The sequence below is a fragment of the Channa argus genome, chromosome 22 (genome assembly GCF_033026475.1).
Source record: "Channa argus isolate prfri chromosome 22, Channa argus male v1.0, whole genome shotgun sequence".
Taxonomy (NCBI): Eukaryota; Metazoa; Chordata; class Actinopteri; order Anabantiformes; family Channidae; genus Channa; species Channa argus.
In genome coordinates, this window is record NC_090218.1 from 310,661 (window position 1) to 1,329,504 (window position 1,018,844).

Here is a 1,018,844-nt window from a genome sequence, read left to right on the forward strand (position 1 = left end):
ACGGATCACAGGGTCAGTGGTTCAATTCCCCGACCCTCCTGGCTACATGTCAAATTGTCCTTGGGCAAGACACTGAACACCAAGTTGTTCCCAGTGGGTCAGGTGATCACCTTACATGGCAGTTACCACCATCGGTTTGTGAATGAGAAGCAACATTGTAAAATCCTTTAGATAAAAAGCCTTATATAAGTGTTCATTTACACGCACACACAAAATAGATGTTGACACTGTTCTATTGCTGTTGTGGAATTTTCTTTTAAATATTCAAAATGTTTTTAAAACGTTTAAAAAGTAAAAAATATAAATATTTCAAACATGAAATTATTCTTGTGTGGACAAAAATATTATACAAAATATAATAAAAATGATTATTTTTCACCAAAATGACATAAGTGGCATAAAAATACATTGATTCTAACACGGATCATTTTTGACCCACTTATGGAAGAGTGTAGGGTCCAGTCACACGTGCACCTAAGGGTTAAGGGGACCAGGGTCTGTCCAGGTCACAGAAACCTGTTATTCATATTGTGTTCTTTGTAAAACCTTACTGTGATGCTTAGCTTGAGTAAGTCTCTGCATCAGACTCTTTATCAAAGGGCAGCACAGAGACTTCCATTATCTGGAACTGGGGTCATATGACTCAACTTTAAAGTTTGGAATATCAGTCACACACACATTGAGCTGAGATGAAAACATATAATATGGACCTTGCTGCGAAACTGTACAGTCACACCAGCTTTACCAAACAGAAGCCCTCCAACTCCACCCTGTCACTGCAGGCACTAATGATGACCCCACCTTCCTAGGTCCCATCTATAGTGAGCAGACAGAGGGGGGTTTAGCTCAAAATGCTGCAATCTGCAGAAAGCACTGTACTGGATGCAATCTGGGAGCCAGTGGCAGCTTTATATTCTGTGCTCAGCTTTTTCCCTTTGTCATGGTGGATTGTGGATGAGCTCTTTGCTGGGGTGTGAGTCTGTGAGCAGAGGTGGGGACTGGGGCGTAAACACGTTGTGTGTGCGCTGACACACAAGCATTCATCACATACAGAGTACAGCTCAGTTGATTGATATTTGAAGCACTGCAATTTTCTTTCAGGCTTAAACATTACTGAGGCCCATCTGGACAGACAACCTGAAGTCTCTTACACTGACCTCTGTGAATATTTACCTATTTTAAAAATGAAGCATTTGAGTATAAGAAAGAGCTTACATTTTTGTTTATGTGATAATAATTCTAATGGATGTTTTTGGTACTGTATAACTGCTTCAGAGGCTGTCCGTATAATAATTCAATTCAATTCAATTCAATTCAATTCAACTTTATTTATATAGCGCCAATTCACAACAAAGTCATCTCAGGGCACTTTACATAATAAAGTCAAGATTATAAAGATATATAAAGAGAACCCAACAATTCCCCCTGGAGCAAGCCATAGGTAACAGTGGAGAGGAAAAACTCCCTGTAACGGAAGAAACCTCCAGCAGAACCAGGCTCAGGGTGGACGGCCATCTGCCTCGACCGGTTGGGGTGAGTGGAAAGGGGAGAGAGAAAAGAACAGAGCAACAAAAAGCAACAACAAAACATCGGGCAGATTGGTAGGACCAGTAGCTTCACGCTGGAAGACACACAGCTTCAAAGCCGGGGACACCTGCAGAAAGGGACAGAGAGAGGGGGACAGAGGAGGACAAAGACAACTACGGGAGAGAACACACAGAGTTAATGACATACAGTGGTGACAATTGCGGGATGAGAGGAGAGGAGAGATGGTCAAGAGGAGGAAAGGAGCTCAGTGCATTGGGGGGTGGGTCCCCCAGCAGTCTAAGCCTATGGCAGCATAACTATAACTAACTATATGCTTTATTAAAAAGGAAGGTTTTAAGCCTAGACTTAAAAGTAGAGAGGGTGTCTGCTTCCCGAATCTGAACTGGGAGCTGGTTCCACAAGAGAGGAGCTTGATAGCTAAAGGCTCTACCTCCCATTCTACTTTTGGAAATTCTGGGAACCACAAGTAGGCCTGCATTCTGAGAGCGAAGTGGTCTACTGGGATGATATGGTGCTATGAGGTCTTCTATATATGATGGAGCCTGACCATTCAGAGCTTTATATGTAAGAAGCAGGGTTTTAAATTCTATTCTAGATTTAATGGGAAGCCAATGGAGAGAAGCTAGTGAAGGTGAAATATGATCTCTCTTGCTAGTTCCAGTCAGCACTCTTGCTGCAGCATTTTGGATTAATTGCAGGCTCTTTAGGGAGTTACTGGGGCATCCTGAAAGTAGGGAATTACAGTAGTCCAACCTAGAGGTAACAAATGCATGGACCAGTTTTTCGGCATCACTTTGAGACAGGATGCTCCTAATTTTGGCAATGTTCCGTAGGTGGAAGAAGGCTGTTCTAGAGATGTGTTTTATATGTGAGTTAAAGCATAGATCCTGATCAAAAATAACTCCGAGGTTCCTTGCAGTAGTACTGGAGGCCAGACTTATGCCATCTAGTGTAACAATATGGTTGGACATCATATCTCTGAGATTTTTGGGCCCAAATGCTATGACTTATGTTTTGCAAAAGCAGGTGCTTGTGTAATACAAGCGTATGTTACGACTAAGTATTAATTCTTGTGTGAAGAAATCAATTATTTAAGTAAAAATAACAGCTACAATTAATCAGTAAACAGTCCTTCGGTAGAAACCCAAGAGTGTGCAGAAACAGGAAGTGACGCAATACGCTTACCGCACGAGCAGCCCATAAGGTAATAATAATAAGGTAAACTAAAACCTTACAGTAACAGTTACACATACTATAATGTGAAATGTTAGATAGTACTTTAAATCAGCTTCTCTGAGCACTAAAGACAACATTACAGTAGGACATTACAAATGTAATACTTACTGTAAATACATTTCATGTTTTACTTTAGGTTTTTCAGAGTATGGATTTAAAATAAGTCATCTGAAGTAGATAGGTCAAGCCACTCAATACAATAAAATAGACTTTAAGGTCAGTACTTACTGTAGATGATATTTATACAACTTTTAATGCATTATTTCCATATTTATTATCGGGAAGGGGCCTTCACAAACCCTGTGTCCCTTGCATTTCAGCCACTGCAGGGATACATTATTTCACCCACTTCAGATGCTATCATGCCATGGTTGTTCTTTAGGTAGGGGGCGACTGTGGCACAGGAAGGTAGAGCGGTTGTCTACCAGTCTCAAAGTTGTTGGTTCAATCCCCGGCTCCTCCGGTCACATGTCGAAGTGTCCTTGAGCAAGACACTGAACCCCAACTTAGTTGCTCCCGGTGAGTGTTGGCCAGCTGCATAGCAGCTCCCCCATCGGTGTATGAGTGTGTGTGTGATTGTGAGTGTGAATGGGTAAATAAGAAGCAGTGTAAAGCGCTTTGAGTGCCAATAGGTAGAAAAGCGCTATATAAGTGCAGACCATTTACTTTGTTGTTATTACCACCACTGATATGGGCCAGCTGGTACATGCTCATCAGGGCCCAGTTGGCCAATATCATGCAAGATCATGTTGTGCAATATTGGTTGGCTTAGACACCAAATATTCACACGGGTTAGGTATAGGCCGCGAAATAATTAGGTAAGATGATGGAAATGTATAATTTAGTTATTTGGCCTATTAAATAGTGACTGAAAGCACAAATATTGCATATCAGTACAGATAATACAGCTTAAACTCTCTTCAAGAATGTTTGATAATGTTTGATTTCTCAAAATAACAATTTAAATCCAAACCCAAATGCTTCCTAACCTACCGGTAACAGTAGTTTTGTTATGTTTGATAGCTACCAGGTCATTTCTTCAATTTAAGAAAATGTACACTTACAGAATGTAGCTAACAGTGTTGCTTTAAACCAAGAGGGCCTACCGCAGTAAGTCGATTGAATCAGAAGCGACACATGGCTCCAACTGAAAGGAGACTGTCCACTTGGACAGCTTTAGCTACAATAACACATTCAAAGTAAAACTGCAAATAGGAACCACGCTCACCACTTGGCCAAGCTTTTTCATTACCACTAACTGCTTATAATGAGTAACGAGCTTTTTTTTCTAACTCTTTAGCCCTATCGTAAAGACCTTCCCATAAGATCTTCCCATAAAGCCCTCACCACTACCACTTTGGTGGTTTAGCTACTCCCATTCAGATACACACCCTATAGAAAGACATAAACAGCACACACAGAGAACACAATCACACAAAAACAATGTAGGTGTTGGAGCTGTCTGTCATGCATTGTTCCTGTCTACAGAATTCCAACATGAATGGGACCCCTGCTAGAATTTTGATCTTTATTAACTCAGATGCCATAATCATCAAATCACTGCCAATATTACTACATCACCCCACAAAGAAGAAAAACATGAGATTCATGCATTAGTCTTTCATAGATTATGGTTATGATGGATGTCATACACCAGTACAGTGCAGCAGCAGTTCCACAAAAATAAATCGCTACAATAAATAAAAAAATGTTGAAAAAAGACATAATTGAGTTCATGTTTTTCCAACTAAATTAAAACTGTAAATAGCGCTGTTTTGATTTACAGTAAATCATTATAGTGTATCTAGAATAAAGGGTATAGTAGCCTGTGATTGTACAACCTTGAAGTAACTTGTTGTTAATGGCACTTATGAGGTGAATCTAAAAAGAAGACACATTAGACACTATATTGACTTCTTATGTGATCATCCATCCAAATTTTAAAAAGATTTAAAAAAACAAGAATAATCTTGAAATGTGCTGCCAGCGGCAACTCTGTGATGAAGATGGTGCATTCAATCTGACTTATAATTGTTTCTGGTATCTGTTGCCTAGAAAGTGTTCATCATATCCAGACTACCTGAGAGATTCTTTGCTTTCGTGAAAGACAAAACCAGCATGAGGGTTTTTACGTTTTAGCACCAGGGACAGCACCAGAGCGTTTTCTTCTGTCGTGAAGTTATTGTTGAGAAAGCTGAAAACAAGCACGGCGTTTCTCTCGTGACTGTGAAGGGTCAGCACGCACCCACCCACGCACCCACCCACAAACACCCACGCACCCACACCCCTATCTACCACCTCCACGTCCGCTTTTAGTTGTTCTCCCTGCTGAACAGGAGAACGGGGAGCAGGAGTGAGCGAGGTGCGGACAGACGACGGTCCCTTCGGATGCTCGGTGTCAGGGGGAAGAAGAAGAGGAAGAAGAAGAAAAAGAATCAGCTACTGCTCCGGATATTCGTCTGATACCTGCCAACAAACGGGGTCTTCTTCCCATCGCCTGTTTTTTTCTTCCCCGCTGACCGTTTTGTTTGAAGGCTAGATTGAAAACAGGAGACTGGTTTTGGTTTCATGAGGCGCGAATGGAAAGATTTTCGAGGATGCGGATATAACGCAAAGACACGACCAGAGGCACCTGGGATTTTTAACCGTTACAGTACGAATTAGCTTAGTCGTAGCCATCAGAGGCAAACCAAGATCTTTTCATGTCAGGCTAAATATCACGTAACGTTATTGAGGCGCGGTAAGATAATATCGACAGCCTCTTTACAAGAAGACAACGTAAGGGGTAAGAGTATTTTTTATTTATTTTTATTTATGCCACCAGAAGGCTACACACTAATAACAAAGCTAAGGACAGTGGGGAGTGGGTGATGTTCAGGTGGCTGCTGTTAGCTTGCCACCGCTATTAGCTTTCCACGCGAACTGATATTGTATCACGAACGTTATTGTATCTCGAAAGTCTGAAAGAGATGCTTGTTAAAATAATCCCATAGGAAATTCTGGCACATTAGCTGCCCAGTTGAATAGTGTTCCTGGCTACAGCGCCTTACGTTAGCTATCGGGAACCATCTCCATATGTCTGTCTGTTCTTGCCTTTGTTTGAATCGATGTCAACCGCAGCCACATTTTTTTTAGGGTTCTCTGAATGTTGGATTCAGTTAAACCAACCCTGTTGCCTGCTTGCCAGACAGGTTGCTATTTGTACCACACCAAGATGCGCCAATGTTATAATATTGGCTTCTTGTAAAGCTGCAGCCCTTGCTTTCGAGATTGTGCTGTGTGGTTATGTTATGATGGGACCCAGATTTATAACGTTACTGCGTGCCTGGCCTAGACTGTGAGTCATAGCAAGCATACATAAGATAAAAGTATGTTTTAATACGTGTGTTTATTAAAAAATATAGGCTAGCAACACAGTTGTTTTTAAATTGTATACTTGCTTTATACCCCTTAAGCACATATAAATACAATGCCGCTTAATTGGCAGGTAACTGGGAACTGTCGTTTGCTGGATACCACGTGTAGTACCATCGCATAGAGACATCAGCACATTGTTGCTATGGCAAAACATAAAAGCGCATGGGCATACGTCGTCATAAAGTAACTTTCAAGACATGATGAGCCCTTCGAAACGTTAGGCTGCGTGAAAGAACCCTGACAGAGATTGGTGGTTACTGTTGATGAAGAATTTATTTATTTTTTTATAATGCTGTTTTATAGATCTAAACCTATGGTGTCTCCTTAATGAAGTGATGAGTCTAACCTATATAAATGGCTCTCAGTACAACACACATCTGAGGTTTGTCTCTATTTATAAGATCGGTCGTATTGTCCCCATTGTGGTGGAAACGGGTCAGCATGAGCACTCTGACCAGAATATGGCTGTACAGTCCTATGGACCATGCTGCAAACCAGTGCGTGTTCTGACATCTGTCAATTATTGTGAGCATTACACTTTTACATGACAGATACAATACGATGGTTAGGTTACTATTGGTTAGGACAGAAAGCCAGATGTTCATTCAGTTACATTTAAAATGCTTCCTCCTTCCTTCACCTATTTCCTTTGTTTACATCAGTTATTTTTTCTTTTAATTTAGATACATTTGTATCTCAAGTACAAAGCTAAATAAGAAATACAATTACATTACTTAACTGTGTTAGCAATTAAGTTACATTTTCATTCTGTAAAGTCTTAATGACTTATTTTTAGTGATTATCCATGTTATGATTTTTATTTCCTAACTGGGTGGGCTAATACCATAATAATTTGTTAATTATAAAAGTGCAACTGGACATAATCCCTATACAGTGGGAAAGAATTTCGAAAACATAAAGGTGTTGATCTTGGAGTCAAGTCAAATATATTACATTTTTATTTTTCCACAACCTAGACATCTAACTAAAGGTTAAGTTTACTACTTCCATTTAATAATTCTAAAAGCAGATCTGCGCAAAATGTTAGTAATACAACATGTTTAATACCTAAGGAAATTCTCCATTAGAAAGTCGTGCTTTGTTTTAGTAGGTTTTAACATATACCACTAGAGGGCAACATGAAGACTTTTCCTTATATTTCATCTTGTTGAAATGATGCTCTTGGATCTTCGTCTGCTCACCGTGTAAGGTTGTAGCAGACCACATACAGTATATTTAATAATTATTATAACTTTGTAGCTGTGGTAGAAATCTATCTTATTGTGGCCTACTGTGAAATGACTCCAAATGGAGAAGTTAGAGGGAAAAACTACAATTATTGTGCAATAAGAAATTTGTTCACACTACTTCGAATTACTTATTGGTATTTTGTTATTTTTATATTTTTCTGTCTCTCATGGATTACCCAGCCTGTAGACATCAGCTTTCTTTGAGATAATTATAGACAAATGCTTAAAATGCCTGTATTAAACAAACATTTAGAGAATCTGTAGATTTATCACATACATCCATGTTAACAGTTCATAGTGCATTTATGAAACTGAGTCTTATTGACAATGTTGCTGATTCTATATGATATGTTGTTTATGTATTTTTTTCTTTACTAGATGATCAACCATCAGGGTGTTAGAAAGTTCTTACTGATCCAGACAGGATTTTACAGTGTTCCCAGAGAGAACATTAGCAAAACAAAGTAGACAAAATGCATAAACAAATCTGGTATTGGAATATATAGTTGCATGCAAAAGTTTGCATCCCTTTATTTTGAAATGGCAAAAAGAGTAAAATGAAGATTTTTCTTTAAAGATTTATTGCCCATTCAGCTATTACGAAATGTTCCTTCATCTAAAGTTACATTTTGATTAATTTATTAATGAGGGTACAAACTTTTGCACTATTTTGCACATTACAATTTGCATAACTTCTTCACCATTGTTGTCACTTGATGATGTAGAAACATCCATCCATCCATTATCCTGATCGCGTATCCTGTTGAGAGTTCTGGGGAGCTACGGCCTGTGCCAGATATAGTACTTAGAGGAAACCCATGCAAGCATCGGGGCAACGTGTAAACTCCAAACAGAAACAGGGACCTTCTTACTGTAAGCCAGCAGCGCTAACAGCTCCACTACTGTGCTACCCTGGTCAAGGAGTGTATTTTAATAATTTCCTAAAATAATGACAATTACATCTGTGAAAAAGTTTTGCATCCCCTTTAACAAATTACAAATGTAATTAATTTCTGATGAAAAAACTGTTTTACTCAATTTTATTTCAAAATGAGGGGAAGCAGATCTTTGCACCCAACTGAATTTAGTCTGTTTGTTCATTATCCCAGTTAGATAATATCTTGTCACTGTGACCATTGACTAGACTGAAATAACTTTAAAATGTTTTTGGTGAGGAGACTGACTGGGTTGTAAGGATAAATGGATAGGGAATGGCTGTTATCTGGCTGAATGGCTACCTAGATGCACAGCATTCAACAATGGAATGGCGCTGTGAATGTGGGCCCCCCATAGTGCTGATTCTTAAAATCCCTCTCCAACAAGCTTTTTATCAGTTCCTGCCATTCACACTTTTATTGTGCTGCAGTGAACCATATCATTAACCTAGTCAACGCCTTGTATAACTAATGCTGCTTTCCGATGTGCAGTTCTTCCTTTAATGTTTGTTTTTAATCGGCTGCAATGGATAAACAGTTGAAGAGACATCTATTATTAAGCAATTAAATTTCAGCGAAAACGGTTGCATGCTGTTTAATGGGCAAACAGTGGACATTGTTACTTGTGTCCAACTGTCCATTTTCATACGTCTGTATACCATATTCACATGGTCTGTGATAGTTTCAAATTGCATTCATCTTTTCTACACTTACCATAATACAATAAATTGTATACCTACTGCTGTTGTTCTAATTCTGTCTACTTTAAATGAATTTGTTATTGTTCACTTGTAAATATGGGTAATGCTGGACATGCCTGCTATGAATATGACCCTAATAATGCAAAACCCAAAGCCATGTGGCCCATGGTACAAAACTACAAGAGTGATTTGATTTGACAGTGTGTAACTCCCAAGTCTGTATCACAAGTACAGTTATATTCTCAACTGCTCAGAGAAAAGTCGGTCACTTATATTTTCTATTTATAATAATTACAGATGGAGAAAGAATCAGGGCATTAGTGGTACATGGCAGGAACCATGAGCCTGACAGTCACACAACCATCAGGAAAAAAGGAGTTTTTCAGTTTTCCAAACGCTTTTAAAATGTAAAACAAAACAAATTCAAATGTTTAAATACACAAAAAATGTAAAGAAACCATTACTATTTGTAGGGAGTCAAAATATGGCTTAAGACAGCTTAGGACTAAGTCCATTTTTCTCTGACCACCCCCTTCCTCACACATCTACACCTTGCACGCTCTAGGCTCCCATCTCAACCCCATGCAAACTTATTGGGGTTTTTCAAAATTATGCAGTGGGTGTGTGGTCGGTCAGACCTAGGCGTTATGTTACTCTTCGTAAACAATTTTTTTCTTTTCTATTTTTTTCCCCATTTCTTATATGTTTTTCACCAGCTGCCGACCACAGTTAGTGTTACTTGAAATTGAATAAAAAAAAAATAAACTAAAAAAAATTGAACTAAAATTGAAATTGAACTAAAAACATTTTAAATCAAAATTTAAAAAAAAAAAAAATTTTTTTAAGCAAATATTTTTGATAGCACCGTGTATCAGCATTACTAAACACATGCACACACATAAAGGTATGTATTTTTGAGTTTGTTAGTGCTCTTAGAGTCTCCACACTCTTGCACCTTTGCTTGCACAGCTCCAATCACTCACAAGGATTGTATGTACATAGACTTAAGTAACCAGGTTACAGTTTTTTTGGGTGAAAACTGATTTCCTAACTGTCATATACACAGGATAGCTTGGTAGGGGATTAGGGGAATCTGTGTTTCCCAGATAAATTTCTATGGGAATACACAGATTTCTTTGCCATGCATACGCATAACCACTTTTCTAATCGGCTTTCTTCAACGGCTGCAGACAGGAACATGCTGCTGTTTGAAAGGCTGATTGAAAGGAGAGACACTTACCTGAGCGATGCTGAGCGTATATCTATATATTTATCAACATAAATCACTTTCACCTGTGGATTTTTTAAAAATTCAGAAGGTTCCTTTGTGGATCAGCTGAGTGTGTCTCTCCTTGTTTTCCCTTTCTCTCCCCGTCGTGTTACTATGGCACTAACAAGATGAAAAGTCACAAAGCAATGTTTTCTGCCACTATAGTTAAAATCTGTGTGCCAGGCTTACAAAATAAGTCAGCGGTGTAGGTTAAACAAAGTTACTCTCCTGCTGCATGTATACATTGATTTGCAGTACTTAAGTGCATGTAAATGAAGTCAGGTCCTCTTGCAATTCATGTTTCTTCTAAACAAGAAGTCCCTGTAGAGTGCATGGTGAAGATGTATACTGGAGGCGATATTTTCTGGCACATAAAGGGTTTAACAAAATTCGGAGATAGGCCTGTCACAGTAAATATGCTAAAGTCAACTAACTATACAATATATATGGATATGACTGATAGTTTTTGCTGTCCTTGATATTGTTTTTGCGGAGGCTCGAAGCTAAATGCTGTGTGACAGATCACAATCAAAAAGCTGGGATGTATATTTCTCTATATCTTAAACTCGGGATGGTAGTTGGAGTGGACATTTCCTCTCTTGTTTTAAGTGGACAGTCACTAGATTATGTTACTTTGTGTATGACTACATAAGCTTACATCCGAAGAGGATCAAAAGTGATCAGCAGCAAGGCTGGTTCGTGACAAGGGCAAATTCTTTCAGAAATGATGATGCCCGTCGGATTAAAGAGGCACAATCAGTACATTGAGGAAGCAAATAAGGCAAATGATGATGTAACTCCTGAAGACAGTATGTCTGTGGTGTCCTTAAGGAGATCCAGGAAATTCAAAACAAGTTCTGTTCGCAATGTAGCATCTTCAGCTTCAAAGGTATGCTTTACGATTGAACTAAAAAGAGCGGCTTTATTAACTACGGCTGAAGCATTAAGGCAAAGACACACTCTAGAGGAACAAGAAGCTAAGATTAAAGCAGAAAAGGAAATTAGAGCAAAGAAAGAAAAATTGGAAATGGATGATGCTGTTGCTGCTGCTAACGCTCAGATTCAGATCTTAATATTACTGAAATTTTGGATAATCACCATAGGTTTTCTACTCTACCTCCTCAAAAAATTCCTAACTTTAGTGGAGATCCTCTGGACTATAGTCTCTTTATCAGAGCATTTGAACACAGGGTGGAGAGTAAAACTGGGAATGACAGTGATCGGCTCTATTTTTTAGAGCAGTATACAAGTGGACAACCTAGATAGGTGGTGCGAAGTTGTTTTTACATGGAACCGAGCCAAATATATCAAAAGGCCAAGAAACCAAGTGGAGCTTTAAACAAATAATCCCAAGTCGCACTGCACCCTTACTTTGGGGAGATAATAGACAAACCTAAACAACAAGTTTTAAGCCAGGGAGGGCATGTGTAAAAAGAGCTTCATCACCACAGCAAAGCAATTAAATATTCAAAAGGATGTGAGCAGAGCCTAGCTCTAACAAGAAAGGACATGCGTTAAAGCTGTCAGGAGAAAGCAAACTGCTAGATCTTCTCAAGGACACACCCTAATTTGCTCCATATAAAATTCAAAGAACACCCACACCTGTTAAGGAGAAGCAGTTCGTGGATGGTTATAAATAGGCAGTGATCAGCAGATTTGTTAACATCAGATGTAATCAGCACTCCGATGCTGGGTCTGGGAGCACTGAGGGCATTCTTGCCATAGTTCCTGTTCGACTGAAGGCAAAAAATGGCAACAAAGTATATACTTATATCCTGGATGTGGAAAAGGGTTACTCTTCTCCTCACAACTATGGGGGAAAACAAGGTTGTGACTAGTAACATGGTAACAGAGTTGGCAGTAAGCCATCTGGAATCAAATAACTTCATAGACCTAAATGAGTTCTTCTCACAAAAAGATATTCCAGGGCACAAAGAACAACATCCCACGACAAGAAGATGTAGATAAGTGGCCGCATCTTAGAGGGGTACAAATACCTCTTATCAGGCCAGAAATAGGACTGTTAATTGGAACTAATGTTGCCAAGGCAATGAAACGAGGAAGTCATTACTAGCGTCAACAATGGGCCTTATGCAGTCAGAGCTATGCTGGGATGGATGGTCAATGGGCCACTGAAAGAAAGTGGTTGCAACAGAACCAAAGATCAATTAATAATGCAGGTTGTGTTACATCGTATATCTGTTGCCAAGCTCAGGAGTCAGCAGTTTAAGTATGACTTTCCTGATGGTGGTCAGAAGAGGAGCAGGAGATATCGAAGGCAGATTGTCTCTTCACGGATAGTGTGTCAAAATCTGCTAGGTTGGTAAATGGACACTATTGCATTAATTTCCAATTAAAAGATTGGATTTTTAAATGCCAAACAATCGTGATATAGCAGAACAACTTGCTGCAACTTTGAAGAGTAGCTCCCTCCTTTAGGTTTGGTAAATTCCTCATCATGGAGTGTATCACCCTAAAAAGCATAAGCTTCGTGTGGTTTTTGACTGTGGTGCTTATTATCAGGGAACCTCATTAAATGAGCAGCACCTTCAAGCCCCTCACCAGTAGAGGAATTCTATCCATGTTGAGCTCAGTATATGATCCATTGAGAATACTTGCACCGGTGAATTTATCTGCCAAAAAATTTTGCAGAATGAGATTGGGATGGGATGAGACTGTGCCCGAACCTCTTGCTCTAAGGTGGTCCTATTGGGTACAAAATCTAGAACAGTAAAATTACTTTGAAATTGATAGACGTTTCAAACCAAAAACTTTGGTCAGACCAATTTTTGCTCAACTGCATCATTTTGCAGATGCTAGTGAGGATGACTATGGGACAGTAACATACTTAGTCCAGCAAAAACAGCAGTAATCAATTTCATAGTGCCTTTGTGTTGGGAAAGGCAAGAGTTGCCCCCTATAGCCCATGACTATCTCTCGTTTGGAGCTTACTGCAGCAATCTTGGCAATGCTAGAATCAGAATCAGAATGCTAAGGAAGGAGTTGGAGCTACCACTGGAGGACTGTGTATTGGACTGATAGTACAGCATGGCTAAAATATACATCAGCGATGAGACATCAGGGTTTTGCGCGTTTGTAGCTAATAGGGTATCAGCGATTCAGCGAACCTCAACAGTCTTACAGTGTCGCTAAATTCTCGGATTAATCTGCAGACTGTGCATCAACGGGTCAGAATGTGAAAGCCTTTCTGTGAAATAAACTGTGGGTATCTTGACCTGACTTCCTTATACAGGCAGTCGAGAAATGGCCAAGGAATCCAGACCTGCAAGAGATTGAAATAGCTGAGGAGAAAAGAAATTTCACAGTGAATGTTCTCGCAGCTGAAGAAAGCACGGATATATTTTGATAAGAGTACTGCTCATCATGGACATGCCTAAAACAGGCCGTAGCACGGCTCAAATTGAAAGATACATTTCTAACTTCGTCCAGAAAGAGAAAGAAGCTATTAGAAAATATCGTCCAGGATGAAGGGGACGAAGATAAGCAACGTCTTCAGCTTCAAATAAAAATGCTGAACTACAAAACAGGATGAGCTCCAGGAAGCAGAGACGGAAATAATTCATCACTCCCAGTGGAAGAATTTTTAGGAGGAAATTTCAGCTCTGCCAAAAGGAGAACCGGTAAAAACAAGCAGCCACATACATAGACTTAATCCAGTACTTCAATATGGAATTCTTACTCTAGGTGGTAGGCTCAGCCGAGCTGCTATGCCTAAGGAATCCAAACACCCTGAGTCAGCACCTCGAACGCATGGGTGATTGGCAATATCATCCACACAATAAAGGATGAACGGGTCTAGTCCATCAGGTTCATATTAAGATGAAGACCAACGAGTTTGATAGACCCATAACAAAGGTCTGTCTTCTCCAAGAATCAGAATGAGACATTGGTAAAGACTGTGTGCTGGTAACCTCTCAAGCCCGGAGAAAGAAGAGAGAGCACCATACAAGATTGGTCATGATTTTTATAGGTTATTGCATTTTTTGTTTTTGTGTTTTTTGTCCATAAGTAATTTAGTAGTTGTTTCCAGTATTAAGTTTGTGAATGTTCCTAATATTGGAGCACATTTAGGGCCTGGGTATGTATGAGCCAACCAGGGTTTCCTGGCTATGTTGTGTATTGTAAGGTTAATTAGATTAAGAAGTTATAAGGGTACTGATAATGTCATTATTGACAGCATATGGCTTTGATGTTTGCCTTTATAATTTGCATTTGTAGTTTATCTTTTAAGTTTGTTTAACTACATAACTTACAAGAGTGGAGGCAGTTCAGCTCAGCTATTGAAAGGAACAGACAAGGACTACAAGAGAGAGTAGCTGGAGCAAAGTAACTGTCTACAAGGTAGTGGGGACCACACCAAGGTAGAAGTGAAAGCGTGAAACTTGTTTGATGGAATTGATTCGTGAACGTGTTTGTGAAATTACTATTCGTAAACGTGTATTGTAGAATTAGTCCATTATCGGCTAAGTGGGGAAATGTGGAATACAATAAATGTTTAGTGTTCATCATACAATGATCTCTGGAGTTAATTGTTGGACCACCGGATATGAGTAAGATCGCCTCTACAAGTTTTACTCTGGATGTCCTTTCTGATGCAGCCCTACCCAATTTTCCCTTGACTTGGAAGCAATTGAGGGAGCTTGGGCAACCTTGGCAGCTGGAGTTGGACAGTTTAGGGGTTCAGTGTCTTGCCCATAAACCCTTCAACATATGGCCACAGGGATTCAGGACGTGAACTGATGGCCTTACAGTCCAAAGGTGGCCACTTTACCAACGCCACTGCCACCCCACCCAATAATGTATACGGATATGAATTCTTTAAATAAATTGTGGTCCCTTTTTAAACAGTAAAAGTGCCATTAATTTTTATAATACAATACTACTACTACTACAGTTACTACTATCACTACTTCTATACTATGTTTAATGGTGTAATTTGATGTCATCTGGGAAAATGTTTCATATCCCTTTGACAGAGACATGGTGTATTCATATGAACATATTCTTCCCTCAAATCGGTTACTTGATTTAAAAAGGTTTTTATCATCATTTGGTTCAGTACTGGTGCCTTAAATTGAAGTAACATGTCTGTATGTGTGCAGAGTGCATGCTGTTTGATTGAGGGTTTGATGTATGTAATGGTACAGGTCAACAAAGGACCTCTGCTGTCCTATTCAGCAAGGCATTCAGAAGAGGATCAGCAACTGTGGAAGGGCCTCTGATGCATGTCTGCCTCTGGCCGCCTCGACTCTGCAAACAGGAAAGGCTGGAACTCTTTGCTGACTCCTCCATTGTAGAGGCCAGTTTGTCGGAGCAGGCTTTGTGCATTGCATTTGGGTCTGCTCTCCAACCTCCAGGCTTGTCTGAGCATCATGTCGTGTTTATTTGGGGCAACATATTGACTTTACGCTTAAAGCGACGATGTGCAACTTAAGCTAGTGCTAGCTGGAGACCCAAAATGAATCCTCTGCTCTGCCCAGCCTTTCCACTCCCTGCTCTAGAGTAGCTTTGCTCTGCTTTTTATGCTCTGCACAGCCCTTCAGATAGTTGTCCTTCTAAAATAATAAAGGGGAATGCTACTGAACCTACCAATTTGCTCAAAAAGAGAAAAAAGCTCATATCTATGCTTGCTTGCTGGGGCTGTTCACACATAAGTTATAGAGTCTATTTTTTTTAAAGGTTTGAAAAACATTGCATGATGGTATACAGGCAGTGCAGCTGATGAGTAATCAGATTTCTCCTCTACTTTTTTGCTGTGTTTGTGTGTGTGTGTTATAAATCAAACTGTCCAGTAAGAGAGACTAGAGAAGCTGTCCCTTTGCACTGGAAATGAGTTACTTTCAGTTTTAGTCTTCTGGGCTTGACTTGGCTTAAAAACAAGGAATCGAGGAATTGCTTTGTATCATTGTCTCTTTTTCATTCAGCAACTCCCCTCTGCTCTTTTAGGTCTTATGTTATGCATATGCACATTTATAAAAATCTCATTAGAAGATATATGCACATGGCAGGAAATCTGCATTCTCCGAGGGAATCCACCCGGGGAAATTAGGTTTTTCTTATCCTATGTTCCAATTACAGATGCCAGGTTGCGTTAAGAAAGGCTAGTGTAACCATATAATAAAATAACTTTTTCTTTTAATCTGCTGGATTTTCTGTAATAGTGGGTGTAGTGGGTATGGTGACTTTTTAGCTAGTGCTAATTTGCTTTCACTGCCCCCTTGCTTTAAAGTCAATGATCTTTTCAGGTAAAATATTAATGTAGGTTTATTTTGAATACCAATATCATGCTGTAGCTTTTAGACAAAGATGTATGGCTGGATTTATTGCCCCTTTGTTTGGTAGTACAGGGAGTGGTTCTGTATGTCTACCCTAATTCCCTTGGTGCATAGTGGCTATGTGAATGGCTAATATGCACAGCCCCAATTCCCTGCAGACGACTGATTGTGGGCTCTATTTTTCTTTTCCTCTGTGCCTGATTAACAGTGTGCAATGACAAGCAGAACAGCTGGGCAAAAGGAAATGACTCAGAGAGGAGAAAAGATGAAGGGGACAAAAAGAAAAGGTGGTACTGCTTTTAATGCCATTGGCTCTGCTCTGCTTTAGCTAGTAGTGTGTCTGCTATGAGTGATGTGTGAGCCTGATTGTGGGTCTGTCTTCTCAAAAGCTGGGGTTTAGCCTTGAGGCATTCCTTGGTGGCCTGCATTTAATCTTTTCCTGTCAGAAGCAATAATATTCTAAACAGACACATGTACAATACATGCCTCCTATTTTGAATTTAGAGAAAGCTCTTAGTTTTGATGGAGGTATGTTACCCAGAGAAAAGATATTTCATAACAATATTGAAGAGCCTCATTTAATTAATGTTGAATCTGCCTAAGATTTCATTGTGTTTAATGTCTAGTGTGTTAAAGTTATTGCAGTTATCACCTGTTAGTCTTGACTGCACTAACAAGTATGGAGAGACTAGTAATATTTAAAGGCATATTGCCCAAATGACAGATTTTAAGTATTTCATTACATTAATGTGTCATTTTATGTATTTGCCTATTAGGGATTTTTTTTTCACAGACCCCCTTTTATATCCTTTTTTGTGCCACATCAGTCTGCGTGTCAGCATCTTTTCCTGATATAAGCAGTATTGTTGGGAGATTAATTTTATTTTAAGTGCTTTTATGATGTCTCTAGGTTTGTGTATAGAAAAATTGACATAAAATGCAAATTCTATGCCTTTTCCATGGCAAAGTTACAATTTAAGCACTTATTTATATCTATTTTGTTTTCTCACAGGACTAGGGATGGGCAAATGTATGTCACTCATGCTGGCATGATTGTAGGTGGTTATCTGACCTATTCTCTGTTCTGAATCCTGATACTATATGGTTACATCCTGAGTGGGCAGATTTACAGTATACATGTGGCTTTTCAAAGTACTGTGTTTGTGTTTGCTGGGGGTTTAATAGTTCAGCTCAGCTTACATGTGTGCTTTTGTGGTTGGTGGGGGTAGGTCTGGGTGTGGGTGTGGGGGAGGATAGAATCAGTACAGTAGGTTGCATCTTGTAGGTCAGGGTATTGTTTGTCTGATCCACTGAGGAGCAAGACACAGAGCTTCAAACCCACAAGAGGAAATTCTCCCTTTGTTTACTAGTGCCAGATCTTATTGGTCCTGCCCATTGTCCAGCCCCCACCCTGGTTCCCTCCCACAGACAGCTTGTCATGGACTTCATTGCTGTCAGGCCTGCCCTGGATAGTGTGCCTTCTTTGTAGCTGCTTCCATCCCATGACATTTGGTTATTTAAGCTGCATAGACAGCTTACCACTTAACCTCTTTATCAGTTGCGCCACAATACAATCATTCGGACGACGTAGGCCTGCTTGCATTTTTTTATTTGCCTTGTAATGAGGGATGATAAAGTTTTTATTTCAGACAATAATAATAATGCAGAAATAAGGAACTTGTGAGAAAACATTTACTACCCACTGTGCAAACACCCATCAACTCCTACACACCTTCACACACTCTCATTGGGTTCAATGCACCAGCCAATTTCTGGGGTGCCCATAGTTTGGGGGTAGTGTGGAGACATTATACTGCCTTGTTCTCTAATCCCTGAATTTAGTTTCTACTCCCAGCCACTTCTTAATCTGCCACTAATAGGATTTTCTAAGCTTTTGTTTTATTTTTTATTTTTGAATAATATGTTTGATAATATGTTTGAATATTTGTGACTTGTTTTATGTTGCTTAATAAGGTATATTTCAGGGTTGAGATAATGGACAGTGCATTTGTCTGTTGAACATCTAAAGGCAAACTGCATATTGTGGACAGCATACAGCGCACATACAGTATACTACAGTTGTAGTTAATTTTGAGAACAATAAAGAGTGACTATGTAAGCACTTTGGTGTGCTTTAGATGCTTTTCTAAACTGATATGTATTATCATTTTAAAAAGTTTCACAATTATAGTTTTGGTAATTTTTTTCCATACATACATTACATTAACTTGCATAAATAACTAATCATAAAAACGCTGCATATTCACACACACCCTTTATTCTGCTAAAGACTTTCATCATGGCTATCAAGATGGCTGAGCAGTCTAAGGTGCAGACATACTCAAGGACAGACTCCTTACCCAAAGGGACTTCTGGTCTCCTAATGGAGGAGTGGGTTCAAATCCCAGTTCAAGTCAGCAGGATCACATCCCATCCTACCAACCAGGTGTGTCCCTGAGCGAAACACCCACTACCCACCCAATGTATGGGGTTTCATTGTACGTGTATGTGCAAAATGTGTATGTGCTCACTGATAATAAAGGTTGTTCTGTTCTGTATCAGAAGCCGCAACTTGATGGGCAAAGGGTCAGTGGTTTAGCACACACTGCGCTAGAGTAACAAAATATGATGTCCTACTTTCTTTTTATTGTATCACAAAATCAGTTTTGAATTAAATCGGGACAAATCAAAGATTCACACCACTAGTTCAAGTAATTGTTGTTGCACAGCACAAGATAATTTACCTATATAACCTCAACAAAATCTCACGCTTTGTCGTGGTTAAGATCATACTTTAAAAGCTCAATGCCTCCCAGAGACGTAATGCATCTAAACTGCACACCAAATACTGTAATTACTTATCTTACTTACTTGTCCTTAGTTTGATTGTAATTGATTATAGCCTTTGTTAAGTCTCAAGCAGTAAATTTCTGTGTTTCCTGCCTTTGTCTGTAGTGTGCACTAAACCAAATACACAATTGCTAACAAACAAAAAATAAAACAGTAACGACACTGTAAATATAAAGACTGCAAAGGCTGCTCTGACAATGTGGCTCAGTGACTCATTAGGTCGCCCACATGCTAAACAGCTGCAGATAATTACTAAGTGAACTGTCTCTCCTTGTACACAGAAGGCATACAGTGCTGCAAAATGATGTTTAAGCTGGACATTTTTTTAATAGAGGCTTATTTTCCCCCTTTTAATACTATGTTCAATTATGCACTTGCAGGGAACATACACAATCCAGCCATAACATTAAGACCAATGTAGTTGATGTTGGAAACAGAAAATATGGCCAAGTGTTAGGATGTGAGTGACTTTGACAGGGGCCAAATTGTAATGGCTTGAGGATTAGGTCAAAGCAATACAAAACTGTGCCTCTTGTGGGATGTTCTCGGTCTGCAATGGTCATGACCTACCAAAAGAGTTACAAAGAAGGAAAACTAGTGAACCAGTGACAGTCATCAGTGGCCAAGACTCATTGATATTTGGTATTAACCTTTGGTATGGCTGATCGTGTATATTGGTCCAACCTGTATTGAGATATCAGTTAAATCTTTGACCTGGTATTGATTTCCAATTTTGATTTAGAAGAGTCCTTACTTGTTCAGAAATGGTCCTTTCCAAAGGATTACTGATAGCATTAAGAAACTCTTAGCACAGCGTAATTTAACATAGATTAAACCAAACTCATCATGTCAGACATAACAGAAAAGGCTTAACGACTACAATTTGACCACTGCTAAATGAATGAATTGACCCATAGAGCTGTGGTACCAGTCCTGTGTCATTCTTGTCAATTCTATAAGATTTTAGAAAGATTCTGTATAATAACAGAATTTTTCTGCCACCATCCTTTTTATCTCCGACTGGTCACCCATGTGTTTTAATCTGATCAATGCTCTTAAAAAATGGCCCTTAGTTAATAAATGGGTCTCTTCGAAAGGGGGTTTAATCTTAATGTAGATTTCTTGATTATTTTTTTTTAAAAAGTGAGATGGTTAAAAGAACTGATAGAACATGTGTGAGGACTGCTGTATGCCAAGCAAACAAGGCTATAGTTTTATGTGAATATATAGAAATTTCTCCCTATGATTGTCGACTGAACAACTGAAGCATTACTTAAAATCTATCTTGTAAATGTGATAGTATTTTATTTTAAATTTTTTTGTCCTTTCGGCTTATCCCGCGAGCCACAGCCGTTCACCATCCACACGGCGATTTGGCAGTCTTCAAGCTGGATGCCCTTCCTGACGCAACCCTCCCCGAATTTCCAACGGGCCTGGACTGCTGGCACTGCACAGCTGGGGAGGGAAGGTGCCCTTAGGGGTTCAATGTCCCACCTCGACACACAGCCGGGACCGAGGATTGAACCACTGACCCTGTGGTCTGTGGAGGACTGTCCCTACCAACTGAGCCACAGCCACCCCCCAGCACTGCAAATCTACTTAAAATCCTGACTCTCTCAAATTTCTTACTTCCCCTATTTCCACTCTTAAAATAAATGTAATAGTATAATGAGATATATAAAATGTTGTGTTGTTGCAATCTGTAATGCCCAGTTTAAGCATGTATAGCCATTTGAAGAGAAACGTAAACTAATTATTTCTCTTTCTGTGGAATTATCTTCTAAAAGGATCCACAGCATCCTTAAATACATGCAGTACATACATACATACATGCAATAATCATTATAATATCCAGGTACTTGTTGAGACATTTTGTTTTTTGGCATTACTCTCCAGGCATAATGCAGTGTGTGGTTGTCTTTGCTTGTTTTTGTACTGCTCTATGGGTTTAGAGGATTGGTTTGCTACGTGTTTAGTGTAGATGTATGTAAGTTGGCTGTGTTGGTTTAGAGAATGTGGAAGTCGATATTGTCAGTATAGAGTTTTTGCCATTGACATGCTAGGATCTGATTTCTGGAAATCTAGATATCAGGAGATCTAGATATCTGGAGCAGTTTTATTCACTTGTTGTTTGGTTAACTTAACAACTACCTGACCGTTGCTGTACTTATCTTGAATTTCTTTTTTAATCTCGTTTCACTGTCTGGCAGTTGCACTGTCCAAAACTGTATTTGCATATGTTATTTGATAATATAAAACTAGAGTGCAGCTGGGAGGATGTGTGGAAAGTGTGGATGATGTATATGGACAGAACAGTATCTGACTCCTATTGAAATAGAAGTAGTTGAGTGTTTTCTAAACTGAATCTTTAAATTCTTGTTTGCAAACATTTTACTACTCAGTTTTGGTAAGTGTCTAGTAGTATATAATGAATATCTTTTTTTCTCTGTACTGTATACACTGACTATGAATGTTTTTGTTCTGTGTTGTAGGTTGAATGTGTTTTCCTCTAGCCAGGACAACATGAGCACCATCTCACCAACAGATTTTGATAACTTGGAAATCCAGCAGCAGTATAATGACATCAACAACCGATGGGACCTGGCAGCAGAAACAGATTGGGACAATGAGAACAGTTCGGCAAGACTCTTTGAACGCTCACGGATCAAAGCTCTTGCAGGTATGCTTTGCTTAAATGGTCACTGTGTACCTACTGCATTTAACTGTATCTGTGAGTTGATGGTTGAAAAATATTTGTTTCTCTCTGCAATATCCTTCTTTTTTGACATGGCGGACACATGCTTTTTAAGTTGCTGTAACAGTAAACAGTAATATACTCTGTGTAGCTGTTTAAGTTAAAGTTCTCTCAATACCATACACACTAAGTTACCAATATTTGAGATATACCTGTGCTATCTTTTCCAATAGCCAAAAATGCCTTTGTGAATATTATTTTTAGACTAGTGTTATCTTAGCTCTGTGGTAAATTTTAAGTTAGTGAATTGTTAGCCTAGGCTATCATGAAACTGTTTTTAATATTGGAACTTCTGCTTAACAGCCCTTTTGTACACACAAGAGAAATTACAAATTCTAAATCAATGAGGGGGTGGTAACAGTCATTCTACAAGTCGTATTATCCACATACACCCATTAATTAAAGGAATGGAAATATCCAGGTTATGTAATATATCTTTTTAGTATGTGAATTAGCTTCAACGGCAGATCTGTAGCTATCAATTGGCTACTGGCTTGTCACCTTCAGTGGAATGTGTTATGCATCTTGATTTGGCCTGAGTTTTTTTTTTAACGTCGGATGCCTTTCCTGCCACAACCCTCCTATATTATCTGGGCTAGGCCGATGCTCTACCATTGAACCAGCTGGCCCCCTTGATCTAATTGACTATGATTAATGAAAGAATTGCACCGCTCTGTCCATTAAATTTGGTTTAGCTGAATAGTGAAAAATTTTATTGTAATTCAAAAAAGATATATTCCAGAGACAAAGGTATTTGGCTAAATGACATTAAAAAAAAGTAAAGGAAAAAAGCAGTTAAGCTGAAACGTCCTGTACATATCTACAGTGAGTGAAATGAGATGCACTAGTCTGACACGTCCAGTTGATTGCTCATAGTGTAATGGTCTGCACTTATATAGCGCTTTTCTACCTATTGGCACTCAAAGCGCTTTACACTGCTTCTTATTTACCCATTCACACTCACAATCACACACATTCATACACCGATGGGGGAGCTGCTATGCAGCTGGCCAACACTCACCGGGAGCAACTAAGTTGGGGTTCAGTGTCTTGCTCAAGGACACTTCAACATGTGACTGGAGGAGCCGGGGATTGAACCAACAACTGTGAGATTGGTGGACAACCGCTCTACCTTCCTGCGCCACAGTCGCCCACAGTGTGGAAAGTCTGTCTGTGCCCAGTCCAGTCTGTCCAGTCCTTAAATATATATTAAGGCTGATATGGTAAACATGGTTAGATACAATTTTTAAATGGGGCAGGAGTTTGAGAAATAGACATTTAGAGAAAAGTCACAGACTAACTGATCTGCACAGATCTACAGATTGTTTCTGTAGACTGAGCTGCAAACTTGATACTTTTCTGTCCCAAAAGACACTATTCTCTCCTTATAGGGCAAGACAAAAATACTTTTAAAAGGAGGACAACACCAGGGAGAGGTATACTCAATTCACTAAAGGCGGTGATGGAATTAGGGGTCAGACAAGACTTTACAGCTTGGTTTGTGAAAACCTACTTTCATTGTGGCAGCACTTGTAGTTTTGAAAAGTTAGTCTTTCAAATCCCTCCATGTAAGGATTATCATAAAATAGCCTTTGAATGAAATGTGTACAAAGTTTTTCTGGATGACATTGTTTTTTTATCCTTTGCATTTTAACCCATGTGACCTGTCCTGTCATGTTGATTAGAATGTTTTTGATATAATGCTAGTGTCGTTCGAAAAACAGTTTCATTACCTACCTTACTTGCCTACCAGTGACACTGTTGACATTATTCTAAGCTATGGAAATGGAAGTGCAAGTGCTTGTATTTAGCCAGCACATCCTGCTTGAAGTTCCAACTCCAGATACTTTGTCTGTGTGTGTGTGCAATAGAGAGGGGGAGTATTTGTGTTTAAATACCGGGTGTGACATTCGACAGATAAAATATCTAAATATAAAAAAACAAGTTGCAATATCATGGAGAACCCAGCAGAGGGGAGCAACAGGCAGTCAGTTTCACGCACACATGGATGCACGTACACACACACACACACACACACACACACACACAAAACCACACGAGCAGCAAAAACCGCATGCCCTGATGATCATCACCACTGTAGTCAAAGTATTTCTGAAAGATAAACCTAATTTTACTTACAAATACAGCCTGAGCCATTTCCACATGCCAACAGAAAACACACTTTGGGTGTTTCCTGTACGCTGCTTGTATAAAGAACAATATCTTGTTATATAATTAAGGAAAGCAACAGACACTTGTAAGACTGCACAGGTTTTACAAGAGACGTGTGTGTGTGTGTGTGTGTGTGTGTGTGTGCGCGCACACACATACCCTCCTGTGGGAATACCTATGATACCATCTCCATTTGACAAGTGTGGGCTTGAATTTGCACATTCTTTAACATGCAGGAGCAGCTATTTCACCTTAGGCTCAGCTCTTGCCTGCCTTTTATGTATCCCAGTGTATCCCAAATGTCAAAAATGTCTTTATTCTAAACCCTTCTGCTTACTGTTCTTACATTTGTCTTTCTTACACACTGTCTCAGTCAAACTGCATCTGCCATTTTCACTGTAATATGATTGCCTAATTTCCTGGTTCAGACCTTTTACACGGTTGCAGTTTAAGTCATTGTACTCCTGGTATGAAAGCAGTTTCTGCCACTTGTTTCACAGTAGAGGGCCTTCCCCGAGTTAAGATCATTGCAATTTGCATAAAGAAGCACTTATCTACTATCCATTACTGCGTGGTAGCAAGGCAAGCTGTGTAAATATGCCACCCTGCTTAACACTTACAATGTTTGTACTTAAGGAAACTTGTTACTGTTATTCTTCATTGCCATTTAATATACATATTATATTTGACATGTATTTAATGAACTACAACCCCCATTCAAAAAAAGGTGAGATAATGTGTAAAACGGAAATAGAAACAAAATGCCACGATTTGCAAATCTCATCAACCCATATTTTATTCACAATAGAACATAAATAATATCAGATGTTGAAAATGAGACATTTTACCATATTATGGAAAATATTAGTTCATGTTCACCATTGTGTAGCATCCCCTCTTCTTTTAATAACTTTCTGGAAATGTCTGATAAGTGAGGAGACCAGTTGCTGGAGTTTAAGGAGAGAAATGTTGTCCCATTCCTGTCTGATGCAGGATTCTAGCTGCTCAACAGTTCTGGGCCTTTGTTGCTGGATTTTTCATTTTATGATGCTCCAAATGTTTTCTATTGGTGAAAACTCTGGACTGCAGGCGGGCTAGTTCAGCATCGGGACTCGGGAACCTAGCATTGTCTTGCTGAAATATGCAAGACTTTTCCTAAAAGAGATGTAGTGGGGATGGGAGTATGTTGCTTTAAAACCTCTATGTACTGTACTAATTAGAATTGATGGCACCTTTCCAGATGTGCCTTGCCTTAGGCATTAATGGAGGCTTTTGATCTGTCTGCAGATAACAAGCTGGATGGTATTTCGCAGGACATGGCATCCATGGTTTCCAAAAAGAATTTCACATTTTAAGTTTTCCATTTTGCCTCAGACAATTTCACATGAGCTTTGGCCCAGAGAATGCGGTGATGTTTGTGGATTGTGTTCACATATGGCTTCTTCTTTGCATGACACAGCTTTAACTAAATTTGTGTATTGCACAATGAACTGTGTTCACAGACTGTGATTTCTGGAAGCGTTTCTGAATCCATGCAGTGATGTCTAGTAGAGAATCAGGCCTGTTTTTAATGCAGTGCCACCTGAGTGCCCAAAGATCAAACACGTCCAGTTTTGACCTTTGGCCTTGTCCCTTGAGAGATTTTTCCTGATTCTCTGAATCTTTTGATGATATTATATACTGAAGATGGTGGGATATTCAAAGTCTTCACAATGTTACGTTGAAGAATTTTTTCTGAAACTATTCTACAATTTTTAGTTTGTCACAGATTGGTGAACCTCTGCCCATCTTTACATTCAAGCAGCTCTTCCTCTCTGAAATGTCATGTTACTGACATGTTGCCAGTTAGCCTAATAAGTTGTCAAATGCTCCTCAATTTGTTTTTGATTTGCTGCAATTACTTTTCCAATCTTTATTGCCCCCGTTCCAACTTTTTTGAGATGTGTTGCTGCCATCAAATTCAAAATGAGCTAATATTTTTCATGAAATGGTAAAATGTCTCAGTTTCAACATCTGATATGTTGTTTATGTTCTATTTTAATAAAATATGGTTTGATGACATTTCCAAATTATTGCATTCTGTTTATAGTAACACGTCACACATCATCCCAACTCTTTTTGTGATTGTAAGAACACAAACACTAAAGCATGAATAATAGATTATCATATCAGTTCACTCTGAGAATTTGGCCTCATATAGAGAGGAATCTACATGACTTGCTTCAGGGGGATTCCCATTCAGATCAGATATTTACTACCAGACTATTGTCCAGCCCCCATGTTCTCAGAAAGGGTTGTGCTGTAGGATGGATAAAATGTACATGCTCAGCAATAGATCTCTCCTTACTCCTTCTGGCAGTGGTTACTCCACCAGCAGCTCATATTCTCTCCTTTTATTACTTCCAGTTTTCTAATGCAGGGCTTTCTCCCACAGGCTCATTTGGCAGTCTTTGTCACTTCTTGTTTTTGTACATTTATTCAAAGTAAGTAAAACAAACAAACAACTTGAACAAAGTAAATGACTGTCTTAGTATGTGTATTTATTAGCAGTAACTGAGAGATGGCTTCTACAGGGAGGAAACTACCTGAATGTCAGCTCAGCCTTAAGTGGGATTAGAGTGTTTAATATATTCCCAAATGGATCTTAAATAGCCATTAATGTGGTACCAATTCTCTTTTCTTCATTTCACACTGCATGTGACCATAGAAAAGCTTCAGTTCCTCAAATGGAATGTGTTTGTTTATGATGTCATATGATCAGTCAAGTTTTGCTTCATAATGACCCAGTCACACAAGGTATGGGGCATTTGGTCCTTTAATGAGACCCATCCATATGCTATTAAAGGCGAACTGAGCAAAAACAAACACACATTTTTAACCGATGGCCCCTGACAAGTCCAAAATGCTGTCCTCTATTAAGAAAGGCTGTGACCTTAGTCCCGACTGTGTTTACAGGCTTGCGTAACATTTGCACACACAGACATTCAGCATATGTGAAACTTTGCCATACTGGTTGATTTTAAGGTATTAATTACCAAATGCCAAAAAGCCCAAAGGCTCTACTTGAATAAGTTATTTACCTTTCTAAATGTTAAATTAAAAAAACTGCTTTGCTATCATTACTGTTGCAATATGAAGCACAGCCATAAAAGGAACATGCATATAAACCTGCTTCAGAATCTGAAGCATGTGCTCAGGGCTATAATTACTGTTACCATGATATGATGTTCCTTTGTTTAGTTATAGAGAAAAATAACTATTTTGTAACTGTAAAGTCCCAGCAGAACTTAATAACATGTCCATTTTCCCTCAGTATTTGCAAACAATAACTTAATTTGTCAATTTAAAAAATCTGCCACATTTAACGTTTTACAATAAACAGTTTTCTTAGGAAAAAAGCCAGGCATCATTTCTGTAGTTGAGTCTAATCTAGTAAGGGATAAAATGTTAGTGTTGCTGTGTAATTGTTTTAGACAAGTACTGTAATCACTAACTTCCACACCCACCTCTGCTCACCATCTGCCTGCCAAACATACACGCAAGTTTACAATTTCAAATCTTGTTAAGGCAGGAAAAGGCTTTTTCTGTTACTGAGAAGGCTCGACAACTTCCTTCCTGTGTTACCGTTTTACCATAAGGCAAACCCTATGTACAGATGAGGGGTGATCAGTTGTTGTTTTTGAGAGCGATCGATATAAACCACACATTGAGACAAAAGAATAAGACAACACAATGTAATGCGGACTTGCGTGATAGACCTTTTTGGCAAGCCACATCCCAGTCTTCTCTGGTATTAAGGTAGACTTGAATAATCCGCCTCAAGCTACACTGAGCTAAGAACTCTAATGGTTTATTCCACCTCTACACCTCCTCCCTTTCCTCATCCTTCCACCATGTTCTTACTTTGTGCTCCTCCCTCAAACACACCTTATGCAAATGACATAATTTTCAGAAGCCACAACAGCTTTTGTTTACACAGCTATCCGACCGTGGCTGGTTAGGCTGCTCTGCTGTGCTCTGCTTTGCTCATGCAAGTGCTGTTCAGAGCTGAGAAGAAGACATAGCTAGTGTTCCTTTGGTAGAACCACCAGGGAATGCAACCCCAATCTTGTACTTTACTCAGTGGCCACTACTTTCGTGAAATTCACAGGAGGAGGCAAAGCAACTAAATAATTTTTTTTTCCCAGTTTTGTTTGAAATGAGTCTTTGAAAAAAAATCCCCCACCCTTGCAGTCATCGCTGTGTTTTCATTGGACAAAATTGGACATACAGTAAATGAAGAGGAAAACAGGCGGCAATATTTTTAAGCTTGTGTTGCCCCATACTGAGGCACAGCAGCGAGGTCATCGAGAAGATAAGGATAAACCAAAACCTTTTGGATATACAAAACTTTTATCTTGTGGGAAAAGGATTTGATCCATTGTTGCAGAGAAGTTTGGTTTTGCTGTGATATGTAGGAGAACTCCCATTTATCCTGTATCTGACAGTCACATAAGAGAGAGATTCATAAAGAAAGGTCATGGAGTGGGACCACAGGGACCGAGAGCCCTACTTGTCTCCGGCAGCATTTGTCAATCAAGTGCAATACTCGAACATCCTGGAAGGAAGGTTTAAACAGCTGCAAGGTAAGAGACAAACCTGCCTCTTGATTCAGTTGAAAGGGAAGTTCCACACGCACTGGGAGTTTGTAATATACATTTGTCGAGTTTTACTTTTTTGTTGTTTGTTTTGTTATAATCAGGAAAGAATCAATAGAGATTAACCCCTAGGCTATTTTTAGTCCTATTGCTGGTGGTATGGGTTCTAAATGATTACCTGTGAAAAGTTAAAAAGACTCTCAATTACATAGTATTTGAGAGCTTAAAGTGTAGAGAATCAAGAAGAGCCATACTAGACATAGCAGAAGGCTTCAGCTCAACTGTAAAGCAGGCAGGCAGTCTGGCACCTGATCACTGGGCCACCTGTCCTTTCTTATCTTATTACAATGCACAGCTCTGTCTCTGGCCAAAGCCTGTGAGGTCTGTGCAGTCCTGCACACAGACATCACTGAAGCCATTGATTATGGCACAGGACTTGGGACATAATGTGGTAATTGTGCTGACATGTACATGATCTGTGGTCCATGACACTCCCCCTCAAACTTCTGAATCTTGCAAATAAATGCATAGTGATAAACTGCAGTAAAAAAATAAATAAATTGAAATTCTTGTGAGACTTATACATTATATGCTGTGTGAAGGTTTTTATTTGAATGTGTTTGAATACTAGTAATACAGAGCATGGCTTGTGCCATTTGATATTTCAACCCCTTAGTCAAAGGCCAAAAGGTAAAGTGTTAGGTATGTGCAGTGAATGAGACTGTAATGTCAATGGTGCGTATAAAGCTTTGTTTCCATGTTACCTGTAGTTAGACAACTGTTTTAGAATTGAAGCATAAATCTGCTATTTGCATATTTGACCCCCTATTATTAACAATATATTTATAGCCATTACTTAAGAGTTTGGTCTCCAGAAAGGGTGTGAATATATGTCCTATACGTGTCTGGAGTAACAAAAAAATGTCTAGATCTTTACACTGATGGCACCAGTGCTGTTAAATGCTGATAGAAGAGATACACAGACACAAAAAAGAGATAGTATCTTTTCCCCCAAAGAACGTAGGAAATTCATGCCACTGTCACACTCAACCATGTGACATCACACAAGAACGTAACAGGTGAAGGTACATACCTACACTTGTTTTCATACTTGCCAGGCAAGCAAACTGTTACCTCACCATGTAATCATTATGGGGGTCAGAAATCATACTCGGTCATTTAATCATACTTTCCTTCAACAGAATATTGTGAAATGAGGTTTTTTATGGTAACATATGGTATGGTTGAAACAGATACCCTGTGTTCTTTATCGGCCATCTTTGTGAATGGATATATTCTGGACAGAGTTTTCTGTAAATACTGTATACTCCCATGCATACCAACCCAGACGCACAAGACATTTTGGCAACACCCACTTGTATTTCCAGTTTGACTACCCTTCAACCTTGATCTTTTTGTCACTCTCTCATACTTCTTCTGATAAACCACGATGGCTGCTGGAATGCTTTATTAACATACACAGTTTGGTGTCATTATGCCACTACTTAACACAAATGGGAGCATTTGTGTTAAGTAGTGGCATACTGAAAAAGTTTCTATGTTTTGCATAAACATCAATATGAATTTATTTAAAATATTTGTTTCTGATTATGCAATGTGTGCAAAGCCAGTGCAACAGAAAAGAAAGATTACTCCAACTCTATATTTTTCTAAACTTAATGCATTCATAAACACATGTAGCATTATTTGGCTAATAGGTAAATTATTTCTAACTGGTAAAGAATAAACCATGGCCACTAGAGGTGCAAAACACATCGTTTCCCCCCCATTTAGTTTAACCATCATTGTGCTGTTGAAAAGGTCCCTATTGATAAATGTGATTTATTTAATTATGCATTTATATTTATTTACTCACAATCCAAAAAAAAAAAGAAACTTTCTTTTTGTTTGCACAATCTTACTATAATATTGACTATTTTCTTTGGAAGCATAACAAGAAGGTGTGATTTGGGGAACCTTGTGGCAATTTTTAACTTGTTGACATTTTACAACCTTTTTGCATCCAGATGTTTTGACTAAGAGCTGCCTGTTTGTCTCTTTTCTCTTTGGACTGGCCTTAGCCGTCCCTTTCCTCCCCAATAAGCTGCAGATAGCAGAGAAGAGCATGATTAGTATTTTAACTCTCTTTTTAAAAGGGAATGAAGACAATAATGTAAGAAGGGCCTTAATCTTATTCACCTTGTCAATATTTGTCATTGTAAGAACAAACCTGTTAGTTAGACAAAACAAGTGTGTTTCTGTACTCATGACCTCAAACTGTTAAAAGCGTAAAAGTACCCCATGCCACATGTGGCAAGGCGTCGGTTTTACCACAGCCCTACTTTCAAAATACTGAGCAAGGGAAGGGCAGTTCCGCTTTATAGGAAGAGAAATGTTAAACATCTGCATCTGTATGTGTCATTTTGCTCACTGTGTTTTGAACAATTATTATGGCTATACATTTTCATGTGTATCATAAATAACTAGTTTTGTACAAATCCGTAGATTTGTAGAACCGCCAAGCTTTTAAGCTGCTATTGTATCAGCAAAGTAATTTATGTAGACAAATATTAGAATAACAATAAAAGTATGTATTTTTAAAGGAATAGTCAGGGTTTTATAAGTTGGTCGTAATTTAATACTGAGATTCCAATACGTGTATGTGCATGCGTTACAAATGTATTTGACAATAGGTCTTGATACTACATCTGTCAATTTCACCTGGAATGTGATTACACTGTAGGAAATAGGGGACAAAATGTAGTTACTATTAAACTGTAGCCTTCATGAACTTCTGATGTTAATGTAATACTGGTGAAGCTCTATCTTTCACACTCATCTAATCAGATGTTTTCTTTGGTTGATTGATAATTGATGTGGACTCTGTCCATAAATTAGGTATTTAAGTTAATTTTGACTGCTATTACGCAAAACTTTGTACCAGCCAGATCTTTCCAAGGGGAATTTGTGGGATACACTTAGCAATTTGTTGTTTCTTTCAAAAGAACCTAGATATACACAAACACAAACCATGTTGGAGGAAACTAATCCAGAATTTCTGGTTGACAACAGGAGAAATGCTGGAACCAATCTTATCAAACCAACAAATTAAGCATACACCTAAACAAAATGGCGCTTTCGTGTAGCCTGTGATGATTTGGAAATCCAGGATGCAATCCTACATATTCCCAGTGAGGCAGTATCAAATGATAATAGTGGAAAATTTTGGGGAAAAAACTTACTGAGCTAGTCCACATTTACCTGCATCTACATACCTACCCTAAACACCATTTCCCGAATTATGAGAGAAAACTGATTTCTCTAAATACCCCAGTTACATAAGTGCACCTAAATGCAGTCAATGATGCCAGTCATGCTGCTGGTGTCTACGCATATGCATTAGTGAAAAGCATACAGTATATACTGAATCCTAGATGAAGACCTGTTGTCATGTAAATAAAAGCACCTCAGTTTATATTGATTTTTTTTAACGTTTTTTTTTTTATTTTTTTATTTAAACTTGGAAAGGATGCCAACTAAGACAATGCATTTTTTTTAACTCACTTGACCAAGTGAGTTTCCTTGATGGGTAAATAATCATAAACTTGAACTTGGATTTGTGCTTTATATTTACAAGTTGTCGACTTAGACTTAAAATACTGGTTTATTCAAAATATACCCTTTATTTTTTATCTTTACATCTTAAACAGTGTTTGTTGTTCTCTGTCTGATCTTACCACTAGTGAAGCAAAGATGTTTTATCATCTTATTATAATGGATGGGTTCAATGGAGAGATATCAAGTTGTCCTTCTATGCAAAATTACTTAAATGCCTATCAAATTGTTTTATTTATTATTTTCATAGCTAATAAGATAATCTTGTGTTTTGTGTGTGTGTGTGTGTGTGTGTGATAGAGAGAGAGAGAGAGAGAGAGAGAGCGAATGTCATTAAGGCAGATTAAAGCAGACAGACTGATGGAAGTATTTTAATCATTCTTTCTGAGCACAGGTTGTCCAGTAGCACTTATTACGTAAGCCCAAGGTGGCTGAGACAGAAGTATACGGGGTCAAGGGTAGTTCAACCAGAATGGTAAAAGGAATGGCTAGGGAAGAAGACATGACCAGGGTGGGACTTGAGATGGGATGAAATTATAAAACACATTTAATAATTACCAGCCTAGCTTGAAGGCAGAACTGATGCTATCAGGGTTGTATAAATTTCTTCTGAAAGATTTGAGTATATTTGGGAATTAAATAACAATGCAGTAGGAAATCCAAATCAAATTAGACAAAACCCATATCCCCCCAGTCTGAGAAACTCAGATATTTTAAGCTGGAGAAGCTTAACAGTTAAGTGAAAAAGTTTGCATCCTCTTACATTGAAAACTACAAAAAGAGTAAAACAAATATATTTATACATAGTATCTAATACACATTCAACTTCGGATCATTCAAGGTCATTGTAGAGAAGAAGCATTAAACGTTAAAAAACAATAAACAGACAGTGTGAACCGAGCACAACAAGAAGTAAAACAAAATACCTAAAGGATAGAAATTGTCTAATAAGACAAATTGGTTAAAAAGTTAGTCATAAATCCCAGCGAGTAAGCCTTTTTAAATAGCCATAGAAAACCTTTTGTAAGCACTAAGAAAGTGCTCAAGAACAATGTAAGAATCTAAAACAAATAGCAGGAGACATGACAATGTCCTCAGAGGAAAGTTCACACCTCCACAGTCACGCATAGTCTGCACAAGTCTGGATTGTTTAGAGGAAAAGCTTGCAGGAAGCCATTGCTTACCTCTAGACATAAGGCAGGGTGCTTGGAGTACTGGCCATTGGCTCTTACCAACCTTTTTTTTTTACTCAGCTGTGTACTGCCTATGTGAATTTTTACATTATGTTTGATGTTTAGTCATGAATTGACTTATTGAACATTGCTGCAAATGTGGCTACTGAACTTTGGTTTGAAAAGTCTGTTTAAAAATGAAAATCCATGAAAAATAGTGTAATCATTAACTTCTCAGATGAACTTAGGTTAACACAATGTTGCAGCACACATACAGTATGTAGGTAACCATAAATGACCTGCTAAACACTAAATCCAACCCTGACCTTAAATAATTCATATTGCTGATACAGATTTGGTGGTGTTCTGATTTCATAGTAAAAATTTGTGTTTTTTATTTTATTTTTATTTTTTTTACGTAGACATACATGAGATTCATAGGTCTGTGTTGATGTTAACATCCAACATGAACCTAGCCTTTATGTGTCACACAGACAGGATTAAGTCTGGCGGCATATTTTCTCAGATTACTTGCATATAATCATCTATATCTACAGTACCTGAGTTTGTTTGGAGGATAAACATGAAACTGAGCTAAACCTCAGTAGTTTGACAATAAGGATGAGGGTAGTGCACTGGTTGAACCCCCCCCGCCCGCTCTATTCCTTACCCTGACAAACGGTATACTTAAAGCTTTGTACCAGAGACAAACATGTTCAAAGTGACTGGACATGCCCAAATATGCTTTAGAAACATTTATTGATGCCCTAAACCACTCATTCCGCTCTGCCACTAGCAAGCTATGTAGAAAAAAGTGACAGAAAATGTACACACAGAGGTTCAAGGTTCATGTGTTCATAGTGGGAGAAGCTTTTAAACAGTTTTAACATTTCATATTTGTTAATCAGGCATTGTATTACCAGTGGGCCTATAAAACCCATACTTTGAAGTCATTTAGTCAAAATTGTATTGTTTAGTCATTTTAATTGTAGATAAAATACTTCTTACAAAGACACATTAGCCATAGGGTATATTGATTAGGATTCATGTCATATTCAGAGAAGCTAATACTTTATGTTATACCGTGTTGTTCTGAAATACACACTTCAGAAAACACAGAGAAACTATAGAAACTATCAGAAACTAAAATACACTAGATGTGTATGTACAAATATTTTAACTCAATCCACAAATGTCACTTTGGGAAAAAGAGAAACCCGCTGCAGTTGTTTGGCCCTTCTCTACCATATGGCTGATGTCAAGTTTGTGGTGTTGTAAAGTTGTTCAGCAGCCCATAGAATAAAGCACCACCTGAATAGCAGCAGTTCTTCTTTAGGACCCCTGGCTACTGCCCCACTGCCACCCCTTTAGTGTTGGGTGCTGTCACAACATGACCAAGCTTTAAGAGGAATGTAGGCTCCTCCACTGTGCTCCAGGTGCCACTGCAATTTACCTCGAATGGCTCACTGAACAGTTTCAAATCGCACTGTGATTTTTTGGGAAATGAATTATCTCACAGTGTGACAGATGAGAAATGATGTAAGTTTAGTCAGAGACAGTTCTTGGAAGTTTGAATCACAGGGTTATCAAAAATAAAAATATAAACTCAAACAACAACCTCAAATAATCAACACTGGTCAGTTTGACCCATAGTGTCAAGCATCTCATTCTTCACACACACACACACACACACACACACGTACACACACGTACACACACAAAATCAGTCACTCAGCTCTGCTCATTTTTTGTTCAGTTTCCTTCCTCTCAGCCTGCATGCCACACCTGTTACACATTACCCACTTATCTCTGTACTATTTAAGCTCCTTGCTTTTAGTCATGTCTTTGCTTGGATTTAATGTTTGGTCATCTTTTTGTCAAATGGTTATAAAGCCATGTTTTGAATGTTCTTAGTACCTCTGCTACAGTCAGTCTAATTCTGCTGGTAGCCCTGTCTTTGTTTGGCTCTTGCCCAAGTCTGCATCTTTTGTTTGATGTTCTGCTCTGGTATCGACCAAAGCGCAGTACTGTCCATTCTTAGCAGTGCTTTAGTTTTCTCATTTTAGTTGTTGATTCAGTGGTTAGCTTTTGGACATTTATGCTCTTTTTTTGTTTGGAGTATTCTTTGCCTATTTATCTAGTTTCTAGTTTAAATTCTGTCTTGTCATTACTGTCTCACTTCACAGTAACTTGTCAAGCGTTAGGACTGTAGTATAACTTTGACCTGGAATGCTTGTCTGTAATTTCAACAGTTGTTCTTGTTTTTAAGCTGACAGTTTAAAGAGTGGTTGATTGCTAAACATATAGTTGTTGGTCACATCAAATTACTAACTCGATTGTTGAGTAGCCGGATGCCCTTCCTGACACATCCCTACCCAATTTCTACGCATAGTATTTATATAAAATCAAAGATTTAACCAACTCAGTTTTACAGTTGCAAGGAAAAGTAACTAAATAAAAGTAATAGTAAAAGTAAACAAAAATAAGCTGATAAAACACAAGGCACAATCTTTCATGTCTTTATTGAACACCACCTATTAAATACACAAAAGGATGGTGAAAAACACTAATGGCAATTCTATGCTTCTGACATGAAAACATGAAAACCTCGTAACTTTGAAGTACGGTGGAGGTAGCATAATGATTTGGGGGTGCTTTGTAACCTCTGGACCTGCACAGCTATGGTGAAGAGGAAAATGATATTCCAAGTTTATCTAGATACACTATATTCCCAAAAGTATTCACTCACCCATCCAAATAAATGAATTCAGGTGCACAAAGCAAGGTTCATAAAGACATGGATGAGTGAGTTTGGTGTGGAAGAATTTGACTGGCCTGCACAGAGTCCTGAGCTCAACCCGATAGAACACCTTTGGGATGAATTAGAGCGAAGACTGTGAGCACTGTGTATTATGTATTTCATAAACACACTCCTAAACCTCGTGGAAAGCCTTCCCAGAAGAGTTGAAGCTATTATAGCTGCAAAGGGTGGGCCGACGTCATATTAAACCCTATGGATTAAGAATGGGATGTCACTAAAGCGACTGTGGCGCAGGAAGGTAGAGCGGTTGTCCACCAATCTCACAGTTGTTGGTTCAATCCCCGGCTCCTCTGGTCACATGTCGAAGTGTCCTTGAGCAAGACACTGAACCCCAACTTAGTTGCTCCCGGTGAGTGTTGGCCAGCTGCATAGCAGCTCCCCCATCGGTGAATGAATGTGTGTGTGATTGTGAGTGTGAATGGGTAAATAAGAAGCAGTGTAAAGCGCTTTGAGTGCCAATAGGTAGAAAAGCGCTATATAAGTGCAGAACATTTACCATTTACCATTTACTAAAGTTCATATGTGTCTAAAGGCAGGTGAGCGAATACTTTTGGCAATATAGTGTATCATATAGGATAATATCAGAACAGGTGTCTTCAAGCTGAAGCATAGAAAAAAGTAAATGTACTAAAGAACGGCTTTGGAGACAAAAAAGGTCAGCCCAGTCAGAGCCCATACCTCAGCCTAATAGAGAATCACCTCAAGAGAGCCTTTCACACAAAATCTCCCAAAAATATGGCTGACCTGAAGCAGATCTACAACGAAGAACATTCTAAATTTTCTCCTAAAAGTTGTGTAGGTCTAAACCACAGCTACAAGCACTAGCTTGAGGTTAATGTTGCCAAAGGCGGTTTAATCTGTTATTAAATATCTGTTGCCATTACTTTTTCCATTGTCATTTGTATATTAAATGTGTGTTTTAATAAAGGCATAAAATATAATGACTTTTGTGCTTTATCATCTTACAAATATTGCTTTTGTCATGGCCAACAGTGCAATTACTTTTTCTTGTGAATGTAACTGTCTGTTTATTGTTTGTAACTAACAGTTCTTTATTAAGTATTCTAATTATTTTAATTACTTTCAGTGCAAACTATTTTTGATCATCATAATGATTTTTTTTCATTGTCCATGAATGTAATGACATATTTTAATTTCACTGATCTGTTTGAAAATGACAGTATTCTCTTGCTGAATTTCACACTCTGACAATATCATATTTGGATTGGATACATTAACATTTTTTTAACAAAGAGGAACACAGAAATAATTCACATATTGTTATATGGTTGGTGTTGTTACATCAAACTGCTTTGAAGTTTGTTGTGGAAAGAAAGTACATGTTATTGCACCTTTGTGCATGAAATCTTGTGAATGTACAATATAGACATATGTATGTCATGAACAAAAACCAATTCAACTTAATGTTGCTTAATTCAACATGTTGCTAATTTTGGTTTGATTTTTTAGATGACAAATATCAAATTGTAATGGCTTTAAAAGATCCATGTGTTCCCATGTAGTCCTCTAAACCGTTTTCTGTGGGCTTTGTGCTAGCTCAGTATAGGTTTTTGTTAGATGCACCGCATTGGGTACTGTGCTAGAGCAGTGTTATCAAAAGGCATGGAGACCTCATGTCCTAGAAAGGAGGTCACCTTGTTAGGTGGTGAAGCAGGATTAGCTTCTTACTCCCCTGGTCCATATGTCTGAGCTGCTGTCAGAGCTTAATTTACTGTGATTCTTTTTAGTCTTGCTGTAATAGCAACAACAACAATAGTTACTAAATATCATTGCATTTATGAATAATTTTGGTCACATTCCTATTCTAAACTCAGATCATTTGAGTAATTAACAAGGCAGATTTAAACAGAGCCTTTAGAAAAGCAGAAATTTATCACTAAGTTGTCAATACAGTAATCCCAGAGCTTAATGGCATGTGTGAAATGACCTGTTTGGGACATAGGCCTAACTACACATAATTCGCTGGTACCTTTCTGTGTTGAGAGTTGTGCAAATTTATATTTAATATCTTACATTGATTTGCTGCAAATATTTATTTCTCTGACTGTCATGACCAGTGGCTAGTGGAATCTAACTCTGTTGAGTCATTTGTGAGCCTATTGTAATGTGATTTAATCCTCCTCTCTCTTTGTTCATTTCAGATGAACGTGAAGCAGTACAGAAGAAGACCTTCACCAAATGGGTGAACTCTCATTTAGGCAGAGTGACCTGTCGGATTGGTGACTTGTACACTGACCTGCGCGATGGCCGAATGCTTATCCGTCTTCTGGAAGTACTCTCAGGAGAACAGCTGGTCAGTGTCACACAGAAACCACCTATCTCTGTCCTATGCCTGCCCCTGGCCCTCAGCATGACCCTCACTACCAGTGAGGAGGAAGGAGAGATCATGTGCTTAGTGTGATTTTACTTCTCCAATTTCAGTTTTGTTTTCTGTTCATGCCCCATTTTTTTCTTTGTGCATGCTGTGATTACTTTGTTCAACAATGCCAACCAAACTCTTCTTCTTCTTTTTGTTTTGCTCTCCACAGCCAAAGCCCACTAAGGGCCGCATGCGTATCCACTGCCTGGAGAATGTTGATAAAGCCCTGCAGTTTCTTAAGGAGCAAAAAGTACATCTAGAAAACATGGGCTCACATGACATTGTTGATGGGAATCACCGTCTGACCCTGGGTCTCATCTGGACGATCATCCTTCGCTTCCAAGTAATATATTAAGTAGTTATGTGAAGTTCATTCCCCTCTCAGACCAGCTGCCTCATTGCAAGCCAAGAGTTCGTTTTGGTTTGGGACATCAGGTCTCTGTGTGTAGCTTAGTCCATCCTCAGGCAAACTCACAGATATGGTTAGAGGTAATGCTACTGAATTGTGATTTAATCACAATGTTTACTCACAGACCTAATGTCAGTACCTGAGATTTGTTTAACCAATCCCTATTAAAGTTGGTATTATATACTAACAGACATTAAACTTCATCAGTAATACTTACAGATCTATTAATCCAGCACTTGATTAAAATTACCTAGGCACAGTCTTAACTGTATGACTGTTCTGCTGACAGATTCAGGACATCAGTGTGGAGACAGAAGACAACAAGGAGAAAAAATCTGCTAAAGATGCCCTGCTGCTTTGGTGCCAAATGAAAACTGCTGGGTGAGAAAAAGAGAGGCAGAGGAGGGTTTAATGGCTATTTACTATTTGCTAGTGATAAATCTTATTGTTCCTGAATGATTAATGTTTCTGATCTGGCTTCCACAGATACCCCAATGTCAACATCCACAATTTTACTACCAGCTGGAGAGATGGACTGGCGTTCAATGCCATTGTGCATAAACACAGGTCATTGACTTCTTTCTGTACTTGATGTTAAGTACTATATAATGCAATGTGGAATGAAACCAGCCCCATTCATTAAATTTAACGTGACTCTTTATTACACACACACACACACACACACTAGCTTAATGATGAGCCCCTGTTGCGTACTATCACACTTCTCTGGGGTTTTTCTATCCCCTTTTCTATTTAGATCTTCTCCTACTCTTCCCATCATTATAACAGTTGCAGCTAAAAGGATGGAAATAAAGTGGGGAAGAGAATGACCTATATCACAGAAATAATAACCCACTTATTTTATCTGAAGTCATGCTTGGTAACTCACTTGCACACCCTGCTGGTATTAAGGTCATCAATGGCTTGTATTAAAATTATGCATTAATTAAAGGCTCAAGATGTAGCTTAAACTGCCAAGTCAAACAGAATATGCTTTAGACCAAAGATTGAATGACCATTGTACAGCTTTTGTAATTCAAAGAGCATTATTTAAAGGATGCCTTCAGTGATATTTAACCTGGTTCTTTTGGTTCTAGTTTGGGTAGTACATGTAAATACATATCATTAAATGTCACTTTGATGTCCCTGCATTAAAATACCTCTCTACTTATAGCTGCAAAACACCCCCAGATGCAAAATGCCTGACGTCACTTGGACGAGCCTTCAGTTAAGATTATGTCATGTCGTTGGTCACACTATGAAATTAGTTATCATGGTCAAACTGGTTTTCCAGTGCTCCTCCAGGTGACTGAATCTAATGATGAAAAACTGCTCTCGGTGATATCATCTGGAGGAGTATGTTCATCTAGAAGCTGATAAATATTTTAATATAAGGAAGTCAGAGGCATCAGTGTACATTTACACCCTAAACGTAAGCCATAGAAAGCAAGTTGAAAATTGGTGAAGGTACTCTTTAAGATTTAGAAGACTAAATGCAGTGGATAATTTTATGCATTATGGTCTTTAAACAGACATATCTTTAAGTAGATAGAAATAGTTTTTTTCTCAGAAGCACTAAAACGATGGTATATTATTATGATTGATTGCTTCTCGCACAGATCCTGCACCCTGTGCAATCTGTTATTTTTAAAACCATATCTCTCTACATCTCTGCAGACCTGACCTGATTGAGTTTGACAACCTGAAGAGGTCCAATGCTCACTATAATCTCCAGAATGCTTTCAATGTTGCTGAGAAAGAACTGGGGCTTACCAAGCTGCTGGACCCAGAAGGTGAGTGGAATACTGTGAATACACTAAGGGTCCATGTTGAGGTCTGTTTCCCCAAAACAGACTGATGATTGTTCAACTGTGGGGGATAGCTAGAATTAACTATTTAACTACAGTGGCATCTTAATAAGCAAGTCTAAAGATGGTAAAAGCTTAACGGCTATTAAACTCAACTGATTTGGGTGCCAAAGTTCACATTTCGTTTTCACATGAAGAAGCTTGTGGTCAGATTGAAAAATTAGTGGTGGTGGTTTCAGATAGATCTATCATGAGCTCTCTTTTTATAGATGTTAATGTTGATCAGCCCGATGAAAAGTCCATCATCACCTATGTGGCAACCTACTACCATTATTTCTCCAAGATGAAAGCCCTGGCAGTGGAGGGCAAACGGATTGGCAAGGTTTGTTCAGTTTGTCTGTTTGTTTGTGTTTGTGTCCGCACATGAGTGAGTAAAACAGTGATTACTTGTGCACTGGGTTAGCCCACAGGTCGCCTTGATTCACAGACTTCTGATTGTTGCAGGTGCTGGACTATGCTATCGAAGCTGATCAGTTGATAGATAAGTACGAAACCCTGGCCTCAGAGTTGCTGCAGTGGATTGAACAGACCATAGTCACCCTCAATGATCGTCAGCTAGCAAACTCATTGAATGCTGTGCAGAACCAGCTCCAAGCTTTCAACTCCTACCGGACTGTGGAGAAGCCCCCCAAGTAAGAAACAGAATTCTTAATAGGAGAATACAATAACCGTGGTTGACCCATTGTTTTCCATCCAAAATATGAAGCATTACAGGGTGTTAAACATAGGCGGTGTCTGTTTCCACAGATTTACAGAGAAAGGAAACCTAGAGGTACTCCTCTTTACTATCCAGAGCAAGATGAGAGCAAACAATCAGAAAGTCTACATGCCAAGAGAGGGCAAACTCATCTCTGACATCAATAAGGTATCGTTGCTTATTTCAAGGGTTAGAAATACATTTTTGTATTGAAAACACGAGAGCCCTGTTCCTTAATATTACATTATTAATTTAAGTATGCAAGTTTTTACAATCTTTTTCATGTTTTCCAGATGACAAAACAATTTATTGTTTAACTTAATACACTCAAAAAAAATCCTAGTCTTTAAATGTTACTAACATCATGTGTCTCCATTGGTGTGGCAGGCTTGGGAGCGACTGGAAAAGGCAGAGCATGAACGTGAGCTGGCACTGAGAAACGAGCTAATCCGCCAGGAGAAGCTGGAGATGCTTGCTGCTCGTTTTGACCGTAAAGCTGCAATGCGGGAGACGTGGCTGAGTGAGAACCAGAGACTGGTGTCTCAGGTACACTGACTATTCAAAAAACACCCAAATATACAGATGCAGTCTTAAGTCTGATGTAAATACATTTAATGGTTCTACAGTGATATTTTTCTGTTATTAGGACAACTTTGGAACTGACTTGGGAGCAGTGGAAGCCGCCACCCGTAAACATGAGGCAATTGAGACAGACATTGGCGCTTATTGGGAGCGTGTTGCGGCTGTTGAGGCCGTTGCCAAAGAGTTAGAAGCAGAGGCATACCATGATGTGCGGCGCATACTTGCACGAAGGGATAATGTGCTTCGACTCTGGGAATACCTGAAAGAGCTCCTGGCTGCACGCAGAGAGCGGTTGAATGCCCATCGTGACCTACAGAGACTGTTTCAGGAGATGCGCTATATAATGGACTGGATGGCAGATATGAAGGTACTGACCCACTCAACAAAAGAAGTGTTTACACAATTTCAACAGTCCTCACCTTGTTTTAACTTGCGTTAACCTACCATTCTGTCAGCTGTGTTTTAATTAACAGAGTTTTCTAATCCTCTCATTTAGGTTAGTTCTTGTTCATAAATATCCGCAGCAGCTTTAGCTTCTAGACTTAACAACAGTAATTAACTTTTTACAGGCCTAGTCTCAGCTGTATTGCCTGTTATTGGTGGCTGTACTTAGGCAGTTTGAGACGTCAGTCATCAGGAGTATGTGGCTTTCTCATTAAATAGTTAAATCTGGTGACTCTATTCCAACAATCAATTGTAATAAATCACTTTATACATCAAAGCAGAAAATGCTGGTATTTTCAAATGCATTTGTACGTTGGACATTGACACTGTATTTAATATTTTGTCTGCCATTAAAGTCTATTTATCAGCCCACCTCACTTGCTCCAATAGTTAAACAGTCTGCACCATCATTTAGTTTTACTTTTTTCTTGAATTAGTGCATTTGACAGGGACAGTTTACAATAATAAGCATTTCAGCAAATGTACCAGAATTAACGAAAAGGCTATTTTTCATCTGCAGTCCCTAGACAGATGTTAACAAAAAATAGATAAAAAATGAAATAAAAAAATATGGTGACAAACACAGTGGGTATACACAGAATAAAACATAACAAATGCCTAAAAGGTATCAACAGTTAATTAAAAATATTAAGGTCTAAACATATTGAAATGACAAGATGGCAGAGACGGCAGTAATCGAATAATAAGGTTAGGACAGAGCACCCACACTGATAATCTTAATGCTTATGTTGGCATATTTGGGTATTAATGAAACCTTTAGATGTTTTAGATGTATTTTGAACAGATTGTAAGAGGTCATTGCGCAGCTGTAGCTGAAAATACACACTGACTGAAAGACAGGCACTCTCGTAGTGCACTGCTTGTTAGTCGATATGTTGGCTATTTCTAGTATTTACAAACCGGCTGGGTGGAGGTGATGACAGTCAATCAATAATTGTGTATATTAAATGCAAATTTGAGTATATTTTAATGTTTTCTCAATTTAAAAGGCTATGCTTTTGAAATACCAACAATCTTTAAATTAATATAGTAATTCATAAAAGTTAGCATTTGAGTTATTTTTTGCATTTCTGAATAAAGAATACTTAAAATGTGTTTGTTTACTTTTGCTGGAGACAGCTGGGTGGAGATATATGTCTGCACTTGGTCTTTGTTTGTCTAGTGAGAAGTTGCTCAATCCATTTCTCCTGTAATTTCCATTGGCAGATGGAGTTTTTCTTCCAACGTCTCAGTCATTAAAGCATCCATTACATACAGTTTATAGTTATTAGAATGTTTGTATATTGTTTATTTCATCCTGCTGTAATTTAATAGCCTTCTAGCTTTATGTCTTAGATTCCAGGGATTTTTTCTACTCTGGTCAGCCACAACAACAAAACAATGCTTTAAAGTTCTGGGTGACAGCATGTGTAGCTATGCTGCCCCAGAAAGTGCTTGGAGCTTTTGTGTATACAGTATGTATGTGCTTTGTAAGATGAAACAGTTGAATATTGTACTAGTCTGTGTTCTCTGTCTGTTTCAGGGTCGTCTGCAGTCTCAGGACAGTGGCAAGCATTTGCATGATGTGTTAGACTTACTGCAGAAACACACTCTGGTAGAGGCTGACATTTCAGCTCAGGCAGAGAGGATCAAGGCAGTGCAGGGAGCTGCACATCGGTTCACTTCCTATGAACAGGGTGAGTCTTCATTCATTCTGTTGCTTATTATCTGGACAGAATGCATCTTAGGTCTGTTTAATTTGTGCACAATATCTAAGTAAAATGTATTCCAACCTTTTCTGATTCCCAGCCTACAAACCATGTGAGCCAGGGCTAGTCAGTGAAAAGGTTGACCTGCTTGGTCAAGCCTATGAGGAGCTTGGTCAGCTTGCTGGGAAACGCAGAGAACGTTTAGAAGATTCACGCCGATTGTGGCAATTCATGTGGGATCTTGGAGAAGAAGCTGCCTGGATCAGAGAGCAGGAGCAGATCCTGGCTAGTGGGGACTGTGGCCGTGACCTCAGTTCTGCCCTTCACTTGCTCAGTAAACATGAGGCTTTCAGGGATGAGATGGCAGCCCGCTATGGCCCTCTGAGTAACAGCATTGCTGCGGGAGAAGCTTTGGTTAAGGAAGGACACTTTGGAGCCCCAGAGGTCACAGAGAGGATTCAAGACATTCAATCACAGTGGGCACATCTGGAGGAGGTGGGTGTTGGTCATGATTTTTTGCATTTGTTTCACAGTTAGTCACAAAATAAAAATGATCATTGTAAAACTGATCATTGTGTTTTGCTACAGTAAATTGTAATTTCATTGTTTTCCTTGTTCCCCAGACTACTAAATTAAGAGAGCAAAGCCTTAAGGAAGCTGTGGCCCTGCATCAGTTTCAAACAGATGCCAGTGACATGGAGGCATGGATCATGGAAACATTTAGACAGGTTTCAAGTCAAGAAGTGGGTCACGATGAGTTCTCTACTCAAACTCTAGCTCGCAAGCAGAGAGAGATAGACGAGGAGATCCAGAGCCATCGGCCCCTCATTGACTCTCTGCATGAGCAGGTCCAGGCATTGCCACAGGCCCATATACATTCCCCTCAGGTATGTGCACCCTGTTCTTAATGCTTCCTCAGTGATGACAGACATTCTGTTTGTAGTACTAAATTACTGTTTACTGCTGACTGTAGGTGGATGGCCGCCTACCGGCTATTGAGCAACGCTATGAAGAACTGGAGTCTCTGTCAGCAGCTCGGCGTCAGGCTCTGGAAGGGGCTCTGGCTCTTTACCGCATGTTCAGTGAAGCTGATGCCTGCCAGCTCTGGGTGGAAGAAAAAGAGCAGTGGTTACATGGCATGAGTATTCCTACCAAACTAGAGGATTTGGAGGTGGTGCAGCAAAGGTCGGTCTATGAGTAGGAAGTGAAGGCTAATACAAAGGATTTATCAGAAAAAAGCTAAAACACCTTTTCAAAATGAGTGAATAGTGAAAAATATTTTTTTAATATATAACTCTAGATTTGAGACACTGGAACCTGAAATGAACAATCTAAGCAGCCGTGTCACTGATGTGAACCAGGTGGCAGAGCAGCTACTGAGCTCTGACAACTGCAGCAAAGACCAAATTCACCAGACACGAGACCAACTAAACAACAGGTCAGTGTGGTTACATACAGACAAATAAAACCGACTACTTTACATATTTTTGTACTCTAAATTTTGCATTTTGTGTGGTCCCAAGATGGAAGGAGTTTGAACAATTGGCTAGTCAAAAAAGGCAAGACCTAGAGTCGGCCCTCAACATCCAGAACTACCACCTGGAGTGTAATGAGATCCAAACTTGGATGAAGGAAAAAACCAAGGTTATTGAATCCACTCAGAGCCTGGGCAATGACCTGGCCGGAGTGATGGCACTACAGCGCAAACTCACTGGCATGGAGAGGGACTTGGAGGCCATTCAGGTATTTAAAGGTCACATGCTCTGTGCATGTATGAGTGAATGATGATAATGGAAAACTGTCCCAATAAATAATGTAAAAATAGGGCAATTGAAATGAAACTTTTTGATTTTATGCAGAGGAATCGTTCCTACATTAAAAATTGTTCATGTCTTTTCAGGGCAAATTAGATGACCTGAGGAAGGAGGCAGATAATCTAGCCAAGGAACATGCTGATCAAGCTGAAGAGATCCAAGGACGCCTTGCAGAGATGCAAGAGGTGTGGGAGGAGTTAAACACCACCATGAAGCGACGTGAGGAGTCCTTGGGTGAAGCCAGCAAGTTACAGGGCTTCCTGAGGGACCTTGATGACTTCCAGTCCTGGCTCTCCCGCACCCAGACTGCTGTGGCCTCAGAGGATATTCCCACTTCACTACCTGAGGCTGAGCGTTTGTTAGGCCAACATGAGAGTATAAAGAATGAGGTGGATAACTACAAGGAGGACTATGAGAAGATGCGAGCGGTCGGTGAGGAGGTGACCCAAGGTCAGACAGATGCCCAGCACATGTTTTTGGCCCAACGCCTCCAGGCACTGGATACTGGCTGGCATGAGTTGCGTCAGATGTGGGAGAATCGACACAGTCTTTTGGCCCAAGCGTTTGACTTTCAGACTTTCTTAAGAGATGCAAAACAGGCAGAAGCTTTCCTTAACAATCAGGTTAGAACTATTGCATTGAATCCTGTGCCAGTGAGTGGTATCACTGTACAACCTTATTTGGCTCATTCAATTAAGCAACCAAAGCCCAATTTAAAGCCAAATAATTGCAATTTAATTGAATTACGTAAAATACTGGAAACTTTAAGTTGTGCATTGGTTAAGGTTGTTGTGTTTGATAGAAATGGAAATCTATTTTACCTTTCTTACCAGTCTTGCCTTTTGCATCTTCCATTGCACTTTATATTACCTTACATTACACAGCAAAATTGACATAATTTCTATTAAATAAAAATAAGTAATTTAAAAACATTTTTAACTTAAAAAACAAAACCTGTTTAAACAGAGTTCACTCTTTAGAAGCCTTTTTTTTCTATTGTTTACATTGGCTAGAATCATGTGTGTTCACACATCTACTTCTCTAATCAGAGTAACGATTAGGACAAAGCCTAGATTTACAGTAACTAAAACAAGGGTGTAGGTTGCTGCTATACATACTGGTTAGCTGTGCATCTTTTCATGTCATAAAAGTATTTTATAGTTCTAAGAAGCAAAAAAGTAAAAATTCAATCTAAAGAATAGAAACTTAAGATAACCAGCTGCAGGAAATTACTGTACTGCTTTAATGATAGCATGTTCCCGTTTGGATTCTTCTGAATATTTTTACAATTCAATTGTTCTTAGTTTAATACATAAGCTGTCAGGCTGCAAGCAAATTAAGAAAATTCAGTGGAATTGGATAACTGCAAATAACAAATGTTTTAACATTTTAACATTCTTCTCTGTTTAGGAGTATGTGCTCTCCCACACGGAGATGCCCACCAGTCTTCAGGGTGCAGAGGAGGCCATTAAGAAGCATGAAGATTTCCTTACTACTACAGAGGCCAGTGAAGAAAAGATAACTGGAGTGGTGGAGGCTGGACGGCGGCTCATTAATGACTCTAATGCAAACTCTGATAAGATTCAGGAAAAAGTTGATTCCATTCAGGAAAGGTCAGAGCAAGAGTGCATAAAAATCGAAAAAATTTATTCAGAGTTAATGTATGCTTTTCTTGTTGATTAAATGTTTTTTTCTTGGGCTTTTTTATTAACTTTCTCCAGGCATCTTAAGAATAAAGAGTCTGCAAATGAACTTCTGACAAAGCTTAAGGATAATCGTGAACTTCAGCACTTCCTCCAAGATGGACAGGAGGTAAAAATAAATTTTAAAACTCAAAGGAAATAAGAGCTTAATGAATAAATCAAGGAATAAAATGGTGAAAATGGCCTATTGTTGTTTTCTTTTATAGTTTAGCAATAAGTGTTATCATTATACTTATAATTTTGTTCTATAAAGGTTTGTATTCTGTAATGCTATCTTCTTTTCATAGCTCAAATTGTGGATCAATGAAAAAATGCTGACGGCGCAGGACATGTCTTATGATGAGGCCAGAAATCTTCACAGCAAGTGGCAAAAACACCAGGCCTTCATGGCAGAGTTGGCCTCCAACAAAGACTGGCTAGACAAAATCGATAAGGTGTGACCATTTTATTTTAATATAGAATGAGAGGAAAGGGTAACTTTAATCTCAGAACCCTAATAGTTTTAGATAATTGTTCTGTTAATGGTTAAACTGATCAGTATAGCAATTTTTTTTTTTTTTTTTTTGTACAATAGGTAGATTAGGGTATTGTCAAAACAGATAGAATAATGAAAATTAAAATATTTCCTTGTTTCTGGTCTCTAAAAGGAGGGTCAGGCACTGGTGGCAGAAAAGCCAGAGCTGAAACCAGTTGTACAGCAGACCCTGGAGGACCTACAGCATCAGTGGGAAGAGCTGGAGGGTACCACACGCACCAAAGCTCAGTGCTTATTTGATGCTAACAGGGCAGAACTCTTTACACAAAGCTGCTTTGCTCTGGATGTCTGGCTGAAAAACCTTGAGAGTCAGCTGCAAAGTGATGACTATGGCAAAGATTTGACCAGTGTTAACATCCTGCTCAACAAGCATCAGGTAGACCGCCCTGTCCAGGCATTCTTGGTGTCAAGATTTATTGTTTTATGTATTACAGAGTTTTTATATTCATTAATACAAAAGTAATCCTGATTTGAATTGGGCTGAAAACACTGTTAAAGTAGTTTAATCTTAAGGTGATAATATTTTATAGATCCTAAGCTGGCAGAGTTGAATGCTTGTGAAAAATTTGCCAAACTTTTTTAGTGGATATTATCAAATGTCATGGCTTTTTGTCTTTGTATATTGCTTGTGTATATCCTTGTGTAGATGCTGGAGCACCAGATGGAAGTCAGAGAGAAGGAGGTGCAGTCACTTCAGTCTCAGGCTCTGGCCCTGTCACAGGAGGATGCTGGACTGGCTGAAGTAGATGGTCTTCAAAGGGGTGTCACTGAAAACTTCTCCAACCTTCAGGAGCCTTTGAAGCTGAGGAGACAGCAATTACTCGCCTCCAAAGAAGCACATCAGTTCAACAGAGATCTGGAGGATGAAATTGTGAGTTGGAGTACCTGTCTGGCTGCATGAATGAGAAAAATGGATTGACATACTGTATGGAGTAGGTGTACTTTTATTTTCGGTTTTGCCCTATGCTTCATTCATTCAATTTTTTCTCAGTTATGGGTGAAAGAAAGGATGCCACTTGCGACCTCCACAGACCATGGAAAGGACCTACCCACCGTACAGCTGCTAATCAAGAAGAACCAGGTACAGCAATGACAATTTTTTAATACGATGGCAAAATGGTTAATAGGGTTTTTTTAAGGAAGTTAACATACTTATTGTTATTTTAAAATTATAATTATATATTGATCCAAGGCAAATGCAAAGGAAGAAAATTGTCTGCTGACCAGTAAAATTGAACATCTACTCTGTTTCTGAATCAGACACTGCAGAAGGAGATTCAGGGCCACCAGCCTCGCATCGATGATATCCACAGACGAGGCAAAACTCAGAGCCAGGTAGATGGTGAGAGGCAGTCTGTTCTAGAGGAGCGTCTTGTTGAGCTAAGGGACCTCTGGGACCAGCTGATCGCTGAGACGGACAAGCGCCATGGCCGTCTAATGGAGGCAAATTGTGCCCAGCAGTTTTATGCTGATGCAGCAGAGGCAGAGGCCTGGATGGGAGAGCAAGAGCTACATATGATGTCAGAAGAAAAAGCCAAGGTAAAGTAAGACAAAATAATAACTTAGTGCAGCTTTTGAACAATGTTGTGTCTTACGAAAACTTGTCTTCCAGGATGAGCAAAGTGCACTTGTTATGGTCAAGAAGCATCAAGTCCTGGAACAGGCACTGGAAGACTATGCCCAGACCATTCACCAGCTAGCCAACAGCAGTCGACTCATGGTCACCAGTGAGCATCCAGAGAGGTAAGAGTTATCAAGAACATCTGTTTGTTGAAGTGTCAACTGTAACACATACCTTCTTATGAATAAAATTTTACACATATAACCATGGGTCTTTCTTGCTCTTATTTTTGCTAACAGTGAGAGAATAACATTACGACAAGCCCAAGTTGATAAGCTGTATGCTGGGCTGAAAGACCTCGCTGAGGAACGTCGTGGACGGCTTCATGAGAGACTACGCCTGACCCAGTTGAAGCGAGAGGTAGATGACCTGGAACAATGGATTGCAGAGAGGGAGGTGGTTGCTGGCTCACATGAACTAGGACAGGACTATGAACATGTCACTGTGAGTGTTTCTTTTTGAAGCTCTGGGAAATTTGGCTAAAGGAACTATGTTTCTCAGTTTTGCCCTGATTTTGAACGTTTTCTTTTCTCAACAGATGCTGAGGGACAAGTTCAGGGAGTTTGCTCGTGACACCAGTACAATTGGCCAAGAGCGTGTAGATGGTGTAAATGCTCTGGCAGATGACCTGATTGAGTCTGGTCATCCTGAGAATGCCAGTGTTGCTGAGTGGAAGGATGGGTTAAATGAAGCCTGGGCTGATTTGCTGGAGCTAATTGATACACGTACACAAATGTTGGCAGCTTCCTATGAGTTGCACCGTTTCCATCAGGATGCCATGGAGGTGCTTGGACGTGTTAAGGAAAAGAGAGATGCCCTGCCTTCTGACCTTGGCCGTGATCTAAACACTGTTCAACATCTACATAGACAACACAACACTTTTGAACATGATATCCAGGCCCTCAGTGGACAGGTTAGTTATTGAATTAGAGATGTCTGAAATAAGAAATCCACGAGAATCGATTGCTGAATGTCTCCCCTGAATCTTTGGCATCCTAGGTGAACCAGGTGCAAGACGATGCAGCACGGCTGCAGAAGGCTTATGCTGGAGAGAAAGCTGACGATATTCAAAGGAGTGAACATACTGTGTCTTCTGCCTGGGAGGGTCTGCTTGAGGCTTGCCAGGCCCGCAGGCTCCTCCTCTTGGACACCGTGGAGAAGTTCCGCTTCTTCAACATGGTGCGAGACCTTATGCTTTGGATGGATGGTGTCAACCTGCAGATAGATGCGCATGACAGCCCCAGGTGAATATTATTTGAATATCAATGCTTAATTTACCAGTGTCAGTATTGTTGTTATTGTCAGTAATAGTGATATGTTAAAAATGTTCTCTATCTTTACTTTGTGTTTTCCCAGAGATGTATCTTCTGCAGGGTTGGTCATTGCTAATCATCAGGACATTAAATCAGAAATTGAGACCAGGGCAGACAGCTTTACTGCCTGTATTGAGATGGGAAATACTCTCATCAACAATAATCACTATGCAGCTGATGAGGTATTATGCAATGGGTCACTCTCAGTCCTGCTTATATAAACAGTTTTTAATAAAGTGGAAGATTATCGTTGTGTGTTAGTACTTAATTTCTGCTTTTGTTCATGTCCTGTTGTTAATGTTAATCACAGATCAGGGAGAAACTGGTTCAACTTCAAGACAAAAGAGAAAAGATCAACAAAAAGTGGCAAGACAAAATGGACCATTTACAACTTGGTATGCATGCCTAACATTTTTAAACTGTATAAGGGTGCATTAAATCTAATGGGACTATGGCAACAAAAGGAGTGAATATCTACAGACAACAGATAAAATACAAACAGGTTTATCCACTTTGAGGGCCTTGTAGACACAAAGACATTACATAGCAGTTTATCATCACAGAAAAATGTATTGTCCAGTACAACTGTAGATAGTTATCGTGAAACCTGTCATTTTCTTCTCTGTCAACAGTTGCAAGGTAAAGGCACATAGCAACAACATTCACACTGCATCGTAGACACATTTGATTGTTGAATGGTAAAAGCAAAGAAATTAGTAACTTTTTGTCTGGGTGTGTTTTTACTTTGCCTTAGTAATGTGCCCTGCCCAAATACAACACAATCTTTTTGCCTGTTAGTCTGAAAAAGTCCAAAGTAAACGAATGTCTGCATCTGACTATATAATGACTTTCATTGCTGTTCATTCGGGATTTCGTTGTGTTTGTCTCTTGATCTCCTGCTCCCTCTTTTTCTGCATCTTAGTGCTGGAGGTGTTGCAGTTTGGACGCGATGCCTATGTGGCAGAATCTTGGTTGGTAGGACAAGAGCCTCTGGTACGAGCTGCAGAACTGGGCTCAAATGTGGATGAAGTTGAGAGCCTAATTAAGCGCCATGAGGCCTTTGAGAAACTTGCTGCAGCCTGGGAAGAGCGCTTCATTCTGCTGGAAAAACTCACTACAGTAAGTAGAAATGTAACATGTAGGATGAATTTGAAGATGTCTGCTTGTTTTGAAGTGGCCTTGTAGATTTAGATTGAAAAGGGTGTACTGTATGCAATGAAATCCACTGTAATTAGGTGTTGGCTTTAGATGGCAAAACCAATTTTCCATTTTCCAGCTGGAGGAGCAGGAGATGCAGAGGAAGCGAGAGGAAGAGGAGAGGGCACGCCGACCCCCTACACCACCCCCAGCAGAAGTGGCACAATCTGAGACAGAAAGCCAAGCACATGATTCGGCAGCCAGGTAAGCCAAAAGGGGAGGTCTGGTATAGTACCGGGAGTTTAGTTCACAGTATCACAGTATCTTTTTTTCTAACATGTTTCCCTTCCTTCCCAAACTCAGAACCAGTCTGGATCAAACTACACTCAATCAGTCAGTGTCAGTGAATGGAGTACACAGTGATAATGACACATCTCAGGTGAGACAAGCAGGGCTGTAGCATCTAATGTCCTGTATAATCTTTTGCCATATTATACTGCTTCTGCAATATGAGTTGTATATAGACTTTCCCTCTATTATCTATGTTAAAAGGTTTAGTGGAAATACATTGCAAAACATTTAGTAATTTGCATTAGTTTTGGTCAATACATTTGCACATGAAGTTTAAAACAAGGCTAAATATTTTAATGAAATCAGATGAAGTATATTTCATTAAAACATATCACAAGTTTACTCTGGGGTTTTTAAAGAAGTCCAAAATTATAAGTATGTCATACATATAACTGTAACTGTAAGTGTGTGTCCCTGTCTGAGTCTGTTCACGTCCAACCAGTGGTGTTTCTGATGTTATATGTCATTTAAATATAAATGAACTGTAATTTAAGGAATAAGGATTAAAGCAAAATACCTACCTAGAATTTTTACAACAGAGGTAAAAATCAGTGCATCCACCATCCACTCATCCACTGTAATGTATTAGGGACCCTGGTTCAATATGATATGGCACCTGTTGGGGAGAAGGCGCAGAGATTGTGTACAATAAAGAAAGTTTTCATAACTCACTGGTAGATTTGGGAACCTATCTTATTGTGTTTCTAAGAGAATGAGTCAGTCCCCACTGGCGGCTTGTAGAAATGTATAGTAAACCTATTAATGTCAGCAGCCGATACTACAGAATCAAATCAAGAAAAACACAAGAAGATATTTCAGTATGAATTTAACTAAAATTCTAGAGGTGCAAACCTAATTATAGAGTTTCTGCCCTAAACAAGGACTTCTTAACACTCTCTTATTGCATTTTTACCAGCAGTCATTATCACTATCGTTGTCAATGGGAAAGAAATCAGAGCCTAAACGCGTGTATAACCCAAAGCAGCCGGAGCGTGTGAGTACAAAGCCATGGTTCACATTGTGGCGTCTCCTTGCCCCTATTACAGCCGCTGCTCAGCTCCTGGTCAACTGCAGAGCCTCTTTCGGTCTATTGAGAAGTCATTGTCACAGATGCAACCATTGCTTTATTTATTCATGCACATTCATTATGAGCCCCATTGTTGTGGCATGATGCTGATTCATAAATGGATTGTTTTCATGAATCAGTTGTGGTTCATTCTTTTTTTATGTGCTCATATTGACCAGAAGTGACTCTAAATGTGAAGCCCATGGTTGTAAATGTGGTGATAATCGTAGCTGTTCTAATCTAATTTATATGTAGCTTGTTTTAGTCTCTCCCCCTGTTTGTGATGAGTGTGAGTCTTTGATCGAGTCCTTTAACAGAAATAGGTTCATTTAAATTGAAAAAGACATACAAACATTGTTTTTAGTAATGTTACATTTTTTGGAAAATTAAAAGATTTAGGTTGTTTGCTGTAATTCAGTTTGTGTTTATGTATGTTTTTGTCTGTTTGTGTGTCCCAGTGTAGATTTATCCTTTATTTATTTAAAATTGCCATAAAATATAAGGTTTGCATTGCACATTGGTGTCAGTCTCGGCTCCAAGCAAATCTAACATCAGGTCTCATGCAAACAATTTAAGTATCTGTGTTCAGTGTAGAATGCATGTTTTTTTGTATGTACGGTTATTTTATGTCTTATCAATATGAGCAACTGTAATCTGTTTAACACCAGTGGTACTGTATGATAATATGGACCATCCGGACCCATCCTATGCTGTTATATGGTTTTGTCCAAGCAAATGTCATCATGGCTTGTTATGTATGGCTGTGAATGGCTGCTTTGCTGCTCACTGCTTCCATCCAGCTATGTCTTATTACATTTTCACACCACTCTTCATGTTTGGTTTGAATCACAGGGCTCCGAGTCTGAGTCAGGGAATGGACCAGGCAGGGACAGTGGGCTGGCATCTTCTCGCCTTGAGCCGTCTGCCACACTACCAGGCAGGGGTGGAGCAGAATCTGAGCCAGAAACGATGGAGGGAATGCTCTGTCGAAAACAGGAGATGGAATCCCACAGCAAAAAAGCAGCTAGCAGGTGAGTGGTGTGGAAGAAGTATCGAGGGAATAAAGTATCTAAGGGTTCAGTGCATCGTAAAAGATTAAGATTGAAATTACTTTAAAAGTTCCTTTGATTGTTGGAAAATTTAGATGTTTTTCATTTTTTCATGTCTCTCATGTCCCTGTAAGACCAGGATCTACTTTAGACACTGTATACTCTGTCTCCACGCTCATGTGTCTGCCTGATATGATCCAATTTATAATTCAAATCTGTCATGGAATGTGAAGTGTTATGAAAATGTGTGTACTTGCTGCATTTATTTGCAATACATACTGCTCCTAATTCTATTTCTTTGCTGCCATAGGTCTTGGCAGAATGTGTACTGTGTCTTGAGAAAAGGAAGTATTGGTTTCTATAAAGACAGCAAGAGTGCTAGTAACGGTATTCCATTCCACGGAGAGGTACCCATCAGCCTTGGAGAAGCTGTGTGTGAGGTAGCCCACGATTATAAGAAGAGGAAACATGTATTCAAGCTCAGGTGAGAGAAGAAACACCAACAAAAAAGCCATAGATTTCTGATAGTGTAATTGTTATGCTGCTAGATTTAATAATAAAAATGAGAGACTATGATATATTACCGGGAAAACTGTGAAATAGTGAGATCTTATGCCTGACTAATAAAGTCTTCTCTTCAACACTCTGTAGGCTAGGAGATGGAAAAGAGTATCTTTTTCAAGCAAAGGATGAGGTGAGATTTTAGAATTGAGTTACTCTTCTAAAATAAATATACTAATATAAATTTATGTTTGTGTAAAACAGATAACATTTTGTGATGTTGATTGATGAAAAATAGCCAGTTTTTTCTTCTGTCTACAGTTGGAAATGAGCTCCTGGATCCATTCCATCATCAGCTCCATTCCAATAGGATCAGCAGACTCTCCCGGTGGTCCACGGGTCCTCAGCCGTGCCATGACAATGCCTCCCATTTCCCCAGGCTCAGGTGATGCTGGCGTTGTTACCATGCGCAACAAAGATGGCAAAGAGAAGGATCGTGAGAAGAGGTTCAGTTTCTTTGGCAAGAAAAAATAGAACACGTGTTTAATCATCGATGGAAACTACATTTGTCAAAAGTTCAATAAGCTGAAGAAGACAGAAAAGCAAGGTACAAACAGGTCTCACACACTGCTCTCAGTGCAGGTCCAAGGAATTTGTCAACAGCTACTGTATGTAGCCAACAGAGAACCTTCTTTTATTTCTCTCTAAAACTTTACTTATGTTCACCAAATCGGCATTTTACATTTAACTGCACCCAAAATTGAAAGCCCTCATCAAAAGGTGATTTCAGCTGTTAACAGGTGTGGTTGTTACTAGCAGGAATCCTGAGCCAGATCAGTTCCAATCCACCAAATCAGCTCTTCTGCTGCATGGATAATTTCTCTTCAGTGAGCTGTGACTAGCAGAGCCGTTTTCATGCTGTGTCATTAATAAATAAATGGATGGTAGATGGCTTTTCACTGTGGTGCACTGGTTTTATTTCCCCACTTTCAAACTATTTCTCTTTAGGAATGATTACAATCAGTCTCTTTTTTTTCTATTCTTGGTATTGATGTTCTTAAACAGATATTGAAAGAATTATTATTATCATTCTTATTATTTATCTTTTGCTATTGTTTTGAGAAAATTAATTTGATAGTAGATAGTCTTGATTTATGTTGTGGAGAGAAACACATTTATTTAACTAGTGTAGAATGTTCAGCTTGCCCTTGTATGTATTATTTTGTTCTGTTTTTCTGGGGGGTGGGTTGTTTTTGTTTTTTTCTCATTTGGATAGTTTGTTTTTTTAGGAACCATTTATGTTTTAAGGAAAGAGTAAGGCTCATTACATTTTAGCAGTGTGCAGTAAGTGATCACAAGTTTAATTGGCAAAATGATATATATTATATTTAATAAGTGGTTTTCTTTTTATTTCTAATTTTGCCTGTATTTGAATATTTCTTTTAAGTCATCTTTTCTGCTTCATTTTCAACTTTTTTTCTGTACAAAGCAGAGAAGATTAGTTTTATAGTGTGCGTGTGTGTGTGTGTGTGCGTGTGTGCACGTGCGTGATTGAGTTGTGGTGCTGTGTATTTTGCACGTTTATGTTGTTCCGATCGAATGTGGCCAGATGGATGCAGCTTTTCTGTATGCAAATGCAGACAAGAATCAGACACAAACACAAAATAACCCGAATGTTTTCATAAAATTTGCTGTTCTTTGCTTTTGGGTTTTTTATTTTACTGTGTGTAAACTGACATTACCAATGAAGTTCCTCAAGAAGATTTAATTATTTCTGTTTCAGTCGTCTAGTAAATCCTTTCGTTCTCTAATGGTGTGAAGGCATGGGGGCAGTTTGTAGATAAAAAGGTAAAGCACACTTTACAGGGCAGTCTGCAGGACTGATGGACAGCTGACAGGTCAAGTGAGGGTTGTGGAAGTGATATTGGAGTGGCATTGAAGAATCTGTTTTATGTGCTGTGTTGCAGAGGGATGTATTGGCCTTTCCTTACACCCACAAAAGGTACACTGAATCCTTTTTTACAAACCCACCCTCCATTCGAACAATGTTACTGGAAGTTTTCTTAGTAGAAACTAAATAATTTTAAAAATGTGCCCTGTGGCAATGATGTATGTCAGTAGATTATATGTGAACATAACAGAAAACACAACATAACTCTAGCTGTGACTAAATTCTCTTAAGACAAGGTTTTCCTCTTGTATATGCGGCATGATTTCACATAGGTTTATAATTGTGTGTTACATCATCGGTATCTATTCCCTTACGTGTTGATGTACCCTGCAAACATGAGATCTCTTCATATCCAGGCTCAAAGAGTGACTAATTTATGTGTAATTGGCATTTACAATAATCCAGTATTGTTAATATAAAAATGTGTTTTTCAATTTCTTTTGTAATACTGTATAGTTGAATTAAAATGGGCATTTACATATTGTATTGTGAGACTGGGGGCAGTAAGAACTTTATATAAATACAATGAGAGCACTGGTTTGCTTTTAAGCTGTTAATAATGAGCCTTTTCTCACTACCAAAATGCAACAGAAAATTACTGGATAAAAATTGTCAATTTAAGAGATTAGTGGTTTATCTCACACGTAAGTTGTAGGTAATCAATCATTTGTTACTTATTTTATGTTGAAGGTAACTTTCTGGTACTCACATGTACCTTGCCTTGGAGGGCTCATTATTCCACAGAAATATCTCTCCCAACTGTTGGGATAACACAGACAGCTGGAAATGAACAGGTTGGCCTATTTTTTTAGTCCCAAAATAAATGTGGAACCATTGCTCAAATTGGATTCCTTCCAAATGAGAAATATCTGAGCAGCCACTTTGAGACTTTTGAACTGTGTTCAGAAAACAGCACCTCGGCTGAAGAGACACCTTGACTCTCTCAGTGGAACTTTGTATCCTGGCTGTGACAGAGCTTCTGGTTCTTAGTTTAGTTTAAGATTAGCCTTGAGCTAAAAGCTAACCAGGTCAATAAGGTCATTGAATACATAAGTGAGCCAATGCAGTTAGCGCACATTGTGCACAATTTCGAATGGAGGAGCCATTCTTTCCCAGCGGATCAGCTGCAACTATTGCTACCTTGTTGTCTGCTCTAGAGATCAGACCTAGCATTCAGGTGATGTTAGGGAGTTCAAGTATAAAGGTCACACAGTGTATTTTCCTATCAGCTCATTTGAATGTGTAATGATTTAAATTAGTTTGGCCAAATTGGTCATGTGAAGCAAAAATACTACTCATACTTGACAGACTGTACACAGGCTCTCTATCACACATGCATTCACACATTAATACTGTACTGTATATTTAATACAGAATGACCCTGGTAATCCAGTTTTGTGGAAATGTCCTAAGCTGGCTGTGATTTGATGTTGAATAAGGCATCATTTAGCAGCATTGTGCTACAGGTGAGTTGTAACCATGTACAGTATGTATTATCAATGTCACTAAAATGAGGGTTCGGTTATGAGAGTACTTAATAAAGTACACAATGAAGAAAAAAGTACTTCTACTTGTTAAGTATTAGAGTTGAGTGAAAACAGACGGGTGACAATTTGAGCTTCCTTTTTTTAGAAGAAGGCAGGGTATTTGCTGTCTAGTGGGAGCTTGCATTTTTTTCATCCAGTGGTCTGTCTTGGAGCATTTGATAAGCCTGTCCACCTATCTTCATTTATCATTACTTTTTAATGAATGTCTGTTCCTTCTTCTGTAATTCAGAGTTGTTAATGCCACTATTATTAATTGCTATTATTATCATTATTGCTACTGTTGTTACTATTACTACTACTGTTACTAATGCAACTTATTGCAAAAATTATAACTGCTGTCCATTTTCAGGTACGTGTCTGTAATACCAGACCCTTCCACACGATGTCAGTGTGCTGTGGAGCATTTTCATTACAAATCAAAAATGATGTTTGTTGACTTGTGTATCTACAGCTAATATTAGGAATAATAAAACATCAATCAAAAACATAATGTTGTTGGAGTTCTGTGTGACAGAATGTATCCACAGCAGCTTTTGTTCTATCAAAATGCATATTTTAATTTCGGTCAGTTGACAAACCCATAAATGTATGCTGCAAATAGTGTGTATCACAGATCATCACAACACACAAGGCCTATGTAGATTAATTAACTAGAGAATAATTAATTTTCTTTCCTATTATATTACAAATTAAAAGTGCAGTGCAAAATACACGGCACACATTGAGAAAGCACTAAGGGATGGAGGAAAGATTATCAAGCAACTGACATCCTTTCTAATATAGCTCTGTTACAATTAGCGAGGAACCATCATTCAAACTCCAAATGAAAGCATATCTTTAAGGGCTTGTTTCATTTCTCTTGTTGATCTCCAGAGACTAAGAATTTATGGTAAGAAACACTAAAGCTGTTATTGGAGTATGAGGATGTGGGAAGGATAGCTGCTGCAGTGCTATTATGAATTCATTAATGATGCAGCAAATGAGGTCAAGGATACTTAGTAAAAACAAACACACAGAAGGTACATGATGACTCACCGGATGATGTAATCATTTCAAAAGCTGAGCAAATCTTTAGTGAATGTTTAGTGAAAAACCCAAGCTTTGTTTCATCCGAGTTTCTATAAGCTCTTTAATGAAGGCTGAAAGGCAGAAAGATGACATGTGAATTATAAGTAATCCTAAACAATACACTTTCCAAAAGAATGGTGGTTTTCACAAAAACACCACTGATGTCCTGTCTAATATGTCCATCAGGCCAAACCAAATTTATTAGACAGCAACTGTTTATTGTTCAGAAATATGAATTTTGGTCAAGTGTATTTGTATTTTAACTTTAAAGTGAAAGCTGATAAGATACAATTTAAAGGCGGTATTCATTTCATTGTTTTCTACTGTGGTATGACAAAAATGTCTAGCATGAAACAAGTCTGTGGTTTTAGGATGTTAATGGGTGCAACAAACAAAAGTAACCACACAGTTCTGAGAAGACGTTTTGTCAGGCACAGTTTATATAAAAAATATGTGAGCTTGAAAATATCTGTGATTTTCTTTTTCCTTATTGCACTTGAGTTGTATTTTGTCTAAAAAAATGTGCAATATTAGCATTTTAGCATCACTGCAAAGATTGATAAAGGTTCTTATATTCTATATAGACAATTGCTAGCGACAACATTTTTACGGAAACAATATTTAGTCTTGATTTCCAAACCGCTGCCAGTAGAAGGCGCTCGGTTTCTGCGCTATCTGCCTTACAGTCCTGACGGAGGGCACACATGACACAACAGTCACTTTCCCCGTGTATTAAAGCAAGATGGCAGCTGTTGTTGAGAATGTTGTCAAACTGTAAGTGTTGGACTTTTCTTCATACCTTACACTACGATTATTGACAAACGCTGGGGTCACATCATAACGCCTGTGTGATCATATAGCCACCGACCATGTCGCTGGCTAGCTTGGGCACATTTCCACTGATTTAGTGAGGTTAGCCAACGCAGTCTGACCGTCGTGTGTTCACATCCTGGAATGGAAGTGTAATGTTAAGTTAGCAGACAAGAAGATAAGGAAACATGGATCACAGGCCAGTGTAACAGAACATGTGTCGGTTTTATTATAAGTGTATTTGTAGAGATATTATGATTACTTGTTTTATCGTTCTAACCAAACAACCGCGGTGCTAACGTCAGTTAAGTACAGCAGCTAGGCGGCTAACAAGCTAAAGAGAGAGTAATTGTGGCCAACGTTGTTAGCGCAGGCTGAGCGCTGTAGCGACTGGCCAACTTCTTAAGAATGAATGAAAGACTGGGCTTGGACGCCACTCCTCAATGTAGAGACACGACACCTGGCTATATATGCAACTGTTACATTTCTGATTTCAATACAGAAACTTTTTAGAACTGTAAAGTTTTCAAAGACTCGAAAAGCCTTGTGCTAAAACGTGCGTCTACTTCCGCTGTCTTTATTTCGTGGAGGTGGCCCCTTGTTTACGGTAATTACAAGTGAATGGCAAAGCCCCTAATAACCATGGTAACATAAAAACATGACGCCTAACAAGTTTTACAGGAGTCTTCTGAACTTTGTCTTCTTCTGCAGTGGTTAATTAACACACCCTGTGCCGACTCCCAGATTAAATATCATCAAAAGATCAAAACTACGGTATCTTCAAACCGAAAGTTAATGCTGTCTTGACACACCAGTAATATGCAATACTAAAAACAATATAGAAAAAGTTACAGTTTCCCAGTTTTTGGTCGACTGCAATTAGTCATAATTAAAACTGCAGCAATTTAGCTGGCTGACAGAAGTTATCTGCCACAGTTTTGATAATTAACCGTTAAACTTGTTTTCCAAGCAGAAGTGGTCTCATAAATAATCCAGGCTTTAGCATTCAAAGATAAAGATTTAAAATGTAAATATTTTTGAAATGTTTAATTTTTTGTGGCCCACACAATACCAGACATTCAAAGATGTGTGTATTACTAATTCAGGAAACTTTTAAGGGCAAATGGGTTCCATTGATAATGGAATTAGTTGTTAGTTCCAGCCCTTGTTGAACAAATGTATTAGAACATTCATTTTGTGGAACTATTTCTCACAATAATAATTTTCCAGTTTAGTGTTGACTGAACAGCACAGACAAGAAACAAGAATTTTATTACTTTCAAAATAAGTAATTTGGGGTCTGTCATCAAAGTTAAAGATTTCTCCAAATCTTTATACAACTACATAACAGGATATAATATTAACTTTACCGTATTTAAGGTACTATCGCTTCTCTAGAGCAAATGTTACTATAGTTGCAATGAACATGCCTTGATCCAGGGGACTCTGACAGCCTCAGCAGTTGCAGATGTTGGGTGACTAGACCATTTGTTTTACCATTTGTTACATTGCCATTCAGGAATTTGAAGAAACAGAACAAAGGTGTCTGTCACGAGTCTCTTTGTGACACCTGAGGCAATGCAACCCACTGCTATCCTTAAAGGGACCAAGAAAACAGCACCATCTGTTTGAATGTATTTTTGTTGAGAGTACAGCACAGTTGTATCCTTTTGTCGGTTGAGCTCTTTGATGTTGATGTGCCAACAAAAGAGCACCTGCTCATGGACTGTACCTGATGATTTAGCCTGAAGTACTACAGTACTGTCAAGTGAATAAGCAATTCTTTATGGTGATAACACAGCAGGAAAAGACAACAATCTTAAAACTAAATTGACAGAAAGGTTCCAATGTAGGTCTCCACCAATTTTCCATTAAATACAACTGCTGAGCTTTGTATTTTAATTATTATTATTATCTGGTTTTCTTCTTAGGCTCGGAGAGCAGTACTACAGAGATGCCATGGAGCAATGTCACAACTACAATGCCAGGCTCTGTGCTGAGAGGAGTGTGCGAATGCCATTTCTTGACTCTCAGACTGGAGTGGCTCAGAGCAACTGCTACATTTGGATGGAGAAGAGACACAGGGGACCGGGTACGGCACAAACATGTTCACTTAACACTTCACAACACAGCTAAGATCAGAACATCATTTTAGATAAGACTAATCTTAGTCATCAAGAGTGATTTATAATTGGGAGAATGGACAAGAGGAAAGTGATGAGGAGGAGTTGTAGCAAAAAATGAAATGAACAAGTGTAGCACCATCCGTTATAATTTTTGCACCTACTCTATCTGTGCTCACATTTGAAATGAGAATACTAACAAGGCGAAGAAAGCAAGTGCCAAATTTAGAAAAAAACTGCAAAACAAATGTGGAGTTTTCTTCCCTTCAGTCTGTCAAAAAGCCAACAAGCTGTGTATTTAAATATGCTGCAGGCATGGCTCCAGGACAGCTTTACACCTATCCATCTAGGAGGTGGAGAAAGAAACGAAGATCTCATCCCCCAGAGGACCCCCGGCTTATCTTTCCCCCTGTGAAGTCAGGTACCATAGCGACCACCTCAGCTCATCTTTCAATTTACCTTGTCAGCCTTTAAAGAAGCAATGAAAGGCTTTGTGTTCCATACATATAAGATAAACTGTAAGATTTATATAAAACAATCGACAGATTGCAAAATGATTTGCTAATTAAATGCTTTGCTCTTTGCATGTATGTTGTCTTGTGCTGGTGACCAAAATAATTTGTGCTTTATTCATAGAGCTAGATTTAGGACTGAAGAAGGACACTCTCTTGTCATCCGACGGCAGCAGCCTGGAGGCGCTGCTGAAGGGAGAGTCCTTGGACAAACGGACAACAACAGAACTCAGAGGGTCTGAGGACGATTCAAATCTGAGCGATTACACTGGAGGCTTGAATCCTGCAGCGCGGATTCGAAAGGTTTTGGTTTTTAGCATAAACTATGAGAGTCAAGAAAATGATTTTGTTTTCCAATTATTTGCCTCATTATTGTATTTCTTTGTGTCATTGCCTTAACATAGAGAATCCTTGAACCAGATGACTTCCTAGATGACCTGGATGATGAGGATTATGAGGAAGACACGCCAAAAAGAAGAGGCAAAGGAAAAGGAAAGGTAAATAACTACCTTAAAAACACTTTCTCAAAAGTTAGTTCCAACTCCGTGAGTGTGTGTGTCTGTGTCTGTCCTGGCCCATCTGTGAACTGTAACACTCTGTGCTCAGGGTCGAGGAGTCGGCAGTGGCAGGAAGAAGCTGGACACAGCAGCACTGGAGGACAGAGACAAGCCATACGCCTGTGACAGTGAGTCTTGATGGGGGAGTGAAAAGCATGGGAACTCAGGTCAGAGTAGAGGGTCATTGCAAATGTGGGCAGCTGTAATGTTTGTTATTTTGTCAGACAAGAATTTATCCCAGTCCTCATTCTTTATGACCATTTATTACCCCCTCTCCCGTTTCTCTTAATGCCCTTCCATATTTGTTCTTCTCTTTGGTAGACTTCCTTAATCTGTTTATAAGCTAGTTTTAACAAAAACCATATTATTTGTTTCTTATCATGACTTCTATGCTTACGTTTCTCGTCTTTTCATGTGGAGCGGGGAAATGTTTCTTCACTCACTTTGGTGTTGTCAGATTGCGTATCTGTACTGCTCGATGTGTTTTTTTCCCCCTCTTTTTGTGAAGCATTTTCACTTACAGTTGCATTTCTCAGTAGTTCAGGAGTGTCTGACTGAGTGATCCTCTGTCAGTCTATAAGCCGATTTCTCTGAGTCTCTGTCTGTGCTCTCTCTTCTCCTTCTCTTCTCTTCTCTCTTTCAGACACTATCAAACAAAAGCATATTTCAAAACCTTCTGAAAGAGGTATATTTCTCTCATTTCTTTTTACTCCAGTATGCTTTGTCTTTTGTCTTCACTGCCTGTTTTTATTTTCTGTCTGTCTTACCAAGTAGATTTGCTCTCTGTGTAGTTTAGCTCACATGGTAAATGCTTTGTTCTACACAATTTTTTTAAATGTGAATAACTAGACTTAGAAAAGGTCAACACCATTTCATTATAGACCCCAGTTAAACTGATGTCAGTAATCAGCTGAACAATATGAGCCATCTCAGTCTACAGATGACAAGCTGTAGCCCTTGAAAGTCATTTTTCCCTCCATCTGGCCCTGAACTCCCCACAGATTTAGATGAGCTTGAAGCTGGATCCTGCTACTGTTTTTTTCTCTCTATGCTTTGTCTTATGTCTTGCTACTTAATATTTGCAATTTAGTTGAATTACTTTTTTTTTCTCTGTTTTTTTTTTTTTGTTTCTACTCCTCTTCACTTCCTCTGCACCCTGTAAAGTCTCATTCCATGTTTTAGCGTGAACTCCTTCCTCCGCATTGGTTTTGAGTCGGTTTGTTTGTTTCATCCTTGGGGAATCCTTTTCAGATAATTTTGTCAGTGTACACAGTCACTTAGCATGTAGTGAGCGGCGTCTTTTGCAGATTTTTTTTAAGATGCTCTAAAACTGTGTCATAGATTTATGACTCCTGAAGAAAAGGATATTTTAAAGGAAATGAAAGAGAGAGAAATTATGGAAATGAAAGAAGTAGTACTGTGTACAAGACAGTACTGTCTTGTCTGGGTATTATCTTATGACCACCCTCACACACCCCCTGTGACAACATCTGACCACAGTGGCTTCTTTGTCTAAGTCAGTAAATCATTACACAGTTCCACTGGTTTAGAAATATTGGTATTGCAAGTGTGGTGCTATTGTTATAAGTATATTTAATAAAAAGCTCAAATAATTCACTGTCAGTAAACAGAGTTGGTAATATAATGGTAAGAGAGATGGATTTATGACACAAATATGTACGTAAAGCTTATTTCACTGTAGCTTAGAAATGCAACAATGCTGTTGTAGTGCTTGTCTTAAACTGAAGAAGTTGAAACTAGTCTGTACGTACTTACTTACTTACTCAGCATCTCATTGAGTACCTGTAGACGTGACTGGTGCGAGCGGCTGACATTTTATCTGACTGCGCTTAAATACATTGCTACACAGAGCTCCAGCCAAGAGGATGGAATGATGCATGTTTCTAAACATTGCCTCAGAGCATGATCATTGTGTTCGCAGACTTCTTCATCCTTCCCTCTAATTTCAGTGCCAATATTTCATGTCGTTGAACCAATCTCAGTACACCCCTATCTGAGTAGATACATTATTTTGGATAATTGCATCTAAAGACATTTTGATTGCAGCTGCGACTATACTAAGACATTATTTATACTGCTAATTAGAATGTCTTACAGCTAAACAGTTTAAGTAAAGACCCTGTCCATGTATAGTATATAAAGCTATGTTTTAAGTAAGGCACTCTACCGCATTGGTTATTATAGTAAAGCTTTCTAAGAGCCTTTGTGTCATCAATAAAAATAGCTACTGGATAATACATTTGATCCAGTTTGTAATTTTCAGCAGTACTGATTATGTAGTATTTATCGGTCCATAAAAAAAAAAACTGTAATCACTTTCATCTCGCCACCCTCCTTTCACCACTATCTTTGAGTTTACTCATGATTTCTTTGTTTTCGTGCATGTTGTGCTCTCTGGTTTTGGTGGTAGTCTGTGGGAAGCGCTACAAGAACCGTCCTGGCCTGAGCTACCACTACGCCCACTCCCACCTGGCTGAGGAGGAGGGTGAAGAGAAGGAAGAGATGGAGATCAACGAACCTACCGTGCCGCTGCCTGAGGAGCCCAAAAGTAATAGATCAACTGTTAAATTAGTGGGTTAAATGTAAACTGGACTTCTGAGTAAGAACCCTGACGCATTCTGGTGCTTTCATCTTGTTTCCCAGCTCCCAAAAAAGGCCCAGATGGTCTTGCGTTGCCTAATAATTACTGTGATTTCTGCCTTGGAGATTCCAAAACCAATCACAAGACTGGCCAATCGGAAGAGCTGGTGTCCTGCTCTGACTGTGGACGCTCAGGTATCCTGGAGTCAATTTGCTACTGGAAAAGAGCAGCAACAGAAAATATAGTTTATTTGTGCAGATTTTAGAGGAAGAGTATTAAGTAATAAAACAAATTTCCTCAATACAGGTCACCCGTCCTGCCTGCAGTTCACTCCTGTAATGATGGCCGCCGTGAAGACTTACCGCTGGCAGTGCATAGAATGCAAGTGCTGCAACATGTGCGGCACTTCAGAGAATGACGTGAGTTTACATACATTGAGATACAGAAAAGCAGCTTCAGGAAATATTCAGACTGTTTTACTTTTTGCACTTTATTGTGTTAATTTTATTCTAAATGGACAACCATGATATTTTTACTCATCAATTGACAATTAGTTAACCATTATGACATGATGAAGTAAAATAATGTTAAAATTAAAAAGCTGAAATCTCCCATTTACAAACATATTCTGCTGTGCACTTTGTGAGGCCAATTGCGGCGTTAGGCAGGATGTAGGTTGTTTGAACATAACGTTGAAGATTTTTCGTTGTCTTGTTTCCAGGATCAGCTTCTGTTCTGTGACGACTGTGATAGAGGCTATCACATGTACTGTCTCAACCCACCTATGTCTGAACCACCAGAGGGTAAGTTCACTACATTAAAGAAACTAAATGCGTATTTGAGAGGGCATCCTAGCATTTGAGAAAAATGCTAGGATGAATGTAGAACAAAGTCTGGGTGGTGTGACAGTCGAGAGATAGAACACATATTTGTCTTCAAGAGAAAACAAACACAGAAGAAAGAATACATAAATGGCAACATAAATCCATGTAAATGTGGTCACTGAAGTAACTGGGCTATGGTCTGCTTTCTTGGGAAAGCTGATTTTTTAAAATATGAGTTAACGGATAGTGCCACCACATTTTAAAACCAAAGTCCAGGTGAGGTCTGACAGAAAGTGTAATTTGGACAAAGTGTCTCGTATAAGTCAAAATAAGTCACTTTCCCCCGTGGATTTGTAACGTTCTCTCCAACTGCTCTGCCACTCTGCTGTGACACGAACACACACGCACGCAGAGAGAAGTCAAAAAGCAGTGTTTTCCATAATTATACAATTAAAATCTGTTCTTCTAAAAAAAGTCAAAGGTGGAGGAGAAATCAGGTTACTCTTCTGCTTCTACGGATTCCCTGTAACCAGGTTACTTAAGTGCATGTAAACACTGTTCCCCGAGTACTTGAGAAAGCTGATTTCTGAGTACATTTACATTTAGTCATTTAGCAGACGCTTTTATCCAAAGCGACTTACAAGTGAGGTAGAAGGCAGCAAAAATCTAAGTCAAGGAGAAAACGTCAAAGCAAAGTCGTATCACAAAAGTGTTCACAGTTCACGAGATGCAAGTGCGAGAAAGCGCAAAAAGGAATTTTTTATTTTTAAAAGTGATTTAAGTGCATAGGAAGAGTTCTGGTTTAAGCAGTTTTTTGAATATTGGGAGAGAGTCAGCTGTTTGGTAGCTCGTTCCACCATCGTGGGATCATTGCGCTAAAAAGTTTTGCTTGGTGTCTTCTGTGCATCGTTCGTTAGCAGACCGCAGCGGGTGATAAGGATTGTACACTTGAATGAGTGAGTTGAGGTAAGCGGGAGCGGTCGAGTTAACCACCCCGTGAGCAAGAGACAGGGCTTTGAACCTGATGCGAGCAGCTACAGGAAGCCAAGTAACCCGGTTACTTAAGTCCATTTTAACGCAGTCAGTGTGTTGTTTAAAAGCACCTGAGATTTCAGCACTGGATGTTTGCAATGATTCTACTTCCTCAGCAGCTGTTGAAAATGTATCAGCTTCATTTTATTTAAATCAGGGTTACTTTAATCAAATGATGAACAGAAAAGAAAAAAGAAACCAAAACAATGTTTACTGTTAGGATGGTTTTCCTTCATTGTTAAGTGGACTGCCACAGCTACTGTAGGCACATGGACACAAGTTAAAACTTGAGCCAAAGTTTAAAAAATATCTAAACCTAATAGTTCTGTATTTTCCCCCCCAGGGAGCTGGAGCTGTCATCTATGCCTCGACCTTTTGAAAGACAAAGCATCCATATACCAGAACCAGAACGCCCCACCGTCGTGATGGTAGATTCCCTTGCTGCTTGCCTGCACATACAATCATCACTCAGCCGTCCCACAGCAGTAGACAGATGATACTCCCCTGATGAGCTGACCTTGGAGGGAGTATGTTCAGCAGAGACAGTAAATTGTGAAAAGGGAAGTATACCTTACCCGACTGGCCTCATTTAGCTTCATATGACTGTTACAGTTTCAAGCTCAGATTCAGCTCCGATAGATTTTTATTTTCACCCCTTTTGCCACATAGCCAATTTTAAAATTGCTGAATTTTAATAAGCATACAGCATGAATAGCCAAATTATGACTTCCTGATCAGCTTTTTTTTACACAAATCTATAAATCAAAATTATTGTCTCTGTCCTCAAATGTGCTGATTTTATGACTAGAAATTAGCTCAGTAGCATGCCAATTCTTCCTCATCATAAAAAATATACATTTTATACTATTTATATATTTCTATGGTATATAATAGTGTTAAGTATGTAGACATTGGAAAAAGAATGGTCATGTAATGGTCTTTTACATTAGTGCCCATCTCATTATTATGGCGAAATCTACAACCCTGTTTTTTCATGGCACTGCTGATTTCGTGAATCAGTTAATAGAGTCAAAGGAATCTACTGAGACTGTAAAAGATTAGTTGTCTTATCCACTGCCACTAACAACACAGGCATGCAAAGAAGCAGAAGAAATGAATAGAAATGTTGATGTGCTTTCCAAAGAGGCCCAAGTGCTTAACACTTCAGGATGGGCAGTTTAGACTAGGCCACACATTGCTAGAGATAATTCACGAGGTTTTACTTGTGCCGGTTTTATTCTTCCTTTGAACCCATTTTGGCACAATTGTTGAGGGTCCTCTTTGGTCTTGACGACCGTAGAATCCAGATAAGAGATAAACTTGATGGTGATACCTGACTGAAAACTGTCATCATTGTCCACGTCAAGCCCCTTATGACAAGTGTGCCAATTCCAGTCAGATGTTAGACAAATTCTACTTGCATTATCAGCCAGGTAAAGGCATAAATTGTTTGGTTGTAGCAGTTTGCTGATCATGCACCATTTTCATTATCTGTTGATGCTGTGGCACCACTAGATTATTTTATTGTAAATGAGCAGATTGGTCACTTGTGGACATGCTTAAAGCAATACAAGAGCTCCTGTTGGACGCTTGGATGAAAGGGAATCTAGCAGAGTTGGTTATTGCTCTGTCAGCAGATAATGTGCGATACTGTAAATTTTCTTTCTCAGAAAATGTTATTAGCGATAGGAGACTGAGAGCAATTAGGTATGGCTCCATATTGTAGAAAAGAGTATAATGTGTATATGTACAGACCTGTGGAGAGATGGCTGTTTTTGTCACTGCTTTCTTAGTTTTATTATGCAGTGGTTTCCTTCTGTGGTAAGGCTTAAAGAATAAATCTGGCTGAACTGCTAAATCATTTACTTTACCTCAAACAAACAGTATTTAACGCAGGGCTGGAGAAACCACGCTTCGAGGGCTGCAGGCTTGCTTGTTCATCTACTTTACCACCACACCTGATGCAGGTAATCAGCAATGGTTAGATTGAAAAACAAGGAGTGCTCTGGCATCAGAGGAGCACGGGTTCCCCAGCCCTGGTTTAAAAAGGTTGAAACATGCTGTAGATCAGGAATATCCAACCCTGATGGTCTAGGACTCCTGCCTTGCTTCCCCCCCCCTCAAATGCCTGTCTTCCAACTTCTGATTGACTGAACACCTGATCCCGGTAATCAGCAGTGCGTTGGGCAGTGATTGGTTGGGGATAGGCCTTAAGGACCTGGGTTGGGAACCACAACTGTAGATAGAATGGGACAGAGGCAGAGGAATAAATAGTAATGACAAGTGCAGTATCTGCTTTAATAACTGCATATTCTACAGTTAAACAAGTGCATGCTCAGTAATTGTCTGCACTCATATGCTACATAGTTTCAGCTTTAGGTTGGTGAAGGTGTTGGGAAGTGGTGTAATATAAATTAACCCTGCTATCATGTCTTTCAATAGCCAACTAACAATTACTAAAGCATTACACAAGTATAACTTGGTTTATTTTCCTCATCATGTTTTAACCTGTTATTAGAGACCGTGGCTACTAGAATATTTTGCTGCTTGTTTTTGTATTCACCAATGATGTTTGCGTACCTGACGTGTGGAACGTTTTGGGGTTTAAGTGGAAGTTGCTTTCTAGTTAACCCTATGATCCAGGTCTCAGTTAAGCCGTTCTTTTCCAAAGCTTGAAACAAGATGTAAACCCATAATGAGATTAATAAGCAAATTGCGGAGCTGCACCTTCAACACTGGATGGTTAAGACACAATGGGCCAAAGAATCCAACTTCTGGGCTTCACTTAGATCGTAAAAAGTAGGAAGTTCTGTTGTCAGATTATGGTTTTCTTGTCTTTGGCTTTGGGAAAGAATTTTCCATCATTTTAACAGTTGAGTTGAACCAAGATCATAGGTTTACACAGTAGGTAAATTCTCTTAGGGTGGATTTTATTTGGTTTGTGATGAAATGTTTTGTTGTATGAAGTTTGTCTTCAGGAAAATAAAATACTAGGCACTATAACTGGCTGATTTTCTTTATAGCCTTGTCCAGTACACCCTGTATGTTACACTTCCATCGAAGCCAGCATTCCTTTGTTACCTTTCAACTGGAAAATTTTGATGTTTAGTTCTGATTTATTTTAGCATTGTAGTTTTCACGGTTAAATGTTAAATTCACCTAAAGTTTGGCCTAGTAAAGTTTTAGTAACAGGAAAGCTTTAACATCCGTTAAGAAAGACACACACACACACACACACACACGATATCTATCGTATGCAGTAGGAAAGACAAGGTGGGAAAAAAAAGCTGCTAAAAATCAGTACTTTTTTTTCTAACTTACTCCATTAGATGGCAGTCATAGACCAATTGTTCTTTATCAAACTTTTACAGCTGCACTGCATGCCTGAACCTGCACATCTATCCATTCACCATCACTGTTGTCTAAAGAAAATAATGTAGAAGAGATTAAATGTTATTGCACTTTTTATTGCACTCAAGATACAACAGTCTTCTATGGTCCAACACAATCTCTAAAGCAATAACATTTCACTCTAATATCTTTTACCTCCAGCATCACAGCAGAATAAAAAGGACATTCTGTGAGAGCTGTGAAACCACAACAAGTAGAGGAATTCAACTGTTTGGTTTAGTGCAGTTGTTGCCATGACTAGTGTATTCAGATTATTACTACATTTGAATACAAGAGCTTACAGTAAAAACTCCAGCAGCCGAGTGAGCTAATGTGTTAGCATCACAAACTGCTCTTAAGCGATTCCGAGGCAAAACACGAGTTCTGATGGTTGAGGAAGTTTACCAAGGATGGAGACAGTGAGAATAAGAAATGAAAATTGTGCCTCAGGGTTACAAGAAGAAAAAAAAGCCAACAAAAATGCTAAATTAAAACTAGGGACCTAAACTGTATTATTTTGCAATGACACACAAGATTACATAAAGAAATATTCCTCACATTTTGATTACAGTGTAAAAGGGCAACAAAGACCCTAAACCCCATCAAGATGCATTGATTGGATCTGGTCTCAAATTTTATAGCAAAAACATTTGAGCAGATAAGATGAAAGAAGAAAGTTTAAATGTAACAACAGTTACAAGAAAATGTGTATAATGGATTTGTGGGAAATGCATGAATGCTGTCATCTAAATTAAGTGGAATTTCTTCTCCAAGAACAGTACAAAAGGGGTGAGTGGTTTCAATAAAGTTGCAAAATTGAAAATTAAGCTATTGAAAGCTACTGAATTAAAAAAAAACAAAAAAAAACAAACAAACGCTTTTTTTTTTTTTAAATATTGAACTTAATTTTAACCTTAGAATGGGAGCTTGGTTTTCTGCTCCCTTGCAAAAAAATATCAGCACATCAATGTAACACTGAGGGAAAAAAAATCTGAAAGGATTTTACAAGTGATAGCTAGCCTGATGTTACAGCCTTCATATTTCACTGAACTGACAAAATATGCATTCATTCTGTTACAATAATTCACAAGTAGGCTTATGTATTTAAATATCAAAAACACCACAAAACTACTCTGTCAGACATTCATTTTTGTAAAACTATGTAAATTAACATTTACAAACAGTAAAAAGTATTCTCAAGTAGACAATGATAATTATATATAGCCATTTGAAGAAAATAAATGTGTTCACATCCCTTTGGTGAAACCTTTAGTCTTAAATTCAGAAGTTAAATCAAAATTTTGCTTTCAGAAACTAAAAATCACAATTTTAATTGTATTATAGGGATAAGTCCAAGTATATTTTTTTAAAACACGAAGACCAGCTGGTATATATAAACAGGAAATAAACAGCATTCCCCATTTTATCTCTCTCCCAAACTGTATGTGTGACTGTATTTTGTTCTATACAGTATTTGCACTAATTTGAGTTTGTGCTAAATGTAAAAATATTTCACCAAAGACAAATAATCTCAAACACCGATTGTCAAACCTAAACATTAAGTATTACAACCCACAATCAAACTCGAAGTTTGACACCAAGAGTACATTAATAGATTTCATATTATTTAGACCTCTAAAAAATACTGTAACACTAGATTAATCTCTTTACGTACATTAAGCTGTACCAATACTTGCTTTTAAATAGCGAGGAAAAATTGTAAAATAATGTCACAATATTGTGCATTTTCATATTAACATTTCTATTAGGAATCTTCTGACACGTTCACGCATAACTTATTGTAGTACATCATCACTCAGAGGTTCAGTGCCTAGTAGATACGGACACTAAATCCTTCAGGTAGCTGTATTAATTTATCTTTAAATGATTAGAAGATATATAGGAAAATGCTGCCTGTAACTTTGAAACCCATCCTGTTCCATGCAGCCAGTATATTCTATACAGCAGCCCATTAAGGCTTCCCCATGACTGGGTAATTAATTGTGTAATTTCACCTATTGTAAATCCCAACTGTACATATCCTGCCCTAATTTCTTGGTTAGCTCTGCCAGAAGCATCCGCTACTGACCACCCCTGACCAACAGAAACTGTAGGGGGGAAAACAATGCACGAGAGACACAACGCTGCTGCGTTACAAAAGAAGTCCACCAATTAGTGATCCTGTAATTAACTAGCCTCCATATGGCTGGCTTTGCTACATTCTAACCATATAACATTGAAATTGTAAGTTAAACAATAGATTGGAAGGAAAAGTTCTGCAGTGACAGTCCGAAACAGCCCCTGAAAGAATGACCCCCCTCCATACACTGCATGGGACATGTGCATAATCTAGGTTTGAACATACAGTATATGTTAGTTGGCTGGAATGTTAAATTGTATAAATTGCAGTCTTAGCATTGAGCAAAACTCTCAAAATTGATGCTTTGGCTAAGAATGTTTGTAAAAAAAATGCCAGAAGATTAAAAATATATATAAAATGTAAATTTGGAAAATTCGGATGGAAACAATTATTTTAGTTCTGTTACAGTCTAAAATTATAATAAAAATATCGATGACCCATTACTCAACTACAACACTGTAACAACCTAGCTAATGACAACAAGGACAATTTGTTTACCAAATCACATTTTTCACTTTCCTTTTCATAGAACTACCAGAGGCCCAACAATTCTGCTGCTTCCTTCTGCCATGTCTAGTTTTTGATACCCTATTTGATCCTTGACTGACTACTTTGTAACACATCACTGTATAAGGAAAAAAACCTGTGCTGTTTATGTGGTTGCATGTGGACAGAATCACACCAGGAATCCTATTGAGGTGCACAGAAATTCTCACAAGGAACACAACAATGCTACCAATCATTTTTTGGCTTCAGGAAAGGAGGATTTGTGGTAAAAAGGTAGATACTCAGCAGAGGTGACCTTTAACCCTAAAGCCTCACATCTGCCCAAAGAGGATGGAGCAGAGCAGGAAGATGGCATAGAAAAACAGGAGACCAAAACCCAACCGGCGATCCAGCTTCCAGTGGTTCAGATGAACACATGTCACCTGGAAGCAGAGACACAGTAATGAGGTAGAGCCCAAAGGTTCTATAGTAGGTGGTATGAAACGTTAGACATCACTAATTTTGTTCTGGATAAAATTCACACTGAATGTCCAGACCAGGACTTTTGAGGGCCAATACTGATATTCAAGGCATTTATTTTTGAGCACATGATTGCAAACTATTTCTTTATAACATAATGGTCACAGGTAAACACGCTTCACCTAGTAATTTTGACTAAACCCTTAAAGCCAGCAGTCTACACTCATTTTAATCCATTGTGGTGATATACAGAACCACAAAAACTGTCACTATGCAAACATAGATATGGACCCTGCTGTTTTTGATTAAACGTTCTAAGGGCTAAAATTTCATTTGAAAAACGTTGACAAATGACACATCTCCACACAGATTTAAAAGTTAAAATTAGTTAGACAATAAATCATCAAGCTGTCCACCAACTAAAATGATAGCTTTAAATCGATTCTGCAAAATGAGAAAAACACAAACCCAGGCAGAAAAAGAAACGTGCAATGCTTTGTGTGTTGCATTTACTTACTGTCAGAAACACAGACGCTAGCAGTAGGATGACAGAATACACCAGCCCTTTATTATTTATGGAGACCTGTGTGGTAAACACCAAGCAGCACAATTTTATCGTTGTGTGACAGACCCCAAAACATTTAAATAAAAAAAGAAATTAAAGAAAGAAACATTTGCTACTGTAGGAAGAAGTGTTTTCGTACTGATGATCCATGTTCCACCACAAGGGTACGCAAAGCCCAGGGAAAACCCAAGCCTAGCAGGATATCAAAGATATTGCTGCCTATGGAGTTAGACACTGCCATGTCCCCCATGCCTGAAAAGAGATGGGAAAATGACAGAAATTCAGAGCGGAAGCACAAGACCAAGCAAAAGACCTGCAGCAGGAAATTTGTATTGATCATTTTGTTACCTTGTCGAGCTACAATCAGACTTGCCATGCAGTCTGGTACGCTGGTTCCTGCTGCCAGGAAGGTTATTCCCATGATGTAATCTGGGATGTCTAGTGTGAAGCTGATGATGGTGACCTGAAACATTTGGACACATCAAGGTCAAGTCTGTCCTATAAAACCTTTCCATTCCATTCCATCCTTTCAATGTATGTTCACTAATGCATATGAATGTGCATGATATCCATGGTTAGTTGGTGTAATTAGGAATGCCAGGGATAATGTATCTCATTATTTTTTTGGTTTATAGGTTTTATTGTAGTTTCAGTATTGGACTTGATTGACTGTACTGGGCCTGACTCCTTACCATCCACACCATGAGGTAGGAGAAGACAGCAATCCACAGGGTGGAAGCCAGAAACGTGACCATGAACCAGCGGTGCCAGCGTGGCAGGATACAGTTAGGCACAGTGCAGTAGAGCAGGAGGCCCAGAGGCCACGAGATCACCCACTTCACCCGCGCACAGCAGCCACCTGACAAGATCAGGCAGTGAGGCACATCACACGAATACTGGTAGTTTTTAATTCACCAACCATCACCACTCACTAGAAGGGGATCTTGCTAGAGTAAAACAGCTAGGTACTTGTTTAAATGAAGGGTCTATGGAAGCTGATTTATTAGAGAATCAAAAGAAATAAATGAGAAACAGGTTCAGTCTGTTAAATTTAGTGCTGATTTTCTTCACCTGGTATGCGGATAGGACTGAAAATCCCATCTTCGTCATCTTCCTCCTCCTCTGGCTGGCAAATCTCAACACCTGGCTTTTCTGCCGACTCTGCCTCTCCTATTCCAGGTCTCCCTCCTCCATTTTCTAGGCTGCAGGAACCTGTCCTCTTCAAGCTGTTGCTGTTTGAACCTCCCCTTGAAGCTGTGCCAGCCTCACCATCTCGCTGGTTCTTCGAAGTCCGGATCAGCCTTTGTCTCTGTGGAGGGAGAGTGGGAATTTTGTAGTGCAGTCCAAGGCAATTGTATTATGTTTTGCATGCATCTCATATACCTCACTAATGACCATGCGTCCTGCCATGGAGAGCCTTGTGCGGGGGGAAAAGTGGGGGGTGATCATGATACGCAGACCAGCTTCAGAGAAGGAAAGTTTGTGGGGATTGAGGATGAGCAGTTCATCTACCATGATGACTGGAGAAGACTCCTGACTGTGGGTTTGGCCTGTGGAAGGAAGTTGCCAATTAGCACTATAACAAATAGCACCTAATGTACATTTAACACAATTTATAAGATCTGTGTAAAAACATTAAACACGACAATGACACTGCTCAGATTTCCCATAAAATTAAATCCCAGAAACATGTTGATCAGGTTAAGCAGAAACATTTCTTGACCTTTGTTCAGAAGCACCATAGAGGTGTTGCAAGCAGAGACATCTTCTCCAGTCTTGTCCTCTCTGGGATCCTCTGATTTGATGCAACGTGGTCCGGCGCTCCTTAACTGATGCGTCACAAATGCCAAAATCTGCGAGTTGAACCTAAATCCAAGCAGATGTTGGTTGAATACATCAATATACACAATAACCAGAGGTTTTCAGAACAGGTTTGATGATTTTGTAAACTTACTTCATAATTATAATGTAGATTCCATACATCGTCATGAGGAGCAAGGACTCCCACCTGCACAACAAATAGTACATTAGTCTACTGACATATATACACAAAATGAAAGTTGAGTTACAGTGTTCATTCAAAATTTCACAAAGATGATGTTAAGGACATAAACTCGTTGTATAATATGTTAATCAAAATGTGACAACAGTTGAGTTATCAGTAAAATCTTTTTACTAAACTGAACAAACAACGTGTATCTCGGAAGGTTTCTTCTCTTAACATTTATCACTAGTGGTCACCACTGGTGCACACGTGCCTACCTCAGATATTCTGAGCATGCAAAGACTGGGAAGTGTCAGCCAGTACGCAAGTCTGCTAAAGTGTATACAAAGAATACTGGTGACGTGAAATACGGTGGAACAGCCTGGTTTGGCACAGTGAGATTCAATCACAGCACCCTATACATCACTGATGCATCCACTGGTACAGCTTAATTCAAGTTCGTGAATAAATCCACTTTTTCATTAAAACTACTGTCACACAAAACAAAAGGACTTTTTTTCCCCCCGTTTTACAAAACACACTGAGGCAACATAATAAAACATTCACGACAGCTTAGTATCTAAGAAAGCATCAGGAACAAGAGAAATCAATCTAATCACTGATCATGTGAGAAGTGGCTGCCACTGATGTCACACACCTCCTCTGCACAAATTAAACAAATGAGAAGTAATTTAAAAACAAGATTTTAAATTGATCTTGCTCCTAATCACCTCTGCTTACTCTGAAACGAGCTGTGGCGGACTAGAAAATACATATTCAGATGGTTTGTTATTCATCGAGTCCAAATCAGGAACGAGATGGATTCACCACATTCCACAATCAATGACGGTTCAACTGGTTGTAATTATAATCGTTTGAGGATGAGTCTGTGACATTAATCAGAGAGAGAGGGGAAACACACAAAAGATGTGTCTGTGTGAATGGGTGCTAGCTCTGTGAATGTAAGTTAAGATCCATCTCCATCAGCCGTAATCAGGAAATTCAAAAGGATTCAATTCTTAGCAGAAAGTGTGATGAGCTTTCAAACAAGTCCATTTTCCAGGAGAAATCTAAACTGATTTACTGTATACGATAAGTATCAGTGAAAACACTTTAAAACCCCGTCTCATGTTCAACAACAAACAGGGAGTCAAGAGATGAAAGTATGAACGTAATTGATTGTGGACTCACCAGACAACTCTGGCGTCATAGATAACCTAGGGAAACAAAATTGATTCTTTAAAATGTAGAAGAGTGAGGGGTTAACAAAGATGCATTATTTTTAACAAAACATCTCACCAGGATGAGAGTCAGTACAGACAGGATGTAGTAAGAGGAATCTCTAAAAAGGGACCACCATGTCAAAATCACAGTCTGTACGAAGAAAACAAAAATGTTCATGTTCATTCTCAGTAAGCGCGAGCTTCAAGTTGTTAAGAGTGCCAGGCACTACTTTCTACCTGGCCTGCAAAGATCCCACTGAGGCCAATGATCACGAGGATGTTGAAGACGGCAGAGCCCACAATTGTGCCAACTCCAACGTCTCCTTTGGTGATGAAGACACCTGGGAGTGAGAGGCACACAAAAACATTACATGAGTCTATTCAGTGCATTTTTAGATTAGATAAAAATCCCCACACTCTGCCTTCACCTATTGTATCGGCGTCTGTAAAAAGTGGGCTGTCATTTTTATTTTCGCTTACACACATACAACTGCACTTCAGACCTAAGTTAATTCTTTGTTTTTATTTATGAGCTTATTTGTCAGCTATTAGTTTGAAGCAGAATAAATAAAGATAAAAACGTGCTAATTTGGTTCACAGATGTTTATTTAAATTAAACTCTACTGACATCTCCTGGATGATTTTGGCATTGGAGAAGACTGTTTGAAATGAGAAACTTTAAACATTTAAGTGTTGAGATAAGTGAAAACGAATTTTGCCTTCTCTCTAAAACTGGGAGAACAGTTGTCTCATACTAACCAATGAGGGAGGTAAAGAGCTCTGGAGCGGAGCTTCCTGCAGCCATAAATGTTGCCCCGGCCACATCTTCACTGAGCTGCAGATTCTGAAAGGATTAAATAAAAGAAGGAAAAAAAAAATCATGATCTGTTTAAGAATATTATGTAAAGCGAGTTCTTGACGATTTCCCTCACCTCAGATATTTTCTCAAGGGAAGGGACAAAGTAGTCGTCGCAGACGATGGCCAGAGCATAGAACATGTAGATAGCCTTGAACATACATAAGGAGATATATAACCAATATAATAGATATATTATGTCAGCGCAATAAGTCTAAGGCATGAGGAACATTAAAATAAAAAAAAAAAAAAAAGGCCTTACTTCAGCCCAGACAATAAGGTGTGTAATACTTACACAGAGCACATGCAGAAGCACAGCCCCCTTCTTCCTCTGCTCCTTGGTAAAGATGTCCTCTGGAAACTCATGAATAGCTGTGGGGCGACAAACATTGTCAAAAAAGTGTGTCGTACCTTATGCATTAATTTAATTCTTTGAGTTAAAATAATGCTTTTTTTCCTTTTTTAAGACAGATCAAAATGGTCTAACTTCTACTAATTAAGTGTAACTAATTTGCTAGTATTTGACAAGGAACATGACATGTGTTATTGTTTGTACCAATTCCAGGTCCTAATCAGATAAATGTATTAAAATGATAAGATATTAATTTCTGATGTAAAACTTAATTTGTAAAGTATCATTATCTTTCAGTAATTCTAGAAATTAAAAAATGAATTAAAAAAATTAGGTTTAAAACAGGAGATAGATAATTTTGTGCCATTAAAACACAATTTCTAACAGACATGCTGCAACATGCAACATCTGTAGACAGTGCACTGAAGAGTGAGGCAGGAAATGAAAGTGGTGGCTGTTTCCTCTCATTCTTTAAGAGTAAAAGAAAAAACACTTGGCACATGGCAGATTTAGTGTTCCTTTTTCCCCTTGACATTACAAAACGCAGTCTCGAGAGTGTGGTACAGCTCCAATTTACAACTCTGGGCTGAGCTGGACGAATTGAAACTACTGGGGAGCATGGAGCTATTTATAGCTCCTCAGCTCTGAGAGACAACAGTGGGCCGACAAGCACACAATAAGCACAGCGCAACCGTCACGAACGCATGCTGCATCGTGGCTGCATGGAAACTGCACAACAGGCCACATGGATTATGAGAGGGTCCCTTGTGATTGAGTATATGAGATTTGATCTTTGACACTGCAATGTCAGAGAGACAGAGACAAAAAGGTCATCGGGGCCCAAGGAGTGGACAGAAATGTATCCGTGTTCAGTTAGAAAATGTAAATGTTTGTGCACCAGTGTTTACACATTTATGTCTGCGCCTCAGTGCAGCGCTGCCTGCCTGCATGCTTACTGTGCCATGAATGCCTTCTTGTGCATCATTTTCAAGGCCTACAATTGAAGTGAGTTTCTGAAGGTTGTTTGGCAGGGTGCGCTGTATCTTCAAGCACGGAGGGAATAAAAGCCCATTTTCTTTGTGTGCCAGCTGTTGTCCCAAGGCACAGCTCGTACACCAAATCATCAGGATTTAGCATGTAAACTCCCTCATCACATAAACGTGAAGCTACACTTGATGCATTCGCTCAAGCAGCCTGTCAAGATGATCAGCTGTTGGACATCTGTGCATTTTCTGTGGCTTCATTTCCTTCACCTTCTGTTTTGTCTCTTTGTGTCATAACTCTCAGGTTATGCTGTCTGTGGAAACACAGGGCTGCAGCATGTAGCTCAGATGGACGCTTTGAGGAATTGCTCTGGTGAAGGCAGTTGCCATGGCAACCCTCTCCCTGGGGGCAGCTTCTTTTTTTTGATGGGTGGCAGTAGGAAGCCAAAGGCAGGGCAATTGTGTGAACAGTGAGAAAGGGGGAGGAGTTTCCCATGGTTAGGGTTTATGAAAAAAAAAAAAAAAGAGAAGTGAGAGCAGTTCTGGACCATAATGTCTAAAAATATTTATTTTTCCTTAAAAACCCTCAGGAGAGGTCTGAGAGAGCCAGGGAGGGGGGAGAACCAGAGATACACAGAGAAAGAAAGAAGTGTACTGGTTTACTGAAGGCTGCTAAAGAGGAATGCGCGTTGCAGAGACTTACAGTGTGCCGTGGTTTCACAACACAAGACCGCAAACTAAAACACGAGGGTAAAAGAAGATTGCACATCTGCAACTTCCCAAATCAGGGATTTAAGCCAGATGTGCCATCAGCTCAGTAAAAGCAGGGGTGTTGTAATCAGAGGTCGAGCAGTGACACTCGAGTAAGCTCAGGGAAGTTACTCTGACAATACAAGTTCCTCTGTACTCCAACCAAACACCAAATGCGTTTGTGTTTTGTTTTGTTTTTTTACTGCCAGAACCACAAACTGCTCCCACTACTAGTTCTGTCTGTCCTCACAGCAGCTCATGATTCCACACAACCTAAAAGGACTCAAAGAGTTGTGTGAACACCTCTATATTCTTATCAACTTTCTCAAATTTACTCACTCTAAACTGCACTGTGGCTTCTGTTAAAAGAAAAAAGAAAAAAATCATTTATCTAATTAGTCAAAAAGGATATCGCATAATCAATTTAATTGGTGCATTAATGAGTCCATCAGAAACTGTGTATAGGAGTTTATCTTCTTTGATCTAATCAGCTATGAGGTTTCACTTGAAAAGACAAACTGAGAGCTTCTTTATAGTAAATACAATAAATATATTATTTTGGAATCAAAGCTTTTTTGTGAAACCTTTTGAAAATTAGTTTGTTTATTCCTAAATGACAAATTTAAATGGAACTATCATTTGGAAATCCCTTATAGGTCCAATAGCAAAAACTAATACAGAAAATCACAGAATTTATAATTAGATATATGTATCTTTCTCCAGATTGACAAACACTTTGCAGCAAATTAGATCTTTTTGGATATAAGCTCAAAGTGAAATAAATTCCTAGGAAATGAAATCTTTAATAAGGTAAACCGCTGCTGATGTGAGGAGATGAGCTCCCTCAGCTGTAGAAGGACTCAGTGTAGCTGAATGACAGGCAGTGGGCAGTACATAATAATGTTATTGATCTGAAAGTCTGCAGGCTGTCCTGGAGTCAAGCTACGTTATCGACTGACACGCAGAGCAAAGTCGTGTCATGCACCAAACTGGTACACACACACACACACACACACACACACACACACACACACACACACACACACACACACGTAAAGTAAATTCAATTATGCATTTGTCCTTTGAAGTGTGTTTCTTTGAGGCTGTTTGAATACAACGCTGATGAAATGGCAGCAGGGCTTCAAACCCCACCAACCACCTCACCTATCAAACATTAAATATCATGTTACACTGTAGCTACAGAAGAGAACAAAGAGGCTGCTAAGGGTGTATAGTTTTATCTCCTTACCTGAACATACAACATCCATTACCAGTTCGGTGGGTGAGAAAAGAAAAAGAAAAGTTTAATAATAAACCAAACATCTGCCACGTGAAAAGTGACTGAGCAAGATTTAACCACAGAGTATTTGCTTCTAAATCTCCAAAGCTTCATGATTACAAATGATGGACACATTTGGTCACATTAACAATTGTTTTCTTTGTGTGGCATCCATAATGTGACTACCAAGATTAAAGTCCAAGACCGTTTGAAGATAATTTTTGGTAAATTATCTGCCAGCTTCTTTTTCTCAATGCTTTCTGGAGGAAAAAAAATAGCTGTGGAAAAATACTATTCTCAGCTCACTGTGGTTTGCCAAAATAAACAACATAACAAGCCTCAACAACACACAGTATGAGCCATTTACGTCTTACACCAATTGGATTCATTTGCCTCCCCCTTCTTCTCCTCACGGCCTATTTTTAGTTCTTTGCTTTGCACTTTTAATGCCTGAAAGACAGAATTGTCTGGGTCTCAAAATTTAGCATTCAGTTGCCTAGCAACAATGTTCTCCATGGCTTGTCAGATGAAGGCGGATCGGACCATCTCCATCGTATTAAGCACTAGAGATTTATTTTTTTTATTTTTTTTCTACAAAAGGGGGGGATGAGAGTCGGGGGCTGGACGTTACTGCGCAATCCCCAAGATAATATCCTCGAGGTCCAGGGCAGGCTTTTTAATCACACTACAGATTATGTAATCACTGTCGGATGGCCTGCCGAGGACAACCGAGGCAACTTCAGCCCAGAGCAGCACTCACTGCAATAGACTACCTGTTAGACTACCCGTCCAGGCTTAAGTCCACCTGCTTGTCTCCAGTGTATCCCCACAGTGAAGTACACTTGAGTCTTAGTAAGACATAATGAGTAAGATCTTTTTGGTAACATGAACTCAGTTCAGCACACTACAGCAAAACACAAATGGCTGAGCAGAGGAAATGGAGCACAGGTGCAGGAGAACACATCCTTATTTTTCTCTAAAGTCTTCTTTTATTTCAGCTGTTCCCTTTCAGGGGTCGCCACAGCGAATAATGCATCTCTATCTAACCCTGTCCTCTGCATCCTCTTCTCTCACACCAACTAACTTCATGTCCTCTCTCACTACATCCATAAACTTCCTCTTTTATCTTCCTCTAGACCTCCTGCCTGGCAGCTCCAACCTCAGAATCCTTCTACAGATATTTACAGTCTCTCCTCTCTCTGCACCCTGTTATATACTTTCTCTAAATCTATGAAGACACAGTGTAACTCCCTACTTAACACAACTCCTTCTTTCCCACTGACACACGTAACAAGATGTAGTCCACCTCAGTGCTTCTAGCTCCGCTCTTATGTGTCACCCTACGTTCCTGCCTCTTCTCAAAGAAAGTGTTCACTACAGCCATTTCCTTCCTTTTTGCAAAGTCTACCACCATCTGTCCTGAAGACCAAACATGCCCCTCACATTCTCATCACCTCTGTTCCCTTCACCTACATGTCCATTGAAATCTGCACCAATCGCCACTCTCACCTCTGGGGATGCTCTGCATCACTTCATCTAACTCATTCCAGAATTTCTCCTTCTCTTCTAACTCACATCCTACCTGTGGGACATTACCACTAACAACACTGAAGCTGGAAATTGAAGGAGCGATGTTCAGACTCATCACCCTGTCTGATTCTCTTTTCGCCTCCAGAACATTCCTCACAAACTCCTCTTTCAGGATAACTCCTACTCCATTTCTCTTCCTATCCGACCTGTGGTAAAACAACTTGAACCCAGCTGCTAACCTTCTAGCCTTGCTACCTTTCCACCTGGTCTCCTGGACACACAGTATGTCCACCTTCCTTTTCTGCATCATGTGAACCAACTCTCTAGCCTTCCCTGTCATAGTCCCAACATTCAAAGTCCCTACTGTAAGCACTACACTTTTGGCTTTCCTCTCTCTATGGACACACCTTCCTCCTGTCCTTCTTGACCAACAGTAGTCCAATTTCTATCGTCTCCCTGTAGGACAACAGCACCGGTGGTAAGCTCTACCGATTCATCTTGGAAGTCATGATTTGCATGTTTAATTTGGCATGCATTTTACATCGGATGCGCTTGCACTTCCTGAAAACCCTCTGCATTTATCCAGACTTGCGACTGGCACAAGAAGACACTGGCTTGTGTCCCCCTTTGTTGCTGCATTTTTTTTCCTCTGTAAAGTGTGGAAAAAATAAAAACAAAAAAATAAATAAAAAAACACCTCCAGTGTAATATCACAGAAGACAGTGTGTGACAGAGAGCTGGGTAGTGAGGTGCCTATAATTGAGAGTTTACTGCCAGATCACTTGTCTCTGGTGACTCCACGCTCATGCACCTCTCAAATATAATCACTCTAAAAATACAACCATTTAATTATTTCAAACACTACAGAGGAACAGATTCACAAGTGTCTGGTTCGGTTTTGAAAGAACAGTCAGGTAATCATATACATTGAAACTGTTTTTGCTTGCTGTACAGTAGGGATTCCTCCTGTTTCTCAAATAATGCCATTTCATTGCCTTTTTTGTAATTTCAGTGATGGCAGACAAAATGCATTGTTTCTTAAATGTCCAAATGCAAAACATTTCTTTGTAGTTAATATCAGGCTTTGGTCATCTGAGATTACCATATCAAACTGACTTCATCTGCATTTACAATTATTTTAGTACAGTTCTCACTGTTTCTCTTGCATTAGATACTATCAAGAATTGAATTCTGTGCTAATTTAGGAGACACTGTCTTGATCTTTCTAAAACTGATGGCTCATGTTAGCCTCATATTAATATTATATAACTGTTTTGCACAAAACATGAACAGCCTATTTCACCCCGATTAATTAGCTACATTTAAATTCTCAGTATAAACAGGCAGAAAACACCTGAAACACCACCTAATTTTCCAGATATATTCCAGAAATTATAGATAGAATAGAAACTGAATTAAAACTGAAACTTATGATCATATAGTAGATAATTAACCATGAGCTCGTTACTTGTGGTCAATGATATACTATTCCCCAATGTAATGCATTGTAGTACTTAATACGATCACTTTTCATATTAAACCTACAGCAGAAAAGCCAGTGCCAGATGCACATTATGTAAACCTTTTGCAAATAAATTAGGATGCCCTGACATCATGATCTTTGCCAACTGCTGTGACATAATGAGTTTCATGCTATGTGAAAATATCCTTGGATGCATGAGATGTCAAGAAAATGTGTTTCACTCTTGAAAATGTGAAAAATCAATGTTTGTTTTTCCCGATAAACGGTAAACCTGCAATTTGCATACCATGCAACATTTAGACTGACAGTCTAATTTTAGCAGTCAGAGTAAATTCAGGTGATCTGAAGATACAAAACTATACTCAAAAAGGCAAAAGATCTCTCATTGTGAAGCAGTGTTATTTTATCAACTGTGTGCCTTTTTCCCCCAGAAGAGAATAAAAAGATTTCCTCTCCGATTTGAATTTTTAATAATAAAACTGTCAGCTATGATAAATGCACCTCATGTCAGCTGGCCAGCTAATGAGCCTGGGAACCAAAGAAACAGAGCTCTGATCATGGCTGGTGACTGGCTGCTTGACTCAGAAATTATTACATGAAGTGTAGTTTGAATCTACCCAAACTAATGAAAGCGTAACCAGATTAGAAATTTCAAGTAACTTGGCTTCTGCTAAAACCAGACTACATTAGAAAATCTAATCAGGCGTTCACCTCCTCTTAGTTATTCCTCCATTTGTCTTCTATTATGTCAGTGCACAAGCTTGACGGTAATTACATACTCCTGACAGCTAACACAATGCTTAGTCCACATCACCTTTCAGTTCCCCTGCAGGGAGGCAGAAATCAGGCAGATTCCGCCTCGTTGTATACTTGCACACGTCACACACAACCACATATAAATACACAGCAGAAAAATAACCATGTCATAAGTGAGGGAGTATGTGAGTCTAATAAAACAGACTTTAAATAAATCCTCTCCACATGACAGTGATTGTGTTGACTTCTTGTCAAAGTGATTGTAGAGGCGTTGATTCGAATGTAAGATTTAAGGATTTAGCTTATGTGGTTGTTATACAAAAAGTTATCTACTGTATGTCTACCTACACTGATAAAAATGGGGTGGACATAATAGGTGTACCTGATTGGTGTACTGTGCAACAAAGCGTTTACCATGAGACAATATGAGAGCAATTTTGTATCCAATTCAAAAGTAATACACAGACATTGATGCCTGGTTATCTCAGTTCTCGGTTTTGAGAAAATGTAAAATATTACATCACAAATCACAGTTTTGATGTCTATTATGTACAATTATGAACAAGATATCAACTGTGTAACCCGCTCCTACACTAAATGATAAACCAAACTGTCACAGTTTGGTCCCGGAGGAACAGAGGGCATCTAACCAGGTCTAGCATAGTGACCCACCTGCTCGGGGCTCATCAAGGCTCTGGTTGTCTGCTTTCTCCTGCAGCAGTCTGCGCGTCCACCCCAGCGTCCTGCCATTCACGCCTGGATGAAGCCCGGAAGATGCTGTCTCTGTTACAAAATGCATCATTTAGTCATTTTAGTGCACATCAAAGACATAAAGTTCACTTGAAAGACTTCAGACACCCCAAATACAAAACCAAACCTGTGTATGTTCATTTAGGAATGAAACCAATTCATTTATATGTAAATTACTTTTTTGCAATTTACAATTACAAGAACAGCCATAGGGAGCCAATCCTACAACGTGATAAGGTTAAACCAACAGTTAGCAGAAGTTGCATTTGGATTTATTTGTCAACACTCTGCAGTTTCTGCTGATCACCTTTTATTTATACAATTCAGCATATCATTTCAAGATTTAGTGTTTGCACTGAGAAAAAGAACCTCTGACTGAACCATAGAAACATATTAAATATAGTTTATTACAAAGTAAGAAAGTATTGTTACTGCTACTTTCTTCTCCATGTAGTAATTATCTCCAGTGTTGTTCTAGAGTTAAGTGAGCACTCAACTGACTGTAGTTTAATGTTTATTGCTGTGTTTGATAGCAGCAGATTCAGTAATTCAGCCCATGCTGCTGTCAGCTGTCCTAAGCAATCAGCAATGAAATCTTTATTGTGTGTGTATTTTAGCTCTGCATTTCATTCCTTGTTAGTTAATCTCTCTGTGGCATTCAGTATTTAAAGCTTTACAAGTTTGACCGCCAAAGAACTCCCCACAGATAGATTTGTCTCATCACATCGGGGAAAAATAAAAAACCCAGATATCCTCCACTGCCTCCCACAGAGATCTTTCAACGAAAGGGCCGAGAAAATAGGGATGTAGTAATTACATTCTGTACTACACGGCATCCTTTTATTTACGAGGCAGCCTAGTGTCTGATGCATTTCGTGATTACCAAGAACTGCAGTGCACCTTTGTACCTTCAAGCTCAATGAGCCAATTTCACGAAGGCTGTGGTTGAGGCTGAGACGAGACATGAAGGCTTTCGAGTTGAGGCATCAAGAGGAGCCTGACCCGTATGAAATTCAAATTCCTTTTCTGCCACAGTTGGCTCCGCATCATTTTCACACTTGTAACTGAGAGAAAACTCCATCACCTCAACCATGTCATCTCATTAGAAAAAAGAGACACAATAAAAGGTTGACACTTATTCTTTATATTATTCTATAAAACTTTCCAGAATTTGATTTTAGTGACTCAAATCTTAACATAAAGTGGAGCATAGATAGATATAGATATATAGAATTAAACAAAAAAAAAGACTGATTATATAATATTTGTCAAAGTCCTTTATCACTATGCTTGCATTTATAAATTCAACCTACATATGATGCTGTTGCAAGCACTATATTGTTTTCAACCAGGAAGCTGTTTAGTTCAGGTGGTAAACCACCAACATCTTGGTACCGTCTCGTGTTTTCATTTTGTAAAAGTTGATGACCTAAAATAAAAAGTTAACCTTTTAAAGTATACACGTACTGGACATTTTATTAGGAACACCTGTACAATCTAATGCTGTGCCATGACTACTACTTTTACAATGTTATCATTTAGCAGTTTTAGGTTGAAACTATCAGAAAGGTGATAATTGTACTCTGTTTATTATTAAGGTCAAAGCGGGTGGTGGAGTTGTACTGAAGTGCATTATAAGAAAAGGTGCTTCTCAATTTTCTGGTCACCCTATGTTTAATTTCATAAAGTTGTATCAATTCTTGTTGGGCAATGCGGCCTCCCTTTGTTATAGCAAAAATGCTTTCTAAAAGAACCGATTTTTTTATTTATATACTTTTTTTTAATTATTATTTATTTATTTATTTATATACTTTTCAACCAAACTGTTCATACTGCAACCTTGACCTTTGATCTAGAAATTGCTTATAATTTTAGTGATCTAATATGTTGACAACAACTATACTGCTACGGTGACCATTCCTCTAGGTAAGTCTTACTGCTAAAGGCCTAAAATGTAAATATAAAAAGGAAAGAGGTTTAGAGAAGGATTAGTTGCGAACGCTGACGCAACATGAAATGTGGTGTTTTATGGAAATATCTTAATCCTGCTCTCACCCCGCTCAACATAAACACAGTGGACGGATGCATAAGGGTACATGTAAATACCATAATGTTAAGTGTAAATAATGTTAATCATAATGCCTCTCATGATATAATTGGCTATGATAATATGGACTGTTGGGAACCTTTAAGTTGAAGCTCTTTCACTGATTGTCAGATGTTTACGTTGTGTCATTTATTCATCATTTCTAGGCAACAGAGGAGCCAAACCCCATGAATTAATGTTTGTGTAACACAGACTAAACATGGACCAAATGGTGTAACTGCTACGAATCATAGCCAAGAGCCCCCATATATTTTATTCAAGGCCTGAAAGAACAAATCATTTTTTGACATACAAATGTCCAAAGCCAAACATTTGTTCCCTTCAGGAAAGACAAACCACTGTTTGCCTTTTTCTTTAGTGAAAACAAGACATTTGATCTAATTAACCGCACGTCAAGTGGACAGGCCAGCTTCCTCTGGTCCACTCAAAACAGGTTCATCATGTCTACAGGGCAAGTGTGCAGTCTGGGATAGTAAGAGTCTGTGAAATCCTCAATAGTGGCAATAAAGGTAAGCATCGCGGCATCTGAAACCTCACTCAGCAGTTAATACTCAAATACAAATATTGTCTTTATAAAAGCCCAACAATCTGGACTCCACTTCCTTGTAAGCCAACAGTACAGGCATCCAGATCTCCACTTTGACATTCAGACTGAACGTTTAGTCCCAGGTTGCAATAAACACAGAGCTGATGAACATTTGATTTGACCTTAAATGGGATCTTAGCACAGTTGTATACAAATGAGGATCAGGATTCATGAGTAAAATACAGAACAAAATGTCTCTCGTAAATATTAATAAATATACTGTTGATACTGATAAAGTTTGCAGTCACGTCTATGTACAGTTCTGATGCTTTCAGTCTTAAAATGATCAGTCGCCCTACTCATTTCATAATTTCCCTTTTAAGACCTAATATATGTTTCCTCTCTGTGTGTTAAATTTTCAAATCCAGTTTCCAGTTATTCTGCTTGCAGGCATTTTGTTAGCAGGAAAATTATTCGAATTGGTCTAATATAGGCATTTACCTCTGAGAGGATGCCTACTTAAAAGGGACCAAAAATTCCACATGTAGTCACTTTAAAGTGATTATCCATCCATCCATCCATCATCTGTCACCTCATATCCTATTTGGGTCCCGGTAGGGCTAGAGCCTAAACCAGCTGTCATCGGGAGAAGCGGAGTGAACCCTGGACAGGTTGACAGTCTATCGCAGGGCCACAGAGAGACGCACATAGAAAGACAACCATTCGCATTCATATTCACACCTACGGGCAATTTTAGATTCACCAATTAACCTAACATGCATGCCTTTGGACTGTGGGAGGAAACCAGATTACCCGGAGGAAACCCACAGAAGCGAAGGGAGAACATGCTTTAAAGAGATTATTTTTTCCTATTTTACTTTTGGGTCACTTCAGGTGATGCTGTAAAAAGGTTTTGTACAGATTAACCCATGCAGAAGTTTTTGCATTTTTATGCTGTGTTTTGGATTTCAGTTCCAGAACTTTACGGGTCTCTCCCACTCAACATCCTCATTTTATGCCATAGCAGTGACCGTTTTTCAGCAAAAAGCTCTAATAATGGTTAATGTCGAGCAAAAAGCCAAAGCCAGCATCTAACTAGTAAACACAGTGCATTATTTGGTTTATTTACAGAGTGAAAACCATGATCACAAGAACACAAGCTGGGAGATTGTCTGCAGTCACATCCTAAAAAACTGACTGCGAATGAGTAAGTGTGTGAGTGTTGTGAGACAATGTGTGACCCCATCAATAAAGGTGACGAGAGGATAATGAGTTGGAGGTGATGATGGTGGGGGTGCCTTTAGGTTCACAGTGACTAGATGAGACTTATTTGCTCATGCATATTCAACAAAGACCAAACAAGCTCACTCTGCTCATTACTGCATACTGATCAGGCTGAATTCGATGGTTTTAAGACAAAGACTGTGTGTACTAAAGGAGAGGCAGGATTATGCACAGGGACTACAATGAAATCTAATGTGTTCTGCAATGTGAACAACACTGTATGTCCTTTTATAGATGTACTTCATTCACTATGTCAAGTTTATTTTACCATGGGGATGAATGAGCTCATGGTAAAATTAGGATTATGCCAATAAGATCGTCTTGTGAATGGAACTGCAGTTGCTGTAGATCAACGGCTTTTGGCTTGTCCCCTCTTGGGGTCACCACTCGTTGATTTGGTATGAGTTTGTACGGCGGTTGTTTCTTCTGCCGCAACCCTCCCGTTTTGTCCGGGCTCAGGACCGCCAGAGAGGTCGCCCTTGATGGCTGGGCAGGGCCACATGTGGTTGGGTGGGATTCGACCCCTTCTGTATCCCAACCCAATGCTCTTCAAAATAAATACAAATAATGTATCTACATTTAAAAGCAACTTATTTGAGTCAAAAGACAAATGCCATCTAAATTACAGTGGCTGTGGAAAAGGGCAGAAATTAAAAGGGCAAACGGGCCATTTAGATTCAAGGCAGAATCCTCAACACATCCAGTAATGTGCAGTTGATCCTCTGAGAAGCAGATTAAATATCCTGTGAATGCCTAGTGAATCTGCAATAACATAACTGAAGTTATCCCCAGTGATTGGATTTATACATGCCACAGTTTGAGTCTGCTTTATGTAATCAACAAAGTGTCACATTCCTGTAGTGTGAACAAAGTAAAAATCGTGATCCCAGAAACACAAGCTGGGAGATGGTCTGCAGTAACATCAGAAACATCAGAAACAACTGAAATATTTTAAACAGTGCTTCGTGCAGTGTCGAACTTTGAGGACAGTGTTTTAAAGCTCTCCTTTAAAAAAATAATTAAACCTTCAAAACAGCTCCTTACACCTGCGCACCTGTTAATCTAAAAAGATTAAACTTAAAACCACCTCCCAAATGTTGTGCAAGTATCCCTCTGTGGCCAAACCGCCCTGGCCCATTGATTCATGGACTCCACAAGACTTCTGGTATCTGGCACCAACACATCTGCAGCATATTCTTTAGGTCGCCCATGGGGAACCCATGCTCCTTGAGGGTTACAGCCCTGCTTGTCTCAAACCATCCTTGCCAAGCAGCACTGCAGCCCTAAAGGAACATGGGTTTCCCACCCCTGGCTTTAAGTCTTTTAACTTCCAAGCTGGGGTCTCCAGAATCATATTGCATTCTGGTGCTAACCCTACATTAATCACGCACACACCTGGCTATCCAAATGCTAAAGAAATTATGACTCATCAGAGCAGGCTGCATACTTTCACTGGACCATGGTTCAGTTTTGATGCTCACATCCCCATTGTAGGCACTTTGGGGAGTGGATAGGGGTCAGTATGGGCACTCTGACTAGACTGCTATCCACACGTTTTTACACAGAAATCTGTGATGCACTGTGTTCTGACACCAGTCCACAATGGCCAGCAGCAAGTTTTTCAGCACTTTGTAGTACAGTAGCTTATGTGGGATTGCACCAGACGAGTTACCCTTTGCTTTCCATGCAACAATAAAACTTGGACACCCTCGACCAGTCACCATTGGAGGCCAATCCATAGGTACTGACCTCTGTATACCTGGAAAAATCTGGGCCTTGTCAAAGTCACTCATTTGCCCAATTTTAATACATCCCACCCCTTGACAGGTGCAATTCTAAAAAGATGATCTGAGTTTTTCACCCAACCTGTAAATGCTGTGGCAGATCCCTGTATATTTTTATTAAATCACTCTAAGTATACATTTAGAAGGAGACTCTGGGGGCATCTATGCAAGATACTGCACATATAGGCTCTTCCTATTTAGTCACAAAGGAATACAATGAAGGCGCGGTGAAGCATATGGCATATTTGTCGAGGCCAGTACTAGCTTTATTAATCATATTAAGATTAATATGAAGACTTTGACAGGATGAATAAGTTGTTCCCTTTCCATAAGCTTTACACGATTCCTGACCGTCAGATATACAATTTTCATAATATGGAAAGTAAAGGGTAAAGCAATTTAGCGTCGGTCCATTCTACAGGGCAAACACCTAAAAAACTATGCACAATCCAGCTCTAATTAAGCGTGCGGCTAGAAATTGTATGTTCTATAAAACTACATAAAATGTAATGTAATTTTTCAATAAGCAACGTTCACAGGATATTAATTATTCCACGCGCACGCCGGCATGAGCAGCCTGAATGGGTATAATAAGGTTCTCACCTGGTGCCTGGATGACCTGTGTGAGCCAAATGATGGCGACCAGCCCGACTCCACAGCAGCAGAACCGCTGGAAGGGCCGCCGGTGCCTCGCTGCTGCTTTCATTCCGGCCGCATATCCACTAAAGACATCTGTTGCTCTCTTTCTGACACTTGTTTCACACTTTCAGTGCAAACAGCTCCGGAAGACAAAAAAAAAAGAAAAAAAAAAAAAAAAAAACACCTCCAGGAGAAGGAGAAGAAGCAGCAGCAGCAGCAGCAACAGCGAGCGACTTCTCTGCCAAGTTGTGTCAAAAAAAAAATATTAAAAAAAAAAAACACCCACGAAAAAAATCCCCGCAGACAATCCTGGTTTTCCCCTCCAGACTCAGAACAGACGCCGCGCTGGCTCGCGCCGCTGTGCCTCCGGGTCGCGCATAGCGAGTAAATGCGTAAAAAGGCTTTGTACGTTCAGGTGTACAGTCTGAAAGGTCGACGCCAAATCCCACAGTGAGGTGCAGCAACAGGAGGCGACATGCTCTGGTCTCTGTGTGTCTTCAATCTCCCTATCCACTCGGACTGGTTTCCTCTCTGTGACCACCAGCCGGCGACAAACTCGGAACTCTTTGTTGAACAGAAATGTAAAGAGAAATGTGTGTACGTCGCCTCCACTGTTTTAAGCATTTGGAGCTCTGCCGCAGCTCATGTGCTAACAGTGGCACCCAGACATTAAAAGCCGCTGCACTGAAGAGATCACCTGTGTTGTGTAGTGGTGGGTCTTGTGGAGCCCAGTACAGTTTGTCCACCCATCTCTGCCTGCCCCCACGTGATTAGCTCTTGATTGGCTAAACACACCTGCTTCAAATAATAAAGGCATGAAATGAAGGGGAAGGGTCCAAAATTAGCAAAGCTGGATCTCAGAGTGGGCAGTTAACCTACTGTATTATTCTAAGTATCAGTTTCGCATGTTGCAAGTTCAGTGGATTGGTATTTGCCTTATGTTGATTGGGGCAGAACAAAAGAGATCAATGTGTCCGAACCTTTAGTTCCCACATGGTAACTCAGGTAGATGGCTGTCTTTACGTAGCACTTTCCTTTCACACACACTCACGCACACTAATGCCAGCAAGCAAACATACAACATACTGGCTGATTCAAATGTTGTTGTCACCTCACCAAAGAGAACATTTGTATTTCAACTTGATTTTACTCAGTAAACTTTTGATCCAAACACCAAACTTATTGTGGAGAGCAGCTGTGGTAAGTTGCTGTGACTCTGCTGTGTTTTTCAGCCTGGAAGCTGAGCAGAGATATTCCAGGAGACAGAGCTCATTTAACTGTGCTTGAATTTTGTACCATTCTGATTTGTTTTTTGTTTTGTCATTTTAAAGCCAGTTCCCTGCATAGCTTGGCAGAGAAGATTCGATTTATTTTGAGTCTGATGCTACTGCAAGCTTGATTTCCCAAAATTGCATATATTACCCAATTAAATGGCAATTATCGTTTGTTATCCTAATACAATAAACATGCATCAGTGGCGACCTGCACCTACCAATCAGCCAAAAGATGCATATTACTTATACATGTTCTAGGTGACCTCTAGAGGCTCTATTTAGATTTAAATTTCTGCCCAAAGCTGCCCTGAGCCTGAGAGTGTGGTGGCCTTAATCCAACCCAAACCCAGCAAACATATTGTACTTCATGTCCAAACCCAACTGGATCTTGATGCAGTTAAGTTTGTGCCCAGCCTGACCCCTTGAGTCCTGTTTGATCCTATTGGATTGGGTTCTGGTATCTACACTCCAGCATATGACAGGAGCAGCAATGAAATCGTATTAAGCTTTTTCTTTCTTGGTGTTCGTGTATCAACCCTCTTGTATGTGCACAATACACAACAGCAAAAACATTTGTCCATAGCACCTGCAGTGGTCAAGAACCCCACAACGTAACTTTAAGATGGAATTGGCCTTCTAAAACCATTTTGACCCAATATGTCTATTTATAGATTAAAATTGCAATAATATAAGCATAGGGGTAAATATTTATGAATGAATGGATTGTTGTTCCTTCCAGACTGAGAGATGAACATATATAAGGCTGTGAAATATGAATACAATAAAGGTCTGAATTTGTTAAAATGCTGGCTAAGGTGTTCAGCAGTCTGTCAGTCTGGGGAAATGTTGTTCATTCCGGTGTTGTTTATTGACTGTGGTATCTCCATCAAGACCGCAGGGGCTCAAAAAGTCAGTGAGAGTAGAAATAGGCCTTTTTGAAGTCGGAGGCCTTTTATAAATGCACTCGCTAGATGTCCTGGGGAGGGGGACCCCAGTGATTCTCCCAGCTGTCCTCACTGTAGAGTCTTAACAGTCTGGTTCTGCACATTTTCCATACTGGATACTGTTACAGCAAGACAAGGCACTCTGTACAGCACCCTTATGAAGCTGATGAACTAACAGCCATACAGACTTTACCCATAATGTTTGTTTTTGTTGAGATGGGGACGTTGGTTAATTTTTTAACGGTATAAGAATTTGGTAGTTGATACATTTTGTTTGTGGCCTTTAAAGCTGCTGTTTACTGCATTACACTGGCTTCTATCGTGCAGGTGTTGCTTTTCTTGTGTGCACCCTCTGCAGGCTGCACACAGCAGGAGTGGATTTTGAAGCTCCCCTACCCCTAAGAGCTGCAACTCTAAGGAAATCTGTCTTGGTGTGTTGTGTTGTTGTCATTATCATCACCATCATCATAAACAAGTGAACAATCTGCCTGTAGGGTGGGATGGCTTGCTTCCAACACAAAATAATTTAGCAAATGACACAGAGTAATATCAGTTATGTCAACATCGATCTTTGGATTAAATATTTACTTGTTGAAAATGGGATTTGAAACAAACAATAAAAAAACGTGTTGAAATACTTTACCATGATTGTTCCTTTCTCCTTGTATTGTTCCTCTTTTTGTTTTATTTTCTTATTGCAAGATTTGAACTGAAACAAAATAAAAATATTAAAACTGAGCAGACTGTCCCGGTGTGTGTTTAGGGAAACAAAGGCTACTTGTCACACAGAGACCTTCCAGAAACCGGGTGAAGATTAAGAAACAGTGCAGTACGGCTTTCTGCTAATAATCCACCCAGCAAGCTCCCAGAAAGTTTGAAAGTACACAAACCCTTTTGAGTATTAGTGTTCTGTACAGTGGAAGTAGTCTGGTTAGTGTCTTCTTTTAAAAATCAAGGCCTTAACAGAGACCATTTTTAGTTTTTAGTGAAAAAAGCAGCCATATAAAACACCAGTACACGTGCAGTGTCCTGGTGTGTTTTAGTCTTTAATGTTTAACTCCAGAGTTTATGTCATGAGAAGAGGACTGTCTGATTTATTTATTTTTCCTGGCTTGTTATACGAGGTGCATCACTTAGTAAGAGTTTGGATGCTTTACAAAACAATTCTACAAATATGTGTTAAATATGTCTTAGTTTGTGTTTTAACTTGATCAAATTCACTTTTTAAAGTGGTGACATTGCGGATTCTCATATTAGGCCTCAATTACAGTAGTTGTATGTGGATCAACAGTGAACTGGCCATTAAAACTGCAATATACAACATTGTGAACTGGGAGTATAAACACGCACACACCGCAGCACATGGTCTCAGTATTTACAGAACACGAACGAGTCAACCTGGCATTCGGCCCTTGAGCTGTATGTGACACACAGCCCCAGTGAAAACTTCATCCTGCGCTCCAACCCCAAATAAAGACATAGGCCAATGCTTGTTGTCATCAGTTCTCCTCCTGGTGTCAGGGCCTGGAAGATGAAGTATTTTTTTGCAACTGGTGTTTAGGAGAGCCTTCCAGAGGACAGAGTCCTGGGCAATGTTTGTATGATGTTGTCGTGCTGTATTGTGCTCATGGAACAACTTTTGGAAAGTATATTTGTCTTACCTCATGCTGTATCAATTCAGAGAAATGGGGAACCTATCACAATTTCAAACTGTAGTTTCTCAAAAATCTTTACATGTGTTTTTGTGATTACAGATGAATCTCAAATATGTTGTATTTTACTCAAGACGTCTCTTTGGTGTTACACTGACGAGACAGTTTGTGTCGGACGTGAAGCATTTTGGGAATTTGCTGGCTTTTGTGGTGAAATTAAATCATGCATAATGTCCAATGTTGAAGTTGCAGATAAGATTAGAGGACACATTTTTACCCATTCTAGCATCATGGCTCAGATGCCAAGGTGAGTCAGTCAGTGAAAACGCAAAACTAACTTTTTATTTTTTATTTTTTTTGTCCTTTTGGCTTATCCCGTGAGTTCAGAGTCGCCACAGTGGATCATTGTCTGCATGCTGATTTGGCCCAGTTTTTAGACCAGATGCCCTTCCTGACACAACCCTCCCCAATTTCTACCGGGTTTGGACCAGCACTGCACAGCTGCACGGGTTCATTGTCTTGCCCAGAGACACTTCGACATACAGCTGGGACCGGGGATCGAACCACTGACCCTGTGGTCCTTGGACTGCTGTCTTACCAGGAAAAAGAACTAATGTTTTGAGAAAATGTCCAGCGAGATCCTGCGACTTTGGTGATCTTTTGACTTCTCTTCATTGCCTCTCAGGATAACCAGGCCTTGTGGTAATCCCTTAAGTTTAGACTCATCAGGTGGAAATTAAAAAATGTTAAAAAATTAATGGCACTCCCATCAGCCTCAGCTGAATCTTGTTTTTAGTGCTAATTAGCTAATGCACACTAACATGCATACTAACTTCGAGGATAAACATTGTAATTATTGTAATTATATCTGTTTAGCACTAGAGGTCTTGTTTGTTTGGCTGCATTTAGTGTTTTCTACAAAGACACACAAGGCTGCAAGAAAGCCATAAACATGTAAACACAGTCTAATAATAAAAAAAAAAACCTGTAGAAGTTTTATAGTTTGCTCTGTTAGTATTTTTCAGTTCCCTATAGGATGTCAAATGACAGGAAATATCTTCACAACCAACGCTTGGCCACCTTACTCTAATAGCTGATATCATTCTTTTGGAGGTTTGAGGATAGAGCATGTCACCACAGCATGCTTGCTCAGCTGATATTAGTGACAAACAGGAAGTTCTCTTGTCTGTTTCTTGGTCACAGAGCTTTTGTTTCTAAAACATTGCTAAACCCAATACACATAATTACAGCCCACTAGTGTACTTAACTCAACATCAAAGGTTCTTGCTGACAGTCTTTTAGCCTTGGTCACAATAAATTCTACACTAAAATGAAACTGTTAAGGTTAATCAACTTGATTTTCAACAGTTCAAACGATCTCATGCAAATCAGTAATTATAGTCAGATTACTTCAAAAGCAAAGGTACATCATTCAGATAGATGTGACTAAAGAGCCATGTTAAGCCGAATATACATTTTAGTTGAAAACAATAAAAAAAAATTTGATTGTCTGTGCTGGGTGTGTATATACGTGTGTGTGTTTCGTGCAACAGCCTCATAAATCGGATTTAGAACATGATGCAGTCTGATGGGGAAATAATGACTTGGTACTAATCCTGCTTCTGCTGGGTTTCATCTCAGTTGTGGGACTGAATTACACCTGAAAAAAAAAAAGAAAACAGAGGAAACTACAAATGTTCGACAGAAAACCTGCAGTACATTGGACAACCACTGAAATGAAATGAATGCAGCATTGTCTTTTCTTAAATACTTTTTATTCCATTTGTCTGATGCGACTGCTGGACTACTGCTTAGAGAATTAGATTGTTGCCTTTTCTTTTCTTTTCCTATATAAATGTAAATCCACTATTTACACTTTTGCTAGTTCAATTACAACAGAAACTCTGTGTTTAAAATCTTAAGAGCTTCTTGGTTTCCCCAGATCTTGCTGTGAATTATACTATGTTTGTACATATTCTTTGTGCTTTCATTCCTCTTCATCCACTCACTTTTACATTCTGTCCTTTTCAGCAAATCTTATTTGGCCATGACCTCTGTCTGACACCAATCATCTTGTTGTTCTCTGAGCTTAAAACTCTCTTACCGGGTTGCTTTCAGCTGTCATTTTAGCTTGTTTCACCTCCATCTCCCGAGTTCAAGAGAGTCCACCACCGAACGTGAGATGCTCATCAGTTTTCCTCTTGAACAAATCGATCCAGCTTTTCCAACACACATCTAACGCTCTGTTGTTACAAGCGTCATCTCTAAAGCCTCAGCACTACTCGTGCCTGCGCTTTTTTTGATTCCTTCCTAATCTTTTGAATCCCATGGTGAGATAAAAATCTCTGATAGTTCTATCTTATAGGACAGTCCCTTCACTGTCAACTATATCTGTTCTACTACAAGGTAAGTGGCTTGTTAAGTTAAATTTGTTTTTTGACACAAACAAATTTTCCACACTTCTGCTTTAGTTAACAGAGATCTGTTTTGTGGTCTGTAACGTTAGAGAGTATATTAGAATTTACAAACTTTCCCTTAGATTACATTAAAAAAAAAGTCTTCTACAAACCATACACCATACACAAACAGCTCAACATTATATGTTGTTTTGTTTTTAACTGCTAACAAAATGTTGGGAGCACTGCAGTGTTACAAGTGTTACATTTCCAGATTAGGTCAAGTATGTAGATGTAGCATGTGACACCCAAAGTATTGCATTGTTTTTTTTTACAACTTTTGTCCCTTTTTGGTTATTCAACAACATCCAGATGTGTTGGATACTCTTGGATTTTGGGAGACATTTTATTTTTAAATATTTTAATACCAAAATGATCCTCCCTTAGGGGAAGCCGTTCAACACATTCATTTTCATTTTATACTTGATTGCAATGCATCAGTCATTTTTAAGCACCTTTTCCTTTTAATTCACTTTTAAAAATCATTTATTTATCGGTTCTTTTAACAATCGATGGTACTCAGAGCTGAAAACCTTCAGTGATGCTCTAAAATTATTATCTGTTCTTTCCAATCATGTGTCACCCAATGACGTTTTCTTGCACAGCGGATCAAAGACCAGCTGTTGTGACGGTCTCTTAAAAAATCCTTCATCTGCCACAAAAACCTCAGTAAGTGCAACCAAAGACAAAGAAATGAAAACACTAAGCTGGGTTAACATACATTACATTTTCAGGTAGGCACAAAGTCAGAGAAATAATCCTTCACATAACATCAGTATGACCAGTTTTGACCATCCATTCTGAAAGAGTTTCACTCATTAAGGCGTACCTGATGGTGTTTTAAGACCTTATTAAATATATAGGAACTGTAGCTGAAATAGTTCAATAGAAGACTGATAAAAAGAACCATAGTCATATTAAGCAACAGTTGCAGATAGGATTTTGTCATGTCATATCATGGTTGTTGGTTTTCAAACAAACTCAAATTTATAACCAAGCCTACCTTCATTCTGCCCTATATCTTAATTTCCCTCGTGATTTCACTCCAGTTTTAACAGCTACAAGAAAATCCACATTTGCATGATTAATAAGTTACATTTTTTTATACATACACACATATGGGGGTGGGGAGAGCCTGGAAGTTGCTTGGCACATTCTCATGCTTGACCAACCTCCTACAATCTAGATAACTATACAAGACACAGTAAAACAGGTCTTCACACACCATCATCTCCCTGTTCAGCGCCAACATGTACAATAGAATGAAATAGGAGCCTGCATGGCCACGGATAACACTTAGCCTGTATAATCATCCTGCAAAAGGAGGGCATACACAACCCAATGCACTAAGTAACATGGAACAGTTCAGCTGTACATACAGTATCTTCACATACTGATAAAGTTTAGTTTCATAATTTAATCTGTATATACTGTATCTTAATATGCTGGTACCGGGTATTCACAGTGACTCTAAAATAAAATTACAAGAGGAAGTTTGTACAAGAATCAAGAGTCCGAGTGACTGGTGAACATTTGGCATCCCTTTTTTTTTCAGAGTTCAGAGTTTAAGTCCATCCGTTCAGTTTGATTTCAGGGGGAATCAAGAGAGCTGCCATGGGCTTTGTATTGGCACTGAGGAGAAGCAGTCCATCTCCTTTGTACATGGCGCCGTCAGCAGTGGACACAAAAAGGTGAGGTAAGGTGGTGTCAGGGGGATGAGATCTTATACTTCTTATGTTGAGCAAGACATAACTTGGGCAGGCTAAATAAAGTACAGTATGTGCCCTGTCCAGTGCTGATTTTACAAAAAAAGTGCAATATAGACACACACAAACACACATCACGGTGGAATGGTAAGATTTCACCTATTATCCTTACCGCTACCACTCGTTAGCCAAACAGTTACCCAAAATAGTCACCGTAGACATCTGCCAAACACAAAACACATTTAAATACAATATTCTGTATTTCGCTATTAGTTTAAGGTGTTTTACTCAGACACCTAAAGCTATTTTGGCAGCTGAAAGAAAAGCTGCCTTGTGGCATTTTGTGGTTCAGGCCAGCAGGAGGAGATCTTCTACAGTATGGCTGCTACAATGGTGAGGTTAGAAGGAAACAGCTACAGGCAATCATGGAAGGAAGCTGAAGCAGTTCTTCCCTGCCATCTTCTGTGTCTTCAGGAGAGGTATAATCCTTTTCAGAAACTCTTTAATACTATTTTATACACACTTCCAGAAGGAACAAACATGCTCTGTTATGTTTTTTTTTTTTTACTTTTCCAGTGTATCACTTTAATTACTGTTTTTTTTACTCATCTCTCCCTAAAAACTCCAGAATTTCTTAAATACAGTACTACTGAGAAGTGAAGAGGGCAGAGAATCATGTCCTTATGTAACAGACCTTGCTCTTAGGCGAGTGAGTTAGCATCATTACATCTTTTGAAGTAGAAGGCTGCATACAGGCATTGTCGTCTTCCCTTTTTTTCCTTGTTGCGTTTGATTACAAGGCCTTCAACACTAGCAGCACCAGGCAGAACCACACTCAGACACTGCAACTACACATCTGGCAGAGAGAATAGCAATACTACTGTTCACATATATTATTGGTGATATTTATATACACTTTTGGTCATTTCAGATAAGATACACCAAACATGCTATACAGTGTCTCTCAGTCTTAATTGCCACTTTATGCAAGTGCTATTCAGCCCAGCTTGTCAAGTATTTGAAGCAAAGTACAGTAATAGATGCACACATACAGATGCATTCACACACGCACGCACACACACACACACACACACACACACAAACACACACACACGCGTCAAACATCCACACCCATACTGTGACATAAACACAGATACAGAACTCTGGCATAGCACACCAACACAGCAGCCTGAGAGCTGCACATTGGGCAGTCTGTGAAGGTAATGGGATGTTGAAAATGTCCTTTTTCTCTTTTGAGTTGATTTGCATACTCCCTCACCAACAAAAAGGTCCAGGATTCAGGACAAAGACTGTGATAACACACAGACTGAAGAGGATAGGTGTGTGTGTGTATTTGCTTTTGCAGATAGGCATGAACCAAATAGGTGTGCTGGGTGTGGAAGGACGATGTATGATTTGCATTTTTCTGCTGACTTGTGTATTTGTGTGTGCATTTGTGAAATTAACAGGGCTTGTTAACGTTGCACAGTAGCTCTGTGACTTTGATGAGGCGGGCCACTGTGCTCTGCGACTCCTCCTGCAGCCGCTGGTTGTTCTGCCTGAGGCTCTGCACCTCGGCCTGCAGCACCGCCTTGTCCTCTTTCTCCTGAAAGACATCGGCACACAACAAAACAAAAGCCGTGGCTCAGATCGCTGTGGCAGGAACAGGAGGGAAGCGACAGGTACAGCGGTGGCGTTAAGGAAACTAGTGGGCACACATAAACACAGAGCTTGAAATAAAACAACACAAACAGTGTAGAGAAGCACATCACACTGCAGTAAGGAAGAATATACTCACAAAATCACAAATCTACGTCACTGAACTGAGCATTTGATTGACAGAATGTTTCTTTTTTCATTTCGTCATTTATCAGATAAAAACATTTGCTGATTTTTCTTAGTTTCCTATCGTTTATTAAACTCTGTGCTTTAAAGGATGCTAGTCAGACTATGTAATCAACTACTTGCTTACAGTGAGCAGTGGGCAGCAACAAATAATGGCTTCTTGATTGAAACATCTGATGATTATTTTTCAACAAATAGTTCAGAATTAGTGTTGAATCTGTTTCTGTCAATCACCTAATCAGCTACAGTGTCTGTTCCAGCAGAAAAAAAGGTTTGTCGTAATTATTCTTTAGAGTTCAAGGACCAAAATACTGACTACTTAGATAAACAATCTATTATATGAATGATTAATGAAAATAGGTATAGTTACAGCCCTAATCCAAAACTTAAAGGCTGAAAATCTAAATGTCATGTTTCGCACAAGCAAAGACATATACAATGTTGCATGCAAAAAAAATAAAAAATCTTAACACAAGGTTCACTTGTCTGTAGACCATGACATGAGGTCAACAGCTTTGGAAACCCTTTGTGCTAAGTTTTTTTTTGTCAGGTTGCTGTTTCCGAGGTCAAAAATAACCCTTTGAGTTCAGTACACAAATAATTCTTTCAAATCTATGTGAAAAATAAACACAGAATTATGTGTTTTAGTGCAAAAGTATTTTTAAAGTGTCTATATACAGTGAGTCAGCTGTGAACTGAAACAACTGCATGTACAGGATTTATACAGGAGAAATTCAGTTAAGTTAAAATATTAGAATTATTATTATATTATAATTATTATTATAATTAATATAATAATTCTTTGACTCACTGAAAAAATAATTATGGAGAGGAGCATTTGTGAAAGTTAAAGCACCTTTTGCAGGTCATCCTGCAGCTTCTTCAGCATGGCCTCCAGCTGTGATACCTTCTCTTCTAGGTGGCTTGGAGAGTCACTGCAACAAAGAAAAGCAGTGATACTTTGTCAAGGAAAGTGACAGCACTTAGCTGGTATTAGCTAGTTTTTCTTTTGTTTCTTTCAAGAAAAAATATTCCTTCTCTCCTGTAATAACAGTTCTGTTCATCTCGTTCATAGTGAACTTCATTGAAGCTTCACTGGTCGTGGAGCTGTTTGTCACTCTGTGACCCTCAAAGCTCAAGGCACTGTCCCTATATAGATAGATATAAAGACTTTGCCTGACAGAGCAAAGCACACGCAGATTGCTGGTTATTTAAAAGCTTCAACGAGGCTTGTAAAGGAAAGACCATGTTGTTAGGTGTTTTGGACCTAGTAGTATGTTTTTCAATTTCATTACTAATGATATGGCTGTGTTTTACCTTATAGGTTTGTTTATAGGTCAGTTGTGCAACTTTCCAAAGCAAATAGGAAAAAGTGGGACTGAAAATTTAAACAAATACTGATATTTAATGTAATTTGCAACTTTAGATTACAGGTGTGAGGGACATTTTGTATGTATAAAAGGCTGAACAACCTACACATCTGGGTCAATCAGATTGAGCCACTCTAGAGTGTAGCTCTGTTCTGCTTTGCATGTTTCTCCATTTTGCTGATTAAATTCACCGTTAACATTCACTTGTAAGTTGCCTTTTTGCCTCCTAACTTGCCTTACAGTTTTTGCCACGACAACAGGCACTAACGAAAGGTGGTAAATTAGTACTTCAGTTGGTATATTGTTTTTGTTTATTTTTAATTTTCCAAGCTTGAGTTAAATGAAATAGGAAAAATAATACTGCCCTTTAAATACAAGAACTCTGTGTTGGTTTTTGATTATATTGTATTGACTCATTTTGTGTTTGGCTCTGTTAAACAGTTCTGAAGACTCTTTATGTTCAGAGCTGGAAGCTGGAAATAGTGTGAAAGAATAACAAAATGGATTGAGGTGGGAGTTATCCAGAAGGATGATAATGACAGTGAGTCATGCATGCTCTGTTTGTATGTGTGTGTGTTGTGTGTGTGCATCCATCTGTGTCTTAAAGCGTGAAAGTGCATCACTGAGTCAGCAAGAGGGGAGAGAAACTATTGCATTGACTCAAACAGTTGGAGAAAGTATGAATAATTGAGAAAGAATAAAAGGAGTTGAGACCCTGTCGAGCAGAGAAAGGGAACATGTTCCATGACTCATACACAGAAAACCAAGAGTCTAACTATACAGATACTGAATAATCTGCTTAATTCTGCATGCGCTGTATAGTAACACACCTCTCCTTTAGGTCTTTTAACTTTCCGTCGGTCTGATCAGCTCCTGCTTGGGAGGGGTCTGTGGCCTTGCGGTCTGTAATAAGAAACATCATTTCTATTATTATCATTTCATAACTGCCAGATATAAAACTAAAAGGTTAAAGTAAAGATGAGGGCGACAATGTGTAGCCTCCTTAAGACAATGTTTCTTCATATAGAGTGCGGATCAGGTGTACATGTGTGGAAAGGTACAGTTTTGTTTGTATTATACATAAATGGATAAAGATACTTTAAAACCTGAACTTCACTCCAATGTGACATACTAAAACTAAATACGGCTGTCATCTGGGATGACTCTGTGCTTGCTTTTAGAACCAGGTGGCACAGATTTGTTCCCATTCAGCCACAAGAGCATTAGATGATGTCAGCCACTGGGTGATAAAGCCTGACTCACTCTTGTCTTTATGATTCGTCCCAAAGGTCTTATATGGAGTTGAGGTCAGAGCTCTGTGAGGCCCAAACCAAATTAGGAAAACCATTTCCTTACAAAAAAAAAAACCAAAAATCCAAAAACATAATCCATTTGCGTATTTGGACATTTTCCTGCATGTTTAATCAAATATCGGTCTTCCAAAAACTGCTACCACAGAACCTAAAGGATAGCTTCAGTGAGTTTCTGAAGTTACTCTAAAGCATATGATTATTTAAATTATTACTATGCAGTATATGTTCAATTACTGCTTATTTGGCATTAAGGCACCCTCATCATAAAAAGCAGTCCGCCAGGGTTTTCTATAGTGTATATTTTTGTTTATAGTTACCATTATTACAATTAGTAAGAGTATGTCTAACTAAAATCTTTAGGTTGTGCAAGGACGAGAAAAACTGTATTTCAAATCCAAATTTCTCTTGGTGACTGTTGTCACCAATGAAGGCATCAAAAAGCTCCTCACCCTCTCGTGACAGAGCCTCCAGGATGCTGCGGCAGGCTGTGGCCAGATCAGCGATGGACTGCCACTCCTCCTCTGTTGAATCTGTTGTCTCTGAAAGAACTGAAAAAAAAGTCTTTTTATTTGGAACGTATCCCAGTGTAGCACATCACTTTCACGTAGCTGGGTCAATACACCAGAACAAGAGACTGTAGCCATTTGCAAGCAGTTAGGTTCACTTTGGTTCTACAATAACTAGGAGCCACCACCGGGGGGTGCTGCTGTGTTAACATCAGCCAGATTCAGAGACAGAGTACACACGGACAAAAAGGGCATTTTTGATGTGCAAATATTAGTGTTCCTGCTGGATTTTCTAAATTACAATTGTAAGATACAATATATGGAAATAGATTGATGAAATACAGTAAGCGAAACTCAAAATATAGGACTACGATCCAAACATTGGAATATCAAAGTATCTGTCAATTATGACATTCAGGGTACTACAATTCCTTTTTAGGTTTTATTAATACTTTGAATGTTATTGATTACTTTAAAGGGTTTGGATGCATTTAATCACCTGTAAACGTTCTGCAAAACAAGGTAGAGGCCTGAGGCTTCGGACGCCACCTCCACAACAATCTGAAAAATCTGATCTGAGGACGAGCAAGTGGGCTCTTGGTGGTTAAATGATGAGTCTCATGTCTCAGTGGAGTCAGAGCAGATGGTGTAAGAGGGGTTCCTTGATTTGAGGCTGCCTAAAACTCCACCCCTCCCACTACCCATCTGTCCCCCTTTTATCCCAGCCCTGGCAGGGGGTGGCAGCAGAGCAAGGGTGATATTAGATTAGCGGAATAGGGGGCAGCATGAATAAAAGAGGAGAGGCAATGGGGGTTCAGTGGGGGGCAGTGGCAGGATAATGAAAAGAGGGGTTTAGGGCAGAAAATAATCTATAATCTGTAAAAATGAAATGTGAGGTTCAAATCAGGCAGAGATGATTTGCAAACATGTATAATTGTTCCATTTTGGCATAGTTCAAACACCCGTGTCAGCTGTTTGAGAAAATAGTATTGTTTGGATCAAGGTCACAGCATACCAGTGTGCTCTTGGGTCTCCTAATTCATTTTACCCATCACATTTAAACAGTTCATTCATATCCAATTCTACTTGTTTACATCGACAACTAAATATATATTATTTTAAGTTTAATTTAAAACAGGACTAGGGAGTACTTACTTTTGGTGATGGAGTTATGAAGACTCAGGGCTCGATAATTTCTTTCAGCTCGGTCCACACTTGACAACCGGGAAGACGAGAGAGAGCAGTCACTCGCTGAAGCTTTGTCATCACCAAACAGATCCCCCATGAACTGAAGACAAGATAGAGACAGAGATAAAAGAGGAAACATCACGGTCAGAGAGAAGAGTGTTGGGGTGGGGAGAAACCGCCCAGATGTCCTTTCGTCTCAGTCTGTCACCTGTTCATCCTCCAGGGGAATCTTGGGTTTGACAGCCAGGATCAGATCAGGTGTGGCGTCTCTCAGCTCCCCGACATTTTCATAGATGTGGCGTTCCACCTTTAGACCCACGTTGTCATACAAGTGCCTGTCCAGCGGCAGAGATGGTGGTGGCAAAACACAAAGCAAATCTGCTATTAATGCTTTGTGACATTTTTTTTCATTTAATCCATAGGTCAAAACAGAAACTGGAGCACTTAGACAAGTAATCTCCACAACAGCTTAGATTTTGGCCTGATTGACACTGATTGCACAATCCTGCACTCATTTAGCAAAAATATCATATCTGACAGTTACAGTTACTATATTTAGTAGGAATAGTTTCTACGGTCATTTTGGAGCTTGCCGGGCCAAAGTAGGCGGATACATACATATCATGCGGCTTTTATGTGTGTTTGTCCTTGTAATACTTGCAAATGTCCTGGTGACAAATGTGACCAATCAAGCTTGTTTAACATTTTTTATATAGAATAATCATCTACTGCTCAACCATCTGAAAAGGTAGTCCATGCTGTAGTTGAGCACTAATTGAAACAGGAACATCTGCGTGTCACATTTGGATGTGGATGGATGAGCTGATATTTCCAGATCAATTATTACATCTTATAGTTATACGACTTGTTCTTTTTATAACCTGGAATCTTTGTCTCTATAATGCTTCGAAAAACACCTACATCACATGTTAAATGAACGATGGACTCACCCATCAACTGTATCCAAGTACAATGGCTGTCCCTCTAAAGAGTAGCTGCGGGTGAGTTGTGATGCGCTGCTGTCCTGGCTCTGATTGGCTGGTTGGTCCTGCAAAGATGTGGCCCGTAACAAAGGTAAACTCGGCGGTGTGAGGAGCAAGCCATGGCTTCTCTCACTTATTCCTTTATCACATGACTGCTCTTTGTCCTCAGCAGCCTCCACCTGCACCTCCATTGTGTCCTCTTCATTAAGCCCCCTATTCTTCAGCTGGTTCTCCATTGCTTTCTCCTCTTTCTCCTCCTCTTCTTCCCTCTCTTCCAGCACCCAGGCCTCTCCAGACTGATCCTCACCAGGCTTACATTCTGCATCCTTGATAGCTTTCTGATACAGTTCAGAGAAACTTCTGCAGAACATGAAACAACAACATACTTAGGAAGAAGAAAACCACAATGCTTCTTGTTTCTGTAAGGCTGCTCACTGTTGAGTCATAAGTAATCTAAAAGCAAAAATGAAATAGAAAAAGTGCTATATTTGTCTAAGCATTTCTTTGAAATGACAAAGCCTCTGATCATGAATTTTGACATTTTTGTGACAGTTTGTGTGTTTTGTCACAGAAGACGAACTGGAGGATAGAAATAAACTAATCTAGGGGGAGTTCTCTGTGGATCCTTTAGTTGCCTGCTTTAATGTCTTGCTTGAGTCAACTGAAAGCTGTGTCCAGTTTAATAATGGCTTTATATGTTTTAGAAATTCTGTTTCTGCCTGTCTTCAACTGAAAGGAAAGTGTGGTGGGACAGTGGGACAGCCAGTGCCACTGTGATTAAAGATCATTAGAAGGATTGATTGGTTGTTAGCCAGCTGGTGTGACACTGACTGTAGGCATCAACAGCAGAATGAGCTTTGACCCCTGAGTGGCACCTCTCTTGTTTTTCTGAATTGACTCACTCCCTCCCCCCTTTGTTTGCTGTCAAATTCTCTCTCACCCCTCACTGGGACTAGTCTTCACTTTCTGCAGCTTGCTTTGAACCCAGTAGCCCCTTCTCCAGTGTTTGTTGACCCAAGCATGCCCTCGTTAGTGGTGTCTCTCCCTATGTGCAGCCTCAGTCACCTGCGAGGCTTGCCGTTCTTTTCCGGTGGTATAACAGTGATGTGGATCTTGTGTGCAGTGCGGAGCAGCTTGATCCTCTCCTCAGGGCTCAGGTGAACAAGAGAGTGTCCACACAGCCGCACCACACGAGCCTGCAGCTGCAGGCCTCCGCTCTCTGCATAGCAGAACCGCTGCAGTTCTGTCACAAAGCCCTCCTCGTTCATCAAGAAGCCCGGTTGCCCAACTCCATCACGCAGGGGGGTGACCTCCAGTGCTTCACAGCCCCGTGTGAACAGCTGCAGATGAGCAGACCATGATGAATGATTAAGAATGATAGAAATCATCTACTGCAAAATGTCACACCCGGCTGTGATCACCTACCTCAAGCCTCTGCACCAACTCTCTTATGTCGTCAGCCTGGCTCTCCATCACGCTGATTGACACAGACTCCCCACGTTCATAGAAGATGTCCAAGCAGGGCCCCCCTTGTTTAGTCTCTGTCACTGCCTTCCAGCCGATGACATCACGGCAGGAGCAGTTAAACACCACCCTGCGCGAGCACCTCTCAATGAGCACCACTGACTCAGCTGACACTGCCAGCAAACAGGGGAGCTTGTGGTCTTCTGTCTCCCCCTCGTCTCCGGTGTTGACCATCACAGCCCACACAAGTGCCCCTGCACTGTGCAGCTCAGCCCCTCTGGCGCCCTTCTGCTTGTCTTTGCGCTTACCTCCCAAAGAGAGAAGGGGGAATTTTGTGGAGGAGTCAATGGGTGTTGTGGTCACATAGTTTTCAGCCAGGTCCTTCAGGTATTCCTGCCGTGTGCGTGTAGCCATGGAGCGGAACTTCTCTGACTTCTCTGCGGCGTTTTCAGCATTGACTGCCTTTGCCAGAAGAAAGTCTCTGAAGGCAGGCGAGCGAGGGAATCGGGCGCCCTTAGGGAACAGCGGACCAAATAATGGCATGTCTTTAGAGCGTGTCACTGCCACCCTGAGAGGGAAAGAGAAAGAGGAGGACAAGAGAGTAAGAGATACAGAGGACCCATTCGATCCATGTCTTGTTTTCAGTGCAGTGGAGACTGTTGTATGGTAGAATTACAAACATTTACTGCAGCACGGATTAGTGTTTTCCCCTGAGCTGCTACACTACTATGATGTAAGTTTCACATGTGAAAGGGTGCACACAGTATCTTTGCCTTGATTTACATGGCAAAGATTATATACTGACTATTTTGATTTTTAAAATGGGGGGTTTGGTGGATAAGTGGTGGAGCATTGGGTTGGGATGCAGAAGGCCGCAGGCTCGAATCCCACCCCACCAGGTGAGGCCCAGCCTAGGCACCAAGGACCTCCTTAGAGCCAATCTGAGCCCAGATTAAATGGGAGGGTTACAGCAGGAAGGGCCTCCTGCAGAAAAACTAATGCCAAATCGATGAGTGGAACACGTTCTGCTGCGGCGACCTCTGCATCTGACATGCTCTGATATTTTCAAAAATTGTTTTACTTCACTATTTGGACACAAAGGCTTGTCATGCATTTATTATTAAAGGTAGAAATAATTAATAAAAAGGGGGTTAGAAAAGATTAAAAAGATAAACAGAGAAAAACCTATAATTTCCACCAACATTTTACACAGTGTAACAGATCAAATCACACCTGTAATAAGTGTTGTCAGTGCAGGGCTCGTGAACCTGAATGATGATGAAGACATGCTGGAAATGGGAACGGATGGACTTTGGAGTAAAGGGCAGTGCGCCTGGCTCCTGGAACACGATTGTCACAATGTCGTTACCGATGTGCCGCTTCCTCAGCAACTTTTGTGAAAAAACAAAGACACAGAGAAAATTTAATAAGCAATCAGACAGAACATAATGGAAAAATAAAACTAATAAATAAGAAGGAATACATGTGTCTTGCTTTGTTTATGTTGTTTATCTGAAGAGATTATTCTTAAAGACTGCCCCAACAAAATATGCATATTTTCTTGCCCTATGAATGTTCAGAAGGACTGAAGGTTTTATTTTGTTTTGTGTATAAATCTATGTGAATTGTTCTATTTTGATGCTTCTTTAAACTTTGCTTCTTAAATGAGTAGGCAACAACTCAATGGTAAACTGATAATGTGCTTGGCAGATGAGAAAGTTGATTTCAAAGTTTTTTAATAACACATTAGGAAACATTTTTATGTTTAGAAGAAATACCGCTTTAAAATCAATACAACTGCATCTGAGAAATAGATTTAAAAACACTTAGATACAATATATGCACTGTAAATACTGTACAACACATTATTTAACCAAACACAGAAAAACTGTGAACCGAAGCAGATTTTTAAGCCTTTGATATAAGTCGTCATGTCTATGTCCAGTTTATTTAATGGAATAAACAATGGAACACGAAGGCTGCCAGACAAGTCAAAGTGAACACAGTACTTGAATGGTGGGAATGAACACTGGGGGGCAGGATTTTAACTTTTTTTCTAAAGGATTTACCAAGGCATGAAAGCCTGATTAGAGACGGGCAATGACGACTGTACTAAAACAATCCAATTTTTTATAAAATAGATGTGAAAGATTTAAGAAAGTTGTTATTCTGTGAACTGCCAGAGATAAACTTGGGAAAAATGCTTGTGTAACACAAAGAGCAGGAAAAGAAAATCACACATCTTTGAGCATTTGTTTTACCTGTTGTGTGTTGTTCGCTGTGTAGGGCAGCATAGTGGACACATGAAACATAATCTCATAATCCTGGTAGCGCGTATAGAGGGAATGTGTTCCAGTTGAGTCCGCTGCACAAGCACAAGATTGACACACACATCACACAAAGAAACACACAGGTAGAGATGGTTTTAAATCACTCAGTGCCTCTGAATGGAAATTCAAACTGTCACAGTCATGGTGAAATCTGTCCCATTTGCTGCTGTCTGCTGCTCACTGAAGGGAAAAGAGCTTGGAGATAATCAGCAGTGACTATGCTATTTTGCACGCATTGCTCAGATTACATGTGGTGAGATAGGAGTTATCTTAGGCTTTCAGTGGTGCACCGATGCCCTTTGGATAATGGTACTGTGACAAGGTGAGGTGCAGCCAGAAGACTGGATGTTGTGGGTGTTTTCAGCTCACTCTTGTTGTCCAGCTGAGCTCGGTATTTCTCCCAGCCCTTCAACCGCACCCGCTCCCCGAGCAGATCCAGAAACTCTTCAAATGCGGGCCCGGAGCTCTCGTTGTTGTACATGTCTTCTTCTGAGCTCTGCCCGGCTCGGCAGTACATCACCCCAACCTTTCGCTGGAAATTTAGCTACATCATAAGACAAAAACACAGAATTTAACTTGCCTTGTGACAAATTCGAATATTTATACAGTCTTTAACAGCTTTAGAAGACTTTTAAGACTTTTTTGTCAACTGTTGTGCATTACAAAGTAATGTTAGACAAAATCCTTAGCTGCAAATCTACATAGATGTAGTCTGTAGGCACTTTCAGATACAAAGTGTTGGGAAAAAAGCGCTCAGATGCTATTTGACCCCATGTCCTAAAAAGCTTTCTGTCTGATACATGCAGCAGTATTTATTGTCAGCTATGTACAGTAGGCTCACCCCCTGTTCATCCAGTTTCAGCAAGGTATCCCGGACTTTAGGGGAGTTCGAAGCCAAGCGAAGGCAGTGTAGGTTCAATTCAGGCATGATGAACTCCAGCAGCCTCTTAGGAGACAACCCTCGGGGGGTCGTGTGACGAGCGGCAGAAGGCACTGATTCCTCTAGGATGGAACCTCGAAGTGTTTTCATCTGAGAAGAGTTGATTTCACAGTCGTCAAATCAATTTTGCACACACTGAACACAAGGAGAGCTGTGAGGAGGAGAGACCCTGTTGGTTTACCTCTGTGGTGCGAAAGATGATTCTGTAATTGTACTGAGCTCCACTGGATCCTTCTTTCTCCTCCCGCCGGAAACTGATGGCCACTGGACCAAGGCGGTCATCTATGCCGAAGAAATTCTGATGTTCTGTGATGACAGTACAGTCACAAGAATGCAACTATGAGAAACAATCATAAAAGTCCTGCACCAGGTCAAAAACACGAGACAACATTGGGGATAAAATAAAATAATGCCCATAAGTTGACTGTGTGAAAATGACAGAGGTGGGAGACAGGCAAGATTCATAAACAATTAGATGACTAATTTGAAGATTTGTTCCCTTATAAAGACTTGTTCAGAGTGAAAACTATTTATGACTGAACAGCACCAATGTGTACTTCCACTTTTGGCTCTGCTGGAAAGTAACTGATATTCATCCTTGTAATATTATTATCTCCACTGCCTTGGCACAAACAGAATCAGCAAAAGTTCAAGTTGATTTGCACTACACATACCTTTCATGTAAAAATATTTGCGATAGTAATGGGCTCCCAGATCTGCGTGTTCTATAAAGTAGTTGCTCTTCCCTTGCTGTTGGATGTGACTCTCTCTGGGCTCCTCCAGGACTGACACTGCATCGTTGGGAGTACGCAGGCTTGACCACGGCCCCCGCCTTCCCTGTGTCTGACCAAGACCCACCTGCTCTTCTCCTCCCGTCTCATTGCGGAAGTGGGGGCAGCTGAGCAAGAGTTCATTATCATTGCCATCTCCTTCATCCAGCAGCAACGACTGCTCAGGGTCATCAGCATTTCCTCCGTTGCCTCCCCCAGCCTGTGCGGGTGAGGACGGGGTGGCCTGGGATAGGGGGCGCAGCTGGGAAGCAGCTGAAGCCCCTGAGGTGATATTCTTTTTACGCCCAATGCTGTCTCTGTTGGAGGCAGCCTCTGTGAGGTCAAACAGGATGCTCTGCACATCATAGTGGGCAAAGTTTCTAACCCAGGCTCCACCCCCAATGTTGTCATTGGCACCTAGTTGGGGGATCTGAAGGGGCACGGGTTTAGTCTTCTTACCTAGACCTTCAGGCTTTGGCGGTTTGGCAGGTTTTGGGGAGTCCCCTATGGAAGCAGCCAGACCCCGAAAGAAGCCATCAGGCTCTGGAGGGTTGTCCTGCAGTCCTAAAAGTAGAAAAGGGTCTTTGAAACGGAGAGCATTTGGGCTCAGGGGCCCCTGGTCATCTGTGCTCGGCTCTTGGGCTTGTGTCTGTCTCTCCAACGAGGAAAGGCTGCCATATTCCCTGTGTAGCGACAAATATGAGTCCCCCTGAGACCCCGCTCCGACTTTTTCACCAACCACTCTAGATGCTTTCACCCCTGCCTTCCCGCAGGAATCCAAGTCTCCTAAGGTTACATCACTGTTACTTCTCTGCATTATGTGTCCCCTTCCCACCGACCTCAGGTTCAGTCCCGCAAGACTTGGAGTGAGATTATCACCATCGGCTCCATCACCGTCCCTCCTGGGCGGCCACTCCACAACACCTGCTTCCCGTTTATTTTCAAAGTTAACTGTGGCAATAGGTGGCCGCACATTCTGACGACGAAACTTTCGGATGAAAAGGTCATCTGATTGCATGGTGCCTGAGAAACCGACTTCAGTCCAATAATTTTTTTCACCACTCTGGTCCAGATCTCGCTTCTCCCTAATTAAATTTGCCCTGGTTTCTATGGTGCTGGTATGAAACAGGAGCGAGCTGAGCAAACGCAAACAAAAAAGTCCTCATTCACACCACTTGAGACTGCTGAACTTTCTCAACCCTTGGGCTTTTATAGATGCCTCTGTGAGATGTCACACTTTGTTTTCACATGTAAACGAGTTCTTGAGTGTAAACGAAGAAGACTGAGGGAAATATTCAGCAGTTTCCTGTCGGAGGGGTCCTTCCAGGTTTGCAGATGTGCTTTTACGAGGTACTGTAGTTGCAGGATGCTCCTTCCTGTGGAGTAAGGATGGAAGGATCATCACTGGCGCTTGACTTTCTGTCCTCCTTGCAGAAGAGGCTCTATCTCTATTGGGCTCTGTCTTCTAACATGGCATCCCCTCATCTGCACTCTTCAGTGCCTGCAGCTTCTCTTTTGTTCTCGTCTGATGGCCACCTGCATAGAAAAACAGAGTAAGTAATGTCTTCTTCAACATCTTTCCCATCCTTTACCCACGCTTCTATTACCTCAATCGACAGCTTTATATTCAGCCCATAGCAGCTTGTCAGTGAGTACACACAGACAGACTTTGTTGCAAAGAATGATTTCGATAAACAAGTATTGAAGTCTAACAATCAAGCAGCCAAGCAGGTCCGACATGTGTTTTATTGTTGAGTAATGCCTTGTACCTCTGTTTTCTTTCATTATTATTCTTTCCTTTACACATTTTCCGTTCCAAAGTTTCCCTAAATAGTTTCACAGCAGACTTAAAGCTCACCACATCCACCCTGCACACGCTCACAATGGACAGTATTAACACAGGGGGGAGGAGGCCTTCCTGGCTTACTGACTGTGTGCCAATATACAAGAGAAGTAAGTGTAAACTGTTCCTCACCCTCATATACAGTGCACACAAACAGACACCACTTTGTTTATATTTAAAAGAATATATAACTAACAACAACAAAAACAATAAACAATAAAAACTACAAATTAGCTGTTTTTTTCAGCTGTTAAGACATCATGCTTTGTGGTAAAGAGCATGAAGAAGTAGGCTTCCCTTTTTTATTTTCTATTAACTTTTGAGTTTCAGATTAAAACTTACCAACAGGATTTGTTTAGGTACTGATCAGTCCGTTTCTGTCATCATATGTTGCTCATACGCTGTCTTTGACCAAACTGATGTCAACCAGCTCAAGCTGAAGATTTTTGATGCTCTCAATAAGGTATAAGGCTTCTTCCTGTCGAGCTTTTTCACATGCATCTCCTCCGTCAGGCTTGCAGCTTAAAGAGCAGGTGCACTGGTGCAGAGCTGTGACCAGAAAAGCTAGTCAGCTTACGCACACTTATATATTCACAGACGATGCATTACCTAGCCCCCTCGCACTAACCTCAACTGTCAAAACAAAATGCCTCAAAACAAAACTCCAATCTTTAACCCAGCTTAAAACCAAATTTGAACTCTTAAAAACCCTTTGAAGTTGTGAGGACCTGGCAAAATGCTGGAAACGAGCATTTCAAACGAAAATCTGTCCACACAATAACAATAAATCATGTGCGCATGCACACACACACATACACAAACACACACATACACATACACAAACACACAACGTGAGGAAGTAAAAAGTAAGCCTTGGTTCCCTTCCTCGCCTGCTCTCAAACTCTCTCTATTTCCTAGCGGTAAAAGACTATAATTCGATAATACAATTCAATTTTACATCAAAGGCCTTTAAAAGGCTTCAAACAAAATATGAAATTTGTGTAACGGTTTATGAGGCTTTGGAGGTTTTAATAGTGTATCAAGATACTCATTATCTAGAATACACATGGTGACAGAGAAGTGCTCTCTGTTAGCAGGAAGTATAGCTGAATGCAGACTTAGGCAGCCTCTCTCAAAACTTTATGTTAACACCGCTTTTCAAAAGGATTTGATACAACATTTGATCACTTTTAGCCTGATTTTTGAACATGGCTAGTAATAGTTTTGGACACAAAGTAGAAAACATGATGAGCTTTAAAAAATGTTCTACATAACTGTCAGCTGTCAACAGAAGCTCTAACTGAGCTTGTGACATGTTCATATTTCAAAGTCTGAACAGCATGGGCTTTTCTTATCAACACCACAGCCTAATTCTGAGGTGATTCAACTGCCAGTGTCCTCATTTCATACAATCGTGTTTGGTAGCTTGTGATTCTGCTCATTTACTGCACCAAAAAGCTGGCACAGACCATCCCTGAGCTCATAAGAGAAGCACAACATTTGAAAGAAATAAACAAATATTTAGAGACACATTCCAAATTTACATAAGGTGAAAATCCTCCAGTGAAACCCAATATTACTTATGGCCTGTGAAGACAAGAACGTAAAATAAAAAAAAAAAAAGTATGTAAGGTAAAGCTTTACTTTCTCTTCAGTGCCAGTACTTTACCATGGATGGAGAAAGGACTTTAACTTGTTAATTTGTTTTTTTATGGTCACAAAAGTTCACAATGAGTAATATTGACTGCGAATCAGTGAGCGATGATGATGTTTACATCATCAACAAAATGACTTCCATGTCTTACTGTGCCACTGTGAGACTTGATTTTGTTGCATGCTGCAGACGTATGGATGGTGCAAACATATATAGCACATGACATTTCCAGCCAGATTCACATAGAGCAGCCTCTATATGGTGCCATGCTGCTGACAGTAAAACCCTGCTCATGTTTCTTTTTTGGGAACCCTCAGATAACCTCAAACATTATTATCTGCATTTACCCAAATTATTTTTATGTCTAATCATTAGATATAGCATCACATACTTCTTTAGATACTGCCTTTTTGTTTTTCTTGCAACAAACTGAACTTCTGGGGTCAGACAGAAACACTCCAGCTTTTCACCAAAATAGTAAGGGCTGAACATGGCCAGTAACTGCCGTTGTACAAATCACATACTCCTGAGCTTCTTAGGATGCCCCGACTCATGAATTGACCATTGTTTCCATAGCAACCGGCCTGGTGCCAAATCTCTCTCTGTGTTTTACAGTCCTCTAATGTCCCGCCCTGTTTACGCGATCCAAAAGGCAAAATCTTTCACATTTGTCAAACTAGCCCAAGACTGAATCTACAACAAGGCAGCTAGGACAAATAAGTCAGACAAAATAGCTGTTAAAAAGTTTTTACTGCCAAAAACACATCACATAATGATGGTAAAGAGAAGAATTTTACGGTATTTCATATTTTAGCTCTCAAATACCAGGTACACAACTACAAAAATATAATATCTTATACTGTGGCTGTGATGAAGTAGAGTGAGCAGGAGTGCTCACATGGCTGTAAACAGAGTCTTGTTGGTGCATTAAAATCTATAACCTAAACCTAACCTAACCTGATCTATAATCTATTACCTTATTTATTTAGTGTGCCACTTAGTATAATGTTTGAATATGAATGTGTTTATTTACCTGTAGGCCAGTCGCCCAAAAGTAAACCCATTCATATTTGTGAAATTAGAAAGAGATTTTTAGTTTCTACTTAGCATCCAGGGTCATTAGGACTGACCTGGAACATATCATAGCATAATACACTTGCTAAGAAGCTAAAAGAAAATTGAGGCCCATAAAAGTTCTCATTTGCTACAGTTGTTATGATTTTTAAGTAGCCTGCACTGAATTCTATTTGACTTTGAAGAAGAAAACTTGGATCATCAAGTAACTTGCATGATGTAATCAGTGTGGTGTTTCACCATGCACCTACAACTGTGTTATTAAATTATGCTTCCTCTGTGTTTATGACTGTCTGGGGGTAATAAACCCATTCCCTTTGAATCTGAATCAAGGATAGGAACAGAAAATTTAACTGAAGTACTTCCATTTATGGAAATGGGCCAAATGTTTTAAAAGTAAGACAGTCATTATCTTACCATTTCTGATGTCTTCCATCAAATCTTCACATGCTAGTGTCTAAAACACCTTATCGACCTCTTCCAGTGTGACCTTTCTTTGAATAGAAACTCTTTGTGTTAGCGCTTTAGAGAAGTGTGTGATGTACCTACACAGATATTCACCGTGAAGAGGAACTAAAGTGTTTGTCCCTCCCCCCCCTCGAGTTTCGGCTCAATTTATTTGGGAACACATTGGTTTTAAGTTCAGTAACTTTTCTGCTGCAAATATCATTGTACTGCACATCCTCCTAACACAAAACCAATGAAGCATTGTCATTTAAACAACTATGTTTTGATCCAAAAAAAACTTCTTCCCTAAGACAAAGAAAAAAACAAACAAACACATTGCTTACAAATCAATTACTGATATAATAATGTATGTAACCATAAACGGATCATTTTATAATAGCAGGACTGACTGAGCGGTAATAAAAAAGACCTGAAGGACATAACAAAGGCTTGAGATAATAAACAGCAACAGAAAGCTTTATTAAAAAAGGTTTCAGTACAGCTGGTTGAACTCTGTAAACATGCCTGGCTTTCGACCTAATGACGATGGTGTGTAATTTTTTTTCCAGAAAAGCACACAAAATAACTTCTTATTTAAGGGCATGCTAAAGTAGAATTATAATGTACTAAAAACGTAGCCTCAGACTAAAGAAGATTACCACTGACACGTTGCTGACACATTGTGGTATAGTTCAATCCTTTTCTAACATAATAAGTACAAAAACACCAAAACATGAAACAGCAGGTCCCTGTCCATACAGAGATCACTGCTATCAACATTTATTAAGCTGATATTAAGCAGCAGCACCCATCAACTATCCTCTTGCATAAGAAAGCAAATAGCAAACACTCCATGCAGTTTTACAGTAGTTGCCTGCACTCGCCCACGTCCACACATATTTCTCTATGTCAGTCTTTGCAGCAGTAGATGGAAACTGGTTAGCAGAAATCACTTAAACTCTTTGTATTAAATAGCTCTGAGGATGAACTGCACAAATTTAATTTCACAAAATTTTAGAATGATTTATATCACCACATTTTGCCAAATGTGCTTTACTGATATTTCCATATGTCATCCAGTCTGAAGGAAAACCTCAGTCATGCACTCATCTGCACTGACTGCAGTAAACTGAAAACAGGACGGTCATGACCTGGACATACTGTATGTTCCTATGGTCACTCTATGTCATAAAAACAACTGTAAGCTCAATAGATTGCAAAATGTTGACTGTGCAGTCCTATTTAAGTGTGCATTATTTAAAATAATGAACAAATCTCCATAATGTAGTGTTTGATCCTGCATTTCAGAGCATAACATTTGGCCAGTGAACTGTATTGTGCTCAGTATTGTGCCCACATGAACTACACTTTATTTAAGTGCTGAAAAATCTACTTCCTTGTGTGGTGAACCCGTGTCCATGCACTAAACACAGTGCTGAGTTCTTTACCCACAACCTGCCTTAAGCCTGCTGAGCAAAAAAGAAAATATGTGGTTACACTGTGGAGAAGCATCATTTTAGCTGCAGTTAAGGATTTTACTTGGAGTATATATTGTACACTTGGGCAACATTCCTTGATTCTATTTGCACCAGGTTCACTTTGTAATGCCAGGACTACTCAGGGTACATGTTTGGTTTAGCTGACTACAGTAAATGAGATTCACTTCCATGTTAAATCCAGAACAAGGTTAATGGGCCTCTGGTGTATGAAGTCAGTACCCAAACTGCAGTCAGAAGAGAGTCATTTTAAGCACACACTGTTTTGGGGAAGTCATGGTCACTCTACTTATTTTGTACCCGCTCGTGCAAGTCTGTGTCCTGTGAAACAGGAAGAGATGACTGAAATTTGAACTTCAGAGGATGTGTGGCGTCATTGTTCCTACTCAACGCTTCAAACCTATGTCAGACTGGCTGCCACACTACAGCATGAATTAGCATACTGTTGCTTTCTGCCACTAAAGACAACTTTAATCCCCCCTCATGTACTTTTACCATAATAAAGACTGAAGATACAGTTATCTTCCATAGTAAAAGAAAGACTGGCTCTTGATATAGACAAGTGAGATTTGATCTTACTTTACCTCAGGTGAAGCTGCAGAAATCAGCTTACCAGCTTAGCAGCAATTAGAAGTGATCAGTGGCAAAAGTTGTGTTCTCACTGCAGTCTTATCCGCTCAGTCACGTCAAGCTGCATCCACTGGTTGAACCTGTAACTTAATGTTGTTGTGCTTGTCTTTCTGTCAGAATTTCTGTCAGAACTAAAATTGTGAAATTCACCGCATGTCTCCACATATTAGAAAAAGAGTCTTTTAAAGCTACAGAGACATTTTGACAATTTGACAATTAACTTGACGTTAACTGAAACTGTGAATTGCTGCACTACAGTGTATACTGTATGTAACCAGGCAAGTAAACGTGTTTTTATCTTTTATCTTTTACATCCATTCCAATATCCAGTTTCAGAATGGAGGTCAGCTGCAGTAGTGTTCACTGTCTATCCTTTCAGGCTAGTTAAAAGCTGTCCGGGTGACTCTTACCACAAGGTCTAAATCAAATCCTAATCATGATTGATTTTGGGAAATTTAAAGCCAGGCTCAGTCTCGCTCTCATTATTGATCCATTGCAAGCCAGGTCCATTTGAGATCAGGTTGCATGCTTTGCTGTCAAATATGCGACACTGGGCTGAGTTGGTAACAATGCTTTTTAAAGAACAAATGTGCATTAATGTGGCTTGATCTGGTTCAGTGAATGACTTCATTCTAATGCCCAACACTTTAGGCTCTAGGCATCTTGAATCTGCCAAGCCCCGTCCCCCTCAACACACTGCAGACAGTGAACTGGGCCAAGTCCAGAGGCTGCTAACTGAGAGGTACTGCAGCACTCTCTTTTTGTAATGGGTTTTTATCTCTCTTTACCATTGAAACACTTTGCAAACGTCAGTCTGAGCAATTGGTCCCCAAAGACACAAAAAGTCTGCATCCCTGGCAGCTGGTGCTCAACGGGCGGATTTAATAAAGGGAAAACCTGTTAAGGTGACCAGAAAATAAGCAGATTTTTTTTTTATTTCAAAAGATTTCTACCATAAATGTGAATAATATTTTCAGGAACAAAGAATTATACTCCTGCCAGTAGGTGTCAAATTAATAGTTTCATTAGTTGTCGTTTATTTTTCTATGCAGGGAACATTCCATGCATTGTTTTGCCCTAAATGTTCCCTGATGGGGTGAATTTCACTGTTCACTAAATATTACTTTGACAGTAAGGTTTTCATAGCCCTTTAATGTGGTTTGCAAGTGCAATGACATTACTAAAAAAAATGTTGGTAAAGACATGACTAAAGCATCACAACACAGAAAGTGCAACGCAACTACTCCACCGGTCTTCTTTTATTTTCCTCTCCTCAGATATGTCATAGCATTTTGATGGTAGTTGGATCTTTAAGGGATACAGTAACAATGGATTTCAGCCTAGAAATGTGTTTGTGTGCTGTCTGTCTGCTTCGTTGGTATTTATTTGTCGTGTTTCAATGAAAGCTAATGATGAACTCGAGTATTCTGTAGAGAAAAATACTTCTAGTACTGGAAATGTTAAATGCTGCTTCATGTAAAAGAACTGATGAACCAAAAAAAAAAAAAATCTGTAAAAAGCTGTCTTTGTCTGTATCTCTCTGCTGTATGGAACTTTTGTTATCGTTGTATGTGGAGGTCAAGCCTCCCTCTGGGCTCTACAGCAGGCTAAAGCATCCTTCCCACACAATCTAATACCTTTAATTTCCAGGAAAATGACGCTGTTTTGAATGTGTCTCAAAAACTGGAAATAGCTCGTCTGACTACCATATTAATATTAATGAAGTGGCCAAAGGAGGGCGAGGGTTACCAGGATGTTAATTATTCATTGGTTGGTTGCTCCCATGTCCACTCTTCAACCATTTGAAGTGCAGTCTGATTTGTTACCATTTACATCTCAGTCTGTGTTTGACTTACTTGTGCACGTGTCTCACTACTTACAGTAAATCAATATAGTTAAGGTCATCTAGTTTGTGACATCACTGGTGTTTGGTCTGGTTTCAGTTCTCTTTTTTTGCTGTTAGATGTGCTAAAGTGTACAGAAGTGGGAAATGCAGCTGTAAATGTGATAGTTTCACATATAAATGTATAGAAAACATTATTTTGTGTTACTTTTGTTATATTATACTCCAAGCAGATGCATCACCAAAAAACTGTAATGCAAAGAGGAAGTACACTCACAAAAGGTTTTTGTGTTGTCCGTTTTTAAAACCTAACTTCCTCTTGTAAGAAAGAGCACAATCTAAAACCGATACACTCTAATATACAGCCACAGCGCTATTGTTTCTAACATCATTTAAGGTACGTGCTGTTCCGCCAAAGTAAGAAAGTGAGTAAGTCCCTAACTCACACTATTGTTTGACATTTAATTTGCCATGACATCAACACTGTATGCTGGCAGAGAGCTGCCACTTCCTGTGTATCTGAAAATACACCTTGTGGCAGTGCTGTGTGTGTCGGAGGGACGGGCAGAAAGATTTAAGGCTTAAATATGCAAAATGGCTTCAGTGCATGTGTGTCTTTGCTGACTCTATGAAACAGCTTTATAGATGTGGCACATTGTCCACACAGAGACAGGAAGAGCAGCTGTCCTTCTGTGACTGCCCTGTGTGTGTGTGTGTGTGTGTGTGTGTGTGCGTGTGTGTGTGTGAGGGAAAGTAACTGACCCTCAGTTTCATGACTGTATCTATTATGTTGAGCTCAACGGTTCACTGTTAACCCCTCTGTCATCTGTGTAAGCAGCTCTGAGGCACAGGAAAGGAGATTGCTCAATATTGCTTTAATAGCACTGTAAACTGTTACCCTACCTTGCCTACTTCCAGAGGAAGATAAGCTGACCTCCTGTTTCCTCACTGTGCTTTCTGTCTGCAGAAATGTATCAGAGTTCCTGTGAAATTAAATGCAACGCCAACGATGCCCACACTCATCCCCATCTCTCAGCTGAAAACCTCTGCTTATGGGAGCAAATCTCCAAACGCTGTTTTCATTTACAGCCAATAAGTGTTGCTTATGACTCGAGGATACAGCAGTGAAAAAGGCCACCTCTAAATGACTGCTATCAAACAAGCTACACTAGTCCTGTCTGTGTCCATTATGATGACAGTGGACACAAATTGCTATCGTTATTTGGAAAAATAGACTATTTTCTCTTGTTAACTTCACAGCACGGGGATTTGAAAAGTCCGAGATTTGCAATCCTTTCTACTTTTCTGCTAGTACACACCTTTGAAAAAATCAAGTTCTAGTAAAGATTTAGAGGAAGCTACAGTTGTTACTACTTGATAAAGAGGGGAAGTTACTGAATGTGCTGATTGTTTTTTTTACCTTTGTATTTTAGTTTTGTCTCATCGTCATTATGCCAGTATAAATCTACACATAGGTGGAGATGGACAGCAGCAATGTAGTGGTAGACCCAGCAAAATTAATACTTTTCAATCTTGCACATTTGCATGAACACCTGTGTCTTTACCTTGCAACCACTGCAGCTCATACAGCATTAGTATCTCTCTACACATCTGCACATCACAGGAAAGCACATGCTACAGTTTACTGCCTCTCTCCTGCCTGGTGGCCTCATCATTTACACCAGCAGCACTGCACCTTCTGACCTACATAAAAAGGAGCTGCTCATACAACAATATGTTAACTATGTCGATGTAGACAGCAGCTGATTTACTGGAGCTATGTACGTAATATACGGTCAAAAGAGGGAACAGGTTCTGTACATCTGTGGTTTTACACCTGAATGAAACCACAGTGTGCGTCACCAACAAACTGCTGTGCATCCGGTGAATTAATAGTATGCAATTTACTTGCTTGGAATGACTCCTTGAACCGTTGCAGACAGGACCTCCCCAATTATAATATCTGTACTTTGCCTCGAGCCAACATTATTATTTTTGCGGTTCATTTTTTTCACCTAGGTATACGTTTCAAACAGAACTGCTGTGACAGTGAGCCACATATTTGTGTCGCATTGATAAAAAGGACCAAGAAAAAGGGAAAGTGTGGCAAAAATGAATTACAAAGCAAACATAAGACACTCCTCCCCTCACCACAGCCCTCTCCCTTCCCAGTCACATCAGTTTCCTGTGTGTTGTCGCTGCTTAGCCTTGAAAGGGTACAATGACAGTGACACACTGAAAGGTATGCGTTAAAACTGCTTTCTCCTCTGACTTGTTTATTATCTATGACTTTTGGTCTGCTTTTCAGTGGCCGAATACCCTTGAGTGCACTTGTCCTGTAATAGCAACGAGAAAAATGAAACAGGGACGGACAGCCACTGCAATGCTTAATGCTCTAATGTATGTATGACATAACCAAGAGGCGCAATGTGATTAGGGACAATACGCCTCAGTGTTTTTATGAAAATGGGCATTTTACAACATGTAAAGATAAAATAAGAAGATGCTTATATGAATATGTCTCATAATGTCACCAGCTTCCTTGTATTTTAAGACTATTACATCACATTTCTGCTGTGAGTCTCACCTCAGGGTCTCATCCTCTTTCTTTCTTTTAAATTTAATTGATATAAAACTCTAAATCACCATTCAACGGAACTGTATGTTCTTTAATTTGAAGCAGCTGCTTCTTTGTCCCTTCTTGACTTCTTGACTACACTTGAACAGCCAGTGGATTTTAAGAGGCGATTTAAAGAAGGTAGCAATGAATTGTGCAGTCCCAATATGTAAAACACTTTGTTGAAATTTCTCTGCTCCTGATTAACTGTCCAAAGTATTAAAGCATGGCTTTAACAGCGCAAAAGCACTGACCAGAACCAGTCAAGCCTGCTTTTCTGATAGAACCACTAGCAAAAAAACACCTAGGTGACAACCAAGCACAAGCTAAGAGGATCCACTCAGTGGCTCACACTGCCGGCATCCTGCCATCTGATGAAGAGAAGACTCCGCCTGTCCAACTGCCTTCCTCGCTGAGCCCCCACAGGGAACCTGTCGGGGTGTAGCCGCGCAAAATGGCTTCAAATGAGAGGAATGATACGTTGCTGACTCAGAGAAGAACAAAATCTGCCTGGTAACCTCGCAACATGTTCATTTTTAAAGACTGAGTGCAAGCAGATCACAGTCACTTTGCTCATATCCGCTCAGACTTTGGCTAAATTTGTTGTTCAAATATACATTCGGGGTCTGTCTTGTATAGAGAGGCACGAACTAAAAATAATATTTTTGTATCCTGTTTTCAGCTATTTGCTGATATACATAAAATCAGGAGTTATTTTAGGGCTCACTATCCAAAAACAAGACAAACAGTGTGAGCTGATGTTTTAATCCTAGAAGACAAACGTCTTCAGAAGATTTCAGCCTGGATCTTCAGCCCCTGATAGTGACTCTGTCTCAGTGCACAACTGTGTGATGCTGTGATCAAACTGTTATCATCATTATCCAGCATAAAGCACACACAGGTCATTTACTTCTCCAAATAATGAGAGCGCAACTATCTCCCACAGTTATCTGTCTATTTTTGTGAATTGATTTCACAACTGTGATGAGGATTTCTGTCAGAATCTACTTGCGGCATAGAAAAGGGAGTATTTAGGGGTTGTTTCAATTGCTTTGTCTCTCTTTTGGGCAATAAGGGCTGGTGACTAAATCTAAATCCACAACTTGACAAACACATGTACACTGTCAAGCACTGTTGGCTCCAGTTTGGTGCAGGAAATAAAAGTAGACCGATTGATTCAAGAGTCTCTTCTGAGTCTGCTCCCTTCCTACTCAACCTGGAGTACGAGTCCCACAGTCCCCTCTCTTAGGAAAAGACACCCAGGTGGAACATTATTGCACTAAAATAAACAGAACACTTCTGCCTAAGTGCAGTTTGGGGTCATGGACATTTTAGTTAATATCTACGAGCTTGACAACATAAAAATGCTATTTTCAGTTCACAAGAGCCTTTAAGATTTGTTTGGGTTTTAAATATTAAACATGTCAGGTTTGTCAAGACCACATCTGTTTTTGTTTAGGTTTTAGTCAGCTGGTTGAAAACAGGCTATTATGTGTAATTTGAATGCTATCTTCTCCCAGGACTTTACTTTACTATTATTTTTAATATTATTAGTTATATAGTTATATAGAGGATGCCAGCACAACAAACGTTGACAGCAGCTGTGCAGACAGATGTTTCTCATTCACCAAAACAATAACTACAACACTTAAACTAACCCTAACCTGAAACGTTATTCTTATTTGAACCATAAAAACCAAGTGTTAAACCTCAAACTTTTGAAGGTGTTGGAACTGACCAAAATGTCTACACAATATACGAATGTTTTCCACAAACACACACACATACACACACTTGACCCTGATCTATCTATCTATCTAATGCCGGTCTTCCCAAAAAATAAACAAAATCACCCTCAGTGCACACACATCCTTCCATCCTGTCAGGTCAAACAGCATTTTATTGTTTCATTTGCTGATGTCCACCACAGTGAATACCAGAGTGCACGAGGATCCTCGCGTCTCATTGTAAATTAAATGGCCCATCTTTTGAGTGCACTGGCTTATGTAAGCTGCTGCCGCTGTGCTACTCCCCCCCCCTTGAAAACTCTCCATCCTTGCTTTTCTTTCCCTTCAGCAGCCTTATCCAGCCCCTGAAACCCAAGCATCTCATAAACACACAGCCCCATCCCAAATTAGAGAGTGCAGGAGGAGGTGAGGAGGGTGAGGACGATGAGGAGGGGAGGGGAGCCTAACTCCCGCATCCCTCTTTTCTCTGCCACCTTGAAAACAACACCCCAATTCCGGTTGTGGTTCTCCATTCCATTATTGTCTGTGCACATCACATGCAGCAGTGCTTCAACCCTTTTTATCCACACAAATCCCCTGGAAGCCCTCTGACTGACAGCTTTTGTTATTGTTGCTTTTGTTTTTGAAAATATGTATCTGGAATAAACCCCACTCCTCTTTTTGTTCCTGCATTTTCTTCCTTTCTGTCATTCTCTCGGTGTCTCTCCATCCATTCCTCTCCTCGCCTCCCCTCCTCCCTCCACCTTGCCCTCATCTCTGAGTCCTGCAGCCACAAGCGCTCTTCAGCATGGCTTTGCAGTGGCTTCTTGACAATGTCACACCACTGTTTCTAAAGACAAGCTTAGCTTACTGGAGAGTGCACAATGGAGGGAGACAGGAAAGATGATGAGGGGGTTAGTGTTGAGAGAGGAGGAGGGGAGGTAGGGGGAGGCTGGGGATGAAATGCGACAAAGGTTGCAAGCTGGATGCAGACCTACACTGGTGCGTGAAAATGTTACGTACAGAGCACCTTAGCATGATGAGCAACATGCACTTTTTAAAGCTGACAGCAACACAATGGGTAGAGAAGCAGAGGGGGGGCAAGCTGCATGATGATATGACATTCCAAGCCGTTATTTCACATCCTCTATCGCTCTCATACATTGTCTCTGGTTGGATTGTGTGAGTGTAAGGCCAAATGCATGCCTACACAGAGGTATGTGGCGTTCGCGGTGTGCCGATCTGAATTCATTATCATCAGAAAGAGGACCCGAGGAGGCTGGAATGTGAATTCTCTGTAATCTCAATACAGAAATGAATGGCTTACCTCTACATTTCAGCTCTGCTCGACCCTGCCTTGTTTCATCCCGTTCCTCTCTGCCGACAACCTCCCCTTTTCTCCCCATGACAGCATTTTTCTGCTATCTGTCTCCACGGTGAGGCTCTTTCTCCTCCTCCTCCAGTTCCTCCTGTCTGCTGTTCTCTTCCTCTCCCCAAAAATAAAATAAACCAACAGAAGACACACACTTCCCGATCTCTGTGTCTACCAGCACTTCTATTCTGTTGTTAAAGTCAAGAGGCAGGTTGATTTGTGCTGTCCTCCTCCCTCTTTCTTCCTCTTGTGCTGATTCTATTCCATTCACATCATACTAAAGCCAACCCCCCTCTTTCTCCTCCTCTCTCTCTCTTACACACAGACACACACACACACACACACACACAGCTTTATCCAGCCTCTCTCTCTCCTCCCCCCTCATCTCCTTGTCAGAGAGGTTGAGGCAGCAACGGACAACACTGTCCAAATGTGCTGTCTTAAACCGAAACCATGTTAAATCAGCATAGTCACCTCCCACAACTTCTCTGTCTTTATAGTTGTTACTAAATTGCTAGAAAGAGGTACTTGCACTGTTTTTTCTATGACAAAACCAACATTTCTGCACAGGAAAAACAAGGCTTAAAAGCAGACTCATGGGAAATGGGTGATAACAACTGTGTGTTTGTGTTTGTGTGTGACTTTGTGTTTATTTGCGGAGAGCACCGTGTGCTCCCCAAACGGAGACGGTGTGGGCTGAGACCAAAGAGCAACCCTCTTATGAGCAATAAGAGTGCAGGAAAATAACAACTCTCCCATCAACCACTGCACCCCCTTTAGAAACACTTACCTGTGAGTTTGGATAAACCATTTAGGCTCAGGAGAGGAGGAGATGAATCATGCTGCTTAACCTACACTGCAGCACAGCCAAGTGTCCGGCACCCTCCCCCTAATTACTGTGTGGAGTCCTGTCCTGGCCGTACCATATGGCTGCATGTGTTACCAGGTCAGCGGCTCTGGTCAGGAGTTGGGGGGGGGGGGGGAGGAGGAGGAGACGCCCGCCTTGCTGTTGGTGTGTGTCTTGAAGAGATAAGAAAAATAAAACCAGAGGCACTAGTTGATAATAGCTAAACTGTTTACTTAAAAACAAGCATACCTTAGTATGTGAGGAGGTTTTTGGAATTTGTTGTTACACTGCACAACCAGCAACACATCTGAGCTAAATAATTGCTTTCTTAGTTGTAAGATGGGTTCACGTCCCAGTGTAATATCACTACAGTCTACACTTTAATAATGAAGCATTTGTAGTTTTCAGTGTTGGTGCATGATTTGTGACCGTTTCCTTTGAGCTTCATTAACTGTCACACTGGAGGGCATTTGACAAAATAGCCCCATAACAATCGATGCTACAGTGACACCATGTGGAAAAGTTTCACTAAGACCCATAAAAATGTTGAAAAGCCAGCAGCTTTACTGTGATCTTTTTGGATTTGTCCTACTTTTAACATAGTAGATATCAGAGAGATTTACTGGTTACATGCAGTTTGAAACAATACAGACAAATTTCTATTTTTGAAACTCAAATCAAGTATAATACAGATTTCTGTAACACTTTTTGTAAGTATTTGTTAATTTTCATTAATAATTCATACCTTAGATTATATTTTCCTTTCTGTAGTGAAAGTTATGTATGGATAGTTTTGTACAATGTAAAGCAATGGCTGCAACCTACAGTAAACAGTGGTTACTACAAAATAGTATTATCTTCAGTAGTATGTGTGAATAAATATTTTCTCAGGCCCACTGCCATTTTTTGATTTCACACCTTAGAGTAACATAACATAAGAAAAAAAACAGCCAATCACCACACTTCATTGTCTTGAAACAGACAATGTTTAGTGTTTTTCCTTGAAAGAAATGTCTTATGTTTCAAAATAAATTTATTGGCTAGTCGCATATTCAACTAAACATTTCCGCTCTTATACCTGTAACAACAACTAAAACGTGATTAAATCCCTATGCCTCAGGGGTCTGGATGAGACATAATCTGCCACTAGTAGGAAATCAGAATGAGGAATACCCTAGACACCAGGAAACCTGCCCAGATGAGTAAGTGTGAGATTAGTGTGAAATTCCTCTCTGTCTTCATGGGGACTGGTGTGACTCTGCCACGTACAGAAGCTAAAGGGATGTGATGTGATGTGATGTCTGGCTTCACCAGACATCCCCAGGACAGACGGATGATTCAAACCTGAAGTGGAGAAGTTAAAGAGCATAAATCTTGAACAGTGCAAACCTGCAAATTCACATGAAGCAGATTAATTGACCAGTAGTGAGGCTGCTTATGGTTCAAAAAGAAACTTAAAAAATAGCATGTAACTAAGGTTTAATACCTGCAGAAAAAGTAGCATGATATTTAAGTTTTACACAACTTGTGGTTAAGGTTTACATGCCAGCCTGTGCTGTCAACTCTTGCCTACCTTTACCTTCCTACCAGCTGTTAAAGATGGGTGCTCAACAGCAGCCTTCAACTAGACTGTTAAAAGATATTTTAATTACGCAGTACTAACCCAGTTTAGTTACTTCCCAGTTTAAGTTAACTGTTATTTGACCTTATAGCTTGGGTTTCCAAACTTGTCGCACTGCACGTGTCCATTTGCAGCATTACATTTCAGCCTGTCGCTAAATGTTTTGGCAGTTACCTTGTTAGTTCTGTCTCCTGGTGGACTCACTCCATACGAGCAGGATTTAAGACTGGCCACATTTTAAGATTTACTGCATGGATTTGATTTATGTGTAAACATTTTATTTTTATTTTTTTTTCAGGTAAATAGCAAAAGCTGAATTTTAGTTTGATTAATTGATTTGATTGTTCCAGATAATCTGTTTCCATATACAGTCACTGTGAGCAGTATGTGTGTCTTGCAGAAAATGTTCAGTCCAGTGAGTTGGCTAATTATCTGATGATGGCAGTGATTTGAGGTTTAGACTTGATTAACTAATTCCCTTCATGGTGATCACATTAAACTTCTAATGAGATGGTTATACTCTAGTAGACTTTGTTTTCTGTACATACAGTGTAAACTGATTCTCAAATCTATGTATAATGTAAACTGGGACTTTGAAAGTAACAGATTAAAGACATATTTTAGGGATTTTAAGTTTTTTCTTTTAACCAATTCAGCAAGTTTTTTTATACCAAACATTAAAATCATACCCTCAAAGTTGTTTTACACACTAAATAATATCAAATGGGTAAATTCAACATCCTTTTTGACATGTAAACATAACACACAAACTGAAAGTAAGACATCACTTAAATGTTTTTTTCCTGTTAATATTGTGCAGCTTGTTACTTTACATTAAAGAGAAAGAAAAACAACTGTACACAAAATTTACATTCCCCTAACAGTTCAACATGGCTTCTGTCATCTGAGCATTTTTTTTTTTTTTTTACAATCAGGTTAAGTATGTACAGTGGGAAAATAGTTGACTTGGGGAGCTGAGCATACATTGTGGGCAGAGGATCATGACAGTGTTTTATCTGACAAAATAAGAAGAAATATTCACCTGAATTATCACAAAAAATATAAATACTTTTGACTTTTTAAAATAAAGGGAAACAAAAAGCAGCATAGATAAACCTGAAGTGACTAAGTTGGTTTTTAAGAAGCATTACTAATGTAGGTTGTTTTAAATTTGTGTGCCCACCAAATTAATTAATACACACACACACACCCACATTAAAAATGTAGTCTTTTTTGATTTCAACGCTGAGACAAAAATCCCCAATCCTACAACTACTAATTATTGAGCATTACTACCACATTTCTGTTCGACAGTAAACTTCAGCCACTCACAAATCACAATTAACTGTACTGAAATGCTAATTTAAATAGGGAGGAGTCATGCTCAAAATGGCTGCAAAAATGTGAATTCCTTGTGCTTTTTCTTTATATAGACATTCAAAATACATACTTAATTGATCTATGATTAAAAGGTGACTGTAAATCTACAGAATTCTCTTTATCAGTGGATTTTCAAAACGTCCCATCCGCTGTACTCAGGTATTTTTAAAGAAAGACCTGCACTGCACAGAACTCACTACTGAAAGAAAGTGACTGATGGATTACTGTTTTAACATTAGTTGTGCCACTGTTCAATGAGTAAAAAATGTGTTACTTTGCCTCCCACCCAAAAAAATTGTGTTTTTTGTGCAGCAGAAGAACTAGACAAAAATACACTTATGTTTGATATCCAGAGCAGAAAAACATTTTTTTAAAATTGTTTTAAATAATGTGGATTTTTATCAATAAAACCATCTACTTGTTTTCAGTAGGGGGTCTGTAAGTTTGCCATTTTACCCTTTAATTTAGACAGTTAAAGAGATCTGGACCCACATGTAATGCACTTCTTCGGTCATACACAGAACATTTACACCGTAGATGATGCATTTTTTTTTTGGCGGTGTCACCATCAACCAATCTCTACTGTCCTCAAGTTTGAGAGCTTCTCAAAAAACCACAATATATACAGAGTATTCACAAAAGCTTACTCATCTCAATTGAGTTTATGTTCATTGTTTCTTTTATCAAGTGGAGTCCTGGGTCCAAAAGAGGTTTCTAGGTTCTGGAAACTTCAGTTCTTCTCTGTGAATTTATGGTGGACCTCTACCACTTGCCCCTTTTGCTCCAGTCCTTAGGTGTGAAATGTAGACATTTAGGGTCTATGCGCAAGTGTCTCTTCTGCATTGCTCTTTCATGTCCCTCCACAATGTCCTCTGAAAGTGTCAGGATGTACTGACCCTGGATTCAAATAACAAGGCAAAGTCATTTGACTCAAGAAGTAATATACATTTACATCAGAACACAGCCGTAATATGTATTGTGACTATCTTAATGAATTAGACATTACAGACAGAGAACTGTTCAGAGATACTTAGTAATGGACCAGTAGCATTTAGAGACAGCAACATTCAGAGAAAATTACTGATCACTACATTTGATACTAAAACGCCTCGAGAACTGTTTAGGAGTTCAGGGTTACCTTGTAATAGTTGATTAGGTTGAGGTACTGAAGCGTTGAAATGACATCTTCTTTCTTTACACTTGTAATCTCACTGATCTCACTGTGAGTACAAAATATGGAAAAGGAGGGAAAAAAGCATCAAGTTTTGCTCTGAAACTTCCTGGGAGATAATCAAAGGTTTCAAAAAAAATGCCAAAAGCCACATACTTAATGGTGATTTGTGGCCTTTCTCCATTGTCAGGCTTAAGGTCCATAAGAATTTCTAAGATGGTTTGGGACCAGTAGGAACGATAGGACAAAAGACCAAGGTCAGAAAGTGGCTTCTCGGGAGTACCCGTCTTTCCTTCTACTTTGGACAGCTCGTAACCTAGGAGGCACACGCAGTGAGTAGATCATTATCAAATAGTTTGAAAAAGAGAACTATTTACCAACCACTGTTTCACTTTTGATACTACACTTACTGAACTCAATGAGCAGTTTGCCATAACCTCTCCGCTGGTAAGGAGGCAAGGTCAAGATGCAGGCAACGTTATAATCTTCAGTTGACTCTTTTTCCTGCACTCAGAGAAAAAAGTAAATAGAATCAGGTCTCTTTCCAAGCTTTATGAGTAGACTGTACACGCACACTGTATTAACAATTTAACGTGTTTGTACAATCTGTATACCTTAGAGAAGTAGCCCACTATGTGAAAGCCTTTGGAGTCATACTCTGTCATTACATAGAAGAGGAAAGGGTCTGTGTCGTAATACAAGGTTTTGTGGTCCAGAAAACACTTGGCTAGTAAACACAGGTTCTGGGAATAGGTCTGGAAAAGTATATAACATTAATTATATCAATTAAAATGTATCAAGAACAAAGAGTGATGCAATAAATCCTGATAATACAGAACAATTTCCTGGCACTTACTTTGTTTTTCCTGCCGTCAATCTCAAAGAATGAGATGGTGCCTTTGCGGTAGATCTCATTGCCTGGAGGATGTCTCAGATTGCATTTTGTCTGTCAAAAAAAAAAAGGAGAGGCAAACGAGCGGATGAGAGCCCTGTGCAACATTCCAATCAGCCAGAAATTAATTATTCTTAATCTGGTGACATGCTGGGGTTTCTTACCAAATGTCTCTGGAGACATTTGAGGCTTTTGAGGTACTTGAGGCAGAATTCACAGAGGTAGAGAATAGGCAAGGCGGTAAGTTCCTGTGGGTACGGTGAGAAGTACCAGGGCTTCAGTCTGTGGCGTCCTAGTTCTATACACTCTATGTTTTTCATGCGGGTGACAATGTCATCATGGCTGCGGTCAGATACCAGACTGCCTGTCATGCGTGGTGCAGACGGGATGCCATCTGAACTGTCCTGGGAATCCTGGTGGTAAAAATGTATAAGTTTACAAGCTTTAGTTCTTTTGTTGGTAAAACTGTGCGAAAATTTATTTTTATCAAGTAGCACTAAGGTATTTGTCGAATTTCTACTTATTTAGATTTCTTTAAGTAAAATACGAATTCACAGTAGATATACCTGTTAAAAGGACTAAACTTGGGTCTGAGGTAACAGCACTTCTTGTTTATTGGACCCACTAAGACACAGCTGAATTTGGACAGCAATAATAGGAAATACAACGTACCTCTGGTGGTGGTAGAAAGACACTGGCACTTTGAGGCTTGTTGTACTGCAAAACCTTTATCATCTATCAAATAGAGACACAAAAACACGGCTTTTGGAAACTAAACAGAGGAATAAAATTAATCTTACATACACTAGACAGTTTGGTAAAGGGGACAAATTGAAGACAATATTGAACTTTTGTATTTGCCAGCCAGCAATACTGGCAATTATAGGGAGAGAGAGAGAGATGTTAGAAAATGAATGAACAGGACACAAAAGAGCAAAAACAAATGTTAGACCAATTATTTCATCCATGTTTGACAGATTCTCTGTTTTGCCCTTATCTGTATTCATATAAGATACATTTGGAATGGTATAGTATGCTTTGGAACTACTCATGTCAAAACGTAAGTGACCTCGTGTCAATATGTGAGCACACCTCATTGTATAGTTCTGACAATGAATTTGTTTACAACATTGCAGCAAAACAAAAGGTCATAAAATCAGCCACAAACTACACACTAAACCCTGCAGAAAATAGGTCTGTATGAAACTTGGTATAAATAAACTATAACATGTTAGTCTGAAATGTATGATTCAACGGAGAATGTAATGGTGATTTCACAGACCGGAGATATGCAACTCACCCTTTCTAACCACTGTAGCAAACACAAGTAAACACACATCACACTTAAAATGATGGTGCCTGTGTCCCCTAACAGTTAACATTGTGTGATGCATCTAAGTCTTAAAACAGATGTTAGGCTCAGAAACAAACAACTGGAAGCTGGAACAAGTAACAACCTGCTTTCCTCAACACAGTGACAAACATTACCTGCAAACACACTCTACAAATTGAAAGCATTAACCAATAAATACTGTTATTAACTTTTACATATTGGTTTTACAGACATGAGCAAAATGTAAAGAGAAAATGTCTCTTCCTCACTGGTAATTAAAGTATGATTTTTTTTTCATACTTTAATCCTGCTCCTACTAATAGAAGATGTATTTGTGGTCATGATGGCTTGAAATACTGATAAAAATGAAGACAAATCAAATTACTAGAATTAGTAGAATTTATTAGTTATTTGGTGAAGTGGAAAATCATACCAGAATGGAAGTTCTGTATATTACATGAGTATATTAATTTATAGGACTCAACCTAAATAAAAATATTCTGCCTAAAGAGTCAGATACACGTACATTTGAAATGACAATACGAGCCGAGTGTAGAGATGAAATATAGTGAAGCTACAAACCTCATCGGTTCCCCCACAATTTGCTTTTCTCTTCCTCCCAGGCTGCGAAGGGATAAGCCGTCGAGCAGTGCCATTCTATAGTCATTATACAGTAAGGAAACGTTATACATTGATCAATGTGAGAAGTGTTTAACTAAAACATTTAAAAATCCAAGTAGATTTACGGTTGTGAGCGAGGAGAGCTGATCATGGTCTTCTCGGGCCTTGAAGGTGGTAGTGTCCCTCACAGCAGGAAAAACAGAGGCCTGAGAGGCTTCAGCTGAACTTGGTAAGGAGGGGACAGGGGTGGCTGGAGATACCTGAGTTGCCAGGGGGACAGTCTCTACTTTCCTTTTCTGCAGCAAACAAAAATTATTAGACATCTTAAAATGACTGTATGCAAACATTTAATTAAAGCCTTAAAAACTCGATTGTGCCAAAGTTTTCAAAAAACAAACAATGTAACATTTGAAAGCTGGGAACTCTACCTTTATTTCATGAAGGAGAGCCTTTTTAATGTGTGTAATCTGTTCCCTGACAAAGCTAAGACTGTGTTTAATAGCCACAGCAAATCAAATTAAAACCTGTCTTACTTATTTCTGATTATCTCCAGGTTAAACTATTCCAAATTATAAATATACCAAATTAAACCTGGTATTAAGATGCATCATTCATGTATTTTAGCTGTGCCTGTATTCTTGGCTATATAAATATGGCTATAAATATTTATTTTACTGAAAAAAAAAAAATCAATTGGCACGCCATAACAACTTCTCACTTTGTTTTCAGTTTTTCCTCACCATAGTTTTGTTTATATTTTATAAGATTTCAGCAGGCAGATGCAGTTGAGTAAAAGATTTTATACACCCTTTGCCTTAAATGGCAAAAAGAGTAAAACAAAGAATTTTTTTTTTTATCAACTTAATGTTCAAAGCATATTCAGATTAAAATGTTCCTTAATCATCAAAGTAACAAAAATAGTCAAGAGGTATAAGAAAAGAAAATGATGGTATAGTATTGACAACAATATCAATGCAAAAGTTTGCATCCCCCCCTTAATTAACCTTCTAGATACTCAACTTAAATATGCAAAAATAAGGTGTCTGATCTTTAAAAATAATAGTTAATCCCTGATGAGTGGTGTCAGATGTGTTAAATTAAGTTTGCACTTTATAAGTTTGCAAGGGATAGATCAACATATCGCAGACTCAAGCAGTTTATTGAGAGTAACAAAAACAATGGGATCTAGAAAACAGCTTTTAGAAAACCTCTTCAGAAATCTGTTAAATCTTATGAAGAATTAGAGAGGCAAAAAATACTTCAGAGTTTAGGGACACTAGTACCAGAAGAACAAAAACCAAAAATGTAAGAAACGCGGACAAGCTAAAACTTTTTCAACAAGTGTAAGACCAAGAAAAATAACAAAGAGGCACTAAGAAATTTGCTCGAGAGCAATGTAAGAATCCAAGACAAACAGCGGAGGACCTGACAAAGTCCTTAGAGAAGTAAAAGTCCATATCTCCATAGTCAAGCACATTCATCACAACTCTGGATTGTCTGGGAGAAACGGACATATAAAACAACTGTTTACTTCTAGACACAAGAAAGCACACAGAGGAGCATGTGAACAAACCTAATGAGCTTTGAAACAAAGCGACCTGAAGACGCCAAAGTTGGATTATTTGGTCGATATTCACATAAGTATATGTGGCAAGAAAGAAAAACTGCCTATGAGTAGAGGAACAGCATTCACAAAATCAGAGATGGTGGAGGCATATCGATGTTTTGGGGGTGTGTGTCTGGCAGGCACTGGAGCTCTGCATGAAGCTGCCAAATATCAAAAAAAAACTTTAAAAAAAAGCTTCCCAGCATTTGTCAAAATGCTAAATATAAAGAGTTCATGAATCCTTTAACAAGACAATGGTCCAGAGCGCAAGGCAAAGTCAATTCCGCAAGATTAAAAAAAGAATAGGGTGAATGTTTTACTATGGCCTTTCCAGTCCCCAGACAAAATATGACTTTGTTGCATGTCCTACACTTCTCCCAATGCCCTTGTTTGACATCTCTCTCTATACAGTCTCCTCTCAAATAAAAGCTCAAAAAATAATTAAACTAATCTGTAAACTATGCTATGCTAAAAAAACTCAGAAAAATCTGATAATTCATCTGCTGCATGTTTAGAAGGATTTCCAGGTTTTTTAAGTGAATGTAAACTCTGCTCCCCAAATACCGGAGAAAGCATATTGTTCTAAATGACCAAGTTCGTTAACTGCATGAATGAGGAAGTCACTGAAAGAGAAAACTTTTTCATTAGTGTGAATGCTGGAGCATTGACGTAATCAATGGCCTTTTGCAGTTTGAAGGCTAACTGGCTTTGAAGTTTGCCTAACCAGTATGCAAGTTTAAATTTCAAATTACTACAAATTATGTTGATAGAAAAAGTTTTACTCATTTTGCCATTTCAAAGTAAGGGGACTAGATGTAGTTAGAACACACATAATAATACAAGATAGATTACAACATAAAAAGGTGTGTATACCAGCTACCTTTACAGCTTTGAAGCTCAAATGTGGCTTGACAAGTCCAGTGCGAACACCTGACAAACATTTGGATACACTGTTTGTCAAACCATTTCCAGATTTGATCTGCACGACAGGTTCATCTTCTTTTATTGTATCATGGCTGTTTATATCTGGATTTCCATGCAGGTCAGCATGACCCGACAGCTGTATGATCACACAAGATGCATGTTAACACCAGGTTTAAACAAGTCTTAGTCACTTTGAGAATGGGTAAATTCAAGTTGTACCGGTGTGGGGAGGGTTTTGCCTCGGGAAGGAGCTGTGGCAGATTGTAGGTTGAGATCTAGACTCTTCCTCTGAATTGAACAGAAAGGAAGGGAAGGAAGGGGGTTAACTCACATTTTGGTAACCTTCAGGTATTCACTGTGCATTCACTGTAAGATGCACTCACTAAATCAGTGTAAAACGCAAAAGTTTTCCTGTGCTCATACAGCTACCAACACATGATTATATTATGACAGTAGTAATAATATAATTAGGAAAAAGAAAAACAAACAAAAAGAACCATGCAAAAAATGTGTTAATATTTTGCAAGCAAACAAACCACCAGTACAAACTATTTGACATTACAAATGCTAAACTACCTTGTTAGGATCGACACCCTACAGAATAATATAGTCACAAGAGAATATTTATAAAAAGATCAACATCAATACTAACTTTTAATTTCTGCGACTATTGTGAATCGATAAATGTATATCTTACTTAAAACAAGAGGAATCTCACTCACCTATAAAAAGGCATTTCTTTAGTGATAGAGATGTTAACTGTGGCCTGTGTAACTAGAACTCAAAGTATCTGGAGTCTTGCCATATAAACTAGAGCTCCAACAACCGCACAATGTCACTGCAAACTCTAAGTGTATTGTTGCAATGTTTAAGGGTATAAGATAAACATTAGCACAGTATACGCTTACCACTTCTCTCTCTGGAGAACTGGGACGGGAGCCTGGAAGGCCATTCTTGGTTGGTGTTTTAGCTTCTTTCTTAGGAAACTGAAGCTTTTTCATGTCCAGTCGGTCCACTGTGACCCACTCATCCAGACGCTTGTTGACTTTTGTCGCACAAAAGAAATGACACTTCGTGATATTTCTATTAAATTCAGCCTCGATTCGATTCAGCCTACGTATGACTACAACAGTGAAACTGTCAAAATAAACTATTTAAAATAAAACAAGTGACAAATTATACTCACAGTCAATGTAGTGAACATAGTAAAGTTTTCTCCCCGATACTTCCTTCACACTTAAAATTTCAGCCAATGCTGCAAGAAAAGTGGAAAAGTCCAATTAAATCATGCAGTGTACTCTACTATAAATACACAATAAATTATTTAAATCCTCTCGGATTTTGTGGACCATTTGTGATTGATTGGCCTAAAAATGTCTGATTTTGGGACAGCTTTTCTAAGACATAAAAAGTAATGCATGCTGCATTATTTTTATGATGTTTTTGCAAGGTTGCACATAATTCACTAGAAAGCAGTTGAATTAATTTTTGCGATCGCAACATTATGAATTGACTGATAAATTACAAACCAAAATTTAAAATAAATTAGGACGTGTAAAAAGTAAATAAAAACAGAATTCTATAATTTGCAAATCTAATTAATTTATATCTTATTACAACAGAACATAAACAACATATCAGATGTTGGAAATGAGACATTTTAACATTTCATGTAAAATATTAGCTCATTTTGAATTTAATGGCAGCAACACATCTCAAAAAAGTTGGAGCAGAAGGAACAAAAGGCTGTAAAAGTAATTGTTACGAATAAAAAAACAAATGGAGAAGCATTTGACAACTAGTTAGGTTAATTTGCAACAGGTCAGTGACATGATTGTGTATAAAGAAAACATTTCAGAGAGGCAGTGGTTCACCAGTCTGCGACAAGGTGCGTGTAAAAATTGTGAACTAATTAAAAAAGGTTTCCTCGACGTAAAATTGTGAAGACTTTGAAGATCCCACCATCTACAGTATATAAAATCATCGAAAACATCAAAGAATCGGCAGGAATCTCTGTGAGGAATGGACAAGGCTGAAGGTCAAAACTGGATATGCGTGATATTTGGGCCATCAGTCAGCACTGCATTAAAAACACGCCTGAATCACTACTGGACATCACTGCATGGGCTCAGGAACACTTCCAGAAATAACAGTCCGTGAACACAGTTCACTGTGCAATACACAAATGTAAGATAAAGCTTTACCATGCATAGAAGAAGCTATATGTGAACACAATCCAGAAACACCACCGTGTTCTCTGGGCCAAAGCTCATTTACACTGGTCTGAGGTAAAATGGAAACCTCTTCTGTGGCAAGATGAATCAAAATTTAAATTTTTTTTTTGCAAACCATGGACGCCGTGTCCTGCACCTAAAGAGTAGAGGGATAATCCTTTTCTTTTTTTTTTTAATCAGCAGACAATTCAAAAGCCTGCATCTCTATTGGTATGGGGGTGAATTAGTGCCTATGGCATGTGCAGCTAATACATCTGGTCACCATCAATGCTGAAAAGAGGTTTTACATCAACACATACTCCCATCTAGACGATGTCTTTCAGGAAAAGCCTTGCAAATTTCAGCAAGACAATGCTAAACCACATGCTGCATCCATCACAACAGCATGGCTTCACTGGAGAAGAGTGCAGGTTCTGAACTGGCCTGCTTGCAGTCCAGATCTTTCACCAATATAAAACATTTGGAGCATCAAAAATATTATACAAAAAATCTGACAACAAAGGCCCAGGACTGTTGAGCAGCTACCATCCTGCATCGGACAAGAATGGTCTCCTCAGTTCCCAGACAAACATTTATTTAAAGACGAAGGGATGCTGCACAATGGTAAACATCACCCTGTTCCAACTTTTTTGAGATATTTTGCTGCCCTCAAATTCAAAATGAGCTAATATTTTCCATGAAATGGTAAAATTACACATTACACATCGTCCCAACTTTTTTTGAATTGGGATTGTATTTTGGCACACACCTATTAAATAGGTGCTAAAAAGATTTAACGTTAACCAAAACAAATCTGCTTCTGTTCGTCGCTTCTAATTAAGTGCATTTTAAAAAACCTTCCATAACAGCTGGCTAGGTAATTTCTTGTTGTCGATACGATTGGTTATGTCAAGCATTAGAATTAGACATACTGCCTCGCCTCCCACCAAATTCAGTGTTTATCATAACTAACTGAGAGGCCCTGGTGTCTAACAACAGCTGAGCTGGTTAGCGTTAGCGTTACCTAGCTTAGCACTGGAAAAAACCGAACATTACTTACGCCACTCATCCTCGTGTTCTTGATTTTTACGAAGAACGGGGAGGCGACAGCCTTCGACAATCTCGACCTGTTGAAAACAATAAGTCATTTCACATCCTCAAACAAATAAATGCCTCCAAAATAAAAAATATCAGCTTTCTGTAACCTACCGACGAAGTGTTGTCCGCCATTTTCGTCATCTGTGAAAGCAGGAGCAGGGTGTTGTGGGAAAATGCCGGTCCCCCTCAAAGATGAAAAACGGCAAGATAGTACATCCACAATTCCTCTGACGAAAGGAAGTCGCGAAAGTAACCCGGAAAAGATCAAAAATTAAGATTCGGAAAAGATCAAAAATTAAGATTGGGAAAAAAGTCCAATTTAGCGAACAAACAGCTTTGCACTCAAATCGCTTTAAATTAATGGATGGAATCAAATGAGTTAACTATTAACTATCCCAGATAAGGTCAATTAGAAACTCCATAATCCAACTGTTTTCAGATTAATAAATCAAAAACTCAAAATAAAGACAAAAGAAAACCAACATTTTTGACATCATTCTTTTGACACGGTACCTAACACTGCTATCGTTCGTAAAATTTGTGTGTGTGTGTGTGTGTGTGTGTGTATGTGTGTGTGTGTGTTTATATAATTAAATTTCACGTGTAGTGTATTTTCTGTTTTTATTATCTGGATCCCTTCAATAACTCTCATTGTAGGTTTGGCTATCTCCCACGGTTCCACCTATTGTGCCTTATATGGTGAACAATACAATGACTGTTTTGCCTTTGTGTTTTTGTGTTCAGAACCATTAGGGGGCCTTCCGGGCCCCCTAATGGCTCTGTTCCTTTTATGTTTTTAATAGGGGGCAGTGTTACTGGGTTTATCTAAATAATCACCAAGAAAGTTGATATTATAGGGTAAGACTTATATCAGATTCAAATTTTAACATCCTATAGTTATAACATTTTCGCACCACTTGGCTTAACAGCATGAAATAACTAATTTTGCCAGAGCTGATTGTCATTGCGCTCTATTGTAAAAGTTACTCACTTGAAAGTAGAAAGCCTTATTTTTCAATGTGCATGAACACCAGTAGCCTGCTGGTTTTTATTAATAGTTTTCATACTTTAACAGGTATAACCGTGAAACAGGTTAAAATTATTTCTCTGTGGTATTAAAAAGTCCTAAAAGTCTAAAATGTGTTTGTATTTGAGAGATTATTGTCTCAATGCCCAAAAGCTTGTCCAGTTTGAACAAATATACATGTTGTTCTCTAAATTCTAGTGGACCTTGTATTATCACATACGTAACAATCTCTATCTTTACCAATTAGAATAAAATTAAGCCTTCACAATCGTAGTAATCTCAATTTCTTTCTTAGAGCTTGTACTTTTGTATTTTAAAACATATTTGAAAATTTTATTTTGTACTTTAACTTAAGTAAAGAATTTAAAGCAGTACTTGTAGTGGAGTATTTCTGTAAGATAAACACTTTCAGTTTTACTTAAGTGTTGAGTTTGTAAACATTTGCAGTGTTCTTTGTGTACTTCTGGGGCTAACCCATTGTAGTGCTGCATTCTTTCAGGAACAGTGATGTAGCTTAGCTTGCCAGCAGGAGTCTCTGTTGTCTACAAACCTATCTGGTCTTAAAAGCACAAACAAGATCTCTTTAATTTAATTTTATTTATTCTTATTCAACATGACTTCCAAATAAAAAATAGGGAAACAGGGAAATGGAGACTGTGATTTTTACCCCTATATACAACATATTTTATGTGTGTGAGAACGTTTTCTCACTTTCTTCATTTGTTTTTAGAAACCAGTCAATTGAAATCTTGAAATAAAAATGAATTTTGTCACCCACTCACAGCTTATTTTGAAATGTGACTATTTATAAATATCAATTTGGCCTGCACGGCTTAACCCCTATGAATATAGTCATTAAGGACATTTGTGGAAGCACTTACAATAACTCACTCTCATAATGCTGCATTGTGTTTTTCTGCAGTTATTCCTCTTAGGATCATCTAAATAATGGTGAGGATGTTTTTATGATGTTTACACCCAGCTTTCCAAATTCTTAAGAAGAAATAGAAATAGAAAAATGATTCATCCTTTCCACATAAATGCAGTAGACCAATACAATGCATTGAAAAATGCTGTTAAGGCTGTTGTACTGATACACATAAGATGTTATTTCAAATGACAACTAAGCCAAAATAAATAGTGTGGCTGAAACAGTAGAACCCCCTTTTCTTATACTGCACTTCAGTACGACTCAACTAAACAAATTGGCCTCAATAATAAACGCATAGCAGAATTATTACCTTTCTGACAAAACCAAAAAAACCAAAAAAACTGAGAAATAATAACTTTGTAAAAGTAGAATTCATGGTAGAGCTGCTGTATTCGATTGCATTAAATTGCACAGGGGATCATAATAAACATTTGTTAAGAGAGATGGACAGTCCGAGGCCTGTTTAAATATCTGGGGTTGCAAATAACTGTAGGATTTTTAACCCAAGTCATTTTTAACACAAAAGAGTAGATAAAATAAAAGACTCTGTTCTAATTTTAGCCATAAAAACATTCTTGTAGGATTTAACTCGCATCTACAGATAGAGTGGCTCAGAATTGCTGCTTTCATCTGGCTGTCAGGGAGTTGTCAGCTGAATGTCAGCCTCCCCTTCTCCTGATAAAAGGTAATGCTCTGCTCAGAGGCAGCAGTGCAGGCTATTGATGACTTAACAAAGTTTTAAAAAATAAAAGTTCTTCAGTTGAGCAATTAGCAGAAGTAGCTCAGCAGATCACAGAGTGTTCAGGACTACAGCTGTTACTGTAGGACTCCAGTCAAGTTTAACAGCAGGAGGAGAGTCTGAAATTAAATAGCAGCACAATGTTATAACTTGCTGAGGGAGGGGGGCACTCCATTGTTATTGTATTTATTCATTACATTTTATTGTATTTTATTTAAAATATCCAACAGATTCTAGAAACAATAATTGAATTTACATGGACTTAAGTAACCAGGCTACAGTCGGCTTTCTCACAAAAGCTGATTTTTTTAAGTATTATGTAAACTGTAAAGGTGATTTCTGAATTCAGGTTCGGGAATTAGGGAATCCTGGCTTCTCCAGGTTGATTTCTGTCGGGAAATGCCAATTTATCTGCCTTGTATAACCAGGTTTCTAATTGGCCTTTTCCAACTGTACATGTGTGTAACAAAGGGCTGCAAACAGGAACACGCAGCTGAGTGAAATAATAAGCGAAAGTAGAGATTGTTGACGGGCAATGCTGCCTCATTTTTACAACAAAGGCTGCCTAAAGTCAGATAAAAAATGTGACTAAACAAAGTGCATCATAGAAGTCTAGAAGTCACTTTCTCATGTGGATTTTTTTTTCAGTGGATCAGCTGCATTTGTTCTTCCTAGAGTCCTGTTGATGTTGTATAGTTCCAAGCATTCCACGATCAATGTGTGGCGCATTGAGTCATAGGTTTTCGTGTAGTCAATCCAGGCAGTGCGCAGGTTGGTATGTCTGGTCTTGCAGTTTCGAGTGACTAATATATCTACCAGTAGCTCGTGCTTTGCTCCTCTGGTGTTACTAACAATTCCATTCCGGGCCCCCGATCAGTCAGTTTATGTATTGAGCCATTTGCTGCTCATCTTAGCTGCTGTAATGTCTGACACTTCAATATTGTACAGAGGCCGGTTATTGGGAAAATAAAATTCTCCCTTCTAGGGTTTCAGTCTCCCGTCTTGGTATGTCTGCTCTTATGTTGTTACCCTCCCACTGAAAGTGCATTTTAGATGGCTCAGTGGAGAACATCAGGTTTATAATCCTGGCTTCAATGTCTCTGGAGTACCTCTTCAGACAGGTGTCAAGGGAATAACACCAACTAACATAGTAAGTGCATAAAATATATCATCACATACACACTGAACAAGGGAAAAGGTTATAAATGATCTTTATTATAATCCTTGGAACAGCGTTCAGTATAGAGAGGTTGTAATTTTTGAGTTGAGAAACTAAATGAAATTGCAAGTGATAAACAATTTATTCAGATGAACAACCAGTGTTAAACAGTCTTGACATCACTTATTTCCAATTAGGCAACCATACCTTTCAAAGGGATAACCTGCATATTATTATCTATTATTAGTATCTGTGCATGATTGATAGCACTAAAGTCAGATGCTTTGTAGTGACAAACAGATCAAATAATGACATGATGAATTAAAATGTGACTCATCTGCATCCAAATGACTAAATCTGATTAGAACTGAATTACTATACATGTATTTATATATATAAAGGATTACTTGTCTGACCTGGGGACACTGGAAAACAGCCTAAGAAACTGTTGAAAGAGGAAAAGTAGAAATCAGAAAAACAGTGGGACATACATTACTACAAACATTGATTGAATGTCAGTTTAGGTTACTGTCTTTGGTCAGCAAATTAACAAGGACATTATCAACAGCCTAATCTCACTGAGAATTGCACCCACTATATTTCACATTTTGCAGTAGAGGGAGGCTGATTTCTTAACATTTACATTTACATTTACTCATTTGGCAGACACTTTTATCCAAAGCCACTCAAAAGTGAGGTAAAAGGCAAGCAAAAATTTGTTTCCTTCTTGATATCACAGAGTTTCCGAGACTGGACTTCAGCATTGCTAACTATTCCTTTGTTTTCTTTTTTTTTAGATTCTTATATGTTCCCAAAACAAGGTCACAGCCATGATACAAGAAATGTTAAAACACATATTTGCTCTTTTGGCAGTAAAACCAACTTTATGCAAATTTTTTATTTACTACTTAACCAGTTACCTTAATGGATTCTGAGATTAAAAGTTGTATTATTTTATCCAGCAACAATCAACAGTAAATTATTCTGCTTTTGTCCTTCTAGTTAAATCACTAAGAGGATCATCCAGTAACCATGTCTATCAAATTTGCCTCTTTTGACAAAGAGAAGCGAGAAAGACACAAATAAAATGAAAGGTGAAAAAAATTACATATTGCAACATCACGTATTCCCTTTATGAATTGGCCTCATGGGGTAAAAAAAAAACATTGGTTTGTTATTGCACATAATAAATAAATAGTCAAATCAAGTTCTTAATACGAAACATATCATCTGACTGATGCCACAGCAGTGGGAGGTATAACAATTAAACATCACAACGTTAACTATTGCTATTAATTAATGACTGAATTTGCAGTCGTGTCTCTGTAAGATTCCACCTGCTGAACAATGATTACTAATCTAACCTCTGTAGCTACATAATGATACATTTGGTTGATTGTTGCTTCTTTTTGCCATCTTCTATCTGGCACATTTCACACACTTCCTTATTATCTTCACACTCCTGATTCCTTTTTTAAATTTTTTTAACACTAGTGACGCACAGTTCATTCCAGATGTTCTAAAAATGTTCGGCAGAGGATTTGCATCTCCTCAAACAGGAGGATGCATAGATTTGGATGATGAAATTAAACCATTATGGTATTCTCAGAAATTTAATATTTCATAAATTTCATTCCTAAAGTGAACATGCAACATTCAGTTGCTGTTTTCCCGTTATACTTTCAAGCAGCACTCATCACATTTATAAAAATAAAACCAAATATAAATAAATAAAAAATAATTAACATACATTGAAAAGTGCATTTGTTTACAGCATGACATACTCACTGTACAATCATTGATTATATACTCACATTATTTTATGCATTATAATAAGGATTACTAAGAAGCATAGTTTAAGTAAGAAACATTTCATAGCAAGTCTATTGGAAAATATTTGCGATTCCCTGTGACAATGAGAGGCTCTTCTAAACATTGTCCAGGGTAAAAGTGTATCTTTGCTTGTGTGAGTGCATGTGTCCACATGTACCTGTGTGTGTGTGTGTGTGTGAGTGTGAGTGTGAGTTTGTGTGTGTGTGTGTGTGTGTGTGTGTGTGTGTGTGAGTGTGCGACAACCAGAATAAGGTGTATGTACAAACAATGAAGCAGAAGAAACTCAAATCATTCTAGTTCAGAGGCACAAAAACTGCCCAGCCAGCATTTCAAGTATCTAGCATTGGTTTGGACAACACACATCTGTCAGACATCAGCTAAGCAGAGAGAAAGAGAAGGAGGGGAACAGGGGAGGAGGCAGCTAAAGAGTCACACAACAAGTGGAAACGAGCAGTTCAAGGAATTATGTCCAAAGAGAGACACCGACTAGAGAAACATCCATGTCTTTAACCATAGAAGAGGTTGTTGCACTTCACCTGTAACAGCATTCTCCCAGCAGTCACACTTGCTTTCACATTTTGCTGCCAGTTCATCGAATGCATTATCAGTTATGGCAAAAACACATGTGTTTCAAAGTATTCATGGGCCTGATCACACAGTAAGACACGCTGCTGGACATTTTTACATATCATCCTAAATATCCTGTCATGGTCAGCAGCAGGCCAAAATGCAGATGAAAATGATCTACGTTGGAAATGGAACACAAGGACAGTAATTCACTGGCAGTTTTCACAAGCATCTGTGCATCAGCGTCTTGGTAAGGGCACTGGATAAGATGATCCGACAAGTGAGAGAGAGCTGCACAGATGTTTCCTTGCATGGGAAGTTGCCACTGAAGTTCCACTGAAATTGTTCCTGTGGCATCTTGATCTGTGATGTCCAAATAAATATCAAATAACTGGATTCTGATGTAGACATTAGGTTGAAAAGCTACAAATTACTGAACACACTCTTTCAGTATGACTCCCCATAACCACGGAAGCTTTAGATTATTCTTCATTAGGCTCTTTGTTGGTGTGGCCAAATAAGTATAAATGCCCGGAAATTCTTCAATTCAAAGAAACATGCTTACTGCTACTTTTTTAGGGTTCCTGTTTAAGTATGGTGCAGACACTATAATTTAGGAAGATAATAGTATTCTGAGACATACTGTTACTCGGAGAGTCAATGATGATGGTCAAACAAAAATCTGAACTTGTGTTTTTCTTGAATAGGAAACAGTTTTAAAGATGATTTTATACTGTACATTTTGGCTAATTGTACAGCACAGCTCTGCAGGATTTGTGTCTTTGTACATGTATGTGACAAACAGAGCAATAGAGACAATGTGTTTGCTTATTATCTCACACTGCTGTACGAGTGTCTGGATCCATCTACGATAGTAATTGAATGTCTTAACGCTCCGACTTGACTTTGTAGCGCAGGACCAGGTAAGTAGCCAGTCTGAGGATCAGGAAGAAAGCCCCCAGCACTATGAAGTCCACGTAGAGCTTTGCGTCCTCCACATCCAATAGCTGCAGGACCTCTTCTGGTTTTTGGAACTTACACACTAGACCCGGACACTCCAATTCTGAGCGATTCATACCATATATAGAGAGTATCACCCCCTCAAAGCCATACCTGAGAAGTGACATTTTAAACATCAGTTATTTCAAATCAGAGACAGTCTCCATGTATAAAACAATGGCCAGAATTCTATTAATACTGTTGATAGAAATCAATGATGTATAATGCTGTATCTACCTGACATAAGAGACATAAGAGCTCCACTGTAGATATTTGGGAATGGTGTCAAAATTGACAAAGAACCCAGAGAAGAGGAGCACAGGTATGGCTGTGACTGGACCCACAAAGGTGGCCACCTGTGCAACAAAAAATCAGTAATAGTATATATAGTATATAATAGTATTATAAATAGCAAAATAATAGTTTTATACGCTTTTAAATGTGAGTCAAAACACTAGTCAGAACCTCATAGGAACACTGAAACATTATTTAATCATTTATCATTTTCATACTAGCCTTTGAAGGAATGCTTTTAATTGATGCCTAACAATTGCTTGCATGAAAAGTGCATTGTGATCTTTTTAAGAAATATACCAAAAAAAAAAAAAAACCCAAAACAGTTTCAGTGTTCATGTTGGCACCCGACTATTGTTTAAAGACACATAAAAAAATGTAAAACCTAAGGTATGCACATGGACCTACCTGCAGAGATGTTGATGCAGCCCCTATGAGCAGACCCAGGGATTGGGCTACCAGAGCAGTGGATGTGGACAAGGCCATGAAAAGCAAGTAGCGACTCGCCTCTGGAGGCTGTGCTGTCATCCAGTACACTATACTACAGTACATGATTGGACACATCACCTACGCAAGAGATGTTTTAGAGTCATTATTTTAAATCCTACTCTATGCATATCCAAACCACTGTGCATTTAACTAATAGAAATGTACCTGGAATGGTATGTCAGCCATGGTTTTGGCTAAGTAATAGGCTTTCAGGCTGTACCAGTAGTTGAGATGTTCCCTTACAAACACTGACATCTCCTGTGGAACTGCAAAACAACAGCAGAGTTAAAACATTATCCACTTCAACCGGAATAATGCCACACACTGAGTCAACGTTTCCACTCTCTCTCTAGAGTTAGCATCTTACAGGTCAGGACAGTGGGCATCAGGGCAGCAAACATGAGGAACAGCATGGAGAAGAAGAGGAAGCCAGTGTTGTTGAAGACCTTGCTGGCATCATTTCCAATTTTGAGATAGAGCAGACCAATCAGCACTCCAATAGCCAGGTGGGACATTACCCTGAGATGGGTGAGCACCTTTAAAAAGCAAAGCAGCATCAGCACAACTCAAAACTTAGTGGTATTATTCCTGTCAAATTTGAGCAGGAACCATTCATAAAATAGTTACTTTACCGTGTCTCTGCATATTGTAGTAAAGGTTCTTTTGAATAGGATGCAGAACTGTGTGAATGTACTGGTGGCAAAGCTGTGTTTCTCAAGGGTACCCGTGTCCTGTAGAAAAAGAAGGTAAGAATGTGTTACACACAGATGCAAGAATGTTTCCTTACACTGTACCTGGAGTAAACAGTAGACAAGGTCAACAACCCACCAGCTACTCTAGACTAAACAGCTCACATGTCAATGGGATCTTGGGCCAAACTAAGACTGCCGGCCTTTAGCTTTATATTTAATTATTATTATTTTTTATTCTCCACCAATCAACAATTAACCAATAAACCAACAATCAAGCAATTGAACATATTGTACAAAATGTCAGATGATTCCCAAAATAATGCTGAAATGTCAGTACATAAATGCATTTTGTCCTTAAACTACAAACAAAATAAGAAATAAATAAATAGATTGCATCCCCTCATTTCAAAATGTCCAAAATATAAAATAAAAAGTTTTTCCATCAATATAAAATTTAATGCAAATTGAGCTAGTAGAATTTTGTAATACCTTTAATTAATTCAATTTTTTATAATACTTTTATAAAGGTTTTAATGATCTGATCATTGTGTGCTAGCTGAATGTGGATTATTATTATGTAAGATTTATGGTTAAGTTTGCATACCCTACAAGCCATTTCAGTATAAGAGGATGCAAACCACACATAATGTTAATGGTCAAATAGTGCATGTGACAGTAAGATAATGGGAATTATACTGGTGCTAAAGTTTGCATCCCCTCAATAAAAATAATTACAAATTAATTAAATTAATTTCTGATGAAGGAACATTTCTACTAGCAGATTGTGGATTCAATATTATATTGATTAAAGAAGAATTGTTTCATTTATTTTGCCTTTTCAAAATGAGCTTAAACTTATGCAACCAACTGTAATTAAAACTTCCAGACACAGAATGCACAGTTATGTCACTTACAGAGCAAGCTGGGTAATTAATGAAAGATGCCTACTGGTACAACACTATCCTAAATCAGGCAATAAAATCTGATGAAAGACACAATAGGCTGAAATTTAGGTTATGGACACTATTGTAACATAATTTCTTTGTCTGTGGTAACAGTTACTAACTCATATCTACCGAGAAAAATCTAGAAGAAGTTAGAAAGGCCAACAGAAAATGATCAATAAACTAATTAAATATTTAGAATAGAAAAGGGCAACATTATAGGAAGAATAATACAGGACGTGTTTGGTGGGTTTTTGAATCAGCCTTTAGCTGATACTCTAATCAAACGTGACGTATGAATTTGAGAAACAGAGAGCAAAAGGAAGCTATAGGAGGGGCTGAGGAGATGGAGCAGAGAGGTGCAATGGTTGGGCTAAACAGCATTAATGTGGACAGGAAAGGATGGCATCATTCCTATTTCAGTGGAATGCGATTTGTTTGGTAGTGATCTTTTATAACCAAATTTAAGGTTCAAATAAGTAATTAAAGGAAATCAACATTATTTTAGTTTGTTTGATGAATGGGGAGTTTGTTATTTCTGTCACATACACTTTGACCATGTAGTGGGTCTTACAACTATTGTCCCTCAAATCAAGCAAAGAAAAACTTAGGTTAAATGAGGTTAAATGGCTGGTTTCACTTACACTGTGACACTGAGATGGACAGGAGTCCCTTGAGTTCTTCTTGCCCTCATCAGAGCAAAGACCACCTTGAACTGCCTCAAACAGCACTGGATTCAGATCCCCATACTCCCCGGATGCCACTTCAATGACTGGGAGTAGAGTGGACAAGCTAGTGAAAAAAAATACACTTACAAAGATAGGCACACAGTCACTTGTTTGCTTGGGCATGTTTGACTTACTGAAATCAGCAGGATTGTGATAGGTTGGGCAGTGGAGCCCCAGGTTCTTCAGATAAGGGATGAGGTAAGGGACTGTGCCCTTGTATATGCACTGACCCTGACTGAGGATGTACAGCTGGTAGATAAGGAATACAGGTAAAGAGCAATCAATCATAATTTCCAACTCACTTACTCCCTGAATAATATATGAACGCCAGACAAAACAACAGACATCAACTATGACTTCTTGTCAGCAGGAAAATGAAGCACTCTAACCTGTGGCTAGAAGTATCCAGAAGTATGTAAAAAGCTAATAGATACGTGTTGAACACGACAAGCATTAGTTACCTTATCAAACATCTCAAAGAGCTTGGCGCTAGGCTGATGAATGGTGCAGATGATTGTCCTTCCTCCCTGAGCGAGGGACTTCATGAGGGAAACAACCTGGAAACAGGATGAGCTGTCCAGACCACTAGAAACAAGGTGAGACAGGAAACCCGAGAGACAGATGCACTATTTACTCCATGTATGTGTTGGGATTACACTGATTTAAAGTGAGAGAGGGACATTTTACCTGGTGGGCTCATCAAAGAACATGACAGGAGGATTATTGACCAGCTCAAGGGCAATCGCCAGTCTTTTACACTGACCACCAGAAAGTGAGTTGGTACGTGTCTGAGCACACTCCAGAAGACCGAGGGCAGTCAGGATCTCGTCCACCTTGGACACAAGTGAATGAATCATTGTTGGTACAAAAGAGGTGGGAGAGAGGACTTTTATAATTGCATGCCCCGGTGTGACAATATTGAAATACGTCATGTCATGATGTAGAAGAACTCGGATGCAGATAAGAAATCAGACATCAACTTTATAATGTCCTGCCTTTTTTTCTGCAGTGTCAGCTTTCTTCATGGCTCTGAGTTGAGTGGGAGGCTACGTTTGCAAAATATTTGTGTTTGTACAATACAAGTCAAATTGTTATTTAATGAAACTACTAGCAATGAGGCCACTCTTTGTTCTTATTTGGTTTATTTCTGTGGATCATATGGATCTTAGAGGTATGTGATTTCCTGTATATAGATGACCACTGTACTTAATGTCATCTTGTCTGACCCCTTCCTTGATGGTGGGATCGAATTGTGTTTGTTTTGAAAATGTTTAGGTATAAATTACTTAAACAGCTGCCTGATGTGGACAAACATCTGTAGTTTTGCATGTCCCCGACTGAAAACGAATGCTGTATAACTAATGCATTATGCATATCCATACTTACAAGTTCTTTTTTGACCTGGGTGCTCTCATTGAGTTTCAGATTGGCAGAAACCTAAAAGTCAGAATTAAACATGTAATTAATTAAAAGCAGGATGACATTAAATGTTAGAAGTTTTTGTTGTTAATCTCACCATCATGGCCTCCCTTGCAGTGAGGTGTGGCAGTAGCTTGTCATCCTGCATGATGTAACAAGACATCTTCCTGAAGGTTCTCAGGTCCCTTGGGCGTCCATTCACCAGGATCTGGCCCTTCATGCCTGTCTCCCTGTTTCCAAACAAAAAATGAAATAATGTTGCAGCCATTTTATACTTCAGTACATAATCAAATTAAAACTATGCGTAAGAGAATCTAAACCTTCTGCATACACTTAAACATACCTGTACCCTGCCAGAATATTCATGAGAGTGGATTTCCCGGCTCCAGAGGGTCCCATGATTCCAATCAGTTCTCTGCTGTTAAATCTTCCCGACAAACACTTGAGCAGTGCTTTGTAACCTGAAAAGGAGAGAGAGCAAAGTTTCTTAAGTTGCTTCTATGGATGGTTATACAGATGGTTGCCTGATTTTACTGCAGAAGGGGAACTCACAGATATTGGCACACACTGAAATTATGGTGGCACATTTGAAAAATGATTTAAAAGGTTTAAATTCAAATTCAAAAAACTGTATTTTAACAGGCTAATGGTGTATTTGTTCAGAGTAGAAAATGTAAAATGTACAAAGTTTCTGCTATTTTAAACCGCAAAGGCTCATAAAAATATAATTATAAACAGAGGTAAAAATCCATCCTATGCCAGGTCAATCTGCCTGGTTGCACCTGCTACAAAAATAATCTATTCATAACCGTTATTTATTTCAGCTTCATATTTGGTCAGTTCTCCTTTGTGCTAAAAAGTTCTACAGCAGGGACTATATCTTAGGTACCTTAGGTGGTTAGGGTGGGGCAAATCTGAGGTGGCCAATCAGGCCTGTCTGACCCCACCCTGGAACACTCCAGGAAGAAGCAAAAATATAATACACTAAGTGGCGTCAATACAAGAACCAAAGAAATTACTTATCTGCACAATGTAAAAATGGTCAGTGCCCTGCAATGGCCCAGGGTTTTTCTTGACACATTTCCTGACATACCTATTTCTTGATGCTTAGTTGAAACAGTAAACAAACAGTTTTAGAGTTTTAGAACTATCCAGATATTGATATCTTGATTTATATATAATCTGACTTGTTATCACCCTTGTCTCCCTTGCCTTAGACATCTCTTCTCTATTTGGACAGATGCTTCTTCCTTCCCAGAATATATAATTAGGGTCTCACAAGAGCATCCAGCCCCCCTCAAACCCTCACTTTAGCAATTAAGTAGTCCAATGATAGTGCACCCTCCCCACTTGCCGTATTATTACATCAGTCAGCCTCTACTCAGACAGCAGAGCAGTCTGCTGTCAGTGAAGCAGCCTTGTTAAGGCATGTGGTGCATATTAATGATCTAAAGCTGTGCTGTATGTGCTACACACTAATGACTGGGCATGTGCTAAGCCATGATACAAATGGCTCTAAAGCTATATAATGCAGGGCATAACAAAACCAAAATAAAGGAATAAAATTGGTTTTGTGTGCTTTGTGATTTCACAGTGTCCCTGTCCATGACATCAGGACATTTATTAGCTAATATACTCTGACAAAACAGCTGCAATTCCTTATATTGCAAATTCATGAGCCCCCCCTTTCTCTGATCACACAATCTACAACATAAGAAACGAGACTGCTATAATGCTCTGTGAGCTGCATGCACAAACTTTCTTTTCAAAGTCTGTTCATAAATTTTTATAGCCATTCTGCAAGTAAATGCAAAGCAGGAAGCACTGTGATACTTAAAACTATATCATGGTCTAGGAAGCACAGAGCACGATATTTATCTGTAACATGGCAACACTCTTTTTATTCCTTAAAAATTGAAATCATCAAGGCAGAAGCAATGAAGCAATTGCACAACAAAATGCAGAGCTGAAATGTCTGAGAGGTGTGTAAACATTTTCCTGCTCTCCCTCCCTTCCTGTCTTTCCCCTTCCATAGCTAGGATAGTGTTTCAACAGTTATCCCCCTCAGAATAAAAATACCCTCAACATGAAAACAGGTCACAGCAGCTTCATCCTAACAGGAATATATGGCTGTTGTTGCCAAGAAGATCAAATGCGGACAAAGGGCAGCCCAAACATTATCTAACCTTCTGGAGCCCTTTTATGATGAAAGAAACAACCGTACATTTACTGTTTTATGGTGTCTTCCTGTTAATTTATGGAATAGAGTCATACTTAGTAATTTCTTCTTGTTTTTAGAAATGACTCATAAGTAGTGTGTCAGAGACTCAAAGCTTAAAACCGATCAGTAAATTAGTAAATTACAAATGATGTTACATATTTAAGGTTTATGGTTCCTGCTGCACATCATCCTTCTCTCTTTTTGTCTTCCAGCTGTATAATTGCATTCACATTCAGTATAATTCAGCAAAAAATAAATAAATAAATAATAATAATAAAAAAAAATTTCCCAAGGAGAAGTAATCACAGCAACACACCACAGAACAACAATGTTAATCTCTGTGTGATTACACCTGTTTACAGCTTTGATCAGAGAGACAGCGACTGCAGAGAAACAGCTCTAATCTTAGCTGGTTAAATGAGACACAAACACCCACAAGCCCCTCGGAACGAACTACAGCATGTGTCAAATATTAGTCACATGCTTATTAGAAAGTAAGGTGGGGCTTGTTGTGTTGTAGGTAAATCAAGAGGCAGAAAGGTTTATACTAAGCACGATGTATGCAGCAGGAGGTTCAGTGAGCCAAATCAGAAGTGAGCCTTATAACAGACACTGCTTTATTAGTAAAAGCTAAGACATGTGCATCTATGCAATGCAGCAAAACCAATTTATAGATGTCTTGCTCCTCATCCTATCTATGCTCCTCCCCATGAATACTCTATACATTTCTGTTTCACAGTAGAACAGCCAACACTACTATAATGCAAATCAATATTATACATTATCATTTGTCCCTTCACCTGTTAAATACACAAACCATAAAAAAACAGCTAAATATAATAGTTTACTGAGGGTGGTTTGGTTGACAAGCAAAGATGACCAAAAGTAGGAGACATGTCATTCAGAAGGGTGGAGAGTTTAAATGCTTTCCATATTTCGTGAGCGGATCATTCGTCACTCCGTGCCACCGCCTACTGTCAGACAACACAGGGAAAAGATAAGCAAGCCAACCTGTGAGTGTAAATTATTTACTATGTCGAAACTCTGCTGAGTGCAGCACGGTTTGCAGGCTCACTGGCTGCTATATGGTGTGTGTGTGTGTGTGTGTGTGTGTGTCTGAAGGAATAAATGTTTTTCTTAAATGTCACAAAGGCTTTTTAATGGCTCCTTTGATATTTCTGCACTCCAGATATTGATCATCATGGGTGGTGCTTTCTTGCTCATCCATCACAGTTACTGTGTGAAGTAAGCTTGCAGTACCTCTCCTCCTCCACCAGGGACCCTCCCGGATGGTGTGCGAGAGCTCATTAAACTCAAGGTCCACAGCAGAGCGACGTGGGAGGTGGGAGAAACGCTGAGCCTCAGTGATGTGGTTCTCAACTTTCTTCAGGTGAGTGAGCAGTGGTGCCTCTTGAGGTGCTCCAACGAGGACTTTAGACTCCTCCATGGGGATGCTGACCGTGCCCTGCTCCAGAGTCCTCTCAGCCATGCTGAAAGTCTGCAAAAAAATGAAGAGTCAGTTTTTAGACTGTTTACACCCAATTTTTGATTTCAGAGGTAGATGTTTAAACTTTTAAATCTATCTTTCATATTTCCGCATTTATACAGGCTAATTGTCACAAATAAAGTTCTTCGGATTTTTTATATGAATCACAAAAGACACTGCAATCAACAAACATTAAATCCAATGACCGGTAAACAAGACAACATGCTCCCATTTAATTTAAATTGCTTTCCATTTGGTTGACTGTCTGACCCTCAGAACATGTGTTGCAGGAATGATTTTAGAATGACTGCAGACATTGACTTTAAACCAAGTGCTAGACATGATCTGATTATAGTTTATTTTATAAGCTAGCAGCTTGAGGAAAATGAGATTATGAGTGTGAGGAGTTAGGATCTCATTTCAACCCTGCAGCACACTCATACTGCTGATTCACATAAAATTTCCTACTAGACAAGAAGGCCTGTCGGAAGTGTCTGTTAAAACCACATAAAGCCTGCTGATCCATTAGCTTCCAACCATCTCAAACTGAACCAACACACTGTTGCCAAAACATCACTATACAATGTATGTGGTACATTTGGCATTGAAAATTTATTCCAAATATGTTATTATTATTTCATTAATAAAGTAAAGGTCAGTAAGTATTTACCAAAAATGCACCAGCACTAAATAAGTAAATGAAGCAGACTAAAAGTGCCATGTGCGTGATGCAAATGAGAAGTATCCATAGCATTATGTGAGTGTTTTAGCTCTAAATTACAAACAGTTCAGTTCTTTGTTTAAATATGTTTATGGGCAGTGTTTAAAGCTAAGTGTGTTTTATTCTAAATGAATTGTGCTTTCTCCACACTCTGCATGATAGAACCATAGTGAAATTGAAGGTGGACTTAAATAATGGATAGATACAGTGTGAAGCAACAGAGAAAAAGCTTTAAAAGGTCGTGTTTAAAGCAATATTTAGAGCAGGATTGGTATTTAAAAGGTGCTTGATAATTAATGCTAATTACAGTAACATGTACCTCAGTGTGGATCAGATGAATGTGGAAACTGTAGTTTAAACAATGCATTACTTTGAATGAGTGGTCTACAGATGTTTGAGTAGACGTTTGTGGGCCATGAAGGCTTTAACATTTTTGTTACCTATAAATACCAAAGTAGCTATTGAAAGTGTTCTAAAGTAGAACCAGATCTCCCGGATTGCTAAAGTAGATACAGATATATTTGTCTATGTTAATTTGAATGATACAAAAACATATTCGTAAGACAAATGCAAATGGTATTTTCATTTGAGAGATTCATCACATAGGTGGATTTCATGTCTACTAAATCTCTTGACTCTGTCAAAATAGTTGAGAAACAATTTGGGTTGAAATTGGATTTACTATACAAATTACATATTTAAGGTTGCTTTAAACATTGTGGGCAGATACAAAGGTAAAACGAAACAGACTTGACACAGAACATTGTCCTTTTGGGCCAAACATAAGTTAGTAAATATTCTGCTTTTTAGGACATATCTACAGATCCATCTGGGTGGATGAGCTGAGCTGCTATTAGCTCTGACTAGTTCATACACATTTCACCTCATCAACAGATCATTATGTGAAACTATTGATGTCAGACAAATGGTTACTGTAATTTTGATGAACGTGAGGCAGTCCCCACTCTTCTCACAGGCAAAGAAATGAGAGACATCTGTAGTCTGTGCAAAGAAAGTCAAATTCTGCTCCCATACACACTTAAACTCATATCATGCATGCACACATAATAACTGTATACAAACAACCACTGCTGCCATACAGTGCAGTGTAGTAGTACCCAGCAGCTACTTTTTACTACCCGTGACCAATGAGTTCTAAAATATCCTCATGTAAGGAGGATGAGTGAAGTAAATTGGCCATGGCTTCTATTGATCATCCTGCCATTAGTGAATTTCCATTACCAGCCTACATATAAGCCCCGTGAAACACAGAGAGACTTTAATGGCCTCTCAGTCAGATGAAGGCCTCCATGTTCTGCTGTGTGGGGCCCCAAAGCCAGGACATGTGAGCACACACAGCTGCAGTAGAGATCTCCTAAGTGGATGAAATATGATCATTAAATGTGTGTGTAGCTTTGCAGTGGTGTGGTGACTCTGAAGTCTACACTGACTTGTCAGTGATGAGGGATGCTCCCGGCTCCTCAAACAACAAATGGATGAATGGAAACATAAGTCTCTATTTAGCCTGAAAATGACAGAGCAGTTTTGAAAAGAGACATGGCAATGGGGAGATGTGTCATAACTGAGCCTGTTCAGAGGAAATCTTTAGTCCTTCGGTATGCTGCGTTGCACATGCACACTCACACACGCACCCACTGGACATACTTATTATTGTGCGTTGAAATGACCAGATGAGAAGCTCAGCCCTTGTTATCTTCTGTGGGTGAGAGCAACAGCGCTCGGTTGATCCTGTCAGACAATATAGTGCAATCCCGCTCTATGAGAAGGTCCCGTAACACAGTCACAGACAGCCTAAAAGCAATAAGATGCTCACTGTGCGCCACAGTCCTGGAAAAATCCGGATCGGTTGTGAAATACCAAAGGAATGAGCTGTGTTCTCCTCCTCAGTATCCCTCGGGGTGCGGCGCACGCCATCCCGCATCCACTACAGCAGGTCCTAAGACTGAAATCATATCCGGCCTCAAACTATGACTGCATCCCAGAGAATTGTCAGGGGAGCAGGGTGAATGTCATGTTTCTTCTCGATTAGATTATTCCCTTCGCTAAATCCATCCGTCCTGAACTCACGTCGAAATATTCAGACGCATCCTCAGCAGTGGTGTTGATGACAGTCCTCAGACGCTGACATCGGGGGCGAAACAAAAACAGTAAAACGGCTCTGCAGATACTTCAGCAGCATCAGTAGCAGCTCGATGTGGAGCAGCCGCCGTTATCCTCTTACCGGTTAGTGCGTCTGTGTGGTACGCACGCCGGTCTGGGATGCAGGGCGTTGCTGGCAGGATGCTACTAGCGGAGGGGTGGGGGGACATGTCGTTTTGCGTTTGATCGTTTCCTCCTGATACTCATTCTGTTGTTTGAGGACCTCTAAAATCTAAAACAAACTACAGAACACCTGTGAATTAAAATAGATTAATTGATAGTATAGTTGTATAGAAGGCATTGCTTGGGGTTTTTATGGTCTTTTAGGCTCAAAAGTTGAAATTACTTTTGATTCAGTCAAATCTTTTCTCAAAGCCTGTTTCGTAAAATTTCCATATTAAATTCAGTTTAAATATTTTAAGTTTCCCATCTTTTAATCTTTGGCTACTTGGGTTTGTTGTCTCCAGGGAAATCGTGAGAAATTGGAATGAGGCAAAGAAAATGAGACATGGCCAGATTGTGAAAATTATTACTTTTTCTTTATCGGTGTTCACACACAACGCTCATACGGATGATAAATGTGGCCCCATCGCGGTCACCAGTCATTACACTGTTTTGGACAGTTAAATAAATATGGGGAATAGTTAATTTAGGCCCCTCTGTCTCTTTAAAGGCTGCACCTGCGCAGCTGCCTGGTGCTGATGCTGCAGTGCCCCGGTTATTTTCGGTAGAACAGACGGGGTTACTCGCGTTCAAGCGGGCCCTCAAAGCCTTACATCACCCTTGAGAGGAAATCAAAGCCACTTTTAGACAATCTCACCTGTCTCTTATTCAGACCAATTACTTTAATTTCAGCAGCAACCCATCTCTCTCTCCCTCTCATAATCTGTTTTCAGCCATGTGTGACAACATGGACATTTGAATCCATCATGTCAAAGCTTTGAGATTATGATCAAGCCCATGATTTGCACCATGGTCTTGTTTTTCTGTAACTTAGCCTCTTTCAGTTTCCAAAATAAAGAAAAGTAATGTTTTCAGGCTTCAGTACAGTAAGTGTTACATGCTCTGAAAAGGGAAGGTATTCTACTTCAGCTGCCATATCTTGATTGCATAACTTAATATTTGTCCTTAGAAAAAAGACAAATAGGTGATCTTTCTTGCATTTGTCACATAAATTATCAACAACAATCTTATTCATGCCTGCTGAGAAACATCACAGGGCAGATTATTAATCAACTAAATGATCATTATATCAGTTCAGAGGTAAGTGTTTCTCAATTCATTTGGAGTGACCACACATTAAGAGTGATGGACTGTCAAATTTCTGAGAAAAGAGCAAACATCTAAGTTAGCTTTAGATTCAGTCTGCGATTGTGAATATCTACAAAGTTGCAAAGTTACAAGGTGACAGCTAAAGATAAAGGTGTTCTGGGATTGGTTAGGTGCAGTGTGCATAGGAAGGTACAGTATTACAATATAAATAGTGAGGATCTGTGCTGTTTGACACTCATCTGAAAGAAAAGATCATACAGGATGGCACTGAGATCAACAGCTCTACTCTCTCTGAGCTTTTTTCTCTTGTTGGCACAAGGGTCTCTCAATGAAGGTGAATTTTTAGCAGAATAAAACTTCTCTGTATGCATGTTTCATGGAAAGCATTGCTATAATTTAACATTTCATGGCATTTAGATCCAGGGTCTCTTCTTATCAGGCTGTCTGTGGAAAATGACCTGTCTAACATGGCTCCTGAGGCGTACTCTAGCTCTGTGGTAGAGGGAGGTGTGCTGCTGAGTGCTCTGAGGAGACTGCAGGAAACACAACAGGATTTTAAGTAAGACATCACCTTTAATATCTCCGCATTCCTTCGCTCTTAAAAGTGTCTCAGTTATAACTTTTACATGTTAAAGGTTATAATGACATATTTCTGCTCTTAAAGAAACTCCTGACTCTTAATGTATCTGCCAGGTTCACAGTCAAGGAGGACCCAAACTTTGGCCTATATCTGGAGAGTGTGAATGGAGTAGCTGGAAATGAGCATGAGCAGACTTACTGGGAGATCCTGTCAGAGAGCTCAGGAGAATACACCAGGCTCGACGTGGGTGAGTATCCTCTCGAGAGTTTCCGTAAGTGAAGGTGGTTTAATCAGCTGTAATGAGGGAGAGGAACTGGATATCCTTTCACTTACTGCCACACTTATTATCTAATATAATAGTTTGTTTTTGGACTAAAGACCATGCGGAAACAGTTCCTTATTTTCTTGTAAAATCTTGCCAAATGAGTAGCACATCACCTATCTTCATCTGAACCAAAATGAAACCCTGTCTGATTCAAATCCTGGCCCTTTTTGACAGGAATTGGCTGCTACAGACCTACTGCAAATGAACACATCATCCTTAGGTTCAGCACTTGGTCCAAAAAGGGATGAACTGCACTGTATGCAGCAGAAAGGCTTCAAGGAAAGAGATTCAAACTTTATTTGCAGTTTAACATTTGTGGAAGTTTCTGGATTATCAAGTGCCTATCAAGTAAAAAGTGGTGCTAAATGTTGTGACCTGATATGTAAGAATAAAAAAAACAGCAACATCTAGTGGCTTTTGGGACTAATAAACTTCAAACACATGCACAAACTAAAAGTGACTTGTGTCTTTGCACATTCTAATTCTACTCTCTAGGCATGTGAAATATTGATGATATGAGCAAATAATCACAAAGTATATATATGTAACCTTTATTTACATTTAGTTAACCTTAGACAGTTAGTGTCGGTGGAGTTTGCATGTTTCATCCGTGTACTCTGTTCCTCCCACAGTACAAAAACATGCATATAATTGGTGAATCTAAAATTGCCCGTAGGTGTGAATGTGAGTGTGATGTTTGTCTGTCTGTGTATGTGTTTCTGTGGCCCTGTGGTAGACTGGCGATCTGTCTAAGGTGTCTTTGTACACCACCTCTTGCCCAATGACAGCTGGGATAGGCTCCAGCCCTTCCGCAGACCACATAGGATAATGGATGGATAGAACTTATGACACCTTTAGAGGTAATTACAATGTACTGTTTACTGTATCAAGAATAATGACAACAATATCACAGCGATCATATGAGAAAAGACACATGCCAAGATGAGCACTGTTATCAAAAGAATCTAAGTGCATAATGTTCAACTCAAGAAAACAGTCTAAGGAATCGGCATCAGATTGAGCCTTTGAGTTTCTGTTTTCAGCCGTTGAAACACGCTGAGAAAATGCACACTGCAACAAACCAAGAAGGTGCTGGACACACAAATAAGCTGGAAAGATGACCAAAAGCCTAGAAAACTAGCTTTAAATTCAAATCTACTGTTATAAGTATGAATACTGTAGTTAATACTGTAGAATGCTGCAGTTAATGAAGCACCATTATCATCAAAAAGCACAAATGTCTTTCAAACATTCTAAACTTCACACAGTTTTTCTGTTGAATATTGGAAAATATGCCAGCAGTGTCATTTGTTCCACTTTGTCTTTTAAATGCACAATACAATCATTACACATGTATTCATTCCATTGATAAAAATAAACATTTGATTTTTCAAAATAAAATAGCTGTTTTCTGCTATTTTCCTCACAAGAAACAACTGAAATTACGGTGCACTTAGTACACTCTCTACCAATACAATCTGTGCATAGTGGAACATCTACAACACTTGTTCACTCCGACCTTTGAGCCTCCTTTGTAACAAGATTAAGGTTTTAGCTCCTTCCTGGACAGATGGACTGAGAACATGAGGGTTGTGACAGAGACAAATCTCTGTGGTTTCACTCTCTTTAGGTCTTTGTTTTTTCTATTTCTCATAACATGTGTCTCAACATGTGTATCAGTTAACATAAATGTTTTAACAGACACACATGTTAAATCAAAAGTCATATACTACTTTTATATGAATTCATGTAGGAAATATTCCGCATAATACAACAGGTTAACAAATAGTATGCGGTGTACAATTTCTGTTCCCAAAATTAGCTTTTTATTAGAATCAGAAACCACCAGCGGGAACTTGAAACTATTAACTATTAAGCTATTCATTTTAAATTTCAAATAAAAGTTTGACTCAAGTGTGACAAACCTCTCAGGCTGTTTTAAATAAGAAAATTCTCACCTCACTTTTCTTTTCTGCCCTCTCGCTACCCTGATCACACAGATTGACTGTAGCAGTTCAGCTAAGCTTCTATTATATCACTAAAACAGAGGAATTGGAACTTGAGGCACTCACATGTTTCATAATGTAAAATCCTGTATAGACATTAGAAACAAAGAAGGAACAATTGTTTTTAGTATGTCATAGTGAATAATTGATGTATTAAAACATCCAGATTTGGTCCACTGAATTGTCCACAGAATTGGATGAAGTAACAACAGCATAGTTCAGCTCTGTGGTGTACAAGCTGTTAGTGTATTTCTTTATCTTCTGAGGTCCCACTGCATAGTCAACAGTGTTATCTCCATGCTTTAGCCTCCAGATGCTAAAAATATTAATAGAGAAGCAAGAATTCCACAAAAAAAAAACAACAACATTTAAATGTATTTCCATTTCCAACCAATCCAGCGTTTATTCTTAAGCGTGTAGTAAAGAAAACTACTCACCACACGATAAAGCACAGTCACAAATGCAAGGGACACATTGTGCAAAGAACCTCTTCCAACCAGTCTCTTTCTTCTTACAGTTGTCTATCTGTGTACAGCCTTGTTTGGGCGGGCCAACGTAGCTCTTAAACGTGCAGGTGGAGTTGCAGGTCCCATTTAGTTCCCTCTCACTGAGCTCAATGCGTCCCCGCTGGCACATGCCTGCAAAATGGGTGGATGAAAACATGTCATAAGCTAAAAGTTTTCCAAAATAAATCTTTGTTTCACTGTGGTCACTCTTTACTCACGAAGGCATGAGGGTTTTTTAGTCCAGAGGCCATTAGGCTGGCAAAATCTGGTAGGATTTCCCACCAACATGAAGCCAGAGCGACAGGTGTACCTCACCACAGAGCCCACCCACCAGTCATTACCATACACTATTCCATTATAGTCCACATCTGGCCTCCCACAGTTCACTGCCACAAAAAGGAGAGAAAATGTTAAGGACAACAAGCTGACCTGATGGAGTGACTTTACAGTGACTTTACAACGAAATTGCAGTCACGTCTAACTTTTACCTCTGCACAGGGATTTGTAGCCAAGCCAGCAGCAGCTTGAATCTCCACAGCGATCTCTCTTTATCTCCTGGTGCCGCGCCCTACAGCCTCCTAGACAAAGTGGCGCTGACCCAGACCAATATGTGTCATCTATGAAATCAGGTTGGAGAAGCCATTCTGTCCCAGCTAGAGTAAAATAACTTAATTGGTTTCTTTATACACCACAACTGGACAAACATTCATATAACAATAAGATAAAAATGTTTTTTTTTATTTAAGCTTTTCCTCTATACTGGCATTATAGGTCTTACCACTACCTTCCACTTCTTCAGTCCATCCAGGTACCTGAGACGTCACCGTCTGAAAGGACCCAAATAATATCAGCAGCAATGGATGAAACTCCATGGTGCTTATCTTCTAATACCATCAGTTTCTGTGAGAAAACTGCAGATGTCTCTGAAAACTGAGAAGGAAATTTAAACAATACATCATTATTGTTGCAAAGGCCATCAGAAGCTGTCCCATGAGAGCTGAGGTTACTGGCTGCGGAATGAGGAAGCAGAGAACAGCGTGCAACACTAAGCTGTGTGTATTGCCTAATCTTCTACACACAGCTAATGTCATTATCTACTGTAAATCACATGCGATTTCAGACAGTGTAATGTGGTAATCTGGTCACTTTGAGTTTATTTACTTCACTTTGTCATATGCAGTTTGGTGTTGCTGCTATGGTACGTACACTGGAACAGTCTAAAGTGACAGCCTAAAGTCTCCTCCAAAAGTTAATATAGCTAGCCTGGCAGGACCTGCACATTATTACCACTATGGTACAGTATAATACAGGGAGTAATACTTGGGCATTCACTACAACGCTCTGCTATACACCATATTATGGCGTGACATTTCCCATGGGCAGCTTTTTGGCAAAGTCTTGCCTTTATTTAAATCATTCAGTCTTTTTAACAATGTAACAAGTTTACAGTCGCTATATTATAGACGAATAGTCCATTCAAGCATTTACGTTAAATACACCAGGGGGTGCCATTATGCTTATGGACATGGCCGCCGTGATGGTGTTTTTACAAGATTATCAAATCAGCTTGTGCCTTCAGGGGTCACCACAGCGAGATGTTTTCTGCACATTGATTTGGCATGTTTTTTTTTTTTTTGCGGATGCCCCTTCTGCTGCAACTATCCCATTTTATCCGGGCTCAGGACTGGCACCAAGGTGGCCCTTGATGACTTGTTAAAACTAAGCAGAATTATGTTGAATACAAGCGAAAACAATTAACTGTGCAACATTTAAGCAGTTGAAAAAATCATTTCAAATGTGACAACTGCAAACATTGTGTCACAAGTTTATTCCAGTGTCAAAAATACATAACCTGACTTAATAAGGTCAGCCCTCATTTCTGCATCCCACTCATCATGCTGAATATTAAGAATAACACCCCACTCCACATACTCAAGTTTAATTGTACCACTAGACAGTGCAACACTAGCATTTAACTGAAGATCTCAAGTTAATGACATAATGAATCAATTAGAAATAATTTTAAAACTTAAAAAAAAAAAACAGGTCTTTGACACATTTTAAATTAGTAAACACAGAAAACTGGCTTTTAGTGAAGATAAGCCATCATGGAGTATGTATTCCTTCATTTATTCATTTTCTTTCTAAGAATCAACATTACATCTCTGTACCAGCTCCAAGTTATAGGGTCAGTAATGTGACATGAGTCTTTATCCATTAGCCACATATCAATGAGAGAGCGGATAACACAACATCCTGCGATACATAAGACATTTATGATTTTTTTTTGCAGTTAAACCATGTGCATTCCTTTCTGCTGAGCAGAATCCTGGGCTTGCTGCATGACAGAGTCCTCCCCAGCTGGTGACAAACCCCCAGTAAAAATGTACAACATGCCACCTTCCTGACCGCCCTCCTCAGTACTGACGGTTGGCTCCTCAGTCCTTTGCTCCTCCAGCAGCACCCCTCTCAGTTCAGCCTGAATCTCTGAAGGAGCTGCACCAGAGGATGCTTCCTCCAGCTCCTGCCCTTCAGTCTGGCTAGTGTCATCATCTTCCTCCACTTGTCTGTTTTGTCTTTCCCTCATCAACTGCTCAGTCAGTTCAACACTCTCATAGCGAATTAGCTGAAGACGCAAGAAGCCGTCCTCATGCTCCTTGTACCTGATAAGAGTGATACAGACCGTCATCACTGCAATACTTCATCCTGAAGTCAGCACTACTGGTTGCTTTGATGTAGAACTTACCTGAACCTAGGGTGTCCAGAGGGCCATTTGAATTGGTGCTTTTTGTGCAGATGGACAGTTAGGTTGTTGCCCCTGGTGAAGCACTGACCACACACATGACACTTGTAGCGAGCTACAAAACTCCCCTGGTTAAGAAAAGAACACTTTAAGGGAACAATACATCAAATACATAAAAACATCCTGATAGAAAGTTGAGGTGTATTCTATTAAATCAATATACAAGACTCCCAAATTCCCCTTTTACCTCATGCTCTCTTCTGTGGTGAATCTTTATTGTGCCAAGGGTACGAGAAGTGAAACCACAGCCAGGAACATCACAGTGGAATGCTGGCTCACTACTGTGAGTATCCAGGTGTTTGCGCAAGTCAATCAAATTCTTACAACTACAAATACAAACAGATAAAAACTTTTGTCCAAGTGTGTGGTTACAGATGTCATTTGCTGCAGGCTTGAGAGCATGCGATACCTGTATTCACAGTAGTCACAGCTGTATGGCTTCTCGTTACTGTGCCGGAACTTGATATGGTTGCGCAGCGCAGAGGGAGATGGACAAGTCATGTCGCAGAGCGGGCATTTGTAGTGGCTCACTTTAAAAACAGAAAAAAAAGGCAGACCAGGGATGAAACCAAAACTACTATTATTACTACAGAAATGTTTGTTATCATTGTCAAAAACACTATAATCATTTGGTGAAAAAGAAATATTATAACAGCCTATTTGTTTTACTTGTTTACACTGCTAAAATGTTTAAAGTCAATAGGTAGTGTGCGTGAGTCAGAAAAGACTAAGGGGAAAATAAATTCACATGCAAACTTGGAAAAAAAACTATTTTGGACCCAATGGTAACTGTGACAGTGAAGTTAAGATTTCATTGGTGGTGCTGATCAACTGATTTTTTTTTTAATTCGAACATGAACATGAATTCTTTACTAATATTTTATTATTTTTCCATTTTAAGCAGTAGAAATTAATGATTTTTAATTATGGGTTAATTACCTCAAAAAGTGCCATCTGGCATTTTACTGCATTATATTTCTTTTTATTTGAATACTACACATATTTAAGGCGATGGGAAATAATGACTGATTGAGTTGTTTAAGCTACAACTGACCGTGGGTTCGCATGTGGTCTCTCAGTAGTCTCTCTGTTGCAAAACGTTTGGAACAATGAGAACACTGAAACCTCTGACCTAATGAACATACAAGTAAGAATGTTAAAATAAAAAAAATAATAGGTTGCAAAAGCTGTTATTGATCTTTCTGAAATAATTCAGACAGGCTTGCACCTTCCATGGCGCTCTGTCGAATTATGTGGTCAAACAGCTTGGTGTTGCTGGCGTACATCCCCCCACACCCTGGACATGCCACTACTTTCTCCTGTGTGTGGCTGCGCAAATGCTCGCGTAGCTTAGGTCGCCCCTTAACAGTGGCTTCGCAATCTGGAGAGTGACAAAGGGAGAACTTTGACTTAAGTAATTATACACTTAGTGATATGTAGAAAATTTGCATATCTTTTTAAAACCTCTTTCACCATTAATTTGTTTTGTAATTTTATTACGGTGACAAACAAGTTTTACCTTTCCATCCACAGCATAATGGGTATTCACATTCTCCAGGTGGTATGTCTATACACAGGCTGTGCATCTCCACATGGCGGTAGAACCACTCAGGGTTTTCATATGGTGGTTGCTATGACAAATATTTTTAAAACACAGGCAAAAATATTTAGACTTTAGGAAGAACAGATTAAATTCTACTCAGTGATGTAGACTGTAAAAGTGTACCTCACATTCTTCCCAGAGGCAGATAAAATTGTCTGGGATTTCAGGAATAATATTGCGATTCTGGTAGCCAATGGAGCAGCTGCCAATTTCTGGCTGGCCATTGAGCACCTGCTGGCCCAACTGCTTCAGCTTAGTGTGATAACAGTGATAAAACAGATGTCGTCGCAACTCTTCAGGACCATCCACTGAGCAGAAACCACAGTCTCTCCAGAGACATGTTCTATCCTCTTAGCACAAAAAGAAAAGAAATTGCATTAGTATGCATCACCTTCATGGGATTGTTTAAAAGTTCTCATCACATAGCATAACAGCACATTTTATGTAAAATAAATCAAGTATCTGGCTGAAGTGGTAATCCTTATCTATTATTTAAGTGAATATTAAATGAAAATTGTAGAGGTTGAACTACATTTTATTTACAGTTTAATATTAATAATTATTGGATAAATGATGCCATCACGTTTAGCAAATCTTATGAAATCAGTAACAACACATAATATATAAATGGTTAATGAGCCACTGGTAGCATTCCTTACCGTGGTGTAAACAGTTTATCATTGGATATTAACTAACCCTGTTGGCCACGCTGCATGTACTTTAGAGATGGCCCCTAACTTCAGTCTGTCGTTTCCCTGTGAACCAGCTGATGCAAAGCTTTCTAAATTACTACGTTTCAAACACGGAGAAGAAGAAAACACTTGTGCGTGATTAGAAACATTTTTTATCCATAATGCACAACAAATCTGGCGGACATTAGTTTTCTCCCTTCATATTTATTGAGGATGAACTTCGCCAAATGTCTGAATATCAAAAGTCAAACTGTCTACACCACGGAGCATTGCTTACCGTCTCCATCTTCATCGTCATCGTCCTCCGCCGAAATTAAAGCATTAAGGTGACCCTCCGCATGGTTGCAGAAGTTTTCCATAAGACTAAACGAATCCTGACACGAAGCCCATTCACACTCCAATTTAAGTGTTTTCTTCTGTATCCGTTTGTTAGGCGGCATCTCTCCGGGTCAGCCACGGGCTAAATGTAGTTTTACACCAATACCCAGGTTTGTTAGCTAACGTCAGGTGCTGGTTGGTAAACTACATGTTAACGTGACCAATGTCTCTAAAACAACCACCAGGTTTAAAGCAGCTTGAGAAACATTGTCCCGGACAAATTTAACACGAATTAACATAAAACCCACAGAAAGTCTAACAGAATTTCTCACTTAAAAGTTCTTCTTTAAAAACACTAAATAGCGGACTAATTTTGGCCAGAACCAAAAGTGGCGTTCTGCGCTAATGTCTCCCTGAAACAAACTATAGTTCAATAGTTCCGTATGCAATATGGTCCGCCTACCCTTTATCTTTGAATGTATAAGTCAAAAATTTGGAAAATAAAGTGTATTAAATTACATTTGCAACTTGGTACTTGAACTTTGATACTTTGCCCATTTTGCTGGTAAAAGTCCTTTAGTTGTAATTTTGCAAATGCTAGAATTGTTGGGGGGTTAAATACTTAGAAATTATCATATTTCATTATTATTCAGAGTATATTTTCTATCACTGCAAATATTAGGGGTAACGCAGTATTACATTTGAACTTTATCATGTTTTATTTCATAATTTGAGCCTTCCATATCAACAATTGACATGTACATTTCCAAACAAAAAAGTCCAGTGCCAATTAACTTCACATTTATATATGCTGACCCCTTGGGGGATGCATATCAGTCAAAAACAGAACAAAACATGTATCCTAAAATAATGAGTTTTCATTAGTGTAGTCAGGGCACTATTTACCATCCATATACCTTGAATAACATTTATAACAATTCAGAAACCTCTTCTAATATCAAATTTATTTAGGCTGCCCCTTCCACCCAGTGATACCCTGCATATTTCATTGCTTTTATTCACTATGACCATCCTATGTGCATTTTTTCAGAGGTAAAAATGAGCAAACAGAAACATTATACAAATATGTTCATCCATACTGCATGGAACGATAGTAGTCGATAGTCATGCAAAATGACAGTGGGTACTTGCAGTGCAGTGCACTCCTGTGTCAATCAGCTTTCCTTTTAGAGAACTTCTATATCCATTAATCAAATACTGACAAATTAGAAGCACTCAGCCACGGATGTGGGCTGGCCTGAAAACAGTAACCCATGCCCACTTTCGGTCTTAAAAAACATAGTACAAAATATACCCTTCAAGGTGGACACATAAAAATCATCAAGATCCAGTTACTTTTCTTGCTTGTAATTACAAAGACCAACGACAGAAAAAGAACAAAAAAACAGGGTGGCTATTGACATCAGGCCTGTAGCCTTTCAGACTTGTACTGTATCTAAAATTGTTATCAAATACCAATTGCTACCAAAGTGAAATATATCCTTTTACCTTGTAATAGGCCTTTACTGCAGGTAGAGTTCGAAGCAAAAAAATTACTGTGAGGTAATGGGATCTATTAAGAGGCAGATGAACCACAAGCTTGTAAATTATTTCCACAAACAAAATATTCATAATTTTCTCAGTTGGCATTCTCTCTTGTACTGTGAAGAGCTGTCTAGACGTCGTAGAAAAGACGCACCAGATGATATCGGATCCCAAAAGCCACTGCACTACCCATCACCTGAATAATACACGGGAATGGCGTAATGTAAACTCATGTACTTCCCTATAACAAACACAATTTCACTTTATTTGGATACAACATGTGATTTTTATACCTGTAAGATGAGCATGATTACTGTGAGACTTCTCTCGTGGATGGGGCCAAGGAATTTCAGAACCAGATTTATTAAGGTCATGTTGTTGCACTCAATAAACTCATCATCTTTCTCCTGGCCTCTTCTAACCTCGAGAAGCTTCAATAACTCTGCCACCTGTTGAAGACCAAAGGAATAATTCTTATAAACCAATAAACTCAAGTGCTTGACTGTTACTGGTTTTCCCAACGTGTGTGTTTATCCAGCAAGACCACTCCTCACCACGCACGCATATCAACAAGCATCCCGTTAGCAGACAGTGATTTCCAGTGAATCAAATAGTAATGAAAATAAAAATAATTCAGTTTTCTGATATTGGACAAGATAATTAAAGGGCCAGCGACTAGTCTATGATAACAACATATCTGTAAGTGTTGTTTGGACCACCAGGCAAGAATTGAGGTTACGAGCTACTTTCTGAGAGTGAAAAATCTATACCAGACTGTAGGTTTGATAAGCATGTAGTATTAAATCAAGTTTTCTTTATATAACCTAAAAACATCCTATATCGTTAGTGAATTAAGCTATTTAGGCTATATAAAGGGAATAATGACATCCTATGTGGTTAGACATTTGAATCATAAAGGTGTCAGCTCAATAATAAAAAAGACTGAAAACAGAAATCCCAATATTTTACCTTCATAATGAGGTGTCCTAATTGCGAAAGGTCGTTTTTCTTGAATTTAGAATAGCTCATCCCCAGCTTGCCTGTGTCGGCATTCAGTCTTTCATTAGCAGCAACAACAGAAAAAAGAAAACAGAAGAAGAAAGACCAACATAGAGAGTACAAAGTCAGCATAAATGTAATATACATATGCCATAAGCAAAGGGTTACCTGGGGAGCCGGTGTCTGGGACAGGGGATGATGTGAAACAGCTGAGGCACTGAGTAGACAAAGTTAACTACTTGAGGAATAAAGAACAGCAGCATTGTTTTGCTAAAGTGTCCAAGGATGCCGACTACAGCAAAGGTCATCCCAGCAAAGTAACAAAAAGTGTCTCCCACAAACACAGATGAGGGGTACCTGTGACAAAACAAGTTACAAGTTGACAGAATATACAGTGATATACTAAAATCCCACTGCTCTTTTACATGTAGATCATCTCAGGTAATATGTTGGACCTACCAGTTGTGGTAAAAAAGTGCTAATGTTGTAAAGAAGAATGGTATCATGAAGTAGAGAGAGAAAACATGGTCATCGCGATAATCCCCTGATGAGTAAGACAAAACAAACCAAATGTCAGAAAAAATGTGTTCTTCATTTTGTATGGTATGAACACTTTTTAACATTAGGAAAGAGGAAAAATGTCTTCAACTATAAATCATGTAATATCACATGGAGTCCAAAATGAGTAAAAATGTGGGATAATTACATAGATTTATACGAAAGTCTTTTCTCTTGCTTTAGGGACCTATGACTTGGAGTGTAAAAAAATCATAATGTTGATAATAAGATAAAGTACTACACACCACTAAGCTCCAGCAGGTTAAAGATGATAATGGAACCAGAGATAAAAAGGGCTTGACCAGATTCGATTCCATTGATGCCTGCCAGAATGTTGATGGCATTGGTGCAGAATACTGCAAGCATTCCCATATAGACGTAGTAGAGAATACCTGTAGAAGACCATTACTTATATTATTTATAGAAAGTAAACATAACAGGACTGTCATTTCTCATGACAACTGCTACAAATTAATGTACCAAATGATCGTTTCCATGATGAATTCTATTTCAAGAGAAGTGCCAGACAAAGAACACTGTCCTGAGAATATCCTGTCTCCAGAAACAGTGGTTGTAAGGAACCACAGGATTTTTGGTTACTCTCTTCATCTCACTGCTACAGTATCTGGACAATTCTGCAAAGAAACACACAACTAACCCAGATCTAAGTGCAGTCCAAGCAGGGCCCTGAAGGGTTTCGGCACCACGATGACAGTATTGCCGAAGTTGGTAAAATAGACCATGAGTAGCGGCAGGGAAGCCACTGTGGGAAGCAGAAGTTTGTGTCTCCATCGTAGGTTTAGCACATCGTCAGCAAACCCCAGGAAGATCATACAACAGATGGCCAGAAGTGCACCTATTAGCTGTACAAACTGATCAAATACAACACAGACATCAGAGATGGGCTTAAGATTTGAGAGAATCATACAGGATTGTTGTACATCACTCGACCGACCTCATCATGAGGGAAGCCCATGCACTGATCTCCTACAAAGCAGCTAAGGAAAGGCACTGGGATGAAGCAGAAGAGGATGATGAGGAAGACTGTCCCACTGATGACTCCTTGAGACTCTGGACTGCAGAGAGGGGTGACCAGAAAGAGAAGCAAAGCCAGGATTAAGGTGGGAAAAGAGCAAATCTGACTTCAAAACTTGGGTCTTTTTATCTTACGTATTATTAAACGTTAACATAAAGATAACAGGCCAAGAATAAAGACAGAAATGACTCACACTTCCTTTTTGGACGTTTTGTTTAGGTCCACTCCGTATAATCTGGCTGAGATGAAATGGTCTTTGAAAGCAGGAATGAGTTTGACTGTGGCCATGCATCCCAGGACAGATAAGAAGCAGTTGATGACCAGCGGCAGGAGAGGCACTGGTGACAGGTTTTCAGGCATGTTGGTGGTCTGTTTCTGACAGATCTACGTATCTAACTAATCTGGCGATGAACAAGTATTAGGCTCTCTCTTCACTGAGGTAAAAATATATCATACCGTGCTACTTGAACAAAATGAAACTCAGTCATTTCGAAGTCTGGGGAAATAAGTCCATAAGCTACAATGGTAGTAGCATTACCATTACCAATACCATCTTTAATTATGGGCTGTTCATGCTACTATCAGCATACTATCTGTCTAAACTCCACGTCCGACATGGGACGAAGCCTCAAGTTACGTATGTTACCAGTAGGGGTGTTCCGGTTTAGCTCTTCAGAATAAATGTTAGTAAAAACTCTGCAGCGCTTCATTGGCTCGGAAGATGGAGTGTATGACCGGCAATGGTGTTGTGTTACAAGAAATGAAATTTATACGTAACATTATTATTGTTTTTGTGAGTGTTTTTTTACAGAATATCACAGTTTAGCTTTTGAGTGTAACGCTGTAAACTACTGACTTACCTCTGTGTTTATAGCTTGACACACATTAACGTTCACTTCCTGCCACGTGATCTCTTCTTCTTTGGTTCGCTTGTTAGTGGCTCGGTGCACTTCTGCCATCTCTTGTCCATTTCTTTCTTTAGTATATAAGATTACCCCAGTAATTGTAATATAAATATTCGTCAGGGTGATGGAATGGAGGGAGACAGGGAGATCCTATCAGCGCTGGCAACATAGCTGAAAAAAACGTTTTTAGGTGAAGGTCAATAACTCAGTGTCACAATCTACAGTCATTTCAATCATTTCTGCTTCATTAGTAAGTTTTCCTAATAAATGCAATGTGACATTTTTGTGCTGAAAAATGCCAAACATTTTTAGGAGTCACACATACCCTTCTCTGAACACAGTTAGGGTTATTCAGGTTGTTCACAATTAAAAACGAATCATGCTTTTTTTTAACTGTTGCATGTCCCAGAAAGTGCCCAAATGTTTTGAATGTTTTAAGTGTTCCATTAAGGTGACATTCTTTCCCCTTACTTTATCCCCTTATATGTGTATTTAAATTAAACTGTGTTCACAATGGAAATGGTTAACATTTACATTTACATTACATTTGAAAATGATATAGTTACTTTTTAAAATTAGATTACTAATAGAAATTAAAACATGATAATAAAACTTAATTTGCATTAGTGTGAAATTCACCTACATAGCAGTTAACCAATTCCATTTCAAATCATTAGAGTGGGCCTGGTGTCTCAGTGGTAGAACATTGGGTTAAGCTGCAGAGGCATGGTTAGAACCCCACCCCACCAGGCGTGGCCCCGCCCAGCCACCACGGGGGGCCACCTTGGTGGTTTTGTTTTCATGTAGCTGTGTAGCTGTTGTTGATTTAAATACAGTTGCAAGTAGGGCTGGGTATTATTTAAAAAAATTCTATACTGGTACTGATAAATTTTTTTTTTTTGCTACTGATTCCTATCAGCAACCTTTATAATAATACAGAAAACAACAACAAGAACTACAACAACAATAATGACATTTTTTGTTATCTTCCCCCAATTGCTAAGGCTGCACTTTAAAAAAAAAGTGTTGCATACTAAGGTATTCAGGTATATTTGTGAGCTATCTCCACTTGAGCATTTTACATGTTCTGATACAATACAGTTTTTTAAGCATTTTTCTGCAAAAAGCAAAATGTGAGTGACCAATGTCAGATTATGCTTAGATGAAGGTTACTCTGCCTTCAGAGAATTTAGTTCCTAATTAACTTAGATCATTGTTGTGCACACAGTTGTAAACACTTTGTTTGGTATAACTACATAATTGGATGGATAACAGATGGATAACAGGTGACTTGATCACATCTGACAAGATCAAATTAAAAGAGTTTATATTTACCCCCATCATTACACAAGAAGGTTCAATTTGTGTATTCTACTACTGTTTCTTTATATTTATTTTCTCCAGTTTTCATTTTTACATTTGATCTCTTTTCATCTTTTTTATATATCCTGCTGAAACATATGCAGTACAGTACAAGCAAATGATAGTTAGACACTTGCGAATGTTGTTCTACTTGTCTGTTCTCAGTGAAAACAACAGAAAAAGCAGAGGAGTTATACTGTTAACACGGAATGCCCTTTTAAAGTGTCTAGACTTAATATTGCTCATCCTCTTCTTTATTGTATTAAATGTCCTTTCCCTTGTGTATTTGTGTCTTTTTTCTGTATTTGTTTATCCTCTCCTCTCTAATAATCAGCAGAAACAACAGAATGATAGTTCAAACATTATTGCTAACAAATGTAACACATCTTCATGAAAACTTGATACTTACATTTTACATTATTTCAAATGCAATTTTGTTCCATCAATGCTCTTTCTCTCCTTGTTTTAACAGAAAACGGAAGAAACTTCAATTTTATGTTTTTATCTTTTTACTCCACTACAAGTTGAATATGTCACTTTATAGACCACTCATTTATCTGACATGATTAGTTACACATTTTTTGGGAAATGTAGATTTTCAGTAAATATATACGAATATGAACTTGTGAATTATGATGTATTATTATGAATCAAGCCGCTGGTTCCTCTTAAAGTGATTAAATCTCCACCATTTAAACACACTTCATTCATTTTAAATAGGGCGAACAAAACTTTAGAACCACTTCTTCTTATAATGCCCTCCGGTACGACTCCACTAACCACCATGACCTCAAAAAACAAAACAAAAACAAAAACAAACAAAAAACAAAAAAACAAAAAACAAACAGAGAGAGGGAGAGAGAGAATTATTCTGCTTTTATTTTGGAGGTCGTCCTTCCTCGGCGTTACATTTCTGCCCTGCAGCGCCACCTGTAGGCCTCTGCTCTTATATCATTATTGTGAAGCGCTCACAGAGGGCAGGAGGATCCGAGCAGCGGAGACTTCAAACCGTCTAGAGCCTGTAATACACTACCAGAGAGCCCAAGGTTTGTTTGAATCCACAGATGACAGTAGAGAGATATCAGTCCGAACATCTCCGTTGACTCGGATATGGGACACCCACATTTGTTGTTGGCAGTGCTGCACATCGCTATGAAGTCAGCTTCATGTTACCGATGCCTTGCTTTCGATTCCCTGCAGCCTACGTCTCAGACCGTTTAAGGTAAACCGTGGCTCGGCTTTTAGCTGCAATTAATTACCCGTGTTTTATCCGTTTACCTGCGCAGCATCGCTAATGCATGATTTATTTTTAGAGATCGACGTAATGTTAACGCAGGTTTCAGTGTATCGACACAAGCGGTGTGGTAACCTGACCCATAACAAATGAGCAAATTCACTGCAAAGTGGTCAGTCCAATATTTTAGGGTGTTCATCGGTTCCTATAACACACAGGTACCTCTTGAATCGAGATTACTCTGTCTCTTTGTTGCCTCTTACAGGCTAGAGACCCGATCTGCTGTGACCGACAGTCTTGGCATTTGCATCCGGACTTGATGATATGAGAGGCTCCAGGAGACGGTGATGGACCTCCAGGAGTTGGGCTGGCTGGGTCTGGTGGGTCTCTTCCTAGTCTCCTTGCTTATTGTGCTGGGATGGCTGTTCCAGTACTGGCAGACCTTACTGCAGCTGTGGAGAGCCCGGAACACAGCCGAGCAGGAGAGGAGAAAAACAGACTGTCCGCAGTTCTTCTTCTCTCAGCCCCACGGGAACCGGGCAGGAGGTTTGTGGGGCTTCCTGATGAAGCTCTACTCAGGCCAGGATGGAGCACCTGCATCTAAGGCAGGGGCTAGAGGCCTGTTGACCTCTTTGTTTGCCTTCAGGTCCTTCAGGGAGCACTGGCAGAGAACCTGGGTCAAAGCTCTGAATGAGCAAGCCTGCAGGCAGGGGGTGAGTTGTTAATTTGACATCTTTAAGCCATCAATAAGTAGAATTGTAGCAAAAATGAAACTGCAAAGGAGAGTTGAAAAAAAAAACATTATGGCATTTGGTAAGAGAGCACACCTAGGCTTGCCTAACTAAGCAGAACCATGAATAGTTAAGCAAGGCCTGACACAGTTGATGTGCCCATGTGCGCTGGAAGTGTGTGTAGGCCGGGGGGTGGAGAAGTGGGAGTTGGAGTGTCTCTAATCGGTAAGAGGATGGGGGGCAGAGCCTTGCATAACAGTTCTGAATCAGTGCATATAGAAGCAGAGAGGCAACACCAGTAAGCCTAGAAACAGTTTGAACACCCACACCTTATAAAAATAGTCTGAAACCCCATCACGTTGGGGGAAATAAATGTGTTTGATCACAGTGGCAAGGGGTAATATTACTGTTGTTTAAGACACAGGAATGGTCTCACTTTTCCTTCCGCTCCTAACCTTTATGCTTAATATTAAAACAACTCACAAAACTGCTTCGCACATAAACTTACGTGTAGTGTGGTCAGTGCTCCAGACATTTGGTAGTTTGGCACATGTTAGAGGCTTATCGTGAGTTTTTAAAGGTCTTTTTTTCTTTTAAATCATTCCTTTGATCTGTGTGAATCAAAGTCTTCCACACAGTCAGACATTTCCTATTGGCGCTGGAAGAGGACATGGATCCCCCCCCCCCCCCCACACACACTTTGAAACAAGTGTGTGTGTGTTGAGTGAGAGGTGACTTGGCGGAGAGCTTAAAGGGGTCAGATCAATCCACACAGTCCGTGTGGACGACAAACAGTAGGTCACAGTTTTAGCACCAAGATTAGAAAGAGATTCAAGTTGTACACAATCTGAGTCAAGAGCAGTAAACAAATAATTGAAACAACACAGTCTAATCAACTGGTCCTTCGGGCAGAAGCTGTCAGTCTACCGGACGTTCACAAATACATATTTTTGTAGTTACTCTATAAGAAAACACAAAAGACAGAAATAAAATAATATGACATTCCTCTGACACGCACAAAAAACTATTAGCAATACAACTGAACCATAATTCATTTTTATAATTGTGATTCTAAATGATCACATGATCCAAACTGCATTATTATATTACAACATGTCCTCCACAAGTAGTTTTGGAATGTAGCACAAAAGCAGCAGAGCTTACAGTACATGTGATTTTATCAGACTGAAGTAGCCTTGTTTTGTTTGTATATAATTCAAAACCTCTGAGGGACTAGTCCTTTTTTATGTACGGCTGCAAATGGGAGTGTACCAGCTTAATTATTTTACAATGGCCTAATTAGTGGAACCACTCTGACCTTTGTTGCTTGTAGTTACCAAGAAATAACATTCATAACATCACAGTAAACCTTGGGCGAACTTTAAAAGACTCTCACTTTCATGATTTTCTGTCAGCTTGGTCTACAACCATATGACCTTCAGGCATCTGAAATGCTTTACAGTACCAGAAGAAGAACTTGAAAGAAGTTAAAACAAGTGTTCCACTGAGCAGTGATTGGGTATATAGTATTTATTGTAAGATCATTTCCCACACTAGCTTGATGTGTCAACTGTCAGGAAAATGGTGACAAGCTGTCCATGTCTGTCTGTCCATGTGGCATGCAGTGAACTAAAATTTGTGCTAGTCATTGTGTGCAGGGCAATCTGTTATTCTAAATGTGTGTGGGGAGTATGCAAATCACTCGTGAGTTTATCAATTTAACTTTGGCCACTGATACTGAGATAACAGCCCTTGTTATATAGATATATACCTGGAAGACTTAAGTCTAACAGGAGATATGCATCAAAAGTCCTCATTACTAATACACATTTAACTCTGTTCACAGGTACTGTTTACACTTGTATCAGTACACCTTATATTCTGGGTTTTCACCCCCTCCCTAAAATCCTGACCTGAAAAACCTGATTCAGCAAGTGTTAAATAGAGGGTATGGTAAAGTAAGCACCTGCCAGGTGCCACGTTGCTGTGGCCACTTAAAAAACAAACACTACATCTTTAAATAACCAAGGTGAAATTTTTTCTAATAAAAGCAAGGTGAATTGGCCTGCATCGAACTCTGGAGAAATACCACTATGGCTCCATTATGTTTGGAGAGCAACATCATGTGAAATTGGATTAAAAAAACTCTTTCTGCACACCCTGTGAAATCATTATGAATAAGCTAAGTGGATTAATTAGTCAATAGATAATGAATTGGCCCCTGCTAACCACGTATTGTTGTTGAATACTTTTATTTGTACTTTCAGAGATTTTGTGTCACTATACTTAGAGGTACTTTGATTTATGCTGCATTTATTTTTGTGGATAAACCAAGCTAATATTCAAATACAATATGTGCAAAGTTTCATAATCTACTGATGGTTTCACTTAAAACTATAAGAAAAAGTACCATATCATGATACTGTGATATAACATTGTTGTCATAAAAACGTTCGTATTATCCACATGTGCTGTCTTCTTATACTTTTTGACCCGAATGGCTCCAACATCAGGCGATATTCTACGATTCTACAATATATATGTCAACAAATGAGCTGAAGCACGGCTGTACATAAGTGACACGAGGCATGTTTGTTTGCAAGAATTAAAGTGTCTGCGATTGTCTACACGTTGTGTAGCCACCATTTTAGATCTCTGCTTTGGATACGCTTATTGATATTGATAACAACTTTCTGATATTCTGAAATTGGTTTTGCTGTTTCTGTCTGGGATTTAGATTAGAAAAGACAATTAATATCCTCAGTGCAGCAAGCACGATGATTGAGCATTGGCTGGTGTGTTGCAACTCAGCTCTTTATAATTTTGTCTTCTGATGATGACTTTTCCTGTGTCCAAATAATACAAAGATTTCGCCCGAGGCTTTAGTGAAGCAAGATATATGCCGCAGAGGGACGTCCTCTTTCCTCTGCTTAATGATCATTTCCACATGAAATACAGAAATAAAAGACCTGTAAAGCTGTTCAGCAGCATGAAAAGCTCACTTTATATAGTCCTCTTCTTGTACCTTTGGACAGTAATTCCATGTTCCCAGCTTTGTTTATGACTCAGTTGTTTACTCAGAGAAAATGTCTGTCTCCTGAAATTTTAAAGCAGGAGCCTCTAGATATAATCTTGCCTTTGCAGAATATACTTAATGTAGAGCTATGCAGATGTCTCTGGCTGGATTAGTTTTTGGAGGAGGCTTGGAGGACTGGGCTGGTTGGCCTATCCAGACTGGCAGATCATTACAGCATTGTCAGACTGCATGTGCTTCTGCAGCTGACACATGATGTCAAGCCATCGTCACTGAGTTCAGTGGGTGGAAGAGGAGGACTGATAGAGGATACAAGTGTGCATCTGCAGGGAAGGAAGCTCCCTCTCCGTATAAAATCTGCAATTATAACGAGCCTGGTGATTATCACAAGGCCAGAGTTCACTTACAGTATTTCCTTCTCAAAGTGTGAGCTGTCAGTGGATTATTGGTGCCCTGTGATTATACTCAAGCAGATTTCTTTTCAATTGACAAGGGGCATTCAGCGCCCAACCCTCATTTGCAATGGCAGATTTAAATTCAACCGTATTAGAATTCCTGGAAAATCACTAAATCATTAACATTTTCTGCAGCAGGCACTGATCTCCAAGCCTGCTGCTTTGACAAACATGGTGTGTGATGCAAATTTGTATGTGCTACCTTTATATAAATGTGAAGTAAAGCTATTTCAGAAATGTTTAAAATAGGAGTCCTTTTAGCCTTCTTTTGACAAATTACATTTGTTAGTAATTAAATAAAATAATGAAATTCTTTTTCTGCGTGATTAACAGCTGTTTTCAGCAGTTTGGAGTCAGCACTCATGCATGCAACACAGTAAGGCTGAATCCCAACATTAGCAGGTTAACATACCGATGGTGATTTTTATATAGTGTATTAGCACGCTCACATTTGCTTTTGCTGTTAGCATCTTAACGTGGCTTCACCTGATAGAACGTCCAGAAAAGCAACCCAAATGTTGTTTTCATTTTATTTCACATTATCACAGAAGTGTGTTTGTGTATTTATGTTAAAGCAAGCTTGTTAGATGTTTTAGTTTTTGGTCAAGCAAATTTGCATGCTGCTGTAATATGAAGCTCAGATGCATGGGACTAAGTGAAAAGATAGGAGAGGAAGAGGAGGGTCATCTACAGCCACAGGGCGAGTGTATTTCTAGTTGACGCACATGCTTTTCAGAGGTGTTCAGCCAGTTGCATCCAAAGGGCGTAATGCTGACAAACCTGAAGTGACACTATGGATGTCCTCAGGAACTGTGTCTTTCCAGAATTACCCTCTACATAAACACTCAATTGGACAGCGGTGGTCCACAAGGACAAATCTGTGGATATGCTGCTAGCATCGCCCTGTCCATGTTGAAATGAGCTTCTGTTGCCTCAGCTAGAAGGATACACAACACCACTGTGCACCAGATGGCCAACTATAAAGCCAATAGCTTTAACATGTCTAAGTAGGAAGGACTAGGAACCTTAGAACTACAAACAAGTTACATATTCCAGGCTTTACAGTAACACTCAAACCGTGAACAACAAAGGATTTTCCGAACACATCTTTTATGGATGTGCAATGGCTGAATAACTCTGAAACAATGTATGTTTTAAACTAGCACTATGGTAAGATAGTGCCAGGACATAAATTATGGACTTCTGCAGTGTTTTTTAGAGGGATTGTTTACAGAAAAGGCATCCTCTGGCAGAAACAACAGACTGAAAATGTGGCAACCTAACCCTCTTAGGCGTGCAAGATTTGGATTGATGCATGTTGGCAAGTCAGTGTTGCTGTTTGTCCTAAAGTAATTTGCAATAGTAAGGTTGTTTTTTTCATTTGTCATGGACATGTGTCAGATACAGTGAGAATACAAATCTATGCAGTAAATACACTATGACACAGTTTTTGTCCTTAAGCAGTTTTATATATGATTTGGCATGATGCTCTTTTAACATCCCTGTTTTGATTCTGGAAACTCTCCTGGTCTCTGTTTATGCCTTTAAGTGTCTAATGAAGGCAAAATGGCAAAAATGCTCTAAATATATATAAAATGTTTTGCTGTTAATATGCAAATATTTGCAAAACATATGGATAAAAAAACACTGTACCCAGCCTTGTTGCAAAGATGCCAGTGGTGTTTAACTGCAATGGCAGAAACCTTCAGTAATACACATGTTATCCACACACAATAAGAACCCTGTGATTAATGGGGTTTTCTAAAGCCTTGCAATCTGAAATGCATCACGTCATATGTGTTCTGCACTTATGATATAATGAACGGTTGAGTGACTGAGCAGTTTAGAGACCAAAGGAAACACAGCCGGTTGTACACTGCAGTCATGTGACTGCAGTGTTGGTCCAGAGAACCTACGTAAGCTTGCAGCATTGCACTTGGCTTCCTGCCTATCTGGCTGGAACACTAGCACACACATGCACAAACACATGAATGCACAGAAAAACCAGAAACTTTGTTATATCATCCTCTTATATCTGCCCCTCCGCTAGTCTTTTGTTTGATGGAGATTGGACTTGGATCTAGAGCAACATATGTCTTGACAATAGGGGATTTGTTTTCTCTCCCTTGCGTCTTCCTTAGCCAGTTAAAGCCATCCAGTGAAACAGATCCTCTGGCACACACCCACTGTGATAATATGCTATTGGTGTTTCTATGGTTCTTTTTCTTAAAACTAAAATACTGGTTTCTCCTGTTCGGGAGATTCCAAGTCCAAGACTTACTCATACAGTAAATGCGGCCTTACTGAAAGCATGACTAGGCATTGACTGCTACACTCTTGATAATGCATACTTGCTGGAGGTTGAAGCAGCCGGAGCCATTTACAGTTTATTGAAAAAGAATACACAACTTCTGCAGTATTATTGAAGCTCATATTAACTTGAGTACATCCCTTACTTCCTTTTGCCAAACATATTGTGCAATTTTCTGTCAGTAGCTTGAGGCACTGTTCATCTGTGCACAATTCAACAGAGTTGTCCGGGGTTAAAATCACATTGGTGATTTGCAATGCATTGTAAATTAGATTAATATTATAAAACCCGCTCACTGATTTATGTCCACTTTACAGCATCAGGTTTTACACCTTCGGCATGAACAAACAACCTCACATTAATATTCTTAATTATCACTAACCTTGCCTAAGGGGATCTTTCTGTTTCTAAAAAAATGTGATACCGGGTGTGTAGAAATGCATTAACGGCAATGTTATTTTATTATTTTAGATTCTGTCTGATTTGCACAGGAGTACTTTATTGACTATCAGTCACATTTATCATTTGGATGTTTTTTCTTATTTCTCTGTCCCTTCCAGAGCTCTATCCAGATCACTTTTGACAGCAGTCTCCAGTTAAGTGCTGCCACTGCAATAGATAGCGTGACCTGCACTGATCAGTCACCCCACAGAATGGTGAGTAATGTTTGTTGCCATTTTCTAGTACAGCAGTACTGAACACACAGAGTTATGGTAGTTTCGTGTGAATCTTGCTGTTGCAAAAACATTGCCCTCATTCCAGCATCATCCTTTGCCATCCTCTTCTTGTTTTACAGGTTTTACACTGTAAATGTTGGGTTGACACAGTGACATTTCCTGTGACGGTCACCAGGCAGTCACCCGCTGCTGTTTCCATGGACACCTATCAGATCACAATAGCACCTATGATGGCAATGGTACAAACCCTAACCCTAACCACTCGGATTTTCTGGAATTTGCACATTGAGGACAGGGCTCTTAAACAAATTAGAATGTCAGAGCATCATTTACTTTGTTATTCAAATGTGTGAATTTACACAAAAAAATCTCATGTTATGATACCGTCATTTTCATGTCATGTGTACCTAGTCATAGTATAGGACCATGCCAGTAGGTTGTTTTTTTCAAATATTTTTTTCAAAACATATTTTCTATGACTCCTATTGCTTCCTGTTCCTGGGGTTTCTTTTTTTCTAATTCACTTTACCATTTAAATTCATGTTAGACAGAAGCCTTGTTGTTTATACCTCAAAATAGCACAGTAATAATTGTTTATGAATGAATTAGAAAATACTACTTATTGTATTGCTGTATTAGGTAATCCTGTCTGCAAGTCAGTTGACCTGTTTTTCTGCCTCTGTGTCAAAAATCTTTTCCAAGCCTGCTCCCCTGTCTGTCTCCATCAGGTCGTGGTGTGTCTGGAGGAGGTAGGGGATGAGGGTTTGCTCATGTCCTGGACTCTCTCCAAGCAGCCATCCTTTGCTTTGACTGTATCTCAGTGCAAGCTGCAGAGACAAGTGAGAACATCTGATATAGATACAACTGTAACAATATTTCCACCTCAGCAGAGGACTAGGTTTGGAAGGTGTTATAAGTTTACAAATTATAAAGGCGCATACATTAAAACAAGGCAACCCCAATCACACCGTGCTTTCTGCCAGTTCTCTTCATAAATCTCAGGCATCATGCAATGTTTTATTTGTGAGTCACTTTCTACCCGATTCAACCCACTGTGAGTCATGAAGAACAGGCCATTCTTGAATGTCATTACATAAATGTTCATGTTATTGAATGCCTTTTGTCTGAGAACACAACAAAGATAATAAAGACATAAAAAACTTAAAGTTTATTTCTGTAGTTGAGTTTGATCTTCACTCCTGCTAAAACGCATATATACAGGCTTATCATGAGAGGGTAATTAGTTGCTTCTTTTTCTTTGTAGGGCGCTGAGGGGGAAGCAGACCCGGATACAATCAAGGGACTGATAGAAGACACTCTGTTCAGCACTCAGCCAGCCATGGTCCTCAACCTGAAATCTTGTGCATCCACTCCTATGGTGAGAAATAAAGCAAACTAACTAGGCACTGTTTTTTGGAATTAATAAACGTCTAAAATTGGATTCTACTGTAATATATTTTGTTCACAAACTGATTTTGTGTTTGGACCCTGCACCCTTTCTTTTTGAATGCTACCAGGCCCCTATGGACCATCTATCAGTGGGATTGAACTCTGTATCCCAGAGTGTTTTAGGGCGACGACTGCTGCTCAGACAGCTCAACGTGACCTTAAGTAAAGGTCAGATATTTTCCCTCAGCATCAGATCATTTCTGTTTGGCTTCCTGCTGATTGCTGGCGGCATTACAGTTTGTCTGTGTGTTTGCAGGTCAGTGGTCTAGATCAGAGGAGCTGTGCTGCATCTTGAGCCTGGACCAACCCTCCAAAGAGAGGGCAACCCGCTTTCTGTCTGTGCCCAGCAATCCCAACACCCCACTGGAATGGAGTGAAGACATTTATCTGTAAGTAGGCATCTGTGACATCAGCTGCTGTTATTGTGTTGTGAAATGGTATATTTGGGCCAATAGTAACAATTTCTTTGTGTTGAAGGGAACTGGGTCCAGAAACCAAAGAGCTGAGAATAAGACTTCTGGAGCGAAACAGCAAAAGGGAGCGTAAGGCAGTACTTGACAGCAATTTACTGATGGCTGCTGCTCAGAAACCTGATCAGCAGGAATGTTTAGACTACTTAAGCAAAATATGCAATGCCTTAAATGCACTGCAGTCAGCCTTACTGTGATGGTCATTGTTAGCATTTTGGGTTATAAAAAATGGCAGTGGGTGCTCTAGTTGTGGCCTCAGAACTACAGTATAAGAAAAAGGCCTTTATAATGTTTTGTGTAAATATGTTGAAACTTAAAAACTTTAAAAGCTTTTCTCTTTCTCTGGTAGAATTTCTACCTGGTCTGGCATCCATCCCCTTAGATCCACGATGTAAATTCCCTACAGGACAACATATACTGTCACTAAGCCCTGGCCATGGCTTGGCACCACATGCTACTGTCACAGTAGAGGTGAACAACGAGATATCTTACATTTTTGTCGACATACTGAAAAGTGTTCCAAAGCCATTATCCTGCTTTGAAGTGCACAGTTACATCAGAGGTATTATCTAATTTCACCTGAAATGCTGGACTAAAACAAAGATTCACATCAAAAGGAGAGAGAGTGTTGTGTAACAGCTGATACATACTCTTTGCTTGTGAGTTTTCTTAGATCAGTTATGCACTTTTCAATAGCAAACTTACTGCCTTTAGTCTTTATTAAAATCTTAAAGTATCTTCAAAACATCTCTTTTTTCTCTCTGACATTTCAGACAAGGACATGTCTTGTACTCCTCCTGCAACTTGTTCACTAAATGATATTTAAATACCCATCCACATTCAAACCCCAGTTTAAATAAAGTAATCACCTTTGTTAAAGTGCCCACTTTCTAAACAGATTTTTTTATCAGTGTGACTCCATGCAGAGATACATTGTTTTGTTTTTATTTCTTTAGCTGCTATATATGGAAATGGAGGAGCCACGTGGCGCCCAGAGTGCTTTGCAACTTCGTTCCTCACTCACCCCCACCAAGAAAGTCGATGTCGACCGAACCATCATGCCAGATGGAACAATCATCACCACAGTGACAACCGTCCAATCTCGACTTAAACTGGAACGCAGTCCAGGTAGAATGGAAGAGTAAAGTATTAAACTGTGCCTGGCTAGGTGTACTACGTAAGATAAAATAATGTCCCATTAACAGTGACATAAAATAGTTAATAGTTAATGTCTTTCAGGTGAGTCCCCTTTGTCTTCTCCATCCAAAGTGGAGGTGACTGAGAAGAAACCCACCATCCTGTCTGATGGTAAAGGCAGCACCAGTCCCAATCCCAGCAGTGAGTTCTAAATCGAAGGCCAAGCAATGTTTTACATAACTGATGCAAAGTAGAATAAGCCACATGCAACACTGTAACACGAGATAAGAGGAATGCACATATTATCCCATTTCTGTGCAGGGATTCCTGTTAAAAATCTTTAAATCTCAACACATGGCAACAAAGCAAAGTACAAAAAAGTCTTGATAAACACAATCCATATGTTAGCCAAACTTAGCTATATAAACAAGAGGGTTTTATACTAATACTGATAGAAATTATATTTTTAATTTGACATGAAATAAAAATCCATTTGGCAATATGTGGGTTGTGCAAATCAGTGTTACACTTGACTAGTGTAGTTCTAATTTAAATATTTATGTTTTTGTTGCTCAGAGAGCAGCCGCCTATCTAATGGCCTGGATCCTGTTGCAGAGACGGCCATTCGGCAGCTGACAGAGTCCGCCTCTAAAGTAGCACGAAAGACGCCTACAAAAAGGAGCACACTGATAATCTCGGGTGTGTCAAAGGTCAGAAACTTGAACGTGTTTGAAATGTAATAACTTGAAGAATGTGTTTTATAAGTGTAAACTAAACAAAAGAACTGACTTTAACTTCTATGGATTAACAAAACTTTACAGAGTCATTAAAGAAGTCTACTTAACCTACTCTTAAGGCATCTAAAATACAATGACATGGAACCATGCAAAATGAGCTTGTTCTAATTTTAGTCCACAGTCACAGCACCCCATTGGGTCACATTACAGAAGAATGCATCTGAGACCTAATTTTTGCCTGACGGCTTGCAGATATCTATTCAGGCTTCATGATTTAGTATAACGATGCTGACAGTAGTCATCAAGCATGATTAAACATGATAAAAATGTTTTACAAAAACATTTATCTATCTAACACTAATCAGGTTCCACTCTCAGAAGATGACTGTGTGTTTTCAAGTGGCTACGCTGCAGCCATGGATGCAGCCATGCATGGCAACCATTTTGGAACGGGGCATCACCCGGACCCAGATGAAACCACACCCTCTGATGTTTCAGAGCGTCCATCTGTGGATGACGTAGAATCAGATACAGGCTCTACTGGTGCCTTGGAAACCCGCAGCCTGAAGGACCATAAAGGTAACATATTCACAATCCTTGCTAAAATTGGCAGAGGCTGAAGTTCAGTGAAATGAAATGAAAATGTTAATAACTCACTGCTAAATTTAAAATAATACTTTATTAATCGCTTGTAAATACATTTTGTACATTTTTACATAAAACTCCAACAGAGCAATCACTGATTTACAAACCATTTAACAGGACTGACACTAAAGTGCTGCTTCCCTCTTGTGGCCATAATGCAGTATGGTAAATAGCTCCTTGACAAAGAAGCTATTTAATGAAATCTGTAGAATAATAAAAAAGCAGTTTGGTTGTTTTTTTTTTTTCACAAAATCTCAATAATGGAATGCTGTTATGGATTGCCATTATTATAGAAGTCACATGTTCTATCTACTTCCTGCAGTGGGCTTTCTGCAGAGTGGGACGAAGCTGTTGTTCCGCCGAAGACAACGAGAGAAGGACTCTTGCCTCAGCCAATCCCATGAAGACATCTCCAACATGGGCAATAACTTTTCTGCTGCTTCAACTAGCAGCCGTAAAAAGTCTGGCAGCTTTTCCAGACGTCTGATCAAACGTTTCTCTTTTCGCTCATCAGGCAAATCAAAAGGCAAAAGCACTGCTACCAATGGAGGAACAAGCTCACTGGATAACTGATTATTTTTCTGACTTACTGAGATATATCTAAGGCTTCTGTTATTATTGTCAGAACAACTAAACCACGCAATAATCTGGTTTTTGACAAGCTGAACACTCCAGGCAACCTGCCACTTTTACAGTGACTGCAGCTCAAAAATGAAAAGTAGTTTGCATTTAAAATCTTCAAGGAGCCAAGATCTTTAGCAGACACGTCATGTTGGACAATAACTTTAAACTGTTTAATTTTGGAGTGGTTTCTGATCATTTCATGATCAGGCCCCTGTTGTCCCTGTGTTTCCTGTTTACTTCAATATTGAAAAGTGCATATAGGTAAATTATAAAGACTTTTGTTGATTAACATGTGAACATTTTAATTATTATGAACTATCACTACTGTGCAACAAGATTTCTGATGTGACAATAATCATAACCTCAACATTAAAAACCTATCCTGTAATATTTACGAGCATTATCATGTAGTTTTTTGTTGATTTGTAAATCTCATATAGGTATAAAGAGTTCCACAACGCTGCAGCTTTAGGGGGTCTCAGATAAGTTCTGCTTTTTACATGATGGTGGGGGGATTTGATGCACTCAGGGCTATAAATGAAGTTGCTGGTAGAAACTATAGGTAGAAGGAAACCTGCTGCACACTTCAAAGGCAAACAAAACCAGTATGTAAACATGTACATATGTTTGTCCATTTGTGCTTTGTCAGAGACAATGAAAAATCTCAGACTGCATTAATTGTGGGACTTTAGAAAAGCCAAATGAAATAATTTTCATTTACTTTTCATGTTTTGTTTGCAAAAGTCAAAGGAAAACAATTAAAAAGGGATCACAGGCAGACAAAATGACATGTATGGACATGGACATGTACTGTACCACGTAAATGGCAAATTATATAGCGCTTTTATCCAAAGTGTGTGCTCTACAAACTACAAACAATTCAAAATACTGAGAAAATGAACAAAGCCAACTTATTCTCTAAATGCATATTATACTGTATATATGGCTAAAATGTGAACAGAAAATGATTGCAAAAGTTAAGATATGTGTTTCTCTGGTTTTATTTTCAATTGTTTAATTTATTTTAAATAAATTATTTTTGAAGCATCGCACAACGTGTACTTTACTCTAGATAATGTTTTGCTTGATTTAACCGATTCAGCCCTGCAGATTAACATTCGGGCAATCCGTGGTAAAACTAAAATGAATTCATAAACCTTACGCGAACTTTATTCTTACTGCAGAATTTGTTAACGCGCCAAAAACTTTGAAGCTGGAGGGAAAACCCTGGATTGGTCCTTTTTACAAGCAGAAAAAAATAGCCAATCGTCTTTGTTTCTTCGGTAGGACCTCTCGTAATTGGTTTGACGACAGAACAGTTAGGCCAATGGAGCCCGACTTCCTGTTGCCTTTAACCTCTAAAAGCCAATCATACTTGTTTACTTTAATCTAAAAGCCAATAGCATTGTAGGGCAGGACGAACCGTCGGGTTTATATCCAGGTTGTGAGACAACTTCTTCCTCATTGCTCTCAAATCTTCGATAGAATAATTTCTTTTCAGAAAAGCACCTCGACAACCGATAATGTCTGGAAGAGGCAAAACCGGAGCTAAAGCGCGCGCTAAGGCAAAGACTCGCAGCTCCAGAGCCGGACTGCAGTTTCCTGTTGGCCGTGTCCACCGTCTTCTCCGTAAGGGTAACTATGCTGAAAGAGTCGGTGCTGGGGCCCCGGTGTATCTGGCTGCTGTTCTAGAGTATCTCACAGCTGAGATCCTCGAGCTGGCCGGTAACGCCGCAAGGGATAACAAGAAGACCCGTATCATCCCCCGCCACCTTCAGCTGGCCGTCCGTAACGACGAGGAGCTGAACAAACTGCTCGGAGGTGTCACCATCGCCCAGGGCGGTGTTCTGCCCAACATCCAGGCCGTCCTTCTGCCCAAGAAGACCGGTCAGTCTGCACCGAGCTCTGGCAAGGCGGGAAAGAAGGCTTCCTCACAGTCTCAAGAGTATTAGCTAGCTGGCTAATCCCACTCACCCCAAAGGCCCTTTTAAGGGCCACCCACTCTTCATTGAAAGAGCAATTTTCCTTTTCTTACTGTCTCTAACTCTTTGCTTGGGTTCTATTTAATAAACGCTTGTTTTATAAAAGTTCTCGTTACTTTTCGTTGCCATCTAAAAGTGAAACTCATGTGAAATCGTGCTTTTGCTGGTCACTACTGTTAGCTGCTAACAGGGGCTTTACCTTTCCGCTATAGCAGGAGCCTGACTGAGCTGTAGACTACGTGGACGTCTTAACTGGACTGTTTTGCAGCAAGTCTGACTCTGGTAGAACCACTGATTTGAGAGACTCGTTAAATGTCCAGAACGTGTTATGTTCGCCTCTGGTCCAAAGGCCACATCGTGTTACACGACCTGCAGACTGCTGTTGTGGTCTTTTCAGGCATGACTTTGCAGCTTTTGTGAAAGCACAGCTTTCCTCCTCTTTTTGTTACTATATATATATATATATATATACAATTCTTTTTATTCAATAAAAGGAGTGTTTAATATTAGCTGGGATCATAATGATGGTTTAATCTCTTACTGTTGCCACTGCACCAATGCCTAGTTAACACTGCTTTTATGGCCACACCATTTGCAATAGTAGGTTATCAGATGCTTTATCATCACAGTCTCTAAAAGGACAAGGTTTCAGCTGAAAAACCAGTTTTCCCTAAGGTGTAATCAAGCCTCCAGTGCTTAAGACTGGCTGCTGGGATATTGGTTTTCTTCTAGATGTTGAAAATTGAGTGTATTGTGTAGTTTAAAGTCTTCTTTTTCAACAGACAGGCAAGGTGTTTTGCATATAAGCGATGTGATATTATTCGTTAGAATAGTTACTTTCACATCAGTGTGACCTAAATATGGTGTTTGTGCATCTGTGTGGTTCTGCAAAACACAACAACGGTTCTTTTTGCTTAGGGTTCCAGGTGTTTCCTTGTTGCTTGGGAAGAAACTGCTGCAGCCTGTTCAGTGTCATCAGGACAGTAACACATAGCACTATGTATGTATGGGACATTATTTTAATCCTTAACTTGATGATCCAAACGTATGGAATATTTGCTAGGATTAATGCAGCAAATTATTTCCTCACAATGAGATGAAAGCACTTGGCATAAGAGTAGCATTTGGACATAGTATTTGTCCAGTCTAACATGACTGTGGTTTAATTAGATGTGTTTAAGGACAAATCACAAAATCCGGGGTGGCTAAATACAACTGAAAGAACTAAATTCTTTTCCAACACACAATCCCACACATCAGTTGTACAAACTGTTGAATAACAGTTCTGATGAGTGTGGTGCACATGACTGAGTTTGCCACCAGAGGTCAGCTGTTTCATTTCTCACGATCTGTGCTTATGCACAGGCACATTGTCCATTTAACAGTTAAAACCATGTATCTGCAAACATTGTCCTGCTTGATTTTCCCTCATCATAAACTTAAGAAAAGAGTTGGAGTACCAGTAAAATATTCCAAAGGCTAAACGGACCAATCTGTCTATTAGTCATACTTTTTTGTGTGTGTTTGGATCCATGTCGACTGTGGTCCAGGTTACTTGTTTTCTCATCACTTCTGTGGAGCTAAAATCTCCCATAAGCTTTCCATGGGCAGACAGCATGCAGATATTTCTGTCTGCTTCGGCTGTTTTATTAGTGGCAAGAACAGAATGACGCACCAAGTCTGAACTGAGCCCAGAACAGCCTGAACCAATTTCTAGGGCCTTGACAACACATCCAACACCAACAGCCAGGCTAAAAATTCTAGCCTAAGAGAAAAACTGAGAGTGTCCATTGGCTGTAATAACTATAATTTTCTGATTGCACCCTGTCAGAGGCCCTAAATTTACTGCTGTTGCTCCACTCAGCTGTTTATGACAAAGCAAAGCAATGTGTGGTTTTCATTTCTTTTTACTTTTTAGTGATTGTACAGTTCTTCTAGAATTTTGTGAATGAAGCACAGAGCTCACGTCACAGAAATTGTTAATTTGAGAGAAAGTATGTGTATGAAATGTCAAAATGTGTTTTTTTTTTGTCCCAGTCTTATCCTTATTGTGGCTAGAGTTATCTTGAAGGTCCTTTTCATGATTCGTTCATTACAGCTTGATGAAAATTGGGTGGCACAGTCAAATCATTACCTAAAGCTATTTGTGGTTTACTGAAAGGAGGAAAAACTTACTGTGTATCCATTGGACCTAGTGTGAGAGAATTTGGGGATTTAAGGAGCAATCATGCAGAGTGGGTTGTATTTAAATGAATCGGAACAGGAATGATAAGTGGGGGGTGGGGGTGGGGGGAGAGGGGGGGAGAGGGGTGGACCCTGCAGAAAGATGCACACAGATGGACTGAATGTTTCAGTTTGAAAGTATCTCAGTGACGAGCATGCTTCCACCCCCAAGAAAGGAGCTGGGAGACTTTTCTCATGAAGAGCTGGGAAAATGCCTTCTCTCTGGGGTTTTTAATCTTCAGACTGACTGAGAAGAAGATACTCTGTGCCAGCTCGGGTAATGAGAAACAAAAAATATTTGTTTGATGGTGTGTATGTGTTGCATGGAGAGAAAGGGCAACTGAGAGAGGGAAGATAATGGGGTTATTGTAGTAGTTTATGATCACGTGGAACTATGTGGGAGAGTGTTTACACTTATTATCAGTCTAATAATGATTTATCATGGTTATTGAGCTCATCCATGTACCACGTAGATATTACAGAGCAGTGAGTGCAGGTGGGAGTCATCTGGTTTTTAGAGAGAAGGTAAACTCAGATGACACTGTGACCAAACTATTTAATGTGTGTGGGATCGAGCTTCCTTTGGGGCTTAAAGTAATATACTTTGGTGGAATTACAGGCAGATGAAGTAAGTAGTTCTTCAGCAGCAGTGTGCCACATGTGCCTGAATGAGTATATTTTTAAACTTTTACATTTTTAAATACCTTCCAATGTGAATATTTGTCCTGTGGATAAACATGTTGAATAAATGTTTACAACATGTTTGCATGTGCATATGTCTCGTTCACTCTTCCATTGGCAATTTCTTTCAACATATTGATAAATAATGAGAGACAAGTGGACAGATGTAGCAGAGGCAGCAGTGCATCTGTTTGGTGGGAAGGTTTGGGGAATTTCAGGAACTTCCTGTTGTTCTTTTTATAAGTTCTGGTTTGTCTGGGGTCAAATCTTGTCAGAGTAGCATTTGACTGATCATATGATCAGACACATAGTTACTGTCTTCACTCTGTGGTGAGTGTTGAAATTAATGAGAATGTGACCATTAAATCAATTAGAGCAAAACAGCAGATACTAATTATTGATGCATTAGCACAGATTCTTTTGTGTTTCTGTGGCAAAAATGAGATGTCATGTTTTATAACAATTATGTGCAACTTTCAGGGTTGGGACATTAATCTTTCTAGCCATCTGTGAATCAGTCTTTTATCACTTCTCGTTTGGGATGAAGGATTTTTTTTGTCCTGAGTTGAGTATCTCATGCAGCATTCCTTTCATAATGTTAAAGTTAGGGCAGAGGTCATGTTTTGGTTTGTTAGTAGTTTAGTTTAGTTTAGTTAGTTTGGTCTGTGAGAGGAAGGGCTTGGAATCTCTGTTGTTTTGTGAATTTGTTTTAGAGGGAAGGAGGTAAAAGGAGCTTTGTATTAGCTTCACACACATCCTTAAGAGAGCACACACTTAAGCTTTTTCTAAGTCTCCTTAAGTTGATGTTTAATTTAGCCACCGCTTGCAAAGATGTTTCTTTCCAGCTGACATTTTTATTATGACTACCTAATAAAGCCCAAATTTTAAATTGATAATATCTAATTTGAAGCATTTTTAAAACAGAAAAATCTAAGGCGTCATTGTATATAGCAATTTAACAAAAGTAGTAAAAAGCTCATTAAAATAGTTGTTGAAATGTAAAAATGTAAAAAAATTAATAAATGTGAATGAAACAATCTCTATAAAATTACTTGTTTTGTAAATTTTGAAATTTGTTTTCTACACAGTACATGTGATGACTGTTAATGAATTCATGAGCTAAAACCATTTACTAAATAATAACATTCTCAACACTCAGTTATTAACTATTGAAATAGTTTCTAACCACCCTTCTCATCCGCCATATTAGGTTATTTGCTGACAGCTCTTGTGACTAATCTCCATTTAACAATTTAAAGATCCCTCAGCAACTTTTTACCAGTCACCAAACGTCCACATCATCACTGAGGATAACTGACTCAGAACATCAACCTCACGCTGTCTGCAGACTTTGCTTCAAGTTCATCTGGTTTCTTAGCTGCCTCTGTTTGTTTGTTTTGTATTTTCCTTGGTGACTCATCATCTGCCTCATTTCCTCCACCTCTCCTCTCTGGCCCCCAGCCATGGGAAAAGCCTTAAAAGATCAATAATGAAGTCTTTCTCCCACTTTCTTGAACTCTCTCTATCACTCTCTCTCTCTCTCTGTATGCCAAATTGCTCCTGTGGGATGGCTAAAAAGTTGGCTCACATCTGTTCACTCACTTCCTGTGGAACATATTATTTCTCTATATTCTCATCAATGTCTGAATGGACACTTTCAAACATACTGTGATGTGTCATATTATAAATTGTTACTCAACAGTTTTCCAGAGAGGAAATAACCTCTTTCCAGTTTGTTACATCAGTGGCACAGAGCTCAGAGCAGGAAGTCAGAGTACACAAGGTGTTTTCCATCTCCTACACCTACACCACAAGGTATTTCCTCCCAGCAGACTCTTAACACCTGCTTTAATAGACAAAGCTATAGGGAACTTACAGCATTGCAAGAATTGATTCCCATCCTCCTCTGATCATCTGGTGTGGTCCATCTGATCTTTCAGTCAGTGGTCAAATGAGTCAAATGATGTAGGAGTGGATACATTTCAGGGACTCTCTGAGGAGGATGTGAACTTTGACCTATCAACTCTCCTAAGCTATATTGGAATTGGTGTTCAGTGGAGCAAAGTTCTTTTCTAACAGGTTATATTAGCCAAAAAAAAAAAAAGAAAGAAAGAAAGGGAGTCATTATAAAAAATTTGACCTGTAATAAGACATAAAAGCGTAATTTAGAGGGCAGTGTTGATGCCGGGTTTCCCTCTGCTGTGTGTTGGGGATGTAACTTTGCACCGGGATGGGGAGGAGAAGGGGTTGGGAGGAGGGAAATAGCAAAGGATCTCAGGGAGTGAATGAAAAAAAAACTAGAAGCAAGACATAAACAATAATGTGGAGACTGCTCCATGGATTTACAATCTTCAGACACACTCATGGATCTAGCTGTTTTTTGGATTTTGTGAAAGTGGAAAAATGGTAAGAACTGCATGTCTGTCAGTGAAATAAGTAAACTGTTAAAAGTGTTTGCCAGCACTGCTGTTTTTTTCAACAGTTTTCTGTTTTTATGTCATATTTTTTATGTATGTCTCGCTCTTTTCTTTTATTAACCAATTTAACATAAAATCTTAAGTGTCTTCTGTCACTTTTGTCAGTTTTCTCAACAGAAGTCATTTCTCTTTAAAAGTAGCCACCTAGACTGTGTGGCTGGCTGAGTCTATTTTCAGAAGCTCATGGCAGCTCTGAAGGGCATATCTGCCCCCATAATGACAGGTTACAGTGGAAGGCCCTGCCTTAGCAAGCACTAAAACTATTCTCCAGCCTGGGTGTGTACGTTAAATTACTGAGGTTTGTTGTAGCAGGAGCATATGGGTGTATGTGTGTGAGTCAGACAGACAGAGACACATTACCCTGCCCACTCTCCGGTCCTGTGCCCGACTGCGTGGCTCAAAGAGGGCCAGTGTTGACAGCCAGTGGGCTGACAGCAGAGGCGTGAGGGGTCCAGTGTCAGCGCTGAACAAAGGGGACGGTCTGTTCTCCGTGCCACTGGGTCCTATGAGACTCAAACACTGGACGGGATTATCAGATATGCGTCGCTTCACGTGGCAGCCTCGTCAGGAGTGACATCACACACAGCTTCAACACCCCGTTGTCTAAAACAGACAAATCTTAACGTTGCGATGTGAGCTGTTAATGGTTTGTGGCTTTAAAAACAAAAAGCAGCCAGAAAAATTATGAAGTGTATCCAAGAGGTTTGATGAGTGTTAAAACATTTTAAACGTCTTCTGTCAACCTTTAAAGTCACCATATATCAGGTAAAGGGATTTTCAGGATTTTTGGAATGAAAGACAGAACTTTTTCCGATCATCAACAGAAATAAGGGATTTTCAGAAAGGTGGTGTTCTACCCACCAGTACAGTTTCAGCCCCTTGGAAATCTTTGGAGGCCTGTTGTGGTTCATTCCAGTCCTAACGGACTATGTTCTTGTCTGTTGTCACCAAATATTTATTATGTTCAGAAATAGCCATTTCATCTGTACATGTAAAGGGTCAAATATGAAGTTTCCATGAAAGACAAAACACTGTGTCTAGTTTGACATTTCTGCCAAAAGCTGCTATTCACATCCTTCACTATCACCCACAAGGGCAGCTCATGTGGGTGATAGTAAAGGATGCAGTGAGTCATCATACGGACTGCTTATGTCTCTGTGTACGATTGTTTGAGACATGTCTGGTCCTAGTGGGTTGTTGTTTCCCTCTCCTCTGATGTGAGTGTGATGAGGAGCAGACAGCTGGAGCTCATTTGGTGCATCTGTTTCCACACGTGTGTGTTTGGAGAGTCTCTGTGTTAGTCACAGCGTCTAATCTCTGGCATAGGAAGCATTGATCTGACCCGTGATGTTTAAGGGACCTGCAGAGCTTGCTCACACCTGCTTCATCTCTAAACCACTATTGTGACGATATTCACAGCTTAGCCTGCACATTCCTGCTTGTGCTCATTCTAACATGTAAGATCAGTAATGCTTCCTATCTTTGGGCATAAATCAGTGCCAGCCTTCTTGATTAATTGTTGTGTATAGCTAGATCTGGAGCAACAATTACCCAGTATAATAGTTCGGTCACATGGGCTTACAACTAGGGCAGAAGGCTTTCTAAGGAAAGCACTGTTCCCATTGTAATACATCTGTAGTGGCAGTATTCCCAGTGCTCCCATTCATTCCTTGCTCTTTCTCTCTCTCTCTGTATGTATGTGTGTGTTTGCTTCAGGATCTTCACGTGTCAGATAATTCTGACAGTGCAGCCGATATGGACCATATGAGCAAGAATAAAGTAGAGCATGGACAACAGATGCATCAGGTCTTACAGGTGAGTCCCTTCTTAAGTCAGGGCCCATCGTCATTTAAAGTTGTACGACTGGGATGTTAAATCATATGAAATTGACCTTACTGTCAGTATCTTCCGCTGTTACTGTACATGACAGAAAAGTAAATGCCATTTATATGAAATCGAGGATCATGTCGTAATTACGACTTTAGCAGTGAATCTGCTTCAAATCAAATAACAAATCTATCACCCAGTGCTTGCTAGGAATCTGCATATACTGTATTTTTACTCTATAGGAATATCAAAGTTCTACATCTTTTAAATTTGAAAACGTGTTAGTGTCATCTCCAGTTCTTTTTATGTTGTTTCTCTAATAATTGTCTTGTGTGTATTATTAAGTATGTGACAGCTATGAACTAATGCCTGCATCTCACATACTTGGAGAATAAAACAGACAAGATTATCTCTACACTGCAATGTTTTGACCAGCCAAGTGTAGGTGGCTGCATAACTTTTTGGTAGCTTGTTTAGTCCAGTCTCCGAGTAAATTTGTTCTTATTTTCATGTGTGGATTTTTCTACACTTGTACTTGGATGTGCACACCTTCTGACATTTGTATCCTATATACTGTATTGTCTTTGCTCTGTATTATCATAATATCCTTTTTCTTGGTCAGTAACTAGTCTTCAAAGGATTGAAAGCATGAATTGTGTTCGGTTTTCTAAATTTATCTTACCTGCTATTACTTTTCTTTCATATACGTTTTACTCTGTTCAGCATCCTGTATCATCATACTTTAAGTTATCATTTAAACTTTAAATGGCTCTAGACCCTTGCAACTTTTTCCCTTTAGGTCAGCTTCCTTATACCTTTTGTATATTTATTCGGACTTTTGGTAACTTTAGTTTGAGTTACATTTTGGTAAATTTTGAACTTATTGGTTTGTATTGAATGTTGGACTCAATTAGAATGAATTAGAATTTCAGTCACACTCTGATTTATTAGCTTCATTTTTTATCAGCTTTTTTTCTTTTTTATTACTTCATTCAGCTTTTAATGTTCGTAAAACAAATTGTACATCAAAATATAGGTATACGCATACTCTTTCAGTAAAACATGACTCTTATAGCTACAGAACCTATGCCTTTTATTGATGATAAGAAGTTAAGACTTGATCATCAAATCCTATTGTCTATTTTATAACAAATTCAAGAAAGTCTCCCCCTAATCACAGATGAAGGCTGTTTTTAAATCACCATGTAGCCTTCACCTGTTTGAATTTCTTCACATAAAAGGTATCACCATGTGGAATATTACTGTTACTGTTAGTCTTTGGCTACTTGTTCTGTCATTGCTTATCAGATACAACTACTGCTATGACTACTACTTGTAAGTCTGTATCAGCTATAGTTTTTGATTCCAGATGTCTTTTTTTGCAGTCAGTGTGATGACTCAGCATTTCTTCATCACCCCCCCTTTTCTCTGTTTTGACTGAAAACTTCAAACAAGCACACTCTCACACATACACAGACATGCATGAAGCGCGCACACACACAGATACAACTGCCGTCACCTTCTAAGTTTACTTTCACAATAGCAGCTTTTTTAAAATAAAGGTCGTCCAACTGTCTTTCAGTATTCACTTAATTTTGCCTGACAACTTCAAACCCCAGCACACCTGTCTCTACCTTTTTCCTTATTTTCAAATTAAGAGCCCTCTAACCCTCACAGGACAGTGAACTCAAAACTCTTTCTTAAAGCTTGTTTTTTAGTTTTGTTTTTGTTTTTTTGTTGTTTTTTTTCTTTCAAACTTATTTTTACTGCCGTCTCTTTTACTTCCATTTTCACTATATATATCCATGCTACTTCTTTTAGCCATTTCTTTCTTTCTTTCTTTCTTAACTCAATAATTTTATGTATCTGGTATATTGATGATTTTCAATTTATTTGTTTTTACAGAGCACTCCTTTAGATTTGATTGAGACAGGCAAGTCCCTCAAAGTCCAGGCAGAGCGCCCCCACCTAGTTAGCTTGGGAAGTGGACGACTGAGCACAGCCATAACATTGCTACCTCTGCTTGAAGGTGAACAGATGTGTGTGATTTTGAGTGTATGTGTGCATTTGTGGAATATTTGGGAGTTAAACTTTGATGGATTATTGAGAAAGGAAATACAGTGTATTCTGCTGATCAAAGAATAATGTTAATATAATTTAAACATAATACTCGTTTAAAAAACACTTTAATAATGTTTGCAATTATACCCCCTAATAGCTTGTTATTTATTTGTCCATATCTTTGACATGCTGTACTATTTAAAGAGGACTAATTGTGTTTTTTCACTGTTTATGTCAGTCCAGACATCTCAGTTATGATTAGAATACATGTGATATATGTCACTCCTAGCAACACAGGAAGTACGGTTACTTCCCTAAGTATATTATTCAAAATAAGTCAATTGTTCTTTAATAAGTAAGCAGCTCAGTCTGTCATGAGTGATGAATGGACAAAAACTGATGATACATTACCTTTCAACTGTCTTGTTGCTTCTTATGTACTGTGACACAGTAGTTGAACTCTGGTCTGTGATTTTCTTGCCCCAAAAGTCCCACATTGATCCTAGACACCGCAGAGGAAGAGAAAGGAAAGGGTGTGACAGTAGCAGCCCAGAATAAAGCCTTTTGGGATTTTCTTTGTGCTGCATCTCCTAAGTGCCATGAAATAACATGTAGTGTGGTTTTGGGTTATATCTCTCACTAAGACAGTGATAGAATATCAATGATAATCATATTACAACACTTCATCTGCCAGGCTAAGCACATCCCTTAAGACTAACACCTGTTGTTCACACACAGTACTGATTCTATTAGTGACTCCACCTCTGTGGCCTTGACCTTGGCAATGAGTGCCTCTCAGCTTTAAACTGAAACCTAAGAATACTTTACTGAAGGGCTCATGGGTACAAGTGTATCTACAGTAACTGATGTGGAGAAAATGTTTTCTTTTATTGCAGGGAAAACCACACTGGGCAGTGAGGGGACAGATATTCACCTGCAGGGCCCTGACATCGCAGCCCACCATTGCTACATTGAAAACCAAGCGGGCAGCATTATCTTGTACCCATGTGGAAACAAGTGCTCTGTAGATGGCCTTATCATCATCAAACCCTTTCGCCTGACACAAGGTAGCACAACCATGGGCTTAAATGACTGCTATAAACTGACTGTTAGAGATTAGGCTTGTTTATCTTGAAGCTTAAACAATTAATGTGATCATTTTTGCCATTAAAACTAACAAACTAGTAATAAATAACTTGTTACTACTAATAAAGTATAACAGTTGTGCATAGTATGTCTAAAAAAAAGAATCAGAGGACTGACAATTTCTGTACAGTCAATTTACTAAAAATGGCCATAGTGTTTAATTATGATAAAGTTCCATACTTTGCTGAGAGTTAAATGAATAAATTAGAGGTAAAGTGGACAAAAAGGCCGTCTGCCATGTCCTTCCTGTCATATATATACTTGGCATAAAAAAAGGCATAACAGTCCCACCCCCCAGTTCCTTTTAAATAGGATCTAAGCCAGCAGCTACAGCAGAATGTCATTTGAAGCCGTGTGATCAGCCGGTCTGTGTGTGGAAACAGCAGCTGCTGAACAAGAATACTTCAGAATACTTTACTTAATTCAAATGACAATCATTAAATGCTGAATGAAACAATTCAGGAATGGAGGAAACAGATAATTTTTATCATTAATGAATGATTTTGAGTGTATTTTAAACTCCCTGTGGAATAACTGGAAACCAAATTTCCGCGTGTGGCTCTAAGGAAATATATTGGACATTTTTAAAAGCCATTGGAAATGCAGGGAAAGGAGAGGTACTCGATATTACATACTGGTTCATTGCACGTGAGTTAAACTGTGGAGTTTATTTATGTGTACTATCACAAATAACCAAAGGAGAAGGAAACTTTTTCAAATGTTATAAATTAGTTTTGTAATTGACTGCAGGACAGATAAAAAGCAATGTCTGTGTCATACGTTAAGATTAGTACATTTCTCCTGTAGGATCTCTCTATTTTACAACATTAGGCTGAATTTTTAAATGTTAAAATGATAATAAATCATTTACAATGCTTGTTGTGTTTACCAATAAATGTACTATTCAACAGTAGGGGCAGTATCATTACAGCGTTTGCATACACACCACATATGTAAGGATGATTAATATCATATTTGAATTTGTCAAATAGTTTTTGCCTTTTTGAGAATGATAACTAACACGTGACCTGCGGCCTTCTCTTCAAATGGTCTTCTCCCCTGGCAGGGTGCATGCTGTGTTTTGGTCAGTCAAACTTTTTCCGCTTTAACCATCCAGAGGAGGCCCTGAGGATGAAGAGCATGCTGCCTGGAAGAACCCATGGACAGAGTGTCACAAAACTGCCTTTTCCTCCTGGTAAAGACCCTGCTTTTATATCTAAACAGTGGAATCCACTAACAGCTTTGTTGATGAGTTTCCTTAGCAGCTATTTAGGCAGATCAAATAGTGTGACCTGTTATTTATACAAGATATAACCATGTCCTCCCACTGTACTGTAAAAGTTAAATAAGCATGAATTTGCTTTATGCAGTTCATTTACATACTGTAGCATTGAGAGTATTTATTCTTTGTATAAGATGAGCAAACTGTGCAAGGTTAGCTGTTTCAGTTTCCATGTCCCAAGGGTTATATCATCACAAATGACAAAACACAAATGTCACTTAGATAAAATGTGATGAAGTGACTGAAAGATGAGATTTAAAATGTGATTGATGTAAAAGATGCTCTTTTACCTTTTCCTCTAATTTAACACAAAGTTGTCAGCTCTTTTTTCCACATCTCTTACTGAATATTAGTTATTATTACCCACAACAGGATGCAGAAATAACTTATTCAGAGCTAATTATCTATGGCCTACATTGGGATCTGGTTCATTTCAGTGGTTTTAACTCAAAGTCTGACCCCATTGTGGCAAAGGACTATTTCGTCTTCCAAATGTTACATTTATATATTGTTTCATTATTCTGGTAAGTTTCCTCATAATGTAGATGATATTTAAAATCTATTCTCCTCTGACCTTACTGGTTTGGCTGTCAGTGTTTGAACAGTACAGTAAGAGCCACCACACCCTGCCCTGTGTATTGGCCCACTCTTTCCTGACCAGACCCTGATTTCATCTGCTCTGAATAAGGTACATAGCTGCAGCTTTTATATTTAGCCATTTTAGATCCCTGCAGGATTACAACTCAGCTGAGAAGCATAACAAACCTAAACTCTGGGTTTACAGAACATGCACCCATTTATTACTAAAGTGGGTCACAGACACACTGTAAAAATGTGTGTGTGGAGCAACATGTGAAGGCATGTGTGTTTTCCTCTTATAGGTTACCTTACAGGACTGACCTGAAATGTGGTGGATGTCAGAACAAAGACAACACAGGACAGATTTTTCCCACTGCATGCTTGTTTATGGGTGTTTGTACAACTGTCCTTCAGTGCACTTTACTTTATTGTTTAAACAGGAATGGTCACACACAAGTGTTTCTGTCTCCTCTCTGCAGACTCCTGTAGTGTTCTGAATGGAAACCATCAGTTTTTTACAAGCAACGGAGACTCTAAAAACAACAACATAACAGAAAAACTCCAGGAGTCTTTAGTGATCAAGGCTTCATCAGCATCAGAAACATCCGGTAAAAAGCCTGTTTCTCAGCCCTTCCCTCCAAACATGCTTAATGGGATAAAAAACTCGCAAACAGAGGGCTCAATTTATGAAAATACCAGCAGCAACAAAACCCCTCCATTACCTGCTCGATCAATTCAGACTAACCACAGTCCCGTCCCTCATCCACGAACCTCACTCTCTGTTGCCTCAAGTGGTACTAGTGTTGGGCCGAGGACACAGGAGAGCCCGAAGCTTCTTAGGAACATAAGCCTAGAGGCCACATCAAACACCACACTGCCTAGTCGGGGCCAAGTCACAGAAAATGTTAGCCAGACTCACAAACCATGCCCTTACAGATTTCCAACACCAGCTCCACCCAACCCTCGAGTAATAGGCTCCTCCCTTCAAAAGAGATCCCCCAGCCCCATGAGACAGCAGGGTCATGTAGATATCCCTCAAAGGATCAGGACTCCAGAGCCAACTGGATCCACTAGTCTGAGGGAACTCCCTCCTCTCAGCCCTCACATGTCACGGAGAGGGAGTCCAGGATCACAGGGCCTGGCTTCCTCTCATGCCTTACAGGGCATAAGTGCTAAATCTACCCCGGAGAGCCCACAGAGCCACTGCAAACTTACATCAAAAGCAGAAGCCATGAGGGCTCTGTATGCACAGAGTCCATCACCACTCTCGGGGATGGAGAAGGAACCTGGAAGCAGGCTATTTAGGCCTGGATTTGGAAGTACCATGACATCAGGCATGGGTTCGTCTCCTCTTGCCAGCCCCCATAACCAAAGAAAAACCTCCAGCTTGACCATAGTTGGATCTTTTGGATCTTCCAACAAGGAACAGAGTCTTACGAAACCTTATACTCGAGAACGCAAAAACAGCATCTCTGAGATAAGTGACAATGAAGATGAGTTGCTGGAATATCACCGCTGGCAGAGAGAGGAGAGGCTGCGTGAGCAGGAAATGGAGAAACTGGTAAGTAATCAGCACTTTAACTACATGTGAATTTAAGGTAAATATTAGAGTAGAGAATAATTTAAATAGATTAGATCAGAAACAGAGTTTGGACAGAGTTGACCATGTTTTATGCTACGCTAAGCAAACATCAGCTGGCTATAAAGGACAAAAGAGGAATAGCAATACATCTCGTCTAACTCTTTGCAAGAAAGCATAAAATATTCTCTAAAATGCCAATGCTCTTTATCTTTATAATTTTAGTTGTTTTTTGTGAGTTTATATTTTGTATTTTAGTAAATGGTTTAGCTAATAATTGTCTCCCCCACACTTTATTAAAAACACAGGACAATTGATTAGGACAGCCTAGTGCCACTATTTCAAAGGATATAAATATAGTTGAGTGGAGAAGGTGCTGAGACTGCTGGCATGGCAGACACCCTGTCTGCATTCAGATATCTTGTCTAAATCTCCTGGCGTACAGCCACTAGCTCATCTCCTCAGAGCATTACTGGCATGGTCAGTGCCTGTGGCCCAAGTGGCACGGGGTGAACATTCTTCCTCAAGTCCTAAGGTCCAGATTGGAGGGTGTGGCTGGTTATTGCTCAACACTATATTTACCAAAACCACAAGCACAGTTTTCCTTCTAAGCCGCCTCTGCTTGTCTGAAGGCTCTTTTTAAATAAATGCTACCGATAGATCATAGACATTCTTGTTATCCATCCTCAGTTCATGCTCACCAACCCTCCCCCCACCATTCTTTGACCCCCACCCTCCTGCTTCTGACAGCTGAAGACACATAAGCACAGGGGGGTGGGGTGGGGGGTGGGGGGGGTCATTACCAGCCCTCCATGTCCATAGACTATTTCAGGAACCAAAGGGTTTCTTGTAACAAATAAGAGAGTTACTCACAACATACATGTGAAATGGGCTGACACATGCTGTACAGCATTTGCTGTATATATCCTCCATTATTTAGGTTTTGTAGGCAGGTCTGACATTCACTACTACTGGAAGCAGTATCACAAATATAAAGGTGGATGGAGTCACAAGATAGATAATATGGGGGTCCTGTTAACCAAATTGACAGATCGGCAAATACATGAATGTTTGTTCATCTTCTTGAAACTTGATACTCTTGATACACTGTCTATTAAGTATATTAACTAGAACTAAGAGATGGTTAGTTTAGCTTATCAAAAAGACAATTAAAAATCCATAGCTTTGTGAAGCTGTATCCAAGGGAAGCTTAGCTAATAATTAGAAAGAGAGGACAAAAGCAATATTGAAAGTAGTGGGAAAAGTAACAAATGAGATACAGTGTGTTCATTGGTAAGTTTAAAATGTGCTAGAAGATAAGCCTTTGACCGATGGGCCAGCTAAGCTGTTTCTCCCTGTTTTCAGTCTAAGCCGAGCTATGCAAACGTCTCCTGGCAGTGACATTACCTTAAGATGTAGCATGCAAGTAGTAAATATCTTCCCAGTTAATTTGGCATGAAAGTAGGAAGGGTATTTCCCAAAACAACTATTACCAGTTAAAAAGTGGTCTTTAATAGCTTTTTTTTATCAAGGCACCTGTATTTTCCTGTTGTGCTATAATTTATAATATAAATGATGGCGAAGCGGTTTTGTGTCCTTGAGTCACTGTGTTATTTGTTGGTATTAGCCTTGAGAGAAGAACCCAAAAATGAAAACGACAAATTATAGACCTACAGATGAGAGAAACAAAGAGGGGATTTCCTCTAAGTGAAACAAGTTCACTATATTTGGCACAGTAAGCACAGCTATGCAGGTTTTTTGCTATTGCTGCACTATAAAAACCAGTGCTGCACTTTATCTCACACTAAGAGCAAAGGACAATTCAGTTCAGCATTAGGCCAAACAGAATAAGCCAAAAAGTTTGCTAATTCAAAGTTGCTAATGTTTTTTGTTTTTTCGAGAGGATTTAGGTTAATAGAGAGATGTAATTTTCAATAATAATAAGGTTTTGTGCCTTCAGTTGATCTACATTTTATCTACATTGAGATTGGTGGACAACCGCTCTACCTTCCTGCGCCACAGTCGCATTACAGTTTACAACTTCAGTTCAAGTTTCACATTTAAAGGTGTTGCAGTTTTTCATCAAGGAGTAAACAACTGTCTGAGGCGTAACTCAGTAAATGTCAGGTTTCATAAAAAAGTAAGTGTGGCTATTTAAACAGCCTGAATAATGTGAGTAAAAGTGTTCTGGTGGTTGTGGAAATGCTTCATATAAAGCACAACTGTTCTTAGTCTTGCCAGATTCCTAATTTTTTTCCAATAGGAATGATGATCACATATTTTGCATTGTTATTGTTGTAGATTAAACCAAACATCCTATTGTTTAGAGTGACAGCAGACTGGCGATAAGCTATATCCTTGGGGCACATTAAATACAAAATATAAATACAGAAGAATTTAAAAAAGAAATTAAAGCTTCCATCATTAGAATAACGGACAAAGTGCAATCTGAGACATTTTCAGTCTGCAATCAGAACCCAGTGTCTTATACCTATTCTTCTCAGATTGGGTCTTTTTAAACCGCTCTTGCTGTGATAGATTTTACTATGAACCCCCCTTTGAGAGACAAACTACACCAGCTGCTATCAGGTTACAGTTGTCCCATTCCAGTTTAAGAGGGACAGCTGCCTAAGTGGGACATTGTCACACAAGGACATTTGATAATGTAGAACAGCAAGCTTTTGTTTCATGTCTCTTTTATAGGAGCGACAGAGGCTGGAGACGATCCTGAATCTGTGTGCAGAGTATAATCATGAGGACAATGTTGTGGAGGTGCCTGAGGTGGTGAGGAGTGAGCTTCTGGGGACAAAAGGAACCAGTTCAGACATAGGTGGAGGGATGTCTTTTCAGGGAGTGGACAGAGCCCAGAGTGTAAGAGAGAATGATCAGGAATCCCAGAGAGAGGAGTCTAGCAGCACCGAGAGCACACATCAAGAGGTAATAATCACATTTGTGTAGGCATATTGTATATTACATTATTTGTGTTTTCCTCTGACAAAGTTTCTGACAAGTTTTTTTCTTTACCAAATCTGCCCTCAGTGTGAAGAGCTGTTAGCTGGTCATATGGAGGGTTGTCTAGAGCAGGAACGGAATAGGATCTTGTCCAGGGTTGATGATTTAAAGCACAGAGTTGGTGAATTGGAGCATCAGCTGCAAGAGACCAAGCATGAGGTCAGCATGCTCACACACACACACACACACATGCACACATACACGCACACAAATGTGTCAAATACTTGTGTGGTTTGCAGACTCTGACTTATTTGTCTCTAGGTGGAGATGGAACAAGCCCTGCTGCAGGCAGAAAGGCAGGCAGAGCAGGAGCAGGTGGAGGCCGAAAATGAAATCATCTCTCAGCTGCAGCTCAAACTCAGCCAGCTGGACCAGGCCACCCAGAAGGCGAAGGACAAGGTGGGCACCCAGGACAAAACACTCGGATACAATAATACAGCCTTACCTGAACAAGTAGCATGAGGATGTTGGACATTTACTTAAATCTGTATTAAAATATATAAATGTGCAAATTAAATTCCTGAATGTGCAAATGATATGGTTCTAAATTATCTGTAGAATGTTATCTGATGTCTTAGCTGACCTTCGCTGCTTATACCATAGTTGTCTGTTCTAGAATAAAAGGCACAAACAGTCTTCTCTCTGCAGTGTCCAATAGTTTCATAGCTAAAGTCATACTTATGCATATTTGGCTTTCGGCTGGTGTTGACCAACACTAAAATATTAATTAATTTATATACTAAAGACTAATACTATATATATATATATATATATATATATAGAGAGAGAGAGAGAGAGAGAGAGACATAAGATAGATAAAGTGTATATATTCAAATTTTTATTGATTAATGTCTTCCAAACATATCACATTGAAAATTAAACCAAAATTATCCTTTGCAACAAAGAGGAATGTGTCTATATCTTGGCTATACACACGTATATATATACATATATATATATACATATATATATATATATATATATATATATATATATATATATATATATATATATATATATATATATATATATATATTTGTTTTTTTTATATATTTTTTTCCTATTTCAATGTTATCAAACGTGTGAAGCATGTATAACCCTTAACACTCCTGTTAACACTAACCTCTGCTTCCAGGCTTCTGTCATTTTAACTGCATTCCCTTTTTGACTTAGAAGCTTGACTGCATGTATTTGAGATGTTTGTTTTTTGTTTTTTCCCTGGGGTGGTGTGTGTGTGTGAATGTGGACCCTATTGTACGTGTATGTTTTTTCTATGTTGTTTTTAGGGCAGGGCTAATGTGTCGGCTCAACGGAAGGTCCTGGAAAAGCAGAGGAATGAGTACAATGAGCTGAAGAGGCAGTTTGATAAATGCCCCTTGTCTCTAAGGGAACAGTTACAGGAGCAGCTCAGCAGGGTCAGTGTTCTCACGCAGCCCACTGGCTGGCAACAGTGAGTTATAATATATCAAATACTGTATGATCTGCACAGCCACAGACATAACACTGACTCTGTTTTGAAGCACTTGGAGCCTCTCATAAATATGACGATTATGCATAAAAGGTTTATTATGTCAGTGGCATTTATGTGACTTTGTAGCAGTCAATGCTTTCGCTACTTCAGCAGAAATTGCTGCTTAATCACTGCTGTTCCCTTATCATGGATGTCTGACTACGTCAATTCCCTTCAGTAATAATCAGTAATGTTATTAACAGCTTTGCTTTAAAGGTCTGCATGCATTTCGCATTGGAAAATGACAGACTCACATCACCCACACCCACATAACCTTTAGGCAAAAGGCTAGAGCACTGTGAACACAGGCCCTTAAACCATCAAAACCAACAATGTTTTTAGACCATGTCTCCATACTTCCTGACCGCTCCAACCTGTCTGTGGAACTCACTAGGAATCATTCGTTGCTACTGAGAATCTAAATAAGTCATAAATGTAGAGTGTAATTTCTTTTTTAAATCATTGGAACTTTGTGGAAGAGTTGAACACAGGTTTTAGCCAGTGTTACATAATTGGGAGTGAACTGTGTGTTTGCTGGTTACTAGTTTTAATTGTTGATTAACACACACTTTAGTATATATTGTATGTGGCACAGACTCAGAATACACTGCATTACTCATGTACCTGTAGAAAATTAGGAAGTCACCCAGTCTGTCTTTGTGGTTCAGTGATGCATTTTATTTTTTCATTTTTGTACAACAAAGGACGCTGAAGCGTAGACAAATCAGGCACTGGCTATGCAGACAATATTCTACTATTGTTGGTTTTGGTCTATTCTTGGGAATTGTTGACAGTAATAAAAAATATAGAATATTGCCTTGTCCTTATAAATTTGTCACAAATCTATATAGAGATTTCAAGGAGTGTATGTATTTATATTTCTGTATTTGGACAGAAAGCTGAAGCTCTGGAGTCTGGGACCAAGCAGTTTGAGGAGCTGGAGTTCTGCCAGCTGGAGGAGGAGAGCAGTCTGGATGAGAAGAAGGAGACGCAAAGCTTGCAGCTTTTCCAAAGACAAGCTGAGTATCACTGCAGCGTGGCCAAGAGGAAGGTCTGGATATACGTAAAGCAGGAATCATATCTATTATTGTAAAATATGATCACCAACATGAGATTGTGTGGCATGTGGATTCCCAGGAGAAGATAGCTGCTCTGGAAGCTCAAGCGAGGCAGCTGGGGTTACAGGCAGCTCAGGACTGTGAGAGGATGGCTAAAGACAGGACAGTAACTCTGGAGATGTTACACAAGGTTGGCCCTTCATAATGAACCTAGTCTTAACTGCATTGTAATTAATTGGTAACAGTGACGCAGGTAGTTAAAGCAACTGCATGTCCATTCTGCCTCCTAGGAGCAAGACAGGTTGTCTGGCCTGGAGAGGAGGTACAACACATTAACAGGAGGGAGAAACTTCCCAGTGCTTAATAGGAGCATGAAAGAGGTGAGCAGGAATTTGTGAGACATGATGTCACAATCCCCTATGTTGTCTGAGCTGGAGGAAAATGACTGCAACAGTGGATTTAATTTAAGAAAAGCACAAATTAACCTTTTAAACAGGAATTGCTTCACATCAGCGAACCTGACCTTCTTTATGTGGATGGTCATCCTCAGAGCCTCTGTCCCTCCTCTGCCTCCTTCTCCTCTTCTCACATCCCTTCCACTGAACTCTATCCTGTTAGGCTACAAGAGGTAAATCTGCACAAAATCCTCTGGGTAACAAGACCTAACAAATCCCAAATGTCCATGCTACAATAGAAGAACAATAGAGTGTGTGGTATTTTTTTTAGCAAATACTAATAGCAGCAAGCTGGTGGGTAATATTCCTGCTTTTTTCTTTATAGTACTCTTGTTTGGAGGCTTGTTCATTCTTCAGATTAGTGGTTGCACATTTTGATTTGTAACATGTGAGAGGAATTGTTTTTCTAAAACATTCTCTTAAATCATAAGATACATCATAAAACCAATTGCAAGAAAACCTTGTGTGGGTGATTGTAAAATAAGTATTTCCAAGTTAAATTATGCCCTTATGTTTGCTGTGTGACTCCTTGCATGACTTTTGCATGAAGTGTTGACGTTGGTCATGTTAAGCTGTCTTATCCACATGTTTTGGCTGTTAATGCAGGAGTACCTCAGACTGTCTGATGTCTATAGGATGTATGGAAAGGCTTCTATGCAACCTCACTCTTCTATCCCCGCTGCTCTCCACTGCCTTTCTTTCGCTGTAGCTCCAGCTCTGCCAAGCGAGGTAGACACTCTGCCTGCTCTCTCGTTTGTTTATGTGCAACATAATTAACCTATCTAAGCACATTGAAGTTATTTCAAAATATGGTTCCTATAGATTCAGCTTCCTCATATTCTTTTTCACTTTCTGCTCTCTCCCTGTTCTGTAAATGTATCTGCGTGCCTTGTTTCTCTATGAACCTGTATGGGGTGGTTTTTTGTGTAAAGGAGTACATCACAATCAGTCAGTTAAGTCAGATCTTTGGGCTGCAGAAAGTCGATCGGTCCTCTTCCTCCTCTGTTTCATCATTCCAACTTGCCTCCTGTGAATCCTTCTCATGCCCTTCAACTGAAAGTGTCCCGCGTTCCTTTCTCTCTGCACAGGTTTGTCTTTCATAGTTCGCATTGTCCAGTTTTTAAGTACATTTTTGAAGCAGATCACAGCTTTCACAGTCTGATATTGCTACAAGGAATGATCCATTTTTATCTTTCTTACTTGCCTGATGCTTTTGTTACTGATGCTGTTGCTTTACTGCTTCCTTTTGTCTTTGGCCCAATGCTTTTCATCACCTCAGAGCCAACCTGATCTGAGCAGGAATGCAATGCCTCCTATTAACCTCGAGCGCTGGTATCAAGAAATTATGGCTGCTGGAGAGCCTGAGTCATGTCCTCCACCACTGCCTGCAAAGTCTTTTTCTACACGTAGGCACGGGCAGGTAATCCTTGCTTACTGCTTTATGCCCATCTGATGCCCAAACAAATCAAACCTAATTTTATATGGCCAAATAAAATGCCATTAAATACAGATATATAAATTCAAATTAGCTTGATAAAGCCCAATTGCCAGATTTGCCTCACTGTGGTTTACAGCATTTACATTAATAACATCCCCTGTCATAAAACCCACTTTGTTGGAATTCAGCATGTTGCATAAAGGCTGTAACCACAGTCCAAATGCCCCCTTATGTTAAACCCCTGAATCCAGGTGATTCTCATGAACAATTCAACAGTTTATGTTCTTATGCCATCCTATCCACGGTGTACCCAACTTTAGCCCAATGGGGGCTGAGATTAGCACAGCAACCCTGCCACCCTTAAAGGTTTAGATAATGAATGGATGGATATTCTTATGATTTTGAGGCCATCTAGTGGACAAAAGAGGACAGGGTATTTGCTGAACCTTCCTTTTTGCCACAATACTAACAAATAAGCAGTGTTACCTTTAACATGTTAGGCTTTAGGCGGATATTTGCTGTTTATGTAGATGTAATATTAAGTTGGATATGAAATCATGCAGGCACATTGCAAAGCATATTAAAAATGTGAGCTCAAAAAGGACTTTCAGCAAAAAGTGTGGTCCTTCTTCTGGTGGTACTAATAACCACCTGTGAAGAGCGAAGTTCAATCAAGATCAATGCTGTGCTCAGCTGAAGAGGAAAGGTGCAGAAAAAGAGCAGTAACACAAACAGAGCCAAAGACATTGAAGAACTAGGCATGAATGTGACCGAAGGACAAACTGAACTGCAGAGGCCACAAGGAGTTGAGACAAAGTGCTGAGCTTTAACTTTAAGGCGTGAGTTTGACATCAATAATAATCCTGGTTAGTTTGACATTTAGACAGCGTGACAGATACAGTACACTCAACTATGGATGACGCTAAAGTTAAATTAATACATAGATTTAATTAATTACAGAAAACCTGAGCGACCACTGTTCTTTTGTTTAGAAGAGTTCTGTGTTTTGTACAAAAGGTCATGAAGCACAAAGTCAGATTCAAAATGATCTCAGTCTTGGTTCATTTGAAAGAATGAATTCTAGGCTGTTTGGAATTAAAGCATATCACCTTCAAATGAATAAAAGAGCCATTTGCTCTGATCTATCTTTCCTTTCTCAGCTGTTAAAGTCCAAATCAGATGGTGAGGTTGTACGAGGTTGTACAGCATCGGTGACTCATGTCAGCAGTGGTGAAGCCCTGCCATACTCCAGTGGCGTTGCTCATGAGAAAAATGCCTCCACCAAGGTGAGCACATATGTCTCACAGACCTCAACTGTCATCCACTCAGCTAAGTAGTTCCTTGTGTGATGTTCTCTTTTCAGGGGTTACACTTAGCGTTGAAAGAGATGCCAAACCCATTAGACATGGACTCCAGAAGGCAGTTGGCTCTGCAGAGCAAAGGTACTTTAGTTTCTATTCTATTCATCATCTCATCATCATCTCTATTTACACACAGCAGTGTTTCACCTGACCTGCCCACATGACTTTTAGACTGATAAAAGTCTAGAGTCTAGCCTAGGGAAATGTCTTTTTGCTCTTAAGTGCATGTGGTAACATTATATCACTAGTATGGTCTTAAGTCTACTCATTTTAATATGATTTGAATTTAAAATCATTTCGTAGCAATGAGTTGGCACTATCAGAAGAGGGCACTGTGAGTCTGTGACATCTGTTTATGTACCCTTTCTCCTCTTACAGATGTGTCTCCCACAGTCCATCACTCCATCCTTCACCATCACACGCCACCATGCGGAAACCAGGCGTATGACACCCTGAGCCTGGAGAGCTCAGACAGCATGGAGACTAGCGTCTCCACCGGCAACTCTGCATGTACTCCAGAAAGGTGAGAGACTAGATAATGAGCAATTGGCTCTGTTTCCATGGGAACACTCAAGTCTGCCCCGTCTCCAAGGAGTAGGGTCACTGTGCTTTGTTCCCGTGACAACATGTTTTGCTATATGTCTGCTCCCGTGGCTACTAGTACACTGGCTGTTGCCATGCCAACCTCTTCAAGTTTTTAGTGTTTTTGTCAAGTTCAAAGACTCAGTTTTGGCTGCTGGTGTTCACAGAGAAACCTTTGTCTTTCTCTCAGTGTCTGGTTTCCAGGCATGTCTCTTTGCTTTTTCATCCCAAGCTTTGTCATAGTCATGTCATCAGACGCTCCTTCTCTCTGTATGTTGTAGTGCCTGTGGGTTAGAGGCCCAGAGGATAGAAGAGATGGAGAAGATGTTAAAGGAAGCGCAGCAGGAGAAAGCCCGGCTGATTGAGAACCGAGTGAGTTCCCAGCTTCACTGCCAAAACTTTATGCCCTTGAAGTTCATTTCAGGTTTCGGCAAGAGCTGCAGTGGATGAGTTGCTTAAAAGGCAACTTCAACAATTTTCGACTTGCTCCTCATTCCTTTAGTTTAATAATTCTTTTAAACTTCTCGGACTTCCCTATTTTTAAATAGTTCTCTTCTTCTGGCTGGTAAAATGCCTCCAGATGACATAATTTGGAGGAACCTTCAGTTCACATTATGTCATCTCGTTGCTCACACAATGGAGTTCAATCATGGTCAACCTGCTTATCCAGAGCTCCCCCAGATTATATTATCTGAACTCCTAATGATGTAAAACTCCTCTGGGTGATGTTGTCTGGAGTAATGTTTTAGCCAGAAGAGAAATATTTTAAAATAGGGAAGTCAGAGAGAAGTTTAAAATTATTATTGTATATGTACACCCTAAACTAAAGCCAAGGGGTGCAAGTTGGAGATTGGTTTAATTTTAATTTGTCTAATTTCTTTAAAAATGTTATTTCTTTCATTTGTTTTTGAAGATGAATAAACATTACTGTGGTTTCAGAACAAGTGATGTTCTTGTAGTATAGTACTGATAAACATGTTAACACCTGACCTTGATTGTACAAATGGCCATATTGTGCAGATTGTACAAATGGTGCTGCTATTTATGCCATTTTCAGTAGTTAGCAATACTGGATCAGCACATAACTTAGGTTTCTGGCAAATAATACAAACACAGCATTGCAGCCGAGAATGTGCATAGAAATACCATTATTTGCTATTGATAAAGACTGCAAATGACATATGGAACAATCAAAATGATGTTCAGTGCAAAAGATTTTGATATTCCCACCTGTTTCGTTTTTTATTTCATGCTGATAAAAACTTAACAACAAATGTATTTTGTTTAATTACAATTTGTGTAAACTCATTCATTTGGACTTTACCAACATGATGTGATTTTAAAATCAACAAACAAATGGTAAAAAAGTTTGACTGAATTATTGCAGAAGTCTTATGTTTCTTTAATAACACAGTATATGATCCTCAAATTGAACAGTGAACTTAAGGTGGTGAAATGAAGTTGCAAGTAGTTTATATGTCTTTGTACTATTTCTTCATATTGGAAAAAAATAGACCTACGTGTAAGTATCTGAAAGGATCATTTTACATCAGCAAAGCTTACACTTCTTTATACAGACTTAAGGGATATATTTTGCAAAACCCTGAGTTGGGACTTGAATTCTCATGAGTCTCTTCTAACAGTCATTCACTTTGTATTGCAATATTTGCCTACCATTAACATATTCTCCCTATCTCCTTGTACCCCCCGTTATGTTTTTATCCTCTCCTCTCCATCTGTTCCTATTTCTCCTCTCCTGATGCTCCCAGGAGAGGGAGGTGCAGGCTCGATGGCAGATGTTAGAGGCGGAGCGGAGGAGGCGAGAAGAGGCCGAGAAAAGGCTTCAGGACGAAGCGGCCCACAGGCAGAGGCTGGTGGAGGAGGAGGTGAAGATGAGAGAGAAACACTTCTCCCAGGTCAGTGGAGCAGCAGGAGGAGACGGCAGTGGCAAGAAGAGAGAGGATGGAATGGGGTGGAGGGAGGGAGGAGGTTGAGAGACTTGGGGGAGAGGATGAGAGGCGAGACACTAAAAAGAGGCTGGGTATAGGGAAAGATCAAAGATTGTCAGAGAAGGGAGAGAAAGGGGAGAGAAAGGAGAGAGAAAGGAGGAGTGACAGAAGGACAGGAAGTCACAGTGAAAGAAAACGGTGGGAAGGGAGCGAGGTACAAAAATATAATATACTTAATTTGAGCTTTAATCTTGGATGATTGTGTTTGTTTACCAATTGGGTTTCACATAAACACACATGCTTTGGACAGACATAAAGCTGCAATAACCCGATTTTTCAAATGAGCAGTGCATTAAATTAGGAAATGTACAGGGGTACAGATCTCTTCCAGTAAAGTGGCCAGGTCTGTCCCTTTAGTGCAACATAGCATTTTAGCATTTTACCGCTCAGTATTTTGCTCTTACGTCTGGAGGTTAAATCTCACCAGCAACAGCAGGCAGCGGTTTCAGCTAAACAGCTTGAATGGTGGTGAATAAGGGCTGCTGCCTTACACCAAAAGGATTCCCGGTTCGAATTCAGCTGCTGGCTGTGGCCTTTCTGTGTGGAGTTTTCATGTTCTCCTGAATACCTGCATGGGTTTCCCCTGAGTAGTCCCATGAGTCCCCTGGGTTTCCTCCCACAATCATGCATGTTAGGTGGGGAATCTAAATTGCCCGTGGGTGTGAGTGTAGATAGTTGTCTGTTTCTGTGTGTGGCTCCATGATGGACTGCTGTCCTGACAGCTGAGATCAGCTCCAACACTCCACACCCCTGGCAGGACACGCAGTATAGATAATGATGGATGGAAGCCGTAATAAACCCACTGTACACTTCACTACTTGTCCAACACCTGATGGCTTTCAGCAGAGTTAGTGAACCTATACAGCATGTGATAGTGTGCAGTAATTTGCAGCTAAAAATGTAAATATTTTTCGTAGGACTTGCTGGACATCACACAAAGCAGAAGGACTGTTAAGGTCCTGGAAAGTTAAAAAATCAAATCAGATGGTTCTTCCATAGTCTTACACAATAAATATTTAATTATCATTCTGTGCATTTAAAGCATGCGATCGACATAAAGAACTATTCAAAGCTTAATGTCATGTCATTTGAAGTCAGCATTTAGAAACTTTAAAGAAATTTGAGTAACTTATTTACTTGGAAGTTGAAGGCTTGGTGTTCATCAATCATTAAAGCAAAATGAATCATTGTCATTACAGGCCCGTCCAATGACACGCTACCTGCCAAACCGTAAGGAGGAGTTCGACCTGCGTTCCCACGTGGAGTCGTCGGGCCACAACATAGACACTTGCCCTTACCTCAACCTCACAGAGAAGATGTGCAAGGGCCACCTAGTGAAGATGGGTGGCAAAATCAAATCCTGGAAGAAACGCTGGTTCGTTTTTGATCGTCTCAAAAGGAACTTCTGTTATTACGTGGGTGAGGATACACTAACATTTGCTCTATAATATGAAGATGTATCTGTTTTATTATTATGGATTCTTTGTAAGTTTAGGTTTCATTACTTAGGACATTTGCCTGATTAGGTTTTTTTTAAGTAGAGACCTAAAAATGAATCAAACATTTATTGATGAAGAATAAAAATACATCCGCGTTTTAGCTCCGATCTTAACTATCCTCTTTACTTATGATGATTTCATTGATATGTCAACTCATTACACATTGAGGTTACTGAGGTCATCACTTAGATTTACTCCCTCACTTCCACAAATCAGTAATTTGTTGTTGTTGAAAAAGTTGATGAAAACTTAGAGATCATAGAAAAGAAAACGGGATTAAACGTGTTTTGAAGCCCTTCTCTGACATAAAACTCTGGTTTCAACCTCATAAATAGGAAAATAAATATATGCAGATTGATTACATAGTGTACTTTAAAATGACTCTAGCCTGGAAATAATTAACAGTTTTTTACATAAAATGGAACCAACAAATACTATTTGTGGTACATTTAATTGTTTGTACTGTAGGTTTAGCTACCTTTAAGTCTTAGAAATAGTGTGTTAGCGTAATGATTACATATAACATGTAGCAGATACCTACTGTAGTTGTAAACTGTTTTTTCTCTGATAGTAGATGACAGGACTCTGTGCTTCTTCTTTTTTTGGGGGGGGTGTTTGGAGAAGTTGACCATGCAGGCGCCACCCATGCTTGTGCAATCAGAAACATTGTGTCTTATGTTGAGAGGATCTGTCAGAATCAAATATCTGCAGATTTTCTCATACTATTAAAGAACAATTTAAGTGAAAGGTGTCCCTGTCTCACTCATGCAAATGAGAATTTAAGAAGAAGGACTTATTACACATGTCCACATCAGGCCTTGGGCTTCATTTATAAAACCAATGTGATCAAAGCAATTTTCTCACATAAGAATCCACTTGAAAGAGGTATGTATAAACTTTACAGTATGTTAAAAAGTTCCCAGCTGTACATTTGGTCGAGGCCTGATTTATTTGCTTCAAACCTTAACAGTGCTGAGGCTCTGCTGAGGAATGTAGACTCTTACTGTGTGTTTTAGCAGAAAATCTGACTTGTGTCCCAACCAGCTTTAATTCTTTTGGGCTACACTCTAATTCAAGCTGCTCTAACTGGAATTTTCTGCCTTGTTCATGTGGGTTAAATGTGAAATCCATTTGTATTTCACATGTCTCAGACTGTCCCCTGAACTTGAAAAAAAAAAAAAACAGTTTGTTTCCTTAATTCACAAGAATGTTATGAGGCATTACTTTACAATCAAGTACAAATTGAAATCCAAGTATATTTTCATCACTGTCGCCCCTGTTCTCTTTGCTCCTCTCCCTCCACTCACTTGCCTAGCCTTTTCACCCCCTCACTCCTGACGAAGATGATGGTGATGATGGTGATGAAATAAGATGCAATACTTTCTCTAGATGTGTTTTTCTTGGGGAGGAGGCTAGCTCCTGGCTTGTTCGTGACTAATAAAACGAACCTCAAATTTCAAAAACATTTATCTCATTACTAAGCAGATTTGACTTATGGAAAAAGGAAAGCAAGAAAAAGTGTCGGACGTATTTCAAAACATTGCCTTTAATTGTTGCTGGATGTTTGCTTCTCAGACGAGTGCTCCAGCGTGAATGGAAGAGACAAAAAGACAAAAAGAAAAAAAAACATTTTGTTTGAAAAGACTGGACTTGAGAACTTTTGAAACTGATTTTATTGGAAGAAAAATGACCTTAGACAAAGAAAAACCTTGAATGTAGACAGTGTAGCCAGAATCTGGAAAATCCCATCAGTCCAGTTACTACGTTTGATAAGCGTCATTCACACTTTCACTAAAACTCCTCGTTATGGATTGATTTCAAAATGCTTAAAGAAAGAAAACCGCAATTCTTCGGACTGGAAAAAAGGTTTGACCTGCTTTAAGGGGAAATGTTGAACTGAAACATCACATCCTACTTTCAAAAAAGGCATTTCTTTTTAAGTTAAAAAATATATATCTCAACCTCGCCAGCAGGAAGAAGGCTTAAAAAAAAGAGACAAACCAGAAAGTACAACTGAAGAAAACAAGTCAGATTAATGGGATGGTAAAGACTTCAGGCATAGCTTGAAATAGACTTGCACTTTTAATTAACTTTTATCTGATACACTGGTGCTCATATCTATTCATGGATTATGTGTTGCTGGGAAAAACACCTTTCTCCTTTAAAAATGTTTTGTGTCTGGCTTCTGCTCCATCAAGATAAAATGTATTGTTCTTCTCTTTTACTTACACTGCAATTACTTTTATGAAAGGATAATTTTTTTTAAACCAATGACATTATTAAATGATACACTTAAATGGATAAAAAAGTTCTCTTTATTATGATCTAATTATGCTAAAACAAACAATCCTCATCAATTCCTCATCCATAGATCTGCTGTTTTACTATCAAATTTCTCTCAACCTCTGGTGATTTCAGATTTATCGAGCTGAGTTCACTGAAATCCTTGCTAAAAGAAACTGCAAGAGGAAACTTTGTCTCAAAGGAAACATTTTTGGCTAAATAGTAAAATTAAAAAGAAGAGTCATTGTGCATTTCTCACATAGAAACTGAATATTTGTCTGGATCTCCAGTAATATGAACTTGCTGATAATTTAATTTGGCTGGGAAAAGTCTCTTTGTTTAAAATTGTAAAACTTCCTTCACATGTTATTCTACTGGAACATCGTTATGCTGTCCATCAAAGATTTATTAGCAATTTATGTACACCGTATTACCAAAAATATTTTGTGGCTGTTTTTTTCTTTATTTTTATGCAGAGACATTTTGTTGGCACAAGGGATTATAAAACTTTTTTTGATTATCATTAAAATTTTCGTTTTAATGATACATATGAGGGAGGTGTTTTAGACTAATTAGTACGATTAATCTACTTTGCTTTTCTACATATGTAGTCCTGCATTAAAAAACTAATAGGAAATATTTGTTTAAAGAAAGTGTTAATTTGAAACAAATCTGAAATGTCAGCCTACATCACTGGCTGAATGTACTGTCTGCTGCTTGTGCTGGCAGAGGTCTTGCATCAGTACAAGACGTAATATAATGTATCTTAATTTTTTTTCTTCTCCTCTTAGACAAGCACGAGACCAAGCTAAAAGGGCTCATTTACTTTCAGGCAATTGAAGAGGTTTATTATGATCATCTGCGCAGTGCCACCAAGGTAAACAGTCTTTTTTTCTTGATGCATAATTTAGAACTTTACCAACTATTTTAGAATGTTTTGGATAAGTATTTTTAATTTCATGTATCAATAAACTTAATAGAATAAAATGTGAGGGGTTTAGATGCACCATATGTAATATAAATTTAAATGGTAGATTTACTAATATTAAAACAAATACATTTCTAATACAGTAGTTTAAATTCATTTTAACTGTGCAAATATTGTCAGCAGTAATACTTGAAACAATAAGCAAACAAAATTGCTAAATTGAGGGTCAGTGGTATCTTTTATTTTAGGATATTTTCAGAGGTATAGAAAACACTGATTTTTAGACATATATATAATTATCTGAAGTTCTTACAAATGTGATTAATAATAGGTAGTGCAGGTGCAGTTGGAACTGTGTGTTCTAAAACATCTCCCTCTCTCCCCATGATCCTCCAGAGCCCCAATCCATCTCTGACGTTCTGCGTGAAAACCCACGATCGGCTCTACTACATGGTGGCTCCGTCCCCAGAGGCCATGAGGATCTGGATGGATGTCATAGTAACAGGTGCCGAGGGCTACACGCAGTTCATGAGCTGAGGGACCACTGGGTGACAGATTTGGAGGATTTGGAGGGACTGAGTGAGCACTCAGACACCTAGATGCAAAGCTGAGAGGCTCCCTGCTGGAGCTGGAACTGACGACACACAGCCTCGTGTGTAACGGATGGACACATGAAGAGAAAGTCTAATTGTTTTGATGAACTGGAAATGCAATAATGATACAGAGGCATATACAAAAATGTATGAGTTGTGTTTATCTTTCAGCCAATATGAGAAAGAAAATATGTGAGTGACCTGCCAGTGGATCTATGAGGGAAGATAATGGACAAAAACTACATTATATTCTGCTACCAAAAGGTGTTAATAATTACAATATAAGTTTTGAGAAAAACTTCATATAAGCTGAAACAGTGAACACCTCAGAAGATGATCCGTGCATTCAGTGTTAAAATGCAGTTTGTTTCCGTTTTTGATACATTTCTACTTTTTTCTTTAACTTTTAACTTTTCTCATTTCACTTTTTGAAATGCAATTTTAAAAGGTACACAACTATAATTGCTATTAAAACACATTTTAGTAGTATTTATTTTACAATTACTTTAAAATGGTCATGTTACTTATCAAATTTATCACAACTTGAAGCCAAATACTTCATCTAAGGTTTTTTAGACTTTCTGTATATTGTTACAAAGACTTTTAATTTGGATAGTAACACAGCATTCATGTTTCTGTATTTGACATAAATATATCAGGTAAGATTTAGCATTTTAACAACATAAAAATTATGCTCCTATAAGGATATTGTAAAACTACTATATACACGTAATAAATAAAATCATATGATGCATCTGTTGGGTTGTTTGTCTTTTAAACTACTTTGTTGATGACAAATTGGCTAAACTGTACAGATGTAGTTGGAAACTAGGTCTTGCTACTGTGCCTTAATTAGCGATTCTCACAAATGACTAATTAATTAGTAGCTTTCTCAAAATAAGCTCTAATAGGCTCCACAAGAGGTGTTCCCTTTAAGACAAGCTCTGTATTTAAATAAGAATAGTCAGGTGGTTTAATTTGTTAATTGGCTCGTTAACTCGGATTGTCTACAGAAGTTGTTCAGGAAGTACTAAAATCATAGCTTGTTTAATTATTTCTGCCTCATTTTAATTAATCTGATGTCTCATCCTGCACTAGGGATAGAAATACAAATTAAAACAAAAGTGAAATCACATGTATCTTAACATATATGATTCAACACTGAGAAATTTGACAACACGTAAAAAAACATCCTACTTACAGGGTAAGTACAGTAAACCTACTTTGTTCTTATTAGTAACAACAGTGTAACTCAATAGTACCCATGGATACGTATTTGAACACACTTTGAGGAATAATGGGGAACCAAGATAAAAACAAGAAAACTATCTATAGTGTAAGTATTTTGTAGTTAAGCAATACTTATTAAATATCAAACGATAAGTCTGAATGCTTATGATGTAACTGATGTGTAACTACAAATAACAAAAGGGTAAGAGGCTCCACTTTAAATTACAGCCCTCAGTTGTTGTACTTACAGTATTACTCCAGGTAACAAAGGGGTTTAGATTTAATAATTTTTGACTAAATAAATAGCAATTATACTTTTATTTTTATACACTCAAAGCATGGAAAACCTATTTAAATCAGTTGAACTTTAGTATTCTAAACAACTTATTGATAAATAATTAAATATTGCATGAAAAGTGCGATACCTGTGATACGTTTAAAGTGGAGCGTCTTACCCTCTTTTTATCTGTACTTACAATGTAGTTACACCATAAGTATTTGCACCTATCATGTAACATTTAATACAAAATACTTACACTGTAGGTTTTTTTATTATTCTCAACTTGTTACCCTGTTATTCCCGAAAGTTTGCTTGTTGTTATCAAGTAACAACAAAAATGTTTCCATATATACAGTGGAGGTAAAACGTTGTTACTAGTAGGTACACAGTAAGTTCACTATACTTACCCTGAAGGTCCCGGGCTGTAATCTAAAGCATTACCAAAACTTCTCAAATTAAGTCTTTGATAAATAATTATATTCATACAGTGTACCTCTTCTTATACTCTTGATTCAAATTAGTGAAAAAGAGGTGCATGTGTACATAAATAGTACATGACTGGATTCTGTGATTAATTTACGAAAGGGCTCACTGGAACACACATGTATAATCACAGAAACACACCTTGCTCCTGACAGGTACAGATTAGATTTTGCACTCGAAATGTTCATTTAAAATCCCTGGACTGAATTCAAAAACATGTTATATTTAGTTATGTTAATTAAAATCAATTTCCCCTTTATCCTCCTTTACTGTAATTTAGAGCAGATAAATAATCCTGCTTAAGAGGACTATATTTCTGAGCAGTTTCATTGACAATGTTCAGAAACATTTGCATTACTCTGACCTTGGGAGAGATTTTCACGTATCAAGCCTTTCAGTATCTTTGAGGATCCGGTTAGCCCGGCTGAATAATAAACAGTTCTTTAAGCGGGCAGTGTGAGCTTCTGTGGTGATCACTGTGAGTGACACCCAGCCCTATTGTTGGTAAAATATTAATGAACCGAGGGTGATCTCTCCTCACTTTCACAATCGCAGACTGGCCTTTAGATCACAAATGAGCCAGTCAACCAGAGAATTAGTAAAGTCTCACATGATTTTGTCAATATTACAGCGAGATATTAAACCTGTCTGAGAACAACCTCAAATATTCCGATAAAATAGAGATATCTCTCAGCTTATAGAGCAGGTTTATAGGATCACCTGTCAGGGACTTATCATTTTCATTTCATTTTCACTACAGACATTTGAGATATATAAGTTTTCATATCCACATGTCAGTTTGGGCTAATTTAGAAGATTAAAGAGAAAACTCTCCAGCCCAAGCCCCTGAACATGAGCCTCCCTAACACACACACAAACACGCATCAACACACACACACACACACACACACACACACACACATACAGCAGATGAAAGCATCTTTCACTAAATTAATCTTATACACCGATAAAATTTTCCACACTTAATGTTTAACGCTTTGAACAAATCATCTTCACTCTCTTTGAAGGGAATGTAGAATGAAGTCTAAACAGAGCACACGCTATGCAAATTATTAAATTACAATAAAAGATACATGTTTTTAGGTTTCATGGCAGGCACAACAACGGTATCTGAAAAATATCCAGAGGGGAAAAGAATCAGTGTTGACCAAATGAGACCAACATACTGTTAACATAGATTGTTAATATCACAGCTGCATCCCTGAGTGGAATATTATTCTTTTGTATTTTACCATGTCCAGTATCATACTGTATATGCACTGTCCTACTTCTATCTAGCCAATTTTTAGATAGTAAAAGATTTTTCAAACTGTAAAAAAACAACACAATTCATGTAAAAAAAAAAAAGAAGATTAGTCTAAAGGGGGTTGGTTACACTTTCATGTGTTAAAATGTCTGGTCTGCTCCATTATCAACAGTTGGGGTACCATGACTGCTCTTTGCCCTCAGTAAAATTATTTGTTGATAAGACATTTATATGTAGATTTTTGGATTTAGGTTTGATATAATACTAACTTAATTACTAATGCGACTAAATTAGATGTAAAAATTAATTTATTGAGGAATATGTAACTTTCTTAGGTACACTTTGTTAGTACCATGTTGGACCCCATTTTGTCTTCAGATAGATTTAACAAGGTACTGGAAACATTTCCTAGAGATTTTGGTCTATATTGAGATGATAGCACCATCACACTCCCAAAGTGCTGTGTTGAATTGAGATCTGGTGTTGTTTCAGTGAACTCATTGTCAATAAACCAGTTTGAAGTAATTTTAGCTTTGCAACATAGGTGCACTGTGGTCATAAAATGATGGTAAAAATGCACCAGGGAAATATCCCTCACACAATTACACCATTACTATCTGCCTGAAAAATTAATACAAAGCAGGATTGATTAATTACTTTATGTTGTTTACAGCAAGTTCTGACCTCAGCAGCAGAAATCAAGATTCCCCAGACCAAGCAACGCTACTGTCAGACTTAAACAGATACATTCAAACTTAGGTTTTCAAGTCCAGGGCAAACATAGAATAAATCGGTAAGTAAGCTCTATTAAATGTGATACACCTGTGTAAGTTGTGCTATGACCATGAAACATATGGTCAAACTAAATGAATATCTGCTCAGAGGTGATAGACTATATGTCTCTGTGGCTTAAATGGCTCTGCTGAGCAGCATGACACAGCCTGAGTGCTGTGAATCACACTGAGCAGCCATTAGGGACCTGTTTGCCATAAAGAGCTAAAAATGTTAAAAGTTCAAGTGTGACATGAACAGAAAAACTGAATATAAATCTGCAAGATTATGGCTATTTTATTGTTGTTTTTCTGACTTTGTTTGTACAGTAATTTTTGTAAATTCTATCACCTACAAAAGATTTTCTAGGCTATAAATGAAATTTTCCACCCACAAAATGTGCCAGTCTATCTATCTATTGCTGATGTTAAAGATGAAGTAAAATGAGTTTTAACAAGGTAACCTCTGTGTGACATGCATGGCTTTATCAAAATGCCTTTAGGAGTCAGAGCTGCTGGAAGAGATCTCCTAAAAGCTTTTACATCCCCAAAGGAAGACAAAACGGACTGTAGTACTTTACATCAAACACCTTTCATTTACTATGAAGTCCTTGAGGAGTAGTAAATAAACATAACCATATAAGGGACTAGTTCAGATCTGTCATGGCTGAATGCAAATGAAGTTAGCCTAGATTAAATATTCATGAATGAAAAATGATATTAAGCTCATCACTTTTTTGAGATGTGATTAACAGTTTTCATGCCAAACATAGAAACAAATGGTTAATTTGTAAGCTGAACACACACAAAAACATCCACAACTCCCCTCTGAGACACTTCCATTCACAACTTGTAACTGAATTCCATGTTTTCTTCATGTGTTCAAAGAGGGGCAAAAGTTGAGGACAATAAATTCTGAGAGAGATGATGATGAAATGATGGTGTAACTCTCACTAACATGGCATACATGCACTTGGCATGCAGCATTGACTTTTATGACTTGTTAGCTCATACACAATATTCAGACAATGAATGTGGGCATCAGTAGATGGACAAACTTGTCTAGCAATAAAACTGATCATAACCTCAAATGTCTCAGTTTTTTACACCGTCAACACTCCTTTCCTTAATTTAGTGGTCGTATGTTGTTTTGCCGTGAAACACCCACGGGATTATCTAAAGCAGGCAGGAAAATAAAAGGCATTTTGCTGTGTAATGAACTCATTTTACATCTTTTCCTCCATGATTATAAAGAAAATTGTACTTAAATTGAACTTAATACAGGTGACAAGAGGGAAATGCAGCAATGCTGTCATGAGCAGCACCTTGGATTTCTCTCATGATGCGCAAACAGGAAGCCCTCAGTGGACCAATTAATCCAGACAGAGAGAGCAGTCAGCGATTTCCTGGGAGACCCTCCAACTTCAGCAGCTACTATCTCAATCTGCTCTCCATTACGACTACATTTATCTGGATTGCATCAGGTTGCTTTTCTACAATTCTCTCAAAGCTCCACTTCTATGGCAGCTACTACAAAATGGGCATTTTGCTGAATAGTCCATCTGTATGAGGGCTGTCCCCTTAAGTGACTCAGATGAACAGAGATCAACTTGCATATATTAGATATTTCACATAATTCTTTTCTAGATTACTGCTACAGACCGAGGATGTGTTTCACTTTATGTGGGAACGACTCCTTCGTAGTCATTCTGGGTAATGTGATTATGTGCAAACAGTTAGATCTTTTTTGACTTTAACTCAATTTACAGACATGCTGCTCAGTGGACTAACCTATTACAGGCTAGATGCTTATATCCTATAAATATGCAAATTCAGCAGAAGTGGAAACAACCCTATTGGTTTGGCTAAATGATAATGTCACAGAGATGCAACTCAGCAAATGAGACGGAGGAATAGTTGGACTGGGAGGGGTACAGAAACAGAGGTGAGGTGCATGGAAAACAGTAGGTAAGGAGAGAGAGAGGGAGAGAAAAAGAGAAAGATGCAAATCCCATGGCAACAGCAACCAGAAAACAAGTATAAAATAGGGGGCAGTGTCCGCTATTACTATAGCAACAGGAGAACGGCACATTCATTCAACTTCAGGATTTGCTGAAAGAAGAAAACGTAAGCCTTAGTCCTTGCATAATTGATATTGACAGTTTTTACCAGTAAAATAATTTGGCCCTGCCAACTGTGTCCCGCTGATTTAACACCAAAATAAGGATTCTTAAATAAGTTACGATGACAAAAAATGAGAAGCCAAGCAATTCTCTGCTGGAGTTGATCCTTACTGACAACCACTAGTTAAAGTGAAAGATAGAACCTTTTGACATAATTACAGTAGATAAAAACATATATAACCCAAAGAAACTACATAGATTCCTGTAAGTGAGTAACTTCTAATTAACTTCAAATAATCAGTCAGAGAGTTATTTTCTCCAAAAACTTGATAATCACAAGTTGTTCTGTTTGACGAAAAATTGAATACGAATTGGCTCGTTAACCGTGTAACACAACATATTAAAGCTTTTCTTAGCACTGACCTCCCGGTTTGTTTACCTCAAACATGTGCACATGCTGCACTGCAGGATAAAAAAAATAAAGATAACGGACAGCTGTGCTCTGCCTTGCCTACCGCCAACCAATGAGATTGCACATGGAGCCGATTCCAACCAATGACAGAAGGACAATCTGGGCACGCACAGCCAATCGCTCTGAGCGTGGACCACTGATGCAACGGAGATGCAACAGACCGACACTGAACAACAAAATGCGTTGTGAATCAAATAGTCCCTCTCCGAAACAATACCATGCCCTATAGTGTTGTACAGGCTGAACTGTAAAGAGCCGTGGTTAAGTAAATCAAGCCTCTCAGCAGGTTCCAAACTTCAATTTTAGGCAACTGCCTCCACCCTGTCGAGCTGTGAACCTAACGCTTCGTCTCTATGGCAACAATGGACAGTAAGAAAAACAATGACAGGGTGTAACGCATCACAGTAATGTGATTACCTTTGGGATTATTGCTGAGATATCGACAATAAAACGCCTCAGGGCAACTTATTTGCATCCACAGTCTTCATTTTACAGTTCCGTTAAATTACTGACACTGAATTGGTCTTAGCCTGGAAGTTTTTCTTCATCCAAAAACTAACAGTTTTCGCCTTTTGCTTGGAAAGTTGTCTTCTCTATACATTTAATGTTGCTACAGCATAATTTCTTGGTGTGAATTTGAATTAAATGCATATAAATGTGTTTAGTAGCAGCAGCCTGTTACCTTTGAACTAAGCGCTACTTCTGGTCGGGGGGCTGTCCCGCGATGGGAGGGGTGGGGGGGGCGGAAGGATCTGAGCCGCACCGTTTGTCCTGGTGACGCACTTGGTTGCTAGGTGTGAATGAACTGATGCTTTCTCACAATTAGGCTGCTCCTCAGTTTACAGGTCGACCACAGCAAAGCAACAACTCGTCCTTTTTGCGCTGCCCCGGATATTCCGAGCAAAAACATGGCTCTGTAAATTCGTGTACTCGTTGGACCTGAAAAGAAGTCGTGCTTTGCTTTAGCAACGCACCCCTAAGTGCTCTACACATTTTCCGCCAGAATGGAGTAAGTCCAACTCTACTCGCTACAACTTTGTTACTGTGTTGTTATTGTCGCAGCTCTTTGTTTTGTCTGCTTGTGCTTACAGTTACAACACCCCGTTCTCTGAATGGTTTCTACTATTTACTCTATTTTGTTCCTTAAAAAGTTTGCTTTCATTTGATGTACATGTTTTGAATTCTAGGATTTGTGCGTGCTTTGGTTGCTTTGACAATAGTGTGTTGAAAGGCTGTTTGGTAGTGACGATGACCCATAGCTTCCAGCCTACGTGATGTAAACTGGAGAGTCTCGCATTTTTTGTCACATTCATCCCACGTTTTGCCAGGTTGTCAGTAGATATCACATTAGCTTACTGTCATTTAAGATACTTAAGTAACCAAGCAGAGGTGAATAATTCAAAGGAAACAGGCTACTGGAAACAGCTGATCTGTATTAATTCTATTTAACGACCAGGATGGCTCTTAGATACTTAGTTACTCTGGAACCTTATGTCAACAGTTGGGCCCTTGACGGCATCAATAGGTCCCACGTGTTTTGAGATCATTTTGCTTTGGGGCACCTTATACCCCAATGGACATAGCTCTCACTTCTGTATTATTGATTGCCAGTCCTGTCCCTTTAAACAATTTGTCACATTATAAATATGTTTTTATAAATTGCTGCTAATTTCCCGCAGAGGAGAGTTAAATGGAAATTGCTTAAAGCTGGAAACTTGCAGGTAATTTCTCAATTATAGTCAAAACAGACTGAGTCATGCTGAGAAACTGACAACTGACAGCAGCAAGAGTGATATTCCTGATTCCGTCAGTCGCATAAGTAAGTTGAATGTTTTTAGCTGTGCACAGTTCTGATCCCTGTTTCTGTTTACCCTCTAGGTTTCATTATGCTTACCCAGCCCTGCTCTCTGTGGCCCATCTGTCAGACCCTACTTGCCCTCAGCATATGCTTGGACTTGGACTGAATCAAAGCACCAGCAGACAATATGATGGCAACATCAGCTCCTGTTTGGAAGACTCCTCATGTCTGCCCAGCCGACCTCCTCGCTCTCTCTCACCCACAGGCTAACCACAGCCAATCACAGGGGTGCAGGGGGGAGGTGTCAGAGGAGAATCAGCACTTAATTGGTGAGTTGCAGCGAGTACGCTTTTTTATATTTTTCCCCATTTCAGGTGGGCTCGGCACTGCAGCACATTCGTCCTTCTTGAACAGTAAGTAATAAACTAGCTTCCTCTAATGTACTGATATCCAACTTTATTTTGAAAAAGTCTTGCTTTGCATGTACTGTTTTCGATTAGATTATGCTTTTACAAAACAGCTACATGCACTGTCGGATGACTGACGTTTTTTTATTTGCATGAACGCTGGTTTTTAGCTGTAATGTTTTTCTCCACCAGTCTGTAACGATTGCATTTTTACCCCTCTCAATAGGTGATGGTCTTACTGACTGGATGACGGAAGAAGTCGATTTCTCCTCGTACCTCCCTAACCCTCCTTCCCCTCCCTCCTCCACCAATGCCTCCCTTCCCCCTTCACCCCTTCAGAATGATATCCAGGTGCCCTCTGACTTGGAGGTCATGACCTCCCTGCTGCAAGAGGAACTTGCCCAACTAGAGGACTACTTCCTGTCTGAACCACTGCCAGAGAAAGGTCCGAGGCTGGGAAAATGTGACAGGGGTCCTGTGCCGGCGGGTCCTCAGCCATTCAGTCAGCTGCCATACGCATCATACCCTACATCCAACCAATCAGAACCCAGCCCACTTCTTGTTACCCTGGCAACCGGAGAACTGGACCTGCTGAGTATCTGTGGCGGGCCCATTGGGCGATCCAAAATACCAAGACACACCCCATACAGCTGCAGTCGCCCCACTGGGTGTGGTAGGAAAAGAGTCTCTGAGGGAGTGAGGTTCAGTGAAGGCTATGATAACAGTTTGTTGAGTTCTAAAGGAAGTATCTCAGGTAACTCAGCAGTGACCCTTACAAGTAATTATGGCTGTGTAGAGGACGAGCAGCTGGTAGGAAAAAGCTACTGTCTGGGTAGTGCAGTCGAGTTGAGAAGATGTACCGTGCTGCCCAAAGAAGAGAAAAATTGCTGTTTCAGTCAAGATGTGATAGGTGGTGCGAAAGTTGTTGGCGGCGGATTTGGCTTTGGTGGATCACTTGATGTTCCACATAAGAAAGAGGATTTGTTGATGTATAGCATGAGGGAGGTCAGCAGCGGTAGTAACAGCGAGGTGCTGAACAGTATCAAAACGAGCGTGGAGTTGACAAAAGCCACCGTTTCCTGGAAAAGCGAGAGCAGCGAAAGTTATCTACGAACAACACCACAGTCTGAGGCCTATCATGGCTTCTTAGGCGGCATCAACGAACAGGTCAAAACAGAGAGTCTACAGATAGGTCAACATGATTTACACTGTAATTTCCTTGAGGATCAGGGCCCAGAGTGTCTTTTAATGACTAGGGAGAGTCTGAACTTAGAATCTTCAGGACATAGACAAGCATGCAGGCTGAAGGAAGACCACTGTGCTGTGAAATATGAAGTGGACATCATTCCAGTTGAAAGCGGGGAGCGCAAACAGAAAAAGAGAGATCAGAATAAAACTGCCGCTCACAGGTAATTTTTAGTTTCTGCTTGATGAAATGTAACTTTTGACGTAATTTCACATATGCAAATATTTAATGTGCATTTGTTGTCCTTAATGCAGATATCGCCAGCGAAAAAGGCAAGAGCTAGATTCTTTGGAGGAACAGCTGCACTGCCTTGAAGGGAGAAACCGGGAGCTGCGGGACAAGGCAGAGTCTGTAGAACGGGAAATCCAGTATGTCAAAGACCTGCTAATTGAAGTTTACAAGGCCCGTAGCCAAAGGCTTAAGCAGGACACAACAGCGTAACACCAAGCTCCTGCAAGTACCTTTAAAGTGGGTGTAGCAGGGAAAATGTTTTTGTGTTTTTTATGAATGTCTAGAATTGAATGTTTGGTTTTTTTTCATTGTGAGCAGGGTAAATGCATGCTTTGCTAATGTGAATTATTTTTTACATTTTAAAATCAATCCAATGCTTCCATTGCTTTCGCACTCCTATCACTTGAGCCTGCACTGTGGCATTGCAATGCTTTAAATGACAATCATTTTTAACAGAACTCACGCTGCGTGATTCTAATCAAATTAGTTATTTCCGCAGAAGTAATGTTATTCATTATGCAGGTTTAATATTTTTAATAGCCTTAAATTGGAATTGATGTCAGCAATAGAGCTTATTGTTTTTTATGTTATTTGCAATAAAATAGCAGAAGTCGTCAAGTATGTTTTTGGTTGTCAACACTTGAAACAGCATCCTTTTATTATGAAAACATAACACATATCTTTCTAACCAAATAATTTTCTAAAATTATTTCTAGCCAGCCTTGAAAAGGAAATGATTTTTCTGTTTTTATGATTATTTTTAAAATCTTAGAATTGGGTTAGTATTTGTATTTACTATTTCAATCGCGGAAAGAACCATTGACACACAGAAGAGTAAACCATTTCATTAAACTGAGCATAATCTTTTAGGTTTGATGCAAATCTATTTAGATTCTACCCATTCTATCTTTGCTAGAAATCTTACTTTGTCTACTGTAGTTAAATTTGTTTTACTTTTCTGATATTTGCATTGCTTTTAATGTAATATATCTCCAATTGTTTTCTGATAAAGTCGCTAATACTGTCCAAACCATAGAATCTGTGACCAAAATGGAACTAGTTTTAAATATATACTATCTGGCATTTCATTGTGTTTTGTGGAAGTTTGTATAGGTTTCTTGTTTGGCATATTACTGTAAATTAAACAATCAGTTTTGCAGCTCAGGACATTTTATCCTAAAGTCCTACAAATGTCAGTAGATAATCCAGGCGGGACATTTCTGTCTTTTACATTTTACATGCTAAAAGTTAATTAACATACAAGTTTTCCTAATGTAAAAATTGGGTTACTTTATGTACAAACACGCAACTGGTGCAGTTTGTATTAACAGCCTCCTTCTGCATGTTTTTTCCTCTCTCTCTCTCTCTCTCTCTCTCTCTCTCTCTCTCTCTCTCTCTGGAAATTTAGGATTTCGGAAATCGTTGTCGGAAATTCCTTCTCTAAACTGGTTGTTAAGGCAATAAGTTTTATAGGCCTCTGGCTGATCTGCACTAATTTGTAACAACTTTTGTATATTCAGGGATTGGAGTGTGTTAGCATTTTCTTTGAACATGAACTAAAGCAATCTCTGTACATTCATTGTTTAGGCTTTTGCAGTGTTAGCTTTGGTGTACGGTGTGTGAATTCATTTTCCTGTTCATTTGTTGCTATTCTAAGCAAATAACCACTAATGTTGTTAATGCTGTTGAACATGCCCACACTCGGGATAGCTTTTTTCTATGCATATTTATTTAAAGACAATCTTGAATATAAGCGCTAAACTATGGACATGTATTTATAATATTTATCAAGTTGTTGGCAAGAAATTTGTGTCAGAACGGTGCACTGTCAACTCCGATTGTTAAAACCAAAAAATGTGTAAAAGAGGCACAATTTAAAAGCACATTATAATGCTTTGAATTTGTCGAAGTAATTTTATCCTGTACCATTGTGTGTCGTCAGCTTTTTTTCTTTGAAAATAAAGTGTCACAAAAAAAGTCCGTTGTTTTTCTTCAAACCTAGTCCATCGACCAATTCACCAGAAAAGGTTTTTGTCTGCACAGACTATTCAAATCTGCTACAATTAGAAATTACAGTCGGCTCTCTAATTTTCTCGGAAATAGTCTTGTTTTTTTTCGATGTCATAAATCCATGTTTTCCCTGGCAAAATGATGTACAAGCTTCCAGAGCCTGAAAGATGCTGACAGACGCTCATTTGATCGTAGCCCACGGCCTGGACACTTCTCACACAAATTTCTAAATCACAAGAATAATATATATAGTCTACTTATACGATAATCAATGAGACCTTATTTAATCGATGTTATATTGGAGAGTGACTTACTTATTTTAACATACCACAAATGCCTCTTTGCTCTTTTGGCGCAGTGGGCCGACAGCTCGAAACATTTTATGCTGTTAAAGTGGCTTAAAAATACAACATCGTAGATCGTCAAATCGGATAAAGAAAAACGTATATGGAACAAAGACAACGGAACAAACATTCGTTTTCCTTGCTTCTGTGATACATTGTAGATCATTGATGTTATAATTAATACACTAATCTCTTTGGTGTACTAACTCCACTGTAGAAACTGCCCTATTATTGCAGTAAGTTATTGGGTAAGACATTTTAATGTCATTTGGCATTGCAAATGTTTAAGTAAAATGAATAATCTCTGGAGTTGTTTAAATTTTAATTTACAAGAGTTTTTCTGTAATTCTATTAATTACATTGTGGTTTATCATGAACAACGGGCCTCTTGTAATGAAACTTCAAATTACAGGAAAAAAAAAACAATTTTATTTACAGCACAGAGACATAATTTTACAAGTGCAAAATACATCTTCATTGGACAAAAGGCATTTTTTCCTTTGAAGGATGCTATGCTCAGTTTTAAATAACTGCCAAACAGCTCAATGATCCCATGATAATGGAATGAGCTAGCAAACTCTACATGCTCAGCAAACTCACTCCCAATATTCAAAAAACTGCTGAAAACAGAAAACTCTTCTGCATCTTCCTATGCACTTAAAATCTATAAAAACAATATAAAACAACTCGCATTCCCTTCTTTCTTGCACTTGCATCTCATGAAACACTTCTTCTGATAGGCCTTTTCTTTGATGTTTTCTTCTGGACTTAGATTTTTGCTTGCTTTGTACCTAACTTGTAAGTTGCTTTGGATAAAAGTGTCTGCCAAATGACTACATGTACATGTAAATGTAAAATGTAAACAAATAATAGAAGATGGTTATTTGCTATAGTGCAATACTAGCCAGTATCCTGTGTCAAGTGTCTGGAAACAGCCGTTCAATAAGATGACCATAGTCACATTTTGTAGTTGCATGTTGAGAGGCCTGAAGAAGTTTCTCACTGGCATGGATGGATATCAGGACCTTAAAAATAAATAGAAAATAAAGTAACTGCAAAACACACACCAACACACACACACAAATAACTGTATATGACTAACACATAAAAGAATATGCAACAAGGAAGACCAGAGGAGACAATAATGGTATAAGGCAAATACTAGTAATTAATAGGTAAGCTTTGGAGGTATTTAAAGGAAAAAGCGTCAAATAATGTGAAATTCTTTCTTCCATGAAGAAACTAAACAAAGTGAATAAGTTGTAATAAGTTAATAATAAGGTGGAAACATGGAATGGAATCCTGAACCACCTGTAAACAATTCATTTTGTTACCTGACGTATTGCATCCTGCTGGCTGTACAGGCACAGCGTTGCTATGGCAGCTTGTCTCACTGCATTGTGGGAATCTGTGCAAGCGACTCTCAGAAGTAAGCCCGTCGCATTCTTCTCCAATAACAAGGACACGGCACCATCAACATTTACAAGGTTTCCTAGGGCTGCACAGCAATGACGACGTGTGTGGGCATCAGGATCAGTGATTAGAGGCACAAGCATGGCCACAGTTCTCCTAGCTTCCTCTAGCCATCTGCTGCTCTCCTCATTAGCCACTCCCTGTTCTACTTCAGTAGCCCAATCTCCTAGCGTCTCAGTGAGTGAACACTTGTTTTTTGCAAAGTCACTGCCCTGTCCATTGGATCTACCCCTTTTAAACCTGGCCCCTGTTGCAACATATCCCAACCAGTTCCCAACAGCCCTGCAAGCCATTCGGCGGACAGGCAGGCAGGAATCACGAAGGCAGTCTATCATAATTTTGAAAATCTCAGGTTGCATATTAGGAGGCCTGAATGGATCCAAAGTTGCCAAAAGTCTACATGTGGCAGCCCTCACCCGGTCATAAGAATGATTTAGCACCTGGTGAAGCACTGAGGCTTCCAGGCAAAGGTGAAGCCAGGCATGACAAGCTGAACAACGGCCAACTTGGGACAACAGAGTTAGGAGCTCTACAGCAGAGTCCCATGACATATCCAGCTGTAGCAAATCAAGGAGCAAAGAGTTAGCAGTTCTGGTTAGTGGAGTCTGGTGTTCAGAGACAGTGATCTGGCTGTTCCTGGGTGGCACCAAAAAACCATAACCCGCATTTCTGAGGCGTGAAACCGAGCACTCTGGGTCGCACAGGAGCAAACGGCTCAGCAGGGAAAGAGGCAGCTCTAATAGAGGCGGAGGATGAGTTTGAATTACCTGCCAACCACATTGAAAACAAAATCATCAGCCTGTCACAGATCAAACAGCTAACAACAAACAACACTATGCTCTCACAAATGTACAGAGGCATGCATTAAGATGAACAGTAGTGTGCCTGAGAAGCCTGTTGCAATAGTTATGTTGTGTTGCATCAGAGAATTATGTTTGTCAGCAAGGTCTTTAAGGGAGCATGGGTTGGCCCTAACCTGAATGAGGCTGGTGACAATATTACAACTGTCATACAACTGGAGAATTGTGGACATTGTTTTTGAAGGTAGGTCCAGTGCAAATGGAAAACACAACAATTGGCAGCTCAGCATGGACAGGCTGTGGTGACTCAGATTCACCTCAAATATCCTGGGACTGCCTTCAGCAAACAAATGAAGACTGCAGGGTATAAAAGAGGTTATTGTTAGCTCCCGGCGCAGTGTATGTGCTTCTCTAAGATTCATGGAGCACATGAAACAGTAATAAGGTTAATGAAGATGTCTTTACACCAACCAGTCAGTTCCCAGTAGCAGACCAAGAGTGTATATGCATTTTGATTCACTCTCAGAAAACAGGGGAATGCATGAGTATGGGTCCTTAGTAAAGACAAGCAGCACAGTAGACAGAAAGGAATAAACCCCTGACAGAAAAAGAAAATGAATAAATATATAAATTGTTGACATCTTAATTTGTTTTCGAATAGGATGAGTTTCATGGGATGCAAATATTTACCATTTCCTGAACAGAAGTCTGTGTCTGCCGTGGTCTTTGCTAGTGAAGTACCAATTTTTTTCCACAATTCCAGAAGCAATGGATCTAAACAAGTCAATCTAAAGCCATTTTCCTGCTATTAAAAGAAAAAACTGTGAGGGGAAAAAACTTTATATTTCTGGCATTCATGTGGTCAAAATGTTTTAGTCACATTTCCTGACCTCAGAGAGCGTGTATAGGAGTAAAGACAGGAAGCCATCACAGCGTCCCCAGCCAGGAGGAAGACAACACTGACACTGGCAAGGCAGAGGAGAGGGCAGCACTTTAGACAATCGTCAATCACATTAAACTTACATGAAAAACACAATGTCATATTATTTTAGAATATACAGATTTTGTACCTCATATGAGTCAAAAAGCAGGTATTTCAGCAAGGAGATTAAATTGTCCAAATCAAGTTCAAAATCAATGTGTTGCACGAAGAGAGACAAAACAGAAGCAGCCAAAGGCTAAAGAAGAGACAATAAAATCAAATCAGTTACGCAGGTGACCAGCTCTTTCATGGTTAACGGTTATTAGTAAATTATTACTAACTTCAGCAGATACTTACTGCTAAAGTAATGAGGTCTGGATGACTAAGAATGGTGTTAAAGGGCTTGGCAAACTCTTGTAGTCTGTAGTAAAAGAAGAGGATGAGATGATGAGCAGCAATCGTCTGATTCACTGTGATGCATGCAGTTTTCCACAAACGAACAAAGTCAGTAAGTAAAGAGTAAAATTAAAACTAAAAAATAAAACCTCTCTTCTTCCTCCACCCAGTCGCAGTGTTTCTCCCAGTATTTCAAGAGCACTACAACAATTTCTTCAAGTGCTGGCACAATCCATGGTTGCTGGACAGGAAAGTGTTAAAACAAAAAGTCAACAATTGTTGACATTATTGTTGTATTGTTTCAGGAACTATGTAATGTTTAAAATGTTTCCATTCTTGAGCAATAACCTTGATGAATTCTGAGTTCTCTACAGCCTCTTGGATCACATCAAAGAGGACATGGGGTAGCCCAAGCTCTTGGCTGATGCGGGTTGATTTCTCTGGATCAGAGCTCACAATCAGGTTGCTTAAGATCTTCAGTGGTAGGTGAATCTGCCATGCTTCTATAACAATGCCACCTATTAGCTGACAAAATAAATAAATCAATCAATCATAATAACAACAGAGTAAATTTTTTTGATGTAGGAATTGTGCAGTTGAACACTGTACCTGAGCTTTTAAAGCCAGAATCTTAGCTTTCAGTTGATGTATAATGACACTGTTTTTTAATAGTTCTTTCTGCTGCTGCTTGCTTGGATCTGATTCTTGGGCTAGTTTTTCCCAATACTCCTCACTATTAACATTCTGAAAGAAATGTTTGATACATACATAAGATACATTAGCTTTTAAAAGAGCACTTACTTTGTTTATTTCCACAGCAGATGCGGTACTGGAACAAATTACACTACTTTAATAAAAACCAGCTGGCTCTGACCTGCTTGCACAGTGTGGCCTGACTGTCCTCACTGCACTTCCGAATTAGTCGTGGCCCAACTTCTACAGAAGGGAATTCCTGTTCATAGTCTCTACTGATCTGACCCCTGTAGAGGAAATAACTGAATGCACACCTCAGTCTGTATAGGTAGTGTACTGAATCTATGTTCTGAACTTCCATTACTACCTGTGTTTTGTTCGGACGCAGGCTTGAATCTTTGGGACGAGGATTTGACTGTCAGCCTCAATAACCGAGTGAACAGATGTAACAGGGAAATCACTGGAGGGGGGCTTAGATCTAGAGGATGCTTCTGACATTGCATGACTGGCCTTTTCATTTCCCACTCCATTATCAATTTTCTGTTAATGTACAGAGAAAAGCTGAAAACTTCCTCATATATTACTATGTGACCAATTCAAGAAATAAAAACAAATTTGTGATTTGCTTTTGTAACGTTGCTACTTACTTGTTTGACTTTGTTGCACTGTTCCCTGGCCTTTCGTAATAGTTTACTCCCTCCAGAAGTTGGAACTGTCTTGGCTGCCACTTGCTGAAGTTTCAGTGCTACCATGTCTGGGCTGGGTGTGACTGTTAGAGGGCTGACACTTGTGTCTGAAAGTACTGCGCCAATATTGAAAGAAAACAAAAAAAAAAAAAACAACTTAAAAACACACCAGTGTCATGCATAATTATATTTTTCATTACAACAAAAGAATTGTATGTATCACCTGTAACCCGATCAGCAACATAGGGATGGTGCAGGAGGTCTGGCCATGACAACCGCTTCTGAGGATCTTTGGTCAACAGACCTTTCAGGAAACTCTAAGAGAAATATTAATTATTGGAAATAACTTTGTGATTAAGCCAATGTATTCTGTGTGTAATACATCAAAAAAAAGAGTGCCTCCATTAAGCACTTTTACAGCCCCATAGGTGTCCTCCGTATATTTGTCTACTATTTTAAGGTTTGAGTCCCTGAAGTGCCATGCTGCACATCATTACTTAATTTTGAGAGACAGACAGTATAATAAACTCTAATAAGAACAAAATAATACAAATACAATGTCTGATGACAATTATCTGTTGGGTCATAAGTGCTTTGATTTTAGAAATATTATGCATCCCTAAATCCCATGCTATGGTCCTGCCCGTGGGAACCCTCTGGGCCATCTGGCTGTTAAAAAGAATAATAAGGAAAGTCTACACATTTTTTCACATTTTTTACTGTGCAGTTGGGTGATTGATTGTTTGTGATTCAAACATAATTCATCTTGACTAGACAGCAGCTGTACCTTGCATGTGTCGCTCATACTGTCTGGCCATTTTACTTGGTCTCTCACAATGAGTTGCACCAGGTGAAAGATGGAGTTAGTGTAGAACGGTGGCGCCCCTGTGTGGAGCTCATAAAGGATGCAGCCTAAAGACCAGAGATCAGCAGTGTGGTCATATGGCTTCTCCTCCACCAGCTCAGGAGACATGTACAGTGGTGTTCCCTTAATAGATGTCAGCACCAAGGTGGAGACACTCATGGCCCTTGCAAACCTACAGCAAAAGAGCATCACATTCAATTTGTTATTGTGGAAACGATTGCAGTATTTTTCTTTCTTTTAAAATGTCATCCTACCTACCCAAAGTCACATAGTTTCACCACCCCACTTTTCCCCAACAGAATATTTTGTGGTTTCATGTCACGGTGAAGAATGCGATGGGAGTGTAAATAGTAGAGAGCTGAGACCAGTTGGCAGGCGATCTCGCGAACCTTTGAAAACGGGAAAAATAAGCAAAAGATGACAATGTGAACACATGAGAAGAAGTTTGTTTTCTGTGTACACGGCGCGAATACCTGGTATTCTGGTAGGTTTCCATCATCCTCAAGAATCTGGAACAACTGACCCTCTGCATACTCTGTTACAACCACAACCTATTACAAAAAAAAAATGCTCATGTCATTAACCGAAAATGCGAAGAATATATTTTGTAACAATGCACTCCTCTGTGTGAAAAAAACGAGACTAAAACAAACCTCAGCTTCAGTCTCGAAACTGTCCAAGAGTTGCACAATGTTTGGATGTTTAAGACCCCTCATGATCTCAATCTCCTTCTTGAGACTTCGTAACTCTTTATCAGAGCGACCCACTTTTGGCATGAACTTCAGGGCCACCACCTAATGGACAAAGGTGGACACACGGTCAAACGGCTCTCAATACAAACCAGCCAGTTACTCCAACCAAGGCCACTTACCTGGCCAGTAAACTTTTTCCTTCCCTTGTAAACTCGACCAAATGAGCCCTCTCCAACCATCTCCAACACATGATATAAATCCATGTCAACAGAGGGTTAACTAACTTAGTCTTACTGAAAGTGAACTTCTTGGGCTTTTAGCTCGAACACACGCGCGGCTGCTTCATTCGTTGTGTGCAAAAACATGGAATGTGTATAATTTAAAAATCTTACAACTCACACATTGTAGTAAATGTTAACCAGTATATGCTACTGTGAATTTCTTGCGACGCAGCTTAATGTTGCTGTGTAGTTAAGGTAACAATAAATATGAGAAACGCTGGAAAGCAGGTCTAACTGCCATTTCACAAAAGTAGCAAATTGCTATTGTAAAGTTTGGGTCGCTACACATAATGTTCATCATTTGTAGGTAACCCAATATTAATGATAATTTAGGGATGAATTGTTACTTTACCGTTTTTTTAGTTTTTAATACAGAATTATAAACAGGCTTTGGACAACAAGTATGCAGGGGTCCTTAGCATAGCAACCACTACTGCGTTCATGGCAACGAAAGGGGAAAGAAAAACAAAGCTGACGTCATAAAGAGCAGTAAGCGCCACAGCCTGGATGAGCCACAAATTATTACAAAGAATAAAAAAAGCCACTACAGGTGTCCAGAGTTAATTCTGCAGTTTGCACAATGTCAAAATTTTACCAACTGTAACAACTTGACTTCCGACTGCTATTCATTCATACTGCTGTCCACTAGATGTCGTGCGCCATTTACGCAGAGACCATTACCCAATAACTGATAAAAAGCCTAACATCCCTTAATAGCATTTTATCTGCAATTTCATAGTAATTTTTGTCTACGATTCTTATCATTTTATTTTTTTCTTTCTTTCTTTAATGATGGATGTCACAGACTATGGCCAGGTGTGATTACTGGACCTCTGGTGTTAGGGCTCCACAGGGGTAATGCCTGAACCATCTCCCCACGATCAGTCAGAGTTTAAGGATGAGATGAGATTGGAAGGATGTCAAACTAAACCAGCGACCTGATGGTCACAGCTCAGCTCAGCTCAAAAGTTTGAAGTGGGAGATACTAACACGATGACTGACTTGGAGTTTCAAGTGGCTGCAAAAAAACTTTGAACTGAAACCCGCATCCAATGAGCACCTCCAAAGACTGCCCCCTCGAAAAGACAGATTGAGTTTCCATATTCTTACACACGCCGAAAATGCATAAAGCCCTCAGAAGACAACCGTCGACTCAGCACACACAGGTGGTGGATGGGAATGGGCCATAACCAAGGAGGAGTTTGCTGTGCTGCATTGTTTCAGAATCCTGCGCGTTGGATTATGCTCTTCACCCTGATCTGTGGCTGTCACCGATCCAGCTAACCTTGCATATTCACTGGCGTTTTCTGTGTTGATCATTGCATTCTCTACTGAGTGCAAGCATAGTCATGTTTATCAGAACAACTCTTCTCCTCTACCTTGTGGTTTCACTCTCAAAACTTGTAAAATGCATGGAAAGTGAAGTTTGCTTTCCTAGTAGATTGGATAACCACAACCATGTCAGGGGGGATTTTGACAATGACGTGGATAGCAATACTGGGAACTATCGCATAAAAATACACGCTTTCCAACAGGAATTAGTGCTCGATTTGCATCAAGATTCTAATTTCATTGCGCCTTCTATTACTAACCAAAACTCCTTCTGGCTCTCCAACACCGATGTCACCACTGACTTGAGCCGGTGTTTTTACTCCGGATATGTGAATGCTGACCGCTTCTCTTACGCTGCTTTGAGCCTCTGTAAAGGTTTACAAGGTGCATTTGGCTTCCAAGGATGGGACTATTTCATCAGCCCGGTGCAAAATGACACAGAAAGCACAGAAAGTCCGCACCTCATACGGCGCAGACCCAGTAACAACCTGAAGATCAATTCAACATCTAGGTGTGCAGTGGACAGCGACGTAAGTTCCCAGGTCGTTCAATTGTTGGAGAAATACAGGCGACTAAAAGATTACAACAATGTGACTGACACGATGCTGAAGCGGATGGGAAGAGCCAAAAGGTTCGCTTCAGTCCCCAGGTACGTGGAGACACTGGTGGTGGCTGACGAGTCCATGGCGCAATTCCATGGAGATGATCTAAAACACTACCTCTTAACACTGATGTCTGTGGCAGCGAGGCTCTACAAACACCCTAGTATTCTTAACTCCATCAGCATCGTAGTTGTGAAGATCATGATTATATCCGAAGAGGACAAAGGACCCAAGGTGTCTGGGAACGCAGCGATGACGCTGCGCAACTTTTGCACGTGGCAAAAAAAGATGAACAAAAACAACGACAAGCATCCAGATTACTGGGACACAGCAATCCTTTTTACGAGACAGGTAAAATGTTTTTTTTTTTTTTTAAATGCACATACCTACCCCCCAAAAAATGCATGGGTGCAAAAAATGCACGGGTGCATTTTTTAGAATGCATTAGAACTTAAACAAAAATGCACGGGTGCATTTTTTAGAATGCATTAGAACTTAAACAAAAATGCACGGGTGCATTTTTTCCTGCAGATTTATTCTCACAAGAAGTGATAAGTCAGTAAACTAGGTAAATATATGACAAGCACTGTATGATGAAGTTTCTGTTGTGCCAGGTAATTGCTTTACTGTCAAAACACACTGTCCACCTTCGGTGAACTTGAGAGCAGGCACTCTGGCACAGTGAATATTCAGCCCACGAAATGCATCACATCTTTGACACCTAGGCTGGGTCACAAAGAAAATAACTTGAGCTGAACAGAGCAACAGTCTTGATTACTTTTCATGGTTCCTCAGAGGGTAGTTTTATAGACTTGGAACCCACCTCTCTCTGCACTCCCAAATATTTGGCAGTTGCCACAAGGTCAGAGATGAAGTCATCACTCACATTTAATGCTCAGTGTGTAGCCCTCTAAGCTGCGATGAACTGTCCGTCATGTGGAAAAGGGCCAGTATGATTCCATTTGGCATTCAATGCTTATAATATAGTTCAAAAACTAACCTAGAGGATGTGTAAATGTGTGTTCATTTACTAAGAAACATAATGTTTGCATATGATCGAGTTTGCAGTCAAAGGGTCAATTGCAAATGCAGTCTCAAAGAGTAACATGATAATGTGGTGAATTATCTTTGGCCAGTGTTACTAACATGACTCAACATTATTATCATATTAGAACTTAAACAAATGCTTGTTATAACTATAACTTTACCAAATATTATGACCGTCAGTGCCCTAAGGGATTCACTTGGAAGTGTCTTGTTTCTCTCAGCCGTTCCCATTTTCCCTCCAGCTGTGGGTTTCCCAGCTCTACCCACCCTTGCCTGCTCCTCATTAAAAAGGCCCCAAAAGGGAAAGCATGTTACCCCACCTGCTCACCCCAACTCTAAATCAAGCTTCTCCAGAGGGGCAATTCTGTACAGCTGCAGTCAGTCTGCACAGTTGCATATTTACAATACATTTTTCACTTTGTCATACACTTCCTCTCTCATTCATCCTTTATTTACAGTATGCTCTTCCTGTTTATGTCATGACATCTCAAAGATGGGCTATATTTTCCATGAACATATTCCACATCTTAAACCTAGGGTGTTACCAAGGTTTGCGATATAAGATCCACATACAGACTTGATGTAATAAACTCTGTAGCCAGTATAAGTGACCCCATTCAACTGTACTGGTCCTGCCAACAGACAGTGAGTCATGTGGCTGTAATTTGCTATTTAAAACAGAATCAGGGTGTCAAAGGATTCAGTCGCCGTTTAAGTTAACATCATATTGGAATTCATTAGGATAAGTTGTTTGATTAGAGATTCAACAAAATATATTTTGTACCTCATTTCAGAAGGAGCCGTATTTACCAGGACTGGTCAAAGAAGTAAAATGCCTTGTTAGTGGCCTTTTTTCTAATATGTGGAAATAAATTCTTTCCGGTGGAATGGATTGCATAAACTGTACAGAAAAAACTGATTGGGCATAAATGGGTAAACATTGTCACAGTTTAAGTGAGCAGAGCAGAATTTAGATGTAGATGTTTAAGTTGTGCTATAAAGTCCTCATTTTTTACCAACCTTTCAAACCAAGCTTCTGTTTACATACAACAGTGGAAACCTCAAGCACATAGACAATGGACAATGATGATCCAGCTTTATTTTCAAACCTAATAGTGAGCAGATCATGTAAGAGTTAAAGCTAGTCATGGGCATGGTATTGTCATATCCAAAACATTCACCACTAAGAGCTCCTGTGTAAAAGTGCTATGTCTTGTTTGATCATATCTGACTGATATATTTTTCCAATCTTTGTGGGATTCAGGTCTTTCACTTGCATCCAGAAAAACTCACCCCTTCCAGACCAAGGTAGTTAGGAAATATTTACACTTTGGCTCCAAAATGAGTCAGTGGTATTGTTTTGGTTTACCATAGCTTTCAGCAAGCATTTAAGGCACGTCCATTGTCTGTTGTTTACCAGCCCACAGTGTAATTTGTAGGTTTTATGAAGACCAACTCAGAGGCAGCTGCGGTTGTCTTTAAACTCCATAGCCACCACGACTGTTGTGTAAAGAATGTTGCAAGATTGCTCATTTCATTAAGTTACAAACAAAGCAAATTTTATGTGAACAGTCAGTCGCCAATTGATTAAATCCAACTATAAATCTGACAAATTCCCATGAGAGACTTGAGTGCTGGTACTTAAACTCACAGCTTGTTTATCATTACTTACTATATAATGGGTTAAGAAAGAAAAGAATACTGCCACATATGCCTGGATCTCATAAAGCCTGTATCAGACATTATTTTCCACTCATCACACAGTAGTTATTTTTTAAAAATTGCAGAAGCACACAAAATAAAAATGCAAAGATAGATGACAGATGTAGGAAGTAGGTCACAGCAAAGAACAAACTCGTTGACACTGCTATTTCTTCCCCCCTTTTTGTTTTGCAACTTTTAATTTTTTGCTCATAAATGGCCAAATGTTCAGATATCGTCTGCACACATGAGCACATCTGGACTAGATTTGCACTGGCCAACAATTCTGGTCTTGTGGTTTATGCTAGGAATGATTTGTCATAGCACTCACGGTCTTCAGTTGTCATCAAGGTGAATTTGTACGTTCAGTGCAGCAGATGATTCTAGAGGCTGTGTGATATCTAACCAGCATCATGTTTTATCTGACAGCCACTGGATTTCTGTGTTTTGGAGCTAAAGAGGAACAGTGCAGTTTAGGGACCAGGCAAATGGGCTGTTCTTTGTAGAAGTAAGTGCCAAAGTTGTCCTGTGATTAGGAGTGTCAGCTCCAAATGAATACTCAGAAAGATTGTGTGTTAAGACCTTGAGATGGAGAAATAGGTCATCTGGAAACTCTGCTCTGGCATGGAAATGTTATGGTTGGGGAAGTTACATTACCTCATCGAAGAAGGTGTGCTCTAAACAATGCTGCCCACTAAAACACTTAAAAAAGCGGGTGGTTGAAAGCTTTGCTTAACATTATCAGGTCATTTTCAGATCCCTAGGTAACAAATATTGTACTAAAGACAACTTAAAAGCCCTGAAAATGTATTTTACTAATTCGCTACAGGCGGTGGTTTTTGCCAAAGTTAAAACAGACTCACAGTGGAAGGTAGCGTGATGGCAGAGGGGTGGGCACTGCCACCTAACTGCTGGTTCTAATCCATCCTGATGGGGGCTTTTCTGTACATGTGCTAGCATTCCTGCAGGTACTCCACTTTTCCTCCACAGTCAATTTGGTTAACTAGTCTGTCTAAATTAGCCTTAGGTATAAATGTGAATGTGAACGGTTGTCTTCTCTCCAGCACTTTGACTAACTATAACCAGTTTAGATAATGTATGGATGTATATTTCTCTTTTCTTACCTCGCTGCTTTGCTTCTTTGCTTCTTCTATTAGTTTAAAGTTGCCAGGGTTTAGTTAAAAAAAAGCTAAGGTCAAATACTTCTTAGCAACAATGGGGGTTTAGGATGAATTAAAATCAGACGTTACTGATGAGTTAGTAATGTTTTTTATTAATCAAACATGATCAAACCCCACCTATGCAGTCCTGGTAAGAAGATTAAGTTTTAAATTCTAAGATGTTCAAGTTTTTTATGTTGTTTTAAAATTAACATTTTAATGGATTTTTTTACTTTTGTCCAGATTATTAAATGTAACTTAAACATATTTAACATTACAAGCAATATTTTTAATCTAATTAAAAGATAAGTACATTTTTTTGCAACTTGCGGCTCATTATTTTAGATTTGGCAAATGTTTGTTATTAGTTTTAATTAAATTTTACTCAAGTTATTTTCTGAAGTCTGGGTATGACGTGACATCACCAAAAAGAAGTCACGGAGGGCAAGAGCATTAGACAGCTTTCCAACAAGCCCAACTACCTGCCAAATGTCTAAGGGTTAGAGACAACGAAAGCCAATGTTAAAAATAGTCCATTTCCCTAGTTGTAGTTTTTCACACAGACTTTACTTGTGTGACATAGTATTATAGACATCTCCCTCTCTGTAAAATCTAAATCGAAATAAAGTGCTTTTTTTGACTCAGTTTATAACAAACTGGTCTTCTTTGAGTGCCATGCTGTTCTGATACTACTTACTACCATACTACTTTTTCTTTGACCAGTTCATATGCATTTGTGTACATTTTGCTTTTTTTTCAGGATCTGTGTGGAGCCTCCACTTGTGACACTCTTGGCATGGCAGATGTTGGCACCATGTGTGATCCCAAGAGGAGCTGCTCTGTAATCGAAGACGATGGCCTACCTTCAGCCTTCACCACTGCTCATGAGCTTGGTAAGCTCCATCACTCAGTACATATCATCACTGTAATGTTTCCAGCAGTTTGAATGCATGTACACAATCATGGTTAAAAGTCGATTCTGGACAGAGACACCTTGTTCTCTCTCTAAAGGTCATGTGTTCAACATGCCACATGACAATGTGAAGGCCTGTGAGGACGTGTTCGGGAAATTGCAGGACAACCACATGATGTCTCCAACGCTTATTCAGATCAACCGCACCAGCCCTTGGTCTCCCTGCAGTGCTGCCATCATCACTGAATTTCTAGACAGTGGACATGGTGAGTTAATGCACCAGACCCCTGTGTTTGACTGCACAGGGCGTTATATTGTGTTTGAAGGCATGTGGAGCCAAATTTAAGACAGACACATTAAACAGACACATTAAAACTCCCAAATCCCCGTTCATTATTATTCATTATTAGAATTTGACTTCGTTGCTGGTTTGAAGATTAACAGCATATTTTAATTTCAAAGTTCATCTATGCTTCAAATGTGACATTTTCCTGTACTGCCATGTCTTGTAGTACCATACTCATAGAAAGAACTAGCAAAAGGCATGAAGACACAGATTGTTTTCCAGGCCAGACCAGAAGACTTGTCCTTCAAGCAATGCTAAACTTATTTTAAAACTATCCCTGCGTCTATCCCAAATTAGAAGGTTTGTTTTAGGGAGAGTCCCCACAGCGGTTTGGACCATGAAGCATATCAACCCAGTGCTTCCCATGTAACTTTACTAAAAATGGTAATTCTTTCTTTTCATTTTAGATATGTTCTGAGAACAAAAGGGGACAAACAGGTCGTAAGGAAGATACACCAAGATTAACTTGACAGGGAGTGATTTCTTTCTCACAGTGTCATATCTTGGGTTCTCTTGGCCATCTGTCATAAATTCTGACTTCAAAAAGCAGCAGAGAGAAAAAACATGTTGCCACATGTCTGAGGCAGTTTTATGTTTCACAAAGTCCTGCAACCTGTTCGTTTATCCACACTCACTCAATACAAGCTATTTATTCTATGACTGCTCTTTAGAGAGAGTGGGAAGAAAGAAGTAATGTACAGCTTTTTCAGTGTAAAGTGATTTGTTGATGTACTGTCCGTCAATCACATTTTCTCTGCAAAAGTTGTGGTGAAACATGAGCCAACTAATTTGCCACCACTTCTTATTATGTATTGTGAGTTCACATCCATGTGCAAGGCATAGCAAATAGTTCAAAGGAAGTGAATTTAGATTGGCCCAGTGAAAATGACTTTTGAATGTATACATTCCTCATAGGGATGAGAAGCTCTAAATGTTCTTGCGGGACATTGATCTTTTATGTTTCCAAACACCTCCCTGTCAAAGGCTTTTTATTAGCTGGATCCTGGAAATGTTTCTGTGGACCATTTATGGTAAAAGGAGGCCATGTATTTGAATCTTGCGCCACTTGCTAGCTTTAAGTGATTTTGATAAAGAAAAGCTTTGATTTGAAGCACAAATCCTAAAGTTTCCAATTATTCTAGTTTACCTAACAAGTGTGGGAGCAAAAATGAAAGGAGGAGCTTGTATGAGTTTTAGGATGGGCTCTTTGTGTGGTTTTGTGTGGGTTGCTCGTGCTTGTTAGTGTGTGGTATATGTGGCATACATTGCATACACTGCATCAAGCTTTACATTTACTTCAAAGACGCGAAATCACAATCTGGGCAATGGCTGCTTACTGCCCCTAACCCACAATCCCACCCAGGAACAACCTTTTTGATTAAAAAAACAATGGAAATATTGAGGCCTAACAAGAGAATACATTGTTTTTTTATGATTTTGTGAATATATTTCTGGTGAAATGCAGGATTTTTTTTTTTAATAAAAGGATACTTTTAAAATTGTTTACTAAAATGTGCTTACAGCTGTTAAAAAGTAGCAACAGAACTGGAGATGACAAAACTGATTTCTTAACTGTGTTGAATCTTTGCCTTCTAGGAGAATGTTTGCTCGACCAGCCTCAGAAACCTCTGGTCCTACCGGATGTGCTGGCAGGATCATCCTATAGCTTGGACCGTCAGTGTGAGCTTGCATTTGGCAAAGGCTCCAAGCCCTGTCCCTTTATGCAACCGCCATGTGGTCGCCTGTGGTGCACAGGAAAGTCCAATGGCCATTTAGTGTGTATGACTCGCCACTTCCCCTGGGCAGATGGCACCCAGTGTGGGGACGGACAGGTCTGTGATCGAGGTATCTGTTCTGAAAAACAGATCCAAAATGTGAAGGTAAGTCTCATACACTGACTGTGTTATTGACGTAAACATATACAATACTTTAACTGTACCAAACTTACAGTACCTAACTTGGGAATGTGTTTTATACCTTCTCCAGGTGGACGGCCGCTGGGGTAAATGGGGCATGTTTGGTTCCTGCTCACGCACGTGTGGGGGTGGTGTCCAACTGTCTAAAAGAGAGTGTAACAACCCAGTTCCATCAAACGGGGGTAAATACTGCCAAGGTGTTCGGGTCAAATACCGCTCCTGCAGCCTAAACCCCTGCTCTGAAACAGGTACTGTTCCTTAAAGCAAAAAACTGTGCCAAATGACACTTTTCTTCCTAGAGCATCCCCGCCTCTCATCTTCTCCATCCTCCTTCCTTTCCCTTTCTTTAGTTAAGACTTATCGTGAAGAGCAGTGTGAGATCAGTGGCCGCAGTTTCAACAGTAACCGTATTGCCCCCTCTGTGGTCTGGGTACCCAAATACTCTGGAGTGTCCCCCAGTGACAGATGTAAACTCATCTGCAGGGCTAATGGAACCGGCTACTTCTATGTCCTTGCACCCAAGGTAAATTACTTCACCTCAAGTGTACTCTGCTTTGCCTGAACTGATATAGATAATTATAAGATAATTGAATTAGGACTAAGGTTATATTTTAAGATATAAGGCAGTAATAACAAAGGGTCCATGTGGGAGAATGTGAACATGTATATAAGGCAGCTGCCCAAAGGCTGAAAGTAGTGGAAGGAATGAAGGAGAGGAGGGATACCATTTATATCTTTCAGATAGTGGAGTGTAGGGTGAGCCTTAGCAGCAGTGAGACAAAGTTCACACTTTACTCCATCATGAGGAGGAGTAGATAAACGTGCTCAGGGGGACCCGTGTCTCTGCTCACACAGCTGGATGTTATAACTACAAAGTCCTGGCAAAACAACTTTACAGTGTTTTCTGTGTAAGCACTTTTTGTGTGCAGGGTAATTTAAAACTTGAGCTGGAGGTTGGTTGATGTCAGCTTTAAGGGTTTGTACATCTTAAGAGGAAAAAATGTCTGTGTCAGGGTGCTACAACCACATTAAGTGAACTTATAAGTCACATATTAAAAGACTAGCCATGAGTCATAGCTGGTTAGTAGCCGATTGCTTTGCATCATTGGGTCCATATGGGAGAATTTGAACATGTATATACGTTTATTATTTATGTACGTTTGTGAAAGAGTGTAAGAGAAGGTTATTTTGCTAGTTTATTAATGTAGAAAACATATTACTGTCAAAAAACAAAGAAATAGTTGCAGTTAATGTTTATGGGCAATGAAATGAATTTCTACTTGAGTATTTAAACAGCTTCAAACTAAGAAAAAAGCAAACTCAGTGGCACTGTTACATGTACATTAGATGGTAAAGTCCTGTTTTTCAGAACCACATGGTTTAGCTGATCTGTTGTGTTTGCTCCCTCTGACATTAAGCTAACAATAAAGTGGGTTTGTGCACTCCAGGTTGTTGATGGGACTCCGTGTTCCCCAGACTCTACTGGCGTGTGTGTCCAAGGAAAGTGCATTAAGGCTGGCTGTGATGGAAAAATTGGCTCAACCAAAAAGTTTGATAAGTGTGGAATTTGCGGAGGTGATAACAACGGTTGCAAGAAGGTGTCGGGACTCTTCACAAAGCCTATGTAAGTAAAGCCGACCAAGTCATAGTATAGCTTATAGGAAGTGATAGATTATTACTTATGGCATTATTTTAAACATTATTTCAACATGATAGAATTATTAACTTCCTTCCACTATTACAACCTCCCATTGACTTTAATATGTTTTGGCATGTAGGCATGGATACAACTTTGTGGTCATGTTGCCAGTGGGTGCAGTTAATATAGACATCCGTCAGCGAGGCTACAAAGGAATGATGAGTGATGACAACTATTTGGCAGTGAAGAATAGCAAGGGTCATTACTTGCTCAATGGGGACTACATTGTGTCTGCTGGGGAAAGGGACATCATTGTAAAGAACAGCCTGCTTCGCTATAGTGGCACATCTGGCCTCTCTGAGACCCTGCAGGCTGTGAAGCCCTTGGGAGAAGCCCTGACCGTGGAGGTGCTGTGTGCAGGCAAGATGACGCCTCCACGAATTCGCTACTCCTTCTATCTTGCCCGTCAGATTAAGGAGGACAAGACCGTGAAAAAGGAAGGGCGTTTGAATTCCCAAAACAGTGTACTGTCAGAGGATAGTGTTAACGAGAAAGGAGGAGACACCCTGAAAACATCTTACAGCAAGGAGGATCCAGCTCTTGGGAAATGGATATCTGCAAACTGGGATGAATGTTCAGTGACCTGTGGCAGTGGAATTCAGCGGAGGATGGTGCAGTGTCTAAGACCAGATGGGAAGCCAGGATTGGACTGCAGTTCTTCCCAAAGACCCCCAGCCATCAGGGTTTGTGGAGACCCGTGCCCTGAGTGGTATATCGGGCAGTGGTCAGCTTGTTCCAGAACCTGTGGTAAGGGTTTCAAGAGAAGACCATTGTACTGCAAAACCCAAACTGGACATCTGCTCTCAAGGGACCAATGCACTGGCTTGCGTAAGCCACAGGAGCTGGACTTCTGTAGTCTAAGACCTTGCTAGGGAATAATACTTATAAACAACAATACTTTGTAATGTTTTAAATGGAGTGAAACAAAACCACCTGCAACTATTACAGACACTTTGTGTATGTCAGGTGCAGATTTTTCTGCCTGCATTGTACTGCTTTGAAGAATGATGGGAATATTGGAACGATAGGGACGAAGGACTGCAGGATGAATGCCGGAAGACATAGTATTTTCTTCATAAGATGTTATGCAGGTCTAACTCTGATGGCAATGGTTTACTAGTTGAGTCTGGAACCCATTTTATATCCTAACATTCTATCTGTACAGGATTTTGCACATTATTCCCTAAAGCATGATAGTTGTCCAAAAAACATCTTTCATTGATTTTTTTAAAAAGCAAGAAAATAGAAACAAGAACTTCACCTGCTGTTAAGGTGCATGGAACAGGAAAAGCTAAATGAAAAGTTCAAACTTCCAGGAACACACAAATTTAAACAATAAACAACTTTATTAGAAGTTGCCCACTGTTTTAAGTACATAGCAAAAACTATTTGGGAGCAATTTAAATCTTCTTTAAAAACATTTAAAATATTATTTGAAAACATTTAAATAGCAGAGGACATTTAAATAGCTACTTAAAAATTCCTCGCTATTTTGTCCACGAGCCAAAATGCATTGGCCTAATGATAAGCTTTTTCAACAATCGGTGTTGCTGGAAGTTACATCTTTTTAAAAAGCAAAAAACCCAGGACCGACATGTAGAACTTTCTACCAACAAGACAAAAATGTAATGTGCCTGGGCTAAATGACACATGTGACCTTGTAGGCTCGTTTTAACATACACTACTTTGTTACTGCTGCTGGATCCAATTTTGCAATCCAAAACCATATAGAGCATCCTTTTAAATCTGTTGGTTATAAAGTGGAGGTGAGATCTCTACAGTAACTGTATAATTTTATCATGTTTTACACCTACACCTCACTTACAGTCATGGTGCTGAGATTGAAGTACAATGTGAAGTCACACTGTCTAGCTTTCATTAAATCAGACTAAGCCACACAGGGCATAAAACACTGACCGGTGGTTTGTTCATGTGGCTGCTAGGTCAGTGATTTTATCAGGCTGGACCTAAATTGCACTGTATCGTGTTAGCCTGATATCCTACACATACACAAACTCACAAGTAGCACACACACACACACACACACACACACACACACACACACACACACACACACACACACACAGTGTGATCAGTACTGTGTTGAACATGTTGGATTCATGCTGCAGTCATATAACCACAACAACTGTCTTCTTAGTTCATAGTGTACAGCCAATCATGATTGGCTATTAAATCATGCCTGTTTGACACGGTGATAATTTATTATCAATGAAATAAGCAGAAAGTAGGAACAACTGTTTGTTTTTTTCTGGAACTCTTTGTTCATGGCCCCACTGCCTGAGACAAGCTGTTCATTCAACACACTTGATAAAACCTTGTAATCCATTATATTATTGTTTTGTTTGTTAAAGGGGCCACATTGTCCAGTCCTATATCCAACTACAGGATGGATTCTGTGTTAGTTGGATTACTATTTTTATCAGCTTTTGCAATTTGTACAGCAAAAGAAGACCTACATCGGCTGTACTGTATACTATGTATACATTTATTAAAGAATTATTGTAAATACTTTCTATTTTTTTTTTACACAGGTATTTGTAATTTCTTTTGACTTAAGTGTATTTATTCCAAAAATAAAGCAATTCATGAACAGTTATAACTGAAGTTGTTGTCAAAAGCTTTCTGCATAACCTTTCATTCATTGGGTGAGGCCATTGTTGTTTTAACGGCTATTTTACCATCTGACCATGGGATTTAATGTGATCTCTCAGCTTACACTGGCACATTTGCAGTGATGTTAATAAATGCTGATTGTCCTTGAAAAATAAATCCACACAAATGTTTAATCAGTAATAATTCATACATGGTCCCAGGTGGTGTTGGCCTCTGTCAAGGTTGCCCTTTGTCACCAATCCTTTATGTGATTTTCATGGATAGGATTTCTAGAAGCAGCCATGGGAACGAGAGTGTCTGGCTTGGGCACCTCAGAATCCGTTCTCTGCTTTTTGCAAGTTAAGTGGCTCTGTTGGCTTAATCAGACCCTTGCCTTCAGCGTGCACTGGGATGGTTTGCAGCTGAATGTGAAGCAGCTGGCATGCAGGTCAGCACCTCCAAATGTGAGGCCATCTCTCCCGGAAAACGGTGGATTGCCCCCTTCAGTTTGGGAATAAGTCACCACCCCAAGTGAATGAGTTTATGTATCTTGTGGTTTTGTTCACAATTGAGGGTAAAATGGATTGTACAAAACGCCTCCTGCTGGAGATCTTCCAGGCACGCCCAAATGGTAGGAAACCACGTGAAAGATCCAGAACACATTGGCAAGATTTTATTCTCCCATCTGGCCTGGGAAGGAGAGGAGCTGGACATTGACGGGGAAAAGGATCTCTGGAAAGCCTTGCTAAACCTGCTGCGACCAAGACCAGAATAAACATACCATAATGATGATGAAGATGACAAATGTAGAATCTATGACACTGAAATTCACACTTTTGATTAAGGTCATGCTACCCTGACAGTCCTGACCTTGAAATGGACAGCAAGATAGTCCGAAATTGGAGAGCCAAGTAGTTTACTAGCCACCTTTACTTTAGCCACTAATAAGCTCATTAGTTTAGTTAATTCTGTTTATATGATGGAAGTTTGTGATGTGTAAATGACTCATTCATAGGGTTTAAAGTGTTTGGGATGCAAGGTGAAACATTGTCAGAAGCTTTGACTTTGTCTTTACAGATAATATTCACCTTAATTTGATGCTGTAGAGAGACATGAAAGTGTATTTAATTTTACTCTTGCTGTAAAATCAACCATTTCTGCCTCTTCTATATACAAAAACACATTTTCCATATACTAGAAATTTTGTGTATTTGATAGACTTCTTTAAATAAGAAATCGTTTTTTTTTACAGTCAATATTTCACACATGCAAAAACAAAACAGTTCCACTGACATAGATTCTTATCTGTGTATGTGTCTGACTAGTCCAGGAATGTATCCGTGTGTGAGAAGGTGAAACATTTGAATTGTGCAATTTTGACACGTTGACTTATGCATGTCTGAGGACAAAAAATGTCTTTCAGACATTCTCTAAACTTTTAAGTGAGAGGAAGTGATATTTAAAAAAAGTCTGAATAGCCTGACCTACTTAAAATCTGATAGAGGGAAATCTGGAGGAGAGCCAATGGAAATATTTATTTGTTCCCTTAGTTGCCTATTGCTTGGGTTTATGGCCATATCTAGTTGCAGGTTTGATGGTTTTAATGGAGCCAGACTGCTTATCAAAAAGAAGTTGTTTTAAACAGCTTAAGAGGCCCATTTATTTATGTTATATTTATGTTCTTTTGAACTTAACACCAGGGATTAATGAAATTGGTCTCTAAATCGGTGTACAGCTAATATAATACACATTTCCATCACAGCAGTACTACAACATTTATAGCTGAGATGATAAGTAACTAATTGCATTTACTCAAGCCCTGTACTTGGCTACAGCTTTGCCTTACTTATACTTTCCTGGAGCATTTCCATTTTAGGCTACTTTTTCTTTTATAAATCACTTTAAAAACAACGCAGACACAACATAACACAATTCAGAAGGGAATATTGTATTTTTATTCCACCACCACATACATTTTACAGCTTTAGTTACTTGTTAATATTTTGCAGATAAGGACTGTTCAACTAAAATCTAATTAAATAATAAGTCATGATTTATCTTATGAATAAAACACCTGTCAGTACATTAACTGGTAAAATCTGCTAGATCCCTACCAGTTGGGCCATTTTTGTCCATCACAAATTTCTATAGTGGATAACTTTGGCCCCTTTTAAAAAAATATTTACTATAAATTTTCTATGCCATTTAAAAAAAATAATGGCATAGAAAAATTATAGTGTTAATAAAATCTGGACTAGACTGGGAGGTTTATTTTATCAAAAGTTTCAAATTCAGTAGTCCATAGAAAAAAATGGTCTAAGCAGAGTCTGCTCAGCACTGCTCAGAGGAGGGAGAGCACAAACTCCAGGGTTGTTCTGAATCAACTGACTGGTCAGTTTTAAGGGATCCTACTAACTTGAGTGAGTACACTGATACACCTCAGGTGACAGAGGAGTTTTTAAATCTACAAAGGCAGAAAAAGCTAATGCCCAGATGGTATTAGACATAGGTTTTACATCAAGTCAACTTCCCATGTTTTATACGGACATTTTCAATCTGTCACTGTCTTTCGGTGTGGTTCCTACATGCTATAAGAAATCTATAATCATTCCTGTGCCCAAGAAATCACCTGCATCTTGTTTGAATGATTTCAGACCTGTATCATTCAGTAATAATGAAGTCCTTTGAGCAATTGGTCAGGATACACACAAATAATAATATACCTATTAATGTTGCCCAATTACAGTTTGCATACCAGTGAAACAGATCCGTGGATGATGCTGTATCACTAACTATTATTATTATTGCTACTAACAATAACAGGACAGCATACATGATGAAGTGGAAAACCTGAGCATATGGTGTCATAACAACAGTCTGTCCTTAATGTAGAGAAAACAGAAGAGCTTATAATTGACTTCACGAAATGTACATATGTACCTGTCTTTATAAATAACACCCCTATAAAAATTACTAACACTTTTGAGTTCCTTGGTATCCATATTTCTGACGCCCTGTCTTGATCACTGCATATTACTACAGTCATTAAAGGGGCAGAGAAGAGACTTTATTTTTGGGGGGTTTTGAATATGGTATGTCCACAAAAACCCTCATAACATTTTACTGGTCTACAATAGAAAGCATTCGAACTGGCTGTGTTCTGCTATGTTTGGTTATATCACATCATATGACCATAAGTTACTCATGAAGACAGTGAAAACAGCATCCAAAATCATAGGTTCACCATTACCACAGTTACAGGAAATTTACATTACCTGGCGTAAAAAGAAGGCAATTTGTTTTAGGAAAGACACAAGCCATCTGGCACACAATCTTTTCTCCTATCTCCCCTGGGGGAAGTGCCTGCAGAGTATTAGAGCTTGGACTTCCAGCCTCTACCCTCCTGCGATCAGACTATTAGTAATATATTAATGTAGATGCGGTGGACTGTTTTATGTTTTTAATTTATGATTGCTTAGGGATGCCTTTGTTTTATGTTTTTGTTAGGTTATTCTAATCTTATTCTACGTATTGTCTTATTTATTACTGTAGAGAAGGGAAAATAGATGTCATTGCACTTTATTGTACAGTGTAAATTTTAAAATTTTAACTAGGCTTAAACTTGTCCTTTGTAAAATGCTAAATGATTATATAATGTTTTACATAGTGCTTTTGTACAAAGCTCTTTACAACCGTGCTTCTTCACCCATTTAGACACACCCATAAGGACCCTTTTGATGCATAACCATTAGGGACCGGGAGTCGAACCACTGACCAGAGCCTTACCAACTGAGCTACAGCTGCCATAGTACTTTTGTACTTTAAGTACATTTTAAAGTGTGTACTTTTGTACTTCATCTTGAGTAAAGAATATGAATAAGAAGTTTTTGTGGAGTATGGTTTTAGGCACATATTTGCACTTTCACTTGAGTATTGAGTTTGTGTACTTTTACCACCTTTTTTTTATAGTAAAAATAATTTGCAACATGATTTCCCTAGTTTAGGAATAAAAGGTAACTACGTATAATGGACAAACAGATTTTCATGGTTAAAATCCACAAGTAAGTTCATAGTCATTTCAAACCTTTCCTATCCCACCAATGAAAAACATGTTTGAATATTAAATAACCAGGCTTATTTGGGAAAATAAGTTTTTGCAGCTACCAACTATTGGGTGGTTTGGTGGTCATGAACCTCAGGCATTATTTATGGGCCTGTCATTTGATGGCCTTGAGATCAAAGATAAAATAGACACAAGTTGGAAAGATATTGAGAAATCAGCATCTATGAAAATCCATCTGTCCACAGTAGTAATCAATGACAATAAATCAGCCTTAGGAACATGGTCCAAAACAACTTGAATGGTATAGAGATTGTTCCTATAGCTGGCATTTGGTCTGGTCTGGTCTGGTCTGAGCTGTCAAACCAAGTCAATTATTGTGCATTTTAAGGCGTTTACCAGTTGACTCTAAATACCAAAAATATTTCCAGAATATTATAAACAAAAAATACATATTTTCAAACAGTTACAGTAATAAGTATTGCTATTAAATGACCTAGATTAGATAGACAGATTAAAATAAGAAGCTTCCTTTTGAAAAACCAAAATTGGAACATCCAATGGAAATCAGATTACCAGGATTTTAAGATGGCCAGGGCACAAACAGAAACACTCCCATATTAAACACACATGGGAAAATGAGTCAGAAATGAAGGAAAAATGAGTCAGCTTTTTCCAGAACCAGCACTAGACTAACAGACAAATGCTGAACAGGTCTGCAAAAGTGGACAGACATTTCTCAGACATATACTGATCTAAGACAGATATGGAAAAAAGGAAGAGATAAGGAACCTCACTCCCACAACAGGAGTCAGTCAAAGGAATATGCTCAGTTGCAAAGAAGAACCATTAATGATGTTCACCAGAAAAACACTGATTACAGCTTGGTGGACACAACTCTTAACATTAACAAGTAGACTGACGCTGTGCTTGAATGTAGTTGCATGTATTTCTGTTTTGTTCAACTCGTGGTTTTCATTCACTGCTGGAAGAACTAAGCGAAAATCGAGGCAATTTTCTAAGTAGCTAGATTAGCCAGCAGTGCATCATTGCAACAATTTCAAGGAAACAACTCTTATCTCCAAGTTCTTTTAATCCCATTTTATGCTTCCCAACCAAGGGAAGGCTTAGCCCTAATTAGTGAAACTACTATAAATTGAAGAGCTAAGAGTTTCTGGGGGTAATTAGAGTGCAGAGCCTAGTGACAAATTCTCTATGTGGCGTCTTCTGTCTGATTAGCAGCAGAGTTTTGTTTTTGCAGCTATTGCTGAGTCAAATGGACTGCACACCACAGACCATTTTAAAGATATCCACTCTCAAAGAAGTGCTTTGTATGCAGTCCTTGTGATTCTGAATGGGTACATGGAGAGGTCCAATGAGTAGCCTCATTAATGCGCATCTTCGAGGAGGTCTGCTGACTGCAGCTAGAACAGAATCTGTCTGCAAACAATGATAGATCCACAGCTGACATCTACTCATGGAAAAATATTCTAATGATTCAGCTCAATGTGGCTGAGTCAAACTCCATGCCACATTTTTGACACATTCAGTTTTACTCAGTGGTTGTGGCTTTATTAGCCACCAAATATTATAAACAAGTCAAGGGCAGAACACAATAGCATTTAGTCATGTGTTGCCCTTGTGAACTAAGTATCTACTGGAAAGCAAATTCAACTTATGGGAAATCTGATTGTTAACTCAGTATGAAGATTGACAAAGTCAGGATTCCAGTGGATATGTGAAAGGGGCTCTAGAAGGAACCCGGTTCAAATCCCCAGCCAGCTGCAGCCTTTCCATGTGTGGTTTGCATGTTTTCCATCTCCTTGCATGGGTCTCTCTATGTACACCAGTTTTGTCCCATAGTTCAAATACATGCATGTCAGGGTAATTTGTGACTTTAAATTGCCAAAATTGCGTGAATGTGAATGTGAATGGTTGTCTGTGTTTGTATGTCCCTCTGTGTTGGCCCTGAGATAGACTGGAGACCTGTCCAGGGTGTACCTCGTCTCTCGCCCTATGACAGCTGGGATAGGCTTCAGCCCCCCATGTGCCTGAACGGAATAAATGTTACAGATAAAAGATGGATGGATGGAAGAATAGAATTTAATGTTATTTGTCTTAGAAACTAAATTTTCTAATATAAACAAATTATATTTTATTTTATAAATGTTAAGTCTTTGAAGTTTTGGTGAAACTTACTGTACTGATTTCAGATTTTTGTTGCAGTAGAAGAGTTGTTATGGGAACATCAAAGTGTTGCATGGTTTGCAATATTTTGGTGCATTTGTGATGCATTGTAAGCTGATCTCATTGTAAGTCAAATCTACTCAATCTTTGGGTAAAATGAAAATTAATCTTTCAGTATGAAGTTGTTAATATTCAGACATAAAGTGATATGAAAAATACATGTGTAGAGAAGAATAATAAATCATTAAATAATTGAAATTTACCTAAATCAGGAGATTTTTGACATCCCAGAATGAAGACATAGATTAAGTAGAGACATGTGTGTGTTTATGAGAGAGGATATGGTAAGTACCTAAAAGTGGGGGGCTTGTTTCAGAGGTCTGACATTTAGTCTTCATGCTATAATTTGGATCACAAAGGCAGACCCAGGCAAATGAAAAATATGGCATCAATTATGGAGCTGTGATCAAAGTCACAGAGTGTATACAGAACACTGAAAGAGCAGGACACAAGCTGGCTGCTTTGCCTTCTCATAATGTTACTCTTGAATATTTTGGGTGGTCTGCCTGCTTTGGATCTTTTGTTTAACCTGAACTCAAGCAAGTTGGAATAACATGTGATATGACTAGAATAGTCCATTGGCAGCTGGTCAGAAAATAACCAAGTGTTTTTACAAATGAATAAAATCTGTAATTCATTCAAGAATGAAATAAAGCTAAGGAAAAAAGAAAATCACATTTACATACTATATTCAGGTTTCAATTGCAATATTATAGAGTAAACTCCATCCCCTTCTGGAACTCTGTTGTGGGTTTCTGTTTTTTTTTTTTATTTAAACAGGGAAAAGAAAATATGTATTTTAGAGAAAAAAGTGTAAAGAGTTAAAAAACAAAAGTTTTTCCTACATTGTGAGTTTTTACAAATGTGTTTTCCTGGTGGAGACAATTGATTAAACTCACTTTTTCAACCCTTTCGGCTTGTCTCTTCAGGGGTCACCACAGCAGAACATGTTCAACAAAGAGATTTGTCATGAGACTGATTGACTGGGGCAACTGTGGCGCAGGAAGGTAATCAGGAACCAATCCCTCCAGTTGCTGGCTCGATCCCCGGCAGCTCCCCCATTGGTGTGTGTGATTGTTAGTGCAAATGGGTGAATAAGAAGCAGTGTGAAGTGCTTTGAATGCTAATAGGTAGGGGGCTACATAAGTGCAGACCATTTACCATTGACATTAAATTACAGATCATATTTTTACTTTATTGGCTTGTCTTCAAGAGCTTCCTATAAAATACAAAATAGAACTGAAAACTTTCCTTCTTACATACAAAGCCCTTAATGGTCATAATTCATTATATCCTGAAGACCTCATAGTCCCATATTATCCTAAAAGACTACTTTGCTGCAGGCTTACTTGTGGCTCCTAGAATTTCCAAAAACAAAATGGGAGACAGAGCCTTTAGCTCTCAAGCTCCTCTCATTTGGAACCAGTTGCCAGTTTAGATTCAGAGCCTCTCTATTTCAAGACTAGACTAAAACTGTCCTTTTAGATAAAGCTTAATGTTAGAGCTGACTCCACTCTCATTTTGCTGCTATAGATTTAGACTGCTGGGAGAGGTGTTAACGGAAGAGGTATCTTTCATCAAAGAGGTAATTTCCGTTAAAGGGAGTTTTTCTTTTCCACTGTTGCCTTTGTGCTTGCTTGAGGGGGATTTATTGGATTAAAATAGACTTCAAGCACAACAGAAAACATGGCCTCATGAAAGTTGCCCAAACTCTTGCCCCAAGTCCCTAATTCCTAAATGAACAGTTGAGAGCGCTAATTATACATCATGATTTATGAACAAGAGTAATCAAGGACAGGATCCCACTAATCCAAACCTGCTGTGTGCAGAGCACTGTAAAACAGGACTGGAAAATGCCTCAGATCTGTTCATAAGACTCAGAAAATGTAAGTGGGTGCAGATGCAGAATCAAGTTGTGTTTAGTGAGGTAACAGAAAGAAAGAGATGCATTCTTGATTTAAATGAATACATTTCCAAAAATGTTCTCAAGAGGAACACTGTGACCACCAAACGTTTAGGTCAGTATGATCAGATCACGCTGACATGCAGATGGGAAAGTGGACCCTGTGAAAAATAGGAAAATATATAAGAAGCAAAGAGGGAACCTTCCAGAAGAACAGTGTGAAATAACAGCAGAGCTTACACTTCTTTTGGCTTCTAAATGTCAGCATGTGAACTCATATCAGAAAAGCAGTGCAAAGTGAAGTCATTAATCGTGGTAAAAAAAAAAGCAAATGTCTCTGCAGGTTTCTCTCATGTTTTGCCAAAGTGTATGGTGAGCGTCATCATGTTTCCAATTTCATTATTCATTTAGTTTTATGCTTTTGATCCAGTTCCAGTCACATCAAATATCAAATAAATAAATAAAGATCTTAAACTATTTTCATGCAGCCTACCACACCAAGCAGTCGCTAAAGAGCTAAGATATGAAAGTGTCCTGAAAAAAAGTTATTTTTCAGTTGCAAATGTGCACTGACTTCTAGGAGTCAGAGTTCAAAACAGACACCAGTCTTGACAGATTATTATCATGTGCATCCCTGTTTTTTGATGCATCACTCCAATAATAGACTAATCAGTCTGATTTCTCAAATCCAACATCACATTACATCTCTCCAGGTAGAAAACTTAAAGAACAACATGGGTTATGTATTAGATAATGAAGGATATTGTGGGAGAAGAGGGCCAACAACTGCATCATGGCTGAGAGCCAAAAAGGCTTAGGGCAGATTACAAACAACCTTGAAAAACCGCTGTCCCAGGACAAATCCTCAGAGAGACTGTGATCTAGTGATAAAATGAGAAGAGACACGCAATTTCCTTTCTGAAACTAAAAATTAAGTTTATATTCAGTCATGCCCCTCTCGTCTCCTACTCTACATGTTCAGACCTTTAACTGGGCTTCTTCCTTTTTAAAAAAAGTTCCTCATTGTTCTTCCTGCTCATCCCGTGAGCACCCACCGCCACCCCAGCTCTACCCCAGCTCCATCTACACTGGAGGAGGCCCAGATAGAGCATGCCACCAGGACTTTGTTCAACCGCAGTCACACTATCTTTAGAGTCTGAATCGCTGCCAAGGGAAAGCACCTGAGGTTGTCATTAGTTTGTAGATATTTGGAAACCATAGCATTGGACACCCTGAGCAATGGCAGTGGATGCACAGTTAAGGGTTACCAACGTTGTAATAAATAATCCTTAAGGACGAATATATGTACAAACATTTCTAGTAGTCCACAAATGTGGATCTCATGGTGCATTACAGGAAAAGCCAAGGGTTCACTAAAGTCATTCAGATTAATCATCAAGGTGGTGGCAAAACACAATTAGAAATAAACTGTCTAACATTGATGAAGTTCAGTCAGATCTGAACTTCACATCTGAGACTAGCAAAGGATTAGCAAACTAAAACACAGTGATCATGAAGTTAGAATTCCTCAGCCATGACAGTTTTAGAGTTTGAACGATAAAGTAAATGTTTCCACTAGAGTTATTGAACCGGTCCAGGCACTAAATACAAAATGAATTTCTCCTTTGAGGATTCAGTACATTTATAATTAATGAAAAACAAAATAGCATTAAACAGCACATGGTAATGATATCCCATCTTCTATTTCCCCTGCTGCATAACTCATAACAATTTAATAAGTGTCCAGTAGTCACAGGGGCCGTGTTCTCCCTTTTAGGAAGAGCTTATGGGCTATGAAAGTAATCATGGTAAATAAACCAAGGATTGATACATAAATCGTCAATGACCCAGAGCTCAATAAGCAGGATGTTAGCAATATGTAAAACTATGATAGGCTAATAATATAAACATATGAACTGTATGTATTGATTAGATTAATAATTTTTCAGCATTGTAAGAATTAAAAACAGGGGCATTCCTGCAAAAACAGAAAACACATGCAAATAGACAAAACTAAAGCAAATTAAAAAAAGCAACTTCATAAATTTGACATCAGAGGGGTAGCAGTAAAAACACAATTAAAATTGTTACCAGGAGAAACTAAAATATATCTACGAATCTAAATGTCCATCAGCTTTTAGTGGCCCCTGGAGAAATTGCTATGACAGTTGTCTACAATATTTCCGGGGGACAATAACAAGTGACGGATGTCACTGAGGGAGATGACTCTCCCTCAATGGGTTGGGAAATGAGCTGGGTAACACGTATGTTTCAGATTTTTTTCATTGCTGTCAACATCTGTGCTTCTTGCAGTGCATTTCTCAATGTGGTTGTGTTGTGGCTTTTTGCAGTGCATTTCTACATTTAAAAATAAACATGTTGCACCTTTATCAAAGATACAAACTGTAGTAGTCGTAATCTTTGCATTTTGGTATTATGTTTGAAGCTACAAAAAACTGTGCTTGTGAAGTGGCCTACAAACAAGGATAATAAATCAGAACCGCACATTTTCACAAGATGGTCCCAAGATGAGGTTGTACTGCACAGTCATTACAGATATTAAAAAAAATTACACCAGTTGAACACAAGCCCAAATACTGACTTTTATCAACTTGTGGCTCAAAGGGCTGAAATGAGTAGAGGTTTCACGCCCAAATGCTTCACTAAACAGAGCATAATGCCATGCATATCCTTCATGTTTTATAAACACACAATCCAAAGTACGATTAGAGGACCTGAAATTTAATGAGAAAGGAAGAATAAATGTACAAGATGTACTGTACTTTGCACTGAATCTGGTAAAAGAGCTGCAGTACATCTTATAGAATACTAATAATCAATGAAAAAATAACGAAATAACAAATAATATACTAAAAACACATTGCCTGCTTTCATTTATAACAGGATAAAATATGAAAAATTAACTAATGCATTAACTAATGCACGCAGACTCCATGCATTTTTTTTAATTGAATGGCTGCTGCTTTTGTGTTTCCTTGTTGCTCAAATACAACCATCATCTTACCAATAATAGAAACCTGGAAGAGAAACTCATTTTGGTAAATTCTTTACCCTGTCACTGTATTGTTTAGTGTAGGGGTGGCTATAGCTCGGTTGGTAAGGCAGTCTTCCAAGGACCACAGGAAGTGGTTTGATCCCCGGTCCAGGCTATATGTCAAAGTGTCTCTGCGCAAGACACTGAACCCCCAACTGCCCGTTCCCCAGCTGTGCAGTGGTGGTCTAAGCCCGGTAGAAATTGGGGAGGGTTGTGTCAGGAAGGGCATCTGGTGTAAAAACTGTGCCAAATCAACATGCGGACAATGATCAATGACATGCGTGGCAATGCTGAACTCACAGGATAAGCCGAAAGGACAAAAAACAAAAACACAAAAATGAGTTTAGTGTGTTAGCATGCATAAAAATTAAGGAATTGCTAAGGATATTATGATTCCTTCTCCAGGGATCCTAAAAGTTATGTTACTGTGAATGTTAATGTCCAAAAGTAGTTGTTGGGACAATTTAGTATGGACCATGTGGCCGGACCCACAATACATTCAATTGTATTTTAGAATGTGTACTTTTTTGATATACACAGACAGGCAACTATTGACTTTCACATTCACACCTACAGGTGATTTAGAGTCACCAACTAACCTAGCATGTCTTTGGACAATGGGAGGAAACCATAGTACCTGGAGGAAGCCCATACATGCAAACTTCATACAAAAGACACAGCCAGCGGTGGACCTTCTAGCTGTGAGGAGGCAGGGCTAACCACTCCACCATCGTGACATCTATACTAAATTAAATTTCTTCAAAATAAACAGCAGTTACAAAGTAAAATTTTTCTTCTTTCATTTATAACAACAATATAAATTGCTTCCTTTTATTTATTTTTTCACCTACGCAGTAATTTTGTTGTGGTCAACATTTGGTATTGCCTAGTGCTACATACTTGAAATACCACTGGAAATGAAAAACCATTTCATTTTTTTTTTTTATCCTACAGAGAATATAACTCAATTATTCGGTCATCAAATAGGCACATAGACCAGTGTCTTATACTGCCTAGCACAAGATACGCTCCACCAAACAAAACTGTTGGTACAGTAGTTTTTGTTCTCAGTAAAAATACTGGAAAGATTTCCTGGTTATGTGCTCCCACAAATTTGTGGTGACTCACTTGAGAAAGCATTCACATTCCTGCAAAAAAATTTAACTGGGTGAAATGTACAAATCCCACTAGATAGATACAGTATGTAGCATTGCTTTAGCTTCTTTTTAAATTTAAATAAATGGATTATGATTATTTATGGACATTTTTGGTGATGCTGTTGTTCAGATATGTCTAGGCTCAGCAATGTAACAAAATTACACATGACAGTGACTTTATTCTACTTTAGCAAAGCAACTGCTCAAGAACATAGTTCTTCTGTAATATATTCATGGTTAGTTCAAAGCTACATTAACCTTAACTGTACTCATGCAAAAGAAACAGACAATCAAGACAAACCCTATGATCCAAGTACAACTAAGTTGTATTCTTCTGCCTGTACAGCTCAAAAAATATTGATGCAGATGACACAGAACAGAGCTCAGTTTTCACTGGATAAAATGTAGATAACACTCCATGAGAAAGTTAACAGGGATTTTACGGACAGACTTTTATCTCCTTCATCCAAAGACAGCTCCAAGGTGATATGGTGTAATGCTGTCAGAGTCTTATAGTGAAATGCTCTTGGAAGCAAAGTTCAACCATATGTTCTGTTTTACATCAAAAAATCTCATGACTCATGGCTCTCTTAACATTTGTCTTTCATGAAAGCAAGGAGTAAGAACATGCTCCAAAATTGGATGCATTAGTCTCACAGGAAAGCATGATTTCTCTTTATTATTCCATATTATGTGGGGTGGCTATTAATGAAAAGATTACAGAGTTAAATATATGTCACTCCTACCTTATCTGAGCTCTCAGCAGTAAAATAAAAAAATCAATTATCAACAGGGAATAAAACATTTGAGCCAAATGCACACAGGAACCGTTAATAATGTGTTGAGAACTGATCTTTGTTATTAATGTTATCTAGTGTTTGAATGTTGGTGGGACCTTCTTGGCCACATTAAATATGATTTTGGCCACACCATGGTTTGGAGCTTTGCCTGGGCCGGCGGGACTCCCTGAGTGCTTTTAAAGCATTTCTGGATGATGAATTTCCCGTGAGAGTTAGGTCTAGTGGTCAGAAAACCAGAGTTCCTATGATAGATGATAGAGGTTCATGGTTTAGCTGAGAACCTGGAAACAGTCCCTGGAGTTAAGGTCATGACATACTGGGCTTAGAAACTGTTTTGGGGAATTGCTTTACTTAAAGCTTTCGAATTCCAAAAAAACAACATTCCAGCGACATGGTCTGGCTTGCCACAAAGACCACCGTGCTCCTTGTAAACCCAGGTGTACAAGGTATGTATTGTATCAAAAACATGTTTCATTGTTTGGAAGCTTGGCATTGTCTAGTGTCATATAATATACAAATGAAATTTTTGTATATGTGTGCGCAGAAACATTTATCATTCATCATACCATCATATGTTTTTAAGTTCGAATGCAACTGAAAATGTGAGTTTCTGTTAGCATTTTTCAGTTGTTTTAAGATGTAGGATGGGATCAGATTAATGGCATGTAAAACAGATACTTAATTTACTCATTTATTTTGATATTTGTCATGGCTCACGGATTTTATGACCAATTGCCTATCCAAAGAAATCAAACACTGCCTGAATGATTTCTGTTTTCAGTGTATTTATCACAGACATGATTCACTTCCAGTGAAAACAATCTGTTTTGTTTCCTCTCAAAACAAGTCAACCTACTCAGTATAGAAGATTATATATGTTTTTGAAAGGTAGTCTGGGGTGAAGAGTTCAAATACCAGCCTGATACTATCAACAGGAGTGAAACTTATCACTCCTTGTTGTATCACCTCGCATTATTATTTGTTGTTTTAATGCACACTTCTGGGTTAATTATTTCATAACACCCGCTGTTCATTAGTTTTTAAAGCACACATGATCTAATAAAGGTGGAACTGTTAGCAGCTGTTTTCCCTCGAATGCGCTTTACAATGCACGACAGAAGACAGAGACATTTGTTTAAGAAACGACTTGGCAGCTGTGCACAGGATGCACCAATCACAGGGTCAGCAGTTCGATCCCCTGTCCCTCCTGCCCATATGTCATAATGTCCCTTGGCAAGACTGTAAACCCTTAAGTTGCTCTCTGTGGGTCAGGCCATGTATGTGAATGGGTGAATGAGAAGCAAGATTGTAAAGCATTCTGCCCGGTAAAGTGCTAGAGTATAAAACAAGAACTATGTGAACAATATTACCTTTGTGCTTTTTAATTTAATAGTAATTACACAAATATGTGTATAATGTTGTCTTTTATTGCCCCTTCAACATGGGAAAATGGTCATAATTAGGTTGGCATATAAATAAAAGCAATGTTTTATTTATGTCAACATTCAATACTAAGCATTTCTATTAAATATAAATAGAAATTGCAACTTAATCTTGCTTCAAAAAGTGACAACTTGTGTTTAATTGCATCAGTAAAAGCAACTGACTATGGATTAGCAGTGAGCTGAACAGTAAATATTACTGAAGAATATTTAAATAATAAAACTACAGAATTTTCTCTTTGCGCCTCTTTGTTTTTGTTTCAAATCAGCCTTTGTGTAGGAAAAAATCATACTTTGATCTATGGCCTAACATGTAGGTTTCCATTTGTTTCATGAATACAAGATTCCCCAGTAAATAAATATCGAGTAGCACTGAGGCCTATCAGAATTGTCACATTAAACTTTGCTCTTTATAATTATTTGAATTGTGCTACTTTTGCAGATTCTCACAAACACACATGTGAAATGTGTCATAGAAAAGTATGACTGCCTTTGGGGCCTGCAGGCATTTTCTTGGATCTGGTTTTCATCAAACTCTTAGAGATAAATGTGGAGATGTGGAGCTCTGGGACACCTACTCACAGTGATCAATGATCAGTCTACTCCTCCTCTTTCTCCCCCTCAAAGCCTGCAGGAACGTAATTTTCTAAACACAAATTCCCCTTGAAATGGTCAGAGAAGTCAGTAATAAAAATACAGTGTGGAACTTAGTATCCCTGACAAGTAAACAATAGGATACTGAAAAGACAGCAGCCACTTAAAAAAATCAAAAAATCAAAGAAAAAAAAGGAAAACATTTTTTTATAATTTATATTAGATATTTTATCATATAGCCCAATACAAGAAATCACAAATTTGCCTCAAGGGGCTTTACAATTTAGACACCAAACAACTTCCCCTTCAGCCAGCCGCCACAGATGATAGTTGGCTGCCAAACGTGTCCATCAGTGAGAATCTTGAGTTAATGGAAAAATTATCTCAAGTCCTTAATGTGGCTGTGAGAGCAGGGAGGCTCTGATTAACTTGGAACCATCATTGACTTCCCTTAATACAGGTGTGGTTTGGATCTGGGCCAGTGCGACAGATAAAGGGATGATGTATGTGCAAAGCATTGCAAAGCAGTAAATCTGTGTCTTTGGTGACCTACAAACATAACACCTGTGTCTGATAAAGATAAAGAAAGTAAAAAGTTACATTATGAAGTTATATTTTCTATCGTTGTTTCACCCCCTGCACCCCTCTTTTGTATGGTAGTTAACAGATCAGCAGAAAAAAACATCTTTAAGTAGTCACCACTGTTGGGACAGATTGCATTCAACAGTCAGTTTGTGTGTTTGTTCACCAAAGTTGACCTCATGCAAAAATTATTATGCACATTTTGCTTCAGCTAGGGAATGGTTGCAGCAGTGGGGGTCTATTGAGATTGCTGGTATAAAATGTTGCTACACATACAGTAACAATTTATCTCAATAATCTGAGTCTGTGCAAAACACAGACTGGAACACAAAGATGTTGCCCTTCTGCAAAGCTGGCAAATTATTTGGCACAAGACAAGAGAAAGTTTAATAGTACAATGTAAGGATCAGATTTCTAAAACAAAGTAGTGTCAGTTGGTAGCTGAGATTTTCTTTGTGTAGTTAATAGTCAGCAGGGGTAGGCGGCGAGCAGACATTATTATGGAGAAGCCAACCAGGTGCAGCGAGGCGACTGAAAACCAACCAATTTAAATATTCAGTTTAAGATGAGAAAAGTCAAAAACAGATGACTGTTGAAATTACAGCAATTAGCAATGGCAGGACAGAGTTTACAATGTCATTAAGTTTCTTCTCAAAGATGACAGTATGAGAGAAGAGGAAATTGTTTAAATGGGGTAGAGAGGGTAAAAAATTATTTTGTGTGGTTAGAAAAAACCTGTTCCTGGCTGTTTTTATAGAGTTTCTTGCCACAGTCAAAGAACTGGGTCACTTGAAAAGTGAATCACTGACTGTGGTTGCTATGGGACCTCAAAATGAATTATCCGTTCAAACCCACAATAGCATAAAAACTGGATATTGTTCAAACTATTTTGTTTTGGCAGCTGTCTCGGTGCCTACAACAGGTAATTACCATCCTGGAGGAAATCCTGCTTTTACTGTCCTCCATTAGTCACTGATAGCTTGAGAAGTGGCAGAGATAAATGCACAGCCCTCACACGCCACTGGTATGTGATGCTGGGTGTGTTTGAATTTGTTCAGTGGTTTGCTGCATTATGAGAATCAAAGTTTCCCACATTGACATAATAGAATAGAAAGCCTGGTCTGTGTCCTACCTATAGCCACTGTACAGAAGATGTAGTGATAAAACTCTGAAGCTACAGAGATCTTAGCCTTTTTGCCCATTGTTTAGGTTCAGGCTCAGCACAGGTGAATAGTGTGCTGGGAGGTAAAAAATCTTTCTGCCCAGTACAGTAGGTGTATTTGCTATGAAAAGAATATGTATATGAACAGTATATGTATCAAAAAGTGGTTACGCCAGTATCACGATCAGTTCTACATAAAAGACATGTGTCCTTTATAAAAAAAAATCATTTTGCCTTAAATGATCTAAATTTAAGGCAAAATGGTAAATAGTGGAGACACACACAGTGTATTGCCCAGGGCTAAGAAAACCATCAAACATCTGGGCGACCAGCACCTCAGTCAGATGACTCTGAGCCACAATTATCATAAATTGTATACATTATTCTGCTTCTTATTATTGTTATTATCTACTATTATCTACAAAACTAGCCATTATATTGTATTACTTTTATTTACAGTTTTTGCTGCTTGAAGTGACATTATCTGTGTCAGGAGTGACCCCAGTCTGAGGACAACTCAAGCCTATTGTTTGTTCTGTGAACATTTAAATGTAAATTTAAAGTCTGAGTAGTTTGTATTCTTTGTGTGTGTGTGTGTGTTAGATTATTCTGTGCAGCATGTGTTGTTGTATGTGTATTTGTGCCAAGAACAACTGGGTCCAGAAGGCCCCAGTGATCCTCATGGTGCCCCCACCCCCAACAAACACACACCCACACACTTTCTCAGCTGTGAGCCGACAACACCCGGCCCATCACGCTGTGACTCATTCACCGACTATTCTATTTTCCACTTCCGTTGCTTTTTTCTTCCCATAACTGAAGCTATCCAATTGCAATGGCGTTCAAACAAGTAGTGTGTAACACAAATTTCGCACATCAGTATCAGTACACATCAATATTCACATTTAATTTGAAATCTGCATGAAGTTGTGAGAGAACACATGATCATTAAAAAGCTAAATCAGAAATACACATAGATTTTGTGTATTTTTGAATTTGTGTGTGCCCTCAGCAACAATGCAGGCGGGTTACCTCGGCCAAACTAAGATATCTGTTCTCTGTTCCCGACTGCAGTGTAGCACGCAATGTCTCCAGCCACCTGTGAAACTCATTAGCTTGCAGCAAATTGGTTCCACGTGTAGAGATGCACTCCCACAAATGGTGTCATACATAAAATAGAAATCTTGGCATGAAGTTTTGTAAAATGAAAGAAAAAAAAATACAGTGTGCTACAAATTGTCTGAGAAGCTTTGTTGGATGGCTGTTTTGGGCTTTCTGCTTTCTCTACAAAGATTTCCTGATGGAAAGCAGAAGACAGAGTAAAACATAATCAACAACATAAGCTGAACAGCCTTCAGCACGAAATTTCATTCAGTGGTTCAACACAGTAGCTAACTTTGAAAAAAAAATGCTTTAAGTTTAGTGTTTCTATTTATCTGCACATAGAGTATAGTATTTTGTACTTTATCTATAGCTGTTGTCCTGTAATGTTTCCCTGACAGAAACTTTCAGTTACCTCAATGAAGATGTTCTATAGACATTTCCTAAACTTTAAATTTTTTTTCCTGTGTGCGAGGTTTGCTCAGCTCAACATTGTTTGTTGTCTAACTTGGTGGCCACTTTACCCACGATGCAACATGGAGGCATACTGGTTAATGCAGTGTGCTGCTCAAACAATATCATGTTATAATGATAAAAAGTCATAACTGTTCATATTTAAAGAGTAATGACATTGAGCTAATGTAGCCTCAAGCTGTACCTTTGAGTGAAGATGAGGAGTGGGTGCAACAGTTGTCTGGTTTACTCTTTCTAACGAACACATCCAATCTTCATCACCTCGTCACATAGGTCCCTCTGGAAAAAAGACATTTAGTGAATGTTTGACAGGTAATCAGAGTGTTGTTTCTATGTGAAATTGAGACTACAGAAAACACTGACAGAGAAAAACTTACTCTTCAACTAATGAACATTTGGCAGATAACCACCTTCACAGATGATGATACTATAATCAACAATGTTGCTGGCAACTGTTGTTAATCAGGATGTGACACATCAGCATAGATTAAATATGTTCTTGTGGTTTGACACAAAATGATGTTCCAACAGCTGCAGAAAATTACTTCTTTTTCATCATAAAGTGAAGCAGTTATACAGTTTATATTCACACATATTTTAAGGAAAGGAAAAGGACAATGTGGACATTCCAGCAAATTTTAATGGCACTGTTATTCCATGTTTTGCTTGTTTATAAACTTTAGATTTTGTTCTGGTGCTGTGCTTCAAAGGTTTTAATCTGGACCACTGTACGGCCCGTGCAAAACGGAAAATTAGAACAGACTCAGTTTAGTAATTGGCTCTAAGGCTTTTATTTTGAACTACAATATATTATGTAACTCTACAAGTGAGGCCAATAACTTTAAAACATATGGAAACAACTGTTAGCATCAGGGGTGGTTTTTCTTAATGTAACCCAGCGGGACTTTAAAATGTTAATTACAATATATAAGAAAGAGTAAATTTCCTCACATGGGAATCTCTAAATGTTGCAGGTTGTGTTAAGGTTCTTGCTTTACAAACATGACCTTCAGCTTGTACCTGCAAACCATTAACAGAAAGTTTATACCCTCAAAAGATGCTTCCAATAGTTTTGGCTTTACTCCATAATGTGGCATTTGATTAGCCTCATTTTCTCCAGATTCCAAACACTGAAATCCAAGAATAAATGTTCACATGATGCACTGAAGAGAAGTAAAATGTATTATTATTCTAGGATCGAGATCACTGAGACAATGCGGCATTTGCTCACAATTGCATTGTGATCACAATGCATTGAAATAAGAAAAAGAGCTGACAGTGAGGTGCATGTTTCTCTTTATCCCTTTAAGAAGACATTGTCATCCCTCTCTCCCTCTCTGTGGTCCTAAACTTAGCATAGCTCAGATGTTAACCAAACCAGCTCTCCCCCATTTATCTCAACTCCCACATCTGAATACATCTCTGGATGGTGGTGACACTGACCACAGCTGTAATGAGGACATCTGAACAGACATCTCTCAGAAAAGGATTCTCCTTATACTTAAGTAAAACCACATCTGGAGATGATCTGGAGATGAGAAACATGCCCATGTCAGATTCAAAGGAGACTTGAAATCATCACTATCATCAGTAATCAGTCAGAGTTCAGTCTAATGTTCTTTTGGTTGCTTCTTTTCAGTCTGAGGAGGTTTATCCTGAATTCAGCTGCACATGTGTATGCCTTCATGATGCCTCCTTGTTTAAATAAATTACAAGGACTGATAGAGGTAAAAATATTTTTCTGCTGTGTGACTGCTGTTACTCCTTGTTCATAACACAGCCTATGCAAAGAAAACAATGGACTGAGCAAGCAGAAAATAATGGAGGTGGAACCCATTCAAAAATTGCAGTTTTGATATATCCCAGAGTAATGGTTAAACCAGAGAGCAGGTTTTACAGTATGAAAGATAGCTGCCAGGCTTGATGAAGAGGAGGGAAAATATTACGTCAGCACCGAGGTCTTGAAATCGGCGGATATAATTCCTGTCCATATTAGCTAAATGGTCTGAGTAATCAGGAAATATGTGTTTGTATTAGCTGTATGTGTTGATTACGTTGATTGTCTACAGGCAACACTAATATGTAATTCAAGCAGAGGATGTTTAGACATTACAAGAACTAAGTTATAAAAGTTTTGGCTTCTATTTAAAAGAGTAAATTAACATTTTGGTTAATACACTTGTGTGCTATAGTTAGATGATCAATTATAATGATTTTTATATCTATTTATATCTGTCTATTTAAGTCATTGCTTAGTCTTAGCTTAGGATATGGGAGAAGAGCTGGCCTGGTTTTCCTCAACAGTAAGGATATTGTGCCACTAAGCGTGAAATTTGTTTAAGTTTTGTGTCTTTGGTTTTTCTTACTTAAAAACAAATTTTTAAATAAATTTGATTATATTTTTTGTTGTGTAAAATGTACAGAGTGTTAGGATTAGGATTATTTCTTTATTGGGACCAGTGGCTGGAGCCCGCTGGTTGCCAGGCTACCGGAGGGGTCTGGATATTTAGTTAATTTACTAGAAATTAATGGACTGAGAGTTAATATATATAGTTTACTGAGGCATAATCACACATTTTCATTTGGGTGGTTGAAACTAATGAATGCAAACCATTTTGAATGGTTTTATGGATATGTTTACAGAAAAACAGATGTGCAATTAAAATAACTTGGTCACTGTTATATTTTGCTTGTAGATGATGTATGAACCCAGCGCAATGTTTTCATTAGAAATGTGAGGATTTACTATATGAGTTTTGGAAGCTTTGTATAAAAAACTGTTGGTTTAAAGTAAATATTCACACTTAACACAAGCAAGAGAATGTCTTAAGGTCAGTGACTCCATGCGTAATGACCGAACCAAGCTACAGTATACTGTCGATAGGGCAGGGGACACATGAAAAATAAAAGTGAGGGACACAAGTACTGTTTGCCTCAATCACCAACACTTTCACCAACGCAGTTCAGTAAACCTTTTGTGAAGAGGAGTGGGTGTTGTGTTGTGTGTTTGTGCTTCACAATGCTTAAAAATGATTTATGATGTTTTGGCTCTACATAAAAATATATAGATACCAACCAGTCTCTTTATAATCTAAAGACACAGTGCAAGCAACTTCTTGAGCTGTCAAACCAATAGCAGCTGGAGTCAGACTAGTTCAACTGTTGATTATGTATTCCAGATAGATTCAGAGTAAATTCTGTGCACAATCTGAAGCCTCATGTGGCTCAAACCGGCCAAATTGTCCCCATCCAGCTAAAGCAATTTGTTAAAGAGGAGTCAGACAGAATGGAGTCTATTACTAGCATTATGAAAATCACATCTGTGCCAACAGAGTGCACTGAAGGTGTCCTTGGGCTCTGGAACAATAAAGTGTCTTTCAGCTTTAACATTAAAATGGTGCTTGGACACAAGCACAGAAATTCCTAAACTTAAATTTCAGAATCACCATAGAGTTAAGTCAGATCTGTTGGGAAGTCTGTAAAGTCTTCCTAACGCTTTTGGGAGGTCTTTAGATTGATTAATTTGTATCCTACTTTTAGTGTTGTCTGGAACATTATGTCCATGAAGTTGGTTTCAGACGCTGTGTCCATAAAATGTCAAGAATTCAACCACAGAAATTCAACCAATGATCATAGATTTGTCTTTGTTGTCATGTGGAAAGTTTGCAGACAGTATAGTATAAACACATTATTTGTCTTTTTAGCTTTTTGATTAGACATTTCATTTTCATAACAGATTTTAAGAACATGTGAGTGTAAAAACAAAATGTTCTTCGTTTTTTGCCTTTGAATTTATTGCATAACCCACTCGGATTTAAAGAGAATATTTGGCAGCAACAGCACAGATATGATCATGAATCATTTCTCTTCTCAACAAAATGTGACATCAGGCGTTATGATTAGTGATCAACACTGAAATATGAAGAAAGAAAAGGCGTTGGATAAAAGATATGTAGAAACTTTATTTCCAGAGAAGTTCCAGAGTCCAGATAAGCATAAAATGTAAAAAGAAAGAGAATGCAATGATTTTTAAACAAATTAAAACCTCTAAATGTATGGAAATAGTAGAAACACATGATATCAGTGGTTTGGAGGGGTGGGGGGTGGGGTGGGGGGTAAGTGGTTTGGTTAGACTAAATGATATAACATGGCAACACTTTTTACAGATTTATCATGTGCTCAGAATGCAGCAAGACACAAATTTATGTTGTTACATATTGTATTTTACATGTAATTAGCACATATGAAGATATTATTGTCTGACTTAGTCCTATAAAGACATTTTGACATAACCATTGTTATGTCCATCTTGTAGAGAGGAGAGAGGCCTTAATCAAAACCAAAAGGCCTGAGTGTTTTTAGTGCTATAAAGTTTTGCCTCACCAGACCTTGGCGCCTGTGAGCTCAGCACAGCCAGTAATATGTGTTTCATCTGCACCATCAGAGCAAAATGAGAAACATCGATCCAGACATGTTGCATGAATAAAATATATAATTTCCAAAAAGCCCAGTTTGAAAAGACATGCAGAAGGTGGGATGATGATTTAGTGACGTTGTACAGCAGATACAACAGATTAACCATGCATTATTATTTCACAACAAAATGCAAGAATTATGCCAGAGAACTGTCTCTGATAAATTCTTAGGACATCTGGTGGCAAAGGCTCCCTTTAGGTCATCTAAAGGTCATTGAGCTGAGGTCATGATCAAATCATGATCCTCCACCCCAGTATTTTACCACTAAGATGACATGTACATGTTGCTATGCAGTGATCTTTATTATTTCACACGTAGTGCTGCATGTTCTTCTCAAACACTTCAGACTTAGTCATCAGCCCGCAGAACATTTTCCAGTTAGTGTTAGTGTGTACTGTCGATACTCGTCAGCAAGCTTCAGGCAAGCAATGATATGTGTGTGTGTGTGTGTGTTTGTTTGTGAGTGTGATGTTACACTGGTTTCTTCTTTTTCTGCACTTCACCATGAGTTTTGCTTTCTGAAAAACTTACTTTGGAGTCACATCTACAGAGTATGTAGATATGGCACTCTGTCTGACTGTGGATAGAGTAATAAAAATTGTCTCCTCTCTAAAGACTTGGTTGACGTCTGCAGTTACTTGTGATTTGCAAACCACTTCAAAATGTTTACATGTTAAAACCATAGTAACTCTTCTCCTTTTATTGATAGGACCCCAGGTTTACTAAATTGTGAATATTAGAATAATGTATTACACTTAGACAAGGATAATAGTATGATGTGCTTATTATTAGTTCAAATATATTATGTTTGTGCATTATAGTAATTGAGTTGGAGATCTGATCATATTTCAGGTCATCTGAGGACATTTAACAATAATGCCTATACTACAGATGTTTTTATGAAAATAAATGAAAAACAATTTTGTCTGTAAGGATTTTTTATTTAGAACTTTTAGTTAGAATAATTAGTCTTTATACTGATCACTCACTGGTTAATGTAACCATAGTAAATGTAAAGGTGTGGTGTTGTCTCTTTAGAAGGACCCGTTGTGCACAGCTTCATGCTCTATAAAATGCAACCCCGCACATCAGTTTTAATGCCTGTAACAGGAAGCCCCTCAGGCGATTGTATATAGGTGATCTGATGAAGCGAGATGAAATGTACTGTGTTGATACACTGAGTCTATGGCTCTGTTTACTCACTGCTTCAATTTCAATTCAATTCAAATTTATTTATATAGCGCCAATTCACAACAAAGTCATCTCAGGGCAATTTAGAGAATAAAGTCAAGATTATAAAGAGAGAACCCAACAATTCCCCCTGGAGGAAGCCATAGGCAACAGTGGAGAGGAAAAACTCCCTTTAATGGAAGAAACCTCCAGCAGAACCAGGCTCAGGGTGGACGGCCATCTGCCTCGACCAGTTGGGGTGAGTGGAAAGGGGAGAGAGAAAAGAACAGAGCAACAAAAAGCAACAACAAATCATCGGGCAGATTGGTAGGACAGCTGACTCTTTATACTGATCATTTTGCTAAATTTTATACACATAATCATCTGCCAAGGAAACACAAATTAATGAATATTCACAGTCCAGTGTACTATTTGGAGATGTGACTCAAACACAAGGTAAATTAATTTAAGCCAGGGTGTAACGTTTAACAGTGTTTTTTCCCAAAAGTGTGAAAATGCTGGAAAAGTGGGGTCTGCCTATGTTCAGGCCAACACAGAGTAGTAGCGTTGTCCCTTCTGCAAACGGTCAAGCTCAAGCTAAATTGAACTGACATGCACTGTAAATCATTAGAACTGATTATAATATGAGGTAACCAATTTAAGGTAACAGATAGGGTTAAGATACACAAATAGTTTGGCAGGCAGTGTCAATCTGTTTAAAAAAAGAGTGTTTGAGCCTTCAGTACGGTCATTGCATTTTTGAAAGTTGTGCCATGTTGTATAACTGCAATTTTTATCTTCTGACGGCAGGCAGACAAAATTAAAGTTGATGTTGCTCGTTTCTGGTGCCTCCACTGCCCCTTGAGCGGCAAGCAGATCATAGTAAAGAGTGATAGTGCTATTAACAGAGGGGACAATAGCCACAGCAAAAAAAAAAAAACTTATGTTTGAATGTTAAAATGAGTTGGATCAGACAACAAAAAGTATTTGCAGTTGAAGTTTAGGAAAAAAATATTATTAAATAAAAAACAAACTAATACATGAGAGCAAAAAAGTGCTCAAACCCAAAGGACCAGTATCTAAGCCAGTTTTGATCCCAAACACAGCCACCACCCTACATGCCATTTCCTGAATCACCTTGGCAACCAGGTCATGTGTTTTAAATCTGTTGCCAAACTTGCTCTAACTGAACAATTACAGCCAAGAAGAAGTCAGAGCCAAGTGGACTGCGAGGCCCTACACACTTGGGAACCCCGCTCCCATTTATCCACAGCCACATGTAGCCTAGTTCTTGACACAGTTCCTTTAACAGCCGTTACAGTCCGTGCCTGTTTAGCCACAAGTTGATCCAAGGACAGATACAACTTAAGCAATGGAAAACACACATCTCCTGCAGCAGTGCGTCCTGACCCACATCCCTTTCCTCCAGCATGTCCTGTGAGAAAAGCAGAGTGAGAAACCACACTCAGCTACAGGAGGGAAGTGAAGTCTCACACATGTGTTGACAGACCTTTATGTGGGGATTACATGGGAAAAAAACAAGCCTTCTTGCTTTACCTAAAAGCTCCAACATCCTTGACTTACAATGCATCCAGAAAGTATTCCCAGTGCTTAACTTTTTCCACATTTTGTTATGCTACACCCTTATTCCAAAATGGAACAAATTCATAATTTTTCATCATCTACAAACAATACACCATAATGACAATGTGAAAGAAGTTTTTTTTGAAAACTTTGCAAATGTATTAAAAATAAAAAATGAAAAAATCCCATGTACATAAATATTCACATCCTTTGCCATGACACTCAAAATTGAGCTCATGTAAATCCCGTTTCCACTGATCATACATGGATGTTTCTACAACTTGATTGGAGTCCACCTGTGGGAAATTCCGTTTATTGGACATGATTTGGAAAAGCATATACCTGTCTATATAAGGTCCCACAACCAGTGCATGTCAGATGACAAAACAAGCCATGAAGTCTAAGGAATTGTCTGTAGACCTCTGAAATAGGATTGTATTGAGGCGCAGATCTGGGGAAGGGTACAGAAAGATTTCTGCAGCATTGAAGGTCCCAATGAGCACGTTGGTCTCCATCATCTGTAATGCAATTTGCCAAACTGAGTGATCGAGAGAGAAGATCTTTAGTCAGGGAGATGACCAAGAAATGGTCTGCACTTATATAGTGCTTTTCTACCTATTGGCACTCAAAGCACTTTACACTGCTTCTTATTTACCCATTCACACTCATAATCACACACATTCATACACCGATGGGGGAGCTGCTATGCAGCTGGCCAACACTCACCGGGAGCAACTAAGTTGGGGTTCAGTGTCTTGCTCAAGGGCACTTCGACATGTGACCGGAGGAGCCAACAACTGTGAGATTGGTGGACAACCGCTCTACCTTCCTGCGCCACAGTCGCCCACAGAACCCAATGGCCAATCTGAAAGAGCTCCAGCATGTATTTCTGGACAGAGGAGAACCTTCCAGAAAAACAACCAATTCGGCAGCACCAATCAGTCCTGTATGCTGTGTGGCCTGATGGAAACCACTCCTCAGTAAAAGGCACATGACAGCCCGCCCAAAGGATTCTCAGACCATGGTCTGATGGAAAAAAAGATTGAACATTTTGGCATGAATGCCAAGTGTCATATCTGGAGGAAATCAGGCACCACTCACCACCTGGCCAATACCATCCCTACAATAAAGCATGGTCCCCCTGCATGAAGCTCTGGGGATAATTTTCAGCGGCAGGAATTGGGAGAATGGTCAGGATCGAGGGAAAGATGAATTCAGCAATGTACAGAGACATCATTGATGAAAACCTGTTCCAGAGCGCTCTGGTCATCAGACTGGGGCGATGCTTCATCGTTCAACAGTACAACGACCCTAAGCACACAGCCAAGATAACAAAGGAGGGACTTTGGGACAACTCTGTGAAGGCCCTTGAGTGGCCCAGCCAGAGTCCAGACTTGAACACGATTTAACATCTCTAGAGAGATTTGAAAATGGCTGTGCACCGACTTTCCCCATCCAACCTGATGGAGCATGGGAGGTACTGCAAAGAAAAATGGAAGAAACTGCCCAAAAATAGATGTGCCAAGCTTGTAGCATCGCACTCAGAAAGACTTGAGGGTGTAATTGGTGCTAAAGATGCTTCAACAAAATATTGAACAAAGGTGATGAATATTTATATATGCGATTTTTTTTAAAATACATTTGCAAAGTTTTCAAACAAACTTCTTTCAGTTTGTTATTGTTTATAGAACTTTAAGGAAAACAATGAATTTAATTCATTTTAAAATAAGGCTATAAGATAACAAAATGTGGAATAAATTAAGCACTTTGAATACTTTCTGGAATACGCTCTGTATATGCTTCTATTGTATGCACATAATTTGGAGAAGGTCAGGTGATTTCTAACACACATTAAAACAATGCTCATGTGAACTTTTTGATGTGGGTATGAGGAGATAAAATACGAGGAAATTATTAAGAACACAGCACAATGTTTGTGAGGTCATCATTAGTTTATCTAAAGTTGTCCAAATCAAATTTATAAAACACCGCTGTGTTAGAGCAAAATATGGACAAAATACATGATTTGGATCAAAATGGGACCCAGAAATATGTTTGTCAGATGTTTTCTACAAAATATCCTCTAGACAGGCTTCCCTTGGGAAAAGACAGGAAGGGGCAGGAGGGCTGATCTGTGTGTTGTTTTGCTGCTATACACTTTCCATTATTATTGTTTTACAGTACTACTGCAAGGAACCTTGGAGTTATTTTTGATCAGGATCTGTCCTTTAAGTCACATATAAAACAAATCTCTAGAACAGCCTTCTTCCACCTACGGAACATTGCCAAAATTAGGAGCATACTGTCTCAAAGTGATGCCGAAAAACTGGTCCATGCATTTGTTACTTCTAGGTTGGACTACTGTAATTCCCTACTTTCAGGATGCCCCAGTAACTCCCTAAAGAGCCTGCAATTAATCCAAAATGCTGCAGCAAGAGTGCTGACTGGAACTAGCAAGAGAGATCATATTTCACCTTCACTAGCTTCTCTCCATTGGCTTCCCATTAAATTTAGAATAGAATTTAAAACCCTGCTTCTTACATATAAAGCTCTGAATGGTCAGGCTCCATCATATATAGAAGACCTCATAGCACCATATCATCCCAGTAGACCACTTCGCTCTCAGAATGCAGGCCTACTTGTGGTTCCCAGAATTTCCAAAAGTAGAATGGGAGGTAGAGCCTTTAGCTATCAAGCTCCTCTCTTGTGGAACCAGCTCCCAGTTCAGATTCGGGAAGCAGACACCCTCTCTACTTTTAAGTCTAAGCTTAAAACCTTCCTCTTTAATAAAGCATATAGTTAGTTATAGTTATGCTGCCATAGGCTTAGACTGCTGGGGGACCCACCCCCCAATGCACTGAGCTCCTTTCCTCCTCTTGACCCTCTCTCCTCTCCTCTCACCCCGCAATTCTCACCACTGTATGTCATTAACTCTGTGTGCTCTCTCCCGTAGTTGTCTTTGTCTTCCTCTGTCCCCCTCTCTCTGTCCCTTTCTGCAGGCGTCCCCCGGCTTTGAAGCTGTGTGTCTTCCAGCGTGCAGCTACTGGTCCTACCAATCTGCCCGATGTTTTGTTGTTGCTTTTTGTTGCTCTGTTCTTTTCTCTCTCGCCTTTCCACTCACCCCAACCGGTCGAGGCAGATGGCCGTCCACCCTGAGCCTGGTTCTGCTGGAGGTTTCTTCCGTTAAAGGGAGTTTTTCCTCTCCACTGTTGCCTATGGCTTGCTCCAGGGGGAATTGTTGGGTTCTCTTTATATATCTTTATAATCTTGACTTTATTCTGTAAAGTGCCCTGAGATGACTTTGTTGTGAATTGGCGCTATATAAATAAAGTTGAATTGAATTGAATTGAATTGAATTGAATTTTATTAAAATAGGCCATAAAGACCATGCTATATTAATGTTATCACATATTATTTTCTCTTCTTTGGAAATCACTGTATAATACCATTAGCATCTAACCTTGTAATAAGTCTGTGCTTTGTTTGTGTGTCGCATTACAGTGCTGCTCTAATGACGGGCAGTTATTACTGGCAGACGTACTACTAATATTTTCTAATTGTTTCAGGTCCTTTAACACCACTACTCACACTCTAAAACAGGCCATTTACAGTGGCAGGGCTGTATGCTCTGATGTCTGACAGCAGTCTTTTTAACATGAATATTTTTGCATGGGAAACCATAAATGGCAACAAATCTTACAAATCCCACATATGCACCTTCTTCAACAGATGGCATTCACCACCTGTTTTTCCTCACACAACCAAACAAGGCATTTGTAGGATTAGAATACTAAAATTCTTGCACAAGGCCCATCCTGTGCTTACAAAACATCTGCTTGCTGCTGCTGATGTTGTTGTTTGGCCGCATATATAACCCCTTGTGCACTTGAGATTTATTACCATGTGTCAGGGAGTCAGGATTACAATCACTAAATCTGTGTGTGTTACTGCCCCACAGAAAAGATGAGAAAGCAAAGGCGGTCTCATTTCCCTATTACTTTGTGGTGCCATTTAATGAATTAATCTGTTTTCTCAAACAGGTTATTAAGTAACACATAGTAAAACAATTTATTATTCTTTAAAAAAATCGTAGTTCAGTACATTCTTAAATCATTTACTGTGATATTTTTACTGCCTTTTGACATTGTTGGGGATTTTTGTTATCATTTTTGTGGAATTAATACTTGCATGATTGCTTCTCTTCTGCTTTGGATTGATTAGGTACATTTATTTCATTTCTACTACAATGAGTGGTGTGCATGGTGCAGTGTGATTTACAGAAGGAACCTGCTTAGCAGATGTACACATAAAGAGCTGGAGCCTATAAATTTCCATCCAAAACAAAATAGTTTTCTCTTAGAAAAGATTTGTTTTCATTTGTTTATGAGAACAGTAAACCACACATCTGATGCCAGCCTAATAAAGTCACTGCTTGGTTAGAGCTTTGCTGTTTTTCCCCTTTCAGCCCAAAGTACGAGGCACAGAAAGAATTATGTTGTACTCTAACATATTGTGGTCTGATCAGCCTATTAAACAAGTGAGCCAGGACCTCATATAATCAGAAGACTTGAATGAAAAAAATTTAACTTTGTTAAATTTTAAAAATATGGTAAAATGGTAATCTTTGGACTCAGTAGATACCATATAGGGTTATTTCAGTCAAACGAGGAAAGCGATTGAAAGCACCTGGTAGTAAGAGCAGGAGACAGACAGGTTGTCAGACTGTTCTGCTCTCAAAAAGAGGGAGGCCTCTTTAACTGTAAGTACATCTGTGCTCTGATAAACATGCCATTATTTCACATAAACATTGTTATGCACTGCGTAGCAGCATGTGGAGCTCAAAATTAAATAGAATTGCACTGCTTCTTTTTTGACACAGTGTATAAGTCTTTTGTCGGTAGAATCCAGACATTTCAGAGAGCATATAAGAGCAGGTAATGAACAGATAAAACCTCATAAAAAGTGTAATCGAAATATACAATTAAGTATTTTTAAGAACAGTACATTTGGTCTGTTGTTGGTGGTAGTTTCAGCTTAGTAATCAGTGAGTCTGCTTAGTCAGCCAGACCTTTGATGCAACACATCATCAGCATCAACATTGGATCTACAGTGATTGTTCCCACTAATTCGGCCAAAAATCTGGGGGTCATCATCGACGACCAACTGAGCTTTAAGGACCACATCTCGTCAGTCTCTAGGGCAGCAGATTTGCTCTCTACAACATCAGGAAGATCAGACCCTACATCACGGAATATACAACCCAACTCATTGTACAGGCGCTGGTCACATCTCGTCTTGATTACTGCAACGCTTTGTTGATGGGGTTACCAGTATCCACAATCAAACCCTTGCAGATGATCCAAAATGCAGTAGCTCACCTCATTTTTAATCAGCCAAAAAAGACCCATGTCTCACCACTTTTTAGATCTCTACACTGGCTTCCTGTAGCTGCTCGCATCAGGTTCAAAGCTCTGGCTCTTGCTAACAGGGTGGTTAACTCGACAGCTCCCGCTTACCTCAACTCACTCATTCAAGTCTACAATCCTTCCCGCCCGCTGCGGTCTGCCAACGAACGACGTCAAGCAAAACTGTTTAGCGCAATGATCCCACGATGGTGGAACGAGCTACCAAACGCTGCACGCTCAGCTGACTCACTCCCAGTATTCAAAAAACTGCTGAAAACTGAACTCTTCCGCATCTTCCTATGCACTTATATCTCTAAAAAAAAAACAATATCTAAATAAATATCTAAATATCTATATATATCTATATATATATATATAGATATATATAAAAATAAAAAACCTTTCTGCTCTCTTGCACTTGCATCTCGTGAACTGTGAACACTTTTCTGATAGGACTTTGCTTTGATGTTTTCTCCTTGACTTAGATTTTTGCTGCCTTGTACCTCACTTGTAAGTTGCTTTAGATAAAAGCGTCTGCTAATTGACTAAATGTAAATGTACGTCCTACATCTCACTAATGTTTGTGTTGTTAGGTGACATTAGAAGCCTAGTGTTGCCATTACGTTTCCACCATCACTTTGTATGCTTAACTACACCTAAATTATGTACTACCCTACCTCTGCACATTAAGCATTGTCCCTTTTTAAAACTAAAAAAGCACATTTAACAACCCATTTTTAATTCCCTGGCTTTCAACCCAGCTGTTCCTGTTCTATCGTTTTATTGTTTGCTCTTATTGTTACTGTTTTAAAGTGTTTGTGTTATTATTTAACTGAGTATGTACAGCACTTTGGTCAGCTGTGGTTGTGTTAAAGTGCTCTATGAATAAAGCTTAGTTGAGTTGAGAGTTGTGTTTAATAAAGACATCAAAGATCATGACTGCCAATGTTTTACCAGCTTAGAAATATTGTGTTTGTTGAAATGTGTGATTTTGGTGATCAAGATCGAGTCAAATTTCATGCCAAATGTATGCAGAAAACCAGAAACATTAATTTTTCCCACAACTATATTTGACAAGTGATCAGTCCAGATCATTTATAGTAAATGGCCACAAGCACGCACAAAACACAAGCATCTGTGGCACTAACTAGTAGAACATGTCTGTAATGGTGATTTACTGTAGTAGTAGTTGGGGATGTAGGAAGTCCTTAAAAGTACTTGAAGTATGTAGCTTGACTTTGTCTACTTTGCCTGACTTACTCTGACTTACTCAAAGAGTCCAGAGGTTGGAAAAGTTATTAACAGTACAAATAATACATAAGTAAAAAACCCATTATTTAACTATTTTAGCCAAATTTGCCAAAAATAAATTTTATGTTACCATCTACTGTGGTTGGGAGTGTATTTCCTAGTATATGATTATTTGAGCCTCTGTGGCCAAAGTTTAAAAAGTTATGGGACCATCAAAATTATGCAAGATTCCCTCTTATGTGGATCATTAATAATCTAAGGCTAATCTGTTCAGTAGGTGCTGAGATGTCAAAGTGGGGAGGTGGAACAGCCAATCAACATTTCAGTTCCTAGAGTGGAAAGTAAAGAAGTATTGGATCCTCAATTTCTCTTCCAGGATGTAAAACTGCAGCTGTATCTTTTAAAACTTTATTCTTTGTCAAGGAAATAGTTTGTTTGTGAATGCGGCGTATGTGTGTGTTTGCATGTGATCAGCAGATTCCTGGAAGACAACACAGACACGATGAATCCTCTCCTGCTGTCCAAAGAACTGGGTGTCCTAGGATTAAGTGTTTTGTCTATGAACTAAGAGAGTACTGATGAAACCACAGCACCCTGCGGTGTGTTACTCAAGCTGCTCTGCTAGATTTCTTCATAAAGCATTACCATCTGGCTGCAAACACTTATTAATGCGTCATAACCACTCTGGCAGCTTGTCACAATGTCAGTTGTTTTTCAAATATTTTTACGTCCCAAGAAAATTGTAAAACCGGCATCACATGAAAAGGTCATATTAGATAACGTCTTAATGTGATCATTGTGCCCCTAAATACTAATATAAACGGTGTCTCAAGGTACCATTTTGAAGGCTCTTTTAAAAGAAACTGAGAAATGTGGTCTACTTTCTTCTGGTAATTCCTGGCGATTAAGGTTGCAACAGGTGGATCCTGTTTGCATGTTTGCATGTTTATTTATGTGAGATTGGTGGCTAGCCAGCTAGCCATCATGCTAACAAAACAAAGGGCAAAGTTTTTATTTAATGTGTTACATTGCATGGCTAGCAGCTAGATCAGCCACTCAGTTGCCCCCTTCCAACTGGGAACTGCTGATGACATAATAACAAGTCAATAGACCAGTAGACCAGATCATCTAATTTTGGTTCGGCCTTCATTGACTTACATAGTCTACAGAGGCAAGATACCTACAAAGAGCATGTAGAATATATCTTTTAAAGGACGCCCTAAAACTGAGACACAGCCAAAGAAAACTGTATATACAGTATGAAGAAGTGTATGACAACGATCCTTTTCCATGTTATCACTGCTCACTTGTTCCACTACCCATAAACTCTAATCTTGTCAACATTTCCACTTTGTCAGGTTACAATAACAGCAGAACCATGCAAATTTTTTTAATCATCATTGAATGTTTTTCACCCGTCAGCGCACTGTAGTTACAGACTGATGGTGCCTGGGACTTTTACTCCAGGGTTCCTGGAGGTTGACTCACAGCCACGTTGTAATGGAGTCAGCTTCACATCATTGTAACCCCAGTGCTAAAGCACATTTTCTTGGCTTGGCATAAAAACAGCCATCAAAGCAGGAAAACCACATTTGCTCTCTTGAGTGTTCCACTATCTCAGACGAAGCCCAGCTCAAGGATCCCTTCTCCAAACTATAGAACTGGAAAGCAAAGAAAAGACAAAGGGCTTTAACCAGTATAAAAATATCTAGAAATTTTGTAGGTTATTTTAGTTGCATTTTGTCCTTGTTTTTAAAGTAATGTGATTAGTTTTTTCAGTTACAAGTAATGTTAGGTCTTGAAATTATACATTTTCATCCAGTACTAACATTTTGGGAGTTGTTTGTTTAAGTTTTACTGACAGCTTGGTGGAAGGTTTTGTGTAAAGTGTTAATATGTGGATTTGAGATTTTTTTATTGCCTTCACATAGCACCAGCAAGTTGTCTCCCAGTTTTCTCCCAAGCTAAGTAAGATAACTTCATACTACAGACAAGACATTGGCATTGACCGTCTCATATAACTTGGCACCAGAACTGTGGAGAAAGTAGAAATATTCCTTTAAACATGCCTTCTTACGCACAAATTAGGGGCTTATTTTTTATTCAGGTTTTCTATTGAAATAAGGTTTTTTAATTTTCAATTAAAGGAAATTTGATTTATAATATTTACGCTAATATTAATGGATTTTTATGCATCTGCTCAACTTGGCTCAACTGTACTCTACCCTGCTCACCTCTTTTTTCAATGCACCCTCTGATTTTCATTATAACTTTGCATTAAGCCACGATGATGTCACAATCATCACGATACACAGGAAAAAGGATCATTTTGAAAAAATTCTGTTCCTAATGTGACTGTTTGTCACGGCAAAGAGGCCGAAAATAGCAATACTAAAGCCTGCCGTGTTTTCAAGTCACCTCTTAGTATTGCTTCTGCTCGCTTGGAACTTCAGCAGAGGTCATATTAAAAAAGTACCAGACCGAGGTACTATCCACAACTTTTGCTCAATTAAAAACGTGAGTAGAGTCAAGTCATTTTTGTGCAGTGGAACCTAAAACAGAGTATAAGAGTATGTGATACTGTTGTACATGCAGAAAGAAATCCCACCCAAGCCAATAGGACAGACTTATTTTATTATTAAAGACACTATTATTTAATACATTTGAGGTGACTGTGGCGCAGGAAGGTAGAGCGGTCACCCACCAATCTCACAGTTGTTCAATCCCCGCCTCTTCTGATCACATGTCAAAGTGTACTTGTGCAAGACACTGAACCCCAACTTAGTTGCTCCCGGTGAGCTTTGGCAAGCTGCATAGCAGCTCCCCATCGGTGTGTGAGTGTGTGTGTGTCAGCGAGTGCGAATGGGTGAATAAGAAGCTGTGTAAAGCACTTTGAGTACCAATAGGTAGAAAATCACTATATAAGTGCAGACAATTTAACATTAACAAATGTACAGTAAATCAATTGTACTAAGACACAACCAACCACCCATCCATCCATGTCAATGGATACACCCTGGACAGGTCGCCAGGTTATCTCAGGGCCAACACAACGACAACCTTTCAAATTCACCAAATGTTAGGTTAACTGGAGTCACCAGGCAACCTAACATGCATGTCTTTGTACTGTGGGAGGAAACCTACACAAGCATGGGGAGAACATGCATAATCCACAGAGAAAGGCTGCAGCTGTCAGCTACCTTTCCCCTTGCCCAGTTCACACAACATCCAATTATGAACCGTATAAACCGTATTGTTGTTTTTTTTGTTGTTGTTTGGTTTTTGTCATACAAAAACATTTTTTAAGGCAGCTCTTTCACTCTTTCACATATTTTTTTTTCTACTCTGTGGAGATGAATACAAGATCATTTCATTTTCAGATCTGAAGAACACATACATTGCTATACTGATTAGCATCAGTATTACTACATATTTTGTCACTACATTCTTTCCACAGCAGACAAGCAGCTTGACTGTTTCCACTCTGTATATCACAGAACCATTTTTCTTATCCCTAATACTGCTTCCCTTAAATCCCAAGTCTAAACCTAGTCAACAGTCAAAATTTTTTTTTGTCAAGCCAGAACATAGTTCTATAGTTACACAATATTTTGTACAGAGGTTCATACCAAATTAAGAAAATATGTTGAAAGCATGAGAATGTGTAGTCCGACTCATAGTACCTTAAATTATGTGTGAAACTAAACTGAGCGGACTCCAGAGCTGATTACTCTAACCCTCATAAAAGATTTGTTGATCTACAAAACTGGCAGAGAATCCCAGCAACACTATTAACTTCAACCTTTCTTCCATTTCTGGATATTTTTCATGTAATTGGCAGTAGTGAAACCAAGTAAAAAAAAATATATGTTCAATTATCCCTGACGTGTTTGGCTGTGTCCCAGAATATTCACATTTCTAATGAAAGACGGTCTGTGTTTTATTAAAGTGGGCCCTAAAATGGTTCAAAGCAAATCTCCAAACAAACCCATCTGACTATCTGAAAGTTGATCTATGATCTGTCTGAAGACCCAATCCTCCTTAAGTTTACAGGTCTGCTCTGATCAAAAGCCTTTCCTAAGAGATCGGTGTCCTTTTCCCTACTTACAAAGATCTTGGAAAACACTCAACTAAGCACGGATACCTCCTCCATCAAGTCCCCAATTGAATATCCTAAACTGCATATTTTAAACTGACCTGATTGCAGAGTGATGTCAGCAATCAAAAAATAATTGAGCTTACATAATCTTTGAGTGCTTTTGCATCTGACTCTGTCAGAAGTCCCTCTCTATTCACTCATTCACTACTCCCTGTGTAAAGTACACTAAGTACTTCACTTAATGATAAGCAGTCCATTGAGATTTTGGACACTTGGTAACCATTCTCACGTTGCCTCATCACTAACAGCTGTTTGAGCTAAGCAATGGTGATTTTCTCATCTGTAAAACAGAGCATAAGCTGTTGGATTCTTAGCAGAAAGTAGCATACATGCCATGCATACTCCTTTTTTTTTGTTCCACTGTGGAAGTTTTGAGAGCATTATATAGTAGAAAGATTTACACACTGAACATTCAGACACTGCTGCAAAATGGTGAACAAACTGCAGTATATAGTGCATAGTGAGTAGGGAGTGATTTTGGACAAGGCCCTTGTGCATAGATGGGTTTCCGAGCAATGCCGTTAGCTAACTGCATGCACATTTTGGAGGTGGACAAAAAATCAAAGGGAACTAATGAACAGATTAACTTGAATCATTGTTTCGTGGTGGTAAAACAGACAAAAGAAATGAGAAAAACATGGTTTTTGTCCTAGGAGGGGAACCAGAATGATCCGTTAGCTCCAGCAATCTACTAAGAGCTCTGGATTTTATAAGACTCTGGAGGGATTTCCACTGAAACTACAAGAATAAAGTCTTATATTAAGATAGGACAATAATTATTGAACCATAAGATATTTTTACATCCCCAGTCCCACTTAATGAAGACATAAGATTGAAAGCTAATCCAAAAACGTAGCCAATTACTGATGAAAGGGTTTAGTTAATGTCCACTGCCTCCAGCTAACTTTAGCTAATGTGAGCAAACTACGTTTGTCAGCTCAAGAGCTGGCGAAAGTCAGGGTGGAGCTCGTCATCCATCACCAGCCTGCTGCTGAATCCCAGCCTGAAGCTGCCAATTAAGGTGTAGCCTCAAGTCACCTAATTACCAAACACTGTACCCGAAATAAATCCATAGTCATTCATTCCCAACCCCCTGTATAGTGTGTACACTAAGTAGTTCACTCAATAATGAGCAATCAATTGACATTTCAGATACTCAACTCAACTCAACTTCTTAGGTACCACACCAGATAGCCTCACATTGGTTGAGCAGGTAGGCAGCTGTGGATACGTCTTTGGTCTGAAGGTGATTTAAGTCACAATGATAAAGGTAAGGCCAACCGCTCTGCTGAAGTCTTGAGATCCAGTTGCTAACACTCATTCTCATGAGGATTATTTTAAATATGTAAATTTGTAAATGGCCATTTATATAGCACTTTTCTCTAGAGTGCTTTACAATGTTGATTCCCATTCAGAAACACACACACCAAAGGCTGTGGCTGCCATGAAAGGTGCTCACCTGACTGACCAGGAGCAATTTGGGGTTCAGTGTCTTGCCCAAGGACACTTTGACACATATCCAGGACCGTGGATAGAACCACTGACCCTGTGGTCCGTTGACAACTGCTTTAACAACTGAGCTACAGCCTACAGCCTTTCAAAGAAAGTTGCTCCATTTATGAAATGCTGCTCTGCACCAAGTGTGTTTTGGCTGAAGAACACACAAGAAATTCTAAGAAAGTCTAGCACGATTTGTGGGGTTGTTTACATCAGAGCTTCCAGTCATCACGTGTGGGTTCCTTCCAGACTGTCAGAGATTAGAAATCTGTGACAGCTGGTGGAAAGTGTCAAGACAAACCTAGAATACAAGAGAATTACAAACTAAAGAGAATGCATTTCCTTGATCAGTTAAATGTCCGTGTATGTATGTAGTATGATGTCTGAGCATCAAAGCTTCCATCAGAATGAGAATGAAGGCTAACATGTGTTCACCCTGTCTGCATGTGTATGTTGACCCTGCTTGTCTGTGAATCTGATCCTAGTGATGTTTTATGACTCCACCACCTCTGAGGCTCTCAACACCCATACAATAAATCACCAGCCCATAATTGTAGGTGTTACATAACCCAGCAGGGGTTTAACAGGGCTGAACACAGACCTGCCTATAGTGAACTTTTAGCTTTTTTTTAGTTATGTTAATTTCCTGGCTGTTAATGTGTCAAACATCTAGAGATATACAGTATTCACAGGAGTTGGTGGAGACCAAAGTGGAGAGTGCATGTTAACTAACAGCTAAATACTTTATAGTGTGGCTCAGTAATTGCTGTAAAAACTAACAACAAAGACAGTTTAGTACTTTAATAAGTGAAGAAAGTTGTAGCATAGTGTTCCAATTGCACATATGAACAAGACAACATTACAATAAACTGGTTCTGCTTCTTATTTTGTCACCATATCAATTTCATATGTTAGATGTCTAAAAGTAGAAATGGAAATCGTATAGTTTACACTGTAAATACAGTTCCACAGCTGGGATGTAAAATGTAAACCAGCAGCAGTTTCCATTTGAACAAACTAAATACAGTATATGTCATTCCAAAGGGGAAGGAGTGACATGAACAAAAACTCACTATGTGACAGCCTACAGTGGTGTTTCATGTTTCACAGCCAAATCACAGTGAGATGCCAAAGTGTCACACAGATGTCCATTTGATAACCTGAGTGAAAACATTGCACACTTGTGTATTGTTGATGCAGATCTCATCATTTTATGTTGAGACTGTTCTAAGTTGTGACTTAGAACACACTTCCAACATCAAGGCTCAGAAAGTCCCCCTATGTGGTGGAGCCAAGTTTTGCTTGCCAACCTTCAACTCTACACATCAGAGTGGAGAAGGTCTCTGTCTTTATCGTGCCTGCATGACATATATTTTGGCTCTAAATCTGCATTAATTGACAGTGTTGAGGAGGATTTGGCACAGCGAGGACAGATGTAAAAATGTGCGTGCACTCAAAACAGGGTGGGGCATTCGGAAAATGATTGAGTATTTTGAGCTGAGTTTGAGTATTTTGAGTTGCATAAACCTGTACAAAGGTGCTATATAAACAAAGTTTCGTGGATTTATCAGTACATATCTAAAATCTTTATAATTTATTTGTAGAATACAATTGTCCTAAAATCAGCTTCAACATTGTCATTGGGTTAATACATTTTAAATTCACATTCTATGAAAGTCAGAAAAACAATCCAAGAGTCTTTTGAATAGGTATTTCTAATCCTAAAATTAGCAGGGACAAACACCACATAACACATTTTACATACTGTACAACAATACCACAGAATAAAAAGTACTAGCCTTCTATTTCACAAGCTCTTTTCTAGAGATGAAGCCAAAATATGGAGCTAAAGGAACCACCCACTTGTTAAACATGGACAATAACTTCAGAAAGTGTATAGACTACACAACTGTATATTTTTTTTTCCTAAACATATTAAAACAAGCTGTTTGGTGGACTTTACTGTTCCCTCTCCACCCAGGGCCTTTCAGGCTGCTGGCATTCAGCCCACAAATTGCTCTCCTGGTTTGTGTTACGTCAGTTCAGATTAAATGAATGATGGTAGAATTAAGCCCTGACAGACAATGAGGTGACTCCAGCCCTACGTCAGCACTGGCTTCACTGTGGTTATTCTGTGTTTTGTCAGCTGGTATATGTTTTCCATGTTTGTATGCTAGAGCAGCAGTCCCTCCCTCACTCTCTCCACCCAGTTTTCCCCCATGTACAGTCTCTCTACATTTTAAATGAGAAAGAGAACATGCACATGTGCTATCAAGGCCAGTGTGGAAAAGGCTTCTTGAAAAGTGTTTTTCATTTTGTTTTCAATTCATGAAAACGGATGATATTAGCATATTTAACTTTAAGTTTATTGATTAATGGCACTTCCTGTATTACATGTACAGAAATAGACTTGTGTTACCTGTGGTTCCTCCACTTAAGCCTGATCCCAGTCCAGTTGCTGGCATTCCATAACTTTTTGTCTCACATCAAGAGAGCAGTCACACTCTTAATCCAATTACGACTATTTCCCAGACGTCCGAAAGCACCATGAATCCATCAGACCTCATTTTACACCGTCCACTTGTGAACAGACATGTGAAGAGTTGACTGCTACATTTTCATTTGATTAAAAAAAGAAGCTCTGAGTCATTTTTGCAAATATTACAGATGGGTGAGAGGGTGAAGATGTTTAACCTCAATCTGTCAACCCACATGCAGTACAGAGGGCATGATGATTTAGGGTCCTCTACACACCAGGATGAATGATTTCTATGTATGTCTATAACACTACAGTGGTCTGTTTGAAATCCACCAAAGTAATCAGGATGATATAGTTAGACTTTAACACCTTAAAGCTTAATCTTAACACCTTTAACCTTTTTAAAGCCGTGTGTGAGAATGACAGTAAATGTTTTACTGTAGATGTGTCTCAGAATCAGAATCAGAAATACTTTACTAATCCCCAAGGGAAAATTGCTTTGGTCCCTGATGCTCCATGCCAGAGTAGAAAAGTTGTGCTTAAGAACATAACATGACATTACATATAAACATAGAAAAAGAATACATTAAAAGAAATATAAAGTTAAAATTTTAATCAGACTATCTGATCTCAGAGGGATGAGCAATAAAGATTGATGGCCAGAGGAAGGAATGACTTCCCAGTATTGCATTTTGGTAGTTTGAGTCCTATGGATCACCAGCATGTTGTGTAGAGAATGGTACCCATTCACCCCAGCACACTACAGCAAACAGAATCGCACCGGCATCCACAGACTCATAAAACATCCTCAGCATGGTTCGACAGATGTCAAATGACCTGAGCCTCCTCAGAAAATAAAGGTGACTCTGGCCCTTCTTGTAAAGGGCTTCAGTGTTCTTACCCCAGCACATTTATAGTCAATAAACACTCCCAGGCATTAATAATCCTCCACAACTTCCACACTGTTACCATGAATAGAAACTGGAGCCACTAGTGCTTTAGCTGTCCTCAGATACACAACCAGTTACTTTGTCTTTATCCACCACAGCCCTGTAGTCAGACTCGTCACCCTTAGTGATACGTTCAACTATGACACAATCATCAGAAAACTTCTGAAGGTGGCATGACTTTGTCGGGTAGCTGAAGTCTGTGTTATAAATGGTGAATAGGAACAGAGAGAGGACTGAGTGTGGGACCCCAGTTTTACTCATCACTCTATTTGATATGCCATGCTCCAAAGGTACATACAGTACTGTGGTCTGCCAGTAAGATCCAACAAGAGATTCAACAATCCAGGACACAATGCGAGGATCTACATGCATCACTGTCAGTTTCTCACCCAGGAGAGCTGGCCTCGTGGTGTTGAAAGCACTGGAGAAGTCAAAAAACATGACCCTTGTAGCGGAAGGCCAGTACAATTTTTGGGGAGATTATCAAGAGGGGGAAGAAGGGGGAGCGGTGGTGAACGCAGACAGCGACAGGGCATTCATCAGTGGCAGGGGTCGCAGCATCAAACGTGTTAAAGAATAAGTTCAACTCATTTGCCCTGGCCACACAATGTTTAACTTTTCTGCCAAGTGCTCTGGCTGTACTGAACACATACTGTATAATATATGCATGGACAGTTTCTAATGGATGTCCACCCTAGTCTTATGAAAAGCATATCACAACTGTGGTATGATATGAGCGATATGATACTGATGGCACTGATTTGTCATTATTTGTTAAGATTACCTCATTTCTTCGGTGCAGTTTTAATGTTGATTTACTTTTCCATCTGGGGAATCCTCACTTGGGTGTCAGGTGTCGACTCCATGAAACACAATGCCTTGAGCAACACTACAGTCAAAAGACAATTTTTACACACTATGACAAAATCAAAGGGAGAGTGTCTTTTATATGTGTGCTGTCTGACTGATGACATTATATGAAACTCTTATCTGTGCACTAGGGCTACAATTGTATTACAGCAAGAAGAACAATTAAAGAACAATAGCTAAATATAAACCATAATGTCTAAAAGTTTATTTAGTACTTACAGAGTTATGACACAGCAATGTTTAAGACAGAAAGTTGGATTATACCAGGACCATGCTTCAGGGCCTTGACCCTAGTGTAACATGCACAAAGGTCTTTCCGAACAAATTTGGTGCAGAAATGTAATGTGTTGGATGTGCTATGCTGAACTTTGAGCACCGCAAAGACATTTTGAACATCAAACCGAACTGTACATGGAAAAACTTGCACCATGTCAGCCAGCACCATGTCAGCCAGCACCATGTAGCGCATTCTTATCACATCTAACCCTGTTCCACATGTTGCTCATATCAAGTCTCATTGCACAACTGCATTTTTCCATGATGTTAGTCTGACAGGACTGATTTACACACATACTGTTACACTGTTCAAATACAGTATTTCTGTCTGCTCTCTGCCTGTGAAGGGGTCAGCACAACTAACAGTGGCTTAACATAAGCCCTAGATAGATGTGAAATATATCTGCCTTCCAAAGAAAAATACAGTGTCTGCTTCTTTTCATACATACTCACACACTGAAGGAAGTACCCTCTAACAACCTCTTATCTCCACAGTCTGTAGGCTAAGTATAATAAAGCACAATATATCTAGGTCTACAGGAGCTACTGTGAATAAATGTATTTGATTATAATGCATCCATCTAATAAGGATGTGGAGTAAAGCAGCTTACATTCACTTCTTTGCATGTTTCTTATATTTAAACCATACTGCAGATCAGCAACTATGTAATGTTGTTTAAAATGATTGATTCATGCTGTAGTTGTTCGGATGAGCCTTGTAGCGTTTTTAGTAGGAACTAAGTCAAGTGCCCTGTCATACCTGTTTAAACAAAGACTCTGAGTGTACTCTATGTCCAGCCTTTGCCCAGGGCTTACAATGGCTGGCTATTAAAATGACTGGTGGTGTCACCTTTTACTCTTCCTGTAAGGTACAGCCTACACGATCACGTAAAGAAGTGCACTGAGAAGACGGGAAACTTTTACAAGCTTCTTGCAAAATGTTGAATTTTAAGGGGCCCTGCATTCCCCTATTGTCCATTCACAGGTGAAATAGAGAATTTACACTGACGTGCCCCAGCCTGAGACAACTGTTATTTAGTAGCTGTAACATAATAGCAGCACGAACACAATGATTTTACCTTACATGGCTTGTTGAAGTTCTGCTCTGAATTATTGAAACAACAAAAACATAATTTTTTTTCTTTCCACTCAGCTTCAGAGAATTGGGAGTTAACATCTTTATTTTCTGAGCTTGACATTTTTTATTAGTTGGTTGGATTGTTTTAATCCATTCCCTCAAAAATCATGAGGGGTAAAGCTCACTTAAGGCTAATCTATCATGACAAAAACACAAAGAAAAACTCTTCTTCAGCATCTTTACATAATTGCAAACTGCAAAATCATTTAGTCTCACTGCAATAAAAAAATAACTAATAAATCAAACTACTGTTTTGCACTAGTTTAGTATTTTGTGTAACTGTTTTGACAGTGTTTCGTAAGTACATGTTCACTATTACCACCCTATAATCTTTTTCAAATTTATATTTCTGCTTTTATCTGCTGCTTTGTGAGAAACTGGGGTTGTTAGTTTCTTGCATACTTTAGGATATCTTGCTGTCTGTCAATGAACACTCACCACAACAGGGGTTCACGGGGAGGCATCGATTGGCTGTAAGTTATGAAATGGGGAAAAAGGTTTGAAATCAGCAGTTCAGGTGGGGATTTCCACCGTAAAAGACACCCGAGGCACTTCCTGACGAAAGTAACAGTAGTAAAGATAAACACTCAAAGTCATCCAACTGTTGAAAGCGACCTGCAGCTTGACCTCGGTAAAACACGTCTGTCAAAATGTATTGCTCTGCAGCTAGCTTGCTGAAAATAATGTCAGTCTCAGGTGAGCAAACATGATGCTGAAGTGCCTATGGGCAAGATGCTTAAGTCCTTAGCTAGTCCAGGGTGATTGCGCTTGCTGGCTTGAGAGGAAGTTCTGAGAAAAGAATTCTTCCTCCAGGGGATGAAGGGGTAAAAAGAAAGAGTTGATTTTTGGACAACCTTTGCTCAGTTCTTGTACACTGTATCTTTACTTCTCTTTATTTACACCACATTTGCAAACACACACAGTTGCTTTACAACTGTGTTTGCAGATTTGAGGTAGTACAATGCTTCAATGCGCAAGGCTTGAAAAAGGGTTTCCATTAAGACCACAGCATCTCTAACTGAACTGCAACCTTAAGTCAAAGTATAATTGTTTATTGTATTGTAAATGGTAAATGGTAATTCGTATTGTATTGTATTGTATTTATTGTAAAGGCGTGTGGCGACTAGGTAAGTTTGAAAAATGTCTCGGTTTAAAATTATGCATTGCATGATAATTATTAAAATTGGGATGATGTGTAAAAAGTAAATAAAATAGAATGCAATGATTTGCAAATTAAAATTTGCAATGCTTTTTGGAAACCATGGACATCATGTCCTGTTGACGAAAGAGGAGAGGGACCATCCTGCTTGTTTTCAGCGGACAGTTCAAAAGCCTGCATAGCTGATGGTATGGGGGTGCATAAGTGCATTAGTGCAGTCCAGCCCTTTTAACAATTTATAAAACATTTGGTGCATTTTAAAACAAAAAATATCTGCCAACAGGCCCCAGATTGAGAATCCTGCATCAGACAAGAACAGGACATTCTTCTCCTAAAACTCCATCAACGGGTCTTCTCACTTCCCAGATGTTTACAAACAGGGGAAAGAGGGGATGCTACACAATGGTCAACATCACACTGTTCCAACTTTTTCAAGATGTGTTCTCCCTGTGCTTGTGTGGGTTTCTGCCAGGTATTCTGGTTTCCTCCCACAGTCCAAAGACATGCAGGTTAGGGACATTGGTGATTGCCTGTAGGTGTGAATGTGAATGTAAATGGTTGTTTTTCAAATCTCATGTCATCCGTCTGCTCACTTATCTCTCTGTCCACACACAGACTGTTCATTAGCCAAACAACCATATAAAATAGGACAGAGATGGAGTATAGGAGGCAGGATTGCAACTGAAATATCTTGTTGTTTCAGAAATTCTTAGTTTTTTCCAGACTAAGTAGATGGAACTAGGGCACTGAGGCGGGGTGTCAGAGTTCCTTGAAGGCCTCATTGCACATCTGCACCGTGCAACAGAGGACACACCATTAACAGGAAACAGATTCACTTCACTAAAAAGTGAGATTCTAGAATCAGCAGTTAAGTGTGCTTATGGAGATCTTGGTGCGTTGCTATGTCATACACTGTTATCTTCCAACATTGTTGATTGGTATTATTATAAATGACAATGCTGGTGATGTGCAAAGATTCGAGTATAATCCTGTTTTTAATCCGAGTCTGTGATAATAGTTGCAAGATGGGACAAAAAAATCAGATGTGGCACAGACAAACCTGTTATTCTTACATGGCTATACTCCTCTGCTATGAGTAATCGCTACAGCTGGGAGTGTGGGTACAAATGTGCATGGGTATGTATGGAAGGATGTTCTAAGGATGGAATTCCCCCATAAAGCATTCACTTCGTGATCCTGCAGCTGTTGTTGTGCTTTACTTGGACTGTCAGCGCTGCGGTTTGAAGGTGGGACTAAATCTGTGGGTGCTGGTTTTGTGCTCATATGTAGGACATATGTTGTTTGGCATCATAAGAAACACAACTATAATTCATCATCATGTAAATGGCATTAGGTTTCCGGGCATCATCATCAAAAGCTTCATCTTGTCTCATTCCCAAGTCCAGTACTGTGAGACCATTTGAGCTTCATCCAGTAGACAAACATTTTCCAACCAAAAGACATCTGCTTCTAAGGCTTTTTATAATTGCTCTACCAAACATCCTAAAACAGTAGTGAGAAAAAATATCTATCTCTCCAGAATGCAGATGGTGATATTCCAGTTTACTGTTAATGGCCAAAGATGTGTTTGTACACATCCGACAACACTTAGGCTACTGTAAAGGAATAACTTTGTATTAATGATTATCTGTAAAATAATATTGAAAAGTTTAACATCAACATGGTTTGGTGTCAGTCTTTACACTAGTTGTTACTTTCATTTTTATTTTTACATATGCAGGTGTTATTCCATTATATAATAATAATAATAATAATAATAATAATAATAATAATAATAATAATAATAATAATAATAATAATAATAATAATAATAATAGTATCGAATAGAATTGAACTGAAGCTTTATTTTCGTCATTGAGCACATATACATTTTACATATACATGTTATTATGAAATCTGATCCCTGGATTTAACCCTTCCCCACGAGGGAAGCAGCGGGCAGTTTCAGGTGTCTGGATTTGATCTAAGAGACTTCTGCATCCCAGCCTGGTGTTCTGTCCATTGACCAACCAGGCCACATAATTAATTATTTACTGTACATGATTATTATTAACAATAATATCAAATATACATAATGTATTTAATAATATATTTAAAAGTTACAACTAGCAATAATTTTACATTTTAGTAATTTACTTTTAACTCCCACATTATATACAAAAAAATCTATAGTTTATATTTGGTGAAGTTACATTGTGACAGTTTTTAACACTGTGATAAACATTTCTTTCAGTTTTGTACAACTAAAAATAAAAGTGCCAGGGAAAGGGTGGAAGGATTGAGAGTGTAACAAAGTTAAAAATGCAGGGCAATCCAGAGGGATTTGTCTCTGACACAGTGACATTTGCTCAAGTCTGACATTGTTACAGTGTTTGACAACTACAACATCTACAGTAATCTGTAAATCTCTACTGATGCTTGTTAAAGTTTTGCTTTATATCACAATGCCCCTGAAATACACAAACATATACAAATTTAAAGTTTTAATGTCAGTTTCAAGTTTAACTCAAAGGACAAGAAGCACAAATACAGTACTTTATATTTTCTTGTTAATACTCCTTAAGTCAAGTCAATTTTCACAGATTACCTACTGTTACTGAAATATTTGGTCATTTTTAGTTGTAGTAAAAGCTACACCACGAAGTGCCTAAATGCAATATTATCATGTGTAGACACCTCAACCCACAGCTAACACAAACAAAAATTGTCAAAATGTCTCAGAATTTGACCCGTTATAGTTTGTAATAAAAACCCAAAATCAAAAATTATTTTTGTACTTACTGTACACCTGACTACCAGGGAAAATAAAAATTGATTAAAGATAAGTAAATAGTAGAAGCTAATCAGTAAAAGTTGTCTGAAAATCTTTAACTATTTAACACTTTCCGTTTCTTTAGCCAGGTTCTGCAGCAGGGACTTTTGGAAGAGCTCATCAAATGACTCAGGGATAAGAAGCTCCAGCAGCAGGTCACAGATGCAGTAGATCAGATGCCTGCACATATTCACAGAACCAGTCTGACATGGCATGTGACACTTACTGTACTGTATATGTATAATATGAAATATGAAAGTGAGTAGATACACCTGATTAAAATATTAACTGTGGTATTCATTATATTACAGATAAATTACAGTATCTGATTAGCACTTTTATCCAAAGCAGTTTAGAATGTTGCTTCACATTCACTCGTTCTCACAGCAGCTTCCATGCAAGCTGCTCACCTGGACCACCAGGAGCAACTTGGGTTCAGTGTCTTGCCCGAGGACACTTCAACACATAGCCAGAAGGACTCAGGAGTCAAACCAGCAAGCCTGTGTTTTGTGGATGACAGCTTTACCAACTGGGCTACAGCCACCCCAGCATTAGTCACCCACTTGTCTGAGCTCTTAATTGAATTGTTTTTCTGACATATTTTCCCTTAATTTCTTCTAAGTGTGGCTGTCTCTAGACAAATAGGACACAAGTTTACTTGACACTTTGGTTGTTGACTTACTTGTTTATCTGATAGTCCTGTAAAGAGTCCAGCATAGTCTCCACGCTCAGTCTGTACTTCTCACTGCCCAGCATGTCAGTGATGAGCTCTTATCAAGCACAAACAATGAAATAAACCACAATTTACAGCATAACTTTAAGAACATAATTCAAAGCAGCATTTAACAAACTATCAAAAGGCTAAATTATGTTTCTAACAGCTGCTGCATACCTGGGAGCAGCTGCATTAGACATTTTAGACATGCCTCCTTGGTTTCCCCTCTTTCTGCAGCACTACGCTCAGGCCGAGGTTGAGCAGGCAGTGTGCCTCCAGGCCACACAGTTTCCTGCAGCACTTGAAGGTAAATCACCCAGCAGGAGGCACTGGTAAGGTGGGCAACTCCTACATCCAACCATCTGAGACAGAATCAGTAGCTTAGTGCTATAGTCCTCTTCTGTATATACACTAGCTGTTTGCATTAAGTATCAGCCCCTGTATATAACAAGTGACAACACATGTATATACAGTATGTTTAAACATTTTTTGATTAGGAAAATGGAAACAGGGGGAAACAGCACAAACCATCCTCGCTTAATCTCTATAAACCAATTCAAAGGGCATGAACATTACTTACTGACATGATTAGTGAACCTTAAAACACCAGAGGCATATGTTAAGTCCTAAAATGGAGGCCAGTGTAAGTGTAATCAGCAGGACACCAGAGATTAGACAAGCACAGTTCCCACAGACTGTGTGTTAAAGCCCAGTCATAATTCTAGAGTAACTGTGCTTAAAAAATATATTTTCAAGGTCAAACACTGTCTCTGATACTCAAAAGAAAGCTGTGTCTGGATAATCAACTGTATAAGCAGAGACTCTGAACAAAGGGACCTAATTATTAGTTTGCCAATATACCATTTTCCATGGTGTGGGGTAGATGATACAATACCAGGCTTTTAAAAAGACAAATAGATGACCAGGTAGATGATCCTTAATAACAACAACAACATAATAATAGCAGTAGTAGTAGTAGTAAATGCTACACCGTAACATACCTTTCAATGAAGGTGCCAAACAGCAGTCTGATGGTCTTCTGTATATTCTCAGTGCACAACCAACTCCACTGGTCTTTCATCAGCAAACACAAGATATTCAAAGCAACATCTGCCACAGCAGTGTCTACATTACACATAAAAACATGAAGACTAAGTTATAGCGCAATCCTGGGAACAGAGGTCACTTTATAACACGTTGGAAATGCACACAAAACATCAACAATAGAAATTCATTACAAGAACAAACTGTAATTCTTTGCTGCATCCAAGTGGTGATTTTATGTTACTGCATGTTGCTTCTGAATGGCTGGAAGAAGTACAAGGGTTCTACACTAAACTGTTACTAAAACTAAGACGAGACAAGACTATTGGGTGAATCTCAACCTGTGCCATGAGTTTTCCCTGAAGTCTTCTTGTCTTTGCCAATATGGCCACAGCTGCTCCGGGCTGTCTCCCTCCCATTCTGTTCACATAAAAGTCTTTCCTGCTCTTTGACAAAGCTCTCCAGGCCAGACAATGACATCCCATTCAGGACCTAAAACATCACGATGAGCATAGTAAACACGTAAACCTTTATATTGTAAAGAATTAATCAGAGATGACAAATTCAGTAGGATAACTTACAGCACTGCCTTCACTGAAGCAGTATGTCACTTTAGGGTGAAGGTCAGGTATATTCAGAGAGGGGGAGATTTTGCTTGGGAACATGAGCCTCCTAATGCATAAGTCAGGGAAAACAGAACTCATGCACTGCAGCCAAAAAAAAAATTGCATCAATTTACATGTTTTTTGGTTCATCTGTTTTGGTTAAACTGCAGGAAGTGGCCAAATGTAAAGTTTGATTAGGAGGTTACAGGGTACACCGTGCATTATTCAGAATCACATGGCAAATATGGTGAGAATGATGGTACTGGAGTTGTATTAAACGCCCACCTGTACTTCCTGTTGTCCAAGATCCGTCCATCACCATCTCCATCAAGGTCCTCTGTTGGACTGACAATCTCAGGATATGGAAAAGCTGTCTTCAAGGTGTCTAACGCATTCCCCATCATCTACAGTGGTAATTAAGTTGAAATAATAAAGCAGTCCCATTGTTGTTCTGTTCATTTTTCTCTGACATTGTCAAAGAATGTTTAGAGATCAATTAAAAATATAATACAAAAACACAATATCTACAGTGTGTTGATTCATTCTTACCTTATCAATCTTCGACTTCACAACAGGCTTTCTATCAAAATATGTGTAAGCTTCTGCGTTGAGAGCCAGGAACTCCTTCATGTCCTCACTGTTAGCTGTCTCAGCAATGCTGCTTAATTGCTAACAAAAATCAGTCACATTACAGGACTACACAAATGATTACTGATCATTCTGAATGAAAATATCATCGAAGTACTGCGCCTACTTTTAGGAATGTGTCCAGTTGGCTCTTGCGGGCTTCAACTTTCTCGCTGTCCGTATTGCCAAATGGGAGGTCAGGGAACATTTTCTTTGGACCTTTGACATCTGAAATGCACAACATTGACAGAAAATTATTTGTCTGTGAATATTTAAGTCTGATGATCATTTAAAAGCAGAGAATAAGTTCTCACTCTTGATTAATTTCTTCATTTCAGGGTTCTCCTCTAAACGTGTCTGTAAGTTGAGGAACTCGCTGTATCTCCGCTTGACAGTGTGACAGGCTGCAGGCTGCTGAGTGGCATCTTTCTCTGCTCCAGCTAATGCTTCAAACTGTAAATTGGAGGGTATTGAGTAATAATCAGAAATACATATTCAAATGTCAAATGTAATAAAATGAAAAAGTGTTGTTACCTTTATGGTGTAGAGAGTGCAAGGATGTATGTTAGTGCCACGCTGCTCCTTTGCAGTGACAGTACCAGAAATGTGCACATTCTGGATGTTCACTGGTACGGTTGGGATGTTGGGAGTATCAAAGTTGTAGGAGGTTAGATGAAATCTTCTTCGAGGGCAAGATGGGGAATTTCCTTGGGCTATACTTGCTGGCCAAAGAGAGTCCTCGTGCACAACCACCTTTGGCCCAAGAGTTCTAAGAGGACCGAAGCAGCCAAAGGCCTCGTTGTCCTTCAAAGTGATAATGTTGCAGAAATTTGATGGAGGACCACAGTCACAAAAGCCTCCTGTTAGATCATCTTCTGAGTCTGACTGAATTATGGAGTCTGATGGAATCATTTTGGACTCAGATGAATGAGCATAATGGCCAGATGTGAGTGAACAGCAGTTCACTTTGCATGGTGTGAGGAGACCTGTGTGGCAATTTTCTATTTTCTCAGTGGACGTCAGGCTGAACAAGCTGCCCTGCGAAGAGTCGCTTTCAGAGATCCTGCTCTGCCTCTGTGGATCATAAAGGTCAGATGTGCTTTTGCTGGGGAGGCCTACTTGTTCAGAAGCAGACATTGACCTGCAGGTAGTCCAGGACTCCTGACTTGTGCATAGTGCAGCAGCAGGAAGCTCATCCACACTGTTTCCCTGTGGTTCTCTGGTCCGGGTGAATATATCTACAATTATCTGGTTAAGCCAGTCAGGATCGGACACCCTGCTTATTAGTGGCAACAACACGTTGCAGGTGATGAGTTCTGTGACCACATAACCTCCAGTCCTGCTTTCCATGTGCGGGTATGGAACAAGTACATGTAGGACGAGGTTAACTAGAGCTCTTGAGTAGCTGAGCTCAGTAGCTGCACTGCTCACAGCTGGATGAGGGGCATCTACTTCGCTGTAAAGCTGCCACAGGCTAAAACTATCCTTCTGTGTGGACTGGATCTGTCTTGCCGTCATATAGCTCTGCAGGTGACAGCCATACAGCTCTAGCAGCCGTTCGACCAACACTTTTCTGTCCACTTGCCTCGCACGCTCCTTCAGTTCCATCACCGACTCCAACATCGAATTACGCACCACGCGTTCAAACTCCCCTTCCACCTCTGGCAGCAGATTACGATACCAGGAAGACACAAAGTCACGCACAGCTTTGTGGACAGCACTGTGGATCTCATGGTTTAACCTCCACTCGTGTTCGAGTGAATCCAGTGGTGGGTTAACTCTGCCAAGGGGCAAAAAATGTTCCAAGTGGAGAAGGCTGTTTGCATCCAGTAGTGCACGGGACCCAAGCCAACCCCCGAGGACTACCAAGAGACTGGTAAAGATGCATAGAAGCCAAACATTTACGAGCAGATGGAAGAGAACAAGCCATGCAAGCAGAGCTCCGACCCCTAAAAGCCTCGGCTGCCCAAGTATCTCTGACAAAGTCCAGTGATAAGAGCTCTTTGCGGAAATCATCACAGTTAGCAGCTGTAAGGAGTTCTGTTGACAACAAATCATCATAAGAATCTTCATAAGAATAAAAAAGGTTCTTATGTAAAAGCTGGGACCACAGAGTTTGCTCATATATATTTTTTCAGGAAAATAAATTATAAATGCTCAAATTATTGAAATATTTGATAGTAAAGTTTCAAACCACTGAAAAACCTATTAACCATTGGATCACTATCAGAACTGGGAATTTTCCTACTTCCATCCTGCTCCAATTATTCTACTTGACATCGAATATTCTTCATAAGTATTTATAATATGAACTATTGTACAAACAATATATGTTTAAATTGAGTTTATAGGTTTATTGGACAGTCTAGAGCAAATTCAAAGCACTGAGCCCCACTCTAATTAATCAGCCCTATATGTTGCCAAGTTCAAAATCACTACACAATTCATATGCGCATACATTACAAAATACAGTTAGAACACAACACAAAAGATTTGGGGATGTACAGCAAAGTAATTACAACAAATCTAACTTTATAAATATTTTATCCAATATGGACATAGATATGGTACTAAATATACTCCAATAAAAAATAATTCATTACAGAGTTCATTGAAATGTAAAAAAGCAACAGCAAAAACAAAATACCTAATATTAATATGAATATATTAGTATGAATAAATTGCATCAGTTGCATGTAACCACTTTTAGATGTGAGATAGCAGCACTAATGTATTAGATCAGGACATGTTGCCATGGCAACTTTTGAACTTTAATTGTAAGTGAAAAAACGGTTGCACTGAAGCTGCTGCTTTTAAGCACTTTTTTTGGCACATGACTAAGAGAAACACCCCTCACAAAACCTGTTTACAAATCCAGTGTATAAGCAGAATTCATCCCTGTTGTAATGCCAGATAAAAGACAGTAAAATGTACAGTACCTGAAAAAGAGCGTTACAGCACGAGTGCAGGCCATATAGTATGTCCTCCCCCTGCTCTGGGACATTGCTTTAATCCTCCAACAAAGATTATCTGGATCAGTCTGCTAGTTAGGACAGGCACACACTGCCCATATGGACAGCTACACTATTAGCGCTTAGGTGGACATATCAGGCAAACATACAGTATGTCCACACGGTCACAGCTGGTATCATACTGGTACTGTAGCCCATACACTGTGAGGTTGAGGTACAGTGAGTGGCCAGGATAAATATACGGCCTGTAAAAGCAGAACTTGAATACATGGCATGAATGCATGAGACTTTTCATGATCATGGTGCAGGATCACTAGAAACTGTTCCAGTTTTATTATTTAGAACCCAAGGTTGGCAACACATCCTATGCTATACAAATAAAACATATATTATAAAAAATACAAATAACCATATTGATCACATTTGAGAGAATTCTACACTGCCTCCAGGTTTTAAATACTCCTCACATCTCTAGAAAGCAGGGCTGCTCACAGGAAGTTGAATCAGGTGTGTCACTTCCGCCTGGTTTCCAGTTGACTGATGTTCCTCTACAATTATCATCATTAAAGCACAGACGCGCAAATGAACAAAGGAATAGTTCGACATGAACCACACGAATAAAGTCAAATGTTGTCAAATGTAAACATTGTAATTAATGACGTTGATAATTCCTTTTAAATAAAATATGTATTGTAATATTATAATCATAAGTTTATAACAGCATTCTTTTCTTCAGGCCGTGGAGCAGTGATTCGCTGTGTGAGGCTCTGTCTCTCTGCGTTGTTTCTTTCTCAGACCTCAGAGAACTGAATATTGCACACACGCTGCTGTATTTTATTACATAATGCTATTACTTGTAGAATGCGACTCTAGTGGCTCTAATTCGAGTTCTCTGCTTCCTGGTGAGCAGTTCACGGACGCAGGTGCTGGATCCACGGTAGCCGCTGCAATGACCTCTGTGAAGCTCCATGGTTCAGGTGAGCCTTCTCCATTTTGCGGTTGTTTTACAGCACAGCTGATCCCCTGGTTTATTTTTATCCCGATATTAATATTTACAGTACGCAGTTACTGCAGGCAGCGACTGGCGCTTTTATTACCGATGTGCACTTAAAAAGAAGCGCAAATTGAAATCGCTTGGATTTAATTTCGCGTGTTGATAAAATAAAGGAGTCTGCAGTGGTGGTTTTTATATGATTCGACGGCTACAGGACGCAGTTGCGCGACGATGGAGGATAAAGATGGCATGTGTTGTTAAACACGAGCTGTGCTCCGAGCTTCCTGCTGGTAAACCCCAGACCACAGGTCTTTGAGACAAGGGCTGCAGTTATTAGAGTGTAATAAACCAAACGTTTAAATTACATTTCTACAGCTCCTTCATAATGAAGGTTTAAATAAACAAGAATGGTCATAACAATAAATATTTTCCACAATGCATTTAGTGGCTAAAACTGCTTAAAAATTACTCTGAGGCCCGAGAGAATACCGAGCATCTGAAAATGCAAATATTGTTTATTTCAAAAGTTAACTGCTGGCCACAAGATATTTTATAGCTTCTTAAACAGTGTTATTCCTATTTTTATAGTAAAGACTACTGTGCTATGTATCTACATAATATACATTATGTCAAGTTCATATAATTACTGAAAGCTGATTAGATTTGTTAAATGAAATACATTCTGAGAGACTACGTGTCTGTGCCCTGCTGGATTACAATGCAGTACTCTTTCCCTGAAGAGTACTGTATTTACTATAGTTTTTTTAGTATATATATATATATATATATATTTTTTTTTTTTTTTTGCAGTGCAGTAGTACTAGGGCAACTTGGGTCAATGGCTCCTTTCAGTGGTAACAGTGGAGCTGGCTGTTTATTATAATTAAAGTCACAGGCCTTTGTTAATGCTGGAATCTGTTGTTGAGGAGCAGCCTTCATTCAGAGGCTTGAATGCAGAGGAGCCAAACAACATGAAGTTTCTTGTTTCTAAACTTTTTTTTTTAAGTTTTTACTGCTGTTTTTGAGCCAAATGAAATAGCTGGACTTTCCATGTTCACAGACAGACAAATAGATTGAAGTAGTGTTGGGCCCTGCGTACAATGGCTCCTCAATTATAGCTGGATTTTATATTGTTAGTTACTGTATCACTGAATAAAAAACACAGGCCGGCTGCTGTACTTGGATGTGTAAAGAGAATCTGTGGCATCAAACATGACTCCTTCATTTAATCACCAGATTATTTTAAGTTGCTCTTTACTGTAGACTTTCAAAATTAGTCGGAAATTTAAATTCCAAAAAAGATTAAAGTAAATTACTAGCCAAAGGTTCCAGATATTACTTAGCTCAGCAGTGGAATATTCAAGTATATACTGAATGCAAATCCAGGAGCCATGTTTCCGAACCTGTGTGTTTTAGGTAAAACCAACTTGGATACAATACTGTATAAGTATTTGGTTTTCCTGCAGATGAAGCCGAGCCTTCGGACAATAGCAAAGTCCAAAAATGTTTCCTCATGCTGAAGGGGCTGGAGACGATAGCTCCTTTGGTCCACTCTGTAGAAGAGACCCCTGTGCCAATCTCTACCGAAGTACAAGGCATCATTCCCACCTGGATCAACGGCAACTTCCTTCGCAATGGTCCAGGGAAGTTTGAGTTCGGAAACACACAGTGAGTTGGAAACACCTCGACACAGTGCTGCACATCAAAAATGAAAACTCTTCCAAACACTGATTGAACTTTAATGTGTGTGCTTTACCACAGCTACAACCACTGGTTTGATGGGATGGCTTTGCTACACAACTTCAAGATTGAGAAAGGCCAGGTGACATACATGAGTCGGTTTCTGCGCAGTGATGCTTACAAGAAGAACAGTGAAAGGGACCGCATCGTGATGTCAGAATTTGGTACCCTCAACATGCCCGACCCCTGTAAGAGCTTCTTTCAGCGCTTCCTTTCTCGATTTGAGAAGATGGGTGAGTAGAATAAGAAGAGATGTAACACAAAACAGTATAAATGGAAAACAATAGACATAGGATAGAATTCATGTTAGATGACTGTACATTATATTTACTGTCACTGTTAAAAATCTAAATATCTCGGTTGCGTGAGAAAATCAATCACTTTGCTTTAGTACAATATCTTACTTAAGAAATATCTTTGCTTGTGCAAATTATCTTTAATTGGGAGGCCTGAAGTGAAAAAAAAAAAAAAAAAAACCTTTCTGCTCTCTTGCACTTGTATCTCGTGAACTGTGAACACTTTTCTGATAGGACTTTGCTTTGATGTTTTCTCCTTGACTTAGATTTTTGCTGCCTTGTACCTCACTTGTAAGTCGCTTTGGATAAAAGCGTCTGCTAAATGACTAAATGTAAATGTAAATGTAAATGTGAAGCCTTTTGTGTACTTTGTATACAACAAGGTTACATAATAACTCCAATAACATGCTACTCTGGGGGATCAGTAAGAGCAAGAAGCATTTTCCTAAATCTTTCACTTTTCCACTGGACTTTTCAGCACTACAACATGTACTGTAGCTTTTGCTTTGAATTGTGTGATTCATTGAAAAGGCCTCAGTAATCCTGTGCTTTTGTTTGTTACAGAGGTCACTGACAATGCAAGCGTGAGCTTTGTGAAATGCAAAGGTGATTACTATGTCAGCACAGAGACTAACTTCATGCACAAAGTGAACCCAGAAAACCTAGAAACATTGGAAAAGGTAGATATGAATATTAATGCCAGTTTATGTAATTAAAAGAAAAATATCTGTATTTTCTATCTTTTCCAAACACTTTAATTATTCCATCAAAACTCTTTATCTACCCACTCCCACAGTAGCATCAACACGTACTGATTCTTTGTTTTGTAGGTTGACTGGAGCAAGTTTATCGCTGTAAATGGTGCCACTGCCCACCCACACTATGAACCTGATGGTACCACCTACAATATGGGCAACTCCTATGGAAACAAAGGTGAGTCCCAATATTCACACGACTAACCTTAATTTTTAACATAAATCAACAGGTGAATTATTTGTTTCTCATCCTTCTTTGCAATATCAGCTACATTGTGAACACTGAACAGCTGCCACCAAATTTCTATCTGTAAAAGGTTTTTAAAAAATACATTATCATCCCGGCTACTCCAGGGGCTCTTTACAACATCATCAAAGTACCTCCCGAGAAGACAGATCCCAAAGACACTCTACAAGGAGCCGTAATACTGTGCTCTATTGTGCCTGCAAACAAGTCCCATCCATCTTACTACCACAGCTTTGGTAAACCAGTTCTCCTGATATCATTTATCATTAGTGGTGTCTGGGTCTTTCATCTGCTCATCTGATCTTTTCATCTGCTCTCAGCCATGTCCGAAAACTATGTGGTGTTCATCGAACAACCAATTAAGATGGACCTGCTAAAGATAGTTACATGTAAGCTGAGGGGGAAGGCTCTGTGCGAGGGCATTTACTGGGATCCTAAGCAGGAGACTGTCTTCCATCTTGCTGATAAGCGTACGGGCGAGGTGAGACGTGACTGGACGATTAAGAGTAAAGATATATCAGTGCTTCTTTAATTAAAACATTAGGAAACTTGATGAACTATGTGTAGGAAGATAGCAATTGCTCAAAAACCCTTCATGCATTAGATTTTGTATGGTCTGACTGTGTATTCTGTACGGCAGGTCAGCTCGGTGAAGTACCACACCAAAGCATTCTCCACCTTCCATCAGATCAACGCCTTTGAGGAGGATGGATTCTTGATGCTTGACATGTGCTGCGCAGATGATGGCCAAGCCATCAAAAACTTCCTCATCCAGAACTTACGCAAGTCAGGAGATGCACTCGACGAGGTCAGAATATAATGATGGATGCACAAAAAAAATAATAAAATCAATCATCATACTGTTCAGATATCATCACAGCCACCCAGATTTTTTTTATCCCACAGTGGGTTTTTCTTTAACTTACCTTAAAGAATAAATTCAGGGCTTTATGCACATTGGTCATGTTTTTCCATGGTACCTAATAGTTTCTAGTTAGGTTGCACAAGAAAACGTTTGCAATGATGAATGTGTTGCCTTATGTCAGATTTAAATGTATTTACATAATCTATACGTTTTAACGAATTTATTTCTGCTTATGTCTCTTTGCACCAAAGAATCAGACGATCTTTAAAAAGCACATACTGTATTCTTCCTTTACTGTTCCAGATGTACAACACCCTGTGCAGGGTTTTTCCCCGCCGATTTGTTTTGCCAATTAATGTGACCAGTGAAACACCAACAGGCCAAAACCTGAACACACGATCCTCCAGTAAAGCAACGTGTGTTAAAATGAGCAAATTTAAGGTAAGTTGGAACCCGAATCAGAAAGAAACCGATCACATTACAGAGCATTTGGTAAATAACATGACAATAATCAATCTAATAGTTTTGGAAGAAATAGCTCTTTTAAAATATTATAGTCTTGATAAAACATACCATAAAAATAAAAGTAGTTGCAACCCTTGTTGTTAAATTATTGTTGGATATATTGATTTTAATGTAGATGTTTAATGTGTAAGTAGCATTGTTTTCATTGTGACTGGTTGAATAGAGTCTGATTTCAATTACCTTGGTTTTAAACAGCAAAGTAACAGATAACTGTCAATTACAATGTAGTATTAATGAAGAAATCTTCTGTGAAATAGTAAATGGAAAACGAAATCAATTTTAGATCCGAGTATTTGGGTAATTGTACTTAGTCACAACTAAATAACTCAAAATATTGACCTAAGTAGAACCCAACTGTGCATTAAAGCTATTCACATCTTCATATTATTCTAAATGATTTATACAGGAATTTATTTTTAATACCTAATAGTCATCTTCAAATTAACTGATTTTATAAGGCTTCAGGCTGCTTCAGGAAACAAATTAAATTCAACACAGTTTTGTGGCTGCTCTAGTACAGTGTCTATAAATACAACATACTATTTATAGATACCAGGTGAACATAAACTCTGGCTACAAGTGACAACACCTCTTTGTTGACAGGTTTTCTGCCAGCATGAGGATCTCCATGGAGATAACCTCTATGAGTATGGTGGGCTGGAGTTCCCTCAGATCAACTATAGCAAATGTAACACTCAACCATATCGTTATTTTTACGGCTGCGGCTTCAGACACCTGGTGGGAGACTCTGTGCTCAAAATGGACCTGAAGGACAAGACACTCAAGGTGTGTGTGTGGTTGTGGTTGTTGTTGTTGTTGTTGTTTTCCTGACACAACTGTATTTACCACTACATACTTAAAGTCTTCCTCATAATGGATGAACAGCTGACACCATCGTACACTGAATGTGTGTACACTGAAAGTTCCATCACACCGTGTCAACACCATGTTCTCTATACTGAATGATTGTCTACTATTTATGCTAAAACCTTGATCAAAAATACGCCAACACTCTTACTTTCTTTCTGTGTCTCCCTCTAACAAACACAACATATTTAGCACCTATGCTTTAGTTGATGGTATAGTATGATATTGTAGATGTGACTAAAACAGGCACTAATTAACCACCTTATGTTGTTTTAACATCTTAACACACTGCAGCAGAGCTTCAAAGCTTCAACATCTTGTCACAATTTACTGTAGTATAAAGATTGACACAGTATACAGTAAGATTTAAGCAGGTTAACATAGTAAATGGGGTGGCTGTAGCTCAGTTGGTAAGGCAGTCATCCACAGACCACAGGGCCAGTGGTTCGATCCCGGCAATATGTCGAAGTGTCGCTGGGCAAGTCACTGAACCCCCAACAGCCCATTCCCATCCCGGTCCAAGCCCAGTAGACAATGGGGAGGGCTGTGTCAGGAAGGGCATCCGTTTAAAAACTGTTTTTTACAGTTACTTACTTTTTTAATTTGTGCCAAATCAACATGCGGACAACGTTTCGCTGTGGTGACCCTGAACTCACGGGATAAACCAAAAGGAAAAAAAAAAAAAAACATTATAAGGTAGAAATTATGAAAGATGAGTTGTATTTGTACATGGATTACGTATGAATGGTACCTGACTCCCTGATGTCAGTCTGTGCTAACTAATGACAACATGCACAATGCAAAAATAACAGAAATATGCTCAGTCAAAGACCTACTGACCTACTGCTGATATACTGATATTCAGAGTGCAACGTACCGAAATGGTTACATTAGAAATGTGAAATTAAGTTCAATCTTAAGCTGTCAATAATGTTGCTATTTGTGGATATGATATACTGCAGGTCTGGTACCAGAAGGGTTTCTACCCATCAGAGCCTGTGTTTGTGCCATCACCTGATGCTGTGGAGGAGGACGATGGTGTCATCCTCACTGTGGTTCTCACTCCCTCACAGGTAAGACTTCTACAGTACTATACAGTCGTAGGGGATCCATCAGGTTGCAAAATAAATATTATTCCAGCTTCAGAAGTAAAAGTGCTGGCTATTTAAGAGTTATAATCTATCACTACATGTATGTATTTTTAAACTCGGAGCAGCAAGATGCACTCAGACCGTTTTGTATCTCATTTATCTCTGTATAACTGCATTCATAACAAAAGTAATATGGTCATTGATGTTGGGTTTCTTGACTTTGTCTTACTACCAGTAAGTTGCTTTTTTTTTTGTTTGCTAATTTCTCCAAATAACATTTTTAGACATCTAAAAGATAACTACATTACATATTACAAACTAGAAATGAAAGTTAAATTCCATTTATTCTATTCTATTCTATTCTAAGAGGCATCTAAAAAAAGAGTGTGACCATCTGGAGGTGTTGCTGTGCTCTCTTCTGACCACATGTCTGGCAGCTTGAATCTAAGTTGTGCTACAGTGTATTTTTAATATCCCCCCTTCTCTTAACTCTGCCATTGCTGTAAAGCAAAGCAAATGCTGAAGAAGAATTAAATCTAAAATGAACTTGCATCGAGACCAGCAGAAGATTGTACAGGATTTTTTTAAATCAAATAATTTCTCTGGTATTTCTGCTCTTTTTAATTGCCTTAGTACTTGTATCAAACTCTCAGTAAACATAGTCTTGTTACTTCAAATGCACATCCGCTTTTCAAAGCATGATTTATAACTGTCAGAGCTGCTCTACCAAATGAGTCTAAAGCAAATAGGTGGTTGAAGTCAACTTAACAGTTTCAGCTGCTGATGTGCACAGAGAAAGATACTGACCTCACATCAGACTTTTTCTGTACAGTGACTGACGTTATTCTGTTAAAATGCTATCTTTATTTTAATTCAAACTAATTTTTCTTTCCAGGATAAAGGAACATTCCTGCTGGTTTTAGATGCGAAGACACTGGAAGAAGTGGGAAGAGCCAATGTTCCTGTTAACATGCCTTATGGCTTCCATGGTATCTTTAATCCATCTTCATAAATCTGAATCTCTTATATTCAAAAGATAACCCCTGGTTTCCTTGTGAAAACCAAGTAACTACTTGCTAAAGACAGACAAAGTGGTCTGGTATTGACTGAATAAGGTACTGGAGTGATTTATGATGGCTAGTAATGTAGTAACAGTAATGGCATGAACATGGTTTTGGGAGCTGATTACGTCCAATATTCTCATACAGTATTATTAGCAACTATATTTCTTTTGTTTAACCCGAAACTGTCATATGAGTTATTATATTGTATGTTGGCATCATTGAGTGATATTCAGGTAAGTTGATGCTCCAACTATCAGGCCACCCAAGTGCCTGAACATAAACATATTTTAAAGACTTTATACACTCTGTTATTAAAATTTCTGTGAATATTCAAGTGAGTTTAGAAAGTTGTGTATTGTCTTTTTTTTACACACAAAACATCTGTCAAGGTAACATTCAGCAATATGCGCAGATATATTAAAAGACACTTATTAACCAGGCTTAGTGTTTATTTTGCATTAAATTATATTTAGGAAAAAAAAATGTTTTGAGGCCCTACTGTATGTAGCTGTGGATATGAGTTTGTGTAGTGTCACCCTCAGTTATCTCATTCTAGTATTTCATTTGCCCTGCAATCTACACAGAAATAAAGGTCATAAAATATTTCGTTGGATTTATATTACAAAAATAATCAGTGCTCCGAATAAGTTATTCTGTGGTGTTTAAGGAGAAAAGATTTCTAGTTCTATGGTTTGCCATGATATGGGACGCAGAGCAGCTGATAAATAAATGTAAACCTTAAAAAATATCAAATGGTCACCATGGTCACAGAGAACTAAATCCAAATAAACTGTGATGCACCTGGTGGTAAGTGGTAAGCGAGTGAATTTCACCCAATATATAATTTCTTTGCAGAATGTAAGTCTCAATTCTGAATTGCAGATATAGGTACTGTACACATATTATGTATATAGTTAGACAGACATTTATGAAAAATAACAGACATCTAGAAACAATGCTATTTAAAAACAATGACTTTACATTTTAACCACACTAAAAAAATACATTATCAGTAGGGTATGGAGTAATTTAAAAGGTACTTGTACAAAGAGATACTGTGGTTTAAAGCTGATTACTGTAAACTTGACAAATGTGCTAAATGGTTGCAGCTTAGATCTTTTCTTCTGTGACAAATCCACTCGTTATCCAGTAGAGGGCAGCATGCGATTCTATTTACTCTACATGTACCTTCAGCCCAGTTTTGAAACTGTTAGGATATAAAATCTCTACCTGTCCAGGATTTGTTGATAAATTACCAAGAAATGGAAAAAGGGGCAAAATAAAAACTGTTGCGTGGTTTTTGTGATGTATGTTTGTGATTCTATACAGCAGTAAAGGCCTTGGGTTTGTGAGCAGCAACAATACAAAGTGACCGTGTTGCATTCTGTATTGTCACCCATCTGAAGAGCAGTTCTCTGCTTTCAGCTGTGTAATTGTCAGTCTTAACAAATTCACTTTCTGGCTCATGCAACTACTTCAACAAAGGAGGCAGGGGCGATGTCCCCAAAGGAGGCGATTTCAGCACAGGCACACAAGCTATAAGAGGGATCAAACCTGTGACCCTCTGACAATGGGACAGTCTGTTAGTGCCAGCCCACCCTGTCTCCTCAGAAACAAAGTACAAACAATGGAGAACACGGGTATTGAATCTCAGACAGGTTTATTTCCCAGTCTGTGACCTTAAAAAATGCATTTATTGGACAGTTGGTACACAAATCCTTTTTTTGTTTTTTTTTTTAATAAAAACACATTTAAAAACCTGAGAAATTAAGGGATGAAGTGAAAAAGGAAAATGTAATAACACCATAGTTCAACAACAAATCCTAAGATAAATAAATGGACTAAATCAGAAGACTAACCACAGTTTGGCCTTTCACTTTTTAGGCTGCATGTGTGGCCACAGAACAGATGAGCATTTCCATAGAGGAGTGAACAAAAGGGGGGGAAAAAAGCTCAGTGTGTGTGTGTGTGTGTGTGTGTGTCTGTTCCTGACAGCCGGTTAAAGCAACAGGAACCAAAACTCTAAAAAAGGAAACCTCTAGAGTTGCGTTTTCTTTCCAAACAAATTTAAGTTTTAGTGATGATTTTCGATTACAGTGTGAGGATTGTTATTGCTTACAACTAGGAGAGCACATAGTATGTTATGTTAAAACAATAGTGATTTCAAAAATCTAAAATGATTTAAAAAACAACCATACATGTTTAAATCACCTGATGCTTGTTTCCTCTCTCCCAATAGTTTAAAGACTTCCACATCACTGGTCTAGATAGATAGGTGAAGAAATGTGTCATAACAAGACAAAATAACCATCCAAAAAATTGTGATCAAAAATGTTACATGATCCCCCTTAGTCAGAAAAAAAATCAGTGAATCGGAATCCACCACCTGCTTTCCTTGATTTGTTCTGCAAAGAGACGTACTGACAGCAAATCTGGTTGTACACAAATCCCTTTGATCATTAGCTAAAAATAAGATGCTTTTAATTTCATATTATAAATAGATTTGTATTTGATTTTTTTTTTTTATCCGATTTAAGTAAAAAACTTTGACTGAAACTGGATCTTTTAGGTTTTACTAATTTAACTTATGATATACTGTGACCATGTACAGTTTTTGGCAGGAAGCATCAACTTCATGTAGCTTTATTTTCGTATTTAGCACAGACTGTTGTGCTACAGACAGTGGGCTATGTGCTAACACTGTTGTTGTATCTATTGAAGCAGTCAGCAGTGTCTCAGGTCAGGAATTATGATGTTCTGGCAGGATAATACTTTGTGATCAGCGGTGGCATAAGAAGCACAACATTTATTTTTAGCCTGTTTCTTTTTGGTGATATGAATAGCTCTGAAAGCCGCCGCTGCTGCTGCTGCCTGTCAGACACCGCTGAGAACATCTGTACTGCCACAGTCACCAGGATCCTGTTAAGACATATTATGATGAAATGAAATTTTACTTGTGATAGCTCTTTATATTTGCAGGAAAGCCACCAACTGTCAGGCGTCAAGTGTAAAAAAAAAGTTCCGCTTCAGTCATGAGTGACAGAACCATTGTAACAATGATAAACTGGGAAAATGAAAATACAATTATTGAGCATGCAAAAAACTTGTGAACTCCTTACAATAGCATCTCAACCTCAGTCTTTAGCTCTGATTTTCTTTCCACAGCTTTGTCTTTCTGTGGTATTGTGTATAGTAAACACATCTCTCACCCCAAACAGCAGACTGGAAACAAAAACAATGGGCTGAAAGACTGTAAAATCCTCTGAAAAGTCAAGAGGAAATGAAAAGTCATGATGAACAAAATATTTCCCAGTTTCAAAATTATAGATTAAGTTCTGGTAATAAAACTAGTGATTAGAGCGGCCTTACCTTCTGACTAATGAGAGTCTTCCAGCACATCTTGTCTGGTCACCAAGTGGCATCAAGACCGTATGTACGCACACTGTCTTAAAGTCAATGAAAGTGCTAAAGATGTGCTAGACGTGAGAAATTGGCACGTTATGTGCAAAGTCTGGGACTTCATCAAAGAAATCTATACTCCCACTGTGATTTAATATTTTACCTTACTGAGCCACAGTATGTCAAAAATGTTAATTGGCTCTGCACACACTCACACAGTTATGTGTTTTCAGTTATTCTGGATTGATTGGACATCTGCTCAGGCTGATAGTCAGCAGGGCTAAGATAGGGATTACTGTATTTGAACCCCCTAAATCCAAGACAATGAAAAGGTGATAAAAAATCCGTAATACAAATATATTAGTGGTACACATAGTACAAATGTTCATTAAGTTTTCAAGTAAATGCACCGACTACTTACAGGTGGAGGGGGCATCAGAAAAACGGTCTTTGCTCACCCACACAGTCCTGAAGAGAGGTGGGATCAGTGAAACACCTGTGTGTCTGCAGTGAAAATCTACTATGCATAGAATGAGCTAAACATAAAACACATTTAAATGAAAAAAAAAGTTATTTTATTTATTCATTTAAAACAACAACCGGGTTATTGGACAAATGAAATGTCTCCCTGGGATTGACAAACATGGGTCAAATAAACAGTTAAATGGACAATATACAGAATTCTGTAACAACTGAATCCTGTTAATTACGGACTGATTTGCACATCTGGTTCCCACAGAAGTTTTAAGTGTGATGTCATTTGTTTTAGTATTGAAGCTCTTTGCACTAAATAAATCTTGAGATAAACACTTCCCTGACCATTAAAAATTAAATCATTTAGAGAGACAACTTTGCAATAGGACATTTACACATACAATACTGCAGAAAATGTCCCATTGTCCAAACTGATTGTACAATTGTAAATTAAAGCATCTCTTTCTCGGTAGCTGACTGAAAGACATGAGACTTGCATCAAACTCATGTAACCACTGGCAAAAAAGTGAATTTCCCTGAATGTCAAACTAGACTTTTGTGGACCAACATGAAACCTTTTAATTGGAAACAAAACCAAGGTGGATTTTGACTGTACAGACGACCAATTTGCATTTCAAATAAAATAGCCTCTGCCTTCTTCCCTTATTTCCATCTTGGATCTAAGCTAAACACATCCTGCTCATAATTATGTTCACATGGAGAAAAATTGATCAAACTGATCAACAACCTCATAAACAGCCTCATAAAAATTAATTCATTTCCTAAAACTGCTTTTCAATAAAAAGTGCTTTGAACAACTCTTTCAAGTAACACACAGGGCTCAGACAGAGTCAAGTTATTCACCTCTGATTCTGTTTTGCTCGCTGCATTTTCAAGATAATCATGTACACGTGAGGAATCCTATTTCCTATTTCCACTCTACACTATTCTGTTTTGAGTTAGCTCATTAGTACAGTGAGTGTGCTGGCTACAAGAGTATTTTTTTCAGAATTGAAAGCATTGTTTGACTTTACTGTACACTGTGCTATGTGTCATATGTCAGTGTGGCATGTATAGACTTAAACACACACTCAATCACACACACACGTTCAGTTTACACATACTAAATTCATGCTGAAGTCTTTTCGTTACATGCAGCCTGATTCACGTTAACCCATAAAACATGTCTGACATATTAATCAGACCTGCATGTGGGGGTAGCTCTACTATTGCGCTGCTGTTAGGGGGGAGGGCTCTCATTGGGCCATTTTAGTGGCCAATAAGAGAAGGCTGAATCTCTCCTCTCCTAGCAACAAGACTCCTTTTCTCTGAGCGGTGCAATCAGCAAACTGACACCCATAATTTTACAATACGAATAATTGCAACTTGACAGCTTTAGAGCAGAAGCAGGGAAACACAGGTTTATCCTTCCACATGACTAGAAGAGCTCTGTTTTCTGTCGTCCTATTTTCTCCCTCTCCCTCCTTCTCTCCATCTTGGCTGCAGCTCTGTCTCTGAGTGCTTTCAGGCAGCTCCTGTCTTACCATCTTAAAGGAACAGGCCTGCATATTTAAGTTTTTTTTTCTGCTGAGGGGCATTGTGGGTAATGGTCTGTACTTGTTGACCTCACAGTGCTGAATGGCAGGGCCTCTTTCAGGAGGAAGAAGGAATACCTTGGCACAGAGCTATTATTGCCCAGAGACACTATCAAGAGCTCAGCTACAAGCTTCTCTTTCTGTGCAGATGTTGCACTTGCAGCTCAGCTTGTTTGAAATCCAACTGTTTTACTATAACAAAACATATCATAAAGAAAGGCTGAATATTTTCAGATGCAGTATTCTTTTGTAAAAATGCTTTGCAAAAAGAAAAGATGAAAGGCAGAAGTATGCGAATGACCTGTTTAGAAAAACGGAGGAAAATTGAGTAAGGTTTACTGCATACTTAATGATTTGGCCGTAGCTTTTGCACAGCACCTGTTGCCAGGCTACAGTAGTGCACGTCCACATGGTTGTTCGACCCCTGACCCTGAATGCATTCCTATCCTCGCCGCTCTGGGAGTTGAAGAGAGCAGACCACATGTTACATGTCTGCACAGCAGCCTCAGACAACTAGAAATTGGCAGAATTCTTTGGCTTTCATACTGCTCTTCGTGAGCTCAAGTATAGGTCGTAGTTTGTTGTTAATCCAAAATCACTGCAGGTTTCCATCCATGTTCTTCTTAGCAGTCGTGTTTTATGTTATGGTCCGTTTAGTGAGCTGCTGCAAAAACCGGCTAGCTGGCTCACTCTTGAACAACTGTGTATTCATTTTGGACTAGTATGCTGCAGGGTTGGACATCTGAAGAGAAATGCCTGCACTCAAGTAGAAAGTCTCTGTCTCATGGCTGTGTGAAATTTGACATGTGGCAATTGTAGGAACAGTCTGACCTTGCACTTGCTAGACTCTAGCAGAACAATATCTCATAGTTATTATAGGTCAATTGGGGTGGCATGCAGAAAGTGTCTGGCAGGTTGAGAAGCAGATAATTAACTATCCATATGACCTCCTGTTCTTTTCGGCATCTTCCGTCCAGTCTCTGAATTGTCTAACAGCAGGAACAAAAGCTCCCACAAAGCTCATTTAGCCCAGTTTCAATGAGGACAGACAAGAAAAAGCGCTCTCTCTTTGAAGTGCGTTCCCTCCATCCTGCTCCAGCCCCACCTCCTGTCCAATGGATCAGGCCGTTACAGTAAGAGCGGTTCTAACGCACTACCACTGTTCAACCTTACGTGACCCTTGCTCTCATCAGACCTACCCTCCACTGGAGAATTGCCGCTGATGGGAGTTCTTAATATTCCCCGTCCCTGTGTGCTCTCAAATTTGGCGGTGCGGCGTTAACACATGCTGACACCACAGATTAGCCACAGACATCAGGAATGCTGCGGCCTTTTTGTGCCACGTGGACTTTGGCCAAAAGGGCCTTTGGATGCACTGACCACAGAGACCTGCGAAAAACAGGTCCATGACAGAAAGATGGACACTGATGTTAACTAGAAAGAGATATACAGTACAGGCATGTGGACAGTGACAGATGGGGGATTTCATTCATGCAACGTAAATGTAAACAGTAATTCTGCACCTGATTCACCTTTTCAATGAGGCCAAGCTTACGTGTGCTGAGTCGAGCTAAACTGTATTAAACTGACATTTAATCATTTGCAGAAACCAAGTCCTTTGATTTTGACTGTCTGTCATTCTTAATGTCTAATGTCTAAACTTTATGCAAATTTTCTTACTTCAGACATTTAAATAACTGGATGAACCTGTCACCTTCAACAGATGATTTGATAATCTGCTGTGCTTAGGAGGGACCAGAGAACTGTGCTGAATATGTATTTTACATACTAATTTTGCTGATTTGTTTTGAGAAGAGACAACAGGTGAACACGAACCAGCAAGAAGAGGGTTAAATAGGGATTGTATCAGATACCTTTTTATAGTACAGTGCCTCATAATTTATTTCTTGGTTGCTTATTTGCTCCATAAGTCTCCATTTGTCCCATGTTCTAACATAAAACGAACTAAAAGCGTTATTTACTGCTTACAGTAAAAAAAAAAAACAACTCATATTAAGCTCACATAAATTGTATGATCTCTTAATGCAGAGAAAGATGCACTGAACACTTGAAGTGTGATCCAGTCCCTTAGATGCAGCTCAAGCTGATTTGTCACAATGGACACTTTAAGCCCCTTAAAGTGAAACCTAAGCAGCTTTAGGTCTTTATCAACACCGGCACACGTAATCACCCATGCTCCCATGCTCTTCTGAAAAATGTAAGAAAGTAGCAATCATGACACAATCATCATGTGATGACTGATGTATAGAAATTAGTAAATTGGCTCCTCACATGTATACAATGTATGCAGCAAAGATTACTGTTCTGTCATCTTCACTTTTGTTACAGTACCTATTTGAGGACTACGTGATTGCACTGTATTAAAATTAAATATTTAATTCAGTGGAATTTCACTTTGTCTTTAACAAAATTTCGACTTTCACCTACAGTGACATGTTAAGTCTTGCACAAGAGTTTACAAATGGTGGGCAAATTATCAAAAGGGTAAACTAGGTACTTGATGTCACACAAACTGTCTAAATAAATTGATTATATCGGGGTGATCCTCTGACCTCAGTAAAGATGCAGTAAACGTTTTTTAATAGTCAAAGTAAATCTACAGGACAGTATATAACACAGAAGCTAGAATTACAGTTTTACAACCAGCTTTTCAAAAATTTTGACCCAAAAACAAACTGTTGTGATTGAAGTTGGTGTTGTGGCAAGTTTATAGGAAACACATATTTTCACACTCACAGACAAACACACACGTTCAGATTTATACAGACCTCTGCATGTTAGCTCACAATCAGTAATTACAGTATAGCAAGGTTATTACATTGAAAATGCTTATTTCCTTTTGAGTCTTGTTTTGTTTTTTTATTTATGTATTTATTAATTTATTTTGGATGTCTCACACTCAGAGTTAGTTGAGAAATAGTTTCAAGAATTATAAAAGGCAAAGATTATCATTATTTGATTAGAATATGGCACCAATGAAGCTAACATTTACCGAACAATATCAGTTTGTGGCTACAAAGAGATATTTCCATATGGAGTGGCAAAACACTGAAACACACTCTTTGCACCTTGCATTCACCTTGTATTTAGCATCTCGTGTTTGCAGACTTGTAATCAGTCATTTAAATGGAGCAAAGTTGTCATTGTATTGTTTAGTTTGGCCTTTGTTGTATTATTTTAAATATTATTTGAATAAAAAAAAATCACAGGCAAATAAGAATTGTATTACTTTTATTTTACTTTTGTCCGTTTCAGGATATTTCATAGAAATGTGTTGGTTCTTCTTTAGCTATTTTTATTATTCTTTGAGCGGCAATACACCTAAACATTGATACAACTAAGCAACTAATGCCATGTATTAGTGTATTTATCAAAAAGTTTGTTTCAAAAATGTGTGGCCCCTGTCCCATGCATTAGAGGTAAAATTCATGAAGCAGAAAAGGCAGAAACAAGAATCAACATGTATACAGTGATATTTCTGTGTGTGTACATTATACATAGTCATGTCAAATCCACACAGCGATACACTATATACACAGTTTGCACAGTAACAGAATATGAACTTCACCAGTGTAAATCCAGCAAATCAACCAAAGCTGTTTGGTTTTCAGTTTGGTCGTCACACTTTTACTTTTATATTTTTGTAATACCCAACAAACTACATCAAAGCCATTTATGGACTTGATTGTTGTATGAATGAAAACTTGAAGAAAGTATCAAAACTAAAAAAAAACTATGCTTCTGAAGAATCATTTGACAATGATCCTATTTTATTGGTTGCTGATCATATTATAGGTTTAATAACTAATTGAGAGGCCTTGTGACAATTACACAATAGGAAATTTGCGATAAAATAATGGCATACATGTACATTTGATCTATTTTTATACATGTGCATGGTTAATTTTGTGTTAACAGTCTTTTCTTTTTTTAACCAGGACATTATACTTGAGTTTGGAGTTCAAGACGAATCCTAGATATTTGAATTCATTCATTTCTTCAATTTACTTTTAGTCAATATTGATTTTAAATTTCTCCAGCACTTCTTTAATGAAAACACATTGAGGCTTTTTCGCTATAATTTAAACGCTTATTTTGAAGCCACTGGGAAACACTGACTAACCTCCTACAGTAGTTAACAGCTCCGCAGCCTGATGAGTTTCTTCTGTTACATGAATGATCACATCTTCATACCTTTTGCAGTCAGCCTCCTTAAAGCTTTCAGGTACATCATTTATATATAAGCAGAAAAGTGAAGTGGAAGGGCACCATTCATGTCTGTACCGATGACTGATACCTTTTTCTTGTCAACCATAAACGTCAAACTGTAAGAGTAGAATCATGTGGGTAAGAGGTTATTTCAGCTGCTATATGGTGTGATCACAGACTTGTGGTCACTCCAAAGAGAAGAATAATTTTGTTCTAAAAAAAAAAAAAAGAAACCATAAAAACATGTCACTCGCATTTTAGCAACAGGAGAAAGCAGCTTTCTCAAAACTGGCATTAAATCAGAAAACTCCTGTTTCTTCATTTAATTTCTGTGTTGCAGTGTGTAAAGAAACATCAAAAGAGTTTAATAAAGGTTTTACTCTTTCATATTTTTGGGGTGAAGTGTGTTGTGGAATGATTACGGAACCTAATTAAAAATCTGCAGTAAAGAAATATACTTACAGCAATGCACTGTTGATCACAGGACTCTTATATTCTCTGACACTTATGTTCATTTCTGTTTAATATACTTAATTTTTTTAATTAATGAAAACTTCTAACTTTTTTGTTGCCCAAAAAAGTCTAAAACCTAAGACATTCAGTTCATTACTGTGTGCTGTATGCATATATTAACTGTTTCCAATTATATTTTGCAGTGTCCTGTGAAAATACCCGTTGTATTTTTGTCAAGTTTTGTTTTATTGTACTATTAAAAAAAATCTAAAACCGAATTCTCATTTACAAACGTGTATAGTATTGTTTAGAAGCCTCTTTGGCAGCAGTTTCAACTCAGAATCTTCACGGTGGGTCTTTACAAGCTTCTCACACCTGGATTTAGGCAGTTTAGCCCATTCTCTCCTTTTAAGCTCCATCACATTGCATGGAAAGTATGTGTAAACTGTCATTTCCAGGTCTCTTCACAGATGTGCTGGGGGGTTGCAGCCTGGGCTTTGGCCGAGCCACTCAAGGAAAATCAGAGACTTGTCCCTCAACCACTCCAGCATTGTCTTGGCTACAGGTCACCATCAGGCTGAAACAGTTGCACCACTCAGGCATCTCATCCACTGTGGAGCAATTTGTCTTCAAGGTCTTTTCTGTACTTGAGTGGATTCATCGTTCCCTTTCTGAGAAACCTCCTTATACTGCAGCATATGCCACCATGCTTTAATGGTATTAGCCAGATGATGCTGCACCTAATGTTTTACCTTGGAGTTTTGCCCAAAGGCCAGAGAAGACCAGAGAAACTTTTTTCTCATCCTCTGTTCTTTAAAAGCCATTTGACAGCTTCTGAGCAATATGCTGTACCACTTTTACTCAAACTGACTTCTGTCTAGCCACTCCAGACCTGAGTGGTGGATTGTCACTTAGATGGAAGTCCTTTAAACAGGCTCTCTAATCTCTTCAGAAGTCTTCTGAAGCTCTGTTGGACTGATCATTGAGGTTTCGGTCACCAAAGTTTCAAACTGGTTTTTCACATGCTCTTGCTCTGATTTATTCCCGACCACAATACGTTAGTGCGGATCTCTGCAAATAGTTCCCTGTGGCTTGTTTATGCACCGTCAGTTCTGGAACCCTGTTAGAACATGTGTGTGCCTTTCTAAAAATTAATTCATTGAATCGATTAAATTAACCACTGTTGAACTTCAGTCAAGTTTGAAGCACATCTCATTGAAATTTAAAGCAAACATGACTCACCTGTTCACAATTTGACTTTGAGTTTGAGTAGATACTTTAGTAAGTAAGAGATATACTTTTTTAATTTTTAATAAATTAAATTAAGTTACAAAATTACAAAATGTCATGGATTATTGGTTAATAGAAGACTAATAGGTACTGGGCATTATTGACTACAAAAGAGATCTCCAACACACTAAAGACTTGTAACAGACTTGTAAGTCTATAATCAGCTTTTTTATGTTTTTAATTATTGTAGTGCATGTGTTAAAACCAGAACAAGCAAATCTTGATGGATTAAAACATTCAGGCAGCAGTTCCACCACTAATGTATTATCACAATTTGACAACATACTGCATTTATTTCCAAGTCAAGGCTGTACTGTACTGTATTTGGGATCTCGCGTTGCTTTTCCAATAGCTCCAGGACGGTGGATGGTACTTATTCTTATATACTTGTAGTCATATTTGTATTTGCAGATATTTATCATATGTGATTCTTGTTCAAAAGTCCAAAATTCATTAATTTTGTTAAGAAACACAGTCCTTTAATGATACACTATTTTTGCTCCAGTGGGACTCTGTCTTATTTATACTCAAATGTACTCGGGTGCACATACTGTATAATCAAGCTTTGTGCACATGCATTAGCAGTTTATCACTTTTTCACCAAGCCATTTCTTGACACCACAAACACAACATACACACATCAGAGAAGACTGCTACCCTCCAGATTGTGTGAAAAGGAAAGACTGGATCGATACTTTGTTTAGCTCACGAGCAGCTGTTGACGAGGAACTGAGATCATAAGAGCTGCGTTTCTATTGCCACTGCGGTTGTTGCACTGTGTAGCTCAATGCAGTGAGAGGACCTGAGTTGGGCGGCTGCCTCGTGTGAGGAAAAATCTCCTTCTGCACCCTCAGGTCTTGGATCGTTTTGTAGCATCAGGCTAATTTTGAAAAGCCACCCAGCTGTTTGTGATCTAACTGTGCATGGACAGAACCCCTCAGAGTTCTGGATGTAAAAGCTGTCTTGTACAGGGCTGATTCTGGTGGAGAAATAAAATCAGTGTCAAATATATCATGTAAAAATATTTTGACATGTGACTTGCCCAGAGACTGCAGATGAAATTTTGCTTTGTAGCATATTCTGGAGCATTCTCGGATTGTCCAGTGTCCCTGTCAAATAAACAAATAAATTAAATAAATAATGTCTGTTTTCTGTTAAATTTAAGGCAGCTTAGTCCCTTTCATTTTAAACAATTCTTATATTAATGCAACAAATCAGACTAGATATGCTTAGACGAAGCTTAGACGAAAGAAGAAATGCTGATTAAGAAAAGAACTGAAAGGAGGAAGAAAAGTGCAAAGCAGAGAGTAAAAGTGGGGGGAAAGAGTTTGCCTCAGAGGCCTCTGTCATTTACGCTTGGATAAAAAAAAAATCACAGCCAGGGCCTCTGTCTCATTTCTATGGCAACCTGAAGGCCATTATCGTACCTTACCATTCATTATGAAAAGACTTCAGCTGTGGAGAGTGCAGTGTATTTTCCCTGCTTACAGCTGGGGAACAGAAGGAACAAAAATGAATGAGTGAAAGAAAAACCTCCAGTGTGCAGCATAGTACAGGAAAGTTCAATGACTCTTAAAGTATAACATTTTATTAATGCATAGGATCTTCTATTGCCCGATCATGACTAGGTGGGTAATCAGGACAGCATAATCAGAAATGTAAGCATGAGACAGGTGAAAGTAACATAGTTTAATTAATACGGCTAATTATTTGATGCCAGTTCCGTTAATTTGGGCTACAGAATGTTGGGCAGAGGGTCAAAGGGTCAGAAAAGTTAGTATGATTTTGAGAATAGGCAATTCAATCTTAAACCTACAGCTGTCAATAGGACATGCAGTCTTTTGTATGGCCAGTGTTATAGTTCTTGTGCATTTGAAAATGAATGTGGTTTAAGGAAACACACAACAGTGTTCAGATACACTGTACAATCTGCTGCATGAATGTTTTATCTCACATTCTTTTTCATTTTCTTTAGAAACTACTGTACTGTATTAAGTCTGTGCTGTACAGACAGAGAAGAGGGAGTTGGGGTAACATAGCCAAGATTAGCAACTATTTTCTGCTTTGTGATGCACGTTGATGAAGGTTCAATGACAAATCCGGTATATTTCCAATAAGCAGCTTTCATGAAGTACTACAAAAACAAAAGTATCTGTGTGAAATAATTTTTTTTCTGATAACCCACTTTTGGATGAAACAGTAAAATAAAACTAAGATTTTCCATTTTGGATACCTGCCAGAAGCAAAAATTTAAATAGGATGAAAGAAAATATTTTATTCAGTCTAAATTAAATAATTAAATGAATAAATAAAACACACTGAGCAGTTTGATACATCAGCTAATAAATGGGCTAAAAATGACTTTTTGAAGCACTAGGTAATTTTTTTCTTTTTTTTCCCAAATTGCTTAAATTGCTTAAATCTGACATTAAGCTTAACCCAAAACTCAACAAAAACATTTTCACTTATGTGTAACACAACACAGGAATTTACTTGGGAGGACCGCATTATGTGTCCACAAAAATGTGTACATCAAAGAACTGCAACATTTATCTGGTGGTTTTAAAGTTGTGATGAAAATGGGTCAAAATGATAAAAGAAATTATCCTGAGCATGATCGACAGGTGTCAGAACACACAATGCATCGCAGCTTGCTTCATGTGAGGATGGATAGCTGCAAACTGGTCAGAGTGCCCATGGTGGCCCCTGTTCAAAATACTGATCAGTGTAAATATGGGTTTTATATTATCGTCAATGGAGACAGAAGAAAATATTGTGTCTCATCGAGTCGTATCTGTAATTTTAATTTTGTTCAAAGAATTCTACGATTCAATGATAGGGGAGTAAATTTGTGGGCGTAGTAAAATACATTTTAGTTTTGTCAGTAGTACTGCTGTTACTAACTGTGTGAGAAGACTGAGCCTGGGTTAGAGTAACAGTGCATTAGCAGCCAGAGTCCATTCTCTGTGTCCCCAGAGAGACCAGAGCAGGCATATTAACATTCTCCTCAGAAGGGCCACAGGATCTGGCTTCAATGCCGACTGACTCCAAACAAAAGATGGTGTGTGTGTGTGTGTGAAAGAGGGACACACACACACACACAGGCAGGGAGTGTGTGTGTGTAACTGTGTGTAAGATGAGGAGGATAAAAAGCAGGGAGAACGAACAGGGGGAAAGGGCTACAGTAGAAAGAGAAGATAGGTTTCAGTAATTTTGTCCCATTTTACTTCTGTGTATAGATTTGGCTACTTTTACCATCAGGTCCTCTAAACTTAAAAACATATTTCTATTTCTTTTGTAGTAGTACGTCTTTTAGATAAAGACTTTATCTATACAAAACATTGAGGTCCTTGTTTCTGGTTTTGGGACTAAGCTTGAAGCCTTTCAAATGGCCAGTAGTTTTTGAATAATTTCATTCCACAGAGAAATACGTACATAATCCCTCAGGTAAAAGCTAAAGCTCCAACTAATTAAAACTGCTTTATTTCAGTCTTTATTACCAATCATTCTGATCAACGCAGTTGTCAAGCACTGAGTCTGTTAAGGTTTGGTAAGTTATTCTTTACAATATTAGGAACAGGATTAGTTGCTATGCAAACTGTTACCAGGGAATTCATGAGTTCTTACAGTACTCGCTCCTGACTATTTCTATTTTTATTTATCCACTTGTGTTTCTATGACATTCTTAGAACACTCTTTTGTCAAACTGTCCCCATGTTCTGGTCATATACAAACCATAAAGGGTGTGAGGGCTCTGTTGAATTTGATTAGACAGCAGATACCAGCGCTAGTCCCTGGCTGCATCATTTTCATACCCAGTAGCAACTGTTGACAATTGACTTCCTATGCATAACTCAAACATCTGGCTTTCATCACTGAGTGCCTGAAATCTTTCTGGAGTCCATGTGCAAACTGGACCTTGTCATGCAATCTATGAGCAGTCTGCCGCTGTGAACATAATTCACTACATACCTATTTATGACTGCAGTATGGCAGTAATTCAGCAACAATACAGTTAGCAACTACTAATAAAGGATCATTTTTATATACAATGTGTCATATACTTTTTATCAGTGACAAATCAAATAGCTGTCCACAGTGTCATTATGGTCAAGTCCTGCATTTTGTTTTTAAATTACATTAAAAAATGTACTTTTTAATTCATTGTATAATCCTCAAAGGGAAACGATTAGTGTTAAAAATAAAGAAATATAAATAAGCATCAGTAAAAATAATTTGAACAACAAACATTTGATTATGTAATAAATAGTATAGTTAAAATGCACATTTGTGCAGCAATGATTACTGCAGCAATTCAGTTTCCTCTCCACTATCCACTAAAGAAAGCAGCTCTCTGAAGCTGTACAGAAGGAAAGGCTATGAGCTAAATGCTAACAGCAGCATGCTAACATGCTCATAGTGACAATGCTAACATGCTGATGTTAAGTGAAATGCTTACCATCATACAGTAGTTTAATGTTCTTACGTTTGCTATTCAGCAAGTATCACAAAATACAGCTGAGGCTGTATGTAGGTCTATATTGTAGGTTTTTGATCGTAAACCAAAGTACTGCACAAATTACTATTTTCAGGTGATGAAGTAGTTATTTGGAAAGTTAAGTCCTCACAAAAGCTCAAAGATCAACAGCTTTTGGCTTATCACAGCGGAACATGTTCCGCACATTGATTTGGCATAAGTTTTTACGCTGGATGCCCTTCCTGCTGCAACCCTCCCAATTTTTTATCTGGGCTTTTTATCCAGGCTTGGGACCAGCCTGAGCCCCAGCCAAGGTGGCCCTTGGTGGCTAGGTTGGGCCAAGCCTGGTGGGGTGGGATTTGAGCCTTCAGCCTTCTGCATCCCAAGCCAATGCTCTACCACTAAGCCACCAGGCCCCCCAGCCTCTCACAAAAGATATAGATGCCTAAACCAAGTTTCAGGACAATAGATTCCATGATGTTGAGACAATTATCTTAAAACAATCAAAGTCAGCATCAAGGTGATAACTGGAGAAAAGGCTAAGAAAACATCAGTCAAAGTCACAACAGTATGTTGTCTAGAAACCATAAATAGCTGTACTAAATTTAAAACCAGTCCATTTAATAGAGGGGAAAAATTACCTGGTCATTAGGAGAAAAGTCACCAATGACCAAAGTTACTAGGAGTCATTCTATGAAGGTAGTTAATGTTTTGGGATGTTTCTGCTTTGGCCAAAGTTATTTATTAACATTATTTCAGTTATCAAGAAAGTATCACTGTATATCATGTATTGTATATTTGTTGACAGTACAAGAAAAAGGTTTTTTTCACAGGAAGTAAATGAATGATGCATCTATCAATCTTTTGTTGATAGCTTGTGATTTAAAAGTAATTTAGGGACTCACTATTATGGTTCTAAATTCTAGCCATTTTTCTACTTAACCTGCATCATCTTCATACTAAATGTGATTGTGATTCGAATAGTTTTTGTAGATGTGAGTAAACAGCTCTGTGATTGACTCAGTGCTGGTGGGATAGTGGGCCGCCTCCAATGACCTGAAAAAGGGAAGGTCAGATATACACTGAAAACATTTAATCCTGAAGCCAATCAACTATTGGCCTTGATTATGCAGTCGCAAAGGTACTGTACACATATGTCCAGAGATACAAGAAAGGAAAAAAACCTGGCAACCTCAGATATATGGATGTATTCTCAAGGGACAGTTTGTGTTCTTCATACTCTTATAATTTTATTAGTATAGCTTCTTCTTGGCAGAGTGTCTGAGAGGATCCAAGACCTTTAGATTTTACTGCTATATCACTCTGCCCTCCACCTACTCACATCCACTTGTTTTTCACCAAAGCACAGTTCACTACAGTGCAGTATGATTTCCATAAGCAGAAATGCACTTTCTAAATTTGTACCTCTCAGTTAAAAGGCATATTTTGTCTCACTGCAAAAGGCGGTTTTTCATAACTACACTTCGATCTTAATCTTAGTTAAATTAACGTACATGACCACGAGTGTGGTGACTTTCTTCTACTACATAAACACTTGAAAATGACAACTTCAGCTATAACATTTGCCAATAATTTGAAAAAATAACTTGTCTAATCAATCTAACTGAGCAGATTTACAAGCAACATATGTTCTGCCAAACAGAATTAGGGAGACGTTCTGAAACTGCTAATTTTATCAAAGAGACTCACAATATACATGCCCGCACTCACAAAGATGGCAAATAGATATACTCATGTCTCACGCTCATGTATGTATAGCTTTCATGGACACTGAACCCTGCAGAATCAGTACCAGTTCATATTTACTTTTAAAAAGCAGTTTGTAACTCAGAGACCAATTTTTGTTTGTTAGTGTTATATAACATGACATTGTATGGTATAAGAAGGTACCTTTGAATTATTTTCTTGATAGACACATTGATATTTTAGTTTTGGTTTACTAGGGCAATGTGGTTAACTATTCAAGTATAATTTAATGCACAGCTAAAAGTACCTGGTGTATCTGCGTGTCATAAAATCTGTCCTTTTGCTAGATCAAGGGAAGTGTTGTGATAAAACTATGCAAAAGCAGACTCGGCATTGAACAGCACAAAAGTGTCAGGAGAAAGACACTGGCAAACACTTGTGGCTGGGTTAGATGATTTGGTCTGAGTGCAGCAGAGGCGGGTAGACCGGCAGCACATGCAGTAACAAGATGGCGGCGGTCTGCTGCAGAGAGTGTAGCGCGTTCCATCCAGGAAGAGAAAAGACAGCAGGCTGTAAACGTAACCTGCACTGGGCACTTAGGTGCCAAGTATCACAGTGATTTGGAGCCAGTCACTTCCATGGAGTGGGGTTGGCATTGTGGTACCAGCACCCACAGGAGCATCGATAGGTGATGGGGGCGCAAGAACAATGGAATGGCTGCCTCCCAGGCAGGGCTGCCGTACTGCAGTGATAAGGGAACAGGAAGGGGTGGGGATATGGGGGGGAGGGCACAGGAGGTTGACACACCTGCTTCTGCGGATAGAGCAACAGCAGCTACTGTAATGAGCCCCAGACATAGAAAAAGTAAGCTGGATTCAAACATGAGTCAACGCTCTCATCCGATGGTCAGAGGGCATCTCAGGACTCTGTGAGAGCATGAGTGATATCACAGCATGAGGTGGAGCTGTGAATGACAGATGAAGGAAGTGCGGATAGCTGACAAACCCACACTCACAGACATATGCTGTACATTAACATAACACAGATGAATTTATTTATGCATGTTGTCATGAAACATAAAAAGAAAACTTCATGGAGAGGTTCGATTCCATAAAAATAACAGAAATTCACTGGTGGTTGGTTTTGGATTTACAGTATAACATCTTTATTTAGTGCATTTATTGCATTAACAGGAAGTGCTGCTACAATACAATACATTTTTTTCTGATCAAATTTTAAACCACTTTACAATTTAATTTATGATGGAAATTCACTAAAGCTATTTTAAATTAAAGGTCAAAAATAGCTGCAGGTGGCTATATTTGCATCACCTTATTACTGAGTCCACTGCAGACTGACAACCAGAAAATACTGTATATTGCTTAGCTATAAAATACATTTATCTTCCAATATCCTGTAGGAAAATAAAATATGAATTGTCTCTTTTTCCTTTATCAATACAATAAAATGTAACATCTGCTTGATTACTCTAAGTCAAAATCATCTACTAATAATGCAATTTCTTCCTTATTTCAAATCATTTCCACTGCTGCGGTTCCAGATGCACTATACCTGCCTGTACAGTGTAATACAGCCACAGCCTGCATGCAATGAGAGACACAAGATATCTGTAGTCTTCTCAAAATGGTCAGCCATTTTACAATTTAGAAAAGAAATCTCGCAGGCCAGGGGGCAAGCCTGCAGTTGGAGGTCTCAATAATGTTGCATGTGCATGTGTACACACAAACAAACACACACTGAGTGATGGAAGCACAGTGTGAATACCTGCACTATGGACATGGAAGTCAGTTGGTTTCATTGCTTTTTACCATCGCAGAGGATGACATGTCAAAGCCGGACCAAAATCAGTAGTTGCTCGACAGATTTTCAGTAAAATAATGTGTGAATTTATTTTTTCCTATTGGCTATCTGAAAGTAATATTTCTCTGGATGTACTCTCTTCTCTGAAAAAGCCAGACACTGGCAAGACAACACTAGGTCATGGTATGTTCACATCACATCCCATGACATGCAGTACATCTTAAAACTAAATGGCTGATGTTCAAAAAAATGAAAATATCTCTTATGGACAGATGTAAAATGTTGATAAAATGTGTGTCTTCTCACAATAACTATGTTTACTCACTGATTTTAAAGATGCCAATTCCACAAAGAGTAAAGAATGGCAAAACACTAAAACAGACGTAACCATGAAGACTCCACAGCTTACACATCTCAATATGCATGTGATCCCATGGCACTGGAAAACTCAGTAGAGAAGTATTTCCGACCATGGCAATGAAACTTTAAGGCCCTCACAGAATTTGGAATGAAGTTGTAACAGAGATCAGTCATCTTTCAGAAACCATAAGAAAAAATGCATGTCAACGTTAATGAGCTGCACTGCTTATTACTAATGTTTGACCACATAGTAAAAAGGCAAATTTAATAATTCTCTGAATTTCCTTTGGATGAGGGCATTGTATGAAAAATGGCAGCAGTTTCTTCAGCTTTTCATCTGATATAGCTAAAAATGCCTTCAAAGCTGAAAATCGAAATGGTGCTCAAAGCTAACTCCTTCCACAACATAATCACTGCAACACATGTGAACTAATGAAAGAATGAGGACAAATCATCAAACAGTATCTCTGTTCAAATGCTGCTGCAGCTCCCTGAAAAACTGAGCGTGACTTTAGAGTGGCTGAAGAAGAAGGGAACGTGTAAAGGGTGTAGGTGTGCATAAATAGTGAGGAAGGGTAGAAATGAAGCCCTTACTGTGATCACAGATCAACCAATTATAGGAACAGACATTTGCCTTCAGACACATTTCAGCGCACTTAACTGTAGTTTTAAGAGAACAGTGGGCACTGACACAACAGCGTTGAGCATAATACACTAAACGTCAGCAGTAGAATACCTGAAGAGGCCAGTCATACAGTACTGCATCAAAAACCTGGACAGAATACTGCCTCATTCAAATACAGTATACGCTATAATAGCTTTTTGTAATTTTACATCTCACTACAATCCTAATTTCATCCACATTTGATTAACTTGGCAGCCATGGGAGGATGGCACGCAGACCTTGCACACAAGTATCCAACAATCGTCATTCAACCATGCAATGAGCTTCTCTATTAAGTATCTTCTATTCGCATGTGGCCAACGAAGGCACACACACAATAATAGATGCACCAGGTATTAAAAAAGAAAGGTGAGAATTTTTATGAGGTCAAACACAAGTGTACTGAGCTTTCAATGTCACGCTCTCATCAGTACTTTGTGCTGCTCTCAAGTTAAGGCATGAAGAGCCTGTGGGACAGCTTAAGTGGGGGAAATAAGAAGAGTCACAATGAATTTGTGTCTTTTTTTCTTTTATATGAAGGAACGGTAATATACTAAACCAATTAATTTGCACTTTTCAGCCAACGTGATATTATGTGTGCAACACATTTCTGCTGCATTTCAGTGAACATGGTTTCTGATATACTGTATTGTATTGTCAGTACGTTGCTGCCACTATATGACTCTATGGGACACAGTGGTTACAGCGTGTCAACAACTGTCTTTTAAAGACTGTTTGTCTATGTTAGCATTTGTAACATTAGTCACGCTGGGTGTAACCTTAGTCAGAAATTCCTCATTCATTGATTGTACCTGCCCAAACACATGTGAATTCTGTATATATTACAGCATTTTGCAATATTAGCCTGGACATCCCTTTATCCCAGTAGCATGTTCTTCATACCCACGTTCCTCAATTCTTCTACCCCCTCCTCTCTCCCACCAACGCCCCACACGCTGTGCCTGCCTGTTGGTCTACACTTCTCTGTATCCTCAAGGAAACCCAATGTGCTCCCCTCTATCTCGTTTTTTCCCATGTGGGTGGATCAAATGAACATTCTTTGTCACTGTGACTAGCTAAAAAATGTGACGCGTCCCTTCTTCGCCGTGCTTTGTGTCTTTCCGCCATGTTACTTTCTTCCTCTTTTTTTGGACTGTTTTCGGCTACAAAGATGTGTGAGTGCCCCTCACAGCTCCCAAGAACCCAACCCGTGCACATCACAGCAAAACGTCACAAGTTAGGGTCTCAGGGAATGAGAGAGGTACAGATCGCTTTTTGACTTAACTTTCATGCAGTAGATGTGCTACTGCTTAAGCACAGTGGCTAAAACTGGAGCAGACAATGGCAGCTTCCTCTCTCCTTAGCTTTGTGCTGTGCTGTGCCCTAAGTCTAAGTTCTGCTACTAAGTCCTGTCAGGTTCTGTTATGCTGAGGTTGACGCATCTCTCCTGTACATGCATTAGTACAGTACACCCATAATACCTTTATGCAGTATTAGAGAATATGTATCGTAGTATTCTGAGCACGCATCAAATATGGATATATGTCATTAAATCAGCAGAACATTGCACATAGAGACTCTAAAACAGACTGTCTTCATTTATCATCTTATTACAAATGAACACACATGAACTATTGCATCGTCGCCACGGAATTGCTATACACACCCAGACAGACAGCACTTTAATATCACATGATGTTCGTAGGAATGGCTCTGCCTCAGTGTATTTTGGTTGATTTTATTCAATCGTGGACTGTGCACATGCACAGCAGTAAGTCAGATGACAAGGACAGCAGCAAGGACTGAAAATGGGATGCTAGTGTCTCACTCGGATAAACACCCTCCCTATCGTTAAAAAAGCCAGAGCTCCTTACCACCTACTGTATATCAGATGATATCTCATCTCCAGACACGCCAGGCTTGTCAGTCCTCAGAGACTGCACCTGTCAATCATGTGGCTCTGAATTTATAGAGCTAACGCTTACATGTTAGGTAGAAAGAATGACATCTGCCCATGAGATGTAGAAGAAGAGAAATAGGAGGTTGAGGCGATGAGATGAGATGCGAGGAAGGAGAGAAAGAAAGAAGAAAACTCACCCAGCTGACCATGGTAGCAGAGGCTGCCGCAGTCTTCTCTGCGCCAGTCAGCCTGAACCAGAGGAGGACAGGATGTGGCCAGACAAAAGATCTGTGTAGAAAAGAAAAACACTGGAGAGAGAAGTCGGGGAAGAGATTTTAGTGGTGCTGGCTCAGGGTTTGTTGAATTGATCATTCAAAAATGCACATAAGGGTGCTGTAGCAGATTGCTACTGTCTAGCCGTCTGCTGCTCAGACATGCAAGACTGTACCATGTGCAGACACAGAGAGAGAGAGAGATAGAGAGAGAGAGAGAGAGAGAGAGAGAAAGAGAGAGAGAGAGAGATAGATAGATAGAGAGAGAGAGAGAGAGAGAGAGAAAGAAAGAGAGAGAGAGAGAGAGAGAGCGAGAGATAGAGAGAGAGAGAAAGAGAGAGAGAGAGAGAGAGAGAGAGAGAATAAGAGAAAGATACAGCGGCAGAAAGATAGATCAAAGGAAGGGCAGGTGCGGGGTTATATGAAAAAAGTAGGTGGACAAGAAATATAGCAAAGACAAACAAGTAATAGATACATTTGAAAACTATGAAGTAAAGAAACCATTAAGTCAAAGCAGTAAAATATACACAATACAAGCGAGATTAACTGAATGAAGACTGGACTAAGGTGTGTTGTAGTGGGAATCAGCAGAAAAAAGGCTTGCACATTAAAGAAAAAGAGAAAATGAGCCTGTAACAGAGGAGAGCAGGGGGAAATAACAGAGAGACAGAAAGAAAAACTGGCAGATATAAGTAGAAGAAAAGCAGAATTAAGTACAGAGGAAAAGGTAAGAAAACCAAAATTAAACATGCTAATACACACGTGTATGACACACAATACAAAAAGCACCTTTACCTAAAATCTCAGCATTCCCTAAGGTTTTCCATATAAATCAATGCCTTCCATCAGACCTTAAAAAACAAGCACAAGTTGTTAATGTCATCAGAGTTTGTAGATATGGTTAAACGCTATAAGACTTAGGACTAAAAAAGCCGCAAAAGCCAATAATAGGAAAAAAAGTATAACGCCTGTTGCTGTAGTTCTTCTGCCTGCTGCTACTCACCCCTCTTTCTCCATGTGACACTGCTACCTATCGTTTTCTTCTTCTGCTTGTCTGTCTCCTGGTTCCATCTGTCTCACATTTTCTACCTGCTCCTGTTCGCCGCTGTAGTCTCTCTATATCACACCTCTCTGTCTGGGTCTCTGTATTTTCTTTCCCTACCCTGTCGTGCATGCTTCATAGATTGCAGAAGTCCCTAGGGCAGAAAAAAACTGTAGAGCTTCTGCTTGCCCCTCTGCCTGTTACATACAGCACTGACACAGCAGTAGCAGTGCGGGGAAAGAGAAATAATCCACATCCATTCATTTCCCCCCACAGCTGAAATCACTTACACTCTAAAGGCCTGCTATATGCAGAGAAGGAGAGATACGGAAAGGTGGAGTGAAAGGAGAGAGGAAAGAGAGCAAGAGCGTGAACAAGCAGAGGAGAGAAAAAAAGAAGGCAAATATAGATAATCACATTTTCATCTTACAATGTCTCTTTTCAAGCTCCATTTCATTAAAGAAAACTAAAAAAAAAATCTTCCACCAGTCGGCAAGTCCAGCATTCTGTTTCTAAATGGCCGCTTATTCCTGTCTCTCTCTCCCTCTGTGTCTTTGAGAGTGACTGGGTATTACAGCGTGCAGTTCATGGAGAAAAGGAGGGTGGGAGCAAAAGCAGAGTGAAAGAGAAAAGGAGGGAGCAAGAGAGAGAAAACGCATGAGTTCAGGGAGCGGTAAAGGAAATGTAACTGGAAGCCTGGTGGTGTGGCAGTCTTATATTGTATCAGTATTATTCGCTGTAAAACAGCAGAAAAGGGTTGTGAAAAAGCAAGAGGCACAAGATGGTAGGAAAGCGAGACAAATGGGGAAAGAGGGAATTATTACAGCAGGGTTTCTCTGACAGACAACACACAATGGGCTGAAATCCACGACAGCTGAAAAATGGCCTGTGTGGTCCCACACTATCACTATTCTCTGCTGTAAATGTGAGTGTGTGTTCTTTTTAATTAGGAAATCGGCAACACGGGCTCTCACTACAGTCCTATCCTTTTTTAACTGGGTTCCATTCCAGGTTTTTTTTGCGGAAATACATCACTGGGTCACAGACATCACATGCTGTGTTGTCTCAACATATCACATGCACTTGCAGTGAAGGGTTCGTTTATATTATCTGTTTTGCAAAGTGCCTTTCTTTACTTCCACTTCCTTTCCAGCATTGCTGACACTCTGAGTCGGCCACACAAAGAACTAACGTTAGAACAGCTAAACAGGACTATTTATAGAAATTTTCAATGAAGACAAAACCTTGCATTCTGCAAGCATGGTGGGGTGTGTGTGTTGGGGTGGAGGTGGAGGGAGGGGGGGTGTAACTAGTGAGTGTTCCTGTTTGCCTCCTGTATACTGTAACCTACTACCAATGAACACAAAAAAGGTCACACTGACAAGGGTGGGGAAAAAAGACTTTACTTGTACCTGGGGGGTTAACGAGGGTAATTGAAACACAAGAACAGGATTCAACTATGACGGACTGCTCACTGTCTCATACTGCTGAAGCTGCCCAAGGTGCCCGCTTTATCATACCACTCCCTGCTTTACACATCTGCCCACAGCAGCACCCTATATTCATAACAGGACTACATCCACTGTATCATTTAATTTATGAGATTAGACTTTTTTATGTCATGGATTTTATTGCAATGCCGCATTCAGTGGGGGCATCTACACTATGGATAGAAGTCATAACTGAAATTCTAACATCTCAAACTGGGAATTTTTTTAAATTGCAGACTCCAAAAGAGATACAAACTATCCAGCTAAAATAAATGTGTGGAGAGCAGCTAAACATGGTTTGTGACAAAGCACAAAAAAAATCATTTGCATATGTCTTAAAAGAAGCAATACATCCGCATCTTTTACATTGCTGTTGGGAAAGGAGATGACGGCTTTATTTTGTTGATTTGACAGAGGGAAAGTTGTTACTAGCTGATTTGATCACAGCAGTGTTGTAACCGCATAGATGCATTGGGGAAATTTATAGTTTTGGTTAAGTGAAACAGAACAGAACATAACATAGTTTGCTACCGAGACAGTGTCCCCCCCCCCCCTGTGGCTTTATAGTGTTTACCTTCAATGACATCTCTTTCATTAGAGCGGCCCACAGACCCCACTGCAGCAACACATTGGTGCTTTCTGCAACATTTCATTGTTCTCTACTCTGTGATTGTTTTGATTTAAGCGTCAAATCCTCATACTGCATAAAAGACAGCACGATGATTCTTGCCATGTTCATATCAGCTGGTGCAGCACACATTTATTTTATCTCTTCCTATCATTCATAATTAAAACACTAAGACTCTATGAACAAGTACTGTGAAAGCTCTAAACCAATATTTTAGGGGCAGGTGTACAGTTAGCTGATGTAAAATAATTTATTCACAACTAATAAACCATGTGCAGAGTCCAATAATGCACAAATGTTAGTGAAATAATTAATCAGGGTGCAGATTGTGTAGTGTTTCCTCAGGGAAAGCTAGGAGGCTGTACAGTTATCTCCTGTGGTGTCACTCTAAACTATACAACCTACTACCTCAACCTGTGGACCACTGGAGGAAAGTTCTACATGTCTGACTGGTCAGAGTGGAGCAGGTGGCTCAAACCTTGTATTGTGATGAGAAATATTATCATCATTATCATAATATCTTGGACATTAAAAAAAGATCAATCATGTGCAATAGTGTCTATAGCGAATATAACCAGGTGGAGATGTCCATTTCTTAGTGTTCCATTAAGTGGCATAGCTACACTAACAAATCATTTCATTTCAAACATCCGGTAAATTCATTTTTGAAATGAAGCAGACCTGCTCACTGATTTGCAGCACTGACCCATTGACCTAATTCAGTTATTTCGTCATATAGCCCAACCCTACTACTTCGAGTGAGGTCACTGTGTAAAGATGGGGACCATTGGAATAAGCGTGGTAGAAAACAGCATACCGGGTAAGACAGGGTGGGTGTTTGATTGTGGAAAGAACGAGAGCATGTTATTATAAATAACTGTGTATAGAAGTCTGACACTTCCCATCATTATGATTATCCAGTCTAAAACATGCTGCTGAGATTTTTACAGTGAGCTAGACAATTGTCTTACAGGCATTGAGCCGATGTTGAATTTGCCAGGAAGACACATACCTATAGATACGAGCTTGTGCAGCCAGTCACCACAAGTTCGGATCTACGGGTTTGTGGCAACTGGCATGAGGAAGATGAACCCCACAAATCATGGAAACAAGTCCCGTTACTATCAGAACCTGTAAGGTCCACACATAGAGAGTACCACTCCTCTCAGTGGGTGTTCAAGAAAAAAATGCCACAATGTACAATTCAGAAGCAGAGTGAAAAAGTTGATTGCTTTGTATACTTACATTGCATATCTCTCATTGCATGCTAGCAGATTTCATGTTTGTCTGTTTTAGATTTTACTTTTATGAGATTTAGCAAGTAAGTTCAATGTAATACAATATGTTTTTGTTGTTTGATATTAAATTAGATCATTTCAATGTAACTATTAAACTATCTACTAAGCTTCCTGTTTTTGGACATTATCTTACTGCATAAAGGCTTGAAATGTATGTATGTTACACTAAACAGGCCAGAACACATGACTGTGAGATGTACATAGTGTTTGTGTAACTTACTTATCACATTGTTTTTAGAATAGCAATTATTTTTGAAATGTCAGAAAGAATAATATACCGATCCTTTATATCTGGACTTAAATGATGAAATTGTGGTCACAAATAAATTATTTTGAAAAATGTGCTGTTTCAACTACCATTCTGGGTTTCCAGTTATTTTTAAAATATCACATTATCAATAAAATGTCCCAAGACAACTACGAGAACATTTATATTCTTAGCAAAGAACAATGTACAAATACATTGCAAACAACGATACAAGAGTTTATTCTACAACAAACTCACCCTCTCCAAGTAAATATTCTAAGACTAAATAAGACTATGAAATCATATTAAAACACACCTGTACACAATAATGCCAGTTCAATAAATTATAAAATAACAACAGGAGATTATAAATACCCTGTGCACAAATGTCTGAAAAATTTTGCATTCCAATAATGTGTAATGCCACAATTTCACGTGAACTTAGAACCGGCCATAAACTAAACAAAATATACATTGTAAACATAAACAGCGAACAGGATAAAAAACATGAAAAAAATTATTGGGCAAGCATCACATTGTGTGGGTTAGAAACTTCTCGGAACCAAGCCAAGAGAGAGAAAACTATAAGCATTATAAATCGCCAACATACCAGTAGGGCACGCGCTGGACTTGACCGTCAGACATCCTCTGGAATCAGATGGAGACAGGCTTGAGGTGTTGTGCAGGCCAGTGCTTAGCATAAATTAGCAGACCTAAAGAAGAGATATACACATCATCACAAACTGAGAGAACAGAAAACAAAGAGTAACTTTAACAGATAAAAACAATCGTGCACACAGATTCCTAAAACCGCACACTTAACAAATGTGGTAATCCAAGCACAACCCTAAAACACATAAAAGACAAAAATCTACTATCAGTAAAACGATGATTCAATAACTATAATAGTAAAAATGCTGAATAACAAGCAAAAGTAAAAAGTTAACATCCCCTCGTTTTCTCCCTGTTACGCCCTCCTAACCCGTTGTCCAGTCCCCATTTTCCGGGGTACAAAAACCTCAAATCGCCTTTAAAAAAAATGTACGGCAAGAGAGAAATGGCAAAAGGTTGAAATGCGGTAAGATGTGGATGAGGAGGAGTCGCAGCGCAGGGCTGGCTACAGAGAAAGTGGAATTTGTGACCAAGCAAAGGAAAGGGTGGTGTTTTCTTTTCTTTTTTTTTTTTCTTTTTTTTTTGGTGCTTCATTCTGCTTGGCTTTTTTGGATCCCAGCAGGATCCTTGGCTGCAGCTCTGTCTCTTTCTAGTGCTGCCAAAATTTGGACATATCCCTTTGTCTTAAACTTTGTTGCATAAAATCAAATTGAGAGATGAGACAAGACATAACTTAAAAAGAAACAAGGGGAAAGGACCGGCCAACAAAACTAATGCGCAAGTTATTAAAGAAAAGGACACACCATGAGTGAAAGTGCACAGCAAAGAAGAGAAAGGCTTAGCAGCTGAATGCCAGGGAAACAAAAATTCATAAAAAAGTCAAGCTGGAAGAAGGTTCTGTCGCAACAGAATTTTTGCTCTGCAAACATATTATCTCCCAAGTGCGAGCTGCAAAGTGTGTCCTCTCTGCTGCTACAACACAGCAGCCGAAGCCTTTCCAAAGCTATGCCACGTAGTGAGAGAGGGAGAGAAAAAGCAGACACTTTTTCCTCTCTCCAAAATGGCTGAGGGCCGGGGAAAAGCAGCTTTGAGCAGAGAGGAAGAGTGGTGCTCCCCATCCTGCTCAGAGGAGGGCTGGGCGATTTAGCGAGCATCTCTTCCTCGTTTCCCTCTTCACACTCATGCCCTTTGTCCCATTAGCCGTCTTAGCCGACGAATGGCATACAGCTGTGTTGTCAGTTCGTAAGAAACTCTAGTTGGCCCACCATGCGGGGGGAAGGCTACGACTGTAAATGAGTAAGGTTGATATGGCTTATTGTGTGTCTCCCACATTGTGATGCTCCACACTGTTGTCTGTGTTAAGGTGTCATCCTCCCGATGCCATATGCTTTACGTACTTTTTTTGTGTTCTGAATGCAACAAATACAAGTAACTCTTGATTGATCACAGTCTATTTTGCAATTATTAATTTAAAAAATTATTAATATCCAATATTGTAAAAAAAAAAAATTTGTTAGTGTGTCTAAGGCTTTTATTTGCAACATGCCGTGCCCGCATTTTAACATGTACTTAAAATGTTTACCATTTTTTTCACTGCTATGCCTGTGTGCCATGTGTTTAGTATATAATAGCCACACTTTGCTGTCCTTTCTATAACCCCAAAAAGTTGTGACCATGTGTAAAATATATATAAAAGAGAATGCAATTATGTGCAAATCTCATCAAACCATATTCTATTACAATAGAACATAAACAACATTTCAGATGTTGAATCTGAGAGATTTTACCATTTTATGGAAAATATTAGCCCATTTTGAATTTTGAAATTTGAGGGGCAACAAAAGTCTTGCTGCAAATCAAAAACAAATGGAGGAGCATTTGACAACTAATTAGGTTAATTGGCAACAGGTCAGTAACATGACTGGGTATAAAAAGAGCATTTCAGAGAGGGAGAGCCTCTAGAATGTAAAGATGGGCAGAGGTTCATCAATGTGTGACAAACTGCATCTACAAAGTTGTGGAACAATTTCAAAAAAATGTTCCTCAACAAAAATTGTGAGAATTTGAAGATCCCACCATCTACTGAAAATAATATCATGAAAAGATTCAGAGAATCAGGAGGAATCTCTGTGCGCAAAGGACAAGGCCGAAGATCAAACCTGGATGCGCAAGATCTTCAAGCCCTCAGGTGGCACTGCATTAAAAACAGGCATGATTCTCTACTGGACATCACTGCATGGGCTAAAAAACGCTTCCAGAAATCACAGTCTATGAATACAGTTCCATGTGCAATACACAAATGTAAGTTAAAGCTTTATCATGCAAAGAAGAAGCCATATGTGAACATGATCCAGAAATGGAGCCGTCTTCTCCAGACCAAAGATTATTTAAAATCGTCTGAGGAAAAATGAAAAACTGTTCTGTGGTCAGATTAATCAAAATGTCAAATTCTTTTTGTAAACCATGGATGGCGTGACTTGTGGACCATCCAGCTTGTTATCAGCAGACAGTTCAAAAGCCTGCATATCTGATGGTAGGGGGGTGCATTAGTGCCTATGGCGTAGGCAGCTTACACATCTAGAAAGGTGCCATCAATGCTGAAAAGTACAAAGAGGTTTTAGAGCAACATATACTCCCATCTTGACAATGTCTCTTTCGAGGAAGGCCTTGCTTATTTTAGTAAGACAATGCTAAAGCACATACTGCATCATCACAACAGCATGGCTTCGCAGGAGAAGAGTTCGGGTTCTAAACTGGCCTGCCTGCAGTCCAGACCTTTCACCAGTAGAAAACATTTGGTGCATCTTAAAACAAGAAATCTGGCAACAAAGGCCAGACTGTTGAGCAGCTAGAATCCTGCATCAGACAAGAATGGGACAACATTCCTCTCCTTAAACTCCAGCAACTGGTCTCCTCACTTCCCAGGTGTTTACAGACGGCTGTTAAATGAAGAGCGGATGCTACACAATGGTAAACATCACCCTGTTCCAACTTTTTTGAGATGTGTTGCTGCCATCGAATTCAAAATGAGCTAAAAATGTTTACCATGAATTATTATTGTGAATAAAATATGGAGTTAACATGAATGCTCATTTACTTGAATAGACCTCTTTTTTCTTGCTTTACCTTAGCACCACTTCTGACATTAACAGTAAAATACATAGTTCAACAGCCAAGCTACTGCAGTCAATAGTACTACAAGCCTCTTCTACTGGAGTATCTCAAGGCTCTATCCATGGACCACTTCTGTTTATTGCCTCTTTGCTTCTGTGCTCACTGAAAATCATTACTAGCTCAAGATATGGCAATATACGGCATATGGCAGAAGAAGCTGACACATAGTTACACAGCAAACTAAAGTGCACTTTGATTTTAAAAAGCAACAATAGGCTCAAACAGAACTGAATCCATTCAGAAAGATAAGTGATTTTTCAAAGTTCCCATTTAATAAAAAGTATCCAATGGAATAAGATTATTTTATAAGTCCCTCCTGGTTGGTTCTCCTTATTAAAAAAAACCAATGGGTAGAGGAAATCCAATTCTATACACTTCATCCTGTTGTTCTTCCTTTACAGCAATAAGCTTTCTGCCTTACACAGCACAGCACTTGTCTCTGGTAGAAAATACAGTGTGGGTTTCCATAGTTTTCCCACAAAACACCAATAATTCAGAAAATATTTCCATTTTACATCAAAGAAATAAACCCACCAGTGAGGTAAGCTGCAACAACATTGCAGCATTATTGTGCAATTACTTTTCAAAAGCCATATTCCAGTAAGCAGCTGGCCTACTCAATTGTCATTAACTAGGACACGAAAACTCCCATCAGGGCATTGCTGACTTCCGAACCCTGGATGTAATATAAGCGTATTTGTAAACATTTTAACATGAGCAAAAAAATCCAATGTTTGTGACATATTTAGTAAATGCATGATCTACATCATCACACATGCCGTAGATTTACCCATGGATATCAGCTTGTTAGTGATATGAAAAAGGACAAATGTTGGGTTCAGGTTATTAAGTGGTCTGGATACTAGTTTTGCCACAGCATGCCAATGGGCTGCTGTCTCCTCCATGGTCACCACTTGAATGTAAATGAAGAGATTTGACTTTCAGGATACTGCCAAGAACCCTGTCACAGTGCCGACACAGAGAAGGGCCTCTCCAAAAACAGAAGGTTGAAGAAAACTGGGCGTCCAACATGGGCATTACCCCAAACCTCTAAGAAGGTAACTCCTTAAAGCCACTCTCAGAGCCTGGGAAAGAGAAGAGAAAGTTGGCTGCCAAGAACAAGAAACAAATTTACCACATTTTTCAGTAATGTAGTCTAATTTCAATGTAGAAAAAGCAATGACAATCAAGCATGTTTATTCAGGCATTACATCGATGAATATTGTATGTTATTTTGTTTACTTACAATATGTCACCATATTATTGTCAATATTGAGCCTTTTACCACCTGCAACCATGGTCCCACAGCATATATGAGTGTTGTGTGTCTACAAATTTAGAGATGGATTATCCCCCTCCTCTGCTTTTTCACATTTTACCAGTTTTTAAATGCTCACCCTAAAGAAACGTTTTATTTTATTTTATTTCAGTTGTAATTTTAATCGTCAGAATTTTTAGAAAGTACACTTGAACTTTAACAATTTTATTTCTACTTTTAAAACAATGTTATTATGTTTGATAACATAGTTCAGTACAGTTACTGCAACTATATTATTTATATTAGCATGTTTGTACAATAAATAGAGTAAATGCCTAAAAAATTATTTACTTTAAACACTATTACTTTCATATCGAAGGAAGATTCCATGAAAGGCTATAACCAACTTTAATAATTTACATTAGCTTATAATGCTTAGTTTTACTACTTCTTTTGCAGTTCTCTAATTTGTCTAGTTTTTAGAAAAACCTATACCAGTCACTATCAAGGCTAGTGAAGTCCTGTGCTGTTCCTCTTTCAGACATGAACGTTTAGTGAAGATTTAAAGAAAATCACAAAATGTTTCTGAATATCTACTATTAACATCAGGGATAATAACATCAGGGATGTAAATCAACCAAATAAATTTGGTTGATTTACATTGTTTGGACACATTATCTAGAAATAAGATACTGTTGCCACTTTTCCTAGGTTCAGCCTGTCTGCTGTCTAATCAGAGAGATCTTTACAAGCAACTTAGGCAAGAAGCAACACTGATACCTTTTGGAATCCACCAGTGCTCTGAACTCAGGCAAAAGCTATTAATATTCTATGCTGGATAATTTTTGTAGCATATGATGAATTGAATGGTTTTGAGTTGTGTTTAGACTCAAATACGTCTTAACAAATGAACTATAATGTCAGTGTTCAGTGTCAGTGATTGTAACATGATAATAGTATTACGATGAAAGTATACTGTGTATGGAGCCCATTAGAACCCATTTCACCCACCAAATGTTGGTGTCTACAACCAGCAGATGCAGACATATAGATATTAGTTTCACCCATCTGTCTGCCACAGAGCTGCTAGAAGTAGGAAATAAGAAATAACTTTATGATGGGTACAGTGACCGGTACAGGTGTGTCTACAAAACGTCTCACAAGGGCTTAAACTAATCATATAGGTGCATTTAGTTGTAAATAAGGACACTGCATACTTGATAAAGCAAGCTTGCATTCTTTCCATGGCTTTGTCGCCTACAAAAACTATTCAGAAAAACATTTTATTGACTTGATTGAGGTGTTTATTTCATCTGTTTGAGAAACAGGCCTTCGTGTACATTTTCTCCAAATATTCACCTCAGAACAACAGCATGAATGTGTAAATCCTACTGTAGAGTGAAATCAGACAAGAGAGTAGAATAAAGCATCACCATCATCAACATAAGACAACAGCAGTATTTATTACTTTACATTTTCAGTCTCACTGATACAGCTTTCCTTCTTAATGTTTAGGTCCATTTTTATCTCTTTTCCTCCTTTCATCTCACCCATCTCCTGCAGTTGCCTGTCCCTCACTATTCCCTCCTCTTGCTTCCCCCATCAAATATTCTGCTCACGCACAACTGCGGCACCCTTTCTCCAGTCCTCCCCATTAATCCACACCACAGACATCTTGGCCCGCTGTCTCGTATCTCTCTCGACATGAATTCAAAACTCTCAAAGTCTAGGCCATTTCAGCAGAGATTGCCTGAGCGTTTTTCACAGGCCATGAGGCCCAGTGCTGAACGTGCTTTTTACTGTACAGACAGACTGGTAGTATATTACGCTCTCCTTCCTTTCAAATGCCACTGATTAGCACATGTAAGGCAGCCTGTTAGTAAAAGGTCATACAAGGATAAGCATCACTCCAATACCTACTCACACAAAACATAAGCTTTATGATCAGCTATGTTTAAGAATCACTTTCAGCACTGCAAGAGAAGCACTACAAAACAAGCTAATAGTTATAGATACAGTATGTAGCTGGCTCTGCTCTGTTTCAACGCAGCCTGGCCAATTTCTAAGGACAGTGATAATGCTGAGGGAGGGAACCACCTGATCTTTGCAATTAGCCATAAACTTTAGCCTGACCACGCTCTATTTATTTGAAAAGAATTTGATTATTGGATATTTGCTTTGGAAAAAAAAATCTATTTATTGCTTTTTGTTTTGTTTTGTTTGTTTGTTTATTTGTGTACAAAAAATGAATTTCAACATTTCCTCTGAAATGTTTGTTGATTCCCACTAAAACCAAATTCCTAAACACTCGATCCTGTTACTGTATACTGTCAAACATACACAGGGACAAAGAACCCTTATATTAATGTCACTTAAAATTAAACTGATGGTCAACTTTGCCCTTTTCTTGGAACGCTGTAAATACATGATATGTTGAAGTTATATACTTTTCACACCTTTTTAAACATTTGCCTTGTATTTAAATGTAAATATTAAAGACGTATATATTTCCTCTGTCAAAATCATTATTACTTTAATATAATGTCTTGAGTACTAAAAGTGTTCATAATCAGGCTTGGGCCACTCTGCCGTGGACAACAATTGACTTGTATACACCAGAGAAAAACTCGAAAGTAAAAGTATCCATCATGGGTGGCACACTGCTTCTTAAAGATACTCGGCAGAAGGGGTTGTGAAAGAAGTGAACACAATGACATAGCAGGGGTAAGGCCGTAGGAAGGAGAAAATGATCTAATTACTGTATTAATTACTTAATTTCCATTCATTTGTAGGGTTCACTGGCTTGTACTGATCACTTTAAGAATGCAGCCAAATGCTCAATATTAACACATCTTCCATGACAGGAGTAAGACTTTAGGTCTAGGAGGGGGATGAGCAAATGCAGAGATTTACAGCGAAATTAAAGCAATGAATACCGTCACATTTGTAGCAGAAAGCAGCTCAGTGTGGACACCATGTAGGAAGACTCAGGGAGTCCACTTTTTTATCTTTCTTTGTGAAGAATACCTTTTCTTTGCTTAAATGCCTACTTTTATCTGGCAGTGCAAAAAAGCAAAATGCAGGAGGATAGAAAGGGGTTTTCATATATTGCACAGTATAGAAACCCTGGGTGGATGTGGAGTTTGCTCGTGCCTTCTTCCCTCTCTGAAATAAGGGTTCAAGTAAAATTTTGCAGCAGTGCTTAGAAATAGCCCACAGAGCCTCATCAGCCACCCTCCTCTCTTGCCATTTCTTTCTTTCTCTCACCCTCCACTCCTGCCATTTCAGACCCTTATTTCCCTCCCTCCTTCCCCCTCCCTCCTCTCTCTCTTCATTCATTCAGTTTAATTTTGAACTCTGCACTGGTAGACAGGCAAAGAGGGTAGCTCCATGGTTACCTGGCACTAGGCCATCTCATTACACTGCCAATTGATTCTGGCTTGCCTCCATGTCCGCTGCCTACCTCCCCCACACCCCACTGCATCCTCCATCTCTGCACCCCAGCCTGTCTGCCGCAAAGGAGATTTCAAAACACACAGGCGAACAGCTTCACTTACGTGCATCAACCTTAGCTCACATTGATGCAGTGCTGCACACAGTAACGCAGTAACACGGTACAAACAAATAAAATACAATTCTCAAGCTTTGTTCAAGAGTCTTTCCAAGACTTCTTACAGTGTACAATTTAATGAAGCTACACACCAGAACTGTACTAAAAGCTTAAGATGGACAAAAAACAAACAAAGCATTACAATAATCATCTTGTCTAAATTTATTGTTGCCTATTTACCAAATACATACAATTCCAATTGAATTTAATATGTTCTTCAAAGTGTTGTGAGCAAGTGGAAAACTACAGTGAGAGGTATCACTTAACTTAACTGTTTTAAATGTGTGTGAGAAACATTTATCTTAAGTTTTCCTTTTTTTCTCTTTTATTTGCTGCAGAAAAAAAGGCTGCTAACAAAAAGTGAGAAATATACTACAGCAACAAAAATAATTAACACACTGTCGTGACTTTTCCATTGCAATCAAATACCGTATTTGAAGAATGACTTTGTAATGCTCATGGGAAAAATTATGTTTTAAAAACTATATTTTATTATTAGTAAAATAAATTATTAATTACAAATCTGCTTTGTCTAATGTTTGGTATTTTTCATTGTACCTCATGATCGGTAACCTATAACCATATTGGACATTTGTAGACATGTCATCATTAGGATTGTTCAAAAGTCAGCCTGAGCTAACCTAAGCTCACCCAAGATGACTTTAAAACTATTATCGTAGCACCTAAAACTGCAAAAGATATGTGAAGGTATGTTTTAAGCCATGATGGTTTACTACTTACTGCTGCAAGAGTAAAGTTTTTGCTCCTTATCACTATTGTTAAGCATGAGTATGCTGTTACTTGAGTTTAATGTTGGTACCAACAGCAAGAAAATCTTCTACATAATCTGCACTTACACAAGCATAAGCAAAATGTTGTGTTCATTGGCCAAGTGTCCACTCAAGTAAGTTGCAGGCACTGGGTTTGATGCAGTCGCAGAACGTTAACACTGGTTCACACAAACAGATAATGTTCTTAGTAAGTTTTAAATACCCTCAATTATTAGACTATAGTGAGACTACAAGACATAGAAGTTTGGCTATAGACTCACATATTTCACGACGGCTTTACTCAAAAGCTTATTCTATCAGGTGTTCCTAATATCTGCTGTAAAGTGTCTGCTTCAAGTGTTGGGCCAGGCTCATTGCTGAGACTTTATCTTACAGAGGATCTATGTATGCAGGTATGTCTCAGTCAGTCCTAGCTTGCCTCTTCTTCTAATACTGTTGGCAGATGCAAGGATTGTGGCCTCTGGGTCAATAGGGATTAGAGGGAATCAGGAGTCAAAAGGATCATAGAGCCATGACAGTGCTCTGTGTTTTCAGTGTGCTGATTTAAGTTGTCATGTACTCACTACCAATGCTCTAGTTTAAGGAGTAGGTCAAAGAAAACATTAACTCTAAACCTTATCGTTCTTTTAAATCTATCTGCGAGAACATATAAAGGTGCTAGCCTTTATATGCACAGGTATGCAACTATAAATCAAATACATAAAAGGTACATTTTACTTATTATTCACCTCTTCAAATAGTTATACTGCCATTCTGACAATAACCAGCTTCATTTATGCATGCATTACTAACCAAAAAGTGCAACTCAAAACATCTGCAGATCAAACCCACTCAGAAGGTGCCTTTCCCCTCATTTTGGTAGGTTCAAGCACTTAGTTTGATATTCAGCATTGAAATGAAATGGGAAATTATTTCTAATGGATATTCAACAGTAGGAGATTCACACACGGATACTGCACATATCTACAGGCATATTAAAAAGTATTTTGACCACATTTACATAGATTTACTTTCCACATCATTGCTTTATCTTACAAAAAAAATCATTGCCTGCTGATCCATCATTACTTTCTAGTGGTAACTGTACTTACTGTACATTTCTTTACTGTATAATTAAGTGCTGTGATATTTTTCTTACAAAACATTGATCAGCCTATGGTCAGATCATCAATTTACAAGTTAATTTTCTTCCTAAATACGTCCCTATTGTGCTACCTTATACTACTGATATATACCTTATAACAAGTTTTGGATGTGAAAATGTGTTGTATTGGTAGAACTAGTAAGTATGTGCATATTTTAAAAAAAATTAGAATATGTAAAATAAAACTTTTATTAATATTTCTACAATTAGTTGTATTGTATTTTCCAAAATGTAACACATCCTTTAAAAGTGTAAAATTCAAGCACTGGAACCTTATAAGAACAAGTTTTTTGTTTTGTTTATTTGTTTACAGTTTTGCTTACAGTTTTTTGTAGGTGTCAGAAAGTGTTTTCCAGATTTCAGAATAATTACAACATTCTGTTTACCACTGCAAAAGTGAAAACACTCTGTCAAATAGCATACATAAAAGACCTACAGAATCGAAGAAGGACACTATCAATAGCCTGCACATAACTATGAACAGGGCCTAATGTACTAAAGAGACAGGAGATTGCCTTGTTATTGAGCTGTTGTTCTTATTCAAACATCAAGGAATCTTATATTCTGCATGTGTCTTTGTCAGTGTATGAAGGTTCTGCAAAATAAGTATTGCAAGAATCACCACAGCTGTACATCGATAAATCCCGGATAACAGCATGAAATGTTAATCTTTAGAATATAATTTATTAGTGTATGACTTTTTTAAATGCTTCATGTCTAGTGTTGTATATATGCTCACAAACTATAACACGTACTGTATAAGTATTTATGCATTTTTCTAAATGTACATTAATAGATAACACCAGTACTGATTATGGCTGTAGTAATTATGACACCCAGGATTTCATTAATATTTTATTGTAAGTATAGAGTTTTTACAGCAAAAGCGTGTTTCTTCAAAAACCAAGGGCTAGAGATGGGCCTCCCCACTTTGGGGCCCCTTTCCTGTACATGCACACGGGTTGTTTAAGGACACCGTGAACCAGGCTACCCCGATCTAGAGAAGGGGGCCAGACAAGGGGAACAGTGACGGGACAGCCAAGTGGAAGAGACTCTCATGGAATCCTAAGAGCTCAAGCTGTTGGCTTAGAGCTAGAGGGAGGAGCGAGCACAGGAAGAGAGGCATAGGATTGGCTAATGTAAAAAGGGAGGGAGGAATCCTGTTCCCCAGGAGCAGAGTAGGATAGATTCATGGACTCCACCAGCAGTACGGAGAAAAAAGAATAAAGGTGGTGGAGGGCGGGGTGTGTGAGTGTTTTCAAAGAGGGGATTTTTATATTAAAGTTACAGTACTGACGAGAAACAAGAATCTCTCTTATGAACTACAAACTTAAAAGTCTGGAGTTTGAGAGTTAATATTCAGAAAGATAAGGTCTCACTAAATAAACAAGTGTCATATCTGACATTTCCAAACACAATAAGGCACACTAGTACAAAGCAGAGCAGGTTGGCCCGGTTATGACAGCCCATTACACCTGCATTTGTGGAAGAATGGGAGCTGCCACACAGACCTCCCAATGCCTCTGCCTGCCCCATCTCCATTTTCTGTCCCCTTGTTACCTTGTCTCTCCCTTTCCCGTGTCCCTCTCTTACTGTTGCTCCCCTTTCTGTACGAATGTGTGTCCGGGTCCTGCTGGAGAGGCTCTGTCTGTGAACAGTGGAGCTCGGACCAGCCCATGGGGGCCAGATTCATGAATACCCACACTGTGAGAGCCACTCTTTCACTTCACACCACTTTCTCTACTGGAATGCCTGAGCAGTGAGGTAAGAAACACATGCACATGCTGTCATGTGCGCGCGCACACACACACACACACACACACACACACACACAGCTCGGAGTTCAAGTGCACACACATTTTCTCACTTTCTCTGCTTTACACACATGCACACATGTCTACACATACACTGCACTTTACACACAAACTGAGTGAGTCATGCAGTGATGAAAAGCCAGTGTTTTGTGTGTGAACCCTCTCACCCTGGACTCACATCCTGAGAGCCTTTCTCCTCCATCAGTCCCTGCCAAGCTCTCCCTCTAATTAAAGACCGTTGGGTCCAATAGCATTGGCCCAGCCTCCCCCAGACCATGCCCCATCTCCAGCTCATAGAGGTCCTGAGTAGAGTAGAATCTATGTGGAATGTGAATGACTGTGGTGATTAACAACTTCTCAGGGTTTCTAATTCCCCAGTTAATGGTGCGCTTGGCTGCAAGACTCATGCCAGCTTTACAGAGAAGTTGGCCTAACAGACAGACTTCAGCTGACAGTCTACAAAAGCATCTCAAAAGACTTTAAGTTGTTTGATCTGTTTGTTTGTTTATGGTAATTAACAACGTTACTGCAAAGAAAGGCCAAATCTTATGCAGGAAAACCACAGGCCAACAAAATAATAAACATTGATTCAATTTTAATACGCTCTTTCTCAAAGCTAAAGCATTTTTATTAGGGTGAACTGACTACAATGTAAGTACTGTACAGTGACATTATGTCTGTGCCTGTTTCTAATAATTCTGAGAGTTGGACTGCAGGTAATAATGTATGCACAATGTAGTTGCACTGTAGTTCATGTCTGATCTGTCAGTTACTGGGACATAAGAAAGATTTTCTTCAAGGTTCGGTTCATTCAAGACACGGTGCAGTGTGCTCCGTTAGGCTGTGATTATTGCCGTAGGACCTCAGCAGGCAAAGCAGTCAACAAGCCAAGCATGTGAGAAGGAGGCCATTCCATCTGTGTGCAAAGTATGCTTCAACTGTGATTGAATTTGGATCGGTCTGTTTTAGGGTTGGGAATTTGTGCCAGAACTTGATTTACATAAATATCTCCAAATCATCCAGAAACCTTGTGCAACTGAGCAGCTAAAATGACATTAAAACACAATCTGGGCAATTCTCATTAATCTTAATGTCAATGAAACAAATCAAAGCAAAAAGAGGCAGTGATAATAAAAATAAATAAGAAGTCAACACTAGAAATTAGGATGTTACAAGCATTTTGTGATACAGCATCAAATCACACTGCAGCTACCAAGTCCACTGAGCGGTGAAACTAATGAAGAAATGCATTAAGATGTAGTTTTTCACATGGTCCCTGACAAAAGAACAGGCTTTTGTATTATTATCCTACAATTCGTCTTTTTTGAGAAATGCATGTGTTCAAGCAGGAAATAAACAAAGGATTTATGAATACTGTTGAACCAAGCCCACCACAAAAGAGCCACCATAAATATTATTTATTCAATCACTATTAGACACAATACCATATATCAAAGGAAAATATAAAAGGAAAGGTGTAAGGAACTGGTGAGTTGCCAAAAATGTTTAAAAATTGTTATGAAGCTTACTGTAGAATAAAATACGTATTTGCCACTATTTATATGATTAAAATGCCAGACTGAGCATGGAACACATATAAAACATTAAACAAGCCAGATTTAGGTCAGGGGCAAAAATATCTAACCAGGGCAGTCCTACTTGTAGTTTGACTGACAGGCCTTTAAGCCTTTCACAGTAGTTGTCACAGCAGCTGGCCACCCCATGCCCATATCTGGATTGGTAAACCCAAATTGAGACTTAAAAACCTCTCTTCAGAAAACTGGCTGATGTCACAGACACTGCATCATTGTAGCGTCTACAGCCTTTGGCCACACCTTTCACCTCTAACAAGTTATTCTAAGCACCATCATTGAGTCATTTAATAAACAATTAGTGGCACACTCTGGTTTGGAAAATATCAAACATTACACAGACATTACACGTGATGCCTACATGTGTCTGTTGTAAAGGAGTAACAGGGTATCAAATGATCTAAAGATGGTGGTATTTAGTCTGTAAGAATGAGTGTCAGAGTCGGTCTAGGGCGACAAACAACTGGCAATTAATGTGCAGCCCTTTAGTTGGATCGGTTTTTGGCTTATGATTCTTAAAATATCGAAATGTTAGCTTCTACTTCTTTATAAAGGGGAGAAAATGGCATTAAAAAATATATACATTTCAAACCTTTTCCTCTGCAAGCGTGACACTTGACTACACAAGTTGCCAAGGAAATAGAAGATGTGGGAAAAAGTTCTGTTCTTCTCTTTCCAACCAGCCATTTTAGTTTGTGTTTCACCTGTGATTTGTAACATCTCTCTTCTGCTGGGATGCTTTGGCCTTCTGGCATCTGTTGGGATGTGCTTTCAGTTTTTGTAAATTGTTTTGTCTGATTTATTTATTTGAGCTTGAAAATTAAGTTGTCAAAAATTCATAGAATTGTTTGTTTAAATCATCTCTGTTTGATTTTTTTAGAGAACATTCATAACCATTCACATTTAATCTGTTAGGTTTGTTGTGTCGTCCTTGACCACACAACCTTAACTCAATGCTACCTCCATCTATTTTATCACATTATAAATAAACGCTAAATTCCCTATATTCTGCAGTGTCTCTCTGAGACTATTAGGGACTTGGGGAGGGTGGGTCTATTTTAAATTGTTGCTTGGTTACCTGCAGACATGGCATGACATGTGCTGGGGTTTATATTCTCTGTGTGATTCATTAAAACATTGCTAAGTTATTTTTTTCTCTGGTTGGCAGCTTCTTCTGGTGGTTTTGTAAAAGCTGATGTTTTTCCATTTGCAAAATGTAAATCAATGTTTCATTTGCTTTTTCAATATTCAAAAACACACGATGAGATACAAAGACCAACAGGCCTTATACCATCCCAGATTGGTCGCATTACTGTAATTCCAGTAAACAGAAAAATATCTCTCCATTGGGTATTTTATATTCACTATTAATTACAGCTAAAAGATTGTAACATGATGACAAACATGATGTTTAACTGGGACAGTTTTAATTGCCCTGGTTTTCCATACAAAATGTAGACTCCAAATTCACCTTATTCTACTGGAATAATTTCCTTTGAATACATGCATTCATTCATGGTTACAGTAAGAAAGAAGTACAATTAGTGTCATCAAATGCTTCCTCAACTGTAGGTTAGTAGTTCAGATAAATGACTCAACATTGTCGATGCCTCTTGGCAGGACAAATGCTTTTGTTTCACGAGGAATAAATCAGGTTGTTGGGTGTGTTGCTCCAATATGACTGGGCACATGATTCAGAAGACCCGTTATGAGGAATCAAAAATCCTCAAGTTCAACAATTTATTAATTCAAATTTGTGTGTATGTGTGCGTTTGTCATTACAGCACAAGAATGTGTGGACACGTCTGTGGTTTCCTTTACTATTGTGTCTGATGACTCAGTTGCACTTTTACTTCAGGACATGAAACAAACTGGTCACTACACCACCAAATCACAGCCTGAATCATATCCTGGACCACCCCCCCCCCACCCCACACACACACACAATGGAATAATCAATTACATCTCTTTTACACAGTCTTGTGTAGTGTAGTAGTCTTGAAGCAGAGATCCACCCAAGTCACCACTGCACCACTGTGCATTATCTTCTTCAGCTTTTCCAGTGCACAAAGACACACACACACACACACAAGCATGCGCGTGCACACACACACACACACACACACACACACACACACACACACACACACACACATACACACACACACACTATCCTGTGACTCATGAGATATAGCTATGAGGCTGGAAGGGAGGGGACAGATACAGACAGTGTGTAGACGGTAGTCTGTTTCACCAATGCACCTACCATCACATTCCTAAAACTGTCACTACACACTAACACACATGTTGACACAGTCTTTAGAGTCTTTTAGAGTTTTCTTCGAAGGTAATACAGTGCTTTCATACACTATTTAAAATAATATGTGATATAATGACTTTTTACTAAACTGCAGTGCTGCCCTCCAGGCAGAAAAACTCAAAACATAAGCTAAATTTAGCTAATAGCTAAAAAACCACAGCTGAAACTCTTTTTTTTTTTTTTTTTTGATGGCCCTTGGACTTTAAGTTACCGTTCATTCTTATTAATAATCTATTTTTATCATGTTTTACTGAGAGTTTAACTTGGAACATGTAGTTAATTTTCTTCTGGTCCTTGTGACTTAGGGTGGTAGGACAAGAATTTAGAGACATTCCTCTCATGCCCAGTAAAAAACTGTAAGAATGTCAGTTATGTGGCTGCCATCCCAGTGGTGGTTTGAACGACCCGTAGAAAAGAATATTAACATAATACTACTAAATCAAACCCATAAGCAAAGTACGGCTGATGCACATTAAAAAGCTAAAAGTTGTTACAACTTTACAAAACAAATTATTTACTGTACAGTATAAGTAAAGAAGCCTTTTGTTAATGTGGTCAAAAGTGCACATTGACACTTAATATTAACACCAACATTAAGACTGCATTGTTGATGCTTAAACTTTCACCCACAGAGAGCACCCTGTGAAAAATGAATACTTATGAAACCATAATAAAATAAAATAAAATCTTTATGCAACTAAAAAAACAATATTTGCTCTCAGAGGGCACCTACCAGACCAAGCCTGTGCAATTCTATGTATTTATTCAAAAAGGTGAAATGTTTACAAATGTTTAATCTGCATATGGATGAGCATCTCCATCGAAGCAACAATTGTAAAAGATGACTATGGGATACTATGCTAGACTTTTTTTAACAAGTGTAGTATTTCATGAGGAAATTGGGAAAACTCAAGAAATCCATTAAAATTTTCATTGACCTGCATTCTGATCAAAACCCACACCCAAAATTAATTACGTATTTTTATCACCTCTTTGTAAACTTTCTACAAAAGTTGAAATCTTTTAACAGTTTTTTGCTAAAAAAACAACAACAAATAGACCGAAAATATGACTTTGGCATGACGGAGGTAGTAATTTGACCTCCCTAGCTTGAAAAATTAAGTAGCTTCAGAAATTCCACCTTTTTTCATTAATGTGTGTATTTCATGTCTCTCTATTCTTAATGTGCTGTTTATGAGTTTCTTTTGAGAGTGACAGGTAGACAGACTCCAGCACATATTTTCCTACCTACGTTTCATACATCATATTAGTCAGTTATAAACTTGTATCCTCCTGGTTGTTGTAATTGTATGGTGTCAACTCGATACTGAAAAAAAATAAAAGAATCACTTAAACACAACAAAAAGAAACACACAAAATTAGCTCATTACACACACAAATGATGCCACTAAGGAAATTGTCACATTTACAGTGAATAGCACACTGATAGAGATTCTCTGTTAGCTTGTCACTCTGTCTGGCATGTGTCCGTAGCCATTAATGAAGTACCGCTATGCTGTGTCAGCCGAGGTAATAGGCTTTTTTCTGGTGTGTCTGAATCCTCGGATTCTAAAGCTGACCACATCCTGGGCTGATTCTTTCGGAATCGACAAAGGCTGAGTTTGGAGTGCAGCACAGAGACAACAAGACTCTCTACATAGTTGAGGTAGTCAGTATACTGTATTTTGCCTCCACTAAATAGCAGGGGGAAAAAAAGGCACTGATTGCTGTTACATTGTTCATGAATGATTGTCATACATATTTATTACAATTGTATGATTTGTTTCTGATCAAAGTTTTGATTGAAATTTTTGATTGAAATTATAGATATGAGATATGAGATGGAAATTAAGATGTGAATAATTCTACACATCCTATCATGTATTTGTCTTCCATTATCTTAACGGTGATCAGTATAATATGCCCTTTAAGGCAAAAACAGCAATCCTGCTACCCTACTGTTGTCATAAGTATTGGTGTGATTGAGAGACGGTGGGTCTGATTTTTCCTGACAATAAGCCATGATGTGCTTAAAACCCAAAATTGTGCTTGAAGTCTTTTGCTTACACATATTGTATAGAGGCTAGAAGGTAAACTCTGAACACCTGAAGATACCAAATCTAAAATGTCAACAACTATGAATAAATGTATCCCATCTAATAAATCAGATGTATTTATGTAACTTAAAAGAGTTTGACATGATGTCAAATGAGTTTCGTTCTTTTTCATTCTTTTTCCGTTTGCGGACTGAACACTGTGAAATGCACGGAGGTATAGCACAGCAAAAATAACCCCTTTGAATGTAACTGTATTTACTGTAATTATATTTATGGTTTTGCATTGGCCCCTTTCTTTGCTGCAGTGCTTTCTGATTGGGTGAATGTCAAATCACTTCAATGCTGCCTGCATAAGGACTGTTATTGGTTGGTGCTCCAACCCCACTCCACCCACGCCAACCACCCACCTCTCCAAGCTGTGGCGTAGAGCAAGCTGGTGTGTGCATCAGGTGGAAATGCGCTCCTAAAGAGGAGGAGGAAGCACTCGGGGCCATCCCAGGTAACGCAGTACCAGACTGTCTCTGCTCTTCACTACAATTTTTACATGGTTTTATTATAGTTTCATTTACAGAGAGATATGGGGGGGGAGGGGTATGCAACTCTTCTCTGCTGTATTTACCAAGAGTGATTAAATGTATCACTGTCAATTTATCGCATAAATGTATATATTAGGTAACGCTCAAACAGCAAAACTAGGTTAAACAAGGATAAAGTGTTTCAAGCAAAAGGATTTCTAAAAGAAGCTCTTTTTTTGGGCTTACATACTGCAGAGGATCACTTACCTTATGATAATCACCAACTAGAGGTTACACCACTCCATAAAAGGTCAAGAGACCTTTTATGTTAATTTTAAACCATAATCCACTCTTTCAAATAAGTTACAGTCATGGCAACTCCCAAGTCTAATGCTCTGCTCTCTGACTGTGCAGACTCACTGACAAGCTCCAATGTCACTTCAGGGCAGCACACAAAAGCTCAACAGTATTAGCAATGCTGGCTGGCATAGCACATAGACCTTATATTGACACTGTTGTAAAGAAAATGTAGGTCATGTCAACGTTGTGAGTCACTTTATGAGATCTTCTGCCATTGTGACAAAAACACCACATCAACACCACATAGACAAAGCAAAAATCCACAAAGAGACACACAGACTTTCACACACCTTAGGGCGAAGGTGAAGTGACCAACAATCAAAAACAATCTGTTGCTTTGTCACATCACACCAAACTTGGCAGGGATCGTGAATTTGGGTGTGGAGATTTTTCCCCCCAACAGAGGTGTTGGATATTGTATTGTACTGTGCAGTGGGTGTGACTTCCACCTGCAGGCCAACCCAGGAAGTGAGGCTCTGTAAAGACTCAACTTACCAGTGGAAAAACAGTTGCTAATTTCCATCCACTACAGAAGTTCATACAGTCACCTAGGGAAGAGAATAACAGTGAGGACTAGATTATATTTGAAGCAAGAAGCTGTCTAAACCGTCAAATAGTACCAATAATGCATTCATTTCTGACATTATTTTGTTGCTGTCGTACCATATATTTTTCTACTGATAGGGTCTAAGATTTTAATCAGATGGAGAGTGGCTGTTTTGCAGATTGAGGTCAGGATTTGTCTCAGAGTGTTATGTAACCAGGTATATAGGCCAGAATAATAGTATTACATATGAGATTGCAGTTCAAATTGAAGTCACTGTGGTGAAAGGCAGGCTGATGCAGACTGCGGCAGTGTCTGTGTTTTCCGGCTGTGGCTCTGTGCTCATAACAGACAGACATGCCCCAGAGAGTAGTCTCTTTCTTCTTGCCTTGTTTCATTTCTCTCCTTCCCCATCAGTTTATGTTCTCCCCTTTTCTCGCCCACGCTATGCTATTCTGTTTCTTTCATTTTGTTTCTCAGTTTCACTGATGTCGCCATTGCCATACTAATGCTTCTGCTTCCCCATTTAGTCTCACTGTGACAAACTGGCAGACAACCAATCAGACAGACAGACGAATAAATCTGACAGAGAGACAAGAAGAAAGACAGACAGACAGAGATAGACGGTCTCTGTTCATCTCCCTATCAAAGTTCTCATTAGGGTCTGTCAATCTGTCATTGCCACTTCTGTTTTTTTTTTCTGTCTTGCTCTAGAAGGGTGGGATATGCGCATTGGTTGCTATGGCACCAGACAGCTCCTTGTTTCCTCAGACAACGGCTAACAGTGATTGTGTGTCAGTGTGTGCATCCACTTGTCAAATTTTGTGCACGAGCAATTCACATACGTTTAATGTGATGAGGTGCAGCCAAGTGATAATCACCAGTGTCTGTTTTACTGCATCTTCACTGCAATCAGTGATAAAATCCACTCAAGACCGATAATCCATGACAGGTAAGCAGCTGCAAATCCATGTCATGACATTTTTTAAATAGGTCTACCACCTGATGATTTGCTTCATTTATTCAAGAAATGTGAATGGGCTTACAGCTAGCATGAAACTATTTTGTTGCCGATGCGCTTCTCCATTCTAAACTGTGAGTCTGTGGGACTTCACAAATCTACACTTTAGAGTATCATCCTTGTTGACCTGCCCTTTCTCCTCTAACTACACTCCAGCAGAGGGCAGTGTCTGCCTGACACTATGTTCCTTTTTGTATTTACTTCCCAGACTTTATCCACAACATTTTTAGTGGCAAAAGAGCTTAATTTCTCAGGAAACACACCCTGCTCTTTCCTTTTTTGATACAAAAACATGTATGTGATTTTATTTTCCACCTACAGGTGAGATCCAGATATTGGCACATCAAGAGGTTAGTGGATTTTAGTGACTGACAAAGCAAAATAGGAAGAACAACTGAAGGGGTGAAGATTTAGTGAAGAGCTTTAAAGAAGACTGATCAAATCTGTACAAACTACTAGACAGCTCTGACAGTTGGCATGGCAAAGAAATTAAACACTTAAATACTTGTCTACCTGTATAGTCTTTGCATATGTGTGTGTGCTGTATATGTGAGGAGGCTGTGGTGTTAGGTGAAAGAGTTTTTTTTCCACCCTGAGGGGCCTCATGTTGGAGTAGGGCGAGGCGGAGCTTTAGGGAGGCACAGCAAGGGGAGGGCTGTGTCAGCTGAACTCAGTGCACTTGTAACAGCACTCGGGGCGGGAGGTCACCGAGTCAAGCATTCCTCTAGTTCGCTGTCTGTTTACACGACTGCCGCTGGGACGGGGGGGGGGGGTGAGCTCTGCATAACTACAACATCAGATAACACGTATTGCTTGAATCCTTTATTCTTTGTTTGAAATGTACATTTTTACTGTACATATGTCTTAAATTTATCCTTCACGTATATTAAGTCAACCCCGATAAAAGTATAGTGATATTGCAACTGTAAAACAGCAGACATTATGTTTAATGTACACCTAACAAGTTCTATGTTTTACCAGCTGCAGCCTTATCAGTACTGTTAACACTTCAATGCAACTTTAATTAAAAGTCTTTTTTTGATCTTTTGTAAGGATGCTAAAAAATATGTTTCTGCCAAACAAACTATGTCAGTTGCTCCTTTAACATATTAGTTTATTCTTCATGGTGAATATAAATCTACTAAACATCCTGGCCTTGATTGTTATTTCACTGTTAAAAATAGACAATTATTCTGAATCTAGTTAAAGTAAGAATGCAATTCAGCGATTAAATTATTCATATTGACTCCAAATTGAAAGTGTACTGTGCATCTACTACACTATAGTGCATTTACAAACACTCCCTTTCCAGCCTTTACTGACCAGCTAAATTCAAAGATAAAAGTATCTGTGAGCAGGACTGAGGGGCCCAAATTATTTGGGGAGGCTCAGACTAAAAAGGATCAGTCAACCTCCTTTGAACTGGCCAAGCTTATCAGGTTATTTGTGTATGTAGGAATAGCTTGGACTTGGCTGGGCTTAGATGCTGCTGGCCACTCCACTGGGCTAATCTGGGCTGAACATCGAGTGCACCTCCTCTGTGCTGCTGCTTGTACGTCCCAGAGCCTAGAAGCCAGCTGCTCGGCTCCAGGGGAGTACAACAGAGATGGAGAGTGACACCCAAGCCCTAGAGAGACAGTGATCTGACTGTACTGTGGACTAGGGAGGGGGTTTTGGTTGTCAAAGGCTCCATTGTTTGACAGGCCAGCATGGTTTCACGTGCAACGCATGATTCTTACTGTGGGTCTGAACTATAGCCCAGTCTGACCTAAACCGTCAGGGAGGATGTAGCTGTGGCCTCCCTGGGCAGGTTAAAGTGTAACCATGTCCATGTTTTCTCAGGAAAGTGTGTTTATCTAGAGGACCAACACGGAGGCCCTTTTGTTTAACCAAGTAGCAAGGCTCGCCCTATAAGTAAAGCTCTCTGAAGCACACAGGAACCAGGTGGCCCTTCTCTGTACCGTTTACAGCTGGTTACTTACAGTGTGCATGAGCATGTGTGTGCCTGCCTGTTTGTTTATATGTGTGGGAAAAAGCAGAATACAGAAAATGGCATGTCAAATAAATCTGTAAGATGTACAAGGAACATATGCTGAGATTGTGTGCAAACCACACACTAAGAAAGGGACACAAACTCAGAAAATAAGGGGCAACTTTTTTCTGAGGAAAGTGAAACAGCTGCAGTCAATTAAATGCAAATAGTGCAAGGCAAATGATTGGGAACGATGCAGCACTGCAAAATGGAAATTCTGGTATTTTTCAACCTGTGTTTTGTTCTCATAATTGTGGCCACTGGGACTACGGGTCCTACCTACGGGTCTTCGCACTTGCTAAGTGCATAGTACTCACAATCATGCGAGAACAACTTCTACAAAACTAACCAAGCCTTTTTATAAGGTTACCTATTTAGAATAGATGCTAATGAAGGAATTAGCTCTGAAGTGTTTAGAGTTATTTATTCCTTCAGTGAGGCTAAAGAGAAATTTTAATGGTGTTCCGATTAAATGCCTTTAGTTCAATTGTTAGACAAAGTGACATTCGGAACTTGTTACTAGATAAATATACATGTAAGTCTCTTAGAAGGGAGTACCACAAATTCATTTTCCCAGATCACTAAAATTCATACAACATTTGTTAATATATTTCTCCAAAAAACAAAAAGGTCAGATGAAAACTCATAGTATTCATCATCTGGCCAGCATGAATGTCTACAACAAATGTCATGCCATACATTGACTTTTTGAGAGCTTGGCTCAATTCAATGGACTCCGACACCCACACTGAAATACAAATGGCAATGTACTAGCATTTCTAAAAACTAACTTGTAAATGTGTCTGCCATTAGATTAATATTGTGTGGTCTTACTCATCAATACAACTGCAAAGAATAACCTTTGTAACGCAATTTTCATAATTGCAGATGAATCAGTTTAGGGGTTTATAACAACAAGCAACAAGAAATTAAAGTAACTGTAAGTCAAATAAAGGTAAGTGAGTTCTTTTATTATCAGTGTCACTACTGAGTAGTTTGTCCAACAGAGTGCACTGTGACTCCCTGTGATTTCGCTGAATGCACCTCAGCTTAGATGATCGCTTCAGAGCACAGCATCAGACTTTAGACAAATCAAATTTTGGACAGGCTCTATCTGCTAACAAAACATGTCAATGGCTTGTTAGTTACAGTTCCAGCACCAGTGTGTTTAGTTTGTCTCTCCATGGCCCGGCAAGGTGTCGCAATGCCAACTGCTGTCAATCAAACACATAGGACAACATATCACTACAGCAGTAAAGAGCATTTCTGATAGCTCCCTAAAGTACTTTTCTTCATTTTAATTTTAAAAGTGCATTATGATTTTTGACATAGAAAGGCAATAACTACATGGTTCATGGAACTTTAAAAGACTTCCAATTATTTTATGTAAAATATGAGTGAAAAAGCAGGAATTATGTTTTAAACAATCAACTCTAACCATATTGTAAGAGTTCAGAATGGATAGTTGTACTTTTTAAACCACGTAGGCGACTAATGCAGTGCAGAGCAGTAATTTATTTCCTACAAAGTAAAATCCACATACACTTCAAAGTCCTTCCAAACATTTATACGTACAGCCAAAGATTTGTTTTTAATTTTTAGTTTCAGTTCATGGAGAAATATTAAAGCAGCTGTAAAGTTACTATGAATACAACAAAAAAAAACAACAACAACAACAAAAAAAAAACAGCTGTTCCTTTTCAGGGGTCACCACAGCAAATAATCTGCCTCCATCTAACCCTGTCCTCTGCATCCTCTTCTCTCACACCAACTAACTTCATGTCCTCTCTCACCACATCCATAAATGTCCTATTTAGTCTTCCTCTAGACCTCCTGCCTGTCAGCTCGAACCTCAGCATCCTTCTACCAATATATATAAAGAAATGAAATAAAATCCCTTAAAAGCAAGCTCATATTTTAGATAACTTCTTTGGTTAAAATAATCATTAACCAATCTAGTTGTCCCATGTGTCATTTATATAAACAAACATGACATCCAAATAAATTAATAATTGTTCAAAGATACTGCAGAAAAAAAAACAAAGCATTCAAAGAGAAAAGACCTGTTTGCCATTGAAGTAATTAGATTGACAATAGTTACCTGACCTCTGTTTGTGACCTTGCATTTGGCCTGAGCTTCACGCTGGTCTCACAATGCACTGCTTATGTATGAACGAGTGAGCAAAAGGTAGTTAACTTTCTTGCTGCATGGTTGAGGGTGTACTTATAGTGGAGGGGATAGTAAGGTTTTCCACTTGCCTGGGTTGGTTTGCTTTAGCTGTGCCACACCAAACTGTAACAAAATGTGTTTCCACCACAGCAGGCCGGACACAACAAACCCATGCTGGTGTTCTCCCCTGACCTGAGCAGCTGAACTGTACTGTATACCAGAGTAATCTCTCTAAAAATATTTTGTAAAGTCTCTGTGCTTAGCTTTCATTCGTTTTGTTACTAAATATTTCTGTCTTCTCACTCTTGTCTTCCCATTTGTATTTTCAGAAATCAATATTTTTTACTATTGATTATTTTCAGCTGTTACCAGAGCTCTGTGGCTGCCCATATAAATTAAACCTATCTTCTGTGGCTGCTTTACACTGTGAAGTAGCTACTGTACAGCACATACAATGTGATTGTCACAAAGTTAGCCAAGTTTCATTTGTGTTAGAGGTACAAGTAAATTACCAGTATTGCTCTACTGATCAGGTCTATTGATAGAATAGCTCAACGCAACTTATCTTTTCCACAGATGAAAAGCCCACTAAACTGTATATCGTCTGACTGCAAAGTGCTGTTTTTAATTTCAGCAGAAGAGAAAACAGACATATGAACAGTGCTAACCAGAAAAGTAATGTAAGACTGTTGTGTACAGATCAAAGGCAGGTTGAGCATGTGTTGCATTAACTTCCATAGAGTACAGTACGTACCGTAGGCACTTTCTGACCAACACTTAATTCTGGGGACTACCCACGGGCCCTTCCCACAATCCTATACATCTTTGCTGTTTACATTTTGAACGCAGCCAGTAGGTATGCATTAATTTAATGCCATGAGTCTACCAACTTAATTAATATCCAAAAGGTGTTTTTTTTTTTTACTTTTCCTTAGCTCGAACTGGCAGCAACATGTCATATGCTTAGAAAGTGTCTACTCTGAAATAGGAGCTAAAAAGGTTTTTTAAAATAGCGTTCCTATTATTGTTTGCAGTTCATTTGGTGTGTACAGAGAACAAAAGGAGGAACCTTTGCTAACTACAAAAAAATTTTTTCTGGTCTGAAAGTGCCTCATGTCTTCTGTATAGGTACTATATGGTAAGCACATAGCTTGCTAGGATGACATATCACCATGTCAACAAATAAGCTGACAGATAAATATTACTTGCACTCTCTTTATTTCCTAAACCATATTCTGTATGATTTGAGCAGCAACTAACAATTGATCTACAATTTAAGAAACGGCATCTTGAGAGGAAATGGACCAGGTAATGTCCATTTGTACTGTCTACAATTGAAGGAAACTTTGGAAGTGAAAACTTCTGTCTTTTTGCCTTCAAAGAAAATGCACAGTCAGCACGGATATCTCACACCCTCAAAGCAGCTACTGTGCAATGCCTTTTTGTTGGCCCAGGGGTTTGTATTTGCACTAATGGTGCTGATTCAGCCCACGATGCAGAGGCTTGGTGTGAGCAATGGATCACAGGCCAGAAAAGAGGATGTTGGGAACTCCTGGGGATGAAGTAAAAAAGGCAGGAGGAAAAAATCTAATCTCACCTGTCTTATCTGACCTGGTACACTAAAACATGTAGTTTATGGCAAAGGTCAACACCCCAGCATTATGAAGATTATACAGATTTTTAACTTACTCCAGGTAACTGATTTGATTACTTTATACTAATACAAATAACCCTTTGTAATAGTCTACAACCATTCACTTGTGTCCAAATTGTGTTACTGCCATGTCACCTCTGCTAACATACAGCATACAGTCAGACCTTCAACATGCCCAATGCTGCACCTAGCTAGATGCACAAAGCCTGTTGTCGAACTCTGGGTGAGAGTGGTGTTGCCAGCTCTCACCAAAAGCACCACTATTTCTTGCATTGATGAAATAATATCCTGCACCGGAGATGCATCAGGGCACATAAGTGTTAATACAAAAGCTATGTGGTCACATCCCATGAGTGTTTTGAGTGATCAAATTGCAATCTGCCTTGGGGGTTGTTTAAACTTGTGTTTAGCGGTGTCCACTTGTGAGCCAACCACCCGAGATGAATCTCATACCCATAAGACAGGGAGACACGTCACCACACATAATATTGTAAATTGTCTTATTTGGTTTAGCTCACTCTTGCAGATATGTCAATATATTCTTAGTCCTAAATCTGTCCCATTTTTACTTTTTTACCTTTTGGTTTTTTGTTTAAACACTGTTTAAGTGTGAATTGTCCACAGGGGTGCATGATGTTGGAAAATATATTTTTCTTTTCTGTGCAATATAAAATATTGGGTAAATTTCCCTACCTGACATGAATAGCTCAATTTGGAAAGGACTGATTGTTCTATACTGATTAAGGAGTTGGTTGCAGATGAAACACCTAACCTTGAACCCCTCACTAAGAAATTGGATGAGGGAGAGCTGGTGCCTGCAAGAGATTGTAGGAACAAACATCAAGTAAAAAAAGTTGCCTCTCATATTTACTGTGTATTAACAACACACACATTCACTTTATTCAGTTGCAAATGGAAATGTTCAGTTGACCATTTGCTGAAAAAGTGTGCACATTCAGTGTACCAAACACAAAAATAGGTGAGCCTTGTGAGTTCTCCACTGAAGGGATCTTTTAAGGAGAAATAAATTAGTTTAATGCATTTGTTAACTCACCATGAAACTAATTACATGTAGCATCATTAATTTGCACTTCATATTGAACGTTGTGATATCGAACGTTGCACTTGATATCGAACATCAGCTTAAATGTGCAGCGGATAATGTAAAATTATGTAAACTGCCTTAGGCATTTTGACCAAAGATTCTTTTTTTAGTCAAAAAATGTCCAGCATAGAAAATACATTAATTGGGTCTTTATCATTGTTGGTATGTGCCTCTTAAATTTAGTACAGGTGGGGCTTTAATTAATGATCTTCAAAGGTCACCAAAAATATCAATTTATAACATGGGCAAAGTCAGTCAAAGTTGTAAAATATTGTGTTTTAACTGTGCAAAGAGCATTTTCAGAGGCTGACAAAGTAAATTACTCCCTGCAGTGTAACTAAGTCTTCCCATCCTAAGTACTGCTAATCCCGCTGTCAGTGAGGAGCCCAATCTGAAGCTCATTGCTCATTGTTTTGTATTTGCTAATCCCGGGCAAAATGACAGGCAAGCTAAACCCCCATTTAGTCTCTTGAGCCTGAAATGACAGAAAATTCAAAACAGAAATATAACCAGTTAAGGAAACACCAACTTCTTGCGAGCTGTATTCACTGCTGTTCCTACAAGGGTGGAAAAATAAAACTACAGTAAGAGCAAAGCTAAAATGCCAGTAAAACAATCAAATGCATTTAACCACTGGCATGAAAGAAAATTAAAAAATAAATGAGATGTCCGTGTCTGTTTGTTTTTGTCAGAAGGTGATGTCTGTTGATGTGCATGCTGTCAAACGGCAATGGATCATGACAGACTTGGAAGAGAGTGGAGCTATGGTTATAAGTATTACCTATGCTTTTTGCACAATGACACGGGTGTGAAAATATACAACTACACCCCATGTATGAAATCTGTGGAGTTCTCCCTAATAAAATGCAGCTTTAAACTATAGCTGGTTTTAATCCTTGATATATTTAGGATTCAGAATGTAGAGAAACCACTGAAACCACTGTTTCTTTGCCAAACTTTTTTCTTTCTTTCTTTTTTCCTTCACTCAGTTCACTTAAGACGCATGTTATCTAAAACAGCATAAGATGCTCAAGACACACTCTATGTATATTAATGTAACCATAATTTCAAACCCTAACATTAGCCAGTTATCACCTAAACATACAAAGCATCTCACTGGTTGATTTGCACAAAAAGGTGATGGAGAATGCTTTGGGAATTTTTCTCATGTCTTCATATTCTACTACTTCCTACTTCACAGTAGGATGGACACTGTTGTACTGACAAGAAAAACTTTTTATGCAAATACATATATCTGGGTGGCATTCGTTGACAAGTTTGTTCACTGAGTCGGTTACCGCAGTGTCTTGCTCTGTGAATCTAACCTGCTTGATGGCAGGTTTTCATCAATAGAAGAAAAAGAGTTTCTTTCAGTCTCCTTCCTCCTGCAGAGTCTGAAGACACTGCATGAAACATTTCTTTTCCAAGTTCAAAGCACAGATTACAGTGCATCTCTTACAGGATTGCAAATCCTGTATAGTACCCTAGTAGTTTGTTACACGAGACTGGTCTCTAATGTTTGCTAAGACCAATCGATCACTGTAAAAAACATTGCTTTCGATTTACATTCGATAAATATTGGAGATGACACAACAAAGGCCAAACCAAACAACAGAGTGACCACTTTCCTCTGATAAAGACAGGCTAAAGTGTTAGTAAGACAAGTGTCCATGATCCCCAAGGTTGATTTAAGTTTAATTCCCAGTGTCTAACAGCCCATGGTAAAGTGTCCTTGGGCAAGACATTGTAGTATGTGTAACTGTAAAACAACAATTTCCCCAAGGGAATTAATAAAGTAGTTAAAATGATAATTACAGGAAACAGTTTAAATCATTACTATAATTCAAATATTTCTGATCTTGTCTAACAAATCAATTTAAGCTATTTTTATTTGTTGTATTATTTAAAATATTCTGTATAATTAAAAACCAAAAGCAAAGTATTTCAAGTTATTTTAGTCAAGTCTTTGTTTTTCTTTTTTTTTAATGGAAGGGTACCAACTATTTTGTCCACGTGTGTTCCATTAAATCTCTAATGTGTTAAGTTGTCAAACCCTGTAGGGCTTTAAGCAACTGGATTTCAAAATCAATTCTAAATTTAACCAGTAGCCAACAGGTCTGTTTCTACTGGAGAATTCCTGGTACTTTTACTTCCCAGAAAATAAAGTCCAGGAAAGTTTTGTATGGTACCATTCCTCAAGTTAATTATGTTCTGAATTTCGAAATTAGGGCCAAACCCCAAGAAGCTAGGTTTCTGCAGGTTTCCACAAGACAAAGACTTTTTCATTCCTTTTTCAGACCATTTTAAATGCTATTTATTTTAGATCAACACAAAACAAATAGAGGAAGTAAAAAAAGAGCAATTAAGTTCAATTTTTATTTTGATTATTTTACATAATACATGTAAAATATTTACATAATAATTTAAAAACACTATTTTCTGGACAGGTCTCATTAAACCTGTACTTCAAATATTAGTTCGATGAAAGTAACTAAATGAAAGTAAATAAATGCTCGTGGTAAACACGTTACATTATCACACGTGTGTATGGGTGATTAATAATAAGCGAAACTTAAAAATGGCAGCCTTGGTGTTTACTACCTGCAGCTATTGGCTGCACAGGTAAAGCTTTGCTGAAGATGCATAGTATACAAGGTCAAATATACACACTATAAACAGGCCATACAGCAGCAGAAGTGTGAAGTGATATGAGTAAAACCAATGGTCAGCTGATGGTTAAACCAGAGATGTGATCTCAATGTGTCTGAGTTGTAAATAGGCTGCAGACAGTCCACTCCGATTTTTCATCAGGGTTAGATTGACCTCTCGTTACGTAAACAATCTTTGGCTACACGGTATATACAGACAGTGGTGGTGTGTTTCCACACAGACATGCAGACAGCAGAGACTCGCACCAAAAATAGCAAGTTTTATTTTAGCCTCCCCTCAATATAAGTGAGTGAATTAATGTTAGTTATGACAGCTGATAAGACCTGCTGACTTTAACCACCAATCAGAAATCAGAAATCAGAAAAACTGAGAAAAACAGGACTTTGCTACCTGAATGTTTTAGACAACACTAAGCTTTGCTAACAAGAAATGTAGAAGCACCCAAGTAATCACACTGTCACACTGACAAACTGAAGTTTCTGACAGCTGTCAAAAAAGTGGTCTGTGCAGCAGCAAATCTGTGTAAAAGAGCAATAACATTTTTACTAACACATTAATACAAATATTAACACAGATGAAATGATTGATGAAAGACATTGACACTATATTCAGGTCTTTGGATGGTAAGGAGACAGCTCCCTCTACATTTTTCTCAAAGCATTGCTAAAGATAGAGATAACTGTTAAGACTAAACAGTCTCCTAAAAACATGTAACAGAAAAGCATTACAAAATGAATGTGACATTTTTGTCAACTTGATATGAAAATAATATAAGTAATTTTTAAAATATATGAAAACAATATTTAAGACATTTAGAGAAGCAGAAGGTTTTTATAAATGTCTGTAAAATGCTGCATGTAATTTGACTGATCAGCCCTGGACTATTAGAAAGAACTGCCCCTAAACTGGGGCACTTGAGACAGTAGAACTACAGCCTAAAAACTTTATTACAACAACATATTGATGTAGTATTTCACAACTACTTTACAATGTATATACCACAAATCAATCTGGTTTTATACTGGCTTTACAAAAAAATAGGATTTATGTGAGACCCTCTGCAATTTTACTAGGTTTATCACAACAGCTCAAGACCAGGAGGGAAAAAAAGAAAACAGAGCCACTCTTGCTAAATCTTGGTTCCTCTGCACACTGCAGCTCGGTCACGTGTTACCTGAGGAGGATCATAAAGGCAACATCTGGATATGTTCTGAGGGTTGTAATTTTAGAAGCTCTCTAACACTGTTAATCTGCTCACAGTATGTTGTTTATTTTAGTCCCGTTCTCTGGCCAATATCCACTTTTCTTAGAAGCAAACACTAAGTTACTGGGATTGAAATGCTGAGGTCCTACATAGAATAAAATATTGTTAATATTGAAGCACACACACACACACACACACAGCTATGTTTCCCTTAAAAAATAATCAGTCAATAGGCTCATTTACCCTGCCAATTTCTGTGGTTCTTTCTAGATCAGGAGATGGAATTTCTTCAGTGAGAAGCTGTTTTGTTTGCATTCCTGGAAAGACAGCTGAGCTCAGAACAACCATTAGTAGCTTAAATAAATGTACTAAAAACAGAACCAGGCCAGAGATGGAGACTACCAAAAGTGATTCTAGAGGACCAATATAAAAGATGATGTCAGTGTACTTCTGACAGGCTTTAAAACTGTCTTCTGACAAATTGTAACTATGTAGTGGAGATTTCAACTTTGTTATCTGCACCATTGTTAATTAAAAAAAAAGTGAATATATTAAATACATTTAAATTTTAATTAATTTATAGATAATACAAGAATGTAGCATTGTATTACTCTGTCAATGATGTAAATAATCAGATTGGATTTTGCTAAAATTAAAAAGTCAAATTTAAGCCAATGTAGATTAAGGTATTTCATTATCCCTATATTTACCTTATGGTACTGTAGTTAAATAAGATAACCACATGCTAAAATCAGACAAAGGGAAGAGAGTGAAATAGCAAACAATGTAGAGAGGCAAGTTGTCTACAGACGCAGAGACAAGCAGAGCAGAAAGAAAAGGGAGAAAAGTGTCAGAGAAAGGAGATAGCAAGAGAGCAAAAAGGAGAAGGGGTCAAAAGGGCAGAAACAGGAGTGAAAAGGGGAAGCAGCATGGTCATATTTTATAGCAGACAGCAAGCGTGTGGTCAGGCAGGCAAACCACGAGCTGCCTTACCACGAGTGTTAATTTATTAGTTTTGTTTTTCCTTTTTTTTTTTTTTACGAGGACTGTTCTACTAAAAAAAAAAGGTTCAAACAGTCATCTCTACTCACCGTTTTGACCCAAGTATGTGGCCACATAAAGTACTTTACAGATTTTCCTCATTACCAATCCATAAGTAACTTTATAACAGACTCAGGTGTACACTGAGAGCTATATATACACAGACCCCTTAATCTTGTTAATGAATATATCCAAAGGCTGACACCTGTATGCAAGGCATCAGATAAAGACTGAGGTTGTGACTTGTAATCTAACATTTTGTCTGTAATATAAAATACTGGAGCCCGAACCAAAGACATCTGATAGAAATATATATTTCATATGTAAAGTCACTACAATTCTTTTAGAAACGCTCAAATTACTTTGTGCTACTGGGGGACACTATGGGCAGATGGACAATTGGACAACTGGAAGTAATGAAATTTCTGCAAAGAAGACTGAACTAAATATTAATTTAGCATTAGATGATCACAACCAGAAGTATTAGCTTTCAAATACATATCTAACCCCCATATGCAATACTGTCAACAAGACATGCTTAGGTAGTTTGTTGCATAAATGTGTATTTTTCCAACTACAAGCCAACAAATGTTGAAATCTATGTGAGAGATTACCACTTGGTGAAGATGTACTGAAGCCTCATAGCAGTTTCTGCAGGGAAAGCTGTTCTGGTCTGTGTTCATGACCTCAGTCGTTTAATTTTCCAAGCAAAATAAACTTGCCCTGATTTCCTGACTGCTATAATCCACCCTGAACTGATAACACCTCACACCCAAGCATAAATATTTCAGTAACGAATACTTAATTATCTGCAATTTTCTCTCTTCTGAATCTACCACATACTATATTAATTAACAAACAATACCACTATTTTTTCATTTACAACCAATCAGTTCTGCCTAATGCAAATGTAATACCCCTAATTGCAACATCATTACACATGGGTCTCAAGTACTTAACACATGTGTAGTCTGAAAGAATAAAGCTGTGGTATGAAACATACAGATAACTGAATGTCTACCTTATTTACTCTAGATGTTGGTGCTTCTGTACTGCATGTTTTCATTATCAATGTTGAATATCCCCCTCACAAATTATATAATTATAGAACAACTCTGAGCTTACAAACATCAAGTTTGGCACCAGTAACAAGTCAGGCTCAGCCACTGGCCACAGCGGTGTGACCTTCAAGCCCGGCTGTTGTTATTTTCCATAGAGGTCAACAGCTAAGAATGTGAAGCATGCAGAGGCTGAAACAAGCCTTTCTTTTCCCAACAACCCCCACCTGTTTTGTTTTTTTTATATAATTTTGCTGCTGCTCTATACAGGGAGCCTATTTCTTTTTTACACACTATTTATCCATTTAAGGCATCCTTTAAGGTAACTTCATAACACCTTATGTCGACATATCATAATAAAGTTGCTCAGTATTTTCAAAACTAGCAATCATCAGAGAGACATATACGTGGTGTTGTTGATTGTCAGTCGCTGTTATTGTGCTTTATCTCATGGGCATTTGCATTATTAAACTGTATGGGACTCCTAAATAAGGGTTGCAATTAAACAATCATTAATTATGATTCAACTTTTAAGCAGCTAACTTTAGCTATGTCTATGCCTTTATAGTTTATATAATGAAATGGCTTTGTAAAGCATTCCTTATATAAACGCTGTTCTGTATCTGTGATTTGCAAAGTAGGTGTGCTATAAAATGACACCCACCTCCATGAACCAAATATCGCAACATGGGATGCTTATTTCAAAGCTGCTGTTGCAACAAAGCCAACTATTGAGGGCAGAAATGTGTATACACAGATGCTATTAATGTAATGACTGATCATGAGTAACTTTATATATTTTTCATGTCTTTTCTGCCCAAAGCAGAAAAGAGAAAACATTAGTGTCTGCTTGCTGAAAAAAAAAAAAAACTAGCTAGCTAAACCTCAGAAACATTCCCAGGAGTTTGTGGAACAATGAGCAAGACGTTTGACTCTTTACAAGTGTTCTATGTCTGTGTAAACAGATATCTACTTTCTATCTAAGGTAAATAAAATATCAGGTTTGTATCTCTGTCGCCTTTTTTATTTTCATTCTCCTGCCCACTAGTGGCTGTAAATTGATTAATGCAGCTTTAAAGTTTTTTATTGTTAGCTTTCAGCATCAACATCTTTAAACCTTGGAGGAAAGCCACCAAAATCTTCAACATTCTAAAAATGGAGTTAACAAACATTTTAAGGTTTTCACATTGAAATACATTCACCAGGCAGATTCTTAGTTACACATAGCTATAACAATGGAATTTAATACAACAAAAGCTGTATGTTGATTAAACTGTATGGTCATTTTGCAAGACGTAAAGTGCTGCTGTAGACATGTAATTCATTACACAGAGTTTACCGTTTACTGTAGCCTTGGTCCATTGATATAAATGGGATCGCCAGTAAATAATGTGCCATAAATCAGGAACCATGCCAAAAACAACTGAGGAATAACAAACAAACAAACAAACAATCAAACAAAAAACTAGCTACCACTGACACTCCAGAACCATTTATCATATTGTAAAGAAGGATACTAACGCTTATTGGTTTACAAGTAAACTGGTGTTTCTTTGAAGTAGTACAAGTAAATCCTGCCTGTTCTGGAGTGAAGACATCACACTGTCCTGTTGCTTCCTGTGTGTGGAAGTGTGTGTGTTTATTTCTGGACATGTGAGATGTCTGAGCAAATGAACAAGACAAAATAAAAACAAGAACCAGAGCAGCTGAGTTTAATGCAAAGATGACCCACAGGCCACCCAATGCATCATGAAATTCAACAAACACAGCTCACACTCCCACAAATGGGTGTGCACACATATACCACACACAAAGAGAACAATAAAAAGTGCTACAATATGGTGCAGTTCACTGACAGCAGTTGTACAAGCTAAGGTGCCTAAAGTAAAAACTTTCATATTGATTCTGGTTAAAATCAGAGAAGCTATCGTAACTTCAGGTGTTTGTGTGTAACTTACCCTTTTCCACACAGTTCTACTTGTTGTCAGTCCTTCATTCCAGCTAAGCAAGTCTGTTCTTCAGATAGCTTTCGTCTCAAAATGGAGGCAGAAACTCTCCAAACACCATTCCTTTGCTGTGAGGTTTCTTTTTTATATTTGAGTCTACCAGGTCCAGTTCTGCTTCTCTCCTGCTCATTGCTGCCCAAGTTGCTAACATGACAGCACCGATAAACAACCGGCCAGAATGAGAGAGACCGGTGAGCACTGAAACACACAGGTGCATGCTGAGTCCCAGCAAATACAAACAGAGAGAGGCATAGACAGCTCGGAGGAGCACAGTATGAAACGGCTCTTTTTCCAGAGGTTCCCCTTGTGTGGGACTTCAACCTTACTCCACCTCCCTCCTCCTCCTACTCTCTGCACCTCCCCTCCCTCTCTCCCAAACAGCTTCAAGACAGAACAGAAAAGAAAGGATAACAATGAAGTGCCGTTTCTTCAACTTTTACTAAGTAGTACAGAAGTTTTTCTTTTTCTCTGTATAACTGGCGTAATATGACAGAAGCATTTGTACCATTTAAAAACTTCTGACAAATAAGCAAACACAACAAGAGCTTAAGTTTTTCCTTACCAACACAAAACCTGTAGTATTCACTAGAAGGAAGATGGAAATGCTGATGTTTTACCTTATGTAAGACAATAAAAGTGATCTGATTTGGCAGAAATATTGCATATTTGTTTTCACATAGAACTAAATTTGTAAAATTTATAGAGTTTAACCGAAATGTGCAAAAGCATAAAATACTATTTTTGCAAATAAAGGTCACTGAGCATGGTATTGTCATACATAAAATGCTCACATACACAGAGGCTATATTATTAAGAATACATTACTTTAACTGGCCCACATTAGGGATTTTCCAATTGACTGAAGACAGTAGCTATACACTGCAGGCTACTGTAGTGTCAGCCTAGCAGGGAAGAAGGCCTATCACGAAAGTGTTGACATTTCAATTTAATAAATAGAGGAAGAGGAGGGGTCGTGGAGGCTTTTGGAAAGATCACTCAATGCCTCCCCTAGGCGAAAGTTGACTTCAAACAACTAATGCTAGCTGTTACTTGCCTAATTTCTGAAGCACTAAGTACAGGGGCCAAAGCAGAACTGAAATGTTTCTCAATATTGGAAAAGTCAATACTTGATTTAGTACCTCATCTATAGTTCACTATATAGTCCATCCAAAAATCCAAAGTCAAATAAATGTGCCCTGGATAGTTTTGAAGTAGACTTTGCTCATTCAGGATCATTGGTACACTAAAGGTTACATCGGTGTTTGTGTGTGTGTGTGCACACAGTTGATATCTGCATTTACAAGTATATTCACATGCCCCTGGTCTTGTACTCTGAAGCCTAGGCCATCTTGAGAATATGACGTGACCTCACTAACTCATGACTGCTGTGTCGAACTCTATTAGTGTTTAAGATGACTAGCTTTTTTGTCCAAAGGCAAAATGATGCTGTAAACCTACAAAAATCAATTCAATGAAAAATAATTTTAGCCGTCTTTTTATATTTGACCAATAATAAAGGGTGATTATATCCTTATTTATGTTATTTTGTTTGTTTTGTACTGACAACATAATTACATATAGTTGTGATGGCATATGTCTATACAAGTGATTTTCCTAGGGAAAGATTTATTGTGTATTAAAAAAAATAAAAATAAAAAACTAATAGCACATTTTTAGAGTATGTTGATTAGAAAACAGCTGTCATTTTTTCGAAAATAAAAAAAAACCTTTAAACTTATAAGAAACAGTGATGTAACTGACACACAACAATGGTGTCATATATCTGCCAATGTAGTTTTTGTGACAACTTAACAAATCTGCCGTTCAAGATTCCATCAATGATGTTATGATATGTAAAAAGATTGACATCCAAGTTTAGCTCTAATTTTTACAGAATTTTGAGAAAATCTGAAAAAAACACCTAATTAATACATTTTCTAAGACTATTGTTACATATCTGAATACTGGGGGTATGAGCATGTTACGATAAACTGCTGGTGGTGCCATAAGGTCAGTGCAGAAGAAGAGACTGCATTAAGATAGCATTGTTAAACGAGCATCAGTCAAATGTGATTTTCTACATGACCTTTTTTTGCAATAATTTGAAGAGCTGTGCAGTCTCCTAATTAGTCCACACATCTCATGCTTTTATCTGTTTCTGTTTTTGGCCTCTTTACTGAGACCAGTGGCAAGGGGAGACATTTTAAAATCATGTTTTGTGTCTAGTATGATTATTCTCTGAGCCTGTGTTCATTGTACTTTGTTTTGAAAATGTTTTTTTGAAGTTTGTTTTATGCACAACATAAAAGAGTGCATAAAACAGGGGGCAAAACATTTTACTCTTTCCTTCATTTCTGATTTTCTGGCCTTTTTCTGCACTCAAATCCAGAAAAAAAAGATTACTAGTGTATAACAACTGCAACAAAATATAACAGGGCAAGTATAACAACACAACCATTTACTGTATACTGGTACAATGTTGAATCTGACATACTGAACAAAACAGAAAACAGGCCTAGGTGGATGGATAAAACAGCTGGTAATTTAGAAAATGTCAGTTTCTTTTTCTTGAAGGTTTGTAAAATTTGCCATTTTAACTCTCCGCTTATTCTCAAAAGCAGGTTCCTCTACACTCTCTGCACTGTGTCCCTGTAGTTTCTCTTTCATGCTTGTGCATCATGAAAAAACTGTATAATGACAAAATCACATTGACTCTCTTGATAACCGGCAGTACCAAACACTATCGGGAGTGATGAGAGATGACGGCCCAACCCACGCACGAGTCTGCTATTGGTGAACAGAAAACCTCTTCAGAGGGTGGACTGCAAATTTTAGGCAGCAACCAATGCAGATGAACTGGCTTTTCTGTTGAAAAGACAGGTCCACCTTTAGGAAAACTGAGGTGGCCATGCACCCAAAACATAGCTTCACACATTAAGTGCCACTCTTTAAAAAAGCATAACAAGGGTCATGTCCCTAAGCATTCTCCTGATCCAGAGTATTGCCACACATTTTACAAACCCTGTATGCAATCTGGGTTCTTCTACATTATGGTACAATTTTGTCAGTTTTGGTTTTGTAATTGACCGGTATTAGCAATATATAGAACAAGGCCACACCTACAGTAAGGGTCTCAAATATCTGAAAGAAAACCCAGACTATAGTTCCTTCAGTGTTCTGGCAGATGTCATAACCAACAGGGAGCCCTGCACAGTTGCCTTACAGCTACTTTAGATATCTCTTATTTATTGACTGTCACAGCTCATTTGCAATGTGTCTGAAGACCCAAAACGGGTCCAATAAGGACAAGCAGCTTTCCATTCTTTTACATAATGAAACAAAATTTTAAAGTCGAACTAGTTTTCAGGGATAGGATAAATACATATAATTTCCAGTCCTCCTTAGAAGGTGATAGTAAGTCTAAATCTGAGTTTCCGAAACAGTCAGTGAGAGCTAACAATGATGATGATCAACATTGGCCAAACTAATGGGTTTAGTCCAATCAGAGAAGTTGGGTTCAGCGACATGCTCAAGGAACTTTGACATGTGACAGCAGGAGCTGGGAATCAAACCAGCAATCCCGGGAGTGGTGAACGAATGCTGTGGCTTCTGAGCCACACTCGCCCATTTTAAACAGCTATTTGTCCATCTCAGACACAAAGTTCAATTCACACTACTTCTGAGTTTTTAAACACATTGATACAGCAAGACTTGGAAAATGTGGAACATACATAGACATGTGCAAATATCAGCACATCCTGATTTTAAAATGACAAAAAGACAAAAATTCCACGTAACTAGGTTAAGGCTTAATTTTGCATCCACCTACATTGAGTTTCAATGTAAGGGAAGACAATCTTAATCCTAAACCTATAATAATAACATTGCATATTCATCTGATACAAATGTTCTTTCATATTCATAAGTAATAAAATTTGTCAGGGAGTTTATATAAAAGATTTTAAAAATTAAGTTCAAAAGATGAATACCCCTTGAGATGTTAATTAAACATTAATTAATTTCTGATTAAAGAATATTTATAATACCTCAATACTATGTTGATAAAAAATATATGCTTTACTCTTTTTTTTTTTCATTTGACAATATTGTGGTAGACTATAGAGTGGCATGTGTGATTTTTTTTATTTTTTTTTATCAGATAACACTGCTTAGTTGGTAGAGCAGTCTTCCACAAACCACAGGGTCAGTGGTTCGACTCCCGGACCTTCTGGCTACAAGGCGAAGTGTCCCTGGGCAAGACACTGAACACCCAAGTTGTCCATAGTTCTACTTACTTGTAAGTAACTTTGGATAAAAACATAAATGACTAATTGTAATTGTAATTGAAACTGATGACCTACCAACAACAGTTCTAATACCCCGTCTCAGATTTGGTGATTTAATTTTAGGTGTGGTAAAAGGCAAATGGTAACTTAGACGGACTGCAATGGAAGCCACATAGGTTCATATATATTGGAAAAAATATTTTAACACTCAGGTAAAGTACCACATAAAAATGTTTGTTAATGTATTTGAAAATATATATCTTTAACAATTTCAACCCAGAATATTGACCAAAACATTACGTTTCATTTAATGCAGATTTGTTAAGTAACTTCCCTCAACATAAAACGGCACCAATTCCAATATACTATAATGCCATATGTAATCAAATAAAACAAACAAAAAAAAAAATCAGTTCCATTCATTAATTACATTTGAGGTTGGAAGTATACAAAGACCTTGGCTAAATGCATTCAATCACAGTATTTTACAACATGTAAATTGATCTTTCAGACAATAATCTTAAACATACCCACAAAATTGCAATAAAAGGGCTTAAGGCTAACAAAGTAAAATTTCTTAAGTGACCATCACAAAGACTTGACATTAATCCGGTAGAAAATTTGTAAACTAAAATGAAAAAGCGTGTTCATTTAAGGAGGCCCACCAAGCTACACAGCTGCCAACGTTCTGTCAGTAGGAATTGGCCAGGATTTCTGAAGAATAACAATACAAAACCTTTTAAAACCTGAGTTTTTGCACTGATGAAATCTACTGCGGTCTACTGCAGTGTTGGGAAGCTCAAAGTCTCGAGAAAAAACCTTATACAGCAAATGCTCCAGACAATACAAGCTCATCTGTAAAACACTTTGGAGGCAGCATCATGGCCATGGGTGCCTCTGGAACAGGCTCACAAATTTATCACAACCCAGATAAACAAAAAGTTCACTGTCCCACTTTCTAAGCATGGCAGGCTACTGTAGCTCAATATGAAGACACGTTTTTTGTATTGGCCATCAAACAGCACCATCTAGTGTTTGTCTCAGCTGTGTAGTGAAACATCTTGAACCTCAGAGCCACTTATAATTATTATAGTCACTATCATTATACTTATTATAATATGCTGAAGTTGATTTTATTATATACACATTTCGGTGCACTACAGGCTCATTCATAATAATTTCTGAATTCATTACATTTGAGCACTATACAACTACGGCATACGTTTATATTGGAGCTCATTTAGCAAATTTTCTATTGTCATTATGAACAATAATATCTTAGCTGGGTATGCACTGATGTTAAAATGTTTTTAAAATTCATCATTTCCTTATTTTGCTTAACACTAGTTAATAATAAAATGTAATGAATGTTACATGTTGTGGTTTTTGTAATTACTCGTGACAAACTACAAGATGTTTTTTTTTAATCCAGGCTTACACATTGAAAATGACTAGGGTCAGCAGTTGTGTGGGAAAGATCATATGTATTTTAAAGTGATTAAACCTATTGATAGTATCATTTATTAGTAAAATATCAACCGCTTTCGGCTTGTCCCTTCAGCGGTCGCCACAGCGGAACGTGTTGCGCACGTTGATTTGGCGTGAATGTTTACACCGGATGGTCCTCCTGTCGCAACCTTCACATCTGTATCCGAGCTCGGGACCGGCACCAGTATGGCCCTTGGGATTTATTAGTGTTTGTATCAAGCATTTTGGATATGTTACGTGGTAAAGGTTCCCCCTCCCCAAAAAACGATCAGACTTAAGAATGATCCTGTTTAGTAAAAGCATCGTTTGAGAAAAGTCTTTAGTGTCACACATTAGCTCCTGTTTAAACACTGCACTGGAACTAGCTCCATTTTATCAGCGATGTCACGGTAACTAGGCTTAACATAATATTAGCTAACATTAGCGTATCATCAGTTTCAAGTTTCAAACTAAACTAGTTGCTGTTTCTCTTTTCTGCAGTCATTAATATTGTTGATACGAGTACTTCTAAAAAAAAAATGCTTATTTCATATATTACCAATACAATTTAATTATAGCACACGAATAAAACAACACGTCTCACCTGAGTTGCCAACAGAAGGAAGAATGGCTTGGTAACATTTAGCTAACTTAGTGGAAATAACCGTTTTTCACCTCTCCTTTCTCTGTATCACTCGAATTACAGCTCCCATATCATTCATAACATAACCTATTTTTATATTCTTGTTAAATATTTAAAACGTATTGAACTAAAAGACCAGAAGATCCAGACTGTGTATCGTTTTTGGTTTTCCGGTTGGTGGTCACTGGACAAAGGACAAGGGCCAGAAAGACAAATCTGCAAGTGCTGATATTTGACGCTAACTAACTAGCATTACGTTTGAAGCAGTAGTTAAAGGTCAATGTGGCTAACAGTGACTAAGTGTTGTTACGGGTGGGACGAAGGCATGGCACCATCACGTGGTATGTCCTCTGCATTAAACAGGAAGTTGAGGAGCCATATTGGCTCAATAGAGAAGCCTGAAAAAAGGCCACATTTGCATAAAAACTGTTCAACTTCTTTTAAAAGCATCACACAGGAAAAAAGTATATAATGTTGTTTCTAAGAAAACACTGGAGCAGCTTACGGGACACTAAACAAGCCGTCATTAATAGTATCAATTTCACCTGTGCTTTTATTCCTATGACAAGTGAAAATATCTGTGAAATAAAACGGAGATCTAATTATCTTAATGCAAATTGTGTAAAGAAAAAAAGGGATACGTTAACACATTTGCAGGCTTTTTCAAATATTCTTAAGCTTTACTGTAAGGGAACAGACTGTAGCGGCATCAACACTGGCACTGATCCAAACTGCTGCGAGATACAGTAGGCTGCACATTTTCTTCTAAGATGAAGAACAGCCTCACTTTATGTAAAACCAAAAATTACCACCCACTGGTTTACTAACATGAAGAAGTGTTTTACAAAACAAATGACACATGGTATAGGTCTTCATAATTTTATAACCTTGCTTTATTGATTTTCAATATTTATAGATTTCTGAGTCATAAAACAAATACTTATAATAGGCAGTAAGCGCTTAAAAATGTGACATTACGAAGAAAAAAAAAGAAGAGGAAGAAAAAGTATTTGAAAAGCAACGTGGTTATCAGGCTTTACAGGAAGTTTCAGGATCGTGATAAACAAGCAAATCTTTTAGTCAGTGCACCTGGACAAGATACACAACGCCAGTCGTTGCTGACAAGGTTGCGCTCCTCTTGTGATGATCAAAACAGCTGTGCCTCAGCATAATGGCTATGGTCCATGGACTTACAAGTAGCATTAAAAGACTCTTGTGGACACAAAATCTTAAATTAAAAGAATTACTTCATGATATGAAATTTACAGGACTTAAACAGGTATAATTAACTACCCACCTCAGCACCAGAAACATTGAAGATCAGTTCAACTCTCTGATTGTCAGCATTTCTTTTGTGCTTTTCCACAGGAGGGCCGTGGCTACAACTTAAATAATAAATTCTGACACATGGAAAAATATTTCTGTGGTACAACTCTTTATCTAATTTATGTCACAGTGTATGAGAAGGCAGCAGAACACAAATGCTTTCTCTCCCCACCTTCTCATGGCATTAAACCTGATTAACCCTTTGTCATCAAGACATACCCAGATTTCGAATAGCACCTCCACATTTTGGGTGAGGAACACTAAAGGAAAAGCAACAAATTGTGCCCAAAGGTTTTTGCTGTAATTTGCACAAAATCTGTCAATGCATCTGAATACATTAGCCTCTGAGAATGCACTTTTGTTTTTTATTTATTTATTTATTTGCATTATGTCTTCGTTGGGCATTTTTTTTAGTTTTATTTTTTGATAATTGGGCTGAATTTACAGTATATTACTGTGGTTTAAAAATAAATATTTCTTTCAGCAGTTCAGGGCCATTAAATGATAGAGAGCAAAGTGGCCTAACATTCAGGCTTGCATTAGCATTTCCCTCCAGTTGAAACTGTGATTAGGTCCATGCGTCAGAGGCAAGATGGGGGGGTCAACGAGCTGCCACACCCCAGTCTCTCCCAGTTCCTCACAAGCACAAAAACCCAAGTAGGGAATCTATACAAAGAGCAGACAGATATACATGTTATCAAAGGAAAAGAGCAAGGAGAGAGAGGATCAAAATGAAAGGAGTGTTGTAACTAAAGCAGTAAATGGACCTTTCGGACAACTTGGACAAAGTCTTTGGAATTTTGAGGACTTAGGCCTTGTATCTGGCGAGTGCAGGCCTCCAGGGAGGAAGCATGGGCCACAATCAGGACCGTGTTTCCTGTGTGAAAGAAAACCACATTTCACACATACCATTAGTTAACTGTGCCGACACTCAATACTCAGTAATACACAGTTTAAAGTGCTCCGGATCTTTAACATATTTATGAAGAGATTGGGATAAAATCCAAATAACATTTTTGGTTACAGATAGCAACTAAGCTAAGAACAAGCAGGTCATTAAAAAGTAAATTTTTTATTAAACCACGCCACTCTGTTCAGTTCTAATATTTTATAGAATAGAATCGAATCAGGTTCTTTTTTTAATGTTGGGGCAGCAAAGCAGGAACCTGTATCATACATATTAGTGCTTTTTGTTTGGAATAGATTATGTGCTGTGCACACCAGAGATTGAATTTCTGCAGACAAACCATTCACCCTGTGCTTTGTAGATGACTACTTTAACAATTGAGACACAGTACAGCCGCCCCAAGATTTTCTGCTTGGTAAACTTGGTATTAATTTATAACCCTAAATACATGTTTCCTGTTTTACTTTACCCAAGTTCTTGCATTCTGCCAGGATCTCCCGAGTCACTTGGATGCTCCGGCTGATGTATGTGTCATAAGACTCTGACACAGTCAACTTACTTATGGGTATATGAGGTCTAAGGACAAAACAGTATGTACGATTATATGAAATTGCAGTTTCACAGATCAAAGCAAATTCATTCTGTGGTACTAATGTCTCTATGTACCTGTATGTTGTGTCCACACACATGTTAGCAGCAGCCAGGTCAGCTGGGGGGATCCAGGTAGGTAAACATGTGCCTGACACCCACTTGGTCCATTCAAACAAACCAGGCTCCACGCGGATTTTTGTTTTTCCCTCCTGTTGGAGACCTTACACAGAGTGAAACACAGGGAGAAGCTGTCAGAGAGGAAGATGTCTCTTTGAAGTAGTCATAACATGAAAATGTAAGATTTGTGCGATTAGAGAAATTGTGTTGGTCCTGTGTGTCTTAACTAAGTGGCACGACTTATTCATTAAGTGCAAAATGGACGGGAAAAGAAAACCACCACCTTTACCAATGATATATCTACATATTATACAAATTACACTTTTTTATAAAATTTTATTAAAGTTTGAACTAACAAGACAAAAGGTATTGATTTGTGAAACACATTTTTTAAGATCAAAATAATTACCTCTACCTTTTTAGGATGGTCATACAGTAAACAGTACCAGCTGAATAAACTGAATAGAGACTGTGTAACTTGTCTGTGACTGGTCAGAGCACTGATGAGGGCAATGAGGCTGAGGTCCTACCCTGCAGAATGTGATGAGCAGTCTGGACACAGCGAAGAGAAGGAGAGCAGTAAACAAAGTCTATTGCTGTGTGACTTTCCAACAGGGCTTCACCTAAAAAAAAAAGAAAAAACAAATCACAGTGTACGAAATGCAGATTCTATGCGGAGCATTTACAATGTTACATATAGTATATTATGTTGGGAAATATAGTCTCCACTATAACATTACTTAAAAACATAGTAGTAATGTAGCATTAGCAGGTATGTTATTTGATCCCTTTTACTAATACTTTTAAACAGCATCATCATAGTAAAATGTACTTACCAACAAGACGAGCCTGTGTGGAACCAAACACAGTAATTGGGCAATCTTTATCATAGTCCCGGTGCCCTCCACTTCTAGCTGGCAGGCTGGATGGCATGTTGAGATTAGAGCGAAAGTACCGGCCTAACCAAACACAAAGGAGAATCGTACAGAAGAACGAATTATGCCAAATAATTAAAAAGTGTCAGATGTTAGCCTATGGTACAAAAAGTGTGTTATCAATCTCCCCTTCATGCTAACCTTTGGAGTCAAAGCACTGAGTGATCCAGTGTTTCCCAAACACCACATCCATCCTCTCCCCATGGCGACACACAAACAGTCTCATCTTAGACAGGGAAGACTGACTAGTTGGCCTTGACTGAGATAAAAATTCATTTTAAATTGTGAGTAACTGGAGGCTAGAAGCACATGGCATTTACCTCAAGCGTACAGTAGCATGCATTGTTATTAGCAAACAACACTATTACTAGACAACAGGGAGGTTCACAATACTCTTTTTTATAATACACATATTACAGGAACACTGTACCTGCATAGGAGGACAGAGCTCAGTCAGGGTGGAAGGATCCATAAGACTGTCAAGAAGACTGTCATTCAGATGCCCATCAAATAACAACCCACCTATAGAGTTAGCTGGAGACGCATAGTTGAGGATGGAGTAAGACCTGGGGACACAGAACTCAAAATTAAAAACAGCACATTTTATCCACAGTGCTTTATAGTGGAGATTATTTGGTACAGTTAAAAGTCTGAGTAAATGTGAAATCTTGAAACATACAGTAAGATGGAAGGAGGAAGATGTTTTTGGGTCTTTCGATTTGTGTCAGCTACTGACAAAGTGCTATCACAGTTTAAAAATAACCAGTGGAAGGAGCCCAGTCAGGCAGCAGGTCAAGGTCATTCATTTCCTTTTGTTCTTTTTAATCTTTCTATTCAGCCAAAAAACAGTCCAAATCCTACCAGGCTACATATTATTTAAAAATGCAACCTGAAGAGTATTATGAACTGTTCCCTGAAGTTGCCGCAGAAACAGTCTTGGTGGATTTGAGAGATAATCTGTCCATATAATATAATAACTTAATTTATCTTATCCAATCACAGAGCCTTCAAATAAAGCCCCTTTTGTGTCATGGAGTTTTTTTGTAAGTCATTGACCGATCTGTGGCGCTTATAATGTATTTCCTTACCCATGGACAACCCAGGTGTCAGACTCATCGGCACGGCTGACATAGTTTTCAGGCAGCAGGCCAGACATCCCCGTGCCTAGTGAGGTACCATACACCCAGCCCTCACTGGCACTGCTCTGCTCCACCGAAGACATGAAGATGAAGTCTCCTGTAAGCAGCTCAAGCTCGTCGTCATTCTGAGGCACATACGGGTACATGACTTGCAGTGTCTACAAGGGAAACAGTAAAGAAAGTAATAATTATTATTTCTAACAAAATTGTTTCACTTAATATAAACTATTTGAACTGAACATTGATTAAGGGTAACACATTTTTAAATGGAAGTACTGCTTCATAGAAAGCAGAAAGCAAATCTACCTCATGATTAGCAAATCGAATATCCCGGGAGAAGAGCACAGCGAGCCAGTCACAGGGCAAAGACACATCTATGTTTTTAGCTAACTTCTCCAAAATCGGTAGATGACTTGCTTGGAAGTGGTAGGCCAAAGTGACATGAAGTTGTTTTTTATGGGGCTCCACATGAACATCTATATGAAAGAAAAACGAGAAATGTGGATACAAAATATGTACACAATATGTACGTTTATGGCAATCATTAAATATTTACATTTACATCACATGTATTTTATTATTTTTAGACTATAATGGTTCTCCACTGAAAGAAATTCTTAAATAAACAAAAGATCCGACGTCACGATGCCTGGAAGCGTCAGTATTAACCCAGTGTTTTGGGTCTGGGAAACATAGTTTATGTGGGGTGTGGTTTTCACCAAAGAGACAAACTGGATTTAAACCTGCTTTAGTTGCAGCTTCAGTGGCAAAATCTGCAGCAAAGCTCTTCAGCACCTCTGCCACCTGCTCCTCCACAAAAAGGCCAATAAAGTTTGAGGAAGTGTAGAGCTCCAGAGGGAGGGGCATGGGCATGCGAGCCTTCCAGTTGGCCACGGTGGTCTGGAGAGCCTCGCACAGAGCCTCCACCTTTCCATCAGGACACTGTAGAGACAACAAAGCTAAAGTTTGCATCAAAGTTGAAACAGATAACATTCGGTGCATGCATATAAAACATACATATACATTATATCCTCATTGTATTATATTGATGTTTATTATAACATAATCCTTTTATGATAGTTATGATAGTTTCGTCATATTATATTCAGGCACACATCAATATAACACGTCAGTAATAAACATACAGTTTACCGTTTGTAAAACTGAGCCCTTAAAGCTTCATAAACGTAAAATATAAGAAGGACCTGTTGCATTTTGCTATATTAGATGGTACATGAGCAATTAATAAAGTGGTTAAAGAGTCTATATAAAACCAGATTTTTTGTTTTTTTAATTTTAAGGGCAATCTATTCAACAGATATTGGGTTATTTAATTAAGTGGTGACTAACTGACAATGCCGTCTGCTGCTAAAAGGAAAAAAATATATATATTAAAAAAACATGATGGTAAATGCTAAACACAGTCAAATTAATTTAACAAAATGGAACATGGGTAAAAAGTTGGGAGATCTGAAGCCACAAACACTACAAACAACAACAAAGTGGCATTAAACATGGTTTGCAGATTTGTTTGTAAAGCTGATTTGGTTACCTTTCTTCTGTTTACTGCATTATAAAGTAAAAGATCTAAATGTTAAGATGAGACAACATGTAGCAGAAATTATGGTGCATAACATTTCTTAGAGCAACATGCAGTCTAGTAAATAATTTCTGTATGAGCATTGACAACATAAACACTGACCATAAAGAATTGGCAGAGGGTGACGTGAGGGAAGATGTTGTGTGCTTTGTTCTTGCCACACGAGAGGCGGGACTGCTGCCAGAAGTGTGAGAGCTGCTGGAGCAGCTGGCCACTGGGTCGCAGATATAAAACATACTCTCTAGGCAAAGGGTCATCCAGGAAAGGGTCAGCCACGTGGGAGAAGAGCCTGTAGTGACCGACATGTTGAAAACGACACAAGGTGAGGTGGGGAGCTAATTGTCAACAGGGGCAGTACTGCTGCAACAGCACAGTGACACATTAATACCGTGTGTGCCAAAGAGTTAAATCAGTAAATGTTTGCTTTGTCATTCCAAGTGTTTGTATTTGCATTCCACAAGTGCATTGATAGGTGTGAGAGACATTGTGGGGGGATGTGTTGCTCTCACCAGTCACAAGCTGCCTGGACATTTTTGCCTCCTGTTGAAACCAGAGCTTTCAAGCTGCAAAGAGAAAGGAAAAAAGGAAATCAAAGCACAGTCACAAAATCAATAGTTTCTCTTTGAGACTGAGATTATTAGGATGAAACTGGTGCACTACAGCGTGATGGAGAACAAAGACCAAGCATCCCAAGAGAGCTGTAAAATAACAACAAGCACACAATAATTCATAACATGAGTACATTGTTCACAACAGAGCTTCATGAAACTGAACTGATACTTATCTGAAACAGTCATTTTTTTGTCATTCTGAACACTTAGGACATTAATAACAGAAAAGGCAGTGTCCTAACAAGGGATTAATCTGTGTCATTTTATAAACACCGACTTCTTGAAACAAGAGAGAGATGATTACATGATTACTCTTGAGTGCTCAAAATTTAATTAGCATCCTTGGCCTCTGGTATTGCAGGAAGACTCTGAGGGAATTCACTGATATGAGCAGTGTTCTTTGACTTTGAAAGGATTCACAAAGTACCTAAATCTGATTCCTAGTAACACCATCTCTAGCCTCCCTTCTGTCAATCAGCGCATCAGTGACATACTTCCTTAAACATAGTGCACTTTTACAATCTTGTGCACAAAAGATCTGGAACACAGTAGCGCTAATCTTGCATTTATTTATTCCTAAATTAGTGTACAGTACATTAACAATATATGATTATGACATAAATTGAGTGGAACTCAAAAAATATTCTACGGGTGTGTGTAACTCAGATTTAACAAAAAGTGAAGTGTCTGTTAATTTGAAATCTCTACGATGCAAATTATACACAATAACCCAATCAGAATGGCACATGTTGTCTTTGTCTATAACTGTGGTCACTTGCCACAGTTAAAAAAAAGACTCATTGTTCAGTATATTGTGTATTTGTTTTGGGCGTTTTTAAAATTGGATTTATAAAAAATGACTCAATAAAAAGATGTTTTGGGTAGATTGGCCCATTTTATTGTTAAGCAACAGGAAATGTGGTTTGAGTAGCAGCATTTGACCTTTACAATTTATCTACATGACATGCAGCCACATCTTCTTTCAGTTCTCATAGCAAAAGATCAATTAGAGTTAAATACCCGTTTAACCAAAGACAAAACTTCATACTGCTACAATGTAAAGGGGAACTGCGCTATCCTTTTTACTGCCCCACATGGTTATTTTAATAAAAGGGAAAATACGAACTGACAATTGCTATTAAAGTACTAAAAGGCAGGAAGGCAGGTTTTTGGTACCATTGTAGAGACAACATTTGACCTTATTTACAAACCTGATAAATACATCACTTCTCTGTTTGTTACAATGTTGGCAGCATTCATCTGCGCCACTCTAGCATTCAGATTCAATGAGATATTTTTTAATTTGTCCCAATATGAGGGTCCTAGATACTGCTACCACCCAAAGCCCTACGGCAGTGTGCCCTGACAGAGCACAGCGTGCAGGGTGGGAACAGCAAAGCCACAGCATCAGAACAGATGGCTCACACTGATCTACATCAAAACACACACACACACACACACACACACACACACACACACACACACACACATCTTGCGCGCAAATATATGCAGAGTAAACATGTATTAAATATGAGCTAAAAAGCCCCTTGTTCATTCATCTTGAGTGGCCTAAAACTGTAAATGACTGTCACGACATTTTATCAAATGGAAATAATTTTTAGTTATCCAGTATAAACTACTACTGCATGTAAATGGCTTAAGACTAAGAATCATTTGTTGGCTACAATCGCGTTATTCAAAGATTCCACCTGGTGCTGTGTGGAATAGGAAAAGAAGGGGATTTCCTTCTGGCATGATGGGATTACAGGCAGATGTGTTTAAAACATCACAAAATGCAGTCTGGGCTGCAACATTAGAGTGCTTGCTTCTTATCGCACGGTATGTTGTATAAGTGCACTTTCATGATATGAAAGTGCACTTTGTCCTCCTAAATTACAGCTGCATGATATTTACGCTGCAGTGTATAGAACATTGTAATTACGCACATTTTTAGCACAACCTGAAATTAGGCCTAAATGCACCCTACCACATACCCACACCACAGTAACATGTCATTTGGTGCATCATCATATTACAGCAAGGACCATATCAATTGCAACAGAACAATACAAATCATCATTATACCATTGCAGTCCTCAGTAGTGCTCAGAAGGAGCTGGACACAATGACATGAAAAAAGAAAACAGAACTCTGAACAGCTGGCAGAAACAGGGACGCAAGGTACTGCCAGCAAGTGCTGAAATACAATTACCCAAAGCATGCAAAGAGTATGCAGATATTGAGGATGAATTTGTGCAAAAAACAGCCCAAACTTGGTAAAACACAAAACTCCGAAGTGGTTTCTGGAAAAGGTTTCTGGGCCACAGACCAGTGCACACTGGGCCCAGGTTTTGGATTTGTCACCTATGCTACAAATCAATGACAGCCCTCAAGGTGTCAACAACTAGTTTATATCTTGGTGACCACCTGGAATGAGGAACAACACATCTGCAAGAATCTCCAGCAGTGTCCCCTGAGTATCACTTTTGGGATCAACATTACCTGGATGACTAAGAGTCTCCTCAGACAATGACAAAGGATGGCCACTCTGGCAGTACGCTTCTCACTACTTTCTTCATTAATTCCACATGTATTGTAGCTATAAAGATTTGAAGGATTCTCTTCTGACAAAGCAATTTTAAAAGAAGTAAACACATGAAAAGTATGTAATGAAGTCTTTCACCACAGGTTTAACTGTAAAAGTAATATTTGTAAACACTTTTAAAAAGTAAATTATTAAAAAGTTAAATAATAAAGCAAAAAATAGCTTAGTTAAAACAAAAAACCTTTTCTTGTTACCTACACAGGAAGTTGGGAAGGCAGGAAGACATCTGGCTAGGTGCTGCCTAAAGTACTGAACCAGACGGAAGCTGTAGTGCACCACCAGAAACACGTTCAAGGTGACATTTATGTCTATTGCTTGTACAATGTTAACACTGAAGGTGTACTGATTGGAAAATCATGAGTTTTTCGCAGTTTTTAACCTCAGCCTATTTCAACCTTATTTTCTTTGATTGTGTGAGACTTTCACTTTGTGTTTGCAGATCTACTAACTGTTGTAACATGTTAATTATTTTCTCAATGAACCAATATCAGAAAATGTAACATATTCTGTCGGACTATTTTGCAAACACCAATAATTTACTGACAATGCTGAATTGTGTAACGTCTTAAAAATTGCGAGGTGCCTTTTAAGCCAGCTAGGTGATGTGTTGGCCAGAAAAATATGCCCCTATTGTGTTGTTTGAGTCATTTGTGTAATAAGTCATTATTTCTGTGGTCAACATTTTGGTTTTTGCAGTATTTATTTTTCCTGTTCAAAATTTCTTCCGTATCTGCCTCTGGTGAAACTGTCACGGACAAACTGTCCTCATCAACTATATCTAACTCAACCATCTCTTAGCAGGGACTGTGTGAGTTATTTATAAACTGCATTTCCTGTTCACAGCTAGACAAAGATGAAAAAGATTAAAGATTGCAATAAGGAGAACTCACTCTGGATTAGCAGGGCTTCAAACCAGCTTGACTAAATGGTAGCTTTTAGTTTATTTGCAAATACACCAGAGCTGCAGACAATATTGGAAACAGCCTTTCATTTCACCCACATATGGTAACTGTTCCAGTTTCCACATTTAGCCCAACTAGATAAAATGTTCTGGCTGCCCGCCATTAAAAAAAAAAAAAACACTGTTTTAGGCTTTTCATATACAGTATGAAAACATTCTTTGGACTGTTTATTATAGCTGACCTTTTTGCTAAACCTGGAGATCTTCCAGGCTGTTTAGGCAGCGTTGTAGTGTGACACTATATACTGTAAATATAATGCCTTTCATGGCTACATATTAGGCCCAAAAAAAGATAGTTATTAGTTGAAACTAAAAGTAACAAAAATCTAGAAGTGCAAAAATCATTCCACCCTGTCTCATGACACAAAAATATTTAAGCTTGCAGCTATATGCTCCCAAAGGCCCCTCTCTGGCTCAGCTGTAAGGGCAAATCAACATTTCCTGTTTACAAGCTGATTGTGAACACACATCTCTTACCACTTATCACACTAACAGTGCTGAGAGCCCTGCTGCTGGCCAGCACCAGACTGCACCCTAAGGACAGTCAGCAGAGGGAATACGATTCCCCACATTCAATCTGGCCATGTATGCTCAAGCCTGGTGTACCCACGCTTAGCCGCAGCCTCTACAAGGATAAGTACGACGTTGAAATACTATACACAACTCTGATGCTTTCATGGAAAGCAACAATACTTCCTTTTTTAGAGCTACTCTTTTGGAAGGGCCCTCCCTAAGGAAAACATAATCAATTTAGACTAAATATGATAGATCATTTTGGTTAATTTTTTAATTAATCAACAATGAAATACTCACATTTCTCACAGTGAAACCTAGATTAATCTAGATTAACTTGTTCTGTTAATTGTTGTTGTCTGTGCTGTTGTCCCGTTGTTGTCCAAAAACAATTAGTACATCAGCCAGACACACAGCTCCACTGCATGACACAATTCTCATTTCCCAAACTCATGGTGGAGAAATTGTAATCAAGCTGAAACGTTAAAACTCTCTGAAAGGTCATAAGGTTGAGCCTTATGTAAATAAATAAAGTTTGACTTCACAGGAGGCGTCCACATCACCTCTCAACAATAGGAGAAAAAGAAGCTTGTTTATTGTCACTGAGTATGAATACATGTTGCAATAAAATTGGTTCTTTGCATCTAACCCACGCCCCCCTCAGCAGAGGAAAGGATATCCACAGCCAGCACACACTGATGTTCTACTCATTGAAAAATCAGGCTGCTTAAAAGACAATGGTATTTTAACATAGACCCTTCTTTTAACCAAGACCCTTCTGCATGAAGAGCAGATGTGATAACCAGTACACTTTAGAAGAATAACCTATATGCTGGGGAACCAATAACATATGTAAATAATAAGTTGTACAAACAATATTCAAAACAAGTGAAACAATGTAGCATTTAGTTCTCTGACATGAGCAAGAATGTCAGGCACAGTATCTGGCACATCAACTAGTGACTGTGGTGGGGTAGCTGTGGTCCGTACTTAGCAATGCTGACGAAGATACATAAGTTTGATGTTACAATAAAAAGGTTACAATCTAAGGTTTATACCGCAGGAGCTGCAAAATGGGAGAGAGCAGAATCATGCATTTCAGACATTCACAGAGGAACCTACAAACAACTTCATTTTCTGTAGTAGTAGAATATGCCAACCTTAATAAACAGGGATAACTGTGTTTCCAGGCCACAACATTTAGGTTAGGGTCAACACAGTCACTAACAATGCCTGCTCTTTGTGTTGTGCATTGACATAGCAGTCAGATTTTTTTTTTAAGCTGACGAGTCAACATTTCACTACCACATCTGTATCAACTCTTTGTACAGCCTTTGTTTCTGCTTCTCGTGTTCTCTCATTATTATTATTATGTTTAAGAGAAGAGAGATGAGGCGTCCAAGAGGTCAGACAGAGCAATCCAGAGGCTGACACCATTAAAGAAACTGTGTGGGCCTTTGTGTCAGTAAGGGCTTGTAATATTGTACGCTGTTATTATAACAAGCCTTTTGTCAAACCATCATTAAAAAACTGAGTGTTATTTTTAGCACTGCCTGGTATCAATGACTTATGTTCAAGTGCACAAAGCAAGTGTTTCACTAAGAATGCATCTACATATGTATGTACAGATTCTTACACCACAAAAAAAAAAATAGAAACCTACAATTTTCTCTGAAATAACCAGAAACTGACAAAAGTCATAATTAATAAAAGTAATAAAAAAAAAAAAAAAAAAACTTTGCTCTTGGTTAAACATAACATTTTTAATAATACAACAAATGACAAACCAAGCAGCAGAGTTACTACTTTTCCATTTAAAGAGCCTAAATGACTGATTGCAAGTTTGAAGACATGTAGTACTAACTACAGGTAAGAGTTTAAAAATTCCATTAAAATCTAAATAACATATAAATACTATTATAATCACATATTTTGTGATAATTGTTAACAAACCTGTCTATGTTGTCTTATTTAAAATATTATGTTTAAAACCTTTTTTTGGTGGAAGGATACTAACAATAATAATTATCAATACAGAGTAATAGAAAACAAATTACTAATATAAAAATAAAAATGTATCGCCCTGCCCCAAGGTACAGTGCCCAAACTGTGATGCCTCAGATAGCACTTCTCAAAATCCCCACAGTATCATAGGAAGTGAGCAGCCTAAGTCACAGCTACTATTCGTAGAAGGCATATTTATGTCCTTCAAAAAATAAATGTTACACCCAATTCAAGACTTTTTCATATTATTACACTCGGACATTTGATGTTTGTGACACACAGATTTGCTGAAATGGGGTCTGTCAAGAGATTACATAAGTATAAAGTCCAAACAAAAACTAGTTGAGCATTTTAGTTTGTGTGGTCAGCTACGGTTTACACTATTTGACCCTTCTGTTATTAGAACAAGTATGACAACTCAGTCAGTATATGAAACTTTTTTCTAGTCTGTCTACAAGACACATGTAAATCGTTTGCTTCGGCTGCCCTAAAAGCCACGTTTTAGCAGAGCGCTCAGTAAAGGTCACAAGCCACTTCCGGAAACGAGTGACTTCCTCTTGGCCGTCTTGCATAGAAGCCTGGAGCTTTTTCTTTCAAGCTACAGAGACAGACAGCACATGTACATCTACAATAAGTTATGTGCTGTAATCCACAGTATTATGTAGAGCCTTCACATAATTTACAGTAGTTTCTCATAATGCTTTTTAGCATGTTAAATAATAGTGTTTTACATGTAGCTCTTTTGGTTAAGACAAAGTTATAAAACCGATGTAGGTAGAAGAACTGTCAACATCCACAATGACTTCCTCTTTAACACACAGATTCACTGAGTGACAAGGTGAAAAACGTATGTATTTACCCTAAACAAAGTTATCTCAGCCTGACATGTTACAGCTTAGTAATCACAGTGGGTTTGATATCTTTGTTGAAGAAGCACAATGGAACACATTGTGCATAAAATATGTGAGGGAGATATGAAGACAATATCTACTGGACTTAATGAGCAACCAGAAAAATGCACCATTAAAGAATACAAAACACAATGTACTTTCCATTATGAGTTTCACAGGCTGCAGCTTACAATCTACAAATACATTTAATGCAACTTTTTCCACACTGAACAACAGTCTTTGCAAATGACAAAATAGGTGTTGTATGTTATATTGATTTTCTACAAATCTCTTATGTGAATTCTGTGAGCACAAATGTAAAACCATCGAACCCTTGTTACATATTGCTTATATTGTTAGATGTGATCAGCCTCACATTGTTCACCATAGGATCAGTCTATTACAGTTTGTCCATTACTCAATTACTAGTTTGGTGGTCAATGTGACTGATGAAAAGAAGCCAATGTAAACTGAGTATTTTATGGTTTTGTACTGCAGCAATTTCAAGGCATCATCCAAGATTCTTGAAAAATGGAAAGGGTCATATTCTTGGCACAAAAAAGCCTTCAGGTCTATATATTTTTTTATATATTTGCTGAGATATAATACAGCAACATGTGCTACAGGCTCCAAACTAAAGCACAATAACAGTTGAATTGTATACACATCAGTGACCCTAGTGAGAAAGAGTAAAAAAGTGTTTTAAATCTTTAATTCTCATCATCTGCCTGTGTCACAGCAGTTCTCACTGTTCTGGCACATTTTGGTCATCAACTTCCTGTTTCCCTTGCTCACAATTGCTACATTATTCCTCAGTGTAACCAAAGGGAAAAAACACTACAGTAGACAAATATACACAAGTCTTGAAACTGCTTTATATTCAAATGTGTTTCTATTTCAAATTGTCTGAGCTTCATGCATGGACGACATTATGTCTGTTGTTGAAGCATCTCAAGCTTCTCATACCAACGTAGCTACGAATTTGCATCACATGGTGAATTTCAACCATCCACTTGCACACACTTGTTCAGTCAATCAGCACAGGAACTCTTCGGGGTGATGTTTATTTCCAGTGTTCAGGGGTATGTCTCCGGTATACTGTTAGTTTGGTCCTAATCCGACATTTACAAATTAAAAGACGCAGCACAATGTTTGTTTACTGGGTGTCAGTGGGTCAGGCAATTGTTCACAGACCACAGGGTCAGTGGTTCGATCCTCGGTCCCGGCTATGTTTCGAAATGTCCTTGGGCACGCCAAGGAACCCCAAGTTGCTTCTGGTGGGTGAGGTGAGCACCTTGCATTGCAGCCATCGGTGTGTGTGTGTGCGTGTTTGAATGGGTGAACAGGTGAACGCTATATACTGTAAGTGGCCATTTAGCACGAACCACCTTTTTGACCTCACACTTTCAATGGCAGTTCCTCAGTATATACGCCAATACCATGTACTTCACACATAATGTTCTGTATACAGTACACAGACAAACCAATGATGTTTTTGAGGAACTTGTGTTACAAAAAAATCTAAATCTGGATTGACAAAGCGAAAAGCATTTTAGGACTTTCCTCTTGTGTACAATGACAATATAACGTCAGAATGGAAGATGAGCATAACAAAAAGATCATTTTTAGCATGGTGATAAGAGGAAGTGCAATTTAGAAATGTCAGAGAACATATGACTCATGCTTAAGAAAAAAGAGATTACTAATTCGTAACATATATTAAAAAATGAATGTTTTTCTGTCCAGGTCTGTAATTATGAAATTAATTATGAATTAACTGAATATACCTTTTATATATATAACTCAATTAACCTATTTTATTTTGATTAGGGTATTTGGAAGAAGGTGACATCAACTTATAGTTAGTTATAGTTAGTTAGTATTTCTACAATTCTGCTCTACAACGGTTAGACTAGGTAATGACTCAGGTAGGATGATGAAACAGTTCACTTCACTATACCCCACTGAATGTTGCTCCGATCCATCCCAAACTGATCTAACTTACCCACACTGAAAAACAGCTTTACAGTGAAGAGCAGCAAACTACAGAGGTAACACAACAAAACTCTATTTATCGGCCATGTTCTCAGCTGGATCAGTTTTAAAACCTGCATCTGACCACTATGCACAATCAGCACAGGGAGAAAGACCACTGTCCACCCAACTCCTATCGGATTACACTGGTCAGATCCTGAATGACTCAGCTGAAAGTCCCCCAAATTGAAACAGAAGGGTTGTTTTTGAGTGTGTTTGTGTGTTCTTGTGTGTGTATGATTCCTGCTCCCTAAAGGCTGGAAAAAAAAACCCTCAAACACAAAGAAGCCCTTGTTCTCTGAAGCTATGACTGATAACTGATTTCCCTATTATTTCTTCTTCCACACCCACCAACGACTAAGTATATGTGCAAATCAAAGATTTATTTGGATATTTCAATGCAATGTGTCTGGCTAAAGCAAAGAATGCAAAGTGGCAAGTCTGCACAAGATGTTTTAGATCATAGGCCAAACAGGACAAGTGAAAAGTGTTTGAATGCTGAAACAGTAATTTTGTGTACATGGAGACATGTTCTTTGTATCAGAAAAGTTTTCCTAAAATTAGAATTTTTAAAAATTGCAATAAATAACACCTCTAAAGTGATACATATGATACACATATCATCAGAATTTTGCCAAATCACACCCCTAGTGTAACCATGCTGAATTGAGCTATGGCAAGTTCAAGAAATGTAAAATTACAAATATCAGCTTTAACATTAAATCACTTATGGTGTTACTGCGCCATAAAACTCAACAGAAAAGACTCACAGCAAACTAACACACACACAAACTCAAATGTACAAGGTTTTGTGCACTAACACCATGCACCCCCATGTCTGTTGGCTTCAGTACATCCATACAAACATATGTTGTCACAAAGCGAACTGTATTTTCTCCCGTAGCTGGTAGAGTTCCTTATTGATGTAAAACCAGACACATCTAAAAAGGTGCAGATGCTAAATTATTTTGCTGCATTAAAATTGTATAGCCTTGAACAGATAAAAGTGTATTAGTGTGTCATCAATAATAGATGTGCGTCTGCAAATATAACCAAACCCAGTCACTCATTTTGTCTGTAGTGGTTCATTAGGCAGGAGAGAGAGCTGCTGTTTGATGAAAGCTTGAGTGACCTTAAAGAGTTTTTCTCATAATAGAAAGGATTCATTTTGGAGAGACTGCATCTTTCCCACTTTTAGTCCATCAACACTAAGTGCTAAAGTTTAGTCCCTTGCATTACACAGACAAGGCCATTTTATACCCTAAAAGTCATACACTGAAAAAGGTACAAGATGTGGGAGTTAGTCGTTGTGCACCAAGATTAATACCATAGCTGACACTGACACAAAGAAAAAGTCTTTTGTGTGAGTTGAGGCTGTTCGCGTCATTACATTTAAAATATAACTAAGAACTAATGATAACACAAACAATGAGAAGGAACATTATGATTATTATGTGAATAGGTAAAGTTTGTGCAGTGTGTCTCGATGCAGAGAGACACCGAAATGCAAAACCTGAGCCACAAAGAACTCTAGATCAAAATATGATTTCACTTTAGTGACTGTGGTGACACAAAGTATATCAAATGCTGTATTCGGATGTAAAAGGAGTCAAGATGAACAGATGTCTATAGTATTTAGACGCCTTTTTTTGCTAACAGTTTGTTACACAAGACTGCATTGAGTCTGAGCATTGTTACCTCCTGAATGTTAGATTGTGCATGTTCCATTTGCTGACAATGTACCATCTCTACATCTAATCTACATCTAATCTACATCAATTAGACATCAATTATTTTTCTCGTTTCTGGAGCCTAAGTGTTGAACTGAGATGGTTTGTTTAACCCCCGAATAAGAATAAGTAAAAGTAGAATACAAATTAGTAAGTGACAAGCTGTCATTTCATCAATATAATTTTCAAAACCAGAGTACTGCTGGTTTCCTGGCAACTTACTTTCTTAAAGATGAATGAGAATAGGTGTTTTGGAGCATGCAGGAATATCCAGAGGATCGGGCTTTCATTCAAAATCAAGCTCAGTGCCTGAGTCAGACAACATTGATAATTTCCAGTAATCTTTTGTAATAGCAGAAAAAATCCTGAAAATGCATTTACAGGTATGCAATGGAGCTGAAACAATTAGATTTATCAATATGATCCAACTATTTTGATAACCAAATCATGACATGGGTATATTTTATAAGCAAAAATACAAAGAATTCCCTAATGTTTCAAATGTACCACAATACTTATTTAGATATTCAAATTAAAATATTTCCTGTTTTACACTGTTGGTCCAACATTAGATGACATCATGGTTGGCTTCTGGAAAATTTAACATGGATTTTGCACTATTTTCTAACAGATCAAACAAACGATTTTAAAAACAATCAGCAAAATAGTTAAATGTTTCTCCATTAATGTATACATTTGAACTTGATTTGTAACTTTTCTTTAAAATATATTTTAAAGACTTTATTACACATAAACTACTCTAGTACAAATTCACCATTAAAAACAACAATGTTTCTTACAAAATGTTATATACAACAACAATCCTAATAAAAGTTGTCCTGATTATATAGGGGTACACATTGTTTTACCTTTGACGCTAAGTCTACATTCTTATGGTGAAAATCGTTTGAATGCAGGACCTTTGCTTGCAATGGAGTTTTTACTCACTTAGAGTTTATCCACTCCTGTAGTTGTACGTAAGAAAAACAGCAACAACCATTTAACAACAATAGGTCTGAAGAACATATACATGAAGAATTTATTCCCAATGTGTTCTTTGAATCTAAAGTAAGCAGACCGAAATCAAGACAGTGGCAGAGAAACCCAGATAAGAGATATGAATTGTTGTGAAAGAGGGCTATACGTTTTAGAGCCACAACTACAGTTTCAAAGACTGTGGCGTGTGTTAACATGCGAAGCAGGGCAGAAATGTTGTGGACAGGCTTCGCGTCAGCTGCTAATGTTTATAATAAGGCTATAGAAAGGCTATAGGAAACTGCTCGAAATCCCAACTAGTTAGTCTGTAATAGTGTGTGAGTATGTGTGTCTGTCGTGGGACAATGCGGCTGGGTACTCACGCCCTGGTCTTGGGGAAGCCCATGGACAGCAGCACGTCCAGAGTGTTCCCATGCTTAACGGTGCTGGGTCGGCTCTGGCGCTGCCTCCGAGGCGTCACTTTGGCATACAGTTCCTCTTTAGCTGCCATAACTCACTGCTCCATCGGTATGTCGGGTCTTTCGCTCCTCTGGTGTATTGTCAATAATTTTAAAAAGGTGGAAGCGACAGAATATTCAAATCGGGATGGCTTGTGTCAAGCGGAAGCACATATCAGCATCAAACCCTGCGAGGAAATGAGCATTTTGGGAAATGCTCTGAGCTGGATCAAGCTGCCTCCTGACGGCTCACACTTGAAGTCAAAACCATCAGCAGAAGGGTCAGCCATGGGAAGTCAATTCTGCTCTCTCAGCCGTGCCCCCGATTTACAGTCCCCGATCGAGGTGAACATGTCTGGTTCCTGCTCAACCCTCGCATCCGGTCCACTCAATGAAAAATCAGATGAGACTATTTGAGCTTCCTTTCCACACGATTTCTTATTTATGAATGGTCTCTGAGTGAGTGGCGGCTCAGCCACTGAAAGGTCTGAGCTCCAACTGCGTCGCCCCTTTAGTTAAAGAGACAGTGCGCTATTCGTGAGAGGACAGGAAATACGTGCGGTTTTCAGACATAATGGGAGTTAAAAATGAAAGTAACACACGCGATCTTTTGTCAAACGTGCGCTTGTTAGGCGTGTACCATACCCAGAACTGCTTAGCTAGTGCTATGGGAAGTATGCTGGTAGGGTCGGACAGTGGAGAAAGTCGATCACACTTCCTGTCTGCGAAAGTGGGTGTCGACAGACTCCGCATGCGCACTGCACAGCAAGGAAAGCAACACGCCATCGTAAGTTACCATAGCATCAGTTACCATAGTGGGTGGTGTAGTCGTAGTGGAATGCGTTATAAGAAGAAGTGTCTCTAATATTTTGGCTACCCTATTTAAAATAAAAGGGCTAGCCATAACATTAGAACTAGAACATAAAAGGTGTATTCCATTTTGACGTGGGAACTTATAGTCTGTATCCAGGACAGATGTTCCTGTAGACTAAGCCAGCACCCCGCTGATGTGCTGCATTGTCTCAGAGGCACCTTTGCACAGCATTTTCCCCTTTCAGCTGAACTGCAAACTACTCATATTGAAATACTGTATTAACAGAAATACCTTTGGTAGTTGCCTCATACTCAGCATCACCAATTGTGTAGTGTAAAGTGTGTAATGCTAGACATATGTATTATGTAGGCTATCAACAACCTATCACACCCTAACTTATCCATTCATGTATGAATGGATAAAAAGGCACATGTTTAGATTTTTAATGGAAATTGAAATACTTTGGCAATGTAACATATTCGGAACCTTCATATGCTACTAAGGCTTTTGAGGTGAATGTAAAATTCACTTTGTCATTTTCAACTTTATTGACATAAAGGTAAGCTAAGAATATGAACCATGTGACAAGAGGCTTCAGGAAAATCCAGATATTTTAGAAGGAGAATCAATAATATACCATATTTTATATATATATTTTAGTATCTCTCCATCTTTAAGTATGCCTACTCTTATTTGATTTAGTAACGTCCTGTATAATTTTGCTGACACACACTGACATTAGTTTTGTAATACTAGCTTGTGAAGACAAAACAAGAGGCCTACTGCTTAACATGTCATTTACAGTAATTCCATAAAGTCTAAAGGAGGTTTTGAAGACAAAACACTGACCTAGGCACAGGTAAGATGTCAGCTATTCTCAGGCTGAACAGAAAGTAAAGATGTACAGTATTACAATCCTTTATTTGGCCAGGCATTCACTGACTGTCTTCATCCAGATGGTTTCTGCTGTTCCATGTGAGAATATTATGTTGATGACACTTGAATTTGCCAATAATATTTTTATTAACTATCAGATAAAGCAAAGTTACAATCAATCTGCTTTACAATTTTCACAAAGGTCAAGTTACAAAAAAAAAAAAGTTTGCCAATTTAAACATTTTACCTGATTACAGAAACAAACATTCATGTCCTAACCTTATCAAAACACTTTGACATCTACAAATTCTCAGGGTCAAAAATAAGTAAAACTATTTCAAATATGTCTGGAGGTAGATGTCAGAAGTTTGGGAACTTTATCACAACAATAAAAAAAAAATAAAATAAAATGTATTAGCTAAGCCAATGTCTAATTCTCAGCCAACACACGCACACTGTTGTAACATTCAATTATACCTATGTAACTATGTATTCTCAAAGGTACCTGCTAAATAATTGTTTACTTATCCATCACTTAAGAAGTTACTGTGGAGTTTGTGCATTTAATATCAGGAATTCCACTATTTTTAAATGGCTGTTAATTGCAAATACAGAAAGACTTATATTTACAAAAAATAAGAAATTTAATAAAAAGGTAGTAGAAAAGTTAGGTTTTATTTCACAATTGTTTAGTTTGTTAGAAAAAGAAAAAAAAGCTCAGCTGTTCAGCTATGATCTTGCTATGATATTGCAGCTCCATCAATGTTTCCAGATTTATGAACTGGTAAAAGATTTGTATAGGTGTAGAGAAAATTAATCGGCAGTAAATAAACCAAAGGTTGTCACAGTTTTAAAATAATTATTTCTTCCTAAAAGCAGTAGTGGGATTATCTGTCCTCCATTTCACTTGATCCATTTTCATCACAAAAATAATTCTTCTATCATTAGGAGGCAGAAAGACTAAGAAGCACACAGAACACACAGAATAGTAGTGTTCACAGCTCACTCTATTAAGAGTCTATCAATGTATGAACAGGCTTCATTACACATCTGTGGCAACTACTACATGTAAAGAAAGATTTCAAAAGCTTCAAAAATAAACCTATTGAGAGACACTTAAAAGAAAAAGATGTTTTCTTCTAGTGACTTCTGCTTGTACACTATACCAAAAATGACGACTTCGGTTTGAATTCCCCCTGAGAACAAACATATATTCATTATAATCCGAATATATTTCATAGCAATCTATTTAAAACAGAACAATGTTATATTTGTGATGGAAATCTTTTGAAAAAACAAAACTTAAAAGCAGGAAACACGCAGGTGTACACTTACATCACCATCATCCCCGGAACGCAATGGCGAAGGCTGGTAGACCACATTGGGCTTCGATTTGCTGCAGGAAGAGAGACAAAAAATAAATAAATACAAAAAACACAGTGACTATGTCATATATATATATATATATATATATATATATATATATATATATATATATATATATATATATATATATATATATATATATATATATATATATATATATATATATATATATATATATATATATATATATATATATATATATATATATATATATATATATATATATATATATATATATATATATATATATATATATATATATCTGACTAGTTTCTACATGTAATCTAAATTGTTTAAGTTACAGTTTATTGATCATCTGCCAAAATCCATTATAGTACAAGCATAACAAAATCCCCTTACCTTTTACTCTTCTCTGTAAAAGAATGAAATAAAGAAAACTGTGTCAGTAGGATATAGTATTTGGTACATATAAGTATGACAAAGAAACCTTCCACTTCAAGTTAGATTTTTCGTTTTACCCGTAAACTTGTATTGTATCTCATAGATTACATGCTCTATAATGCTGTGACAAAACTCGTATATGGAGCGGAGGGTTTTTGTACTCTCTTTAAAGACATGCATTTATTCAGGTTGCATGGTTATGCTAAAAAAATTACATCAAACTATATCGTTCAGAATAGAGTAAAATTGCTTTACTGATATTTAAACCTAAAAACCACCCCTGAAGGGACAGCCCGAAAGCTTGATGTTTTTTTTGATATTTAAACCTAAACACCTGAAGCAAGTGTTTTTAGATCCAGGACAATGTGGACCTCCCTGCAGACAAATATTACAACAACTGGTCACCTGCACTCCCATTATCTTCATGATAATGGGGTATTTGGGGATGTAAGGAGGAAATGAAGATTAATATACATTTGTTGTTTGTTTTAATGAACAGTTTGTGTTTGTAATGTATTAATGGGTGTTGCAGCAATCAGGTCCTAAGGACTTTACTTGTTTCGATAAGCTGTGTTAATATGGCTGCCATGGACTGACTTTTATTTTCAGTTCAATTTAAAGTAACCTAATACAAACAAGCTGGCTATATAGAGGTCTAAGGTATGAAATTGTGCGATTTGAAAATGTTATTTAAAAAAATAAATAAAAAAAACAACTCACGGGGCAGATATCCTTTCTTGTGGGCATACCAAATGGCAACTCCCAAAAGGACCAACAGCAGCAGAGCCACTATTATTCCAGCAGCAATACCTCCAGTGTTTAAGTCACCTTAGGTAAGAAACGAAGCATTGAAAGTAAATAAACTTTAGATTCTGAGCATCATTAGCTGAAGTATGATGCGGTAAACTACCCAATTTGTGAAAATCGAATTTAAAAACGAAATAGAAAACAAAAAGTTTTAGCACCCACATGATTCAAACTTCTCATGGGCATTAAGATGAAAGTTGTATCTTTAAAACTGTTAAATCTTAGACCAAACCATACTTTGATAATTAAAATGATGATGAACACTTACGGACATCCATTGCGATGGCTTTACAGCTCTGAGAACCAAGCTCATTGGAAGCCTCACAGTAATATTGACCTGAGTCCATCTTGGTTGCAGAAGGGAAGTCCTAAGCAAACAAACAGGTTACAATTTAAAGTCGAATGGGTATCGTAACTGTCATAGTCAAATTGGAATATAGTAATAAGTTGTCTCTGACCAGGTTGCCATTCTTCGTATTTAGCCTGTAGGTGAAATTCTGGAAGGCAGGCATACTGCCAGGATCAACAGGCAGAGGAGTGCCATTTTTGTACCACTTGTATGTGGGAGGGGGTGAGCCATCAACATCACTGCATAACAGGAGGGCCTTTGTGCCCGTTGTCACTCTGGCTGGGACTCTACACAATGGTGGAGATGGAGGCACTGTAGGACATAAAATTTAGTTTTTAGCTGGTAGCTGGTTCGATCAGAATGTCAGTCATTTCCCAGGGGTGATATGAGTGGAAACAAGGAAAGATGTGTATCCTTACCCAGAACTGTCACCTGCACACTGGCTTTTCCAAACTTTTCGTTGCCAGACACCTCGCAATCGTACGTTCCAGTATCCCGACGTGTCATTTTAGTGAATCTCAGATTACTACCACCGTACAGGGACACTCGGTCAGCATATGGTGCTGTAAAAGATTTGCAGCACAATGTAACAGGACAAAATCATTCAGGCAGGATGAACTTTATGAGAAGTTATCTGAATCACCATCCAAACATTATGTGTATATGGAGAAATGTGCTGAAATTATTCAAAATAATTAAACATATTTAAATATGCTGAGATGTTGATGAAGAAATGTGAATCTACTTACTTGTTAGTTTACCATCAAAATACACATATGTCTGTGTCCCTGTCAAATCCTGAAATTTCCATTCAAGTCTGGCAGATGAACCAAAGTCTGCTGAGTAGCTGCATATCAGGTCACCTCCTAAAATAACAAAAATACAGTTGTCAGTACAAGCTATAACAACACTGTTATACTGTGAAGGTCTTCTATTTTTATTAAACAATATTAATTTCTAATTCTTCAATAACTTCAAAAGCTTGCAAATTATCTTTCTTAGGTGATCACATTTCAAAAATCAAAGATATCATTTACTCCAGTGATAAGGCATTGTCTTTAATGTTTGCAAAGAATATTCATATATTTACGTTATGGGTATTTTTAGTAAGCTGTTCCCAATAACCTGCAAAACCTTAATTTTTAGGTTCACCTTTACATTTTCTGCATTTTCATTTTCGCACATGCCAAGAAACTCCACGACCACTTCCAAGACAGCAGAGACACCAAGCACATGTGGCAGAGCATCCAGGCAATCACGAACTACAAGACAACATCACCTGCTTGTGACCGTGACGCCTCCTTCCCAGATGCGCTGAACCACTTCTATGCCCGGTTCGAGGTACAGAACAACATGAAGGTGAGAAAGACCACCCCTCCTTACAGTGACCAGGTGCTCTGTCTAACCACAGCTGAAGTGAGGAAAAATCTATGCAGAGTTAACCCACAAAAGTCTGCTGGACCAGACAACATTCCTGGCAGAGTGCTCAGGGAGTGCGCAGAACAGCTAGCGGATGTCTTTACAGACATCTTCAACATCTCCCTGAGGAGCAACGTTGTTCCTATGTTCCTACATCTTACTGATTATCGATAGATCCTCAGTGGAGATTGTCAAGAGCACCAAATTCCTCGACTCGGATCACAAGACCCTACAGAGGATAGTGAGGACAGCTGAGAAGATCATTGGAGTCTCTCTCCCCTCTATTATGCACATTTACACCACACACTGCATCCGCAAAGTCAAGAGCATTGTGGACGACCCCACACACACACTCTTCACTATCACACTAAGAGGTTCCGAAGCATTCAGGCCGCCACATCCAGACTGTGCAACAGTTTTTTTTCCCGCAATCCATCAGGCTCCTCAACACGCAGAACTGAAATGGAACTCACACACACACTACAACCCGAACTCAGCACACACTCATCACAATTTATTCCACCATCATTTATTTATTTACTTATTATTATTATTCTATACTGAACCGCACTAGACCTGCTGTTTTTTGCACATTCCACTGCAATTGCACTACACTGTTTGCACTAGGTTGCACTCGATGCACTTTACATAGCTTGTGATGTTTGTAGCACCTTGGTTCTGGAGGAATGTTATCTTGTTTCCACTGTGTATAGTAGAAATGACAATAAAAGCCACTTAACTTGAAAATTTACGGTGGTTTGACAGTTGCCACACAGAGATCCTAACTACTGTGACTGTGTTTTGTCACAGAGGGGATTTTCAATTATGATCCTAAAGCACACACAAGATGGGGGGAAAATGTTGGAATCCTTTTATTAACATCACAACTCTTTGTCATAAAGTGATATTCGACATTATACATCTGCTGTACAAAGCGTACACACATCACAGGCCTGTATAATTTCACCTTTATTAGAGTTCAGAGTTTTTACTGAAATATTTACAGTATGTAATTTAAAATAATTGTAAAATAGTGCAACTATAGCAGAAACTTTGCTTATGGAATTATTAGTTCATTTGTTTTAGGGATGTTCTGATAACAATATCAATTTAATTTCACATTGATTGAGCTGTTAGGGAGAGCTGTGATTTGCAGTTGTTTAGGACAAGTCACAGCAACTAAAATAATGCTGACTGCAAGCTCTCCTCTGCTGAAGTGTTACGATCCAGTTGCTAAAAGTTCTTCTCATAACATGCTTAATATTTACGACTGACATTAACAATTTTCTTTTTCACAGGATTTACAGGTCTGACTACCTTAGAGCCTCCAGTCATCCTGTTTTTCAAAGTCTTCAAGTGTGTCCCCACCACCATTTGGACCAGTGTCCCGCTGTGTCTCATTAGCAGTAGCATTAACAGTTTAGTACTTGTACTCATACTTGGTTTTAACAAATACTCAGTCTGGGGACAAAGTTGTATTGTGACATCCCTAATTTGTTTATTACATCATTCCTGTCTTATCTTTCACATTAAAATGAATGCATATTCTTAGGACTCACCTTGATTCTCATTCACTTTAACTGATGGAGTGCTGGTACTGACTGTAAATGCACTTACACCTGAAAACAGACATTAAAATAAAAATAATAATTAGACTTAGAATATGAGCTTGTGTTTAGTAAACTGATCTTAGCAAAGTTAATAAATATTGCATGCAGAAGAGACAAAAGAAAATTATACAAGCACACAATCACAATTTACCAAATATAATTAAAAAGTTGAATCCATTACTGATTCAGTTGTTGTTGGAGTTAGCGTATTATTAACAGACTTAGCAAACATTCATCATCACCATTTTAAGGGGCTCCATTTAAATTCTCACTTCCTTAAGTATAGGTATTGCTTTAAGTCTTGGTTATGATGATCATTACTGTACAGTAAGTGTGCTGCTGCCCCACAAGTTGACAGAGCAGCCACGTTGTGGTTATTTCAATAAGTCAGTTTGACTTTAAAGAAATTACAACTGCTGTTTGTTTTTTTGTTTCTTTTTTTTGTTTGTTTTGTTTTTCACCAGTTATGTAAGAACAGGCAGTTGAATAATAATGAAAAAATTAATTATAGGTTAAAAGACCCAGCACAGTGCCACCAATACACCAAAGTGTATTATTGCATCTCATCTCTGACTAGCAATTTCCACATGCTTTAGAGCATCCAGGGTGTGGACATGTTTAAATAAAAAAAATAAAAAAAAAAAAACCACACACACAACTTGCTGCTAATTCCTATCTGCTGAGTCAGACAACTTCTTGTGAAACTGTTGTCAGTCCACCTGAAACAGTCTTTTCGGGAATAGCAATGCTACAACAGAAACTACTAATCTAATCTAAGTGACTAATCCAAGTAGTGACTAGCCTGAAACATTTTTTTATACATTTTTACATTATATTTTTGAATTACAAACATGTTTTACATGATTTAACTTCAACCTTGTTTTTTTAAGAACAGAGGCAGGAGCCAGTTAATTATCAACTCTGTGCTGACTCACTTTGTACATGTCACTCTTGTTGCTGCAAAGTGATTGTTAGTTAAGTTATTGACAATCAGCCTGCAGACAGGCAATCTTAGCTGAGATTGAACAGCATAGTTATAGTTGTGGTTTGAGACAGGGAGATAAGCCTCCAGTGTAAAATGAAACCTCCCTCCTTCCTCCTTTCGTTGTTTGCATAATTTGAGAGTTTCGGGGTTAAGGAATATGAATGAGCCTTAAGGTATACATACACATTGGAGAGTCATGAGAAACTCAGTTCATAGCACAAATAGTAAATATTAATATTCACTGTTACTATTTTAAGCCTTTAGGTTGCAATGTGCAGGATCTGTGCAGCAGGTGTACTGCTGGCCCAAATAATCGAGCAGAATTGAAATGGACAAAAACCATGATATCCATCAATATATGATGGTCTGTCATCATGAAATGAGAGAATTTTAACACACATTTTTGAGCTACTGAGGTGACAAGTGAATGAGGCTAAAAAGTTGTGCTCACACACACACACACACACAGATTCTAAGTATCTTTCATTATGGAATGTAGCTCACAGAAAGCTTGACAGAGAAAACAAACCTTTTGGGACCTACTGCGTGTGTTCATTGTTTAACCTCACATCGTTTAAACATTCATATATTTGTATTCATTTTTAAAGTTCACTAAAGAGGAACGTGGAACTAGCGGTGGATGCTGTACTTGCAGAGCCTTCTTTTTACATAAACAGTTAAATAATAAGACAAGAAGGAAAGAAGGAAATAATGAACCGCCCCTCCCTAATATTTATGTAGTTGCTGCTTTAACAGCTTCTCCTCATCCCAAGAGGCCGAATTGATCTGTAGGGCCAACAATAACAAGGGGCAAGGGACATCATGGTTTAATATGTGCTGTAAATTATTATGCAATATAAGACTAAAAACAACACACACACACACACACACCTCGCCAACTCCTAACCTCACAAAAGACACATAATTTGCTTTCCAAGCCCAGGCCCGAGGTTCACATAGTGACGACTATGGCAACATTGCAACAGGCCATTTAATATTTAGGAGCGTTTGCTGATATTCTTATAGATGCAGAGTTAAACCGTGGAGATATACGTAAGTTTGTCCAACTGTAACGTTATCGTCAACTTTACTCACCTGTCGCTGCGCAAACGAACAAAACCACCGAAACCAACCAACAGAGCATGTCGGTTTGTTTGGTCCGAGTGTATCCCACCATGGCTTTCCTACAAACAACAACACTTTTTTTCAAAAAAGAAGAAGTAGAAGCTGTACAAAAAATCGTCCTCGCGTCGGGTAAAAAAAAAAAAACGCAGTGTCTAAATTTTCAAACGCTCAGTATCGATGTTTTCACCTTCAACAGCCGAGTGTCCTCTCACCTGAGGAGTCCGCCCAGGTGACAACAAGCTCGGTAACTTCCGGTTTAAGGCTCGTCAATCAGGTCTGTGAATGACGACAGTGTGGAAAAACTGGTTTGACCAAAACTAATTACAAAGCTGATTTCTAAGAAGTGTGGCCAAGCAACTCCAAACACACATACATGTTGGCCTGTCTGTATTTGTCAGAACAATGCCTTCTTTAATCCTTACTATAGACATCATAACTTAAAGCTGAACCCTAACCACAACCTAATTCTAAACGTAATCCAAAAACACCTTTTAGGTCTCAAATGGCCCTTTCTCTTCTTATTCTAATTTTGCGGTCCACCTTAAAAGCGGTATTACACCAATAGATGGCGTATTTCAGTCATTTCCAAGCCGATTAAAAACTGCAAAACCTTTTACATATTTCGTGAATAAATACTTACAGTAATGTTGACTGTTTTACTTTAAAATGACACGTTGTTGAAAATATCAAAATTGTAAAAATGTAAAACAAACGCTTTTCATCCTTTGTTTGTGTGCGTCCCAGAGCAGCTCTTTTACAACATGCAGCCCCTAGAACGCGTGGTGCATGTAAAGTGGTTTACGAGGCTGTTAAAGTAGTACCTCTTTCCGTGTATCAATAGTAACTGTTAAAAAATAAGAAATAGGCTGAAACATTAAGGCAAATGCCCAAAACTGTTCTCTAGACAACGATAACTCACTCATGTAAAAACAAGACTTGTTTGGGTATGTCATATACCATACTAGAGTCGTTTATACTAATGAGTGCACTTTTACTTTGGTACTAAAAGAAGTAAACAATCATGAAGCAATGAGTCTCTGCTCCTGAAGCCAGTAGTGGTTTACACTATGAACCTGGTTCGTAGCTTGGCTTATGTTGTACTTGTATCAGAGTGCTAAAAATGTGGGGAAACTCGGGTAAATTTCTCGAACATAAGATGACAGCCTGATTTAATTCTTAGCATATGTAATGAACAGTCAGAAGAAGAAGAGGACAGAAGAGACAAATTAATCAAGGTTCAGAGGCATCAAATGTTCACAAGGGTTTTCCAAAGCTGGTGTCACAAATATTCTATCAGCCTGAGGAAAGCAGATTTTTATAAATGAATCCAACTCTATAGAACTCTGGACTTAAACAGTTTCTCTTCAAGTTCTGAACAGGAGCTTTTATTTTTTTTAGTCAGGATACAGCAGGTGATACATTATGAGAAGGTTGTATTTTGACTGGGGAATGGCTGCTGAAAGTATGTGTTAAAAAGTAAATAATTTATCTGCGTACATTTATTTTAGTAATGTCATACTGCTAGTCCACTCTGTAAACTTATTATAGAGAGAAAACAAACACCCACACAATACAAAGTGGTTCCACAAAAAACTGACTTTCTACAAAAATCAAGCCATGATTTAATTTCAGGTTTTTTCAAATTGGAGACAAAGGTTTCGAAGAAAGATGGTTGTAAGTAGATTGGTATTGACAGAGAAGCCTCAAAAAGCCAAAGAGAAAGAGGGATAGTGGTTTTGCAGATGAAGAAGGTGAGACAAGAGGATCAGGTTTCCTGTAAGCTATTAAGCCCCATCTGGCCTTAACCTTCCTCACTAGATTACCCCAAGTACCAACAGTGAGAAGGAATTGACGCTGAAAACCTGCCACAGAGGATCAAACAGCAACACTTAAATAACAAATGTGCTACAAGTAAACTTTAAGCACTAATTATCAGTGAAAGTTTGGGTCGGGTCTGAGCTGTAGTATAACGTGGCACAGATTTTTTTTACACATGTGCATCTCAGTGCTTTATCCAGGCATGCCAAATATTCTAGGTGGAGATTGAAATATTTCATATCTCCGGTTCATAGACAAAGAGTTCTGCACAGCATGACTGCTGCATGGACTTCAGTTGTATTCAAATCCTCTGTCCCTCTTCACCATCCAACGGATTCCTTCTTTCAGTGTAATGTCTGTTTCTTCTCAGATTGTAAGTTCTTATGTGTTTGAACAAACAAGCATGTTTTCCCAAAACCACTAGATAGTCCATGTACAACAAGATATATATTTTCCAACATCACTTTAGGCTCCAGTGCTTATTTTCTATGCATTGTATCGCATTTACTGACATAACACACCCTCTAGCATAAACAGTTCTGGGATCTTCAATGTAAAATATAGAGTTTAATTGTGAAACACTTTTCTACGCGCAAAGTCTGAGTTACCTGGGTTAGTATTCACTGTCAAACGTCAGGTCAAGATTCAAGCCTCTGCGATACAATGTAACACACAGGTTCACAACCAAGGAGCAGAGCATTTTTATGTATTATACACATGTTTCATTATGCAGAATCAATGCATTAATAGGCACCATAATCACTCAAGTGTGTGTGGACTTGTTCAACTTGTGTGTGGGATTAGCAATAAGAAAAAAATAAGTTTAACTTGTACTTATATTTAGAGCAGCTATTCTGCTTTTAACTCTATACAGTGCCTGTGCACCTATGGTATATAATTCTGAGGACATTCTCATCTGTCAGTCTGTTGCTTCGGATTTGCCATAGGCCCCTAATTTCCACTGACAAAATTACCGCTCATTATGAAAAGCAACAGTGTCCTCATCATTTGTCAAGATTGTAAGACTAGTTAACGTGCCATTTCCTCTGCATATACTGTATTGTGTTCTGGGATAGTAGTGATAGTGTCATTTTCATGTATGATCGCAATGGAGCAATGAAGGGAAATGTCCTTTTAAGCAAGAACAAAGATACATGGTCAGCCAGTGTGCAATCAAATGCTCCCTAAACTACTTGCTGCATAATAAGACTTCAATTTCTAAAGCTTTGGTATTACTTAATGTCAATTTCCTTTTTCTTCCTTCTTTTTGACATTCTGACAGTGCTACCCTCTAAGATCAACAGCACCTTTACCTTAGCAGTGATGAGATATGTACCCATAAAGATTTCATGCATAAATACATCTTGAACAATCAATGGAAAGTTCACTCAAGTCATTTAATTCTACGTTTTATTTAGGTTGGTTTCATTGAACAAGCATTGCTCTTCTTTGTTGATACCTTGACTTTTCTGTGTAGTTTATTGACTTTGTACAGTACATAGACCAGCAGTAGTTTTCAGTGCATTTATATGATTGTGCTTTGGCTACAAACCTATTCAACTATATACAATAGTAAAAATCCATTACATCATCAGAGAAAACATTGCAGAATAAAAGCGTAATTAATGTAAATTTATAAATAGGAGCATCAATTTGGATTTGACTTATAGCCCTCAGAGACATAGTGAATAAATATGACAACAAACCTCAGATGAACACAGATCATATATGTCAGGCACAAGTGAAAGGCAAAATAATAACTTCATCACAATCACCTTCTCCTTGACTCCTTAGAAAAGAAGAGAGCAAAGACTTTATTGCATGCATTAGTAGTCAGTCAAAAAGTTTTTTTTCTCTGCTCACCCTTAACGCTGCCAAAGCTCTCTGCGCTGCCCTACCTAGATCTTATCCACAAATGCAACAACACACCACTAGACCTTTGTGGGGAAGGTCGCCTCAATCTGCCCTTATCATTTGGCAGCCAAGAAGAGAAGCAGGGGACAGATTTCAGTCAGGCAAAATAGATCGCTTACCTTAAAGAGTGATGAAAGTCAGCAGTAATGTTGAGTTGCGGTGTGCAACATTGCAAACCTCTTGTGATAAGAACATTTAGATCGCTGTGTGATATAGCTATTTGACGTTTTAGTTCATAGTTTCATCCTCCTTGCTATTAAGACTGGAGGCTAAAGATGAAACAAATCACCAAGATGAAATGAAGATTAAGATATTAGATCGTATAGAATATATTGTAGACTTTCAATTTTATTTCTAAGTCATATACATTCTTTTTAATCTGCACCCTGTAAAAAATTGACCAGTACTAATTTGCACTATGCATTTTAACATTTTGTTAAATGAGAGTAGGAGTACTGTAGAATATAAAATGTATGCAGTAGTACGTGTGCTTATTATTGAGTGCTTGATGTACAGTATGCAGGCCTGTGGCACAGCAAATACAGTATAATCTGCACGTTCATTCCATTAAATTCTTTGCACTTTATGCATATATTGTGCACAACTTGTGGAGTCTCCACCAGCAGTCAACTGATTATTATGGGTGCAGTGTTAACATATGCAGCACTTCGGCGCCTTGTTCACAGCCAGTGAATTTCCAGGAGCATGGGAAGTGTCATCAAGGTCAGCAGTAGGCCATTGCAGCTCTGTAAGAGGACACTCCAGGCTGAACAAGGGAGGAGGAGTTCTGCAAGAAGAAAAATTTATGTAGTATTTTGTTTGGCAGTCACTCAAGCGGCTTTTTTTGTGTGTGAAAAGTAATAAGATGTACACAGCTGTGGAAACGATGATCAAGAACATTAGCAGCTTACTTTTCTCAACCACTGAGGTTTTGGACGTTGTTAAGTTGGCCTGTTTGATGCTGCAGGTGAAGTTGGACTTTCCATGCGGCAGGTTTTTAAACAGCAGGCGACAGATGTTGCCTGGGAAAATACGAACTTTAGCGCGGCTCTTCGAGAGGGCATGCTGCTCCTCATTTGAATCAGTGGTGTCAAGGAGTTTTTCACCCTGTGTGTACTTGCAAAATGCTTCTGGTGACTCAGGGGTAAGTGAATATTTGCAATCCATCCTGAGATGGTCCTCATCTATTGAGCAGTAGGCCAACTGAATTGCCTTCTGGGCTGATGCAAAGCCTATGCACAGTTTTTAAAAAAGGAGGATCCATTAGAAACACCAATTTAGAAACTTTGTTTGGTTTTCAAATGAAAAACATGCAAATATAAAAAAAAGCCCCTGAGTTAACATCATGTAAACCAAAAATTATCTTACCAAAGAGTAATATTGTGATAAGGAAGAACATTCTCACAACTTTCCTGAAAGAAGACAATAAAACAGAGTCAGATCAGATTCACAGACGGTGAGCACTACAAAAGAATTAGGCAATTTATTCTCCTTTCAATACTTTACATTATTGAGCTTCCAAAAAGCTGACTGTGCTATGAAGAGTGAGGTCAGATTTCAGATATGAATACCACATTTCTGCGGCTATTATATAACCCACAGAGGTTACTGAGGAAAAGTCAATGTATCATAATACTGAACAAATGAATAGAATGCATCTTTACTGTTTACACTGCAAAGAGATGAATTGCAAACTTCACTGGTCAGTTGCCATCTCTGACGCATTTCTATGCTCAACTGCACAGCTGATTATTTGCCCACTTAATATGTTAAGAAAATGGACGGAGCAGTTGAGCTTTATTATGTTGGCTTCACGCAAACCTACAGCACTCTTACCTAATTATAAAATTCGTTTCAGTGCTGACCCCGGTGTTTAACCAAATATTTAATCCAGAATATAAGGAAAATTTAAGACTATTTTGTGTGATACAGTTCAATATTTTGTCCTACCTTTGCACTCAGAATGTAATAGTAGAGCAATCAATCTTACCTCATCTGATGCAGTTTGAGCTTTCCACAGTGCTCTGCAGTGTGATGCCAGGGGTAGATACAGTAGAGGTCGGCTTATAGAAAAAACAGAGGAGAGAGAAGGGAGAGGGACAAAGAGAGAGGGAGGGGGAGAGAGAGGTGGGAAAAATTGCTGCTCCAGTGGACTTGTCAGTACTGTGGGTTTATTTCCCTTGTTTTAGCCTCAGTTTAACCAAAGGACAGAGGCTCACATGTCAATACACAAACCTCTGTCCCAACACTGAAGCACTGAAATCAGGCTGCTGAAAGAGAAAGAAAATGAAAGAAAAGAAAATTTCATTATCTGAAACACCTGAGCCATTATCACACATTTGATCATTTGGTATGAATGTACAGTAAATGTCAGCAGTTTCCCAATAGACATTTTATCAAAACATATTAAACACAAATACTGAGACCTAATTAACATTATTATTATATTATGTCGACATGATCTATGCCATAAAACATTTTGTGGCAATCCGTCCAATAATAAATGCCTGTTTTAAATTTGAAGTGGGTTGATTGACCCGAAGACTGACACTGTCATTTCTTTTCTCATTTCCACATTGGTAGCATCATCATCCACTCACCCAAAACACATTTAAGGAGCTGCATAAAACATTTTTTCACTATATGCCATAGACCATCACCATACATTTTCAACAAAACTGAATATTTAGGATCTTCAACTTATAAGTTGAAAGCCAATAGATTAGCATAGGGAAGTCAAGATAAACCAAATGAGACACTGACCCTGTGGACTACTACTGGAAATCTGGCATGGCAGTGAGCAGCCAGGTTAGGCCTATAATTCAGAACATACAGCCACTTTATTAGTGTGGAGTTTAACAGTGTGCACAACCACTACTGGCAGCCTCTTAGTAGTCAGCAGCACTGTGTAGGTGTTTTTTTTTTAACATTCACACTCACGTTCACACCTGCGGGAAATTTAGAGTCACCACTTAACCTTAAATGTATGTCTTTGGACTGTGGGAGAAAAGCCACACAAGCACCGGGAGAACATCCAAACTCGGCACAGAAAGGCTACAGTCGAACCTGCAACCTTTTACATGTTAATAGTTTGTGCGAATATTTATGAACGGGGCATGGTAAAATGAAATAACAATGTTTTGCCAAAAAACATTAAGAGAAAACAGATTTTTAATCATTTCAAATCCCCTAGATTTGTAGAGGAGTACAAACCTACAGTAAATCCTCTTCACACTGTTCATTCATCTTGTCAGAGACCTTCCTAGACAGTTGCTGAACAACTGCCATATTGAAGCCGTCTCCCAGGACAGAAGTGTTGTAGAAGTCCTAAAAGACATAAACCTCAGCACTTATTCAAAGCAGATGACAGCTGTTACTTTACCCTGTACTTTAGATTGTATATGCACTAAAACCACAAATTGTTTCAGCTCTGTCTCTTCCCTTATTGACCATCAAAATCAAAGAATGCAGGTGCATTGATCCTTGCTGCTCCACTTCTGGATGCTGCTGATGCTGACGCTGATGCACTGCAGATGAAACACAGAGCAATCACCTAATCTACTTCAGTGACATGCACGCTACTATGAGTACTACTTCTATACTTACCATACCATATACTGTACACTATCAGATTGCTCAAGTTATTGATTAGGTCACTTGCTTTTAAAACACTAGTTTGTACTTTTCAAGCCTCTTTTCTTTAAGGGGCATTACAAACCTTTTCCCTGGTGAAAAAAATTATACTAGGTTTGTGCATTAATTTTCTAGTATTTCTCCTACCATTTATGAAACTCTTTGTATTGCTGTGTTTAGGCATAATTACATTAGATTTTTATGTGCATGAATGAATGCATCTGCAGTTTATACAAAAGATTTGTTAAAAGTTAAAATGCAGTAGGAAAGATTTGCTTCTGCTACCTTTTATTTAATTGTCCAAACTGACCTCAATCTACTGTAAAGACACTGTATAAGTACAGTCTCAGCGGCAGCCTGCACTGGCCTGCAGGTGGACTGGTATTATTGGAATGGCATTAGTAAATCTTTTCTTCCCTGAGATAATGATTACACACATGTATTTCTGCAGGTTTAAATTCTTATAATCTAATAATAATACAGTGGTACATCAACTGAAAACATCTGTGTGCTGTTAGTGGAAACAAAGTTGACCAAACAGGGGTTTGGGCATTTAAAAACAAAACAATAAGCTAAAGAAGAGTCTAAAGGTGCAATAGGCCTGAGGGTAAATGCAAAACTGCGGAGAGATAATCATTTCTGGGTCTGTCACTGTGAGCAATATTTGTTTTAATGAGATCCACTAGACAAATAAGAAGAATTTTGTTTTCTAATTTTGTTTTTCCAGCCTGCTCTGCAGTCTTTGTGACATTCAAGTGTCATGTTTTTTTCACTGGTGATGCGACTTTCTGTTAATGTGGGTCTTCTGAGTCCATGATCTCTTACTTTCCAAGGGCAACAACTCTGCTGATTTACTTTATACTTATACTGATTAGCATTTAAATTAATGTGTGTTTCCATCAGTCTTGAAGCTAAGTTGCTAAATCTCCTATTTAAAAACAATGTGCATTTTGTTCTAACTTTAATCAAATTCATTTACCACAAATAATGCATAATGTATGTTTCCTTTGTTATCTCAAGACACTGCTGATTAAATATTAATGATTGTTCTTACTTTCATTTATATTTTAAATAAACCCCCCTCCCCCCACACACAAACTTAAAAGTGCACCGTATAAGATTAGTATGAATGTAGTATGTATGAATGTAGTGTTAGAAGAATGTAAAACAACCAAAAAAAAAAAAAAAAAAAAAACGTGCTAATGGCAGACTTGTCAGTGGAGAAAGGACTGCAGAAGTAGGGGCTGGGCCTGACAGGTGGAAAAGGTGTTTGAGTTGATGAGTATGTTATGTTACATTGTGATATGTTGAAATTCATTAGTGAAAAAAGGATGAAACAAATGAACTGTTTTGAAATAGGAGAAGTGAAGGTCTGGATGAGTAATGACTACAAATGGACAAAATACTGACTTCTATGGGCCCGTGCGCCGTATCTGTACTGGTGCCTCCAGTTTTTGTCCTGCAGAGGGAACTCTTCTTTTGCACCACAATGAAAATTCCTCCAAAACGTGTGGATGAGAGTTTCGTATTGTTCAGAGATGTAAAGTGATTTTGTTGCCATAATGTGTTAAAAACATACCTACATCCCAAGAGACTGGAAAACGATGCAGCAATACTGTAATTCAATGCAACTAAATCAATTTTCCCTCAAATTTCACTGCAACTGTGTGTGTGTGTGAGCGTGTGTGTGTGTGTGTGTGTGTTAGAGAGGACGCACAGAGCCTTAGCTGTATCCTCAGTCAAAGCTGCTCTGCTGATGCTCCTCTCCTCTGTGCTCTGTTACACTGGCCGCAGCTCAGCCTCGGCTTAGGAACCAAATATCAGGTAAGTTTCCTCCGCAGAATATATATATATATATTTATATATATGTATACACTGCTTAGACGTGAAGCCCGATTTTGCTAACGGCTGAAGATGTGCCATGTCAGAAAGCTGTCTGCAATGCTGTGCACCTCTTTAACTTGCAGTGAGGCGCATTCACTGAAGGGTTTGCTGCAGTGAAATCACACTGCATGGGCGTAGTCATATCTGCATTTGGACTGCAGGCAGAACCGCACATCCAGAGCCGCGGTCAGAGCCTTAGTCGATACCATGGCTGTATTGGTTGGGTGCCTTATTGACTGATATGGGGCCGCATGTTCAACTTTCTTATGATGTCCCATGTTGAACACTGTCAGGCAACAACGTGGTGTGAACGTTATTGATCTGATCGGAGAGACTCCAATCGCCATGGAGCTTCAGCTCTTCGCCACGGCCTGTGTCCTCTTTGGCAGGGTAATAATAACACATCAAACCCACAGTATGTGTCTTTCTTTTTTTATTCGATGTTGGCATGCGATTGTTAAACTTATTATTAGATGATATTAAAGAAAGCTTTAGATGCTGCAGATTAACCAGGGAAATGGTACCACTAAGATCAGAAAAGTTTCATTAGGATTTTGTAGGCCAAATCATTGCACGCAGGGGTGGCAAGAGATATGTCAGGGTGGCATGATATGGCACAGTCCCGAGGTGGGGGTGGCTGTGAGTAGAGTCCTCTGTAAAGTTTTTTAAAAATGCATGTACTAAGGTGGATCCCATTCAAATTAGCAAACCCTCTCTATACTCTTTGTTTAGGTGACGTAAACAGATTACATCATCCCCTAAACTCTGAGGGCTATTACACTGTCATCCATCAAAATAATGAGTTACAGTTGATGTTTTAATTAGATTTCTTGGTATTATAACCCCAGCTTTCATGTTAATTTGATACATGTAATATAATAATGTTTATTGTAATGTTATTATAAATACGTGTTGTCACTGCCAGCTCACCTTTCAGCCAATCTTTTACCCCCCATATCTAAAAAAATCTAAATTAATCATTGACCAAAATGTAAATTGGAACTACCAGTGAACCATTAGTGATAATTAATGCAGCAGGAAACTCAAAATCAATCCATCAATGGTGTCAAATACTGAGGCTGTGTCAAAACCTGTGGTTTCTCATAAATACACACCGTGTCATCGTGTGACGCACAGGGTTTGGGAATCTTTCTGATCCGTCAGAAGGGTGAGCCTCATACAAAAGCCTTTAGAATTTGAATATCCCTGCACTGCTGCCAGTGCTGTCCTGAGAGTCTGTGTCACAGTAGGCATTAACAGCACGTCTCCACAGTAAGAGAAGTTATGGATCACATCTCTTCTGAAAAAATATTTGAAAAAAGATATGAACTGTAGCTTTAATGTTGAAAACTCTGAGCTTGAGTGGCCAGGTATCCACAGCATGATTCTCATGCAACTTGACAGTTCATTTCAATGCTATTTACTGCATTAATTTTTATTCAGACAAAGAAAAAAATGTAGTGTTTAAAATGTAACTGTTCTTTTATGCACATACTGTAAAAGTGATTTACTTCCTGTTTGCATCTCGTTTAGTGAGTTCAGTCTCAACATTTCTATTCACTCCACGTGGGCCTCAGATGTTTCCATGTCTAACTTATCTGGAAAGAAATGTCAGGGTGGACTGTGAGTTCCCCCCCACCTATCAGGTGCCCGGCCCCTACTGTGAATATCGGCAGGACAGTCGGCTGGTCGGCAGCACTTACCCCAACACCATCATCTATGTGTCCACTGAGGACCGCAGAAGGAGCAATGTCAGCCTGGTCAGTCCCAATCTCTGTCGCCTCACCTGGGCCCCGATGGCTGATGAGAAGCCATACACCTACACCTGCAGGGTTTACCAGGGAACCGACTGGAAAGAGAACAGCATGGCTGTGCATCACAGTGAGTAGAGTTTTCTTTAGCTTCTTTTTTTTTTCTCCAACACACCATTAGGACCTCGCCTAAACTCACCTTCTGCTCTGTTGCAGGGATCCTGCCAATCTGCTCTGCGATCAGTGTAATGTTCAAATCTGCGCCCTGGTTTTTGTCATTGGTGATGTCACTTCCAGTGGCTGTGGGTCTTCTGAGTCCATGAACCCCCATAATCACACAGCAACCTCTCAGTGGTTGTTTATGATGATGTTGTTTCTGTTTTTTGATTTTTATGCAGAGTAGAAGCCAAAAATCACAACCAAATAAAGACTGAGTAACATCAAATTTCCATTGAGTATTGGACTATGGTTTAATAATGTACCTTTGAGGTATGTGATGTACTAGTCCTCATTGTCACCACTTTGAAAACCATAGTTTCAGAATGCTATTTAAAGGGGGAAGATATCGCGATAATATCAAATGAAAGACAGTGAACAGTATTCATTTTCTATTATAACGGCCATTACAAAAGAGCACATTAGGCTACTGAAAGTTTTTTAAACTTCTGTCTAGTTCAGGTCTCTCTTGTTTGGACCTGTATATGAACAATCCTCCATTGATGCCTAAATGAAATTAATTTGTGGTTTTGTATTTTTTTAAGAAAAACAGAAGCTTCTTATAGATTTATATTGCATCTTATTGCTGTTTTGAACACACAAGGATTTACTGACGCTGTATACTAACATTAAAAGTGGAGATCTTCTCTCAACATTTACATCTACTGCTCCTGCAACATTCAGTAAATGAGATAGTGAAGAGCCATTTAGATGGATTCATAGTGCTATAGATTTATCAAAGAATGGGCTCATTCCAGCTTTTTGTCTGTCACTTCTCCCCTATGTTAATTACATTGAGGTTTTACAGTAGCAGTTTTCTCAACTTTACACAGTATTTAGGCAGATGTTTAGCTTTCAAATAATAGCAATGAATAACTGCTCAAACACTGCCTTCCCGCTAGCGATGGTAATCACAGTAAAAGTGAAGTAAGAAGTTATCTCTACAAAAGAACCTAATGTCAGGTTTAGCTGGTTGTAGTAAAGCAAAGAAAATGTCAGCGGTTTTCAACACATGACCAGGATGAACATTATTTAGAATTTTTGGCAGGGTCTAACGAATATACACCGCCGTTCACTTTGTGCTTTGATGTTAATCTGCCCATCACTCTAAAAAGACGTGTTTGCCAAGACTGTTTTATTATGTGCATGAGGTAAAGATTTTAGCTCTGCAGCCAAGATGTCAAAATGATTCTGTAGCTAAATGAGTGACAGTTCATTTATAGTTTCAGTAACAAATAATAGACAGATGACACCGAGGCAGAAAATGGTAATGATAAGAGATGACGGAGGTGTGAGCTTTGCAAAGTTTGCAAAGTAAATCGTCACTGTAAAAATTGTGTTTTTAAATTAGCCTATAATGTCCTGTTCATCTATGCATATGTTAATGCTTACAGAGAATGTATTTAGTATGAAAGACTTTTGAAGCTTCACGTGATGTTTTTAAAACTGCTTTCATTTTAACGTGTTACATTTAGAGACTACAGCTTAGTCTGAACACACACATATAGACATTTCACCAATTGTGCATAATCATGTCAACAGTGTTGCGTTTAAGCTGTCATTATTTTATTTCCTTGCTACACTTCTCACTGTGCTTGGTAAAGCAGTACTTGAAATAAAGATACTGTTATATTTTTCAAATAATTAAGTCAGCTCATAGTGCTGACTCTACTCCAAAAAATATACTAAACACTATATCAAAACTATAGTAACAAATAAAGGTTATGTACCATAATCATAAATATCAGTTTCCAGTGTTTTCTCTGCAAAAGTTCCTATTTCAGTCAAATACTCGCACGGTGCCACTTACAGTCATTTATTTTTGCAAATTACAAGTTTTTTACCCCTGGTTTTGATGTAGTTTACTCTGAAACATGCATGCAGGTATAATTATGTATTTGGGGTACATCATACACACACTTTTCTTCTCCACTAGATGTCACCAAAACATGTGGCTGCTCTATTTGTCAGTTGGGTGGTGGGATTTCCACTGTTTGTCCTGCAGATGGAGCACTGGGTTTGCAACATTTGATATGAGTTTTTTTTTTTAACAAAACCGAAAATGGTGTAATCAATAATATGAATATTAGTATCAAACTTCTCCTCAAGTTTCTGGTATTTGCATATTTGACAAGATTTACTAAAAATTATTGTACATAATAATTTAGTACATTGTACTTGTGACTATTTACACTGTAATAATCTGTAAATAATAATCTGCTCTAAATCCAAGTTCTAGATTTTAAAGAATATTTATCCTTTTACTTTACTATATACTGTATATATGACATCCATTGTTACTAGCTACAGGAAATTAGGATTCTTGGATAGGGATCAAATATCATTGCATTAAAAAGTTAAAAAAGGATCTTTAAAGCAGAAATCTGGTGGGGACATGCATGAGATGGGGAAATACTAAACTTGTATTTTATTTTAATGGCATGTGTGGCTTGCCAGACTGGTGGTTTGCGACGATGTAAATGCTGCATGATCAAACACTTTTCTAGTATCTCAGTGTTATGATGTGTCACACAATAGTTGTTTTCTTATTTTCCACACAGAAGCAAAAAGATGTAGCAGCAGACATTCTAGAATAGGTAACACGTGTATGTCTTTAGGGCAGCTGTATGAAAAAAATGTGCTGCATAAGCAAACCATAGTCACTAACGGTAAATGTGAAGATAGCAAAAACTGAAGCTGAACTCACTTCCTGTGATATTAAGAATACTGCAGTTCAGAGAAGCCAGTGGAAATGTTTTGTATATGGAAATGAAATGGGCTATTAGTGCAAAGGAACAAATAATACAGTGCCTGTCTTTCTGTTATAAATAATTTTCAACCCAGAAAAAAACCTTTCAAGTAAGACTCACAAAAGTGCTTTTTGTGCCTCAGTTCGTTAATAAATTGTCAATTGTCAAAACTAACAGGTTTACCAAATACCAATGAATTATTGGTGCACTGTTTGTGTTCTTTTTTTGTTGTTGTTGTTGGGTAATTTAATTAAAAAAAGACACAACCATATTTACCTTGAACCTGCCATGTCTGTATACATGCATGTACAGTTTAGAATATATGTATATTGTATAAACAATTTTTTTATAATAGTATAAAAGTTAGAATATCCCTACAGTGCAGTGGCCTGGCAACACTACCACAAAACCTGGGAACCTGTTTTTTGTCTTTTTATAACAAATTAGGAGATTTCATTAATAATTGAAATGTTCTGTTGTATGCACATTTTTTGTATAGGACATATACATTTATTTAACAAATAATTTACATTATTTAGAAAATTGTTTTAGTCCATACACATTTGGTCAGAAGATGGCCAACACAAAACATTGTGTTCTGTAAGGTTTTCACCATCTTTTTGTTGCTTGTTTCCAAAGACTAAAGTTACTATAGTGTAACTTCACAATGTAAGAGCATTTTACTGGAGCGGTTTTTGAAACTGATTCATAATTTTTCAGCAATGAGCTGGGTCCTGGCTTAACCAGAGTTGCTTGCACCCATACAATTATTCTGATTTCCTCAGTGTCCTGTTTAAGCATCAGCTGAAGGGACTAAGCAGCAAGCTGCTGTGAGGTTAATCACATCATGAATTAGTCTTCATCCTGGCCTTCCTCTGAGAGATACAATGATGCACTGCTGCTCTGACGCTGGATGTGCATGTGCATAGTGTATTTTATATTAGCAATACTACAGTGGCTCAAACCACCTGATTTCCAGGCTTTTTTGCCTCGGCCACATAGATAAATTAACATGGCTGTAGCTTGCTGTGCACACTAAATATTAGGTAGTCTAATGTTTTGGCAAATGAATAGCTAATATGGAGAAGGGGCACTAATATTTAAGTCACAAGTAATTTGCTAATCTGCATTGTAATTTGCTGTGTTGAACTACACAGGTTGAATATAAGATTTAGGCATGTTATCATTCACACCAAAACAAAATGAACTAGAGTAATGACTTAACAAAGAATCAATTTCCACTATATGCACTGCACAATACTACACAAACAGCAGATGCAACACATTTATGAATATTGATGAATACATTATGGAATTTTCTTGCCATCTGTAAGATTTATAACATTTTAAAGATGACAATTTGTAGCTTTATGGGGATTAAGCACATCCTGTTGTTTAACATTTAGACAGATTTTATCAATTGTCTAAATAGTTTAGCTTGTGTCATCTAAATACAAGCTCTAGTAGGGCTTCCATAAAGATGTGTTCAGAAAAAATAAAACAAACAAAAACAAAACTACTGCAGCGTTATTTTAACAAATTCTGTGGATTGCTGATATACAGTTAATTTACAAACGGTCATAATACAACAGTCATATTACTACTGATTATTAAGGATATCTTAGGTAGGAAATAAGGGCTGTGTGTTTGGGAGTTTTTCTGTGCAGCTGTGTAACAGCAGAGCTTTAGACTGATGTCAGACTTCACCAGAAAATCCATTTCTTCAAGGTATGCTCCTTTCAATCTCTATTTTTTTCCTCTCTCTCATTTCTTTCTGTTTTTGAAGCAGTTTCATAAAGGCTCAGTGTCCATGCAAGCTGAAACATGTTAAACACTGGACTTTCTGTCGACTTTGTACACTGTGTGTTCGGCCTTCGCACACAGTAGCTCATACAAATGAACACAAAACAGAATTTCACACGATCTCAAACTATTTTAGAACCAAAGAGGCCAAATATCTTAATGCCAATTAAAATATTAAATGATTGGGTGCGGGCTCTGGAAAGAAGTATATTTGTAATCTCCCTGCCTGGTGTTCAGTGCCCTGCACTCTGAGACTGAGTGTGTTACTGTTAAGGGTTTACATTGGAGAAATTAGCTATGACTGATGGTATATACTTCACTGAGATGTGAGAACATTTATAACACCTATTGACTACTACTTGAAACTGGAACATGGCCTGTTTTCATATAGGAAATAAATGTTTTATAACTGACAGTGAGTTTGTCATGTTTTTTTAAACTAGTGTGAATAAACCTTTAGAGATTATCCTGTTTCTCAGTAAAGCAAGATATAAATAAAATATGCTTGATTGCATTCAAAAAGAATGTGCATGTTTCGTTTACGGATGAGACTTGTCATCAGGTGGTGAAGGATAAGCCATGTGGAATAACAGTAATTTGCAATTTGTACACATTCATGTCCCTCCATTAAACAACTTAATTCTGAAGCTGTGGGTTGCCGTTGGCTTCAGCCTGTTTTTTCGTTCTTAATGCTCAATTTAGCTAGGAGGTATGTTTGTCACTGTAGATTTTATGAACTCAGTGAAACGATGCGATGATAGTAAAATATTACAATATGTATAAAATTGACAGCTGACTTCTTTCCAGTACAAATGCAAACTCAATAATATATCCAAACATTTTTCCGAAATATTCATTGCATACAAATGCATACATGTGCATTTGTCGATGCATATTTTAAGCCCCAATCTGACTTCCATTAATATTAGGAAAGAAATGTTTAGATTTACTGTCCTACTACCACACACCCTGTGTTAAGGCCTCAACTCCAGGTACTAGGTCATAGCTCATTCTATACCGGTTAGTCAAGAAATCGTAGACACTGAGCAGAACAGAATGAAATTTTGCTCTGATAATGATAAAAAGTCCTGCAGATTCCAAACAGCTTCTAATTGGAGGCCTGTCCTTGGCCATCAACCTGTAGCATTTGGATATGCATTTGGATAGGTGATAGTGATACAGTGTCTTTTTATTTGCTAACACAATAACACATTTCATTCATTTATTGCATTTCCTACGAGTACATGCTCAAATGTCATTCATGATAACCTGACCCATTTGCTTTTAATGCAGAAAGACGCACACACACACACTACAAACTACAAGAACAAGATGCTCGCCCATTCAAGAAACTAAAACTGATCAAATCACCAGCTTTAATGAACTTCTATTTGACAGAACAGAGCTGTGGTAAAATGTAGTTGGTTTGCCACTGGTGGTTATTTTAATTGACACTTCTGCAGAGAGATATATCTGTATTTGTGACTCATACAGTAACTCTCTCACACGGGGGAGATGTGTTGCTGTTTAATGACAGAGAAACTCGAAATGTCTCATGTTTCTTGATAGGTTTGTGTATCAAAAATCCCCAAAATTATTACGAAATAGCTACTGACTTGTGTTACCTAGCATGACTTCTGAGGATCTGCATGAGACCAATGGGCTGTATTTGGGTTTCTACCCAGCACACATTTATTTTCTGAGAGCCAGTGTCAATGTTTAAGAGGCTCCCTCCAAATGTGTTGAATCATTTCTTTCAAGTTGTTATTCGTTATTGTCTTTGTCTTTCCAAAACTCATTAAACAGTACAGTTTACACCCCTCACAAGACTGAATTTGTCACAGCTATCACAGTGAAAATGAAAGCAGTGCAGCCTACATCTTGTGTGGCTCTGCACTTAATAAGCACTGGCAGAGCTGAGAAAAAAACAAAATGCCTATGTGGCAAAATGTACAAAGTATGAACAAAAACAAATCTGAGATCTAACTTTGCTCTGATAAGACTTTTATCGGAGCAACATTGTTCCTAAATAAGTCAAGTTTTACAAAATCATAACTTCAAATAGAAAGCACTAAAATTACAATCACTGATGTGTTGAATCACTTGCCATGATACTGCCGTATCATTGCCTAAATGGAAAGTTCACATGGGGCTTTATGCACTGTATGGGTTACATAATTAAACTGTGCAGTTTCAAAAATACCTACATGTGGATTTTTTTTTAAATTTATTTTTGTCCTTTTTGGCTTATCCTTTGAGGTCATGGTCGCCACAGCATGTTGATTTGGCACAGTTTTTACGCCGGATGCCCTTCCTGACGCAACCCTCCCCAATTTCTACCGGGCTAGGACCGGCACTGCACAGCTGGGGAGGGGAATGGGCTGTCAGGGGTTCAGTGTCTTGAAAAATACCTATATGTGGATATCATACATAAAACAAGGCATTTCATTTTTCCTGAAAAAAAACTGCAACAGTGGGTTTATGTGCAATGTGATTCTCCTTCTCTCAGTAAAATGTAACAAGCTCAAGCATATTTTAAAATTTACTTTCACATGTGCACGAAATGCTGACACACTGACCTCTTATTTATTTATGCCACAACAGAATTTTTTCTCTTTCTCTTTTACAGAATTCTTTTAATTGAAATTTCTCTAAACAGATTAATGCACATTTTAAAAAAGAAAATTCTTTCAAAATGAATAATTTTACAAAAGTCCATATTTAACTTAAAATTATTTACTATGCTCTCACATACCATTTACCATCAACATAAACATAAATGTCTATAATTCCAAAACAAAGAAAACTACTGAAATACAAAAATGTGTGATGCGTTTCTCATAACATTTACATTTAATTTTTAGCATTAATTAATACACAAAAGTAAGAAAAAAACTGTATACAAAACCATTTGTAAAAATGAAGACAATGCATAACAAAAATGGCAGGAAAAGTTATCTTCAACACTTCAGAGGTAAAATATTTTGAGGTATGAGTGTTTGTATATGCATTAATACAGTTTGGACTGAGACATGTAAACATAAATGTAAAGACAAGCATACACAGCATGTAAAATATCTTTATAATCCTTAATACAAACCTCCATATACAAAAAGTTTTCTACTACAAAAAGAAATATGTACAAAATTACAAGTCTGTGAGAACATGTAGGGACAGGTCTTTGAAATTTGCTTGTGAGCGTGGAAAACACTTAAAAACCTGTACCTGCTGTATGGTAAATTGTAGGAAAATCCTGGCCTTTGTTAGAAATCTTTCAAAGACCAGTATCGATTTCCAGTCAGATTAGAATCTCATCATAACCCTTTCAACCTACAGGTTCTTCTGCTCTGCCTGTATCACGTAACCTAAGTTCTGTAAAAATGTTGAAAAAGTTTGCAAAGTTTTGTAAAAATGTTACATTTTGGCAAAATGTTGTAAAATGTCCCTTTTTCTAGAACTAATACGTGCAGATTGTCAGTGTGATCACAGTGACAAGTTTGTAAGTACTCTAATTCCCCTAACTTTTTTTCCTAAAGCCTACAGATGTTCATGTGTTTATACACAGACTTGTGCTCCCTAACACTTTTTTTTTAACAATTTTCCAAACAACTCTTCAATTATTGTATAAAAACGCCCACATATAACACAACAGAAAGGATTCCGGTGTGGACCTTTCTACATTTACAGAGATTAATATGCACTCAGTGAAGCATGTATATGTAATTTTATTCTTCAGAATTAGTTGGATTTAAAAAAAAAAACAGGACAACAATATCATGTAACTCAAATATAAGATACACTGTACATTTTTTTACTCATTACACAAAGTACAATCAGTCACAGTCTACTGATCTCATCTCCTGGTGCCTAATGACAGCAATGACAAATGAGCAGATATGGCTGGAATCTGATTTGAGGGCTATTATTTGACAAAACTGTGCCATGTCTATAAATAGTGATTTGTGTATGCCCATCTGAATGCCCATCTGATTTTTGTTTCAAAAATGTGTATCTCATAATTTAAGTGGTATAGTCTAGAGGCCTATTACTGGATATATGTACAAAATGCATATTTCTTCATGTTACTTTACTGATGATAATACATCACCATGCAGATGACACACTGATTTATCTATCCTAGGCCTAGGGATCTCACCGGGTTAACATTAATCATTCACCACTAACGATTGGAAGCTAAACAATCTTCTTGAATGTATCCTTGAAAAGCTGAAATGTTTGTAATTCCCATCGCCATATACAACCAGTTTCAGCAAGCTTTTTGGTCAATCAGACATAAAATTGAGTCCTTCTTGGAAGATTTCATTTCCTTTTTCTATCCATTCCAATCTTAGACTAAAACCACAGCTTAATGAGATCAGTTTGGAAATAAAAACTATGCCAGACCCACGTGTGTTTGGAAACAGTTCTCATTGTTTTGGCTCTGTAACCTACCACAGTTGATTTGAAATAATATGTTAAAGTTTAGACTTTCAGCTTTAATTTTGTTTAAAAACACAGAATGAACCACAATGAAATCAAAAGTGGTAAGTAACTAAGTATATTTACTCAAGTGCTTTGTTTAGGTAAATAGCCACTTAAATGGTAAATGGCCACTTATACAATGATGATTCCCATGCACTCACACATCAATGGCGGTGGCTGCAATGCAAACCCCCAATTTTAGTGAATATTTGGACAGTTGGCTGGTAATCTGTTCTGTGGCCAGGTGTATTTATTTTCGCTTTAGCTTATTTACAGGTAAACAATAAAAAGTTTACAATTAATGCATTAATTAATGCAAGTAAGCCATCATTAGGGTAAAAACCCATTAGAGAGATAAATTCTGAAGGGTTTGGGGCTATATTGTCTGCTCAAATTCAGCCAAATGCTTTAAAACTCATTAGATAGTGTTTTCTGCAAAATGATGAGCTGTATTGTAAAATCAACCAAAGACTTCAAGACAAAACATTTTAATTTCCTTTAAATACCAAGTTTACTAACTGATTGGAATTCAACTGAGCTATGTTTTACTGATGGGAAATGTTTGTGGATTCCAGGTTTCATTGACTGTAATAAGCCAGCAACCAAACTAAAACCGACAATTAAATGTATGATTATGTTAATTGAACCAAATATTTTTGAGCCACCAAAAATAGAGACCTATAAATAAATGGCTAAAATTCCTTCACAGTCCATCCAATATTTTAAAAACAAAGCATAACATTAAAGCTGACAGTCTAAACTGTAAGCAAATTATTTTGCTTTTGAAAATAACTATGTATCAGATACTTTGTGGAGATTGACAATTGTGGCCTTGTGTGTGTGTGTGTGTGTGTGTGTGTGTGTGTATATATATATATATATATATATATATATATATATATATATATATATATATATATATATATATATATATATATATATATATATATATATATATATATTCCAGTCTATATTCCAGTCTTCATATGAAGGGGAGCAGTGGTACAGTGCTGAAAAATCCTGTAAGGAACAATTGGAAATGTTAAGGAAAAAGAAACATTCAGATGATATTTTAATGATTGCAGTGATATATAGATTACTTGTTGCCTGACTAATTGCCATACTTACCTGTGTGTAATAAACTGTTTGTCCTAGCCTGACACCCAGCTGTGTGTGGTGGTCTTCACTCTCTGGGGAAACCCATGAGGCCCAGCTGCAGGGTCAAAGTTAAAGTCCAGTGCCCCACCATCCATAAGGGTCTCATGGAGGACAGACTCCATGTCACATTCCAACCTCTCAATGGACATGTTGTCCAGGTCACTGGGCAGCCGCTCATGATGATGACCATGTGGGTGAACCGAGTTAAGTTCCCTGTAGCCTTTGTTGCTTCTGTAGCTTGCTGGGACATCATTAGTGTGTCCTTGGGGAAGCTGCATGCATGTCTTCAGGCTGGTCATTTGAGAAGGGGCCCCTGAAAGACTAGTCATACTAGTCAGAGGGATCATGTTACAGCTATTCAAGTCTCTTGAAGTTGAAGGACCCTGGCTCTGTAGAGATTGTGGATTTGCCTGTGGAACTGAATGACTCCGAGATGGGTTTGTCATTTTAACTCCATTATGACCTCCCACATGGCTCTGGCTGCTGTAAGTGGGCATTAGGCATGCACCAACCTGAGAAACCAGTGTATCCCTGGAGGGCATCATGTCCCTGGGAGTATCTGCATCTGTGGTCAGCAACTCTTTGAGGAGGCCAGCGGCGGAGATATACTGGTTCTCATAACCCGCAAAGCCCAGCTTGGTTTCTTGCAAAGTCTGCATGGGAGTAGGGGATAGAGAGTTCAATCTCACCTGGTTGTACATGCACTTACGGTAGGCCTGCTGTGGGAGCGGGGTTAAGCCAGAGGAGCTGTAGGGACTACCCTGACGCATGGGAGCATTTGAGGAATGAGGGGAGTCAGAACCCAGCTGGGGGGCTTTGGGAGACAGCAGGTTCAGGTTATCTAGCAGGCTCTCCATGACATTCTCTGAGCCGTGTTGGCCCATGGATCCAGTGACCTCAGACAGACTGGGCAGGGTGGAAGCTATCTTGGTTCCCGCTGCTCCAGGATATATCATGTGGCTGTCAGACTCCCCAAGGTCATCCTGTTCAGAAGGAAAAGGTGAATGGTGACCACTCAGTGTGCTGGCATCAGAGCTGGTCCGTGTCCTAAAGGAGCTCCAGGGTTCAAAGTCCTCATTACTGTGGGAGTTTGGGCTTCCCAGCCAATTAGAGTAGTGGGAACCAGGGCTGGCTGATCCTCCTCCAGCCCCTTCTTGCATAGTCATCTGAGTAGAGAAAACCGTACTGTTTTATTTAGCTTTTATTACAAAAATGTACAAAACATGAGATTTACAAGGCAAAGGGGAAACAGATCTCTACAAAGTAATCTAAATTAATTACAAATACTTCCACACCCGTGAGGATTTACTGTCGGTTAGTTATATTAAAGGAGGTGAAGCTTTATGCAATTACGTATTTTCAGTTTTTTTATTTAATTTTAATTACTTTGAAGCGATCTGTACATTTTGTAAAAAAAAAACCAAAAAAACCACAGATGTTTACAAGTGTATAGCGTTATGAACGAAGCATACCTTTTTCTTTGTGGCCCTTCCTCTGCTCTTGGCAAACTTACTGTTGTTGTCCATGGAGGCAGCTCTGCGTCGAGGTGACTTCCCATTCTTTCCTCCTTCTGGGTTCAGCATCCACCAGGAGCTTTTTCCTGTTCCCTCATTTTGTATGCGCACAAAGCGACTGTGCAGGGACAGGTTGTGTCTTATGGAGTTCTGTATTAGAGAAAAGTGAATCCTTTGTATTTATGTATTTATCTATTTTAGTGCATAGATAAAGTGACATGAAAATTATGTTATACAAATAAAGACTAATATACTTTGCAAAAGGGTTGCTTTTCAATGGCAACCAAACGAAAAGAGGCTAATTTTGATACACAAGCCAGCAGATGAACATTTTGCCTGATATAATTAAATTAAGCCTGTCAGGCTTTTTCTACTCCATCTCAAGCTCCAAAGCAAAGCAAAGCCCACAGGTTACTTTAGCATGAACAAGCAAGTGAGGGATACAAATGATATGTGGCACAATTTATCTAACACTAATAAATACTTGATCATCTTGCTATAGTTTAGTATCTATTACTACCAAATATGACAAATATCTCGGTAGTCTAGTGAGCTATACGTGTTTCGTGTGATTTTCATCAAATTTTCATCTGCTCTATTACTCTATTACATCTTTCCATCAGCAGGAACATTCCTCCACCAAACTAAAAAAATACAGCACAGAGAAAACAAGAGTAATTTAGACATGTTACAAAAAGATAGATCAGATTTATCTATTTATTTTGTCCTTTTGGCTTATCCCGTGAGTTCAGGTCACCACAGCGGATCATTGTCTGCATGTTGATTTGGCACGGTTTTTATGCTGGATGCCCTTCCTGACGCAACCCTCCCCAATTTCTATGGGGCTTGAACCGGCACTGGGGATGGAAATGGGCATGATAGTGTCAGGTTCAGTGTCTTGCCTAGAGACACCTCAACGTATAGCTGGACCCTGTGGTCCGTGGACAACTGCCTTTACCTCCTGAGCTACAGCCGCCCCTATAGATCAGATTTATTACAGCTGTTTAAGAAGTGCACAAACTTTCAAGTTAATCTTTGTTTTGCCTCAATCGCAGGGTCTTAGTTGGACAAGGACGCTTTGAAAAGAGCTCATTCGACTTTATTACTTTGGATTCAACTTACTTGCCAGTGTTTTTTATTCGTGGAACATGGTTTAATGTGTCCTGTGCTAACATGTACTCTAATACTATATTTTCCACTCTAAAACCAACTGTGCCTCCTGTGGTAATTCTCTCAGGAAGAAAAACAAAGATACTTGAGGAACAGAAAGATGGCCAGACAGACCTACTGTACAGCAGCAGTCTGGACAAAATTTGCCTGATATGCAACTAAGTGCTGGATGGAGGATGGAGGGTACAACAAAATACCAAAGAGCAACAAAAGAAATTCTAGCACGGAATTTCCCCTCAATACCCATGTGAACCCAAAAACAGCTCCCTGCAGTTAGTAAAGCCAGATGTCCCCAACCACAGGATTCTACAGGGATGTACAAAGCATGGAGACAGTGACACTCAAACCAAAACAAGAGAGGGCTTGTGTGAATGAGTCTGTGAAATGCTGTTCTTGAATTGGGGTTAGGCTTTTAGCAAATGGATTTAGCGCTTACAACTCATTACAATATGATGCATATTCAATTACAAAAATATTAATGAGATACAGCTGAATAAATGTGTATTTATTACAGAATTATGTATTAGAAATAGAATTCTTTAGAGTTCTTTCTATAGAAGAAAAGAAGTTAAAGAAATATATTCGCGAAACTATACTGTAAAGTAGAATTACACTAAACCAACTATAAGTACTATTTTGTATGACTGCCCACTTTGAAAGCACTGGGCCAAAGCAATTACAACCTCAACCTAAACTATACAGCACATCAACAGTATCCTTGTGAAGCCTAACCCTTAAAGTGAAGAGACCAGGCTGTGCACGCATAGGACTTTTTTAGTGAATAAGAAAGCAAGGGAAGGTTAGAGAGTTCAAAGTGAGGATGGGGAGGGTCACAGAGTGAGATGTTGTTGCCAACAGAGATGGGGTCAATAAGTTCACAGCGTGCTGAACACAAGCTGACAGAACTCTGGCGCTGACAGAGACATGCATGCAAGTTGGATGGAGCTGTAGCAGAGCCAGAGAGGAGTAGAAGCATCAGATGTGACGTACTGGGTCGGACAGACTGCTTTCTGACTCACAACAACAGAACCCCACCCCAGCCACCCCCGTCTTGAACGGGACTCCTCCCTTCACTTCCACTGACGTTTAGGTAAGCCTTCCTGTGTCTGAGGACATCCTGCACATGCAGGCCGGAGAAGTGTGAGGTGGAGATACTTTAAGGGGGAGTTAAAACGTATTTTAGTGCCACAGATGCAATGCTGAATCTGTTTATTTAATTCATGACCCTTCTGTCCTTTTTTCTCTTTACATTTGATATCAATCAGTAAGTGAAGACAGGAAATTAGTCATTAGAGGAGGATCTGAGCAGTTTGCTGCACAGACTCAATCTGTAAAACAACTTTTATTCCATTAACTGAACAACATATCTTGTTCACATATGGGCAAGATCATGGTGATACAGTATACAACTGTCTACAGTCTCTGATTTGTGCTGACAATAGACTATAAACTGCATGAACAGGCCCTAGGAAGAGGCATTCTCTGCTCTGCCTGGGATAATACTTGTCTGAGACAAACCTCATCTCAGTCTATAGAGAACAAAAGACAGCCCTTGTAGCCCTTGTTCAAAATATATGCACTTGTAGTTGTATGCTAGCTCATCTGAAGGTGGGGCATTAAGATATCTATATATTTTTCAGAGTCCTTCTTTTAAATCAGGTAAGTTCCCAATAAAGATTGTTAAGGGCTGTAAGTGAAATAAATACTTGAAATAAATATTTAAGAGAGTAGATCTATTAGTTATTATAGCAGTGATCCAACGTAAGATTGTACAAGAGTAATGATGCACTATACCTTTAAAATAATGTAATACCCTTGGTTTCAGAACAAAATTAAATTGTTATTTGCATTGTGTTTGTGGAGCCGTGTCAGTTGATTTCTTGTAATTAAATTTTCTTTTAAATTTTGAAATGTACATCGTTCTTACTTTGCAGCTACCTAACATTTCATCAGCAATGTCTTGCCCTTATAAATCATACATGTTAATGAAATATACTGTTTTATTTCCAATAGAAAATAAAGGTCAGTGTCTTCTTATTGACAGATGCATGAATGATGCTTTCATTGAAAAAAAAAAAGAACACCGTGAGTGAGTTTTATTGTTACGCTGGTTCTAGGTCAGCTGCAAGGATTCCTGATATAGTAACAACATTTAACTTCTGAAAAGAACTATTTTCAGTTTGCCCTGAGAAATGCCACATGTTGGGCAGCTGTAAACACTGTGAAGCAGAAATGGAGTTGCCTCTCTACAGACCCACTGGCTGAGAAGTGACCTGCAGTCACTCAACTTAGATGAACACAAGTCCTCCATTGAATTTTGCACACTCCTCCACCATCTCCGCAACTCTCCAAATGTATGAACTACATGGTTTCTAAATAACCTGTGAACAATATCATTAAGGCAAAATGTGGCAGGATGAAAAGATTTCTCATACTGGACTCCAAAACATTTTAATAGGCCCAGCTGCTGTTTCTTGTGTAGCGAAGCATGAGCCTTGCAGTAACGGTCGCAAGATAAGTAAACAAACAAGGCCCATTTGCAGGGACAGGTGCAGCCACAGTGAAAGTGGCTTCACTTGCAATTGGTCTAAACATTTTACATACAGCGAAAGACACAACCACAGACAGGACAGAGCATCTCCCAGGAGACCAACTGCTTAAGACCACCTGCTACTCAAATCAGTAACATGGTTTTATATCAATGGTGAGGACTGGTAGTGATGAAAGAGCGGAGACAAAAACACTTACTTTAATTTGCATTTACATGAAGTGGTCTCATGCAACAAACTTTTAAAGTCGGACTATGTAAATATAACATCTTCTTTTAGGAAAAAATCAAAATGCTAAGCAATAAAACCTACTCTCACTTACTGCAGTACTCGCATGGATTTCGCTGTACAGTGTTAAGATTTTGTATAACCAGTAGCATGTTTTAACTAAGGGTTGCAATTCTTACATATTTCTGTGCTACAGTATCATTTTGCTGCATTATAACCTTTCTGTGTCATTTATTGCTTACAAATTCTAAATCCATGTGTAAGACTAACCTGGCTGTAAGATACACAACCTTATTCATGTTGCAGTGATCAAGAAAAACAAGGAACATTTGTACATAAATCCAAATCCCATTTACACTGAAATATTGACGTATGATAAATGCTTTGGCTGGCTTTAACCATAAAGATTTTAGAGGCTTCTTGCCCAGTTTGTTACATCTACATGTTGGTGGGGTCATCAGCCTGTAGCAAATACGTGGACTTATATTAACTAGACAATTATGTAAATCAAAGGGTTAGCTGGTGTGTCACTAATAAATCAAACAAAAGAGAAAAATAATGTGTAGAAAAAAAGCAAATAACTCTATAAAATTGTGAGACAAGAGTTTGACAATGCTTGACCTCATCCGTACGGTCAAACACACTGCTTCTTTAGCTTATCGTGTACGCTGGCTTTCTCTGTACACAAATTTGTAGATGCAGACCTTTAATAAATGCTATCATATCACTACCACCGCAGTGCAGTCAGATAGCTGGTGTACATGAGAGAATAAGACTGCACGACGCTTGCAGAGATTACAGTAAAAAGACAAGCCACTTCCTGAGAGCGTCTTCCTGTGCACCCCTCCCCCGTTTCTCCTCTGACCCAGGAAGCATAAGCAGAGTTGAATATGAGCATGGAAACCAAGCGCTGCTGCAGCAAAAGCAGAGCCCTCCAGCTCAGCGGGGATATTATGTCACCTACTGCTGCCTGCTACTTCATTAACGCTAAGCATCAAACCGAGTGTGACTTTCTTCTGCATTAGTTTCAAAGTGGAACTAGAAAAGGAAGGGAGAGCTTTCTATGAGGAGTTTGACTTTAGATAAACACTGTGGGTAAATCACAATGATAGACACAGCATCTACACATGATGTTCCATTGATTATAAAAACAATAACACACAAAAATAAATTATACTTAATTATTAGGTAATTAATAAGGTGATAGTAACTTGATCTCTAATCTTTCTCAGATGGATCTTTGGTGTACCACACATTCTTTGCACACTTTACGGGGTAAAGTGTTTTTTACACAATTGAACACTGGTTTTAATCACTTTTAATCTTGTTTTATATGTCTTTCTTCATACTATATTTATTCCCATCCCTGTGTATTAATGCACTTTATATTTCGCATAATTTATAAAGCAAAGTTCTTTTTTTTGTAATTAACCCATAGAGCAGAATTATTATTCTTCACAGGATGGATGACAAGGCAGAAACCCACATGCCATAGATTAAACAGACTCACACATGTGTAAACAGCACACTGTACACACGCCTCAGCTCACTGCACGCCACTCAGCTGACTGCTCCGCTCCTTCCCTCAAGCAATGAATGCTCTGCTTTAAAAACCCCTGCCCCAGGCCTCCCTTTCTTTGTGGGGTCACACAAATCTTTTAGTCTGCCTGTTATGATCAGGGCAGGCTTCCCTTTTTAAGGTTGTGATCCCAAGACAAATACAGTAGCTGGCAGTTACATTTTTTTTTTCTCTTAAAGTATCTGTTCTCTTTGCACCCCCGTGTCCTCAAACTCCAAAACCAAGATCTATACACTATAATAATGATTCTGTTTTAGAATATATTCTTTACTTGACTAAAACTGTTGACTTCCTCTTCTACTTTCATTTTATAGACTACTTTGAATAGTCTACAGTCATGCTACGGTAGTAGCTCTGTCAGGCACAATGGTGCTTTGAGCTAAAGGCGAATGTCAGCAAGCTAAAAGTTGCAAACAACATATAATATGTGAAGCTGGATGTGAATGTCATAAGCAACCACTTAAAACATTCCACTCCAACCCTAAAATATAGACCTTATGCTGTTGAAGAATAGAATTAAAAAAGCCAAAGATTCAGGGGATTACCATTGTCGAGGGGAATTCATCCTCTGGCAGCCATAAATGTCAAACATCTTAACAGGCCAAATGAATTGAAACAGTTCAGAGAACTGGTTTAAAGTAAATGCTGTACAAATGACGCCATTTCTAAACTTAACCTCCATGAGCATTACATGAGCGTCACTTCATCTAGGACTATGTTTTTCTAATGTGCATAGCATAAATTTTTCCATTCTGCAGCTCAGCTCATCCTGAATAAATACTGCAAGTGTTGGTTGTCATTAGTTTCCATAATGGTCATACTGTATGCAAACATCAGACAGCACAATCAACAGGCTGTTGATTTGTAACATAGTGCCCTTTTGAAACATGTGTTAGATGATATAGTAAGATAAACCACTGATAAACAGGCAGCCCTTACACACATCGCTGTAGTCTGCCACCACAGTGTTGCACCCATCTATTAGGCACTACATAAATACCTTAATGACCTTATAGCTATTACAAATCAGTAGCTTTAAAAACTTCATGACCTTTTAAAAACTGTGCAAACCTTTTATAATTTGCCTGGCAAAACCATATGTGGTTTGAACATTTTACCACTGCTGTGCCAATTCAACTCAGATGTGCTACTTCCTGTTCCAATATTTAAGGTCACAGATCACTGATACAAACAGTGGCAATACCAGTAAGAGGGTAAAGTACCTTGCATGCTGCACATTGCCACTGATGTACTCACTAACATCCCAAAGGAACCAGTCCTCCAAGCTGGCAGGGGCCCTCTCTTGAGCCAAAAGCATCGTGATCACTATGCTGCCACATAATATTTGAAGGGAAAACAAAAACAAGGGAGACAGGAAGCTCTGGTCACAGTGGCATCGCCTCCATCCTGCCCTCCACCCACCTTCAGTTTTTGAGGTGGAGCTATAAAATCACTGAGGTTCAGACTCAACACCCTCCACCCACCATGAGGTCTCTGGCTTCTCTCTAACTGTCATTACAATCAGGGAAACTCATGCATGTGGGTTCTAAACTCAAAATATTGGCCAGTGCACACCAAACATGAAACATAATATATCATACTGTTTATCTCTCACAGTGTGAGTGTGTAAATGAAAAAAAAAACTACTTCACATAACATATACTAAACAAAGTCGATCCATACATCCATGCCTTTCCTTGTGATAACTCCTCTTTTTCCAGCCCTGACCCTCATGTTTTGCAGGGCGGGTATGTTAACACATGGCACTGTTTTCCATTCACTCGGCAGGAAATGCATCATAGTTCATTGTGTGTGCGTGTGGCGTGTGTGTGTAAGTGGGGGGGGGGACATTGTGTTTTTTTAACAGGAAAGTGTAAAAATAACTATTAGCTGGTGGTTCCAAGGCTCAGCATGCCAACATTTAGAAATGCACAGACTGAAGTAGAAATATTGTGATATAATGTTAAAGATTTAAAGGATGGACCCATTGTTCTTTGTGAAAACAAAACTCAAGGCTACATTATGTAACTTTTTTCAAAACATTATTTTAGTTATTTTTTTTATTTTCAAATCTTCCTGGCTCAAAGAACAGTACTGACAGAAGTGCAGAGATATTCCCTCATAAAAGGCTTTTGGAGCAAGGCTCGACTTTCTCATGAGAAAAGGCCAAACCCTGGCCACACATTCTGAGACAAAACACGGTGTCAGTATGTCAGTAAAAATTTAAACTTTTACCTTTTAGCCTTTTGCGATTAAACACTCTTAAAAATGCTGCAGTGGAGTGTACCACTTAACTTGGCAAGCATTACTGGAGCTTTTGGAACTTTAAACAAATTCCCTGCTTGACAGAAGGTCACATAGGCCAGGATTACATGGACCCCAATATTTTGACCTCTCAATGGAGATCCCAGGGTTTAAGTTTATCAAAACTTACATCGCATTACCATCATCTCAGAAGCCATCTGTACGTGACGCACTGGAAACTAGGCATGTTATTTAAAGTACTGTAAGTATCAGGCCCCATACTTCACACGTCATAAAGATGGCCTTTTACAAAAAATTAATTCTCCAAAGTTTGAGCTTCTCTTGAGCAAACACCCTCAGCACAAGGCCCGCCAGAAGGCACAAAAGGAAGTGATGGGATAAAGAGCAGCAATCCCTTTCTCCAAGCCATAGCATCCGCTGAGGAAACTCTAGAAGACAGGAGCACAAAGATATGAGCACAAAGCTCTGGAATGGAGGATGTTTGACGTTGTTCCTAGCACCCCCCTCCAACACACTCCCCAACACTGATTGAGCTGTTCACGTCGCCTCCTGTTATTGTCGGGTCAGCTCTGAAGAGTTTAGTCCACACTGCTTCCCTGGCAAGAATCTGTCTACATCCTCAATGTCCAACTGCAGCTATGTTTAAGAAAGTAAAGTGAGAAAGAAGAATCGTAGAAACACTATGAAAAAGAAGAAACAGACATTTAGCAGACGATAGCTTTGATAAACCTGTTTCGTGTGGGGGGTGCTGAACAATAGAAACTATATTTGATTGAGGTCCACAAAGGCATTTCCTGACATAACTTCAATATTATGTCTCACAAGAATGTAGTGGTTACAGGAAAGACCTCCAATGCGGAAATAAAAAATTGTATCACAATTTGTATGAGTGTGCCGGTTTTAATTAGTGTCTTCTTTGGGTGCATCATTGACTTTCACTGTCTGCTTTGCCCTGATTGATTTTAAGCTCAGTAACTTCACCTCACCCGGTGACACAAAATAAAGACCTGGATTAACTTTGGGGGGAGGCAGAAGCTTTGTACTAAACATTTCCAACACATTTCCATTCCAGGAAACGCAACTTTCAAATTTTAGGACTGCACATAGTTTACAATAGCTGTGGAAATGCATAAATTATGAGTCAGCATGTTTTGTGGTAGTACTGGATCAACAGTTCCAACTAAAGCCTGTTTGTTAATAAGTAAACACATTTCTAAAATCTGTGTTGCTCTACACAGTATACCTGCACATCATTCTTCTCAGTCAAACCAGATTTCAACCATTCTTCCGTCAAATTTTGATCTCAAACTTAAAGCTAAAAATGGCCTTTTATAGTAAAACTATTTTTGCAGTGCTGTACTTCAGGGCTATATGGAGAGAGATATTCTCAGGCAGAGGTATGGGAGATGTAGAGTCACACGCTGCCTGGCTTTGTTGTATTCTCTGCTACCACTCATGGAGGAAACCACTCCAAAATATCAAAGGTCACTGAGGTGTCAAAGTTCACCATCCCCATTTAGGTGTAACCACTGTACAATTATAAAACCATCCTTTTGGACTTGGAAAACTACATTTAAAGGCAAGGAAAAATATTATGGATGGAATACATTTTCTTCATTATTAATAATTTTAGAAAGACCACCACCCCCTACAGAATGTTTGCTCAATGTTTTTGCTGAATGTTTTGGTAGGGCGCTAACTTGTGAATAAATCTGACTGGACAAAATGTACTGACAGGAATATTAAGGCTGTATTGCTTATAGTGCATCACTACCACTTTTAATGTAGTAATGCACCAGTGATGCAATGTTGTCTAGATGGGATGATAGATGGAGCTGATGCTCTCTCTCTCTCTCTCTCAAACATTTTGTTGTTTGTGAACAGTGACTACAGACAGTGCTGTAGGTACTCATTGAGTTAACATCATCAAATAATCACAGGTCCAACTTAACAAAGTATAGAGAGATAATGAACAATGAGGCGACGCACCTTCCAGCCCGCGGAGCTGTTACTGTCTCCTTTATCCTTGAAGTAAGGCACACTCTTGACCATCCAGTCGTAGATCTGAGACAGAGTCAGCCTCTTGTCAGGTGAGCTGTCTATCGCCTTAGTGATCAGGTCGGCGTAAGACATGTTGCCCCAGGCGTTACGGCGAGACGAGCTGCTCTTCCTCTGGACGGAGCTGCTGCCCAAGGGTGCGACACCCGGAGGAGCCACATGTTGCTGAAGCGGCAGCTGAGGACCCGAGAGCTGCTGCTGAAGCTGGTGATGATGATGGTGTTGGTGGTGGTGGTTGGGATGAAGATGTCCACAGTTGTCCTCCCGACACTGATAATCGTTGCAAACCACCGGCGGCTTCTGCTCTGTGTACTCTTCGTAGTCCTCCTCCAACAAGCCGAGCTTGCTGATGAACTCTGTGTTTCCTCCCAACTCCTGCTGCACCGACGGTGCCGGGGAAGATGTGTTGGAGCTGCCCGGGTCGATGAACTCCGGCCGTTGAAGCGGCCAGGTGCAAGACCGGGGACGGGAGAGAGGCTCAAAGTCCGGGTCTATCTCGACCGGCTGTGTCTGTGGTGGCGGTACCTGAGCCATGACCGGGTAAAATCGGAGTCAAATGTTACATAAACGCGCACATAAAAACAAATATTTAGTAGGTTAATTACACAAAACTATATTAATTCCAATAACCTATTAAGCCAAGTTTAAGCCAAATTTAAAAGTTAAGAGAACTATTCCCTCCTAGGTCAGTTCTCATCATTCTACACCGAGGAGCTGCAAGTCTCAAGTCTGCCGCTCTGTCAGTGTAGTAGGATCTGCTGGTGCCTTCACGGCCCTCACTCAGGCTCCGTCTTCTGCGCTCTGCAACTAATTCATCCAAGTGCTCAGGAAGTGAAATGATTGGCAAATGGAAACATATGTGACATATGGTTCTGTCGATTGTCCAGTACACCTCAGATAATAACTATGAATAGAATGCGCGTGCACTTCTCATCATTTACTTCTATTGTAATTCCAGCGCATTGTTGCGGTACGTAAACGCACCATGAAGGCAGAGGTGCATTGATTCTCTCTGGCGCTGTGATAGATACTCAATCCCTCTGACCACAGGAAAGCTCTTGGTTTTTTTAACAGTAAACTATCTTTCAGCAGCCATCCACGAATTAGTCTGTTATCTGACCGTTTAGTGTAGTTTAATATTTTCCTATTTTCCTTCCTTCAGAATGATTATGATTTTGAATTAAAACACTGCTACTTGCTTATTTGATATTTTTTTTTTTTTAAATTTAACCTATAGGGTCGCCAGTCGTGTCCACTTTTAACATACAAGTTGGTACAATTACTTCATCGCTCTTGTGCATTTCAGGGGGCACCGTTTTAGCGGATTCCAATACAGCCTTATTGATAAATAGTTTAAAGTCTACTCCGAGCCACAGCTGTCAGTACTGCCATCTAGTGTTTTTTAATTTTTTTTTTTTTTTTTTTTGCCTATGACCTTTCTGAGAAGAACGGGATCTTTCCGCACAAACACATTTTACCTTATCCAGTATACATACAAGTAAGGAAGTGTAGCCAACATCTTATCATGCCAATCACAAATGTGTTTAAGGAAAAGTGAACAAAATGTGGAAATGAGGCACTCTCAAATGTCAGGCTCTCATTTTCCACACTTTCCCAACAACAGATTACAAAGGGTGTTTTTAGACCAGAAGGAATTTGCGTGCTACATTGTTAACATGTTTTTCTTTTTACTTTAAAAGCACTTCCCTTGCAGAGGGTCCAAGGTTCAAGGTCTAATTATGTTCTCACTGTAAACCTGATCTGAGGTCCTGGATGCTAAACACAAGTTGGTAGAAAACACCATCAGTCATGATCACAGGTGTTTGTGTGACCTCTGAATCTAAGAGAATACAAACATATTTTTATCAACCTATTTTTTGACTGAAGGTATTTTATCCTTCCTAACACTATGCTGTTGTTATTATAATGTAACCTAATCTTGAAACAAAACCACCTCTCTCCATATCAGAGCTTAAATCAAGTCAACAACAATTATTAATTGTAAATTAAGTATGAACATTTTATGTTGGCAACTGATAGAAAATTAAATAATTTAAATTACATGACTGTACTTTGGTGCCTATTACTGTTTGCATATTTTGTACAAGCACAAGAGTTAGCAACGCTTACAACACTCATCCTGCACATTGTCCCCCATCATGTGATAAATCATGTTGGAGTGATTAAGCATTTAGAAACAGTAGATATTGTACATTTAAAACAGTGACAAAGACACAGACATGTCAGTCCACTGTCCAGCCTTTAAGAATATTTGATAAAACCAAATCAGGCTTCTACACAAACCTGTAAAATGAATGAGTAAAGATCATGATGGACCCACTGAGATTCTTTTTTTAATACACGATCACATTCACATCTTTCAATTTTCATTGAATACATTTAATAGTTTCTAAAGTTTAGTTCATGTAAACATCAGCCTCCTTGAGGACATCCTCCTTTTGATGGAAGTAGTCTCTGAACCAGGAAATGTGCTCCATTTTCTGTTGGACTGTCAGGTAGGGGTTTTTGGACAGGCCGGCCACTACCAGCTCCATGAAGTGACGCACTGGTCCCTGACGGGGGAAGCCATCCTCTAAGTGTTTCTCTAAGAAAATATGCTCATGGAATGGGACGCTGGCTTCCTCTTCGAGGCCTAGCACATAACAAGAAGACGGTCATTGAGTCCCTTGATCAAATCTTCTTTTTACCCCCTGTATATAATGAACTCAAAAAGAGCATTTATTACTCACCAGCTTCATTATTGATTGGATATTGCCACATTTTCCCCTCTTTAGTCCACTGGATCATTTCCTCAAGCCCATTGCGTGGCTTTTGGTTAGTTGACAGAGACAAATGATTAGCAAATTCCACGTCCCACAGAGTTGGTCGCACTGAAATCCCACAAGTAATAAGAGCAGATGTCTCAGATAGATAAAATTAGTTTAAGAGAAGCAGAGACAAAGTCCAAATTGACATCATTACAATATGACAATATACAACCATGAAGCTTTATTCTCTCTGATACAAGTAAAAATCTACATTCATTATTACCAGCTGCTGATTCAACTCCTTCTTCATCAGTAGTGGGGGAGAAGATATTAAGTCTTTTCCCTGTGAACAAATTCCTCCTAAAAAACAAATACACTCATAAAACATGTGTTTCACCTCTAAATCTATATGTATAAAAAGGATGATCAAGTGTTTACCTCCTTCGAACACCGTTCAACTCTGCAGTGATTCCTCTGTCTTGTATATATCCTCGTCCATCGTCATCAAACCGTATCTGGTTAGTTGGCCGAGCTTTAAATCGGTTTGGATTTTTCCCTACTTTCATGTCAGCAATAATTACTCTGGGAAAATATTGTTCATTTCATGTTTATTACATGTAAATAACACAGACAAATAGGTAATCCGGTAACATTAATGCATTCTATACATACCCCAAATTGTTCATGTCCCCTCTCTTCTGAGCCTCTGTGATGGCTTCATGCTGCCGCAGCTGCCTGAGCAGGTCAGACTCAGCCTGGGTGCAGTTAGGCAGAGTGGAAGCAGCAGCAGAAGCAGCTGCAGCTAGTTCAGGATCCAGTGCCTCACTAAAAAAAACACCATGCAGAAAGGCTTGAATTAGTGGATGAAGAGACAAAAAGGCTTAAAACAAGAATATGAAAAAGGAAACCTATTTTGCAGCACAAAATACAAGTCTCACCTCTGTGATGAAGCCTCCACTGTAGCCTTCTGAAACATACTGATGGTGCTCTCTAGGGCTGCTGGCTTTGGCTTAGGGGCTGATTCATAATTTTGCTTCACTTTCAAATTTTTGAGCTTCCTCTTATTGGTAACTTCAACTTTCATAGCTCCAAGAAGATCCAAGAGATTTTCCTTCCCACTCTTACCCGTGTCAGTCTTTTCCACAATGTTTTCAAATTGAACTTCCACCTGTTGTTGCGTAGTATTTACATCATCTGCCTTAAACACCACTGGCTTCTCCTTTTGTTTAGCCATCATGGTGACTTTGCTGTTATCTTCAGCTTTCTGTATAAGTAAAGCTGGAGTTTCTGGTGGATCAGAGGCTTTATCTGCATTTGTTTTCTCATTGTGATTAGAAGAGACAACATCTTTCTTTTCACATAGACTGAGTGAAGTTGTGCTTAGAGCTTTGACTCCACCTCCAGTTGCAGCCCTGTGTTAAGAGTAAATGTGAGTTAATCATGGTTTGAAACAGAAAGGATCACAGACATCAGAGTCAGTCTCAATAACGTGATTACAACATTAAATGTAAAACAGAATAACGGATCAAAATTTAAAATATTTGATAAAGCAGGTATATTAGCAAAGGTATATATCTGATGATTTGTGACTAAACTTTTGACAGTTTAAACTTCACAGCACATCTGTTGTGTATTTGCTTGAAATGTTTCCGCTTTTTGCCTTTAAGGTCGTCTCACATTCTTTACATGCAACATTGATTTGGTATAGATTTTGTAGCTAAACCACTTCCACACCTGCAGATAGTATTCTTCTTTTCACAAAATACAATGTGCTTCTCGATCTTCCTTTAGGGCAAATGATTATTTGTATTACTAATTAACCTGCCAATAAGCAAAGTGATTACCATGATGACATCTTCTCGGATTACAAATAAGCATCAAATCATTAAATGGCAGAAGTTGCAAGTATTTCTGCTTCAGCTATTATTTGCTTATCAAAATAGTCAATTAATCAACTAATATTTGCAGTTGTAATCCTGATCACAGCATGTATTTCCAACCTGGGAAGTAGTAAATCTAAGTGTAGTTCTGTCCAAATGCTACAGCCTGTGTATTTACCACTATAACGTAAAGCAACATGGTCTTTGAGCCACAGTGGGAAATAAAAACTGTAAATTGTATAAGAATGTAAAACATGAATTTGATTCATTAGGGTGTGAGGTTCTGACCGAGGTAGTGCACTGGGCCCTGTAATCCACGTTACCATGAAAAGAACCTGCCTGTAAAACATCTGAACCGCTGGAAGAAGCGTCAATCACAAACTGTCCCTACTGCAGGTTGTTGAGTAACCTAATAGCTAGCTCTCTCTCCATAAATTTGAAATAGGTTTATTTCACAGCCTATTTCAAATGTACACTGCACCAGAACAAACATACACTATTAATTAAGGATCTTGAGTTAGTTTCAATCTTATGTTTTTATCCATTTATTTAGCGCAGCAACTTACCTTAAAACTGAGGCTGCAGCCTTGTCACATGTAGCTGGGGACACACGCGACTTGGAGACAATGGCTGAAGAATTCCGAGCCGTGTAGTGTACAGTCCGCAATAAATATCTATACATGTTTTGTTTTTGCAATGTCCTTCCACGTTCCTGACATTTGCTGTTGTTACTACACCATAAGGTTACCCCCGTGAACTATAGGATGACATTAGTTCCGTGTGGAGACACGGAAGGGAATCGTACGTATTCGTCTAATAATACTGGCATTTATTCTGTTAGAATTTCAAACTATTTAATTCTGACATTGAGTACTTTACAGATTATAATATATGTATATTATCTTATATGTTATCTGCAGATCTTATATGTTACATATAAGATAATATACATATATTACTACATATATACATAAATTATAATCACATTATAAACACAGATCACCTGATCTGCGATCATTTGCGTTCTTATTAAATGTATAAATTCTAAGAGCAGCGACTTCTTCGAAACCGTAATTATAATCTCGCGATATCTTAACCGTCTTAACGTGAGTCAAAATGGCGAAGGAACATGAACGCTAATTCATTATCGGAGCTCTCAGCAGCCATCCACGAATTAGTCTGTTATTTATCTCGAGACATGGATATTTGTAGAGAAGACTTAGCTTTGCGAAATAATTATTGTTGCAAATATCATCGTTAACAGTTTTTATACGTACAAGTTCCTGCTTAACCCCAAAAAAGGAGAAGACAACTTTACACAGGTAAAAACGTCAACGGAGGCTAAGATGCTAGCATGCAAGATAGCATAACAAAATTAGCTCACTGTAAGTTAATATTAAAGACATACACAGTCGTTAACAGGCTTGCTTTTTACGCGGTCCTGTTTGTGCTGTAAATATGTCACATGCGAAATATACTTTTGATCGGTATCTAACGTTATATATGGTTGTGGTTCCCTTAAATTGGGTAGCCCGCTTTCCGCCTCAGTGTTTTTGTTTACAAGCATGAACTATGTATCAAACTTTATAAAAAGTATCCATCTCTATATCTTTTTCATATAACCCAGTTTTACGACAATAAATCTGAAAATTTAATACTGAGTTGTTTTTTTTACACTCATAAACATATGCTTATCAGTCTGTGCAAATTGACGCAGGACTAAGTACGAATGTCAAAGTTGATAGCATCCCCCTCACGTCGACAGTACAGTTAATTGAGGCATTATCTGATGAAATCACAGCCCTCAGTCCATGTAGGTAGGACCAAATCAGCTTTACACCTCTGCACAGTTCTTATCTCTCTTTCTTTTTTCACAAAATTGCTTAAGCTCCTAGAAAGTTGTTTCAGTAGTAGTCTGATATACACCTTTCAAGTTCATACCGTTGTATTATTTAAAACAATTGTATTTAGGTCTGGACTTGACCAAACTGAAATTTTGATTGATTTTAAATCACCGTATTATCTTTGATGTTATTTGGTGGTTGATTTCCCCTTTGTTTCCTTTAACTTTGTTATCATACTTGCAAGTCTCCTTGTGTGTGTTAGAGAGCGTTATTCCACAGCATACAGTTGAAAAATATCTAAATATTATTTTACAATAAGGTATTCTCATACATAAAAATTGACTAAAGACATTGCAAATACGTTATGACAGTGACTTCAGATCCACTGGGTATTTAGTACTGGTAGTAAATCAATAAAAGTTTGTGAACATGTTTCTTTGCACCTTTTAGTTTAAGTAAGGCTGCACTGAAGTCTAGTGAACTTTTTGTCTACTCGTACAAGACAAATTTACAGACTTGTGTTCTTTTTTTTTTAAAGCCATGGCAGAGGAACGACGGCAAAAGCAATGCTCCGTCGTCCTCCCCACAGAGTCCATGAAGGCCATTGCAGAGTCTGTAGGAGTGGGGCAGTTACAGGAGGAAAGCTGCATAGCAATAAGTGAAGAAGTCAGCTACAGAATAAAAGAAATTGCACAGGTAAACCATGGTTGGTTAAAACAGACATTTGTTAGTGGGATTTACAGGCTTTATATTTGAGTTCTGATTTGTGTCTTTCATTTGTCCCCTTTTATTTAAGGATGCTCTCAAATTTATGCATCACGGAAAGAGAAGTAAACTAACCACAAGTGACATAGATCATGCTCTCAAACTAAAAAATGTGGAGGTAAGGGGGATCGTGCATACTTTTAACTTGAAGAACTTTGACTTAAACCACAAAGGCAAAGTTACTCGAAGGAAAGCATGAAAGCATACAAACTACAGCATAATTTTGCATTCTAAGTAAATTTCTCCTGTTGTAGCCCCTGTATGGGTTCCAGTCGCAAGAGTTTATTCCTTTTCGCTTTGCAAGTGGTGGTGGAAGAGAACTTCATTTTTATGAGGAAAAGGAAGTGGACCTCAGTGACATTATCAACACACCGCTCCCCAGAGTTCCACTAGACGTGTCTCTTAAAGGTACAAAGATAATCTGTATTCCATGCTATTAGACTACAGTATGTCGTCTTTTACTGTGTGTAACTTATGCACCATGTTTTTTTATGTTTGTTTTTTTTGCCTCAGCCCACTGGTTAAGTATTGAGGGAGTACAGCCTTCAATTCCAGAAAATCCACCACCAGGTGAGAACTGTTGTACAAAATTTACCAAACACAGCAATAGGACAAAGAAAAACTTAAGATGACGTTTTATATACACTATTTCAGCGTCAAAAGAGCAACAAAAGGCCGAATCTACAGAGCCCCTCAAAGCTGTCAAGCCGGGTCAGGGGGAGGAAGGGGCAATTCAAGGAAAGAGTCAGGGGGCAACTGCTGCTGATGGCAAAGGTCAGTATGGCAAATCTAGTATGGAGGATGGCAAATCTGTTTGAATTTAAGGATTTTGTCACTGCTGTTGCTTTCTTTTTTTTTTTTTTTTTTAGAATACACACATAGCTAAATGCAGACTACTGTGCCTCACAAGAGAATTCTATCAAAATAATCTCTTTTGTTGCTCGAACATCTGCCATGATCTCCTCCTTCTATTCTGGTGTTTTTGTTTGAGCTGGTGAAAAAAATTTGAATTAGAGTTCCAATCTCTGTTGTTTTGAGGTTTCTAACACAATTTACAGTTCATAAATGCTTGATTCACACCTTATTTGTTGCTGTGTTATTACCACATTAAAGCATGTACCTGCAATTTAACAAGTTTTTATCAGGGAGAGAAATTATCACAGTGAACCATACGATATGGCACAGCCCTGATCTCATGCCCAATTTTCTCATGCTCTTTTCTTGGCCTCATAGATCAATGGCTTTCAGCTTGTCCCTTCAGGGGTCGCCAATGCCGAATACGTTCCGAACGTTGATTTGGCATGTTTGTTTGTTTTGTTTTTTTTTTTTCATTTTTCTGCCGGATGTTCTTCCTCTTGCAACCCTCCCTTTTTTTTTATCTGGGCTCAGGACCGGCACCAGGGTTGCCCTTGGTGGCTATGCGGGGCCACGTCTGGTGGGGTGGGATTCAAACCCGCAGCCATCAGGCCCCCCTCTTTTTTTGCCCTCATAATCCACTGTTATTATGCTTGTCTCCTTTATCCCATGTGTGTATCTTTCACTTCCAGGTAAAGACAAGAGTCTAATAAGGTTGAAGCCACGCAGCACTCATGAGCTGTCTGTAGAACAGCAGCTCTACTACAAGGAAATCACAGAAGCATGTGTTGGTTCTTGTGAAGCTAAGAGAGCTGTAAGTCCTGCCAGTATATATTGCTATTTTTACATGCCAAGAACTAATGGAATTACTTTTACATATTTTGCTTCGAAAAGGAATTATACAGTGGGCTTCATTAATGGGGTAATAAACATATCGTAATGACAACTCTTGATAAAATTGACATTGCATTAACAGAACTTTGCAAAATTATGAAATGTATTTTTCTTGTTTAATTCAGGAAGCTTTGCAGAGTATTGCTACAGATCCTGGACTATATCAGATGCTTCCAAGATTTAGTACTTTTATTTCTGAAGGAGTAAGCATATTTTTTATTTTATTTAAATAACCACAAACATCAGAAATGTTTAAAAAAAAAAAAAAGGTTTCTTTACTAAAGATATTGACTTTATGTTCTCATTCAAGGTTCGCGTAAATGTTGTGCAAAACAACTTGGCTCTACTGATTTATCTAATGCGGATGGTCAAAGCGCTAATGGACAACCCTACCTTGTACTTAGAGAAATATGTGAGTAAATTAGAAATTTTTTGTTTTCTTATTTTAAAGACATACCCTTAATAATTATGTTTGTTCTTATATCATTTTTTTTAACGCATTTATAGCTACATGAGCTCATCCCAGCTGTGGTGACTTGTATTGTGAGTAAGCAGCTATGTTTGCGACCAGATGTTGACAACCACTGGGCTTTACGAGACTTTGCCGCTCGCCTCATGGCCCAAAGCTGTAAAACTTTCAGCACTACTACCAACAACATCCAGTCCCGTATTACCAAGACTTTTAGTAAGGTGGGTTTATGTGTTGTGCGTTTTTGTTTTCAAAAATATAGAGGCAAAAACACGTTTTCTTAAATAGTTATTGTCATAAAATGTTTTGAAATTGATCATTGTTGTGGATAAACCTGACAAGCCGCAAATAATGACCTTTCTCCCTCTTGCAAAGTTTTTAATTGCACATCCTGAAGAGCCTTCCACATTTTTAGCTGGTTTTCCTTTTCTTTTTATTTATGCTGCACATACTAAACCATACTGACTACTGATTTTCTTCAGAGTTTGTTAGATGACAAAACCCAGTGGACAACCCGCTATGGTTGCATTGCTGGACTTGCTGAATTGGGACCTGATGTGAGTAGGATTCTGTTTCATGAGAGTTCGTTTGCTAGTTTGTTTCTTTGTAAATTTCAGTCTTTTCAATCAGCACCAACATCCTTTTCTTGTCTGTAGGTGATTAAAACGTTGATCCTTCCTCGGCTTGTTGTAGAGGGTGCTCGCATCAAAGCAGTGATGGAAGGGCCAGTGGTTTCCAATATTGATAAAATAGGAGCTGAACACGTTCAAAGCCTCTTACTGGTAATGAATAAAATGTCACGGTTATTATGCATGAAAACTGAGAAAACTTCCCCTAGAGTTGATACACTTTTTGAACTAAAAAAAAAAAATGTACAAATACAACATTCTTAGCTGTTTTCTTCTTTTTTTATTAAACCAGTTCTTCATACTTAGAAAATGTGTTTTGTCTTCAAAGAAACACTGTGCAAGTGTTATTGCCAAAATACGACCTCAGCCTGACAACGTGGAGCAGTATCGGACCGAATACGGTTACCTTGGATCCATGCTTTGTTCCCATGTAATGAAGGCCAGGAGTCAAGCAGCATTGCAAGCTCAACAAGTCAACAGAACCACATTAACAATCACTCAGGTATGTTTAATAATACATTTGTTAAATAAAAGTGGGGGGAAAACCCAAGGAAGTTAGAAATGTGTATATATTATGTATCAATTAGGTATTTCACGTAGAGCCTAGAGTTAATATGAAGTATTGTAGAATGACATAAGTAGACTGTTAAGCAATGAATGGCTCTTTCTTGCAGCCTCGTCCCACCCTTTCGGTCTCACAAAGTGGTTTAAGTGGGTCTTCAGGGCCTCGCACTCCCAGCATCATTAAGGTTCCAAGTTCCCTCACCTTGATGTCCCCTAGACCAGGGACCCCATCACAGCCATCTCCTCCAGCAACAAAGTACATTGTCATGGCAACCAGTGCAGGAGCTGCTTCAACTCAGCAGGTATTTTAAAATTTCCTTCATGTTTTTATTTATTTTTTTGGTCAGTTTTACACCAGCATAAACACTGTTCGACATCGCCACCACAGCATGACGCCAACATAGAGGTCCTGTCTGTATTAGTGAGGTTGTAGGTTGAAAATGTAAACTCCTTCTAATCTACTTGACGAGCTTGATATATTAACAATTAACAAAAATTTACAAATAATAATGACTAGACACAAAAGATATTTTTCTTTTTAAATGTGTTATTTATGTCTAACCTTGTAGGTCTTGATGGAATTGAAAAACTTCCCCATAGAATCCACTTCTTTCATCTTTATTAATTTTCTTTGTTTTTGTCTTGCCTATAGGTAATTACCCTCAGCTCTTCCCAGTCAGCTTCACCTGTGACTAGCACTGTTCCCAGTGCTACTTCAACTTTGCAACCTTTGGTTAAACTGGAGCCTGGCAGTGGCCCTGGATTGACAGGTTCAAGACCTATGCAAAAGTACATAGTGGTATCCCTGCCCTCATCTGCCTCGTCCTCTTTGGAGCCTAAGAGTTCTGTGCTTCCAACACCAATTTCCTCAATACCACTCGAAGCAGGGATGAAGCTAGACAGGTCTGAGTCTCCTGGAGCAAGCACGCAGTCACCACACTGAGACTTATATTGATATATTCTTAATCATGATGGTGCGGCTAAATACACAAGGAGCTTTGTTTGGGCTGAATTTAAAGAGGTACATTCTGAAAAGATGAAAGTTTAACCCGTTGACTGATAAAGAGCAAATGTGACAAGACAATGTACATATGTTTATGCCCAGTGAAAAATTAGTTCAGTCTGTAATGTCTCAGCCTATATTCTGATTTAATGTTCTTTTCTTTTTTACTATAAAATAAATCAGATTTTGTATGAATTCCTTTATCTGAATGCATTTTTTGTGTGTGTGTCTGTTACTTGACTAAAGATGTTTTTAATAATTACAAATCATCTTTGGTATCAGTAACTTTTGTTTCCTTGGGTTGCAACACAAATATGATGTTATGGACTGTAAGGATACTATTCTGCTCAGCTGATATAATACAACACATATTGTTAAATAATTTAATTTCAACATTTTAAATCCACTTTAAAAAAAAACACATGCAATATGGATAAACTAATTTAATTATTATGTTTGAATGGTTAACTTTAACATGCATCATGTTTTATAGTTTTGTAAGTAAAATTATGACAGGAAACCATTAACTGTGGACGCTATCGTTCCTGTGAAACGAAGTAGAACGCATTGCGTCAAAATAACGATGCTTACTGGCCTCGTGTGTTAAATGTCAACGTCCATTGCTTTAAATTGGATGCTTGATTCAAACTAAAAACATGACTGCGTTTCCCTGATTTCTGGACACAACGCTACGTTGGTTATCTCTTACTTTGAAAGCAAATGTACTTCATCGAAGCAGTTTCCTGTTTAACGTGCAGTTTTTTCACTTCTCTCGGGGACGAAAGGAAGTGTGGGACAACATGGAAACTGTCGCCTTTGCTGCTAAAAACATGCATTTTAAAATACGTCAAGCCAGGAAAGAAGACTGCAAAGAAGTATCGAGAATGATAATGGTGAGTCAGTGTCAACGGGGTCAGAGCTACCTACGTCCTGTCTGCAATAAAGTGCTGCAAATGCAACGCTTACTTTGCTTTAGCCTTGTGTCTGCAAAGTGTTAGAAAAAGCAGTTGTTGTTTTTTTTTGCATACTTGTGAAATGAAATGCATTTGCACAAAAACGTTATAAATAACGTTAGAATCCCGTTTTACAGGAACTGGCTGTTTATGAAAAAATGCCCGACCAGGTGAAGATATCGCCTGAAGGTAACTTTCGTCAGGTTCATCCTGTTTACTTTAAACATCTGTGAGAGGTGTCCAACTTGTGACAAATTGTCCAAAAGCACCTAGAAAGCATCGTTGCTGATTTCCCACAACAGACTTGAAAGCTCTGGAGTGAGAGTTTCTTCAGCCTTGTTGAATTTCTTTGTGAATACAATTTCCCCTTAAAGTGTAACAGTTAGTGTTACATGGCAACTTAAAGGAATGTTGATTACGCAAATGCTCAAATCTCACCTACACATGAACACGTTGTATTCATTATCTGATAGAGACAATGTAGGACAAATGTGACAGAGCTTGGTGAATCACACTCATACAAACATGCCTAACAGGAAAAAAAGAAGACAAATATAGAAGAAATTACAAAAATATTCTTGCATAAATGCCAATGTGAAACCCTCCAGTGAGGCATCACACATGCAACGGAACTGCATCTAACTGCATGCATAATACCTTAGACCCATATTATTGTTTATATGTAAACCCGACTGTTTCTTGCTTTATCCATACCTGCAGTGAAACTGCAACTGCCTTTGTGTTTGGTATGATGTACAGTGTGAAATTAGTTATAACTGCGTAAGCAGTGCAGGACTTTGCTACTAGATATGTTTAATAATAAATGGAGTACAACAATCATTACCAGTAATGAGACTACTGTCGGCTTGATAAGCAGGGGTGGAAGTGAGTTCAGCAGTGATAAACTCCCACTAGAACAGGGTCACATCCTTTGAAAAAAGTTTGCAAAGTTTGCAGGGTCAATGTTACTACTTCCTTTCTTAATCGATTATCATGAAAATTGAGTTCCTGTTTATCCTGTTTTATTTGCGATTTATTAAAACCTCTTCTTGAATACCCTCTATTTAGAAATATGTAACAATAAGCACAACATGGGGACAGTACAAAGTATAACTGTGGTATGCACAGTACATAAAGTGCATTTGAAAGTACCCTGTGGTGCTTTTGTTGAGTGTATATAAAGAGCAATATTTGATGAGTGGGCCTGCAAATTGTTTGTATCTTGTTTTATATCAGCACGCTCATGAATATCCCACACACCACCAGCAGAAGCAATATATATTTCTGCTGACTGAAAATGATTTACACCAAAGACTGGTGAAGTTATAATATGCAAAAGAAGAAGACTTCAAGCTGGAGCAGGTTTCAAACATTCACAGCATAACTTTGCAATTGTTTTATGAGGCGTATCATAAAAAGTGGAAGGATGTGATCCATAGGTTGGATAATTACAATTCTTCACAATCTGTTGTCTGCATAATGGATGGTCTCATTGTCAACATGTGCTGCATCTTAGCTGGTATGAATAATTTGTGAAAATTTCCCATGTTTTGAGCATTTTATTGTTTTGAGGTGGGATTCAGGTACAGATAAGTCTAATATTACTGCTGAAATAAAGATGTGAATAAGTTCTTTTCATTTTACTTTAGAACTGGAGCGTGATGGTTTCTGCCAGAATCCCTTCTTTGAATGTCTTGTTGCAGAAGTACCAGAGGAGCATAAATCTAAGGAAGGTAAAGCATCTGACTTGTTAGCAGATTATAAAAGGTTGGTGACCTTGCTGTTTGGGTACGCTCAAGTTCTACATCATAAAGCATAAACTGTCAGGTTTAGTCTCATTTCTCATGAACCTTAGGTAAGGACCAATGCACCCTCACGTACCAATCCTAATCTTTTCAAAGGCAAAGATACACAGTTTGATCAAAGACAGAAACCACTGGTTACAGCTCACTGCACCACAGACATTGTCAGTGTTAAATAGATTAATTTTTTAGACATATTCTTATGTATATGTTTGCCTTCATAGCAGTAATAGGCTGTCATAATAATGAGAATACATGGATGTGGCCATAGTTTAATGAAGTTAGCAAAAAGAGTGAGATGATTAACAGTCAAATTACAATGCCAACACCAAAGAACTTTTATTCCTTAAAGTTCATAGTAATTTTCATTTTCACAAGCCACCAGAACAAGTAATATATATTTCTGCTGACTGAAAATAGTTCATACCATTTGCTGCTAAAGATATAATGTGCTATATATAGCAGTGCACTATATACAAGAATAGAAGAAGACTACAAACTCAAGCAGTATTTCTTCCTGATTGTCTTTGTTGTTGCTTTTTCTCACAGGATTCACAATTGTTGGATATACACTTTACTTTTATACTTACAGTACTTGGAAGGTACGGTCCCTATACTTGGAGGATCTTTACGTGATGCCGGAATTCAGAGGTAAAATGTGTGTCATAAGATAACCAACAAAAAATACTTTGTGTACTTATGTCCCCTCTCAATCACATTTTCTCTTAATATACCTGTCCTATACTGTAACTGCATTGGTGAAAGTATTTTCAACAAAATAATTTTTAAACATTATTTTCTTTGCAGGAAATGGCATTGGGAAGGGTTTACTGAGCAAAGTTGCTGAGGTAACATTGTCTCTATTAGGATTTACAGTCGCTTCAGAAAGTATTTGGGTCCCTTCATATTTTCTGCAGTTGCCAGCAATGTACAACATTTTGAAATTAAACCAATGCAGTTGTGAGTCCTATAAAACCTATTTGGCAAACTTCAGATGTATTCTGTCTAGCCCCTCCAACATAAATACCTGATTGTAACTTTCTAAACTATATTCACTCAACTCAATGTGCCTCCTCCAGTCCAGATGTGGACTCCAGTTACCATCTAGACTCACTGAAGAAAAAATAGCTGATACCTGGCAAGTTGGAGCGTTAAAGCAAAGAGTCACTATACTGTGAAGGACAGATTATTGTTGTTATTCATAAATTATTTTTAGGTTTTGTAAAAATAATTTTAATTTAACATTATGGGCTAGTAATTGTGAATGAGTAACTTTTTTTTTAAATTACAAGTGCTGTAGCATGCAAAAACTACAAAGTGTAAATACTTTCCCAAGCGACATTGAATGAAGCTGTAGATGAAAAAGAATACCCTTGGGTACAGCTTTAGGCATTTTGAAATTATTAATGCAAGATTAGCTGTCATGTCTGAAGAAGATGTAACTTAATTAACTATTTTATTTACTCAGGTGGGCAAAAAGAAGCAGTGTGTACGGCTGCAGTTGTCTGTGTTGAACTGGAATACTCCTACCCTAGACTTCTATGCTGCTAAAGGAGCTCAGGACCTCACTGTCAGTGAAGGCTGGCACTTTATACGTTTTGATGAACAAAACATGGGAAATTTAGCAAATGAAGCACCTAAGGATCAATAGCTTTCCAAGGAAAATATACAGTGTATCCACTGGTTTGCTAGCTTTTTGATTTCTGAGACATATGAAACTATAACAGTCGCCCTTAAGCTAAATTGAATTGCCATCATTTCTGATGGCAGTTGAATCACATTTGGAGAACATTTGATAAAATGTTTTAATTGAACAGAGACAGTAGTGTTAAGTAAGAAAGGTAATTATCTACCAGACCAGCTTAGAAAAGCAAAAAAATCCATTTGATAGGAAAATATAATCACACAGATTGTACTTCTATTGCACTGAATGATATAGTGGATCATTATATAAATTGCAGCATTACAGGATTTAGGATTTCAAAAATCTTTTTTGTTTTCTTATTTAAACACTTAACCCTCATGTTTTGTGGACGGGTACAGCAGGTTAAGAGCTACATGGGCAACACAAACTGTTTATTGAAAAATAGATGTAAGGTTGTGTGAGGATCAAATACCGTAGTTCTTTGTCTCAGCATGTTAGTAAAATACAGTACACATGCGCCTCACAATTGAAGCAGTATATAAACATTTCAAAATTATCTACACTCCCTTTCAAAAAGTAGTGCAAAAGTATGGCCACTTTATTTGGGCTTAAAATCAAAAGATATCATTTAACAGTTCAGAATTTCAGCTTTTATTTGACATTATTTACAACTACATTGCCCTGCAAAAGTATTCATACCCCTTGAAATTTTCCACATTTTGTAACGTTACAACCACAAAAGTGAATGTATTTTATTGGGATTTTATGTAATAGACCAACACAAAGTGGTACATATTTGTGAGGTGAAAAACAAAAAATATCTGAAAAGTGTGGCCTACATTTGTATTCAGCCCCCTTTACTCTGATACCTAGAAGTCACCTAATAAGTAAATAGAGTCCTACTGTGTGTATCACAGCAGACAGGACAGGGAAAAAGTTGTGGAGAAGTTTTAAGCAGGGTTAGCTTAAAAAAAATATCCCAAGCACTGTAGAAGGGCCCAGTCAAAGTTCAGACCTAAATGCGATTGAGAATTGGTGGCAAAACTTAGAAACTGCTGTCCACAGATGCTCTCCATCCAATCTGACTGAGCTTGAGCTATTTTGGAAAGAAGAATGGGCAAAAATGTCACTCTAGATGTGCAAAGCTGGTATGTGCAGTAAAAGTTGGTTCTACAAAGTATTGACTCAGTGCGGCTAAATACAAATACACACCACACTTTTAATTAATTTCCTTTCACTTCACAATGATGTACCACTTCGTAAAACGCCTCAGTCATTAACAACAACAGCTGCTAAATAGTTGGATTACAGAAAGTGGATTTAGTGAAAACTCTTGAGTTCTGTTCGAGTCGTCGCAACTTTCTTACAGAAACATTCAGTTACAGAAACACAGATCACTTAACTCTCATATGTTTATCACGCTAACTTACTGTAAAACTAACCTGCTCACTGGCAGGTTTTCTTGAACAGACCTTGTGTTTTCCCAGTCTCCTCCTTTCCTGTTGCATCTGCAGACACATCTGATATCTGTTTCATTCCATCATTCAGTTCATACTGACGCTTTTATTTGAAGAGAAGATAAATAAGATAGATAAGATTCTGTAAATTCAAGAAATGTGTAAAGCTGTAGAAACATGACACTGATCTATGAAGAACTGTTTGTCAAGCTCTTTGAAAAAATCTGCCATCTTCTATTGTATAGACAATAATAAACATGTTCATTCATCCATCCATCATTTGTATTGTTTATGCCGTTGAGGGTCGCTGTGGGCAGCAGCTGATCCCAGCTGAACAGTCAGTCCAGCGAATTGCCTCCCAGACAGTTGTCCCTCCTACACAATCATCTCTCAGACATATGCATTTTTTCCATAGTTGCTTGGCACCGAATGGGGCATTTCCACAGTAGACCGCATATGTCCTCCGGACGATTGTTGGTATGGATAATTTCTGCAACACGAGACATGTTTCACTTTGCAGAATATGAGTTCATTATGCCTAGAGATTAATATTACACTTTTCAGAAACATATACTCACATATTTTCATTTGGTGTTTTAGCGTTGCAAGAACAGATCAGGCATGAACCTCCACAAATGGTAAGAATGGCTGAAACCCAGCCAATATACAGGGCCTCTCCAATCTCATACCTGGGAAGCAAGAGCATTAAATTAATTTCTCTATGCCGTATTTAATCCATGGTAATCAACATCGCTTTGCAGCATTCAGCTGTTTTTCCCCTGCAGATTGTATTGACTTACTTAATCCCTTGAAATAAGGGGTCAAAGAACTGTTGTGTGATATTTGCTGCATACCAAGATACAGCAATCATAGTGCAAGTCCCTAAAAAACACAAAACATTGCTTACTTTAGACAAGTGGGATATTTTTTCAGTGCAAACACACACATAGTTGTAAGCCAAGATAAAGTAAATGAAAACATATTTAAAAAGCTTTGTTTAGAGTTTTTATATCGTAATATATTGCCATGTTAGAAAAAATGTTAATCTTCGAATCCCCGAGGTCAGCGGGACATTTGATTGATCATAATATGTATACTTTTAACTGTATGATTCATGAGATGCCAATGATTACAATAAGCTGTAAGGAATGACTTAGGTAGAAAACTATTACTATATAAATAAAAATAACACAATTTAAAAGTTCTCAAACTAAATTACAATAAATATTAAATCATCCTTATTAAACTGTTTTTGAGTTTTCTACAAAAGTTGATTGGCAATGATGTTTCATTGTTTTTTTGTTTTGTTTTGTTTTTTATGAATACAGTACATCAGCCCTGAAAACTACATCATTTCATAGACCCTTGGTCTATTGCAGGCTTCTGCGCTTCAGCTGGGTTCTTAGAGCAGGGATGCCCTTATGAACTGGTGGAACAATTTCAGGCACAAAGACATGTTTCCTACCCCAGGTGTGCTGTGTAAAGATGCTCTGACCCTTTTGTTAAATCAATTCTCTTTTGTCAGAATAGAGAATACACCAATCAGCCATAACTTAAAAACTCATGGGGTTGTTTTAATTTTGTACATTCTAATGTAAGCCAAGGGGGTGCACAATCATTTCAATGTAGCCTGCAATAAACTCAGGGACTTTATTCATTTTTTACAAAATGTCCACTGACCCTGTAGTAAAAAGAAGACTCCTCCAATTGCAGCGATCCTTCCCTTCAGCACATAGTTTTCTCCGCCTATTTTGGAGCAGTGCACTCCTGCAAGAGATGCCACAAGCCCAAATGTCCCAAACACAATGGCAGCGATCATAAGTGCCCGGGATGCCTGAATATACCCTGTGTGCAAACATAGACATGTAAAATGCTACTTAAGGCTCAACACAAGAGCATAAATATGTTAATTCTATCCATCTATGAATTATGCTCACAGTTATGCATGTATACTATACAGTATATTCATAAGGATCCTCACTAAGGGGAGCATTCAGCCAGGAATGAAACCCTGGTTTCAGGGTTTCGTTCCTGACCCGTGGAATACCCATCATATCAAAAGAGAAATATATATGTACATATTTATGTCAGAACTGGAGAGTCTAGAGTACCAACCTAAATGTAATGGCTGTCATATCATTAAGGTTGATGTGTTTTAAGTTTCGTGTGCTATTCAGCACTTTGATAAATCATCATGATGTTTGAATTGGTGTTTAGGAATATTTTCCACAGTAGTTACTGGGTTTCAACAAAGTGCAATTAATAGTAGTCCTTCGATTTCATCTGGTTCAATTTTTATTATTTTATGAGTAGCTGGATATTTGTCTGGGTTCACTGTGGCCATGTTATCTTATTATTTATTATATTACCCCTATTTAAGGCTGATTATAGCCAGTACAGTAGAAGGCTCCTTAATCATGTCTATAAAAAATGTCCATGCTGGTAAACATTGTCCAACAAGAAGAATAACCGTTTCTTCATTCTCGGAAGTAAATGTTTTTCATAGTAAGTTGCTAAGAGTTATATTGTATTGCTTACTCTTCTTACTCTTTAAAATCTCATTGATTTAGTAGATTAGCATTTAAACCTGACAAACTGTCATCAAAACAACTTAAAAATAATCTGCATTTGCCACATGCCATTACATGCAAGCACGGAAGAAAAATCCTGCCCGCCGTGAACTCCTACAGAGTCATTTGCACAGGACATCTATAGATTTGCATAGACAGTCAGTGTGGTGATAGCATTACTGTCTGCTGAAGAGACTTTCCAGTGGGGACCCCAACCATCAACCAGCCAATGAAGCCCAGGAAGAATAAAAGAGCTTCAAACCTTAGCAATCATATGTCCTGTTTTCTTTCTAACCCTTGTGCAGTTCTCCAGAGTGAGGAATGATTTATATGTGACCCTCTTAAGTGGTCATCCTCTACAAAAGTGTTGTGTTGGCCTTACAGCCTCAGTGTCCTAGTCAAATTCCAAGCAACCACTGATCTAAATAAATTATTAAATCCAAATAGCGCATTGACGATTACCCCAAGTATTCTAAACTATGTGGAACCTTTCAAACAGTCCAAATATTTGGCCAACTTAGAGGACAACAGGTAAAGTCCAAACTTCAAAGCTGCTTTATAGACTTAAAGCTGTTTGTCAGCATCTGATGTTATTATGAGCCTTTTATCACCATAGTAATGTAGTACAATTGCAGTCTATTGGTCACACAAATAGAAACTAATTTTACTTAAAAGAGATAAATGGAAACCATCTGATTTAACTGCTTTAAATGATGAGCTCACAATATTTTAAATATGTATTAAAACAATAGTCAATTGCCAAATGAACTGAACTGAAACACACTGAAACGACATAGGAAAAGATTCCGATGTAGGTTTTTTAGTTCAAAATCTACAGTCCTCTCTTTCAGCAAAAATGTATTAAAAGATTGATTTAAATATATAAAGCTTCAACATATCAAATTTGTCACATTGAAAATGCCTTCCAAAGTTTCAGGCCTATTAGAATGGTAAATGGTCTGCAATGGTCTCAAAGCACTTTACACTGCTTCTTAATCACCCATTCACACTCACAATCACACACACAACTTCATACACCGATGGGGGAGCTGCTATGCAGCTGGCCAACACTCAGCAGGAGCAACTAAGTTGGGGTTCAGTGTCTTGCTCAAGGACACTTCGACATGTGACCGGAGGAGCCGGGGATTGAACCAACAACTGTGAAATTGGTGGACAACCGCTCTACCTTCCTGCGCCACAGTCGCCCAACAAACTCCATCCTTTTAAAATGTTTTCACAGCAGCTCAACAACGCTGCACAGGGAAACACAAAGGTAATTTTAAAAAGACTATCTGTGGTCAATCCATTCCATTTGATTAGCTGAGACTGCTCAAGGCTCATATTAGGTTTTAAATATGTATCTAAATAATTTTTAAAAAATATGAACAAGTACTTCTGATTTTGTCCGCTATTATTTCCACTGCAAAGCTTTAGAAAGGAATGTCTTCATGACCAGGAGGAAGAGGAGAAACTAAAGGCACAGCAATCAAAACCTGCTGCCCTGTAAAGGCATTGATGTAGCTGTACTATACTGAATAACATTATAGTTTTTAGTCACCGTGTAAACATACTTCACAACAATTTGACTCAGAGAGCTGTTCTGAGAGATCTTTAACAGTTTAACAGCAGGTCGAACATTTCATTTTAAGATTTATGAACTAAAAATTAGTTCTTATAAATAAGAAGATTGACCAGAGCTACATTTAATTTATTTACACAAATATTTATAATAAATATAATACATTATTTTATCTATAACACATACTTTTTTACAAATACACTACAAAGTGTTAGTGTGGAATAGCAACTGGTGCCAGGATCCACACCAGCATTAATATACTATGAGCTACTTCTGCATAGCCAGTCACAGTGTCATTTTTGCTCTTCATCTCGGAATATTTTAATCTAAATAAAGCTGTCATTTTAGAAAATCAGCTTGAAATAAGCTCAGTGTTAATTAGGACGGTCAGCAAAGTCTTTCGAACTTATCAATTCACAAGAAGCTTCACCTTTTTAAAGGTCAATGTGCAGTTACAACCTTTAAATAAATGTCCATACATTAAATATAATGGATATAATCAAGAACACAGTGGGAAAATGTTCGTGACATTATGAGAACTTTACATATAATTTAGATTCCTATACAGCCTTAACACAAACTTTACAAGCCTCTCAGACTTTACAGGGCATCTCTTTAAAGATAACACCACAGATATGGCATTAAATATGTATATAACTTTTAATTTTTTTTGCTAAAGATAGATTTTCCTAAACCCCTAAAGCAATTTAATGCCAGAATTTCCCAGTATGATTGTATCATTTAATGCTGACTTTATGATCTAAAATTGGATATTTGACAGTTGTTACATCTACTTACCTGGGAGAGCAAAAAGGGATGGAAATTCACGGCAGTTAAAGACTCCGGTTGAATCACTGGCACAAGACATCCAGAGGTTCTCATAGATTGTGGAAGTTAGAATGACGCTGCCGTCTTGCGTCGATTCTTTCCAATACTGATCTTGTAGTGATATGAAAACCATTATCCACCCTACAAATCCCAGAAAAATCGCTGTGACTTCAATGATCGCATTCATTTTAAAAATCGAATGTGCTCTCTGAGGAGCTCTATTTGCATCTTGGGTATCTGATAAGCATTTTGGAAGTGTTAGCCCGGACTCTAGATTTTTTCTTCACACACTCAACCCACAACTAATTTTGAATTTTCACTGTAGCTACATTATAGGTGTGTTATTCCCACCCAAAAATTTATTACACCTCACGTGCCTGACACAATATCAGTGACAGCTGGAACTGAGATAATCCCTTGTAAAACAGTTATTACTACCTTAAATCCACAAGACAAAAAGATGAAAGGCCTTAAATGATTTGGCACTGATGGCTTTGATATGCTTTTGAAGGTTTTTAAGGCACAATTAACATTTTATTGTTTTATTCAGTAGTAATATTTGAAGAATCCTTCAAGAAACACAATAATTGCAAAATGTTTCATGACTTTATGCAGGGCAAAACAAGGTGAGGGGAATTGGGAAACATCTTATGAAATTATGTTTTTATTGTATTATAGGTATTCTAGGTTGATAACCTGCACTGCTACACATTTTCTAAGTAGATAAAGTTTTTTATTCTTTGTTTGAGTGAAGCAAGTCTTTGTTTTGGAGGAACTTCAAACTCATTGTTCACTGTCTGTATCTTATCACATTTGAATTATTTTTGCTGATCAGTAAGCATAAGCACAGTTCAAAGTACTGCCATATACTTATAGTATTGAACAGACACTCAGTCCCCTGTCAGTTAATATTTAATTTAATTTCCCTTCTTTCAGTGAGCCGAAATATTTCATTAGTTGTATTCACACTGACCTCACTTGAAACGATCCTGAAGTGGCTTTTAATTTTTAACCTCTGACTCTGTGAGCAGAGATCCTCACTGGCTTTACAACTTCGTGTCCTAGAAACTAATGTAACTAATTTGCAAACGTGATTTTTGAAGAAGCCTTTTAAGAACAAATTGACAAATGACTAAACCTTTCAGTGATAGATTTTAAACAACAATTTAAAGGTAAAATACTTCAAAAAGTTACTGTAACTTGACGGAATATTTTTGACGTCTCGTGATATTTGCAGTTAGATGTAGAGGTCAGTGTCTGCAGCTGAACTGTCAAGAATTCTGATAAAATATTAAATTTAACATTGATTTTTAAAACATTGGTTATGGTTATCTGTGTGGGAGGTGGAGAGAGGGTAGTGGACATTTTTTCCCAAACATAGAAACAGTTTACTGTTTTAACACAATGAATATATTTCTGAAACTGTTTTATTATTTCCTAAATAAATTTATGTAAAATATTACATTGAACTGTACAATTACAATATTATATTGATCCGTAAGTTAAGAGCTCTCTTTGGTTGTTCATTGAGATGAATACTGTAAGTTACCGTATTACACATACTGAACAAACACACATTTGTCGAATTATCTACTGAGCTAAGGTCAGATAATGATTTATGCGTGGGTTCAAGAATGTGCTTTGGGTAAAGGCTGTTTAACTGATGTGGCATTCGTATAACTTTTAATATTAGTATTTGTTTATAGTATGTGATAACACATTGGAGAGGTTACTGGTTTGATATCTGGTATTATCAGTCAGTGTGAATGATATTTATGATAACAGCTTTCTGTGTCAATCTCTCAACAACACACCCACGTAAACAAATAAGTGTGAAAAACTATTTATTTGAGAAGCAGACAATTATGCAATTGCTTGGTGTGTTTATTGCAACATTTAATTAGACTTGTGCTATCATGGTATTGTGAATCCCCTGCTCTCTGAGAGTGAAGTGGTCTATCCAGGTGCTGTAATGTGGCTCTAAGAGGTGTTTGAAATATGACAGCACTAGACCATTGAGGGCTTTCTGTGTTGTATATTATGATGAAGGAACCTTATAATCCCTCTTTCTAATTTTGATCAGTACTATCGCTGCAGTATTTTTGATAAGTTGCTTTTTGCATGAGTTGTTGGGAAATACTTGTAGGGAGTCACAGTAGTAAAATCTAGAGGTAATTTTTCAGCCCCATTTTGAGACAGGATGCTTCTTATCTTAGTAAAGGCAAGAAATGCAACACAAATGACAAAAAATTAAAAAATAAATAAATGTGAATCTTTACTGTGGCCACAGTTTTAACCTGCTGATATGATTCTTTTAAAGTTTCCACATAGCCTATGTTTAAAGCAAATACAGCAGCGGAACAGATGAAAAGAACATTCTGCACACTGGTGCCATTATACCCTGGAACTTTTAATCCTTCTCCTAAAGATTTTGTTGTAGGTAAATTATTAAATGTAACACATAAACACACACACACACACACACACACACTGAAGATGACTTATTTGTATTTATACCTTTTGTGGTGCACAAGTACTGGGAATGTCATCAGAGTGCCCAATTTATCCTTTTTAATAAAATAAATTAATTAATATTGATAAGCTGACTCTTGAACATATAGGCTAACTGAGATCGGTATCTGTACTTAAGGAGGGGACAGGATTCTACAGAAGTGGTGAAAAGATGAGACAAGACGATACTACTAACATTTAGAAAAGCTTGCCATAATTCTTTGAGATCAACTAATATAGCTATTTAAATGTCTTTTTTCCACCAACACAGAGGCACAATTCCTATTTCCTCTCTGACTAATAACACATTTGGTGATTTATTTTATCAAATTACTATTTCTCATCTTTCCTTTTTTAGACTAATTTCTTTGTTTGTGGACAGTATTGTGTATAACAATGAGGAAAACATAAACACTGTTCTTGGCAAGATTTTATTGATTACTTTGAATCCTATTATCTACAATATTTTCCATAATTACAAATACAATTTGTTATATAATTAATAAATAAATGAATAAATATACAGGATTGCAACATCAAATTAAGTGTCTTTCCTTTGTTTAAAATATTATATATTATATAAACATTGTGTGTGTATTTTTGTAATTAACTTGTTATTTGACATTAACAGCAAGATTAGATTATTGAAACCATCCGTCCATTTTGGTCACATACTATTCAAAGTATGGGATATTTTATTATTTCATTTTTACAGTAACACTATACTGTACATATTACAAATATTACAATATAAGTACCTGATATGTAAATTAATATGAAAATACAGAAATCAGAGATAACAAGTGGCTCCACATGAGCACATACTGAATCTATGTGTTTAATTCAGTAAATTTTGTTTTCTTGGCTCTGTTTCTGTCCACGGCTCAAAGCAGTACACATCCTCCACCTTTGGCTTCAACATAGTTTGGGTCGAGGTCCTTGGGAAGTTTGCCATTTTCTCCCCAGATATTCAGTTCTCCAAACACTCCCGTCTCAATCATCTCCTCCTGCCAGGGGATTGGAATGTTGCCAGAAGCAAATTCATTGTAGAACTCAGTATCTTTGTTATCTAGAACCACGCCTTTGATTGTGCTGAAGGCACCCACATCTCCAATATCTTTAGCATAGACCATCTTAGGATCGGGAACAAATGGTGGAGGTAGTATGCCTTTGAATTAAACACAAACGACATAACAAAGATTAGACCATGGGGAACGTTTACATGTCTGCCCACTTTTTCCCATCCTGATCTGAAAGAGACAAAGGGGCTGGCCTTAGAATCCTCTCTTTTCTCTGCCATATTGGGATTTGACTGATGAAATGCAAAACAGATTTGTTTTAACTACTTGTTGAGTCATTTCTCTGACGTCACCCACCAGCTTCCAGACGCCCCCAGTTAATCTCTCTGAAGAAGGGCTGATTCTTTATTTCTGTACAGTAATTATTTTTGAAGCCGAGGCGTTTTTCTGGGTCCTTCTCCATTAGGCCTTCACATATAGCCTTGCACTCTTTGCTAAAGGTGGGCGTGTATGAAACTGGATCGTTCAGGATTCTGCGAGCTACCTCATCATTCTCAACCTGAAAAGAGAGAACATTTTTATTTGGTTGATTTTGCCACAGGGAGATGACAGGGGTCAACAACAATTTCCATGGTTGATATTTAATCCATAACAGTCCCCGGAGTCTTTTCTACACATTTTATACCTTCTCTCCACGCTGTCTAAAAGGTCCTTTGGCAGCAATCATCTCATACAGCGTGACTCCCAGAGTAAAATAATCCACAGAGTAGTCATACTCCTTTTTCTTGAGCAGCTCTGGAGCCATGAAACCTATATTAATACGACATGATTTCACTGAACTAGACTTCTTAGAGGAATATGGTGCAGATTGTTGTAGAAACAGTGACATCAATACCAGTATTTCCTTGCTCTTGTTTGTTTAAGACTCATCTTAAAAATTCTTAACCTACCCGGAGTTCCTGCATATCCAGTCGTTTTGTCTTGTCCTGGTGGAAGTTCAGCAGCAAGACCCAAATCTGACAGGCGGACGTGTCCTGATATGAAAAGGCTTTGGTTACAACAGTGGCATATAGCTACCGAACAATATGAAAGTGATGCAGTGCTGCTCTGATCCCAGTCAATAAAATTAAAAGTTAATTATCCACGGATGTAATGTTTATAAAATCAAAATTATAGAATGTCTTATGTATGCTTGATAATGTTATTTTTTTCTTATCTAGATGTCACATGAAATGCAATGGAACTTCTCACCTGTGTCGTCTAACAGTACATTCTCTGGTTTCAGGTCTCTGTAAATGATCCTGTGCTGATGAAGGTGCTCCAATCCACAGATGATCTGTGCTGTATAGAAACATGCTCTCTTCTCATCAAAACCAGGTTTCTTTTCATCTACATCATACATATGAAACCTGTGAGAGGGAGAAGGATGTTATCTTAGCTTCTGAAGCCTATAAGCAAAAAAGGGAAGCTATTCATAACGGCATAGGTAATTATATGGCTTATTGCACGATGCACTTGAGGACCTTGTCTGTGAGTTAGCTGTGGGGTTTATCTCCTTTAGGCTGATTAGAAGAGATGATAGGAAAGGAACACCAATCCCATGGTGTTAACTACAGACATCAGTATGTAGCATGAGTTATAAAGACACCATTTTATGTTCACCTATGGACATCAGTGTTTCCGCGTGTGTGTGTTTAGTGCCTCTATTAAGCACCTGAGGTCTCCACCATTCATAATAGTCATGACTAGGCAGAGGTCAGTCTTGGTCTGGAAGGCGTAGGCCAGCGACACAATGAAGCGACTGTGAACTTTTGCAAGGATGCGCTTCTCCACAATAGCTCCCTAAACACAAACATCAGAACATGATTAGTCCAACAATATTAGGAATGTGCAATGTCCAGTTTCATTTTTTGCGACAGATCCGGGACCTCGACCCACCCAGTTTTAACATTAGACATTTTCATATGTCACAGCATGAAAAGCACAGTAGCCACTAATTTTAATCATAAATATATTTTTTTTTAGATGTAAAGAGCTTAGGGGTGCCTGTGCAAGTCGAGCACTCTGACACAACCTGCTCAATATGTGACAAACAGTTTTCATCAGTCACATCAGCAGACTGGCTCTTCTCCTCTCACATTAGAGGGGAACAGCTCTGTTACTGCTGCTGTTCGGTTAGATTGGAAACCCAATGAATTTTGTCTCTCCAGCCTAGCCTGCTAGTATCCATGCTTCTACTGTAGCAGTGAAAGTGATGCAAGGCTGCTCTAATCCCAGTCAATAAAATTAAAAGTTAATTACCCACGGATGTTTTTAGAAGTCTGAAGTGTGACTGGCTCTAACCTACTTTGGGAGGTCTTTAAGAGAGTGACAATCTTCTTTGCCATGAGCTGAGACTAAACCCCTGCACTCAGCGGGTCATATATTATCACAGGTTTGAAAAAAGTTTGAAACATTGTGTTGTTGCTCTGTTGTGTCACACTATGCTGCAGTATGGATGGGGCTTTACCACATAGCCTTTGCGTTTCTTCAGTCTCTTCTTTTCCAGCTTCTTGTTGGCATACATTTTACCTGTAGCCTTTGCCTGGCAAGCGAACACTTCTCCGAAACCTCCTTTACCAAGGACCCTGAAGTCCATGAACCAGTCCTCATCAACAGGCTGGCTCTCCAACCATTTGAACTGAACCAAACGCAAAAAATACATGCTGTTCTTGAAGTCATCTAGGGCCTTTGTCTCCAAGTGTTTGAGCAGCTGCTGTTCACTCTCCTTGAACAGGTCACTACAGTTGTTCTTGAAGTCTTCCTTAACACGAGTGATTACCTTCTCCTCCAGGAAGTTGCAAAATTGTTTGGAAGATGACTCATAGTACTTATTGGATATTTTTTGAGCCTTCTGCACTCTGTCATTCTCTTGGCATATAGTGTAGTCTTCTATGTCTTTCCATAACTCTCCAGCATTTTTATGGGTTGCATCACTCTCCAGAAACTGTTGTAACAGAAGCTTTCCGATGGGCTGTTTGACACACAGGCTGTCAAAGGTTGTGTCTACAGTCCCCTTCATGTGTTCACAATCTCTGATGTGTGGGAGTTTCAGCCGGGCACGCATCTTTTTGTCACGCATGGCAGCTGCAGCGGATCCGTCCATGCTGCCACGGGCTGAAACGTAGGCAGAGTTTGCCACCACCGTCTCCAAACCACCTATGTCCATGGCTGCTCCTTTGTCTGTGATGCATAAAAATAAGAAAAGAAGTCCATGAGTAGGCTGAAATGTATTTCTGTTTTGCTTCCTGCTTTTGGTTTTCCATTAAAACTATAATGTGCTCATGTAACTGATTTAGATAAGCGATATTACATAAAATTTTTCTACATAGTAAAATATTGATCACAGAGAGGGAATAATATTGTGATATACTGCACCCTGCTGTTCACTGAATAGGACTTTTTACTTTAGCCCATGTAGACAGGGCGTGAAATTAGGGTGCCCTGTACTGGCATGTGCATGCACTCATGCAAGGTTAGGGATTTGGACAACTGCAGGAAGAAGAGCATTAGCTCACACTGGGCAGGTCAACATCTTCCTTGGCCCTGTTTCTTTCTGTCTTTTCCATTCTGCAGATTACCTCCCTGAAGCAATGAAGTCAGCAAATCACGAATTGTTCCAATTATAAATTATCTTGCAGACAAAAGGTGTGAATCCTTGGCCTATTTCTATTGAATTATTTAACCCACATTTTGAGGTATTCTCTGCATCTATTCTATAATAATTATTATTGTTGTCATTATTATTATAAAAATTGGTACATTTTTTTTAAAAAGGTACTTTTGCTAAATTTGCTAGTTATCCCAAGGAACTGAAATCAAACACATTTACCATGTATAGCTGTTTCAAGATTGTTATTCATTTTTATAGTTAAACATTATTTTATCTCTCCAGGAATATTTCCATATACTGCTTGCTGGGCCCTTCATGTGCAGCACAACGTGTTTATAAATCAGCACCAAAATAAGGAAGTACATGTAAATTGTGTTTGTGGGTGTGTATAAATCTCTGTCTTGATCTAATACTTGTAGTGCTGAAAGTGATACTGTGCAGGTACTTCACTGACTTTGCATAATCCATTTAACACTGACTGTTGATACCAGAGGTTCCCATATAGATGATTGACCCGATTCTTAATTAACCTACATTTTATAACATAGATGTTATGAACATGTGTAACAGTCAACCAAAAGTGAGCTTATTACAGTATATAAAACTATATGTGTTCATATTTGATTTAATTAGCGAAAGTTGCGTCAGGAAGGGCATCCGGCGTAAAAACACAACATGCAAACAATGATCCACAGTGGCGACCCTGAACTCGCAGGATAAGTCGAAAGGACAAAAAAAAATTTTGATTTAGGCTTTTGCATGCAGCAGATCTTAATTTTATGAAATATTTATGCAAGACTTCATAGCAAAACCAGCAAATAATGTCAGCAGCCTTATCATTAAATAGTTCTTTAACCACTATCGTAGCAAAGTAAATTATATCCATATTAACAGCATATACAGTACTCACTGTAATTTTTTAGACGTACTAGGCAGTCAAATGAGGATTTGAAGTCAATAAATTATATCCAGCTGAGTAAGATCCAACATATGTTTTCTTTTCTTTTTTCCTTCTTCTTCCATCAAATAAAAAGCATCCTTGTCCTGTCAGGGCCTTGGACACACTTACTCTCCCTGCTCAACCTCCTTCCTGCAATGTGCTGTGTTGAATAGGTTAGATTATCAGGTCGAAGTTTACCCTGCACTTGAAATCCTACTTGGCAGTTCATTAGCTGGTGAGGATTACACCCTGATATTATTGGAGGCAGCAACTAAGCAGAAGCTATTAGTGTAACTCAGCAGCAGTAGCAGTGATTACTAATGAAGAATCCTAATCTAACTCACTAAGCATCTGTGCAACAAAAGGAGCTCATATTGCTGCAAATGGAAAAAGATAAATTAGGTATAGAAAAGGAAAGGATAAAGCAAGTTTTTGAAAAGGACAAATGTGAGTTGGAGTAGTATTGTTTGGAACTCATTACAGCAGGTAAAGACTCCTCTGCAGCTGAGGCCTTGGTCTCAGATGGTTTGAAAAAGTTTGATGTGGTTGGTAACAAAATTTGATGAGCAAGACCCAGATACTTGAAGAGTTGCCAATGCGAGAGGTTGGCCAGAGGCTTACTGTTAAATAGTGCTTTTCTATTGTGAGCGCACTCATTTGCACTCACAATCTCACACACACTGATGGGGAAGCTGCTATGTAGCTGGTCAACACTCACCGGGAGACACTAAGTTTGGGTTCAGTACACTTTGACCTGTGACCGGAGGGGCAGGGGTTTGAACCAGCAGCTGGGCGATTGGTGGATGACCGCTCTACCTTCGTGTGCCACAGTCCCCCCTGATGTAATGGTGTATGTATAATGTTTGAGTCTATTTTGACAGGTAAGGCCACGAGGCATATTCAGGGCCTACTGCAGCTTATAGTCAGAATTACTCAACTGTTAGGGCTGTAGTTTTGAAAGCATATGAGTTGGTTCCAGAGGCCTATCAGCAGCAATTTAGATCCTGGAAAATATCTGATAAACAGTCACATGTCGAATTTGCAAGAGACTTGTGTGTGATCTGGTGGTGCTGGTGCAGTTTAAAAATTCTCTTCCACCTGAGATTGCTACTTGTGTTGCTGAGCATGGAGTGAGACCTGCCTCTGCAGCTGCTACTCTGGCAGATGCGTATGTGCTGGCACCTAAGGAGCGATTTGGTGATCATTTTGCATTCACGTGCTAATGCTAGTTATAAAACTGCAGGTAATTCACCTAAAACTTATCGGCCTGAGACAAACAAGATGGATTGTGGCTCTCGTCAGGAGTGTAATTATTGCCATGATATGGGACATTCGAAGACAGACTGTCCTGTGTTTGAAAAACAAAGGGAGTTGTGCAGTTGCTAAAAGTGTAAAACCTGCAGCTCTCATAGCTCCAATTAGAAAAATGCCTGTAAGTTTAAAAAAATCGCATCGCCCAGCACCGCCAATAGATGGCATAGATGTGATTCTATGGAGTGATTTGGCTGGCAATCGGGTTTGGCGTGGTAGGTCTCCACCAGTGAAATCAACACCTGTGTGTTTGAAAGATTTAGGTAACTGTAAACAAAGGTTTCCTGATGTGTTTACATTTGTGCTGTCACACAAGCAATGGCTAGAGCACATTCAAGTTCTTCACTCTGTGAAGAAGAGTGTGGTTTGGGTTCTGAGTTGCATTTACTGGATCTTTTTGTTTCCTACCAGGAGTTAACGAGTGAGGAGCGACTTGATGCTTCTTTGAGTAAATTATTTGGGCATGTACAGTATGGTGAGGAAGCCAGAAGTGCTCAAGTACCACAGAGCCTTAACTGCCTTGTTGATCATGTGGTCCAAATAGTGGTTCCAGCTAAGTACCGTAATGAAGTGAAGTGTTCTCATGACCAAACAGGTCATTTTTGAGTAAATAAAACATACACATCTTCTTTTGGCCTCGTCTTAAACATGATGCTGCAGCCTATATTAAGACTTGTCATACATGTCAGCTGACAGGAAAGGCAAATCAGACTATTAAGACGGTTCTGCTTTATCCCGGCAGTGGACAACCTGTTTGAACAATTGATAATTGACCGTGTCGGGCCATTGCCGAAGTCAAACTCGCTATCAAAATATCTATTAACTGTCATGTGCCAAGTAACTCGCTATCCTGCCGCATATCCTTTGTGCTAAATTACAGCAATGTTGGTCGTTGGTGGGAGATGCTGACCTTTTAGAATTGGGAGCAGTAAGTTGTGAGTGTGTGCGTGGGAAGATTGTCTCAGGTAAGTTCTACTAACTCCTGGGTGAAGTTGCCCTGAGTTTATGTACCTGATTTAAGCCAGAGTTTTCACCTGTGTCTGGGTCAACTGGCTTCCTACAATGGAGGCCTCAAAGATGCTGCCTGCTGAATCCACTCTTTGTCCTGGGTACATCTAGACATTCACATTCTTTTCACACTACCCATCTAACACTGCATATAGCACTAACTTGCTCACAAACATAGCTGCAACATGTATCTTTAAGATACATTAACATTATATTATAACACTGGACATTAAGATCTTACTGTAAACAACGATTTACAAAATACATTTCAACGTTTTGACACTAAAGAGACATTTCCGATGTATGGCTGCGGCAGTGTAGCAAGAGTTAGTAATTACACTGAAGAACTCCTCATAAGGATAATTATGTTAATAAAAGTTTAAATCTAATGTAAAAAAAAATAATCTATAGCTTGTTTTACATTTTTCTAAAATGTAAAATGTTAAATAACAAATTTGTGACAAATTTGTGTAAGCAATAGCGTGCAGCTGATTTGTACTGTCTGACTGTGTCCACTGCAGCTTTCGGTCTCTGCCCCGTGATGCCGCTGCCCTCTCCCGTCCACTGTCCAGGCGAGGAGCAGCTCATCCGTATCGAAGTGCAGGATTTACATTTACACTCGCATTTAGTCATTTAGCAGACGCTTTTTTAGGTACAAGGCGAGCAAGAATCTAAGTCAAGGAGAAAAACGTCAAAGCAAAGTCCTGTCAGAAAAGTGTGGATGGTGAAGAGGCGTTTTCATTGGCTGAGGGCGTCACATGTACTTTCCAGCTTCAAGATGGAAAAAAATCCAAATCTCCAAGATGAGATGTTCACGGGATGGATACCGTGTTGGGCCATTACGAAATACAATAAATCGAATCTAATCTATTACGTATTAGTTATCTAGGTGTGTTTATTTAATGTAAGATTTATCTGAAAATTTGAATTCAGAACAGCAGCCAAACTCGCACTCACCAGCGGTTTCTAGCTATGTTATATTGTGTTAATGAATATGTCACACGGGAAGTTAATCTTTTCTTGCATATTGTCTTTGCCAAAATGAAAAACTGACTTGAGTAAAATATCTTTAAACACTAACACTGTTAGGCTTTTCACACCTCATAGATTTTACTGTGAAAGAATATCTAAAGTTGACTTGTTGAATGTTTTGACAACACAAACTAAAGATAAAAGATAACGACCACACTTATGTGTTACACTTTGAATTGTTTTGAATAAAAAAGTATATATATGCTTCTTAAACAATTTCAATTTCTCTACTTATTTCTATCATGAATGTATTAACGTGGTTTATGTCCATTAACAGATGGGCCACATTTCGCGGTGAGGGGAATTACGAGGAGGTCGTGAAGTGCTCCGCAGTCTACGCACTGAGGATCCTCATTGTGATGTGCTGGAGAGAGAGAGGCTGGTCACAGGATGATTATATGTAGGAGGAGGAAGAGCATTGATAAAGGGAACAGGTTGGACTGGCAGGACTCGCGATGGATTTCGTGCTGAGCGGAGCGGCGGCGTGCGGAGCGTGTCTGTTCACCAACCCGCTGGAGGTCGTCAAAACGCGAATGCAGCTACAGGGAGAGCTCCAGAGCCGGGGCACTTACCAGGTTCATTATCGAAATGTGTTCCACGCTTTTTATACTGTCGGCAAAGTGGATGGACTGGCCGGCTTGCAGAAAGGACTGGTGCCCGCGTTGTTTTACCAGTTTTTTATGAATGGAGTCCGGCTAGGCTCTTACGCCATCATTGAGTCCGCTGGTTACATCCACACCAATGGAAGAGTCAGCGCCATAAAGACCACGATATCAGGGGCCCTAGCTGGAGTGGTGGGAGCTGTGATGGGCAGTCCCATATACTTGGTTAGTAGCTGTCTTTGTTGTAGGCGGAGAATGCATTTTTCGTATTGTTATGTTTAATGGCATATGACAAGGTGAGCTGTCACTGTGGGGAAAGGTAAACACAGATAGTCTCTCCACTGACAGGTGAAGACCCACCTGCAGAGTCAGTCTACCTCCTCCATTGCAGTTGGACATCAGTACAAACACCAGGTAACAACAGAATTCAAAGTGAAGGTATGGGATATGAGTCCCAGGCTTCTTCAGTTTCCTCCTTTTTACATTTACCTTCTGTTCCTGCCAGGGGATGATCCACGCTCTGACAGCCATCTACAGGGAGCATGGCATTCTGGGACTGTGGAGGGGCTCCAGTGCTGCTGTACCAAGAGTCAGCGTGGGGTCAGCTGCTCAGCTCTCCACCTTCTCCTCCGCCAAGGAGTTTGTGATTGATTTACAGGTTAGAAGACAGATTGCAGATGTTTGACTTTAACAACATTTCAATAGTGTAGTGTGCCCTTAGCCTTCCTTCTTAGACTTAGCACATATTGGTGCAGTCTTTCTCTTTAAACATGTATGTTTGGCAGAAAGCTAATATTTATGTAATTAAATTCCAAGTTGCTGAAAAAGAGCAGGCTGTAGCTTGTAAAATGTAAAAACATTTGAAACGAATTCAAAGATGTCATATTAGCTCTGGGATATTGTGATGATTATCTGTTACTACTGTCTGGATCTTTCTTTATTGTAAACCAGTCCTTAATGAATTGATTAAGAAACTAATGACCAGATTCACTGATCGTGATATAATCATTAGTTACAGCGCTAAGCTCAGGGATCATCTGTAGTCAGTGGCAGTGTGCGGATTACAAAAGCAGTGACTGTGGCATTGACAAAGGGCATTTCATTCTTTTGGAATTGAAATTCATCACCTTTCATTGGGCCCCGTGCGTGAAAACATGGAGCTTACACAACTAGTTCAAAACTATTCTGGGTGCCAGTTGCTGCTGACCTAGCTCTGGTTAAAAGGTCCTTTATACTAAATATCCGAGCCAAACTATCGGTCAACACTTATGTTCAGACAAGTATATAAACTATCTTGTGTACACATTTCTTGTACTTCTCCGTTAACTTACCAGACTTCCTCTGAAGCCTTGAACGTGTTGTGGAGTTGACCGAGGTGAAAGGTGGGGTCTGTTCATTCCTCCCAACATCCTAGGCAACCCTCCCACTGCCTCTTGTGTAAGCTGCCACATTATAGCAGTGAAGTGGAGCTGCGCTTTTAACATTAAGAGTTGTGATAATTTAATGCAGACTGACATGGCTACATAATGTTGAGAATTGTAGTGTTAAGCTGCTGCATTGTCCATTGGTCTAATCTTTTTAAATGTTTTTTTTTTATATGCTTTTGTGATGTGAAACTACAGATTCACTTACAGCTATTCCTGTAGTTACTGACTAGCATGTGAGTGACACAAGCACTAAAGATAGATTCATTCAGTTTCACTGCATGTGGGAGTTCACGACCAGTTAAAATTAGAAGTGGCTGCACACGTGCCGACACACTGATGATGGTGTAATGGTTGCGCAAAGCGCCAGGGCAGTTCGAAGTTGCTATCTCATAACATTGTTACATTCTCCTTCCCAAGGTTTTCAGAAACGACAGTTGGCTGGTGGCCCTGAGTGCTGGCATGATCAGCAGTGTGGTGGTGGTGCTGGCTATGACACCTTTTGATGTGGTGAGCACACGACTCTACAACCAACCCGTGGACCATTTAGGCAAGGTGAGCAGATATCAATATGGGGCTGGCACATATGTCACCACAAGCTGCCAGCCTTTACGGCGGGAATAAAGGTGGCCACATGAAGGAATGATGTCCCATACATGTGTTGTACCTCGTTCCTCTTGTACAGGGAACAGAAGGGATAGACATAACCATTTATTTTACGTGGAGCTGGAAAAGTAGGATACTGCATAAAGGCTCACTGTAAGAAAAATAAGCAGTTCAGAACTGTACATTGTCCAAATGAAACATTGCAGGATTATTTACTAATGATTCATAATGCAAAGCTAAGGCTAATAGCTCAAAACTGTGTTAGCTGCAACTGGCATTACCCACCCTAAATCTCAAATCTGTCCCAGACTGAATTCCCTTTCATTTTCTTTCAGGGACAGCTTTATAAAGGATTCTTTGACTGCTTTTCTAAAACACTGAGAAAGGAGCGATTGACGGGACTCTACAAAGGTTTGGGAGCCTCTTATTTCAGGCTTGGTCCACACACTATTCTGTCTCTGTTCTTCTGGGATGAAATGCGCAAACTATACAAGCAGTTCAGATAACACCAAGGAGAAGTCACCGGGGAACCTTGGTAACTCATTAAGCTTTAAGAGAATAGATTTGTTTACTCTTGTGAAGTAATAGAAAAACCAGTGGACGCTCTCTTTTCTTTATGAGAAAGAGCAAAGGTAACGTTTTACACTCCTATGAGAAAACACTTATTACAAAGAAAATGTCTTAGGAAAGAAGGTGAAAAAAGGTCAAAAATGCAGTCAGAAGATCTGAACAATGCACTTTTATTTGTCTCAGATATGGTGATTAACTCAGAAATTGCATAGAAGCTGTGCCAATACCCACAGCACTCACATTTACTTCCTGATATTAAATGACCAGTTCAAGTTGACCAAGTGACAGCTGCTCCATCCCTTACAGTAGCAATTACTCTCCCTAGTGCCAGGATAACACAGGTTAAAGTCTAGACCACTCAAAATTGTGCCAATAAAAAGGTTACAGTCACAAATTATGAAGGTGGCATTATGAATTATGAGGTGGCAGAAGATATTATACTTTGGTGTAGCACTTATAATTAAAGTCATTTAAGGATGACGCTTAGTGTCAGCACAAACTTTTGTCCTAAACCAAATTTAGTTTAAACCCACAGAAGATGGGTTATGTCAAACAAAGTATGTCCAGTGAAACAGATTTGAATAATGTTTGCTCTGTAGGCACTTGGGGTGTGATATTTAACAAAATGAGTCATTGCATTTGTTACATATCTTAAATTGTGTTTTAAAAAGATTACTCAATTACTTTGAGTGAAAGGGCAGTGCGTTTTGATTAGTCTTTAATATCAAAGCATGACAATGAATTTAGTGTTCTTTACAGACAAACAGTGGAATATTTCATTTAACATCACACTGGCAGAGAAGTTCCTCGCTGTATCTACTGGATAAGACTACCTCATTGTTCTTAGTGATTTTCTACCTTAATAGTTTGCAGGCCTTTATTCATCGTGAGTCTATTTTTTGCGTCCTTGAGTCAGTGGTTCCCTGCTTCTCCTGTCCCCCTAATGAGCAAACATTTTTATAAAAGTGATGTGAAAGAGGACATGAAGAGATAGTCTTTTACAACTACCCATGAATACACCTGGAAAACTAAATGAGGCCTGCTATGTGGCTTTATCATAGTTATCTTTGTCCAAATTGCTTAACTATTTCCTCTTACTCCCATGATTACTAAACTGTAATTCATCATGTACATGTCTTGAGGCCATGTACAGGCCATGTACATGACTCATTTTTCCCCTAGTTTCAAAAATGTCAAATTAATGCATTTATCTGTAGTATGCAATGCTTACAGCATGTGTTTTTAAGAAACTTGCTCCCTGTTCAGCAAAATGGTCTGTATTTTGACCCTCCTCAATTGAACCATTGTTCCAGTGCAACTAAGTTCAGTCTGTGGTTTCTAGATCCTCTGTCAAGATAACAAAAACTAAATCCAATAGCCTTTTTTACAGTATAGTCAAATAGTCTGCTGCTGTGTTACAAAATGGGGTGCCTCAATCAGTCATCATTTTTCGAATACAAAGCTTATAGCAGCTTGAATAAATAACATTTTATAAGTATGATTTTATTTTCACACTTAATATAATACTATTAAAACCATCCAGACTTCATACTTTTAATTTATAGGATACCCTTTCTAAATTGTCCCTGTGCCTGTGCCAATCGTTTCAATTTCTTAGTCTCTAACAATATTTCATTAAGATTAACACACACATAACTGATTATTATCATATTTCAGAAGTGTGCTACAGCTGGAGTAAATGATCCAGTTAGTCCAGTTTTTCAGCATTGTTCCTGACTGTGTTCCTCTGACTCTAACAGCTCAGTGACTCTAAGGTGTGAGTCAGAGTCACTACTTTCTTTATTAAGTGAACAAACCTCTGCCAAGTGTCAAGAGTTTAATAATACATTTAAAAGGTCACTGAACATCTTTTAACATACCAAGCCAATGTCTTTGTCATGCCACATGTAATAATGTACAGTAGCTTTGAAAAAAACCCACCTATTATTCCACTTATTCTTCATGACAAAAAATTGAGTTTCCTTAAGTCTGATAACTCAGTCAGTTTTTATTTACCTAGTAGGGTACAATTAAATCAAATGGACAAATAAACCATATTTTTAACATTTACAGGGTAATTATTTTGTCCTATTTGTTCAAGGAATTCCAACCAGAAATGATTCCTGTCAGCCAAATTTTGTGACTATTTGTTTATTTCACATCAGACCAGCAGAAAACTTCCTAGTGGTTCAGGCACCAAAAAGTAATAAAAATACCAAAACAGGTTAAAAGAAAAAACAGTTAGTCAGGGTGAAAATTTGAGCTATTACGCCAGATCTTCACATAGTATCCTTTTCACTGCCAAGCAATACAATACAGTCATATACTGAATTGTTACTAGTGGGTTCATATAATTCAGGAGCATGAAGAATTTAAAATTCAATAGAGAGGTTGAGAAGGACTAATGATTATTGTTATATAAATGCAAAAATGCTAAGTGTACTTTTGATACTTTTGTTTAGTACTTGCTCAGCTCATCTGCAGATTGTTCGAGTCTAACGTCTGTAATGACAGTTCCAAGACGATTGATGAATGTTACACGCAGCAGCTAATGTGTCACGAATGTGTAAACATAATGCATTTCCTGTTATTTATGTGCACTGGCATTTGAAGGACAAATAAATGATCAGATTTTTTATTGACAGACATTGTGGTGTTACTGTGTTTTGAATGCGTGAATTAAAAATCATTAGCAATTATAGCATTCACGAAAAGGGGCTTTCACTATTATACTTTAGAAAGCTGAGCAATGGGTGACTGGAGATTAATTTAGTCGGTTTCTAGTAAATACACTAATGTCCCCAGAACTGGATCTGAAATTGAAACAGATGAATTTCCCAACAGCAGATTCGAAAACATTAGAGAACAGAAAGTGCAGCTGTCTGTGTTTCTGCATCCTCACACCCATTTCACTAATTTAGCAATGGAAATAAAGTGCACATGAGTCAGATGGTACATTTAATTCCATATGTGCCCTTACAAAACTTAAGATCATCAGACAGTGGATTGTTGTCTGTTCCAACTTTTAGGTTAAAAACCAAGGGGGATAGAGCATTTTCCATCATGGCTCCAAAATTATGGAATAACCTGCCTGAAGGTCTCTGATTCAGTGTCATCTTTTAAGTCTCGTCTGAAAACGCATTTTTAATAGATTTGCCCTTTCCTGAGATGTGAGATTCTTGTTTTAGTATAAATAGTATATTCTATCTATATCACTTGGTGTATTTTACCTTGTGCTTTTCTTTGGTTTTATATTTAACCTGATTTAATGATTTAATTATCTTCATTTCCCTTTTTAATGTACAGCACTTTCTACTCTGTTTGAAAAGTGCTTTATAAATAAAGCTATTATTATTATTATTATTATTATTATTATTAATAATAGCTTTGCATCTTTGGAGCCAGAAATTATTCTGCACAGTTTCACTGTGTTCTGTAGTTTAATTGAAATTTAGGTCATAAAAACCTGTGTGTGTGTGTATATGTGTGTGTGTGTGTGTGTGTGTAGCCCAGTGTGTTCCAGCTGTATGAAACTGGAAACATAATGCGTAAACATTGCAGCCTGATGTGTAATATGAGAAAGAAAAATAGGACTGGACAATTGTATGTACGCACAACAAGATAACGCCTGACCTAAAGGTGACTGAAGTTGACCAGCTCTGGTAATTCTGTATGCTTTCACTTACAAACATACACTTAAATGCACTTAAATCTAGTCTATCTTAAAAAAAAAAACTTCCTTTGTGCTCATTCTTGTACTTGAATCTAATGAAATGTGAACACTTTTCTGATAGGATTTTGCTTCGATATTTTCTCCTCGACTTAGATTCTCACTTGCCTTGTACCTCACTTGTAAGTCGCTTTGGATAAAAGCCTCTGCTAAATGATTAAATGTAAATTTAAATGTGTGCAGCCACAGTCACTTGGGTGGGACTTGGTTGAGCTCCTGTACAGTGTTAATGAGCAACATACACTGTTTACTTTGTTTATCGTGGCTGGACTCAGCTGAAACTCAGAGGCCCAACCAGAGGTGTTAATGAAAAGGTTCTTAAATTCAAACCTTTTACGATGGAAGAAATCTAAGAACATCAAATATCTATATTCCTCACTCTGTACAGGAATAAAAGTTGTTTTAATGGTCATATTTGGCATCATTTACTCAAGCTATCATAGTGTTCTATTACAAAGCTTTCTCCTTACTACCAATATTGTGAAGCAGCAGGAAAAAACTGAGCAGAGAAATTAATGACTAACACTGCTTAAATCTGACCTTTACTACGGTTTCTGAATGAGTTAATAAAGGCGAAAACACTTACATCATCCATCTGGAATTAAGAGTTTGACATTTATTTTCCCAGTCAGAAGTACTCTGACTAAAGCTTGGGTGCTTGACTTCTAATGTCTGTCACTGCATTGGAAAATATTCAAACTAGTGGAAAATTTGTAAAAATGTTCAAAGAATTTTTTTCCTTAGTTCATAAGTTAGTTTTTACCTAAATATAAAGGAAGAAATCCTATAGAAGCCACAGTGAAATCACCTTTACTATGATTTTAATCACAGATAAGAGGGAGGGTCAGCTGTAGCTCAGTTGGTAAGGCAGTTATCCACGGACCACAGGGTCACACTTCAACTATATGTCGAAGTGTTTCTCAACAAGACACTGAACCCCTCCAAGACACAGCCCCTTCCCCTCCTCCACTGTGCAGTGCAGGTCCAAGCCCGGTAGACATTGGGGAGGGCTGTGTCAGGAAGGGCATCTGGTGTAAAAACTGTGCCAAATCAACATGCAGGCAGTGATCTGCTGTGGTGACCCTGAACTCATGGTATAGGCGGAAAGGACAAAAAAATAAAAGTTTCATTTTGATAGTCATCTGCTGTTTCCCTGAGTCTGTATTAATTGCTATTTGAAACCCTAGAGGGCGACAAATATCTTTATATCCCCTCGACAGTAAAATAACAGGAACTAACTGCAAAACTGAAATGTACAAACTATTAAACAACGAGAACAAACAACGAGTGTTTTCATCAATACAAGCACTCAGCACATTGACTTTTAAAGGTTTTTAGTATATTAGTACCAAAAGGCTATGTAAACATTTACAGAATTACTAAACATTTCTTGAGTCATTTGTCATTTGTTTGCCACAGTCCTCCACATCTACTCACTCTTCTCCTTAGTGGCAGTGCTGCTCCTGTAGCAGGTGACCTGGGCCAGTAGGACACAGCTGAGACAGGCTGACAGTGTGTGTGAGAGAGTTGCAAAAGAGCTTCCTGTCTCCTACACACAACATTTGAAGCAAGTTCAATTGATAAAAGCAACAATGGCAAATACACACTTGGGCTGTTATGTGTGGAATTTCTGACTACATACCTGTACAGAAACAAAGCTAACTGCCAGAGACCCAGCCCAGGCTAGTAACACAGACAAGGTTGACAGTTGGCCCGTGTGTCCATTATAATAGTTAGTTCTAGCCTGGAGAATCTAGAAACAACAAATCCAGCAAAGAAACTCAGTCTCCTCTGACAAATCTAAACATATAATCTGCACAATCACTGCACAGGTGACATGTCAAGATAGGCTACGGTACCTTGCTTGCAGTTAAAGATGGCGAAGTGGAGGTGTGCATCACTGAGACGATTGCTGCAGCTGCATAAGAACCCAGGACAAACATTGCACTACCATAAGCCAAGACAAACAGCAATCCTGTGAACAGACAACATGTTTAAACAAGTTGAAGCCTTATGCACAAGACACTACTGACATAATTCTGTCAGGATTTCCTATGTCTGGAGAAGACAGCTGAAGCTCTTTTTTTGACCATTAGGTTCATACTGCCTATTACACAGTTATGCTGGATGGTCAACACTAGGAAGAATCCCAGAGGCTTAAAACCTTGCCCATTCCACAATTACTGAGACCACTGTGCTGCTGGTAACATCATGTCCAATCAATGTAAATCACTCCAAGTGGACAGGGAAAATCAAGTTCTTCACACATCTTAAGAAAAATAGGTTGCACCTGACCACACATGAATATTTAGTAGTAATAAACAAACAAACATGTTTTCATTTTTCCATTATGTGTTACTAATCATTATACAGTTAACTCTAAAAATGAAGTGTACACGACATGCGTATGGGATCTGAATACTTTCTGAAGCCACTGTATTGTGCATTACTTGGAATATTCATTTTTGAAATCTGAAGATGTGTTTGCTAACCTGTAAAGGTTTCTCCATGGTAATGCAGGATGAGAAAGATAATCGCAACTGTCTGGGCCAACATGAAGATTTTCTCTGCCCAGGCACTGTGAAGTAAATCAAGCAAAACACATGTAAGGCACATGCTCTCTGCAAAACAGAAGAATACTATATAATCAGAAACTGAAATGTCTGCATTCCAATTGAAACATTATAGGACTCATGTTGAGGTGTGTTTGTCTATTCTTTGTCTTCACAACTTCTACAGGAAGTGTAAAAATAGTGAAGCCTGAATTGGTTAGTACTGTAGTTTGCAGCATCACAGAAACTGATAATGTTGTAACTGACAAAAGTAATAACAATAAAAATTATTAGTCAAGCAGTGAGCATATGACTTTGACCTCTTTAACAATCAGTTGGTAAATACATACAAGAGTGGGAAGTTGTTGGCCATGGCGTACACAACAGGACATGAGAAAGCATAAAGCTGCAGAAGGACAGAGGCCAAACTCAGGCCCTCTGCACTTCCCCTCCACATTATCTTCAGCAACTGAGGAAGCTGTGCTGCAGGGAGACAATAAACCAGGAGATGAAAATGATGTAGAGAAGATGCAAACACTAATGAGTGAGACATTGTAGTATTCACATAAAGTCACAATAACATACAATTGCATTGTTAGCATCTTTGCATAATTCTAATGTAAATATTTTCAAATTGGAAAGGTGACATTCTAATGCTGTGGTTTGGCAAAACCATCATTTGTCGATCACGATCTTCTAAAGTACATCACAACGGGAAGCACTGTTTAGTAGTTTACCAGTAACTCAGTTCCAGTTAACTCCTCAGTAACACAAACCCAAATTTTGTAGAATTCAGCCCAAGTTAAAATATTGTACCTGTAGCCTTCTGACCCTTTTAATAACTTTAAAGTGTTTATTGCTTTTTTAGATTTCAGTGTAATTTTAAAGTTAAGGACATCTGTAGTAGCTTATACACTGTGGTTATACACTACCTGGATAGTATCACATTTCAGTCATAAAGTGTGGGGATGATTGTAAATTGAATTTATTTTTCCAATCTCCCTTAGCATGACGAGCTCCTAAATCTGGAAAACATTATTTTTTTATCATGTGGGCAGAAGTTATTATCTTATGCAATGCTAAGGGAACAACATATTGTCTTGTTCCCACAAGTTATGTGTCTGAATTGAAAGGCCTGCTAAGCACTTGAAAGGAAGCTTAAGTTGCATTTACATTTAACTCTGTCTCTTAAAAATTGTGGGACTGTGTTTTTGACATGCTAACAATGAGCAAATGTGGCAAGTCACAATACCGTGACACTGAACATATTAATAACATGTTGCCTGACAACATATCTTGGAGCCAGTTTGTTTGACTCCAACAAACTTTTTCATGGTTTTGTTTACTTTGTTAAGATTATAAGAAAAGATTGTGGTGTGATTCAATCAGTCACTTCACACACAACTTTATTTTTCATCTTTAAACAAAACCTGTTCGGGCCTTAAAACTATTTAAAATATTTAGTTAGTAGAAATCTGCTGGATAACTTAATTTGTGCAGTGATGTGGAGGCATTTCCCTCTTAAGGTTTTTGAGTGAGACTCATCCCTGTGCATCACATGCAGACACAGAAGGGTCCAATGTGCAAATCTGTGAGACGCCACAGAGTTTGTAACAGTCAGCATTTGATGCCCTCAGTGAATTGATTTTGAGCCTCCCAACAATCTTTCTCCTACAAGATCAATAGGCCTATCTATCAAAAAAATAAATAAATAAATAAATAAAAAACGTCTTGGGAATGTCAGTGGAAAACTATCAGTGTTGCCCGATTGTTGAGGCAGGCAGGTTTGTACAGAGAAACTTTACCCAATAATGTGTCCAGTAAGATCCAGAATCCGGCAATTTTGTTCAGTAGATACAGCAGGCACGGCACTGTGTCATAGAGTACAGATGTTGTAAAACAATAAGAACAGAAATGTTTAACAAAGTAACAGCCCCAGCGTGACTCACACAAATCACAGTTTTAGGCTGACAAAGTAGATTTGTTGTTTTAGGGAGAGGAGAAAACATCCGCCAGCCCCGCGCCCCGACGTCCCCCACATCTGGAAGGATCTGTCGCAACGTTTCACCCGTTCACACCGACATTTCAACAACAAGCCTCACCGTGCAAGTGAAGGTTGACGAAAAGCTCCTCGAAGCATTTCTCAGGCATTAAAAACATGACCACAAGGTCTTTGAGGGGAGACGTGGCCATTGTGGTAAAGCTGCAGCCAGGAGTGATCCTCCGGAACAGGGGGGGAGTGTTTCAAAGGTTATTTAGAGCAGAGAGGAGCCAGAGATCTGACAATCTGTTTAAAAAAAAACCTTAGGATTACGTTTAACTTCCTATGCGTGTGCTAGTGTCCCATAATTACTAATCATTTTCCTGATATATATATGGAAAATAATATAGTAGTATGTATTGGATAATGAGTAGGTAAACACAGAAAATGCAATGCAATGCATTAGTTAGTATAGAACAAAAACAAATGAGACAAAGGATGTAGTTGCATAGTCAGTGAAGGGAGTAAACATCTGAAAATACACAACCTCCACATCATGACAGATTTATTGCAGCAAGTTGTTTTTCAAAAACTTCACAATTACTGTAACCCTGTTGCCACGCATAAAATATAACCTGATGAAAATGTCTTTGTAACAATTTGTTTTTCTGGGAAACGATAGATGAGTAGTGACTCTCTCACTAGAAATAAATCACAAAATTCCATTTTACATTATCCAATTATGTAACTGTGAAGAAGTTAGAGTAAAGAATTTGATCTTCTTCTAGTGCAATGCACAAGTTCTGTATGAAAATACAGAAAATACATTTTAACACCTACTGCTAGAATATAAAGTATTGGATTAAATCTACTCCAAGAAGTACAAATACACAAAGAGTTACTTCAATACATGTAGAAGTGCATGTAAGTCTATTACTATTAACCCAAATGCATGCACCACGATACTTCAAGATTAGTACTCAGCTGCTAGTGCATTTTCTATTTTTGTCAGGTATAAGTGGAACGTCTCTGCTGCAAAAACAGGAAGTAATTTAACTAAAACCCACCTAACAAACCCAACGAGAGGTTTTACAGTTAGTCGTTTTCACACTGACAACATGTGCACTGGAAAATGTGCCTACTGCATTGCTGGTACTCTGTACCCATTAGTGCTCCTTTGCATTTTCTGCAACACTCTGCTTTTCTTTCCTGGCTGGGATGTCAAGTATGTCAAAGAGGGACATATTACTGAGGAGGTGAAATACTTAGGGGGAATCATTGGAGGTGGTGTCTTGGTGAGTTGTTTTTTCTCTCTTGCTAAAGCATATGGCAAATAAAATGTGGAGCCTCAGGTACTGTAAAACAGAAAATAGTGTTCCAATTTCTCTTAATCTAGGCATACATGAAATAGATTGTTTTATTCATTTATGTCATCGTGTATCACATACAATATTTTAAAGAGTAATTTTCTCCTGAACAAATTTCATCAAAAGTCTCCATCTTTTAAACACTGAGTGCATTTCAGAAATTCTGCAAATCTGGAAAGAAGACTGATTCCCATGAAATTTCCGAAAGGCAGAATTGTTTAAACTATAATTTCGGAAGCTTCTGAACATATTTAACACAAATGCTGCATTAAATGTCTGGTCATTACAGGTGTTGATTGCAGCACTTTACATTCAGGTCACTGGAGAACAAGGCTGCTGTGGAAATCGCTTTGGGGTGAGTCAGTCACCAAAAGACATTTCAGGCCCTCAGTAAAAGAGATCAGCAAACTGCTGTAGTGAGAGCTGCTTTTGGTCTAGTAAATACGTTTTTAATAGAGGTATGTTGAAATGAACATGAACAAACAAAGTATACTGCACGGTGCTGTATCATGGTTGCATGTCATTTAGGTCGTCTTTGGACAGATAAGAAAATGCCCAATCATCACAGCTAATAAGCAGCACAGTTCTCCTTTTTACCCCAAAACATTTAGTTACTGAAATGACTGTGAAGCTCAAAATCACAGATGACATACAATATTTGTACATATTTTGAATACTGAAGATTTGAATTGGCAGAAATACAAAAAAAAAAAAAAAAAATCAAATAAATATACAATGATATATATACATGGATCAATGTTTTAATTTATCCTCCTGAGACCCAGCCTATTTATTTATATCTTTTGACTTATTTGTCCTGAACGTGCTCAGTACACATCCTGGCCTTTCCAATGATATCTCATGTTTTTGGGTGGGATGAGGCAAAGTTCTTTTTCATGCTGAGAGAAGATGGAGACTGCAGCAAAACACACCTTGTAGTGCTGGGTCTTATATTGATTATCTAAAAATGAAATAACTTATTTCACAAGAACTTTAAAAACATGGTAGAAAAGGAGAACAATATTAGGCTCAACCAATATTTTAGATTAACACACAATGTTTTAAAATTATTATCAAAAAAAGTTTCTGATCTTTGGTTGTCACTTAACTTCTGCAGATGTTCTTATCAATTGTATTCGCTGCTGTGGGTGTGGCTGGTGCCCTGTACAGTTTCATTGTGGCATTGCTCGGTTTGCATAGTGGGCCCCTTTGCTACGATGGTAATAAATGGATAACGCCTTTTAATAACAGGTGACTGATAGAAATAATTTTCTGAATAAATTTCAGTTTCAAACATTACAATGTTTTGGTCACTTGTACAATTATGTTAATTTTTCCACAGCAAATTCACCTACGTGACTGAATATAAATCATGGGAAAAATGCAATGAGCCTAAGAACGTGGTACAGTTTAACATCGGACTGTTTTGCACTCTGATAGCAGCCAGTGGTCTGCAGGTGTTGCTCTGTGCTGCTCAGGTCATCAACGGCCTCTTTGGCTGCGTGTTTGGAACCTGCAACAAGAAAGAGGTAAAAACAAATAGATGATGATATCGAAATCCATTGTCCTTTGCTTTCTTTAATTGTTTTTGTTTTATCTTTTTCGTTTGCTTTTTAATGTACAGAACCCATAGTTACATGATCAGGAGGCCTCCGATCATCACATCCAGCGCTCTGCTCGAGACAAAATCTCCCTGGTTGCACCTGCTTAAATTTTTCAGATTGAAATTACTGTGGTCTATGTCTATTTTTATCTTCGAATTTTCATGCTGCTTCACACTGCAACGCATTAATTCATTTTGCTAAATATATAGTTTTAAAAATACATTGATTTAAGAAAAATAAACTGATGCTTGACTGCTGTGTTGTATCATTTATCGTTTTGAAAACATTTACCTTATTGTCTTAGACATGATGCCAAATGCCAAATGATAGCTAGTTCAATAAAGTAGAAGACAAAGCTCTTCATTAATGACACATTTTATATAAAACGCTTCGGTGTCAGCTTATTTTCAGGCCTATAAATGAATGGCCCTCGGGCTCTTAGCAGGAATACACGATAATGTTTGTAGCTATGAATTGAAAGGAAACTAGACGCCCCTCCTAAGGAGAGGAAATCACTGTTGGTTCAGCTTTATTACATGACAATGGTGCTGAAAGAATGTCTAACTTTCGGGTTTCCCTTCTCTAAATGCTTTGTATTATCCTTATTATAGCATCCCTTGAAAACAAGATAATCATAAAATCACAAATATCAAATGGTTGGGCATTCATTGATCACCGATGAGTGAAGCAGCTTCAGCCAAAGTTTTGCTTGGACACAGTTTGTGTTGTGATTTCTTCATTCCCAAGCTTTATTTAACTGACTATGAATATACTGGGAAATAAACTGCAGTTAACCATTGGCAAAAGGAACTAAAATATGTCACCCAGCCACTCCCTGTTTAACTACAAACACAGTCATCTTTTATCAGTGTTTTCCTGTACATGTCAATGACATGTTGCCCTTGCTTCACCCAACAAGCTGGTCTAAAGTCCAACTGTGCTGTGATCCTGCAGTCACTATGTCAATACATCAGTGGAATACGCTTTTCAATATAATTGAACTTACTATAATACATCAACAAACAAAAATGTATATTTACTACAACAAACATTATCAAACCAAACATATGTAACAGTGATGTGACTATCAACACATGATGACTGCATCTTTAACCATAAAAATGCCTCTAAATATTAACTCTAATAGCTTGACAAAGGAAGTATTCTCTGTGAAAGACATCTTGGAATGTGGGACAACCACTTCACCAGCCCATCCCAGTCTCTATTTTTCCATGTTGTAATGGGTTTGTGAGCACACCTTCCACACACCGACATCTGTGACTGTATCTACTTGCTACTACCAATGTAACTCGGTTTCTCTCTCTTTGGGTTTCTATTTGAAATGCCCATCCCTAAATAAACAGGAAGCGTTGGACTTGCAGGAGGTTTTCCAGCAGTCGGTTAATTTCGTTTCTGACAACATGTGTACTGGAAGATGTTCCCGTTGCATTGCTGGTGCTCTCTTCCCTTTAGTGGTGACATCCATTATCTGTAACATTGTATTGTTCTTTCCTGGAGGGGACGTCAAGTATGCCCAGAACGGACATATTACTGAGGAGGTGAAATACATGGGAGGACTCGTTGGAGGTGGCATAATGGTGGGTATTCCCTTCTCTGTTACTAAAGGTTGTGACAGCTGTAACCTCTGTAATAAAATATTAGTCGCAGAAAGAAGTCGTGTTCATATAAAACACATTAATATATTACATTTTAACTCATGTTTACCAGTTCACCAGTTTTGAGTCTTTGTTTTGTGTTTTTTTTTGTGCTGTATTTTCCTCAGAAATCTAAAACTCACTGAACGCTGAAGCTCTCCTTAACTCATTAAAAGCCAACCTCTCATGACTTCACTACAGTTTTAGGTGGAATTGTTTGGAAGCTTTGAGCATAAGATTGAGCAATATTGCTGAATTGTTTTCATTTAACAGAAAATTAAGCACTGTCAACCCATCTGTCCCATGACAGGTGTTGATCCCAGCACTTTACATCCACTTGACTGGAACACAGGGATGCTGTGGGAATCGTTGTGGGGTAAGTCAGTCACAATGTCAGTAACTACTCAACATGTTAAGTAATATGTTTTTATTTGTCCACTTATTACATTTATAAATGACTTCTGTATTCTGTAAATTGTAAACTGTTTAGTGTGCATAAAGTCTGCTTCAATTTTGTGGACATGTGTCTCAAAGAAACATGATTAAAGTTAATAACACCCAAATAAGTTTGACTACAAAATTAAAAAAACTTAAATGTGCTGTATGCACAATACTATTTTCACAAAATTTTGAAATATAACCCACTGTAATAATGATTAAAAAAAACAGTACATCTTCTTGATTAAAGAAGAACCAGAAAAGCAAAATGCCTATTGAAATATAGATTTAAATTCTTGGCACTACTACAAATTACTCAAGGTTAGAAAAGAATTCCTGTTGCATGACAGCTTAAGGTTAATCAAAAGTGAGGATAAACCTGTCACATAGTTTCAGTATAACAATAACAGCACAGTAAATATGGAGTAGCAAATGGAGTGTTAATCTGTTTTATAAATATAGCTAGAGTTTTAGGCCAACACAGAGGTCAGAGTGGTTAGCTCTGCCTCTTTTTAACTGGAAAATCCCTGGTTCAAATCCCTGACTGGCTGCTTTCTTTCTGTGCAAGTTTACATTTTCTCCCGGGGCTCGTGTGGGTTTCCTCCAGGTACTCCGAATCCCCCCCTAAATTGACTGTGAATGGTTGTCTGTCTGTGGGTGTCTCTCAGTGCTGGCTCAGATAGACTGGTGATCTGTCGAGGATGTAGCCAGCCTCTTAACTAATGACAGCTGGGATTGGCTCCAGCCTCCCCACGTGCCTAAACAGGAAAAGTGCCTACAGATAATAGGTGAATGTAAAGAGTTCCAGCACATAGAGTATAATGGTCATGTTGGGTTTGTTTATATGAGGAATAATTGTGAGCCTGTTCCTCTGTCAACTCATAAATACCCTAAGTGTTTGGAGTAGGAGGAAAGTAAGCAAGTCCAAGAATGCAATGTTAATTATTAAACTGAATTAAACATTAATTGAACTGCACCTGTAATGTTTCTGACCTTTACTTTATCATCAACATCTACAGATGTTCCTATCAATTGCATTTGCTGCAGTGGGTGTGGCCGGTGCCCTTTACAGTTTTATTGTGGCAGTGCTCGGTTTGCAGAATGGACCCCTCTGCAAAGTCCTTCTGATTTGGACAACACCTTTTAAGAACAGGTGACACACAGTAGTGACTTTCTGATGAAGCCTCACAAGTTTGTAAAATCCAGATCATTCACAAAGCTCTTCTTGTGCAGTGACCACAAATACCTGACTGACAGCACATGGTGGGGACAATGCACAGAGCCTAAGAACATTGTGCAGTTCAACATTGGTCTGTTCAGTACCCTGGTGGCCACAAGCTGTTTGCAGCTGATTCTCTGTGCCATTCAGATGATCAACGGTTTTGTCGGCTGTTTGTGTGGAACCTGCATAGACAAAGGGGTGAGATGAAGCTGAAGTGAAAACACTGTCACTTTTCAGTTTTTACTGTAATCTAAACATTTTTGTGATAAATTAATTCTGGGAATTTTAACTCTGGATTTTGGTGTTTTATTACTTACAGCCACTGTGAGTCTCAAACAGCTGACTGGTGCCCCCCCGCTGGAAGACAGAGGACAGTATACTATCTGCAGCTATATAAAACACTACCTTACTCTCTATTTGAAAAATTATATATATGTATGTGTGAGTGTATTTTATGATGCTTTTCAGTCAATAATTAACCAACACAGAAATCTGAAATAAAATACTAAAATAAGATAATAATAATATTCATAATTGGATTTGAAAAACAAATAGTTAAAAAAAATACAGGACAAAGTTTGTTGCTACTGACACCTTTTATGTAGGTTATATTAATACAAATGATACACTTTCAGGATACCCATTTAGGATTGGTATCTGCACACATATTCTGTGTCATCTAAAACTGTATTTTCTGAATAAAATATGTCTTGACTAAAATCTGATGAACATGATTTACCATCTGCACATGTGATGGAGTGAGCAAATGATACAGTTGAGGAGGGAGCACATTAACAATTTTTCCTTAGATAACACATAACACAAAGATACAACACAAAAGGCAAAATGTAGTTGTTTAAAAGGCAAATACTGGGTTGTAACGGATAGAGTTTATAACGAGTACCTGCATACTGAGCAATTGAAGAAAAATACATTTCTGTGCTAATATCACTTGAGGTAGATATTAAATAATAATATAAGGTGGCTTGTTAATTTTGCTCAATAGTGTACTACAGGCTTTCAATATATTGTATGTTGGCAATAGCATTTTGGGAGTGGTAAAAACAAAGAATATTGAGATCTAAAAATAATTTAAGATTATGTTTTAAAACTGCTGTAACTGCTATATCAAAAGTATTTATGTTTCAAAGAGATGTGTGGTAGTTTTTAGAAACGTTTAACAGAAGCAGGAAATGGTAAAAAAAAGATCCTACACATAATAAGCTTCAAAGCTTATTAAAGGTCATAAGGCTATAATGACCAGCCCCATTATAGTGTTGTGTATTTGGACCATTTCAGCTGTCAAACTGCTTCATCATGAGCTTCCGACTGGCCTCGTAGCCCAGGAACAGTGCACCATTTGCAGGAAAGGTACGGACCATGGTGGGGGTGAGACCAGAGTAAAGTGCCCTCACGCCTATACGAGAGATAGTAAACGACACAGTACAATCAATAAAGGCAAAGGAATCCCCCCGGAATCTTGAGTTTTTAGTTTTTTACAAACAATGCTTTCACCAGCAGATCGGAACACACAACATCCCTGCCAAGATGACAAAACGAGGGAAATGTCAAACCCCACTTCTTTACCTTCAGTACGTGCGATGGTCATGAAGGTTTTGAAAAACCCCGCCTGTTTGCCTGTCATGGACATGACCTGGATCCGAGACTTGACACAGTCCATGGGATAGACAACCAGCCACAGACACGCACCTCCGAAACCACCGCTGAACACAATCGGAGCAACGCCTTCAACATACACAGAAACACCTGTTAGACTAAACACCATCTACATTTACTGTAATGATAGATATTAAAATGCAGACTTTCCTTCAAAGTGAAGTTTATTTTTATACTTCTAAGTGAGTGCACACGGAATGTTTGGACAGTACCTATGTCGTCCTTGTCACATTTCATGTAGTCTGCAAAAGCAGTGCGGCAGAGTTCATAGGCACCGAAGAAGCAGAAGTATCCAGGTACCTCTCTGGCTATAGTGGTGGTCAGGCCTTGGAAAAAGCCCTGCGGTCCCTCGTTTCTCATAATGGATTTCACCACAGACAACACTGTGCTTCAAACCAAGCAAAGTGACATATGGTTCAGTCAACGTACACATTACAATATTACCTAAACAAGTCGGACTGAACTCAGAACGTTTAATCAGAACGTTTCACAAGTACAATGTACAACACCATTTTCCAAATATTTGGGAAGATGTGTAAAACGTAAATAAAAACAGAATGCAATGATTTCCAAACTTCATCAACCCATATTTTATTCACAAAAGAACATAAACAACATATCAGATGGTGAAACTGAGAAATGTAACTATTTCATGGAAAATATTAGCTCATTTTGAATTTCATGGCAGCCCAACACATTTCAAAAAAGTTGCAAAAGTAATATCAACAAAATCAACCTAAAAATATTTGCCTAATAAAAACCACTTACTTCTGGCTTTTGGCAATCTTGCCTGATGCCTCCATTTCATGCATGGCTTGCAGCCTGCATTTGACAAGCTCAGTGGGGCAGAGTACTAGTGAGGAAAAGATAGAGGCTACTGAGCCAGCACAGGCTTTCTGGACGTCACTAACAAAAAAGGAAAGATAAAGAGAAGACAGCTAGAGACTTGCCCTGTATTTTCAGTGTAAAGGTGGTTTCTTGTTAACAAGAATGACAGCTTAGTTAACATTGTCCTACCTCAGCTCAGCTTCACTGGGCAGTCCAGCTGTGAAGCGGACAACCTGCTGGCAGAAGCCATAGCTCATGAATAGCACAGAGTTCTCTGCGATGTTGGCCATCAGTGCCGGTGTGGTGCCCTGGTAGAGACCACGAATGCCCACTTGTTTGTACGTGGCCACAAAGCAGTGGATGAAACCTCTGTACAGCGAAGGAAATGTCTGCATCTTGACCTTTGCTGTGTCAAGAGGCTGTCCACTAAAGACACATGCAGCTCCCCCTTTGAGGTGGACAGACAGACATAAAATTGTTAAAAGCACAAACTAAAACTAAAAAAGCTTTAAAATGAATGTCTGATATACGAGCCACAGGAAAATCAAAGTTTGTACTCAAACTGTCTGCAGAAAAACAGGGAGAGGAATCATAGAGGCTTTGCAAAGTGCTGTACGCTAGTACAAACAATCAATATAAACACAGTGAGAAATGAGCCGGAAAAAGACAAGAGTCATCACAATGTCCTGCCACGTTGGACACAGATATAGCTAGAAAGTGTTTGGGAAAGCAGGGGAAAGATCAGAATCTGTGTGGTGTGTGTATACTGTAAAAACATTTACAGGACTCATTTTGAAAGTCATGGCGGGGTAGTTACCTATAGCTCCTGCTGAGAGGTCAATAATGGCCTGTACAACTGGGTGTGGGACCATGGTGTCCAAAAGGTCGTCACAAGAGGCGCCGTGTTCTCTCGGCTACCTGATAAACAAAGAGACTTTATCTCTCACTAAATTCTCTGCTACATTCTATCAGTACACTGTAATTAATACAAACACACGCTAAGCATAAGCAGATATTTGTTTCTTTTTGATGCGGGTGAACATATGTTTATGTCAGCAGCAGAGCTGTGACAAAAATAAAACCTACACTTTTTGTGTGAACAGTATTGAATTTGCAGTAACTAACCCAACTAACAATGGGTATGAAAAAAGGACAAATGTCATGTTTATTGAAATGCAAGTCTAGACAAACATTACAGCAGAAATAGGACAATTAAATGACACCAAGAGGAGCTTTGGTCTTCACTTATATCTTTTAATAACCTGGGCTAAAGGTAACCATTTTCTTGAGTCTAAAATTTATTTCAAATGTTTAAAATTTGGTAACATTTTATATTCATACCAATTTAACTGGTCTTACCTTATCTAAGGTATAGGCCTGACATTTCTACATTAAAGAATGTTATCTTACATTAACATTAGTGATGACGTACTTTACACAAATCAGCCACAACATAGACACCACCTGGCAGTCTTAATATAAAAATGTGATATGGGTCCAAAATATTTTGAAGAGGCCGATGAAACATTATGGCTTAACCCCCCTATCAGCACGTGAAATTGTTATACAGTAAACGTGTACAGTGATTTTTTTTTTTTTTAAATAATTGTTTTACAAGTCTTGTTCAAATGATTGTTTTTTAGTGGAGTACTTTTCCTTTTGTACTTTAGGCAAAATGTAGATAAACTACTTTTACTTACGTACTTTTACTTAACTAAAAGATTTGAATAGGTAGTTGTAGTGGAGAATGCTTCAGGCCAATACTTGCACTTTTACCAAAACAACCTGTGCACACAGGGTATCACATTTTGCTGGGTAAGGGCATGTGTGGCTGCCTCCTGCTCAGAATGCCCATGCTGACCTTTGCCCTCCATGACATTATTAGGGCCACCGATGGCAATGTGGCTGATTGGTACCGGTTACTAACGGCATTCCTCCATTTGAAGGTTATAACCAGAAGGTGACAAACCCCCATTATTTGGAAGTATTTATTGCTTAACATCACAGCTGGCTACAGGCCACGTGTAATCCTACTCTGTTGTTTAGAGACCAAAACTGACAGTCAAAGTTTTCATTTCACGTGTAACCTAAAAATAATCACAACAACCAGTATTAATCGGCTTTCTATAGCCAGCGTTCATTTGATGTTTACACAAGATAAAACAGATAAAGAGGAATTTTACCATCCAGACCTTACAGGAGAGAGACGAGTCGAGCCCGGGGTATCAATGTATGTATGGCGGTGATGTTAATGTGGGAGTCCAACATACGTGACCGGTTACCTGGTGAGCTGCAGACGGAAGCTAACGTCGTCCACGCCTGACTGCATGCTAGCTTAAAACACCACAAAAACGCTCACAAGTTATCTTAGAATTATCTAGTCCTGTGCTCAGCCCTGTAGTCAATGAATGGATCGTCCATCAGACTACGGAGGTTGTTGCATGACGCCTGAGAGTAATGAAATACTAAGAGCACCCACTCTGCTCAAAGTTAGAGGTATGAAAGCTTGTTGCGATAGCTCTTCTCTGCTGCTAACGTTACAGCATCTACACGGAGAAGAATGTTATCAGCATTACTCTATGTGTTATGTTTTCCTTTCGACGTTCAACCTTTTTAGATGTTTTCTTTGTAAAAGACGTCGACAGTGTAGAATTGCACATTCTACATTGTGTACCGAATAAAACACGTTTAAATAACAAACCTCCGTTTTTATACTGAAACATTTGCATGTTAAACTAGACATTAACTAGAATATGCAATCTTTGAGATGAATTAGGAAACAAGTGCATTAATTAATCTAATTAAAATAGCAGCTCCGATGGCCACTGTGTGATCGCATCCAATTTAACATCTATGTCATAAAGCGGAAAGAACACAAAGCTTCCGGTTTTTCAACAGAAACTCGTGTAGAGATAACGTGGTACAGCGCGCTCTGCTGGTTGGTTGTCGTTTTAAAAAATCCAAATAAATCCCTATCAAAGACATTACGTTATCGTCCTACATACTGGTTCACATATAAGCTAATCATCTCATATCATCAACAATTTGCGTAATTACCATAGGAGTGATTTTCCATTACTAGCGCATTGGGGTGGGATATAGAAGGCTGCGGGTGTGACACCATCAGGTGTGGCACCGCCCAGCCACCAAGGGCCACCCTGTTGCCGCTGCCGAGCTCGGATAAAATGGGACTGTAGCGGCAGGAAGGGCATCCGTCGTAAAAACCAAGGCCCCAAATGAACGGCCGAACTCATCCCGCTGTGGTGACCCCTGAAGGGACAAGCCGAAAGCCGTTGATCTGGACTGTCTGAAATTACTTTTCCCTCTGGGCTTCGCAAATCTCCTTTGAACTCGTGCCTGCATGTACATAGTACCTAATGGCCAGTGCTAAAAACATTAAACCGACTTAAACCTTGTTTGCAACCGTCTTGTTTGAGGGCACAGAAACCTTTTATGCTATTTACCCAAGAATGTCACTTAACACCGTGTACTATGTTTTTGCACCTGTTGCCATGTTAACAATTATATTTGGTAATGGAAAGAAAAAAAATCTTTAACTACATGTAATCAAGCTGCGTCGATCAAGATGTTTAAAATGAATTAAATAACACATCTTATTTTTATAGGTGATCAATTTAGCGCATTGATTGTGAAATAGAGAATTTTAATAGCTAAATTTGTTTAATTTATCTATGTATCTTAAAGGCCAAACCAGTTAATCCATGAAGTCCGTTTGTCCAGGTTTTTAGCACCTACATAGAATCTTCTACATAAAAAAAAATCCTGCAACCTTTAACTAATTTCTGAAACTGTACTATTTTTCTTTAATTTCTGGAAAGTGTTTGTATGACATACAAAACCACTACAAGTGTTTAACCTTGTAGCATCCATTCTTTTATCGTTTTTAATTAGCTATCAATTGCAATTATTTCATGTGTAGTCTATGAGCAAGTTTACCTCGTGTATTATTCTGTTCACCTTTAAAAATTATAAACCAGAAAACCACCACAACACTACCAAAAATCATCTGTCTGAGAAGCCTGGGATTAAATCCATGTGCCTTCTGTCCACTTGCTTATCCTTAAAAATTCAGACCATCAGTGGTTTGCAATAATCCAGACTCACTTTACCACAACTTGTAACATCTCATTCAAATTAACTTGAAATTCAGGCATTAGGTTAATAAAAGACACAGTTTTATTTTTTTTATATCCCTTTGCCTTTTATCAAAAAAAAAAACAAAAAAAAAACATTGACGTTGTCTACATCACAGACAAGAATCATCAATATTCTGTGTTAAACAATTTTAGCATAAACATGATGAACCCCATGCCCATACCACCCCTGGAGCAAACTCCTCTATACACAGTATACTTTACATACCTTTAGGTCTTGTTCAGTCTTTTTACATTTTACATCATTATCAAAGTAGTATCAATAGCTTTAAAATACATACAATGCTATTTCCATTGTATTTATAATTGCTATCCTGATTACAAACAGTAACATTTCCCACAGTTAGAGTCTGATAAGCAATTCATGTGCATCTTTTATAATGACATGTTACAAAATATTTTGAATGGACAACATGTGAATGGGAGTTGCTCCCATTCACAAAACAAAAATACTCTGCAGAACTCTCATTATTTGCAGATGAGAAGCATTTTTGTTCATCACCTAATGAGAAAGGAAACACTGCGGAGAGGCTCATGCTGTTGAGGGCACTTTTTGGATACACAATCCATTAAATGACATTTTATGTGTTCCTCCTGCTCTAAGGGGTAGCAGTAATATCCTGAGACCCTTCTCAGACTCTCCACAGGGTTTTCTACCAACTGTTATGTCTGCTTCCACATGAGATTATGACGTACAGTCAGAGCTCTCTGTAATCCCCAATTTAAAAAGTTCCACTGAAGGAACAACAAAGAAATGACGAAGATCGCTATATCAAAGGAGCAACACAGCGAGAAATAAAAAAGTGGAAGTAGTCCACATATTTGTTTGGATTTGATATACAAGAGTTTAACAGAAAATATTCTCTGTATTGAGCACTAACTATTGGCAGTAGTGAGCTCTGCTCAAACAAAATAAATTCACTTCATAGGATCAAACACTGACTGACAAGTAGCTGACAAATGTGTAAAAACAGAAATTTTAAATTAAACACTGTATTAGCCTGGTGTGAACCAGGGGCCAGTGAAAAATAAAAAATTCGACCTAAATGTGGGAAAAGCTACTAGTGTCAAAAATACATCAAGAAAGCCTCCATCATTTGTACCCTGTATACACACAGCCAGAGCCCGCAATTAAAACAGTTTGGTCACTGCAATTAGTGAAACGTTTGGCATCACAACACCATATCTAGTAGATATTTTTTGATTTGCTACCAACACGTCTTGATTTAATGTACAGTACTAACATTAAAATGTGGCCAAACTCTCTATCGGTGACTCTGGATACAGTACGCAACCAGTCATAAACTATAAGTCACACTACCTTAAAAAAACAGTTTGCTTAAAAAAGTTTGACTCCATTTACATTTTAACATTTTGTTTTTTGGCCAAGTGGCTATCAAGTGAAAAATGAGTTTTTAAATCTTTTTATATATCAGACCTATAATCTATTTTTCTATTTTATGTGTCTACTCTTTGCAAATTATCTTTACAGTAGACGATTGAATTGTTGTCAGACTTTGTTTTTTTTGGCAATTTCTTAGACAGCAGCAGAATGTTGTACATGGAAGAAGAAAGTAATGATTGTGATCATGACCAGCACTGACCAAGACCAAGTCCCATGTTTGAGTGTAGAGAATACAAGAGAAAGGTTCTATCATTCATACCTACATGGAAGAGAATCCACATCCAGATAATCCTCATCCAAATAATGAGAGCAGTAAACAAGCATGTTAATACTGGTTTAGTTCAGATAGCTGTCACCAGCCACCAGTACTTGCTCCCTTGAAGAGATAAAATCACATGCTTTTGTGTTTATTATGGGGTTAAAAATACTGCAAATTGCAAGTGCACATACTACTTAATTTTTTTGCAGACTACAGAGTAAGATCCCGTTTTATCATTGAAGACACCTGCAACTGTGTTAATTTGTAGAATTTCCCATTTTTAAAAATTTGATTGAAAATGTAAAGCTAAGCAAAGCAGTCTCATCTATAAGACTAATTAAAAAAAATTTTCTACAAGCTATGTACTGCTGTCCACTAACAATCAGCTTCAGATGGAAACTCTGATCTGCAACAGGCCTTCAGCTTTCACACTGAACAAGTGCCCGACTGGTTGCAGACAAAGTAAAAGTAAGACAGCAGGGCCTGAATGGATACATCCATGGGTATGAAACTACTAACAAAAAGAATAGGGTGGTCTTTTTTTGGCAAAACCTCTTATGACTGATGAAGCCAAACAAAAGAATGATGGAGTGCTTAGACTCAGGCTGACGTATTAGGCACTGCAAAAAAAAGAAAACGTTTTTTTTCCCTTGTGTTTCTGATAACACAGTAAGGCAATTTGATTATGGTTGACTAATGGCAATATAAGCTTCCAGGCTGTCTTGACAAATGAACAATTTAGATTCAGGAAAGAGACAACACTTTTTTCACAACCAATTTTAAGATTACCTGTGTAAAAACAGCTACAATCAAAAATGAGGCACTTTATAAAAGAGCATATAGATATCTAGGCTATATAGTATTAATTATTATATGTATACTGTATATATTATATACTATTGTAATGTCACTTTATATTAGAAATGTGTTAACTGTTATGCAAATGAGAAAAACAAATTACAAAATGTATTATAGTTTTTGTATTCTGTAGTGTAATATACAGGTATATTCAAAAAGCACAGTTGCCAAAAAAGTAGTTATACTATGACTTTTTCAAACATTTGTGCTACATTGCTTCAAAATGTATTAATATGAGGTCTTCTGTAGTCATAATTAACTCAGGAGCTAAATAATTTTATACTTATACTCAAAGGCAATTGGAGACATTTGTGTGAAATTGGAAATTCCTTATCTAGTCTTATACAGTTTGTTCACTATCATTTCACATGTGTGTCTTCATTGTAAATGTGGCCTGTAGTTAGAGACTGTAAGAAAATTATTACAGGGTTACAAGTGCCACCAAAGTGAAGGGACTTTTAACCTTTTTCTGATCCCAGTCATTCTTCCTCAGTGATAGTTATATTAAAATATGATTGTCACATCACAACAATGGCTTTCATTTCACCTCATTTCAAATTTAACTCTCTGTGGAACAGCATTCTCTAATATCTCCATCACACCTGGCTCACGCATTTTACAGCCACCTGTCAGTCTCATCCGGTGTAAGTTAAGTTAAGTGAAATCTTTATAATTGCAGTAGCTCTGTCCTTCAGAAATCAAAGCGTTGCTCTGGGAGCTTGGTTCACTCATATTACAAGCATTTATGTTCCAGCCCTTTGTTTAAATATAAAGAGCGACTGAAATACTCACAGTTTGCCGAAATTATTTTGAGGTAATGTGGGGACTGCCGTCTCCCTATTTCAGAAAATTAAAAAGTTGGATTTAGCCCCCCTCAAACACACACATAAAGCAGCTAAGCTGTTAAAATTTTCAACTGTGTCATTTTCAGCTTTCATCCGTAACAACAATATTATATTCAGTGAAAACATTTACATTATCTAATTATTGTCCTTACTGCATTAAGTTGTTTACGTGCATAGCAAAAGAATGCTATATTAATATGTTAATCGGAAAGTTTATGTAATATTGCATCTACTTTTTATATTGTGTTGTGGATTTCATGTGACTTTTCTGTGGTATTTTAGCTTCAGCCCATACAGTATGCAACATACTGTATGACATGACTTTATTTGCTGCTTAGTTGCAATCATTTGAATTATTTGAATTTGAATTGCTACTAATTTAGATGATTTGAACAGCTTTTTGTTTCATTTCCTAAAGCAGCAGTGGTGTCACCCCCACTGTGTGTCTCCATACCAGGCAGTCTGATGATAACTCAACTCTTAAGACTGTAACACCACATAGTGTATAAGCGGATCAACCAAGTTTCTCACAATACAACTGAGATGCACGTACTTACTGTAATGTTCTCACTGGTATCATCTGAAAATCAGCCACAGGACATGACAGGACATGTTTAGTTGAAGCATAAGCAAAGCTGGGGTTCTATAAACATGTATCCTGTGTGGGAGCACATCTGGAGATTTAGGGATAAAACTTAATTGTGTGTAAAGAAACATTACAGTATAACAATTCTAAAGGGATAAAGTGAAAGCCATTGTTCTCATCCTTCAACTACAAATTAAATATCAACTTTGTATGCCAATATGTCTGCACTGTGAAAATTAAAATGTAATTGCATGATATTAATAAAGGTTGCCCTTCTATCAATTTTACAAATATTGATTGGATCCTTCTTTCTCTAAAAGAAAAGTGTAGCATAATATACCTCAGAGGTTAAGCGTATTTTGAAGTCCTTCAGTAGCACAAGAAAAGATGTCAAGAAATATAAAGGCTTTCTTGGTCAACTGTCTATAATAAATCAATTATGTTTACAGAAACATTAGGAACTTTCCTTGCTGTATTTTCCTTCTCATTTTGAGCAAAGTGACACCTGATGATCATTTAGCTTAAAAGGACAAAGGTTGATATAACAATGTATAGAAACGTAAATCTGGGGGATTCAAGTTTGTAATAGGAGCCAATAAGTAAACATGCCTTACTCAGCTGAGACTGTGTCAACAGCTACCACTTTATTAGACTAGCTTATGTACCAATCACAAGCAAATGTGTTAGAGAACACACAGATGGAGGTTTGTGCCATTTGTGTGAGTCCCTGAAAGCCTCATTGATCTATGACTTTGCCTGCATGATTGTTAGAATGCTGCCTTCAGGTGGATGAAGTAAAAAGAAGACAAGATACTGTATAACAAAGCCACCATGTTGGGTGTACAGTAACGTCCACCTGACAGCTTGCACTATCTCACTGTGTCATCCGTTATATTAAGTTAAACAATAATCAAATGTCATTTGTATTTTAAAGAAGGCAAAAACAAAACTTTTTCCTTACCCTGTGAGTTTGTGCGCGCGTGCATGAGTGTGTTTGTGTGTATGTTTGGCACATGTTTTGTTGACAGAAAACAGCCGATGGGATGGCGATGAGTTTTCCAGGTTTTCAGTCTTCAGCTATGTTGTGGCAACAGATCAGACAGCGGACCATCCTCTCATGGGCAGAGTGTGGAACTGTCACACCAGCGTCACACTCAGCTCAAAGATGCAGACCGAGATCAACAATCTGGAAGAAAAGAGTAAAAAGTAGGCAGGGATATAAATGATTATCATTTTTACATAAAATATTTTCTAATATTTACAGGATTTTTTTTACTGTAGGTATTCCTATTATTGTAGTTTACATAATAATCCACTGGACATTAATTGTTCCCACCAAAAATCTACAGTAGGTAAGGTGGTTTAGAGATTATCCTTCAAAGCACATTGCTTCTGTTTAACTAGAGCTGATGCTAGCTGCTTGGGTAAATATCATATGACGCATGATATCTTTGTAAAAGAATTTTCTAACTTGAGTCTTACAGACATTGTTGCAGATGTCAATATTATGTGTCTTGTCTTATCGGTTCTAGAGATTTTGAAGTCTTTCTTCTTTATCATGAGCCACCTCAACAACACACAGTTCAGTGCAACTCTGGTTCCGATCATGTCAGCAAAATGAAGTCGAAAGCAGACATTGTAATCATCAGCTAATGTTGTCTACAGAGGAGTAGAACTGCCTTAGAAAATACACTTTATTAAAAATAACCTAGCCAAGTAATAACAAATAGTTCGTACTTCAGGGGACGCTCAGACAGAAGTGCTGACAAATCAACCTTTTGTCTGAGTAGCTCTGAGTCAGTCCTACCAATTGCTCCATCCACTTTCAGTCAAATGATTGTCTGCAATCTCACCATTGCTGTGTAACAAAATAGTCGGCATGGTTAAAAATGTGTACACTGCAATGTGCGCGCACACACACACACACACACGTGTATATATATTTATATATATATATATATATATATAATTTTTCACTTTCATATCATTATATATCTCAATGTTTCCTCCACTATACATGTGGTTTTCAGCGCACCTCATTTATATCCGTGAAATTTTACCACAGGCCTGTCTTATTAAACCACATTAATTTTACCTAATGTGATCAATATGAAAATGGCAACTAAGCGGTTACATCCACCTATGTTTTGTCAGTTTGTTTTCCCAGTGCGGACATTCATCATCACAAATAGAAAATATGGTACACATATACTCTATTAACAACTCATATTAGTGCCAGTAAAGATAATTAACTGTTAAAAAGATCAGATATCCTGGAGATCTAAGTTAAACCACTGAATCGGATTTTGCATACTTCAATTAAAACAGAGGGCACAGATAAACATCTTAATCTAATTCTGATATTTAAATTAGCATTTAATTTGAACATCTAATAAAAGGTGGAGTAATGCAATATTACTAGATTATTTGAGTGATAATTTGACAGTGGAGCACCACCAAGTTTTTAGCCACCATCTTCTCTCTGTTACTATTGCTTTAGATATTGAAAGCAGGATAAACACGGCAGCTGATACGAGGATTAGCACAGTCAATCCTGTAATTTTTATGTGAAAATTTACATTACAAGGTAATTTACAGATATATGTACTTATACATATACTTCTTGCTTTGCTTGTTAAAAATTAAATCCAGAAACAAACTATTCCCAATTATTATGCTTATACATGTACATGTAGAGACTGAAAAGCATTAAATAAAATCAATCATGCAAATGTTGTAGCTGCTGAGAATAAATAAGCTGCACAAGTTGTTTACTCTATTTAAATCTCTGATTACACATTTACATAGCTGCATGCTTCCACTTTATCAAACTTCCTCTCCTGGCTTTTATAATACTTAAATATAAAAGAAATTTGTATTAAAGCAATGCACTTCAGTCCATTGAAAATGTAACTTTAACCACAATCATTAAACATAAAATAATTATCTGTTCCATGTGAGGGAAAACCTTAGGGCTACCATGTGAAATCTTGCAGCTGATAGCACACCCACACATAAACATAAACACCTGGCCCATATTCTGACCCCTCTACCTCCATTTATGTGAAATGGCTCATTACCAGCAGACAAATCAATTGGCTTTGCTCTCTGAACACCCACTTTTGTTAATAAGAGACTCTACATGCAACCCACAGTCTAGAAAAACTGTACCGTCCACCAGCTTGAAGCAAAGGTACACATCAGTAAAGAATGAAAGTCGAAGGTGTGACTAAGACCTGAAAATGACTTTTGTCAAGCCCATTGCATCTAAACCTTAAAAGCAACAAGGCAAAAAAAACAGGTTTTCCTATTAACCCCTGTTGCTGCTCACTGCTCCCCCCAGGGGGGGTGGGTTAAATGCAGGGAAAGAATTTCATTGTAACATGTATGTGCAATATGTATATGTAATAAATAAAAGTGGAAATAAAAGGTTGTTCTTCTTCTTAATAAAAAGATGCTCTTATAAGTAGAAGTGCCTATTCAACCACTCAAGTAAAAAAGTTAAAGGCTTTGAAATGTAACTGAAGTATAAAATTTTAAAGTACCATTTCTACCAGCTGACCTGTCCAGGGGGTACCCCGTCTCTCATCCAATGATAGCTGGGATAGGCTCCAGCCCCACTGTGACCCAAGATAGGCGGTTAAGATGATGGATGAACAGATGGATTTCTAGCAGCTGTTTTGTTGCAAAGTTAACTGGACCTCATGTCATATTATAATTATTGGAACATTCTATCTAACTTCAAATAATGTTTAAATAGCTCAATCAGTAAAATCTCACAAGATATCTATAAACACAGAGCCTCAGCTGTTGAATAGTTTTTTTAAGAACACAAAATGAACCTCCGTCATATCTCAAATGTTACAATCAAAATGTTATTTCCCAGCCATTGTTTAATTTTAAGATGAAGTTGGTTTGCAACCCTAGTAGCGCTTACCTTGCCCATCCTTTTTACTGTTCTGGTGTGCTCTGAGTTCTTCTGATTTAAAGAAATCAATACTGGCATAAGTATTGAGGCTGGAGCCAGCACTGCTACCCATAGCGCTTCCTCCGATGTTGTAGGCAGAAGAGGCACACTCCACTCCAGTTTGAGGGCTATCCTTTATGGCCAAGTCAAGGTCAATATAGTTAAGGCCTTGTTCAGCAGATGAGGTGGAGGCTTGTGGTGGAGGTGCTGCAGACAAACTAGCTGCCTGCCCGTTCTCCCACAGTGAGCAGTCTAAACCATGCCGGTGACTTGCTGCCTGGCTGCCCTCTGGGAAGAGCGAGGTAGAAGATGGTGGGTGGCGTGGTAAGGAGGGAGGTGAGTTAAAAGTCTCTGAGCGGTGGCTTCGCCATCCCTGCTGGTCACCTCGAATAAACCTGCTGCTCCGCTCAGGAGATTGGAAGGACTTGACTGGGGAAAAACCCAAACCTGTCTCCTTTTCAACAGATAGGGCCTGACCAGAGTGGATGGTAGATCTTGCTGAAATGCTGGGGTCTGAACCTTTGCTGTCTGTAAATGAAGCAGGACCATCTGCTGCCATTGCTGGCATCTTTACTTTTGCTCTATACCCGGGATTAACCTCTGCTGCCCGAGGAGAGGTTGTGATGTGTTCATAGCGAGCCTTGGGGGCGACAGCTGGTGGGCTTTGGGGGGTGCTACGTGTGGACCTAATGGGAGTCCGGGGCATCGATGGCTTCCCCAAATCCATGCTGACGTATTCAGCAGAGGTGGATAATGGTGCAGAGAAGCTTCGAGGAAGGTTAGCAGGATTATCGTGGCAGAGGAGTGGCTGATTTAAAGGTCGGAGTGTCCCATGGATCACAGGTTGTTTGTGGTCAGACTCCACCGACTTTCTTCCATTACACTTATTGTCACCCTTGTATACAATACTGACATACTCACCAACATTTTGATTTACAGATGGCAGCAAATTTTCCTTCACCCTGGGTAGGGTGTTTGCTTTAGTAATGTCTGAAGACATACTAAGAGGACGACCCCTCCTTTGTTGCTTTGGGCTCTTACTACTTGACCTACGTTTTTGATGATGACGCCCATCTTTTGTGCATGTTCCCGCACTCCTGTACTCGGCTCCAGTTCTTAGTAAACTTAACCCTCTCCCTGCCGATATGGTCTTGTCTTCTAGGCTTTCACTGCTGGCTGAGCTGGAGGAAAAAGAAGAGGAAGACATGGATAGTTGGCATCCTCCTGCAGAGCCCACTGCGTTTTTGGTTTTCTTGGTATAACTCACTACTCCTCCCTGTCCAGCACTATTATGCCCACCACTGTTTTTCTTTCCTTCCCCTTTGTTTAAGTCCTCCTCAAAACGAGTATAGAGAGTATGTTGATAAGCTCGTGGCAGGGAGAAATAAGAATTGAACATTTTTGGTTGGAGTTGGTGCTGCTCAGGGTGGGAAGGTGGCGTGCTGCAGGCAGACTGGCTGCTGACTGGTGAGATGTTCATGTAGTCACTGGCTGACCGGCCCTCCATGCTGGTCCTGCTATCCCACATACCCAGTCCATGAAGGTCTGTGGAGCTGCTGCTATTGGGAGACATGACCATGTAGCCCTCAGAGCTAGGCTCGTGAATATGCTGAGGGGGGGACACACTATTATTGGGGGTCATAGCCATATACTCATCATCTGTCCCAGGTTTAGCATTAGTGTCAGGCATGTCTATTGAGAGAGGAAGAGAAACAGGAGGAGACGTCACTCCCGGGAGCATGGACATGTAGCCACTATCCATAGATGGTCCTGCACCCACTTGTTCCCGGCTTTTGTCAGGCTTCTTTCTATTCTCCCCTACCATGTCAAGCTGACCACCCCCACCTGCCAAAACCCCTGAGCCATGGTGCAAATCAGCTCTATCCCTGTTAGCACTCTGTGACATAATAGTATATTCTTCATCATCTTCATCTTTTCTATGTGGGGTAAGTCGTTCATGGGCTGCCAAAGGAAGGGAAGCCCTCTTACTTAACAGTCTGCGTTCTGCCTCAGATTCACGACTTGATGAGCGCCGCAGAATCCGTCGGCCTTTGGAGCGATGATGGGAACCAAGGAGTCCTTCTCGCTGCCCCCTGACTATATAACTGGAGGACCCTTCTCCGTGTACATGGTGTCCAGAAAGACTGGGTACCAGCAAAGAGTGTTCCCCTGGACTAGAACCGTACTCATCTGAGGAGCCGTAGTCACTTGGTGAACCTGAAACAGAAACTCTCTGAGAAACACGAGGATAGGAGCAGATTGTCATGCCTCCCACTGCTGCCCCCACTAGGCCACATTCTGAGCCATGACCAGAGCTTGAAGATAGACTCGGGGCAGGGGAGGGAGCCGGATTCGGTGTGTAACGTGCAAGGCTGAGAGTAATCTTAGCAGGAGTTGGAGCTCTGGTGGGCTTAGGCCTCAGTGTTGGTGTAGTTGAGCAGGATCCATTGAGACTTGGGCTAGAGCTGGCCCATGTTCCTTTGGCACTTGCTCCACTCTCCTCTGACCTGCCCCCGATGCTGGCTGTTCGCGCCCTTGGAAACCCATGGCGTGATGTGGGTGAAGTGCTGGTGCTGCCACTTCCTGTTCCAGGTGTCTCAGTGCGAGCTCGTCTGGAGAAGCCGACCTGGCTTGGTGGCAGATTTGGATGATGACGGCGGGTCGGGACGCTAATGGGGTTTGAAGCAGTTCCACCTCCGCACGATGTTCCCACAGACTGAGATTTACTGCGCTGGCGGAACTCCTCACTTAAGGCCTTCATGGCCTCAAGCAGGGTTTCATGCATGTTCTGAGCCACAACAGAGTCATCCACCTGCATCCAAAACTCTCCAGGGCCGGTAATTGCAGAGCGACCAACTTCAATAAAGAAAAAATTCTCTGAGTGGCCACACCTGCGAACATTCATGAGCTGCAACACCACAGCAGCCACATCAGAGTTGAGTTTGACAAAGTTAACTGTTTTGTCAGTTAGGCACAGCCGGTAGATGCCCACTAGGTTCCTGGCGTGTCCAAGACCTTTAGGCCAAACCTTGACCTGCCATACTTCTTTGAAGGTGGGAACAGGAGAGGGAGAGCTACACTCTCCACTACTGCCATAGTCCTCAGGAGTTTTACCTGAGAAAAAAATAAAGAATAAATAAAACATTTATGACACTGAATCACCATTTACAAACACATAGCCTGTTAAAATATAGATTGAAGCCAAAGTGACTAGATAGTGTAAGTGATAAGTAATGTTTTGTTTCTCATTGCTTTATTACCATTAAATTGCTACATACAGAAATGGCTTCAAGCAGATGAATTGCACTAAATTAATTACCAATTTTATAGAAGTCATATAACCCTGACACTACACTGCACTACATTTGCTTGTAAAACAAGGCAGTGTTTAAACTCAGGCTAAATACACTCAAAATTTATGCACTTTTTTTGTCCTTTTTTCCTTTTTCTTTTTTTCTTTTTGCCTAACAACTGACAACTAAATCGGGTTGCGTCCATCTTTAAGAAAACTATTTAATTAATTTGAGATGAGCGCCACAGGAATCACCCTAACCTGTATGTTGCAGTGCTTCAATCTCTACTTTTATGTTCTTAAGCTGATTATACATTAAACACTATAATTGAGCTGCATTTAAAAGAATGTGGTGCTGTGGCCCTGAGACACAATCTCAACAAAATGGGGTCTGTACTCCAGTGTGTATTTATTTAGAGCTCCACTACATGACAACACTAGAGCTGGGCAAGCCCATCAGTCTCAACTAACTGAAAGCATAACGGGGAGAGTGGGTGGTGGTGTTCAGCTCCAGCATAAGGATAACAACGTAAACACGAGGATAACCAACAGAAACGCATTTTGCAGGGAGAGCACACTGACGATGGCATCTCCTCCCTACCAGCAGCGCCGTGTAACAGAAATGTAGGTTAGGCGAACGGCAGTCAGAGCTGTGCAGAAAAACAAAAACACAGGCTCCAGCGGAGTGCACCACGATAGGCTACTACTATATGATGCATCCCTTGGATGGTTGCTATATGCCCACTGCGCCATGCAGAAATACACCATCGCATGAAATCGGCAGTATTTTAGTCAGCAAAGGCGATGGTCTACATATTATTGTATCTAAAGGCGATTTAATGCATCAAATTAAATTCTGCAGACAGCTGATGATCCGCAGGTCATAACTGTATTAAACCCCCGCTTATTGAGATTGTGCCACACAAACACAGCACATGCCGCCCATAGTGTGGGTCTACCCTGTTCAGTCGGAAGCACCTGCCTCTTGGTTAAAAACACACCATCCAATATTTCCATTATTTGTTCACATTAAATGACTGAGGTAGACCTGGGGTAATATATATATATAAATATATATGTATATATAAATTCGAGCCTATCATATTCAATGAACAATTCGGAATGGCCGAGCCAAACAGTGAATGGAGAACAAACAGCCTACGGCAGGATAGGCCTGATGCAGAAACAGACAGTAGGAATCACATCAGTCTCTTCATATCTTACAGTTGCACTGAAGGTCCAGCATGGCTTGGTACCACTCATTTTGGACCTCCTCACTGTCTGCAGCGATGGCAAAGCTCTCACTGCGGGTATAAAGGACTATCATGTACTTGTTCTTGGAATCTGCCCTCTTGTTGATGTTAAAGCAAGTCTCCAGGTTCAGTACTTTTTTGGGCACAGGTGATTTACTGCGGAATTTCTTCTCGTTCTCATAATATTCAAGTCGAGCAGGACCATGCTCAGAGGCCGCCCTCAGCACGAAGAAGCGCCGGTGCATGGATTTATGCTTGCGGAGATACCCCCTTTTCTGTACATCTTCATAGTTCTGCGGCTCAGCTGCTTGGTTCTCCATGGCCAAGGCAGCGCGATGAAATTTATAAGCCGATAATCTCAGAGAAAAAAAACAAGCCCATGTGCACTCCTCATTAATCCACCGCAACTACATCCTTCGAGCTCCTCGTGTCCACATTTAAGCGTCCAGCGTGTGTGCAAAAGCTCAGGATGGGAAAATGAGCCAAACCACGTTTTGGATCTGGTGTCATACTGTGAAGCTGCAGGAGGATCCGCGCACCGACCGTGCACAGCGTCCACCGCTGCTCGTCCTGCAGCCCAGCCCAGTCCTGCCCGACCGGGTCCAACAACGGTGCAGTTCAGCTGCTTAAGGACGTCTCCTCCACCTGTCTGAGGTTGCTCACAGTCAATCTTTCCCCACCACTGTCAAGTTGTGCAGAATTGAAATTGAACTTCCGGTACAGATTTTCAAGATAAAACAGACTCGAATCAAGCCTACGACAGCCGCATGTCCATTTCTGCATCGAGGATTTTTTTTTTTCAATTAGGTATTCTCGTGTGGGACGATTGCCCACACACACATGCCCAGACATTTTTTTAAAAAAAATCAACATGCACTGTAGTAATTATATGAGCCCTGGATTTTTATTTTATTTTTAATGTAGTTGCAGTGTCCTTCTGTTGGACATAAGAGAATGAAATCCATTTAACCTAGCTGTGAAGGAGCAGCAGGTTACCTCTGTAATCCTTTAAAATTAATTTCTAATTTTGTCATGATAAGTGAAGATCACAAAACTGCAGTCAAATTCCATTTTGTCTTATACGGTAAAACATGTCCTAATAACCATAAAGTTCCCTATCAATTTCACTTGAATAAGGTCGAGATTCAATAAGTCCCTGAAGGTTTATTTGTAAGTACTGCCGATTAGTAGTAAATAAGCTGAAAAGCATTTATTGTGAAAGTTATTTCCTGGGCTTCCGGTCTACCCTTGTACTCTCTGGCCAATTTGACTCGGCCCCTGCTGGACTGGCTCCTCCAAGCCGGTGTCCGTCAAATGCCAGAGGGGTTTCAGTACTGATGAGGTGCACAGTGGTACACGGTGTTCAGAATAAGACTTGGTTGATCATGTGGGCGATCAGACGGGTGCTATCCTGTAATTCAACGTTTATTAGGGTTTTTTAACCAGTGACTGTAGAAACACTGGAGGGGAACAATTGAAGAGCATTTTTCCTTGGGGGTCTTTTTGAATGCCATGTAGTCAAGTAATGTAAATGCGTGCGTGTTTATTGAAAAGTCATAGTCACAGTGGGAATATGGTGGTAAAATAACTTCAGTATAGAGACAACTTTTACAGACACTGAAAAATGTAGTGACACGAACTTGTGTTTCATTTAACAAAATAGTTTTATTAGGATCCAATCTTTTACGCATACATTTCAAATCAAATTAACTTAGGTCTAAAGTAAATGTAAATATACTTGAATTATCACGTAGATAGCTGTGAATGTTCTTAAACACCAGAAGCAGGAGAGTGCTGTTAATCCAGTCGTCAAAATGGCTACTGTATTTTTAGTTGTGGGGTCAAAGATACTAAGGGACCATGATGGCCAAACCTGCATTCCACAGAACACAGAATATGATAGTGGTTGTACCAGTAATGCGGACCAAAGTTTTGGTCCATACAAATACGCATATTGAATTTTGTTACTTTTTGTGAAACCAATTAAGACCCCTAGCAAATAAACATTTAAAATAAAGTCTTTCATACAGGAAGAGACGGTCTGTGAATAAATCACAGGTTTGAATGCAGCACTACAGAGCCAAAAAATGTTTGGCAAAGTAACATGTCAAATGATACAACTTTTCCTCAAATAAACCCCTGTTGGTGGCAGAAATAGTAATTGCTTTTGAGCTGACAATGTCCTGAGGGCATGGACATTTCTTGTGGATGTTCTTGCGAGCAGCACGGACAGGATATTTTCATAATGTATACTGATTTGAATAATAGTATCTTAATTTCTGAAACCTTGACAAGATTATCAGTTTGGAAGGGCAGTAAATGTTCAAAGATCTTGTAGCCTTAGGCAGTGAACATTCTCTCTAAGCTCTGATTGCGGTTGTATATTTCCTAACTTTTAAACATGTAGGAAACACTTCATTTTAATCCAAAATCAACATTAACTGTGTGCATTTCGGTGAGATGCACAGTGCAACTTTAAAGCAACACAGACATTTTATTACAGCAGGAAATCACCAACTTAAACATCTTTTAACACTGTTAAAAGTAGTTAGTAAATCTATCTTAACATTTTCATTGGATTGTTCTCCTACAGACCAGAGTCACAGCAGCCCAAATAAGAAAACCTACCCTAACTTGTTTAAATTGCTTTTGGACTGATTGTGAAATGGTAATTCGAGTTTTAAAGTTGATCTCACCCTGTTTTGCCCAATTGTTCAGAATGTCCTGCTATCTAAAGGTTTGCTATTTCCAAAATTAGGTCTAAATCAGATATTATAGAAAATAAAACACTAATTTCTAAATGTCGAGCAGCTGTATTTATGACTTTCCTGTCATTTCACAGTATGATTTACTGGCTTTGTTGAACTAATGATTTATAGGTCCACTTGTTCTTGTCTGGACCCTTTTTGGAAAAATACAACACAAGAGGACATACAAAGGCACAGTCTTCACTAAACCCATAATTTATTTATAGAAACACATTAAGATCACTTTCAAAATAAACAACACAGTCCATTCAATGTCAATGATATCTATCTATTTGGCAAATTGATTAAAAAGCTACAAAATGTAGGTCCTATCTATGAAATATAATAATATTTTGTTCTTTAAATATCCATCAAAGATACATTCAAACAGCTTCTATCATGATTTCATTGTAAATCAGAATACTGCATTTCCTCTTCCTCTGGGGCTTAATCACGCTTGAAGAGCCAGTGCTGGTACTAACACTTAATGGTGTGAAAGACTACACCACAAAGGAGCAGCCTGATAATCAAAACATCAGATGTCAATTTTTATTCTACACACTGACCTACGGTGACAAGACGCTGTTTCTTAGAAGTGGTCAGCGCTAAGCTCCAAAGAACAAAAAGTCTGCACTGAAACTGTCACTGAGAGGGGGAAAAAAATCACATTCAGACATTGCCTGATTATCAGCGCTGCAGCAATTAGCGGGCCAAATGAGAATGAAAGAATAATGTTGTTCCTTGCTTTTAGAAAGTGTGTGCTGTGTTTTGTTGGTTTCTCCTTTCACGTTAGTGGTTTGGGAAACCCAAGAAAAAAAACTCCACTAAAAAAAATCCATAATCCTGCAGACAAACTATGTACAAATTTACAGTATTTACAGTACACACCCCCAGGCCTCTGTCCTCCCCTTTTTTATATGCCCACATCCCTATAGTGTATGTTCTGCAAAATGTAACTAGGGTCCTCTGGGGGTGGGCATGGGACATGGACTTGGTGAACACTTCTCAGAGGACCTTAAGATAAAGCTTGGAATCCTAGAGAGACCAAATCAAATAAAATGGCTGACGATCTATAATAAATCCTTACATTATTTCCCTAGAAAACAGTAGAAAAGGCTCAAGCTGTTGAAGCACATTAGTGCTGATTGTTTTAGACAGTGTAGTGCAGATGCAGTGCAGATGTACTGTTTTTCATAGGAACAAGGTTCTTATTCCTGTCCTGTCAAGGATGCTGTACAGTACATTCAGCCATGCGTTCATCAGTATTAAGCTACATGCACTGTATGTGAAACTGCATTATTGTTAGTGAGCAATAGTCTGAGTCTCGTTTGCATGTTGCCACACATCTTCTGTGTTAGGTTAGAAAATGTCAGTATTGTTAAAAGCAATTCATTCATCATATCATCAGAGATAGAAAAATTCAACTCTTTCAAAGAACATAATTAATTTTAATTATTATTAATTAATTAAAACATTAGGAAACCCACTGATTTAAATGATATTGTGTTAAATGTTTTAATCTCAAATGAAAATGAAACATTTTATGTTAAATAAACAACAACAATTTGGGCCCATTATAGATTACATTCATTCACCAGATGTGTGAATAATCACAGTTATGCATTATGCAAAAGTCGTCTTTGACCTGAGATCTCACCCCTAACTGATCTATCCAGTGCGTCCCCATTTAAAGTACTGTAAAAATGCATTTTGTGTTGTTGTTTTATACCTGTCAAAACATTGAGCAGTGATAGTTTGCCCTCTAGGGGTTTAATGATAAAACCTCTCCAATATCTCTACAAAGCACAAAGATTAGCATAAATACATATAGGAAATGAATTACAGAATTTAACATGATGGCGTGATTCTGCTTGTAGACACAACCATTATACTCTCATCATGTTTGGCAGTTGTTTTCCTCTGAGCACATTTTGGGACTGTAAAGCAACCTTGTAGGCATAATATGCTCTATTTATCTAGTTGTGGTATAAAAACCAAAACAAAATGGAGGGATGGACAATTTTGAACTTGTTCTGTCTCATTTTTGCATTTAGTGTGCTAAGACAATGAATGATGAGAAAATTCATCTCAAAGAAAAGGTATATTAAATATATATAATATTGTATATTATATATACTGTACTCAGTATACTCAAAGAAATGTGAATTCCCATGTCACTGGTGAAGGATTTTGTATTCAGAGTAGGATAAATTCTAGTAGATTTTAGGCGATGCTGCATTGGTCTTTTCATTCATCCCCCTCTCTTCATTTTTATCCAACAAGAAACTAATAATCACTGAAACACATCAGGCTAGCCCATCCTCTTCTGACGATCCAGGAATTTCTGTCTTCTGTCGACAGGTATCTCCTCCAAACTAATGCCATGATTACTTCCCCTGTAAGAAATAAAGCTTTTTATGCACATGGACTTTTTATGCACACAGAGAAATTGTGTGCATAAATGGCAAATTGACAAATTTACACAGTATAAATGTAATGATTACATGTATGTACATGATGTAAGAGTAAAGAAAATATTATCTTACCCCTGAAGGTCAGGAGGAATAGGAAGAGGCTTGTTAAAATCATCCTTCCCGACCAGCCAATATGTGTTCTCAATACCTTTTCCCTAGAAATAAATTATCATTAGAACTCAGTGGCTACTATTTCTTGGTTAGTGCTAAACTAAAATGTTTTTCTTTTTTCTTTTCTTTTTTTTACCTTTAACTCTGTCAGACCTCTGCATTTAATATTGTATCCCAGCTTCATGCTGTTCAGGAGATCAACCGTGCTTTGGTTTACATGGATTCTGTAAGCTATGATAGCAAACACAGAAAAACACTCTAATATCCAATAGTCCTGTAAAATCTGTATCCTAAAATGTGAACCTTGTAAAGCAAAGCTGTCAGTTTTATATCAAACCACTCAGTGGCAGCAGACCACCCATTTATGCTTTCTTCCTAATATCAAATATACAGAATAGTAATGTATAAATGCATTATTGTTATGTTAAATGGCAAAATGAAATGGCCAGTGACTGAGTTTGTTTAATTTAGTACAGTATAATCTTCTGGGAGCTTTATCAAGTAGTGTGTTTTAGTAGTTAATACTTAAGTAAGTTTATACGTAACTTTATGCTTAATTTATACAGCATGCAGAGGGTAACCAAGGCAAAGCTTGGTAATTGACAGCATATTCACTAAAACTTCAAACTGGCTTCTAATTCTGCTGATGGTCTTAAAGGATTAGAAGGACTGTTCACTCAAAGCCCCGTTCAGCCTCATGCAACCTGAACACAACCTGCCATACACCTGTCTGTCAACCATTATATAATATTTAAAATCTGATTACTGGAAAAATGTATGAAATAAAGGACACTCACACAACCCTGTGGACTCCATTCGAGATGCTGTGTTGACAGTGTCTCCAAACAGACAGTACCGAGGCATCGTGAGACCCACTACGCCTGCTACAACGGAGCCTGCAACCAAGCACGCAAGAACACACACACGCACACACACACACACACACACAGACTAAAATAACTGTGGTTGCAGGTTGAGATGCTCTATCTGAACGGGGTGCTTCACTTTGACAAACAATTTCTTACATCAGTATCTTATGTCATAAACCATTTTGTGTCACATTTTTACATTGTGAAAGCTTCTCGGATCTATAATTAAATACACTTTCTGAGTGGTTTTCATGATATCTTGAAATGCAGTGTACATGAAGAAATTCATAGATGCAGTGTGTTAATTGGATGACAGCACTCTAAGTGGATAGCGTATCACTGTTCCAGGACTAAGTTCCAGACAAGGATAAAGAAGGTAAAAATACCTCCTTGCCTTAGCAGCTTGGATTCCTGTGTACTTTCATTTGCAATAAATGAAATGAGCTTGAACTTATGTCATGCCACATTTCTCATTACACATGCATGTAATTCTTATTTACTTATGGTAAAGGATTTGATGATCAGAATATAACTGACCACAGCACAGACAGGTTTAAAATATTTCTCACCACTGTGCAGGCCAATACGGATCCGGACTTTTAGTTCAGGCATGTGCCTCATCTTAAACGTCCCAATGCAATGGAGAATGTCCAGAGACATGTTGGCCATCTCAGCTGCATGACGGTTGCCAATTCTGTTGGGGACTCCAGAGGCTACCATATAGGCATCTCCTATAGTTTCCACCTAAATACCACAAGCACATATTTACATAAGCACAGCACAATTCACATGTTGGAAATCTTACAAAAACAACATAATGCTTTTGATGGGTTATGAAACAGAGGAAAAATATAATCACATAAAAATAAGCCACATTATGATACTGAAGATGATATAAATTGATATATACAACACTCTCTCACCTTGTAGACATCATGCAGCCCAATGATAGCATCAAAGAGTGTATAGAGGTCATTGAGTAAGTCGACCACCTCGATGGGCTCACTGAGCGCTGAGATGGTGGTGAAGCCCACTATGTCACTGAAGTATAGAGTGACCTCATCAAAATATTCAGGTTGCACAGGTTTGCCAGTCTTCAGTGCCTGGGCGACAGACCTAGAGTAAAGGATAGAGGACACATGTTGTGATTTCACAATTTAACTAATTTCATTTATGACCACACACAGACTTCACAATTGTCTTTTTTGTAATCCAATGTGATGATGTCAGGTTAGCAAACAGGTGAAGTAAAGATCTGAATAAAGGATTCAGGATTTTAAAATGTTTAAGTGATGGTGTTTGGCTCCAATGATGTCCTCGTCCTTGGCTGTTACGTCAAATATTCCCAAGGATTTGATTGACTCGAGTGGATTTTGCACAGCTGTTCTGGTTCTGGTCTTGCTGTCCCAAGCCTGAAAATTATTGTTAAAGCCCCGCAAATGAATTCTATCCTCTCCTGTACGTATGAATCTCAACCAACATCATGTTCTGCAGTAGTCTTTGACCTTTGACTTCAGTGAAGGATTAAAAGAAGACATCCAGGCATCCAGAGGTTAATTCTGCTCATCTACCTCAATACCAGGACTGTGTTTATCAAAGTGAAATGTGACTCACAGCATGACACTAAAGTTTATTATGTCTTTCATGCTCCACTCTGAACTCTTACTTGGGCAACATCTGAGCTACCAGATTGTCAGTCTTCTGTCTCTCCACCTCCAGCTCCTCTGTCCTCTCCCTGATTAGATCCTCCAAATTGGAGGAGTACTGCTCCAGCATCCGAAGCATTGAATCGATTATGTTGGTCTTCTTTCCCTTGGTGATGCTCTTGAACTGACATGTGAAAAGGAAAACAGAAATGGTACTTCTTCCTCTTTGTCATTAGTGTCACACCTAAAGCAGGACTGAACCAAAACGTGTTTTCAGTGTTGTTTACCCGTTTGAAGATCTCCTCAAAGGTCATCCTCTTCTCTGGCTCCTCACTCCACGCCTGTTTCATGATCTGTATCACATCCAGTGGGGCCTCGTCCACTGACACAAAAGGCCGACACAAAGGAGAAGACTCTTTGACCTTGTTGATAATCTCTGTCAACACACACAGACAAGAAACCTAAGGTGTTGGTCTTGCATCAGAAATGCACAAAAACAGACACACTTTTGTTAGTTTACTGTGAATGTCACAGCCGGCAGACAGAAGGCAGACACAGAGTATACTGTCATACATACGTTTAACATATTTGTTGTCTTGTTTTTACAATATAAAGTTTAAAGGGTGCTTGCTCTGTTTAATGGGAGTGTGTAAGTGTCGTTGCTTCTTTTGTTATGGTTTCAGCTCACTTTATTGTACTTATACTATGTCTTTTTATGTGCTTAATTTTGTTTCCTTGGTTTATTGTTAACATCAACCTGCCCAGGAACTGCCAATGAAATTTTTGTCTTGTGAGTGAATCTCATACAATACCACTATTATCTGCACAATACTGAAGATGAACCAAAGTCATTTAGAAAAATGTTAAAAATTAACTCATTATAATTCATTATATAAATTCATTATTTATATTTTTGCTCTTTCGTCGTATGCCAACTTACTTTATAACCTGTTTATAACTAATTGAGCAGAATGAGAAGCTTGACACGAGAAGGTTTTGTAGTTGTATAATTGAAATTGTTAGTTGAGTTAGTTGCGTACATTCTGGATATATATTATAATGTCAGCTTTGTATTATTGTTTAATATGCCTGTGTACCTTGGTTACTTCATTACTCATATAGTGCATTAATGTTTTACCTCTATAACTGTCACTGTTTAGCAGCAAAAGGGGAATTTTTCTTTTGGGGACCAAGAAAGTCCTATTTAATTTTATGCTATTGTACTCCTTGCTGATTTGGTTTCTATTTGTTTTAGGATAATTGGCAGCATTTTACTTGCCTGAGGTAAAATATTTACTTTATTTAAAATAGTTGGCACATTAATGCCAGCAAATAAAAAACAAAACCCTTAACAAATAAGTCTTCTATTAGAGAGGTTGTCTTTTGTTCTCTTCAGTCTTTTTATTAGTTTGGTAGCTAATAATCCACCTCTAAATGTAAACCTAAATGCTTGAATACTGTTTTACATATAAAACTGAATCCTTACTGTATTTCAAATGAAACGCTTCTTCTTATTTGCTTATATGTACTTACCTTTAGTCCAATTAAAGGACTATAAGCAAGCATCAAGTGAGGAGATATTTATTTCTTCCTCAAAAGTTATTTATTTAATCACCACTGTTTTGTTTTATTACATTAAAGGCCACAAATAAAGGTATTCTTACATACATCCTTATTATTGTTTGGCCAAATACCTGTTGTACACGCTGTTAACTGAAATATAATGAGTGGACCATCACTTAGCAAAAGCTTTTTGGACTGAGTGTGGACTTGTCAACAATAAATGTACTTATGGTATTCATAACATGCTATTATATCTACAGGTCACAGAGTTTGTACTCAGGTGGGAACATAAAGGAGAGGAAAACATTTCAAAAAGCTCCCACACAGATTTGATGAAATCTGAATAAACATTTTGGATGTATCTGCACTGTAATCTGCTGCTATCTCATTTATTCCTTTTATTTCCATTCTTTGGTGGTAATATTACATTACTCACCTTTGGGAGGCATGTCCAGCATGCAGAAAGGCGCAGAGCGAGAGATGACCTCCTGAACAATGATGGCAAAGCTGTAAACATCTCCAAGGAACGTTCCCTTCCTTCTCAGACTAGAACTTCGCAGCAGCTCAGGAGCTGTCCAAAGCAGATCTTTTAATGTTGAAGAAACAGAACAACTATTAAACCTACTACTAAGAAAATTCACAACACACTAAATACTGTTTGAATGCACATAAACTCACTTTGTGGTTTTTCCTCATCAGTGTCAATACCTTGGGCACTCAAAATTTCATTGAACCCATAATCTGTCACCTTCAACACAAAGCGCCCGTCCACTACACAGTTACGCGATTTGAGTCGTCCATGGACAATGTCACGATTATGTAGATATTTCATTCCCTGATGACATTTGGTAGAAAATGTGAGTAATGGAAAAAACATAGTAATATGGAAAACTAAACTTGAGTAGATCATTTTGTCTGGCTTACCCGAATAAGATCCATTAACAGGGACGACTTGAACATCCAGTCAAGACGCACATCCTCGTTGCTGAGCAAATCCTCCAAGCTGCCCCTGCTGCAGTGCTCAGTCACAACACCGAAGACCCCAGAATCAAAGAACAGTCCCAGAAACAGATTGATATTCTCATGTCTCATGTCTCTGAGCTAAAAGGAATCAAATTCACATATAACGATGTTAACTCTCAGGTTTGTCATTTTGTAAGCTAATATAACTCTGCTTTCTAAATTTTTTGTGACTAGGGAAATTAAAGTCAGTAATTTTACATAAATTTCCTTACATTCAAATTTACATAAGTTTTCTTAACAACTGGATTTACAAATTTGAGCACTGGGATCACAGATCCTGACAACATGTGTTTTATAATTTCACAAATAATGAGTGACATGTCTTTATTCACCCGTTTTTCTTTCTCATTTATCACACATTCACTTACCTTAACAAAGACAAGTTCAGTGCTGCTATAGACAGATGATACTGATCCACTGGGACATTTCTTTAACCAAACCCAGTCACCCTGCAAAGTGATTTACCAACAGACACTTTGAAATATTACTAATATCCAAAGGCATTAACTCCAAAATATTAAACAGTATGATGTCAGATCAGTAGAATGTCATACTCAGCGCACCTCAAACACAGCGACATTTGAGCTGTCTGGTGTTGAGGCCAGGTAGCTGCGACCGGACACCGAGTGGTGAGGTGTCTTCATATCCAACTGGCTTTTCAGGATACTGTCATCATTGAGCTTCTGCTCACACACACAAACAGGTTGATTCACTGGAGTGCAGATAACCACAGCAAAAATAGTGTCAGAGATGCAGCATAGAACTGACCCTTTTGCTAATTTGAGTGTTGATGAAGACCAGGTCATCCAACGTCAGGACTATCTTTGTTAAACCACTGTTTCCACCACTTCCAAAGCTCAAACCAACCACGCCTCTTCTCCTAAACAGAAAAATAAGCAAGGAGTTCTACAAACCACACAAAATAAAGTATTATGCTTTGCTTTTTTCTGTACGAACCTTAAACGAATGAGGATGTTAGCTCCACATCCAGCCAATGACGTGAAGAGAAGCAAAAGAAAGAACAGAGTGACTGTGTCCACACCTTTTAAAAGAGAAGAAGAACATTAAGAATACAAAGACTGTACCATCTGATATTTGTATTTTTTGTGATGATATTGTTAGTGCACTCACCTCCAGTACAGGCAAAGTAGGGGCTAAACCAGCAACTTGAGTCTGAATAAGGTGTACTGCCTGCAAAATGGATTGAACGACCAAGATACTTCACGCCCCCTGTTTTGCCATCTGTATGAGCTGCCTCCAGAACATGAGTGGAGTACAAATAGTTCCCCATGCCACTGTAGTCCAGAACCACATAGCGAGCTTGCATTCCCTCACCATGCCTACTGGCCCTCAGGGGCTGATTGAAGCCTTCAAATTCAAAGCCACCCTCGCTGTCACCCAGGATGTTACCAGTTACCCAGCGACCTCCATTGGCACGGGCCTGCTCAGTAGCCATGGCTAGGTAGTACATCATGTTGTAGATGGTGCCAAAGAATGGAGAAACCTAACAGGGGGGGCAGTGAAAAAAAATGTCTCTCCACCAATTTCCATTTTGTATGTCTTCTGCTTCTTTTGATCATGTTTTTCACTTACTGTAATCATCACAATAAGCAATAGAGTCTTACCTGCTCTGGAGGGGTGCTGCTGCGGATTTCATAGCTGTCCTGAGCATCTTTGAAGGCCTCGAAGAAATTGCGTTCTCCAGAGTCCACAGTGATGGTGAGGACACCGTCATAGGCATTGCGCAGTTTTGTGTCATTGCCTAGCATAAAGTAGGGGGCGTTTGTGTAGGGTAGCGAGTAGAGGAGAGTGTCGTAGGGGATGAACACGTAGCCACGGTCGATCATTCGCATAGCCAGTGCTGTGGTCAGAAGCTGGTACTGGGCTTGGCCACCAATCAGGACTGAAGGCATGCACATGATGACCACTGAGAAAAAGAGAAAAGTGTCAAGCATGTTTATTGGCATAATTCATACAGAATAAAGCAGTGTGGTGGTGGTCCTATTGTTACACAATAATATCTCCATCTGTGCAACTCACCTCTGACCCGGACTGTTTCACGCACTTTTGTCAAGGCTCTACGAGGCCCTTCCTTATCAGTCTCCATAGTGACCACAGGGTTGACAGGCAAGCCGAGGGCCCTCAGTGAAGAGGCCAGCTCCTGTCCTGTTGATTCCCACAAGTCCGTCTCCTCTGAGATAATAGCCACGTGGGCCCACCGAAAGTATCGCAACACAGTGAAAAGTACATGTGAGGACAGTGGCAGTGGCCGCAGGAAGGTGGGGTACATCGCTCCCGTCTTCATGTGGGGTTTTAGGCAAGCCCAAGAAAGAATCCCGACATCCCACTGCTTTGCATACAAAGCTGCTGAGGAGCAATAACCTGCATTGGCAGGACCTAGGAAAGCAGCACCATAGCTTTCCAGCTCAGCAAAGCGAGCAAGGGCACGTGATGACTTGCAATCCTCGTTGATCAGTGTGTAGTCATACCAGTAGCCTTTGTTGATTTCAGGGTCCATGTTTATGCGGCTAATGGCGAGACGCGCTGCCACATCAGGGAGAGCTTTGGAATATAAGAGGTCACATGTCCAGGGTCCAACCAGAGCCACTTTAAAAGTGGTTGCCCAGGCTTGACAGGGCAGAAATGAAACCATGAGTAAGGGCAGAAGAAAACAGTTCCCCCACCAGCATTGCACAGGGGAAGATGGCAACTGTGGTTTTACTGACAGTGATCTTGATAAAAATAATACTGCTGCTGCACATCGTGATTTTAAAAGACTAAACCCACTGCAACAGTTTGTAACATCAGTTCGTACATGTCTTTTTCTTTTCACTTTTATTGAGTCGTGCTGCCATCGTGGGTGATAAGACAGGTTGTGCAGAAAATGAGAGTTTCTATGGCTTCCCATTTCCTCAGACTGCTATTCTGATGTGATAGACACCAAACAAGAGTGGAGTGTTTATGGTGAATAGCGTGACAGTAAGTGTGTCTTTGTCAATAGGACGGTTTCCCTTGGCACTCAGCAAGCCTCTAGTCCAAAGCTGGACAGGTGACGACACAACCCCAAGCCATCACTACCTCCAGAAAGTGAGAAAATAAGATGAAAAGAATGAATTAAAACACATTGCAGTAAACAGTAAATTATGATGAGTTTGCTTCCTGCAAATTCTGTGATATAAGTTCATTGCTACATATACAAGTTAGTTATGTTACAGACAAGATCCCTGACCTGAACTTGCATCTTGCTGAGCTGTTTAACAAGAATGTGATTCTTATCAGCGTCCATCTGTCTCACTGGGACATGGTTTCCAGAGTGCTGGTACTATTTCTTGGAGAATTAATGCCATGTGTGTAACAAGCCGATTAGCTCTGTTGGGGCTGTAGAGTTTAAAATCAAGTGCCAGGTAACGTGGGGCTAAATCTGGCCTTGATGCCTCTATTTGGTCCAGTATCGCTTTTCCCTTCCAAAGTCAGCTTCTCAGCCATCCAATTCTGGATTGTTCTTCTCCCTCTCCATTAAGCTCTCCAAAATCTAAATCTGTAGCAACTGCCAGAAATATCCCACAACCAAATTATCTTTTTGTCCCTGGTAGAACTGACACTGGTAGTTTAGGTTAATTTAGAAAATGTGATTTGACCCTTTGAAATCTTCAATCCTCATCATCATTTTTGAATGGTTACCACTCTAAAGCTACAATGTGCAACTTGGGCAAACCAGGTTAGCGCGAGCATGAGCCTGACAGTCCAATCCATAATGCCTAGTCCTAGTTTTTTTTGCTCTGCTGTGCTCTACTATGTACCACACAGCCATTCAGCTATTAGTCATTAACAAAGTACAACAGATAACAACACTAAAAAAGCTAAGATTTCAGTATAGATAATAGAAATTGTCTGACTGGTTGAAAGTATTCGGCCTCAGTCAAAGGCTTTTAAAAGTGAGTATCTTTATACTGTAAGCCTTACACAGCATATTTCTACTATTTTATTTTTTTACTATAACAGTGTTCATACAGAAAAAGAGTGTGGCTAAATGTTTAAAATTGTTTATGTCAAACATACTTACACCTATGGCTAAGCAAATGGCTTGTTAAACCTGATAATCCATTTCATCCAGTATATTGGAGCTGAGCTTAAGACAACATCAATGCAAGTGTTAAAATACTAAACATATGGCCTCTAACCAACCAATTATTGTTCACTACGAAGGAAAACTGTCTTTATTTTTAAATGTCCTGGTCAAAATTAGCTATTTAATTCTATTTGCACAAATATTCTTCAAAGGTTGATACTATATTATTACATTTCATGTTCTGATCATGAACATTATAAATCAGTGGTGGCATTCATTGCTACAAAACTTACATGTTAGCAACAAAATCTGGTTGCAGGACTGAATCTGATGTATTTCTCTGTCCTGAAGCTAAAATATATGCAAGCAAGTGGCAACCAACAAACCTCCTGAAGTAGCAAATGATGACATCAGCTTATTAGATGGTATTAGATTAAGAAGTGCACTGACTAGAATATTCTCAACTTGTTCTAAAGTGCTATTGATAATAACATAAGTCAAATCATTTTATTCCCCGAAATGTTAATTCCACTTAAATTTTCATTGCAAATTTGCGAAGAGATGAGTTACACATTAGTAGCTCTACTGTACACAGTGCTAAATGGTGGTAAAACAGTGACTTAGGAGTTCACACTAACAAAACTATACAAAACTTAAGAGAAAAAAAATGATTCAATAAATTAGTTTACCAACAGAATATTCTTGCCTGGAGCGGTTTTTCTACATAGGAGCCACTTCAGTGCTGTCAGTCGTCAAATAGCACCAAATAGCACCATCCAAATTCCAGGTGGATTAAGTACACAAAAGAATACGGAAGGAACCGCTAATTGTAGTTTGTTATTGTGTAAAGATACCATAGATAATCCAAATGGCATGAAATGTTAAAAAAGGAAAAAAATCAAATGATCTCCTCCTGCATCAAAATAAAATCTCCATATTTCCAGTAGATTAGTCTGGCCTGCTTTCCCTGTTTTGGACTGGGACCTACCCCAAACCACAGAGCGACGGGGGAGTGAGAAGAAGACCTACAATCCTGATATAGTATGGACCTGTAAAAAAATATTTAGGAGCGATAACAGGTAAAATAAAGGGAAGAGAGGGAAGGACCGGTAAGCTTTGACTTCTCAACCCTCTTTAGCTCTTAATCCATCCACTAGCGAGGGAAGTATGTGTGTGTGTGTGTGTGTGTGTGTGCGCCCGCGTGCGTGTGTGTGTGTGTGTGTGTGTGTGTGTGTGTGAAAGGGGGCGGAGAAGATAAAGGAGGAGAATGTAGAAGCAGATTCACTCTGTATTGTCTGAATAGTGTGTGTAAAGTGAAGTTTTGAAGTAGCTTTTTAAGCCAACCAAACCATAAAATTATTCATGGGTGATGGATAAGATTGATATTGAACTAACTTGATCCCCCTTCTTCCACATCTGCCTTGTTAAAAGAAGGAAACAGGGAACAATATCCTAATATGCAAAGTTATAGTGAGAAATGGTCCACTATAATTGTGCCTGAATGGAAAAAAATGAAGTTGCCTACCTCTGTAACCTCATTTAACCCTGCTGCTGCATTCAAGTCCTTAGTCTTACTAAAGCAGCTAAAATGCTAACTTAAAATTAGCATGACTGAAACTCTCCCAACACACCACGAGACAAATACAACCTATCATCTCTATCACTCAGTTACAACTTGGACTGTAATACAATTTTCTTTAATAATCTTTTTCTCTTAAAAAGGGATGCCTATTATAAATAGTCGCTTTTGTTACTCAGATAAATTATGCCAAGGAATCTTGTGTATAACCAGGTTTCCTTACATTATTTAGGGTTTCATGCCTCGGTTGGCGACTTTAAGACTTCTCTCCCTTACTGAGGTGGATTCAGCCTCCAGTTCTGGGCACATTATACTATAGTTACAGTGCAAAGGTCAACAAGAGTACTTTATATATGGGAAGTAAGGCCAATACAGATATAAGAACTAAAAATAGCTTGCAGTAAGCTACTCAAAGTCTGCTGTTCCTCTTTTGACCTGGCAACAAACTGATCACTGCCGCACTATACAGCTTGATTGTAAGCCATTGGAGGGAAGGGTGGGGACTCCACATTTTAAAAAGGACTTAATAGAAAGATGCCTACAACGATCCAAATTCAAAGATACTCTGCTGAACTTAATATGAAGACAGTCTCCTACATATGGAACTGAGAGGATGTGTTTGTTCTTGTTTGTTCTGTCTTGCACATTGATAGCAGCCTTGTTGAAGTAATCAGATTAGTCAGGCGAGGCTGTGCTAAACTGATCTGCTGCCTGCAAGCCTCTTAGTGACATGACTAACAGCACTGACAGAGATCACTTCAAAGCAAGGTCACATACACAGACGGCTGAGTTTGGCCACAACACTGACAGAGGGGTATCAGCACTACTGACCTGTCATTTGCACGCTTTGTTGTCCTTAAATGTCGTCTCCCTGTCGCTTAAACCAACACCCACAGTTGGTTCCGCAACATATAATTAAAAAGTTAAAGTTGTATTTGTCTAATAATGTGAAAGATCCAAGTATTTTCTTAATGAAATGTGCTCTGTCTAAATTAGACATTTCTTTTATTAGTGCAACACTACTAGCATGTACTGGGTCACTGTCATGTGAGTTGAGTATTTCATTTTTAATCATAAGTAGGCAAAATCTCTCTCAGAATTCTTTACTTTGTCCATAAAGCTATTATTAAAGCTACAATAATGAAATGCAGAGAAAAGCTGTTGGGTTCTGACATCCACAACAGCGCTGATTACACCTGGAAATACAGGTCAACAACAGTGAAATAACACGCAAGAGTCGACTTTCGTCTTTTACTTGCACAAGGGGAGCCCGGCGGGGTCTTAGTGACTTAAGACTTCACCCGAACTCAGCCAACTCCAACGCTTCCTTGTTCACACTATTTATTGGAAAACAGAGATCAAAGCAGATAAAGAGTTCAATACAGAAAAACAACTGCTTGTAGATATAGGCCAATGAGAAATGGAATTCATCACATAATGATAATATAGTATTTGCATTGTTTCCTTGACCACTGGTCGACAGACTTTAAAGGTAAACTACAAAGGCAAACTACAAAGGCAAACTATCAAAAGTTATATGGTGTCACTAATGACATCATCAGTACATAGACACATCACAAACATACATTACATTACACACACAGGCAAACATTAAATTACTTTGCACAAACCCTAACAAAAGCCTTCGGTGGAAATGCAGAGAAGTTTAGATAATAGCCTCCCAAATGACCCGACGGAATTCATCATGTGAATTATTTGGACATCACTGTGTCTTTGCAGGATGACGTTCAGGTGTGCTTTAGTAAAAGGCGTGAATCTTCCGTGAAAAGCGTTTTGGAACGTTCTAAAATGTGTCTTAGGTAATAGGAAACCTCCCATCACTGATACTGGCCAGAGAGGTGGAGTTGGTCACAGAGTTTTTGCAACATGCTGCTACCATATAGCTGGGTTTTGGCAAATGTATGTAGGTAATGAAGAAAATGTTAATCAATAAAGTGCAGTTTAAAATCAATGGCAGAGTTTTGAACAAATTACAAGCTGAAACACTGTTATAACTAGCCTAAGTATTACTGACAGAAGTGTCCTGTTTCTGTCATAATTAATAAATATATAAATTTAACCAAATAATAATTGGTATTGCACAGAAGGATGTCAGTATCACAGACAAACAAATAAGTAAATAAACGAGACACAGTAACACATCACCCATTCACCTCTGACCCTCTTGAGAGGGACTTTATGTTGGCTTTCCTCTAATCTTGGGGTTCTCAGCTCCCTTATCTCACACCCCCACCACACCAGAGGGACAACAATATGCCCTGCATTAATTGTTTCATTGTTTGCACTTTAACTAACTTTAATTATTTGAAAAGGAAAGTTGCACTTTCTCTTGACTGTTGCATTCATGTCACTGCCCTTGGTCTGGCTCTGGTAAGTTCAGTTTGGTTTTCCTCACACATTTTGACATTTAAATATGGACCAGCCCTTCCTGATGCAAAATTACATTTACACATTAACAAACAAGCCTCCGCATCACTTTTTTCTGACAATTGATACAGTTGTGGCGTGTGAGGAAGCTACAGTGCCCCCTGGCTGTACATTAGTGTAATTAATTACACAGACGTGCAGTTTGTTGTTTAACCTTTGCCAAATCTACTTCAACACAGATGCAGTTTATTTCACTATATGCAGATTTTGTGATGCCGTTGGATTCTATTTTTTTATACTGACTTGTGTTTCTGATTTTTTGTGGTCCCAGACACAGAAAAAGACACACCCCTCTGTACAATGTGGGAAAGATGCTGGTGTTGAAAATACACGACAGCCAACTGACTGCAGACACTCATCTGTTTCTTTTAATAAGCTTGTATAGACTTTCATGTAGTTCACAAATTCTGTAATAGGTCATACAGTGTTTTCCAACATTATGTGCAATCTGTGAGTCACGTGGTGAATCTTTGGCTTTCGGGCCTCCTGAGGATCGCAGACACCAAGAAAGTTACTCACCTTTAGTCTTTCAGTGATCCAGTCTTGGGAACAATCCCCCCACTGATGTCATTGTTTTATGTTTAATAAAAATGCAACCATTAACAACAGTACAGCCATATTGTTAATCAGTAGTGAGGCACGGGTCATTAAAATAAAACGTGTACTTTCACGTTTCATAACATAAAAGTACACGTTAGGATTGTGTTTGTCGACTAGAATAAAGAAATCCAGCACAAAGCACATTATTTAAACATTTAATTAAAACTATAACTTTTTAGACCAATTATCTCCTCACATCTGCTAATGGTCCACTGTATGATTAATGTTAAGAAAATACAGGCCCACAGGATTTCAGTTTACTTTAACTTAAGGTGCAAGTTAATGTGAGTTTTACCTTAAGTGCAAGAGCAGAGTATTTTTCTTCATACGTTGTGTGAGTGCAGTTTAACTTACAACCAATGCTGAACCACTTTGACTGAGAGGTTTATCTGAGAAATGTGAAATAATATTTATTGTTTAGATGATAAACTGCTTTTTCTCATGACTTAGGTCACGGGACTGAATAAATATTATCAGGCAGACTTTTAATCTGGAGCATTTTCACGTTATCCATGTACAGACATAGATTTTACATGAATGGTTAGGACTGTTTCTGCTAACAGTAAAACCTGACAGATTGTAACTGCAGCAAAGACTTATCAGCTGTCAGAAATACTATGTCATACTCACACCTACGTTATTGTTTTTATCTTTATTGCAGCTCTTGGAGGAGTCATAGTTTTGTTTTAGGCTTTTGTGATTAGATTACCTGCATAATAAGGGCATGTTATTTTACTGTGTGTGGTTTGGACCCGGGGCTACATTCCATGCAACATGTTTGCAGGGAAACCAATTTTAAAAGAAAATATTTCAACATAAAAAAAAAAAGAATGCTAATATCATTATTCTTATGTCAGTGTGGAGACTTCAAAATAATAACAGAAAGATTGTGTACATTAGCAAATTAATGTTTATTTATGTGGTGTTTAAAAAACAAGGGCACACATGGTTTAATTTTTCATCTTTGTTAAGGTGGTTATGTATCACAGGATTGTTGTTTTTAGATAGGGGAAGGTAAGACATTAAGATTGAAGCACTTTACCCAGTGTTATTTTCCCCTTCCATCTTAAATATGTTAGTTGTCTCCAAACTCTGCGATAGTGACATGTCAGCTCTCATTGCTACTGTCTTTTCTGCCCCCTACATAAACAGAATGAAGCAGCTAATATAAGCTAGGTGCAGGCAGCCACCTATCTCATAAGATTTCTTGAGGTACAGTATGTAGCTTCTGCTATTTGTGCAAGAATAAACAATAAACCATAGTGCCTGTGTAATATGTTATGCTAAGTATAAATGTAAGTCTTCATGCTACAGGAAAGAGCCAGCCAGCTGGAGAAAGCTGATGTAAGAGACCAGTGGGAAGATGTGAAAGTTTGTTGAGCTAGTCAAAGTTTACTATCTCCTCAGCTTCTTTCTTTGCAGTTCCTCATCCATTCAAACCACAGTGTGCAACATCAGTGTTGGAGTCGTAAAGAAAAGTTGTTCATGTTTTGTTAGTAATGTGAGGTTTTTTATTGATAGGTGTTTTATCAGCATTTCCTCATCAGTTATATCCTGCCACCAACTGTTAACGTGTCCTCAGAAACACTGTCTATAGACATTACTACCATGAGCAAGGTTGATATTAAAGAACACATGGTGTTAAATTGCCATTGCCAACAGCCATTTATGGTGTTAATTCCTTTTTATAGCACTGACAATTATACAGTTGATATATTGTATATGTCAGAGGGTGTTGTACAGAACAAATAAAACTTTGTCACATTTAGATGGAAGTTCATATGTGCCAACTACCAGTGACTCTGGCTAGGGGAGAATTATTGCACCGATTTAAGTTTAAGTTTATGATTTAATTTTATGCACTGGAAAAATCACATGATATACCTGTGTTTAGGAAAACCTGACACACTGTATTTTAATCAGCACTTTCATGCCCATAGAGTAGCAAATAATGAACATGCCGTGATCTGCATTGACCACTTAATTTAAACCGTTTGATAAGCTGTGCTCTTCATTTTTATTGAAGAGCACAGCTTCAAAACGTTCAAAACGTTCAAAACGTGTCAAAACGTTTTTAATTGTTTTACGTCAGACCTCAGTGTTATGATGCAAAAAATGAACACTAAAAGTGTTCAAATAATTCTGACCGCATTCATCATGTATGTGTAGGGGCGGTGTAGGGAGTAGACGTTGCTTTGATTTTGGCAGTTCTGTTTATCCAAGGTGGATGCATATGTACTGAAAATGTTTTTGATTACAAAGGGTTTTTATTCATCTCACGTCTTTCTGTTTCTAATCTTTGAATAGTGAGGTGAAAAACTGAATCGGTAACTTTGCTCAGACCCCTGGGAGTTGGTAGGTTTCATCACTCTCCATAACAACAGCAGGACGCGAGAGGTGGACCCGTTGGGAGGAGCATAGTACACAGTACAACTTATTTTGTGTAACAAAAAGTTAGGATGAACCAGTGTTCAAACATTTGTGCATCGTGCTACACAGGAATCCTGTTCAGTCAGAAGCCCTGCGGCAAAAATGCTGTTCACTGATGTACTGATTGTCACTGGTGGCTTTACGGTTGTCTTCTATCTGCTCAAACTATTATGGATTTGTTGCTATGGACTCCGGCAATACTTTTTGTCAGAATTCTGGCAATTGGATTTAAGAAGATATGGGCAATGGGCAGGTAAGATAAAAAGGGGTGGGAGAAAAAAAAATGTAGCTCAGCGCTAGAGCAATGGGTTGGGAGGTAGAAGGTTGCGGGTTCGAATCCCATCCGACAGGGATTAGAACTCGTTCTGCTGTGGCGACACCTCAAGGGACAAAACAAAAGGGGATAATTTTTTTTTCTCAGATGTAAAGAGGATGGTTATGTATAGAGACAAGTTGTTAACAGAGGTAATACAGCTTTGGATCTGCCCGGTGTGTGTGGAAATTTCGGTTCTGGTACTGTTAAATGATGTAGATGTTACTGAGATGAGAGGCTAAAGTAAAGACGGGCACACCAGTTTTTTTTTTTACCGCATTCATTTTCTTTAGCCGCACACACTCTTCATTCTCCTTGCTTGGAGACACACAGCTTTACATTCTATAAAAAAGATTTTCCATATTTTGCTATGACTCTTTTTTATCACTCCCAACACATTGACTAAAGACACAAATGGTCTTTGTTAGCCAAAGTAGGTTTTGTGAAGATATTGAGCAGGAAAAGACATCGATCTTCTGGGCTTTCTGTGACAGCAGTATCTTATTCAGGTGAACTCTACAGTAGAAAATATAAGTATTTCAGGTAGTTGCATTTTTTTAAATGTTCTGAAACGAATTTTAAAGTGATTCCTGTAACGTTTATGTTTTTTCTGTGTGCAGTAGTCACTGGTGCCACATCTGGCATTGGTAAAGCTTATGCCAGTGAGGTAAGTGTCCTTCTCCAACACATTCTTAGCAATTTTAGCTAAGGACAATTTCTTGATATTTGTGTGCAGGTTTATTTACTATTATAGATTGAGTGTTTACAACTTAGAGCCTGACTAAACTTATGTGTTATGTCACTTTCCAGCTGGCACGCAGAGGGCTGGATGTGGTTTTAATAAGTCGATCTGTAGATAAGCTGCAAATGGTAGCAAAAGAAATAGGTGAGTCACATTAAATAAAAGATAAAGGTATTTGTCACCATTATAAATTAGATTCAATATGAAACATTCTTTTTCCCCTTCAGAGGATAAGTATGGACGAAAGACTCACACTATCCAAGTTGACTTCACAGACGGCCAAAGAATTTATTCTGCTATTGCTGCAAAACTTCAAGGCCTGAATATTGGGATTCTGGGTAACAGGACTACTTATTACATACAGTTAAAGAACGTGACCACTTAAAATTTTATTTCTATTTACAGAGTAGTGTGTCAATCCTACAAGAAATATGCATATTTACTGTCTTGCTAAGAGTTAGATGAGAATATTAACATCTCTCTCATGCCTGTAAGGTAAATATGAGCCACAGCCAAACAGTAATTAGGATAATTAGTATTGTTTACAGTGCATTGATTTCTTAGTGGAATACTTCTCCTTTTGTACTTTAAGTAAAAGGACGACTAATCTGTTCAGTACTCAGCAGTACTCAGGATTACTGTTCCCTCTAGTATCTAGTCTTTGTGTTAAAATAAAATAACACACTACAGGCAGAGTTGCTTTAAGAAAGTGATTAAGAGTATTTCCAAAATGTGTTTCTTATCCACTGAAGCCTCATTCAACTGTTTGTTAATTTACTGAATGCAAACACTTTATTCCTGAACCTTAATGGGCAAATGAGAGCTACAATGAAAACCATAGTTTGATCAGTAAAGAAGGCAAATGCTTATTTATCACTTGTCTTGTGTGTGCCTTTTCATACAGTCAACAATGTAGGAATGAGCTATTCTGATCATTTTGCCTATTTCCTGGAAATACCAGATGCAGAACAGGTAAGTTTTGCACTAAAATGTAGGTTATTGTAGACAGTGCACTGCATGATTTATTTTTTAAACACTCTGAATTCTGTCTGCCTGATCCAATGTGTACACAATATTTTCTTTGTGTGTTTGTTCTGAACAGAAAATCACTCAGGTTGTCAACTGTAACATACTCTCTGTTCCTCAGGTAAGATATTGTAAAAATATTTACTGTAGGAGTGTGAGATTTATTTTACTGACTATATTCCTAATGGTGATTATTCTCCTGACTCAGATGACCAGATTGGTTCTTCCAGATATGGTTAAAAGGTAACGCCACACAAACAGCCAGAGGGCTACAGTGGTTATTTAAAGCGTAGGATGAATTTATGGATAGTTGTCGCTTTCCTCCACAGAGGTACTGGGCTTATTATCAATATCTCCTCCGAAGTGGGCATCCGTCCACATCCTTTGTTGTCCCTTTATTCAGCCACCAAGGTACTTCCTCATTCATATATTCAAATACACCATAGCCAGATCATACAGAAACATTCAGGTGGGGCACAAATTTTTCATGACTTTGAATTTCTTCTCTATTTCAGATTTTTGTAACATATTTCTCCCAGTGTCTGCACGCTGAATACAAGACAAAGGGAATTACCGTTCAGGTAAATTATGCAATACTCACTTCACTGATTGAAACTGACAAGCTTGTTTTTATTTAAAATTGTTCATTAGCTCATTCATGTCCAGGATACATTCATGCAGCTAACTCAGGTCATCTACTTTTAAAGTTTTGTTGCCTGTGCAGCTGCATCAAACATTTCTGCATTGGAATAAATGTTTAGTGTTTTTGCTCAAATTTAATTTTTTAAAGTAATAATTTTCCCTAAAATTCCCTAGTGCGTGGCCCCCTTTTTGGTGTCTACCAACATGACAAAAAATGTGAACACCAGCTTTTTGGTGAAGAGTGCTTCAGGATATGCCCGTGAGGCTTTGAACACTGTGGGTCACTCCAGCTACACCAGCGGCTGCCTGTCCCATGCACTCCAGGTCAGAGATGAGAGACACTGATGATGCAAAAATTAGCCACTGCAATTTCTTAACGGCTCTCGTTTCTCTTTCCTGTTGTCCCATAGAACATGGCTCTCTCAATACTCCTGCCGGACCAGATTCTCATGTCATCATTCTTTATCAGAAAGCTAAAAACCTTTGCAAAAACGAGTAAGCACAGAAAAATAGGGGAGTAATGACCTGCTTGCATCTGCACAGACTTCCGTTTAGTAAATTATTCATGACTTTCACAAAATAGTTGTTATATAGCACCGAGATTTACTGTACAGACTTTACTATACATGTATTTTCTAAAATATGTTGCACATTTATTTATTGTCATTGCATTAAAGTTTTTATTATTGATGGAGTGAAAATGTTTAACAGCTTTATTCACTAGTCTTTTTGGGTATCATTGAGTCACAATATCTGCAGAAGAGCATAACTATTTCAACTGTTATTTCTATTATTTACTCTTTGATAAGTAAGTAGACAGTCTTGTTTTAAAATGTACCTTATTAGTCACAAGGATAACAATACAGTGAATTTGTATTTAATACTATAACAAACATCAGATTAGGATCACCAGTAGTATACAATAATCAGTCAATTAAGACTCCCCCCATCATTAACCAAAACTCCAAACAAACCAAAAGGATAAAGCTAATGTTTTGTTTAAGATTCATCCAGTGTTGAACACATTGAAACAAAACATGACAAAAGTGCAGGAACATTTTAATCCCCATGTAAATATGTTGAATTCAGGGTTGAGTACAAATTAGACAAGTCTGGTTTCAGTCTTGACTTAGTCTAAATCAACCTTGCTTCTTACAAATTAGAATGGCTTTAGTTTTTGGTTTAGAAGCTGCAGAGCAGGAGTCAGCGCGTGGGCAAAAAAATCCAATACACTTAAAGCACATGCAACAGCAAGAAATTCAATAAAGTCAAATGTAAAAAGTGGTTCCCTTTGTGAGGACTGGAATGAAACATCCAAAGAAAACATGTTTTCAATAAGTGCATAGATAAGAAAAAGATCAGCTCAGGAACTGGAGGGTTTTGAATAGTCAAGAAACTGTCAGAAATGTAGCAGACAGAAAAAAACTAGCAGGGAAATAAGGTTTTACCATGGTCATTTTTTTTTAACCACAAACTCAATTTCAGCCCTGAGATTATTTTTAGACATTTCTATATTCATGTCCTAGACCACTCGTATTGCGCTAAACAAATTCTGTACTTGTTCTGAATAGTCTTTGAAGCAGTTTGGTTTGTGTCTCAAGTAACAAGGCAGACCTAAATCTAATGTACAGATGAAAATATATCAACATAAAACATAACCATAACAGCTTAATAGTCGAGCCAGCTCAAGTATTTTTAAACCAGTGCTTTATTTAAATCTACACATGACTTTGGTCCTTTTCTAGGCTTCAGTGAATGGAAAAAATTAAACTGCATTACAAGAAACTATAGTGGCCTGTGCTACACACTGTGCGTTAATGTCCATTTTCTATTAAATTACTGTATGTGTTAATTTTAGTAGTAACCAACTATAATACTTGCTGCATGTACCGTAAAACAAATGACAAAACATGAACAGTATCCATTACTGCCATGCTCATAGATCAGTGTATGTGACAGGTGTGACACCGTGAATCAGCAGCGTTGGTCCTAAACCACTGGTCACTGCTTCTAGTTGAGCCAAGTACTGCGGTGCCTGGCTGTGATGAGCAGGAGGTCGAGGTAAATACAGAAAGCGAACGGCAGCCTGTGAGCTGTGCTCCGTCAACGTACAGTTCACTGCAGACAAAAAGTCTTCAGACAGAGCTTGCGTAGGCTCTGCAGAGCGCTCCCCACCTGGCTTAGTGTGGTGCTGCACCACAGAGTCCCACGGCACAATCTTTATCGATGCCCTGATCCTCAGCTTCTTTAGCAACTCTCGAAAAGTTTCTTCATTAACCACCCAGCTCTGGTCGCCGGACTCAGTCTCCACATTCAGGAAGATTCTCATTCTTGCGTGGCGCCATTTGCTGGACATGTTGAGTACACAGGCCATCTGCAGCAGAAAGAGGCTGCACACGTCCTCATAATCACGACTGTCTGGCTGCAGCAGGTTAAGGGGCCACACGTCTATGGTCCGCTCTGATCCATCAACATTACTATCCCTACCCTCTCCCTCCAACTGGAAGAAATACCGACAAAGGCACACATTCTTGTTCATTTTAATGGCATCGGAAATTATCCCAACATATTCCTCAGGTGACAGCCAGCGTGGGCTCTCAACATGTCGCACCGGGGGGAAATGGGCCTGCAGAGAAGGAACATCAACCCCAAAATTATATTCATCCTCACTACTTTTCCCTATTGATGAGTCACAGAATGCAGTATCTTGTAGAAAGAAGTCCTCCGGAGTGCAGCTGTCATAGAAACCCAAGATTAATGTGTTGGGCTTCATGCCACCTTGTAGAGAGGAAGAAAAAAAGCAGAGTTGCCAAGTGCAGATAAAGGTAGTCTATATTGAATGTGGGCTTGATGGGGATTAAACAACCCAGAGCTTACCTAAGCCTGTGATGCGCAGCAGATGTTGTGTTCCCTGTCTGACAGAGGGAGACAATGTCAGGTCCACAAAGGCCTTTACGCCAAGTTTATCAACTAGACTCAACCAGAAGTTATACTGCTGCTGGACTGGGTCTGATGGCAGGGCGTCTAAAACACAGGAACGTGAAAATCATTAAATGCCATGAATTTGAATAAGCAACAATACAAGACTTCATTAAAAAAAAAAACACTTTAGAACTGAGTAGTGCTGCAGAAAACAGATAGGTAAATAATCTAATTTCAAATTATAGGCATGATGTCTCCTAATGACCATTAGAGAATGTACCTGAACCCATGAGATCAGTCACTGCAAAAAAACTGAAAGAATATTTTATGTACAGTCTCATTTTGTAAACCAAACAAGGACCTAGATATTTGGCTGAATTCAGAAATGGCCATCTTAAATGGCTGTGGTACAGAGAACACTTATTAATAATGCAAAAAAAAAAGCAGCAGGTGGTCAGTCAAAGCTGGTATATACCGTCATGTGCAAAAGACAGTACCCCCACTTTTAAATCTATGGTGGGTTTGTGTATGTTTGTGTGTAAAAACACAATAAAAATAATTTGATCCTTGCGGGTCTTAGCATTAGGCAAATACAATCTCAGACAAACAACAACATCCAACTTTTTTCTGTACCATTATTTATTTAACAAAACCCCCCCCCAAAAAACAAAAAGAACATGCTGGCCATACTAATTCCCCACCATGATTTAATAGCTTGTAGTTCCATCTTTAGCAGCAATAACTTGAAATTATTGTTTCGTGCATGACTTTATCAGTCTCTCACATTGATGTGTGATGTGTCATTAATGAAATTTTGGCCAATTCTTCACTACATCATTGCTTCAGTCAGGTTGAGGTTTTTGTGACTTTGTTTAAGGTTTCTTACGGTCAAACCACTGCATTTCAGTCAGGTTGAGGTCCGACTTTGAGTAGGCCATTCCAAAACCTTGATCGCTTTGTCATTCTGACAAAGATTTACTCTTCTGCTTGACCTAATTTGGAACAAGCTTTACCTATCAGACAGATGGCCTCACATTTGGCTCTAGAACACTGGTATAGGGGAGTTCATGTTTGACTCAATAACTGTAAGGTGCTCAGGTATAGTTTTCACCAAATGTGGTGCTGGGCATTAGGGCCAAACAGCATTCTTCCAGAAGTTATGTGGTTTGTTCAGATGCAGTTTTGCAACTCTCAGTTGAGTTTTCCTGTTCTTTTGGACAGAAAAGGCTTTCTCCTGGCAACCCTTCCTTAAAAACTGGAAATAGTTTTATAAACCTTTCCAGATCGATGTGCCGAAACACCTGCTTCTCTAGGATCATTGCTTTATGTCTTTTGCTCTTTGCATTGTGCTAACAAACACCTCAATGCTTTAAGAGAGCAAGCTGCTAAAACTTCTGCTCTTCTAGATGTCTGCAGACCTGTTAATGACCAATTAATTAAGCACTGATGATTAGCAGCACCAATACAAGACTATAACAATATTTTATGCTTTATTTCTGATTTGTCAGTCTGCAGTATTTAAAATTAATTTAAAAAAGTTCTTCCGCAGGGACCGGCACCACAGAGGAAAAGATAAGAGGAAGGCATAAAGGAATCATTCAACTTAGAGTTTGGGGAACAGACCATTAACAAAGTATTACCCAGATCTCCCAGCTGCACGTGGCCCAGCACAAACAGTCCTCCCTTCTTCAGCTGGTTCACAAATAGAATGAGCTGACAGGAAGAGCGAGGGTTGGCCACCATTAACAACACCTGTGGCCTCCAGAACTTCACATGGTCTTTCCTCACATCCAGCATCAGCAGATACTTGCGCACCTAACCATGGGGGAGACCGGAAACAACACTATGGACAAACTGTACCTTATGTTGGAATTTGCCTGCTCACTAAGAGAGTTCAGATACCTGATGGAAAATGAGAGCCTGGCTGATGTATCCCCAGCTGCTGGTAGGTGACCTGTAGTGGAGAAAAAGCAGCAGCAGTAACAGGAGGACGATGCTGCCTGAGGAGTACACAGGGTTAATGACAAACATCATGACTAAACAGCTCACAATCCCGAGCAGGCAGGTGTGCCAGGAAAAGAGCTGGAAAGTTGGCCTGTAAACACATAGGAAAAGAAAAACATAAATAAATCAGCAGATCACTTCAATTTTACATCAACAGTATGTGTTTCTGTTGTATTTAGGCTAGTAATAAACTACAATGTACTATTTTTAAAATCTGTTTCGTTGGCTATGGTTACTGTTCAGGCTGCCATAAATATGACAGAGTTCAGTAAAATTCACCAATTTGAAGCATTTTCTTGAATAGTAATTCAAAATTTGTTACCTAAAATTTGGTGCTGATGCCCACTCAAGAGCCAAACAGGCCAAGTCAACAGCAGCGTAGGCAAGCAAATAGAAAACAGTGACCAGACCTGCCACTGCATTAAGGTGGCCTGCAAATACTACACACTGAAACACAAATACACCAAAAACCATAGGTTAGGACACAGGTTGTAAATCTGAAAATAGATGACTGCACCCCACAGAACTAGAACTCACCTGTGCCAGGCCCCAGGTGTACAGAACTGCCACCCACGGATTCCCTGAGCTTGATGTGATGGCAGCAGGGGCTAAGGGCAGACCTGTTCAAGAAACAACGGTCTTTAATCAATCAGCTCATCTCATAAAGCAGTCACAGTAAAAACTTCAAACTTTACCAAAGAGGTGATCCAGAGCAAGAGCGTGGAGAATTCGAGATGCCCCAATCATAGCACACATTGCAGCTGATAGAGAGGCGCAGTATATCCCAATGGTGACAAATGGTGACCAGATATTTATTTTCTGTAGGAATCCATAATCCTGAATCAGTAAGGTCCTAAGAAAAAGAAACAAATTAATGTTGACGTCTATGAAAGTATAGACGGGCACACTATTCTGGGCCATTTCAGACCTTTCACACGTGGCGCTGACCAAGATGAAGAGGACGACGTAAACTGTGAAAGTGTAAATGACGGCTACAATGGTGCCTTTAGGGATGGAAACACTCGGTGTCTTCAGATCTCCTACAGAAACAGAGTAAAAGCTTGTAAAAGCTTGCATTAGAGCATAGGTGTTTTTGGTTACATGTCCCCCCAAAATATGTAAACATTCTAGAGTTGCAAATATCTTATGGCTTTTCTGGCAGAAACACATTTCTTGACTTTCTGCAGTTGTAAAAGTAGAAGCATCATAATGGAAAAATAGTCTATTACAATTAAAATTAAAGGTCAGTTTTTCAAAACTGTATTTACATAAAAGTACAAGTATTATGTGCTAAATGTGTTCCAAAAGAAGCATTAACCTGACATGTTGGCTCCAGCCATGATGCCAGTGCAGCTGGTGAACATGACAGCAAACACGGAGGCAAAAGTCATGACAGAGTTGGTGCTATAGTCCAAAGAATAACCAGCTGATGAGGAAAAAACAACAGAAGATATCTGTAATAAATGCAGCTAAATAATTAGTATTATGCCACTTTGCTTTTTTCAATCATACTCACAGCCAAGGTTGTTCCTCAGAGTGGCAGCACTGAAGCCCGTGTAGCTGGTGTTGTAGTGGAGGGTTTGGTTGCCAGATCCCGGATGGGTGATAATGATTTCATGAGGTTTAACAGCTATAAAACTGATAAAGATGGACAACAAGGAAACTGTGACCACGAGGAAGATGACGAAGGCAGTGCGGGAGTAGATGTGGGCGCCCACCAGACACACAAGCAGACACAGTAGAAGGATTACAGTGGAGTACAGCACAGTGTACCAGTAACCCTGAGGAAGCACACGCACCCCCTTAGACACAGCTGACTCTAAAAAAAAGGAAAACCAGCAATGACAGCTTATTGATGTACAGAAAGATGATTAGTAAGAACATTTTTAGAACCAGAAACTTACCAGGATCTGAACCAAAAACATCAAGTATGGCCTCCACGAGACCAAGGACATATTCTCCACATGCAAACACTTTGGCCAGGAAGAACATTAAACCAATACTTCCTCCGAACTCTGGGCCCAGAGACCGACTTATCATGTCTGGTCACTTTTTGTTAAGGTTGATGTTAAAACATGTAAAAGTGAAAGTGATATCAAGTGACACCTTAGAATAAAAAAATGAAACATATTTAAAGAGGTTTGGTCTGTAAGGATACAGTAGGCTCCACCGCCTTGTATAGCGCCGTTGGTGGAAATGGCACAGATGGACAGTATTGTAAGAGATATAATGGTGTAGGCTACAATCACCATTAAAAGACCCTGTAAAAGTCCTGCATGGCCAACCACAAACCCTGCATGAGAGGTCACATCAGTTTTAGTCACTACAGCACAATAACTCAGTTACAGTACAAAGCAGCTTTTAAACTTCTAGTCTCTACACACACACACACACACACACACACACACACACACACACACACACACACACACACACACACACACACACACACACACACACACACACACACACACACACACACACACACACACACACACACACACACACACACACACACACACACACACACACACACACACACACACACACACACACACACACACACACACACACACACACACACACACACACACACACACACACACACACACACACACACACACACACACACACACACACACACACACACACACACACACACACCTCACCGGTTCTCAGAAACAGCACAATGCTAAACATGGAGAGGATGGTCGGCACCATCACCCCAAAAAAGGTGTTCAGTTTTCGAGGGTCTCTACTTGGCGTCTCGGAGCCAGACTCAGGGCTGTTGTGTGTTGGTGTGCCACATGCCACTGCGGCTACAGACAGACCACACACCCCTGAGGTGACCAGGGGCGTGCGTTCGTTCGACATGGCTGGTGAGGAAGAGCTTCCAGTTAGTCTGCTTCCTCTGTGAAAAAGGAATAAAAAAAAAATTAAAAAAAAGAAATATTACAACACAAGCTTTGCTTTCAATTTGCATCTAAAAACAATGCTTTCACCTATTAAAACCTGCAGCCAGACATGTTACCATTTCTCTCAGGTCTCTTTATATAAATATCTTAAATGTGACTCCCCCATCACTGGGGCTCAACTCAAGCGCTGACACACATTAGTGTAGCTTTCCTTTATTTAATAAAGGCCCTTTGCTTTTTTTCCCCCCAAACCACTTTAGTAACTGTAGTACATTTATTCTTATGCCACAACTCACCTCGAGATGTACATATATTTTTTTTACTCCTTAATTTTGTACTTTTGTCGTGCATGCACCCACATGGTATGAGAAGACTTATTTTGCCCTTTCCAGCACTTCCTAGAAACTAAGATGTCATGTGTACAGCACCTCATCACACATTCCTTCAAAAGTGCTTTTGGCCTCAGATTAAAAAAAACAAACAAATGCAGTCGTATTGTGAGGCAGGAAATTGGAAACAATAAAAATTAACATTTGGTTTACACTTAGAAGTCAGAATACATTTCCACATGAGATTTAGCAGTTTCACCAGCAATCCTGCCACACAGTCACCTGATGTTACACTGCAGCATCAGGTGACTGTGTGGCATGATTCATCTAACCTGTTCCGTTACTTTTTCCCATGGTCAGTCTCGTGTTTTTTTGCACGCCCTAATAGTTAAAAAAAAAACATTTTTTTAACTACATGAAATAACAAAGGTAAGAAGTGCTACATGTGAGCCTGTGTGTGAACTTTGCAACTCACACAACTTAATGAAAGCAGCTGCTCACACCTTAGGTTGGTATTTGCAGTCATCAGATTCACAGCCGCATGTCTGTTTTGACATGCTACTCAAACCAAATCTCAGCTGAGCTGCATGCCCGCCTGTGCACAGGTGACCTTGGTTCGCTTTCTCTCAGATGCTGACATTCTTCTTTGCCCTTCTTTCACAGAGAGGCTGTTTTAATCACTGAAGCTGTTGGCAGTATTCCTTCAATGCCGACCGCCCTTGTGAGCTATTAGTGTGGCTATAGGAATCACATGATGGCAAACTCCAACTAGGGTGGATGTTTTCTAGCACATGATGGGACATGCAAGAGACATGACGGCTTATACTTTACCACCCAGACTAAGATAAAAAAGTAAATAAACACTAACTGATTCCAGCTGCCCAGATGGGAGGATTTTGTGCTTTTCTGTTTTAAAATTATAAATCTACTTTGACCTGTTTGAGTACTGCTTAGACAAACATTATAGTTTTGGGAAATCTAATTTACATTTTGTACAGTTAATCAACAATAACTGGAAAGTAACCGGCAAATTAATCATCATGTAAATAATTTGCCTAGTTTGACAGTTTGGTTTATGTGTTCAGTGAGTTATAGGCATCTACCACTGATGTCAACAAGCCCATCTTACAACAGAGTTGCACCTAATTTACAACCCTTAAGCAATAAGACAAACAAGGAAGTTGAAAATTCTGTGGTTATTGCAGTAACACATACTAATTTCTCAGAGGTTTAGTTCCTGTATCACTAATGCTCAGTATGGTCGTATCCTGCAGGAAGCTGTGAATGGATGAAGTTGATGGACATGATGATGATTCAGACCGCCTGAACCTAGAAAAGGAAGGGCCCTCTGAGCTTTCACAGACCCCTACGGGGTTACCAAAGCAAATCCGCGTTGGCATCATAAATACGTAGCACAATGATGGAGTAAATGCGCTGTATTAAAAAAAAAAAAGATAAATTCTGTCGTTTTTATTGTAAAACGGTAAACACGTTGATAAACAGTGCGTCACACTTGCAGCAGCTGCATATCGGGTAAATGTCTGTTTACGTCCTCGCGCTCAGGAAGTGGTCGCGCCCGCATGCGAATAAAAATACGCACTAGCCAGGTGTAAAGAGGTGCTCGCGCGCTGTCATTCAGCAACATCCACTTTATTTACTTTCGCATCAGCTTTTGTGCCTTGATGGCTTTGGTCTACCCCTTGAAACACCAAGAGGACAGTCAAACTCACCTCACTGAAGCTGCCCCGCTGCTTCCTGTTTGAAAACTCCTTTTCTGATGAGATCCACTAAGTCCGTCTGTCTGTGTTTGTGTGCATGTGTGTGTCTCAGTCCCAGCTCGGATCTGCTACGGACAGTCAAATGTAGCCGCAGCAGACCGGCAGAAAACGCTGAACTATCCTGAGTTGGATGCTGAGGAAGAGCTGAGCCGCCCAATAACAACGCAGCCGCCGCGACACGCCTCGTCCCTCTATTATTTGTTCCGAATAGTCACGGGACAGCAGGAGCCGCCCATGTGACTGCCAGAAGAGGTGGGCAAAATATCTCAAATATGAGCAGGTCTGCGGGTACCCCGCCCCGCGCATGCTGACCTGGCAGTGACATCAGCAAGGTTTCGACACAACGACAACAGAGCTGTGCAGGTCTGTAGTTGCATGTACACACACCGTGGACACACTGTACATAATAAGATCGTTAGGCGCTGTTGTGAAGTTGCGCTGCAGGCTGGACTGTAGCGGTTATATGTGCACACCAGGGGGCGCTCTGTCGTGACTAACAGGACAGTTGCAGAATTTTTCACGTGACGAAAAGTAACCCAGCACCACCAGGGGGAAACTGTAAGGTCTGCTTCGGGTGACAGTGGAGTCAGCATCCTAGTACAACTCTAAAGCAAAGAGTTCATAAGTACGAGTGAAACAAAACTTGAGTTAAAGTTGCAAACTTCTTCTTTGACCTCACTGAAAAGTCCAGGGTGGGTTCACTGAAGTTTCACCATCACACTTCGTCTATGTTGCCTACATGGTTGAATGCGCAGAATGTGTAAATACACTGTTCGGTGCAGTAAAGTGTAAGCAAGCACATTTTGACAGGAAGGTAAATTAAATCTCACTGAAATTTCACAAACACCAGTCTGAGCAGAACTCCAAAATGTGACCGTCTGTGTTTGCGTTCACCCCCCAAATCCCCGAAAAAAGCATGTGGGGCTAAATTCTACACAGTTAAAAGGGGGATTTCTGTTCTTCCTTAGGTTGCTCCCAGCAAAAATCTTTCCCTCGACTAAATTAAAGGATCTGTCCACTAAATAATTTCTCTTTCTGAGCAGATCAAGCTGCGTCCATGTGAGGAAATGATCTCAAGCTTCTTCCAGTCTGCCCAGAAGGGCCCATATGGGCTTTGTTGTTATTTAAGTGATGGGTGTGGTGGACTTGTTTCCGAATAATTATACTCTGAAAACAGGAACTCTCTTTGCACTGGAAGAAGATCCGCAGAGTCGATCGGCAGACTTTCCCCCGCCAGGTCGCTTTTTAATCTCATGTGCTTCTTCTGCTGCATGAAGCTCTCTGCAGCCTTTACTCAGTGTCTCGGGGCTGGCTCGGAGGCGGCGGTCCTGATGAAGTGTCGGCAGCAGAGGGAGGAGGAAACCAAAGGGAGGAAGGAAACGAGGATAACGTCACGAAAGGCAGAATCGGAGTAAAAACGGACTGAATCGTGTTTCATGGACGATCCTTGATGCGGCCGGGGAGCGAGCTGCAGGGGCTAATTGTGTTTCTTTACCCCGCACTGGACAAAGATGGTTTCGTTCACTGGTCGGGCGTGAAAAGGGCAAAGCATTTCGGAGAGGAAACGGTGACACAGCAGCAGATTGCATCTTTTTTCAGGACTTCTACTAAAGCAGGAAAATGGAAACGCGTGTGTCCCTCCTCCGTTTTGCTGTTTACTGAAGGATTTAACCTCATCGTGACACACAAGTGGATTTTTTCTGCAGCTCGTTTTTAATGAGCGAAAAAGACATATAGTCGGATTCTCGGCGGGATTGTTGGGGACGCTGCTTTCAGTTTTCTTTACGGCGGAAAAAACAGCAACATCATCGGGCACATTATCAGGTAGCCACCCATTATCAAACGCTCTGACAGCAGCTGCAGGCCAGCCGATTGAGTGTAAGATGGCTGGGTGGTGATGTGCCTCTTCATGGCAACATTTCGATTCAATTAATGTAGCTACATCCGCATTTCCAGGGGCTCGGTATCAGAAAGAAGAGATGGGCCCTGATCAGCCACTCGTGGTGATCAATCTGTGAGCCTGCGCCCAGGGGGCCAGTCCTCGTATTTGAACACACTGGGCGTCTCTGAATGCTGCAGACAGTAAAACAAAAATCCCTTTTAAAATGTGGCTCCAACCCAATTTCTCTTTACTGCGGCTTGCATTTCAGCACCGAGCTCCCAGCCCAGGCCTGCGTGTGTAAACCCACACACAGCCACACAGAAGCCACAGAGCTTCTCTGACAGTTTATTGTACCAAAACGTGCCGTGTAGGCTCTGCACGTTCCTCCAGCCACAGTAAGCTGGTGCAGTAACACATCAGATGCCCATTGAGCTGGGGTGGGGTCAGTACACTTGGCATCTTTGAATATCTGTCTCCTTGTCTAATAAAACATGTTCCCAGAGGTCTGTAAATGTCCAGGCACTGAAAACATGCTTTATTGCACTTTATTTAACCCTCATCCTCCTCATTAGCAGCATCCTGCAGGAGGTAGCATCTTGTCTGCTACAAGGCCATGCATAACTGGGGGTGGGGGTGGGGGGGTTGTGGTGTCTGTTTCATACTCTTCTCCACTCTCCTCTGAGTTCTGCATCAATCTACTCACCCTGCAGCTGATGCTCACTGGCAACAGAAGCATGCATCCCGAGCATCTGCTTGGATCCATCCGGGCCTGGTTTTCCATTCATCCTTCCCCCGCTTTCCCCTGGGAACAGTGACCTACTGTAGGTCATTTCTCCACTTTGCGGTGTTTACTGTTTGCGTGTTTGCTTTGGAGTGTTATCGTGAATTTGAATAGCTTCACAAATGCAAATACATGCTCCATGTTTAGGAAGCTGTTTGAATGTGGTACTGTGCTCATATAAGTAACAGGAAATGCTGCTTCCTACTAAATGCATTATGTGGTATACAGTGTTTTTGAGCTGGGTTGGCCAGTAGGACACATCTCCTGCTGTTCTCTGGTATATTTACCTGTTATGTTGTTTTTGTTTTAGGAACCACGATGAGTCAGATGACAGGAGAACCATAAACTGAGTTTGATATATGAGCTGTACGTGCACAGTGTGGCAGGCTCCCTCTGCTTTAAAGGCAGTGTATCTGCTCTGCTCTGTAGTGATACTGGCTGCTCAATAGCAGCTTAGTCATTACAGATTATGCTCTTCAGTTAAACCGGGCATGGGTGCACAGCCATAAACAGATTACGAGGTTTTTTCACACTGTGTGGGTTCAGTAAACCTTCCAGATTAAAATGTGTTTTTATTTTATTATTTCTTTCCTCAAATCAAGGACAAACTGTATTTTAAATAAATTATTTCACTTTATTGATTCATTTTTGATGAGAGATTACTGGATTACAAAAGCATGAAACTGTGCCAATCCCAATGGGCCTCACTCATATACAGTACATCAACAGTCAGCTTTATTCATTTTGAGAAACTGGTTCATGTAAATCAGAGACTGATATTTGGCATTGTCCTCCAACAGGTGACAGCTCAGACAAATCCAAAATGAGTGAGCTGGAGCAGCTTCGCCAAGAGGCAGAGCAGCTTAGGAACCAAATAAGAGTAAGTCCCACGTTTTTGTAGTTAATAGTAACATATTTACAAGTTAGGTTATGTCTTTTTCTCATCCTATGATGTTATGTCCATCAGGATGCCAGGAAAGCATGTGGAGATTCTACCCTGACACAGGTAAGTACTATTTAATGTCCAAGGTGACAGACAGTAAATGTCTACACGTCATGGGGGAGTTTATTGAGTTTATTGATTACTATTGTTTTGGCAATTATCAGTGTGGAAACGTGATACCATGTGAGTTTTTTTATTTCATGCAAAACTGATCAATCTGTTGTGTTGTTTTTTTTTTTTTTTTTTTATGAAGCAAAAATCCAGAGCAGTATCTTTAGAGGTGTTTTATAACCTATCTAATTCCTATCTGCGTGATCAACAGTAGCATTGGATAAATAATTGATCATGTTATAAGTTTATTATTACAAAATATCTATTCATCTGAACAACTTTGGCACAAGCTATCAGCTGTTCCTATATATGTTTTTTTGTGCGTGTTGTCAGTGTCTGATGGGGTCCACATTCATATAGTGTCAAAAAACGTCACTTGAGAACTTTTCATACTATACCTGGTTGTCAATAAAAAAAAATTGACTTTAATTCAACCTATTTCTTTGGTTACCCTTTGCTCACTAACACAGATAACTGCTGGTCTGGACCCTGTGGGGCGGATTCAGATGCGGACAAGACGCACCCTCCGGGGCCACCTTGCCAAGATCTATGCCATGCATTGGGGCTCAGACTCAAGGTAAGTCTATACTATGCTAAATAATTTATGTTGGAGACTTAATGCCTTTCATTGCCTTTTACTTTACTGTTGCCACACATCAATAAAATGTACCGTTACCACTTCCCCTGAAGTGGCTCCAACAGACTCCATACTAACTTTGGCTTTACACCATAACAACATTAGGTAGGATAATGCATTACATCTCAGTAGGACTGAGCTATCAGAGACATGTAAGCAAATGCTGCGGTTGTAAACCCAATGTTGCATCATCCACTTTAAAAAAACAAAAACAAAACTCAATTATAGAATAGTGTCTGGAGATGATCCAATGAAAGTCTGTTTGGCACTGGACTGTAATACAATCTAATACAATCTCTTGAATCCACATTAAACATCTCCATCCAAACCTGAAACACAAATAAATAAATAAACATGTACATATTTTGTAATACACTGACCAAACTGGATTAGGCTACGTTGCCATTGTATAAGTCCTCGGCTCTGTTTCATTATGCACTTGCTCTGTGTTGGTAACGGTGTAACCCAGTCATTCTACGTTTCCTGGGTTCAGGTGTTCACCTGAACACCGACAGTTAGAAAATGAAAGCTAAAAAGTGAATGTCCAGTATTGTTGCTGTTCAAAAATGAAAACAGCATTTTATACAGGTATAAAAAGTTTGAATGTCTCTACAGGCTTTTGGTCAGTGCCTCACAAGATGGAAAACTGATCATCTGGGACAGTTATACCACTAATAAGGTAAAACCGGCTAAATAATTCAGCTGAATACATAGTCAGTGTTGGCCTCCATTCACATTAGAAGTTCCTTTAAAGTTTATCTTTTGTAGTGACTTAGAACTACTCCTCTTTGAACCACTGCTTTGACCTGTTTCAACATCTACAGTGGTATTAGCACTAAATGATCAGTGTTATGATTGGGTGTGCACATCATCTCCAAATACATTACCCTAGATACACGCCATCCCTCTGCGCTCCTCCTGGGTGATGACCTGTGCGTACGCCCCTTCTGGGAACTATGTGGCCTGCGGAGGGCTCGACAACATCTGCTCCATTTACTGCTTGAAGACGCGTGAAGGCAACGTCAGGGTCAGCAGGGAACTACCTGGCCACACAGGTGAGAGAACATGGCAATGGTATTTGCCTAATATTTGTGTTTGACTCTTCCTTTGAATCAAACAGATGCAACATTTCAGACAAGCGTGCAGCAGTTCCCTGCCTCATGGGAAAGCTCTGCTCCCAAACCCTGAAATTCATTTACTTGGTTAATTAATTGCAGGGTAACACAGTCGTAATGAGCAGAGACATCAACTCAGAGTCTGTAACACACAGATTTGTGGAATTGTGGCTGCTGTGCTATTGTTCATTACCTCTGTTTTGACAGTATATGATATGCATTAGTGTCATGTTTGGGTCTACAAATGGGTTGTTTTGCAGAATGAAATAAAGACAAATTAATTAGAAACCAATGAAATTAGAGAAAAAAGAAATCTGCACAAAAACTCTGCATTCTACCAAAGAAAAAGCTGATGTCAATTTTTGACCAACAAGCTTATAATCTAAATGTCTCCAATGCAGTTGTGCAATTTTTGCATGGATTGGGAGGACCTGTTCTCTCCTTCCTAACAGTTGGCGATTGATTGAATGGCAAATAAGTGCCTCTCTTAGTGTTTAAAACCCTATTACAGTAAAAATCCAGATCATACAAGCTTTGAGTTGATAGATGTGTCTTCATCTGAGCTGCCTTTACAGCAGTAAGTGAATGCTGAATCCACTTTTTGCATTGGGCTTCGTCTCTTAGGCTACACACAGTCCACCCTATTTTACTGGTGGTTCTTAACTTCTTTACTGGGGCTGAATGCAGGAGAGGTTAACTCAATTAAATCTATGAGAATTCTCCTAAAAGATGGAAAACAAAGAGACCGGTCTGTGATCACGCCAGCGTGATCAAATCACGACTAGTTAAACAGTAACTTTAAATAGTAATAGTCTTTTAATGTGGTAGATTATGGTAAAATCTAAAGTTTTCAAAAATGTCTGCATGCTCTTAAGGGTTAAAGACTTTCATATTAAAGATGTAAATACAACAAATAATGACATTTTGAAGTAGTTTTAGTGCATTAACAGTAATTTTATTTACAGTAAATACATGCACTTTGTGATTTCTCAGGTTACCTGTCATGTTGTCGTTTCATTGATGACAATCAAATCATCACCAGTTCAGGAGACACCACTTGGTGAGTCATGCCAATCAAAACAAAGACATGCAGTGCAAAGATGCTGTCAATCCTTCCAGGAAATACACAGACTGATACAAAGTTATAGATATCTGTGTTTTAATGCAATTACTGTCATCAAATATATGTTGAACTGTTCAAACACCTGACACTGGACAGAATAATTGATACAAGTCAAATAATATAAATACACATGATTGAACATAAACGTAAATAAACACATCTCACTTGTTGTACACAACAAAAGAGAGAATAAGTCCAACTGAAGAAACGTAAAATCCTCAAAAAGGCAATTTGACTCTTCTTCTGCCCCAGTGCACTGTGGGACATTGAGACAAGTCAGCAGACCACAGTTTTCTCGGGCCACACCGGTGATGTCATGAGTCTGTCCCTGTCGCCTGACCTCCGCACCTTTGTGTCAGGGGCCTGCGATGCCTCGGTCAAACTGTGGGACATCAGGGACAGCATGTGCCGGCAGACTTTCACAGGTCACGAGTCGGACATCAATGCTATATGTGTGAGTATGAGCGTGTTTAGGTTGCAAGTAGCCTCATAACCAAACCACAGGTTGTCGTGTTATTCATTTCATATTTTTAAACAAAAAACAACTGTTTATATAATCAGACACTGTACATTTATTATACCAGATAGGAGTTAAAAAGTGGGTAGATTAATGGCTAGAAGTTACTTTTGACAAGTAGTTAAGAGAACCGCAATTTAACAAATGTATCCATCAAAGGTTAAACTCCAATTACCAATCCAACAAAAGTGTCCGTCTATCCTTGCGGTGTCCAGCTTCAGGATTGACCTGGGGACGTCACACAAAGTCTCGTCTTCAGCTTCAGGAGGGATTTAAACTGGGAGCACACTAGATAATTAACAAGATTATCAATTCACAACATATGTGATCAGCCTGACACTCTCCAGTAGGAGTCAGGACTGATGCACCACACAGGTTATCTGATCAGAATTATAACATGATCATTTCTCAGATTATTCTGGTTCATTGAGGTAACACAAACGCTGACAGTCAATGAGTATTTGTAGAAAAGTAGAAAATAGAGAATACCAAATAGAGAATATTATCTCATGCACTGCATCACATATTTGTACTGTGTCTGTTTGCTTATTCTTATTTAGTGTATTTTGAGAATCAGTATTTTTTTAGGAGTTGCTTACACTTCCTGCTGCTCATTCATCTTCCTGTGCTGCTCCTCAGTTCTTTCCCAATGGTAGCGCCTTCGCCACAGGCTCTGATGACGCCACCTGCAGGCTGTTTGACCTGCGTGCAGATCAGGAGCTCAGCCTCTACTGCCATGACAACATCATCTGTGGAATCACCTCCGTGGCTTTCTCACGCTCTGGCCGTTTGCTGCTGGCTGGTTATGACGACTTTAATTGCAACATCTGGGATGCCATGAAGGGCGACAGAGCAGGTCAGTGGAACAGGCATGAGAAGAAAACAGTGCAACTTTTTTAGAACTGATCTTTAATAAACATAAGAGGTTACATTTAGGAGGGTTTGATAGTTTTCTCAACTTCACTGTTAACTGGACATATTTGGGTCCAACTGCTGCTTCTAATTGGCAGATTAGAAGAAGAATCTATAGAACCATGGCAACTTACCAGTGAATTTCCATGCTCTTGTTTCAGACACATCTGAAATGGTCAAGGATAAACACTAGGTCAAAGTGTTCTGTGTGGGTTTTAAAAACCTTCAGAGCAAAACATTTCCCAGTAACAAGTATTATTTTGTTTTTGCCTCCTGCAGGAGTCCTGGCTGGCCATGACAATCGTGTTAGCTGTCTGGGGGTGACAGATGACGGCATGGCAGTGAGCACCGGGTCCTGGGACAGCTTCCTTAAGATCTGGAACTGAGCCATGCGCATAAACAACACACACACACACATCCAGCAGACAGATACCAGTCCAACTTTGGGACACAGTTTGCACCCTGTATTCACACTGTATGTAAGATTCAAAAGACAAACTACAACATTGTACTGTACATAATATATACAAGTTAGTATGAGTTTACACAGAACACACACACACACACTCTCACACACATACAACACATACTGTATGCAGGACAAGATGACACAACACATTCACACACTACATACAGCTGATTTACAGCATTAGGTTATAGAAGGTTCAACTTGAAGCACACATACATACATAGAAAGAGACACACACACATACACAAACACACACACACAAACACACACACACACACAGTGGTGGTTAAAATTTTGTCAACCCTTTTAGAGTTTTATCTACTTCTGCATAAATGACTTAAAATTTAATCAGATTTTAACAAGTCGTAAGACCAGATCACAGGAACATAAACAAATGAGGAAAAAAATGTTACTCATTAACTTATTGTGGAAAATTAATTATTTGTGCCTGGCAAAAGTATGTGAACCTCTAGGATTATCAAGTTATTTTTAGAGTCAGGTGTTTCAACAATCAGATGCGTAGTCTGGAAGGTCCTGCCTTATTTGAAGATAACAAATCTGGGCCTTCACTATCAAAGTCTGATCTTGACAATACATGGAAGTACAGTATGTCATGGTTCATACAAAAGAGGTTTCTGAAGGCCTCAGAAACCTTTTGATGTATGGAATTCGGACAGGGTTACTAAAAAATATCTAAAGACTTGGAATCCAACGAATAACTGTCAGACAGATAGTACACAAACTGTTATCTTCCCCAGGAGTGGTCAAGCAACAAAGATAACACTGCAAGCAAAACATGTAAAAGTCCAGGAGGTGACAAGGAAGCCAAGAGTAACGTTTGGTTAACTAAAGGCCTCTTTTGTGGAGGCTAATAATGTTTGTGGGCCCACCATCAGAGAACATTGAACAACAGTGTTGTACAGCCTTGCAAGGAAGAAGCCAGTACTGTCCAAAAGAACATTGATGCCCATCCACAGTTTGCTCAAGGCTGTGTGGACAAACGAGAAGGTTATTATAAGAGGAAGGTTATAAGAATTATTATTATTTTTGGACAGAAGAGGACAAAGTAGATCTTAAATTAATAATTAGCTTAAAGGTTGTATGTATGTTATATTTCTGCATTCTGGCCTGCTTTGCTGCCTCTGGTCCAGGGTGACTTGCCATTATTGAAATATATATGAACTCAGAGTTGTGCATTCTGCTGGAAAATGCCAAGATATTCATCTGTGAACTGAAATTTAACTGAGGTTATGGTTAAAGTAGAAAATATTGAAGTCCCAAGTAATTAAAGAACCCATGGGAGAAACCCTCCACTGCAGGCATAGGTTCGTATACTTTTGCACCACGCAAATATTTTAAATATTCTTATTTAATTGGGCTCCTGATCTAATTTTAATTCCAATGGATTCCCAGCTCTTCAAGCACTATTGGGTAATCATCTAGAAAATGTCAACAGATAAAGTACAGTTGAATCTTGAGCTGCTTCAGTAAACACACAACACATGCCACTAATACCTGAAGCCTTTTAACACATTCATTTACACACACAGACACCCTCTTTTTCCACACTGCTCCTTGTGTTAAGCAAGGTCGAAGTTTTTTGAAAGTTCTGTTTACAATGAAGTCAAAAATACACTTCAAGGTTGTACTACTTATGTCTCTGTACCACACATCTTTCAGCAAATGGTAATGTGAAGGAAGAATGCTCTGGAATCATGTGAGTCTGTTAACACTGAAGAGAAGTCACTGAAGGATAGTCAAGACTCGAGAAGAGTCCAAGGATGATGGCAACTGTTATTTTTGTCTGGCTAGAAACATCACATAGCCACTGTTTTTATAGAAATGAACCCCAGACACAGTACACCTGTTCTGAAGTTTTTGTTCCATTTTTATTGTTTTTCTTTTATTTCGTGTTCTCCCTGTGTGCCTCAGATACACTGTAAGGATTATTAATAGAGAATATGGATAGTTGAATTAACTAAAAAACATTGGACATTTAGAGGGTGGGTGAAAATTAAAAGCATTTTAAGAAACATTTTAAAGCAGGGGCCAGTATTTATTCTTGACTTTGTCAGTGTATTATCTGGACATTATGATGGTATAATTGTACATAATAAATATTAGCCTCCTCTCCTGTCAGTTATTGTGGTTTCTTTTAAAGCACCATTTCTGAGACATTGGAATATTTTATTCATAGAATTTGAAGTGTGTAATCTTGTGCAGTTATTCCTGATACATGGACGACAACCACTATGCATATAATGAACAATGCTTTTTAATACCATTTGGCCCAAAGTCAAGTTTTTCATATTTTACAAAGAGACATATTTTACAAGTAGAATTTTATGAAGACATGTTTAAAGATACATGTCTAATTGTATACTGAATAAATGTGGTTAATACCTACCAAAAGTAACAATAGTCTAGCAAAAAAATGCTGCAAGTGTAACGAAACCTGTAGGATAGCTACAACAAAATACAAAGTTTAAAGTTACACTGACACGTCTGTAGCTACGAGTGTTCTGATTTTTACAGAAAACCTAGTAACTTACCTAATCAATACTGTGTTAAGAACGTGAAGTTTTTATATACTCAGTAGAATCTCAGATATAAAGCATCAGAAGTGCCTCATTTTACTGATCCAAAAACAAGTCTGTGTTTATTACACTACTTTTATATAGGATATTTTCACTTTTCTTTTCCTTCAGGCCTGCAGTATTCTTCCCTTCAGCCACAGAGTGGTGCTGCACTTCATTCGGAATCTCTGGTTCTAAAAATAAAGACAAAAGCTTTCTACATAAAAAACGAAACAAATAAATTAATATTTTTTTTTTTTTAAAAAGAGAAGATTTGTTTAAGGCATTAAATTGAATACATGTCATAGCCCAGCTGTAACTTAAGTGTTAGCCTTAATTGTGATTTTTTTCCCAAAACAGTGCTCTTATATGTAGCATGGGCCCAGATATAGCACCATCATGTGGTGAAAGACTGGAGAATATTAAGTCTATTCATTAATATATTGTAAAAATACATTTTTTTCCTTTCTTCATTAACATTTAAAAAAATATATTCCAAATTTGCAATGGACACACAAAAAAAGAACTGAGATCAACATATTTTATTTTTCAAACAATTCTGTATTAAGACATGAATTCATTCAACACAATCTTTTGAAAGTTTAAAGTTTATCAATCTATGAAATACAATCTGGAGTTAACCTCTCACAAATAACACAGACACGCACACACATTAAAACATTGCAAAGATGTTTACGGTTTAAAAAAAAAAGTTATTGAAAAAGAATAGATATTGTTCTGTTAGAGTTTTATCTGCCTCTACAGCTACAGCTGCTAATCCATTCATACTTTATTGATTAGAAATATAAGCCATTAGAGAGGACTGCCTCATCAGAATTAGTCGTATATTAGCCACCAACCATTTAACACTTAAAAATTCATAAAGGCAGTTTCTGGGATTCATGACAGCAAAACAACAACAAGCATTCGAACAGGTGATGACAAGAGAAAAGCAGTTATTTCTAGTGATTACAAACAAAAGTACAGAACAGTTTCAGTAACAAGCAACACACAAACCAGCCTACATTCAGTCTGCCAAAGGCCACTGAAGAATCACTTCCTGCAAGTCCCACTGTAATGGACAGCCACATTTCGAATTTGTTCAAATGCTTGTATTGCTTATAAAAAAAAGAGAAAGAAATGTAATCTACACTTTTAGTGCTCCACTTATACCTCATTTCTTTCTGACCAACTTGTTTGTGCATCCATCTCTATTCAACAGTCAAATCAGTTCATGCTCATGGTCAGAGTGACAGAAACTTTCCCTAAATCAAATGATGTAAGGTTCAAGTTTTTAATAACTCTTGGCATGCTGTGAAAAAACCTTTTTATGCCTTAAGGTTGTTGTACAGTGACTTTTGGCCGCCTCAATCAAGTTGATGATTTACTGTTTTATCACACCCAAAGTTAAAATGTTGACACATACTTTAAGATTTTGAAATGAGTTTTGGAATGTGGAACAACGTTCCAGAAGAAAATTGCAGAAAGGGTGTAGTGCTTATTTACTTATACATTTGGCAGCAAAGGTTTGCATCCCCTTATTTTAAAATGTCCAAATTAAAGACAGACATTGTCTATCAACATAAAACTAAATGCAAATTCAGCTAGTATAAATGTGCCTTAATCAAAAATTAAACTTAATTTATCCAGGGGGATGTAAAATTTTGCACTGATTTATTTTTCATTATTTTACTCTAATAATCATGCTTTGACCATTTTTGTTACTTTTGATGATAAAAGAACATTTATTCTATCTGAATGTGCATTATCATTATGTTAAACGTAGAGTCAAGTTTGCATTCTCTTATATGCCGTTTCAATGGAAAGAAATTATTTTTCTTTCCTTTGTTCTTAACTTAAGTTCACTTTGGCCCTGACAAATTATTCGATTTACATAAAATATTTGATTCGCATTTCGCCTAACATTATATTCATTTAATGTAATGACAGTCAACATGACAAGTCTCTTACTGTGAAACATCAGCTATAGAGCACCTGTAGAGCTATGGAATTAAATTACAGCAACTTTTTCCTCATTGTTATGTTACAGCCTTATTTCAAAATGGATCAAATTCATTATTGTATTCAAAACTCTACAAACAATACCTAATAATGACAATGTGAAAGAAGTTTGTTTGAAATCTTCACAAATGTATTAAAAATAAAAAACTCAGACCACAATGAAACTGAATTTTCTGGTCTGACGAAAATAACATTGAACATTTTGGCCTGAATGCAAAGTGTCATGTCTGGAGGAAACCAGGCATCACCCACCACCTGGCCCATACCATGTGGGGATGTTTTTCAGCGGCAGGAACCAGGAGACTAGTCAAGATAGAGGGAAAGATGAATTCAGCAATTTACAGAGACATCCTTGATGAAAACCTGTTCCAGAGCACTCTAGTCCTCAGACTGGGGCGATGCTTCATCGTTCAACAGGACAACGACCCTAAGCACCCAGCCTAGATAACAAAGGACGGACTATGGGACAACTCTGTGAAGAACCTTGAGTGGCCCAGCCAAAGCCAAGACTTGAACCCGATTGAACATCTCTAGGGAGATCTGAAAATAGCTGTGCGCTATCTCCCCATCCAACCTGATGGAGCATGAGAGGTACTGCAAAGAAAAATGGAAGAAACTGCCCAAAAATAAATGTGCCAAGCTTGTAGCATCGCACTCAAAAATATTTGAGGGCGTAATTGGCGCTAAAGGTGCTTTTTTTATTTTTAATTTTTAATACATTTGAAGATTTCAAACAAACTTCTTTCACTTTGTCATTGTTGGGTACTGTTTGTAAAATTGTGATAAAAATAATGAATTTGATCCATTTTGGAATAAGGCTGTAACATAACAAAATGTGGAAAAAGTTAATACTTTCTGGATGCGCTGCATGAGCGCACAATTGTTAAATGGCATAGTCTGTTAGTAAATGATAGTCTGATAGGACTTTGCTTTGATGTTTTCTCCTTGACTTAGATTTTTGCTTGCCTTGTACCTCACTTGTAAGTCGCTTTGGATAAAAGCGTCTGCTAAATGACTAAATGTAAATGTAAATGTTATTTTATCATTGGCTGTAATAAGTGATGTTCTTAGGTAGTAAATGAGATGCTGCAAACAAAATGAAAAGGGATATGCCTTACATCACTCTTGGATTTTCGGAGCACTAAATGCATGCATTAGAAACACACTCAAGCATTTCTGTACCTGGTGACAAAACAATAACCTCACATAACCCATTACATCACCCCCACTGCACTATGTGTATGATGATCCCTGTTGTCACCTGAGCATACTAATGGACTGTCAACTGCACATAGGCAATTTACACAAGAGACCACAAGTCTAACACCAATCTTTGAGTCACCACATATCTGAATGACAGCCAGAGTTGATTCTTTTGGTAACCACAAAGAAATATATTTGTGTCTGGACAGCTCTAAAAACGGACACTGTCCACGTGACACACAGCTTTCCTAGCAGACTACTTGCCTAACTATAATCAACTACTTTGACTGGTTACAAACTAATGAGTTTAAAACTACTGGTTGAATGAGGGTAACTCCATCTTCCTATGTGACACTCAATTATAGCTTTGATTTCGGCCTCAAAATACATTGTGCTTTGTTTAATAGAGCAGTACACATTTTAATATAAATACAAATCTGTATTATAGATGTACATTCTCTTAATTCTCAACATAGACTAATTTACACATTTTAATAAGCAGATTTCTCAGAATATATCAAGCTACTTTGTCCACTACAAGACACAACCAACATCTTTGAAGAATAAGCGCTTTTCCTCAGAGAATCAACAAGAATCCCAAGAAACAACATCTTCTGAAGAGACAGAGTACACAGAGTTTTATATGATCTGTGAACAAGTGCTAAGTTTTCCTATGTATCATATGGCTTTTCTCTACTGCTGCAACCCACTGTAAGTACAGTCGATCCTCTACATGTTACACTGGATTGATTGGACATTATTAACTTTGTTTATTGCAACTTTCTGAATGGATTATTGTCTAATAGTCATATTATGTTTTATTTTATGTTATATATCTGGTGCCAAAAAGATTTATAAGTCCATCTGAAGGTCATTTTGGATTCGACTTAAGTGCACTTAACTGGCACAGCACATTATTCTCAACAAGGTGGCAAATATAGTTGTGCCTTTTCTTCATCTAATTATAAGTAGGAGACAATGGGGGGAGGATGAAAACTATTCAAAAACCTCTCAACATCCCAACTCCAAGGCACTGCTTAAACTGTAAACATGGCAGATTAATAAAAATAATAACCATAAAAGCATGAGATTCTGGTGGATTATAATTGAGAAATTTGAAATACAGGTCATGGCACATGGCAGATATTTAAGAATAAAAAAACATTTTTCTAAACAGCAAAACAAATTTTATACAGTACTATTTATTCTATTTCAGTGGTTTACATGCACACCAAAGTATCTGTTTAAGCTATATTTGTAAATGTTTACTGAAGGGAAAGTGCTTTACATGCCCATTTACAGTCTGTTTTTTAAATCTCACCATAAAATTATTATTATTTTTTAAATCAATGTTTTAATGCTCTCTGCTCTGACCATGTACTACATTATAAATAACTTTGTTTTAAAATATAAATGTATCACCTCGGCTAAAAGCTTGACTTTTAGCAGACTATCCCACTGATCACTAGCCTAAATTCCTTTTATAACATTCAAAAGCTTTTTATACTGCCACATTTACAAAAATATGCAGTTTCACTCCTTAAACATTACCAAAACAGTATTGAATTATTATCCCATAAAATAAAGGTTAAATTGTATTTTACCAACAACTTGATGCTACGATGCATGATAGATTTTAAAATGTCCACTTGGTAACAAGTGTTGTGGTGACAGAGGTAAATCACTGAACCAAAAGCTGTATTTATGTGTTGACTGACTCTCTGTGGACAGAAAATCACCAGCCTGTACTTCATGATATTGCTGCCTCATACCGTAATGCCTAGCATATAAGAGCACACAGTACCATCAACTGGCTCTTTGGATTTATATTCTGAAAGGAAAACACCGGTTAGTGATCTGCAGGAACAGTTTTTCTCAAATTTCTATAATCTTCATATAAACTCTATTCACTTTTGACTTAGATGTTGCAGAATTTGAAGTCTCATGTGTTTTAGCCGTTATCTTTAAAGTGCCTGACCAGGTGGATTCTGCTTCGGTAGCGCAGACTCACCCTAGATTAAATCAATGACCAGTACTACACTAAGAGCTATTCTATTGAAATCTTTTTTCAATGAAAAGGACCGTATTACCAAAAAGAGTGAAAGAACCCTAAAAATCATGTCACTATAATCTCATGGATACCCTCCTTCCACAACTCTTCAATGTCACTGATTGACAATGGTCGTCCTCCAAAGCTGTCACCATACTCCCCTAACAATACCAAATACATGAGCTGTCCTCTTTAAACAAAGACTCCACAAGAATAGAATATATTGCAATGTAGTAGCAATATAGTAAAATAAGGATACTAGAAAGCTAATACCAAGACAGAATCACTACATATAAATATCTAATTGTATTTTGTAAATATATAAAAACAAAAAGTTTAGATACAAGTCTAATGAGTCCAAAAAAAAAAAAAAAAAAAAAAAAAAAAAAGAATGGCTTCACCAAAAAAATAGAACGAAAAAGGCAGCAGGAGATTATACAGTACTAGTTCACAGTACTGTACATTTACGAGTTCTTATAGTTCTTTTTTAAACTGAAATATATTTTTCTTTTAAAGCATTCAAGGCTTACTTGTTGGATTAACAGGTGCAATATCATTGGCCACTCAGGCCAAACACAAAAATTACTTGAGGATGCTGTCTACTATAGATAACTACAAATATTTCAGCAAGCTACTTTGTCCTGACTTCCATTTGTAATATTTTGGTTCTAAATCCTTCTTTTTAGCCTACCTAATACTGTGAAACATCCATAACAATATGGGGGTCCAAAAACCACTGCTGGTTCAGAATTTTATTAATTGACGGCCATATGTCTGGTGGCATCACACTGAATATATACTGTAAGAGGACTGCAAATGACTCGGATCTAAGTGTCAGGTGCTATCTATGTACAGCTTCATTTTAGCATACAGTATTGGTAAATAATTCCTTCGTCAAAATGCACTGTAGAGCCATCAAGGAATGTTTAACATACTTCACAATTAATAACTAAATAGTTACGACTGAACACAGGTTCACCAAGTAAATCAAGACTAGAATATATACAGTACAAATTAAAAGATGATATATAACATTTGAAGTTCATCTTTGATTTTCACAATGAATGTTACCTGGGGGCGTCTGTAGAAACTGTAAATTAAGGAGCAAAGTCTGAAATAAATTTTGATATTCTTATCATTTCTGCATGTTTGTTTGTAGTTGGAGTGAGTGAGAGCTAGAGAAAGATAGAGAGGGGGTGTTCACATTTGCATGCATGTGTTTGTAAGAATTTTGGATGCACTTTGTTCTCCAAAACCCTGCTGGGTTCCTTGTACTGACCAGAGCCGCCATTCATTCACCAGTTCATGATGCAGTTTCTGTTCAAGGTCATGAAATACACCTGGCTGCTGCCTCCAGACCGCACTGATGCAAAGAACACCTAAGGGACAAAAGGGAGACAAAGGATATGTACTGTTTGTCAGTAATGTCTTTATATTCTTTGTCTGTTAGTGACCTTACTGTTTTGTAGTTGCGCCTCTTACTTTGTCATTTCTCTCACAAAGGAACTTCAGCCTTTGGGCTCTTTTGTGCATGAAGACCCCATCCAGGTGGCCAGTTTCCACAGAGCGAATCTCAATGGCCTTTTCCCCCCAGCCCATGATTTGATTTGAGCAGATATGAGCTGAACAGCAAAGAATAATATTAGTACCAGGCAGCTGGTCACAATTCTTACAAATCTGTGCATGGAAGTTTTTTATCCTTTGAGTTTGAGCCTTACCAACAGACGTGGGCATCTCGCCCCACTGTAGGACAACATCCTTGATGATGCGTCCATAAGTATTGACATAGACGCCCTCATCCTCGTAGCACAGCAACATCTCCATGCCATCTGAGCTGGGCAGGAACACTATTGCATGTGGAGTAACAGGGCTCTGGATCTGTAAGATATTAAAACAGGGAGGATGAGTTTCAGTAGATTTTCACATTTCAGTAAACACCGTAGTTCAAGGAAACCTACATGAACAGGGATATAAATGTCATAGTTGTTTCCAGAATCCACATCAATAGCATGGAAGCCAGCACAAGAACCATAGATGACCTTTAACCTCTGACCCTCCTCCACTGTAAGGTCGACAAGAAGAGGCCTGTGTGGCAGGTCTGCAAAAGACTGATTAGAGAGTGAGAACATAACTAACTTGAATGCTCATTTGTTGACTGATCTCAAACACAGTTACAATCCAGCTCATAGTAAAGGGGAGACTTACCTTGAATGCCATGAATTTGTGATAAGGTTTGGGCGCCCAAGCATAAACTTCCACCGCATTCTTCAAAGCAATCACCAGGAACTTTATCCTCTCATATTTCACTAAATAGAAAACCCATAAAGCCATCTGATATCAGATACTTTTGATCAATAATTTACTATGTCAAATAATTTTTTTGAGAATCTGCGAAGTCATTATCTGTCACTTACCCACTTTGTAGTGGACACAGCCCTCCATCTCCCCCACAGTGGTCCAGCCCTGCTTCTTCTCCACTTCAGGATCATTGTGGAGGATCTTATTCCGTAGCCATGCCAGATAGTAAACACGCACCTTGTTTTTCTTGCCTACACACAGTAAGAATTGTTTTTTTAAAAAAAAAGCTATTGTGTGAGTGCTTTGTAAAATAAAACATCACTCCTGTTTTGTTTTAATCACCAAAAAGGCAATCAGATTAATTATAGTAGTAGTATAGTAAAAATATAAAAAAATAGTATAGTAACAAAAAATGTGTTGGTAACTAGCCCCAATTTAGACAGTTGGCTTGATCTTCTGACATGGACATTTATTAAGCCTGTAGTTGTATTACATTTAGGACTGTCAATCAAGTTATCCATGTATGATAATTAATCACATAATTGTTAATTTTGGATTAATAGGAAATTATTTGTGCATGTTTTACCTGACCAGAATTTACTGATAAGGGACACTTTTCAAGTATTTATACTCTTTTCAAAATAGGAGCCAGCAAAGTAACATACTTTAGACACAATTTCTCCTCTATCCTATTTACAAAAAAACAAAAGACAAAAATCATGTTATTATTCACCTGATTAAGTTTAAAATGAATACAGAAATCAATCACGGATTCACGGATCAGTGATAGTGATATAACTGATTTGGTTCACTGGCACAGCATACAGATCTCTAGTTTTAATCACATTCATAGTGTTAAGCAAATAGACAAAGATATTACAATTTCCCTTTTATGTTAGTGTGACTAGTGCTTTAATAAACGACTTTTTGGCTTTTCCCTCATGGAATCTTGTGCATATAATGATACAGTAAAGGAGGTAAAATGTAAAATATCCACCTGACTTTCTCACCTTAACAGAGATCTGTCTCCCCACAGCTGCGTGCAAGTGCGAGCGTGCATGCATGTGTGTGTATAGGAGCAGTGGAGAAACTGCATCAGAAACAGCACAACTATAACTTCACATCTACTGATCTCACTCAGTGCACTCTTCAAGTGGAAATAAATTGCAAAGAATTGGGTGTCATACCTTCTGAGAGTCAAATGCAAACTGTCAAGCCCTGTACCAGTGAAGCGGGAGTCATTATATAATGGTTCTGTTATATATTAAAACCTATGTTAGTGCTATAAAAATTTGCATTAAAGCATTATTGTCCTGTTAGTGTTGACAGGCCGAATTACATTATGTCAGTATCTCCTAGCTCTACAGTAAATCATTAACATTTCATTTGATGTACAAAGACAAAAAAAGTCACTCTGAAAGCATTAGCACAACTGGCTAATGGTTCTATTTTGGCTTTCTATTAAAGGCTGTGGTCAAATGCCAAAAGCACAGACAGCTTTAACCAACTGAAGTGAGAGCAGACTGGTTATAAGTAGCCGTAACAACCTGATATGGTGATGAGGAGGTTGAGGCCCTCCAGGACGTCCATCTGTTGGAACCTGCGGGAATTGATGAGCGGGTAAACCTTGCCCTGACCACTGCGGTCCAGTAGTTTCAAACCGTTCTCAGTGCCCACCAACAGGTTCACACCTAGGGACACACATGCACAGATAAATATAACTTTCATTTTGTATTAAATTAAGCTAATAATTGCCTCCTCTCTCACCACTGCTGAAATTAGTTTGCAGTATACCTCTTTGACAAATTGTTTAACTGTCAGGCAAACCTGCCACAATACTTGCAGCATTTTAATTCATTTCATTTAAATTAGTGTACGTTGAATACGTTGTGATAATTCTGTGACAATACATTAAGTACAGCATCCTAAAAAGAGGGGAGTTTATATTATCAAATTTCTTTTAACAACACATGTAGTAGAGAGTGGGGAGTCATTCCAAAAAATTCGTTTGAATATAAAAACCGATTTAAAGGTACACCAGTAGTCTCAAATCTAATTTTCACGTCAGATGTTTTCTGTTCATGTTAACCATATTTGCAAACAGAGCTCTGCAGGAACAAATAAATAAATTAGAGAATAAAGATAGACTCCGGTCTGATCTGTTCTCACCCCAAAGTGCTGCACACAGGATCTCTGAGTTGAATCTCTTTTTGTATTTGCGTATCTCAGGTGTGTCATTAGGGGGGCGTGTGTTCGTAGGATTGACATTAACCATGGATCCTTTTCTCACCTCCATCTTCAGCTGCTCAAACCTGGAGCCTGTGCACAGAACCAGATATGGAATTTGTTTAATTTTGAAGGATAAACACAAACTGGATCACTAAAAGCTGGCTTAGACATATTTTACATCCATAAGATTATCATATTTTATAATATGTATATTTCCAAATTCCCAATTTCCTTTTATTGTGCAAGAAATAAAGCCAATGGGGTCACCTGTTGCCTCTTTGTTTATTACTCATAATACTCTAAGCAGATGCTGCTCAAAAGCATTTGTCTTACCACTGATGGACATGTTATCCCCTGTACCTCCGGGTGATTGGTACATGCCCAGATCCACAAAGGTGGTGAAGGACGACTTTCCAGATTTAACCAAACCTCTAGATTGATACTGGTGGAGGAAAGGGAACAGTTTGAGAGATGTACATTATGGGTAAGTCGACTCATGTCTGAAAAGATGTTTGTCACACACATAAAAAAACAAAAAAAAAACCCAAAATGATTCCATGGGTGGTGGAGTGATTAACACTGCTCTCTCAAATCTACCTGGACTAACAGGTTGTCCCTGTGCTGGTGTGGGTTTCCTTCCACATCACAAAGACATGCATGTTTGATAAATTAGTGATGGCCTCCATGACACTGGACATAATAAGCAGTTAAGGTGATGAATGGATATCCAGATGGATGGGTGGATAAATATATAGGGGGCTAACAAAATTACCAAAATATTCATAAAATGTAAAGGGCGACTTCAACAAATGTTTAACTTGCTTTCTATTTGTGTAGTTTAGGGTTTAAATGTACATTAATGCTTTGAAACCTCCCTCTGACTTCCCTAAAATAAAATATTTCTCCAATTCATGTTGAAAAACTTTTTTCATCATTAGGAGTTCGGATGATGTCATCTAGAGGAGCTCTGGAACACCAGGTTGACCATGATTACAAACTCCATACTGTCAGCAACAATAAAAGATAATCTGAACTGAAGGTTCCTCCAAGTTATGTCATCAGGAGGTATTTTTCAGATGAAAGTAGAGTGACATTTTGATATAGGAAGTCAATGGGAAGTTTAATGGCATCTATGTAAATGTACTACCCAAACTAGAACCATAAGAAACAAATTCAAAATCAGTCCTTTAATGTGTAATGCATTGACTGGATGATTTGGCATAGCTTTATGTGGAATGATGGCAGAAGAAGAACAAACCAGGAAACTTAGGACTGATGCACAGAACTTTGCATCAGTAAAACTTACGTCATAAACAGAATCCTTCCCTGGAGAAGAGTGAGGGGCTGAATCAGTAGGGGAGTGGGAGGGCTGCACTACATCTGGCAAGTTAGTGTATCCATTATGGCTCCGCTTCTCTGGGGTCTTTTTTAGGTAAAAGAGAGTGCACACACAAACACACACCTCTGTGTGAAACATAGCTTTGACAACAAATTTTGATCAAGGGTATTCTCCTGCACTATGAACCAAGATATGACCTGTTTAGTCAGCAAACCACAGTAACAACAAAAAGTGAAAGTGACAGTTCAACCAATCTCACTTTCAAAAGTTAGACATCTAACCTCAATTCAAAAACATTACCAAAAACGGAATACAATGAGTGGCAAATCTCATCTCACCAATAGAAAATAAACAACATATCAGATGTTGAAACAGAGGAATTTGACCATTTAATGGAAAATATGAGCTAATTTTCAATTTGATGGCAGCAACACATCTCAAAAAAGTAGGAACAGGACAACAAAAGGCTGGAAAAGACAACATAGAGCACATAGAGGATTTAGAGCAACATATGCTCAAATCCAGACATCATCTCTTGCAGGGAAGGCCTTGCATATTTCAGACAATTTTAAACCACATACTGCATCAATCACAACAGGATGGCTTCACAGAAGAAGAGTCTGGGTGCTGACTGGCCTGCCTGCATTCCGGACCTTTCACCAATCGAAAACATTTGCCGCATTATAAAACATTAAATCCAGCAACAAAGGCCCAGGACTGTTGAGCAGCTAGAATCCTGCATCAGAAAGAAATGGGAAACACTTCTCTCCTAAAACTCCAGCAACTGGTCTCCTTACTTCCCTGACACTTACAAACAGTTGTTAAAAGAAGAGGCGATGCTACACACTGCTAAACATTGCACTGTTCCAACTTTTGTTGAGGTGTATCGCAGCCATCAAACTCAAAATTAGCTAATATTTTTCATGAAATGGTAAATGTCTCAAACAAGATATGATATGTTGAAACTATGTTCTATCGTGAATAAAATATGGTTTGGTGAGATTTTCCAGTCATTGTATTTTGTTTTTATTATCGTTTTACACATCGTCCCAACTTTTCTTGAATTGGGGTTGTATTACAACTACATTATGCAACTAAAGCTAGCATTAAATTGACAATGAAAAGCAATCAGTTGTGCTAAGCCCAGCACAGACTGCTGGCAGTACTGTTCAATAAGTCTTGCTACCATGAATTTTTACAGCATCTATCCCCAGTAAGATATGTTTAGGAACATATTTCTACAAAAACATATTTGTATCATATAGATAGTAACATATTGTATCTTTGGGAAAAAGATAAAGAAAATATATAGTGCTGTTTCTAAATTGATCTTTGATCATTTTGGTATGAAACCTCAAAGATGACATCATTTACACAGTCTTTTGGGTGGGACTGACTTTCTTGTGTGATGCAGCTGGATTTCTGTGCTGCAAGTGAGAACAATTTGAAGACCCTTCAAAAATAAATAGCACATTTACTCTAGGTCTAAGAGTACTGAAAACTGCCCATCTGTGTATGTACCGCATTACCTTTTTTTTTTTATTTAAAATGCCACACTAAAGTGTCCTTTCATGAAATATAACTATCTTCGCACAGATATGTGACAATTACGTAATCAAATGCTGCAGCCATGGATAAACCCAAAAGCATATTACTTTTCAATGAGGGTGACACTTCCCACATTCAACCGATGAGCCACCTGCAAGATGTATGTTTTCTGTCACTGAATCATTCCGCTGCTTCTCCAAACATTTTATTTTAATCACAGTAGCATTATACATTCCACAACATAAAAACACCATTCAGTTGGAACATTTTATTGACACATACACACATACAGTGGTGACGTAACTGTGTGAATTATGCATGCTTAAGTTTTCATGGTCAACTTTGGTTCCCTAAAGTTACCCTCTGGTACCATGTTTTTTTAAATTCTGAACAAAATGAAATCTTTTTTTTTTTTTTTTTTTAAAAAGGGCTAAAACAGTACAGTGCTAAAGCTCTGTGTACATAAAAGTAACTTTATGGTCTATGGATAACAAACTTAGGATTGCATTGCATATCTGCCTTCTTTATGATTGTTACACACTGAGAACTGGTGGGTATCACTAAAGTTTTTGACATTATACATTTTTGTCCTGTCAAACCTCAGGAAGTGTGCTTGGAAAACTTCATCTTATGAGGGTAAATAAATATGCCATGCTCATGCCTTGCTGCATTGTAACATCCTTTGACAAACACCGCAATCATTTTTCCATCAAGTCACAATGCATTTTAAGCATCATTATGTATACAGATGACTCACCCTCTGCACCGGCATGGTCTGATCTCCATAGCCTCCAGCTTGCTCCCCCTCTCCCACTTCGCCTTCATCTTCATGGACCACCATGGTGTTGACTGAATCAGTGTCTGCATCCCTGTGACTGAAATCAAAAGATTGTCAAAGCAAGATTAATAAGAGAAAAGAGTGGTAACAGTAAGGCCATGTTACAGGAAGCATTTAAATATTCTTTTAATTACATTTAAAGTAAAACTTTTTTTTTGTTGCTTCTTAATTTGTCTGTATTTGAAGGTGACAGTGTTACCGATCTGTGGGGCTCTCTTCCTCTTCTGGTCCCTCGCCACTCTCACTCTCCTCGCTACTCTCACTGCTCTCAGAAGATGAGGAGTAATCATTGGCTTTGACTGGGGGCCTTGGCTGTTCCTCTGTACGCTCCTTGGCAAAAAGGCCATGATCCTGCACATACATAAATAATTTATTTAATAAATGAATTCAAAAAGCATTTTAAACATAATCTCAGCTATTAAATTGAAGTAGGAAATAATACAGGAGTAATATATGTATTTATGATCTTAAAGAAAATCCAGACAACTAAAGCTGTAGGGTCTTCTGGAAATTAGCTGATGACAGTAAAGGATTAAAGGATTTTAAGCCACGATTACATTGCCTGTGCTGAGTGCAAGGAAAATCCCCAATTTATTTCAACCATGTTTGCAGAAAAAAAAGTGGTGTGTAAAATGTAAATACTGTAAAAAAAAAAATGCAATGCAAATTGTTTAAGACCTATATCGATCTGATTGAAAATTTAAGGAAGTACAAGACAACTGCCTAAGGGCCCAAAGATCACAGCCATTCAGTATTGGTTTTCAGCCTTGTAGGATTAGAGTCCTCCAAGTTTTCTGAAATTTTCAGACCAAATATTTTGCACTTTTATCATGCAAATGTTATTCTCATGGCATTAAAAATATATTTTTGAACCCAACCGCATTCTTGTATCTGAAAATTAGCTTCTCTGGGATGTTTTTTTTTTTTGTTTGTTTTTTAAAAATACGATACTGACCTGTTGCAAATTAACCTCATAAATTGTTACTGTAATCAAATAAAAAAAATAAGTATGTATTTGATAAAAAACAATTACATTTCTCTGTCTAAGCATATAATATGTCGTCTCTGTACTGATTGTCTCAGTATAGATTTTAAATGATTTGCAAATCAATTAATTTTATTTACATTTTACACATCCAAACATTTCTGGAAATGGAGCTACAGTAAAAAAGAACGCAAATGCATTATTGATCCTTTTGGAATAGCATGGTACATGGACATTATAAAGACACTTTAAAGCATGCAATTCATTTTAAATTAATGCAAAACCAACTCATGCATGAACATTGCACAAGACACAGAGACAACGATACTAACCTCCCCTATAGCTCTCTTGTAACTCTGTACAATTTTGGTAAAGTCAAAGGGATTTGAGAAGAGGAAAATGTGAAGGGAAACAGAAGTATTGTGAGGCATTTAATTTGTAATAAAGTATATTTGAGTAGAAGACCTTCAGTTCATACTCTATAAGGCTGGATCCACACAGACATTTCCCCTTATGTTAAAGCAATGCATGGGTTGCTTTTGGACGAGGTGTCTTGTTTTGTTTGTACTTGTGAGACACAGAAATACAACTTCAGAAGATGTGGAGATTCCCCAGAATTTGGAGGGACAGATTTTTGTGTTTAAAGCTTAAAGCCACCTTAGATGTCAAAAACACAGTAAACTAAAAAAACCTAACTAAAAATTGTTTTACTAACAGTAAGAATTTTACAATTGTGGAAATGTATCATAACAGCAACATTTTTATCTTTGGTTTAGGATAATCCCGTGCTAAACAAAAGAAATACAGTTTTCAATGAATGACAAGGGCTGAAATTTCTTTTTGACATTAGGGGAAATGTTTGTGCAAGTCCAGCACTAGCCAGTTAAGAGAACAGATGCATCTACACACTTTGAGATAAAACAGAGCATATGTACCGTACAACAGCTATTTTTATTGTAGAGATACCAGAGAGAGAGCATATGTGATGTTAGAAAGAACCACTTACAGCGGGGCGGCCAGGGCGGGAGGAGGTGCGAGACTCCCCTGGCTTATGACGACTATCATGGGAGAGAATGGGTGAATCCATTTTGGAGGAACCTGAAAATAACAATGTTGTAGAGTGTAGTTATTAATCTAAAATAAGGCGCGCTACTGACATACTCAGCAGAAAAACAGCTTTGAGAAGGAAGGGACTAACTGAGGATGCGATGCCTCTCTAGAGAACCAGTTTGTGGCAGACTGGATATGACACTCATACTGTCTCCTCTCTCCCAGCGATCATTGCGGCTGAGATCTGGATTACTGCAATGAGGTACCAAGTCACTTAACTTAAGTTGCCATTAAAAGCAACAGCAATTTAGGTTAGTAAAGCAAATGTGTAATCAACAGATTTGGAGTATGTTACCTGGCTCTGACTGGATGCCTTATGCCAGATGTCAGATTGGTGTTGAGGGCTGTGGCAATAGAGGCTGTCCTTTGGGGAATCTAAGGACAGCAATATCCCAGTGTTACATTCACAGATATTATAGAGAAAAGTCATCTTTCAAATTGACCAAAACGGTTATATGTAAACCCTGATACCACCCTTGAACGTAATTTCCTATTAGACTGGCTATCATCAAGCAGGAAGAAAACATGCCACACATCTTACCTTGGGAGGGAGTTCCACATCTGGCAGACGGATCCAGGGGCCACGATCCTCTCTAATTTGGTGGGCCTGTGGGCCCGGTGTTTCAGAAGTAGGGTCCGAGTTTTGACGTACCAGCTCTCTAGAGTGGATGGGGCGGGGTGTAGGGGCAAGAGAAGGATCCTGGGTGGGGAAGGCGGACATGGTCTTAGTGGGCTGGTCACAGAGGGACTGCGAGCGAGGGACAGGGGCAGCATAGGGCTTCAGAGGAACTAGGTGAGCCATTTGGAACTGCAGAGGACAGGAGCAGCGGCACACCAGGTGGGAAGAGCATTTAAATGGCAGAAGACGAGTGCACAAGAAAGTTGCAGAAGCAGGCCGAAGTGGAGAAAAATGCGATGTTGTGTTTGTGGTGATTTTTTTAATATGGAGTAACAAAGTGAAGGTGTAGAAGGAAAAGGGAAAAAGAAGAAAAGGGTGTAAATAAAGTATAACAGACAACCCAAGGTAAAGTAGCTAAAGATCTAGGGCCAATAATGCATAAGCAGCTATATCTCAGTTTAAAATCAACTGAGTTTTAAAACCTTCAAGCACCAACCTTGCTCTGCCCGCCTTGGGGTTCAACAGGCCTCTGCATTGGTGGGGTCTGAGCAGACTGGACTACAGCTGACTGGCTGATTGAGTCAGAACGTGACTGGATGGCAGTGTCAGAGACCGTGGTACAAATTTTGGGTGAGCCCTGTCTGTTGAGCTTACTTCGCTCTTCCACCTAAAAACAGTGCAACAGTAATAAATAAAATGATAATGTTATTAGTATGTATTGCATTAGTCTGACTATGGTGTGTTTTGCTGCAAGTCTACAGTAAGTAACATTGCTACCTCACGAGCCCATGTAGGCTTGTTGTTTGGCTCCAGGTTTTTGTTATAGTGGTAGAGTTGGGGCTTCTTTTCTTGCTGCTGTTGTTGCAGAGACACAAGGTAGGCATGCTCCTGCTGCAGTTGCCTCTGCAGGCGCTCAGACTGACGCTGTTCCTCCAGCTGCTTGCGCTTATATTCCTGAGAAAAAAAAAAAAAAAGTACAGCAGTAAATTGACAACCCACATCAAAAAACGCTGACCATATCTGAAGCTAAACCCTTTTCTTCTGTATATTAATCAGATAGCGTACAAGTGAGTCAGTTGACTTATTGGTTTATAGTGTGTATTGGAGGCACTGGTTTCCAGGTCATTTACAGTACTAGCCACTGTGTTTATAGGGAAACAAGAAATAGAACATAAAAATGAATGACGTTCACCCATGAGTCAAAAATGTATTTCTGTTGGACCAAAGACTAGATGGAAAGTTTTCCAAATAAAGCTATTATCAATTAAACCATCTTAATTGAAAAAAGATTTTCCATTAATACTTCGACTGCAAAAAACTATTAAACACAAACAAAGTTTACAAGTTAATATTCATACTTTTGCCTACATATAGGTAGTTGCCAAAAGCATAAAAATGTGAATTCCATCAACTGAAATCTGTTTTTTTATATTAATTGCTGGCTTCAGTATGCATGATAGGGGGTGGGGGTAGGGCAACAATTCAGGAGGATTGTGGAATTCCTTCTTGTGGAATTGGCACAGGTGAGGATAGAGCTACGTATCGAACCTAAACACCTTTAGGGCACAGATGAACTGCTTTAATGCTATCGTAATGTAAAATGCCTCGTCATTCCATACCAAAATTCAATACCTATGGAGTAAATGTCATAAGCATTATTAAACTAATAAGCATGTAGTATTCTATACGGACTTGCAACTGTCAATTTTGAACTGTAATAAGATCTGTATTGTTGACGTTTATTCCTTTTTACTGTTATAGTTTTTTGTTGGAGCCGAGTGCTTTTTTCCATTTTTGAAATTTTATCAGTCCTAAATGCTTCACCCCTGGTGTTTCAGTGTTGGAGGAGACCGAAAGTCATCAACATGACATTAAATGCACTTTCAGTTGCCACAACTAGTCAAAATGTATTTTTAATTAATTTACCAAGTGGCATGTAAACGTTTGCACCAATGCAATTTTAATTAATTTACTATAACCCTTTTTAATTCACTCATTGACCATTCTGTTACTTCTGGTCATGAAAGAACATTTGTATTAACCCTAAACCTAATATAATTATAGTAAAACCAAAGCATTCTCACTTGCTATCAGCATCCTACTTAGCTATTTATGCTTGCTTTGTTTCTCACTTAAGGTCACTTTGGATAAAAGCATCTGCCGAATTATAGATTCGAAATTGAAACATTGGAAACATTTGAAGTTATATATTTCTTTAATCTAATGAACATCAACATGTCAAGTCTCTTACTGTGAAACATCAACTGCAGAGCAGCAGTAAAGCTATGGAATTATTAATACATTCAGAAAGTGTATTAACTTATGAGCTCACAATCGGAGGGTGGGGAACATTTAGTAAAAACAAGGGATGCATTACCAGAACTGGATACTGTGCCTTAAGACTGCACCCTAACCACTCCAAGGAAAGCTGGACACTTGGAACATACACACACACAAAAAAACTTGTTGAGACTGTAAATGCCAGACCTCCCAGTATAATGGGTCAATTCCGAAATAATAAAATAAATCATTTTAGGGTATTTGTGACAATCAGATAATGTATCACTGCTTTACAGATGTTATTTTTTAAGTACTGTTTATGGGACTTTTTTAACAAATGTACTGTACAGTATGTCAGCATGTATTGCAATGGCAGTGAGTGTGTGCTGAAATTTTAACAAGGGCTATTACAGCCACTGACTCACAGCAATGTTCATAGAGGTTTTTGCAACATCATCTCTGCTATTAGCAACTTAGCATGGTAATGAACTTGCAAATCCTTTTCTAACGCACTGCCCTTGGGTACCCCTGTATTTGAATAAAAGAATTAAGTTTGCACTGCATACTATAACTGCCTCAATAATACAACAGGTTGTGTTCTTTCTTCCTCCAAAAACAAGGCACAAAGAGCTCAATTCAAATGACAGCAACTCCTACGCTCCACAGAAGCTAGCTTAAATAAAGATGTCAGGAGTCGGGAAATGCTTCCCGTCAATCCAACCAAGATACACGTTTACTGATACTAGCCAAGAAATGCCCCCAAAATCTAGGTCAGTGTATGCGTTTCCTAGGCATACAATATTGTGGAAGCTGCACCCATACTTATTAGGTTAACATGCTCTACATCATAGTGCTGCCCATCTAAAACTTGAATCTGCTTATTTTGTTAGGAATGCAGCCAAAGCTGCTGGAATCTGATTGTACATTTGTTAATCTTAATTGCCTCTTTCTCTGCTTAAAAGCATGTACTCAAAACACCAAGACATAAACTAATGCAGTGTCTGTTTGCAGACCACACTATTAAGCAATATTGTTGTGTCGACGCATGTAATATTACCTAGTCCTGTTCAATAAACTTATTTATAATAATAATAATAATAATAATAATAATAATCTTAATTGATGAGGTATTATAACCAAGACACAGATGTGAAAACCTGTGCAGTGTACACATCAAATGATAAAGAAGTAATGAGGAGCGGTTACCATTAACAGTGCCTGCTCCTGAAGCAACTGCTGCTGAAGGATTTCTAACTGCCGCTGCTCTTCTTCTAATTTATGCCTAATAAACTCCTAAAAAAAGGTAGGGAGGAAGGAAAGAAGGAAAAGTATTAAAGTGAGAAAAGAGAAACTGCAATATATGGAAGGGGTTAAAGGTAGAAGTGGATAAGAGTTATGTAAAGCCATTCCAGTAAACAGAAACAAAATGTGTGCACAGATAAAAATCAACAGAGGAAGAATTTTATTGACAATAACATAAAAGGTTTAGAATTTCTAATGGACACTTTCAAGTTAGTATTAAAACATAACAGCAGTATCTATCACTAAGTAGAGATTGTCATCAAAACAAGATAAAAAATATTATAATTATTAGTACATTGTGATTGTTTTATCGTAGTTTCATAAAATCAGTAATGATGCCAGACTCTTGTGTTACTGAGGATAGTCTGGAAACAGAGTATAAGAGACACAGAGAGCTCACCAACAGAAAACTCATCTCTGAATAAATACACTAATTTAGACCCTTGCTGCTATGGCAACCTAGTCATGGAATTTCACCACCAGAGCAACTCGCACAGTGTTGCTGATGGACACACCCACACTTCACACTGACTGGCTAGATATACCCCATCTCTCATATGATTGGTTACCTGCTCCCTCTCAGCCAACCTTCTATCTTCCTCCCGTCTCATATCGTCAAGTCTCCGATGGGGACCCTTTTCTTGTTGCCTCTCCCGATCTTTTCGCTGTTGCTGGGAGAGAATGGTGACAGGAAAAAGAAATAAGCTTAGTGGCCATGTTTTCACATGGAAATTTATAATGAATAGGCTTCTCATAAGAAAATGTCTGGGTTTTGCATAAAGCGCTGCTTAAAAAAAGGTTAGCAAAAGCACAGGGCAGAGAACAGAGTTGTGAGTCATTCTCACACACACACAAACACACACACACACACCATTGTGAGTGTGCTTCTTTCATACTTATTTATTTCTGACAGGAACAACCATTTTAGTTACTTCATGTTCTTCTTAAGTGGATTGGAAGAAGAATTGTTGTTTGCAGTGAAATGAGAAATCAGAGCTCTAGTCCACTTTGATGCTGGCACTTAAGGGAGTAAACCCAATGCCACAATGCCTAATACTGACAATATTAGCAATAGGAGTTTAATTATATGTGCCTCATTCAAATCCCACCTACTGTAACTTCTCAAACATTTCACACCTTCTAACACTTTGCGTGGTATACTGTATGTATACAATTCAAAATGATCTGCAAAATGCATAATTTTTCAAAAATTTGTTGTTAGTGTTTAGAGTGTAATGTGTTGTTACTACTTTAACCCCATTAAGTAAAATGTGGAACAAATGCAAACATGTGATTTAATGTCAATGTTCTTCAAAATCAACATGTCCTCCAAACTACAATAATGTAGTAAGTAACAAATTACCCAAAATCATAAAAGTGGAATGTTTCTCATGTTTACCATGTTTGTTTGATTTGTGTGGTAACATAAGTAAAGTAACATAAGTAAATTGAATCTAAAACAATCAGCCAATGAATAAACCCATAGCAGTAAATGGCTAGTTGACATGTGCTATTTTACTGTGAATGTCTAATTTATACATTTAATTTCTTGGTTTAACAGTTTAGTACAGCTAAGCATAAGTACTAAAACAAACTACGAAGACTGTCATTTTATGCATTATAACAGTCACATTTGCACCTTCATAGTGAACTGTTTGATTGTCATTTCAGCCCCTCCACAGGTTTTCGTGTGGAGAAAGTTGGAATCTTAACCATCTTTTCATTGTTTTCATGCATTCAAAAAGCTTCATATTTACACATCATTTTCCTCTGGCTACAAAAAGATCTCACTCTGGGCAAATGGTTGCAGAGTAAATACTATATATCTATGTTTCAGAGAGCAAGACTGTTCACTTTAAATAACTGTACTCTATTCCACACACCTATTTACTGTATTTCAATTTACAATAAACAGTAACCTAAACAATTTTCAAAAAGAACAGTTGCCAGTTAAGATTACCTTAATTCAAATACTGGAGTTGGCGACAGGAAAACTGAATAGATTAGTAAAATGTACTGCTGTGTTTTCCATATACTTTTCCAAATTTTAAAACGTACCTGATTCCTACCATAACATTGTTACTGTTGCATGGTATTTTCGTTTATTACTTATGATTATATTCTGGTTATTTAATATTCAGTATATTATATAATGTTGTGAGCAATGACAAATCTAATACTAACATGAAGATTGGAGACTAGGCCATGAAAATGGTTGCAGAGTAAATACTATATATCTATGTTTCAGAGAGCAAGACTGTTCACTTTAAATAACTGTACTCTATTCCACACACCTATTTACTGTATTTCAATTTACAATAAACAGTAACCTAAACAATTTTCAAAAAGAACAGTTGCCAGTTAAGATTACCTTAATTCAAATACTGGAGTTGGCAACAGGAAAACTGAATAGATTAGTAAAATGTACTGGTGTGTTTTCCATATATTTTTCCAAATTTTAAAACGTACCCGATTCCTACCATAACATTGTTACTGTTGCATGGTATTTTAGTTTATTACTTAGGATTATATTCTGGTTATTTAATATTCAGTATATTATATAACGTTGTGAGAAATGACAAATCTAATACTAGCATGAAGATTGGAGACTAGGCCATGAAAAAGCAAAAGCAAGTAGTTAAATGGCTTAACAAACAGGAACATTCCATGGAAGAAACAAGGTGTTTTTGTTCACTAGTACAATTTTGCTTTGAATTTAAAATATACCATTAGCACCGTGAATCGCTGGCAATTAATAATAATTACAACAACAAACGCGAGATCAGTGCTGTATTTTTACATTTTTAGCATTATTATAAAAACGTGCAATTAAAGACAAAATATTTTCTCTAATCAAGATGATGATTTGCGCACAGGCTCATTTTTTATACTTAACCTACATAACAACTACCCCATGTTCCTAAAGCCTGTTTAGTATGTATACTACTCTGTTCATTAAGGTCATTTCTAATTTTTCTTGTGGACTTTTCGCCACAAATGTTTAGAAGTTTACCAGTAAAGCACGAGACATCAAATATCAGTTGTGGGTTGCAGTTTTTGTAATAATATTGGAATTTTATGAGTTGGGCTCTATCCATTTGTTTATGTTCAATGTCATTGCCAATAAAATGGCTGCATCACTTGCTTTAGAGGTTTTTGTGGACTATGGAGAAACCCAGGCTTTAACTGTTGATACTAAGATAAATTAGTCACCTCTTGGCTCTAGATTCATATTTAGGGTACATCAATGAGATTGGTATTATTCAATGTGCAATGTCCCTGAAATACAAAATAAATAAATAAATATTTCTCTCAAAGTCCAACCATTTCTTTAAAAAGTGCTAATGCTATGATTGACTACCTCTTCAAGTCGACGACGCTGTTCCTTCTGCTCTTCAATGCGTTTCTGTCTATCATGCAGTAGTTGTCTCTTGTGTTCCTCGGGGTCTCTGCGCTGCGCAGCTAGTTGGGCCTGCTGCCTCTTGTGAGCCTCGGAGCGCTCTTTGTTCTCCTGTTGCAAACGCTGGAAGTCCCGTCTCAGAGTGGACTCACCAGGTACATTGAGAATTGAACTGATGACCAAAAATTAGCGTGTTAAAAAGAGGCATTTTGAAAACAATCAAACAGAAAGCACAAGTTACGGATTTATATTGCCTAATAAGAATCAATTACCTTGACTCTCTGTCATCTCCCCGATTCTCATCCTCTTCATCACTACCACTGTACTCGTACTCTGTTTCCTCTTTACGGAGAATTCAAATAAAGTGGTTTCAGACAGTTACATGAATGAATACTGTGGCATACTTAAGTAGTTCACTGTCGAAAAATAAACTATGTAGACTGAGTTATGTCCAGGATCTTTACAACTCACTTACCTTTTTCTCCCCTTTTTTTTCGTGTACGGTCAATATGGTCTTTCAGCTGAATTCGGACCTGGCGCTCAGTAGGTTGGTCCCTGATGAAGGAGTGCTTGAGCAGCTGTTCTGTAGATGGTCGACTGGGATATGTCTTCACAAGGCAGCCCTCTATGAAATCAATAAATTTCTTGGACCTGTGAGAGAAGGGGAGGTAGGAGGAAAATCTGGTGAGTTTTTGGGTGGGGAGGCATGGAGCTGCTGGTAGCTAAACCCCACTTTTCTATACTCCTGACCTAATGTTAAGAGAATTAATAGGGACAGTCTTGTCTTTAGCACAGTTGTTCATTATCATCTGCAGAAACTACTTTAACACCAATTTTTACTTCTTCTAACTCAAGTTCTTCGAAAATGCAAAAAATATATAACACACACACACACACACACACATATATATATATATATATTAAAAAAAAGAAGAAGAATATGTAAGAACATCAAAATTACTATAAAATACACCTCGACATATTAAAATATGCATGTCATGAATCCTATCTGTATATTGTCAGTAAGGTTAAAACACAGTAGACAGCAAAACAGCGTTGAGTTCATCGGACTGCTCAAGCATGTCTATCCCTTGCAATGTTTTTTTTTTTTTGGTCCTTTTGGCTTATCCCGTGAGTTCAGGGTCGCCACAGTGGATCATTGTCCGTATGTTGATTTGGCAGATTTTTTACGCCGGATGCCCTTCCTGACACAACCCTCCCCAATTTCTACCGGGCTTAGACCGGTACTGCACAGCTGTGCATTCTGAGTCACACACTATTTAGCCTTTAGCTTTATATCTTCTTCGTAATCATTTCTGTCTCAGTACTAGAACAAAGCTAATGTCAGTACAAATGTCTTCATGTAATTAAATACTGAAAAAAAAATGTGTTTACCATTTAATCAACTGCAAAATAGCATGAAGTGACAATGTTACATTCTTGCCGTGTTTAAAAGATTTGGGCAGCTTTCACTTAATTATTCTTTGAACAAAAAAGTTTTAAGGCTCTTATAAAGCCAATAGGATACAAAAAGGCTCTCTTTAATGTCTACAAAAAGACAGCAGACTGTGTAATAACTCACCATTTTTTGGATTTTAGTTTTGGAGGGGGATTCCTGGGAATCAAGAAGAGGGCTCTCATTGGGTGCATATCACACAAGGCTACAGAAAAAAAGAAGATGGAGAGAGCGGTTAGGTATTTAATCATGCTACTTATGATGACCACTGTGTTACAAAGTAGGCAAAAGTAACACCTGAATTAATTTCATGTTTTACAAATAATTGTGATAGTTTGTGAATAATATTATCCACCATTACTCATATTCTCTGTATCTTCAAACATGGTTACAGCTGCTGTTATCCAATCTTTCCTAGTGCCTCAGGCTTATTGTTACACTGAATGTAAGGGCAAGGACTGTGAGTCATTGTGTTCCCAGCGTAGGTAGGTAGCTAAACCTGACTGGGTAGCTTTAGAGTTTCACAGTAAATAGGTTTTTTTAACAATGTTTTGGACATATGCAACGTGATTATGACAGTCAAAAGAAGGAACATTTTATAGCATTTTAAAAGGCCACACTAAAACAGAGAAAGACCACAGTTGCACTGATCAAGTGTGCCTCATATGAAATGTTTTAAAATGTAAAGCACATTATGAAATTAGTTTTCAGTAGTCCTGCAAAGAATACTCAGTGAAAGGATATTGGTAGTTTTGTCAACATCTTTTCAGGGTTACATACTGTCATCTCTTTTAGTGTTTTATAAATTACCTGGAGACAACTGTTCCATTTAAGATTTTTGTTGACATTTGCGCTAACTGTCCAAGTACTCTGTATTAAAAATATCCTTTAGGAAAGCTACAGTGTATAACTTTTTTGACCATTCTTAATCGAATCGCACTTCCAAACAGGTCTTGCTGTGAGGTGCTGTTAATGCCTTTAGTGATGTCAAATTTAATGAACAGCACTGGGAGCAGTACAAATTTCAACTTTACCCAACCAGGAAGTTTGAAACATTCCTGCTTGATTATTTACATTTGCAGTATTCTAATTGGCTGAATAGTGAATTGATTTTGAGTCTCAGGGTAGTGGTAGCTTGAGTTGCATATTGCAGCTTTAAAGCTTTTTTTTGAAAATTGAGAAAAACAACAACAACAAAAAAACTATCATCTATAGACAAATACCACTTACTGTATCCACAACATGACTTTTTTTTTTATTGGTTGACAAACAACTTTGTAAAAAGTTATGCATTCATGATTAAAGAGTTTAACAGATTATTAAAACAATTTGTTATTGTTGACCAACTAATCAGTAATTGACAAATGGTTTTAGCACTACTGATGAAAAAACTAATCTACTAACAAAGAAGGAATACTGCAATTGTAGGTGTGGACAGCGTAATTGTATGATGAGTCTGATGGAACAAGTAAACACAAAGTAAGTGCATAATTTATAAAGGCACATCAACACCCCCTTAACAATTGGCCTGTGCGCCGTACGTCATTCATAGCTGCAGCAACAGCTATCTGTAGGTTTCAGAGCCATTGTGTGCATATTTTTTTTCTCTCCAACAAAACTATGTCAAACTGTTTTATTTAGAAGATTTTCCTGCACAACAGAGGTTCTGTACCTCTGTGTAGTTGAGCTTAGTTGTAAACTTCATAAAGACATTTTTAAAAAAATGTATATATTTAATGTATATATTTAAAGCCAATTTAAATCTATCTTTCCATGCAAGTGATCTCAGTTCAATCTTCCCAGTGACTCAATCACACACACCAACCCACTCACCAAGATTTGACATTGAAGCAGACAAGGAGATACATTAAATATTGATCTTAGATTAGGTATACAAAGAGGGAGTCTGACAATATGGGCATGACTTCTGGGCTTTTCTTGATTTGTTAATTTTTAGATTGAATCCAGCAAGCACTATAATATTGAGTAGATTGCTTAGAATTATTTATGCGGCCCCTACCCAAGAAACAATGACCAGTGTTTAGACAACTGTACACGTTTCTCCTACTTCATTTACATAACTCTAATCATAGTGTCTGAAGATTTTAGGTTTCCACATCACCCTTCTGAAAATTTTATATTGGACCATCATTGGCCTTCTGTCAGACACGAAAACTAGCGCTTTACAAGACATAAAAAAAAATTCCAAACTGTAGCTTTAATATAAAATGTATGCTGGGCACACTGATGAACATGTAAACACTAGTCAGAAACACTGCACACACAGAACTCTACAAAGTGAAGTCAACATCCAATTGAAGCAACAAATAGCAAAAAATACAAAGTGGAGATGAACTGCAAATAATTATTTTATTCATCACAGCTCAGTTCTTTACCATCTCAACAATTAGCCAGATGTAGATGAGCGTGAACACAGATTTTGTAAAAATGAGGGCCCATAAAATGGTGCCCCCATAATTCTACAACTTCCTTAGTATTGACCCATTTTGAACCTCTTCTTAAAGCACCTGTGTTTTAAAAGGTGCTCCATAAAAGTTATTTATTATTATTAAAAGTAGTAATAGTAGTAGTAATAGTAGTAGTAGAAAAACACTGTTAAAATGTAGCAATATACAAGACAGAATAATTTGCTCGTGTTAAGTCACTTTAACTTGGAATTTCTTCACCACAGCTGTGATATGTTTTTCAAACATTCTAGCTCCAACTCTTGACAGACACTTTCTTTGTTTTTTTTGTCAGGTTTGACACCAAATCTCTAGGCAGACAGATCTCCCTGATAAGCAGACCAGAGAGATGTGTGCAATCAGCCTCCACAGGCCAACTATCAGCTCACGACTACAATACCTTGACTACAATGAGTCATCTGACCATCTGAAGACACAGTTAACAAGGCCCAATATGCAGTACAGATTCATTCATGTAGTTGCTTTTGGAATGGGCTTTAAGATGATAGATAATTATGTTGCTACATGCATAAAGGTGAAAAATTCAGCCTGGAACAGAAAAATATGTGTGCAATTGACGACACTTACGAGGAGCTCCCTCTGCCATCTCAATTGCTGTGATCCCCAAGGACCAGATATCACTCTGCAAGATTCACAAGAGACCAGATCAGTCTCTATCTTTCTTTTGGACTCACAGCATTGTGTATACACAAAAGAGTGTGTTGTTACCCTGTAGTCATATGTGGAGTCAGGGTTCTCATCACAGGCAATGACCTCAGGTGCCATCCAGTAAGGTGTGCCAATGAAGGTGTTCCTACGCCCAACAGTCCTGTCCAACTGGGCACTGACCCCAAAATCAACTGAATGTAGACAAAGGAAGCAGAGGAGGAATGGAACCTATGGAACTGTGGGTTTTGCCAATCATTAAACCAAAAACTTCAAGCAGTCAACATACCAAGTTTGACCTCTGCATTCTCTGTTAGCAGCACATTCTGGCCCTTGATGTCTCTGTGAATAACTTTATGGGCATGTAGGTGAGAAAGGCCCTGGACACAGTCAAAAAAGTGAAAATTGGACACCAAATTGTGATTTCTGCTTCACAATTACTGACTAGCACGTCTGAAGTTTCTCACCCTTAGGATCTCTCTGCAGATGTAAGCAATCCAGTCTTCCTTCAGTGAGCTGCCCTTGGTGTTTTTTACCAGGTCAGTCACTGATCCTGCCCCACAAAACTCCATGACCAACTACATAAAAAACAAACAAAAAAAACAAAACACAAACTTAATGAGGACAATCAATGAAGATTACTGGTAGTAAATCATCAGGCCAGGTACCAGGGTAGACAGACCCAAAGTTGGTCATCGTGTCCTGGTGGACTCTTCTTGACAAAGGCACCGTAGTACGTGGCTATGTTGCGGTGGTGGCTGTATTTCTTCAGCATGTTGATTTCTGCTTTGATCTCCTCCTCTTCCTCCTCTGTGACATCCATCACTTTGATAGCAGCCAGCTGGCCCGTCTTCACGTGACGGCCCTGATTTCAAGAACAAGGTTGATTATCTAACAATGGTAAGAGAAGTTTATAATGAACTTGGGTCTTCCTGTTTCTGAAACTCTAAAAATCCATTAAGTGAGGCTAATTTGATTTCCTGCTTTACATTTTGTGTCGCCTGGAGTGTTTTATCTTTGTTTTGCAACCCCTTTAAAGTTCACAGTCTGACAACCTAAAAAATTACTGATGTAGCACTAAGCTACACCGCTGTAATGCACAGAACATTTAGCATTTAATGAAAAGCAGACACTGGAATGGTCTTCATAGCCAAACTATAAAAACAAACTATGTAAAAATTCTGTTTTACAGCCACTCATCACACAAATGACAAAACATAAAATTAAGACTCACCTTGTACACTTGTCCATATGTCCCATTGCCGACCACCTCGACCAGCTCGAAAATTCCTGCTGGATCCTATGAGAGACATGGACAGATACATACATTATTTAACAAACAGACAGCAGGATCAGCGACACCAGGACTATATTTTCTAACCATGTACACCAGCTTATTAATATTGAAATATCAAAATGAAGGCTATGCTTAAAGCACATAATTTTGTTTGTTCTTTTTCTAGTATGTGATAGTCGTTTTGCGGTTCCTTGAATCCTCCACATTTACACTTTAAGTGGAGCAATCTGTAATATAGCTTCAATTATTTTGTAAAAGTATGTTACATTAAGCTAAGTATAATGTATAGTATAAACAATTCTTAACACAAAACATTTAGTCATTTTGCAAAACACAGCTGAATGACTGCTGAAAACATTTAAAACTGTACAAGTAATTTTTTGGCCTTTTCATGCTTTAAGAAAAAGTTTCATAACTGCAAATTTCATAAAAACATAAAAACATCTATAAAACAAAACAAAACAAAAAAAGCAACCCAAATGTCTGCGGCTGTGTACACTGAAGCCATTTTAAATTCATATTTCAATACAAATGACATGGAAGCAGACAAGACAACTCACCAAGTATCACTAAGATAGATTAGGTATACAAAGAGGGATTCTGACAACGTCGATATTACTTCTGGCCTTTTCCCGATTTGTTCATTTTAAGTTTCAATGCAGCAAACACATATTTCACTGACACCAATAATGAGTAGGTTTGCTTGGAATTAATTATGCAACCCCCCTCCCGAGAGACAAGGGAAAATGACAAGCAGTTCCACTTTCATGCAATTTCAATATGGCTTTAAGAAGATGTGTGGGTGGAGAGACTGCTGCTTTGGGTTTATAATGTACAGCATGACCTAGCCTGCTTTCATCCATTTCCAATGATGGGTTTTATGCCTTCAAAAAGGGACCATTCATGGGAAGAAATAGTTATGTGTACACTTATGACAGGTTTGGCAGTAAAATTGGGAAAAGGCCACATACTTGCATATAGCACATATAATAAACAGTGACGGTCCACATTCTGAAGCATGTTATATACAAGGACAGAAAAGAGGGGATATGAAACAAGAGGCAACAGAATGATGTTATGATATGCAAGACAATAATGTAATGATAGAGTGGGTGGCAAGGAAGAGGCAGTACTTTCACCCACGTCCAGCATAGAGAGTAGGAGGAGAGTAACAAGGTGACACAACGGGAAGGATATTGACTCGTAAAAGAACACAAGGAAGCAGTAAAATCACAGGTTTCCTACAGTAGAGATCTAAAGTCAGTCTGCATAAATCCTAAAAATGGCAGCTCTGATGTTTCTTGAGTATATCAAGTAACTCTCTATGTGTAAACTCAAGGAACAATCCCAAAATTGAAAAAGTAATTGGAGTTGCTTGAAGTTCTTGAAGAAATTTTATCCTGCCATTCAAAAGGCTTAATAAATTCTAACTGACTGAAACCTTAACCTTTTCACTGAGGTTCAAAGACAAGACCTTGAGGGTCTTTAATGCCATGTATGGGTTATTCACTTGGCCATTATATGTACCATTAGGATCATTTGACTCCATGTGTACAAATTTTCTAAATCAAAGAAACAAGTCAACCTCTCCACAAATTCATGGCCCATATTCAGCAGAGCAATCTCTTAAGGACAATACTCAGCAGTCTGTGTACATTTGAAAGTTAATAACATTGTTTTGGAGACAGCAATGTCTGTTCTACAAAACCACTCATCAGCCACGTGGTTCCTCAGGTTTTAACACTCCTGTGACCCTAATGCCTGGGACTCTACACACAATCAAATAGAACTAATAAAAGCATTTCAGATAAGAAATGATACGTTTTTAAAGACTTCAAGCAAATCAAGTTACCAATGATCACCACCTTTGGACCAAAAATTACTTGGATAACTGTACATTTTCAGAAACATAGAAAACAATAAAAAAAATAAATAAATCTAAAAAGTCAACTTTAACTCAATCTGTTGTTTTAAGAACAAGCTCAGTTCAACAGGGTAAAAAACTAAATATACTCCATAAGGACACTGACTACACAGTGCAGATGTGTCAACTTTGCTGACAGAGGAAGCCTTTCATAAAAACCCCATCATGACAGAAGACATGTCTATGGCTAAGTGTTTATTACAGCATTCTGAACACTAGTATTTTAAACTTCTGATAAAAGCCTTTTTTCCTTTTTATTACAAACTAATTCCAAAAGCATTCCAATATCTCTGCAATATAACACAGACGTACCACAGTTACTGGTAGATGACCAATCTTTATTTTTTAATTCATCAACAGTTGAATTGCTCTACCATTACGTGCAATTTTTTGTAAATAATTTGCAAAAGGGCTGCAGTTACAGCCATCCAAATTGCACCATTAAATGTTATAAAATATCCACTAAAATAAGGACTTGTTTTTGATGGGTTAAGTTAAACTTACAGGGTGCCATTGTTAAATATTCGTAACGTTAAAAACAAACCAAGATGGAGAAAATTTGGTTGACATTCTTTAACCTCGTAATATAAGGTAACATTTTACTAGAGTTTACAATAAAGCTTTGTAGAGCAAAAAAATAGTCTGAGTCTGAACTTCCCACACAATCATAGCAAGCAAGGACAGCCTGAAACAAAATAAAATCATTAGACTAAATTTCTCATGAGCTTTATTTACAGGGACTGTCTTCCTTAAAAAAAAAAGAAAAACAAGAAAAAAAAAAAACAGCATTACATTGAAAGTTTTAAAAAACGAGAAATAAACCTTGTAGTCACTTTTACATTTTAATAGCACATGATCATGTTTAGTTTATTTCTAAAAGTGTAACTTATTGTGCCACCTGTAATAAACAGTTGTGCTGATGGCATGGTTTTAGCCAGTGCTATTGACATAAGGTGTTATGGCACAAGTGACAAATTGCTATTGTATTGTGCTCCAATGTCATGTAATACTTAAGGCCTACAGTGATCTGTAGCAAATTCCTTGAAAAGTCTTTGATTGGACCTCTTAAAGAATCCCCTTTGGAGTTTGGTGTTCTAGTAGTGCTATGGGGCTACATATAGTCAGTTCAGCCAATTTTAAAAAAACAGGTCCTCACTTATTTCTAGAGGTTGCTGACCATGGAGATGCTGGTACTAAACCCATGAATGACCCATCAATATAATGGCAGTAAAAGGATTTAATTTATCTGTTGAAACAGTAATTTCTGACCTGTCAGTACCCTAACCAACAAGGACAAACTACTTAACAGTTTTCCATCTACCAACACAAATATGTTCCCTGGAATGTACAGTCAAGCCAGACATAAAATATTGTACTATTATAAATATTCCAATACTCCAATGTTGTTTTTCTTTTAAATCAAGTAATATAATGCATATAATACTATTCATAATGTTACTTAAATCTGTTTTAAGTGGATTATTTTCTACGTACTATATCTTGTTGAACTCCAGTGTGATGAAGGGGTACATAAAGAGACAGTGTAAGTCATAAAATGTACCCTTGAAAAGCTTTCACTTCATCATATGTGGGAATATGAATATGAATATATGTTTTCTTTCCATTTGACTACATTTCTTGGTTTTAGTGTTAGAGAAGCAGAGTAGATTTTTAAGACTGAGGCCTTAAACCCAGAACATTGTTGTTGAACCATGTTAACAAATCTACAGTAGGAAATCGTGTAATCCCTCAAAAACTCAGATATGTTGTTCTTCGTAAATGTATTACAACTGAATCAAAAAGACTAGATCAATAATACATAAAATATGTCTAATCATTAAATAATGACCTTGTCCATCATGGCTGCTGTATGTACCAAAAATATCTACATGACAATAACAAAGTGTACCTGCGATGTGCATGATAGCCACAAACAGTGGTTTTTAATGATACAATAATTACAAAAAGTTGTCACGCCGGAAGAGTGTGGTTTTCTATTATGTTTAGATCTTTCTAAATCATATTTGAGTGAAATGGAAAGAGCCCAGCAGCCTTTATCTATACCAGGCCAAAGGACGTTTATCCCACGTTAACTTTGTTGCGTAGGTGTTAGATGGTCGTGTCTGTGTCAGACGCAAACTGACACCTCACTTTTAATGACATAACATCTAATGAGTCCATCTGCTACACTGCTACATTAATAAAGAGCAGCACACTTATCCTGTAATAGCAATACTCACCCTTAGAGCTGCGAGGTCTATGTCATCCAGGCTTCGTGTGGGGGCGTTTTCAGACATGGCTGGTGAAACTTACAGCGTTGGCTAACAAGTTAGCCAGTTAAATTGTAAAGAACTTGGGAAATTTGAAACTAACTGGTTAAACAAGCTCGGGGGGTTATTTTTATAGAAAATACAGCAAACTGGTTATACAATACGCTGAAACTGTTGCGGAACAACACGGTGCCACTTAGGTTAGCAAACACATCGCAGATAGAGCTGCCACAGACGCACCCAGCTGGCTAGCTCAGGTCAACACTGGCCGAGAGCTATTATGTTATCCGCAGTTGTTTTACACAAATGCCGGTTGCAATATACATGAAACTTTAGTTACTTTCAGCAAAAAGGTCAACGTCACAATTAGCCGGCCATCGGTACCGTTGTAACTGGCAGGTTTTCAATGCAGTGCACCTCCACTGTTGTTGAACACCTTGCTGCGTTCATTTTGACAAGACACCGCGTCTTTGCTGCTGTGCAACATCCCAGTTAATGTTAGATTTGTTAAAAAACGATGGGCGTCGCAGGAAACAAAAACTACCGGATAAGTCTGGTGTGCCACGGAAACATTCCTGGTAATGTTCATAAAGTATACCAACACATTCACGGCTCAGCAACGCAGTTGTTTTTAAGGAAAACGCAACGTCTGATGTGATGGCGTCCGGATCCGTCCGTACCGCACCAGAACCGACTGTCAGGCTGTCATTTTCACCTTTCAAAATATATCTTCGTAGGGTATCACACTACGTTTGGTGTTGAAAATTCCAATGTCCTATTTTTAAATAGTCTTATTTGACACTGCAGTTGTAAAACTTGTTATATTATCACGACTGAAACGTCCTAAAATTCGGCCCAGGAATCTGACGCTCGAGGCAGGTGCGCGCGACCGATCTAACGTTAAGTTAACTAGCTAGCTAAGGTGGCTAAGCTAGTGGGCTAAATTTCTTTTCGAAAATAAACTTTCCGTCTTCATCCATTTTCTGTGTTGACAGTCGCGCCTAGCACTGCCAATGTTCCAGGCAAAACACAAGAAAGATAGGAAGGAACTATGTTCTCGACAGCCGCCGTAATACTTGTAAGCCGGGGCCTCGACTCCTTAAAGTTAAGGGTTGCTTTCGTTCTCAGGCGTCCAAATTCTATTAACTTGACGTTGTAGTCCAACACTGCGAGATACGGTCGATTTCAAACTGTGGCTAACAGCCAAACTTGCTATTTCGCCATGTTTTGCTTCCCGAGTCCTTCCTCCAGCTCCCAGCCTTGTTGTAATCTTGCTGGGTGGTACTGGCGATTGGCTGCACAAAACACTCCTCAAGTGTTTTCTCCACTTAGATGTCTACGGTGCTTCACTAGGGACAAATTAGCTTAAAATTACAGTGGAACTGAACCTACGCTACTAAATAGCCCTTTATGCTTTGCTCAGCACAACTGATGTTTTCCCCTGACATAGCTCTCTTGCACTGACCTTCTTCGTAAAACTGCTGGATAAACTGCAATATCACAATGATAATGACATCATCTCAATTCAGAGTCTTTCCTGTTTTTGGTTTTCTTATGTTACTGCCTTCCTAACAGCATAATAATTGCTAGTTTTTTCTATTAATGAGGCTTTACTTAGCTCCAGAAGATCATATTGCTTTTCAGTAATGCATTACTCCCTTAGCTGTTTATCAAGTGTCTAAGACCACAATCTGGTCATAAAAACCTAAACCATATCAATAAACCTTGGGTTTCATGGGTGATTTATTGAACTTTTCAGCACTCTCAGTTCATACTCTCATGAACTAAAGTCCTTTTTGTGTAAAATATTGCCCATGTAACAACCAGTTTGCTATGCATTATAAGATCCAGCAACAAATTCTACAGATAGTTAAGGTCATTTCTGTAACTTACATAAGCTACATTGTGATACTAGAAATGTATAAGACAACTATATACATTTCTTCCTGAAGGTGAAAGGCAACATTTGAGAAACACATTTAGAAAGTGGTTTATTGTCTAGATCGTCATGACAAGGTGAATTACAATTACAAGTTTTTGTAATATTAAAAGAATACATGTCATTACACAAAAATTAATCCCCATTTGTAGGTTTAGATGTATTCTCTTTGAATGTGCACATAAACACTGATTGGCCAACATTAATACCATGTGGTAGTTTTATTGTTGAGGTGGACAGGGGTCAGGATGGGTACTCAGACCAGCTTGTGGCTATGCAGCCCCATTACACCCCAAGTGGTGATGCATTGTGTTCTGACACCGGCCCATCATGGACAGCATTCAAATTTTTCTATGCTGTGCTATTCATTTTTTAAAACTATACAGTATGTTTCTTGAAGTTTCGTGTTTTGATTTGACTAAGATTTCAAAACTAAAAGTAGTTACTCACTTTGAAATTCTATAAAAATAACTTTGTTGAGAAAATTAGAAAAGTGCCATACCTTAATGTACAAGTTGTTCTTAAACAATTGAGTAAGAATGACTATAATCTATCTGCCCCTGAGTGTTAGTAAGCTACACATCATTATTTCAATTTAACACCAACAGGATATGTATACAAAAAGTATTTCACATGGTTATAGTTAAGCATGTCAGTGTCAGTTAAAAAGCCAGGTTCTCATTAGTAATGTATTAAGAAAAGTGTATTAGCAAGTGATAAATAGTAAATACGCAACATCTAGTGTGCAAGGGTCCACAGCATCTATTCAACATCTTCAAGAACACAATGTGAACAGTGAAACCAGAAATTCACAATACAGAGGGAGGATGCCTTCATTTGCCACCTAAGGAGACAAGTTCAAAACCCAATGTAGTGTCTTTGAGTTGTGGGTTTGTCGTGAAAGCTTATGAAGCATTTGCAATTTGACTTCATGCAATTCCATTGGATCTGTCTCAGGTTCAACGAGTTTTCACTTTTTGGCTAAAATTAATTAATTATGTTAATCCATCTCTCCAATTTATCAGTTCATAAAAAAGCATTTTAAAATACATGAGCCAGCTATTTTTTTATTTTTTTATATATATATATATATATATATATATATATATATTTATTTTTATTTTTATTTTTTTTTTTCAAGTTGGAAAAAACTCCATGAGATTAAAACATACAGCATAAAGTCCCATTCAGATGTCCCATTCTTATTGTTTGCATCCCTGCTTGTTTGTTTCATAAGATATAGCACCTGTATATGAGATGATACAGGTGCTTAACAGAAGAACAAACACCAGATTGTGTGCAGGAAATTTGCAAACATGTAAAAAGTGCTAAAAGTAACAACCTCTTTTTTCTATGAATGCTCTGATGACATTCACATACCTAGAAGCTGCCAAGCATAACCACAGTTAGCATTGGGTATTGAGATATTAGGGTTTAGGACTTAAGCTTTTCTTTTTCTTTTAATTATCCTTTTTCTCCTCCTCTAACCTATATCAACAGTGAGTCAACACAAACATATTCAAAGAGAGATGTTCATCTTGACCTTGGCTCACAATTGAGCTCCATGACAAAACCACATGTGATTCCTTGTGGCTCAGTGAAAGGAATTAGCAGGGGATTTTGTAATAAAAAAACCTAAGATTGTTTTCTGTTTAAGATTAAAACTATGACTTGGTGATGCTCTAATCACACACCATTAAAAAGCTACTCATTTACGATGTTGTGGTTAAATGGAATGCAATCATACAAATGTGGAATGTGGTCAAAATCCTGCTTCCACCTGGACACATATTGAAGCCCACATGGACACTAGTGAAAAAACAATAGTCAAAAATACTATATCTGTGCTTCATCCAGTTTTTAAAGCCAAGTGGATACTGGAATGTTCTGTTCTGGACTGCTGACAACCTGGTGAAATAATAATTCACTTGGTTGTTATGGTTACTTTTAAAAAAATCGTGACATCTAACAGTATATCAACATAGCACCCTTTAATTATTCTCCTTGACTTTGCCCGTTTCTCTACCATTTATTTAAAATGTTAAATTACTTTGTGTCTACTCGAATTGTCAGCCTTCTTTCAAAATATTACTCCGATTTACAGTAACCCATCCATATTTAGTAAGTTCTCGCTCTCATTAGTACTCTTCCTTTTCTTCCCTATCCAGTCTTTATTTCAGCTACAATCCAGTCATCTCTTTATAGCCGTCACCATAACAACCACAAATGTTCTGACAGATTTGCTGGCACTGCAGTGAGAGGCGAAGCCTCAAAGGGAGAATAAGAGTGGGAAAGAGAAAGAGAGAGATAGAACCACCCACCCACCTAAAAGCCTTGCACCAATGTACATTATGTTTCCAGATCATGTGAGATGCTTGATTTCAAATACAAATTTGCCATTCTCTCCAGACTCATACGTTCATGTGTGTGTGCACCACCACCAGCTTTGTTGTTCAGACTGCACTGTCGAGGAAGAAGATATACAAAGTGGCCAATACAGATCATCATAATCAGTGGTTATGTTCAGGATTGCCCACTAGCAATCAAAAACATGATAAATTGTGTTATGGTGATGTCTTCACCATTGAAGTGTTATTGCTGTAACTATTTTAGTGTATTGTGCTGAACATTAAGTAAGTTGAAACTCTAATGAGAAGCATGTGTTACAACACCTCTTCAGCTGTTATGTAGTGGTCTGATCTTTGCTACACTGCAGTTATGTCCACAACTCTACAGGAGCCATGCCCTCTTTAGTGCCTCGTGGAGGCAGTAGGTTCTCCTCACGCAGGAAGTCAAGTGGGAAGTAGACCAGCAGCCCTCGAACAGCCTTCAGCTCCTCTATGGCCTCCTCAGGGTCTGTGTCACAGAGGCGATCCTTGGTGGCATATTCCCTCAGTTGTCGCATATTGAGGACAGCGTTGTTCGGCAGGCATTTGAAGACCTGCCAACAAAAACAAAGTAGAGATTTTTTTTAAAAAGTGAAACTACATGCTGCTGCTGATAAGAGGTCAAGATATACAAGACACAATCCGTGGTAAATCTATACCTTGTCATAAATGGTGGCATTCATTTCCGCAGATGCCTTCCAGACTGAGAAGAAGAAATCATCACTGATTGGATCATCAATATTAATGCTGACTTCTGAAGATGCTCCAACTAGAACTCTGGAAAAGGTTCAGCAGTGCATACAAAAAAAGACAAATGTTTATACAATACAGACCGTCATATGGCTTAAATATTTTGATAAGAAGAGAAATATTACTCCGTTTCCAAAAAATTCCAGAAGGAGATAATTTTATTGTAAACCAAATAATAAAGTGTAGGTGGTTAGCTAGGCTTGAAGTTTGTTATAACTTCTATATATTTTTATCATTTTTTGTCCTTTTGGCTTATCCCGTGAGTTCAGGGTCGCCACAGCAGATGCATGTTGATTTGGCACAGTTTTTATGCTTGATTCCCCTACTGATGTAGCCCTCCCCAGTTTCTACCGGGCTTGGACGGGCACTGCACAGCTGGGGATGGAAATGGGCCAGAGAACCTTGGCCAGAGACACTTTGTTACCTTGGCCAGAGACACTTTGACCTATAGCCAGGACTGGGGATTGGACCACTGGCCCTGTGGTCCATAGATGACTGCCTTACCAACTGTGCTACAGCCTCCCCCAATTTATAACCTCTATATATTAATTTAAAACTTGATTAAATCTATAGGTTGAACTATTCATGGTCCTAAATAAAGCACTTGAATTCATGCGTTACGCTTTTAATCCAGACCTGAAACACTCTTTACGCAGACCAAGCGTGAGGGGTCCTGCCTGGTACTCCTCCCCTCCCATGACGGACGGGACCCGCTCTTCATCTTCCACAAGCACTGCCAACTCGCTATCTCTAGTGCCCAACATACTGCGGTCATTGATGTTGGCTGATCCTGGAACACAAGTGGAAAGTACAAGCATTTGTAGTGTGATCTCTCATAGTTATCAATTGTATCAAACATAAACTCAGAATAAGATAACTGATACCTTATGATATAAATGATATAAGTATTCTTCAGACCTAATGCTGCCAAACAGATTTTCTATCTTGGCAAAAAAGGTCAAGATGTATTGAGTTAGGCTTAACCTTTGCAACATAGTTTGGATTTGTAATTATTAATGTTTCAGGTGAGGTTGCATTTAATCAACCCTTATTAATTTAGCTAATTTCCTGACAACAACAATGCTTTTCCTGTGAATGCCTTACATTAAAAGGTCATCTAGTGTTTCCCGGGTGGAATGTTTTTATTATAAATGACCACCAGTAGGAAATGTTTTGATATGCTGGAGCCGTATCTTAATACAGCATTGAGTTAACATTATTCTGTGAGGTTGAATTTAATTATACTACCTTACAAACAGTAATGCTGGATTACATTACATCATGAATTGTTATCTTGATGTCCTGTATGGAGATCAGAATACACAGTGTCCTCCAATATTTGATTTTACTCTTCCTTCTAACAACTCATTTAAAAAAAAAGAACTGTCCAAATAAGTGTTCATTATTTATTTCTACATAGAGTATTTCTGTATTCATATATATTGAACTCCATCCAAAGCCACAGTTGCTTTAAATTCACTATGTATATAACATTTTAATTGAAGCCTTCTGTTCCCATATTGGTTGTAAGACATGACTGATTCTGTCTTGGAGATCAATGATGAGTCAAAGTCAAAACAGTAATCTGTCTCTGAATGACTGCACTGCTGTTGACTCACCAATGATATAGCAGCGGTCATCAGCAATGAGGGTCTTGCTGTGAACATAGATAAGCTCTGTGATAAGCGACTGGGACAGCTGGCAATGGGTTCTAAGGCCACAGAATGTGATGTACTCTGTCCACTGGTCCATAACTGGTGGGAAAAATCACATTATTGTAAAGAAATAACATACAAATATATAAACAACTCATACAAACATGTATTTTCTAAAACTGCATGTGAAAAGAAGAGGAAAAAGTAAAGAATGGAAATGGAAACTGATAAGCAGATACCTAAGACCAGTATCTTCAGTTTAAAGAAGCAACACAAGGAGAAAAAAAAGAAATACATATTAGAGAGGTGTTTTTTGATGTCAAGCCGTTTTCTGAGTTGGAACTGAGCAGAAAAGTGTCAAAACTCACCATTCTTTAGTCTAGACAGTATGGAGTGTTCATCACGGCACATAGTCCTGAACATAAAAATGTATTCAAGTTGACTAGTTAACAAAGTACAGGACAATGATGTAACAAAAAATCAGATAGATGAATCTGAAGAGGTACACCTTATTACACCTTATTATCTAAATTGATAAGAGCAGGACAGGGTTCTCACCGATATGTAAAGTGCAGAATAGCTTGAATGGCATTTCCACCTCCTGTACTAATATCTCCCTCAAATCCAGGAAGAAGAGGGATCACCACAAACACTCTGTACTTCTTCTGCTCTCTGCAATAAGAAAATATGGCAACACATGTACTATTATAACATGAAAGTGGACTATTTATTCATATTTCTATTAAATGTTATCATTTAAAACACTTCACACAGTGTAACACAGCTAACTAACCTCTCATTTTCATATGAGATAACATTAATATATTATGATCCTAAGATAATATGAAATAGTGATGGCATGTTTTCTTTTCAGTAAAATGAAATGCTGAAATGTGCATGTCTCTGTTTATTATTTACCACATTTTATTCCACCTTGAGCACAGATTTCGTGAAAAGCTGCTTTGTAACTTCAAGATTCAAGAATGTGTGTATGTAGCTAGTACATTCAGTTAACCTGTGTGCACGTAGTATTCGCTCCACAATTGCATCCCCGATCCCGTTGTGAACACTCTTCCCATCGGCACAGCTGATAAAGAACTGGTTCTAAGGCAGAGAAAAGGCAGATGGCGGCTCGGTATGAGATTCAAGCTAAGGCAGGTGGGTAGGTGGCGAAGAAGAGAGCAAGCTATGACTGCATTCAAAATGATAAAACCTCATTATTAAAAACTGAATCTCTTAGTAATGTATCAAAGGGTATGTAATTCTAAATCAGGTGCTCTATGTTTGTCAAATGATTAAATTAAATGTAGTGAGGCTATGCAATGTAATGTGCTTTGAGTTACATATTTGTGTATAAAGCACCCACATTACCTCAATGTAGATGTAATGCTCGCTGTTCTCAATGGTGTGGATGTAGGCATTAAGGATTGAGTTCTCACAGGTTCCAGCTGACCATCGATCGGCAGAGCGCAACACCTTAGCAAATAACATGTAAAAGTAAAAGAAAAACCTCTATCACTGAATATACTGTGTTTATCATACTGTTCAGCAGTGGTTAATTAAAGATCTTACATTTTTGCTATACTGTATAGTTTTACTATAGTTATGTCAATCAATCAATAAATAAATAAAAGTGCTTGTGTATGACAAAAGTTGGTAGCCTGAAATGCCTGCTTTTTGCATTAATTTCTACAACCCAAATTCCAAAGAAGTTGGGACGATGTGTACAACATTGTCCATGATTTCAAAATGACTTTAAAATTTTGATTCATCTGACCACAAAACAGTTTTCCATTTTGCCTCAGACCGTTCTGGCGACGTTTTTGAATCATGGTCACATATGGCTTCTTCTTTGCATGATACAGCTTTAACTAACATTTGTGGATTGTACATGGAACTGTATTCACATACAGTGATTTCTGGAAGTGTTCCTGAGCTCATGCAGTGAGCCTGTTTTTAATACAGTGTCACCTGGGGACCTGAAGAGAGCATAGTTTTAACCTTTGGCCTTGTCTCTTGCAAAAAGAGTTTCCTCCTTATTCTCTGAATCTTTTGATTGTATTATATACTGTAGATGGTGAGATCACCAAAGTCTTTGCAATTTTCTGTTTAGGAACATTTTTCTGAAATTCTTTCACAATTTTTGGACGTTTATCACAGATTAGTGAACCTCTGTCTATCTTTATATTCAAGAGGCTCTGCCTCTCCAAAATGCTCCTTTTATACCCAGTCATGATACTGACCTGTTGCCAGTTAACCTATTTAGTTGTCAAATGCAAAGGCAAATTCCATCCAATTCCAAATGATCTAATATTTTCCATGAAATGGTAAAGTTTCTCACTTTCAACATCTGATATGTTATGTTCTATTGTAATAAAATATGGGTTGATGAAAAAACCTGCTGCCGTTATATTACATTGCTCCAAAATTCTGAAAAAAGATGAAACAAAACCTGATCAGAAAGTTACAGTGACATGGGGAACGAGGGTTATTATTTCATGTTACTGCCTACAATAAAAAAAATAATAATAATAAAACCATAACATTTATTGTTGAGTAAGAACAATTTTGCTTACAGTAAGACACTATTTGGGACTACACATGTCACTTATAACACTTTCATCTTTTACAATAGAAAGAGGGGCGTAGTGGATTGGGATGCAGAAGGTCGCGAGTAGGAATCCCCCCTACCAGGTGGGGCCTCGCCCAGCCGCCAAGTGTGGGTCCCGAGCCCGGATAAAATGCGAGGGTTGCAGTGGGAAGGGCGTAAAAACTCATGCAAAATGAATGTGTGGGACACGTTCCGCTGTGGGGACCCCTGAAGGGACAAGCTGAAATGTTTTTTTTACTTTTACAATAACTTTACCGGGCTAATATGTAGGGTCTGTGCTTGTCAGCCTGTTTTGGATTTTTTTTCCTGTAATTTAGTGAACACAATGTGTAATGCATCCTTCGATTATTTTAATATTAAATTAAGAATGGAAATGATAGCCTATGTATCAAGGCAGTTGAGCAGCTACAGCCAGTGTTTCTCAAAATGTGGACAACATTTATCATGAAGCTTATTCCAAATAGGATGTGTCTATTTGTTCTCTTTTCTTGTACTTGGCAGTGCATTTGTTTTCTCTGGCTTTACTGAACTGGATAAACATGTTGGAAGTGATTTTGTTCCACAGGCTTTACTCTTGTTCCACCATCTGCCACCCAAAAAAAAAAAGCTCAGCTGCATTTTAAAAACTAGAACAGTGTCTCTTTGTTGTACTGTAAATAACTCTAACTTTTATTTCTAGCTAGATCTTACTTGTGTCAAACAATATTAAATACAGCGTAGAAGCTAGTAGTGGCTTATTTGGCAGTGGTTGTGTTTTTCTTATAGTCATTACAGTAATTTTAATCATTTCTCTAAATTAATATAGAGATCAATTGCAGCCCAGTTTATATTACAAATGCAAACCATATAAATGTAATATGCTCAAAGACTGTTAGTATTTTTTTCTGGAAATCTCATTGAGATCAAGATCTCAAGAGAGACCTAAGAACAAATTGCGTACTATATACACAAAATCATAACAATAGAATTTATTTACCCAAAGAGCCATGAAATACATCAATAAAAGGGAAACACTAATTACCAAAAATCACATCTATTATTAGAAATATAAGCTTTTAATGTTTTGAATTGGGTGTCTAACTCCTTTAGGTAAGAAAAAGCTTAGTACCGGAGACCAGTCTTCCTAGGTTTAGTGTTAGTGAACCAGTTTCTCCTGTGACCTGGATTCATGGTCAAGAGCTCCCAACTAAAGTTAGGCCATATATGTAGATAAAGACATAGGCATGCTGAAGCCTTATAGATGTTGGAGATGACCATCCAACATTTTCCTAAAAATAAGACTGGTGACTATGATAACTGTCTGCAATAATTATTTAAATGTTACTGTGGTGTAAAGCATCCAGTGGTTTAAGGGTAGTAGCAGCAGCATGAGTGCACAGGATATCTGCATCTCTGAAATCCTCCTTTTATACCAAGTCATGTTACTGATCTGTTGCCAATTAACCTAATTAGTTGCCATGTAGTTTTACACATCGTCCCAACTTTTTTTGAAATGGGGTTGTATAATGATGCTTCAGTTTTCAAAGGAGAAAGTTCAGATTTTGAATTAATCATCAGCCACTGTTCTTCATTAAAAATGTAATGATGACAGATGATTCATCTGTAGAATAAACTTCAAGGGGAAACAGACTTTGTTGAAGGCCAAAACGCAGTACATTACCAGAACAGCTGAGCCTGGCAATGTCATTTATCCTTTTTGTTTAATTTATCAACCTAAGAAAAATAAAGGCATACCAACTTGAAATAATAATACTCTGCTAAGAATCACATTTAAGTTTTCTGTTTCGATAATAAAAAGCAACAAAGTTTTGTACAACGATTGGATGGTTTGGGCTTTTATTGAATGTGTGTACGTACCTGAACTTTGGCTTTTTTGGACCCAGGCACAATGAATGACAGAGAGTCAGCAGTACAATGAGACTTGGGAAGAAGGTAAGGGTAGAAGTCATCCTTGTACTTGCTTTTGAAGATCTAGAGAGGAAAACAAGTAGGAAAACAGATTTTTTTTCCCTCTTCCCATTAGCCATGTTTCACTCATAAGTCAAGTGTATTAACACTATTTACTATCTGTGTAATGTTTTCATGTTTTCCTAACATAACATACATAACAACATTAGATGAGACTGAGACAACAGCTTAAAAATTCCAGTAGGATTAAAGCAATACAAGTCTCATAATTTCTTATACCTATTGATTATTTAGAAAGCAAAAATACATTTTAATTTTTACTTTACGCACACCTCCTAATAAATGCTTTTCCTAGTAGCTACAGAACCTTTCTTTCAGTCTGACCTTGGTGAAGTTCCAGCGCTGGATGAAGTGGCGGGCTACATCCCTGGCAGCTTTGCCATGAATAGCTGCAGACAGATCACGCCACGGCATGCGAGGCACTTCAGTGCGGTCAATGTTGTCTGAAAAAATATAAAAAGTCATCCTTTGAGCTCCCCTATTAAAAAGACTTTCAGTGTGCCTACATGTGTGTGTCAGATACTGAAAGAAAAATTAAAAATGTACCTTCAAATGGTTTATCCACTTGGACCCAGTCTTTCCTGATAAAATTGTTGTAGTCTTTGCCAAGCCACAGTTTAGTGTTGCCACTCAGATAATCAGAGTTCTGCTCTGCTTTCTTATCTGGTTCAGATGGTTTTGGACCATCAGCCACACCATTATCCTGCTTATCAGAGACATGTGTCAGTGTCGGCAGGGTTTTGGACATACTGGAAACATATACTTGATAAGAAAAACTAAACAAAGCTCAAAAGACTAATAAGTTCTTACGCCTGTATCTACTTTTGGCTCCATCTCAGTTACCCTGTTTGCCCTCTCTGGTAAACCCAGGTCAGTTAGCCGGTACTGGCTGTCATCCCATCTCCCAAACGCTAGGTCAATCCCCCCTACAAAGGCTATGGTTTGGTCAATGGCCACCATCTTTTCATGGTGAGCCCACAGAATCACCACAGACGACACGTGGTCAGGGTGTCGCATTACCTGACGAATGTAAAAACAACAAAACATAAATTGTGGATTGGATGGAACAGTTGAATGCCCATTTTCTGTACATCATATTATGCAGAGAGGTGCCAGACCTTGATGTTTGGGTGCATATTCATTAAAGTCCTCTTGCTGTGGTCACTCTTGATGCCAAGTGCTAGTTCCACCTCTTTGTATAGCAGAATACACACTTTGACTCCTTGTTCCTGATGAAAACGTTTCAAACATGGGCCGTGTAATTAAAAAATATAATCAGCACAGGCAATAAAAAATTTGGGAATAATTTAAATTCTTAATAAGACAGAAAAAATCCCTACTGCTTTGCGTTTGAGAATCTCATCCAGGCGCCAATAGTTATCAGTTGCTGGTCTTTTAAGGAACACTTCTGGGCTGAGCCTGATAGAAAAGAAGCATTACACTCTCTACTCACTCTTTTTATTATTTACATTCAAATTTGCTATGTTTATATATATATAGAGAGAGAGATATAGATATATAGTTTACTACAAACACATTTATTTATGTGTTTATTTATTTATTACTGGATCCATATCTTGCTCACACTTACCACCAATCTGTGATGAAGATTTCCTCTTTAGCTTGTTCAAGAGCATCAGCCAGGTCTGCAAAGTAGCCACTTCCATTCACATACCTTTATAATAATGAATAACAAAAAAATGCAAGCAATTCTTAGGAAATGACGACTTAAACTGTGATAGATGATTAAAAGATTCTGAGCGTTTTATGTCTAACCATTTAGTGAGTGTGCTCTCACGTGATGGAGCAAACCCATTAAAGCGCTGCGGTTTGAAAAAGTCACAGGATTCTGCCAGATGGTTGATTTCATTACTCCACCAATGAGCTTGTCTATAGCTGCCACATTTGATGATGAGACTCCTGACCAAAAACAAAGAATAGGTATTACAGTCAAATACATATCACACATTGCTCCATATACTGTAATTGTCAGTATACGTGCAAAAACACACAGGCGACCTACCGAGCGAAGTTCTCAAAACAAACCCCATATTTAGTGCCTGTGTAAGCCTGGCCCACTTTCACTTTAAACTCTGTGTCAAACAGCAGCACAAAGTTGATGCAGCCTTTGTCTTGGTCCATATACATCAGGAATGAGTCTTTCACCACCAGCCACCGGTGTGACCATCGGAAACAGATTTGATGATGACCAGCACAGTTCAAGCCAAGGATCCGGTGACCTCCTGACCTCTTGGTGATGGGTCCCTCCCTGAGAGAAATTGAACAGATGCTGCAGAGTAAACCTCTAAAATGCACTAATTTTCCATTTCTATATGGTCCTTGTATCTCACACACTCTCAAAAAGTTAGCTTACAAGCCTTTGGGTCCAAGATCAGTGACAAAGGAGATAGGTCCAATAGCGAGGAATTCCAGCTAAAAATAAAGACAAGAGAAAATATTATATTTATATATTAAATATTCTGTATTACATCCACTTTGTATGTGTATCATTTAGAGTATGTTTGTAATTTAATAGCTACTACCATGCTATAATGATTCCTAAAGACTATGTTCTCCAGCAAATCATTCAGGTACTCCTCCAGGTATTTCTGCAACAGAAAGTAAAGTAAAAACTGGCACCTCCAAAATGCATATGATATTAACAGAATATCTCAACCCTATAACACGCTGATCAGTATGTACAAATTAATGGTTGGAATTGGTACGCTCAGAAAATACCAAAAGCAAACACCAACTAAACCTCAACAAGAACCCTTCTTGTGAAAATTGGCTTGCTTTGTTTTTATTTTTTACTATATAGTTATTAAAAACACTTATCACCTTTTTTGAATAAAATGTATTTAAAAATCTTGTCAAAATTCTATACACATTTTGTGTTTGCGTGTGTGTGTGTGTGTGGGTGTGTGTGTGTACAGTATTTGGAGGGGTAGTTCAAAGTGTGGATCTGCTAGTCTTATTTGATACCATTTTGCTGGAGGCCCTTCTGGTCCATTCAGTTCCATGGAGGCTGGGCAGTTCCTCTGGCATGGCTCTCAACTGCTGCCTCTCCTTTGCAAATCTTTAAGAGAAATTTGAATATTTAAAAATACTCAGTGCTTCAGAAGTCTCATAATAAAATCTCAAAGCAATGACTCAGATTTCAGCTGCATGTCTCTCAGAACAAGAGGCTGATTTGCATGATTAAGATCAACACACTGATACACCGACCTTCCCAGGGGCAGAAAATGAATCAACATCCTGTGCTTGTAAAGGTCTCGATGCAGCTCCTGAAAGTGCTTGTACTTCCTCTTCACTGTCCAATGGAAAGGACCATGTGTTAGCTTCACTGTATACAGGGTACCCACACGGACCTGGATAAACATTATGAAATGATGTACATACTGTAAGTAAACAATATTAACATTTTGTTCACAAATGTTGCTAGGAGCTGGGAAACACCAGCAGTCACAGCTTTGCACAAACATTTAACAATCATCAATATAACAACTACACAGTTTGGGTATCAAATGTTTATTTTAACTGAAACGTCATAGTCAATGAAGAATTAATCATAATTTTGAGTTTCCAATTCATGCATGCCTTAGGACACTGAAAGGAAAAACCTTCCTAGACATAGTGACATCTGCAAACTGACTTTTCACTATATCTCCCATTTATGACATTTAACTTTAATTTTATCATGCGAGAGTGGCAGAGTAAAAACCTGTACCAAATAAATGTGTGGACTTTTGTTGTGGCCACCCTGAGCTTATGAGATGAGCTCAAGAAGAGGAAAAAAATGATTTCTAGTACAGCCATTAAAATAAAATTAAAACCACAAACTGATAATAACTCAAAAAGGCGACATACTGTAGAAAAAAAAACATCATAGAAAGAAATCACTTAAAAAGAAATCAATCAATTTTTAAAAAGTTAGTAAAAAAGTACTGAACACACATTATTAAAATGCACTGAACCAGGTGATGCTTTTACTTAGTCAATCCCTCCAGGATTACACAATGTTGCAAATAATTCAACGGATTCCCTGTAAAAAGGCATTTAAGACCGCAACAATCACAAAAAGGTCTGCAGAATCCTGGAGGGACTGGTAAGCGCAGGTTAGTACTTCAGGTTAGTAAAAAAGGGTAGCCATCTGTGAATATATAATTTGTGATGAAGCTGTCATGCAGGAAGCATGATGGATCAGGAAAAGAGCTCTTCCAATAAGATTGGCACAGGTTACTGACGGATTTCCATAATTTCCATTATCTGTAAATGATTATCCTTTTCAGGGTCGCAGGGGCCTGGGGCCTGGAGCCTATCTCAGATGTGGAACTTACAGAAACACCCAAATCTTCAAACACTATCAACATTATACCTCACCTGTTCAATCTTAGCACTGTATCAAGATTCAGCAGAAATATTAAAAAAAAAAAAAAAAAAAAAAAAAGTACTTTTGAGCCAGTAGTGTGCTTCTCTGTGTTGTCCACTTTGCATGTAATTGGGGTTTCAGGCAAGAAGTAAGATACATCTGAATCCTTTAGTTCCTCAAGATGATGAACCACCAGGAAATGACGTCCTTCTGCAATTGTAAAGAGTTTGTTGTTGGGCAGGTAATACAACACTTTTACAATTTTTAAGGGATAGTTTTAGGGATAGTTTTTCTTACCACGGCTAGACACAAAGGAATCTATCTCATCTGGGCTCAGATTGTGAAGATCGTGTGAGAAACGCCGTCTACCTAGATTTCGTGCTGTGAAAGTCTGAGCCACTGGCTCAATCACATCCTCTGGATTATCCATTGCACACCTGTTGCAAGGACCAGTCAACCTGTAATATAAATAAAAGAAAAGAATTACATATGCTGTCCATGGTTTGGGCACATTGTCACCACTGTTAGGATACAAAACATAGGCTGAACTATTAAAACTACTGAGCAAACAGGCTTTTCATACAGACCACAGCAGACTGAGATATTTTTAGTCACAATATTTAGGGTGGTGTCTACAGTCCCTCCATGTTTATTTATCTACTTAATGAGTAATCGTGGCTTGATAAGGTTTAATACTATTTGCATTTACTTGGTTTATTTGTTCACTTAAAACTAGAAGTAAAATATATAAAAAAGGTAGAACTTAAAAATATTTGATTCTCTAATAGTACTACAAGCAATAAATGCAGTACCAACAGATGTAATAACGCTATTCTTAAGATTTTCTGAAGGAAGTGAAGAGTGAGTGAAATAAGGTGCCAGTGCAAGCAGGATCTTAAAATTAATGTAATCCTCAAAGAGAGGAACATACTATGATCACAGGGGGCATCCAGGTGCCTATGTATTAGACATGACATCAACAGGCTCTGTCTTTTTACACAAAGCATTGTTAGAATGAACATAAAGAGTTGCGTTATACTGCAGGTAGTGATGTTTAACTGTTGATCACGTCATTGACAGGTTGCTACCACTGATAGAAAAGATGTGTGTTTGAGTGTGTCTGTTTATACTGTAGCATTTGGTAAGATGTTTTTAAATGGCTGAATTTTTCCAGGGCAACAAGTACGAGAAGGGTGTGTGCATGTGCTGTAAACAAGACAGTGAGAAATGAGGATACAGAAAATGAGAATAAAACAACAGAGAACCCCAGTGGAATTATTCTAAGGAAGACTACAAAAAAGGACTGCAAGGTCATTAGAATTTTAAACCCATGGAAAATAAACTAACATCTATTGTTTAAACTTCCTGATCTTAGTGGTGGGGAGGATATGTGACGCTTTACGACATTATATGAATTAATAACTAGCCAATAAGAAACAAAAATTAAAAATACATCAAACAATCAGTGGTTCACAGTTACTAAATCCTATTGTAATAGCATATTCACTAAATTCACTTCATGGTGCATTCATGATGAGATATTATGGGAAAACAGCCTGTGCAGAGTGTCATATGTGCTTACTGCATGCAGGAAAAACTACACAAGAGGCTGAGTAGTAGTTAGCAGGTAAAGACAGGTATAGTACTAAACAATGGGTGGGTGCAGTTCCTGTACTGTCCTTTCGAGTTGCTACTTTTGGAATCTAAAGAATTGAGGAGTGGCAAAAAATAAAAAATAAATGATTGTGTTATTGCAGTCATTTATTTTTTATAAAAAAAAAATAAACCCTTTTTCTAAGAATGTAAGTAGAGATTCTCAGTAACGTTTTTATCTTCTTATTCTGGTTCAAAACTGCTTAACAATTTACCTTGAAGATGTCATACTCTTTTAGAGAACGTTATAAAGACCAGTCACTAAATAGTTGCTATATATACACACTTATTTCTTTAACATTATTTATGTTTATATTAATGTTAATATTTTAATATGTTAGTGCAATTTCTAATTTAACATTGTTAATAACTATTTCTGCCCCTGATCCTAGAGCCTTTGAAGCCATTCATCCATGCAAGCTGACATCAAACCCTTTCATTTAAATTAAATTCCAACTATGCGTTGAGACACATACGTTCACGAAACAATACTTAGCGAAATAAGCTCTTTTTGAGTTCTCTAAACTTGGGAGTGTTTTTGTTTCCCCTCTGTTCAGTTTTACTGTAAGAAGAAAAGCTAGTTTGTACTTGCCACTAAGCATACATGGTGTTAAATAGAATGGCTTACATGTGAAAACTAAATACTGGCCAAACGACTTTAAAACTGTAACCAGTTTTTGCATACAGACCACAAGAGATTGAAATTATCTGTAAATACAGTGCATTTAATTTCCCTTTAAAAGCAAAGAAGTCTGGGGTTGAGATGACAAGATTTTATTTATTTTTGCATTGTCAATGCAATTTACCATGTTCCTCCCTGTGAAATACTACACATACACCTGCTCGGGTTCCTCTACAACTTGATCCAGATTGAAGTGCCATTACAGAAAACCAAGTGACCAACGTTTGGCGTCTCAAAAACTGGATTAGTTATAGTTAGTAGAGCAAAGTTAGAGCAAAAACCAAGTGACAGGATATGAAAACTGACTCATTTATTTCTACATGACTATAACAGTGCAGAGTCAACTTGTAGTTGCATGGTTACCCATAATATTTCCCCAAATCTCTACAGTGTGGTCTAAAATACCATCTTCCTGGCTGTTTGGCATACTCATTTCTGTCTGATTAGAGACTTAATGTGGTTTAGGACAGGGTGAGGTTAGTGTGCTGCTCTGTCAGATTAATATTGTTTGACATTCCATCTAAACCTGTAGGATTTAAGGCGGTATTGCAACATACTGATACGAGGTGTATCTGGCTGTAGGTTGAAAATCCTAAAAGCTAAGTTTGGTCGCCTCCGCCCATTCCCTGGTTTCCTACAGCGACGTACACCAAAGAAACTACAGCACAATTTACAAACCTGCTCTACAAATATCGAATGTGGCAGCAGTTTTTAAACACATCGCAATCTTTGTTATCGAGGCTCGGTGAAATCTGTTACTTAGCATACCAGTATTAAATCTGTAGTGCTACGACAGCAAACCGAGGAGTAAATATGCGTCTAACTTAGGCCTAAGAAAATACTTACTTTTACTTCAAATACAGCCACGACTCAGCATACACAGCTATTCCACATGTGGGTTAGAAAGAGTTTTACAAAATACTCAAGCTAAAGTAATCTATCATTATTCCTTTTAGCGATTCAAGAAGGTTTGTGTATTCACCCATAGGTGATGTACACTTAAGTCCCTCCCATTGGGTGTCATGAGGCTGTGGTAGAAAGGAAAATGAACTCTTGTGGTTTTTGCAGCTTTTGTCATACGTAGCATGCAGTCGTCTTATATATTAAAATAGGTTTTTCAGCAAATCTTCTATATGTATGTTTTGTAGGTTAAGAAACCAAATCGTGTGTGTGTGTGTGTGTGTTTATATATATATATATATATATATCTATCTGTGCAGAAAATAGACAGGCATTATTTGGAGTTATCACAATGAGAGGCCATGTGAGACATAAGTCCCGAATCTGCCACACATCAACGTATAAATGTGGACGATGATATACGTGGTACTTATCTGTAACCGACTCATGGATATATTAACCGAGAGTTTTTCTTTACCTCCATACATCCATAATTCAATTATTCAACCAGATTCCCAGAAAACACCCCGTGACTTCCGGGGAGCATTTCGAAACAAGAGCTTTGTTAGGAAAAAACACAACACGAACCTTTAGCTAACGAGAAAACTTACCTCTAAAATACATTTTTAAACTAATTGTGTTTTAATAATATTTTATTTAAATAAAATGTAACGACATTCCCTGAAAAAATTATATGCAAAAATGTGGTGTCCCGCAAACGTGGCTATGCCGGAAGTAGAGGTCGCGCCACCGTACGCTAATTTAGGCAGGAGTCAAGTTACAATTTGCACGTCAAGGATTAAAGCATAATCTTTGTGGAAGATTGGACTCATATTTAATTGGACAGTGTTTCACATAAAAAGTAAAACATTCTCAAAATTCGGTTTCCTTAACTCACCCTCTTGAGGTTTCTAACAGATTTCCATTTTTTGTAACATTTTCTTCCTCTTAATCCATTTAATTAAAATCAGTGCGAAGTTGTAAATTGGGCCTATGGGCTTTACTAGTACAATCAATTTTAAAAGAAACGTCTTGACTGAGATGGACTAGTAAAATACAACCATCCCACTAGTGGCGCTGTTACTAGGGAATGATCCCTGTCTCCTTTGGCGTACTTCAATTTCACACCACACGGGGGTATTCAACTACACTGAAACCATAAATCTAACAGGGATTTACAAATATTTTACTGCAGCACGTCAGGTGTACGTACAACTTTAAGAATTAATCGAAATCTCAAAAAAAATTAAGACAATTACCCTGGATGAAATTCGATGTTAATGGTCTATTTTACACAATAAACATAACCTGATAACACATAAACTTACACAATGCCTGTATAGGTTGTGCCTTTCATTCACGTAGTCTGGTGCACATAGCACTTCTCAGAATATTTGTCTGAAATACTAATGTTACACTGAACACAACTGGTGATGATCAACTTGAAAATTAATATGCCAATACTAATACTAAATAAAACATTTGACATAGCACATTTGACTTTGTAAATTATTATCTTTTTGTTTCTGTGTGCTCCCTGTTACATTGTTACACTTAAAACTGTGCTGTGAATAAGGCACAAAAAGTTTATTTACCCACAAGCTACTGTGATAGTATATCTGATTATTATCTCTGTTTGGAATATATTGTATTTGATTTATCATAACTACATACAGGATTCAGATATTTTGACATTGATTTAGAAATTAAAACCAAATGTTTTTGTAATGCAAAATTTTATACAATTCATATACTATAATATATTAATTAAACAAGCTATGATGCACAAATGAAAAGATTTATTTAAAAAAACATGGTACAATAGTATCAGTATAATCCATCTGAGCCATCTACCACTAACAAGACTTTCTAATGAATTAATCATGGTAGGAAGAAAAAGGCTTTTCTTTAGCTCTGGCTGCCTCAAGTTACATGCACAGGTTCTGCATGTACAGCAAAACATAGTACTGTGTATGCATGGAAAACATATCAAGACTTTAGCATTTTGGCAGCATTATACCTAAGCCCATGCAAAATGTTTAGCTTATGCATAGCTATTAGTGAACACCATTCTAAATAGGACTTATGGCTCTATTTATTACACAACAATAATTGATTGGTTTTGAAAGGGTTGTGCTACAACAGAGATTATTTTTTAGTGGGGAATTGGCTTTAGCATATTCCTTGAAATTCATCTATGAATGGAAGTTTCAATGCACTTAATTTCACACGGTTGAGGGTATATACCATAAAACAGACATGTAATTGAACTTTTTATTATTGTTATGATGATGATGATGATGGTGGTGATGATGATGATTTACAACATCACTCATCTGCCTGACAAGCATTCACAAAGATATGTCTGAGCTGTGAGGCAGATTTTCAGTTCATTCTATGTTATTAAGGGCCTGCTGCACAGATTTACTGTAGGTCATCCCTCAGTCTGAGCCTGGGAGTCAATGAGCAAGACCATTCAGGCTTAGAGATAGCATGAGGCATAGTGACCCATGCAAAAGTTTCAACAGTGCGAAATAATTGTTTTATTTTTAACTTGGGACATATTTTTTGCTCTGTCCAGGAAATGGAAATTCTGGTGCCTGGTTGAAATGTCCTGTAAGGAAGATGCCCACTGTGCCGATGATGAAAAGGAGAATGGCAGCCCAGAAACACACCTTGTCAACCATCTTCCCAATCAGTACCCAGCTTTCAACTTCCTTTATTTGGAAACAAAGGAAGTAAAGATTGCAGTTAGTCCAAAAGGAATACAGAATAATATATCTCTTTTAAATATTGTTATACAAAATACAATCTGTGGCTAGGCAGATATTGGATGTAACACTCACAGATCCAATGATATTTTGTTGTCTTGTACTCTCAGCAATGAAATTGCAGGCATCCACACATTGCTTGATCTCAGGTGCAGCTTGGGCCAAACTCTTATACAGATTAGCTGTGCTGCTGACATCTATGCTATCCACTAGGGGGAAAGACACTGACAGCTAGACAGTTTGCTACAACATTACCAAAAGCAAATGAGAGCATGGTCAGTGGTGACAAGGTAAAAGGTTTTAAATAGCAAACAATAAGCCAGTAATATATAAACATGAGTTAGGCTATATAACCATCTCTGGAGTATAGTGATCAATTGAAGTCAGAGTAAATTGCAGTGACACACACCTTGTCTGGATTTTTATTTTGTACTGGCAAAGAAATATAGTATACAGTTGAGTATTTAAGCTGGAATGTGCAAATATGGTTGTGGTGGCTCTTAAAATTAGAAATCAATGTCTTACCAATCGACCGTGTGAGACCATGTCTCTCTCTTTGTTTGTCAAACATCATTTCACTTCGAGGTTGTTTCAGTACGTATTCCTCTGCTCTCTGCATGAGGCCGAAGGAGCTGCGCCGCCGCTCCCTCACTCCATTTACCTCTGTTGTGACTTCACTGTCATCTACCAGTGGGGACATGCCCAGGAAGTGAGGTACCATTTCTAAGAACACCTGTTAGGCACAGGAAATATAACTAGTTAGTTTACACAGAATTGTTCTTGAACAGACAAATTTGAGTCCACTGCACTGTACTTACATGCTTGAGGGTAAGAGACATGGTATGAGTGCTAGGACTGCGCAGGGAGAAGTTCAGCACCACAATCTGATTTGTAGCAATGAGAGTAGTGACACACATGACAAAGATCAGATACCTGAGAAAGACAAGATATGTGTTAGAGAGGATACTCAAAGTGTATGAATAAAAAACTAGAACAAAGGGGAAAACGCACACTGACGCACTTGCCAATGAGAGGGACAGAAAGAGATGTCTCAGGAACCTTCTGAGCAATAAGAAAGAGAAATACTGTCTGAGCCAGCAAGACAGAGATGGACACAGTCAACTTCTGCCCCCCCGCTGTAAAGGGAACAACAGATTCAAAGGAAATATACAGTAGAAATCATACCAAATATTTTTAGTACATTTACGGTGCTGAGAAAATACTATTTTTTGATATATAAAGGTATATAAAGTATTTGTATAACATAATAACATCTGGCTTCATTTAAACAAAATCCATTTCAATACTTATATAACAAGGCAAATGAAATATGTACTTTTTTTATGGCAATCTATTCTACAACAACAACAACAACAAAAAGAAAACTAATCTATGCAATAAAAGCCACATGCCAGGACAATGGCCTTACTGACCTTGTGCAGGTAGGAAGTAAGCCAATACAACCAAGGAGGAGATGAGGGAGCAGGGCAAAATGATGTTGATGATATAGAACAGGGGCTTCCTTTGGATGACCAGATTGAACATGATCTCCTGATACTCCAAGTCATCCGGGGAGTATCTTGAATTAATTATCTTCCTGGCTGGACGATGGACGATAGCCCACTCTCCATTCTCTGAATGGTGAAAATGTAGTAAGTCGGGGAGGATTTGTGTGTTTTGAATGTCCAAGTAATAAATATGGATATACTATACCTGTGAAAGCCTCAGGGTCGATGTCCACCCACTCTATAATTTCACCTGTCTCTCCAACAGCCAAGATAAGCTCCACTTCATTGGCACTGTATGTCTGAGATCTAATGGCATGGGGGTGAAGATAAAATAGAATAGAAACAAACTGGTAAATTAGCAAATATATAGGATATTTATTTAGTGATAATAAAATTGTACCAAACCTGAAGGCTAGTGTGCAGTTTTGATAATCAAATGGAAAATAGGTGATCTCAATGGCACATGTGCTTCGATAGATAGCAGGAGGTAGCCAGTACATACCACCATTGCTGCTAATTAAAACATTGGCATAGTAGGCAACATCAAACTTGCCATCAATGCTGCGGAGAATGAGAACAGAGAACAGAGAACAGAAAGTGGTAATAACAGACTTTACAAACTCAGAACTCAGAACCAAACAAACTGTGTGAGGATTTCACTCCTCTTTGTTATGTCTCACTTGTTCTCAAGGACAATGTCTGGAAGCCAGACTGTGTTGTACGGAACACGGATAATGCTAATGCCATAATAGTCCGATTCGTTCCAAGCAAGGCGAAAATCACACCATTGCTGTAGATAACATTTGAGAAAAAGGTCATTAGTGACATTAAACATGAGACAGAGTATGAAGTGACAAGTCCTTACTATTAAATATCTTTCTATGAATCCTACAAACAAAACTAAATCATAAAAAATGCAGAGAGGATAAACTTACAATCTCAATCCATACATTTGTAGTAAGAGTCTCCTCTTTTTCATTCTGTAATAAAAATGTAGATTTGTGATTATGCAGTGCTAAGTTACCCCTGTCCAAAATGCTGATAAATGCTATTCTCCTGTCGTGCTCCTTTTTTAGAATATAACGTTTTTGAATTTGCTTACAGCCCCTGGTAATTATTACTTATGTTATTAGCTTTGTAGCCAGACTTTTTTGTAACGTGAAGGAAAGAGAGAGCTCTCACCAGAGAGATAAGGTTAGTGAGGGTCAGCTTGATCTGAACCTGCACCTTGTCTTCAGGATGAATCACCGGACGAATATTCTTTTTGTATTTTTTGAACAAGTCACCGATAAGCTGTGATTCCTCATTACACTGCACTGAGGAAAGAAAAAAATGTAGAAATGGGTTCAGTTTATGTATTTGAATTCTGTTTGGTATTATTACATAAAGAGAGGGGTAAAAAACATTTTATATAGTGTACAGTAAATTTGTGTGAGCATGTGGTAAGTAAACAAACTTTAGCAAACTTAAGCTGAATATTGCTTTGTTACTTAAATTATTCAGCCAGTGTGCTGAATCAATGACTCTTCTTGTACTGTTACACCATCAATAGCATTAGCTGACAGCAACTTATGGATGAATGTTCAGATAGACAATACTGCAGCAGACATTATTCAGCCAGTCTAATGATTGTGGCGCAGGAAGGTAGAGCGGTTGTCCACCAATCTCACAGTTGTTGGTTCAATCCCCTGCTCATCCGGTCACATGTCGAAGTGCCCTTGAGCAAGACACTGAACCCCAACTTAGTTGCTCCCGGTGAGGGTTGGCAAGCTGCATAGCAGCTCCCCCATTGGTGTATGAATGTGTGTGTGATTGTGAGTGTGAATGGGTGAATTCCCTTTGAGTGCCAATAGGTAGAAAAGCGCTATATAAGTGCAGACCATTTACCATTTACTTTATCATTTGTAGCCAACTGCATTTGGGCTTTTTCTGAATTGCATTTCTCACCTATAGCTGTTCAGCAAAAATGACAAACTCTCACTTGAAAGAACTGTCACTTTTCTTTCGTTTGATGTAAAAAGAGTTAAATGGTATAGACAAGTAAACAAATAAAACTTTTTATACAGGATTAAAAAGCCCGGTAGAAATTCTGGAGAGTTGTGCCAAATCAACATGCAGACAATGATCTGCTGTGGCGACCCCTGAACTCAAGGGATAAGCCAAAAGGACAAAAAAAATAAACAAATCAATAAAAAATACTGTATGTCCTTACCCCATGACCCTAAATCTAAAAATGAATTAATAATATCAACAATTAGCTAATATTAAAAATTTCCCTAATAGTAATATTAGACATTAACATGCATAACCTCTACCCATATTATCCAGGCATGTTTCCTTGTATCCTAGATTAGTACATCTTAAGACAGTTTTGTGTATTTTTAAATGCCATCTACATGTAAATACATTTGTCATTATGTTGTGGAAAGAAAACACCACCCACGAGACAGACAAATGAGAGCATGAAGATATCCAGACAGTAGTAACTACACTATGGTACCCACCAATTTCCTAGGCTGTAACAAATATAGAGTAAGCTTCAAGACAGACTACAAGAGAGAAAGATGGGTTATTTCCGACCACCAGCGTCTCAGCTGTCACTATTCATAGCTCAGATTACTGTACATAGCAGTTGGGAAAACTAGTAAACTCTAAACTAGTACTTTAATTCACACTCAAGTTATCTACAATAATCATCATTAGGACACAATTGTGACAGTAACATACTATGAAGCAGTACAAGTTTCCCCCATTATTAATACATTTCCTGGACTGTCTGGGCCAGTTGTACACAAATCTCACACCGTAGCAGTCTCATGAGAAAGTTTGTGTAGCAGGCAGTGTAAATCAAGTGGTGCATATTACACAGGATTCATTTAAGAATGCATGACAGTGAATAATTGTTTAAAGTAAAGTTGTTTAAACAGGTTGTTTATTGTGGATGGAAACAAAGAGACTTTCTTAAACCAATGGTAATTTTTTTACAGTTGTGCATGCCAAAATTCAAACTTATTTAATATTTTAGAGCCATTTTACAACATGAGTTGCACAGTATCTGATTTACAGTAGGTCACATCCTGGTTCTTTTTCAGAGAGACAGATAAAGAGACAGATAGTGACAGGCAATGAAAATAATCATCCCTGACAACATGTGTTCCAATAGATGTGTTTGTTTACTGGATGTGAGCAGAGACAATGCCGAAAAGTTCTGTACAGCTGGGCTTGTATATACATTTTTTAAGTAGATAATACAAGCAATGTGTCTCAAAAGCAAATATAAAACATTCTCTATGTCTCTTTAGGCCTATAAGAATTGGAAATGTAATTAAATCATTTAACATCTTAGATAAATGGGGGGACAAAATAAATCTGCTGTAGAGACACTGTCAGGTTTCCTGTAATGCAAACTTCTGTCGCTCCTCATCTTTCAATTGTTAAGACAGTGACAGAAAATTTACAACAAGTTTTAGGATGTTTTTAGGAGGCCTAAAGTATAAAGTTTTCTCTTGCTTGTCAATAAAGCAGTGAGACTGATTCTCTCTCTGAACAGTCTGCACATTGCAGGCAGAGGATTATTTTAATAGATGGGAAGGCAACCAGGCAGTTAATGAGCATGTGCCAAAAGTCTGAGACTGTACCACTTACCCTGAACCATTATAGCCCCAAGAATAGTTCCAAGTCCGAAAAATATCCAAAAACTGTGAGTTGCCATCATGTTCCAAGACCCATCCACTGCACAACTCTGCACAACTATATTTAAATCTAAAGTTTGACAAAGACAGAGAGTGAGAGTAGAAACAGAGGGGAAGAGCCCTAAATCCCCCCACAAACCCCCTGACTGCCACCCTCCCTAGCTGTTGCTATCCATAGCTCAGGTTACGCAGCAGCTGCGAAGCACTAAACGAGGACTTCAAGTCACACTCAGGTCCACAACAATAATTATCATCATGATCATTACACAACAGGTATCTGTGGTTGTACCAGTTAAAGGCTATAAAGTCAATAGTGAAACCCCATGTTGTTTATGTCCAATTATGTTCACTGTTACTGTACTATACCTGTAAATTGATGTTATAATTTGAGATATAAACACCAATAGGTAAAGCAAGGTGAACAGGAGACAGGGCTATATGGGCCTGCTCTCTAACTACTATCAGTCTAGGTGATTAATATAAACAGCAGAGCCGTAGCACTTCTGCAGCAGGACTTCAGTAATGAGTCTGCAGACCACATGATGGTGGATTTAGAGGACTGGAGGCAGACATCGCGCATAAAACTCATAAAATCAAAGATACAGACACTTGGATTTGCATAATGACTACTCCACTCTAACAGGTCCATACTAGAGTGTCAGGACATTTAGTCATTTCAAATCCAGAGACTAAATTTGCTATTATAATTAGCAGTGTGAGTAATCTAAGTAGGGTCACTCTGCAGAGTCAAGGGCAAAAGACTGAACCATGTGGGAATGTGATGTACTTCTAAATATACAGTTAGGGAAACAGCGATGAGCTTCTTTAAGGTAACTGGAGCCTCCAGAAGGCTGATTATGTGTCTCTGAGCTCCAACTGAGCGTGAGACACATAATCAGCCTTCTGGAGAAGGGCTAGATCTGTCAAGCTCCAAATCCCAAACTCAAACCATTCACATAGTAGAGCAACTGTGTATGGATGTTGCAAAATAATATGCTTTTTGAAAAGTTTGGTTTTGCGGGCAAATTCAGAAGAGCTTCTCTACAGTATTTAAACATCCTGTACATTAACTCACAAACTGGACTACAGGAGTAGTCTTGGCACTGTGGTAAATGTTTTGACTCTCCACATGTGTTTCTAAGTTAAGACCTACTAAAATCCAGTGTGATAGCAACTGACAAAATGAGACAAAACACCTGTTTTTCGCTCCTCCATATTGTGCATCACAAAGAGAGGCAGCAACCTACTTCTTTTTTCTGCAGAGCAAACAAGTACCTAAGAAAGAACTTTATATCAAAATGTAGGTTATTCCAGACTGTTTATTCAGAGACTACTGGTTGTGAAGAGTCTGACAATTCAGCTTCTTTGAAAAGGTCAAATATTTTCACAACGCTTCAGTTGCTACCTCTTTCAAAATGAATCATCCATTGGTTGCACAAAAGAAAAGCCCCATGACTGTCCCCCTCAAGCTAAATAATGAATGCCCCTGTTTTCTCTCTTTTCCCGCTCATCCACTGAAAAATACCATTGTTAAGTCTCTGTTAACAAGCACACATGTAGCCCGGCCTTAAGTGTAGAGTTCAATGTCTGTCTGCAAATCCACTGATAGAAACCAATAACCAGATTGGCCATTATTATCACCTCTGATAGAGATAATAATGGGAACGGCCATCAGTCTTCTTGTTTTAAAGTTGTAAATGACTAAATAAAGGTAAAATATTAATCACTTATTGTAGAAGATAAATAGTTACATAAGGAAATAAAAAAATTTATATTTTTAGTTTTTACAGCTATGAGTATTTTTGTCATTTTCTCTTTCACCATCTCAGCTAGCTTTGTTAGACGGTTATTCATTGACAAACAGGTTCACTATCAGATGTCACGCAAAAACTAGATTGTAAATGAATCAAAACAAATGAATCAATACAGAGGTTTACTTCAGGTTATCACGACACAAACAAAATACTAAAGATAATACCTTTGTTTGCAACACTCATGTTTTATGTTTTACACTGATTTAAACAATGTTTGCCAAAATATGTTTCAGCACTCTGTTGTGTGGTGGTGTTCCTAAAGTTGTGTGTGAATGAGTTTAGAAGAAGTAGAGAAAGGGATGAGGGGAGGTGGTGGGGGGAGAAAAGAGGGAGCAAGTGTTTATTTCAGTTAAGGGATAATATAGCACATATCTAGAAGATGAATCTAGATGACAAGGGGTTACAAGCAGACGTGCTGTGTTATCAGCCATTGGCTGCACTGGACTGATCTCTGGACTCTCAGATTGAGCAACACAAAAAAAGACAGGAAGCTCCAAAATAAGTTAGAAACAAAGACAGGATAGAAGACTGGTGTGAATCAAAGAGAAACAAATTAAAACAAAGAAGAAAGCGTCAAGAGGCTGAGATGTAATAGGTAATGAGCGAGAATAGTAGACATAAAGTAGAGTAAAACACTCATAGAGGCTCTTTGAGGTATAATGGGCGACAAAAGTTTTTATTTTAGGTTTTGGGGAGGAGTATGAAAGATTTCAGAGGACAGGGAAGGGATCAGAGGCAGGGATCCGGTAGTAATTGTGGTGACAGCAAGTGCAAGGGGACAGACCTATGTGAGACACAGAGGAATCAAAACATAGAATACACAGAGACGGGACAGAGAGGAATTTGCAGACGCAAAACTGGACTTCAGTATGGGTATAAAGACCAAGGCTGCTGCAGCAATCTTAGTCCTGCTGTTGTTCCTCGGCTCTCTGTGGCTTCGTAAGTATTTTTGGTTTTTGAGTTTATGTGTGAATATACATACGGTATCAAGTGCACCACATGACAGCTGGGTAAACTTGTAAATTTATGGCAAAATTGATGGCACACTCTCAGGTCCAACATGTTGGCATTCTGTGCGTTGTTTCCAGACAATTCAACCTTAGTTTTCTCAGTATCAAAATGTTTTCACAGTAGAGTTCATAGTTCAGATAAGCAGATGTAAACTCAAAATTCCTGAGTGAGCTTAGCTCTAAAAAAAACCTTCAATCTTCTTTCACTGGACTCGAGATTTGTTAACTCCTCATTGCTTTTGTTGCTGTCACCAACCAAATGTTTGAATGATGTATTTAGTATATACAAGAGCAATACAACATTTGTGTTACTGGTAAAATAGACTGTTCATAACTGTAGATGAAATAAAAAGCTGACCCAAGAATTTTGACAATTTTACTGAGAAATCTAATTCTAAAGGGTTTGCTTATTTTTTCTTGACACCATGTGCAGGGTTTTTTGTAGTTTCTCTGTTGAACTGTTAATCTATACAGTCTTGTTTGGAATGCATGGTCTTAAGATCAGGAATGTGTCACATGGTGTAGTGGCAGCATAGTGGTCACACCACCTTTTGCTCGCTTTTTATGCAGTATATGAAAATAACTGTACCAAGCAATCGTTACGCTTTTTAACACTGAGGGACCATGTGGTCTCCAACTCTAGACTGGAGTAAATTGCATGATTCTTTCCATCAGACTTGAAGAGTAAACATTTTATCGTAAGTCTCAAATGCACAGAACTTTAAAAAAATGTGTGGTGGCTGAAACAGACTTGCAGAAAAGTTGAACACATCAGAAAAAATAAATCCTGCTGTTTCACTAATCAAAAACAACTTTTAAGACTTTCTACCACTGTCCCTGTCTCCCTGCAGAGGGAGGCTTGGATTACCACTGGGATCCTTGCTTGAAAGGTTATAATAAGGCAAATAAGGTAAGGACGACAAGGAAATAATTAATCAGTTCATCAGTTTTATATTTGATTCCTGAGGTTGATTATGTGGCAGATGAGCAATTTGAAGTGAATTACTGTACTTTTGCTGTCTCTGTTTCTTTGTCCTGCTTATTTTCCCTACACTCATACAACTCCATACTTCCACTGTCAGTTCAACCAGCTGTCTAACAGCAGTACTGTTGACGGTGCTGAGGGTCCGCAGGTCCTGCAGACATGCCCCGGTCAGACCTTCCAGGTGTCACTGCTGCTTTCTCATCTGCTGGCTGCACCGGCTTACACTTCTGATGTGCTGCTGAAGCCCTATCTGTCCAGCTGGGATGAGCTTGTGAAGTATGATAATCAGATAAAGCAGGAGTACAGTGAGAAACATACTGTAGATCAATTCACAGACACTAGAAAAACATCATTTATGACGGTTAGTATAAACTGAACTTCTGTGCTCTTCCTCCAGGTTTATGGATGCTCTTGGCCCGATGGTGGGACTAATATCCAAAGAGATAGAAACTAAGACCTCTATAATCCGCAATCTGGCCTTGTTGGCTGAACAGAACCCTGAAGCAGAGCTGGTTCCATTTGCAGACTCAGTAAACTCTGTGGGCACAGACCCTGGAGCAAAGAACAATTTACCTTTGTCCTCACAGCACACAGGTGCTTATCACTCTGTGCGCTCCATGATCTGGGTGGAGCTGAACCGAGGCATGGTCGACTTCCACCACCAGACAGATTCTGGATGCCGGACCCTTCTGCGCCTGCATCGTGCTTTGCTTTGGCTGAAACTCTTCCTTGAAAAGCTGGCAGAGACACCAGTGGGTGGCCGGCTCAGGAACCCGTCGGAACTGTGTCGCGAGGCCTACCAAACCACGCTCTCGAAGCACCATACCTGGTTTGTGCGCAGGGCTGCTGAGCTGGCCTTCATTGCCATGCCAGAACGGGGATTTTTCTTCAGGCTGGTTTGTGTGGAGAACCAGGAAGGGCTGAGCAGAGTGCTGAATAGAGTGGCTCAGTCCATCGGAGAGGTTTATGACAGGACAGAGAAAGCACTGGAGCAAAATGGCATGCTGGACTTGCCATAGAAAGGGCACACTCAGATTGGACACACACTGTCTATTGCTGTTATATGACGTTCTGGACTGTCAGCAGGAATCTAGGGCACAGGAATTACTATTTGAGCCGATGTGATTGGTTTTACATGCTACCTCAAAACGATAGAATTACAGTCTTTGTGCCTCTAAATTCCGGGACCTATCTGTCCTGATTAAGGAGTTAAAAAACACAAATCATTGTAAGCTTAAAAACAGGACTAAATTATGTTTCAAAGTAACTGTAGTATGTGTGGGGAGGAGTAATATTTTTACTATGGAGGTTTTGGTATTGTTTTCAGAATTAATATATGTGTGTGTGTGTGTGTGTGTGTGTGTGTGTGTGTGAGAGAGAGAGAGCTAGGGGGGGGACTGTGTTCTAACCTATGTTCTAGCATAGTCTAGCAATGTGATAACTTTAATGTCTAGTTGTGTAATGTTATCCACAGTCCAGCACGGGTTCATGCACTCTGCTACTTGCTAATCTTCACTTCCCTTCTATCACAGCGCACATAATCTGCTCTGGCTAACCCTCTTACCTGGACATATTTTGTGACATTGACTCTTTAGCAGTAGGAACGAGCTTTTCAAAGAGATCCCTCATAATATTTCTGTGTAAGGATATATTTAAGTCTTAAGCTGCAAAATTATAAAATATCATAGTTACAGAATGCTAACGAATTACAGATTATTTAGGATTATTATATACTGATTGTGTTTTACAAAGAGAAAATAATGACCATTAACTGCACTTCTCTTTATCATACTGTTTAAACATACAAATACCTTTAATGCAATGTAACCCTGGCTCTGTCCCTTTTTCTGCACTCTGCATTCCCTCTTTCTGAGGAGGACACCGTGAAGAAACGAGAGACAAGTTTAAAGCCTGAGACCACAGAGTGATCAGGAGACAGTAGCTGCTTTAAGGTCAACAAGCGGAAGCAGACTTCAGTTGTAATCTTGTCACGCAGTTGGCAGCAGACAGTATTAAATCTCCTACACATCCACTTTGTAACTCAGTTGCAAAGATTCTCATCAGTTCACTTCAGAAATAAGCAAATAAGACAATTATGTCACAAGGCCACATAAACATCAACTCTTACATATTGTATGTTTCGCTTACTTCCATGCATGTGCAAGGCTTAATACTGGTACCCAGTGGGGCTGTAGGCAGCAAGGATTATGATGAATGAGGTTATATTAGCCTATATCCACCTAATGCTTGTTTTAATTCTTGCTGGCTTCTTTTTTGTTCCTACAAAGAGAATATTATATTTAACTACATTTTGTGTGAAAAGCCCTAATAGTTATAATGGTTATCATATGGTTATACCAGATTTTAGTGTCTGTCCATACATTTTTTTAAACTTTCCCTCCTCTAATAGATGATACCAAACAAAAAAGGAAAGATGACAGAGACAAGAATGAATTTTAAGTTTGAGTTACCTTAAATGACATTTATTTATTTCTCTATCATGGTTTGCATTAAACATGAGCAAAAATATACATACAGTAAGAGCAAAAATAAAGATCCAGAGTAGAATTATCATTCTTTTGGGTAATTTCTTTCTTTCTTTGAACTTTCTTTGCACCAGTCTCAGCTAGCAATATGAGGCTAATGAGAGGATTAAATGAGGGCATTAACGTTTGTTGAAATAATTCCTTATTTGAAACTTGACTCTGATTTGATTTGGTTGTAGTTTGCATTACAAATATTCTGGTTATTCTCTGAAAGCACAGTTCATTCTGATTTATTTCCATATTATCATGACTGCCCGTGTCCTAATTCTGACACAATAATTTAAGACACTAGAAAGGACTCAAATTACTTCACACTAAGACAAAAACCTTTCCAACCAAGCTGTTAACATTTTGCCTTTTGTTAAATGAAATCTTGAAAACCTACCAGGTAGCACCCATTGCATGATACACTAATGCATTCTTTCCTTTTTACAACAAAATATCAATAAAAATACTCTATTGTTCTGTCATGGTCACACACTGGCAAAATTGCCTAAATTGCAGTATTTTTATTTTCATTCCTCATTCTGTGTTGCTTTTGATAATAAATGTTGCACTGATTGTGTAACCTTTCAACATTATAGCCACAGAAGAAATAAATATATTGCTTCTATATTGACATCTCCACATTATCACAGACAAAATGAGATAAATGGAGATAATAGGGATATGATTCTGTGACACTGGAGGACGACACTATCTGTCCACCAGGAGGCACTGTCATGTTATGATGAAAGAAGTTCCTTTTGTGTTTATTATTATATAAGAGAGAGCCTTTGAATAGCACATGCGATTCAAACTAAGATCTGCTGCTGACAATGTGTCTGTGTGTGTGTGTGTGTGCGTGCGTGTGTGCGTGCGTGTGTGTGTGTGTGTGTGCATGCGCACCTCAAATAAACACAATTTAAACTGCGGTAAAGGTCTTTGGTTGAAGAAATCTTCATATGCACAAAAGTAAAACAAGGATGTCCAATTAAGTGATGAAGCAAAACATCTTATTTTCTCACTTGTGACTTCAAAGGGATTCACTGAAATTAATCATGAGTAAAATTTCAAATAAATGCACTGAAAAAAATAAAAAACAAATGATTGAACCTTGCTTTATCCACCTTGAAAATGAAGACAGTGCATCAAGCGTTTAGCATGAGGAGGAGGAGCGACAAAGTAGGATAAAGACGTTCAGCATGCCTGCTCTGGATTAGCAGATTAAGAGTTTACTGTAAAATTAAATAAGTGTGGCAAGAATGCCAAGGAATGATGTACATCAACTGGTCAGTTGACTCTCACAAAAAGAGTCTCAGATGACAGTTAGGACTCGTTTATTAATATCCCCTCATTTGTTGATCAGATACGTAACCGCCAATTTAGATTTGCCTTTATTTGTTTGTCAAAGCTGAATTAGATAATGAGGTCCTCTTTAGACGATTGTGATCATACTGAGAAACGCAATGCTCTGAGACAAAATATGTTATGCAGTTGAGCCAGACCCTAATATGAGTTAACAGATGCTTGTTTTCCACATTTGCTGCAATTATATGACAGGAGCAAGGTCACATTGCCACAGTTCTGTAGCTCTGCCAGGGTAATGTGCCTGAGTTTAAGTGTGAATCCATAAATATCTATAGCCAATAGGTGCATGTGTTCCTTACAAATTAGGGGGCCAATGCAGCACAGGGAAAGCAAATTAGATAAACAGCTCAGCCAGAATTTAATGAATTTAATGAATTTTAAAGTATTATGGTGGTTTTGCCTTTAGCTTGATTCATGCAATGGTGGAAAATACCCTCCCCCCAACACACACACACACGCACACATAAAAGGAAAAGTAATATATCCTATTCACTGTGCACTTTAATCTCTGGTTTTGTTGGTTACCTACAGGCCTAAAACCTCTAATGCACTAATATTTCACATAATCAAGACTATAGTAACCTTTTAAAGACGTTTTAAAGAAACTGCACAATTTAACTTCCTGAATGAAAATTTTAGAGGATGATTATAATTATGTATAATAATATTATAATTATAAATCAAACACAAATAAACTACATTCTACATTTGTCTCCTCCAATATTGTACATACATTAATGGAATTAACTCAACTTCACATAAAAAGCAGAAAAAGCACGATTCCAGTGAAGATCAATACAAAATATGATAATGGTATCTATTATTTAAAATATATATAATAGATGCAAAAACAAACAACTCTAATGATTTTTGTTTAAATCCATTAAAAACAAAGACACAGGAAAATGGCTCTTGGTTTAACTTTAGGAATAAAATTACTATTGTCACAGGGAGCACAACATTAATATGCTGTGGGGGGGGGACAATCTGCTGATTTTATGTGATATTAATAGTGTAGTTTGGGATAAAACTGTAGTCCGGGAGGAATGTTCTCTTTTGTCATCAAGCGACTGAAACCTTTGAGGACAGAATTTTGTTTTACATGCTGAACCATGACCGATCATGTACTAATCATGTGTCTCCTATCACAGTTCATTTGGCATCACTGATACGACCAACCCTAAAAACCCATGCCTGTTTTCTAAGCTCAAACAATTAATGTGATTGTTAAGTGATATAGAATAATTATCATTTAATGAATGAACGGACTCAAGCATTTATAATATATGCCACTTAATGAATATTGCACATTGCATGCAATTTCCCGACCTACAGGATGAGATGGGAACTTTGAATGGAACACACACGCAGACACACAAACACACACACGCAGACACACACACACACACACACACATTTTGACTTCTACTGTATCTCACATGTTTTTGAAACAGCTATCTTACCATATACTGTTTTTGAAACACACACCTGCTGTACACACGGTTATAAAGATTAGTGTGGTCCCTCCTGGTGATCAGTGGTTTAACATAACCTTATTTCACACTTAAAAGAGAGGTGAGACACAGGGGGCCTCCTGCTCTCATAGTACAATATAGACAATACGCACATGCAAAATGGCTTAATCTCTGCATCCATCCTTCAAGAGACACTTGAGTCTGTTGGATTATTCTTTTAAGTGCAACAAAATAGATATACTATTATGAGGTTATGATACTGTATAAATATTGTAGATATACACATTTTGTAATTTTTAGTTTGTGTATAATCTTGTGTGGAGGGATACTCTATAAGGAGACGGCAGGAGAGAAGTAGCAATAAAGTGTTGCTGATCCTTGCAAATTCTGAAAACACTTTCACATCCTTTATATCCTCTAGTTTGTCATGCAGTATAAATAGATGTCACCTCAAACTAAGTTACAGAAAACAATTTGTCCCAAAGCTCATAGACAGAAATAATGACAGGATTACCACCCTTTAATTCATGCTTCATCTCATTACATAACTGGACAATTTACCAAATCATTTGGGGTTGTAAACCTGCCTAAAGCCTGCAAAGGGTGTGAATGCTGCAATTTGTTTCTGTGTATGTGCGATGCTGCAGAGAATGAAGAAAGTAGCTTTCAGAAGGTCAAAAGTTAAACCTAAATAGAATTGATCCTCAGCTTGAATGACACTCTTCCAGCAAACTTGTCTCTTTCACTTCCACTGGGAATGTTGTTGGCGTTGATCTTGCACTCGATGTTGACATCTTCATTTTGAGTAATGTTAAGGAACTTGACGGCAACTAAAGGCTGAGAGTAGTTCACCTGCCAAATCAGATCCAGCGACATATTAAAACAAGGCCTTCAGACACATAGAACAAACAATTTGTTACTGAAAAAAAGCTTATTTTAAGTTAAGGTTCAGTCTTACCTGAGCTTTCTTGCCATAGTATGGGTAGTACATAAGGTTAAATGTGCCATTTGGAGGGAAGTATGCCAAGTCGCCAATTTTGTCACTGTCTTCTCTCTGAAAAGCGAAGAAATCACTTCATCAGCTACAGCCTGAAAAATCACATTGTTTATGTAAGAGAAGAGGAGCTGAGCCTTGTTAATCTCTTCCTTTTCTCTAAATCTCATTTCCTAACATGCCTACAATCTACTTCGGGAGTCTATTTAATGCAAAATGCCTCCTTATCTGCATAAGTATCTACCCTAGGCTACTATTATTTATGTGTAAATAGAATCTACAGTTCACATACTGTAAAGGTTTTGTCCTGTTCTTACCCATTCATCTTTGCCAACTTTGTATTTCTGAGAGTGAGCATATGAAAGGAACACAGCAGAAAAAGAAAGGGACCAGCAACATACACAGGTGGTTTGAATGACAAAATGACATGCAACACAGATATGAAAGTTGAACAACTCCAAACACAAACATGAATGGAAAATGGAGATGAGTGACAGGTGGCATATGCATTGCAATATTGCAGATGCGAGTGAGGCAGAGTGAGGCTATGAATGGGCTGAAATCCAAATTGTTATGTTAAGCCTTTCACTGAGAAAGACAAAAGATTACCTTTGCACCACAGGTGACATATGGAGCCTGTCCATCATTTCCTGGCCGCATCCCAATAACCTGGTGAGACAAACAGACACCAGACTTCCAGCATCTTTTCCATTTCACTCTTATGTAAAAAAAAACAAAGTAATGTTTAAAATTTCTATAAGATGTGACTAAAAATTATAAAGGTATCAAATGACAAGCAGTCTTGTTATCTCAGTCAATCCATGTCTCCTAGCAACAGCAGCATCCATTTTCCTTCCTCTTTCATACCCGATTCAGCTTGATGATGATGCATGGTTTGCCAATTTGGTATCCATAGAAACGATCTTCAAGTCCAGAGCAGTCCTGCAGTATGGTGCGGTTGAACTGACAGGATCGCTTTGGGTTGTTCTTCACATCGCCGCTGTCATCCTGCACAAAGTACTGGTCTGGGGTGCACTCGTGATTTTTCTGGGCCTGGATGGTATTGTTGTAGGCTGCAACGGACAGGAAAAAGCGGGGAGGGAGGTGCAGTGTTCTGTTTTTTTTTTGTTTTTTTTTGGCTTTGGAGTTCTGAGACAACAATAACCCAAATGCACAGCAACCGTGTACCCGCTAACTGTAGAGATCCTTTGTCTTATTTGCAGTTCATTACAATTTAAAATAATTCATTATGGATCACTGGATAATCCAAGGCAATAAAGCCTTCTGCATCACTGCTGAGAGGCAGACTTACGTGTCAGGAACTTTTCCAGGACTTCAGTATACATGTCCCAGCTCTCAGTGTTTTTGAGTGTATAGACAATCTCAAAAGTCTCATCTGCTTTGGGTCTGATCACCATGCCTGTGAGTGACACAAACACCTGGGGCTTCAGGACAGTGAAGCACAAACCGTGGCCTGTGTTCATGTAGTTAGCATTTTAACTAGTTACTGCACCTGGTGTGGCAAGCCTGTCTTGCCAGGTTGGTTTGTGGTCGTCCAGGGTTTGCAGCATGACATACATGGTCAGGGCAAACAAGCCAGCCAGGAAGATGTAGAAAACTAAATAGAAGAGAAGGATAAGACCTGCACACAAAGAGAGGAGGAAGTTATGTCAACTGTGTGTATTAAAAAAGTGTAAGTAGCCCTGCAACTTTAATAAAAAAGTTGCCATACAAATGGAATAAATCAAGCAAACATTTGTATTTCATGTCACACTTCACAGACCACTACTACTGGAAAAAGCATAAATTAACTGTGTCAGACTAATCCTGAACATGGCTCAATATGTTTATATTATGAAGTATCTAACTACACCTGCACTTAGATGGATTATAACAGAATGTGCCTGCTAGGTCCTTTCAGTAATATATTCATCCATCTACAGTATGATTAACTAACTAGTCCCTTTGGCTAAATTCACCAAGTTATACTGTAGCTGGTGTTCCGCACATTTTTGGCTGAAGTGTCATGATGCACACCTTACTTTTTTTTTTATTCCTGTCCTTTTCCACCCCCAGATCACAGTTTCACAAATGTACAATATTTAGTGAGCCTCACAGACACACGCAAACAAACTCAGTCAATTTCAACCCCACCTGGCTGGTTTGATCTGAGACTACCACACCTGTGTGGAGTTGATCATTGCTCCCAGTTGCATATAAGTCCAGTGCTGGCGGTCAGTTGATGCTGAAAAGTTAAATATCTACATTATGTTTGCTTGGTTTGTAATGTAGATGCCTTTGCCTTGTTTACGGGTTGTGAGTGCCTGTCAGGCAATTAACTTATTCTCTGATCACATCCAGGTTTTTACAGCCTCAAATGCTATGCACGTTAAGACTTCACTGACTTCACTAAATTTCATGCATTGAATTTGATGTGAAGAGGGTCTCAGCTCTACCCTGTATTTAAACATGCTTATCTTTACATGTTGCTTGAAAGATATACAGTATGAGCAGTCTTTAATGTTTTATGGTGCATTATTTTAAAAACTTTGCAATGATTACTGTTTTCAGACTGTGTTTCACAGTACACTGGTTGAGCTGCTGTGGCTTTGCATTACCGTGAAAGATTTTAATTTTTTCATGAAAGGCATAACTAACATCTGCAACTTCAAGTAAATAAGATCCATTTAATATCTGCTGTAATTCATGAACAATATTAAGTATAAATAATCACATCTAAAGTGATAACAACATAATTTTATTTGAATTAAATGCTGCTGCTGCTCTGCTGTAATGAAATTTGTACACAGGAGGCCAGTTAATACTCATTAAACTACAGCCACCTCATCTGCAACATCTGCCTCTGTCTTTCACACCTACACATGAACAGTTGTTGATTAGATACTTAAAAAATCTAAAATGGAATTACTTCCAATAATGTAAGGACAAAACATTATATTTACTGTATGTAAATGCTTGCTATATTCACATTCTTTCACAAGCTTGGAACAGTGTGAATTAAGCCAAGATTGAATGGCTTGAATGACCAATTTCCTTACAGTTATGCTGTACATATAGCATGAGGAACAAGGACAGAAGGGATACAGAAAGATGGCGAAAAAGTACCTCAAGGTCTATTCCATGAGTATGAGAAAAAGCTAGTAATGTAATAATTTTGCAATAGACAAAGGGAAAGGCTGCAACTAATGATTGTTTATCATTGAATCTGTTTTTTTTTTAGAGAGACATGGATTTTTGTATTTTTTACTTTACAAATGGCTACCTATAAATCAGACTGTCAGTCAATATGATTAGACACTGACTAAATGTTTCCAACTTGGGTTCAGCTGCTTGTTCCCATACAATGTACATAGAGAGCAGGAACACATTAATAGCATTTTCTATGACACATTACCCATTTTAAGCCTCAACACCTGAGGCATGTACTGGGTAGCAGCTGACCCTGTGCCTTAGCTGGATGCCCCCCAGCGTGAAGCTCACTAACTCTGTCAGCAGACTCAGTGCTGCATCTGCCTCCCCACACAGCCATGTTTAGAGAAATCCATAACAAAATGTCAATGAAAAGCTGCTTCACGGGGTGCTCACACAGGGATATTGTGATGATTTACAGCTTTTTTTAAAATAGAATTGTTTAAAATGTATGAATGGTTTAGTAAGATTTTATTAAGCAGGCCATCTGAAGCATGGAAAAACCCAAGCTGAGTCATTAAAAATAAATAAAAAATAAATAAAATAAAAGATACAGAGTCAAGCTCCGGGCCTTGTACCAAGCCGGAGGCACTACATTGAGTGAGTGTTTTTGTTTTTCTCTGTCATCCAGAGGGAACGTTGTGCTAACCACAAATATGACACCACCCAGGGGATGGTGGATATGCACATTTGCATAGAGTTTCAAGCATGCGGGCAGGGTGGCTTTCCCCCAGCAAGGAGAGTGTTAGGTTTACACGCTGCCTTCTCAGGTCATGCTGATGATGGACCGTCTCTTTTTTCAGTTGGTTTTGTTCGCAGATGGCAGTTGAAAGCAAAGAACAAAAGGACAGGGTGGGATGGTTCAGCATCCTGTTCTTTCTTTTGTGAGAATGGCAGGAGGTGTCTCTTTTCATTGAGATTTATTTAGGAGGTAATGCTGTTCAATTGCTTTATAAACTGGTGATCAAACAGACCTCTGAACCTAAAATGAAAAGGTCTGGAGAGATAATGGATTGCTTTGAGCTGTCGGTCTTTTGCTGTCAAACTAGCCATTATCTTGTATATAATGTGCAATCTTATAGAATAAACCGCATCACAATTGTTTCCCTATTAGGCCCATTAAGACGCCTTCACCATCTCACAATGGGCGCCTTTTGTTGTTTTTGGAAGTGGGAGGTACAGAACACTTAATTAGTCCTATTTTAAATAGAACTAGTTGTTGACCATGTTTGGCTGTGTCAGCTGGTGGCAATGTAACATCAAAATTGCAGGACTGTTCTATTTTATCAAGCCTATTTCCATATGATTACAGCTTTTTACACAAAGCAGGCCACACAAGGAAGTGTTCTGTGTTTCATCCTCAAAGAAACCTTTGATCTAAGGCTCAAAATGCACATTATACTGCATAACCTAGGATGTTTCCTTGCCTTTTCTCTCGGTTCATGTTGAAATAGGTTGGTAAAGGAAATAGCTCGATGGCCTGTGGATAGAATTGTACAGTCAAACAATTGGATTTAGTTGTACAGTACAAAGAGTGTATGAATCAATGAGGTGATCAGGTGAAAACCAAGTTTAGCAGACCTCCATGAAATGGCTAACTACAAAAATATCCTAATTAACAAGCCTAAAAGAGCACAGCTTAAAAAGGCCACCAGATCTTAAAGCACTTGGGACTCACTGAGCTGGATTAAGTAGTACAATGTGGCAGGATTCAAGCAAAGAAAGCTATGTTAAGTTGTTGCTGCACAAACAGTACAATGTCCATTCATAGAACATTACATCACCCAAATGAATTTTTAAGTAATTTTAAATAAACCAAGCATTATTGCAACCACAAACACTGATCTTTAATGTTGCCACAAAGACAAAAAGATTAAAAATATCCCAAATTCCTGAAAGTGGTCTACTTTGTGAGAGCGTCCTGAAATGATACCTTCACCATCGACCAATGAAAGACTGAGATAAGGATTAAAGCCCTCAGAGGTTTACACACACTAGGATGGGTTGGGTTGGAGGTGATACAAATAGCATTTGGCCCTGGGCTTTACCCAGATTAAAATGTTCCAATGTCATTAGAACAGCGCCATATGTGCGCTGACATTTTACAAATCTTTGAAATAGTTACAGGCTAGTGTTATAGCAGGAAGGAGGACAGTATATCCCAATGTTACTGAGATAGAGGCTGGAATAAGATCTTCAGAATCCAATCTCAATCAAAAATACACTAAATGCCCTGTAAACCAGTTCCTGCTTAACTTCAGTGGCCATCTTCTTAGAAAAAAAAAAAATCTTCCATGCATCTGAATTCAAATTAAAGCTTCTTAAAGCACACAGAACCTGATGATATTCACTTTGCAACAGACCAGCACCAGTTTCAGCAACGTTGCAGTCATCTGGCAATTTAAAATGCACAAAATGATCATACGTCTCCACCCTTATGTTGAGCGCATTGCGCAGCGATAGCAGTGCCATAAATTAATAAATAAAAAGGAAATTAGGCAGGAGCCTTTCTTTCTGATTTCAGCACCAGACTGTAGTGGACAGCGACAGCCATTACCTCAACACTGAGAGGAAATAAATCGCTGAAACTACTGCAGCCAAGGTGACATTTGCATCACAGTTTTACATAGTAACTTCCAACGGAGTCCCTTCATTCAGTGAAAGCCTAAAAGCCAAGGGAGGTTGTTTGCTGCATTGCTGTAGCTGGATGGGGATCTACTTACCCCAGCTGCTCGCCGTCCTGCCGAGAAACTCCCTCGTCCTTGGGTTCCATATAAACTCCTTCCATTCGCCTTTTTCTCCCTCCTTTGCCATTTTATCATAAACGTTTGGACCTCTAATAAATGCCCCCTAATGAACCAAACACCGGGTTGAAACAATTACCGAAAGAGCAGAGACACACACAGACAGAGAGAGAGCCCTTCTGCGCCGACGTGCGTACGTGAACAAGCGAAGCAGTTAAATAGGACTGCTATTAAAAACCCGCACAAACGAAGAAAATTGAAGTAAAAACACTACGATATCTTATGTAATAGGAGGATAGTGTATAGACGTAGCAGTGCTACACTCCGCGCAAACCTAGTAACTGCCCGCCCCCCCAGCTCTTGTCTGCATGCCGCAGAGTTTTGATGAGTGGTGCAGAAATCTATTGATACTGCGGTAAAGCACTCTCTCCGCCTCTCTCTACAAGCCCCCGCCCCCCAACCTCATGCTGTAACACCGGCAAAAAGGCTCCCGCCTCCTCTACCCTCTGGCCAATCACTTGCACCACATCCTGTCTCCTTTCAGCCCCGGCGCATGAATGACAGGCCTGTCAGCAAATCGTTCAGTGGCTAAGGGTACCCTTTACAGGCTCTAGAGCCATATCGTCACGTCCCTAAAGAAAAATACCCCTAAAACAACTCTAAATTGTCTCTGTTATTAGTAATGTGCTTAATTATGTGTATTGAAAACAGAATCACTTTCCATCTGACTTCTATGATTATAAGTGGGCTATATTATATATTTCCTAATCTAGATATCACATCATTTTTGCAATTGGTCAGCGTGAAGTTACAGGTTTCACTGCAGGTGCATATTATAGCCCATGGTCTTTGCTGTTATGGGGCTCATTTCTGCCCATTCCACTTTTTGCTAGAAGTAACAATTTCACAGTTGTTCAAAATCAAACTGTGGAGGCTATTAAAAGTCTTTTGCTGTAATAAGGAAAAGCCTCACAAGAGTGAAAATAGCGCCCCCACTTGGATATAGGAAGGTGTTGGAACACCAGCTGCAGAAATGCAGTGGGAACACAATGTCCACTTTTCACCATCTCCACTGTTCAACAGCATGAGTCATGAAAACATGCGAGATCTCCGTTTGTTGTGTAAAGTTCATTATATAAAATTTATTTTAATGACAATATCAATGCAAATATAGCACTACAGTGAATTCCAAGGTACACCGTATCTTACCATATCAATATAGTATGGCACTCGTATAATGGCCACTGTTTTAGTAGACACACAAAACCAACAGTTTCTGTAAACTATTTTGGAAATGATAGCTGGGGTTCCTTATCAATCTGTGAAAAGGAATTATGGTAAGGTCATTACTTGGTATCTGAAATTAAATTGGGCACATTAGTATCATTAGAACATCTTCAGTGTTAGAAATCTCTTCATGCATTGCACTTGCCCATCTCCTTCATCCTGACCTGTGTTTGATTTAAAATGGACTCAGTAAGCTTAAAACCCTTGGCCCTCAAACACGAGCAGGAGGAACTAACACAAAAGGCCAAGCAGTGACTCTCAAATATTTAGGTCTTCTTTTCACTGTGTACTGTACTGTACAGTTTGGTGCTAACTATCAAAAACAACAACAACCAAGAGACATTCAAGTGCCTTAATACTTTACAGAAGGGCTCACTCTTCAAAGTACAAACTTCAATTCACATGGATCTCAGAAATAAAATATGTAACAATAACCACTATATTAATAATGTTTCTCATGGTAACACCATGTATTTGAATGAACAACACCAGTAGTTCAAGATAGCAGCAAAGTATTCAAAATGTCAAGACAGCCAGTCATTGCAATCTGTACACAAATAAAAATTAATGTAGAAAAAATGTAAAATAAAACAAAACACAGCTTAAAGGGAGGCTTGCATAAATTCAAATAAACAAATGTTGGACCATGCCTTTCTTTAGAGGGCTGACTGTTTATTAGTACAACTATGATTAATGCATGGACTGGCTGCAGCTGATAAAGTACTTAATTCTTTTAGAAAAAACAAGTGAACAAAGTTATGTTTTTACAGTATATGCTACATAATATGTATTGATTACAAGTATGAAAATGGAAATATTTGCTACATTTTCAATATAGCTTTACATATCTATGTACACTACATTAGGGTTAAATTTTTCTAAGCGAATACCGTGATTTGTGCAGATTGTTCCAGCATTCTGTTTAGAGGTGATCAATGCTCACAGTCTTATCAGTTGCACCATGTTGTACAGTCTGTGTTGATGGGTGTCAGTGCTTTATTTTCTGTGTGGTGGAACAATCACTGATGTGCAAACTGTGGGTAAGCATGAATGATGAAGCTGTTGTACCAGTTGTATACGGTATATACACAGTATTTGACTGGACTGCACAGTATGTGCCATCTGTCACGTCACCTTTTCGATGATACCCCAAGCAACATATTAACTGCTTTATACAACCACATGATATTATCATAGTGAAGATCTGCTGTATGTAAAAGTCTAACATGATCATCTACACATATTTTTTACAGTACTTTATGTCTATTGTGACATGCAGAGAATGACACAGTAAATATGACTTATTCAAGTCTTAGATATGTATGTTAGGCTAGTTGACACAAGTTTTAATTATGTTTCTCCAACAATGGGAGCATATTGCTATAAAATTGCAGAAACTTTGACAAAGTAAATAGATTTACATTACAAATATGCAAACAGATACAGTAGGTAGCTTTTACTCCTCAGTGATGATTATTTGCATCCACAATGACAACCTATTGATACCAGGACATCTCATATGCAATAACTTATCAATGAGTCTTGTCTTTTTCATCCATAAAGTTGTTTCTTTGTGTGATGGGCATGATGTCTCAAGTAGTCAGGAGGAAATTTGGCAACACCAATTTCAGAAAACAGCCCAGCCATTATTGTTTAGTTGGTGTCTTCATTTTGTAGCAATGCTACTGGTGTTTTGTGGCAAAAATCATTGGCAATTGTAGAACACATCAACATTTGTACAGAGCCAGTACAAATCAACTGGGTAAGAAATTAGTCTGATTGAAATACCTCTTTCTCTTCACCTCATTTTATCTGTTGTTTTTTTCCAAACTTCAGTCACCAATAACTAGTATTACTGTTCTCAGATCAGTTTATAACACAATAAGAGTTCTAGCAAACGCTTCTTCTTTGTCCATAATCCTTTAATCCCTTTGGCAATTATATCACCACAAACTGTTATAATGTTCCATTCATTGAACCCATTTTAACTCTCATCTCATATTAATTGTTCAACCATCTTCAGTTGATTTGTGTGTTTTGTGTCTCTTCAGTGCTGTCCTCACTAGCCCATCTTTTCACCTCAGATAGCTGTGTCCCATACGACAGCCTGTGGCCTCTGGCAGGGTGGCGTGCCAGTCTTACGAGGCTCAGGTGTCCGTCTCCAGCTAGGGAGGATGGGCATGCTGTCCTGCTTGTACAGACTTTTGTCAGGGCGCCTGTGGGCCTTGATCTCTTTACACAGGCAACGTTTACGCTCGATGACTTCCAGCAGCTTGCCGTCTCTCTGAGTCTGCGTTGTGGATGGGGTGGTGCCTTCCATGACAGGAGGCTGCCCCTGTGCCAGCTGGGCAAGCTGCTGGAACTGCAACTGTAGGTGGTGCTGTTGCTGAAGCTGCTGGAGCTGCTGCTTTAACTGTAGCTGCTGCTGGTGGAGCTGAAGCTGCTGCTGCTGCCGAGACACATTGGGACTGCTGGGACTGCAGGGCACTTGAGGATGGGCGAGACTATGCAGCTGAACACAATGGACAAAGTCATGTCAGTGAACTTGTGAGCTGTTTCATAATAATAAAGTAAGTACATTTCTAAATAACCTGAAAAGATAACTGGCTCGCTGCTCTCAGTCGCAGTACATGTTGTGAACAAAAATACAGTTCCTCTGGACAGCCACCAGACTGCAGCACTGCTTCATCTATTACACGTTGAGGGAGGGTCAACCAGACACATGCTAACAGTCTCTGCAGCACACTCAAACTGCGTCAGCACTTGCTATGCAGCCAGAATCTGGGCAAAATGTGCTGTTAAAACACTGCAGCTCATCTCTCCAAAACACAGTACAGCATGTTCCCTCATCCAATATACTCTCTTTTTACTGATTACATATTAGTCTACGTCATGTTCAGGCCAGAACCTTATTTTGCTCAGTGGGCATATTAGTCAGCTATAAATAGATCTGTTGGAGCACAGTCTCTACAAGGAGAGGAATTAATAATGTTCATTCCTAAACCTAGCATGAATGAAGTTAATTAAGTTTATAGTTATAAGGCTGGGTATTATACTGTGTATTCACCTGATTCAGGGCTTCCCGTGCTGGTAGACTGCTCTGTCTCTGGACATCTCCTCCACCCACCTGTCTCACTCCAGCAGCAGAGGAGGAGTGACCCAGCCGCCCCACTTCTGTAAAGAAACAAGCATTACACCTTTTGCCTGCTGGAATATAACTTTTCATTTTTACAGAGAGCTGTAAATGTCTAGCTAAGCTCATGTAAGCTGAGACAGAGCCTCTAAACACTGTGGGCTTGCATTTTCTTTTAAGCTACAAGACAATTCTAAAATACCCTTATAGTTGTAAACAGATAATTAGAAAAAACATTTTAATTAATGTGAGAGAGGTGATATACTTGGGTATAAGCACTGGTGTTACACACGTTACATGTTTATCACAATAGACACTGAAAACACCAAGTAATGGTAACAGAGCTCTTAAATGTGTGTGTGCAGGAAAGTGGTCCTGTTTATCGGGCAACTCTTTTAATGGACCTACATCAAGCCTCTGAGTACAGACTCTGAGAATAACAATGGGACACAGAGATTCAAGGCTGCTTCAGTTCAGGAGGATGTTTGCCTACCTCCATTACGACAGGCAGGAAAAGTCTGGCAGGGAAGAGGCAGCCCTACTCTGGGTAGGGCTCTGAATCCTGTGCTGCTATCCACACCAGCCAAGGACTCACTGTGACCAAGGGCCCTGCTGGTGGCACCACTGAAGTGTACTGGGATGCCTGAGTGGCCTCCACGAGACCCCATCCCAAGCTCCTCTTTATCCATCCTTAACAGAGCATCAGCACTGCCATTCCAAGCACGCCCTTCATCCTCTGAAACCAGAATTGAACAGATTGAATATTTCGAAGATTTAAGCAAAATCTACAAAAGCTGGATTTTGGATACAGCAGCTTCACTCTGTATTAAAATGACCTCTGACTTACTCTCGTTCTCTCTGCTGCCATGGCTGAAGGACAATTTCCTCTGCATAGGCCAGTAAGACCCCTCATCTGCAGCTAAGCTGGCACTGCTGTCCCAGGGCATGAAGCCAACCTTTGACTGGAAGGACGCAGACCCTCCATTACTCTTAGATGCCCCCTCACCTACACCAGTAAGACTTGAGGGTTGTTGCAGAGAAGGAGTCTGAGAGCTTCCTCTCAAGCTTTCGTAAGCCGGCGGTCTCCGGAAGCCACCGGACGGGTAGGTCCACAGCAGGGGGCTGTCTGAGGAGGGAGGCTTGTATGCTGGCAGGCCATGAGGAGTATGAGAGCGCAGATTTGGTCGAGAATGAGGACGCTGGGATGAGAATAACGGCGTAGGGGTTGAGCTGGTGCTGCCTTGAGATGTCTGGCTGATAGTGGCCACAGTGCTATCCAGTTGTAAGGAGTGTGGGCCGCTTTCCCTATCCCGATCCGTTCCTCTGTCTCTGTCTCTGTCTCTGTCCCTGTCTCTGTCTCTGTCTCTGTCCCTGTCCTTTTCCCTATCCCTATCTCTGTCTCTTTCTCTGTCCTTGTCTTTCTCCTTGTCTCTATCTCTCTCCCTGTCCCTGTCTCTAGCCCTATCCCTCTCTCTTTCACGGTCCCTGTCCCTATCCTTGTCTCTGTCCTTGTCCCTGTCCCTATCCCTCTCTCCTTTATCGGACTTCAAAAGGAAGCTAACAGATTTGCCTTCCTTCCCTGTACTTGAGGTTTGAGTCTGGACTGTGGCCTGGTTTGAAGTCTGAGAGCTGCTCTTAGTTGGAGCAGGTGAGTCTCCTCTCTCGGGCTTGCGATAGTGATGGTAGTGTGAGGGTCGATGGTGGGGGTGGTGGTGGTGATGGGAGAAAGGTGAGGTAGATTTGGAGGAAGGAGGCAGAGGTGTGGAGTGACTCCTGGCCCTCAATCCAGGAGCAGGGCCTAATTGTGTCTCTCTGCTGTGTTTGTCCTGCTGGGTTGTACTTCCTCCCGATGACTCCTTGGAGCCTGACATGGATACAGGGACATTAGAAGAAGTTGTGGAGGAAGTGCTGGCTTGAGTTGTCACACTGGATGTTTGAGTTCCCATCTTAATAGAAGCAGACGTCTTGTTTTGCACCCCAACCCCACTGGAGGCTGCCGCAGGCTGAGGGAAGGCAAGCAGTGGAGGTCGATGCTGTAAAAGATTCGGGAAAGGGGCAGGAATTTTTGTATTGGCTTCAGGTTCAGATTTGCTTCCTTGCAGCAAGTAGGGAGTTGGAGCACGTGGAGTGTGTGGACTGGTGGAGAGAACCTGGGGGATAGGCGTGGAGGATGCAGACGAAGGCAGAGGAGAAGAATGAGAGATTGACACGGTAGCTTTGGGTTTTGAGTAAGAAGGAGAAGAAGAAGAGGGGCGTGGCAAAGAGGAGGAGCTGCTGGAGGAGGAGGGGGTCACATGGAAGTGTTTAGAGGATTTCAGTTTCTCGTGTTTGGGAGGCAGATGTCTTTGGGACTCTCTGTCCTCTTGCAGCGGATATTTCATCTCCTCATAAATGGCCTCACTTTGGTCCGAGTCAGAGTCAGGTGTGGTAGCCACAGGGGTGACAGGGTGGGGGGTGGCTGTCTGGCTATCTCTGGTGAACACTTGGCCCACCATCTCAATATAGACTGGCTCATCTTCCCCGTCTCCTGTCTGAATCTGAGAGTCTGCTGCCTGGAAAGGCAGCGATGTGACAGAAGGAGGCACACGTGGAGGAAAAGGGTCAAAGGAAAGCTGGGTGCTGGGACTTCTCTTGGGTTTTAAAGGGGGCACCTTCTTTGCTCCGATATCTCCAGAGTCAGATTTCTTCATGGCTGTATGAGGGGAAAAATAGAAGTCAAGAAAGAGATCTTCTTAAAGCAAATACCAGAAGACATATTTCTTACCATTTTTCTTGTCTGGGTGTTTGGACTGGGAGTGAGTGGGTGGAGGAGGTGGGGGCGCCTCGGGTGGCCCTCTGCTGTCAGCTGATGAGGAGCTGAGGCGAGTGCTGGGGTGGCGTTTGGGTTTGGCTGGGGGGCAGCGGCCACCATGTTGGGACTGTGTGTCAGAATAATCTCCGTTCTCCAGACTTGTGTCTCCAGCACCGACAGCATGGCAGGACTGCGAGCGTGGCGCCATGGCGGAGGCACATGAGTGAGGGGACAGGTCCTGGGAGGCTGGCATGGTCATAAAACCCATTCGGAAGTGCCGACGGAAAGAAGCCAAGTCTCTGACTTTGCCAACAGTAGCTGAGGGATCGTTTTGGTTGGAGCTGCAGTTTTGGAATAGGTTTGGGAAAGTGTGGATGAAAAAAATATATAGAAGCATAAAGAAATCATAGTGAAGTGAAAAGCATTCACGTACCATTCTTTATAGCGACCTCCCTCTTTCTCAAACATTGCCTTTTAATGAAGAAATGCCTGCAGGGCTTTTGCTGCAAAAGGGAAAGCCCTGTAGGCTTCTCCATCTTTCACATATCTTCTATCAGAGTTCCTCTACATCTGCTTCCCCCTCAAACAGATTAAATTAGGAAATCAATTCCCTCGTCAAAAACAAACTTTGTGTTCACTGTGCTGCTGGAATTCCCTTATTCTCTATATGTTTATTTCCTCAGCTGACATCTGTAGTCTGTTCTCATTATTGCCAGAAGCATTTATCTGTTACCATGGGAACAGTTGTGATTTTCACGTATTTGATTGTTTGTGTTTGTAGCAGCTCACAACATCAATGATATGAGCCCACACCACACTAACTAAAACAGAAAAAGAGAAAATATCGGAGTGGCAAAATTTCCTTCCTGCTGGGCATGTGAAACACACTGTAAACCTTCAATTTTAATAACATCACTAGTAACATAACAATTAGATCCAAATGCTCGTCAATTTTTCGTCACAGAACAGTAGTTATGCAAATGTAAGCTACGTTGCTGACAGCATGAGGTCAAACACAGTTCAGGCATCAGTGTCAGTGGTTCACGCTGTTGACATAACACTGAAATCTCTGCAGTGTTCACCAAAGCCTTACAAAATGGTTTCTGATAACCCTCTGAGCACTCCTCTCCTTTATAAAGAGGCACTGTACTTTACTGTAGTGTCCTTTCCCATGGTGTGTTTCACTGCTTCACCTCCCAGCAACAAGGTAGGTCCCTGTTCTTTAAATGAAATGGATTGAACTGAAGGTTGACTTTTTTCCCCACACAACACACTTTTTACCAACAAGGCTACTGAGAAGTGACCGTAGGTACAAAAATGTCATAAAAGACTAAGAAAAGCATTTAATGTGGTGGAACTACCATCAAAACAAGTAAAACCTCATGTACTGTTCTTTTGAATTAGCTGTGATCCCTTTGAGATTCAGGCATAGAAGATAACAATTGGACCTTACAATTTGCAGCCAACACTGCAAGCATCAGAAAAGGCAGAGAGACTGCTCATCACTGAGAGCAAAGGGTCTTATTTTATTTGTGATGTGTGTGACAGTGTGCCTGAATACAGCACAGCAAGATAGTGTGTTTGCATCTGTACAGTACAAGCATGTTTGTGCCCTTGAATGCCAGTGGACATGTACTTGTGACTCCTCACAATCGACATTGATCCTACACAGCCAAATTTAGCCCATAACAGAGGCTGAGCAGCTCCTTCTGGCAGCTTGAAGTGGTCTGTTTTCGTCTTTCTTCTTCTCAGAGAGAAGAAGCCCTCAGCATTATTTAAACAACACTCAGTTGTTCAAAAGTCTTACATACAAACAGTCTGCACTTAACAGTTTATAGAGCATTTCTTCCTTATTGGTACCCAAAGAGCTTTACGCTACTTATTTGCCAATTCACACTCACACACTCACACAGACACACAGACACACACACACACACACACACAGACACACACACACTCACATACTGATGCAAGAGGTGCTATGAAGTTGACGTGCACTCACTGGAAGCAACTGACTTGGTGTCCAGTGACTTGCTCAAGGACATTTGGACATGTGACAGGAGAAGCTGTGATTTAAACCAACAATCCTGTGACTGGTGGACAACAGCTGTACTTCCTGAGTCACAGTCATCCCAAGAGTCCAAATGGCAAATGGAATTTGCCTACATAGCTTACCTTAGCCTACCTTAATATACCATGCACTTTACAATTTGCCTGTCATTCACCATTGGCCACCCAATTTAATATGAACATTAAAACCATATCTTTTAAAAAAATGCACTGCAGTATGACTCTACCACAAACAATGACCGCTATAAATAACAGAGAGTAGAATTATCAACTTTCAGACAGTTTCAACTTAAAAACCGAGAAACCATAACCTTGTAAAAAATAGAATTCATGGCAGAGCTGCTTCATAGGATTGCATTAGATTGTATAGATGTGCCTAATAATGTGGCCAGTGAGTGTGTTTACAAATTTAGCAAAACTCCAAAAAAGCCCTGCAGCATGCTCAAAAGCAAAAATATTCCTGCCAGCAGACATAGGTTACAGTACTAGAAAGAAGCAAGGACAAATTGTCCCTGCCAATCATACTATGTAAGGTTGTTCACTGCCCCTCTGTACCTTTCTGAAGATCACATATGCTAACTGTGTCTTGGGAGACACTACCCTCTTCTCAGAATGTGACATATTCCCAGATGCATTTAAGGCTTTTACTGAGGAAATCTACTTTTGATATTTCTGCCCCTAGCAGCTACCGCCCTATTTCTAATTTACCTTTTTAGGGCAAAGTTTAAGAGTGGGTTATGTTTAAACAGCTGAATGAGATTATCTGTAAAAATATTATCTTTGAGAACATTCAATCTGGTTTGAGGGCAAATCAGAGCAGTTGAGTCATCTCAAGTTGCAGTTTCAAATTAGTTAAGGTTGAGCAGCTGACATTCACTATATAAGTTGTCCTCATTCTGTTGGACCTTACTGACATGTTTGACACAATACACAGCACTTTAATTGACTGCCTTAAGTTATGGGCTGTCTCTATCATGGCTTAAAACTAATCTGATTCTTTTACTGTTACCAAAAAAAAATAAATACATAAAGCAAAAGTCTTATAAGGCATAATACTTAACTGTTGACTTCTAGTATTGTTATAGTACTCTTCACCTGTAAGTGACACATGGTTGTAGGTATCCCTAAAGCATCCAAAGACTTTATGGCGACTTCTGTACTATCAACCACACAAACACTAACTTGTTTAAACTTGACAAGGGTCATTTTTTAGCTGCCATGATGTAAAACCCATTCACATTTATCCATCACAGCAGGGGCAATCTGTATTCATAACAAAACATAATCAATCATTCAGAACAGGTTTATGAAGTATGGGTCGGACAACAAATACCTCTCTTCTGTAGGTTTGGTAAAGGGGACACGGCATGGATGTGCAGCTTTTGGGAATCAAGGTACCTGTAGCTAACTGATTCAAAATCAATCTACCTCAATCAACCCACCCTCTGGTGCCACACGGGTACAGTGCCCCTTTTTGTTTTTCATTATTTTTACCGTAATATTATTATTTGTTTAATTTTGTGTTTTACTATTTATTGTACAGTCTTTTATATTTTTGCTTTATAAATAAAATCTATTATTATATTATAAATTATATTTGGGTGGGCATAGCTCATAAACATTTAGAAGGAAATATCTCAGCATTCATTAGCTGCCAGTGCCGTTGATTTTAAACTACATTTTACATACATTTTAAAGTCTAAACATACTAATAGATACTGAGCAGACTGCTAGTCGTTTCTCCCTGCTTGGCCTTGTGCTTGCCTACGCACGATGAACCAAGAGGCTTACAAAAATGTACAAAAAAATGTCTTTTTCATACCAACAATTTTTGACGTCAATAATACACATCTAAAACTGCAAATAGGAAGGCAAGGACTAAAACAATTCAGTTGTATCTTCCTTTTTGAAAAATAGTTTTATTAGACTAATTTGTGGAAATAAACCTTAAACAGAACACAAATTCAATTATTTATTTAAAAACTCTTTGTTTAGCTACAGTTGGATTTTTTATTAAAGTCTTGTTTGTCTTTGTCTGTATGTCGACACAGACGCTGAAAGTGTCAGATTGGTTTCATAATTCTGTGCACAAATGAAACCTCAGCTGGCAGCAAGGTGTTTTTCCACCAGTTGCCACTACTGGGAATAGTCTGTCTGCCTGCATTCAGAAGTTAAAAAAACAGTCTCTATTTTTAAAACACATATCGAAACTCACCTATTTGTCTCCACACTCATCTTAGTGTTATGACTGTGATTTCTCTCTAAAGGGGCCTCGAGAACTCAAACTGTCTACCTGTGCCCTTCATACTGCTTCCTCTGCCTCCTTCACATTAACAGGCCCTGCCGTAATCACCAGTCCAGCTTCAAGCCCGGTCTCCATCCCTTTGTCCCTGTGCGGTTTCATCCCTGACCCTGCTCTGTTTGTAATCATCACTGGTCGTGTCCAGCTTCTCACCTCTGTTGCTCTGGCCCTGCTCAACTCTGCTTCTCATCGCTCATCATGTCCTGCTGTCCCACTTGCTACGCTATACTTCTATCGCTAGATGCTGCCATGACGTTTATTTCTGCTGCTAACAACGGCCTGCAATTACTGCTGTGAATTACAAAAGCACTGGACCAGGTGTAGAAGGTGTCTTTAGTCCCTTTGAGACAAGCACTGGAATTCAGACATTTTCCTGACTTTCTCTTGGGTGGGTGTATGTGTGAACGCAAAAGCCCAATTCTGTTGGCCCTGACATTACTGGGATTTTACCCAGCCAGCTCCCTAATGCAAAGTCCAGATTATCTCCAACTGAGCTCATTTGTGTATAGAGGAGCTAATACTCCGGAGAATTCATCATGAGTGAGTGGGCTTGTTGATGACGTCCATTTCCTGCGACTGCAGTGAAAACCGAAATACAAACACCTGAAGGTAAAGAACTCATTCTTTCAACTGGAAGGACAACAAAATTCATGAACTTCTGTCAAAAAAGGGCAGACCTGGAAATTGTCAAACAAATACAAGGAACAGCACAGCATTCTGTGGTATATGACCAGGTTACTTCTGCAGCTTTTTTTTGTATCATCTACTGCCTCCTGCTCAAAGTGCCCCAGCACCCCCCTTTGCCTAATTACAAAGAGTATTTATTCACAAGTCCCCTGATGTTGGCTACATGTCGGATACGAAACTCTAGACAATGTCAGGACCTGATATTCCTGACATTCTCTAGAGTTTATGTCATAAAAAGGCTTTTGATGTCCAGAGGCGCTCTGTGCCAGCAGGCAAGGCAGGCAATTGCTTGGGGCCCCAGGCCAGTAGGGGGCTCTGGAAGGCTGACAAAAGTTAAACTACGTACAGCTGGCTGTGTGCAAAGTTTGCAACGACACTACCAGTCGCAGACCTCTCTGAGAGGGCCCCTCTTAGAGCACGATTCAGTGTAAACAAACAGGTCTAAGGAAACAACAAAAGCTGATGAAAATGAAGAGGAGTTATCATTCTGAGAGCGAAGAAAAGGAGAAAAAAGCAATATAGCGGTGAGTGAAGCAGTGGAGATAATAACGAGTAAATATAATGCAAAATTGAAAAAAACTGATGACATCTGTGTCCAACTAAGCTGTCAAGCTATGAATGATAAGTAATGAAATTTAGTGTACTATAAATCACTACATTGTATTGCTGTAAGTTATTGTGCAGTGTGGTGTAGTTTGTATTTTCCATATCTTAAGCATAGTGGGTTTTATCACACATACATTTTTGCCAAGGGCCCCAACCAACTCTAGGATCGCCACTGTTGATGTCCCCGCTTTTGTCTGTGACACAAATAGCCCCGTACACCGTGTGGAATTTGGTTTATTATAGGTGATGCTCAGACACACAGAAGAGATCACACCCTCACTGGCAGGAACACACTTTCCAAGACAATACTGTCACAATCCCAACTGTGGGATGATTCAGAGTGTGATGACGTTGTTGAAAACTGTTTTGACACTTTTGTACAGTGGTTGAATTAGTTATATTATAATTTAATTATCTTATTTTGATGTTAGGGTGTTTCAGCATGTCTGTGTAAAATGCAGTTTGAATAAAATTAAATGTGAACATAAAAATCACATTAAAATAATTATACGATATTTAATTATTATAGAATACTTTCACAGCACAGACTTAAGGGCTGCAAATTGTTATTAATTTTCACTTCTGCTGAAAAAGAAAGGAGCCAGGCCTGATACGTCAACAGCTAAGAAATTACAGCCTTGAACACATGTTACTTACCTTACTGCACTGCAGTAACTCATCAGTGCTACTAAAGCAGTACTGTAGAAGTATTCAGATTCCTTACTGAAGTAAAAGCATCACTACAACAATGTAAACTTCCTCCATTTCAAGTGAAAGTTCTACTTTTACTTTTTCTACATAAACAATAACCCTGGTGGGTATTATAGTACTAGATATGGCACTATTAGTGTGGTAATGGTGTTACATGAATGCATGAGAATGCGCAGTTGCTGTTGTTGAATAGTTTAGTCCAGTGGTCATGAGATACAGTATCAGGGGTTATCACAGTTGTGGTCAAAAGGAAGAAAAAAAAAGTGTTGCTACATATTTAAATTGATTCTTTACTCTAATCTTCACTTATTTTGTGAAATATTAGACATTGTTTGGACCTCAACCTATTATTTAAATGAAATATGTGAGGAATTTAGAAGGGAATTCTTTATATTCTAACTTTTTATTCCAACATATTAACTTGATGATGAACTGCTGCTATGCATAAATTTGAATGTCTTTTCAGGGAAAACCCTCATGAAAGCTTGGAATTAAGATTTTGAAATTAAACACATTCACGCCAACTACGAGCTTTATATCCTCACTGAACTGAACTCTTAAGTAATCCTATATGCAGAACTTCTGCATGTTGGACCACTCACCTCTTTTTACTTCCCTCTTGGTCCCTCTGCCTCCAGTCCAAACGGCTCTTACGATATAGCAAGTTCATGTCGCTGCGTGGTCGCTCTTCCTCGCAGCCTATCACAGCGCAGTGTAGCCGCTTGCTTTGCCTCTCTATGTCACGCAGGAAATGCTCGACTGCCACATCCTGGGCAGAGCCAGAGTTCATGGTATAGGAGTAGACTTGGAGGAAAGGGACGTATGTCACAGGCAGCTTCTTCCAACTCACCTAAACAAGAAGTAACATGGGCAGTGTTTGAGCTCATTATTTCTTTTAAAAATGTAGCCTACTTGTGGCTGACAAGACACATCATGAATACTTTGTGATATGGCGACCCACTAAAAAACCCAAATATACGAACCCAAGTTACTGGCAGACTTTAAGGGGAGTCATATGTTATCATGGTCAATGTATCACAGCAAACAATCCTGCCCATTACTATAACTGGGAGCCTTCACAGCAAAAGCACAGTGATGTATGATGACAGAGGTTGTAGTTTTGTTTACCCCAACCTCCAGTGTATCACATGAAAACTATTTATACTTTAATTATCCAGTTATGAATATTTGAGTAAGCAGGGTAACTCAGCTGCAGAGCATCTCTGGCTGCAGGCCCTGGGATGGCCTAGCTAAGCATGTCTGCTAGCCAGAAAGTAATGTGGTTTGTCATATGTAGCGCATGCACAGCTTCCTACTCATGCTCACACTATGAAAAGTCAGGCTTGTTGTGGGGCAGATATCTGAGGGCCCAACAGTGTTTTCACTGTTGTGTTTTCACAGTGTTTGGAGAATGTGAGCGTGCAATGCAGTTGGCGAAGAAAAGTGCAGCTGTCAGCTGATGCATGTTTCCAGTGTTTTTCCATTATAAATAGATACATAGTTTTGATAGTGAACACTGGAGCATTATTAATTATTATCTGCCATCAGTCTTTTTTTGTAAATGAAAATTATCAATTGGGTCAGCCAGGTGAAAGTTTTAAGGTCTTCTGTTTCACAAACAGGAAACATAAACAATTTATTAAATTAACAAAATAAACTAAACTATTAAGAAAAGTCATGTTCTCTATTTAATACTGTGCAAATTTAGGATCACGTACTGTAAAACACATCTACTACCAACTGCACAGCAATGTTTACTGCGGGAACGCAATCTCAAATATATCTGCTATATAGACAAAAAAATCCACAGTGGGAGCATCAGGGACTGTCACCTGGACCAGGCAGCATGTAGAGCTGTGTAGCTGTGTGTAACTCTTTTGTCACAGCTCAGTGTGTCATCCAGTGTGTCAGCATGGGTAGTGCTATTCTTGTATCCCACAGACCTGACCACAATCTCGGCCGGTGCTTGCTGACTCAATGTTAATTAGGTTAGGGAGCTGCGACTGTACGTTGGACTTTTGTTAACAGGAGCTTTGATTTGGGTTTCTAGGATCTGGCAGCTGAGCAAGCAGCCCTGCAATTGCCGCATTACACGCTGTGGGTTGGTGTGCAATTAGCTGAGCTAAAAGAACCAGGAGATCTTCGTCTCATATCTACAGGCCCGTCTAATCAAATTGTGTTACAAACGTAGATTTTACCGACCCCCCACATCACAGACAAGACATCCACATATACTTGCTGTCAATCCTTTGGGTCAATTTAAATCCTCAGTAAATTCAGACCATTTAGCAAGTTGTTTCAGGAGCATATGTGGGGTCAGGAGTCACTTGAATTCTTCATCAGAACCAGGAGCCAGATGGAGCCACGACTCTTATAAATGGATCTGCATGCAGAGCTGTAGACGATTCATTCATGCACATACCATAAGCAAACAGATCAAACACACACATTCCCGAATCTGATACACATGGTACACATTCACACAAACTGCGAAGCAGTACTTTTCACTTCTCAGCAGCTGATTTAAGTGTGACGTATAGCAAATTTTTACACAATATTTCAAAACAGAAAATATTTCAGTATAGAAACAAGTAAACGTGTTAGGTGTGTGAAATACTGTGCAGTCAAAGCATTAGTTTTCACTGTACACCTACAGTATCCTCTGTCAAAAATCGTTTTGTTTTTTATGTCCAGGACTCACTGATGTGGTTTGTAAATCTAGCCGCTGCACATATGCTTGAGTTTATTCAGTTTCATTCAACACAGCACACCTTTCTGCCTACCACCGTACAGCATCAGAAAGCAACTTAGCCACACAGCCACATGGTACAATACCATCGTGTACTGGAGCCAGACACAGTGCTGCAACTCAGCAAGAGAAACAAACAGAGGGGAGAGGATGAGACAGGCAGAGGGGATGCAGTGTACAAGGACGGAGCAAAACGTTCAGAAGAACGCTGTGTGCCTCAGACGCAAACAGCTAGAGTAGAGGAGAAATAGAGGCACAGGGAATCAGACAGGAGGGGGCAAGGTGAAAAATGAGGGATGTCAATAAACACAGAATCATTGGAGGATCAACTGTGCTGACGATGAACACTATTAGGTAGAAAACATACTTGGGACACACTGATGGGAAGGGAATGGGAATATCAGGACTATGAGAGTGGAGGAAATAAGCAAACAGAGGGAAGTGTGAAGAAGAGAGGATAGAAAAACAGCGAAAGGCAGCCAGACTACAAGAATGGGGGAGGGAGGTGACATCAAGCCCCTCACACTTGTTCGCTGTGTGTGGTCTCCTAGCAACACTGTCAGCCATGCATCTCTTCCTTAACCACTAAAAATGCAAAAAGCAGGACGTCAGTCTCGTCATACGTGAGGATTGGCTTACACTGACACCTAATGTGTACCTGATCCTTCAGTAACAATATGCCATTTGTATCTAAACACACATAACATTTGTAGCTGATAACGAGCATACAGCCTTGCGGCTAACATTCATGACGTACTAAGCTATACTGCACAGTCTCTTAATGTTTCACTTAATACACTCAACTACTTTTTTAATGTAGGACTTTTAATATTTTCAGTGTAGATTTTCTTTGTCAGTTGAATGTACAAGTCTGTAAATAAGAAATAACACATGAAGGTCAGGGGTAGATGTTTACAGTAGAGAAATATTTTCTCACCTACAACTGTGCAAAAGAAGGCAGTAAAGTGAAATAGATATCAGCAGCTCGAAATGGGAGGATATCTGCAACAGCTGATAACATAAGACAGCAGCCCCATTAAATCACACCTGGCTCCTCTCGAGAAACTGGTTGAAATCACAGATCTACTCTTTGTCAAACACCAACTTCCACATGTGCTTGATGTTCTGAACAAAACAAGCAGACACATAAAGAGTACATAATTCAGTTGGTAAAAAAGCTGGATGCTCAGTCCAGGCCAACCCATGGCAGCTGTCTCTGTGAGACGACCAAAATGCTTTGATCAGCTGAGAAAAGCACCTAATCTGGTGCTGTCTGATTAAACTGTTGACTATAGCTGGTTTTTTACTTATGCATATGAACATACAATAAATCCACAACCACTTGTTTATTTTAACCATTTTCTTTTACCTAAAACCATAAATTTCTTCACCATTAAATGGTCGACAAAGCAAAAATAGCTTTTAGAGAATAAATGTTGAGCAGTCACGAGAACTAAGGACCACAGAGGATTCACTAATTTGTCTTGTGACCTTGATAATAATTTGTAAGCCTGAAATCTACATTTACTTTGATGTTGTTAACTGCTGGAGATTATGGGATGATGGCCACTGAAACCTGTTGATTGAGTATAAAAACACTGTAGAAGAATAACTAAATGTATTTACCACAGTGTAACAGAGGGTGATTGGTGGATATGGTTGAATAAAATTAGACGGTTGAATGAAATGGTCAAGATCTGCTAAGAAAGTACATGATGGATAACAATTTTGAAGCAAAGCTTTGACATTTTGGGCAACATGCTTCATCGCAGAGTTAAATGAACTCATTTCTGAAGCTACAGCTAGGAGCTGCTTTTCTCAACTAACACAAGGAGGGAGTAAGAAATACAAACAGAGATAAACAGTTGACCTGGCTCAGCTCACATGTAACACAATCTCCCTCCAGCACTTCAAAGATCAAAGCTTTACATGTTAAATATTATTTTTGTTATTAGTAAAAACAGCAACGTGTGGATGTTACAGTGAATTGTGTACCTGGCTATTTCTATTCCTAAAGTTGCCCCTGAGAGAGTTTATATGGAGCACTGGCGGCTGTGACCCCCAAACTGACAGAGTGGCTCCAGCACATTCCAGGAACAACATCTGTGACCTCTGTCCAGTTTGCAGTCCTAGGAACAGCTAAGATACTGCACAGGATCCTCAAGCTCCCAGGCCTCTTGGAGAGGACCCGAGCTTGAAGAAATGTATACGACTGCCACAATATTATGACCACCTGTGCATTTTAATGCAATCCAATACAGTGGCTCTGCCATGATTTTTACTTTTACAAGGTGATAATTTCTCAGTTTTTAGGTTATAACTGTCAGAAACATAATAATTCGAGTATGTGTTTATTATTGAGGTCAAAGTGGGTAGTGGAGTCGTAATGGTGTGCGTTATACAAAGAGGTGGTTCTAATGTTTTGGCCACCTAATTAATTTTAAATAGGTTAAAAGTAAAATTCATGGCAGAGCCACTGCATTGGATCGCATTAAAATGCCCAGCTGGTCATAATGTATTGCCTGATCAGTTTGTGTGTGTGTATAAGTATATATGTATATATACATATAGATATATACTGTATATAGATAGATAGATAGATATGCAAATGATTGTGTTTAGACAAAGTGACAGAAACTGGTTAATTTTTCCCAAAACTTTGTGCTGCCTACAAACATGTTTGCAAAATATTAATGGCCAGATGCCTCACATATTCTGTTGCCAGAAGCCCAACTTCTGAGATTGTGTCCTAAGACTTTGGTGAGTCAAATAATTAATATTATACAGTAAGCCACAATTACCACTGATAGCACCATTAACCATTAATAAGTGACAGAACTGTTGTGATGTGGGTAGGATTCTTCCTACCACATCCCAATTACACCTTCATAACATCTACCTCTTTATCACCAAAAATGTAATGTAATGAGTCCACCTATTGTTGTTGGTAGTAAAGTGTAATACTCACATATTGACCTACAGCTCGTTAAGGACACAATCAATTAATCACCCTGTTCCTTGTTTGAATATCCATTTTTCATTACATTCCCTAAATACTGCATTCAATCTTTCAACTGATGTCAGTTTTGGGATGTAATGCAGTTCACTGCTGAGTTGAGCTTAATACAACATACATGTTTTGCAATAACCTAAAAGAGAAGCTCAGTGTATCAGACACAGAAGATGTTGGAGCGGTCTGAAAGCCGTGACATTATTGCATTTGCACTGTGTTCTCCTGTTCCTCAGACTTAAAGATATGTCAATTTTGCAAACCAAAATCATTAAAAGGGTTGCAGTCTGCCAGGCAGAATTTTCCACCCTGGTTAGGACACAAGCAAACCCAATATAAGCCAATCCCAACCCAATGCTTCTTAACAGCAAAACACCTGAGGTCAAGGCTGTCTGAGACATTGCTGGCTGTAGAGCGTGCGACAACACAAGCAACCATCCGGATGCTAATAGTAGTGGTAGCTGACCATGCCTTCTGTTTGTCACAGTTACGATGACAGTCCTGCTTTCCCCGCTTTGTGTTGTTTTCTTCACTATCACATCTCTTCAGTCTCAGATCTCCTGCAAATTGTTGATATGCTGATCTGTTAACCAGGTTCAAAGGCATTTAAAACACAAAATAAATCTGGGGGCAGATTTCTTGCACACCAAGCCTAATTAATATGTATTTCTGGGGTATGAAGAAGAGGAGATTATTCAAATAATTCCCCCATTGTGCATTACTAAACCAGAAGTCACCATTTTTACCACTGGATTATACAGTATGAGGCTCTTTGCTACTAAACCATAGTTCAACTATTCTTCATATGCTGAATGTGGTACAATATTGCATTGTGCAAAATGCCTGTGGCTGATGAGAATGGACAGGAGAAGGAGGAGGAGGAGGAGGAAGATGTAGAGGCTGATGTATCACTCCAGGCCAGAGATGGAAGGCACATGAGAGGCGTAGAATTCAGGTGAATTTTTGTCTTAAACTCTTTTTCATGTTTTGAGCATGAAAAAAAAGCTCAATATTTTATAAGGTCATACTGCGTCAGTCTTTTTTTAATAACAAAAATTATTGGGGGTCAAAAACCAAAACATATTTATTTAAATATACATGCACAGGACACTTAAACACACTTTAGATTCTCCTCCTCAGCGTTGTACAAACTGAGTGACCACTAAATTTTTCATAGACAGCAACCAAAAATATCCTACAGAACAAAAAAGCTTTCCATGTGCTACCAGGATACAGCCTTGAGCCACAACATGTCCGAACCATGCACCTCTTCTGCTTACAAATAATTCCATTATAGTTGGCATGTGTGTGCATGAGTTCAAATCTGTACAATGTGTTAGTCATGAATAGTTCAAACTGTGAAGCCTTATAGAGTGTAGCCTGCTAACAAGCACATATGGACATTTTCTGGTCAAAAAAAGGCGAATCCTCATTTCATATCTCAGCTTGCTCTTGACTTCATGTACTTCTGCTAGGACTGCAGTAAGTAAGATGGCCCACAACAATTAGCATACACTAATGCCACACACACACACACATTAGAGTTAAAAATATTATGGTAATTCTACATCATATTACACAATAAAGGTGTAGAGCTGATTTCAGACTTTGCCCTGGGAATGACATGCGGACAGACACAAGAAGAAGAAAATCCAGTTTTTGTGGCGTGGGATGAAAGAGAGCAAAATAGTTGCTCAATTCTTTTGGTTTATTCAGAAACACTGAACTAAGTTTACCTGTCATCATCATATAAGTGATGTCATCGATTAATCACTTTAAAACATATATTTGCAGACAATACAGAAGACATGTGTGGCCAGTAAAGTGTCAGTAACTGTAATGTATTAATGACACCTATTTCTCTGACTATAGATGCAATTAATTTCTTAGACTAAAGTTGGTTCAACAGTTTCTGTGGATCCCTGGAACATGTGTCCCATTTGAGCAGGTTTTTTCAGCATACAGTATATACAGCACCTTCAATCGGAGCTGGTGTTCGAACTAAAGCGTGCAGCTTGTGCAATGTTGTTTGTTGTGTAAAATACTTTGGTGTTTGTCCGGGCACTTGTTGAATAGCAACAGACATGAGTGGAAGCCCCAGAATTTTAAATAAAGTCAATTTGTTGTAACCTGGGGGTTGCTTTTTTTGCTCATTTTACATTTCAAATGTGCAAACACACTTTTATTAAAGAGGGTTATATTTCATAAATTGTTCACCAAGAAGCAATTATTGGGTTTTTTTTGTTTTTGTTTGTTTGTTTGTTTGTTTTTTAATTTTAAAAAGTAGTTAAGGAAATTGTTTAAACCCCAACATCACATACAAAAAAGTCTCTAATTTCTTTGCTCTTTGTATTTGACTGCTGAAGACCGGTCTGTGAGCTTGAGTGCTACAGGGAATAGAGTGAGAATTGAAAAACCCCTCCATGCATGAGGGGAAGAGCTCCACTCTGCAGCCGCACATGCTTTGCTGAGTGAGTATCTCTCCCTAACCAATATCTCACTGATTTTTGGATATAGATTAGACAGAAATGTTACCTCTCTCTAGGTTATTTTAAAATGGTGTGCACGCTTTTCCACAGTGCGGGATGCTCCCTGCTCTTGCAGAAATGAGAAACTGCTCATGTTCTCTAACCATGCTATACAAACACTGTGCACTATACTGTATAAACAAATGCTAAACCCATGTTAGCATTTAGAGAAAGCTGAACCACACTATATTATTTGATTTGTATTCCATTCCCCTATAAAAAAAAAATATATATATATATATATATATATATAATAATACTAAAATAGTCTGCAGAGAATGCTGCCTACATGACAAATGCCATAAACCAACACCAATTAAGTCAAGTTGCCCGAAGCAAAAAAGGATCAATTGAATAGCACTTTAAAGTAGACATATCATTTGCCATACAACAGTTTGTATTGGACTTGACTCCTAAGTTTCAAGAGCTTGTAGATGCAAAGTGCTATAAAGGTCTAGGCTAGAGAATCAAAATGGACAATTCACAAATTATGGAAAGAAAAATCAAACAAATCTGTTCATAACCACGCAAAAGAAAACACCTGAATTGTCTGAATAAATAATGTTAAAATAATCATGATAACCATGCTTGTGCAATCGCTGAGCTACTTTTCATTTTGATTGAATTATAAAGCAGCAGCAGCGTTGGTGTAATTTGCAGAGCCAGGTAGGCCACAAGTGGTCTTCCAACATTTGAATCATCCTACTCCTTGTGCTCAAAATCCCCTGGTAAATGAATCATAGCGTAGGTTGCACAGGATAAGCACATACACACACATGCCCACACAAGCTCTCCCACTCATTCATCTCATTGCATACAGATCATGTCTCTTACGGCCTGGACATTTGTACCCCAAAGTCTTCAGAAGCATGACAGTTACCAAGTAGAAGAGATGTGTTATGACATTCTGATAACAAAAGAAAAACGTGCACTGTTAAAAAAAATGTTGTCACACTTGAGCTTGTCTGATAATGGTAACTGCTTTTAAAAGATTCACACTGCCACCTCTGAAGTATTTTTTTTATATATATGTAAATAAAATTGCACTAAATAGAATTGTTGGAAATCAGACATGTGAGAGCAGTTTAAGAGTCTGCATCACAAGCTGTGAAGCAAGAGAAGTGTTGAAATGTACAGGTTCATTGGCTTCCCAGGTGTGATTGGCAGGTTTTCAGCTCAGGGTCTCACATGAGCAATTCCTATTGCTGTCATTCCTGCTGTTCATCGCACTGACAGTGATGAAATGAAAAGGCACTAACTGGGGCAAATGGCAGGTGAAAGCAGATTACAGACTGCAGGGTGTGTGATTCAGTCACTGTTTTTTTTTATTTATATTGTACTCTTGTGGCTGGTTGGGCAACATGGACAAAAAAGCAGATGGAAAAATATCACTGTCTTTAACAAGATGATGATGAGGGGCTTGTGTAGTGACTTACTTTGGCTTAAGAGGCTCCCACCCAGAAAAGAGTGCAGAATTTTAAAGGTTTCACCTCTGCTACAGCAGCTGCAGCCATGTAACTGTTTTTGATGCACATGTGTCTCAGCAGTCATTCCTGTGATGGCATTGTTTATCTGACCAATGTTTTAGGGGAAAAGGCAGTTTTAAATGCATGTGTAGTGTTACTTACTTAACTGAATCTAACTGTATTACAAGGCTATTAAATAAGATAAATACAATTAAAATAAGGTAACTCTTCTTTTGATCCAATCGTTAGATACTCCCACCTTTCCTGTTCGGGGTTGTGAGAGTGCCGGAGCCTATATTAACCATCATTAGGGAAGAGGCAGGGTCCACACTGGACCCTGGAGAGGTTACCAGTCTATCTCAGAATAAGACTGTGAGAGAGACGTACACAGACAGACAACCATTCACACTCACATTTACAACTACAGGCAATTTAGAGTCACCAATTAATCAAACATGCATGTCTGTGGACTGTGGGAAGGAAACCAGAGAACCTAGAAGAAACCCACACAAGCATGGGAAGAACATGCAAACTACACACAGAAAGGCTGCAGCTGGCCCAGGGATTCAAACCGGGAACCTGCTAGGTGAAGAAGTGACAACCACTCCACCACCGTGCTGCCTCAATTAAAATAGGTGTGCTGTAGAAATTCTCCTATAGAGGGGATGCCACACTGATAAACTCTGTAAGCCATAGTGATCCGTGTGAGTGCAGTTTGGCCCCAAAATCTCACACAACCCAGCACTGGTGCTTACCAGGTAGGGAAAACTTGACTCTGCGTTCTTTTTTCTGTCACCAGCCAAGCAGATTCTTTTCAGTTTAAATAAAGATTGCTTTGACATTTCAAACACACACTTAAGTTATCCTGCACTTCAGATTTGCATTTCTAAAGTCACTGGGTACAATCGTGTATTTCACATTGCTGAACCCTGAGTTTTTGCTGATTTACTGTGACCTTTATACATGTCACAGACAATGAATTACCACTGCAAGAGCTTCTAAGACCATTACACTCCACACAGGTTTCAGACTTGTGTAGTCACATGACACAATGAGATGTTCGAACAATATTTAACATAATATACTATATACTCACAGACTGTAAACATATGTGAGTCTTTTAAAGATCCTTATTATACTGTAAGTCTGGCACATTAATGACATTAACACTAGATTCTTTGCTCTGTTTATGTGTGAATAGAACTATGGGCTTCTCTAGTAACCAAAGTAAACTAAAGTAACCAATTTCTGTTTTCACATGACACTGAAATGACTGTGCTAATTAGGCTTCTTGAGGGGCAAAAAGATGCATACATATGTTAACATTTCAAATACATTTTCATCCACGCAGAAGATCCTGCATAGAAAAAGGTGGAGATTCAGGTGGCTTAAGACTAGGACCTCTGTGCCAACAAGAGAGGAGTAACTGTTGGATTCCAACTTTATTTATTTTGCATGGTACCATGCAAATGACTTTGAAAGGTTTAATGAGAAGAAAACCGAGGGGAAATGAACAAAGATGAGTTGCCTCAAGGAAATCATTACCACACATCATTACTCTTGACTACACACTGCAATGAATACTGGATGCTGTAAGATGCTTACAGCACAGAAAGAAAGCATTTAAAGATGGCATTTTATATTTTGCTAGTTAATTTGGACATAAGAGAAGAAGGAACACACATATATAACCTTTCAAAGTGAAGAGCACCCATCAAGACCCTAAAATGTGGCAACAAGAAACAAGTAGCCTCCACCCTCCTATGGTACCCTTAGTGAGTGCATGGCATGGCTGTTTAATATGAAGTTTGACTGATCAAAAATAAAAGCTACTATTCCAAAGAAAAACAGCTACAAAAAAGGCTACTTGGATTTGTTTTTTTCTCTCTCTTTGGACCGAGAACTTCACGGGTAAACAGCCCAGCCTTCAATCAATGCGCCGCCACACACAACTGTTACTGTTAGACGACTAGTCTTTATCAATTGAAAATTAGCCTGTGGATTCCAAAATTAAGACACTAATAACAAAGTAAAATGTTTTCAGATAACTTCATGCTATGTGAATAAATCAGGAAAAAACTTTGCATCAACAGTTTTCCGAGGTTCTTGGCATGTCGGTTATTCTAAGCGATCTGAGAACCTGCCCTAACTCTTCTGTGGGCTTAGTCTCTCCAAGTGTCTTCTGTATCTTCAGGCAATCCCAGATTCCATGCCTGACTGTGGGTCATACCATCTGTTGAAAGACTACCTGACTCTGGTTGTATGTTTGTGCAAATTGTCATGCTACATCTTAGAACCAATGAGACATCTCTCTGATGGTCCTGTGTTATGGATAATACTCCCAACATCTGAAGTGCCTAGAAACCTTTGCACAGTATTGTATATTTCATGGCATTCAGCCAACAACATCCGTACAATACAATTAATGCCAAAAGATGCCAGTCAACACACACACAAAAGGAGAAATAATACAATACATTTGTTGCAGACATTTGACATTTGACATTTTCCAATCATCTCCAGGTTGACACTGACATATCCTTGGTTTGACAGACTGATACCAGATTCACAATCTAATCCTGCGGCTATTATGTCCTGTAGGGTCGCAACTAATGATTATTCTTTATCACCAATGTACGGTAAAATGCCATAAAGTTGGAGGGTCCCAGGTCATATTTTCTGCTTTTATGGCAGCTAGATACACAGAGTAGATGATGTAGGACAAAGATGCAGTGATTTAGAGAGCAAAACATAACATCTGTAAAGGTGTGACACCTACCTTAGTAAATAGGTTTAGCCTATGACTGAGGCAGTGCTAAATTATACTGATTGACTGTTGCCAGGCAGTAAAGAACAAGCAAAATCACAAATGATGTTGAGACAGTTGTTTTGGTAGATGAATTATTTTTAAGATTATCTGCTAACTTTTGGGTCTGTGAAACACCAAAAAAAGTGAAATAGCAATACATCACCAAAGGTCAAAAACACCAAATTATTATTATGTCAAGAGAAGCAGCACATCCATCCACATTTGAGAAGGTGAAACCTGAGAATGTGAAGCATATTTTACAATCCATTTTTGCAAGAAAAATGTTTGCTGATTATTTTGCTGTCAATTATTTATGTATTTAACAGCAATGTAATAACTCAAGTGGGACATTCAAAACCTTTAACTGGAGTTTTATTTACTCAGCGTGAAAGAACTGGGAGGTGGTGACACAACTGGGGAAAACGGTAACTGCTTCAGGACTAAATAACCTGAAATCTGTCCACTTTGATGATCTAAATATCCACAAAGCTAGTAGCCATATATTTTTCTTTTTCGGCTGCTAGCAGCCACTCATGTAGCTCAAATGCTGCAGATTAGAGCAGAATCTTCCTCGATCATTTCTCCCTCTCTCACAGTGCTGACAGAATCAAGATGGGGAAATCACAGATGGACGAGGTACCTGCAACCCCCTTAAAATAAACAGTGCCAGCAGAAACCCTAAACATACTCCAGCTGCATTGATTTTGAAATGCCTGCATGACTGCTCAGTAGTAACCATGTCTATTACTTTTACTAACCTACTGACCTGCTGCTGCTCAAACTCGAAGGAAACAATCTGGTGCTCCAGGAAACCCACAGTCAACATAATGAATCCACTACTACCTATCCAGATAAGCGGAGGTGAAGGGAGGGGAATAGTTTTAAAATATCAGCATTCACTTATCCAAACTACGTTTTGCAATCCAAGTACAAAATATTAGCGATTGATTTTTGATTATTTCCATCACTTTCACCAGTTTTATTACCTCTTAACCAAAGTTCTACACTGTGATGTAGAATAAATCCTCAGCGATTTACACATGAATTTCCAGACTGCATGACACAAACCGACTGAGTTGCAGCATAGCGCTTCCTAATTTGATCCAAAGTCAGGATCTGGAGTAATTTGTGATCACCAGGTGAGAAACGACACTTAAAGACACGTTGTGTGAGCCCGGGTTTTCTTCTGCATTCGAATCACGCTGCACAGTATGTGTGGCTCACAGCCTGTACTCAATGACCCCACAGTCACAGCTGCTCTCACGCATCCCTGCTCCCTCCTTTATCTGTACCAACCAGTGCTTAAACCAAACAGCACGGGAGACACGCACATACCAGATCCCGTTTGTCTTTATCTGACAGACTAAGGAATTTAAAGTATTGTGTAGGAACATTATAACCATATTCCGCTCCAAGGTCAAGTCACTGGCTAGTAATTTGTTTCAACTGAATTTCAAGCTGACGGTGAAAGATCCAACATGGCAGTCACTAGTCCATAAGGAAAATCCCTGCTATTTTACAGCAGAACCCTGATTACGTGTTGTGCACCCAAACCTTTCAAATGCTGACTATGTAGTTTATTAGTATTGTGACTAACAGCCTACCAAAGGACATGATGCTTGTGTCAAAATAAAAATCTCTTCATATCGACAAACATTTCCTTCTATGTCCAGCTTCTCTAATTCTTTCAATTGATACTAGAAAGTGATTCAAACACTCCAATAAATGTCTTATTATCATTATTATTATGTTAGCTGCCTGACAATAACTATTGTCTGACATTTTTCTTGTAGTGGGGAGCTGATGAGGAAACCTCTCAGTGGGAGTCGGTTTGAGTGTCTGTCACGCCCGGAAAAATAACCCTATTGACTAAGCTTTATTCCATGTTTATTTCGCTACACCTGGATCCTTTGGGATAATCTTATCAGTGGCTAGAGGTGGGAGAATGCGGCATTTGATCGTGTATTTACCACTTGATCATTTTTCCTTACAAAAAATAAATACATTTAAAAAACACTCGTGTGTATGATCGGGCTCCCCTGATCCAGACGCCTGCCTCTCCCGCTCCGACACATTCTCACCTGCCTGCGCACACACAAACACACAGCTCACCATATATTCCCATGCAGAGTAACTACCGCCTTCTTTACACACAAACAAATGCAGCCCAGCACTACTCTTAAAACATGCAGATGTTTTCAGCCATGGCCTTGCAGAATAAGCCGCCCAGCACTGACACCCTGTCACTGCTGTGGTGTAGGTATTTGATGGATAACGCCGTGCACACTCAGCTGATGGAGGCTTGTTTGGGGGCCAAATATTTATAAAGGCTGTGGGTTACAGCCTCCTGCCCAGCCGGCCTGTCATATCTCTGCATCTCTGTTGTGTTTGGGGCTAAAATGCAGGCCTAGCTCTCACCCACATGGGATATGTGGCTTCAAGGTTGAATAATTTGGCCGGTGAACAAACAGCCGCTCACTGACAACCTTGCATTTCTTGGTATTTACGCGTAAAATGCCACGAGGCCCGACGTTTTCCTCCGCAGTACAGCATCATTTCTTCTGCTGCTAATTGGGTAGACTGTGCGTTTTGAGTCTGGAAGCTGGCTACATGAGCTAGATGATGTAGACGACTGATGCGGTGATTTATGGAGCCAAACCTCATATCGGTGAAGGTGTAATACCTACCTCTGTGACTGGGTTTAGCCTATGGCTGGCGCAGTGGCAGACTATGTCGAAATCCAGTGGTCCGAGCTCGTAAAATTCAGACAACAACAAAACCACGCCGGTTGTTTGATGACACAGCTGTCTTGGTAGATGGGATGGAAGGAAAGATCCTTTCCCAGATGTGTCAATTGACGTGGAAAAGAAAAATCAGCTATTCAGACGCATATCACCGGACTGACGCCTTTTCTTGACGTGAAAGGTCTTCCATTTCTATGATAAACAGCTCACTGTATCTACTACCGTGGCTCGGTGTAGGCTGGCCGGTACGAGGTCTGACTGAAAACCATGATGCAATTGAATGCGACGCTACAAAATGCTCCTATGCAAACATTTTGGTGAAAATCCATCCTGGTGTGCGTTCAAAGAAACAGTCCGACCGGACCTCCGCGAAAGAAGCACGCGTTCAGCTTAGACAGGAGAGGAAAAACGTCAAAACAAAAATGCGCAGCTATCGGCGCGTTGTGTTGGTTCAAGCGCTGGGCATCCTCACTGGGTGTTTGCATCGGTGTTAATATTCATACAGGACTTCCTGCGAGCAGAGCAGAGGTTGTTTTGGGGGGATAAGAAGCAGCTGAGGTGGCTTTGAGTGCAACTGCGACGACGCGCTCTTATCATTTTTCCAGATCATCAGCAGAGCAAAATGAATATTCCGTTCACAGCTCATATTAAGCGAAAGATTCAGCAGCAGACTCATTAAATGTCGGGATACAGCCGACACTGTTTTTGTCCAACTATGATAAACCTAGACAATTTAAAATTTTCAAGTAGACTATATCAGGATGCAAAAAAACAAAACTGAACTGAAAAAAAAACTAAGCAAAACTATCATATTTGAAAACATTGGGCTTTGGAACCCTTATGGTGATGTAGGGATAAAAACTATTTAGTATAAAATAATCTCGACATAAACCCAATGCTCAGTACCACCGACGCAAAGTAGGCTAAGCCACTACAGGGATAATAGTATGGCATTTTGTCTGAACTGTATCCAGATGACCAGTGCCCTCAGGGAAAAACTACATGGAAATATAAGGAATAAAATAGGATTTGAATAAAAAAGAGTGGAGGTGACTCACTCAGACTATGTAAATTCTATAAAGTATAAAACATTATGTTATAACAATGATATATTTTCTTGTTTTATACTTGAGCCAAAATGTGGTGTCACATGACCAACCAACTGGTCAACACATGGCAAAGTATTGCGTGGCTGACACGCCCCCTAAAGTCAATGAGAGACTGTATAGGTGAGAACGGCTGAGAGGGTGAAACATGGAGTCTTAATAACCAAGGAAGAGATTAGGAGAGCTCCCTCCCGAGCAACACTGGCGTCTAATCAGTGGAATCTTTGGACTCTCACTGCCACAAGCAGAACTGTGCAGCACTGTGCAGAGGTCAATGCATGTCTGAAGCTTCAAAAGTGCGTGCACAAATCTGATTTGGGTCCCTAATGCCACCTTCTGTTAAAGCACTCATTCAGAATTGTTTAATAAATGACACCTTATCCAACTCATTACTTACATATAATCTTCACACACTTTATTATTTCTGCATGTTTGCTGTAGCTTTTGACTAGCCATTAATTAGTTTTAAACCTGAAAGTTTTGGCCTCCGTTTCATCCGTCGATCCTTCCATTATTGGTTACCGCTTATGATGTTCAGGGTCATGGTCTGCACTGGTCTGCACTTATATAGCACATTTCTATCTGTTGGCACTCAAAGCGCTTTACACTGCTTCTTAATCACCCAATCACACTCACACACCGACGGGGGAGCAGCTATGCAGCTGGCCAACACTCATCGGAAGCAACTAAGTTGGGGTTTTACTGTCTTTCTCAATTGATTGAACCAACAAGATTGGTGGACAACCGCTTTACCTTCCTGCGCCACAGTCGCCCCTTCATGGGGGGCTGGAGCCTATCCCAGCTCTCATAGGGCGAGAGGTTGGGTACACCAGGTACACCAGGGAGTCCCTATACAATCCACCGATACAGGTGTTTTCTCTTAAAAACATTAACTGCACTTGATTGACATCTTCCACGACCGTTGGTTTTGTCTCATCTGTTGGGGTGAAACAAACTGCACACTGTGATCCTTCTTATTTGTCCAGACTTTATGTGATAAAGCAGGGTTTCATCATAACTCTGCCAAACTCCAACCTGATTAGACATTTGATCTCCAGGCTAATTAATGCGGACTAATGGCAAATGTGGTTGACCAGTACACCGGGAAATAACCATTTGGCTTAGAATATGGACAAAAACACCGCTCTACTTATCAGATTAGGTTTGTTTACCTTAATTAGTGGTAGACTAAACTTAAAAATAAATATAGTGGATTGATTAGTGAATGAATCAATGAGCAAGAACATTATTTATGTCAGGATGCTTAAACTCAAAATCGGCTCTGATGAAACCATTGTTTTAGGTAGTGCTAAAATAACTTTGAAAAGATCAATACAATATTTTTCTATTTTTCACATCAACTGTCTAGTATCAGATAAAACTAACAGGCTTTGGATGTACTGTTGTACTTTGCTGAGCCCTGCTAATTGGACAACAGAGCTGAATGACATGAAATCTTGCTGCCCACTAAAATGTCTAAAAGCAAAAGAGACACCACACATAACCTAAATCCCCTCATCAAATCATTGTGTCCCTATAAAACTTTATCATGTTTATCTTTGACATTGCTTGCTAGCGTGTCAAAGTATCGGGGGGAGTGGATTTGTTATCAGCAGCTTGCTATCCTGACCAAAGTGCATACTGCATGTTGAGTATTTTCCTGAACTGGTGAATCTACATCCAAGTAAGTTTGGAATACCATCTACTAAAGGTAAAGTATTATGTTTTATGCTTAACAATGTGATCATAAAAGTTGTTTTATGGGGCCTTAACAATTTTTAGCCAAAGGTGTTAAGTGGTCCTGTTAGCTTGACTGACAAAGCTGTATTTGTGAGCAAATAAAAGGAGTCTAAGTTAGCCTGTTCATAAGCAAGTCATTTGATCAGCTGCTGCATGCCCAGCAAGTTTTTAGGTCTATGTCTTCCCTAAAGGAAGATTTAAAACACTCCCTAGAAAACAATTACTGATGCAATCTAAATTCTATCAAAGACATTTATCAGAAATGTCACTATTGTATAAGATAGAGAAACTTTTGTCATTTCTACAGGCGTACAAGATTTACTTTAGGATCCCATGACTATATTTAAATGAAAACACACTTTGAAATTCCACGGATTGCTGAAAACAGATGATGTGGCTTCCACATTGCAGGAATGACTAAAGAAAAAACTCAGTGGAAGGAGTTTTTGGAGGCAATAAGTGTTTTGCAATGGGTGCTCAGCTTCCTTTTCTTAGGTAAGATCCCACCACACTTACCCTGTATAACCCTGTATAACATGTCACTACAGACTATGTCTGACAGTACATTTGGATATATTTACAGTACATCATCGTATCTTTTTATTCACCGAACCTGACATTGTATAATAATTATAACTGAGACATTTTTTGTACTCCAACATATGGACCCTCATATCATCCAACCCGCTACGGTAACTATCCAACCTTAGGAGTGGCTTGTTATATCTTGATGGTGTATCTCATGTTTACCTCGCTGTGGCCACTCTCCACTCTCTACTTCATATGGCTTGTGACTGACTGGCACACTCCCGAAAGAGGTAAAGACAACAACATTATAAAATTATGCATCTCAGCGGCAGAATTCCATCTGTCAGCTGTGTTTCTGTGCCATACTGCAGATGTGTTATGAGCAGGTTCAGTAGTGTTCACAGTGATGAAGTGATACAATAAACTTTGTGTGCAGTTGATTGAAAACTTCCCTGTGGTGCACTGCAAAAAAAAATGGATGAGTGGGGACACATTAATTCAAATTGTGGGTGATTAAAAAAAAAAAGCCTTATAATTATTAGATTGTATCATTGCCTATTAGTAAATGCCCATTTTCCAATGTTGATTCCCATTCACCTATTCACACACCAATTGCGGTGGCTGCCATGCAAGGTGCTCACTTGACCCACCAGGAGCAACTTGGGGTTCAGTGTCTTGCCCAAAGACACATAGCCAGGACCGGGGATCAAACCACTGACCCTGTGGTCCGTGGACAACTGCCTTACCAACTGAGCTACAGCCAGTATAAAGCTGAAAGTTGCACTGTTTAACATTTTAGCATCACAATATTAGGGCATATGCTTATCTTTATAGTTTGTCTTGTTTAGGTAATATACAGGAAATCCACAAACCTCACCATACTAACAGGATTTGTGATCAGCTTTTTTTTTTTGCATATTGTGGCATAACACCATTTATTCGAAGCACACACAGACACACACACACAGTCAATATAACAACTGTTTTGAGTATAAACTATGTTATAATTTTTACTGTCCAAACATATAAAATCTCCTTAGAATAAGCTGTATAGTATGGAAATAAAACACAGCTTACGGTCATTTTTGGATGTAAATTGCAAGAAAAAGTACAGTATGACAATTTGTCTGAAATTAAATATATAATTTATACAGTTACTAAATTGTACCAAGTGTGTATGAAACTGGGTTAAACTGAGTCAGTGTCATGTCTAATGTTTCCATCAGGGGGCAGGCGAACATTATTTGTAAGGAATTGGAGGGTATGGGAGCATTTCAGAGACTTTTTCCCAGTCAAAGTAAGTTCCACTTTGCACTGTATAAAACCTGCATGGGATTTTGATCCTTATCATGAGCTGATTTTGTTTTATAGACACAAACAGTAATCCTAAAATTACAAGCAATAACTCAGAAAATAGCCCACATCCTCTCAAATCTTTCTAAAAATATTTACATGCCAATGTATACAATATAAAAATATTTGTAAAGAGCATGTTATTTTGGAGGCCTTTAATCAGTGCAAATGTATTATTTGTCCCAATTTAAATCAAAAAGGACCAAGAATCTGCCATTTAACCAGATGATATACAATGCAACTGGTTTTGCTTTTCTGGTTAATAGCAGAGACTGAATGTGATTAACTCTATTAATCCACTAGTGTCATTTTTCTTGCTCAGTTGGTAAAGACAGCTGAGCTGAATCCCAACAAAAACTACATCTTAGGCTACCATCCACATGGTATCATGTCTGCTGGAGCCTTTAGCTGCTTCAGCACAGAGAGTTGTGGCTTTGCTGAGGAGTTTCCTGGGGTGAGACCCTGCCTGGTGATCCTGGCTGGACTCTTCAGGATACCAGTCTTGAGGGATTACATAATGAGTGCAGGTATTTTTAACAGGTTACACAAAGAACTCATTTGTTCCATCTCGTGGTTTGACACGAAGCTTTTATCACTAATTCCAGCATTCAACCACTGGGTTACTGATGCAAGTGCAGCGGTCATATCCAGACCTTGAGAACATGTGTTGCAATTAAAGTCAAATTGTGCTTTACTTAAAAAGCAGCTGACTAAGACTGAGGCTAGCTTGTGCTCTCCTGATAAAATGAAGTACGATCAGTTTACATTTAAGCTGGTTAACAAGAGAAACCTAAAGCTTGTTGGTGACTGCAATCCAAAGGTTGAATGTCTGATAGAATATCTGAGCAAGATAGCAAGTCCTCCTGTTTTGTTCTTGCTTTTAAACTTAAACCACAACCTCAGTTGACCCAAGTTGTTGTCGTCACTTTGTCTAATTAGGCATGTGCCCGGTCAGCAAACCAAGCCTTGTCCATCTTCTTTCTAAAAATGGAAAAGGGAATGCAGTGGTGATTGTGATAGGGGGTGCTGCTGAGTCCCTGGCTTCCTCTCCTGGACTTAACACAGTAGTTGTGAAGCAGAGAAAGGGATTTGTCAGGTTGGCCCTAGAGCTTGGGTGAGAACACTTAAAAAGAAACGCACACACACACCATACCAGTCATGTCATATCAGTGGGTATAATTGTACCAATGTGTAGTCAGCAAACCACTATTTAAATTTCTAACAATATTCCACAGGGCTGATCTGGTGCCGGTTTACTCATTTGGGGAGAATGAACTCTTTAAGCAGGTGATTTTCTCAGAAGGCAGTCAAAGTCGCAAGTTACAGGAACTGTTTAAAAAGATTATGGGTTTCGCCCCGTGTCTATTTGTTGGAGAGCGCTTTGCATTCCTACCCTACAGGACTCCAATTACAACTGTTGGTGAGTATTTTATGACTGTGTAGAAGCAGCCTAATATGCTGCTATGGGCCGATTTTCAAACTTTGCTTCTTCTAGTGGGATGTCCCATCGCAGTGCCAAAGCGTGTTATACCTAGTGAGGAAGAGGTCGACCACTATCACCAGCTTTATATGGAGGCCCTGTTCAAGTTATTCCATGAACACAAGGTCAAATGTGGACTTTCTAAAAGTCACGAGCTTCAGATCACCTAGACGTTGCATTTCCACATGAACTACATAGCTTTTTATTTGCACCTTTTAAATTGGGCCAAAACAGGACCACACAGCTGTGTGGATCTGATGTGAACTTGACTTCAGCAACAGATTGACCTAAGTTTTTTTTTTTTTTTTTTTTTTTTTTTACATGCTGTAAATTCTGCCTATATTTGAAAATATTTAATGTGAATATGTGTCATAAATAAAAATTACGATGTGAAACCCATTTTGTGGGAATACTGTTTACAAAGCAGTGAAAATGCTGAAAATGTATTGGGTTTGCTATATTTGACATGATGTGATATTTGTGACAAAAGTCCACATGCTTGAAATAATAAAGTACTGCTTATTTCAAAATCTGTTAGCATGCTTCCTTTTCCTCATAATTTGTAGTATAAAATTAATACTGATGGTGCATTTTAATGAAATGTGCAGGCAATAATGTTCTGCATTTTGACCTGCAATTTACTAAAGGTTACAGAAGTTTTTAGGTTTGTATGTATGTACAATTTGTTTTTTCAAATGTTGATATATTATTATTTCTTAACAGAGTGGTGAGAAGCCTGCAAGCATACCACAGTTACAATGCGATTCTCCACATCTGAATACAATGTAGCACACATTAATGTAGTTAGTCCACAACTTTATTGAGGAACCTGTTTACAGCAGACATTACCTCTAGCTGCACAATAATTACAGAATGAAACATTTAAGAAAAAAAAAAATCTAATAGCAACTAAAGGAAAGTAGAATGCAACACTGGAAAAGACTTTAAGAATCAAGTGAGCCCTTTAAAAGAAGTCCATATCATCTGGTGCATCCAGGTCACGATATTCAATGATGTTGCGTGGATCACCGCGTAACATTCTGAATGGTTGATGGTGCAAATTAAAAAAACAAAAAACAAACAAACAAAAAAAAAAAGACCCATCATAAACAAGAGGTTAAATTCTCCAATAGTAGAACATAGCAAGCGCTCATTGCAAAATAAAGATCACACGTACAGTGGTCTCACCTGATGTTGCGTGGCTTCCCCAGGTAGCCACCCTGTCCACGGAAGTTATCATAGTTGCCCCTGCCTCCTCCGTACTGGTTGGGGGGGTAAGGAGGTCCACCTATTGAAACAGGAGAGAAAATGATTAAGAAATCAAGACATAATTCGTGGTCTGACAACACAAACACATTTCTACTATATGCATGAATAACAGAACCAAATTTTTTCAGAGAACCTACCACCATAGCCCATCAGTGGTGGACGAGGCTGTCCAAAGCCCATTGGACCCTGAGGACCTTGAGGAGGAAAAGGCATGCTGGGAGAAAGCAAACCTGTAGGACAAAAACAACCAGTGAAAAATGTTGAGATCATATTTTTCCAGTGCCCCATAGCACACAGATCTACACCAATAAGCTACAAAAAACAGCTGCAAAACCGTTAAAATTTAGCAAAACATATAGACTAATTCATATAAAATGTGTGTTAAAGATCACTGTTGGAAAAGGTGGAGCTTATTTTACTTTATGTTGTGACAGGTAATAAATGCTGATGTATCATGGGTTAAATAGTTCTTTTTTTTTTTTTTTTTTGGTCCTTTTGGCTTGTCCGGTGAGTTTAGGGTCACCACATCGGATCAACCCTAGGATCGAACCTTACCAACTGAGCTATAGCCCCTAAGCGCCCTTTAGTTCATTACTTTTTAGAAAAAAACAGTTCTATATTAAAACCACTAGGTGGTGTTCTTTGTGGCTTATTGGTGCATTTATTCAGTCACTCTTCATAAAATATTTAGATCCTTTATAATTTGCATCTGAGCTGATTAGAAACAGGGGGTCTACCTTGACCTGGACCTGGAAGAGGAGGAAGTTTCATCTCTGGCAGCGATGGTCTCTTGGCATCCATCAGAAAATTGTTGAAGAACGCCACTTCCTTTTTAACCTCTTCAATTTTGTCCCCATGTTTGTTGAGGATATGCTTCCGTACAAACTCTGGACCCTGGAAAATAATTTTAAATGCAAAAGATCTTAGCCTTGATCAAGAAAAAAAATGGGGAATGGCTATGCAGCATGAAAGGTAACATACAGTTTTAAAAGACAAGGCGGAACCTTCAAAACAAACCTTTTAAGAGACTAAAGCCCCTTTTTACACATGAACTGGAATTCTGATATTCTCCTGACTTTGCTTTGAAGGGGTGTATACGAGAACGCAAATGACCATGTGAGACACTCCCAACATTATCCAAACAATTATCCTGTGAGCTCCCTGGTACAAAGTCTGTATTATGTGGGTGAGCTTGTGTGTGCAGCATGCCGCTCTCTTCTGAATGATCAGAAGGGTTTTTAGCGAGTGAATGGGTGTATCGATGACTTGCGACTGCAAGTGATAGATCCTATCACTTGATTCAAATGATAGAATCTATGCACCGAAATTAAGCTGAGTTTTTCCTAAGGACACTTCTCACTCAGGCGATCTCCTGCTAGGTGTTACGTGTGTATAGCAGGTCAAAACAACATCCGGGGCTCATTTTTCCTGACATTGCCTGGAGGTTCATGTGTGAAACAGACTTTAGTTTCATCACATTATTTTCCTAAGTAGTACAGTTCTGATTTCTCTACTGTAAAAGCACCCACCTTAAATTTCTTGCCACTTAGTGGGCAGAGCCATTTGTCTTTTCCCAGTTCCTGAGTGTTGGCCAACACAAACTTTTCCACCTCCTCCTCAGGATCCTTGCGGCCCATCTTTACTGCTTCTTCTTCAGACAGGATTTCTTTTAAACTATACAACAGACTAAGCTTCTCCTCCATCATCTTCTGCCATTGTTGCACTGTTTGAAAGAAAGAACACTTGAACATGTAGTTACCCCAACCAATCCCTAAATGTACCATAGTATCATTACACAAACTACTGTACATTTTAACGAAAAGCAAATAAATTAAAGTTAAAACACAGCTTAAAAATAAATGGTACATTGTGCATGTGTTGCTATTCCACTTGTTAGCCTGTGGCCACAACTGTGCTAAAGAAAATTACAGGTCTAATATCTAATATTGGGTCTAAATCATAAACAAAGGCAGACGTATTAAAGTAAAAAGATGCATAACTGACCTTCTCCGTGTGTGATGCGGTTTGGAGGAATGGGTCCACGAACATGGATCATGCCACAGCGGTTGGGCATTTCATCCTCGCTGGGGTACTCACAAGTGTTGTAGTAGTCGATCGAATGCACAATACGCAGATACAAAAGCAGACGGTCCAAAACCTGGAATGAGGTAGGTGGTTTTATCAAGACTAAAGTCCTATTCACTTTCAAAAGAGAACACACAATAAAGCTGATATAGTGCCTTGATAGCCTGGGGATTGTGATGCATGTGTACATTTATAAATGTACTCATAAATGAAAAAGTCAAACCTTTGCTAGTTTTTCATCTCTTTCCACAGTCATCTCCGCAGGGTTTCCTTCCTTGGTGCTCTCCTCAGGATCCATCCCACTCCCAGAGCCCAGAAGCTCTTCCTCCTCAGCACTCACCTCCTCTATCAGGTAATCAGTGATATTCTTCAGGATGGGATTTTGAGCCGGCATCTTTTGAAATCGTAAACCATAGAAAAATAAATAATTCAGTGATAACAACATAATCCGAAAACAATCTGTGGACATACATGCAAATGTACTCTAACTGTACCTCAGTGCTCTGCCCCTCATCTTGGGACTTGTTGTTCCACAGGTATCCTTTATCATCTAAAGCATGGATGAGCTTGGCAGCCAGCTTGATGTCATTGCGGAGCACCTGCTTGTGCTGAGTGATACCATTAACATTACGTACCCTCCGGGCCAGGTCCCTGTTCACCCCCGGTGCCAACTCACAGTCTCGCAGCTGTGAAGAGGAAGACTAATGGCATCAGTTGCATTTTACACAGAGTTTACACAAAAACTGAAAAGTGCCGCGAAGGACAGTCAAGAGCTCCAACAATGTTGTCTATCATGTTGAGACTAAATACCTGGAAGCCTGTGTAGGTGTGTTCCTTGATTTTTTTATTTCATTTTATTTATTTATTTAAAAAAAAAAAAAAAAAAAAAAAGAGGACGTCATAAATAAAAATGAAAAAAAGTTCAGTGGACATGGTGATTAAAAAAAACCTGTTGAAAAGCAATTAGTTTATATGTCTATTTATTTAGCTTTAGTAATTTGTAGATCTTTTAAGTTTTTAATATTTTGCTTCTATGTTTTATGGATTTTATTTGATTGCTATTATTGTGAATCACTTTGTAACATAGTGCTATTGAAAGGTGTTGTATAAATAAAATGTAGTTACCTGGTCTACAAGAAAGTAGACACATTAACAATAAAATTATTGCCTACAGTGTCAATGCTACACACAGGGGCTACTTCCAAACAGCAGTGTCAATACCAGAGACTGCGAGCTTACTCGAATGTTCTGAAGGTTCCAGCAGACCTCTTTGATGTTGACACTACGATCAAATGTTACCCAGCATCGTCTGAAAAACCTGCCAAAAAAGAAAGAAAGAAAGAAAAATTAGGGTTATTTCTGGCTTTACGCAACGTTTGAATAAATTAACCAAACAAACATTTGCATGGTTAACTAACCTGCGCTCAGGATGGGGGTCAGACAAGCAAACACGCAGAAAGCCAGGGTAACGGCGGCAAAGCTGGAGTAAAAAAATAAATAAAATAAGACTTATTTAGTTTAAACAAAGTTGCTAATTATTCAGTGCTGCCCCCTGTGTTCAACTCACAGCAATAATCTCAGCCTTGGAAATGGTGGGAGCAATGCTTCTCATGAACAACGAGCAGGTCCTGTGGAGAGGACGTGGCCTAGGAAAATCGTCCTTAGGTTTCTTTTCTTCTTTTTTCTCTACTTCTGTGTTTTCCTTTGGTTTTTCATCTTTAACATGAGATCGGAAAGTCACACTGATATGGAACAATACTTTTGTCCTGTCTCTAAAAATAAAAACAGATGTCTGTTTTCTCACCTTCACCCTCCTCTTCATCCTCATCCTTGTCTTCCTTCTTCACAGATTTTTCAGAGCAGTTGGAGTTGGACTCTGAATCTGAATCAGAGTCGCTCTCTGAGGCGCTGGCTTCATCATCGCTGTCTCCACTGCGCTTCCTCTTTCTCCTCTGATCGTAAACGAAAATGCTAATAGTGATGAATGTTTGGCTCTTGTCTTTTGTCCACCAATAAGTTCATTAATGGAAGAAGCACTAACCTTCTTGGGTTCTGGGATTTGTTCTTTGGCTTCTTTCTCTGCCTCTTCTTTCAGGTCATTCTCTTCTGCTGCAGCAGCCCTTTCTGTATTGGTGGATTCACTCCCATCCTGTGGCATAGCTTACCATTATAAACAGTACCACGAACGCTTTACAGCTTGGTATATGCCTACAAAGAAGAAAAACATACCTTCTCATTCTTGTCTTTCTCTACTGAAGGTTTGTTGTCACCATCCAGGCCTTTGAGGTCTTCTCTCTTAGGAAGTTCAGCACCTCCTGAAGCAGATGCGGCCTTCTCTCTGTCCTCTTCTTCTTCAGATGGCATGTCCAAGATGCGAAGATCATGATCTGTCCCTCCTTCCATCTTTATCACAGCTAATAGCAAAGAAATGGGGGAATAGTTAATAGAAAACAAATTATTACTTACTCTTACTATTCATGTTAAATGGCAATGTAAACACAAAACTACATTCCTCCTAAATTATTTTTGAGGCTTCACCTGCATCCAAAAGTCTGATGATGGCTGGAGTCTGATCAATGTCCAGGGAGACATTATCAAACCAGCCGTTCTCTAACAGGAACACGAAGACATTCAGACGGTTCTGAAGGGCACTCTGGGCCTCGGCTTTAAGTCGGCTGGCCTCATCTGGGTGGTACTTGGACCTGAACCTGTGTCCAGAGTTGGGGTCCACAAAAACAGTGGAAAGGGACATGGGTTGAGATGAATGAAATGTAAAAGTTAGAGAACAAATGCATACTATAAATCAATTGCAACTGTGATGGCGACGAAATTGCACTGAGAAATGTTACTTATTTGCATATTAGAATTTGTTTTTAGCAAACTTTTAACAAATAAGATAATTTAAAGACTAAGATGTTTTAGTTGTTCATTGGAAAAACTAAGGCGGAAGAACTGCAGTATCTATGCAGAATATTATAATTAAGAGTGATTTCTGTATTTTTGATGACCTAGTTCTTGTCTTAAGTCGCTGTATGCATGTTTTGACATAGTGATTATTTTAACTAATTATTAAACATATCATTAAAAAGTTTGGGATTAAGTCACCAAAAGCTAAGGAAAAAACAGAAAGAGAGAGAACAGAAAGATTATAAAATGAAGCATTCACATTTTCAGAATTTCACAATTCAAATGTTTATCATTGAGTGGACTACAGTTACCTTTTGTTCTGCCAGTTTAATAACAAATAAATACAGAGAGGGGGGTCTCTTCTGTGAAAATGGGCTCCACTTCACCAGAATAGTGTGTCTGTATACACACAAATTCGGTTTTGGAATTCGATTTGATCCAAATATAAAAAGAAAATGGTGCACAAAAGCATAAAAGAAAAAAAAATCTCCATGCGCGGAAGACTACTTGACTATCTATCTAAAATCCCTGTTACTGTGTGTCTAAAAGCAACTGCATTGTGCGCAGTGCATGCCCTTGCTATCTAAAACCGGTTCTTGCGTATGAGTTCCACTTTTTCTCATCTTCAAAAACAGAACGTCGTCAACGTAGTAGTGGGAATGACAGGAAGAAAGATGGGTTATGTCAAAACAGAACATATTTGCATGATACCTGTGGAACAAGTGTAATAAGCATTAAGGGCATAACAGGCATTATACAATGTGAATATTTGTGGGGTTAAAACACCAAATAAAGAATGAAAATCAACCCAAACTTTTAGAAGAGTTTGGGGTCAGAGATACACGTAACTTATATTCACAAAGTGAATTTAACTTAAATGTTTGAGTTATGCGATTGTGTGCATAATTTACAGGCGTACGTTTATTGTCTTACTAAGTAACATAATGAAGGGGCTGACACACCACTATGGTTATACTTTATCTCTGATAGCTAAATCACTTTGTCAGCATAAAGTATACAGTATTAACCCCTATGGAAGTCTTACAAGACATCTACATTCAAACAAAATCCTAGTATGCACACAAAGATAGAATTTGGGTTGATTTTCTTTTAGTTCTGTAACAAAGCCATTAGTAATAAACTGTGGCTATGGTCCTAGTACATAGGCAGAAGATTATTTGGCAAACACCTGAAATGTGTTAAAAGCCTTCTGTTCTATTGGTCCAATTTATAAACCATCAAATATGAAAACCGTTACTCAGTACGAGACCCAACGTAGGCCCATGCCCAACATATTAAGACTGTTGTTAAAAAATAAACTCTATCTAAAATAATAATAAAAGTCAGAGCAGAGCATTTTTAAAAATCATAACAACAGACTTAGTGACTCTAACAAATCAGTAAAAAAAAAATTACTATTGTACAAATACATTAAAACCTACTAATATTACTGAATAGAGGGTATGCAGTAAAGTCACTCGTACCACTCTTCATCTTTATGAGCCAAAAAGAAGTCCTGCATCTGCTGACGACGGAAGTCAATCTTGTACTCATTGTAGCGTTTGACAGCCTCAGTCTCATCCACAGAATCATCTAGGGACAGCAGGAACTCCTTAAAGGTCTTCATTATTGGAGGGGGAGGACCCAAATCCATGTCATGGATGTTTCCAAGCCTAATGGAGGAGACACGTTAAAGGGCATTCTGCAGAAGCCAGAAAAACTAGCTGCTTGCTTTATGTTTTACAGTGGCTGCAGAAAGTATTCAGATCCCTCCCCATTTTTAACCATGTTTTGGTTGTAGACTGCATCATGAAAATTATACAATAATTATCCATCAATCTACACTCCTGTAATAAAAAGTGAAAACACTTGTCTGTTTTTAAATGTATTAAAAGTCAAAAACTGAAATCTTTTACTTTCAAAATTATCCTGACCCTTAATGCAATAATGTGTTAGCAATAATTACCAAGTCTTCTCTGGTAAGTCTCTTCCACATTTTGAGTTAAGCAATTTATTCCATTCTTCCGGTAGGAAAAGTTAATAATAAAATATTTTGCCTCAAAACTAGAACTCAATGAACCTTGTTTCCATGCCCTACCTTGCTTGAATAGGGATTCCATGGTGCGGCTGCATTAGATGCAAGTCCGGATGGCCCCAGTGTTGTGGTGGACCATAGCTGGGCCCCCCTCCACCACCATAACCCATGTCATATCCCCCACGGTAGGGGTCTCCACCATGGTCATCCCTGCCGGCAACAGAAAAATTAGGTACTAGAAGAAACTAGGAATAAAAAAATGTGGAACAGTGTTGCTGTTAATCATACCAGTCCCTTCTCATGCGCTTTTGCTGGGGACTCATATCATGTCTGGGTGGGGTGAATCTTTCCCTACGCCCTCTGTCATAGTCACGGTACTCTCCACGGCTACGTCGCTCCCTGCCCCTGTCCCACTCTCTGGGAATGGAGAGCAAATAATTAGGTGGGGTTTTGTTGTTGTTGATTTTATGAAATTATGTAGAGAGTTGTTTGAGCTCTTTCACATCACTCTTCATTACCTGTCATTCCAGTCATCTCTGCGTCTGTCTTCTCTCTCTCTTGAACGGTCATAGTCACTTCTCTCCCTTCGGAATTTGTCCCTTCTCCTGCGATCGTACTCATCATCACTGTCTCCCATCTCCAGGAAAATAAAAAGCAAAAACAGGTTACAACATGAATATAAATAACCTGACTGTGATCGGCTTGCAGATATTACTGGCATAAGATACTGTTAGGCAGCGCCTGCTTGTAGCCAAAAAGAAAACATCGTTTGGCGATTTTATTTTATATTTTTTACTTCTGTCTAATCGTAACTGTTGTTCTGGGGCAGGCCCCTATAATGTTTCGAGATCAATGCAGTGTTAGGAAAACGAGCAATAGCTAACTAGAAGAGTCTGAATGACGACTTGCGCAGATTGTTGTAAAGTAACTAACTCCATGTTTGTCCTTTATAACCCAGCGCTAGGAGATGTATGTACAAATCACCAAATAATCTGAGATATTCAAGCTGAATCCAAGGGAATAACTTTACAATGGGTTAGCATTAGCAGTTACAGAGGATGCCATTTAATGTTACCTAGCGTTAGCTACTATGCTAGCATCGTTAGCCAGCTAAAAAAAGATTTCAGATAGTGATATGCTACTCAATAGTTGCTAAAAAATAATTGGCTTCTATCTTGTTATTTCCATCAAACGTGATATAAACAAGCACAATAATACCTTATCAACTGACTTGATAATATTCGTGTCGTCGTCTTTCCCCCCTCTCACTCCCACTTCCACTTCCGTCACGTCTTCTTCTTGATGTTCTATTTGTTCCACAAACAACGATGGTGGGATTTAGCGCCTCCAGCTGGTGTGAAGTGTGTTGCAAAAATGTTTCAAATCCCCTCAGGGGTCTGCCACAGCGGAACATGTTCCGCACGTTAATTTTGCATGGATTTTTACCTGCCTGCCGCACCCCTCACACCCCTCGGCACCAAGGTTTTAAAACTTTTAAGTTTCAAGTTTTAAAACTATTAGTGACACATCCTTTTCTACAGAGGTTGGGAGGTCAAAACGTCTGCTGTAAAACCTGTGATATACGTATGTTGACAGTGAAGTTTGTTATGTCAGAATGGCATACTGTTTTGTAACATTTTGGCATGATTGCCCTCAATAATACAATCAAATTGTAATTTATATGCTATCATCTCATTTCCGTTTTAAAATTCTTTTGAATAAGCATTTTGCTTTGGAAATTATGGTTGTTTAGCAGCAAATTGACAGAGGTGATGCATAGCAGCCTTTATGTCTGATGTAGGGATATTGTTGAACCGGTGTAAAAATTACAGTAAAAGGAATTGATACTTAAATATTGTTTTAATAGTTCAATCTCATATTGTATTAAGTATTACTTTATTACTTTATCCAGAATAACAATGTTTTTTTTTCATGCTTTTCTTTGTCCTTCCTCTGAACCTTAACTGGTGCCTCATATAATCCAGCATAACACGTGGCCACACTTGAGTTGCCTGTGCTTCATCTTCTATAATAAGTCCAGATTCATCTTGCTGTGGGAAGGAATGGCCATCTCTGGATCCATGTGCAAAGTCTCCACCAGGTCCACTGTTGCCACCGAAAGGACTGGAATTAGGGTGGTAAGGACCATCCAATAATCCCTATGAACATGTGAAAGATCAGTCATTTACATGGTTTATAGTTTTATTTGGTCTTTACATTGGACAATTAATTTCAGATTTATTTTAGTAATATTAAAATGAAACGTGATAATTTAAAGGAAAAACAGTTTTGAAACTTTCATTCTTGGAGCCAAATTTATAATGAATTCCATCGTAATACTGTTTTCCTAAACATGTTGCAAGACTGTGTTTTATAAAAGTGCTACAGTGCTATATAAACTTGTGTCAAAAACAGAAAGAAGAAACCTAATGCCATGAAATGGAATATTTGCTGTTGTTGTGGTTATTAGTAAAATTTCCTTAAACTGATTGCTATTACTATTAAGTGATTTGATATTCAAAAACCAAGCTGTAGATGAACCTTAAAACACAACAGTTGTATGATGTTATGCAAGCTTTATAATCATCTAAACATTTTTACTGATACTTCTTTAACTTTTATAAAGTTGTCCATTTTCATTTAGCCTTTTCAAGCATTTGTTGCCAAATGTAAGATCCACAGTTTTTTAAATGTCAATAAAAAATAATAAATGACTACAAGTCATACTAATTGTTATTGTTCATTTAATAAATCATTGTGCTTGGAATTTCAGTGACAATAATCAGGTCGCAAAGATCACAGCATCTTACAAACACTATACTTAAAACACTAGAACTTACCTTATTGTCATCTTGAGGAGTCTCTTTGAAATCCAGGGGCGCAAAAGAAGATAAGATCAACAAGAGCAAAAAAGACAATCTCGAGATAGAGGAATGTGATGGCATCTCTCCTCTCAACGTTATATATGTTACACCAAAAGCTAGCTTGATGTTTTTTTTACAAATAAAAACCTTCAACAGGTTCTCTTGCTTTAGGGGTTCATTTATGTGATAGCAAGTCACTGTGCAATATATTTATTTCTCTTGCCCTTGTGGAAGTTTATTTTATAGACCCACACATGCCATAATCCCGCCACTGGCTAACCTATACACAGCCATTGATATCTGGAGTTTCAAAAGGTTAAATTAGTTTAAATATGATTGACTTTTCATCAAAGCTGGTAGGCAATATTATTAAAGACACATTAAAAGGTGAAGCTGAAAAGACATGGAGCTTGTTAGAAAGGATTAAATCGAGTGAATTCATCAGCTGCAGCAAGACTTAATGAATCATTACACTCAAAGGCAACTCCTTATAGGCCATGTCAGCCCGGCAGCCATAAAGCGGCAAAACTATAAATAATATAAGCTGTTTTTAACATTGGTTTGAAATTGTAAATGTATACATATTTAATTAATACTGAGGAGGGATTTGCCTATGATGATTTACTGCCAATGATATTAATGGTTAGTTTAAAAATAACATGTTAAGGATCATAAGAAAAGAGCTAATTGTATAACCTTTATTTAAAAGAAATAACAATGTGGAGTATTCATTGATTAGTCTAACAGAACCTGAAAAATTCAGCAGACTGGCCCTGCTCTAATTAGCTGCTGTGAAGCACATGCCAATAAGCTCACAGACCATAAATTATGAAGCAGAACATTTGTGAGACATGGTTTCATAGCTTATTGTCATTTCAATATTAATGAAACCACCTGTAATTTCATATAACTCAATACACTTGGGGTATAAGGTGAAGTATAATTAAACTTTATCCAAAATAGCTAAAATTAAAAAAAAAAAAAAATTTCCATGGCAAGATGTCAGACTAACAGAACACAAAAAATTGTCAGCAAATACTGTGCAAAAAAACAATATTTTACTCTCTGTCTCAATGCGGGAAAAATAATAGTAGTTTATGAGACACTGTAGTCCCTTCTCCCCATATAAATGTGATATTTTGTAATTTGGCAGCGGAAAACCTATATAAATGAATGTTTAAGAAGCACCTCAACAAGCAGCAAGCTGCCACCTCCTCTCTTCCATTCAACCACCCAGCGTTTTACTTGTCAAACTCAGCACACTCGGTACACTCTCAGTAGGACATGGCTCATTTTTTACAGCCAGACACCAAAGTAAATAAAAATTTGACAAGAGCCAACTTAATCAGAAATTAAATTCTGCACAGAGTAATAATGTATTGTGCATATTCAGTAGGATCAGTGAAATCTTTGGATGTAAAATTGTTACAAATTACATGTATTTCATTCTATAAACAATTATATTAGAAGAACAACCTTTATTATCAATGAGCACATATACATATTGCACATACATGTTACAATGAAATTCTTTCTTTGCTTTTAACCCATCCCCTGGGGGGAGCAGTGTGCAGCCAAGGGGCGACACCAGGGACACACCTGGTGGGCGGGCTGGGATTTAATCCTGCTGCTGTTCCCATTGAGCTACCAGGCCGCACACAGCCTTTTAACAGTTTTGACAGAACACATGCTAATAACATACAAATTTGCTTTGTATTAGCTTTTACATTAAGCATTTTGATGTCATTAGGCCTTTGATAGGAATGTGTTTGTAACCTAACCAAAAACAATTAAAAAACCACAACAGTCCCATGTGAATGGCATTTAATCTTTCACAAATCATACATTTAATGCAGCTTCCTATGTGTTGTGTTTAGACATCTCAAATCTGCTTCATACAAGAAAATTATACTTGACACTGTACATTTATTATTTGTGATAAACTAGGCACATTCTTAAAAAAGGAAATCAATCTCGGTATTATATTCCATTACATTTCCATTTGTCTCAAAAAAAGTCTCTAAAAGAGACATATAAAGCAAAGGACAGTGTAAAAGAGATTTGAATAATTATCTGAATAAAGAAAAACAGCAGTTCTAGTTTACAATATACACCAACAAGTCAAAATTAAACCTCAATGCTGTGGAGACTTTTAATCAGTGATGGAATGTTATAATTTTACAATCAGCTGATTTTTAGCTCTAACTCGTCACCCTCAAAATGCAACTGCTAAAAAACAGGTTCTTGAGGAAAGAATTTCTAAACACAATGTGCAATGTTTCCTCTGTTGTGTGCAATTGTATTTTTTGGGGTGATCGCTTCTCCAATGGGGCGTAGAAATAGTGATCATAAAAAAGTTGAAATGCTTAGAGCATTGAATTTAATTTCTAATTTTTGCATTTCTCTGGCTATTGTGAAGCAATGTAAAACTATTTTAAAGGAATCAATAATCACATTGCAGCAAATACGGAGTTTTGAGAAATCTATACAGTACGAATTAGGGACATTTCTACACCGTAATTCCAGTTGATTAGTTGTGATTGGGAACACTATTTTTTTTCAAGCAGTGAGTATTTGGCTGGAAAAAAAGGGTTTTGTCCTTTGAGCACTGACTCTAGAACATTTAAGTTAGTCGATAATCTTGTTTGACTGGTGTCATTTTTGGGTGAAATTCAAGAATGAGAAAACCAACTATCTGTACCATCACTAACACTAACAATGTGGAAATACAGGCTTGTTTTCTTCTCCGTCAAAAACAAAGACAAAGGATTAGTGCTTTCTAACCAACAGTATTAAATATAGCTAGGCAAAAGAAAACCAAGGAGTGTAGATCTCTCCTATTCAATTTCGAAACATTTAACATACACAAGAAAATCAAATCAACTTATTTGATTAATTGGGAAAATGCCAATTAAAGGCATTGCTCTTTTCCCCAAAACACCACCAAGGTACTGCAATTCAACATATTTATCTTTCAATTGCGTGCAAATATAAAAGCAAGTTTATTAAATACTTTTGAACCTGCTTTTTACTAACAAGTAAGACATTTCTCAGACCAAAACACATTAATTCTCAATTATTCTAATTGACTTTTATCTTGATGTTATAAACCTGAGTTTAACTTGTTAAACTGGATAAAGCTAAAGCTATTGTGTTTCTTAAACAAACCACACTGTATTATCAATAAAAAAAGCAGCAGAAGTGTGTAACATCATTGCAATGTTATGTTTTAGCATAATTTAAAGTGGAATTTAAGATATTTGACATTTCAAATAACTGAAATGTAGTTTTAAAACATAAAAAGTTAAATTTAATACAACAAAGAAACATTTCCCCTCCACCTACACAACCTTGCTAGAACATAACTCAAAATTGTGAACAGTCAAATATAAAACAACCAACAACCTTACTTAAACCCTATATGAATAACCTAAAACCTCCACTTGAAGTATAGAAATGCAGAATTTATTCTGTCTGGCTACACAGGCCTTATCTACAGGATTCACTCTATTACCTCTACATTAAAGTGGCCCACTCATTTTGTGCAGCACTAGTGGTTAGGTCAGATGGCATGGTTACAAATTCTATTAAAAAAAGGGAGGTCTACTGTCACATACAGTACTTCTGGAGTGAATGTGTGTTTAGATGTTGATGTTCCATGTTGGCTTTTGATAAAACTGATCACTGTGGGTGTACGGCATGTGCTCTAACTTCAACATGTAGACCTGCTCTGGTCATAAAAGACTTTGTGGAGTGGCAAGTATCCTAAATGTCTAGCCAACAACAAATGTCCTAATTATTTTGTGTGACAGTCCAATGACAGATAGACCCCTTTCAGTTGACAGTAAGTAATCTTATCGCAGCTAAGTTGCAGCCTCAGATCTCAACTCTATCCCTACCAATTAGCTGAGCAGTGTCATCATCAGTTTGGTGCATGTCCTCTCCTGCATCTTCACTTTCTGAGTCTGTGTCCTTTTGTGGGGAGTAGTAGCCTTCATAACCCACGATGGGTGAGTCACAGTGTACAGGGGAGGCGAGGCACTGGGCAGTAATGGTGTTGGTAGTAGCTGAATAGGCCGCTGGGCTCCCTGAGGGGGACCCTGGGTTAGAGGGCCGAAGCAGAGGAGTGCGCTCAGTGTCTGGTTCACCCTCTGTTCTTTCCTCCTCCCCACGTCCTTCATTCTCCTCCTCAGAATCAGACTCTGAGTGCTCTGGGTTGTTCCGAGTGACACGCTGTTTGCACACAGGACAGGTCTTCTTGGTCTGTGTGAGCCACAGGTCTACACACTTGCAATGGTAGGCTGAAAAACATGAAAACAATGAACAATGACTCATGCAGTTTTTTGAATTTTTAGAAGCTAACCCAGAACTGGTGCTGGCACAAGTTAGCAAACACCGACAGGCATCTGGGTGCCGCAGAGGGAGACACCTCAGTGGTGTTTTGGTAAGGTGGTCCAATGAACATTACTGCACATAAGTTATAACAACCTGGTGAAGTATTTGCACTTGTGACTTATATTTCCAGACTGACCCGCAGTGGGAGTTTGGACGTCATATGACAGAGAAACAAATACAGTACTGAATTGCAAGAGTAAGTACATGTGATGTGATGTTCAGAGAGTACAAATGTTTGTCGCCTCAAATGTTGTAGGTTTACACATCCTGTGCGTCAGTAGAGGGGCATAAAATAGTTACCATGCGAACAGGGTAGAACTCGCAGCTTGTCTCCTTCTTCATACTCATCCAGACAGATGGCGCAGACATCATAGCGATCCCCTAAAGCATCAAAGAGCGATTACAAACTAAACGCTTTTTAATATAAATACTGGAACAATTAGGTTTTTTGGCATTTGGCCTCCATATACCACCATGAGATGTGAGAGGAGTCAAGACTGCTTGCTTTAATTCAAAGGGATTGACAAAAGCGTGGCACTAACTATTCAGGAATTATAGCCAATTTTATACGGGCATGTTTCACACTTGGACGTGTAACTTATTTTCCATATACGTGTTCCATTATTTATGAGCCACCAAAAATGGAGTGTTTGTAGAATAATGGCTGTAATTTCTGAAGCGTGGATGAAACACTTTTGTCAAACCTTGTGAATTAAAGCTGAATGTCCTGACTTTGCTCACATCTTGAATGTTTCATTTCCAAATTAATGTTGTGGTGTGCTGAGGCCAAATGCAAAAAAGACAACATTGTTTCAATATTTATAAACCTGAATGTAAGTATTATGTTATTTTAAATGTTTAACTATTTACTGGTCTACACAAGTTACATTTCAACAAAAAACCTATAATATTTGTAAAAAGGACTGTAGATGATATTAGAAACATAACCATCAATTACATTAATCAGAACAACCCGTTCTCAGTATTTTTTAAAACTCACAATAATAAATGCAAAAAAATATTATAATCTTGTTACCTTTCCTGAACTTGTGGATTGGAATCCGTTTAAGTTGTTCCTTTGACAAACGATTTTTTCTCAGCCTCTTTCTGTACTGTACGCATCGAATTATCTGAACAACACAGTGTCAGTGTTACTTATCCTAAAAGATATATCAAAGCATGTGCTGTATACTGAACAAACACCCAATGAGATATAGCAATATGCATGCTTACCAAAATTACACACATAACAATAATGACCATGCCAACAACTCCAGTGAAGGGAATAAGGTAGTATGAGAGTGGAAAGGCAAACTCCGGCTTGAGGATCACGTAAGCCCTGCAGGCCATGAAGAAATAATGCATTACAAACAACCCCCCAGCAAAAAGTCTGTATGGGTTTATGCTTATCAAATGCTGTCCAATAAAGGCTGGTTTTGTTTGTTTGAAAATGTATTTCTTACTTCAATTCATAAAATGTTTTACTTACCCTCGTTCTGGGATTATAACTTTTCTGAGAATTTGAGCAGCATAGGCGCTGGTAAAGACAGAAGGGATTTCAATCTCCTCTGCAATAGTTTCTGGAAAATACAGAAGAAAGAAGAACTACATTTGGGTATCCTAGTAAGATGGCGTGAGGATGTTATAATGAAAAATTTTGTAGAGAATTGTTACCATTGCTGTAGTTCATATTGAGCAGAGTGTCTGAGTCCACATTGTAAACAATTGCAGCATTATATCCAGCCTGCTGTGCATGCAAGACCTGAAAACCAAGTCCTCATATTAGATTAGTTTGTTTCACCCACACAACAGCATTTTTAGAGCCACTCAAATATCAGTTACCTTTATATCAAAATTGCAATCATAGCGTTTGATGAGAACGATGAAATTAGTAATGTTGGCATCATAAAATGGTGGCAGTGGAGGAGGCGGATTTATTGCTGTGCAGCCATTAAGAGGATGGGACAACACCAAAAACCCCTTTCACAGAAAAGATGTTATCATAAAAGATTACGACCTATGTTTTTATTTTTTCTATGTATGAACGTCTTCTCCATTTTTTATTCTCACCATTAGTCCATCCCCAGGAAGAGGGGATCCAAAAAAGGCAGGGAGGTCCTCCAACAACAAGGTGGTCAAATTTTTATAATGCTGCAAAATAATACAAAATGATACATAAGAACTCACAATCTCTATGGCAGTATGAAGATTAGTATTAATAGTTAATGCTTATGTTTACAAGCTAGAGTTACTTACAGCATAGATATAGGCATGTGTTGGTGATGAAAGCAGTATGCTGCAGAAAACCAGCATAGGGACACTCAGCTGAGCTCTTGTGCACCACACACCAAGGTGAGCCATCTTTTATCACTTATAGTTGCACTAAACTGTCAAAAAATATGACAACAACACATTATAAACAAATAGGAGTAATCAGTTACAACCAGAGGGAAAATGCTTCAGGTCTTAGGCTAAAACTGATCTTACAGTTTGATTTCCCCGATATTAACATACGAATTTATATTGATAATTAAGTTGGTAACACTATGCTATTATGCACATTGATATGAGATCAATCTTTGTTTCATCAGAGCAGAGATTGTTTCTTCTGATCTGAAAGTCCCTCTAGTGGGCCACCATGTGTCTTTTACTGAGGAGTGGTTTCCGTCCAGGCACACAGGCCTGATTAGTGGAGTGCTGCAGAGAGGGTTGTTCTTCTGGAAGGTTCTCCTCTCTCCACAGAGAAAAGCTGGACCTCTTTCACCATTGGGTTTTCGGTCATCTCCCTGACTAAGGCCCTTTTCTCTTGATCGCTCGGTTCCTGGCGGTTCCAAACTTTTTCCACTTACAAATGATGGAGGCCACTGTCAATCCTGTCTTGGAGATCTACAGACAATTCCTTGGCCTCCGTGGCTTGGTTTGTGCTCGACATTGTTTACTGTGGGACCAGGTGTTATATAGACAGGTGTATGCTTTTCCGTATCATGTCCAATCAACAGAATTTCTGACAGGTGAACTCCAGTGAAGTTGTAGAAGCTTCTTAAGGATGATCAATGGAAACATGTGCACCAGAGCTCAATTTTGAGTGTCATGGCAAAGGCTGTGAATATTTAGGTATATGTGATTTTTACGTTTTTTTATTTTCAATACATTTGCAAAGATTTCAAACAAACTTCTTTCATGTCATCATTGTGAGGTATTGTTTGTAGAATTTTGAGGAAAATAAATAATTTAATCCATTTTGGAACAAGGCTGTAACATAACAAAATGTGGAAAAAGTTACTTTCTAGGTGCACTGGCTTAATTGTAATGAAGATATTTTGGTAAAAAGGCCAATGAAAATCAATTATATAAAAACAGGATTTTTCATAGTTTATTTTAAGAGAACTGAAATTGAAAAAAATGAAGTCTTCAAGACATCACATCCACTGCCATGATACTTACTGCCACTTAGACAGTGCTTTACAGATTTTTCAAATTTTCCAAGCAAAGCTGTAGCTGAATGTTTAGCTTTTGGTGAACTAGCTGAAACAAAATGTTGCTTGGCCTCTGGCTGTAGCATATTGAACCAATCCGTTGTGCCAACTGAAGCAGAGTAGTCCACACCCATCGGTGGGTAGGCCAAAAGCTGCTACTTTATTGCTTGTGTTACGCTCAATTCCATCCACAGTCACACCATAAAAGAGCAGCGTATGTAGCACATCTTCCCTCTTTTTCTTTCTGCCTTGTGCCAACTAAGACCAATTCCTGCTTAGGAGCTGATATCTCCTTCGCACCAGCATGCTTTGGTGGGACCCCCATTTGAACCACTGGACTAGATTCCCTTCAGGCTCCTGTCATGGAAATGCTTCTCTTGGCCTTCACCTCTATGAAGAAAGCAAGTAAACTGTCTGCCCTGTCAGTCTCCCCGGAGTGTCTCTCAATCTGCAGAGACCAGTCTGGCTGTTGTCCAACCTAATCCTGCCTTCATGCCCAAGTGCATTACCAGTTCTTTCAGGTCGAGAGTCATAACCCTGGAAGGTTTCTACATGCTCTCTCACATTTCGGAGCAGCATGCCTCCTCTCACCTACTGTGCTCGGTCCGTGCCTTATCCTGCTTTGTGGAATGCAGCACCTTTTTGTGCACTACAGGGAGGGTTCTGCGGGACTCCCTCTATGGCGCTGCTCAGATAGGTGTTGGTGCAGGACATCTGCCGGGCAGCATCATGGTCCTTCACTTGCTCTTTCATCCAGTTCTATCTTCGAGACGTTTCACGCCCCTCACTCTCAAGTTCGGTGCTTTCTGCCCCCCAAAGTGAAAGTATGAATACTCTCTCTAGGTTAAAGTATGCCTAACTAGTAAAGCTGAAAGTGGACAAAGCTGAAGAGCAGTTTAAGAGACTCTCTATTCATTTGAAAAAAATGCGGAAAAAAGCGGAATATTTTAATAATATTAAGTATAAAGATATTAAAAAGCTCTACACATCCTTAATAAGCTAAAGGTTTTGAAGCTCCAACGGTGTTCGAGCTGAAAGTAGGCTAAAGTATTTAAGTGCCAAAAAACTTACAAAACACAGAAACCAGAATAATAATGGAAGCTGGAAGCATTCACAGTTGATAATAATAATAATAATAATAATAATAATAATAAAGATTAGAATATCAATACTGTGAATGCTGGAGCATTGCCAATTTAACTTAACCCCCCAAACACTAAGAAATATAAAATAACTGCAGTGTTAGGCAATTCCTTTAACAACAACTGAAGGAAACTGTAACGTTCTCTGACGACTACCGTAAACGCAGGCCAGCGTCGTTATGGTGTTCATTATGTATTTACGAGCCCGATCTACTGTCCCTTTTATATGCAAACATAGTTTAAAATAGTGTATATGCAAACAGTGTTTAAAACAGGAAGTGAGCGACAATGAGTGCGCTGCAATTTTGTTGCTTCTGTCACAATGCTAAACGGAATTATACATTTCCTCATCACGTCCCGAGCAACAGCGGAAACTGCTACTGGCAGGCCATTAGTTAACGTAACGCTGTCTCAAAGTAGTCTATCTGACCCACAATGGACTTACAGTTTAGCTTAGGTTACTTACAACTTCAGGTGTGCTTAGGTTCTATGCAATAAAATACCAGAACAAAAGTCATTAGGGTTAGTAAAAGGGTTTGTGTGCGTGGTTCGGTGCACAACTTACAGTGGATCCTGTATGTCCCGTAGATGTTGTATCTCTTGGGCTTCTCACATGCCACCGAGAAAAATCGAAGTTTGTTTTCAGCAATGTCACCACACTTCCTTGACCACCCTATATAATAATTCAAGAAGAATAGGACACACAGAAAAAATAAGCGCTAGCGTTAGCTGGCTGTCGTTTGGCTAATATTAGCATATGTTAGATAACAGCTACGTTAGCGTTAACTCTTTTCTGTAACAGAGTAGCTACCACATTTTTTGTAGTCCGTGTAAGATTTTTTTATACACGACAACGAAATATGTTATTCCACGGTAAAGGAAACACTTCACCTGTGTGCTTATTTCCCCAGCCTGCGTTAGCTTTGAGTTTGTTTGTTATTGCTCGTTGTGTCACGGTTCTTCTTCGTGTTGTGATTGACACATTAGCCTATTGTCTCATAGCGCCTCTGACGGCCAGACGTACAAGATCATCATCATCGTCAGTTTCTTTTTCTTCTTGTAATAAGTGACATATCTTATATTAAGAGTATCTTTTTTTATATTGAAAATAATTTTATTGTGTTTTTTTTTCATCTTCTATAAAGTGATTCGTCTTTAATAAAACAAAATTCTTGAGCTTGATTTGTTCTATCCACTAAGGGCTACTTTTAAATATTTAGTCTTGATCTTAATTTTTGGAGGCGATTACCAAATCAGAGTTGGTAGAGGTACAGAAAAAAATGCCTGTAACTTTAATTGTTAAGCACTTTGAAAAAACTAGGTTGACCAATGTGCTCAAGTAAAAGTGGAAGGATTTGCCCCAAATAAATTAGCCACTACTGGTGCCATTTAAAATTCCTTGGTCAAGTTGAAGTACAAAAACACATGCTCTAAAATTTACTTTTTCCTTATTAGCTGAATTCCAAATAATTGCCAGAGAACCTTCACCAATATAACAGGTGAAAATGATGGCCAAGAATGTTTATAACAATTAATCAGAAACAAGGGCCAAAGGAACTTGGTGTAGAACAAAACTGGAACAGCTGAAATTCAAGAATATTTAAAACAATGTATGTAATGACAGAAGGTTAATCCATAATAATACATCATTCTCTGGTTTCCTCCCACAGTCCAAAGACATGCGTGTTAGGTTAACTGGTGACTCCAAATTGCCTGTAGGTGTCAATGTGAGTGTGAATGGTTGTCTGTATCTGTATGTCTCTCTGTGTTGGCCCTGAGATAGAATGGTGAACTGTTCAGAGAGTATCCTGCTTCTTACAAAGACAAACTGATAACAAAAAATGATATGAAATGTAACTGATATAAATTAATTATAATTCCAATATAATTAAAACTGTAACTAAGATTGTGTAATAAAGGCATAAAAAAATTAAAACAACTATAATAAATAAAGATATAAGTCTGCTGAGCAGCAGCCCTGCAACAGTAATGAGCATCTTGTGATTGATTAGACTTTGCTGTGCTATTACTGTGCAGTTGGTACTTGCCATTGGCCTTAATAGACAGTACTTTGGAAGTCCTCTCTGCCACCTAAACCATCAACCCAACATCAGATATTAAGCGGGTCATTCAATAAGAGTCCCTAAGGAGAGGAAAGGGTTTGGAGGTTACCTGCATTGATGTTATACACACCTACCAAGACACCGCTCCCATGCAGGTGTGAACCACCTCCACACCAACCCTTAGTGGAGACCTGTTGTAGGGGGGTCTGGGCCCACAGTTGTGTATTATGACATGATCGATTCACACCTAGAAGATGCTCAGGCTGCTTTACACATTAAAAAAGACATGCAAATAAAATGTATTTAGCTGTAGATTAAAATTGACCATTTTCACTGCAGTCAAATGAAAGATTCCTGTAAGTCTGGCCCCAGTTTGCAGGGCATAGGTGACACAATTGAATTTTTGGTTACTTGTGCATATGGGACTGGTCGCCTTCTAGAAACCCTCTAGGGACAATAATATTTGCTAACTTTAAATGTAGGAGATTTAGGGAGACTGTACAACAGCTGAAGCTAATGAGTTAACATCCATTAGCGGACAACAGGCTGAGTCAGAGGACAGAGCTGGAAGGAAATCAGTCATCAGACCATGTTTTCTTCAGCACTGCACTCATGTGTGGATCACTACGTTGTACCACATTATTGGCATTGGCATTGGTGAGAAATTAAGATTTCAAAAAATAAAAATTTTTATGTAAGAAATGTATTTAACAAATGATACAATTATAGTTCAGATCTTTTGTGGTCTACATTTTTCTACTGCAGTAGCAAGAAAATGAGCCATAACTGAGCTGAATTATAACCACAGTACATTATTTTAAAAACTTTAATCTATCATGTCTTATTTTATCATGTTGTCATGTAAGGAAGTATTAAAAAGCAACGGTAAACTGAATAATGCTCATAGAAGCTGAGGGTGAAGTTGTATTTTTTCACTATCACTCATTGAGCTTACATGTAAGAAGAAGTCAGGTAATCTGTGGTGAAATCCCTCTACTGCCAATGTTAAACCCAAACCCTCACTAGGTTTTTACAATCCACACGTGTCTGTGCATTCTTCACTCTGTGTCGGCTCATTAATAGAAGACACAGTAGCATTTTTTTCAGCTGGGACGTTAACAAATGATAGTTTCTAATTTTCTTTTGATCAGTGTTAACTTAAAATAAAATATTCTCAAGAAGAAAACAAGGCTGAAATCTTTGGTGAAACAATCCTTGAAGATTAAGATAGCAAACAACACTGACAAGTTTACTTGTCCTAAAACCTTAACCACTAATACAAAGACAAAATAAGGTATGTCCTTAAAGAAAATACCTGTGGGAGGTAATGTATGACAATTTACCCAGTTATACAAAGGGAGCATTAATATTTAAATTAAAAGTCTGGATGCAAGACAGGCATAGAGCTGTCAACCAAATAGTAGAAATTTAAAAATGTTGATAATTGATGATTATTCAATATTGCTCAACCTTTCAATATTAAAATAAATTTCTTTGAATTAAATATTATGACACACAGTTACATGCAAAAGACGCACACAAAAGAAACAAACAGCAAACAAACAAACAAAAAAGGATGTTTTATATTTTACTCCAGTTCAGCCATTTGAGCTTTATTAAATCCCAAATAAATCCATGCAGTTAATTATACAGTCCACCATTTTATATTTAAGTAAAAAGCCAAATATCATTCTTTAAACAATGTCTTCTGTCTGTCTAAATTACATTATTCAGGACTGCACCGATTGACCAGGTAAGCATTCTTATCACACAGCACATTCAACTCTCATAGAAAATGAGACACGCAGCACCTAGAAATTAAAAAAAAAAAAAAGACATTTGTAATGATTTTATACTACAAGTAAATATACAAATGCATTCACATACTGCACCAGGATATAAAAACTTACAAGAAGTCTTTCCCACAGCCTAGAGGTCCAAAGAAGAGTTCTGTTGGGAGGCACACCTTTCTACACACACCTCTTAGACTGGGGCAAGACCAAGGAAAGGATGCTGCCTCATTGTTAACAACTGTAATCATAGTTGGGAAACAGTTTAATATTTTATTGTTCTTTTGCTCTAACTTTAAAAAAATACCTATAATCTGTAGTTGCATAATAATGTACATAAATACTGCAGAGATATCAAGACTTACCATTAAGCAGTAAGACAACCAGAAGCACCAAAACAACCACACGATAACCAGACATTGCTGCGCCTGAAACTGTTGCTCAAAAAGAGGATTTGGCCGGTAGCTGTTTCTTTCTTGGTCAGAGGGGAGGAGTAAAAATAATTGGAAGCCACATACTGGTCACTAGGTTTTATCTTATAGAATTATACACATCCTTGGACAGAACGTGGTTTTCATAATCGAATTTTAGAATATTTCATGACCTCAAGTGACTAAGTGTTGTCATGAGACAAGAGACAAACTCTTTTCAGCTGATTTTAACCCCATGCACATTCCTAACCAAGACTGACAACATAAGCACTAAGGCATACCCTTATGTTAAAAGTAGACGAAAGCACATGTGGGGGAGCATTAGCATTCACTTCTTAGGTTCATCATACAAAACCTTCCTAGAAAGAAAAAATGGAAACCATACTTTTTGTAGTACATTATTTTTGGTTATAATTATTGATTGTGAAATGATGTCATTCATTTGAATAAACTCATATAAATGGAAAATATATCATAATAAATAGTTATACTGGTTTAAGAGAAGATGGGGTGACTGTGGTGCAGGAGAGCAGTCGTCAATCAAACCCACAGTTGTTGGTTCGATCCTTGGCTCCTCTGGTCACATGTCAAAGTGTCCTTAAGCAAGACAGAGTCAAATTAATTTGGCTATTTTGACACTGATGAACAGAAAACAACTCCTTCATGTCAAAGTGAAAACAGATCTTTACAAAGTAACTAAACTGATTAACAATTTACAAAGTGATTGCATAAGCATTCACCTCTTTAACGTAACTCACCTGAATCATCACAGGTGCAGCCACTAACCACTTTGTTAGAAGCCACACAGTTAAATGAAGGTTCACTGTTGTGCTGTGAACGAGTTTTAGGATTTTAGTAAATACTCACTCACCAATGTAAGGTAAGATTTATATATATACATATATAAATCTTACCTTACATTTTTCATTTTCTAGCAATTATTATGCCTCTGGGAGGATTTTCTCCATTAGTCACCTGCCTTACCAACCATCATCCTTAATTCAGCTATCTGAGGTTCAATTATTCAGTTTATATGTATACAACTGTTTAGGCTTTTTAGCAGAAAAAGTAGTGCAAACAATGTAGTCAAGGAAGATAATGATGCCACTGAAGGCACATGACATGCATTATGACATCTCTCCTCATTGGATAATCATATTTGTTGTTTCACTGACGAAAACAAGAGCAGACAAGGTGGTGCACAGAAAAACATGAGGAGCATCAAACGCCTGAAGCTCAAGCTTTGCGTCCCCTGTCACAGCATTGAGGATTAATGCAAAAACATACTTACAACACTTTGTTTGGTTTGCTGAAGTATTGTATAAACTATTAAAAACACCTTTAAACATTAAAAAAAACTCCTCTTTGTGTTCAATGGTGAAACAGCAAAAGTGGACAGGAAAATGTCAAAGCTTGTTTAAAGCACTGTCTGCACTGCAGACTTAATTTTACTGATTGCTCTGAATACTGATACTAAATAGTTTTGAGTTTAGTCTTGAACCTCATTACTACACACAATAAATTTTTAGTGTTGTGTAAGTGACTGTGTTTGATTTCTGACATTAATAATGTTTGTTTGTGCGTTTGTCTTTCTTGTTCCATTTATACCCTTTATGCCATAGTGAGAGGGGAACATGCACTTACTATCACCGAATGATTGAAAGCGCGTATCATTAATTTATTAAGTGGGCTCATGCTGGTGTGCAGCAGATACATTTTCTTTCATTGCTTATAAAACCTTGGATTTTCCTGTCACTACTTAAGATTTTTTATATCGCCCTTCTATTCTTTTGATTTGCTACTTCTTGTTAAGAATTGTAGGCATTTGATGAATGTTTCTTATTAAGAATCAAACAATTGGTGATCTCACATCTGATTTAACATCTTCACATCTGAAATCAAAAACCTTTATTTAGAAAGAGATACGTTAACCATGTCAATCACAGTGTATTGTAAACCTGCATAACTGATGTAGTACTATATGTTGTTTACGATAAAAAAGATATAAAGAAGTAAACTAACTACAGACAAACAATTTCTAAAAATGAATATTTACCTTCTTCATTGTTTTCTAACTAATCATAAGTAAAAATAACAATTATTTGGTTGTACGTTATTTGTGGGACCTTTTACCCTATTTCTTTTATTTGCAATTGTTTGTACAGGGCTACTGGATTAGTAGTTCTTTAAAAGTTGACTGAGGTTAGTAAATATGGGGAAAACGCGTACCCTACAATGTACCTATATATATACTATTTACCAAACATGGTAAAATGAAAGTCATTATGGTTCTGTTTTATTGTTATATCCATTAATGTATAAGACATATAGAAAGAAGAAATGTTGTTTCTTACAGAACACATAACTTCAGCAAGTAAAAACACCAAACAATCTTAAGTGTGGACGCAAGCAATATTACAGTGGCAGCAACAACTGGGATAGAAATAAGTTCCATTGTTTTTTCTCCTCTTCTAATTAACTTGGCCCTCCAGTAAACTCCAGTAAAACAGATTTTATATTTGGTGCTCAAGCTGTTAAGGATTCTCATAGGGAAGAAGCTGTTGTACTGCCTGGCAAAGGAGGTCTGGATACTGTCAATCCGGCCTGATGGTTAGAAGATGAAGATCCAGTTCCTGAAGAGTGCTGTTGAAGACTTTGTGGCCACGCTGTGACTCACAGATTTGTTTTCTGATCGGAAAAGCGATGATGATCTTCTGCTGTATCTGTTTCTGGTCAGATCTTATGGTCTGAGACTTTGGACTGGTTTCAGTGGGGCCTCTGTAGAAGATGGTGAGGATGGTTGGAGGCAGGCTCCATGTCTTTAGTCAGACAGAGGCTTGCTTTCTTGGAGAGTGTAGTCATGCGAAGTGACATTTTCTGTGATCTGCACTCTTAAGAACAATGTGCTGTTGACCCTCTCTACAATGATGCCTTCACTGGTCAGCAGGATGTCATCACCTCTATTGTTTCCTATAGGATATTTAGGGACAGGTTGTTGCACCTCTTCTGTATAAGCTGTTATAGCTTTGTTGCTTATAAGATCCACCACTGTCATCGACAAACTCAATTTCATAGTCAGAGCTGGATGTAACAATGCCACAACAGCTTAGTTCTTAATACTGTTGGGGCTTCTTTCTCCTCTTTCTGAATTATACCATCACAAATTCAAAGCCTTTTAATTTTTGTACAGTAAGCACACCTGTAAATTTCTTAGAGACAGTGATATAAAAAATCAATCTTGAGAAGAAAACTGTGTATTTTCTAGTTGCTAGCAGGTACAGTAATTGTACTTTGAGTGACATCTTCCACCCTAAACCACTAGTGCATTTTGTTTTACATACTGACACTGCAAGATAGGGCAGATGTTGTGTTTTGATCTCTTTATGTGTAATTCTTCTTATTTATAATACTTACCATATCCTTTGAGAAGGACTGAGGCTTAAATTTTCTGTGTGCATGTACTCCGTAGGTATGTGTATAGTGTTTGCATATTACTATCGTCCTCTGTCACCGTCTGTCTGCCTCTCTGGTACTACTTACTATTACTTACTATTTTAGGCACCTTGGCGAAGTGTCTAAAAATGATAATTTAAATGAGATTATGAGAAAAAAAATTAACAACGGGTTATGTGTGCCTATCTCATACTTTATTTAATAAAAAAGTAATATAGCTGCAATATGGCACACTTGTGCAATGTCAGTCAATTTCAAATGGCATTGTATGTGTTGTAGTTATACAAAGCATGCTTGTACATTAAACACTTAATAAATACAGTTATTCTTCATTTTGTGGTGGGCACTTTAAAAAATCTACTTTTCTGGGACTAATTGTAAAATAAATCCTAAAAACACAATGTGGTAGAGGGAATGGACACCTATCCTCTGGTCCACACATACTTAGATATACAAAACTGTTTTACAAACATCAGGTAGACGGCATGCATACAAAAATAGACAACTGTTCTGGTCATTCTTTTGTAATTTACAATACTAGTTCATTATTGCCAAGCATTATATTTTTGTGCCCCTGTTTAAAAGAGTAGCTTTCTTTCCACACGTTCTCTCATCTCTCTTGAAAAAGTACAGTGTACATTCACAATTACTGAGGCACAGCACTTGATTTACAATTTGTATAAGTACCCCAAAACATTGTATAGTTGCTGTTGTTCTTGTAATGTAATATTAAATATATATATATACACCCTGTACATGTATGGAACAAACATACCCAGTACTCATACACACATGCATAACAAAATGTTGTGTACATACAAAATAGATTTGCTTTTACATTAACTCCTTCATCCATCAAATTGAGTGGCTCTACACATCTGCAGCATAATGTTCAAAATGAACAAAAGCCAGAGGACAAAGCCATGCACGTGAGCAATGAATTACAATGCCCTCTGACATCTGACACAAACGCAAAGTGCTTACTTGCTTTTAACCCTGTGAGCCGACAAGTTATTTTTATCAAGCCACACATCTTTTTGCCATTTGTGACAGTCCTCATCTTTCAATGGGCCTTTGCACAATTAATAAGGGTGGAGGAACAATTAAAAATGAAATGGAGAGCCAAGCAGGTAAAATATGGTTTTTGGCGTCTTTTATCTTCAGCAGCAGGAAGTTGGCTATATTAGACACACGCAGAGGCGATATGGTCGACATCTAATCAGCATACTGATCTTCACAGACTACCCTAAAAATCCCAAAGAACGGTTTGTATCTTGAAGAGGAACATTCTGCAAGAAAATGAAGGAAGGCGCTAATTAGTAAAAGCAGATAAAACATGTAGAGATGAAAAAATATTTAAACATGCTCTAAAACCTTAAGTGAGCTATGCAGGATCCGCAGGCGATGAAGCTTATCATTTAGCAGGGGGTCATTAACTCTGCGGACGAATGAGCGCTTGTACTCCAGGCGGTTGGCTGATCTGTGGTCACCTGAGCTAGAGAGACTAGTCTGCTCCAATGCTCGATACAAATCCCCCAGTGAGTCTGATTGCAACCTGCAGTCCCGTCCATGGGCTGCCAAGAAGGACAAGCAGCTATTACCAGAGATTATAGATTAAACTGAACTCAGATGAGATGAGAGTTCTTACTTTCTAACAGAAAAATACAGACAAACTAGCCAAATAACTTTAGCAGTAAATCTCTTAACACTCTATCATATGAAAGTGTAGGCAGCCTCTTTCTGCCCACACTTTCACACATGCGGACTGCATGCTACCTGCCCACCTTGATATGGCAGAAAGCCGACACTACTGTAACAAGTGGTTGCTGTTTTGTTTTGCTGGTGTTTTCGCAAGTTGACAGCAAGGCCACTAGGTTGTTTTGAGTAATAAGAACATTTTGCTGGAAATGTTACTGTTGACTTTCTCAGATTTAACTCTTTAGTGTAACAAACAGAGGTTTGGCAGTTTAGTGACATGACAGCCAAAGAGAAGGGTTTTTACTTAAGTGAAAGCACAAATCTATTTTTTTTGTCCTTTCAGCTTATCCTGTGAGTTCGGGGTCATTGTCCGCATGTTGATTTGGCACAGTTTTTACACCAGTAAATGTATAATAATATAATATAATATAATATAATATAATATAATATAATATAATATAATAATATATATATATATAATTTTGGTGTTGAAATATAACTTAGAATTAAATCTAAGCTAAAGTATAAGCCCCTAGAATCTGTCCTTAAATACTGTAGTTGACTAAATTCACTTATTCACTTATATTTCAGCACTGGATACATAATGAAATGTTTCTTGCTGAAGTGACAAAGACGGAAATTAACTTTTAGTTTTTTGTCTTGAGTTGTCTTGTCTTGAAGGAAAGGCACATCTTAGAAATCCAGCAAATAATCTTTAAAAGTAGCCTATCGGCAAATGAAAATGTCAATTTTCAAAATTTAAATGACACTTTCATTTATTTATCTTACAATCTTAATTCATTTTAAAACATTTCTATCTGTGCACTTTATAACCCACTACATCATATAAATTTGTGTCCTGTCCTGCTCAAATAACACTGGATGTGTCTTTCTTGCTCTTTAGGACAAGGAAATAGGAAATAATAAAAATTGGAAAACAGTGGATGCACAGCTCATCCATCCTTATAATAAAGACTAGGACCTTCCTTTAGTTTACAAACACTGCCCTCTGCGGGCATGACGCTGTCACTGCAGTAGAGCCCTCAGTGTTCATCTTCAATCTGCTTTGTGTTGTGGAAGCAGGCTGGCACGTTCTGAAGCTTAGGGCTGTGCTTTGAAATGAATCGCTCTTTATTTGCTGTCTGTTTTGTGTTTGTTTTTCTTCTATACAGGAACTGTTTGAGAGAGCGCATGGAAGAGCAAAAGATGAATAAGGATAAGTAGAGAGAACCCTTGGGCATGTTACTTTATTCTGTTCAGAAGTCAACATTAACATGGGCTGAAAGGATTCCTCCCCACTTCACTATTTAAATACTGGTGACAGGCACAATGGCATCTCGGTCAGGCAAGAGAGAGGGGAAATGAAAGAGGGAAACAGAAAGCACGAGTGTGTGTGTGTTAGGGAGAGAGAGGACTGCCAAGATAAATCATTATCAAATAAGACACTGAATTTCATCACGCTTAGACAAGTGCCTGGAGGTCTTCGAGAGCTCGGCAAATGTGCTGGCTTCAAATCCAATCTAATAAAGCATTAATAGCCAGTGTTCAACCTCTGACATTTACTGGCTCTGATAGCCTGTTAGCAGCTGTAAGAAAAGAAGTGACAACAAATCAGTGCACTTCCTCATCACCACACAGATGACTACAATAACAGTTCATAGCAGAGGTCTACAGAACAAAAAGGAGGATCTCAGTGATACTGTTAAGTAATGTGATACCTTGTCTCTTCTCTAATGGTGTAAGGCAAAGGCCACATTATTCTTTGTGTAGTCTGATGTAATATATTTACTTCTGTAAAGTTGGTTATCAATATTACATATAGTCAAAGGCCAAAAGCTAGAGGTGAACGTGACTACACATGTAAGTAAAAAGCCCAAGTTTCAGTCTGCCCTTTTGTCTCTGGTGTGATCAGTTTTTCTAGACACCTGAAAATATGATCCTTAGGACTTTTTGGAAGTCCATAAAAAGGATCTGTCCCTCTAAGTACAGCAATAGGAAGACATATGCAAGCTGGCCATTCAGGACAGACTGGGCTCAGCCTTAAAAATGAGCTGAAATGAAACTTCATGCACTTGACCAAATGAGCTGTTGCATAAAGAGCATATGTAGCTTAATTATCTTATAATTATATAATTATCTTAACATTAGCCCTATGGTGGGCATAATATGGCATCTTTACCAGATTTTAAACCGTATGTGTGACTTATTTTTTGCAAAAGGTACACAGTGATGCTCAGAAGCACCTTTTCTTCTATCTGGCTACCGTACTTCAGGTTCCCTGCTCACTTGCAAATTAGTTTTCATGCAGTCTCGATCTCAGCACAAGGTGTTACACTTCAACAAGTTAGGCTGGCGAGAAGCATATCTTGTTCAGTTGATTCAGTCAGCATTAATAAAATCATAAATATTTGATTTTTTTGTTAGTTTGCTTTACCCGCTTGTGTTTGGTATCAAAAAATAAAAAAGTTCCTTTGTGATACTGTGTGATGTAGGAGTGAACCTACACCCCATTTCTATTGATCACCTAACTAGTTTGTAAACTGTTTGTTAGGAAATGTACTGTGTTTTCAACTTGGTTTTACTTTAGAATGTATATCTGTAATGTATATATATATACCTATCTGACCTGTTTCTCTGGCCCGGTCCAGTTGGTACAGCTCGGGCTCTCTTTGATCCGATGTAGCAGCAGTGGCAGCCAAGATGGAATGGAGTCCACTATCTCTGGGAAGCGTGAAACTGCGGGGCTTACCTCCCGGCTCTGAATCGATACTGGCCCTGAGGGGCAGAGGTAGGGCTCTGTACTGTTCCTGGAGCAGGCTGCGCTGTGCAGGCAGGGTTGACTGCCTGCGGTACTCCATCGCCAGTTGGTCTCTGTCCTCCAATAGAAGGGACTCATCCACAGGAAAGGTCTGGAGGTAATGCATCCTCGTGTTGTTCTCCATCTGGTCCTGCCACGAGTTTCGGTGGCTGCTCGTTTTCTGCCTCGGTGAGATGCCATTGTTGTTGCTGCTTCCTTCCTGATGCTCGGAGTGGAACTCGTCATGTGACGAACGGGACTGGAACGTGTCAGACGAGGAGAGATGGCCTCGTTTCGGTTCCAGGTATGGACTTACCTAAGTACAAACATTCTGGCCTTGATTAAAAGGCACATTCACCACACTGAGTGATATCTGTTGTACCATTAAACTACAGGTCAATAGACTTACCGAGTTTGCTCTGGGATAGGTGTCATAAGGTGGTGGTGGACTGTCCTGTTTTGTCATTGAGGGTATCTCCAAGTCCTCGTGATCACTCTCACTCCAGTAATCTGTCATGAAGGAATGTCAACAGTGTTGCAATGTTTTGTGTCTATGGCAGAACCAACTTGAATTTGTTATAGGATGTTTAGCTAGTACAAGTCATAAACAGATTTAACTCCTTAACTCCTGCATTAAGTCAGATCCAGCCTGTTAATGTTCTGTAGCCGCAGTGAAGCTGCAGTTTTGCTGTTGTGTGGGTAAAATGTGGGTAAGCCTACATCTGAGTACTGTTGAGGGTGAGGATGATCTAAGATGTGTGAACTTAAACTTGTGCAATGTTTTATGGAGGTGTTATGGGTCTTATTTAGAAACTCATCCAAAGAAGCCCCCTTTTTTCCAAAGACAAACCTGCTCTCGCCCGCCCACCTATGCAAGGTTTCTACATAGGCTGTTCTGGCACATAGATTTCTTGCACTATTTCCTGTCCATTTGGAAGAAGCAAAAGAACACTAGTGCATGAAATAACAAGCACGCCTTCTGCCCCTTCCCCTAAAATTAAGATTTATATACAGCACAAAGCAGAGATGCTTGAATCAGATGTGTAAGTGAAAAAAGGGAGTCGTGTTAAAAGCCTCTGCCACTAATCTAGAAAAAATTTATATTTATTTAATTCTCTCCATCGGGTTTTGCTTTTGCAGTTTACTTCTTCAAATAATACAAGATCCAATTTTATCATTTAAGCACTTTCGATTCTATATTTACTTCATTTTACCAACCACACTAACTTTGGCATTCAACTATCAGCAAAGAGGAACAAGAACAGCCAGAGAGTATGTACCAATGGAAAGACTCAGGACAGAAAAATATGCCAAACTAACACTGCAATGGAAATTTACTGCTGTAAACCTGTGATAGCAAAATGAAAACCCGGCCAAATGAAGACTAGCCAATATAAAAATGTTACTCATTTTTACTGTACATGATTCTTCAATCTAAAAAAAAGTGTGAATTCCCACTTTTTAATGTCAGTTTTATATAACTGTTGACCAGCGACCTGTAACAGATGAAGAATTCTGTGCAGCACAAAGAACAGAGTCTGTGACTAATCTCACCTTGGTCTTGATGAATTTTCTCCAGCTCAGAGAAGCCAGCCACTGCCATATTGAGACGACTCAGCCACCTGTGGGGGAGAACAACAGGGATGACGCACAGCAGCTTCCGGTAAAACATTTTGCGTTCATGTATCTGTGTATGTCGCTTTTTTGCCAATCACCTTACAAAAGTGATTAAGAACAGTGGGTAGTCAAGTGGGTGGATTCAATTTCTTGCCAAAGAGGGTTTAACTAAGGTTGAAGGTGTGGGATAGGGGGAGAGTAACAGCATGACTATTACAGCCCCATTAACTCACCGAGACATGTCGTCTACATTTTCTGCTGCAAAGTAGAAGGTCTTTATCTTCGGATGGCAAGCCTTGAAAGCGCTATAGGGGAACCGAGAGTATATTTATTTATATGTAAGCTCACAAACAGAGACACATAGCATACATTAATATATGAATAAATTAAACTGCTTCAGAATGACAAAAAACAGCGAGAATCTTCATCACACACTGCTCATCTAATTTTGCGATAAGTACTAAAGACAGACAAACTATTTGACAATGAACTACATCATTTCAGTCTTCCACATCTACTGTTATCAGTCCAATTGCTGCTTCTGGTCAATCATAATTTTACACTTAAGCTCAGATTTAAATCCACATTCTTTCATAATTACAATAAAGCCTTTAATGTCCTGTCTACATATGACAACATTGCAGGTTGCATACGCAAGTGCGTATTGTTTGTGAGTCCTCTATTTGTTTGGCGTTATCATCCTATAATTACATCAATACTCTCTCTCCTAAAGACTAATTTGGACAAAACTACCTATGCACCAATAATACATTTTTGTGACTGTATATTAATATGTTATCTTTATGGATTGTATGTTTTAAATAAAGTAATCTAGTTTTTTAAAATTTTGAGGTTAAATGGAAAATCGATCTGTGTTTATAAAGTTTGATAGATGAAAATCAGTACTTACAACTTTCTTCTGCATTCAGTAGCGCGGTCAATCTTGAACTCTGGGAGGCTGACAAAGCCCTCTGCCTTCTCATCCTGTCATCAGCACAAGCAAAGTTACATCAAATTGCCACATTATGAATCAAGCGTTAATGCTGTGATTTGCTCTTTAATAAAATAAAAATTTCAAAAACTAAAATCAAATTCACCTCCTCATTCATGTACCAGTACAGGCAAGTGTCTTTCAGGATAAACCAGTATTTCTTCCACTTTTGCGAAAAATAAGTTTTAGCATCCTTCTTTTTCCAGAGCCAGCCCTCACAGTCCCCCTGACCCAAGTCCCTGCAGGAAATCCGTCGCTTGCTGATTGAAGACATGGGACTTGCAGCTGCAGGCACCAGCAAGGGAGCAGAACAGATGAGAGGGTTAGAAAACACTTCATGGAAAACACCTGCTCATGTTTAGGTCTAAGCACATATGAGTGATCAAATAAAATGTCTCAAACAAAGGCTCCTACCTTTACTCTTCTTCTTTGACCTTGACCGCATCGAGGATCGCTCAAACACCTGTCAGGTAACCCAGAACAGAATTATGTCACGCAGAGGGATTTAGCGTTGGCCCCACTTCTACCATAATAACAACGAACAACATTACTTTTTACAGATACAAGGGACTGACGTGGTAAAGGGATGCAGAGTCAGAGCTGGATGTGGACAGGGAGACTTCCATCTGGAGGGCAGGGACCAGCGTGTAATGGGTGGGACTTCCTCCTCGCTCAGCCTTCCTTCTGTTCTGACTGAGGCTGCGTCCCAGCAGGAAGTTCTCTCCTGGGGTTTTATCTTCACTTGCAAAATGCAGTAGGGAATTCTCTGCATTGACACACCAGAGAAGGAGGCATACAATGAAATGAAACATTTAAAAATGTGTTTTTAATGGGATATTCATTATTACAAAACAGTATGTATGTCACACAACAGATCAAACAGTGTTTATGTAGCCTCCTGGAGGTCCAGTCCAATGCCTGTGATCAGTGGATGCTGCTGACTTCCACTACAGTATTTGAAGGACGTTAAAAATCTACAGAGGAACGCTGCTGTCAGGCAGGGAGGCCTCAAAACTTCCAATACAATGTCTCTTGTAGATAAATATAGCACCATCACTTTGTAAAAAAAAAAAAAAAGAGCCCCAAGGAGCCACATATTACCACCATCCCTAGAGGAAACAAACACACCACTCAAGTCTTTCTTTGAGATTGAAATAAAAATTCAGTCTCCTCCCACTCCATTTACCACCTAAGCTCAATAAGCGGCAACAAAATGTGAACATAAGAGAAAAATATTTGCACTGCTGCCAAAACAACAGTGTGCTTTTTTTATCCAAACACAGAAAAAAAGCAAAAAAGAGATACAAGGAGAGAGGAATGCAGTGATAGATTATGAGCATACAGTATAGAGGAGACAGAGGCATGAACTGATATCCAGCATGTTATCAGTTTTGACAGGCCAGCTCATCACTTTTTGGCTTGCATTTCTGAGAGGGTGAGGATATTATGAGATATCCACCCACTCACCTCAGCTTTCTCTGTCCCTCTCTGTCCTCCTTTCTGTTCTACCCTTTCTTTCTGTCTCTCTCCCTCCCACTGCCTCCCACTCACCTCTCCGGCTCTCTCTCTTCAGCTTGGCCAGGTCTTCGTTGTCTCCCACCCAGTTGTATTCCACTGGCATTGAGATGGGCCTGAGCCTGCCTGGATCAGAGGCAACATTAATATTACACCATTACCCACATGCACATTAAACAACTGAAGATGGCCCAAAAACTTATAGACATCACATATGCAGCGCGTTTGTCTCTTGGCTTTCACCATTTACAAGAGCAAATCCTAAGTTGGGGGGTCAAGGTCTTACCATAGGTGGGAGTGCTCCCCCTGCGGATAGATGGCACCTCTTGGTTCTGCTCGTACTCGTAACAATACAATATAGCATCCTCCTCCACTAGAGGAAATTGCTGTCGACACTCCTGGTCCAGGTAGGAGTTTGGTGACTCAGATCCTTCAGCGACATGGACATCCGATTGAGCATCATCACTGGGCAGATTTCCCTTGTCATCTCTGCAGTAATGGGAAGTAATGTCATTAAAGATCTGACTCATATGAAAAGAAAGAGCAATGTCAGCAGTAGAATGTACTGCATTTACAACAGCTGAAAAATGTATGCGGTATGTGCATGCATTATTGGACCTGAATACAATGCCATCACTTTGCCTTACTGCTAAGTTGTCCTAGGGGCCAACTGTGATTTTGCAACTCAGAGTTCCCCTGAGGCACAAAATAATTTCTTCACAGGCTGATCATTATACAAGAAATTCCTGTAACAACAGATGTCTAACAACAAGGTTGTAGTTTTCCCATTATTTGCTTAAACATTTTGCAGAACATATTATTGAATGATCTAATGCCTGAATAAAGTTTGTGGGTGGAATGTTAATGCAAATGTATACTAGGCCACATTTTACAAAAAAGCAAACCTGAAAACTAGAAAAGAAGTTTGGCTATATTGCCTATACAAGTATATACACCTCCTTGGAAGTTTTGTTGACTTTGGAACACAGTTTTGTGCTGTGAGGCTTAGTTACAGCTACGCTTTAAACAAAAGGCTAATAACAACATGCTAACATGTGAACATGGACACGCCTAACATACTAATGTCTGCAAACTACAATGTTTACCATGTTCACCAACTAACTTTGGCCTTAAACATTTTGCACTAAACGCATAAATTAAGCTGATATTAATTCCTTTGTTTTAACAAGTATTTTCCAAGTATCCAAGACCAAAAACAGTGCACATATAAATATTTGGACTAACAATAGCACTAGATGAAAGATTAGGGGAATCACAAAAGCCAGGGTTTATCTTCTATCACAATGAGGATCGGTAGCAACTTTTATGATAATATATCCATCAACTGTTGAGAATATTTTGTATCACCACCAGCAGCTGTCCATCAGTGAAATGACCTTTAATATTTGGTGTAAGCACTACATGTGACCTTCTATGTGTTTTACATGCAAGTGTGTATTCACCTGGGGGTGTATGGCTCTGCTGGAGGAGGGGGTATGTAGAGGTCTTGCAGGGCACAGCTACTCCTCCTGGATGGAGTGCTTAATGTGCTGGTGGGTGTGGCGACACTGCTGCTGGGGCTCTGAGGGAAGATTGGCTGTGTGTGAGTGAGTGAGTGAATGTGTATGTGTGAAAGAGAGAGAATCGGGCAAACAGAGAGAAAGAAGGAGACGAACAGTTAAAGGGACTGACACATTGAAAATTTGGAGTTCACAGCAGTTGAGTCAGTTAGTCAGTCAGGGGCCTTTTACTCAGCTCAGACTGTGATGCTCAGCATCTCAACCGTGAAATGAGCAGAGTACTGTACGTTTCTGATGCTCCAGTTCTATCTGGTGCACACAAGGAGACAGGTTGGTGTGCAACTAGTCATCTCTCTCATTCAGGTCAAGGAAAATCTGGTCATAGCCTACGGAGTGTGTTAACACAGTATTATTACTGCAGCTCCTTGTTTATCTATGACACATTTTTAACAAACTGTGTATGTATTGTCTTTTTTATTCTGTCACACTTCTTATATCAACAAAGGGTGCTGCTGAGACATAAACTGAACTTGAATAGCCAACGAGAACAGCTTCTATAGATTTATCCAAAAATACTTGAGAGCCAAATGAATGAGAGTGAACAAAAAACCTTTCAATGACAGAATACTAATTTGTCACAGCTCAAACTATGCTAATGTCTTGCATAACTTAGAGCTGAATAATATCAGAGATTCACATCATATGACCAATATGTTTATCAGAGTTACTGCAGAGCTTCTACAGTACATTGTTCTTTAGTTACATCCATCCTAGAATCAAATGTATTAAAGTTTCTGTTTTTATTTTTACTCTTTTCTGTCCTTAAAGGTACCAGCAGGAGAGCAAATTTAATTTAGGTGGAGAAGAATGTGAGGATGTGAAGGGGGAGGAGGGTGAGCAGGACTGTGTTTCAGGGCCTCGGGGGGGTGAAAACATTTTCTCTGGTCTGGGACTCAAAGAAAGGTTGGACTACTTTAATACGCATCCCTCTATTTTCCAACCATTCTTGCTCAGGCACACAAATCCTAACAATGTAACTGGTTTGGCCGAAGTAGGACAGCAGATGCCACTTAGGGCTGAAATGTCAACTTGTGAATGAATGACGCAGGAATCTTCAACCAATTAGTTGCAAGGTTTGGAGAAAAAGGTGGTGGGTGCAATAAAGGAAATACCTCTTCAATACAATGCAATTCCCATAGCTACGGTATAATAGCTCATATCTCAAATTATCAGAAATAAAACAAAAAAAAAATCAAGAGTTTTAAAAAGCCTTTGTTCCAGGCTTCTTGTTTTAGATTGCATACTACTGTAAAAGCCCATTGGCACTTTATATTTTTCTGCTTCCTATCTTGGTCAATAATAGGACGAGCCAGGAATTCAGTGTCTACTGTCAAGAGTCTGTGCAGTCTTATTTTTAACATAAGTGGGGACAGAAGCTCAAACACATATAGCACACTTAAAAATAATACATAGCACAGACATGGCACAGACCTACATATCTGTGGAGCATTAAGGGAGTCATCATACCTGCAGAGCCAGTGGCTTCCATCTCATGTTTTTTAGCAGAGCAGGGGTTGAGGTGAGCGTGCTCTGTGGGCGCTTCTTCAACGTCAGAGTGACACCTGCAGGGTCCCCACGCAACAAGTTCACCAAGTTCTTCAGCTGCCAGCCCACCTAGCAGAGAAAGGTTTACACAGTGAACACAGACATAACAGAGATAAGCTGATGTGTCAATAAAAAAACATCCAGTTAGGGAATTGTACAGAGATTTAACATAAATGCAGTTTTTAAAAAATGTTAAATGAATGCTTTGGTGAATGTATTGAATTTCCTTACATGATTCGCACAAATTTAGTTTACCCCACTGAGACTCTGTTGTGGTCAACATTATAAAATCAGCCTGCAGCCTCTCAATTTCATGTTGATGAAGATGTTAAATGCCTAAATTCGATGCCAAAGGGTATCTAGTACCCCTCCCGTGACATCAGTCTGCAGGCACTGTCATGTTGTGATAAGCTCTGATGTTGTGTGTTGTGAACATCTGCACGCCTTGTAAATAGTCTTTAACCCAGTTTGGATGACATTTGGCACAAAAAAAATATCCCGCCTAGAGAAACGGTCGGCTGCTGAACCAAATCTGCCATGCCCAGTTTGGGAAGAAAATATTCTCTCTTGCTTGGCTGACTGCAGCCAGTCTCGTACATCTTGTGTATTCCAAGCAGCCTGAGAAACTGGGCATTTTTCAGGCTCTGATTTAGCAATCACTTTGTTCCTTTCCACCAAATATTTCACATTGACAGCCACTACACAGAAATTCTTCTCAGCACAAATGCATTAAAGAGACAGGCAGGCTGAAATAGATACCTTTATAATCCAAAACTTGCTTTATTCTATGATGAAAGAATTATTTTGCTGGGCAAAAGCAAAAAAGGGTCTATTTAAAGCAGCAAAACACCTGATTGTTTAAGTATCCACAACTCAGACTTGTTTAGGGATTCTTTTTCTGCTTTAAGGTTTTTCTTTAAAATCACTGTGCTGCTGTTGTTATTTTCTTTTTGTATCTTTTAATTCTGTGGATTATTACAAGGCTCTGGTACATCCAGTGTTAAAAGTGCACTTGAAGCAGTCCATATGTATTGCACCAGAAATCTAAGCTATCGCTCCCTGGTGTTGTTTATTTATTTTTAATTTTAAGTGCTTTTCCACCTTGTGTCATCAGTACCAAAATATTCTTCATATATTTTATATATATAAGTTAAACACTAGGCAACATTAGCCTCAGAAAAGAATCTCTCTTTTTGTTTGTTTCCTTATTAAATGTACAATACCTTCATTGGAGGATGCCAAAATCCAGTTAATTTATCTCTGTGTCTTACAGCTGCACATACTAAGTTGCCCTAATTATATACCCCTTAACTGTTTCAAATATCTCTTCTTTCATATCCATTTGTGATGTTTGTTCTGATTTTTTTGTAAGCTGTATTTTGTAGGCCTTTACAGTACTTTACTCTTCCAGATTGTTGTCAACAAAAATAAGAAATCCTGAGCCGCCACTGTTATGCCTCATGCCCCCCTACTCCTCCCACTGGGATATTAATAATATAGGCCAGACAGAATTCAAAACTGTATATCAACAATATGTAAGATGGTTATGGCAGTTACGATGACTGACAGTACAGCTTTGTATCAGCAGACATGTCAGCGGAGTTTACAGATTGCCATCACCTACTTAAGCTGTCAAACTCAGTCCGCTGCTGCTCATTTTGACAACAGCTGCAGCAGGACAGCTTTCCTTTCCCACAACTCCCCAGCACCACCACCTGTGCAAACCTGTCTCATCTCCATGCCACTTACTAAACTATGCAAGAAATTAATGCATTTCACAGTTTTCTATTAACATTAGATGATAGAAGACACGCACTGGCAGTTGTCAATCAAGCCGCAACTTTGAAAAGTCGTCACCATTGCTGGTGTGATTATATATGTTTGTTTTTAAAAAAGGAGTCTTGATATCCACATTCAAATTTGTTTTTGCACATATTCTCCTTAAAATTGCTGCATTCAGTGGGTGAGTTGACTGACTGAAATGAACCTGACTTGAGCTCTGTAATTATCATACGTCTTTGCTGTTGCACACACAAGCAGCAATTATATTAGACAAAGGGTGCTATATTTAAATTGTGCACCACAGGAAGTTTTTTCCTTTCATTCCTACTGAATTTTTATGTATACTTTAGCAAGTTTGTGCAGTTTTGTCTTCCTGGCAAAAACCAGTGAAACACCTATGTATAATAAGAAAGAAACTGCCCAGTTTTGCTCCAGTGCGTCGCCAATAAATGCATATCATGCCCAAAAATGTTATGTTTTGAAAACAGTACTTAAGGGCTACTCTCTAATAAACTAATTCCACAATACAACTAATTGGACTGGTTAGGAAAGGTGTAATTAATGGGTATTATCTAGGTGTACTACATTCCAAAACACCCCTGTGGATGTACAATGGGTGTTAAAAAATGAAAGCATTGAAAACTGATTTTTGTCCACAGTTAAGGGCCCTAAACAGATAGCTATGATAAACTGAAGTGCTCTTGTGAACATCAGTTCAATGATTTAAAATGACTGTGTTATGAGAAAAGTAAAATATCCATTTAAATCCCCAATATCTTACAACAGACACTACAGCCAGCCACTTAGAAAGTAACAGGTTAACTGAAGCTGCAGTGACTGATGCAGAGATGAAACTGTGTATGAAACTACATGCACATACACACCAGATGCACAATCTGATGCAGGTACTAACAGAAAGCAAAAAAACTACCCTTACCACTGTCTGATGATTGACCTGAATGACCTCATCTCCAGCATGGATTTTCTTACAGCGGTCGGCCAGAGACTGATGGATGGACAGAGAACCAGAGTTAGTAACTGTTCCTTTTCTCTCTCATGACAGAGCTAAGTGAGATATAGTTATGAGGGACACACCTCACAAGTGAATGAGCAGTGAGGTGAAGATTTACACAGGTGAACACAAGGAGATGTACTTACTCCTTCTGTTGTGCCAGTGATTACATGCAAGCCATCATATGTTGATTTGATATACATACCCTGTGGGAAGACAGCACGAATATGAAATTACATTTACATTTTAAAGTGAACTCAAACACATGACTCATTAAAAAAACAATGCTTCTCATCTCAGCCACACAGCCATCTGCAGAACAGACCAGAGTCAAAGCATATTTGCAAAGTCTATCATTTGTTTTAAACTGTTGTGAAAAATGTGTTTCTATAATGAAATTGGAATGGTCCATCCAGAAATTTGTTTAAATAACAAAATACCCCTTAAATATGATATTGATCTACTTTTTAAACATGCCCAACAATGTGGATTTATGTCATGGAGTCAGGTCAACTCAATTTTCTTGAAAGCAGATTGAATCAAGAATTATTTATCTGCAAAATACTGTTTGTCTGATGCAAGAAAAAACTAAACTCAAGGATTTTACTAAAAGGGGTCAAAAGTGCATTACAACCACACATACAAACATACACACAAACTGACACACAAATGTGCATGATCACCACTCACACACACACACACACACACACACACACATATCCAGAGAGAAGCAGCATGTCAGTCTTCAAATGAGTGTAAGAGGTTTATTTTTAGGCCATTTGGCCCACTGTTGTGTTCAAGTTTCACTGAGCGGATGAGAGAATTTCCATGCCCCCTGCTAGCATTTGTCAGGGGGGTAGGGATCTTATTGTGGCCCCAAGCAGGAACCTTGTGTCTGAGTGTATAGTGCAAAGATGGAGCCCAGGAAACTGATGACAGTTTTACAGTGACGGCAGAAATGAGTATTTATTTGGCTACTTAACGTATTATCTCTTTTGTTTTTCCCAAAAATAAATACATTCCGTTTTGCAATTCAATTTGTACATTTAGGCACCTTGTAGTTCGCCCATTTCAGCAAGGACAACATGTTGTTTTCACATTTTTTTAAGTTGACTCATATGCCCACAAGCTTAGAAAAACCCAGTTTTAGGAAAGTGATAAGATACGAAACACGACAGCAGCAGATAGCATTTTACCTCAATGTTCTATTTCTATATCTATATAATATATATATATATATATATATATATATATATATATATATATATATATATATATATATATATATATATATATATATATATATATATATATATATATATATATATATATATATTTATAGTAGAATAGTAGGATGAAAACAATTAACAGTAAGGTATTAACTAGGGGAGCAGTGTTTCTGGAAGGGGATATTTTTCTATTATAAGTTTCTTTGTCATATTTTCAAGGTTTGTTAGCCAGTTAGCCTGCTGTGTAGTCTGCAGCATCCACCTTTATTGGTGCTACTAACTAAAGGATAAATGTGTCTTAACAAAAGAATTGAAATGAATGTTGACGATTCAACATTCATTTCAAAGTAAATCCTCAAAAATGAGGTATTTTATTTTGCTGTAAGTCGCTGTCTGCTTGACTCTGTAAATTAATTAAACTTAAGTTTGAGGATTTCAAATTTTTGCAGTAAATGTATTTAAGAGGCACATATGTAAAAATGTGCAATAGACTGATGTTACAAACACCATTAAACTCAATAGTGTTTAAAAGAGTTTTCTGTCTAGATTATTACTGTATTGTTGAAATGCATATTTCCTGTAGGATTATATGCTTCATTTACACCATTGAATATAAAATATGACACCATAACTTCAGTGACATCAGAGAAATATGCAAAAATATCAATATTTCTCCAAAATATAAATGTGCGCATTCTTACAGCATGATTGAATGATATTCTTACCAGTCCTTCAGTAGATTTAATGTTGGCTAGTTGCACAACCTCCAAATGCGCAGCCTGGGACACCATGGGATCAGAGGAGAGAGAGATAATGTGGTCGCAAACTCCTGAAAGAGTTTTACACTGGGGAGGATATTAGGGATTATTACAACCTTATAGCATGTGCATTACAGCTCAATTTTCATTTGATCCCGTAAAATAAAGTCAGCAACTCACCACATGCAGGATTTTGTTTTCTGTTTCATACACAGAGCAGTCCTGGGGAACATTTCAGAGAGCAATGTTACCTCAAGAGAATGTGTCAAAATGGAGTTATTATTGGCATTTCTGCTGTAGGTGGAAATAAGCGAAAACCAAGCAGCTTGGCACCTATAACCCCCAACACTCCCACACAGGCAGGCACAAACAAAACAAATGAATCACCAATGCGGAGGCATGTCTCTGTCTTTCTCTATGTCACTCTTCTTTTCTCGGCCTTCAACTCTCTCCTTTTCACCCTCTTTCACTCCCACCTGTAATTTTTTTAATGTAATTTTTTTCTCTTAACTCCATCCAACAGTTTCTTCCATAATAGCTACCCTAAAAGCTATTTATCATCACTTGTGTCCTTGTTTTTCTAGTCTTTCAGGGTATGTCATTGTACCTCATGTATATCATTGGCTGTTTAAACCCTTCATATTTACAAAATACATTTTTATAAAAATAGAAGCTGTATCATTGGATTAAGACTCTTTTTTTTTTAGGAATTATTTGAATTATTTGTATCTAGCCGAACATATATAATATATATAATATGCAAAAATATTTTGGACACAAGTGTATTTTACAATAGTATTAAACCAGGTGTTTGTCATGACCATAATGCATAATTTGAATGCATGAATATTTGGTAGTGATGAAAAGATAATGAGCTGATATTATTATATTATATTATAAAATGTATACACCTGCTGTACGATGGTGGTGAGTTCAAGACACAGCTGGATGACATTGTTTCTGGTCACGGAGTAGTCTGCCACTGCTGCAAATGGTGACCTGAAAAAGAAGGAGCACCTGGAATGAACCATTAGATCATTCTTCTGTTGAGACTAAATCATTGGTAAATCTGTGGGAGCATTTCCAAAAACACAATAACCAACATGCACACTAGGATTTTTGTTTTCCATAAATGTTATAGTGTAGGGCATATAAAGACTAGAGACTAATAGAATATTATAATATACTGTGTATAGAAATGTTCATCATCATATTTTAACAATAGTTAGTACTGTGTAAAATGTAAAGTTAACTATAGATACCAAAAATATACATTACAGTAGTTTTAAAATAATCACATTTCTATTGTTATTTTCTTTATAATTTATACTAGTAGTCTTTAATACGACTAAATGAAACTGAAGCCCAAGATTATTGCATTTCAATTAGAGCAGATGCTGTAGAATATGGCTGCCTATATGGAAAAATGAAAAAGCAAATTACTTCTGTTGTTTCTGTTGAATGCTGTGTGCTTTAAACATCCAAATTCAATGAGCTAACACAGACACAAATGCACAATTCCACAGAGAAGCAAGGGATAAACCAGCATAGATAGACTTGATCACTGCTTTTTTAGCTACGCTACCAACATCTACTTAATCTACTTGAGGATTTTACTCAAGTAGACACAAAACTGCTTTGTATGTAGTAAAAGCAATAGACTACAAACTTGTAATACTCATAATAAACAATATCATTATACTTAATATAATCATCATACTTAAAGCCTGTCCTAGATTTTTTAACTAATGACAAATGTTTAAAAACGTAAAATTCAAAAAATGTATCCAATTATTTCAATCCAACGTTGAAATCTTTGCCTTAATATTCTTTGTGTACCTCTTAGGTTAACTTTAGTGATCATTTCTAAGTGTAAAAATTTTACTAAAAATGCAAAATTGGAGACAAAATCAGTTCAGTGCTGCTACTGAAACACTGAGCTACAAACACCTAATGGAAAACATTGTTTATTCATTTGTGTACCAATATGGTTCTAAGTTTGCATGTATTACAGGTGTGCCTTTTTGCAATTCTCACCTGTCCAGCCATGCCAGAAGGCTTTTGGCTGCAGCGATAAGATCCACCACAGAAGTAAGAAAGTCATTGGGTAGCTTACGGGTGGCCCGGCCATCGTACTGGCCACTGCGCCGCCTTCCTGTGATGAAGTTCTGCAGATTCTTGGCAGATGCGTTAAGCTTATGAGAAAGAGTCTTTAAATTCTCAGTCTCCAGCCCATAATTCTAGAGGAGTGAAAAAAATAAATTCACGTTGTTTGAATAGTTTTTCAGTGCTTGTTAAAACTGTGATGTGATTGTTATTCTTTCTGTAGTGAGAAAACTGAATGCATTTGTTGTCAAGACACGGCTCTGTAAAAAAGAAAAATAAAAAAAAACTGGCAGACCAGACCACCTTGTCAAATGACCAGAGCCGCTGCTAATATGACAAACATGGTGGGAATAAAACCACTGACCCATCCGGAGCAGCCCGGATCCCCTCCAGCTGTCACTTTGAATCTATCTAGGAATAGCAGATTACTCATTACCCTGTATACCAAACGACACGTGCAAGGCTGTCAGAGTTTCTTGGGTGGGGAGAGCCCGGCAGGAGGGCCACTAATCATATTTAATAGAGCAGTGCCTGAGAGACTTAAAACTAAATCCCAGTTACATAAGGAGCTTTGGGGCTGAAGCAGGGCCCCCTGTGCAGCAATGCACGATGAGAGGACTTTTGATTCAGATTGCATCTGTGACCTCAGTCCACTAAAACTCCGACTAGGTTCTCTATGAGTCTCTTGGGCTAACACATAACCATCTACATCTCTGTTCCTCCTTTTCTCCTTCATTCCAATTTCTCATTCATCCTTTACTGTTTTATCTATTTATGGCCCCTCAGTCTGTTCAATGAGTCATGCATTTGACACAATCATAGATTTTGGCATAGGAGCATCAAGTTGGTTTTCAGTGCAGTGCTTACTTTTCCAATTTTTCCAACAATTGGCCATAATGTGCGCACATAAAATAAAAATCTAAAAGGGAAAAAAAAATACAGCATTTAAAGACCTCTATAGGCAGATGATATGGCTACAGCCAATTCATAAACTGGTAATACTAATGAGATATAGCACAGCTACAGTATAATAGCAGCTGGCAATTAGATGCAGAATATTAGATGTGGAGGAAGAGTAAATAGTCGGTCAAATAATCCCAAGTATATGAGGATAATAATCAGTTCACAGATGCCAAAATCAACTACAGTAACAATGAGCTCAAACTACAGCATAAGAAAGAAGAACTTGGAAATACAATAGAGCATTGAATAACTGTAAAAATAATGAAGCAAATGTTTTTCAGAGGTAAGATTTGTCTCCTGTTTTTGACAACCAAAAACAAAGACTTGAATAAATTGCTGATTTTCAGATTTAATGCTTTTTAAGTTTTGTTTTTTTTTATGGTTTGGAAAGAAGTACATATTCAAAGAAAAAAGTGGCCATTTGGTAAAGGCAAATATTTGTTGATTAAATCCTGACTTTTTGTCTGAATTAAGAGTTACCCTCTTCTGACAGGAGTAACTGAGTTTCACAATCGGGAAAGAAGTTAAGTTGTCATTTATTTTCTGACTTCAAATTATTCTCAAACTACTTCTGGAGCACTTCAGCCAAATCGGCTGAACAGCAGCCTGTCATGCTGAAACACACAAAACACCAGTTTCTCTTTCTGAGAACTAGAGAAAAAAACTTGTCAAAAGGAGGCTCTAATCTATGTAACTACTAATGACAGATGTAAGATTTGGCTGTAGAGGATATTTTGACCAGATTATTAACTTTGGTAGGTTTGCAGTGATGTTTGAAATTCGAGGCCTAACAGATTTTCCACCATGAGGTGGCCAAAACATTAGAACCTTTTTATAATGCACTCCAGTATGATTCCACTTCCCACTTTGACCTCAATAATAAGCACATAGTAGACTCATCCCCTTTCTGACAGTTTTAAATAAAACCTGAGAAATTATAAACTTATAAAAGTACATTTCAAGGCAGAGCCACTGTATTGACTGCATTAAATTGCACAGGTGCTCATTATGTTATGCCTGATTGGTGTATTTTGACAATGTGATCCAAAATCACTCACTCATGGTATGATTTATATTGTAAAATGACAAACTCCATGGATGATAAGGTTATGCAAAAATACACTTTCAGTTTAATTTTACATATCCATTCCACATTTTTGGGGTTCATCCAGGGATTTTTTAAGTGTTTGCTAAGTTGACGAGGCACCAAATGTGCTACAGAAACTTCATCTGTGACTTTTTGAAGTGACAGTACACAGTAGTGGGAAGATAGCGTGGGAAGCTTGGACTCACTAGAGCACAGAGTAAGTCCACAGCCTCCAGTATGAGCTCCTGGTGGCCTATTCTGGACACTCCCAAATCCTCAAGCTCCTGGTGGGTGATACGCAGCAGCTGGTCCCCCCCTACTTTCTCCTTCTCAAAAGTCTTGATGTACTGCTGCAAGCAGTCGTCCAGGCCTGAGGAATCATAAAGAATGACAGGAGAACATTCAGTTCAGTTTCTTAAGGTGAGAACTTTTTTTTTGCTGGCACCAGCCAACTGTCTGAATTCTTATGAAACCTATTTGCATTATGTGTTCTAAAAGGTCTTAATATTACTTTTCTTTCCAGAATCTGTGCTGTAAATCTGCAAAGTGTGAGCAATGGTTGTATTTGTTTGTGTCATAAGTGTGAAACAGTCTGTGATAGACAACAAATCTGACAGATTCCCCCTCATCAACAGTCCCAAGATGCATTTTCAGTTTTAGACTAGAAAAAGCTTAAAAAAAAAAAGGTGGTGGGGGGGGGGGGTGGGGGGGTGGGGGGTGGTACAGGTGTGATAAGCAGGTGTGATGTCTTCCACTGAAGTGCAGCAGATAGAAACAAACTGACTTGTTCTGTATCTCCCGAATCATTATTAGGTTTTGCCATGTAAACTGAGTTTTGGAACTAGTGTAACATGTGCAAGATATGAGGTATAAAATCAGGATATTTCACAAAATATTAACACAGATCAACAAAAGCAACATGGTTATGTTCACTACATGAAAATATTTTAGTTGTTAATACAACCCCAATTCAAAAGAACTTGTGGAAATGTGTAAAACGTAAATAAAAACAGAATGCAATGATTAGCAAATCATCAACCCACATTTAATTCACAATAGAACATCTTATAAAATGTTGAATCTCAGACATTTTACCATTTCATGGAAAATATTAGCTCAAATTGAATTTGATGGCAGCAACACATCTCAAAAAAGTTGGAACAGGGTGATGTTTGCCATTGTGTAGCATCCCCTCTTACTTTAACAACTGTCTGTAAATGTCTGGGAAGTGAGGGCAGCAGTTGCTGGAGTTTTAGGAGAGGAATGTTGTCCCATTCATGTCTGATGGAGTATTCTAGCTACTCAGCAGTCCTGGGCCTTTGTTGCTGGATTTTTTGTCTTCTGATTCTCCAAATGTTTTCTGCTTGTGATAGGTCTGGACTGCAGGCAGGCCATTTTAGAACCCAAACTCTTCTCCTGTGAAGCCATGCCGTTGTGATGTATGCAGTATGTGGTTTAGCATTGTCTTGCTGATGCACCCCCATAGCATCAGAGATGCAGACTTTTGAACTGTCTGCTGATAACAAGCTGGATGGTGCCTCTCCTCTTTTGTCCAAAAAACAATTTCATTTTGATTTGATCATAGAACAGTTTTCCATTTAGCCTCAGACCATTTTAAATGAACTTTGGCCTGGAGAAGATGGCTGCATTTCTGGATCATGTTCACATATGGCTTCTTCTTTGGATGATACAGCTTTAACTTACATTTGTGGATTGCACAGTGAACTGTGTTCAGAGACAGTGATATCTGGAAGTGTTCCTGAGGCCCCGAAGATCTTGAGGATCCAGCTTTGACCTTCGGCCTTCGGCCTTGTGCCCTGCGCAAACAGATTCCTCCTGATTCTCTGAATCTTTTAAAGATATTAGATACTTTAGATGGTGGGATCTTAAAAATCTTCACAATTTTACATCGATTCACATTTTGCTTAAATTTTTCCACAATTTGTAGATGCAGTTTGTTGCCAATTAGTGAACCTCTGCCCACCTTTACATTCTCTGAAATGCTCTTTTTATACCCAGTCATGTTACTGACCTGTTGCCAATTAACTTAATTAGTTATCAAATGCTCCTCCATTTGTTTTATTATTTGCAGCAATTAGTTTCCTTCTGTTCCAACTTTTTTAAGTTGGATAATAAAATTCAAAATTAAATTGGTAAAATGGTAATGGTAAAATATCTCAGTTTCAACATCTGATATGTTTTTGTGTTCAATTGTGAATAGAATAAGGGTTGATGAGATTTGAAAATTATTGCATTCTGTTTTTGTTTACGTTTTACACATCATCCTAACTTTGTTTTGAATTGGAATTTTAATGCTGTGTCCATCCTCTAATCCTGCACCAATCACGTAGAATTACAATGTTATAAAACCACGGGCATAAAGATTTGCTCTGTGAGTACATGTACTGGTAACTGATGATTCTGCTCAGGGTTCATTGACTCCAGAATCTTATTTACAGTTTTACCCATTTAATATCATGCAAACACTAATTGGCTGTGAAGCTAACACTATATATATATATATATATATATATATATATATATATATATATATATATATATTGTACACAGCTGAATTTCATTGGAAAGTGCTCTGCATGCTAATTGGTTACCCTTTTACCAGTGGAGACTCGGAGAAGAGCCTTTGTGAGAATAGCCTTTTCTATACACTCGGTCTGTTTCCTTCTTCCCAGTAACAGAGGGCCAGACACACACAGAGACACACACACACACACACACACACACACACACACACACACGCACACTGACAACTCTTTGCTCATCTTTTCTTTTCATCATACACATGTGACTCGGTGCTGTGCCTAAACCTGATCAAGCATTCACTTCGGGTTTAGCTGGCAGCTAAACAGTGGAGGGGAAACATAGGGAGTCTCATGGTTTTGCATAAAACTTAAAGGCTTAACTAATCAACCTCTTAACCAAGTTAACTGAGACTCATTAAATCGATTAAGTATTCCCTATGTTGCTATAGAAACCATGAAGCAGGCTTTGGCTTACAATTTCCTTTACCACAAGACAAAATAAAGAAATAGGTGGAAGACATGATCCTTTCCAAAAAGTGACTACAAGGTACGTGAAACATGTAGCTAACATATCTACTGACTTCACTACCAATAAATGAAAATATTTCACGTTTAAATACCAGTGTAAAGCATCATCTTACCCTATTTAATGTGCTAAATCAGACAAAAAAAAAATTATTACGAGTTTCCCCTCTTCCATATGAACTGATCTATCATGTTTCTTTTGCAAGGAAAATCTTGCAGGAAAAACCTGTAATAGAAAGCCACTCTACAGGGCATATACACTTCACTGATTATACAGAGTAATCTCCTATATATCAATTTTTCTGTTCAATTCATGCACAGGTCAGATTGTTAGGCACGCAGAGGAGAAATTAAGAGCAAATCGCATTTTAATCTCAATAGTACATAATCCGCCGATAATTTGGGGTAGGAGAAGTATTTAAAGCTGTTGGCGTTGTAGTAACGGATTTGCGTTAATCTTACTAGCCATTGATCACTCTCAGAGTATGTCACACAAGGCGAGAGTGAGTGTGCAAAAACCACTGACAGAGTGCAAAGGTAAAACTGATACAGTTCACAAAACATGAACTATGTTGATCCACACTGGCAGGAAGAGTAAAGGGATTACACTAAGCCTGCATTAAGTCTGTGCCTCCAAACACACAGACAATTTATAAAAACAATAATGAAAATGTGTGTATCATTTTAGACAGCCACTGTGCACTTGAACAAGAACAATTGTTCCTCAAAGCTGGAATTCTTTTCGCTTTTCTCATGAGAAGCTGAGCGCATCTTGTTCACACAAAACACTGAGGGGCGGTGGAGAGTGGGATTGTGGGAAGGTCATGGGGTGGGCCTATTAGGCCTTCAGTGACATCTCAGCAGCAATATGCTAATATTGGAACCTGTGACTGCTAACAACAAGGAGCTGAGAATGGATGTGAGACAAGAATGAACCCACCCCCTCTCTCTGTTTCCCTCAGTGGCTCTCATTGCCACTCTGTCCCTCACTTTAAATTACCATTACTGGGCTCCGGGCACAAGAATTGTCTCTGCTCCACTTGTCAGATATGAGACACTGAAGAGCTCTCACATGCAAACTCTACTTCTCACTGCCAGCATTTCTAAAGTGTGCTATCAGTTTATTTACATTTTAGCTCTCATTTTAACTGCCGTGGTCGTTCTGACTGTGCCTTTCTACACACCCCAGTAATCTGTATAAGTCCTCTTAGAAGCATTTCCTCTATTCACTCAGGCAGCACACTTAGGAAAAATACCCTGTTTAAAAGGCAGCATCTGATTCAGGTACAATATGTTATACACAACTCATACTAAGAAGGGGTCTGATCCTTGCAATCATAATATCTCTGAGCTGCCAGAAAAGGGCCTCCAAGGCTCCAAGAATTATGACTAAGGATGTGTGGCGGGCCAGTAAAGATGTATTTATTTGTACATTTGAACAATTACACTGGTAATAAGCAAACACAACCAACTGGATGCCATCATCCTACTCAATTTACATTTGCTTATTTATTCTTTACATATTTGATAGCAACAGAATGCATATCTAATGAGTAATCTATGCCACTTACAGCTCTTTAAAAAACCAATAAGCAGACAGTTGTTCTCTTTTCACCCACCAAAGCCCTGTGGAGGAGTAATTCATTTTCACAGCTTTATATTAGTTTATACATTTTACCACTTTTACTCCATACCCACTATATCAGTACAAAAACCTTATCTCTTGATGGTTCTTCAAGAGTGCTTGATTAACAATGTGAATCTTGTGTGTGTGCTTGTGTGTGTGTGTTTGTTTGAGTTTGATTATTATACCTGTTTTTCTCAACTTTTAAGCGATTTTCTCTACTAAACTGTTCTTGTGTCTGAAAAAATGTTTGAGTTAATATACTTTTGGATACTGGTCAGCGAGTTTCACCTCATATTTCAGTACACTGCATAGACTTCGGTGACTTCTTAATGTTTTTTGAGCAGCCTTGGGTCAACAATACACACGATGGCTGCTACACGCACCTAAAAGCCCTTATTTTATCTATTGGTCCTATGAGCACAATTTAAGCCTTTTGTCTACATACAGATTCGGACCCCTGATCCAGGGACACTGTAGTTGTTTACATATAAGGATCTCGGCTATGTTTCCCAGCCTCCTGCGAGGCAGCCCCCTTTAACAATAACCGCAGGACACAATAGAGCTTTTAAACGCGTTTTGTGCTTTGAATGTGTTGGCCCCTGGAGAACACGCTGGTCTGTGTGGAAAATTCGTATCCACACTATAACAGCCCGGAATGATTTAAGGCTAGAATTAAAAACTCTTTAGAAGCCGCAAGCCTCTGAGGAACAGCACCAGGATCAGCAGGTGTTTTGTTCTCTTGTGGCATCTCGAGCGAATCGATGCTGAAATGAAGTGTTTGCGTTGGACTCGCAACGCAAATTCTTCATTTCACTGCAGTTTGGGGATCTGGCTTACCCATCGTGGCTGAAGCCTCACCTTTCATCCAGTCCACCACTTGACTGGAGCTCCACTTGCTCACAGGCTCCATAACCAGTGCCATGGTAGAAGTTTGTCTTGTTCACCGTTGACAAAACACAAAAACTAAAAAATAAAAATAAAATAAAAAATAAAGAGCACAATTTTTTTTAAATGAATTCAAAATCTCTCAAAATTCTTCTTGCCTGTGTTTATAAATATAACGAGGTAGGTCCAAAAGGTTCAAAATGTCCCTTTGAGAAGCCTGCGTGCAGCCCAGCAGCCTTGTGCACATTCCTGTGCTGTTTGCTCGCTTGAAAGAGCTCTTTTATTTGTCATTCATGTCAGGTTTAGTGGCGCTGATGCTGCTGGGACGCTGCTGCCCGAACCCGGTTCAAACATACATCCCAGTAACATCCAGAGCAGAGGAGAACAACGCACCGACTGTCACTCTCCTCCGGTGTCTGGGAAGGTTGGGTTCGCTCTGAGCATCCTCCCTCATACACAGACATGGAGTCATAGCCCTCACCGCGCGAAGTGTCTATGTATGAGGGGGGATTAATGCCACAAATAGGTGGGGGAATTGGGTGGCGGTGGGGGGGTGCAAGGCAGTGGATACTTAATAGGAATTAATGACATCCAGATTACACTGGAATGTGGTAGGAATGTGTGCTTAGTCCATGAAAGTAAAGTTGAGTAAATAAGTAGATATGAATGGTCAAGTAAACAAGAATTGACTGTTTAAAAAAAAGAAATAAACAGAGGAAGTAATTTTATTGTTTTATTCATTAATGCAGGCAACTAAATCTAATCATTTTAGCAGTACCTAAAGAATCTATGTGCATTTAAATAAGTGAACTCTGCTGTCATTGTTACTAAATTACACATCCAATCTGTGTGTGTGGAATTAATGAGGGTGGGTAGAGTATTTGCCGGTTTTAGATTTGCTGCAAAGGTAAGAAGAAGTAATATCTTAGTATTTAAAGAAGCTGCTGACATGTTGCTGAAGTGTTTGGTCATAGCATCCTAAAGCATGCATGCTTTTGGGTAAAAAATTATATGCCTATTGTTTTTACAAAACATGCTCATATACAGACTCTGGGTCAGGCATCTGTGCATTGGGGTATAAAGAGGAGCTAGGCTCTCTTTCAAGTCCCAAGGGCACTAATCACCCCTCATACATCTCCTGCCGTCTTTGTCGCTGCTGGCGCCTCCATCACACAAAGCTCAGTGTAGTGGAAACAACGGTCACCAACGAGGCAAGGATGCTGACATGCAGAACAAGAGTAAATGTATTCCTACATTTAAAGAATTACAGAATAAGACACTTATTCATTTGATAAATTGAGTGATAAAATCTAGATTTTAAAAAAATGTACACTTAACGAGAAAACGTAGAATTTCTTTTTTGTGTTTTAGCATTCAGAGGTAATACAGTGTGTCTTTTTATTCTAGTATAAGCTAAACAACTGTTTAAATTTGGTTCAACAACTTGTCATCAAGTAGATGCTATTCTACTGCACAAACGAATAATGACAAGTGGCATTACTTTGCCTTTACTTCAGATTAAATCAAAACATTAAAATTTTAAAAATCTTCAAACCGTAAATAAACAGCCCAAGGTGATGAAAATAACAAAAGACAAGCCCTTAAACATTAATTTTCTGAAATATGGTGTTGCCAGCAGTAAATGCAGCTAGACAGGATAATGCTGCAGAAACCCCAGAGAATGTTGGCATGGACATTTAAGATAATTAATCAACCACAGAGACAGCAAACTATAGAATGTAAAACTTTGTGGCATGACTAAAACATAAAATATACAGCAATTATAACTATTTTGCCATTTAACAAAATCTTTTTAGCTACAAGTCAAGGCATAAATTCTTAAGAGTTGTGCAAATAAACAGAGATTAAAACTCATTACCCAATACTAAACAAATTAAGAATTTAGAGAATATGAATGCTTTTTCTTCACAGCATGTTTTATTTATGGACAATTTATTTTTTATTCTCCTGGTTCATGTCAACAATTTGAATTGGCACCACATCTTTGACTCAGTCTCATCTATTCCATCAGTTCAATCCAGTGATAACTTATTTTATCAAAGGGAAAACTGGTTTCTGACACAAGTTGTTTGATTCACACCTGATTTGTTGCTGAATCATTTACAAATGATTGATGAAGTTTTTCTTTTCCATAGTCTATTCAACTGTGTGAGCTCAACGTTCCACTATGGCTGTTCTGTTGTACTCATTCCCGTATGTTTCTGTATATGGAAACACACCATGGTATAGCTATAACAATAATATTGAAATATGGCATATTCTTATCATGCAGAGGAAATATTGTACTCAGTACAATAGATGATAGGTTACAATATGGCAGTGCCCTATAGTGAACACATTATATTATCAAAACTTTTGCCACCACTTATTTTCATTTACATTTATTGTCGATTTATGCCACAGAGGGAAAAGCACAGGTGTTACTTACACTGGTTCTGTTTGTGTGTGTGTGGTCTAGTGAGCCAGTATTCATAAAGCAAGTGCCCTGACACTGAATGAACAAAATTAAATTCAGTCATCATTATTAATCGAACTAATAACAATTGAAACTTTCTTCCTGTGAAATTCCAAAATGTTTGGCATTTTGTTGATGAGGTCTCCTTATTTGAATCTGTATAAAGCTTTTTTTATCTTTGTGTTGTAAAATATTTTAAAACCTTTGTTGCTGTAGTCCTAAAATGCAGTGTTTAATTATTTGGCTTAATAATCTAGAGGACATGTGCATTTTTCATGTCAGCAGCGGGGTTGGACATTTTTCAAATAAGAGAATGAGCATTGAGCATAAAATGAGCATAAAATATGATGACTTGTATAGATGTAACCACCCAACTGTATTTATATAGGTCTTAAGTATTGGAGTTTATCTGCCTCATATTACAACATTTGAAAACACAAACATATGTTGAGACACCATAATAATAGAATTTATTGAATAATTATTCTACAAAATTGCTGCTAATTGCCAACCTTTAATCAGCCTATATTATACGCCTTTCCTTTTTTAATGCAGTATTTAATAGTATAAATCGTTATGTTTCTGCTCCGTGTAGCCTTTCCAGCTCCACCACTGGGCTTTCCTCTGCCTCTAGAAAAGTGAACTGCTCTCGTGTTTTTCCCCCTCCGGCCTGTAGGCGGCAGAATATGCTCTGTCGCGTTTTGGTTGTCACATTATTGGACAAGAAGAAGACACTTTGACTTCCTCATATAAACTCTTGGGAAGGTAAGTCAACATCAACGTTGTCAGTAGTTTATCTCTGTAATTACCAATGCGATTCTGACATTTTACAGCATCACGAAATAAATCTTATAATACTGTGTAAAGCTCATTCACCGTATTTCTATTCTGAGCAGTGTAAGTTTGGCAGTGTCTTTCCCAACTTCAGCTTCAACTTCAGATACGTAGCGTTAACGTTGGCTAACAACTGCATGGCTAATTCCCATGAATTTTTCAAGGTTCTAATTTCTCATATTACGAAGTCATACTGGAGTGAATCATATTAAATAGGGTGCTCACAAAATTAGAACTACCTCTTCATAGACTCAAGTACGTCTCCACCACACATTATGACTTCAATAATTAAAATTGAGTAGAATTATCCCCTTTCTGATAGGTTCAACTCAAAAAAATGGGGAATTACAGGATTCATGACAGAGCTGCTTTATTGGATTAGATTAGATTGTATAAGTGTACCTAATAAAATTGCCAGTTAGTGTAGTTGCCAGACCTTGTCAAAATGTGGCCATGAAACAGTTAACACTTGTTCCAATAACTTGAGTCAAACTGGATGGTAAAAGCTCCAGTTTTTGATGTCGTAATGGGGGCAGGCTTTACGTGGAGAGCGACACAGAGGCTAAGCTGATTTTTTAAAACTTTACAACAGGTGGGAATGCCACCAGGTTAATATGAAGAAGTAAAATTATATACTCTGTTATAGTTGAGGGATTAAATTATGTCTTAGTTTGATATACAGTATTATACTTCCAGTTATGTTACTGTATTGGTTTTCAATCTGGGACTAGTGTCCTTATATTGGTCTAAATATTACTATGAGAGGTTAGAGTATGGTTAATGTGCTAAGAAAAATAAATAAATATACTTATCATTCCTAAATAACGTGCCCTCACCCTATCAAACACTAACTTGTATCTTCTTATTAGGTTGGGCTCAGAATCCTAAAGCAGTATCCAAAAAGGTAACAGCTATCACATTCATAATACATACATTTTACCAGCATTTTTAGTTTTCTTCTTTAAAACAGAAACAAATAAATGGCAAGAAGTTAGATTGTGAAACACAGTACATTACAATAATTTACACAGGCAAAGTAACCCGTTTTTCCAGTTGTAAAAACTAAAAAAGCTAGTTTGGTGTAAAGTCACTTTTACACCTTGATGAAGAATTTGAAAGCTGAGGTACTTTATTCTTCCACCTTATTTTTCTTCTGCAGTTACAGTTTACCTTTCTGAGATCATCTTTGTGCTTTTCATGTTAGGTGTTGGCGTACCCTATCTATGACATGATGGATGATACTGAAATGGAGGAGAGGCACACGCTGTCAGGCAGCTCTTCTATTGGGGAAGCAGTGTCTGGTAGAGGACAGGCTGTGTATCATGAAGAGGATGATGATGATGATGATGAGCTCTACTATATCCCTGAGAGAAGACCTTCTCTGGACCTGGGACCAAGTCCAATGGATACCAGCCACCGGTACTGAGAGAATTTTCACTTAATAACACTAAGGGTCTCCTCTTTCAATGCTTGGTAGTTTAAAAATAGTAGTAATAATAGTACTAGTAATAGTACTCTTCTTTATGATAAAGAGACATATTGATTTTGTATTTCTATGAGAAACCCCAAGGCTACAATTCAGTGGTGCCTATAGTAGTAAGTAGTAACAGATATCACTTGCACCTTAAATCTAACAATGAGGGGGTTTCGGCAGCTCACTAGTATCATCTAGTGGATAGAACAAAAAACTTCTTCATATGGTCTTGTTTCACATTGTACTTCTATATACTGTTAGTTGTACATAAGGGTAATTTGGTGCAACATACCTGGCTATAATCTGATGAACCCATTACATTAAAATCTCAGAGGTTTACTCAGCTAAATTGTATGGCATTATTCTTTTGGTTTTAGGAACAAAAATGAGGCATCAATATAAAACTCAAACAAAAGCAAGTTATAGAGTCATCTATCTTTGTCGAATCTTTAGAGAAAACATATCATACTGAAGTGTTCACATGCAGTTAATTAAAAGACAAATAAAAAAAAATAAAAATAAAGAATGCAGTTAAACCCAAACTTGTCCATCAACCTTTAAAACTCTTATGTGGTTCTTAACCCAAATATCCCCGACTTGAAGGCCTTAATGCTGCTTGTAAAAGAGATCTAAGCTTAAAATAAACTCCATATCTGATGTACAGTTAAAACCTGATACTGCTCGTAATGTGACCAGGAAGCAATTAAGAAACTATTGCTATTCCTCTATTTTTTAGGCATTCTGTGGACCGGGCCATGTCTCCAGCTTTGAGCTATAGGTCAATGGCAAGTGAAGAGAACAGAGACTATATGGAAGATGAAGATGGATTGCCCACCAGGTACAAACAAGACAAAGTATTCAACAAAGCCTAAATCGGTCTTTAAATGCATGTAAGCATCATATTAAATGCAGGAAGCAAAACCATACAGTGCCCTGTTTTTACTCTTATTGTGTCATATTGTGTGGAGAACTAAAATGGCACCTTATGGTTACAGAAATGAAAGTGCAACTCCTCTTGTTTCCTTGGTTCTAGGGTCCAGCTGGATAGAACAGATTCATACTCCAGTTGCTACACTTTGGACAGTGAGGATTGCGAAGAGATAACCCCAAAGTAAGAAATCTACCCATGACAAGGAACATGTCCATATTATTGTGTGTGATTGCCTGCTAGATTGGCACAAATATGTTTAAATGTCACCACTGTGCCCTCACCAGGGTTAAAAACAAAGATGATATTGAAGCAAAGCCTTCTGACACACCTGAGTTAATTCAAAACTCAAATGAGTTTAGTCACCCTTCTCTGACAGTGGCCTTCACTTTTAAGGTCAGTTTATGTTCCCGCTTTTCTGTTTTTCCCTAATAAAAAATATATTTAACCTCAATGTCCCCCCAGTGTCAATAATGACACAAAATTTCATCCTTCTTTCTGAATCAGGCCATTTGTGATACTCTCAGGAAGATGTCAGAGGGAGATTTTAAGAGATTTTCGAAGCTGCTTTGGAAGCATTATCCACAGTCATTTAACACGCCAACCCAAGGCATGGACATGGTGAACCTTGTGGATCGGTTGCTTGAGTGTTACAACCTTGAAGTGTCTCTGCAGATCACCAAAACCCTTCTTGAGGAGATGGAGCAAAATAAGTTGGTTGACTATATTCAGACTTTGTGCCTCAGAAGTAAGTACAGTTCTATATGCCTTGTATATTACTATTATTGTAATTGTAACAAAAGCAATGTATGTGTGTGTGTGTGTGTGTGTGTATATATATATATATATGCACTCATATATATGTGTGTTTTAACACATTTTCCTTTTCTCAGATGAAGTAAAATATGATTTAAGTGAGAGTCTTAAGAGGACATATGGTGAAGTATGTCTGGATTTGGACAACACAGGAGAGAAGAGGCCCTTTGATGATGTCTTTACAAATCTTTACATTACATCTACATGCAACAACGGCCCAAATATTGAACATGAAATCATGACCATAAAAAAGCTGGACAGCAACCGGGAACCAGGGAAACTAATTTCTACCCGTGATATTTTTAGTTCTGAAAGGCTGGAACACTCCAACGTTAAGTTAATCTTGCTCACTGGAGTACCGGGGTCAGGGAAGTCTATGGCTGTCAGAAGGTTAATCCTCGACTGGATTGAAAAGCGGTCCCACCAACACGTGTCTTTTTTGTTTCCTCTTCCATTTAAAGAACTCAAAGAGTTTGAAGGTGTTAAGGTCTCTCTCTTGGAAATAATACAAAAACTGTACCCAGAAACAAAAAAATTGAGGGATGAGGATTTTAGAAGTGAAGACTGTAAAATAATGTTTGTGTTTGATGGCCTTGATGAGTATAATGGGACGCTTGACTTTGAAAACACGGAGCTTCTCAGTGACCACACAGATCCTACCACCGTCAATGTTATCGTGGTCAACCTCCTCAGAGGGAGGCTGCTGTACCGCGGCCTATTCCTGGTCACTACTCGCTCACAAGTAAAGCGCTGCATTCCATGGGATACATATCATGATGAGATAGAGGTCCGTGGTTTCTGCGATGCTGAAAAAGAAGAGTACTTTAAGAGGAGATTCAAAGACACAGAAAAAGCAGCCCGAGTCATTGCGTACATCAACTCTTCCAAAACACTCCGAATCATGTGCCACCTGCCCTTGTTCTGCTCACTGGTGGCTGATGAGTGGCAGCAAATATTTAACGAAAAGGGGGCACAGGCAGAGCTGCCCGCAAGCATAACCTACATTTACACAAAGCTGCTGCTATCACTTATTCGTCAACATCGCATTTTTAGAGCCCCAGATCGTAGCACAGAAAAAGAGAGAGACTTCCTCATGAAACTTGGAAAGTTAGCTTTCAATATGCTGGAACAAGAACAATTTAAGATCACAAAGTCCGATTGGAAAGAAACTGGAATCAGTGACGAGGAGGCAGTGATTAACAGTGGCCTGTGCACACAGTACATGACAAAGCCGTACGTCTTGTTTCAAGAAAAAGTCTTGAGCTTTATCCACCCCACTATGCAGGAATACTTGGCTGCCCTTTATGCATTTCTCTCCTTTACAAACCAGGCGAAGAACATTTTCGACCAACAATTAAAAGACAAGTTCATGGGGATCTTCAAGGGACACAAGACCATGGAGCTGTACAAGAGTGCAGTGGACAAAAGCCTGGGCTATGAGGACGGCAAACTGGACATTTTCTTGCGTTTCCTCTTTGGAATGGCACTAAAGTCTAACCTGGAACTTCTCCAGCCATTCTGCGTGTCATCTGTAAAGTGGCCCACATTCGTCGAAGATGCTACCACCCTCATCCAAAAAAGGCTCAGAGAAAATCAGTGTCCTGCCAGGAATGACAACTTACAGCAGTGCTTGGAGGAGCTAGGCGTGTCAGTGTCAGAGGCAACATCGTATTGATGTGTTGTAGACTGAACGCTTTACGAAAATCTTTTTACTACAAATACAAGCTTACCAGTATAAGTTACTGGACTAAAATTTCAAGTTTGGCAGAAACATTCAACAGGACACAAAGATGAACTGATTAGATTTTGAGGGTTAAAGGTCTCACTTATGTGACCTCACATTTGTCCTTCCACCAATCCCATTGTTTTGAATGCAATATTACAGTAATGCCTTGAACAAATGTCTTCACAAACACTCCAACATGACTCAAGGATGAACTGACTTAATTTGGGTGGTCAAAGGTCAAGGTCACTGTGATCTCATGTCCATTCATTCCTGTGAATGTGGTGTCTCAGAAATGGTTTGGGGCTTCAAATATCCACTTGCGCTCAAGATTGAACTGATTGAATTTTGTTGGTCAGAGGTCAAAAGTTAAGATTGCTATGAATTGATGTCCATCCATTTTTCCCAGCACCATCTCAGAAAGGCCTGGAGGGAATTTCATCAAATCTGGCATTCACTTGGACTTGTGAATTCACTGATTTGAATATGAATCTGGAAAGACTTGCATGTAAAATGAAACTTCATTGCTTCACAAAGTACAGTATACAACTGTGATGCAGTAATTCTAATTTTGAGAAAAATTGACAGATTTACAGATCTCTGCAAATCAATTTTAAAGATTGTAGATAAGTGATTGCATAAGGATTCATTCACTGTTATGTAGCTGAACATGTCATATTCCTACCATTTCTTAATGATGAATTTTCTGTGCTAAGAGGTATTTAATGAGTAGCAAATGCTCCTGTATTTATCCCGACGTCTGCTTTTCAGTAATCTTTTAACTAGGTTGATTGAAGTGTTCCTGTGTCTGCGTGGTATAGATGTTTTGGCCAAGTATCGATTTTTGGAAAGGATACCGATTCACCAGTAATTGGATCTTCAAGATACAGGTGTATTTATACTACGAATCTCCCTAATTAATTTTAAATACGGTGGCCAAAACATTTGAACCACCTCTTCTTATAATGCACTCCAGTATGTCTCCACTACCCACTTTGACCTAAAAAATAAACACATAATAGAAATATCACCTTCCTAAAAGATTCAACCTAAAAAGTGAGAAATTATAACTTGTAAAATTGGATTGCATTAAATTGCACAGGTGTTCATAATGTTATGCCTTATAGGTGGCTGTACAATTAGATTTGTAGTATAAATGAATAATGCGATTGTGGCCAGCCAGTCTACTGTTATGCTTAAGATTTCTTAGTGCAATTAAAAGGATTCATTAACCCAATATGAGGTAAATTACTAATTATATATGCCACTCAGCTAAGAAGCATATTTTACTTTAATCCTTTTAGTTTACAACACTTCCATTGTACAGGTTATTCAAATACTAACTAACATACAGGTTATTCAAATACTAACAGTGATATGAATAATAACAATACCTGTTTTAAAAAAGCAGTACAACAAAGAAACAACAGGGTTCCGTCTGCTTTTGAGTCAGATTAATTAAATGAGAATTTAATTGACATTAGAAAGTACATTTTCACATAGTCCAACTAGGTTAAGATGGCTTGTCACCTGCAAATACAAACATTGGAATGGTACATGGGTAAAGCAAATAAATTGTTCAAATATGCTCTATATTGCAGTCAAAAGATACTACTCGTGTGATAGTCCTTTGCTAATTTAGACAGGTTACTCTGTAGAAATTGGGGAGGGTTGTGTCAGGAAGGGCATCTGGCGTAAAAACAGTGGCAAATCAACATGTGGACAATGATCCGCTGTGGCAGGATAAGCCAAAAGGACAAAAAAAAAAGCTTCCATAGGAAGCCATTAAAGGAGAAACGCTAGTTTGAAACAAAAGTACGTTTATACATTTCATTATCTAGTTCCTCTAACACTGTCGTGTACAGAAAGTTCACAGATAATATTGAGTCCTCAAAAATGAGATAAAACACGGCTTGGAGAGATCCCCTTTTTCATTCTGCGTATTTGCTTTGCAACTTTACGATTATCACTTCTTCTTGTTAATGTTATGTGCTTTTGTGCCATTCCAGCAGTGCTTGTCACAACACAGATGAAGGTGGATCTGAGGTCTTCCGATGTGACATTCTTCAACAGCAAGCTGCTCTGTAGGACTTTAGCCTCTAAAGTTGATCTAAAAGTCATTACAGCACAGTAGTAGGTTGTATTAATAATCATTGTTTTCAATTCTTTCTAAAGAATCTGATGAGCTACATTTCTCATTAAGGCATTTATAATTCTCACCTCTCTGATTCTACCATTCTGTCACTGCTGGTTATTTCATCGGGAAAGGAGCCATTGATGAGCCAATAGATAAGTGTCACACCATCTTCACAATTGGTTAATGCATCACAGTGTATAACCAGCATCTCACCTGGAAAGTAGAACACACCCAGACCACAAACGTGGCTACATTATGTGTATTGAAACTAATATAATAAAGCTCCCCTCAAAAATTGCCTTTCATCTGTATTAGAAAACACTGTAGAGCAGTTGGTAGCTTGTATATCCGAGTGTTACCTGGTTGAGTTTTAATTTGGACTTTATCTCGCCCAATGATCTCTGGAGATCCATCCTCAGAAACTGAACAACAAATTTGGGTTAGCACAAAAATTTTATTACATAAAAATAAAACTTTGCCATCCTCAAATAAAAAATATAATACTGTACCAGTAAATCCTTCTGTAAGCAGGAGGCTCAGATATCCCAAGGCTGTCACAGAGATGCAACATGTTAATATACAATCAAATAATAATACACAGTTGAATGAATGTCTTAATATTATCAAATAGTATTACCTTTGATAACAGATAACAGCTTCATATTGACTCCAACAGAAAGAGGTTTTTCTGATGACCGCAGTTTGGGAGTACCATTTATACACAAATTACTTCCCATACCCCCACGCATGTATTCTATACCAAGGACATAGAATACATGGGGATTTCTTTTTTTAGAACTCATGTTCCTGAAAAGTTGTTTAATAGTTAAAGAAAAAGACATTTGACTGGTTCACAGCTCAGTCATGGGATTTACAAATTAGTTATAAATGATGGAAACAAACCTTGATGATGCATGCATAAAGCATTTACAACCAAATCTAAACCATGTAACATTTATTAATGGATCTTGATCAAAACATTGACAACAAACAAAATAATATTGTTAGCCTTGTTCACCACCCCTTTACAGTTAGAGTTGGCAGAGAGGTCTTTCCAAAAAGTCCAAATATGGAACCTTGGATTGAACAAGAAAATAAAACTGGCAACACCAGCTCTCTCACTGAGATAAAGGATCATTCTAGGATGTTTTCTACCCTCAGCTTAGTTTGAACAGGTAATGGTTTTAATCCAGCTGGTATTACAGGTTTAGTTTGTGTTTGCGGTATCACTCCAATTTCAGAACTGCTACAATTTTACCCAAATTAAAGAACCCCCATCTTATCTAGCCATGCAAATAGATTTGGGGTTTATCTTTCCTGACCTTCTGCTGCCACCCCAATACGATAGAGGTGAATACAATTTTGCAAGTAATGCTGACAGTACAGAAAAAGATTTAACAGCAACATATCATTCCTGAAACGGAATAATTCAGAGAAAAATCATTCAACAGTTTCATGGGGACTGTTACTTTGGTAAAAAGCAGTTCCAAAGAAAACCACTGACAGAGCCAGGCCAAGTCTATTGGTATGGCTAGATACAACTAATTGGGAAAATAATTTTTCCTTTTGATAGTTTAATTGAACTAACACTTTAATAAAAAATTGTTTCACACTGACATTCTCCCCATTTGAATCGAGTCAGATAATTTACATGTCATTTTGAAATTCAGTAACAGAAGGTTCAAAACAATTACTGTATGAGGAATCCAAATGTTTTAGAATCTTTTGCCCCAATAATGATGAGGCACGACTTACTTACATTCTTAGGAGAATGCCACAGTGAGCACACTTAACAAAGCAGTACAAAATGGCTACAGAGGAAGTCTGTGGACACCGGACTAATGCATCTACAGACTAGAGAACAAAGAGAGCATTGATTTATTTTGATTTACATTTATTACTCATCTGCTCTACATGAGGATGAAAACCTCTAGCAGGATCCTTTAACTGAGTATTAAACACTTGAGACATAAATTAGTAAAAAGCCCCCCTTCCAATACTTCTGGACAGCTTTGCTAGGCCATAAGATGCACAAATCTCTTATTAGGGTGTCACTGTGTAAAACAAATCCTGGGAAATTGACATCAAAATTCATATTACTAATAAAATCCAAATAAACTGTAAATACAGATAATGTGCCTATAAATATATACAAAAAGTACAGACACTTTTTATTGTTGTTTTAGTTATTTGGCCTACAATCTTCTAAGCCAGTGCATATCTTCTTTGTATGGCGTGTATGTCCATTTAACCGGACAGGTCACTCCAGACCCAGGAGATAGTTGATACCTTGCACAAATCCAATAATAACTGGCTGCCAGGCCACCAAGTACCGAAGCCAGTCTAAAAGTTGTCCATACATGACATGGGGCCTCTCCCAGCTAAAAACTGATTAAGGAAGAAAATGTTTATCAGCAATTAAAAAAAAAAAACTGTAAAAATCCAGTAATCCTTAATAACATGTAACTGATGGCAGATGGTCAAGAGCACAGCTTTACATTTCTGCAAAAGCATTAGTTATTGTATTGCAGTAAGCCAAAAGGAACAGGAACTGCGTGTACAATATGTGTGGAAATTCACTGTTCTGTTAATTTCTGTCACAGGAAACATTTCCTTCTCCTGTAACATGAATGAATTAGAAAACAAATGCCGCATGTTATCACGTTATTCCAAATGATCGCTGCCATTATACTAATCAACTCAAAGGCTAGGAGGACATTCTGTGAAACAAGTAATTAATACAGGTAAAGCTTAGATGAGAATTACAGCGTAAAAAGGATACGGGTTACTAAACATCCTCTTCAAATCCACCTTCTCTTTGCAGTATGGGCACATCTGTTTCTTTCCAACAATACACCATCCTCTGATGCAGAATTCATGAAACCTAGATACGGAGTTAAGGATCGGCATAAACCAACACAAAGGCTTAAAATGTATTCTTTTGAAAATGGCAACTTAATAGCGAAATGAAACGTATAGTGCGTCAGCTTTATTGCCCTTTTATGATAAGGTAAACAACTAAATGTTGGAGTAAAAAAACATTTTACACTTCTGGACAATTTAAGTGTAAAGTTAAATTACTGTAAATATAGAACTAATTTACTGCAAGTTCTTTATCATATCTGCCAGATAAGCCATTATACATCAATAACTCGTTACTCGTGCACACTTTACTGCGTTGTAGATCACATTTTGATTAATTTAAATATACAACATAAAATGTGCAAAAATGGAAAAGAATCTGACCACTTTCTGAAACCACTGCTGTCAGGCTCCATTTTATCATGTAATTCTTTCTTATGTGTAAATGGGAAACTCTACCTTGTTCACTTAATTGTTCAATTTAGCTGTAAAAAAGATGGGCATATTTAATTTATTTAATTTACAAGAAGTTGTAAATTAAAGTTGTTGTTTATAATTAAGTCCAACAATAGAGTCCAAAAAACAAAAAAATAGAAAGTAAGTCTAGACATAACAAAAACACGCAGAAATCGCTGCGGAACTAGAAATGGTTACGTGCTATTTACAGTGTACAACCAGACAATAATAATGGGGAAGTAATAGAAATTCACATGATAGATTGTAATAACATCACATACATGTCAAGTGAGAAATTCCACTTTGGGCTGACAATTTAGAACACTGTAGATTCCTGACAGAAACCCATGACTTTTATAGACATTAATACATAATTTATTAATACTGTGCACCAGGAAATCCCTTTTAGTGATAAAACAGATATTAACATGAATATTTGTCTCACAAGAAGGATACACATGGTTGCAGGATAATCTGTAAGTATTCTCAATGATTCCCTCCTCACTGACATCAACAAGGATGGGCTGCCCGCACACAGCACAGATATTATCAGAGAGGTGTTTGGTTGGCATGCCCGATGCACTGTAGTACTGAAAACAAGAGGATTGTGCACATTTTATAGCCATAATCTATACAGAGATAAGAATCATATAGTGTCTGCAATGGGTCTACTCTACCCCAACAGTTGAAGCCATGAAATCTGCACACATTTCCGCGAAGTCCCTTCCAAGGACCCCATAGTACAGACCGTAGAAGAGCAGAGAAACACCAAAGTCCATGGCATCCTCTGGCTTTATCCTGGACAGAGAAGGCACTGCATGGAAATCATGGCTTTGACTAAGCTATGTTCCACATCACCTTTATTACTTTCTCTTTAGAACAGATATCAATTTTATATTTGGTGCTGTTGATGATGTTCTAAAACGTTTCAAAGGGCTTTTTGTTTTTTAATTACACTATACCTACAAAACATCAACATCTATGTTGAGGATTAGCTCTTATGACAAAGAGTGAAACCTATGACAGTGGCTATGTCTGAAATGCAAGAAAGTATGCAAACTGCGTGACATTTATTGTTAATTTTGTTTGACCATCAGGAAGAGACAGAGACTTTGGCAATTTCTTTTGTATAAACAGAAGGTTCTGTAATATCTATGTATGTTTGTATGTCACTGGATATTATACCTTACGACAGCATCACATTTTTAAACTAATCACATTTTTAAACTAATCATATAATGTTTAGTTAGCAGGGGGCCGGGCGACTCAGTGGTAGAGCATTGGGTTGGAGTGCAAAAGGCTGCGGGTTCGAATCCCACCCCACCTTGGTGCTGGTCCTGAGCCTGGATAAAACTGGAAGGGTTGCGACAGGGGAACCCTTTCAGCATCCGGCATAAAAACCCATGCCAAATTAACGTGCAGAATGTGGTGGCGCCCGAAAGGCACAGGCCGAAAGCCATTGATCTTTTTGTTGTTTAGTTACCAAACAGCCAAAGTATGACAATACTTCAAGCCAGGCAGCAAAAGAGTGTTTTTTGATTTTTCTTTCTATCGTGATACACGTAGTCCGTGTACTGGGTGTATATATTGTCCTTATTTATATTTACTGCTTCGATATATATAAATCACCAAGCAACTAACTACAGAAGCACACAAATTATTAAAAAGAATATAATGGAAGACATTATGAGTAGAACACCTGTCAATAAGGTATTCAAGTGAATGATGAGGCTGTAATATGGGTGCAGTATCAGAAGGGGTGTTACAAAAAACAAAAAACAAAGGTTAAACTTCATCACCTAGTGGCAAGCTACAAGTAGGACAGGGAATTTGCACAGAACGCATCAAATGGAAAATAAAACATCAAGTGGTAAAAGATGAGTATTCATTTAAACAGCAGGCTACAGTTTGGAGGGTTTCATTTTCGGTGGTTTAAAAGTTAATGTCCACTGACATTTTTGTGTAGTGTAAATTTCACTGTTATGAAATTTGATGTAGAAGGAAAAGTTTTTGAGAACTGTTAAGTAAGCACCAATAAAATCATGCAGAACTGACAATACATACCTGAATATTAGATTAATACCAAAAAGTGTAAACATGACGACACTGTAGCCAACTATTCCTGTGGCATAGCTGATCTTGTAGAGAAGAAGAAACCACTTATACACCAACCTACAGAAGAAACAGCGAATACGTCAACCTAGGACATAGACTTTGTCAAAATATGTTATAGACAATTAAGTCCCAAAGGCAGATATGTTAATTTACAGACTATGGTAAAGTGTTATACCTAGGCGTGGTGCAGGCCAGTGGCTTGCGAGTGGCACGGTAAGAGATGTAAGCTGTGATGACAGAGAAGATAAACCACGTGGTCAGGAACCTCCACCAGTGAAGTTTGGTAGTAAAGTAGAGTGGAACTACCCACATCTGGAACAGAGTCACCAGCTACAAGATAGCAAAGGTCCACGTTAAATGGAGCATTTACTTCAGGTATAAAAAGCTACCACCTTCAGACAGTGTTTAACCATAAACCAGAAACTGGTGAGATATTAACATATTTCATCTGTAAACATATTCCAAATTTAGATGGAGAGATATTTTAGCATGAGAGAAGACTGAAAACACTATGTCTCTTTATATAGTGAAACATATTGACGCACATGATGCATTCAAAGCTTCAAACTTTTTACTTGTCTTATTGGTCTTACATTGTATGACTTTGGGTGTCTCTGTTTCCACTGCACAAGGACTAGTTGGGCAACAACCAGGGTCACTATGAGGATCAGCACCATCTCTGCGTGCATGGCCTCATGGCCTTTGTGTTTAGCATGCATTCTTGCATGCTCCACTCTGTGAAAAAAGAACATAACACTTGTTACCTTTATGTATTTAGGTTCCAGTGACTCCATGTCAAAGAGAGCAACCTTTCTTTCACTGCTGTTGTTTGATATATGGAATTTGTTTAACTTATCAAAACCTTGTGTATTAAACACTTCATCTCTATTGTGCACGTGCTGAATTTTCTTCCATCAGATCCCAGAAAGATCACTATGATATTTTATATGCTACATGGCAAAGACACCAACCTCCACTTCTCTTCTGGTGAAAGCTTGGAGACATCAAACTGAAGGGGGAAAAGGCAAAATAATGAGCATTACAGTAGCAACGAAAACATGCAAAACGGTAGACATTTTGGAACAACAAAGCTACTAAATGAAACCCTGAACAACGTTTAGCTACTCTACTTTGAATAAAATAATAGCTAGAAGCATGAATTGATGCAATATTCTTTTGTTACCAGACCCATCTAGTGAGGTTCACGCCTATTTACTGTTCAACTCATGCATTCTGCAATGTACACTGGTAGCAGTGAGTCATCATTCAGGTTTTATTAGAATGTGATTGTTAAAAAAAACAGGTACACCATGTTGCACTGTTGACATGAGAAACACAAAAACCTCTCATGAGGTTAGCACAAGTATTTGCTTGTTTTAGCAGTACTTTACACACTGAAAAGTAGGATAAAACCAGCCATTCAGGTTACAATATGCCATTTACTAACAGAATTCCATTTAAACGATATACACTTAAATCATGAGGGAACCAAACACAAGGATTCAAACTAAAGCCAACCATGCAGTTATTCTGCCTCTCAGTCCCATTTAATAATTAAAGCAGAGTAAGTGTTATTAATAACGTTTTCATCAACGTTTGACATCTAGGTTTATTATGACGGTAGACTGAAATCCCACAGGAAGTGATTTGGTTAATGTCTGTTTATGACCTTTGACCCGATCAGCCACATCATCTTTATTTGCATAGATCATAAGTCAAGCTAACGCATTTTAGAAAGTAGCAGTCTATACAGGGTTGAAAGAATTATGAGTAAATGCGAACTAAATTAATAAAAATAACATCTCAGCTGCTTTAGCCCAATGACAGCCAGCCCAGCGTTACTGCTAGAAACCTTTTGTAGCAGTAACGCTATGCTGGCTGGCTAGCTGCAGGATTCAAACGTTAGCCGGCTGTTTAGCTTAGCATTTCTAATAGGCTCTCAGGGCGTTTCTCGTTTGCACTGTTGTGTTTGTTGAACAAAGCGCAATAGTATACGTTCAACAAACAATGCATTTTATCTACACACCAGTAGGTTAACATATGGCTAAACTTAGACCAGCTGCTTACGTTAGCCTAAGCCTATGGGTAGAGGCTCGGTTAGTTATTAACAGAGTGTGCAGATTGCAACCCAGTCTCAATGTAAATTCACACCGATCTCTTTTATCTGCCTCGATGTTGTCTGTTACTCTCACCTGGTTTGGTAGATCGTGATGCTCCGGTCCGTGGTCGTGGTCTCCACCGTCAACCTCCACCTCAAACACCCCGGCCATCTTCGGAGTGCTGCTTTACCGTTCCGGGTTCATTAGCATTAGCGACAAAACTGTAGGGTCATATCCGGTCTAACAATGTTTTTGTTTTCAAAATAGAGCGCAGGAAAAAAGTAGGTCAAACTCAAAACCTATGACTTTGCTTATTTGTTAGTTGTTTACTTCAGTAAAAAAAGAAATTTGTAGAAATAGTCTACATTCTGTCTCATATATACCTTGTCTTTTTAATAATTATTATTATCTTTTTTTACATTTACATTTGTACATTATTTTTAATTTTTTTAAAATTCTTTTCAAATTGTCTTTTTCTCTCTTGCTTTTATCCATTTAGGTTCAAAATCTCAATAATATTTATCTTACCAGACTCCCTTGCATACTTAATTTCATAGGGTTGCTGCAGTTAGATGAATAAAGCTCGTTGTGTATATGTAAGTAATTCTTTCACTTTTTATTTGCATTTAATAATCAGAATCTCCAAAGGAACCATTAACTAAAACCATCAAATAAATGGGGTGGTACAGGTCTTTTAGAAATATTACAGTACAAAAATTCTCAAATTTTGTTGATTGTGAAACTTTTTTAAAGCAGTGCTGCTGATAATTGGTAGATGAATACCATTGAATGTGAGTCGTAAAACTTTAATTTCAATGACATTTATCTTTTACAGTTTGTGTAAATCTGTATTTTTTAATGCTTTAATCTCTTTAGGGACGAATGCAGAAAATTATATTATATAGTTTTAGAACTTGTATATTGCAAGGGCGGCTGTAGATCAGTTGGTAAAGGCAGTCGTCCACGGACCACAGGGGCAGTGGTTCGATCCCCCAGTGCTGGTCCAAGACAAGTAGATATTGGGGAGGGTTGTGTCAGGAAGGGCATCCGGCGTAAAAACTGTTGACATGCGGACATCATTGTCCGCATGTCAACTTGCGGACATCATTGTGAGACCTGAACGCTGAACTCAGTACGCTGAAATATCCCGCCTGATTTTGCCGGAAGTTGTAAAAGTCTTCATAGCGTCTTCTGTTATTGGCTGAGCCGCTGTCACATAACTGGCCTGTTGGCTGTTGGCGCTCAGTTTGAGATCTAAGTTGTTCCCAGTGTTATAATCTGCTAGTTACTTTGGGCAACAGTTGTTTTTATTTGGACATTAAAAAAAAGACAACATCACCAACTTCTCTGCGAGAAAACCTGCTACTCCGCTGCCAACATGCATGTGATTAAGCGAGGTATTGCTGTTCATTTTTACATTCTTCCCGTCGGATGTTTTCAGACAATACAATGTCATTGTGCGGAAGATGTTCAGACCTGTAAAACTTTGAAAATGTGTCTAAACTGTGACAAATGTTCATGCTACAAAGAAAAACTATATTTATTCAGTCTGCAGCGCACTTTCACTCATGCTGACTGTATTTGTGTCTTTGTGTGACGCGTTTTCGTCAATACGCTGAACAAAGACTTTGTTTATGAAAGGACAAAATAACTACTTCCATTTTCAGCTTTCACGTTCAGTTTTCAGTTTGCACGTTTAATGCATTTTGCTTTTATTAATTGTGGATGCATTTTAGTATTGGCCATACATTGTAAATAACAGCGACACGATGGAGACTTATACTTGACTTACTGACTCATGCATGTTGACCTAGTTTCTAATATCATATCTATTTCAGGTGTTTCGTAAAGGAAATGCATTAACTAACTTTCATTTAAAAGTAATGTGTAAGACAAGAACAAGTAGCTATTACTGACCGGTTTGGGCTCCCAGTGTAATGGAGTTATGGCGCGAAGAAGTGATAAGTTGTTTTCCTTTTGTTATAATAACTGGTTACACAGGTGTTCAGGAATCCAATTATCAGCTAAGGCGATGTTTCTGATGTGCGTTCACTACTGCAATTATATTATTTAGCTATTCCGAAATTGTACTACAGAAATATGCTTCAAAATTAATGAATGCGTTTTTGTATTTCAGATGGACACAAGGAGGTAGTTAGTTTTGATAAGATCACTTCTCGCATCCAGAAGCTTTGCTATGGACTCAATTCTGACTTTGTGGACCCCGTAAGTTCCCAACACAATAAATTTACCATTACTCAAATCCTATTAACATGAAAAAAAGAAGCATTACTTAAATACACATTTGCCAGACTTTAACCTATACACATAGCCTATAGTAACTCTTTACTTGTGATTCTGCAGACCCAGATTACAATGAAAGTGATCCAGGGTCTGTACAGTGGAGTCAACACTGTGGAGCTGGACACTCTAGCAGCAGAGACGGCCGCAACCTTAACCACTAAACATCCTGACTATGCGATCCTGGCTGCACGAATCGCTGTATCTAACCTTCACAAAGAGACCAAGAAAGTATTCAGTGGTAACAAAATGTATTACATAACCATCAAAAATTATACTGCTCTATGACAAGTTGTGGACTGTGTGTATGCAATAAAAGCATCGATAAATAGTGTGATTTAATTATACAACATAACATATTGATGGGTGTGTTCTTTGTATTTCAGATAAGGTGACCCATTTCTTCAAACAGTGTCCAATGAATAATTACAGCCTTGTAGTAGGTAAAAGAATTTAACTGATATGCCACCTTTTTTTTTTTTTTGCTTTTGCAGATGTTATGGCGGACCTGTACAACTATGTCAACCCACTGAATAAACGACATTCTCCTATGATCTCCAAAGAAACGCTTGACATCGTCTGTGAAAACAAGGCTGTACGTCACTTTCAATAAAAGATTTTGTGTTTTTACATCTCAAGTCACTGTAAATGTGTTTTCTATTTCATGATATCACATATTATCCTCTATTCTTTGCAGCGCCTCAACTCAGCCATCATTTACGACAGAGACTTCTCTTATAATTTCTTTGGGTTTAAGGTAATAAAACATTGTTAACTAGACATACGTTTGACATCTCACTCAGATCCTGGGAGTATAAATCAGATTTGTCCTTTTGCTACAATAGACTCTCGAGCGATCATATTTGCTGAAGATTAATGGCAAAGGTGAGAGTTTATGCTTTTTTTTGTTTTTGAGAAGCATGTTTTTGTTATGGCACATGATAGCAGGCACTGTGGTGGAGTGGTTAGCACCACTGCCTCAAAGCTAAAAGGTTGTGGGTTTGCTTCTTGTGGCCTTCCTGTGTGGAGCATGTTCTCCCTCTGCTTGTGTGAGTTTCCTCCCACAGTCCAAACAGATGCATGTTAGGTGGTTAATGTCTGTATATTGCCCGTAGGTGTGAATGGTTGTCTGTCTGTGTATGTCTCTTTGTGCTGGCCATAAGACAGACTGGCAACCTGTCCAGGGTGTACCTTGTCTCTTTCCCAATGACATCTCAGATAGGCTGGTCCCCACGTGACCCTAAAAATAATAAAGAGTTACGGATAATGGATGGATTTCTTTTGTTATTTGAATGATTTTATGTATTTGATTGATAATTTAGCCTGTTTTTGTGTAGTTGCTGAGCGGCCCCAGCACATGCTAATGAGAGTGGCTGTCGGGATTCATAAAGGACACATCGATGCAGCCATTGAGACATATAACTTACTGTCAGAGAAGTGGTTCACCCATGCATCACCTACTCTGTTCAATGCTGGCACAAACAGACCACAGCTGTCCAGGTAAGGACTATAGAGATATTGGACCTTGTAACGTCTGAACGTAGTTCACTAAATCTCAGATGCTTTCATTTAAACATAAATCGCATCTTTAAATTTGATCTTAATTGGCTTTTTGCAGTTGTTTCTTGCTGTCCATGAAGGATGACAGCATTGATGGTATTTATGACACACTGAAGCAATGTGCTCTCATCTCCAAATCAGCTGGAGGTATTGGATTAGCAGTTAGCTGTATCAGAGCAACAGGCAGCTATATTGCTGGGGTGAGTGCATAAAATTTACATCACAGACAGCAAAAATCAAGGAAATGGGGAATGTTTAATTTACCCCATTTAATTTTTTGTAATACTTAATATGGTTCATGTTTTTCAGACAAATGGCACCTCCAATGGGCTGGTTCCAATGCTCCGCGTGTACAACAACACAGCACGTTATGTTGACCAGGGTGGAAACAAGGTAAATACTGACAATGCACACAAATTGCTAATATTACTACTCAGGGACACTTCTTGGACTAAGTTGAATCACTTGACTCACTGTTTCACCTTTTCAGAGACCTGGGGCCTTCGCTGTGTACTTGGAGCCTTGGCACTTTGATGTGTTCGATTTCTTAGAGTTGAAGAAAAACACAGGTAAAGAGGAGCAGAGGGCAAGAGACCTGTTCTTCGCTCTGTGGATCCCAGACCTCTTTATGAAAAGAGTGGAAAGCAATCAGGTGAATATTAGAGTAATTCACACACCCAACAGATTCCAAACTGTCCACAGCTTAAATTTAGCTGTTGTATTCTATAATAAACTGGACATTTTCTGCCTTGCTGGATACTTTTTAGGGTCAAGCTAAATTTTGAACATTACAATATAGGGACTAGTCCCTTTGTTTCTTTGCATTCTTATAGGAATGGTCTCTGATGTGCCCCAGTGAATGTCCTGGGTTAGAGGATTGCTGGGGAGAGGAGTTTGAGGAACTCTACACTCGGTAAGATTATCACACAGAAGCAAACAAATGGCTCATTTCTCTGTGCAAACTTGCCCTTTGAATTCTGTTTGTCTCCAGATACGAGAAGGAAGGCAGGGCTAAGCGTGTGGTGAAAGCTCAGCAGCTGTGGTACGCCATCATTGAGTCTCAGACAGAAACGGGGACACCATACATGCTCTACAAAGATGCCTGCAATAGGAAGAGCAACCAACAGAATTTGGGCACCATCAAATCCAGCAACCTGTGCACAGAGATCGTAGAGTACACAAGCAAAGATGAGGTGAAGGAGCGTGAAAATATTACAAAACCACTGTTTTGTTAATGCTGTTTTTAAAATGTTTTCTTTCTTCAATTCAGGTTGCAGTGTGTAACCTGGCATCCGTTGCCCTCAACATGTACGTCACCCCGGAGAGAACCTTTGATTTCAAAAAGCTTGCATCTGTCACCAAAGTCATTGTCAGGAACCTCAACAAGATTATTGATATCAACTACTACCCAGTGCCTGAGGTATACTTTCTTGTGTGGTGCTGCTTCTTTACAAACTATGCATCTGATACGATTAATGTAAATTAATGGCTCCTCTTTTCTGTTTTACAGGCTGAAAAGTCTAACAAGCGTCACAGGCCAATTGGAATTGGTGTGCAGGGTCTTGCTGATGCCTTCATCCTTATGCGTTATCCATTTGAAAGCCCAGAGGCCCAGCTGCTCAACATTCAAATCTTTGAGACTATCTACTACGCTGGCCTGGAGGCCAGCTGTGAGCTGGCAGAGGAGCTTGGCACTTATGAAACTTACTCTGGTTCTCCTGTCAGCAAGGGAGTGAGTAGTTTTCACAATACATCAAATTCATTCTGAAATATTGTTTAACACTTTGGGCTCAGATTCTAAAGGATCCTGTTTTGTAGATTCTTCAGTATGACATGTGGGGTAAAACGCCAACAGATCTGTGGGAGTGGAAAGCATTGAAGGAGAAAATTGCAAAGTAGGCCTCTCTTGTTCTTGCCATTTCTTTTCTCAGGAGGTTATAGCTCATCCCTCACTTGCTTACTTACATGTGTTGTCAGGCACGGTGTGAGGAACAGTCTGCTCTTGGCCCCCATGCCCACTGCTTCTACTGCCCAAATCCTGGGCAACAATGAATCCATCGAGGCATACACCAGTAACATTTACACACGTAGGGTGCTATCAGGGGAGTTTCAGGTCAGTGCAGTTTTGTGCTTCCAAGTTGCGCATCTGTAGATTGAAGGTTTAAGTGGAATTTCTGCCTCCCCTGCAGATTGTTAATCCTCACCTGCTGAAGGACCTCACAGATAGAGGACTGTGGAGTGATGAAATGAAGAACCAGTTGATTGCTCAGAATGGCTCCATCCAGGTAACACTTTATAAAATATTAAATGATTAAATAATTCAGTAACGTTGCTCTAAATCTTTCATTTAATACCTGATCTGTTCACAGGATATTGACCAGATCCCTGATGACCTGAAGCAGCTCTATAAAACTGTGTGGGAAATCTCACAAAAGACTGTTCTCAAGATGGCAGCAGATCGTGGTGCCTACATTGATCAGAGCCAGTCCCTTAACATCCATATTGCCGAACCGAACTACGGCAAACTGACCAGCATGCACTTCTATGGTTGGAAGTTGGTGAGTCAGGACTGAGGGAATGCAGGTCTAATGCATGCTGCATTTACAGTGCCAAGAAAAAAATTAAAGCCTTTCATCTTTCATCTGCAGGGCCTGAAAACGGGCATGTACTACCTGCGGACGAAGCCTGCTGCTAATCCCATTCAGTTCACCCTGAACAAAGAGAAATTGAAAGAGGTCCAGTCCCCCAAGAGTGTGGAGGAGGAGACTAAAGAGCGCAATACGGCTGCCATGGTTTGCTCCTTAGCAAACAAAGATGAATGCCTGATGTGTGGTTCATAAATGAAGAACAAGAACATTTCTCCATATCCACCAGCTCCTCTGTTAAAAATGTATTTGTTGAAAGTGCAGGTGCTTTTTATTTGTATATGATGCTGTAACATATGCCACTGTCTTTAAGTCACACATAATTTCAGTTTTTATTTAATATTTGCTGGATTATGAAGTGTATGTCATACCATTTTTTGTATAGAATGAATAGGGTGCAATGAATTAGTATTTGGCCTAGTTATCATTAAACTTTTGTAATATGTGGGTTATATTAATGAATTTTGTGGTTTTCTGTATTTAAATGTGAGAAAAAAATAAACTTGTTACACAATTGTGTAAAATGAACTTCATTATTCAGTGCATTATTGCAAATTCTGCCTATCTTAATGTACATATCAGAACCTCAGCATATAAATGCTTAATATTTAGGAAATAAAACTCAGAATTGTGCTATTGAGCATTGCTTGTTTATAGCAAAACAGGAACTGGTGGAACAAGGCTTCCTGTTACTGGGGATAATATGCCAATAACATATGAATACATGTTGCTGGTGAATAATGGCTGGGTAATAAGGACAAATAACAGGTTGACAAAACCACAAATTGAAGTGGAAATGGTGATGGCATCAGTCATTAAATACATGCACCAAAGGACTAAATGTCCAGGTGTTTTTCCACCGTAACAGTGTGGGTGCAGAGTGTCTTGGGACAGGTGATAGTGCAGGTGAGGAATAAATGAACTGTTGTGTTCATGCATGTGACCTCATGGGAGCAGTATGTGTAAAGCAAGCTGAGACATGCATCCTAACACTAGCATCAGGTGTGTCTGCCATCTACTGAGCAGAAACACTAAATTCACAGCCTAAGACAACACACTGATGCACCCACATACAGTGTACAAGAAACATTGGGACATAGCAAAAAGTAATGTAAACATGTTTATTCTTGTGATATTAGAATATCATACAAAAAACAGAGTGACCAATAGAGGCTATTTCTGATTTTGAACTATGGAAAATGACAGTGAAAGGTGCGATATCCAGCAGAAATGAACAGTACAACTAGCAAAAGTGTCTCATTTGCCTTAAGATTTTGCAGTTTTAAGTGGTGCCTGCATATTTGTGCCTGCCTCGTTAGTGTTTTTCTTTTGGTAAAGCACTGCAGGGGTACTTCACTACTACTAATCAAGCTGTTCTGATTCAAGTTGTCTGCTATGGCAAACTGATCACTTGAGCTACCTTAATATGAGGTGTGTATTGCTAATTTTAACACGAGGATTATAAGGAGTATTGGCAACAAAACTGTCTCGGTTAGTATTTACAAGAATCAAACACTGATTCTTAAATTTAGACTGCTCTAAGTGGTATTGTGTTTCTATAGGAGAATGAAAATTAAAGTTCATATTTTTCACGTTTAAATTTGATTTAACTGGAGAAAGACATGTAATGTTTGCCAGAAATGAATTCAAAATAAATTATAAAATATGAATTCTTTGAATTAACATTTAAGAAGAAAGGAGTAAATCTCTCCTAATCAGATTTTCTACACATGCAGTAACTGATAGGGTACACCACATTAAAGTCTCAAAGTTTTGCTCGTTGGTGAAGAGCTAAAGTAACTCAATCTCAAATTTGTATAAATTTAAGAAGGCATAGGTGAAACTGTCAATTTCTCTTCCCTTGCTGAGTTATTTTGAAAGAAGTGCAAAATAACCACTGACTTTGCAAACTGTTATCTTTTTTTAGAATCGTAGCTTGACGTTTTAGGAAATAGGTTCATTTGGTGTAGACCTAGATGACAAGTTTGCTACAGTTCTTGTGTTTGTACAGCACATATGAAACCAGCAGCTGGTTAGTAGAAACAAAGTGTAACAGCTAGTCCTTAGGTTTATAATGTGTACAGCCAATAACAGTAACCAGATTCAATTCTAAAATATACGTTTCCAAATTGAAATGTTGTTTTGTAGTCAATTACCATACTTGACTTGGATAAGGTGACTACAGTAAATAGCCAAACTCGTAAGAAAATTAGTGCTGTGCTTTTGAACAGGACATCATTGAGGTTACAGTCTCACTAGCAACCCATCAACTGATCCCTCCCCTTCTCGAGAACCAAAACCTGTGTCCTGCGAGCTGCTGCTGCCTGACGGTGAGTGAATGGTTTTGTCGACTTCAGGTTTTTCGTCAGCCTTCCAACTTCTCTCCACATTTCTTTTGTGCAGCTCCATTTCTTGGAATTTATCTATTAATATTTTTGTGTCTGACTTTTCATTGCTGACTTTGATGGTCTCAGTATTTTCAGTGATTGTGTCTGTGTAGATTCCACCAACCTCTGCTTCTGTGAGTATGTCTCCTTCCCTTAGTATTTCTGCCTTATCATGTGCGGCCTCTGTATTTACATTTCCTTCTGCAATATTAAATATTTTTCCTGCTGCCACATCCTCTGTCGGTTTATTGTCATTTTTTTCATTTTTGTCAGCTTCCACCACCTCTTTTTTCTCAGTTTCACTCTCATCTGGACCTAGCTCAGCTCTGCCTTCCTCCATCTTAAACACATCACAATCTGTCACCTGGTTTGATCCCTCTGCTTCACATCCATTAACCTGATTCTGATTAAAATTTGGTTGAGAGTCAACATTTTCTTTATGCCCCTCCTTCTCTTCGCCATGCACTGTCACTTTGAGTGAAGCATTTTTGTGCTCTTGTCCACTGTTAAAACCTCGGAAATTGTTTTTGGCACCAATGATGTATTTCCCCAGTACGGAGGAGCCATCCTTAGTCAATGCATCATTTGAAATGTGTCCATCATTTATCAGTAGCTGGTGGACCACTTTCATATCACTGTGGATCCTGGAGACTGCTTTGCTCAGCTCTGTGATGCGATTCCCGAGATCTGAGGGAAGAACATAATCAATCAAAACAATATTCAGCCACTTTAAGGAATCAAATCAATTTCAGTTCTCATCTAAAGGCTTGGAGAATTTAACAGTAAACAGTAAATTATACAGTAACAGTAAATTATGTTTATAGTTATGCAAGTGACTGGAGAATTGTTCACCATTAATAAATATGAAATAAAATTATATCAATAAACTAAGTAACAAATCTAAAATTATATTCCTGTTTTTAAATTAAATGCTTCCTGTCTCTGCAAGCTGCTACTACACAGCTGCTACCAGAATTAGCCAATTAGCACTTAACTAAACTGGCTGCTGTTCAGTGCACAGACAAATATTTTATTTATAAGTTTAGGCTGGGCTGTGGGTTTGATATGGATCTAACATTGCTACCACAATCACTCTTTACTCACAATACAGTGCATTATATAATAATAATAACAATAATAAAAACCATAACAATTCACTACATAGTGAATGATCTATGTGTGAGTTTATAATGCTTCAAAGCTGGCTGGAAATGTAAGAACAAGTGGATCTCACCATTAATTAAAATGTCATGATGAAATAAAAATGAATGAATGAAATAACAACAATGTAACTGAAAATGAGCTTAGCTTTATAATCTTCAGTTATTTTACAAATTGTTAGATAATTCATGATTTCCATAATTGATTAATTATTTAATTTACGACCTTTTATTTATTTAATAGTCCACTGTTTATCCACTACAGCCTAAATATTTATTACAAACCAAATAAAAGAAATATCGATATGATTTATTATGTTAGACATTTTAGCTTATATCCTGCAGTAGACAAAGGCCACAAAATGAAAAAAGGAAAAAAAACAATTAAGCTAAATGAGCGAGCCAAGAGGCCTTTTTTAATCTGGCTCTACTCAGACTGGTACAGTATTAGTGTTATGGTTACCTTTCCTCTTCGTCTCCTCAAACTCCCTGCGAGCTGACTCAATGTAGCGCTGCACCAAAGCCCTGATCACCTGCTGCCTATAAGGTAATTGGCTGTCTTCTGGTCCCTTATCGTTGGGCTTATTACATATTACAAATAATATAAAAACATCATATTACACATCGCAGTGCAGCAAACAATATACAGATTGAAACAAAGATTTTACCACAGCCAAACTGACTCCTGTATGTAAACAGTAAACACACACTTACCACAGAGTCAATCGGGGGATATTTTTGCTCAGAACCAAAAGTGCAGCAGCAACAGATTTGTCGAAATATACCCCTGAAAGAGAATTTGAAATGAATGAATGATTGCGGGCATGTAAATTAGGGTCCAAGCACCCGGACACAATTTGGACCTGGAGCTTCACCGACCCAATGGGAATAGAGAAACACCAGTGGCGCTTAGATTCCTAAAAGCAATGTAGTGTCTTTGCAGATTGGACGTGTTTTATTAGCAGCTTACCTTAATAGGTAAAAGAATGCTTTAGGTGAGGGGATGATGTTAAAGGGCACAGGCATGGTGAGGCCCTCTCTAAAGTAACTTAGGTACAGCTTTGACCTGGCAAATTTCCACTCAACATCTGCATCATCCTAAAATAAAATGGTTGAGAAGTCAGTGATCATCTTTGGTTTCCACCTTTACTGCAAACTGTATCATAAAAATGTTTGTTTACCTCAATTTTCTGAAAAGAGTTGGTGATCATAGCAATAAGCATGTTCAGCAGGACAATGACAATAACGAGCGTGAAGATGCCATAAAGAATCCTTCCAATAAACTCTGCAAACACAAACTGTGGCATGTCCACATAGTTTTCATTGACCACACCGAACATGGTCCAGAATAAGAAGCGGAAAGTCTCATTAAACCTGCAACAGGGCAGTGGAAATTGTTATCAAGACTTTATATACCATCATGGAGTTGGTAGTTTCACTCACCTGACTCCTGGCCAAGGGGGAAACACATTTTAAACTATTCACATTTATCTGCCCACACACTGTCCATGTGAACCATCTAAGATATGAACATGCCTCGGTAAGTAAGCACAGATTTAGACACGGTTTTTCGCATTACAAGCAATGGCAACAGAGCAGCTGTTTGATAATTGTGTTCACTTTGATAAGCCCAACAGTAGAGAAATAACTACGGAATGGAAATGAAAGTGTCAAAGCTGAACATCCTATAGTCTTACCTGCCAAGATTTGGCGAGATGACATAAGGAACATAGACATTGTTGATGCCACAGAGGAAGGCAGTTCCAATGATCATCAATATGAACATGAATCTAAAAAAACCAAAAACATCCTTTTTGTCACATGCCCTAAACTTCCTTTCAGACATGTTAAAATAAAGAAATATACAATGCAGGAGACAAAACAAAAAATGTTCCTACCTCATCATATCATCAATCATCTTCCCTATGGAGATCTGCAGAGTTCCCAAAGACTCATGGGCTGGCAGGATGTACGCCAGCCGTGTGAAGCTTAACATGCTGGTCACTGCAAACAGCACCTCTGCAACCAGCTGGGGGTCCTCCTGACGCCAGTCATCGCGTACTGTGGTGCAGTTTTACACAATAAAATATCATTAAGCCCTTTTAGGACACCTGACTACTGTGTTTAATGAATGAGCTGAGATTATTTTCTCACCAGACTGAGTAAAGTAGATACACTCCTCTGTGCTGTTAAAATCTTGGCAGAGGACATAACCTTTGACCATGATGAGCATACGTAATGCAAAGGATGCCAGGTACATGCTGAGCACCATCACATCCAAGCAGTTCCACCAGTCTAGGAAGTAACACCGCAGCCCCTCGATCCACACTTCCTTACACTCATACCAGAAAAATCCTATATCAGACGAATACAGTTTCAACCTGATTCATGCCCATTTTCAGCTATGACATTTTATGTGGTTTATTAGAGAAGGAAGTCAGTGAACCTACCAGCCACCCACACCATGTGGAAGGAGCTGTGAAGGATGTTCTGCTGCCGGGAAGCAAATTTGTCTCGATACATCTCCATTGTTATTGATTCTCCAAGTAATGTGATGAGAAACCACAGATAGGAGGCTGAGTGAAGGAGAAACTTGATGACTGGAATCTTTAGTATCTTTCCCACCTGTTTCCAAAAAAAAACAAAAAAAAAACAACAGCAACACAAGACGTACTTACTGTTATGTTCCTATTTTTGCTTTATCTAATTGCTTTGACATATTGTTCACTGATCACAGCTTGCAGGAAATAAAGTAAACCTCTAAATACGGAGACTATGACCTTTGACTTTGGTGCAATCCAGTATACAAGACAAAGGATGGGCATGGTGAAAAAGATCCCTACAGAAACAAGCAGCTTCCAGATTGTCCGGCTGCCTCTCCAACCTGCCAGGTTTCCACACCAGATAGATGACAGCACCTGCTGGCAGATTGGGTGGGCCACAAACTGCATAAAAATACATACATAGAGATTATAGATCAGATACATGCCTTCTTTTACTTATTACTGGATGATAGCAATTCCTGCATCAAGCTACCTGCTTCTGATTGTAGTTGACAGCGAGCCGCAGACGTGACAGGTTGGGTATTCCCTCCTCAAAAGCCTGCTCGTCCAAGTAGTCCTGGCTCTCGTCTCCAGAGCTGTTCAGGATGGTGGTTACCTCACACTGGTTGCGACACATGCCCAGCAATTCAACAGCAAAGTCCTGGCAAAGTAGCTCCAGGCTCAGATACTGAGGCTGCAAAAAACAGGCACCACACTTGCTTGAAGAGATAACACAAAATAACACACAGCCACAACACCAAGCAGAGATATCGATAAAAGTCTTCAGACCTTGAACTCAGGCTCTTTTTGTGAGAGCTTGCGGAGTTCCCTGCTCAGCCTAAAGGCACTGAGCATGGCATCATCAGAGGTGATAGACAGGTAGGCGCGGCTGGCTATGCCACGGTAGGTGTTGATACGAGACAAAGAGAACTTCAACAGGTCATACTGCCGCCCGTTACGACACTCCAGACAGGAACATGACATCTTGTGCGGCCATGGGATAACGTGGCCTTTCTGGGTCAGCATGGTGACAATGTCATACAGGTCTTTCTGGCATGCTAAGGTCAGAGGGGTCACACCAGGGGCAAACTGGGAGTTGTCAATAGAGCGGTCAAAGATTGCCTGAGAGAAGGAGCGTACATCCATCTTGTTGCCTTTTTCCTGATCCAGGCGGTCCAGCAGACGTTTCACCACTCTTGGCTGGTTGGTGTCCACTGCAACTAGCAGGGCCTCGTGAATCTGCCTGAAGTCAAACTTGACCCCCTGCAGGAGGGTGTCCATTGCATCCTCATTGCCCAGGCGGATGGACAAGTTGAGGGCCTCTCTCCACTGGCGATCTTCAGACTCATCGAGCTGGCGAATGATACCATCGCCAGTCTTTAACAGTCCACTCAGCAGTTCTATTTTTCCGTCCTGAATGGCACTGATGAGCTCCGGAGGGAACTTCATCTTCTTGTTCATAATCTCGCGCCATTGTTCAGACTAAGAAACAAAGAAAAACAGTCAGAAGGTGTTTTGGAAGTCATTCAGAGACAGTTATAAAAGAATGACATTTAACATTTGATAATATATTAACATTTGAATAAAATAGTAAGGCTTAATAAGGATGTACAACATATTAAAAAAGTGAAACATCAAAATAAGTGCACCGGACACATTACCTTTTATGACATTTATTTTATAAACATATTTAATGCAAACTATGAGAATGTTTTTTTATTACAAATTAAAATTGTAATTAATGTATTGAGGTTCATATTAAATGTGCATCAAAGATTACTTCATTTTATTTCTTTCCTATTAAAAATAAGGGGATGCAAACATTTGTACCAATGTCTCATAACAGCAATTTAAATTTTAGCAAGTCACAAATACCATGAAATAAGTAAACAATGGTACGTACCGTGAGGTTTTCCATTCCTGTTGATAAAATGCAATTTTAAGCAGCAATCCTCAAGCTAAAAAACAACCAAACTCTCTGGAGACATGAAATATATTTTTGCCAGATACTTTGAGCTTAAGAGATGAAGTTGAGGCGTATTAGTAGACTGCACAAGCAGCTCCAATAACAGGAGAACTGAGGACTTTGGTGTCCTACAATCATTTGCTACTGGCTGACTCCATGGAATCAGCACCTACAAACTCAATAACACACTTTAATTCTCCCATGGGACAAGGCCAATTAAAATGTAACCATCTTAAAGTGTTTATTAATGCTTGGCTGGGCCCAAATCAAAATGTCTCTGCATTCAAACAAGAATTAACTGTGGTCTCCCCATTGGAAACAGAGCCATGATACAATTAAGGCAGCTTTTACCTCACGGGAGCAGCTGGCATTGTTACCCACAGAGGAGCTGGAAGACGTTTAGAGCAGGGGGGGAAACAAGGAGATGCAAGTAAAAGTTAACTAGTTATATTCACTACTTCCTTTCAATGCAATTCTTTTTATAGAACACCAGTAATGTCCAGTAACTAAAAAGATACATTTGCTGCAGCTTGTACTCCCATCTCACTTTTAACTGTTAGTATTTTTGATGATTTTTTTTAATCAGTTTTGTGAAATCTTTTGACATACTGAATGCCCACTTTATTAGGTAAACCTGAACAATGTAATGCAATCCAATGCAGCAGCTCTGCCACAAGTTCTACTTTTACAATGTTTTCTCAGTCGAAGTGGTTAGTGGAGTCATGCTGGAGTGAATTATAAGAAGAGATGGTTCTAATATTTATTTTAAATAGGGTGGCCAAAACATTGGAACCACCTCCTCCTCTAATGCAATCGCATACAACTCCACTACCCACTTCGACCTCAATAATAAACAGAGAATAGATTTGTCACCGTTCTGAAAGTTTCAACTTAAAAACTGAGAAAAACATTGTAAAAGTATAATTCATGGCCGAGCTGCTGTACTGGATTGCATTAAATTGTAGAAGCAAACCTAATAAAATGGCCAGGGAGTTATTTATCAGCTCTTCATCAGTATGGAACAAGTCACCTCACTGTTCTCTATATGTGCAATGTATTTAGGCCAAATCACTTCATATTGAATAAAGTTATCAGCAGTTTTCAGAGCTTTGTAAAAATGGCACAAGTACATCTATATCCTAGGAGAGGAGGAAGAGGAGAGCAGAGGAAGCAAAAACACCAATTTATTTATAAAGATGGGCTCTTTGCTGGGACTGCATTTATTTTGGATTTATGTCTGTGTCAAATCAATGTCAAATTTTTGGCTGGTGAGAGCTGCTGAAGTAAGGGATTGGTTTTGGTTTTTAAAATAATGAAAAAAGTAATGTATTTGGGCTCACTGTCCTGCGAGAATCACCTTGAATGACAATCTTGTTTGTGTGTCGGGTTTCTAAAATGGATTTCACTATTTTGTTTTAGCCGTGACATGGCTTTCAGAAAAAAAAAAAACACAGCTTGACCAGAAGAAGGTACTGTCGTGCAACAATTTACTCTATTTTGTAATCTTGCTTTTTATAAGAAACACTGAAATGATTTTTTCCCCCAGAGGTTAACCAAAACCAGGGGATATTACAAATGAATCAAAGGGTTGAACAAAGCTCCAAAGTGTGTCATTTATGAGCAGCTGGAAATGAATTAATAACGTAACAATCTTAGGAATTTAAGATACACTTGATACACTGACTCCTGTCAGTGTATTAAGAGAAAACACATAACAAAACTTGTCAAAACAACATTATGCTCATTAGTCTATCAAATAACCCCACAATGGCTTTGGATGTCATGGAAAGTGATTAACGAAAAAATAAAAATAAAGAAAAACCTGCATGTAATAACCTCCAGCAAAAAAGTACAAATACAAAACCATGTCTTTAAAAATATGTACTACGTTTTCAATAAACTGCTTGAATAAAGCAAATGTGACTTCCAAAAAAGAAAAAAGGCCAAACAAACGAAACAAAACAGTTTCCTGAAACACATTAGAAGTTTTCTGTATTTGGTGCTTTTTTAAACCACATATTTACTATAAAACTAATTTGCTCAAACAGAAACAATAGACAATAGCTTTAACAAAAGTCTTTAAAACTACATGAAATTTGCAAACTGCAAATGCAAACTATGTATGGTTTTAGTTGAAATCTGATTTTATTGCAGTGTATTTTATGTCCCAAATGAAACTTTTCCAAGAATGTAAGTTCTCAACAACCTATACCTTAATAATAAGTAAAACTATGACATGGAAAGACTTAGATTTCCCTCTGAGCTGACATTTACTCCTTTGTGAAATGTTGCATCAAGATTAAAACAGAAATATCAGAATTTGACATTACTCTGCCAAAAATAAAAAGGTCAACATATCAAGATCCTAATCATGGAAGACTCAACCAAACTTTGTGTTTCAATACTGCTTTGGACAACTTTGAGAACTCATGAATTAAGAGAACAATCTTACAACATCCCCAAATTAATTCCACTCCTAAAATCAAACACACCTAATCTTCTACAAGTCAAATTCAAATGAAATTGATTGACATCAATTATTATTTACTTAAAACACTAAGTCAACAAAATAAGAGGTGATAGTCCTCTATATTCACTTATTCCTCCTCAATGTTAAATACAAACTAAAACAAAATACATGTACAGAGAAAATAGTGTTTCACTATGTGTGAACAAAACGTAGTGTTCACATTGTGATAACCAGTGCAGGTCTGTTCAATAGGTTTTAGAGTTAATCTGTCTTTGCTTCCGCATCCTCCTTCATCTTCTGCTCCTGCATGCGACTTCGAGTAGAGCCTACATTTAAAAAATTAAATAATAATAATTAAAAAAAAAACTGATTACAGAGGCATAGATCCATAAGCCAAATGCCAATCAGTATAAATCCACAAAGAAGAATCATTGAGAATGTAAAGAAATAAATTAGCTAAATATATATAAAAGTGTTTTCACTTACTCATCTCAGCAAGCTTCTGTATCAGAGTAGAATCTCCACTAGACTTGCTGCAAATTAATTTACATAGATAGAAGAGCTTAATTTGAATATTTGTACAGATTACTACAGCATACATATAGTGCATATATATTAAGAAAAAACTAGATAAACTAGTGACAGGGTGTGCAGTTCTAATTCTAAACTAGAAGTAAGAAGTAAAATATCAACCATCATATAAATAAGCTCTTATAAGCTTATTTTTATTTCTACTAGCTATGTGTTCCATTTTCAATTTCAGCAATAATGATGCTAATATACTACAGAAACTATAGCATTCTTTGTTACCAACCTGCCATCAGCCTCATCTTGCCCATCCACATCGAATCGCAGCCTCTTCAGGGGCTTTGGAGCAGAGCCAAGCTCAAGAGTCCTCTTAAAGGAACGATCACTACTGTTAACCATCTGGTTAATTTTTTGGAATCGATTGGACAGCTGCAGAAAAAACAAAACAGAAAAGACAGAGTGAGTAAGGAAAAGATCACTGCCAGAGCTACTGATACATGCAGATTATTCTCTGACAGTATTTAGATCAAACTAAAACAGCTCTTACCCCAAAAGATTCACCGATCGATACCAGCATTCTGGAAAGGAAAAAATAAAAATAAAAATTTCTTGTAAACAGGGTTTTCTAAAAAAAAAAAAAAAAAAAAAACAATTTAACATTTTAAATGGGGGACATTATCCTTTCTATCGCCCCCAACAATCAAGTTTTCAGAACTTCGACTGACCAGGAAAATAAATAACTGACCTGGAGCGAGGGGTCATGATACCCGGGGACATGCGTGGGCTTTTCAGAGGGGATATGTACACATTGTTGCTGCCCGGCACACGCAGAGGTGAATTGGGGAACTTGTAGGGGCTGCGTGGTATTTGTGGAATTGGAGAAAGGGTAGGTGGCTGTAAAAACAGAACAGCACCAATGAGAGAGTACAGCAGTTGCATACATTCAGTTTATGGTGGATGTATTAAAATTAAACTGTAGATCCTATAGGGAGATGTCTCACCCTGGGAGACGCGTACTGCAAAATGTTGGTTTTCAGTTTCTGCATGAACACTTGATTGTAGAAGACAATGATGGAGTCATAGTTTCCCTCAGTAATCAAAACATTCTTAAAGGTCTGCAACACAAAGAGGCTATTTTTAATGTATGTCAACACAATGCTTGACAGCAGAAACACAGCTTGAGTGACAGGAGAATGTGTGTCACCTCCTGGCTGGTGTTGGGCAAGTTCTTGTAAGCTGTGACAATGGTCTTGAAGCGCAGATCAACACTCTTCACTTTGCATATGGCATACATGGCTGACATCATCAACTATAAGAATAATGAGAAACGGTTGGAGGGGAAATAAGGCAAAACAAGAAAACAGAGATGCTGAGTCAAGAAGAGACTGAGACAAGGTGGGTATAGTAAAAGACAAGCGGCATGAGAGAAAGTAGCATCTTGTCAGGTTACCTGGTCAAGGTGCCGGTCTCTCATCAGCTCGTACTCATGCTGCAGAGTGTGCTGAAACAGGGTCCATATGATGGGCTCCAGTTCAGGGTGGGAGGAGAGCAGGTAGGAGCAGAGTATCTTTAGTCTCATGTAGGCCAGGCGGTACACTGCAGAGAATGGTTGGACAGAAGTTTCTTTTCTAATACTTTCTTCAATCTTAAAAATACAATTATAATTTTTACTTATTAATTATATATTATGGTTGCAGGAAAAACTTTGCACCCCTTATTCTTAAGTGTGGAAGAGAATAAATCAATAAAAAGATAGGTAGGTAGGTAGGTAGGTAGGTAGGTAGGTAGATAGATAGATACACTGAAAACAATCTGCATTTATTTTAAAAAAGCTTGAACGACATTTTACATTTTTTATAGAAGAGACTGAGAGAGTTGGACTTTGGATATCGCTGATTCTGGATGGCAGGCTGGGTTGGGGCCTGGGAAGAAGCTTGAGAGCTGGGCGTGTCTGGTGAATCAGGAGGCAAGACACGAAGACCCAGACGCACAGGGGACAAATATCTGTAAAGACAATAGACAAAACAGTTGGCCCCATCAGTTACACCATCAATACTGAAGTGAACCCCAAAATTAAATAGCCAATAGAAGGTTCAAAATAAGTTAGAAGAAGACAACAAAATCTATAAAAAAAAAGAGTTTTTAAACACTAGGATGTTTAAGTATATATTAAAGCTTGTGTACTTAAGTTTCACAGCAGTTTCACACAAACTAAAAATGTTTTAGGTTCTAATAAGAGGGTGTAGTTGCGACACACAAGCAACCAGAAGTCAGACTGTTGTGTGGGCGACTCACAGGTCAGCTGCAGTGTGGTTGTGTTGCAGTGGCTGGCTAAAACTGGCTGTAGTTTCCACCGGCTCTGCTGCTCCACTCTCATGCTCTTGTCTTAGCAGCTCAAACAATGGGGAGCCCTGTGGAGACAAACAGAAATATTTAAATCGAACCAATAATACATTTTCTAACTGACTGGAAGAAATGAGGAAAAGGAAAAAATCTCTTGCAAGCAGTCAGAGTAGTTTCTAGCTTTGTCAAGGCTAGAAACTGATTCAAAATCTACTTTTACCAACTGTGCCTACACTTGAGCAGTTTTGCAAATATGAAACACCAAAGCTGAATTCAACATCTTAGTTTGTGGAACAAGAATTTTGTTACTCTAAACATCATCTTATCTGATGAGCACAAACGGATACGAATATGGTCTTATCTTAAATCACAACACTATTACTGGCACTGGGGCACTGCTTTCTGTTTATTTAAGCAACATTAAGAAACCAAGGAAGAGGGAGAGCGTGAGAGGGGGAGACAGGGAGATATAGAGATGTTAAGACCCACACTAACGTAAACTAATGTAATGTTTTAATGCAGTTAAACTTAATACATTTGGAAGATTTAATACTTACAATAACAAGGCAATTTTATAAAACCTAACAACAACCTCCAAGTTTGACTTAAGGACAACAACCAGATTTTACCAAGCATAATGGAAATTCCCTTATGCTGAAAATCATTTTATTTAAAAAATACCCATGCTTACACACACACACGCACGCACATGCATACCTACCCTTAACACCAATAAAACAAAATATGAATCAAGTCTAAGAAGACATGCAGAGCAGTGCTGCACGTCAATATCAGTATAAACAGATCACAATCACTGGGGATCATAGAAGGATGTAGGTGTGGTGCACTAGAAATGTACAGAGACTGCAAGTACAGACCTGGTATCAGTAAATTCTTGCTTTCATACTTGCCGTGGCTGCTGACACAATTTGAAACACACTTTGTGCTTTATAAACAGCACTTAGTAACGTAAAATAGAAACCACTACTGCTACACTATAATGGGTTCAATAAAATTATTAAGAGTCCTGTATTATATAACTATAAATTTGCTTTTAGTTAAAGGTCCGTATATTTACCATGAATATTTGTTTGAAAATTGTAAGTAAAACAATTATACATACATATATACAAGGAAAAGATAAAGATAAAACTATATTATATATTGTATTAGTAGGTAATTAAATCTCCTGCTCAGTACAGAAAATATTAATGTTTTTTCAATGAGCTAAATACACTTAGCAGTATGGAAGAAAAGCCTAATTTTTCAATGAAAAACAAAATGTGAAAATTATTAAGCATAATCACATTCAAATTTGAAGCAAAAGCAAAAACAAACAGCAATAAGAGGACTTTGGCCCCAGGGCAGGCTCCTCCCTCAGTGTTTCGACAGATTATTGAATTCTTTAAGTTACAGCTCCTGAGTTGCAGTCACTTATGAGGCTGCTGATTTAGAGTTCGGCATGAGCGCAGTAACATAACCATCTTAAGTCCGGGGCTGCTTCAGGCACAAAAAGGAGAAAAGGAGAAGGGAAGAACAACTACTACTATTTGCACAGCTGAGAGAGAGGAACATGGTTTTTGTCTCAAATGGGATAAACATTTTTACTGCGGAGGAAAACTGAGGTAACTGAAATGCCACTTAAATAAGGTTTGTGGGATTTGCGGGACAACTGATGTAATGGACTGAGGATACCATGACTGGTATTTACAATATACTCCCATTCCATTTTCAGGACTGTTTTCCCTACCCAAAGAAACTTTCCGTGTCTGCTTTACATAGCTGGACTAACAAGGTGATAATGGAATTCTATGAGTGACATCAGCACATGAATAAGGAGAACGTCTTCACTCTGTTCCAAACCTAGTAGCCTGGTCCAAAGATGTTTAATAGCACCTTACAAATTTACAACGGTAGTATACTGGATGCCACTCAAACTTACATGAACTGCAGCAAAAGCGATGACTTCAAGTACCCTCTGTACAGCTCGGTTTTCAGCCTGGTGTTTGTGGTTGGATTTATATTCAACATGGTGGCTGTATACATTTTTGGCTGTACACTAAAGCAGCGAAATGAGACCACAACATACATGATAAACCTTGTGGTGTCAGACTCTCTCTTTGTCCTCAGCTTGCCATTTCGGATTTTTTATTTTATTAACCGGGTCTGGTTATTTGGGACAGCACTCTGCAAGATCTCTGCAGCCCTTTTCTACACCAACATGTACAGCAGCATCCTCTTCCTCACCTGCATCAGTGTTGACCGTTACCTGGCCATTGTATACCCGTTCAGATCCCAGAGAATTCGTACTAAAAGGAATGCTAGATTGGGCTGCTGTGCTGTGTGGATTATAGTTTTATCTGCGAGTATAGCCTCAGTATTTTTTCTGGACACCACTTCACCCACCTCTTCATCAAATTTCTGCTTTGAAAACTACTCCAACAAACAGTGGCAGTCTGCGCTGTCCAAAGTGGTGGTGTTTATTTGCACTGTGGGCTTCATCATCCCATTGATGCTCAATGTCTTTTGCTCAGTCATGGTGCTAAGGACACTGAAAAAACCCCAAACCATCAGCCGTGGAGGAAACCTCAAGAAGGCAAAAGTATTGAGGATGATCACTGTACATCTATTCATCTTCTGCTTCTGTTTTATTCCTTACAATGTCAATCTCATCTTCTACGCCCTGGTCCGCTCAAATGTTCTGAAGGAATGCTATATAGAAAATGTGGTTAGAACCATCTATCCCATTGCTCTGTGCTTAGCAGTGACAAACTGCTGCTTTGATCCAGTCATTTACTACTTCACTTCAGAGACCATTCAGAGTTCCATTAAACACAAGTCTTCAATATGGCAAAATGGTTCTAAGCTATTCAACAGGCTACAGACAGACAGTGCACAAAGCAGTCCAGTTACAATACCCAAAAGCCTGACCACAAGGACTCTGAGAGTAATAAACAATGAGTCCATGGTTTGATGTCAACTCCATTATGTAACATGATTAATAATTCAGTGAGCATTACTGGTGAAACTCGATTTGAGTAGTCTGGAAGATTGCCACCCCACATAAACACAATGGTTGCTAAGGAGTCACTCCCCATCTACTGGAAATCACAGAGACCCAGGACTGGGATTGGAGACACTGATCCCCAGTCAGTCAAAAATGAGTATAACAATGTAAAGAAGGAACCTCTAAAAATGATACAAGTGTGCTGCACCCCTTGAACGGGGTGACAAAGAAAAGTTGGTAAAGTACAAAGGGAATTTAAGTTATGAGCTTAAAATTGGTGGAAATGGCAGGTGTATAAGCTATGTGCATTGTGCTTTGGATGAAAGTTAGCATTTGCACGGAAGATCCTTTAATTTTATTCCTACTCTTTAGCGTAAATTCCCTTTTATTAGATTTGCCTGCTGCTGAACCAGTATTACAACTGTTTTATGTTCTGTACAGTGCTGTTTAAGAATCTTTGACCTTTCTAAGGCTTTAAAGAAGTTCACAGCAGGGTGTTCTATAACAACTTTACTAGTTTACAATGAAAAAATAAATAAATCACTTGAGTCTGAAAGTCACTATTTGTTTGATGAAGTGGAATGTTGGAATTGGCGTTTCAGTTGTTCTTATGCGAGTCTCTCTCAGTTCTACTAAATCATCTGTCTAGACTTATTAGTCACAAAACTACAGGTACTGTGGTAACCCAACGTCATGAACGTGCATGACTCAATACTTATTACACAGATTATAGGTGTGGTCTGTAATTGACAGCTGCTTGGTACTCCACTAACAACGTCATCCTTCTAGACAAGTACCAGTTAATACAATTTTAAATACATGAAAACAAGCAATAAAATGTTGTATTTCTGCATTGACAGCCAAACTGCAGAGTGTGGGAACTAAATTAATGGTGAGTCACGGGATGAGTAAAAGTTTAAAAACTAGATTTTGGAAGTTAGAATTTGACAGTGAGATAAAACTGACTATATGTGAAAACACAGCTCACAGTGCAAACAGAATAGGTGAAATATTTGTACTGTCTTAGAAATGACCACACATTCCATTTGAGAGGCTAAGCCCGAGGGTCTACACTGGGAAGAGCAGTCTCATCATCACCACCTCACTGATTGTGAAACCAAAGCAGGCAAGAGACAACACGCCTCAAGGAAAAAGAGCGCTTACAAAATACAAAGCAGACTTGGTTTCTGAAATTGTCACTAAGTTCCAGCAAATGATCCAAAATACATACGTAAAACTGGCATCACTGAGATAAAAAAAAATTAGCGTTTTTCAAAGTGTGTTTGCGCTTCTTACTCTGCTACATATAAAAAACTACGCTAACCATCAGTGAGATTAGAAAACACTATAAGATAATATTTATAAAAACAATAATTATGATAAACTAATTCAAATAGTGCAAAGGTTATTCTAAAGAATGTAATTAAAAAAACACAGTATCTCCTAAAGGTAATATTTTGCATTTGTGACAGTATGTGTGGTAAGATTTTTTTATATTCAATTCAGATCAGTCTCAAAGGTTAACGGTGACGTGAGGTTGTACAGGCAGACCAGTTGGAACCAGTAGATATCAGAAGTCTAAACAACCTCCACTACCCTCTGTGCTGAAAATTGTGTTTTTCATAAGATACCTGTGTGTTCATGTCATACACTCTAGGCAGACAATACACCATTCAACAAGACATCTTAAAACAACTGCAAGTGTTTTTTCCTCTTCAGAAGGGTAACATTCTGTGTAGCTAAGTTCTATATATCTTGTATAATGTGTTTAATAACTTAGATAATTTAAATTTATTCAAAAAATGATTAGAACCAGTTAATTGCTTTGTTAGCTTGATCCAAGTTTAAATAGTGTCATTTAGTGCTATAATTGTGATATGTATAGCAATATCTGATGGGTAAAGTGATTTACAGTTTTTCTTTAGTGCAATGACTAATATTTTGATGCAATGGAAATGTGTACCAAGGCTAAAGAGCTTTATTGAAGGTATTAATGTGAAATTCTTCTCAATAATACATTTTCTCTGGTTTTCCTTCTTGGCTCTCTGCTACCCAATAAATGACATCTATACCTAAGATCCAAGATACACCACTGTGTGATTATAGTACCTTCTTACAGTAAATTGTTGCTTTCCACTATCAGCTCACTGACAAGAATCGCTAATGATTAACTACAATCAGTTACGTAGTTTTTTTTTAACAAGCAGTCATAAATCTACAGTAAACTGAACTATGAACATAATGAAACTCCTGGCTAATTGTAAGGCCGATTACACAAGGCAGTTCAATGTAACAACTAGCTGGTTAACATTTGTAAATCCTCAAGCCAATCTAGTAAGTCCAAATTTTAAAAGGTCTCTAAACAATCCAAATTCATGAGCTATTCATCAATAGAAGTGTTTTAACACAGACTGAATCCATTGTGTGTGTAGTCAAGGAGCTGGGGTAGCGAGACAAAAAATGTTCCAGAGAGAAAAAGAATGGGACTGTTTTTCCTGCATGCAAGTGTGCAACACTGCAACGATTTATATAGCTGACTGAAGTGAAAATAAATACCATCACCACAGAAATTAAATATTAAAACTGGTGAGTGATGAAGTCGTCTGTTGCATATTCTCTTAAGACAGTGTTAAATTTACAGTAATGGATTAAGATTTTTGCTTGTAAAAATTTGTGTTTTTGTATTTAAAGATAATAGTGATTTCATATTATTGACTTTTAAATACAAAATATCCTGATAATATAATAATTAATGTAAGGATTATATTGAGGGCACTCATCTCATTACTCTGTGATTTTAACTTCAGTTTGTGGTTATTTTGTGAGTTGTTTAAAAAGCCTTAATTCCTGATTAGTAAATAAAGAAACACTGTAAAAAGAACAGCGGAAAAGTATCATGGTGACACGCAAATGTATAATACTGAATGAGAGACACTTAACCACATATTTCCTTACTCTCTAAAAAATTACAGCTCAAAATTACACTTAAAATGGATTAACAATATTATTAAAAGAAGGCCTTGATTAGCTTCACTAAATGTGATTTACTTTCACGTATACCATATTCCACTCAAGTGTTTCTATTTTCTCAATGTGCTTCTAACGAAACCGAATGTTTGCTTGTTTTATGAGACTAGGACATTGCAGTTAAAACTCGTCTGATTGTTTCTTGTATATCAAACATTAATTCTGTCAGCTGCAGTAGTGTATATATGTCACCACAGCAAATTTACTTTGCATAAAACAGCAGCATTTTAGCTTGATTAGGGTTTTACCTAACAGCTCCAGCAGAAGCAAATGAAGATCCAACTTGCGTCCACTAGATCCAAACTAATTTCCTCTTGACATGAGTGTGACACAGTGATTTAAAGTGTTGGAGCAGCAAATGATACTTAGACATGGAGCTGTGGAACACAAATGATGTACCAGCTCAGCCATTTTCACCTCTGGCTAACTGCACTGTGGACACCAGCTACCGCTTCACTTTCTACCAGGCTCTGAGAATCTACTATTACCATCAAAAGGTTCAAATCTTGTCCTCCAAGACAGGAGGCCCCTCCGGTTGGACTGCTGGGCCAGCATACTGCCACATCACCTTGACCTTAAAATACATCAGCTTGTATGGTGGCATCTTTTTCCTAGTGTGCATTGCTGTGGAGTGTTTCTATGCTGTAGTGCACCCATGGGCATCACCCGGTCGCAGGCTGCGTATTGCACAGCTGGTAAGCGGGGGGATATGATGCCTGGTTTGGGGGCTTAGTTTGATTCTTCCTCTTCTGCACTCTGCAGCCGCTCATCAACACCTACCCTGTCTGCTGGACCCATCCTCACAACAACACCGGACCATTATCCTGATTGCCCTGGGAATAGTGATGGCGTCATTTCTGCTGCCGACTGTCCTACTTTTCTACAGCTACTGCAAAGTGCTGACTGTGCTTCGACAGCTGAGATACCGCTCCCATAGCAAGCGCTGCAGCCATCAGCACACTCTCAGAGTTATTTACTGGGTTCTGGGCATCTTTCTGCTGTGCTTCCTCCCGTATCACTTAAACCTGCTGGGATACACCCTTACACATCTGGGCTTGCTGCCCAATTGTGCCATGGCCAAGGTGACCAAGGTTATGCAGCCTGTGATGCTGACACTAGCCAGCTCCAATTGCTGCCTCAATCCATTCATTTACTATTTTTCCAGCAGCCTGATGCCCAGGGCAGCACTCAGTGCTGGAGGCGGTAGCGGCTAACGACAGCTTTTATTTTATTCAGTAAGTGCAACTATAATGTAATGCTAAATCTATGTGAAATCTGGTTGACTTTAAAAAAAAAACTATTCAAATATTACTTTATAGTACTAGCAGACCAAGTATGTAAATTCTGCTATTTCTAAACTCTAACAGTAATATTTTTCTACTATTTTTACTCGCATAGACTAATTAATACAATTAATAAATATATAGATTACAAATATTTTATAGATTATTCATGCCTTTATATCACATGTTAATTTCATTGAAATACAATTACATAACTACTAGTTTACTGAAGTAGAAATGAGATTTAACCTACCGTTCTCCATGCGATCCTCTCCATGATGAGGTTCTCGCAGGTCTCCAGATGTTTGACGGTATCTTTGCTCAGAGTAGGATCAGCCTTAATGAAGCTCTCAATTACTTTATAAAAGTCAAATGCAGCGAGGCTGAACACATCCAGTATCCAAGGGAAACACACATCCGTTTCTGCTGGGTCACTACCACCACTGCTGTATCCTCCAGCCTTAAAACTGCTTTCTAATAGTAAGGCGCAAACAGCATAGTTATAATTTGTCACACATCTGCAATGCATTTAATCAGTACGCAGTTAATGGGACAAACCTCCATATGTTGCCATGACCACCTCCAAAGCACATGCCAAAAGTGATTTGTGGAATGTGGAGTCATTGAGGAGTTTACTGAAATGAAAAATCATATGCCCCAGCTCAAAACAAGTAACTACTGACAACAAAAATCATGCATGCACTTCCAATATTCAGGTAAAGTTTCATAATCTCTATTGATTATAAAAAAACATACCTGAAATTTTGCACAGACAGACGTTTCTCTTCCTTTGAAATGAAAATAAAAGTATTATCACTTAGATTAAAAACTGCATGAATTTGTCATTTGCCATTGTGAACTACGCTGAGTCAAAAAGCTTGAGAATTTAGAGTTCTTCTTATGTACAGACATTAATGTTGCTATGTAAACCAGTTGAAAAGGCAGAGAAGTTTAAAAAATCTTTTAGTAAATATATAATATATATCCAGTAATCACTTTTTGTTTTCTGAAATACAATTTTGCAAGCAACTCTGGCAATAGTTACGTTTCAATTACACTATCAATAAACAAACAGAAAAAATACAACATTAGTGAAAAATTTAAAAATAAATAAATGACACACAAGTGGAAACAGAAAACGTACCGATTTCAGCATTGCCTCCATGATTTTGTAATACAGTCTGATACCAAGAGTAAATCTCTGAAAGACAAAAGTTAGACATTTGGATCATTGAGTATAGCATATGTTGCCTTTGTCGTCTACTGTCCTCTTCAGTGTCAGTTCATACCTGTTTGCCAAGTATTGCACAGCGTGGGCCGACAGCCTGAGCAAATCGTTGGCTGAACACGTGTTCCAGAGTCTCTAAACGTTTTCGCACGTCCTGTGTTGGGTCCACAGTGCAATTCTAATAATAGCAAAAGGTAGTAAGACGCAGGTGAATGGAATGCTTTAAGTGGCATCACTTCTAGAGACCCACCTTGAAATATGTAGCAAGGGTATTAGATGGCTGGTCCCCACTGGAGATGAGATCCCCTCTTAACTGCTGAATGGAGGTCATTGCAGCTCTGATGACACAAGACAAAAGTACTATATACTAAAGGACTAACTCACACTAACACTTCACTCAATTTAATAATCCTGATAAACTACTAACAGGACAATAAATTCCAAAGGAAGGGGTTCTATCAAATGTTTTTCATTCACAAATGTTAAAAAAAGGTCCTGCTTGAAAAAAAATTAAAACCACAACAAATACATGCTGCTACATACTCATGGTTGACAGGAGGAAGTGTGTAGTACTAACTTTTTGTAACACTAGACAAAATTGCCTACTTTTTGTGCCACCTACTGTAATCAATAATTACCAAGTTAGGACAAATAGAAGGGAGTAAATTGTTTTTAATAAGTCAGTGGTTAAAATAATCTCTCCTGGGTGAGAAGTGATCAAACTCACCTGATTGGAGTCTGCGGAGGGACAACTGCAGCATCGTCATCTGGCTGATTCTTCTTTGGTGTTCTCTCCACCTGTGCTCTGAATGCAGGAAATTATTCAGCATTCTTCCTTAAATTCTTTTTACAAATTAAGCAACATTAAAACACAAAAAGGGAAAGGAAATTACATTTCAACTTTGGGTGCAAGAACAGTCTCATCTCCATCAAAAAACAGCCGTCCATCAATATCTCTACTCTTGAGGTAGTGCTCTTCATATTGTTGGTCGAGTTCATTCATCTGTCGAAAAAATTATACATCAAACAAACTGTAATGAGGTCTGACCCTGCGTAAAAAAAATACGCTGCAATATTTATAAAAAGCACTGTACTGTTCCTTTCATGGTGGTAAATTATTGTTGTATTGCACATGAGCTGTTTATGTTACCAGCGATCTGTGACTCAAACTACAATCATATGGCTTAAGAAGAATTTCAGTGTTGTAGTAGGGATGACAACTCTTTCTGCTGGCTTTCTTTAGCTCTAGCGATGCATCAATGGAAGCAAACTTATCGGAACAAACATCTGCAAAGATTTTTAAACAGTCAATTATCTGGCTTTAACACTGGCCACAGCAGTGTTAGCACTATAAAAAAACATTTCTGGATCCATTGTTGCACTTGTACAATATTTATACATGATTGTAGCTGTGCATTTCATAAAACTTCTTTAAAAAAAAGCAAGGATTTAACTACATTGAGCAAAAGACTGAATCTCAAACACATTTGTACAATTAAATAAAATGGTCCAAATTGCATTTAAAGCTTTTACATTTTTCCTATTTACCCAAGTACCTCACAGATCAAATAAATAAGACTTACACATATTTTATATTAGACATGTATGTATCCATGTAAAATTAATCAAGTATACCTCTTTAAAAAAGTGTGTCAGTGTGAGCAAACAGCAGCATCCTGCCTTTGCAATATACAATGCTTGACACACACATTTTCCAGACACCATTTGTCAGAAAACAAACATGAATAACCATCAAAGAGAACAACCAACTGCTGTGAGACACTCAAATATTCAAAGAAAGAATGAAGTGATAACCAATGAAAACAGTAAGTTTACAGCAGACAGAGTTAAACCAAAGAGCAGGGCAGATGCTCTAACTAACACCCCTGATACCTGAGGAAAATCTGCGGCTCTTGAAAGATCGAGTGAGTCCAGGAAAGCAGAGAAACTAGTCTGGTATACATTCTTCACCTGAAAATACAGTTGGCACAGTGAACAAATAAGTTCAAAACTATTCATTTGTGTTTATGTATATGATTGATTACAGTTAGAGCTCTAAAAACAGGAGGGTCAGACCTCTTCTGCAATGCATTCATTCTCTTTGCACAAAGTTTCGAGAAGCTGCACATCCACTTCAGGCTCTGGAGGTCGGGATTTGGCTTTGCTCTGGTTACGACGAGATGTTCGTGTTGGGGGACTCTGGACTTTGCTGATATCTAATTTGAAGAGAAATGTAATTAAGAGGTCAGAAAATCTATGAGAGCCATAAATATTTTTTAACTATTTCATAAGACACAATATCAAAGATTGTGTTTCATTTACACATCTGAGAAAAGTGAATGGCAGATCTCCTGCTACAGGAATTGTATAATGTACAGTGTATGCTTTTAAATAATAAAATGTTAAATTTAAATCGGTCTACAGCAGCTTACATAAATGAGCAGTAATGTTTACACTAGGGCCTACAAACATTTGATGGTGTTAATTCAAGTCTTTAACTTCAATCTTTTTAGTTATTGACTTAACATCAAGAAGTTATAAATGCTTTTTAAATAAAGACAGAGATTAAAGTAAATGAGACTGAAGCTTACTGTAAGGAGGTAGAAGAAGCTCTGAAGGGCAGCGCTTGATGAATAACTCCAGCGTACAAAGCAGCAGTTGGAATGATATGACCAGGTCATCATCCATCTGCAGGGCCCTTCCTGTAGACAAGAGAAGCATTATCATCACAACATTACTGATGCTGACTAGGAACAGAACTGCAACAATGGAAAGGAAGGAAGGATGGAAAGAAAAAAAATGTAGCAATATGTTCCATTATCTGTGTTAACAGGTTGATCCTATTTGTTAAGACTTAACTTACCTTTGGCCAAAAGAAACATTGTCCAGCAGCTTCGCATCATCTCCCTTTCCCTTTAAAATGAGACACGGACCATTAATCATGCACCAGTGTCAGATTTTTAAAGTAAGCATGCAATATTAAAGATAAGATTATGTAGATACTACACATTTGTGACAGGGACATTTCAGTTGTTTCATAGATGGGTCTTAAACTTACTTGCCACCAGGAACCAAAGCAAATATTTTCTTGCATGTTCTGAAAACAGAGAGTTGTTATATTCAATTCAATTTCACATTGGGTTAGAGTTCTACATGGATAAATGCCTGTAGTATATTAATGTGCCAACTCACTTCTCAAATCTTTGATAGAGAGCCAGCGTCACATTGTACTTCGTTTCGAGGCGTGTCAGAGCTGTATTCACTTTGGTACTAACTGTATCCATGTTCATGTCTAGCTTCTTAACCAGAGACACAAACTGCCTAAAACTACAAAAGTAAATACAGATTTTTGTGAGAGGTAAGATAAATTATAGACAAATCAACAATAAAATAAAGGATAAAAGTATAGAACCACACAAGTAATGCAAATCCAATATTAAAACTAACAATAATTTTATTCTGACATAGCTAAAATAATCACATTGATAATAAATTATTTTTCTACATTTTATTCTAGACATTTGTGGTTGTGTGTTTTTGTTGTTTTTTTTAGGGTACTTTTGGCTGAGCGACCAATCTTTAACTGTAAAAACAAACAAAAAACAACACACATACTGTACACAAAAAAATAAAAACTATCTACAGTATTGCCTCTAAGATTAGTCACAAGATACCAAGAGTACCCACGTGTCATTCTTGTACATAACAGAAACTACATGCATTAACAGTGCAAGGTGGCACTCGGAGTATTTGCCAACACCATGCAGTACATCATGGATGGCATATGATATATACTTACTTCAGACTGACTGCTTTCAGAATCTGAGTTAAGGTAAAACAGGTGCCATTCATGTCTGTCGCAGTCACAAACAGACAAGCCCCCCACAGCTTCTTGTGACTGTCCTGAGATAAAATGTAAAAATAACAGTGTTAAACGTTTACAAATATTATAAATTTGCATCTTCCAGAATGAATGAATGACTATATTTTCCGTTCTTTTTTGATGCTGGAACACAATTGTATTGTAGTATGCAAATTTGATGTAAAAACTACAGAGTAGTCTGACATTTTTATGTTGTTCCATGATGTGAAACAATAATGCCTTTAAGTTTAATTTTAACATATTCTCATTTAATGAGTAACCACCAGCAAGGATTGTGTTGTGAGGGCCTGTTCATTTATTGTTTATGATCTGGAAAACACCCCAGTAAAGCACTGTTACTGGGGTGTTTTCAACAGGAACTGAACATTACCATAAATATTTATAAAAACATACAGTGACTTCATCGATAGACTCTTGAACAGTTTTCCACAATGTCCAGGCACGGTCACACACCAGATCCGTCACATGAAGACTCTTGCAAAGGGCCACAAACTCAGCATCCTTGTCCCTGTGTCTAGTAAACAGGAGGTCATAATTCAGTACCATTAAGAATACTAATGCACTTTCAAGACATCAAAACAAACTACACAGATGACAACAAGACCCAGTCAACCAGGCCAAGTCTGTATCAGGAGTGGGGGTCTATTTGCTTTTATAACAGTGTTGCATATCATGTTACATCTGTAACTCACGTGTCATAAGCTGTTGTACAGGACAGAGACTAAACTCATTGGCATCTCTGAAACTCATGTACATAACGTACTGACTTCGTTTAAAGCTGCTAGCTAGCCTTAAGCACATATCCTTAGCTAGCTACAAACACCAGCAGACACTAGCTAAACACGAGGGAAGAGTGTCAAATTTGACAGTAGAACAAGTTAATTGGCTGCTGATGTAAGGTCAAGACGTGAATGGGTGAACATAACTTCTCTTACTTTTTGAAAGATAATTCGGGGCTCTCTTTCTTTTCTGGAGATGCACTCTCAGAACTGGGTTTAAGCTCCTTGCTCTGCGTCGTCCCAGAGCTGCGTTTTCTAGGTGGCATCTTTATATCCGGTTATTTAACAAAGTTTAAAAAGAAAACAATTTGTTCAAAGCCAAAATGTAATGGAGTTTAAATCCCACTGCCCAAATTCCGTGGCAACAATACAACAAAACCCTACTGACTTCCTGAAACTGTAGATGCTCGCCTTGTAACACCGCGTAGCGCGACACAGTGGACGGAGTTGAGGGTGCAAACATTTTCTCGACAGATGCCGACACAGTGGATACACACAATACCGAGAAAACTGGAGTATTCAGTGAGTTTGTTATTGTTTATGGCTGTTTGAGCCCATGGATGTCCGTGGTATATAAAATATAAAGGGTATGTATAAATGTGCTCATCTTAAGTCGTTTATGGCGATAAACATCGGGCAGTATATAGTTCACTGCAGTCACGTGACACAAAAACGAACAAACCCAAAAGTCACTGGACGAAAACGCGGGAAAAATATAAACGCAACATCCGCTCATGAAAAAAATTCCCGCCACACAAACAAGCAGCAAAAAGTCAAACTACGTCAGTGATGTTGTAAGTCACTAGTCATTTCAACCAATCCAGTGACTGCTTAGTAATTACAACAACGTAAATCTTTTTATGTCACTGTAAAAACATTGAGTTTATGTAATACGAAACAAAAATTGACCTTGTAAGTAACCATCGATTAAACGTTCGTTCCGCAGCTTTGGACCACCACTGCCCCTTGTGGCAAAATTCCCTCACTGTTATTGCAAACGACCAACAAATCCGCGGCTTTGTGTCCCTTCAGCGGACCATGTTCCGCACGCCTAGTGGGCATGTGTACCTCAATTTAATGTGAATCCTTGCTGAATAAACTATGCATCAGGCTCACTGGCTCACCACATTTGACTGGTTATACTAGGTTAATGAATGTAATGAACCCTGTAATGAAAATTCAAATAAAATGACTCTTGATTTACATATTTATCGCAGTCAGAACTATTTTTCCACCAGACATATATGAATGAAAATTAGAGTCTAAACTGTTAGTCAACAGTTTATAAAAAAAACATCTACATGAAATATCTGTATCTGACATAATAATACCATTATTACAGCAGTGCACAAAACAATGGCACCAAGTTGATAACAAGAATTCCAACACTTTTGTCAATTTTGAGTAGAGAAAATTTTCGATTCTTCTTTGTTTATGCAACATCTGTATTTAGCAAAGTGCAAACAAAAAATACATTTATCTGATAGTCCATCATCATATCATTGTTTAAAGCTGGCAAAGAAATCCTATTTATTTATGATACAATTGTAGAAGGTAGTTGTGTAACAGCATCTGTGCAATTTAAGCAGTTTTCACTAGGAGTGAACTGATGGCTACAGAAATCTACAAGGACTGCTCTTCTGAAATGTACACAGTCAGACAAGACATCTTAGTGTCTACTTGCTAGACAAACAGACAGTACATTGGAAAATAGTTTATTTGGCAAGCTGTTCCTATATGAATTAATTTATTTTACCAATCATTTTAGCAATCACGGATTTCAAAAAGAAACTGGGATTAAAAGTATATCTGATCCATAGTCAAGTAGGTTAGTAAATAAAACGTTTTAGTCTTGCAGGCTGATGATTTGTGATCTCCATGTCTATCTGTGGTATACAGAATAACAGCAAAGAGTCTGCATTTTCTTTAAATTATTTTGTCATGTGCATAATGACGCACACGCTGTTTAATGCTGGTCAGTAACAATCCATTGCACTACATGTTACGGAAATATGCTCACCCATGCATCTCGGGTTGCTATGCTATTTATAACATGGATGATCCAAAATTGTGCAGCTGTAAACTTACTTTCTATACAGCGTAAAAAAAAAAAACACGAAGCAAATATAGAGTAAACAGCATAACTTATGCAATTATTTTAAACTGCTCTGTAAGACGTGCAGTCTGTTGAGACATTGCCACCAGAGCCTAGCTGGTGTGATTAATATGATAAATTATTTTTACTCTCAACAGCAGAGTTTGCTCATGGCTGGGCATTTAGCACTGCTCTCTGTGCCGTCATGCCAGGCTTCCTGCTTCCCAGCTCATCGCAGTATAGTCCCTGTCTGTGAGCGTGACAGTGAATGGAGCCTCCACTCTTTCGGGCTCGACATGCTCTTCTACTCTCCCCGTGCTGTTCAAATTGTTCACCCTCCAGGAATTCAGAGGTCGAATTGCTTTCTGGAAACGCTGCAATAAAGAAGAGCGTGATCAACATAAACTTTCTTACACATTTAACTTAGTCTACAAATGTAATACATTTAAATAAGTACAGCTGTGACAATCCTTTTGAGCTATACTGTTAGTGTTAACATGGCGGGGTTATGACTGGACCTAACAGTGACAGAATTAAATGGTGGTGATACTGACATCTTTCAGTGTTCCAGTTTCCTTCCAGATAGCCACAATGGCCCAGATGAGGATCTGTAGGCAGCAGGTAGCACCCATGCACACTCCCAATGCTTTACCCCAGCGTGGATAGACATAGGACCCATAGTGGAGTGGTGTGTTGTACATCTCAATGAAGATATATGTCAGGATGAACTACACCCATCAGGGGAAAGGCACAGAGTAAAAAAGAGGAATGATGAATCCTAACAAAACATCAAAACTGAAGGAGACTGAGAAAGCCAGGAAATAAATGTTGCAGGGGGAACTCCGATTGAATGTCGGGTTTGTCTCTTGAATTATTCACTACCATTGTGAAGATTTCAGCAGTTGGCTACTGTTCAAATAGATCTAATGTTTTCCTTTGTGATACTCTAATTAATTCTACCTTGGTTTCCCAAAAAATAAAAGTTAAGTTGACATTTTTAAGTATCAATACTATAGTGGTCACTTACCAGCAGAAGAAATGGGGTGAAGAAAACCCAGCAGGCTTTGTAATAAAGCAGCACTTTGGTGCACCAGGGGGGGCAGTGGCAGATCATGTCAATGATGTCTTGACAAAATTGGTTGACTCCTAATAGAAGGGTTCATAAAACATATACTTATTCAGAACCCTTGAAAACCAACATACCATTGAGATAACAATAGTTGTTATAATTTTCTAAATGGTACACATCAGAATTTACATTTGCATCAGAGTTTACATAATTTAGTTTTACTTAAATGATTTCTATCTTATGAAGTCATTTTGTTTCCCATTAAATAAAATGCATTGTTTACATAATTTTGTTTTATTAGGAAATCAAAATCATGTAAAAATGAAATTGCTTTCGAAAAAAATTGTTTTCAAAACAGAAACTTTGATTTGCTTTGTACACTCATATACAAGAATGGTACTGTGTCAAAAGAGTTTGATATGAAGGTTAGGGATGTGAGATGGGCTACCATAAAAGAAGGAGATGCCAATGCACATGAAAAGGGTGATGATGATGAGGCCGAAACTAGTGCTGAAGGAGTCAATGAGAGTGAACCAGTAAATCCCTCCCTATAAAGACAACAGACAGCACATGTAATGTGTGTGATCATTGAGAATATGCATTTCCATTCACTTTGCTCACTTCTTGCAGTCCATTAAAAACAAACTCACATCAGTAACTAACAGGAGACCCATCAGGTAGAAGCAAAAACACAGCGCGCCCAGGAACAAAGACTTGTGCAGCGTGTTCCCCCTGAGATGTGGCATCTCATCCAGCACAGCAGTGGTAATGCCCTCCATGTTGCCAAACTGTGAGGCACCAGCGCATATAATATCATATTATGGAGGTGAACTGTATTTGTGCCAATATCAATCAGACATAGTATACTGTGCAGCCTTACCAATGTATCAACCCCCAACATAAAGAGCATGAGAAAGAACAATATAGACCAGAATACAGAGCCTGGCAGAAGAGCAAGAGCCTCTGGGTAAGCAACGAAGGCCAAACCAGGACCTGAAACAAAAAAATATTTAGGTTCAAGGAATCAAAATATAAATAATAAACTGTAAAGATGCTTTAGTCATAAAATCTTCAAAGAAGGCAAGACTAAAATAAATGTAGACATATTCAGACAACACAAGAATGCAAAATGCCAAAATCAGCAGAGTACCTACCTGTATCTGCCACTTCTCCAACAGGAACTCCCTTTCTCCATGCCATGTGACCAAGAATCGAGAATATAGCAAATCCTGCAAAGAAGCTTGTGCCACAGTTTCCAGTGGTGATGATCAGGGTATCCCTGAAAAAAAAAATCCATTACTAAGATGCTGAAGCCATAATGACTGAAACAACACTAGAGTGGAGCGCAAACTCACCTGATGACATTGTTATCAAACTTGTTGTAAGAGGCCATAGAAAGCAGCCCTCCAACTCCAATCCCTAGTGAGTAGAAGATCTGTGAAGCTGCGTCGTTCCACACCTGCAGTGTTTCATACAGATATATACTTTAAACAGTAAAAGCATACACAGTTATTTTTATGGTTTTGTGTTCACAGACTCTCGTGCCATTCAACCATCAGATGAACCTGTGCGTTAGCTAATCGGCTCCAGTCCGGTGTGAGGTAGAAAGCAATGCCCTGAAGAGAGCCCTCCAGCGTAGCACCTCTGATGACCAAAACAATCAGCACAAAATACGGGAAGGTAGCTGTTACATAAACCACCTGAAAAACACAGACAGCACAGACATGTATCAGTCTAGCGAGATATGGAAGCAGCCGGCAGCACTGTGTGTTTTGTGGGAAGAATAACAGCATAGTATTCATTTACCTTGCCAGAGCTGCGGATGCCTTTGAGCATACACAAGAAAATGATGATCCAGGCAGCCAGCAGGCACAGGGCTAGTTGCCACCGGACAGGGCCCGGGTCATCAAGGCCATCACTGTTCACTACACCTAGCACACGCTCACTACAAGACACGCGAGTCAAACACAAACATTTACAGTTTATTAGCACACTTCTTACTGCATCTATTACACAAGTTTCACAAATCTCATTGTTTTGCCCAGAATTGACTGATTCTGATCTGATTGTGGTTTTACATACATGTGAACAAACCAAATCAGATGTAGGCCACTTTTACATAAACTTCTAGAACCAATTCATATCAAATTTCTGCTAAAATGGTCTCATTAGAATTCATATTGTTTTTGAAGCTGATCACATTGAGCCTACATTGTTATCTGACATCATTATTTAGTGTTTGCACCTCACATTATGGAGAATATTACGGGGCGGCTGTAGTCCATGGAACCAGCTACGTGTCAAAGTTTTCTTGTGTGAATGGGTTAATGGGAATCAACATTGTAAAGCTATATAGTGGCCATTTACCAGAACAACGTGAGCCATCGACTAAAGAAACTCAGAATTGAAAAATATCTGAATGAAGCATTAAAGTGTGTAATGTGAAACATAGCTGAAGCTTAAGTGACTGTGACATCGAGACTGTTTAGTTTGAATCGGCAGTTCCACCGTTTTCTGTTGTTGGTGTTTTTCTCTACTATATCTAAATACTGTACTTGTTCAGTCTGAGCCCTTTAGTTCATTAGCTGTACATCAATGAACAATTTAAACAAGTGTAACTGTTGTTTACTAGTATCGTAGCACCACACAATATTTCATGCGAAATGGTATGTGTCCTGAAAAGCAGTAACTTATGAAGTATCATAAGCATAGTGTGTTACAAACTGTCACTATAAAATCTCATACTATAATAATAATAATAATAATTTATACTGGCAAATTCCAGGTCATATTTATTATAGCATGTAAAAAATTTACATTTACAGCCTAAAAATAAGATAAAACAACTCTTTTACATTTTTTTAATCCATAAATGAGAGAGCACCTCCAAAAAAAAAGCACTTACTTCCAGAAGATTTCTGTGGGGCTGAGGGATTTACCCGTGGAGCTATTGCCATTGGTTCTGTTGCCACAGATATCTGCGTTGGCTACAGCATCACAGGACCAGGGTAAAGGGCTCTGGAAGGAGCTGCCTAGGTAGTAAAACGTCCATGCTATAATGACGTTATAGTAGAGACACACCAATGTCGACACACAAAGCATCCCGATGCCAATACCTGCAAGAAGTGGCAAAAGAGAGGCCTCAGCATCTTAGAACAGCAGGAATGTGTAAAGTATACTATATGTGATACCAGCTAAAATTATACAGAATTAATTAAATAGTTCTAGTGATATAAATAAAATGTATGGGCACAGGGAAGGTTGGATGCTTATTTTTAATGGCATATTGTTGATCTTTAGTGCTGCCACCTCACAGCTAGAAGGTCCCGGGTTTGCTTCCCCAGCCATCAGCAGCCTTTCTGTGCAGAGTTTGCATGTTCTCTCTTTGCTTGCTAGGGTTTCCTACGAGTAGCCCACAGTCCAAAGACATGAATGGTAGGTCAACCGTTGACTCTAAATTGTTTGTAGGTGTGAATGAGAATGGTTGTCTGTCTGTGTATTTTTCAGTGTGTTAGCCCAGAGATAGACTGGCGGCCTCTCGCCAGTCTATTTCGCCCTCGCCGCTACCCTGTGACCCTACACAGGACAAGCAGTTACAAATTGATGGATGGATGATGTTGGCCTTATAAACAATTGTAAAGCTATTTAAATTTTTTTCCAAAAATAAAGAATTTCTGGTCACCTTTCTCAAGGCACGTCTCTGTTGGTGTTTTAGCCCTTTCTTTAAATCTAACCAAATTTCCTTTTCATATAGTTATTCAACATGCAATGTTTAGTTCTTGTTATCTGTTCTCCTCTTCCAGACTCAGGAAGATTTGCTGCTTACACCTGCAAACCTGCAAGCTGCAAACTTTGTCTCTTAAAATTGGAACCATTCGAAGAAATTTGATGTAATTACCTTGAGGGACAGCCTCCATTATCTTTTAGCCATATTTTCTGCCTAGCTTGAACACTTTTATAGGAGGGATTTATATTGGCCTTTCAGCTAAAGCAATTTCGTGTCATTTTTTTGCATTGTGCGATCTAAAAACAGCAAAATTAGACTGGGGTTGAAAAAATATGATATGAAATCTACTATATAAAAAGATTGCATTTAAAATTTCAATTACCAAATAAATGTTATATTACAAATTTAATCCACCATATACAGGGTCTTAATTGAAAACCCTTAAAAACTCAGGGGGGTTGAGTAATTTTGATTGTGACTGTATTGAATTGTCACTCCTAATTACACAAATATTGATTTATTTATGTATTGGCATATGGCCAATCATGTACGGTGTGGCACTTTGTTTGAGGATTGGCCATATGAGCAGTTATGAGGTGGCAGCAAGACATTTGCCTGGACTACAACGCAGCTTGTTATATATAGTTCAAACTTGATGGGCAACAATCCTGGAGGGTGAATACACAGCTGTGATCCGATATTATTATACTACTTAACATAACCTCACTAACTTGAATAAAGTGTCAACTAAGCAAATAAGCAAACTGAGCATAATTATCTTTACAAGTTTCCAAAGTTGTATCACCAAATTAAAGTGCATGTAACTGTGTAATTAGTGCACTAAAAAGCATGACAGAAGGGGTCATTACCTTTGAGCAGAGGGCAGCATTTCCATACAGTGATAGGACCAGCTGCTCCATACTGGCCTAAACTCAGCTCCATGAGAAAGAGTGGGACACCCGTAAAAAATAGCATAATGAAGTAGGGGATGAGAAACACACCTGTGAAGATTAGAAATAGGTCAGCATGAGGATGGGTGGTGCTGAAGGAAACAGTGATTTAGTTTGTGCAGCCACGGCCTGTCCAGCCTGTAGAGGCAAGTTAACTTTCACAGTTCAGTTTACGTGGGTATCACAGACAGATGTTATTCAGCTGTGCTGTGAGTCAAGCTCTAACATGTTTGATTTTAGAGAAAGATGTACAGAACATAAGGCTGGGTTACACAGGCATACTACATGTGTGGTCTGTAATCACGGGATTAGGACATGTTTTCCGTTCAAACTCCAAGTACTAAAGGCTGCCATGGAGAACTCTGCCATGGAGAACTCTGGACCGAGTGTGCGTGAGTCGGAGAACATTACACACCCAAGGGCAGGGCAAAAAGTGCCTCGTGCCCAAATGGGTTCATCGCGGGCATGCTACACCCAGGAATTTGAAGGATTTGAGACATCAGAGGAAAGTACTTTTTGACCACTCACCTCCTCCATTGCGGTAACAAAGGTACGGAAACCGCCACACGTTCCCCAGTCCCACACAGTATCCAATACAGGAGAGCAGGAACTCGTATTTTCCTCCCCACTGCTCTCTCACAATGACCGGGGTTTGAGAGGGTGCAGGACTAGTGGCTCCAGTTTGAAACTGCGGCTGCTGTGCAGGTGTAGCTGTTGTGTTGTGTCCATTGTGAGTAACACGTTGCCCGTTTAAATGTACTGAATTCTAGAAAAAATGAAAAGGCTATATTGTTAAAACATTGAAATCAGACACAGACAGAAGATATGCTGCAATAAAAACATAAATGCAGTTCAGAAAATGTACCAAATACTTTGCAATGAAAAATGTATTTCTTGACTAAAGCCCAGATATCAATATTATATTTTTTTTTTCCACTCTAAAAAAGGAAGCTTTGTGTTTATCCAGGTTTATCCTGTTTATTTAGTTCATAAAATGATAAAAACATCAATTGGACTATTCATTATCCTCTACCTCCAAGCCATCCACCTCTAAACAAGAGGAACAATTTTCTTGTGTCATTGTTCCAGGGAGGAAGTCTGATTTAGAAAACAGAAGGGCTTCTGCTTTATCATGTGTTAGTCATTTTTGTAAGTTTAAGGCTATTTGTCTCAACTATTCATCAGTTGACATCACAGACATTTTGAGAGGAAAACCCAATCTAATAATTAATTGTTGATCAGACTGTGATAAGCATGCAATGAGCACAAATGTGAAGTAGGATCTTGTTTTGAGCAGTGACATATTCAGAGATGCAGTATGTAAAAATGAGTTTAATGAGTTAATGAGTTAAATTAAATAAACATAAGAAGTGGCTTATCATTCAAAGCAGAGTAATTATAAATGTAGAAATGCATGACTACGGTGAACTTTGAAGAATTAAGCTGTTGAATGTCTTCACGATTTTACATCGTTTTACTTCACGTTTTACATACACGTTGTAAATATATGTCAGTGTAAGAACATGCAAAGGCACAGAGACACAAATATGCCAGGAAGAAACAAGGAAGTTGAGGTTGTACACAATATAGACTACGGGTAGCTGACGTAATAACTTTACAGAGGTATATGTGAAACTAAATGCAGCACCTAGAATAAGGTAAGAAGACTTAATCAGATTCAAAGAATGTTTGGACAACTTTGAGCCACTGTCTGTGGTCAAAATAACACCAATACAAAGAACATAAAACACTGAAACCACAAAACATACTGTATCACACAGGGTTATAAAAAACAGTATCGCCAAAACAGCAAATCCTCACTGCTGAGATGCTGGAAATAGTTAACAATTATTCAGTAATTGTAAGATTGGAAATCATTGGCCCATTGACAGTTCTAATAACTTAATTAATAATGCAGAATAGCACTCAATAGTATTAGGTGTCCAGCAAAATGTATCTTAATAATCATCTGTGTCTGTGGGCTCCTGCTTTAGATCTACTGTCTACAGCGTGTGTGAACGGGTATAACCTGGGAAGTGTGAGCAGAGTGGGTAGACAGGTTTGACCGCTTCATCTAATTAAAGAAACTGTATCTTTTCTCTCACAACTTCTGGGATCCGAGGCGGCTGGAATCAAGTGGCTTATTAGTGGGCTCCGTGCTGCATTAACAGTTCCTGTATCGCCCACAAACAGTGATGTTTGATGTAGAGGAGCAGTAAAGAGGCAGAATAACAAACATCAGCTCTTACCTGCGCTGTAGTTGCACCGGCTCCGGCGGGACTCCCGGGCGCCGCTTTGCCGCTTTCGTCCTGCATTTCCCCGCGGCAGAGGTGGCGCCTCACTGTTTCCCTTTTCGCTACGTAGTCCACATTTTAGAGCAGAACGTCTTCTTCGAACCACGCCGCGATGTTTTAGTTCATGTGGCAGGTAAATATGTACAGTCAGCCGGAGTTCACAACACAGCAGCACAGGGAAGGAGGCATCTGCGATGACGATAAGGAAGCAGGCGGGTGGGCGGTGATGAAGGGCGGTGAGGCAGAGCGCAGGTGCAGCGCAGAGCCGGAGGAGGAAACGACACCTCCTCTTTCTTACCTGCTTTTTGTTTTTTTGTTCGTGAGAAGAGGACAGGGTGGACCTTTTTGTCAAGAGAAGCCAATAAACTCGCTGTGATCACACACACACACATACACACACACACACACACACACACATACACACACACACACACACACACACACACACTTTTTATATCTAGTTTGGGTAGTACATGTAAATGGATGGCATTAAATTTCTCTCTTCTTCTAGCTGAAAATGACTCCAGATGACATTACCCGGAGGATCCTTTAGCTCAGATTATGTCCTTTTGTTGTTTGTACTATGGAGGATGTAATCTTGGTCAACCTGCTTTTCCAGAGCTCCTCCAGATGACATCATCTGAGATCCTAATGTTGGACAACTCCTCCAGGTGATGTCATCTGGAGGAGTTTTTCAGCTAACAGAGAAATATTTTAACACAGGGAAGTCAGAGGGAAGTTTAAAAGCATTAATGCACATTTACACCCTAAACTAAAGCCATAGAAACAAGTTGAAAATTTGAAGTCACCCTTTCATTTTGTGCAAAGTCACATTCTCAAGATTTTCAGAAAATTGTTCAGACACATTAACGGGACCGGAATTAAATCTTTCTTCATTTTTGGTATATATATATATACATACATACATACATACATACATATATATATATATATATATATATATATATATATATATATATATATATATATATATATATATATATATATATATATATATATACACAGTTACCAGGTAACCACAGGAGTGGTATGAGCAGATTTTCAACCTATATTTCATCTTTAAACTTCTGAGATATTCAAAATACAGATGTTTATGGGGTGTGAGTGAGGTGTAAGTGATTGATGTTATGGCATGTTCTGTGTGCCTGTATGTCTTCCTGTTTTTATCCAGTGAACCTCGGTGGTTGGGCAAGGCCATACCTGAACTCATGGCCTTGTGCATCCCAACCCAAATGTTTTATCATTATCTATCAAGCAGCAGCATGTAAAGGAAGTAGTACACAACAGCTACGAACTACAGGTAAAAAAATCTACTACTACTCACTTCAAGTAGAGAAATTCCTCTTTAATGCATTGAATGCACTGTATAAATAGCCTACCATATTTTGTTCATCTTAGTCTTGATGATGTGTCATTAAGTGGCTTGTTTTCTTACTTAGTAGCAGCTCACAAACTATTTAATCCATGTAAGCTCATGGTGCTTCTCTAAATCCATCCAATCTGTCTAGTGTCTATACTTAACAGCCCTACTCAAGAAATCTGGGTCAATAGATAGAAGACGAGCTACACAGTTGCTGTTCGTGCATAAAATCTGACCACTGATGGAACTTTAAAGAATTCCATTGTTTTAAAAGAAGATTCAGTCGAATTTTGATACAGAAATTTCACATGGTTTGGCAACCATGTTTTTTTTTTTTTTTTAAATTTGATGTGGTAGATTAAATCCAAACTGGAAAAGATCTCAACGAAGTGATTCGATTTGAGGATTCCACTGGGAAGATGGAACTCCGAGGCCAAATGGAGAGTGATTGGAGCCAGTATTTTTGCAATCAGCTGTCAGTGGCTTTTGATAAAAGTGAAAACCACATTTTTTTCAATGATGAGCTAAAAAGCAACTCTATAAGGCTGAAGAGCAAATCAAATCCATACTGCAGCATCTGGACTGATGCTGAACCAACAAAAATCCAGAGTTGCAAAAGTCAGTCATTTGCCATGGATGCTAGGATAAGACTAGATAATTTGAAGTCTGGGTGTATTTCCCCCTTGAATAGACCATTGTACAGTTTTTTCAGTCATAAAAACCTCTGGGAAAGTGAGCCTGAAGAAGAAGAAGAATCTGCATTGGACTTGGTAGAGCTCCTTGATTTGGAGGATGATGAGCAGGATGAAGAGATCTGGTAGGTTCAACCAGACCCTCAGTAATATTCTTCTAGAGTTTGAAACATGAACCTGTGATTGATCTTTCGTCCAGGTCACTATACACTTACTAAGCTGCGAGTGGCCAGTGCGGTGTTTGCTAATCCGGTATGTTAAAGGACAAGTTTATAGTTTTAAGTGTGATGAAAACAATAATCATGCATCCATTTGATTAGTGAAATTGGTATTCTTTTCATTCTGGCCATTTTAACATATTTTAACATAGGGAAGTCTGAGGGAAGTTTAAAAGCATTAATATACATTCACACTCTAAACTAAACCATACAAAACAAGTTGAAAATTGGTTAAGTCGCCTTTTAAGTTTGTACAAAAATCCGATTCTCAGTTTTTTCAGAAAATTCTTCAGAGACACAAACAAGTCTCATAAATCTTTATTTATTTTTGATATTAAAGTTTTCACTGTAGCTCAATAGTCAACTTTGTCATAGAAAAGATGTAATAATAAAAATGTACCTAAACTTTTGAAAACATTTTTTCACAAAACAAGGATTATAGAGTTGGTCTTCCAATACTTTATAAAGCAATTTTTATGAACAAAAGACAATATTGCAACAAGCAAAAACAGACTAGTTGCTCACATAAATACCTGACTATTGTTTTGAGGCAAACTTAAAAAAATAAGGTTTAAAAATTGTAAACCTATACTTTAACTTCTCAACTTGACTGAAATCTCCTCTGAACATATGTCAACTCTTCATTTGCAAGCAGCAGTGGGACATATTCTTACAAACCTACCCTCTTTTTGTCACAGGTTGTATGAGTCTCCAAAGAAACAGGTGTGTCTGGAGAAAAGCCAGTCTGCTCTCAGGTGGTGCCGACATGTTCTGGATAACCCCAGTCCTGAGATGGAGGCAGCACGTCATGTGCTGATAAACAGGCTGAATCACAGTAAGTACAGACACTGACTGAGATATACTTCTACAGGTGATCAGTTTGGTCATGTTTACCTTATGTCACCTCTGCCTGGCAGGATCAAAAACTCCTTTCTACAAATGTCCTGCAGTGTTACATCCTACTGGCACCACCACCTCTGGCTCTTCTATAGACAGAACATCTGTAAACGCCACACAGAGTAACTTTGGCAGTTTAGGTAATATAATTATGACAACCTTATAAAGCTCCAAGTCTATGTTTACACAGAATAACTTGAAAAAACAATATATAAACTGCCAATATATTAGTCACGTATATTGCATTTATCAATCTGCACAGATAACGAGGCAAGCTTCTCCCATGACTGCATGACAACAAACTACAGACTGCACGACATCACAGATGTCCACATTATGGCTTGTATACAGAAAGCCAGTAAGTATATAGAGATCCATTTAATAATCTACTGGATCCTGCATAGAATAATTTTTCTCTGTACTGTATTTGAATCAGGTTTACAACAGGACTATGTTTCTGCATCTGCTGCTGCCTCCCCTGGGAGAAACCCTGAGTCCCCAGTGATGCTTCCATTTTATTTTAACAACACCGTCAAAAATACACCAACATCAGTAGCTAAGCATGTCTGCCAAAGTCCCAAACTGGCCAAACTTCACCAACAAGTTACTCAGTTCAAGTTGCTTAAACTTGCTCAGAATCAAGGTACACAGAGGGTGCACAGTTGCTCAATTTTTGGTGTTTTTATTCTATTCTGTTTATACAAGTCAGTTTTTAAAACAGTTTGTCGCTAAAAGCATTTGTTAAGATATTCCTGAGGATCTTATGATAAAAAAAATAAAAACCACCAGACTTTGTGAGGTCGAACGTGTTTGTGTGTGTAAACAAGATAAAACTTTGGACTATTTTGCAGCATCTACAGGCAGGACAAAGTCACCTTTGAGGACCAGCCTCCGCTCCCTCCAGGCTGTTAGGAACAGCAGAAGTTTAGAGACAGATGATTGTCACCCTGCTGATCATCATCCATCAGGTTTGGATCTGTCATCCTGTTTTTTAAAATTAAAAGTGGTGAAATTTTATGTCATTACAGCAGAGGTGCAAATATTGCATTTGCTAAACACTTTTTTTTGTCTGTCTTCCACTAAAACAGACATACAGCAGAGTTACATCAATTAAAAGGCACATTCTTTTTTAGGGGAATCATCCACAAAATTGGGATCAACTTGTTGGTCTCCATTACTTTCTGCAGCATCCATGAACTCCAGTGGCTCATTGCACTCAGTGATCGACTCCTCAGCCCGGACTGCAGCCATTAAGAGACTCAACAGATCTCAGTCTCTCAGCCCCTGCAGGATTCCTCACCCTGTAAAGGGCTACCTATCTGTTCATGGACAAGTTTTTGCCTCACCCGAAAGGTCAGCCTCCGTAGCTTGGGGCAGAAATGCATCTAGTAAAAACTGAAAAAGGTAATCCCTGATAATTAAGATGGGGCATTGATTAAATTATAATTAAAACAACAAAACATGTCAATAATACTTTAAAAAAGGTACTTCTGTGTAAGATTACAAATAAATAAATATGATGTGTTGCTCTGGGCAAAGTTAAGATATTGTGGGCACTATGTCTATGTGAAGTTGCCATCTTTATTTCAAACAGCGTGCACATATAATGCCACAATTTAGTGATGGCAATCTTGTAAGAAAAACCTGACAGAAGCATCCTGAACAACTGGAATTTACTTTGGATATTACCAAGACGTGGAGTTCTCCAGTCATAAGACTTTAGAAATGCCAAAGCCACAGTTGTGCAAGAAACCTGTATAAGAAGCCCAACTAAGACTTAACTCCTCTTTTCCTTTCAGTTGTTCCCTTTCAAAGGTCGCCATAGTGAATCATGTGCTTCCATCTAACCCTGTCCTCTGCATCCTCTTCTCTCACACGAACTTACTTCATAGTCCTCTCTCACTACATCCATAAATCTCCTCTTTGGTCTTCGTCTAGTCCTCCTGCCTGGCAGCTCCAACCTCAGCATCCATCTACCGATATATATTCACAGTCTCTCCTCTGAACATGTCCAAACCACCTTAATATGGCCTCTCTGTATTTATCTCCAACACATCAAACATGAGCTGTCCTTCTGATGTTCTAATTCCTGATCCTGTCCATCCTCGTCACTCCCAAAGGGAACCTTAACATCTTAAGCTCTGCTACCTCCAGCTCTGCCTCTTGTCTTTTCTTCAGTGCCACCGACTCTAAGCTGGTGGCTGGTCTCACCACTGTCTTGAAGACCTTTCCTTTCATTCTCGCTGATACTCTTTTATCACACAACACACCTGACACTTTTCTCCAACCGTTCCAACCTGATTGCACTCGCCTCTTCACCTCTTTTCCTCACTCTCCGTTGCTCTGAACTCTTGATCCTAAGTAATTAAAGTCCTGCACTTTCCTTACCTCTGCTCCCTGTAACCTCACCGTTCCCCCTGGGTCCCTCTCATTCACACACATGTATTCTGTCTTGCTGCGGCTAAGCTTCATTCCTCTGTTTTCCAGAGCAGACCTCCACCTCTCTAGATTTTGTTTCACCTGCTCCAAGCTCTGTTACAGATCAAAGTGTCATCTGCTAACATCATAGTCCATGGAGATTCCTGTCTAACCTGTCCATCACTAGAACAAACAAGAAGGGGCTCAGAGCCGATCCTTGATGCAGACCCACCTACACCATGGTCTTACAGCTCTCATACATGTCCTGCACCACTCTCACATACTTCTCTGCCACTCCAGACTTCCCGATACAATACCACAGCTCCTCTCTCGGCACCGTCACACTCTTTCTCTAGGTCTACGAATACACAATGCAGCTCCCTATGACCTTCTCTGTACTTCTCCATCAGCATCCTCAAAGCAAATACTGCATCTGTTGGACTCTTTCTAGGCATGAAACCATATTGCTGCTCACAAATGGCCTCTGCCCTTAGCTTAGCTTCCCCTACTATTTCCCACAACTTCTTTGTTTGGCTCATCAGCTTTATTCCTCTGTAGTTGCCACAGCTCTGCACATCTCCCTTGTTCTTAAAATTTAAACCAGTACATTTCTTCTTCATTTCCAGCTAAAACTTAACATACTTTGCTAATTCCTGATTTCAAAGTGCACCATTATAGGCCAACAAGGATGCACATAAATGTCACTGCTGATTTGAATGTGGAACTTCATTTTAGAGAGGCAGAATGAGCGGTTTGTCTGCAAATGTGTTGCAACAGGAAATGTGCAATTTGCCATCATGTCAGTAATACCGAACAGGTGACCTCTGCATAATAGGAAGAGTGCTTGTGGTAAATAGGTGTGGTTTTAGTGCAGTTTCTTTTTAAAATCTATTCAGTGTCAGTAACTATTTCATTGTGCTGCACATCATAGTTTTCAGTTTTAACCAAACCCACCCATTTCTCCAATTCAGTACTCAACAAAGAGCAGTTTAAGAACTTTTTTAGGGAAACATTTTAGATGTTTATATATGGTCAGATGTAATATTTTTTGCTACAGTTGAGTGAGTGCATTGATTCATGTTACAATGGCAAAGAGTAGAATAAATAATGCTTCCACATATTTGATGCACATTAAGCGAGTACAAATGTTCCTTCAGAAGTAACCAAAATGGTCAAGGATTGTATAAAAAGAGAATTATAATAAAATAATGAAAATGAAAACTTTGCAAAATATGGTCAGTTATAAACAAGAAAACTACAGACCAAGTTCTTGCTTAACAATTACAATGGCACCTTATCTTAGGAAAGACTGTTTTAATGTTTATGTTTGACGTGTTTGTCATGTTTGGGTCTTAGGCTGTCAAATAAAAAAATCAAAATGTGAAGACATTAACTGGTTGTTTCAGAAATCATGTTTTGTTCTTTCATGTGTTACTACTATCTTATAATGATTTTTGTATTTTGCTGCCTCACTACCACATAATACAGCTTTTGCACAGACTTCTATGATAAACTAGGCTCATCACTGTTTCACTGTGTCTGTCATTATGAAATGTGACTGTCCTTTGCAATTTCCACTGGGGAAGGATAAGGTCTCCAGTTGAACTGTTTGTAAGAAATTATTTGAAGTTTCTGATGAAAGAGCTGTGTGTTGAGTTATGTTTATTCTATTTTACAATTAGACGGTAGGTTGAGACAAAAGAGTAAAAGATTTATATGAGTAAAAACTGTACAGGAACAACTGAACACACACACTTCCATTGAAAGTACATGTATAAAGCTCTGTTTTGTATCCTTTACCATATAGGTATAAGCGAGACAATCAGCAGTAAGCTATAAACACTTGGCATAATGTACAAAACATTTTTAAAACTATACAAAATGTGGTGAAAAAAGAAAATTGAACTAGTTGTCAGAGTCTATGTCGCTGTCCCCTCCAATAGATCTGAACTCTTCACTCTCCTCATCTTCACTAAGCTGAACCTGGGAGAGCACAGCTGGGCCTCTCCTCCGCGCTTCATCTTCTTCATCTTCCTCCTCCTCACTAATGCCATATTCTTCTCCATTTCCAAGACTAGAGGGCTGCATCTGACTCCTGCTCTCTGTTTCCTCATAGCTGCCATAGCTGAAGAAGGAATAAAAGATGGTTGGAAAGAAGTTAATGAATCACATGCGCACTAGCAAATGCAACCTCAGTGGCACAATGCCTGGATCAATTTAGGAATGTTAAAAAAAAGAAAGTTATCACAAACTGCCTGCTTGTAAATTTGTGAGGTTTCAAACAATCATTAACTTTCTAGAATACTGTTAAAGTGTTGTGAGAATTATTTGCTCTTGGGCCTGATGTACCTGACATTGCTGTCTTCCATGTGAGGCTCGTCGGCTCCATCTCCTTCGTAAGACATCATGCTCTCATCCTGGTCCATACCCATGCGGGCTGTCTCTTGAGCTCTCCGTGGAGGTGGAGGTCTCACGTCTACCTCTCTGTCAGAGTCACTGCCACTTTCTGATAGTTGGATTGCTGTAGGGGAGACACAAAGGGTTGTACATGGTCTCCACTGCAGAATGATATTTAAAATCCCTTTTGTTTATGTTTACGACACTACAAAAAGCAGCTAAAATGTCAGGGGTGGACTTACAGGAGAAAGGGTTATCACCCTCCTCTTCGCTGGCATCATCCTCCCCATCAGACATGAGAAGGTCCTGGTACAGCACACTAGCTTGGGCAGGGCGGTTAGATCTACTATCTTCCTCCTCTTCCTCGTCCTCTTCTTCGTCCTGCTCACTGACCCGTCTGTGGGGTGGTAGCAACATCTCCTCTTCATCATCCTCATCCTCCAGATCTCCTTCTGCATCCTCTGCCTATTAACAAGCCAGACAAATGAGAGATCAAGTTAATTATGTAAATAAAATAATAGAAAATTACCCCAACATGTTCAGGTGATCTAAGGGGATAAATAAATACACATACTGGAGGTCTGTTTCATGGTAATTCTTGGTAATAACAGTGGCATGACCTTAAATGAATATAGTTCTAAAACTGCAAATTTCTAAATGTGTAAACATACTTGGAGATAGGTTGGTACATTGTTATTGAGGTCTACATAATACATCTGTGTTTCTCTCATAAGAACTACAAAATTATCCCACAGAACTCGCTTTCTTACAGGAGCAGGAGTCTTCGGTTTGCCATCATCGTCCTCCTCAAAGCCTTCAATGTCCACATCTGACTCTTCTTCCCCAGGTCTTCTGCTGTGGCGTCCCTGAGGGACAGAATCATAAAGTCAGAGAACACCCTTGTCAAATTGTAAGAGCAAAAAATAGAAATCGCATTTACAATATCTTTTACGGTCTCTAACTATTGTATTGTCAGAAGCCTCTCTTACGGGGATAGGTACAACAAAGCATGTAAACAAGCTAGGTGCTCTGATGATAGTTTGGAGAGATGGCACTCTCTCCATACCTGCCCCCCTCTCTTCTCTGGAGCAACCACTAGAGGTCCCTCAGAGAAAAGGCTGCTGGGCTCTCTGGGTAGACTCCCTGAAGCCCCACTGTCAAAAAGATCAGCAGGCTGGCCAACACGACACAGGGGCACACACAAACAGAGAGACAGGACAAGAAGGAAGTGAAGGAGAAAAAACAGGTTGGGAAAAAGGAAACACTACCACAAGAACACTAGACTGTAGAGGTGAATGTCTAAATAGGACAGCACAGAGAACAAGTCCAGAAATACAAGGGACAGGAGGAGCTCTACAAGGAGTGGTAAGAAGACTACTACACATAGAAGGTAGGTGTGTACCTACTATGAAATGTTATATTGACAATATTGCAGGATACCAATATCTATGTCCTACCTGTGGTGTGTATGGTCCAGGAGTCAATGGGTCCAGACTCTCCAAGTCAGCTGCATCTAGAGCTGCCTCTTTCGCAGTAGAGATGTCCTTTTCCAACTGAGTCAAATGCTCATCATACTGGAAACACAACAGCACATGATTATAACATATTTAACGAGAATAACTACTTCCCAAATAGTGCAAAAAAACATAAGTTGTAACAGCCTGAATCAACTTTAAACCACTTATGACAGAATTTCATGTTTAACTTAAACTAGTCTGGTACAGTGTTGTTATCTAATTACCACTTATTACAAGGATATATACAACTCCCCCATCTATCATAAGGGAAGGATTATGATGGATGGGAAAGTAAAAGTAACATAAAAGTGCTTGTCAAGAGCGTGTAAATATGTACAACTGTTAGCATTATATATTTCTGAAATACCTCCAAATGAATCCCTGATGTTGTGGCAGCAATTTGGCCAATTATGTAGCTATTCTATTCGAATAGCCATCTATTCTATTCGAATAGCCATCTATTCTATTCGAATAGCCATCTATTCTATTCGAATAGCCATCTATTCTATCTATTCCATCTACAGCCATCTATTTTTTTGTTAACCCTTCCATACTAATAAACAAATATTGCATTTACATTAATGTCTGTTTTATAACTTGTTTAAATACCAGGGGAGATAATTATATATTAAACAACAAATTAGCACTTATCAAGATTCTGTTGCATTATTTCTAGCTGTAATGTTAATGGTAAAGCCCAGGAGAATGTAATTTACTACATAAATACTTAGAGTGCTAACCCTTCCCTGCAGAAAGCAAAACAATGATTAGACTTAGCATACCTCTGCCAAAGTCTGCTTACACACATTGACAATGTCCAGGGCTGTCTTGGTATAAGGACTGTCTGGCCCTGTGAAACATAGTGAAAAATTATGTAAAAGAATCCTCAAAAATAGAAGCTGTTGGTCACACATTTTTTTGTAAGGTCAAATTGACAGTGATATTACCATTGTACTTGATACTATTGGTGTGGATGTGACTGACATCTGAAAGGAACGTCTCCCGGTTCTGGTATTTGTGTTTGGAGATGTTCTTTTAATCCATAATTAACAAACAGAAAAAGAGGAAAATTTGCGGTTAAGGGTCTCTGTATTGATATGCAATTAGTTTGAAGGCTGAGACTTTGTATGACCCTCACCTTGCGGATGCTCTCCAGGTCCATGGGATTTACAATCACTTTATAATAATCAGGCACAAACTTCTTGTTGACAGGATGATGGAAGGGCCATGACTATAGAGAAGGGGAAGGATTAGGAATGAACTGCAGATTAACCTTTATTTTGTAGAACCTGTTCAGTGTTACATATTTAAAAAAGAGTCAAAATAATTAACACTAACTGCTTTAAAGAAATGCAAAAAAGAAGCGACTCACATCAGGAACCACCATCATTTTCTGGGTCACAATGTTATCCAGGATGAAGGAGAAGGCCACCTGATCATCATCATCTAGCAGGGGGTTGATTGCTTTCTCTAGCCTCACCAGCCTGTCTTCCTTCTACACGCACACACACAGAAATTTTAGAGTTGGGGATTAAAAATGCTGTGTGCAGGTTCCTCAGTTAGACTGCAACACGGCAGTGAATGCTGTTGTCCTGTCTGCAGCAGCTCGCAGGGGGCTGCTGTAGATGTAGAACGCAGGTGAAACTAAATATGAAAGTTTTTTTATACAAGTGTTTGTAGAGCTCATGTACAGAGTTCTACTTGCTTTTAAGCTGTTTTGGGTATTAATAAAAATGATTATCTTATGATCAGTGCTTTTTTGAATGAGGCAGAAAGGATATACTGCAGTTAGATTGAGGTTCCTTCCAACAAATGAACCAATCACAAAAAAATTAGTTTCAAAAATCGAGGCAGGCAAGCAAAACCTTCACATTTACATCACTGTAGCTTGGTTGTGCACCCTGTACTTTGGGAAGCATGAATTGGACTTTAATGTGGAAATACATACATGACAAACATTTACACTTACCTCTTTCAGTTTAGCATCACATAAGTCCAACATGGACTGTGCTACCTGTGTTATTGGATGCTTTGCACCTGGCAGAAGAAAAATGAAGAGCCACCTTAAAACACCGATGTGGAACTCATATAAGCTTTTCTTAAAGATTTTTAAATGTGTTTTTATAACTTTACCATTGTAGGTTGCACTGTTTTTAACAATAAGCTCCACTGCTTCACGAAACTCGTCCCTCGATGGGTACATTCGTTTACGTACATTCTCTCTCAGTGTCTGCAGGTCCATGGGCCGAGTGATGATCTTATAGTAATCCTTCACAACCTTTGCATTAACCGGTGTGTGAAATGGATATGTCTGCATAGATGTAAAGGTGGTAATGGTAAGACAAGTAGAGCAGTGAAGGAGGTATATGGTAAAAGTAAAATGTTGAGGTGAAGGAGTTTGTTCCTGTGATATCTTACGCTGGGGTTATCCCGCATGTCATTGATGATGCTCTCCAGTACAGAGGACAAGGTCACCATGGGGTCAGTGCGTCTGCGGTGGATGGCCTTGTGTGGCTTCTATGCACAAAAATAGTGTAAACGTTTAACTAAAGGGACTCTGAGCTTTAAAGTGTTAAAACAAATTGTAAAACAAAATTACTTACATTAAGATAGTCACAGTGTACAGCGCTGCCTACACGCCTTTTCTTTTTTGGTGGGAGCTGTTGCTTGGGGAACTTGAGCACTAAAGACTTCCTCCGCACTTCATCGGCACTGTAGAGAAATAAAGTTTTTACAAACTGTAGCACAATAGTCTGTGTTTGAAGGATTCTTGCTGTCCATGGACAAGGTTGATATAATACTGAGCTTGTTATGAGTACCTCTCAATGAGCTGTTTGCCCAGCACAATCTTAGTACCCTCCACCTTGATCAATTCCTCATTGTCATTGTGAATGACAGTCTTTTCCAGCTCCTCTTCCTGCTCTTCTGTCATAGCAACTGGGTTGGAGGGTGGGGCATTGGTCTGATAGTACAGTGGGCAGAACTTGTTGGTCCTCATGTGCCCAATGGCTCCACATGCTCCACACTTCAGCTAGGTAAAATAGACACATTTAGGAACACGAATAATAATATAATACTAAAAGAACAATCATTCCACTTGTCATAATAGCTAAAGCAATGTAAGCATAATATAAAGTTACCATTTAGCTGGGTACCAAAAGCAGGTAAAGGAAAGAGGAACTAGAGGAATATAGTACTGAATCAGCAAGCTTACTTTTACCTTGAGGTCTGGTCTCTCTTTGACCTTCTTGGCCTTCTTCTCTGGTGGTCCCTTGATCTTGTCCTTCTCTTGGTTTCTCTTCAGCCTTCTCAGCTGCTCCTGAATACGTCTGCGCTCCTTCCTCATCTCTTCCCTATGCTGTTCATCGAAGAGGGCAAACTTTCGTCTGCAGCCACAAATATACATAAAACTGGCTGTTTAATTGTCAGTAGTTCATTTGTGGTGGTGCTATGGACATGAATTGCATCACCACTAGAAAACCCAGCATATGGTAGACATCTGATAAATGTAAGATATTTACATTCTGTTTTTATCCACATTTAAGACATTGTTCCAACTTTTGAATTGGGGTTGTAAAACTGGGTGTTCACTCACAATCCCCTTGCAGAGGTTGAGCAGTTTTACAAAGAAGAATTGGGAAAAACTGAAATGTCCATAACAAAGCTGGTGAGACCTTTCCACAAAGGCTCAATGCTGTAATTGTTGTTTAAGGAGCACCTACTACCTATTATTTTTAAGCTATTGTGAAATGAGCACCTACAACTTAAACGTGAAAGCTGTTATTTGATATAAAAAAATACAAATATATTTTTTAAAAAAGGGGAAAATTGCCAAGGCGTGGGAATTTGTTCTTTTTCTAAACACTGTATGTATTTGCCTCATTTTGATAGACATAGCTCAATAAGGAGCACATTTTTACACCACAAAGGCACCAAGCAATATAGACACAAATGAGGTTAGTCTGTGCTGTGACTTGACTTATAAACAAATACCTACTGAAAGACAAGAGATCTCAAGTTATAAAGGCACTTACATGAATTCATCATCCTTGGTGGTTCTAATCCTTAGGTAGGCATCAATGACTGCAGCCTTGCGTACTGTTTCGCAGCGGACATACTCTTTGCCGTCTTCATCCCTGAAGGTCCGATAGATCTTGAGTCGCTTTCCTGTAGCCGAAGAGTTTAGGCTAGTGACAGAGGACGTGTCGTCATCCTTGTGGGAACTGGTGGATAAAGAGCTGGCTATAGAGCAAACAGATGTAACAATTCCAGTTAGAGATACTAACAGTTACACAGGTAATGCAGATATGTCCTCAGTGAACCAAAAATAGATGCAGACTCACACAAGCCTTTGCGGCGCTCCTTGCGTCCCTTGTTGTCACGATCGCTATCCTCACCCATCAGCATCCTCTGAAGCTCCTTCCTTTCCTGTTCCTCCCTCTCACGGGAAAGCTGGGAGCTAGTCTTTTTGTTCTGCAGCATGTTTTCAATATTTTTCCCCATCTCCTCAAAGTCACTGTCCTCTGCTGAGCTGCTGTCTGTGTCTGTGGAGAGCACCTCTGTGGATTCTAACACCCTTTAGTGGAGGAAACATGGAGATGTTTCAAAATCTGCTCAGACAGGATGCTAAATAACATATATGTGGGCCAAAATAAGACTATTACTTGTTCTGCAGGTCAAAGATTCTCTGGCACTCTTCCTTGTATCGCTCCTGGTGTTCAGCAACAGAGAAACGAGAGCCTCTGGCAAACTTGCTCATGGGTCCCTCACCTGAACGTGCCTGCTCTGTGGACATGGTTCTCACAACGTCTATCACCTCCCAGCGTGAAAGCTTCTTGATCTAAAACACACACACACACACACACACACACACACACACAGGAATTGTCACTCTCATAAATCTCCAAAAAGTTAACAATCCTGACCTGCAAGGAGAGATTTTAATTAAAAATACAGAAAAACCCCCAACAATTTAAGATGGGTTAGGATTTATTGCTGTCATATCACCACAGTCTTACCTCTTCCTCAGGGACACCAAACTTGCGCAGCAGCTGCTTGGCATTCTTAAGTGACAACCTCCTTAGGTCAGCATCTGTCCCCGTTACTGTCTTCTTAACAGGCTGTGGCTCCTTGTCATCCTGAAAACCCACACCGGATAAAGTTTACACCGTCTATACCTAAATATGGCAAAACATGCAGTGGCAGACTCTGCTATAAACAGTCAGACCTTCTGCTGAGTGGGCTTGTTGGGCACTTTGACATAGGAAAAACCCTCTCCACACCCGGTAGGGTCAGCCACTCCTGTAACTTCCAACAGGCATTTTCCTTTCATGGCAGAAATGAAGGCTCTTGTTGTGTTCCAAGGTGCTGTCCGCACCTATGATCAGTGAGACAGGAACAGTATGGAGAGAATCTAAAAACAATTGTACGTAATTATGCGATGAGGAAAAACTTGTATCAATACCTCATCATCAATCTTCATTTGGAAGTCTTCTTCGTTCTCCTCCTCTGGAGCAAAGAAGGATTTCTCACCATATCCAGCATCCTAAAGAGGAAAAAATGACTTTGTTGACCTATTTGACCAACATTTGTATGTCCATTTGGAATTCTTTAGAGGTAGATACTGTTACCTTGAGTCTCTGCTCTGCCACTAGCATACTATAGTAAGCACAGCACTGCTCTGGAGACACCATGGCTCTGATCTCTTCTTCTGTAGGCAACCTGAAGTCAGGCTTCAGAACCCACCAGTTAGAGTCCATCCCTGGAAACATGACAAGACATTGCTAGTAATTTTCTCTCTCCTGCACTCCTGCTAATGTTAACTTTCACCAAATACAGTACGCAGTATAATAGCAAATAACAAAAACAGTGCTTATTTCCATTATACATAGGTATATTTCATGAAATCAAAATGTGCTGATGTAATTAGAGAACATTTGTACCCTACATCCTTTTACCTTCCTTAAAATACATCTTACCAGTAGAGGAAAATCTATTGTAGAAGTAAAAAATTCTTTCTCTCCCTGTCAATTCAAGGTGCACACACACACACACACACACACACACACACAAACACACACACACACACACACACACAGCTGAGCTTATGCCACCTCAAACAGCACAATATCAATTTATAACGTCAACTCTACTTTAATATCACAATATCAAATTAGGTTAGCCCAAAAAATTATGATGGGCATCTGCACAATGAACATACATAGGATGTAGCATCAATTATATAACAAGTTTTACCTGTACGTTTAAAGTCAGCACAGAGTTTCAGTCGCTTCCTGATGCTGCTTTCCGAGTGTGAGGGAAAAGCTTTTTTTATATCTTCCATACGGATTCTCCTGGGACGATCCTTACTTTTCCAGAAAAGGCGGTAAATAAACACCTGCAGAAGAGAGATGTAAGAGTTCAGTATTTGCAAAAACAACAGCTCAAGTTTCTGGGAGAGATCATGGAAGTGAACATACTTGAAGGAAGTCTCTAATGTGGGTATTGGCACGTTTGGAGTTGGGCCCAGGAACCTCAAACAAGGGGCACTCCTGGCCAACTACAAAAATGTCCACAATCTCTCTAACATAGTAGCCGTGTCGTGTTCGCAGAACGAGAAAGTCAGTCTGTGGCATCTTGTGAAGGTAGATTGGAGCACGAAAAAGGTTGTTCTCAAATGCCTAAAAAGAAAAGAAAAAAGAACAAACATCTCACACTTTATAATAACATATAAGTGATGCTTCATATGCTCAGCTAAAGTGAATATTTAATTTTTTATGTTGACGTAGCTGACCTGGAGCAGCTGTCCTGGATGCAGTGAACCCAGGAAAGGTGATGTGTGGCAGTACACAGTCTCTCCATATTTACAGTCAGGTGCCCCGGGATCCTTTCCTGGTTTCTGAAGAAGAACACACCAATCATTCAACACAATATTTTAACTCTATCCAATACACAAGGAACGAGCAGATAATTTGACATCTGAAGCTGCAAGTTTAACTTAGTAATAACAGCACCAAAATTCTGCACTGAAATTTGCACTGTGAAATAATTAATATAGTCAATATATAAATCTATGTAACAATGTGTTGTTAAGGAACCATTCAAAATATTTTGAGATTTGAAAGCAGATAAAGATTCGCAACTCACCCTTTTATAGTAGTTTTTTATCTTTGACGCCATACCGACTTGCATGATAAGTGGAGGATATTCTTCGCTGTACTCTGCCAAGATGAGATCTCCATCTTTGCCTGTCAGGTCCTGTGGGGTTCTCATGAAGAACATGTCTCCTCCTCCTGATGCCTGACGTTCCTGCTCTCGCATCTATAAAAAAAATTATTAACATGTACACGAATGTCATCTATTGTAAAAACAGATCAAATACAGAAAATACAGCGAGGTTCTGTATGGTCAGAGTATGACACTTGTTTTAAGCAAGGCTCCACCTTAGCCTTCTTCTTAATGTGCTTGAGTAATGGCTGGACAGCATGGGGACCTGGCTGAGCCAATGCTCCAAATGAGTACTTCTTCAAAGTCCCCCGATGAAACTGCCTCAGTTTCATTGGGCCCATGTGAGTGGGGAAGAATGGTTGCCTTAGCTCCAGTGCTGGGATGGAGTGCTGTTAAAGAAAGATACGTTACTTAATCACATTACATAACAATCTAAACTTTGACTGTTTTACAGGTTATGAAAATTATGTCATGTTTAGGGCAGTGGGGATATGACGACGCATATCATGTGCTGTTACAAACAGGAATATCGTTTCATATTATGCTCCATTATTCATGTCTTTGGGTTGCTAATAGCATTCTTTTTGGCATTATGTGGAACCTTTCTTCCACATCGAGCGAATGCAGCAAGAGAAGAGATTGAAGGTGACACAGAACAGAGTAATTCAGAAAAGAAAAACATGTACCCAACAGTAACCCAAATGGAAAATTGTATCTACCTGTTGAAGAGCTTTGTAATTAATGGAATTTTGTATTAAATTATAGTTTCCAATTATTATTAAAACAAAATTCTCTTTATATTGTGTTATAAATCTAGCAGATTCCTTTCCATTAGTTTCATGCTTTCGCCCCTCGCTATAACTCAAACTCACTCATTCAGGCAAGACAGTTTACGATCTAGCTAAGCCTGTTGGCATCCTGTTACCCAGTAAGGCAGTTTTATAATGTTCTTTTTGAGCAAAAAGATCCTCAGTGTTAGTGGTGAATGGCGAACTCCATTCAGGATTAGGAACAAACGAGTCTTGTGTACCCACCTTAAATTTTATTACAACAGCTTTTACATGTGTTTCTCATGCTTCTATTGCACATAATACACTTCACTGACCTTCATGTATGAGAACTTGGCTTCCCAAGTTATAATGCTGTGCTTTAGTATGATATACATCTTCGCCAGCACATGAAATAACTTTAACGGGATATTAAAGGTTGGTCATATCACACTGCTCAAGTCATGTTTATACATGTTCTGCCCCGTTGTTTTACTGTTTTTTTTGTGAGAGGGTGCTTACCTGAATGATGTTTCCACCAAAGGTCCCCCTCAGACCCTGTTGTTTGGGATAGTAAAATTCATCATTGGAGAGGTTCCAGGGGTCCTTCACCTCAGGCTGGGACATGTTCTGAGTTGAGAGAAAACAGATTTCCCACTGAGTGTAATGTCATTCATATCTTAGACATCTTCAGTTTCAAATGACCTGCATCTCAGATGAAGCAGCACATAATGTGATCTGGCATTTTGTGCCAGCTCTGCTGAAGAAGCATACCTGCTGTGGCTCATCTTTTATCACTCCGGTCTTCCCCAGCAAGATGCGGCTCTTTTTGATTGCAGTTTCCTTCTTATTCTCTTTTGATGGGGAGTGAGACGTTGTTTCTTCCTTTTCATCAGGAATTTCTACAAGACACCATGGTTTTGTCTGAAGTCTAAATTAAGATGCTAATTTTGGAACAAGCCTTATAGAATGGAACATGTTGCCTAAGAAGATCCAAGTTTCGAACATACCTAAAATAATATTCTCATCATTGGGATCCAGTGTAAGAACAGGTGGCGTAAGCATGTGATACATTTCCTGGTCATCCCAGATAATGTTGTCTTCCCAGCGTCCATAAACCAACTCTTCATTGTCAATTGGGAAAATAGAAAACCAGGCATAGTCTTCTTCCTGAGAAGCTACAGAAAATCACAAACAATCAAAACAATGAGAACTTAAGCTCTGATAAGACAGGCTGGATTCATTCCGGTTTACTACTCACCCTGATTATCATGGTTGCTTTTTTCACGTTTAGAGCCAGAGACTGAAGAAGTTTTGGGCATTGGAGGTGGTGTAGGTGGCACCAACTGGGAATTACTTCTTGTCAGACCTGTAAGATTAAACAGATTATTACATACTTTTAGAATGTTATTAGGTATATGCTGCCGCTGTGATTTGCAAAACCCACCTTGGAATAGCAGGAAGTTTAAATCATAGACATAAAAAAACAAGGCATTTTTTCTATTTTGTATTTCTTTCTGTCACCTTACCCTGCTGTGCATTGTAGGCATTGGCATTGCGGGTCATGCTAGAGGGCAGCCATCCTGCCAGGCTGGCTCGCTGAGTCTTGGTGCCCTTGTGTTTTATGTCCTCTCCATTCCAGATAATATCATCCTCCCATTGCAATTGAGTAACCATCAGGAAGAGCTCATTCTCAAGAGCTGCTCTGTCTTTATCTTCATCAATATTATCATCATCATTATCATCATTGTTCTTGTCCTGCATCTGAAACTAAAGACATATTACAAACTTTGACCTGTAGGACAATATTATTTTCCAGCTATAGATGTCACATGTCGGCATACCTCTTCAACAATCTCTGTTATTTTTCTAGGTGTGTCCTGCTTCTGAGGCTCATTGGTGTCGTCTTCTTTTAGCTTAAACCCATAATTGAAATTGCTTCCATCTTCAGCAACACCTAGCATGTCATACCAAAGCTGGGCTGGGCCATATCTCCATTCAGCTACTCTTGGTCGAGACTCTGCCTCCTTGTCCCCATCACCACAAGTTTGTGAAAACTTAGATTCTACTGGAGCCATCATGGTTATCTGGATGGGTAAAAAAAATTTGTAAAATCTTTGGTATAAGGGTAAGATACATTGCTAGACTACCAACAAGATATTATGAGAGCCTGTAACACTGAAAGACTTACCTCATCATCAGAAAGGCACTGCTCTGGGGGTGGAGGGGGTGTGTACTCATAAGTCCACCCAGACTTCTTTTCCTGGCTTTGGTCTGTTGGTTCCCCTTCTGGAGGGGGCGTCCCAGGTTGAGGGTCCCGGTGCTTTCGTTTCTTCTTCCTGCGGGCACTCCGCCAAACTGATGGCATGTTCTTTCCAGGACCAAATAGTCGTAAGAACCTAAGCACCTAGTTGGTTATCCAAGACAATAAAACCAATCAGTACATTCTTTGATCTTACACTAATAATAACAACATTTGCATGCCTAATGACAAGTAGTATCTCAGCTCAATGTCTGTAAAGATGCTTTACCTTTCCAGGCCTAAACTCTGGGAAGAGCTCTGTAACACTTGGCAGTGCTTTGGCAGCATCCTTTTGCATAATGCCAGCAAGTGGGAGGTTGAGTCTGTCTGGAGGCCCTCCATTACCTGAGCCCTGGCAGGGGCGGTCCGTTTCTGACTCAGAGTCTGAGGAGCTGCTAAAATCAACCTTATCACCTGTAGAGGATGGTGCAATGATGGAGGGAAGGATAATGCCATCACCCTCTTCCCCAACTGCATGGAGAGACAATCACAGATCATGACAGCAGAAGAGATAATCAAATGGCACCATTAGATAACTGCATCTAAAATACTTGAATATAAGCTCACAGCTTATTTAATGTACTTCATTATCAAGTGTTAACATTTGCTAGTCACAGGAAAGGAAAACGTTTAATAAATATATTCACACTGATTAAGTAGCACTAGGAAATCCCTTTTTCTAGCAAATCTGTAAACAGTTCAAACCCAGTTTCTCTACTGGGAGCAATCAAAAGTAAACATGTCCCCACCATTTGTGGGACAGGAGGGTTCCTCTTTTTTAGCAGATGTAGGGAGAGTTGGTGGTGGTGGAGGAGGCATAAGCTTAGAATCAATATCCTCACAGTCTGCGTCGTAGTCATCCTCATCATCTAAGATTAAGAAATTTGAAAAACAACATTTTTAATTTTCTTGGTATGATCTAATGGACATTGTGGTACAAAAAAGGATTTACAGAAGGGGTTGGGGAAGTTTTCTTTTATCTATGCTAACATTTGTAAAATCTATAACATTTTAACAGCACAAATATTTTACTCTTCTATTTTTTGTAAATAAATTAAATAAAAGAGGAAAAAATAGTTTACATTAATAAGCAATGCACAAAAATAATTCTGTTATTTTTAACAGACTAACAATAATAATGTAACCGTGACTCTGAGGAGCTGTTAAACAATCACCTGTTTTCCTGCTGGGGTGCAAAGACCCCATGGCCTGACGGTACTTCTTAGTCTCATCCTCAGCAACTTCACTGATGTCAGAATAATCCACTGCATCTTCAGTGCTTTTTACCCAACCTGAATGAAGCAATATATTGGAAATGTGACTCCAACATAAGCTACATTAATGCAAAGTTGCATCATATATTTAACCTCACCCTCTGCATCGACATTTCCAGTCTCTCGAGTTTCCTCTTGATCATCTTCCTCATTGGCAGTGATCTCTGTTATGAGTGAGCCCAGACCAAGGGTACCCAAACCAGCCAAATGCTTTTTGGACTCCTGAGTTGAGTGGAAAGGGCAGGAGCAGAATAGAACATTATAAAAAGCACTCAAAAGCTGAACTGTGTTAATTGATGAAATAAAATAAGCTGTAAATCCTATAAAACTACAAATAAATATTAGTTTAAACACAATGCACGATGATACTGATTCAAATTTACTTAGTGTTGCTGTGAAACAGTGCCTTTAAAACACCTACATTGTCCAGAACACTGTCATCCTCTAGTTGTCCATCTTCATTGATGTTTCCAAAGAGGAATCCTGTTAAAGAAAATGGGCGATCTTGGTCCTCATCACTGTCTGAGTCTGACATCCTGACATGTGACAAAAACAAAACATTTGCAACTGAGTCATGTTGTGATATTATACCTAAAAATCACCATTTGTTTGTCTTTTTTGGGTGTAAAACAATTCTGCTTTTCTTAAGTTGGTGGTTTGAGCTCAATTGTACTGCCCTGGACGATAGCATCCTCACTGAACAGAAGCTCAAATACCTAACGTTTACGATTGATTTATCCCTGCCTCATTAACTAGCAGTGTCAGGTAAACAAAGCCACAGTCTGTTAAGATCTCAATAACGTTAGTGGCTATTTTTTACCCTAAGTATAAACGTTTACTGGATTAATGGTGTGTTTAAATGCCAGGTTTAACTTATGCTTCTAAACAAAAACAAGATAACGTTAAGCTATTGAACCAAAGGTTAGCAATAAATGCAGAAGTAGTGATAATGGCCAACATCAGCTAGCTAACCTTAGTAAAAAGCGAAACATTTAAAAATTCATAAACGTTACATTCACTTACCTTGGGTGACTTACTTCAAATTAAGCGAGTCTGGGTATAAGACAGATTCATAAAGCTATCTACTAAGGCAAAATATTAAGCACAGGCAGCTAATCTGCTAACATTGGTTATAGGATAGTCTGATAAAGTATGTTAACGTTAGCTTTAGCTAAAATGGCTAATGTACGCTTAGCGAAATACCTAAGCAAAATTTATATAAGCGTATTTCACACTTGTGCCTGCGTCAACATGACGAGGTAAAAATAAACCATTAAGTTTTTACATGACTAGGTCCCGTATAAAGTTCTGTGTATATATCTCTGTCATGCACTGTAGTGCACTGCGAAGTAGCTACATCATAAGCCAGCTAACAGACATTTAGTCCAAGTGACCCGGATGAACATCATGAAACGTTCAGGAACTCGTCATGACGTAGTAACATTTCGTGTTTGTGGCCATTTGTTTCCCTCGGAGAAGCGGGTTCTTTAAGTCAAATTTTGTGTTTAACTTTATGTTCTATGTTGAAAAGACAATAACATCGTCGTCATTAGACATTGGATGTAAACCCCTCAATGTACACAGCAGCTGGCACAGTACAGTGAGTGCACAGTGTGTAGATGATAGATAATGCGCTGAAAAAAATAATCTAATCAGCAGGAAATCTGTTCTCTCTCCTTTAGGCATCTGCAAATATTAGGTCTTTGTATTTATGAAAAATGTATACATTAAGCTACACGTATTTGCAGCTTATTGATTTTTTATGTTTTCATTGTGTAAAACTGTAGCTAACCTAGTAGCAGCACCGTAGAATAATAAAGTGTTGAAACAAAGATTGTGACCACAGAACTTAAAATCTATGTAAGCTAATGATTGGGAATGATATTTGATAATATACAAATTCCTAGTGTGAAGAAACTGTTTTGTCCCATTTGTCAAGAATAACTGAGTAATAGTGAGTGTATGATGTTTGAAAGGTAATATAATTAATATGACATATACAGTGTATGTCTCCTGCAAATGCTTAATCTACCCACTACAGTTTACCTTGATCTATAGGGTTTCAGTATCATTCACTTAATCTGATTTACCAAATTCACACCAAGTGAATATTCCGGCACTGTTTTTACAAGTGAAGTAAGCGCTAACAATAAATAGTGATAATACTTCAGTTGTAAAAATGTGTTCTACCCCTCTCACTAGTTAAATTTATATCATAACCACAGATGTTCCAAACATCTAAAATTTCAGTTAAAAAGTTCAACAGGTGTATGTTCAATAAAAACATATATGCAGTTAGAGTTTAGCCAGTTTTAATAGTTTTAAAACACTTGGTTTGGAAAAAGTACAAAAGTGATCCTGGATGCCACAGTATGAAACCAGCCCAGTAATGCACGGTGAAAGGTGTGTTCTTTTAAAAGCTTCTTCTACAGACATGTTAATTTCAACTGGCCTTACCATACACATACTGTATTCACTAAAACAGATACAAGCAAGTTTTTAAATACAATGGCGGACCCCGGTAATACATTTACAAGTGATTCTTAAAAAACTAATTAAAGTAGGGTGGGTGGTTGGTGGGGTAGAAGTCTGACCACAATGCCATCCAGTATCTGGCAGTAAAACCGTGCGCAATTACAACTGTTCCACTAAAGAGAAACAGCAAAGCACTACAGCTGTCACACAGTGAGAAAGAGGATAGCCAAAAGGTGTCAGATAGCCTTTCATTGGTTGTTGTTATGAATTGTCACTGAGAGAGTTCTGCACTGTCACTGAGAGAGTTCTGCACTGTTGAGCAGCAGCTCAGCGGCCATCCGTTTGCATACATTGTAAAGTTGCGCAGTGTCTCCATTAAAGAGAACTTGTCATCCAATCACACCAATTTAGAAAAATATAACTAAATGCTATTGAAGAAAATCCCAAAATGTGGGATATTCTCTTAGTATGTTGTGAGGAAATAAAAAAAGCTAAGAAATACAATTGAATAAATAAATTGCATGACATCCATAAAACTTAAGTGGATACACTGAGTCAACAAAATGCTCTCCACATTTGCAGACCATGCTTTTTGTTTTGGCCCGGCAGTGTTAAAAACGAGGACTCCATCCTCCACTCCATCTAGAGTCACATCATATGATCCAGTGGAAAAGTTGTCATAAAATGAAAAAATATCTAAAATATGTTGACATTTAGAGAAAGAGTTTCTTTGATTCAACAACTGATTCCCATGTACAACATGGTCTCTGATTTTACCAGTCCAAATGTAATTGATGTTGATGGCAATAGGGAAACACCAGGAGGGAGACCTTCACAGTGTTGCAACAACAAAGTCGCTCTGTGTAGTTACCCGCTTTCCTATTGTTAGGGCAGCAGCAGTGAACTTCCTGTCCGGTCAAACTTTTTTCCTTTTGAGAGGGCAGCCACTTGTTTCATCAACTCCCTGTTCTTGGCCTTTGGGAATAAATTAACATTTGTGTTAGACAGTACATACATAGATGGGGTTTGTAAAAGCCCAGTAGACACAGCTATAAAATAACAAAGTACAATGTGCATTTTACCTATAATTACCAGGAAAGTTTCAAAATGCTAACACATTCATCCTATGCTAAATATTTTTTAAACAAAGCATGAGCTACCTTCAATTGCCAAATTTCGTGATACCGATAAATTTTAGAAGACACCCGTAATGATAATTGTTTCTCTCAATAATTAGTGACCAAAAACAAAAAGATTGGGGTGTCATAGTTTATTGTCAAGTTGTACTTTAAACAGCAAAATATGAATATTATAATATTTAGTTTGGACTACCATCTGCCTAAGGTTACTTAAACTGGGTCTTTAAAGGGGGGAAATTAAGGACACAAGATTAAACGAATGTGGGTAAATGATTGGTATGTCAGTATTTGTTTGGCAAATTAAAAGTTGTACATAAATAATTATAATATTAGCATAGCCCTTACTATAGGTTTTATACAGTTTCCTACCTGCTGTTGCTCCATAGCCTCTTTGTGCGCTTTCTCCATTTGGTTCATCTTTACCCTCATATTGGATTCCTGGTACTGAAAGTCCGCTTTGAGCTCTGTGAGCTAGAGAAGAGTTATATATTCAGTAACTTGAACAAATACATACAACTAACAGCAATACCAATTTGACTCATTAGTTCTAGAGGTCTGATGAGGATGATAACATACCTTCCTGTCTTTCTCCAGGATGGTCTGATCCCTTTGCTGCAAAAGTCTCTTCAGTGACATTACTTCCTCTTTCAGCTGACTGATGAGAATGAAGTTGTCTGTTCCTCCAGAGTCCATGGACTGGGCGATGGAACTACTGATGGGAGGAAAAAAAGCAGGGGGTTTATACTGAAATGGGGATTCAACATGGGGGAGAATAACATAGGCAGGATTATGCCAAAGAGAAATAACAATTTTTATGTAACCCTTGATTTAGGTAAAGTCTGACTTGTACTTAATGTTTTCTTGAAAAATTACAATTATCACACCTGTCTCCATTGGATGGCTTCATCTCCAGTTTTGGCTTCTTCTTTGGGGTCTCCTTCTGTATTGAAGATGATTTATGGCTGCAAAGAAAACCAAACAGCAATGTACAAGCCAAGTTTGATTACAACATTTACTCAGCTCCTTCTTGTAAGTCACATAAGAAGGAAAGTTTTACCTTGGCTTCCACAGTCCCTGTTCCTGTTCAGGACTCAAGCTCCCACTCAATCTGTGAAAGATGGACGGATTTAACTCAAATAACAGCATACAACAGATGCAAAACCCTCTCCACTATTTTATGTTAAAATTTAACAATTCGGCTGAGCAGCTGTGGGACGAAACTAAGATAAGTGACACAACAGAGGACATACTTGTGGTGAGAACTGCTGTGTCTGTGTTGGTGGTGGTGGTGATGATGATGGGGTCTGGAGTGGTGATCTTTCTCATTCAGGGACGATGAGTTGGAGGAGCCAAAGCCCTTCCTCTGCTCCTTGGTCTTCTGCAGGACACGGCGGTAGGACAGAGTGCAGAGCCAGCACAGCAGTTTCCCATCCACCTGCAAGACAGGTAGAAATCAGAAGCAGGTGAGGCTCATTATTATACATGCATTGCTCAATTAGACTGGGTACAGCATGTGCCAGGCTTATACCTTTCTCCTGCCTTCCTCTTTGCGATCAAAGGCGCATTGCTGTTTGCACTGTTCACAGGTCTGTGGAGGTCCATATTTCTTCTCTGAGTTAGTACAACGCTGGCACTTTGTCCCAATAAAAGCTGCAATGATGTTACAGTACTGACAGGGTTTGGGCTGTAAAAGCAAACAAAAGACAATGTTAATGTGTTTTTACACATAATGTTACATTTGACAAATGTATGCTGAGTGCAGAGAGAATCAGCAAATACAACTGGAGGTAAAGGTGTTGGGGGGGAAACACAAAGGAGAAACTTGTTACTCACTGTTCCAAACTGTTTGACATTCTGGGCACACTTCTTGCAAATTGTATTAGTTTTACTGTACAGAAGACACAAATTATATAAATGCAAATGCGTTCTATATTAGCATAAACAAATGCTCCATGGATATAATCATTACATGCATTTCTCACCTTTCCTGCTGAAACTCAGATCTGCAGTATGTGCACTTCACTATTGGGTGTGCGATGCGACACTCCTGTGGAGCAAAACAAATACGTGTGCATAAATGTTTATGTCCAAAACATGACAAACTGTATTACGTGATATCCTATGGACAAATCAAATAGTTTCAGTTTCACGAATTGTGTATATTAGCTTAATGTTTTAGTGGCTGTGTAAATACAAACATCTTGGTGTATACAAGAAGTAAAGACAACTGTCATGGGTGTTGCTTTTTTATAGTTTGCAATTTCATAACAGGGCAGGGCAAACGTGAAAGCATTATTCCCATAAAATTGGGAGCTGAACCATGTTAATCATTTGAGGAAAATGTCTTTACATACTGAGGGCAAAACTTTCGTAAGGAGCTGGAGTGATATTTGCAGGTTTAACCTAGTCCATTGTGCTGGTTCTCCTAGATTTCACAGAAAATAGGGGTCTGTGCATTCTGACAGTGAAGAAAATAAAAGTGGCAACAGAATAGTAGTTAGAAGATCAAAGCTCTAAGATTTCCCTCTATTACTAAAGTACAAGACTTTTCTCTTACATAAAGATATTCAGTTCTTCACCTGCACAGTGCGATAATGCATCCTAATGGTTAAGTTCAACAAGTAGGGCAATACTTAATTTACATTAATGGCAGTTCCTAAAAACAAGTTTAGTTCAATGCCTGGTGGAAAACCCTCAGCTGATAATACTATAGCATGAACGTGGAATTTATCATAGCAATCAGCATGAGTTACTGAGTGAACGTTTAATATATAGGTTGTTACATAACCTAAGCATGGCTAACTTGCTGCCTGCCGACAAAAACATTTAAATTGAATAAACAATCACACACATATACACACACTGTAAGAACATGTTTGTGTGTTTTGTTTACAGTCGTCCACGATCAAACATACACATTCCCAAACCTTGCACAGCTGCTGGCCCTGCGACAGCTCCTCGAAGGGATACCGCTGGTTACACTTCGTACAGGCGTACAAAGCCGACGTTGCCATACCTGCTCAACTAATGTCACCGAGCTAGGAGAGGTTGGAAGAGCCCAACTTCAAACTGAACGGATTAACGGCACTGTTTATTTTTTTTATCCGTTTGTAAACCGAGAACTAACAAGACACAGTGTTGGCATCCAGGGCTAGCTAATGTTAGCTAGCACGGCTAGTTAGCGTAGAGCAACAGAAATGGCTTAGCGTTAGCTTGGAGGGAGCAGACGAGGAACAATAAACTCCAAAAATCTATGATCTTTAGATGCTCCAACGTTATCTGATCACACGAACTTCAGCTTGATCGCAAGTTATAGCAGCACATGAGTGACCGAATGATACAGATCTTGGTATTTATGTTAAGTTTCCACTGTTCTCGCCACGAAAGGTGTTTTCCTGTTTTCCTTCTCTCTTTTTTGTATCAATGCCGTCGTCGTCATGTAACCGGAAGAGCCCGACGGTTCCCGAAGAAGAATGGAAACCTATCGCGACACAACGTCCATCCGCGGGATTCACGGTTTGAAATGCTCGGAGCCAATCACATAGCCGGAGTTTTTCAACACAGCTCTATCATGATATTGCCTTAACACTGTTTTATAGTTTTAACCATGGATGCGGTTTATATTAGCTTTCTCAGTATATTAACTGAAAAAGACATATAAATTATGTGGGCAACAGTATTCCACTTGGACTGTCATGTAATTTATTTTATGAATAATTATTGAATGATTATTAGTTTCCTGTAACTCTTATCATTCAAACCAAAGATTGTAAATCTACAATAACGCTTCAGTGCTCAACTAGCTGAATATTATTTTCTAGCTGCAGAACTGGGGTAGTGTTTATCATTTGTTCTGCAGGAGTCCTTACTTTCCTCAGTGTTCCAGAGCCAAAGACTATGCCATTGAGCATTGAGCACATGTCAAAAGATCCATTTGCAGCACCAGCCAATATGGAGTATTTGGCCATAGAGATACAATAATCAAAGGACTCTAGAATCTGAAAGAAATTATTAGGGAGACTCTTACATCGGCTATGTTGTTGCATGTCAATAAATTATGCTATGATGGATAATAGTACTTTTAATTCATTATTTGTTTCAAAGTAATCAAAATAATATAGAACATTTTCTATAAGTGGTTGAGATTTTCAACCAATTTGGCCTTTCCCACCAAAATAGCGTGTTAAAAAGAATATATAGGATATTATGTACACTATCATATCAACAGTATTAATTTGCATTAGGTTATTGGAGTTGTTCATTATTTTCTTTTTGGCCTGGTTAGTTTTGCAAAAAAAAACAGAAGTGCTCAAAAAGTGGGTGGAAATGGAGAAAACATCCCTGACCTTTAGCCAACCATTAGCTTATTAATTAACATAACAAATCAATCTTTCTTCACCTGAAGTGGTTTTTATGTTGTGGCTGACCAGTGTATGCAAATAGTATTTCCACCTATACACTTTTTACTAATTCAAGAAAAACTTTCTTGTTAATTTCCAATATTTAGGTGTGAGAATTAAACAAATGAATATGACCATGTCAATGTTTTAAAAGGCATTGCAGTGGGGTTGCTATAATTTGAAACAGCTAAAACCAGGAAATTAAGAGTGTTGTGGTCACATCACAATAAATGCTAAATCATTCAAGTTGAGTCATTTATTTTCTGCAACTTTTCAAATATGCAGTACAAATGCTAAATTAATATTTACTGTCTAACTTCAGCCATTAAAAACTGTGCACATTTTTTATAATTATTCTCCCAATCATTGAGCAAGGCACAGATATTCATCCAACTAAAAAAACAACAACACCCAAATCAAATTATTAAAATGTTATATGTTCCGCTCCCTATTACAAAAACACTAGCAGATTTGTAGTTTAAAACCAGTGTTCACACAAACATAAAGAGTAAATAACCATCGCCTGGGACTAACTATTGCATATTATGTGCAGCTTATTAATAGTGCATGGGAACATCTGTAATCACTAAATAATATTTGCAAGACAATGTATTTATGAGACACAAATACTAGTCTAAAGGAAAATAAATATTACTGACTAGTTCGGAAAATTAAGCTTATGATATTTAAATTATAATGAGAGGAGTGTTGTAGGACACATTACATATTTATAAAACAGATATTTGGTCACAACAATCTAAAAGCACTGACTTTTGAAGACAACCAACCAACTTCTTTAATGCAGTACAAGATTATTTTTATATTAGAAGAAGCTAACATTATAGCCCTTTATAGCTGCATTTTAAAATGAATACATAACAAATCCCAAGCCATTTAGCTGATATCAGAACTAGTGTTTCAACTTAAACATATTTGCAGCATCATACATCTTAAGATATTGTACATCAAATATCTACCAAATCCTTGCAGTGTAGAGGAATGAAAGGAATGTTCTAATGATGAGTATAAGGCATAAATCTTAACCAGAGTATTTTTTTTAGTGTCCTTCAAAACAATAAACACTGATTGTAGGTAGGCTGATCTGCTAAACTGTCCCTCTCAAACCTGGGGGGAGAGTACAATATGGCTGTAATCAGGTTTTCTAAGACAGATACTTTTCTGTTGCAAACAGACTTTATGTGACCTGTGAGAGGTGCATATACAGTAATCTGCCTAATCAGTCTTTTGGTGTAGTTAATAGTGTATTAACTCAATGTGTCAACCAAATTGGCAGCTTGGCACACAGGTCCTTCATGACAACAAGCATGGCCTATTGATTACTACTTCATGTCACTTCCTTACAAAAGGAACTCAGCCTGTGAAACCATGTCAAACAAAAGTCTGCACTGGGGTGATAGATCGCGTAGGGGACCCTGGCCGCTCAGAGGATGACGAAGCTGACCGATTGGTCATCTCTCGCTGTAATTCGTCCACTCTTTTCTGCAGTTCAGCGCGCTTTGCTAACAGCTCCTTGTAGCGTTGGTGAACAGGTTCCTAGCAGAAGAAAGGAGTATTTATGGAGTGGAGTCAACTGTCCTTCAAAAACTCTGGATTTGAAACTTTCAATTAACCCATAAAAAACACCGGTTTTTGGCATACCTGAGGTCTCATGCGAGGGTTCCAGCGAATGTAGTAGCCAACCCAAAGCTCCAGGTGGCGTAAACTGACAACAGGGAATAGCACGTGATTGGAGTAGTTCACATACAAAGGATTGGTAAACTCCTCCATCTGACTATTAATGTAAGACCACAAAGATACGGTCCTCTTGGGAATCTCCTGTAAAATAAAAGTAAAATTAAAGTTTTAAAGTACTTTATTTTGTCAAAATACATAAAAGGTGTACAAGGAAATGGCGTCAGATGATCAGATGGAGGGTTAGTCCAGAGCTGCTGTGACTGAGTGTGCCACCACTATGGACCAACCTGACCTGTTCCCTAACACACGCTCATAAAAGTTGTCATGACAATGAATATTAAACAAACTTCCTGACCAACAACAGTGTTTTAGGTCACTCTCTATCCAATATTTTACATTCAATAATCAAATTTTGCAACAGAATCTACATTCTCTAAAGGCTTAGAGAGACAAAATGCTCTTACTTCTTTCAACCTCTGCTGTTCGCTGTTACACAGGAATGTGCCAAACAGGCAGCTGTACAGGTGTTCCAGAATTGTTACCAGGAAGTATTCGTTAAACTCGAAGGCTGCGGGAAACTGTCACAGAAACAGCTTCATTATTATTTTTGAAATTATTAATGAGTTAATTATTTTGAAGACTTTTTCCATATTTCGGTGTCTATTATTACTTACCTGGCGAGTCAGCTGCCATACACAGTCAATAAACTGAATGAAAACAGGTGAACGGTCTGCATCTGTGTGGTTTTTATCACCGTGACCGATACGCTAAAAGCAACAAATGATAAGACGTGGTAATGCAACTGGAAAGGCAACCTGATCATATGCCGGAATTTCTAAAACATGTATGAAAAATGTTTTACCAGCTGGAAGCGGTGACCAAAGCTCAGCCACTCTTTCTCAAGCAGCACTTCAAAGCCGCGAATTGTGCGGTAGTAACCATCAAGCATGAGCATAGCCAAGGAGGTGAGCTGGGCTGTACGGTCCCATCCATCACTGCAGTGCACCACCACTGATGTTTTCCCAGACTCCACCTTGTCTGCAATCCGCAGAGCTCCTGCTAGGATCAGCTACAAACACACCAAAATACATACAAACACTTGGTAAAGAGCCTGAATCATCTTAGTTTTTTAAGCTCAGTTGTCTCGTAGGTAATATTTACAGCGACGCATCTTTATGCTTACCTTGATGTGCTCAAGCCAATGAGTGGACTCCAGATTAGAGAGCCAGTGGGAGTCCTCGATATTAGGGTAGACCACATCTTTCAGCTTGCGGAGTGACTCCCTCATTACGTGGATATTGTGAATATCTAAGAACACCAGTTCAGCATTCTGATAAGCATCCTCACTTTCATAACCTCCCCCTTTCATCTGAAGAAAACAAGTAGACAACAGGAAACGATTTACTAAGGATCCATTTGGTACAGATAAGCAAAATCTAAATCTAACCAGCTCGTTTGTGTTCACTGCAACCGTCTGTAATCTCTGACCTCTGTGTACAGCAGAAAGGGACACAAAATTTCCATAAAATAGAATTATGGCTATCCTATAAATACATATAAATTATAGATATAAATTATGAATATAAATATATAATACAAACTTTGTTAGCAGCAGCATTGACACTGGGCCTGGCATCAAAAATGAAGAGTTTATGCGACTGAGCATTAGCATCCATGATCGCCTGGAGATATTTCTCATCCTCTTTGCTGCGTTTCCCATTCACCCCAACCATTGGCTGACTGCAGCGTGTCACTGTTGCCTGGCTCTCTGGATGGATCCATGACAACACCTACACACAGAGTACGAGAGAATATTAGTCTGATAAACCAGCTGCACAGTAAATTATTACGCTGGTGTTGAAGAGTGGCCACTTACAGGTATTCTTCCCTTTGCTCGGAAGGCAGCTACCCTTTTGAGCTCTTCATCTGGTATGTTGACAGGCACAGCAAGAGTTGATGGGTAAGTGTCGCACAGGTCGTAATGATCATTTACTTTTGTTATCCTCCAGCTTTCATTGGGTATACCCTTGAAAGAAATAAAATAATGTAATAAGCCTTTAACACTTAGCTTAGCAGATGGGGTCATCTATAATACCTGTCTTTTGTACTCCGAGACAGCGTCATACACCTTCCATCCATTTTCAGGAAAAACCTGACCATATTCAAAGGCAAAGATTTGCTATGGAGAGTGGGAAACAAAAAATATCAGTTGGTTGGCAGTATGGAGCTACAGTGTGAGAGACATTATGGCTGGGGGACCACTCACCAGCCCATTGGAAACAGGAAAAGCAAATTTCATCAGCACTTCAAAAATTGACTTCCTGAGTGTGTCCTCCATCTGTTTGTGTGCAAATCGCAGGTTACGCATATCCTACAGAGCAACAGAGAAATTAGTTATGGCCAGTATTTACATTTCATTGCTGTAAAGGCCATACATGCTTAAAGACAGGTTATTGCCTTTTTCATGGCTATGACGATTAATGACAAAATGTTTATCCCGTGATCTACCCTGTTCCATATTGTATCTGTAATTTTTAAACATCAGAATTGCCATAAAAAATAAGTGCTATCTCACAATATTTCCACAGCGTACTCACCTTGCAAACTAGCCCATATGACACATCACCTCGACTTGATGCACTTCCAATTTTTTCCACACGACTCACCACCCCAAGAGGAAGATCCAGCACAAAGGTTGGCTCCTAGAAAGTGATTAATATTAACAAAACCACATGGATTTTAATAAGCATTCATAGTAAAACAAAAATCAGTTTATACCCTGTCCATGCATTTGAAGAAAAGTCTGTAGTTGGTAACTGTCACTGTTCCCCTCAGTGCTCCGATGAAAGGACAGAAGTAGGTGACATCTAGGGCTGTAAATTAAAACAAAAAAAACATTCTTAGTGAAATATAACAAAAATCTGCATTGCCTTTAATAATACTGCAAGCATTGAGAAAACCTACCCATATCTTGTACAGTTTCATTTGGAAGTAACTGTGGTTCCTCTTTGTCTGAATCTCTAAGCACCTGCTTGAAGCATTAAATAAAAAAATACTTATGATTTTGAGGTAGTATCTATCCTTTTAAATGTGTGAAGGTTAAAACATGTTGGATAGCTTGTTATTCACGAAATGCCATACCTTGGCAGGGGTTTTGGGCTTCATCTGAAGGGCACAGAAAACAGGAGAGTTATACTTCAGTTTTTGTCATTAGTTGAAGCTGCAGTACCTCATTGAATTACAAAAAGCCTACCAACCCGCAACTCTGGGGAAAATTCTGCAGACGTGGACACTGAATCAGAGGATATTGCAGACGATGGCTTGACCTGGGCAGAACGGTCAGACCGAGAGGTGGACGTACTGTGGAAAGATAAAGTGACTAATGATGAAAGGAAAAGCCATGGCTAATTGTCTTATTTCACTTGTGTTTTCTTTTTTTGTTTGCAGTAATGCTAAAACAACAATTGGATTAACTGGGCAATTTACAAAAATTACTTGACCCAGGAGTTCAGGGTCGCCACAGCGGATCATTTTAGGCATGTTGATTTGGCACAGTTTTTACGCTGGATGTCCTTCCTGACGCAACCCTCCCCAATTTCTACCGGGCTTGGACCGGCACACCACAGCTTGGGATAGGAAATGGGCTGTTAGGGGTTCAGTGTCTTGCCCAGAGAAACTTTGACATATAGCCAGGACCCTCTTGACCCATTTTTGGTAAATAGATATATGTGTTAGATACTGTTACTAGTTGCAGCCTTACATATCCAACAATAGCTTTTCCTTATTTGATGTGTAAGTGCTTTAAGTTTTTTTCCCCTTAGCCTACTTGAAATAAGAAAAAGAAAACTTTTTGAAATAAACTAATAATGCAATCAGGCACTACTCTATTTACAGCTTCTCAAAATAAGTTTGCAAATGGGACATTTTCAAGCCTTTGATAGTTGTTTAAAGAAAACACGGAAACCGAAGACGTATTTTCAATTCAGGAAAATTGTGATAACCATTTTCAACAATTTTATGATCTTCTGTAGCCCCAATGATGAAATAAACGTTTTTTTTAATGTTAAATCAATGAATGAGTGAATGAGAGGGACCTGGGTGGAACGGAGAGGTTACAGGGAGCAGAGGTGAAGGAGGTGCAGGACTTTAAGTACTTTGGGTCAACAATTCAGAGCAATGGAGATTGTGAAAAAAGGTAAAGAGGTGTGTGCAGCATGTTGGAATGGGTGGAGAAACGTGTCAGGTGTGTTGTGTGGTAAAAAGAGTATCAGCGAGAATGAAAGGAAAGGTGTTCAAGACGGTGGTGAGACCAGAGATGTTGTTCAGCTTAGAGACAGTGGCACTGAAGAAAAGACAGGAGGCAGAGCTGGAGGTAGCAGAGCTTAAGATGTTGAGGTTCTCTTTGGGAGTGATGAGGATGGACAGGATCAGGAATGAGTAAATCATAGGTTCAGCTCATGTTAGATGTGTTGGAGATAAAATCAGAGAGACCAGACTGAGGGGGTTTGGACATGTTCAGAGGAGACTGTGAATATATCGGTATAAGGATGCTGAGGTTGGATATGCCTGGTAGGAGGTCTAGAGGAAGACCAAAGAGGAGATTTATGGATGTAGTGAGACAACACATGAAGTTAGTTGGTGTGAGAGAACAGGATAGAGAGGACAGGGTTAGATGGAGCAGATGCTTTACTATGGCGACCCCTGAAAAGGAGCAGCCGAAAGGAAAAGAAGAATAAAATGCCTTTCTGTGGCCTAACGGTCACTCCTGAAGGGTTAGAGGTTTCTATTGGGGTAAGACATGTTACTTCTGGTTATAAAACCTATATAATTAACCTCCTATAAGATCTATATAGACTAAAAATCTAACTTATGTGGTGTGTTTAGCTACCTGGACAATGAATCAACACTTGGCTGTCGGGACGAGGTCCGCTTCGAGCCCAAACTGTCGATGCTCCCGCTCTTCTCCATGTTCTCCTGGTTAAAATGTCTGGATAACAGCAGAGTAAACCCTGTGTATGCGATGGAATTCCCGGTATTTACTGAGACGTGTATTTAAAACCCCTGTAGGAGTAGAGCAAATCCCGACAAATAAAAGGAAGCTGCCATTTTTTTTCCCCCAGCAGCTTCCCAATCCTTGTCACAAACACGCGATTATTGAAGATGGCGCCCCCTGCCGCCAGCGGCCGCGTGCCCACCAGTTGCCTTCTCGCTCCTCGTACGTTCATGTATTCCGCTTTTGTTTATTCCGCAATATTTGTTTAGGTAGGCAAAAAATATCCTAGGAAATATCATGTAACAAATTAGTACAGTGATAAATAACAATATTAAGGGCAAAAAACTAAATTTACGTCGTGCCTCTTTACACAAGTCACATTAATGACATATCACCGAAACTTCTGCTATATATTTTAATGGTACTTTATTCTGCACTAAACACTTATAACGTATTCACATTGAATTGGTATAAACTGTTGAGTGTAAGCATTCAAAAGTTTAAAATATCTATCCCAAAATTATGGCATCTCATACATCATTAGAATGATTACACAAATTGCCACTCCTGTGTATTGGTAGAAAAGAAATAAGCTGTTCTTTGACATCCCTTGTCTTTTTCAGCATTTTACAGTGCTCCAAATCCCTTTTGAAAAGCAGAAATTAAAAAAAAAATACAATCACCCATAGTAAAGACAGGATAAACTGCCAATGAGGACTTGAAGCTGTGGTTGCTGCCAAATGATCACAGCAATGACAGAGTTCAGGTAATGCTTTTTAACAAACATTTCAAAAAGTATACTCTTCCATATGTTATTATGGTTAATTCAATTTAGAATCATGTAAAAAAAAAAAGAAAAAAATTTCGATGTCAAATTACATAACATTGTCCTAAGATTTGGCTAAATTACCAGGACATCAATGACACTGTAATTAGAGACCCCTGCAGATCAAACTGAGTCAAACAGATTGTGATTTATATAAAATGCTAAAACTTGGTCAATTCAGAGAAACATATAAATCAGGTAATTACTAAATAACGGTATCCATCAAAGACCTTCAGTCAATTTCTAAGTCTCCAAATTTTTGTGAAATCCTTTAAAAAAGAAAAAAGAAAATATTGAATCAAAGTTATGTTCATTTAACTTTTCATAAGCTTTATTTAAAAGGATGTAACCCAACAACTTCTTTATATACAGCAGTTGGCCTGTTGACTGTACAGATGTATTTGAATACAAAGTGTATTTGAATGTAATCCACCATTCATGGGAAAAAGTTCAACTTGAGGCTGGAGACCAAAGAAGTCAAATAAAAACAAAATAAACAATGACATTAACAGACACACAAAGTCCTTTCACTTTACATATTTCTCCATAAATTTCTTGTGGAACTCAGAGCGCAGCGTGTCATTGACAAAGCGTTTCTCCTTCCGTGCCTCGTCCACTCCTTTGGCACAGTTTTTGAACACAACATCATCATCCCACCTAAAAAGATATCAAATTTACAGATGATGATTAGTGGTGAGTGAGGGCAATTTTCCTCACAAGCATAACACTCTCATTTTGCGAACATGTTTGTTTGAGAACATGAGATACCTTCTCTTGACCCTGAATGTATTCTGACCCTGGGTCACCTGTTGCTGCTGCCCTGCCAAATTAATCAATGGATTTCCACTCAAGATGTTCTCCATGCGAATCCTCTCCTCTTCTGCCTTTTGCTCCCGCTCCTAAGTTTGAAAAATAAAAAAATTTCTTCGACAAAATCCCATATCACCTATAAAAACAATTCACACATCAGTTTGACAGTACTGAATTATTGTTAACTTGAATAAAGAAAGGAAAAAGGGCAAGTTTCTACAAAGTAATCTGAATATTAAAAAAAAAAACTACAACCTTCAAATCTTGAACCTCTGGCTGCAGTTACAGCATTGACCATGTGCAAGTAGGATACCACATTCTTCTTTGTAAAACTACCTTAGGTGGGTAAATTACAAAATCTATTTTCAAACAACTACATTTCACTATTTATAGAGAAATAATGAAAATTATAGCAGTGCAGAGGTAGGCATCCCCTTTGATAAATTAATCAAAAATTATCTTTAATTTCTGATGAACATACTAGAATGTGCATGACATATTATGTTGATAAAAAAAAAAAAGGACTCATTTTACTGCTTTGTGCTGTTTTAAAATGAGGGGATGGATAGACAAATACACCTCCTTATTATTTTAGGGAAATCACCATGTCAATCATTCCAGGTAGCAGTTTAGACCTGTGTATGATTCAAACATTGCAGCGTTTGTAGAACATTAGTCAAGGTATTGAGTCCTGTAGTCCTATAAGAAATAAACAATAAGTTTGGGGAGTCATAATTTAATTGACTTGATATTTCAATCAATTCTTCACTTCCACCTATCAAGACATTTTTTTATAGTGGAATGTCGTACCACAGTCCATTGTTACATTCCTACACAGTATCAGGTGCTGATTTAGGTGAGTTTCTTTAAAGGGGGTGAATAATTATGCAATCACTTATTTTATGTTTATTTTTAATTAATTTAGATCATTAGGTAGAGGTTTGTTTTCACTCTGAAATAAAAGTCACTATGAAGAAAATGCCCAAACAGCAGGTACAAACATCAGTCTAAAATTATACTTTACTTTGCGTTCTTGCTCTTCAGCACGCTCCTTTTTGATTTTTTCAAGTTCTGCCAGAAGAGCTGCAGTGTCATCGTCATCACTCTCCTCCTCAGAGTCCTCGTCTTCATCTTCCTAAAGGAGAGGAAGAAATAAATAAAATTGAGCATAATCAGTGTGACTTATAACTGTTAATCACTAAGTGTCCACAGTTTTATAGTGTAAGCACTTACGTCAGTGAGAGGGTCATCAGCATCAAGGTTGGCTGCTGGGATCTGATCCAGCCTGGGCCTCTTTGAAGATGATGATGATGATGATGATGTGGTGTGCTCTGGAAAATTCAGGATCAATGTAGTATTTTGCATAGTTGTTCCATCAGTATAAAAATGTTATAAAATTAGAGACTTCAGAAATATACACTAAGGCATTTAAATTGTTAAGTCATATAAATGCATAACAGACCAACCTCTTGGTCCCCTCTCTCTGGTCTTTTCACGTGCAGCTACACGTTCCCTTTCCTCCAGCTCCCTGCGGAAGTCACGAGCACGCACCTCCTCAGGCGCATCTTGTGTAGGCTGCCTAAGGTCAGGAGTATGGTTGGACAGAAAAAAGGAGAAAAAAATAATTTAGCTTGCAGAACTTAGCCAACTTAAGAGTAAGCAGATAGATGTTTACAATTCAGGCAACACAAATTACAACCCAAAACTAAACTCCATTCCTGTTTGATGCGCTGACCTGTACTTGATCTTGGTGTGACCTGGAAGGTCTCTACTGGAATACTGTTTGGACAGAGCACTCAAATCACCTTCTCCTTTACCCCTCCCTCCTCTCGCTGGCTCAAATGTTGGTCTTGCAGCGGTAGTCATCTTCGAAGGCTCTGCTGTTGCAACACATAAAAGAAGAACATAGGATAGGACTTTGCTTTGATGTTTTCTCTTTGACTTAGATTTTTGCTTGCCTTGTACCTCACTTGTAAGTCGCTTTGGATAAGAGCATCTGCTAAATGACTAAATGTAAATGTCAGAACAAACAAAGAGAAAGCCATGTAATGTTTGGATCAATGTGCAACCAACACCCAAGTACACTGTCAAACAAGCCTTTTACATGTCCTGACACAAGACATCAGCCTTTAGATTGTTATTTTGTATTATATCAAACACTATTTGTTTGTAGTTTATCAAATAAAAGTATTTTATTGGACACACATTAAAATGAATTTACCAGCATTTTGGTTAAGTAGTTTGACAAAACGTTTGAAAGATGTTACTTTGGTCTGTGGAAAATTAACTGGCATCTTTTATAATTTGCTGTCATTTTTGGGCAAACATTTATTCAATACATTTATCAATTTGCATAATCTTCAATTAAACTAATTCCATAATAACATGTACAAATTAACCGTTTTTGAATTAAGCAGTTTCCTACCTCATAATTATAACATATTTTCGTATTCCCTCTGTGGGTTTTAAATGGAGGAGACTCAACATGCTCAAATTGTCTGCAGGTGAGGATAATATCCCTTATTACTGCCAAACCAGTAGATTGTGTAACTGTATTTCACCAACAAACATTGTCAGTACGTTAAGCGTTTTAGCTGATCCGATATAGAACAACAGCACTGAAGGTACGGCTATCGTATCTTTGAGGAAAGATGTCTGTCTAATTTGAAACAAATAAATTCACTGTTGGTACAAAACACCAGCTAACCACAAGAGCTAGCATGCTAACCCTATTTAACAAAGCTGTTGGTAAGGAAAACAATGCTACTTAGGGTCTACGTCCTACTGGCTAACAAAACTCAAAACAACTGTCAGAATTTAAGTGATATTAATTGAAATAACCCAATTTGTTAAACGATGGCCATTATAGACTATATTTTAAATTAATAACACTTACCAAAAGGCCACCGCACTACAAAAAGGAAGATCCGACGCAACAAGAAACGTCACATCCTGAAAAAGCGAGCATGGGGTGAAGATGCGTTCATATCCACTCGGATAGTAGACCCTCCAAACGATGTGTGATTTTGGAGCGCTTTTTACGCGCCATTTTGTTTTTGATAATATTATCTAAATACTTTTTTTAATGCTCAAAGCATGTTGTCGTGATCAGGGTGCAGAAGACACAGTGAGCAAGCAGTCATTTATGAAGTAATTTGAATTGTTTTATTTTTTATCAGGCAGCCTAAAGCTAGTATTTTGTTATTTTGAGTTTAGTGATGTAAGTTTAGTTGAACATAGTACTTTAAGTGTACAGTTAATTATTGTAGTGCATGTAGGTAGGTATTGCTCGATCAGTAAATGATTAACAGATTCCCTTAAATGTACAAGTCATGCTGACTGCATTGTACACCCTGTTTGACAGTGCTTCAGGCACACTGTGCAATGCAGATTCAATACACAACACAAGACGTTTAAAGTTAATTGAAACCAAGCACACAAATTGCGCAACATGTTTGTATTTGTTGTATAGTTGGAATACTCTTGGCAATCCTTTTTTCGTGTACCTGGCCATGCCTTTTGTATTAAAAGCATAGATAGATAGTACTTATACCACCTCTGTTCACATTGTTACAGTTGAATATCTACAGTGTGCACTTTAACAATACAAAACAACCCCTCAGGGGGCTTTGCATCATTACTTCTATTCCCATTCCACAATTCAGTCAGTTCTTTAGGTTATGCAATATGTCAGTTTAACAACATCTTGTTTTGATTCCATACTGTAGGATTAAGACTTTTTTTGAAGGTGTTGATTGAGGTTTAAAGAGGGGACCCAGGGGGTACATTTCTCCTGGGATTCACACAACATTTTATATTATGTGTTAAAATGTTGTATTTTAAATTACTAAATGCAATAAATGATTTTCTTACATATCAAGCAATGTAAATAGTTTTGGGTTTATCTACCCAGTTATGTGGGATGTATTCTTGTGGCATGAGCAGTTCTGATAAGGCAGTAGATTAATATCTGAGTAGTTTAAAGTATGATTTCTCTGGAAAATCATTTCACAATTTTAGAAGCATAACATTTTAAAATAAGGTAATCTGTCTGCACTCCTAATTGTTATGACCCACGTACCCACCAACATGATAAACCTGTTTAGCGGCATGTAGATGTATGACTTCTGACTAACTGGGGGGAGGAATTGGAAATGACAGCGGGTGATGTCTCAGATTGAAGTGTCTTTAGAAGAAATCCAGCAGAGGCTTGTTATCATTCTGTCCTGACAGCACTTATAGCTGGCTTGAACAGGTGAGAACAAAATATGGCGAGTGGACATTCCCCCTTCATGTTCATTGCCTCTGCAAAGTAAGGGCTCATTACAAATTGCTTTCATTTTCTATGCATAATGATTTTGACCTCATTAACTGGTGCATGGAGATCCCTAGAAAGATTCATTGTAAAAGATTAAAGCAGCGCAGGTCAAAATGTTAACAGGAGCTCAAAGAGAATAGAGACAAAATGCAGAGTATGACAGGGCACAGCACTATACGGAGCCTTGCAAAACTATTCATGGCCCCTGAAATTTTCCACATTTTGTCACATTTATTGGGATTTCATGTGATAGACCAACACACAGTGGAACATAATTTTGAAGTGGACAGAAATTTAAAGTTTGAAGTTTTAACTTTTTTTTCAAATATCTAAAAAGTGTGGCATGCATTTGTATTCAGCTCCCAAGTCAATACTTTGTTAAACCACCTTGGATTGCAATAACAGGTGCAAGTTTTTTGGGGGGGTATGTCTCTACCAGCTTTACACATCTGTGACATTTTTGCCCATTGCAAAATAGCTCAAGCTCAGTCAGTTTGTGTGGAGAGCATCTGTGATCAGCAATTTTAGGTCTGGACTTTGACTGGGGCATTCTAGCAAATGAATATACTTTGATCTAAACCATTCCATTGTAGCTGTATGTTTATAGTCGCTGTCCTCCTAGAAGGTGAACCTCCGCTCATAGTGATGTGCAGTGTTAGGTTTCAGCCACACAACGCATTTTGCATTTAGGCCAAAACGTTCAATTTCTGTCTCATCTGAACAGAGCACCCTTTTTGTGCATGACTGAGCATGACTTCTGGGGACTTCTTTTGGCTTTCAACAATGGCTTTCTTCTCGCTACTCTTCCATAAAGGCCATATTTGTGGCGTGCATGACTAATATTTGTCCTATGGACATTTTCACCCACCTGAGCAGTGGATCTCTGCAGCTCCTCCAGAGTTACCAAGGGCTTCATGGCTGCTATTCTGATTAATGGTCTCCTTAGCCGGCCTGTCAGTTTAGGTGGACGGCCATGTCTTGGTAGGTTTTTCCACTTGTGACACACTCTTTTCAATTTTGGATGATAGATTGTACAGTGTCACTGTGATGGAAAACACATATGTATACTTTCAATGCTTATGATTTAGTTGTACTCATGGAATTTGCTCATTATGCTTGTGCAAGATGTTTTATAGAGATGTTGTGACACTTGGTGGTTTTGATATATATATATGTTTTTGTTCCAAGGAGTGCCTGTAGAGGTGAACTAGGTCAACTATACGGTTGACTGCCCACACAGAGTCATCTCAAGGTTTCACCAAGTTCTTATATGCTTAACATATGTTGTAAAAGTTACCAGAAAAAGAGAAAGCTGGAGGTAACAGCCTGGTTGTGGAAGTTTCTTTATTGATTACACTTGAGGTGTCTGTTACCAGTAATTGTTGAATTTTGCCACAACAGTCACACTTTTCAGATAATCATTTGTGAAATTTCTTTAAAAACGATTTATCATTTTTCTTTCGCTTCATATTTGTCTACCACTTTGTGTTGGCCTATCACATAAAATCCTAATAAAATACATTTATGTTTGTGGTTGTAATGTGACAAAATGTGGAAAAGGGGTAATAATACTATTTCAAGACACTCTAAATGCGTGTGTGGGTGACTGGTGAATATGCAGTGTATTTGGAAAACAATATTACATTTATTCAAAATGATACTATATATTTTTGTACAGCATTTAATTTTACATGAAACTTTGGTGATCACTGGGAAATACATTCATTTAGTTCCAGCTTCTGTAGGTTTTATATGAACGCTTCAAATTCAGATTCAACAGAAATAGTTGCTTTCTTTTGATAAAATACCTTCAGATCATTTGTACCTTCGGAGTGAGTTATACATGTACTGAATGCAGTTTTACGGGTTGAGTATCAGATGTTGAGTTGTTAGGGCGGATCTGAAGTCACTGGTGAGAATATGGAGAGAAATAATAGAAAGACAGGAAGCAGATACAATATGTCAAAGTTGTGATTAGTTTAACAAACCTAGAATAAATTGAATTAACTTTTACATCTTTAAACTATTTATCTAGGTTAAGTATATTTGAAAATATCAGCATGTCAAAAGGTAAGTCACACTTGAAATATGAATACGTACTATATGTATGAATAAATATGTCATGCAAGCAGGTATGAATATACTGACATAAAGTATGTGTAGATGGTAACAGTGACCAGGTGTTTCAAACCACCAGGGTGCAGACTGCACTGAAGAATGATGGCAGCTAGATCCACAAATCTGAAAAGGAAGAGGAAGAGCAAGACAAATCATGGTATTTTTCCTGTACATGTAAAGCATACTGTTAACTGTTGTCCTCAGATCTACTGATGGGCTCTTGTGTGACAAGTTATCACTCCTGTTATATGTTTAGATGGCAACATAAAAGATATCGGGTTATATTGTTTTGTCATATTTTTAAATAATAGTCATACATCACATTAATAATATCTTCTTCTTCTGCAGGATGGAGAGACCTTCTCTGCAGTGAAGAATTTTGAGTATGTCATATGCAAATATAACTTGGAATATAAATGCTTAAATTATTTTTTTTTTTTAAAAAGTAACAAATATTACTGAACATATAAAAAGGTTTTTGTATAAGAAAACAGATACGGTGATAGTTCTGAAAATCAAACGGATCCTGTCCTCTGACTCTATTGTGTTAATAAATAATTACTTTAATTAAATAATTACTTTTCAAACATAACATTTCAGGGATGAGAAACAAATCAACAGCTGTGGTTTAAACATACAGTATATAAGGATTCACTTAGCCCTGAAGCAGCTTTGCTACATCCATAAAGACACTCAAACACTAACCTGTGCTCATAGTTGATAATAGGTTAATCTGAATACAAAACATATCGTATTTCCACTCAGTATATACAAGTTTCTAAGTTAAAAGGCAACTCCGATAAATTTCAACTTGCTTTTTATGGCTTTACTTTACTATGGTGTAAATGTACATTAATTCTTTTAAACAACTCTCCTAAAAAAAAAAAAACCTCCAGATGACATCACCCAGAGGAGTTTTTCATCACTAGAATTTCAGATGATCTCATCTGAAGGAGCTTTGGAAAAGCAAACTGACTATGATTACAACCTCAATAGTACGAGGAACGAGATAACCTACTCAGAACTGAAGGTTCCTCCAAGTGATGTCGTCTGGAGGTGTTTTTCAGCTAGAAAGTGTGAGTTACTTTAATATAGGGATCTATATAGCGTTTGAATTGTACAGATATTTTACCAGCCTTAATTTCATTGCTTTGAGCGTAAAAAGTCCCAATCAACATCTGTAAAATGGTAGTGAATAATTAAACATAAAGCCTAACAAAGGGTTCTCTACATTATGTTTAAACAACATGGTCTGAAACATTCATTGACTGTTTACACAGTAATTATATATACACATAGTAGTGGTCTCTGCCTGGGTTTTGTAGATTGCTGTAGAGATTGCATTGATGTTACATCACCAGCACAAACTCCTTTAGTAAATTATTAAGTGTATGGACACATTTTTGCTACTAAATATTAAAAAGAAATATATATTTTTGATATATTCCCTGAGGTCATACTGTAGGCTCCCTTCTACTGAGAAAGTAAATAACATTACACATTTAAATAGAATTACGTATAAGGATGCACTTTGTCATCAATTTAATTTTCATTATTTTGCTATAACTCCCTAACATTTTTGTTATTTCCAATGTTAAAAGAACATTTGTACTAGCTGAATAGGTTTAGGGTTAAGTTTAGGGTTAGATTTATATACTAACCAAAAATGGTCAAGGAGTGTATAAAAAAAGTTATACTAAAAGAATGAATATTATATTGATGCAAAAGTTTGCATCCCACTTTTTTAATTATTATCTATAATTTGTACTGGATCAATGTACATTAAAATTGTAAAATCATGTATGGGCTAGTTTCTGTTCACTAGTTTCAGTAACTCAGTGCAATCGCTCCTTCTTTATTTCTTTTATCTGTCTTTTTGAAAAAATGAAGTATGCAACAGAGGATTATATTCAATAGTCTTATTCAAAATCCTTTCCACTGTCCCCCTCGCTATAATAAAGTAATAATGATACTTTATTAATAGACTACATTGTGTTTAAAGGAAGAATAACTACAAAATGCAACAGAGCCTGCAAATATCTAAGGCTCATTAGCTGTTTAACGTCATTAAACCACACACACAAAAAAAGATTTTACTTGTCTAAATATTCAAAGCCACGTGACATACTGTTAAGAACGGCTGTTAGCTAGCACCAGAAACAGTGATTTTGAATGAGGTTTCTCGAGAAAAATCAGAAAGCAAAAACGAGTAGTAAATACAATAAAGAAATAAAAATAAATAATTAGTAAATACACACCTCTTTATTTTTTTTTAGCTGACCCACAAAGCCCTCAGCACTGAGGTTAAAGATGGTGGTGCACAACACTCACATTTAATCCATCCTGTATTTGAAATGATAGAACACTGTTCTAAGATGTTGGGGAAATATGCTGTCAATAACTGCGTCCTCAAAAGGTACAGAGGGCTGATGATAGTCTCTGGTAGCAATAAGCTATGAGGAGGGTCCAGCAGCTGTCAGGTCTCCTATAGTATGCAGCCCTGGTGCTGATGTGGATAAAGAGGGTCCAGCTACTGGCCCCATGCGGTGTGATGGCATAAAATGGCTCTCATTGATAATGAAATGGTTCAGTGGGTAGATGCCACATTTCCTAAAGCCTTCCTTGACAATCCTGATACCCTCCTCTTCCTTTGCTACTTGATATGTTCCCCTAAATACACCTGAGAACTCCTTTTTGCTTACTGCAAAGTGAGCGTCAGTGGCACAGCCGTCACCTACAAGAACTGTAAAACGCTGCTTCAGGAGCAAAAACAGGCCTGCATCAAGGGGCTGCAGGATGTGAGAGCAATGAGGCGGAAGGCAAAGAAGAATGATTTCTTCTTTACGAGCTGCTTCCACCACCTCAAGGTTCACAGACAGTTTGTGACCATCAAAAATCAGCAGCAGTGGACGTTCCTTCCGTACATGCACAAGAAAATGTTTGAGGAACCACTTCTTAAAGAGGTCTGAGTTGATACATCCTGACTCTGACCATCCATACAGGGCATTTTGTGGTCCTTGTGTTTTGTAGCATACTCCCCCTGGATATGCCTTTGAGTAGATTATAAATGGGGGAATGTCCTCCCCAGCTGCGCTAAAGCAAGCCAGTATGGAGATGTGGTCCCTTGAGCTTGGCACTGGCTTGTATCCCAGACTGGGAGATTTAGGGAGAAGCACCCTCTTCCTGCCCAACTGAAAGCCTGTTTCATTGCAGTTGAAGATTTGGTAAGGCTTGTCTCTGAGCCCATGAGCATCCATAACAGTGTTCAGTAAATGAAAGAACTGATCCACTGCTTCCTTCCGGACACATACTGTCCTCCCACGGACAACATTGTCTGCTGGCTGAATGGTAATATTTTTTTCTTGTCGTTTACGAAAATTCAGCCACCAAGTCTGGCCTAGCTTGGAAAATGCCACCCTCCGGTGCTGCCGCTTATAAATGGATGACGCAAAGGACACGAGCTGCTGTTTAGTAAGTGGGAATCCATGCTTAGACATGTATAAGGAAAACTCCACTAAAAGCTCCTCGTCAGCAGATGTTATTAGCTGAGCTGGCCCACTGCGACTCCCCGGTATCACCCGTCCACTCACTCTGTCCCCCAGTGATGATTTAGGGACTCCAAACTCCTTGGCAGCTTGTCTCACTGTGCACCTCCCAGACTTCACCTCGATTAGTGCTTGTTCCATGGCTTCCTCTGTCCATTTCTTTTTCTTCTTCCTCCCAATTTTATCAAGATGATTTCTTGACGGCATGTTTTTCTAGCATGGCACATAAAATTAAGATATCAGCAAGGCATTAAATACTTTTGATAGCAACAAATCAAGGCAAGTGGATGGCGGATGCATATGGCTGAAACTAGCATCTGATATGCCACACCTGAAGCACCTAAACATGGACTCATTTTCTGTAGGTCCACCTTTACTCAACTCAAGAAGACAGAAAAGCAAGTCTGGCTGCAATTATGGAGCTAGTTGTAGTCACCCTAGAAGATACAAACCTGTACTGGATTAAAAAAAACTGCTATGCTTAAACTAGTTAAACAATAAGGTATTTTCTATTTATGAAAGCAGAAAATGTGCACTTGCTGCATATAATCATCATCCAGACAACATGTAAAATACCTGGAATACTGACTCAGCAAACTTAATTCTTCAGAGGTGTTAAACTTGATCTTTTATTAAAGACAACTGCTGACTTAGCACACACAGAACAGCTTTGTAAACTTTCTTAATCTAGTTTCTACCACAGTCAAACTTGTCTTTATTGGTAGAGAAAGTGATAAAGTCGCAGCTATTACTTACTGGTCGTCGTGCTAAGTTTTACCAGGGACAGGAGACACCTCTTCTTGTGTTGGTTAAGAAGCCGAGAACCGTAACTGTTGTCAACTAACATGTGAACCCTGGTGGTTTTAAATCTATTTTACGCTAAAACTACGAACCAAGTGCCGGTGTTTATTATACAATCGCTGCTAAATGTCTGTGGGTTACATAAAACAGTCATATTTTCATTAGGTTGCTTGGATTATGTGTTTATTTCCCCGACTAGCATGAAAAACGCTGTTTCTTGAGCCAGGAGACAACGGAACAAAACCGGAAAAAGTGAGCGTTTCTTCAAAATAAAGTATCATGGTTCCCTTTACAAAATAAGGGTTCAAATTTACTTGCAGATTAAATAATACATTGCACCACTATGTTAAAATATGCTCAAATTAAAGCTACTAAAAGCTACAAAAAGATCATATGAACATTCAAAATAAAACGCAAAAACAACCATAACAACATTTTAAAATGTTATTGTTTGTTAACACAGCATTACATACATAATATTTATTAATATTATATTTTTTAAGAATTATTATTTATTATGAAGGGATATACAAATATGTTTTGCTGTAGCTTAAAAAACACCATATGAATCATACACACTTTATTATTATGGTATATTTTTAGTTTACTAAATATAAATAATGTATAACATGGTTCATTTTACTTTCCGTTTGTATAATGTGTAAGTGGATTATTATCTTTGAAAAAATCTGTAAAATCAGATAAATGAGAATAACAAACTGATACTAGTCTTGCATGCATGCACTTTCCCTTAGTGTTAAGACTGTATTTGTCAGCTTCACTGAGATCAATCCAGGTAGCCACTTACCACTCAGTTGGTATGCTGATGTCCCATAGAGCTGTGTGTAATTGGTTGCGCTCACAGGTCAAAATTAATAAAATTGACATTCTTGTACTCTGATGGCAATTTAAAATGAAGGAAATTTAAAGATGAAAGAAAAAAGAGAAAGAGAGAAAAATAATTAACAAGGTAACATTCACTACTCTTTCCTGTCTGCCATAAGGTTATGCATTCCAAGGTTCTTCTCAAGGTGTGTTTCTTGTTATTACCCAGTAGATCAGTAGAATATCCACTGAATACTTCTCCACAGAAGACAACATTTTCTTCATCTGAAGGGTATGTGCGTGCTGAATTTTGAATAAAAATGAAGTGCAATTATTTACTGTTTCTCTGCAACTCTAATCATTTCAAGGTTGTTTCAAGGTTTAAACATATAAAACAAATGTTGAATGCTAATGTAAGGGGTATATTTTTATGTTTTGCAGGCAAATGGTGAAGCTCCTACCAAAGAACTTAAAAAATTATCTGACAACGCAATGGCAGAAAACAAGGATGAAGATGTTGTTACACCACTTGGCCAGTCAAATGTAAAACAAAATAAGGCCAATATCTCTGAAGCTTGTGTAGGAGATCATTCTGTAGCAATCTCTACTGTGGCTGGTGTAGGCAAGATTAGAGACCCTGTTGAAGTCCCAACTCAACTTGCAGACAACGTGCCTAAGCAGTGGTACCAGAACCAGAAATGCAACATACTTTCTTGACGCAGGGGTACAATTTACTGTGCAACCTACAAAGAGGAATTTAAAAATAAATCCTTACAAACAGGTCGAAGCAGAAACTGTTGAAGATGTTGCTAAGGCTGTGGTGGAGTCATCACTTAAGACGACTGCTGTAATTGCAAAACCAGGAGGAAAGGCTGCTCTGCAACACAGTGTGAAATCAGTCCCCAATGACTTATCTAAATCCCTACTAAATATGCCCCTGAAACTGCAGCCAAGTCTGAAGAGTCTAAAGCCAAGTCTACAGCCCCTGTAGAGCTGGGTTTAAAGACAACAGTGGTAAAGGTAGTTCAGTGTGGACTCCAGCCTGTTAAAAACACCAATTGTTAAACAATGTATTGATCTATGCCTGAGCATGCAGCAGATCATGAGATGGTATTGAGCAATAAGGATACTTTTGAACCTGCTATTGCTTTAAAAACTTGACCTGTTCAAGACAGGTCATCTGGCTGAGTCACTGAAGTGACCGATGTGTTAGATGTGACACCACCCAAAGCTTCAACTGTTCTCAAATGTGTGAATTATCCAAAGTGATGTCACTCAGAGAAGCTAAAATGGAGTCTGAAAATACCATTATATGAGAAAGCTCCCACAAAATGGATCAACTACATTTACTGAATTTCATATAGTATTCACATGTAATATGTTATTTTTTGTAGCACTGAAAAGATTCAAAAGCCCAGGAAGGAGCTACGATCCACCTCCGCTCTGAAGGACACCAGGTATATCTAACAAGACTACAAAATAGACATTAAGTTACTTATGCAAAGTAAACACTTGAAGCAGGTGGCATCACGCAAAGTTTTAAGGTGTACTACTTTATCAGTATTATTTTTAAAATTCCTTTGAAAAAACCTCCAGTGACCTGTCACGTGAATTGGCTAAAGGTTTGTTCATTCTTTATATTTGTGATTAAATTATGTAGATTCATTGACATACTCTTGTCATTGCATAATGTTCAATATAGTTTGCCATGTGGTGTGTGTGCTAAGGCTTCGGGAGATTTGCTGACCCCTATGTTCCTGCATGACCAAGTGATCCAGTATGATAGCTGCTTTGTGGAAACTCTCATGCCCTAAAGCCTGATGGGGACAAACATGTCATCAGGGAAGACTCAAAGCATACTGTTTTTAATGTGTTGTTTGGGGTGAGAACCTCACCCCCGGTATCTAACTGACTCTGTATTCTGTCTTTGAACCAGTTTCCCATACTGAATAAAGTTTTGATAGCAAAATATTTACTTGAATAACTGCCAAATATGATTCAATGAATTCTTTCACCTTGAACTAATAAAATTAATTTATTGCAACATACTGCATATGGTTAAAATAAAATCACAGTTTATTGTCTCAGATTTAAATAGTTTAATCAGCCTTAATTTAAAATCTGCACACACCACACTAGCACTGCTACACATCAAGTGTGAGTCACCTGGAGGCAAGTTATTTAAGCATCAGCACTTCTGTGACATAGAAACAGCTTATTTTAAGTAGTAACCAAAATACCTCCAGGAAAATTCATAAAAATATTTGTTTCCCCCTGCACAGAGGCATTTAACAAAGCAAAAATGCATTAAGGGTGAACGCTAAGTATCTCTATTGTAAGTGACAGCACAAAAGAAGGTAGGATGATATACTTAAACCATGCAGAGAAATTTGGTACATTCAGCTTCACTTGCTTTAGTTCACACAACGATGATACACATGGTGGTAATGAAGCAGCTGCAAAACCATATTCAGGAACAAAGTATGCATCAGTAAACAGTGAATGGCATGTATGCAGTTACAATTTGCGAGAAGAGCTGTCATTGCTCTTAATTATTCATGAAACGTGATACATCACAATCTGACAAAAACATCAGCACCAGTGAAGCTTCACAAAAAGGATAAAATGAGAGATACAACCTGCGAGAGGAATATGAACAACAAAGCTAAGAGAATCATCTGAGAGGAGGATTTGAGGAAAAGGCCAGAGCCGGCTGCTGGGGCTTAATTATCTTCATCTCTCTGTCTGTTGTTCATACAAAACAGTGATGAGAAACATTTGTCTGTTATTGGCCACGTCTAAAGAAATACTAGTAGGTGTTCCAGGTTTGGAAGTTGTTGTTTCCAAGAGGATAAAAAGAAATCTAATGTTGGCTGTGTTGAGTGTCCTTCTCAAAGCCTGAGGGTGGGGTTGACTGGAATGGAGACGTTACATTTAGCGGATGCCTTTCCTGCCCAGAAACCGCAAGACTGCATAGTTGTAAGTGGTGGCAACCAGATACAGAAACTGAAAAGTAGGGAAGAAAAATTTGCGTTAAAGCTTTAGTGATTTTGAACAATTGTGTTAAGATTATAAACATATTGGACAAGCAAACAGGTGACATTCATTTGGTTCAACCTGGCATATCCAAATTCTTAAAGAACTCCAAACAAAATATATTTTAATGGTGTCTATCCATAAAGGTAGTGTCCAGGGGTTGAGCTATGAATTTCTAATATATTTGCTGCCTTTAGAATGCAACTGAGGTGATCCTAATATAGTTCGCAGAGCTCATAACAACAAATGACTAACAGTGTCACTGTGACTCCACATAATCAAACCGACTGCAAACAGTGTTCATGAAACTTGGAAATACCTCTAGTGAGAGAGAAAGGCTGAATCAAAATGTTGTGCTTTTCATAATTGAATTTCATTCAGCTCCATTGAAGCTAAAATGTCAGAAACAGATATGAAAAAAAAAACCCCAATAAAAAACAGAAATGGCTAAAGGCAACTAAATTTCTCATTTTAATGTTTTGGATATACTGTCTCCTTAAGTTTGACTTGGCTGATGTTATTCACAATAAGGAGCATAATTATTTAAAATGACATGAAGTATTGAACCTGACCAGAAAGCAATTTCTCACCAGTGCTAACAGAGTGACCCCAGCACCTGCAAATGCAGCTATGTACAAGTCATAGGTGGCGTAGAACTGTAAGACATAACAAACAGGTCAGTTTCATATATTCACAAAAGGTAATAAATTCTTTCTATATTTGTGTTTTTCCATGATAAAAATTCTCACTTACAGAATTCTCACTTGAATAATAGATTTTACATTGAGATTTCACACAGATTGTATCACGAGGATGCTGACTTGAAATACTGTACAGTGTGGAAGGGAATATTAGATCCTTATACTCACTTCGCTGGTTTTGCAAATAGATGCCAAGGTCATTCCACAGGACTTGCCTGGCATTGCATTCCAAGGAAGCAGACCTTAAATGAAGACATGACATTAAGGATGTATCTTACGATTGCTGAATCATGATGAGTTTTGATGCTTTTAATTTGTTGCTTGCACAGAATATATCAGGGTAACAGCGATATAACATTTTAAACAAAGACAGACATTGTTATTTTTTGATAACTATTTCAACAATAAGTTATGCATCCCCCCTAGTGATCAGCCCAAGACACATTAGCATTCTATTCAGGTAGACATGCGGTCAGTCATTATAAGAGTGACGCACCAAACTGCCTGGCGTCCATGCAAATCCAGCCATGCTGATTAATGCTGGGGGTTGTTTCAGCCAGGATGTTGATGTTGTGGCAAGTCTGTTCCATGTTGAACAGGAAGAAGACTGGGATAGCAGTGAAGGCGAACACTGCCAGCCAAATGAAGGCCAAGATGTACGTCACTATGATAAACTATTGAAATAAACAGTCCAGTACATAAGGTCAGAGACACTTGGTAAAGCACGTGGTGTGCTAAATGTATCATCATTAAATCAGCATTGAATTCATGATATTGTGTAGAAGTCACAAAAACAAGAACATTTTACTGAGCTAAAACAAACCAGCATTCAGTATTTTATCAATGGCTTGATGTCCACTCCTCCCTCTTTATGTCCTTCCCTCCTCTCCTCCCCCATCCATGTTCTCACCGTCAGACTGAGGTAGCGGCCACACTGGGTGCTCCTGAATTCACCAAAGGTCTGCTTGACAGCGCTTGTAGTGTAGAAACCCTCAGCCAGCAGCAGGATGCCATAAAGGAAGAAAAAGGATGCCAGGCCATAGATCACATACTGGAAATATTTGATACTGGAATAATCGGAGGGAGACATCAGTCTAAAACTAAAATAAAGCGATTGATACAATACAAAACTGAATTTAATGTAGCATTACTCACAAAGAGGCCATGACCACATAGTCCTGTACGTTTCGGGCGAAGTAAGTCTCGACGAGGACTTCAGTCTGGGACAAGGCTTCATGCCCACAGCCACAAAATAATGCCATGCCAGCATAACACAGCAGGGTGGCCACCAGGGATGGGTAGGGCACTGCCCCAATGCACCGGATACAGCAATCATAACAACCTGAGGGGGCATAATATATCAGCATACAGGCGGCACACACCGCACATATAAGCACACAACACATCTATGCCACGATAGACAAACTCTTTGACCCTGTGGGGGAGCTATAAAAAAAAGGCCTCCCTTTGTCTGTAAATCCATGAGCATACACCAAACCCCACCAACAGGCAAGAAAGCAACAGAAAAAAAAAAATTAGTTCAAGCAGCAATTCTCAGTAAAGCGTCCAAACAAAAAAAAAAGCTGTCACCAATGACTTCACGGCAATCTCACGCACTTCTTCCAGTGCAAGCTATGCTGTTGAAGCAAGTAGCAAATATCCCCAGTGTTAATAAATGCATTGACAGAAGTGGGATAGAGGAAAGCACCTAAGGCTTTGCAAAGCCAAGGCTGTCTGACCGGAAACATTTGCTGCTTTTAATTCCTGTACTCCACAACAAAAAGGATCCCAGTGCCAACTCAATCTCTGTTCTTATTTTCATCCGTATGTGAAAGCTTGTTTGCTTGTTCCTACTGCTTAGCTCCTACTAACTCTGGTCCAGCCGTCACCAAGCAAGTGAGAGATGGTGGTGAAACACTGGCTTCAGGACCATGAAGAAAGAGCTTCTCTTTGTGGTTGCAGATACAATATCCATTGTTTTTGCCACAATTGAGGGGAACAAAGGGCAACAATTCAAACAAACAAAGACCTAACACACACAGACACACAAACACACACACACAGATATGGTAGTGGTGACGGGGGGTCACCAGGACTCTCTCAACACCACTGGCAATGTCACTACTCAGGCCATCCTTCAGCTGGCTGAGACTGGTACCATGGCACTGAGTGTCAATGCTGAAGGGGGCTGGGTTCAAGTGTTCAAAGAGTGGATGGGAGCATAATGAAGAGAGGGGATATTTGAATACCTTCACAACAATGTCAAAAACAACCCTACTAAAAATTACTTTGGTCACTACATGCAGTAAAGTCCTTAATGATACACTCTGATAATTCACGCTGATAATTTCCAGACTTTGAGGATTTTTGTTGGAATGAAGACGAACTGTGAGTTAAACAGGCTGCTGCAAAAATATAAATAGTAACAGCAGGAAGACTGCTGAAGCTAAAATACTAAAATGATGGTTCCTGCAGACGCCCACACTTGTGCTTGCACAGTAGGTACATTGATAGAGTCATCATAATCTCTATTTGAATTAAATGCAAAAGGCATCCGTGCATTTTACAGAAGATGTCAAGTAAACATTTAAGATTCTAAAGGTGTTAAAAAAACTGTGTGGAAATGTTAGCACACCACACAACTTTATAGTAAGTCTCAGAAGAAAATGGTAGGCAGAAGTTGTATGGGTCCAGAGTTCTCATGTAAAGATGCTAATATATACTTGTGACACATGTGGGAGTATCTGACCTCTTTCACATGGGTGACCTGGCATGGCCTCGGCATGATGAGAGTCACTGCCCTGTCTGTTGCTCACTCTGTTGCCAATGTAGTTAATGGTGAAAAGGAGTTAAAGGAGGTAACTTTGTCTTAATTGAAAAGGGAGTAATCAAGCCTGAGCCTTGCACTGTTTTCTTCTGAAATCATTGATGAATCATTGAATGTTAAAAGGTATATATTATTAGAAACAAAAGCCAAGGGTAGATCAATAGTAAACAAATAATCCATATAAAATACCCTTGATAAATCAAAACACAGGATTAATTTGCAGCAAATCTTGCCCACACTGCATGAGGGCAACATGATGTCTAAGGACAGAAAGGACATTAAAGGCAACATTAGTAAGTTATTGAAATTCACATTTTCAAATCACATTAATAATAGATGATAAGAGTTATTTAAAATTCTGTGCACTCACCCATGTCCAGAAAGAAGTGTGGGGTTATTGAAGTTTTGCTGGATGGCTTTGTGACTGTGATATGAGGATATGAGAAGTTATTCCCCGCCACTCCTATATGAATCTGACGCACGCTTTTGTCCCATCAACAATAGATAGACCACATCTCCCCGGGTCACATCTTAAAGTCACAAAGTCCCATTTCAGCTGCCAGTCATTATTTATGGAGCCATGGGTTGAGGAAAGGGTGCTGAGAGCAGAGCACAAAACTTTTTTTCTTGGTATTTGGTGCTAGTTGCTGGATATAAGGATACTCATACTTGTGGGTGTTATTGATAAAATGTATGTGTTTATTGCATGCAATAACCATAAGGTAGCCATAAAGCAGAAGAAATCAATTTGTACACGTTTTTGTTATCTTTAACAGCACAATCACAGTGAAAATGATGAATTAACATAACTATTCAGTGATTTGTTCATGCTTTAACCACAAATTTCTTAAATAATTGTGCACATTTGTTTGCATGGTATGACACAACACATCTTTTTAGTGTCACCATGCATCTACGTCTTTCTGCACAAACTACATGTAAAGATACAGTAATGAGGTCTGCAGGTTCTCAGAGTGGCATCTTCAGAGACACACAGAGATAAGAGGGAATGCACAGAAAAAGGAGTGAAATAAATTCAAACACCAGTGACTGATATTGATGAAGTTGACTAACAAGGGTGACATTGATGGTCAGGTCCAGCTGCTGCACTCCTTCCCTCCCTCCCTAATGTTTGACCCAGTTGATGTCAAAGCTGGGTGTAGTACAAAGAAGCCAGTGTGAAGTAGGAGTAAACGACATGCTATGCTTTTTTTGGGGGGGGGGAGCCCCTTATCTTATTTTTGTTTCCCTGTGGTAAATAACTGAACATAAATGTCATTACATTGCATAAGGATTGAATAGAATGCTAGCAAGATTAGTAAAAGACTACAAATTTTAGGTTACCATCATTAACCCAGACTTTCTTTTAGGTCACACTGATATTTACTAAGGGAGCAAAAGCAACTGGGTTGTAGAGAACCATCCATTTAAAAATCACATGGCCAAACATTGGGATATTTAGGAGTGATCTGTTGTTGAATGTAAATTGTCTACTCTTTAGATTGTGTGTTCAAAAATAATAGTCTTGTAGATTGGTAAATTGTTTGGTTGGAGTTCCCAGTCTGTGGCCTTTTGTCACTTAAATACCCTGAGCAATAAAAGATAAAGTAAATAGTATGTATAAAGGATTAATGACACTGGCTTTTTTAAGCTGAAAGTGAAGAGTTGAGAGGAATGATGTCTTTGAACAGAGAAAGAGAGAGAGAGAGAGGAGAGAGAGAGGGAGAGGGAGAAGAAGCAATAATTAAAGTCAGTACCGTATGTGAGTGTGTATAATGGTTGTCAGCTTTACTCATGAAATTTAAAGGAGTAACAATGTCAACAATCAAAGGATTAGGTAGGAGGACAAGTTTTAGAGGCTTGCTAGCTTTGGTGACATGAAAAGAAAATGTATGAATAAACCATATTTCACCAAAGCTAATGCAGATGGTGGTCAGGGATGTGAGCAGCTGAGATGATGAATTATTTGGTAACACTTAATAAGACTGCCTAAAAGTCATTAGTTAACGCATGAACTGAGTTTGAACAAACACATTACTCTTGAAGCTTTCAACATCATTGCAAAAGTTAGATGCATATATCAAAATATATTTTGCATAATCACACAGAAAATGGTATGCATGTTGTGGACAGCACCATGGACAAGAGTAACTCAGTGTGACTGTATAATATATGTATGACTGTATGTAATATGTATAATATGGCACAATGATCTATCTGCCAGGCATTTTCAGAATTGTTTGCTGTGTGATACATGGACTCGCCAATATGTTCACACTGTATGTGGTAATATGCTTGTGTTGATTCAAGAGAGGAGGAGGCCTTGCAAAAATATTTGAACCATCTCCCATCCCTGTTATGGTAATGTGTGTTATCTTGTCACAAAATTAACAAAACAGCCATCAAACAAACAAACAAGCACTTGTCAGTCAGACAGAAGTGAATGAAAAGGCAATCACCTCCTGTGGTGAGTGCCTAATTATTTGCTTTACTGCTTGTGTATTTGATTTTCTTTCATAATAATCTCAGACTCAATTGGCTCCATGAAGCTTGGGGATCTGCAACCAGCGACTGTGTTTCAGCATTTTCAAAGAAAAACACCAACACTGCAGGAGCAGTTAGAGGAAAGTTAAACAAAATTGGGGGAAAAAAGAAGTGTGTGATGTTGCTGGAGGTTGTTTCATAATGAGCATATACAGAAGAGAAACATGAGAATTACAATATCTGGCAAATAAGCCATTATTCTCACATCACATGCCAGTGCCTCAATGTGTACTTTCATATGACTACTTGGTGCATTTCTAGTCTTCGATAGGCTTAAAATGAGATATAATTATTTTCCTCAACAGCATGTTAACAGTTACATAATTATAAATGTAGTAGCAAATACAGCATACTCAGTCTTAGCCAACTGACAGTGATGACAATTACACAGCAGTTTGTGTGTAGAAGAATGTGTAATTTCTTTTTCAAAAGTTAATTAAAAAACTGTGACCCCCGAACTGAACCCGAGGACTGTATTTAAAACCCAACATGATTATATTTATAGTGTAAAATTAAAGAGTTCTTCATTGATTTAGCTTTGCACTCCACAAGCAGTTAAAATAAATTGATCAAAACTGATGCAGCAAAAACAGAGATCAGATATCTTGCAACACAATTCACATGTTCATATACAGACTCCTAAGAACTGTAAGGTTTTTTATATCTAAAATTGTATTATAGGGTGCACTATAGTTCCTTATTATGCCTGTATTATCCATATATAGTGTATATTAATTGTGATAAAAGTCCCCACTTTTGACAAGACTCATCTTTAGTTCCAAAAATCTTTTAATAGTCATCTCATTTAAACAATAACATGATAGGTTCAAAGAAATCAAATCTCAAAGCTTGATGTCCATCATGTCCATTCTCTAAAGGATGACCTCTGGCTATATCTTGGTACGCTGAGGGTCCAAACCACTTGGGCAAGGAGTAATAATCTGAAAGTTTCATGAAACTCATTTTAAAATGTGAATAACTGAGTTGGTATACATACAATTACAATTTAATTACAGTTATCTATTTAAAGACCTTACAGTATTCATAAACAAACAACAAATAAAATGTTGGTCTAATTTATTCTGTACAAACAAGCCAAGCCAAAAGAACCATGAGTTGGTTAGAGTAGGAAAACACATTTTAAGCAACTGTGTTTTTATAGTGTAGCAGAAGTTACAGTCCTACAGTGTATTTATTAAGCAAAAATTGTGGACACATAAAACGAGAAATTGGCAAAGAACCTCAAATAGACTACAATAGATTACACAACACTACATATGCAAACTTAATGGTTAATTTCAAACACTGCCTAATTTACATTTTTGTAGCGCACTTCTCACTCACACACCCACACATGCACACAAACCCCCACACATACACAGGAGTGCTATAATTTGCACTACCAGATAGAAATATTTCAGATAAATTGAACATTTTTACCACATGTGTGACCACTACTGGAGTAAAATTGCCATCCACTGTTGTTATGAATCCCACAGTAATTCCTTATGTGAGCGAGTTACAAGACATTTTAAAGTAATTACAGTAAAAATACATTTTCATAATAAGCAATGTACCATGAGAAATATGTATAAAATAGCTTGATAATAGTAATAATAATACTGCTTTTAGCTTTTTCCAGATCTCATCTCTGTCCACCATGAGTTGTAATGTCACTTTGTTCCACAAGATCAAAATAGATAGATCACAGAGTAAGAAAAAGCTTCCCATACAAATCCAACTGTATAAACATTATACTAAGTTCTTGCTAGGTAAAGTTCCAAAAAAGCCAAAGTGAAAAATGAAATGCACTTTTTTTCTTTTTGACTGCCTTTGAAAATGATTATTATAAAATGACTCTGCAGTTACACTTCCCTTTATGAGAGAGCAAAGGCAGGATGTTGGTGGTTGTGCACCTTTGGAAAAGACAGAACGAACATAATCATTTCCTATTTTACCTATACATTCTAAATACAACATTACATTCCCATGTTTCGTGTATGTCATATTTCTCATTTCTGTCTCCTGTCAGGCTATACCCGTGTGGTAGAGTGGGTGCTCGGCAGGCCTGCAGAGCTGTAACCAGCAGGAAAGGTGCTGTATGGACTCATGTTGGAGAGGCCCATGAGGGAGTTGGGGATCATGGTGATGTTGTTAGGGGTCATCAAAGGGATGTCGTCAGGGGAGCGACGTTGCGTAAGTGAGTAGTCTAAGCTGGGCGAGACATGAAGAGGATTGTGAAGTGCCTCACATTGGTTTCTTTGCTGAGATGACAGGGTTTCATCCACGGTGGTGGTGTGACTCACACTGTTGCCTTTGCTGTCACGTTGGGGACTAGGCTGTTGGGATGTGTCCTGACGACTGCGTTTGTCCTTGCGGTAGTACAGAGCAGCAAAGGCCAGGACGTTGAGGAAGAGCAACGAAGCCCCTACAGCAATGGTGACGCTGAGCTCCGTGGAGTAATCCCTTGGGTTCGGCATGATAAGGGGACCCATTTCCCTCCCCCCTTCTCCATCACTGTGGGCAGTGGACACAGGAGCACGCCCGGTGCTGCCTGACCTTTTGCTATTGGACTGGGTGGGATCCAGGGGGGTAACCTTGGTGGTGGTGGAGGAGTAATGGAACATGTCGTGGAGGTTGTAGAGATGGGGTACCAGGTGTTTCCAGAAGGCCACCTTGGTTGCACGATAGTGATCACGGATACGAGGCTTTAGGCCAATGTGCAAGTACAGCTGGTCGTAGGGGTCGTACTTAGACCAGGCTACCTCCTCAAAGCGGTTGGCTTTAGTGTGGATGAACTTGGTGTCCTGTGGTACTGGCTTATTAGGGTCCCTACAGACATATAATAATAAGTCATAATAAGTAACTGCATTGTTGAGTTAACATTAACATTCAACTGAATCATATAGAGATGATATGATCTTAGCAAATTATTGATGCAGAAATGTTGTTGTCCAAATGAATTATTCAGAACAAGCTCACAAATATAACAGAGAGAATGTATTAATGCATTTTTTGTTCTATACATAGAGGAACACAATTCACTGCACGGAACATTAGTCATTTTAAAAATATGTGATATTATGTTTGAAAAAATGTCATTGTTGGAAAATATCCAAATAAATGTTATAACATTGATTTCAAACGTATCGCCCAGCTTTGGGTAATACAAATGGAATCTTTGAAATGCAAAGCACTCAAAATGCTTGTCAAAAGAAACAGAATAATTTAAATAATACAAGGGCAGAAAAGTTTAACACAATGTAATATCACCATCTTTCCTCAAGGGCTCAGCATTCCCTTATACCCTCATCCCTACACACAGCGGCCTACAGTGACCTGTGCTGCATTTCCTCCTACTGCTAGCAGTATCACTGTAGCAGTGCACTCATGCAGGAAAACTCCAACAGGGCAGCAGGGGAGTCTTTTGGTATTTCACTTAGGTGTCGCTTATCTTCAAAAACACACAGCAGCAAGCCTTTGCCTCTGTATAACAAATTGTAAAACAAGCTGTCAGAGCAAAAGCTGCAGAGCCTTATTTGTTACATTTCCAACTGCATGCTTTCCCAGTACGGAGTCACAATTAGTGTTATATCTGATCAACTCCAGATCATAGCTTGTCTTGGACAATAAATTGTCATTTGCTTAAAACTGAAAAACAATTTAAAGAAAAAATGTTTTATGTTCTCAGAATACTTTAACATATCACTCCTTACAATGATAATCCAAAATACAAATTTTACAGGTACAAACTGTGAAGAAAACCTACAGAGAGACCCAGAGATAATTATATTCAACAGATACAATTATGAAATGATGTTTCTTCTCCCTAAAAGGAGCTAGCTATAAATGCTAAACTACTAAAATTAAAGACAGCTCCTCAGTAAAGGGTAAATTAAAAGCCCCTCTCTGCCAACTAACAAGCAATACAGTATACACACTATATATTTCTGTTTATTTGTGCCACCCCTACTTAAAATCACAACTCACAATGAAGTTGGCTGGGGTTATAGAGTACATCTTTATACCTCTTCAATTTTTCTCTTCGACATAACCTTTTTGTTGAACACTGAAGAACTGCTTTAAACGTTTATGTGAATGAGGCTGTAAATGTTTTAATCCATCACCTTAAGAAGTCTACCCAAAGTGATGAAACTTTGTTATGTTCATAAATAGTGGTTTTACAGAGGCCCAACACACAACACACAACAGTGGTGTTGGGAAATTGTTTTGTACAGTTTCCTTAACAACTGTAACTATACATGGAAGCATTACCCAATTTTATTCTCGTTTGGCAGTGCATATGCAGTTAAATATTTATTACTCAGTTATGTCAAATGTATGTGTATAAGGGGAATTTATGATTTCATATATGGTGTTGTCAGAATATTAGACCAAGAAGAAGCCTAACATATAGTGATAGATAGACATTTTAAGGGTTTCATATTATTTGATAAAATGAAAGCACTGCTTTTCATATTTAGTTCTTGTGGACTAACAAAGGAGAAAAGGAGATAAGGCTGGAAGAAACAACACTGCACTTAATTAGGAGACACTACTTAAGGATGAATCCTGCGGACCTTTAATCAGTGTTGTAAAGTAAGAGTAAAGAGAGAGATTGGACATTGCAGCACAAATGACCGTAGGTCTGCACAAGTAAGGCTAGTTATGTATACCACAGAACTCTCAGCACTTCTAAGCCAGGACAGGTGTGTATAATCAGACACAGAGTGTGACTCTAATGAACTGTAACTATGTGTAAATGAGGCACATTCCTAGAATTGTGTACTCTGTTTTAGGTGATTGCCTATAATCTTCCATCGCAGCAGGTCCTGCATGACTTCAGGACCCTGAAGCAAGCGGGGAAGATAATGACCAACCCCTCTCACCCCGGAACGATACTGTTTATTAATTAAGGGAATATTCCCTGAGAGGGCTCCTCTCTTTTTCAGGAATACTCTGGTCACATTCAGACAGGTTCAGTACAACCACAAATTTTATATATTATCCCACTCTGTGCACCTACCACAGACTACCTAAGACAAAGTCCTTGTATGTGAACACCTAATTGTCAATAAAACTATTTCTGAATCTGATTCCTGATTCTGATTGGATTTGCTTTTACTCACCCACTCTTGGCAAAGTTGGTCCAGTAGGTCATAACCACAGCACTGAGCATGATGTCATTCCTGGAGAAGTTACAGGGGAACAGATCAGTTGGGCCCACCATGGGGATGCCAAACACGTAAGGCACCTCATCTCCATGTGCTGAGTCTGACCACACAGGCTTCATAAGGCTCTGGCAGTGGTGGTAGAACGCGTAGAAATATGTAGGCGATCCGTAACGGGCGTGAAGGTCAGCTGTCACTACTGAGGGCTCCACCCATTGGTGGTCAGTGAAGAGAGCCACTAGGGTCTTCCTCCTGGTTTCTGGGTTGTCCTTGTCAGCCCAGTCTGTGTACATAAATTTAATTGTCTCCCTCAGTGTGTCCTTTCCTTCTGGGTAGCCATACAAACTGTCCACAAAGTCTGATACAGCAAAATCAAAGTCGCTACCAGACACGCCATCCTCAAGGTCCATCACATTCTCCACAAAGCGCAGCCCCTCTCCCTGGTTAACCCCCAGCATTATATCATAGTTAAGGAACTCCCCTTGCTCCATCAAGATCTCTGGGTCATCCGGGATGACGTCTCCATCAATAACAGGGCCGAAAGCCACACGGTATCGGGCAGGCTGGATGTCCTGCTCCACCAGCTCTTTAGCGCTCTTCTTTTGCAGGCAGGACACCATTTCCATGGTGTCTAGCACGTTGCAGCCAACTCTCTCAGCCAACATGCGAGTGTACTTGACTGGCTGGTAGTTGACAGCCCAGCTGGACAGGGCTGAGCCACTTTGAATTATGGCTCTGTGGAACAAACCTTGAGACACAAAATTCAGAACAAAAAAGATACAGGACAGAAAGGCCCAGAGAATACTGGTTAGTACTTTAGCGTATCCACTTGTGATTATGTAGAGCATTTAGAATGGTTCTAGCATTAGTAATAACCTGTAACAGAGATGGTTGAGCCTTTCTATGCGGTTGGTAGAATGGATGCCGTTTGTTATAATAATAAAAAACTAATATTTTGCTTATGCTTTTCTCTGCTGATTTTCCTATTTTGTTTTATGCAGTGTCATTGATTTATGGAAATAACAGTGAATACATGCCAAATGAATAATCATTTTGCATCACTGCTTCTGTGCAGAGGTGTCCAGTTTCACTACACCAGTTACTCACAGGCGTACAGTAATTGTAGAATCGCTAATACTGTGTGTCTGCATAGATTACACACAGGCTGCTGATGCCAAGTGTGCAGTGGAGGATCTGTGCAGGGCGCTGAATATGCAGTAACCCTGATCCCTCAATGTTGATACAGTAAACATGCTGTTCCATAGTAAGGTTTCTGTGCAGTGCACCACCTCTGTCTCGAGGGATTTCTTTTATATAAACCTAAAAATGACAAGTGATATCTATCAACTAAAAAAAACTCTGCATAGGTTAAGGCATAGCAGTCACTGGAAAAAGAGTGTAGGGAGAGTGTCACTTTCTCCTTCCTTTGTTGTCATTTATTTGAATTTTTTTTAGGGCAGCTAGCTAGTCTACTTCAAAGGCAGCCGGAGGTCTTTGTGCATTTGCGGCAAGCCAGGGCATCAAATACAAACCTCACAAAGGACAGTTGCCGCAGCCTTGCCGAAACTGATAAAACCACACAATTTTTGCCCTTCTTGTGATTCTGTCCAGCATCAATAGGAAAACCAGGGCAATAATATGGCAAAGATAAGAGATTCAATTCCCAGTAGGACACACCTTTTGAAAAACACGCCTTTGATTCCTGCAAGGAGCTTTGGAAAAGTGTTCACCAAATGCTATGTTTTATTGTTACCAATGCTTCTCTTAAGTGTATATCACATGCTGTTTTCCTGTGGGACATTACAGAAAGAATTTGGTTTTATTCTCTGGAAGCACTTCACCGTCTGATCAGCATTGCTTCTGATAGAACACTGCCTTCACCAACAGTTTTACAAACATGGAAGGCCAATACACCAAATTTATTGGTGTTTTTTTTTAATATAGTTTTTGCTCAGCTTTTTAAAAGGTAAGTGAGGTAAGTAAAGGGGGTTAAATAAAATGTAATGCTGTGAGACTGAAATATTAATCAGTCGGAATGGTAACAACTGATGGTCACAGGTGAACGTGATGACATGCCGAAAACGTTATAATGCCAGTAGACTTATTTAAGAGCTTCACATTTTAAGAGGCAAAGCTTTTAGGCTGATTAGGCTAAGTAGAGGGGAACAAAAGCAATCACTTACTTAACAAATACCCCCCTTTAACTTACTCCCATATCATAGCACTTCATCTCTTCAGAAGACCATTTACAGCTACATTTAAAACAAATCACAAAAGTCCAAAAATTATTGTTCAAAGAGCTTCAAGATACAGTATAAGATTTACACAATGAGAAAAAAACGGCACCTTAGTGTACATCTCAAGTTTGTAAATTTTGGTATTGCTTTTACAGAGCCATATTTTCCTCTGCATTAATTACAACTAACAATAAATAATGTGACAGATAAATGTTAAAAGTCAGAATCTCACCCTCTGAGTGGTGGGACAGTGTTAGCAGACTGACGCAGGATGCACCAATCCCAGATCCAAAAACTGTGATGCGGCCTGGGTCTCCTCCAAAGTAACCAATGTTCTTACTGATCCATCGGAGAGCTTGAATCTGGTCAAGAAGCCCGTAGTTTCCTTTTGCTGCCTGGTCACCAGTACTGAGGAAACCTGAAAAACACAGACATAACAGAGGCAAAGCTGAAATAGAGATCCACAGTATATTCTACTGCTTTGATCTAAGGTTGTAGCCCAGCAGGGCATCTAAAAAGACGGAGACTGTTTCCCCTCTGGTGCAAAATATGCCTCTCCCACTGTGTCTTGACTACTTAAGTCAACTCCTTGTAAGAGCCTCCAAGCAGTGGTGTCCCTCCAAACGTGATCTGTTCTCTGCTCAACAAATCTCAATGCTCTCCTTGCAACAGTGCTTTCATAACATCCAACACGCATAAAAAAGAAAAAAAAAACAACAACAACTTTCAACTGTGTCTGTTTCTTTAACAAATTTAAAAAATCACACAGAGGTCACAGTTGCTCTAACAATTGATGCTAACATTTATTTCCTTGTCTAGTCTAATCTAGACAATGGACTGTTTTGAATATTAAACACAGCAAAACCAAAAACTTTTGACCTTGTGAATGCTGCACCCCTGCACATTGTATTTGAATCATTTTTCTTTCACGAACGGCAGAGGCTGACAATCTCATACAGATTAGATAAGTCCATCTAAAAGAAGATAAATTGTTTTGTAGTATGGGTATAAAAAGCTTTTGTGCAACAAGGACAAGGCTTGAGAAGTATTTACATTTTCCATTAAAGATTTGTATGCAAAATAAGCTCTGCCATGCAACTTAACTCTTAGTCACCTACTGTATATTTTCTCATGCTTTTTGAGTTTTCTCTCCTGTAGGTTAGTATCGTTACAGTTTGTTCACTCAGTATAATTAGAAACACCAATAAATGTTACCACACTGTCATTACCTAAAATTCCAATTCTGTAGTTAAGAGTCACAACAACAACATTCCCATAGCTGGCCAGAACGCTGCCATCCATCATGTTCCCAGTGCCTTCCATATAGGAGCCTCCATGGATGTAAACCATCACAGGTCGAGCTTCAGAGTCCCTTATATCTGCAACGTCAACACACACACATGCTGAGCAAACAACTGCAGAGGCAACAGTAATGAAATGGGGAATTAATAGAGCACTGTTACTGAAACATTATATACAAACTGTTCAGAATGAGGTATGAGTAAAGACTGCTTAGAAAAGGTGCTCAGAAGCAGTGGTAGGCCTATGATTCGGAAGCTGTAATGACATTCAGAAAATGCATGGTAAATACATGCTGACAATGTGCGCATGAGAGAAATGGTCAAATATTACCAGTATTAGTATTAACAGTTTTGTATTGCACTCAACCATGTATACTTGTGGGTTGTGCCATATCTATGATATAGATATAAAGAGAAAGATACAATAAATTTGACTCATAGTCAAAATCGCTCAGTGTAAGTTTATGTGTGTAGATATGCAGTAAAAAGCAACCACCTGAGCACTTGTTAACTACTAGCACAAACCAAAATGAAAACAGTTTTTCTGTAGAAACAATAATTAATGTATCTATAATGTGGTGCGGTAACAGCAAGCTTATATCATAATTCAGATAACCACATTTTCGTACTGCACTCAAAATAAAAGCACCAGCCTCGGTTCCGCAGGAACTTAAAAAAACCATAGATCTTCATCCGCTAAACTCAAACTAAATGAATCCATGCATCAAGACTTTTAAGTTCTTAAAAATACCTTCAGATATATGAGTCTCAGCATGAGAGAAAGCCGCCCCCTTTTTCTTGTGTTGGCTCCCTGGGATTCACATGAGAAAAAAAGAAGTACAGAATTCAAAATAGCATGGTTGACTGTGCTTCCTATTGAATACATAGTCCAATCAAACTGACAGAGAACAGAAGTAAGATCAATAAATTATAGGCAAAAAGAAGATTATCCCACTTACATACAGAATGTTACACTTTACCCTGTAATAGCTATCTAATCTTTGGAGATATATATGACACAATCACATACAATCACAAAATGTGTTAACCTGAAGTTTCCAAATAATAAGAGTTGAAGTTCCATTTTTGTGAAGTCAACAAATTTGTGTTCCTCGGTAGATATTTGCAGGAAATGACACATGAAGTATGTGAATGCACCCATGCATGCACATACACACACAGTGTTACTTCTGAATGGTTAATTATCTCTAAACTGTTATATTGATCCAGCTGCTTCAGCTTTGACTAGAGTCATACATTTTGCTGTGTTAATTTTATCTTTCTGCACTATTATATATTCAAACTTATTATCAATTCAAAGTCAATTCTTCAGCTGAACCACTGCAGCTTTGTTATTGAAGATATATGGCTGATTAATGAACAATTAATAAACTTTGACTTGAGTTGTGAGTCAAGTTAAAGAAAATACATTTAATATAGTGTGAATTTCAGAAACACACTTTGAAATAGACCATATTAGAGATAAGCAAAAATAACTGAAACAAATAATCAAGCCAGAGAATGCTCAAGGTGATTTTAAATAAACAATGACAAAGTCTGAAGAATTAAAAATCTATACAGCCAGCGGGTTATGTTATTTCTTTTCAAATATGAATGTAAATGTAAATTTAATTAACCTGTGTGTGTGGCAGGTGAGAAGGCCTTGAGGCTGCATTTGCACCAGGGGCTTTATAAAATCTGGGCTGCACCATTTTGACAACTACATCTCAGGCAGGCTGTTTATCTGTTGTTGCTATGTTACTATAGAAACACAGTTCAGCTTTGAATGCTGAATGTGTTTGTATCACACTGAATACATGAGAGAGACAGTACATTCTCAGAGGCCATGTTTTATTGGTGTAATGAAGGAAACTGAATTGGAGAGATCTGTTTGTCAACATTGGGTTTAGAGAAGAATCAGCATTACTGTGGTAATACATTGTTCTATTAATCTACAGATTTACAGAAGACACACAAATGTTCCCTGACTAGTTCATTTCATAGTTCTATTAGATTTAATAGGAACAGATCCGGCAAGCGATAGACATTTGACTCTTGTAGCTCTCTAATTGGCCCCCAACAGACACACTGTCTGAAAAAAGTCGCAATTCAGGGAAATATAGAGAAATTGTAATTTTTAACAAACACAGAAAGCCCTACTAGGTATCTTGAGTAATATTTCACCATCGATACATTGTTGTGACATCCAAAAATGCTAGACTCATCACTTTAAAAGCTGAAAATTAATGCTTAGTTTCAGTGGACCTATATTTGACAACATCCTTACCTTAGCAATATTTTACTCCATATCTATTAGTGGGAAAATAAACAAATTCCCCAGTACCTTTAAGTTTACGTATGTTTCTCTATGCGTATCTAAGTGCTATCAGGGCATAGGCTTTAGTTGCCATGACTACTGAAACTATGAGTAATTTTCTGGTTATCAATTGGAACATGATTGTTATTTCAATTGGAAAATGACTGCAAAAAAAGTCAATGACATAGCTATGGATGGTAAATCATGTCTTTCTGGCAGCAATGAGATGAGCAGGACAGGTCACAGAATGACATCAGCCCCATGATACCAGTGATCAATGGACATGGTAAGTCATTGTTTACCATTTTACCACACCAACTCACCATCCTCTGTCGGAGCGTAGATGTTAAGATATAAACAGTCCTCGCTCTGATCCTGAATGTATGTGGCTACTGTATCCAGGTTATAGGTGAACCATATGGGCATCATGATCTCTGGCACGGTGTTGTGGATGTTCTGTGGGCACACAGGCATGAAGTGGGTAGCGTTCTTGATACCTGACCATGAAGCGGGCTGCTCGGGGGGCATGAAACGCTTTTCACCCACAGGTGGAGCAGCATAGGGGACCCCCAGATATTGATCAACAGGCCTGAGCACCTCACTGGGCACAGGAACCCTGAGGCCTCGCAGCTTCCCAAACTGGGTGGTGACTGTTGGGTAGAATTTCTGGCTTGTGGCCTTGGTGAATGACCAGCAGGAACATAATATCCACCAAAGAAGAGCACAGTGGGTGATGGTTACAGTCCCTTGCTGATGTAGCAGGTGTGCAGGCAACAGATGGTCTCTGAATGTAGCCAGCCACATGGTCTGGGCAGGACAGTGCCCTTTGCAGAACACAAATGCACACTGTAGTGTCTGCTCAGTCCCGATGAACTGACCCTGTCAAACAGACATCACTCACTGTGGTTTTGACGGTTATCCAATCCAAATACACCTCGGTCAGGTATGGATGGCCCCCAATTCCACTTTTCATTGCAATGCACTAAGATCTGAAAAAGAGACGATTAGATTATTGACAACAGAAAACAGAACAAACAAAAATTTAGAATCTTCATCCTACACTTTGGGGATATAGATATTTATTGTCAGTGTAGCGTCCAGGAGTTAGAAATTTGAAGCCTTACTGACAAACCATATTAGGCCGTTAATACGTTGTATAGCAGATTTACGTTAAGCTAACATAAAGACAAATTAGCAACTTAATCAACACAAAAATTCAAATGTCTTACAAAATTATATAAATCATAAAACCAACATTGTTACCACTTTCAACTGGAGCTAAACACAAAAAGACACTATCCATAACCGTCTCCTTAATGTCTTCAGTCTCGTTTTATTTCTCCATCTGTTAGCTTTTACCGTCTTCTACCGTAGTTAAGTTTCGCTCTTTTTTATGCGTTGGCTGTTTTTTATGTGTTTTTTATTTGTTGGCTGTCCTTTCAAAACAAAACACATTCCGCCTTACAGACAGTTATAAAAATAAAAACCCCAAAACAAATCACAAAGGTTTGAACTAGGCACATTTGCAGGAGAAAAAACATTGTAAGTCCGCATGTCATGTACACTGTAACAGGTCATTGTTAGTAAGTTTTCAAGACAAATTACTTAAAAGCTCAAATTTATGCTTTTACATGCAAAAATAACTAAATGCTCAATGTGTATCTGTAAAGAGAAAAAAAGAGGGGAATTTGAAAAACTCCTCTGCTGTAATGTTGCACAATAAGGTGTTAAACAGGACTTTCGTATGTAAAAGCAGCAAAGTGAACAATAAAGAAAGACAAATCGTTAATATGTACTGAAGAGAGATTAAATTTACACATTCAGTGGGAAGGAAAAGTCTGACAGGATTATGATGTTTCTGTGTTTCATTTATTTCAAGACATTAACAGATATTGTCTGAAGCTTTTTGTGTCTTGTGTCTAAAACTACTGTCTTAACTATTCCCTAAACAAACATGTTAGATAGGACCACTCCAGTGTTCCCTATAAAACAGTGCAATTCGGCTTATAGGCAACAGTAAACTATTTGAGTTAAACATCAAACCAAAAGGATCCGTTCACACTTATTTTCATAAATAGATTTTTTTGTAGTCTACCTCTTCACTTCTACGGTTAGTGATTCAAAGAAAAATGTAAGGTTTTTATTACCCTTTTATGATCAGAGGGTACCTGTTTAACTGTTCTCTGGAATGTAAACACTCCGTTTGTTCTTTTCACAGCATTAAGAAATACGGCAGAACTGCCCTTTTACAAAATAGATGCAATGATATTAATACTTTGTACATGAATTTGTGTTGGATTCAATGTTCTTCATAATTTTAGGTGAAACAATTCATTGGTCTTGGTACTGGTAGTCATTTCAGGGATATGAAACTGCTTGATATAAAGACACAAACCTTTGCTGTATAATTTGTCTGAGCCCAACCACTGTCACCAGAGCATCTGTGCAGTGACAACTGATAACTAGTTACTGGTTCATCACTGTGTGTGCTTCAGTAAGCAGGAGAATACACATTCACTCATAATTAGATGTGCATACTGTATCAAATCTGAGCTCATCTATGAAGAACTACAGAGTGCAAACTGTGTATTGCTTCTTCCAATTAACAACTTTGCAATCCAAAATGCATCCCATCTTAGTCCTTATAGTCTCGGGGAGCAGTAAGGACAATATGTTCAACAGAAGCTTCTCACTGCTCATCAGTGAACAAAGCAAAAACAAGCTTGTTAACCTAATCAAATTTATTGACGAGTATTGCCTCGAGCACTGTGAAAGACTGCAGCTAAAAGCTCTCTTTCAACCTGAAGAATCTATCGGGAACATTTTCTTCCTTGGAGTATGAGAAACTAATTAACCATAGATGTGGTGCATTAGCTCTTCTCCTGCCCTGCAACATTTTGTTTATACTAGCAGATAATGTAAACACAAACAAAGGCACATCATTCTCTATTTTTCCAGCACATGCTTGATATGAACATCACAATGTGCGCCCATTTATAAAGTAGGAGCAAAATTAGAGATGATATCACAGAGATCATTCAAGAAATATTATACATCTCTGCCCTAGGGCAGCGTTGTCTGTATTAATTAACACCTATGAATGTACCCCACAGCTAGAAAAGGACAAGACTATCATCCATCCGCTGTCTGTTATGTGACAATAATGTACAGTTACCAAAACATTAAGATGGAAAAGACAGTGAACCTGACATTTTTGTAGATGGGGGGCCCATCTTGTGGTTTGAAACTGATGGTGATAATAAATCACTTGTATTCAATTGGTAAATAAAAATCCTCTCTGTTCACAAAACCGGATTTAAAATGGTTTTCACTTATCAAATTAGCAATAACAATAGGCATCAAACCATTAGGCTTGGTTAGTTGCATCTAGCTTAAAAAGCAGCCGTGGCAGTAAGAAAATAACATACTGCTGGGGCTGCAGTAGATCAAAGGGATAATATGAATTTTTAAAATGAGCTGCGAGTTTCCTTTAAATTACACATGCATTGATGATATTAGCATCAATAGATTAATTTGGTCTGCTATTTGACATCAATTCAAACATTACTTTACTAATCTGAACAAAGGTAAGGTAGCTTTTAAATGGCTCTGCCTACAGTATTTCCATTTTGTTTTACTGATTGTACTGCAGACCAAAGCAGCTGAATACTAAGAACACCAGCTGAAGAGTGTTCCTTTTCCAACTTATGGTCTGTGATGGGACAGATGCGGATAAACGCTTTAGGCTATAGCTTACACAAAAATGGGCGAAGTCATAAAAAATGACACATCACTCAGTCAAGTTTGATGCACTGCAAGTTTTGGGGTAATTTAGACCATCAACTTGCCCAGAAACAAGAAGGGGGAAAAACCTGGGTAAAATATTTATTGCCAATTAAATGCCTGCAATAACTCAGCAACTGAGTGACATTCAGAAAGCAAAATGTATTAAAACAAGAGCATATTATTTTACTTGACAGTTTTGCACCAGTCAGATGTTCGTTGATCCCAGTTTTGGGTTTGGGTCAAAACATCTGGGACATCTAGTTTTCTGGAGCCAAATACCTATTACAATGATTGTTATAATCATGTCTAACTATCACCATTACTATCTCTACACTCACATCATCGACAGGCACACAATTCAACACTAATTCACCACTAATAAAAATCTCTGGAACAACATTATCGATTAGGTTCGAGTAGCCTTGGGGCCCTTCACATGAAGGCAGTTGAAAAGGAGCCTAGTGTGTCAGACAACAGTACTGGACTCCTAATGCCCTTGTAATTCGACTGGTGGGGATGAAATCCGTTTTTGTGGATTCCCCAATTACCCCCTTTGCAGTGTAATGAAAAGGAGATGCAGAAAAGACCACCTCGTAGAAAACATGCAAGTAGCACTTCATATGTTGACCAATGCTTTATAAATTAATGCAAGGATCCAGGAACACACGGTGAAAACCAAGCCACAGCCCAGACAGCATCGCCAAATGCTGTAGTGTGTGCGCGCTGCCTCACGTTGTGACTGGGAAGCTTGTTTAATCTAGGTCTAGGACGGTGTAATAGTGGATAAAATGGGGGTAAAAACTAGCGAGCCAAAAAACATTATCATTCTTATCTATCGTTGGCCAATCACTTCAAGTGGAACGAATAGAAAAGATGTGATTCATCTAAAGAGAATTCGTCTCTCGGAAAAATATAACAGAATCATTAGGTTAACTCACCTGCTTTTACAGAAGATGATACGCGCTCCATCTCGAGATTTCCCCCCATACCATGCCAGTCAGTTTCAACAATGGACTGTGTGTTAAATATTCCCCCTCCTTCACTATCAAACACCCAGATCTTCACTCTTATCTCCTGCTTTGCACAGTCTGTGTGCGTTGCGCATTCACGACGCCAAGGTCAGGATCGCCAACGGTTTTAATGGAACGCCCACCACAGAGATCTCTCTACGGCGCCCACTGCCAGCGCGTTACTAGGCAACCACCTGGATACGCCAGTGCATCACTCTCCAACAACCGAGAAAATCCCAATTTAGAAACCATTAACTAATCACTTTAACCTCGGACAGCACTCTCACTTACACGTTTTGTGCTTTGACCATCAGAAAGACAAATCAAGTGTGCAGGCCTGTGGATAATGATGTGCATTTCAAGGAGGCTACCTCTCATTTCACTAGGTTTAGGCGTGTTGGCAAATTGTGACAACCATGGCAAAACGGGGTAGGCTATAAAAACAAATCGAACTATTCTCTACTATGTTTTCCCACTTGGTAGTACTTTTTAATCAACATATGTTCTTGAAGGAAAGTAAGTAAGATACTTTTTCTCAACACGATGAGAACTACATCAAGTCTTGCAATGACAGCACTTAAACCCAGGCCCCTAAGCAGATTGGCTGGGAAATGTAACTGCTGAGAATGAGCACACTTAGCAGGAAATAGGTCCAGGACAGGACGGTGAACTAGCTTCTTTTTTTATAAAATACAACTGCATTTGGGATATTTGTTATTTGAAATATTTTTATTTTAGAAGTTTGAGATCATTGGGTACCTTTTGCTAAACGTTCATTATGTAAAATTAAAACATAGATGTCACACTGGAATCTGCTACAACATTAGACATATCCCTACAGTTGCTGAGAGAGCAAACTTTTTCCACATATACTTTTTTAAAGCCCAGCAGCCATTGTTGTAATCCTGTGATTTGTGCATGTATAGAGAAGAAATTATATTATATTCATTACAGTCCTTAAAAGATACTGCCTAATGATGTCCATTTCAAGTTACAATTAATACTCCCACAAATATAAATGCTCAAGCAAGGTACAATCTCTTAGTACAGCCATGTCAACATAAATTAAATGTTAACAATTTACTTTTAAATACAGCCTGTATTGCTTTTTGTGTCTGAACCTTTATTTTTGACAGATGTTTCTGCTCGGGGAGGAATTTGTTCTACTGATATCGAATCAGGGATGTGCAGACCTTTGGATGCCCTTATTTTAAATTGTGAGAAAAGTGTAGATCAACTTAATCAACATAATTTTTCATTCACATTCAGTTAGAACATTTGTTGTTATCAGAAACTGGTTACATTTTTAATAAATTTAACAAGGGGGATACACATATTTGCACCCAACTGTACTTCACCAGGCCATAGTTGTTCTCTATCATAATTGTGCTGTTTACATTTGCATTCATAGTGCAATCTCTAAATTTCACTTCCTCTATGCGATCTAAACAGAAGACGCTCCATATCTTCTCATTCCCACCTCATTGTGGTCATCCTAGCAAGAACCCTACGTTGGACTTTATTGTGATCCTTACAAATTTATTTTGTTTTCATCTGACCAAAGAATGTGCTCTCAGAATTAATCCAGCTTCTTTTTAAGTTTTTTAGAAAGGTTTAATATTGCAGTTTTGTTCTGTTTTGTGTCAACCTGAAAACATTTACCAATATCTTTTTCTATGTAAGGTTGCGAAAAATAGTCATAGGTCATGTGCCACTTTGCATGTTACACCATAATTGTGTAGTTAATGTAGCTGATGCATTCCAGCACCTGTGGTTTTAGCTGCGTAATATGAGATGATAAGTTTCTTAAAATGACTTCACTGTCGGCTTGTAGCAAAAAAAGAGTCTAAGAAGTTCACTTTTAAAGGAAGACATCTTAATTAAAGGCACAATTTCCTATCTAGATATGTGCAGTCATGGACAGTTTCTGAACACAAAACCTACAGTAAACGTTAGCTGAATCAGCTTAATTAGGTAAAAAGATAAAGTAACATCCGTGGCCACGGGTATGCTAGGATATCTGCTGAGAGAATAAGGAAGTTTTTCGTTTCATAAAATGACATGGGCTAGAGCATGTTAGCGTTCTCAGATGACTCTTGCTATAGTGCTTACAGGCATCCAAAGACAAAGTCCTTGAAAAATATAATATTTAGCTGTTCTATTGATGTGCCAAAAGCAAGCAAGTCTATATGCAGGAATCAATTAGTCATGGCCCCCAGCATTTCTAAATGGCCCAACAGACAATATGGCTTTACAAGCTGTCCAATCAGTACTTTTGATTTAAGATAAGCATGACCAGGCTCCATGGTTCCAGGCCCAGCTCACCAGAGCTCCAGTGAAGGCCTTCATAGCTTGAGGGCCTAAATCTCAGATGTTTGGGCTGAGCAAATTGTGGTTGGAGTTTGATAAAAGTATGGAAATATACTTTCATTTGTCCTCTAAGAATTTCCAGAAAATTGTTAGATGGGTCTGGAGTGGAATCCGTGTTTTGTCTTAGCTGTTTTCAACAGGCGTTGTGAAATATCGCTCATCATTGACTGTGCATTCTTGTACTCTGTGCAAACCATTGAAAAAGGCATTTATGTATATTACAGCTGGCATCGGTATGAGTGAACAATTAGGATCATGGTTAAAAGTAAACATTGTATGTCTGGGCTCACCCTAATGGTCTGGTTATTGAGAAGTAGGGCTAATTCCCCATATAAGGGAACCAACTGAGGTGCATTGAGAATCATATAAGTAGAGGCATTACCAGCATATTCAACGGGAGTAGATCTTGGAGAAAAAAATTAAGCATCATTCTGATTATTAAGGGTTAATAGTATTGTCTTTGTTTTTTTGGATTTTTGCTCCTAGTGGCTCCCTTCAATGCCCTGTTTGGCCCTGCTGCAGTGACCCACTGCAGCATCAGCTATGTGTTAATGCCAGCATGCTAAGATAATGCCCAGCATTCATATAGTTCTCCTCTAATCACCACTTCCTCACATTATAGATATGGCATAAGGTTCACTGTTTTTAATTCTGTCATTTGTTCAAGCCTTAGTAACAATTTCCTCTATTATCTAATTTATCTATGTGTATTGTCATCGTAATTTATAATAATATATGATAATTTATGTAAATTAACCAAACTAAAATATCTCTTTGTACCTTGAATGCACCATTAGATACATATGACCCCAGGGGAAATGTGGGCCATGGTAGCTGTTGAGAACAAAAACAGCTCCGAAAAACAATGGAGAAAATATTCAACAAATATGAATATATGTGCGATTAATGTGAATATAGTCGATTTAATATTGAACATACCGCTTATTACCAAGCAATGATAACCCTTCTTTTAACTGTGAGAACATGTTACAGTTTGTAGATTTATAGCACAAATGCAATGTGCACAAAATATGCATCACTGCAGATAGAAGATATTAAGCACACAAAAATCTGCCAAAATATGCAAATGTATAATGTAAATTATTCATTAGCTGATAATTTAACATAGCTATAAATGCCCCCCAATTTAAGGATTCAGTTACACTACATAACTAAATTATCACTAAATACTATTCAAAGCTGACCTGCATCATAAAAGCCTGTTCACTGCTTCCATTGCTTCAGAGACAGCAATGTTATGCAGGAATGGTACTGTTGTTAAACACCCCTGGGTGTTCTCGAGGTGCAAAGCAATGTCATGGTTTCAGCTTAACAACTTAGTGCATTCACACAGAGCTGCTTTTTCACTAATAACAATATATCAACAATTAGTGGGGCCTGGTGGATCAGTGGTAGAGCATTGGGGTGGGATGCAGAAGGTCACTGATTTAAATCCCACCACACCAGGTGTGGCCCCAGATAAAAACAGAGAGTTGGGCGGCAGGATGGCCATCCAGTGTAAAAATGTATGCCAAATCACTGTTCAGAATACACGGCTGTGGCGACTCCTGAAGGGACAAGCCGAAAACCTTTGATATTTGACGATATATCAGTCGTCTAAGGACCACAGGGTCAGTGGTTTGATCCCTGGTCCCGGCTATATGTCGAACTGTCTCTGGGCAAGACAATGAACCCCTAACAGCCCATTCCCCTCCCCAGCTGTGCAGTGCCAGTCCAAACCCTGTAGAAATTGGGAAGGGTTGCGTCAGGAAGGGCATCCGGCGTAAAAACTGTGCCAAATCAACATGCGGACAATGAACCGCTATGCCGACCATGAACTCATAGGATAAGCCGAATGGACAAAAAAAAAAAAAAAAAAAAGATTAAAGGGATTACCATTGGAGGAATGACATATTACTCTATTGCTTATATTTCATTTCACATTTACAATATTGAGTTAAAAGTAATAATTTCCTAATTGTATTTTTTTCCACTGTGATTTCCCAACTAGTGTCTGTTGTTTTTAATATTTACCAAAAATATATTTTGTAATTTTTTTATTGCCCTTACCTGCAATAAATTTAATTTGACCACACTCTGCACCGACCAGTATTTGTAAACTGGGCCAATGCAGGGTTTCCTGAAACCTCAGGGCAGCCCAGCAACAGCCTGCAAGACATAACCCAGGGAAAGAAAAGAGAATGGCTTGCAGTGTTCCTTTCACTTTCCCGTGGTGCACTGCGCGCTCTCGTATGTGACAGTTACATTCATATTAGATAAGTAATTTAATTTATATTATTTCACAAATATACGAAAGTGCTGTATAGTTTGCGTATCAAACGTTGGCAAGAAAAAAAAGCGGAAAGCTCCGGGGTCAATGTTGAAACCCGCAACTAAGGCAACGACGAATGACTTCCCTCGCCGGAGAGTAAACGTTAAAACACCCAAACAATCCCCGACAAGGTGCAGTTACGTTAGTAACACTACGTTTACTTCGTGAGTTCCTCTGTGAACATGGAAAGAAATAACTTTGAAAATAAAAAACTTATAGCACCGACTGATTTCACCTCACCAGCGGTTTTAAGTAAGTTGTTTCTTGTTGCTGGAATTTTGGGTAACGCCAGTAAAAAAAAGGACAGTCCATTAGGCAGCGTTAACGTTAGCTTAAGTTATAAAGCAAGAGCTAGCTTTAGTTAGCACACTAACTAACTAACTAACTATCTCAGGACAGATATAATTTATTTAAAACGTTGTTTTAGTTTAACTCAGACACTGTTACTTTATGAAGCTATTCATTATGTTTGGATATACAGTGAATCTTACAAATTGAGCCGACCTTAGTATTTAATGCACCTTAGGGAAAATCTGATTTACAAACTTGACTTTTTGCACATCTTTACCCATCCCACAACTTACAATTTAAACATGTTACACTTTAGCAGATCCAAACCAAAATGTGCTTTAGTTGGATCCAACAATATATCTTCTATATCGTTACACGTTCAGTCTACAGCCCAGATTACTGTAGCTTGTTCATCTGCGCCAGATCACCGGGTGAGATTTCTTCATTTCAAACCTTGTGAAACGCGCAGTTTACATGTTATTTTTGCTGTACAAAGTAACACAGATGAAGAGCATTTGGGCTGCATATGTTAAGAATATATTATTCACACGTTTAGAATAAAGAATCATGTCACTTAGTGGAGCGGCTTGTCTGATTTAATGTGTTAATTGTGTTTGGGCAGCAACAGAGGGCTACAGCACAGACAATCAAGCTAATCGAGGATGCAAGCTGACAGAGACTCAGTGTGAGTAAAGGAGATTCTTTGTTGGTTTTAGCGTCTGTATGGTGATTGCGGGAGATACTGTTGATTTAGATAATGAACAGAATTATCCTTTAAGGTATGGTACCAAGACTGAGAAGAATAGTGATGTGTTGCTCAGGAATTAAACTATGGTGGGGGGCATTACCCAGTGGTGGTATCAATGCCAGGACCTCCCACCTAAGCAGCCACCCTTGGACATAGGTCACCTAACTAACCTTATTCCATGTGCAAACATAAACCTAACTACTTAATTTTATTTTATGCAGCATATGTCCAGGAGGATCTGGTACCCCCATCACATTTCTCCTCCAGTATCCAGTGCGCTAGAGCAAACAGAGGCATTAAAATTCCAGAGACATCGCCAACCATTTCCTGGACAAACCCAGGAGTAACTTCATTAATATTACCATCAGGGGATCCCAATGCCCACAATCCATGGCTCGCAATCACTCATGCCCAGCAGGAAATTTTGGAGCTGAGGAAGGAAAATCAAAGGCTCATGATGTCACAAGAGGGCAGCCTAAGAGGAAGGATTGTTATGGATCACCCATCAGACCATAGAGCACGGTACCCCACAATATGATTTATCATAACAATATGTTTGACCAATACCACTGTTGTTTGTCAGTTGGTTGAAATATTGGGTGCATGAATAGCTCCTTCCTTAAACACAGATCTGCAGAGAGACGTGAGCAGTGGTCCAGATGGGAGGCAGAGTGGCATTTGGAGGCAGAGAAGTACAAGACTGAGGCTGAAAGATTGAAGGGGCAGTTGGAGGCGCTGAAGGAGTGTGTAGGAAGACACAGAGAAGAAATGAGAGACAAAGACAGCATCCTAATCAGGTAACCTATGTTATTAGCAGTGGAGTATTTTACAGTTTATTCTTTATGTTACTAAACCTTTAGTTTAATAATTAGTCACTTAAAACAAACTTAACATGGCATAACCTTTATATGACAGACAGAGCCATGAGTTGGAAGCAGTGCGTGAAGAGCTTTGTAAATCTAAGAGTGAACTCAGCCAAATCAGGGAAGAGATCATTCACAGTAGTACACAGAAGGAGAAAATATATTCAGAGGTAATATTGTTTACTGATAAAAAATGTAATTCTAAATGTAAAGTTGAACATGATCACTTGATAATTATGATGGATTGTAGCATCGATATATATTCTTCTATTTTCACCATTTCTGTTTGTTGCAGCTAGAGAGACTAAAGAGAGAGTCTGCTGAAGAAATTTCAAGTCTGAAAAGAGATGTAGACAAGAGCAAAGAGGAAGCCCAGGAGCTAGCTCTGAAGGCTCAAATGGGCAGGTTAAAGGCTAAGGAGGAGGTCAAACAGCAGACTCTTAAACTCTCTGAACAACTAGAGGAAATGCAGCGGAATCGTGATATGCAGGTGTGTGTGTGTTCGGTGTGTAAGGAAATTTAAACCACCATACTGTAAACCTTTTACATACTAATTTGGGTGATTACTCTTCTGTGGCGACCCCGAACTCACGGGATAAGCCGAAAGGAGAGTAGTAGACTCTTCAGCGAAAAACCCTACATCAAAAAAACCAAAATGCTCTGTTGAAGGATTCCTGATCTAAGCACTGTTTATGGACTATCATAGTGTGCTCTTCTGTAACTGCCCCTTCCCGGTGATCTTTAAGCAGAAATATTTGTTGTCGAGTGCACCCAGAAAGTATTCCCAGCACTTAACTTTTTCCACTTTTTTTATGTTACATCCCAAAATGGATCAAATTATCTATTTTCCACAAAAGTCTACAAACAATACCCCCAACAATACCTCCCATGTGATTGTTTTTTTATTCTTAATAAATTAGCAGATTTCAAACAAACGTCTTTCACGTTGTCATTTTTGAGGAACAAAATTATTCATTCTGGAATAATGCTGTAACAGAATATTGTGGAACAAAATGTGGGAACAACAAAATGTGGAAAAATTAAGATCTGTGAATACTTTCTGGACGCACTGTATTGTGTGGTTTTCTTTTCTTTTCTTTTTTTTACATTTCATTTGTATTTGTCCTAAATTTTCTATTGTTTTTCGGTTTTCACTTTCAGCTGCAGCAATTGACTGCCTCACACAGTGCAGAGTTGAGTGGAGCAAGAAAAACAAACAGTGAGCTACAGGATAGACTTCAATCAATGACCTCAGAAGTGCTGCAGCTAAAAAACACTCTGATGGAAGTATCTACTGAGAGAGATGGGCTGAAAGAACATTTAAGGTGTCACATTCAATTTAAAACTGAAGAGACTTTAACATTTATAGCACTTTGTATTCAGATTCATTAATTTTTTTTCCTCTGGGTGTTTATTTTTCAGCCAAATGGGACAAGCTTTTGAGACTCAATCTGTAACCCTGCACAGCCTTAGAAATTACATCGGCCAGCTTGCCCCAGAGAAAGGAGAGAAGCAACAATTAAATGAAACTGTTGAGGTGGAGATAATAAAAACAATACAGTATTGATTGCAATTAGGCCACTGTAAAGTAACTGCATAGGAAAACTCAGTTTGTCTTTTTAGTAGTGTGTATAGCAAATTAGTATTATATTTTCTTAAATGTATTATATATAGTGTATTATATTGTAATAATCAGTTTTATTTTAATTTTGTGCATTTTGTAGAAGCTGAGCAAAGAGAAAGCAGTTCTTCAGAAGACGACAGAGCTTTTGGCAGTCAGGCTTAACTCTGTAAATGAGATCCTTGCCCTCCAAGAAGAGAAAATGATAAAGAAAGTGAGTGTTCTTCACAGAAAAGCACAAGATACAAGCCCCCCCCCCACCTCCAAAAGAAAATGTATAATCTGAATGTGGATCTACCTGATGATCTTGTCAACTCTTGATCTTGTCATTTTCCAAAGCAGAACACATGGAATATTTGGACTGAAACTGGAGCTTTAGTATGCTTTAGAAAACATCAGAGCTAATTTGCAAGTAAAATTGATGTATGTGTGTGTGTACCTTCCATATATATGTATGTGTTTTATCAGACCATGACAGATCCACTTATGAAGAATGGATCAGAAGGGCTTCAAGTGCTTCAGCTCTGGAGGGACAGAGTCTTCAAGCTATGTGTTCAGCTTCGTTTACAAGACATCGAACTAAGAGGAGAAAAGGATGAACTCTTCTCCAAAGTATTTAAATCACCTATTAGCATACCACAGTATGTCCATGTTTATGTGCTTAAAGCTGTTTTTAAAATTTAACTTATTGCTCTTTGCTTAAGCTCAGATTCATGGAGCAGCAGCTCCAGCAGGAGCAGCACCGGGTTAGTGTGCTCCAACACAGTCTAGAGGACAGGATGGCTGAGCTGGACCTGGAGAGAGTGGAAAAGGAGGTTAGTTCTACAGAAAGTGATGATGATTTACATGGCTGTCTTAAATTTTGATGATGCACAATAAATTTAGAAAGTGATAAACTCTTGTACATTTTTACCACAGCACAATATGCTGACTATATAAAAACTGTGCTAGGTTCTAAGTGCCGTTGGGGTTTTTACAGCAGCTGTACATGAAGACTTTCTCAAAACTGAGCATCACAGTGGATTTGTTCAAGGTAGTGTATAATATGGATATGTGATTTTTCTTTCCAGACTTTGAAGCAGGGACTGGCCCAGTCTCACAAGGAAAACTTACAGCTGAGGTCAAAGAGCCAGAAGGCAGAAGATGAACTTAAAATCCTGACAGAGATGGTGCACAGGTAAAACAGAGTAGAGGAAAAAGAAGTTTGTTGAAGAATACATTACACACAGTACTTTGACACTTTGGCTGTGGCTCACAGTTTCAGTGTCGGGTTTGAAAACAAAGTGGCAGAAGTGGATGCAGCTAATGCGAAGCTGAACTCTTTTACCCAGAGGCTAACTTTTGCTAAAAGACAAGTGGAGACAATCCAAGGTGCGATTATAGTGAAAGTTAATGGAATGACTGCAGTGCTTTTAAGTACATGTGGTAAGGACCTTACATCATTGCTTTTGCCCTTATAGGTTTGTTCATGAGGAGAGTGGCTCTGCACAAAGTTCAACAGGCCAGTAAACAGGTTGAACAGGCTGCTGACAGGTACAGTATGATGTTTCTTTTTCTTTTTTTTGGTTTATACACGACAATCACATCCTTATATTATGTATTTATTATAAGCTGTCAGTCGATTTTGCTTGCATATTTCAAGCCATAAAGAGCATGTGTTTAGTACTTGTTAAGTGGTTTAAAATGTATCAATAATGGTCAGATTAGAGATTTATTCTGTTTAAAAGTATACATTTATATAGTATAGTATATTATTTTATCAACACTTTTATGACAAAGCTAGAGAATTGTTGTTATATGCAGTAACTTTATGTCCAAATAAAGATATATTGATTTATTACATATACAGTAACTTGTATTAAAAGAAGATGTGGTCAAACAGTCTGTTTGAGCTTTGTTAGGTTTGAACATACTGTAGCACTGGATAATATAGTTGAAATCAGTATTTCTGTGTTACCAAGAAAAATTATACTACCTACTAATGAACAAACCACAGTATGATTGTAATGTATTCACAGTCATCTAAAAATCTGCACGAAAGAAGCAACTATTTTCTGGCTGTTGAGAGTTTGTCTTGCTTTGTTAGACATTGTGCAGTACCTTTTTATTCCTTGACCTTTTTTTATTTGTCTCTGCTGTCCTGCAGCTTCACAAACCTTCAGACTGAGCTTAGTTTGGTGAATGAAGAAAGACACAAGCTCACACAAGAGCTCAAAAGAACCCCGGAGCTAATCGAAAAAGCTCTGGCAGATCTGAAAGAACAATGTGAGCACCATTACAACTAATAACTGTACTGTAAACAGTTATTTATTAATCTGTTTGATGATCATGTTTGGCAATTTGCATGTCTCAGTTTACTTGTAACTTTTCCTCAGATGAAGGCAAACTGAGACAGCAACAGCAAGACCTTGAACAGAGCTGGGTGGAGCTCTGTCAGGCTGTGGCTGGCAGAAAGGATGCAGAGCAGAGTCTGCAGCAGATCCAGGCCCAGCTTGAAGAAAGCAAGGTCAACCTGGAGAAACTGTGCTCTGAGCTACTCATCCAGCAGGAGCATAGTGAGCGAGGTGAGGTTGTAGTCTTTACCCTAAGTCACCTGATGGTTCTTCAACCTTTAGTCATTTGAGGAAAGCAGACTATGCACTCCTGCTCTTTTTCAGAAATGCCCTTTGCAGTTTCCTTATATTCACACTTAGAATAAGTCTGCCACTCCTGTCTACTGGGTAGAGATTTAGAGATTAAGTGACATCCACAAGAGCACCTGTTCCAGAAAAGTTACCGAATTTCCCAGCTGGAGATTTAACTTGGCCTTTTAGGAAGCTCCAGAGCTTTAAACCTTCTATAGTTGTTTTTTGCAGAAAACGCTGCATACAAAACTGACAGTTGATATAGTAAACTTGTTAAACATCAGAAATAAATTAGGGTTGTGTTTGGGGCTGTTTCATGAATTTGTGCTCCTCATTATTCTCTCCCTTTTTTTTTTTTTGTCTTTACCATCTCAACAAGTCAATATTTCACTCTATATAATAGCAACATTTTTTTGCCAGAAGTTGTAATATAAATGCTGAATATGCTAAAATGCTAATGTCACTTTTGGATCACCTGTTATGTGCTGTTATGAGCCCTTTTAAGATGTGCACTGAAATTCTGACATTATCCTGACTTTGTCAGTAGGGGGTGCATGTGTGCCCGCAAATGTCTGAGTGAAAAGCTTCCGACATTATCCAGCCTTATCCTTTATCCTGTGCTCACTGATCATGCAAGGAGCAGATTTCCATACGTATACTGTTGACGCTTCTCACTTGGGCGATCTCCCGCTGTTTGTTACATGTCTGAAACACGCCTCTGGACAATGTCTGAGGTCTCATCGATATAATTCATAAATTTGGAATTGATTTTTTTTTTTTCTATGAGAATTTGTTAACAAATGCAGTGAAATTCAGTTTATACACATCATTAGATGACAAACCACTTTTGTTTCCCTTCAGCCTTGCAGGAGAGGGTGTCTGAGATTGAAGACTGCTGTGCCGAGAAACTGAGAGAGATGGAGGCTCAAGTCAGTACGGCCAGGAGAGAGCACACCAAAGCAGGTAGCAGGATTAGCACCATGCTACCTTACCCAGCACCTACTTAGCACAGGGGACTGAAGTCATATCGTGATGCAGACTGTGATCTAGTATGACTGGAGTTGTTTGCACAGTATGTAGCAGCATTTCCCAGTGGCTTTTGTTTTGTGTGTTTTGCCTCTTGCAGTTATGACTTTGCGGCAGTTTGAGAGAGAGGCAGCAAGGAAACAGGATGAGATGAAAAAAACTCAACATTTTGGAAGCGAACACACAAAAATGGAACTCCAGAATAAAAGACTAAAGAAGAAGGACAAAAACCCACCACAGGTAAAACTGTGAAGGCATGACAAATGTTATTTCTGTTTTAATTTTTGTTGATGTCCTGTGACCTCAATCTGTTTAGGCTGCCGTTGCTGAACAAGGGCTGAAGAGTGAGTACGCAAGAGTTCATGCAACAAGTCTACAAACCTCAGCTGCTCCTGGGGAACAACAACAAAACCCTTCAGAGTGCCATTGCTCTGTGGGAGCAAAGGTCCAAATACCAGCAGATGGTGAGAAGGGTCCTAAGTCATGTGAGACATGTACACATACATAACTGATCTGACCTAAGATATGTCTGTATCCTCTCAGTGAGACTCCTGTCTGTTTTGGAGGAGCTCCATACCCTCAGTGCTGCTGTGGTAAACAGCTCTGATGACTCTGCAGATGACGAGAAACAGAACGACAGCATGGGACCATCCGCAAGCAGTCTGCACACCTGATATCTCAGGACAAGTCACTGGAGGCAGTAAACACACCTTAATTTGTACAAAAGGTGGGCAGTGTTATTGCTATAAGGAGCTATAAGCACAGTCAGTGGAAATAGTTTGAGCCAAACACTATAAAATCAAGCATTTTACACAGTCTCATCTATTTCAGATGTCAGAGAATGATTTACATTAAACAATGGAAACTTACATTAAAAAGGTTATAAAATTATTTCAATACATGTTTTAAAACTCTCTTGAATACTAATTGATGGACAAAGTAAATACCTTGGTCAACATTTTGTGCTGTACAAAACAAGCTACACTCCACAAACAATAAAAAGAGGTTTAGATGTATATGTTTATATTTAAAGTAACTTTAATAAAGTATTTTTATATTGCAAACTCTGTGGTGTATAGTATTTTAAGAACACAGGATATATTGAGTGCAATTGTAATAGTAATTGATAAAGAAATACAGGATGTGATGGGGGTTTTTTTTGTGCCCAACTGCCTGAAGTTAGGGCAAAATCCTCATGAAGAAAAGCACATCTCTTATAATTTAAGTTTATTACAATTTGTTGTTCTCATAACGAACTTTCAAAAACCTAATTGCATTTCCCAGTCCGTTGACAAAGTAAAATCTGTAAAACAGGTTTAAATGTGGTTGGTGTATTTACCCTGTTTCTCTTCTCCATAACACATAACCAATTGGGAAGACTCACATAATTTCAGATTGGAAAAAAAAAAATCTATATTTTCTATTTGAAGTTGTCAATTTATAATGACTTTACAGTCACTGGATGGATGGTGATAAACATCATGATGAACCAGATAATTGTGCTATTCATCACATTGTCATGAATGGTAATACATTTTGCAGTAGCTTGAAATGTTAAGCCTCTGGGTAAAAACATCTCGTGGAGAACGAAGGGAGAAAAGACTGAAAATACTAAAAATGTATGTTTGTATTTTGTTTTTGTAAAAGCAATACAAATATTTTGCAGGGACACACCCATTGCTTGAGAGACAATTCATAATGGCAATTGTAGGATGAATGTATCAAATGTAATTTTTTCAAAGTATATCAATATTAATAGTAATGGCCCCTGCTTACATCTGGAGTTTTCTAAAACAACACAGAACTTTTTAATGTGTGTCGTTTAATGGAGGAATTAGGGATAGTCTAAACTTGATACAATCATGATGAAAAAGGTTTAGGAAATAAATCACAGCTTTTATACGTTAGTTGTAACATAAATCAGGCATAACATTAGGACCACCGGTGCAATTTAATGCAATCCAGGACAGTGGCTCTGCCATGAATTTCACTAGGCAATGTTAAAATTTCAAAATTTTTAGTTTGAAACTGTCAGAAAAGTTATAATTCTGCTATGTGTTTATTATTGAGCTCACCTCATTCATTTGAAATAGGGTGGGCAAAACTTTAGAACCACGTCTTCTTATAATGCTCTCCAGTACGATTCCACTACCCACTTTGAAGTGCATTAAATTGCAGAAGTTGTAATATTGGGCCTGATCAGTGTATATTAATGTATTATTTATAAATGGGGAATTGGAAGTAATAATATCAATATAGCATAATATTATAAGATGTACAGACCTACTGCAAGAAACAAGGGGCGGCTGTAGCTCAGTTGGTAAGGCAGTCGTCCACGGACCATAAGCTGAAAGGACAAAACAAAAAAAGAGAAAAAACAAACAAAAATGGCTGCGAGAACCAAAAAGAACGTCAAGCTTACTTGTGTCCTTGTGCACTTCTACACCAGCAGAGGGTGATGTTGTCTAAGGTAAAAGCAACACATTCAGTTGTTTGCAGTATTGTTTTGTGCTTGACTTTATGAAGGACACTTTTTTTATTGGAATATCATTTTAAATATTGATTACCATTAGTTTCTTACCTGCATATATCAAACATGGTAGGGAGTGACATATCCATCTCCAATTATACACTGAAAAGGAATCTAGCATCTGTTAGTATTTAATTTGCATACTGTAGTTTTAAAACTAATGTGAGTCATAGAATCAGCCATCTCTGCTCTGGCCTGTGCTTCCTCCCCTGCTCTAAAACAGTGTCGGTTATCTTTTTGTGTCCTGACATTATCTACCCAGCCCTTCAGGCAGTCATTGTTGTTATATGACAACACAAATATTACAAAATTTACAGATCAAACAGAAATGTGTGAAATTATCTGAATGATCAGAAAGAAGGGCCACGTTCAAACAGCTTTAGAAGCTGTCACGAGTTGTCGCAGGAGGCATTAACAGCACCTATCCACAATAAAATAACTGACGGAAGATATTTCTATTAAAACTTTTAAAAATATGTGTCATAGTGTCACTTCAACTTAATTGCTAAATAAGTCTAAATAGAAAACTTATATGTCATGAAAAAATAAATGTCATGATATAGAGCTTGAATTTATGCATTTATTGTCAGTGTTGTGTGGAGGGAGTAGCACAGCAGCCAGACAACACTGTGGTTAACTGATGAATTATTTAGTAGAGCACTGCAATACAAACAAAACACGCTTAAAATAGGTAATTTAAACTGATCAAAAAGCTAATAAAGAACTAATGTCATGTAAAAGAAGTGGTTCAAACAAATGTGACTATGGCTTGATTAAATTCTTCTATAAATCATACCTAATATTGTGATAATTTCTTGTTTGCAGTAATATTACCTTCATCTTCAGTGGATACTGATTTATTTTTTTTTATTCTGCCAATTGATAGGCTGTGAAGTAGTAATATAGGTGAACACTCTCTTCTTTGGTGTGGAGGCTGTCAGAATGCAGTGTGTCAAATCAAAACACCTGCTGTCATCGTCCCGTGTCCACTATACAGTTCTCTCTGGCTCAATCCTCCACTTTCCCCTCACCTCCCCATTCTTTGGATGTTTTTTTCCCTTTCACTTTCTAAAATTATTTTCTTTCAAGGAAAGATTAATGATATTAATATTGGTTTGTATCAAATATGTATGATGCAACAAACAGGCCTTAAAGCAGGTCTTAAAGCTAGCCTGGGATTGGGGGAAAGAATTGCTGTGTTGTCCAGAGCAATGAGAAAAGTCTGCCAAAGGTCAGATGTTTTATTTGTTGTCCTGGTGATTATGTCCCTGTGGCTAGATTATGTGAATGTAATATTCAGGTAACAAGTACAGGGTATACACTGTACACATCTGGGGAACACAGCAAAACATATACAGTACATAAACTCACATGTCTAAAGTGTTACGATAGATTTAGTCACACTTGGCCAAATGTTTGCTGCAACCAGTGACTGGAATAAGTGGCTAAAGTTCCCAAAGCCTGTTAGTTTATGCAGGCAACAAAATTGTCACATCTTAGGTGAAGGAAAATTTTGGGATTCAGATATTGAACTGTGTCAGACATGTCTAACAGAGTGCCTGTTGTGAACATTTATTTCAGTTTTAATCTTTTGCTGAGTTGTTGCAGGCCAGATGTCAGAACAAACATGGAGCTGTGTCAGAGGTTGATGTAAATTAAGTCGGGGTGTCGACCACCAATGCTGCATGCAGGAAGGTTGTGCACTGCTGTAGCAGGCCATGGTGTAGGGTCAAACAGCAGCCATGAAGGAGCAGTGTGAGGAAAAGCAGTCAAGTAAGTCTATTTATAAATGCTGGCAATGTGGACCATATTTTGGGTAGGGGGTGCTGCAGTGGACTAAACTTTTCAATCTTCCAATTACAGAAAAGCCATTTGCTGTTTGTTTGTTTTCTCCTGTAGGACTAGGGTTATTATGTACGGACATCTGAGCAGTGAAAGTAAATGATAAAATCTTTCTTGCGCTGACTCTTGATAGAACAGTTTTAAGAATTTTACAGAACAGTAAGTAAGACATATCAACATATGTTTTTTTCCAGAACATCATTAATTCTGTCGTGCCAATTAGTCACCTTGTTTAGAGCTGTAATTGCAGCCCGTTTTAGATGATCTTTGTAATTTGGAATGCAGCAGTGATGTGTTGGCAGTGCTTAGTAGATGCATGCATGAATGAACAAAGTAAAAGATGCTCATTTTGTGTTATAAACAAAGTGTGACTGACTCATAAAGGTTTATGGTCTGCATATGATTGAACTTCTCTTTAAAGTAAAACAAGTAAAAATGAGGCAAAGAAATTTAAATCACTTTACTGTAATTAGATGAAAGGGGGGCGGCTGTAGCTCAGTTGGTAGGCAGTCACCCAAGGACCACAGGGTTCGATCCCTATGTCGAAGTGTCCCTGGGCAAGACACTGAACCCCCAATAGCTGTTTGTGCCCCAGCTGTGCAGTGCCGGTCCAACCCCGGTAGAAATTAGGGAGGGTTGCGTCAGGAACGGCATCCGGCGTAAAAAAAAACTCTGCCAAATCAACATGCGGACAATGATCCGCTGTGGCAACCCTGCACTCATGGGATAAGCCGAAAGGACAAAAAAAAATATATAAAAATATACTATAATTAGATGAAAGAAATTATAAACAAGATGCTGTGGATAAACGCTAAACTACTAAATGTCCACCTGTGTCAAGAGTACCACCTGTAGTAGGATATACTACGAGCCAATACACTCTATACTAAAAACAAGTGGCTGTCAAAGTCCTAATCCTGGCCTGGGTTTGATCATTTTAAAAAAATGAGCCATGAATTGAGGCAAATATATTAATGTAAATAGTGTGAATCCCACAGTGTAAATACAACAGTTTACTCACTAATACTACTATTGTCTCCAAACAGCATCTCATGCCCTTAACTCATCTTAATACTGTATGTCATATATGTCAGTCATCCCAGATACATTCTGTTCAGCTTTAGCAAGTAATACACTTCTATATACACTTACTTGCCACTTCAGTAGGTACGTCTGTACCTATTGAACTGTTATTCTTCAAATACAGCAGATCTGCCATGAATTCTACTTTTACAAGATTAAGATTTCTTTTTAAGTTAAAACTGTCAGTAAGATGATAATTCTGTGTTTATTTTAAGGTAATAGTGGGTGATGCAGGTGTACGGATGTTCTTCATATTAGGAGGTTAAAATATACACATACACCTTTTTCTATTTATCAGTTAACCTTGCATAAAATGTAATATACATACTAAAATAAACATGCAATCTCCTCTGTCTTTGGGTTTGTATCATGACAGAATATTGTCAGTAAACATTGCTTTAAAAGCATGTGTTTATCACAGTTTCAGTTTAATAATGGACCAAAAGCCGCAAAGACAACAGAAGGGTTAAAAGAAAAGCAAAAAACGACTCCTGAAGGGGGGGGTCAGAATCAACATGAACTTAAAATTAGCGTAGGTGATACATAATGGTGGGAGCTCAAAAGTAAAACAAGAACACAATTAAAGTAATGTGAACTAGAGATTAAAGAAGAATCAGTGTGAGTGAGCTAGACACAAACTAGGCAGCATGAAACTCAGGAAACTAAACATGAACAAGGGCTATGTGAATGAGAAACTAAATGTGAACCCGAATAGCGTGGATTAGAAACTAAGCATACACCAGAGATGAGTGAACTAGGAGGCTTGGACATGACAGACTGAGCCACAACTAAACAGGAAGGCAGGCAGAATGAAAAGATTGTGTAAGGCTGACTTATTGAACAAAGAAAATAAACACAAAGCAGACTAGAGGATCTAAACAGGCAGGGAATAGTAAAAAATGATGACAAAATCACAAAACTAACTATATCACAGTCCGAGACCAACTCACAATGAATCTGATTCTCAAAAGTCCATGATAAGGAGATGAGGGGTAGCTGGTTACAGAAAAAGGTGGCCCAGGCCACATGAGTGCAGATGACGCCTTACCAGGGGGTTTAAATAGAAAGGGGCATAGGTACAAACAATCAGTGCTGACGAGAAGTAAAGTGACTGGATAGCCAGTTGACATGAAGTGGAACTGAGTGACTACAAAATAAAAGCTGGAAAACAGGAACCAGGACTGGAGACAACCGATTGAGAGAGAGCCAGAGAGCGAGAGAGAGGGAAGGGCAGAGACCGATTGGATGAGATGAAGAGAGAGAGGAACAGACAGAGGGGGACAGTGTAGGTATAAGAATTGGATGAGGGTAGGGTGTGTGACTGAGTAGATGCAGGTAAGGCCAAAAGGTGAAGATGAGGAGAGTCTGGTGTGAGATCCATGGCAATGTTGCTGTTAAATGAGATTGTAAGCAATTAGACTAGGGTCAGCTTCTACTTTTCTAAAAATATTAATGTTGAATATTTTAAACTACAGTAAAATTCAAACCTAAACCAGAGATTGCTTTAACAGCTTCAACATGTAATGTGAACTATGGAGAACATAAATTCAAAGTCAGCCAAAGGGCAAAAAGTCTAATGTTAGTTCTGTCCTTAAAAACATCTGTTGTTGACATCTCATCAGGAAAAAAACAAGAAACAAGAAATGTTTGAAAAAACAGACAATTGATAATTAAAATTGCCAGGCTAATTTGTTTTGTTCTCTGAGCACTTTGCCTGTGGGATATCCAGTTAAAGATGTGGGAATGTTTAATCAAATTTTCATTAATATTCATCTGTGCTGCTGCACCTTAGCTCCCTCTGGTTACCAACATGCTGTTCAAATAAGGCCTCCTAATTAACAGATTTTTAGACTAATTTCACTTTTTTTCGCCATTTGCAAGAAATCTGTTCTACAAAACATCCTTTTGATTAAGTTGCTGCTCTTTCTTCCAAACACACTTGGTTTAAAACGAATGGTATCTGACAGTTTAATTACACACTCACTATAGTTATGGACAAGTGGACATTGTTCCCTAATGGAAGACATTATTTTTATTGGTGTATCATCACAGTTTTTCATCATGTCAAGGAGAAAGGAAGTTGTGGTACACTGCCATTTGCAAACAATAAAAAAAAAACAGCTCAGGTTTTGACTTGGATACATGAGCCTAATCATTACAAAGCACTGATTCAATCATCTACAAAAAACAGTAACTTTTATCAACAGATGCCAGTGCTGGTGCTGTAAACCTGTAATCATTTAAAATGATGTATTATGATTATTGATAATGAAAATAATGTTAGTTGCAGCTACAATGAACCATGTCAGATGATGAAGTGATGGATGATAACTGAAAAATTGGCAAACAATTTGCAAACCAAATTAAAATTGGATTCAATTTTATTTTTTCAGTTATCACATCAATGAAAATAAACAAACATACTGAGAAAATATATCTTCTTCAAATATATAGAGTAGAAAAGATAGCTATCGTATGTATATAGATAATCCTGAATGGGAAATACTAAATGCAGTATGAGGTTTGACTGCAGCTTGGCATACAGTATTTGGTTTTTGGGATTCTTCCCATTCTTTGTTGCAGATTTACCGACGCTTAGTGAAGATGGAAAAAGAGTGACTTTGATCAGCTGGAGTATCTCTTAAGTCATCATGGGTTTTCAGTGAAAGTCATATCAAGGCTATAGCTGCATTATTCAAGGATTTTCTCATTTTTGTCACATCCCTCAAATTATTATCGTGCACTTCCTCCTTCTTTAACATCCTTAAATCATCTTCAGTTTGTTTGAAATTCTGCTGGCAGGCACCAAGCAAAGTCTTGTTACTACTCAAATTTGTTGTCATTAAGCCCTCTAAAATTGCCTCTCAGCTCATTTCAAATGGGATTTAATAATGCTGTTCATCTACAGGTCTACAAGTCCTTCCATGGCAGAGCTCCAACCTATATTCTCTTGAATCTGTTGTATATATACAATTATACAGATTCACAGTTCTGTACTGGAATCTAGGCTGTGAGAATACAGCAATGCAAAGTTAGTAGTAGTAGTTCACACCGCTTAGTAATTATTGGTGCAGTAGATTTGTCAGGTGGTAAATACCCACTAAAGTCTCTTCTTTAGGGCCATGGATACTGAGTTTGGTGTTTAGTAAAGGATGCTCCTTGTCCGATACTTTCAAGGCCAACATTTGTCCCATATTCTAACTCAGCTTTGCTACAAACACACTGTGGTCACATAACAAAACAAAAAGACCCAAAAAGTGCTCTGATCCTTTTCCATTTGCACAGTTAATCCATTATGTGTTTTCCACAAAGTATCTTTCTTTATTGATGCCTTTTTGATCCCTGCCAGCCACATAGCTTTACACAATATCAGTGTTGATCTTCTCATCAGGTAAGTATCACAACAAGCTTTTGATGCTATGCTATGAAACTTTGTTCAGATATTTATGTTCCTTATAAGGTGACTCACAATGATGATTTCCTAAAATATTCTCTTTAACACTATCACTTCAAAATCTTTGCCCAGTTAAAACATTAGACATTACGATTATTTGTAATTTAACAGTAATTACAACCTTTGTTTCCATGTTGTAGGCAGTTCTTTAAAATTCAAACCCCCTCTGCTGTGTTATGTAATGGAGTGATTATTCAGAGCTGTCAAATAGACTGGACTCATGACATATTTGCAATGCTTTTTCAAAGAAATTTGTTGAATTTCATCTGCCCCCCCCAACACAGCGCTCTCTGTGTTCAACACTGTAACAAAGGCTCATTGTGATGAACTCACTAATTCTGTAAACTTGACATTATCACTCTGTCTTATGAATGTTTCTGCACATAAACACATTTTTTTTGGCCTGACATAAACAGCAAGTATAACAGCTTCAGAACAGCTTGTAATGATCAAACAACCTGCAGAAATCCGTCACAAGGAATTAAATATGATTTAAACTGCCAAGATCAAAAAGGCAGTCTCTATTTAAGAAGAGCAATAATGTGCCAGTGTCTTCCATAAGATGGGGACACAGAGAGCTCAGAGCTCATAAATAGGCAGGAATTATCGGAAGCCTTGGGTGAATGAAATAATAGGTTTTATTATGGAGTCCTTTAGCATTCAGTGAGCCATTTTGTATCTGTTGACCTATCCTCATAGCTTCAGAACACTTATTGTAGCCATGACATGTGGTATAACAGAAAGCACAATATCATTTTATCATATTGGGCATTATTTTTATTATTTAGTTACACGTACAACATGAAAACTTCTTTTCTAGGTACGTAGGCATGTTTTATGTACTTTTGGCAGGTGTATTATAAATCCCAGTTAATCCGCTGCACAGTATCCCCTCTCATTTTTTCACTTTGTGAAATATGTGATATTAAAGCAAAGTTGGCTGCAGTGTGACTATGTGAGCTTCCAGGAGTGCAATGCATTATCATGCTTTGCATTTGCTACATCCTCATCCCTGTCCCAGGATAAATATTGTAAGTGGATACAGTTAAGTTCAACTTTATTTATATAGCACCAATTCACAACAAAGTCATCTCAAGGCATTTTACAGAATAAAGTCAAGATATGTAAAGAAAACCCAACAATTCCCCCTTGAGCAAGCCATAGCCAACAGTGTAGAGCAAAAACTTCCTTTAAGGGAAGAAACCTCCAGCAGAACCGGGCTCAGGGTGGGCGGCCATCTGCCTGGACCGGCACTTTTACCAGTGCTGTTTCTTTACTGTGATGTACCCTAAATCCTGACTGTCTTAAAAATCAAACACTTCGATGTTTTTAAAGACATTGTTTCATTTGCATTGCTAAATATCCAGTAGCACCCCACATTTACATTAGCTGCCCAAGGAAATTGAGGCTGAACTTGCATCATAGCACTTCTACTGTGCACTGTTCAATTATCTCCCGACAGGCTTCGACCCTAAAGTCACCTTAAATAAATAAAAAAAATAAAAAATAAAAAAATAAAGTTGAGCACGGGGCTTAACATCCAATATCACAGGTTCCAGCTCTGAAAAATGAAAACAGAAACTTTGTTTAAATAAACAACTAAAAAGACAAATCCCAAAACATGTATTATTTCAATTAATAAACAATTTAATAGAATAATTAAAGTATCCTAGAAGTTATTTAGATATTATGTGCAAATCAAACCCTTGAGATCTCTTTTTGATCATATGAATCATTTTGATTTATTTGGATTTTTGTGTTAGGATCTTTTGTGTGATTATCATTCACACTGAATTATAAATTGTTAGGGTTAAAAAATAGCAACTCAATGGTTTATTATGGTAAATGGCTGACGTGTCTAATTATAATTTGAGCTCTCTGGTAACCATGCTACGTGTGAAACTGTATATGTCTGTATTTAGGCCAGTCCACTCCCGCAGGCTTACAACTTGTGTGTATAATTCTGTGGGCTATAACTAGCAATAGCTATATTTAAAGCAGGGTTAAGTTCACTGATAGATTAGTATTGACAAGTAATTGGGCATCTATACTTAATTTGTGTTATCTGCAAGTGGCAAAGTATTTGAACATTATTTCTATTTTAACACCGACCTTCAGTCAGAAAAACAGTGCAATATGTCTGCATTGTTTCTCTCTAACTTGCATGTTGTCCATCCTAGCCTACTGGAGCTGTGCCAGAACTGCAACATGCTAATAATTGCACCATATGGCCACTGCTTCATAAATGACATTTTCATTTTAACTTCTTAGGACGTTATGGAAAGGTCTGCTGACATTTACACTCAATTGAATCTTGCTAAAAAGGCTGTGTGTCAGACAGAGAATGAGAGACTCCCTGAGCAGATTTCATTTGCTACTCTGGAAAGTGGGAAGCGAGCCCAGTGTGGCTAGGTGGTAGAGCGATGATAACCTGAAAGCTCTCCTAAACACTTCTAACATTGTTTGAAATCCTGTTAGATAATTTCTGAAGAACTCCTCGCTGAGAAAAAAAACATGTAATCCTCTGTGAAATCAAAGAAATGGTGTATAGCTGCAAATAATTCAAACTGGCACCACTGTACAAGCTTTTCACATCTGGATTTAGGCAGTTTATTCCATTCATCCATGACACTCATCGTCATGGATGGTGTTGTCTCCAGGTCTCGCCACAGATGTTCTGCTGTATGGGCTCTACATTTGAGATCTGGCTGGGTAGCTGGACAGGTGAGGGCTTTTACTTATTTATTCCATTATTCATAAAAGTGCACTTTGACATATGGGGGGATGGGGATGGGGGGGCAACCTTTCTGTCTCAAGGTCAATGTGGCTGACAGTAGAAGTTCACTAAGATATTTAAAACAAGGAGGGTGCTGTGTCTTTTTTTTCTTCAGCCAACAGCAAAACTTGGGTAAATGCCCTTACCAATAATTCTGGGAGGGAATTTTTTTCACAAAAGGGCAACAAAAGTTTCAACTGACCTCATCGCATTAATGATTTTTGTACAGTCTATTATCTGGTTCACAATCATGGAGATTTTGGTTGAGTGTATTGTATTGCGGGCTGCATTTTGGGCTATAGTGCAGCTGTTCTACTTGCTGTGTCTCATAAAGGATTAGAGTTTTATGCTGAGCAGTAAATTAATAAATCATATTAAGATTAACAAGCACGGTAGATGCAGCCTGTTGTTGGTTTTGCAACAGTCTAAATAAGTAGCTGTATTTATTTCCACCTCCCTTATTTTCTCTCTAAAATATGCTAATTTTGAAGCTGATACCAACCACACTTTTTCTACAGAGGCAGGACAGGGGCAATAAAGTACTGGAAAAGTTGTGCAAGGCTAAAAAAACACCTGGGGGAATATCTAACAGCTAATAAGGTCAATTGGCAACAGGTCAGTATCATTGAGGGGTATTAAATAGAACAGCTTTTAGAAGCAGAGTCTTTCAGAAATAAGGATGGGTTAGATTCATCAGTCTCTGAAAGACCGTTGGCAAAAAGTTTAACAACTGGAGCAAATCTCTATAAGCAAGGAAAAATAGGTGATCGTTCACACCACTTCCTCTGTGCTAAAGAGGGACCATCCATCCAGCTGTCGGTGTATTTTTTGGTCCCTCCAGGAATACGAATTGTTGTAATTGCAAAAGTTAATTATGCCAATTCCAATAAATTGCGCACAACCTTTCAGTTTAAAACATAATAAAAGCAAAGTCACATGTATCACGTTTTTGTTCTTTAGAAAAGATGTTGCAAAATCTGCCATTGTTGGTCACAACAGTCAAAAAACGTCTGTGAAATCTTGGAGGGATTAATGTATACAACATGGGTAACTTGCATATCTGTGAAAGCACGTCACCTCACAATGGAGGCCTCCAACTGTTCACTAAGTGAAATCCTGACTCAAGCAAGAATGGAAAAAACCTGTTAATCTACTCACTTCCCAAATACTTGACATAAAATGATGGCATCAAACTAAAATTGTTTTATTGATTTCTTGGTTTCAACATTTAATATGTTGTCTTTGTACAATTTAACTTTTTCTTTTCTTTTAACTTTTAACTGTGTTGTGTATATTAATACCAGAGTTGGCCAAGTGATCAAATAATTTAACTTTAATATAACTTTTAGGTTTTGAAATAGATAAATGTGTATTGTACTGAATAATCTTCAGATAGAGAAAAGGTTGACCTTAACAAATAGTGTTCAATCACTGAATTTTAATGGATTTAAATCACATTCCTGTGCATTCATTCAGCGAGGAGTGCTACATGTTATACAGTGTAATCAAAAAAGTAATTTGAAAGAAAACAATAACAATACTATGCTAATAAAAAAATTACTTGTGAACATAAAAGATACTTAATGTTAGATGTTAACTCCAGCAGTGTGATCTGCATTTAACTCAGACTGCAGACGTTAACACGCTATTGATTTACAGTAGACCCAAGTAAAAAGAGCTGCAGTGTTACCAATGAGAGGCAGTAAAATACAGCGAGTGATAAGTTTGTGGAGCTGACCCCCAAATCAAGCACGACTGCTTTAGCAGAAATGTATCCAGTTCTTGACTATTAGAGCATGGTACACATTAGCTGGGTTCACTGATGTTATAGGGAAAGACGTGGCTGTCAACATGTGAAGTGATGAACATGACTACTTCAGACAGACAACAATGGCACATGGTATCTTAGTGTGTATAAAGATGGAAATATCTGTTATTGTCTTTTCACCAGTTTTAGTTCACAAATTAAGTTTTTCTTTCAATAATGATGTCTGTGCAATTTAGAGCTTTGCTACTAAACTCAAACTGCTAATACAAACACACACACAAACACAGACATCACCACAGTATGCAGGTCCTCATATTAAGTTGCTCATTCATTACTTGCTGCATCAACTCTTAAGGTTGCCAACAAAAATGAGTGTGAATTTAAATGACTAACATGGAAAGTCACTTAGAATTCTAACATATACAGTAGCCTAACATTGGTTAGGAAATAACCAGTGATTAAACAGTGATAAAGGTTTTCCATTTACAGTCTGCACACAAACACCTGCAGGGGACAGCCTTAGATAATATTCCTATTTTTCTGGATCAATACTGCATAAGTGCTGAACACAACAAGGAGGGAAATGTGTTTGAGAAATAGACAAATGTAGATTTACACACAGAGACACACACTCACTCACACACACATCAAATGTCACTGTCGGTCCGTGCTGGTTAGATCCCGGTGTGTGTGGCTGCGTCTAAGCAGCGCACACACACACCAAACCCAGCTCGGGCTGCACCGCCTCGCACACCAACTCTGCAGTGACGTGAGGAAGAAGACGGGAGGCTGCTCTTATTATAATTCAACGTCAGGCCAAGTTTGATAAACGCCCCCCCGTCCCCTCACCACTTTCTCTCTTTTCCTCCCTCCCTCGCTCTTTTCCTCCCTCCCTCACTATGTGGTAGATTTCAATGGTTTTGCTTCTCCTCCTCCTCCTCCACCACCACCATCTTTGTGATAAAACACTGGCTTTAGGTTTCCAGCAGCAGCAGCAGCAGGAGAAGAAAAAGAAGAACAAGAAGAAAAAGAAGGAGGAGGAGAAGGGAGGCTGGCACTGCAGTTGCGCTGGCACACATTCAACGTGGGTGCACACAGTGAGTGAGAGAGGGACCCTCCGCATCTTGTGGATTTCTTTGCGTAGAAGCCTGTGTACATGGTTCTCTCTGCTTTTCCTCTGGCACATCCAGACCAGGAGTTGATTTCACTTCTCGAAGAAAAATGTGGCATCGCACAATAGCGACGGCCCTGGCCTTGCTGTCTTTCATAGGGGACTCGCTGGCAGGTTTTCCAAACCAGATCAACATTGGTAAGTTCAATAGGAAGCGCTGGACGCATTTCACAATGAACATTTCTTTGTTCACATGGTCTAAATAGGACACGTCCCTTCAAGTCACTCTGATTAAGTTATTTGTATAATTCAATTTGTTTACCCATAAAACCAAAGGGGTTTGGGGGTTTTGTGCATCTTTGTGGATGGTTTGGTAAAAATAGAGTTTATCCAAATTGCCACAACGCGCGTTTGCAGAGTGGTAACGCATTTACATCTTGAAATGCTTTCTACAATTAACTGATTTATGTGTCTATCCAGCAAAGTGTAATTGTATGCCACTGCCCTCATTCTGTAAATAAATGCCGCCCTTATTATCGGAATGAAACATTCATGTCAGTGGGAACGATCGAATTAGAGCTCTGTCACATTTGACTTTCTCCCTGCTATAGGTGGACTGTTCATGCGCTCCACGGTGCAGGAGCACAGCGCTTTCAGGTTTGCTGTCCAGCTGTATAACACCAATCAGAATGTGACGGAGAAACCCTTCCACCTCAATTACAATGTTGACAACCTGGAGTCCTCCAACAGTTTCTCTGTCACACATGCCTGTGAGTAGTTATATACTGAAAAACTGCAGTCCAATGTTAACACAGAAAATACATACACACACGCACACACACACACACACACACACACACACACACACACTGTCTGTTTGGCATGCTAATGCTAAACATGTGCACTAAAATTGGAATTTGAATAAAATGGATGGTAACCTGCCATGTTCCCTGCCTAACACTCCTCGGCAAGCCATATAAAATTCACCAGCTGGATGGTGGACACCACGATGGCCTGTAATTGGCCAAACCCAGTGATTTTGTAAATGAAGTAATTCACTAACGCCAGACAAGCTGATGAGCAGACCTGGGCCAGTGAGAAGAGCAAACATTGTTCGGGTTGTACCTGCCTGTGGCATCATATAATGGCTCTAGGCAATTGTTTCAAAATTTACTATGGTGGGTTTGTTATATTATGCAAATTGCTGCATTTTAACTAACTTCACCTCTGCACTTTGATAACTAAGCTTATGCTGAATGGTAAACACTACATGTCCACTGGTTGTTTGTCAAATATTATACAGATTAGTAGCTGTTATTAGTTTGCTAACCGTTTCTAGTTTTATGTGGGTCCAAATCAGGCTATGCAACTACTGTTCCCTTTTGATTTAAGACCTTAATGACTTTAAATATAAATGCATTAGGTTATACTAGCACAGTGACGTAAATTCATGACAACAGTTGTGTTTGATAAATAGTTTAATGTATCAACTGTAACATGCTGTAATCTATTTAGTCACTTCTACAAACATGATGGATTTGATAGGAAGAGCTGTGCAGTATAAGATTGCTTCATAATTGGTCTACCAGTCACTCCTCTGCCATGTAGGGCACCAGTTCTGTCTGGAAAATTAATTTGTTATCCTTCTTCCCACCAACTGCACATCACACTTAACGCCCAAGGATCAGCTGCAATTCTGCAGACTCTGTCAGCTGCCACAGAGGTGTCCTTGTAACATAATGAAGTGGGAAAAAAGGCTAAAAAAGGGAAATTGAGCAAAACTGCACCTCATACATTTAGGGCTTTGCTTTAATAAAAATCTGCTCAGGCAATGTGTGTGTGTAGCTGGGGCAAAACAGCAGTGGATAGATGTTTACACGCATTTTGCACACTCACACTTTGACGCTGCCCAGTTTGACCACAGCCTTACATTGTTGGCGGCTTAGAAATTACACTGGAGCAGCGATGGTGTCAGTGAGTGATTGGCTCAAGGGCACTTCATCAGTTGTTGCTGCTGATGAAAAGATAAATATTACATGCTTGGCTTGTTCACATAAGGAATAAAGAAGAAAACTTTCCTACTTGGGCCAGTTTTTCATTTCAAAGAGGTCAAAGCATCCCATTATGTAAAATCACTCATCCAAAAAAACATTTCTTGTGACAGTGTCAATAGGCTCCTTCAGTCGTCTTTAAATCTTGGGCAGTCTTTCACCCCCAATTAAATATTTTCATGACATTTATAGTTTATCCAGGCATGTTTTAGGTCTTACATGTTCTACAAGATAAAACTGTATTTTTTTAATCATCATTTCTTTAGCAAAGAGTAGCAGACAACTAAAACTATTTCTGAAACATACACTTTTAAAGAATCAGGCCAAAACACTAGTATAGTCAGGATTGGCTTTGAGTAACCCTGAAGCAAGTGATGTGAAAGAAACCTCTTCATACTTTAAAGGAAAAAAGAAAAACAAGATAATCAGTGGGATTTATTTCTGCCAGATAAGCTGATGCAAGCTAAATGCTAGATGCTAGATAAGCTAGATGCTCACTGGGTGAGAAGGACCAGTGAACAGCTCATTATGCAGACTAGCCTGCCCTGTTGGAGACTAAAGCATTGCTTGAAAATGCACCAAGCTAAACAATTCTTATTATAGTATTATGGATTGGTAATGCTGTGCTTTCCTGCCAGGTGTTGAATGTAGCAAGTGAGTGTTATGATTATGATTACACACATTTATATTTTGGCAAGAATTACAGGTTGGACTTTGCTATGAATTGCTATTCCCCACAGCTCCCATCAATAATATTGATTATCTTAGCAAGTGTTAAGACAACTGAAATTGGTTATTACTATTCCTCTTATTGCTTGTGATGTTTGGTATTGTCTGCAATACACCCATATAACTTTGTTGCATTTATTATATGGAAAGCAGGACAACACTGTTGTCCTGGAGCTGGGTCAGTAAGTAGTGACTGTTACAAATCCCCGATGGCAAATGACTGTGTTATTGGCAGTGTGGATCAATAAGTAGAAGGCTGTAGCTCAACTGTGATGTGTGTGTGTGTTTGTGTGTGTGTGTGTGTGTGTGTGTGTGTGCGTGCTTCCAGTTTGCTCTCCCCCCATCTGGAAAAATCAATGCTGTCTCTATTCAATTTGTTGCTTGCATTGCAGATGTGAAAGTTAAAAAACAAAACCAACCTGTAAATAGTCAGTAATATGTTATAGCAAACTATTTCCTGTCATTGTAACTGGAGTGAATTATTTCTGACAAAGAGGCCTTGACTGTGCTGCTGAATTAGTATCTCACCACTTTGTGGCTGGAGTGAAGTTGCAGGATGTATCGATGTGACACTCTGCCCCAGGCCAGGACAGAGTGTGCATGAATGCAGAATTGGGAAGGTTATATCAATTAAGACTGAGGTCAGGGCAGGGAGAAACAACAGAGACAGAGTCAATAGCGCAGCTGGACAGTGAGCTGAGTTGCACCAAATAAATGTGTGAATAGAACTTCTCAAAGTAGTTGTCAAGGGAAATATAGGACACATCATGTGATGATGTAATGCAACATTTTTCAACTTTCAGCTTCTTTTTTAGTTAAAGTATACATTCGCTATTGATAGTGCCACTCTAAACAATATCATGCGTTTATGAAAATGTTCACCTTTCACTTTTCTTTTCTAAAATGGAAGCAGCTCAGACCTGACTTAACCCAAAGTTAAACTTTGGTTTTATCAAACTTCTATATGAATGTGTTTCTTAATACAGAGTCTATTATAGCTACCTATCCTCCCTCAGCTATGACTCAACTAGTGTGATGCTTTTCAGACAGAGGCAATGTGTAGGCAATGCACAGTCCTAATGCAGCATAGACCAGTTTATGTTGCCAGATATCTTCCTCCTCCTCTTCCTCCTCTTCATCTTCTGCATCATTAGGACTGTGGAGAATACTTTACCAAACTATGTACAAATAAGGAAGTTTTAGTTTCTGTAATGCTTATATGCAAATTTAGCATTTGAGTAAGTATGCATACAATTGTAATAGTATGAGCTAAAATAAAATCTATCACTGTTTATCAAGAGTGCTGGAAATTGCCAATGTGTATTTCCTAACATTCTGATGATAAAAATAAAGCAGCATAGCTGCATTCGGTATAAACAGAAATAATCAGTTGTGCTTGGTGTAAAAGTCAGATTTTTCATAGTTGGCTGTATATTCAGTGTATAGGGTACTCTACTAGTGTGGGGCAGCTGTAGCCCAGTTGGTAAGGCAGCCGTCTGTGGACTATGGGAGCAGTGGTTCAATTCCTGGACCTGGCTATATGTTGAAGTGTCCCTCTGAATGACCCTGTCTTTGTGCAAATAGAACTAAATCTCAATAGTTAACATGTTTTATTTTTTTACAGTAATTCCTACCAAAAAGAATGTAAAACAATGATATTATGGTATTACAGAGAGTTATTTGCTGGTTGCCAAGCAACCAGTAAATGTAATGTGCTAATTTGAGTTGCAGATGTGCTAATGTAGTGATACCTTTAGACAGAGTCTGGTTGGTTGTTTCTAGTCTTTGTTCCAGTAATTCCTGCTGTCCATAGATTCACATTTAATGTACAAACAGAGTTGTGTCCATCCTTACATCTAGGTCTTAGCAAGAAATTAAAAATAAAATCACATAAAATGGAACTATTGAAGTAAATATTTACAATAACAATCTAGGAGCTCACAAGTAACCATCATTTTTGCGGCTGTGATTAAAAAAAACTCATCAACAGATGTTTCACAAGGTGAACTGAAAACTAAAGGTTAAGGTAAATTTTATTATGTTTGCTGTAGTTACTGCAGGAAAACATACAATACATAACAACCTCGGATTCATCACAACTCTAAGAACTCATTTAATTCTGCATGAATGATGCAGGAGCAGCAGAGACAAGGTTGTCAAATTATTGGCCTGAGGCAGAGGACTTGATAGTTGATAGAGGCATGATAGTTTCCATCTTAATCCACACTCTCTGGCCAGTGTTACAAATGTATCAACATACAATAAATGATTATTGATGATGATGATCCTCATGATTATTTTATGTTCTATATATAGCAGCATCAGAGTCAGTGAGGGCACTGATAATCAAAGAAAAAAGTTAAGTTTTAGCTGTGAAGCTACACTGTGCACGCCTGAATTTAAACCTTTTTCAGCATCAAAACCAGATTTACTACCTTGGCATACATTTATGGCCAGTCAGAGGCTTGTGTTTGTGTTAGAAAGCTTTAAATGGATCCTCTTGATTTAGGAGCACTTGAACAAAAAGAGACACTTACCCAAAAGCATGTCCTTTTACCACAATGCACTGATAAAAATATCAGAGTTGCTGCTACTGCAGCCAGAGTCCTGTCAGTCTGGATGACCTAACTCAACTTGACACGTACTCATCCTCAGATTTGTCATGGCATTCTCATTATGGAGCACAACAAAAATGTAAGAGATTTTAAACAGTAATGTATCTGGAATAATGTTAGCCAACAAAGGCGTCATTGCAGTTTGAGGCAATGCTGTTTTCTAACTAATATGTTTTCACATGAATAACTTGAATAGAAGGTTTGACCCTTACTTTAAAGAAAGAAAGGCATCAGTCATGGGTTATCACAGAGCATAAATGCACATGCCTTCGATACCAAAGAACCAGCATAGCTACAACAGAGGCTTTAAAATATCACTTGACTGAAGGTGTCAGTGCTTGTCAAGTGCAGAAAGCTACATGTATGTGGCCAAACAGGCTCACAGTTATAACAAAGAATCCCATTTCTCGTTTTTCTGAGTCACTCCATCCTGGCCGGTCGTATGGCTGTAAAAAAATGGGCAACAGGGCAAGCCATTCGAAATGTGCTGTTAGCATTTCATCCTGTGCATCAGAATGTGCTTAGATGTCAGTGCTGTAACAGAAAGATGGTGATCACTACTGACAAGCTGCAGTGATGCTGCAGCAGTTTGTTACAGTCTCACACAGTGTCCTTCAGAACAGCTTCCACTGAAAGCTTTGCTATATTCTCCAAATGTTCCCACAGATTATCCAAAGACAACTAACATAACGAAAAGCAATGGTGCCACCAGGGCAGGGAATAATTGAGAACACTGCTTTCCTAAATTTGGAAAGGTTGTATACACCTTATATTGTATATAAAGAATAAAAATGTTTAAAATGCAATTAAGGTCATTAGGGCATAAATTAGGTTTGATACTAGACACAATTCTAAGATGGAATTTTAGTCCATAAAATGAAATAATGTCAAAGAAAGGAAAGAATTAAAATTTTGTGATTAGACAACTTTGGTCAGTCTTCAAATTCAGATCCTATTAAATTGAGCATTGTAGTGCTCTCCTGTAAACATGATCCTTAGATGATTTAAAAAAAAAACAAAAAAACGTGTAGGTGTATTACATGTATTAAAGCGTATTCTTTCATACAATAGCCACAGGCCCTGTCTGTGTAGCATAGCTGTAGATTTCCTTCTGTCATGTTTTTTTTAGCATGTGGGCCGTATCCAGTGGTGTTTCTCAGATTAGGGCTAATCCAGTGAGTGTTGCCCCACTCTTTGCTTATAATTACTATCTGCAGGGGGTAACCCACTGGAAGGAAAAGTGTGCTTTTACAAAGCTGTAATCTATAGACAAGAGGGAATTCCAGCCAGCGTGTACGCACACTGCCTGAGGAAAAACACCTACTCAGGCTTCTGTCCCTATTTGCCCTGAGCTTTCTTTGTGGTTGGTCAACTGAGACAAATTGCACAACAATGCAGACTGTAATGTGGATAAAAATATGAAACGCTTAAATGTCATAACACACACATCATTTAAACTGTGTGTACTCTAAAAATAAACATTTAAAATGACTTTATCTTGAAATTGAACTTGCAGTTGCAGCTTTTCAGTAGAATGTGTGCACATTATTAAATAGATCACATTAAATCCTCCAAAGGGTCAATATTTTAAACAGTACATGTACAAATATCTAGAAGCAGAAACATCTACAAACAGTTTTTTCATCAAATAATTAGTACTGTACTGTATGTTGAACAGTTTCACCCTGTTGTATTTTCCAAAGGATGCTTTTATCTAAATTTCTCCAAGGGTGCTATAAAATAAGACTAAAAGTCTTCAACCATGTTGTTTACTGAGACCAAGACAGTGTGGACACAATTAAACCAATGCTGTGTATTGAATGACACAGCAGCTTTGCAATGACAAAGACCAATGCAGTACCTCCTTGTTTCCTTCTTTTATTATGTTCAGCCACAAATGTAAACCTGCTGTTACTGAAATGAAAATGCAAATTTGAAAATACAACGGCAAAATTGATTTCAGAACCCATATCCGTTTCTTTCCCTATCCAGAATTATTATCTACAGTACCCGGTAAATAATACTGTGCCAGTAAAATCTCTTTAATTTTGACAGTTTTGATGCATTTTCATAACATAGAAAGGGAAATTGGATAACTAGATTTTGCTTTCAGGTTTGTGCTTCATATGCCTGAACTTGTGATGTTCAAATAGAAATGAACCAAATCCTTTGATCTGCAGCATCCCGAGAGGTCACACACTGCATTGGTTTCATGTGGTTACAGAACAATTGTAAGAACAGAAATCCAATCAACCAAGCCCATATTTTGTGCTTAAAAAACAGACATCAACCAGAGGTGCACAGTTATGCAGGACTACTATTCTATTAAAGAGTTTCATTGAAATTTCAGTTCTTGGGTGAAATATACTGTGTATGTGTATGTGTATATCAAATTTGGCCTATTCAAACCCTCTGCAGGTTTATCCTCACCATCAGTGGACATTTGAATGGCAGACGTTTTAGGTCTTTTTGTTGAAACATAGCCTACAGATAATGTGCGTATTTATATGATGCTGGTGTGCAACAACATGTCCTGGAATATGAGTAATGCTAAAATATACTTGTTTTGTATATATTTTTGTATTTCTCAGACTCAGTGCTTGCAGTCCACAGACAAGCAGACCAGGCTTGAGATTACACTGTTTTGAATCGTTGGGATGTTTCAACCCTGTTGAAACATCTTTGCACTTATGATTTCTCTGTTTTCACTCCAGTGCATGTCATATAGACTACATCCCCGCCCCGTGAACTCAAACAGAAACCCGTAGTTGTTGGTGAGCGTGACAACATAACTGCAACTACTGAGAATACTGAGAAGTACCTGCTGTACTTTGCAGTGTGTCCTCATTCATCCTCTACTTCTGATACATTTAGAAGCTGCCAATGGAAGGCAAAGGATGCATGTTACCTGGATAAGGACAAGTGATTCTGAATGTGCAAATCACTTTAGAATACTGCACAGCTTAGTCTCCCAGCTCAGTCCAAGGAAGAAACAATGCACCTTTACAATTGCTGGCATCTCCGATCAAGCAAAATACTGCTTTCTGATTTCACCATCTTCTTTAAAACATAAGTGGAAAAGATCTTCACTGCTTTGTAGGTCCAGATTTTCACAGATCTTAGTTTCCTGTGGCTGAACATTCTCTTTTCAATGATGGTGGTTTAGAAGGAATAATAATAAATATCCAGAGAATTGGCTTAATTTACAGTCATGATGTACTCTCATAATGGGTACATGAGTCACCTTGATTTACAGTTCACAGTTCTTTTAACAGCGGCACAGTGGAGGAGTGGTCAGAGCTGTCGCCTCAGGTCCCTAGTTCAAATCCACCTCCTGTGGGTATTTCACTTCCCTCCCACAGTCTAAAGACATGCATTTTAGATGAAATGGTGACTCTGAAGTGCCTGTAAGTGTAAATGGATGTCTGTCTCTTCTTGGCAACCTGTACAGTGTGTACCCCTCCTCTTGCCTAATGACACCTGGGATAATCTCCAGCTCTTGATCAGAAGGATCAGTGTGCAGCATTAAAGATTCTTATAGTGGGAATTTGACATTCTTATTTATAGTGTAGATAGTGGTTTTCCTTTGCCTTGGCAAACTCAAAGGACTGAATTACATTGTAGCTGACACCGGCTTACTTGTGAGCTAGAACCAGTATAAAGTTTTGTCCCTTTGCAGTGTTCAGTTTTGTCTCTATTTCTAGCAGTTGTGTAGCAGTGTGAAAATGTCATCTGGTTGGTCAGTGCCCCACCTTAGACCAGACTGAACGCTGTCAACAACTTAACAGATTGGTATGAAACTGTGTATCAACATTCATGATGCCCAGAGGAAACAGCAACTGAATATGCCTGAACTAGTGCCATATTTGGTACAAAACATAATTTCCCCTTTAGGATCCATTCTAATAATTTTCATTACTCTTGATTTTTCTCTTACCTAAAGCCACCTGCAGGTTAAACTTTCAATCTGTTTTGTACATTGGTTTATGATTACATACCTACTAAATTAATCACTTTCCCATCAGCGTCATGCATTTTTGTGTAATTTGCTGACTGACATAGTTAGCACGCTAAAATGCTAACTTAAGATGGTGATCACTGCAAACATCACACCTTAACAGGTTAGCCTATTTAGCTCTGTCTCACAAAGCTGCTAGGATGGCTGGAGTCTTGTGATGATTCATGTTGAAAAGAACAAGTAATTCAAATGTGGTTGAGAGCAAATGCAGGAATGAGGTCATAATAACATAATTAATTTTGTGTATATATGTAGAAGACTTTGAATAGATGAATAGTTAACAATTAAGCTTGAAGGCTGAATTGCAGATAAAAAAAAAAAAAGGAATTCACAGCAAGTTGTTTAACTCTTTTCTCGGTCAGTGCACATTCTGCACCTTTTGTCACTAATATCGTTGCTGAATATATTCAACATTTCTATTTTTACTTTAACTCCAGTCTTTTTAAATTTGTCATTTGAATAGAAGCTGCATGTTTTTGCTGTGTTTTCTGCCTTCTTCACTTGGAGGACAGGTGTCCCCATGTGACTCGGGAAAATAAATGTAATCATGCTGCACTCCTCTCCTCTCATATGACAAATTTTACTTGCCACCAGGTAGCAGCACAAGCAAAAATAGGTTGTTTATTATTGTTGCAAGAAGTAAAGCTTTTGTCCTCACTTTGTCAAAATGCAGTATCTCCTCTCCTCAAACTGCAGGGCTTTCACCATTGACTGTCTAAAAAAAAAGTTCACCCTGTTATCTCAGTGTGAGTCCTTCTCCATCCTTTCCTCATTCACGCTTTTTTATATGCATAAAGTTCGATTTCCTCACTGCGTGTGGGTCCTCTTTCGAGGCGAGCGCTGTAGATTCCCTCTATCCCCCTTCAGCAACAGAGCTTTAAGAATTCACTTTGTAGGCTCAGTTCAGCTGTGCATATGCCGTACAGGTTCATCCCTACATCAGCGGGTTTTATGATATGCTCAGAAAAGATTCCCTAGCTGTCTACAGGAGAAACCCTCAAAGCTGCAAAACCCTGAGTTTCTGGAAAACATGAGACAGTGTTGGTGCTACCAGAGCTGCTGCAACTACTCATTAAGTTTGACAATAGTTGAGTTAAAGAAAAACAGAGGAGTTTGGGAGGGGATGGATGAAATACAATGGAAGTGGAGAGAGAGTGAACAGAAGAGAATTTTGTACACTTAGCTATTAATGATGCAGACAAAGCCTGGGTTAATACTCTGGACAATGCCTGCAATGAAAAATATATCCCCCCTTTCCCTCAGTAATAAAGTAAATGATGCGTATCTTCATCGTTGACCATGATCAGGAGAATTTACTATAGTTGACCAGTGTTTACGGGTTTATGAGCCCGAATATACGATTTCATTAGTCCTTTAGGAAAATCTGTTTCACCCTGACAAACAGGAGCTATTGCTGCCATTTTTGAGAATTAGATGAAATTGGATAAACATAGAGGTGCTAAATTTATGGCTGACTTCTATTTTCTATAGATGACATGAGCTGAATATTGTCTGTCACAAAGGACATTTGTGAATCTGTAAATTGAGGAGGATCCACATCTGTTATCCAATAAAGAATAACTGCGAAGCATGCTGAATCCAAAACTGAAAAGTATCCTCCGCTCTGATATGTTTCTGTTTATGAACAGAAAGATTGATTATGAGATTTACTAAAAGCCTACACAGTGAAAGTAAGCTTAAACTTGTCTTACAGTATAAAATGGTGGTCACCCCCACTGCTGGAGCATTTTTCCCTTGATTACAGCATCATCTGGAACTGGTACAGCTTTTTCATTTCTGTGTATATTTCTTGCACCAACCTATCCTGACTGTTCAACCCACATTAGCAGGTCTGACGACTGAATTGAGTTGAGTCGAAGGCGAAAATGGAACGATTAAAATGGCCCAGGGAAAGATGACTGAACTGAGCCATTATGCATGTGTGGGTGAATGTATAGTTGTAATGGAAAAGTCAAGCTGAAGCAACTGTTGAAAAACACACAGTGATGAATCCACAGAGCTGTATGATTTCTGTAGGCATAAATGTCTTCTTCTCAATTCTAGAAATTTAGTAAAACTTTATAATAGAGGTACTAAACAAATACACTATGTCAATGTATTATGAATTCTATGGAAGAGATTGAAGGCTGTTTCTCTGCTATAAAGTGTGGGTTGGAGATTTTTAGAGTGCAGTTTGTGTGGCGTTTGACTGCTGGTCTTCAACATTCAGTGGGGCACAAATTAGAGAACATATAATTTGGTTATGACTTCATGAAAGTAACATTACTATGTGAAAATGTGTATGATTTTGCCCAAAAGCACAAATGTTGTAAAACAACTTTTACCAAATATTTACTACATATTTGCTTTCAGTGAATAACACAAAGCGATCAAGTAGTTTAGCATTACTCCATTAGATGAAGCACGGGTCAACCAGGTTATTCGTATGCGATTGTGATCTCATGTATGAAGTAAAATTAAGATGAATACTGTTTTGTAGTATCTGTTAGGGTTGTTGTTTGCATGGGCCTTCCTTTATTTGTTGTGCAACATTAGCTTCTGTGCTACACAACAAGAATGAAACGGAAATTCCTAATGCACCCTGAGTATTAGTGATGCTTTATGCATGCATCACCGCCGGATTCTTTTTGGTGTTATTAAAGCCATTTATCCTATACAAATAAAATACAATTGACAAACACCTTGTAAGACAGAGTGTCTGATGCACATGATGTTTATAGCTGGAGCTCATTTCCATAGGCTCGCAGATGGCAGCAGATAGGACTTAATATAAATCTTTTATACTGCAGCACAGCCCGGCATTTGCACATTTGCATGGTCATGTTTCAGAGTGTTTGTCCATTAAGAGCTGCGCCCAGTGCACTGATTTCCACATTATATCTAGCTGATTACCCTAACAGTTGCATTTAGACCAAGGGGAAGTGAAGGGCATTGGGCAGCAGCGCATGGCCATGGGGAGCAGACATCTCACAATGGAATCCAATTTACTCAGATGGCCGTTGCTTCTCTCAGAAGTTTTTTCCCCATAGATTTTCAGACTCAGCAATCTACTTTAAACATGGTATTAAATTTGAGCATAAATCTAGTTTTAGATACCAGTTAGTGCCATGTGTTTGGGCCCTCTGTGACTGAAGGAAGAGTTGATGTGACTGTAATTTAACTCTGTGCCTTTCTCTGCACTCTGTCTCCGTCACCAGTCTGCTCCCAGTTCTCCAGAGGAGTTTACGCCATATTCGGCTTCTACGACCGGAAGTCCATGAACACGCTGACCTCCTTCTGTGGGGCACTGCACACCTCCTTCATTACGCCCAGCTTCCCCATTGACGCTGACGTGCAGTTTGTCATCCAGATGAGGCCCAGTTTGCGAGGAGCTGTTCTTAGTCTGCTGGACCATTACAAGTGGGAGAAGTTTGTCTACCTTTATGACACTGACAGAGGTAAGAGTGGCCCTATGGGAAGTATAACATACACTTTCACACAGCACAAGTAAACCCTCTACAGAAGACAGATGATTTCTCATTGCTTTAGAAATCGGAAAACGTAATTGGGACACCAAGCACTGTTCATGCAGATCTATTATTATACAGTGTATATGATCAGTCTTTAATATTTAAATCCCTCATCCCCGATATTCGTTCTAATTAGTCTGATACATTTTAATCTACGCTGGTAATGATGCTAAATTGCTTCACTGTGTGGCTGAATGCTGCTCACAGAGGCACCCAATGGCTTCTTGCTTCAGAGAAATGAGTCATTCACAGGTGCTGCTGATCCACCGCCATAGTACAACTTCAGGCTTCTGAGCCTCTAATCCTATGTACTCACTGATTATCATTTAGCTCTAATTGGATTATATAAAGACTGCCAAACATACTCAACTTTCTGCATAGACTTCATGGCCTCCTGCTTCCTTGATGTAGGCCAACTATTTACAGAGTGGGGTTGTCCTCTGGGGGTCAGCACCTGGAGAGACTGTGTTATAAAACAGCACAGCAGTCTGTCGGTGTAGATTATGGACTACAGGTTGGCAATGGACTGTTTTTTGCACTAAACATAAACTGTAAAACATGTTGCAATTTGGGTTAGTTGAATTCAAAAATAAATCTGTAGATGTGCAGTGGTTGCAGTGTGCTGTTAAATGTGCTAAAGCGTTCACAACTGTGCATTCAAAGTATTTTTAATCTGACATAGAGCATTTCTAGGACAAGTGCACTCCTTTTTCACTCACTTTATATGTCTCCAATTCAAGTGGGTGTCTAATCTACTGCTCTCTCATAAAACTGTTCCTCTCAGAGCCATTTTGAGGATCTGGGAAAAACAATGAAAGTCTGTTCAAACCCTGTATAACAAAACAAATTCAACAGCAACACTTCCATAATTGCCGTGTGTATATTCAGCATCATGTTTGACCTCATTAAGGTGGTTGTTATTGCACACAGAATGGGGGAAGGGGGGCTCGGTTTCATTGATCTTGCCAGTGTGTCTCCGTGTTTCTGTGGCAGATTGCAGAAGCTGAAAATTGGCTGGCTGACGTGGTCAAAACAAAATGATTAAAGAGTTTATAGTCTCTCCTGGGCACAATCAACCTTCTGAGAAGTGTTTCCTGATGTGACCCTCAGAGCTCCGCTTGACTTTGTTGGCCTCTTTTGCCTGTTGCGTCAAGGCTGACAGGCCACCATCTGTAATATTCTGCCCATTTCCACAGTGTGACACAGTGTAAACACCGTAGTTAGGGATGGATTCCCACATGCTGCACAGCTTGTGTTTGCTAAGAGGCTAGTTAGCCATCCTATTTTGGCTGCCAGTCCCTTCCCGCTCCTCCCCATCAAGGTTCTGGAGCAATATATATTACCGCTCATCCAAATATCAGTTTAATCTTCATTTTAGGTTGGGGGATCTTTTCTGTGCCTGAGCGGGACCAGCAGTGGGCCCCAGAGAGATGTCTGTGTAAGTGACAGTTTGTAGGACACTATGACAGACATTTTACAGTGTTTAAGGTCAGTCCCTTAAAAAGACACTTATCACATCTGAACATTCTCTTTTATCATACCAAAGGTGTAAAAATAAAACAATTATTTAAAAAAAGCTTCTGCTGTAGATTTTGGGAAGTTGACTCCCATTACATCACATAACATAAGAGAGATTTTTGTTATAGCTGCCTGAATGCATATCTACCATCAAAACTGTATCTGTATAATAAGAGAAATATCGTGTAAAATACGCAGAGATGCCACTTAATGTACCCATGCATAAACGCATTTGCACTTAGTGGCCACTTTATTAGGTACATCTGTACAATCTATTGCATTTTAACAAAGCAGCAGTCTAACTGTTTCAGCAAAAGTTAGAAATTGTAACCTTTCAACCTTTAGATGCATAAGTGGCTCAAAAATTAATCAGTAAGGTGGTTTTCTTGCAATATCTACGTAATGAAAAGCTGTTATGATTTCATACTCCAGCTATTTCTCAAAAAAATGTAACCTACCATTTATACGTTTTACAAAATTGTAGTTTTTGTCTTACTAATCCAAGTTTCCATAGGTGGGTCAAAAATGACACATTAATTGCCTGTGAAATTTCATGGGAACCTCTGATTTTTTTGACTGTATATTGTAAAGAACTTTGGATATAAAGCACTAAATATATAAGGGGCTATTTACCATTTACATGCACACACACACACAAAATGCCTGCTGTTGTGTAATTTTAAAAATTTCTAAATGTTCTAAAAATGTAAAACATTTTAAAAAGTGAAAAATAAAAAATTTCAAACATGATGTTATTCTTGTGTGGACAAAAATATAATACAAATAATAATTTTTACCAAAATGACAAAAGGGGCTTAACAACACATTGATTCTAATACGGGTCATTTTTGATCCTCTTATGAAAGTGTCCAGTCACTCATGCATCTAAGGGTTAAAAATAGAATTCATGGCAGAGCTGGTGTATTGGATTACATTAGATTGTACAGGTGCACTTAATGAAGTGATCACGTATGTATTTTTCAGTGTGGGCATAACATTGCCATCATGTTGGAGATGTTTTGGTAAAGTGCTTCTATAGCACTTTTATCCAAAGCGCTTTACAATGTTGCTTTTCATTCACCCATTCACACAGGATGCTTGAGGTTCAGGACACTTCGGCACATAGCTAGTTTGTTAGAATTGTACCACTGACCCTTTGGTCCCTGGACAACTGCCTTACCTACAGCTGCCATAAAGCCTGTCTTCCTCTGATTGCAGCATTGCACTGATTTAGACTGACGTAACTAACAAATTCCTAAGAATTTTAAATAATAAGTTGAGCTCATTTTACACAGATGCTTTTTACAATGTTGTCAGTTACTGTGTCACGTAACCCATGTGTCATTAGAAGAACTGATAGTTTTATAATTGGTCCAAAATGAAGGCTGCAGAGACAACAAAGAAATATATAAATAAATACTTTACCTACGCAAAGATTGATCATTATAAACCTGTTTTTCCGCTGCACATTTATTCTGGCTATGAAATGTCCTTGTTAAATAGACTAATGGCAGCTGGCAGAAAAGACCTCTTGAACCCAGGAACATCTGGGCATTACCAGCTGGCCAGTTAGGGTCAATTCAAGTGTATTCATATATGATTAATTCACTGCAAATTTCATATAGTGCTGCTTAACCATGTTTCAAGGGGTAATTCAAAAGTTCCTTATGGCAGTTCATAGACTTTGGTACAACGATGAGTATAAACATGATGTAACTTTACAAAATACTGCTGCTAATTAACCAAAATATTACCAGTACTTGGAGTATATATATATTGCAGTTTTTAAAGACAGGCTGGTTCTGAGATTACAGTATTCTAATAATCTAAGTAAACAATATTGTCCTGATGTCAGGACAGTTCAAACATTGTTCAGAAGTATAAATAAGATAATAACAATATCTACATATAAAAGCTCCTCTATTTTGGGTCATTGGGGTGATTATGGCATTGTCATTTCTTTAAAGAAATATAAAGAGTAGTACAGTATGTTCTGCATGCTATATTTAGAATGTTATATTACAGTTTTCACCTTGATTATAGTCTGTCCCTTTAGGACAACCTCTAGGGATCCTTACTAATGGAGAGTTATTTTTCATGTTACTGTTGCTGTTGCTGTCACAAAGTGTAATGCTATACAGCAGGTATACTAGGTCTAATACTTGTACAGTGTTGTGTGTTTACTAAGACGAAATGTGAACAATTTAAACTTTGATCTTAAACTACACACATACACGTGCGGAAAAACAATACAAGGTAGAAATCTTTAATTACAAGTAATCACACTTATTACTCATTAAGAGAATGGCAAAATTGTATTGTCCTATTATTATTGATATATTACATGCCTGTGTACAAAACCACACAATTGTACTTTTACAAATGAAACATTTGTATAAGCATTGTATAAGCATCTTTTGTTAGCTATATTTATCTATATCTATATCTAGCTATATCTATATCTATGTCTATATCTATATATCTATCTATCTATCTATAGATAGATAGATATATAATATTTCCCCCGAGGGATTGTTATCTAATCTTAACCTATGATTAAATGGTTTTTAACCTATGGTTAAAAAATGATATATTTTTTGTAGTATAAAATCTGTAAAGTCACGTTTACCTAAAGGTATTGGTAACACTTTAGATTACAGCCCACAACTTACATGGTAGGTACAGTGAACTTACTTTGTACTTCTTCTGGTGTGAATTTTCTTGTGTAGTCTAATCCTCCCTATCTGCTTTGGTCCTCCTGATTCATGAACTCAACATCATGCAAACTAGATCTTAATTTCTTCTGCTTCCCATCCAAATGAAGGACTGCAATCTAACTGCCTGAACTGCAGCTTTTCTTGCATTTTCCTGCCACCCTGACAAATGGTTGGGATGTTGAATTAGCATTCGGTTTGTAATCACCCTGCTGCTGAATGTCTGCTTGGTTTCGTCTCTGCAAGGAAACGTATGATTAATTGCACGCCGATAAAAAGGCACTCTCAGTCGCCAGGCATATAGGCTCATTAACAGAGAGAGGAGGAGAGAGAGGACATTTCAACTTCTCTGTGAACTCCTTACTGCACCTTTACTTCGAGATGGACACATATCAATAGAACTTAAACCAGACCCCAACATGGTTTCTCTCGCTTTTCCACAATAGCCATGCTCCTCTGCTTCAAGAGAGCTTTTTTCCTCTTGATTTCAGGACTGTACTATGTTTCATAAAGAATATAAAAGAAGACCAAGAGCAAAGGGGAGCATAACTGGTGTACACATGTAACAGAATAGCTAAGCAGTGATGGAAAGGTGCTTTTCTGTAAGATGGATTTTAAAGGATTCGAAAAACAAGGGATGCATAAAATACAAGACAGCCACTCCAACGTTAGCCATTGTTATGTCATATTTAATAAACTTTCAAACTAGCGCAGTTTTTTTATAGACATATTTATTTGACTCCTTGGTTTTGACATTCCTCTGATTCTGAGTAGTGAATGAATTTTAGAATCTCCCTGGGAATCAGCTTGCTGTTTAGAAAGGCAGCTTAGATGTGTGTGTGTGTGTGTGTGTGTGTGTGTGTGTGTGTGCATGTCCGTGTGTGTGTCTGTGTCTGTGAACTGTGTGTTGACCTCATTGGTGAAAACCTCAAAGGGTGGTGTGCATTCACTGAGAAGATACAGCTGAGGCGATGGGTGTCTGAGTGAGCCAAACCTCCTCTGTTATCAAACGCTCTCTCTGCTCTGCCAGATGCCCAAAAAGGCACCAATTGATCCGTGCACATCCACGCATGCAGAGGCAGTGCAGCTTAAAAACAACACCAAACATGCAAACTTAACCTCATGTTAGCTGCAGATGTTCTGTTCCACACTAAAATATTGACATCACACAAGTGAAATGTTAAGCAGGACATCCAAACATTTTCTGCGGTTTTCTGGCCTAGGAAGTGAAAAATAATACAAAGTACAATGACTTTTATTTCCCAAAATCCATATATTGCGAATTCTAGACTGAAACCACCAAAACCCATTAAGTCTAAAGAACACAGTCTCTTGTTATGGACAATGTTGCTTTCAAATGTGAAGATACATCCAATGAACAGATTGGCTGACAGGCTTCTGAAACACCAACTGTAACTGTCTAGTGTAGCAATAGCAACCTTCAGAAAGACATTACATAACTTCAAACAATTGCATCACATTGTAAATCTTTTTTCCTTGCTTGGAAAGTGGAGCTGCAACACTTCATTTTATTACAGATATTCTGCACCGTGGGCATTGCTACATATCCCACTTAGTGTGTGATAAGTGTAAAGAAAATATACATTGGGATATATCTTCAGTGTCCATTAACACAAATTTCAGGTATGTCCTGAAAGTGTATTCAAACAGGTTTCCCAGGGTAAATAACCTTGAGTTGTCGATTTCAGAAACTTGGACAGTTCCTCCATTCCTGCTCCTGCAGCTCATTATGTCTTCAGCACGTTATTTTTATTCCATATTCAAGTATTCTTTAATTTAGTCTGTGTACATTCATGGTACAATAGTTAACTTATTTATAGTTGACTAGTGGAAGGATAAACTTAAATGAGTGGACAAATAATCAATTTGAATGCCTCCATGCGGGGGCCACAATGAGGTCCTTTGCCTACAGACATTTAGATTTTTCATTGTACGAAAAACATATTAGGCTACGTGTTACTAATAACATGAACAATGCCTCTGAGCTTTTCAAGTGTCACAGTAAGCCATGTGTGATGGTGAGCCAGGATGCAAAATTCTAGGACCCTGAAATGGAAGCAGCTAAAGAAGCATTCTAATTCAACTCCTTCCTAATTTAATTATTTAGTCTCATGTTTTTCCTACTGTGAAATGTTAAATGTGATAAAGTCCAATAGATTAATGATTATGGAAATCACGTGTATGTTATGATGTTCTTATGATCTTTTCAGATTTTAAGCCCACTAGAAACCTATGGGAGATTGTGTGGCTCCCCACCACCCCTTCCAAACTATAAAATAAGAGAAAGAGAGGTGGTGATGGGAATAAAATCCAGTATAATGATATAAGTTTATTTTAGTTTTTAGTATACTAATATGAAATTAACCAGTTAAAGCCACAGGTTAAACAAACAGTTCGGTTTGGCAGTATTTGCTCTTTTGTTTGAGGAAATGTTAAATGTTGAACTTCAGCAGCAACAATAATTCAGCTAAGAAGGCTGACTTTCTTTATCACATTTATTACATTTTAGATAAATTAACAATCCCAGCACACGGTGGAGGGAGTTAATGCAGCAAATAATATTGACATGATAACAGCAGAGATATAGTGGGAAGTTACAGGTTGTTTTGTTGGCACTAAAAATTACTGGTTGTTATTAGCCACACAGTTGTAAAATCAGTGCTTGTAAACTATATGCAGTATAAAATGCTGACAAACAAGCACAACTTTATTGTCCTGCCCAAACTAAGATATGGGTTATTAGCTAAATAAATTTCTTACAAATAAAATATTTCTATTAATTTATGCAATAATGACCTGCAAAATTGACATTGATATTTATATACTCTATACTCTATATTTATATACAATATGGAGAAGCTGCTTGTTAAGTGAATAGACCTGGAATGGCTGAGGTGGTGGGCTGAGTTGAAGAGTGAGATGATGAGCTAATTGTGAAGTTGGCCCACTTAGCAAGAAAGCTCCAACAACACATAGTACTTAGAGAGGAACTGGCCCTTCAGCTGTGGGCTCCCAACAAAACACTTCTGTGACACAAACATGAGCATACATGAAAGTCCTTCTGTGAAAATGAACGTGGTTCACAACATGGAAATACATGAGAATCCCTCTGAGAGATCACTCTCAGAACCAGGGCGGCAGTCAGAGTCATGTAGTAGTCTTGGCATTGTCCGACCTATGGATAGACGAATATTGAAATGAACTCGATGAGGGCTGGAATGTTGCGGTGAGAATGCTCCAATCTGACAGCTTGGTAAGGGAACTGAGGAGGTATATAAACAGGTGAAACTGATCAGTGAAGCGACATGAACGTTATAGGACCAAACAGGAAGTGGCTGCAAAATAAAAGCCTGAAGGGGGAAGTGAAGTTTGCGATCCTGACAATCTTTAAATTAGTAATGGCTAAAAGGAGAGTGTTTTGCTGTCATCTGACTTACTTAGTTTTATGGAGGCATTAGAGTAAATTTGATACATGAGTTATTTTGAATTATTCAGTATGTAGCTGGAAGTTTGATCAATTATATTTGCAATATCTTTTGACAATAATGTATAAAACCAGAGCTTACCTTTACCCTCACCTCTCTGCTTATCATGCTGCTGCTTAAACAAAATAGAAATTAGTCCACAGGGTAATTTTAATCATTTATCTATTCAATCACCAGGTCCCTCTTATCCCGCTGAGCATGAGGTTTTATTTCGGCTAAAGCTGAGATTGTCTTCTTTCTGCAGCTCAACATTGTTGTCTCAGCTGCTCATAGAGGAAATAACCACATCTTGAACTGAATAGAAAAGAAAATGAGGCTGTGCAGAGACGAAGAGTGAGCGAAGGAACAGAGGAGTCAGCAAAGCCTTTGTTTCTCTTCTGCGTCAGAAACAGCAAATGGCACAGAGGGCCAAGCACTGTCAGACATGCTGTCAGATGAACCAACTGTTTTTTACTATAAATTCAGAGCCCCCTCCCATCATCTTCAGTAAGGTCCAGCTTGCCATGTCTTACCTTCTCTAACCTTAGGACTTTGCATGGCAAGATAAGAAACCAGGTTGACTAATAGAGAGGCGCTCTGCTTTATTAAGCGCAGCTCTGTTTATGTTTCCATTCTTGTCTCTGTGCTGCTCAAATGCCTGTCATCTATTTCAGGACATTAGCTTTTAGGATAACACAAGGCTATTACAACCAAAGTCTTTTTTCATTATGAAGTAGATTGATGTGATGTGTGCTTCCCTGTTTGCCCAAGAGAAAATGCCATTTTTATTTGCCTAAGAGATCAGGGGTGTTTTTTTATAGGACAGCAGTAAAAAGAACACACAGTTATTGCAGCTCTCACTGAATAGTAAGAGCCAGAGTGGTCCATTGCAGTGTATGTGGTTCAAATACAAATCATTTCTTTACACCATATGTGTGGGGTTTTATTTTTGTTTGTTTCTCACTTTCTATCTATATGCTTTGATTTCTGTATGACCTTAGAATGTAAATCATCTTTAGGAGGAAGAAAAAAAAATTACATACAAGAATGAAGGAAACACGAGGACAAGTACTCAACATTCTGTTAGCAAGTTTGCAGTTGTCATTAGATAAGAAATAATCTGTTTGATTAGCTCTGATCAGAGATTTGGCAGGAGTGGGTGGTGTGGGGGAGCAGGGTGCTTGCAGTTCAGCTAATTTGGAAGAGGGAGCTGTTATCTGCATTGGTCTGCATCGGGAGTAGGCGTTGATAGGCTAATTGTACTCAAAAGTGTCCTTTTACTGTCATTTGGCAGCTTTAATCCTTTGTATTATTTCACTGCCTCTGTTATCATTGCCCACTCAAAAGGGTCTTCTTTGTGGAGCCACATATAAGCTTTGAGATTTTTGGAGATTACTGTGAAGTCGGTTCAGTGGCTTTGTCTGTACTTCCTTTTGGTGTCGCGCTTAGCTTTGGGCATCCCAGGACAAAGGTGCAGTTCAGATGCCTGCGAGAGAATTTTAAAGAGGTCACCTTCTCCAGGGAGGGGGAGAGATGACTGAGCCACAGTTGATACTGCACACTGCGCTCACCAGCATGTGACCGCTGTTCAAGACACACACAGCCAGGTGATATCAGAGGCTAAGTCAGTTTTTCACCTTTGTCGGTCACAGAGAACAGAAATATCCTAGTAAATGTATCATATAGATTATTTAATAGAATTTTCTTTCAGGATTAAAAAATGTAGGCCTCATCAAATTAGACAGATCTCAACATAAGTGTTACAAACACCCAATGCTATAATATTGCTTTTAGAAGATGCTTTTCTTCGTATTTGCTATGACCATGTGCAACCTACAATATTATTCACTGTGGAAGCCAGTAGCAAATGCTTTGGAATACCAATCCTCTGAGCTGCACAGAATACCATATCAGAGGAGTACATACACATCTCCTGGGCAGCGCTGTGTGGGCTACTAAGCTCATATATTCAAGAGGATCCCACATGCAGGCCAACGCTGCTTTGTGTTGCTTGCTAACAATTGCCGTCATCTTCAGGCATTTCTTTGGGTGCATTTTATGGAGAAACTTCAAAGCAAAGTGTGTTTAGTATTTGTAGGCTGGAGCATATTTGGAGCATTGTCTCAGTGTTTTGGTTTTACTGGAATTGCTTGAAAGGAAAATACATTTGTAACAAGTTTTTGGAACAGCATATACAGTGTTTGCGCTGCTCTGTCCTGGATTAATAAGAGATTAAGTCTTTTGGCCACCTCATGTTACACATAAGACCAATAGTTTGCTGACTGCCATTGGTTCTTGCACTGACAAACACCATGCTAAATTCCATGGTTTAAAACAACTCAATTTACAGTCATTATCAGCGTGTTGCTCGTCTGGTTCTTGTAACCAATAATCTCTTCAGGTGAACAGTTGTTTTGTCTTCTCTCTCCTTGAAATGCAGCTGCTCAAGATTTCTGTTTTGAGTTGTAAAAGAGCAAACCTTTTGAGAATCCCTGCAGAAGAAAGTTAAGAGAAAACAGATGATGCAGGAAGAACTTAAAGCTTTTGATTCTCTTTTTTTTATTGCCCACAGTGGAACTTTCTACCTTTATGACTATGAATTGCACTAAATATGTTTTTGCTATTTTATAAAGTTCAAAATGCTGCTAATAAAACCAACACAGTTTAGTCTTGAGTTTTAATATTTAGAATAAAAGGGTGATTTCTTGCCTACAATAATGGACTTTTGGCTCATTCTGCTCATATATTTAGGCATCCGGCAGATACAGATGTCTGTCTGCCATTTTGTACTGGGCAGGTAATGTACACTGAGTTTGGCAGTGCTAAAAAAAGTACAATTACAAGTGAGAGCAATGAGATGTAACCAGATAGTAAAAACAATAAACTGGAAAACTAAAACTATGTTAATAATAACAACGATGACTATTCTTCTTCTTCTTCTTCTTCTTCTTATTATTATTATTATAGCTAAATGAAAATTATTATAAAACTGCTATAATTTATGGCCAGTAGCTGTTTGCTCATCCAGTAAAGACCAGCATTATCTGACATTATCTGCTATTTCTGTACACGTGGGAAAGGTATGTCTACTATTAAATCCCCTGTGTTTTTCTCGAGCACTTCCGAGATGAAATAATGTAGCACATAGCATTCTTTCTAAATGTTGTATTTTCTTGCTAACTTTGTTTTATTTACTGAAAATTGCTGCTCAACAAAACTGAAATATGCCAAAACATATTCAGGCTTTGAAACTAAAACAAGGAGCTAACAGAAGCTGAAAGCACTGGAGAGTATTTTGGTCTTTGTTGACATGTCTTGAAAATGAAAACACTTATTGATGCATATTTTCTTTGACATCAAACTTATATTTGTGTGAGAAATGAAATAATTTTAGTGCTATAAATAGCCTTGTCAATATGTTCCTGATTTTAAATATTCATTACGTTCAGTTTGGTGCTGAATAATTGGCTCAGGAAAATGTCCTTGATGGTTGTCCTGCCTGTTGGCTGTTGTAAAATGAGCCATCTGTTTACAAAGTCAACCAAAACTCTTGAACCTAAAGTCTTTGTCATTTGTGGACCGACTGATAAATCACATCAGAGTTAATATTCACCAAGAGACTCGGGTATCCATTGACATTCAGATTTCTGATTTGTGTTGTCATTATTGATGTCAGAGTGTGCAAAATGTCACACATCAGTTAATTCCTTCAGTTTAGGAACGTTTGAACATTTGAACTTTTATTTTCACATCTCTTGTTGTCCATAGTAAATCTCAGGCTCATAAAAATGCTTAAATTCAAAATGTCTAGCTTAGTTTAGTGACAGAAAAGGAATGAAAATGCAACTCCCAAAAGAATAATATGTAAATCCCCCTAAATCCTTATTTTTAAGCAGCTGCTAACACGTCTCACAATGTCGTATGTGCCTCAGCTTATGGTGTTCAACATTGTGTCAGAACACTGGGAGGAGAGATGACGCTCAGCCTTTTCATTTCCCGTCTGCCACCAGAGATACACTGTGCTGGATTTGTGATTTGATATCTTCTAGCTGATAAAGAACTACATGTTTCTGCTTGTTTGACCTGAGGAGTCCCTTTGGCCAGCTCAGCACCTTCATTTCTATAATCAGACAGAGACAGGATGGTCACATTAACACCAACCTTAAATTCCTTAATCTGTATAGTGTCAGACGCAGGGACGCACATCTCCTCTGCTTCTTTAGACTCCTGAGTAGCTAATGTCGAGGCACCCAGCGAGAGCCACTTGTCTCTAAAAGGCCATACGGGATGTGAGTGGTGTCTGCCGAGCACTTCACTGTGAAGGTCACCCGCAAGGGAATGGAGGGCGGACATGTCAGCTGAGTCGCTGTGCTCTGAATACTTACGAGCTCTATCATGTCAGCTCACATGTCCATTTACCAACAGTCAGTGGTGAATGGTTGAGCCAGTTGTTGTTTTGCTCTGAATATACTATTTTTTTATTTTATTTTATTTTTTTACATTTCTGATTACATGATGCATTAGTCACAAGTGCAATACTGGCAATACAGACAATGCCATGTTTTTGTTCTTGGTTATTTGCACACAAAGGCTCAGTACTAAGTCTAAAATCCCAACTAGCAACACAACCTCTGATTGTAAGTACATATTTAGTAACAAGCTTTTTACACAGAGCTGTTTTCATCTTTTAGAACCAAAATAAACGAAGGTTTCAGGCTTCTTTGCGTGTCATAAAGACATCTACAAGAAAACCATATCCCTGCATGCCATTTTATTAGACTTATCTGTATCATTACCAATTTGCAACACCTGAAATGCAGCCGATCATCATATCCGAGATAGATACAGATTTAGCTTCTAAAAGCGTTTACAAGTTTTTAAAAAACATTCAAGATCCACACCAGAAATATTGTGCTTCGAATTTGTGTCTGATGCTGCTTTCCAGAAAAAAATGATTAAAATAATCAATGAAATAAAGTTAGATTATTTATAATATTTATTTAAAAGTTGAATGAATAACAGACCTTAGTAATTGAGGGTCGTGTTCATCACTCTAAGGGGCTGAATTTATAAAGGCTTTTCTCATTGCTGGTTTCTTCTAATAGCAACTTTTATAAAATAATGCACAGAAAAGCCAGACTTGTTAAACTTTGTTACCCAACCTCAGTTTCCATGAGTACTGACTTATATACTTTATGACCTTACAGAGTGTACACATAGAGAGTGATGAACCAGCATAATTAGGTGTGACCAGTATAGTTTGGTCTGTGCTGCACGGAGGTTGTGCATCACTTGAATGTGATACACTGTGAGAATCAGTATGGTGTAATGCCTGCTTTGCAGTAGAGGGGCTCTGTAGTGAACCTGTATTTACATAAATATGTTTTACAAAGCTTATTCAGCGTCTGTAATAATATCCATTATTTTATGGAATCAGCAGTTTTATTCTTGCTCTGAGAGAACAGAGTAACAAAGCATATGATGCTGCTTCTGCTGGTGTAGTCCAGTCAGCTGCAGTGCATTGGCTCACTGATAAACCTTTTTTTCTGTTCATTAGTTATGACCTACTGTAATATAGCACTTAATGAGCTTCTGCCATGAATTTTCATCCCCATTTAACATATTCTCTTCTCTTGTCTTCAGGTAATTTGTGCTGACTTCTAATATACAGTATGTTATTCATTTCAACAGTGGGTCATATTCTGTTGGTACATTTGGGATGGAAAGCGATCTGTTAATTGCAACATTGCATTTTATTGACAGAGTTATGGTTGTCTTTGGCAGAAGCATTATTATGATAGAGTTTTAACTGCAGACTCATAAGCATGTTGTAAAAAAGTACTGCATTAAGATAAACACCATAAGTTAAATAGTGCTTCAGCTGTGGAGTGTGATAACTCCCATGTTACATTTTGGAAAAGCACCCAGGCAGATCTTCCTTGGATTTTTCAAAGTTCAGGACTCAAAATAATTATCATTTATAGTTACTATGGTTGTACTGTAGATGCCTGCTGAGTTTCTGTGTGTGTGTGTGTGTGTGTGTGTGTGTGTGTGTGTGTGTGTGTGTGTGTGTGTGTGTGTGTGTGTGTGTGTGTGTGTGTGTGTGTGTGTGTGTGTGTGTCACACTGTATTTGTATATCCCATAACAGAGGTTTTGTTGAATCCTCTCCATCAACTCATCAACTAGCACGGTGTAAAGGTTCTAGCTTCTTCTAGCTTCAAATCCCAGTAATCAAATAGTTGTGTGGCTTCACTTTCACTACAACTACACCAACATTATACCCACAGTGTAGGGGAGAATTTCACTGCTGATTTTACTCTAACATTAGATTAATGGAATAATCTCAACAGAAACAAAACTTTATTATTGATTTAGAGGCCGCAGAACTTAAGATGCATGAAATATTTGTAACTTTCAAAGCAAATTGGCTCCTGTTGGCTGTTTTGTGCCATATCCTGCAAAAACTATTTTTTTCAAATGAATTGTGATTAAGTCACAAATGACTTTTCTCTCTTTAAGTGTTTAAACATAATAACTGATGCCTATTTTAAGATTATTTAGAAACTGCCTTTATGGCCTGTCCCTCCCTTATTAAACAATCAGTAGCACTATCCAAATTCCTGCAGGTGTATTGTGGCTTTTCAGTGTCCCTGCTCAGCCAAGTGACTGTTGGCTCAGCCACCTCCTTTCATATGCTTCATCTACTCATTCAATGTAAACACACCCCTGAATTTTACAAGTTGTGCTAGCTGAATTACTTCTTTAGCAGTCCATTTCTCTGTGTGACATGTCCACATGTCCTTTGTGTCTTTACACTAGCCTTAAAACTTGGGAGTTTAAAATCCTCCATGCAGTAGTAAAGAGATAACCTAGGTGACCTTCTGTGACACACTGCCAAGGCAGCATGGGACATTTCCTGTTTAATAGTCTTTTATTCCCTGAAACCTCTGTATCTTTGTTAAAGGTCCTACAGCTTTAACCTAATCTTTAGTGTGTATATCGACCTATCTGATGACTCCTATTGCATCTCATATCCACCCCTGCATCTCCTTTGGTTTCCAGCTTAAACATGTCTAAATATCTATCTATACCTCTGGACCTTTTTAATAACTTACAAATATATGCAAGACAAACTAGTATTATATTAAAACTTCTCTGATTTGTTATTTTGTTAGTTTGTACAATGTTTACTGGATGTTTTGTGTCTTCATTTCTTTTGCATAAGCACTCTCAAAACAGATGATAAGCTGCAGTGTATCTGCAGGTGATTCTGACATGAGGATTGTATTGCTCAGATAAACATGTCATTATTGCAGCATATGTTTGTTAGTGAGTGTAATAAAAATCTGATCAAAAGCTTTTCAGGCAATAAACATGTTGCTAATCACTGTTGAAAGCCAGAATACCCTCACACCTCTTCTTTGCGGGCATTTGGATTCTCAGTACTGCAGCTTAGATAAGCTGATCCAAATGTGCTGAAATAAAAAAAGGCAGCTGTGTGATGGAGTTCTTCCTCCTCTGCTCTCCCAGGTTTTGCCATCCTCCAGGCCATCATGGAATCGGCTGTAGCCAATAACTGGCAGGTGACGGCTCGCTCGGTGGGGAACATTGTGGACCCCACAGAGTACAGACGGATCATTGAGGAGATGGACCGTCGGCAGGAGAGACGCTTTCTCATTGATTGTGAGGTGGACAGGATCAACTCCATACTGGAACAGGTATTGAGCCAACACACAACACAACTAGTTCAGCCAGAACAAAAGGTCTGCTGCTTACTTTTTGCTTTGAACATCACCTTCATTTACTGTACACACTTAGTAAATTAAGGTGTGTTTAGTGCTTGCTCTGCTCCCAATTTATCATTTCTTATTTTTGTTGTTATGCTAAGCACTTTCATCGTGATTCACTCAGATCCCAGTTTTCTCATTTAGAGGACGATGTTAAAAGAGGCGAGATGGGTACATTCAATTAATGCTTGTTATTTGTTGGTTTTTTTTGTACGTATTTTGTTAGGTCACCTGGGCATAATTCACGTGGAGGAATTAAACAGGCTCCTCATTCTTGTTTCCTAGGTGATGATCAGCTAGCAGTTTTCCCACATGAGTCTTGATTTACATTCAGTGTTTGCTAAAGCGTGCTGCTCACTGTGGCTGTGTCGGAGATAATAGTGTATAGTCAAAATATATTAAATGAGGGTTAACTGGGAATTTGCTCACTGACTTGGAAGATCGTTACTCTTCATTTGGAGGATTTGAAGCTATGGTCTGTCTGTATAACATTTTGTCTTGCAAATGGTTTTGAATTCTACTGTTTCTCAAAAAACAGTACATGCTGCTGAATAATTATTGCTAAGCTATAGTTATAGTGCTGCAATTGTTGGGAAATGCTAGAGAAGAGGTCTGGGTGGATGGTTGAGACCAAAAAAAGTTTGACTTTGATACAATCTGTGTCTTTTAACCACAAAATCAATGTTTTCCAAACATTCGCAAGTAGCTTTAATGTTTTACATTTTAAAAAAGTGGACAGGGCCAGGAAAAGTTTTAGAACAGTCAGGTGGGCTATTCAGCTGCTCTAAAGAATGACCACTGTAGTCTTATAGCTTAGGTTTAAGGATAATTTTAAGCTGTGTGTTTCCCTTTCAGTTCAGCTTTTTACAGCCTCTGTGCAGCAGCTGCACAGCAGGGTAATGTAAACTTTAAAATCCATGACTGTGTGTGTGTGTTCGTGCGTGTGTGTGCACTCATACCATCTCAACCTTCTGATATTTGTATTTGAAGGCCTCTGCACTCTACGTAATGATTGTCGTCTGATCTTATGAGTTTTACTCATTTTTCTGAGGCAGGCAAATATTTTTACTAACGGCACTGAACATTTTCACTAATTAAGCCAAATTGGCTTTTCTCTGCCTTTTACATTTATACAAAGCACTTGTTCAAATGTTCTCAAATTGCTTCCATGTAAGATGGAGGTTGCTCTGTGTCACGTCAGACTGATTCAACCATGATCTCGAAACTGTGCCGGATAAATGTGAACGGTGGCTATTCGCCAGCATCTGTTAGACAAGTGTCTCTCCGGTTGCTGGAGGGTGGCAAGACATGCTTGCATCTTTAGAACTACTGCTTATATGAGCTGTGACATCAACACTTGCTTTAATGTAATATCAGCTGCAGTGTAAGTAGGACACACTGTCCCATAACAGCAACAACAATAGGCCTACTATAAATAGCCTACCCTCATAGCCTCAGGCAAGATCTCTCACAAATGCAGGAGTGAGCAAATACAACAAGATCACTCAGGCATTAGGCTGCAACCATTTGGGACGTTATTTATTTTTAAATCAGTTTCAAATAGATACTAATCATCAAAATAATCTGTATTGATACACTTATTTAAGTTATTATGGGTGTTATACAAAATGTATACATAGACAGTTATCATTTAATTTGTGGCAATTACTTTGTTATTAAGGTAGTTTAAATTTTATCAGGCTTTACTTGTTGATGAATGTGCTAAAAGATTTTTTTAGCTCCCCTCCTGGCTCTACCACCGTCTGCTCTTCCTTTCAGTAAAGTGAAGACAGAGCGATAAACACCTTTTAGGCTTCTCATCAATCACAGAAGCACAGTGGATTTATAATAGCTGACAGAGAAGACCCGTCACCTCCAGCTTTCTCCTGCACAGTGGACAGACACAGAGAGAGAGTCAAAAAGAAAGAGACTGCAAAGGCAGAGAGCTTGTGGGAACTGAGCCATGTAGTGTGAGTCTCTCTGTCTAATGCTTTACAGGGAAATTGGAGAAGTGCTGAAACCCTGAGGTGGACTGGAATTCCACACCCAGTGAGTAGGATAGTAAAACAACTTGTAATGGGATAAGATTACATCAGTGTGTTTCATCCTGAATGTGAATTGTAGTTTTGGCTGATGCTGTGTATGTGCATTAGGTTTACATAAAAATAATTTCTGTAACATACATTTTTTCTCTCTGCGGATCCTCAGGCACTTCTGTGAGATCATACCGAGGCACCGGCTTGCTTTAATTAACATCAGCATGCAAATATTCTTCAGACTTCTTCAGTCTGAGGGAACCCAAAATTTGTCTTCTAGGATTTTGTTTCTCAACTGACCAGAATAGGCTCGTTAGGTGGATTATAGGGGAGAGACATGACTCTAGTGTAGCAGCACTGCAAACACTCTACAGTGCTTTAGTATATATACTGTATATTTTTGTGCTTTATTGTCTGGTCTTTAGGGTGAATGCGTCTCTAACTATATCGTCGCTATCTATGTGTTGGAGGGTTTGAAGTAAAAAAATATCTGGTGTTTTCCAAGATTCTTTTTCGGTTTTCAGACACACAAATCATGAAAGGAATTACAAGGTTTCAGCTCTGTACTTTGTCCTTTTGCTGGATTTTCATGATACCTCAAGGCTTCGATGGAGGTGGGGATGTTTTCCACCCTCTGGTGTACAGTCCTAATGACTCCGAGTTTGTGTTGCAGTGGGTGGTGGGTGTCAAACAGCAGATACTGGTCTGTGTGCGTGGGTTTCTTGCAGATTTCTATTTCTAGATTGCTGCACATCCTTATGAGAACTGCATGCCGCTGGCCTTCCCGGAACCCAATCATTAAGATGCATTCTCTGACGATCTTCACAGGCTGGATAAACTCTTATTGGAATCCATCCAATAGTTGTTGAGATTTTTCTGACTGCTCCAAAGATCTACTGATGTGCAAACCTTTCAGTACTTTGCATTTCATATTGTACCAGCATGAGGATGCATGTCAGTAGGCATCATAAATATGGATTTGTGCAGACTTAAGCGGTTTTCACATAAGAACTGTGGACCATGTCCACAGAATATGGTCGCAACTTCATCTGTAGTTGTTATTTCACACATGTAGCACACAGACGGTCAGATACGTTTTGCCATGTGTTTCCTGCAGCACATCAAGTCACATTAGAAATCATCATTCATCAACACTCCCATTTACTCACTGTCTCTCCAGATAAATCGCTGCTCTATATGGGTAATGTCTAAAGTAGTTTAGGGTTGCAGTGCATGTACTGTATATAACATAAAGTATAATGATAGTCTATATTACTGTCACTTGATTTATTATCAAAAACAAAGACAGGTGAACTTAGCAGTTACAACTCTAACAAGTTGACCTTATATACCCTAATAAAATAATGGATAATACCAGTCGAAACCTCATCTGGTGATGATGTCATTTACATGTTCCTTGTTTCTTTTGTTTTCCAAGTAGTCCTCCCTAAGTTATTAGACAATAAATAATGTGACCTCAACTTTAACAAAAATATAAAAGAACAGCAGTAAAGTCATTCTTGACAGTTCAACTGGAACTACAGTGCCTTAGAAATAAACCACAACAACAAGAAAACTAGCTGGGTTTAGAGCTTCATTTCTGTTATCCTAACTTCAATTAGAGACAAGTAAACACAGCATCTGAAAGAAGGTAAAAAACGCTATAATAGAAGATGTTTTTGTACAGTTTTTTTGTAGCCAAGGCGTCTAAAGGAGACCCCAGAGAAGTCTGAGTTAAAAGCAACCCAAATGAAAAACAACATCAAACACACGGAGTTGGCAGGTGCACAACTCCAACAAGGGTAGTAAGGACGTTACAACTTCATCCATATTTTTCATTTTGTTACAATTGGCTTGCATTAAAACGATATTAGTATTTTGCTGATGGCTACTGCAAGGGGATGAAAAGCTACTTTAACATTTAACATTTTTAAAGGACTACATACGGTCCCAGGAATAAGGCTAGCGAAAAAGTTAATTTAATAAAAGATGAAAGTAATGTTTTTTCTTCTAATTTAAAATTGAATGCCTTACACTATACAGAGTCTTGTAATGTACCTTTGAGACTATTGTATTTAGTTTGAATAATATTTAGACAGACAAACATTTAATAATGACAACAAATTTCTATTCAAAGATTCAGCTTCGAGGTTGAGGATTGGTGAAGAATAGGCTATTTGGAGCCAAGTCTGACTAATATAAGGCCATGTCCTTCCTTCACCATGTTCTTTCTTTGATACACTTCTTTGACAGTTAAATCCCTCTTTACATCTTGGCCTGTTTTAAGAGGCATAACTGTAATTAGTTGACGAGTGAAAAGGGACAGTCATCAACCTCTGGATGCCCGTTCCAGTTCTGAAGAAGGCAGATGACAAATGACTGTAACAAAGAGAAGCCTCCATCATTGGGAAGAGAGTCAAATCCTCTTGAAGGCACTTAGGCAGACATCCAGCTCTGCACAGGACTGTGGCTCCCGTCTGCTTAATTAGAGCAAATTCCCACAGGAAAATTTAGGGTGATCGTCCTACAGCTTGGTCCTCATCAAACAGCACAGCTCAGACCGCCACGTCCATACTGATGGGAAGGAGGAGGCCCGAAGATAGACAAATAAAGAAAATGCTGTTTATTTTTTTCTTTCTCTATCCTGGAGCCTGTCCTAAAGTGTCTTCTCCACAGAACAGGGAAGTGGCCTCGTATTTCTGATCATACCCTCAGCAAAGAGGTAAATACAAATGTACAGGTGGTGTTTCAGTCTAACTGCATGTTGAATTTATTATAATGGACAAGCAAAGACTGGAAGATGATCCTTGGCCAAAAAAAAAGGAAATAGAGAGAAAATTCCCCCAAACCCATTTAACCACTGTTGTGCTTTAACAATAAAGTAACTAATTACTTTAGATTCAGATTCATCCGTCTTAGTTGGACTCATGACAGAGCCACAAGGCTTTGGAATGTTGCCAGATGAGAAGATAACTATTGAAATTCAATGAGCATTAAAAATTTAAGAGACAGAACTATCGGTGCTGCAGGCTCCTTCTGTCTCTCAGGCCACAGGTTTTCTTTTCCCCGAGCTGTTTGAAGAGGCTGTTTTGTGAGGAATGGATTTTGACAGTGGAAGATACTGTGTCACTGAAAAGTGTTTTTCTCTTAGTGGTAGTAGTATCTGACCTCTTCTAGGTTCCTGGTGGCTTCACATACACACACAAAAAAAGAGATTATCCCAGGGGGCCATGAAACTGGAGCATCAGGATCCTAAAAATATTTGTTATGCCCAGATCCTGTTTTTTTTCACTACACCACTGCCAACAGAGGAGGGAGCAAATCCCACATGCACATGCTGCACAAGTACGTATTTATATGACAGTGTCTTGGAATTTGAGAAGTCCTAACACAGAGGTAAAACCTGTAGAGCATGAACTAACAGTTTTGATTATCTTCCTGTAAATATCCATTATGTTGTACTTAAACCAGCCTGATTTAACCATCCATAATATTTCCCATATGTTTTAAGAACTCGTTCAATATAGTGTTTTGAGTGAAATCTGTTATCACTTTGCTAAATCAAATGTAAGTAAATATTATTATGTAAATAAATGTTAATATTATTAACAATAATTCAGCAAAAACAAAGTTTTTACGAGATGATTTCCCCTATAAATAAGCTAATCATTTTAATTGAATTGATCACATTAGAAAATTATTTGTACTTATATCAATAATGAGACTGTTGTAATGTGCTTTTTTGATAACTCCACCTAATTTTCATTTCAATAAGACATATTTGATCTTGAAAACACAAAAGAGATTGGTGGAAACTGGCCAGACCTACCTGACTTCTTCTCCACCATGAAACGTGGACAGGCTACACAAACCCACTTACACACCAAGCAGACCGTGTGCTTGATTCACTGATTGACTGTGTAAATTCAAATGTAATCAGACAAGAGCCTACCTCCTACCTCTTAGAATCTTTTTTCATTTACCAGGGAGTATAAACCAAAGTTGTTCAGCCAGATTTTCCAACTTTAGGACTGTCTGTCTCTGTGCTTGCTGCCAACGTGATGACTACCACTGCAGCTGTCAGGGGCTTTTCTGTTGTTTTCATGCAAGTCAAAACATTTTGTTTTAAAAAGAAATGACAAAAACCAAGTGGTAAAACTATCAACCATTGACAGCTATATATATATATATATATATATATATATATATATATATATATATATATATATATGTATGTGTGTGTGTGTGTGTGTGTGTGTGTGTGTGTGTGTATGTGTGTGTATATATATATACATACACACACACACACACACACACATATATATATATATATATATGTATATATGTATATATATATGTGTGTGTGTGTGTTTGTTTGTTTTTGTTTTTTCTGTCTCTACACAATATGAGCAAAGTGATCATGCTAATTCCAAAACATGATAAAGGGAACCCAGTTAATTCAATAGCCCATATTGGTGCATGATAAAAGTACGTTGTGCAGAAAGACAACTTAATGTAAGCAGCTGCATTTATGTACAGTAACATTGTGATTATGAACTGCACATCCTTGACTTTTTTCTCTCCGGTAATAAAATAGAAAAAGTCCCACATTATTATTTGTGTGTGCCTCATAGCTACAGTAAGCAATAAATATTTACAGTTGGTTATTTTCTAACATTTTATTATTTTCGAACAAGGTTTCAGACAGGTTTCCGGGAGTTTTTGTTGCTGATATAGAAGTGTGAAGGCTTGTGTGTTGCTGACAAACAGGAGCTGTAGCCAGTCACTCCAGGCACTGCAGCTTCATTAACTACTTGCTGTGCTGCTACACTTGGGTCAATCCAACTCCCTCTCACATGGGCAAATTTCAAATGAAAAGCTTTTCAAGACAATTTGGAAAACAATAAGCAGGAGAGCTTCCAGGAATTTTGCACTTGTGGGGAAAAGGTAGGATGTGGGCTTTTCAGAGTTGGTGGTGGTGAGGCAAAATGTCAAACACATTGAAACATTTGGGATTTTCAAGAAAGGTAATTGAATTTATTGTTAGAACTGCTTAAAGGGCATAAGCTGTTTAGAAGGCTACCTTGGAGCATCAAGGACATTGAGACTATTACAACACAAATAGGTGAAAGTGTGTCAGTAATTATAGGAACAGAAGACTTTATAGTCAGATTGAAAAGATCACATTTTGTAAGAAATACACCACAGGATACTTCTCTTTGTTTCAGTGCTCTTGTTAAATTTCCCATCTGTAGCTTTTCATGAAATCTCTGCAATATGATCTCACTTTCACTCTGGACATCTAATATTTAGATGATTTCAGTGCCTGAGTATACTTATAAAAACTGTGGGCGAGTGTAGAAAGTGAAAAGACAGGATAAAAAAATAACTATCCACCCCCACAGTATCTTTTTGAAGCTTTCTACTCTGCAGTGGAGGACAGGAATCGAAGCAGATGTGGAGAGAGAAAGTTGTGTGCGTGTTAGTGTGTGTGTGCAAGCATGTGTGTGTGTGTGTGTGTGTGTGTGAAAGAGAGAGAGAGAGAGAGAGAGAGAAAGAGGTTTGGCTGGTGAGTTGGTTTAAAGAAGCAAGAGCAGCTCTCTGTGTGTCTGCAGGCTCAGACAGGTGCTGTACAATGTTTTGGGTTTAATTAAGTCTAGTGTGTGACTGAGACAGGGGGAGCAGGAAGAGGCAGATTGTAGAGCACAGGCATGTGCAGAGAGAGAGAAAGAGAGAAACAGAGAAGAAGAGAGAAAGGGAAATTTGCCAGAGCCTTGGCCTTATTTTACATGTTGAAGTTAATGGAAAGGTACAAGCGCTGTCATCACAGTTTCTGGCCAGTGTGTGTCTCATACAAACACACAGAAATGTACAATTGTGCCCACACGCTCCCTTGTGCCCTTGCAAATGTACTCTTAAAATGTCACTTTTCCCCTTTTCTTTCTACCAGCTACCGTGCGTTATGAAATAGCAGATCTTGGCCATTTCTAAATTTCATCCCTCGAAACGTCAGTGTTATAAGATGTGACTCACTGTGTGTCTCCTCCTGTGACTTGTAGGTGGTGACCTCAGGTAAAAACGGCAGAGGATACCACTATATGCTTGCAAATCTGGTGAGAGCTTGCAATATGAAACAATGCAACACAACCCAATAAAAAAACAGAGAATAACATTGCTCAGTGAAGTGCAAAGAAATGTAATGTACTCAAGCTTAGTTCTCTCAATTTGTGGTTATTAAAGACTTATAATTGAGTGCAGTTATTCAACAGAACTAAGAAATAAGCTCTTAGACAAGCTTGACTTGTTGTTTTTTCTTTTTTCCTTTTTGCTAATTACTCCTTGCTCCACTACAAACTGGTTTTACTCTTTGCTATCAGGGTTTTTCCAACATAAGCCTGGACAGGGTCTTTTCTGGTGGAGCCAACATCACAGGCTTCCAGATCATCAACCCAGACAGCCCCATCGTCCAGCAGTTCGTCCAGCGCTGGGAGCGCCTGGATGAAAGAGAATTTCCAGAAGCCAAAAACACTCCACTGAAGGTCAGTGAGGCATAGCACAACTCTTCAAAGATCCCTTTCTCTCCTCGCTCTGCTCCCAAATTTTAACATAATAAAACCTTAAAAATCTCTGAAACCAGAGAAAATATGTCAGTCTGAATCTTTTCACCGAGACCTTACTAAAATAACTTGTCCCCTGCTTGTCCTTGAATAGAGGCACCCTTCATTCTTAATCATTTCCATGTCAATCATAATGCGAGACTTTGATTTCTTACTTTTTACACCAGTCGCTGAGCTACTGTGAAAATGGTTACTGTACCTTGCTTTGGTAGCAGTGCACTATTTTGTTGGGTCTGGTGTGTCACTGGGGTTTCTTTCTTGCAGTACACATCGGCACTGACGCATGATGCCATCCTTGTGATTGCGGAGGCCTTTCGGTATCTTCGGCGGCAGCGAGTGGATGTGTCTCGCAGGGGAAGTGCAGGAGACTGCCTTGCCAACCCTGCTGTGCCGTGGAGCCAAGGCATTGACATAGAGAGAGCTTTGAAAATGGTAAGACTGAGAGCAATTGCTGTCTCTGCAAAAGGAGACCTTAATCTTTAATTACTCTGTCCTAACCAGCTCTTAGTCCCAGCAAATGGTGAAAGATATCCTTCCCTTGTTCTAATCAGACTGATCCAAAATTAGACCTCACGTTCAATTCCAAACCAGGACCAAAATCTTTTTTCTGTTTTCACATAGTGAGAGTCACATAGTGTGTGTTAGAAACAGATGTTATCCTTCTTTTCTTGGTGCGTGGCAGGTTCAAGTACAAGGTATGACAGGAAACATCCAGTTTGACACATTTGGTCGGCGAGCTAATTACACAATTAATGTGTACGAGATGAAGTCAGGAGGCCCCAGGAGGGTAAGTGAGCATGTAGCCTTGTTTTAATTCAGATAATGTGTAATTAAATTCTCTACTGTGCAGGTTTACCATACAATTTACATATCAGTACTGTATTTTAATAAATACAGACAAGCTTCAAGCAGCTCTGTGATGTGGATTTTAATTTCTCTTGGCAGTGCTGGCAGTACACAAGTTAGGGTTGATTCTAATTTGGACAGAAGCCGCCAGTCTTGTAAAGCCAGCCCAAATCATGCAAACACACATTTCCTCTGAGATATTAATCTGGAAAACATCCAGTGAGTATTAGCTGGGGTCTGCTAATGTCTGCTGATGGAAGCTGGGCCAATCTAAAAACTTTCAGGCAGTGGTGATTCAGATGATGACATGGGTCAAAACTCGGAAACATCACGCTAACACTTATTCCAAAACAGCTTACAGTTGACAAATTAGACTTCCCATTTGAAAAAAATTGAGACTAAAGTCACAGTTTGTCTTTATTTAAGTGTGACTTTTGTTTTTAAATGTTTTCCCCATGGAAATAGTATGACACTGTAGAACTCATCACAGACGATCCGTACTGAAATGATGCTGTGCAGTGGGTTAGGCAGCTTTTACAGCTTCAGTCCTACTGTAACAGCAATATCCACTTGTGTTTGTACCCGAGGCATTAAAGGGCAAGTGTAATGAAATAGCATGTTTGCCTCATGTTGTAACATAGAGATTTGCACGTTAAGAAAAGGGTTGTTCAAAAGAGAACAGTGTGTATTTTAGGCTCTACGGCCAATAAAACCATTTTATCTATTTGAATACACATCCTCCTCAGACACGGGCACAAAAGAGCCAAGAACACTGAGCTGCAGTACTGCTAAACAAGCCAGTAAACATCCACTTGGGGAGATGTGCACTCGCTCTGAACAGTCATTTTGCTAGTTAGCTTGACAGTTGTAGCACTTGTCAATGTCTGTTAGTGCAGAATGATTAGATCTTTCTATCCTTCAGTGCCGCTAACAAAACAGTGTCTCTCTCTTCATTAGCTTGTAAGCCACAGTTGTCAGAGCAAAAACATTTACATACAGTAACACTTTTCTAAAATATTTTTCTTTCAGTACTAGAGACTAATATTTAATTTAAATTCCCCTTTTGACAGTAGCATTTTGCAGCAAAAGGAGTAACTGGCACTGTATAATTGGGCAAGTCACACACACACGCACACAATGTTTTGGCTGGTTTAGCTCCATGACCGTGAACTCTGACAAAGCTGATACCAAACGTGGCCCCATAGTGTCCACATAGCTCATTTTACAAGGCAACATACATCACAGTGGCCCTCGTGTCCAAACTCAGTGTGAGACAATCTGCAGTGACAACAGAGTGAGTACTGTGCCTTATAGCTATCAGGACTGCGAGCTGTTGATTTCGACTTGGCTGAATACACCAGGGTGTAACAGAAATAAACATAATGCAGCTACTGGAATCTTCTCGGGTTCTGCAGACACAGGCCAGTGTTTGTTTTGTGTTAGATTATAGTGTGTGTGCTATGTGTCGTATAATTAGAAGAATAGAACAGCCTACTGCACAGGCTAGATAGGGCACATTTAGTCAATTAGATTTGGTATTAATTTTATCACTCTTTGAGGGCCGTACTGGTGCTGCTTTATTGTTATGTAAGAGAACATTTGCTGAGCCAGGAATAGATTACTCCTACTCTGCTGAAGTGTAGCCCAGGTGAAGTGATAAGCACCACTACAAGCTTTTTATAAAACAATACATAAGGCAAAACCAATACTGGCTCCAGCTGTACTCACATGTACTAGGGAGGTCCTACCGTTTTCTGTAATAACTTTGTACTTTTGTGTCATTTTCAGATCGGCTACTGGAATGAATACGAAAAATTTGTATATATAATGGATCAACAGGTCACCAACGAGTCTTCTTCTGTGGAAAACCGAACAATTGTGGTCACTACTATTATGGTACACTTTTAAGCAGGTTTTAAGTGTTTCACCTTAAGATTTCTGCCACTCAAGGTCAAGGTGTCCATTGTTGCAATCTGTCCTGGGAGGGTAGAATTATTTTATTTTCAGTTGCTTTCCATCCACTCACTACATGTTGAAACAGTCGATTCACGAAGAGTGTTTCAACTGTATCCGTGTGGGTGTCAAAGCATTTTGGTTTTTTTAGATTACAGTGGGCTGTTGTAGTAGTGACGTCACAATAACGGCTTTGGTAATGACAACTATGTAGATAGACACCATCGTATTTACGTTCAGTACATACGTAAGTAAAAAAGTTTCCCTCTCATTGGGTAAACTGTCAGTGATGCTGGGGACACACAGTCAAATCAACTGGACTGTGTCTCACTGGAGACATGAAATGGTCTGCACACAAGAAGGACATAAACGATCAAAGGCTCCAACCATTGGCTGTTTAGTCCTTTCCTAAATGTACTGCAGGTTACTGAAACAGGTTTTTGAATTGTAATGTGAAGATTCTCAGTCATCTTAGTATTTTAGGCCTAGCTGTAGACACAGAGCTAGGTAGACTAGTTACATAGAGTAGCTGCAGGTTAGTAATCACCAGCCATTTTTAAATGTAAGATAAGGTGCGCCTTATCTTACATTTAAAACTATGGCCTCTCGTTCCTTCTGGCTTTGCTTATTATGTTTTCATCTTAGGCAAATCCAGAATGTAAAAGTCTCATTGTCATTTTAACATCTCGAACTCATTGTCCTCATGATCCGAGTATTATTTTTTCACTGCCAGACATGTGTTTGATTTGAGTAAAGACAACAAGGTTATTTTAACTACATTGTAGTCATCTCATTAATGTCATGTTTTTCCCCATAATTTTATAGAAAATGCCACTTTTAATGAAAAGCCTCCTTTTGTTTCAGGGTGGAAACATTTCATTTTGTCATTTAGAACATTCTACATGACATGAAAGAAAAGTCTAAACCAGAAAAACAACAATGGTATACGGTCTCCTTCTGGTTTAAGTCAGATTACCTCTGAAAAACATGTTCCTGCCACACGATAAAACAAATTTGAGCGTGGGACCACTGAATATCCCCATGGTGTTTTTAGTTCATCTAATGGCAACATGTTTTACATTGTGGAGGAATAACACATTTTATGAAACACAGGTGCACACGCACACACACACACACACACATACACACACGTGCACAGACACATACACATACATACACATATATATCTAGCAGATTATTTTATTGTCCCAGTAGATCAGCAAACTGAATCAGTTTGAATCAACTACGCTTTTGATGTAGTTCAGATATTTTTTCCCTCACCTTTTTGATGTCTTTAGTCTCCTGGCTGTCACTGACGTTTACTTCATGAACTGGAAAAGTCCATTCAGCTCCATTCAGCTTGCCCAGCCCCTTTTGCAATGCTGATGTAAAGCACATGCAACCCTTGCCTATCGCCCATTCCCACAGATTTAGGTTTTGGTCGAGGTTAGCATGAGGGAATCCCGACATTTTTCTTTGCTTCCTTTTATATGTGCTTCACTCCTCCCCTCAGCTCAGTTGGCCTTTTTACTTCAGCAGCGGCCCGCTTTTTTAATAGTCTAGTGCCTTATTAACATGCCTGTAGCTGATGGTGTTACTATGTGTTTAACTTCTGCTCTGTCTTTTGTTGTTCTCCACATCTGTTTGTCATCCCTGCATGTCTGCATGTTACAACACTAGTCAAGGCCTTGTGTGACCCATGTGGTCTGGCAATTGTGGATATGTGCTTTCTGTACCATGAACTCAAGGTTTTGTCTAATTAACAGGAAGCTCCATATGTGATGTACAAGAAAAACTATATGCAGCTGGAGGGGAATGACAGATTTGAAGGCTACTGTGTCGATTTAGCTTCTGAAATTGCAAAACATGTGGGGATAAAATATAAGCTGTCAATAGTGCCAGATGGGAAGTATGGAGCCAGAGATCCAGAGACCAGGACGTGGAACGGGATGGTGGGTGAATTGGTGTATGGGGTAAGTGTCAGTTCGCCTGTGTAGCTCATAAGGGGAGGCTGCTAATTCTAACCCTCAGATTTGTTGTACTATATTTGAACAGAAGAAGGGTTTTTTTAAGGCCTGCAAATTTTTTTCAAATATATGTAAAGCAAGTATACAGTGTATGATGCATGATTATAGTGATTGTAATTGTAAAGGGTTCCATTTTACCCATTTTCCTCTTAGTTAAGGATGAGAAACCTTCACATGTAATTATGGTAGCGGTTGGTGGAGGAGCCTAACATCCTGGTGTTGTCAACATTTTGCAGCTGTATTATATCTGATAATACAAAGATAGTGGTGATAGCCATGCAGTCAGTCACACATAACAATCCTGTGAGAAAATGGTATTTTGTTGACGTGTACTGTGAGTGAGTTTTAACTATAAAATCACCTTGACTAGCTTTATCATGCTCACTCACACTTCAACAGGCTTTGGCAAAATGATTTGCATCTTTTATGAGACCTCACCTACTGAATGATTAATGTTAAAAAAATCTCATACATTAGACTGGAATCTGAAATAAATATGCATTCAAGCAGTGTTTCAGCACAGATTTAACACCTGTATTTTCTACAATTATGACATTATTAATACAATTGATGCACGGAGACGACCCCCTGTAATAACTTATATGTCTATGACATGATCACTGCAATATATATGCATGCACGCTGAATTTGTTTTGCCATGAATTTGCCATTCAGCTATAAGTGACGTCATACAAGAATTAATGATGAGCAGCTGCAGCCCGCAACTTTAGCTAAGTTTTGAAGTCAGTGTGTGGCCAATGTCATCCCCTCAGATCATCTTGCTAAAATTATTCATTTCTGCAGTGAGATGCTAACTGTCAGGTGTTGTTCAGTATCTGATGAGAGGTTAATTTAACAGGCTGATTCATATTTCATGGACTGCTTACATAAGCTCCTCCACCTCTGTTCTCCAACCCTCAGTTTGATTCATGGAGGAAATGTGGATTGAGACAAAGACATTAGCCAACACAAATCCTGAGTGACTCATTTTCAAATGGCAGATTCCTTCTCACTGACAATATCACAGATCTGCTATTCGGTATATTATAGGCTACTGAAATTTACATTGTCAAATCTGGTTATTCCAGGAATTCATTTTAAAGCTTAGTTTAGGCTGACTATGACTACATGTCAGGTTTAGTTATGGGTTTGACTTCAGGTTTATCAATATTTGCCTCATAAAATGAATATGTAACACATGAGTTGGTCATTTATGGTTTCTTCTGTAAGACTAACTCTCTGTGTGCCTCTTCCTGTTTTCACAGAGAGCTGACATAGCTGTGGCTCCTCTAACTATAACGTTGGTACGAGAAGAAGTGATAGACTTCTCTAAGCCTTTCATGAGCTTGGGCATCTCCATTATGATTAAGAAGCCTCAAAAGTCCAAACCTGGAGTATTTTCCTTCCTGGACCCACTGGCCTATGAAATTTGGATGTGTATAGTTTTTGCCTATATTGGTGTGAGTGTGGTGCTCTTTCTGGTGAGCCGTTTCAGCCCATATGAATGGCATCTGGATGAGAATGATGAGGCCAAAGACCCTCAGAGTCCCCCTGACCCTCCAAATGACTTTGGGATTTTTAATAGCCTGTGGTTCTCTCTGGGCGCCTTCATGCAGCAAGGATGCGATATCTCACCAAGGTTGGTTGTTGTGTTCATTGTCCACCACCTTTCAGTTGTCCTCGTCATCTCTCTGCATTTTATAGTCCCAGACACACAGTATATCTCTGCCATGCCATGGTGCATATAGGTTATTTTGAGCTTTAATAACGCTGCTGTCCACATAACCTCATGCTTCACTTCATTGCACTTTCCCCCCATTTCTTTCTGCTTCCATAAAAAAACTCACTCTCCTGTACACCCATTTGTTTTGATGCTGCATGCTGGCAGTGATGCTTGGCATCCACAAAATAACTTATGTCCACCATGCTGAGGGCTGTAAAATGCACAGGGGTCATTACATTTCATTGGAAGCAGCTGCTTGAATTTCTTATGACTCTTGGAGGGCTACCGTGTTTTTGCTGCATGTCACGTTTTACGGTCATCAACTTGGTGCATATAATGTATTTTGTTCAGAAAAACCATCATCTGCACCATAGCTACAGTATCACACAGTGACCATTTAGTCATTCCTTGCATTCATTCATGTATCCATCTTTTTACTCCTCAATGTTGTCGTGTCTCTGACCTCTTCATTAAGAACTCCTGTGACACACTTTTTTTTCTGGCAATTTTAAGAATGTAGAGAGGCTTAGTTGAAGAGCGCTGGCAGAAACAAAGAAAGAAAAGTTGTTTTTATTAAAGTAGATAATTTGACACTGAATGACATAATTATCAATGCTCAGTCAGATGTGTGTAATGTGTGTTTTTAAATGATGGGACATTTGACATTCTTTGAAATGACATCATCTGATGTACAGTACAAAAAAGTTATGAGTAAAATAGTGCTTTTAATTTTCTCAATTACTTCTGCAACACACATTTTAATATTTGACCGGTGGATCTAAATGGCTTGTCACTGTCTCCCTATTTTGGATTCAGTGTGTTGAGTTGTCCTATTAGCAGATTGGTATGGAGACAAATGCATCTGTTATCATTTTCATGCTGCAGGCTAAATAGAAGCTCAGGCGTTTAGTTAAGCACAATTCTATGAAGAAGAGGAAGCAATTTCTAAAAGCTAATTTTCACAGTTCAGGGTCATGTGTAAATCAGTGAAAAAAATCAGTTAATCAGCGTCAGAATCTTCAAGCAGTTTTTGAACAGATATTGCCATTGTTATAATTTTTGGAAATGATCATAAGTTCTTTTTGTATCACTGATATAGACTAGCACTTCCTAACTCATAATTGTCACTAGAATAGGAAGTCCCCTCAATCACACCTTCTGTAGCCTTTAGTGCATTTGGTGGTTATAACATTTGTCTTGAGCTCAACCATGTTTCGACCAGCTCACCTCAAGTATAGTAACTGACCTGAATGTGATGCTATTTTTGATAATTAGCCCAAATTTGTAATCTTTGCAGATCCGACCTGGACAATATCGGCATAGAAAAACCTTGATGCAACATTCTCTAAATTGTCATTGTAACTCTGAATGACAAACAATTTTATTTGAGTGCAGTAAAAGGGTTTTCATAAATATGTGTGCTAGTAAAATAATATACAGTATTAAGAAATCTAGAGCAGTGCATCTGTAAAACAGTGATGTAGGGCAAAACTGTTTCTTCATCTGAGAGCAGCTCATTTAGTGGACTATTTATGTGATCGTGGAAGTTGGGGACAGCACCAGAGAGAATAGTCAGAATTTTAAAATATGAACATTCGGTTGAGCTGCAAAGCACAAATTGGAAATCAGAGCCTCTCCCCTGATGAAAAAACTGTGAAAAATGTGTTAGAGACCAGTGAGCATGATGACTGTATGCAACAGAGCAGTTTAGCTCATCACACCCTGACTTCTTCAAAAGACAGAATCTTTGGGCCCTTTTAGTTCACGGGTACCACAAGTACTGACTTCTTGCACAAGAAAGTTCTTACAGTTACTTGGCAACGTTAAGTTGAGCTGTTTTTATTTCAGCAAAGACTCTCACACAATATGGCAGGACTGTCTCTGTAGTTAACCCAGGCTGTAGGATTTTAGCTGGTAATGAGCACTTTGGATTAAAGGAAAATGAGTTGCTAAAATAAATGTCTACACAGTTATATGAGGCTTATTATCTCTTTCATAGATTCAACCAGCTGCACAGGCAGTTGTTAAGGTAATGAGTCATCACTTAGCATCGATTTATGTAGATGTGTTACTACAGAGCACAAGGGACATGCAAATAATATTGCAGTTGTCATTATCTCACAAGAAAATGCTCAGCTAAGTCTGATTTCCACATGTCAACCCTGTTAGCTAATAGCCTTTGAAACGAAGGAGACTGTGGGAAATGACCTTCCATCTTCGCCTTATGTAGATTTAGGCACCCTGCTCTCATATCTCTCAGTCTGCTTTATTTCCTCCTCGCAGGTCTCTGTCCGGTCGGATCGTCGGAGGAGTGTGGTGGTTCTTCACACTTATCATCATCTCCTCCTACACAGCCAACCTGGCTGCCTTCCTCACTGTGGAGAGGATGGTTTCTCCGATTGAGAGTGCCGAGGACCTGGCCAAGCAAACAGAGATCGCCTATGGGACGTTAGACTCAGGCTCGACTAAGGAGTTCTTTAGGGTGAGCGTGAGCGTCACTGCACGGTATAACGGAAGCTGCCCAGTTAACAATAGTTAATGTGGGCCAGAAGCACAGAGCTGGAGTCTCTGGAGCTTTCTGTGGTTCTGGATTTATTACCTGCCAGGTAATAAATTGAGTGACTAAATCAATAAAAGAAAGTCTAGAATTGATGATACAGCACTTCCAAAACACTAATATTACAACTGCAGTCAATTAATTCAGTACATCATAAAGTAGTGTTTTGTGAAAACGGATCACTGAAGGAGTGAATAGCTGGAAGATGATGGCATGCATTTTAAGTCATTTAAAAGACAGTTGCTTTCAGAAGAGACATTTGGAATAGATAGCTAAGGTGAGCCCATATTTGTCATGTGGCAGAGCAGCACATCAGCTCTGCTTACCACAAAACGATGAATGATTGTTGTTAGGTTTAGTAGGGAGCACCTATTATCAGCCTTGTTTCAAATGCATTATGTTTTCAAAATTAACTTTGGTACTCTCCATCAAAAATGTGTTTTTAAGCTGTGAACTACACAAGAATAATTCAGCAATGCAACTGAGACAATTATACTCCCTTGTCCAACCATCTGTAGAGTCATAGACCAAACTCTGATTAGCCTCACAGCACCTCTATTAATATGTAGATTCATTTCTAACTCACTACTGAAAAGTGCAGCCAAAGCAATGGAGCAAATACTCTCATCAAGGTCACACAGTGCATAAACAATTTATAATGAAACATAGATAAAGCTGCAGCCTTCAAAGCACAAATATTTTAGCGTCCTTTAGTGCTGGCTGCTTAGAAATGCAGGTGATGATTTGTGTAAGCATGTGTTTCTTTGGTAAGTTAATAATTTTGTCTCTTATGGTAGTGTAGTTCTCTCATTGCCTCTGAATGGTCAACTCCATATGCTGTGTTCAGTGATTCATAAAGAATGAAGTGAAAAAAGGAAATAACAATTCAATTTGTTTAAATCTTCAGAAAACAAAAACTTTTCAAAACTATAAAATATCATTATGATTCAGATTTGTGCGCCTTTCTCAAAAAACAAAACAAAATAGAATGTGAGAGAACATGCAGTACTTCTCCGAAATGTAAATGTCATTCACATCCTATGTCCAACTCTGAGCTGTGGTTATTTTTAGTCTTCGTCGGTCTCTTGGTGTGATAGCTCCAAGTGAATCTGAGTCATCTGATAAATACAAAGCCTGCATTCCTTTAGACATAAAAATGATCAAGATGACACTTTGTGTTGATTTCAGATTCTGCCTCAGTCCACAGGGAGTAAAAGTAGAAAATCACATCATACAATGTCTTGTGATAAAGATAATAGAGCACGTTGCTATTAGATTTACTTATCTACTCTGTTTTATTGTTCTGCTGGCAGGAGAGGGCTTTCCTATTAGGGCAGAGTCAGTCAAAAATAATCAAATTAAAGCATTTATACACTCAGGAGACAAGGTGAAAACATTTTAATATTTTTACCTTGGGATCCAAGGCTCATATTGCTATTTGTGTATTAAACAGCAGAAAGGCATTGTTTTGGAGCGGTTCAATGAACCTACTCAGTAAAACAATATGAAGGTGTAAATAAAATGACATGATCTGCTGTGTCAACCTGAAGAAATGGAGCCTCACGATGATCATTGTTGGGGAGGTCAGCCATAAGATGCTTCTCCTGCACTGCCGTGCTTTAAAACATCACATACATTCATAAAAAAATGTAGCGAAACTGTAAAAGAGCAGAAGTGAGAATATTGTTTTTACTATTGATTATGAAAATTCCACAGTTTCATTAATCTGTTTAGGAGTTTCAGAAGGATGTACAGTACTGTTCTCTAAAATTGCTTAAATGTGTTTAATAGAGCACATTTTGTAAAATCCAATATAGCTGACAAGAGATTATGAGCTAATTTGCCCTGCTTTTATTGTGTAATAATTCATACTAGACTTCTAGGAGAAACCCAATTATTGTGAATGCTAGGAAAAAAACCATAGATGCAATATTGAAGTCTGTTGCATCCAGCACAGACTTCATTCTATGAACCGACAGCCAGTGAGCTTTTGTTAGAGCTTTAGAAATAAAAAAAGTCACATCAAAGGATTAAGTTTAGTTTTTATTTGGTTATGATCTTTGTTGTAGGCCATTTACACTTTTCACTGCACATATTCATTTCAAAACGAGTTATAATGCACAAAAATGAAAATGGGGGTAATAACTCAAAAGTCTTTCTAGCTCACTCCAAATATTGGCTTAATGTTAAATAATAGATAAAGTTAAAAAGTATATATTATAGCTACATTAATTGGCACATGCACTGTATCAGCTCTACAAATACCTCTTTGACATTTATCTGGTAAAACTAAAAGTCTCCATCCATCCATTATCTGTAACTGCTTATCCTGTGGGGGGCGGAGCTTATCTCAGCCGATGCAAGTCGCCAGTCTATCTCAGGGTTAACACAGAGCGACATACACACAAATATTCACTGTCACATTCACACCTACAGGCAAGTTAGAGTCACCAATTAACCTAACATGCATGTCTTTGGACTGTGGGAGGAATCTGCAGAAACCCACGCAAGCACAAACTCCACACATAAAGGCCGCAGCTGGCTGGGGAAGCAAACCCACGACCTTTACCGCTAAACACACCACTGCCACTGTGCTGCCCTAAAAGTCACCACACATATATAACTGATTTGCTTCAATCAATGAGCAGCATCCTGGTCTGTGTATGTGCTACAGTATTTTACAGCATGTGATTTGTCAAAGATGCTCCTGAAGAGATTTTTTTTCACATTCTTGCTGAGAGATCAGAATATTGATACCACTTTGACATTTCTGTGTTACATGTGTAGCTGGAGCTAGTTGGTGATTAGCTTAGCTTAGCATAAAGACTAGGAGCAGGGCAAACAATCTGGTCTGTTTGTTTTCAAATTGAGTGTAGTTCCAGTGGACTGCTAACGAACCTTGCTATCATTTAGATACTTTATTAAAACGATTCCACTGATCATAAACATACAGAAAATGAGTTTGCACTACATCCTTCATCACGCACACAAGTAGGATGCAGATAAAAATAAAACACCAGAGTGATTGCACATGCTTTGTTTGGCCTGTCGTCTCAGGTTTGGGATAACAGCGTGACAGACACACAAAGGCCTATGAATCACTCTCAGTGCTTCAGTCGAAAATCTCAACTGAAGCTGGTAATGTTTTTTAGACCAGTGTTTTTCTAAGGTTTTTTCCCACTTATCAGATAACACAGTATGACCTATTAAGATATTGTTGTGGTGACACCAATCATTAAGGAATAATTTGTTAAATAATTAATGTTTTTTAAGCTTGACTGCGACAGTGAGATGATTTCTGACTCTGACAACATGAACATGGTTTTGCAGATTTCAACACTGGCAACTGACCTGCTCCTGATAAACAGGCACCTTCATGTAACCCAGAGAAGAATTGCTGTTTTCACACTGTGTTCTGACCTATCATCAACTATTACTGTCATTTTAAGAGTGTTTATATGGACACTCAACTGAACTGAATTCGTGCATATGTCAAGAATGATTCATTCAGTAGCCTGAGGCCACAGTCCATTACAACTCCAGTGAATTATTTATGTTGCCATACACAACCCTGAGCAGACGGTTTGTCAGTTCACTCTCATGTTTTTCCTTTACTTTAACCTAAACGTGATTTGGCACTGAGTCACTCAGCTACTGAGCACACAATGTGAATAAAACTGGTCACACAGACTATATTCCTCCCTATCAAAAACTTTATATAATTATGTAAATATATTAAATACCAAGGTATAACACTTACACATGCTTACATTAGGTAATACAGAATAAATGTATTACAGAATAGCAAATTCAAAAAGTTATTTATTTACAGTTCTGACTTCTTCTTTTACTTTCGGTTGTTCCCTTTCAGGGGTCGCCACAGTGAATCATGTGCCTCCATCTGTCCTCTGCATCCTCTTCTCTCACACCAACTAACTTTATGTCCTCTCTCACTTCATCCATAAATCTCCTCTTTGGTCTTCCTCTAGACCTCCTGCCTGGCAGCTCCTACCTCAGAATCCTTCTACCGAAATATTCACAGTCTCTTCAGTGCCACTGTCTCTAAGCTGGTGGCTGGTCTCACCACCGTCTTGAACACCTTTCCTTTCATTCTCGCTGATACTCTTTTATCACACAACACAAATTACACTTTTCTCCACCAGTTCCAACCTGCCTGCACTCGCCTCTTCACCTCTTTTCCACACTCTCCGTTGCTCTGAACCGTTGACCCTAAGTACTTAAAGTTCTGCACCTTCTTCACCTCTGCTCCCTGTAACCTCACCGTTCCACCTGGGTCTCTCTCATTCACACACATGTATTCTGTCTTGCTGCAGCTAAGCTTCATTCTTCTGTTCCCCTACAAACCACAATGTCATCTGCAAACATCATAGTCCATGGAGATTCCTGTCTAACCTGTCCATCACCAGAGCAAACAAGAAGGGGCTCAGAGCTGATCCTTGATGCAGACTCACCTCAGGTCTTACAGCTCTCATACATGTCCTGCACCACTCTAACATTCTTCTCTGCCACTCCAGATTTCCTCATACAATACCACAGCTCCACCCTCGGCTTTCTCTAACTCTACGAAGGCACAATGCAGCTCCCTCTGACCTTCTCTGTACTTCTCCATCAGCATCCTCAAAACAAATACTGCATCTGTTGGACTCTTTCTAGGCATGAAACCATATTGCTGCTCACAAATGTTCACCTCTGCCCTTAGCCGAGCTTCCACTACTCTTTCCCACAACTTCATTGTTTGGCTCATCAGCTTTATTCCTCTGTAGTTGCCACAGCTCTGCACATCTCCCTTGTTCTTAAAAATCAGCACCAGCACGCTTCTCCTCCCTTCCTCGGGCATCCTCTCACTCTCCAACATCTTGTTAAACTAACCAGAAACTCTACTCCCACCTCTCCTAGACACTTCCAGGTATCTCATCAGGACCAATGTCCTCTTCAACACCCTCCTCACTTCACTCTTACTAATCTTTCCTGCTCCACACCAGTCACCTGTTCTACTCTTTGTTCTCTTTCATTTCCCTCATTCATCAACTCTTCAAAGTTCTCCTTCCATCTTGCAAACACACTCCTGGCACCTGTAAATACATTTCCATTCTTATCTTTAATCACCCTAACCTGCTGCCTTTCCATTGCCATCTTTCTGCCTCACAAACCTGTACAAATCCACCTCTCCCTACTGTCCAACCTAGCATACAAGTCCTCAAATGCTCTTTGTTTGGCCTTTGCCACCTCTATCTTTAGTATTCTCAGTGTCCCACTTCTTCTTAGATAACCCCTTGCTCTGTATGTACTCCTGAACTTCCTCGTTCCACCACAAAGTCTCTCTGTCCGTTCTCCTCTTTCCTGATGACACACCGAGTACCTGACTCCCTGATCACATTAGCTGTAGTGGTCCAGTCATCTGGAAGCACCTCCTGACCACCCGGAATCTGTCTCATTTCCTCCCTGAAAGCTACACAGCATTTTTACTTTTTCAACTTCCACTACTTTGTCCTCTGCTCTGCCTTTGTCCTCTTCAGCTTCCTCACCACCAGAGTCATTTTACACGTCACCATCCTGTGTTGTCCGGCTACACTCCCTACCAATACTGTGCAGTCACTGATCTCTCTCAGATTACAACATCGACACCAGATGTAGTCCACCTGAGTGCTTCTATCCCGGCTCTTATGACAACATATGTTCCGGCCTCTTCCGGAAGAAAGTGTTCACTACAGCCATTTCCCTCCTTTTTGCAAAATCTACCACCATCTGTCCTTCCGTGTTCCTGTCCTGAAGACCAAACCTACCGCTCACATTCTCATCACCTCTGTTCCCTTCACCAACATGTCCACGGAACTCTGCACCAATCCCCACTCTCTCACCCCTTGGGATGCTCTGCATTACTTCATCTAACTCACTCCAGATTTTCACCTTCTATTCAAATTCTCATCCTACTGGTGGGGCATAACCACTAACAACACTGAACATCACACCTTCAATTTCTAGTACTAATATTGTACAACTAACACATTACACGTCACACAGAGATGATCATTTATAGTTCAGGAGGTGTGTAACAATGGGCCTCCAGAGCATTTTGGAGCTCACATATCAAATGCTCGTCCACACTTTTCTTTCTGCCAGATTTTAAAGCTGACGTGATGACTTCGTGTCATAAACATAATTCTGACAAGCAGCCTCTTGAGTACATGTATAAAAATATAGTTCAAACCCAAAGTTTCCTCTGAGGCTCTTCTCCCTCTCCAATCTCAGAACAAAAGGTCACATTAGCCCAGTATAATGCTACTTCTGTGTTTTTCCCCTCTATAGTAGACAGCTGTGTTCTCCAGGTCCCCGGTGACCAGTGATCAGCCTCTCACTGTCCATTTTTAGCAGAGGTGAAACTGTCAGTCCCAAAGTGAGCAGGTCAAATTTATTAAAGACAATTGCCGAAGGGGCTGTACACAGTCAGACAACAAATGACAATAATACCTGTCTTCATAAACCATGTTGACCATGTTAGAACTGATCACAGTAAAAGTGTCCTATCCCTTGTGATTCCAGATTCCTTTTTCTGTACGTGATTTGGTTGATTTGAGTGTGCCACAAAACTTTTACCTTTTTTAATATAGAGCTACTGGATTCTTTTTGAAAATATGCTAAAAGCAATGAGTATTACTTAATTTCCCTGATGGCATGGATGCAGACCACAATGATGAAGACAATCTGTTAACTTGCCAGCTGCTCTTAAAAACATGCACTCAAAGGCATCAGAAACTGTAGGATCTGCAGGAAGACAACTAGGCATTCACGTAACACAAAAGCTCTTACGTGTGTGCATGTGCGTGCTAATAGACAGACCCGAGGTACACAAAAACATATTTGTTTGGACAAACCAAATATAATTATAGATATTTCATCCATCTGTCTATACATTATTTGTAACTACTATTCATGTTCAGGATCATGGGGAACCTGGGCCCTATGCCAGCTGCCATAGGGCAAACGGTGGGGTACACCCTGGACAGGTTGCCAGTCTATCTCAGGCCCAACACAGAGAGACATACACAGACAGGCAATCAAATAACACTCACATTTACATCTATAGACAATTTAAAGTCATAAAGTAACGTAACATGCATGTCTTTGGACTGTGGGAGGAAGTCGGAGTACGGAGTCAGAGAAACCCACACAAGCACAGGGAGAACATACAAAGTCCACACAGGAAGGACGCAGCCAGCCGGAGATTCAAACTGGGTTCGTTGTAGCTATGAGGTGTCAGTGCCAACCACTCCACCACCGTGCTGCCTCAATTATATTATAACAATTATTTGTTATTATTATCATTATTTATTAGATCAAAAGCTTTCGGCTTGTCCCGAAACGTGTTCCGCACATATATTTTGCATGAGTTTTTATGCTGGATGCCCTTCCTGCCCCAGCCCACCCATTTTTATCTGGGCTTGGGACCGGCACCAAGGTAGCGGGGCCACACCTTGTGGGGTGGGATTCACACCCGCTGCCTTCTGCATCCCAACCCAATACTCTACCATTAAGCCCGTTGAGAACCTAGAGTGCATTATTGTTTCATGTCTTCCATTTAAGTTTCAAACTCTTGTAGCATCATCCACCACATCTTGTCATTACACATACACTGCTTGACACATTTAAAAGTGAAGCCAAACACACAAGATTGCGACTCCAGCTGTGAGCTTCTGATGGGAGGAACAGGAGGAAATCAGGGGTGTCTGTTAAAATTAATACTATACATGTTCTGCAGTTTACTTCTGCTGAGCTGCCAGATTGTCAGACTTCAGGCTGCTGGCAGAAAGCCCACGACCTCTGCTGCACTGTTTGGATTTAAAGGGTAAATTTGCAACAAATTACAAGAAGCAGAAAACTGTCAGTACACTGACCCTCTATGTGGTGAAGTGGTTCAGCATAGTGCATTTCATCTCTCCCTCAGCATGTGATGTAACAGAAGGTACCTTAATGACTGAAACGCCTGGTGTGACATCACTGATTGGGACGTGACCATGAACAGTAGCAGCAACAGAGTATTGTTTTCCTGTGTGATTCAGAGATGCTTTAAAATAATTTGAGTTTGAGTTTGATGAACAGTTGTTTTAGTTTCTTAGCTTAGCTTAGTATAAAGAATACAATTCTTCAGCTTTGGACGTGTGGGTACTTTTCCCTGGTTCCAGTATTAATGTTAAGGATTTGTGTGAAAAGTTTTTTTTTGCTGAACAGATGCTTGTTGGAGAAAAATTATATTTTCAAACCAGATCAATATTTTACTTATTTTTATTCCAATAAAAATAAAAAGTACAAACAAACCAATCAACCAATGAACCCAAACAAATATCAAAAAGATCATGGGACCAATAAGTCAGGTTTGAGAAATGAAAAATATATGGGGTTTTATTTTTTTAATTGATTTAATGTGATTTCTCCAGAGTGTTTGTTTGGCAGCTCTTGGTTTACAAAAAATGTTCACAAGTATTATTTAGAAAATATTAATAACTAAAGGCTTCAACAAGATACACCCCCCACACACGCACACACACACGCACACACCCCCACACCCCCACACCCCTCTGCCCTAATAATTTTTGTGCAGTCCCCAAGCTAAGATAATTGTCTTCTGGCTTTAGCTCCATATCTAAAGCAGAGTGGTATTGATCTTCTCATGTCTCAGTGTATTCTCCAAAATGCCTGACTGCTCCTTTTAACTACAACCCACAGTGGCACATTATAAATGTTGTCATAGTTGTCATTGTTTTATTGAGTGTATAACTATACGGTTTCTGTCTTCTCTTCTTTAAATGCAGCGCTCCAAAATAGCAGTTTATGAGAAAATGTGGTCATACATGAAATCTGCAGAACCCTCAGTGTTTGCCAAGACAACACCAGACGGGGTTGCCCGGGTACGAAAGTCGAAGGGCAAGTTCGCCTTTCTTCTCGAATCCACTATGAATGAGTACATAGAGCAGCGGAAGCCATGTGACACCATGAAAGTGGGCGGCAACCTCGACTCTAAGGGTTATGGTGTGGCTACACCTAAAGGCTCTGCATTAAGGTGGGTGGGATAATATAACAATATCATCCATGTTGTTATAGTATTCCACCTACCCTGATGTCTCCTTTTGTCATTTTTGTCTTCCTCACTCCTTAATACTTCTTTTTTTCCCAAATGCATCATTGAGTGAACAGTACTATGAGTTATTTGAATTGAATCAACACGTTCATCCATTTTTTTTGTCGTGTCTGTTACTTTGTTCTTTCTCTTAAAGTCCTTCGTACCCTAGTCACCTTCAGTAAATCCATTTGAATGTCGATGTGTCCTCTTCCCTCAACCTTGTTTGTTTCGCTCTTTCCCTTCAACCTCTCCTCCCTTCTTGTTTCTGTAGTGCCCCTTTTTGCATTGCTTCTAATCCAACAGTGGAATATTTCTGGGATTAATTTGCTAGTAAATGCTGGTCTGTCAGTTGTGATGAATGTTAAGCTGCATGCTGGATGTTCTTATTTCTAATTCAACAATGACAGAATGTCCCCATCCCGCACACTTCAGTTACAAGCAATGTAACCCTCCATGCCACCTCTCTAATATTTAACATTTTCTTTGCTGTAAAAATGCTTCTTACCCTCCCACACTAGTGAAATTCTTTACCAATTTGTCCCTTCCATGTTTCCCCTATGAACCACTGATATCTATCCCTATTTTTTACTAATATTCTATATTAGATTTCTCACGGACCTGTTCATTTTCTTACAAGTTATGTTTTATCGTTTCAAGAAATGCTGTTAACCTGGCAGTGTTAAAACTGAATGAGCAAGGCCTCTTGGACAAATTGAAAAACAAATGGTGGTACGACAAGGGAGAGTGCGGCAGCGGGGGAGGTGACTCTAAGGTCAGCCTCAATGTCACCAAAGTCGGGTATCCTAGAACAGAGTAATCGGCAAGGCTGACGTCACTGACTGTAGTTTTTGGGCCCAATTATCTGTTAGGACATTACTGATAAGTGTTTGTCTTTCTATTTTTATTGCACTACTGTGATCAACTGGGAACCCTTTATTAGGCTAATGGTGGAGAAAATATCCCAATAATGTTAGACAAACAAAGAAGGGACATGGAAGTACAACGGGTGTATAAAATTGTGCTTGTGATAGAGTAGGTGTGTCTGTGATTTTGGTCTGTGGTTATGAAAGCCAGAAACATTTCCTCTGTTTTTTATACCTACAGACCAACATGAACGTTTTGTATTGCCGTATGTGGCTTCCACACTAAAGCCAAAATGATCTGCAGGATTCAGCACCTTCTAATTTAGTGATGTATGCACTCTCAAGTCTGCCGCCTAGGCATTAGTGCAGTTCGGGGAACAGCGTTGTCTTGAGGGGACTAAGCATCGCAGGCAAACGTGAGAATTCTAATGACAGATTGACAACTAACGGTCCAGACTTTTTGTCCAAAAACCTCTCACCAAAATCCGGCGTAAGACTGAAGGCTCCCTTTGGTTGGTCTTGATCTAAGGCCAGTCAAACTCATTTCATGGCCACCCTGTTCTGGTAGAATGTAAGATATGACCAGGGGCTCCATTTATACTAGAGGATTTGATTTCAATTGTACATCATTTTCATAGAAAGGATATAGCTCATGTCCAAATAATAGTGAATATGCCTTTAGACCTTAAAGTGAGACTATGCAACTTTAGCCAAACGCAAGCCACTGTAGCCACAAGGGGTGCATTTTCTGACCGTTAGCTTTGTATGAAAAAAGGCTCAAATATGTATTTCTAACATCATAGTTCAGCAATATCAAAAGTATAACTCATTTAGACAGTAATATCTAGGTAAAACTATCTGATCATAGTAGCCTGTAGTAGTGAACCTTTAAAAGTTACACAGTCTCTCTTTAAATGTAAAGTTATAATAAAGAATATGTTTCAATATTGTCTCTGCATGCATTCTAGCATAATACAGTATATTTCTACTTACAGTATAATATATCAGTACGCTATCAGTACAAACTGTTTAAGGCTCAGCTCTGCAGGGGAGCTGGGACCTTTTATATAGATAAACACAGGACCCAAATGTTTTTATAAATGAAGCCCCTGATCTTAGGTTTTGGACATCAGGGCCAGTAAAAGCCCTACTGTGGATCCATCTCTGCCTCTGCTCTTCTGATTGCATCATGACCACTGCAGTCTTAGCACTTTGTGAGAGAAGAGAGAGGGCAAACTTTGCTTGTTATTGACTGTAGTCATTCATTCCTGAGTGAGCAGGATATGGATACTTCCAGTGGAATAACACAAAGACGCCGTCTCCTCTCGCTGCCGATCCCTTGGTCCAGAAAGAGTAGCTAATCGGTGTAACACTATCATGTCTGACTGCTACACTTCTTTGTCCTTATTTCACTTTCAGAAATGCATGTGGGGATAATTTAACAATGAGATCAAAATATATTGTATGTAACTACCACTGACAAATTATGGAATTTACAACAGGTTCGCTGAAATCAAATGTTTGTATCTACAAATGTTTATATCTACCTAAAAAGCTTTTATGTTCAGACCTTTTCACTAAAACCAAACAAAACTGCAGCCAAAATATCAAAGTCACATCCTGTATCTATGTGCAGGAAGTCTCATATACTAAAGCTGGTTGATAAAGGCATACACTATACATTCTTGTATAAAATTTATTTTTCTACTGTGTCATGTTTATTTTATTTGACAGCTTATAGTATGTGAATTATGTCTTAATTTAGGCCACACAAGTCTTACCGTGCATGTTGTGGGTTAATTTGTGTGGTCGTGATGGTTTTTTAGTTACTGCTGTCCTGTTTTGCAGAAAATGTAAAAAGGTAAAGATTTGATGCGACTTAAATCAGAGGAAAAAGGAAAAGAAAGTTTTTACGCACTGACACAGAACAGCTACAAGGGAGTGGACACAATAAAAAAAAAAACATCAGTACAATGTATTAAATCCAATACACCAATAAATACTTCTTTTGTTACTAGTACGCCACTAATACATCATCACAGCCTGTGACTGTGTCCTCTAACAATAGTCCTCTGAAGCAGCCCTAAGAAAAACAGAACATTTATTCATAATTATATTCAGAATTATTCAGCCTCACAAACGTAAGACTTATAGCGCTGTTGTACTACGTTTCATTATGCTACACATGGGTTGATGTTATTGTGTTCAAACCTTGTACTCATTCAATCAAAACTATTTTTTTCATCACTTCAATAGAAAATGTGATTTAATATTTTAGACAAAAAGCACGAAGCAGATGTCTCTTTATAAGGTTTATACCGTTGGGGACATGTCTAAGGACAATATATTTAACCAGTTTTAAAAACCTTCCACTGTGCTCATGATTATTATTGTCACTAGTGTGTTTTATTTATTTTATGCCTTTAATGCTTTGCTTTTTTTTCAATTTCACATCTACTGTCAGGACAAAAGAGCTCCACATGTATTACTTGTGATAGTTATTATATTTCTACTGCTTATAAAAAAATTAATTTTTAACAACATGACAACCCTTAAGGCTCAATTTTGAGGATTTAAGGGCTCATAAACTACACTAATGATGTAGTTGTAAGTAGATATAAGGGCTAATGTAATACAGTGTATAATTATTTGTTATAGAAATTCAATTAGTAATCTTAAATGGCAGTAGACATTAGTCATGATTTTTGAGGTGTTGCAGAGGTGTCAGAAGAGATTGAACAAACTTAAATTCTATTTTTATAGCTCAATATTACACATTACAAATATCTATGTGATTCTACCCAGGTCTGATTGTTAATCGCATTGATTTCTCTTTGAGCTGTAAACCAACTGTCATCAGGTTTGAGACAGTTTGCTGACAGTTTTTATATTTGACAGTAAATTATGAAGTTAATCACAAATAAAAACCAAACTCCAGCTGACAATGTAGAAAAATAAATAGTTTAATGCTGCAGTTTTTGTATGGGACAAAATAACTCCAAGCTTAGAAGGGAAGCACATACAGTTGTTTCCCCTTTTCTGTCCATCACCACAATGGTGTGTTTTTGACAAATGTTCCTTTAAAATAAACCATTAGCCATGTCTGCCCCCATGGGGCGACTGTGGCGCAGGAAGGTAGAGCGGTTGTCCTCCGGTCACATGTTGAAGTGTCCTTGAGCAAGACACTGAACCCCAACTTACTTGCTCCCAGTGAGTGTTGGCCAGCTGCATAGCAGCTCCCCCATTGGTGTATGAGTGTGTGTGTGATTGTGAGTGTGAATGGGTAAATAAGAAGTGTAAGGAAGTGTAAAGAAGCAGTGTACAGCTTTGAGTGCCAATAGGTAGAAAAGTGCTATATAAGTGCAGACCATTTACCATCATGAAATGTTATGTTATTCATCTCTCTGCTGTTTAAAATTTTTGGCATTTAGTCGAAACTAAACCACAAAATTAGCTCTCCAGCTATTGGTATAATATGGTTCTCTGCATAGAATTACAGTATGTGCATTGGATTCTGCATGAATTAACTGTAGGGTTGATGTTCACATGGGATGTGGGTTTTAGGGTTTGTGTGAACCTGGTCAGTGCACTTATTTAAAAAGTCCATGGCCACCACCTGGTGGTCTGTTTGAAGGTCTTTATGTAATGACCATCAGATTATTGCAGTGTATCTTTATTATAACAAAGACAAAAATCTAGTGGAGTAGTTCACAGCACCTAGCTTTAACTTTAAATCTCTGTTTGAAGGAGGCTGTACTTTATCCCTTTGCCATCCTGGTAAACTGAGGCCTGTTTGAGCACATTGAAGGCTTTTTTTTTTTTAAATGTGTCAATTTTTGCAGTTGTTGTCTCCTGCAGTTAGGAGAGACATCTGACTGCAGACAAAGGTCACAGACTGCTGACAAGATGGTCAACATTTAACCTTGACTGGATGTTGATTCTGCAATATTTCTAGGGCTTATTGCCTTGACCAATGACCAAGAACATCTGCTGCCAAGATTAACAGCTTGCTCTTGACTTCCTGCTAAGGTCGGTAGTCTGCCATCTTTGTTTGCAATCAGGTTCTCTTAGAAGAAAAATCATTTTTGTTCTCATTTCATCCTGGTAGTTTATCTTAAATGCACCATGAGCACATCCAAAATGTCCTATTGTCCAAATAATACAACTTTTGCATCTTAAAGTCATTTCATTTGAAGTGTTCAAATCCCTCAGTCCCCAGTAAACGTCTTCCAAAAAAGTTAAAAGTAAGTAAAAATTCTGCAAGTAGTAGTGAAACTAAGTCCAAAACAAGGAAGGAATTTTCAAATCCTGCCCCCTGCTGTGATTGTTGATGTTGATGTCATGTTTTCAATTATAGTTTGCATATCTTCAAATTCATGCATCTAGTTTCTTGCCTTTTAAAGAGCTCTGACTGGAGAACAGGACTGCAGCTCATTCAGTCAATATCATGCATGACTTTTTTTCTTTGCATAAATAACCTGAAAACATGATTTGTAGCCTATTGAATCTACACAGAACACAGTGGTGTATACAATATATTTGATGATGTTGGATTACAAACACTAGTCTTTTTTTCTGAAAGGAAACAAGCTCAGAGATTTGGCAGTCAAAGAAACTGAGAATAATGTCTTACAAAAAGTGAACCTAAAAGAATTTGACTCTCCTCAACAGCAGTTTGGTTCAGAAAAAGTGACTCTTACACTCACATTTTCTTTACCTCATCTGAGTCAGAGCAGCAGAAACAAATATGAATAAACTGTGCTGTAAAGTGGACAAATAAATTAAACTAACATAACATCAGTTTATTTAGATATATATTTTGAAGCAGGCTCTAAATTAACACTTTCTTTCTCGCGGTAAGTAGAAAAGTCGATTCTCACTGTGATTAATCACATTGGACACACACTGATTGAAAGTGGTCCTTTTGTGAGACATTAGCCTCTAATAGCTGTTAGTGTAATTGGACTGCTGTTAGTCAAAAAAGGGTTCCTGTTAGATCCACTTTGCTTTAAATCAAAAAGGGCTGCCAATGGCAAAAAAAAAAGTGCCCTCAGCAATTATTGTCTCTGTTTTCTTCCATTCTGTAAAAGCTATGCAGCAGCTGCTTTATTCTGCAATTTCAAACCTTTGCTCTTCTTGTGATCAGTGTGTGCCGATTACTCAAAGCGATATAGGTGGGGTCTGGCACGCTAGGGTAGTCATGGATTATGAAAGGTCATATATTTATATTTATGCATACTGTAGTGGTTGCTTGCTGTCTATGATGTGTTGGCCAGGACCCTGCTCTATCGCTTTGCACAGTATAGTAGTAGTTTAAAAAGTTGAATAACATAAAATAACATAATTAAATGTTATTTATGTTATTTCCCACGTGAAGAACTCCTGTAAACCTTGCAGTATTGAAACTCAGTGAACAAGGCATCTTAGACAAGCTGAAAAACAAATGGTGGTACGATAAGGGTGAATGTGGAACCAAGGACTCTGGAAGTAAGGTCAGTCGCTGCAGGTCTTTTTACACTGATTGCAAAATGCATTTTAACCTAAGTGTTCATATGCAAACATCCAAAGCATACATCCTGTCAGACATGCTAATCATGACATGGTATATCTGAATACATGCTTGTTTGCCCTCAGAATAACCGTAACAATCTAGATTTACTTGACACATAGTCAACTTTATTTACACTCTGATCATGATTCATCACATTAACATGACTTCATTACTAATGTCTAAAGACAGTTTAATAATGTTTAAATTTGCAGCATGATTACATACTATTTTGACTCATACCATACAATTTTGAAAGTTGAATCATAGAATTGAAACCATTATACTGCTATTTCTTCCCTGTGAGATTTAGCTTGTGTTCCTTTTCATTTTGGATTCAAATAGTGTTGATTAACTGTGACATGACCAGTTACTTTCCAAATGCATCCTTATTCTGACAAAGTCCAAAATGACCTTTAAATATCATGTGAGCACAAAATGGTCAAATGGTATTTAATAGTCATGTCTCGTGGAGACATGGAGAGTTTCAGAGAAGGAGACTTTTTTATATTTAATTAATTTAAAAAAGACAACTTTTCATCAGAAATCATCAGAAAAAAAAACAATTTTGGGATGTCAAAATGTCCCACAGGTTTAAAATTCAAATGGAAAAGACCACCTGAATAACTAAAAAGCAGTAAAATGGTTCAATTCACCTTCCACAACCTTCCACTTTGATTGTACAAATGCAATGTGTTGTAGATGAGCAGCTACAGTATAGTGAAACAAGGGTTTAATCTGTAGACCTGTACGACCATGACCGCCTTCCTTTAGAGGGGATCTCGTAAAGAGACCATAAAGCAGGATAGTTAGCACCTCTCTCTACATTCACCTTACCAGCTCTTTAAAGTAGAAATAACTTGAGACGTTACTTAAATGTCTGAATTAAGCAACTATAACTTAGAGGGTTCTTAGAAACATTAAGCATCCTCCTCAGATTTTCTGTTTAGTCATATTATAGCAGCATGTACATACATGATTTGTGTTGGTGTGGGTGTACATGTTGTGAGTTTATCAAAGAGCCAGTTTAAAAAGTCTTAACAGTGGTCTATACCTCCCCCAGGACAAGACAAGTGCACTAAGCCTGAGCAATGTGGCAGGAGTCTTCTATATTCTGGTTGGAGGGCTTGGCCTGGCTATGACTGTGGCTTTGATAGAGTTCTGCTATAAGTCACGGCAAGAAACCAAAAGACTCAAACTTGCAAAGAATTCTCAAAACTTTAAGCCAGCACCTCCGGCAAACGCACAGAATTTTGCCACTTACCGTGAAGGATACAACGTCTACGGGACAGAGAGTGTTAAAATCTAGAGGGTAAGTTGTTCACTGTTGTTTCCCTGCTGCATTTTTAAGTTTGAACATAGCGTAAAACATCATGCAGGTAATTTTTGGAATCAGCCAATGTTTTACCATTTTATCATTACCAACTAATTTTAAGTTAATTCAACTTAAAATTGGCACTGAAGCAAACTTGGTGTAGTGACCAACGACAGTATTGGAATTTCTGTTTTGATGCCATGATGCACACAACCCAAAAAGTATGGAATCACTGCAAAAGCAGCAGCCATGAAGCCACTCAGCTGGTTTTACATTTTCACAATCTAATTTAAGTTTGGCTAAACCACTTTTTTAAGGCCATAGGAGACAATAATAAGAAAGTTACATTTTTAATCTGATACTTGACACATCTCTTGACTTTATCAGAGATGAAATATGTCCTTTCCCACTGGTGCATCTGGATGGAAACAGCCGCTCTGTGTGACCCCGACACCCCGTAGCTGGTATCCTGGAGGCAGCAGCCTCCTGTGTCGTCAACTTGCACAGAAGCCTACAAAGTCATCAAGTGCTCATTCTGGGTTGTGAGGCCCGTCACACCAATGGAGGGCAATGACGGAGGACTTTTGCATCTGGAAACATGGGATTTGCCTCTCATAGTGCCTTATGGAGCATTTGGGTGTCATGGCAATGCAATTAAAATTTATTTCACTTGAAAAAAATATGTGGAACTACGGCAAAATATTCAAATGACAATTAGATAAACTGTTGTAATTTCAGTTGTTTTCTATTTCAAAAAAAAAAAAAAAAGCCATGATTAGAAATCAAACCCTCCTGGAGTACTGGAGCGAGTCATTGGAATTCTTTGTGAACATATTTTTGTGGTGAAATCCTCAGTTGGATAAATGTTATATTTAGTGAAGTAAAGTCACTTTCTTGTTTTTAATATAAGGCTATTTTCAGTGTCATAATCTTTAGGACAAGCATCAACCAGTAAGCTTAAATATCAATAAAACTGATTTCATTGTACCCGACTTTTTACCTAGAAAATTCAAATTATATGAAACTAGTGGTCATCTGAAACTGCTTAGTTGGTGTTACTGTCAACGCCTGTGGGACATCATTCACGACTGACTCTGTAATAACTTAGATGCTTGTTTTAAATCAACCAAGTGAGATCGCATTTATTTAAACTGCAACAATTTTGACACCAATCATTTTGTATTGAAATGATAATCACTTAGTGCCATATTGTTGTAATCAAATAAATTCTAACTCCTTTAGAGACTAGGAAACTGACCCCATTAAATGTAATGGCATATTTGAGAACTGATTTGAGTATATGGTTTACACATTGTGCACACTTAGAAGCTGTTCCCATGTAAATGCAGCATCTGCGATCACAGCATTTTTTGGTAAACCACACCATAGCTTCTTTGGTTGTAATACGCTTTCTGTGTCTATGCATTATGCAGAAGGTGAACTGTACATTGAGGAAAAAGCTACGAATTAAATGTGTCTGTATAAGTGAACTTTTTATACATTGAAGGAAAAACCTGAAAACGCTACAGACCATGTACACCTACATTTGTTTAGTTAATCAGACTTTCTCACCCTTTTCTCCCCAGATGACTTGCATGTGAATTTTATGATAGTTTTACCAAACTGCAACTTAAAATGGACCCTGGTTTAGTTATTGTTCGATACAACATTGGATCCGGTTTGGTTTTACAGTAGTTTTTCCAGTTCATTTGTAACAGTAACTCAACAATGAGAGTTGCATGTATGGACACAACAAAGCTCTATGGAGAGGTCATGTACGAAGACTTTTATTACATTTCCTTAATAAAAGCAGGTTTATATTTACGTTTTAGACGTCCATCTTTTTTACATAAAAAAAAAAATCTTAATTCTGGAAAATGCTGTTTTGTCAAAATATAACTTTTACCCATAGAAAAAATGATATTGATCAGTGAACAATTTTCTTTGCCGCAGGTTTTATCTCATATTATTTGATTAACAAAGCGCCATGTAAAATGCAGTGAAATCATTTTGCCATGTTTGTGCCAGAAAATGAAAAAAGTTGAAAACCTGAAAAAAAAAAAAAAAAAAAAAAAAATTACTAATAGCAAGTTCAAATTGTGACTCCAAGTCAAAAATGTATAAACTTAGTATTTCAATGATATAATATTTCAGCCTTTTTTTCTAGCCAATGCAAAAATGTTTTCTGTAGGTCAGGAAAACAGGGATGTTCAAAATGTCATCTAAACTTGACTTTTATCTGTATCCTAATTTTGTCATTTCTAAAAATATTTTATAAAGAACTACAATACATTGTCCCTGCATTTTATACTGAGTGTTATTTCAGGTCATTCTGTTGAATTCATTAGCAAGGTCCCCAAAGAACTTGACTGAAAAAACTTAAGATAAACCCTTTAAATCCAAGGAAACATCGGCGTCCATGTTTTGCTGACCTGTGTGTTCAAGACAACTCTTTCATGCGAGATTAAATTTTCTTTCTAGGATTTAAAATAAAATGGACACAAAATATTCCTGCATCATTTTAGCAAGTAGGAAATAAAGGAAGCCAAGTGTATACAGATCAATTATAAACACAATGAGTTAATCTTCACTAGTAGACACAGAGCTTTATTAACTGCTTGATGTCTCACCAATTAACTCTTTTGTGGAGAAACACAGAAAAGTAAGCGACGCTATGAAAGTGACATACTAGGAAAACTAATGTTTATTGTTTTGTTTTTTCTTTAGAAAAACAAAGCTTACACTCATTCAGTACAGCAGATAAAATTCTCCAAAAGTCATTTTCAAACAGTTTCATTTGGACTACAGAGCATCTGATGTTTTTTTGTCAGAGTTTTTTCTATACAATTCTACACTTGAATCAAAGTTTAACTGGTATTTTTTTTTTTTTTTTTTTTTTATAAATTATGTAAAAATCTGATTAACACAAGTCACAAAGGGACAGTAAGGGACATTTAAAAAAGAAATAACATGATATGAATTTCACGTTACCCTCTTTATTATTGTACACAATATACAACTGGTCCTATGTATCATTTTCCTCACTTATATCTACTGTCTTACTCGGATTAAAAGTTGGAGATAAATAAATAAAAAGTATCTATGTATCTCAAAAGGGTTTGAGGTAAGTGAGTATGGAAAGCATGTTAACTCCAATATGAATTGGCAAAAAGCAAACGTACAAAAACATAGTAAAACAAACAAAAAAATACAAATTTTCACGCACGAGATTACTGAATACAAAAACAGATGCTACTAAACAATAAGTTCATACAGTAACCAATTTTGTAGAGTAATAATGTGATTAAAGCAGCACATTATGCCAATACTGAAAAACAAAAGAAAAAAAAACTGCAGCTGGTTTACTGTACAGTGAAATGGGGAAATAATAATGTGATCTGAATATTCAGAGGCTAATACAGCTAACAACACTTGGGAAAGGAGATTACAGAAAATCAACACAAGCAGAAATGAGTACGAATTTTAAGAACATAGTACAGGAGTTCAGATGTCTTGCAGATAAAAGCACAGCTTTTCTAGTTCTTCTGCAGTGCACATAGATCAGAGAGAAGAGAAAATACATCATGACTGACCACATAACTGCAGTTTCAAGAGCTGTTCACGAAAAAGCTGAATGGATCTTACCTTCACTGACTAGTGACATTATCTGTGCTTGTCAGAGGATTTATGAGTGAGATTGTTAAGAGAAATCATAAATAATTCAAATACTGCAATCCTGACAGGTACTGAATTATCCAAAACATTTTGTGGTTCTACAAGCCTTTTGGGGTCCCTGGCTGCTTTTTTTTTTGCCCCCACTGTCAAAATTATTGGGACTCTTTGAAGTGTGTGGTTGAAGTATTGAGACACAAAAAGAACACACCACCAGTTTAGGTTGACACATTGTTTTGTGGGGGGGTAGAATTACTGAAAACACAAATTTGACAAATCGAGGCTGAGGATTAGACTAATTCCTGGCTGGCTTCTTGATGAACTATGGCATCTACAATAATAACACCAATAACAATAAATGGAGACAATTCCCTCATAATTGCAATACAAAATAATTTGGTGCCATGATTAGATAAACTCAGTAACATGTTTAAACTCTGGTAGTTAAGAGTTTATAATTTCAAAACGCACTAAATCAGCCAGTGAACCAAAACTGTGGTCTTAGGAAAAGCTGGTTACCTCCAGCTGATTTCAGTGTAACTCATTGTATATATCACCAATAAAGGAGTATTCAAACTCAACAATATGAAGAGATTATAATTATTATAATTTTTATTTATGTCCTCACATTTAAGGATATTGCTTTTTCTCTTCCTTTCCACCGCTGCTGTCCCTCTTCTCTTTCTTCTCAGATTTTTCTTTATCATGTCTCGACTCCTATGGGACATAAAGAAAGAAAGAAACATGAGCTGAAACAGATAAAATAAAAATAACAACCTTCAACAAGGCTGAACAGAAATATTTGAGCTTAAATATGTACTTTAAACAATTTACACGGGTTGATATATTGACCAATTAAGAATTCTTTGCTTGAAGTGTGATTACACAGGACTAAAATCTCCTGATTCACGTATTCTACAGACCAGGACAAAGAGTGACACTGGTACAGGGTGGTGAGCTGAGCTGACCTTTTTGCCTCCAGAGGACGTACGCTCAGGTTTCACAGACTCAGCCTTCTCTTTACTGGAAGATTTGGATCTTTTGGTCTTCTCTTTTTCAGCTGAAAGTGGGGAGTCACAGGAAGGACTTGTGCTCTTGCTGTTTTTGGAGGAATCTACGCAGAGAAAATTGTATTTGTTTTTGATAACACTGCACTTGCATTGTACTTGCCTAGCTAATGACTACTTGAGATTTTTAAGCACAAACTTACTGGTTCCATTCTCATCCTTTCTGCGTTTAGATTCTTGGCTTGTCTCACGGTCATTGACAGTATGGTCCTAAAGGAATAAACAACATAGCATACAGTATGTAAACAATTAGAACAATACATCTCGAACATAGTTGGGTTCATGTTAAAATAGAACACCCTAAGAATAACACTACATAACTTTAACACGAGAGGTCTAATAGTTCAGAAGACGCCTTCACTTCATGCACTCTATACCATTTTACAAATAGACCTATCCCAACACGCATTTCACAGCATGCAGTCAAGTACTGACTCTTTTCCTGTCTTTTCGATCCTTTTCTTCCTTCTTCTCTTTGGATCGGGCTTGTGTGTTCTCCAAATCTTTCTTCTCTACCTCCCTCTCTCTGCTCTTGGACCGGTCTACTGAATTGTAGTTGACATGGTGCTGCAAAGATATTTATATATGAACAAAAGGAAAAAAATATTTAATGCGTTGTAATATTCAGAGGTAGTAACCCTACATATTTAAATGTTACTAATAATAATAATAATAATAAATAACCCACATAAGTAACAAAACAAATGCGAGAAAAAACAACTAAAATAATTTTATGTTACCGCACACCAACGTAAACATCTATTGACCAATGATTACATTCATATATCTGTGTCTACTACTGAGATTGAAAATACCTCTAGAAAGAAACTGCTCTACTGCTAACGCTCAGCTTCGGGGTTTTGTAACCAGTACTGTTTTAACTGACCCTGGTCAGGAGTTAATTGATTGAAAACCTGGCTGTGCCAAATAAAGCAGAATCTAGTTCTAAATTACAATTGGAGACTACTACCTAAGCAAAACACTGAAAATGTCAACTCTAGTGGATCACTTGGAAATTAATTAGTCTGAATTGCAATATAGTAACACACAGCAGTAACACAATTTGTGTTTTAACTGTTACAAATACTTTGTATTCATTTTGGATGGGTACAATTACAATGCGTTAGTGTATTATAACCATTTATGAAATGTTTACTGCTTATAAATGGAAAAAAGGAATAAAATATCATCATAGATATGTACATCTTTAAAAAAAAAAAGATGATACGGAATAACCAATGTCTAACAGTAAGCATGCACAGTCTGGCGTTTTTCAAAATAGAGCATACACTGAAACATAATTTACCCCAACAGTTTTTAAGAGATTCACCCAAGTAATACTTTAATTGTACTACAGCACAGGCTGTGACACTTTTTTTTTTTTTTTTGTCCTTTTGGCTTATCCCTCGAGTTCAGGGTCGCCACAGTGGATTATTGTCCGCATGTTGATTTGGCACAGGTTTTACGCCGGATACCCTTCCTGACATAACCCTCCCCAGTTTCTACCGGGCTTGGTCCGGCACTGCACAACTGGGGAGGGGAATGGGCTGTTCGGGGTTCAGAGTCTTGCCCAGAGACACTTCGACATATAGCTGGGACTGGGGATCAAACCACTGACTCTGTGGTCTGTGGACAACTGCCTTTACAAACTGAGGTACAGCCGCCCCTAACACAGGCTGTGACACTGATCAACAGAAAAAAAGTGTATAGCACAGATGTGATACAAGACTACAAAACAGGAACTCTAAGTATTAACATAAAGGAGAAGTAAAATAATAATAAATCCCTTAGTTGGGATTTATTTCACTTCTGTTCATTAGTGTCATAAAGCTTCATTATAACGATTTTGATTCACTACCAAAAAAACAACAAAAAAAGTGACCTTTGTATACAATTTCAAAATTTGGTTTAAACTGACTAACTTTGTTGTTGTTTCCGATAACCATCAGATGACCAATTATTATTATTGTATTATGGAAGAAATCAAATAGGTCTAAACCTTTTAAAATACTTGATTAATACAACAAATGTTTATTTAAAAATAAAAAATAAAATGGTTCTATAGATTATCTTAAACTGAATAATTAACTGACCACTGTGCCTTTTTCCTATGTCAACTAATGACTTCTGTTTAGGCACATAGCAGACAAAATTAAAGCCTAGCTGTGACTGTAACGTTATGGAGAATATTAAGACTAATGAGACACTAATAAAACACAGAATATTAATATTCTATTTGACAAATGGTCAGAGCCAAGACACCAAATGACTATACTCACTTTAAAAAAATTTTTTTTTTTCCTCTTAAGCTGGTGGTATTTTAAGGTGGATTTAATGCAATATTCAAATTCTAATATGTACATAACCGCCTTTTCTACTAGCTATTACTGTCTCTCTTTAATAAAATTGCTTCATAAAGTTTTATCTGGAACACAATTATACTGTAGGAATCACATCCAAAAGGCACAGCCTTTACTTTGTGCTTTGAGTAAAGAATCTTTACTCTGTAGATTAAAGAGCTGGAAGAACACACACAAAAAAAAATTGTAATCAGTCTTCCTGTATTTGTTCTTGCCAAAATAATTTTGTTTGCATTTATTCAAATTTTGAAAAAAACAAGCAATTGCAAGATTCCTGGAGAGAGCCTAGATCTCAAAAGGAGCAAGTTGTGGCTGACATTGCTCAAAATGGGCATAAGTACGAAAAAAAGTCGGAAAAGCACTAACATCACCAACTAGCCGCTGATGAATAAGTGGAAACAAATTAAAACACTGTTGCTAAGAGACCATTGTGACTGCATAACCAACAGCAGCTCCCCTAGGCTGCAGTGTAATATGCGCCTTAGCTTTGTGGTTAGAGATTATGCATTAAGGTTTTATTGCCCTGATCTTTCTTTAATAGTATATTCTAGTTCATGCAGGTATGTGTCATCATACAGTGTAAAATCTTGACAAATCTGAAGTCTGATAAGAAAAAAGAAAGGCTTACTTATATGGTTTCTGATTCACTCTGTTTTATAAGAGTAAGAGTAAAATTTAATAAGGAGTTCAATGAAGGAAAACACCAGTAGAGTATTCAAGGCTGGCATGAACATATTTGGGAATCAATATTGTAATAACACTAGCTAAAAAACCCGAACCAAACGCAATCTTTTTAAAGACGGCGATGTTGGACGTAATGTTTTCAGCTTGTTCTGCAGCTTTCAAATGGCCAAAAATACTAGGTAAGCTTTGAGGATTAGAGATTGTGAGCAACAATGCGCACAAAGCATAGATTTAAAAAGGCACAGATTGTGCCCCTAAGTACTATTTGGTTAGCTTTTAAACATTTTAAATTCAATCCAATAACTTGACACTTACAGCAACTTTACACAGAACATTGATTATTTTAGAGAAAGTACAAGTAGCAGAGTCAGGTTCAAACCTTGGATGTGGACTCCTTGGGTTCGTTGCTATTATCCTGTAGGGATGAATGGAGATGACAGATGAGCTGGGAGGGGGTGGGTTTGGGAGGAGGTTGTCAGACAGCAGTAGAGATTTGGAAGAAGGGGTGGGGGAGTGGGGAGTCAGGGCTGGCCGGACGAACACCATACTTCTCCCTTGACCTCTGACCTTCAAGGACTAAGGCTTTGACAAAGTTATTACATAGAGGAGAGTTCATAGGCTCAACATCTGGAATGTCAATACTTAAAATAGAAATACCCTGAGCATATATGAAATAACTGCTAGTCGTATTACTTCAGACATGTTTCAGCCAGCATAATATAAAAGTTCTACAGCGCAGCTGGTAATACATCTAAAGTGCAAGTCCTGTAAATAATGTGTATGCCTGTGTTTTTAAGACAAATCACTCAATTCATGTGTGCTTGACTGCATCCCTACATAGGTAACTGTTGCTGTCACTTACAGTTCAGGAATGGGTAAGACACATGGAGCCTATTTGTCTGGTGGAAGGCTTAAATAAAGACCTATCAAAGGCTTCCAGTGGTTTGGGCAATAATCCAGATGATTCAGGTTTCGCCAACTCTTTCCCTCACTCTCTCTCTCTCTCTTTGTTGGGTCAGGCTTATTTTCTTCCGCATTCTTGGTCGATTTAAAACTGCATCATTCATTTTCTCAGTTGATCTCAGTTGCTGGTGGCTCTGATTTTCCATTGAATGCTTGCCAAGAGGTAGTACGACTGTAGATGCTGATGGCTGGTAGTTGTGGGGAAAGCTCTGTAGCCTCGCCAGGACTGACTGACCATCTATCATGTGATGTACAGGCTGCATGCAGGGCCTTTGAACAAAAAACCAGAAGAGGGACCGGTGATGCAGCTGCAGCAGAGAGGCGCTTCTACAGCAGAGTGGTTTGTTGGACACCATCTGACTCCGTGCTGGATCCGGGCACGTTGAGGGGGAGGGGAAGTAAAATACTTTACATCACTTTAACCAAAAAAAAAAATCTTCCCAGCTCACAAATAGAAGGAAAAAAAACTTGGGCAAAACTTCAAGTAGTAAAATACTGCTCTTCGTGGAAAAAACTCTTTGCCATTGGAAAAAGTGAAAGCTCTTCATTTGACAAGCCATTTTACTTGACAAAAAATCCAAAAGGAATATAGAAAAGCTTAAAAAAAATTTTTTTTTCCCCAAGGCACACTGACTGCTTTCAATAATATGAAAATAGATAAATATTTCAATATGAAAATACTCAATATACACAATATTCTCTTGGCTAAGTCCTTGAGGAGTTTTCTCCCAATTATGCAAAAATATGTTGATGTCCATGGAATGGTTTCCAACTCCCATGGATTTGGTTGAGATTTTCCAGATGTCATGCCTGTATTTTTGACAACTCTCCTTGGTGATCTTCAGGACTGCTGGAATGTGCAACGGCAGGAACGCTCCGGCAGATAGAGAAGAAACGGGCACAGCCTTCCTCAAGCCATACTAACCTTAACAGATGAGGAGTGGGATGGAGAAGAGTGAGTGTCGAGCTTTCGTCTTTTGTGATCTGTAAACACAAGAGAAGTAAAATGGCCTCAATTCAAGCTGCACAGTCAGGTTGTAAGAATGCTCGAGTCACCCTCTGTTAAATGAAGTTGCAAGGGAAAGATTCCTTTTCAGAATTATAAATATTCTCAAAGCTGTATAACAGACGAAAAAAGCTCCCTACCCCTCTCAGATTCAGCCGACTCTGATCTGGGAACTGGTGACTTGAGGGACCCAGCCACAGCGCTTCTGTCTCCTTTCTCCTTGCTCTTGGACTCCTTGATGGTGTCACGCTCCCTGGTTGGCTCCATGGGCTCTCCATTGCCGGCTTTGGCTTTGTCGTCTTTGCTGCCCTTGTCCTCGGCCTTCGCTTTCTCTCTGTCTGCCTTGGGGGTCTTCTCCTTACCCTCACGAGCTGCCCGCTCCTCCTTCCCTGCTCTATCGTCTCTCTGCTTCTCACGCCGGTTTTCTGCCTTCATCTCTGGGGTGCTGCCTGGTGTCTTTTCCTTTTTTTCTTTTTTTTCCTTTCCGCTCTTCTCTTTTTCATCCCGATCTTTAAAAGCTTTGGTGCTGCAAAGGAATTAATATTTACTTTTAAAAAACATTTTTATTAAGAATTGTGTACCTGCAAACTTGTGGATTTGTATCAGCAGCTGTTGAGATCCCTACCTGTTGAGAGCACTGTTCCCATTGCTGGTGGTCACTTTGGCTGCTGCACTATTGGCTTTATTCACTGGCTTTGTGGACCCCTGAGATTTATCCTTTCCCCGATCTACATAAAGAATAACATGAACAGTATGAGCATAGTATCAATTCTACTGACTTTCTTACGTGAAATGATGCACAAGTAAAGAAAATGTATTTTAAACTAAACTTGGGCATGTTTGTCTTGTACTCTTACCTTGTTAGTCGAAATATCTAAACAATTTTAGCAAAGTCTTTTAAAAAGTGTCAAAATGTTAAACTACTACATTGCAATATTGATTTTAAATTTTTACAAATTAGTCATATTTTAAACAATCCACAGTATGTTTCCATCTCTATAATGGAAGGTCAGTTGCATCTAATACACATAAATGCAGGGGCTGCTCAAAACAAACAAACTAAATTTTAAAAAGTTTTAGTTTTTTTCTTTTTCCTGATGTATTGCTTTCAAAAATATCCCCAACTTATTTCTAATCACTCACCTGCATCCTCTGACGTCCCCTCTTCTGTCTTGCTTGTGCTGCTGGCAGGCTTGCCTGTGTTGCCTGGGCCATTCTGTTGATTGGCAGGTGTGGCACTGCGAGCTGGCTGCTCCTTGTGGTGAAACTCATTCTCAGGGACCATGTGCACCTTCTGGCTTTTCAAACGACCTGAGTAACTGTAAGACGCATAAAGGGTTTGCACAATGCACAGACAAAACCTGAAAGATCTTTTGAGTGCTACACACTCAACACAATCAGGACATGATTTAACTTTCTTATATTGAGAGAAAATGGGAAGCAACCTGAACTTAGAAATACTCCTGAATAGTCGGCTAAAAATAAAAAAAGTGAATCCTTATCACCAAATACGAGAGTCCATTCTTAAGAACTGAATTCAACAAGAAAATGATCTGACCTTGAAAGTTTTAAGGAATCTATTTTAAAGGTGTAATAAAATAGCAGTTGGACTTACAACGTAACAAAGAATCAATTGTACATTAGTAATCTTAGGTTCTACCAATTTACAGTGGCAGGAAAAGATTAACCTTTAAAACAGCCACTTGAATAAAACTTAAATCCAGACACTTCAGAAATACAACCCATCCTCCATGTCAACGTTACAGCTAAAAATGGCAGTGATCATCTTTCCGCGTGTCAAACTCCCCAACTTCTTGTTAAACTATCTGTCCTTATGACAAGACTTAAACATCTGGGTTACAGTCGCCACCACCTTGGTGTCTGACCCCAATATTATAATGCACCTATAAGTTCACAATTTAGGTGAAACATTTTTCATCTCCCGGTGCCCTCGCAAAATGTATTTCAACTGTAGGCTCTATACAGAGCAAACAGCACACAATGCTGTGTTACCCCATTGCTAAGGCATAAAGGTCTGGCCTCTTGTCCTTCTCCTCCAAACAGATCTTGTGGACACGGCACTCCAGTGCTTGACCCAGGTTCAGGACCTTTGGGTAGCAGGGCAGGATCTTGGTTAGCACAATCAGAATATTTCGTATATGGGTGTAATCTCCCGTCTCCAGGCAGTGAACTGAAGCCTATATTAAGCAGAGACACAGAACATTATCATTACACAGAGCCACAATCTTTCATGTATAAAGAATAACAGTAAAGAAAGTAGCTCACTTTAGTCAGCATGTAATGCCATTTGTGCACCACATGCCTAAAGTTCTCATAATCCAGTTGATCTACTTTGTTCCCTCCGTCAAAGCCTGTTGCTCTAAAGATGGTCAGGAAGCCAGGGTAATTGACACACTCCTAGGACCAACAACATCTTGCATCAGAAAACATTATAAATAAATTAATGTTGCAGGTGTAGAGAGCATGATGAGCTGGACACCTTCTCATAGATAGTACGGTCACTGTGCCAACGGGTCACTGTCTCCAGCATGCAGCAGAGGAAGCGTCCATAGCGATGCGACTCATTCTCTGTACAGCTGGCCACGGTGTAAATAATAGCAGAGAACACCTGTAGAGAATTAAAATGTGCAGTGTTTGCTTTAAAAACAAAGTCCAAAGTTTTCAAAAGATTCTATGTTATATGTAAAAAAAACTGCAATGCATAAATGAGCACGAAGTCTGACAAAATCTTAGCGCTACACTTATTTATGGTCTGAGTTACACTAAAATCAGCAGCTATTAAGGATTTCTTAAAAGCTATAACTTGATTGTGCCCTTCAGTGGCTGTTAAACCACTTAGTGAATTTTTGACATTTTCATTCATTTCTACTACTTTCTACTACTTCTGTTTGCTCAGTGGGACCAATTAGAGCCTGCATTACCCCCCTTCCGTAAGCGCATTATGCATTTGGAAGATTTAAGAAGAAACATAGGTTGATGATAATTGATAAGCTTAGTACAGTGTGTGTCTATGTATACGAGTCTCATACCCTGTCATAGCACAGTAGGGTGCAGAAATTCGGTGTCTTCTGTTGATGGACCAGCTCGACAAAGCGGGCACAGTACACAGCGTCGATGGAGGAGAAGATGCAGCGAGGAAACAGACAGAGCTGCAGGAACTTTGTTATGGTCTCATTCTTTGTGGATTCTATCAGTGAGCATTTAAAGTTGTATTAGTAACAGAGATACAGGAGAACGAACAATTGATTTACCTCCAACAGTGATGTTGTGATCACAATCTTGATCATGATGTCTGAACTTTAACTGCACGTCTAAACACTCACATGTAACCTACATACTGTTATGAACACCACATACCTATTTGGTGTAAAAAAAAAAAAACCTCTTCAAATTTTAAATAACTTTAGAGGTCAATTACAGTTGAATGTACTGTTTTCTTGTCTCAGCAGAGCAGTCAAAACATTGTAGAAGACAGTACACTTTGTAGAGAAAAAGGCATTAATAGTGTAATTGGAGCAAACATCAGGTAACTTACTGGCCAATAACCAGTTGTCTTTCTCAAGTTTGAGGCGGTGCAGAACCCTCTGAACATGCTCCAGTTGCTTTTTTTCTTCCTCCTGCAGTTTTTCCTGCAGGGCAGTACAGCGTTCTTTCTCCTTTTTTTTCTTATTCAGGGGCTACAATGGAAACAAACCAAAGAAACGTTCACACGATGGCCGCACAAAACTGACTATTCATACTCTAACACTCAGATAGAAAGAAAAGGACAAGCAGAAAGTGCTTCTAGAGCAACAAGACTCTTATTGCTCTAGAAGCACTTTCTGCTTGTCCTTTTCTTTCTATGGGTTAGGGAAAAGGACAAGCAGAAAGTGCTTCTAGAGCAATAAGAGTATCTCTTATTGCTCTAGAAGCACTTTCTTTCTATCAAATCCCATTTCATGCAAGCCTTATGTTTTTTCCAAAGGTCATTACATCCTGCTCTTCAAAGCTCATTTAGCACCATGCGCGTAAACAAGACACTATTTGTTGTGTTGGTACAACCAATGATTCAGTAAACGCTTCAGTAAACGCTCAGGGCTGAAGCGTGTTTGGTGGTGGCACGGGCAATGCAAGTGCACTAAACCCTATGTTGATATTTTTAATTCTTAAAATTGTACAAATTTCGGGAAGTTAGAATTTTTGTCTCAATTTTGTCTTACTAAATCTGAAATATATGCTGCATATATATGGGCATTTTAGTAACTTATTACAGGTCTTTTAGATGCAGTTAAATGATAAAATATCACGTGTTACACAGGGATGCTGAACTACGTATTTCCTCATGGTAAACCAACAATTGATGCTTGGGGGGTTGCATCCTGAACCTTATTTGACTGAGATACAAATATTGAAATAATGCTTTTCTTGCCTCTTGGTATGTAGCCGTTATCATAGAAATTACTTTTTACAGAAAAGACTAAAGACATCAAGATACTTGTTACCAAGTATTTACAAATTTTGCTCAATAGAAAAGCAAAAGAGAGAGTACAGTTTAGTCTAGCCGTTACTACAAAGTGCTAAAGTTCTCTGCATCTTTTACATAGCTGCTTTTTGTGATCTAAAATGTGTAGGGGTTCAATTGCTGCTAGAACAGAAATGCTTCATTCAAGCCTCAAACATAAAAATGGTTCAAAGTGCTTTAGCATTATAGATACCAGTAGACCAACTACTCACTATCTCTGGGTTTTCCTCAATGGCTTTAATCTGGGTCTTGAGCTTGTTGACCTCACGCTCGTAAGCAGCATGAGGCACAGCCAGATCGTACATGGTGAGGGACCAGAATGTGGCATAGAACTGAGGGCGGAGGTCGTCCCAAACTCGAGCAGGATGGAGGGACACCACAGCCTCATGCACTGGCGTCATCACCTGTTCACAGGCAGCCACGTATTTGTGTACCTTCTGCTGCTGCCGGTTTCCCTTCTCAGCCTTCTTTAGCTCGTCGTACTTAGACTGTGAGTGAAGCGTCAGAATAATATATTTCATAAGACTGGTATATAAACTAAGAAAATAAAAAACACCATGAACGCGAGTTTAAAAATAAGATAAATAGTGTGACAGTATTATCTCAAATCGGTCGAATTTACAATTAGCTACATTTTATTTATGCCTGATCATTAAGTTGATAATAAATGCTAGAATTTCTCTTAATAAAAATTGTGAAATGATGAAGTCAGGATTTGAAAGATCACTCACCAAAATCTGATGGGCGTACATTGGTCGAGACAGGAAGAATGCAGCATCATGTGGAGTGTGGAACTGGTTACAAAGAACATCAATAGAGGGAACCCGCCTGATGTAGTCCTCTGTGCTGAGGTTGGAGGCCAAAAATCCACCAAACTGCACTAATGTGTCATGACACTGCAGAAAGACAAGGAATTATCTTAGCAAACAACAACAAAGAAATAAAACAGTGTAATTATTACGTGTTTACTTATATTGTTAGGAATAGTGAAGTAAATAATGTCTATAAAAGCTGAGTGCATTTGTTTATCCCGGAAGAACGGTTCAGTGGCAACTGGACTGAATTGAAGTTATTCTTAGAGACATTTCACTGATGCTTTAAATATGAACGACATTAGAGCCACCTTGGGAGTGATGAAAAAACTACATTGTTAATGTTAAAAAGTGGTGTTGTAGAACACGTCCTCTGCTGAAAGAGGTTCCTTTCAGTCTGACAGAAATAAATTCCTTAACACCTCATTTGAAATAATACATTTCCCTGTACAGAATGTGGACATTGCTATATTAAAAGAAATCACATGATGAGTCTTGTCTTGAGTAGCTGGCTCTCCTGTGTTGTTCCATGGATTTGTGGTTCTTTAGTTTCTCTAATGTTCAAATCTGTACATTCCTTGTTGCATTGAACTGCATATACAGAGCAATGTGCTGTAGTATATGCAGCCCAAGAACAACCCCCAGGAGACCATCAAGGTGACAACTGAACAACTCCAGAATTGATAAGGCTGGTCTCTCTGAGCCAGTTGGTCAGAAGTGAAGTAGCCTTTTAAATGAGAGGTAAAACCGCTTCAAGAACTACATACAAGTCAAGTTGCCACTAAATAGAACATCTGGGAAAACCATGGCATGGAATCTTTAAAGATGTGCATTTGTTTACTTTACTGTTACAACCGAGAGACTCTCTAAATAGGTTTAGAGTGTGTATACCTGGTCATAGAGGTGGCCAACAAGCTTAAGATGTTTTTCTCCACCTTCTAAGAAAACCACACCATTGCGTTGCTGGGCCATAAGAAGACACAGTGGCAGGGCCAGTTCATGGTCTAGCAGTGCATCTTTCAGACGTTGTGATGACTTCTTAGTGTTCCTGATTTGGCCAAAGTAGCCACCCTGTTGACAGAGTCATAAACAGATTTATATGGACCTGAGCTGGTCCAGGTATAAAACAGATCTGTATCAAAAGAATTCATTAGGAAACCATAACTTTAAATACCTCAGCTTTGAGTTGCTCCCCTCCCGTCATGGCCTCTAACTGCTCTGATGTCATCTCATCTGTGATCTCAATTCCAGCCATTTTTTGCACTACCTCTTTGAGGATCAGCAGGTCAAAACTGCAGAGAGGAATGCCATAAACTATAAGCCATATTCTGCAAACCACCCTAAGTTCTCCTCCACAGAAAGGACCTACATACCTCTTCCCTGCTTTTAGCTGATTGGTGACATACTGAAGTAGGCCAGCCAACTCGATTGGGTATTTTCTGAAAACTGATCCACAAAGACTTGCCAGGCCTTAGTTGACAATAGAAAAAAAGATATGTTAAGACACTCATTAAAACATCAGACAGTTTCTTTTGCATGCAAATGACTGGATAGAGAGCAGGATAGTAAAAGGCTAGTTAGCTTTGAGGCCACATACTCTGAAGCCACGAGGAGATGGTCGTGTCATCATGCTTCATCTTCTCTTTCTCTGGATTGGCTAAAGCCTCGATGATGCAATCTAAAGACAGAGTTAAGTGCAAACACACAGCAAGTTTATAAGCCACCCACACACCCACAAATTAAGCGGAAACTATGAAGGATACAGGCCAAAACATCATAGTTGAGGGAAGTGAGGTACTTCAAAGAATCCACCACTGGAACAATAAGGTTGTCGTACCACTGGATCTGAGACAGCATCTAACAACAGGACACAAAACATCAATTATAGGGAATATTACTGCCCTAATATTAATTTTCCCTCAACAAATCAGCTTAAAATCAGCTTGTAGCATCTTGTGTTGTATGTGTAAATCTATACTTGTTTTTTAGAAGTAGATAAAAATCTAATAATTATTGTAGGGGCAGAAGGATATTTACAGACATGATTATTTGCTCAGCTTAAGCAAAGTAAGCACTGTTAACATTTAAAGCCAAAGGAGGAAGAGTATTATTGCTTTGCGATTATATAATTGCACAAGAATCTTAATCATATAATATTCCGAAATGTACTAAGTAATTGTTTTTGTTTTGTGCAACAGGAACTGTCCCACTTTTACTAGTGTTTACCAAGAGCCTTTTACTCTGACTAATAAATACGTGATTTAGGAGTTCCCAATTTTTTAATTCCTAGAGCAAATGCAATTGCAAGCAACAGGGTATCAGTGCATTTTTTAAAAGATTTAACCGCTGTGAGTAAACCTGTCACTTCTTTCATACACAGAATGTACAGATGAGAACAAATTTGTTGGTGCTGGAAACAGTCATTATGTGTGTACTGTCTACTCTTTGTCTAGTCTTCAAGTGTGTCCCCAGCCTTCGTCTGGACTGAATTGACTTAAAAATGGAAGACATTTTACACCTTTATAAGGGACTGTGGACATCATGAAGCAAGGTGCCACATGCTTAGAACATTGCAGATTTTCTTAAGCAAAAAACAGCAAACATCTAAAATGAAATTGCCTTGGTAGTTTGTTGACATTATTTAAAATGAAACTAAAGTAAAATATCGATAACATTATACACTTACGTAATCAAAGAGTATAGTGGGATTGCTATGGCTAAGCTTGCCAATCTGCCTTCCAGACTGTTTAACATTCTCTTTGGTCAACCGCCTAGGGAAAAAGAACATAACAGCAAATATAAAAACACAAGATGGTGGACTGTCAGCTTCAGAAGAAGCACAAAATGTTAGAATAACTTCCCAGCACTAACAGTATTGAAAATCCAAATTCTTGTCCTGCCCATATTAAATTATTCTATCAGTAAAAACTTTTGTTTATTTAAAAAAATAAAACAAATAAATAATAATAATAATATATATATATATATATATATATATATATATATATATATATATATATATATATATATATATATATATATATATATATATATATATATATATATAACTTTCTTGCATGTGCTACCATGTAATCTAATCCATTGAACTAAGTCATTTTAATTAATAAAACTCAATATAAGATTTGCAATGCACCCCTCTTAAAAATATTTGCTTTGGCCTCAAGTTCTACATTATAATAGGGGACAATTAATTTCAGTCTTACAATTTATGTGCTTTGTTAGGTTGATCAGGTTGGAATAGCAAATTAAGCGGTAATGGCTGATTCGTTTGTGAATAGCGCCAATGTCTGAACTGACTTGCCACTGATAATAGCAGGTTTAGGTGTGATGCAGGGAAAGCTGTGTGATACCAAAACAAAACACTATGAGCAGGTTAAGAAATGAACTAGTAATTTGCCTTTGCCTGAGAGAAGGGAAGATCTCCCCATTCATTCAAGGGTTACATTATCTAGTGAATAAATGTAAATAACCACATGAACAATTTTGAAGCCTGTAAGATATGAAGACATTGACCTAGTGTTTGGATTACACACTGAAGTTCAACTAAAATCAAAGAAAAAGGATGACTAAATGACTAAATCACATTAGCTAGATGACCTTAACAATACACTTCTGCAAAGTGACTTACTTCATAATGTATTTTGCCCTTTCCACAGTCTGAGCTTTCACTTTAACCAACAGTGGATGGCTGGAATATGTCTCATTTTTCCATTGCCCATATAAACGGTACCTGCAAGGCAGAGACACAGAAAGCACAATTAAACTTTGTTGTTGATAGTGTGGCACTCAAAAACATTGGCAAAACTAGGGAAAAGGGTTTAAAAAGAGTTAACATAAATTAAACATAGACTTGAATTCAAGGGTGTCCTTCAACAACAAAACAGTCACCTCGTTCGGCATTATGATGAAGTCCTGTTATACGTGTGATTAATTGCCAGAAAATGGCAGGATGAATTTTGATTTCATTTGCTTTTAGTCAACGTGAAAACACACTGCTCCTGAACGCTTGACTGCCTCTTGAAAATCAGATAAGTAATTTGCTGTGTGCCATATTTGCAGCAAGCAATGCGAAGTCTACATCTTCCTCTTTTCCTTTCGGCTGTCACCACAGCGAATGATCTGCCTCGATCTAACCCTATCCTCTGTGTCCGCTTTTCTGCACCAAACTAACTTTCCTCTCTCACCACATCCATATATCTCATCTTTGGCCTTCCTTTAGACCTCCCGCCTGGCAGCTCGAACTTCGGCATCCTTCTACTGATATATTAACAGTCTCTCCTCTGAACATGTCCACACATTCCAACCTGCTTGCACTCGCCTCTTCACCTCTTTTCCACACTCTCCGTTGCTCTGAACCGTTGACCCTAAGTACTTAAAGTCCTGCACCTTCTTCACCTGTGCTCCCTGTAACCTCACTGTTCCCCCTGGGTTCCTCTCATTGACACACATGTATTCTGTCTTGGTGCAACTAACCTTGATTCCTCTAAATTCCAGAGCAGACCTCAACCTCTCTAGATTTTCCTCCACCTGCTCCCTGCTCTCACTACAAATCACAATGTCATCTGCAAACATCATAGTCCACAGAGATTCCTGTCTAACCTCATCTGTCAGCCTGTCCATCACCAGAGATAACAAGAAGGGGCTCAGAGCTGATCCTTGTTGCAGACCAACTTCCACCTTGAACTCCTCTGTCACACCTACAACACACCTCACCATGGTCTTACAGCTCTCATACATGTCCTGCACCATACATCTCTGCCACTCCAGACCTCCTGATACAATACCACAGCTCCTCTCTCGGCACCCTGTCATGCGCTTTCTCTAAATCTACGAAGACACAATTCAACTCCCTATGACCTTCTCTGTACTTCTCCATCAGCATCCTCAAAGCAAATACTGCATCTTTTGGACTCTTTCTAGGCATGAGACCATATTTCTGCTCACAAATGTTCACCTCTGACCTCAGCCTAGCTTCCACTACTCTTTCCCACAACTTCATTGTGTGGCTAATCTTTGCTACTTCCTGCTCCACACCCGTCACCTCTTCTACTCTTCGTTCACTTTCATTTTCCTCATTCATCAACTCTTCAAAGTTCTCCTTCCATCTTGCAAATACACTCCTGGCACCTGTAAAGACATTCCCATCCTTCTCTTTAATCACCTTAACCCGCTGCACATCCTTTCCATCTTCCTCTCTCTGCCTCGTTTGTCTGTACAAATCCACCTCTCCCTCTTTAGTGTCCAACCTAGCATACAAGCCGTCATATGCTCTTTGTTTGGCCTTTGCCACCTCTACCTTCACCTTACACTGCATCTCCCTGTACTCCTGTCTACTCTCTTCAATCCTCTCAGTGTCCCACTTCTTACATAACGTCTTTCCCTGTATACAATCCTGAACTTCCTCGTTCCACCACAAAGTCTCTCTGTCCTTTCTCTTCTTTCCTGATGACACACCGAGTACCTGACTCCCTGATCACATTAGCTGTAGTGGTCATACCTCCTCCCTTAAAACTACACAGCATTTCTCCTTTTTCAACTTCCACCACATCGTCCTCTGCTCTGCCTTAGTCCTCTTCATCTTCTTTAGCACCAGAGTCACTGATCTCTCTCAGATTACACGTCGACACAATATGTAGTCCACCTCAGTGCTTCTACCTCGGCTCCTATGTCACTCTCTTCTAGAAGAGGCAGGAACATAAAGTATTCACTATAGCCATTCCTTTTTGCAAAATCTACCACCATCTGTCCTTCCGTGTTCCTGTCCTGAAGACCAAACCTACCGCTCACATTTTCATCACCTCTGTTTCCTTCACCAACATTTTTCATGGAAATCTGCACCAATCACCACTCTTATCTCCGGGGATGCTCTGCATCACTTCATCTAACTCATTTCAGAATTTCTCCTTCTATTCTAACTCACATCCTACCTGTGGGGCATAACCACTAACAATATTCTAACATCACACCTTCAATTTCCAGCTTCAGCCTCATCATCTGATACGACTTTCATCTCTAGAACAGTCCTTATGAACTCTTTTTTCAGGATACCCCCAAACCATTTCTCCTCCCATCCACAACATGGTAAAACATCTTGAACCCGGCTCCTAAGCTTCTAGCCTTGGTACCTTTCTACCTGGACACACTGTATATCCACCTTCCTCCTCTGCATCATGTCAACCAACTCTCCAGCTTTTCCCGTCATAGTCCCAATATTCCAAGTTTTTACTGTTAGTCCGAAACTCTTTGCTTTTCTCTTCTTATTTTCCGCCGGCACCCTTGGGTTCAACCGCATCGGTGGTAATAAACAAAAAAATACTTAAAAAGCTTTAACAAGTCAAATCAAGTTCTTTCTATGACAGACCTCAGTAACTAAGGACGATGCAATGTTAGGTCAAACAAACTCAGCCAACCAAAAGTAAAACAAGACCTTTTTAAATCTGAAGTCATTGCTCATCAGCAGAGTGTCAAAATACACAAATAAGGCTGTAAAATGGCATTGCTTAGTTGCAGAAATGGATACTAAAGAAATGCTCTTTATTATAGTCTTCTAACCATGCGTGTTTGTGTAGACTGTGCATTATTGTTCCTTTGCCACTTACTACACCTTCCTGAAGCACTGCCTGAGGGTTTACCAAGTGACAATTCAATTACGTACCACAAGTTATGAATGTATGCGTGTGTGTATTTCGTTTCACCTGTGCTGGTAGGGAAAGAGCTTAAAGAGGCCCCACAGCTCCTCAGACATGCAGGCATTACAGTCCATCAGAGAGAGTGAAGGGAGAAGCACATGATCTGCTATGCTCAGGAAACAACTCAACAACGTGTCCTGCATTGAACATACACCCAACAATTAAAGCAACCAGTGTAAATAATTTTACATCTCCAGCACATCCTACAACAACACATTTTAATACTTACCATTTTTTCTTTGACATCCAGTCTGCCATCACTTTGGTACTGAGGAGCAAACATCAAATATGAGAACAAGGTAAAATAAAATTTAGGCAGTACTGTAGTGGTTACAGTTTTGTACCTCTTTCATGAAGGCCTTGCCCAGACGCACAACTTTGGCAAAGAGGACAGGGTCATGGGAGAGGTGAGGGCCCAGGTAGCAGAGCATGCTGAATGTGTCCCTGCGTAGGTCTTCAAAGTTCTCTGCAGGCTGGGGGGCTCGCTTATTTTTCAGAGGATGCATTATACATCCCCGTGCCCCTTTTGGTACACCAGCCCTGTGAGAAACAGACCAGTGTTTCAGAGCCTGCATTTTTCTTTTCTGTCTTAAATACAGTGCAGAAAGTATTTGCAGTGCTTTGTTATGTTACAGCCTTATTTCAAAGTGGATTAAATTCATTATTTTCATCATAATGCTGCAAACAATACCCTATGATGACATGTGGAAGAAGTTTCTTTGAAACCTTTGCAAAATTATTAAAAATAAAAAATGAAGGAAATAAAATACAAAAATCACATGTACATAAGCATTCATGATGCTACAAGGTTGGCACACCCATTTTTAGGCAGTTTCTCCCATTTTTCTTTTTTAGTACTTCTCAAACTTCATCAGGTTGGATGGAGAATGTCAGTGCAAAGCCATTGTTAGATCTCTCCAGAGATTTTCAATCAAGTCTTGGCTCTGGCTGGGCCACTCAAGGCCATTCACAGATTTGTCCCGTAGCCCCTCCTTTGTTATCTTGACTGTGTGCTTAGGGTCACTGTTCTGTAGAAAGATGAACCATTCCCCCCCCCCCCCCCCCCCCCCCCAGTCTGAGGTCCAGAGCACTCTGAAACAGGTTTTCTTTAAGGATGTCTCTGTACATTGCTGCATTCATCTTTGAGTGGTGAGCAGTGCCTGGTTTCCTCCAGACATGACACTTTGCATTCAGGCCAAAGAGTTGAATCTTTGTTTCATCAGACCAGAGTAGACCAGATTCCCTTGGGTGGGCTGTCATGTGCCTTTTACTGAGTAGTGGTTTCCATCTGGCCACTCACCATACAGGCCTGATTGGTGGAGTGCTGCAGAGATGGTTGTTCTTCTGGAAGGTTCTCCTCTCTCCACAGAGAAATGCTGGAGCTCTTTCAGAGTGACTATCGGGTTCTTCGTTACCTTCCTGACTAAGGTGCTTCTCTCTTGATCCCTCAGTTTGGCCGGCCGGCCCATTCTAGGACGAGTCCTGGTGGTTCCAAACTTCTTCCATTTGCGGATGATGAAGACAACTGTGCTCACTGGGACCTTCAATACTGCAGACATTTTTCTGTACCCTTACCCAGATCTGTGCCTCAATACAATCCTGTTTCAGAGGTCTACAGGAAATTCCTTGGACTTCATGGGTTGATTTGTGCTCTGACATGCACTGTTAACTGTGGAACCTTATATAGACGCGTTTATGATTTTCCAAATCATGTCCAATCAATTGAATTTCCCACAGGAGTAGTTCAATCAATGTCAAGGGTGATCAGTGGAAACAAGTGCACCATAGCTCCATTTTGTGTGTCATGGCAAAGGCAGTGAATATTTATGTACGTGACTTTTTTCATTTTTTATTTTTAATAAATTTGCAACAATTTCAAACAAAATTCTTTCACATTGTCATCATGGGGTATTGTTTGTAGAATTTGGAGGAAAAGAATGAATTTGATCCATTTTGGAATTATAAGGCTGTAACATAACAAAATGTCAAAAAAGTTAAGGTGCAAATATTTTCTTGATGCACTGCATATATATTTAACTCTTTACTGGGCTAGTATGGATAAAATGTTGGTAGGAACAGAAGGTCAAACTGAAATATCAGGTACTAGTTAATGTGTTCTGGTCCAACTACACATGCTAGGCAGTAAGTGAAACATAGAAAAATCAGTACCTTCTGTAAAGAGGCTCCACTGTCAGATGCACAAGTTGGCAGAGTGCCAGTGCAATAGCCTTGTGAGAAGTAGCATAGAAGGAAGGCATCTGGTCCATAATACTCTGGGCGTGTTGCCAGTCTCCAATTCTAAGCAGTGCTTCCAACAATCCAAGCTTCTGGTTATCAGGTGGCTGTGAGCACAGAGAAGAGTAGTAATTGAGTGTCCGTGTATTATTATATATGACAAAACTTCAGTAAGTTTCAGTACGTCTGTTAAACGAAAGTATCAGCTGAGCAGAAAAGCTTCCCAAAATATCTCAGGTAAAAAAAAATAAAAAATAAAAAAATTTGTGCTGTCCTTAAGACAATTTAAACAGAAAAATGTAATTGATTAAGTCATCAGACAGAATTACTCCGAAAATTAAAAAAATTTTTTTGTCCTTTTAGCTTATCCTGTGAGTTCAGGGCAGCCAAAGCTGATCTTTGTCCGCATGTTGATTTGCCACAGTTTTTACGTTGGATGCCCTTCCTGACGCAACCCTCCCCAATTTCTACCGGGCTTGGACCGGCACTGCACAGCTGGGGAGGGGAATGGGCTGTCAGGGGTTCAGTGTCTTGCCCAGAGACACTTCGACATATGGCCAGGGCCAGGGATCGAACCACTGACCCTGTGGTCCATGGACGACTGCCTTTAAAGGACGACTGCCTTCATGGACGACTCCCTTTAACAGAATTACTCCAAATAAGGATTGGAATTTTTTATGTAACGATAAAAGAGCAAGAGCTTCAATACCTTCTCATTCTTTTCCTCCTCCTTCTCTTTCTCCTTTTCTTTGTCTTCACTTTTCTCTGAGGGCAATACAACCATGACAAGTTTGCGCGCAATCTGCTTGGCCTCTGAAATATCTCGTTTATGTTCCTCTATGATAGTGACATCTAGTGGCATAAGCTGGAATGACAAGAGGGAAAAAGAGCCTTAAGAAAATACTACAAAAAGTTCACATATATAGCTAACATAGCACTACATTTGGAGTGAACTATATTTGTCATATAAATGACTGTTTAAAAAAACTTAATAAAAGGTTTATAACTTCTGTTTCCTTACATGTACATAGAGATCTTCCAGCTCTATAAGGTTGTGATGAAGCAAAGCAGCAGCAATGTGGTAAAGAGACTTTGGGGTTTCCTCATTGGGTTCCTAAAGAATAACATATTTTCAAAAATTTTCAAATCAAATACCAAAGACAAAATAAGTGACAAATAGTATTTTTGCTACAATCTTGGCTGCTTTCTGAAATTTAAAATATCTGGCTAATTTAAACTACTAGGAAACATTTCAAAATATACATATAACATATACAAAGTTACCATAACATGTTCAGTTTGGATTTCATTTATTTTCTGTCAGTTACTATCATTAGACACATTCTCATTTTCATTGATATTCTTACCTGGTAGAATTTGAATTTAAAGCCCAGGATGTGGCAAAGGGTGAGTGGTTCACACATGTATGACTTGATGAGAGAGAGGAAGAACTCATCTTGATCCGATCGACTTTCGTATACCTCCAAGATTATGTCTAAAACACGATTAGGGTCTAAGTTGAAACATCCTGCAGGAAGAAGAAAGAGGACCAATTAGGCATAGAAAATAGTAACTAAAATGAATAAATAAAAATAAAACACTATTTAAAAATCACTAACCAAAGGAAATGATGTTTGAGTGGACATATTTAACTTCCACCCTGTGCTACAAAGTCACAGATCATGCAAACATTACATTAGCTTTGTGAAAACGAATGTCTCTTTGGACATTTTTTGCAGACCTGAACTATAACCATGCCAGTGAAATTTCTCGTGGGTGAATGTGGTAAATTTTTAAGGCTGGACGAAAGCCCAGTTCCTGTGAGCTTTTAGATAGTTTGCCAACACCTAAAATTAATTACATTTCTTCAGTCATTAGTTAACAGGAACAGGTTATTTCAGAGTGTGCTACTGAGGCCAGGGACCTGTCAATTCTTGTTCTTGGTATGAAGAGAACTACCAGCAGTCCTTGGTGTGAAGATAAAAGAGACTGGCAGGTAGTATATGAGGAGAGACTTTTCTTGATTTATCTGGCCACAAAAGGCCCTGTATTACCGAACAAAACCAAAACACAGAATAAATGCTAGAGGCCATGATTCAGGACATTTTACTAAAATTATTCTTTGTGTAGTTGTAAGACAAACACTCATCATGTACATCATAACAAAAGGAATACTTTCTAGCATTAAAGGTTTTTCCTTTGAAAACAAACAAACACAAACGTTATGCATGTCGGACTACATATCATGTAGGTGTTCAAGCCTACTGTAGCAAATAAGTTAATACCCCCATGTTCAATGTAAGACACACAACTCAAATAAACAACTGTTTGGTACCTATGAGGGACTTGATGCTCTCCAGGACAAGATGGCTGGTGATGTTGTTTGACAGGTCTTGGCCAAGCTCAGTTATAAGTTTGGCATAGCCCTCATTTTCCTCCCTTAGCAAGTTAAACTTCTGTTGCTTGTAGCTGAGAAGAGATGAGAGATCCAACAATTACTTTATATTATGAAGCAGAAAGAATGAAAACAGTACACTATAAAACAAAATATCCACACATGTACTGTATGTCTACATATTGACTAAACTCTGCACTCTACTTACAATAGTTTAGTCTTGATTTTTACTATCTTTTGATTGAACTGATGGGCTTGTTTTATAAGTCCAAGGGATTCAAGAGTTTCTGGATCCAGCCTCTCTTTCAGGATGGCCTCAGGAACAAAAAACTGGAACAGAAACAAACAAAAACAAAAATAACAACACAGACACGTTAATCAAGTTTTTAAGTGGTTTGTTGCCAACCTGACCATTGAAAACTGTACTGCATGTATTTATGTAAGTGCAAAGATGAGGTGTATCAGCTTAAATAAAGTAGGGATAGAAATATTTTTTATTCAGCTTTATTTCTCTGACTGTAACAATTTTTCCCATATCAGTTATTTAAATAATTTGTTACGTACCAAACATGCTCCCACTAGTTGTGTGTAATGGTCACGTTTGTTTTTGTCTTCCAGTGCAACAGTTTCTAAATCTGTGAAAATAAGCATTTAAAAAAAGACCTTAGAAAAGATGTAATCACAGATAGCCATTATAATATATACTGTATACAAGTTTCTTTTAATCCAACACTACAAATTTTAAAAATCAGTGTTAGACATAAAAACCCAAACACACCTAGAATGCTGAACACATCAGCTAAAATCGATGGCATGTCATCTCGGAGTTCCTGAAGGAAAAAAATATATATTTTTGGTAAATTTGTTAGCACAGTGACCCCGAAACCACAAAATGGCGTCAAGTGTCTGTATCAAATCAAATCATGTACATTTATCAAACTTAAACTGTTTCTGAGACAGTATTCTTCAATGTTTCAAAAACAATTAAGATGCCTAATAGTTTTTCTGTCATGCCACATTAGGTCTGGGTGAATTAAAGGCTACTAGGTGTTGATACATTTATAAAAAAGCTCAAAGCAAAAGCAGGACATGACAAATATACAATACAATCATGAGCATAACTGTGGCTGAGACCCACTATGTTGCCAGGATCAGAATCTGACAGACATTGAACAACATAGAAATACTCATGTACAAGAAATAATTATATATATATAAAAAAAAAAAAAAAAAAAAAAAAGCAGTACCATCATGTCCCCAAGGACACTTGCAACAACATCCAGCTTCAGATTCCCCTGTACAACTTGCCAGCAGAGCTCATATAGGGCAGCCTGTATATCTGCAGGGGCAAACAGACATTACATAAGACACAGTTCATTTATACCTGGATTGCTAGGAATGACAGGAAAATAATGTTTTAATTAAATCTATTCAATTGGGGATGCTTGTAAAACACAAGGCAGGGTCAAGTTTTTAACTAATTCCAGAAATTACTTAATAACTACAGATAAAGCCTTCAATACAAGCAGATACATCTGTATAGATACCTTGGATGCTGAAATGTTACTTTGTTCCTTAGAACAAGGTTACACTGAGATACTACACTATCAGACATGCACATACAGATGCAGTGCTTCTCATACATTGTTTTGTTTGTGGCAACTTGCCACAATATAATCATCCACCACCACATACTGCTTTTATTTTCTCTACTTTTTAATAAAAATATTTAAAATGGGTGAAACCATAGACAGGTTAGCATGTTTAACTTGGCTGTTTGTCCTTGAATATTAGTGCATGTGAATAATGTATTTAAATACAACACTGAATATTTGCTCTGCAATCCAGAGGTGTATTTATGCACATTTTCAAGATATAAAACAATTCAGTCTGGACAAGAGGTATTAGCAACGAAGAGTTAAAAATGTAATTAAAACACATGCGAAAAAGCTGTAGTTTCCAATTAATATTCCAATTGTTTTAAATTATTTCATGCTGCAAGTTCAAGCAGCAAAATAGAGATAACCAACACATAAAATGTAATTCTGTGTCAAACACTGGGATGTGTATCATGAGGAATGGGACCACTAATAAATAAATGTATAATTTTCATTTAGGCTAAACTTAATCTATGTGTTTTGATCACTCAATAAAAAAAAAAAAAACAATTCAGCTTCCATAGATAGGTTTACTGTTGTGCAAAAATAATGTTACACTCACGTCTACAAATTAGGCTGAAGCACACACTGGTATGACAATTTGCAGAAGCTAGAGATTGTCATTTGTCAAAGGTAAATACATTTCCATGCATTACTGCTGAACTGCAAGTCTGCTAATCTTTTGGGATTTATTGTTGCAATACAGTTTATTGGATATTTCTTAAAATTTAACATCATTTATGAATTAATGACTAATGTAATCTAACCTTTATTTATATACCGCTTGACAACAATCAGGTTTTGACCTGAGCAAAAACATAAAACATAGCTCTTAACTAAACATTACTTCATGGTCTGTAATCAAACACAAACAAGTTTGAAGCAATAACCACATTAACTCCATTGCACAAATGTTAGGAGTTGTATCTCTTCTATGGAAGCACATATTCAGATGGTTACATTTGAATCACCAGAGGCTTGTACTTGCAGTCACTGTTCCCCCAATAGATATATGACTGCACCTCAGTTACTACAAGCTTAGCAGCGCTGTCATTTCAGAAAACATGGTCAACCGAATTAAGCAAAAATTTCAGCAGTCCAATTATTCTAAGCAAAGAGGCGCATTCTGTAAATAGAAATATGAACAAATATTCTTTTTTATCAAATTTTAAAGACATGTCTGGCTCTGTTTTATAAATCTGCATCCCAAAATTTGCCTGGAATAGATGCGCAAACACCCTTAAACATCAGTTTGCATGTTGATACTTCTGTCCATGAAAAGAACAGATGGCCAAAAAAAAAACAAAACAAAACAAAAAAAAAAAAAAACACTACAGGAAAAAGAACCATTTTAGTGGTTGCATTGGACCAGCAATATTCTCCAGCAGCGTAAAAGAAGCTGTTTCCACATTAAATATATACAGCTCCCGTACTAACTTATCTTTAACCCAAAACTGCTTTGAATTACGGCAGCTTAGATTTTCTGTTCGTACTAGTCATTTATACTTCTAGGCTCTATTTATTATACGTGGCTACGTCCAAGATGAAGTACTACCGTACAGTAACAGAAACAGAGCGACAGAGAGAGAGAATTGGGGTGAAGCGAGAGGCTGCAGAAGGAGAGGCAACCAGCGTGTGACAAATTAAGCAAAAATCCTTACTGGCTCTGACAGTGAGTCATTTGTGTAATCTGTGCATCACATCCAGAGCAAATAAATGTGACAAAAAACTTGCTAACAGCACTGCACACCTGGGGATGGGAATAGGCCGTTGGGGGTTCAGCGTCTTGCCCAGAGACACTTCAACATATAGCCAGGAACAGGGATCGAACTGTGGAAGTCTGACTTATGAACTGAGCTACAGCCGCCCCACGTATATACACAGGGAAATATACGGTGTCAGAAACACACATACAGCACTATCAATAATTCATTAATATTATTATGTTATTGTGGTGAATGTATTCCAACTGCTGCCACTGACAGATTATTTAGACCCTACTGTTTAACAAACTTTAGAAAATGTATCTTTATTGTCACTTTTTTGTATGAACAATGATAGATAAATGGACTTCCTGGTCCAACAGCATTCAAATCTGAAAGGTTATCTTGTTTACACTGACTAAACCTACAGATTACAGATTCAACCTTTCATTCAAAATGTTGGGCTGATATTCTAATTATAATTATAATTAAAGTATCTTAAATAATGGTCTAAGACTTGGTACCCACAAGGTGTGTTAATTTCAAGTAAATTCAAGTTTGGAATTTTAAATATAAAGTTAAAGAAGGATATGTGTCTTTGTGCATAGCACGGAAGCTTAAGTACAACACTGACAAGCAAAGAGAGACTTATTTTTACTTACCTCTAATCTCACTTCCATGATCTGTTTTCTCTGTAAGATCTTTGCAGAGTTGTATGCTACAAAGCAAATAATCCAGACCAGTTAGATTACTGAAATCTGACAATCAGTAGTCTTTAAATAATTTGCAGAATACATTTAAACACATTTCCAGTCACTGTCAAATTACTTTACATAACTTTTAAACTAAATTCCCATTCATGAAAGAAAACAAAGCAAACACTGTGGCTTACCCCCAGCAACCCTACAATCTCTAGATTAGAAATGTACTTAACACAGTATGCCTTGCATGACAGCTGCATAGCACAACTGTGATAGCACTGTAAAACCACTGAGTGATCAGATATTTTTGTTACCTCAGTGTCTATCAAGGATTCAGTGCATTTTTAGTGATGAGCACCAACTAGTGCTAATAATGGAAGGCACACTGGAAGGCAGTAAGTGAGTGCATTTTCCATATGCTGATATGTTGATATCAGTGTTTTTATGTTAACTGATCATTCAGATACACATATTGTCAACTATCTGACTGCTTAGTCCAGTGCCAGGACTCATTTGACCTGCAGATTTAAATGTTAAAAAAAAGTTTAGACAGATAAAAACATTGATTATGTTATGTGACACAGAATGGCTTTTCTTTGAATGGAGAATTTACTCCAGTGTTGCCCTAATAGACATAAACTGTAACCAGGTATTTAGAGCATTTGTTGCAGATTTTCTCTACTGACTGAAGATTAAACAGCTTCATTTTAGCTTTGCACCAATATGGATGTGACTGTACAACAGTCAGTGCACAAATGAATGTGAACATGTTAAGTAATTAAAGACTATGCATATGACTGTTGTTTATGTAAAAATGATGTAATCTAATTTACACACAGAGCTAAGAATTACATTGTTTGTGAGAAGTAGTATAGCTGGTAAATCTCAGTACAGGCCTTCCTTAAATATGCAAGGCCTACGAGTACTAATAACCAGTGTACAAGGCTTCTGTACATGGTGGGGCCGAGCTCAAGTAATCTAGTGAAAACCCAATTCAAGCAACGTGTGCTGAGAACGATAAAACTGGCAGCCCCATTCTGGCCTCAATTCTTACTGTCAAATGTTATTTGACAGAGTTATTCTGCTGTTAAGATAATTAGGGTTGATACTGAAGTATAAAGTTAATACCCTTTGTACAAATACTGTCGGGTTAGCAGAGATCAAACATTTTTTAACAAAAGAAAACAGTGTCGTCAGTGAAGTTGACGATAAGTGATACGTTGCACAAATATCGAGTTAGCGTATATTAGCATTAGCTAATACGGTGTAGCTTCACGGTAAACGCTGCCACTAGTCTCCTTGGCAGAGGTTTAGCTAGTCTGTCGAAAGAGATCTTTGATCGAATAACAACGATAAATACGGCTGTTATTTTTCCCACGCTGCCATGTCAAACGTCGCATACACGCCGTTTAACAAGACAACAACATCCAAAATACTGCAGATAACATTAACTTTACAGCTAACTTGCTGATGGCTAAAGCTAAAGTTGATGTTCCGTCAAGACAGGTCTACATCAACCGTTTCCCTCCACTTGAGTCCTGTCACTGTTAACAAGCGCAACGCACATAGCAGGGTGTTTTGCACCACCTGCTCACAAAGTGTACGTTGGCTAATTTCCTAAACCTTTGACTGAATACATTTCAACTTGTATTGCGTTAAAGTACGATATCGATACAGCTAAAGAGAGAGTTACATGCACGCTAACTAGCTTAGCTTTACTAGCAATTGTGTTTACAAACGTCTAGTGGGAGTGTGAAACTGGTAGCATGATTTCTGGTGTAAAATTACCAGAAATCATGTTAAGTAACACGTTCTAGCAATATAATTGGTGTTGTTTTTTTCTTTTTTTCAAATAATGATATTAACGCTTGCGGACCACTTTAACTGTTTTTGGATTGCTAACGTTAGCCTTAGCAACCAGATGAAAGGATGGCCTTCAACTGTAATGCTAGCTGCGCATTTTTTTTTTTAAATCAACTATTAGTCATCTGGTAAACATCTCATAATATTGTGCTGAAATTCAGATGTACTCACAATTCGTGTTTTCCGGACTTTTCCCAGTTCTTGATCCATTCACCAGAGAGAATAAGTGTCGCCATCTTCCATCCACTCAGCCCGGATGTCTAGCTCATCATCGTACACACAGGGTCAAATGTGGTGACGATTAGCTGTAGCTGCTACTGCTGCTAGCTCACTGTTGCATGGTGGGACACGGGGGCAGTCTATAAGGCCCAGGCTTTGTTTAAACGGCACTCTACTCTCCATAAATGGTTGTGGTACCTATCAAGACCCCAAGTATAGTTTAAACTATATTTAACTAACCCCAAGCAGTACATTGTCTTGCCTCTAAAAGAGCTAACAGAATACTTTAGAATGCCAGAACGCCAGGTTTCCAGAATGCCCACTATAACAGTAAATGTGCATTGCGGGCAGTTTCCACCTTGACAAGCAAATTACTTTGTAACTATTTGTTAATTGTGTGCTATTACAACTGTAAATTCATTAGTTAAAGTTAAAATATTAACGTGACGCATGTCAGTCGGTTGTTAATTACATGAAATGTTCTAAGACAAATTGAATAAAAATAAAGAACAGTATTTTAGTACATTTTTGAAATCTGTCATGTTCACTAAAGTTGGAATTATCGCTTGAAAATGATGTTTTTAAGATAAATACACAATTCCAGAGGGTTTATTCTGTTACATCTTGAGACATAAATACAAATCTTAAAGGATGCAATAGGCAATCTGTAAATAGAATAAAAACAAATTTAATATACAGAAAGTTTAAAATATGTGTAAATGTACATATGTATGCACATTTTCAGCAGTTCAATGCAAGAAAGAAAGGACCCAAAATGAATTGTAAATTTATAGGCAGCTCTAAGATGTACGTTTCTCATCAGCTTGACATGACTAGTAGTTTATGCAATAATGTTTAGTAGTTTATGCAATAACAATGTGAGCTGTTTCTCCAGTTTCTAGCGAGATTCTGAGGAACATAGGGATTGATTCCACCAACAACATGAATAGACCCTTTCCCATAAAATACCAAAAGAAGTACTTGAAAAGAAGTATGTTAACTTCAAATAGTTACATTATATCTCTTTAAACTTTCCCTAAATATTACAAGTGAACTGCAAATATAAAATAAGCACCAATTCACAATATATTACATATTTGTATAATATACAATTCTGATATTAGTTCACTAAAGAATTCTAAAACTTCGTAATTTAGAATAATTCTCGAACTCTTATACACAAAACAGTGGCACACCAAATAAATTGGGTTTTTCAAGAAATAATTTGCACATTTGGAATCTTAAAAAAACAAAACAAAAACAACACTTTTTTCAACCATATTTAGAATCCTTTCTGTTAAACATGGCAATATGGCATGTCTGTGTTATTGGGTATTATTAGATATTATAACATGAAAATATTCAGATATAGAAGTGATTACATGATTAAGGTTGAGTTAAAATATTATGTAGGACACTGTAAATGATCCCAATATTAAAACATATATTGTGAGGCAGCCATTAATTTTTCAAATTAATACATTTGTTAATGTATTAGTTTTTCAACCATTCAATATAGAGAGATGAAAATAAAATACAAACAGTAGGCCATATCTATAGTAACATAATCATTTTCATAAAAAGGATTATTTCAGCATCTATGTGAAATAACATGTTTAGAAACCATTAATTTACATTTGATTGTCATTACAAAATATCTATAAATCAAAGTTATCTATAAGGTATAAAAGCAGAACACATACATTTCTAAAAAATACAATCACAAAGAAATCTGAGAATACCGCATTTCATTTGTGGCAAGGCCTTTGAACAGTATGAGACGCCAGTTCACATTATACTTCACTGTGTACATTTTTCAATATATGGCTACATGCCATGCCAAAATCTACAGTTTATAAAAAGGTACACAAGGAGAACCCAATATAGCTGACACCTTTACATGGTAATGTAGTCCACTTCAATAGCCTGCAATTAATGTTGCCTTTATGAAGCTTATGGTGTTTAGTTTCCAATTATATTGTGCCAGAGGTGATAATGTGATCATATGATAGTTTGTAAAAACATGGCTGCGAAATGACCACAGAGCTAATTTACACCACTGTGACAAAGTGTCAGAGTGTTCAACAACAACTGAATGCTACAAGGATCATTAAGGTAGGATAATTTTGCAGAGCTATTTTATTTCTATTCACTGGTGTTTGTGAAATTGTGCCCACCCCCTCCCTTGTAATACTAGGTATTTACGACAGACAATTTGTGTCTACTGAATGAAAAAGATTACAGGTATATATTATTAATTTGTATTTCAGTCTGTTCTTGTCCACACTAGCTGAATCAGATCCAGCGTACTGAAAGCTTACATTATGCTTGTTTATAGGACAGCTAAACAAAAAAAAATAAAATAAAAAATTAAAAGATATTTCTCCAGTGGTATAGTAAAAGTCAGGTGTGTGAAAATAGAATAAAATTCAAATTCAAGCTCTTCCTCTTAAATTGTAAGAGGCAAACAATGGTAGTTCACAAACCATTCTTAGTAGTCCAGTTCAATCCATTTTGATTTATCATCGAAGGATTTTGATGACACATTGTCCTTGGTGTATCCAATTCATACTAGAACATTGAAACATTGAGAACCTAAAAACATACAGAAAGTCATTCAGAAGTCTTGTTTGAACAATGTTTAAATAGCACAACATCCACACAAATTAAAAAAGAAGTGATGAAGTTTTCATTTTTGTACAGTGTCAAGAACAAGTCAGTGAACAATTTAAAATGACCTGAATCTGTGCAATAAACAGTCATAAAATGTCAAGTACAGACAAACTGAATTTGCTTATGCTAATAACAGACAAACAATTAGTGTTTTTACTGAGCACACCCACATAAGCATTCACATTACTAGTTGAAGTAAATGAACTCTTGGATTTAAAATTTGGACCCCTTTTGGCAGCAGCATCCACAGTTCCACTTCACCTTTTACGCTCAACAGGCAAAGGGATGCACAGCAACAGCTGTTTACACATGTAGATGTAAATGTTTAAAGGGACACTTGCATGATTATGAGGTAATGTGTATTAAAGCTAATTTTTTTATTACTGTCTCTGGTTTTGGGAGGAGGTGTGTTTTTGTAAAGTTTGTTTTTAGACTTCAAGCCTGCAATATGTAAAACGTAGCACATTTTGTTCTGAACAATACAAACTGTCATTGTGTTTCCTTTGTCCTCAAGGACTGTCCTCCAGCTTCTGAATATTTGATCCATATATTTGGGTTTTATTGAATACATTTATTTACCTGTAGCTTTTAAAAATCAAATAACTGTTTCTTGAGAAAACTGACTAATAGACAAACATAATTCATAAGTAAGTGTCTGGAAAATATTTTCTTTAGTACCAATCTAAAATAAGCAAATGGATCAGTTCAACGCAACATTCAGGAGGAATTTGGACTGTTCTTCCAGACAGAGATGCATCAGCTTAGCCATATTCTTATGATGTCATGTGTAAACAGCATCTTTAATGGGTTAAGACCTTGGCTCTAAGTGTGCTACTTTAAAAGGTGGATTTTCTTAGTTTGTAACCTTTGAATTTTATGCAAATTTTCTGAGATTTAATTTTTGTGAGGAAGGCTTGACATCACCAGATACTTTCTGTGAATTGCAAAGTTACACTTTTAGGTCAAAGTAGCTCTATCCAACAATTTTGTTTCATTAGCTGGAATCCAGGTTTGTTAACTCCCGACTTCATTTAGCTTTAGCTAATGTAATTAGCTAAATAATTTAATCATTCCTCAAAGTTACACTGTAAATGTGTGAATAATCTATTCAATATGGACAAAACATAAACAGTGTTTGTTTATAATTGTAAATGTATATGTTTTAAGACAAATTTATGGATAACTGCAAACTCACTTTTGTTGTTAGTGGATATACAGGGTAGATGCTAAGTATATAACAACACACAAGTGTTTGGGTGAACAGCGGATCATTGAGTGATTTTAGACACATTTTGATGCTTTTTGCCATTAGGGTGCTCATTTGAATCTGTAAAACAAAAATGACTCTTGCTGATATCCTCTCTAATCTGCAAATGTTTCAGAGCACTTGTTATATTTCTATAACATGTGATTCTGTAAGGATAACAAATTGTGTTCATGATTATCATGGTGTCATGATCGTAAAAGAGTTACATCCACAAAACAGAATAAGACCATTCTACAACCTTACAATGCATAATATCAAAATACAAAGCATTTTTACCGAATCATCCATGATCGAAGAAGGATCAAAGTAGTCTGGCTTTAGTTCAGTTCTTTCTCTGCGATTCTTTGATGCCGGCTGAAAAATAACAGCCATGTTAGAACAATGCAACAACTGTAATGCAGTATATGCTACAATGCTGACATTATGGTGGTATTATTTGGTATACAAAATCCATATTTTTATTTCTAAAATTACCAAATCAATGTCCATTGTGTCAAAATCCATGCCCTCATTGATGTCCTCTAAGCGGTCTTCCGCTGACATCATCACATCCTCCACTATTGGCTCCTCATCATCCTCCATGAGACCTGAGCTTCGACGACTGTGCAGTAAACACACACTACACTTTTTAATGAAATGCTGGTTGGTTGGTAATTATTTAAAAAATATTGTCCCCCACAATTTAAGCTTACAAATGTTCGGTGCCCTCTTACATTGCTTGCTGCATATGGTTCCTCATCTTGGCGTAGTGTATGCTAACACGGTCTTGGTGCTGACGGGCCTCAGCTTGTTGCCTCTGTGTCAACATCCAAGTAACCTGGGTGCTATAGGAGAGTGGTCAGTATTTAACAAGACTTCCTAATTTACAAAGTACGGTAAAAGCAGATATTTTTTTAAAGGTTTGTTTCAAGGTATGATAAACAAACTGGTAAATAGAAAGCTTTTCATACTTGTAATCAATGGCAGCTTGGTGATGATGTTGTGGCTGCTGCTCTAGAGGCAAAGGCTGATGGGACTGTTGCTCTGTTGGCATGGTGTATACACTCGTGTAGTTGTCCTCTGGTCTCACCTTTTTTGCATCTCTCAGTACAGTGGAGGTTAGGTGGGGTGAATGCATCATAACTGCTGTCTGTACGTTCTGTTCACGGTTCATCCAGGATGCATCACTACTGCTGCAGCTGTTCTCTTCTGCAAAAGAAAGGAAAGAAATTAACTACTTGTATTTTTTGTGTGTGTGCAGTGGTAATAATAATATGCTGTGAACTTACGCTGTAGATTAATTTTTATTTTATATAATATAAATCTAGGTGTACCTAAAGTATAACAATATTGCAATTTCTCACCATCAGGCAATTTCCGTTTGCTAGCAGTAACTGACTTGGACTTTTTACTCCTGATGGTAGACCCTCGGCTGCTGATGCCACTGATGACGGACATGGTGTCATCATCACCTCCAGCTTGCAGGGAGTTCCTGTAGGAAATGAGTGGCAGCCAGCACTCCTCTCTCTGCAGAGCCATCTGAAATGTCATGAATCGCTCCAGGTACATGTGACTGTCAAAATGACAAGAGTTAGTTTTTCAGAATTCTTCACTGCTCAAAAAAAAAAGAAAAACAACACATAGCAGAAATATCAACTTTCTGAAAGCTTCAATGTTCAAATTATATCATAATTTATGGCGGGGTATTGGATTGCATTAGATTGCTCAGTTGTGCCTAATGAAGTGGCCTGTGAGTGAATATTACTGGACTTACACTGTTCTCTTGTCCTGTCGAATTAGTTTGCTGGAGAACTCGCTCAGAATATCCAAAAATGCTAGATTTAGAGGTGGACCCCCCTCTCCCTGAGGACTAGGTTCCTTAAAAGCAAACTCAATTCCATCCCTAAACAAATACAAAGAGCGTAATGAATGAACAGCTTTGCTCATTAATGGATAATTTTGGTTATTAATGGACATCATTTTCTAAATTAACTGTATTTTAAACAATGCCCACACAGGAACAAACAACCCAACAATGACTTAATGTATGCTGTAGACCTCCATTATTGTCTACACTGAATAAAACCACACCAAACAGACCAAACATTTTAGGAGCTGAATGCAAAGCTGTAATCAACACTGTAGAACACAACTGCTACTAACTTATGTAACATGGCAATAGCCTCCCTGGTCTTCAACTGATCCAAGCCAAAGGTTAATGAGAAGCGTCGGGCAAGCTCTTTTATGCCACAGAAGGCCGATGATGAGCGGTCAAAACTGATCCCAAGTTCAGACAACATCTCATTGAATAACTGAAAAAAACAAAACCAAAAAACAAACAAACAATAAAAGTGACATACATGCACACAACATATTTCTTTAGAGGGGGTTTCAGCCATAGAGGTCCAAATACTACAGTAAATGGCCATGTAATCTGTAATATCATATATACACTGCAGTTTTGTTTTCTTTTTTTTTTACAATTGAGCCTAAAGAAGACCACCAGATTCCTCTGTTTATCTGCCACAATGGAGTAACTTTTTGTAAAAATTATACGTCATAGATAAACAAAAGTCAGTAAAGTTTGTAAATTCAACTTTACATAACTTGGAAAATTTGGTAGCACACAAGTCGTCAACTAATTCACCGCAAAAATAAACAGGGCAACAACAAAAATGTTTTGTTTATACAATCCGAGCCAAGAATCTTACCTTTTGCGAGCTTAAAATAAGAGTCTTTGCATATTGTATTTTGTCGATTTGCCTTGTTTTACTCATTGTTTCCTTAATGATATCGCCATAATCATTGTAATACTGAAGACAAAGAGAAGGAATATTGTTAATATGAACAGCAAGACTAAAAAAGTCTTGATTATTACTAAACAGGGCTTTAAACCTACCCTCATGTACTGTTTAAATATATCTGCTCCAGTGTTAATTTCTACAACATTGTAAGTGATTAATTTGCAATAGGCAGCAAGAAGATTTCTTCGCTTGTGAAGTGCTTCGATTTTACTGGCTTCATCATCTTGCTGTCCATCTAAAATAAATAAAATAATACAAATAAAAATAAAAGAAGGAATTAGTCCACATCTTCCATTCTTTATGCTTAGCTGCACTGCATTACTACAAGACTGACTCTAACCTGTGCTGTTGTTGTCAGCATCCTGATCAATGAACACATGATCCATGATGAAACTGAGCAGTTCTGCCTGCAATGAAGAGTCCGGCATATAGACCAGAGGTTCAAGTTGTTCCCGACCAGAAGTCATAATTTGGTGACTAAAGATCAATAGCAGATCACATAGTATGGTGAAGGCCTGGAATAAACAGAATCATTTTTTTATGACAATACTGACAACTACATTTTCTGTTAAGCTAAGAATGTAGGTAATGTATATAAATTGGTATTAAAAGGAAAGTGTTCAGCATAATCGCACCTGCTCTTTGACAGCAGTGTTGATGCTGTTTAGGTAACGCTGACACATTAAGCAGAAAGCTCTCATTTGCTTTCTCAGTGTCACCATATCGCCCTGAAAGAAGTAAATCTTCAGTTAGACAGGGATAAAAATTAAATATAACAAGTATACATTTAGGATTTTCCTAGTATTGTTAGAGCCATATGAATGTAAAAATAGTATGCAAGATGAAACAAAGCCTGAGTTCACTTCTTGGTATTCTATTTACACCTTTTACACTTGTCCCTATTACACAGATGTAAACTATACCTTACTACATTCTGCCAAGCAACCAAAAACGCTTTAAAGAATATTTTGTGAATACTGTACCTTTAATGAATTGCCATCTGAAACCTTTGCTAAATGCCACAGGACAATGTAATGTGTGCACTGCATCGCATGTATCACAATCTACAGGGGGTAGATCAAGCAAATCTAGTGAGATGTGAATTTCTTTGAAACTGTTTCATGTTAATGACAAAGTTATAGAAGAGGTTATTGATAGAGCTGCAATACCTGTTCAGGCATATCTCCATTCTGCAGACCTGTGTTTAGTAGCCTGTAGTTGCTGGTGAAAAGATCCCACTTTGAGAGGTCAAGTGCACTAATGGAAGAAAAAAGTATGCAGATTAAAAAAAAAAATAATACATGAAAACCTAATTTACATTTATGCAAATGTAATCGTTAACTGCTTATGTAATAAAAAAACAAAACTGATGAGACAAATGAAAAGCAGGTTAAATGCAAAAAGTATAAACAATGTTAACTGCTTTACTTGTGGAAAGCGCTGATCTTCTTGAGTGTAGACAAAACCTGGTAAGCATCATCCTCATCCGGTTCTTCATCCTGAATACAACGAGATACAACTTGTGCAAACCTGGACAGTCATTCTTGGCTATGTGTGTTAATATAAAAAAAAAAAAAAAAACACCCAAACAAACATCTTACAACACCCACCTCTTGCAGAAGGTCCTCCAACAGTCTGCTGAACTTATCTACAAGCTCATCAAGAAGCTGGGAGCGAGCAATGTCCACGCGGTTGAAGATGGTGAACTCCTCATTGCAGAGATAGTGGTAGGTGGTAGAGCAGGCTTCTAGAACCTCAGTGTCTGTGTGCTTATCCACGACTTCCCAGATTTGTCGCAACAAAGCATCTAAATGCTTGATGACAACATTATAGTACATAAAATTATTTAACTGTGCTGGATACAATTTACAGGTTGCATGATTTAGTAAAAATGTAAAAACTGACAAACCTTTTCTAATCGGCCAGTTGTGTAGATGTCAAGATCAAAATACTTTGGTATTTGCAGCAAATTTGTCACCTTATCAATATCAACGCAGTACTGTAATGACACATGACAAAGTAGTTTAAATGTTTTGAAATCAAGCCTGTTGTTCAGATATAAAATATAAGTCAACTGGGACAGGTGTTCGCTGTAAAGCACAAGTATTCACCTTTGCAAGTAATAGAGGCAATGCAACTGCAAACATCTCTGTGATCCTTGTTCGATCATCCAGCTGTGTTTTCTTTTCCTTTGCAGTCAGGACCTTTTCCATGCACAACAATAAAACCAAATTAGCAAATTCAAATAAGTAACAAAGTTAATTCTCTCTATGTAGAACATGACGACTAGAAACTCACCCTCTTTCCTGTGCCTCTGCCAACAGGAGGGTGGCATTCACAAGCTTGCCGGATGGCACAGAGCATGATCTCAACCAGAGCTGTCTCCTGGCGATCAGTCAGGGCTAAAAACCACAGATACAAGAAGCTACTCACAACGTAATGGTGAGACTTGCCCTGCCAAGTCAAGTAACAAAAATACATAAATAAAGCAAAAAAATAAAATAAAATAAAATGATGCCCTTGATCTCACCAAGTAACTGCCTAGGAGAGTTGTCCCTTACCTTCCTCTCCTGGCATGGGCTCATCCAGCAGAAGGCTGATCATTGTCTCCCAGTCCTTCAGCAGCTCTGACGCACACTCCCACAGGCTATCCACCAAGTAGGCCCCATGCTCATGGAGCTGTACATAAAACAAAAAAGCTAAAAGTTATAAAATTTAAAATACACTGAACAAGATAATGTAGATTCCTGTTCTAATATCAACATACTATCTAAAAAATGTATGGAAAAGCAATTATCTAGTCTAAACTAAACCTAATTTAGCAAGAAACTGGAGGCACTGGAGGTAAAACAGTTGCTGACCAAGATGGGGCTCTTGAATTAATTCAAGAACTACTGTATTTAATGTTAAATCATCCTTGAGGAAGATAGTAAATGCCAAATTATGGCTCCTTGTGAGTGCAGGCCAGCTGCAGTGCGTTTGTGCATGATTGTGAGTGTGAATGGGTGAATGACAAGTGGTGTAAAGCAATTTGGTTATTGTTAAGGTAGAAAAACACTATGTAAGTACAGACCATTCACCATTTTTACCACTCAAAAACTAAATGGACATTTTTATTACAATGAGCACAAGATTAACATCATCAAGTGAAAATAAAAAAACCTGGTTACCTCACTCTCCAGGAAGAAAAAGACTGTAGTCTTGATAAGGCTGCCATTAAGGCTCTGTCTGCCTCTCCTGTGTAAACCCTCTTCCTCAGGACCTCGATGGCTGAATAGCCTGCAATTGGCACAAAACAAAATGCATGGTGAAGGCAGATGGAAGAAATGCTTGCAGACCTTTTGGCAAAGCTATAGATGGAAGAGATATGAGCCTTCAGGTAAATGTACATATTACTAGTTCTTGGGATTTCACATAATTTACCCATTACTATATTACAAAACACATTAGGGCTAAATAAATTCTTCTTTACATTAAATCACAATAAAAAACAAAACAAAAACAAAAAAATGCAAATTTCAAATTGGATATATTTTTGTTTTATATTGGAAGCAACCACAGTAACACAGCAATTGACCTCTAGCATTTAAAAAAGCCCAACTAGACAAGTTAAAAATGATTAAAAATACGTCTGCTACAGTAACACAATGTCCAAAAGGCTAATTGGATGAGTTGAGTCATTTATCAGATAACATTGATTGGTGGTCGAACTGTGTGATAGCATTACTTCAAACGAAGTTGGATCAAAACACTGAGTTAATTTAATGTAGTTTATAGTCACCATTTGTCTATCTCATTGTTCACCATATGTGTTCTGGAAACATAACTCTCGGCATAAAAGAGGGGCTACACTAGTCAGCTAGAAACTTGACCACATGTTTACATGCTTTAGTTTGATGGTAGTTTCAGTTATTTTGTGTCAAGGGTAAGAGGGAGAGTAGAGAGAGACAGAGAGAGAGAGAGAGAGACACCGACACACACACACATGGAGAGATAGAAATTGGTAGTTGGTACCAGTTGGTAGGAGTTGGTAGGTAAAAAGAACAGAAAAGTATGAATACATTTGTCCAGGATGTTTTCAACACAAACGTGTAGTTAAATTTAATTTTGTGCTTGGGAATTTTTATTGTTTATACAACACATGTTGTGCTATGAGGATAAAATATTAGATTCATTAATGTGAGGATTAGTTTATGAATATTTCTTCTTTCAAATCTACTTTAAGATAGATAGATATACTGTAGATATTACACTCAATTTTAAGTTAAAAACATAGAATGTGTTCAAGAAATACCTGCATTGCATTTACATATACTTTTGTTCTTGCACTGAAACTGAGTCACTGTCACACTCTACTGATTGTTCATGATCAGTTCCCCTGCACCTCTTACTAAATCTCTTACTTCTTAAACAGAAATTCTCCTGCTGCAACCGCAATAGGGCGATGTGCTGAGTAAACCAGATGATACACACTCTCACAGTCCTCTGCTGTCAGAACCTCATCATTACTCCTGTTGGAATAAATAAATATAATTCAGACATACTTACTCATAAAAGCCTGTTTAATGAATTCAAAAATGACCAAAATGAATTACAGTGAAGCTGACTCTGGAAGGTAAATTTTCTCACATAAGCATTTAGGGTCAGGGAGAAAGGCGAATATAATAAAAATCAGTATATAATATACTGCTATAAAAAATTGTTTTATTTGAGCCCTAATGAACAAACATAAATCAGGTCTATTTAACTTCAATCTGTAGTGAGATTCTGAGTGTTTGTCAAGTTCACTGTAATTAGTATAATAGAATCACATAGTATGGCTTCATAAAAGAACATAAATGCAGAAATATATTGTTCAAGAGGAAGAGAGGTTGCTCACTGTAAGACAAGTGTCAGAAGTTTAATGGCTTGGACTGCAACATCATATTCTTTGTCCAAAGTCATTGAGACTATGCGGTCCTGTCCATGAGAGCAAGTCCATGTGTCAGATACATTATCTTAACAGGGAGCTCTTCAAAGCATTAGATGTGAAATCATGCATGAATACAAACGAAATCAAAATGATGTAATTAACAATGTTATCTACAAATAAAACAACAAATAAAATTCTGTCAATTTTATATGATTTACTGATACTGTTGTAAGTGATGCAGCTTCTATCTCACCTTGAAGCGACTTGTGAATAGCTCCAGTCGATTACTTAGCTCTCTGTTGAAATATAGGCCTTGCAGGGCAGTAAGACACTTTAGTCGCACCTCACCTTGCTAGAATCACAACAGAGGTAAAAAGCATTTATTCCATGCAATCATTAAAACCTCTTTATGGCACGCTTTACATTTTCCATTTTTTTGATCATAAAATGTGATCTGATCTTGATCAAAGTCACAAATATCAACAAGCACATTATTTCTAAGTTGATAATACACACCCATTAAACATACAAAGCGATGGTGTAAAATGTAATGGTGTTTTAATTACTGGTTGAACCGGCAATAATCTCAAGCAAGCATCTCCTGTAGCCTGCAGCCTGTAGCTACTGATTTGACCTTTTGGACCAATGTTCATTACAGAATTGCCTCAGTTCAGCAATATTCTTAAGACGTCTGGTGTGAACGGCTGTCTTGAAATGTCATTCCATTCATGTGCATTGGGTTGAGGGGCTGGTCTCCAAATAGGCCACTTCAAAGCCATTTTTCAATAGATTTACTTTGAAGCTTAATCATCTCAATTTATACCTAGTATTTCTAAATGTGGACAGGTGAATATCTCTTTGAGATTACTCTGTAACTCCTTCCAGCTACATGCACATAAACAGTTCTTAATCATAGCTCTTCTGAGATTTTTTTTTTGACCAGACATCAGATGATGCTGCTTTTGAATAGCACATTGAAACTGTTTGAGTAATTTTATAAGTAAGCCATACCTCCCCATTCTTGTTTCATTGATTGGATTCCAGGTAATGTTTAATGACTGGTTAATATTTCATTAATCATGAGACTGGTGTTGCCATTACTTTTTTCACCATCTTTTTGATGACTGTGACTTAGGTGAAGGTCATATCATATTTCATGACCAATTTATGCAGAAAACAATAAAATTGCAAACAGTGCCATATAGACATACACACACACATACGCACACATGGCTCAAATATCACTGTTTGTAAAGGTGGAGCTGATTCAACCTCTTTAAGTACTGACAGGTGAGTAACCCACATTTTCCCAGAGAAAACCAAGATAATCAGCAGATCGTGAAGTACTCAGACCAGGCCATCTGCCACCAACAACCACTCCAAGTTCACTTAATACACCTTTCTTCCCCCTACTAATGCTCCATTTGAATTTTAGCAAATCTTCTCGACCATGTCCACATGTACCTAAATGCACTTTGCTGTTTGCTGAGTTGCTGCTATGTGATTGGCTGATTAAATTAGCAATTAGCAAGCAGTTGAACAAGTGTACCTAATAAAGTACCCAATAAAGTGGCTGGGAAGTGTACGTATGAACTGCGCAAGAAACAATTAATAAGTAAGAACCAGTGGTGCTACACAATGACACATGTAAGAGAAAACAAGGTGGTGTTTCTATCATGCTTAATGGAAAATCAAAACAACCAGTAGCAGCTTTCAGGCAAAAGCCTTCCAGCCAAGATAATAATATATGGTTTTATAACTGCTTGCAATGTTTGGGTTTAATTAAACAGACATTATATCAATTTCTAACATTTGAATATACATTAAGACATGTTTACTTTAGTTGTTTGTTAACTTGGACAGCTTTTCTAAAGTGAGCGGATGACGTGAAAGCTACATGCGCTTACAGCAGCAGTTTACTTTAAACAAAAGTCGAACCTCCAACATGCATAGCCTAAATCAAAAAAGAACAATTTGTGTAGTGTTTCTACACTACACAAATTTTATCTTTTAAAATACCTTGTCATGCAATGTCCAGCCCACATACTTCAGATAACTGTCATTGAGGAAGGCATCACTGTACAGCTTCATCCACACTCCAATCTCCTCAATACAAATAGCTCGGATTTCAGCAATGGCATCTCTGGCAAATAAGAACACTGTTTAAATGTAATCATTGTCATTACAATTACAATTTACCCACGTGTAAACTGAGCTGTTAAACTATGAACTTTTATTTGTGTTGATACTTCTTTCACACTAGAGGGTGCCACAAAGCCAAAAATGGCAAAAAGTCCTTGCTTGTGTGAATGGAGTCCCCTTAGTGAAAGCACTGTCAACATGCACTGTCTAGGTAAATCAAGTTCTCACATACCGGTATCTGTGAACAAACACTCCTTTGAAAATTGCATTCATCATGTTTTCAATTTCATCTTGATTTTCTTGAAGCTGAAACATAAACACAAAGTGATTCTTATTAAATAATTTCCCTGGAAGAAAACAAACAAATAACCCCTCCTTCTGCCCAATTTAAGACACATAACACAAAAAGCAAAAGGTATAAGTTTTCAAAAGGTTTTGCAGCAAAAGATATTAAATTCTAAATATGTGAAACTGGTGAATACCAAAAATTTTATTAGAGGTGCAGTGTGTAGGATTTAGTGCCATCTACTGATGAGGATGCAAATTGCACCACCACTTTCCAAAAAGGAGAGAGGTTCTGGTGTCTGCCATGGTCTATGATGGCATCCACCTAAGTGGAGTAGAACCCTTCAGTGAGACAGACTGCATTTACATGCACCTAATAAACTAAATAAGTGTAAATCCACATATACATGCAGCAGTAGAGCAATGTGATTCCTCCTCCAGCTCTGACTTATTTTGAAAGCCTGGTGCAAATTTTAACTGTATTGTGACAGAAAACGCTGATTTGTGACTTTTCTTTTTGTGTGTGTGTTTGTGTCGCAGGAGAGTGACAGTGCATGGAGAGAGAAAAGAAAAAAAGGGGGGGGGACACACGCGCGGCTGATCCACAATGGGAACTATTTGAATTTTGAAAAATTGCAAGGAAAAGTGAATTATTTATACAATTTGTCAATGTTAAATTTAATTTCAGACTGTAGGCAGACTTCGTTTTCAAAATGAGGCTGCATCGCCACGTTAATGATCTCTACTTTGATTCAGCCTTTCGCTTAGCTGTGTGCTCCTGTCTGCAACCTTCTGTTACACACACACACGGAGAAAGCCATTTAGAAACCTGGTTACATGTATACATGGCAAAGAAATCAGCTTTCCCCTGACAGAAATCTAACTGGGAAAAATCAGGTTTCCCTAATCCCGTAACCCGATTTTGGAAACCAGCTTTCCCATTTTTACATGACAGCTAAGTAATGAGCTTTCCCAAATAAAGCGCACTGACTGACTCACTAAACATTTTGAACAAGGCTTGCCCTACTAACCAACTTCTGCTTCACTAATAAGTTTATTAGGATTCTTATTTATTGTAATTTGAGTACTATGAATACCTGAAGGGGTGTGCAGAGCATAACAAAGCTATTTCAGAGCAGGGAGGAAGGAGGACTAGGCACAGCGGAGAGAACTTATTTATTGTCCCATTTTAGCGCCAGCCTAAGTTGCACGCTGTACCTTTAAACAATATAAGGTGATGAGGGTTTTTAGATAGGCATCAGATTTTCCCACAGCTGGTAATTTGTTTCTTGTCTGTAATGTAAATGTAAAACATAGTGGCGCAACATGGCAACCTCTGTGAAAAGATGACCCATCCCTTATGCAAATAGAAATGGCCTAATCTCAGAGAGAAATAAAAAAATAGAGAAATAAAACACAAGAGTTTTTATTTTCAGGTTACTGTACATTGATGAAATATGGATAATATTTTTCATTTGTGCTAACAGACCCATTTCATTCGTATACACTGGAGCTTTAAATCCCCAGTATTGTGCCACATGAGAACGAAACCGCCCAACGCCTAGTGGTCATTGCATGAGATTCAACACAATACAATTTAAACTGGATTAGACACAACACTCTTGGAGGGATTGGAGTGAAAGTCAAACTTCAGCTGGGAACGCTGGACAACACATTTTTTTCTTCTCACCTCTTTGCGCTTCTGCAACAGAAGTTCCAATCTATCATTGGCTCTTTTTGCAATGACTTTGTTTCTCTCTGCCTCATACTGTCTCTGTGTGTTGTCCATATTAATGCTCAGGTTTAGAGCAACGTTCACCAAAGCTGTCATCAACTTCATGGCTGTCAAAGACAACAAAGTGGAGATACAGAAAGAACGGCTTCACCAGAATGAACATGCAGACGGACAAGGAATAGAAATACAGAATACAAATGTACACACCTGCAAGTGTGCTTGTATGTCTAAAAGCCCTGACCTGTGAGTCAGACAGGCCCGTGAGGAGTGAGATGACTGTGTCCATCATATACTCATCATAGATGATACTGTACTGACACTGACGCACCAGAACTGCAATGAAGTCAGAGAAGCTTATCCTGAATTTCTTCCACTGTGGTCCTGACAAAGTTAATGGATAATCACCACTGTCCTGTTTGATGAAAGAAGAGAGATCTGATACAAGTAATGAGTATTGTGTTTTTTTTTCATAGTGTTCACATGCCTTTATGCTCTCTAATAAAAAAAATACCCCATAAATGTAAAAACCTTCATCACCTCATCAAACTCCTCTGTCATTTTTCGAATGATCTCAGAGTTCTGCATATGTCTAAACATCTCTCCACTTACAGCACCTATGTAAAAATAAATAAATAAATCACACAATGACAGCAAATTTGAGTAAATTATTTTGCTTTTAGGTACCCAACAATGAATATATTTATACAGATTGTGTTAGAAACTCACCTTTACAGCCAGAGCACTGAATGAAGAAGTTGATTAGTTCCAAGAGAGCAACATCTCTATCGTGTTTATATGCCTCAATCCAGTCATCGACAATAGACTAGACAAAGAAAAAACATGATTTATTGAGCAGATCCACATAACAATAACATATCAGAACATCACTGTCTGTCTGACAGATGATGTTGTGCCAATACCACTGCTAAAAGACTCACTTACCCACCAAACTACAAAGCAATGAGAAAATCATGAGATGAAACTACAAAAAGTAAAAAGAATCTTTTTGCACACTAATGTACACTAACCTGTGTGGCACTCTTCCCCATTTTAACCACTTCAAAAAGGGTCATATTCTCCATCCCATTCTCTTGTTGATGGCCATTCACCCAGCTGACACCGGGGACCCTTCCTGCTCCCCCACCTTTGGTCTTGTCTCCAACTGCCTTTTTCCCTTTCTTGCCTGCCTGTTGGTAAGAAGGATGAAGGATGGTAGATGAAAGTGTTGCACTATTTCTCAGTCCTGCTCTTAAACCAATCAAGCATACTGACATTGGATCAAACCTCCAAATGACCCTGATTACACATAGGTAGGTATGAAATACAAAAGGATTTATAAGGTTTAACAAAAACATACCATGCCTTTTCTTGTCCTTGCATTTTTGCCATCAGGATCCTCAAGGTCAGTATCTGAAGACAACTGAGATTCTGCCTCTCTGTGAAAAATACATAAAGTCAACAAAAACAAAACAAACTAAAAAAATTCATTTAGTCTGTGATACATTCCACTTACTGTGGAAACTGAAACTCTGTATGCAAATCCTGCGCTGCTATCATTTCTTTAACATTTTCTGGAGCTGCTGAAATATGCTTCTGCTGCTCTGGACCCAACACAAGGAAGCGTGTGTACAGGTGCACCTGCTGATAAAACAAATCACAGGAGTTTGTTGATGAATGCAAACTGACAGTGCCTGACAAAGAAATCAGTCTTTTTCTTATATATGGATGTGGCTCAGTTATCAGGGCCTAAAATGACATGATTATAATGAATATGCAAAAAGATCAGATGTTGCTCAGATAAGGTTACCTCAGTATTAACTACACTGATAGGAAAGAACTACAGGTTATGCAAATCATGTACCTGTGAACACAAGAAACCCCCGAATGATTCTTTGAACAGCTAGGTGGTGGGCTCCAGTATTTGTAGGGCAACTACTCCAAAAATAAGGAAATGTTGCACGTTAATACAGCAGATGGTAAATGTTTCCTCACAGATTCAAAGCTTCTTGGCCCTGTCATTTTGAACTGCTACACTATTTACTTACAGTAAACGGGAACCTGTACTTTTGATGTGTTTCTCAATAAAATGTTTATTCTTAAGCGTAAACAGACATGATGGAAGCATTTCAGAGATTAGGAATTTGAATTTTAATTAATTTAATTACAAATAAAAATAGATTTCATCCTCTTGCAAAGCCTAAAAAGCACATATATAAATATTCAATTTAACCATGGCTAAATTTCATTTAGCTACTTCAGAGGGGTACTGAGCCTGCTAGCTCACTGTCACTGACATCCTTCCAGATTCTGGGCTTTCACTACTAGTTAGTTCCACCTTCTGAAAGGTTAAAATACACTGCTTTTTTATGTTGTTTTTAGACAGTCGTTATAGATCAGGGTCGTCAAACTCCAGGGCCTCGAGGGCCAGGGATATTGGGAAAACAAGTAGGGCTGCTGCCCTCGTGGCTCGTAGTTCAACACCCCTAATACTGACTATTCAACAAAAAATTGCAAGACATCATTAATATTGTCAAAACAATAAGTTGATTCATTTCATTTAAATAACTGATTATAGAAATAAATCCTCACATGCAGTTCTACTTTAATCCCATGCCTCATTGAGAGCTCTCAACAAAAAGGTGTTGTTACTGCCTAAATGGGGTCACTGTCCTCAGTCACTGCACAGAGTCACATCCATTCTTCTTTGTAAAACTCCTCATGGAGAACTCACAAATACTGCTAGAATGGCTAACTGCAACTACTTTTTTATCTAGGCGCTGCTAAGGTTTTGACAGCAGCACCTAAACTACACATTTGGAAATATAAGTATGCCAGAGTAGACTTTTGGTTCCCAATCACAAAGTTCTAGTTTTTTGTGATTCTGTGATTTCTACCCAGTGCCGAAGCAACTTATTCAGTTAGCTAGTTAGGATGACTGATCAGACAGATGACATACAGTCTATCATCCATCAGAAAAAGAAAACAAATAAAGAAGTTGATTGTTTCACTTAGTTTGACATTATTCTAGCATTTGTTGACTACTGCTAAAATAAAGGCATTAGTTTGTACTCTGACAATAAATGATGGGGATCCCTTAAGTTTGAAAAGCACCAGCAAGAGGGTTTGCACATGACCCCTGTGCTGAACAAATCCAAGACAAAAAAGAAGAGTAGCTTAAATGAAGACCATTCATAAGTTTGGAAGAGTGGTACAGAGTATTTAAATCATTACCTACACTTACAAACAAACTGTATTGAGACATACAGCCACTACCATTTATCAAGTAGTTATCTGACAGATAGCACAATACTTTATTCCAGGACCAACATGACATTTCCTGTTACAGACATTCACATGTTTTACTTCCTGCTGACTGACACAAACTACCTATTGGCTGCAACTATAAACCCATTAAGTTTTCTGTGCTTACCACAGTAAATAAATGTTTTAAATAACTCAGATTAATATTACACTTACTGTCTGTGAAACAGTTCACTTGTTTGCTTGAGTTATAGTTTAATGACAACATACATAAATGTAAAACAGAAAAACAGTGGAAACGGGGTTAGCACTATTGCCTCACAGCAAGAATGTCCCGGGTTCAATACCTGGACAGGACAGGGCCTTTCTATGTGGGCTTTGCATGTTCTCCCCATGATTGCATAAGTTTCCCCTACTGATATAAACAAGCATGTGAGGTCAGGGGGGCCAATAGTGGTGGTGGCTCAGGACTAACCCTCTATCTGATGCAAACCTTGTATGTATAATGACAAATAAAGCAGTTTAACTTTACAACTGTTGAAGGTTGTTATCAAAAAAAAAACATACAATAGTAATAAAAAAAAATCTATTTTAAAGATTTAGGTGTTTTATTGATTAAGTCTTACCAAAAAAAAAGGAAATCGTCTGGAATGTTTTTATATTAACGTTCTCCTCAAACCGCAATGTCTGGGGCATGACTGCGTGGTTTTGCATACTGTGTTTAGCACTGCTTGATACACATGGGGGATCTATTGTCATCTCATTAATCAAGCGGAAAGTGCTCGGACAGTGTAAGGCTGTGTAGAGGGGACTGCTCTGTCAGTGCAAAGATACTGCACATAGTTTTGCAGATAAGTCAAGGAAGTCAAAGGATTGTTTAAAGTCTGGAACTGATAATAATATACAAAGCACTGTAAATTGGGATATTGTATGAAGTGTAACTGAAATAATTAATAACATCAGGTGTATGGATGCAACATGGACCAGGAAGATAGAAAATTTGTGGATGCTTGTGCTGTAAGGTTGAGTTTTAACGTTAACATTAGACACATTCCCCGGAATGACAGTGGGTAGTATTGTTTATTGTCAGGGGATTTCGTGTGGTCGTTGTGAGAGTAAACAGCAACGTTACTTCTGTTCTCGAACGAGTTCATCCCAAGACTATTGTGACAGGCGCAGTTGTACACTTCCGAACAAGCACAAGCACAGACGTTTCCGAGGCTGGTGACTCTTATCCTTTCTCATCTGTTCCTGATGTGCCGTCTCCGCTAGGACGGCCAAGCCGCTCTGGCTGATACGGGTTAATTTTACTGGCATTTGTTGTTAGCAGAGTCATTATCCAACTACCGTTACACACTTGCATTGAGCCCTTTATTCGTACCGACCTACGGATGTCAGGGTTAGGCTGCACTTTGGGATTATATTTACAGAATCACGTAACGCCAGCTGCAAGATTAGATCAAATCGTTACCTGGAGTTAGCTGGTTAAGGAGAACGTTAATGCGTTTTAACCAACTGGAAGCTCCCACTTATATAACGACAGCACGTGTATTTTAAATTATTTTGACAAAGTAATATTTCTATGTGAATGACTCCCGTCAGAATGGTGCCAAGTGGACGGCTAGCTACACAGTAGCATTACAGCAGCATCAATGACAGCCTGGTGTTAGCTAACGTTACATCCGCCATTTTATAACTTACCTCGTTTTAAATAAAACACGGATTATACCCAAATAATCCAGACGTTGCAGACTTGGCAAAGAAGATGTTTTCGTTAATTTCATGGACAAACTATAATTTTCCAAATCTCAAAAATAAAAGGCTTCTCTGTTTGCTAACGTTAAGAAGCTCCTTGGAGGCTAACATAGCAAGGTAACGTTAGTTTGTATATTAGTGGTTAAGAATGCAGCGCACACACACCACCTGTCGGTGGCAGCGGGGACTGCTACTCGCAAGGGCCGTATGATGTTTGTCGGTGCTGTCAAACCTCTGACTTTCCCCATGTGATCACTCCCACTGTACAGTGTTTGAGAAATTGAAACGCAGCTTTTAGATCCGAAATTTTGACCAACTCCGTTGGGAAATGACGTGCATATCTTTGTGTGTGCAGAGGAAGGCTACTATGAGCTATTGTGCATTAGAAAGAGACCTGTGATTGCAAACATCAGTGCAGTTTCTCTTATTATAGCCGAAGTGGCGTACTCAGGCCGAAGATTCATATCAATCAATCACGTTTCTATAAGAACACTTGGCTTAAGAGATGTTCACTGATATAATTGCAAGAATTTACATCTACCTTTTTAAATGTTACATTTCAGAATCAATATTTTTTTTAAATAAAAAACAATAATTATAGGATTAATTATACAATTCTCATAAAATATTTAATACTTTTTTTATCATTATCATAGCGCTGCCGGCTCAAAGCTAGAAGGCTGCGGGTTCGTGGCCTTTCTGTGTGGAGTTTGCATGCTCTCCCCATGCTTGCGTGGGTTTCCCCTGGGTGCTCCCCTTTTTCTCCCACAGTCCAGTTAGGTTGATTAGTGAATCCTATTTGGTGAACCCAAATAGTGACAGATAATGGATGAGTGGATATTATTATCATTATTATTGTTAACATAGCCTAATTGAGTTGCCATTAACAGTGTTCTGTTGACAGAAGGCAATGCACATACTGTAGAGGTTAAAGGAGTTGTGGGTTAATCTGGTTGTACTGTTCTGAAATTTTCTTACTGCAAGACCTTCTTGTCCAAATGTTCAGCAAAGTCAGGTCAAAATAACCACTTAGGGAAAAAACTGAAATGTACACATTTTACAGCTTTGGCATTTTATTGTTCCATTAATCATATCTTACAGGTTTTGTGAGCGGTACCAACTTTAAAAAAGCAACCAACTGTTAGTAATTATGACTACTTCTATAAACCATGTCATATATCTTTCCTTTACATCAAAATGCATGAATACAGTATGATCCATTCAAAGTCATTTCTTCAGAGGGCAGTGGAAGATGTGAAGTTGTTGTGCAGTGCAGTGTCACATGTGAAAAGGAGAGAAAAGTCTAAAGTTTTGTCTGGCCACGCTTGGATAGGGCTTTGATTTGTTTGCTGGTGAAGCTTCATCTACATAAACTCGTTGAAGAAGCTGTATACCGTCTCCTCCACAGCCTGGTCATGACAAATCGTAGGCACCAAAAGAAGATCGGGATCCTTGATCTCCAATTCAACATCCGTGTTGCTGTAAGAAAGTGAGAATAATGACATAAAGATTTTAGAGGGATGTCATAGCCATTGTCTTTATAGCCACATGATACTACTGCACCTGCATACATTTCCCATAGTGTAAGAGCATAAAAAAAACCAACCTGAAAAAGAATGATGAGGACTCAGTGAAGTAGAACATGTTCACAGGCAAACATCCCATGGTTACGGAGATGCAGTAGTGACCTAAAAAGAGACAGATGTCATCAATTTTGTCTCTGCCACAACAAGTGCACAAGTGATATAAGCAGCCTCTCTTTCACCTTTGTTGTCTGCCATTGATCCTTTCCACATGTTCAGTTTTAATCCCTCTCCTTCAATGGATGCACTTCCGGAGTTTATTGTAGACACAAAAGTGGCATCATCAGGAATATCTAGAGGATGCAAGGTGCATTGCAGTGCTTTTTTCTCACAGCTCTGGTTTTTGGTGTCAATCTCGTACATTATTCCCTGTCAGATGCAGACACAGAGTCAAATGTCAAGGTGCAAAATGGTTCTAAGATTTGAATTGTGACATTTCTTTAAGGAAGAAATCAACTTACCTCATCAAAAAACATCAGCAGATCCAAACCTTGTGAGGTATTTGTGGGTTGGCTGTCATTTGATCTGAACCGTAGTTTCTTGCCCATAGAATCATAGGCGAATGCGCCAAACGCTTTCACTTCACCCTTTAAGTTCATCTGGATTCAACAATATCAATTTAGGAATTAAAAGAAACAGAGAGAGGCCTTAATGCCACATTATAAAAACTATCAGAAGTGCCAGTACTATTGATCTTGAATGACCAGTCTGAAAAACTCACCACAGACATGAATCCTGTCATATTGGGGGAATCTGAAAGATAACAATGTAATTTAGATGGGTCTACCACACACTGATAGAAAAATAGAAAACATTAGACATGTTTTAAACTAATATAAGTCTAGAGTTTGAAAGTTATCTAATAGATGCAAAATCAACAATAATATTAACCAACATGAAGGAGCTATAATTGCTTACGACAAGGCTGATGGTGGTCTGCATTGGTGGTGGCAGTCATGCACACGAAGAGGAAGAGCATAAAAGCTGCATACATTGTCCTGGTCCAGAGAGTCACAAAATAAGGTGTGAGATGGCAGTAAACAACCATAAGCTCATCTAGCTTTCAGTTAGATTACCACTGCTTTTATAGGGATACGGACTGTTGCAGTTGATACATGTTGCGTAAAAAGACCCAGGATGATAGTCCCCTGGACTTCAAACATCAAGCTGTCTAAACAGTCCAGCTGGTCGTGACCCAGTAAAGGGATCTTTTTAATAGGCTATCTTTTCTTTTATGATTGTGCAGCTGGCCTCTCTCCTATGTTTTTGTGCAGTGTTTATATGTGCACCCCCCCTCCAACACACACACACATACACACACACACACACACACACACTTTCAAAGTGTTATATGCATACAGGAGGTCAACTGGGGACAACTATGGAAGCTCATGTGAAGCTTGGCATCACCAGGAATATAAAGCTTTATAAATGTATTGAACCGTATGGTAGGAGTGATGAGAGCGTTTACTTAATTACAATACTCAAAAACAATTTTGTGGTAGGCTACTTGTAATTTTATTCTTCTACAAGTCAGAGAGAGATTATTGCACTTCTTACTCCACTATATTTAGTGGAGCTTTCCTGACTTTAGAACTTTACAGATGTAGGTTTGTAAGACAACATTTTATCTCCTAGTAAGCCTTTTATATATATTAACTATCTAGTAGTACATAAAGTAATTAAAATTGACACAACCTTTACCAGCTGCACTATTAGTGATGTTAACACATTAGTACATTGTTGTGGTTAATACTCCTACCTTACAGGTAAGGTTAGGTGACCTACTGGTTGTGAATTTTTGGGTTTCCTTTTTAATTCTCAATTGCCCATAGGTGTGAATGTGAGTGGGAATGATGTCTGTCTCTATGTATCACCCCTGTAACTGCCTCCTGTATAGAGCATAACCTACTTGTCAGCCACTGTCAGTTTCAGCTGCGATCAGCTCAAACCCACCTTATGACCCTTTACAGGATAAGTGATATAAATATTGTTGGTATAGTATGTTTCTGAAACGTGTTATTATGCATAATGATTTTTGATTGAATTGAATGATTTTTATTTTTATTTCTAATACTATCTACCTTAGTTTTGGTAATGCAGGACTTACTTGCATTTGAGTTTCCTATGCAAAGTTATCTTTTCTTTATTATTAAAACTTGATGGTTTGCAGAGGAAAGAACAAATGTAAAACAGTGTGTGCAGCACTACAGTCTAGTTTGGCCTGGCAGAAACTGAAACATGTTTTTGAACATGTTTCATAAAAGCAGTGGTGTCATTATTTTCTTACAGTAGGTTTAAAGAAAGGGCTACTTCCTCCTTACTTAAAGTGTTGTAGCTTGCAAGACAAGGGAGCATGTAAGATGCCTCCATTCAGGGACCAATGAAGATTTTATTGCATTTGATGTTTTTCTTTTGTTTTTGTTTTGAGTTTTTATAGAAGTGGAATACAAACTCATCAACCACAATTTCATGGGTTCTCTTAATACATTCTCCAAGTTGATGCCCCCAAGAACCTTATACTGAACACCACTCAAAGCCTTTATCATCTGATAACTCACATTAACTGTGTTTTTGCTTTTTTTGTGTGTCAGTGTTCATGAATGATTGAATGTAAAGCAATATTGTAAAGAGCTTTGGATAAAAAGGCTATATACACAGATCAATTATTTTTAACTTGGTACACAAATTACATCCCCAGATTAAATCTTTATATACTGGACTTGATTTTCTAAATTAATATACAGAAAAAAAGAATAACAGACAGGTGACTTTGCGTCCAATTTTTTTAAAACTATAAATCCTTATAACAGACTGAGAGGTATTGGTAAGCAGTGAATGAACCTGGCCCCCTCAAACACCCTCAATATTTCTTTATAGGAGTGATCCAAACTAAATATAAGCCCAGGGTGTTTACTTCAAGTCAACTGCATGAACTGTGTCAGTGTCGTGTCGAGTGTTTTGTGGTCACCACTAGAGCAGCTGCGCAGCTGTCTTTTGTTCTTCTGCACATCAAAATGTCCCTGTTGTTTTCATGCAAACAACCTGACGAACTGTCAGATAGGTAGGAAACAACAATTAGATGTTCATCTCACATGTGCCGTGTCTCTCTTGGCCTGACTAATCTTCATAGTCTAGGGTGGCTTTAGCTCAGTTGGTAAAGGTAGTCATCCATGGACCACAGGGTCAGTGGTTCAATCCCTGCTCCTGGCTACATGTCAGTGTCCTTGGGCAAGACACTGAGACCCAGTGGGTCAGGTAAGCACCTTGCATGGCTGCTACCACCATTAGTGTGTTAATGGGAATGAACATTGTAAAGTGCTTTGGATAAAAGTACTATATACTATATAAGTGAGCATTTACCATTTCATAGTTACCACTAGGTATAATTAATGTTATGTAAGTATGTGATCAAAAAAAAGCAGCCCATTTACCATAAACAGAATAAGAGAACTGGGTTTTTGTGTATTTGATATTATTTAACACATCTCAAAAGGGGAAGGAAATACATAACAAAACTAAATGGGGTGCCTGAAACCTTAATAAGAAAAAAAAAAATAGATGTAAAGCATGTGAAAAGGGGAATTTAACATAAGTGTATGGGAATATGGGGGCAGGAGGTTATGAAAATGAGGGAAGCCCTTCTTTTTTTGCTCCATTTCTGCTGACCATGACATGACAGTTCAAGGAGAGCACATCATTTTCTTTTCATGAGAGGAAGTCAGCTTTTTAATGAACCGTGATTCACCACCCACACATCCTCAGTTTCTTAATTCCTAATGTAATGTACAGAAGTAACAAACTGTACCTAATTTTAAAGTAAAGTGCAGTGGATTGGGCAGTATTTGTTTTTTTTTCTGTGATGGTACAAGAAACCAGTGAGAATTAATCTTTAAAATGTATAAATGCTGCTGTTTTGGGTTCTAGAATAAGATTTAAACCAGTGAAAAAGTCCAGAAGTTAATAAAAGCAGACTTTATGCTGTAGAAAGCCTGGTTTGCAGTTACATACAAGAAAGTATTATCAGCATAATTTCAGTTGGAAATTTTACATGAGTATTCTGTTATTCATTCTTGTAAGACACAATTCATTTACAACAAAGATACAAATTGGATCATTAAATTAATCAATCAAATTCAAATTTTATTATACTGATATTACTTACATCTCAACACAGTCAACACACTTACAGAAACCCTGGTGGTGGCAGCATCATGCTCTAGGAGTGTTTTTCTGCAACAGGATCTGGGAGACTGGTAAAGTCTCCCAGTGGAATAGCTGAATGGAATAAAGTTCAGAGATATCCTCAATGAAAACCTGTTCCACAGCATTCAGAACCTCAGACTGGGCTGAAGGTTCGCCTTCCAACATGACAAAAATCCTAAGGACACAACCACGACAACACAGGGGTGGCTTAGGGACAACTCAGTGAATGTCCTAGAGTGGCCAAGTCAGAGCCCTGATTTGAACCCTATTGAACAACTCTGGAGAGACCTGAAAATGGCTGTCCACTGACAGTCCCCATCCAACCCGACTTAGCCTGAGAGGATTTGCAAAGAAGGATGAAAATCCCTCAAGGCAGGTGTGCAAAATGTGTTGGATCATGCCAAAAAAGACTCAAGGCTGTAATTTCTGCCAAACGAGCTTCAAGAAAGTACTGAGTAAATGTACTTCTTACTTATGCACATGTGATATTTTATGTTTTTATAAATTTACAGACATTTCTAAAATACTGTTTTCACTTTGTCCTTATAGGGTACCGAGTGTTGATTGTGCTGTAGTATCAGGCTGATCGCAGGGAACTGAAAACATTCTGAATGCATTGTGTATATTACTTAGTATACATAACCCAGAGAGAAAAACAAAAATCAGACAAAGTACAAATAGTTTTACAAAACTCCTAAAGCTCTACAATCAGGACAAGCTAGTAAACCCTCACAAAGACTTACAGTATCATACATACAGCAACCATACATTACATGAAACTCTAGATTTCCCGGCTGTCAAACAAAACCCATTTAGCCGCTGTGCCTATAAGGAACAGGCCCAGCCACAAAGAGGTTGGTAGAAACCACCAGTAGTTAGCGAAAAGGAATTTTCAAGGATTTTGGTAAGATTGTTTGATATTTTGCAACGAATTGGAGGTTTTTTGCTTTGGAAATTTCAACATCCTTGTCTTGGCACTTTGCACTAGGTACACTGTATGTTTTCTTGGTAACACAGGGAAATGTATATTTTGTCATACCTAAATTCAGAGAACTGTCCTCTTTCATCATCATGTTAATAAGCTCCTCTTTTGAACTTCCTCATCAACAACTAAAACAGTAAAGCTAAATGTTTAAAACTATTAAAAAGGGTTAATGAATTCCCCGACCATAGAATTTTAAAGCCAATTTAATGTGTGTTTAATATTGTATATGTTCTATATTAGAGTTCTATTTAAACCCTCATTTCAATATGTTATGTAGATAATCCAGTCCCATTAGGTTATTGTCAGGTGTGGCAAATGGCATTCATATGCATAATAAATAAATGCTAGACTTATTTACAAAACTACACTTAACTACTATGTATATCACAAATTTGAAACCATAGTCCTCAATCATTGCAGTATTTTCACAAAATATCCCCAAGTTCACAACCTCTTTGATTGCTGGGTGACTTCCCATACTCCCAATTTATCTCCACTTATCTTTGATCCACCTCTTCATTGTTGCACCATTTTCTAGAAAAGACAGCTTTTCCCCTTCAAAGTGAGTGGAACAAGAACCATACACTTAAAACGTGAGTGGCGATAACATTTTCAATTACAGTTCTAAGATCATACTGTATAGAAACTATTATAACATATTACATAGTCAGCCTTAGAGACTTAACTAAGGCCATATTGAGACAAATGGTCTGTGAATGGTGTGTCAAAGTCATGATAGGGTTATTTTCTTAATGATGACTTTGCATGGCCACAGTGATTAATAAAGCACAGACAAATGAAAACTTCCAGATGAAATCTGAATCTGAAATAATTAAAAAGGTTTGCTATTTTATTTCCTGTCTTTTATTTACTGTATATGTAGCACAAGCTAGAGTATTATTACACAACAATGAAGTGGGTTGAAATTAATGACATACACAATAAGAAACAAATCATTGGATATCTTTAAAAGGTCACTTGACTTTTTGGATTAGTGCATCATTCCTTAAAACTAGAGAAATATTAGATTTATTAAATCCATATTTCTTTTGTCACAATGTGCACTTCATTATAAGGAAGTTAATAAGTATAACTTTATATTGCAGTTTTTAAAACCAGGGTTACAAAGCGATTTTAATAATTTTCTGTATCATGTTTTACAGCACACAGTAAAAAAATAAAGCAACTGTGATATCACAGTTTAGACATGGATGTCACATTGAGAGGGTCCTTGTTTTAGTCATTTTTCTCTGTTTTGATTTGTTTTTGTGAGATTCGGTGAAACCGATTTACTCATTACTCATCTAATCATGAGACTCCCGAATATTCCCTTCACCCAATTTTTGAAGACGAAACCTTGCAGTCTTGAAAAAAAAAAATAAAAAAGCAGTTTCAGAGTTTGGTAGTTTTTTTTTTTTTTTGCAGCTTGATACTTAAACTGTCATGCTTAAATGACTGTGAT

The 1,018,844-nt window shown here is 38.5% G+C and overlaps 67 protein-coding genes, 1 long non-coding RNA gene and 1 pseudogene across 174 annotated transcripts; 25 read left to right on the forward strand and 44 right to left on the reverse strand.

Annotated features, from left to right (window-relative positions):
* Nucleotides 1–5,051: 5,051 nt before the first annotated feature.
* sptbn2 (spectrin, beta, non-erythrocytic 2) lies at nt 5,052–59,684 on the forward strand. Of its 6 annotated transcripts, none has more exons than XM_067492367.1 (40): nt 5,052–5,569; nt 21,996–22,183; nt 38,838–38,989; nt 39,225–39,398; nt 39,754–39,845; nt 39,951–40,031; nt 41,142–41,257; nt 41,542–41,654; nt 41,777–41,964; nt 42,080–42,197; nt 42,417–42,575; nt 42,676–42,978; nt 44,599–44,752; nt 44,865–45,259; nt 45,388–45,651; nt 45,738–45,949; nt 46,065–46,202; nt 46,288–46,507; nt 46,665–47,201; nt 47,989–48,191; nt 48,300–48,390; nt 48,569–48,715; nt 48,929–49,192; nt 49,463–49,687; nt 49,808–49,897; nt 50,077–50,355; nt 50,429–50,559; nt 50,677–50,881; nt 50,976–51,350; nt 51,437–51,681; nt 51,794–51,932; nt 52,061–52,145; nt 52,673–52,869; nt 53,027–53,151; nt 53,251–53,326; nt 54,155–54,232; nt 55,157–55,335; nt 55,664–55,837; nt 56,005–56,047; nt 56,176–59,684. In XM_067492367.1, exons 2-40 carry the CDS (start codon nt 22,027–22,029, stop codon nt 56,386–56,388), a joined length of 7,137 nt encoding a protein of 2,378 aa, XP_067348468.1. In that variant the 5' UTR covers nt 5,052–5,569; nt 21,996–22,026; the 3' UTR covers nt 56,389–59,684. The 6 variants fall into 6 exon arrangements, with proteins under 6 accessions (XP_067348468.1, XP_067348471.1, XP_067348473.1 ...); XM_067492370.1 differs by having other exon boundaries at nt 54,158–54,232; XM_067492369.1 differs by lacking the exon at nt 5,052–5,569 and adding an exon at nt 21,895–21,910.
* Nucleotides 59,685–61,050: 1,366 nt separating this feature from the next.
* On the forward strand, nt 61,051–70,763 carry dpf2 (double PHD fingers 2). 2 transcript variants are annotated; one of them, XM_067492375.1, is made up of 12 exons: nt 61,051–61,194; nt 63,162–63,322; nt 63,667–63,774; nt 63,990–64,168; nt 64,270–64,362; nt 64,472–64,550; nt 65,066–65,107; nt 66,854–66,991; nt 67,087–67,218; nt 67,331–67,443; nt 67,746–67,827; nt 69,224–70,763. In XM_067492375.1, the coding sequence occupies exons 1-12, from the start codon at nt 61,163–61,165 to the stop codon at nt 69,304–69,306; spliced, it is 1,242 nt and encodes a 413-aa protein (XP_067348476.1). In that variant the 5' UTR covers nt 61,051–61,162; the 3' UTR covers nt 69,307–70,763. The 2 variants fall into 2 exon arrangements, with proteins under 2 accessions (XP_067348476.1, XP_067348477.1); XM_067492376.1 differs by lacking the exon at nt 65,066–65,107.
* A 1,563-nt stretch (nt 70,764–72,326) lies between these two features.
* LOC137108086 (sodium/potassium/calcium exchanger 3-like) lies at nt 72,327–94,945 on the reverse strand. The gene is made up of 17 exons (XM_067492374.1): nt 94,192–94,945; nt 87,810–87,920; nt 80,300–80,376; nt 80,081–80,155; nt 79,908–79,992; nt 79,386–79,489; nt 79,225–79,299; nt 79,117–79,142; nt 77,896–77,949; nt 77,665–77,807; nt 77,325–77,491; nt 77,013–77,250; nt 76,634–76,800; nt 76,290–76,404; nt 76,081–76,193; nt 75,894–75,959; nt 72,327–75,339 (listed from the first exon to the last, which is right to left on the reverse strand). Exons 1-17 carry the CDS (start codon nt 94,292–94,294, stop codon nt 75,229–75,231), a joined length of 1,830 nt encoding a protein of 609 aa, XP_067348475.1. The 5' UTR covers nt 94,295–94,945; the 3' UTR covers nt 72,327–75,228.
* Nucleotides 94,946–100,997: 6,052 nt separating this feature from the next.
* sipa1 (signal-induced proliferation-associated 1) lies at nt 100,998–129,981 on the reverse strand. Of its 6 annotated transcripts, XM_067491826.1 has the most exons (17): nt 129,627–129,981; nt 117,154–117,360; nt 114,873–116,504; nt 114,380–114,504; nt 114,100–114,288; nt 113,628–113,802; nt 113,190–113,293; nt 112,162–112,319; nt 110,890–111,496; nt 110,530–110,804; nt 109,432–109,824; nt 108,690–108,816; nt 108,449–108,581; nt 107,237–107,335; nt 106,305–106,377; nt 104,961–105,039; nt 100,998–103,912 (listed from the first exon to the last, which is right to left on the reverse strand). In XM_067491826.1, exons 3-17 carry the CDS (start codon nt 115,984–115,986, stop codon nt 103,535–103,537), a joined length of 4,029 nt encoding a protein of 1,342 aa, XP_067347927.1. In that variant the 5' UTR covers nt 115,987–116,504; nt 117,154–117,360; nt 129,627–129,981; the 3' UTR covers nt 100,998–103,534. The 6 variants fall into 6 exon arrangements, with proteins under 6 accessions (XP_067347927.1, XP_067347926.1, XP_067347929.1 ...); XM_067491825.1 differs by lacking the exon at nt 117,154–117,360; XM_067491828.1 differs by lacking the exons at nt 117,154–117,360; nt 129,627–129,981 and adding an exon at nt 122,067–122,204.
* Nucleotides 129,982–132,924: 2,943 nt separating this feature from the next.
* Nucleotides 132,925–143,557, reverse strand: LOC137107928 (histone acetyltransferase KAT5). Of its 3 annotated transcripts, none has more exons than XM_067492091.1 (16): nt 143,489–143,557; nt 143,340–143,406; nt 141,253–141,321; nt 140,975–141,111; nt 140,286–140,354; nt 140,023–140,202; nt 137,662–137,832; nt 137,498–137,572; nt 136,255–136,317; nt 135,747–135,995; nt 135,547–135,636; nt 135,305–135,445; nt 135,101–135,194; nt 134,847–135,006; nt 134,658–134,739; nt 132,925–134,416 (listed from the first exon to the last, which is right to left on the reverse strand). In XM_067492091.1, exons 1-16 carry the CDS (start codon nt 143,516–143,518, stop codon nt 134,282–134,284), a joined length of 1,812 nt encoding a protein of 603 aa, XP_067348192.1. In that variant the 5' UTR covers nt 143,519–143,557; the 3' UTR covers nt 132,925–134,281. The 3 variants fall into 3 exon arrangements, with proteins under 3 accessions (XP_067348192.1, XP_067348190.1, XP_067348193.1); XM_067492089.1 differs by having other exon boundaries at nt 140,020–140,202; XM_067492092.1 differs by lacking the exon at nt 140,023–140,202.
* A 3,712-nt stretch (nt 143,558–147,269) lies between these two features.
* On the reverse strand, nt 147,270–161,989 carry abcg4a (ATP-binding cassette, sub-family G (WHITE), member 4a). Its single transcript, XM_067491857.1, has 15 exons — nt 161,292–161,989; nt 158,680–158,917; nt 155,542–155,659; nt 155,296–155,428; nt 155,166–155,216; nt 154,467–154,612; nt 154,241–154,364; nt 153,914–154,028; nt 153,696–153,823; nt 152,048–152,146; nt 151,783–151,951; nt 151,581–151,681; nt 151,335–151,493; nt 150,870–150,988; nt 147,270–150,746 (listed from the first exon to the last, which is right to left on the reverse strand). Exons 2-15 carry the CDS (start codon nt 158,906–158,908, stop codon nt 150,521–150,523), a joined length of 1,917 nt encoding a protein of 638 aa, XP_067347958.1. The 5' UTR covers nt 158,909–158,917; nt 161,292–161,989; the 3' UTR covers nt 147,270–150,520.
* A 1,244-nt stretch (nt 161,990–163,233) lies between these two features.
* On the forward strand, nt 163,234–165,340 carry LOC137107822 (cobalamin binding intrinsic factor-like). 2 transcript variants are annotated; one of them, XM_067491858.1, is made up of 4 exons: nt 163,234–163,392; nt 163,476–163,617; nt 163,752–163,885; nt 164,138–165,333. In XM_067491858.1, exons 1-4 carry the CDS (start codon nt 163,320–163,322, stop codon nt 164,209–164,211), a joined length of 423 nt encoding a protein of 140 aa, XP_067347959.1. In that variant the 5' UTR covers nt 163,234–163,319; the 3' UTR covers nt 164,212–165,333. The 2 variants fall into 2 exon arrangements, with proteins under 2 accessions (XP_067347959.1, XP_067347960.1); XM_067491859.1 differs by having other exon boundaries at nt 163,257–163,392; nt 163,498–163,617; nt 164,138–165,340.
* Nucleotides 165,341–165,564: 224 nt separating this feature from the next.
* On the reverse strand, nt 165,565–167,097 carry si:ch211-117m20.4 (uncharacterized). Its single transcript, XM_067491861.1, has 4 exons — nt 166,964–167,097; nt 166,694–166,861; nt 166,407–166,607; nt 165,565–166,285 (listed from the first exon to the last, which is right to left on the reverse strand). The coding sequence occupies exons 2-4, from the start codon at nt 166,761–166,763 to the stop codon at nt 166,272–166,274; spliced, it is 285 nt and encodes a 94-aa protein (XP_067347962.1). The 5' UTR covers nt 166,764–166,861; nt 166,964–167,097; the 3' UTR covers nt 165,565–166,271.
* Nucleotides 167,098–168,284: 1,187 nt separating this feature from the next.
* hinfp (histone H4 transcription factor) lies at nt 168,285–172,430 on the reverse strand. Of its 7 annotated transcripts, none has more exons than XM_067491866.1 (10): nt 171,851–171,991; nt 171,578–171,647; nt 171,005–171,231; nt 170,798–170,909; nt 170,507–170,659; nt 170,333–170,410; nt 169,688–169,808; nt 169,466–169,604; nt 169,222–169,346; nt 168,285–169,138 (listed from the first exon to the last, which is right to left on the reverse strand). In XM_067491866.1, exons 2-10 carry the CDS (start codon nt 171,594–171,596, stop codon nt 168,769–168,771), a joined length of 1,344 nt encoding a protein of 447 aa, XP_067347967.1. In that variant the 5' UTR covers nt 171,597–171,647; nt 171,851–171,991; the 3' UTR covers nt 168,285–168,768. The 7 variants fall into 7 exon arrangements, with proteins under 7 accessions (XP_067347967.1, XP_067347966.1, XP_067347963.1 ...); XM_067491865.1 differs by having other exon boundaries at nt 171,578–171,670; nt 171,851–171,986; XM_067491862.1 differs by lacking the exon at nt 171,578–171,647 and having other exon boundaries at nt 171,851–172,430.
* Nucleotides 172,431–172,586: 156 nt separating this feature from the next.
* dpagt1 (dolichyl-phosphate (UDP-N-acetylglucosamine) N-acetylglucosaminephosphotransferase 1 (GlcNAc-1-P transferase)) lies at nt 172,587–176,674 on the reverse strand. Its single transcript, XM_067491869.1, has 9 exons — nt 176,223–176,674; nt 175,949–176,069; nt 175,652–175,865; nt 175,239–175,385; nt 174,895–174,979; nt 174,604–174,792; nt 174,406–174,493; nt 173,730–173,885; nt 172,587–173,632 (listed from the first exon to the last, which is right to left on the reverse strand). The coding sequence occupies exons 1-9, from the start codon at nt 176,387–176,389 to the stop codon at nt 173,567–173,569; spliced, it is 1,233 nt and encodes a 410-aa protein (XP_067347970.1). The 5' UTR covers nt 176,390–176,674; the 3' UTR covers nt 172,587–173,566.
* A 2,557-nt stretch (nt 176,675–179,231) lies between these two features.
* On the forward strand, nt 179,232–192,849 carry c2cd2l (c2cd2 like). Of its 2 annotated transcripts, none has more exons than XM_067491516.1 (15): nt 179,232–179,342; nt 179,796–180,243; nt 186,622–186,717; nt 186,858–186,977; nt 187,467–187,577; nt 188,003–188,116; nt 188,256–188,355; nt 188,444–188,576; nt 188,665–188,729; nt 189,007–189,128; nt 189,614–189,785; nt 189,897–189,995; nt 190,371–190,504; nt 190,897–191,110; nt 191,499–192,849. In XM_067491516.1, exons 2-15 carry the CDS (start codon nt 179,878–179,880, stop codon nt 191,747–191,749), a joined length of 2,097 nt encoding a protein of 698 aa, XP_067347617.1. In that variant the 5' UTR covers nt 179,232–179,342; nt 179,796–179,877; the 3' UTR covers nt 191,750–192,849. The 2 variants fall into 2 exon arrangements, with proteins under 2 accessions (XP_067347617.1, XP_067347616.1); XM_067491515.1 differs by having other exon boundaries at nt 179,234–179,518.
* Nucleotides 192,850–193,245: 396 nt separating this feature from the next.
* Nucleotides 193,246–193,887, forward strand: h2ax (H2A.X variant histone). The gene has a single exon (XM_067491517.1). It carries the CDS (start codon nt 193,324–193,326, stop codon nt 193,750–193,752), a length of 429 nt encoding a protein of 142 aa, XP_067347618.1. The 5' UTR covers nt 193,246–193,323; the 3' UTR covers nt 193,753–193,887.
* Nucleotides 193,888–196,088: 2,201 nt separating this feature from the next.
* phldb1a (pleckstrin homology-like domain, family B, member 1a) lies at nt 196,089–225,119 on the forward strand. 8 transcript variants are annotated; one of them, XM_067491508.1, is made up of 25 exons: nt 196,089–196,282; nt 200,880–200,978; nt 202,896–203,019; nt 203,948–204,118; nt 205,264–205,392; nt 206,538–207,619; nt 210,341–210,574; nt 210,677–210,808; nt 210,911–211,048; nt 211,936–212,064; nt 213,055–213,210; nt 213,297–213,407; nt 213,508–213,597; nt 213,714–213,845; nt 214,279–214,401; nt 214,605–214,760; nt 214,952–215,092; nt 216,271–216,396; nt 216,474–216,552; nt 216,850–216,994; nt 217,335–217,425; nt 218,823–218,969; nt 220,262–220,481; nt 223,636–223,721; nt 224,169–225,119. In XM_067491508.1, the coding sequence occupies exons 2-25, from the start codon at nt 200,919–200,921 to the stop codon at nt 224,307–224,309; spliced, it is 4,143 nt and encodes a 1,380-aa protein (XP_067347609.1). In that variant the 5' UTR covers nt 196,089–196,282; nt 200,880–200,918; the 3' UTR covers nt 224,310–225,119. The 8 variants fall into 8 exon arrangements, with proteins under 8 accessions (XP_067347609.1, XP_067347608.1, XP_067347610.1 ...); XM_067491507.1 differs by lacking the exon at nt 196,089–196,282 and adding an exon at nt 198,938–199,092; XM_067491509.1 differs by lacking the exon at nt 196,089–196,282 and adding an exon at nt 198,938–199,092 and having other exon boundaries at nt 213,768–213,845.
* Nucleotides 225,120–231,748: 6,629 nt separating this feature from the next.
* On the forward strand, nt 231,749–237,054 carry atf5a (activating transcription factor 5a). Of its 3 annotated transcripts, XM_067491811.1 has the most exons (5): nt 231,749–231,999; nt 232,869–233,201; nt 233,422–234,604; nt 234,696–234,909; nt 236,081–237,054. In XM_067491811.1, the coding sequence occupies exons 2-4, from the start codon at nt 232,976–232,978 to the stop codon at nt 234,880–234,882; spliced, it is 1,596 nt and encodes a 531-aa protein (XP_067347912.1). In that variant the 5' UTR covers nt 231,749–231,999; nt 232,869–232,975; the 3' UTR covers nt 234,883–234,909; nt 236,081–237,054. The 3 variants fall into 3 exon arrangements, with proteins under 3 accessions (XP_067347912.1, XP_067347911.1, XP_067347913.1); XM_067491810.1 differs by lacking the exon at nt 236,081–237,054 and having other exon boundaries at nt 234,696–236,025; XM_067491812.1 differs by lacking the exon at nt 236,081–237,054 and having other exon boundaries at nt 231,751–231,999; nt 232,869–233,117; nt 234,696–236,025.
* A 318-nt stretch (nt 237,055–237,372) lies between these two features.
* Nucleotides 237,373–244,531, reverse strand: stk36 (serine/threonine kinase 36 (fused homolog, Drosophila)). Of its 4 annotated transcripts, none has more exons than XM_067491805.1 (20): nt 243,733–244,531; nt 243,515–243,655; nt 243,335–243,412; nt 243,120–243,250; nt 242,784–243,033; nt 242,220–242,313; nt 241,958–242,112; nt 241,678–241,850; nt 241,492–241,597; nt 241,227–241,361; nt 240,966–241,142; nt 240,767–240,858; nt 240,579–240,642; nt 240,370–240,477; nt 240,190–240,264; nt 239,990–240,101; nt 239,771–239,897; nt 239,476–239,656; nt 238,361–239,266; nt 237,373–238,051 (listed from the first exon to the last, which is right to left on the reverse strand). In XM_067491805.1, the coding sequence occupies exons 1-20, from the start codon at nt 243,814–243,816 to the stop codon at nt 237,944–237,946; spliced, it is 3,297 nt and encodes a 1,098-aa protein (XP_067347906.1). In that variant the 5' UTR covers nt 243,817–244,531; the 3' UTR covers nt 237,373–237,943. The 4 variants fall into 4 exon arrangements, with proteins under 4 accessions (XP_067347906.1, XP_067347908.1, XP_067347905.1 ...); XM_067491807.1 differs by having other exon boundaries at nt 239,617–239,656; nt 239,990–240,104; XM_067491804.1 differs by having other exon boundaries at nt 239,990–240,104.
* A 425-nt stretch (nt 244,532–244,956) lies between these two features.
* On the forward strand, nt 244,957–256,639 carry LOC137107801 (A disintegrin and metalloproteinase with thrombospondin motifs 15-like). Its single transcript, XM_067491809.1, has 8 exons — nt 244,957–246,119; nt 250,437–250,569; nt 250,688–250,855; nt 252,532–252,815; nt 252,922–253,099; nt 253,202–253,374; nt 254,300–254,475; nt 254,630–256,639. The coding sequence occupies exons 1-8, from the start codon at nt 245,184–245,186 to the stop codon at nt 255,420–255,422; spliced, it is 2,841 nt and encodes a 946-aa protein (XP_067347910.1). The 5' UTR covers nt 244,957–245,183; the 3' UTR covers nt 255,423–256,639.
* An 11,632-nt stretch (nt 256,640–268,271) lies between these two features.
* Nucleotides 268,272–311,626, reverse strand: snx19a (sorting nexin 19a). Of its 4 annotated transcripts, none has more exons than XM_067491915.1 (11): nt 308,513–311,623; nt 308,293–308,431; nt 308,106–308,206; nt 307,901–308,020; nt 307,637–307,755; nt 307,328–307,418; nt 307,088–307,238; nt 306,704–306,827; nt 305,880–306,064; nt 305,670–305,757; nt 268,272–276,019 (listed from the first exon to the last, which is right to left on the reverse strand). In XM_067491915.1, the coding sequence occupies exons 1-11, from the start codon at nt 310,100–310,102 to the stop codon at nt 275,998–276,000; spliced, it is 2,730 nt and encodes a 909-aa protein (XP_067348016.1). In that variant the 5' UTR covers nt 310,103–311,623; the 3' UTR covers nt 268,272–275,997. The 4 variants fall into 4 exon arrangements, with proteins under 4 accessions (XP_067348016.1, XP_067348015.1, XP_067348014.1 ...); XM_067491914.1 differs by lacking the exon at nt 268,272–276,019 and adding an exon at nt 288,757–291,287; XM_067491913.1 differs by lacking the exon at nt 268,272–276,019 and adding an exon at nt 304,022–305,167.
* A 9-nt stretch (nt 311,627–311,635) lies between these two features.
* bco2a (beta-carotene oxygenase 2a) lies at nt 311,636–321,120 on the forward strand. 2 transcript variants are annotated; one of them, XM_067491917.1, is made up of 12 exons: nt 311,636–311,927; nt 313,411–313,612; nt 313,706–313,917; nt 314,545–314,660; nt 314,811–314,913; nt 315,090–315,218; nt 315,303–315,463; nt 315,623–315,790; nt 316,151–316,288; nt 316,976–317,158; nt 318,202–318,312; nt 319,226–321,120. In XM_067491917.1, exons 1-12 carry the CDS (start codon nt 311,795–311,797, stop codon nt 319,340–319,342), a joined length of 1,773 nt encoding a protein of 590 aa, XP_067348018.1. In that variant the 5' UTR covers nt 311,636–311,794; the 3' UTR covers nt 319,343–321,120. The 2 variants fall into 2 exon arrangements, with proteins under 2 accessions (XP_067348018.1, XP_067348019.1); XM_067491918.1 differs by lacking the exon at nt 311,636–311,927 and adding an exon at nt 311,974–312,234.
* Nucleotides 321,121–327,446: 6,326 nt separating this feature from the next.
* LOC137107855 (uncharacterized) lies at nt 327,447–382,779 on the reverse strand. 3 transcript variants are annotated; one of them, XR_010912091.1, is made up of 5 exons: nt 382,446–382,779; nt 347,352–347,454; nt 342,832–342,887; nt 341,962–342,052; nt 327,447–338,620 (listed from the first exon to the last, which is right to left on the reverse strand). It is a non-coding gene; the product is annotated as an uncharacterized lncRNA (long non-coding RNA). The 3 variants fall into 3 exon arrangements; XR_010912093.1 differs by lacking the exon at nt 342,832–342,887; XR_010912092.1 differs by lacking the exons at nt 347,352–347,454; nt 382,446–382,779 and adding an exon at nt 343,509–345,524.
* A 6,985-nt stretch (nt 382,780–389,764) lies between these two features.
* Nucleotides 389,765–408,733, reverse strand: ubash3ba (ubiquitin associated and SH3 domain containing Ba). The gene is made up of 14 exons (XM_067491715.1): nt 408,211–408,733; nt 396,014–396,067; nt 395,607–395,793; nt 394,648–394,846; nt 394,211–394,380; nt 393,854–394,062; nt 393,196–393,331; nt 392,907–393,024; nt 392,667–392,789; nt 392,361–392,453; nt 391,789–391,933; nt 391,592–391,698; nt 390,983–391,092; nt 389,765–390,881 (listed from the first exon to the last, which is right to left on the reverse strand). Exons 1-14 carry the CDS (start codon nt 408,336–408,338, stop codon nt 390,744–390,746), a joined length of 1,917 nt encoding a protein of 638 aa, XP_067347816.1. The 5' UTR covers nt 408,339–408,733; the 3' UTR covers nt 389,765–390,743.
* Nucleotides 408,734–410,103: 1,370 nt separating this feature from the next.
* Nucleotides 410,104–418,307, reverse strand: f11r.1 (F11 receptor, tandem duplicate 1). 2 transcript variants are annotated; one of them, XM_067491717.1, is made up of 11 exons: nt 418,246–418,307; nt 418,029–418,117; nt 415,898–415,957; nt 413,669–413,785; nt 413,339–413,482; nt 413,029–413,231; nt 412,839–412,938; nt 412,484–412,591; nt 411,722–411,734; nt 411,311–411,371; nt 410,104–411,171 (listed from the first exon to the last, which is right to left on the reverse strand). In XM_067491717.1, exons 2-11 carry the CDS (start codon nt 418,108–418,110, stop codon nt 411,136–411,138), a joined length of 924 nt encoding a protein of 307 aa, XP_067347818.1. In that variant the 5' UTR covers nt 418,111–418,117; nt 418,246–418,307; the 3' UTR covers nt 410,104–411,135. The 2 variants fall into 2 exon arrangements, with proteins under 2 accessions (XP_067347818.1, XP_067347817.1); XM_067491716.1 differs by having other exon boundaries at nt 418,029–418,264.
* Nucleotides 418,308–421,277: 2,970 nt separating this feature from the next.
* Nucleotides 421,278–427,027, reverse strand: LOC137108027 (thy-1 membrane glycoprotein-like). Its single transcript, XM_067492292.1, has 6 exons — nt 426,834–427,027; nt 425,004–425,117; nt 423,781–424,060; nt 423,159–423,202; nt 422,702–423,022; nt 421,278–422,577 (listed from the first exon to the last, which is right to left on the reverse strand). The coding sequence occupies exons 3-6, from the start codon at nt 423,783–423,785 to the stop codon at nt 422,471–422,473; spliced, it is 477 nt and encodes a 158-aa protein (XP_067348393.1). The 5' UTR covers nt 423,786–424,060; nt 425,004–425,117; nt 426,834–427,027; the 3' UTR covers nt 421,278–422,470.
* Nucleotides 427,028–427,114: 87 nt separating this feature from the next.
* Nucleotides 427,115–432,198, forward strand: si:ch211-215c18.3 (uncharacterized). 2 transcript variants are annotated; one of them, XM_067492291.1, is made up of 4 exons: nt 427,115–427,247; nt 427,601–427,722; nt 428,841–429,188; nt 429,275–432,198. In XM_067492291.1, the coding sequence occupies exons 2-4, from the start codon at nt 427,653–427,655 to the stop codon at nt 429,379–429,381; spliced, it is 525 nt and encodes a 174-aa protein (XP_067348392.1). In that variant the 5' UTR covers nt 427,115–427,247; nt 427,601–427,652; the 3' UTR covers nt 429,382–432,198. The 2 variants fall into 2 exon arrangements, with proteins under 2 accessions (XP_067348392.1, XP_067348391.1); XM_067492290.1 differs by having other exon boundaries at nt 427,117–427,247; nt 427,391–427,722.
* Nucleotides 432,199–435,077: 2,879 nt separating this feature from the next.
* Nucleotides 435,078–451,586, reverse strand: LOC137107951 (forkhead box protein O1-A-like). Its single transcript, XM_067492146.1, has 4 exons — nt 450,762–451,586; nt 440,940–441,131; nt 439,438–440,633; nt 435,078–439,329 (listed from the first exon to the last, which is right to left on the reverse strand). The coding sequence occupies exons 1-3, from the start codon at nt 451,362–451,364 to the stop codon at nt 439,461–439,463; spliced, it is 1,968 nt and encodes a 655-aa protein (XP_067348247.1). The 5' UTR covers nt 451,365–451,586; the 3' UTR covers nt 435,078–439,329; nt 439,438–439,460.
* Nucleotides 451,587–453,156: 1,570 nt separating this feature from the next.
* On the reverse strand, nt 453,157–456,232 carry mrps31 (mitochondrial ribosomal protein S31). The gene is made up of 7 exons (XM_067492160.1): nt 456,045–456,232; nt 454,537–455,010; nt 454,271–454,423; nt 454,037–454,180; nt 453,882–453,958; nt 453,581–453,721; nt 453,157–453,483 (listed from the first exon to the last, which is right to left on the reverse strand). Exons 1-7 carry the CDS (start codon nt 456,158–456,160, stop codon nt 453,248–453,250), a joined length of 1,341 nt encoding a protein of 446 aa, XP_067348261.1. The 5' UTR covers nt 456,161–456,232; the 3' UTR covers nt 453,157–453,247.
* Nucleotides 456,233–456,573: 341 nt separating this feature from the next.
* Nucleotides 456,574–462,696, forward strand: taf6 (TAF6 RNA polymerase II, TATA box binding protein (TBP)-associated factor). The gene is made up of 15 exons (XM_067492159.1): nt 456,574–456,800; nt 457,861–458,018; nt 458,119–458,205; nt 458,342–458,495; nt 458,601–458,657; nt 458,742–458,861; nt 459,635–459,756; nt 459,962–460,039; nt 460,147–460,248; nt 460,344–460,526; nt 460,788–460,862; nt 460,962–461,087; nt 461,263–461,436; nt 461,609–461,800; nt 462,151–462,696. The coding sequence occupies exons 2-15, from the start codon at nt 457,863–457,865 to the stop codon at nt 462,439–462,441; spliced, it is 1,917 nt and encodes a 638-aa protein (XP_067348260.1). The 5' UTR covers nt 456,574–456,800; nt 457,861–457,862; the 3' UTR covers nt 462,442–462,696.
* Nucleotides 462,697–463,237: 541 nt separating this feature from the next.
* Nucleotides 463,238–468,003, forward strand: sat2b (spermidine/spermine N1-acetyltransferase family member 2b). The gene is made up of 6 exons (XM_067491409.1): nt 463,238–463,394; nt 463,592–463,643; nt 465,104–465,187; nt 465,806–465,907; nt 466,064–466,104; nt 466,725–468,003. The coding sequence occupies exons 1-6, from the start codon at nt 463,302–463,304 to the stop codon at nt 466,905–466,907; spliced, it is 555 nt and encodes a 184-aa protein (XP_067347510.1). The 5' UTR covers nt 463,238–463,301; the 3' UTR covers nt 466,908–468,003.
* A 620-nt stretch (nt 468,004–468,623) lies between these two features.
* On the reverse strand, nt 468,624–473,647 carry LOC137107640 (claudin-15-like). The gene is made up of 5 exons (XM_067491408.1): nt 473,306–473,647; nt 470,039–470,203; nt 469,159–469,240; nt 468,937–469,047; nt 468,624–468,848 (listed from the first exon to the last, which is right to left on the reverse strand). The coding sequence occupies exons 1-5, from the start codon at nt 473,520–473,522 to the stop codon at nt 468,749–468,751; spliced, it is 675 nt and encodes a 224-aa protein (XP_067347509.1). The 5' UTR covers nt 473,523–473,647; the 3' UTR covers nt 468,624–468,748.
* A 2,674-nt stretch (nt 473,648–476,321) lies between these two features.
* On the reverse strand, nt 476,322–497,113 carry grk1b (G protein-coupled receptor kinase 1 b). Of its 5 annotated transcripts, none has more exons than XM_067491414.1 (14): nt 496,242–497,113; nt 496,098–496,163; nt 494,643–494,775; nt 494,233–494,318; nt 493,600–493,715; nt 493,383–493,493; nt 493,178–493,289; nt 479,375–480,087; nt 478,580–478,707; nt 478,117–478,274; nt 477,816–477,899; nt 477,551–477,675; nt 477,223–477,424; nt 476,370–477,014 (listed from the first exon to the last, which is right to left on the reverse strand). In XM_067491414.1, exons 3-14 carry the CDS (start codon nt 494,747–494,749, stop codon nt 476,731–476,733), a joined length of 2,226 nt encoding a protein of 741 aa, XP_067347515.1. In that variant the 5' UTR covers nt 494,750–494,775; nt 496,098–496,163; nt 496,242–497,113; the 3' UTR covers nt 476,370–476,730. The 5 variants fall into 5 exon arrangements, with proteins under 5 accessions (XP_067347517.1, XP_067347518.1, XP_067347515.1 ...); XM_067491413.1 differs by having other exon boundaries at nt 476,372–477,014; nt 496,395–497,113; XM_067491415.1 differs by lacking the exon at nt 496,098–496,163.
* slc25a35 (solute carrier family 25 member 35) lies at nt 485,133–499,118 on the forward strand. 2 transcript variants are annotated; one of them, XM_067491418.1, is made up of 8 exons: nt 485,133–485,635; nt 485,759–485,824; nt 485,916–486,068; nt 487,255–487,389; nt 487,776–487,851; nt 497,930–497,995; nt 498,758–498,891; nt 498,983–499,118. In XM_067491418.1, exons 1-7 carry the CDS (start codon nt 485,264–485,266, stop codon nt 498,838–498,840), a joined length of 951 nt encoding a protein of 316 aa, XP_067347519.1. In that variant the 5' UTR covers nt 485,133–485,263; the 3' UTR covers nt 498,841–498,891; nt 498,983–499,118. The 2 variants fall into 2 exon arrangements, with proteins under 2 accessions (XP_067347519.1, XP_067347520.1); XM_067491419.1 differs by lacking the exons at nt 497,930–497,995; nt 498,758–498,891; nt 498,983–499,118 and adding an exon at nt 490,473–490,658 and having other exon boundaries at nt 485,134–485,635.
* Nucleotides 499,119–500,500: 1,382 nt separating this feature from the next.
* Nucleotides 500,501–503,279, forward strand: tm4sf21a (transmembrane 4 L six family member 21a). The gene is made up of 5 exons (XM_067491423.1): nt 500,501–500,842; nt 501,210–501,275; nt 502,357–502,490; nt 502,571–502,757; nt 502,879–503,279. The coding sequence occupies exons 1-5, from the start codon at nt 500,666–500,668 to the stop codon at nt 502,885–502,887; spliced, it is 573 nt and encodes a 190-aa protein (XP_067347524.1). The 5' UTR covers nt 500,501–500,665; the 3' UTR covers nt 502,888–503,279.
* On the reverse strand, nt 503,137–507,500 carry slc25a15b (solute carrier family 25 member 15b). 3 transcript variants are annotated; one of them, XM_067491422.1, is made up of 7 exons: nt 507,347–507,500; nt 505,882–505,982; nt 505,254–505,512; nt 505,005–505,142; nt 504,449–504,624; nt 504,147–504,305; nt 503,137–503,976 (listed from the first exon to the last, which is right to left on the reverse strand). In XM_067491422.1, exons 2-7 carry the CDS (start codon nt 505,934–505,936, stop codon nt 503,855–503,857), a joined length of 909 nt encoding a protein of 302 aa, XP_067347523.1. In that variant the 5' UTR covers nt 505,937–505,982; nt 507,347–507,500; the 3' UTR covers nt 503,137–503,854. The 3 variants fall into 3 exon arrangements, with proteins under 3 accessions (XP_067347523.1, XP_067347521.1, XP_067347522.1); XM_067491420.1 differs by having other exon boundaries at nt 507,257–507,500; XM_067491421.1 differs by having other exon boundaries at nt 507,248–507,500.
* Nucleotides 507,501–508,055: 555 nt separating this feature from the next.
* si:ch211-284e13.4 (insulin receptor substrate 1-B) lies at nt 508,056–522,410 on the reverse strand. Of its 3 annotated transcripts, XM_067491412.1 has the most exons (5): nt 521,676–522,409; nt 517,130–520,273; nt 514,154–514,378; nt 513,164–513,280; nt 508,056–512,598 (listed from the first exon to the last, which is right to left on the reverse strand). In XM_067491412.1, the coding sequence occupies exons 1-3, from the start codon at nt 522,022–522,024 to the stop codon at nt 514,371–514,373; spliced, it is 3,501 nt and encodes a 1,166-aa protein (XP_067347513.1). In that variant the 5' UTR covers nt 522,025–522,409; the 3' UTR covers nt 508,056–512,598; nt 513,164–513,280; nt 514,154–514,370. The 3 variants fall into 3 exon arrangements, with proteins under 3 accessions (XP_067347513.1, XP_067347512.1, XP_067347511.1); XM_067491411.1 differs by having other exon boundaries at nt 513,164–514,378; XM_067491410.1 differs by lacking the exons at nt 508,056–512,598; nt 513,164–513,280; nt 514,154–514,378 and having other exon boundaries at nt 514,410–520,273; nt 521,676–522,410.
* A 2,574-nt stretch (nt 522,411–524,984) lies between these two features.
* Nucleotides 524,985–535,103, reverse strand: gucy2d (guanylate cyclase 2D, retinal). Its single transcript, XM_067491957.1, has 18 exons — nt 534,178–535,103; nt 533,763–534,064; nt 533,269–533,641; nt 533,095–533,179; nt 532,906–533,017; nt 532,701–532,820; nt 532,506–532,586; nt 532,039–532,215; nt 531,793–531,949; nt 531,551–531,700; nt 529,839–529,987; nt 529,572–529,735; nt 528,829–529,021; nt 528,475–528,649; nt 527,834–527,932; nt 527,173–527,267; nt 526,998–527,080; nt 524,985–526,847 (listed from the first exon to the last, which is right to left on the reverse strand). Exons 1-18 carry the CDS (start codon nt 535,043–535,045, stop codon nt 526,763–526,765), a joined length of 3,468 nt encoding a protein of 1,155 aa, XP_067348058.1. The 5' UTR covers nt 535,046–535,103; the 3' UTR covers nt 524,985–526,762.
* Nucleotides 535,104–543,289: 8,186 nt separating this feature from the next.
* On the forward strand, nt 543,290–546,687 carry hsd20b2 (hydroxysteroid (20-beta) dehydrogenase 2). Its single transcript, XM_067492037.1, has 11 exons — nt 543,290–543,516; nt 544,197–544,243; nt 544,387–544,462; nt 544,546–544,656; nt 545,223–545,290; nt 545,421–545,465; nt 545,553–545,587; nt 545,674–545,755; nt 545,860–545,925; nt 546,161–546,310; nt 546,397–546,687. Exons 1-11 carry the CDS (start codon nt 543,366–543,368, stop codon nt 546,505–546,507), a joined length of 942 nt encoding a protein of 313 aa, XP_067348138.1. The 5' UTR covers nt 543,290–543,365; the 3' UTR covers nt 546,508–546,687.
* Nucleotides 546,688–546,847: 160 nt separating this feature from the next.
* On the reverse strand, nt 546,848–556,102 carry slc12a9 (solute carrier family 12 member 9). Its single transcript, XM_067492033.1, has 14 exons — nt 555,887–556,102; nt 553,582–553,823; nt 553,071–553,205; nt 552,817–552,954; nt 552,429–552,731; nt 552,231–552,338; nt 551,841–551,952; nt 551,608–551,765; nt 551,450–551,532; nt 551,235–551,359; nt 550,811–551,003; nt 550,549–550,723; nt 548,864–549,010; nt 546,848–548,764 (listed from the first exon to the last, which is right to left on the reverse strand). The coding sequence occupies exons 2-14, from the start codon at nt 553,784–553,786 to the stop codon at nt 547,923–547,925; spliced, it is 2,724 nt and encodes a 907-aa protein (XP_067348134.1). The 5' UTR covers nt 553,787–553,823; nt 555,887–556,102; the 3' UTR covers nt 546,848–547,922.
* Nucleotides 556,103–556,148: 46 nt separating this feature from the next.
* On the forward strand, nt 556,149–566,563 carry gnb2 (guanine nucleotide binding protein (G protein), beta polypeptide 2). Of its 3 annotated transcripts, XM_067492036.1 has the most exons (11): nt 557,623–557,758; nt 558,527–558,637; nt 559,398–559,477; nt 559,565–559,603; nt 560,122–560,228; nt 560,904–560,967; nt 561,181–561,343; nt 562,397–562,463; nt 562,779–562,980; nt 563,683–563,899; nt 564,235–566,563. In XM_067492036.1, the coding sequence occupies exons 3-11, from the start codon at nt 559,421–559,423 to the stop codon at nt 564,339–564,341; spliced, it is 1,023 nt and encodes a 340-aa protein (XP_067348137.1). In that variant the 5' UTR covers nt 557,623–557,758; nt 558,527–558,637; nt 559,398–559,420; the 3' UTR covers nt 564,342–566,563. The 3 variants fall into 3 exon arrangements, with proteins under 3 accessions (XP_067348136.1, XP_067348135.1, XP_067348137.1); XM_067492035.1 differs by lacking the exons at nt 557,623–557,758; nt 558,527–558,637 and adding an exon at nt 556,149–556,297; XM_067492034.1 differs by lacking the exon at nt 558,527–558,637 and having other exon boundaries at nt 557,019–557,758.
* On the reverse strand, nt 566,000–601,738 carry mink1 (misshapen-like kinase 1). 9 transcript variants are annotated; one of them, XM_067492027.1, is made up of 33 exons: nt 600,272–601,718; nt 596,045–596,110; nt 595,493–595,675; nt 595,278–595,388; nt 595,100–595,190; nt 594,874–595,004; nt 594,733–594,787; nt 591,806–591,884; nt 590,699–590,874; nt 590,496–590,565; nt 590,185–590,395; nt 587,393–587,494; nt 586,728–586,814; nt 584,019–584,195; nt 583,738–583,908; nt 583,164–583,430; nt 582,918–582,997; nt 582,711–582,814; nt 582,519–582,610; nt 581,845–581,868; nt 580,727–580,878; nt 580,447–580,564; nt 578,109–578,225; nt 577,136–577,244; nt 576,743–576,892; nt 576,121–576,264; nt 574,690–574,824; nt 574,481–574,581; nt 574,234–574,383; nt 573,994–574,153; nt 573,758–573,897; nt 573,555–573,654; nt 566,000–567,194 (listed from the first exon to the last, which is right to left on the reverse strand). In XM_067492027.1, exons 1-32 carry the CDS (start codon nt 600,326–600,328, stop codon nt 573,571–573,573), a joined length of 3,894 nt encoding a protein of 1,297 aa, XP_067348128.1. In that variant the 5' UTR covers nt 600,329–601,718; the 3' UTR covers nt 566,000–567,194; nt 573,555–573,570. The 9 variants fall into 9 exon arrangements, 8 of the variants coding, with proteins under 8 accessions (XP_067348128.1, XP_067348129.1, XP_067348127.1 ...); XM_067492028.1 differs by having other exon boundaries at nt 566,000–567,217; XM_067492026.1 differs by lacking the exon at nt 566,000–567,194 and adding an exon at nt 567,528–573,365.
* A 538-nt stretch (nt 601,739–602,276) lies between these two features.
* On the reverse strand, nt 602,277–619,342 carry pld2 (phospholipase D2). 2 transcript variants are annotated; one of them, XM_067491992.1, is made up of 24 exons: nt 619,165–619,342; nt 616,281–616,441; nt 616,066–616,193; nt 614,840–614,982; nt 614,597–614,690; nt 614,155–614,220; nt 613,986–614,044; nt 613,635–613,880; nt 613,388–613,531; nt 613,203–613,286; nt 612,952–613,030; nt 612,730–612,840; nt 612,455–612,631; nt 612,158–612,314; nt 611,936–612,054; nt 611,501–611,614; nt 608,404–608,508; nt 608,048–608,136; nt 607,591–607,704; nt 607,401–607,447; nt 606,997–607,131; nt 606,014–606,167; nt 605,287–605,404; nt 602,277–605,181 (listed from the first exon to the last, which is right to left on the reverse strand). In XM_067491992.1, the coding sequence occupies exons 2-24, from the start codon at nt 616,411–616,413 to the stop codon at nt 604,957–604,959; spliced, it is 2,841 nt and encodes a 946-aa protein (XP_067348093.1). In that variant the 5' UTR covers nt 616,414–616,441; nt 619,165–619,342; the 3' UTR covers nt 602,277–604,956. The 2 variants fall into 2 exon arrangements, with proteins under 2 accessions (XP_067348093.1, XP_067348092.1); XM_067491991.1 differs by having other exon boundaries at nt 612,422–612,631.
* Nucleotides 619,343–621,007: 1,665 nt separating this feature from the next.
* Nucleotides 621,008–628,030, reverse strand: chrne (cholinergic receptor, nicotinic, epsilon). The gene is made up of 12 exons (XM_067491625.1): nt 627,143–628,030; nt 624,680–624,813; nt 624,433–624,477; nt 624,178–624,287; nt 623,903–624,058; nt 623,703–623,803; nt 623,423–623,623; nt 623,011–623,125; nt 622,808–622,922; nt 622,515–622,722; nt 622,065–622,198; nt 621,008–621,935 (listed from the first exon to the last, which is right to left on the reverse strand). Exons 1-12 carry the CDS (start codon nt 627,210–627,212, stop codon nt 621,768–621,770), a joined length of 1,557 nt encoding a protein of 518 aa, XP_067347726.1. The 5' UTR covers nt 627,213–628,030; the 3' UTR covers nt 621,008–621,767.
* A 1,185-nt stretch (nt 628,031–629,215) lies between these two features.
* On the forward strand, nt 629,216–634,003 carry gltpd2b (glycolipid transfer protein domain containing 2b). Its single transcript, XM_067491626.1, has 4 exons — nt 629,216–629,942; nt 630,865–630,923; nt 631,096–631,274; nt 631,396–634,003. The coding sequence occupies exons 1-4, from the start codon at nt 629,873–629,875 to the stop codon at nt 632,015–632,017; spliced, it is 930 nt and encodes a 309-aa protein (XP_067347727.1). The 5' UTR covers nt 629,216–629,872; the 3' UTR covers nt 632,018–634,003.
* Nucleotides 633,449–643,740, reverse strand: atp1b2b (ATPase Na+/K+ transporting subunit beta 2b). 3 transcript variants are annotated; one of them, XM_067491627.1, is made up of 7 exons: nt 643,297–643,734; nt 638,877–639,005; nt 638,676–638,783; nt 638,231–638,436; nt 637,973–638,032; nt 637,328–637,423; nt 633,449–637,221 (listed from the first exon to the last, which is right to left on the reverse strand). In XM_067491627.1, exons 1-7 carry the CDS (start codon nt 643,385–643,387, stop codon nt 637,057–637,059), a joined length of 855 nt encoding a protein of 284 aa, XP_067347728.1. In that variant the 5' UTR covers nt 643,388–643,734; the 3' UTR covers nt 633,449–637,056. The 3 variants fall into 3 exon arrangements, with proteins under 3 accessions (XP_067347728.1, XP_067347731.1, XP_067347730.1); XM_067491630.1 differs by lacking the exon at nt 643,297–643,734 and adding an exon at nt 642,001–642,025; XM_067491629.1 differs by lacking the exon at nt 638,676–638,783 and having other exon boundaries at nt 643,297–643,740.
* Nucleotides 643,741–644,439: 699 nt separating this feature from the next.
* LOC137107720 (neuronal tyrosine-phosphorylated phosphoinositide-3-kinase adapter 1) lies at nt 644,440–672,890 on the reverse strand. 2 transcript variants are annotated; one of them, XM_067491623.1, is made up of 7 exons: nt 672,154–672,890; nt 657,507–657,754; nt 650,502–650,869; nt 648,585–650,429; nt 648,231–648,473; nt 647,672–647,778; nt 644,440–647,116 (listed from the first exon to the last, which is right to left on the reverse strand). In XM_067491623.1, the coding sequence occupies exons 2-7, from the start codon at nt 657,692–657,694 to the stop codon at nt 646,685–646,687; spliced, it is 3,183 nt and encodes a 1,060-aa protein (XP_067347724.1). In that variant the 5' UTR covers nt 657,695–657,754; nt 672,154–672,890; the 3' UTR covers nt 644,440–646,684. The 2 variants fall into 2 exon arrangements, with proteins under 2 accessions (XP_067347724.1, XP_067347725.1); XM_067491624.1 differs by lacking the exon at nt 657,507–657,754.
* Nucleotides 672,891–674,897: 2,007 nt separating this feature from the next.
* On the forward strand, nt 674,898–679,085 carry mogat3b (monoacylglycerol O-acyltransferase 3b). Of its 2 annotated transcripts, XM_067492050.1 has the most exons (8): nt 674,939–675,027; nt 675,364–675,551; nt 675,767–675,874; nt 676,811–676,881; nt 677,260–677,464; nt 677,877–678,051; nt 678,173–678,357; nt 678,433–679,085. In XM_067492050.1, exons 2-8 carry the CDS (start codon nt 675,470–675,472, stop codon nt 678,585–678,587), a joined length of 981 nt encoding a protein of 326 aa, XP_067348151.1. In that variant the 5' UTR covers nt 674,939–675,027; nt 675,364–675,469; the 3' UTR covers nt 678,588–679,085. The 2 variants fall into 2 exon arrangements, with proteins under 2 accessions (XP_067348152.1, XP_067348151.1); XM_067492051.1 differs by having other exon boundaries at nt 674,898–675,027; nt 675,468–675,874.
* A 131-nt stretch (nt 679,086–679,216) lies between these two features.
* srrt (serrate RNA effector molecule homolog (Arabidopsis)) lies at nt 679,217–688,017 on the reverse strand. 3 transcript variants are annotated; one of them, XM_067492046.1, is made up of 20 exons: nt 687,932–688,017; nt 687,232–687,350; nt 687,002–687,130; nt 686,777–686,923; nt 686,163–686,351; nt 684,310–684,479; nt 684,001–684,185; nt 683,813–683,920; nt 683,576–683,723; nt 683,339–683,487; nt 683,190–683,251; nt 683,011–683,089; nt 682,266–682,457; nt 681,995–682,165; nt 681,691–681,844; nt 681,216–681,409; nt 680,424–680,580; nt 679,824–679,916; nt 679,606–679,705; nt 679,217–679,457 (listed from the first exon to the last, which is right to left on the reverse strand). In XM_067492046.1, the coding sequence occupies exons 2-20, from the start codon at nt 687,348–687,350 to the stop codon at nt 679,382–679,384; spliced, it is 2,622 nt and encodes an 873-aa protein (XP_067348147.1). In that variant the 5' UTR covers nt 687,932–688,017; the 3' UTR covers nt 679,217–679,381. The 3 variants fall into 3 exon arrangements, with proteins under 3 accessions (XP_067348147.1, XP_067348150.1, XP_067348149.1); XM_067492049.1 differs by having other exon boundaries at nt 679,595–679,705; XM_067492048.1 differs by having other exon boundaries at nt 687,945–687,969.
* A 3,369-nt stretch (nt 688,018–691,386) lies between these two features.
* On the reverse strand, nt 691,387–699,608 carry rnf167 (ring finger protein 167). The gene is made up of 11 exons (XM_067492054.1): nt 699,482–699,608; nt 699,156–699,263; nt 696,229–696,359; nt 696,043–696,123; nt 695,815–695,952; nt 695,647–695,734; nt 695,462–695,552; nt 695,206–695,311; nt 695,009–695,102; nt 694,273–694,353; nt 691,387–693,878 (listed from the first exon to the last, which is right to left on the reverse strand). Exons 3-11 carry the CDS (start codon nt 696,331–696,333, stop codon nt 693,454–693,456), a joined length of 1,209 nt encoding a protein of 402 aa, XP_067348155.1. The 5' UTR covers nt 696,334–696,359; nt 699,156–699,263; nt 699,482–699,608; the 3' UTR covers nt 691,387–693,453.
* Nucleotides 699,609–705,148: 5,540 nt separating this feature from the next.
* Nucleotides 705,149–733,046, reverse strand: LOC137108088 (connector enhancer of kinase suppressor of ras 2-like). Of its 11 annotated transcripts, none has more exons than XM_067492384.1 (22): nt 732,540–733,046; nt 727,214–727,377; nt 724,889–725,091; nt 723,763–723,850; nt 723,032–723,073; nt 722,819–722,938; nt 721,011–721,070; nt 720,790–720,858; nt 717,993–718,139; nt 716,409–716,527; nt 715,232–715,434; nt 714,982–715,071; nt 714,006–714,196; nt 713,845–713,893; nt 713,537–713,715; nt 713,350–713,423; nt 712,673–712,744; nt 712,377–712,444; nt 711,232–711,332; nt 710,643–711,138; nt 707,702–707,901; nt 705,149–707,616 (listed from the first exon to the last, which is right to left on the reverse strand). In XM_067492384.1, the coding sequence occupies exons 1-22, from the start codon at nt 732,622–732,624 to the stop codon at nt 707,569–707,571; spliced, it is 2,868 nt and encodes a 955-aa protein (XP_067348485.1). In that variant the 5' UTR covers nt 732,625–733,046; the 3' UTR covers nt 705,149–707,568. The 11 variants fall into 11 exon arrangements, with proteins under 11 accessions (XP_067348485.1, XP_067348481.1, XP_067348488.1 ...); XM_067492380.1 differs by having other exon boundaries at nt 723,763–723,868; XM_067492387.1 differs by having other exon boundaries at nt 707,702–707,921; nt 710,652–711,138; nt 716,409–716,542; nt 723,763–723,868.
* Nucleotides 733,047–735,785: 2,739 nt separating this feature from the next.
* nlrc3l1 (NLR family, CARD domain containing 3-like 1) lies at nt 735,786–742,985 on the forward strand. Of its 4 annotated transcripts, XR_010912077.1 has the most exons (9): nt 735,786–735,828; nt 736,767–736,801; nt 737,102–737,316; nt 738,108–738,209; nt 738,405–738,482; nt 738,587–738,695; nt 738,807–739,047; nt 739,193–741,728; nt 742,848–742,985. XR_010912077.1 is itself a non-coding variant. In XM_067491589.1 (8 exons), the coding sequence occupies exons 3-8, from the start codon at nt 737,126–737,128 to the stop codon at nt 740,788–740,790; spliced, it is 2,319 nt and encodes a 772-aa protein (XP_067347690.1). In that variant the 5' UTR covers nt 735,786–735,828; nt 736,767–736,801; nt 737,102–737,125; the 3' UTR covers nt 740,791–742,012. The 4 variants fall into 4 exon arrangements, 3 of the variants coding, with proteins under 3 accessions (XP_067347690.1, XP_067347691.1, XP_067347692.1); XM_067491589.1 differs by lacking the exon at nt 742,848–742,985 and having other exon boundaries at nt 739,193–742,012; XM_067491590.1 differs by lacking the exons at nt 736,767–736,801; nt 742,848–742,985 and having other exon boundaries at nt 735,806–735,828; nt 739,193–742,012.
* Nucleotides 742,281–743,817, reverse strand: LOC137107714 (interleukin-1 receptor accessory protein-like). The gene is made up of 5 exons (XM_067491593.1): nt 743,613–743,817; nt 743,485–743,526; nt 743,335–743,397; nt 743,059–743,188; nt 742,281–742,948 (listed from the first exon to the last, which is right to left on the reverse strand). The coding sequence occupies exons 1-5, from the start codon at nt 743,815–743,817 to the stop codon at nt 742,729–742,731; spliced, it is 660 nt and encodes a 219-aa protein (XP_067347694.1). The 3' UTR covers nt 742,281–742,728.
* rnf121 (ring finger protein 121) lies at nt 743,759–750,751 on the reverse strand. Its single transcript, XM_067491592.1, has 9 exons — nt 750,601–750,751; nt 749,380–749,417; nt 749,002–749,143; nt 748,584–748,738; nt 748,358–748,465; nt 746,971–747,091; nt 746,750–746,883; nt 745,758–745,859; nt 743,759–745,356 (listed from the first exon to the last, which is right to left on the reverse strand). Exons 1-9 carry the CDS (start codon nt 750,676–750,678, stop codon nt 745,236–745,238), a joined length of 999 nt encoding a protein of 332 aa, XP_067347693.1. The 5' UTR covers nt 750,679–750,751; the 3' UTR covers nt 743,759–745,235.
* A 934-nt stretch (nt 750,752–751,685) lies between these two features.
* LOC137107711 (ribonucleoside-diphosphate reductase large subunit-like) lies at nt 751,686–757,546 on the forward strand. Its single transcript, XM_067491588.1, has 19 exons — nt 751,686–751,904; nt 752,645–752,733; nt 752,872–753,049; nt 753,303–753,403; nt 753,506–753,565; nt 753,654–753,693; nt 754,146–754,308; nt 754,427–754,568; nt 754,678–754,761; nt 754,859–755,020; nt 755,202–755,281; nt 755,360–755,561; nt 755,639–755,788; nt 755,879–756,100; nt 756,187–756,263; nt 756,346–756,481; nt 756,558–756,653; nt 756,738–756,926; nt 757,017–757,546. The coding sequence occupies exons 1-19, from the start codon at nt 751,886–751,888 to the stop codon at nt 757,206–757,208; spliced, it is 2,382 nt and encodes a 793-aa protein (XP_067347689.1). The 5' UTR covers nt 751,686–751,885; the 3' UTR covers nt 757,209–757,546.
* Nucleotides 757,547–758,120: 574 nt separating this feature from the next.
* Nucleotides 758,121–764,708, reverse strand: LOC137108242 (short transient receptor potential channel 2-like). Its single transcript, XM_067492610.1, has 12 exons — nt 763,893–764,708; nt 763,597–763,797; nt 763,341–763,505; nt 763,011–763,185; nt 762,715–762,915; nt 762,459–762,621; nt 762,258–762,350; nt 761,742–761,934; nt 761,531–761,658; nt 761,275–761,347; nt 761,024–761,141; nt 758,121–760,087 (listed from the first exon to the last, which is right to left on the reverse strand). The coding sequence occupies exons 1-12, from the start codon at nt 764,562–764,564 to the stop codon at nt 759,258–759,260; spliced, it is 3,012 nt and encodes a 1,003-aa protein (XP_067348711.1). The 5' UTR covers nt 764,565–764,708; the 3' UTR covers nt 758,121–759,257.
* Nucleotides 764,709–767,034: 2,326 nt separating this feature from the next.
* rb1 (retinoblastoma 1) lies at nt 767,035–784,035 on the reverse strand. Of its 3 annotated transcripts, none has more exons than XR_010912163.1 (27): nt 783,774–784,035; nt 783,232–783,352; nt 782,755–782,858; nt 782,148–782,282; nt 782,014–782,052; nt 781,819–781,868; nt 781,547–781,657; nt 781,032–781,171; nt 780,849–780,926; nt 779,849–779,958; nt 779,683–779,760; nt 779,206–779,293; nt 779,017–779,133; nt 778,872–778,928; nt 778,484–778,515; nt 778,286–778,362; nt 777,981–778,201; nt 770,363–770,478; nt 769,917–770,071; nt 769,518–769,663; nt 769,272–769,376; nt 769,069–769,182; nt 768,813–768,961; nt 768,615–768,692; nt 768,354–768,496; nt 768,026–768,072; nt 767,035–767,865 (listed from the first exon to the last, which is right to left on the reverse strand). XR_010912163.1 is itself a non-coding variant. In XM_067492611.1 (27 exons), the coding sequence occupies exons 1-27, from the start codon at nt 783,881–783,883 to the stop codon at nt 767,801–767,803; spliced, it is 2,739 nt and encodes a 912-aa protein (XP_067348712.1). In that variant the 5' UTR covers nt 783,884–784,035; the 3' UTR covers nt 767,035–767,800. The 3 variants fall into 3 exon arrangements, 2 of the variants coding, with proteins under 2 accessions (XP_067348712.1, XP_067348713.1); XM_067492611.1 differs by having other exon boundaries at nt 768,615–768,645; XM_067492612.1 differs by lacking the exons at nt 769,069–769,182; nt 769,272–769,376; nt 769,518–769,663; ... (17 more) ...; nt 783,232–783,352; nt 783,774–784,035 and having other exon boundaries at nt 768,813–768,942.
* LOC137108247 (lysophosphatidic acid receptor 6-like) lies at nt 771,832–773,977 on the forward strand. The gene is made up of 2 exons (XM_067492616.1): nt 771,832–772,035; nt 772,146–773,977. The coding sequence occupies exon 2, from the start codon at nt 772,293–772,295 to the stop codon at nt 773,382–773,384; it is 1,092 nt and encodes a 363-aa protein (XP_067348717.1). The 5' UTR covers nt 771,832–772,035; nt 772,146–772,292; the 3' UTR covers nt 773,385–773,977.
* Nucleotides 776,262–777,779, forward strand: LOC137108248 (lysophosphatidic acid receptor 6-like; annotated as a pseudogene).
* Nucleotides 784,036–784,885: 850 nt separating the features above from the next.
* Nucleotides 784,886–793,975, reverse strand: slc6a7 (solute carrier family 6 member 7). Its single transcript, XM_067492613.1, has 14 exons — nt 793,708–793,975; nt 791,987–792,224; nt 791,378–791,509; nt 789,687–789,897; nt 788,588–788,726; nt 788,347–788,481; nt 788,137–788,240; nt 787,936–788,060; nt 787,662–787,774; nt 787,432–787,569; nt 787,230–787,329; nt 786,740–786,858; nt 786,267–786,440; nt 784,886–786,086 (listed from the first exon to the last, which is right to left on the reverse strand). Exons 1-14 carry the CDS (start codon nt 793,771–793,773, stop codon nt 785,916–785,918), a joined length of 1,965 nt encoding a protein of 654 aa, XP_067348714.1. The 5' UTR covers nt 793,774–793,975; the 3' UTR covers nt 784,886–785,915.
* Nucleotides 793,976–794,799: 824 nt separating this feature from the next.
* Nucleotides 794,800–800,588, forward strand: LOC137108246 (SLAIN motif-containing protein-like). The gene is made up of 7 exons (XM_067492614.1): nt 794,800–795,950; nt 796,742–796,878; nt 796,961–797,080; nt 797,203–797,298; nt 797,377–797,583; nt 797,792–797,908; nt 798,074–800,588. Exons 1-7 carry the CDS (start codon nt 795,553–795,555, stop codon nt 798,337–798,339), a joined length of 1,341 nt encoding a protein of 446 aa, XP_067348715.1. The 5' UTR covers nt 794,800–795,552; the 3' UTR covers nt 798,340–800,588.
* A 415-nt stretch (nt 800,589–801,003) lies between these two features.
* Nucleotides 801,004–816,239, reverse strand: taf1 (TAF1 RNA polymerase II, TATA box binding protein (TBP)-associated factor). 8 transcript variants are annotated; one of them, XM_067492604.1, is made up of 42 exons: nt 815,866–816,238; nt 815,264–815,378; nt 814,941–815,064; nt 814,744–814,860; nt 814,318–814,437; nt 813,798–814,039; nt 813,458–813,673; nt 813,111–813,353; nt 812,796–813,030; nt 812,528–812,635; nt 812,277–812,444; nt 812,041–812,168; nt 811,789–811,896; nt 810,715–810,888; nt 810,419–810,592; nt 810,066–810,170; nt 809,752–809,952; nt 809,528–809,669; nt 809,251–809,295; nt 808,903–809,033; nt 808,737–808,817; nt 808,500–808,649; nt 808,291–808,410; nt 807,937–808,112; nt 807,616–807,848; nt 807,307–807,514; nt 806,487–806,658; nt 806,092–806,303; nt 805,876–805,984; nt 805,691–805,789; nt 805,406–805,583; nt 805,242–805,309; nt 804,645–804,767; nt 804,411–804,503; nt 804,220–804,304; nt 804,055–804,122; nt 803,213–803,329; nt 802,822–802,929; nt 802,526–802,621; nt 801,998–802,220; nt 801,708–801,879; nt 801,004–801,483 (listed from the first exon to the last, which is right to left on the reverse strand). In XM_067492604.1, exons 2-42 carry the CDS (start codon nt 815,375–815,377, stop codon nt 801,264–801,266), a joined length of 6,006 nt encoding a protein of 2,001 aa, XP_067348705.1. In that variant the 5' UTR covers nt 815,378; nt 815,866–816,238; the 3' UTR covers nt 801,004–801,263. The 8 variants fall into 8 exon arrangements, 7 of the variants coding, with proteins under 7 accessions (XP_067348705.1, XP_067348706.1, XP_067348704.1 ...); XM_067492605.1 differs by having other exon boundaries at nt 806,493–806,658; nt 812,796–813,036; XM_067492603.1 differs by having other exon boundaries at nt 812,796–813,036.
* Nucleotides 816,240–817,137: 898 nt separating this feature from the next.
* fam76b (family with sequence similarity 76 member B) lies at nt 817,138–821,902 on the reverse strand. 2 transcript variants are annotated; one of them, XM_067491366.1, is made up of 10 exons: nt 821,384–821,902; nt 820,439–820,503; nt 820,290–820,344; nt 819,985–820,140; nt 819,707–819,891; nt 819,514–819,564; nt 819,341–819,418; nt 819,033–819,165; nt 818,826–818,927; nt 817,138–818,292 (listed from the first exon to the last, which is right to left on the reverse strand). In XM_067491366.1, the coding sequence occupies exons 1-10, from the start codon at nt 821,468–821,470 to the stop codon at nt 818,203–818,205; spliced, it is 1,002 nt and encodes a 333-aa protein (XP_067347467.1). In that variant the 5' UTR covers nt 821,471–821,902; the 3' UTR covers nt 817,138–818,202. The 2 variants fall into 2 exon arrangements, with proteins under 2 accessions (XP_067347467.1, XP_067347466.1); XM_067491365.1 differs by having other exon boundaries at nt 819,033–819,168; nt 821,384–821,901.
* Nucleotides 821,903–823,097: 1,195 nt separating this feature from the next.
* mtmr2 (myotubularin related protein 2) lies at nt 823,098–829,702 on the reverse strand. 3 transcript variants are annotated; one of them, XM_067491370.1, is made up of 16 exons: nt 829,440–829,702; nt 827,809–827,911; nt 827,693–827,716; nt 827,516–827,582; nt 827,330–827,424; nt 827,149–827,253; nt 826,818–826,922; nt 826,647–826,730; nt 826,428–826,577; nt 826,153–826,341; nt 825,735–825,920; nt 825,414–825,620; nt 825,226–825,318; nt 825,016–825,129; nt 824,516–824,692; nt 823,098–824,410 (listed from the first exon to the last, which is right to left on the reverse strand). In XM_067491370.1, the coding sequence occupies exons 1-16, from the start codon at nt 829,517–829,519 to the stop codon at nt 824,246–824,248; spliced, it is 1,944 nt and encodes a 647-aa protein (XP_067347471.1). In that variant the 5' UTR covers nt 829,520–829,702; the 3' UTR covers nt 823,098–824,245. The 3 variants fall into 3 exon arrangements, with proteins under 3 accessions (XP_067347471.1, XP_067347472.1, XP_067347474.1); XM_067491371.1 differs by having other exon boundaries at nt 827,516–827,579; nt 829,440–829,701; XM_067491373.1 differs by lacking the exons at nt 825,016–825,129; nt 825,226–825,318.
* A 972-nt stretch (nt 829,703–830,674) lies between these two features.
* Nucleotides 830,675–834,200, reverse strand: cwc15 (CWC15 spliceosome associated protein homolog). 2 transcript variants are annotated; one of them, XM_067491377.1, is made up of 7 exons: nt 834,077–834,200; nt 832,916–833,060; nt 832,647–832,759; nt 832,414–832,511; nt 832,205–832,315; nt 831,139–831,269; nt 830,675–831,027 (listed from the first exon to the last, which is right to left on the reverse strand). In XM_067491377.1, the coding sequence occupies exons 2-7, from the start codon at nt 833,044–833,046 to the stop codon at nt 830,898–830,900; spliced, it is 714 nt and encodes a 237-aa protein (XP_067347478.1). In that variant the 5' UTR covers nt 833,047–833,060; nt 834,077–834,200; the 3' UTR covers nt 830,675–830,897. The 2 variants fall into 2 exon arrangements, with proteins under 2 accessions (XP_067347478.1, XP_067347479.1); XM_067491378.1 differs by having other exon boundaries at nt 832,916–833,057; nt 834,077–834,138.
* A 2,600-nt stretch (nt 834,201–836,800) lies between these two features.
* si:rp71-1d10.8 (uncharacterized) lies at nt 836,801–842,204 on the reverse strand. Its single transcript, XM_067491374.1, has 4 exons — nt 841,918–842,204; nt 839,875–841,374; nt 837,647–837,739; nt 836,801–837,407 (listed from the first exon to the last, which is right to left on the reverse strand). Exon 2 carries the CDS (start codon nt 841,366–841,368, stop codon nt 840,070–840,072), a length of 1,299 nt encoding a protein of 432 aa, XP_067347475.1. The 5' UTR covers nt 841,369–841,374; nt 841,918–842,204; the 3' UTR covers nt 836,801–837,407; nt 837,647–837,739; nt 839,875–840,069.
* A 2,636-nt stretch (nt 842,205–844,840) lies between these two features.
* plp1b (proteolipid protein 1b) lies at nt 844,841–849,877 on the reverse strand. 2 transcript variants are annotated; one of them, XM_067491376.1, is made up of 7 exons: nt 849,722–849,877; nt 847,680–847,866; nt 847,435–847,591; nt 847,021–847,198; nt 846,693–846,766; nt 846,414–846,479; nt 844,841–845,793 (listed from the first exon to the last, which is right to left on the reverse strand). In XM_067491376.1, exons 1-7 carry the CDS (start codon nt 849,723–849,725, stop codon nt 845,722–845,724), a joined length of 738 nt encoding a protein of 245 aa, XP_067347477.1. In that variant the 5' UTR covers nt 849,726–849,877; the 3' UTR covers nt 844,841–845,721. The 2 variants fall into 2 exon arrangements, with proteins under 2 accessions (XP_067347477.1, XP_067347476.1); XM_067491375.1 differs by lacking the exon at nt 849,722–849,877 and adding an exon at nt 848,233–848,429.
* A 3,078-nt stretch (nt 849,878–852,955) lies between these two features.
* On the reverse strand, nt 852,956–867,891 carry nlgn3b (neuroligin 3b). Of its 3 annotated transcripts, XM_067491367.1 has the most exons (7): nt 867,646–867,891; nt 863,245–863,910; nt 861,356–861,415; nt 860,533–860,682; nt 859,536–859,721; nt 857,025–857,814; nt 852,956–854,727 (listed from the first exon to the last, which is right to left on the reverse strand). In XM_067491367.1, the coding sequence occupies exons 2-7, from the start codon at nt 863,723–863,725 to the stop codon at nt 853,929–853,931; spliced, it is 2,466 nt and encodes an 821-aa protein (XP_067347468.1). In that variant the 5' UTR covers nt 863,726–863,910; nt 867,646–867,891; the 3' UTR covers nt 852,956–853,928. The 3 variants fall into 3 exon arrangements, with proteins under 3 accessions (XP_067347468.1, XP_067347469.1, XP_067347470.1); XM_067491368.1 differs by lacking the exon at nt 861,356–861,415; XM_067491369.1 differs by lacking the exons at nt 861,356–861,415; nt 863,245–863,910; nt 867,646–867,891 and adding an exon at nt 860,786–860,860.
* A 4,421-nt stretch (nt 867,892–872,312) lies between these two features.
* Nucleotides 872,313–880,656, forward strand: cchcr1 (coiled-coil alpha-helical rod protein 1). 2 transcript variants are annotated; one of them, XM_067492331.1, is made up of 20 exons: nt 872,313–872,671; nt 873,333–873,395; nt 873,680–873,980; nt 874,088–874,255; nt 874,374–874,491; nt 874,617–874,811; nt 875,483–875,646; nt 875,744–875,858; nt 876,046–876,156; nt 876,411–876,554; nt 876,647–876,757; nt 877,013–877,119; nt 877,201–877,313; nt 877,403–877,475; nt 878,089–878,207; nt 878,318–878,506; nt 879,428–879,529; nt 879,693–879,832; nt 879,909–880,056; nt 880,136–880,656. In XM_067492331.1, exons 1-20 carry the CDS (start codon nt 872,602–872,604, stop codon nt 880,264–880,266), a joined length of 2,682 nt encoding a protein of 893 aa, XP_067348432.1. In that variant the 5' UTR covers nt 872,313–872,601; the 3' UTR covers nt 880,267–880,656. The 2 variants fall into 2 exon arrangements, with proteins under 2 accessions (XP_067348432.1, XP_067348430.1); XM_067492329.1 differs by lacking the exon at nt 872,313–872,671 and adding an exon at nt 873,027–873,141.
* A 13,111-nt stretch (nt 880,657–893,767) lies between these two features.
* Nucleotides 893,768–959,049, forward strand: gria3a (glutamate receptor, ionotropic, AMPA 3a). Of its 5 annotated transcripts, XM_067492725.1 has the most exons (17): nt 893,770–894,142; nt 894,236–894,354; nt 894,768–894,926; nt 906,788–907,027; nt 922,348–922,535; nt 930,700–930,753; nt 931,018–931,179; nt 931,522–931,689; nt 931,940–932,044; nt 933,892–933,999; nt 935,823–936,029; nt 937,349–937,722; nt 940,090–940,288; nt 949,192–949,439; nt 950,157–950,271; nt 956,974–957,222; nt 957,613–959,049. In XM_067492725.1, the coding sequence occupies exons 2-16, from the start codon at nt 894,267–894,269 to the stop codon at nt 957,217–957,219; spliced, it is 2,661 nt and encodes an 886-aa protein (XP_067348826.1). In that variant the 5' UTR covers nt 893,770–894,142; nt 894,236–894,266; the 3' UTR covers nt 957,220–957,222; nt 957,613–959,049. The 5 variants fall into 5 exon arrangements, 4 of the variants coding, with proteins under 4 accessions (XP_067348827.1, XP_067348828.1, XP_067348826.1 ...); XR_010912178.1 differs by lacking the exon at nt 957,613–959,049 and adding an exon at nt 955,740–955,854 and having other exon boundaries at nt 893,768–894,354; nt 956,974–957,112; XM_067492724.1 differs by lacking the exon at nt 950,157–950,271 and adding an exon at nt 955,740–955,854 and having other exon boundaries at nt 893,771–894,354.
* An 862-nt stretch (nt 959,050–959,911) lies between these two features.
* On the reverse strand, nt 959,912–989,905 carry thoc2 (THO complex 2). 4 transcript variants are annotated; one of them, XM_067492721.1, is made up of 39 exons: nt 989,748–989,904; nt 987,675–987,730; nt 984,899–984,990; nt 984,430–984,481; nt 984,216–984,286; nt 983,860–983,981; nt 983,592–983,725; nt 982,624–982,784; nt 982,278–982,370; nt 981,966–982,121; nt 981,191–981,363; nt 979,366–979,561; nt 979,251–979,289; nt 979,028–979,158; nt 975,961–976,062; nt 974,998–975,082; nt 974,075–974,168; nt 973,909–973,989; nt 973,685–973,781; nt 973,486–973,603; nt 973,203–973,382; nt 972,231–972,395; nt 971,712–971,987; nt 970,534–970,675; nt 970,028–970,185; nt 969,478–969,606; nt 969,264–969,395; nt 968,991–969,175; nt 968,121–968,296; nt 967,603–967,705; nt 967,118–967,503; nt 966,897–966,955; nt 965,388–965,423; nt 962,400–962,531; nt 962,108–962,174; nt 961,866–962,011; nt 961,538–961,614; nt 960,871–960,916; nt 959,912–960,770 (listed from the first exon to the last, which is right to left on the reverse strand). In XM_067492721.1, exons 1-38 carry the CDS (start codon nt 989,810–989,812, stop codon nt 960,889–960,891), a joined length of 4,695 nt encoding a protein of 1,564 aa, XP_067348822.1. In that variant the 5' UTR covers nt 989,813–989,904; the 3' UTR covers nt 959,912–960,770; nt 960,871–960,888. The 4 variants fall into 4 exon arrangements, 3 of the variants coding, with proteins under 3 accessions (XP_067348822.1, XP_067348824.1, XP_067348823.1); XM_067492723.1 differs by lacking the exon at nt 962,400–962,531 and having other exon boundaries at nt 989,748–989,905; XM_067492722.1 differs by lacking the exon at nt 960,871–960,916 and having other exon boundaries at nt 961,526–961,614.
* Nucleotides 989,906–990,388: 483 nt separating this feature from the next.
* stag2a (STAG2 cohesin complex component a) lies at nt 990,389–1,010,782 on the reverse strand. 3 transcript variants are annotated; one of them, XM_067492235.1, is made up of 35 exons: nt 1,010,555–1,010,781; nt 1,007,454–1,007,524; nt 1,007,106–1,007,233; nt 1,006,950–1,007,028; nt 1,006,621–1,006,779; nt 1,006,319–1,006,415; nt 1,006,130–1,006,206; nt 1,005,800–1,006,004; nt 1,005,548–1,005,699; nt 1,003,805–1,003,878; nt 1,003,450–1,003,573; nt 1,001,684–1,001,782; nt 1,001,398–1,001,477; nt 1,000,922–1,001,029; nt 999,689–999,797; nt 999,080–999,197; nt 998,817–998,920; nt 998,630–998,722; nt 998,428–998,517; nt 998,129–998,332; nt 997,947–998,017; nt 997,688–997,775; nt 997,502–997,582; nt 997,154–997,246; nt 996,859–997,033; nt 996,614–996,753; nt 996,426–996,527; nt 995,878–996,026; nt 995,489–995,617; nt 995,079–995,287; nt 994,686–994,923; nt 994,449–994,559; nt 994,210–994,336; nt 994,012–994,089; nt 990,389–992,390 (listed from the first exon to the last, which is right to left on the reverse strand). In XM_067492235.1, the coding sequence occupies exons 3-35, from the start codon at nt 1,007,147–1,007,149 to the stop codon at nt 992,367–992,369; spliced, it is 3,831 nt and encodes a 1,276-aa protein (XP_067348336.1). In that variant the 5' UTR covers nt 1,007,150–1,007,233; nt 1,007,454–1,007,524; nt 1,010,555–1,010,781; the 3' UTR covers nt 990,389–992,366. The 3 variants fall into 3 exon arrangements, with proteins under 3 accessions (XP_067348336.1, XP_067348335.1, XP_067348337.1); XM_067492234.1 differs by lacking the exon at nt 1,007,454–1,007,524; XM_067492236.1 differs by lacking the exons at nt 990,389–992,390; nt 994,012–994,089; nt 1,007,454–1,007,524 and having other exon boundaries at nt 994,428–994,559; nt 1,010,555–1,010,782.
* Nucleotides 1,010,783–1,011,663: 881 nt separating this feature from the next.
* Nucleotides 1,011,664–1,013,267, reverse strand: epd (ependymin). Its single transcript, XM_067491338.1, has 6 exons — nt 1,013,110–1,013,267; nt 1,012,913–1,012,944; nt 1,012,653–1,012,790; nt 1,012,374–1,012,560; nt 1,012,215–1,012,296; nt 1,011,664–1,012,087 (listed from the first exon to the last, which is right to left on the reverse strand). The coding sequence occupies exons 1-6, from the start codon at nt 1,013,237–1,013,239 to the stop codon at nt 1,011,973–1,011,975; spliced, it is 684 nt and encodes a 227-aa protein (XP_067347439.1). The 5' UTR covers nt 1,013,240–1,013,267; the 3' UTR covers nt 1,011,664–1,011,972.
* Nucleotides 1,013,268–1,018,844: the final 5,577 nt, after the last annotated feature.

Excerpts from the sequence above, each read along its gene's own strand:
- epd (XM_067491338.1), bottom strand. The coding sequence starts at position 1,013,239 with ATGGTTGTTTACTGCCATCTCACACCTTATTTTGTGACTCTCTGGACC. Across the intron at positions 1,012,945-1,013,109 it reads AGACCACCATCAGCCTTGTC|ATTCCCCCAATATGACAGGA; the intron begins GTAAGCAATTAT and ends GTTATCTTTCAG. Across the intron at positions 1,012,088-1,012,214 it reads TCCTCATCATTCTTTTTCAG|CAACACGGATGTTGAATTGG; the intron begins GTTGGTTTTTTT and ends ACTTTCTTACAG.
- LOC137107714 (XM_067491593.1), bottom strand. The coding sequence starts at position 743,817 with ATGTCTTTTTCTTTAACTATTAAACAACTTTTCAGGAACATGAGTTCT. Across the intron at positions 743,527-743,612 it reads GCTGTTATCTGTTATCAAAG|CCTTGGGATATCTGAGCCTC; the intron begins GTAATACTATTT and ends TCTCTGTGACAG. Across the intron at positions 743,398-743,484 it reads GCTTACAGAAGGATTTACTG|TTTCTGAGGATGGATCTCCA; the intron begins GTACAGTATTAT and ends TTTGTTGTTCAG.
- si:ch211-117m20.4 (XM_067491861.1), bottom strand. The coding sequence starts at position 166,763 with ATGTTGGTGGGAAATCCTACCAGATTTTGCCAGCCTAATGGCCTCTGG. Across the intron at positions 166,608-166,693 it reads TAAAAAACCCTCATGCCTTC|GCATGTGCCAGCGGGGACGC; the intron begins GTGAGTAAAGAG and ends CCCATTTTGCAG.
- LOC137108242 (XM_067492610.1), bottom strand. The coding sequence starts at position 764,564 with ATGAACAAGAAGATGAAGTTCCCTCCGGAGCTCATCAGTGCCATTCAG. Across the intron at positions 762,351-762,458 it reads ATGATTGATGATATGATGAG|ATTCATGTTCATATTGATGA; the intron begins GTAGGAACATTT and ends TGGTTTTTTTAG. Across the intron at positions 761,659-761,741 it reads ACTCTTTTCAGAAAATTGAG|GATGATGCAGATGTTGAGTG; the intron begins GTAAACAAACAT and ends ATTTTATTTTAG.
- grk1b (XM_067491413.1), bottom strand. The coding sequence starts at position 496,485 with ATGGCCACGTCTCCCCTCAAAGACCTTGTGGTCATGTTTTTAATGCCT. Across the intron at positions 477,900-478,116 it reads TGTACTGTTAGACGACACAG|GACACGTCCGCCTGTCAGAT; the intron begins GTGAGAAGTTCC and ends TTTTCATATCAG. Across the intron at positions 477,676-477,815 it reads TGGATATGCAGGAACTCCGG|GTTTCATGGCTCCAGAGCTG; the intron begins GTAGGTTAAGAA and ends GTATTAATATAG.
- f11r.1 (XM_067491717.1), bottom strand. The coding sequence starts at position 418,110 with ATGGTGGGATACACTCGGACCAAACAAACCGACATGCTCTGTTGGTTG. Across the intron at positions 415,958-418,028 it reads GTTCGTTTGCGCAGCGACAG|GTGTAAGTGCATTTACAGTC; the intron begins GTGAGTAAAGTT and ends GTCTGTTTTCAG. Across the intron at positions 412,592-412,838 it reads AGCCATCGCAATGGATGTCC|GTGACTTAAACACTGGAGGT; the intron begins GTAAGTGTTCAT and ends TTCTTACCTAAG.
- mink1 (XM_067492027.1), bottom strand. The coding sequence starts at position 600,328 with ATGTCTGAAAACGCCCCCACACGAAGCCTGGATGACATAGACCTCGCA. Across the intron at positions 595,389-595,492 it reads GACACGATGACCAACTTTGG|TTGGTCATGGAGTTTTGTGG; the intron begins GTCTGTCTACCC and ends TTTTTTATGTAG. Across the intron at positions 574,825-576,120 it reads CCTCCTCATCACCATATCAG|GCAAGAAAAACAAGGTGCGT; the intron begins GTTGTTACGGCT and ends TACTGTGTGTAG.
- plp1b (XM_067491375.1), bottom strand. The coding sequence starts at position 848,272 with ATGTTTCCGGTCAGACAGCCTTGGCTTTGCAAAGCCTTAG. Across the intron at positions 847,592-847,679 it reads TATGTGGTCATGGCCTCTTT|TATCAAATATTTCCAGTATG; the intron begins GTGAGTAATGCT and ends CGATTATTCCAG. Across the intron at positions 845,794-846,413 it reads GGGTCACTCTGTTAGCACTG|TTTCTGTATCTGGTTGCCAC; the intron begins GTGAGAAATTGC and ends CCTACTTTTCAG.
- LOC137108086 (XM_067492374.1), bottom strand. The coding sequence starts at position 94,294 with ATGAAAGCAGCAGCGAGGCACCGGCGGCCCTTCCAGCGGTTCTGCTGC. Across the intron at positions 80,156-80,299 it reads TGCTTCTGCATGTGCTCTGT|GCTATCTACATGTTCTATGC; the intron begins GTAAGTATTACA and ends TGTATGTTCAAG. Across the intron at positions 79,993-80,080 it reads CCCTTGAGAAAATATCTGAG|AATCTGCAGCTCAGTGAAGA; the intron begins GTGAGGGAAATC and ends TAATCCTTTCAG.
- nlrc3l1 (XM_067491589.1), top strand. The coding sequence starts at position 737,126 with ATGATGGATGATACTGAAATGGAGGAGAGGCACACGCTGTCAGGCAGC. Across the intron at positions 737,317-738,107 it reads CCAATGGATACCAGCCACCG|GCATTCTGTGGACCGGGCCA; the intron begins GTACTGAGAGAA and ends TCTATTTTTTAG. Across the intron at positions 738,483-738,586 it reads TGCGAAGAGATAACCCCAAA|GGTTAAAAACAAAGATGATA; the intron begins GTAAGAAATCTA and ends TGCCCTCACCAG.
- rnf167 (XM_067492054.1), bottom strand. The coding sequence starts at position 696,333 with ATGGCTCACCTTGGTGTGTGGTGCACAAGAGCTCAGCTGAGTGTCCCT. Across the intron at positions 696,124-696,228 it reads CACATGCCTATATCTATGCT|CATTATAAAAATTTGACCAC; the intron begins GTAAGTAACTCT and ends ATTATTTTGCAG. Across the intron at positions 695,735-695,814 it reads ATTGCAATTTTGATATAAAG|GTCTTGCATGCACAGCAGGC; the intron begins GTAACTGATATT and ends CTTGGTTTTCAG.
- LOC137107801 (XM_067491809.1), top strand. The coding sequence starts at position 245,184 with ATGTTTATCAGAACAACTCTTCTCCTCTACCTTGTGGTTTCACTCTCA. Across the intron at positions 250,856-252,531 it reads ATTTCTAGACAGTGGACATG|GAGAATGTTTGCTCGACCAG; the intron begins GTGAGTTAATGC and ends TTTGCCTTCTAG. Across the intron at positions 253,100-253,201 it reads AAACCCCTGCTCTGAAACAG|TTAAGACTTATCGTGAAGAG; the intron begins GTACTGTTCCTT and ends CCCTTTCTTTAG.
- gnb2 (XM_067492035.1), top strand. The coding sequence starts at position 559,421 with ATGAGTGAGCTGGAGCAGCTTCGCCAAGAGGCAGAGCAGCTTAGGAAC. Across the intron at positions 559,478-559,564 it reads AGCTTAGGAACCAAATAAGA|GATGCCAGGAAAGCATGTGG; the intron begins GTAAGTCCCACG and ends TATGTCCATCAG. Across the intron at positions 560,968-561,180 it reads ACAGTTATACCACTAATAAG|ATACACGCCATCCCTCTGCG; the intron begins GTAAAACCGGCT and ends ACATTACCCTAG.
- LOC137107720 (XM_067491623.1), bottom strand. The coding sequence starts at position 657,694 with ATGAACTCTGGCTCTGCCCAGGATGTGGCAGTCGAGCATTTCCTGCGT. Across the intron at positions 650,870-657,506 it reads CAAGAGGGAAGTAAAAAGAG|CTCCAACCAAAACGATCCCT; the intron begins GTGAGTGGTCCA and ends CCAAAACTGCAG. Across the intron at positions 648,474-648,584 it reads TGGCAGCAGAGAGAACGAGA|AGGATGAAGGGCGTGCTTGG; the intron begins GTAAGTCAGAGG and ends TTCTGGTTTCAG.
- fam76b (XM_067491365.1), bottom strand. The coding sequence starts at position 821,470 with ATGGCAACGTCGGCTTTGTACGCCTGTACGAAGTGTAACCAGCGGTAT. Across the intron at positions 820,345-820,438 it reads TCTGAGTTTCAGCAGGAAAG|TAAAACTAATACAATTTGCA; the intron begins GTGAGAAATGCA and ends TCTTCTGTACAG. Across the intron at positions 819,419-819,513 it reads CAGGGACTGTGGAAGCCAAG|CCATAAATCATCTTCAATAC; the intron begins GTAAAACTTTCC and ends TTTTCTTTGCAG.
- gria3a (XM_067492725.1), top strand. The coding sequence starts at position 894,267 with ATGTGGCATCGCACAATAGCGACGGCCCTGGCCTTGCTGTCTTTCATA. Across the intron at positions 907,028-922,347 it reads CCTTTATGACACTGACAGAG|GTTTTGCCATCCTCCAGGCC; the intron begins GTAAGAGTGGCC and ends CTGCTCTCCCAG. Across the intron at positions 930,754-931,017 it reads ACTATATGCTTGCAAATCTG|GGTTTTTCCAACATAAGCCT; the intron begins GTGAGAGCTTGC and ends CTTTGCTATCAG.
- LOC137107711 (XM_067491588.1), top strand. Across the intron at positions 752,734-752,871 it reads ATTCTGACTTTGTGGACCCC|ACCCAGATTACAATGAAAGT; the intron begins GTAAGTTCCCAA and ends GTGATTCTGCAG. Across the intron at positions 753,404-753,505 it reads TCGTCTGTGAAAACAAGGCT|CGCCTCAACTCAGCCATCAT; the intron begins GTACGTCACTTT and ends TATTCTTTGCAG.
- thoc2 (XM_067492721.1), bottom strand. The coding sequence starts at position 989,812 with ATGGCGACACTTATTCTCTCTGGTGAATGGATCAAGAACTGGGAAAAG. Across the intron at positions 984,482-984,898 it reads GTGTCCTTGGGGACATGATG|GAACTCCGAGATGACATGCC; the intron begins GTACTGCTTTTT and ends TTTTTCCTTCAG. Across the intron at positions 976,063-979,027 it reads CTCTTTCCCTACCAGCACAG|GTACCGTTTATATGGGCAAT; the intron begins GTGAAACGAAAT and ends TCTGCCTTGCAG.
- slc12a9 (XM_067492033.1), bottom strand. The coding sequence starts at position 553,786 with ATGTCGAACGAACGCACGCCCCTGGTCACCTCAGGGGTGTGTGGTCTG. Across the intron at positions 551,360-551,449 it reads ACACCTGGGGCCTGGCACAG|TGTGTAGTATTTGCAGGCCA; the intron begins GTGAGTTCTAGT and ends TTTGTGTTTCAG. Across the intron at positions 551,004-551,234 it reads GCATCAGCACCAAATTTTAG|GCCAACTTTCCAGCTCTTTT; the intron begins GTAACAAATTTT and ends ATGTGTTTACAG.
- LOC137108088 (XM_067492377.1), bottom strand. The coding sequence starts at position 732,624 with ATGGCACTGGTTATGGAGCCTGTGAGCAAGTGGAGCTCCAGTCAAGTG. Across the intron at positions 723,074-723,762 it reads TCACCACCATCGTACAGCAG|GACTGCTCTGTGTATGAAAC; the intron begins GTGTATACATTT and ends AATGTTCCCCAG. Across the intron at positions 713,894-714,005 it reads ACTCTGCATCCCTTTACCAC|GTGTTTGAGCGATCCTCGAT; the intron begins GTCAGTCCCTTG and ends GTTACCTGACAG.
- mogat3b (XM_067492050.1), top strand. The coding sequence starts at position 675,470 with ATGACTAAAGAAAAAACTCAGTGGAAGGAGTTTTTGGAGGCAATAAGT. Across the intron at positions 675,552-675,766 it reads GCTCAGCTTCCTTTTCTTAG|GAGTGGCTTGTTATATCTTG; the intron begins GTAAGATCCCAC and ends ATCCAACCTTAG. Across the intron at positions 677,465-677,876 it reads GGATTACATAATGAGTGCAG|GCATGTGCCCGGTCAGCAAA; the intron begins GTATTTTTAACA and ends TTGTCTAATTAG.
- tm4sf21a (XM_067491423.1), top strand. The coding sequence starts at position 500,666 with ATGTGTACTGGAAGATGTTCCCGTTGCATTGCTGGTGCTCTCTTCCCT. Across the intron at positions 500,843-501,209 it reads TCGTTGGAGGTGGCATAATG|GTGTTGATCCCAGCACTTTA; the intron begins GTGGGTATTCCC and ends GTCCCATGACAG. Across the intron at positions 502,491-502,570 it reads ACAACACCTTTTAAGAACAG|TGACCACAAATACCTGACTG; the intron begins GTGACACACAGT and ends CTTCTTGTGCAG.
- sptbn2 (XM_067492367.1), top strand. The coding sequence starts at position 22,027 with ATGAGCACCATCTCACCAACAGATTTTGATAACTTGGAAATCCAGCAG. Across the intron at positions 40,032-41,141 it reads GCCATTGTGCATAAACACAG|ACCTGACCTGATTGAGTTTG; the intron begins GTCATTGACTTC and ends ACATCTCTGCAG. Across the intron at positions 49,898-50,076 it reads TGCTAATCAAGAAGAACCAG|ACACTGCAGAAGGAGATTCA; the intron begins GTACAGCAATGA and ends TTTCTGAATCAG.
- phldb1a (XM_067491507.1), top strand. Across the intron at positions 212,065-213,054 it reads TACAGGAGCAGCTCAGCAGG|AAAGCTGAAGCTCTGGAGTC; the intron begins GTCAGTGTTCTC and ends GTATTTGGACAG. Across the intron at positions 214,402-214,604 it reads CTCCAGCTCTGCCAAGCGAG|GAGTACATCACAATCAGTCA; the intron begins GTAGACACTCTG and ends TTTTGTGTAAAG.
- cchcr1 (XM_067492329.1), top strand. The coding sequence starts at position 873,042 with ATGTGCTTTAGTTGGATCCAACAATATATCTTCTATATCGTTACACGT. Across the intron at positions 876,157-876,410 it reads AAGAGAAAATGATAAAGAAA|ACCATGACAGATCCACTTAT; the intron begins GTGAGTGTTCTT and ends GTGTTTTATCAG. Across the intron at positions 878,507-879,427 it reads GCAGGAGCATAGTGAGCGAG|CCTTGCAGGAGAGGGTGTCT; the intron begins GTGAGGTTGTAG and ends GTTTCCCTTCAG.
- si:ch211-215c18.3 (XM_067492290.1), top strand. The coding sequence starts at position 427,584 with ATGTTGAACACTGTCAGGCAACAACGTGGTGTGAACGTTATTGATCTG. Across the intron at positions 427,723-428,840 it reads AATAACACATCAAACCCACA|TGAGTTCAGTCTCAACATTT; the intron begins GTATGTGTCTTT and ends CATCTCGTTTAG. Across the intron at positions 429,189-429,274 it reads CAGCATGGCTGTGCATCACA|GGATCCTGCCAATCTGCTCT; the intron begins GTGAGTAGAGTT and ends GCTCTGTTGCAG.
- dpagt1 (XM_067491869.1), bottom strand. The coding sequence starts at position 176,389 with ATGCCTGAAAACCTGTCACCAGTGCCTCTCCTGCCGCTGGTCATCAAC. Across the intron at positions 174,793-174,894 it reads GCACTTTTTTACCACAACTG|GTACCCCTCATCTGTGTTTG; the intron begins GTAGGTCCAACA and ends GTTTTGTCACAG. Across the intron at positions 173,886-174,405 it reads TAGGACACCTCATTATGAAG|GTGGCAGAGTTATTGAAGCT; the intron begins GTAAAATATTGG and ends GGTCTTCAACAG.
- taf1 (XM_067492603.1), bottom strand. The coding sequence starts at position 815,377 with ATGTCAGACTCAGACAGTGATGAGGACCAAGATCGCCCATTTTCTTTA. Across the intron at positions 811,897-812,040 it reads TAAAAGATGAGCCACAGCAG|AACATGTCCCAGCCTGAGGT; the intron begins GTATGCTTCTTC and ends CTCTCAACTCAG. Across the intron at positions 810,889-811,788 it reads TTGGTGGAAACATCATTCAG|CACTCCATCCCAGCACTGGA; the intron begins GTAAGCACCCTC and ends TTTCTTTAACAG.
- pld2 (XM_067491991.1), bottom strand. The coding sequence starts at position 616,413 with ATGGATAATCCAGAGGATGTGATTGAGCCAGTGGCTCAGACTTTCACA. Across the intron at positions 616,194-616,280 it reads TTCCTTTGTGTCTAGCCGTG|AAGGACGTCATTTCCTGGTG; the intron begins GTAAGAAAAACT and ends TTACAATTGCAG. Across the intron at positions 608,509-611,500 it reads CCAAAAAAGCCAAAGTTCAG|GTGTTGCGCTCTGCCGATCG; the intron begins GTACGTACACAC and ends TTATTTGCTAAG.
- hinfp (XM_067491862.1), bottom strand. The coding sequence starts at position 172,013 with ATGCCGCCTAACAAACGGATACAGAAGAAAACACTTAAATTGGAGTGT. Across the intron at positions 170,411-170,506 it reads TCGACAGAGCGCCATGGAAG|GTCAGAGGTTTCAGTGTTCT; the intron begins GTGCAAGCCTGT and ends TATGTTCATTAG. Across the intron at positions 169,347-169,465 it reads ACCACAGAAGAGAGCATGAG|GGGAGTTTTGTAGCTCGCTA; the intron begins GTAAAAGGGGAA and ends TTTCTTAACCAG.
- LOC137107928 (XM_067492089.1), bottom strand. The coding sequence starts at position 143,518 with ATGACGAAAATGGCGGACAACACTTCGTCG. Across the intron at positions 143,407-143,488 it reads TGGCGGACAACACTTCGTCG|GTCGAGATTGTCGAAGGCTG; the intron begins GTAGGTTACAGA and ends TGTTTTCAACAG. Across the intron at positions 134,417-134,657 it reads ACCTAATCAACTATTACAAG|GGTCAGTACATCCTGACACT; the intron begins GTAACCCTGAAC and ends ATTTGAATCCAG.
- dpf2 (XM_067492375.1), top strand. The coding sequence starts at position 61,163 with ATGGCAGCTGTTGTTGAGAATGTTGTCAAACT. Across the intron at positions 63,775-63,989 it reads CTTTCCCCCTGTGAAGTCAG|AGCTAGATTTAGGACTGAAG; the intron begins GTACCATAGCGA and ends CTTTATTCATAG. Across the intron at positions 65,108-66,853 it reads TTCAAAACCTTCTGAAAGAG|TCTGTGGGAAGCGCTACAAG; the intron begins GTATATTTCTCT and ends TTTTGGTGGTAG.
- mrps31 (XM_067492160.1), bottom strand. The coding sequence starts at position 456,160 with ATGTATAGATATTTATTGCGGACTGTACACTACACGGCTCGGAATTCT. Across the intron at positions 455,011-456,044 it reads GCTGCAGCCTCAGTTTTAAG|GGCTGCAACTGGAGGTGGAG; the intron begins GTAAGTTGCTGC and ends CTCTTAACACAG. Across the intron at positions 453,959-454,036 it reads TTGAACGGTGTTCGAAGGAG|GAGGAATTTGTTCACAGGGA; the intron begins GTAAACACTTGA and ends TTTGTTTTTTAG.
- atp1b2b (XM_067491627.1), bottom strand. The coding sequence starts at position 643,387 with ATGGCAAAGGAGGGAGAAAAAGGCGAATGGAAGGAGTTTATATGGAAC. Across the intron at positions 638,437-638,675 it reads CCTGGAAAAGTTCCTGACAC|CCTACAACAATACCATCCAG; the intron begins GTAAGTCTGCCT and ends TGTCCGTTGCAG. Across the intron at positions 637,222-637,327 it reads ACTATGGCAAGAAAGCTCAG|GTGAACTACTCTCAGCCTTT; the intron begins GTAAGACTGAAC and ends CTGATTTGGCAG.
- LOC137108246 (XM_067492614.1), top strand. The coding sequence starts at position 795,553 with ATGGAACTCCGAGGCCAAATGGAGAGTGATTGGAGCCAGTATTTTTGC. Across the intron at positions 797,299-797,376 it reads GGCTTGTATACAGAAAGCCA|GTTTACAACAGGACTATGTT; the intron begins GTAAGTATATAG and ends TATTTGAATCAG. Across the intron at positions 797,909-798,073 it reads TGCTGATCATCATCCATCAG|GGGAATCATCCACAAAATTG; the intron begins GTTTGGATCTGT and ends ATTCTTTTTTAG.
- LOC137108027 (XM_067492292.1), bottom strand. Across the intron at positions 423,023-423,158 it reads TATCACAATATTACTCTTTG|GCTTTGCATCAGCCCAGAAG; the intron begins GTAAGATAATTT and ends AACTGTGCATAG. Across the intron at positions 422,578-422,701 it reads AACCTCAGTGGTTGAGAAAA|AACTCCTCCTCCCTTGTTCA; the intron begins GTAAGCTGCTAA and ends TTCTTCTTGCAG.
- LOC137107951 (XM_067492146.1), bottom strand. The coding sequence starts at position 451,364 with ATGGCTCAGGTACCGCCACCACAGACACAGCCGGTCGAGATAGACCCG. Across the intron at positions 441,132-450,761 it reads ACAGCTCCGCGGGCTGGAAG|AACTCCATAAGACACAACCT; the intron begins GTGCGTCGCCTC and ends TCTCTAATACAG. Across the intron at positions 440,634-440,939 it reads GAAGGGCCACAAAGAAAAAG|ATGACTATGCAAGAAGGGGC; the intron begins GTATGCTTCGTT and ends TTCTCTACTCAG.
- snx19a (XM_067491913.1), bottom strand. The coding sequence starts at position 310,102 with ATGAGCAAACTCTGTGGTCCCAGCTTTTACATAAGAACCTTTTTTATT. Across the intron at positions 308,021-308,105 it reads AACTGGACACATTCCTAAAA|CAATTAAGCAGCATTGCTGA; the intron begins GTAGGCGCAGTA and ends GATTTTTGTTAG. Across the intron at positions 307,419-307,636 it reads TTGGACAACAGGAAGTACAG|GAGGCTCATGTTCCCAAGCA; the intron begins GTGGGCGTTTAA and ends CTTATGCATTAG.
- hsd20b2 (XM_067492037.1), top strand. The coding sequence starts at position 543,366 with ATGCTGTTCACTGATGTACTGATTGTCACTGGTGGCTTTACGGTTGTC. Across the intron at positions 543,517-544,196 it reads AAGATATGGGCAATGGGCAG|TAGTCACTGGTGCCACATCT; the intron begins GTAAGATAAAAA and ends TTCTGTGTGCAG. Across the intron at positions 545,756-545,859 it reads CCCTTTATTCAGCCACCAAG|ATTTTTGTAACATATTTCTC; the intron begins GTACTTCCTCAT and ends TCTCTATTTCAG.
- stk36 (XM_067491804.1), bottom strand. The coding sequence starts at position 243,816 with ATGGATTTATATCATGTGTTGGAGATGGTTGGAGAGGGCTCATTTGGT. Across the intron at positions 242,314-242,783 it reads GTATGAGCGACACATGCAAG|AGTTTCCTGAAAGGTCTGTT; the intron begins GTACAGCTGCTG and ends TATTTCTCTTAG. Across the intron at positions 239,898-239,989 it reads AGACTTCTGTTCAGGAAATG|GGGTTTATTCCTTTCTGTCT; the intron begins GTAAATATTTGC and ends TTTTTCTGTCAG.
- LOC137107822 (XM_067491858.1), top strand. The coding sequence starts at position 163,320 with ATGGCACTGAGATCAACAGCTCTACTCTCTCTGAGCTTTTTTCTCTTG. Across the intron at positions 163,393-163,475 it reads ACAAGGGTCTCTCAATGAAG|ATCCAGGGTCTCTTCTTATC; the intron begins GTGAATTTTTAG and ends CATGGCATTTAG. Across the intron at positions 163,886-164,137 it reads ATACACCAGGCTCGACGTGG|GAATTGGCTGCTACAGACCT; the intron begins GTGAGTATCCTC and ends CCTTTTTGACAG.
- si:rp71-1d10.8 (XM_067491374.1), bottom strand. The coding sequence starts at position 841,368 with ATGCCGTCAAGAAATCATCTTGATAAAATTGGGAGGAAGAAGAAAAAG.
- stag2a (XM_067492234.1), bottom strand. The coding sequence starts at position 1,007,149 with ATGATAGCAGCGCAGGATTTGCATACAGAGTTTCAGTTTCCACA. Across the intron at positions 999,798-1,000,921 it reads GGAGAATTTCTGTTTAAGAA|GCTATTCAGCCATCGAGGTC; the intron begins GTAAGAGATTTA and ends TGCCAATTGCAG. Across the intron at positions 998,333-998,427 it reads CAACTGGCCGATTAGAAAAG|CATTTAGATGCTTTGTTGCG; the intron begins GTTTGTCAGTTT and ends GTTGTCATCAAG.
- h2ax (XM_067491517.1), top strand. The coding sequence starts at position 193,324 with ATGTCTGGAAGAGGCAAAACCGGAGCTAAAGCGCGCGCTAAGGCAAAG.
- cwc15 (XM_067491377.1), bottom strand. The coding sequence starts at position 833,046 with ATGACTACCGCTGCAAGACCAACATTTGAGCCAGCGAGAGGAGGGAGG. Across the intron at positions 832,512-832,646 it reads CAGAGAGAGGGGACCAAGAG|AGCACACCACATCATCATCA; the intron begins GTTGGTCTGTTA and ends TGAATTTTCCAG. Across the intron at positions 831,270-832,204 it reads CTGAAGAGCAAGAACGCAAA|GAGCGGGAGCAAAAGGCAGA; the intron begins GTAAAGTATAAT and ends TTTCAAACTTAG.
- gucy2d (XM_067491957.1), bottom strand. The coding sequence starts at position 535,045 with ATGGGAAGCCATAGAAACTCTCATTTTCTGCACAACCTGTCTTATCAC. Across the intron at positions 533,180-533,268 it reads CTACTTTGCCTGTACTGGAG|GTGTGGACACAGTCACTCTG; the intron begins GTGAGTGCACTA and ends CTCTTTTAAAAG. Across the intron at positions 528,650-528,828 it reads GGCTGCATGATGTCTACAAG|GTGGAAACTATAGGAGATGC; the intron begins GTGAGAGAGTGT and ends TGTGGTATTTAG.
- LOC137108247 (XM_067492616.1), top strand. The coding sequence starts at position 772,293 with ATGTTTAATAGCACCTTACAAATTTACAACGGTAGTATACTGGATGCC.
- nlgn3b (XM_067491367.1), bottom strand. The coding sequence starts at position 863,725 with ATGTGGCTGGCTACATTCAGAGACCATCTGTTGCCTGCACACCTGCTA. Across the intron at positions 857,815-859,535 it reads ACTGTCCCACCACTCAGAGG|GTTTGTTCCACAGAGCCATA; the intron begins GTGAGATTCTGA and ends TTGTGTCTCAAG. Across the intron at positions 854,728-857,024 it reads ACCAACTTTGCCAAGAGTGG|GGACCCTAATAAGCCAGTAC; the intron begins GTGAGTAAAAGC and ends ATATGTCTGTAG.
- slc6a7 (XM_067492613.1), bottom strand. The coding sequence starts at position 793,773 with ATGCAGGACGAAAGCGGCAAAGCGGCGCCCGGGAGTCCCGCCGGAGCC. Across the intron at positions 788,241-788,346 it reads GCCGATTAGCTAACGCACAG|GTGTGGAACGACGCAGCTTC; the intron begins GTTCATCTGATG and ends GAAACACTGCAG. Across the intron at positions 788,061-788,136 it reads TTTGATAACAATGTCATCAG|GGATACCCTGATCATCACCA; the intron begins GTGAGTTTGCGC and ends TTTTTTTTTCAG.
- LOC137107640 (XM_067491408.1), bottom strand. The coding sequence starts at position 473,522 with ATGAATGCGATCATTGAAGTCACAGCGATTTTTCTGGGATTTGTAGGG. Across the intron at positions 470,204-473,305 it reads ATCCCTTTTTGCTCTCCCAG|GGTATATTCAGGCATCCCGG; the intron begins GTAAGTAGATGT and ends GTTTGCACACAG. Across the intron at positions 468,849-468,936 it reads AAAACACCAAATGAAAATAT|AAATTATCCATACCAACAAT; the intron begins GTGAGTATATGT and ends CTCGTGTTGCAG.
- atf5a (XM_067491811.1), top strand. The coding sequence starts at position 232,976 with ATGATGGCAACATCAGCTCCTGTTTGGAAGACTCCTCATGTCTGCCCA. Across the intron at positions 233,202-233,421 it reads ACATTCGTCCTTCTTGAACA|GTGATGGTCTTACTGACTGG; the intron begins GTAAGTAATAAA and ends CCCTCTCAATAG. Across the intron at positions 234,605-234,695 it reads AATAAAACTGCCGCTCACAG|ATATCGCCAGCGAAAAAGGC; the intron begins GTAATTTTTAGT and ends TCCTTAATGCAG.
- srrt (XM_067492046.1), bottom strand. The coding sequence starts at position 687,350 with ATGGGAGACAGTGATGATGAGTACGATCGCAGGAGAAGGGACAAATTC. Across the intron at positions 687,131-687,231 it reads AGAGATGACTGGAATGACAG|AGAGTGGGACAGGGGCAGGG; the intron begins GTAATGAAGAGT and ends CTCCATTCCCAG. Across the intron at positions 679,917-680,423 it reads TCTTCCAGGTCCAGGTCAAG|GTTTGCTTTCTCCCAGCATG; the intron begins GTAGACCCCCTG and ends TTTGTCCTACAG.
- rnf121 (XM_067491592.1), bottom strand. The coding sequence starts at position 750,678 with ATGGCCGGGGTGTTTGAGGTGGAGGTTGACGGTGGAGACCACGACCAC. Across the intron at positions 748,739-749,001 it reads GACACCCAAAGTCATACAAT|CTGGTGACTCTGTTCCAGAT; the intron begins GTAAGACCAATA and ends GCTATCTTGTAG. Across the intron at positions 748,466-748,583 it reads CTGGCCTGCACCACGCCTAG|GTTGGTGTATAAGTGGTTTC; the intron begins GTATAACACTTT and ends TTTCTTCTGTAG.
- mtmr2 (XM_067491370.1), bottom strand. The coding sequence starts at position 829,519 with ATGGAGAAGAGCGGGAGCATCGACAGTTTGGGCTCGAAGCGGACCTCG. Across the intron at positions 826,923-827,148 it reads CATATGGGCTAGTTTGCAAG|GATATGCGTAACCTGCGATT; the intron begins GTGAGTACGCTG and ends GTTGCTCTGTAG. Across the intron at positions 824,411-824,515 it reads ACCCTCGCATGAGACCTCAG|GAACCTGTTCACCAACGCTA; the intron begins GTATGCCAAAAA and ends TTCTTCTGCTAG.
- c2cd2l (XM_067491516.1), top strand. The coding sequence starts at position 179,878 with ATGGACCTCCAGGAGTTGGGCTGGCTGGGTCTGGTGGGTCTCTTCCTA. Across the intron at positions 180,244-186,621 it reads AGCAAGCCTGCAGGCAGGGG|AGCTCTATCCAGATCACTTT; the intron begins GTGAGTTGTTAA and ends TGTCCCTTCCAG. Across the intron at positions 186,718-186,857 it reads ATCAGTCACCCCACAGAATG|GTTTTACACTGTAAATGTTG; the intron begins GTGAGTAATGTT and ends CTTGTTTTACAG.
- chrne (XM_067491625.1), bottom strand. The coding sequence starts at position 627,212 with ATGATGGCAACTCACAGTTTTTGGATATTTTTCGGACTTGGAACTATT. Across the intron at positions 624,059-624,177 it reads GACATTGTCCTTGAGAACAA|CATTGATGGCAAGTTTGATG; the intron begins GTGAGACATAAC and ends CATTCTCCGCAG. Across the intron at positions 621,936-622,064 it reads AACAAAATATCATTGGATCT|GAAGTTGAAAGCTGGGTACT; the intron begins GTGAGTGTTACA and ends TTCCAAATAAAG.
- si:ch211-284e13.4 (XM_067491410.1), bottom strand. The coding sequence starts at position 522,024 with ATGGAGAACCAAGCAGCTGAGCCGCAGAACTATGAAGATGTACAGAAA. Across the intron at positions 520,274-521,675 it reads GCTGGACCTTCAGTGCAACT|GTAAAACTCCTGAGGACTAT; the intron begins GTAAGATATGAA and ends TTTTTTTCTCAG.
- gltpd2b (XM_067491626.1), top strand. The coding sequence starts at position 629,873 with ATGGGTATAAAGACCAAGGCTGCTGCAGCAATCTTAGTCCTGCTGTTG. Across the intron at positions 629,943-630,864 it reads CCTCGGCTCTCTGTGGCTTC|AGGGAGGCTTGGATTACCAC; the intron begins GTAAGTATTTTT and ends GTCTCCCTGCAG. Across the intron at positions 631,275-631,395 it reads AGCTGGGATGAGCTTGTGAA|GTTTATGGATGCTCTTGGCC; the intron begins GTATGATAATCA and ends CTCTTCCTCCAG.
- bco2a (XM_067491917.1), top strand. The coding sequence starts at position 311,795 with ATGCTATTACTTGTAGAATGCGACTCTAGTGGCTCTAATTCGAGTTCT. Across the intron at positions 314,914-315,089 it reads CAACTCCTATGGAAACAAAG|GGGCTCTTTACAACATCATC; the intron begins GTGAGTCCCAAT and ends CGGCTACTCCAG. Across the intron at positions 315,464-315,622 it reads CTGATAAGCGTACGGGCGAG|GTCAGCTCGGTGAAGTACCA; the intron begins GTGAGACGTGAC and ends TCTGTACGGCAG.
- rb1 (XM_067492611.1), bottom strand. The coding sequence starts at position 783,883 with ATGCCACCTAGAAAACGCAGCTCTGGGACGACGCAGAGCAAGGAGCTT. Across the intron at positions 778,929-779,016 it reads GTGCAATACTTGGCAAACAG|AGATTTACTCTTGGTATCAG; the intron begins GTATGAACTGAC and ends TTTGTCTTTCAG. Across the intron at positions 767,866-768,025 it reads ACAGAAGCTTGCTGAGATGA|GCTCTACTCGAAGTCGCATG; the intron begins GTAAGTGAAAAC and ends TTTTAAATGTAG.
- sat2b (XM_067491409.1), top strand. The coding sequence starts at position 463,302 with ATGGAAACTGTCGCCTTTGCTGCTAAAAACATGCATTTTAAAATACGT. Across the intron at positions 463,644-465,103 it reads GGTGAAGATATCGCCTGAAG|AACTGGAGCGTGATGGTTTC; the intron begins GTAACTTTCGTC and ends ATTTTACTTTAG. Across the intron at positions 465,908-466,063 it reads CGTGATGCCGGAATTCAGAG|GAAATGGCATTGGGAAGGGT; the intron begins GTAAAATGTGTG and ends TTTTCTTTGCAG.
- slc25a15b (XM_067491422.1), bottom strand. The coding sequence starts at position 505,936 with ATGGTCCCACACCCAGTTGTACAGGCCATTATTGACCTCTCAGCAGGA. Across the intron at positions 505,513-505,881 it reads CCTCTCAGCAGGAGCTATAG|GGGGAGCTGCATGTGTCTTT; the intron begins GTAACTACCCCG and ends TCCACCTCAAAG. Across the intron at positions 503,977-504,146 it reads GACCATCGCACGTACTGAAG|GCGTGAGGGCACTTTACTCT; the intron begins GTAAAGAAGTGG and ends TCTCTCGTATAG.
- abcg4a (XM_067491857.1), bottom strand. The coding sequence starts at position 158,908 with ATGGCTGAGAGGACTCTGGAGCAGGGCACGGTCAGCATCCCCATGGAG. Across the intron at positions 154,365-154,466 it reads TTCTTTGATGAGCCCACCAG|TGGTCTGGACAGCTCATCCT; the intron begins GTAAAATGTCCC and ends CCTTGTTTCTAG. Across the intron at positions 151,682-151,782 it reads GATGCCCACTGTCCTGACCT|TTCCACAGGAGATGTCAGTG; the intron begins GTAAGATGCTAA and ends GTTGTTTTGCAG.
- sipa1 (XM_067491825.1), bottom strand. The coding sequence starts at position 115,986 with ATGCAATCAGATGACCTTTTCATCCGAAAGTTTCGTCGTCAGAATGTG. Across the intron at positions 109,825-110,529 it reads AAGAACGGCAAGCCTCGCAG|AAGTTTCTCTGAACTGTATC; the intron begins GTGACTGAGGCT and ends CATGTTCTGCAG. Across the intron at positions 105,040-106,304 it reads TTAAAAGACCTAAAGGAGAG|TGACTCTCCAAGCCACCTAG; the intron begins GTGTGTTACTAT and ends TCTTTGTTGCAG.
- taf6 (XM_067492159.1), top strand. The coding sequence starts at position 457,863 with ATGGCAGAGGAACGACGGCAAAAGCAATGCTCCGTCGTCCTCCCCACA. Across the intron at positions 460,040-460,146 it reads GTACTTTTATTTCTGAAGGA|GTTCGCGTAAATGTTGTGCA; the intron begins GTAAGCATATTT and ends TTCTCATTCAAG. Across the intron at positions 461,088-461,262 it reads ACGTTCAAAGCCTCTTACTG|AAACACTGTGCAAGTGTTAT; the intron begins GTAATGAATAAA and ends TTGTCTTCAAAG.
- ubash3ba (XM_067491715.1), bottom strand. The coding sequence starts at position 408,338 with ATGGCAGCTAAAGAGGAACTGTATGCCAAAGTGACGCCTCGGAGGCAG. Across the intron at positions 394,847-395,606 it reads CCCTCTGCCAATTCTTTATG|TGTCCTGATGGAAAGGTGGA; the intron begins GTCAGTGTTTAT and ends TTGTCTCTACAG. Across the intron at positions 391,699-391,788 it reads TGTGTGGACACAACATACAG|ACCTCATATACCCATAAGTA; the intron begins GTACATAGAGAC and ends TTTTGTCCTTAG.
- slc25a35 (XM_067491418.1), top strand. The coding sequence starts at position 485,264 with ATGGATTTCGTGCTGAGCGGAGCGGCGGCGTGCGGAGCGTGTCTGTTC. Across the intron at positions 485,825-485,915 it reads GACATCAGTACAAACACCAG|GGGATGATCCACGCTCTGAC; the intron begins GTAACAACAGAA and ends TGTTCCTGCCAG. Across the intron at positions 497,996-498,757 it reads GCTGTGGAAATCGCTTTGGG|ATGTTCTTATCAATTGTATT; the intron begins GTGAGTCAGTCA and ends TAACTTCTGCAG.